General features: G+C 46.0%; 18 protein-coding genes, 2 long non-coding RNA genes and 1 other non-coding gene across 65 annotated transcripts; 12 read left to right on the top strand and 9 right to left on the bottom strand.

The window, feature by feature from the left end:
• The first annotated feature begins 6,807 nt into the window (after positions 1 to 6,807).
• PEX11A (peroxisomal biogenesis factor 11 alpha) lies at positions 6,808 to 12,430 on the top strand. Its single transcript, XM_048956508.1, is given in 6 exon segments — positions 6,808 to 6,812; positions 7,213 to 7,294; positions 7,297 to 7,330; positions 7,333 to 7,504; positions 7,703 to 7,818; positions 8,884 to 12,430. Coding segments are annotated over 6 exon segments (972 nt in total). The 3' UTR covers positions 9,447 to 12,430.
• A 1,308-nt stretch (positions 12,431 to 13,738) lies between these two features.
• PLIN1 (perilipin 1) lies at positions 13,739 to 18,034 on the top strand. 2 transcript variants are annotated; one of them, XM_048956095.1, is made up of 9 exons: positions 13,739 to 13,777; positions 13,924 to 13,982; positions 14,351 to 14,549; positions 14,665 to 14,747; positions 15,096 to 15,345; positions 15,555 to 15,781; positions 15,855 to 15,995; positions 16,523 to 16,756; positions 17,026 to 18,034. In XM_048956095.1, the coding sequence occupies exons 2-9, from the start codon at positions 13,938 to 13,940 to the stop codon at positions 17,389 to 17,391; spliced, it is 1,545 nt and encodes a 514-aa protein (XP_048812052.1). In that variant the 5' UTR covers positions 13,739 to 13,777; positions 13,924 to 13,937; the 3' UTR covers positions 17,392 to 18,034. The 2 variants fall into 2 exon arrangements, with proteins under 2 accessions (XP_048812052.1, XP_048812051.1); XM_048956094.1 differs by lacking the exon at positions 13,739 to 13,777 and having other exon boundaries at positions 13,884 to 13,982.
• Positions 18,035 to 18,382: 348 nt separating this feature from the next.
• On the bottom strand, positions 18,383 to 21,123 carry LOC125698178 (ras-related and estrogen-regulated growth inhibitor-like protein). 2 transcript variants are annotated; one of them, XM_048956159.1, is made up of 4 exons: positions 20,179 to 21,123; positions 19,842 to 19,895; positions 19,470 to 19,546; positions 18,383 to 19,393 (listed from the first exon to the last, which is right to left on the bottom strand). In XM_048956159.1, exons 1-4 carry the CDS (start codon positions 20,528 to 20,530, stop codon positions 18,980 to 18,982), a joined length of 897 nt encoding a protein of 298 aa, XP_048812116.1. In that variant the 5' UTR covers positions 20,531 to 21,123; the 3' UTR covers positions 18,383 to 18,979. The 2 variants fall into 2 exon arrangements, with proteins under 2 accessions (XP_048812116.1, XP_048812117.1); XM_048956160.1 differs by lacking the exon at positions 19,842 to 19,895.
• Positions 21,124 to 21,184: 61 nt separating this feature from the next.
• Positions 21,185 to 30,234, top strand: KIF7 (kinesin family member 7). 2 transcript variants are annotated; one of them, XM_048956158.1, is made up of 18 exons: positions 21,185 to 21,506; positions 22,187 to 22,387; positions 22,482 to 22,899; positions 24,121 to 24,652; positions 24,734 to 24,877; positions 25,006 to 25,191; positions 25,316 to 25,497; positions 25,615 to 25,724; positions 25,848 to 25,982; positions 26,203 to 26,405; positions 26,498 to 26,695; positions 26,898 to 27,023; positions 27,335 to 27,511; positions 27,973 to 28,188; positions 28,352 to 28,558; positions 28,865 to 29,063; positions 29,158 to 29,307; positions 29,488 to 30,234. In XM_048956158.1, exons 1-18 carry the CDS (start codon positions 21,203 to 21,205, stop codon positions 29,796 to 29,798), a joined length of 3,999 nt encoding a protein of 1,332 aa, XP_048812115.1. In that variant the 5' UTR covers positions 21,185 to 21,202; the 3' UTR covers positions 29,799 to 30,234. The 2 variants fall into 2 exon arrangements, with proteins under 2 accessions (XP_048812115.1, XP_048812114.1); XM_048956157.1 differs by having other exon boundaries at positions 25,313 to 25,497; positions 29,491 to 30,234.
• Positions 30,235 to 31,135: 901 nt separating this feature from the next.
• Positions 31,136 to 47,748, bottom strand: TICRR (TOPBP1 interacting checkpoint and replication regulator). Of its 2 annotated transcripts, none has more exons than XM_048956154.1 (22): positions 46,998 to 47,748; positions 46,055 to 46,340; positions 45,332 to 45,564; positions 44,877 to 45,120; positions 44,230 to 44,362; positions 43,838 to 43,974; positions 42,954 to 43,163; positions 42,503 to 42,651; positions 41,680 to 41,774; positions 41,279 to 41,372; positions 41,051 to 41,130; positions 40,525 to 40,767; positions 39,828 to 39,924; positions 39,592 to 39,664; positions 38,689 to 38,829; positions 38,107 to 38,197; positions 37,554 to 37,615; positions 36,749 to 36,904; positions 35,843 to 35,991; positions 33,367 to 35,638; positions 31,888 to 32,001; positions 31,136 to 31,555 (listed from the first exon to the last, which is right to left on the bottom strand). In XM_048956154.1, exons 1-22 carry the CDS (start codon positions 47,622 to 47,624, stop codon positions 31,437 to 31,439), a joined length of 5,805 nt encoding a protein of 1,934 aa, XP_048812111.1. In that variant the 5' UTR covers positions 47,625 to 47,748; the 3' UTR covers positions 31,136 to 31,436. The 2 variants fall into 2 exon arrangements, with proteins under 2 accessions (XP_048812111.1, XP_048812113.1); XM_048956156.1 differs by having other exon boundaries at positions 36,749 to 36,901.
• Positions 47,749 to 52,444: 4,696 nt separating this feature from the next.
• On the top strand, positions 52,445 to 60,458 carry RHCG (Rh family C glycoprotein). 2 transcript variants are annotated; one of them, XM_048956608.1, is made up of 10 exons: positions 52,445 to 52,878; positions 56,179 to 56,365; positions 56,824 to 56,974; positions 57,124 to 57,271; positions 57,662 to 57,828; positions 58,521 to 58,658; positions 59,023 to 59,159; positions 59,681 to 59,805; positions 60,013 to 60,086; positions 60,180 to 60,458. In XM_048956608.1, exons 1-10 carry the CDS (start codon positions 52,668 to 52,670, stop codon positions 60,243 to 60,245), a joined length of 1,404 nt encoding a protein of 467 aa, XP_048812565.1. In that variant the 5' UTR covers positions 52,445 to 52,667; the 3' UTR covers positions 60,246 to 60,458. The 2 variants fall into 2 exon arrangements, with proteins under 2 accessions (XP_048812565.1, XP_048812566.1); XM_048956609.1 differs by lacking the exon at positions 60,180 to 60,458 and having other exon boundaries at positions 59,948 to 60,057.
• Positions 60,459 to 136,069: 75,611 nt separating this feature from the next.
• TRNAR-UCG (transfer RNA arginine (anticodon UCG)) lies at positions 136,070 to 136,142 on the bottom strand. Its single transcript has one exon. It is a non-coding gene; the product is annotated as a tRNA-Arg (tRNA).
• An 88-nt stretch (positions 136,143 to 136,230) lies between these two features.
• On the top strand, positions 136,231 to 146,434 carry POLG (DNA polymerase gamma, catalytic subunit). Of its 2 annotated transcripts, XM_048956239.1 has the most exons (23): positions 136,231 to 136,297; positions 136,661 to 137,267; positions 137,346 to 137,526; positions 137,844 to 138,011; positions 138,550 to 138,696; positions 138,868 to 138,947; positions 139,080 to 139,262; positions 139,330 to 139,469; positions 139,543 to 139,666; positions 139,735 to 139,959; positions 140,056 to 140,173; positions 140,260 to 140,328; positions 140,456 to 140,575; positions 140,698 to 140,858; positions 140,951 to 141,004; positions 141,073 to 141,190; positions 141,278 to 141,413; positions 141,488 to 141,734; positions 141,813 to 141,935; positions 142,127 to 142,298; positions 142,557 to 142,765; positions 144,071 to 144,231; positions 145,313 to 146,434. In XM_048956239.1, exons 2-23 carry the CDS (start codon positions 136,690 to 136,692, stop codon positions 145,372 to 145,374), a joined length of 3,576 nt encoding a protein of 1,191 aa, XP_048812196.1. In that variant the 5' UTR covers positions 136,231 to 136,297; positions 136,661 to 136,689; the 3' UTR covers positions 145,375 to 146,434. The 2 variants fall into 2 exon arrangements, with proteins under 2 accessions (XP_048812196.1, XP_048812197.1); XM_048956240.1 differs by lacking the exon at positions 145,313 to 146,434 and having other exon boundaries at positions 142,557 to 142,772; positions 144,071 to 144,177.
• FANCI (FA complementation group I) lies at positions 145,715 to 168,535 on the bottom strand. Of its 2 annotated transcripts, none has more exons than XM_048956238.1 (37): positions 168,379 to 168,535; positions 168,207 to 168,279; positions 167,466 to 167,596; positions 166,950 to 167,106; positions 166,812 to 166,869; positions 166,214 to 166,255; positions 165,530 to 165,653; positions 164,519 to 164,604; positions 164,187 to 164,319; positions 163,858 to 163,950; positions 163,254 to 163,390; positions 162,239 to 162,419; positions 161,730 to 161,817; positions 161,089 to 161,219; positions 160,355 to 160,425; positions 159,330 to 159,444; positions 158,848 to 158,970; positions 157,696 to 157,764; positions 156,399 to 156,500; positions 155,402 to 155,584; positions 155,184 to 155,305; positions 154,634 to 154,798; positions 153,854 to 154,033; positions 152,960 to 153,123; positions 152,485 to 152,561; positions 151,912 to 152,028; positions 151,083 to 151,134; positions 150,377 to 150,504; positions 150,173 to 150,241; positions 149,971 to 150,058; positions 149,484 to 149,665; positions 148,898 to 148,954; positions 148,758 to 148,817; positions 148,293 to 148,379; positions 147,514 to 147,609; positions 146,511 to 146,636; positions 145,715 to 145,827 (listed from the first exon to the last, which is right to left on the bottom strand). In XM_048956238.1, the coding sequence occupies exons 1-37, from the start codon at positions 168,460 to 168,462 to the stop codon at positions 145,762 to 145,764; spliced, it is 4,017 nt and encodes a 1,338-aa protein (XP_048812195.1). In that variant the 5' UTR covers positions 168,463 to 168,535; the 3' UTR covers positions 145,715 to 145,761. The 2 variants fall into 2 exon arrangements, with proteins under 2 accessions (XP_048812195.1, XP_048812194.1); XM_048956237.1 differs by having other exon boundaries at positions 149,484 to 149,668; positions 168,379 to 168,534.
• Positions 168,536 to 169,258: 723 nt separating this feature from the next.
• Positions 169,259 to 173,331, top strand: RLBP1 (retinaldehyde binding protein 1). 2 transcript variants are annotated; one of them, XM_048956233.1, is made up of 8 exons: positions 169,259 to 169,510; positions 170,242 to 170,285; positions 170,456 to 170,584; positions 170,756 to 170,957; positions 171,293 to 171,471; positions 172,117 to 172,275; positions 172,644 to 172,754; positions 173,018 to 173,331. In XM_048956233.1, the coding sequence occupies exons 2-8, from the start codon at positions 170,274 to 170,276 to the stop codon at positions 173,174 to 173,176; spliced, it is 951 nt and encodes a 316-aa protein (XP_048812190.1). In that variant the 5' UTR covers positions 169,259 to 169,510; positions 170,242 to 170,273; the 3' UTR covers positions 173,177 to 173,331. The 2 variants fall into 2 exon arrangements, with proteins under 2 accessions (XP_048812190.1, XP_048812189.1); XM_048956232.1 differs by lacking the exon at positions 169,259 to 169,510 and having other exon boundaries at positions 170,032 to 170,584.
• A 4,480-nt stretch (positions 173,332 to 177,811) lies between these two features.
• ABHD2 (abhydrolase domain containing 2, acylglycerol lipase) lies at positions 177,812 to 214,191 on the bottom strand. Of its 3 annotated transcripts, none has more exons than XM_048956053.1 (11): positions 214,078 to 214,191; positions 204,893 to 204,973; positions 203,847 to 204,047; positions 194,363 to 194,538; positions 192,664 to 192,831; positions 189,609 to 189,792; positions 186,283 to 186,375; positions 184,448 to 184,558; positions 183,108 to 183,177; positions 182,180 to 182,264; positions 177,812 to 181,200 (listed from the first exon to the last, which is right to left on the bottom strand). In XM_048956053.1, the coding sequence occupies exons 3-11, from the start codon at positions 204,038 to 204,040 to the stop codon at positions 181,004 to 181,006; spliced, it is 1,278 nt and encodes a 425-aa protein (XP_048812010.1). In that variant the 5' UTR covers positions 204,041 to 204,047; positions 204,893 to 204,973; positions 214,078 to 214,191; the 3' UTR covers positions 177,812 to 181,003. The 3 variants fall into 3 exon arrangements, with proteins under 3 accessions (XP_048812010.1, XP_048812012.1, XP_048812011.1); XM_048956055.1 differs by lacking the exon at positions 214,078 to 214,191 and adding an exon at positions 213,641 to 213,843; XM_048956054.1 differs by lacking the exon at positions 214,078 to 214,191 and adding an exon at positions 213,370 to 213,479.
• A 10,886-nt stretch (positions 214,192 to 225,077) lies between these two features.
• Positions 225,078 to 232,580, top strand: MFGE8 (milk fat globule EGF and factor V/VIII domain containing). 2 transcript variants are annotated; one of them, XM_048956471.1, is made up of 10 exons: positions 225,078 to 225,261; positions 227,186 to 227,311; positions 227,485 to 227,610; positions 227,734 to 227,847; positions 228,055 to 228,236; positions 228,313 to 228,468; positions 229,225 to 229,369; positions 230,021 to 230,223; positions 231,095 to 231,250; positions 231,359 to 232,580. In XM_048956471.1, exons 1-10 carry the CDS (start codon positions 225,189 to 225,191, stop codon positions 231,500 to 231,502), a joined length of 1,425 nt encoding a protein of 474 aa, XP_048812428.1. In that variant the 5' UTR covers positions 225,078 to 225,188; the 3' UTR covers positions 231,503 to 232,580. The 2 variants fall into 2 exon arrangements, with proteins under 2 accessions (XP_048812428.1, XP_048812429.1); XM_048956472.1 differs by having other exon boundaries at positions 225,080 to 225,261; positions 230,039 to 230,223.
• Positions 232,581 to 235,105: 2,525 nt separating this feature from the next.
• On the top strand, positions 235,106 to 239,119 carry HAPLN3 (hyaluronan and proteoglycan link protein 3). The gene is made up of 5 exons (XM_048956064.1): positions 235,106 to 235,186; positions 236,308 to 236,459; positions 236,679 to 237,050; positions 237,758 to 238,060; positions 238,194 to 239,119. Exons 2-5 carry the CDS (start codon positions 236,336 to 236,338, stop codon positions 238,472 to 238,474), a joined length of 1,080 nt encoding a protein of 359 aa, XP_048812021.1. The 5' UTR covers positions 235,106 to 235,186; positions 236,308 to 236,335; the 3' UTR covers positions 238,475 to 239,119.
• Positions 239,120 to 239,671: 552 nt separating this feature from the next.
• On the bottom strand, positions 239,672 to 283,522 carry ACAN (aggrecan). Its single transcript, XM_048956610.1, has 17 exons — positions 283,425 to 283,522; positions 265,095 to 265,171; positions 264,169 to 264,540; positions 263,067 to 263,241; positions 262,679 to 262,806; positions 261,792 to 262,088; positions 259,203 to 259,715; positions 258,568 to 258,742; positions 257,903 to 258,030; positions 257,494 to 257,787; positions 256,812 to 257,006; positions 252,658 to 255,810; positions 242,806 to 242,964; positions 242,506 to 242,588; positions 242,025 to 242,169; positions 241,010 to 241,192; positions 239,672 to 240,190 (listed from the first exon to the last, which is right to left on the bottom strand). Exons 2-17 carry the CDS (start codon positions 265,162 to 265,164, stop codon positions 240,108 to 240,110), a joined length of 6,153 nt encoding a protein of 2,050 aa, XP_048812567.1. The 5' UTR covers positions 265,165 to 265,171; positions 283,425 to 283,522; the 3' UTR covers positions 239,672 to 240,107.
• A 40,358-nt stretch (positions 283,523 to 323,880) lies between these two features.
• Positions 323,881 to 326,596, bottom strand: LOC125698339 (apoptosis-enhancing nuclease-like). Its single transcript, XM_048956532.1, has 4 exons — positions 326,507 to 326,596; positions 325,604 to 326,211; positions 325,002 to 325,202; positions 323,881 to 324,708 (listed from the first exon to the last, which is right to left on the bottom strand). The coding sequence occupies exons 2-4, from the start codon at positions 326,186 to 326,188 to the stop codon at positions 324,508 to 324,510; spliced, it is 987 nt and encodes a 328-aa protein (XP_048812489.1). The 5' UTR covers positions 326,189 to 326,211; positions 326,507 to 326,596; the 3' UTR covers positions 323,881 to 324,507.
• Positions 326,597 to 341,800: 15,204 nt separating this feature from the next.
• On the top strand, positions 341,801 to 358,658 carry DET1 (DET1 partner of COP1 E3 ubiquitin ligase). Of its 4 annotated transcripts, none has more exons than XM_048956100.1 (5): positions 341,801 to 341,910; positions 342,509 to 343,620; positions 346,516 to 346,706; positions 348,354 to 348,545; positions 352,314 to 358,658. In XM_048956100.1, exons 2-5 carry the CDS (start codon positions 342,538 to 342,540, stop codon positions 352,501 to 352,503), a joined length of 1,656 nt encoding a protein of 551 aa, XP_048812057.1. In that variant the 5' UTR covers positions 341,801 to 341,910; positions 342,509 to 342,537; the 3' UTR covers positions 352,504 to 358,658. The 4 variants fall into 4 exon arrangements, with proteins under 4 accessions (XP_048812057.1, XP_048812056.1, XP_048812059.1 ...); XM_048956099.1 differs by having other exon boundaries at positions 341,824 to 341,948; XM_048956102.1 differs by having other exon boundaries at positions 341,828 to 341,910; positions 342,512 to 343,620.
• Positions 358,659 to 363,307: 4,649 nt separating this feature from the next.
• On the bottom strand, positions 363,308 to 366,819 carry MRPS11 (mitochondrial ribosomal protein S11). The gene is made up of 6 exons (XM_048956103.1): positions 366,699 to 366,819; positions 366,502 to 366,594; positions 366,293 to 366,382; positions 365,600 to 365,729; positions 364,109 to 364,174; positions 363,308 to 363,650 (listed from the first exon to the last, which is right to left on the bottom strand). Exons 1-6 carry the CDS (start codon positions 366,749 to 366,751, stop codon positions 363,543 to 363,545), a joined length of 540 nt encoding a protein of 179 aa, XP_048812060.1. The 5' UTR covers positions 366,752 to 366,819; the 3' UTR covers positions 363,308 to 363,542.
• Positions 366,820 to 376,796: 9,977 nt separating this feature from the next.
• On the top strand, positions 376,797 to 393,468 carry LOC125698364 (uncharacterized). Its single transcript, XR_007379166.1, has 5 exons — positions 376,797 to 377,260; positions 387,265 to 387,407; positions 387,594 to 387,755; positions 388,061 to 388,241; positions 389,603 to 393,468. It is a non-coding gene; the product is annotated as an uncharacterized LOC125698364 (long non-coding RNA).
• Positions 393,469 to 419,696: 26,228 nt separating this feature from the next.
• Positions 419,697 to 597,676, top strand: NTRK3 (neurotrophic receptor tyrosine kinase 3). Of its 14 annotated transcripts, none has more exons than XM_048956263.1 (19): positions 419,697 to 420,243; positions 420,583 to 420,650; positions 445,156 to 445,230; positions 446,089 to 446,160; positions 462,080 to 462,148; positions 468,913 to 469,070; positions 471,085 to 471,227; positions 471,929 to 472,070; positions 474,195 to 474,491; positions 478,182 to 478,205; positions 478,829 to 478,899; positions 480,644 to 480,746; positions 515,748 to 515,936; positions 562,952 to 563,082; positions 566,260 to 566,432; positions 569,962 to 570,205; positions 580,313 to 580,387; positions 593,529 to 593,687; positions 597,165 to 597,676. In XM_048956263.1, exons 3-19 carry the CDS (start codon positions 445,202 to 445,204, stop codon positions 597,348 to 597,350), a joined length of 2,265 nt encoding a protein of 754 aa, XP_048812220.1. In that variant the 5' UTR covers positions 419,697 to 420,243; positions 420,583 to 420,650; positions 445,156 to 445,201; the 3' UTR covers positions 597,351 to 597,676. The 14 variants fall into 14 exon arrangements, with proteins under 14 accessions (XP_048812220.1, XP_048812222.1, XP_048812221.1 ...); XM_048956265.1 differs by having other exon boundaries at positions 420,578 to 420,650; XM_048956264.1 differs by having other exon boundaries at positions 420,519 to 420,650.
• Positions 593,534 to 1,080,934, bottom strand: AGBL1 (AGBL carboxypeptidase 1). Of its 18 annotated transcripts, none has more exons than XR_007379113.1 (33): positions 1,080,839 to 1,080,934; positions 1,080,437 to 1,080,564; positions 1,062,304 to 1,062,367; positions 1,061,024 to 1,061,170; positions 1,060,391 to 1,060,522; positions 1,058,459 to 1,058,552; positions 1,037,263 to 1,037,300; positions 1,027,644 to 1,027,852; positions 1,022,374 to 1,022,539; positions 1,021,338 to 1,021,411; positions 1,019,248 to 1,019,364; positions 1,017,601 to 1,018,199; positions 1,016,053 to 1,016,136; positions 1,015,387 to 1,015,473; positions 1,014,890 to 1,015,038; positions 1,012,891 to 1,012,978; positions 1,006,808 to 1,006,952; positions 1,003,241 to 1,003,394; positions 978,311 to 978,491; positions 940,226 to 940,355; positions 935,396 to 935,527; positions 932,069 to 932,245; positions 899,704 to 899,870; positions 719,662 to 719,756; positions 714,914 to 715,042; positions 710,654 to 711,076; positions 670,906 to 671,001; positions 652,367 to 652,943; positions 646,841 to 646,960; positions 644,813 to 645,130; positions 642,193 to 642,261; positions 612,568 to 612,715; positions 593,534 to 593,647 (listed from the first exon to the last, which is right to left on the bottom strand). XR_007379113.1 is itself a non-coding variant. In XM_048956254.1 (25 exons), the coding sequence occupies exons 2-24, from the start codon at positions 1,080,485 to 1,080,487 to the stop codon at positions 719,711 to 719,713; spliced, it is 3,231 nt and encodes a 1,076-aa protein (XP_048812211.1). In that variant the 5' UTR covers positions 1,080,488 to 1,080,564; positions 1,080,839 to 1,080,934; the 3' UTR covers positions 714,195 to 715,042; positions 719,662 to 719,710. The 18 variants fall into 18 exon arrangements, 5 of the variants coding, with proteins under 5 accessions (XP_048812211.1, XP_048812213.1, XP_048812209.1 ...); XR_007379112.1 differs by lacking the exon at positions 593,534 to 593,647 and adding an exon at positions 597,754 to 601,593; XR_007379116.1 differs by lacking the exon at positions 612,568 to 612,715 and having other exon boundaries at positions 593,629 to 593,647.
• Positions 839,564 to 852,324, top strand: LOC125698226 (uncharacterized). The gene is made up of 3 exons (XR_007379125.1): positions 839,564 to 839,638; positions 849,129 to 849,285; positions 851,084 to 852,324. It is a non-coding gene; the product is annotated as an uncharacterized LOC125698226 (long non-coding RNA).
• Positions 1,080,935 to 1,118,604: the final 37,670 nt, after the last annotated feature.

Below are 1,118,604 nucleotides of genomic sequence, written 5' to 3'. Positions count from 1 at the left end.
CAGTTAGTTGAACATCAACCTTATGCAGACAGATGTCTGTGTCACAGTGCACAGAAGAGCCCACAAGCTCCAAGATGAGAACTCGCATGGATGTGACACCACAGCTTGCAATAATGCACTTACCTTACTTACCTCTGCGCTTACAAATCACTGAAGAAAATGTTACGTCTCTTAATGGCAGGTTCTCTAAGGACTTGAAAGGCAAATCTGGCTTCTCTGGAAAAGCCTCCTTCGGTACGTAGGAGTTGACATGAGAAAGGAAGATGGTGCTGTGACTGGCTCTGCTCTGTGCCAAGGCATCTGCCTGCTGCTGCTGCTCATCCCTCAGTCAGAGACAACAGTGAAGCACTGTAGAGATGTACCAATATGTACCAGTATATAACAGCTAGTCAGTTCTGAGCAATTCTTGTAGATTAACCCACGAGGTCATGTTGTGAGAATTTGTGCTCCCACCCTCCTCTCAGACATTCCCCTGACTCAGGATTATGCCACTGCTTGACGTGTCTTGTGTACCAGCAGGTTCTAATAATGACAGTGGCACTATGTGGCAAAGGGGCTGGTGTGAGGTTCCAGCCAATCCCCTTCCCTATGGAAACAAAGTCTGCTTCCTTTTGAAGAAGAGCCCCCAAAACCTGTCTCAGAATGATGCTGGAGTTGCAAGTCCCATCTGCCATGCAAGCAGGAAACCACAATCCCCAGAGCAGCAGAGTTGATAGAAAGATGGCAGGAGACACTTATTCTGTCTTCCAGGTAGAAGTTACTCTGTCAAGAACAGAAGGAATAAGAAAAAAGTGCCCTGGGTACCTGGCAGAGAGCTGACCAGCTGAACATCAGCCCTGGAGCAGGAATACCTGTAGTTCTGGCATAACCACTGGATTTCAGGGCCGGGACCGACTCCTCACAAAACCAAGTTGTGTGGCATGGCAAAGCTATCTGGGTGAAACTAGTGGAAAATCTGAGCCTCCCAGCTGGACCCAGGCACTGTAACACCTTGCTCTTCGGACTGAGATCTACCAGATGCTGCCTCACCTGTGCATGTGATGCTGGACTTCCTGGCCCCGCGTGCTCTCACCAAACACAAAGACTCCACTGTACGCAGCACTAGAAGTTCCACAATGGGAGAGGCAGAATTTATACCACAGGGCAGGATGTCCCATTGCTGGCAGCTGCAGCACTCTGCAGAAAATGAATGCAGCGGATGAGACAATCCTCTAGAATGGCAGCCAAATAGTGGGTAACCTGGGGAGGCATTAAAAAGTCTATTTTCAGATTTGCTCTCCTCTTCATTCCTCATTTCCTCAAATCGTGAAGAACTGCCTGAGTGACAGCTACTGGCCTCTGAACACTGCCACCCCCACAGAGTGCTCTGAGAGGGAAGGCAAGAAGTTCTTACCCTGTCCCCAAATGATTGAAGCAGAGATTGTGCTTCCCATCCCAGTGCACACTGGTACCAGCTGGAACATCTAGCATGCAGAAGGGGACAATAAATGTAGGAAGGAGACAAGGGAATGAAGAAAAGAACAATTCAGGACACCAAAACCCCACCATAAAACTTTTGTTAGAGCTCTCACAACTGCTGTGGAACTGCTCCCACAAACAAGAACACAACAAACCCTCCCTTACCTGTGATTTATATATAATTTTTTTTTTTAACTTTGCCTACTGCTCTCTCATTTATTTCAAACCAAGGAGCAAAGTTTGTTTGACTCCATGCTGGCATAGGGTTGACAGTTTAAGCCAAACTTTTGTTCTGGAAGATGGAATTTACAGAGTCAACCCAACCCAGAGTCACTGATCTCTAACTGGAGCTCAATGTCATGCAGTGACATAGTTCACATGTCAACAACTTTTAGCCCAGTTGGATTACCTGACAGGGTAATGCTGTACCTACAGGATCCAGAGGGGGAGGAGAAAATGAAAAACAGCATGTCTGAGTAAGAAAGGAAAGAAATATATGTAAAAGAAAGGCCTTGATAAGTAGCTAGCACTGCAACAGGATCTGGAATGATGCTAATCCCCTCCCCTGAAACCTTAGGATGAAAACAGGAGAACCAAGTCAGTTCCATCTGCACTTCACATGTCCCACACTGAAGTTTCATGGAACAGAATGTTGACTGGGACTCCCATTCATCTGAGGACCTCATCCTTGCTCTCATTCTCACCCTCACCCTCCAGATACCCCTGTAAGTGCTGCAAAAATTGCCTGCTTCTCCCACTAGAAGTCCTCACTCAGGTGACTCTGCCCCAAACCCAGCATGCTGCCATCATCTGCTTTCTTCAAGGCATCCAAAGGGCCTTGGAAATCTGCTCCTAGATCAGAAACGTAAAGGAAAGAGTCACAGCCCTGGGAGAAACAGACACTATGGAGATGGAGAAGAACCCAGATGCACATTCAGTATCCCATCTTCAGGGAGACACTGTCCTGAAAAGGACCACAGTGCATTTTCCTGGTAGAAGTAGTTCACCATTAAGAACATACACTAGGGACTTTACAGATCACTAGCCCATTTTTCAGTATTTGAAGGGAGAAATTAGGAGAAGTCATCTGAGGACCCAGCTCACCTTGCCTTTCTGAGGCATTTTGACATCATCTCAGTACAAGGTTAGCTCCCTCCCCATCTCGTCTGCAGAAGAGAACGTTCTTATGAATCCAGGATCAAAGAGATAAGATAAGGGTGCTGTCAGGTTGCCAGAATCTAGGAAGCAGCCTCCTCTCTCTCTGGTGGCAATGAAGCCAAGGACATGTGACATCTGATTCCAGACACATTGAAGTATTTTTTGCTAACAAAAGCGACACGTGAGATGGTTGGGCAACAAGTAGCTCCCACTACAAGATTGCAGGTAACCACAACGACAGCACAGAGAGGAAGGAGGGAGGACATTTCCGAAACTTTCTGGCTGTTCTGTAGACTTAAGGGCCATGATTCTTTTGCCACCTGCGTGTTCCAAGTACAGAAACAGCCTCTGACCTGTAATGGGTTTGGGTGGCTTCACTTTCAGCAGCAGCAGCACTCGGAGACTCAGCTTTACATCAATTTTGTCTGCAGACACAGGAGACTCCTGCAACAGAATAATGAAGACTGGGCAAAAAAATAAAGCTGCAGAAGCAGGAGTAAAGGTTGCAGAGTACTGATGAGTGCAAGGAAAGATTCAACTTCAGAGAGCCTAGGACTTTAGCTCATAGGCATGCTTTGCTGGGAACGGAAAATCCTAAAAGGAGCCGCACTGCTGTGTCCCCACCACCACCCACACACTAACACACACCAAGGACTCAGCTAAACGGAGAAGTTCTGGTTAAATTATCTGCCATGTCTGACAAGGAAGAGGTGAGACCTCAGGTGGATAGAGGTGAAACCTAAGGGGGTGAAAGTGACACAGGAGAAGGCTTCGCACTGACTCAGCATTTAAAATTCCCCAGAACAGCTCGGAACATTCACTGAGGTCAGCTACCACCTCTGCAGAATCATCTCTGTGCTGCTCCAGACTTCTCTGCTGAAGAACAGAAGCGGCAGTGGTCAGTCCCTACAAGCTCTCTGTGCCAGGGTGGATTCAGCTCTGAACCCACCAGGCTCCCCTCAGAGGCAATCTAAAACATGAACCCAAGTCACTGTCCTTACCAGGACCAGACTCTCCAATGGAGGTACAAGGTCTGATTCCCTGCTTTCTCCTTCACTTTCCCTGAGCGACACAAGGGAGAAGCTCTGGGAATACCCTCGCACAGGGCAAGGGTGGATGGGGCAACGCTGCTGGGAAAGGAGCAGGCAGTTTCAGGGAGGGGCAGCAGGAATGCTGGCCCTGGGACCGAAGGAATCCTGTTGGAAAGCATGTCCAGGGAGAGTACACATGTCCCAATAGCACAAAGGCCTTGTGCAATGTGGGCTGGGTGGCTGAAGCAGCTGCAGACACATCCCTCTGGGCTGTCAGACTTGTTCAGCCTGTATCTTGCTGTCACTGCTTGCAAGAGCAAGACCTGGGGAAAGACCTGTAGGCAAGAGGATATAAGAAGAAGTCACACAGAGAGTGGGGAACCATTCTGTACTGCAGATATGTGTTTGACCTCCTTTCCCTAAACGTCAGCCTTGCTGGGGCCCCTGAACTCCTTCCTGTCTCCTTCAGCCAGGAATCCTTAGGCAACCCGCAGACCTCCAGCCAAACTTTTGAGCTGCTTGCATTGGGAAACCTTGTTGAGCAACTGGAAGCAAGGAGGAAAGGTCTCTCAAGCAAGCAGCCTCCATTGTCTTACATCCTTAAAACATGTAGCTATTTTTTAAAATACAAAATCCCTGTGAGATCCCTGCAGTCCACCTCTCCTCTCACTTAAGGATTCATGTGCATGACTGAGACCGACACCACAGCCTCCTCAGCCTCCCAACGTCCCATGAGCACCACAGGAAGGAAAGCTGCTTCAAGGAGCCTTCTGGCACTGGAAACTGCACTGACCAGTTCCAGGGAGCCAACTTTTGGGATCAGCACTGATCCACACCAGGCCTTTTGGAGAGGACAAGGAGTGACAGAAGAAATTCTTTAAGCTGGAAGAGGAATGGGGATGGTTAGAAACAGGATTCCTAGGCACCTAGAATGCTTGGAATATTTGAAAAGCAGTGGAAATCACTTCCCCGAGACTAGTCTTAAGGCAGGCTGATTCCTCTGGTCCTATATGGAAGGTATCAGGGACCTCCAGGAGCTGCTTTTGCTGCAGATGCACCCCTGAGATCTGACATTCAGAAATGAGTTTGGCACTCAGGAAGCGTACATCACATCACAAACTACCTGCATGCTACTGGCTTAGTGAATAGGCTCTCTGCTGACCTCAGGAAATTCTGTCACGGGCAATTAGTGCTCTTCATGACATTATATGCCTGCCCTTGACCACTGTCTCATGGTTGACAACTCTGCCTGCAGCAGAGGGGTTGAAACTGGGTGCTTTTGAGGTCCATTTCAACCCAAGAAGTACCATGATGGTGGTAACTGACTCGGTACTTACCACCTCGTTTAGGATTTTAATGAGCAGGAAGTTTCCTTGTGAAAGCAAAAGAGCCAAACAAGCCCTGCAATGAAAATACAGAAGTAGCAGAAGGAAACTGAGCAGATGGCAGCCATGCTCTTGAGAGAGGGCTGTTACAACGTGCTGGGGTGTGAACAGGGCTATATTTTTTTCCTGGGCAGGTGGGAGAATATCCCACTGCTTCCAGCAATAAACTTTCATTGGCTTCCTTATGTCAACACCAGCAAGCACTCGATTGTACTCAGTGATGCATAATGGATTTGAAAGCTATCTCTGCCAGAAATGATTGGCTTCAGATTAATCAAGAAACAAACCTATTTACCACAGGACTGTGCAATTCCAGGTACTGAAACAAAGCAGAGGCGAGAGGTGACACCTAGCAATGCTTTTTTCTGTCTGGTCCGATGTATTCCTAAAATATATTGCACTCAGCCTCAGCTCCACATCTGCCTTTGCTGTTCCAGTCGGACACCGAACCCACACCCTTTTCTAATCCCAAGGCCCTAGGGCCACTCTATCACCCTACAATCTGTTATCTAACACTTTTCTCAGCAGGGCTTTCTAGGAAACCTGTCAGCCATATTCACACTCCTCCTGATTCAGCACTCTTCCATAAAGTAGCTGCCAACTCTTCAGCACAGCGACCCACCAGTCAAGATGGGGAAGCCCATGTCCCACTCACCAATTTCATCCACAGCTTGTGCAGTTCTCATTCCCTAAATTTGTGGAGCTGATGGTACAAACCTCTATCTTGACTGCATCCCAAGCACTGACCTGCTTACAGTCAAACATCCTGAAGGCAGCCATACCCACTCACAGACCAACAAAAATGTATTTTCCAGACACTGCCAGGCAATTGGCTACCCCAGTTACCTACCAAGGAAGGGAAAAGATAAGCGCACCCAACTAGCAGCGGACACAGCTTCCTAGGTTGGAAAAGACCCGTAAGTCCAAATGTCAGCCCAACCCTACCATACCACTGACTACATCCCTCAGTGCCACATCCCCATGGCTCTTGAGCACCTCCAGGGACAGTGACCCCAGCACCTCCCAGGGGCAGAGGACAGATGAGACAGGCAGCACTTCTGCTCCAAACAGCCCTGTGGCCCCAGGAGCAGCCCTTTTCTCTAATATTCACCATAACACAACCCTGAGCTCACTCATTTGTATGCTACTAATTACCTTCTCCTGAGCAAGCAGGGGCGGAGCCAGGCAGAAAAGCAGAAGGTGAATTTAGTGCTGTTTAGCATCTGCTTCTCTCTTTTCAGAGAGGTGTGATAGATGAGTGAGAAGCAGAACCTGTCAGGCAAGCTGAGAAGCTGCAGTGAATTAGTGGGGTGGTGGTGCGTTCTGAGGAAGGTGATGGATGGAGGGATGCAAAATCAATTCAGTAGATATTCTCTAGAAACACTGCTAAGGTAATCAGTGTTCTCCTCGCTCTGAGGTGCTCTCTATCTGGAATTCAGCTGTAGGAAAACATTTGGTGGGACAGGCCTTCCATTTTTGTGCTTCTTGGAGCGCCTCCCTTCTCTCAGCGACTGTCAGAGACCAACACCACCACTTTGCTGACCATCCTGAGGGGTTGAGGTGCGGCATCACACAGCCGGTTGGGATCCTGCCGGAAGAAATCCTCCTCGTCCTCCTCCAGATCCTCCTCCAGACCTGCTCGGATGGCAGAAGAATCACCAGGGGATGCTGCCCGACACGCACAGACATCCTTCTGCCTTTCCAGATGCAAAGCACAGCACAGATGCAGCCCCCAGAGGAGATGCAGAACAAGGAGCCGTACAGTATCAGCATTCATGAGGTAATGGGGGAAAAGAGAAAGGTGATCGATGAGCTCCAAGTGGGAATGGGGTTCCTTGCAATGTAGGCAAGCCTGTTAGATACAGCACATTTCTGCTTGTTACATGCATTACTCATGGCCTGGGGACACCTGCCACACGGATACTGGGGGGCTACAAGTCAAAAAAAAAAAAAAAAAAAAAAAGAAAGGAGAGAAAAGAAAGAAAGGAGAGAAAAGAAAGAGAAAGAAAGAGAAAGAAAGAGAAAGAAAGAGAAAGGAGAGAAGGGGGGAGGGGGGGTGGGGGGGGAGGAAAAAAGAAAAAACGCGAAAAAGACAAAAAAAAAAAAGGAAAAAGACAAAAGAAAAAGCCTTCGCAGTGAATAAACCCAACCGAGAGGCAAAAGACAACAAATGAACGCAGCTGCCTGCCTCGAGAGCCGCTATCCCAGCGCGGCGCTCCCGGGCGGACCCTTTTAGAGGTGACACCGCCCGCCCCCCCCCCCATCCCGCCCCACTGTGTACGGGTTGCCATGGCAACGGCGCCGCTCGGCCGGAAACGCGCTCCGAAGCGGAGGGTTCCGCCGTGAGACGGGGCGGGGCGGAGCGGAACGGAGCGGAGCGGTCGCGCACCTCCCGGGGCGCCCAGCTGCCACCGCCATGCAGGGCTTCGTGGAGTTCACCAACCGCAGCCAGGGGAGGGAGAGGATCTTCCGGTGAGTGCTCAGCACCATCCCGGGTTCCTCGGGGCTCCCAGCCGCTTTCTGCCCCCGCAGCTCCCGGGCCTCCCCCCCGTCCCCAATAACTACTCCACCCCCCTCCCGGCTCCCACAGCCGCCCTGCCCTCCTTCTGCCATCCCTGCGAATTGTCCGCGTTTCACCCGCGTGCCATTTTCCTCGTTTTTCCATTCCAGAGCCACTCAGTACACATGCATGTTGCTTAGCTATGTCGTAGAGCGTCATGCTGATAACAAGAAGCTGGTGCTGAAACTCAAGCAGCTGGAATCTAGCATGAGCTCTGGCCGTAAAAGTAAGTACCGGTGTGCAGAGGGGTCCTTCCCACGTGCTCCTTCCATCCAAACAGCTCCTAGCCTCGGGGGCTTTCTTTGGGCTGCAGAACCCCCTTCAGTGTATTCCCAGAACTGCCCACAGTCCTTGTCCCTGCAGTAACCAGCCAGAATCAATAGGGCCAGAATGACATTTATCGCTTCTGGGAGCTCAGTCATGCACCGTTCTGTACTTTCCTCACACTCTAACTTGAATGCATCCCTCCATCCCATGTCACACTTGCTCCCCTTGTGCTGTTGCTGCTGTTGCAGTTTGTTTTCAGGCTGACCTTACACCTACTTGTCAATTGCTCAATTCCAGAACAACTTCCAGAGGGAAATACACAAACTTAATACATTACCATAGGTTAGTTTTATTGTTGCAATTACTCTGGAGGATCATCATTTCTAGGAGAGAGAATCAGCACAGCTGTAATTCTCTTGCTTAATCAATTTGCTTGCAAAACAAATCTCTAACAGACTTCAGGCCTAAATTCACAGAATCACAGAATCGTAGGGGTTGGAAGGGACCTCCAGAGATCATCGAGTCCAACCCCCCTGCCAAAGCAGGTTCCCTACAGCAGGTCGCACAGGTAGGCATCCAGGCAGGTCTTGAACATCTCCAGAGAAGGAGACTCCACCACCTCCCTGGGCAGCCTGTTCCAGTGCTCCGTCACCACAGAAGCCTTGGGTGCTGCCAACATCTGCCACTGTTGTAGTGCTGCAGGTTATAAAAAGTATTTTGCATACTATTGTATTAACATTTGTGGGGTTGAAACCCAACCAGCAGGAGGGATGAAATCCAGCTTGCCCTGTGGTAAGGCTTAAAATGGAATATACTGCTCCTGCTTGCAGGGAACTGCATGACAAATTCATGGCTGGGGAGGCACGATTTCACAATTTTCCTGAAGACAGGAGTTATTTAAACATACAAATGCCCAAGGCCTGTTAAGGTTTTGAAATGTACGCATGGAGCAGTGACGTTCTGAGTCGTGCACAGAGCTGTGCCCCTGCAGCAGCCATTCTGACCTTCGTGGTGTTTCTTGCAGTGCTCCGGCTGGGCAATGTGGTGCACGCCTTGGTAGCAGCCAGGAAAACTACAGAGCTTCCCGAAGTGCTTCCTCGCATCTGCCTGACAGCCTCCAACCTGACCCGTGCTCTGTACTTCTTCTGCGACATGGTGCTGTGGTTGAAGAACGTTGGACTCCAGTCTGACATCAATAAAGCAAAGTGGCAGAACTGGGCTACCAAGTGCTACTACTTCTCACTGCTGATGAACCTGGCCAGGGATTGGTATGAGGTCTCTTGGAGGCTGGAACAAGCTGTACAGGAAGAAAAGGTGAAGAACTGTTTCTGGGACAAACAACATCAGCAGCTAAACTCTTCCAAATGTAATGGCTTGCATGGTTTTCTCTTCCTGCTGTTTCAAATACTCAGAAGTCACCCTCCTCTGCTGCTAGACCTGGTGAAGAACCTCTGTGATCTCTCTGGTCCTTTGGACACACTGGGGATCTACAAAACCAATCCAGGCGTGATTGGTTTCTGTGGGCTCCTCTCCTCTCTGGTGGGGATCCTCACTCTAGCAAGCCCACACCTGAAGCTGAAGGAGTGATGTAAGAGGAACTGCTCAGTGCGCAGTGAGCCAGCAGGTTTGATCCTCTGACAGGTTCTTATTCTCCACATGGCACTTTAAAAATGAAGATGTCTCACTCTAACCTCAAAATGAGTTTGTTTCCCTCCAGATAAGCCACTTCTGCCCTTTGTCCTTCCCTGTGCCTTGGCAGATGAGTTTGGTGCCCAACAGAGCAAAGGTGGAAGAAGGCAGAGTAAGATTGCACAGACAGAAGGACTTGGAACATGGCTGCTAGATAAGGAAATATTGATGATCCTGTATTTTAATACAGCTTTATGAAATAGCTGCCTAGACTACTGTAGTATGTGTATGACTCATAACTAATCATGTTTACAAAGGAAAGCTAGAATTCAGCAATCAAACGTTCCTATAGCCAAATTTTCTGTAATATGTTCAGACAAGTTAGAAACCGTGGTTAGATAGCCTGAAGTAAAGCCTGAGTGTTCTGACAGGACTGGATTGCTGGATCCTGATTTCTGTAGGCAGTGGTTTGATGATAACTGGAAAGTGGTGTCATCTGAGCTTTCAGTGATCCCTCTGTAACATGAACATGCACTGCTTACTCTGGACCTACAGTTTGGTGAGTGCCAGTTTACATCTCAAGAAATCAAAAACTTCTTTTCCTTTGATTATACAAGCCAAGATGGGTTGGCCACCAACTAACTCTTCCAGCAGGCCATGGCTGAGGATTTTGGTGAAGAAAAGCATGTGGGAAATGCTGATCTCATTGCTGCTAATGCTGTGATTTGTAGGGATCTGAGTGCAGTGAAGCTGTGAATCTGGAACCTGTCATAACCACTACCTTTCCCATTACATCCACACCTTAATTCCTGTGATTCCAAGTGAGCCATTTTACATTAATGACAGTGTGATAAGCAGCTTGTGCTGCTGTTTTAATTTTACTTGAAAAAGTCCAGTGTAATAAGGAGCTTTGGAACCTGCAGTTAAGGAGAAAAGGCCGTCTTGGAGCTTGTCAAGTAAGAAAAGCTGCAAGGGTGTTTCCAGTTGAGTAAGCTCCCAGAGGGAATGGAGTCACACTTGATCAGATATCAGAACGTCCTCGAGAAGAGAAGCTTATTACCTGGATTTGGGCATTCACGTTTCAGATTTTCTTTCCTGATTCTCTTATTCTTCCATCATGACAGCAAGATTTCTTGTGTGTTCTCTCACTGGTTCTACCGTTTGAAAATGCCTTTTGTTTGCCCTGCGACTGCGTAACTGCTCTTCAGTTTTCTGGCTGGAATGATTGCCTGGGTTGTGAGCGAGGTTAGAGGAGAAATGCTGTGTCCAGCAGTCTAACAGCTTACACGATGTGCTGTCTTTGTTGCTCCTGACTTTGCAGAGGATCAGTTCTAACACCATCTGAGAAAAACTTGCACGTGGCATAGGACACAAAATTATTGCTTTTCTTCATCAGTGCCAGGCCTGTGTGTTCTGTTGCTTTCTGACTGTAAGGGCTGCTTGTTTAATCAGTCAGGAGATGTGAATAGAGATTATCCTAACCAGGACCAACATACTTGATTATGATTTCTGATACTCTCTGTAAACAGAATTAAAAGGTGCCAGTCACCTTTATTAAAGGAGGAGGCTGTGGAACTGAGCAGGCATGGAAATGCAGTGTCCCAGTTTACCTGAAGTCATTGTGGTCCTGCTTGGAATTACTTCCACTTTGAACCTGAAGCGTTAGGCTGCCAATGAAGTGTTTGAAAATAGAGGTTGCTGAGCAGGGTAATTAAGTGTGCCTGAAGACCAAATATAGCCTGTAGCAGCTCTTCTTTTTAATATGGAAATGAATACCACTAAAAGTAGAGCACTCTGCAGGCCAGGCCATAATGAATGCGTTGTTGTCTTCAAGGGTTTTTTCTTGCTACTTGTTTAGCAGTTGGGTTTTTGTTGTTGTTTCTTAGTTTCTTCATACAATGTGCCTTTGAGTTGCTGGCACTGTGTGGCCAATCCCTCCCTTGGTCAGATTTGAGCATTATCCCAGTGTCAGCAACCGGTAAGGAAAGGAGAGGAGTCTTGGTGATGTATCAGCAGAGCCCTGGGCACTCTTTGCCTACAGAATCTTTCTTCTTGCAAGAGCCACATTAAGAATTGCTCTCAGGAGACCTCTTGGGTACAAAACAGATCTTACACTGGTCTGCAGACTGATTCCTCTTTTTCCTATGTAGTTCATAGGCAAGGGGGAATGGATTCACACACTGATGTGGCCCTGCCTAGATGCACATCCCTGTGCCAAGCAAACGCTGTGCAAAGTCACAAAGCAGACCTTGGTGTTTCTCCTGGAGGGGCTGGGGTGGCTCAGCAAGTACAGACTTAACCTGGGACATGGGACAGTGACTTTTCAGCCTTCCTCAGCCTTACCTCCATTTGGCGTAACACGGATCAGAGCATACAGGAGTAACTTTAGTGGATGTGAAGCACTAATACTGCCTTTCTGCTCCCCTGCTGGGGGCTAGCAGTTTAATGTACCTTAATGTAATGTGACTGAAGCCATAGAATTGCAATCAAATGGAGAAAATCCTTTTAGTGCCTTTTCTGTGTATGTTCCTCATACAACAGTTGGAATAAGGAGAGCTGTTTGAACACAAGCAATAAACTTTGATGCGTATAACACTGCATCTGTGTGTGACTTTGAGGATGGGGAAAAGAGATTCTGAAGGAGTTCCCTCTCATATCACTGGGATTTCTGAAGCTGTTGCAGATGTTTAATGATGAATTAAGGGCAGAGTGAAGGATAGCACCTCCAGCTGAGATGGGGAGAGATGGAGAAGGGATAACCAGTAAAAGCGAGCTCTTGCTGGTAGCTCACTGCTCTTACTGCTTACTCCTATCCCCTGCAGCAAGAACTTTACAAACGTGAAGGCTCCAAAATGTCATTCCCTGAACAACACACAAAGCATTGCATTCAGCAACAATTTAGCAAGAGTTTCCTTCTGAATAACTGCTCTTACACTCATTTCATAATAGCAGCAATTAACAGCAGAATAGTAAGCAAGATAAGTAATCTACTCATAGACAAGGCTTTCCTAATGTTAACATTGCACTTGGCATGATATTTCAGGAAGAGTGAGCTGCTCAGCATTCCCAGGTGAGCAGCAGGAGCAATCAAAGGTCTAAAAAGCAACATCTCCAGGGAGGGATCAAATGAGCTGTTTTGTAGAGGAAAGGTGACTGAGGGAGGGCGTGTGGAGGGTTTTCTGTCAAGTGGAAGGCAATAAATTAGTCTCCAATCCACCCAAGGGGTAATACATATCTGTTGCCACAAAGGAGAATCAAATCTTCTCGTTTGAAACTTCTGTAAAATGAAACACTGAAGAGATTGCCCAGGAAGACAGAGCCCCACAGGAAGGGCAGAGGCTGTGCTGTCTGCTGATCCCTGCTCTCACTGGGCAGAGGGAAGGCTGACGCTGCCCCTGGTATCATGCCTGTTCACCGTGGCCAAGAGAGGAAACCCATGAGCAGGCTGCTGCCCTTTGTCCCACTGCCTGGAGAGCCCTGAATCACTGCAGCACTGTGCCAAACCCTGACAGACATCTGTGTGCCTCTGCACAGGGTGAGCCCCTTAATGCAGGGCTGTGAGCAAGCCCAGGCTCTTCCAGGAGTCGTGGAGCATTAGGATCACCCAGTCCAACCATCAGCACACCCCCACCGTGCCCACTGACCACATCCCTCAGTGCCACATCCCCAAAGTTCTTGAGCACCTCCAGGGATGGTGACTCCACCACCTCCCTGAGCAGCCTGTTCCTCTCACAGGACACTGCCCATATGCCTGTCCTGCTGGTCCAGGTGAGTAAGGATCCAGCCAGGTCTACTTTCCCTGTGCCAACAATCCCTTCCTTTATTAGTGATAAGGGAAAGTGCTCCTGCTCATCCCCACTCAAAGTCCTTTTACCCTCCTGTCCTGCTGCTTGGCTACACCACAGCCACCTTTCCATCCCTCCCTCAACTCCATCGTCTGTGCTGCTCCAAACCCAAGCTGCACACTCATACATTCTAAACCCTATCCTCCTCTTCTCCTCAGCGCCTTGGTGTGCTGCCACAGTACTGCACAAACACAGGCAGGTCTTAATCTCTTCTGCATTCATCATCTCCTCATTTGACATACAGGGATGATTTTGCAGCCATCCATCCCCCAAGATGGGAGCCTTTGGGGAGCTGTTTGCCCACTTTCCCCAGCAACTTATGCCCCCCTAGCCCAGCCCAGGTTGGAGGTGGAGCCTGGGGGTAGTAGTGCCCCAACACCACACAGCCCAGGCACAGGGCTGCCCCAGCAGAGGAAGAGTGTGTGGAGCTCTAGGGTTTAACTGGTAAAAAGTCAAAGCTTGGGCAATGCCACAATCACAGCTCCCAGGGGAGCTGTGTGGCCCAGCCCAACCCCTGCACATCATGCTCTGAGCCCCAGCCTGGCTCAGACCTCACTGCACGCTCTGCAGCTCTGCACTTTGCTTTGCAGGAGGACGTGGCACAATGACGGCAAAGAAGAATCAGCCCTTGCAGAACGGAAGGGCCAAGGTGAGTGTGGGGAGAGGGAGAGGAAACAGGGGGAGGAGAATAGCTCATACCTGTGCTGTCTTGTGTGTTATCTTTGCTTGTAATAATACAGAGCAGCCATCAAAGTATCGTCACTCACATGCCTGAAATAAAACAAACGAGAATCAACAAAGGTAACCTTGATCTAATAGGACCTATCAGCATGTATCTGTATTTATCCATGGGATTTCTGGGTCAGCTGGCTCCACGTCAAGATAAAATTAGCAGGAGGTGTATTTTCCTTGTTGAACATGCAGATTCACAGACGAATCGGGCCATGAAGCCAGACTCAGCTTTCCTTGAGGAGTGGCTGCTGGCTGGCCCCTAACTGGTCCCCATCTGATGCACAGGAGAACGTGCTGCAGCGTGTCCTGCAGCTGCCGGTGGTGAGCTCAACCTGTGAAAGCTTGCAGCGGACCTACAGCAGCACCAAAGAGATCCACCCAATTGTGGCCTCGGTGTGTGAGGTCTATGAGCAGGGAGTGAAGGGCGCCGGCACCTTGGCCATGTGGAGCGTGGAGCCTGTGGTACGCAGGCTGGAGCCTCAGTGTGAGTCCATCAGCAGGGATGTGATGGGGTATCCAACAGTGGGACACCACCTGCGCTCACCCCTGGCACAGCCCCCAGCCTTAATCTCCACCCTGCATGCTTTTGTCCAAGGCAGTCTCTGTGGCCAACAATTTGGCATGTCGGGGCTTGGACCACCTGGAGGAGAAGATCCCAGCCCTTCAGTATCCTGTTGAGAAGGTAAGTCATGGGTGGGAAAGCCTCTGGGACCCTCTAGACACTCCAGCCCCCCTGCAGAGCCCACAGGATTTCTTCTCTGGGCCAAAACCCTGGTTCTCACCTGGCAACCAGTGATGGCAAGGGGCTTCCAGAAGGCACCTCAAAGCAAGGACTTGGCCACAGGTGTGGTTGGATTGCTCCTAAATATAGGCCAGCAGGTCCTGCATGGCTGGCTACCTGCAGCCCAGGCTATAGGAAATCGTCCTGCTGCTCTAGGGGATGTCTTCTTGCATGGCCCATGGTCTCTCCAGCTGCTCTGTGCCATCCAGAGCTCATCAGAAGGGTTCTTCTCCATCTCTCTGCCTGCAGCTCGCCTCCAAACTGAAGGACACCATCTCCACCCCCATCCAAAGTGCCAAGAGCACCATCGGGTACTCCATGGACAAGATCTTGGGGCTGGCGGTGGGTGGCTATGAGACGACCAGAACCACAGTGGAGACAACAGCAAGGTACACGAGGAGCAACTCAGTGAGCCAGATGGCAGCCGCCGGGATGGACACTGCCCTGGGTGGGCTGGAGAAGCTGATGGAGTACCTGTTGCCAGAAGAGGAGGAAGCAGGTAGTATCGGCCAAGATCACCTCAGGGTGTCTGCAGAGGGGTGTCCTGGTAAGGCAGGGGTCTGCTGGGGTGGAGGAAGCACCCAAAGCAGTCCCCATGGAGATGGGGACTCACTGATGGGGTGTAGGTGGAAAGAAAAAGATCTTGGTGCAGGGCTGTCCCACCAGGCTGTAACATCCCACACTCTCCCTGTGCTGTTCTACCTTTAGATCTGAAGCCCAAGAAGACCTGTAGACCAGCAAAGGTCTCCCAGCAGCAATCCAGGAAATACAGGGCTCCCAGTGCTCCCAGTGCTCCCAGCAGTGCTCCCAGCACTCTGGGCCGGATTGGAGCCCTGGTCAGCACTGCCTCTCACCGTGCTTACCAGCACACCGTCCAGAACCTCCAGCGTGCCAAAGCCAAAGGACAGGAACTGGTCGTCTGGATCCCCATCTTGGTGAGTCCCAGCCTGTCTCAAAGCCTTGGGGCCTGGAACTCACCCCGAGCACTGGTTTCTGTCTCCCCTGCAGGGCAGTCTGGCCAAGCCAAGCCCACCTATGGTGCCGCAGAGCCATGGTGAGAGGCAGAGCACTGCGGGCAGCTGGAGGCAGAGCAGGGTGCCGGAGCACAAGCAGGAGAAGGCAGAGAAGAAGGACAGCCATGCTGGTGAGGTAGGGAAAAATGGAGGTAGTGGTGAGATGGGGTCATCCCAGAGCATCATCTCGATCCCACCATGTTCTCGGCCTCTTCTCCAGCAAACCAAATCAAGGCACTTCCCTTCTGGCATTCTCCCAGGGGCTGGGTGCGATCCAAAGGACCCAGCAACTGGCATCTCTAACTCAGTCTGCCTTAGGAGAAAAAGCTCTGAACTCCCAGACAGGGCTGCGACAGCCTCTGGGCCAGGCAGTGCTCCAATTTCCGAATCGGCACCTAGCTCCCAATTGTTGGTTTGGGGTCTCAGTACAAAACATACTCCCACTGTGGTCCCAGGAGTGAACAGGAGGACCCTGGGTCTGGGGGGGCTCTGCTGACAGCACATGGGCTGGAGGACTTTCCCTGGTGGTAGCAGCTCTGCTGGGACCTGGGGACAGAAAGCTGCAGGTCAGGGTCAGTGCCCTTCACCTTCACTTGCAGCGGAAGTGTGAGGTCCCAAAGGGCTGGTGGGGCTACCATAAGTGATGCTGTTTTCTGTCTGCAGGCAGGGGATGGCCTTGGACTGGTGGGCAGTGTGGCTCACAACCTGCAGAGTGCCTGTGCCTCTGGCATCTCCAGCATGAAGAAGGTCCCTGCTGTGGCCTGGGACGCAGCAGAGGGGTTGATCCTGTTCACACCCCGCAGGCTGTCCAGAGCCATGGAGACGGTGGATGCTCTGGGAGGGGCGGTCATCAGTGCCCCTAAGCACCTGCTGGGCAGCCTGTACAGCTACGTGCCGGTGAGTGCATCCCAGCACCTTGGGGACACACAGGGATCGGGTCCCACCCACCTCCAGCAAAACCCCATCTGGTCCACTCCCTGTATAAAGGCAAGGCACAGGTTAATACTGGGACCACATTCCCTTCCTCCACCCATCCTCTTCCTACCTGCTCCCCCCCGGGGCTGTCCTGCGGTCACCTACTCCCTACTCTGAGGGCCTCCGTGGGGACAAACCTCCCGTCCCAAAGTCTCCCCAGGGAGAGCCCTACTGCTCAGCCCAGCCCTCAGCTCCGCAGGCAGTCCAAGGACGAGGCGGCAGCGCGGGGCAGCAAGCCGGGTCCTGAGGCCGAGCAGAAGGAGGAGGAGAGCAAGCCAGAGGGCACCAGCGCCGAGGAGAAGGCCCAGCTGAGGGGTGACTGGCGGCTGTACCGCGGCCACCACCCGCTGTCCTTCCTGGGCCTGGAGGACCCTCTCTTCATACGCAGCAATCTGTACCGCAGCTCAGCCCTGGAGCCCGAGGCTGTGCCGCGGAAATCGGCCTTCGCGCCCTACAGCCGGCGCGTGAGCGAGGGCTCCTACCGCTTCAGCCCCGAGGCCATGTACAGCCGGGCCTACTATGCCAACCTCTACAGCCCAGCCTTCAAGAAGGAGTGACTCTGAGCAGGAGAACCTCGGCCCCAAACTGCCCCCAGCACGCTTTGCCTTCATATACCTACATCCCACATCGCCTGCTTACCCACATCCCCAACATGGCACAGATACGGTTGTCCATCTTGGGTTGTCCATCTGTCCATACGTGGTTGAGGGTCCCTGCTCTGCTCCAGGCTCGGTGACAGCTGTGCCAGGGGATGTCCCCTCTTTGGGGCCAAGAGGAGAATAAAGGCAGCCCAAGGGGCTGCTGGTGGAAAAGTAGATAGAGAAGAGGGGATGAGTGAAGGAGAAACAGTGAAGGAGAAAAAGGGACCAGCCAGCTCTGACACTGGGCCAGCTGCTGCTCATTAGAGAAGCAGTGTCAGACAGGTGAGGTACAGAGCACTGAGACGGACCGGAGGGAACACAACCATCAAACATTGCAGAACATAGAATCATCACAGAATTGCTTGAGTTGGAAGTGACTTAAAGCCCATCCAGTCCCACCCCCCTGCCATGGGCTGGTTGCCCCCACCAGCTGAGGCTGCTCAGGGCCCCATCCAACCTGGCCTTGAGAACCTCCAGGGATGGGGCACCCACAGCTCGGGGCACCCTGGGTCCTCATCCTTCTTTCCACAGTTTTGGGGTCAGAGACAAGACCAGAGCACCGGTACGCCAGCCTCCTGCAGGAAGGCCCCATTCCCACAACTTGTGATTGTACCTGCTGCAGTAATAAACCTTCCCTCTTACCCCCATCACCCTTTGCATAGTCTGCTTTACAAGAGCTGCCTACTGGCTGCTGAGCCTTAAAGGGCTGGGAACACTGAGGGAGGGAGAGCACTGACGGTGCAGAGGGCTTTTTGCAGTGCTTGGGCAGTGCCCAACACTGTACGTGCCCCTTTCTATGCCTGGAGTACAAACTCAGAGCCACCAGGGGCTTCCTGCCAAAGATTTATTCCATTTGCAGAACAGTGCAGAGCAATCTCTGTTTGCACTGCACATACACAACCTCCTTCCTACACACTGCATTCCCAGGAACAGCAGAGAAGGGGAAAGGCCTCCCTGCCCCCCTCCTCCCTCCCCTTCCTCCCCGGGGACAGGCAGGCTCAGAGGTCTGTATTTATGAGACACACGGTACAGTCCCACACCCTGGGAAAAAGCCCAGTGCCTGACTTTCCCATGCTGAGCCTGGGCTGTCACCAAAAGGCTGCAGGAGGGAGGTCAGCAGCACAGCGCTGCTTGGAGTCACATAGGATGAGATGGGGTGGGAGAGGATGAGATGCAATGGGATGGAGGGTGAAGGACTCTGCCTGCTGTCCTCCAGGCTCAGTACTGGCACGGCCAGGATGCCAGGGTGCCAACAGGGACACGGAGCAGGACATAGCTGCACGTCCTCCCTGCTAGCCCACAGAAGGAGCTGGGGATGCTGCAGGCAACAACAGAGCCAAGAGCTGAGGGCTGAGCAGAGGAAGGCCCTTGCCTTGCTGGTCACATACAGCCAGAGACCCAGATCCTGGGGTTTGGAGAACCTGCCGTGCTCCTAGGACACATCCAATCTGCACAGAACACAGGAGGCCTCATCCAGCTACACAACAAGAAACAAAGACGCTGCTCAGAGCGAGTCCGTCCGCTTACGGGCAAACACTGCTGACACAGTCCTGACGATGCCTCGGATGCCGGCACCTCTCTTCAGCCTGGTATCGGGGATGCGCTCAGCCAGTCCATGGAACACCATGAGAGCCCCATGGTAGGCCTCGGCCGCAGAGACCTCATAGAAACCACAGTCCAGAGACAGGGCCAGGAGCCGTCCCTCCTCGCTGGAGACAGCCCGCCGGTGCTGCAGGTCCCGCTTGTTGCCCACAATGACGATGGGCACCTGCTCCTGCCCCTCCTTGGCCGCCCTAATGAACTGCACTTTGAGGGGCAGGAGGTTGAAGCTGGCACGGTCACAGATGCTGTAGACCAGGATGAAGCAGTCTGCCCACTGGATTCGTTTCTCCTCCGAGGAACCATCATCAGCCTGGTCCTGGGGAACAGGGAAAAGGAACGGATTGGGTTTCCTCTTTAGGAGGCGGGCACACAATGGGAAGGAGCCCTCTCACCTGTGAGCTGGGGACATCCCAGATGTGGAAGAGAACCTCTCTGCCATCCACGGTCAACATGTGGCTGTAGATGAATTCTGCCAAAAAAAAGTGAGTCTGAGACTGTTTGTCTCTACAGACAGTTCCCTCACAGCTGATCTCCTCCAGAACCTTTAGGGACCCAGGGCTGTCCCTGACTCAGCCCACGCACAGCTGCACTTTCTGCACCCCAGTACAGCTCCTGATCAAACATGAACATCAAGCCTCTGGGGAGCTATAGAATAATATGGGAGAGGACAGGAAAGAACCAAACCCTGCAGGAGGATCTGGCTCGCCCTGCAACCTCCCTGTCCCTAACAGGAATGGAACGGGGCTGGCATGGTCAGCACTCACCCATGTCTCCGTACTCCCCGATAAAGCGCCTCGTAAGGAAACGTACAGTCAGGGCTGCAAAGGGGAGAACAAGGATCACAAAATAATCCCGAACCTCTGAGACTTTCATCTTAAACCCAGCCCACACACAGCTTAGACCTGAACACACTCAGGATGCATTCTCCCACTAACTACCACTGTTGGGACCAACCTCTGATTTTCCCCTTTCTAAACACCAGCAGAGGCAGGACTGCTCTCTGCAGCTCATTCTGCAAACCCCCCTGCAGTCTGCAGCCTATTTTTGCAGTAGAAATGGTTTTTCCTGCCTGTAAGCTCTCAGCTCGCACTCATTCCTCACCTGATTTCCCCACGCTGTCTGCTCCCATCACCAGCACGTTGGCTTCTGCTCTCAGGGCAACAGGGCTGGGCAGCTCCAGGAGGGCCGGGTGCTCGGGGGTGAAGCTGGCACTCCTGCGCAGCCGAAGCCCCATGGCAGCACTCCCAGCTCCTCCACGTGCACCCAGAGGACCTGCCAGGGCTACGGGGCACTGCCTGCAGCTGCAGGCAGCGGGATTCAAAATGTTGCTATGGGTTGGATCATCCCCACAGTACGTCAGTGCCGGGGCTGGCCTTGTCACCTCCCAGCACGCAGGGCTGGCTGCAGAGTATCCCAGGAGGCTGCCCACGCTGCTGCTCCTCAGCTGGGACATGTGGTCCTTTTGTCTCTTCTCATGGAGGCTGGAGGATCACCCACAGAGCATCTCATAATGGAAGATGTGTCTCAAAGCACATTGTCTCAGAAGTGATGGAGTGCATCACAACTAATGGATCCTCTTACAGATGATAGAGTATCTCAAGGCTGATAGAGCACGCTGTGATCGATCACAGAATGACTAAGATTGAAAAAGACCTTAAAGATCACCCAGCTCCACCCTGCTGCTGCGGGCCGGATGCCACCCACCAGTTCATGCTGCTCAGGGCCCCATCCAGCCTGCCCTTGAGCACCTCCGGCGGTGGGGAGCATCGTGACGGAGCACAGCACAAGTGATGGAGAACCTCAGAAGTGATGGACTTGTGGGTACGAGCAGATGTGGAACTCTCCACGGGGCAGCGAGGCCCCGGCACCGCCTGCCCAAAAACCTGCGGATGCTCCAATCGGGTGGGATGGGGTTTTAAGCAAAGCCGATCCGGTGGGCGGCAACCAGCCTGCGGCAGCGGAAGGAACCGAACGGTCCTAAGACCCCTTGCGACCCACGCCATCGCACCCCTCTACGAGCGCCTCAGGAGCGGCGGATCACATCGCGCCCCGATCCCACCCACCGCCCCGCCGGGCGGAGCCGCCTGACGCCATCGCAGCGCGCCGAGCAGCGCTCCGCCCCGCCATGGGCCCGGAGGGGGCGGCGGTGCGGGTGGCGGTGCGGGTACGGCCGCTGCTGCCCAAGGAGGTGCTGCGCGGGCACCGCTCCTGTCTGCGCGGAGATGCGGCCACCGGGGAGGTGGCGCTGGGTCACCGCCGCCGATTCCGCTTCGCCGCCGTGCTGCCCGAGGCGGCGGGGCAGGAGGCCGTGTACAGCGCCTGCGTCCGGCCGCTGCTGCGGGCCTTCTTCCAGGGTTTCAACGCCACCGTCTTCGCCTATGGGCAGACGGGATCCGGCAAGACCTACACCATCGGGGAAGCCAGCGTCGGTGAGTGGCGGGCAGCGGCTTCCCGCCCAGCTCATCTCCATCACATTCCCATCCCGTCATCCCATCCCCTGCCGCCGTCCCATCACCCCCATCCCACCCTCTTTCCAAAGTTGTTTCAGTGGTATTATTGGATCTATAGTTACCTTAGTGAGTGTGGCCACAGGTCAGCTTAGGTTAACTGCGCCGTTTGGGAACGCTGAGTTACGTCCATACTTTGAGATTCGTCTCTGCTTCGCTCTCAGGTCAGGCTGTAGCTCCAGGTGTGGAGATGCAGTTCTGCGTGGCTGCTGGAGACAAAAGCAGAGCAGCTTAAGATCACAATGGCAGAGCAGGCAGATAATGAGCAGGGAGAGCTGATGGGGAAATGCTGGCTCCTAAGGGCAGCACTCTTTAGCTTTGCACTCAATATCTGTTATCAGTGGGAACGCTGACATCCTTTTTTCTTCTTGAGGAAGAATTGTTGTATGAGTCCACCACCACCATGCAGCGGTGAGGTTTTCCCCAAGTCCTAAAATCCTTACAGGAGTTTGAATTTAGGCAGTGCAGGGCTCTAGGAAGGCCGGGGGGGCTGCTCCCCTCTGATGAAACCCACACTGCAGCCCTGGCTCCAGCTCGTCCCCAGCCAGCGTGGCTCCAGGCACAAGCCATAACCCATGATTGTGTCCATGTCTCTTTGCCAGCTTCCATCAATGAGGATGAGCAGGGCATCATCCCAAGAGCCATGGCAGAGACCTTCCAGCTCATCGACGAGAACGACCTCATTGACTACACAGTGCGCGTGTCCTACGTGGAGGTGTACAAGGAGGAGTTCCGGGACCTTCTGCAGGTGGATACGGCCAGCAAAGACATCCAGATCCGAGAGGATGACAAGGGCAACATCGGTATGTGCAGCTGCCCCTGGGCTTCCTTTTCTTCTCAAAGGCCATTGTTTGGTTTTGTCATTTGGTTGGGTCCCTTATCCATTTGCCATTGCAGTGCTCTGCGGTGTGAAGGAATCTGAGGTGGAAGGACTGGATGAGGTGCTGAGCCTGCTGGAGATGGGCAACACGGCCAAGCACACGGGCGCCACGCACATCAACGCGCAGTCGAGCCGCTCACACACCATCTTCACGGTGACGATGGAGCAGCGGCGCGGCGCTGGCCGCATCACTCGCCTTGCCCTCTCCAACCAGCCCACCATCCCTGCTTCGGGGCAGGTCCTGGTTTCCAAGTTCCATTTTGTGGACCTGGCAGGCTCAGAACGGATCGTCAAGACAGGAAACACTGGGGAGAGGCTGAAGGAGAGCATCCAGATCAACAGCGGGCTGCTGGCCTTGGGCAACGTCATCAGTGCTTTGGGGGACCCTCGAAGGAAGGGCAGCCACATTCCTTATAGGGATTCCAAAATCACCAGGTACAGATGGGGAATGGGACTCCACACATCCCATGGGCTGGTGGCCCAGCAGCAGGGACGTGATGCGTCTTGGTGGTCCTTTTCATGCCCAGCCTACCTGGTTTGCTGGCAGAGACCCCAGGCTTGAACAGGAGAAGCTCACAGGGCAAGTCATCCCTTCTGCTTTCATGCCAGTGAGCACAGAATTGGGTGGTACCTGGCTCCAACAGTTGTTCAGGTAGAAACTTGGTCACGATGCAAGTTGTTACTCCTCTATCCTCTGCCATTCAGAGAGATCTATACAGGCTCAAGCACTACACCCAGGAGAACCTCATGAGGCTCAACAAAGCCAAGAGCAAGGTATTGCATTTGGGTCACAGCAAACCCCACTGTCAGTACAAGCTGGGGATGTAAGGATGGAAGACAGACCAACCAAAAAGGTCTTGGGGGTACTGGTGGATGACAGCTAGGCATAAGTTTGCAGTGCGCCCTTGCATCTGAAAAAGCCAGTTGTATTCTGGGCTGCATCCAAAGCAGAGTGGTTACCAGGGCGAGGGAGGAGATCCTGCCTCTGCTCCGTGAGACCTCACCTGCAGTACTGCATCTAGAGGTGGAGTCCTCAGTACAGGAGAGACACAGACCTGTTGGAGCACATCCAGAGGAGAGCCACAAAAATGACCAAGGGATGGAACACCTCTAAAGGACTGAGAGCTGGGACAGCACAGTCTGGAAGGAGAGAAAGCTTTGGGGAGCCCTGAGAGTGGCCTCTCAGTACCCAACGGGGCTGTAAGAATGAGGGGGCAGACTCTCTAGTGGGGTCTGTTGTAATAGGACAAGTGGAAATTATTTCAAACAGTAAGAGAGGACATGTAGATTCGATATAAGGAAGAAATATTTTTTTAGCAGTAAGGATGGTGAGGCACTGGCACAGGTTGCCTAGAAGGGTGGTGGATGCCCCAACCCTGGAGACACGCAGAGTTGGGCTGGACAGGGCTCTGAGCACCTGATCAGCTGTCAGTGTTCCTGTTTGGTATGGGGGAGTCGGACCAGATGACTTTTAGGGATCCCTTGCAACTCAAGCAATTCTATGATTCTGTTTAATCATTCTGCTCTCTTCAGTAGCGCAGAGCACGTGTATCATTCTCTTTGGGTTTAGCCTCTGGAAAGGACTGGAAACCTTCTGGTTGCCGTGTTACCATGCATCCCAGCCATCTCAGTCACCGCTGTCTGTGCTTTGTGCAGGATCCTGAAGGACTCCCTGGGGGGCAATGCCCAGACTGTGATGATAGCGTGCGTCAGCCCTTCCTCCTCTGACTTCGACGAGAGCCTCAACACACTGAACTACGCCAGCCGAGCTCAGAATATCCAGAACAAAGCGGTGGTGAACTGCCGCAAGGAAACAGAGCAGGTGGAGGAGCTCCACCTGCAGATAAAGAACCTGCAGAAGGCGCTGGAGCAGCGGCACCGCTCCGAGACACGCATCATCAACCGCTCAGACGCCACCAAGCGCTGCCCCCAGGAGCCCAACGCTCGGCTGCTGGCTGAGTGCGCGCACTACCGCACCTGCACAGATGCCGCTTACCGGCTGCTGATGGAGCTGCAGGAGGACAGCAACCTGACTGTGGAGCAGATCCTGCGGGTGAAGGAGTGGCTGTGTGCGGTGGAGAGCGAGAGGAGCGAGCTGACCTCGGCCGGGCTGGATAGCGGCATCGAGAGCACTTCTGCAGAGGATCAGAGCCTCGAGGCACAGGGGTGCAAGCTGCCCAAAGCTCAGGTAGCAAACGGCTGGGGGGTTTGGGCTCGGACGCAGAAGTCTGCAGACTATCTGCAGACTAATGTCTCTTCTGTATCCCAGGGGCAGGCGAGCACTGAGAAAGGCTGTGAGGCCATCAAGGACAAGCACGTGGCCAACCTGCAGAGACAAGTGGAGCGCCTGGAGGAGGAGAACCGGGATTTCCTGGCTGCCTTGGAGGATGCCATGGAGCAGTATAAGCTGCAGGTATTGCTGGGATGTGCTTTCTTAAACGAAACCTGCCCCGCTTCAGGGTGCAATCCAGCCTTGGAGTTCCACTGCAGCACCTCTGGGATCTGTGTTACTTTGTGACATTTTTCTCACTGCCTCCCTAGAGTGACAAACTGCAAGAGCAGCAGGATAAGATCTCAGAGCTGCACGTGCGCCTGGAGATGGCGATGCCAAACCTATGTGTGCCAGAGCTGCTGGAGAACCTGCACCTGGTGACTGCCACCCAGCGACCACACACAGCCCCGCTGGCAGCCACACAGCCCCATAGCCTCAGGGGCCATTGTCAGAAGGTGAGTTGGAGCTCTGCCTTTTTGCTGTACCTAGCAGCAATGCCCAGCTGGGAGTCAGCTGCCTTCCTTAATTCTGGCTGTCCTGCAGCACATTTCATCTCTTTGCAATTCTCTACCCCAGCAGCTCAGCAGCAGTTCCTCCTTAAAGGAGGACTCGGTCAGCTGTCACCCAAACCTACCCAGCAGTGCAGAGCTCAGGGACGTGGCCCTGCGGAGGGAACACAGCCAGGGCTTGGAGAAGGCAGCCGAGCTGTCCTCAGAAGAGGATGAAGAATGGGAGCTGAGGCGGTCCCTGTATCAGCGCCGGTGAGCTGAGGCTGAGCCAACACTACACACTGCCATGACAGTTGTGCAAGTTAGAAATGACAGTGCTCCAGCAAGGGGGTGCCTAGACCCAAGTGATCAATTTGCTCATCTTTGTAGAAATGGGATTCCCAGCTGGAGTAGGAGAGAGGTGAGCAGCAAGCTGAGTGAGGAGCCGAGCGGAGGCCATCCCTTCTTGATTCAGGAGGAGCAGCTGGAGCTGCCCAAAGGCAAGTGGCAGCTGTAGGCTGAGGGGCAGTTCTCCTGGTGCTGGACTGGTCCTTGGCTGCAGCTCTTATGTGTGATTGTCTTGCTGTCCCCTGGGCATCCTTACCCAGCAGTTTGTGTTGCAGAGGCGTGCAGGAAGCAGGAGCGCCCTGCAGGGAAGGACTCGGAATGGAGACTGGTGCAAGCGCAGCAGAAGATCCGGGATCTGGCCATTAACATCCGCATGAAGGAGGAGCTGATCACAGAGCTCATCAAGACAGGTGCAGAGCTACTGGTGGGCAGAGTGTGCAGCGGGCAGCTAGGGAGCTGCTATGTGGGATATTCAGTCCCTGCTTCCATCCTCACATCCTGGTGTGCTCCGCTCCTGCACTTTCTATAGCTACCTACCAAAGGCCTTGGGGGGGAGGGGGGATAGACCTGCCATCCTGCAGGGCTGGGACAGCAGGGACCCAGAGGTGAGCATGCGTGGTTGTGTTACAGGCAGGGACGCGCAGGCTCTGAACAAGCAGTATTGCCAGAAGATCGGTGAGCTGGAGCAGGAAGCAGAGCAGGTGCGGGCTGAACTGAGCGACAGCCAGAAGCAGCTCCAGGAGCTGGAGGGCAAAGAGCCCTGGGACCCTGGGGAGAAGCACAAGCTGCAGGAGTACCGCACACGTGTGGCAGCTGCCCAGAGCAAGGCACGGGTGAGTGTGGATGGAGAGCACGTGGCTCTGCCCTGATGGGAGGTGGCAACATTCTTGCCCAGAGCACAGGGGCAGCTTTGGTCCTCCGGCAGGTTCTGAGCAAAAAGAAGCAGGCAACCGAGAGGCTGGTGTCGCTTTCGGCCCAGAGCGAGAAGCGAGTGCAAGAGCTGGAGAGGAACATCCAGCTGATGCGGCGGCAGCAGAGCCAGCTGCAGAGACGACTGCGGGAGGAGAGCGAGCAGAAGAGACGGCTGGAAGCAGAGATGAACAAGCGGCAGCACCGTGTCAAGGTAGGAACCAGCAGGAGCAGGGGTAGCTCCAGGGGTGACTGTGGTCAGCGCAGCAGTGGGCTTGGGGGTACTGTGCTTTTTAAGAGTAGCCAAAGAGGCGCTGCTGTGAGAACATTAGCTGCCCATCAACCCGCAGCCCTTGGTTCTATAGAAACAGCTCACACCCCTTTGAGATGGCTGACGGTTGCTCCTTCCCCTGTAGGAACTGGAACTGAAGCATGAGCAGCACCAGAAAATCCTGCGCATCAAAACAGAGGAAATTGCAGCTTTCCAGAGGAAGCGGCGGAGTGGAAGCAATGGCTCCGTCATCAGCCTGGAACAGCAGCAGGTACAGGCACCATCCTGGCCAAAAGGGGCTCCTGCAGCAGCCCATCAGCTCACAGTGTCATTCAAATCTGACAGCAAAAACCTCAAATCACATCTTGCTTCCAGGACCAGGATTTCTTATAAATCATAACATCAATAAAAAAGCAGAACGTTTGCAGAACGGTCGTGGGAGATGGAGCATGATAGAAGTAGCGATGTCAGGGCTGCGTGGGTTAGCAGAGATGGAATCAACTCTGCTGCCCTCGAGTCTAGCAGTCCCTGGAATTGTTGCTGTATGTACGCATGTGTGCGACTTATGCCTTCTCCCTTCAGAAAATTGAGGAACAGAAGAAGTGGCTGGACATGGAGATGGATAAAGTGCTGGAGCAGCGCCAGGCCTTAGATGAGCTGGAGGATGAACTGAGGAAGCGTGAAGCTATCGTGGCCAAAAAGGAGGCTCTCCTGCAGGAGAAGAATGGCCTGGAAAGCAAGAGGCTGCGCTCCAGTCAGGTAGGACAAGAGTGTGACACCTGTGTCCCTGCTTCATTGTCAGCAAAGGTGGGAGGCTGAAAGACAGCGGTGCCACCTGGGGCTGGCAGAAAGCTGCGCGTCGGGATAAGGTGACAGTGTTGGGAAGGGGGAAGGAAATCTGCTTGTGCTGCACCTCACCGAGTTATTGTGATAGTGCTTGGTTTAATGGTGCAGTAGAAAGGGGCTGGGGACTTGACTTCCCATTAGAGCAGTCCAGCATAGAATCATTAAGGTTAGAAAAGACAACTAAGATCACCAAGTCCAGTGCTCAACCCACCGCACTGTGCCCACTGACCACAACCCTCAGTGCCACATCCCCACGGTTCTTGAACACCTCCAGGGATGGTGACTCCACCACCTCCCTTGGTAGCCTATACCAGCACCTCACCACTCTCTGATAATATTTTTTCATAATGTCCAACCTGAAACATCTGTTGCAGGCCCTAACAGATGACATAGTCCGTGTGTCGAGCCGCCTGGAGCACCTGGAGAAGGAGCTCACAGAGAAGAATGGGCAGCTGCGCCACGGCAGCGCCCACGACCAGCAGCAGATCCGTCAAGAGATCAGCAACCTGCGCCAGGAGAAGGACCAGCTGCTCAAGCAGAGGCTAGAGCTTGACAACAAGCTGCGCCAGGGCACGTTGCTGTCCCCAGAGGTACCTGCTCTTTGGCTGGGCAGATGCTCCTCCGCGTCCCCAAATGGCGCACATCCCACCTTCCCGCCAGTGCTGTCTTGGCTGTGAGATGATAAAGGAGGTAGGGATGGGGGTCGCACGGGAAATCCTTTGCTCTCTACTAACTGCTGCTCTGCATTTGCAGGAGGAGCGGATCCTGTTCCAGCTGGATGAGGCAATCGAGGCTCTGGATGCAGCTATTGAGTACAAGAATGAATCCATCACATGCCGGCAGCGCGTGCTGCGGGCCTCAGCCAGCCTGCTGTCCCAGTGTGAGATGAACCTCATGGCCAAGCTCAGCTACCTCTCCTCTTCTGAGACAAGAGCTCTGCTCTGCAAGTACTTCGACAAGGTGGGAGAGAACGCTGTCTGTGCTGGAGGGAGCTGTAGTGTGTCAACAACCTCTTGTTTTCCTCTGCTGCCTTTTTTTCACCCTAGAGAGCTACATGACCCTTTAAGTCCCTGCTTCTCCCAACACCTGGGAACAGGGTTTAAATACCAGGGATAGGATGCATACATCCCTGTAGGGCTCTGCCACGCCAGTGTAGCTGCACGTTGCTCTTCTTTCATATGATACACTAAAAATCTAACTTGGTGAAGCACAGCAGCGTGAGGAAAGCTCAGACTCTGAAGGAGCTTGCTTTTGTGCCCTGGCCAGGTGGTGACGCTGCGAGAAGACCAGCACCGGCAGCACATTGCCTTCTCAGAGCTGGAGATGCAGCTGGAGGAGCAGCAGCAGCTGGTGCACTGGCTGGAGGCAGCCGTGGAGCGGCAGCGCCTGGAGATGGACCGGCAGCTCACCCTGCAGCAGAAGGAGCACGAGCAGAGCATGCAGCTGCTGCTTCAGCAGAGCCGTGGTAAAGGCCCAGTTCCCAGGACAGCACTGTTGTTGCCTTTCCTAGGGCTCGCAGCTTGCAGTATTGATTGCAATGACCTGGTTTTCCCTTGCAGAGCACATGGAGGAGGGGCTGGCCAGCAGCAAGCTGCAGTACGAGGGGAGAATCCAGGTGCTGGAAAAGGAGCTGAGCCGTTACATGCGGGCAAACCAGGAGCTGAGCCAGAGGCTTAATAGCATTAATCTCCATCCAGGAGCGGCCAAAGGTGAGAACAGGCACAGGGGGTGCTTTTCCTACCAACATCAAGACAGGATTTTAAATTCTTTTCCCCAGTGGGAAGACAGCTGAGCCCCCAAGGAATAGCGCCGGCACAGAGCAAGCGCTTTCCAGGAAGCAGTTCTGATGTAGCAGTAGAGATCCTAAAACTAATCTCGCTCTTTCCCAGCAGGGATGGAGAGAAATGCAGTCACAGGGACCTGTGAGGAATTCAGCCACGGGGAGCTGCCCCTGCCTCCTGCAGAAGAGAACCATAGGGGCAGGGATGAGAGCAGGGACCTGGTGCATGCTCCTCTGCCTGCAACATGGAGACGTTCCTCCCTGCCCACTGACAGCACCGGAGACCCAAGGCATGAGGTGCACTTGCCCCGCAGCCTGGGCCCTGCCAAGCCACGCCGGGAGCCCCGCAGAGCCAGCCTGAACGTCCCCCCCCTGCCTTACCACCCAGCAATGATCGATGTTAGGAAAAATCCCCTCTAGGCACAGGCTTAATGCTTAGCTAGCACAGGGCAGGAAGGATATTGCTGGTGTGAGATTAGAAGCATTTCTGCCCTCTAAACCAGCCTGAGGCCCAAGAAAGAAATACAACTTTTCACTTGCAACAAGTGTGCAAGGTGTGGGACAGACAGTTTACACTGTGTTGCTGCCTGTCTGGGCAGCACTGATCCAACACTTTTCCTCCTGCACCCTCAGCATGAATGCTGGGAAGCAGGAGACACCTCCCACCCTGTCCTCTAACACTAAGAACATTTTTACAGCTTGGAAACCTCTGCTGGAGGGCCTTCTCAGCTTTGACAGCCTGAGAGGGAGATGCTCAGCAGTTCTGGAGAATTTGTACATAGATTTTTTTTGTAGTAACTTTTCTAAAGAAATACATTCCTACTGTAACTTTTCTAATAAAGCAGAGTGAGTTCTATGAAGCAGTGAAGCAGTCATTTGTCAGAGACTTCGTGGACATGGCATGTAGGAAAGATGCTTTGTTTAAAGCTCACTGCATGGGAACTCAGCCATGCAGTGCCACAGTGGTGCCTTCATGTTTGAGTACCTGGTTCTGTAAATGCTCAGAATAATCTGGACAAAAAGGCTTTTCATTTACTAGTTCAGCATTTCTTCCACTCATAGGGAATGTGGAAGGCTTCCTACAGTAAGTAGGCAAAGCACCTCCAGACAGCAACACAGGTGCCTGAAAAATCCAGGATAAAAGCAGCCCTGGTTCAGCACCATTTTCTGCTGCTCCTGCAGGACAAGAAATAAAAGCCCAAGTACCTGTTGAGGAGGGCAAGAGGGAGGGAAGCAGGCGCATGATTTAAGCTGAAATCTACCACAACTACTCTTCTAGGTATAACACACTAAGAGCCAGCATCTGAAGCACAGTCACCTTCCTGCACACTTAATCTTGGCTGCAGGGCTGGTTTTGGTGCTTGAAACAGGGACTTAGCATTATTGAGCACTCTAGGTTTGGCTAAGCTGCACATTTAAGACCGGAGCCTTTATTTTCTACAGAGATATTCAGTAGAGAAAGGGAAAACTCATCCTACTTTCTCAGAAATAATTAGTCTTAGAGCTCAATACTTCCCAAAGCTCATAAGAGAAGTGCACCAGTGATAAGGACACCATTCCTCCACTTGAAGAAGGAAACAGCCAGCTTTCCTTCTCTGAACAAATAGGGTTTCCATGAAGCAAATACCTTTGCATGAAAAGCAAGTTCCATTTGACACCATCAGCCCCTCAAGGCCTTAAAACCAATCAAAAAGCTTCAGAATTGCCATGCCTGGATTCAGGATGAGACAAGCCAGATTTCTGATGAAGCGACACCATGAGAATCCACATCAGTTTATTTTATAAGTAAAGTAGAAGAGTGACAATCCTTACCTAGCAGGATTGAACCCTCCACTGCAGAACTCAACTACTAACTATACACAGGAGAAGGGCCAGAAAGGGTGGAGAGATGCTGTGATTCAAGTTAAAACATTTAGAGTAGTCCTTATTTCCACTGCCATCCCATCTCACACCACTGCAGACAGCTCCAGGCCAGAACCAAGTAAGAGTTCCTTGTAAAAATCCATACTGCACAGCTCACATAACACAGTACTTCCCATAGTGTTCTGGCTCCAGACTTCAGCTCAGCAACCTTTTCCGTGAGTAAGTCCTGCTGAGGGAACGCTTCCTGGAAGCCATGCTGTGGAATGGAGACAGCTCCTGATTGGTAAGAACTTCAAGGTCATCAGATTCCTCATCTACAGAATGCAAAGATGAAATTAAAGCCACAATTTATTACAACTCACTTCCCAGTGACTCCAAGAAAACCAACACAGACAGGATCAGCACGCTGCACTTCTTGTTAAGCTACTCTTTGATTCATTGCTTACGCCTCACCCTCCTCAACTTCCCAGCTCACGCAAAGCTTATTGGAAGCATGCAAGATAGATACAGTACAACACAGCAATGGTAAATACACCCACATGCTTTCTGCACAAAGAACAACCCGTAGCACAGCCTGCTTTAGTTCTCTCTTAGTTGTAGGCACGCAGAGCACAGCCCAGCCCTTCCTTCCAGCACCAGAGGTTACCTTGGACACCCTTCCTCCGAGATGGCGGCGTCTGTCCCTTACACAGCAGTGGAGACTGCGTCAGTGCCAGGAGGCTGCTGGCACACAGAGAGCTCTTCACTGGAGGGGTGGCACCTGGAGAAGCACAGTGACACACTGCAGCAAACTGACAGCTCAAGAGCTCTTTCAGTCAAGTCTCAAACACAGCCCTTACTCTGCCTCGAAGCTTCCATCAACACAATACTTGGTATTCATCCCCAGCATAGTCCAGGCTAGCACAGTGCATTTCTGCCACCAAAAGATGTCTGCAATAGCTCTTGAAGGATTTAGCTTAGTAGGCAAGCACTCCACTTTTACTAAACATATCAGTGCTCACAGCTCAAGTGTCCTGAATGAAAAATCACCATTACAGCTAGTCTGTAAATGCAAAAATAAGGTTTGCAGGTACAGATGGTCCTCTACAGAACCAACTCGAGGTTAAGCACTGCTGTTATTTCACACCCTGAATATAGTCTAATGTTGCCTGCAAGTTCACTCATTTTTTTTCTACCTGCTGTAACACCTAAGGCACTGCCCTCTGTGAACAAAACTTTTCTTCTAAGAGATAAGACACTGAGATCTGGCACTTCAGGGCACACAATGACTATAAAACACCATCTGCCATAGTCCTCTGTAAAGCTGAAGGTTGTTCTAGACAATAAATACTGTTTTAGAAGTATTTGAAATTCACAGGGCCTTGCTCCAAGAGATAGCTTTATCAAGGTCAGGCACAAACGAAAAGCAGAGACCTTGCTTAAACTTCAATGCCTGATACAATATCACTGCTACAGAGCAAAGGTTTCTGATACATGCTTTCAACAGCTACACTGCCACAGGCCCAGGGGAGAACTGGAGCACCAATAAATACCAATATCACGCAACATCAACCCCCAAGGTGCTGATCCACACTGAAGAAGCTGAGGCTTTAGACTTGAGACAGCTGTATTCAGCGCTGGATAGAAACAGGGCAGAAACAGCCAAGAATATCCACATAAACTCAAATCTGCTGCCCAGTCTAACTTTCAAAACATACTGCAGTGTAGTGCTGCCAGTCCCTCAAGTCATGGTTTCCATTCCATCCTGAGCACTGCAGCTACCTTACAGCATCTTTTTTTCCCCCATTCAAGTTTCCATTATTTCCTCCTACAGACAGCATTTGGTTGTAACAGAGATCCTCCCTTAAACAAAACCAAGTTCTTAATATTTCAATTCTTCCAGCCTCCCACTCTTCCCTGTTTGTAGCCTCCTAATTATTACTCAACTGATTAAATGCTCACAGGTGATGACAATAGCAGAACTCCTCACACCTGATCAGCCTCTCCACATAATTAGCTTACATTCCATTTGCAACCCACTCTCCCCTTCCATCTTAGCCTCCCTCAGACAGTCAGACAAAACAGTTGTCTTTTTTTTTTCTCCCCACTCTGAATTTCAGTAGTGTCACTTGCTCCACTTAATTACCTGACAAAGGGAAGACATCATCATCCCCTATGCAAATGTGCCGCACAGGAGTTAGAAGCAAACACGCTCTGGGCTTCTCAGGAAGTACCGAGTCTGTCCTTGCTTTGTTTCTGTTGCCCTCTTCTGGGGAAAAGGCACTGAGAACCATGTTGCACTTAGCAGTGCAAGCTCTTTTGGCCTCATGATTCTCCTTCTCTGGTGATAGATGGGTAAAGACTCGCTTACGAGATGTCAAGCCAGAAGCCCCCATGGCAGATCTCTCTTCATCTCTGGGTTCCGTGTCATTAGGAGACACTTGATCCTGCAGTCTGTAAATCCCCTCCAGTCCAAACTCTCCAAAACCACACATTACTTTGCTACTGCAGTTCTCCAAGTCCTTCAGTTTTCCTTCTCTGCTTGTTGCCATTGCTTCATCTGCATTTTTCTCACTTTGACCACAGCTACTATTAGCAGTGCTGCTTGCTGCTCTCTTTCTCCGAGGCCAGTCCTTAATAGCATCAGGAGTTGTCTTCCCCTTCAGCTTTGGAGGAGTCAAGGGAACTTCTGCTTCCAAGGGGGACGGGGAAGTGGTGTTAGAAGCACAGCTTGTCGGGGTGTACGACTGACAGATGTAGGTCTGCCCTCCACCCTTCCCAGGTGTACCGTGGAAAGAGCGAAAGCAGGAGGGTGAAACACAGGCAGCTGCTAGTTTTCCTGGGTGTTTGCTGCACCAGATCATAGCAAGATCACCAAAAGGGCTTTCCCCTCCCTTGGGTTTGCTAACATTTGCTTCAGATCGAACATCTAATGCTGAGCAAGACCCAATTTTCTTAAAGCGAAGTTTGGGCAGGCCTGAAGCTTGCATTTCAAGCTCAACTTCGTACGTCGTTGAGCTCTCAGAAGGCTGCTGGCAGTGAAGTTTAGGAGTTGAGAACTTGGCTGGAAGCTCTGGATTTCCCATCCGCGCTGCAGCCTCCCGTTGCCTCCTGTCTGCAGTACAGCGCAAGGAATAGGCAGGAGCTGACTGAGGCAGGCGACGCGAGGCACTGCGGGCAGATCTGGAGTGTCTCTTAAGGCTCGGTGCCTTTCTCCCTGTACATTCTTCTTTCTGCAGAGTTTCTAGTTCCAATTCATCAATGCTTGTTTGAGAACTGCTTAAGAAGGAGTCACAGGTGCTTACACCAGAGTTGCCCTCCTTACTCGATGGCTCACATTCCATCTCAGCATCCAGCATATGTTCTCCAGCAGACAGCTCTGGAGAAGAATGCTTTTCCAAGTTTCCTTTCGTCGGAGAAGAGTTTTGAGCCACTGCATCCATTTGTTTATTCTCCACCACATGGGTATTTTCAGGAATTTGGGATTTACAGAACTGGAGCCTTCCTGAACAAGAATCATCACTGTTACTGTGATGACTGTCCTTACTTTTGGAAGGTGTTTCACACACCCGTGTTTGGCTCTTCCCTCCAGAATTTGGTTCACCTTTGGCCTGCTTGGAAGTGTTAAGGGGGGACTCCAGCAAAGAGCCACTGACACCTGGAGATTTCAGAAGAGATTTTTCAGGCATGTTAAATTCCCTGTCAGACTCCTTAGTCTCTGTGTGGGAAGGAGAGCTGATTGCTAAAACATCTGTAGCTTTTTCAGAGAGAGGAGAACTGAAGGGAGATTCCGGTTTCATGGTGAGCTGAGACATTTCCACATCACTCAGCGGGCTGGTTGAGAGTTTTGAACCTGAATCTTCAGCTTTCCTGGGAGTACTTTCCATGGCTTCAGACGTCAGTTCTGGCTGCATCTCAATTTCTCTTGGAAGGATTTCCCTCCGAGCACCAACTGGAGACACTGATTTGGAGACGGATCTCAAGGAACGTCTTGGAGTTCGTAGTTCTGCAAAAATGCTTTTCTGGGTGTCAGGTAAGGAAGCAGCAGCTGGAGTTGAGTCTTGCAGAGGTAATAAAGGATTCACAGTGCTCAGTATTTCATTGTGTTCTGACACCTGTAAACCAGTATCTTTGTAGGGAGATAACAGTTTTCCAGCTGGAGAACAGTCATTAGTTACTTGCAGTAAGCAAGCTTTTTTGCCTTCTGTTAACGCAGATGGTGACCTGATCCTTTGTACAGGATGAGAAAAGTACTTTCCCAAACACTTAGCTACAGTCTGCTTAGCAGCTGGACTTTTGCTGGGAATCTTCTCCACCTTTTGTGGTGTCCTGTGAAGAAAACGAGGTGATCTCCTCGGCGGTTTGCTGGCAGAACTCAGTAGTTTCTGTGCAGATTTACGAGGTGTTTTTCTAGGAGTCTACAGAGAGGAGAAAAAAAAAAAGAATTAAGCTTTTTCTGCTCCAGTACTGTTATTTATTCTTCCAAATCTTGAGAAGTAAATAAAAAGTAAACTGTTTTGTTAGACTTGCAGAAGCACTAAGTTTAAGACATGTAAGTCCCACTAAACATTAACAGAATAAACAGATTGAAGAAAGAGAGAGAAGCAAGTGTTTGTCTCTACCTGACAGCTAGTCAGCTCTTCTAAGTTCAAGGAATCTTTTCTTGTTCTCCTCCTTCCAGGTGAATGCTTCACTGCAGGACTACACGCATCAATGACTGCACCAAAAAAAAATCTCTTGGGAGTTGGACACCCAGAATGCAGCCTGACACCTAGAAAAGTGGAATGGTACAATTCAAACAATTGTCTCAATCACTTCACAGTGTAAGGACAGGTAGCCTCTCACAGCCCTAGCAGGTTTTTTTTGCTTGATGTTTAAGATTCAATAGAATTATTTCCCAATCTAATAATCATCCATAGGAGGAGTGCTCTAGAGGAAAAAAAAAAAAAACAAAACACCTAGATAACTCAGCTTCCTATTCTGTTTTATAGCTCATAGCATCAGAAAAATATAGCTCATAGCATCAGAAAAATTTGGTTCATGACTAAGGATCCTAGTAGATATGATATAAAGAACTGAGTGTCACCATGTATAGCTGATAAATCCTACAGAGAAAGCCTGCAAAGATGCCATCAGTCATTGCTTTATGCTGCCAGAAGAGACTGAAGGTAGCTTTAGGATTTCTGTCCCACATTTTACAGGGATTTCACTGCATTTAAGGAATGCAGAGTGACAATCAGTGATGTTCTGTTAGACAGGCCTGACTAGTTTCTTAAGTTGGCAGTATATTATTCGTTATAGAGAAAGCTGCCATTCCATCCTCCAAATTCAGATTCTCAATTCAAATACTAATTCTCAATACTAATATTACTCAATTCAAATATTACTAATCCTGCCTAAAGATGACATTACATAATAGCTCTTAGCTCCTCACAGTCTGTTGTAGAGCCAAATCAAATCAAACTTAGAGGTATCCAGGTCAGTTTTTCAAAGCAGCAATATAAGCCTACTCAAAATCCATTTGGTACCTGCTACATCCTGCTGAGTACAGCTCTCTTCCTCTTGTCCCCAGTGGACTTGCTGTGAATTCTGTGAGCTGGACTGTGCAGCAGAATAGAAAACACCAGAGTGGGTCCTATTCAAAGTCAGCTGTCTGATGCGAGGGCTTCTTCTTAAACCTGCTTCTGAAATGTAATATGACAGACTGAGCCTTCTTTCTCCTTCAATGATGGGGACATCTTTAGGAACAGATCACAGTGGAAAAAGGCACGCTCTAAGCAGCAGCTTTTGTACACTTAACATCTCACATACTGAGGCATTTGTGTGAAAAGATTCAGCTTTCAGGGGCTTTGGAATGCTAATGCATGCAAGCCTCCTTCCGAATCACAGCACTCTGTCCTCTAAGTCACGATTACTTCCCTTCCCCTCCAGCAATGACACCAGAAGGAATACTAGAAAAATCCATATTCGATTCAAGTAGCATCCAGGTTACAAAATTAGTTCTCCTGTCTCTTTTTACTAGAGACTTACTTTCCTATTTACCCAACTATACTCTTCCTCTTCTTCCTTCCTGCACATAAGAAACAGCAGCAGCCAACTTTTTTGCAGAACACTTGCTTGTTACAACAGAAATCAGAGCATTATTAGGGCTCAGCCTGGCCCTATCCTCTTGATACCCATCCTTTAGATAACTGGGGATGTTGTGCTCCACCAACAGTAATGTTGTATTGCCTGTTTGTGTATTATCTAAATTGTAGCTCATGGGATGAATGTGCTTTGAGTGCTTCAACACAGCAAGAACACCTTTCACAAACAAAAGAAATTAGTGCTTACCACTTATGGTTTTTTCTGGAGACTCTTCTACAACACCAGTCTCACAGCCTGGATCAGATGACCTTAAAAAACAACACAATGTTGGACTCAAACCATTCACATTTACAAAAACAAAATTTACCATGAAAACTGAGAAGCAGAACCATATTCTACAGCAACATATTGCTCTGAGGTACTCTCAGCAATTAGCATAATAGAAGGTAAAGTTCATACTATGGTCTTTCTAGCTGTATTAGAAGTAACAGTTTTAAATGGAAGTAAACACAAGTTTAGCCTGACCTGCACAGATTCCAGCACAGGCCTTCTCTTTGGAAGTCCTTAAAGCAGAAACTAAACCTAAACAGCACCTTGCTGCAGGAATTAAAGTACTTGGACACACAGTGAAGCAAGCAGATTTTCCCCACAGCCATACAACAGGACATGCCTCCACCGATTCTCTTTGCTACCTTAGGTGAAAACAACACTTTGACCACAGAAAGGAGAGCTGGTTCTCGTGCTCATAGCCATTAATTAAACATCCAGCACTTACTGAAGAAATTAAGAGCTTACTCACCGGCCTTTAATCTGCTTATGCAGCAGTCTCCTGGAAACCTGTTTATGTAGTGGTGTTTCTGCAACTCTCTTGGTCAGTAACTTGTGATGATCTTGAGAACAGAAGTAAATAAATGGAAGCAATGGATATAACAGCACATAATTATAAAGCAGTTAGAACAAGTAGTTTCACGTGGGTTTCAGCTTAAGAATGCCTGCCAATACAGAATCATTGTGTATCAGCCCCCCAGCACTCACAAGCTATAATCACAGCTATACATACTGGACTCTGAAATATATCCCCTACTCCTTCAGTATTATTTATTAATGGTACTGACTTTGATGTGACAGACATAATAGGCCTACTGAGGTAACTTTCATTCCTCATCCTTCATTCACACATCATTTCTGTAACTATTTTTAACATTTCATTTGAGAGGTGTATCAACTTCTAACTAAAGTAGGTTTCTGTTTCAGAACCACCCTGTTCACTATACAGTAACAACTGTGATCCAAAATGTTTTCTCCTTTACTGAAAAGGATGCACAAATTAGTTATCAATGCAGCTCTTATAGCTGTTCTACACCTGCAAGCCACATCCTACCTTTAGCCCCTTCATCAGTGCACTTGTATCTTAAGCCTTCCACAGCAGATACTGACTGACTTCTGGGCATTTTCTTTGCAGTTCTTTTGGATGGTGAACGCATCCCTTCATTGAAGAGGTTCCTCCTTACCTTTGTAACCTCTGTGCGAGGAGAGAAAACAAGAAATTAAAAGGGGAAAAAAAAGACATATTCCAATCAGGGATCAGATACCAGTGTAGGAAAAAACCCACAAAAATTAGGCACATTGGGAGGGGCTGCTTGTTTGGGTTTGTTTTGGCTTTTTTTTTTTTCTTGAGGTGGAATAGTTTATTAGAATATATCATATATATTCTTATCTCATATAGAATATAAGAATATAATAGTTTATTGGAATATACTTTATTATTATTGGAATAGTTATTACCAGAATGTGTCCTTCCCTAAATCTATCTTGGACTTCCTACAAGTTCATATTATTCATTCTTTACAGGAATATGCTATTAGCAGGCATCCCAGCAGAAAGTATGCTACCCAGATGAAGTACACGTGGGCTCAGGGAACACATACAGGATTTAATTCTCTTCAACATTCTGAGGAGAGATGTGTTTCCAGGTGTAAATGCTTACTCCTGTCCTCAATTTCAATTTTTTTTTCCAACAGATGGAAATAATTGCAAGAACCAAGGAAGACCTGAGGCATTTTCTTTTCATGATACAAGTTTGCTGTGTGTAAGCACACAAAACAACTACTTTAACTCTCAATTTTATTTTTTTTTTTTTCAAAATTCAGCAAAACTTTCTTCAGAATTCCAGCATGCTTCAGCATGGTTACACCACAGCTCACTGAAATTTACAGGGATGCAGGGATAATGTGCTGAAGGCACACATCTTGTCTTTCCACAGAAAAGCTAGAAGTCAATATACCTTGCACTGCTTCTTTCTGCAGCAAAGGCATTGGTTGGGATTTCTCAGTAGCAAGGTAAGAACGTGAGCCCTCCTAGAAATAAAGAGAACAGTGATAATTAAATTAGACTCCTCAGTAGTTCTTACATGCCTACTGAGTTACAAAGCAAGATCTTTTTTTGCACTCGTGTCACTTCACAGCACTGCTACACCCCTGCATGAGCAACCCACCCACAGTGCTTCTGGGAGAGTTTTACCTTTCTGATGAGATTCTTGTCTATCTTGGGAATCTCAATCTGACGCAAGTTCTGCGATGCTTCTGTCATGCTCCTGTGTCTGGCTAATACATTATTCCTTTAGAAGTTACACAAAGATTCAGTTAAAATAAGATCAGAAATGGAGTTATCAATCTAACTGACGATTCAACACCAGCTCGACTCCAGAGATAGAAAGCCTTAACCTGAACTCAGACTGCAAACTCTCTGTGGCGGTACCTCGCCTACATTACAACTCATCTGCAATATAAACAGCTGTAGCTAACTTTAAGGTTGGTATTAAAACTCATCTCATAGTTTGCAGAAATGAACACAGGATCCCCACCACAGAGGTCCGCAGCAAATCTCAGTCTTAACTTCAGTGATACAGGGTCACTTTGTGCATACTGGAACATCCTCTTCCTCTTACAGAAGACTTACAAACTCTATTAATGCATAGAGCAGACACACAGAACCCACCAAGTTCACACTAACGATAAGCACACAGTAACAATAAGCAATTAACATGAAAAGCAGGAGTCCTTTCTATGTTCCTCAGGCTCAGAGTTGTCAGCAAGCATGCGCTCACCCTAACTAGCTATTCAGCAACAGAAATCAGAATGATTGAGCTATAGTTTAGATAGTTCCACCAACACAGGTCAGATCACAACCAGCTGGCCCCCTTATTTGGGATTATTACTTTCTCTTTTGGGCAGATCGAGTGCGCAGTTCCTCCAGCTGATCACTCTCACTGCGTAGGCAAACAGCAGTGGGAGTTAGGACTGATGATAAAGATGGTGGAAGGCCTGGAGATTTGCTATCCACAGTCATTGAATCATCACTGAAGAAGTCTGAAGGCAGGACTGCAGCCAGCTTTGGGGGTATTTGTGTACCCAGACTGTAATAAAGATCTCCAAGGGTCTTTGGTATAGAATTCATATACCTAGAACATCAGAGAACCCACATCAAATACAATCACCAACAAAACAGTCAACACTAACAGCCCCAAGGCTTGAACCAAAGCTTTGTTTTTAAGCATCAGTTCAAAACATAAAGCATTATTAGTTTACTTGCTCATTAGCTACATTTAGCAGCAAACAATAGCTTAAACCCTCAACATCACGATAACACACCAAATCAAATCTGTACATTGCTGTTCTCTCAAAAAAGGTATGTGACAAAACCCACAGTCCCCAGTAACACTCAAGGCACCCCAAAGATCTTACAATTCCAGTATTTCCTCTAAGAACTTTGTAAGGTACCCTGGGTCTTCAGTCAGACATAAAATGCGCAGCATATCCGTCATCTGGAAGAGAACATCAGGTGGGAAAAAGGATTAAGGTCTAACAGTTGTCAACACCACGTTTTTAGCAAGGAACATAGAATGTCACAATAGATTCAGGGGAAAATTACAAGTCCTGGGTCTATATTCCTGCTCTCTATAGTATACTTGCCTCTTCTAACAGCTGCTCCATTTCATCAGCGTTGTTTTGCAGTGAAGGGCACTGAAGACACAACTCAAGCCGCAAAAAAACCTGAAGTCGACACCTTAGAAAAGAAGCAGTCATTTACTGCCCAGTTTCCTGGTGGGAACAGGGTATTTACCCCAAAACAATTGCTCATAAAGCAGTAAGGTCTGGACAGCATAATTTGGTTGGCATTTCTTTTGGCAGCAGGAGAGATGTCACATTTTACATTTAGACTGCAATGCTTATCACATAACGTACGCGTATTTGCATTTAATGTTTCTATTTCACCACCGTAAGTATTTTCACTTGCACAAAAAAGCTACCACTGAGAAGTGCAACCAACTCCACTGCATCTCAGGACTTAAAGGAAGTAGGGTGTCTCGTACTCTCTGACTTTGGTTTCCTTCTCTGAGCCATGCTGTTGTCTGAGCAACTTGCTTGTCTTCAGGAGATGGTTTCTGACTTTTTCCACACAGGCGACCTGCAGATACACACAATTAGAGCAAAAACTTCAAGTCTGCTCCTTGTATGCAGGACAGGTTCTTCCCACCCCTCTCTTCTCCCAGTCTTTTTAGAACAACTTAATTTTGTTCTCTTCCTTCAAGGAAGGCATTCTCTCTTGCTTCCAGTAGTAAAGTCACAATGCAAGGTGTAGAAAAACATACAGCCTAATGACAAGAGGCACAGGGTTGCTTGCAGCTTCAGGCCTTCAGTACCTATGGATCTGTCTCTGAAAGCACTTGCTTTGACTAGTGACAATCTTACCAATTCTAGCTTAAGCCAGCTACAATCCATAACACTACTCAAACTGAAATACTTTCGACTATTTCTCTCTCTTGGAGAATTAATCTGCCTAGATTAACCATGAAAAGCAAAAACAGACACCATATTTTAAGAGATGTCTTCTAAGAACTTTCTTTTTTGAAAACACTGTCTTTAAATGAAATTAAAATCTAGATGGAGGTCAATGTACAGGGAAAAAGATCTGTTTCAATGTGTTACACAGAGGTGTAAACTACTAGCTGAAATGGATTACCCTGTGTTCTTTATTCATACTTTCTACTACTGATTCAGCACAGATAGAACAACTTGCTGTGGTTTTCACCAAGTGTGCATATAAATAACTTACACTGAAGGAAAAGTAGTTTTAAAGACCTTGCTGCTTCATACTCAAACCAGTAACAGCTCTGCTCACGTGTTCTTACCTACCTCTTTCTCTTTGGCATCCTGTATTTTCAAGAACCTTTTAATGGCCATGATCATATTCTGCGCACACACAGATGAAAGCACTTCCTCAGCAACCACCTTTTGATAGCTCCTAATTAAGTGAGACTGCAGCTCCTCTTCAGTTTTCAAGTCTGAAAGGGAAATGGTCCACGTCAACCAAATATCAGCTTACCACACATTACTGGTAGAAAAAAAAATAAACCAACTCACTCCAGCTGAAGAACGGAATACAGGTCATGATGCAAATACGCATGCAAGGCTCAGAACACTAACAGAAGTGGTCTTAGCTCCAGAACAAATAGAAACTTCAGATCCAAGCATTTCACCAAGCTTCTAGGCTACTGTAATGTCTCACTGCTCACTGCACCAGCCCTGGGCAGCTGCAAGGAGAAGCCTTATCCCACATCAGAATAAAGGGTAAGTCAGTACATACCCACTGATGTTTTAAGTGCCTTTTCCTTCCCTTCCAACTTCTCATCCAATCTTTTTGCTGGAAGCTTCTGTGGAACCTTCTCGCTCACTGCTGGCATACCATCAGGTTGAAACTTCTGTGCTTTTACATTCAACCTTGCTACGTTGAGCATCTGCAAGGACCTGGACATGGTCTTCATCTTCTGCCTGACTGGAGTCCGAGGAACCCCACCTGTAACACCACGAGAAGGGAATTTCAGACACACTGGGTGGGGTAGGAACTATTCTATCAAGATAGAACACAACATACAATTCTGCACTGCAGTCAAGCAAGATAAGTAATCAATAGTTAAGAACACACTCTAGAAGGTTTTTATTTCTCCATAAAACAGATGTACAAGCAGCACAGGAGGCAGCAAGTTCTTAAAGCCAAAAGCAGATGAAGGCTTTTGCCCTGCTTATCAAGTAGAATCGGCAGCTGTATATATAGGAAAGAAATCTTGTGCTGACTTAAGTATACATCAGATGAGTTCATATGCACCTTTGGTTTGTACATTAAAAAGCAATGAAACTCTTATTTGAAATTTCTCCACTTTCAAATGAAGTAGAAGTGTTCCAATGTTCAGAAGTTGCAGCGGTCTGTTCCAAGAACCAGTGAAACTGCAGAGCTCTGCTCTCTGCTCTCTTCACAGATCTGCCAGTCACTGAGCACCCTGCATTTTGGAGTCATTTGGATTGTTCTAAACAGTAATACTGGTATGTAAGTTACGCTGCCTTTAAAATGGAGACAAAACCTAAAGCATGCCACTACTCGAGATCCTGAGCACAGAGCACTACGGTTTATGCACTAAGGCTTCTCTATCATCATTCCTTGACAAAATACACACAACCCCACACTGTACATACGTCTTTTTTTGTTATTTCCTGCTCCAGCAGATATTTCTCTTGATTTTCTTTGGTACAGCTCAGATAGGCTTTCTGAAAGTTCCACTTCAGATTGGTCTGCATCATCCTTCACATTAGTACATGGAACCTGCAGGAGTCTGCAGACAAGGACAAGTCAATACAGGTATGAAAAGCAATGGAGAAGAAAGCACAATACTTGTCCTTACTCCACAGGACCTGTTTTTCCTACATCCAAGCAGTAGGGAAAACAATTCTATACCACAAGTAACACATGCCAGTATTCTTCCAAAGCCTAAAAGCCTTACCTAGGAAACACTGAGGAAAAACAAAAAGCAATCTTAAAAGGACTGCACCAAAGTGAAAAGAAGCATAGCATTGTTTCAGAAAAGTACCTGAATGAATCCATCAGATCTGAGCTGGCTCCACAAGCATTTGAAGAAGAATACCACGCTTCAAGCACTGAAGGGTGCCAGCCCCCTGTACTGCACAGCTCTCGTTTGACCCACTCTGGCATAGGACTTTCTTCTGAATAGAGAAATAAAAATATCAGAACAAAGCTCTAAATGAAATGGTAGAAAGCTTGGCCTTCACAAAGGCTCTAAGGCAGCAGTTCCCAAAGCTCTGCTCATGGAGGGGCAGTTTACTCGCCAGGCTTAGAGACTCATAAGATTCACAACAACACAAAACAGGTGAGCCAAACGCAGTTATCTTGAAAGCACTTGTAAAGATTTGACTGGCCAGGGATGGTCCACGTGACAGTTTTTAGGAACCCTCATTATAAAAGCCTGCACCCATGCATGTGCAGCTGTGCTTTACCTATAAGCCAATAAAAACTAACACTGTCAATAAAACTGTAAAGTACATCAGAGCAGATTTCTGTATAGCAAAGCCTGAGCCACAAAAAAACAAGCCCCAGGAAATGAGGCTCCGCATTAAGGAACTCATAACTCATTAAGGAACTCATAAGCACCACAGTCTTCCACCCCAAATCAGATCTAGAGATGAACAGAAGACTTGCTTTGCATTTCCTAACACCTACCTGTATTAGCCAGAGAGTCTTCCACTGCCATGTCGATTTCACTCAACACACTGTGTACAACATCCGGGAGGTGCAGAGCACCATCCTGGGAAGAGGTCTCCACTACAGCTCCCTCAAGGTTGCACCGCTGAACTTCAGCTGTCTTCTCAGCACAGAGCAGAGCGAGGACAGCAGCACTCTCAGAGAGCGGTGATAAAACAGCAGTGCAGGGGCACGAAGATTTAGCTTGAGACACTTCAGCAATCTACATTCAAAAAGAAAATGTATCTACATTTTCTAGAAATATACAGAGACTTAATTAGGTGGATGTTCTGAATTTAGCTCCACATGACCAACTTGCCGCATAACAAATACCACTGCTATTGTCTTTATGATATGACATGTGAGACTGTCACCTTTCCTGACACAGTTCACTTAGAACTAGCTCCTAGCTGATGGCAAAGAGAAAGATTTACCATGTGCAGCTCTTTCATCACTAGATTCCGTAGCAGCTGATGGAACCAGTTCTGCTCTGTGCATTCAGTCTCAGAGCTTCTCAGTATCCAGCTCTCTGTAAGAAAGCTGACAGCCTGCATCCAGTTCCAGCTCATCGTGCTGCCTTTCAGAATGATGTTGAGTGGACAATGCAGTTGTCTTTGGCTCATGGCTAGAGGTTCCAGAATCACAGCACAGCTTTCCTTCTTTCCTTCTGTGTAAGGGTAAAAGAAAATGTAAGTCTAGAGCAAGTACAAAATGTATTTCTCATCTACGTGAAGAGAACTTCAATGCAAGGAAGATGAACTGCAACATCACACAGCTCCACAGTGAGTTCCCTCCAGCTTCTCTCACGAAAAAGAAGAGTGCAGAAAGGGCCTACTAAAGAAAGAGCAGATGCACACAACATGTTGCTTTAAAGGTAATCTGTTCTGGACCCACACTATAGAGGTGTGTGCAAAGAGCTCATAAGACTCCTAAGCTTTCCCAAAGTCTGGGTACATAGAGAGCAGACGAGGAATGCAGACCAATAACTCTCGTATCAAAGCAATTAAGAGCACCTCGATAACTTTGTTAATAACAATTAAAAAACAGGTCTTTAAATACCTGAAGTTTCTGCCATACATACTCTTCACAACAGAAGCTCATCAAGAACTTTACATCACAGACCAATTATATTGTCTTAGAAAAAGAAGAAAGATTACCAGGCATGCTGAGAAATAACGTCCCTTCTTGTTGGGGGAACACTGCACGAAATACAGGGGGCTTTGAAAACAAACTGTTTAAGGCTGAGTCCAATGGCAGAAGTGTTGTCCATGGCACAGTCTGTGGCAGTGGGGAACCCGAGTCTCTGAGAAAGACATCAGCAAGGTCTGCCCTGTGGTGACTTGAACGTTGCACTAAGGTTTCAGATGGCAAAATGGTGCCTCCTATTTGCTGGAGCAGTTGGAGCATTATCCAGTATCCATCATGATCGGGGGATTTAATCAGCTGAAATGTAGACACAGAAAAGCCTTGAGTTAACGCTGCCCAAAGAGGCAGTGGATGTTCCACCCCTGGAAACATTCAAGATCAGGCCAGACTGGGCTCTGAGCACCAGAGCTGTTTATTATAGGAGAAGTGGACTAGATCTTTAAATGACCCTTCTGATTCTATGATTCTAATGATAACAGTGCGATTACATCCATACAAGCAACCAACAAGGACTGCACTGCATCATTTTAGAAGAACCAGCATAAGAAATCCATACAGTACCTCAATGCAGCATCTTCCAAGTATTTTCAGGGACTTGAACTTTCTCAGGAATCCAACAAAGGTAAAACTGCCACTGAATTAAGGTGTAAACAGTATTTTCAAGCGTGGGCTTTTTAATTTAGCATTATGGTACTCGAACTGTTGGGCTGCCACTCTGGATACCTGTAACTTCCACCCAACTCCAAGCACAAAACAGCCCATCAATAAACTGCTGACACAGCTCAACCTCCACAGGGATCATCGCTCCTCGTTTTCAGCCTCGCGCAGAACAGAATCACTCAGCAGTAAGCGAAGACCCTTCACACCTCCCCCACTCAACTAAGAACCAACGGGACGACGGTACAAACGCCTATCGGCACCGCAGTGAAGAGCCGCGCTCCCTTCGCTCCTCACCTGCGAGCTCTCGGCGGTGTCCACCCAGTACAGCGTGATCCTCTGCTCAGCAAGCAGCTCGCGGACGCTGCGGGGCAGCAGCTTCTCGGCCACCTCCAGCAGTGTGGGGGGCCCCGCGGGGGCCGCGCCGCCTCCGGACACGAACTGCCGCAGCTCCCGGCTGGAGCGGGGACACGGCGAGAAGAGGAACACGGCGTTCATGAAGCCGTCGCTCGGGGAAAGCTCCCCGCCAGCCCCGCCGCTCCCGCGGGGCGCTTTGGCGGGGGACGCGATTTCGGGGCGGTCCCATTGGAAGTCGAGGAGCGTTTCCTTCAGGCCGCTGTGCGTAAGGGCGAGGCGGGTCGCCGGGCCGGGCAGCGCGGCGGAGCCCCGAGCTCCCAGCCGTTCCGCCAGCTCCTCCTCGAAGCGCGCCCAGGCCCGGGGTGCCGGAGGACGGAAGCCGCCGCCCCGCGAGGCCCCGCCGCGACCCCCGAGGGAGTCGAAGAAGCGGTAGGCCCAGCGCAGGCGGGGCAGGCCGAAGCGGCAGCACAGGTGGTTGAGGATGCGCAGGGCGCACAGCTGCAGCCGCTCCCGCTGCCCCGGGCTGGCGGTGTCCAACAAGAACACGGCGCTGGGTGAGCACGCCATAGCGGGCCGGCCCGCCCGCAGCCGCTCACGGAGCGGCCACCCCTACGCGCCCACCGCCGCCATCATCCTCTCCAACCGCTCGCGCGCTCTCACCGCGCGCTCTGATTGGCCACCGGCTCGAGCCCACCCCTTCCGCTCCTCGTTTCTCATTGGACCGCTGACGCAGCGTGGGGAGAGCGCGCTTGCGCGGTGAGGCGCCCGCGCCGCTCGCCACCAGCTGAGGGCGGAGCGGAAGAGCGGAGCGAGGGCGGCCATTGGAGAGGAGTTCTCCGCCCGTTGGCCAGCGGCCGCTCGCAGCGGGGTGGAGCGTGGCGTTCCATTGGCCACCGTCCGTGACGCATTGAGGAGGGGGGGTGGGGCCAGTGGTGCGAGCGAGCTGATTGGTCGCTGCTGCAAATTTAAAATTTAAAGGTGGGAGGGAGCGCGTGACCGTGACGTCACTGTTGTCATCTCCTCTCGGGCAGATTTGGCTGCTGAGCCCTCGGGGGGCGATGGGGGCTTCGCGGTGCCCGCCTGCAGCCCCGGCTCGAGCAGCCCGCCCAGAACCAGCGCCTGTTATAAAGCAACAGGAGCGGTCGGCTGAGGAGAAAAAAACAGAAACCTCGGGTTCACAGCCTGAGAGAGGGGAGTTCAAAGTCTGCCAAGGACGGGGAAATATAGACAACTGATCACAAACATGAGTGAAAAAACGGCAGTTTAGGCACAAGTGAGATAATGTACCCCATAAGTAGCCTAGGAAGCATCCTGTAAGTGACCTCTAGGTTCTTTCAGGGCTGGTCACACACCAAACTGTGGGTATGGTGGTAACCAGACAGCAGCTGTCCATGTCAAATCTGGTTTCTTCTACCCATAACACACGAGCCCAGCAAAGTGGAACCGATTAGAAACTGCAAGGACTGATCTGTGAACAGCCACACATAAATAATGCGCTTCTGTTTGGGGGTGCTGCTTTGTGATCGATCCTAAGCACTGAATGCTGCAGAATTAAAACAGGCCTTCATGTGGGTTCCAAATTTGTGAGCAGTGTTAATGAGTTGGAACAGGGCTGGGGCTGTCCCACTGAGAGCAAGGAAGGACGCTAGGTGGGCAGCCCAGGGTACCCGGCCTGGCTCCGGCCCCAGTGCTCCCTTGCTGGCATCAGAGCCATTTCTTGGCTTGCCCAAGTCCTGTCCTGTGGGCCAGGAGCCGTGGCTGGGCCCCAGGAGCTGTTGGGGCTGCTCTCAGCCCCATACATCACTAGCATGTGCCAGCCCTGACAAAGAGCTTTTGAGCCATCGCTGCCACTATTGGCAGCTGGCATCCGTCCCAGCAGCCTCCAGGACACTCAGTACAGTGTAACCAAAACCGCCTTACTGTGGGCTGCCTGGGACCAGAAACACAGTCAGAAACACAGCGTGGTAGTTCCCAGTGTGGCACCCTGCAGCCCTGCTCTGGTGACTGCCACCTCCCTTCTCCCTGTGCTGCTCCCTCCCTTCCCGCTCCAGGTGTTTGCACAAGCTCTCAGGAAAGCCACAGGAGATAGCTGAGCCCCAGGGAACCTGTTTGTTTGGCAGCTGGAGCTGCTCACACCACTTCTTGTCACACTGCCCTGCTGCTCGCTGGATCGTTCGCCCTCTCCGCCCTCTCCCCAAGGACAACACTGACTTCTCTTTCCAGCAGTCATTGGACTCTCGCTGGGCAATCATTTACTTGCTGATAAATGCAGTTTCATGGGAAGAAGGGAAGGATGCCAGAAAAATCATTTGTAGATTGGGCTCACGTTTGGTTGGCACTTTGACTTGAAAAGTTTTGGTTTGGGGTTTTTGTTTGTTGGTTGGTTTGTTTGCTTGCCAGTTGGTTTTATTTTTGTTTTTACTTAGAAAATTCTTGATCCATTGTGACCTTTTACCAATGTTTCTGAGTGATATTTATTGGCAAGCCTCGCTGCGTACAAAACCCCACACCTAAATGAAAGATCTGATCTCCTGCTGTATGAACGCTCTCTTCAGCCCCAGAGGAAAGTTTGTTTTCTGTTCTGCCGAGCCAGGCAGAAGGTTTTGTTTTGGATTGCCTCAAATGCTTTGCTTACAGGACATTTCTCAAGGACCTGCACAAGAAAGAAGTCACCTGAGATGCTGCACGATGCCTGGGCACTGCCCAGTGCTGCGTGAAAGCTTTGGATCCTCCCCACATCCCCTCACCTTCCCCATGCTGTGTGCCCAGCACTGCTGGTAGTGGCTGCTGTTTTTTTGCTCCTAATTATGGAGGAGGAAATTGAGAGGATTGGATGTGCTTGCTGGACATTAAAGACCGCAGAGATGGCTTCGGTGTTGTGATTGCCTGCAATTGAGGCAAATTCCTTAATGGATGAGATCTGTTGCCATCTGTTTGCCAGCATGAGCTCCAGCATAAATCCAGGAAGGAGCAGGATATGTCCCACCACTCTCCCTCCAAACAAGGGTGATCTTTGGCACATACCTTCTGAGGTCACCTCTGGAACCAGTGCCTGTGTCCCAGCAGTGGCGGTGATAAGATCTGCTGGGACAGTTCGCAGTGAACCAAGGAGTCCCCATGCCCTCCTCTCCTGGGCAAAACTGCCCAGAGTGCTCCGGGCAAGAGGGAGGGATTTCTGCACACTTCAGATTTTGTGTTTATGCCTCTCAAATGTTTTTAGTGCTCATAAAATTGAGAAACTGGAAGAGACCCAGCTGGGACCAGTACGGTACAACCCTCACCCAGAGCCTTCCCAAGGCGACCGGGACCTGCCCAGTGCCATGTCTCAGATCAGAAGGACAAATAGACCTGTTCCAAGTCCCCTGCACAACCCAGCTGATTTCTTTAGGAAATCTTGGAGGGGGGGGGGGGGGGAAGTTGCCTCTCAGATTCATTTACAGTCACATACATACTCATGGGGAAGTGGTGGTGGCTGAATCTCAATGGTGCTAATTGCTGTGAGGGAGGGGAAGCTTGCAATGAATCTCGTTTTATGGATGCTGGATGTGATGGGACAATCGTGATGTGGAGTTTCCAGTATTGCCCATTCAAGCAGCCTGAGAGTAGCTGCTACTGAAAGAGGTTCCCAAATTATGGGTACAAGCAGGTGAGGGGTGAGTCTTGAGTGCAAGCAACCAGCAGAGCATGCCAGCTCCAACAGGCCAGTAGAAGCATGGTGATGATCTGCAGATTGATAAGAAGGGGCCATGCAAGGCAGTGCAGCAAGGTGAGACTATCAGGCCAGTGGAAAAGCTATTATCTTTTGTGCTCTGCCTGCAGTTGGGGAGGGAGGCAGGGACAGAGCTACTGCCACAGATGGCCCATGTAGATCCTCCTGGACTCTGCAAAACAGGGCTTTGCACATTTGGGAGCCATCACCAATTCAGTGAGAACCCAGATTGGAAAGCTTTGCAGTGTGGTTTCTTCTGCTGAAATGTAACTATACAGTGTAATTGCTAGTGACTATGCTACCAGGATATAGCAAGTTCCTTTATGTTGTAAAATGCTCCTTTGTGTCTCTATGTCTCCTATCTCAAGATTTCTAAGAGCTGCTGCAGGGCAGGGTGGAAGTCTGGTCCTGGCTGTTAGGAGAACACACAACTATCAACAGTGCTTCTGGCAGTCAGCGCTCCAGTATTGCTTGGGGTTCAGCTTCTTGCTGGCTGAAGGTCTCAGTGTGTACAGCTGCAACTTCCCTGCAGAAATCACAGGTAATGGGATGCCCAGTGAATGTCACATAGATAGCTCAGCTCAGCAGCAGCACAGCTTACTTGCTGCTCTACTCCCAGATGACCCTACATGGTACGCCTGTTGCTGGCTTGTTGTTCTGCCATAGAGAAGTGTTCCTTGCACCTGATCTGCATTTCCAAGGCTTTTTCCAAAGCCCTGTATGGGGCCCAAATGAGATCTGACAGTGATTTTATGTAGCCATCAGTCTCTTCAGGATCATCCCCAGCATTTTTCTGCCATTTGTCAGTTTGAGAAGAAAGGAAACAAGAAATAATAATCAACTCAAATTATTGCCTAATCAACACAGAAATCAGTGCTGCTTGCTCAGCCTGCAGGCCACAATTAGATGCCATCAGCAAATTCGGGCAGCTTGCCTGGGCTGCAGTCTTTCATCTCTGGAAGACTGACAGGCCTCTCTCGGATCTGCAGGCAGAGGAAGGAGCTGGGATGCGTTTGAAGGACTTGGCTCGTGGGGAAGGAACACATGGTTCAAAACCACAGAAAAAGGAAAGCTATGTTTAATATAACACTAAAGGAAGCCCTGTGCTGGAGGAGGGGACATTAACCCTGCAGCTGAGGGTTGTAGTGCCAAGCTCTCCAGCCCGCTCTCTGTCACCATTTCAAGGCACTGCCCTGGTCCACACAGCACCAGTTTAGCTTGCCCTGCCAAGAGGACAAAGTGGTTAAACCACCAGGAAACAATGAGACATGTCAGTTCTATATCCCTGTAGATACACAGCAGCTTTGGCAAGGTCACTGCATGCCTGCGCATGATCTTGACTTTTGGTTGGAAGCACCTATCTTCCTCTTCCTCTTGGGACTGTCCCACAGTCTTTCTTCCCATCAGCAAACAGCAGGACCTGCACCCAGTGACTCAGGCTGACTTGGTATCCTCGGTTCTGGTGTTGGGGAAGGGCACATACAGAGCAGGACCAGTGGTGAGGGGAGAAGGATGCGATGCAGGCAGGGATGCTGCCAGGGTGACATGGTCAGGATGTCTGGCCCAGGTCCAGGAAGGGGACAGGAAAGGGTGTGGGGCAGGACTGAGCAGGGGGCTGGACTGGACACCCAGGCTCCATAGCTAGGAGTCCCTGGGGAGGCAGGGCTCATTACTGCAGCAAGCTGCTGGGAGAAGAGGTGCTGGAGCCCCGTCCTTCCTCGCAGAGAGCAAGGAGGGTTAGAGCAGAGAGCAAGCGTGGAGCCTCCCGCGTCTGAAATGTGATCCTGCTGGAGGCACCTCCCTGGGCCCCACCTTGCGCTCCCCAACATATATATGTCACTCGCCAAGGGCACAGGGGACACGGACTGACACACTGTGCCTGGGCCCCGGCATCCCTGCAGATGGAGCGGCCAAGGCACCAGGGGATGGCAAAGAACACCTACATGCGCTGGCGGCTCCCACTCATCTGCCTCCTCTGGGAGGTGGCGATGATCATCCTCTTTGGGGTCTTTGTGCGCTTCGGCCCTGAAGCTGATGCACACTGGGAGGAAGAGAAGCATCAGATGAACCTTACCAGTGACATTGAGAATGATTTCTACTTCCGATACCCCTGTGAGTATTCAGGAAGCCCAGTCCTGGTGTTGGCTGGCCACCGTCCTACCCCATTGCACCCCCACCCCATCCCATCCCATCCCATCCCACCCCACCCCATCCCATCCTGTCCTCTTTGTTGTTACCTCAAGGGTTTTGGGAAAAGGTGATAGAGAGGTTTCAGGATAGTAGTTCTGAGTTCCTAAGTGATTCTTTTGTCTTTCCCAGTTAAATCTGGCTTGGGACAGAATCCGTCAGAGGTGAAGTCTGCAGTGACTGCTGGGGAGTTGAGCTTCACCTTGACACTGCTGTGGGGTGCCCCAAAGAATGAGAGAAGAGCCTTGTGGCCCTCCAGTGCTCTGGGGATTTGTCGACAGGGTGCCACCAGCATGTGATGCCTTTTCTCCAGGAATAAGGCTGATGCATTCCCAGCACCCTGCAAGTTTCAGCTTGCTGCCCCCTCGCTCGGTTTCCTTCTACATACGGAGGAACGGCTGTCGAGATCCTGTGACATCTTCCCCCTTTTCCTATGCCCTCCCCCTCACTAGCTCTTTAGCTGCTGCCATTTTGATGAGTCCTCCCAACCTGCCAGCTGCCCATGGTCCTTCGGTCACTATGCCTTATTGCCATGGGGATCGCTCAGGTGGTCAAAGCTTTTCAGGCCAAGTGGTGCACTTGGCTGGCTTTGATCTCTGGGGCTGGTCATCTTCTTTGTGAGCTGATGGGAACAGGCTGCTTCTGTAGGCAATTGTTTCCAAGGAAGCAACGGGCTTGAGTCATGCATCTATTTAGAATATTTCCATTAAAAAACACCTGCTAAATCAAAGGAGCTATAGAAACCTGTAGCTGCTGAGGATTAACTGGTTCAGACAAGGATTTGCCTGCAGAAACTTGCTGCTCAGATGGCCTGGTTAGTATAAGCCATGGCTGCCCTGAGCTCTCCTTCCAAACTACCTGTGGATGTATCCACACAGGTTGCTGTGAAGCGGCAGCAGTGCTGCTGTAATCTCTGACAGGACGGGAGAGCAGCAGAGAGGCTGAGAACGAGCCTGTAGGAGCTCGGGACACTGCGCCTGTACTGTCCTCATCTCCCATCTCCACTTTGAAGCGCCAAATATTCCCCTCTTAAATGGCTGAGCGGGTTCACGCAGCTAAATCAGCCTCAGTTTAGCTGAGTTTTATCTGTTTCAAACCTGAGGAAGGGCTCACGTGTACAAAGATCAGTTTTGTTTTGGTTGTTTCTTCCTCCATTACATAATCAGAAAAATCTCTCTGCAAAAATAGATGAAAATGGTAAGATGGTAGAAGCCGAGCGTTTTGATCCATGTCCATCCAGCCCTGTTTAGAAGAGAATGCAATGGCTAAACACCCGAGGATCATTTGTGCTATCACATCTGTGACTGCTACTGCCTGTAGGACCTGTCCAAAGACGCTGCAGTGGGGGAGCAGTGACAGCCTGAGATGATTAGCTACTGCAGGATGTTTGTGCGGTCGTGTCAGTGGTGCCCATTGCCAGGGCTGCCAGTGCAACGTGACACATTCTTCTAATTTATAATCACACATTGATACTCCATAGTGAGTGAATCATCTGCTCTCTAGGGAAAAGAAATGAGATCCTTCAGCACAGGTAGTATTCTCAAAGCCCAAACACCTCCTCTGGATAGTGACTGCAATTGCCTTCCCACAAAAGCAAGGTCACAATACCTCTTGAGCATGGCAGCACCTGGGCTGCTTGCAACACAAGTATTATTCTTCTAAAGGAAAAACAAAGGCAAGATTTAGAAAAATGCTTTAGGCTGGGTGCAGTTTGAAGAAAAGCCTGCTTTTCCTCCTGGGCATTTACAGGGTAGAAGACATGGTGGAAATTGTCCGTATTTTCAGAGGGCACACAGTCTGCAGCCCTAACTCCAACCTGTGTATTTCTGCTTTCAGGATGAAATTAAGAATATATATAATGCACATGGCTGCAGATAATTCTAGCTGTGTATTGTGTCACTTAGGCTTGAGAAGAAAGGTGATGAGAAAAAAATATAGCTGCAGAGGGAGAGTGTGTATGACTGCATGGTTAAAAGTAGAGTTAACAAGACCATTTCTTAGGGCATGCAGAGAAGTCCACATGAAGAGACTTCAGCTGAGCAGGGTCACCTGCAGTCTAGTCTCCTTCATCTCTCATGAGTAATTTCATAGGCGTGGGGGCATTTCTGAAAGCAAACAAATTAACCTGTCTCAACTTGACACTACATCACTGGAGCCTGTCCAAATGCTTGTCCTTACACAAGTTGCAAGATCTTGTAAAGCACCAGAGGACAGAAGCCGAGACTTCTGCAATTGCACACACCCAAATCCTCAGCCAGCGCATAGCAGAGGCAGTGGGTGCAGCCCCACCATCCAGGCAGGAGGGCTCCAAGGTTCCTGGATGGCCAGCATGCCTTAGGGCCAGCACAGGGTCAGGGGACACAGCAGATCCTTAATCACTGAATTTCTTCTGCCCTGAGCTTATTACATCTCCTGCTCTTTTCACTGGAGTGGCCTTCAGTGTGATGGTCTGCATGGTTCAGATTGTAATTATGCAGCATTTCAGCTCACTTAATTGCAAAGTGATGCTTATCTGAAATAAACGTTTAGCATTAAGAAGTACAGCAGGTTTATCGCACCAAGAATTTCCCTCAAGAGGCTCATGCAGGTATAGTTTCCCCCAGGGAAGGGCATCTGAGGGGCTCCAGTTAGCAGGTATGAGCACTTGTTGGAAGAACTGCGTCTCTCTGGTTTAAGCACTCGAAATCCCACAGGGTGGGATCCTCCTGGCAAAAGTATCTTGCCACCGATTTCAGTGGCAAATAAAAACATATCTGTAAACTTCCCTTGTTCTTGTCTTTTCCCTAAGTGCCACCACCAGGACCCTATATTGCATAGGCTTACCCAGAATGTGTTTTAACCCGTCGTGGTTACAACAAAAATTAGTGTGGTTCATTCATTGGTACTGTTCATGGTACGTGACATTTCTGGAATTGTTTGGTTTTGGTTTTTTAATGGGAAAAAAAGACAATCTGAATAGAGAAGTTTTCCTTCATGCACTCCATTAGTGTCCAGTTTTCTCTTGCACACAGCTTGCAACAGAGATATTTGGGTTTCAAAACTGAACCTTTTCACCAAAAAAGCCAGCCATTTTCAGACTTAGAAATGGGAGGACGCAGGGCAAATGCATACATTTTTCCTTGAATTTTTTTCCTTACAGCCACTGATGTTGTTTCCTTTCACTGCTAAATTCAATTGACAGCTCTGCCTTCTCCTCAGAACTGATGATTCCCTCCCTGTGCACAGCTTTCCAGGACGTTCACGTGATGATCTTTGTGGGCTTCGGCTTCCTCATGACATTCCTCAAGCGTTATGGATTCGGAGCTGTGGGATTCAATTTCCTCCTTGCTGCTTTTGGGATCCAGTGGGCTCTCCTGATGCAAGGCTGGTTCCACTCTTTCCAGAATGGGAAGATCCTTATTGGAGTGGAAAAGTAAGGAGAGATATGGGGTGCCACCTCTTGACTGTACAGTGGAAGAGCTGGGATGAGAGCCAGTGCCTGTCCCTGTGTTATGTGCAAACTGCAGCCTCCAAAATGTTGTCTTCCTTCTACATAACCCCACTTGCTTTCCGCCTTTTAGTCCACAGGTACCTGTATGATGGTGGTACTGTTACATGAGAAATGTGAGATGAATGCCATCTCTTAGTACCCAAGCAGAGCACCACAGACCCCAAGCTTAAGAGCACATAAGATCCTTCATACTCATTATTTAAACTATTTGGAGGAAAGCTCCATACCTGGCAACATGTCATATTGAGAGGAAAGTCAATGGGAAACCTAATCGACTATATGCCTTACAGTGGGATCACTAGAGTTCAGTGTGGGTGAGGGTGAGTAATTATGGAATAGGATTTCCTTATAAAATCACCGTTTTCCTTCCCCTCTTCCAGCCTGATCAATGCTGATTTCTGCGTGGGTTCTGTGTGTGTTGCCTTTGGAGCCATCCTGGGCAAAACCAGCCCAGTACAGCTTCTCATCATGACTTTGTTTCAAGTCACACTCTTTGCAGTGAATGAGTACATCCTCCTCGAGCTGCTTCACGTAAGCTTTAAACAGACCCCTTGTCCCCAAGACTGAGTACAGATTGGAAAGACAGATGGGTAAACAAGCTGGGCAGGACATAGACCACAACTCATCTCCAGAATAAGCAGTGACTCCAGAAATGAACCTCAGTTTTCCCACGGCTGCAGGTTAAGGACGCGGGTGGCTCCATGACCATTCACACCTTTGGAGCCTACTTTGGCCTCACTGTGACACGTTTCCTATACAGACCCAACCTGGAGCAGAGTAAAGACAAGGAAGGCTCTGTGTACCACTCTGACCTCTTTGCTATGATTGGTGAGTCAGCCATAACCTCTGCAGCATTGGTATTTGTGCACCACTCAGTTGCAGAGAGCTGTTCTCTCAAATGTCTCCGGGAAAACCAGACCAAAACCCAGATCTGGGACCAAGATCTGCATCCCAGTTTTCAACACCTGGGAACTACTCATCTCCCCTCACTAATGGTTGGGCTGAGGTGGTGCCTGGGAAGACAAGGCAGCGTTTTGGTTCCTCTTCACTGCAAGCCCCTTCTGGTGCTGATCCCATCATGGAGGGCACAGCTCTGGAGCATCATAACCAGGGAATTTAACTTCGCTCTGCAGAAACCTCCTGTAGAGTTCTTTTTTCAACGTCTACGTTCTTTCTTTCCCCTTCTTCTTTTTTGCTCCCTCCTCCCCATCCCACCAGGTACCCTATACCTGTGGATGTACTGGCCCAGTTTCAACTCAGCCATTTCTGAACATGGGGATGCCCAGCATCGGGCTGCCATTAACACATACTGTTCCCTGGCTGCTTGTGTCCTCACCACAATGGCCTTCTCCAGCATGCTGCAGAAGAAAGGCAAGCTTGACATGGTAAGCAGGGAGCAGAGAGCCCTACACTAGCCAGGGAACTCGCAGTGAAGTTGACCAAGGGCCCAGGAATTGCGTGACATTCGTCCTTTGCTGCACTGGGTTTCACAGTGTTGGTGCAACCGGCCTCCAACCAGAAACTCAGGCTGCACTGAAAAAGCAGATGGGAAGTGAATCCTGATGTTTTCGCAGTGCAAGCTGGTGCTGTCCCTGCATGTGATGTGCTGATGGCACAGCAAGGGCTGCATTTACTCTCCCAGGAGAGCTACTGATGGGCATAATTCAGAGCCGTGTTTGGCAGCACTCTCCAGCAAGCTGAGCAAGGCCTGTGCAGCAGCTTGTGAGCAATCGGGGGGCTGACTTGTACGTGTTATGTGTGTGGGTGCACAGTGTGTGACAGCAGAGCTGGCGTGACACATGGGTGAGACAATTTCCATCTCATCACAACTCCCCAGCCAGATTGGTGGAAGCAAAGAATGTGTGTGGTATGGAGAGTGGGAGTCTATGTGTGCCTGTGCTACAGACAGAGGCTGCCTGTTCTTTTCCTCTTGTTTTTCACCAGCAAGCAGGAAAGTGGGCCCCGATATTTGCCCTGAAAGTATTTTGAGAGCTGATTCTCCTGCTTTACCATTTGCACACACTTTGAACAACTGTGATTTCTCTGAGATGCCAAGACAGAGTGGTTACTCCTGCAGGTCCACATCCAGAATGCAACGCTGGCTGGTGGAGTGGCTGTGGGCACCAGCGCGGAGATGATGTTGACCCCATATGGCTCCCTCATTGTTGGGTTCATCTGTGGCATTGTGTCCACAGTGGGGTTTGTCTACCTCACGGTGAGTGCTGCTCTGGAGGTCTGCAGCCCTGTTCTCTTGAGGAGACCAGGAATGGATTCACCTCCCTTTGAGGGTTCTTGATTTCCACCGTCCCTTATGAAGATGCACTTCTGACTCCATTTTCTGTCTCAAAATGCTAAGTAAGGCTCAGTCTCCTAGCAAGAGAATGGAGAAGAGCTCTTATTTTGTCCTGAGCTCATTTCACATATTTTTCTACATATTCCCCCTCCTTAGCATGGGAACACAATGGGACACATAATACCACTCTTCTTTCTCTACTTATCCCAGTCCTCCATGAAAGGAACTAATCCTTCCCAGGACTACACTCATTCTTCTGATTTCTCTCTACCTCCCTTTCCTTCAGCCTATTTTGGAGTCCAAGTTGCACATCCAGGACACATGTGGCATCCACAACCTCCATGGCATGCCAGGCCTTATAGGGGGCATTGTGGGAGCCATCACTGCAGCTGCAGCCACAGAGGATGTATATGGAAAGGAAGGGTAAGACAGCTTGAAACTTTCACAAGTTTTTTTCTGGGACTTCTGGGGCTCTTCGGGGTGGAAGAGAGAAGCAATTAATAGCATTTGCTCTATGTTCACTGTTATCTCTTTCACATGGAGTGCGCTATGTTGGGCTTAGTGACTTCTGGTGTCTTCAAAAAGTGAATCATAGCCCTACTCCTTGGTAATATTCTGGGGCACAGAGGATGTGAAAATACTCCTTTTAGCTCTGCCTTGCTCTGGGGCTCAGGTAAAGCTGAAGTTCTGAAATACAAAATAAATGTTTGTATTTTGAACTCTTCCTAGGTAAAACCTTGCCATGAACCATAAAAGAAGGAAAAGAGCAGTGTTTTATGTCTTACAACACTCTCCTAATCCATTGCAGAAGGCGGATGGGGTTAAGGAGGAGTCCACAAGGGCTCAGGGCAACAGAGCTCCTGTACTCTGGCTCAGCACAACCTTTTTCTGACCGCTGAAGATCTTCTGTCGGAATCAGACCTCACAATTTCTACCCTATGCAGGTTTATCAAGGCATTTGACTTCACTGGCAGCTACAAGACACGGACGCCCAGCATTCAAGGAGGGTTCCAGGCGGCCGGCATTGTTGTTTCTCTGCTGATGGCTTTCGCTGGGGGAACCCTTGTGGGTAAGCAGGGGGGCAGCATGGAGAGGCGAGAGCCTGCAGCCGAAATGGAGACATTCGCATGCTTTTCTGCCTTGGCTGGATGGGTCCTTGCTGTTTGTGTTGCAAGTGTGGGTCAGACCACAGCCTCCACTTCTGCTCGCAGGGAGATGGGGTGGGAGTTTGTGGGAGACAAGCCCCAAAAACCAGCCCCAATCGGCCCCGCTCTAGGAGCCATCCTGAAGCTGCCCATCTGGGGCGACGCGGCCGACGAGAACTGCTTCGAGGATGACATCTACTGGGAGGTGAGACCGGGGGTGGCGGGCGGCACAAGATGGCGCTGCCGCCCTCCGCATGAGGGCCGGCGGCGGAGCTGAGCGGGCCGCGCCGTGCTGCAGGTGCCCGAGGACGAGGAGAGCGACGTGTACCACATGCACAACCCCGACAAGGCCGCCTCGCCCTGAGCCGCCATGCTGCCGGGCTGCCGCGCCTCAGCGGGACGGCGGGGCTGCCCCCGGGGGCGGGAAGATGGCGGCCGCCATGTCAGGCGCACCGCCCTGCCTGTGAGGAGAAAGCCTCGTGGGGAAAGCGTGGGGGGGGGGAACACCCTCTTCCCCACTGGCTCACTTTTGTAATTAGTTCCTGTGAACAAAATAAAAGCATGGCTCTTTTTCGTAGTATAGGCCTCTGGTGAAAGCGGAGGGCAGCGGGGCACGGCATCCAGGATGGGGCTGAGCCCCTGTCCTGTGATGTGGGGTTGATGGCGTGGGGTGTGGGAGCTCACAGTGCTGCCCTAGGCCTGCTTGTAGAGTCACAGAATGTCCCGAGATGGGGGGGAACCAGATGGATCATCAAGGCCAGCTCCTGGCTCCACAAAGAACCACCTAAAAATCAGACCATATTCTTGTGCTGCCCGTCATCACTTTGTCTTGGCTTCTTTACTGAGACCTCCGCCAGCTCTTTGTGAGCCTTGTTTGTGTGTGGCATGCAGACCAGCAAGGCCCTTTCCTCTTCTTCAGTGTCACGTGTTTGTTACAGTATCATCAGTACCCACCAGAACCTGTTGAGGGTCAGCAATGCCGTGTGCAGGATGCTGCACTTGGCTCCAGGCAATTCCAGGTATGCCTACAGGCTGGGAGAAGAACCCACTGAGAGCAGCCCTGCAGAAAAGGACCTGGGGGTCCTGGTGGATGGAAAGCTAGACATGAGCCCACAGTGTGTGCCTGCAGCCTGGAAGGCTGATAGTATCCTGGGTTACATCAACAGAGAGGTGGCCAGAGAGAGGGGATTGTCCCCCTCTGTTCTGCCCTTGTGAGGCCCCATCTGGAGTACTGCATCCAGGTCTGGGCCCTCCAGAACAAAAAGGATGTGGAAGGCTGAGGGAGTTGTGTTTGTTCAGCTTGGAGAAGACTGGGGAGACCTCATTGTGGCTTCCCAGTACTTGAAGAGTGTTTATAAGCAGGAGGGCGACTGACTTTTTGCATGGTCTGGTAATGATAGGACAAGGGGAAATGGCTTTAAACTAAAAGGGGAAATTTAGGTTAGATATTAGGAAAAAATTCTATACTGAGGTGGTGGTGAGGCCCTGGCACAGGCTGCCAGAGAAGCCGTGGATTCCACATCCTTGGAGGTGCTCAAGGCCAGGCTGGATGGGGATCTGGGCAGCCTAGTCTGGTGGGGGACACCAGCCATGGCAGGGGGTTGGAGCTGGGTGATCTTTAAGGTCCCTTCCAACCCAAGCTGTTCTATGATTCTATGATCACACCATTTTTTCCACTTTATGGTGCTATTCTGGTGGGAACGGCCCAACAACAGATCACTGCCTCCATCTGTTAACTGGACCATCTTCCAGCCAGGAAAAACATCAGGTTTCAACCAGAGTCAAAGGAGACAGGAGTAAAAATCAGGCCTAAAACCTGTGTGTTTGCCAGCATGATATGTGAGGAGCAGGAGAGGAAAAGAGGGGAAAAAAGAAAAAAGAAAAAAAAGGAGGTGGGAGGGCTGATAGGTCTCTTCACCGTGTCTAGCTGTAATTCTCACACCTGAGGGGGGGAGTCAAAAGTAGCTATTCACATCCCCTTGGGATATGACACCCTCATTTTCCATGCTGGGTAAAGACAAAAACCCTTTACAACATGTTTCTGGAATTTGTCAGCGGCTGCCAGCAGCAGCATGTTAATTAAATGTCGGCAAAGATGGAAGCAAGAGGCTCTGCTCTAATTGGACACTTTGCTTGGTGGAGCTGAAAAACATTGTGACAGAGGAGGAGGTGCCGAAACACTGTGTTCCCCCGCCATGTCGAGGGGACGGGGACAGCAAGGCATAGGAAATGCACTGTTCTGAACCACGGTTGTCTTTGCTTAGCCTGAGACAACCTCACTGGTGAAAAAAAGAGGAGTAACAAAAAAGGAAAAGGCCTAAAATCCTCCACAGGAATCATCACCAGCACAGCAGCAGCGTAGGATGCAGGGAGACAGCTTTGTAGTCTAAGAGGATGCTCAGCTAAATTGCTGATTTAACGGGGCATTCCTGGTTCCTTGGCTGTGCCCCCTGTGGGATGAGCTTGGGGCGTCACTCAGTGTAGCAGTTCAGCATCCCTAAGTAATAGATGTGAGCTATGAATCTCCCCATCTCATGCCAGGCACTGATGTTGTCTGTAACTCAGAAGGCTTTGGCCGGAATAGTTTTGTTCCTGCCCTGGACTGTCCAGCTGGATCACTCTTTCCACTTTGAACCGGTGTGGGGACAAGAAAATGAGGAGCTTTGAGTTTTTGGACACGTGAGCCCACACATTTTGGGGAGGCAATGTCCCACTGTGGGGAGGCTGCCAGATCTGGCTCCAGAGCCTCTGGTCCGTCTTCCCAAAAGCTTGAAAACGATCTCAGGATTCAGTAACCAAAAAACCAAGCAGCCTTCATTGCTTTAGCAAAGCTGTTAGCCCCCATCTCATTCCTCTCTGAGCACCAGGACACAGTCCTGCCCCATGTGCTGATGTGGAGGGGAGCCCCAACCCCACTCCTTGTCCTCTGGGCTCTGCCTCCTCCTCGTGGGAAGACACCTGAATTGCCCAGACTCCTGGGCAGTGAAGCGTTTTATTGCCCGTGCTCTCGCGGGGCTCAGTCTGGTCTCAGTACCTAAATCACTCTCTGGGGCCAGCCTTGCAGTTTTAATTCCCTAATGAACAATGCCGGGCTCGGGCCAGCGCGTTTGAAGTGTGGTCACGGCCCCAGCGGTGGACAGAGGGTTTCTCAACGGGGAGTGGAGGATTGGCCTGCTTTGGCAGGCAGGCAGAGGAGGTGTGAGAAAGGAGCTGTTGATACCCATGGGGATTAGGTGGTACAAATTGGCTGGGAAGCACCGGAGGCATTGACCAGAGCTGTCCTGGAGCAGGTTCCCATGGGGGGGCTGCCTGAAACAACCCTCCTTCAAGGAGGCTGGAAGGGCCAGCCTGGCTGCTAATCCCCTGGGAGCTATGGAACACGAAGCAGAAAAGAGGTTAAAAAAAAAAAAAAAGGGAGAGAAAATCTCGTGTAAAGATGGTGGTTTCCCCAAGGGGATGATAGAGAGAGAGGGAAGGGGGCGGGAAAGGGGGGAACGGCACCATTTAATCCTGCTTTTAATAGGCAGGTGGTGGGCTTAGATCACACTCCCGCTCCTGCAAGCTGCTGCAGAGATTTTGGAGAACGGCCGTGCGGACTGGCAGGGACCTCCACATCCTTGCAAAGGATCCCCATCTGCGGCAAGAGGACACGTGCTTATGTCTGTGCTTGTGTGTGTGCCTGTGTAGGTGTGGGTATGCGACATCACCCCAGGTTGGGGCTGCTGTGGGTTCACCGCATGCCCAAAGTTATCCCCGTGCCCACGCTGCTGTGTGTGGGTGCAATCTCCCATGCACATACCCCCGGCACACACTTTTTCTGAGCACACGCACACACTGCCCGGCACAATGAGCGCCCTGTGCCAAGTGTTGGCACATCTGCGGGTGCGTGCCGGCATTGCACGTGCGTGTGCCCTTCACCACAGCCGCAGGGACACGTGCCAGCTGTCTGGCCGCATCGTGGCCGTGCCCATCCGTGCACCTTTGTGCTGGTGCGAGTGCGTGCCTGTCGGACCTGGTGCGTCCAGGCCTGTGTGAAAGACTCTCCAGCCCCTTCTTCAGGAGTGCTGTAAATTGTAATCAGATTAAGGCAGCCAATCACTTAGGGCCCTTGAAAAGGGCATACGTTCCCTAATCAGTACCTAGCATTGAGTCTCACAAAGGGTCTAAGTAACTCGGCAGGGGTCGGGCCCTCTGGAGCGCAGGGGAGGGGGCTTGCCTTTCTTTTCTCTCTGTCCCTTGTAATTATGTCAATTTGCTAGCCAAATTGTTTGCTTGAGTGGACAGTGGGGGCTTGCCCCCCTTCCCGCCTTCCCCCCACCCCCGGCCCCATTCATGTGCTAATGTGGGAAGGAGCATGGCCTCCTGACTTCAGGAGGTGGCCGTGGCCTCTCGAGGAGCAGCACGCGGTGCCCGCACCCAGCCCCGTGTCCACAGGCTGCTGCCTGCCCATGCCTCAGCGAGAACTTCTGGTCTCCGCATGCTGATGGACATGAAGACATAGTGTTGAGTTTCTTGAGCTTCTCATCTCATTGCAGGGCTCTACCGTGCCAAGGGATTCACCACTCTGACTCTGGAGAGGGAACAAAACCTCAAGACCAGCATGGACAGAGAGGTGGTGAATGATGGCAGGGAGAGATGGTATCACCATTGATGGACAAGGAGAGATGCTGCCTACATCTCTCATACCTTGTGAGCAGGCAAAGGGTATGCACACCCTGAGCTGCCTGCTGGCACTGCCAGTTGTCCTGAGCCTATGGGGACATGGAGGAAAAGGTGACAGTAACAGGAACCTATGCTGCAGGCATCCATGAGCTGTCAGATGCTGCTGTGACAGACATACACAAGGCTCTCAGTCATACCACTACCACCCAAGGCCACCTTTCCCCACCCTGCCTGGGGACAGCAGGAAGTAAATTACATGTGTGCCCCTGGGAGTGCCCTCTGCATGCCCCTGGATGCCTTCTCATGCAGCCCAGAAGACCGGGGCCCTCTCCTGCTGGCTCCTGCTCGTGTCACCTCCCTCACCTGCACCACGTCCCCTCCTCACCCCGTTGCAGGGCCGGGAGCTGTGCCAAGCTGCACTGAAGCTCCTCCGACACACCTCCCCACCCACTCCCAGCATTTGCATACATTCTGCCCGCAAATCCTTGTCAAGGGGAGCCTCTTTATTGCCTGTATAGATCACAGGGTGTTTGTTAAGGGGCTTCTTTGTATTGCCTCAGACAGCTGGGGTCATCAAAAGTCCTGCGGTGGGAAGGAGAGACAGGAGGAGGGGGGAAACCCTGACAATGCAGACTGAAGGATTAAAGGAGCATATAAAGTTCCTATTGAGTGAGACAAGAGGCTGTTCACTCCCAAGATTGACAGCAACCAGGAGGCGATTCCCAACACAATGTCCAATTAATTCTCTACCCTCTTCACTGCCGTCTCCTCCCTCCCTCCTCTCCAGGGCTTGTGTATGAGCAGGGAAGGGCTGAAGCTAAGATCCTCAAGAAGGTAATTAATTATTCCTGACCAAGAGGAGCTTGCTGGGGCGTGAGCCTGTCCCTAGGCTCGCTGGGTACCCTGTGTCCCAGCCAACAGATTCCATTAGCTCAGGTCACTTCAGGGAGTTTTCCTTTCTGTCACAGGCAAAGCTGTCCCTCTGATGGTCTGCAAGATAACCACGGTTAGTGCTGAGCCAAACGGGAAGATTTTGGCTTCGTTCTGGGCTGGCAGTCCTTGCAGCAGGGCAAGGTAGTGAGAGAGCTAGGGAGCAGAGCAGGGCATGTGGGCAAGATGCTCCGGCACACATAGCTCTTAGGGAGAGGCACAACAGCGTGATTGAATTTTAAAATTCTGCATTTTGGATCAAAGATTGTAAGTTCCGTGGTTTGGGCCAAAGTGTATTCAATTCCCAGCCAAAAGCACCACCTTCACACTGCCCCTCTTCACTCCCACCAGACTTCTGTCTGGGCTTTCAGGAATAAGCATAGCAGTGTTTGGATCCAGTGAGTGCTGAGCAGAGGAGCAGTGAGAGCACAGCCAAACAGCCAGGGGGGCACAGGCTGCATTGTCCCCAGGGTGCTGGTAGGAGGCATTTGTGTGCTCCTACCTCTCCCACTAACAGCACCTCTGGGATCAACCCCCACATATGGGAGTCTGGGGCCGCTGTATGAAATTCCTGTAAGCTATTGAATATAAGTTGCTTGATTCATCTGGTCTGGCTTTTTTCCCTTTGAAAATTCATCAGCCTGGAGGGAGGGAACAACCAGGAAGGCATCTTCCTCGGAGCTGGCCACCTTCTTTTGTTACTCTGCACTGCTGAGCTGCCCAGGCACATCCTTCCACACCAACAAGCATCTCCAAAACCAGGCTGGGAGGAGCAGGACTGCGAGGACCCAGCTCTCACCACAGGGCACACTTTGGCCAACCCATCACTTCTGCCCACAGGGGACTGGAGTTGCCCGCCCCACGCACCCAGTGTGCAGGAGATGCCCTGGGGCTGCCCGTGGCTCCACGCCTCCGCCTGCTCCCTCACCGCACACGCTCCCAGTGAAGTTGTTTGAAAGTCTTCCGGCAGTTTTAGCGGGCAGGAATAACAGATTAGCCATGATCTGATCAGCCCAGTATCTAAGCTGTATTCTCCCCGCTGACAAGTATTTGAAAGAGGGGAGGGGCCACTTTCAGCCCAACGATGAATCTTTCACCGACAAGAAAAGGCCCTTTTTTCTCCCGCGAGCCACAGGCTGCTCTGTGCCCTGTTGCTAAGTGAGACCCAGGGCTGTTGCTTGCATGCTTGCATGGAGCCCTTGGGTTAGTGGGATCAGGAGATTCACACCAGACGTCTTGTTTTGGGGGGGAGTTCTCTTCTCCCCCACCTTTGACTGGCAGATAACAGCTCGCAGGCGAGGCCCAGGGATGCCCCCGCTGCACTGCTGGTCCTGGGGAAGGGAAGATGCAAGAGGCTCTGCAGAGTGGTGTCAGGGCTGGGAACTCAGCCCTAAATGTCTGGGTTGTGCTGGAACGCATGTGAGTTTCACTACAGCCCCTGTATCTCATTGGATCCAGGTGCATAGGGACCTTGGGGAAGCGGCCTTAAAGGATGCTCCAGTGCTGGCCAAGCAAAAGCCACCATCAAGGGCCATCAAGAGTAATTTGTCTTCATGCTTTGATGCCTCTGCTTATAGTGTGAGAAGGGAACACAAGGCAGAGAACAGGGGGACAATCTTCAGCCCTGGGCTAGCTTTGTGGTCCCTGCAGCCCCATGCTGCTCCAGAGCACCCTCACCCCCTTCCCACCCCAGCCAACCCTGTGAGAAAGAAATCACTAAAACAAAGGTCTCCCAGGCGATTTCTGGAGCTGCCAGCATGAGGTGCCCTCGCCTCAGCCATAGTGCTCACATCCCTCCTCTCCTGCAAGGCAGTGATGCAGGCAGGGCTGCCCGCTGCCAGGATAGGGGCTGGGGCTGGCACCATCCCAGTGCCCTGGTCGGGGGGAAAGGGGAAGCAGGGGACTCTCCTTCAGCTGAACCAGACGCCAGAAGGGCTGTGAGAGTTATTGCCACTTTGAGCAGCACCGAAAGGAAAGAAACCCCCCAGCCTTTGGGTTTGAAACACAAAAGGCCGGATCTGTGCCTGTGACACAGCTCCTTTCCGGAGCTCAGGCAGCACAAAGCAGCTGAAAAAAAATGGCTTTTCTGGCAAGATGAGCTCTCCTCCAGCATGGGATGATGGCAGATCTCTGCCTTGCTGTGCAGCCAGGACAGGCTGCCCTTTCCTTCACGGTGCAGTCTGCAATCACCTCACCCAATACTTCATGGACAAAAGGACATGCATCTGACTGGCCCCAACCTTCCCATCTTGATGGCAGTGACCAGGTATCTAGGACCTATAAATGCTGCGGGTGGCAGGCCCCCAGCATCCCACAGAGTGCTCCTGACTTCATTATTTTTGCCTCAGTCGTTCCTCCTGGCTTTACTCCCAGGCCTTGGCTTTGCTGGGACCATTGCTTGAAAGGGACTCTGTGGCGAGAGCTTTGCATTTCTGCTGGAACTCTTAAAGCACCAGGACCCATTTATTCTTCTGCTCTGCACAGGAAAGGCCCCAGAAAGCTCCACTGGCAGGCCTGGGAGGGGTCCAGCTGTCCACTTTCCATGCCAAACCCATGGGCAGCACAGGGGCTTTTCCCCAGCACCACATCTTCAGGTAGGAAGAAGGAAAATTGGCCTTCTAGGAACAGTCAGCAAAACCTGACCTGAGAATTCATGTCCCGGTGCTGAAATAAACCATTGTGCAGGAAAGAATAGTACACAATATAAGCACTCAGGAAAGAAGCAAATAATTTTATCCTGATTTCTAGTGTCTTCCTGACTTGTGCACACCCTCCCCTCCTCACACATGTCAGCAGAACGAGCGCACAGCAGAGATATTTATATGAAAATCCTGCTGTCTCCACAGCTATCTATAGCAGCTCTGTCTGTGCCCATGGTTCCATCCCATGCTTTGGTTCCCTTGGAGTAGCTCAAGCATCCGGACTGCCCCCATGCACCTCACCTTCACCATCGTCAAAAGGGACCAAACCAAAAAGCCATCGTGCCATGGACGCAGCGGTTTGGTGGAGCAGGAGGACATGGGGGACAAACGATGGGGACCGATAGAACCGATTGTTATTGGGGGTGCCACTGGGATGGGATCACCCCACTGCCCCCACCCTACAGACAAGGGCCCCCGTTCAAGAAGACAGGGAGGCAAATCAGTATGCAGAAGTGGTCTCCGCTCGCCAATAAATTAGCATAAACCACTCTAGGAGGTAAATAGACATACAAGGCGCCAGTGTGTGCAGCGTGGGCTGCGGCTTTGTCTCAGCGCCACTATTGTCACGGCCCCTGCTGCAGGCTGACCGAGTGGGGCTGTGTGGTGGTTTCTTACACTTTTGACTGCTGGATAAAAGGGGGGAACATAAAGAGAAGGGAGAACTTTTTTTCTTTTTTCTTTTTTTTTTTTTTTTTTTATAAGTCCAGACGAAGTTACAGACGTCTGTTAAACGTCAATTACAGCTGAATAAAGACGTCTGCTTAAGGCTTAGTTATGGCTCCTTTCAGCCACTGAGATTTTTCCAGGGTTGGCCCGGGATGCCTTCGGCAACCTAATTTGGAGATTGTAACTCTATAAACAGGCTCTGGCATTAATCAGGGCTGGTGGAAATGCAAATGATGGTGTGGAGGGGGCTTGGGGATGGGTTGGGGTCCTGCGTCTTGGAGCCTGGGCAAGGAGTAAAAAGAGGAAAGCAAAGGCAAGGAAGAAAGGGGCCGTGTGGAGATGCAGGGACCCGTAAATAGTGAGCTTGGTGGGTTTGTACCACTTTCCTGCTGGTGCTCGGAAATCTGGGCCCATCAGGTCCCTCCATTCCCTCCCAGTGCTTCCAGCTGCACCAGCCCAGAGCCAGCTGGCCCTGGGATCTTTCCACACCAGGCTGCCTAAGCGGTTTCCTCAGCTAAACCAAGGCCAAAACATGAACAAAGCAGGCATTTAAAGCTTTCATATCCCAGAGGACCATCGGGTGCTTGGAAGAGACCAACCTGTATGAGAAAGGGTGTCCAAGCAATGGGGAATTCAGTGCTGCTAAGAGGCACTGCTACAAAAGGACAGATTGCATATTCCCGTCTTTTATTGCAAAGCCTGTTGATGTTGTCTCCATTTTGTTGTGGGAAAAAGGCCTCTAGCTGAGCAGGAAATAAAGTTCCAGGGCACGTTGTGCACACCATTACAAGCCACCCTGATGACCACAAAGACCAAAGCACCTTTCCATGAGGAGAATCTAGGGACCTTCTTCCCTCACAGATACCTTCATGGCAGGTGGGTAAGGATGGAGAGCAGCGTCACTGCCTTGTGTCATTGCCACCCTATGGGGAACACCCTTTTCCACCTTGGGATAGCTATTGAGAGAGAACAGCTTAGGGGGAGGACAGGGATGAGTTTTGTTGGAGAAGGTTAAAATAGAAAAACACATCCCAGTCCTTCCTCTATGGCTGCTCAAGAGAGTCTGTGTCTTTCCCAGGCCAGCAGAATGAATTCAGGAATATTTCCTCTGGCTGACATTCACACACCCATAGGTCCACCTCATGTCCAGCCTGGGCAGAGAGGGTGGGATTGAAACTGGATGAGCTTCTTTTGGCTGTGCTTTCTACACAGCTGTGCTGTTTCCTTGCTGAAGTCTCCTAAGAAACCCATGGCTTGTCCCAGGGAAGTATGAATGAGGAGGTGATATGTCAAGGTCTTGGGAAGACTTTGCAGGGGAGCTGTGTTAGTGAGTGTATTTTTCAGGATTTTATTTTTGATGTCTGGATGCTGTTCAAGGGAAGACCAAGAGCAGGATGGGAGGTGAGACCTGGTGCAGGCGCAGAGGTCATGAGCTCTCCATTGCACCAGGTTGATGATATCTTCCTCCCCTCACCTGGAAAAAAAAAAGACAGGTCACTTTTTTTTTTTACTTTTTATTTTTTTTTCCCAGGGAATGAAAGGTCAAACCTTGCAGTGAGGAGGTACCACCGAGCCCAGGAAACAGGAGACAACAGAAGATGGATTGGATATAGGGAGATCAGAGGGTCAAAATTGGAGATGCGGTGTGGGATGTAGAGCAAACCCCAATGGACAGCACCCAGGGCTCCCAAAACGCGGGAGGACGGTGGACCAGCGACAGCTGGAAGATTTAATTGCTCCTCTCCGCAGACCTGCTCGGCTCCCTCCCTCTCAGATCTGCATTTCAATATGAGAGCAGCAGTAAGTGGGATGCCGCTGGAAGGGGTTAGAATGATTAATCATTTAAAAAGCAAGATCTTAATTACAGGGTGCAATTTTTGCTATTTAAGGAGTCCATTAGTTTCCAGAAAGGAGGGAAAAAAAAAATATATAGATATTGCAGGTTATTCTCCTTTTGAAGCAAATTGGGGGGGAGGGCCGAGGGGGCCGCAGCACCCATGCTGTCGTGGCTGCCCCTGAGGGGCCGAGGGCTTTACAGCGTGAGGATGGTGAGGGGGAGGTGGTGGCACCGGTTTCCCCATGGATACTTTTGCAGGGTGCCAACTGTGAGCATCCACCGTGGCACGATGTGCGCTGCAGCGGGCAGGCAGCTCGGCACAGCCTCCTCCCCGGGAGCAAGGGGAGGATGCGGCCACCGTCAGCCCCGCTGACCCCTAGGCCCAAATAGCTCCCAAAGGGCGCATCGGGGTGTAATTGCTGTGATAACAGCGCGTCCGCTGGGAGCCGGGCCGAGACCTCTTGCCCGTGGATAGGAAGTGGCCGGGGGCTGCCGAGCACGGCACGCTCACTACCAGCATCGCGGGGACGCAGGGAGTGGGATCGGCTCCGTCTCCCCCCGCGCCGCAGCCGGCAGGGAGGTGACGGGGGTTAATCGCCCACCGCCTCCCCTCTGACCCCTCTGTGGGTTTTTCTCTTGTATGGTCATTTAGCCGTCCCCCGACACAAAAGGGAGCGATTAAACACAGCTCAGGCCCTTCATGCTTTAGTGGATTAATTTGCTGATCCCCCACGGATTAAAGGTCTCGACAGGATCAGCGGGAGCAGCGGTGCAGACCCCGACGGGAGGAGGACAGCGATAGTGCCGGGCAGGGCCCAGCCCCGAGCAGCCCGCGGGGACCTCGCCCCTCCTCGTGGTGTCACCGAGCCGTGTCAGGGTTCAAGGCATCGGAAGCTCGGCTAAATACCGCCTTCCCCAAATCCTCCCTCTGCATTTCGTGCCCCTTGGATTCAACGCTTGGATGGAAAGCCATATCCAGTGCTGCTGGGGGCGCGGCGTGGGGTGCGCATCCCTATTCCTGCTGCAAAAAAACCAGAGCAGCGCTCAACCCCAGAGCCTCCAGCCAAGGTGCAGAGGGGTGACGGGAGCAGCGGTTCTGGGGACAGGGGATGGGGTGGGGGCACAGAGCCGGCGGGAGCTGCTCGCCCTCCCCAGGCCTGCGGGAAGCGGGGATTGCATCTGCCTTTAATTACTCCCTCTCTGCATATCAGATGCTCGTGCACCTTCTGCACATGAATGCTGATTAATTGCAGGGTTAGGCTCTGAGGCAGGCCGGACCACATTATTTCTGATGTTTGCTCTTTTCACGAGGAGAATAAATGCCATGAATCCACAGTAATCAGTGGCTTTTAGCTTGTCACTCTTATGACACTCTTTACTTAGACCAGGAAATGGCAAATGTGGTGGAAATAAGAACTTTATTATCTATTTTTTTTTCGATCCCAAAAGGGAGGTGCGCGCTGGGGAGGAGGGGTGGCAGAAGAAGGTGGTGGGGGCATCTCGCCGAGCAGGAGACGGAGAAAGAGTCTCCATTTTCCCTGCAAACGAAGAGTTGCGTTTCACCTCGTTCGGTGATGGAGAGAAGAAAAGCAGCGGCCGTCCTTTTGTGGCAGCTCCTGGGGAGGAGGACCGGCAGGCAGGAGGAGGCTGCACCATCCCAACCCACTGCTGTCATGGCCGTGAGCCGTGTCACAGCACCGGGGCACAGGAAGAGAAGGCTGGGGATGTCCCTGGGCTCACCTGGGATGCTCAGGGCTGCTTTGAGGTGCTGGTGGCTGTGCCCTTGGGTAGGAACGGTAGGCAGCAGGGCCTCACCCCTCTGTGACCTCCGTCATGGCCTTGCCGTGAGGGACAGCCCAAAATACCGAGCGTGTGCGGACCCCACGTGCAACATCCCCTGTCCCTCGAGGGTCATCCCGTCCCCTCACGGCACAAGGAAGCCCTGCGATGCAGTGCAACCCAAGGCCCCCGTTGCCCGTCCCTTGTCGCGGCCTTCCCTGTAGACACAGCCCGCCCGGCCCCATCGGCTCAGGTGGGAGCGCCTTTCACCGCCTCCCTCAATGCCCTGCTAGCGATCTCATTGCTGCCGCTTAGCTCAGTGCGAGGGCAGCCCTCTGCTTTTCAGCGCCGAACATCTGGCGTGCAGCGAGCGGGCGGCCGCCGGCCCCCTCCCTGCGCCCCTGCAATTAGGCGGCCCCGAGCCCCGGCCCCGGCCCTACTCAGGTGAGCGCCCGGCCGAGGAGGGGTAATTAAGGTTAATCAGAGGGCCGGGGGTCAGGGCGGTGGTGGGGAGACCCCGCCAAGTCTAATGGCGGCCGTAATTAGGCAGCTGTTGAGAAGCGGTTAATGAAGACGGCGACCGTTAATAAAGCTCTTCCTGAGCAGCCTTCTGGCCCGGGTAATTGAGGGATTTGCAAGTGCCATCTCCCCCTTAACCCCGTAATGAGGAGACCTGCGTTAACCCTTCCGGGCATGGAGCCGACGGTGGGGCCATGGTGTGCCCGCGGGGCTGCGGCATCGCCCGGCCTTCAGCCTCTCCCACGCCAGGCGCTCGGCACCGGGTCCCCGGGAGCCCTTTGAGCCTCGCTCAAAGCGGCTGGCAGGGACTTTGCTCGCAGATGCTTGGGTTTCCCACGCCCGCCTCGGCATTATGCAATCCCCCCCCGGCCCCACCACCCACCAGCGCCGGGATGTCATCATCAGCCCCGGCCCTGGGAACCCACATTGTTAGCTTAGTAAATAGAGAAATCCCCACTCAAGCATTGCAAATGAGGGCAGAGGGGGAGCCGGGGAACCGCTGCGGCCGCTGCGGCCACGAGGTCTCTTCCCTCGCTCGCTCCCTTTGAGTTGTCAGATGAATTCAGCGCTTAACAAAGAGCGAGGAAGGAGCGGAGCTGCCGCTGCAGCTGGGCAGGGCAGGGGATGCAGGATGGCGATGCCGCCGGGCCGTGCAGCACCGACTCCCTTGCTCCATGCACCGTACTTGAGCATCATGATGTGCTGTGACAGGGGGGACATCTCTGGGCGTGAGGCGGCCACGCTGGGGAAACGTCTCGTGCCCACTCAGCATCTCTGCTGCTGCTTGTGGCTGCAGCGCCTGGGAAAACCTGCTGACACGTGGGGCGCGAGGACCCAGATCCCAGCCCCTGGAGGCTTCTGAAATCTTCACAGAGATGCAGTGGTGTGGGTGCCTTTCTCTGACAGACATCTTAACTCTGAGCCTGAGGAGGTCACCGTGCCATGTGGGAGCTTTGCAAGCTTTCTCCTCTCTCACTCCCTGCCTGACGCTGTCCCAGAAGCCCATGCTCTGCAGTGTGCTGAGGTGTGCTGGCCCTGCTCTGCTCTGGGATGGGGGGTAGAGCACCCACACGGTGGGCACCTGGCTCTGCTACAGCAGAAATCTGCTCCTCTGGCACAAGACCAAAGAAAGGGGGTGTTGCATATCCTGCCCCCGTACATCTGCATGTGTGGAGATAAGGAGCTGGGAGGAGAGCTGCCCCGCATCCCACAGCGCCTGAGGTTGTCACTTCCAGCTATTTTAGGGGATCTTTTTAGGGAATTTAGCAGATCAAATTCCCTTTAAATTGTAGAATAAAAAATAAGAAAAGGCTCAGAGGTGACCAAATGCAGTCCGATAGCAGCCTAGTGGTGCTGGCGTTGGGTGTTACCACTCACTGATAAATACATTCTCACCCCAATATTTGCCAGCAAACTCCCTTGACAGATCCCACGTGGAACTTCGATTTTCATGAGAACATTTATTTGTTTGTTTATTTATTTGTTTGTGTTTGGCTCCATGCTCCAGAAAACACTTTCACCTGGTCACATGCAAAATACATTTATCCCATTTCCTTAAAACAAATGAAATAACCTCTCTTCTCCATCTGGCCTCTTTCTGAGCTCCTTTCTAGCCTGGTCTGCTTCTCTACTCCTCGCAATATGGAACATGACAGGGTATTTTCAATGCTATTTTTGTCCGTTGTGTCATAGCTTATATTTAAAATAGCATTTAAATCTGCCAAGTAGTGCAGTGTTTTAAACTGCTGTCAGACTGAATTTCTCCTCCTACATACTGCATATTTCAGATATGGCTTCAAGACAGCTGAGGGGAGCTTGGAAGGAGGAGGGAAGTGGGGGTGGTTGGGGATCCAATTGTCTGCAGGTGTGAGGACAGCCAGAGGGAGGGCAGAGCAAACAGAGGTGCTGAGCACAGGGGCAGAGGGGGGCACAGAGCCGTGGTTAGTGCCCAGAGAGGACCCATTCCTTATTCCCCCTCCTTATATCTGCTGAGGTCTGTGAATGCATACATGGGGAAGGGCATGCAGCTTGTGGGGAGCCCCATGGATGGGCACAGGCATCACTACCAGCAGCCCCCCACTGGAGATGGGGGGTGCTCCCCATAAAGGGGGAGGGATCTGAGCATCCTTTCAGCATGCAAAAGCTGCTGGTCTGTGCCATTTCTCTCAGAGGGGGCTCTGAGATGGCTGGATGTGGTGGACAGCAGCTCTGGCCCTCGTGAGGCAGCTTGACAGGAGTTAAATCTTGGTTTCATCCTTCACAAAACGTCTTCAGCACCGTTTAAATCGCACTTATCCCTGGAATCTGCACAGTGCCCGGTATTTGCTATAAACACCTGCCTGGTGCCCTGGGTTGAACCTGAACTGCTCCAGAAATGGTTTTTTTCTCCTTCATTGGCTTTTGCTTCAAATGTATAAACTTCAGGCCAACATTCTGGGTGCCAGAATGATCCTGCATGCTGATACCTAGTACAGCAAGAGGGGGCTCATGGAAGTGGAGCATCTCTGCTCCAAGCCTTATCCCATAGCAGAAAATCCCAGGATCTCATCTTCCACATCTCATCTTTGGGTGTGTGGACCAGGAGCCTCGTGCTCAGCAGGTGCAGGGATCTTCTCACTACATCACCTTCCCCAGCACTGGGGAAGATGTCAGATGGTGCTTCGGGGGCCTCCAGCTCTCCCGCATGATTTGAGGTTTTTCCCCATGCTCGTGCTCATTTCTCTCTCCAGCACGATGCCCAAAGTCCTGCAGATCCTCTCCTGGGACACATGTGTCTGCTGCCGATATCTCCTACCCATCCTCTTCTGTCAACACCGCCTGAGGAAGGGAGAATTTCATTTTTAGCAGCGTGCCCTCTGTGTCAATAGCCCTCCCCATCCCTGCTCCACAGCACAATCACCTCCTTGCCCACCTCCCTCCCTGCTTCTCCTCCGTGGGGACTTTACCACGCTCTCCCCTTCACAGAGGTGGCCCTTCCCCTGGAAGCGACCCTTCCCCAATCTCCTCTTTGTCACAGGGGCTGCCTGGTGATGGATCTCTCCCGGCGGGGATGCCGGAGGCCGGGGCAGCCCCATTTAGATTCCACAACAGCTCCTGCCCTGCGCGAGGTGGCTGGGAAACGCCGGGAGCCGTGACAGGCAGACAAAGAGCCTCCCGTGGCCGCCCCCCCCCGGCTCCGAGAGGCAGCGCTGTCCCCCCCCCCCCCCCCCCCCCCCCCCGGCTCCCGGTCCCTCCGCTCCCGGTCCCGCTGCCCCGACGCCGGGTGGCACCGCGCGGGGCTCAGCTCCGTCCCCGTCCCCGCAGCCGCTCCCCGACGGAGCGCTCCCCGAGTGGAACCGCACTCAGACCGTCCCCCATCCCCGGTTCCGGCCCCGTGTCCCCTTGCCAGGGCCTCGGTGGCTGCAGTAATGCGTTTTGCCACAGGGTGCCACTATGGCAAAGCTGGAAGTGGCCCCGTTGTGTAAGCGCTACCTGGCGCTGGGCTTCGTGCTGCTCCCCCCGAATCGCACAGCCTGAGGGCACGCAGGACACCCCGGGGCTCGGCCCGAGGGAATGGCATAGGGAGGGTGATGCAGTCTCTCCATGGTGTCCTGACATAGGGACAGTGAGACTCCATCTCATCCAGTCCCAGCGGGGGCAGAAATCCCAACGGCTCTGGGCTGTGAGTGAGGGGAGATGCTGCTTCACCCACCAGGTGCCCACCTGCATGGGTGCAGGGTGCCCACTCCGCTCCCATCACTCCAACAAAGGGGCTCAGCTGAGGGATGGGGTGCGAGCGAGGGCCTGGTGGGGTTGTGCATGGAGCCTTGGGCTGGCACCAGCCCTTCCCTGAGCTTAGAGCCTTCCTGCTGGAAAGGGGATGCTGCAACCAGGGCTCCCATTCCACCCATCCCACTCAGCCTATCCCATCCCATCCCACCCATCCCATCTCACTCCATCCCATTCCACCCCATCCCATCCTATCCCTTCTCATCCCAAAGCAATGACATTGCACCATGCCCGGAGTGCTTCATCCTGTACATCACCCGAGGCACGGCCCTGCAGAGCCCAACACCTCACCCGTGTATGTGCATGGCTGGGATGGGGAGAGGCCACAAATACGGGATTTTGGAGAGTGAAAAGTGCTCTCTGCAAATGGCAGGAGGTGGGATCCTGCGCTGCATCCGCCGCAGGCAGAGAGAGAGAAGATTCTCTTCTTCCCTTGCTAATAAAGTCTGGCTGAAATGACACAGTATAATCAGTGTTTACCTGGGAGTTTACATACGGTTTGTTGTAATTATAGTTTCAATTCCTGCTTTTGCCTTTTTTTTTTTTTCAAACATCTATTTTTCAATCAGTAAAAGTAAATACTATTTTCAGCCCGATGTAATTCTTCCACTCCCGTGGCCACAAACACAGCGAGCGGAGCGATTCCATTTGCGCGCTGTGCAATTGAGCAGAGAGAGGAGCCCGCCGGCAGCACGGCCCCAGGAGCGGGGCCACGGGGCAGAGCCCTGCTGCCAGCCCCACTGCCAGCACCAGTCAGACCAGCACCAGGCCCAGGCACGGCTTCCCATCACCTCTGCATCTCACCCAGGCACCGGGGAAGGGCTGAGAGCCGTTAAGACGCAGCGTCATTTATTTCTGGCTGGCAAAGCTTTGTTCCAACGCCAGGACTGAGTTGGCACTAAAAGCATTGCCATCTCCCCTTCATTTATTCCCCCCCCCCCTGTTTTTTATGGGTGTGATTTACACAAATACAGGATGTCAGGTCCCTTCTTCCCCCAACTATTGTAGCTGATGGCAGGCATGCGGCCCCCTCAGGGTCCTCCTCACCCATCCATCAGCATCAGGAGCAAATGTGGAAATCACTGCATCCCCATAGCCAATACTGGGCACCTCTATGGAGGTGGATGTTTATAGGTGTATTTGTTGATGTGGTGTCCCCAGATCCTTTCAAAATAAGAACAATAATAATAATAATAGAATCATGGAATTGCTCAGCTTGGAAAAGACCTTAAAGATCATCAAGTTCAACCACAACCTGCCTGTACGACCATAATAGTAGCAGGGAGGTGAGGAGGAACCAGGCATTGTTGGGATGAATGCCTGCAACGTCGTGTGGAGCATCGCTGCCTTTGCCACTCTGCTTTAATATGAGCATTTCATCCCCAAATGAGGCACCATCTGGACACGGTGCCAAGCCACAGCACAGTGCAGGTGGGTCAGGGCAGCACAGTGCAGAAGAACACCTCCCCAGCCCAGGGCTACCCAGGCCCCCCTCCACAATCCTCATTTTGGGGGTAAAAAAGAAGACGCAGATGCATCTTGCATCCTTGGCCTCCGCTCTCGGGTAAAAGATCTTCTCACTCCTCCAGCACCCAAAAAGGGGTTACAGGAAAACACATTATTTCTCCCACTGTTTAAAAGCCACCTCGCTTTCCTTTAGAAACAATTTCAGGCAGGGCAGAGCCGGCCCGCATCCATCGCCATCACGCCGTGTCCCCAGCCGTGTCCCTGGCAGCCGCATCCCCGTCCCCACACTGTGCTGCGGCAGCTGCACGGCAGCTTTGAAGTTCGCAGTGCCGGCAGACGTGGTGGATCCCGGGGCGCTGTGCCCCGCCGTGCCCGCCTTCAGCCACCGCGTCCCTGTCAGTCTGTTTCCCTGTTTGGCCGGCGCGGAAGGATGCAGGGGAGTGTTGTGAGTTGAGATCTTTCTCTCTCCCACCGCTGCACTGCGATGAGCAGAAATTATTTTAAATTATTCGTCTGTTTTAATTAAAAAATATATATCCTTTTCCTTGCTGCTACAAAAGCAAAAGCTTTTCTCACTGCTTCCCAACCCCGCGTGCATGCTGCCTGTGTATTCTTAGTAAATCATTCTTAGTAAATTTCCTCCAACCTCACCGCATTCAACCTTTTCCCCCCCAAATTAAGAATTGTCTGTTTTAAGCCATCACCCAAAATATTTATCGCTCAGAACAAAGGGATCGGGATCTTCTCTGCGGTTTGATTTCAGTTCTCCCTTTCAGGCTTTTATCTTTTCAATCCAAATTTCAGTGACAATAATCAGGTTTTGATTGACGTAAAAATTATTTATTGTCACGTTGTGGCTGTTTAATAAATTGTGCCTGATTTTTTTTTTTTTTTTTTTTTTTGCCTTCTAAATGCTGTATCTTCGCTACCTTGTTGCTTGATCCACAGGAAGGAGTCAGTGCTGAAGGCATCAATACGCCGAGCCCAGACAGCTGCACGAACGCCTTTATACGCGATGGCCCCGACAGCAGAGACACACAGCTCCACCTTGCCACTAATTCATACACATTTTTAAATACCCCCGTTCTACCAAATTTAGATTTTATAATGGCAAAATATGCTTCTGCATGCAAAAGGGAGAAGGTTTTAATCTCCATTCAGACGCAGAACAATTCATTGGTCGGAAGCGTCTATTTTAAATCAGGGAAACAATTCAGAACCGCTTGTATATGATCCAGATCCAGATCTGGGAGTGAGTTCATTCCAAAAAGAAAGAAATAAATAAAATAAAACAAAGCCCCGAGACATTCATTTCGAGTGCTATTAAAATCTGGGTCGCGTAGCAAATTATTTTTTTTTATTATTAATTTCTATAAATTACTGAAAGTTAAAAGAAGCATCAGCCCATTTTACTGGGGGAAAAAAAAATAGAAGGAAAAAAAAGAGAGATTTTTTTTTTTTAAGCATGGAGAATTGCACCCTTTTTAGAATAAACCAAAAGCAGCAGAGCCGCGCTCTGCACCTTTGCGGGAATATTTTCCCCAGCAGAAATACAGCAGCAGAGCTTTGGGGCGCACAGGCTGCTTTTGTCGGAGGGTCCCCATGGATTTGCCCCCATCTGAGATGGGGAGCCCCATCCCGCCCCAGAGCACAGACAGGGCATGCCAGGAGGTGCCCACAGCGGGGATTTGGGGCACGGCCGTTCCAAGGGACGTGGACCCAAGTGGGACAATGGAAACGGCGCTTCCCACCTCAGTCCCCTCCTCGAGCATCACCGCCGAGCATCGGGCGGCCGCAGCCGCGTTTGTTTACGGGCTGAATTTGTATTAAAACGGTTCATTATTTCCCTGACTGGCAGGTTTCCAGCGTCCGTGCTAGTTAATAATTGCAGCCAATTAAACGTTCGCAAAATATGCATTGCGGGAGTGCGGGGGGGGGGGGGGGGGCATGAGGAGAATGTCTTGCCAGCCCATGCCTGGTGCGGTGACACCACGGGGGTGGCATGGCTGCGGCACATGGCACAGGGATGGCGGTGGGGTGGGATGGGGAGACGTTTGCAGCGGGTGCCTCACCCAAAGCCTTCTGCCTGGGGTCGGACGGGCATCGCCCTGCTGCGTGCACCCCGATCGCTGCTTTGTTCCCTTCCCCTTCATTCTCTTCCATCACTTGGAGGCGTTCAGGCCCTGCCTGGCAGCACGTCCCGTGCATCACCCGCTGAAAAAGCATTTCTCACTGGACCCGGATGCCAGATCCCATCCAACCTGGGCTGAAGCCACTCAGCTCGTTGCACGTGTGACCTCAGGTGCCTTCAGCGAGCGGCGAGGCCCGGAGCCCCGTTTATCTGTAAGGCAACTTGAAAAGCAGCCAAAGGGAAGGAAGAAAGGAGCGTTCTGCCATCCACATTTGCACCGTTCTTTGAAGCTGCCGAAATGCGGGGTTTTTGGTGGGGGGGCTCTGAAACCACCCCGAGAGCATGGGGAGGGCGGCCGGGGGGGAACAGCGCCTTTCAGCAAGGCAAATAATCACAGCCTAGGTTAGGGCTTGTGTCGGGAGAATAATTGTGCTTCTAAAGGCCCTGATATGATGAGCAGCACCGCTTTGAAATAGAAATAAATACATAAATAAATCAGGGATCTTGGACTGATTAAGGCAATTGCTTCCCTTGCTTTTGCAACCCCTTTGGGTCCCGGTTCCCAGAGCCAATTACATATTTAAAAAGTTTCCCTCTGAAAAAAAAAAAAAAAAAGGGCTGCAACTCTAAAATAAAGTTTCTTTGTGGTTGCCTAATGAAGAGCGAGGGCTGGGGCGGTTTACAGATTGTTAATTGGGTTTAAATGGCTCCGGCTCAGAGCATCTTTAGGACCCCGTCACACTGTGCACATGGGCACCGTGCTCCTCCTGCAGGGCCGTGGCACAGGGACAGGGCCAGCACAGACAGCCTGCTTCCAGCACATGGAAGTTCAGGACATGGATCTGCTCTGGTGTGCATTCAAGGTGTTTTAGTTGGTCCAAAAATTCGATAAAGCGTTTTAATGTTTTCCTGTGTTTTCCCATTCCCTGTAATTCTGGTGTTTTCAACCCAGCCGTGCCTGCTGCAAATACCTGTGAGCAGGAGCATGGCAGACAGCTACCTTACACCACCTTTCTAAGCTAAAAATCCCCAGGTGCGTGACCATGCACTTCTACACGTGGTATAAAGCATCCCATAAGTATCTGTGGCACATAAGTGTTCCCTCAGAGGAACGGATGGAACTGGGGCAGAGGAGCCGTGGAAGCACTGAGGATCCTCAGCCACTGCTTTTGCAGAAACATTCCTCATTTCTCCAGCTACTTCTTCTCCTTGTATCGCCAAGGGCTCCCTGATAGAGAGATTGGCTTTGCCGCGCTCTCCCCTTTCTGTCCCCTGCTATGGCACACTGCAAAAACAGTCCCAAAACAGCCAGGGGTTGAGTTGAGATACAGGTTGAGCATGGGGACCTTTCCCTGGAAACATCAAGATCAAAATGGGATCTCAGCAGTAGGCTATATGGAGAAACACAGCTTTTCTCTTTAGATCTGCCTCTTCCATTGTCTTCACTCCATAAATGTGCATTATTATATCAGGTTGGGTTTGGGAGGTGAAGAAATGCCGATGGTTATTGATATTTTCCAGAGTTGCTTCCCAACCTGGGAGTATTCCTGGGCTCAGATGCACTGTGTGTGTCATCACCAATGAACAATTTGGAGCTTTAATTAAAAAATAAAAAAAATAGCATAGTGTTTGTTCTACTATATAAGGTCTTATCCCTGGCTGCCTGCGCGTGGTTGCATGTGTGCATGTGTGGGCCTGGTGTGTGCACAGTGATGCAATGAGATGAACACCCAAATCTGGAGCCCCTGGGGAGAACAAGCTGCTCGCTTTGGGTAGTTTGGTTTTGTGTCATGGGTGCATGGTCTGAACCAGCGCATCCCAGTTCCTAAAACTGTGTACAGGCCAAGTGCAGCAGTGCTGTAGGTGCGGTGTGTGGCTGTATGTTGGGTGTGTGAGGATGATGGATAAATCTGGGGTCTCTCTGGTAGCACTTTGCTGGTGATTGCTGATGGCCTCTGCCCAGCTCTCCTGGTTTTATAAAAGGCTCTGGAATAATGCTGGGAATAGCAGTGTGTGGGAAGGAGGAGGAAGGTTCTAGCTGCATGGGGTCTTCCATCTCCAGCTCTGTTTCTATGGATATCTGAAGGGAGTTTATATTTATCCCTCCTGTTTGAGCCATTTGTGCAACTTTGGAGGAGGAGGAGGAGGAGGCGGAGGAGGCAGGGAGGAGGCAGCGACGGCCCCCCACTGCCAGGTGCGGACAGAGCATCACCCCGGGCACCACTCTCCCTCCCACTGCTGCCCTGCTAAGGGCCGAATTTGTAGAGAGAACGGCATCCCCCATCCATCACCTCATCCTCTGCTGTCAGGAGAGGAGCTGGCATGGACCTGCACTGGGGCACCAGGGCTGTGGGAGCCTCAGCCCGGCCCTTGCGCACCAGCTCCCGGAGCACCGCCGCCATGGCTCCATCATTAATTGATCAATCACAGGATGACAGTTAATTAAGTAGAAAATAAAGCTGCTCTGCCCAGCCTGGCATTAAGATTTCTGGATTACAAGTTGGGGGGGGAGGGGAGGGGGCATAGAGAAAAGAACACAGCTGGGAGAGCAGAGCCATGGCGGTGGCTGGGGGTGGCACTGCCACCAGGAGCCGTCCCTGGCGCTATCCGTGCCCACGGTGCGAGGGAAGCTCTGCGAGGTGGTGGTGATGGCTGTCCCGTGGGTGAGGAAAGACAGACAGACAGAAAGCACGTGTCCCTGTCCCCATCGCTTCATGTGCCAGGGATTGTCTCGATATGAAAAATTATGGTTTTTGTTAAAAACTATTACTAATGAGGCGTCTTTCCTGCCCTTAATTGTTGCCAAGGCGATGACCCCAGCCAGCCATCTTTAATTAACTTAGACTAGATCTCCTGAAATGAGTTCCTCGGGTAAATTGCTCACCACAGCTTTCAGGCACGGAGCCGTGCTTGCCGAACCCACCACGCCAGCACACCCAACGTCCCCGACAGCACGGGACAACGTCCCCTGCCCGCTCCCTACCACCCAGCCCCGTGTTGGGCAACCCAGAGCAATGGGAACTCTAAGCGATGGGGAAGGAGCGTCGGGTGCCATGGCAGGGAATGGGATGGAGGAGGTTTTCTCCATCAGATGGGAACTCGCACTGGTTCTTGCTCCTCCCGGTGTGCTGGCACCTCTCCCAGCGAGCAGGGAGAAAATCACATTTCCTGCCTGACAGATAACGCCGGTCAAGAGAATGCCAGGACAATTCCTGAAAATGCCATAATTGTTTTAATCTGATCGCGGATAAAAGATAATGATGCTAACAATATTTAAACGTAATTATAGTTTCCTGCGGCTGTTGGTCTCTCTGAATACTCTCCACTCAAGTGGCTTTGTTTACGAGCGGTTTCAATACCACTGGGCCTATTGCTGTGGGTGCTATTTTCTCTTCTGACGCCTTTACACCTGCACCTCCATCCGGGGGGGGAGGGGGGGGTGGATGCTGGCCAAGGGCTCTGTGCTCAGAGCTCAGCATCTCCCCCTGCACTGCGATGCTGCCTTGAAATCAGGGCTGTGAGCTCATGGCTTGTACCCTATTGGGACCCAGATCTGGGAGAGACATGGAGAGAGTAAATCCCCCCATAGGGCATCTCATACCGTGGTCCCCAAGATGCATTCTTGGATGCGACGTTGGGATGGGGGCAGTGGCAGCAAGGAAAGCACTGGTAATTCCAGTCGCTGCCCCAAATGTGTGGGGCACAGCTCTCACACACCCCATTGATTCCCAAACCACTCAGCACCCATTGGGGGACATAGATGAAAATCCAAAGGAGCATCAACAGAGCACCCCCAACACAGGTGTAAACAAAGAGATTTTCAAGAGCACTTTGCCAATGGCAAACAGAAGCTCCAGTGGTGGACAAGCAGGCAGGGCTGGGTGGAGGAAATCAGATGGATTCCCTGTGCTGGCAATCGTCAACAGGATCCTAGTGAAATACCCCACCGAGGAGCTTTCTAACGGGAGCTGGGTGCGCTCACGGGCTGGATAGTGGTCGGAAAGGTTGTAAAACTGCTCATGTCGAAATAAATAGCGACAAAAGATGAGATTTACACCAGAGTTTTAGGAGGGCTTAAATATGAAATGGGTATTTCAGGAGCTGAAGTTTGCCTCCCGCGTGAATCGGTCTTTGTAAATGGGAATGGAGGATCGCCAACTGCCGAAAAAGGGCTCTATGGGGGGTCCAGAAAATCACAACATCCCGAGTTTAATGGGGAAAACAGATAGAAATTGTAACAAAGAACGAGTAGAAACAGCAATAAACCTGATTGTTTGGTAAATAAGACCAGTCCTGTCGCTGCAAACTGAGGTTTGAAAAGCAGCTCAGGAATGAATAACCGGGTAAAAGTTAGGAGACAGAGTGGCGTAACAAAACCTGGGGCTCCTGTGGCGGAGCTCCGCAGTGCTTGGGGAGCTTGGGAGGGGCTGGGAAAGGGACGAGCAGCCCAGCGACAGCGTCCAGTGCTGGCACAACGTGGCACTGTGCAGAGGGGCGTAGGAAGGTCTTCGTGTGCCAGAAAAAGGATCTCCCTGTGCCAATGAACTCAGCCTTAAAATGAGAGGGGGATTCGATGTTGAGCACGGGCAGAAAAAACAATCCTATTGCCTGCCCAGCAATGGAGCAGCCACAACAGTGCCATAAACTGGGACTCCTCAGCCTGCAAAAAAAGTGGCTGAAGAGGGTAAGAGAGTGGACGGTGCAAGCATGAATGGAGGGAGAAGGTGAATGGGCACTTGTTATCCACTGCTTGGCTCAGCGGCAGAGGGCATGGATGCACTGCTGCATGCCCAGCACGGGGAGAAGCATTCAGCTAGGGATGTGAGGACAGAACGTTCAGGGAGGTTGGGAAAATATTTGAGAACTGAAGAGCAGAGAGATGCCTGGCTGCTGGAAGGGAGCTGGTTGGAGGTTCTGCCCTGTGATGGCAGCAGGAGGGGACATTGCTCTGTGCCACCATCCTGTGCCCTGGGACGCATCTGGGGAGAAAGTGGCTCATCCTTGAGCTGCCACGGGGTTGGGGTCCTCTGCTCGGCCCCAAACCGCGGCTGCACCTCGGGATCTAATTCCTTAAGCGATACCGACCCTCCCCTCCCACAATACGCTTCCCAGAAGGGCGCTTTGCAGGGGATCACTCACACCTCTGTTACAAACCTGCGAATCGCAGCTCGTCCACCTCGCTCGCTCACTAAGGACCGACCCGCGTGCGTGGGCTTAGCGAGGGAAGCCTTGCCTTGCCCGGCCCCGCAGCTCCCGGCCCCGCCGATGGCCCCGCGGCCGCGGACACGCGTGGCAGGCACGGCGCGGCCCCGACGGGGCGTACTGACATCTGTAACCAACACGCCGGCTTCGGCAAAGGCAGGGCTGCCCGGCCAGGCGGAAAATTAACACTGACATTGAGTTTAATTAAACAAAACAACCGGGCTGCGAGTTGGAAGAGAATTGGCAGCAGCTGGGGGAGCCGGGATGGGCGCGGTTCAGGAGCGACCCCCGCCGTAACCACATCGGGACGGGCCCGGCCTCGGTCTGCCGGGACCACGCGGACGCTGCCGTTTAGGGACGGGTAAAAGGAGTTCTTTCCCTCGTTTTGCAAGTATTTCTCACAAAAACACACGAAGCGAGCTAAATAACGGCAGGCCGCGCGTGTCCGTGCCCCCGCATAGGGCTGCGCGGCGGGCCGGGATGCGGGGGGGAGACGAGGGGTGCTGCGGGGGGCAGATTTCGTTGAAGGGTTCGAAAAGACGCAGCGAACCTCAACGCCGGGAGATACCGACGGCCACGGGCAGCCCCGAAAGGGACACGAGAAAGGGCCGGGGCTGGGCAGAGAGAGCCCGGGAAGAGCCGCAGCCAGAGGGGAAGAGGCAGAGCATTTCCCGCAGAGCCTCACAGCCGCGCACAAGTGACACCAGTATCACTACTGGTGCTTGCGCTTCTCCTTCCTCGGAGCCGGGGAAGCGGGCAGCGGGGAAAGACCAGCCCGGCTGCACCGCACGGGAAGCGCTCGGCTCCGAAACCCTGTGAAGGAAAGAGAAGCAGGGCTGGAAATAGCGCGCACCGCGGGCGCAAGGCGAGGCGGAGGCAGCCCCGCACAGCCGGACAGCTGCAGCTCAGTTATCCCGTTTTTGGGGCCGGGAGGTTTCCCTTCTCCTTGCCGCTTCTGTCTCCACCGCCTCCAAGCCTCTCCTCTCTCAGGGGTTCCCTCCAGCCTCCAGTCCCCCGATTTTGCTCAGCTCCTGTGCTCAGCATCCTCCTCCTCTCCTCCTCCGTGTACAGTCCGTACCTCGGGGGCTCTTCATCTGGTCATTTTCTTTCCTTTTTTTTTTTTTTTCCTTTTTTTTTTTTCCTCCTTTTTTTGGGAGGTGGGGGGGGGGGGCGTGAAATGTCGGCTTTGAAGGATATTTGTAATAACATAACCAGCAAAATGAATGTCATATTTTTGCTCCAATGAATTGGATTTCCTGAAATATTGTCTCCGTAATGATGCCTTTAGGCTCCTCTGGATTAGATAACTCTCCAACCACATCAAGAAGGCTAATTATCCCAAAGCCACTTTCCCCGCATTTTCACATCTATTTTATATACGTATATATATGTGATATTTTTTTTCCCCCGAAACCTCCAGAGCTGCGTGGGGACACAAAGCAGGTGGGGAAGGAAGGGCTGCATCCGTCATCCCAGCGTCCTCCCCGTCAGGGCAGGCAGAGCCGTGCGCCCCGTCGGGGCAGATATTCCCTCCCTCCCCCCACCTATTCGATCCGGGCCGGGGTAAATCACTTTGGGGCCGACCCCCCCCGCGGCGGGGAGCCCCGTCGAATAATCGTGATGCCACAAAGCAGAGCCAATCGGGAGGGTCTGGGAGCACGTCGTCAGCCCGAGGTGACCAATAAGATCCGAGCAGCGCTGGTGCGATCCCCTCGACGGGGCGGCCGGGGATCTGCGGGATGGGGACGGGGCGGCAGCACGGAGCCGGGGGGGTGTGAAGGGGGGGAGGGTGCCCGGTGCGTTTGGGCTGTGATGGCCGCGAGGTGCTGTGGGGACGGGGCTCTGTGACCGCACCGAGGGTTCCATGGGAGCCCCCGATGGGTGGACAATGGGACACGGGACAGCACGGAGCAGGACGCACCGGGCGCTGCTGCTTTCCCAGCTTCTCGCTTGGGACGGGAGTTTGTCCTTCGGGATTATTCATCTCCTGCAAGTTTTTTGTTAGGCGGTCCTGAAAGGCCTCAAAGGCTGGGAATACCATTCTAATTACAGGGAAGCACAGCTTATTTAGAAGATAAAAAGAGACTTGTAGTCTCATAACAGCTTCTTATATCCGTCAAATAAGGATCTCTAATGACGGGGTGAGAGCCGGTGAATGCCTAAAACAAACTAAAAAAAGGAACGAAAATAAAGCAGCCAGGGGCTTAAGATATATTAAATTACCCTGATTAGGAATTTAGGCCGTGGCTCGAGCCTGCTGGAGAGGCTGACGGGGAGGGGGGGGGGGAGGACGGAAAGTGCTGCTATTCATTTCTGGGGAGAGGGGTCAGTAGGTCGGAGGAGTTCACAGGGCCTGGCTCTATTCTTATGCTAACAGAGAATACAAGCGCTGGCCTGGAAAATAGAAATGAATTTGCAATAATCCGAGCCCCTCTGTTTGCAAGGCGAGCGGCTCTATAGCTAATTGCAGCCCGGCCTCCCCCGCCTCGCTGCGGACAGTTGTAACGATGCATGGGAGATTAGAGCCCGAGGGGGCTTTTTTTTTTTTTTTTTTTTTTTTAAGCTGTCTCTACCCCCCCTCCCTTCCCGCTCCCCGACGGTGAAATATTCCGGGGCAGACACCGGTGTTTGGGCTGGCGCACTCGCAGGGAGTGGGGCCAACCAACTTCTTGAACTTCCCCGGAGCCGGCGGGGCTGCGGTGATGCGCACGGAACGAACCGCGGGGCAGCGCCGTGTGGCAGGGGGGAGTTGGGGGGGGCGGTCGGGCCGACTCTGAGCGGCCCCGGGGCGGGGGGCTGCGGGGAAGGTCCCAAAGAGCGGGGAACGCATTGAGTTGCCGGTGACAAGCAGTAAATCGGGGAAGAATAGCGCATGGAAACGCGCCGTCGGGGCAGCGCTACAGCTGCCGCCCCGTCTCCCCGCCGGTAGAGCCGGCGGCTCCCCCGGTGAACGCGGCGCAGAGGTGCCCGGCTCCGTCCCGACGGGTACCGCCCGCGTCCGCCCCGTCGGAGCTCCGGGCCCGGCCGAGCGGCCGCTTTCAGGACCCTGGACAGGAGGGGGCGGGCGGGGCCGTCCGTCGGGGCGCGGCTCCGCGGGGCTCCGTGGTTCCCGGGCGCGTCCCGCCGCTGCTCGCCGTGCTGCCGCGCTCCGCTCCTTTCCCCTTTCCCGACGGGATGCCCCCGCCGAGCTGCGGGACGCGCTGCGGGCGCCGGAGCCGAGCTCAGAGCAGGGTGAATTCGCCTGAGAGGGGGAAAGGTTTATAGGGGACGGAAAGGCAGCTGGGATCCCCCCCGCCCTGTCCGGTGCCGGGACGCGCGGCTGCCGGGGAGAGAAGAGCAACCCGGCCCTGCCCCGTGCCAACGCCCCGCCGGGCCCCGACGGCGGAACGGGACGGCAAAGTCTCGGGCTCGCCCTGCCCGGCCCCAGCCGCAGAGAACCGACACAGATACGGCCCCCGTTCGTTAACCGGCGCTGGCCCCAAAGGTGGAGCGGGGGATGCGCTGGGTGCGTTCCGTGCCCAGCACCGCTGTGTGCGCGCCCAGAAGCAGCGCCGGACCCGCACACGGCGACGGTTCCGTAGAGCCGGGTCACGTCCCGCACCTCCACCCACGGCACTAATAAACTTTGTTCTGCCCTCCCCCGAGCCCGGCTCTGTCCGTGCGGCGCCGCTCCCGTCTTTCTCCCGGAAAAATCGGGCACGGAGAGTCATCGTCAGCGTAAAAATAAACAAAACCGAAGGGACGGAGAAGGGGTGACCGGGGCGGAGCCGCCCCTCACGTCTCCGGGAATCGCCCTTTTCGACCCCGCGTTGGTTACCGAATTGTCTCGCTCGGAAGCGAAATTAAGAAAGATGAATCCCGTTAAGTGGTGTCCGCCGGACACGTCCAGCCCCGCTCGGCATTGTCCTCCCACAGAGCTTCTCCCGCAAGCTTCGCCTAATGCATAGCTAGCCAGAAATATATACACATATATTTGTCGCTTTAAAGGAGAAATTCTGGCTGTTAGCTGGGGGTTATTCCACAGGGCTGCCTAAGCTTAAGAAAATTAGATTTCGTGTACATTAAAAAAAATATTATAATAATAATAAACCCACAAACAAAACGGTGTTTCTAAGTTCGGATTGTATATCGAGTCGCTGAGAAAAGAGGCGGCATTATTTGTGACAATAATCTATTAACTCTATTTGGGAGGAATTTTCAGCAGGAAGAATTCGCTCCGGCGCTGCTCCTCGTTCTCCCGAGGAAACACGGGGGGAGACGGGAGATGGATACACGTGAGACGTTACAAATTGTTTTGAAAAACCAATTGCTCGGCGATTTCCTCTGCCGTGCGGGGACGGAGGAGCGGTGCGGTCGCTCCACGCGAAGCCGTTTCAGCCCGGAGCCGCAGCGGAACCGCGGGGTTCTTTCCCTCGGAACGGCCGCAGCCGCGTTGAGCCCACGGGGAGCGGCTGCGGTGGGACGTGCGAGGAGATTAAGGGAAAAGGGATCATCCCGATAGAAGTGAGCTCCGAATGGGGACGGTCCCGGGCTGCGAAGCGCTGCCCCGAGTCGGGCGAGGAACGGGTGCTTCTCGCTGCCCGCTGGGTTCCCCCATAGAGGCGCGGGATTTGGGGGAGAAGCGCGGAGGGCACCTTTGGCATCCACCTTTCTCGGGTTGGATTCGCCCCCCGATGCTTTTCCCTCGCCCCGCGGCCCTATGCGGGCAGGAAGCTGCGAGCTGATCCCACTTCAACGAAAACCCGCGGGGTTGTGCGCAGGGCATCGCGCAGCCGCTCGCTCCCGCACCGCAGCCGGCAGAGAATGGGGTGCGGGGCCGGGGGGGCCCTCCGAGTGTATGGAGAGCGATACCCCCGCGGTGTGCGGGAACGGCCGCGTGTGCGGTGTTCTCGGTGCCCAAAGGGATGGATGCTCCGCAGGGGGGGCAACCGAGGGATGCACCGCAGTGTTTGTAATCCGAGGTGCGTGTACCCGGAGAGCTGCACCCCGATGTCCCCCAGCCCCGGGGGATCCCATAACCTTCTGCCTGGCCCTGCACGCAGCCCGGGCCGTGCTCTGTCCGCATCTCTGCGGGTTCTTATTTCCTTTCCCAGCTCGATTTGGGGCTGCAGTGGGGCGGCGGTCGAATCGAGCTCCCCAGCCCCTCTGTTCCCGTGTACGGAGGGGAAATTGGGAAATAGCCCCAGAAAGGCGCTGCCTCAGCTCTGCCACATCGCTCTGTTGCCTGTCTCTGTGCCACGCAGGGCCGCACCCGGCCGGGAAGGGGGCACGGAACGCGGGGTGCGGAGGGACCCGGGGAGGCCCAGCTGTGCCCGCATCGGGAAATAAGGGGTGATCAGGGGACGAATCGGGGCCCGCAGGTGCCGCTGCCAGGAGCCTTCGGCAATGGCTGTTTGGGTGTTGCATTGCCACACGCTGCAGTGCGCACATACAGGCAGCCCCTCCCCCCCCAATCTGCCTGTATGCTAATGACATGCAAATCGCTTCATTTGCATGTTTATCTCTGTCAATGGGCGAGCGTGGCGGCCGAGGGAATACATTTCCCACCGTGGCACCGAGCTACCCCCAACCCCGAGCCCCACCGAGGGCAGAGCGCGGCGCCGGGTCCCCCCCACCCCCGACCCTGGCACGACGGCAGAGCAATGCCACAAAATGGCTGCCGGGAAGGGGGGCCGGGGGGCGCCCACCTCTGCCCCCCGACATCCCCCGGGCCCCCTCCCCTCAAACCTAGCGCCGGATTTTGTGCTGAAGCAGCCAATCAGGGGCGCGGCACCCTTCCCCCCTCCCGCCCTCCTTCATCCCTCCTTCCCCCTCCATCCCTCCATCCGTCCTTCCCCTCCTCCCCCCCGCCGGGGAAGGGCCGTTTCCATGCGCGGGGGATTTCTGATTTCCGACCGATCCTGTGGGGGTGGGGGAAGCCCCTTTCCATCTCCCCGATGGGCGCCGACGCCGGCCCGGCCGCTGCTGCCCGGGCACTGCGGGACAGCTGCGGGTGCCCCGAGGGCGCGGGTGGGGCCCCGGAGGTGGTTTGTCCCCCTCGGCTTCGTCTGCTGAGGATCGGAGAGGGAAAAATAGCCGTGTGTGTGGACACGGGGGTGGGAACCTATTCCTATCCAGCAGCAGAGGGGGGAACGCACGGATGGGACGAAATTTGGAGTCACCTTTGCTCTTTCTTTCTTTCTTCCTTCCTTCCTTTCTTTCTCTCTCTCTCTCTCTTTCTCTCTCTCTCTCTTTCTTTCTTTCTTCCTTTCTTTCATATTTTTAATAGCTACAGGAAAAAGAAATACTAATAAAGCCTCGCCCCACCTTCCTTCAACCACCCCCCCCCCCCTCCCAAAGCAGGCGTGTCCACACCCCGATGTGCCACAATGCTGCGATTTTCAAACGTGCGCCCGTTCGGATTGCTGCGCTGTGATTTGGGAGGCGCCCAACGGGGAGCGATGAGGGTGGCTGCGCCCCGCGGCCCCCCAGAAACCCCCCGACCTTCCCCCGCAGCCCACCGGAGTACCGCGGCCGTGGGGAAAGGTGCGCGGGGTCCCCGCTGCCTGCACGGAAACGGGGCGATCCCGGTCCGGGCGTCAGAGAGGATGGGAATGGGGCACCCCGTCACAGGGGGGGAAGGGGGGCAGCCCCTAGGAGGGGACCGCGTCGGTGAGAGCGCAGCACAGAGCCGTGAGCCGAGCGCTACATCCCTAGAACACGGCACAGCGCTATTTACATGTTATGCTGTATTTTATGACACCGAATTGCTACGCGCCGTGATGCTGCGCTATGTGACATTTCTACGAATCGCGCAGGGCCGCCCCGCCCCGAGGCTCCGCAGAAGGGCACCGCGGTGCTGTGCCTGAAGTGGGGCAGTGTCCGGGCACCCGGGGACCCCCCCACCTTCCCCACGCCATATCCCGCAGCCTTTCAACTCCCTTATTTTTTTCCTTCTCCCAAATCCTGTCCCCTTTCCCTAAGTAAGGTATTTTCGTTCTTTCCTTCTCTTTTCTCTGTTATAATCGCGAGAGGAAAGGTTCATTTCATCTCCTTCATCCAATTTTGCCTTCAAAAAAATTAAATTCAGCCGACAACCAAATCCGGAGGAAGGCACAACCGTGGCCCCGTGGCCCCCGACGGCGCACCACGCCCTGTGCCGTACTCCCCACGGGCACCCTGACAGCACCGGACGGCCCGAGGGGCTGTGCCACCCCGTCCCTCGGGCTGTAGGAACCCGGAGCCGGGGTTTGTCCCCACAGCCCCGCCGGGAGCTCGGTACCCTTCCTCCCCAACGGCAGCGGGCCCGGTGCCCCGACGGCTCCGGCTTGCAGGTGCGAGGCTGCCTGGGGTGCCTTCTCGCCGGGGTCCCCCCTGAGCCCAGCGGCCCGCTCCGAGGTGGGTGTTCCCCTCCCGAGGGGGCGGAGAGAGGCCGAGCACGGGAAGTTTGGGGAAGTCTCCGTGGCCTCCCGACCTTCCCCGCCAGGCAGCGCCAGGCAGCCCCGGGCCTGGGTGGGGGCACAACCTCCGTGCGATGTTTTATTCTCGGGGTCGGGTGGGGGTGCAGAAAGATAGCCCATAAACGTGCCCGTGCCAGCGCCCCATCACACCGGTAGGGTGGGGGTCCCTTACCTGAGCGCTGTCCCGGGGCAGCACTGCCTGGGGGCGGTTCCGGGAGGGCCGTGCGGATCCGGTTCGCTCCCGTGCGTCTCAGAGCAGGAAGTTCGCTCCGGCCGCGGCTGTACCCGATGGGCCGGGGCCATTGCGTGGAGCCGGGGGGGGGCCGCACCCGGGGAGAGCTGCGTTTATACAGGGAAAGAGGGGGAATTGGAGTGCTTATACCAAGAACCGGGGTTGTTAAGTTTGCAGGCAGACAGCTAAACGGTGCCAAGTGCGGGAAGGGGGGGGGGGGGGGGGGGGTTGTAGGGGGAGGCTGGGGGGTGTGTAAGAAATAAAGAGCAATTGTCAGAGGCGAACAAAAGGCGGAGGATGGGAAGGAGCCGGGAATCCCGGGGCAGAGCCCCTCGGCGTGGACTTGAACTTGGGCTTTGACACCGTCTGCGAAGCGGAGAGCGGCTCTGCCCCGGCCGGGCCCCGGCCGACAGCTTCGGGTGGGCATCGCCCCCTCCCAGACACCCCCCGGAGGGGTCCCCCTCGATTCAGGCTGAGCCGGGGGCACTCGGAGGGCTGAACGCTGCTCCCGGTGCGAGGGGGGCGGCGGGGGGATCCCGTCGGGGCGCCGCGCCCGGGGAGGGGCTGCCAGACGGCCGGGGGGGGGCCGCCCGGTTCTCACAGTCTGCTCCCGAGCCTGGATTCTCTGCACGTCCCGGCCGGTCCCCCCTTTGCCGCTATTCAGCACTTAATTGAACATTAATGGCAGCTGGGGATGAGGTCATTGGAGCCGGCTTTTCTCACACATTTTTCATGCAAATCCGCTAAACTCTAAACAAATTTGAATAAAACCCCCTTTGTGCGGGCCCTCCATGGTGTTTTTCCACGGGCCGCTCCGCCTGTCTCCACACACTTCATCCGGGCCGGGGGGAGCCGCGCCGCAACGGGGGAACCGGCGGGGAAAAGGGGGATGCGAGGGGGGGTGAGGCGGCTGCCGGGAGGGGCTGAGCCGTGCCCGCATCCCCTGCAGGCAAAGACGCCAAAAGCAGCCCCATCCTGCAGGCACAGCCTGGGCAGTGGTGCACCGTGCCATCCCCTCCCTGTCCCTGTAGCACCGTTTTCTCCCCACGATATCCATTCGCGACCCTCCAGCACCGGTATCCCCACCGATATCCACCTGCAACGCCACTGCTCTCAGTGGTGCGAGCAGCACCACCCCCGCTCATCCCAGCACCCCAAATCCCCTCCAGCAGCATCAGCACCCGTTGCTACAGCGGGCAATCAGCCCCGCTGCTGCCCTGCAAGGTGCTTTTAGGATAACGGCACGCAGAGCCCCCGCTCCCCCCGCTCAGCACAGCCCCATTAGCATCCCCGCACGCCCGGCCCCCTGCCCAGCCTTGAACTTGGCCATGCCGGGCTGCGCTCCTTCTGCCTGCCTGGGCGCACACAATGCGGGCCTTGACCCATTGTTTGCTTTTTTCGGGTTTCAGCTGGGAAAGCAGCCACCTCGCGCGTTCTGCCGAGAGCACGCCGGGAGCCGGGCACAATGGGGAACCCCGCTCTGCAAGCAGAAGGAGCTCCAAATCATTCCGGAGACATATTCATTATGCCCTTTCACAGGGGCTGTTTGCATTGGGTTTAACGGCGACTTCCCAGACGGGGCTCAGACCAAATAGAGATCGAGAGATCGTTCGCTGGGGCGCGGCGCCCGGCTCTGGGCCGCTCCTGTGCTCCCCATGATGCGTCTGCAGGCAGCTCCGTGCCCATCGCCTCCTGTTTCAGTACTGCACCACACCACGCAGCTCGCTTTTGCAGAAAGGAGTGTTTATTTGCAACAGTGCATGGGGTGGGGTCGATTTTAATAGGGGAGAATTACAGTGAATTTTTCTTACAGTGCAATGGAACGCTGCCTGGAGCAGGCACGGTCAGCCCACGGTCAGTCCATCACACACACACAGACAGTGTAGGCCAAGCTCTGCTCCATGAGCAGAACCCCTAAACACGGCATCTGTCCCGCTCAGACCTCTCTCCTGCTCCCACCAACATCCCTGCACCCAGCTGGGACAGCGCTTACACCTCTCTGCCCAGGGGTATTTGGGTCCTGGAGGTGATGTACAGGAGTCACATGGGATTTTTGCCAGGCTTCTCATCCCCTGGCTCCCTCCCCACAGGTGCGAAGCAATGCAGAACCCCTCCACGTCCAGCAGCCAATGCTCCTCTTGCTGGGGCCATGGCAGGTTGGGTCCCTTCTGGAGAATCCTGGACACATCAGGCAGAGCGCAGCCAGGAAGAAGCTGTCAGGTTGGGGACATTCCTTCTCCTCTCACTGGGATCTGGGAAGGAAAGGAAAAGCACACAGGATGCTTTCTCTTCATCTACACACAGAATCACAGAAGCTGAGAACACAACTGGGAGCACAGATGGACCGTGGTCCCGACCCCATACCCATTTCCGCCCCACCACCCACTGCCGTCCCGCCCTGTGTCACCTCACCCCTTCCCGACCCACGGAGCCGCAGCCCCACACTCCCCCTGCCCAACTGAGGGGCTGCCACCTGTCCTTCCCCGTAGGCTTTGGGGCATGGGATTACTCTGCATGTCAGAGCCACTAAAGGAGCAGCCCTCTGATGTTTTAATCTTCACGTTAACTTTCCCTGCCCTCAGCGCCCTTGGCTGCCTGCAGAAAGTGATACCTATGAGGCACGGAGCCGCGGCCGAAGCTGTGACGCTGAGCCAAAGCGCCCTCGTCCCCTGCACAGCTCTCCCTGCAGCTTTCACCCCACGCCCCATAGCAGGCCCTTCCCTCTTTGCCCTGAGTTTTCCTCCATTTTCTCTGCGTTATCCACAAGCACAGGTTCCCTAGCATGGAGCCCAGCCCCATCCTTCGCCATCCTCCCTTTGCTTTGCTTATAAACTGCTGTGCTGGGAAGAGCAAAGACAAACACACCTCTAATTCTTCCCCGCGCTTGGATCTAGGGCGCAAAAAGCACCGTCAGCCAGCTCGTTTATTCTTTTTAGTGCACCAAATCGTAATTTTATAAAATATTGCAAATTTTATAAAATATTTGCGAGCCCATTTTAAGAGATAAATCTTCGGCGTGGCTCTAATGAGGCGCCCTGGGAGCAGCACCGTGCGTTCCGCTGTAGGTCGCAGCGCTGCGCTGCCGGGCTGCGGCTGCGTGAACCGCCGCCACTCTTTGAACTGTGCAAATACTCCTCACTCTGGGGTCCGGGCTGCCATTTCCATGAGTGGTTGTGGTTTTTTTTTTCCCCTCTTTCTTTTTCTCTTAAAAATAGTTATCTCCTGTAACCCTTTGACTGCAATATTCATAGAGCGCTTGGTGGGAATCCAAGGAAAATCCCTTTGCTCTTGCACGACTTCGAAGCGAGCCTACATGTTAGAGGGGCAGAAGAAAAATGCAGCCGTGTGCATTGGCTTTGGGATGACTCACTGAGGGCAGACCCCACACTGATGTGTGTGTGTGCAGGAGCACAGAGGCAGGCTGGTGAGCAGACCGATGCTGTGTTGTCCTATATTACACAAAGTCACCCCAAACGTCCTCGCCTGATGGGACACAAAGGATGGTGAGCACATCCCCAAGCTCAGGAGGGGAGGGGGGTGCTGAGCCATCGTGCTCACCAGGGAAAATCCATGCTGGTGCCCTGGGCAGTGACACATGAGCTTGCTTCATACTGAGAAACTCAACTGTGATGCCAACGAAGAGGACGCTCACTGCAATGGGACGCCACCCACTTGCCTGCAGGTCTGCACCTCTCAGCACTGGGTAACTGGGGCAGGAGGGGCTGGAGGAGCCAGCTGTGCAGAACCCAGCACCAATAAAGACACCCCCAGTAGTGAATCCCCAGCAGCAGCACTCCCAGTGATGGCACCCCCAGGAACAGCACCCTCAATAGCAGAACCCCCAGTGCCAGCCCACCAACGCAGGCAGCTCTGCCTGACGGGACCACCGCCGTGTGCCAAAGCCCCGTTGTTGGGGCAGGCAGGAAGGAGGGGCTCTGCTCCTCCCCCAGCTCAGCCCCGCTCCGTCCATGCAGAGAAACTTTCTGGACAATTTAATCGTGCCGAGGTGTTACTTTGAAAACCCTTATTCACTACCAATTTTTTGTCCCTCCCTTCATTCTCCCCCTTTTTCCTCCCTTCCATCCCTGGTTGCGTTTTTCAAGCCCCCCAAACCTTTTGTTTTGCACACACGCACACTTTCATGCCAATAGAGCCTTCATACCTCTTCCCCGGCTCAAAATCTTCAACTCCAAAGTGACCAAAGCCTTGCTCTTCCCTGCAGCTCCTCAGCATTACACCTCCGTTCTGCTCCAGAGGCCTGGGGAAGGAAAAATCATTTGAAACTAAGAAGATGGACTGTTTGCTTTGGGTAATTACAAGTGAGCTTTGGATTTCTTCAAGCAATGAAACGCTGTGTGCAATGGGAGCGGTTCTATCCGGGCATGGTGGTGACAGGTTGGTGGTTGGACTGGATGACCTTAATGGTCTTTCCAATCTTGACGACCTCCAACACCGCTCCCTCCATCCCACACCCGCCCCGTGCACCTGGTTGCATTTCCTATGGAGAAACTTCATGGCGCTTTGGGCTCGGTGAGAGGAGAATGCAGCTGACATTTTCTTATCTCAAGTTACAATTTCCTGTGAGCATCACAGTGATAAAACACGGGCGACGCGCAGCTCACTTGGAGCGAGTGCATCGCGCACGGCACCGGGGGGCAGAGGATGCCCGCGGGATGCGGCTCTCGGTGCCGTCATTGTTGTCCCCCCGCCTGTCTGCAGGGAATTTTATGGGGAGGGCTTTTGGCGGGGCGAGGAGGAGGGGAGCTTTCCCCCAAAGCACCCAGGAATCTGTCAAAAGAGGGACAGAAAAGAGAAGAAGAAGAAGAAGGGAGACAGAGAGTGGGAACGTCAAGGACCCCTGACTAATGAATAGCAAGTTTGCCCTTGAACCTCCCTGGGCTTTGCCATTCCCAGGCTCCAAACAAGGGCTGATGCATGCTTGGGCCCAGCTGCAGGGGGACCGGGCTATGGTTCATCTCAGACACTTTGACAGCCCGGGCCTTTTCCCCGCATAGCTCAGACTCGCCTAACTACTCCCCTGGCAACAGCTCAGTGCAGGAACCTGCGCGGAGGCCCTGCCTGCTGCATACAGAAGCGCGAGGAGGAGGGGAGCGCTGGGAGAAATTAGCTGGAGACCGCTTTAACCCGTCAAATGCTGGGCTGGCACCCTCTGCCCAGCTGCACGGTGCCGGTGGGATCCCTGCGGGTGGCAGTGGGGTCTGCACACAGACACTGCCAGGGGGCTGCTGGGGATGGGGGCGGTGGGAAAGCCCAGGCTGCGATGGAGAAGATGATGAATGGTGAATGAATGGTGAACGTTGCTTGGTCACGCAACTTGTGCCAGCTGTGCCACTTGTGCCACTTTTATCACCTGTGCCCCAGGTGGGGCAGCAACAGGAGCAGCGGTACAGCCCGAGCCCAAAGCAGCAGGCACAGAGCATCCCTCAACAGCTGAAAGCAAAGCCTGGGACACGCGGCAGAGGCACCAACTTTCCCCACCACTCTTTTTGCATTGCAGATGAAAGACGCGGGGAGCGCCAGCCATAGGGGTCTGTGCTGAATGGATGGAGCAAACAGGCACTGCAGACGGCTGCAAACACCCGACGGCTCCAAAGCACGACCCAGGAACGTTCCCACATCCCGGCCCCTTATAAATCAAGGGGGAGAGGGGGAGGGCTCCTCGCCGGCCTCTGTTTTTACAGAGCATCTTTCATGTGCAGCCCCTGAGAGAGAGGGCTTTGCCGAGCTTGTTAAGGAAGGCTCCTGCACCAGGCAGAGAGGGGGACGCACCATATGGAGAGGAGAAAAAGAAAAGGGGACACTGAAAATGGAAAATTATGCAAATCAGAAGGAGAGAGGCTCCAGTGAAAGGGGGGAGGGAGGCGGAGGGGGATGGGAGGGAGCCCTGACTTGGGGACACCAACAGGAGGGATGGCAGTTTCCCACGATCGGTGTCCGGGCGTGGGACGGCCCTCCATGGCACCTGGGTGATGTCACGGTGTCTCACCAGGGCACGGCCAGGGCTGCCCACTGCAGGGCACCTCTCCAGCCCAGCCATGCTCACACCACTGGAGATGCCCGGCGCTGGCCATGAGCAGCAGCAAACCGGGGTCTGCTGTGACCTACTTCATGGAGGTGTCCTCAGGACCTCTGTTACTATGGCAATGAGGTGGCAAGGAAAAAAAAAAAAATTCTCTTTTTTTTCCCCAAATCTCTTGGTTTTTATGTGTCACTAAAAGTGGACTCGTGCACCGATGCGCTGGGGGCTTCCTGGCAAATGGCCCTGAGCAACAGCAACAAAGCAAAACCTGGAACTGCCCCTACACTGTGACAAGGGACACTCAGGTGACATAGCTGTGTGTCACTCCTGTGCCAGCCCCTCCTCCAGCCCTGCAGCAGCTCTCCTACTCCTCATGGCATGACCACACTCCTCCACAGCTCCCCTTGCTCTCTACCAAATCCTGCCCTGGCTGCTGGGCTCAGCTCACCTTTGGAAAACACCCTCTGCAGCCCCAGCTTGGTTCCCTCCATCCTGCTCCCACCTCCCAAATATCTCAGTTGTTTCCACTGAGACCCACCTGCCCCTTTGCTCCATGCAGCATCACCCTACCTCACATCCCTCCTCCATCTACCCTCAACCCATAAGAAGCTCTTTATACAGGGCTGCTAGGGTCCTGGTGTGCCTGGGCTTGCTGTCTGCCCCTGGCCATCCCATCCCACTGTCAGGCCAAGACAGAAACCTGCTGTGGATGTGCAAATAGGAGGCGGCTCTTCTGGTAAAGAGCTGGCTCTGCTGGGTTGCAGAACTGAGACGTTCCTGAGTGCCAGGCTGGGGTGAGCTGGGGACGTAGTTCTAGTTCTTTATGTCTTGCTTTGACACACCAGTACTTGTCAGTTCCTTCCCACCTTGGCAATTCTGAGCCTGTGCAGCCCAGAAAGCTGGCAGAAACATCCAGCAGATAAATCAACCCTTGCAATCAATTCAACCCTTTCTCTTAGAGATCCAATTCCATTTAAAAGGCCCTTAAAAGGGATGCCTCCATTCACCCCCTGTACCCCCACAGATTCAGGCAGGTGAGGGGCACGGGGATGGTCTGCCACGCAGGCACACGTGTGACCATGCTGGTGCAGATGGGCACGGCTGGCCCAGCACACGTGTGTTCCTGCCCACACCCACCAACACCTCCGTGCGCCTGCCCACGTTCCCTCTGCTGCTCCCAGGCTGCCAGGAGTGGGGGGAGCTCTGCTTCTCCCCCACCCAGGGCACGTGTGGGATCTATGCAACATGGGATTTGGACTGCTCAGCCCTGCAGCCATGGAGAAAACATGCTGTGTCCAGTTTGGAGCTTCTCAAAGAGCTGTGCCCTGGAAGAAGGCTACATATGTTGGCCAGATCCTTGGTAAAGCCATGGAATAAGCTGTAGGCACTGAATAGGATTCATGTAAGCGGCACGCAAAGAAAAATAACAAAAAAAAAAATCAGGTTCACAGGGGTACAAGGAAAACAGAGCTCCCACCCACAGACCAGCTGTGTGGGGCTCCAGGGACAGCAGACCATGTAGGAGACAGTGCAGAGCTCACGCTCAAGATGTGTTTGTAACCACTTCCCTCCTGCAACTGCTGGAGGTACATTGAGCCATCAGCCCCACAGACACACATCTCCACCCCTGTATGCATCCTGCCCCACTTCTCAGCTGGGCTGACCGCCCACCATGGCCACACTGTACAAAGAGAAGATGTGCCTTCGTGGAAGAGAGGGGACACCTGATGTCTTTCTGTATCATGAGACACAAACAAGGAACTGCTCCCCTCAAACCCAGCAGAAGGGGCTGCAGATTCACACCAGCTCTAGCAATGAGTGGCTGCAAGCAGGAGGGATGTTCAGGTGTCCTTTGGATCAGGCTGGCCTGAAGCTGAACCCCTTCCAAGGAGGATACAGCGAGAACAGCAAGTGCTGCCCGAGCAATGGAGCACTGCTGGCTCTCAGTCCTCATTCAGCCTCGACCCAGATTCCAGCCCCTGGCTTAGATCCAGGTTTCTTTCTCCTTGACCCATCTCCATCAAAAGGGAAGCAGTGATGAGTCTCTGCTCGGAGTTTTTATTCTACAAATAGAAGCAGAGAAGCGCCTGCTTCTTTCCACTAAACCTTATTCTGATGCTTGCCCTGCTGCAAAAACCTTTGGGGACTGCACCCTTGGTATGGCGAGACACAGCATTATACCACACGATTGCCACATCCCACCAAGACACACCTCCAGCAAGCTTTGATGTGAATGGGGTCCTGGGGACAGCCAGGCACAACATCCCCAGCTGCCACAAGCATTTCATTTCCAAACAGGGCCCTGGAGACCTCTTGTGCAACGGGGATGGGGACTCAGAGCAAGAGACACAACATGCCCGTGCTGCATGGCACGGAAAGCAGCACTGACTCCTGCTGTCAAACTGCTCCCCAAAAGCGAGGCCAGTGGGACCCCACTGCCCTCCTGGAAGCAGAGCATCGCTGTAATTCCACCACCGATCGGGAAATGGTGAATTGGGATTTTTTTTTTCCCCTCATTCCCCTCCCCCGGTTCCTTTTCCGCATCATAAGCAAAGTCCTAATAAAGCTCCCATCCCCGCTGCCAGCCCCGCGCCATGCTCCCAGCAGCAAAGAGATGCAAAGCCACGCTTGGAATCTGATTCCCCGGCTTTAAACGCTGCTCTGCCAGCAAAGTGCGACTTGAAAGCTCCCCTGTCACAGTTACAAAGCTCCGAACAGCCCTTCTTCGGATAATCACGCTTATCTCCAGATTAAGAAAGAGAGACCTGCAGCTGAGGCTGGTCACATGGGCTGGGATGTGGGCAAATCTCTTTTAAACAATCCCCATATAGCTGTGACCTCCACCGCAGCCCAAACGCACAGCCCCTCACTCCCACTCGGAGCGTGAGGGAGGGGAACACGCTGGATGGAGAGAGCAGGGCACGGGAGGGGCCGGGGGAGGAGTGACAGCGTGATGGAGATGGGAGGAATGAGTGAAGGGTGGAGGTGGAGAGGAAGAGGTGGGCTGCGGCGAGGGGGAGGTGTGGAAGGACAGGTCTGTGCCACCCGTCCTGCTGGGATTAGTTGTCCCCACGCTGTCCCCACATTAACTCTTCCTGCTCTGTCCCTGCTGGCAGCTGAGCACGATTACGTGACTCCAGCCGTGCCAAGCAGCCTTGGCAGGACGAGAGCCTCACCTACTTTGCTGCCACGGATTCATTAAGAGGCTTTGCTTGTGTGGGAATAGTCATCCCAACAGGGGAAAAGAAAAAAAAAAGCCCTTCTGCAGACTGGGCTGGCACAGAGCTCTGACAAAGAGGTTTCCATGGCCCCGTGCAGGGTTGGGAGCAGAATGAGGGAGCGGTGGGATGCATGGAGCGGGGTGGAGGGGTGGGAGATGGATGGGAAGGGTCTGCAGTGGGACTGTGGGCCATGTCCCAATTCCTCCCCACTATTAAAGGCAGGGTCAGCCACAGATAACACATGCACCCCACAAGCCAACAACTTGCCATGCACTTGCATGGTGACCTCTTCCAATGGCACATTCCCCTTTGGTTTACAGGGTACATACTAGTGACTGACAACCCTGCCCATGGCAGGGGCTTGGAACTGGATGATCTTTACAGTCTCCTCCAACGCAAGCCATTCTATGACTCCGTGATTCCACAACCCCACAGTTCTGTGATGTGGGGTTAACACAAAGGCTCCGCAGCAGAGGAGCCCAGCAGCTCTGAAGGGGGCACAGATGCAGAGGATGGAGCTGGCCCTCTCTGAGGACCCCCACCATGTGCTGGCACTGGGCTCTCCAGACACGGGCTGCAGCCTGTCAAGAGGACAGCAGAGCTGCCTCCCCCACCGCTCATTATTCACCCTGCGCAATTAGGCACTGCTGATAAGCCACACGAAATTGCCTTTGTTCTCTAACCTGCATTTTCACAGGGGTCCTTTTTTCCTGCACACTCCCCACGAGTGCTTTGAGATGCCCACTGTGCCTATTGCTCCATCAGCATGGAGGACTTGATGATCCCTATGGGCCCCTTCCTACTTGGCCTATTCTATGATTCTTTGATTTGAGGTGCTCACCCTATGCTCTGCTGCTCCAACCAAGCCATCTCACAACCAGAACCAGCCCCACTGCTCTCCACACCCTCAGCACCCATGCAGGGAACCCAGCATAGAAGAGAAAGCAAAGCCACCAAACCCAGCATGCAGCAAAACTTCCCCAATGACCTTCGCTTCTGAGCAGCCCTGTGGCAGTCGCTGCTCAGCCATGTAATTCCCTGCTCTTTCAGCACAGCAGCTGCTCAGCAGCAGAGGGGGGCATGGGGAGGGAAGGCCATTCTAGAGCTTCTTGCTCAATAAATGTACACTGGCTCTTGAGTCTTGCTGGTTTAAGTGGAAAGATGAAAAAAATAATTAATTAGACATGAACTGGTGTTAACATCCCTACATCCTATGGATTCTTATGTGAATCTGAAGAATGCAGGTGGGGGGATGGACAGATGGATGAATGGATGCACTCTAGGAATGACACTACGTGCCGGTCCATATGCTGGGGAAGTGGAAAGACTTTTATCTTTGTAATTAATAACTCTGTTCTGAACAAATGTTGATAAATCCTTGGTAGCACTGCTCCCTTTGTCTCTCCAGCTCCTGTTCCCACTGCTCCATGCCCTGCACACCCCAGCTCCGCTCCTTCCCATGCTTTGTAGCTGGCAGTGGATCCGGCTGCCTCGCTGGAGAAGCAGGCTGAGGTTTTGTTGTTGGGGCTTTGTGTGAGTGATTGCATGTGTATGTGTACATACAAAGATGGATACAAACCCATTGGAAATAAACACCTTTTAAGGGACTCGAGAGAGAGACACAGGGCAGAGGAAAAGAAAGAGCCCACAGACCCTCAGCCAGACAATCAGTAAAGGCGAACAGAAAGACCCAGTGAACCAAAAAAAAGCTTCAGTTCTCTTTTAAACTCTCTGCAATTTGCAAAGAAGGCAGCCGACCCATGGCTGGGAAGCCCGGCCCCGCTGATGCACCGGGCTCTCAGCCCTTCTCCTCCAGCCCCGCACAGCTCAATTACCCCAGGCTGCTCTGAGCACACCCCCAGAGCCCCGCATCTCCCCTGCCGCCGAGACAGCTTTCGCCAATGGAAGGACAAATATATTCATTGGCACCTTATCAGACATGCATGCAAAACTAATTAACATGGGGAGACATGCAAGCTGCCACCCAGCCACAAATACACACCCACGAGCATGCACACACACACGCACACACACACAAGGCAACCCTTGTCTAGGGGGGACATTCAAAAGGCTTTGTCACTAATTTAGGCATCTGTCTCAGTCTGGTCCGGTCCTCCTGGCTGGGCTGGAGTTGTGGTTTTTTTCCCACTCTGTTTGACAATGCTGGGAACATGCCCGGAGACCCCTCATTCAAATCACCCCTTGACAATGGTCTCATTGTGTGAGCGTACAGAAAAGGGAAAGGATGGGGGAGAAGATGAGGAGGGGGGCAAGGAATTAAAATGTGAACCCAAGGAAGTGTTTACTAACACAAGCCCCGCAGCTGCCCCGGCTCTCCTCCACCCCCTTCTTCCGATGGCCCAGCCTGTCCCCATGGAGGCTGCAGAGCACGGAGACGAACCTCGGAGCGTTCGAGTTCCTGGAGCAGGTGTGAGTTTGGGAAGAGAAGAGCCTGCAGCACCTTAGAGAGGATTAGGGACTGAATGTGTCCTGTACAGGACGTCTTTGTGGGGGTGAATGGCGGCTGGTGGAGCGAGGGATTTGTCGGTGGGACCGCTCCCAGGCTTTTTGGAGAGGGACAAAAATGGTTTGAACTTGGATTAGACTGGCAGCACGGTTTGGATGCTTTCTGCAGTGCTCTCAGCATGGAGAGAATGAAGGAGGGAGCAGAGGGGGTCGGGGCTGAGGGAACAGCCCTTCAGGACCTCACCATCTTCCTACGGCAAGTCAGAGAAAATTAAGATGCCCCCGATGTCCTGACCGCCCCCCAGCCGCCCTACTGCCCTCTGGGGAAGGAAGCAGCAGACAGGGCTTAGCCCCCAGCCCCACATGCTTGGCTGGGCTCGGCAGCAGCGTTCAGCTGGAAATGCCCACGAGTCGGCAGAGCAGCGTGAGCTGGGGAAGGGGGAGGAGATGATGACAACGTTTTCCATATATGCAAATGCGCCTGCACAAGGTACTCGGAGGGAGACAAAACAAAGAGACCTCCGAGACCCGCACAAAGGCGAACACCTCCGTACACCTATGATGCTCTCGCATGGTGCTGCTCACAGGTCCCCCCCATCCCAGCAGACAGCAGCCCAAAGAGAGCCTCACCGAGCAGCACGGCACAAGCTGCCAACACAAATGCCACAGCCCACGTCCGCCTCCAGAAACAGATGCACCTTAGGAGTAAGAAGCTATTCCTGTCCGTCAGCTTAGTCAGAAAGGAGACAAGCTGTGATGCAAACCCAACAGAGCCCTGCCTCGCTGCGGCAGAGGTCTGGGGGCTGGAGGAAGCCCAGCTCCCATCATGCGGCTCCTGCAGCCAAACCACCGCCTGGAGCTCCTTTGTTTGCTGCAGGAGATTTCTGGACATCGCTACCAACAAGCCATGGCAAAACTGCACACAGAAACCCAAGAGCCTGAGTGGCAGTGCAGCATCCTTCCCATGACCACTGTGACAAAATGAAAGTCGCTGTGCAAATATTTCTGCTAAAAAGGGGAAGCTACTGCCAAGTAAGCAAATCTGTGCTTTTTATCCAAACAAGTAGTCATGAACAGTTTTATTGCCACATCCCTCTGCTCCAATACACATGGATATGCACTTGACATGAACAGAATCGGGAACAGAGCTGTGGTTTTAATAGGGCAATGCAGACACCATATGAAATAAAACTCTACAGAGATTAGCTTGCCAGGACTCAAGGCTGAGAAAAGCTATTTGACGGCACAGAGAAACAAGGACACTTGCAATTCTGCTCTCATTTCTGTGCTGTAAATTTGGGCAGATTTTACTGAATGCAATTAAATCCTCACTTAGGCTTGAACCCATCGTGGCTGAGAGCAGTGCTTGGTACGAGACACCTCTGGGCCCTCCTCCCCACCTTGCTCTGAATGAGTTGGGAAGGAGTTCAGCACAAAATGGGTTGGTAGATCCTGGCCAACGTGGCCATTCCAAAGACTGCTCCAGCTCTCTCCTGGCTGTTCCTTCCTTACCCACAGATTTGCCACTCGGCTCACAAAGCTTCGGCTGCAGGGCACCAGCCTCTTAAGCATGGCAATGCAGTGAGATGTGTGCATCTCCTTCCCTTTACCTCGAATGGGGGGCTGAAGACCCCACGACCCTTCTACACACGGCTCTGAGGGCTGATCCTTCCTTTCAAAGACCCCCAGGCTCACAGAGTGGATCCCATGCAATAACCTTGCAAGAAGCTACGCAGGACCCTTCATTATTAACATTTAATTGAACATAGTCTACATTCTACCTTTTTCCTAACACAGTGCCTTTCAAAGTGCTGGTGGACCTCCTCCCCCGCCTGCACCACCCAGGTAGGGTCACCTCCACTGCAGAACAGGCATGGCAGGCTCCAAGTGCTTCTGTGACCTTAAATCTATCCATCCCTGCCTTTAAATCTATCTACCCATGCTCCTTCTCTCAGACATGGAGACATGTAAATCTCAACATCTCATTAAATAGATCCGCCAATCGCTCTGAACGGATTGCCTCCCAACATAACTTTTCAGCTGGTCACTGTCCATGAGCAGATGGTTTTACATGACATTTATTCATGCAAATTGCAGAGGCTGTAGTCTGGTTCCCCACTTAGAGCGTAAAAAATTACAGTTTAGATGCATAAATGCTGGCACCATCAGAGAAGGAGAGATGAGACTGGAAATACATCCCTGGCTTTCAGTATAACACGACAAAATTTAGAATGAGTCCTCATCAGATGGGAGCTCAGCAGAAGCAACCCCCCACCCCCCAAAATAGCTGGGGAGACAGAGAAGGCCACGTGCAAAGCTGCACCAATACAGAGAGATGAACTTCTCCTGCTGCATGTGCAGGAACCTGCCACGGGGAGAGCGCACACGACATTTTACGTCACTCACAAAGCCTACTCCGTCCAATAAAGTGTGGAAATAAAACAAAGCATGAAATCCAGGCATAAATTAGCATCCCTCCAGTCTAGCTTTATTTGTGCTGCTGCTGCGGATTAGCATCTAGCGAGCTGACAGGCTGATAGGCAGACAGAAATGGGGAGAAATGAAAAAAATCAGTGGGTGTCTTTTTTTCCCTACAGTTCCCGGGACGTCTGCCATCAAAGTGCAGGCAGTGCTCATCCCTTCAGGACCAGAGTTTTCCCTATCTTCCCCAGAGAGCAATAGGATCCGTAGGGAAGCAAATCCCCTGAAACATTTGAGCCTGCAAAGATGGCACCCGTCATCTGACTGCAAGCCCAGCACATCCACGCCGGTATCCCTCCAGCAGCATTTGCAGAGAGCTGAGAGAGCTCCAGGACAGCACCTTGCTGCAGGCACGCAGCAAACACCCTGAGATTGGCTTCAGATCATGTTCACCAGCACTCAGGGCAGCTGCTGGAGGCCACGGCCAGGCCTGGTACCTGATCCCAGCTGACATGACCAGGATCTCACGCCAGCATCTCCTCTCTGTTCATGTCAGCAATGTGTCACCGCTGGCTCCGCAGGCAGGAGACCTGCCGAGAGCATCCACTGCGCTGTCACGCAGCCTCCCGCTCCCTGGGGCTGTATGGCAAAGCAAGCAGTGGTCAGCAGAGACGCCCCTTCTCCCTGGAGCCTGAGATCCCATCTGCTACCAAACCTCTTTCCGTGGTACACCTCTGCGGAACCCACATCAGGCAGCAGAGAGGAGCTTGGGAAGGATGGTACCACCATGCCCAAAACAGGGGAACAACAGCAGTGAATGTGACTGCATTCAAAACGACCTGCAAAACCCATTTCCACCCTTGCTGAGCTGTTCCCAACTTCATCAGGCTCTCAGATCACAGGAGATCTCAAGTCCCTGCCCATCGCTTACAGAACCAAAGAGAGAGCTCAGTTTTTAGGCTAAGGAAAGCAAATTTTCAGCCATTTTCAAAAGCAGCCTAGAAAATGCAGAGTAATTCTGCATAGCCATGAAGCTGATTCCTCAGAGGTACAGTGTGCGGTTTGAACAGGCCAGTGCCCCTCTGCCTGCCAGTGTGACACTTACTGGGTCTGATCAGAGGATGCAGGTCTGAAAATTCACTGTTCTATGATTCAGGATGAGCAGAGGTGCCAGCAATCCCAACAGCTGGGCTCTGCCTTTGCAGTGGGGCAGTATGGGAACCCCACATGCAGCAGGCATCTGTGGCCAGCTCCCAATGGCCCATGATCAAATGGGGCAGGAGAATTAGCCCTTGCACAAATGAAGATAAGTAGCCCGAGCCTTTGTTCCTTAAGTCATGTTGCAGGCTGTGGGTTAGGGAGTGGAGTCACCACATCCTTAAACTCTTGCAGCAACCACAGGCACTCATTTAACCTCTGGCATTTGGGATGGGAGGAGGCAGAAGTCTGAGAGCCCACCAAACAGAGCATACAGAAACACAGAGAGCTGCAGGTAACATCTTCCCTCTGCAGGGGAAGCCCTAATGGGCTCCCCAGCCAGTACTTATATATGTGAGCCATTTGCTTCCTCCCCAAGCTCCCAGCTGCATCACCCATGAGCCTGATCACAAGCAACACTATGGCTCCCAGCCTAGCACCCGCTCATTAGCACTCTGCATTTCTACTCTGCACCTCAGTTCCACCCCATCGGGAAAAGCTCAGCCTGGGGACAGTGCAGGACCAGAACTGCTGCAGATGAACAGTGAGGGCTGCTAGCTGAAAGCCAGACCTGAAAGAACCTCAGAAGCCACAGGACCAGCCCATACAAGTCCCGACTTGCTCCTACAGTTTTCCTTCATTTTGGTTAGCTCCAGTACATTTCCACATTAAAATAAATTTAAAACCACAGTGGTTACAGCACATTCAAACATGTGACCACCAGGGTGAGGGTGATGCCTGTCTGTATAATCAATGAATGTACAGGTGCTATAATTATGAAATATACCAGAGAGCTTGGCTAAGCAGGTTACCATACCAAAAAGAGAATATATAGAGCACTTACCCTTATCCTAGGCTCACTGTAGAACTCCAAAAGGGGGATCTCAGAAGAGATCCTTCTGCACTGGTAGTCAGCTCTTAAATGGGTCTAGAAGTGGAGCCAGGCTCCACCCCTTCCAGCAGCACCCCTTCCAGGTGAATTCCTTCACCTGTGCTCCCAGGGCTGAGTCATTGCTCGCCTCAGGTGATCAATCAGAGGTTCAGGCTGTGATTCAGCAGTTCCCATACACTATGCAACACGTTGCAATGGGCTGGAGGAGCACATTACCTTGCGAGGCTGCTCTGAGTGGAAACCTGGAAGGAACGCGCCTGCAGCAACCCAGGGAGCTGCTGCACAGCCCCAGGAGGACAGCACAGGGACAGCATCTCTTCTGGATCTTAAGCAGAGTCTTCCATGGTGCCGAGCATATCGAATCCAAAGAAAGTTTTTATAAAGGCAGTGTGCCTGTGCAGCCTTGTCTCTACCACCTGCACAGACATGTACACACAGGAGCATCCTTTACAGAACTGGGCAGCTGGGACCAGCATTACCTATTACTACATTCCAGAGACTGAAGCACATGCTACAGACCTTTGCTTCCAAGTTTCCCTGCAACCAGCGGCTTGGACCACTCCTAAGAGTCATGGGTACATGCAGCAGGATCCAAGCCAGCCCCTTTCCAACCCATTGTAAATCACAGTGCTTGGATTTGTCAGGCTCTCCTTCACACCCTGTTTGATATTATGAAGTATCCTACACTTCCATCCTCCAGCTTTGAATACCAGGAATATGACCGCCCAAAATTGCTAAGGCTGACTCTGAAAAAAAAAGAAAACCAACAACCAAGGATTTGGAGAATCTTTCTTCAGATTGGTAATTCTTGTCTTGTTTCTACAGTTTTCCCTGTAATAATGGCGCCCATAAACCCATTTCTCATTAGCACCATTCGATTATTTTTAAGTGAGACTGAAGCTTCCAAGCAGCCCTTGATTCCAGGTGCCGTGGTTTTGCAACAAACACCCCACATCCCAAGCCTTGTGATAATGCCCCTGAGAGCCATTCTGGCCAAGCCTTGCCAGCTGCTGTTCTACCCAGAAGGCATCCACCCAAGAGGACAGGATGGCAGAAGAGGGGAGGAAGGATAGAAAACAGCGATTTCTGGGGCCCTGAAGCGAGTGTGGCTTGCTAGGTGTTCAGCCAAGCTCATCTATAAGGCACACCCAGCCTGTGCAAACCTGCCCTGATGCCTTGCCCCTCATGTGGCTTCCTGGACATCCTCCCTTACCCTCCCCAAAGCACAAAGCCGCCGTGGCCACTCAGCAGCAGCTCGCACGCTCCTAACCCAGGTCTTTCTGCCAAGCCAGCCCCAGTGCAGGGCACGCAGGCAAAAGAGCTGCCTGAGGAATCCACGCCAAGCGGCGCTGAGCACGACCTTTCTTCTTTACAATGGCAACCTGAATCCTAAATACTGGATTTCTAGGCACGCATTAAAGCCATGAGACAATGGGGACCATGAGGCTGGGGCTGGCTGCAAGCCAGCTCCTGCTCTGCCAGCGTCCTACATTTCCCATTTCCTTCTTTTTCACCCTAGCAGATAAGCAAAGTCCCGCTAAGCATGCAGAAGCTCGCTCGTGACCCAGGGACTCACCCCCACCGGACGGTGGATGCCTGAGAAGATACAGAGAGGTCTTTCCCCCCTCTCTCTCATACAAGCATCGCTTCTCCTTTAATTGGTTTCATTCATGGCGGCCCTCCACTAAATGTAATTATGCCAGGCTCTTTCCATCTGTCTGTGTTCAGTGTTTTTATTTTCAATCTTTATTTCTGCATTAATTCCCACTCTGCAGCTCACATGCACAACAACGTCCAGGACCTCACGAGGACACGCTGGCACCAAATGAAGAGCCAGATTTGACCCCGAGTTTCTCCTGGCTGGACCCGCTGAACATTTTTTCATGGGGTAAGTCTCATACCTCAGCTGCTCTCCACAATACCCACACAAGCGGGTCCTTTTGCGAGCTCAACAGCTGTCTGGCAGCCCAAGAAAGAGGAGATATCTTGATTTTGTCTGCACCCCATTGATACAGAAGTATCTCTGTGCTGTCTTCCCAAGACTGGTGCATACAGCTAGCAAGGGGAGACGTCTGCTCAAGCAGGCACGAACCTTTTTTATTCTTTTCTTTTTTCTTTCTTTTTTTTTTTTTTTTGCATGAGGACAGCATTTAGTCCTACAAAAGTAAAAACGCTAATTTTCCTTCCTGTGAATGCAGACAGGGTGAGCACAGCTGAGCACGGGAATTAACAGATCTCAGCTTTGCAAGGGCAGCTTGTATCTGCAAAGAGCCGAACGCTCCAGAAGCATCTCCTCTCTGGGGTACGTCACCCAATGTCCCTACACCATCTCTAACTAGAGTGGGTAGATCTTGGGGTGATACGACTCTATGGGGCTTGTTGGCTTACAGAGAGCCCAAACCCAGTGACACACAGACCCTGGGCAACCAAGCACCATCTGGTGACCGCCGGCTCCCGACACAATAGCCCACGTTGGCATGTTTATGATAGAGACCAGAGGCGGATTCCCATTATCCCCATCGGATCCTGTGATGTGGTTTCAGGAGAAGGACCACGAGAAGCAGATGGGATAGCAGAAGAGAAAAGAACACGGCGAGACAGACAGACAGGAGAGATTTATATGAAGCTAAAGTGCATACCCATAAACATAGGATAAGCAAATAGCATGTAAGTATGAAATTAAATGTGGGGAATCCACGGTATCCAATGATCAGTCAAATATCTCCTTCACCTCTTTTTTTTTTCAGTTTGTCATCAGCATTTTAAAATGAGATATTTATGCCAATAAGTAACCCAGTAGTATACTGTAACCCCGCAAATATTGCCTGGGATCTGAGAGATTCATCCTGACAGACAATTCATTTTTACAGTTATTTTTGGACTCCCGGCTTTCGTGGAACACCGGCTCTGCGTGTTGGATTTTATGCCCCTGAAATGTATTTACAATGCATGGCATCTGTATTGTGCATTACACACTTAAATCATCGCTTTTCATTCGTCGCTTATAAAAAAAAATATTGCAATATCCTGAAGCCCCAAATACTCAAATTCAAAATATTATTGGTATGTTTTCGGAGTAATGCTATAAAATCACATTGTGTTTTTAGATAAAGGAGGGAAAAGCGATCACGAGGAACATGGATTCCCAAGATCTGGGAAGAGGAGGAGCCTGGATTTCACGCCAAGATAAATGCAAAATAAAAATAAAAGCTGGGGAGGAAAAAAAAAAAATCAACCCACTAAGGTTTATTTTCTAAACAAAAACATTGAAACATTTTGTCATTTAAACAAAGGGAGGAAGGCGGGGGAGGCTCCGCATCCTTCGCTCGCGCTCTGCAATGGACAAATACTATCAGAAACAAAAAGCGTGGCATAGTTAGCAGGAGCAGAGCTTAGTGCTTTAGATTTAATGATATGTATTTAAGTTCCTTTTAGGGGAAGCCTTCTGCAATCGTTGGGGGGGGGTGAAAATCATGGTTTTAAAGGCTTCTGTCATTGTTGCCTACAAGCCGAGCAGAAAGGCGCTTTCTTTGTCATCCAGGGGTTTGTGGAAACACCTTAACGTGTCCTTTTCATAGGTGAAGCAAGGCACACAAAGCAGCGGCGTGCCAACGTGTCCCCCCCGCCACCGGGAAAATAAATAAATGGAGGAACGCGGGGAAAACGGCCATCGTAATCCACCAACAAAACGACAGCAAGGATGGTCTATCTCGGTAAATATTGCACGTCTCCTGCCAAATCCCTCATGGGCTATTGTCCCGCCATCCCCACCCCCACGCCACCCCTTTTATATGTCATTAAGGATTTTTCGCATACAACCAAACGAGCGGAGGGGGAAGAATGCGTCCGCTCCTTCCCCACCAGTTGGATAAGCCATGACGAGGCGGCTGGGAGACGGAGCGCGGAAAACACAGGGCAAATTAGGAAGTATGTTAATTCAATTAATATCACAGAGGGGCTGGCGGGCGGGGGTGTGCATGTGTGTGTGTGTGCGTGTGCAGATTTTCCGCCCGGGGAAGGAGGTGGCAGAGAAAGAACTGGGGCATGCCAGCTCCCGTTATTGTTCTGCCTTCATTGGTAATTAGCAAGATAAGGAGGGGACGGCGTGAGGGAGGCAGCGTGGCGAAGACGAGGCAGCGCTGCACCCCACCTCATGCCCATGCGGCCATCTTACAAGCAGCGCTCGCCTCCCTCAAAATGGCCGCCAGGGCCCACGCTACCTCGGGGCCTGTCCCGGCGGGCTGCCCTCCAGCCGGCAGCTGGCACCTGGGACCTGGAAGCACGGGCGGCCACGCTGCCGCCCTGAAGACAAAGGGAGACAAGGAGACGCCATCGCAGGCCTGAGCGTGCCCGCAGGCAGGGCGGGCGGCCATCTTAGTCAGGCCGTTCATCTGCAGCGCCAAGTGCGGAGCTTGCGGGGAGAATCACCGCGGCACAGCCCTCCTGCACAAGGCAGCGCACACTGGTGCGTGTGCAGGTAGTGGCTGTGCTCTCGCCATGCCTGTCCCACCAGGCAGGTCCAATGTCTGGAGCCACTAGGGCAGCCAAGGCCTGCCCAGACATCAGAGAGTGAACCACAGTTGGAAGGGACCTTCAAGGCCATCTGGTCCGACTCCCCCGCACTGAACAGGAACACCTACAGCTATCAGGTGCTCAGAGCCCCGACCAGCCTGACTGCAGTGTCTGCAGGGATGGGGAACCCAGCACCTCTCTGGGCAACCTGTGCCAGTGCCTCACCGCCCCTATTGTAAAAAACCTCCTTTTTATATCCATACATCTTCTCTCTTTTAGTTTAAAACCATTTCCCCCTGTCCTATCACGAGAGATCCTGCTAAAGAGTCTGCCTCCTTCTTTCTCACAGCCCCTTTAGAGGTACTGAAAGGATCTGCCTTTCTCCTCTCTGAAACAGAATAAACCCTGAACTGAAACTGCAGAGGCACGACTAAAGCACGTACAACCTTCCTAAATCTCAATTTAAGACAAACTTAAAATCAATTATGAAAGGAAAAGGTAAAGTCATACAGACAGCACAGACAAAGCTACACCTGGTGTTTCCCATTTAATGGGAACTTCACAACAGCAATATTGCTGTTGTTCAGTTGTCCAAGCAAGCAATATCAGACACCGAGTGAGGAACTCTCACCCACGGTCATGGGCTGTCCTCAGCGTGGCTATAGCGATTACTGACATAAAAGCAGTGTTTGGGAAGCACTTCATGTGTCTTTAGCCAAGATGGGGCTATCTGCATGGCAAAATAGGCACATGACACACACTGAAAATTTGGCATCTGCTCCATGACTCTGCTGAGAACCAGTACATGCGTTGCCCGGGCAAGAGGGTGATTACAGCTGCACGCAGGCAAGCTGTGTTGTACATCTCGGTTAGACAGCGAAACATAAGGGATGGCAGGCTGGCTGCTCCACTCTGGCGTTGTCTACACGGAAAGCCCCACCATTATCATGACAGCACTATAGGTCAACCGCTTCTGCTGCTCATTGCTCCTTTTGTATTCCAGGCCAAGACTGGCTTTCTCCAGTTGGGTTTAAACTGCTCCTAGCATGACGTAGCCATACACAGGACAGTCCTGCTTCTGCTAAAGGAAACATCCATGGAGGTTGTACGCATGCAGCTCCTTGCTTTAAAATCCACCCCCCAACCATGCATCTGTAGCTAGACCTGCCCTTCGGCTAACCTTTCTGTACTCCGTGCACTTCTGGGCCGTTCGCAGTGCCCGTGAAACACTATTACACCCTGCTTCCCTTGGGTGCTAATCCTGCTTGTCAACCCAAAGGCAGAAACAGACGGTGGCTTGGCATTTTGATTACATTGTGATCTGTTTGAACCTTCCAGACTCTTTTGATGTCTGTGCAAATTTGAAAGGGGGAGTCGCAATCCTCTACAATGAAACTCCGCTATCGCATGGCAAAACTTCTCGGGACTCCTGTGTCCGTAGGCAGCCCTGGATTGGGAGTGGGGAGGGGAGTTACAGCTCCTCCAGGAAGAGCCTGAATTTCAGACTAACCAATTCTGGCCCTAAGCGGAGAACACCACGGGGACAGCGTGCTGCTCTTCAAACAAATGCATGCACAGGGGGGTGTGCGCATGCACAGAGACACCATATTTATACAAATAGATGCATTCATAGGAAAATGCAAATAGCATACTCTTCTGTCCCAGGCTCCCTTTGAGCTCCTGACATCCCAAGGTTTCAGAGGAGTACAGCCGAGCCTCAGATCAAACATTAGCCCTGCGGGGGTTCCCTCAGGGAAGCAGCCATGCATCGGGGTCTCTTCCCCGCTTCCGTGCGAGGTTTCCCGACCTGGCCTTCCTTGGGTGCTCTGTTCTGACACACGTACAACGCACGCGTGCGCATGCAGAGCCTTTCTAAAAGGAGCTCTGGGAATTGAGCTCCGCTTCCTCCTTCTTCCAAATCAATTGTCATAAAACAGCTTTTGTTTTATTTTTAACAAAGCGACAGAAATAACCTCTGCTCGCAGCCCTTCCCCCTCGCACAACCTTTGGCACAACAAGCTGCCCAGTGCCCCCAAGGAAGCAGGCACCAATGCTTTCTGGAGCATGGAAGCAGCTCCTCTGCCCTTTCTCTAGAGACCGTTCCTTGGCAGGAGAGCGAGGCAGTTGAACGGGAAGGGGGCATTCCAAACATCCCCAACCCAACTCTAGTTGTCCCCTTCATCCCTACCCACTGAGATGCCCACTTTTGACCTGCATTTTCCCTTGTGCTCTTCAAACCATGGTGTCTCTCAATCTTGGATGTCACTGAGAGGTGACTGTGCAGCAAGTGATAGGCTGGCATACAACCTGTGAGAGCTTTGCTGTCTGTGGCACATCCCTTTCTTCAGGCTGACTAAGCCAAAGACCCGTCCCTCCTCCTGCGTGGCCTTGCTCACCCAGGCCCAGGACTCAGACATGCAGAGACACTTCTTGATGAAACCCATCAGTGGGTGAGTGGCAGCTGAGCAGGTACTGAGCAAGACGCGGGGCCAGACAGCAGCCAGGGGGGAAGGCAGCGGGTGGAGGGAACGTGCCTCAGGAGGAATACTCACAAAGGGCTGCTTTCATTAATAAAACATTCCCCCCTCGGTTGCCTTTTGATTTGGGTGTAAGAATTAACCCCATCTGCCCAACAGCACGCTACCTACCAAGTCATCTCTGCTGAGGAAGACCGTCTGACATGTGTCTGCTCAATTGCTACGCCTCCCCCTGCCCGTGCTCCTCAGCTCTCCAGACCCCCTCCAAACAGCTCATGAGCCTCACTGGGTCTGCCCTATTGAAGAGATCCTCTTCCCACAAGATAGATTAGACCCAGTGAAAATAGGCTTAGTGAAAATACCATTTCACTATTAATGCCCCCCCCCCCGCCTTCACACTCTCACACACCCAGAAAGATTATAACAAATCCCAGTCACCTTTTGCCCCTGCTAACTACTGCTCCAGTCTTTGCTCTGCATGCCGTCTACTGCAAGCTGGAGAGCCAGGCACAGGGTAGTACTTACATATAGAGACACACATGTAGCTAACCAGCATTGGATACACTCAGGCACAGTGCACAGCTCTCCCTGGCATCAGCTTGCTTTGCTGCAAAGCCCAACCTCTCCCTCTCCACTGTAATTGCTGTGCCTGGTCCTTGGGCATCAGCAGAAAGTTGCAGCAAAACCTGCACTGGTTTAATCTCTCTGTTCCAAATTGGTGGGGGGTTGCTTTTACGTCACCAAGACATTTCTATTCTCTCTTCTTCTGTTTTAAATAAAGCCGAGATGAAGAGATGCCTTCGAACAGACAGCCCCTTCATTTTCCAGAGGTGTGTTTTAATGAGTGACTCGCCTTCCAAAAAGGGGCCGGCGGAGGGGAAGGGCAGCAGATCCTCCACACAAATTCAATAGCGGGTAGGTTGCCATGGGCTAAAGCATTTCTTTGCACACATGAAGGGAAGGGACTCCGGAGCACTAAGGGTTTTGCCTCCCATGAGTTATAGCTCTACCCTTCAAGAGCGGAATAAATGCTTTATCCCATTGCAGCCTGCGATGTATTCTACATAGATGGATTGATTTCCCCTATTGTTCTTAATAAATCCTGGCGCATGAAGAAGCTCACTGCACAGCCATTTTTCCTGCCTTGTTCTACCTTGCAGAAGTAATAAGGGTCAGATGTGACTGCGGTGGGAAGCAAAGGCCGTACACAAGGCGGTACTGTGCTGTATGCACTGGCTGTGCTTGGTGGGTGCAGGCAAGCAACACCCTTTTCTCTGCTTATTCTTCCTGCCTGCATCTAAACCGAGGAACAACAAACAAAAGCAAAATGCCAAACCACCTGCCCACCTCAATGACTCCCAGCTACACTTCTCATACCACCTCACAACTGCACCATTCAAATCTTGTGTTTTTTGCTGTAAGGCTTTCTTCCTCCCTACTGCTTTTCCTGCTCGCATAGGTCCGCACCCACCCTCTCTCCCAGCTCCAGGAGGGTGTCTGCTGGCCACAGCCTTGTTGGTGTGTAGCAAAGAGCAGGTAGGCTTTGCACAGTCCACCTTGGCTGCTCGCCTCCAGCCCCATACGGGCTCACTGGGTTATCACCGCTGGCCTTCTCTAGCAGCAGTTAACAACTGGCCCTGGTTCAATAGCCTCGCTGGGAAATTTGGCTGTGGGAGGGAGCTGGTAAAAGAGCCGCTCTCCCATTGCACAGAGGGACTCAGTCCCGCCGTACGACTCCAGGGACTCACCTCTCCTCGCTCAGGTGGAGACGTCCCATCCCTTCCCAAGGCATCCTGCTCCATGAACTCGCAGTCAGCTCTGATTAAGGAAAAGAGAATTTGTCTCAATTAGAAAGCGGCTCCTACGTGTATGGACGGATGTCAAGTAATTACCAAACATCGCTCATGAATAAGGGCTGGAAAAGAGACCTTAAATTTGGGAACCTGCAGACTTGTGCACACAATTGTGAGTGAGTTACGGACCTTGGCGTGCTTCAGAGCATACCTTGTGCAGATGCTTTCGAGCCCATCCCCTCAGCTGAAATACACACAGCCACATAAAATACAGCCAGACACGACCATGTCCTCTAATAAGGAAATAAAGCCGAGCGGACCTGCGCTGCCAGAGCCCAGAGAGCAACACTGTCTCTTTAATTTTCTCTCTGGCTATCTCATCCTTTGCACAAACTCTTTCCTCCCCGTGGCTTCTTCCAGCCTGGTGGGCAAAGTGGGAAAACATCATTAGGGAGGAAAAATAATTTAGTTTGTTAATCAGTATCCAGTGGTGGGAAACAAGAAAGACAGAGAGCAGGGCTGGCGGTTAGGGCTTAGGAAGGGCCAGCACAAAGCCCACCATTCATGACATCTGGGGCTGGGATTCTCATTGAATTAAACAGACACAAAGAGCAGAGGCATTTCATGCTCTCTTCACAAGAATTATCATATCTCCCTGGCACTAGGAAACCTTCAGCATGGGAGAGGGGGAGAGAAAGAGAAAGGGAGAGAGAGGGGAAAGCGGGCAGGCTGGGTAGAAATATGGGGCAGGGTAGAGGAGGCTTTGTTCCAGGCTTGGATTTATGGATGGGATGCAGCGCGGTGCTTTGCTGGGAGAGACGGGGCCCTCGCGCGCTGGGTCTAATAAGAATCAGCAAATGTGAAACAGGGGGCCCCTGTGTACCATGAAGCTGGGAAACCCGCGTTTGACAAGCCAACAGAATAACCACTCACATCTCAAGGCTGCGGGAGGATGCTGACGTTCGGAGGAGATGTGTCGTCTCGTGTGTGTGTCAGCAAGGAGAGGGAGAGGGGAGCGGCAAAGAGCATAAACAGGAGACCAGGCAGCGTCGTTTGGTCATGAAAATTAATTAGCTAATATGCAAACCATAGCTGCCCTGTGAGCATTCCCCACAAAGCTACGGTGTGTGCTGAGCCTGTGACTGGGAATGACAGGGACAGATTAGGCAGCTCTGTGGGATGTGCCTGGCAGCAGGAAAAGCACAGCCCATGTGAAAACACGAGGAGGGAATAGTCAGATCCTCGAGGAAGCCAGAGAGCCTAGGAGACAGGAGAGAAGTGTGGGAGAGAGTGGGCACCAAGCTGAGGCCAGACATCACACTGCTGCAGCAGCAGTGATTGGGGTGTAGATGGAAAAAAGAGCCCCTTCTGGGCCTGGTGGCAAGTGAGAGCACTTAGGGTTTTGCAGAACCTGTCATTTCCTACAGGTTCATGCAACAGAGAGCCATCCTGATCTGTCTCTGGGCATCACCACTGGATCTGCTTTAACACTAATTGCTCTGTGACCAGGACCTGGGAGCTGCTGGGAGACTCCCAATAGCGTTACCTGTGGGAAGAGGGGACAGATCTCTGACCTCATGTCTCCAGGGTGCTGTGACCCCATGCACTGGTGCCACAAGCAGATATCACAGCCCGGTGATGAAGATAAGAAACTCACAACCAACTTTGTATGGCCCAGTCCCCAAGGTCTCAGACTCCACCACAGTATCATGCTCGTTCTTTTGGAGAAAGGAGGTACAGACAGCAATTACCAAGGGGAAAGAAAAAAAAAGCTGCAAAAAGATCATGAAGAGATGCAGCAAGCAATTTGTTGGAAAAAACAGAGAAGCCCCTTCGAGATGGGATGTGTGCAGTGAACGAGGAACGTGCTGGAAACAAAGAGATGCAAGGAGAAAGGAGAGGCTGGGATGGGCATCGCAGAGACATGGAGGTAAAAGTTGAAAAGGAAGCACTAATTAGCACCCAGGCCATCACTTTCCATTAATAGCTTGTCACCGTTTCCTTGATGTTGCTGAGAGCAGGAAAGTTGGTATGTGTGATGCTTACCTGTCTCTATCTCATTAACAGAAGTCAGGGTGAGAACAGACGTTTATTGCCTGCATCCAGATAGACAGGCCCTTTGCTGAACTGAGATGTGGGAGAGAGGGGGAAAGTTATGAAGAAGATGCTCGTGGAAGGCCGGGCAGCACCCACACAATGGAAACCCCAACGTGGCGCAGTAGATAGACACTGTGCCAACACAGGAACAGTCCCTGTAGGGCACCAGGCTGCAGGAACCCATGAGGCAAAAATGGCTGGAGTTTTCTGCTATAAAACAAGAGAGAACCAAACGTGTCCTCACAGATATTGCAGGGCAGAACGGAGAGAATTCCCAGGAAACAAAGAAAAGGAAAGAGAAAGCCATCTCCTGCAAAGATGAATCTGCATTGCATGCCGTCAGTTCCCAAGGAAAGCGGTGGAAATTCTTCCAGCACTAAAAAAAAGGGATTCAATCTCCAATATAATGTACAAAGGCCTCCCCTTTCCCTTCAACGCGTGCTCCATGGGAGGAAGGAGCATGCGAGGCGAGGACCCAGGCAGCGCACGTCGGGAGGTGCGACGCCGAGAGCACGCGCGTGTGCATCTCCTAAGGCCACACCAGCTTTCCCAAGTGCGGTTTCAGTGAACACAATGAAGATTCCTCAAGAGGAGCCCAAACCTCCCTAGGAGTGAACGAGACAAAACCAAAGGCAAAGAAAACATCGTGGCTGGTGCTGGCTGAACAAAAGCTTCCCCCTTTCAGCTTGGAGACATCTTCTTGGCCATTGAGCTCAGATCAAGTGTAGGCTCTGTTGACTCCCCCACCTATTCAAAGAGCACTTTCAATAGTCCAATTGGGCTGTGCTGTTCTACGGCTTCTCTACGCCTGCATTTTTCATCCCCTACCAACGCCGTTAATGCCACATGCAGAAACCCAGCCTTGAAAAGGCCTCGTTTGAACTCCGTGGTCAAGCACTTCACAAGTTAGGAAAGGCTCAATTTACGGCTGTCCACGCAACCTCAATTCCACCTCGCCGTGCATCTACTCCAACCAGGGAAAGAGGGAGCAAGCTATAAATAGGCTGTGACCGAGTCACTGCAGCCCAAGATGGGCACGGCCAGCAGAGGCTGAATTACATCCCACGGCCAAAGCGCAGCCGCGCACCCCGACCTGCGAGCGCCTGGTTTGCTGCCTTACACCCTGTACATTTTTAATCCGCAGAAATCACGTGCATTCTAAACATACAGAAAATGTATTATTTATGCCTGATAAATAATACATTGTTTATATAAGCAAAAAGAAAAACAAAACAAAACAAAAAAAAAAACCCAATTGTACGCAAGTGTAGCAAATTCCCCTCCCTCCGCCCCATGCTCATTGCGGGGAGAGGGATTTCGAGCCCGGAGCCTCGGCACAGATTTCTGCCACTATGAAATACAGAGCTAATGTTATCTGGCAGCGGCAGAAGGCTGCTCTCCCGGGGTCGGCGGTGCAGGAAGGCGAACCGCTGGGGCTGGCAGGACCCATGCACACAAATGCAATTTTTTCCTCCCAGCACCGAGTTTGGTGCCGGGAGATCGGGGCACAGATCGGTTGGATGTGGAGGGGGCTCACAGAGGCGGTCGTGACGGTTCTTCCATCCAACCCAGCTGTGCCAGGACACCGCGCTTCTGGTTTGTTGTGATTATTATTCCGGAGAAACAGCACATTTATTTTTCTTCCCCCCCCCCCACCACCTCAAAGAAGCAACCAAAGGGAAATTGCGATTCTGAATGATTCATAATTCAGCTAAACCTGAAAGGAATTTAGGGGACAAAGAATAGGCATCGCTCTCGCCGAACAGCTTCCCCCCACCGAATTTCAAGGGCCCGCAGCAAACAATGGGAGTGTCAGAGGGTCTCAAAAAGAGAAAAAAAAAGTTCAAGAATCTTTACAATAAAAAGTGTTAGGCAACACAGAGGTCAGAGCCGACCCCTCCTATAATAAATAGCAGCACGATCTTACATTAACTATAGGAGACATTTTAATGCAGTGCCTCAGCTTCGCGCTAATTATACTTTTTCACCATATTTTGAACCTTAGAAAAAATGTCATCAGTTAATTATAACAGATGAGGGAGTGTGAAGACTTCCTCAATAAATAATGCCTTGATATCTCATATCCAACACGCTGCGTGCATGGCTCTGAAGGTGCCCAGAAATATGTCCTCGCAGGAAATACATCAAGAAATGATGGTCCCATAAGCTGGCTTTGTTTCCAAGCCTTGATTTTCGGCCCAATAATTAAGTGATTTTTATGGATCTGGGAGAGTAAAGGTCATGGGACTGCTGGAATGGTGCCAGAGAGATTCAGTGTAAGGGGAAAAAAATACAATCCCAAACCAAAACGAGACATAAAAGACATGCACGCATGTGATTTGGTGCTGCAAGCTTTCCCCTGGTCCCATCCTTCTGCTCCTCCCAGCATCTCCGTGGCAGCCTTGAAGCCAAGGTTAAATGAAAGCAGGATGGTGCTACGGAGCAGGGACCCGCAGCAGGGACCCCTTCCTGTGCTACCACGGGGTGCCCATCCCTGCAGGGGCCGGTGGGTGTCGGGGCAGAGATGGAGCTCCAAGCACATCACCCTTCCTCCAGCCCCTTCCCCACCTGGCACCCCACACTTCCCCCTCTGAAGGGCTGGGATTTGGCGTGGGAAAGATGGCTTTGGGCTTTTCACAAATCCAGTATCCCCTTGAACCAAAACCAATTAGCCTGGCCCAAGGTCCTGCCATTGAGGGACTGTCCCTTCTTTTCAAACCCCCGCGGGCTCAATTGCTCTAAGGAGCCTGGATGTGAATGAGCAAAGCCCACTTAAAGTGGTACTTAAGGCCAGACCAGGGTGAAGGAAAAGAGAAAGCCTCTATAGGAACAGCAAACCGAGTTTCCAAGAGACAGCTAACTGACGGAGATTGTGCGCTTTCCTCCCTAGCCCATTTTCTTTTTTTACCCCCACTCCTGAGCTGTGCAGGCAAAAGCCCCTAAACCCAACCTGAGCTGCTGAACAAATACGGATGTGGCGCCCAGAGCTCTGTCCCCACCCTGCACACCTTGCTTCTGCCAACGTGTTTGAGGCAAGAGACACCAAAAAGCAGCGAACCACCCTGGACTGGGTGGCAGAGGGAAGCTGGCACAGGCGGCAGTGTCCCCATCTCACACCACCAACCCCAACAGCTCGTGAGAATTTGGGGTGACAAAGCACCCAGATGACACGTGGCACCTGCACCACGTGTGAGACGCAAACACCTTCGTGCTCACAGCTCTGAAAAGCTCTCAGTGTCAAAGTTGCACCTGGTATTCATGGAGCGCCCTGCCCTGAGGGGATGGGAGCCTATGCTGCAGACCTGGGTAGGGCCTTGAGTGCAGCCCCATGGCACAGACAGAGCCAGGGACACAGGGGCAGGTGGGTGAAGGCAGCACGCGATGAATCACGGAGACAAAAGGACCGATGGAGCCAGGCCTCCAGCTCCACACCAGCCATCGCCAGGCAATTCCACAAAAATGCCCATTGATGGGATCTCATCCATAACCAAGCGGCCCTGCCTCCATTCAGCGCAGCTTGTTGGAGCAGCAGGCACCGGGCAGCCCCATCCCCACCCACTCAGAGCCACACGGGTTGGGCAGTGGGTACAAATCCATGAGCCCATCCCGCTGCACAGGGAGAAGTTTTGGAGCAGAGAAATAAATAAAAGAGTTTGAGCACGCGATGCCCTATGGCACTGATCCCCTAATGGCATTTTCCACTTACCCCTGAGGATCCTTACATCCCCGTCTCCATCTGCCCACCCCCAGCACAGCTGAAGAACAAAGACATCACACCCGGCCTCGGAGACATCACCCCACCCTCACCGCACCCTTGCCTCTGCAAAGGGGACCTGGGAGCCACGCTCTGCTCCCTGCCTGCAGCGTCACACCGCCCCACAGGTGATGGGGCACCAGCAGGCGCCGTCCTTCTGGATTTGGGAGGAAGGAAAGAAGGACACCGGCACCAGCAGGGCGCAGGGCCAAGGAGCAGCATGCTGCTGAGATGCTCCAGGTGTGGTCCCACTCACCAAAACCCATTCCATGCCCAAAGGAGGCGGGTCAGAGGCCCATCAGAAGGCAGAAAGCAGAGAAGTGGCACTGGGCTGCAAGGCGGGCGCTGCAGTGAAGACGGGCGCACCCTCACTGCCAACTCCCAGGGTGAAAATGAAGAACGAAACCCCAGCAAAAATGTCACCACAGCTCTTCTTGCCCAGAACATAAAGGGCAAAGTGCTCCATCCCTGCCTGAAGCCGGCTTTGGGGGAACGGCTCTGGGATACGTGGAACAGCCCTACAACCTGCAAAACACCCAAACAGTCAGCTGAGAGCAGACGGCTTCGGAGAGGGAAAATTGGGGAGCTGTCTGAGCACCTGGTCCGACAGCAAGGCGACAGAGCTCGCCTTGTCCTTTGCAGGAGCTCATGTGTGCACCCTGATCGCCACACTTCCATTTTATCTCACAAATTGTATCTATGTATTTATATACACACACACAAACGCATTTATTGTATGTGTGCTTTTATATATATACACACACTTTTTTTTCTTTGGATTTTCTTTTTAAATGTCCACCTTTTGCCACTACAAAAGCCGGGGACAGAACTCCCTCCTGGGCTGTGCCATGCAGCAGCACTCCAGCACGCAGCTCTCCTCCACCACCGCTCCAACGCTTCCCCCTGAATTACATTCATTAGGAATTTGAATGTTTCTTTCTTCCATCCCCCATCAAATCATTACTCCGGAATAAATGCATTCATCAAGCACCTTGCTCGCTTTGTTTGCTCCAGTTTTAAGCATCTCCACCGCACCTGACTCGGTGCTATCACACGGGAGGGAAAATAAATAAATAGAGGAACAGAGCACCAAACACAACATTGCGCCAAATAATTGGAAAATTATTTCTTATAAATAACCAACGTAATGGAGGAGCGAAAGGGCTGCGTTCCCTCCTCCCACCTCCGATCCCTTCCACAATTTCTGGGCTAGCACGGAGCACACATATTCCAGATGGAGAGAAGGAGGTCGGCTCCTAATGACACGTCTTTCGCCGCCTTTGGAATGAATGATTCATTCGGCGCTCGCCGAGCCGCGGAGCCGCCGTTGAGCTACATTTCTCCAAAATCCGTATCTTTAATTCTGGCGCTGCGTGTGGGACCCAGCAAATCACGGAATTACCGCTGTAACTTCAGATTAGTAACGCTCTCTAAATGATAGTCTAATTCCAGGCCTTCATGCTTCCCAGCGCTCCCGCCTGCGCTGCCTTTCCCTGGGAGGTTTCCTGCGGAATTAGCGCTGCCGCCGCTGTCTCTCTCTGCCCCTTTTTAATTTCTCCAATGACTCCTCATTAGAATCTCTATTAACAGCGCTCCTTGGAACTTTGCTTTCCCACGGTACAGCCAAATTCAGGCTGAGATCCTTTCTCCTGATGGGGTTACGGCGGTGCTTTGGCCCTGGAAAGGGTCTCTGCAGCAGCCGGTGCCGGCCCTGCGCTGGGGATGGTGCAGAGCCCCCGGGGCGCACGGAGCTTCCACTTTTCACACTCTTGCACCCAGATGGGTGCGGGCTCAGGCCCCGATGCTGCCCGCTCTCCTCTGCCAAAAGGACGGGGCCGGGCACCCGCACCCATACGTGCGAGCAGAGGGAGTGCGGCAGCATCCTGCTCATCTCGCTCCTCTCCCGCACCGCGGGGGCAGCGAATAGCCCCGGGAAGGCGGTGAGAACGGCTCCTTCTGCCTCCACCCCGCCCCGGGGCTCTCACGGCCCCCGAGGGCTCAGGGATCGTCCCCGCGGGCACCGGGCGAGGGGCTGCGGCCGTAGCCTAAGAGGGGCACCCAGGGACCTCAACCCCAACCGGGGTGCTCACCTCACCCCATACCGGCTGCAGAAACGTGCCGGGGCGGCTCGGCGGAGAGCGCGGTGCTTTGTGTCGCCATGGGAACGGAATGCAGATTTGCCAATTGCTTTTTTTTTTTTTTTCCTTTCTTTCGTTCCTTCTTTTTTTTTTTTTTTTTTCCTCCCTATTATTTGCCAGACATTGTAATACATATTACGTTCCAACTTCTGGGGCTCGCGGCGGAGGTGCGGGAGGCTCTGTGCCTGCGCTGCCGGAGGGGAGCACCGGGCTGCGGGACCCGTCCTGGGGATCCCCTCCCTGCAGACCTCCCCAGCAACAGCGAACTCACAAGGAAAGTGCAGGCATGATCGCCAAGTTGGCCTTCAAGGGGAGGCCGGGGTCAAGCCCAAAGCCGAAAAAAAAAAAAAAGAAAAAAAGAGAGAAAAAGAGAGAGAGAGAAGAAATAGGGAGGAGGAGAGGATAAAATATCACTAAGCAGGTTTTTATCGAGGTCTCACCGCAGCCTGCGCCGGGGGGGGGGGCTTCGTTAGCAGAGCAGCCCGGGGGGCTCGTCTCTTGCAGCCCGCTTCCTTCTACCTGGAGCTGAGCGCGTGTGCACGGGGCTCCCCGTCCCTCCCGCCCGGTGCCGCGAAGCTGCGGGTACCGCTGCCCGGAGAGCGGCAGAGCGGCCCGACGGGGCGGGCGCTTACCTGGAGCCCCGAGGTGGCGGACGGAGGGCGGCGGGCGGGGCTGCTGCGGGCTGCGGGGCCGCCGGTGTTGCTGCAGCCGCTTCCCCCGGGCGTGCAGGTCTGGAAGTCATTTCTACTTTCGGTTATCTAGCTTTATGATGGCTCCACAACACTCATACAGCTAGATAACCAAAGACAGAAACATCCCTCCGTCGGGGGCTGCTGTCCGTCGGGCGCGGGGAGAAGGCGCACGGCCGGGGCAGAGCGGCCGGGATCTGCCACCGGGGAACCACGGAGACAAAAAAAAAAAAAGAGAAAAAAAAAAAAGATGAATATGCGGAGCAGAGACGGAGAAGCGCTGCAAGAAGGAGGCAGAACGCATCGAGCCGAGCCGAGCCGAGCCGAGCCGAGCCGAGCCGAGCCGAGCCCGGCGCGGTACCGACCCGGCAGCAGCACTCGCGCTCCCGCCCCGCTGCCCAACTTCTACTCCCCTCGCATGGTAATCGCCCCCTTTGGGAAGTGACGTCACGTCGCGCTCAGCCAATCCTCGGCCCGCATTTAAATCAGCGCCCCCTTTCCCGCGCTTTCGCACCCCGGCCCGGCCGATCCCCGCTGGACGGGGCGGGCAGGACGGGGCGGGCTCTCGCGGACCCGCACGATTCGGCTCGGCTCGGGACGCCCCTTTCCCCCCCTCTCGCGTCTCCCCTGGTCCGGCCTCCCTCCGCCCGCCGTGCCGCCCCTCCGCTCTTGTTCTGGGGGCCGCGCCGCGCTCCCCCCTCCCCGCAGTGTCCCCTCGGCGGAGGCGGGCGGCGGCACCCCCCGCACGGCCCTGCGGCCAACTTCGCCTTTCTCCTCGCCCTTCGCCCTCCCTTCTTCCTTTCCCCGACCTTTTCCTCTTCCTTTCCCCTTTCCCTACATTTTCCTTCCCCTTTCCCATCCTTTTCCTTCTGTCCCACAACGCCGCTGCTCTCTCAGCCTCGCGGCGGCCGCCCCGTCCGTACTCTGTCCCCGAGGGCCCCGTCCCGATGAGCTCCGGGCCGGGGAAGCGCTGCGATCCCGCACGGGTCCCCTCGACATCCCTTTCTCCCCCATTTTAATTATTTCCCCTCCGCGTTTCGCTGTTTCCCTCGCGGGTTGTCAGCGCCGTACTCGTGTAGTGACAAATCCGGCACATACAAATAATAACAACGGTGAGAATAATAACCAAATGCCAGGAGGGAAATACGCTTATCTGAGACGCTGATCTGACCTACACACCGCGAAATAAATAAATAATGCTATCAAAAGAAAGAAATAAAAATTCATAGAATAATCCGTCGCCGCTCCTAAAACCTCCCCTTCCCTTCAATCCGGGGCTCAACTAAAACGTGACCTTCCACAAAACGGGGGAGATGGGGACGGATCGAACGCTGCGGGAGCGGCCGCGGCTCCCAGCGCCGCCCGCGTTCCCGGCGGCTCCGCTCGGGTTCTTTATTCCTTCCTCTCCCCTCTTCCTTCTCCTCCTTCAAAATAAAATCATAAAATCAAAAGGAAAGGAATAAAATAGGCGAGCTCAATTAAGCTAAAAGCTGTAGAAGCGGCGCTGCCAGCTCGGCTCACAGCGCAGAGCTCCCGGCTCCCGACCACATCTCCCTAACGAGAACCGGGTCCGGGGGTGCCCGGCTGCCCCGACGGCCCCGCGGCGGCCGGAGGGAAATCTCCGCTCCGTCCTGAGTCCCTCGGAGCCATTCCCGCGGCCCCGAACCGCTCGGGAAGGGTTTGGCTGTGGATATTTTAATCAGCCCTGGAGAAAGAGGGGAAGAGGAAAAAAAAAAAAAAAAAATTGCTACAAATCGGATCTGCTTAATTTTCCGGCTCCGGATTTTCCTCTCATTTCTTGCGGCCGCCGTGACGGTGATCGCCGCCGGTGCGTTCTCCGCGTGGGGCGGGGGAAGGCGAACCCCCCGGGGCGGAGGGGCCGAACGCTGCCGCAATCCGTGGGCCGCGGCCCGGCCTCAGTTTCCCCCGCGGACGCCCCCGTCTTCCCCGCGGGTCCCCTCCGGTCGCCTCCCCCCTGTGCCGGCCCCGTCGTCCCCGCGGCTCCGCTCCGCTCCCCGGCCCCGTTCGTCCCCGCCGTCCCCGCTCCGAGGCCGCGGCAGCGCTCGGCTGAAGGCACCGCACCGAGGCCGGGGCGTGCAGCGCGGCCCCCTCTCTGCCGGGTGAAGGACGCGATTTATCCTCCCAGAAGCACGAATATCTCCATATATTTATTCCCGCTTCATTCAGCAACGCCTCGCTCGGCTGCGAGCGCCCGCCTCGGCCCGCTCCGTGCAGGCAGAGGCCCAGGAGAAAAATCTCTGTCAGCGTTTGCGATGTTTTCGGCGTTGCTTAAACGTCGGGTTGATATTTATTATTATTATCATTGTTATTATTATTTTCTTATTGTTTTTATTTATTTATCTCGGGCGCGATTTAAGCGCACAAAATGGCTCCTTGGCACCGAGAAAGGCACAGCGGGCAGCGCCCGGAGACGGCCCGCAGCCCCCGCACCTGCAGGCACGGCGGGACCCGGAGACACGGGGACATGGGGACATGGGGACATGGGGACATGGGGACAACGCTTCCCCGGCACGCACATGTTAAAAAAAAAAAAAAAAAAAAAAAAAAAAAAGCCATCACACTTCCTCGGCTACAGCCCGATATCTCCGAGAAAAAGCGGGGACGTCTCCCCATCGCCAGGCGGAGGCTCGGAGGGCTCGCTCCCAGCCGTCCCCCGGCGCTGCGCGGAGCCCCTTGCACCCCTCTCCGGCCCGACCTCAGCCCCGACGGGGCGGGCGCGGCTCTGGCCATGGTGCTGCACTGCCTTCGCTCCGCGCCCGCGGGGCCTCCGCGCCCCGGGCCCTGTCTGCAGCTCGGAGCTCCGCACCGTGGCTGGGCTTTGCTCCGCTCCCTTCCCCGGGGAAGCGAGGGCGGCCCTCCTCAGCCGTCCCGCAGCCGGAGTCGGGCACGGGGAGCCGCTCGCTACCCGCACCTCGGAGCGGCCCCGGTGCCCGTTCCCCTGAATTATTGAACGTGATCGCCCCGCGTCGAGTCCGCTGCCTTCCCCTCTTCTACGTCCTGCACGTCTGACGTCACTTTTCTTTAATTAGGAGAAGTTATTTTTAGCCAACCTAGAGTAACCCCCGCGCCTCGCCGCCCCGAGCCGCATCGTGTCTTAATTGTTTTTCGCTTTTACTCCCACAATCGGGGCTTCGCCAACTCACAGGAGCGGCGGCTCCCGACGGGCGTTCAGGAAACGCGTTGCTTTGTTTTGCAATTTAAAGCCTCGTCTCAACGCGCCACGGCGCTGAAAAGGCTCAGCCGAAGCGTCCCACAGCCCGGCTGCTCCTTACTGCGGCCGTCGGGGGCCGGGACTGAGGGTGGGACGGCCCCGGACCCTCCTCGCTTTGTGGGGCGGGCTCACGTCGAGGGGCTGCGGGGGAGGTCCGGGCGGTGCGTGCTGCCAATGCACCTGCACTGCTACGGATCGGGTTTCCGCGAGGCTGAGGCCTAAAATGCGTTCTACTTCCAGGGAGACACGGGGGAGGATGGAAAAAAAAGGGGGGGAAAAGAAAGAAAAAATGGAGAAAAAAAACAAAAAAACAAAAAAACAAGGAAATAAACGTTCGCAGGAAGGGGAGAGCAGAAAATGAATGGGAGAAAAATATCGAAGCGTATAAAAAAAAAGAAATAAAATAAATTATAAATAAAGATTAAAAAAAAAAAGGGGGGGGGGGGGGAGAAAAGGGGGGGTGGAAATGTGGAAATGGAGCAAAGGTGCAGAGAGAAGCAAATGTGAAATAAAAAATCCTCCCTCAGCAGAGGCTGCCGGCAGATCGCAGTACGGGCAGCGGCGGCCCCGGCGCCGAGCTCGGAGCTGAACCCGAGAGGGGTCGCGGTGTCCCCCACCCACGGAGCAATGCCCCGCAGCAGCCCTCGCTGCGTCCGAAGGAAAAATCCCAGAGCTCCGGATCTCACCCGGGGCCTAACGCCGGGATGCGCCGCGAGGCTCGGCCTCGGTAAGGCGTTCCGCTCACCGCTTCGTTCCGGCCAGAGGGGACATTCGGGAGCCAGCCGACAGCAGTGCGCGGCTCCGCTCAGCCCCGGCTCCCCGCCGCCCCGTCGGGGCACAGCTCGCCCCTTCGGGCTGCCTCGTCCCGGACACGCGGGGAGCACTGCCTGGAGCAGAGCGGCCCCGGCAGCCGAAGGACCCAGGGGCACCCGCTGCCCCCCCCTCCCGCTGCTGTGCTGTGCTCCGGAGCCGCCGTGGCCACGGGCTGCCCTCCCCGACGGGCGGTGGAGCCGGGAGCGGCGCGGGTCAGCGGGGTCCCGCAGCCGGAGGGACACAACTTCCCGGCGGGGAGATGCTCGATTTCTCCTCCCCTTCACTCTCCTCTCCCTTCACTGCTCCTCCTCCCCCATTGGAGCAGAGCCCCCGCGCCCCGCAGCCTCCCCGGGGACCCCCGGTGCCGCCACACTCACGCTTGCAGCCGAGGCGAGGGCAGCGACGGGGCCGTCCGTGGGCGAAGCGGGCGGCGGGGGCCGCCCTTCCCGGAGGGAGAGCGGCGGGGCGGTCAGGGCTCTGCTCCCGGCGCCCCCGGTACCCCCGGTGCGGGGGGCGGCGGTGCCCGGGCTCTTCGCATCCTGCCGGCTGCTGCCGGTGCCGGTTCTGGTCGGTGTCCAGGAGCTGCCGCCGGCGGCAGGCTCTGCCCGCACTGACGTCAGCCCGGCAGCCTCCGATTCACTCCAACCATGGCGGAGAGGAGGAGGAGGGAGAGGGGGAGGGGAGAAGGCGGGGGGAGGGAAGGAGGGAGGGGGAGAGGAGGAGGACGGGAGGAAGGCGGAGGCGGCGGGGGTTGGTCGCCGGCACTCCACCGAGCAGAAAACGCAGCCCCTCCATGTCACCCCTAATTACCCCCCGAGGATGGGGGAAAGGGGTCTCTCCCCCCACACCCCATTGAGCCGCCCGCTGCCGCCCCCTCGGAGCCCCGTGCCCTCTGCGGGGCTGCACCGCACCGCCGGGGCACGGCCGTGCCACCCGGACCTCTCTTCTAGTTGGGGGGGGGGGGGGGGAGGGGGAAATCGGGGCGAGGTTCCCCGCCAGGGGTGCTCCTCGGAGCTCCTGCGGCCGCATCCCGGTCTCCGGAGTTCAGGAAGGGTTGCCGCCTCCCCACCGCCTCCGCCGCACGGAGCACCGCCGGCCGGGCCGCCCCCGAGCCCCCGGCACGGCACGGCTCCAGCACCGCTGTCCAAGTGCTGAAAGTCCGCGAGGCTCCCCGGAGCGGCACGGCACGGCACAGCTCAGCCCAGCACGGCACAGCTCAGCCCAACACGGCACAGCACAGCTCAGCCCAGCACGGCACAGGTCAGCCCAACACGGCACAGCACAGCTCAGCCCAACACGGTACAGCACAGCACTGCACTGCACTGCACTGCACAGCACGGCACAGCACAGCACGGCACAGCACAGCACAGCACAGCACTGCACAGCACAACACAGCACAGCACAGCACTGCACAGCACTGCACAGCACAGCACTGCATGGCACGGCCCAACACGGCACGGCACAGCACAGCTCAGCCCAACACGGCATGGCACAGCACAGCACGGCACGGCACAGAACAACACAGCACAGCACAGCACAGCACAGCACTGCACGGCACGGCACAGCACAGCACAGCGCAGCATAGCACGGCACGGCACAGCACAGCACAGCACGGCACAGCACGGCACGGCACGGCACAGCACAGCACAGCACAGCGCAGCACAGCGCAGCATAGCACTGCACGGCACGGCATGGCACAGCACAGCACAGCACAGCACAGCCCAACACGGCACGGCACTGCCCGGCACGGCGTGGTGTGGCACCTCAGCCGTCGGATGGAGCAGGACCACGAGCTTTCCTTTGGGGGCGCCGGCAGAAAGGAAGAAAGAGGCAAAGCGTCCCTCCAGCCGGCCGTGCCGGGCCGTGCCGTGCTGTACCGGGCCGTGCCGTTCCGTCCGTGCCGCCCCGACGGTCAGGCCGTGCCGAGCCGTGCTGTGCCCGCCGGTGAGCTCCGGCCGAACGCAGGATATGGGCACGGCGGTGCCGCGTGCATTTCTCTGCTTCCCTCTCTTCCTTCTTCCGCTCCCCCTCCATTTTTCTCATCCTTACATCCCCCTTTACACAATTATACATTTAGCGTTTCGCCCGCAGCTTTTGCAGAGCGAGGAAAGAAAAAATTGATGATATACATATATATCTATTTCACAAATCCCCCTTTGCTGTCACAGCCTCACTTCGCTCCCCACCTTTTCTCGCCTCCTCTCTCTCATTTCTCCCAGTTTTATTTCCGATTCACCCGAGCGGTGCCCGCGGCTCCGGGAGCTGAAGGCGCTGCGGTCCCCGGGCGCGTTCCTATGGAGCAGAAACGCACCGATCGCGGCCGGGAGCTCCGCACACCGAGCGCACGGCATCGCCTCAACATCCGCGATTTCAAATTTCCCCGTTGTTCTCCTCTTGGATCTGCGAGTTGCCACGAAAGGAACTACGGCCCCAAACGCCGCTGGCAGAGAAAGAGGAGCCCGGTGCCAAATTCGGCAGTATTTTATTTTAAAAGCAATTAAGGAACGCCACAAAAAGCGTCTTCTCCTCTTCCCGGGGAGTGTAAGAAATCCTTTCTCTCTCCCAGAGTCGAAACCCAATGGCATTGTCGTTAAACACGAAAAGGAGAATATGAAGAAATTGCAACACTCCCTCCCGAGCGCTCCCCCTCTCCCTCCCCCCCCCCCCCCCCCCCCCCCCAGTTTATTTGCCCTAATAATTAATTCACAAGAGCTTAACTTCGGTGTAACCCTGGCGGTCTTTTCATTAAAAAATCCCCGCGTTTCCTATTGAATTAGCTCTGCTCCATTGTCGCTGAAATGAAGACGCCAAACCAACTTTTACCCCGAGCATTTTCTCACCAGCCCAAAGAAAAGTCCCTCTCCTTTTTCTTTTCTCCGATTTTTTTTCCTCCCTTTTTCTTTAATTCAAGCACCCAGGCGATGGACGTGTCCTGCAATTTAACTACTTTCAAATTCTTTGTTCGGGTCCCACTGGGGCTCTATTGTCACCTTATTGAGAGAGCTTATTGCCAAGTCAAGCCTGAGTGAATTGAGACACGCACGGGAGGAGCCCGGGGCCGGGAGAGGGCTGCTCTGCCCGGGGGACCCCGGCCCACGTCCGAGGGATGGCGACGGGCGCGGGGTAGAAGCTGCCCGCACTGCCGGGACCGCCGCGTTCTTCCGGCGTCCGCCGAACCCTCCTCGGCCCCGGGAGACGGAGCGCGGAGCGGCGCAGGGCCCGGCCCGGAGATGGGGATGAAAACGTGGATGGAAGTGGGGCGACGCTCCCCAGGATGGCCCCGCAAAGCCCCGCAGCGCCGGCACCGCCCGTGCCCGCCGCTCCCTTACCTGCGCTGCCCGCCTCCCCCGCCGCTCCGCTCCGCTCTCAGAGCACCGGGACGGGTCCCGGCCCGCTCCCCGCCGCCCGCCCTCGCCCTCCGCTCACTTTCGGAGCTCCGGGGCTCGTCTCCCGTGCGGGATAAGAAAGGGCCGCTTTTCTTTTCCCTTTTGCTGTCCCCTCCCGTTCCCCCCCTCCTTTCCCCCAGCCTGGAAAAGGGGGGTGCGCGCTGCGGAAGGTGCCGTGTTGGTAGAAACGGCGCTGGGAGAGCGGTGCTGGGCACGAGCTCCCACGTAAGCCCGTACGTCACCTATAAAATGCCCATTTCTCCGATGCCTCGGCACCCGGGGCGGCGGCAGGAATGCCTCTGCCCCGCTCCGCAGCTCCCTCCTCCCGCAGCCCTCCCCGAGCCGAGAGGCGAAGGCAGAGCCACGGGGTACCGCTTCTCCTCCTCCATACCCCCGCAGCCGCCTCCAAAAACCAACCCCGGCCTTCCCCGAGTCCTCGATTCCGCGGCTCCGAAGGGCTCCGCGACGTGACGCTCCCCGTGCCGCGGCGGACGGCGAAGCCCTTGACCCCTGCCCCCGGCCGGATGCGGGGCACCGGGGTTAAGCAAAGTCCCGCCGCCGCCCCATTGTCCGCCCGCAGCGCTCGGCCCAGGGGTCTCCTTCGGCCGCTCCGTGCCCGGCCCCGACGGGGCGCGCCGAACTGCGGCACACGGACAAAGGGCCCGAGGTGTGTGTGTGGGGGGAACGGGGAAATGCCCCTCCCGGCCCTGCCCCGAGTCGTGCATTAATGCCCTGACCCCGGTCCCAGCCCTGCTACAATTCCAGCGGGCTGTTTGCTTCGGTTGGTGTTGAGTTTCTTTTCCCGCTGCTTGGGGACAGCGGGTGGCTGCCATCGGCCCGAGCGGAGGTGACAACGCTTCATCGGGATTTATTTTTATTCTTTCCCTTCAGTGGGGATTTGTGAGAGGAGCGCTTTAAGAAATGATAATAAAATAGTAAAAAACAAACAAATCAAAGATCACACAGAAGAGGAAATCGGCGATAAGAGCACGGAGCGGCGGAAGGCAGCCCCGACCCGGAGTCCTTCCCCGGAGCCGCTCGCGGTGGAGACCCCCGACCCACCCCGGCCCCCAGCCGCCCCCCCTCGGCCCATCCCTTTTCTCTCCACAAAGTCGCTAAGGGGCGGATTCCAGGCACACGGCGGTGCGGCAGCGGCGCCGTTCGGCACACAATGAGGGGCACAAAATACGGCCTCGCCCCGCTCCCGTCGCCCCGCGTCCCTACGCACCCCCACGAGCCGAGGGACCCCCGGGGACGTGCGGCACCGTGCCCCCGCGCTGCCGTCGGGTTGGTGCTCGGAGCTTCGTCCCCGCTTCGCCCCGGCTCACGGAACGCTCCGCGGGCTCCGGAGGGTGGGAGCGGCCGCACGGTGCCCCCCCGCCCCCCGTAGGAGCGCGGAACGGGGCGGGAACGGAGGAACCCGCGCCCCGACGGCCGCGGCCCGGCCCTGCCCCGGGTGAGCGGCCCCGAGCGAGCGGCAGCGGCGGGCCCGCAGCGACACCTGGCGGCGCGGCGCGATACTGCGACACGGGGCACAGCGCGGCGCCCTGCGAGCCCTGCCGCGTCCGGCTGGGCCCCGCGCGCTCACGGCCCCAGCACGGCCCCAGCACGGCCCCGCCGCCGCTCCGACCCGGACAGCGCAGCGCTCGCCGCCGTCACCCGCTGACGGCCAAAAGGAAGGGCGGAACAAACAAAAACAGGCGCTTTGCTCCTGCGCCTTCAGCACCGACCGCGGCAGGACTCGAACCTGCAATCTTCTGATCCGAAGTCAGACGCCTTATCCATTAGGCCACGCGGCCGCCTGCAGAAAGGCTTTTTCGCGCGCCCTACTGGCTCAGCTGCCGGCGAGCAGTGCGGCTGCGCGAGGGGCGGGTGGGGGGGCGGGGCGTCCGCGCGGCCGGAAGTTGCCCCGGAGCTCCGCGTTGCAGCGCGCTGTGAGCTGAGCTGGGGGCAGGTGGGCGCGTGGGGGAAGTGTGGGGCTGCACGGCTCGGGGAACGGGAGGTGCGGAGTTTTGGGGGCGCGTGCAGAGCCGTAGAGCGCGCTTGTGGGGGTGTTGTATGCCTCGCAGGAGTGTTGCACGCGTGCAGAGGTGTAGAATGCTTTGCGTGTCCTTCAGGGGTATTGCATGCTTTGCAGGGGTGTTGCATACATGCAGATGCGGTGCGTGCCTTGCAGGAGTGTTGCATGCTTTGAGAGCGCGGTGCAGCTCAGCTGCGCATCCCGGCACGCCGCACACCTGCAAGGTGTTGCTTTTAGCAGCGCCGGTTGAGGTTCTCTCCGCAAACCCTTCCCCTCACTGCCCCTCTCCCCTTACAGGAGGACCCCCCCCGTCCAGCAGCACCGCGATGCTCCGCGCTCTCCGCCGAGGCTCAGCGCCGTGCCGCGCCTCCTCCCGGCCGTGCTCCGGCCCCTCCGCCCACCGCCCGCAGCCACGCGGCGACGAGGCCGAGCCCTCGGAGCGCGGCGAGCGCCGCGTGAACCCGCTGCACATCCAGATGCTGTCCCGTAACCTCCACGAGCAGATCTTCCGCGGCGCGAGCGTGCAACACTCGGAGGCGGCCGTGCGGCGCAGCATCGAACACCTGCGGCAGCACGGCTTGTGGGGCCGGCACGGCCCGTCGCTGCCCGACGTGAGTTTGCGTTTGCCCCGCATGTACGGCGCCGACATCGACGAGCATTTCCGCCGCCTGGCGCAGAAGCAGAGCCTGCCCTACCTGGAGGCGGCCGAGGAGCTGCTGCGCTGCCGCCTGCCCCCCGTTCCCCAAAGCTGGGCCGAGCAGCAGGGCTGGACACGTTACGGCCCCGACGGGCGGCCCCAGGCGGTGGAGTGCCCGCGGGAGCGCGCGTTGGTGCTGGACGTGGAGGTGTGCGTGGCCGCCGGGCAGTGCCCGACCATGGCCGTGGCGGTGTCCCCGCACGCGTGGTGAGCGAGCAGCGCGTTCCCCCCTCCCTCCCGCCGCCGGTGCGGTGCAGGGCGCCGACCGCGTGCCCCGTGCCGCAGGTACTCGTGGTGCAGCCGGCGCCTGCTGGAGCAGCGTTATTCGTGGGGCCCCCGCCTGGCGCTGCACGACCTCGTGCCCCTGGAGGGGACCGGCAGGCAGCAGGAGGGCGGTGAGAGGGTGGTGGTGGGGCACAATGTGGCTTTCGACCGTGCCTTCATCAGGGAGCAGTACCTCGTCCAGGTGAGTGCACGTGGCCGTGCTGCTTCGGCTGCTTTGCTGCCGCGTGGTGCTGGGGCTGTGCAGAAGCTGGCGCCAGGTGAGCTGCACAGTGATGCTTCGTGCTGCGCCTCGCTGCCTGTATCATGGAGCAATAAAATGGTGTGGGTTGGAAGGGACCTTAAAGCCCACCCTCCTGCCACGGGCTGGGTGTCCCCACCAGCTCAGGCTGCCCGGGGTCCCATCCGACCTGGTCTGGGGCACCTGCAGCTCAGGGCAGCCTGTGTCCAGCACATTTGTCCCTCAGCACATCCTGGGTTATGACTGCTGTCTCCCTGCAGGGCTCCCGGGTGCGTTTCCTGGACACCATGAGCATGCACATGGCCATCTCGGGGCTGACGGGTTTCCAGCGCAGCCTCTGGATGGCTGCCAAGCATGGCAAGAGGAAGGGGCTGCAACAGGTCAGGCAGCACATAAAGAAAACACGCAACAAAGCTGAGGGGCCGGCGGTGAGTATGAAGCTGAGCCCCAGCTGCTCCCTGCAGCTTAGGAGTGGCTCTGCTGCATGAATCGCTCCCAGTGGCTTCCAGAGAAAGTGGGCAGGGGATGGGAAAGATAGAATAGGATAGAATGGAATGGGTCAGAATGAGGTGAAATGGAGTGAGAAGAAATGGAATAAGATAAAATGGAATGGGATGAGGTGGGGTGGAACAGAACCGAATGGAGTGGAGTGGAGTTGGATGGAGAAGGATAGAATGGAAAGGAGTAGGAAAGGATGCAATGGAATGGAAGAGAATAGGATGGAATAGAAAAGAGCTTGTTGGAATGGGATGGAATTGGTGGGATGCAGTGGAATGAGATGAGGTGGAGTGGAATTGAACTGGATGGGATGGAATGGAATATGGTAGAACAAAGTGGGATGGAATAGAATGGAATGGATGAAAGTAGGATTGAATAGGATGGGATGGGATGACCATCCCTTAATCCTTTACCCGCTGCTCCCTTGGCTGCGGGGCTGGGCTCTGCCTCCACTGTTGCCTGCTGCAGGTTTCTTCGTGGGACTGGGTGCACGTCAGCAGCATCAACAACCTGGCAGATGTGCATGCCCTGTATGTGGGAGGGGAACCGCTGCAGAAGGAGGCACGAGAGCTGTTTGTTAAGGGGACCATGGCTGATGTCAGGAATAACTTCCAGGTATGGGCAGTGGTGCTTGGGATGGCAATGGAGCAGGAAACAGCTTTTGTTGGTGTTTTTTTTTCCCTTTGGTGCATGGCTGGTACCTATTGCAAAGGATTTGTGTGTACGGGTGAAGCTGTGCTGGGTTCTGTGGCTTCTCCCTGTGCTGGTGACATGCTGTGTTCCCAGGAGCTGATGTCATACTGTGCCAGCGATGTCCGGGCCACCCATGAGGTGTTTCAGGAGCAGCTGCCACTCTTCATGGAGAGGTGAGAGGGGCTAGAGGGGGCTGGGTGAAGTCATGAATGCAAGGCACACTCACATTGGGTGTGGGCTGGTGCTTGGAGGGCAGCTCCCCTCCAGGAGGTGCCCAATTCCCAACCTCTGGCTTTGGACTCCAGGTGCCCCCACCCCGTGACGTTTGCTGGGATGCTGGAGATGGGGGTGGCCTACCTGCCAGTCAACGGCAACTGGAGGAGGTACCTGGATGATGCTCAGGGCACCTATGAAGAGCTCCAGAAGGAGATGAAAAAGTCCTTGATGAACCTGGCCAACGATGCCTGCCAGCTGCTGCACGAGGACAGGTATGGGGAGAGGCACAGGACCAGGCTGAGCACTGGTTGCAGGGGGAGAGCAACAGTGTGTCCACAGGTACAAGGAGGACCCCTGGCTCTGGGATCTGGAGTGGGACACGCAGGAGTTTAAACAGAAGAAACCCCCAAAGAGGAGGAAAGATCAGAAAATAAACAGTGAAGCCTCAGAGACGGGATCTGCTCAGGAGTGGCAGGAAGGTGAGCATGGAGGGATGCTGCAGTGCTTGCAGGGCGATGGGCTGGGGGGATGCTCAGCCCCCTGTGCTGTCAGATCCCGGTCCCCCCAGTGAGGAGGAGGAGCTGAGAGCCCCCGAGAGTCACACCTGCCTGGAACGCCTGAAGGAGACGGTCACACTGCAGCCCAAGAGGCTGCAGCACCTCCCGGGCCACCCAGGGTGAGTTGAGGACAGCGGGGCACCCAGTGGCTGCTCCCTGCTCCCTGACCCACGGCCGTGCCCCACAGCTGGTACCGCAAGTTGTGCCTGCGCCTGGAGGAGGAGGGCTGGGTGCCGGGGCCCAGCCTCATCAGCCTGCAGATGCGGGTGACCCCAAAGCTGATGCGCCTGGCCTGGGATGGCTTCCCCCTGCACTACTCGGAGAAGCATGGCTGGGGCTACTTGGTGCCAGGGCGGCAGGACAACCTGCCTGCAGCCTCCGCAGAGCCGGAGGGGCCTGTCTGCCCACACAGGTGAGGGAGCGTGGGGGATGGAGAGTCTATAGCTGGGATACGGAGCTCTGTAAGGGGCTCAGCTGCAGCATTTGGTTGAGCTCTGTGCCCTGGCAGGGCGATCGAGCGACTGTATCGGCAGCACTGCCTGCAGAGGGGCCAGGAGCAACCCCCAGAAGAGGTCGGCGTGGAGGATGAGCTGATGGTGCTGGAGGGTAGCAGCATGTGGCAGAAGGTGTGTGGTGTGGGGTCTGGGATGAGGAAATACCCCATAATCAAGGCTGGGAATGGTTATGTGAGCTGCCCCGCTCTGTGCTGCAGGTGGAGGAGCTGAGCCAGCTGGAGCTGGACATGGAGCGGCCGGGCAGGGCAGAGCAGGGCCAGATGCAGGTAAGCAGAGTTCCTTGTGGGATGCAGTGGTGAATCTGATCCCGTTTCCGTGATCCCTCTGTGCTGGGGGTTCCCAGCAGAGAACAGGGACACCGTGCCCGGCATCACCTCACGCTGCCACTTGCAGGATGAGGACGGGCTGCCAGAACTGATGGAGGAGAGCAGCCAGCCCTCGTTCCACTACGGCAACGGCCCCTACAATGATGTCAATGTTCCTGGATGCTGGTTCTTCAAGCTGCCCCACAAGGCAAGTTGGAGCTATCCCTGCTCCCTCGCCCCACGGGGTGATGGCAGAGGTGTTCCTAGCTGAGGTTGGAGAGTGTGTGGGGCTGCGTTGCGTTGAACCCTGGCATCTCCTTGCTGCTGAAGGACGGCAATGAGAACAATGTGGGGAGCCCCTTCGCCAAGGACTTCCTGCCCCGCATGGAGGACGGCACGCTGCGGGCTGCTGTGGGACGAACCCATGGGACCAGAGCCCTGGAGATCAACAAGATGGTGTCCTTCTGGAGGAACGCTCACAAACGGGTCAGGTCAGCCTGGTGCCTTGAATCCCTGTGGCTGGGGCTGCGTTGTGCCCTGTGGGCTGCGCAGACAGCATGCTGTGTTGTTGTGTATCCCTCAGTTCCCAGGTGGTCGTTTGGCTGAAGAAGGGGGAGCTGCCCCGCGTGGTGACCAGGTACAGAGCGAGATGGCTGGGCTGGGGGAGCCTGTAGGGCCCGTGCTCACCCTGTGCCCATGCAACAGGCACCCGGCCTACAACGAGGAGGAGGATTACGGGGCCATCCTGCCGCAGGTGGTGACCGCGGGCACCATCACCCGTCGGGCCGTGGAGCCCACGTGGCTGACAGCCAGCAACGCCCGGGTAGGGCTACGTGCAGGCAGTGGGGCTGGGGCCGTGGGCTGTGGTGCAGCACGTGGGGTGTGCTGAGCTGGGCGCCGTGTGCTGCAGGCTGACCGTGTGGGCAGCGAGCTGAAGGCCATGGTCCAGGTGCCGCCTGGCTACTCTCTGGTGGGTGCAGATGTGGACTCCCAGGAGCTGTGGATAGCGGCGGTCCTGGGCGAGGCTCACTTTGCCGGCATGCATGGTAAGCAAGGCTGTGTCTTTGGGCACTGCAACGCCATCCCTGTGCTGTGCTTGACCCCTTCCTCCCCGCTGCAGGGTGCACGGCCTTTGGCTGGATGACCCTGCAAGGGAAGAAGAGCGACGGGACCGACTTGCATAGCAAGACAGCCGCCACGGTGGGCATCAGCCGGGAGCACGCCAAGGTCTTCAACTATGGGCGCATCTACGGGGCTGGGCAGCCCTTCGCCGAGCGGCTGCTGATGCAGTTCAACCACCGGCTGACGCAGCAGCAGGCGCGTGAGAAGGCACAGCAGATGTACGCTGTCACAAAGGGCATCCGGAGGTGGGTGCTGCCTGTGGGGTGAGTCCTGGCTGCCTCCTGGGCATGCGTTACCCTGAGCCGGGTGCTGTTCTCCTCCAGGTTTCATCTCAGCGAGGAGGGCGAGTGGCTGGTGAAGGAGCTGGAGCTGGCTGTGGATAGAGCAGAAGATGGTACGGTGTCGGCCCAGGATGTGCAGAAGATCCAGAGAGAAGCCATGAGAAAGTGAGATGTTCTGACCCCAGTGGGTGCTTGTGGCACGGCTTCCCCTGCAGCCCCGCTCTTAGATGCACCCCAGTTTGGTCTGGGGGCTCTCCCAGCAGAATGCTGCAGGGATCATCTGACTGTCCCAGCCCCAAAGAAAGTGTTGAGGACTTGTCCCACACTTTTCAGCAGCCTTCCCTCTGCTCCCATAGGTCCCGAAGAAAGAAGAAGTGGGACGTGGTGGCTCACCGAATGTGGGCTGGAGGCACTGAGTCCGAAATGTTCAACAAGCTGGAGAGCATCGCCCTGTCTGCCTCACCGCAGACCCCGGTGCTGGGCTGCCATATCAGCAGGGCTCTGGAGCCTGCAGTGGCCAAAGGGGAGGTAAGAATGTGGCTCTGTGGTGCTGAGCTCCTCGCACTGCTTGTCTGAAATAGCAGTCCCAAATCCAGCCCTTCTCAGGGTGGAGAACCACGCAGGCACATGGAGCTGCAGACAGAACCCATTGGTGGTGGGTCCCATGCTCCTTTTCTTTGTGTACCATCAAGGAAACCCAGCAACACTGCTTCACCAGCCCCCTCCCTTGTAACAGGAATACTCCTTGGACACTCTCCTAGCATTTCTCTGTGTTTTCTTCCCCAGTTTCTAACCAGCAGGGTGAACTGGGTGGTGCAGAGCTCAGCCGTTGACTACCTGCACCTCATGCTGGTCTCCATGAAGTGGCTCTTTGAGGAGTACGACATAAACGGGCGCTTCTGCATCAGCATCCACGACGAGGTGCGCTACCTGGTGCAGGAGCAGGACCGCTACCGGGCAGCACTGGCCCTGCAGATCACCAACCTGCTCACACGGTGAGAGGTGGGGACGGGCATCTCCTGCGTGAGACAGCGTGACGGCAAAGGGAGGGTGGGCAGGGTGGCACAGGGCAGGTTTTCTCTGCTTAGAGGAGGCACGGCAGCCCTAGAGTGCACCTCCTTTATTTGTGGCTCTGATGGCTGTGCGTGGAGCTTTGGCTTCCAGGGATAATCTGTTGGCAAGAGGTGCAGGTCAGCAGCTCCATCCTTGCTGTGGAGGGGCTGTGAGCGCATCTCCTGCCTACATGGCCATCGTGTGGCAGCAGCTGCCAATGTTTAAGTGAGCTGTTGGGAAGCAGGCTGGCTTCCCCTCTTCTCTCCCTGCTTTTGGGGCTGGCAGTGAGAGGCGCAGCTCTGTGCCCCTTTAGCAGCAGCCCTGCTGCCTTCCTGGCCCGTGCCTGCTGGGTTAAGCTCAGCCTGGAGCCCTCCTGCCCTCACACCCCCGGGGATCCTTTTGCTCTGGCTCCAGCTCAGGCAGCTTTGTGAAATCCCCTTCCCAGTGCTTTACGGTATTTGGTTTATACAGGAGTTGGCCAAAGCAGAGCTATTTTCTCGCGGGCTGAGGTAAGGATACAGCAAACAGCCTTTCTGTGCCCAGGCAGCGTGCGCAGCAGGAGAAGACGCCCTGATGTTTGTGCCTTTATACCAGCTATTGCAGGCACAGGGCTTCCTGCTGGGAAAATCCAACATCTGCTCTGCGTGGGAGGATTAGCCAGAAGTAAAGGGCTGGGTTGGTCCTTTCTTCCTAGGAGGCTGAACGTACTGTTACTCTGTTCCTCCCACATCCACTTTGGCAATCCTTGACCCTTCTGCTACCCAGTAGTTACAAAGCACTTTGTCTTGCAGCCGCTGATTGACATGGGTGCAAAGTAATCTGCAACAGCGGCTGCCCAATGTTTTGTGAAGCTGCCTTTGTTCCAGCCCAACCTGCGGCGGATCAAAGCCCCTGCGTGCAGGAACGGGAGGACTGGCTGAGCGTGAGAGAAGTTAGCGGGTTTGCTGTAACTTTTCAGCAGTAGCTGGCTTCTTCCTTTCACAAAAAGGGCACACGGTTCTGTCCTGGCAGAAAGCGATGGGTGTTTGCAGTGAAAGGAAGGTCGTGGCAAGGAGGTTTCAGTCTAAGGCACTGCCTCTGGTTTGCTTTCCAGTGGGGCACTGCCTTTGGGGTTCTGCTCCTCGGGCTGTGATGTGACGTTTCGGTTGATCCCTGCAGGCGTGTGATATCTTGTGTGCTGCAGTGCAGCTGTGACAGAGCTGGGTGTGATGTGTAGCACTGCCCCGCGTGCTCTCTTGTGCTTCCAGGTGCATGTTTGCCTACAAGCTGGGCCTTCAGGATCTGCCGCAGTCCGTGGCTTTCTTCAGCGCTGTGGACATTGACCGGTGCTTAAGGAAGGAGGTGACCATGAACTGTGTGACTCCATCAAACCCAACTGGCATGGAGAAGAAATATGGCATTCCTCGAGGTGAGCAGTGGCTGTTGGAGCTGCATCCCCTGTAACAGCGAGCCCCTCCTCTGATGGAAGTGGAGCTGTTCCCAAGGGCTCATCCACCATTGGAGGTACCTCGCAAACCCCATAGCTGCCCTGCCTCAGCAGCCTTGCACCCCTGCAAGGCACCCGCTCCCCCTGGTGCCAGCTTCTCAGTCCTCTCCTTTCTCACTGCTTGAACAGTTTGTGCTGCCACCACCAGTATTTCTGCTAAAGAAATCAGGGCCTGGCTTGGTCACCCCCACAAGTTGGCTTTGTGTTGCTCAGAGGAGAGATGAGCCTTCCTGTAGTCTTTTAAATACAGCCCAAGATTGAATTGTTTGTTTTCTCTGAAATGAGGTGCCTCTATAGGCTCCTATGTTTTGCCCTCCAGGCCCAGCCATTCCCAGCCTTCAGTGCTTTTCCTCCTCCCCCCCTCAGCTAAGCACAGCTGTGTTCAGGTTTCAGCCTTAGTACTGCTCTGTTCTCCCCCACCAATCCCAAGGCTTACACTAGTTCCTATCTGTACTCAGCATAACCTTCTAACTGCTGCAAACGAGCATTTAATTGTTGGCTGGGAGCTGCTTTAAATAGCACCTTGTCAATACACAGCAATGTTTTGGCAGCTAAGAACCTCACTGAACAACATCAGACACTTCACCCTTAGGCAACCTTTATTAAGAGTTTTACAGGCAAAGCGTGCCTGTGGAAAAAATACCTGTTGGGTCAGTAGCAAAGCAAATTAAACAAGTGCAAGGCATCAGGGTCAGCAGAAGCTTAATGCAGCCCCTGCTGCTGGCTCTCCAGAGGAAGCTGTCACCTGTCTCCTTAGGAGCTATGCACAGCAGCAAGCTTCAAGGGAGAACAGTCCTTGTTTCCAGTTTCCTCCTGGTGCTGTTTTTGCACTGCCAGCACTGCACAAAACAGAAGTTTGAATAAATTTCAGGCTTCTTGCCCCATACTTGCTAGATGCTCCATACCAAAAGCAAAGAGGGGCTGTTACTCTCTTACTCTGATGCTGTACAGTCTTTAAGTATACTGCAGAACACAAGGAACTGATTGTCCCATTGTCTTCCAGGAGAAGCACTGGATATATATCAGATAATTGAAATAACCAAAGGGTCACTGGAGAAGAAGTGATAACATGAGAGTGTCAGTATGTGCAAGTTGTCCAGAGAGCACCCAGGAACCTGGCTGTCCTTGCAGAAGCACATGTGGCAGGGACCGATCCCTGTTGTGCCGCTTCCTTCTCTCGGTAAGAAAAGGATGTTCCTGAGGAAGATTTTCATAGCAGCACATTTGAATGGCAAAACTTGCATATTTGAATGGGCAGCAGCCAGCTTTAAAACCTGAGACGCCTGACAGAGTCACTGCTTGCACAGCCAGGGGGATGAAGAAAGAAGTCTTGAGTACTTGGCAGGAGAGACAATCAGTTCTCTCTGTACATGCAGTTCTCCAAGACCAAGGTGAGGCTGCCACAGCACACACACTGTAGAAGGAGGTGGCAGCAATTGGCAACCACAGGTTTTATTTTTTTCGCCTTCTTTTCTTTTGGGGTTCCTGGTTTTCATCTGGCTGCTCTGCTGTGCTGGACTGGAGAGAAATAGAGTTAAGAGCACTGGGTGTGAATGTTTGTGTGAGTAGTCCAGTGAAGGCTTACTTCAAGAAACTAGATGTACAGAACAGGATTTAGCACTCTCTTCTCCTGAGCAAAAATGACCTGAAATCTGGGCCTCCTCTCACCCCTGAAGCTTTCCCCAAGCACCCTGTTAATTTCTGCTGCAACTCAGAGTTACGAATGGCACAAGACAGGGAGTGGTTGTGCAGTGCTGCATTTCAGCTTGGTGATTACACTCAGGGAAATACGGACAGAAGCACCAATAAACACTTGGACAATCAGCAAAGAAGAGCGGTCTGTTTTTTGTCCAGCACAGGTTGTGCTGCCTTCTCCAGCACTGTCTGCTAAAGGATAGCAGCAGTGGGTCCTCAGAGGTAATGGTGACAGTCCTCTGCTTGCTGACTCAAACACCAGGGCCTTAAACTGTCTCAGTCCTCTAAGACCAGAGACAGAGGCAACTGGTACACAGACAAAGATCATTAAAGGTGAAGAGCTGAACCATAGGGGACTTCAGTCCTGTTCACTCACTCCTGTCAGCTTAGCATTCAAGGATTAACCCAGGTGAGACAAACTCTCCAAAAATTACTCTTAGCTAAATAGCAGACCCAGGTACCTGGCAGCACAAGAGGGGAAACCCGTCATGTAAAGGAGTTCTCACCTGGTTGTTGTCTGGCTCATTTTCAGCATCCTCTGTGTTGTGCTCTTGCAGCACGCTGTCCAGCATGGACGCGTTGATGCGGAAGTCCCGGGAGGTGCTGAGCTTCATGTATTGCATCAAGTTCACCTGCAGCACCAAAGCAAAACCGGGGGCAGAGCATCATGGCATAAGAAAAGAGCTTGGAGAAGGGACCTTATTGCAGCCTTTCAGCATTGGAAGGGAGCTTACGGGCAGTGGGAGGAATGACTTTGTACACAGTCCAGTAGTGATAGAACAAGGGCAAACAGCTTTGAGCTAAAAGGGGAGACTGAGGTTAGATGGTAGGAAGAATTTTTTTTACTCAGATGGTGAGGACTGGGACTGGGTTTCTCAGAGAGGTTGTGGGGACCCCATCCTTAGAGACATTCAAAGCCAGGCTGGGGCCCTGGTCAGCCTGACTGGGTGGTGGCAATCCTGCCCATGGCAGGGGTTTGGAGCTACATGATCTTCAAAGTCCCCTACAACCTAAACCTTAATTTCCTATTCTGTCTAGTCCTCTGCACTGCACTAGGACAAAGTCATCACAATAATGATAACGAAGCAAGAAGTAGGTGAAAAAAGCACCTATCCCTATGAAATGCAGTAGCCCGTTGTCTTCACAAGAGCCAAATGTTACCAGCTAGATTCTGACTCATAATACCTCATGGTACATCTATGAATGTACATCTCTCTCCCATTTAAGAGCTGTGCTGGGGAGAGCAGGGGGAGGAAAGCTGGAATTAGGAGCTTAAATTTATGCTCACTCAGTACTACCAATGCCACCTGCTGTCACCCTGATAGCAGCAATCTGGTAGTGGTGGGTGAGGAGAAAAGGCTGAAAGAGAGGTGAGGCCCCTACATTTTCCTAATCTGAGCAGCAATCTGATCTTGTTTTTTCAAGGTGAAACGGCAGTAGCTCTGCACCATGCCACGATAATACCATCCCACTGAGTTCAGGTCACAGAAAACCTCTGCTTTATATTACCTTTGATTTCTTGGAAAGATGGATAAGGAACTTCTCATATTGCTCTATAGCAAAAATCAGGTTTGGGATTGGCTTGGTCTCCCGAAGCACTTTAGCCTGAAATGTGGAAAAGAAGAGACAGATTTGAAGTGAACAGCCTTAAGATTCCCTTGTACAGTCATCAGCAACAAGTATCCCAGCTATGGCACAATGCAGCCCCTATGTTTGTATCAGCAGCTCAGATTCCCCCACAGTCTGATGACGGTGTAGTGTGACACAGAAACCAGTCATTCCCCAGTTTAGAAACCTACCTTCAGTAGCCTGCCTCACTGAGCCTTGCCAGCCCAGTTTGTTTCTGGGTTTAAAAGGCCTCCTGGAACCGTTCTGCAGCAAGGCTCTTCCAAGTATTGTAGTTATACATTCCACAGCCCTGATGTGTCTGACAGCCCGAGAAAAACCTGTCTGCAAAGGCCCTCCAAGTCTATGTTTGACAGCGATGAGCTGTCACTTCATAGCTTACTCCAAATATAAAACAACCAGGTGATACAAACAAATCAGACTTTACACCTTTGTTTCATCCCTGTGAGCTTTAGCTGGAGTTTGGTAAAGCTTTTTATTTCCGTTGTTCTGAAACTTCTCTCTGAAGTTCAGGTTGAAAAAATCAGATTTTTACTTAGAGTCCCAAATGCCAGTGTGTCATTGGTGATGTCTAAGAAGCCACCAGGTAAAATGAGCCTTGAGGTATGGATCTCAAGCTTTCAAGCCTAGCCCATGTCCTACTAGACTTCAGTCAATCTCACCATGACTGTGGAGACTGCAGCAGTTTCATCTTCTTTCTTCTTCTTATTCTTCTCTTCTGCAAAGCTTAAGCTCTCACTATGGATGTTCTGAAGAAGGAAACCAAGAGATAGGGTAAGCAGGGAAGAAAGACCAGCTAAATAAAGCCACAGAAGTCTTTGTTCTGGCCAGCTAACATGTGAACTTCATCCAAAAAACCCACATGAACACAAAAGGGGGTGGGATTTAAAAAAAAAAAAAAAAAAAAAAAAAAGGAGAGAAAAAAAAAAGGAGTTCCCCAAATATCCTTCCTCCCCTGCTCTAACAGAAATCAACATGCTTGGTCCCAATGGTACTGAAAGATCTTCAGCTATAGTCATGTCAAGAAGATCAGTGATCTCAAAAGGTGCCCAAGCACTGCACCTGATTCACCACTCAGCATCAGACAGACTTCAGTGCGATTTTGGCACGGTTAATTTATGTCTTACCTGTACGTAAGTAATGAATGAGTAACACTGTGGGGTCAAGTGGGAACCTGAGAGCTTCACCTGCAAAGAAGCAGAGAGGCTGGGATTACTCCCAGCTGAAGGCAATGAGCCATGTCCTGCAGTGATTTGCTCACACTCACCAGCTTTTCCAGCCTCCCCGGAACTGCATTTGAGGTGCTGCGGCAGGCTTGGATGTACTGCAAAGAAAACAGGAGTGAGTCTCTTCTAGATGCACCGTTCCCATCCTGTAACCTATGTTTCCAGGCAAGGGCTCAAAGCAGCTCACAGAATTACCAGTGACCAATTAAGGGAGGAGTCTCCCATCCCTACTGGCCCAGAACCAACGCTTCAAGCCTTGGGTGGGAGTGAGTGGGAAGGGCAGGAGTGCTGAGCACCACGAGAACACTGCTGACACTGTTCACTGTGGAACATAGTTGCACACTGAAGAATCTAAAAGAGGCACTGGAACCACTCAAAGCCAAGCAGAGCCAAAGTCAGCTTGAGAAGAGCTTTTCTTTATCTCCTCTGGTATAGCTGCAGCTACTGTAGGAAGGTCACGAAAATGAGCACATGAAAGGCAGCAGAAAAAAGACTCATCTTATACAAGAGATCAACAGCCCAGTCCTAAGTGTAGCTGCTGCCAGGGGTCACTGTGAGCTTGCTGTAGCAGATGTGGAAAAAGTTATTAGATCCCAGCCATTCCACTGCCAGCAGAGCTTCACTCACATGCTTGATGAGGGAGGTGAGGATTGTGTATGTCTTGCTGAGGCTTCTCAGCAGTGAGTCTACACAGCTCCCTGCAGGAAGTGCTGTCTGCACCAGCTCATGAAAAACTGTCAGCAGAGTTCCCAGCTGCAGAATCACACCTTTCTCCAGAGCTTGGGTTTGGTTTGATGCCTGAGTCGAGTCTTCTAGAAGAAAGAGATGAATACCACATGAATGTACGTCTAATGAGCTCAGTTACACAGGTGGGAGACACAAAAGACCATCTTTTGTCAGGTGTGCATAGCAACAGCATGGCACAGGGAAAATAGTCACTGGAGGAGTCCTGTGACAACTCACTGCCTTACACTGCTGATGTGGAACCAGTTCAAGGGAGGGCTTAACCTACCCTCAAATGACACCACCTTAAAATCCCAAAATATCATTTTGCTCGTTATCTTTAGCTGTCTTTGACAAAGGTGTAACAGTAAGAGTGGGCCACTTCTATTACCTGATGTGTCTGATCCCAGAATGGTAAGCCTCTTGATAAGCCAGTCCACCTCTTCAAGGACCTTATCTGCCTGCCCCAGAACCAGCAGCTGAAACAGAAACAGCAGTAACAAAACAAGTTGTTGGAGGAGTTTGGCACAACGGGAATCTCTAAGCCACTTGTGCAAGAGCAGCTGCTTGTTTCATGCACAGTTTTGACTCACACAGACAGTAGGGGCTGCAGTCTTCACGTTGACTATGGCAAAATGGGAGCAACTCTCTATTTCTACATCCTGGTGGAGGGAGAGAAAAATTCTGGTGAGCAAAACGTCAGCTGCCGCCACACGTTTTGCTTCAGAGATGAAATCAATGCTGCTGTGACAGCACTAAGTGATGCCAGTTAAGCTGCTGTGGACTCTGCTTCTTACCTGATCTATGTCTCCCAGGCAAGCATGGATATCTTGTGCAAGTTCACGCAGCAGACTGACAGGACTCTTGTACAGAATGTGGAGACTAAAAAGCAAAGTCAGCAAACCCTTACAGCAAGAGAGATCCTCTGTGGGGAAGAGGAAACAAAGCAGGGTGTTAGTAGGTGCAGAATTCCCTTAGCTATTCAGGAACATCAGACACCCAGTGAGGTAAAGCCTCAGATTCAGTATGGGTTTAACAGTCTACGCTCTCAGAAGTGATACAAGGTAGATGAAAATTCTAATCAAAATCCTTCAGTTACAACAATGGGCATTGCATATAATATTACAAGGGGGAATGCAGCACACTGGAGCCTCCAGCTCATAGCAAAATGGTGACCAGAAGCAACAACAGTATGAACAAGATACATCAAGAGTAATGTTTTTGCAGTGTATAAATACAAAATTGAGCAAGAGATCTGAATAACAAGAGTAAAAAGCCAAGTGGCCTCTCTTTTGTTAATATTTATAGAGATGGAGTTTCTTTCCTAATAGCCATGCTAATAACTGCAGTCATGGCAATCTGCCACCAAATGGGACCTGAATGTACCCGAATGTATCTGCAACAAAGAGGTGAGAACAGGACAGACGCCACAGCAGAGCATTCAAGAGTCCACTATCACATGTGGCACATCACATCTGCACGTACCCCTCAAAGCTTACATACCTAGAGCATTTTCTTTGCAAATTTTGACTGTCCAAGTAAGGAACTGAAGGAACTGTATAAGGGGAGAAAAAGATACGGCTGGGAAACTGAATTCAAAGCACAGGATTAATCAAAAACAAAACAAACCCAAATCATTCAAAATAATGAATCACACACAGCAAAGACAGACCTGCAGAGTCCCCTTCAGGCAGAAGGGTGTTCAGCCATACTCTGTTATGTTTGCAAAGAACACTTAAGCTACAAACAACTGAAAAGCTGGGATCCAGTCCACAGCAACGCTCCGTGTTCCCTTGGACGGAGTAACAGCCCCATTTAATCTAAGTGATGGCACCAGACTTCTGGCACACTTTTAGTGCAGTCTCTAGTCTGTAAAACTGGGGCACCTTTAGTCTTTACTTTCACAAGATCCTCCTGCATGCAATGAGCTAGGCACTGAGCCAGTCCTTTCTGAAGAGCTGTATTTGGACTGGTCACAGATCTGCTGGCCTATTTTGGCTTTATTCCCACGTGGAAACAACACCGCATCCAGGCTCTGCTAGGAGTCCCTGCTCAGGAGAACGAATGGTTCAGACTCCAGGTGCCCAAAAGTAACATCAGAATATGCAGGAGGGGGTGTGGGAAGGCAACTTGTTCTTCACTGTTCTTGCAGGCATTTGACAAGATAATGCTTGACAACTTATCAAAACTGTAATTTTAACATGGTCTAGTCTGCAAGAGAAGGCAGCACACACACGTCAAAGCTCTCAGATATCACTCCCATCTGCTAATGCTCTTTCCACACCTCTGGTTATTACACACCCCCCCACACCCTGAGAAGGCTGTGAATTACCTGCTGAGAGCCTGGGTCCAGGAGTTTGGACAAAGTGGAGAGAATTGTGATGAGTAACTGTGTTTCCTTGGAGTTGAAGTCATCTTCAGAGCTACTGAGCTGGTTCACCAGAGACCTCTGATCATGGAAAGGAGGGACAGAGTCCATAAGTATGCATGCTTCTTGCAGGGCCATATTAAGATGCAAACAGCCAGAAGCTTCAGCAAATAAAGGAATTGGAAACATTCAAGAATGATGGAATATTAACAAAAGAGGACACTTCTAAAGAACATGTGCTGTTCTTTGTTATGAGTGCTTACACAGAGGAGCACATTCAATTCAGTCAAGTATGTTTTATGCAGCATTACAGGACCCTACAGCTCTCTAACTGTACGTACATCTCAATCCTGCTCTGCAAACTGCCCCAAATAAGCTTTCCCTAAGGATCGAAAACTTTTCTGAACAGCCAGTGAGTCAGAGCAGCAGAGTTGCTACTGCACACTATATTCTGTGGTCAAGAAATAGAGAACTAACAGCATTTGCTGCCAGAATTACCAGTGCTTTGGAACATTTGCAGCACACAGTGGTACTTACCTGAAACTGTCGGATCTGGAAGGCAGCTTTCTCTGTGACATTAATATCCGCTTCTTCTGCGTCACCATCAGTAATATCTGGCACAGAGAGAGAGGTGCAGAAAAGAGCTAAATGCCAAGAGCAGAACACAGGATTTATTTCCAAAACTGGGAAGAACTGCAACTGCTCACAGCTAGGGAAGGAGCACAGGCTGCAAAACCTTACTGAGCACAAAAACATGTCAGAGGCAAATCTTGAATGGAAGAGGGCTACAGTTGACCTATATCTGACTCCAACTGTCCTTCTGCTGACAGACTAAGAACAGGTAAACATATATCTCCAGAACTAGCTTCTGGGATGAAAATGCATGGCTGCTAAGCCCCTCTTGCTACTGAGGGACAGAGACTGGACCCCTCTAGCTGTTTATGGATAAAGAACACGCATGGGCTAGAACACAAAGGCTAGAGACCAGAACAGAATGATACCACGTGCCTACCCAGGGCCTGTAGAAACTGGGGGATCCTAGCAGTGTACAGCTGCTGCATGGTGTTGAAGATCCGCAGCAAGCCTTCCAAGCACAGCAGGGAAATGCTTTTGCCCTTCTTCTTCCCTGACTCTTCAACAGCAGTGGGAATTGAAGTGTACCTCCAAAGCAGAACCCTGCAGGATGGGAGGAGTCAAAATCACGATGCACAGTGCAAGAGCAAGAAAGGGCTGATCACACACTCTACTCTTAGGTTCATATTTTTAATATAACTAAATGGAAGTTCTTTTTCCTTTAAGAAAGAAGAGGAAAAAGATTCGCTTGTAAGAAGAATGGGGTTTGATGTGAGCAAAATATCTATTACTTTCTTCCTGCACAGCTAAATAACTTCATCCTTCCCACATGCCAAAGGGAACTTCCAATTCCATTTCAACTCCATCTTTATGGACTCATTTCTTTCACAGTTCTCTTTCTATCTCGGAGCCTACCCAGACACTGACCACTGGCATCAAATCTGTCAAAAAAAAGAGCTCATCTCTTGGCAGCTTGAATTTGTGAAATGTCAGCAGTTTCTATACAGTTCTATATAAATAAAATCAGAAAGGCAAAGCCAGGCAAAGCAAAGTGAGCAGCTTTGAAGAAAGTAATATTGGTTGGTTCAAAGACGACACTTTTATTTGTAGGTAAACATCTTCTTCCTGCTCCCCTGTGCATGTTTCTTCCCTTTTTTGTTCCTTCTCCTTTCTTCTCGTTAGCTGCATAGGTGTTCTTGTTCTATTTCCACGTCCAATCATGCAAACATGTACCTTGCATATGGTCCTAATGACTGCAACAAAAATAGTTTCTGATCCCCAAACGCAATGCTACTTTTTAGGGCTGATACCTTCATGTGCCACAGTGACTCACCGTGTGATTTTGCACAGGTTCTGAAACATCTTGTCAGGGTTTTGTCCATCCGGGCCGTCGGTCTGTCCCGTCTCCTCCAGCTGCTGCACCTTCTGTAGTGCCACACTGACAGCATAGCGCAAGAACTCCGTGCTGGAGCGCAGAACTGCCAGGCTCTCCTCGTGGCTTTGGGCATTGTCCCTGAAGGATCAAGAGCACCGTCAGGGACTTGAGGATGCACTGATAAAGCACACGGATGGCTCATCAGTACTTCATCTCTTCACACCAGGCTTCAAATCATGTGCAACACGCTACCAGAGCAACTCTCTGCACATCTAGTGCTTGCTTTCAGTTTGCCAATTCAAAATCTAAATATGCATTTGCATAAGAAATCACCAGCTAAAACCAAGGTGGAAAAGACCCTTTTGAGGACAGTCAGCACTTCCAGATACACCAACAGGCATGATTCAAATTGATATCCGGCCCTGTTTTGTAGAAGACTGGAGCTCAAACACTGGTAAGAAGCCCCACAACTTCCAGCCCCACAACTGGAAGAACAGAAATTCTCCAAACTATTACAAGTCATAAGCAAGGTCTGGGAAAGCTTTGTCAGGACCACAGTTTCACAGCCTGGACTATGATGCTGCTCACGCAGTACCTGCTGTTCTCAGGCATGCACTGTACAGAAATTAAAACATCTGTACTGTGCATACAGTGCAGAAGACAGTCAGCATGCAGACAGCACAAAAGCAGCTCGTGAGTAGGCCTTAAAGCTACTCCAGCTGTGACAGCTCCTCTCACCTGAACAGAGCTGTGAGCAGCGTAGACACAAAAGCCATAGAGAGGAAACTCCGTGCAATTTTGTTGCCCAAGGTAGATTTGTTCTTTCCAGCTTTCTCCTTCAAGATTTCTGAGAGTTTGTTGTAACATGTGAACAGGCCTAGGACATCTTCAAATTTGTTCTTACTGCAGTAAAGTAGGAAGCATTAGTAGAGAAACTCCGGTCTTTGAGTTTCTAATTTGAAGTTTGAGTTGCTAAACTATACACTGACACTTTTTTAAGGGATAAAACCGTGACATGACACCTCCCTACCTCCCCCATCATTCCTCCTTGACCTGCCCTTCTACAAGACATCATCTCACACCTCCCACAGCACATGGCATTCAAAAGAAAGACGCTCCCAAGGTTCTGTCCATGTCTGTGTCACAAGGCACGTACGTTCAGAAAGCATCATTCTAACTCTGTACTGGGACTGTTATAGCTTGCAAGGAACCTGTGTCTTGCACTCTGAACAGCAAGTCACAGCACAGAAGCACTCCTAGTGCTAGAGGGTAAGATTAGATGTTTTACCTGAAATTCCCTGTGTTGAAATTGTACTCAATCAAGACCTCACAAATTCCCATCACCTGGATGGCATAGATGTTATTCTTTACACCAACACCAGAAGATGGAGAAAAATCTGCTGATTTATCCTAAGAGGTGAAGGAAATAAGTGAACAAAATCTTTTCAAAACCTGATGAGAACTCAGTGCCTTCTTCCACTGAGTCAAACTGAAAATCTGATTTACCAGTTCAAAGTCTTCCAGCTCACTCTTGATCATCCGTCGTGTGACAGATTCTAGCATCTCTTCAAAGTTTTGCTCAAATCCCACCTCCTCCTCCTCCTCCTCATCGTCTTCAGCTCCTTTGCATAGATGCACAGTGCTCTTATACCAGGCTAAACAGTGCTGGATGCAGCAGAGCAGATGGGCCTGAAGGAAGCAGCCAAGTCACATTCAGCCTTCTAAACAGAGGTCACTGGCAGATGAGGACAGGCTGTTCAACATCACAGGACAGAGTGCCACAGTGATGTGAAGAGCCATCGATGCCTTCAAAGGTTCACGTCTGTTTTTGACAATATGCCTAATTCCCCAGAGAAGCTTTCTGTAATCCTACACACAGCTACCTGTTTCTAGCTTCAGACAATGCTGTCTGCAGGAGCTGGCCTACACAGGATGCACAGGTTTATCTTCCACTGCCCCTGCAACCCAGGTGCTCTAACTGCTGAAGGAGACAGAAAGGGAATTTCCAAAAGGGCCCTCGCTCTAGATGAAGTGCATGCTCCCTTCTCTGGATGTGGAACTGGAACACTGCATGGAAGCTTCCTTAGGGAAACACAAAAGAGTGAATTGGATTTTGTTCCCTTGGAAATCCTGTGAATTGAGATCTCATCTGCAACATTATTGAAAGAGCAAGATCAAGGTCAGACTCTTCCCTCCACTTACACACAGTGCACAATTATTTCATGTGGAATTATGTTCAAAGAGGAAAAGCAACAGTAGCTCAGAGGATAACAAAACTACGGTATCAGTGCTTTTTGCACACAAGAACCCCAAACCACTTTGATAGTGGAGCTCTAATATATAGCCTCAGACAAGTAACATGCCCAGCTCTATGTCATTAAAAGAATTGCTCCAAGCTAGAAGAGCATGAAGAAGCACAAGATATTCAGCTCATGTAGCAGCACAACTAAATTCCTATGGAACAGAAGATGTTGCGATTGCGGCCACCCAATATTGCTCTTACCAGAGGTTCTTGCAAAAAGATTTGGTCTCCTTGAGCCATTATACATCCCTCAAGTTTCAGTGGAGGCAGGAGGTCTGGCTGGGGCAAGTAGTATTGCTTTATCTGACACAAAAAACAAGGAATAAAAATAACCAGTTCCTTAGTAACTGAGCCTCTTGAGTTGTTTGAATACAGAACACAATCATCTTTGTGCTCAATCCTACAAAAGGAAAACTAGCACCATGATAATGGGACCACATACGTAACTGGGCCACATCATCTGCTCTACTAGTAATTAAAATTCTTTCTTCAGGTGCTCATGTGCCTCTCAGCCAGAAGGCCAGGTCAGTGCACTGAAATAAACCTATCTGATCACTTGTGCTGTTTCAACGTGCAGCATCACTTGTTTCACCTGCAGTGTTATCCATCCTTTATACAGTGAAGAAAGTTAATAGTCCCTGTTGCCCAGCCCCCATACTGAATGCTTGGTATGATGCAGCCTCCTGCCCTAAGGACTCAGGCAGCAAGGGAGGCTACACTTGGAGCTAAAACAAAGCTGTGAAGGATCATGCTGGCCATCTGGCTCAGCATGTAAAGGAGACATGCCCCATACTATACTGATATAGGATTCAAATCAAATAGGGGAAGTTTTACATAATGAAGATATAACATGTTTGCACCAAATTCCCATTAACAGCCCTCTGCTACTCCAAAGCTGTCTAGGCCCTGTTCTTGTTCCCTTCCCAGACCCTGTACTGACATGGGAAAGTGAGAATTAGCCAGCAAGAACTCCGGATGATTAAAGTGAAGAAAATTACTTGTTGCAAAGAAAGCACAGCCTGTCCAATGGATTGAGAAAATGTGATTGTGTCGTTGCCATGAGCAACGCTGTTGGTGGATGAGTTAATCCTTCCAGATCCTACAAGGATTTGGGTACTCTCCCTACGGGAAGACAGCGATAATGATTACACATCCCTGGGGATGTATGGGAGGCTAACTGTTGTGGACTGCTAAAGAACAAGGAACACATAAAGCACTTCTCTAGGCACTGGTTCTGAGATGCAGCAAGAAGTGTCAAGGCTTGGAAAAGGTTCCAAGAGATCTTTTCTCTTCCATCAGTTTCTAGACGTTTACCTAGTCAGCACTCCCAACATAGCAGGGATTCAAGCACCTCCCTGTATAGGTACCACAGCATTTACTCATCTTTCAAGTGTGTGGCAGAACTATTTTCCTAATATTTAACTTAAACACTTGCTATACTGGTCTCTGTGTTTAATTCTTAGTGTTTCTGCAGCCATGTCACGGGGTAGTACCTTACCTGGGACAGAAGAGTTTCCATTATAGAGCTGGCCAGCTGGGAGTTCCTGCGTAGGACATCATAAAAACCCTGAAGACAGGAAGGAAGGACAACTTGGCTTACATGAGAAAGAAAATGAACCATATGCATGATAAGTTTGCATCACAAGACAGTAATGACCCTTTGGCACTGCAAGTAGCTATGAGCAAGAAACAATGTGCTCAGTGTAAAACCCCATACCTGGCAAAGCATGGGCTTCACAGAAAGAAGGTATGAATCAGAATGAGCGTGAATTTCCTTGCAGGAGCTCTCTCACAAGCTGTATCTCCCTAGCAGCAGTGGCATCGAGCCCAGAGTGACTTTCACTGCTATTTAACACCAGCACTAGATCCAACTTCAAACTGTGAAATCCTGCTTCAAAGGCCAAACAAGTCAGTGGGGAAGCTGCAGGAGGTAAAAATCCTTTCGAATGAAAAACCTCAGTGGATGGATAAGGCAAGTTCAAGTCCTGTGCCATACCCAAAACTGGCAGCTTACAAAAGGTCAGTCCAACCAAGCCAAGAAGGAAACAAAATTTCTCTGGTCTAAACAGTGTTTCTTTCCTCAGACTAGTATCCCACAGTTAGCTCTGGAGCTTATACATGCACCCACAAATCGCTCTTTAGATTAGGCCCTTCTAAGAATCCAGAATCTAAGAGGCATTAGTAGAAAGCTATGAAAGGAGGGGAGAGAGGATAGATCCCTGATCTAAGTTCAAGCAACTTTCCCCGTATTCTCCAGTCAGGACTTTATTTGGAGCCCATTCACATTCAGCAACGCTGTTTCTAGCCAGCACCTGTAACACTGCTCCCCATTGAGCAACAAACACCTTTCCCATTTCCTAGACCACACCACAGGAAGAGAGTCACTGACACATTTTAACTCTTAAGCAATGCACCAAAGAAAACATGCTGGCACGTCTTAGGGCCTGTAATGATCCAAAAGAAAGCGAAGCAGAAGGGCTGCAAGAAACGTTATAGTTCCTGGGACAAGCATGTATCCCACAAAGAACATAAGTGAGACAATGCATGGCTTTCCACAACCATGTGATCATTATTTACCTGGGACTACAGTAGAACCAGACTACAAAACTGCTGCTAGCTGTTTAAAAGGAGGCTGAACAACCATGTTTACCTCATACAACATGAGTCGGACATCTGCTTGCTGGCTCAGACATCGCCTCAGGCTGCCCAGGATTTCAAGGCAGAAGGCCTCATTAGCTGCAGAATTATAGCAGGCATGAACATCTGCCTGGACCTGAGAGGGAATATTAGTCACATTACACTGGTTGCAGTTCTCAAGTATCACAGAACAGAAGCAAGGTGATAAGGGGCCTGACCTCTAAACAACCACTGAAAAAGTCCTCAGCATGCTGCCAGGCTCTGTATCACCACCACAGAGCAGTGTGAATGCTCCACAGAACGCTGGCACTATAAGATATAATGACTATTTTCAATTTGCATGTTGCATTTTCAAAAGCTCTGCTTCCAGGATTAACCCTTTCCCAAGACAGATCTCCATTCTGGGGAAACACACCACTCTGAGTTGTTTCAGACTGTATCCTGAAAGGAGACTGTTTCACATGTCTGCATTGGAGACTGTAGAACAGCACTTACCTGAGTGGCACCAATCGCCTGGCTGCACTGGGAAGAAGTCAAGCTGCCCAGAATCTTAAAATTTCTTAACAGAAGCAAAAAACCAGCAACTGCAGCTTTACGAGCATCGAGCTGCCTGTGAGTCAGTGAGAGAAAAGAGAAACGTGAGGAAAAAAGGAAGCAAGAAGTTCAAAAGGAAATACAACAACAACTCAGTAATGAAAAACCGTTCACACAAGCAGTGTGATTGGGCCCAGTGGCACTCCCCCAGAGAGCAACTCAGCCCCAAGCACTTAAGAGTTTGGTTGTTTGCTGGGAACTCCTTTGCTCTACAGTCACAGCATTCCTTTTCTTTTTCTGCCCTGACAGTGCTCAAACTGAAGGAGAGCCCCAGATCAAGACTCAAGCATTAAACACCCCTTGAAAACCTAAACGGGAGCATCTCCCAGAGCTCTTCCCAGAACTGCAAGGTTCCTTACAAAAAGCTGGCGTTTTGCTTTGCTCACTGAAACCCCAGATCTTTCCCAAAGACCAACTTCCTTGCCTTAAATAACAGTGCTCAATTATGAATTCTGTTTTCATAATCAGACAGCCATCGCCCCACAGAACTCAGCCTGTGATCACAGCATTATGAAGACAGCAGGACGTGTTGCTCAAAGCATTACCAAGACAACAAGCCTGTTTCTCTGCCGTTTTGTAAGAGATCAGAATGCTGAGATGCCACCTTCCCTCTGAGTCAGCGGCCCCATCTAAACTCTCTGCAGCATCTGGAGGCACTCAGTTGAGTATTAGAAGTGGTTTTAATTCTGCATTCTTATTTGGAGTTCTCAACAGCTTTCTGAATTTCCAAACATTGCTCATCCGGGGGCTGGGATTTGTGTCTCATGGGTACAGCTGTGACTGTATCACAGTCCCAGGCTGAAGGGACAGGTGCCACTATCAAGTTACAGGAAGAGTACAGGAAGAAGACACTCAGCCAAAGCACACAGAAAGTATTTCTGCTCCAAAAAAATGCAAATTCAAAGAATCCCCTCTCTCCATCTTACCTGGAAAAGATAGCTTTCTGGAGAACAAGTATCAGGGAGTCCCTCACCGACATGCTGACTTTGAGCAGGGGCTGGAAAGGAACACATACTTTGGAGAGAAAAACACTGTGGCATGCCAAACCCTGGGGGCCTATGAGCTCATCTTCCTCAGGTCCATCTGGCCCTTCATTTTTAATACTGTCGTCAGTACAGCAGGGAAACCAGAATGTTTTAAAATAACATAAAAATTAAACCTGGAGAGATGCAGCAGCAGGATACCTTGGCAGCTAGTGAGAACAAAGGGCAAGGGTTTGGGAAAGAACTGTCATCCCTGGAGTGGACGAAGCAGGTAGAAGTTGAACTCCAGGGCGATACCTCAGCTCAGGTAGAGAGAAATACTGACATGGAGCTTAGGCAGAAAAATCAACACTGACAGCTAAAGCTGTTCAGCTGAACACCATATACTGAGTTTTCCACAGTGTAGCATCTGGGCATCTTCCAGATGAAAGGTCAGCACAGAGCAGATCCAGCACCATTCCAGACCACACCATATGGTTTGCTTTTTTCTTTTTTGCTTGAGGGCATATGCAAACCCAAGCTTGAAGAACAGCTCTACGCCACACTGAACAACATACAGCAGAGTATTAAGGCTTATTTTGCAAGAAGGATTATTAGATCATGCATATAATTGTGGCCTAGAGCTACCACTGGAACTAAGCTAACAAGGATACTTAGGAAGAAATGCAAAGCCTTACCTGTACTGCCCGGAGGAGCCCTTGCACTGTGTCAATGGGCAGAAAGGACAAATTGTCAAAGGTCTCTGTGACTCTGGAGGATGAGTTCTGAAGCACAAGAGGAGCAGACACAACAATATTGGACAGCAAGTCTGAAAAAAATAAAGTAAGAGGAGCAGCTTCTGTCAAGCAGCTAGAACAGCCTTTATTAGGGAAGAGAGCAAAGTATTTCTGTAGGGTTATAACAGGATGAGCATCGACAAGCTGAGTTCTACTGCAGGCATGAAGCACAGCATGCATGCTCACAGCCCAGCTGCAGGGCCTCGCCCCACCAGAGGGCACTGAGGTATAAGAGAAGAGGATTCAGCATAGGCATCCCTGCAGCCCCAGGGACTCCCAAGCACCCACCCAAGGATGACGAGGAAGGTAAGGCTAGGAACTGACGGCCGCCGACTGCTGTGCGTCAGTTATTCCATGGCAACTGCCTGGAAACACATTTTTCACCTGCGACAAATGCAAGGTGATTTGAGACAGCTGACAGCTCAATAAAATGAAGGAACAACTGATGGTCTTGGCTTCAAGTCACTTCTGTGGGATCTGAGGTTCCGAGAAGTCACACACAGAAGTGTCAGAGCTGCACACGTTTCTCTCTTTACTTTTACCTATGAAGTGGCTGACAGGAGATGCTGCTTTTGTGAGGACTCTGTTCAGGACTTGCTCAAGAATATCACTTCTGATGGGCTCATGGACCTGAAATGAGAAAGAACAATAAAATCAAAACCTACGTAAGTTTAAGATATTCCTGTATATCGGAGCACAGGTCCTGTCCAGGGCAATGCAAAGCCAAATCTAAATTTACCCCTTCAGTGAAGATTCTAGTTTCAATCCCACCTCTACCACATTTTCTTTGTACCTCTGAACTTCTCTACCTCATATGCAGTTCCCCTTGTATAATATGGATTACACAAGCATCATAGCAGATGGAATAGATTAGGGTTGGGTCCTTATGAAGATGATCTCTTCCTGCTGGACAAAGGCAAAACAGAGACTAAATCTTGTACTGTTTGTACAGAACTCATGTGGATACCTCTGGCAAGGGTTTGATACCATTTACAAAGAGAAAATGAGAATAGCCTTGCCCAGAAAAAAAGCTCTCCAAACCATACACTACCTTAAATGTTTCCAGCAGGATACTCGCTCCCAGTTTGCAAGCCTGCTGTGCTGGCATTTTTGAAAGGCCCAAGTTGGTCTCAGCAGTTTTCCCTCCAAAGGATTTTTTTGGTTCATATGATTCCATTAGGCTGAAGCCGAGCTCTACCAGTCCCTGAGTAACATGGTCCCAGCCAAATGCACTGAGGAAAACATTAAACAGACCAGGAAAGCAGCAGCTTAGTCAAAGGAAACGTTTAGATTAGACCAGTCTATAGTAAAATCTTCCACAGTCGTTCCAGATCCAAAACAGCACTGAGAGACGTTTGTTCACACATGGAGGAAAATGCCATCCCTCTCAAATTCGTGGCTGTCTTCATGCTGAGGGGCAGGTGCTCAGCCCTCGTGTTTTGCATTCCTGGTTCTCCAACCATCAGACTTCCAACCCAGTCCACATGTCTGCTTCTTATGGGGAGTGGTTTGCACTCAGATCTCACCAAAAGTGACCCTGAGCTGCTGTCTGAAGGTATGGATTCCACAGATCCTGGGTGATCGAGTCAGAACAGGAATAGCTGACATCAAACTAAAGGAGAACTGATGACAGATCACAGAGCTGTCCTGCAGGACGTTTTAAGGACTAACCACACGGGGAAAGCAAACAGTGAGTGAACCTATCACTCATGCCTTGATCAGAACACAAACTACAGCAAGCAGCGTGACTCATACCTTCATCTTCTCTCCTGCTAGGAAACAGACATGGTTCTGATCAGTTCAGTCCTCCATCATAAGCCAAGATTTGGGGTGGAGGGGCAGATTTAGATATCTATCTTTTCGCTTGTTTAAATTCACCAGCATAAAACTGTAGTAGAAACTTTGGATTTTAACACTGTTCACTGCTGGCAAAAGGTCAGCAGTGATTTTGTGATCCCAGAGAACTCTAGCAAGGCTGAAACACTCCCTCCCCCATTTCAGCCTTGCTGAAACACTCCCCCTTCCAAAGTTCACTGAGCACTCTGCAGCACGTGGCAACAACTCACCTATTTTTCACCACCTCCAGAATTACAGCTGTTACATCATATTGCTGAGGACACAAATCCTGCAGAAACTTGGAGGCCTGTAGGAACTGCAGGTCCTTGCAGCTTCTTGTGATTGATGTTTTCAAGAAATCAAATATCTGGAACATAAAATCACAGAGTGCGAGGAAATGATCTTTGAAATGGGATCTGTGAAGTCTTGGGTATGTTCCAGGAAGAACTGATCTGCCAGAAGTCTTAGCTCTACTTCTTTCACAGAACAAATACACCAACCTCAGTAAGTGCCTCAAGGAGGGTAACTTGCTGCCAGATGTACTTTGGGGTAGCTACCACAGAGCCAAAACATTAGAAAAGGAAGGCACTGCTTCCCTTCCCACAGTACAGCACTAGCACAGGAATAATGATTCTGGAAAACTCTGATATTGCTCCTGGGTCTTTTATAGTGTTAAGCAAACCGTAATGTACCTCTAACCTAACTGCCTCCCCTGAGCATCCTGAAGCCACTTTTACCCTGATATGGCTATAACTTCATCATTCTTCCTTTCTGTTACAAGAAAGTGCAGGGTACAATCCACTGGAGTTCTCTGTGTTTTTATCTCATACATACCTGCTCTTGCAGTCTGTGTTTCACTGCAATCGAAAGCAAAAGGGCCACGCTGAAGGGACACAGGGCTTTACCAGGGTCCTTCTGTTGCTCTGTCTAGAAAACAGTAAGCTACTTCAACTGCAAGACCTCACAAGCTGAAGAAAGCTACCAGGCTCATCTCACACTGCTGCTGTGGTACAGAAAGGAACACAGCTCTTCACACTTAACGCTTCATGATGTCACAAAACAATTGTAACACAATTCAATCCCTTCTAAAGACAACCAGCACTGACTGTACAAGCTTTGCTTCAACACCTTCAAAACCAGTGCCTGTTCAATCTTTGCCATACCTTCAGATGTTTGATTAGTTCCTCGCCAATGTCCTGGTCCAGGTTGATAGCAGAAACGATGTGGAGGATAACGGTACCTTCCACGTGGCGGAGCTGGTCGAGGGGCAGCGTGGCTACCTCAAGGTCTGCTGATCTGTAAGGTTTATCAGAGGACAAACAAACAAGCCTTAAGAAAACCACCAAGCCATCCAATGCCATAAACTATTTTGTAGGTGTCAAGAAGTCAAATCTTAAACAAGTACATACAGCTCACGTACAAGGAATACTGAGAGGACAAAGGCTTCTGCTCGGGTATTTGCAGTCAAGAAAGGGAATGACAGAGAAGAACTTACTGTGGAACCCTCTGTTCTTCCTTTTGTTTCTTGTCCAGCTGATTGAAAAAACTGATGATTCCTTCTAAAACAGTTTTCTTACTGCCCTGTAAGGTAGAACAATTAATTATATTAAGCAACTGGATGGTCTGCAGGATCCCAGAGAGGTACTCTCTGTTCTTACACCAATTACAAACGTCCTGTGTTTCATTGCCTCCTACAACAGGCCTGGTATTCTTTGTCACCCTTCCTAAATTGCTGAGGCAGGGAAATGCTCTTGTGTACCTCACTTCTAGGTGAAGTTACTTGGTTCAGTCCGTCAGCTTCTTTTGACTGCAATTATTGAAGAGTTGCAAGAAATTGAATATCTCAGGTGTTTTTGTTTGTTGGTTGGTGAAAGATCCTTTCCAATTGATAAATTAGGAAGGCTTTCAAACTCCTAACCTTATTTCTGTCATTACATTGCGACTAATGGATACAAAAGACATCCTGTAACAGGCAGATAATTTGTCATCGTCTCAACCACGTACTTTGGCATGCACGTGGTCACAAACAAAGCAAGAGAGCCAGAACACCAAAGAAGGGCAGGCATGTACCTGGCAGCCTCTGCCTGCTGGACAAGCACAGGAGGTGAGACATTTCTAGTACAAGCCAAACTACAATCCAGAAGAGAGTCACACTGCACAAGCCATTGTTTTAATAGAAGCAAGCAGATCACAAACAGTGAGCAAAGCCACGCTTAAAAATACTGAAGACAATCCACTCTGCTACCTCCTGCTCTGAGGCCATCCCTTATTTCCCAAAGGTTTGCTCTTACAGTTTCCCATAAGCAAGAACAAACTGTATCTTCCTCTCAGCTCCTCCAGGCTAAAGATAGAGGACAAAAAGCAACAAAACCAAAAAACCTGATGATGTCCTGCTTTCCACAGCACAAAGTGGGAGGAATTGGAATCCCCTAAAATTCAGCCCCTGTCTCAGCCTGGTGTACTTTTCCTCACATGCTCAGGGGGAGCAGCTCCCACAAGCTCCTACCTTTGCAGAAAGCAGCAGCAGCTGATAGACCAGGGGGGGTATTTCCTGCAGGTCTAATTTGGAGAACATCCTAAGGACCTTTTCCACCACAAACTGCAGCTCCTCTCCTGAGAGTGGAATATCCCTGTTGAATCAAAGATGCAGTCTAGTCATTTTTATTCATTTCTTTCAGAATCCTGCAGCAGATTCAATCCACAAGAGCTCCCAAAGTCCTCGTCAGAACATACTCTTAATTTGTCAAGGCCTCACAAATGAAAAATCACACATGGAAAAATCACAATCCCACTCAAAAGGCATCTACAAGCAAGCAGCAAAACTCATACAACCATACACCCACACAGCCACTGGTTGGTCTGTAACTCAGGGCACTAACAACATTCCCTATAGCACTGGGCTTACAAAGGAGAATACAACAGAAGTCTCTGCTCTTAAGCTGCCAACAGCCACTAAATATGGGGCTGTGAAAAGCTGGGAAGCACACCAGGCTCACAGCAGTCTTTGGAGCATGCTTGCCCAGCTGTGTTTTGTATCCACACGGATCTGATGTGGATGTTCACTGGCCAAAGCATTCATGGAGCTGTGTCTGGTGTGTCCAAACTGTGCTTTCCCCAAACTACACGTGGAATGGGACACAGACATAACTGCAGCACAAAGCACTGATGCTTGCTAAAGGGAAACAATTACCTGAACATGTTGGCAAGATGTATTACACACTGAGGATCCCACCTGGTAAAATAAGCACTTGTCAGAAAACTGAGAGGAAGTAGAATTCTTTTTTACTCCTTTATCCACTTTTCCTGTCTCCCATATCAAGATTAGAAGCCAAATTTCCAACCAGAATCAACCACTGCCACCCTAATTATCCAGATTTAGAATGGTTCCAAACTGTCCTGGTCCCCACAATAACAAATGTCAAGAAAGGAATAAAACCTAGCACTTCCTGCAATTTGTTCACGAGACACTATTCCAAAATCTGGAAATAGGGCATTCCCTCACCCTCCCAGCTAGAAAAGACAATGTCATGGTGGCACAGCTTCAGTGACGTTAGAACAGGAAACAGGCAGTGCCACTGAACTCCTTCTCAAGGCATAACATGAAACACATAACATCATGGGCCACACAATTAAGAGGAGACAATGGGAATGTGGACACATCCAGTGACTGCAGATTTAACTCGCTTCATAACTGTAGGGTGTCAAAGGAAGTTCTGTAAAAAGCCCAGATAGAAAAAGGCACCAACTGATTTTTAAACAAACTGAAGCCCAGTGGAGCTGGCACGTACTTGCTGGAGCAGAGGGTATTTATCAGCTGTTTCTTAAATTCTTCCCCATTCAGTTCACCTGAAAAAACATGAGGCCTTCAGGAACCCACTCCAGAGGGAGTGAGGACAGACTGGGGAGAAGGAGTTGAGAAGGGTTACCTTTCCCATAAGCCAGGCTCTCCTTAGAGTTGGACAACGCGGTAAGAACAGTGGAAAACAACTCCAGAGATTTCCCATTAGACAGGCTGCCTCCCTTAATAACTTCAACAAACGAGGTGGCAAGTTCAGCCAACGCGTGGCCTGGCAGCTGGCGAGCCTGGGAGGAGGTGGAATAACACTGAAGATGGGCACAGGAGAATTCCTTGCACGTGTCCAAACGCTCACCAAATACCAGAAAAGGACAACATTTCCTACAGTGCAACATTCCTAAAAAATGAGTTAATCCCCAAGGCCTCTATCTCATGCTGTCCTTCATAGAATGGAGCAGTGAATCAAATAAATACGATTTTGGAAGTCAGATCTAAATACCCAGAGATCATATTACATGCAAGGCAAATTCCAAGACCAAAGCAGATCTGCAGATAGGACATCACTCATTTTCCTCAGAGGTCTGGTGAAGTGCCTCAGTCTGCTCACTAAAGGACCAGAGGAAAGCCAGCACAAATAAGCTCCTACCTCCAGCATCAGCAGCCCTATGATTTCGGACACTTTGCCCACATGCAGATCTCCTGATTCCACAAGTGGGACACAGTGCTTGTAAACCTGCAGCCTCCTGAGAACACCGCTTGGCTGGGAACATGGGGAGCCTTATCATGAGAAAATAAAGAATGGGGAAAGAGTTATACAAGCAACAGCATGTCACTAAACAGGAAATTTGTAGGGCTGAACTGTCACCCAACCACAGCTCCCTTTTTTATATATTTGACAGAACAGATAAAAAAGCAAAGTAGAGGAAATGAGAATCTCTAGGATAAAACAGCTGAAACACTCAGCACTGTTATCACACTCCTTGGTTCTCTCAACTTGCTGTCCAGTCAGGAAGCACCAACATTTTGAGAAGAATTTGCTTGGTAACTCAGCTTCAGCTGGCCAGTTCTGTTCTACTGAAAGACACCTAAAGGCTCCCAGAAGAAAATCCCATATGGAGTCACAGAATGGCTCGGGTTGGAAGGGACATTAAAACCTACCCAGCTCCAACCCCTGCCATGGGCTGGGGGTGGCTCAGGCTGCCCAGGGCCCCATTCAACCTGGCCTTGAGCACCTCCAGGGATGGAATAGCTCTGTGGGCAGCTGTGCCTCTTAATGAAAAAAACCCCTAACATCTAACTTAGACCTCCCCTCTTTTAGTTCAAAGCCTCACCTCCCCTCTTCCCCATCAGGCCCTGTCCCCACCAGCACCCCGAACGCATCACCCACCTCTGAAGATCCCCCTGAGCAGCGCTGCCGTCTCCCTGCCCCTCAGGGCTTGCCTCGTCACCATGTCACCCAGCTGAAAGAGAAGGCCGCGCCGTGAGCCTGACTTGAGAGCAGGAGAAGCCGCTCCCCGCCCCCCCGACAGAGCCGGCGGAGCACCCTCTCCCCCAGGCACCTCGCCTTCCGCCAGGCCCTGAAGAGCCTCCTGGAGCCGCTCCGGGCTCTCCTCGGCCGCCAGCTGCAGGATGCGCTGCGCCATGGCACGGCCGCTGTCATCCGCCGCAGCGCCGAAATTCCCGCCCGGAAGCGCCTCTCATCGCCATAGCAACAAGTCCCTCCTCCCGTACGTCACTTCCGTTCTCCGCGAGAGCTCCGCTAGGCCCCCCCGTCCCCCCGTTCCTACCCTGTCAGCGGGTTCGAATCCCGCGTGCGGTGCGGGGAGCTGGTGGGGGCGATCCCCGGGCACAAAGCGCCTATTGAGGTCCTCCTCGCGGAGCCGTCCCGGCCACTGCGAAGGGTTTCACGTGGGCACGATGCGCTGGCGCCAGGCCGGGCACGGGGCACGAGGGGCCCTGTGCAGCGTTAGCAATCCCTAAATCCGCGTGTTACAAAACATGCCTTGTGTAAGCCCCTTCCTCTACTCCCCCAAATCCCCAGAGCAGCGGGAGAGCGGCCAAGGCCCGGCCTCAATGGGCTCCTGTTCTCACTTCCCATCGCAGCTTTACCCACAGGTCTGGGGGAGCGCACACTGTGGCACCAACCCCACAAAGCCACCCCAAAGGCCCCATTTGGACGCCATCTCCACGACTCTCCCCCATCTTGTGCCCACATCCCAAAGGCTGACTGCTCTCCAGCACGAGGATCACTGGAAGCTCCACCTGTGGTCTGCGTCCCACCACCATCCCTGCACCCTCACCCGGCTCCTGGGGCCGGTGCAGGGGGTGGCACGCTGCCCACCCCCAGCCCCGCACTAATGAGCACAGTTACACAATGGGAAGCTTTTATACACCCTTAATCGGGCCCAGCATCCCGCCCCTCCGCGCGCCCTCCGGGCCTCCAGCTCCCTCCTTCCCTCTCCCCATCAGCCTTTTGGAAGGCTTTAGTGGGGTTTCCTGCCTGGTTTACGCGGACTTAATGATAAAGCTGCGGTGAGTTGATGCCTTGTGACGGCCTAATCCCAACCCGGTGACTCTACAAAGCTTTCGCTGGGATTTCGTGCTGCTCCACTCTGCTCCTGCTGCCCAGCCCTGCTCCAGCAGCCCCCAGGCCCTCAACCTCCACGGTCGGTTTGGCATTCCCTGATCCTGGTGAGTATGGGGACCATGCACACCTCAAACATTGGCACTGGATGCCATAACCTGGACTACCCCGACCTCCAGAGATGGCTTTGATTTTGGGGTCTCAAATAATGGGGTGCTTGTGGGGGAAACCCTGGGAGGAATAGAGACACATGGCAGAGACATCTCTGACATGGGCTGAGCAGCAGGAAGGATGCTGGGCTGGTGACAAGGAGGGCAGCCTTCCTCCTCATTTGTCTGCATTAAGAGGAAGATGAAAGGATTGCCTGAAGGTTTTCTGCACTGCCCTCAAGCAAAGGTGCAGACAGCAAGCCTTGGAGTGGTGAGGGAAGAGTCCAAGGACCAAGGGAAGCATTTGAGACCCCATTTGCTCAATAGGACTATGGCAGTGCCAGGGTTCCCTGTGCTGGCATGAGGTCCATTGGCAACCATGGGACAGCCCAGCAAGCCAGGTCTTTGCTATCTTGTCCTGTGCTGCTCTGGATGCAGACAGAGGTGAGCTCATGAGGAAACCCAGGGATGCCTCTGCCCACAGCTTCCCATCAAGACAAAAAATGCTGAAGACATCAGATGATCATTGCTCACTTATTTATGCTGTGAAGAGTCCTGGTGTTTCTCAAGCATTTCACTGTCCATCAGGCTTCTAGCACATCCTCTGTGGGGACTGGGCAAGAGGGATGGGGCACCAAGATTGCAAAGTCTTCAGATACCCCCAGGTAATCCCTCCTTCTCTCTTCCAGCATACTGCAGCTGATCAAGTCTAAAAGAAGACATGTCTGCTGTTGTGAGTACTGCCCCATCCCTATCCCACTGCACCACTCGGGTGCAACTCTGTCCTTCCCTAGAGTAACCTGCAAAGCACTGGGGCTGTCCCCAGCCTTGTGGGGCAGGGGGGCAGGGAGATCGGGAGCTGTCAGCAGAGGATGCCTGATGCCCCTCATCCTCTCGCCCCAGACGGGGACCTTCCGCATTGTCTCAGAAGAGGAGCAGGCACTGCGCACCAAACTGGAGCGCCTCACCACCAAGGATCACGGCCCTGTTTTTGGGAGGTGCCAGCAGATCCCCCCTCACACCCTGCAAAAGGTGAGACGTGGCCCTACTGTGAGTGGGGCACAATGGGGGAGATATGCTCTGACCACGCTGCTCTTTGGTGCCAAAATGCACCCTGGGCTGCTGGGTCCGGTGGCCCCGTGGGGTGCCCAGGTCCCAGGGCACTGTGTGGGTGCTGAGGACCCCATCCTGACTCTCCCCCAGGCAAAAGATGAGCTGAATGAGACGGAGGAGCAGAGAGAGGCAGCAGTCAGAGCGCTGCGGGAGCTGGTGCAGGAGCGGGCCGGCAGTGAGGATGTCTGCAAGGCAGTGGCTGAGAAGATGCAGGGGAAGGATGATTCCTTCTTCCTCCGCTTCATCCGTGCCCGCAAGTTTGATGTGCACAGGGCCTACGACCTGCTGAAAGGTGGGGGTCCTTTGGCATCCCCTTGCCTCTTTCCAGTACCTCCCAGCACCCTCAGTCCTTGGGCTGGGCTGGCAGGGACAAGGAGCGAGGAGGACATTGGCTGGGACCCACTCTACTCCTGTTTGCTTCTGCCAGGCAGATAATGAGCTGCAATTATCAGTGCTGGCTCCCAGATGAGCTGTTTTGTTCACCCAGATTTTCCCAGGACGTTTCCATATTTCGTGCCCACGTGGTGCCAAGTGGGGGGGAGCAGGGGCGGGGGGCTCCCCCAGCACTCCCCTGGCTTCCTGATGGGCAAGCAGCTGCTGTCCTACCCGGCTCCTATCTCTCCCCAGGCTATGTGAACTTCCGCCAGCAATACCCCGAACTCTTTGACAACCTGACCCCCGAGGCCGTGCGCAGCACCATTGAGGCGGGCTACCCCGGCATCCTGGCCAGCAGGGACAAATATGGGCGGGTAGTGATGCTCTTCAACATCGAGAACTGGGACTATGAGGAGATCACCTTCGATGAGGTCAGCCCAGCCATTGCTCCCTGAACAGTTCTGCTCCTGGGGCTTCCTGCTGAGCAGAGCATCCCTTTCACACATTTGTATGGGCACACGTAACTCCCATCCATCCGGGTTTATGCAGAACTTTGAATTTATCCTTCCAGGGGAATCTGGTCCATCTCAAAGATTTCCCCTTCTTTCTTTCTGATGCGCAGGATGCAGGGCACAGTCGGGGTGTGTATCTCCCATCCTAGATGACACAGAGCGAAGGGAGGCATCACACCATTAGATTAGGGTGCTTTAAAAAGGAAAGACCTGCAGGGCAGAGAAGGAGGCTGGCACACAGCATGGAAAAGGCTTCTTGGCAAAGAGACCTTCAAGCATGAGATCACAAGTTCTTCCAGCTCTGTGTTCTGCTCAGCCCTGAATTTGCTGGCACTATATCAGAGCACTGACCCAGATGTGCGATACCTTGAGAGGGTTGTTGAGCATCCTCTGCAGTGCCCCCCTGCTCTGAAGCTCTGGGGCTGGCTGGGACAACCAGCTGAAGTTGAGCAGACCCAGACTAATGTTCCACAGGATCGCTGCAGGGAACCTCCTGAACTTTAAGGGAGGTGAGACCTTGCAGTCACACTAATAGCAGACCCTGCTGTCTCTCCTCTCAACCAGATCCTTCGTGCCTACTGCGTTATCTTGGAGAAACTGCTGGAAAATGAAGAGACCCAGATCAATGGGTTCTGCATCATTGAGAACTTCAAAGGCTTCACCATGCAGCAGGCATCAGGGATCAAACCTTCCGAGCTCAAGAAGATGGTGGACATGCTACAGGTGAGGTGGAGAAGACTGTGCCCAGGGCTAGCAGGGGTTTTGGATTGCCACTGCACTGTCACCACTGCACTGTCACCATGAGAAAACACCACGGAGAGGCCATTTTCCATGTGATCTTGTGAAAAGGGAGCAATGAGTCTTCTGGGAGGCTCTGCAGCTTCCCTGGTGCTCTGAGGACTGGGACAGCTGCTCCTCTGGGATCCTGCTGTTCATCAGAATGAGAAAGGGATGATGGAAGGGAAAATGGGAGGCTGGGGAAGGGGAGCGGAGGCAGTGCCAGTTGCAGTTCTTTTGCAGCTGTGCTCCTCTCCTGTTTTCTTGTGGCCAGCACAGTCTGTAACCAGCCATGTCTGGGTTTGGCATCCTAGGACTCCTTCCCAGCACGGTTCAAGGCTGTCCACTTCATCCACCAGCCCTGGTACTTCACCACTACCTACAACGTGGTCAAACCGTTCCTGAAGAGCAAACTGCTGGAGAGGGTGAGCGTGGGGAAGGGGCCTAGTGGCAGAAGCCGGGTAAAGCAGTGTGGCTGGGGGGAGATGTCACAGCTTTTGGAGACGTGGGGACAAGCCTGGGCTGAGAGCAGCTGGTGGATGAGCTGGGCACGTCCCATGGGAAGGGGAACCTGCTGCTAGGCAATGAGAAAGGCAGGCAGCTGATCAGATCAGCTCTAGGGTCCCTGGGCCATTTCTTTGTTGTGGGCAGAGTCACCCATCCCTGCTGAGGGTTCCTCTTGTGCCAGGTGTTTGTGCACGGCGAGGAGCTGGAGTCCTTCTACCAGGAGATCGATGCTGACATACTGCCAGCAGACTTCGGTGGCAACCTGCCCAAGTACGACGGCAAAGCAACTGCAGAGCAGCTCTTTGGGCCCCGCATCGAAGCTGAAGACACAGCACTTTAAGTCAGGAGCTGCTCCCCTTCCCCTGTAAAATAAGATCAGAGGTGGTCCCCTAACCCCAACCACTTCCATACTGTAGCAATGGATGAGTGACTGCTCTGGGTGTGTTGCTCCGTGTCTGTTCCTGTCCCCAAAGCTGGCAGCAGGCTGCCTGGCAGCGGCTGGGATGCAGCGAGCACGTGCCTTGCTCTGCTCCAACCTTAGCCTTTACTTCTGTGGGGCAATACAGCCAGAGAACACTGTCTCCACAGCCAGCTCTATGCGCCCACAGTTGGTCACTGGGGAGCAACACAACCAGAGGATGCCACTGCAGAAGCCCCTGCCAGGGGCTGGCTGAAATATGTATGCAGAGAAATAAAGAAGAATTTAACAACAGTGTGTCTCAGAACTGGGTCAGTGGTTCTGTTACAGTGCTACCAAGACCAAGCAGTGGCACAGGCAGAGCTGAGCACCCAATTCTTGCTATGCAGGGCAGCCAGGGAGGAAGAACAGCAGCCACTGAGGGCAGGAGGTGAAAGCTAACCACAGAACAGTGGAAGACACGCAGAATGTAGCCTCCTAAATCCTCTAAAAGCCTTAACTAAGCTGCCTCTCCAAGCACTGCACCTGGCAGCGAGCTCAGATCTTAGTAGTTCAGGTCAGAAAAGCTCCATGAAAAGTAACCAAGGAGGGGCACAAGGGATCAGTGAGGAGTGGCAGCACCTGTAGCTTTGAGTCAGCAGGAGGCAGAGAATGACATAAAGACGAGGTGGAAGTATCTCCCTGCCAGGGAAAGCAAAGTGTTCTGGGTTATAAACCAGAAGCTCTGAGGTGGTGAAGTAAAAAGTGGCTCGTGAAGGAGCTGATCAGATGCTGGACTTCTCACTTGGCCATGAGCCACGAGAGCAGCAGGGCTTGGAGAAAAGCAAGGGGCTGCTGCCTGCCCAGGACTTGGTGGTTGCCTTCCCTGTCAGCACAGTATGCCCCTTCTTCCCTCCCCCAGCTCTGCAGTTGCACACGAATGCCTTTCATTAGCAGAGCAAGGACCAGAGTCCATCCGCAGCCAGCGGAGGTGCAGGGTGCTGACAAGAGCTGCATTCATCAGGGCACTGGCTCAGGCTCAACCCAAACAGGATGTCTGCTCTGAAGCTGCTGGGAGGATGGGGCCTGTCTGGGCAGCCAACTAGGGTTAAATCCATTTTCACCAGCCTCACTCGATTCACTGAGCATTACGGGACACACAGCAGTTCCCAGCCCAGGGGCTGTGCCAGGTTTGTGCTGCAAGGTCTCAGAAAAGGATTGAAAGGCACCTCTGGCTGTGCTGAGCTCTCCACAGGCCAGCAGTCCCAGGGAAACAAAGTGTGACACCGACCAGCCAGCACAAACACAAGAGCTTGCTTGAGAGGCAAAGCAATCGCACCTCCTTTGCAAGACAAGCAACCAAGAAGTGCCATAGCAGCACTGCTCTTCATGCTGCAGTCCTTGTTCTGCCTCCTAGGACACAGAGAGCAGAGGAAGGCTCCAGGTGGATCCAGCAGGGGTAGTGAGGGCTGGCACACCTGCCCTGTGCTGTAACACTGCGCTCCTGGGCACTACTCCCACCTTCCTACTGCACACTTTGGCTTCCCCCGAGGGCAGTGATTCCCCCCTGGAGGCAGGGAGAAGAGCAAGATGATCATCTTGGCTCAATATATTCCCATGCCAGACAATCTTTTGCAGAGGAAATCTTTTCCCAGAGGAAGAAATGGCTGCTTTATCTGTTGAGACTTTCCCACCACCAAAAACACTGTACACAGCCACTCCACGTAGCACTGGCTTCAATAAGTCCTTTATTTTTAAATAAAGAAATCCCACTGAATCAAAGATAACAAAATTACATTTTGTTTTGCAACGACTTCCATTTTACATCACACAGAAGAACAAGAATTAAAGAAAAAAAAAAATCAAAGACTGTTTTATATATATTTATATATATAATTTTAAAGGTAAACATCAGCAGATATAGAAAAATTGCATTGCTAGTTGCAAATCATCTCCCCTGCAGCTGTCAGCTTCAGAGAATCTGACTCAGAACATGGCAGCAGGAGGGTATCTCGGTATACAAGCTTTTTCAGGGCAGCATTTAGAGATTGTTCCAAAGTATGATTTTGCCAAATTGAGAACATTTTCACAGTAAACTGCACTGCTCACCGAGAACATCAGAAGTCACTCAGTCTGTTCTAACATGGCTGCATGGGCAACACGAGAAGAGCTCAGGCCTGCTGTTCTGAGGGCTCCATGCCCCCTCCTGTTTGGCATTTCAGAGAAAGGGCTCCTCTTGCAATGAATTTTTTCAAGAATATCTAGCAATCTGTCACTGGGAAATAGGATGAGCTGTCAGAAAACAGCTCCTTTAGAAAGCTGCTGACTTGGGCTGAGCAGTCAGGTTGGGTTTTATCAAATACAGGTTGTATTGTTGCAGTTTTTGTTTTAAAAGACTTGCCATCAGAAGGGTCAGCATCTCAGCAGAGGTGCAATGGAGATCCTAGAAAGAAATTCTGCATCTAATCAAAGCTCTTGCATGTCTGGTGACAGACGATGCAAGCTCGTCATTCAGACAGCAGCAGAAAGGCTTTGTGTAGAGCCACCTAGTGGGACTGCTCCTCAACGGCATTAAAGTCACCTGGGTTAGGCAAGGCCATAAGGTGAGGAGAATCATGGCCTTTACCCACAGGGCACACAGGGCCAGAGTTTTTTGAGAGTGTTATCAGACAGGCATGGAAAAGGTTGTTAGACACCAACAGATGCAACCTGATAAATGCTGCCCTGGATTGCAGTGTTTTTGTCTGTTGATTAACCAGCAAAATCAAGTGTTCAAAACAAGGTGTTCAAAATGGAATCATTCAGGATAATCCCAGAAACCCTTTTGCTGCAGTGTGGAAAGCTGGCAACTGCTTGGACTCATTGACAGCAGTTGTGTCTGAGCTTCCCCAAGAGCAGAGAGAAGTCCAGGCCATTGTAAGAGACGCTCCCAGTAACGAAAGGGGCACAGATGCAAGGCAGCCCTGCCTTGGGTCTGTGTTGCTCTGAACCATTCTAGGCTTGGATAAAGCTCAGGAAGCCCTCACACCAAGACAAGCTGTTTGCTTTTTGCCTGGGATTAGAAGTCCCAAAGGAAACACTGCTTGAGTCACTGTGGCTCTGGGACCTGCCCAAGCAACAGGCCTGCCAGAATAAGGACATGGAGCAGGGCTTGACAAGACACCCTTCACAACACATGCCTTACACATGCAGCACAAGACTGGGGCCTTTTCTGATCTCCTTGGAAAGGGCTGTGAAGAATTTCAATGAGCTCCAGACAGATATTATATTACTTAAGAAAAAACGACTTGGAAGCAATCCAGGTGACTGAACTGTTTGGCAATTAATTCCTGAAGTTACTGCTCTGCTCTTTCGAGCTGTAGCCATCTTCAGCTACGCTGCTGAAGAGTTGATAGACACTAGAATTTTGGAGCTGTATGGTAGAAAGTCACTTATTAAGCCAACCCTCCTTCTATGACTTAATCTCTATGGCCAGAGGCAAATTTGAGGAGCAGAGCTGAAAGATGATCCACTCCTTATATACACTGCTATTTTAAGCACTAGAATAGACTGCAGCGAGCTGTAGGCTGCCCACAAAGGTCCTTTAGGTCAGCACACACTGGTACAGTGTGCATTGCCAGAGGTGTCTCACTGCCTGTCTGAGAAATCCTTACTAGAAAGCAAAGCCCCAGAGCTCTGACACAGCTGTTACTGAAGTCTCCAGATACGCTGATGTCAAGGGAAAAGAAAAAGGGCAAGGCACCATGTGTCCAAGGGCTGCAGTCTAGGAACTTGTGACAGATCCAGGACAAATGACACACAAGCAGCTTGGCTAAATTCAGTACTGGAGATAACAGTTGTTAATGTCCTTGCTTAATGCCCTGTCTTTGTAACCTGTATCTTCATGAACAAAGACCTGCAGAAGAGCGATCAGGAAATGGCTGCAGGGAGATTCAAGCGTGTCTTTACAGTACAGCCACAGCACTGCTGACCTACCTGAAAACATCTTCCATTTAGATTCCAACAAAAGGATCATTAGATATGCTGGCAGATCTCGTGTAACAGAAGCTGCAAGTTCCTTGTATTCAGTATGAGCAGGTCCCAGCTGCTCACCAAGAAGCTTCAGATCTCTCCACACACTACGATGGTGGTTGGACCAGCCTAACCACCAACAAAACAACAGCTCTGCAACTTGCTGTCTGATTGAGAGAGTCCTTATTCAAGTGCTACTTACAAAGATGGGAAGAGAGAAAACTGCTGATGTGTTTTCTACTCTCACTTTGGAACTAAACAGAGCTCAGGACAGATTCACCATGCTGGAGGCTTCAACTGCACTGCAAGGCTACACTGTAATGACCTAGAAGTACGTGCTTTGACAACCTCATTTGTTTTGACATGAGATGAAAAAGAATTTAATCTCAAAGATGAAAAATTCATATTGCATTTAGGGTTCACTGGGCAAGTGAAGACCATTTGCTGACATCACAAAAACAGTATTGCCTTGTTTCAGGAGAGAAAAGCAATTCAGGTTAGGATTGGACAAAATCCCATCCTATCTGTTCTACTGGCACTGGATAACACTGCCAGTAGGAAAGCTTAGCAGTGGATTTCTTTTTTTGAACGTCTTTAGGTAACATGCACTGCAGCCTACCTTTCTCTTCTTCTACTGCTTCCTTGAGATCTCCACATGACTGCTGAAAGTTTGACAAAATGAATATTGCTTTGAAAAGGCAGCATCAAATCGGGTGGGATGGGAAGAACAGATTTTTACTGTTTCCACCTACATCAAGTTAGTGAGTTTCAGGAACCTTTGCGACTACACCAAAGTTCTTCCTTCTCAAACAAGCTATTAGTTGTCCAACCACAAGTGGTGTGAGCAGCTGTGGATGCAGGTGGAAAGTGCAAAAAGCATCAACTGAGCAGGACAGACCTACATCACTTCTCTAGTTGAAAGTTTCAAAAATTTCACAGCACTTCTGAAATATGAAGGGATGGATTGCAGGGCAGAAAGCAAGAGCATCTCTTGAAAAAAGTCCTAAAGCAAAATCTCGATTCCACAAAGCTACAGCTCCTGCTGCATTAAGAACTGCCCAGATGTTTACCTCATTTTTGGAAACACGTGCTTAAAAAGGTTTATGATTGACTGGCCATCTGCAATAGCAGCCGGATCAAAATGAAGGTGCATTTGAGGAAGTAATTTCTTCCATCTCGGAAACAAGAAAACCCTGTTTCAAAACCTGGTTTGTCAAGGATGATCTCTGTTACAAAAAGGAAGGTGGAAAAGCTCTTCAGGAAAACCTTTCCATAACAAAGCTCTGCTTTCAGATGAACTGGCATGACTTGGTGGAAAAGCACTCTGTTACCTCAACACAGAAGCAAGCAAACAATTCTCTCTCACTGGTACCTTTCATGTTCTGGATCAGTCAACACCTGAACTGTTCCTTCAAGTTTGGGGTCCTGTGAAGGAAGGCAGAATTTCAGCCAGAGCTGCCTGGAGTTGATATTCATCTCACAGCACAGTAAAGCTGGACTGAGGCAGGACGTGAAGCATTTCAGAGATGGTACCTCTTGCCATGGGAAGAGCAGCTTTGCCTCCTCAGGGCAGACTGCTGTGACCTGTGTAAGCTACAGATGTAGTATGTTATGAAAGCTGAAACATTTCTGAAGTTGTAACCCACTGGACAGAAAAAAAATACCCTACACACCTCAATTGATGCTGTATCTATCTGATGCCTACAAATGTTATTTATACCCTACTTCAGCTGAAGTGAGAACATATTTACGTCACATCCCGTGAGAATGACAGGAACAAACAGTCACTTGAGCAAAAATCTGCATTTCCTGTGTGACAGATTTTTACTGATATACACAGATGCAGTATGAATACGAGGATAACAACACACACAAGATATCCATCAGCTAAGAATACCCTTTCTAACTCATGCCCTAAAATAGCTCTGAAGGAACACCCACAAGCATGACCAAGTACTGCAGTAGCTTTACTTGGCTGCATCTTTCCTTTAAGGAAGAAAAAAAAGAAACCTGGATTTAGTAACAAGGAGATAGCCACAGTTCATTGCAGCAGGCCAAGGTGTCTGGCCTAAGGCAAACTGAAAGGAATTTCCTGATATGATAATGCACCTTTGCTACAATAGTTAGTTATTGCTTTATTAAAATAAAAACCTACCTCTGCAACCTACTGAATGAAGTTCAGGACAAGGCAGTCCAGAAGGCTTGCTCCCCCATATCACCACACTGAAGTCTTGCAGCTTGTTTCACTCAAACTATACACTAAAGTGCCTGAAACACAAACCAAGGCTAAAGCAATAAAGTGCTAACTGATGCAGGAAGCATGACAGGAAAAGAGTTTCACTGCCACTGTGATAAAGAAGTCCCGAGCATGGATTAATGAGACAAGAATATTGACAGAACAAACAGTAAAAAAAAAAAGATTTCCACCACAAATTTTCAGTCTCCAGCTTGTCACAGGGCAACCTTCCTACCAGGGGATAAATGAGAGTCCTCAGTATTGGTCCTGGCACAGACCATAAAGCCACCTGAGGGAAAAGCACAAGTGAGCATGCATCTTTCCTGCAAACAGCTATCACACGTCACTTTGCATGTGCAAACTAGAAGAGAATGTCTGAGTGTGTGAAAGGAATTCAAGTGAAGAGCCAGTAAAATCCTGCAGCATTAACATAGATATGGAAGTAGTTTGACAAAGATATCATTTTATTTAGACAGGGCTAGACCCATCAGCTTCCCATCAACTGTAAGGCAAGTCATGTGTCTGAAAACCATTAAATTCTTTGAATGTTAAGGGCAAGAATTTTGGTATGATCTACCCTGATACAAGGGGAGTAAATCTAAATAGATACGTTCTTCCCCCACAGTTCAATCCCTAACAGAGTACCTACTACAAAATATTCTTAAAAGATACTGAGCTCACAAAAAGGTCCTGTAGATTCTTAACCAGAATCTTCCATTAGGAAGCCAGAGCCAGCTTTAAAAAGTCCTGTATCAAACAAGAAATCCATTACTAAAAATATGACTACATTTAAAAAGAAGCAAATGTGACAAGATGATTGGTCTGGTCTTGGTGTGAATATAAGTTTACACTGAAACATTAACTGGCATTACCAGTCTGCAGCTTTCTTCTTCCTGGAATCCCAGTATAAAGATGCCCCAACCCACAGATATCTGAAGCATGGACAAGTTAAGCGTTTCTCACCTGACAGACTTGCGTATCTGCACTCTTAGGAAGTAAAACATTCCCTTGAGATGGTGCAAGGCTGGTGCTCTACTTGCAGTCAAGCACCTGTTTTTTTCAAGCCACAATTTAGTGGCACACAGTCTGGACCACTGACTGGCCTGCGGAGTGGTAGAGGGTTTTTCTAGCACTGGGACAGAGGAATCGTAGGTACCCTGCCATCTACATCTAACTATATGCTGCAGATCAACTTCTTGATCAGCTGGTGAAGTGATTTTGACATCTGAAACTTCTGTTACATCAAAGCAAGTTGTCTTCAACTCAATAACCCTGTAACAAGTCACAGTAAGCAATCCAATTCTTCAAGCAGAGCAGTAAATTACAAACCCAAGTGACAACATAAGCGAAGATTCTCTGACCAGATATTAACCTCTGTTTTAACTCCAATTCATCAGGAAACTTTGTGATCAAACCCCAGCCATAGGATATCAAAAGGAATGGAAACCTGAAGCAGCAGGTGAGGGAACAAAGAGTTCCCAAAGGGGGAGATATACTGAAGTGATCCAGAGTCTTTGGGTCAATTACTCCTGGCCAGATACCGCCTGCTCTGTGTCTGAGCAGTGAGACTTTGTCTTCTCCCACTGGCAGATGGCATTGGCATACTGCACCACAAGCTTATCCATCCAGGTAAGAGGCTCTGGGAATAGCACAGACCCCTCAAAAAAGCCCAGATGGCCTCCATGAAGGGGCAACACATGCATGACATTTTCTCTTTTCTCTGTAAAAACAAACAAAAAAAGCACTTAGGTCCTGAATGTTAGCATTTTTGAGCTGAGAACTAAACCATTTTGAGCTGTGATAATGAACTCAATTCTTGGTATAGGATCTGGAGCAACAGGAGCAATATTATGAAGCAGAAACAATGACCAAGGCCATGGCTAATCTGAAGTCAAAAGCACGTAAGCTTACAATTCCACAGAACAAGACAGTTCACAGGAACCAATTCCAGCTGCCCAAGAAATGCTGCTGGCTAGGCCCTTATGGCAATACAGGTCACACCCTTCCATCTTTCATTCATACAGTGGAGCTAGGACCATCAGCATCATGTCAAGCTACTCTAAAGCTCTGGCATATTAGCCACCTTGATCCATGTACAGTGAGAAAATCCCTGTGCTTGGATCCATCTGGAAGCAGCTGAAGATTAATTCACCCGCCATAGCTTTCAAAAAGAAAGAATGAATCCTGTTTTCCTCCCCATGCACCCACTGCCTGTGCAAAAAAAACCAGCAACCAGCTCCTTCTCTTGAGCTTCAAAGGTTCTTTGCCTTTTTCTTGGCTGAGGACAGCTGACAAAACTTCCTTTCCAAGGAGACATCTTAGTGGATTATCAAACAACACAACTATGAACGCGCTCCCTTCATCAGCAGCAACCCCCCTTCTACTAAATCTCAGTGAGTAATGAAGACACGAGGAAGCGTTTTTTTCCACTCCAGGAATGTAACCTGAATATAAACTGCTGGCAATCAACATAAGCTGAAAGAGCAGAAGATGCCAGAAAGGAGGACTGAAGTTCTTCCTGCTCGTGGTTGGCCTCATTAGTTCTAGCAACTGGTGTTTTAAAGAGGCTTAGTACACCTCCCACAGGATTACAAGCGTAAGAAGGCAAGTGGAGCTGCTTTGTAATCATGGATCATGAAGAGGTAAGGGAGATGCAGGTACACAAATATGCTCTCCCAGAGCAGACTGCTTCAACATACCTGAAAGAGCTCTTGGAATTGACAGAAGGCTCTCATGCACAAGAGGGTCATCAGCAGCATTAACAAGCAGAAGAGGAACGTAGATCTATATCCAGAAACACAGCAGAAGAGAAAAAACAGTAAGGGGGTGGTATTTGAATTTCTATTAATTGTTAAGGCATCTTATCTTGGCTCAATTCAGATATCTTATTTCAGAGTTATCCTGTAGCTGAAAAACCACCAGGAAAGCAAAGTTAAAAGTAAAGAGTGGTGGCTTTTTACTTGTGGAGTACTCAGCAGCCCTTGAATATTTTTTTCCAAATTCAATTGTATGAAAAAAGAGAAAGGAGTGTAACAGAGCAGATGCAGACTGAGTCACAGATTTTTCCCATTCTCAGAATTCAAGTAGTCACACCCTTTCTGCTCTGCACTGCTTTGCACACCAGGCATCTAATGCCAGCTCTGTTATGGACACCTTGGTTAAAGTCCAGGAAACTCCCTTGGAGTGTTTCCATCCACTGCTTCAGCAGATTAAGGAATTAATATCAGTTTCATTTCTGCAGTACTTGCTAAGCATCTCCCTTCCAGAGAGTGTCCTATGCCTCTTCCAGGGTATCTAGTACCTTTTTCCTTAAAGCTGCATGCTGTATGCCACCATCTGTTTCCCACCTTATGCACTACACACAGAGGGGTTCAGCTGATTGCGTGCCTTTATCTTCATCACTTGGATGCTACTACCTAGAGTTATATGCACTTAAGAGCTTAGAGCATTTAGCACCAGCATTAGAGGTAAGAACTGAAATCTTACTCCAGAATCCTGTATCTGATTACTTCTAAAAATCACTGCTAAGACAGCTGTGTCCAGGTATCAGCAACAGAAACCAGCAAACACTTTCATCTATGGCACAAAAAGGAAGGCACAAAAGTAGCTTCAATTGCAAGAGCTTACCCTGTGCAAGTAATGCAGGCAGCTTTCTTCTTCATAGTACTCCTTCAGGGAACTGTAGCCATGAAATTTCCTGAAAAGGACAGTGTAATTGCCATCATCTGCTTCTAGTACACGTGACTCCCATTTGCAAGTAAGGACATGGGTGCAGAGACAGGAATGACGCCTGGATTTTTATGGACAATGCCTTTTTTCTACTCACTGCTTCCGCAAAAATCACCTTTGGCAGCACCTACTTCTATGCTTTCTGTGCTTTCTCAAACACTGCTAGCAGGATGCTTTTTTTTTTTAATACATAGCAAGGTAATCACACAAGTTGAAATACAGCAGCCTAGGAGGCATTTTGTTTTTAAACTTAACTTGTTTTTTTCCACATGTATGAATTACTTAATGACCTTCTTCTTCACCGGAAAGCCTTTTCAAACGTAAAACCATTACAGCTTATAAACCTCAAACTTACTGGACCCGAAAGGGTCTGCCAACAAGATTCACAGAATTCACTGTAGATGCAGTTCTTTGCTGCATCCTGAGCTCTTCATCCTAAACCCATGATTCAGTGAGTCTCTATTCAAGTGCCCTTTTTTTTTTTTCTCTTGGAGAGTAAGAGACAATGATGCAGCTGTAGGCAGAAACTACACAGGTCTCAGGGATGAGGGACGAGTAGGAAGATTTCCCCTAGAAATCACTTTCAGAAATACAACAGACAACAATGCTCCTAGTCCTCCAAAAGCCCTTAAAGCTGTATAGCTGACAGTGTACAGCTTCAGCATTTTGTAAAGGTGTCAGTGCTTGATACAGAACATGTCATGGCATGAATTCAGACACTGAACAAAGTGCTGCGCTGTTTTCAAGGATACAAACAGCAACATACCACAGATTATTAAAGCACAGAGCTTAATTTAGCTGTTAGCATGACAAATTAAAAGTTCACGTTATCTCAGCCAACCCTAATGTTTATGGAGATGGTGGCAGTATTCTGCAGAAGGAGGGTTTGTTTCAAAATACGAGCTGGACTAAGAACACTTGTGAGCAGTTCTGAGATGCTTTCTGCATTCTGCACTATCTTTCTTGACCCCTTGGCATGACAGGCTTCTTCCTAGTGTATTCTAGGCTGCAGGTTCAGACATTACTTATACAAAAACGGCTCCTGGATGACTATACAGAAGCCCTGACTGTCAAGACTAAAGATCGTGGGGCGTTCTTGTGGTATGTTTCATTCAATGCAATGGCAAAGAAGGATTTCTGAGGGTGTCAGCACTGCATTTCAGCAGATTCCTACAGGCGGACCAGGAGGTGTGCAAGAGCAACACTTGAAACAGGAGAAACAGAGTCCCCTTTCCTACCTCATAACATTGTCATCAATCTGCATAAGGGATGTTGCTGTATAGAGTTTGCTCAGATCAGCATCTGACAGGCTTTGTGGCTTCTTCACGTTATCTCCAAAAAGAACTTGCCTGAAAGAAAAATAGCAAGAAAAATCATTCAAACACAGCAACAATGGCAGCAAAGCCATAACCTGCTCCAGGATCAATCTGACAAGAATAGAAGTGAGCTACATATGCATGAGGCTTTCTTGGGAATAAGCACAGCTTATCCATCCACCTCCCATCATAATAAGGCATAATAAACTAACAGCCACTTCAGAGAAAAATGCTCTCCTTTCATACTGAAAAAATGCACTAAGGAGCCTCTGTGAAGAACGTTCCCAGAACAGGCAGCACTAAGGATATTCAGAACAGAGGCTTCATGTGTTTTTACAGGTAGGGTCCTCTGGTTTCAGCCCAAACCCACAGGCGACTCACGCAAGAGCACAGCAGTCCAGGGCATAGCACCTCCTTCACCATATGCTCCTGAAGTCTCCCCCAGCACAGACATCAGGTTAGCTCATCCAACAGAAATTACTTGGGGGCATTACCTTAGCAGAAAGCTATTTACTATGGACACTTGTCATAATTAGTTATTGCCCTCAGGAGAGGATGTGTTTCTTCACCAGAACAAACCGCTCCCTTAACAAACAGAACAAAGGCCACAAGTTGGAAAGGTTTTTGTTGTTTTTTTTTTCTTTCTTTCTTCCCCTTTTAGAGGCAGCTGCAGGGCAGAGCAGGAGGCAGACTAGGTTTGTCTTGGGAGAGCTGCGTTAGAGCACAAACAGTTGTGGAAAAAAGATTACTTAACTGATTCTCCTCCAAGCCAGCTGTGCCTTCATCTGGCTTATGAATCTATGCACATTTAATGGGTGTTTATGATATACCATGACATGTTAAACTCGATCAGGTTGTATAAATATTTGTCAATCCGGAGTGAATTACATGGATCATCCTGCACGTCAGTTGACCCAACTCCTTCTGCAAGTATTTCATATTGCATAGGAGTGTAAGCAATGAACCAAAAGTTTGTAAGTGACACAAACTCCTAACTGGAATGCCTCTTAACTACTCTCCTCTTTTTCCCTCAACTCAGGGATCTCCAAATGTAACAGATGAGGTACTTACACATCCATTGCCTTAGAAGCACTCAATTTTCCATAGAGGCAACACAAACAATGAGCATGTCACCTGTTTATCAAACACAGTCCTTTCATATGTGAGAGCCACAGATCACAGCAGTAGCACAGGGATACTACAACTACATCTGCACTCCAGGAAGAGCAACACTAAGTACTCTGCTGGCTACATGCTCTCTGCTGAAGAACAGCTAGAAGCCAGATCTACAGAGCGACTGTTTGCTTATCAAATAAGCAGCAGCCCCACACAGCAGATCTTGCAGATTAATCCTACCTCTGGCAGGTGGCAGAAAGAACAAGAGGCTCCTTGAATAGGGGATTCTTTGGCTAGAAGTGAAACAGATGCTGAATACTCCACTTTGAAGTTCAATTACAATGTCTTCCTGTGCTCATCTTGTTTATTCATTAAGCAAGTCTCCTCAGAAGGAAAACAAAGAAATCCCCTAGCATCCCATGACAAAGCTTGTTTGCTTCTGTCAGGATCATCAGGGTTTCTATATTTTATAGTATATGAGACTGACACAGGTTCCCCTTCTTTTCCTTGCTTTATTTACAGGCCACTGAGCAAGGAACCTGTAATCTTTCAGGAGTCTGAATTTAAAGGGCTGAGGAAACAAATCCAATACAGCAACTGATCCAATCAGCACCATCAGTGTAAATGATGTGCTACGCTACCTGTGAGAAAGGATGATCTTCTTCATGTTATCTGCCATGAGGAAGTTATAAAATCTTCTACATTGATCCCATTGCATGAAGGTTTCCTGTGCCCTAGAAATAAACATAGTGCATAACAATCAAAGCTGTTTATGGAGATCTTTAATGATCAGAGTAATACACCGTAACATAAGATGGCAGCCTACAGACTGTGTAAACACATCTCTGGGCTTTACCTGCCACAGCTTAACCTTTCCCAGGAAATGACTTTCACTTTGATGAAGTTTGATGGTATCAGAAAACGGATCTGCAGTCTCATTTTGCACAATGCAATTAGCTGCTCTGATCAGAGAGCATTTAAGAGCCATCAGTCAAGATCTGCAACACTGACAGGAGGATTCTGTATCCCTTATCATAAGTTGAGTGCAATTTACCTAATGGAACTAACAAGGAAAAAACTCCAATCTTCTGCTGGAAAAAAAAATTGTTTATTCTGTGTAACAGCTTTGCAGAGAAAATCATTTGTGCAGATGTTTCCAGCATTCACATACACTGTCACCATTTCAGCTTCATTGGCAATAACTGTAGGAATAAACACCAGTTGCAGCTGCAAGAAGCACAGTTGAGGTCTCTACCTACACTCAAAGCAGAACAGCACTTCACAGCTTATCTGTTGTTAAAACAGAACTAAAGTTGTCCAGACTTCAGCGAGCTCTGCCAGATACAGGGCACTCCTTTGCTATGCAGGGTCATGGGCAGGTTATAGCTTTACTCTTAAATAGGTTTGCTGTTACTGAGGAAACACACTATCATTTACTGAGCAACCTAAGAATGCTGGGAGCAAGCAGTTTCAGCTACTGAAATACTCCCATTTAAACATTAACATACCATGAGAAATTATGGTAGATTTGTCATGAATTCCCAACCCACAAGTTCCCCAGCAGAGCATAAGCAAGCCATGCCAGCCTGCAGTAAGCCACGCTGCAGCACGGGCCTTCAGGCTACAGCCAGCCTTTACCTACCATGTTTACGTCCAGCCACAGGAATAAGGACAGGAAAAGATTTTCCAAACAAACCTTCAAAGCCATTTCAAGACAACTAGAGCTCAAACTACTTTCCCCCAGTTACTGTGGCAGACAGTATGGCTGTTAATATGCTGTGAGCACTGATAAAAATGCAGTTTCCAAGGTTTGGAGGACTGCACAGGTCTGAAAGGCGGGGACTCTCCCCACAGCCCACAGCTATGGTGCAAGTGCATTCCACAAGATCAAGTAGTAGAATCAAGTCTGTGCAGGCAGAGATTAAGGAATAAGAAGACATGTCCCTGCTTGGCCTCAGGGAACAAATTCCCCAAACTTTGTGTCAATTCATTAAACCAAGAGACCCATTTTCTGCTGGTAGAGCATTTTGTTATTGCTACTTTATCAGACCTGTCTATGGGACACTTGCTTAATGCCCTGGAAAGGCTTTTGTATTTCGGATATCTGCTTCATCTTATCATCACTTCTTCCCAATTTTTCTCCTTTCACTTCCTAATGATGTTTGGGGACAAAGGCTGTACAAGCTAAGAATAAAAAACCAACCACCCTATAAGCTAACTGGTAATCTACCAGAGTAATCCACCTTCACATAGCCCAGAGGAAAGAGACCAGTTATTTTCACCTATCAGAATATGACCAGGAAGGCCAAAGCTTACCCATCCTACCTGGAGATGCTTTGTATCTCCTCCTTCTACAGGAGGGAAAGAAGGCCCATGTTATCCTATTTTTTTCTTTGTGGATATTTACTGACCTTGCTTTCCCCTAGCTCTCTCTAATTACCATTTAAAAGCAGCACTAGATATTAGGTAGGCAGACAGGAGACCTAAACAGCCTTCCTGCTGGGCGCACTGTAACACACAGCAGATGTTTTGTGACTGGAGATTTGCTAGTAGATGTTTACCCAGCAGGTGGAGTCAAGAGCTCAATAATCCGCAAGAACCCACAGAGGACTTGCATTAAACTCAGGCAAGCAGCTGTTATTTTTCCATATGGATATCCAAGTGCAGGAGTGTTAACGAGGCTGCCCCTACACTGCTGTTCCACAAGCACATTGTGACACAGTACTAAGAAACCAGCTTAGAGAACAGCATTACTCACAGCATTTTGGAGACCAGAAATACAATGTTGCATAACTGCAAAAGATAAATCAAACAGCCCAAGGCCAGATGTGATCCTTGCAAGCCCTGTTTGATGGCTGCAAAAACAGTTCCAGGAGCTGCCTTCAAAAGAATGCATCAAGAGGATTCTTGCTACATTCACCATTCTGGGAGGCCAGATTCCACAGCAAGTCCCTCACAGTGCTGTCGTAGTTTCATCTTTATCTGTCCAAAGGACTTTGACACAAATAGCCTGGGGGTATCAATAGCTTCCTTTGCTTTTCAAATATTCTCATGGCTCAGTGATGCAGTTAAGTCACTGTACAGTCAGCAACACATCAGTAGCTGTTTGTATGTGCAGACAGAAAAAAGTGGAAGCATTAGTTTAGCCAGTTGCACTGTTTAAATTTTCATTAGCTGTGCATACACGGAAAGTTACTTCACATCAGGTGAGCTACCAGTTTCCAAGCAGCAGCGCTGTGTGCTTGCCCTCCATCAGTGAATACACGTGTTAGCGCTAGATGGAGCCCTTACAGCTCTTGTGAAGGCTACAGCCTCGGCTTCCAAGCAGGGAACGACAGGTTAATGGGTAGGCAGGCCATCTAAAAGCCTTAGCCTCTCCACCTTCCAAATTTCAGGCCAGTAGTACGATTGCAAGCGCCTCTCCATGCCCTAGCATCCTACTGCACTATTTTATGGACACACAAAAAGGAAGGAGCACGAACAGACAGTTTGAGCTTCGTGTTTTTTCAGTCTCTGCAGATAAGAGGCAGTCTTATGAGCAGACCTTACGGAACTCCACAGTGAAGCCAGAAGAGCTATTATGAACCAAGTGATACTTTCCAGAGCGATGAGAAAGCGTAAACTATTGCTTTAATCCTGGCATCAGCTCAGAAGTTTGTCATGCTGCCCAGCCAGGACTGGATGAAGAATGCCTCCTCTTACCACACTGCAGCATTTCTGCCATGACAAAGTTAGGCAACTCACACGTGTAGAATGGAAGCTGCCAGTATTTGTACCTGGTGAGGTACAGAAAGCTTGTTTGCAATGTTGACAAAGTCTATTTTGTTTGTGCTGCCAAATCAACAAAGTTGTGGCTGCTCCTTCGGCTCCTGCGCTCTGCATTCGTAAAGACTAAATAAGTGCAAGAGAAATAGTGCCCTCTTCCCCCCACCCTGCAGAAGAAACCAGGACAGAACTGCAGACTCACCTGAGCGCGCTGTACCCCTGGCACACGCTGACACAGCACAGAACCCTCTCCTGGTTGGCCTGGTTCTCTCCCAGGTACTTGCACACAATGTTTCCACCCAGGCTGAAGCCTACCACAGCCAACTGGGTCTGAGGGTAGGTCTTCTTGATGTAATTCACCATGGCTCCAAATTCCCAGGTGCAACCTGAAAATAAGGACAGTGTCAAAGGCATCTTCCAACAGTCCCAGACTTCCACTTCAAACTCCAGTTGTATGCTTTAAGTTCAGCTTCTTACTCCTTCTGATTTTTCAATAACCTCAAGGTTTAAGATCTCTGATTCACATGCTCAGGCATCTGTTTTATGAGTCCTGTGGACCTTAGCTTATGCCTCATTTTGGACCAACTGCCAAATTAAGATGAACTAAAAAAAAAAAAAAAAAATCATGAGCAGCAGATCTGACAATTCACTCTTCCTTTCCAAAGCAGCTTAAAAATAACAGCATTTCATTGTCTTCCTGAGGCAGTTTGCCACTTCTGAACAGAAGTGAGCTATGTGGAAAGCAGCCTGCTCACTGCTCACAGCAAGACAGCCATAGGTTCTTAAATCCATACTGAAACCATAGAGCAAGCCTGTCAGGACAGAATGCTCAATGGACTGAAGAGCCCAAGCAGGTGCTCTCTGGAACTAGAGGGAATGGTTTAAGCAAAAGCAGCTAGACTTCTTTCAGCCACTTGAGGTAAAAATACTGCAGTTTCTTACAAGAGGAATGGGCCTCCCCACATCAAGGGAAGAGGTAGGTACCTCTACACAGATGCATGCTGCTCTCAGTTCATGCTCACTTGCATCCCACAGGCTGCAACACTGAGGGATCAAACTTCTGGCAGCACTGAGGTCCTCAGACTGTCTGAGAAATGAAGACAGTGGTATCAACTGACAATGCACTTTGTTAATCTTCCAATTGGATTCAAGACTGCAAGCTGAGCAAACCACACAAAATAAAATTCCACCTTTTAATTCACGTGTACCTCAGATCTGTGCAGTGGGGCTGCTACAGGAAGGTACATCCTAAGAGTTTGGATTCGACACTGTGCTATCCAAACACCGCTCCACTCTGCCTTCACCCCAAACGCAAAACCCTTGCTAGACATCAGCCTCAGATTTTAGCTAGCTCTGGAGCAGATGCTGAGCAAAGTTTGTGTTCACTTCAGTGAAAGAAAAAGCATCTGGATGAGCATCTCATCTGGGCTCAGGCACTTCCTTGTGAGCATTCCCACTTAGCAATTTTCCACAAGATGACAAATGCTGCATTGCTCTAGCTTCCTCTGGAAGAAGCCAGCAGTCAAAACACTACAGCATTTGACTGTCACAATTCGAAAGCATTTCAGAAACTTGAAGCTAAAATAACAACAGGTCAAGCCTGAAGTAAAGGCTCAAGCAAATCAAGTTTATGATACTCGTTCCCCCAAAACACACCAGGAATCCAGCAAAAGCTGAAAGGACAAAGGGTATTTGGATTAGAGGCAGAGTAAAGTTTGCTCAAGGTCTTACTGGCACTATTCTTGGCAGAGTCACTTCTTAGTGATTTACTGACTTGCTCAAAGGAAGTGCTAGGCATTCCTTGCCCTCCCCAAGGCTTCAGAAGATTTAGAAAGGCATGTCTCCAGAGCTACATTGCAGAACAGCTCCTTCAGGTCTAAAGGAAAACTACACAAAGTGAAGAAAGTCTACCATCAGCTCCAGCAAACTGAGAAACTGAGACGAGGGCTCAGAATTCCAGACCAGCATTTGACATTAGACAGAGATAAGTGACATCACCATCTTACTCCAGGCAGAGCTGTAGCAGATCTATACCCTGGTGGTGATGTTAATCTCCCCTCCCCCCCTGACCCTTATTAACCATTTTAGTTAATTATTCAAGAATTCAGGCTCTAGCATTATAATTAGGTATCTGCTAGCATGATACTGCTGAAGGTTTCAGAGAACAGTCAGTAAATTTTGGAAATTACTCTGTCCTGGGAAGGTAATATTTTTGGAAGGAAGCTCCCAACTTTTATCAAAAAACCAAACAGCTGAATGAGATCAGGCTTGATTCTGGTAGACTCAAAGCAACTGCTAGCCTAGGACCTCATAACAAATCAAGGCTATTGGTACTTCTGAAATGTTTTCCCACTCAGGATTGGATTAAATAGCTATAAAACAAGCAACAAGGCATTAATGCCTATCTACCTGCTACATTCAGAGTTCCAAAGCACAAGATATCTTTAACAAATAAATAAAGAACCTAATGCCAGTCTACTATTCTCACAATTGAGTCCTGCCATAAGGTACCTATAGATGTCTGCAGTACAGAGGGCATGAGGGCTCAAAAGAACTCAGGAACAAGCAGATCAGGTCTCTGGCAAGAAGACCACATTTTACCAAGATCATGTTGCATGCTGCAGGGCAAGTTATGAATAGCTGGAGTCACTCCTAGGCCATCTCAAAATATTTCATTCCTTAAAGTTTACTGGCTAAGAAAGATTTCCTTATATGCAAAGTGAAAGTCCAAAATCATAGTAGCTAAGCACTACCACTTCTGTAGCTTTACTGTCAAGCTGCAGATCTGTTGCATTCCTTGATATTTGTGTTACATTCAGGGAATGATCTGACCATGGCCCTCCTAGGATAAAAACGTACTTTCTGGATAGGCTGGTACACAGTCCTCATTAGTTTTCAAAGCCTCACAAATAACTTCTGTCCTCCGAGTCAAGTTTGTTCATATTCCACTAAACTGACGTTTAACCATCCCTCAAATCATTTGAGCAGGCTGTCAGTAGCCATGAGAGCTTCTTAAGAAAGCTTTTCTTTCAAAAAACTGCCTCCTTGATTAGGAGTACGTGTTTAAGACCTAGGATGAGAAAGAAGGAAAAGTGAATCCCAGTACTAGTCTCCCTTCTTCCTCAAAAGTTACATTCATTTCCTAAGAAACAGTACAAAATGATTAGCCTAATTTAGCTACGGTAGTTGTGTTATGCCTGATTAAGACCTAGAAATTGCACAAGCTTGAAAGTCACCAGCTGTGATGAAGTACTTACCATATGTGAACATTCGTGGAGAAGTGAGCTCAATATTTGGTAAGGCCCCCAAGTGATTCAGGACAGCACATCTGTACCCATTTTTTTGTGCATAGTCAACAAAAGTGCGGATATACTGCTTCTCACTGTGGTTAGCAATCCCAGGGCAGATTACCATTGTGACATCCTCTGTGCACAGAAAGAGAGAAAAAGAGAAAAGTTAAGTAAATGTCACTGCATGCAAATTAAGAGGTTCAGAAGCTTTCCATTTCACAGCCATGGGAAACCATGTACCAGAAGAAAGCCAAAAATCCTATTATTCTGCCAAAAAAGCCCACTATGGGAAAGAACAGTAGCAGCCCTAATGCTAAAGATGTGGAAAGAGTAATTCATGTTATAAGAGATGAACATTTTTCTAACTCTGGGGAAGGCTGCACAAACAGTTCTACAGAAACTTCCCGAAGTCTGAGCGAAAATCCTTCCCTTTGAAGAAAGCTGTTTTGGACATCACACATGCTCTGCCTTCTGGCAGCCCGCTGCAGCTGTTAAGTGCATGGAAGCTCGAGAGCCTGCTGCCTGTCCACGCTTCCAGAGTTCAGTGCAACTCCGACACTCAAAAGGAAGCTCTGCTAGGCACAGAAATTCTGACTGTCCGACATCAGGCATCCTCTGCTTCATTGCTACACGATCCCTGATCTGTCAACACCGTTCATCCCTTTAACAAGAGATCATTTCATCAGCTAAGAAAGTCTCTACTGTAATTCAAGTGAGCACAGCAAATTACAGGATTAGCATATGCACTTCCAATTAGCTATCATACTCTGCACTGCTGTACAAAGCTCTAACTTGTAGTTCTACCCACTGTGGATTTTTGCCTCATTAGGAATGCACTGTTCGGATTGTCTTTAGTGATAAGGATAACAGAAACTGTTACAGTGTAACATTACATATCACAAAGACCTCAACTCTGACCATGCTAAGAACTTGACCTGAAGGCAAACTGGGAATCTTGGGCTTACCATAAAATCAGCTACTGCAGAAATTTCGTTTGCACTACTGAAGTCACAGCAATTCAATTTTAAGTGTTGCTCTTACCACTACTGAGTTTCAACTCTGACATTCACTCTGAACATACATGCATAATGCAGAGGAAAACACCAGAATTCTCTTCTTCTTCTGAAATTCTCTTAAGGCTCCTCCATACCGTACGTGGTATGTTTTCATACAGATCCTGAAACACCTACTGTCAACAAAAACTACCCAGAATCTGCTTGTAAGGGGGAAATAAAAGCCTAATTTCTTTTCCATACACACCAAGCTATGAAGAATGCTATGCTGCTATTCTCTGTTCTATGATCCTACAGTCTTGGCAGGCAAAGGGCACTCTGAACACAAAAGTTACCACCAGCTCACTGGCAGCATCACACGTGAGAGAGAGGTTATGGAGCATTTATTCTGCCCCTTAACCTCCAGCCCTTGTCACACAAAGTCAATTTAATCTAGCAGGTTCTCCCCTGCTGTGTGAGATACAGATACACGGCAAGGCAGCCTCAGTCTCTGCACATTGGCTAGCACTATGCAGCAGCCCCTTCCCATCACCAAGATGAACACCTAACCTTCCTGAAAATCACGTAGCAGTGCTCTCATCTGCTTCCTCCCCGCTCCCAGAGCACAGAATTGAGGTTAGCAGCTAAATGCAGCCAGCAGCTGTGTGACTGACCTCCAATGCAGTGCTCAGACTGCGGCTCAAAGAGATCAAAGGTTGCTGTTGCTCCATCTGGCATCGTGAGGTACTTGCGATGTCCGTACGGATGTGGTGATCTCACTCTCCCCATTTTTCCATAAAGGGCTGTCTGGATATGCCCGCTCTTCCCCCAGATCAAGGGTGGAATGTACCTGAAAGAGGCAACAATTTAATTGCATATCCTGCTGTGCTAACGAGCCTTCCAGAACAGATAGACAATCCCATAACAAAACTCCCCCTCAGTACCACATATAGTAACAAATTGTGTTTTTGCTATGGCTGAACTGGCAGCACTGATCTTTGCAGCCCTACCAGTGACGAGACTGATAGGCTTCTAATGCTGAGCTATCAGCACTAGAAGAAGAAGCCAAAAACCCAGACATTCCTCCACATGGAAACATTACGTGCACGAATGCTCCTTGCAGACTACACAGCGGCCTTGCGTCCTTGTGAGGCTGGAACAGCATGTTGCCAGCCAACCAAACTGACCTTCAAAACTTGTCAAGTGTCATAAATCTGCTTTAATTGAAACACTGAGGCCTGCTGGGTTGAGCCACACTGACTTGTGTAAGCACTTCGACACATAGAGCTGGTGGCAGAAACACAGGATTCATTGCAAGGTCTAGAAGACTAAAACCACAAGACTCGCTCCAGTTGCAACAATTTTGCACTGAAATGCTTTTCTCAGTTAGGTAAGGAGCAAGGTACAAGGAAATTTTGCCTCAAGTAGGGTTTCGTAATAAAGCAGGAACAGTTTCAAAAGGACCTCTAAAAGAATTTGCTAACCCAGCTCCCCTGGATAAATCTCTCTTTCAACATAAGGGGGGCATTCTACCAACCGTGTTTATCAAGGACACATTAAAGCTCTGTGATGAAGCAGAATGCCTTCTTCCTTCTGGCTTAGTGGCCCTTCAAAAAGACCTGGGTATAAACTGCTGTTAGCTGAAAGGGGTTAAAGGGGTAAAATGTGTTTAACCACAAGCAGAGCTGCCAGTGGTTTAATCAGAGGTACTGCTAACCAAGTGTTGGTGATGCAGTCACCTGGCCACTCTGCAAAGGAGAGACTGAGCAAATGCCTTGAAAAAGGGATTTACATCAGCTCTTGAGAGCAAAGCATGAATGATTCACTGTTTAGGAGAACAGCAGCCCCAGGGAGCATGTTCCAATTAAGGAGTCTCTGGTGCACAGAGCAGAGGATCCAGAACAAGCTTGAGAGCTGCCTGCACCACTGTGGATACCAAGAGATCAGTAACTCCCTTCCTCTTTTTAAGCAAAGGCTTCCTGCACGTTCTCCCTCCTATTGCTTGAGATCATATGAAGCAAAGATCCTGTTCTTTCGTGCTTTGCCCTGCTCTCATAAAACTAGGCAGCTTTTAGGCTCATCCGATTTACTGCTTAAGCCCATAACCCATTAGAGTGTGACTGGACAGAAGCTCTGCTTTATGCTCTGACACTGCTCACAGCTGGACCTGCTTTCTCACAGCAGCTCTTACACCTCATATCTGCAATCCTGTGTCCCTCTTACATACCTCTTAAATAAGAAAACAACACTCTGTATAAAAGCTCTCGCAGCTTGTTTAGCAAAACAATAACTGAGTTCCAGCAGAAGGATGCTCATTCTATCCCATCATCCAGGAAGGACATTTTTTGTAGCCAAAGTAACACAGTATGGCTCATTGCAGTTTCACTTTTTGCAAGTGCAATTCAATTCCCAAGCAGACCCAAAACAGATTTCCATAGAAGTAGATATAACTTCAGAAAGTTAAAAAAATCTACAAGAGCCTATAGCCTTGTAAATTGCTCCCCCCTCCACTGCATTCCATCACTCACCTATAAAGCTTTGCAAATAATCTACACAAGAGCAGCAGCATTATCCATCGTTATCAGCCAAGCATATCCATACTGGGAGTACACACTGCAGCTGGGTGCTTGCCAGGAACAGCCTGTAATGCAGATTCCAGCAACAGAGTGGACTGTGCAACTTATTCTCCTTAACCAATGTGAGAAATCAGTGGATTGTCTCACGATGCAGAGGGTTACGATAGACATGCATAGGGTTGGTGTGATGGGACAGTCAGTACAAACAAGGCTGAACAAGAAGAGCTACAGATGGCTCTGCCCAAGGCACACATTGCTCACTGCAGAGGTTTGGAACAGATTCTGCAGCCATTCTGAAAGGTGGAGGAAGCACAGTTCTTCCAGTGCAGCAGAAATCAGCTGCCCTCAGTCATTCACTCACAAGCAGTTCAGAAGCGATATCCCATCTTAGATGGTGCTTGACTGACTTCTTTAAGAAGTCCTTTGTGAACAGATTTTGTTGGCAGCATATTTTATTTTTTTGTGGATGAGAGAGGAGAGTTGTCAAATACAGCCCATAAGAAGATATTGAAGCTCTTCCAGAAGAGACTCAGACATCAGTGTAGTTTCATGGGTCACATCCTAGCACTGGAAAGCTTTGGTGACTTTCTGCAGAGCTGCTAGAAGGGAAATTAGAAGTGTTCAAGACATCAACACAACTATTGGAACTTAAATCTAGACAAATGACTTCAAAAGAATTGTTTTTCAACAGCATGCTACCTACCACAGCCTGCTACCTACCACAGCCTGCTTCCTCAGGTCACAGCTTGTCACACGGGGAAAAAGCAATAAGGCTGCCTTCTTATAACCTGACTATAAGATTTCTGAAGCTCTGATATTCAATAAGTCAGTCCTCTGTGCCCTTTTTACACAAACAGCACAGGCAGTTTCACTCTTGTCTACCCTCAAGGGAAGGTCTGAAAACAAGGCAGGAATACCACTGGCTCCACTTATAATGATGAACAGAGGCTGCCTATGGGTTGCACATTTCCATCCAACAGCATGCAGCCCTAAGGAAAGGGTGCATTCACTGCTTGGTGCTTTCGGAGCACACATCAGTGTTTCTAAGCATCCTATGGACAAGGAAGAAAAACACTCAGCTTATCTTTTAAGTTAACTCCCGTGTAGTTGTTTCAGTTGTTTCAGTGCCACACTGCCTGCAGCAGAGATGTGTGAGCATTAGTCACTGCACATGTAACTATGCTCTTCCAGGTGAATATTCAAAGGCAAAATCCAGCATGAGCAATGTGCATAGACAGTGCTCTGATGCAGAGATTTGTTACTCCCACTTAGTCTTACTTAAGGACGTTAAGTATGTTTATGCTGATTGCACTTAAGAGAAAGCAGTTAAAACAGAAATATGTGCAAGTGGTAGGGCAACAGCCTGTTATTTCACTTGTCTTTTCTTTTACTCTTGCCCACTGATCTTTATGCTATAGACTTGCAGCAAGATAAGTGGAGGAGGGCTCCATGAACTGCAGGAGGGCTCCAGGAGACTGAAGAGCACAATGGGGAGGGGGGGTGAAGGGGAAGGAGGAGGAGGGAAGAATTTGCCCAGATTGCATAAATCCTGATAAATCCTGCGTAGCCAGTGAAAACTAACCCATGTTAAAGCTCACCTGAACAGACTGCTGCAAAAGCTGACAGCTAGTACCATGACTAAAAATACTGGACTTATTACCAAGATGAGCTGCTAATCTGACCTAGTACAGAACCCATGAAGTCTAGAGAGTGGCAGAGGGATGTCTGTATCAGTGTGTTCCAGTAAAAGCTGCTCTCAGCTGGTGGACAAGTTGGCAAGGCACCCTTAAAATCTGTAGCAGCACCAGGCATATGATCTGTCTGAGACTATTTTTGTTGACCATCTATTCTGGCAGTAGATAAATCTGCTTTTTCAAGTCTCTGTGCCAGTGGCTTTCTGCCTGCAGCTTTCAATGAACGCAAACCTACAAGAATTTCTAAAACCAAGTACTGAGCCCTGCAGTGCAGGACTGCATGGGACCGAAGGACAAGATACATCTTTTATCCACAGTTTATGCAGACTCTCAGCTTGCTTTTCTAAGTCCATACACAGAAGAGAACAGAAAAAGCTCTTCAATCACAGCAGCTCACAATACCACACTGGTAGGAAAGAAAACACTAGTTAGAAATTATTCAAGCAACTCTACCCTTTGAAAGTACAGGTTAGATAAGCTAATGTTTATTTCAGTCATTATACAAAAACCAGTTCCATATTCAGTCCAGCTGAAACCACTTAACTATCTAATGCTGATAGCCACAGCTAGCACAGATTGTTTCGCAACGAGGCCAATACTCCTCATGGCAAACAGCTGAAAAAAAGATGCTCCTATGAAACAATCACCCTGCAGGCAGAAGAGCATGTGCTCAGGCTTTTTGCTATGGCTTACCTTAAGCAAACAAGCTCAACAGCATGTGACACATGGAAACTTGAGCTAGATACCATGCTGACTGAACTGTTAAAGACAAGTGACTCAAGGAGCATCCAAGCCTCATCCTTTAGATTTTAATGCAAATACTATCATGACTGCTAAATTTAACCATGTATTTCAAACAAGGGCCTCTCACTCAAAAGCAGGTGGCTCCCCTCAATCACTGGTAATTAGCAGAAAAAGTGTTCAAGGACATGACAGACTTCCTCAGCTTCTCTCTAATGCGTGCTACAAGCCAAAGTGGCTTTGTTAAAACACCATGCTTGTAGAGATTATCCCAGGATAGCAAGTTTCACTGTGTGATTCACTGTGCATTCCCCAGCATGCTGTGTTCCAGCAAAGCTGTTCACAAACGTGAGGATCCAGGCTCAGGCTGTGTGTCCACAGGCAGCTGATCTGAGTGATCTTCCTACTTTGATTTGGTGAGCTGCAACAGGTATCAGGTACTCTAAGAAAAGACAAGCATTTAATGCAATTCATTAAGGTTCTCAATAGCTATGAATTTTAGGAACAGGATTTCAGTAACTGGAATCTGTGGCAGAATGTAGATGGCAGAACAGGTCTGGGGTTGCCAGTTGCTTGTTATGGAAACTGATTTTAGCAAACTCTGTATTCATCATGTCACGTGCCTTAGCTGGCCAAATGAATTCAGACCCAGTTACATAAACACGCTTCACAAATGCCAGCTTTTTTAGCTCCAAGTGCTTCATTTTAGCTGTAAAACCCACCCCCACATCTTGATAGGTGACAGCCCACAGCAGTCTCCAAGAGCAAGAGAAGACCTTAGGTGCTTCAAGAATCTCCACCTAGCATTTTAAGATTAAAACCAATTCCAATATGTGCATCTAGATGAAGTTTTAGTGACCATCAGAGCAGATTATGATTTTAGAGCACGTACGTTTCCCAGTCTATAGAATTTAGGAAAGCAGCAGCTGCATAAGCAGCTCAAACAAAGCACAAAACCAGAGCTATTTTTATTAGCAAGCATCAGCATTCAGATCCTCGAAGAACTGAAGCAGAAGTTCAGCAACAAGCTTATTTCTGGAGTATTACTTCATTTCAATTGTGGAGATTAACACTTTAAACATCAACTCTTGCATCAGCTTTGATGTACACTGGATACCAAGGGCAAGAAAGTCTGTGATCTGTGCACATCAGGAGAACTGCCTCCTGCATTACAACAGGGGTTTGGCTGTTTTTTTTTTTTCCTCTTGGCAGACCTGTCTGGAAGAATTTAAAGGATGCTTTACAAACCAAACCTTGCTTGAACCTTGTCTCCAACGCTAGGGAAAGCAATTAATTTACAATCAAGAAATCTAATTGAAGAGTCTGGAGGGTTCACAGTCTTCTCCCTCAATATGTAGAAAGCAACTTTTTCTGCACCAGCTCAGCTAGACTCTTCAGTGTGATGGAATACACAGCAAATACCTGCAAGCCTGATTCTAAAATGGTGTTGGGACTTCCATGTCCCCATAGTCTCTAAAAAAGAAATTAACATAAGTGGAGTAGAACTGTTTGCATCGTACAGTAACTGTATAAAGCCTACCTAAAGGTACAGCTGTCCTCAGTTAAGCTACCTTCCCCCCCAGTTTAGAGAGCTTTTATTTAGGAAGGAGCACAACATGCTCCTCTGGTGACTACAAGATGCACTTTAGTCAAAACAAGGAATGGGTATTACAGCACATCATCCTTGCTGATGAGAGCTACAGAATGCCAGATTGCTTCCACAGCAGAACACTCAGCAAGGACTCAGTCCCCACAAAGCTACTTTTCTCCCTAAGGAGAATGCTTCAATTAACCTGCAGGGAGCTGCTGCCCTTCTCTGCCTCTCAGCATGTTCACCTGTGAGAGCTCCAGCAGGAACACTGCTCTCAGTTTATTACTCTCCAGGAAGTGCTTCACCCAGGGTAGAGCACTAAGGAGCTGACAGGAATCAAATATAGTTGGCTATAGGATGGAGGAACAGAACAAAGCCCAAAGCCAGCTTTTCTAACTGCTTCCCTCCTTGCACCTACAGAAGAGCAAGGACAGTCCAAAAGAATATTCTGGTATCAAGTTGCCTGCTTATCTAGTACAGATTACTGTGCAAACAATGGGCAAGAAAACCCTGCCGTGGATCTTTAACAGCATTTACTAACAGGCCTGACAGTCCTTTGCTCCAGTCTCTGAGGAGCTTGCCTGCATTAAGGATGTGTGCAGGAAGCAATTCTCTTCCATAAGGATGATACCTGTGCCATAACTCTACAGGAATAGTGTACACAAATAGTGTACACAAATACACTTGATAGAAGAACCGGGTGCAGCAAAAAAAACCTCTATCACAGCACAGAAGACACAGGCCAAATTTGTCTGCACAAGTCAGAAGAGCCCATGCTACATTTCTACAGCACTAAGAGATGGCAGACTTTCTGTAGTGATTTGAAAGGCAGGAACAGGAGACAGCCAGTGGACAGGCCTGAATGCTTGAGGGTACAAATAACTGAACCAATACCAAAGAGGTTTCAAGCAAGAAGCAGAACAAGAAAGTCTGATTATGCTACTTCACTATGCTATTTCATTGGGCAGGGGTTGAGAAAGCAAAACAGAGAGATGAAACTTCCTTCCGATGTGGGCAGAAACTGTCCTCTGTTCACAAGATATGTAGAAAGCTTCTAGCAGTTTAGAGAATTGTAAGAAGCAGTATTAGCATCTGCAAGTGCAAGGTACCTGGCTCACGGCCATCCCAGGCAGTTTTACTATCCAAAGCTCTTAAATTATTCACCCACCACCACTTGGCTTACTGAATGATGCTGTTTACAGTTTATTCAGCAAGTCCAGAGGTAAGGATAGTGCCATAAAGGAAAAATAAAATCAAGGAGAAAAGTGTTTTTCAATTATTTTTCAATACCTGCACATACAGAACAGCCTTGCCTGTCTCTGCTTTCTCCCTGCCACCCAGTTTTAAATACCCTTTGAGCATAAGGGCAGTGAACAGACCACGTCTAAAAGCCAGTTTCCAGCTGTACAGAAGAATCAGTGGGGGATCTTACAGCAAACCAAGCACTGATGTAACAGGAGGGATTGCTGGGCTACTTACTTTGCTTTCATGGTAGAATTTGAAAAGAGCTGCTTAATCAGCTTTCCTAACAGTCTGAATAATTAGCAAGCAATCAAGGTCTTGCAAGATTTTTCAGTGGAGTACAGCACAAGCTGCTTCCACATAGTTTTCCTAATTAGCCCTACAAACTATTTCATGCATAATTGCAGGAATTTAAATACATTTGTTTCCCACTAGTTTCCAGGTGACTTTCATGCATATAAACAGGCCCTCTTTGATATTTTTAATCTTTGCATTAAAAAAAAAAAAAAAGGCAATAACAGAACAGCAAATCACAAACAATCTTACAGCTGAGTTGTCCCTTTCAAGCACCAACAGCCTGATATTCCCCTCTATCTGAACATAGCTATGCAGATAAGACTGAACAACTACTTTATTGACTTTTTTTTTCCTCCCCAAAGAGTTTTGCTGTGGTACAAATCCTTCTGGCAATATTCTGCCCAAGAATGAGGTACTGGAAATCACGGCTGCAGCTTTCAGAGAAGTCAGCAAGTGTGAGCTCTGAGTTTATCCACTGAGAACAGACTGAGATTGCACACTATTAACACAACGCTGGGGTTCTGCAAGAAGCTTTTCTTGCCTGTAACTAACACACACCAGATGTACCACAAGTTTTAGACATGTTCTGCATTTTCACTCCCTCAGGAGCACTTTGTTCTCCAACTGTGTGGAAATCCAAAGCATGTTTCTAATGTGATATTGCTTAGCTTGTGCAGTGAGGACAGTGCTGAAACTGAAGTGATAAAGACTCTGAATTACTTTAAAATAAGCACATTCCCCTAAGTTTCCAAGATTACCCTGATATTAATATACCTTCAAGATTGGTAATCAGCACAGCTTCATGCCTGTGCTTTCAGTGACTAAAGACATGCCAGCTTGGAGTGTCAACATCTAGATGACAAGTGTCTAAAATACACGTAAGAAGGTTCTGGTAACTTGATCTTTTCTAGGGAAGTAACTACTTTACAGTTAGGGCACTAGAAATAATCGATATTCAATTTCAATGCTCAGCTTCAACAGACATATGTTGCTTCCAAATTCAGAGTGCATTAGGGAAACCCCCTTGGGCTCATATTTGAGAGATAATGCTTTGCTCTAAGAGTTTACAAACCCTGTGGCCTAAGATCTTATGCCTTATGCTACCAAGGCACCTAACAGCACTGCTAAAAGCCTCTCAGCTCCCCTACAATGACTGGCATTAAGTCAGCTTGACTTTGGAGATCTAAAAGGAAGGTCCATCAGGCAGCACTCGGTGCTTATTGTGTGTTTAGGGCTTTTAAATAGGACTGGAAAGACTGACTGTAGAGAAGATACTGTAACTAAAGTCCTTGACCTTCTAGAGCCTCATGGAGTTGTAGGAAATGCTTGATAATTTTGGTGAAGGAGGGCCAGCTGCACTGATTCTGGAGGCCCCAGAACTGGAGGTCAAGGATCAGTCTGCTCAAATACACAGTTGATACAAGCTCTCATTAACAGTGATTTTCTTAGAGCGGTCCATTATGTCATCACTTTACTAAACTGGTTATGATGATGAGCTTTACTCAGTAATAGATTTCAATAGTCTTCAATCAACTTAATACACTTCACATAAAAGTGGGCACTTTAAAACTAAGAGCCATCCCTGCGTTCATTGTAAGTGCATGGACACACAGTGAAAATGTTTCCTGCCCACGAGCTGTGACAGATATCCTTCCTATGGAGAGGAGTGGAGAGTGAGTGAACAGGAGCAAGAGATGACTGCAACCATCCCTCACCTGCTTCCACAGGCAGTGCATGCTGTACAGTGCAGTACCAGCATGCAGACCCCATACAGAAGGCACAGATGCTTTTCCACACATCCACAGAAAGCTCTTGTGCAGCTTGGTCTTACCCCAGCTACCTGGTATGCTAACAACAATGAAGTGTTGAACTCACGACGTACATTTCCTCCACATAATTCCTTAGCCAGGTTATTAGCCACTCATTGGCACCAGGTTTACGAAATACAGTAGGCAAAAGGATGGTGCAGTGCAGCTCTTCACAACACAAGTCAATGTGGACAAAAGATCCTACTTACTCTTTGGTCAACAGCGGGCAGGATTTGAGCAGAAAGCGGGACAAAGCAGAGTCCTGGTAGATGAGTTCAGGGGGGGCAGTGGGGCTTTTTAAATTCAAGCAGCGAACGATAACATAGAGAACAGCAGCGACTGCAGCAAGCTTCACCCCATCAAACACTGCCGGCAGCTCAGGGGTTTCCAACATCACACTCATGTTGAACCTGGAGATAAAATGCCATATTAAAGCCTCCAATCATGGATATGAATATCAATTGCCACACTGCATACAAAACTGTACTAGATACCTTCATTAGTCACTTAACAGTACTACTGAAATGCTAGTTTATCAGCTCGGACTGCTTTTAAGATGAAAGGAAGACTGTTTTGTACTGCTCAAAACACCCTGACCACAAGGAACAGATATTGGACGATGAGTTGGGAAGGAGATTTGCTCCTATCAGGGCTGCACTAGAACTGTAACAGCATCTCAGGTGTCAAACCTTGCAGCCAGTCGGTGCTTTTGGGTTCTCAGCCAAGACTACCTAACTCAAACAGAAGCTGAGTGAAAAGTCAGGTTATAAAGGAATATCAGCAGCGTGGATATTTCTTCTAAGATGCTCAAGTCTTGATAAGGAGAACTTGAGAGAACTACTGTGGTTAGTTCCTCAGCCTGAACTCTGCAGCCCTATGCAAATACTGCTACTAACTCCTGGGTGTGTTTAGAGTGTTAGAGTGATTACTTCATGTGCCACTGAGTTCAGAGTCTCTTTTAATTTGCTGTTGTTTCACAGCTAAAGGAGGACTAGGTTAAAATCTATCCCTTTGAGAGCTTCAGAATAAAGGAAGTGGGGGAAAGGATGGGAGGGAGAATTAAAAATAAAAAAAACAATATAACAATACCCTTCCAGTTTGAAAACAAGTTCTTGAACTGATCTAGCTGCTTTTGAACACCTGGTTCAAATAACTGGATGAGGTTATTACAGAGAGATTTCATCCATACTCTTCCATTGGTCTTCCCTCAGCCACACAGGTAGCCCCAAAAAGATACTGATAAGTGAAGCCTTACTAATGTCACTTCTCTTCAAACCAGGAGCAATAGCCAGTCCTCAGCAGAATCTTCTCTTCTGGATCCACGTGCCAAGCAACCCTACAAAAGGGGGGAAAACAAGCTGATCAGGAGCAGAAAGGCTTCATCTCTCTGTTACAAGGGAAAACCACAAAAGTTTCAAGCAGTCCCTTCACAGACATATCAACTGATTTCACTCTGAGCCACTTCAACCCTGACCCCCTTATACTGCAAACCTCTCTTACCTTTGGAGCTGCCAGTCTCTGCCTATAGCACACTAATCCAACTGCAGCACAGGAATGTCTTCATGAGAAGGGACAGACAAAACAGTAATGAAAACTAATGCAGCTCCAGAAGAAAGCTGGACTGCGACCTTCCAGACAGAGGTGACATTCCTCCCAGTTACAACAGCTACCCAAACTTCTCCACACTGACAAGACTAGAACTAACAAGGTGCTGAAGTGCAAAGCCAGACTGAAAAGTTTCCTGCTTCTTTTACACAGCCTCTTACGGACTGAAGTTTGTAAACAGTTTCTGCCTGCTCACACACTGCATTCTGAGAAGTTCTCCATACAACACTTCAACAAGAAGGTGAGAAGGCTGAGATACAGCCACCTAATTAACACTGCAGCACACACACCAAGGCTTGTCACAGCAGTGTGATAGTACTAATAGAAGAGAGAGCTTTCAGCCTCTAAGAGCACAAGCAGTACGTACAATTAGAGCTGGATTCCTTACAGGCACAATAAGCTGATATGGAAATGGAGCTTCCAAGAAACAGCTCCAGCACTGTCTGCTCCTTCTGATTTGGAAGATATGCCAACAAGACAGGCCGTACTGAAGCCTTGCTCGTCTTCCTCTCAGGAGTACAAACCTTCAGAAGTACTTTCTGTACTCAGTGCAGCTACACCAAAATCAGTGGAGGAAATTGGAATTGGAGGAAAAACAAGTCTGATATGAGCTTTGATCATCAGCAGCTTGGAGAGCCACAAGTGTCTGGTATCCGTGCTGCAAGAGGACAGAAGGTGAAGAAAATGAAGATATTTAATATTGGACAACTCTAAAGCTTTGGTTTCCTAATCCCAAGCTTTGTAGGAGAGGATGGAGAAGAGTAGGCTATTAAGAATCACATTTCTGATAACTGGAATATTACACTGGTATCATTTGCTGCAATGAGGAGTCCAAGTGCAGTGCTCAGCTGTCGCACATTACCTGGCTTCCACGCTCAGGCCTTCACCAACACTACAGCCAAGTGAGCAGGAAACTACAGCAAACCACAGCGATGATGATGGCTTCATGGCCAACAGCAGGAGAGAAGTGTGCTCCTGAGCAGCGCCTGCCAGGTGACGAGCACAGCTTCCTCAGCTACAGCTGAGGGAAATTCTGCTGGCATCTTCACTGCTTCCTTTAGAGAAGTAATAGAGGAATATTACCTATGACCTTCCTGCCACCTGGACCTTCAGCCAGTTTGCTGTTTACAGCTCTTACATCACCAGTGAATTTGTTAAAAATAAAACTGGGCATGATTAGTCATCAGCATTTTGTACCAGTGACTCAATGCAACTCGCCCAACTAGCCTGCACCGCTCTGAGAGCCCTCTCTCCCACAGTCTTTGGATTACAAACACATCTTGTGTAGTACTGCTATAACCAGTTTTTATAACCAGTTTTTGCCTGTTGCTACCTTAAAAAGTGTACTGGCTTGGAGTTGCCTAGAGGAAAATAAGCAAGTTGTTTGTAAGAGGACAGTGCTGCCTACCAAGAGCCTATAATCAAAATCACTGATTATTTCTTAGGTAGATGCAGACACCTCAAATATGGGCTAAAGGTTCATGTGTTCAGGACCTTTACCTGCAGGCTCAGACCTGAGTATTTGTGCAAGCAACTGAGATGGCATTGCTGCTGCTGCACAGCAGTCTGCAGTAACCAACTTACACAACAAATCTACTCTAAGAAGGCAACACTGCTAAGCCCAGTGCCCAGGGCCAGGCCGCAGCACTTCCAGCATCTCTCTGGGTCTAAGCCCTGGGCAGATCCATCTCTGCCAGGGCAGATGTGCAGGAGCTGAGCCAGAGCACTCAGCTCTAAAATCGCAAGGGTTTAGCTTACCAAAATGGATTTGAGAGCTCTCTGCCTCTAATCACACACATCAAACGTCTCTATTTATGAGCAGAGATGAGGTCACCCTGCTTCTCTTTCGTTAAACCCTTTTTGCGTTGACCCAATGAACTTGTCAGGTTATGAAAAACTATGGATAAGCACAGCGTTGAGCGAGGCAAATTTTGATCCTGCATCTCCTCAAAACGGGCCAGCACTAACATGAACAAACAGACATTTGGCCTTTCTATATACAGAACACAGGACTCGCTTTTAGCAAGCCAGTCAAAATTATCAAAGCACAATGAGTGCATCGCTAGAAGCAATCAAACCTGCCTCCTCATCCATCACAGGGCTTGAGATCAACACGGAGAAGTACCAGGGAGCTGAAGCTCTTGGGGCCAAGGACGTCATTTTTGAAGAAACTGAAGTGCACAATTCCTTTTCTTTTTTTTTTATAAATCACTTACAGGCATGACAGCCCTAATGAGCTACAGTTCCTCCAATCAATATTCTGAAGTCCTGTTTGCGACTGCAGACTAACTGTAAAAATCAATCACTGCAAAGCAAGCACTGGGTTGGTGAAGCCTTGTCATTTGCCCTTTCAGCATAGAATGAAGAGCTGGAAATCTATCAGGAGATAATTATTTCTGCACTTCTGTTAACAGAATGCATCTCCTGTGCATATATAATGAGGAAAAAAATAGCCACGTATTTCTTCGCAGGTAAGGACGAAAGCACCCCAAAAGGCAGTAGAGCTGCAGCCAATTCCTCACGTATGAATGGTGCCACGTATTGGGAAAGCCATCACCAGCATATTTTGTCGTACAGTAAGTGATGACTGACAGCAAATCAGACTTACACACCATTGTGTTCCTGGTGTGAGCAGACTTTAAGCACAGAGGTCGCTTCCTCCCCATGACTCAAGGAGGCACAGGCAGGATTTGGGCTCTGCCAAGCATTACAGCTCCTCCACCCATGCCAAAGCTGCATCAGCCCTGCTTCTGCAAAGCCAACAAGGGCATTGATGGAAGCCGCTCCCATAGGGACCTTCCCTCACGCCTTCTTATGAGTAACTGAAAACCTGGAGGACTCATTTCAGCAAAGCATTGGTAACACTTGGGGCTAAAGTGAAGGCGCAGCTGCATGGAAGCCTCTGCAGACCAAAGAACGGGCAGCCTCTGCAGAAGGGCTGTACAGGAAGTTCTTTTATGCTCAGATACAGTTACTGAAAAATCTTGAAGGAATTCAGTTTCCAGGAAGGAAGTTTGATACAAAATCTTCCCAAATACCCTCTTAACCATTTGTGCTCAAGCTCGCTAGTGCTTTCAGAGCTCAGCTGACAGCAAATGCTGAAGAATACCCATAAAAGATTAAAAGCATTGAACAACTCCCTTTCCTACCCCTTCAAAATTTCTACAAAGAACTGCAATGCCCTCTTTTTTTTCCCCACTACAATTCAGAAGTTTCAGACTAATTTCACTTGGTTTCAGCACGTGCACATGGAAGAAGATTCTGAAAGCAAGTCTACGAGACAAGAGAAATGACACCCAGTTGTGCCTAGGTCAGGTCAGAAGGAAGGGTTGTTTTTTCTTCCTTTTTTGAAGAGAGAAGGGGAAGGCTGCATTGCTGAAGTGAGTTCTTTAGGGAACGTTTCCAGGAAAGTCTTTAATAGCAGTCAAAGCCAATGCCTCTCCCAAAAAATTCACCATAAAACCAGAAGTTATGGGCCTGCTGCTACCACACAGGGTATTTAGACCTGTAATAAGGGGAACATTAATAAGGAAAGGGTGGGAACTTGAGGCACTACAGTGTTCTGGAATAATGCTAAGCTTTATGGCAGTGCTTCATTAAAAACTCATTCCAAAAAGCATAGAGGAGTGTGTCACAGCGTGCCTTCCTTTCAGCCAATGGTTTAAAGCAGAGAAAGATGGTTAGAAACCAACCTGATGAAAATGTAAGTAAGGAATATATGCCCCTATACATCTGGGAAAGCCCCTGAAGCAGTGCCTCTTGACAGGAAAAGGTGCCAGAGTAAGGTTTGGTACAGTGCTGGAAGACAGCTGGAGGGCAAAGCAGCTACCTGAGTACACAGGGATTTAAGAGGAACTATGAAAAAGCTTCCAGCTTCATTGACAACCCAGTATTCTGTCTTCTACCAAACACTTTTGATATAATATATCTATTTTCCAGTAAAAAGTGTTAAGCCTAGACTGCTACTTTCAGATCTCCAAAGGAATACATGGATACAAATACATTAGGGCCACAGTACCAGCCTCATCATTTCAGGAACACCACAGAACCTATTATCTTCAGTGGTAGCTTTAATGAGAACATATCAGGAACACGCTGAGATCATCTGGACGCACTCCTCAGCACTTCTGGCCATTTAAAAGAGGCAATTGAATATCAGACCTCCGAGCACAGAGGGATTAATTAAGAGTCAGCCGAGCACTTTGAGCACTTAGACTTTCAGGAGATGTGACCAAGAAAGGCAAAGTGCAGTCCTCACCAGAGACATCATGCACCTATCAAAGCCCAATGCAGTTTTGTCATCAGACATGTGACAGATTTGTTATCTCCAAACAAACAGGGCATGCTGACATGTACTTTTGTAGGGACGCTTACTGGAACAGTATCTGGACAGTACACAAGTGCTCAGTGCAAATCCCTCTGCCTTGTGCCAAAGGCAGCACCCAGGCCAGGATTTGGCTGGCTGGTGAGCACACAAAGCAGCAGGTAGTGTTTACAGCACCATCTGACAAGAATTTGTTGGCTGGCGTCTTCACTGGAAATTGACCTTTCCACCAGATACAATTCTTGGCTCATGCACAGTAGCTGGAGGTGCTGTGAGGCCACAGGGACAAAGTTCATTACACGAGGCAGCATTGGCACAGCCAGAAAGGCAGGTGTCTAACTGCAGCTTTTTTTTTTTTGCCCTTTTGACTTGGAGAAGTCAAACACAGAGCAGAAGCCAAGCACCTCAGAAGGCAGGGCATACATGCCAAGGCAGCTAGCTTGAGAAAATACCTGAAAATAATTCCATAGCCCACAGGGCTAAAGACTCCTCATGTCTTTCACTTCCCCACAAAGGTTAATCTACAGTCAAATGAGCCTCAAATTTCACTTCCTACCAAATGACAGAACTGCTTTTGTTTCTTCACAACATCATTTCAACCTATCAGAATGGTTCTGCTGTATAACAGGCAGCTTTTGCATCTTAAGTAAGGAGAAAGATGGCATATACTGGAGTCTACACAGCAAACTAGCTGGATCTTGTCTGTCACACATCAAAAAACACCATATTAGCTTTTGTTACACACACCTGGTATACAAGGTTACACTAACACAAGACCATTAAAGCTCTGATGACTCCATAGAAATCAATTAATTGCATCTTATCTTATCAGAAAGGCTTATGTTCTTTAAGCAAACATAATTCATCAGTTACTGAAGAGACTTAGGACTCTGACACACCCTAACTGCTGCATCATGGAACTACGAAGCAGAGCTCTTTGTAGAAGCTTTGAGGGGGAAAAAATACTGGTTAACATCTTCCTGCAGTCTTAGAGCACAAGCAAGTGCCAATAACCTAGCACATAGCCTTGTGTCAGTGGGCAGCATTAAGCTGGGGTGAAGGCCAAGTTGCAGAGAACCTCAAAATCCCCACTCAGAGTGGAATACTATGAGTACCAAGCCACAAACAGTTAAGTGAGCCAATATGAACTGCATTACAGATTGAAAAGCACCAGAAGAATCTGCTTTATTCCTTGCCTGCATTTTGAAAGACAGCATCACACTGTCAAAGCCTCATTTGTCCTCAGGCTTGATCCCTCCACCCCCATGCTGTCAGAGCTCAGAAGAGCGGCCTGAAATCCAAGCAGATCTCAGCTGCTTCATGCACAGCAGTCTGGATGCACAGCAGGGAAGCACCATCCATTGAGCAAAGAGGAACCAGACCAACCCTGAATTAAATGGCCAGAAAACACCAATACTTGAACATTAACAGAAGCTGAGGTGCCACTTCACAATGAAGTCTTCAAAAACTTATTTTCCCCCAGCTGAGCAGCTCTGCTCCACTGCTGTACAGAAGATGCGCAGAGCCATTCACCCTGAAACTGCCCATGGCAGAAGGAAGGCTGATGCTCAAAAAGTTTGATTCACATAACTGCATTCAAAAACAAAACAGTGGGTCAGGATAGCACAGAACACAGAGAGACAGCAGCTGAAAAGGCATACCTGGAAGATGTAAATAAGTTCAAAAGCTAGGATAGAAGTAGGGTAAGTTGTGAACAGTGAAGCCTGCAGTAGCATCCAGTCACTTGTTACTGCTGACCTTTTCTACAAGGAGCCCAGATTACACTACACAGTCAGCACTCAATTTTAATACCAAATATCCATACAGCAGAAGTTTCAGAGGGGGTTGGTTGTTAGCAGAGGATCTCAGCCTGTACTGACAGAGGAAGCTGTCATTACTACTTATTGTGGACAGAACGAAGCTATGAGAATGAGAAACTCAAGTATTTGTCAGCAGCAAAGCAAATTTCCAGCACTAGGTGCTTCCTGCAGAATCTGGAAATGCAGATGAAAAATGTGCTCTGTGTTGCAAAGTATGACACTTCTTCCACTGCTGTTACTGCTAACAGAGCACAGGCACAAAGATGCTTCAAGCACTTGGGTCACACAAAATGCTTTGTAAAGCACCTTGCTGCCCAATGCTGGCTGAGGAAGCTGCTACAGAGATTTTTTTTTTATTAGCAAGTCAGTTGATACAGATGGAGGAAAGACAAGCCTTTGGGCAAACAAGCCTTCCTAGAGATGAAAGAGCCTATGATCACTGCCTGACTAGGTTAGCGTCATTCCCACCCACGTATTTTGGACAAGTGAGACTTTGTCTTCTCTAGAAGGACAGATTGCCCTTGCACATTGAAATGAACTGTTTGGTACTGAAGTCAATCAGCTGAGTTTGATTGGTTTGTTATTTAAACTGCTTATAAGCATAATCTTCCAGAACCAGTTAGGCTGAAGTGCAAACATTTGTTCGGAAGTTCATTTTCCACATATAGAAACAGCTGATCTACAGCACGCACCACTAATAGCTGCTAGGAGCTGTACTCCAATGCATCATAAACAAGACCTTCCATAGAAGCTCAACAAAAGCGAATGACTCCAACACTGCAGCAAAACTTGAAAGATTTCAGCTTTTGCTGGAAAGTTCACAGAATCAGAGGCAGAGCACCAGGAGCCACCAGCCATTTCCAGCACCAACGAGAAAACCTCGCTTGCCTTTCCCATGGTATTAGGCTACCTGGCCATTTCTAACATTCTAATGACAACATCAGCCTAGATTTGTTGCAAACAAGTGCATCAGGAAGGTGAAGCAGATCATTAAATGCTAAACTTCTAACTTACAACACAATCATAAGAAGGCAGAAATAGTCTGAACTTTCAACAATGCCAGCTAAGCTATGAGTCTGTTTTGTACCTGCTAATTTTACCAAGCTTTCGTGCAGCTCTCCTGTACACTCAGCTAACATACAGCACATGACAGTGCTTCTCTGATGCTTGATGTGCTTCCAAAGCCTGAACCAATATGATCTGCAGGCCCTAGGTAACATTGGCTGAAGCTGATGTCTGCATCACTCAATTGGAACCACGAGCACTAACGACCCCAGTCTTGCACACCCCTACTACAGACTTCACTGAATCCTGTTGTTTGTTAACCCAAGTTCTGGCACTGCCAGAGCTAGCAGCATGAAGGAAGAAGAGACAGGAGGAGGACAGCAAGAAAGGTGAGTAACAGCACCACATCAGCACCCAAAGTAAGTTCATTACCCAGCGAGGTTAAGCTACAGAGAGGCAGAATCACTGCTGTTAAGCCACCATTTTCTACAGAACATAAAATCATATCTGTAAGCAGAGTTGTAACTTGGAAGATTTGGATAAACTCTCCATTTGCTGTCACAGACAAATGATGTCATTTTGTCACCTTTCCCTGCCTACATCACAGAACAGTGTCCATTTCAGTGTGTTTCCAGTGACATTTAATAATGCAGCTTTATGAAACACTAAAAACTTAACCTGCTGTAAAGTGAAAACACAGCTTTTGCAAGATGAACAGAACAGATCCATTCTTAGCTTAACTTCTTCAAAAAGAGTTCTACAAGATGGAAAGTGTTACACTCAACCTCTGTGGCACTCTGGAGGTCAGAAAGGGAAGAGATTTCACCCCTCAAAAAGGCAGAACGTGGCAATCCTCCATCAGCCTCATCCACTATCTAGGTAATTCACTGAGGAACGCTGAGGAGCTGCCAGAGCAAAAGCTTAAAAAATGACTGTTCTTAAGGATGAGACAGGAGAGCAGAAGGACCCAAACATTACCTTTTAGCTCCTCGAAATCCCTCCTGCTCTTGCTGCTGTCTCCGGGTCTAAAATAAAGGATGGATGGATGAGGAAAGGCTGCATGCACTGCTATAAGGAGAGCACAGATCACTTATTCAGGCTGCTCTCGTGGGCACCCAAGAAAGAGGCTGAAGGAGATGAGCCGAGAAGAGAGACCAACAGCCACCCAACACGATGTCAAGCACAGAATGGCCCACCTGGGCACAGGAAGCAATAATAAATAAATAACCACCGCAGAAGGAAATGATACCTCCAAAAGTCAGACGTGAGGAACGCAAATGGCCCGAGGCTGCGATCGATGGGCAGCACATCAGCAGCGATCACCGCGCGCCAACGCGAACAGCGCCAGCAGCGTGATAGCCACCGATAAACGGCACCGCAGCACTGCGCTGATTACAAGGCACGCTGCCCGCAACCGCAGGAGGTGGCGGTGGTGTGGGAGCACGATGTGATCTGTAGGGAGCAGACGGGAATCGCTGGAAATTACCGCCTGAGCGACCGCGCAGCGACAATAAGAGGAAGCTGTTCGAGGTGGGGAACTCAAACACAGAATGAAACCCATCCCCCACAGCCTCTCCGAACGCGAACGGGCGAGCGCGCCGCAGGGCGAATAAAGCAAAGCACCGCGGGAGCCGAGCCGACCCGGCCGCCTTCGCCCAAGGACGGGACCCCGCCGCCACCCCTCACCTGCAGGCCCGGCCGCCGCCACCGCTCCCGCCCGTCTGCGACGGCCCGCTACCCGCGGCCCCTTAGCAACCTCCCTCACCCTCCGATTGGCCCCATCGTCACGCCGCTCGCGCTCCACCCCGCGCGGCGACTGGCTTGAGGGGAAGGTAGAGGGCACGGCTGCTCCTGTGCCATTGGGTGGTGGCGGCGCGGCTGTGTGGGGACGTGCGGTTTCATTGACTGAACAGCCTGTCAGTCGGGAGGCGGGCGGTGATTGGCGTGTGCGGAGGGGTGGGGCGGGGCTGTCGGTGGCTGTGGGGAGCCGCGGCTGCGGGCGCCATTACGGAGCGGGGCGGGGCTGAGGCAGGGTGGGATCGGGCGGTGCGGATGAGGGGTGAGTCTTTTCTCCGCTCGCTTCCTGCCGTTGGGGCTGCACCCCTGCGGCAGGGAGGGCGGCCCCAGGAACCGCCCCGGCTGTCAGTATCACGAGGCTGGGCTGTCCTGAGGGAGCAAAACGGGGTGCTGGCCGCTGGCATCGCGTCAAAGCGCGTTCAGGTGCGATACAGCGGTAGTAGAGGGCTACCGTGTGACCGACCAAAGGTGATCGTGTAGCAGCGACGTGGCCCATTTAGGACTTCCAGAATGGCTACGTGTCTCGTCACCGGGCTGTGGGCTCACCTCAGGACACAGAGCTGACTCTGGCCTGAGCAGAGCCCCGGGTCCAGCAATAATAATAGAAGAAATGTCTGCAATGCGATGTTTACACGCTTAGTTCTCTTGGTAGTGTCCCAGAAGAGCTGTGTGTTCTGGTCCCAGTAACATCAACATCCTAGACGTGTTTTCAGTCGCTTTATATAAGCAGATGGAAAAATCCTTTCCCTGATGTCAGTCATTTCATTACCTCTGTTTACCGGGAATTGGAGCTCCCTGAAAGCTCTCAGTCACATTTTCCAGAGTTGTGTATCTGGAGAGATGAGTAACTGCTGTGCACTGAGTCACGGTGAGGGAGGGAGCGGTGGGAAAGGCAGCCAGGGCACTGCTGGGTGATGCCGTGCTCATCCCCACATCCAGATGCCATCTGCACCTTGCAGCTCCTCATTGATGGCTTTTAATTAACCTTACGGCAATGTCTGGGGTGTACGGTGGCTGTTAGGCCTGATGGTGACCCAGCCAGGCTGAAGTTTGCTGTGACGGAATGCAGTTGAGTTATGCTTATGATTAAGCTAGAAGATAGGCTTATTAGATAAACTTCCGGTATCAGCCTGCTACCCAAGTATGTGAGGCATGTTTGAGTTTGATTACACGCAATTGCAGTCCAGCTGATTCAACTGTACCTTGCTTCTCACCATAGGACTGCAGGAAAACACAGAGCAAAGCAGTGCTGAGCCTCCAGGCAGGGCTTTTACTTTGAACCCCTGAGGTTGTTGGGCATTTTTCAGACCTGAGAAAAGCTAGGCTATTAGAAGAGAGCTTTCAACACACAAAACAAAACAAACTCTTATCTGCCCGCTTCATGCTGAGGGAGAGAAGTAAAACGTAAGGCAGCCTTTTATATCAGAGGTGCTCAGGCATGGTGAGGAGTGAGATCTGAGAACCAGAGAGGAAAACACTGAATAGGTGGCAGCAGAAATTCACACATGGATGTGACGGTGGGCCCAACTGCTGAGCTGTCTGGTTACTGCAAGAAGAAGGGATGTGGTGAAAAGCTGTTGAATCTCCAGATATGGAAGGAGGAACCCAGGAGAAAATCAGGCTGTTTCAGCTGCGTTTTCTAGTGTGGGAGCTGAGATGGATGGAAGGAAGCAAGCGTGTTAATGAATGCACTCCCTGCTGTGGGCTGTTAAAGCTGCCTCTGAATCGTGTCCTGCAGAGGAAGCTGCCCTCCCTCTGAGTGCGTGGGGAGCTGATGTTGCTGCAGCCAAACCCATGTGATGATTAGCATGGCATGGCACGGCTTGCTGGTGTGGGAGCAGTGCTGTGCACAGGAGGTGGCTCACAGCCAGGAAGGAGCTGTGCCACTCGTAGCACACAGCTCTTGCTTGGGAAAAGCCATCCAAACAGTTGCATAAACCATCTTGGAAAGAGGGGGTGCTGGGAAGAGCCAGCTCCATTTCCAGACTGCCTACCTCAAAGGGAGTGATTTGACAGGTCCAGGCCAGCAGGTCCTTGTCTGATGTTCCCGCACCAAAGTGGGGTGGGGATGTCCAGCCGCACTGTGATGCTTAAGGTCCTTCTCTGATTAGCCTGGGTACTGCAAAGGAGGCCCAATGTATTGCTTTGCCAAGTGGCATTGTGCACTTAGCCTATACAGAGTGAGGTCAAGAAAAGGTTGACTGTAATTTTGCCTTTAAAAACCCAGCAACTGGGGAGGTACCAGGCAGAGGGAACTTGGTGCAGTGCGGGGCCAGGCTGACACTCACCTGTGCAGTGACCTTTTATTCTTCACATCTCTCTCTTTTGGCCGCTGCTGCCGCAAGGATTTCAGACTTCTCTACTTCATTTCACTGGCCCAGCTTTTCTCCTACTCAGCAACTCACGATGCACTGATGAACTTAAGGACACCCAGGGAGTTTGAACCTCTCAGGAAACCTTTTTGCTGGAGGAAACTTTGGGGCGTTGATCTCTGCCACCACAGCAGCAGCAAAGAGGGAATACAGGGTTCGATTGCCAGCTGAAAGGAAGTGAAGTGTCTGTCAGGGACGTGTGAGCACAGAAAAGCTTTTTAGATGGAAACAAAGGCAATGATTTTTCCTTTCTGCCTTCTCTGCCATTCCTATGAAATACTGACTTGCCGGCTGCAGCACTCTGCTGTTTGAGAGCCTGTTGGATCTGGATGCACGGCGCTCTTTGGACTCTTACGTGTTTTCTGAAAACGGTGTCTAAAAGCATAATGAGCACTTTGCAGATCTCTAAATAGACCAGCCTTCTGTCCTGGGGAGCTGACAACGTAAGGAGTCAAATGCCAGGGATGGGGGAATGGCTGCATCATACAAACCATCCGTGGAGGTGGCACGTGGCCCACCTGCTCAGTATTTTTCCATCACATTCTCATTCGGTTGCTCATTGCCAACTTTCAGCTCTGTCGCTCTCTTCAGAAGTTTCAGCTCTGGGTTTATTTAGCACGCTATTTATTTCCTAATTATAGAACTCACTGACTAACTTCAGCCTCACCGGGTTACTGCTATGCACCCCTTCATCCCCTTATAAACCAGAGTTTCCTGATCTCGTCTTGAATGTCTTCTACCCCATTGCTAGAGACATTGACTCTTTTTTTTCTTCTGTTGTTTTTTTCTTGTTTGTTTTTTTCCCTGCCAAACCAAGAGGGCTCTGCTCGCCAGCACAAGGACCTTCACTAATCGTTTCAGAGCAGATTGGCTGTTGCATTCTTTAGGCCAGAAGAGAAATACCACCCAGCTGAGCATTTTACCAGGCTGCGCTCAGCTGCTTCTGTCCACAGATTCCTGACTACCAGCTCACTCCTCTCACCCCATGTCCAGCCACAGCTGCTGGCTGGAGGGAGAGGCTTTGGAAACTATTCTCCTGCACCAGCAATGCCCCTGGTTCCTGCTGCTGGGTGCCCCGTGGCACTTGGACACTGCTGCCTCCCCAGGAAGTCCCAGCCTTGCAGAGGAGGGGTCCCTCTCTGTATCTCTGAGATGAATCCATGCCAAAACACTCCTGGGATTTCCCATGAGTCTGGGGAGGTGAGATCCCAGACCTCTGCACCAAAAGCTGCCGGGCTGAGCAGGCCTGTTCCCAACAGGAGCCACCTATGATACCGCCTCTTGTTCGTTCAGAGCCATTCCTCCCCTTCTGTCCCAAATTTCAATACATTAAGACACAGCTGCAGGTGCCAGGAGGTGTTTTGAACAGAACACTGGGGAGGTGGAGTGCAAACAGCAGGTAGCTAGCAGGCAGTGAGCAGGGAGGGGAGATGCTGGTAGAAGGCAAGATGGAACAAATGAATGTAGCAAAGCCAGAGAGATGTATGAGCTTCTCCTGGAGTACTTCCAAGATGTCATACTGAATAAAGGAAACTGTTTGCCTTCCATTTAATTCCAAGTGGTCTGTCTGACATTTGCCGTTATGCTGTGTTCTTGAGGTTGGAGTTTGGAAAGGCTATGATTATCCAGCCTCAGAAAGGCAGCAAGGGAGGCTGCTAAAGCCACACTTTTTCAGGGACTGCTTGTGAAATACTGTGGAAAAGTTGCCATAGAAGTGGTGATGAATTGAGAAGAATAGGCTGGGGACTGCAATGCTGCAAACAAAAGCTCAGGGAAGTGAATAGTAGGATTATTGGTCTCCTGATTTTTTCCTGCTTTGGGAAAGGGGAAGAGCCGCTTCTGGTGTTTATGGAAATGAAGTGAGCAGAGGCGGAACCACTGCGTCATGCCAAAATAGTGGGAACTGGGATAGGCTGAGAGGTGGGGGTTTGGATGATGGTGGGAACAAAAAATGAGGGTATGGTTTGGGGGACGGAGTGATGGTGATGGGGAGCAAAGAGCCAGAGCTTTGTTTTATGGAGGTGTAGAAAGCTGGGAGGGATGTTGGGGCAGGGGTGATGGGATTGGGTTTTGGGGGGAGGAAACTGGCTTGTTGCTGGGCTGGGGAGGTGAGTGGTGTGTGAGGGGGTGGGAAGATGGAGGGAATGCCTCGGGGTGTTAGGAGGCAGGGGAAAGCTGAGGGTTGGGGGCATGAAGGAATCCCCATGTGCCAGTCCCAGCCAAGTGGGGAACTTCTGCTGCTACATCCCTAGCTGGGGTGACCACCCTGGTCCTGATCCCCGAATTTTCCTTGGAATCCACCCTTTGCATAACTTCTGAGCTGCACAGTAATCACACCGTGGTGGCATCGCTAGGGCTGGGCGTGCATGGGCAGGAATGGATCGTGGTGGAATGGTTGTGGTGGTGCTGGAGGTCCTCCTTCCAAACCAGCACAGAGCTGTGGCCCTAGTGGAGGCTAGAGGGTGCTGTGCTGCAGGGAATGGGAGCCCTCCTCCCTCACAACCAGCATGCCTTCAAAGACAGGTAAAAGTGTGCAGAAAATGCTGTCTTTGAGGTGAGATGGAGAACAAGGTGCTGGCTGTGATTACTGACACCCCTAAGGCTCTTTCGCACTCAAGTATCAGCCTTGTCTAGCTTGTTTTAAGCCCCAGAAGACAACATGCACAGGGCTTAGTGGTTTTGAGGCAGTGGGATACAGTATGGGAAGCCTGCAGGGCAGCTTCTGTTTGCATTTTGGGGTCTGATGAATGCTGGTCTCATTTGTGCATTGCACAGATGGAGCAGAGCAAGAGGTGTCCAAGGGTTAGGCTGGGACATGGGAAGAGGAAGAATGTAGGAGAACTGAAATGAGTAGTTAGAATGATGCATGAAAAAGCAAAGGGAGGGGACAGAGATCGTGGTGGGGGAGAGGAGTGAGACAACAGGGGACAAATCAGAAGATGAAGCTGAGAGTAGGGAGGAAAAAATATGAAATAGATGCACACCAGTGCCAGGCTGATCCCAGAGCCCTGCAAGGAGCGGAGCGGGTGGGAGGCAGGGGGGGCACGGCAGACAGGGCTGTGTTTGTGCAGCAGCTGGCAGGCAGCTGCAAGACGAGGCAAAGCCACGGCATGCTCCCAAACACGCTGCTCTCCGCATCGCTGGCTGCTCCTGCAAAGCATGCCAGCTAACCACAGGCAGCCCCAGTGAACGTGCCTCCTGCGTGGGGCTGCACGTGCTGTGCAAAACGCAGCCCTGCCACCTCCCTATCCTTCCTCGTGGCTGGCAGATAGGTCTGTCTGTCTGTCCGTCTGCCTGCAGCATGTGAGGCAATGTGCAGATGTGGCTGTAAGAGGGGGAAGAGATTTCCTTACATTTCTAGGTCTTGCAGAAGATAACTTCCCCCCCCAAAAAAACAGAGGATACAGATATGACAAATGAAGAAGAGTGCAAAGGAACCCTGTTTCACACCAGCCCTGAAGGAACTGCACCCACCTCAGGGCCACAGTTGATTGCTGGGGCTGCCAGGGCAGCAGCCCATTGCCAGCTGGGGACTCAGCCCTGGAGCTGAGCCCATATAAGTCCTCTAGCAGCCGCTGGGATGCATGGGGTTTGCAAACAGGAATTTGCATTGTGGGGCAGGGTGGCAAGGCAGCAGAAGGGAACTGTAAAATGGATATGGCCAAGAGGGGATTTGTTGGCAGAATGCAAACTGATCCTCTCCTTGGCCAGAAAATTGCTGAAATGTTTCTCCCTGGGTATTGTAACAACCCTTGTCACTGTGACACAGAAAGTAAGAGGGCAGTTTCAGGGGGATCAGGCTTCCTGTCCTTATGGCTTCTTTTTCCAGTTGTTTCCCACCTCCTCTGTCCTTCCAGTTCAGCTGAGGTCTGAGCAGCTCTGATGCCTGCAGAGGCGATGGCATGGGCAAAGCTGCAACAGATGCACTTGTGCTGAAGTGTTGCTGGTGTGACAGCTGCTGCCGTGGGTGACACTGCTCCCAGAGCCCTCGGCAAGGTCACCAGCACGGTGGAAGTTCCCGTGGAGGAGGAGGACGGGGGTGTGACTAGCAGAGTGGATGGCTTAAACATGTGTTAGTGTGAACCTCTGGGCGGGGAGACAGAAACGCCTTCCTGCTTGGGAGGCTTTATGAGGGTATGGTGCAAAACAGAGCACTAATAAGTGTTCTGCCATGTGTCTGCTGCTAAAAACCCTATGGAGGTTCCCTAGGTGTGCCGTGCCTTGGGTGTGTGCATCCTCCCTGTTGGGTCTGGGCACCTGGAGCAAGCAGCAGCCCTGCCTGGTGCTGACACGTGGGTTTCATTGGGGACACATGTCTGGCCTGGAGTTTGTTTTCATTTCCTTATGAGGAGAGGAGGAGCCGTGGCAGAGGAGGAGCAGGCAGCAGAGCCGGCTCTCCTGGGCGTGGAGCTTGGTGCCAAGCATGCTCCTGCTGTGGTTTCCGCTGTGGCTCTACAGGATGCAGCCCACGGGGCCGGAGGCACCTGGGAAAGAGCTTCAACCCTACCAGGATCTGTATGGGTTGGGAGAGCAGCTCGTGCCGCGTTGGGGGCTCTTGGGACTCTTGGTGGCCTCTGAGAGCTGCTGTGTGCTGCAGGTCCTGTGTTGGAGGTACGACCTCCTAGAAATAGAGCCTAACTCTGTGTTCTACTATCGCAGCCATAGATGTGGCTGCTGGAATGCACCTCAAAAGGCACCAAACTTGCCTCTCTTCAGGATGAAACACATCCCAGAGCTGTGGCAAGTCACCTCACCTGGCTCTGGGGGGATCAGAGCAAGGGGGAGGCATGGGTAGGGGGCGAGGCAGGGCTCAGCCTTCTAATTACCCTGTGAGATACAGAGATCAAAGGCAGTTTGGCAAATGAAGGAGGCCCAGGGCTGGGCAGAGCCTCTCCTGCACGGATAGGCGGGTGGGATGGAGGAGGGAGCGTGCCCTAATGAGCAAACCACCCTCAACCAGCCGGTAGGACAGGTTCTGGGCTCCCCGCAGCTCTTGGCCCAGCACCCAAAGTTCATTATTGCTGGTACATATTCATAAAGCATTAGTGCTGTGGGGCCCCAGGTGTTTGATCAGATCAGGAGCTCATTCTGGCCCTACGGTCCTGCAGGGGAAGCGTGTGCTGAGAACACGTGCACCACACGGGTGGCTTGAGCAAGGAGCTGTCCTGATAGCAGGAGAGCTGTCCCTTGCCATAAAGCCTCACTTATCAGAGGAGCCTAGATGATAAAGTTATCAAGTGTGCAATTTAGTGGGGTTTTTTTGTTGGTTTTTTTTCTGTCAAGGGGGGAGCTTGCCAAGAGCTTCCTGAGAAAAGAACAAAAGAGACATGGCTTATCTGCCCGTGGCATCTGCTCACAGTGGGGCATGCCAGGGTCACTCATGCTGATCGATGAGCAGTTTCGGTCATGCACTGCAACACAGTGCCAGTTCTTGGTGAGGGATGGGGGCTGAATGTGGGGTCTGCTCTGTCCTTCCCATCCTGGGAGGCACTATGGTGAATTGCCACCACCAGCAGCCAAGCTGACCCTGGGAGTTCCTTTCAGATTGGGTTGGGTTGAGCTTTGAGAACACATCTCTAAGAGGCCGAGCCCACATCTGTGCCTATCAGATAGACCAAAAGAAGGGAGTTCTGTCCTCTCCTACAGCCCTACAGCCCTTGGTTTCCCGTCTGTAGCGTGAAGACACGTTTTCTGTTAAAGAAACAGCATGGATAAAACCTTAAAGACTGCACAGCACTTGAATTCAGAGAAGGGGTTATATAAAGGTGCTTACATTAAGCACCTTACTCAGACACACCAGCTCTAATCTGGATCTAATCTTGTTTATCGAGGTTAGAGCAAAGGACTTGAAGCTGAACTGGTGAGGATCTCATCTGAGCCCTGACACCATCAGCAGGAGCTGAGCAACCTGGGGAAGCGTGCTGCCCTTTGCTGCCTTCCTTTTGATTCACACCCCGAAGGGAACTCATAAGGAGCTTTCCATGCCCTAAGGATATTCAGTGTCTAGGTTCCTTCAGACAGCCCTGAATTTCCTGCTACCTAAGCATTAGCATCCCTGCAAGTTTAATGTTTAAAGAAACCATTGCCCTTTTCATGGAAAGGGCAGAGGATTTGGAAAGCTTTTTTTTTTTTTTTCCCCTCTAGAAAATAAACAGAATAGCTGAGCCAGATGCAAGGATTGGCCTGGCCACAGATGTCTGCTGCAGCCATCGGAAACCATGAGCTGGCAGCGAGTGGATGGTGACGTGGGGCAGACTGGGCTGCAGGAGGCTCACGATGCTGGCACTGAGCACAGGGTTATCCAGTTAGGGGGATTAGGGGCAGGCTGGGGCTTAAGTGTCTGAGATGGTGCTGTGAGTGGCTTCTCTTGCTCGGAGGAGCAGACATGTAGCAGGACAGAGGCTTTGTTCCACGGGGCAACAAACCTTCCCAAGTCTTTGTATGAAGCTGCTGGAGGAATGGGATGGGTTCAGCACTGGGGTGGCTGCAGTGGGTCAGGAATCCTCCAGGGTGTAACATTGCTCTGATTGCCAGATAAACCTGAGCCACTGAACTTCGTAACGGAAGGATAGCAGAAATAATAGCCAAAACTGCAGCAATAATCGCTGCAAACACACGGGCTGTGAGACGAAACGCATGGGCCTTTATGGCTGGCAGCTGCTGGCACAGATTTTGCTCTTGAGCAACTGGAAGCTGGGGGTTGTTCGCCTCGGTCAAGGGGAACATCTCTGTATGAGATTGGAAACAAAGAGGATTGTGCTTCAGAAACATGCAGCCCCATCACTATGTCCTTCCTTATCACCCCGGCTCTGTGGCCCAGGATAGGGCTATCTGTGCGACTCACAAAGGGTTACAGCACTGCTGGGCTTGGAAGATCTTCCCAAAGGAGAAACCAAACCCAGTGGTAAATCCTGCTATAACAAGGCCTAAATAGTCCCTGCAGAAAGGAGTGAAATTATGCCTGACCTTTGACCTGCCCAACTCTTTCAAGTAGAGCCATCCCTTGCGAAAACTTGGCTGCATGAAGCCGGGTGTGGTGCGGGGCTGTCTTCATGCATCACCACTTCCCTGTGTTTCGCAGGTTACTGCTCTCCCTTCATGTGCTTCTTTCCTCTTCCAGCTGGGATCCCCCAGCACAGGGTCCTCCCAGCACAGGGTCCTCCCAGCACAGGGTCCTCCCAGCCCTGCAGCTCAGGGGTCTACCATTCCTCCGTTTGAGGAGCCTCGTGCAGCCAGGACAGGGATCCTACAGGGAGCGGGGTTCTGCCAGCCCTCCCCATCTCTGCTTTTAATATCCTTTCCCATGCATGTTAGCAGGGACATCAACATTCATGCCCCAGGGGACAGAAGGAAAACATTCTGCTCGTTGTTTTTAGAGAGGCTGCTGATTTCTCTGTAGCTCCCTCTGGGTCCCGCATCCTCTCTTAGACACGTCCAGGCAGTTGCTCCTTGAACAGCAAAACAAACACCCTTGTCCTAGTTGCTCGTGTACATCCCTGGGAATCGTGCCCTGTGCTCTCCTCCTCCTGACCTTGTTTTCCACTCAACACAACAGCAGCAATTACCCTGAGCTTGAGGGGTTGTTAGAAAGCAAGCGCTGCATCCCGTCCTCTCTCTCCTTTCCAGCCACTGCTTCTCACCGTGCCAGGAGCTAAAGGCTTGCTGGTGTCTCATCACTAACAAATGGAAGTCTGTGCGGGCACTGTGTGCGTGCTCCCCGCATTCCTCATGCCCCACTGCTCCGAGGATACGTGCAGGACTTTCTGAGTGGGACGTGGGCACCTGGCCGCACCTCAGAGGCACTGTGCCTGAGTGGCTGGGTGCTGGAAGGGGGATGGAAAATGAGGTGGGTTATAGTGCAGAGCAACACGGCTGAGCTGCTGAGGTGCCAGAGCCAGGAGAGGTGCAATTCTGGGGAAGAGTCAACACTGAGCAGCATGGAACTATCTGCAGTTGATCAGTTAATTCTAAAACGGGGCATTTTGCAAGAGGAGATAAGATCAGCTTTGTGTTCGGGAGGAGGGAGAGGAGCGGATTTCCAGCGCAGAAGCAGATCGTCCTGCATTCATTTACCGTGTGGTTTCCTGTACCCTCCTCAGAAGCGGTTGCTGCTGAATACGAATTCAACCCGAGACTGCTTAGCCCCACTGTTCCTGCCTTGTGGGGCCGAGCTCCTCACTTGGCACCAACCCTGGAAAACAGCAGGGCTTTTCCAGCACGGGTTCTGAGCGGACACCACTCAAAGATCAGCTTGTTCGCACCGTGCCGGCCCTCCCCGCAGCGTGCCGCGCACACCCAGCATGCTGCTGCCGTGTGGGTGCACCCCAGCACCTCGCTTCCAGGCTGCTAACCCAGCACCTCGCCCTACGATGCCCATTTTGCTTCGATCCCCCCCACCCGTAGCCGCGACCCGCCGGGGCAGCCGCTGCGGGGCTCCAAGGGGCCGGGCCGGGACCGCCCTGGGGGCGGGCAGCGGAGCACGTGGGGCCGGGCCGGGCCGAGCCGGGCTGGGCTGAGTCACTCCCCGCCCCGAGCCCCGCGGTGGAGTGGAGCTGCACGGCTCGGCTCGGCTCGGCTCGGCTCGGCTCGGCTCGGCTCGGCTCGGCTCGGCTCGGCACGGCACTCAGCATGAAGACAGTGAGGCAGTGGCAAGCGCTGCTCCTGCTGGCGCTGGGGCTCACGCTGCTCGTGGTGGTGGCCGGTGAGTTGGGTGCTGTGATCCCGGGACGGGGCCGGGGTGCACAGCCCTGAGAGCGCAGGGGGACGGGTAGAACGGAGCCTGGAAGCCGTACATAACCGAGTCGCGCTATGTCCCGTGCTTGCAGGGGAGGATAAGCGTGCCAGCAGTGTAAACAGCTCCTGGAAGCGGTTAATGCGGCACCTCCCCTGCGTCCTGATGGGGTGCGTGACCCCAAAGGGATGAGTGAACGAGGAAAGGGGTGCAGAGTCACGCGCGGGCTGTGGGATGGGCCGAGGGGTGCTGCTGGAGGCTCTGCTGGGTCCGTTCTGGGTGCCCGTGCAGGCAGCCCTGACCCTGCCTCCCCCAGCCCCGCTGGGTTTTGGAGGATGTTGTTTTTGCCTTCCCGCCAGCTCATGGGTTCATATAAGCAAACATTTCCCAAAGCGGTGGCTGCTCTGTTGTTTCGGCTGCTGGCTGTCCAGTCTGCGGCAGCGCTGGCCTTGACCAGGGAAATGCACGTGGGAAGGATGGAGGTGCTGAACCGTTCTGAGAAGGCCAAGAAATAGGAGCATCTCAATCTCCAGAGGAAACCGTGACCTGTGTGCTGTGCTGCTGGGCAGGGGGCTGGCGAGGAGACACGGAACGTACGGGATAATTCTGGGAGAGGATAAGAGCCTGCTTGCTTGCAAAAAGCAAAGCATAAATCTAGCAGCGGGACCCCTCCCGTCCCAACCCTGGGGAGAAATGTGGGGAATTTTACACCGCTTCTCCTTTGCTTGCTGCGTCCCACCCCAGGAACTCTGGGCTGCCGAGGAGCACGCATCACAGGGAGCCGCAGGGCGCTGGCAGCGCAGTCCGTGGGACCCTCAGCACGGGGATGCATCCCAGGCCGGCGTGGGGCAAAGGTGTCCCAGTGTATCAGCCTGAGCCCTCTCCTCCCGCGCCGTAGCTCATGGCAGCACATTGATGGAGCATGAGGTCATGCGGAACGCGCTGGGCAGTGCAGGCAGCGACTTGAACCGCTGCCCAAATTTTTCTGCCTCCCGAGGCTGGGCTGAGGGAGACGCTGCACCTTTTGGAAATCGGCGTGTAACTTCGGGTCCTGCCTGGCCTGCCTGCTCCCAATGCGCACCCTGCAGTTGTGGAGCGTTGGGAAGAGTGGGATTACCTCGGAGGAGCCCTGCTATTAAAAGACTGGTGATAGGAGCTTGCTAAGTGATAGCTTAGGCTAATGAGAGCTATGCTGCCTGCTGCTTGCAGGGCTTTCAGGTAGTGGGGGTGGTGGGTCTCCACCTGAGTTCAACCCTTGCTCTGAGCTCAGCAAAGAGGTGGCACCAAGCGATGCACTGTTCTAGCACCTGGCATGCAATCAGTACAACTTTCAGCCACGCCGGTGGAAATCTGCTCCGTGTTTATGGAGAGTGCTACTGTTCTGCAGCTGTTAGGGCAACACACATTGGAGGTGGGGGGAATTCCCTGATGCCGTGCAGCATCACACAGAGTAGGACAATTCTTCCAGTGCCTCCAGCATCTGAGCTGAGGCACGTGGGCCCCCCCTACAAGGAATGTTTTGTCTTGCAAATGCTAACTTTTGTTAGGAAATCCCAGCAATGTGAGCTGCCTGATTCCCTGCAATAATCCTGTCCTGCTCATGGCACTGTGCCCCAGCCTGGCTCGCCCTGCTCCCTGGCTCAGCAGCGTTCCCTGGGCTCTGATTTGACATTCAGACTCTGTCTAACAGATTTTTCTGTGTCCAAGGAGCCCTGCGTGCCTGTCCCGGATAGCTCTGTTGGTCACTGCCCTTCCTGAGATACCCAGCACGTGGGTCCTGCCTGGCTGGGCTTCTCCTGCCAGCCTGGGATGGGGCCACCTCCACGTGAAGCTGGGGCTGTGGAGGCTGCCCAGCATTGGTTTGACTCATAGTGACATGTGGCTTTGCTGGTAGGTGACTTCTGCAGTGTGAACTACTGTCAGAATGGGGGTACCTGCCTGACTGGCATCAATGAGACCCCCTTCTTCTGCATCTGCCCTGAAGGCTTTGTTGGGATCGACTGCAATGAAACAGAAAAAGGTGAGGCTTGGGGAGGAACCTGTGTTCCCATCACGGGTGACTGGCACACAATGAGGATGTGCTGACTGCTTCAACAGAAATGAACTGTACTGCATCCTCAAAACACTCTGGGTGCTCTTATTTCCCACCTGTGCCCAGCTGAGAATCCATTTTCCTCTGTTCTCTTTCCCCAGGCCCCTGCCACCCCAATCCTTGCCACAACAATGGTGAGTGCCAGTTGGTCCCGAATCGAGGGGATGTCTTCACTGACTACATCTGCAAGTGCCCCACAGGGTATGATGGGGTGCACTGCCAGAACAGTAAGTACAGCAGGGAACTAAGGGGACACCAAGGTGACAGGTTGGGGACCACAGGGCTCTGCTCTGGGGGATGCCATGGCTCTGAGCTCACCTCCTAAGCCCTCCACCTCCTCTGTCTCCTAGACAAGAATGAGTGCTCCTCAGAGCCTTGCAAAAATGGGGGCACCTGCGTGGACATGGATGGTGACTACGCCTGCAAGTGTCCTTCTCCCTTCTTTGGGAAGACTTGCCATGCCCGTAAGTCCCCTGTGCTGATGCCTAGAGATCCCTTTCCATCCCTGCTCTATAGAAGAGTTATCATCAGCAGTGCGGTACCAGTGTGCTGCACTGAGCCTGGTCCTGATGGAGGTGAAGGTGCCACCTCCTGTCCAGTACTCTGACAGTTGGCAAACGAGCTCCTGGCATTGTTCCCTCATCAACTCCTCCCTTTGCTGCCATCCTCAGGCTGTGCCATTCCGCTGGGCATGGAAGGAGGGGCCATCTCTGATGCACAGCTCTCAGCCTCCTCCGTCTACTATGGTTTCCTTGGCCTCCAGCGCTGGGGGCCGGAACTCGCTCGCCTCAACAACCACGGCATTGTCAACGCATGGACCTCCAGCAACTATGACAAGAGCCCATGGATCCAGGTACTGACGGGAAGAGTAAAGTGTAGGTCTGTCTACATCTGGATGCACACCGTGCTCACCTTCTTGTCCTGTCCAGGCCAACCTGCTGAGGAAGATGAGGCTGACTGGCATTGTCACACAAGGCGCTCGCCGTGTGGGCAAGGCGGAGTACGTGCGTGCCTATAAGGTGGCCTACAGCCTGGATGGGCATGAGTTCACCTTCTGCAAGGATGAGAAGCTCAACACAGACAAGGTGGGCTGGGATATGGGGCTGGGTGCTGGGCTTGGGTCAGGACCACGCAGAGACCCATCCCAGCAGCATTTACTTGACCAGAATCATATCATAGAATCGTAGAATGGCTTAGGTTGGAGGGCCATTCTGTTCTGACCCCCTCCTGTGGTCTGGTTGTCCCCCACCAGCTCAGGCTGCCCAGGGCTCCACCCAACCTGACCTCGGGCACCTCCAGGGATGGGGCACACACAACTCATAGTGCAGACAAAGGAGCAGCACTGATTTATTGGGGTCATTTGGATAACGACTTTGTATTTGACACGTGGTGGGATGTGGGCATGGTCTGCAGATGCTGGTGAACAGCTTGCAATGCTCTGTGCTGAGCACAAGACCACTGTGTATCTCACAGCCTCAAGTCACTGAGTGCAGCATTCTCCATTTTTTTTAATGGCAAATGCATCCTGACTGCTTTTTCTGCATCCAAGGAAGGGCTGGGAATATCTGCCTTGCTTTAACCAACAAAAAGTCTCACTCATCTCCACAGTGCTGGAAAAAAAAACCCATATGCAAGCATGACCTGACAGCACTCTTCAAACAGGTGTCACGTTTTGGGGACTGCAGCCATAGCTGCTGTGTTAAAAGAGTTAGGGATGCTGCCAACTCATGCAGTCCTCGGGTAGCCCAGCTTCCCTGCTCTGCCCATTTTGGGCACCAAACCCTGTGCAGTAGGCAGGGGGCTGCAGGATGCTGGGGGCTCAGCCCTGTGTGCTGTGTCAGATTTTCCAGGGGAACGTGGACTACGGCACCATGCAGACCAACATGTTTGACCCTCCCATCACAGCACAGTTCATCCGCATCTACCCCGTGGTGTGCCGCCGTGCCTGCACGCTGCGCCTCGAGCTCATCGGCTGCGAGATGAATGGTAAATGCCCCCCTGGGCCACTGCTGGTCCCCGTTTGGCCAGCGGGTGTTCATTCTTCTCACGGTGCTGGGAGCTTTAGGGGCTGTTCATCCCACAGCTCAGCTGGGCCGAGCTGCACTCTCACACTGCTTACCCTTCCCAAGCTGTCTCACTTCAGTCTGTGGTTTCTCATTGTTCCCTATCTGAGCCCCTACCCGGCTGGTTCTCCTGTGGGAGAGCTTAACAAGCAGCAGAAGATCAAAGTCCCGTGGGAAACGTGACTGATGATTAGCCAGAGCCCTCGGCTTGCCCCTCGCCTCCCCACATTCCTGCTAAGCACACGTCCTAGGCAGTGCCTGGCGCTGGGCTCTGAGCCACATCCTGCTGCTGCCCAGGACCGAGGTGTGTCCTTGTGCCGGGCTGTGCTGTCAGGCTGCAGCAGGAGGCACTGTGCTGCAGGGAATAGCTCTGCTATGAAAACACCGTCCTGGCTGTATCCAGGAGAGCTGGTGAGCTGCATCCCTGCACCTCTGCGGTGCTTTCCTGTGCTCCCAGCTCCTGCTGTGACCACGGGGATGTGCCACTGGTGTGCGGGGCTCTGCTGGCTGCGGTCGGGTGACGGTGCTTTGGACTCTTTCCCTTTCACTGTCTGTATAAACCGTTGTGTTACAGTGTATTTCAACACGGCAGGTTGCTCGGAGCCTCTGGGCATGAAATCCCGCCTGATCTCTGACCAGCAGATCACAGCCTCCAGCGTCTTCAAGACGTGGGGCATCGATGCCTTTACCTGGTATCCCCATTATGCCCGCCTGGACAAGATGGGCAAAACGAATGCCTGGACAGCACTGCACAATGACCAGTCCGAGTGGCTGCAGGTGGGTAAGGGCTGGGAGGGCTCATGGCACACCTCTGTGCACCCCAGCCCAACTCCTCCCCTCTGTTTTGCAGCAAGGATCGGGTCTGTGCTTCTATTCCCAGGCTGGAATGGGAACAAATAGTTCTGAAATTTCCTTCTCGGTTTCCTTTGCTCCGCTGTTTTTATACTTTTCACATGATTTCATGACATAATGGGACAAAGCTGTTTAGATATTTGTCCCGCTTTTAATTTTATTTGGGGAATGATTAAAAGCAGCTGCTCCTCAGCTCAGAGTGAACCAGCTTATCAGGACATCTCCCAGCGGGGTTGCGGTGACACACTGCGCTGGGCTCTGACACTGAAGGCTGTGTGCTTGTGGACGTGTAGGTAGATTCACATGTACACCTATATATATATAAATATGTACATGTATGTGTGGTTAGCGTGGCCCTCGATGAACATAAAGAAGGAACAAAATTAAGGAGACCTTTGGCTCTTTAGCTGCGTTACCCCGCGCTGTGCCAGCAGAAGTAACGCAGTGTGGCAGGGCAGGAAGCAAAGCAAACAGCACAGAAACGATCTCCCTTGCTGCCCAAATGTCAGCCTGCATTCAGCTGCGTGTTTTCTCATCCAGAATCACTTTCCATTGGAAATGCATTTCCTCTGGGAGTCCTTTTTAATTATTTTTTTTTAAATTGGGATTTTTGCCATCATTCCCGCGTTGACCTCTCCAGCACGAGGTGCCAAAGCAGCCGCAGTGATGTGAGGGGAACAGTTCCCTGCCCTGAGGGTGCTCAGGGGTCAAATATTTCCCACAGCATTTCATTAGTCCTGCTGGGGCAGGGGTTGGTTGAGCAGTACGCAGGGACTCAGCCCCATCTCTATTCCAGATCGACCTTCGCGACCAGAAGAAGGTGACGGGCATCGTTACGCAGGGAGCTCGTGACTTTGGCCACATCCAGTACGTGGCAGCCTACAAAGTGGCCTACAGTGACAATGGCACCTCCTGGACTGTGTACAGGGACAGCCAGACCAACAGCACCAAGGTATGGGGGCGGCGAGCCGCGGGGGCTTGGGGACACCTCCCGGCTTGAGGGCCGTGCGTAAATGGCGTCGGGGTCCCTGTGATGCTGACTGCTTCTCTCTCCCCCCAGATCTTCCACGGCAACAGTGACAACTACTCGCACAAGAAGAATGTCTTTGATGTGCCCTTCCACGCCCGCTTTGTGCGCATCCTGCCCGTGGCCTGGCACAACCGCATCACGCTGCGTGTCGAGCTGCTGGGCTGTGACGAGTAGGGGCGTGAAGGAGGGACAGCCCCATCCCCATCACCCGGCCCACACTCTGCCCACCCCGCACACCCCCCGCTCACACCTCCCTCTCCTCCTCCCCGAATTTTGGAGGGAGGCTCCGGGCGCTGCCTTGCCTCAGGGGGTCCCCTGCCCTGCGCTGGGGCTGCAGCACTGCACTTTATGGGGCTGCTCTGGGTAGGATGCGGGGATGGCTCCTGCCCTTCTGCCCTGCAAGCTGTGAGTGAGACCTTCTCCTCTGAAAATGGATCTTGGCTGTGGGACCCTATCCTGCACGCAGGTCTTGGTTGCAGCCTCCCCTAAGCCTGGAGATGACTTTTCTCCCTTTTCCCTCTGCTTCCAGCAGTCAGCAGCAGCACCCTGCGTGCGCTGCACCATAGTTTGGGGCTCAGCCGTTGTGGGGGACCAAACCTAACCTCTACCATCCCTCCTCCTCCCTGCATGGCCATGTGAAGGAGCTACAAACCTCAGCTCTATCCCTTCTGCCAGGCCCCGGGGCTCTCTGCGGGCTGTATCAGTGCTGCATAGTGCGAGGGGAGTGCTGAGAGGGGGAGAGGCTGCTCCTATCAGTAGTTCTTCCTGCTGCACTGATCTTGTGGCAGCTGAGAGCCCTCCCCAGCCCCCAAGAAAGCAAACCCATGGGTCTGTGGGGTCGAGTAGTGAGGGACATCCACCCTGGGCACCCTGCAGCCCAAGGCAGGGGGGTCTCAAAAATGTTCTTTAACCTCTTTTGATCACATTCCCAGGGTACCAACACTATTGTTATGGAGCAGCTGGAGGAGGTGGTGGAGCAGCCCCAAAACAGAGCCCTGATCCTTTTTGTATCCTGATTTTTCCCTTTTTGGGGTGGTGATGCTGGAGCTGTTGGGATGGGCAGTGGGAAAGCATTGAGCCAGCACCAGCGAGTGGGATGGCTGCTAGGAAAGTGTTGGTGGCACCATTGTCCCCGTGGACTGGTATGGGATGTGGCCACAGCGCTGGGCTGGCTTTGGGAAGGACCGAGGGGACCCAGGTGGCGCGGCCTTGCTCCAGGGTGTTGTTGACAGTATTAAAACTGAAACTTTGGGTTGTTGGCTCACTGCTCTGTGCTTGCCGTCTCTCAGAGGCATCCCTCCTGCCCTCACACACTCCTGGCTCCCTTCCTTTCTCCAAAAAACAGTACCAAGGATTGTATACATCCTCCCCCCGGCCTCCACCCCATCCCAGCTGCTGGAACCTGTGCCTGCAGCTGGCCGAACGCAACGCGATGGGACGTGGGGATGGGAAACTACTATCAGCACCCCACGCCCTGCGCATCCTCCTTTGGCTTTGATCCTGGAGCAGATCCCCAGCTTGGAGCAAAACCGCTCTCAGAGCTGCAGCTTTGAGGAAGCTGTGGCCAAACCTCTTGGGCATGCTGCTGGATGGGGGCTGCTGGTTGGGATCGATGCTTGGGAGAGGAGGGGGCACTGGGGTGTGGTGGAGGAGCTCTACCACTGAGTAGGGTCCCTGAAGCTGATAGGAATGGCCCAGAGCCTCCTGCATCCCTCCATCACCTCCTGCATTCACCACAGCCATGGCTGGTCGGAGACAAATAGCACCCAGAGCCAGAGCAGGGGGGACGACACTCCCACCCAGACGTGCCCTCTTATCGCCGGGAAGCAGCAGCAGAGATAAGGGCAGCCTGCTCTGAGTCTGGCGAGACAGCTCTGAGGTAGGGAGGGCTCTGCAGGGAGGGCAAAAGGAGCCAAAGCCACATATCACTGCAGCTGTCACCACTGCCCCACTGAGAGGCTGAGCCCTTCCCTGCCCCACAACATTTTCTTCCTCCTGCCCAGCACCAGTGCTGCCCTTGAGGGCAATGAGGGCTCCCTCACCCCATGCAGACCCCCACCCCTGCCCCTCGGATGCTGCTCCTGGAGGCAGGAAGGCTGGCATGCTGCGGCACCCCACTGCCCGCCTGCAGGAAGCAGCCGCAGGACAGCATCCTCTCACCAGCACCAGGAAACCCAGCACTGCTCACAGCCCCTTCCATCCTGCAGCAGATCTGGGTTTCCCTCCCCACTTCCAGCCTCAAGCGTGGGTTCCTCCTGGAGCTGCTGGCAGAGACTGAGCCGCATCCTGTGCAAGCAGCGTTTTGCCAAGAAATCCCCCTCCAGGACCAGGTCGAATCTGCCATTCACTGGCTCTGAGGTTGAGCAGCCGAGCTGACACCTTTATGGCTCTGTTTGATCCATCCCCAAACACCTGCCCATCTCACACACTGCTGGGTTGGATCTGCACTGACCCCACAGCGCTGCCCCACCCGGCTGTATCCCTGGGGAGCTCAGCTCCAAGCCCAGCTCCAGGATCATCCTCCAAGCAGCAAGGATGGGGGTCACAAAGCACCCTTCTCCCAGGGAGGGCTCTTTGCGGGGTGCTTTGGACACACTGCAGCTTTTTCTTCCTCTGGCAAACAATGGGGGTGGCAGCGCCAAGGAGCAACATGCCCTGGTGGGAGGGGACCGTGGTGTGGCTGCAGCACGGGGACACGGTGCCGGGAGAGGTAATCACCCCATTGTGGGCCACGGGACAGCGCGGCGTCGTGCCGTCACGCACCGGGGAGGCCCCTCCATGGGGACCCTGTGGCAGCGCCACGTGATTCGGTGTCAGAGAATCATAGAACCATTAAGGCTGGAAAAGACTTCTAAGATCATCCCGTCCTGTTATCTGCCTACCGCCAACAGTGCCCACTAACTGTGCCCCCCAGCATGTGAAGCTCAGCTGCGTGCACGGCACCCACACTCTGTATCTCTGTCCCTTGATGAGCACGGCTGAGCAGAGCTGTGAGACCCTGTGCGTCCCAATGATCCCAGCCACGCTTCCCACGGGGGCAGAGCCGCAGGAGACATGGCTGATAGCGCCGTGTCCCAGCCCCTATCAGCCCGCTCCGGTGCCAGACGGGCTCAGTGCCTGCAGGATGGGGTCGGCGGATGCTTTATTTTCACACGCGGTGTTTTCTTTCCGGTTTGACGCCATCCTGCACGGTGGGGCAGGGTGCAGGGGGCAGGGAGCAGGGAGCTGGGCCCCGCGCCTCATTTCCTCGCCGTAAAACAACAAAGCAGAGCAGGGTCAGGGCACACGCGTGGCCCCGAGGCCTGGCAGCGTCCAGCTTGGCAGTGGCTCTGGAATTACGTGGGTGATGCCCTGACGGAGGGGTGCAACCGGATAGTCTAAAGGTTTTGGTACAGACCTCCCAAACCCACCATCCTGGAGCTGCTCGTGCTCGTGGCACTCCTGCAGAGTGCTTGCATGGCACTGCCATTGCCAAAAGTCGGTTCTGTGGTGGGATGCAAGGTGCTCTGTGGCAGTGTGTGTGGCTGTGAGTACGGCATCACGGGGCTCACCCCAAGATTTCAGCATCCCCAATGGAGCACACCTTTCCCCTCATCTTCTCCCTTGCACTAGGCAATGCTGGCGAGCAACGCATCATGCAGAGGCATGCAGTGAGGGCACACAGCTCTGGTTGGGTGTGACAGGCAGGCAGGGGGCTCGGGGCACCCACCCCTACTCCATCCTGAGAGCAGGGGGTTGGGAATAGCGTGTGTTTCCCTTTAAGAGGCAGGCCCTGGAGCTGCTTCCTCTCAACTCTGAGAGCCCTAAACACACTGCATCTGCCTGCAGCCTGCCCGCTGCCTGCTGCTGCTGCCCGCCGTGAGTGGGGCAGGGGATGGGGCTGGGGACGGGGACGGGTGGCACATGGGGTGAGGCGCTGTGTGGGATGAGGAGGGACGGCAGGGACAGCATCACCGCATGGGTGCTGGGCATCGCTGATGGACGTCGCCGTGCTCCACGCCGCGAGCGCTGTGAGCACGGTGAGCACCACGCTGCCCAGCGTAGCGGTGGAGGATGCTGGCACGCTGGCACATCACCACGCCATGAGGTTGGGGATGCAGCGGGGTGAGGTTCAGGTGTCCCCAGCCCAACGTGTGCGGCTGCGGGTGCTTCGTGCCCGTCCCAGCGCCCTGTGCCCGCAGCACGTGGCTGTGTGTGTGCATGTAGCGCACAGAGGTGGCACCGGGCTGATGGGGTACCATCCCATCCCATGCTGGGAGCATCCAGCTGCGCTCCCCCGCCCTGGTGGCATGGCCGGAGGTCACCTCTGTCCCCTGCACTGTCCCCGCCGCGGACTCCGGCACTCTCTTGCAGCGCTCCTAAACCTCATCTCAACGCGGGGTGCGGATGTCAAACCCCTCCTTGCAGGGGCTGAGGGAGGCTCCGTGGGTGCCGGGCCCCCTCTGCCGGCTCCGGGGAAGCTTGCAAGCCCCGCTGCCCTCCCTGAGTGCCACCCTTGGGTGCCAGCAGGAGAAGGGCTGCGGGGACGTGGGGCACCGGGATTCTCCTATGGAATGTGGTTGGTGTGTTGCATGGGGACACCCCTCTGCTTGTGTCCTTGTGTGCCAGGGAACGCTGGCCGTTCTGGGGTCACCCTACAGCATGAAGAGTGGCTGGTGTGGGGCTGTGTTGAAGAAATTTGGGTGGTTAACCGGCTGTGGAGGGAACACTGGTCCTTTTCTAGGCATTGGTAGGATGAGGGGTAATGGCTTCAAGTTGCCACTGTATCAGGGGGAGTGTCAGGACAGATGCTAGGGAAAAAGTATTATCTGAAACTGTGGTGATGCAGTGGCACAGGAAGGTGGTGGAGTCACCGTCCCTGGAGATGTTAAGAACTGCGGGGATGTGGCACTGAGGGACGTGGTGGGGATGGGCTGATGGTCATACTAGGTGAACTCAGTGGTCTTATCCAACCTTAACGATCCTATGATTCTGTGAAGGCCCAGGGTCCAGCCTCATTCCCCAGCCATGCTGCTGCTCTCACTGCTCCTCAAGGCTGCCCTGCTGCGGCTGGTCAACTCCTACCACCCCTTCTACAACGGCTTCTATTACAACCACGTCATGAATGATGATGATAACGGGCACGAGAAAGGTACCACGGGCTGAGGGGACTGGAGAGTCATGGCAAGAGGCTGAGATGCTCCCTCCACCTCGAGGAAGGGGATGGGACCCACATGTTGGGAGCCTAGAGGAGCACATGGAGTGCTCACGGGATGCTCAGGCAGCTGAGGAGGTGGCTGGAGGGAGGGAGTGGAACAGCTGCAGGGAGAGGTGAGGACCATTCCCTCACATCTTCCCTCCTTGTCCCCAGTGATTGATTTCAATGGGGTCAGGCTGGTGGTGGAGACCTCCAAAGAGCCCATCTATAGCTTCAGCGGTGCTAATGTCACCCTGCCTTGCCACTACCACCACGAGCCCGAATCTGAGGCCAAGCACAAGATCCGCATCAAGTGGTCCAAGCTGCGAGATGACTACACCAAGGAGCAGGACGTGCTGGTGGCCATTGGCAAAACCTACATGGCTTTTGGGGACTTCCGAGGCCGCGCTCACCTCCACCGGACCGGACAGCGCGAAGCCTCGCTGCTCATCAGCGATGTGCGCCTGCAGGATGATGGCAAATACCGCTGTGAAGTCATCGAGGGGCTGGAGGATGCCAGTGATGTGGTGGAGCTTCGGCTGCGAGGTGGGGGCTGGCCAGCATGGCCCTTGGGTGGCAGCAGGGAGGGTGGGTTGGGAGAGGCTATAGGCGGAAAGAGGTTGGGATACTCAGCGTGATGCTTTGGGGCTTAGAGGGGAGCTGTAGGCTTGTGTGTTCCTACGAGCCAGCCATCCCCACGACAAGGGTCTGGCCACCTCCCTGTTGGCATCCTTGATGGTATTCATCACAGAAAGGCTTGGGTTGGAAAGGACATCTAAGATCACCCAGCTCCAACCCCCTGCTGTGGGCTGGTTATCCCCACCAGTTCAGGTTGCCCAGGGCCCCTTCCAACCTGGCCTTGAGCACCTGCATGGACGGGGCACCCAGCTCTGTGCAGCCTGTGGCCCCCTGTCCTCTGTGTCCCTGTACCCGCAGACCGTGTATTCCCATGGCAATATTCCACCCCCTGAGACACCGTGTGTGTGCTAGGACTGTGATCCATATGTCCCTGTTACCCTACTCTAAGCATCCCCATCCTCATGTGCACCAGTGCTGTCCCCATGCGTGATTGCACGTATCCCCAGCACTGAGCCCCTCTGTCCCTGTGCCACCAGATGTCGCTGGCATCTTGTTGCTGGTGGCTGCTTGCCCAGAGCGTCTCTGTGCTGCTGGCGGCTCTGCACCCTGGGGTGATTGAGTTTGACTTTGGGTGGGTGGGCGTGCTGCCCTCTGAGCACCCCGTGTGCCCCCAGGCATCGTGTTCCCCTACCAACCACCCCGCGGGCAGTACAGCCTCAACTTCCACGAAGCCAAGAGAGTGTGCCAGGAGCAGGGTGCCCTCATCGCCACCTTCCACCAGCTCTTCCAGGCCTGGAGCGAGGGGCTGGACTGGTGCAACGCGGGCTGGCTGGCCGATGGCACCGTGCATTACCCCATCCGCCTGCCCCGCAAACCCTGCGGCGGGGTGCATCTCGCCCCGGGCATCCGCAGCTACGGCCCCCGCCACCGGCACCTGCACCGCTTTGATGTCTTCTGCTTCTCCTCCACACTCCGAGGTGGGTCCCCACGGGGTTGTGCCACGTGGTGGCGTCCCACGTCCTTGTTGTCCCTAAGGATATGGCGCGCGGCGATGCTGCGGGTGATGCTCAGCCCCATGCACTTCCCTCCTGATGCCGCTCTCCTTCTCAGGTGAGGTTTTCTACCTGGAACACCCAACCAGAATGACGCTGGAGGAAGCCAAGCAGGCGTGCCTGGACGCTGGAGCAGAGATTGCCAAAGTGGGACACCTCTACTCTGCGTGGAAGTTCCACGGGTTGGACCGCTGCGATGCTGGCTGGCTGGCGGATGGCAGTGTCCGCTACCCCATTGCCAAGCCCCGTGCCAACTGCGGCCCCGCGGAGCCTGGCGTGCGCAGCTTTGGCTTCCCCAGCAAGGGCAGGTTTGGAGTCTTCTGCTACAAGGAGAGATAAAGAACGAGGAGGGTTCCTACCCGGCCTGAGGATGTTCCCATCCCAACGGTGCCTGGCCTTGGGTGTACCCAGGGCTGTTTTGGGAGTGACTGGGTAGGGGGAAACTTCTTTGGTTTGAATTCTTCTTCCTTTATGTTTTACACTTTCTGAATGCAGCAGGAGGCTGGGCTGGAGCATCCTGCTCTAGAGCAGGGGACTGGCTCCATATGGGCTACATGCAAGGACGATGGCCCTTCTCCCTCCATCCTAGTTCCATGTCCCTGACTGCATGGGACCAGGGCATGGAGTAGGCATCTCCCCTACAGCCCAGCCCCGCTGCATCCCATCCCTGCTGCAGTCTCGTCCCATCCCACTGAAGGATGCTGCTGTGCCTGTCCCCGTGGTGGTGCTCGTGCCTTATATCCATGCACCCCACGCCCGGACCCCATTTGAACTCTGGTGCCTTCTTCTTTTACGTGTTTTGTTATGAAAACGATGATGTATTTTCCTGGACCTCTTCTAAATAAATCAGTGGAGAAAGCCCTGGAGCAATGTGGCAGTGTCCCCACTTCTGTCTCAGTGCGAGAAATGGAGAGAAGTTGGGGTCCCCCACCAAGACACCCAGGGACATGCATGGAGCAGTCAGAAATGTGCCATGCACGCTTCATCCTTGGCTGAGCTAGCTCATAATGAGTGCGAATTGAACCCTGATCTGGAAGGCAGAGGGTGAAGCGTCTGCTGGTAGTGGGTTTTCCTGCTGTTGGGTTTTAGTTGGAGTGTGTTCCTGGGTCTAACCCCTCCTGGGCACCTCCTGCTCCATGCCGTTCCCACCTGCATTCAGTGCCAGGGGTCCCCCCGCCCTTCTGTCCACACAGCCCCTTTGGGTTCCCTTCCTTCCCTGCTACCCCACCCCACTCAGCCACCTCCCTCTGCCCCCCAAATTAAAAAAAAAAGGAACCACAGCGACCCTTTCCGATTTCGCTCTCTTTATTATTTATCACTCTTTCAAAATAGGATATGTTCCAAAAATATAAATAGGTGCAGGGAACGCTGGTGCCCCGCACGGTCCCCTGGAAAGAGCACGTCGTCCCGGGATGGGCGCAGCGCTGTGGGGCGGTGGTGGGGGGCTCTCAGCCTCCCCCCGTTCCCCCCACCGCAGCCCCCGGCCCTCCCGGTACATTCACTGCCCCTCTGCCCACCCGCCCCGACGCGCCGCAGCAGTAGGATTCTGGAAAAAAAACATAAAATAAAATTAACCCCAAAAGGTGCTGATCACCCCGGAGATTAAATAACAGAAATAATTACATTGTTCGTGGATAAAATCAGGAAAAAAATAATCATCTTTATTATTTAACTTAACCCCCTGCCCTCTGCGATCCCACCCCCCTCCCCATCCCCGAAGGCACGATGATAATTGGAACCGGACCGTTAGTAAGAATGCTGACTTCTAATTTGCTTTGCTTTGGTGCTTGGAAAACATTAATTTTTTTTTTCTTTTTTTATATATATATACACAAAGGTGGGTTTGTCTGTAATATAATTTTTTTTTTTCCTTATATGACAAAAAAGCAACAAGAAGAAGAAATCGCCTCTGTTAATATAAGTGTTCCGTAAAAATCTCTCTTTTGTCTCTCTGCTCACCCCTCGCCCCGCTTTAATGGGTGGGTCTGTGCATGACACCGGGTCTCGACCGGCTCCGGGGGCTCCTCTTGTATAGCCGGCGCTGGTAGCTGGAGGCTGCTGGGAGAAATGGCATCGTTATTGGGATGAGGAGAAACAGGGGAGGAGGGAAAGCAGGGAAAACGCAGCACCAGGAGCGCAGCACTGCGCTCTCCTCCGTCCCTCCCGCCTGCTTTCCCCAGCTCTGGGACTGGGCTGGAGCGGAGCTGGCCAGGAGCCGGCCGGCATTTGAGGGATGTGATTTGGCTGAGCTCGATGTCATTGTTGGGAAGCTCCGAGCAGGGATGGGAGCGGGGTGTAGGCAGCCTGGGGATGGGCCGGGACGCCTCGAGAAGGGCCAGAAACCCGGCCCCATCCCTGGGGCCAGCCCTGTCTCCTCGGCAGGGCTCCCCACTCCCGTCCTCTGCTACTCACCAGCTGCAGGAGCTGCTCCTTTTTTTTTCCTTTTCTTTAAATAGCCTTGGCTCTTATTAAGCTTTTTGCTCCATCCCTCAGCTCTACCTCGGGAAAGCTTCCAGCACAGCATCTTCCCATGGCTCAGCACTGCCCTACACCCAGTGCCACCCAATGCACCTGGAGGTGCTCAAGGCCAGGTTGGACGGGCCCTGGGCAGCCTGATGCGGTGGGGGGGCAACCAGCCCACAGCAGGAGGTTGGAGTTGGGTGATCTTTAAGGTCCCTTCCAACTCAAGCCATTCTGTGATTCTATGATTAATTCGATTCCCATTCCTCCCAGCTGCGTGCATCCAGCACCTCGAATATCCACATCCAAATCACAATATCCCAGGGGAGAGAGGGGGGGAGGGGGGGGAATTGTCCAAGGGCATCCCTGTGCACCACCCCCCAGGTGTGGATGACTGGCATGGCTGAGACGTACGGTTTGTGCAGGATATCCGCGGCTCCTCCCAGCGCCCGTTGGGCTGGCAGCGGATGGTGGGCACGTGGCGCTGGATGTAGCCATGGTCGCACTGGTACCGCACCAGGGAGTTGATCTCATAGCGGTCCTTCTTCCGGCCAAAGGTCCGGGCGTTCTCCACTACAGGTGGGTCCCCACAGGCAACTGCAGGAAATGGGGAAAGACAGTAAGAGACGGAGAACCCCTGGCAGGCGGCTCTCAACCCGTCAGCCCCATTGCTGCTTCTCCTGTGCTGTCCTGTGGGGACAAGAGGGAATGGCCTCAAGTTGCACCAGGGGAGGTTCAGGTTGGATATTAGGAGAAGCTTCTCAGAAAGAGGTGATGCGGTGGCGCAGCTGCCCAGTGAGGTGCTGGGGTCACCGCCCTGGAGGTGCTCAAGAGCTGTGGGGATGTAGCACTGAGGGCACAGTGGGGATGGGTTGATGGCTGGATTAGGTGATATTAGTGGTCTTTTCCAAACATGGTGATTCTGTGGCGTCTGTAAGTGGGTGATGGCCGCTCCTTCTGACCTTTAAGTGAGGCACTGATGGGGTGGAAAGATGCAACCACCTTGCCCATCCCTAAGATGTGGTGGGAGTGATGCCCTCCCTCGTTATTCCCCTGCTGGAATGGCATTTCTGATCCAGATAGTTTCTGGGACCCACGTGGGCAGGTGCTACCCCTCAAGCTTTTATAACATCCATCAGCCAGACCCAGGGCTAGAGAATAAGCTGAGAACAGGGAGATTGTTTCCTTAGGAGGGGAATAGATGGAGATACTACAAAAACAGCACCATTGCTAAAGAAGTTCAAAGAAACCTAAGTTCATACAAACTTCAGTGGGAGGCAGGCTTACAGCATCGACGTTCCTGGCTGAACATGGGGCTGTTACTCTCAAAGAGCTCAGTGGCAGAATGAGGGCTCATTCCCCTCGTGCCCCAACCCCACAGCCATTGATTGAATCACCCCCATCTTGCTGGTGCACAGCAGGAGTTCACCTGTTCCCTTCTTGCACGTGAAAGGCAGGTGATAGTTGCAGGGGACGTCGTTCCATTCGCCTTGCTCATGCCAGATCATCACAACGCAGTCCTCGCCCGCGGAGAAGAAGTTGTCAGGTTGGTTGGGCCGCCAGTTCTCAAATTGCTGGGGGGAAGGAAAACACTCGAGCCTGAGTCCCTTCTCTCCTTCCCTCCTTTGTGTCTCCTCCTGCCTCCACCTGCTAGAGACCACAGCTACCTGCACTGCTACTGCAGCCATACGCCTATGGCCATGGTGCCACGGAGCTCAGCCTCTGGTCAGGCGTGGTTTCACCAGAGCTGGTTAAAACCAGGAAAAACCATTCAGCTGAGGGCTGCCTTCACACCTTATCCAAGCACTCAGCGTGTCACTCGAGGGCTCTGTCCCCAGCACCATTCCTCCCACCAAGAACACCAATTCCCCCGCCCCAGGCTGAGGACTAGGTCTGTCCCAGTTGCTCACCAGCGAGTGCCCATCAGACCAGCGGAAATCGTTCTCCACAGCCCTGTCACTGAGGCCGATCCACTGATAGTCCTGTGCATGGCCTGGGAAAGCAGAACAGAAATAGAAGGGTAGGTGCTGGCTCACCACGCTGTGTGCAGGCACCCCTTTTCCAGCTCACCTCTTCTGGACCTGGGGCCCTGGGGTCATCTAGCACTTGCTTTTCACATCATTTTGCACAAACCTCTCCACCATAAACATGGAGTTCAGTGGATGGACCCCTCTCTGTTCTCACATCCCCCAGGCAGCCCCAACACTCACTGTTCACAAATTCTTGTTCCTCTGGAGTAATGATGCTGCTCAGGTGGGCTTGATGTTCTCGGCACCTGGACTCTGCGTCCATCCACGTCTCCCTCTCTTCAAAGTGCCTGTAGCAATGGCCCTGGAACTTGATCCAGCCTTCCTCACAGTTTGCCAGGTCTGAAACACACAAAGAAGGGTTGAAAAGGAGTTGGTGCAACGTCTGACAGCTTTCCAACTCACCTCTTGGCAGCTCACACACTTGTGGCACAGGCCAACACATGGTCACCTCCTCTAAAACACAAAACCTGACAGTGTTGCCTGCATGGCATCCCAGGGAAAATGATCAGAAGACACCCAAGACAAATGCAAAAGAGAGGGAAGCCTATGCTGAAGATCCCCTGTTTGTCACCAAGTTATGGGTGCTATTGGAAAACTCAAGTGACACAGAGTTATTTCGGAGCAATTCCGTCCCCATTTGTCTTCCTCGACTATTTTTTACTATCTGATCAAAGCAACAACCCTCTTTTTTCCTCCTGCAGAGTTTTGTTGCTTTGGAAAGCGTCTTTGAAACCTGAATCTCCATGACAGAATCGACATTCGTACATCAAAAAGGAACTGAGTGGTGAGAGCCCAGGATGAGGCAGTCACATTCCTTGCTGTGGTTCTGCATTTTAGAAGAAAAGCAACCCAACCAAGATGGGAATAAAGAGATATGAGCAGGAACTTGCTGCTCTTGGGGTGGGATTCCATCAGTCCTGATGCCTCCATCCCTTTGCATCCCTTTCTGTGCTCAGTTTCTTTCTACTGTTGTTAGCTTGGTAGGTCACTGTTGCTTTCAATAACAGAAATTCCTGCTGATCCGCCCTTCTGGTCTTCTTCCAACTGAAGACTGCAGAGCTGCTCCACAGGGCTGGCAGCAAGGTGAAGCATTTTGATGTTTTCTGTGCTTTCTAACTGATCAAATGGAATATCTGGAAGTAGTTGTAGCTCTAGGCAATCCCACTGGAAAACACCAGCAAAAACTCATGGAAGGGACACTGACATCGTGACAGGAAGGACTGACTCCTGAGCGTCCTGGAGACTGAAAGATTCTAGGGAAAGGAAGATCTGCCTCATGGCAATAATAAAGAATTACATTCACCACTGAATCTGAGTCCTTTCTTTCTTCTTGTATCACCCAGAAAATGGGATGCAGGCATTATGGTTTATGATGGATGCAGGCATAAATCATAGAAAAGAGGAAAGAGAAAATTAAGTCTTGCTTGGAGCAAACAAGGTCATGAGCAGCTGCAGGGTAGGAGTCTTCTGGCAGAACAGAAGGCAGCAGGGATGGGTAAATCAGAGGCTGATTAGGTTGCATTGACAAAGAGACATAAAGACAGCACCATTCGTGCCCAAATGGTCCAAAAATCCTGAGACTCTTTTTACAGTTTACTCCATATGCTCATGTTGAAAGCAGAAGGAGAGACGCAGAGAAAGATGAAGAAAAACCCAATGCATGTTAGCGTGACTTCATCTCAAGGTGAGTAAGAAATGCAACTTATTCCTCTTGCTTGAGCAAGGCAGGGGACCTTCCTCTCAGTTCAGCTGACAGAAGTTCGGCCTTTCATCAGTTTTAAGAACAAAAAAATGCTTTTTTTTCCTTCTTGCAGAAACAAAAAGAAGTAACAGTGCAGGTCAGAGTGCGCCTCATTTTGAGGTAAAAATAGGTCACTTTATGTTTTCTCAGATATACATTCCCTGCTGGCTTTACCACAGGAAGCCACGTTGAAGGGATGACAGAAATGTCATGCTGTGTCACATCGGTGGAGACTCCTGGAGTGAAGGAGGCTTCTTCACAGAGTGAAACACAATCATTTTTACATGGCTCAGTTGAAGCATCCTTCCATGAAATTCCAGTCTAGCAGACAAAGTTTGCCTGGGGTGGAGATGTACTCAGATGTTCCCCTACTGTCACAGACGAACAGAAAGACCCTTGACCCAAAGATGCAGCCATCAACACCATCACAGTCTGCATGCAGCTTCACCGGAGAAGCTGAACACAAACAAGAAGGCTGAAGAGGACGCCACAGGTCCCTGCTTGGGAATCTTAGAGAACACGATGCTGTGATGAAGAAATGAATCAGAACATGAAAGCAGAAGGCTCAAAGCTTTTCCCTACTGTGTTCCAAGCTGGCTGTTAGAGGTTAGCTAATGTGATGGGAGCAGCTGGGCTCAGCTTTCTGGGGATAGGGCTGGAAGGAGGTAATGAGGCTGTTAGTAAGATTAGCTGAAGCCGAGTAGGCCGTACCGATCTCACACAGGTCCCCTCCGTAGCTGGGAAGGCATAAGCATTTGAAAGAGTCGATGCCATCAACGCAGGTAGCTCCATTCAGACAGGGGCTTGAGTGGCACTCATCAGTGTCTGCAAGAAATCAAGGGCTTCCATTAGGGCTCTGGGCAGAGAATTCCACCAAGAGGAGAACTTGTTTCCTTGCTTGTTAGGAGGGAGCATCGGTTGTTTTGGGAGAACTTGTTCAGGTCTTATTTGATAACATACTGCCACTGCTGCTGCTGGAGGAGTGAAGTCAAGAGACCCAACCCACCCTATGAGGAAGGCATTCTTGTGATGTCGCCTGATGGTTGAACGCCGCTCTGGAGATGTCAGAGCAACCCCAGCAAGACATTTCCAATACACAGCACTCAGTGACTCTGACAGCTGTGGAAACTTCTTTGCCCACCAGCTACCTGATGGGCAGAACACACCAACTGCTGCTGGGTCACAGTCAGAAGAACACCGTGAAACAGATCCCTGACACACAACTAGCATTGCTGGAGATAGTTTTTTTCTTAATTCTAATTCAGATGAAGTCCTGGGGTAAGAAATCTCATCTCAGTGAAGCTAAGTGCAGGAAAGAAAAGAAGTGGGTTCAAAGGTGGTTCAGCCTTTTCCTTTTCAGGATCACAGCAAAGACTATGGTAGCCTCTTCCTTGGTGAAGAACTCCGGAGTGCAGTGCACCTCTCCACACTACTTGTTTTTTCCACTTGTGATGGGACTGGAAGAAGATGTGCATCTTTCTCAGCTGCTCATTCCCTCATGGTGGAAACTATTCCTACTTTCCCATCTAGAGCATCCCTTAAGGCGCTTTCTGCTTTCTCAGAGGTGAAAAGAGAAGTTGGTATGGGAGGAATTGGACTTCCAACTCTTCAGTGTTTCTCAACCTGCTAATTAGCACAAGCCTGGGTACTAAATGCCGTCATCTGGTAGCACTTCCATCCTCTGTCTTCTTGGGGAAGAATGAAGGAAGCACGGAAGCAGGTCACAGGTAGGCAGCTTGATCTATATACTAGAAAATCTAGTTTGTGCTGGAATTAAAGGTCTTCTTCCAGTATATCTCCAGATTGAGCCTTAGTCCTACTTACTGAACTTAAGAATCAGAAGGAAAACCATTCAGAATGAAAAGATCTCAGAGATGTTCAATTCAAGAAAGAGGACTAATAAAAAAGTGGGTGGACACCCATGCAGATTATGTTAAAAGATTGATTAGATCTTCATGCAAGACAACATTTCATTCTTTTACACTCAGAAGAAACAGAATGCTGTGGAAGTGCTGACTAACACACTCCATGCTCTTCTGGATGAGAGGGGTTAGTGAGGAAACATTCGAAGATGATGAACATGCTGGCTATAGGAATACCAGAGCACAGTAGTGATGGGAATATCTTGCTGCCCAGCAGCCAATATCTGATAGGTCAACTAAAAGCTGACATGCTCTGTAGTGTGCCTGAATGATATGAAAAACTTCCTGACCTTGGATGGCAAATTGTTTTGTGCTTTGGAGCATGAGAATTGTCTTCTTTATTCTAGATCATATCAATATGAGCAACATATTTGTTCCTCAGACGTTTGATGAACCACTTAATGCCAGTTTTGCAGCTAGCCCTTCACTGAGAGAAGGAATTTCTGCCTCTGAATTGCTCTTCTAAATACTCATGAAAGACTTCTATATTCAATATAGTGCAAAGAAAATTTGAGATCTCATTTCCATGACATTATGAAATACTTTGAGAGTTTCCAGAACGTATGAGGGGCTGTGTGCCTGGTAAGAGCCTGGTTGGCTCTTGTCTGCAGCGACACTTGGAGTTCTTAGGAGACAGAAAACATAGGGGAAAATGAAATGTCCTCAGGGATGATGACAGCTCTAGAGGATCCCTGGTCTTCCCAACAGCAGTGGCAGCAGATGTTTCATTGATCCCAGTGGGCTCCAGCTGAACAAGGAAGGAAAGGCTCTTCTTTGTCCATCAAGCTCCATCAAGAGGAAAGCACACTGTGGAAGTGGAAACAAAGCATGTACAAAGCAGAACATTTAGTGGGGAAGGAAGAGCCTTTGGTCATCCTCAGCAATGTGGAGTAGAGTTTTGGTACATCCAAGGTCTGTTCTGAGATGCATGGGACTCGCTGGGAGCTGCCATCCCTGGTACTGAAGGAAGAAGGAGCAGACACATGCAAATTCGTTGCCACAAGTCTCCAGGTGGGAAATAGCACTGGAAAAGAATTTCCTTTTACAGATAAGGTATATAATATGACTGCTCATATTATATATGTTATAAAAACAAAGCTCTGCATACAACATGTATGTTATATACATACACACATACACTTGTATATATCACACAAAAAGTGCAGTCAGTAGCGTTAGGGAAACAGACAAATACAGATGAGACAGCATTTTCTTTTCATGAGCACGGTGCAAATGGCTGGAAAGAAGACATTCTAAGCACGTGATGATAAATACCAAACTCCTCCTTCAGCCCACATGCTGTTGGGACAGCGACTGGATCTCCATCTGGATGCTGAATCATAGCATTGTTTGAGTTGGAAAGTCATCTGGTCCAGCTCCCCGCTACGAACAGGGGCACTTACAGCTTGATCAAGTCACCAGGCTGATATCAGGAAACTCAAACACGTTGGCCAGCCTGGAGGAAAAGTTGCTGATTTTGGTTCCCCCAGAAAATCTGGTCTTTTAGAACTGTAAGTTTTAAATTGGCAGCCACGTTGCCTCTGGAAAACGTGGCAAGCTGCTTTGTGGGTATTTCTAGGATATCACATCAAAGCCATTGGGCTTAGGGGAGGTGAGAACTCCAGTAAAAAAATCCCATCTATCACTCAGTGCTTGGTTCTTAACCTTTTACATACCATACACGTATCCCCTTCCACAGGGTTTATGGCTGGGTGAGGTCAGTAAATCACTGTGCCCATCCCCAGCAGCAGGAAAGCCTGCAGCAGGGGGGAGTTTGACATTCTTCCATGTAAGTGAGCTATTTGTTTGCTTGGGTGAGCAGCCATTCAAAAGTCAGCTCTGCTTTAAGGTGCAGCTCAAGAGCTTATCAGCTAACAAGGAGAAGAGACCACTGCTATTATTACCCAGTGCTCACAAAGAACAACTGATGTGGCATGGGATGCAGAACAGAGGCAGCCCTGGCTTTCAAGAGCTTCAGCTCTGAAACAGAGACAGGGAAGAAAATGCTTTGCTGTGCCAAGAATAGGAAGCCCACTTATTATTAAGTCACTTCTCAAGGATAATGCAAAATCAAGAGCTCTCTGGGAGATGCTTTGCGCCGTACTTCATATCACCCAGAAGTTACAAAGGATTATTCAAATCTATTGTGACAATAGGTCCTATTTTTTACTACTAACAGGACCTAAGGGATAACTTTTGGATTATTTCTTATTAATGAAACCAAAAATTAAAATAAAAAAAACCCTCTAATGTAAATAGGGGCTTGCATCTGGAACTTGTAAACTGCTGGCTGGCAAAAGCAAGGGGAGTTACAGAGTTACAGAGCAATCTTTGAATTTGCCTCACACCGTTCACTTCCTCAGCTTTCTCTTACACTGCCAGATACTTACTATATTTAGTCAGCACTATTTTCTTTTGATGCAGCTAAACACAGCACAAGTATTCTCCCAGTGCCTTTGAAGACAATGTGCTGTACTGGATCATAGCAATTGGAAAGAGAAACCCTTTAGAAATGAAAAAGAAATCAGTCCTGGCTTTGCTCAGGAGGCAAACGGCGTGCAAAAGTGGGCACACAGTGAGAGAGAAGGGAAGGCTTTCAAAATCCCTCATCCCAAGCTAAGCAGACCATCCTAGAAACACTGCTGATGCTCCTTAAAACAACACAGTCTGTGCATTTCTCTCAGTGACAGCCCGCATCCACGAGAGCAAAAGTACTCCTGAAATGAAGTTGGCTTTGTGCTTAGAACACTTATGGAGGAGAAGCAGACTGCAGACAGGTGGTGCTGCCACCCATCCCTGAACCAATTCTAGTCTTACGCTGTGAGGAACCAGTTCAGAAAAATACTCTATGATTTGTACTCTTGCTTTTGTTCTGCATAGGAGAAAATGTAAGGCTGGAACACGAGGCATTTTCTGCATGTCCAGCAGTCCCTGATGTGCTCCGCAGCCCTTCTTTATAGACCTTCCTGTAAGTGTGATTATCCAAACAGGGATTCAGAGACCAGCTGCATCATTATCTTCTAGAGACTGAGGTAAAATTCCAGGTACAAGTTAAATTTGCCTTTCTGAGTCCCAGGGAAGTTTGAATTGATCTCTCAAATAGAGAAGAAAAACATCTGACTGATGGACTCCTACAAGGAGAGAAGAGGAGGAGCTGAGGAGAGCAATTCCTCCATGTACCAGCATCAAAAATCAGGTAGCCAGCTAGTGACTTATGAGCAATTAAGTTACTAAAAGAATGAACTGTATTAATCCAACCAAAGCTGCTTCTGGAATGATCTTTTTGAAGAAAAAGAAAAAAAGAAAAAAAAAAAAAGGCTATGCCTTGGATTTCTGTAGTGTGAAGGAGGAAACACCATCAATACCTTTTCTCACTTGGATTCTAACCTTACCTACTTTGGGGCCATTGGTGGAAGACTCCATGAGTTCTTTTCACCAGAGGCAAACAAAACTTGACACAAATTGCTGCCATTTCAGCACATTTCTATTTTTCCCTTGACTTGAGTGAAGTTTTTAGAACATTGGCTGGTCAGAGTGCTCCAAACCACAGCCTTTCACTGAAGTGCCAGCATGCTCTTCTCAGTTAATAATTATTTGTCTTCAAATGTTACCCGAAGCAAAAAGACCCACTGAGCTGGCAAAGCTCTGGATGCAGAAGCCAAGGCTATGGCCATTTCTTCATGCTGTAGGCCTGTAGGCTTCCTGCCATCAAGGACGAATCCAACTGCTGACAAAGACACGTGCAGGCAATGCCTTCATTTTTGTTAACAACTAAATAATATTGGCATCCCAAGTGTTAACCTCCAGTCTTCTTGTCCTTGTGGCTTTGTCTTTGAGAGAGAAGTAGAGCCTACAGAAAAAATGTAATTCTTCTCAAGTCATCCCACTAAAAAGACTGCTGAATCTAATTGGAATTCTTAAATGGCAGGACAGGAGCCCAGCAGCTTCATACCCTGCCCTGAGCTCCGAGCTCCTTCTGTGAGCTGAACCAGCTTTGGTCATGCCTCAAAGGTAGCCGAAACACATTGCACTTAACGAGCATCCACAGCACCCTACAGCTCTGAGCACAGCACGAGGTTCCAAACCGTGGTTCCAACCCATAGCTCTTCCTTGTAGGCTTTTTGCATTCACAGTCATTCTGAAGAGTGATGAGTTCAGAAGAGAATGTTTTTCTTCTTTATTCTTCTTCATCAGCACTGTGCCCTACTTTTCTAGAGAAATCTCACCCCTGTGCAGAGGTGCTGCACGTTCATGGTCAGCAACACTTTCTTGCTGCCTGGATGAGCCTTGTTCAGACCCTGACCTGGACTGCATTTCACCCTGAAGAAACACTACAGCAAAGAAGCTTATCAACAAAAGAATTCTTATACCATGCATTATCTTCTAGAGAAGCAAAAACCAAGCACGTGTTCTGAAGCCCATCTCTAGTGCACAAGGAATCCACAGTTAAGCTTTGTGCAGTTATCACTTACCTCTGTCACCTGTTAAGAAACCCCAGCTGCTATTTTGCCATTCCCGTGACTCACAAATACACAACATATTCCAGTCTTGGAACCTTTTTCAAACCTCTTCACACATGAGCTGCCTAACACATGGTTTTCTTTCAAAATGCTTCACAAGAATGTTGGCTAACAATCGCTCTGAAGAATCTGGCAGTAGCCTTGTGGGTAATTTATAAAAAGAATAAGCAGTGAAATAAAACAACACTTTGGGGCCAATTTTTTCTCTTTTTGCTGAGCCTTGTTGGCTGGTTCCCTTCCTTCCCCTCGTCCTTCTGACTTGTTTTTGTCTCCAGGCTAGGACGTGGCAGCAAGCATGGCCCAAGGGCAGAGCCCATGAGGGATGCAAGGAGGGTTTTGGAGGCTTTCTACAAAGACAGATGGGATGTGTGGGGAGCAGGGCTGAGCTGTGGTCACCTGTTTTCCCAGAGGGAAATGATGCAGAGTGAAATGCAGTGACTTGTCCAAAGCTTTTTGAGGATGGGAAAGAAGCTTGAAACAAGGCTGAGCAGCACAGAGCCCTGCATTACAGACCCGTACCAAATCCAGATTTGTGCTTAGTGGTGTGGGTTCACCAGGAAGCAGCCGACCAGGAGGCTGCGTGGGAAGGGAGTGGAGTGAATACTGCTTTTGCTAGAAGCAGATTGCTTTGCAAATGCATTTTTTGCTATATTTCTGCAGCATGGCCAAATGAACAGAACCACAAGATATCTAAAAGCACCAATGTGTTTATGTGACAAGATGATTTTTGCAGTGGAGCCTGTGCTCCAGAGCCTGCTCCTTGCTGTAGCAAAGTGAAACCAAGCCATTGCCAGGGATGCTGTGGGACATTACAGGGCTCCTTCCTGGCCAAGAAGTGGCTGGCAAGCATGAAAATGTCCCTGCTTGTCTTCTCATTGTAGCATCCTAGTGTCTGCATGGCATGTAAGCACTACTTGGTGAAGTGCTGTCAGAAAGCTGGTGAAGCATTTTCACCATACAAGGTTACTCAGATTTAAATACTGTATATGTTTATACTTGGCAACTACCAGCCCTGCTAAAGCACCAAAAAGGGGCAGGGTGAAGGGAGCACATGTATCAGCTCAGCTGCCAGAAGCTGTGAGCATCTCCTCACACATTTTGCCCGTTTGTGCTCCAGCGAGCAGCGTGCTCAATGCAAATGCTGCACTCAGCAGTGACAAAGCTGAGAGCAGAGATCTTTGTTCCTAGCTGGCTTGTGCCTCTCAGCCCTTCGGCACAGCAAAGCAGCTGATGGATGGCTGCTGTGGACAAGAGCTTGGAAACACCCAGGGCAGCGAGTCAGCACATCATGGAGAGAGAAACAAAGCAGGGCAGAGGCTTGCAGCCTGCCTGATCCAACTTCCCAGCCACATCTCCCAGCCAGAGTGGAAGTCTCAGGCGGGTGGAGCCGTCTTTGCTCTGCTTTTCACATGATGACAAAAAAAATGTTGTTTTCTTGAGATGAGAGCAATGGCTAAGAGCAATTTCAGACGGGGTGTGAATGCCCTGGTGCCTTCCACTGATGTATCACACCCAGCGGCTCTCACTGGTCATTCACAGAGTACACTTTTTCCAGCCCCTGTTCCAGCAGCACGGAGGGGAGAGGTCACCTACATCCCAACCATCACCCATATAACCCAGGGGCACACATAGGTAGCCCAGTCATGCTCCCAGCAGGTGCCAGCTCCACCAAGAGCAGCAGCTGGAAGGAGCAGTCAACGCCTGCTGCCATAATGCCGCAGGGAAAGGTCCCCGTGCACCTCCTGCTGCTTCCCCTGGGCTGGCCCTCAGCTCTGCAATGGGCAGGCGGGAGGAGATGTACCCCCTCTCTCCTTTCCCTTCCTGTTAGGGTTGGGAGAAGGCACAGTACCTTCTGTTGTGGGTCCCAGTGCATCTACTGCTTCTTGGGAGGCTGAATGCAGGGCAGCAGTAGCAGTGGCTGGCAGATGGGGATTGTCGAGGACAGCAGCTGTTTCTGTCTCTTGTCCTGACGCTGCGGGAGCGGAGGGCTCTATTTCAAGCTGAGCCTCTTCAGTGTTTCTGGGTCCCTGTGTTAGTTCAACATCTGGAGCACTGGTACTGATTATAGCATCTGGGACAGAGGTTTCCCCTGAAACGCCTGTGACCAAGTGTGATGTTGCGTCAGGAATTTCCTTCTCAGGAGCACTGGAGGGCTCACCACTGTCCAGAGACGTGGCAGCAGTGTCGGTGCTAACAGCAGGCAGCCCAGGAGTTTCCCCACTGCTTTCGTGGGCTGTGGATGTCTCTATGCCAATCTCAGGAAACGCAGATGTTTCACCACGGGCTTCCTGACCTGTGGATGTTTCTACACGAATTTCAGGGAAGGCGGAACTTTCCCCACTTACTTCTTGAGCTGTGGATGCCTCTATGCTAACCTCAGGATAGGCAGATTCTTCACCCCTGGCTTCTTGTGTGGAAGTCTCTATGGTAATCTCAGGAAATGCAGATGTTTCCCCACTGGTTTCATGGACAGTGGATGTCTCTATGGTAATCTCAGGAAATGCAGATGTTTCACCCTGGGCTTCTTGACTCGTGGATGTTTCTATTCTAATTTCAGGAAAGGCAGACGTTTCACCGCTGATTTCATGGACAGTTGAAGTTTCTATGCTAATTTCAGGAAATGCAGATGTTTCTCCACTGATCTCTTGAATTGTGGAGGCTTCTATGGTAATCTCAGGAAACGCAGATGTTTCACCCCGGGCTTCTTGACTGGTGGATGTTTCTATTCTAATTTCAGGAAAGGCAGAACTTTCCCCACTGATTTCATGGACTGTGGATGTTTCTATGCTAATTTCGGGAAAGGCAGACGTTTCTCCACTGGTTTCATGGACTGTGGAAGCTTCTATGGTAATCTCAGGAAATGCAGATGTCTCACCCCTGGCCTCTTGACTGGTGGATGTTTCTATTCTAATTTCAGGAAATGCAGACGTTTCCCCACTAATTTCTTGAAAGGTGGATGTTTCTATTCTAATTTCAGGAAATGCGGATGTTTCCCCACTGCTCTCTTGTATTGTGGATGTTTCTGTGCTAATTTCAGGAAAGGCAGACGTTTCCCCACTAACTTCCTGAATTGTGGATGTCTCTGTGCTAATCTCAGGGTATGCAGATGTTTCCCCACTGGTTTCTAGATTCGTGGATGTTTCTACACTAATCTCAGGGTATGCAGATGCTTCCCCACTGATTTCTTGACCTGTGGATGTTTCTATACCCGTTTCAGGGAAGGCAGATGTCTCACCACTGATTTCATAAGCTGTTGATGTTTCTGTACCACCTTCTGCAGACGTTCCCCCACTCAGGTCTCCAGACGCAGAGCCCTCACCACTTGGCCCAAAGATATAGGGAAAAGTGACAGCTGTTTCCCCACCCAGCTCCTGTGAAACCGTTGGCCTTGTCACAACTTCTACTAAATCGGATGTGACTAAAGTGACTTCTGGAAGTCCCGAGACCTCTCCACTAATATCAGTCACTGCTGAAGGTTGTCCACTTAGATCTGTGGCTCCAGAAACGTCTCCACTGAAATATGGGATCCCGGATGGCTCTCCGCTGATGTCTCCCGTTCCTGAAGGAAGCCCACTAGACTGCACAGCTCCAGACCCTTCTCCAGATAGTCCTCTGTCTCCAGAAAGAAATCCACTGATTTCCATCATCCCAGAAGGTCCTTCTCCCACCTCTTGTGCAACTGATGTCTGCGTTACAACTTCTACCAACGTGGTATCCACGAGAGACACGGTAGGAAAGCCTGACGTGAGCCCACTTTCCTCTCCAGATGCAAGGCCACTGGTGACTTCAACCCCAGAGATTTCTCCACTGCTCTCAACTTCTCCGCTTGGAAATCCACTCATCTCAAGCACTCCAGACGCGCTCCCACCGAAGTCAATGTGTCCCGAAGGCTGACCGCTGACCTCTATGCTCCCAGACACCATGCCTGATGTCTCTCCTGAAGGCAGTCCGCTGATCTCCAAGATCTCTTTTGCTTCTGCTTCTGCAGTTGACGGGGTTGTCACTTCTTGGAGGCTGGTGCTTATAAAGGTAACGCCTGAGATCTCACCACTTCCATCAACACCAGAGGTAAGGCCACTCACGTCCACCGGGCTGCTCACCTCGGGTATGCCAGATGGTTCCCCACTGATGTCCAGTCCTGAGGGAAACCCGCTGAGCTCAGGCACCCCAAAAGGCTCTCCACTGAGCTCAGGCAGCCCAGAATGTTCCCCACTGAGCTCAGGCAGCCCGGAATGCTCCCCGCTGAGCTCAGGCACCTCAAAAGGCTCTCCACTGAGCCCAGGCACCCCGGAATGTTCCCCACTGAGCTCAGGCACTCCAGAATGCTCCCCGCTGGCTTCAGCACCCGAAGGCAGCCCTCTGGCCCCACTGCTGTCCCACTCTGCAGATGGAAACCCCGACAGCTCTCCTTCACCACTGACTCCAATTGATCCTTTTCCCTCCTCTTGCCGTCCCGGTGCTGCTGTTACAACTTCCACCAAAGTGGAATCCACAAGGGAGACAGTGGGAAAACCAGAAGTGAGCCCACTTTCCTCTCCAGATGGCAGGCCGCTGATGAGCTCAGTGCCAGAGATTTCTCCACTAAATCCAGAATGCAGACCACTGCTTTCAGCTCCAGATGGCATCCCGCTAACTTCTGGTATCCTCGAAACAGACACCGATACCTCTTCCTCTGCAGAAGGTAAGCCGCTGGTATCAACAGTGCCAGAAGGCAACCCGCTCACGTCCCCTGAGGGAAGGCCACTTTCTCCAGGTACAAAGCCACTGCTCTGCAGGTCTACAGATGGTAATCCACTTTCTCCAATCCCGGAGTGCTCTCCACTCAGTTCAAAACCTCCAGAAGTTGGTTCTCCACTGGTGTCTGGGGCTCCAGATGCTGAAGGTTCACCACTGGCTGGGTGCTCTCCAGACTCAGGGAACTCTCCAGACACTTCAGGGATGGGAGCACTGGTACTTGTTTCCTCTGGTATTACAGTAGCTGGAGGAAAAGCAGATGGTCTCGCTGGAGAAGGAGGGAAGAGAGAGAGGGAAATAGGACAACTAGTTAATATTAACAATTTCCTAATTTACCTCCAAACTGACATCTAATAACATCACATTTGGGATAAAGGGCTCTGTCAGAAATCCTTTGATGCCCTCTAATCTGCTAATGAGGATAATGTCTTAAATAACTGTTACACACAAATTGCTGGGAAACTGACAGAATACATCAACTTCTGGCATGGGACAATGGCAGCTGTGACAGTAATTCCCAGGAGCCAAAATAAAGCTACAGTTTTCTTTGACATGGCATGTGGAAGAGAAGTTTGGTGCTGCCCTGAGCACATCTTGGCTCTGTCCTCTGGGCGTGGGGTCAGTTTCTAGGCTGCCTCCTGGACACACAACGTATTTTGTGAGATGCTCTGGCAATGTAAATGTTGGTCTCCAACAGCTATGCTGGCCAATGCCATTCCGGTAGCACAGCTGGTCACACAGCAAAAAATTCTATATACCTGTGTAGCTCCTCCTGTGGAGCTCCTCCTGTTGTACCTATGTACACAACTAATTTGCTAATAAGGTGAAAAACACAAAACAAACACAAAAGAATATGGGACTGCCTATCAGTTCACAGCCTGTTCCACAGTAATGCGCAAAACCAGCGGAGCAAGAAGTCCTTCCTTCAGTTTAAATAACTGAAGTTCCTTGGTCCCACACTTTCTCTGAGACTCAGCATGCCCTTCCCGTCCCATTGCCTCCACTTTAAGGTAGCCTGTGGAGGATGACGTGTCCCTAAGGAGCACTGTGTGTCTCGAGTGCCTTCACACTTGCCAGCACACTCCTCTGAAATGCACCTGAAGCTGTTACATGAAAAGCTAACTCCAATGAAGAGAGCCCTCTAATTCCACCTTCCTCCTCAGCTGCATTTGGAAGGCCCTTCCTTCAGCAAGGACACAGTCAGTTTATTTCAGAAGTGCTCTGGTTCAACAATACCAATCATGACTCAAGAGATGGTGCCTGGCCCACCTGAGAGCAGCGATACGTCGGTTGGGAAGACCTCTGTTCCCCAGGCTGTCTGATTCTCAGGCTCAGCAGACAGCTCTGTCTCCACAGTTGTCTCCTCCCCAGAAGGTATATCCTCCACTCCAGGGATCACTTGGGTTACCATCACCTCTTCTTCAAAGGGTGAGGTCACCCCCTCCTCCTCCATGGATGGCGGAGCTGGAATAGAAAGACACAGGACAGAGTGTCCAAGAGCTCATAGTCCCAGATGAAGCAGCTCCATAAGTGATCCAGATACCAAAATAATAAGCCATGGTGAAAAAATACGCTGGGCTCCTGATACTGGGAGACAAGCTGAGCAGAGAAGTGGAGGCAGAGGGAACCGGGTGAGATTTTCCCTCTGAGGCATTATGAAGGCCAGCTTGGATGGGACCCCAGGCAATCTGATCTAGTGCTTGAGTTAGTGGGTGGCAATCCGGCCTGTGGCTGGGCGGTTGGAAGTGGATGATTGCTGAGGTCCCTTCTAACCCAAGCCGTACTATGACCAAGTTAATAAAGTAAATACACAGTTATGAGGATGTGCTTCTGAGGTCCGAAAAGAAGCAAGGCTTTGGTGAATCCCACTTAGCCTTAAGTATGACCCTGATGCACCCATGCAAAACCCCATTCCCTAAGGAGGAAGGACCTAGCAGGGATGGGACAGTACCTCTGAAGCAGAAAGCATGATGCCGTGACAGAGGGTCAGGAAAGCCCGTCTGGTTGTAATGCTGGTAGATGGTCCTCACACCAGGTGCATCCCCCCCACAGCCAGGACGGGGGCTCACGATGGGGTACCGCAGGCTGCCGTCAGCCAGCCACCCAGGGTAGCACCTATCCAGGCCCTGCTTCCAGGCAGCGTGGAGTTGCCCAGCAGAGGCCAGCGTGGCATTTTGGCTTGCACAGTACAGCTGAGCTTCTTGGAAGGTGAACTGCTCTGGCTGGGTCGCAAAAAACACCTCACCTGTGGGCCGATAGAGAAGACAAGCATGAGCCTGAACCTCACCACCTCCGGCATCCCGCAGTGTGCCTGCCCAGCACTGCTGTTACCCACACACGGAGGAATGGGGGCAGCATACCCTTCAGCCTGTCGATGTAACAGTACACATCGTAGGTCTCTGAGGCCGGGCGCATGCCGTATGAGCGCACACCCGGGGAGCTCTCTTTGTCTCCTGCACAGTTGCTGCGGGGATTCACAATGGGATACCTGACAAAAGAAGAGAGGAGGTGACCCACAGTCAGCTTTATGGACTCTGGGCTGAAGGATCTCAGCATACTTGGGAACAGCACATCATATCTTCCCATTTAGAGGTGCTCGGTAACCCCAGTGTGACTTGGAAACCTGCACTTACAGCTTAGGGCAGTGAATACAAACTTTCCTCCATTTTTTCATACATGTCAGCTCACTGTGAAATTCATCACTAATCACACAGTTTAGGAACAGACTGAGAAGAACGAGTCTATTGGCCACTATATGATGAGACAACTTTAGGCTAGGACAGCTTTAACTGCAGATAAACAGAGCAGCAGCACAGACCAGAGGGAAGCCTCAAGTTCATAGAATGGTTTGAGCTGGAAGGGACCCTTAAAGGTCATTTAGTCCAACTCCCCTGCACTGAGCAGGAACACCTACAGCTGATCAGGTGCTCAGAGCACCGTCCAGCCTGACCTTGGGTGTCTCCAAGGACGGGGCATCCATCATTCATTTCACAGAGATGTATTCCCTTCATCGATACGGCTTTACCTGACCGTCTGGTCCTGCAGCCAGCCAGCATCACACTGATCAAAGCCAGCCTCGTAGGCAGCCTGGAGCTGCTCAGGAGTGGCAATAACGGCGTTGTTCTCCAAGCAGGCCTGTTGGGCTTGGACGAAGGAGAGGGCGTATCTGCTGGTGGCAGCACGGTAGTGAAACACCACGCCTGAGGAAAGAGGAACCATGGTGAAACAGGGCACTAGGAACCCCCAGACTGAGATGTGTCACCAGATAGGATCTTCCCAACAGCAATGCAAGGATCACTCCTGCAAACTCACTTGGATGGAGATCCCTCGTTCATTGAGCTCTGCTGCATTATAGAGTGATGTTCTAAAACCTTCCTGGGATCTAGTTCCCTCGACTTTCCCCTCCCCAGATGCATAAGGGAATGCAGAGTACCACCACTGCTGCCATCAGACATCTGATCCCCATCCTGCTTATGATGAAGAACCCACAGCTCCCCTCCAAGGCCCTTCCATCCCACCCATGGTGGAAGCATTCAGCCTGCAACTCCAAGCACCCAAACAGGCCTGCAGACCTCTAGAGATCTGGACATCCTTTGTACTGGCAGAAGATCAGACTATTTTCAGACCGTTTTTAGGCTTCTTGGAGTGCTGGTGACTTACCAGTGGGGGAAATGGGCTGCCTGGGAAGGAGGGCAACATCAGGGGCTGCTGTCACTTGCACAAGATGATCTTCTACAGTGAATGGTGAGGCAGACTCCAATTCTGGCGTGGCAGTCACTCCTATGGCCACCTCCACCGAGGTCACCTCTGCCATTCCAGTGGTGAAAGCAGTGTCTGAGACTGATGTTGTGACCTCTTCAGGCACAGCCCATACCCCTGTCACCTCCTCTGTGGTCACATTCACTTCCCCTGGGGAAGCTGTCTCTACTGTGATGCCGGTGGTGAAGAGGTCAGGCAGAACGGTGAAGGCTTCATACAGCTCAGTGGCAGTGGCTGTGATCTCCATGGGCTTCAGGGTAGCAATGCTGCCACGGGCCTCCTCCTCTGTGGCATTGCGTGGCAGGGGCAGCTCCACCTCAGTCTGTGTGACGGTCTGTATGGTAAAAGCACTGCCCAGCTCGGTCCCAACCTCATCGGTGAACTGTCCTGGGATCAGAGCCTCAAAGTCATCACCTACATTGAGAGACAAAGCAAGGATTGCAGGACATGGTCAGTCCAGCAAGGTGTGCAGTGCTGGTGCTGTCGTGGAGGGGGAGATGAGAGTTTGCTGGCTCCAGTGGCAGCAGGGCATGGAATCACAGAATCATGGCATGGTTTGGGTTGGAAGGAACCTTAAAATACCGTTTAGTTCTGACCCTCTGCCGTGGGCATCTTCCACTAGATGAAGGTGCAAAGCCCCATGCAGCCTGCTCTTGGATAGTCATGAGTTGGAGGCAATGACTCACCCCGGCTCCCCAGCTGGAAAAGCAGACGGCTTTCCCCGTTCCCCCAGCTCCCGTTCCCGGGAGCACCCTGCACAAATCCGAGTCTGCACTGACCTCTAGTGCCTGTCGCAAGGAACTCAAGGTGGCATGGGAGCAAGGAAAGCCTCTACAGCAACTTTGAGCCTGAGGAAGGCACAGAGATCCTTAAACTAACTGCATGAAGTCACACCTGGATCACTACCTTCCTGCTCTGCTCAGCTCAGCTGGGGACCTAGGAACTCATCACATAAATGCAAGCTACCTCCACCACCGAGACAGCTGAGGTCACTCAATGCAGCAAACTTAAACAAATGCTTTACTCCCACCTTCCTCCTCCCAAATCACTTTTCTGTATGAGTCACGTCCTTTAGGACAATATGCTTGTTGACATCCCACTGAGCAGGTCAGCCTGCAGATGGGGACTGAAAGAGCAGCACTGAACCGAGCAGGTCAGGGAAGGATGGCAATACAGCGAGGCAGGTCTCAGCTGGGGAAGGAGAACTAACAAGATACCATCAGGCTTTGCCCATAATACTGCTGTCCCCACTCTATTTATTTCCAATTCCATTTTCCTGCTATTTCATTTAAGCCAGTACCTCTCAGATCTTAAAGGATTCAATAAATTAGCCAGAGATGCTCAAGCAAGGACTGGCTGTACTCAGCAATTTTGAATGAATGCCCTGAGATAACTGGAAGGCTGTGCTGTGGGAACACAGGTCACATAGATAGATACCAAGAAGCCTGAGAGCTTTTACAGGGACAGATACTTGAGCCTCCTGATGTACAGATCATACTTATATCTGGGCACAATTGGTTTGAATGAAAGGGCTTTCAGAACATACTATTTTTGTAAAGAAGGACTTCTACATGAATGCTGTCCCCTCTGGCTGCCTAAGCTGATCGTGCGCAGCTGCGTTCGTCCTCTCCTTGCTGCAAGGAGAAGAGTGCAGGCAGGAGAAAGAGGGCGTAGCGGGGACGCTCTGCACTTCCCAGGCACGATTTTGCCAGAGGCTGCTGCACTCTGATTTATCCCAGCATGGACACTCAGATGTGTGTCTGCACTGCGTCACAGCGCTACACAGGGTCAGGTCTGTTCTCTTTTTCCTTTGCTTCCATCTCCTGCACTCAAAGTCCTCTACATGGAGCACCTGAGGTTTGTTCCACATCTCCTGAACTGCTACTTGGACAGACATCCATACACTTCTGGGACTCTTTATTTCCTACCTGAACATGAATACATGAAGAGCCCAAGATCAGGTGCCTTTGCAAAAATAAATAAAGAAATAAACAAAAATCAAAGAAGCAAGAAGCTTCTCTGCCTTAGTTCAGAGAGGGTCTATCATAAAGGTAAGTATCATACAGGGAGACTAGAATGCAAGTGTTTGGAGGCACTGGCTAACGAGGGCAGGTGAAACGGTGAGCTGCAATCTGTCTTTTTTATTGGTGTGCCTTCTGTGCTGCTCTGCAGTGACCAGAAACACTGAACCACTACACCACTACCTGGGAGTGCCTGAGATGAAAAATGACCAGCAGTGGAATACTTTCCTCCCCCATCTGCCTGTGTGAATTACTATAATTATTTTAATCCATGCTCCTAGACTGCATTAGTGAATGGTTTTGAAAGAAAAATTGGAGTAGTCCCATCTCGTCCCCATTCAAACCAGCAGACAAACATCGGTGAAGACCGTGATGGAAACGCACTAGGGATATGTCCAGGTTAAGTGAGCTGCAGACAAGGAGCTCCTTGTCGTTACGTAGGCAAGGAGACATCACTCAGAGCACTCACCACTGTAGCAGATGGCATCGTAGCGGGAGCTGGGGTGAGGGTACCCCGTCTGGTTGGCAGGGTTCAGGTAAACGGTCCGCACGCCCACCAGGTTCCCTCCGCAATTGGGCCGTGCTCTGGAGATGGGGTAGCGAACGCTGCGGTCAGCCAGCCAGCCTGCACTGCACACGTCCATGCCATCCTTCCAGGCCAAGTACAGCTCGCCCGTGGTGGCCAGGCGAGCTCCCAAGCTGTGGCATTTGTCAAAAGCTTCCTGGAAGGTGAACTTCTCGGGGGAGGTGGCGTAGAAGACTTTGCCTGCAATCACAAGATCCATTAGCACAGGGGTTAGCTGTTGAGTTTAATCCCAATTCCCAACCCCAATTCCCAATCCCAATTCCCATTCCATCTTCTTCCCACTCCTGAGTCTGGATAAAATGAAAGTCCTGTGTCCTACAGCTTAACTGCAGCCTCATGTTGGTGATTATCTCTAAAGATCAGAATAAAGGGGGTCTTAGGGAGTAAATTAGTTGGAGAAAGACTTCCTTAACTATCTGGAGTCAAAGGGCCAATTTCAATTCTGATGTGCTGAATAATTCAGTGGATCCCTGTTGTGTGCATGGTGGGCACTTCTGGAAATCACATCCTGGAATGGATGGTCAGAGACACGTGGGATGGCATGGCTCTGTGGGAGGCTAGACCAACTGCACCCTCTATGCTGCATTAATCATTTAACACTAAAATTATCCAAGGTCTTACAAATAGAATGTAGAGAACATTTGGCCTTGCTGGGGGATGTGATTTCCAACTTTAAATTGTCATCTTCTAGGTCGTTTGTGCCCTGCTGTCTAGACTAGGCACAAGCAGAGCATTGGCTGCTTCTGCATCTAGTGAGAACCCCCAATCACCTTGCATTTGCTCTGCATAGCAGTAAACATCATAGGTTTCATCTGTCTCACGGACACCGTAGGTCCTCACTCCTGGAAACTCATCCTTGTCACCGTAGCAGCGCTCCCGAGGCAGATGGATGGGGTACCTGGGGGACAAGGTGCATAGAAGCAGGATGGGGCAGCAGCACAGGGCTGGAGGAACTAGCATCCTGCTTTCCCTGTGACAGTCTTGAGAACAAGCCAAACACATTAGAGTCCAAGGTGCCCACGAATGGGGACACAGGATTCAGCATGGTTGAGCCACACTTGTGGATTTTCTTGGCATTTCCCAACTGCTTCTCAACCATACTCCAGCAGTGGCTTTGTTACAAATACCTTCCCTAAAGTGGCTTTTATCCCCCCTTACCTGACAGTCTGGTCAGCCAGCCAGCCGGCATCACACTGCTCGTACCCATCCTCATAGGCAGCCTGCAGCTGCTCAGGGGTGGCAATGACAGCACTGTTCTGGATACAGGCCTGCTTTGCCTTCTCGAAGTTCAAGGTGTACCTTGTGGATATTGCTCTGTAGTGGAACACGACGCCTGGAAAACACAATGGCCATCATGGACACGTCTGCTGGAGGGCAACCAGCCCCTTCACCTCCAAAGGAGTTAGGGATTGAAAGAAAGGGGAGAAAAACAATGAATTATTTGTACTGGTGGTGTAAGTTTGAGCATCCTAAGATAAAGGGTGACTTGGTGGAGCTTGCAGAGCACATGACATTTTATACCAAGGCATACCACTTAAGGTCTGTAGATTTTCTGAAGGTATGTAAGTTTTGTTTTTTGTTGTTGTTGTTGTTTTAATAAACAGGACTCTATACAAAGGATGGCTGTCTGTATGCTCTGGTCTGGCACCAGTTCAGTGGAAAATTCACCAGGAGGCAATGAGGGGACTGTGATGTGGATACTCCAGTGCATGAAACCAGCAGAAGCCTGCTGGTTTTTCCTGTTGTGGTGGAAGCTATCCTCCTGGCCTGCATTGAAAGCAAAACCCTTGATAAAGGTCAGGATTGTAGGAACCCTAACTTTACTTATTTTATTCACTTGTTACTAGAATGAGCTTTGGGGAAAAAAAATTCAGAACAGTCTAATTGTCCAGCTGAGGGCATCACTTCTCCTGCAGTATTTGGAAGAATTAAAAGGCTTTGCACTAGCCCTGCTCCTGATTCACTCCTCTGAGCAATGGCCCAGAATATCCAGCTCCACCTCCTGCCAAGACATCATCTTGCCGTCTCTGTAACTCACCTTGTCAGAGGAGTCAGTTTATTGGCATCATATTCTGCCATGAGTCATTCTACTGTTTTGTTTGCTCTGCTGGAATAAATACTTGGCCCAGGGCTTGTGCTCACCTGCACTTGGCCTTGTATGACCTGACCAGAAGGGCTGGTGCTTATGAAGAGAGCAGCACCTTCTCTCCTTTCTGCCCAGGCCAGATCGTGGGAGGAAGCAGCAAAGGCAGGGTCTCACCTTTCACCAGGACTTCTATTGTGTCTTGTCTGTCCTCAATCCCGTACATCACTTCACAGCGATAAATCCCCGTGTGGTTGGATCTCAGCGCCTTGATTTCCAAGGTGGCGTCAGTAGGGATGGCGGGGTAATTGGGCAAGGAGATCACCTCTCTGTACTCTGCATTGAGCCGGATCTTCCCACCGGTGGCCACTAGTAAGACGATCTCTGTTTCGTTGGAAAGCTTGCTCCATTTGATCCGTGGGGTTAGCAGAGCGCTGGTGTCCTCTTCCTCTGGGATGTTGAAATAGCAGGGGATGTTCAGGGAGCTTCCCAGCACAACACGCAGGGGAGACTGCTCAGGTATCTTCACTTCCAGGCCATCGCTACTGTCTGCCAGTTCCCAAACAAAGCAAGGGTTACATCAGTAATGCACTTCATCCTAAATATCCAGAGCTTCCATATGCTGCAGTGCCTCTGTCTGCTTTGAGAGCCTCCTACACCCACATATTCAAGTGTACCCTTTTTGTCTAGTCTGTTGAAAAAGCCTTGCAGAAACGGAAGCTACAACATGGAAGCTACAAGCCTTGCTCCATGGTTGCTCTTGGGAGTTGGGAGCAGCGCCAAATGTGGGAATGAATGGAGTGAAGGGGCCTCCTGCAGTGTGGCTGCTGTCCACAACATGAGATCACAACTGATAGGGCAGAAGAAAGGGGGAATGCTGAAATTCCCTTGACTTCCCCACAAACCCATGTTTGACTGAACTGTCTCCCCATCCTCCCAAGCACAATAACAATGACAGATGGTGGCATTGCACCCATCCAAAGAAGGGCCCCATGCATACACAGAGCAAGTCTTGGGCACACCTAGAGATGTCCCCATTTGGTGCTGGGACCAGTGTGCAGCACATTGCTCAGTGCTGGCTCCTAGCACCCTGCAGCACGTACCTGAGAGCTCTGCGGAGGCAGCTGTGGTGATGGCTTGCAAACACACAAACACTAGTAGTAGAGTGGTCATAGTTTACCTGCTGGGAACAACACAGGGAAAAAGGATTTATAACAGCTGTATGTGTAGAGGGGAGCTGTGGGTGATGCAGTGGGACAGGGCAATGCTTTCAGCACCAGCTCACAGCAGGAGCTGCCCATGACCAGCATCTTCCATCCAAGCCAACATGGCTCTGGGACCAGATGTCTGGATGCATTTTGTACACCTTAAAGGGAAAACTGTCCCCATTAAATGGAAAAAGCAAAGGTTGCAATGCTTTAGTTCCACTCACTGCAATGACAGCATACACAGACTTACATGCAAATGGATCCTGAATGGATATAGGGAATCCATACAATGTAATTCTAGGCCTTGCAGCCCCATACAATAAATATCTTGTCAGGATCCATCAGCTAGTCAGAGCAACCTGATACTTCAGAAAGCTTATGAAAAGAAAAGAGCATCCTACAGACACTGAATGACAGAAGCAATATAGGCTAGACCAACTAAATTAATCCTAAACGGATTATCATTCATAATAGTTCTTCTGTACCATATCATTAGATATAAAACAGCTGCAAGTGCTGAAGTTGGTTTTAATATTTCCAGTAAAAACTGTGTCCTCCAGCAACACGACACTGTTTGGCACCACATTTCCCCTGTGACTCAGGATGGACCACACCTTCTGAATCACTGGAGTTTCCTTTGAGGTCACCTGTCCAAATATTGGCCACTTCTCTTCCGTGATCTAGAAAGATCCCAGCTGGCAGGGAATGTCCTGAGTATATAACCTATCAGTCTAGAAGAAAGGGCCTCCAAATAGCATCGCTGGCATAATGTGTGGCCAAAAAAACCCCTCTTCCTGAACAGTCCAGCATTAGCCTTTTGATGCTGAAAAATTGACCTCCATGCACACATTCATTTCAACATGATACATCACAGAATGGCATCTCTGTGAAGTCTCTAGCTAATAGAGACAGCTGTACTGGAGAAAAACAGGACAGAACAGGGCTCTGGACCACATTGGCAGAGAAGCTCTTGTAGGGCTATGTAACCAGACATATCTCAGTTTCTGTTGCCTGTAAGTGCCAACCTCAAGGACAAACTGAGGAGTTGTGCGTGTGTGTGTGTGTGTCCTTTTAGCTAGGAATGACTTATACATGTATAATCAATTTACTAGGAACAAAACAAACCACAGCCATGGTACTGGCCATCAGTAGGGGGAAACAAAGACAGATGTCATGCAGTAGTGATGCAGAAGAGGCCAAGGGATTTGGCACCCAGAAGCTGGACAATAGCAGAGACAGAGCACGGGATGGTCTGGGGGCAGAGAAGTGCCTTCTGCTCCTCAGAAGCAAGAATTGGAAACACCATCTGCTATGGACAAACAGAATGAAATCAGCCACACTCAGGAGTCCTTAAAGAGCTGGCTGCATAAACTGCTGGCCCGCTGATGTTCGTTTTTAATGTGTGCTGGAGCACTTGGGCAGGTCCTAAACACTAGAGCACCGTGCCAACAGTCAGCAGTGACACGCAAAGAAGAACCTCCTGGTTTGACTGGCATCAGTTGCAGGCAAAATAATGGAAAATCTGATACTGCCTTCAGTTCACTAAGCACTGAAGAATACGTACCATATCTATTTTAGCTGAGGAACTTGCAGAGAAAACAGATCAAGATTCCATACTTAATATTGTTGGTTGGTATAATTCTAAGTCTGCCTGATAAATCTGCCTTCATGGTTGTAACATAATGTAATTAGATTTTGATAAGGTTTGACTTTCATGGGGTTCTGTGCTATGAGGATGAATAATATTGATAATCATAGAAACACGAAGTTGGAAAAGATCAACTAGTCCAAGCATCAACCTCAGCAAAGGCTCTTTAATCTAACAGAAAGGCGTAACAAGAACTAATAGCTGGGAACCATATGCCAATCAAATTCAAATGGGAAACAAAGCCCACATTTTAAACATGGGCTGATGGATCACTGGAACTGGTGCCAAGGGAAGCAAAGGAGTTTCTATCCCTTGGTAGTTTCAAATCCATACTTGGAGACCTTTTTGCAAGATATGGCTTAGGCAAAGTAAGTTACTGGGTTTGATACAGAGATAGCTGGGTGAAGTTTGGAGGGTCTAGATGCCCAGGAGATCAGCCCAGAATGATTCTTTCTGACATAAAAATTCATGAATACAAATATATCAGTGTTCCAATCTCTGCTCTTGTATTATTCATCTTGCCTGGCTCTAGGCAGTACAAAGAACCATGAATATCATGCAAACTTTTTAACAGCCTTATAGAATCGAAGGCAAACTCATAGTGTAAAGTTAACTGCTTTTCCTGTTCAGCCTAAGCCAGCCGTCCCTCAGGTCTGCCCAGGAGAGGCATCAGGACGGAGAAAGAGATTTAGGGGTAAGCTGCCAGCGGAGGAGATGGATAAGGGCTTAATCTGTATTTTAGAGAACATCTCCAGGTTACAGATGAGTCACTGCTAACACATGAGGCATGGCAAAGAGCTTGAACAGCCTCAGCATTTTTGCATACCTTTAAAGTTTTGGGACAAGCCCATGCACTCCTGGACTCTCTCAAACTCTATGCTGATCTTTCACATGGAAAAATAGCCTCGTAAGTTAACAGCTGAGACAAACAGTATCTTCACAGCTTGCTTAGCTGCAGGGAAAAAAATCCAACCTCCCTTTATCCAATAGAAGCCCAGAAGCAATGCTTTTCCCTGCGAGCAGCAGTTAAACAAATCACAGTAATAATATTTTGAGTGTATTCTTCCAATACATTGACTCCCTGCCAGTAAGAAACCCAGCCTACTCATCAGGGTGCTGTTTCCAATGCTGATCTCCATTTCACACTCCCTGTAAGCATGCCAAAGAGATCTGGCCCTGAGCCTGCACACAGCACTGGTTGGGATTTGCAGCATTGGGAGTGCCTCTGACTCTTGTTCCATTTGTATGGCAGAGATTCCATGCTGTAACGTTTGCATGTCTCCAGTGGGATGGCCAAGTGCACGATAATGAGCAAAGTGCTGCTTCAAGGGGCGGTTCTGGATTAGTATAAGTAAAGACAACAACCTGCTGACACAACACCAGTAGTGCAAATGATGGAGACGTGGTCTGCACAGCTCAGGAAAACGGGTCACACTCCTCAATATCTAAACCAGACCATGCAACATGTGCCTCAGAGCTGATGACTGAGAGCTCTACTGCCTATCCGATCCTGCTCAGGATCCTCCTGATGGCCCCAGCTGTGGCTGAAGGGATAAGGAGAGAAGTGGATCTGAGCAACACACTGGGGATACAGCCAGTGCCTCTCCCCTGTGTGTCATGAATAACACAGGTTTCTGGCAATAACTTTATCTGGCTGCTTTAACAAACGAACCTGTCTTCTACCGAAAGGTGGGCTGCTAAGCCCATAGAAGCTAACAGGTAATTGCTGACAAACTCAACTCAGTTCCAAGTTCCTTATCTTCTAGTAGAAAACATCACTTGGAGGAAAAGTTCTGCAGACGCTTTGGTGGAGCTCTCCCTAGGGTGTGCACTAAGACTGGACAGTCCTAAGGCTAAGAGAGAATCATTTCTGCAGCTCACAGCCTGACACACAAGGAACTGTGATCATGTTATGCTTTCTACAAGGTCCGTGCTACAGAGCACCTTCTAGTCCTGCAAATGACTTTATTGCAAAGCTCTAATTGCTTTTGCTGGGAGAACAGCTACAGCAAGCAGCTTTTGTGGCAGGAGGACGGGAGGAGGTGGGACAAGTGATACAACATCACAGGTATCCCTTTGCAGCAGGAAAACCATCCCAGCACAGGGCACCAAGCAGCAGAGCAATAATCCAACCAAACTGCCACAAAAATCCCAGCTATCCTACCTGCCCTAAGCAGCGACCAGCTCAGCCCAGGCCAGTAAGAATTCGGGAAAAGCTCTTGCCTTTCCAAAAATGACAGAGTCAGGAAATGCTGGGAGGCTCTGTATGTCTCTGCCCCAGAGAACAACCATCTCTTTTACTGAAGTTTCTTGCCACTTTATTTTACTCCTTAAGGCCATGCTTCTGTATCAGGTTGTGTGCAGACTATCCTAAACTGGCATATAAATATGTTTATTTGAGAACCTAAGTGTGTGTGGAGCAAAGTGTGCACATATGTGCAGACAGGTTTAATCCCTCACTCTTCCAACCCTGTCCCCAGCTTTTCAAAGCAATGAAGAATCTGGAGAGAGCAAGAAAAAGAGAAGTCACAGCAGTCAAAGTCCAACAAAGTGCCTACACAGTAAGTCTGTACAGTGGAAAATAGCCAGATGGCCCATTTGCAGCAGTCTAACTTGTTTGCTTGCTGGAAAGCATTTTCTCCTCTAGTTTATTTTAATTGAGCCCCATCTGCAGTTTCTCCCGTGGCCTTTGCTTGTTCCATACCATGTTAATCACTCTTGTTGCAATTAAATTTATTTTCATCACCCTTAATCCTGCTGTTGTCCTTTTTTTTTTTTTTTTTGGAAGAATCACTTCAAGCTTCCTTGTTTCTCAGATTTGGAAGACCTTTAATACACTTACGTATTGTTTCTGGCAGCTAATAAAATGCCACTCATTAACTACAAGATATGCCTGGGCATAAGAGCGTTTCCAAAGACAACATTTCCTTCAAAACCGTGGATATAAAGAAGCTCCTGAACAAGACTCAAAACCAGCACTTCTTATTTAGCCTTGTGTTCTCTCTTCTCAACTGGTTTTCCATCCCCTGTTTGTTCCCCATTAGGGAAAACAGTTTCCCTAGGATACCTTCATCTAGCATGATTATTTTCAGGCCCCAGCTGTGGGGATGGTGAGGTTTGAGGAGGCACCATCACCCAGCAGGCACCAGGAGGGCTCTCAGCTCTACTGGGACAGCGTGCCCAATGTCTGCCCAAGAGTGGTTTCTCCTCTCCCACGTAAAACTACAGACCGTTGCTCTATGATCTCCGTGAACAAACACCTTATTGTCCCTTCTGCGTGCTCCCAGCCTCTGTGCAGCACTGAGAGCTTTTCTGTTAAATATACCTCAGCCTGGTCCAGGAAAAGGGAGGGAAGGAAGGGGGAAAGAAAAAAAAAAGTGAGGGGGGGGTGGGCAAAACTCGTTTTATTTCTTCTTCTTTTTTTAAACAAGGCAAACTTTGGAACCGAAATATGGTAATAAATGCACTCCTGTGATTTTTCATGTTTTTTCAGCTGTAAAGAAAATAGGAGAAATATTCCATTTTGTCTGGCTTCCAAACCATTCTGAGAGTAAGGTCTTTATGCACAGAGCAGCCTGGATGCTGCTCCTGCCTGCTCTGTTTCTGAAATCGTCCCTAGAACAATAACCTCCTTTTTCCCCCAGTCAGAAAGACACAGGGCATAACTGCTCTGATACTGTGTCATCCAGGGATGGAATCCTTCACGCCAACGGTTCTGCAGCATTGGTTCCTTGGATTGCCACAGGAGATGACAAACTGACAGCAGAGAGGTGTGCTTCGTGCACAAGGCAGAAAACAGATTTTGGTTCTGAGTTATCCCTTCTCAGTGTCACTACGGCCTTTCCTTCAGTAGAATCTCCAGCCTGTTATAATTTGGCTGTTTATTTAACTGCATTGCACTTATACTACAGCAAGAGCCAAAATACCCAAGGATATGTGGACAAGCCTTCAGCAAGTAAAATCCAAAGGAAATCTTAGAAACACCTGAACAGTTGAATGCTAGATCTAGTTATCGACCCAAGCTCAGACATACAGTCTGCAACTAACCTTCAGCTGAACACAAAAAGCTTTAGAAGCATTTCTCTCTCTCCTGGTAACTACCACAGAATGGCTGTCATTCTCCCCTGATTTATACTGGTTTTACACTACATCACCATTAATTTCAGCAGCACCTCTCCATCAGAAGTAAGCCGAACATAATGGGCCTTCTGCTCCAGAATAGCATAAGCCCATGCCATCGGCCACCCAAAAACAACCTGATCTCACAGAAAAACCAGAGCTGGCTGTTACTTGCAACACACACTGGCAATTTTCCTGACCCTGAAAGGGCAGACATGTCTGTTGAGGTGAGACAACAGCTGGAGTCTCTCACGCAAGGTACAGCATTGGCACTAAGGTAGAGCTGCCATGCTCTGTCTGCTCAATATGGAACAAGAGCTGCATTAAACAGCACACAGAGCCTCTAAATTCAAGGGAACAATGAGCCTTTGAGGCTCACTGAAGCTCCTACTCAAAACTCTCACTAGTCCAGGTGAAACAGATGTCTTGGCTGAGAACCTTCATAGTGTGGCTCAGTCATTTCAAGTAGCAGAGCCTGGAGCACCATTCCAACTTGAAGTCCAGCTTTTAGAGAAGAGAGGATGATTATGCTCTTCATAAAGCCTCCTTAGGACCTGCTTCTTCTTGCACTGCCATGGTAATCGGTACTCATCCCTCAGCATGCAAGGAGGAATGTAACCCACAAAGAATAAATGGAACTTGGAAATGTCTTTCCTCCTAGATATGTCATCTGTGGAAACGACTGTCACCCAGTCATTTATTTATTTGTTTTTTGGAAGCAGAGGCATGTAAGCCATTATAACCTAGAGAACGTACGTAACAATCTGCAGGTGCTTGGTGGACCTGCCATCAGCCTTGAGCAATTCTCTCTGAGACACATGGAACAAAACCACCAAAACACAGAAGAAGGCACTCAGGACACCAGAAGCTTCCAGCACGTCACGTGTGAAAGTTGCCATGTTCCAAGGAATCTGAGAACAGGCTCTCCAAGTGACAACGCTTTCTGACGTGAGTGCTAAACAGGCACGCTCGTTCTCTGCAGTTGCTGTGAGATAGAAAAGAAGTAAAGCTCAGCTGGTGGACAGCAGCTATTTGCTCCATCTAGGGGATGGCTCATTGCTTTGCTGGAGAGCATGAATGGTGCACATGCTATGCTGGAAACATTTACTTGTACAGAATTTGACTTTGTACTTGTTTTATGAGTAGACTGAAACTTCGCTTGTGCCTGTGGGATTTTGTTTCAGTACAGAAGCCATAGGCACAGAGACATAAGCCTAAAGCTCTTTGCTGGCTTTACTAGTTACTGTCCAAGTCTGGTATCTGTTAATACTCTGCTACCCCAAATTGCCCTGGAAATGTGGTGTGAAAATTCCCTTAATGAGGCACTGGGCAGGGCCAGAACAGACATCCTGAAGCTGGTCCCTGGCATATCATCTGCACAACTTATGAAGACTTTTCCTTTTGCTCAAGGTAGAAAAAACATCAAACTAGCATGGAAAATCACAGAACAAACCTAAGAGATTTGAGGGGAGAGCTAGATTTCATGTGGCATGCATGGCTTTAGGGCCTCTGCAATAACTGCATTTTGAATCATGCTAACGACAAGGAGTGTGATCACGTTCCTGGTTGGTATCATTGTAATACTGTGTGTAGCCTTGGCTTGCATTCACATGTGAATATGCACCACATGTAGGATATAAAGGCTGCCATTACCTCCTATCTAAGATACCTCCTTTTGCTGTTCTGCAGAACATCATGACTTTTGCTGAAACCGTCCATGCTGTAAATGCACACAGCTGGTAACACCAACCACCCTCACACCACCATCCCACGGACACAGAGGTGACAAGTGGGCAATCACTTCCTATCTGGTCTTTGCTTTACAATGCACTGCATACCCTTGGTGCTTGACTGTGGAAAAAAACAACCTCCTATCCAACCTGGAGGAAGAGCTTCTAGCTTCATGACGGGTTCAGTTTTGGCCTCTTTTTGCTCCCCATTTTCTCTTTCCAAAGTTGGCACCTGAAAGTTTTCTCTGCATTAATTCCAGACATTGTGTAAACACTGTGCTTAGATTTACTTAAATGAGGCTGTTTCAGATCTAGCCTTCTTCCCAAATAGATTTCCTGTCTCATAAATTCAAGACATGCACAGCTTAGTTTTGCTAGGAAGGTGGAATCTCGACTTGTTCCTCTCTTGGAGGTGATCTAGGAGACAAAAGGGCAAATGGCATGGGAGAGGTCCAGGGACTTTCTGCTTACTGGCTGGGAAGGGGAGAGTCCTCCTACGAGCGGTGCAAGAAAACATTACTGCTTGCCATAAACAATCTGCAACTTTTGAAATCTAACAGTTTCTTGGCAATTTTTTTTCCCCAGAACTCCAGATATATTTAATTTTTTTGACACAAAGCACTCTCTTCCTCCTCAGCAGATTGGTCTCATTTCCAAGGGAGGGAGAAAAGATTATTATTTGTTCCTGTTTCCAGATGCTCCAACTCTTTGTGACTCTCTAGAGTGTGTATTCCTTGTGCAGGCAAGCAGAGAGTCTCCGGGGAGAGAAGGAGCCCTTCCTCTTTTATTCACAAGCCTCTAATCACCAGCTTACACCAAGGACTTCAGATACCCTTTTCAACAGCAACACGAGCCCCCAGCCACAGTGCAACCATGGATTTTGCTGCTGCTGATGAAGGATTTTACACACCTCTTCCTATGCTGAAGAGGCTTTACCAACATGTTGGAGCAGGTTTTCACTATGAGCATTAGATCTGGAGGCGCTGGGCCTGCTTTGCCTTCCAGCTGACAAATGGTACTGAGACCACAGACCTCACATTCAGACTGTAAAAATGGGCTGAGAGGTCAGGAAGAGTTTGGTGCTTCTGCTAACACTGGCCCCTAACTACTCACACATCTCTCCACACTAGAAATGTCACCTTTTATATCAGGTCTCTTATTCCTGTAGCACAGCAGCCATCTAAGAGGTCTTCTGACAAGAGCTGCATCACCAAACCAAAATGCCTGCAATGTTATATAGATAATCTCTCCCAAGCACTATATGGGGTTTCCCGAATGGATGTTGAAAATCTGTTCAAATCTCCCTGTGCTGTCTCTTCACCCAGGTTCTTTTTCCTTTATATTGACCCAGTATCCAGCTGACGCCATCTCACAGCTCCTAGTTGCCCTTCGTCCCTGTACAGTTCCTTCCTTCTCTGTATGCTCAAACCTTTCACATACCAGGAGGCTGTTCTGGCATGCAGTGTCCTCTTCCCTCCCAGCCAAGACATACAGTGTGTGTTTAACTCAATTCACCTGGCTCAGTCAATAAGGGCTCTGTTTATAGCTCTATTCCTTTTGGGGAATGGAGCTATCTGCCCTGTCCCATCATAACAAGGGGATTTCACCACACTGGGGACACCGAGGGATGCTCAGCTCTCTTTTCTAGGAGCAGTCCTGCTGAACAGCCTTTGCTTGTCAGGTCACTTAATCCAAACGATAACTCCTGCCTTTGGTTCAGCCTGGTCTGTGCTTTTGGGACAGAAAGAAACTGGGGATCCAGGCAGAAAATAAATCTTTCTCTTGGTTTTTGTTTGTTTCTACGTCAGTGATGCTTTTGAACCAAGCCAAACTGCACGGCGGAAAACAAAAGAACCGAAACAAGGATAACAGGAAAGTAGTTCCCAGCTGAGCAATGTTGCCTGGTCCATGTATCAGAGACCTCAAAAGGCTTCAGTCCTTCCTCATGAAGCTGATGGGGAGTTGGAAGGGAAGGTGCAAGGTGACGAAAAGTGAAATTGTCCTGACTCTTTAGGAAGGCGCATGTGAACCTCTGGGTGATGCATTCATCCACCCAGCAGAAAAGAGGACCCTCAGTGAAAGGGAGGAATAACGAGCAGTGGGCTTCAGTCCCCTGTCTGAGATTCCCATTTTGGGACAGTTGAAAACCACTCCAAGAAAGCTCTTCAAAAAGAAGTTTCTGAAATTAGCAGCAAATACAAAAAGATTAATTTTTAGTCATATGGAACTTAATGTTCAGTCTAGAAACAGATCAAACTGTTTTGTTCTTTTGCTGAGGGAGATTTCAGCATCTTTCAGAAAACTGGCCACAACGAATGGCCTATTCCCTTTCAACACATGGTGAAATTAGCCTGAAGAATAGAAACATTGCCCTTTAATAACAGCCTGACTCTGTGACTTGAATGTATGCAGTGCAAATAGAAAACGCTCTCTCAACACACAGACAATGTCTTAATGGGCAGTGGGATGGTGATACCTCGGAAGCAACCATGATGACATGGCACTGAAAGAGAGAGAAAAATGGAGACAACCGGTCTCTCCAAAATTAGTTGCAGGCTGGGGTCAGTGAATGCATATCAATAATCTTTTCATTATAACTCAGACCTCAAGGCTCCACTGAATTGGCCCTTCACCGAGAGACAACAGATCCTGCCCAATAATCTTGCAACCTATGAAACATGCTGCTGACCGAATCTACAGAGCACAAATGTGAATCTGGGAAGACCACGAGAATCCTGAATCAAAACAAGGTTCTTACACGAAATATGGAATCATTCCGTGAGGTGCAAGCTGTAGAAAGAAATTTAACCTTAACACAAGCCACAGACATCCGGAGAGACAATGCTGTTAAGTCCAAATCTAGTTTGCTATGCAAAGTCCATACATCATCCCTTCAAAAAGAGAAAGTGAGGAATGGAGGAAACCAGAACAGCAATTAAATGGGAATACAAAGTTTTCTGAGAGGCAAATAAATTCCTGTGTATGAGACGTGGTTGAGAGGAGAGCCAAAACGTTGCCCACCATTTGGTGAAGCATTCTGTAAAGGCAACAGAAAATGCTGTTTTTCCAGAGGTATGTGGAACAGTTTGAAACCAACGGTACCCACATGTTGGGGGAACCGAAAGGCACCAACACAGATGCCCTTGTGGGGGAAATAACTGCCTAGCAAAGTGTTTCAAACCAGCAAACACGCTCAGACATTGACGGAAGAGCATGCTGCACCATATTTTGTCTCAAACACAGTGCACTAGCAAGAGAAATGGCAAAAAAGTAAAGCTTGTTTTATACTTTTGGTGTAAAAGACTCATTCAGAGACAAGTAATGATTATGATCTATCTTAAACAAGCTATCTTCCAATTTTTCCAGTAAGATGGGTAGATAAATTATCTGGTGGATGGATTCAGTTTCCACTGGACTCAAGAGAAATGTTGCCATTTAATCCTGAGGTTTGTGACATCAAACTGGGGTTCTGGTTTTAAAACCTAGTCTAGACATGTAACTGCTTGAAACAAATAGACAACAGGGAGAACACTTGAGAGGAAGTCCCAATCCCCACGACTTTGCACAGAGCACTCGGCTTTCAGACAGAAGAATTAATTCCATAAGACAACACATCAAGGAAAATCCTGCTTGGCTCTTACACACTTACACAGTATGAGAACTGGATCTAATCATGCATAATATTTGGCACTGTCACCAAGCAGTCTGCAGATTGTGGCAGTTCCGTGGCTGTGACAGAAAGGCGTTGTGGCATTAATGCTCATCAATCCATATCATTTGCATAAAGGAGGCAATGTTGAGTAAGACTAGCTGTTGAGCTTCATAACGAAAATATTCTCCAGCACTGAAGATGAGCATTCTGGCAAACACAATCCTGCTTCAAGTTATGACTAAAAGGAAGTGTAATGGGAAGGTGAGGGGCAATGGCTGATATAAGTTCTGATCCCAAAATATCAGTCCTTGCAGACCCCAGCCTTGTCCAGCCAACATCTGGGGCCTCCATAGCTCTATGTGCTATGCAGCACTGAGGATGTTCAAAGCCATTTTGGATTGATCCCCTTGGGTTGGATGCTCCATTCTTGCTGTCTCATATCAACGTATTTCCTACCATAAGGATGTTGCAAAGGCAGTGAAAAATGTAAGTATTCCAGAGAGTGAAAGAATCATGCACTGCTGGCCATTAACAAAATTAGCAAAGAGCTGAGCTTTGAAAGATCTTGATTGTAAGTTTTGACAAAACAGCAACAGATGAGATTCTTACAGTGTGTTCTCCAATAGTTGCCGCAAGATTTCTGGGAATGTCCAAATTGTTGAGTAAAAGTCTGATTACCTGCCAAATCATCCACCGTATCTCAGAATTTAAAGATGCAAATGGATGAGTGAGGAGCTTAATGGGATTTGCAGAAGAGCTTCTCTTTGTCTCTAGGCACTTTGCTGCTTCTGCAAAATGTGGCCTCAAGTCCCTAAAGCTACTTCTGGAAAAGGACATAATTTTATAAGGGAAATAAATCCAATCAGTGACACCATTCCCAATCAGTTTCAAAATATTATTGTTTAATTTCACTAACAGCACACATAAGAGAGATATCACTGAAGTATGGGGCACCACAGATCTAACAGAAAAAGTCAGCTGCATGTGCACTTGCAGCAGAGTTGGAGAATAGGAGAAATTGGCAACACACTATGCCACAATTGAAGATGCCAACCACTGTACCTCATATCTTCTATTTCCCCAATACAGAGGATGGAGGCATGAGAAGAGCTTCAGCATTACCATGAGAAAGATGTCTGCATTTTGAGCACAAGTAGGCCTACACTTTTTGTCTTAGATGCTAAACTGTGATTCTGAAGCTATCAAACACTCGCTGCACAGCAACACACAAATAGGCCTGGGCACCCAAGAAAGAACGGGCTGAAAGTTTTATCCATGAAGTACATTGGTTTACTCTGTAGATGGAATGGTGGAAGGAGGGTTTGTATTAGCCAAAGAATCCCTGCTTACCATCTCAGTCACGTGCCTTATGTTGGCTAAAGGAGAACATGTGGTAGCTTTAGCAGAAGGAGGGACAGAAGACTACTAATTCTTTGAAATGGAGTCTCTACAGGAAAATATAACTTTTCCAATAGAGATTGTGGGTGACAACTGAGGGTTATCAGCCCTTATTTCTTCAAAAAGTGTCTGCAGGTAATGCTGTGCTGCCTGTCACCTGCCTTGGCAGTGTGGTGTCCGCAGAGCCCATCTCACTCAAGAACTTATCTTGCTTCTCAGGAAGGTTTTGCAACCCACATTGAACTAAGTGCTGTCTTGGTTGGAGTGGTAATTGTATCATAAGTCACTTTGGGTATGACAGTGGGAACTAGAAGCACAGTCCTGAAGATGAACTGAAGTGAAAGATGAGTGGTGGATGCCCCCATCCTCGAAGACATTCAAGGTCAGACCGGACCAAGCTCGAGCACTGATTGAGCTGTAGGTGCCCCTGTTCAGTGCAGAGGAATTGGACTATGTGACATATAAGGGTCCCTTCCAACTTGAATGATTCTGTGATTTACTTCTCAACCACTGAGATCTTCATGCCTAAAAGTCACAAGCCTACCTGCCCCAAACAGAAAAGTGTGAAGGAATATAAGCATGCCTATCATTGCCTGATATGGAAATAATTATGGAGAAGAAATGAGTACATGCTGCATGCACAGTAGTCTCAGACACTGCACCCTCCTGCTGGTGTGTTCAGCAGCATTAGCAGCCCAAGCACCCTGCTATCTGAGGGTATCACTTGCGTATCAATTACTACAAGGCAGCAAGGTATTATTTATACAATAAGTGCTATAGAAAACAGCAGGGTAATACTGAGAGGGCAAATGCAATGAAGAGGAAGGGTGCAATTTGTTCAGCAGCAAAAGGATGTTCTCTGTTCTCCAAAGTACCATGCAGAATCAGGGTGACACTAAGATGCCAAGTACTGCGGGAGGACAGGGTATTATTTAAACCCCAGATACAATAGTATGGAGAGAGTATTATTTACTAACCAGACGGGATGCAACAGCAGCAGTAACTGCATGGTATAATTTCCAACAGGGGAAAAGACATCATTTGCAGACCAGTCATTACAGAATGGGAGGGTATTCATTATGGTGCAGCACTGAAGTATTACTTTGAAGCGGAGCACCATAGAGGCACAGGGTATTATTTATACACCAAACACCAGAGAAACTACTTTTCTGGGGTAAGTAACAGTGACAGTTAATCATTTATACAAAAGCCATGCTGTAATTTCCAATATGTGAACTACGTGATTATTTCAACCTTGAATCTGTGGCACAGATGATGTCATGTTAATTACGCTTGGGTCTATGGCTGCTGTATCACAGCACTGCTAATCCAGAGTAGTCCTCTGAATACAATTAGTTTGTGCCAGCTGGGCTGAATCTGCCCTGCCCCATGTGAAGGCTGCAGTGACTGGGGATTTCCAAGGCTGTGCTGGGGGTTTACCTGTGACCTGCTAGGATCTCAGCAGGAGCAGCAGGTTTTGCTGTGCATTAAGGCTGTTCAGTGCCGGGCACTGCTCTCCCAGTGGAGCTGCGAATGAGCTCCAGCTGGAAGGGATACATACCACCATTTGTACCTCTTCATCAGGTCTGCTGGCCTGTTTTCTTTGCACAGCTCTTTCCCCTCAGTCCATGAGTCGGGAGATGCTCACTGGTTATTTACTCTTAGTTTCCCCTGAAGAATATCTACAATTTCCGGTCACATTATTCCTATTTAAATTTCTATCAAGTCAAACCTGTGGCCATCGCAGACAATTTCTTTTGTCCTTCGGTAATTGTCACTACTGCTAATTACACATCCAAGTCCTCTGCCCAGCACAAGGGCATTTTAGAAGCCAACAGCCCATGGAAACTGCCAGCCCAGCTGAAAACAGCGTTGTGTCCAAGCCAGCATCCTGTCTTGGACAAGATCTGTATCACTAACATCAGAGCAAAGTTCTCATCATCGAAAAATAGGGAAGAAAGTGCTGAGGAGGAAGTTTCTTTTTAACACTCGGCATTTAGTGGTCGCCTTATGCCTTGAAGCATGAATATTTACATTCCATACCCTCCCACTAATGTAAGCGGGGTTTATTGGGCATGTCTGCCTTCACTCGGGCCCAGCTTGTGAGCGCGGCCTGCTCCGCCTGGCCAGAACGCTGCCCTGCCTGACTGCTTCCCTGCGGCATGGACCTCCCTAACAACAGGCCCAGGACAAGCAGCACAGACCTTCCTTCCCCAAAACGTCCCGTAACCCCAATTCCACACGACTTGCGTCTGTCACAGAGCTCCGCACCAAGGTAAGGCTCATGGTCTGCTTCACCACAGCTTGCATGGCGGGAACAGAGAAGTGGTGGCTTTGGGCCTTCACTGCACGATCCAAGTCCCTGCCTTTCCTTCTCCTTCTCTGGTGATGGGACCGTGTCCCCATAACGTGGCTCCATCTGAAACCGTGATGTGTCTAAGCTCACCCAGATGATTGGGTTTTTAAAGCAAGGGAAGCTGAGAAAAGCGGCCTGCTTCTCTGCTGCTTGGCTGCTGAGGGTATTTCAGCAGCTAAACCATATGGAGGCTGAAAGAGCTGGAGATGTTAAGCCTGGAGAAAAGAAAGCTCTGGGGAGAGCTTATGGTGGCCTCTCAGTATCTAAAGGGGCTGTAGGAAAGAGGACAGACTCCTTAGCAGGGTCTCAGTGGCAGTAGAGAAATAGTTTTAAAATAAAAGAAGGGAAATGTAGCTTGGAGATAAGGAAAAAGTTCTTTACAGTGAGGGCAGTGAGGCACTGGCACAGGTTACCCAGAAAGGTGGTGGGTGCCCCATCCCTGCAGACACTGCAGGTCAGGCTGGACGGGGCTCTGAGCACCTGATCAGCTGTAGGTGTCCCTGTTCAGTGCAGGGGAGTTGGAGCAGATGGCCTTGAAGGGTCCCTTCCAACTCCACCGATTCTATGATTTTGGGGTACCCCACACAGACCCTGGCCTCTCTCATCATCCCACCCACCCTCTTGCTCCCTGATCTGTACTGAGCAAACACTGGGAAAGGAGAATATCACTCAAGTGAGAAGTGGAAATTTCTATTAAAAAATGGGAAAGCCCATCGTAAAGAACTCGGAGGAAAAATCTCGCCGGGAAGCATCTCAAAAAAAAAAAAAAAAAAAAAAAAAAAAAAAAATCAGCACGGTGAACATTACAAATCCCCCACCTATTCATGAGGCCAACAAAAAGCTTCTTGAGCTCAGCACTGTGAGCCCATTGAGAGCAGCGCGGGGCATGGCACACACCCTGCCTTGTGCACACAGCAGCGCCCGCAGCCCCGCCGCGCACACAGCCTGGGCTGTTCAGCCCTCGCACAAGGAAACACTGAGTTTTTAAAAGTAAACTCTAAGGTTTCCGTTGTTGCACTGGGCTCAAGATTTTTTTTTTTTTTTTTTTTTTTTTTAATATATATATATATAACAGCTCCCTCTCTTTGCTGTCTCTTTCACTCTTTAAACAGCCCTGAATGCAGCAGGCCGCTCCGCAGCCGTTGCACTCTGGCTCCGTATGTGGTCCAGAGCTGGGATGAAGACAGCTTTTGTTGCTGCTGCTGGGAAGCTGCCTGTGAGCAGCACACACAGCCCGGCTTGTTCACACGTGGAGGCTCCGGGGGGAGTGGGAGGAGGAGGAGGACGCAGTATGGGGGAGGCTGGGCTTGCGGTGGAGCAGCCGTCCCACCGCCAGTAAGGAAAAGGGGGAAACAGGGAGATGGCAGAGAATGGTGGTGGAAAAGATGTCTCAGGCAGCTAAGAAAGGTCCTGTTGATTTTTGAAATGGGAGCAGCTGGACCTCCACCAGTTCACGTCCTTGCTGTGTGTAAGGCAGCGTGGCGAGGCAGTGAGGTCACCAGACCTGGGCCATTTGTGAATGCAGAGAGCGGAGGAGAGAAAAGACCTGCAGTGGAGTGAGTTTTGGAGTCCCCGGGGCTTCTGGTCACACATGGATGACACCATAGCATTGAACATTTACAATCATTCATTTGTCTTCTATGGGATACCATCCAACCTCTTCTCCTCTAGAACCCCTTAACATTCCTCTCCATGCAGGTCATGTTTTATAGTGCTGAGCTGCCATTTTCTCCACTGGTGCTAGGTCTACAGCCTTTATATTAACGTCCTCTTCTCATTTCCCTCTGCCTCCTTCACTCCCTCAATTTCCTGTCTCCTGGGATCTCTTTGCCCACCTGCCTTCCAACCCTCATGCTGCTGTCAAACCCCACTTTTGTCTACAATTAGAGGAAACATTAAACAGGAGTTCAAGCAGAAGAGATGGAGTTTTTCCCCAGAGACCACTGGAGCTGCTGAGAGCACATCATGGGAACATCTCTGGTCCAGCAAGGGCAGGAGGAATGCCTCTCCATGCTCTGACAGCATCTCCAAATGTATCAGGGAGTGGAAATATCTCCCTCTAGCTCACCACATGAGCAGGAAAATAAAACCCCAAAGAACCAAAGCAAAGAAACAAACAGTTCAGCTTTGAAAATTTCCAACAGCTCTTCTTGGTGAGGTCTGAAAACCCACCTAATGCCCACCTCAATCCCCAGTCCCCTCTGTTCAACCCATATCCTCTTTCTGGAGGTTGTAGAAGCAAAAAAGCAAAGTGGTGAGGAATGCTAAGAAATTCCTCTCTCCCAAATGTTTCGTCATGGGATATTCCCTCCCTTTCCACATCTGGCAAAGTTATTTTAGAAAAGTAGGAGAACTTTTCAAAAGTGCATTTTTTGGCTCAAAAGTTTGGGTTAAAACGCACACTTTCTGCTACGTGCAGAGGGCAAGCTGCTACTTGGCACAAGGTTCAAGTGAAAAGTCTTAAGAAATGGTGAACGACCTAAAAGGAGATATTTCTGATGCAGATTCCAAAGGACAAAACTTTTTGCTCTGCCTGCTCTTGCAGAAGAGCTCAGCTATATGCAAACCACTGCTAAAAGCACAGAGGAGGGCAGGTAACAGCCGGTGCTGGGCTCCTGATGCCACCCAGCAGGTCTGCCAATGCCGAGCGCTGCTCACAGCCATCCACACACACGTGCTCCGCTGTCAGATCTCCCGGATCCCATCCCTTCTTCTCCTCCTCCCTCTGAGCCACCCTCTGTGTGTTCTCAATAACGATGCAATTACCGCGATCAGAGCAATAACCAGGAGAAGCATCACAATGCTTTAGGACGTTTGCAACAGTTCAGTTCAGCAGCAAGATGAGAAATGCCACGGGCAGCAGTAACCCATCACCCCGATGCACCGAGAGCTCAGAGCGGGGGTTGGAGGACAAGAAGAGGGGCAATCCCCGCTCTGTTTTCCTCACTTGTAGCACGGGATGCACTCTCAAGTCGCTTGGCTTGCTTTCCCTCCCTTCCCAAAGAAAAGTGAAAGCTCCATGCATAGCCCTGGTCCTCAGTGGTGGGTTTGCATTCTGCAGCCTCACAGCAGGGCTGGGGAGCACCCCGCAGTGCTGCTGGCAGCACAGTCCCATCACCCGGGCTGGCTCCTCAGGCAGAAGCTCTCTTTGCAGGAGAGCAGCTCTGCAGAAAACTTGCCATCAGCCACTGCACAACTTTTGGCATGTTTCTCTGCTCAGGGCAAGAACCAAAGCACTCAGAGCCTGCACCCCTAAAGCAGTGAGGAAAGAAGTGGGAAAGTTAGGGAAAAAATACTGAAGAGAGAGGAAAGCACACCTTACCTTTAACAGTTCAGTGCAGCGCTTGGAGAATCTAAGTCCCATACACCTGGCAGAGAAAGTAGGTGTTTTTCGGTGCTCAAGATGGAAAGAGCTTTGCCACTTCTTGCTGTTGCTGTATGTCTTCTTTGCTATCTCCAGAGGACTTTTCCTGCCTTTTTTTTTTTTTCTCCAGTTCCCCAGAAGAAATCACAATTCCCTGTATGGTATTTCAGGTCCTTTCAGGCAGTGGCAGCAGCAGCAGGCTTGAAGAGTAAGTGCTGTGTGTGAATGGCAGAAAAGAGAGAGAGGGTTTCAGACCACATTAACTGCCACTGGCTGCAAGAGAGACCATCAAACTCCTGTCAGCCTCCTTAGATACCTCTTGAAGAGCTGGCACACTAAGTGTATTGGATCCTCCTCTGGATTTTAGAGTAAAGGTAGGCAGGCATCCAGGGGGCAGGGGGAAATAGGAGGGCTTAAGGACAGAAAAGGAAGCCCAGCCTCTTGGAAAGAGGGGAAAAAAAAAAAAAAAAGAAAAAAAAAAAAACAGAAAAGAAAAGAAAGGGAGGAAAAAAAAGGGAGGAAAAAAAAGGCATTGCCAAAAGAAAAAAAAATGTACTGTAAATGGAGAAAGCTGAATGGGGAGTGGGGGATTAAATTTAGCCCTCTGGTTTGGAAGCAAACTACACAGAGCACCACAAGTGGTTGAGAGAGAAGAAATAGTTTATGCAATAAAAAGAGAGCATGGTTTATGAAAACTAAAATAAGATGAAGCTAATTAAGGAACCTGGGCAAATTATGCATGTCTGCAATGCAGTCAATATCACTGCAGTCTGAGTAGAAATGAGCACATGTACTGGGGAGCACAAAGAGAGCAGAGAACTTAAGAACCTCTCCTCTGGGCTCTGCTGGCTGTGGGGTGCAGAGGAGGGAACAGGTGGTGGAAGCGGTCCTGATGTGGGAACAGGGAGAGGATGCTCAGCTTTAGGAGATGTAGGACACCTGGTGCTTATGGATAACTGATATGTGATAGAAAGGCAGAGGAAGGAGGCTAAGAGATAGGGCTGTTTGTAGGCTGTGTGGGTAGAATTGTAGAAGGACTTAAGAGCTGGTGGAGACCGAAGCAACCACCCCAAAACCTCAAGGAGAATCCTGTAATGGAATTCTCAGCAGTTCTGGTGCTGTGGGGAGCTGCTGAAGAGGCTGTTCTGATTTTTTTTTTTTCTTCTGTGGAGGGTGCTGCTGACTTCTTTGAGTAGAAGAAGCTGTGTTGGAGGAGAACGCAGTGTGTCTGATGTTACAGGCCTGCTCCTTGGCTTGTGAAGGAACTGGGGGAGCTGGGAGGAGGTGGGGAACAGCTGAGACCATACACTTGGGAAAGTCTACTCTGATTGAGGAACACTGCATGTCTCCTCTGTGAAAGCTGAGCATGGGCAGAGGACATGGGACTGAACCTGTGAGCAAAAGTAAAACTTGCATGGTGCTACGTGGGGGAAAACCCCCATCCTGGCCTTTCTCTCCCTGACACAGTAGGGATGCTTCTTCTGAGTATACTGTGCTCCAAAGCCACGAGGTGGTTTCAGGGCTCTGAACCTGCCTGGAACAGCAGGCATACTTCTGTTGGCCCTGCTCCATGCACCGAGCCTCACACCTGTCCTCTGCCTCTTTCCCTTCTTCTCTCTTTCAGTATGAGCTTTAATATCTGCGCTTCCATCTCTTTTCCCAGTGCCTACGGGCTGACCTGGCCTGTATTCACTTGACACTGGTTTATGATATGATAGATTTCCTACCCTCCATGAATTATTTTGATACCATGTCTCATTTCATAGTCTGCTTCCTTGGCTGTTTCACGCCTAAACCTGAGGTTCGTGAGCCTCTTGCTGCACTTATGCCCTCTCATGAAAGCAGGGCATCCATCGTCCTGACAGCAGCGCTCCCACAAAGCAGTGTAGGGACCCACTTCTTCCCAGGAGGACGTTAGAATCATTAAGATTGGTGATCTTTTCCAAGTCTGACCTTATTCCACCTTAGGAATTCACTAACAAATTTTGGTTGTGAATCTTCCCTTGGGAAGATTCCCTTTCCCTTTCTTCGGATGTGAAAACTCAGTATTAAATCTTCTCTAGTGCTTCAGTGGTAGAAGGGCAGCGAGGGTAAATTCTTTGTGACCGCGAAACAGGGCAGGGCGTTTGCATCCCTGTCCCAAATTCCTATGCTTTATTTCCTCCTGCCTTGCATGCCTTCTGGTGTAGAAGAACACTACCTATCAACATCAGATTTAATATTCCATCCTTTAAGGTCAAACGAGGGCTCACCACTGACTTAAAGGGCATTGGGACTGTCTCAGGGGCTGCTGCCATCTCAGGCTGTGCTGGAGCATCGGCTGCCTGGGCAGCATAAGGACAGGCGAGGCGTGCTTCAGACAGAGCATGATGGCTTGTGCTTTAGGCAGGGCTCGGTATTTCCAACTGGGGTGAAAAAAAGGCACGTAGACAGGAGCTATAAAATGTACCCGGAGTGATTTTGTTCTGACTCATGTGTGCAAAGGACTCTGAAATATCTCGCGCCTTACCGCAGCCCTTTCTCCGAGTAACATAAAGTTCTGTTGGGAAACGTATACATTGAGCTGTTTTGCTGGGGATGGACTGGGAGCCCCGTGTACCCTCAGCTTCCACTGTGGTTTGGCAAAGAAAACCCCATGTGAACTTTTAGTGAGCTGAAGCCAGGGAACAGAGAAAATTCCCTTCGGGGCTGACCAGCTAGGAAAATGTGATGCTCCACACAAAGTGGTTCCTTAGCAACTTCGGGAAAGGGACAGGCATGGCTCAGTACCTGCTGGCTGTCCCTGTTGTGTGTCTGCATCAGGAGCGATTGGAAAAACAGCTCGAGACGTGCAGAGAAATTGTGATTCATAACCTGCGATTGGAACGGGTGGTGTTTGTTTGTTTTCAGACTGAGCAGAGGCTGCGTCCAAAAAGTCATATAAGTGGCTTTTAGTTTTTGTTTAAAGCAGGGGAGTGACAATTCAGAGGTCTTTGGAACACAGGTGACAAACCAGAGAAGTGCTTACAGTGAAATAAAGCTGTTACGTGTCATTATGAAAATCAGAGGAGACCTGTGTCTGTTCCCAGTGAGGCTCAGCCTTCAGGGAGAGCAAATATTTGATCAGAGAACAAACCCTGTGCCCAAGGAAGGGTGAATAATAGATTTGCCTCTTGAATATCCAGAATTTGCATGGTAGAAGCAGTTCTGGATGAAAACAGGCAGGAAAGGAAATAACACCAGACAGAAAAAGATTGAATCGGTATGGCTGATTGCTATTTGCAGTTTTCCAAGAGCAATGAAAGGCAGGCTTGGTGGCTTTCCAGCCAAAAAATAACCCCAAGAACCAAAAAATAAGGAGAATAAACAGGAGAACAAAGAACAGTCAGAGGGATAAAGAATAAAACCCTCAAAGTGCATTTAAAAATGGTGAGACCTACCCACTCAGTGTGATGAAGTTGCCCCTTCTTCACAACCACCAACTCAAACCATCTCACAGCCCATAGCTCAAACCTTCGTGTGCCCCTCGGAGTGAAAAGGAGGGCTTGGTGTCCTAGAAACGTTACTTCTAGAATTATTTAATCCTATTTAATGCTAACCAGGCACTTAGGAACTAGCAGGGGCGTGAGAAGAGGGTTCAGGATCCCGACTGATCCTTGAGAAGGCAGCTGAATGGGGCAGTGCACAATTTAAACATCTGTGCCAAGACCTCAGGAAAAGGCACTGGAAATCTGAGGGTAACCTGGGAGCTCTGAGCTTTTGCCTAAAAAGTACTGCCCATGCATTTACAGAGAGCATCTGAAGGGCTCCTAGATCAGCTGTTGTGAATTCCTTATCTGTAGTAGTATTTGTTGCAATTGTCCTTTCTGAAGGTATGGTGGGCAGTGATGCTTGGGGTGAAGCTGGAAGTCACTTTGAATGCTCAGCTGTGTTTTGGTTCAGGTGGATAGAAGCTCTGAGCTCTCCTTTCCTCACAGTGGGGAAGCATGGAGTGGAGGATTCAGTGCCCAGCACTAGGAGAAGGAAATCTCTCTGGAGCTGCTGCTGGGGCACAGCAAGGACTGCTTTGAAGGGAACAGACTCTTTAGGAGGCTCTGTTGTGATAGGACATGGGGAAATGGTTTCAAACTAAAAGAGGAGGGGTTAAAAATGGATATAAGGAAAAGGGGTTTTGTGGTAAGAGTGGTGAGGCACAAGTTGCCCAGAGAAGTGGTGGGTGCCCTGTCCCTGGAGGGGATCAGGTTGGATGGGGCTCTGAGCACTCGATCAGTTGTAGGTATCCCTGTTCAGTGCAGGGAGTGGGACCAGATGGCCTTTAAGGGTCCCTTCCAACTCAGATGATTCTGTCATTCTATGATTGCATGGGGCAAAACCTGAATGTCTCTTGTCCAGGTGCCTCACCATCAGTTTGGAATGGCACGTTTGGGTCCTGTGCTTATTCAGAACATGGCCTTAGGCTGGGGAGAGCATGGTGTGATGTACAAGGGTCTGCATAGCCCATGTCATTGCCTCATGGGTGGAACATATGGTCCTACCCTGGGGTTGCGTGGCAGGATGAGCAGCCAGAGGGATGGAAAGGCAGAGCCAAAATCCTGTTAGGTAAAAAATAGGAGGAGCCTGAGGGCTCCAAGGAGATGCTTTGCCCACTGAGAGCATGGGAGGGGGCTGAAAAGTCAACACTGGGGGTAAAAAGGGCACAGAAGAGCCTCCCCCAAACACAGCACCTGTGCCTCTCTTCCAGAGTGAATATCCTCCCTTGTCGGCATGGGTGGAAAATTCACCCCATCTTTAAAAAGCAAACCCCACGCTCACACACTGCTTCTCCCAACCCTGTTTGCATCCCAGCTTGGGATCGCTGCCCTTCCTGCGCCTCCAGCTGCACAAGGCACCCATTCAGCCTCAGTGAGTGGGACGCTCTCAATGGGCCGCCTTCTGCTGCCCCGTGCCGGCAGACGTAAACAGCTGGGCTCCCCCTGCACCCCCACCCCGATAGTGTGGTTTATTCCTCACCCGATAAAAATAGCAGCCCCGGCCTGTGGGTGGGATGGGGAGCACAGAGGGGGCTCTGTTTGGCGGGGAGTATTTTTTACGAAATATTTTCTTCTTTTTTGCTTCTCCCGTCCTCTTTTCGTCTTTCCGATTGCTCGGTGGTGTTGTGTGAAGGGGTGAGGATATCTCTGGTCATGTATTCAGTGTTGAGATCACGTGGATGGTGCGTCTTGTCTGTGTCCTAGCTCCTCGTTTCTGTGCTTGGATAGATGTAACTAAGGTGTAAGGGAGGGTGTAATGGGAGGAATGGGCTCCAAAATTGTCTGTGCCTTTATGTGTTTGCTCCCGACCCAACAAGGGGCTGCACAGCAGCATGGAACAGTGACCCTGAGAATGTCCCCCCTATGTGTTGGGCTTTTAGGGTACAGGATAATGGTCATTTTCCCTGCAAGAGGCAGGAGCAGCATCCCAGGATCACAGCCTGATATGGGGTTGTTAACTGGGATGCTGTGGGGTCTGGCTTTGTGCATGGCATCTACACTGGGGATTGGGAACATGGCTAGTGAGCATGATGGTGATGGGTTGATGGTTGGACTTGACAATTTTTCCAAACTTATTAATTCTATAATTCCCTGCACAAGGGACCTGTTGTTCCTTAATCCACTCAGATCCATGCTCCAAGTGTGCCATCTGTGTGACCCTTTCTGGTCATCTCTGGATGACAGTGACATAGGTCTTGTCCCAGAGGATCATTCCCTTGGCTGAGTGATGCTGTGTGCATCTCCCACCCATGAAAACTCCTCTCCTAAAAGCACCTCTGCTTTTTTTTCCCTTTGGCATATGTGCATGCCCTCACCTCACCTTGCTAAACAGCTGCTTGGGCTGAACCTAGCTTTGACCCCATCCCTAATGGAGAGCTGTAAGGAAATGTGGGAGTGGGCGATACGCACAATATTTATACAATGAATGAATGAAAACAGTGCTATTTTTATGTTCCTTCCAGCCTGGGATAGAGCAACATGGGAATACAGCACCTTTTGTGCTGGCAGAGGACATCTCCTCTGTTTGCTTTCCTCCCAGAATGCCTCCCCTGACCCAGCACCATACAAACAGCTTGCTGTTGACCTTGGAAGCTGGTGGAGGGATTACGTCAAGCGATGCAGGCTGGCTGGGCTGGATGCTTTGCTCTCCATCCCCTTGGCCTTACCTGTGTAGGTTATGCACACCATACACGTGGGGTCAGCTGCTGAAAAGGGGGCTGGGGGCTTCCAGGGCTATGTGCACGGGCCTTGTCCCTTTGATTTCATCATGACATTACTGGCAGACCCATCAGGGTTCCTCCACCAGGAGGTGTCAGTCCCATGCAAACCCAGGGGAAGGGAAATAAGAGCAGGTTTCTGCTATTCTCAAGGGCCAGCCAGCACCCCAGTGAGGAGCACTGTCACAATCCCTCTTCTGCCTTTGAGGTACCAGGGGGCTGTGGAGAAATCAGGGGACATGGACTGACCTTTTCTTCCCTATCCCCATTGACTTGAGATGGGTAGGTGCCACAGAGCATCTCTTGGGAAGCCTCAGGTGGCCACTCTGGTAAATAAGAATTAAGAAAAGCAGGCACAAAAAGGAAGATACTTAGGAAAAAGCCAAGGACTGCCTTAGGCAGAGTTTCCAGCTTGCCATCCCCCTGCAGAGGATGAGGCCAAGGCACTTGTTTTCATTTTCCAGGAATCCCCCAAACTAAGCAGTTTCAGCCAATAAACAAAGGGATCATGGACGGATGGCCTGGTTGGCATGCAACAACCCAGAGGTAATTTTTTCAGTAGAAAGCCCAAAAATACTCACAGCAGGCAGTGGGCTTTTCTTGCTGCAGTTACATCCGATCTTGCTCTTTCAGCAACAGAGGCAGATACTTGTCTTTGGAGGTCAATCTTTTGTCATCCCATTACGGCCACGCTCCCCCTGAGCCTTTTAACCCCCTCAGACCTGTCCTGGAGTACTCATTTCCTCTTCCCCATTTATATCTCTGTTTTTTTTTTGCTGGTGAGTAAGAAAAAGGTGTAAAAAAATCAATCTGAAAACCAAAACCCCACTGAAAGCTCCACAGTCCAACAGTATGGACCCACATGTAGCAAATGTGGATGTGGGATCACTGCTAGAGCAGCTGGCTGCCACCAGACCTTCTTCTGGGGTGATCAAAGCTCAGACTTAGATGGAAGGAGAAACGTACAAGGGGTTTCTCCAGACCTAACACATGCAGAATTCTCCATCCACAGGCTTGACAGTGAGTGGGTAGTTTGTTCTTTCTAACCCCCTTATTTATTTATTATTAATCTCAGTTGTGAAACCTCATCCTTCAGTTTCCGTGTTTCACTCCTTGTTTTTCAGTCTTCAGTAAATGCACCTTTTTGTTTGACGCAGAAGAGTGATCCATTCTCTGTCTGGGTTGTAGGGTGGGTGGATGGAGCTGGAGCTCTAATTCAGAAGCCCAGAAATAGCCTCAGGGTCACTACAAATAGCATACATCATCTTTTTCTCTCAGTGGAAGATCTAACCTGCCTCACCTTTCAGCTCTCAGATTTCAGAGCACCAGATCAAAACCTGCCATTTAAAACCCATGATTACGGGGCAGGTTGGGGCTCTCATGTCCTTCCCCCAGTGCAAGTGGATCTCAGAGGGGCATTGAAGGTTACAGAGGTACTCATATGTTTCTCCAAAACCAACCACACCTCTGGACATCCTTCTTTTTAGCTCCTTGCAGCTGAGCCTTTGGCCACATGTCTCTGCTTCTCTGTGTACTGCTGCTTTAGAATAAGGACCTACAGATCTCTGCTCCGTTTAGCTGAGCCTTCTGCTGAGTCCAGAGCCTGAGCTTCTAGGCTGAAGTTTGAGGCCAAGTTGAGGCATATGGTTGGACTTGGTGGTCTTGCAGGTCTTTTCCAACCTAGGTGATTCCATGAGTCTGTTTCCACGATTCTGTGATTTCAAGATTGCATGATTTCATGACGCCATAATTCTATGTTTCTATGATTCCGTGATTGTTTGATTCAAGTATTTGACTGCATGATTCTGTGATTCCAGTCTCCACAGGCTGTCAGTGCTGTATATACCCCTGGATTTTCCAGGAGTAGAGCCATGGGGGATGAGGGCCATTAATATGGAGGGGATCAAACAGCTTCATGTGTTCTGAAAACAAATTAAACTCTCCTTCTCACCTTGGGTCCAATAAATGTATCTTGGCCTTTGTTCTTTTGCTCAGCAGACAGCATTCCCTTTGGCCTGTGAACATTCAGGTGGGAAAATAGGCATTCAGGGCTTTGTGATTTGCTTGACCCTTGCCTTTGTTGGGTCCTTTTACAGGAACCCAAAAGTGCTGTTGTGAAAAGACAGCAGAGACTGTGTGGACCTTGGTAACTTTTCTGAAGACCGTAAGACCTGCCAAACAGCCTGAGAGAAAGGATCTTACTGTGTTGATTTGTTTTCTTTGGTTTATGGGGGGAAAAAATATTTCACACATAATTAGAGCAGCCACAGAGAGATTGTATTAAAGGCGCTTTACTGGAAATTTCAAGGGACAGAACAAGGGAAACCTGTGTTAACACTAGCAACCAGGAGAAGGACCTTGCTTGCAAAATGGTGGGGAAGGACAATGCAGAGTGTTCAAGCTGCAAGAAAGAAACTGTTCAGGAGGGCAGCATGTGCATCGGGACTGGGATTAAACTAAGCTGCTGCGGGCTGTGATGCTCCCTGCTCACCTCCCCTGAGCCCGGTGGCTGGGCAGCCTGGGTGGCCAGGTGTGGGAGTGGTACCACACTGTGCTGGGAGGGAGGAGGGCTCCAAGAGCCTTGGTGCTTTCTACTGCTGCAGCCACCCAACTTCTGCCCTGTGACAGAGGGGACAACCATCCCGGCCTTCTGCCTGAAGACCTCTCTGACATGGTGCAAGAACTCTTGCCTGCTTCTTCCATCCAGTGATGCTTCTCCAATCTTTTAATGCTTAAGTTGTTCAGCCTTGCCCGTGTTCTAGTCCCAAGCCCACCATAGATCTATCTCTCTCAGGACATCTCCATGAAACTCATCACTGCAGGCTCTGCAGCCTCTGCAACTTGGAGTTGCCCAGTGAGCCTTGCTACATCTCTTTTCTTTCCTTTCATACACTCTCTGAAGAGAATGCTACATGTGTGGGATGTGACCTTACTTAGGTGGAGCTTTTCACTGTTGCTGGGATTTGGGGATTATTTAGGCTCAAGTGAGAATCCTGGAAATGAAGATCTCAGGTTTCAGTTTTACTCTAGTTTCAAGGAAACAGACTGACGTGCCCTTGAGACCTGTGTTCCTTCTGTATGGCATGGCAACTGCTGTTGAACCATCTGAGCTCTCCACACACATTGGTGACATTCAGAAGTACCATCATTTCTGCTTTAAAAGTAAAGCGGTGGAACACATGGTCTTGCCAAGGGCCATGCTGAAGTTTTTGATTTAAATATATTTAGCTGCCTACAAATAACATCACAGTAGCCCTGAGCACTTGTTACCAGGCAAGGCAAGCAACACTTAGACTCACTTGCAAATCCTGCTCTCTCCTATGAAAATGAAGCACTTGCTGCCTGTTGGTTTGTCCCTTTTTTGTTGCTGCTCACTTTGTTTTCCAACCTTACATCATCCTGTGGGCAGCAGTGTCCGTGTGTCTCACAAGAGCCACTCTTTCCCGGGTTACCTGAGGGCAGTGCGAGGGCTGAACAGCAGCTCTACAGACACAGTGAATATACTGTGGCCATTTATTTCCTCCTGTATTTAGGAGATGAGGGAAGCATATTTGTGGTAGCTGCTATTAGACATTAGGGAGGAGCATTGCCTGGTGGTTAGCATAGGGACCGACAGGCAGGAGTCCTGGGCTATATTCACTGCAATGCCACTGGCTTTGAAGGCAAGGTGACATGACCTTGTCTCCTCATGCAGGAGGCACTGGTATATTTAGCATATTAGTATTCAGTGTATTTAACTACTCCATGAGTGGTGCAGATAATTCAGTAATCAGTATGTGCTGCTTTCTTTATGCCTTGCCTGGCTCAGTGGCCACAGCATGCAGCTCTGGCTATATGGTGCTTGGCTAGAGGACATACAGAGAATCACAGGATCATTAAGGTTGGAAAAGACCACTAGGAGCATCTAATCCAAGCACCAACTCATGCCCACCACGTCCCTCGTGCCACAGCCCCGCAGTTCTTGAACACCTCCACAGATGGTGACCCCAACACCTCCCTGGGCAGCCTGTGCCAATGCCTCAACACTCTTTCAGAGAAGAAATTTATCCTAATACCCAACCTGACCTGGATATTAAAGTTACAAGTGTTAAGCACTTACAGCCCATGGGGGACTATGGAGAGAAGCAAAGCACACAAGTTCTTTAGCACTACGTTTAAGCTGTGCCCATCTCTTTTCTCAGATCTGGTCTCCTTTCCTCTTTTCCTCTTGGACTCTGACCCTTTCTTTGCCCAATACTCCTTGCTGGAATGCCCCTCCTGGTCTCTGCCCCATCTCCTCTCCAGAAGGCCATTTCTTTGCTCCCCTCTGCCTTGCACCCCATAGCTCCATGTGGCCAAGGGCAGCCAGATGTCCTCCATGCACTACAGTGGAGCCCCAGGAAGCTGTTGGGAAGCTGTGTCCCAACCAGTTGCTGGAGACCAGGAAGAGAACAGAAAGGAAAGAAAGCAGAGAAGCAAAACCCAGATAAAATCTCAGTTGTGACAAGGAGGAAAGCAAGTGGAAAGGTGCTTAAACTGAGACAAGTGTGAAGCTACACTGGTACCTCTGGGTGTGAATTGGAACTGAGGAGGAGGGCATGCCTCTGGCCTCTGCTGGCCAAGGACACCTGGGCACTGGGGATTAGGTAGGTAGGTGAGTACTGCTGCCTGATATAGAACTATTGCCTGAAACTAAGGATGCAGGTTAATTGAAAAGCAGTACCAGGAGGCAAGGAAGGCTTTGGGACAGTGTTTACAGCCCTCGTCTTCAGTATAGTGTAAGGGTGGCCAAGAATAACCTCTACTCACACTGTCAGCAGGGTGAGCTCGTTGGATTTTTCCACTTGTCCTGTGTGTGGCTCTCATCTCTGTCCCCTGGCACAAGCCAGCCTGGTTATACCTAAACAAGCTTCTCTATTCAGTGCTGCTGGGCCTGTGGGGAGGAGGCTGTGGTGGAGAAGGACTGCAGCATCCCAGGAGCCCTCGGGACACTTAGGGGTGGCCGCCTCTTCCTCGCCACTCTTCCCACACTATTTACCTCCACGTCTGGGTGCTGAGCTGGAGGGCTGGCAGGCATGCAGCACCCCAGGGCAGCAGACAAAAGGTGAAGAGGGAAATGGGGTTGTGGACAGCTGGCCAGGGCTGCAGCGATGTTCCTTTGATGTGTGCTCCTTTGGCTGTTGGAATTATGCAGCTCTCCTCCCAGCAAATTTTCCACGTCCCTTAGTGCTGAGGCTGGTTTGCGACATTGGTTCTTTCCTTGCTGAGGTGGATGAGTGTGCTGCTGGCATGTTTTTGCTCTACAAATGCCAATGATGCAGTGCTTTTGCCATTGCTGTGTGGCAGACCACAAGCAATGGGAGTGAATGACAGAGCAGAAGGCACAAGTGGTGGGAAGGTTGGGAAGATGAGGTGTCCCAAAAACAGGGCAACAAGGATTAGGAAATCTGAGAGAGATGTGAGAATGAGAACAAATGGCCATTTCTCAACATGGCAATATTGAGATGATGTGAGAGATGGGATGGGAGATTTATGAAAGGAGATGAAGGAGAGGACTGCTTCTAGATGTTCTACAGAATGTTCTGGGGATGTTCTACAGAATGTTCTACAGAACATTTGCCTCCCCAGTTTGGACCCCACCTCTCCTGAGGTCTGCACTGTGGCAAGCACCTGCTGGGATCCCTCTGGGGTGCTGGAGATGAGGAATGAAGTTTCCTTTGGGGCATGGTCATGGGCTGAGGAGGAAGGAAGAGGAACTGGTTTGTTAGAGCTGAGTCCTCCACACAGCTCAGGGTAGGCTGATCTCACACACAGCTCTGAGGAGCAGGGATAAGAGTTGAAGCAGTTTGAGGGACTTGCATGAATCTAGCCAGAGCTTCTGGTACTCTGAACTGGAGTTCCTGGGACAGTTTCCTTAGTGTCTGCATGGTGGGGGTGATAGAGGGATACAGAAGTGACCCCAACACAGCATTCCTGTTTAGGATTTGAAGGTACCAAAGAGAATCTAAAGCCAGGTCAGTCTTAGTGGCAGTATAGATCGCATCACAGCCTTCACGTAAAAAGCAGAGCAGTCTCATTTAAAGTCATTCTGTACACCAGAGAGCAATTTGTGCAGCTCTGTGATTTGAGGAGAGAGGAGGCAGCTCTGGTCACCTTGTCCTGGTGCTCCAGGGCTGACGACCGCAGGCGTCTGGCAGGGAGCTGGGCTCTGCAGGACTGGGAGTGCTGCTGTGTCCATGCACAGAGCGTCCTTGTTCACAGGGCTCAGGTATGGCCCCGCACCTCGCTGCACAGCTTGGCTGGACAGCTGTTCTCTCCCTGCCACCTCCCTAAGTCAACAGGCTCCTGTGCCAGCTGATGTTGTGTTTTTCCCTGCAGAACGCAGCAGGTATCTGTTGCTGAATCCTTTAATTGGAGAAAGCACGAGGGGCCAGGGTGACTTCTGATCATTGCCATTACCCTCCCTGTTGGTGGCTGCACCCTCTCAGCAAGAATTTCCATGCTGGAGAAGCAGAACTGCACAAGGAACTTGACTGACAGCAAATGGAAAATCAACCGTCAATGATGCTAAGGTCAGAGCACAAGCTGTATTATGGTATATGGTGCAAGATATCTGCTAAAGTGCTGTACTTACATGGGTTACCTACATCCTGGCAGGAGGAAGTATGCTCTGTTTAATACTATGACAACCTGTGACTGTTTTCTTCACCTCCCTGTCTTGCTGCTGAGGGTATGTTATGACTTTTTTGGCAAGTCATGTCCTCTCAGCAACTGGATTTCCGACCGTAAAATCAAGTGGCAGAGGCCATAAAATCAAGAGCTACACTACCGATACATACTACTGCATATGGCCATGCCCTTGCAGACCGGAGCACTCAGGTTGCCTGATGGTGGTAGCCACAGAAGTTATAAAACTAAGGAATGAGTGAAGTTCTGACTGCCTACCACCTAGCAAAGCCAAAACATCCACTGGTATAATAAATTATCACTCATGCAGCAATGCAGCTCTTTGCCTTTCCCTGCTCTTTCCTAGAGAGAGAGACTGAGGTGTCTGAGGATGGCGATGCAGAGCACAGAAGGGGTGCTAATGGCAACAACTCACAGGAAAATCACAGAGGTAGATGTTCCAGGCAATGCTGTTTTGGGTAGAGAACACAGGAACTTCCACCCTCCTTTGGAATAAGGTGGTTTCTCATCCCACTTACCAAAGCGTTTGCAGACCCCTCTGCACTTTGGGACAAATGGCCATGCATAATGAGCCAAGAGCTGTTCTAGGTCTGAAGCATTAAAACTGGGAGCCCCTCTAAGGGTGTTAAAAGGCAAGGAGGTAGTGTGGATGCATTCACTCCTCTGATTACCGACAAATGAAGGCAGCAGCTCTGACTCATGTGCTTGTGGAGGAGAATTATAAAGAGATCTCTAGTCCCCATTACTTCTTGAGCTGGTGGGAAGGAGCTGAGAGCTAATGGGCAAATCACCAGAGGTGGGGGGAAGCTTCTCCTCTTCCTCTGCATCGCTGCATGAAGCCCACAGACATTGGATCTGAATTTTCTCATTCCTTATATAGCATCAGCTTAAGAAAATATGGGCTGATAGTCATTGGCATGCACTGCTTGGCATGCTTGTGGCACTGGGATGAGCCTTAATGTAGGGACTGATCCATGCCATGCTGCAAACAGGGCTCAAAGCTGCTCATCTACTGATCCAGGGAAGCGTTTTATGAATCAAGGCAAAAGAAATCTTGTTTTACATAGCTTCCTCCGGTTCCTCTCCTGCCTGTTGACAGGGAGGAAATGCTTTTCAAATGCCAGCTGGTGACACTGCTCCATTATAAATCACTCCACTCCTGTTTTGAAGGCATGACTGCAAAAAATAGAGAGCTCTCAGAGCTCTGTCACCTCCAGGGCATCTGCTGGTGCTTGGGCATGCAGTTTGGTAAAAACTGCCAGTGGCCTCAACTTCTCACCTTGTACACAGGTTGAACAGGCTTGGAAAACTCAGTGCCATCTAAGCAACCCCTCCTGTTTGGGTGCTGGGGTGTTGGGTCAATGCTGGGTATAGAGTCAGCCTAAGATCCATTTTTCATACCATCTTCGAAAGGACGGGGCCACTTGGTCTTGTCTCCAGTTCTTTTCCACCTTGGAGCTTTGTAACGCTGCTTTAGTGTGCTATCAGATCCAGCTGACAGTGCTGTGCCATTAGCAGCAGCTCCTGGTGAATGGCAGAGTCCAATGACCCCCCCCAGTTGGAGCGTGCAGGAAGGAGTGTCCAGCTTAAGGCAGCCTAGTGCCAAAGACAACAGCACAGTTCACATGTGTGTGTGCATGGTGCACGCATGTGTGTGCATGGTGCATGTGTGCACAGTGCATGTGAGTGCACAGTGCCTGCAGAGCCTCTCTCCTGGCTGCACTCACCGGTACTTTTCCATCTTCCCCTGCAGGCTGCTGCCTGCTGAGGTGGGAGCTGCTTGTAGGGCTGAAGCCAAGAAATGCCCATGACGTGGCCAGCCCTCCTTTGCCAGAAACCACCTCTGCTGCAGCAGCATTTTCTCTGCTCTCATAGTCATCCTTATTTTCGTTTTTCTCACCCAGCGAGGCAGGGCAGGGCAAGCAGCCAGCAAGCTGGTGGGGATGGAGATGTCAACTGCATGGGGAGAGGCAGGAATTTAGCAGCCCCTGGGCAAACCCAGCACATCTGAAGGCCTGGCTGCAATTTGCACACCTTTGTGGATTCCAGGCCTGCTGCTGGAGTTTAACTCCTCCGCCGCCAGATCCTTGTTAATTGCAAAGGGCTGGACTGAGCCGTGACATGGTCTAGCAGACATGGTGGCAGTGGGTTGGTGGTTGGACTGGATGATCTTAGTGGTCTTTTCCAACTTTGATGATTCTGTAATAACAATTCCATGAGCCACAGCCCCACTGAGATGCAGAGCACACTGTGACGACAGCCACTGCTTTGGGGCTTAACTCCTTCAGGTTTCCTTTCTGCCTGGCATGGCACTGAGGTATTTTTTGTCCTTGGGCAATCCCTTATGCCCAGCTCTGAAAGGGCTTTTAGCACAGACATATCACAACCTCTGCATTTACATGATGAGGCAGGGAGTGAGCCAGGGCCAGGCTGCCCCAAGCGAGCCGCATTTCCTGGAGAGGGCAAACAAACCCAACTACCAATGCTCCATTTACCACTGTGCCAGCACCAGTTTATGCACGCGCTGCAAGTGGAAAGGAACAACAGTGAGTTTTGTTTGCTTGCAGGAAAAAAAATAATCCGAACCAGCTCTGGATGGAAAACCCCACTGTGAACAGCATGGCATTGTGTATTCAGGCTGGCAGTTGTGCTTCCAAAAAACACGATGTTCTTTGGAGTGGACAACTGAAACCTGTCTGGGATGAGCAGTTTGGCCAATATGGGAGAATAGGGTGAATGTCTCTCCCAGCCATACCAAACTGAGCTTCTCCTTCAGGAGCTGTCGTTGCAGGGAGAGCCCATGTCATCTCGCCAGCACAGGTGTTATCTGTGTGCTCTGACCTTTCTTTACCAGCCCTTTACGCTCTTGGCATTGAACGTCAGTGTCTGGCCCCTCGTTGCATGAGATACGTTTTCAAAAAATAGTACAGTAACAAAGTGCTTCTGCTTACGTTTCCTTCATAGATAGGACTCTTTGGAGCTGTGTGTACAGTCATCAGACTTGCAAATATTTGTGCAAACTCCCAGTGGCTAAAGAAGTGTCTGTGCACAACAAATAGGACCCTAAATCACAGCAAATGGGGCTCAGTGCCTTTCTGGGAGAACAGTCGTTCACCACACAGTCAACACAAATACTGAGAGGGGAAGCAGCAGCGATCCTCCTCTACTTTCTCGTTGGCCATATCCAAAAACCATTATGATCTGGTCAAATTTTTGGGCATGCGAGTTGGGGAATCCCAGTTTTGCCATAGCTTGGCTACTCTGGTAGAGATATGGCAATAGGATCAAGGTCACCCTGCATGCTCCAGAGCATTTCCTGCACATCTATCCAGCTTAGCTTTGAGTTTCCAGCAAGGAAAAAAAACATAAAGGAAAATTGTATGCTTACATCTGTGTCCATTCTGTAGCAGTGAGTTGAAGAAGCTGGCTTGGGTTTTAGGGAACCACCAAAGAAGATGTCACCATTATGCTCTTAAAAGCATAAAAATTAGCATTTCTTGTGTAAATATCCATCAGGTAAAATAATGTGGGCTCTAGCATCACTTGGGAAGGAATGAAATTGTTAGAATAAACAATCAGCATGGGATTCATGCTTCTCTGAGAAAGAAAGCATGCTGGCCCTCCTGGGGAATTCCTTTAGCAGTTGGAAATCCTTATGCTCAAAGATAAAGGGTAGATCTAAATCAGGGTAAATACATTACTTTTTGTTCAGCTTGAAGATATTATTCCTTTCCTTGTGTCACCCTCTCTCTTATAGTACCCCTGGCTTTTCTGTTTGTGTTATCCGCATAGGCAGAGGAAATAGATCTAATCAGAAAAAGAGAGGATGAGATGAAGCAGGCAGAATGCTGGTTTTGGTTAAGGTTTGACAAGCACAACAACCAGCTTCGGGATGGCTGTGGGGCAGCTGGCAGAGCTCAAGGCAATGTGGTGCTGGAGCAGGCTGCAGCATGTCCACGATCGTTTTCCATTCTGTCTTTCTTGATGGTAAACCAGGTAAAAAATACATCTCAAGGACAGAAAATGAGACTGCCTGTGTACATGCAGTGTTGTGTCGGGAGTGGGGCCATGGGAATGGAGCACCACATCTGTGCTGTGCAGAGCTCACACTGCTGCTGCCCTGTGTGCTGCTATGGGCTCCATTGCAGCAATTAGCATGAAAAGGAGAAAAAGAAAAGCCTGAGGGATGTATTCTAAGTATAAGAAGTGTAAAGGCTAGCGAGGCCAGGAGAGATTTTCTCCTGCTGGCAGCCTGTTGTGCTCTCTCTTGTGCTGGCAGAGGGCTTGCAGGCTGGAGCTGCAGTGAGCCGAGCGCCTGAATGGCCCTTTCACTGTGCCTGGGAGGAAAAGCAGGATGGAGCCCAGGCCTGGGCAGAGGGATGCATAAATACAGAGTGCAAGCAGCCGTGTTTTTTAGTGGGAGTCAGCCCTGTGTGTTTGAGACTCACCTTGGATAACTCGTGCTCGGGGTGAGACAAATCTTCCCATCCCCATCCAGTGCCCAAAAGTGAATTTTAGATTTTGGTTATTAGACCAGGGCAGACCCACGTGCAGGGCAGTGTGAGCACCCAGCCAAAGCCTGCCATGGTGCCATGCTGTCCTGCCAGGAGCAGCGAGGGGACAGCTTCATCAGGTGTCACACGGAGTGCCTTGGACAGGCAGAGGGGACCTTCAGCCTCCACTGCATCTCCAGCCGTTCTCTAGCCATTTCTCCCCTGAATAATTAAAACCAGAGTGCTTAATTATAGAAGATTCTGGCTAATGTATTTTGTACCCTGAGTACAAAAATCGAGCTTAAAAAATCTTTCTGTACACAGAAAGTTACAGAGAATTCAATGTAAAATCATTATTTTGGGCTTGTCTTTCTGTGACAAATGTCTAAAGCTGGTGAAAGCAAGGCAAAGATTGTGCTTGTTTCTGAATTTTGTCACGTAGAGGAAGGGCTACCTGATGGCAGGAGGGTGTCTGCAGCGTGGTTGTGTCAGGGACTTGACTCCAGTTCACTGCTTCCCTTTCTGGGATGAAAACCGAGGGGAAAGATAAAAAAATCCTTTCCCCTCAACTTAGGGGTAAAGACATGAAACAGCTGCAGAGCGGGCTTGTATCATGCACTAGCTGATGAAAGGAGGAATGAACAGAAGCTGTTTGCTTCCCCTTGCTGTGCAAGCAGGAAGGATGGACAGGAGTGCAGAAAGGATGGACAGGTCTGTTTGGGAAGTTTGTACCATGTCCTCTTCCCATCTTCCTGCACTGGACTGATGCATCCTGCTGGCAACGCCAGCAACCAAGGAACTGCACACCTCTGCAGCCACCACCTGAGAACTTCCCAGTGAGCATCCCTTGCTTAGGTTCCTTCTGTGAGCCCTAAATTCCTTCTGCATGGGGGTCCTGGGGCTGGATGTGGGTGGGAGCAGTTGGAAGCTGGCAGCTAATGGCTGGAGTGCAAGCATCATGTCCCGCTGGGATCCACGGCTGTTACCCACTTAATTGCTCCACGTAGGGCTGGTCAGATCACCTCAGTGTGAAAATTATTCAGGGAGCTTTATAGCATTTTTCAAATAAACATACAAGGCAGACTATTTTCATTACTTTCCCAGCCTCCTGTAAAATTTATCAACAGAGTGCTTAGGAAACACATTAACCCTGTGTGCCTGGCCTGGAGAACTCTGTGATGAGTCGGCTGTTGACTAATACTTCCAGATCCTTTTCCATCATGCAGCCTCCTAGCCACTCTGCCCTGAGCCTGTAGCACTGTATAGAGTTTCACAGGCCTCAGCCCATCCATCCAGCCTATCCAGACCCCTCTGTAGAGCCTTCCTACCCTCAGGCAAATCAGCGATTCCTCCCAGCTTGGTGTCATTGACAAACTTATTGAGGGTGCACTCAATCCCATCAATCCAGAAAGACCTTTCCCAAGGAGAACATCCCTGGGATGAAAGGGAAGGTCCTCCTGGCAGTCAAAGAGACCATTTCATCTCAGTGTGAGTCCCATGGAGTGCCTGGTGTTATAGTGGGTGAGCTCACTGAGGGCCAGGAGGATGAACTCCCCACTGCTGGGGAGCAGCACGGGGTCAGCTGGGACCTGGAAGGATTCAAGCATCCCCAGTGCATCAGGGCAGCTCTTCTTCTCATGGGACCGCTTAGATTACTTTACATAATGTTGAAAACACCCATTAATTAGCACTGCCTATTCCTCTTTGTCCATTCAGTGACAAAGATCTGTTCTCAAGCCTCTTCCCTTTCATTTCTCCCCATTTCCTCTCCCCAGAAGTCTTTCTTCTTTGACGTGCTTACAGTGCTGCCAAAACCACCAACAGGGCTGTATGTGGGAAGCAAAGCTTGTGTAGTGGCTGCCATCCTTGGCACGAGGGGAGATGCTCCAGCAGCCGCCCAGATCCTGCTTGGTGCAGGAGTGGGAACCGGTCCCCCATCCCACCGCCTCTGCAACAGGCAGATGGAGAGCAGAGCTGCCCTCAAGGCCTCCTATCCGATAGATACCTTTCTCTGCTGCTCTGAGTCAGCATTTGGCTTTTTGCTTTTCCTCTTCCCATCCCAGCTAGGAGAGTGGAAGAACTGGATTTCCCAAGTATTTAGTAGCTAGTGTGACTGAAGAATAAAAACAGTGATTCATGCATGTGTTTGTGAGCCCTCAGTTTGAATTGCTGCTATTTACGGGTGGTGGAGCGTTGTCTGCTGGTGAAAATATTTGCAAAACCCTGTCATATTTAAGCCTTAGCGATCATCTGTTCACACATCTGTGTCGTACAGGTGCTATTTTTTGTTGTTGCTCTTTTAGACTGATTTCCTGTTCTCCACTCAGTAAGGAAAAAATTCAACCCACAAACAAAACCAAGCCCAAACCCAAGTCAAAACTGAGCACAGTTCTGAATGGCACAGCACAGAGAACAAAATTACCATCAAATAGCTCTTATTCTAACAAATCATTGAAGAGAGGCTCATTGCTGGGTGCTCTGGAGCAGCAAATAGTCTCAAAGAAGTTGGGGTCACTCTGGTAGCAAGCTGAAAGTGCCGTGCCCTAACAAATAGCTGCTCAAGGAGGAGACAGCTGCTCCTGTGGGAGCTCCCAGCCTATCAGCCTCCAGTTTTTTCCTATAGTGAGATGCTCCAATAAGCAAATCTGATGTTTCTGTCATGACTGACGACTTTTCCTTCTCCACAAGCATCCAGCCTTCAGCTCTGATAGAACCCAGTCACTGTGCTTTTTGGATTATTTGGGTTTTAATAAGAAGGAATACTGAGCAACTTGGAATGTTTTTTTCCATTAAGGCTGCTTGGTGCAGTGATTTCCCTTCTGTCTCTCCCTTTGGAGAACTGCCTCACTCTCTATCCACATTTAGGTTTAGGACGTCGAGACGTCTGGGCCCAAGTGGTTTGTGAGCAAACAGGGCTGATGGAAATAACTCTGGACAATGGCTCTATATTTAAAAAGAAAAAGCTATATTTACTATGTGTCAGGCTATTAACAGTGTCCTTGGCCACACAAATGAATATAGTCACGGAGCTTGGAGCACATGCTGTTATTAGTAGGTTTCTTGACATCTTTGTGATGAATCCTGCAAAGAAGGGCTGCATGGGAGCTGCAGTTTGTGTCAAAGGGGGCAGAGAGCTCCGCCACACTGACCACAAGCCCTGGGATGGATGGCGTAGGCACAGGCCTCTGAAGGAAGAGCAGGTTTGTTCCAACTTCTTCCGACGTCACCGAATTATTCTTGTCATTGGTGGACACAGATGCTACGGTCCGGGTGGGAAAAGAAATAATCAGATTTATTGAATACTTTTGTCTCTTCTGAATTTACAGTTGGCCTTTTATTCGTGTCTCTTTCATTGGTATTTTCTTGGCAGCTCATGAGGGGTTTCTTTTTTTTTTTTTTTCTTTTTTGAATGATTGAGTTTGTTTTGTGCCAAAGGAGAAAAGAGAGACAATCGTTCTCCAAAGCTCAGGAAATGTGACATCACCCAAAATGCAGACCCAGCTTTTTGGCGGCCAGGTGGTAAAATGAAATATTCTCAGCCGTCTCAGCATCTCCACTGCAAGGAAATTAGAAGCAGAAAGTTGGGATGACAGCCTTTGGCAGCTCTATTCAGCTTGGGGTTGGGACGCTAAAAATACCAGCTTGGCAAAGCTGCTAGGGAGGATTATAAAAGGGCCGAAATTTTGCCAGAACTGCAGATTTCTGCTCCACCGCCGAGCAGAAGCTGTGAGCAGTGACTCACACCCTGCTTGACACAGTCTGGCACTTCGGTAGCTCGTCGGCCTGGAATCACACACAGAGCTCCCATTATCCAGGCCAAATCGAGCCACATCTCAGGGCTGGCAGATAACGGGCGATTTCCTCTGCATGGAGACAGGCATCGAGCATGGGACCCCATAGAGCATGGCATCTCGTCCTGTGATTCTGTCACAGCCTCTGGATATTATGAGCCCATCTCGCTGGACATGTTCCTGAGGAGATGTCAGCTGTGACACATGGAAGGGCCTCCATTCCTTCAGAGCAGTGATATTGGTGCGTCCCTTTCCTGCAGAATGAGGGAATCCTCCAGTGGGGAATCCATTGCAGTAATAAGATAGGAACCATATGTGCCTTAAGGGGATTGGCATTACCCAACCTGTTCTCCAGGCTGCACACAACCAGAGAAAGAGCAAACAGTTTTGGGAGGAAGGGATGGGCTCAGGCTTCTGGCTGCAGTACCATAACCCCATGCAGTGTGGCACAGACCTCCCATAGTATTGTGCCTGTGCAGTGGATTTAAACTTTAAATTTTTTTTTTTTTGCTAATGCAGCTGCAGTAGCACTACAGAACCAAGGCAGAATATCAAAAGCCAGGTGTGTGGCTAGTGCAAGCAGCTGCATTAGCTGCTAATGCTAAACACTGCTCTCCAGCTGTGGCTGGACTCAAGTGGAGACTGTCTTGGAGCCATTCAGAGCTTGCTCCATACTCAATTTTGGCAAACTGCAGCAGTCCTGGTGTCCAGTTTATCTACTGAAGGACCAAGGCACAGGGCAAACTGCTCTTCTACAGCTCCATGGCTGCTTTTTATATAGGGCTGGCTTTGGTCTTGCTGTGTTGAGGTCATGGATGGAACTCTTCTCCTCCCCCCAGGGCCTGGTTCAGTGGAGGAAAGCACTGAAAAAAAGCAAAGAGAGGGAGGAAATAAAGAGCCCAGCTCCCAGCTCCCACACACGTGAGAGGACCCGAAAACCAGGTAGAGCCTTCCTGTGCTGAGTCCTTGAAAGCTTCATTGTGGTGCCTTTGCAAGAACATATTTATTTTGTTTCCTGAGCCGTATGAGCAGGGCATTGTATCTGCTGGATTAAGGCAGCTCTGTGCTGCTCAGAGAACTATGAAATCCCTCCTCTGTCAGCCTGATGTGAAAGGATCCCATTCATCGGGGCGCTCCCGCCCAGTGGGGTCTGCTTAGCATTCATCCCCGCGTGTGAACGAGCTCCTGCTGCTGGCTCTGGCTCACGCTGCTCCTCTCCCACATCCCCCTGCCCCACATGTGCTGGCAGCCAAGGAAAAAGAATAGGGAAGCTCACTCCTGTGCCGCCTGGCGCTCATCGACATTCAGCAAGCATTTGCCCCAGTGCCCTACTTCGAGCCAGGAAAGGCTCTTGGCCCTGCTGTGTGCCAACGACGTGCAGAGCAGCAGATCCAAGGGCCGGTGACGAGATGTGAATCAGCATCACCCCATGGCATGGGAATGGCTGGGCTGAGCCGAGCCGTGTGGGGTACGGGGATACAGGGTGTGTGTGTGTGAGAGGGTCTGTGCACATATGGAGAGAGCTGGAGATGTGAGGAGAGGAAATCAGTGTGGGGCTACACATGTGCCGGGGAGATCAAGGGCTTGGCCAGCTTCTGCTTTCTTCTCCCGTGTTTGCTTTAATGGTGACCGGCTGTGGGGCTTTTGTTCATAGTTTGGATTCCTGATACAAAGCCAGATACTATTTATTTGCTCTAATTTTTCATCTCTAATATCTGTCTAGGGCTGAACTTTTTTCTTTCCAACTACTAGTTAGAGACAGTGTTGGAAAAAATTGATAGGACAGCTCTTGAGAATGAAGTGTGGTCCAAGCCAGACACAAAGCTACTTTTCCTTTCTTGCCTAAGCCCTGTCCAGATGAGATTGAATCACTGAATCATCGAATCATTAAGGTTGGAAAGACCAATAAGATCATCTAGTCCAAGCATCAACCCATGCCTGTGACTGTAGACTGGATCAATGCCAGAGCAATTTTTCTCAATAAAGCTCCCATATCACTTGTACCTCAGAGATAAAAACAGCCCTAAATCAGCACAAATCACAGAGGACGTAGGGCTGAAAGAGCAGCCCTTGCTCCGGTTGGTTTCTCCAGCTGAGGATGGCCATTTCTGCCTGCACATGATTTTCCAGCTTGGTGAACCGACCCTTGGCACTGAGATTTGAGGTTTCGGTCTCCGATCCTGCAGGTCAGCAGTGATGGAGGGAGGTGGAGGTCTGGATTAGGGTCAGGGCTGGCTGGGGTAACAGGGCTCCTCCTGGGGGTTTTTCTGCCTATATGTGTGGCCCCAGCAGCAGGAGGAAGCATCCAAATTCTCCTTGGGAAATGAGGAGTGTAGAGACAGTGGAGGAAAGCAGCCAAACCTCACAGTGTGTGGCCACATCGAACCTCAGCTTTGCCCCTCAATAACATCATTTATTGTTTTCAGAAGGAAAAATATACCTTTGTGAAAACAGCATTTCTCAAGCTGCTTCTTCAAGGAGGGAGAGCCAGGGGTCTGCGCCTGGCTGGACGGCACCGCTCTGCTGCTGGGCCCCTCCGGCGGCGTCGTGTTTCAGTCAAGTTGTCATTTCTGGTTACACTCCCAGTGCTTTCTGTTAATGACAGGCAAGGAACAAGCAGCCCTTTCTTTCCAGCACTGCAACAGACGTGGTGCAAAGAAGGGGCGGTGGGTGAGAGGCATCGCATTGTGCCCTCCTGGAGCAATGTCCCACCAGATTGCCTGTGCAGCCAGGGAGCGACTGAAACCCCATCTTGATAACAGAGTGCTGACCTTGCTGGAGACATGACATAACCAGCAAGCTGTGGGAGGAAGCCCTGGAGACTGCTTAAAACACTGCTTCCTTATGCCTGGAACAACACTCACACTCTTTAGCCTCTAGAAGCTCCTGTCTGTCACAAACCCAGACTGCAGGATGCTGCTCAGGACTTGTTGGGGTCTGCGATGTTCAGGGGAGCAGGGCCATCCTCACACCCATAGGGACTTCTCCCCAGTGTCACCTGCAAGAAGCAAACAGGCAGCTTGATGGTGATTTGTTTTTGGGAGGGGGGAAGCAGAGGAAATCTGTATATCCCAATTCCTCCAGTAAGGAACAGGTCTTCATGAAGTCATAGGAGACATGGAAGTCTCGTGGCAGCTAGTCAGAAATCGCAAGACTTAGGTTAGGTGTTAGGAGGAAATTCTTTATTCAGAGGGTGGTAAGGCACTGGCACAGGTTGCCTTTAGAGCTGTGAGTGCCCCATCCATGAAGGTGCTCATGGCCAGGCTCAGTGGGCCCTTGGGCAGCCTGAGCTGGTGGGGGACAACCAGCCCGCAGCGGGGGGTTCAGAGTAGATGGGCTTTAAGGTTGCAACCCAAGCCATTCTAGGGTTCTAAGATTCATTCTATGATTCTGTGGTCAGGCAGGCTCTGCTGAACTGAATATGGTTTCTGTGCCCGTTACGCTATGTTTTCATCATTTGTGTGCATTCAGATGGACATTGGATCAACAGGATAAAGAGTGTTCCTAGTGCGGAGGTCTGCAGGCCAGATCAAGTCTATTGGTGAAGGTGTTCCTTCAGATGGCTTGGGTGAGCCCCAGCAGGGAACACCGTGGGGGCTTCCCCACCCAGCCAGCACGAGGTGCTACGCACACACTGGATGGCATTCCAAGGAGAAGGCACCCACGGAGTTTCTTCAGTCACTGTATGATTCACACTTTGGCAAGTGTGAATCCATCCTGCCTAGCGTGAGCTGGGGTGGGCTGTTGCCTCTTCTCATCACAAGAAGGCTGAGCCTGGAGACAGACCAGCTCAGAAGGGGATCTAGAGACAGAAGGGCTTTGATGAGGAAAGAAAAAAAAAGCATCCAAGAGGCTTTTCTCAGTCAGTTTTGCTAATTATGAAGCCATTGACTCCTATTCCCAAAGCCTCCCTGTGTGAGGGAGCTTAATCACTGATGACAATTTTCTGGCATATTCAGAGTTGTCACTGACAAGAACACACACCAAACACCTCCACCCAATATCCGCCTTGACAAAGCAAAGCTTCCACATTGCTCTCAGTGCCATCACTCATCTTGTCAAGCTCTGCCTTTACCCCGCCAGCCACACCGTGATGTCATTTTAAGGCAGCAATGGATGCATCCCAATTGTTTACCTTTTTAACAAACAATACAAATATCCTCTCCTTTCAAAGAACACTTTGTTGTCCACAGTATCAACAAGAGGAATGGGTGAGAACCAATTTGTGGTCATGTTAGATTGATTAGAAATACGGATTTATAAAACCCTTGACTTCCCAAATACTGTTGACCCTGCTGGTTTGGATGTGTAGATTTTGAACATAATATCCAGTCTCAAGAAGAATCATAGAATTATAGAATATCCAGAGTTGGAAGGAACCATAAGGATCACAGAGTCAAACTCCTGGCTCCAACAGTCAAGATGGGCAAAAAAAAAAGCACTGCCATCTACAAAAATGAAAGAACCATTTGCCACAGGGCTGGGAACTTGGGGTGAGCTGTACAAAGAGCAGTGGTGCTGTGAATTCATTGAGGACACACTGAGATTTGCCTTTTTCAGTGCATGGAACTGTTAATCCTATTTTCAGTCTGATCAAGACTGTCCATGAACTCAATTCAACTGGATTCAATTCAACCCAATTCAACCCAGCTGCACTGGAGAAGAAATTACTTAAAAAGGGTAATAGACCTATAGGGTCAAAAGATAAAGCAGAACTCTTTAGCAGGGTCTGTTGTGATAGCACAGGGGGAAATGTTTTCAAATGAAAAGAGGGGAGATGTAGATTGGATATAAAGAATAGTTTTTTTATAATGAGGGTGGTGAGGCACTGGCACAGGTTGCCCAGAAAGGTGGTGGGTGCCCCATCCTTGCAAACACTGCAGGTCAGGCTGGATAGGGCTCTGAGCACGTGATCAGCTGTAGGTGTATGTGTTCAGTGCAGGGAGTTGGACCAGATGGCCTTGAAGGGTCCCTTCCAACTCAAACAATTCTGTGGTAAATTTCCTGTGGATCACACAACAGTCAAGAAGGCAGATGTGCAAAAACTACCATTTACCTAGGGGATGCTGTAACAGAAGATATGGGACAGATCACACCTTGATGAGGGCAGGCACAACTGAAAGCTTCTCCTAAATATCTCAACAAGGCACAGCAGCAGTGCCAGCAGCGAGGGAGGCTCCTGGTCTGAACTGCTGCTGCATCCCAAGGCACTGCCTAAACCCCTTCCCTCTCAAGGCAGAACCCTAATTGCCAACGCTTGGCAGCCACTCCGTCACAAGCAATAAGGGAAATTCATATTTTGTGTTTCAAATGTGTTTATTAGCCAAGAAGTTATCACCTGAAAGTGGATGCTAGGGCATGTCCAGAAACCTCTTTCCCCAAGGTTCCCACCAACAATGTAGGCACTGTAACGTCTCATGGCAGTTTGGTACCAACTGCATGGCTGCTGGAGCTGTGGAAGAGCCTAGCGAAATCCAAGGATCTTTTTAATGGCACAAAGTAACTTTTTGAATGGCTAGCTCAGAAGGAAAGTTTTTCTGAGAAACTTTACGGTCACTGGAGGAAATCTGTGAGCTGTGCTGTGTGGCCGTTTGATGACGCAGAGCACGTAAATGGTCCTCTGGGGACGGAGCTGGCGCGCCTGCTCTCTCTATGCTCGTGACCCGGTGCAAATGCACGCTCTGGTCTTGCAGTGTGAATATCCCACTCATATGACTTCTCCACACCCGCAGTTAATTACAACTCTGCGTTTCCTTAAAGAACCCCAGGTGCAAATAGACAGATTAGAGGCGGTTACAGGAATAGGCCAGTTGGCTCGTGGAGCTGAAAGGTTATTGTTGCTTCCACGGAGGTTTTATACACTGTGCGTGTGTGTGTGCACATATATTTATATTTCAATTATATTTATGTTATTATTTCAATTACAACCATCCATCTCTTCATAATGCCTGATTTCATTCTGCACTGGGTTAAACCCTGGTTGAATGCCAGCTCTGAAATGGCATGAATGAGTCCTCAGAGCACGAGGAACCTTTAATCGTGAAGGTCTTGAAATAAATGTCACCACTGCTCTCATCTCTTTCTCTGAAACACTCTTTTGCCCCATCCCTCCTTCCTGTTCGCTGAGGACACTATGGCACTGTGTTGAGTTGTGAAGAAAGTGGCTCTTCTTGAACAGTATACGTGCCCTTCTGTTCGAGGGAGCCTGGAGACACGGACCGTGTGTGCTCTGCTGTCCCTTGAGATGCCATGACAAGAATCTTGTCTTCTCAGCCCAAACACAAGTAACTGAAACCCATTATGGTTTCTCTCCAGCTCAAATACAAAATGAAGACACGACATTTTTGTTTCACTGGTAGGCAAAATTACCCGAGCCAACTCTTGACACCATTGATACCTCTGACATTGCATGTCCTACCTGCCCTGGGATAAAAACATGTCTTAATGTTAGAAAAGGTGAGATCACTCATCCTTGCCCCTTCACACCAACCAGAGCTGGTAGACAGAAACAACACCGTATCTTGGAGCCATAAACCTTGGTAGCCCTTTGGGAGGCTTTCAGCTGCCACTGCAGGAGCTTGCTGTGGGCAGGACTGGGGGTGTCACAGCTTCGCCACCTTGTCTTGGGGCATTTTGTATTCTAGAGTGGTACTTAGGAGCAAGGGATGCATAATCTCCTGAATGCCAGGATGTACAAGATGAGAATGGTGTGAATCATCGTGTGGAAAGCCACATCTGAACAATAGTCAAATTCCCGAGCGTTCACATCGTTGGAGCTTTCAGCAGCACCCGTGCCAGAAGGAGGAAGTGCAGTTCAAAATGATACACTTTGAAACCCGTCTTCTAAGGTCCATTTCACAGCTTCAGTCATTCTCACATGCTGCAGTTACTGCCTCAGTAAACAAACCAACACCGAAAGCATAAACTCCTACAACGCCAAGGCAATACCCCAAACACCAACAAATGGATGAGCTGCGGTGACTGCTGGTGGAATAAATCCCAGGCTCCTGCGGGCTCTGATGATTCAGGCTTTGCATTCTCATGGTTTACGACTCCACCAGATTTCCTTGATGCAATTATTTTCTTGCGACTCTGCAGTCTGCAAATCCTAAATATAACGTTGCACATTAAATAATACCCTCATTCCTGAAACAGTCACTTGCCCAAAGCCCTGCCAAACAGACGCTTTTTATATTACATTAGTCATGAGCTGTGGCTGACAACAAGTTCCTCTTTGGAGACTCCTCCCAGAAATCTTGTGGAAAAGTCCTTTCTTTTTTTATTTAAATCATTCCAGGCTCGCTGAGCGTATCAGGCAGGAAAACGTTAACATTTTCCAGAAGTGGCTGATGGCTCACGCACCCTTTAACAGTTGGTCCTTTAACAGACGTGTGGGAGGGATGTAAGTGACTGAGAGCGAGGAAGTGGTGTCATTGCTCAACACCAATAAAGAAACACAAGGCCATGCTTTGAAAATAGCTTTTATAATGTAGAAAAGATGTGAGTGAACCGAGAGACCCTCTGTGCTGGTTAGTGCTGAATGCGATGTTCAGGCTCCAACCTCTTTGTCCCTTATGACTTCACAGCTTTGGTGATGGCCATAAATGCTCCTGACATCAAATAGTCCTTCTGAGCTCCTCCAGCAAAGGGTGGATGGAGCTTGCAGTGAGTGGTGGGACAGCAGGCTGTCTCCTGGTTGGAGCTGTGAATATCCATGTAGGTTGGGGCCAACTTCATCTTCACCTCCTGGCTGCTCCTATTCCTGGTCACTGGAGCAAGGTGGGAACCTGAACTGCAGGTATCACAGAATCAGTAATCGAGTCACAGAATCATAGAATCATGCAATAGCTTAGCTTGGAAGGGACCTTAAAGATCACCCAGCTCCAACCACCTGCCATGGGCTGGTTGCCACCCCCCAGACCAGGCTGCCCAGGGCCGTATCCAGGGATGGGGCACCCACAGCTCCTCTGGGCAACCTGTATTCCCAAATGAGGCAAAGGAAGCTGGCTTTGGCAATGTCCTCCCTACACAGGGATAAACAAGCCTTTTCCCCATCCCCATTTCCAGACAGGGAAAGTAGCAGCGGCCCTTAGATCAACGTCACCTGGCACTTTTCACACCTTGAACACCAGGTGCTCTCTGCATGCCCACTGCTGAGCACAGACGGAATGTCTCCCAGCCATCCCAGGGTGAAGAAATGGGATTGGACCAATAGGGTATCTGCTATAAGGCAGACTGGGATCAATCTTTTTCTCAAATTCTTTTCAAAGGGAAAGAAGGGAGAGGAGGTGCAGGGTGCGGAGCTGCACTGCAGTTTTCCTAGTGGCCAAGCCAGTTGGAGTTCACGTCCTGCCAGCGTCCAGCTCCTCGTTCCTCACTCTGCTCCGCTGTGCCAGCTCAGGCTAACTGGGTCAGAGTTTTAAAAGAGCACTCGAAAATAAAGCAAAGTTTTCTTATGAACCTTGAGCACTTCACTGTCCATATCTGTTTGGCCACCAAGCCATTCATCCCCGCTGTCTCTGCTTCACCAAGCCCTTGCTGTTCTCAGGAAGGGTTTTTCAGAACCCACCACCTGAACTAGTGGCTCATAGCTAAGCTGAGCATTTCCCACACTCTCCATCTCCCAGATGAAAATCTTTCAAGAACAGCTTGTTCCTTTTTGGACTCAATATTAGGATTATTAAATGAAACTTGGATCTAACTCTTGAAGCTTTCTCCCAAGATGCCGTTTAATTAAAGCCGTGGAAATAAAAGACCAGTCTAAATGTTGTAACAGTTTTAATTAGTGAAACCTTTATTTTATTTGCTAAAAAACAAGATCACCTCTAAGTCCATTAAAATGAGTCCTTCGTTGAAAAGCTTTGCAACATGTGTGAAAGGGAGATTTAAAGGATGTTAATGAGGGCTTAAATATGCCAAAATTATTGAAGAATGATATTTTTGATGGAAGAACTTAAATAAACTCTCGTTCCCATTACACTGAGCATGTCAGTTTCTGTGCTTAGGCCTTTGAAACTGAATATATACCTGAACAGGCACACACTTGCCTTTATCCAGACCCTCTCGTCCATCCATCCCCACTGCCTTGGGGAACCAAAGTCCTTCCCCTCTAATTCCTGAATGATGAGATGTTCTCTGAAACAGTCAATACGTTCTCGATTCATAAATACTTCAGCTGCAAGACATCCTATTTACAGTCCCATGAGTCATTTACTGCAATGGAGGACTTTGTCCTATGAACATTGCTCAACATTTCCAGAATGGGTTACTTTCACTTTATAGCCCTCACTCACAGATATGAAGGTACCAAAGTCAATTCCTAAAGCCAAAGATGGTGCAAAAGTTGTTTCTTCTCAGACAGGCCATTGAAGGATGTCTGCTAACAGGGCTGACTGGTTCTGACTTAGCACATATGCTTCCTTCCTTGGGAATCCTCCACATGCTTCAGTGATGTCTGTAGGCTCTCCTTCATAATCATCTGGCAGAGGAACCTACTCAGAAGAGGCAGTGTTTGTGTTCCCCCCACTTGTGTCTCTAGAACACCTAGGAGCTACCATAGCTCTACCACTGTGAACAGACGTACAGACATTAACTGACCAGGCAAGAGCAGACTGCTTGGTTCTTTTGTTCACGATAATCTGATCTATTTTTGTTCTTCCTTTTCTGTGTGATCTTATATGGCCTCTTGTTACTGCAAATGGAAGATCCTTGAAGAGACCTATGTGTTGGCCACACTTTACTGATAAGCTACTTTAATGCCTCAGGCAGCTGGAGCAACTTGTTCATGGTAGAAAGGTCCAGTGACCAAATGAAGAGACTGATGTATGAAGTCCTGAAACTTGCCATTGTGGAAACTTTCCTGTCCTTGGTCGTAATCAGATGATTTGATTTTAGGATTCTTGACCACATAGCTTCATTGCCCACCTTTTCTCAAAGACCACATCCACAGGCATCTTCCCTTGGAGGTTCTTTTAGCTTCAGACCATACTTAAGCCAAAGCATCCTCCTGTTTTCCAAGGCCAGTAGCATAAACCAAACCAAATCAGGGTTAATCCATCCAACCAAGAGCCTGGGTACAGGGAATTGCAATGCAGCCTTCAAAAGGCCCTGGGGCACATCTCCAGCATACTACAGCCCTTTCCCCACAGTCCTCAAGCCAAAAGAAAAAACTCTTCCCCCTACCCTTGAAAAGTCCTATTCCTCATGATAGTAAAGAGTACTGATTACTATTAAAAACCGAAACCCTGCAGGAAAGCAGGGAGGGGGAGTTTATGGCCATTGACCTTTTAACTCAGGTTGGTTTATAAAGAGCTGTCTTTCTGTTGCACCATTGGGATTGTACGAGTTTCTTGGCCATGAATGGGAGCTTTGTAGGATTCTACTGTGTGGTCATTCATGGGCAATCTGTTGGTCTTTTTAGAGACGTTTAATAAAAAAGAAAACCTATCTGAAATACAGGAGGAGGGTGGTGAGCTGAGTATCAGCTAGCGGCCCAATCAATGAGTGAATGTGTTCGGGTCTCCTCCCGGAAGAGAAAGCTTGTTTTAGGAATTTAGCCTGGCACTCTCAGGGCTCTGTTTGTATAGCCCTTTCATTTAAAAAAATACATGCAGTCAATTAAAAAGAGATGGCTTGGAGCAGGCACGGGGAGAACAGACAGGGTGGGAGGGAAAAAGGGAACCAGGAGAAAAAGAACAACTGTTAGAACTGAGAAGACCACTAAGATCCTCTGGTCCAACCACCAGCCCACCCCCACCATGCCCACTGTCCATGTCCCTCAGTGCCAGATCTCCATGGTTCTTGAACACCTCCAGGGATGTTAGTGGCACACCAAATTGAAAACAGCACAGACTGAACATCCAGGCCCCCAGAACTCTGCAAACCAGCATGCTTCATTAGGAAGGGCACAATTTGGAACAGAGAATCATCTGCTAGGATGGACAAGGCCAAGTTGGATCAGGTCTTGTTCTAGTGGCTGGCAATCCTGACTATGGCAGAGGAGTTGAAACTGTGTGATATTTACAGTCCCTTCTGACCCAAGCCATTCTACAATTCAATGACAAAAGCTGCAGACCTCTGCAAGTTCCATAAGAAGCTGTCAGCACAAACCAGTTCTTCTGGAAAGACCAACAGACACACCAGAAGAGGCTGCTTCTGGCAGTCCTTGGTCACCACAAAGTCCCCCTGGCACCTGGTTCAAGGAGTGCATCAACTCTGCCATGCTAGCCAGCCTCTAGTAAACCTGCTTCCCAGCAGCTTCACTGGATCAGGGCACTTTCCCTTTCAGGTTGTTGCTATGAAACATTAAATCAGCCACCCCCATTTATCCATGGCATCATACAGCTTGATAAACCCCGCTGAGTTTCTTGTGTGACGAAGGCAATGCAAGTGCCAGGCCCAGCCATTAACTGAGCTCATTTTCTCCCTGTGTTTGTATACATATTTTTATACATGTATAACATGTACACATAAATCTTTACATAATTCATCAAAATGCTGGTCTGTGTAATTTCCACCTTGCAGCGTGTGGCTTGTTAAACTCTCTGCAACACCCTGCAGTGATCAAAAAGGATCTGAGCTGTTCTCTCCTCTCTACCAATAGCCCTTGCTATCTATAATCTAACTTGGCCTTTATTCCAAAAGAAAATTAGGGACTTAATCTGTGAATAGTTACTAAGAACATTTAAGGATAAAATAAGTATGTAGCCTGGGGATAAGAAACGTTCACTGTTCTTCGCTGAGGCTTTCAAAGAGCTTAAAGAAAATACCTCCCACCAGCTGGTCTACAAAATGTGTGACTTGTACATCTGTAAACTTGAAAAGTCAACAACCATATATGTTGTTAGGATTTGCCAGCCAGAACCCGCAAGTCATATACAGAGATCTTTGCTCTGTCCTTGCTAAGTTGAGGACTGGATTTTAGAGGAGGAAAAAAACTGCCTGGTGGAGGAAAACTTTCTGTTAGCATAAAGCCAAAATCATCAACTGGCTGGAGGTGCCTTCACTGCAGGGCACACCAGGGGCAGGAGGGAGGGGGCACAGGGTGTCCCATGCTGTGTGTCCCTAAATCAGACCAATCCCTGGCCAGTGAGCACTGTCACGGAGGGCCTGGGCTGGAGATAAGTAGCTACGAGGTCTGTGTGCCCACAGCTTGGAGAATGGGACGTCAGCTTCAGGAACATCACTGCTCTATGTCTATTGGGTGGAGGCCATGGAAAGCCGAGGAGGAGCAGGCAGAAGAATTAGGACAGTCCTCTTACAGATCTTAAGTACGTACCAGAAGAGCAGTGCTGCTCAGGTTCCAGTCCTCTGTGCTGCCCCGTGCACAGGTCGGGTTGACCTTCAGGGATGGGAAGCGAGGGGCTCATGCTGCATGGAGGCACATGGCTGCCTCAGGTATGGGCTATGGCTCGTGCCAGGGTGCAGCCAGCCCACAGTGAGCCGGAAAGAGCCCAGGGATGACAGAAGGAGCTCTCTCTCCCCATCTGACTACGGCTTTTGTGAGTCAGGTCATGTTTGCATAAACTGGACCTGGTTGCTAGCGACAGGTTTTCCAGCCCATAACCACCATGCCTTTTAAGGCTTCTCGCAGTGCCATAATAGGGATTATTATTGGCAGCTCTGTCTGTGCCTTACTGCGGGCGCATCCTGGATGGAGCAGCCAGTATGTGATAACACCAGGGAATAGGATTATTTGGGCAATTTTTCTTCTTTTGACAGCACTTGAACGAGAAGAGATTCCAGTAAGAGAAATTACTGGCAGAATGGACACGGAAAGAGTGATTTTTAAGCAAATATTGGAGAGAGTGTTTGGAGTGAGAGATTCAGCCAGAAATTTGACTCGTGTCCCATCAGAGCAAACAGTGCTGCTCCGACACCACAGACGTCCTCCAGTCCCACACCTAGGGAGCAGAGGAGTTCAAGTAACTCGCTTCAAATAAACACACCTCACAGAAGGCTGTTTTCTTTTCAGCCAGTGGACAAGGGGAAGAGGCAGAAGTCTTCAGCAACCTCTTGGCCGACAGGTTTCTCCCTATCCCTACTGAGTGAAGGGAAGATATCCACCAACATGCCTTATATGCACATGAGCCAGGCTCAGCTCTGAAGTTCTGCCCTTATTTATGGACTGAATCTACTCCAAGAGCTCGCTGAGATTGGAAAAAGCCCTCTTTGCAGTGCACATGGCAGACCCTTTGGGTGAGCCCACAGCATGGAGCTTGTGGAATACAGTAGACCTCACTGGGCTGGTCTGACCCACAGCAGCACGCTCCAGCTAGCAAGAGCAGGTATTACTTCCAATTTTAAAATGCCTGTTGTTCTTGTTACGGTGCTCAGATTCACCTTCTTGGGGTAAAGAATGTGAATGGCCAGAGTCAGGCTGCACAGCTGACATCTCACTGCTTACAGTAAGGAAGTGCAGCTGCCAGGGAATTAGTGCTGGGAAAGGTGGGGCCTTGGAGGAAGGCAGAACGCTGGGCATCTGTCTGTTGGAAAAGCAGTGTCAGAGCAACAAAAGAAAATCCAGATGTTGCACTTGCACAGCAACAGGTCAGCAAATTGGAGACAGCCCCACCCTAGCAGCTTAGCATTTCCCTTCCCGTTTGCCTGTAAACCAGCAAGTTCTGCAGCTGAGGGGGAAGATTCAGCCCCTCTGATTTACAGCTATCTGCAGCTGGCAAATCGCAGCTGTAGAGCTGTGAGTGCTGCTGTGCTCTGAGTGCCATAGCAGTGCTGCTTGTGCTGCTGCTGCCTCTGGGGCTGTTGCACCGGGGAGAGCCCTATTGAGCTGCAGCTGAGGCAAACTTACTCCCACCACTGCACTCCGTGTATCAGCCCAGCTGGGCTGCATTGCCTTGGAAAACTCAAGGTGAGAAGGCTTGTGGGACAAATCCACTGTAAAGCAGATTGCAGCATCTCCAGCAGAAGCGAGCCAAATGAATTTCAACTATTCCTGGAATTTCTGCTATGTTGATGAGCAGCTGTGTCCTGCAGCAAGGCACTCAGAGCACAGAGCTGGAGGGAGGCAGGCTGAGAGCCCAGTGTGGAAACAGAGAGGGAACAGCAGGGAGGGGAGACCAAGCCTGGCTCCATTCTACAGCATCCTGCACACCTAATGGTCACCTTGTCGCCCTACCAGGGCTTAGAATCACAGAACCATAGAATCCTTTGTGCTGGAAGAGACCATCATAGGCCACCTAGTCCAAGCCCCCTGCAATTAACAGGGACTGTTGATCATGTGCTCAGAGCCTGGTCCAGGGCTTCTGCAAGGTCCCTCTAAAACACATATTGAGAGCACCCCTTCCCATAGCAAAGCTGTACATCTTGCTCCTGGGACCACTGGAGCTGCCCTGGTGCCGCAGCAGTGTGTGCATGGCAGCAGGCACGTAAGCTTGATGGCTCAACCAAGGAGACAGCGCTCTGCAAGGGGTAGAACAGGCAAAGAACTGATCAGTCCCCTTCCAGGTTTGCAGTGGTGTAATAAAAGTCCCTGTGTCCTGCATGCCAGGGAGGTCCAGGGGAGGGGGGAGAGGGCGAAAGTGAATTAAATGGCCCTTTCAGGAGCGGAGAGAGCACTTCATCCTCTCTCATCCATTTAGTGCAGATGCTGTTGAAGTCTTCCCCATCTTAACAGCCAGCAGAGCTTGGCTCGCATTGTCCTTTGCAGACACCGTGCAACCCCAGAGGAAAGCAGGCAGAGAGGAATGGGGCAGGAGGGGAAGGGATGTGCTGTGCGTTCATAGCAGTTCACAGCAGACATGCAGGATGAATCTGGGAGCACAGCGCGTCCTGCACACAGGGACAGCCAGCACCTCACCCTGGGATGGCACACGGTGTTCAGAGCAGATCTGTGTGCTTCTGTACATATTCCAGAACATCTGTGAATAGGGTCAGTTCCCCTGAGCGTCCTGCTGTGCCCCAGGTGCTCGTCTGAGTGCTTACAGCTCTCCGTGCCAGCACTGTACCCATACCATCAACACCACCATAGCACAGCTCACAGCCACGGCTGTGCACAAATATCTCAAGAACATCAGCATCCCTTAGCAAACACATTCCCAACTCAAGCTTCCACCTGTCTCCGAGGAGGAAAAATCCTTTTTGTTTAAGGATTTGGGTAATAGGGGAGGGAAGGGAAGTAGTTTTTATTAGGCTGCAGGTATACGAGCAGTATCTGTAAAGTCAGGGAAGATCACACTGAAACGCTGCAGAGGTGAGGAGTGCTAGAAACACCTTTAACAAAAAAAGTCCTCTGATTATGAAGACTTAAAAGAAAGCTATTCCTTAAACAGTTGGCAGCAGCAGCCCAGGGTCAGCAATGCCTCTACCTGGGGCCACGTGAACTAAGAACGTTAATTGAGCCTCCTGGGTATGTAAGCCTCTTATCTACTTACACACAGCGCTTTCTCTGAGCTCGAAAAAAATGAGATTATTAGTTATTTTTAATGAACAGCAGCAGGACGTGCGTGCTCACCTGCTCCTCACTGTGCGATGCTTCCTGTGTCTCTCTCTTTAAAGCAGTGGGGATAGGAGCCACAGTCTGAAAGGGAGGTGGGTGTCACGAAGGGGACAGCTGCTGTTCATCCCGTAGGGGCTGAGGGTGCTCTCAAAGCTGCGGTTCAGTGCCTTAATCCCACAGCTGCTTTAGGTGCTTCAGATCTGCCACCTCAAAGCTGTCACGCGAGGCTCTCACTGCATCAGATGGGGAGCGCATGGGCCTCAGCTCCTGGGAGGGACATGTAAAGGCCATCTGGTCCAACTGCCCTGCACTGAACACGGATACCTACAGCTGATCAGGTGCTCAGTGCTTGCTTCTTGCTGGGAAAGGCTTCTGCTTCACACTGAAACACTGGGGGTGTTGGTGAGAGGCAAAGAGAAGCAGCAGTGAGGAGGCTTCCTTCCAAACTTACATCTGATTATAAAACCCCCACTGACCCCTTCATGTCGTCACGTTCCTTTGACTGATGAATTCCCGAATTCATGCCTCGTTAAACATCTCGTGCACTTGGGAAATCTGTCCAAGCACATCAAATCCAGGTGGGTTTCAATATTTTGTAGCCCATCAGTGAGAACTCACTTGCAGAAGCAGGCAGGTAGAGAGGCTTGTTTTTCTGCTCTTTCTCTCCTGAGCTACAGCCCAACATGGAGAGCACATTCATGCCAAAGGCAGCTCATGCTGCAAACACAACCCTTTATCATCCTTTAGAAGAGGATGCTGTGAGGTTGACACAAAGATAGATGACAGGATGGCTGGTTCTTCCTGACACTGTACTTAAGGGATAACCACGGGCTTTTATTTGCTGGGCTGCAGTCAGGGAGTGTTGGTGCTCCTGAGGGTGAGAGGCAGTGGGAAAGGACATGCCCTGTACCAGATGCGTGACAGACTCGCATCCTTCCGAGGCCGGGTATCATTTAACCACAAACAGCATCCCCAATGGAAGGACCTGGGGTTTTTAAGGTTGGGAGTTTTTAAGCTTGTGACCTTCCCCAAACCCATCCCCACAGCTCCAAACATCGTCTGCCCGAGGGCACCACCTAGTGAACGCCGGCACTGCGCACATCCGCGACGAGCAGGAGTGCAGAAAAGCCGGGGGTGTCGCTGGGGGGCTCAGCCCAGAGGGCAGAAGCACATTTTGGCTTTCCTCGCTCTCCAGTCCGGTTATTTTCCAGCTTACTCCGTGGCGATGAGGGCACGGTGGGGATGGGTTGATGGTTGGCCTGGTTGATCTCAGCAGTTTTTTCCAACCTTAATGATTCTGTGATGCCCGGCCCCATCATGCACTTTATAGAAACCTTCGCTGTGTTCCATCCATCACACAGCACACTACTGTTAACCCGTGCTCAGAACAGGGTCTTGCTGCCTTCCAAACACTAACACTTGCTGCTCTGCGCCGTGCTGGATGGCCTTGGGAAGATGATAACGTATTGCTGCTATCTAGTTTGGAGAAAGAAACAAACATATGGTGGCTCATGCATAGTTGTTTTGCGAGGGGATCCCAGAGAGGAGTGCTCCCGATGCTCTCTGCACTTCCCATAAGAATGGCCCTGACCTCCAGGCGGCTCCAAACCCCACTTTTGACTCAGAAAATTGAAAAAAAAACCACCCTCAGCAAGAGTGCATCTGCACACGAGGTGAGTGGGGATGGGGAACAGCAGGCTGGAACACCACGAGGATGGTGCAGAGCTTAAAGCTCCCATCATCTCCTACCAGCGGAGAAATGACTGCGCCTCGTTCAGAGCTGGACCTGTTGCCAATGGGGCCTTGCTGGGAGCCCTCTGCAATGCTGGGAGCCCTGACACTGGGTTTCTTCCTAGCCCACCCCATGCACCCCACAGCTCCAGTGTGTGGGATTGGGATTGCGGGATCGGCACTGGCTGCCCGCTCAGATGGGGCACGGGGAGCAGCGCCGTCTCCTTTCCTCTGCAGCGAGTCGCAGAGCTGAAGTGGCTTGTTTTTCATCAGGGAACAGCTGTTGCTAGGCCACACTTGTCCCTGCATTGGCAGGGAAGGGATTTTGCAGCCAATCGGCACCCGCGCACCCCTCCCGCAGCTCAGTGCTAAGCGACCCGCAGATGTGCCTATTCATTGCTGGATCGCACCTATTTGCCTCTTCCGGCCAGGTAGGTTAATAGGGCTCTGGAGATGTTAATTTAGAGCAGGCGGCAGAGCTTTCTGCCCTGTAATTCCCACTGCGGGTGGAGAGAAGGGTGATGCTGGCGCTCGGGGTGCAGGCAGGATGGTTCCCCCTTTTTGCAAACCGGTTTAGTTTCCAATGAATGGCCGCAAATGGGGGCAGATCATCTCTGTGTCCCCACAGCAAAGCAGCCCCAGCGCAAACTGCCCTTGGACAGGGGTTGTTCTTTGGTATCTGTATCGCTCTGTGCACGACCACACTTGGGGACAGTGACCACGTTGGGGATTATGACTTGCTGTATGGAGTGAGAGATGAATCCCTGTAGTTCTCCTGCTCAAAGTGCTGTTGTGTACCAAACACTCACCCTATGGGCACCCCACGGCCATGCAGGAGGAGCAGAGCCCAAGAGCAGCCTCCAGCATCTCCAGCCACACGGCCAACACAAGGCAGAGGTGCCCCAGCTTCGAGGGCTGCAAAGCCCCCAACCAAAAGCACCAAAACCATGCAGGAAATGGGACAACCCACCCCAGACTCAGTTTTGGAGGGTCCCTTATGATGAGCACCATTCAGGCGGATGGTGGGGAAGGGAAGGCTCGATAACAGCAGCTCCAATTGTCTGCTGCTCGGGGAGAAGCTGTTGCTAGACAGAAGAAAAAGCCGTCGCCATCAGCTCCCATTGGCTCAGCCCCACTCCAATGACGAGCTTATCAGTTACCTGCTCCTGCAGCTGCCTGAGAGAACTCATTTGACAATGTTTTTCCTCTGATAAAAAAGCCCCGAGTTCCCATTGCTGGATTCGTGGGCTCTTGTTAATCATTATTCAGGGTCATCGAGACGACAGACGGCTTTTCTGCCCTGTCTTGAATAGTCACGAAATGTAACATCACCCAGGAGCTGCCTGCAGTTGGCTCCTGCTTTGCTCTGCTCTGCTCTGCCTGCCCGAGGATGCTCAGCAGCACCGGCGGTGGTGCAGCACAGCACACACCAGCAGCTCCCTGACATTTAGGTAATATTCACAAACATCTGTGAAAATCCTGATTAAGTCCTGATCGGTTCACTGGGTGGAAAAAAAGGGGGAATATTGCCATTACACTGAGCAAACCTGATGTCAGCAGCTCTATCCTATCATCTACCCCAGGGCTTGCTTTCTCATCTGGATCTCCCTCCTGGAGCTTTCCCAAAGGACCTGCAGGGATTCTCCTCCACCACATCACTGCAGTTGTGCCTTGGGGACTCGTGGGCTTCCCAGCACATGACGTTTGCAGCCCTTCTAAGCCAATGGAAATCCATCCCGACCCCCAGTTTGTGTCCCACCTTCTCCAAGAGCTGGGAATTGCAGCACAGAAGCAACGCTTGCCCAGGTACTGCACCGCTGCTTTCAAATATTGGTTGAGACTTTAGAAATGTTCTGTGCTTTTTTTTTGCTTCTTTTTAATTGCTCCTGTTTCTTCCCCGTGCCCGACTGCCATGCAGGATGAGTCACAGCTGATAAACACCCAGCTCTCCACCCTGGTGCCACCAGACAGGACCTAGAGACAGCTGGGCAGGCTGGACTCCCCAACCCAGACTGAGTCAATCTCCTGCCCTCCATGTCAGCCATTGCAGATGTCCCAGCAGGAGTCTTGGAGCAGAGGGGACCATCCCACAGCCCCATGAAGCCACCCAGCACTAGGATTTGTTTATCCCAGCCACCATCAGACCACCAAAGAGACATTTTTTGATGTCAGGTATGTTGGATGTGCTGGAACACAGCACTCAATCACACCAACACACGCAGGAGGCTTTTGCAACAATAATTTTTAATCCAGATTTTTAATCCAGAATTGGACAAATATGACAAAGTGCATTCTAAGCTGTTGTTCATGTGATGTAGAAACTGATTAGATCTGAACTTCCTTTCCAGGCTTCACTGCAAAGAATACAGGGGGAAAAATGGTGGTGTAACACCAGCCCCGGATGCTCTGCAGCAACCAGGCAGCAGCACAGCAGCTCTGAACTGCTGTCACAGGGCCACGATGTGCAGCATGGAGCACAGAACCTTCAGAGAAACCACTCGCCTCAGCTCTCCCACCATTAGCAGCAAGATGACAGCAGGGAGGGCATCCCCTTGGAGGGCAGTGGAGGTGCCCTAAGAGCCCCACTCCACCACTGTGCTCCTCCAGGCTGGCACCACGTGTCCCTCCACACCTCAGGTGTGAAGGCACAGGGATGTCCCCAACAGAATGCCGTCCCTGGTCAGAGGGTGCCCACCATCAGGTCCTGGGGCCAGTACTGGTCATCCATGTACTGATGGCTGTCAGTGATGGGATCTGTGGGGCTGGGGGGCCGGGGGGGCTGGCTGCGAGCCAGCTCTGCCTCCCATGGCACCTCCACCAGTCTGTACAGCTCCATGGCCGTCCGTGCATCCTCCACTGATGAATGCCCTCTGCAGCCCACCTGAATGAAGGGGAGAAGCATTGTTAGGGAAAAGATTTTAGCAAGAATCACCCACGGCACTTAGAATCGTAAAACATTATCATAGAATATCCCGTGGTAGAAGGGATCATAAGGATCATCAAGTCTAACTCTTGACTTGTCTTAAGAACAAGAGTTGAGGGTTTGGATGCAACACCGGACACATCTAGGAGGTGAGGGTATCTCTTTACCAACTGCATGCAACTGTCTCTGCCTCCCCACACTGACCCAGGACCAGGCTGACCCCATAAGCTTGTACAAACCGTGGGGCTCACCTGGATCTTCTTCTGCAGCAGGTGCCTGGCCAGGCTCTTAAGAGAGGCATTGGCCCCGGGGGGCAGCCCGGCCCTCTGGTTGAGCAGTGGGATACGGCTGGTGTCCCGCGTCCTCTCCTTTGGGTGGAAGTACTTCAGGGCCTGGAAGTCATTGTGGATGGCATGCCCAACAACGATCTTATCCTTCAGGATCTTCAGGATCTGGAAGCATCAGAGGGGGTTAGATGAAGCACTTGAAGTATAGGACAAACCGCTTTGCATTCAATACAGTTTCTTCAGGTCTACTTTTTCCAGCCTCCAAGGAGTGAGAAGCAACAAGTGAGACCCATTACTTAGCTCACGTTCTTCTCAGAAAGAGCACTGATGCAGTGGCACAGGCTGCTCAGGGAGGTGATAGTCACCGTCCCTGGAGGTGTTCAAGACACGAGGAGCTGCGGCACTGAGGGATGTGCTCAGTAGGCATGGGGGTGGGTTGGACTGGGTGATCCTAGTGATCACTTCCAACCTTAACAATTCCATGAAATCACACGCCAGACTCACAATGCAAGGCTGCCCACAAACCCAAACGTCAGCCCTTAACTCTCGCAGTGCCAGGACCTCACCTCCTCCTGGGCAGCCCGAAATTGGATGGCGTTCTCCATGTGCCGCTTGGTGATGCCGCTCCAGCGGGTGCGAAAGTCCACGATGGGCAGCAGGGGCAGGACATATTTGTCATAGATGACGTCCCCATCGTAGCTAACGATGGAGCAGCGTGCCAGCTCGCTCTGCTTTCCCCGGGGGCCCGTGCCCACCATCTCACAGTCAATGGCCACGTACTTGTTGGGACGCGGGAGGCACGGCTGGAGCCCTGTGATGGTGTTACCCACGGACGTCCCGGAGCAGCGGCCCACAGTGCTGTCCGGGGAGGTGGATGGTGACACGGACAGCCCCAGCTTGGAGACCTTCCAGCCACGTGGTGTCACACTGCTGAGCCCGCCCGGGGGTCCCTGAGTGCCCAACCGACGGCGGGGTCTCAGCAGCCCCTTCTGCTCCAGCAGAGCCCGCCGCTCCATGAAGCGCTGGTGCCTGCGGCTCTTCTTCTTGCTCCCGGGACCCTGCGGCATCATCCTAGGGCTGGGGGACCCGGCGGGAGCATGGCTGCGTTTTGCAGTAGGCACAGAGGCTTTGGGAAGCAGCAGCGGGGTCATCTGGCCTTTTCCCGGAGACAGGCCTGCATGGAGCACAGGGCTGTGAGTGCCCCGAAGCCCCGGAACAGGGCCTCCTCCCTAAATACACTCTCTGACCACCTATCCCGTTTCCAGCCCCTCTGTCCCACCTCCCTATCACCGCGCACCCCCCAGGCTCCTGTCTGCCTATTGCCGGGCCCCTACCCCCCCAGTTCCCCAGCACCAAACCCCTACCCGCCCCTTTACCCAATCCCAGACCATTTTCTGCCCCATCTCCCATCGCAGGGCCCACATCCCCACCGTGCCCCCCGCCATACCCAGCCCACACCCCTCACCCACCTCAGGCCGGCACAGCTCCCACGTGTCCGGCCCGGAAGCCGCCGCGTTCACATGCCCGGGCAAGTTCTGACGTGACCCCGCCCCCTCTGCTTTTCCATTGGCTGCGTATGAGAGGCGATTTGCATACGGGGGGCGGGATTGGTGCGTCACCGCGGAGGGGCGGGGCTTCCCACTCCCCGGTAACATGGCGCTGCGGTGCAGCGTGCGTGCGGTGTGCGTGCTTTGGGTGTAGGGCGGCCCGGGCCGTGGGGCGCTTCAGCTGCGGGGTGTTTTGGCTGCAGCGTGTGCCAGCTCCGGCTTAAACTGGTGTCCTTGATTCCGAGGGTAACGCGGACGCTGTAGCGGGTCTCTGCGTACGAGTTGTGGGTGCCCCGTCCCTGGAGGTGCACAGGGCTGAGCTGGCAGCCGGGTCTGATGGGTGCCAAGCGGTGCGTGGCAGGGGGTTGGAACTTGACTTTAGGGTCCCTTCCGACTCAACTGTTCTGTGCTTCTGTTTGGCTGTAGCTTACCCTATATGTGCCCTGTAATGCAGGGAGCTGCTGTAGGGGATGGTATCAGAGCTGAGGGGCAGTGATGTGGGGTGCACGTCCTTGGGGATCCTTCCCAGCAGCAGGGCAGCTCCAACTGCAGCAGCAGAGGTGTTTCAGACCGACCTCTCGTTGCTTTGCTCTGGGTTTTCACCAAAGCAACGTTCGAGGTGATCAGAAGTGGGGAAGGATCCAGGAGCAGCCCAGCCACTGTCCTCACCGTGGGGCTGGGAGACTCCTGCAGCGCCGGAGAGGCCGTGCGCCCTAAGGCAGACTGTGACTTGTTGTGGTGGGATGAGCCATACAACAACAAAATCACTAGTCTTCCAGAGGGCACCGCGGCCATCCTCGTCCCGTAACCACCGTTGTAGGGATGTAGGATGAGTGTCCTCACCCTCTGCCTCCTTTCTGCTCTGTTCTGCCTGGTCAGAAAGGTAAGATTCAAATCAACATTTAATTTTTCCATGTACTTTTATGGCTTTCATTCCAGCTAGCAAACCTCTTCGTCAGACCCCTCCCTTCGTGTTTTGCCTCCCTTTCTTCTGTTCCACCTGCTCAGCTAATTAATTCCCTCTAATGAGAGCAGCTGGAATGTCCCAGCACAACTTGTTAAGGAGCCTGGGCAGGTGTTTTTGCAGAGATTTCTGCTCAGCTCGGTTATTTCTGGTGGAAGTCCAGTGCAGTTCTTAAGGTTGGCTCCTTGGTGCTTTTGGGGTCTCTCAGCTCAGTGTTCACCCTGTGGCACCCTGCAGCCCCAGGGACTCTGCTGCTGGATGCCTGATTGAGGCTGGAGCACTGGGATCCCCCTGTGCCTGTCAGTGGGGTGGCTGATGGCATCTCCTCAGGGCATCAGTGTTGTACATTAGGGGCCACTCAGCCTGGTTTTCCTCCAATATCACCATCCACTGCTGCAGCCCTTGCTCAGTCAGCTCCTTCCCAGGCTCTGTGCTTTGCAGGATGTGTATGTTTTGCCCTAAAACCCTTGTGCTCGTGTTGAAACCTTGGTAAGAGCATTAAGGACATTTGGAGAGGAAAAGAAAAGCATTTTTCTTCTGGTTTTACAGGTCAGGCTGCAGGTGAATTAGCAGCACCCTTTGTCTCCATCAAAGCCAGAAAAGTCAAAATTGCTTTAAATTGATCCACATGAGTGTCCCTCCAATCCCACTGACCCCGGGTTTGCAATGGCCTGTGCTCACCCCACAACACAGAGGGAGGAAGAGTTGCAAAGGAGCAAAAAGAACTGTCCAATACAAGGGAGAATATGGGAAGCCAGGTGGGAGGGAGATGCTGAGGGGAGCTCCCTTGGAGAGTTGTGGTGCGGGGCACAGTGCTGCTGGCACTGTCTGGGTGTCGCAGTGCTGCAGGGCACGCCGGAGCCCAGGGATGTTTCTGCAGCATTTGTGCTATTGGAAATAATAACAAAATCAGTAAAACTCGGGACGGATCACGGAGTGAATAACAGGGCGAATGTGCGGGATGAATAATTTACGAGGCTGGCCCTGCTCCAAGCCTGGGCTCAGGCTGAGCACAGGAGGCTGTGTCCCCCTCCTGCCCCTGCGAGAAGAGCCTTTGGGTGGTTCTTTGGGCAAGGTGTTCTGCTCTGCCTGTCCCTGCCCATGCCTGCAGGGTTTTTTGCTGGGATCCCTTTGAGAGGATTTCAGTGATTTGTATCTAACTTGGGGCTTTGCAGAGGGTGCCCATGGGTGGCTGCAGGCTGACAGGTACATTTGTCTGCTGTCCTCCCCTGTCCCCAGCCGTGTCCCTGCTCGCATGTGGTGGCTGCAGGCGTAGGGATGGGGTGTTTGGGATGGGAGCTGAGCGCACACCAAGTCCCTGCGCTGGGAGGCGGCAGCGGCAGGCAATTAATGTGATCATGTTTATGAATGCGAATCAGCAATTCCAGGTGAAGTCCCTGAGCGTCGTGCTGAGATGAACAAAGCTGCTTGCCCAGCCAGGACCCCTGCCAGCACCAGTACATCCCTGCTGTGACTCTGAAATGTCTCATTTCCCAATTCCAGCCTTAACGTGTCTCCGTTTCTCCTATTAACCACCTGCGTGCTGCTGGCTGTCCCTATTCCCTGCCCTCTCCCTGGGGTTGGGGACATCCTATGGCCATGGGGACAGCAAGTGGGGAGCTCGGGGTGATGCTGCTGTGGGTCTGTGGGACAGCAGGAAAACAAACCCAGCCCACCCTGCTTTGCTGGCTCGCTCCCAGGAGAGCGGTAAGCAATTAGGGGCTGCACGGAGGCTTCATTATAGCTCTGTCATGGCCTCGTTTGATGAGACATTTTATTGCCAAACTTATTAAAAGTGAAACGTGCAGTTTCTGCGCAGCAATTTCCTGTCTGTGGCGATAAGCCAGGCTGTGCCTGCTGTGTAATAAACTGTTATTTTTATGTATGGCCCTGGCTGGGGTGGCAAGGAGGAGAGAGGGCCTGTCTAGTGTTAATTGCGATGGTTAATGAGATCTATTTTGGGACTTAGGCACAAGGTGGTGCTGCCCTCCCCTGCTATTGCTCCGTGGCTGCGGTGCCTCCAGTGACTTTGTGCTCTGGGTGTGGGGATGGGGTCAGCTTCCTCCCTTTTCCCCCTTTCTTCTCTTCCTCCTTCTCCTTCCTCCCCCAAAATACTGGTCCTGACCATCTCGATGCACCCAGCCCCAAACCCTTGACTAGAAATTATAGAACCACAGAATGGCTTAGGGCTGCCCAGAGCCCCATCCAACCTGGCCTTGAGCACCTCCAGGGATGGGGCACCCGCAGCTCTGGGCAAGTCACCCATCTGCTGTGAACCCCCTGTTGTGCACTTGCACTGAGTTGTTCTGTGTAGAGTCAGGAACTGGATTCGCTGATTCTCATGGTTCCCTTCTAATCTGGGATACTTTATGATTTTATCCTATGCTCTGTGCATGGGTGAACAAGGAGGTGCTCCTAGAGGGGATGTGACTCGCAATCCCAATGTCCCCTGTGCTACATCGCTGGTCCTACCAGAGTACCCCAGCATCCCCATTGCGTCCCCCATCTCCCTCCTGTGGGGACTGCCTTTCCTAAAATGCAGCACCTGATAAATGTCATTTTGCTCTGTCAGAAACAAAATGTCCTCTCCAGGTGTGCATCTCTGTTTAATTGCATCTTTTTAGTATGCTCTGAATGGAAACTTTTCTTTAAAACAGAACATACCGAATTGAGTTTACAAAAATGCTGATTACTGTTATTTTTTTCCTAGCTGGCCAAAGATACCCATTGAATTCGACCTGGGGCCGCTCCACTTTTCCTGATAAACAATTTGTCAGAAAAATTTCTCTTGGCTCAGGGAGTCCTGCGAGTTATTTGTCAGCAGCCAAAGCCCTGTTGGGTGTTTCCCATATGACTTCTCTTCTTAACAGCAGCTTTATTGGTCTGGGAATTAACGATGGAAAACGCGATACTTGCTATTCATTGCAGCCATCCAAAATGCCACTCATCTCATCAGGCTGCAGAAGCAAAGCAGAGCGCTCTCAGAGCTCCCACATCCCTGTGTGCCACCGCCATGCAGCAGCGCCGCCCCAATTTGCTCCCCCAGGTTGAGAGACCGCACCAAGTTCCCTGTCCCCATCCCTGTCCCCAACCCCTTCCCAGCCCCTTGCTGGGTGAACTCCCTCCATCGTCAGCCTCGGCCCTCGTTAATTTGTATTGCAGCGTGTATCGTGGGCTGACGTGTAATTAGAGCTCCTGAAGCCTGTCTCATGCTGTAATTGCCATGACAGGGGCCACAGCATATCCGCTTGTTAATTAGTAAACCACAATATCCCGGGGGCTCGTTGAGAGCTGCCTTAATTGTATTTCAGCTGGAACAGAGGGATAATTACCCTTCGCTAGCGCTGCCACTTTTTAATACTTTAGAAATAAATAAATAAATAGGAAGAAAAACCCAAACTGAGCTCCTTTTCCTCCTGGCAGCCTCTTCTCCACCCTCTGGAACACCCTGACCTGGTTTTGCTGCATCCTCCAAAGCGGCGGTGCCTGAGTTTCCTTTAGCAGAGTTTGGCCGTATGTGGGCTGGATGTCACCAACCAGCATTGTTGTCAGTGCAAAAACTTCAGGAGGATCCAGGCAATGGGATTCCTCAAATGAAAGAAAAGAAAGCATCCCCTCTGTTTGCACGTGCAATGGGCTGCTCAGGGTGCTGCTGCTGCAGCTCTGGCTGTTGGGACTGTGCTGCACCCATGTGCTTGCTTGGAATGCTGTTTACTAGGAATTTCATCCTGACTTGTGCTTCACATCCTCACTGTGCTTGGAGTGCCATCCTTGTGGAGGACTTTGGTGCGCTTGACTGCAGAGCTCTGGCACTGGGGGATCCTGGAGGTAGATCACCTCCTAAACCCTTTTTGTGGCGAATCTCATCTCTTCATTCAGCTGATAGCCTTTTGGGACCTGGCTAAAAGCTTCTCCATCCTTTGATGCGCAGGGTGTCCTGTGGGGTATGGAGGTGCTGAGGCTCAGCACTGCAGTCAGCTCTTGGCTGCTCCAGGGTGTTTGGGGAAGGTGAATCTGAGGAGCGATGCTAGCATGCAGCATCCATCCTTTTCCTTCTGCTTCTCCCCCAGCCAACACAAAGAGCCCAGCATCAGCAGCCCTGCGAATTCCTGCTGTTCAAAAAGTTACATAATGGGCAACCGACCTCTGTGAGACGGTTTGTGAATTGGTTGAAATAACAGGCCTGGCTCTCTCCTGGGAAGCTGCATGGAGGTCAGCCTTGAAGAAAAGAGCGGTACAGCAGCTCCTAGCATTAGCAAGGAGAAATAACTGAAGCAGAGAGACTTGAACGTAATTACAGCCTAAGAGCTGCGATGGGAACTCAGCGACCTGAGCCCATCTCCTGGACTTCAGTGCAATCAACAGATTGACACCACCAGCTCGTGAAGGCTGGTTTCTGGAAGTCGTGCAATGGTGCTGAATGCCAGAGCAGGTGGAGAAGCAGCACAGGTGGCTGTTCCAAAGGCTGGAGCTAGGAAAGGGTCTCAAATGCCATGGAAGAAGCAGATGGAGGCAACCACTGGAACGCTCTGTGCTTAATTGAGGGCACCTTCAAGGGTGAGCACGGGGTGGCTGCCCACCACCGGGATGCTCTGCTGCTGCCATGTGAGTCGCTGTCATTAGACCCGGGAATGGAGTTTATAGCTGAGTAACCACAACAACTTTGCACAAATTAAACAACATACTGCAGGTTAATTAGATTTCTTACTGCTGCCTCAATTAACTTAGCCCTGTCATCTGCTGTCAGAAGTGGATGGAGACCCTTTGAAATTCATGGGCTCTATCGTTGAGAGATGGAAATGGGAAAACCTCTCCCTGAGCAACCACACCTGTGAGTGATGTGTGTTTGCATGGATGGGCAATGCCATCTTCTGTGCTTGGAGACCCCTTTGTGTGGCAGGGGAGAGCAGCAGGAGATGCATTTGTTCTCCACCAGCATAGTGACCAAGGAGGATTTCCCTTCTGGTGTTTCAAACTCACCTTGTCATACAATATTTAAAAAAAAAACAAACATATCTGGAGGAAAAGTCTTTTTTTTTTTTTTTAATCATTCCACACAACGCTGTGTGAATGCAAATAAATAAAAGAGCCCCCTATGAAAACATCTGAGAATGCTGGTTTGTATTTTTAAACCAATTTCCTTCGACTGTGTCAGGGCCTGTTTTGTGTTTGCTCGACAATTATGTGGCTAATGAGGACAGCCACAGCTACATTAGGCAGGATTAGGAAGAATAAGGCTACAAATGCTTCAGTGTTTAAGACAACCACTGACTAATGGGGGGTAGGAGGGCATGCCCCTGGAGCAGGCAGCTCCTCACAGGGTTTCTTATGCTGCTTGGTTGGGCAGGAGGGAAGGGGAAGAGCAGGAGTGACAAGGGGGGCTTCTAGACCCATCTGCTGAGGGCTGACCATGCCTGTGGGATAGGAGGAAGCTCAGGGTGCAAAGCAAAACATCTCATCCTCAATGCCCTCCTCATGAAGAGCTTTGTTGAATGGCTGGGACACAGATGTAGACCTGGAAGAGGCTGTACTGAATGCTCACCAACCAACTCAAAAAGTTGTGAGGCTGTGGTTGTACCGAGAGCCCTGCTTCTCCAACAGCATCACGGGCTTGGGTGTGCTCATCACAAGAGAAGGGAACTGGAGACACCTCTCCCTGACAGTGGTACTGGAGGGCACAGCTCTGCAGAATGGTTGAGGTGGCACGGTCCCTGCTCTTCCTCCCTCTCTTTCCATTGCCATTGTGATGCCTATTGCTAATCTCCAGCTGCTTAATTGGCCCCAACGCTTGGTCTCAGTTGCCATGATCCCACAATCTGTAGGGTGGCACTAATCCTCCAGCCGAGGAGAGGTGCCTGCAGCTCAAGGAGACCCCACAGAGACCCCAATCCCATAGGGCTGTTTCCATCAGCTGCAGACCGTGGTACCTTGGGGGCCACGCCTGCCCCTACCCTGCCCCAGTGTGTCCACACTGCCTGTGCCTGTGAACTGAGCTCCTGAAGAAGATGGCACGGGTGCTGAAGAGCCTCCCCTGAGTGCAGCAACTGAGTTGCACTTCGGCAGACTAATTTACGCCCTAATTGGTGTGGAAACGAATGCCAGAAAGCGCTGGAATATCGAGAAGTGAAGCTCTCCATCTTGGCTTCCTTCAGGGAAATGGTCTTAATTAAGAGCCTGTCTTGCAAAGAGAGATAATTTCCAGCTCTGTGTTACGATAGGAGCCAGGATGAAGGTTGCAGCTGATACCATCTTCACTGGATCCACTTGGCTGTTGCACAGCGAGAGCAAATCTGGGTGCAGGTTTCTCTGACAGCTTCATCTTGTGCCCAGCACTCTATGCATGCCATGAACTTGAGCGCCTTCCTCGCCCAGTGCTCTACAGTCCATCCCTCTGACCCTTATGGCTGCATTAGGGCTCCTAAAGAACCCGTTTGTCCTCCCATCACCAGGTCCCATCACAAGAGGCTGCACCAGCTGCACAGGATCACTGTAGCAGCCCAACCCACACCAGCTCTGGCGTTGACTTCATGCCTACAATCTCCACCAATATTTGCACTGCGGTTGTGCAAACTTCACGCCATTCATTGACAGCCCTCGGGCTGCAGCGGGGCTTTTCCCTGCTGTATTTGCTCTGGTTCCCTGCTGTATTTGCTCTGGGTAAGCAGTGGTTTCCCTCTCCCTATGGCCCCTAGCCGCCTTCCAGCCTCAGCACCGCTGGTCCCATCACCGCTGCCTGCAGAGCACGGCTGGCACAGAGACACCCCAGCCCCTTCCCCGTGGCCCCGCTGTGCACAGCTGTTCCCTTAGAAATAGCTGTTGCCATGGTTTTTCCAAAGAAAACACATCTCCCCCCACACCCCCTCCCCGTTCCCCACCACCACTGCTCCCCACCGCCTTAACCTTGTGACAGCAGCTATGACGCGCTCCCGCAGAAAGGCCACTTGGTGTAGCCATGGTAACAATTAGCTTTCTCTTGCTTTTCCCTCGGGTGATGGGTGCGAGGCAGACCCGTGGCTGCTCTCCTGCAGTGAGAGCTCCCCCCAGCCCCACATTGGAGCATCCTAGCTGTGTCCCTCGCTTGGACACACGGACATCCATCCGTCTTGGGTGCCATGGGCATGTCCTACGCAAGTTCTAAACATCTCCATGGGGTTCCACCAACCGCTGCAGGAGCTGAATGCGAGGAGATGGGGAAAAGCACCTCCCGAGCATGGGAGAAGGAAGGAGGGAGGAGGATGGAAGGGGGCTCCAAGGGAAGGGGCACTGCAAGGGAAGGCTGGGAGCAGGCCAGGATTTTGGCCATCCATTTGGCCCAGGGTAGGATGCATGCTCCAATTTGGTGCTTCCCAGCAGCAGTTGGATAAACACGGTACAAAGCTGCTCCCTGTGTATAGCAGAGTCACAGCTGCTGACTGCAGCAACTAAAATAAGCGTTTCCCTGCTTTTTATTCCTCCGAGCCCGGCAGAGCCCACTCAGCCCCAGGAGTGGAGCTGGAGTCTATTCTTAGCCCTGCAGAGCCTCACAGAGCTGGGAGGGAGTCTTTGCGTGGAGTGGGGACCACTGTTTTAACACCATCCTATCCCCAGAGCCTTGCCTGGCCCCAGGAAGGCGCTGAGATCCATAGGATGCTGATGTTTGGCCAAGGAGGATTTGGGAAGAAAGCAGCAGCGGGGATATCCCAGCACAACTCTCAGCATCGCTGCAGGATTCGGCATCCCCAAGGAGTGGCTGCAATGCAGGTGGCTTTCAGAGGGTACTTGTGCAAAGCTGCTTTTATTCCCACTGAAATGGGCACGAGGGGAATCAGAAGAGCTCAGCTCACAGCTGTCTTTGCCCCCAGGAAGGGAGATTTAAGGGGAGTTTTGTGCAGTCCTCACTGAGAGTCACCCCTCTGCCCAGACACAGCCATGAGATGTTTTTGTCCATCCCGACCCTCCTCAGTGATTTCAATGTGTGCTGCAGCCCATGGCACCTGGAGGACCACTGCCAGCATCGTGTCAGCCCCCAGCATCACACCCACATCCCCCCTTGCATCGTGCTCTGAAACGTGGGGTGGTGAGGGATGACACAGATGAGTGCACACAGCTGGTCACACACGCTCCAACCATCATCCATAGGGACAACCCCCGGGACAGGAGCAGGGATGGGGAGAAGGCAGGGATGGGGAGAAGGCAGGGATGCAGGCGGTGCTGGAGGAGAAGCCCCAGCTCCATAGCAACAGGTACTCGCCGTGTAATGGAGTCCTTTCCGCTCGGCCTCCGCAGCCGTCAGCCTTATTCGCATGGCCATAAATAATTCAATTTTCTCATTCACACACATGAATGCTGCGGGCCGGGGCTCCGGGTGCACTCAGCCTCCATCTGTCCAGGGGGGAAGGGGAAGGCAGGGCTCGATAATAGACTCCGGCGTTTGTTTAACATGGATGAGTATGGGCAGATGGCCTGGGGATGGGGAGGAGGTGGGGGATGCTCCGTGGCATCCTCAAAGTCCCCAGGTTTAGCCCAGTCCCTTGTGCTAGGTGAGGAGGAGAGGAGAGCAGGGACCTGGTGCATCCAAATCAGCATCTCTGTTAGAGACAAGCGTGTTTTGGGTGGGATGGTGCTAGGTGCATTTGGATTGCCTTAGGAGCATCCCATTGGGGAGATGTCCTAAGGATCTGAACATCAGGGTCAGCCCTATCCCTGGTGGTTCGGGTGCAGGAGCTGCTCTCAACATGAGATACGGTGTCTGGAGATGGCATTGGCCATGCAATGGGGGATGTTCTGTGCCACAGCTGCTGTTCCACACCATGTCCTGCTCTTTGGGCGGGCAGCCCCAACCCCTGCCTTGGGCACAGAGTAACCAGAGCCCTGGAGAAGGGGAGCAGCCCAGCAATGAGCGAGCTCCATACCACCTTCTCCCAGGGAGCGTGGGGAGGCCTGATGAGAGAAAACAATATAATTAGTGGGTTCATTGGCTGCACACATGCCGTGGGGGGCTGAGATGTGAGGGACAGTCATCACTGCCATCGCCATCTCTGCAGGTTTAGCATCGCCTGGTCCAACGCGTTCCACAAAAACGTGGGTTAAGAGATGAGACCATGCAACGACATCACTATCGGCCACCCACACTCCGGGGTCCCTCTGCAGGAATGGTGTCTGCAGGAGGTGGTGGGATGGAGCTGGCTGACGCGCGGATGTGCTGAGAGCTGCCACGTATTTGGGTACAGCACGTGTGTACGGATGTGTATTTGGGTGTGCTCACACACAGACACAAATTCTCTCTGGGTTGCACTGGGAATGGGCTCTTGCAGATATCAGCCATTCTGCCCAGCCTGCACTCCACCGCTTTCCCTGCCTGTTGTGTTTCCCCTACTTGCTCCATGTATCCACCTAGGCAGACCACGGTTATTTTCAGCTCAACTCCGGCCCCCTGCACAGTTAAGATTGTGTCCACACAGCACACGCCCCATGCATGATCCCAAGTCTCCTTCAGGCACCCCAGCACCATGGGGTGCTCAACCAGGCAGGTCAGTGCCCCCTCTGTGCTGCTCACTACACTGGGAGGGCAGGCATTGTCTGCTCCATCATGCCACTTCCTTCCTCTTATGCACGGGGGTCTCGCCCTTCCCTGCACGGTGCAGCTGTGCACCCTGCTGTGGGGCAGACAGATGTGCAAACACCATGGTGCCATGCCTTGAGGTTGCCCCTCAGTTTCTCTATACCCAACAATTAGCATCGTCTCTTCCACACCAAACCCAGGCCCAGCCCAAGCTCTCACCATCTTCTACCATCGCTTCTCTGCATCCCAGGATGCAGGGAGCCAACTTCTCTCTGTGGGGCTCATCCTTGGATTTGGCCCCATTTCTCAAGACTGGACTGTAGAATCCCATGGTTCCATTCCTACCCTGCATAGTTCCCATCCCTTCCTGCCCGGAAGAATTTGTCCTGTGCCCTCGCTCCCATTACGAGGCTGCTGGCTCTTTGGTGGTGGGGTCCAACACAGCCCCCATGGACTTGGGATGTGGGGACCTGCACAAGTCCTTGATAGGAGCTGCTGAGGAGCAGGACACGGTCCCAATGGGTTACATCCCATGGGAAGGAATGAACCCTTCCTCTCCCTGGGAGTAGACACGCTGATCTCCATGCACACATCTCCATTCTGAGCTGCTCCCAGACCCTTTTCCTGCCCCATTCCCTGCCTGCACATCTGAGTGACACCAAAATCTGCAGCCATAACGATGGCACTTACCTGCTGCTCACCCTGTTGGGGCTGGGAGGACTGAGGGACAGACACTGGGGACTGGTCCTTGCCCCCCAGGGGATGGGCAGCCCCTCTCTCCCTGCTCCTTTGCCACGCACCATGATCCCTGCAGCACCCACCACCACCCGGCAGCACCCCCTCTGGGTACATGGCATCAAATAGGATGTACTGAGGACTAGGGGATGCCACGCTGGAGACACCCACTTCCCACATGGGGGTGGCATACAAGGAAAATGGGTGCCCAGGCAAGGGAATGGGAAATGAATTCAGTGGTGCTCTGGGAAAGCCGGAGTGGAGGTGCTGGGATCCTGTTGAGCCCAGTGCTGCCCCAAAGCAGAAGCATCCCAGTGCTCGGTGCCAGCAGGGCTCTGTCCCCACAGTGGGAACCCGTTGTGCCAGGGGTTGCCATGTCTTCTGGAATCATCCCCATGCCCTCCCCAGAGGCAGCAGGAACATCCCCAGGACTGGATCGCAGCAGGTGCCCAGCGCTGGGTGTCCCCACCACCTCCCCTTGATGGCACGGAGCGATCCCTTTGTCAGAGCCGGGGCTGCAGGGAATGGATGCAGAGAGGCAGGAGGGACTGTGGGGCCACGGAGCGCAGCCTTACCTTGGGGGATCCACTGCGGTGGTGGGAGGTCGGCACAGGAATGGGCACGAACCGGCTCGGAAAGCCCCGGCACAGCGGGAGCTGTACGGGATATGGGGACAGGTGGGATGCAGTGGGATGGGATGGGTGGATGGATGGGATGCGGTAGGATGGGGTGGATGGATGGATGGATGGATGGATGGATGGATGGATGGATGGATGGGTGGTCGGGGGGCTGCAGGTTCCCTCACTCCCAGGTGCGCAGACAATAGCCAGGGCTCCTGTTGCAGCTGCAGACTGTCTCTTTAAACCCCTCACCAGCCCACAGGTGGCCCTGTCACCACCGTGGTCATCCATGACGTCATCGGGAGGGAGGGATGGAGAGGAGGAGGAAGGGGGGGGAGAAGCGCGATCCCCCTCCACAGCAAAAGTCCCCGAGCGCCCATGGCAACAGATTGCAAATGTCACTGCGCATCAGCGGGAGGGGCCGTCACCCACGGGTGGCACAGCGGGGACGGGGCCGTCACCCACGGGTGGCACAAGGCGCTACTCGCCAGGGGTCCTGCATGCGCTCTGCGTTGTGTAAAGGTCGGCAGAGTTTGGGAAGGTGCTGAGGGCAGCGATCAGGCGCTGGGGACAGACTGGGGGGGGCTGATGGCAGGTGGGGTCCCAGCACCATCCTTCTAGCCTGGCCCTGTGTGGCTCTGGAAAGGGTCGAAACACGATCCGGGGGGTTCTGACGGGGACTTCTCTGTCCCATTTTATAAAAATGGATGCCCGAATGCCCATGTAAACATGAATGAATTCTCTCCCCCGGCCCGGGGTAGAATAAAATATTGAGTTGGATCTTATTTTTTTCTTGGAAAAAAATGAGAGAAATTGGAGTTGGAATTGTCATCTCAGGGCTGCTCTCTTGGCTGCATGCTCACCCCAACTGTGTTCCCAACTGAAGCTTGCTGCTCCTTGGGCACACAGGATACTTTGCCCAAAGGAAAGCCCCACAGAGGCTGCTCCTTTCTGAAGGCGAGGAAAACACCACTGGAGATTTCTCCTGGAAGAAACCCCCCCGCCCCCAATATCCAATCCACAGAGAAACACCTCCAGAAGGGATTTCCCCATGGTTCCCAAAGCACCCAGCACCTCTCCTACTGCACGTGGGTGCCAGCAGCCATGCACATTTGGAAAGAGCACCCTGTGAGAGGGCAAAGCCTCGAGCAGGGCTACCTGCACCAACTTTGCTCTCTGCAAAGCCTGGGGGATGTTTGTTTTTCTCTCCTCCACCAACGCAGCGTGGATGGGGCCACGAGAGGGGACGGCAATATGCAGGACCTGGAGAGGGTTTTCTTTCCCTGTGAGCGTCCATGTGAGGAGATGGCCGGGGCTGTGGGCTGAGGCAGGGTGGGAGCAGAGCATCCTTCCTTTCCTTCTTCAGTCCCCAGCCTCACTCATCCCGCAGCACTTGGTACGCAGCAGCAGAAAGGACCTTGCTTCAGCAAACCCCCCAAAACATTCCAAATGAGCTCTGCTTGCTTTTTTTAAGCCCCCATTCTAGCTGTGGGGATGGATGGGAAATATCTGTGCAGCACTGGGGCTCATCCCAAGGGAGCTGTGATGAGGACACAGGCATGTTTGAGGTTTGGGGTGGAACAGGATGGTTTGCATAGGGGAGCTGATGCTGACAGCCATCAGAAAGGACAGACGATGTGCAGCTGGGAGCAGAACTGCATTGTTTGTGCCTGAGATCCATTGGGCTGCGCTGGGAATGGCACTGTCACCTTCCCCAGCAGCAAATGGGATGGCTCAGAGCAAAGCCTCATGCGTACCGACCGTTCTGCCTGCAACACTCACCTGTTTTCTCTGGGTGCTTTCCACCAAAGCCTCCCCCCAGCCCACCTTGAAGCCGTCTGCAGCTGAAGAATGGACAAAACCCTTCCTAAAAGCAGAGCAACCAGCCCAATTCCAGCCAATTCCATCCCATTTGAACCCTCTGTGCGTCTCACCAAGCTCCCTACTCCCAGCCCTCCCTCGCTGAGATTTCTTAAATCCCATCAGCAAACCCCTGCAGATGAATGAAAACAGAACTGTTCCCACAGAGGTCTGCTGCCCTGAGCCCCAACACAGGCTGGCCACAGGGATGTGAGTTATTAGCTCAGGAGCGCCGATTGCTGCTGTGTTAATGGCTCTTTTGTCCGTTGAACTGCCTGTCTGTGTGTGTGCTGGGTGGTTATTTTCCTGCCAGCTGCCGTGTGGTTGGATGCTCTTTGGTATTTAGTTTTATCCTATTAAGGTGGATCCCAATTAATTACATAGAAGGGAGGGAAACAAAGAGAAGAGCTGAGGCCATTCATTTTCAGCTTGTCATCGTGTCTCCTGCTGTGAAAAACACTGGGAAATGGGCACGGACCCCCAGACCCATGGAGTGGGTTCTTTCCTCATGTTCCCATAGGGGATGCTGCTCCTCTGCTTAGCAGGGTGCCTCCTTCCCACATACATGTATAGGGGGCACAAGGTGGATGCTGGGGTTATATAGGGGTCCCCAGGGCTATAAAGGTCCCCACTGTCCTGGCACCTATCTGCCACCCCAATGGGGTGATGTCCCCAGAGCTTTGTGGGAATAGCAATGTCATGGAGTGCTCTATGGAGCTGAGGCCCTTCACCCAGGGCTGGCTGCAGCACAGTAACCAGTGTGGGTGAGCATGTCCCCAGCTCCATGGCACTAATGCCACCGCCTGGATGCTGCTGTCCCCATCCCTGGGCTGTCAGAGGGGCTTCTGGGGGGCAGGAATAGTTCTGACTGTCCTACACACCTGGGGAGCTTATGAGACAGAGGCATGCCCCAAAAACATACAGAGCATCTCTGGGGGTGAAATGCAGGTTAAGCAGGTGCAGGTTTATGGATGTGCAGGCTGATAGGAGCACAGGATGGATATAGGCTGATAGGGCCACAGGGATGTAGTTCTGAAGGGGTGGAGGATAAGTGCACGTTTATGAGGTGCATGATTATGGGTTTCAGTTTAGGTGCAGGGCTGTAGTGATGCTTATTTATAGGTGTTCAGGGTTATAGAGATTATGGGGTGAGGAGCTATAGGGATGCAGCATGTGTGCAGGCTTCTAGTGGTAAAGGGCTACAGGGCTATAGCAGTGCAGGGTTATGGGGATGCAGGATGGATGCACATTTATAGGGGTGCGGGTTTATAGGTATGCATGCTTACGAGCAGCAAGATTATAGGGGTTAAGGATGGGTGGAGGACCACAGAGGTACAGATTTATGAGGGTTCAGGATTTTGGCCTTGCGGGGCTGTAGGGGTGCAGGGCGCATTTCAGGCGGTTCCCGCTGTGCGCGGACGCGTCCCGCAGCGCTCCTCCCTCCGCCAGGGGGCGCTCTCTCACTCGCTCCGTGGACACTCTGGTGCGCCCCGCCTCGCTGCTCCGCCCACCGGAAGCGGAAGCGGACGGTGAGGGTGACGCCTTCTCGCCGCCGCTGTCGCGGTGCGTCGTTGTGTGGTGGCGGAAAGATGGCAGCGGCCATAGAGTAAGCGGCGGCGGCGGGCCCAGCGCCGGGCCCCGGTGGTGAGCGCGGCCTGCGCCCTTTGTAGGCACCGCTACGCCGTGGCCTCTACGCCCGGAGGGTTCCGAGCTCTTCCGTGCCCCCAGGGCATGGTCCTGAGCCGCGGTTTCCTGCGGGGCAGAGGGAGAGCGGCCCCCCGTCCCCAGCCTCCAGTCAGGCTTCTCCTTGGGGCTGCTGTCCCCTCGGTGGCCCACAGGCTGCCCCGTTCCCCCTGCCTTCATGCCCTCCCTGGGCTCCCTCTGTCCCAGCTGCAGGCTGCCCCTGGCTGCTCTCACCCATTTCCCGGTGTTTGAGTGTCCCTGTGGCATCCACGTACGTGTGCTGCCTTCCTCAGCTCGATCCTTTCCTGTGCCCTGCTCTGCAGCAGGCAGCTCTGCAGACCCCTTGCTGGGTTCCCTCTGGGTACCTCCCACTGTCCCTGTTACATCCCCACTGAACCCTCTCTCCCAGTCTCTCTCCCGAAGGTTTTCAGCTGGCCCCCTCCCTCAGGGGGTTGCCCAGAACTCCATCTCTGTAAGCAGCCTTGGTGAGGTCCCACAGTGAGTGTGTGTGCCATCTGCAGCAGGGTGAAGATGAAGTAGTGCTCTGACCATGGACCATGATGCCCCCACAATCAAGCCCCGCCGCATCCAGAACCAGAATGTCATCCACCGCCTGGAGCGCCGTCGGATCAGCTCTGGCAAGGCCGGCACCCACTGGCACCAGGTCCGAGTCTTCCACCAGAACGTCTTCCCCAACTTCACCGTGGTCAACGTGGAGAAGCCGCCCTGCTTCTTGCGCAAGTTCTCCCCCGATGGACGCTACTTCATCGCCTTCTCCTCCGACCAGACATCGCTGGAGATCTATGAGTATCAGGGCTGCCAGGCGGCAGAGGACCTCCTGCAAGGTTACGAGGGGGAGATCCTGGCTAACGGCAATGACCAAAGATCTGTCAACATCCGAGGGCGGCTCTTTGAGCGCTTTTTTGTCCTGCTCCATATCACCAATGTGGCCTCTAACGGGGAGCACCTGAACCGTGAGTGCAGCTTGTTCACTGATGACTGTAGGTATGTCATCGTTGGCTCTGCTGCTTACCTCCCCGAGGAGCCGCACCCGCCCTTCTTTGAGGTTTATCGCAACAGTGAGTCGGTGACCCCCAACCCTCGCTCCCCTCTGGAAGATTATTCCCTGCATATCATTGATCTCCACACGGGCAGGCTCTGTGACACAAGGACTTTCAAGTGTGACAAAGTCATCCTCTCTCATAACCAGGGGCTGTACCTCTATAAGAACATCTTGGCCATTCTCTCCGTGCAGCAGCAGACGATTCACGTCTTTCAGGTGACACCCGAGGGGACTTTCATCGACGTGCGGACAATCGGCCGCTTCTGCTACGAGGACGATCTGCTGACGCTGTCTGCGGTGTATCCCGAGGTGCAGCGGGACTCTCAGACGGGGATGGCAAACCCCTACAAAGAGCCCTTCATCAACTCTTTGAAGCACAGGCTGCTGGTGTACCTGTGGAGAAGGGCAGAGCAGGACGGCAGCGCGATAGCAAAGAGGAGGTTCTTCCAGTACTTTGATCAGCTGAGGCAGCTCCGCATGTGGAAGATGCAGCTTTTGGATGAGAACCATCTGTTTATCAAATACACTAGTGAAGATGTGGTCACACTGCGGGTAACAGATCCTTCACAGGTACTGCCTGCCACCTGGGGCTCCCTGTTGCTTGGGGCAAGCGCTCTCGGGCAGGTTCAGTGCTGTTCGGAGCAGCATTTCCTAGCTGAGCCTGTGATTGTTCACTGGATGTGCTGTTTAGGACCCCATTACTTCATTCTTGTGTGAACATTGGACACCCTTGGTATTGAATAACTTCAGTGTCTTTTGCTCTCCTGACTTCACCACATTCTTCACAACTGAAAATGAGACAGAAAAGATCTTAGGCATTATTGAGTCCCCTTTCTCCAGGGATTGTTCCCTGTGCTCACAAGTGCTTCACGGTGCTCTTTCCCTCCTAAATCCCCAGCTGATTTTTTTAGCTGCTATTTCATGTAATGCACTTGCATTGTAGAGGTAGTCTCTCCCTTTTCTTCTGCATCTTCAAGCATGTTTTTCAAATATAATATCTCCATTTTTCACCAGTAGAATTACCTTTTCTATTCTGCCTACGTACTTACTCTATCAAGCTTCTGTCAGAGCTAGTATTTATGATCTCTCCAAATTGAAGTAGCAGCTCTTAAATCTAGCTAATGTGCCAATTGCTTTTCCTTTCTGTTTAGTACTAAAGAAGTCAAATTAGAGTAAATGTAGCTCAGACAGTGCTGGGTCCCTCCAGGCTTTTCACCATCCCACATGTTGATCATCTCTTTTCACCACTGTTGCTGTTACTCAGTTTTTGAGCTATGTGAAGCTGAGCAAGACATTTTTCACATTAACCTACTTTAGTCTTTTAATCTGTGCTTTGTTTTTGTTTGTTTTGGCAGTATTTGGGAAAAATAATTAATAAATCTACTGCTGAAGTTTGTCAGGTAGTTCCCTAGGTGTTTGTTTATCCTTCCTATCCCATCCTTCCCATCTTGCTGGTTCCAATACTTAGACCTTAATGAAACGAGTAATAATTCTTTGTGACCATGATTTCTCTTTTGTATTTGTTTTGGGCTAATTATTTTGGGGGAGAATAAAAGAGGCTAAAACTGTTTTACCCACTGGTGTAGAATGGAGTGTCTCAGGAACATGAAAGCTTTGTGGATGTGGCTTGCAGTGTGTAGCTTGTTGCTTGTATCCAGAGTGGTGCTCCTGATCCAAGCCTCAGGCCACCCCCATGTGAGTGTCTGTGGGAGTGTCAGCTCTGCTCCCTGCTGTGGTTACCAAGGTCTTTGTGCCTGCTTTGCTCCAACCTGTTCTTGACTTGCTTTACCTGAAGGTTACTTTCAGACGCAAATTGTGGCTTGTTTGCGCTCTTCCTCAGGTGATGTATTTTCTGCTGAAGGAAAGCATCTTATTTCTTCTTTCTTTCAGCAGAAAATTCCAGCTGTGGAGCAGCCTGACCTGCCTGAGTTCAGTCTTGGTGTTGGGGCTTCGTGAAGAACACTTTGGTCACAGAATACCTAAAGCTCCCATTTTTTCTTTCACCTATCAGTGCAGGACATGGGTTTGGTCTGATTTCTTTAGGCTCTTCTGTTAAGGAGGCTGAGGAAGTTCCTGTTTACGCTTGCAGGTTGCCTGTGCACTGCTGTGTATGTCTAGTTTGGGGGTTGTTGTTTTTGGCCTGTGTTCCAGCTTTGCTGTGTGCTTTTTGTAACAGCTTCCGCTGCCTGTGCTGCGCTCGTGCTTTGTCTGCGTCACAGGTGCTGCTGAAATGTAGGAAGGAACATTTCTGTGGTTGAGGGCATCCTGTGTTAACCTGGCAAAGGAACTTCTTTATTTAAGGTTGGAGGAGATTCCCTGCAGTTTTAAAAGATGTAAATGGTTTCTACTTCTGCTGTTTCCTCTCTGCTTCAAAGCTGTATTTCAGAAGGGCTTTCCTTTCCTCAGGCAGTCATTCAGTGAGTAACCTCATTCAGTGTGCTTCATTTTAACGTGTGGGGGTCGGGTTGTACGATCACAGTTTATTTTGGGGCTGTCAAACAAGTGAACCTTGTGATATTTACAGATGGATGAGGTGGGCAGAGTGCCTGCCGTCATCGCCGAGCACTGATTGGGAGCGGGATGTGAAGCATTCACAAACGGTGTTTATGAGCAGAAGACTTACCCAGATCCGTGCATGTGCCCAGTGAATTAGCTGCATTTGAAGCAGGGATGGGCTTTGTGGTGCTGGAAATCTAGCCCTGTCCTATCTAATAACAGCTACCTTTGGTGACCAAGAACTGCCCCTTCCTGGTGAGCTGGGAAAGTCCTTTCCCTTTGTTGCAGTTGTGCTGGGTATAAATGTGGTGTTTTTCCCCACCTCTGCCTTGTTGATGCTGTGAAGCACTGAGATTGCCAATGTACAGCACGGTGTCTGAGCCTCCTTGCACGAGAATGATGGCATTAAAAAGAAGTTGTTAATGTCTTTCAGATTTTCATTCCTGTGTCAGCAGGGTATCAGAAGGGTCCAACTTTTTGTAGGCAGTGGTGTGGTGCACAGCACTCTGAATAGGCTCATCCCTGTGTGGTGGAAATACTAAGAAGAGAAAGCAAATAATTTCTCTGCATAAAGGAAAGGATGATTTGTTGCCAGCTAGCACTGGGTTTAAAATCATTTTGTCAGCAGGAACGAAAATTAAATTTGGCACTTCAGAAAGCATTTTGGATTTGGTGGAGGGCAGAGAGGAAGAGAAAACAGAAATATTGACATCCAGTTTGAGAAGAAAAATTGGAAGCCCATTCAGTTGTGGTTTTTTTTCCATAAATAACGACATGGCAGTAAACAGGTGGATAATTTGGTGCCTGTTGAGGTATTTGAGTAGCAGAAGGGATTAGTATGAAGATGTGGGATTCTCCTGCTCTGCAAAGACGTTTGGGTAGGATCTGTGGCAGCACATGGGGAGGAGGAAGGGCCAGTTTCCCTTTGCCTGCTCTCTGGCTAACCCTCACCTCTGCTTCTCTCCCCAGCCTTCATTCTTCGTTGTGTACAACATGGTGAGCACGGAGGTCATAGCCGTGTTTGAGAACACGTCCGATGAGCTGCTGGAGCTGTTTGAGAACTTCTGTGACCTCTTCAGGAACGCCACTTTGCACAGCGAGGCGGTTCAGTTCCCCTGCTCTGCTTCCAGCAACAACTTTGCCAGGCAGATCCAGCGCCGGTGAGCCATTCGGAGCATGCTTTATACCATGTAGACACGCTCAGCCCCGTCAGCTGAAGGCTAGTATCAAACAGCCACCCTGAGAAAAACAGCTCCTGTGGTCGCTGTGTGATGCGAGGGGCTGCCTGGGACCTGCTGGTCTCGCAGCCTCGTGCACCTGGTCTTGAATTCCACAGTATCTGTCTTTGTACAGCAAGGAAGAAGGCAGTGGTGCAGTTCAGTGCTTAGAAGAGAAAGGAATTTTAAAGGCAAGATATTGCTGGCTCTCTTTGAGCGGTACCTCCTCTGGAGTTCATTAAAACAGTGCTGCCCAGGAGCTTTGGGCCCCATAGATAAGATTTATCAAGATGCTACATCGTCTAATTGGATGTATTTTGCCAAGTGGCCTTCTTTAAATTTAGTGTGCAACAAGCTGTGTTCTGTAACAGCAGTAAACAGCTTGTGATTCTCACTGAACTCTGCTTGGAGAAAGGAAATGGATCTGCCTAGACTTGTTGTGAAAACTGAGCAAAATATCAAAATATCCAGGGTTTCCAGAATGTTCTTTAACAGTCAAATGTGGTTTTAATGAGGCAGAGTGTGTTGTTTCTCTTGGAATGTATTTTTATGTGACTCAGGGTGTTTTGTTCTTCTAGTGACTTGTTTGACATCATCCAAAGTACTTGGCAGTCACTTATGGCAGTGAAGCTTCGGCTGATTTTAGTTTCACATCCCCTAAGTAAGAGGAAGCTGACTGTAGCATCGTGGAGCTCCCTGTCACAAAATCCCTATTGCTTAGGGGAAAAAAAAAGAACGAGGGAGCTCAGTGCAGGCACCTAAAGAACAATTTCTGCATTGTGCTGAAATGTAGAGGAGAATCTGTTCATCCACTCGACTGTAAGAACGTGTAACAGGAATGTTTAACTTAAGTAGCCGAGTGTAATAATGCTGTATACACAGCAAGCTGGCTTTTGGCTGAGTGTTTCTGTTCAAAGGGAAACAGTTTACCGACTGTGGTGTGTGACGTTGGTGCAGCTGATCTGTCTGTTCTTGCTTGTGGAAAGCTCAAATTTTATTTGGAACAAGAAATCCAACCTGCGTTTGTCTCTTTACCTGGAAGAGCTTTGAGCTCGCTGTGGCTTTGAAGCGCGTTCTGCTTCTCTTCAAGGTTCTTCCTCATCTCAGGTTTCTCCCTCTATGTGTTTAAAACACAATGGCTAGAGAGGGGGGGGGGATTCTAGAGTCAACCTTAAGGGCTCAACTGTTGCTGTGAAACACGCTGGCTTTTGCTTATGCTGTTTACAGGCTTTGTGGCAAAACTTGGATTGACTGATAAGCTGCTAATCCACCTCTCCCTGTTTCTGATCCTGTTCATTTCCTGTACTGTGGTGCAGCTGAGGCCAGACCTTGTGGATAGGCACGGTCTTGTCCTTCCATCAGTTTGGACTTTCAGAGCAGAAACAGTAATGATGAGGGAGGATAAAAAGGTCACCAGAGCTGGTTGATGGTTGAATCACTCTGATACATCTTTGGAAGTGAGCTGTTCTAGTTCTTACACTGCTGCTGCTTTTCTTTCTCTATCAGTTTTCCTCCTTTTTTCTTTTTTTTTTTTTTAATCTGTTCACCTGTGGCCTTTGTGAGTAAAACCTGCTTCTTGGTTTGCTTCAGGTTCAAAGACACTATTGTGAATGCCAAGTACGGGGGACACACAGAGGCCGTGCGGAGGCTGCTGGGCCAGCTCCCAATCAGTGCCCAGTCGTACAGTGGCAGCCCGTACCTCGACCTCTCCCTTTTCAGCTATGATGACAAGTGGGTGTCTGTCATGGAGCGGCCCAAGACCTGCGGTGATCACCCTATAAGGTACGAAACAGGTCAAGCAGCTGTATGTGAGGAGAAAGGGGAGCTCTAAATCACCTGTGAAATCTGCAGAAAGAACAGACATCGGTGCCTTTCTCTCTCGACATCCTTTGGCCAGGGGGTTTATTTCAGTAGTTGCACAAAGCTTGGCCAATCTCCTTGTGATAAGTCACCTTATATGTGTGGGAGAGCCCTTCAGGTTTTGTCACTGAGCTGCCTTATGGAAGATTTGGGTGGTAAAGAGTGAGCCTTTTTCCGTATGAATGCTCTTGTTCCTCCTAGAGCAGTTCAGCCCCCCTGTGTGGGCTGCAGATATGTTTCTGGGTGCTTGCTATTCTTCCTGTGCTGGAAGGATTCTTTCTGAGCACGTAGGGTTAACTGGTAAGGATCACCTGGTTTGTCCTGTGACTAAAACATTGTCTGGCTTAGGTGTTATTCATAAAGCTTCTGGTATTGATTTTGCTATTTTCAGACTTCCTTTTTTTTCCCTATTTACGTTTCTCACCCTGGGAGCCGTACTCCTCTTCACGTCCCTCTTCTATTTGTGATCTATAGGAAATTTGTTTCTGTAGTAGAAGTTTAGCCAGGTGTAAAAGCCATTCTGTGCCTCTTATGTCTGAGTCTTCATTGCTGGCAGAAGGAAGAACTCCAAGCCTGAGAATAAGGATGTTTGCAGAGCTTCTTTCAGAAACACCGTGACTATTTACTTCTTATTGTTGGCTGCAGCTATGGTGGCAAGCAGTAGTGGTTAAAAATTCAGCATCCCCTGCCTGAAAGGCTCAAATCAAAGGGGCTGAGTTCTCCAGGCAGAACAGGCTTTCCACTTACACTGTTGCAAAAGAGAAATGAACCTCCGCTCGAAAAACAAAGAGAGCCTTCAATGTCTAAGTGCTTTGTTTAGCAACTGGACGCTTGTTGGGGGCTCCGACAGCCTCAGGAGTCCATTCTGGATGGCTTCCCAAATTTATTTTCATCAGTGCATCCTCAAAACCTGATTTCATGTCTCCCCTGGCTCTGACTCAGGTGCTAGGGATCTTCTGATTATTCCTGTGCTCTCAATTCCCAAATTATGTATATTTAATTGATATATATATATTTTTTCCCCTGCCCATATGATTTGGTTTAATCTCCAGCTCCCGTGCTATCTGCAGAGAAAAGCCTGCCCTTTCCCCCTTGTCATGCTTGACGTTGGGAAAACTTGCAGGGCAATGGTTGTCTGCCAGCACCGACCTGCGCAGGGCTCCTGCAGACAAAAGGGAGCAAAACCTCAGTCATTTGCTGTGGTTACCGTCTTTGTAGTAAACAAAGCAAAGTGCCACCTTTCCTCCCTCCCTTGAGCAACGCGGCATTTCAGAGCCAGAGCTTTGAAAGCTCAAAGCTGTGCAGTCAATTAGGACTTGAATAGGGCCTGGGAGCAGTGGGGCTCCTGGTTTTTGGGAAGTAAGCAGAAGACCAGGCGCTAACCTTAACCATTCAGTAGCTGAAGTAGCACTGCTGTGTTTCTCACATACGAAACAAAGGGATTAATAAAATAATACTGCTGCCCGTTGTGGTTGGAAAGCTTGGAAATGAGGGGCGGCGGGATTTGTAATGTAAGTCCTGACTGGCTGCAGTGCAGAGAGCTTGGGCAGCTACGGGTGTTATGGACTGCATGTATTTCCTGGCACGACATCTGTGAGATGAAGGCCTCTGTTTTACTCACCAGTTTCAGCACCTCTGTGCCTGGTGCTCTTTTGACCCGTGCTGCTTTTCTGTGTTCGGCAGGTTCAGCCCTCTGGCTACTTGAGAGGCCAGTAGTGGTTTGCTGTCAGGCGGGAAGGACTTCAGGTCCCCATCACTGCCATTTTCCAATATCTTTTCAGGAGGCTTGAAGAAAAATTCAGTGGGTGAAATGATGGGACATGTGAGGAAGAGGCTCTAACACAGCTTTACCTATAGCAGGGGGTCTCTAAAATCCATCTAGATGGCTAATAAGGAGCCATTTAACCAAAAAATTGGTCTGCAGATAAATCTTCCATTTTCATATGGTTTGAAAAGGCTGGTCTTGCTGTTTCTGTTGACATACAATTTTATATTGCAGTGCCTAATTTATCCCCAGAGTAAGAGCCCATGGAAATGGCCTCTGATTGCAGAGCACTTTTAAAAATAGATTTAAAAATACCAAACTGAACACATCTCTGAGATTACAGGGAGCTTCATCTTGAGTAGTAAATTATTGTGAATTGGGGAGAGAGAGGAGCAGACCAGGGACTATGCTTTATTTAAAGAATGACCCTCCACATACCCAGCCTTGTGTAGGAGGGAGAGGGCTTTTAAAAAGCCAAATACCAAGATTGTGACTCTCTTGCTGAGTTCTTGTGTGCAATTTTCAGGCAGAGCTGGCTGGCGCTTTGATTCAGAGGAAGAGAGAGGAGAGTGGCCCTCCAGGAAGAACATGAGGATCTCAATAGGCTGTGCTGTTAAAATGTGGAGTATGTCTGCTCCTGAAACAGCATTGCCTGTATCTGTCATCACCTGTTCTTTCCAGGCTGAGAGCTGAGTGCATTGTATTGCTTGCCAGAAGTGGGGGGAAATGTGCTCTAGTATTAAAAGCATTCTCTGTGTTAAAACCAGAGGAAAAATGCAAAATGTCCACGTCCGCAAAGCGATGGTGGAAAAGGAAAAAGCTGGAAGACAAAATGGCAATTCTGTCCCCGAAACTGAAAGGGCAGAGAAAATGCTCTAAGGGGATGAGTTCTTCAGGTGAGAACTTGAGTGCTGTCAGCTGGAGCTCAGCTGCCTTGTGAAGGTACCAAATCCCCAAACCTCCGCTGTGTTCTTGGGAAGAGTGGGATCGTTGCAGAGAGTCCCCTGTCCCCACAGCAGCTCAGAATAATGTGTAAGGTGGGCTTATATCTGCTACAGAAAGCGAGCCAGTCCTCTAGTATGCAGAGAAGGTTCAAGAAGCAAATGGCTCTCTAGACTTTGGCTTTTCACTGCATTGCCTCATCCCCTTGGCAGTGCTGAAGCTGTGTTCCAGAGCTCGCCTATTTGGAGACACAAATGTGCTTCCTCAGACCGACAGCCAGATTTATGGGCACCAGCAGAAAAACACATCCATTTGCCTTTACCTCTGCCCTTGCTGTGATTGTCTGTTGAATGCTGTCCACCAGACACTTCCTGCTCAAACTGTCATCTTGGTGATTTTTGTTGTTGTGTTTGGAAATCTATCAGGATTTGCAAAGCCTTGTTTGAAGTGTAAGGTGGAATCTGGCACTCTGGAGCCGAACTGGATCCAGGTGTTCACCTTCCTCTGTTGAACAGGGATGTAACTAAGCACAAGCACAGCAGCATCCTGACAGCAGCAGGAGAGGGAAGGGTTGGCCTTACAGCTGGAATGAAGGCCATTGCTAAGGGAGGCAAGCTCCATCCTGTACAGTATATCTGCCATAGGCATCAAGCAGAGCAGCTTGCATTAAGAGAGTATAGAGAGTCAGCACACGTGGGCTCTGAACCAAACTTACTTTGCTATTGTAAAGTCAGCTAAGTCCACCAAAATGAAGACAGAATTTTCTGACTGAAAGGAATAGAAGTCTTCTTCTAGACAGTGAAAAACTAGCTGCCCCGGGAGGGACTCTCCTCTGTCACCAAGAGCCAGACACCCAGCTGAGGATCTCCTGCCACTGAGGGAGTACCAGAAACTGAACAAGGCACTTGTCTCAGTTTGTGAAGAGTCCAGATGGCAAAGTCAATAGTCAGGAACAGCCATAATTGACTTTCTCTTCCTTTCAGATTTTACGCTCGTGATTCTGGCCTCCTGAAGTTTGAAATCCAGGCGGGACTCCTGGGGCGGCCCATCAATCACACCGTGCGACGCCTGGTTGCGTTCACCTTCCACCCCTTCGAGCCCTTTGCCATCTCGGTGCAGCGCACGAACGCGGAGTACGTGGTAAACTTCCACATGAGGCATAGCTGCACGTAGGGCAACGCGTGGGCAGGGCAGCTCTTCTCCTCGAGTCTGGGCCTCTGCCACAGACAGACCAAAGCCAGGCACTCACACCTTCTAGGAAACCAAACCATCGATCGCGTCGAGAGATCTGACCTGGGAGCTCCCACCTGCCGGCATCTCGCAGTGCCCTCAGCTGTGAAAAGGTGATCTGTTGAAGTCAGACCTGCAAATGTTTCTCCTCGCTCTTTTCGTACCGCAGCGGTTCCCACTGCGTTAAGCACTGCTGTTGTTCCCTATTCCTGTTGATGAACAAAGTGTAGCTGAGGTTTGTTTCTCGATTTCCCAGAGGCATGTCTGTTTTCTCTCCTGTTGTATGTCTTAGGATGGCAACCATGGAGCTTTGCAACGTATTTGTGGAGCGCTCCCTTCTGCACTGATGCTTTCCTACTTTGTCAAGACAAACAGCCTGTCCTAGAGGGAATGGATAGAAGCCACGGGGAGAGCTTAGAAATACAGCTACCCGTATTTGTATCACCAGTATTACCAGGGAGATGAAATCCTGTTCTCATCCACACCATCTACTCACACGATTTTAATATGCAAGAGGTTAGGAAAAAGCTGTGAGAAATCATTGGAACTGAGAGAGATGAGGTGTATTCCTGACTTTTATGCAAGTAATTTAATCTTTGTGCCTTAGTATCCGTAAAGCCCCCTACGTGGAAGGTGGTAAGTTAGTACCACAAACCTGTGCAGCTGATTGTGTCTCTGGCACATGAAAAAGTGGGCAACAAGGAGGGAGGGTGGCTGGGAGGAGTTTGGAGAATAACATCAGCTCCTTGCTCTTCTTGAAGGGTTTCTTTCTGCAGTGTGGATGAATCCTTACGGGCATCTGCAGGCTTGCTGCTGAGCAGAAGGGAGTCCCAGCTGCTGGCACCCTTCTGTGTGCTGGAGAATGACCGTGGAGAACTAATAGCATTTGGGTTTTTCCAGGAAGGAGGGAGGAGACCTGAATTACTGTGCATTGCTGCAGGTTTGCAGTTAAGAGATGAGTTTGTTGACTTTACGTTGCTTACCTATCCCTGTTTGATACACTGTTCTCTGTGAGAACCCTTTTGGGTATTCCCAGGCTTCAAAGCACAGCTGGCTGGTGCGTCATGTTCGGCGTGGTGCTGAGTGGACCACTGCAGTGTCTATGCTGCCTAGAAATTAAGCTCCTAGGTGTAATACTGTTTGTCCTGTTAGTTGGTGTGGCCTGCCCTCCTCTGTTAAAAACGGAATTCTTGGTTGCAGAGCAGCGTTTGTGTTCTGCTGCACACAGACTTGTGACTGTGTGCTATCAAGCATTGCAGCCATCCCACGTGAGCTACAGAGGGGACATCAGAAAATTGGTGCTTGTGCACGGGAGACACCTACTTTAAATGACCCTGTTGGTGTCGTCTTTGGACCAAAGTGGGCTGTGGGTGATGTGTTGTGGCCGCATGACTGTGAAGAACAGTACTGATGTCATACGGTCATTTTGCATAGTAAAGCATAAGAAAATAACTTTGTGTGTTGATGGTGCCTGCATAAAGCATGAATGTGGGACCTTGCAGGGGAAGGTGGCTGAGGATCTTCAAGTCAGCCTTTAGTCTCTGTTCTATGGTATTTACTTTCCCGGCCATGCTGAACTTAATTCTAGGACAAGATGCTGTATTTCACTGCTCTTTTTCTGGTCTATGCACTGTGGGTTTCTCAGGTGTTTCAGGAATGACTTCAAGGTTGGAAGACTGCTAATAGAGGGAGCATCAGGCCATGTGTGCTTTAGGTCTGGGTTCCTCTCCATCTAATAACACTATTTGTCAAGGTTTTAGGTTTTATCCTGTGATCTGTTCCTCAAATATTCAATTAAAGCTCCAAGTGGAGAATCATTTGCACATAGTACATCATGGAATTATCTTCTTCCTGCACCACTCTCACATTTGTTCACACTTTCAGTATGAGACTATTTTTGTTTTCTCCAAAGCTCTCAGCAGCTCCGTTCAAGACTGGCTTTATGCCTTGATGTCAGCCTGGGAGGTCAGTGCTTATTAAAATAGCTCCCAGGTCTCTGTTTAAATGTTGTTTGTTTGGTTTTTTTTTTTGGGGTGGCAAAAATATAAAGCATTTTTATATTAGCATTTCTGCAGTAGGGGCTTTTGCCAGATTCAGGCTGTCCTGTGTGATGCAGAGAGCATGGCGTGGGTTGTTGGACTCGGGGCTGAGAGACCAGAGGTCTGCTCTTATTCTGCTATTAAATTGTTTTGTCACTGAGGGCAAATCTATTCCTGTTCCATCCGGTGTTTTCTTCTCTGTAAATGAGGCCAAAAACATATTTTCAGCTTTTGTAAAACGCTTTGAGATTCATGGATAAAAAGTGCTGGGTGAGTGCTAAGTATTTTCTTATTATGTTTGCAGACAAACTGATTGATTCATTCTGGGTACTAATTGCCTTTGAGTAGCATTGCAGATCCTCTGGTCGTGGCTGCTGCATTTTATATCTACAACAGAGTTAATTTTATTACAGAAATGCATTGGAAGAAAAAAGTCTCTCATACTTGAAATTTTGATTCTTTATTCATTAAAACAACAACAACAAAAAAAAGTGTGTGGTGGGGAGGGGGGGAGGAAAGGGCAAATATTTTCTACCTGATATTTTTCCTAGGCTAGGATGAAGATTTGTTAGCAGCACAACACAAAAATGGAATAAACAGAATTTGCTGTAAGAGCTCGATTTATTGTTTTTGTGTTCTCAGAACCTTAGTGGTGCAGCCAGGAGTCCCATTGTTAGGAAGAGATGGTAGGGATGTGTGCTGGGCTGTGCAGAATTATTACCCGCCAGTTTCTTGCCTCTTCCTGACATCTGGAGTAGCAGTGTGCTTCCTACCAAGGGCATTGCTGTAGTTGCTGCAGATTTCTCATTCTTCCCTCCAGGAGAATGCTGGGGGAGGAATACTTGGCCTTCGGTTATGTTTTCCTCTTTTAATTTTATTGCTAGTCCGTCTTGCACTCAGACTCTTCCTTTAGTCCATTTTATAGCACTTGCCTAACCTTGTGGCCACGCTCCGTGATCAAGAGATAAAGGTTGAGCTGTACAGATTGCTTGGCAGAAGTCATCACCTACCCATTGCTTGTTAGGGCACTTGCATTTTCCAGCTGTGTGCTGCTTCAGGCATGAAATATCTTTTGTACAACATCATGGCTGAACATTTGCAAACGGTTCTGGACTGGGACCCCCTTGTAACCCACTGCTGCTTTGTGAGCACCCAGCATTGTGCCTGTGTAAATTGGTTCCTTTACGCATCTGCAGTCTTGGCCCTGAGAGCTTCTTTGAACCTTCCTCTATTTTGGTGTGTGCAGTTTTCTGTTGCTTTCCTTTGGAGACCTTGAGCATGTCAGAAAGCTCTTGAGCCTGCGGCTCTTCAGAAAGGTACTAAGTGACAAGGAGATGCTGAGATGCTTGACTTTAATACCATGTTTGTTAGGTAGTGGAATCCCATCTTTATTACTTCTTGTGCTGCCTTTGCTTTAAAAAAAACTATGTAATATTTCTTATATAAACTGCATTAGTCAGCAAGCCACAGAAATCCCAATAGAATCAAATCTGTGTATCCGTTAATGGCGTGTTCCTGCTCAAACACTCCTTCTGGTTAACCCTCCAGCCCTGAGCGGCTGTCCCTGATACAGCACCCTGATTTTCTCTGTGTTTTTGTTTTCTCAGAACCTTACTTTTGCTCACGTGCTGCTGTCTGTTATGCTTCCTTTGTTCTCTTTTGACCCAGCTGGAAGAACCAGATTTCTGAAGCTTTATTTCAGATTTCTGGTGCTTTCATATGTTTTCTTTTATTGTTTTTCATGTTTCTGTCCTCTGATTGCTTTTCTGCCAGCTCTTCCTGCAGGATCTCTCAGGACTTTGGAAATGGAGATGATGTCTGGGAGGTACTGGGACGTGTGGCCCTCCCAGCAGGTTTCCTCCTGGTGGGAGCCTTTATTAGGAAAGTCAGTCCTGTGGGCAAGCAATGGGACAGGATTTTGTGGGTTTGCTTTTGTGTTGCTTTCATAGTTAGTGTCCCTGAATGCTTGTACTTTCCTGTCTTGTTAGTGTGGTTGTAAAAGCTTTGCTGGCCAAATACTTCCTTACGAGGAGGGAATGGTGAAAGGGCTTTTATATACCTTTTTTTCTTTTTTTTTTTGTAGCCCCTGGGCTGCGGGGGCTGAGCTGTGCAGTCAGTCATTGTAGCAGTAACAGCCTGGCACTGCCTGCCAACTAGGCTGACTGCTCATCAGGCAGCAGCAGCCCCTGCTAGAGCTGTGTTCTGGCTGAGGTCTGATTAGCCTGTGTTTCTTTCAGGGTAGCAACCAGGGAAGAGCTGTCCTTATTGTGTAAGGAAATTAATTCTTAGAAAAATACTGATGTGGAAAAACCCTGAATTGCATATTCTTTTCCTGATGTTATAACATAAAAATACCACACCGGCTTTAGACTAGCGTTCTGGAAATGAGTAACTTGTGGGTGACTACAGTGTTCCTACCAGAGAGAACTGAACAGGAGATGTTAGAACAGGGGCAGAGTGTCCCTGGTCCCAGCCGTTTAGGGCTGGGGTGTAACATCTGGTTAGTGTTTTGCAAAGATACCATGTGCACCTGTGTGTTTGAGGGCGGTTTTAGAGGAGATGGGACTGCTTTACAGCAGAGTGGCAGGGAGATGCTGGCTAGATGCAGGGAGAGGAGCCTGCTGGGGAGACTTTCTGAAAGGAGCAGCAGCACGGCGTTTGGCTGCCATGGAAGAAAATCCTACAAGAACTGCAGTGGAAATTCAGGGTGACACGGCAAATGCATTTTCTGCATTCTGCTTTGTTCAAGTACAAACTGGTGTCTTTGGAAGAGTTCACCTTCTGTAGATGACAGAATTTAGCCTTTTTAAAGCTGTCCTTAGCTTTCTTTTTTTCTGTGCCAGGCACGGACCAAAGCAGTCCTGGCTCTGCCCAGAGGATTCCCTGAGCCCCAGCTCTAGGCAGTGCTTCATCTCTCCCTGAAAACTATTCGCGAGCCAGTTCTCATCTGCCATGACCTCCATCCATCCCAGCGTGCTGCAACATGAGGAGGGAGGCAGAGCACTACGAGGACACATTGGATGCCCCAGGACCCTGCCTCCATCAACCACATTTCTTGTATACGGGTCTGCTGAGGATGCACTGGTGGTGATGGCACTGAGCACGGAGCCTGTAGGACAGCCCAGCCCTAGGGACGATGGCACTATGGCTGTGTCAGCAACTGTGAGGCGTGAAGGCAGAGCGCTCCATGGGAAGCCCTGTCAAGGGCACTGTGATGTGATTTAGGGCGTGAAGAAGAGCGGCGGGCCCATGTGTCCACCCAGAGCCTTCCTGCTGGCCATTTGATAGCTCCTCAAAGGCGCAAAATGGCGTGGGGCCGGATTAGATGTACCCTCAGCCTGAGCAGGGAGATATGGCGCTCGCCCTCCGCCTCCGGCCCTCTGGCACCAGCGCCGTCACCATGGCAACGGGGAGAAGCAGCCATCCGCATGGAAACGGCCTTGCTGCAACATGCAGCGAGTCGGGGGGAAAATGGTTCAAGTGGCAAGTTTGGAGGGGAGAGGGGCCCTGCTGTGTGGTGCTGGCCCCGATCGCAGTGCTGTGCGGCAATGGAGATCTCTCCTTAAGCTCTCTGGAACTGCCCCAGCACGTGCCCTCGCCATAAGGATGGCTTTTGTTGCCGCTGCCCTATTTTTTTTGTGTGTGTCTAGTCCTGAGGTCAGGGTGAGGCCCAGATGAGCTGTGCTGATAACCACGGGCAGTGTAGCTTAGTTACTGTTTCAGCCCTGGCTGAGAGTCCTTAATGCCAGCAAAATCCCTCTCTGTAAGCAGAAGGGGAAGCTGGCAGCCAAACAAGGTCTCCTGTAACATAGGGCAGAGCAATGTCGCGGCTGTGCGGTGCAGCTCTGGGCAGCAAGGTTGGAGCTAATCTCTCCCTTCCTCCCTCTCACTCCTTATCCCCCAGACAATGGCCCTGCCCACGCCAGCTCCATCCTCAGAGGGTTCCGATAAGGGCTGGGAGAGCAGCTCGGCTGCGAGGCTGCTTGCACCCATCTGGCTTTGTCCCAGTTTTACACCGGCCCCTGGGTGTGAGCCCACTCTCTTTCAGGGATTTCCACCAAAGGAGCAGCTTTGTCCAACATGTCTATGGGCAGATTGTCTCGCACCATCTCCCACCGCTGAGGCAGGCTGCTTCCCTGCTGCGTGCTTCACAAGGAACCCAGCAGGCTGCTCAGCGCTGCCCGTTTTCTTCTGGTGTTGGTTCTGACAGCTCAGGAAATTAGAAAATTTACTTGTGCTGTGGATGCAGCAGGAGCAAAATGAAAGGCAGCAGCCAGGTATCTGCAAGGGGCGGTGTGGGGGCCATTGCTGGCAATTAGGAGAGTGAGTTGTTTGCCTGCGGGTTGCTGTATGGAGAGATGAGAGCTGTATTTCACCACCTCAGCTTGGGGGCTGCTGCTGAGAGGCTGGAGGTGAACATATGTCTTTCTCCTGCCTGGCCCTGCGTTTTGTTACCTATGTGCAGTGGGAAGCCTGCTCTGCACAGGAGCAAGCAGAGGGAACAGGGGCTGAACGCTGGAAGCAGTAGTGATGTGGCTGTGAGGCATAGTGGATGTTTGTTCGACTTCTGCAAAATGAGCCATGAAGTGGTGTAGCACAGAGAATAGATTTTGGAGTGCCCTTCTTGTCTACCTCCAAGGTCCCTATCTTTGCTGGTTTCTGGGCTGGCAGATCTTGGGGAAGTTTTTCATGCCATGTTTTCTCTTCCTGTATTTTTGTCTCCTCACTCCTTCTTTCTTGCCCCACCTTTTTGCTGCCCACACACCCTTGCTTAGCTCTCAGCCCCTCACACCCAACACTTTTTCCTCCTGCCCGGCTTCTCTACCAAACTGTAAACTGCTCCCCAAGCAGTAGCTTTCGGGGCTCCCTAGCTGAGAAGAGGTCCCAGACCCATGCATATTCCTGCTCCTAGCTGTGGGGCATAGGAAGCGAGTTGTGAGCTCCAAGGGAACAAAAGGACCCCGCAAAGTGGCAGCAGCAGAACGGGAGAGCATCGCAGGGGAGGCGTGAGTGGTTTCAAAAAAAGGAAATACAGTGAGGCTGCATCTCCCCAAGAGGACCCTGCAGCCCTGCTCCATCGTGAGCCCAGGGACTTGGATGCTATTAGGCAGTTCATTAGTAAAACCTCTGAGCCGTTCCCGCTGCTGTTGAGTACCTATTAATGCCTCTTGAGGGGAGAGGAGAACAACGTGAAAGCACAAAATCTGAGGGCCCTTGATCTCTTTTTGGGCTGAGAGGTTGGGGCTTGGGCTGAGGGGCAGCTGTGGGTAGGAGAGGCTGTGCAGGGACGCGGGGCGTGAAAGCGGCAGCTTTGCGCATCCCTGATTATCTTGAAAGTCTGAGTGCAAAACATAACCCGACTTGAACTGCAACTTCTCAGAGCCTCCCGAGGGGCACGTTGGGGTTATAAACACCTAGTCAGAGCCCTGCTTCATGCCGAGTTCGAGCCAGGTATTCTTGCACCGTAGGGAAAGCAGGCAAAACCTGCACAGATGTCCCTGACAGCTGCAGCTGGGCTGCGGTAAGCCACCCCTGCTGCGACAGTTTATTAGCACTGCGGGGTCTGTCCCCTTCTCCTTGCTTGTGTATACAGTCAGCTGTTAAAGGACACTGACATCACTTAATTAATGGTTTAATTGAATCTCACAGAGGGATCGAAATTGGCTGCCTGACTCCTGCCACTGAGATGCTCGCGTAGGAAATAGTAAATCACCAATTCAGCAAATAAAGCTGCGCTCTAGGTAGAAAGTCCCTGTTGTAGGGGCGAGGGGAATAATTCCTCTTTGCACAGTAATATGCTATTAGAGATAAGTCTGGGGCTATTTTTTTCAAGCCACCAGGTGTCATCCCTGGCCAAGGGAAGAGTAACTGGGTTAGACTATCTCCCCAAGGCACTCATTAATGGGGAAACAGACCTGAGGTAGCGCTTTATCTCTAAGTCAGAACAGTTTTGTATTTCACCCCCCGATAATGGAGGTACACGGTATTTTAAAATGAAGGGCAATACTCAAGAAAGGCCATGGTAGAACTGGGATGAGGCTTTGCAGTCAGTAGCACCTTCTGAGTTTGTTTTCAGGAGGGAAAAAAACAAAAGAAAAAGCTTTTTTTGAGAGTAGGGAATCAAAGATGAGCAGGAAGAGGAGGAAGTGGAGAGAAAAAATGTCCCAAAGCAACAGGAAAGCCTAAAGGGAGAGGATGTGACCCTAATGATGGTGCTAATGCTGTGGTCTTACTACTCCAGTAATTGCTGCTCAGGAGGAATGCGAGCCAGTAGAAAACAGTATTCTACCCAGGCACCAAGAAAAGCAATTAAGACTGGTAAATACCAGTGGTTGACTAAAACTAGGCCTTTAATTAATAGTTTCATATGAAGGGTAAGGAAATCATTAAGTGCTACTGGTGTCTATTAATTCCCTGCAAGAGGAACCACAATAGAGGATTTTAAGAGTTCTTTCACAGTACAGTGTGTGCGACTGAGCCCTTGCATGAAGGGGGAGATCTTGCTTTGTGTAGTTGTGCTCTCCCATATCACTGACAGCTGCCCCTGAAGCCTGGATTTGCTGTGAAATAAACAGCTCAGACTGAGTATTTAGCTGGGACACAGCTTAGGGGCTGCTCTGTCAGGGCTGGAGTGAAAGCAGCTGGAAATGTAACCAGTTAAAAGGTGCACAACTGAAGCACTGCGCTGGAAAGCTTAGGGAGGATACACGGAACTGGAGGTTCAGAAGACAGATATTGCTTGCTATTGCAAGGACCTGGTCACAAAAGTGCGAAACATTCATCCCTTCTATTCAGGATGGAGAGAGCTAAATGAACATCAGTTGGAGAAAGGAGTAGAAATAGGTACCCAAACCAGGCAGAGTGAACAGGGAGATACAACACCCGCTGTCCTACTGGTGGCTGCGTAATCAGATATTCAGAAATACTCAGAAACTAAGGATGTTACAGAGCAGCCTCTGTACAGGGCACAGCCTTGATTCTAAGTGTGGATGAGAGAAAGATTTACTGTAGTTCTCTTTGATTCTCAAGGCATCCACCTACTCTTCCTTGAATTTCAAGAAGACCACGGATCTTTTTGTACTCTTGCTTGTTCAATCCATTCCACTGTATTTGTCTAACATGGGCATTTCTGCTGCATTGATGCAACGAGCAGCTTGTGGTACAGAATGGTAGTGTTTGGTTTTCTCAGTGTGTGTGATGCAGTGCATCACCGACAAGCCTGCCAGCACTGACTCGTGCTCCTCCTTTGTCAGGGCTACTACAGTGCTGTGCAGAAAGCAGTCTGCTGCGAGGCACTCCAGTGCTCATGGCTGCCTTTGCCAGCTAGCTGCCCAGAGAGTCAGAATTAATCTTTGTGGTTCATAGTATCTTCTTAAAAAGAGTAATATGGAGTCACTAGAAGCTCAGCCATGTTTCTGGAGCAACGGGGAAGCTCTTCTAGTCTGTCAGACATCTGTGAAGAATCTCTCTTCCTTGCTGTCAAATTTGAGACAGCTCAAGGAACTTCCCTTCAAGATAACTTCTCCTCTATTCAAATTCAGACAGTTGGAGTAAGGTAAGGGATTCATCTGGATCTTATTTTATTCTCTTCTGTCAAATGCAACTCAACAGGCTCTTCTAAGCAGACTGATTTCTTTCAAAACCTGCTGTATGCCATTCAGCCCCATGAAGGAGGTTCACTGCCTTGTTGCCATGGTACCCTTTCTCTAAAGAGAAAGAGAATAGTTAATTATGCAATTTAAGAAACGAAGGAGGAACGACAAAGAGAAATAATAGAAAGGAAGATTCTGGGTTTGTGATAAAACTGCTGGCTGCACCAGAATACACTGTTTACAAGTGAAATGTTTGCCCAGCGTATGCTGTATGTAGCAAAGGACTGATTTTCTGGCAGCATGGATTTCAAGGAGCTGCCCTATGCTAGGCAGTGTGCTTTTGCCATCCAGGAGATCGAGCCTGTAGTCAGTTACTGCTGTTACTCTCTTTGGTTTATGTTCTGAAGAGACTCAGACATATTTGTTTGGCTGCAATTCTCTCTGGATGGAGGTAGGGCAGCAATAATACATCACAAATTCATGACAAGCCCATGCTGCCCGTGGATATACAGAAGCACAGTTCAAGATGAAAATGTTTTAAATCTTCTTGGCAGCAGTTTGTCGTTCTCAGGCCTAACCCCCTGCTTGCTTACCCCAGGAGCTCTAGCAAATCCAGTTTGTGGTGCATGAGGCAGAACCAAGGGGACTGCAAGCAGCAAAACTGGCACAATCCCAGCCCTTTCGAAGGACTGGCATTTTCCATTTGCCAGCAGCACCGACAGGCTGGCTACAATGTGACTGCAACAAAGCACCACAGCAGACCTTTGACAGTAATGGAATCTGACTGTGCCGCTCCACGCTGTGCGAATGGCGAGAGTCGCTTCACGCACACCACAATAAGCTCTGCAAGCCAGGTGGAAAAGTGTTACCCCATGCCTAGTTTCCAAATGTGTGCAGTAAGGGAAAGACAGAAGGAAGACGAAGTGACCCCATGCAGTTGTTTACTACAGAAGACTGAAGGAGATCTGATTTAGTACATACCTAATGTTCCCCCTTGTACCTAACAAGAACAGTAATAGCACTGAAGGCTAGACAAGAGCCACATACTGTGGAAAGAGGAAGAGAGCAGCTGAGAAGCAATAACAACCCAAAATACTTCTAGAAACACAGCAGGAATGACTGTCAAAAGACCAACATTTTAATCAACAAACTTTACACACAAGAGGCTTCCCACTAAGGAATTACACGTATTCCTGCATTTACCACCAGCTTCTTCTACCCCTTGGGCTTCTAAGGCCCAGGATGGTCTTCTTAAACCTTCTCTCCTCAAAAAATTGCAGGGAGGATGGCTTTCCAACCCAGACCCTGTTACAGAGCTAATACTGAACGCAGTGTCTCTTCCGTTCCCTTCTCACATCCGCCTGGCTTTCCGAGGGCGGCAGCCGTTGTGTGGAACCGGGGTGTTGTCGGTGATGGAGATGACCTCCAAACCTCCCATAGTCAGCCCCTTGATGGCAGCCTGGAACAGAGCAAGGCAGCAGATGATATACTGTTATCAACACACTGCAGAGCACAAAAGGGAAAAGGCTGAGGGGCAAAAAGATTGGTCCCCTGTGAAAATCAGCTTCGCTCAATAGTTCTACTTTGGAATTATCTTGTAGTATTAATATCAGAAGGAACAATTTAAACCTCTCTCTCCACTCCTTTCATCAGAATTCCCATCAGCTTTGGTGCTTAAGTGGCAAGAAAACAAATACAGCTTTTATTCTGTCTCCAAAGGAAGTGATTCTGAAATTTTTATTATTCTATGTTTTCTTCACTAGGCATTTCAGTGATGAATTCTTTGTATCACCTTCAGAAAAATAAATCAAGTTAATTGGTATTGTCATGAGACCAGCCTCAATTTAAAAGAGAAAAAAGACACAACGTGGATGATGTCTGAGAAAGAAAAAAATATGAAAGGAAACTGACACCTACTTTGCGTCCTGGCCCCAGTCCTTTCACCATGACTCGTACATGCAGTACACCTTTTCCACGTGCTTTCTGAGAAAGGAAGAACTGGTCAGTATTCTCTTTGACAAATCTGCCGCTGTTCTGCCTCCCCTGGGCTCCTTCATTCCCTTCTGACCTACTATCATAGCATTCTTTAAGTAAAAATAAAAAGCAGGTGGTAATAGATATGGAGAAGATAGATGGGGATCGCTGCACAGAACCAGACACCAGCAGAAAAGGAGCCCTGGATAAACAGCAGCAGTTTGAAGGAAACTTGTGTTAAGCTGTCAACTCTGCATACACAGAAAGTCTGACATCAAACTATCCATGACCTAAAGACAGGACAGAAAATGACATATCCATGGATATCTGACTAACAAGGAGCATCTCAAAGCTGTTTCCCCTTATCTAATGCAGTGACTTTTATCTTGTGATCAGTGGATTCCTTCTAGAGGGTAAATGAGAAAAGCAGTCAAGCTTTATATTCACTGTGCAGGAGTCCACAGTGACAGTGTAAAAATTCTAGGGGCTTGCAAATTGAAAATGAAAAACACCTGCTGTAAAGCAGAGCAGTGCTGCCACCAAGTGGAGCTCCTCTGGGTCTCAGTTTCTGTGTTCAGGTGCAATTAATCTACTACAAACTTCAACAGGAATAGGAACAAATCTGGCCAACCACTGTTATGCAGCTTTTATGAGGCTCCAATGAGCAAGGACTAATAGTGGAAGTGTTCTTATATTCCCCCGAATCAACCATAATAAGCTGTTGGCCAGCAGTGGCACAGAACACCTCTGACATGAAAGGTTCCACGTAGTTTAGGATGAGGATTTTCAGTTCTAACCTTGCCTTACTTTGCTGTAATGAGAACTGTAACACAGCCAGCCTCATTTTTCCCTGTCACCTGGACACCTACATAGTTTTTTTTACATTAAATTGTATGCATCTGGAAATTACATCTACGTGGACATCACCTTCCCTGACTAGAAGTGCTGGCAGAAGCTCATTTCTCCTGTGGCAGAGAACAAATACAAAAAATTCAGCCAGTAATTACAGCCACTTCTCAATTCCCTATAGCACGAATTTAAACTGCTGCTGAGTCAGGGGCTTATATTTCCAAAATGACTGAGGTATGTTCCCTTTCAATGGAAGAGCTATGAAACGAGCTAGGAAATGATAGGCTACAAGTTACAGTCAGCGCTTGCACAGCTAAGCTCACTTTCTGAGCATTTTTATCTGATGTTTCAAACAGACTTTGCCAGTGTGAAGATGCTTGCTGTCAGCAAACGGCAGTGTGCTGCTTGAGTGTTAATGAGCAGAGGTCTGCAGTGCTGCTCATGAGCAAGGGACAGCAACGTGAACAAGACGCAAATTGTCTTCTGCCCTGCTCTATTCTCCTGAATGAAGCTACTGCACTTGTTCCCCATGGACCCAGGTAGCATAGGGATGCAGGAGAGTGACAACAGGCAGTGCAAACTCACCGTTGCTGCTGCTATGCCAGCTGTCTGTGCTGCAATGGCAGTTGCCTTCTTGGCATTCTGGAAACCTTCAGTGCCACAGGACGTATGGGCGAACGGCCTGTTGTCAAAGCTGACCACTTGGATGTGGGTACTACAGCAAGAGAGGGACAAAAGAAAGAAAGAAGCTCGAAGAGGATTTTACTGTCATAATGCATGGCTCCACCACAGAACTTGGCTCCCTTCTCAAAGCCATATGATCTCTTTCAAGGCACATCAGTTCCACTCACATGGACCTCCCAGCAGTGAACTTTGGGGTTATGGTGGAGAATCCAAGATGGCAGAACCTTTGTGGACAGCCTGTTCCTACTGACTGTCCTAAAGATACTGCCAACCCTTTCACACACACTTCTCACAGTAAGCATTTTACCTTTTCCATTTCACAGAATCACAGAATGGTTTGGGTTAGAAAGGACCTAAAAGCCCACACTGCCCCAGTCCCCTGCTGGGGCTGGGTGCCCCCACCAGCTCAGGCTGCCCAGGGCCCACCCACCCTGATCCTGAGCACCTCCAGGAATGGGGCACCCACAGCTCTCTGGGCAGCTCAGGTTTACATTCTGTGTCACGAACTTCCCTGTTTTGTTTTGTTTTCTTTTTTTCATTTGAAATGCAAAGCTTGAAGTGCATTGCACAGAACAGGAGAAGCTGTCTGCTCACTTGTTGTACGTGGCTTTGATGTGAGCTATCGGGATCTCTTCATACGTCTTTCCATCCCACCTCATGGAGTTCCTCTGCAGGATTAAGGGGCTGAGGAGCAAGACAACAGTTATCAGACACCGGCTCTTTCCATTTGGGGAAGGAAAGAAAGGACGCAGCGACGCCAGGAGCCCCGTATTCCCGTGCGAGGCCGACGCCGGCCGGCTTACCTCAGCTCGGTGCCGCTCAGGCTCTCGGCCCCTTTCTCCGCCAGCTCCTGCAGCCTCTGCACGCCTGCGTGCACGCCGCGGCCTAGGCCGGCGCTGCGGGAAGAACGGGAAGCGTGGGGAAGCGAGGGCGCGAACGGCGCCCGGAGCTCATCCCGAGCCCACCGAGCACCGAGGAGCCCCGGACGCCCTCCGCTCACCCGCAGGCCGCGCCGCGCAGCCGTTGCCGGGCGATCGTCAGCACGGCGTGCATGGCGACCCCGTCCTGCCAGCGGCGTCCTCCCACCCTCCGCGCGAGGCACGATGGGAGCTGGGAGGAAAGATGGCGGCGCCCAGTTCGCGGCTCTGCGGCTTCCGCCAGAGCGCGATGGCGGCGCGCGCGTGGCGGGCTGCGGGGTGCAGCCGGAGCTTGAGCACCGCTCCTCCCGCTGCTGCTCCCCGGCCGTGGAAGCTCTTCGGGGCTCTGTGCCTGCTGAGGCTGCCCCGCATCACGCAACCCCTCCGGAAGGAGGAAGAGGAGATGGCGGCCCTCATGGAGCAGGTAGCGGGGTGCTGCCCGAAGGAAAATGGCTGCCCCGGGGCTGGGGGGTCCGCTGGAGGCACCTCGGGTCTTGCGGTCGGTTTTGGGCTCTCACTGCAGTCAGACCGCATCCTGGAGGTGTTCGAGGATGGGAGATGTGCAGCTGAGGGCTGTGGTTAGCGGGCACGGTGGGGGTGGTCTGGGTGATCCTGGAGGTCTTCTCCAACCTTAACGATCTCTGATTGTGCTGGTGGTCGAGTGGTGTTTATGATGCCCTTACAGATAGAGCTGGAGAAAAGCCACTACTCCGACCACGAAATCCGCAAGCTGGAGGAGGAGGAGCAGCTCAGAAGGAGGAAGGAAGGCTTGCATGATGATGAAGATGAAGAGCTGGGCAGAACGGTTGTTATGGCTCAGGACCTAGAGGAGAAGTGGGAACAGAAGCTGCTGCAGTTCAGCCCGGCCCCGCGGATTACAGGTACCTGTGGAAGTGTTGTGCCCCAGTCCTCTGCTAGGCACAGCTGAGGGCTGTTTGATGAAGAAAGGCATTTTTTTTTTTTTTTTTTTTTTTTTTTTTTTTTTTAAATCTTGATGCTGTGGCAGCGTGGTCAACGCATGAGAAGTTAATCATCTGACAGTGGAATCAGTGTTATGAAGATGCATGTGTTCATACAACCTTATGAGAGTAAAGTAGGTAAAATGGTGATTGTTTCCACATAAGAGAAACCTTGGTTCCCATGCTTTCCCGTTGCTCTTACTGGCTTTTTTTTCAGAAGCTGGAGATCCAAGCTTCTTGCCACAGATTCCCTTGAAAATGGACTAGGTAGAGTGTGCTTTGGCAGTAGTATTTTTCTGAATCCTGCATTGGCCTTCAGAGTGTCTGAGAGTAATGCTGGCTAGATTCTTGTCTTGTTTCAGATATCTGTGTGTCTGTGTTGTTGGAAGGTTATAAGATAAAGAGAGGTGATGAATCATAGCGATTCCAGTGTGGCCAGGAGACTTTATTTCCAGCATGTGTTGTTTTTTGGCAGAGGCTGATAAAAAAAACGATCGAACATCATTGAACAGAAAGCTGGACAGTAACCTGATGTTGCTGGTGAAACAGAAAATTGGTAACCAAGAGCTGTGGCTCCTGCCTCAAGCGGAATGGCAGCCTGGAGAGACTCTGCGAAGCACAGTTGAGCGAGCCATGGCTACGTTTTTAGGTATGTAGTCTGCTGTGTGCCTGTCTCTCGCTCCTCTTTGTCCAAGTTATTCTTTTTTCCCTTGCCCTACCTAAGAGATATTCACCATCTGTAGCAAAATCGCCTCCCATCTGCTGGGAAGAGGTATTTTGTGGCGTAGGGATATACCCAGTGTGGTGGGGTTTCTGGCAAGAACTGTGATCCTGTGCTCAGCAGCACTGCATTGTGAGGGGCTGACGGAGCCAGCAGGGTAGGGGCTGGGATTTTTGACTGCCAGCAGCTGCAGTGTGAAGCTCTTGCAGTCTGATGTTTGAGTTTCACTAGATGTCCCCTGAATGGTTGCTCTAAGTGTGCAGCTTCTCTTTCAGTCTTGTTGCCCTGTATCAGCTTTTGTGGCACATGGGTGATAGCAAACCTGCATTTCCTTGCTTTTTGATGTGTGTTGGCAGAGTGTGATGCTCTCTCCCTTGTTCTGCAAGGACTTGCTGAGCTTCAGACAAGTCACTTTTTCATGAGAAGAGACTTAAAATTGGCAGTATTTCTGCTAGAAGAGAGAACAGCCTGAACCAGATATAAAGTCATATGCTGTGTGTCTGTGACTATGAAAGTGCAATTACTATTGCTCTGTGTCTTATGTTTTGCTTTCTGTTTTCTTTGCTGGGGTTTTGCAGGCGATCACATTCAAGCCAAAATCCTGGGGAATGCACCATATGGGATTTACAAGTATAAATTCCCCAGGGCCATCAGGACTGAGGATAACGTGGGAGCCAAAGTATTCTTCTACAAAGCCTTCCTCCAAAGCAGTGATTTGTCCCAGGCAGAGCTGAAGAAAGATTATCTGTGGGTTACAAAGGATGAGCTGGGAGATTACTTGAAGTCGGAATACCTGAAAAAAATCAATCGATTCCTTCTGGACTTATAAGTGATAGGCTGTGCTCAGGCAGATGGGGAAGATGTGGAATGTGACTCTGGGGAGGAGCACAGCTGCTGCTTCGTGTGGTCTGTGTGAATGGGATGTTAAGCAGGACTCTGGAGGATAAACTGCCTTTGCCTTATTTCCCAGTTCTCTTCACCAGGCCTGTATTAAATAAATATTAAAACTTTATACTCCCAAGTGAAGCTCTCCTCAGGGAGTTCTTTGCTCTTGTTGAATCCTCCTCCACCTTTTCTGGGAATGTGTGTTGTGATCTGTTCTTCTCCAAGCATGTGGTTCCCTGGGGCTGTGGTATCCAGGAGGCTCCTCACCAGACTCGTGTTGTGGTCTGGAGCTCACATGGTTTCTTCTAAGCAATGGCCAATGCTCATCTCTGGCAACTGCTCTTAACTAAGAGCAGTGCTGGATAGTTACATTTGTTTCCAGCTGGCAGATGATGTTCTTAGGTGTAAGGGGGGGATCAGCCAACTAGATAATGGGAGAACTGACGGGGGGGGGGGGGGGGATTTTCTTTGGCATCATTCCAGCCTCTGAAACTGTAGTTTTCTTCCAGATTGTTATGTTGCTCTGGGGAGGATACGCACATTGCTCGGTGCAGCAGAGCAGCAGTCAGATGCTTATCCATGGATTAGCTTTGCAGGCCTGAGGCAGCTCCACCAGCGTTTCCAGCAACACTTTGATCTCTCTGGACACGTTGGCTGAGCTCCTTGTGTGATCCTGTGGAACTTCTCTAAAGGTAAGCAGTTCATTGTCCCTGCTTGCTGAGATTTCCTTACAGTGTCACCCATGGATTTAAGTTCCTCTAGCCAGAAACAAGACTGCTAGTACTGGATCATAGGCAGCAAGTACGGGCTAACAGGGCTGGGCAACGCATGTTTCTGGGGAGCTGGAAGCTGCAGTTGTTCAATGCTTTGTTACATTTTGTCCATGTTGGAGCTGCGTTTGGCCCCAGAAAGACCTTGAGTGGAAAGATGCATGAGAAATAGGCAGTAGCTCTTTAGATGACTGCTACTTTTCCACCTATGCCACTGTCCCCTTGGGCCTGAAACTGGTAACTCTGGAGGGGAGAACTATTTGATCAGCAGTTCCTTCTGGGCTGAAAGGCTGACTTTTGCTTGCAGAGGAAAGGCAGCTCTAGTGTTCCTACTTCCTGTGAGCAGCCTCAAAGGTGGCTTTGATTCTCAGCTCCTGTTCCCAGTGTACTAGGGCAGCACGGCTAACGCAGCCCAGCTGAGTCTGTCTCAGGTAGCCTGAACCTATTCCTCCAATTTGTTTATTAGAAGGGCTATCTTATGCTTACATGGCACAGTCTCATCTCTCTGGTCTGGTTGTGTTTCTTAAAGTGCTTTTTCTGGTTGTGTTACTGTTAGTGTAGTGGAAATGCTAAGTTACAGCTTAAAACAGTGATTGAGCACCTGGTGGGAAGGCAGGACCAACCCAGGGGAACTCAGATGTATGCAATGCAATGCATCTGAGTCACTGGAAGGGGTAGAACCAGGATCCACCCCTTCCCAGACCTCATTTGAGGGTTGCCAGTGGAGGCAAGGGGATGCTGATGGAGATTCCTGCGTACCTGAGGCTTTCCAAGGGTAAGCAGATTTCTTTTTTCCTTTGTTTCTGTGTCCACAGCTGCTGCATTTGAGCATATCCTCACTTCCTGCAACATAAGACTTTGCTATTCCACTGTCATTGCTGTGTTTTCCTTCACATTACAGTGTTACACTCAGAATGTGAGCCCAGCACTGGTTAGACTTTGCAGGGAATCTGCCTTTGGTGGCAGGGAGAGGGAGGAAATGGGTGTTGTTAATCATCTGGAAAGTGTTTGTCTTACTGAGGTGGAGCTGGAGATTGCTATATATATTTCATCAATCCTTTGAGAGCTGCAGACCTCAAGTTAAAGCTGTTCTTAATCACTCCATGAGCCATTGGGGTTGGGAGTAGCTCAGTAGCCTCATTTTCTAATGCTGGGCAGCTGAGAGCTGAAGGCTTGTCATAAACTATAAACAAAACTTGGTTTCTTGAAACACCCTTACAGAACTGTCAAAGGAGGCTGTTTGCAGTGGAGGCCATTTACAAAGAGGAGGTAAATGTGGAGTAGAATACATGCCTGCAAAACTGCAGATCTTTTGGCTGCTGTCTGGAGGTCAGCACTGCCTTCTCTGAGACCTAAAGCTCCTGTGGAGGGGTGAGGTGAGTCCTTCCCCTCAGGCTGTGCCCCTGGAATCCCTAGCAGCCTGGGGCAATGGATGCAGGCAGCTCTGGACTCTGCTGTTCTCTGCCCCCATTTCAAGCTATTGCTAGCTCTGTAGCATGCAGCTTCTGAGCAGAGCTTTGTGGGTGCAGGCTCGGTTGAGCTCCTTGCCAAGTTCTCTTCTTCACTTCCCATGCCAAAGGCAGGTTTTGTGGTGTGGCGTGAGACTTTCAAAGTATATAAGATGATATTTAATCAGTGCATTTTTAATCTCAAATCTAGGTGCACAAAAGAGAGAAAAGGCTGTACAGGAAGCTTGCTCATCTTGAACCTGGACAATTGTTCTTTTCTGGCTTGCTCAAGCAGTGAGTCTCTGAGCACTGTCTGTACTGAGAGGAGTAGCTCCCTCTAGCACTGGATGGGTCAGAATCAACAGCTCTAAATTTTCTCTCTTTCTTCCTCAGGATCAGGTCTTTGTTCTTCTAGGCAGTGGGTGCACAGGAAAATGAGTCTCCTCTCAAAGTTGAAACTTTTGCTTCCTCAGCATCTAAAACAAGAATTGCTGCTCCCAGTCTACATAGGACCATAGTCTTTTATTTATTTATTTTTTTTTCCCCTGCAGTTTATTCTGTTTAAAACCCTCAGTTAGTTGCTGCAAACAATCCCTGATCCCCTTGTTTGGGTGCTTTTGCTCACTTCTTGTTCTGTGTGTTGCCCTTCCCATTGGCCTCTGTGAGGGGGAAGGCAGCATACCATGGAGATTTCCTAGGGGAGAGGAGATGTTTTTTGCATATTCTCTCTACTCCCAAAGGTCCTGTAGCAGATCACAGTGGCACTTTCAGAAATCTGTGGCTATAAGTTAATTTTTCACTCTGTGCAAACTTACACATACTCCTTGTGAAGCTGCAGGTCTGGTCAGGTAGCTGATCTATTTTAACCATTATCTATTGAAAGGCCAGCACAGCACCTTGGGGCCTTTCCTGAGAGCCCCTCTCCCTGCTGGAGCAGAAGAAACCTCTGAAGTTGTGGCTAGGAGAGAGCTGCCTTGAATGCAGCCCAGCACAAAGAGTAGGGGAAGCAGATGAGTTATGCTGAGCGAAACACATGAAGCTCACCTTGCAAGTGTGACAGAGAACTATGCAAGTATTTGCCTGTTTGTTTGGGAAGTTTGGGGCTTGTTTGCTCCCAGAGCCTCAAGGTTTTTCTCTCGTTGGCTTTGCCTCCTCATGAGCTCTCTCCATCAGCATGTGAAGCAGCAGCAGCGGATGGCTGGAAAGGCACCAGGTTTGCTGTAGCTCTCTAGTGCAAGGCGCTGTCAGATCAATTGAAGAGCTCTCCTGTGAAGTGTGTGTCAGAGAGCTGTGTTTTGGAAAGGGCCTCCTGTGATTCCTCACTTTGAGAGCAGCCGTGTGGAGCTCAGCTGAGAAGTCCAATGTGGGATTGGTACTGCAGCCGCCAAGGCCATTATTGGAGTGTTATCTTCTCCACATTGCACAGCCTGGGGAGAAAGCTGCAGAGTGCTGACAGACTGCAGAGACTTTCTGCTCTTCAAAGCCACTTTCTGCACAGAGCATTCCTGTTCGTGAGGGCAGTACACAAAAGTGGGATCATTCTGCCCTCAACACAGAAAGATGCATATCTATCTGGAGGACCTTTCCTTGGTGCAGTGCAGTGTAGCAGCCATTGCAAAAACCTCCAGAAGCAGAAATGAATGTAAGTATCAACTGCAGTCTGAAACTCCTCCGTTGAACTTACTGCTTCAGTCACAGTGTTAGAAGAGAGAGGTGAAGGCTTTCTTTGTGACAAATTGGATGCTAGCTGTCCTCTCCAGCAATGGAGAGGTAACAGGTCCTACTAAAACCACTTCTCAACTTCACAGGAACAGATTTCTGCTGCTTCCCCTACAAAATAACTTCCTTAGCTGATATCCTGCCCTGTCAGCAGGAGTTTTGGGAATTGGTGGCCTCCAAGCAGAACCACCTTTGCATGTTTTGTGATACAGTAACACCAAACTGTTCAGAACCACATGCTTTCTCATGTAAAAGGAAACTTATTTTTTTTTCTCCTTCTGTCTGGCTCCAGGCAACTAAAATACCTCACTATTTGGAAGATAAATGCATTTAGAGCCAGGAGAGGCCTCCGGAGCCACAGGCTACACTGCTTCCTGCTCTCTGAAAACCTGAATGAGGAGAGATACTATTGCTCCCAAGTACAGCTCAGAGCTTGTTAGAACAGGGAAAGCTGCCCTGTTTGGCCCTTCCTGCAAGGGCAAGGGATAGACTGGCTTAGGTGAATGAGGCCATCCCAGCTTCTGGGTTCACCCCATGTTTTGTCCCATAGGATGAGGGATCTTCTGTGGCTCCACCTCTCTTGTTCTGCCTAAGCTTCCTGTGTCTTGAAATGGGTCTGTCTCTTGGGAAGGAGTTTTTTCATCAGTTCCCAGGGTTTCTGTGAGCACTGCATAAGCCTTCATGGAAAACATCATGGGATGCTCTGCTCAGGGCATCTAGGAGGTCCAGCAGAAAATGGCCCGGGAGGTCTGGTTGAGATAGGTCACCAGTGATGTGGTTGGGTTATGTCTCATCTTTCTGTTTTGATGATGCTTTTTCGCTCCCATTTCTGGATGAACACTGAGTGGCACAGGCAGAGTGCTGCACTCCTTTGCAAAGATAAAGACTGGCATAAAAGGAGGAGAGCTACTGGAATACCGGAAGTTGGTAAAATTGCTCCAGAAACTTTGCTGAGACCTCAACACCAAGCCCACAAAAAGCAAACCTGGGCATTTGTGAGGTAAGCACAAAATGCTGGCAGCTGGAAGCCCTTCAGGTTGTTCTGGATACAGCTTCACTGTCGCGACTACACTTCCATTACAGACTGTGGGGTGTTATACAGTGCTTTGGCAGGACTTCATAGGCAGTGCTTGGAGACACAAGGACACTTCTTGATTGAAACATGAAGGGACTTTGAGCTGACGTAAAACTTCTTCAAAATTCAGGCAAGGCAAGAAAGCCTTTTTGCAATGGGTTCAGGACTCATGGCCTCATCAAAGCCCCCTCCAGAAGCAAGAAGAGTGCTAGAAGGAGCTGGCCCCTTACACAGCCACTGAGGTCATCCCATCTTATAATTAAATGAGACAAAGCTTGCAAGATTTCACAGGTGAAGGTTTGCACCCAGGGGCAGGCTGCTGCCTCCTCATGCTGCATGCCAGCTTTCTGCATTCTCTCATCTATCAAAGTAATTATGCCCATTATGTTTCTCCTTTCAGGTTTCACCCTCCCAAATGTTATTCCTCTGCATTAAACCTGTGGGGGAAGTGAGTTACTGAGGAAAGTAACCAGGTATAATCCAGGTTTAATAGGCACACTGAAAAAGCATGCTGGGCTGGGAGGGTGGTCCAGCCAGCATTCTGCTTCTGCAGGCAAACAGAAACTTGTCTTGATGTGTGTACGTATCCAGCTTTGTGATCTGTGAGCTCTTAATAATTGGTTTGGTGACCTGCCACCAGTGTTCTCTCTCTGTAGAGCTTTCTCCAGTCCCCGGTTAATACAACAGGTCACAAATCCCATTTGCTTTTGAATTCTGTGCAATCCTTTCGTTAATGTTGCCTAGTGCTTTTTTTGGAAGCACTGAAGGAAATTGGAGCCCTGTGCTAATCAGTAACTCTGGCTCTGCGTGTTTGTGAGCTGCTGCCCTGGCTGGCTTTTCCAAATGACCGCTGCAGCCTGTTTATGTCAAACACCAATGTGTGCCTCCACAAAGCAGCAATTGCCTCTGAGCTGTGGTATTACCCAGGGCACGGGCTGGGAATGTTGGCTGAGCTTTAGGAGAGCAGTGAGGTGTGATGGGGTGGCTGCTGGTGCCACGTTCCTGCTGCAGTGGTTTCCCATGGATTGATCTGGTCGGGAAACTTTACTGGTGTCTTCAACACCTACAGTACCTGAATTACGGTCGGTGTCTCTTAGTTTTGTTTCTTAATTTTTGTTCCCTGCCTTTTTTTCTGTAGTTTGTCCATCTCCATGTTGCTGACAAGCATCACACCTTACCCCTTTCCCTCACACTCCCTGTTCCTAGCCTGTCTGTGGCATTCCTCACACAATGTGAGCGCGCACCGTTCTGCTTGGAGCTGCTGACAACAGCATTATGACCTTGAGGATAGCAGCACGTTGCAAAGCAGCATGTATTGCATTTAGTTAACTTGCTGTAGCTGGGCACTGCACTTACAAGCTGCTATTGAGGCCCCTGCACATCAGGCTTGTGCTGGGTGCTCTTGGGCAGCACTGTGCAGTCACCTCCCTTTGCTTTGGGCCTTTTTCCTTATTAAATCCCTCCAGGATTTGGGCTGTTTGATTTCCAAACCCTTTCCCTGGTGCAGAGGGAGGAGCAGGGTGGGGAACTCCCTGCACTGGGAGCACAGTGATCGCATCGTGGCTCCAGCGTAAGAGAAATTCCTCCAAGGATGGGGTTGCACGCTGCTTGCTGCCTGTGCTCCGTGCTGGGCACTAGATGGCAGACAGTGACTGGGAAATCCCATCGTGGAGCTTCCCATTCCTTCCCCTTAAAGTCACCCGCTCCAGAGTGGGGAACCTAAACCTGGAGTAGGGATCGCTAGTTCTTAACGTGGTGGCTTGAACTCCAAAGGGTTCCAAGGACCAGCAGTGGGTCGCGTTTGCTCCACGGAGGCTCAGTGGGTAACAAGGCGCTCAGTGGAATCTCTAGGACAGGGAAATGAGGCAGGGATCAGGCAGCTGGGTTTGATGGTGGAGAATGCTTGGGGCTGCTGGGCTTCCACGTGTCATGAGGGGGCAGGAGTTGCAAAAATCCCTCCTTACTCTCCCTTATCGCCTGGGGTTCTGGCTTTGCCAACTGCTGCCCCTGACCCTACAGTGCTAAGGGTGAGACGGCCCCTGCAGTGCCAGGCAGCTGCTTGTCCCCCCGGGCATGGAGCTGTGCAGCCGCAGCCCCTCGCTGGGTGTTGTCGCTTCCCCTAAGCACCTTCCAACAAAAAGGGGATTATCTATAGCTTGTTAGAGTCCTTGCAGGGAGGGAGAGTAAGGCTCTTTGCTCTGAAATGCTCTCTTCCCTGGGATTACAAGATAATGCATATGAAACGACATTAGCTCAGCCAGGTTTATGGATTATTTGAAAATCAAATTCTTTTAATCTCATCCACCATCTGGCACCGGCGGAGCAGCCAGCTTGCTGCCACTTCCACCCTGCCTGTGTCAGAGCAAGGGGACACGGTATCCATGCACCCTGGCACCGGTGCCAGCCTTGTCCCCATTCTTCTGACAGCATACAGGTGACAAGTCCCAGGAGCCGTGTATAGGGAGGCTAGGTGACAGCCTTGCCTTCTCCCAGGGCACAGCCAGCCCCTTCTGCTGTTTGGTTGTATCTTTTTTGGGGAGGGATGAGGAACACGAAGCCAGGCACACTGCAGCACTGCTCAGCTCTCATGTCTGTGTCATGAGTTGCTTTGCCCTCTTTGCTGAGCTTCAGCAGGACCATCCATCTTCCCTGTCTGCTCCAGAACACTGCTGCACCTACTAGCAAGGAGCGTTATAATCTCAGTGCCCATTTAACAAGAATAAAAAGCCTTCTGGGACAATAGGTCACGGTTATACAATTTAGCTCAAGTAGAAAAAGGGCCTCTATAGCTATGAATATATGAATACTTAAAATATATATGTAACATTGGTTAACACCGGGACACGTAAGCATAATATATATATAGTGCTGGGCTAACAGTTTGCTCCTTGGCTCCCTTTTCAGAAGGCTGTGCCTGTTCTGCCTGTCAGCTCCATCCCAACAGCAATTCGTGGCTGGAGTCACAATTCTGCCCTGGTACAGAAGTGTTCGTCATGGACAGAGGGACACTGAGCAACTCAATGGGGATTGGGATGCAAGCAGTGTGGATGCAGTGCCTCTGCCTGCAGGTAAGGGATGGCACATGGAGCCAGCAGCTTGTGTGCAGCAATTTGCTGTTGTGATTTGCGTGCCCTGAGGATGGTTGCGTGCAATAAAAAGGGAAAAACAAACAGCAAGAAGAAAAGTCAGTGGTTTTAGAGACAGAGAAACATGGTTTCTGTAGGTGATTACTAATTACACAATTACAATGTTGTCTGTATCATTAGGATTATTTGTATTTTTAGTACATTGTAGTTTTAATTAAACAAATCCTTAGATTGTTTTTACCCTCCTTTGTAATGAAAATCCTTTTTTTTTTTTTTTATTAGTGCCAAAGAATAAATTAATTGTGTAATTAGTGACTATTACTTTGTCACTTCTGGAAGGGTTCTTTCCAGGTTGTACACATGTGGTTAGCTACAAAAGGGTTGTAAAAAGCTGTTTGGTACCGAGACTCCCTGGAAATAGCTGTCTGTGGCTGGGGTTGCTGCTGTAGGTGTGGATTTGGCAGCACAGCTAGTGAGAGGAATGTGGAAAACCTCTGCCAAGGCTGGCATGGGGGGAGGCTGTCAAACCTCGATGGTGTCCCCTTGCTTACTGCTTGCACATAAATGTGTTTCACTCTGATGTAGAAACGCCTTCCAGAAAGCATCCTCAGGCTCTCCATAAACAAGAACTGGTGAAGCTGTGACTGCTTCCACATGCTCCTGCTGGTGGTGCAAGTGGAGCTGTAGGGTAAGATTTCAGTGTGCGCCATCCATTGTTGCTGCTGGTGGCACATTACCCTGTGCCCTGCCATGCACATACGGGGTACATAGCAGATTCCAGGCAGGAAAAAAAGAATTTAGCACGCAGGGAGTGATAGGGTCTTAATAGATCTGCACTTATTATTTGGGGAAAAAAAAGAATCAGGATTACAGGCTTATGAGGGATTAGCAAGCATGAATGCCTATTTCTGCATATACTGCTCCTTTGTAAATCCATTGTGCCACTACACTGATATAGAGTTATACCATTATAAGCATGATATCAGTGTATCTGATAGCCTTGATTAGAAGATCCAGCAGCTGTGCTAAGAAAAACAGCCCTGCAGGGCTTTCCCACTGGTGTTCTGATTGTATCCTGCTTAGGGCCACACATATGACCGGAGGGATGAACACCTCCCCTACAAGGACAGGCTGAGAGCTGGGGTTGTGCAGCCTGGAGGAGAGAAGGCTCTGGGGAGACCTGAGAGCAGCCTCTCAGTATCTAAAGGGGCTGTAAGACAGAAGGGGACGCTCTTTGGTAGGATCTGTTGTGATAGGACAAGGGAAATGGTTTCAAACTAAAAGGGGGTAGATTTAGGCTGGATATAATGAAGTTTTTTGCAGTAAGGGCAGTGAGGCACTGGCACAGGTTGCCCAGAGAGGTGGTGGCTGCTCCATCCCTGCAGACACTGCAGGTCAGGCTGGTTGGGGCTCTGAGCACCTGATCAGCTGTAGGTGTTTCTGTTCAGTGCAGGGGAGTCAGACCAGATGACCTTGAAGGGTCCATTCCAGCTCATGATTCAGCTGTGAAACCACCATGATTTTCACTGCACAGGCACCTTGTGAGTGTCACCCCTGCTCCTGTAGGGTTTGGATCACTTGTTGACGTGATCAGATTGAGGCTTGCAATATCCCAGCTGCCCTCTTCTGGGTGGTTTAAAGCAGCAGAAGGAAAATGAATGCGTGGGGATCCTCAGGTGTCTCTGTGCTCAGATATGGTGGTAGAGACATTGGGCTGTCAAGAGGTGCTCAGATCACTCGGATATATATGCAAATGTCTTTCAGCTGTGGCTGAAACTGTGCTTCTAGGCATGGCTAAAATATGAAAAGATCCTCATAACTGTGGTATGTCTGTTGGCTTCACATACTGCATGCCCTCAAGTGTGTCTCAGCTCTTGCAGCCATCTGGAAAGGGTAAGAAATCAGTGCAGACCTGGGCAGCTTTACCAGCCTGTAGCTGCTGCCTGCTGTGTCAGTGTGGACAACCTAACCTCTGGCTGTGGGCTTACCTAGAGATGGTTGTTGTATGCAGAGATGTGCTGAACAGGGTATGGAGTCTTTATGGTATGTTGAGGACTCCATGTGCACGTGGATGTTTGATTTTTCACTAAATATTTTTCTCTCTAATTCAAACATAATTTTTTTTCCAGAGAAACGTAATAATAAGAGGCTGTGTGTTTCTAACTAAATAGCAGCCTTTGCTTGGTAGATGACCCAGTGTTCGGTTTGAATGGGGTTCCTGCTTTGCTGACTCTGGGAGTCACACGGCAATAAAGTGAGGGCCCCTGGTTGCTGGAGCCAAGGGCAGCACGACCCCCCAGCTGCCAGCAGGAAGGAGGTCTCTGAGCTCTCAGACCTGGCTCTGTTCCCTGCTCTCTGCCACTCAACCACCACTGTACAGGGCAGTGTCCCAGGAGTGATCCCTGCACTGGGGACAGCTGTCCCTCTCTACAGAGTCTCCTCAGTGCTGCTGCTCTCGTGCCTCTTTGTGATTTCAGCAAGGAAACTTAGATTCCCCCCTGTTCAGACTTGAGTGCTTTGGAATTCTATTTATCCTGTATTGTGCCAGGCTCCTGCCACTTCCAGTGCTTAGATCAGTGTTGAATGTGAAATTCCAACATCACTTAGACTGCTTGGGTAAGTGCTGTCCTATTTTCCTCCCCATAGGACTGTATATCTGTGGGCTAGTTTGTTGTTTGTTTGTTTTTTCCTTAACCATGCTTAAAATTTCTTTTGGCCGTAGTCTCTTTTTGTGATGTAAGTGTTCTGACAAATCTGACTCTATGTTGCACAGCAGTTCTGCATGAATGAACCAGGTAGGTCAAGCAATCTTCCTCTCTGCTTCCTTCCCCAAAGTTGATAAAAACAAAAGAATGACCCCATAACAACAAACCTGGTGTGCAGGACCCAGTGTGTGCTGGAGACCCTACAATAATAAACCTGTGTGCACAGCCCAGTGCTGATGAGCACTGACATAGCTTCAAATGTAGTGATGTTCCTGCTGATGTGTCCCTTCTGAGGACATCAGCATCAGCAATCCTTTTAGCTGTGAAGCAGGGAGGATGACTCATGAACCATCCCGAAGCAAACAGTGTCAGTACCTTGATGGTCCGTCAGGTTTCCAACTTGCGTCAGCAAAACCGGAGGTGAAGAGGGAAATGAGAGCGACAACCCAACCTGAGTTTGAGGAGAGGAGGGCAAGTGCTATGGAAAATAAAACTCCTACTGAGCCAGTGTCCCCACTCTTCACTGGCCCCATCCTGCAGGCAGAGCCAGCTCTCAGGCCTTCAGGCGCAGAATGTTCCTGTCACTTGTAGACATGACGGATGTTGACTCTTGACATATTCTCCAATGGGCTCCAAATTCTTTCTCTGCCAACAGCCTGAAAGCATCTTCCCTGCCTCTCTGCAGAGGCTTTCCACGCCTGGTTCTCCAGGCACTGTGGGACCTGCGTCCTCCTGAGTTGGACTGGGAGTTTGTTCTCTTTGCAAATCCCTCTCTAGAGTCCCATTCAGCCTCCAGTGCCGCCCCTTTTCCCCTGCAGTCCCTCCTTGGGGACCTGTTAGGATGGTCCTGCCCTGACAGATGTGGCAAGGTTCTCTTTGAGAACAACACAGGTGCCTGAAGAAGTTCAGTTTGCAGCGAATCATGGGCTTCTGGTGCAAGAAACCCTCCTTTCATCAAGGCCAGAAGCAGACCAGAAGTGGTGAATGTCAGAAGGCTGCTAAGAGCAAACTTCAGATGATGTGAATGCACTTGCAATAATTAATGGCTCTTTTTATCTGAAGGTGCTTAAAAACTGACATCTTCTAGAGCCATGAGAGTGAGATCTTTGGGATAAACGAGGAAGAGTGTTTCTTTTTTTAAAGATGTTTCAACCGATGTAAGAATTTACCATATCCCTGTGCATCTCTCCCTGTGTGAAACCCTTAGGAGAAGAAAAACTGGTGAGAGAGAAAGGGCTTGGTTTGGATCCAAAGGCAGCTGGGCTGGAGCATGACCTGTGATTCAGATGTCACCTTTGCTCAGTGCTGAATGGGGTGAAGAGCCCCCTGTTCCTGCTGCAGGGAGCTTCCCACACCTGCATCCTTCCATCCTCCATTTCTGCCCCAGTCTGGTGGGATACCCTTCCCCCAGGTAGGGGGGGGTAGAGCTACAGGGAGGACAGGTGAATATTGAACTGGAACTGGGCTGTAATGATCCTAAAAAAAAACCAACCTAAATCTGGCTTGCGATGCCCCAGCTGGATCTTAAAAAGGGTTTCACTGTTCCTAAAGCAGAAATGTAAGAGAAAGCTCTGCATCTGTTTACCATGCAGAAGGGTCAAAAAAGGCTCTTTCCCCCCCCAGGGTCCCTGCAGTTTCTCTAGCAGAATTAAAAGGCACATGCAGAGCTGTAGCAGCAGGGTGAGGAGGAGAGCAGAGCAGAGGGAACAGAAGCACCAAGCCTTCGTTTCATCCCACCTGCGCTGCGGTGCTGACTTGCCCCGAAGAGTCGCAGGCAAATCCTGTGTAAATGGAACATAAATGTTTTATGAATTCAGCCCTGGTGGAGTAAATTAAAGGGTCATTAATGGCCTCATTAAAGAGCTTTGCACTTTGTTCTGAATTATGAAAGCTATCATGCAATGTTAAACTAAATGGAGTTTTCGTCGAGATTTTGAAACTCTTTAACTAGTTCTCCCCCCCCCATTCTTCCCTTTTTTTTGTTGTTGATGAGAAATGTCTTTTGAGGGAGCCGCCTGTAGTGCTACAAACTAGATTTCAATTATAAATCTTCTTATGCTCCACTAATTGCCCAGAATTTTTCTCGAGAGCTGCCTGAGGTTAATGCTGATGAAGAAAGAACCCTTTTGTCTTTCCTTGAACTGGGGCCTCCCTCACTGCCTCTGGCGAGGCGTCAAGCTGGGGATTACCTCCAGTGACACCCAGATGGCACATGGAAGGGACAACAGATGAGTTGGTTGCAGCACCTTGTTGGCTTGCTGCGGGCTGGGGAGAAGCCTTCAGATTCTCCAGGGCTGCCAGCTGACCTTGGCCCGGAGAAGTGTTAGAGTCCATCTCCTCCATTTCGCTCTTCTGCTCCAAAAGAGTGGCGGTGCACTGGCACAGCTGCCCAGGGAGGTGGTGGAGTCACTGTCCCCAGAGGTGTTCAGAACCGTGGGGATGTGGCACTGAGGGATGTGGGCAGTGGGCATGGCAGGGGTGAGTCAACAGTTGGACTAGACGATCGTAGGGATCTTTTCCAACAAGCCCTCCCTGCCCCACTAATGCTCATTTCTTTGACTTGTTGACTTGCCCTCTGCAAATTCTTTGCGCAGCGACATGACAAATTAAACCCCTTATTAACTAATTAAGCTATTTCTCCAACCAGGCAGGAAGGCGAGAGGAGGTTGTTATTCTTTCTATTTTTAAATACCTGCAAGAGGCACACATGTCTGAGGTGCGTGGTGGATGGCTCCAGCTGAGCTGTACCACTGCAGCTTGACACCTCTACAACAAAACCCATCAGGGCTGGAACTTGCTTGTTTTTGTTTAGTTTGCACATCTGGGAGCAATTTCAGTGTCCAGAAAGGCTTCCTGAACCTCCAGATGTTGAAGAACCACAGAGATGTGGCACTGAGAGATATGTGGTTAGTAGGCATGGTGGGGATGGGTCAACAGTTGGACTGGATGACCTTAGAGATCTTTTCAGCCTTGATTCTATGATTCCTTCATGGGCCTTTAAGCTTGGGGCAGGCACAGAGCTCAGTACTGCAGCCTACAAGCACACGTTTGCTTTGAAGTTGGTGAAGTTTTCTGCCTCTTTAGCAAAATCAGCTGAGCAGCAACCTGCCCTATGCTAGGGATGTCCTCTTCTGGCCTCCTTGCAGCTCCATCATCCCTCTTGCTTCTGAGCATGGCACCATACATGGACCCGAATGCAGGCAGGTGTGACTCCCTGGGTCTGTGGGCTGGAAGGGGCTTGGAGCTGTAATGGTCCACGCTTGCAGAGGGTTTGGGGTGAGTGCTGTGGTGAGAGTGCCTGCAGAGTGTGCTGTGGCTTCAGGGATGCTGTGTGGCTGGGAGCTGGGATGGAGGGCTTTGTGGTTTTCCCATGAAAAGTCCCTAGCTGGTGGCATGGTGGAAGGGTTCTTGGGAGAACACAGCACAGCTGGTGCAGCCTTGGGTGTAGAGAGCATCATGCATTTATCCTGGTCTGCACAGATAGGAGGCGTGAGGGCAAAGGGAGCTCAAAGGCTCCTTGGGCAGAAAGATGGCTGCAGGCACACCTGGGGAACCCCAGAAATGCTTTGCTGTGCTGTTTTCAGTGAAGTGACTGACGGGGATTGAGGGAGGAGGATGGATGTGGGTGGGGATTTAGGAAATGATTTCACCATTGGTTAAATTTTCTATGTGCTGAGACTTTGCAGAAGTTGGGGAAAGAGCAGCGAAAGGATGTCACCAAAAGATCCCATTGTCAGCTGTGGCTGAAGGGAAAAGAGATGGATCTTGTCAGGTCCTTGGCCATGCAAAGCCACACTAGAGAACGTGGTGCAGGGACAGCAAATCCCACCTCATCCGTGCCTGAAAATCTTCCCCCTGTCTAATGCATTACTGCATGCTTATTCCTATAACAAATAACTGAGTCAGCGGGAGAAAACCAAATTCAATTTATGTCTCAGTCCAAGCAAATAGCAAAGGCTGCCAAATCCGACAATAAAAGAAAAACAACACAGTGATCTCAGATGTTTCCCTCCTCTATATTAAGAGGGAGCAGCACAGCGTTTGGCCGAGGTGCCGATACAGGGGGGACAGGAGCATGCAGGAGCCAGCCTTGTGCAGCACTCTGCAGGGTGTGCTGAGGGGTGGAGACCTGGGAAAGAACACCTCTGCACTGCTCCCAGCCCAGCTGCAGGTGCACCATGGCACCAAAAGGCGTTTTGCTGTGCAGTGGCACGGAGCTGATGTCCCCACCATGTGCCTGTCCTGACATAGGTGATGCTGAACCTCTCCAGGTTTCCAGCAGTGGTAGTAGATGGCTGAGAGGGATTAAAGGAAAGGTACAAAGGCACTTTGATTAACTGCTTTCCTAGAAGAAGGCATTTAGTGAGCACAACTGAGCTATAAATACCCTATAAATTTGCTCTAATACATGAAACAAAATAGTTGACGTTGAGCTGGAATGAGGTTTTATTGTTTTCTCTGTTCGTCACTGAGCTGTGAAATTCTAACTTTGTAGGGTGTGCATTTGGTGCGTGCTGGGTGCATGTAGAGAGCAGGGGAATAAGGTGCCAGGGCCAGCTTTCCTTTAGAGGTATGCTTCATTCTCTTATTTGCTTTTTGGCCATGCAAACCACAGAACAGCAAAAGGGAAAGGAAGGAAACATTATTCCTGGTCTGGCCTAGGAACAGTTTGGTCTTGTTATAATCTGATTTCACCTGTTACTAATTTTCCTCTGGTTGTGAGGGCTTGGAATTATTTGTTTGATAAATGAAGAGGGAAGAAGAGCTGTTGGATGTTGCTCAGTGTGAGGTAATGATGGTGAGGGCACTCCAGATGATGTGAGTGGTGCTGGAGGTGGGAGAAAACTCAGACCCCATGCAGTGCCCTATGGGGTTCAGAATGGGGCAGAGGGCATTCCCATTGCTTCCCATCCCTGCAGTGTGAGTGGGGCTCCTTACTCCTTTATGGAGCTGTGGTAGGGAAATGGGAAAGCACAGGTGTATGGGGAATTCCCAACAGGATGCCAAGTCCCCTCCCTACAAATCAGTTTGCATCCTCCCGTTGCTATCCTTCTTAGCGTAGTCCCGTTGCTGTGACAAATAGTTTGGGTGATGTGAGCTGCTGAAAAGAAATGACTTTATTAGGCGAAAACAGCCTGTGAACCTCCTGGAACAAGCAGACTGTTTAAGTGACTCCAGATTGCACGGGAAGGCGGCTGCTCCCCTAAATCCCGCAGCGTGCCTCAGCCGGGCTGCAGCATTGCATGGCACAGAGCATCGCCCTCCACGGCACAGCTACTGACTGGGTTTGGAGCGAGTGTGAATAAATCCTCAGCGCCAGAGCTGCTTTAGCATGCCTCTAATTGGAGCCATAAAGTTAAACCTAGCCACTTAGGGTTCTGCTGGGAACTGGGGCTTCCATTTGCAGGCTCCCCTGTGCAGCTAAAGGGCACCACGCTTGCTAATAGGTGTTAAATTGGAGCATCACTTTTTAATAAGCCTCCTAATGGCATGATGCAGCTCCTTGGCAGCTCTGGGCTGCCTCCATTACGGTACCCACATGCTGGGGTGAGTGATGGAAGGCGGAGGTGGTGCCAGGTACCAGAAGGTTGGAGATGCACAGAGCCAAGGGATGCACCCAGCTCCTGTGCTCCCCTGTGAACTCCATCATCTTCATTGTCAGGACTGCCCCTTCCATCGGACCAACCTCATCATGGGGACCATCCTCTTTGTGATGGTGCTGTTGAGGTGTCACATCAAGGGTGATGCTCCTCCTGTGTGCATCACCATCCCTGCTCTTGGGCTGTCAGAGCAATTCCAGATTTTGCCTTTCTCCTGCTTGAGACTGAGCAGGATTTGAAGTGGTGCCCGGCTGAGCTCAGCCCTGTCCCTGGCTGCAGGACGGGGATGCCTTGGGGATGATGCTGCTGAGCCCCATGGGACAGGCGATGGGTCCAAGTGCCCGCCTGACTGCTGCTATTTCTGCACAGTATTTCTGCTTTGCTGTGCATGATAAGCTGCATCTGGGATGACTCAGACTGGAGAAGATGAGGATCAGGGGAGACCTTATCGCTCTCTACAACTCCCTGAAAGGAGGTTGTGGCCAGGTTGGGGACCTCTTCTCCCAGGTAGCAGTGATAGGATGAGAAGGAATGGCTTCAAGTTGCTCCAAGGGAGGTTCAGATTTGATATTAGGAAGAGATTCTTCTCAGAATGAGTGGTGAGGCATTTCAACAGCCTGCCCAGGGAGGTAGTGGAGTCACTGTTGCTGGAGGTGCTCAAGGAAAGGGCAGCTGTATCACTTAGGGATGTGGTTTAATGGGCAATGTTGGTGGTAGGTGGGCAGCTGGATTAGATAATCTTAGAGATCATTTCCAACCTCAGTGATTGTATGATTACCAAAATGTGAAGCCTGTCTGTCCCCCCCATTCCAGAGGGGTTCCTCTGATCCTGGTTGCTAACCCATAAATGACAGTGGGGATGTGACTGAGAACTGTCCTGGCAAACGCAGCTGGCTGGATCCAGGAGGGAAATTTCCAGGCTGCTTTTGCAGAAAGGGCTGGGTTCCCAAGGAACAGGCTTTATTTTTATGTAATCCCTCTGCTTTGAGGAGTTGGAGGGGGTTTGTTGTTAGTAATTCAGAGGAGGGTGTCTAGAAGCGCTGTGCTGGCCTAGAGATGAGTGTGCCCTCAGCTTTAACAAAAAACACGCACAGGCAGAGAGCATTTGCTCAAACTCTGCTCCCTTCCTAGGGATGGAACAGGGCAGGACTCAGGATGGGATTTGTCACCTCCAGACCAGCAAATCGGAGGCCAAAGCAGTGGAAGGGAATGGATGCAATTTTTGTCAGCTCCATCCGCGCCGGCGAATGCAGATCATGAATTACACACCCGCCAGATGACAGGCTGACATTTTAGCTCCAAACATTCTTCTATAATTAGAGAATCTAATGCAATACAGGGAATGGCTCCATTTTACACACACATTATCGTAATGCCTTTAAATAAGATAATTGATTATGCCTCTGCATAAGAAAGTAAAATATTCGGTGTAATTAAAACCGACATTCAGATTTTGGCATGCTGACAGGTGAGGCCATGTGTCATTTCATAAATCCTTAAAGTGATATTCACACCCACATTCGAGTTTCTGAAGTTTAGGGAAAAGAAAATAAATCCTCAGTGCTGAGTTGTGTTGTTTTTTGTTTGTCTGTTTTAATCCTGAGTTCAAATGTGTTTTGGAAAGAGGGATTTCTTTTCATTTTTTATTTTTTCCTTCTGCTCTCATCTGTCTTCATTTCAGCCTCGTATCATCAGCTGACAAAGCCCTGCAGTCACGCTGCTGTGAGCAGGGATGCCCAATCCTCTGAGGAGATGCAGGTTTCAGCACCAAACCTCTGCCTGATCCTGATGAGCTCTCATGGAGCACAGACCTTCGTGTTGGAGGTGGGAGAGCACCTTGTGGTGCAGTAGCTGCCAAAGCCCTGACATCCCAATGAGGGATGGATGAGAAACCCCATCCTCGTGTCATGCGTGAAGGCATGGGCCAGCTGAGAGTGGGGTGACATGGGGACGGGGCCCTGGGGACTGCTGCCACTTGGGTTAAGATGCTCCTGTTCCTTCTTTGTAAAGCTTTTATGCCAAGGAGTGAGGATTTGTTGCTTCTCCCATCCATTTCTGTGGCTGGAGGTGCCTTGTGAATTGTACTTCTGAGACAACCAGGTGCCCAGAACTGCTCAGGACCATTTGTGAAACCTATGCTGCTGGGATTCCATCCTGCTGCTAATGGAGAAGGTTTGTTAGACAAATCCTCAGCACAGAGGGGTCATGCCTCCTGCAGTCACTGGGTTGGTGGTAGGGCCGGAGGTTGGGATTCTCAGTTGTGAGAAATCCTCTAAGTCAAGGCTGATGCTAACCTGCTGCTTCAATATTTGCCAACCGCTGCATCTTGAAACTTTGCAAACAGAGCCTTGAATACTGTCAGCATATTTAAATCTATCCTTACTGTCCCATAGCATGTTTCTGGTGAGATGTGGGCAAGATCTGGGCAAAGAACCTCTGTTCTTTCTGCTTTGCATCCATCCCTGTCCTCTTTGAAGGTGACATGCTGCTGTACCAAGGCTGTGAACGTTTAAACTGACAGCTCCCAGCCTCAGAGCTGGCTGTAGAAGCAGAATCCAGCTTCCTCCATACCACTGCATCTTGACTAGGCTGGACAGAGGGAGGGCAGGGATTGCCCGTAAGCACCACATTGGAGAACCCTCCCTGGAAGGATGAGAGGTAAGAGGAGGTGCTTCCTCATCTCCATCCTCATTCATATTGCCATTCCCATCCTACTCCTACCTCCATCACCACCTATAACCCCAGCCCCTTCCCCATCTATAACCTTACCTCCCTCCCTATCCTCAGCTTTATTCCCATCCGTAACTTCATCTCCTTTCTCATCCCTGTTCTCACCCATAACCCCATTCCTATCCCCAACCCCATTTCTACCTATATCTCCCCATCTCTGTTCTCATTCCCATCCTTATCCATAACCCCATCTTACCCCTATCCCTTTCAATCCCCTTTGTGCAGGACTCTGATGAAGGCAGGAGGAGGAGGAGCTCCACTGCCATTAGCGATGCGCTCTGCTTTCTCCCCCCATTTAGGCCATTATTCCAGGCTCACAGGGCTGTGGTTGGCAGTGCGGGCGCCGGGCCCCGCAGGGATGCAGGCCCAGCAGCCAGCCCTCGTGTCTTCCTCCGTTCTTAAGTGGGCTGGTAAAGGAAACCACCCCCCTGTGCCTGGAGAGCAGAGCCATGTTAAGCCGGCTTGTTTAAAAGCACTGCAGCTTTCTTTTGGCACTGTGACAAGCGGGGACGATGGCAAAAGGTCTCTTTTCTCGCTGCCCCATCATTTCTTATTGTGTGATGCTAACAGGGCAGCGCATCAGTGCAGCCCTCCCCACGTACCCAGCTCCTCCAGGTCAATCATATGCATAAGACCCTGGTGATGGCATCCCGCTGCCAAGTGCCACATGCCCAGCTCAGCTGCTGTCCCCCGGTGCTGTCTCACGTTTGGCACCTGTGCTCCCCATTTCCTCCACCCGCGCCTGCTCCTCACCCTCGCACACCCCCAGTGATGATGCAGTGCGCGGAGGAGCAGCATTAGTCACCGTTCCGTAGGAAGAAGGCTGTGAGCAGAGGAGGAGGAGAAGTGCAGCCACAGTGCGGAGCCAACAACCATCCCTCTACATGTGGTTGGGGCTGAAATAATGGCACTGGGCTCAGGCAGTGCCCTGGAGCTGGGCAGGTGGGAGAATCCAGCTAGGATGACCCAGAGAGGGGGGGAAGCGGTGTGGGAGCACAGGCAGCAGAGCTGCTGAAATGTTTCCCCTGGGATGGAGCTGTGGATTTTTTCAGCATCCTTTCTTCAATAGATGGAGCCTGCTGGGGAGAGAGTGGCTGAAGGAGATGGGCTGCCCACAGGACAGCGAGATGCCTTGGGGGTCTGTGGAGAGGTCTCCGCAGAGGTGTCTCCTGGGGATGTTCCCAAAGCCATTCTCTGCCTGGCCCAGGGCCACTGCATATTCCTGGGTGAGAAACGTGAAGCTCAGCCCTGAGATGAGCACTGCATAACAGCCACTTCCCTACTTGCAGCTTCGAAGTCCTGCAGAGTGTGTGGGCAGCAGACTGGAGGAGAGATCAACCATAGAACACCATCTCCTTCCTTGCAAATAAGCCTCAGTCCAGCCAGCAGCAAAGCAGCAGCTGCCCTATTTCCAGGGCTGGTGGGAGTGCAAAGCCCTCTCCTCCTCATATTCATCATTTTCAGCTGCAGATTCTGCTGTAGTCTCCAACTGCATCTAAGTCAGGACTGTGCCATGCAAACGGATGGGACTCAGGGAGCATCCCTGCACCATGAGCTGCTGCCAGGACCTGCTCTGTGTTTTCATGACACACATGTCCATGCGTCTGCATCTAAGCCTGTTCTTGACTTGCCCAGTACACACAGGGATGCTGTGCGTGCTCCATGCTTTATGTATGTTAACTTTTTATTGTATCCAGACCCTCTTCCATCACATGCATCATCAGGTTGCTGACTGCTTTCCCCGTGGTGGGCTGGAATGTGAAAACCATTGGGCTACCAATGTACCCATGGACCCTGGAACACCAATGCACTGGTGGAGAGTTAATGAATCACAACATCACTTATGCATTAACTTCTTTGAAATGCAAAGCACTCCCTTGATATTTCAGCATTTTCCACCCAGTCCAAAGCAAAACCTGATAGGTAGAGAACAGTGGAGAGCTGCACAAGGTAACACTTCCACCTTGTGTCTGGTACAACGATTGCATCAGCATTAATTACAATGGAACTTGCTGCCCTTTAAAGCAATTCAGCACATGCTGTATCCTCAGCTTTCCTGCTTCTGATCGGCTCTGCACTGAACTGCTTCCTTGCATGCATTCAAAACAGTTTGTAATTAACAATCACATTGTTTTCCTTTGAACATCAACAGAGATACAGAAAACAGAGATTGAGAGCTGAGATGTTGGTACAACTGGGTATTATTCTGCTTTCATGAAATGACTCTTCCTATTTTGCTGCAAATTTAGTGCTGATGAGAAGCTGGGCCAGTGTGCAAGCAGCCGGGAGGCTTTGCTCACCAGCTCATGGACAAAATTCTCTCCTATCGCTATGGGGAAGCAGGAAATTTGAGCTTGGATGCCCTGTTACCTTTGCCCATGCTGAATGCATTCTGGACACCACTGCCCCATTCACAAAATAAACTCAGCAGAAAAACCTGCAGAGAAGGAGAAGGAAAAGCAAGACTGTGCAGGCTCCTGAGCTACGCAGCGTGTTGGAGCAGAGCGGCTGCGTTTGAAGCCTTGGCTCTGTGAACAAGAAGCAGATTACAAACTTCTTCAGTTCTGGTGCAGAGCTTGGATGGGAGGATTGCTCCCTCCATCTGTTCTTCACATAGGCAATCTGCCTTCAAAAGCCATCGCTGCTTAAGTATGGAGGAAGCGTAAATGCAGGAGCACCTGAATATTGTTTAACAGATGGGGACACACATTTTTCAGGCAGAGATTTCCTTTCCATTGCCCCACTTATTTCAGAGGTGTTTTTCAGGACCATCCTTCCAATGCCTGGGAATAGGATCCCAGCCTGCAGTTTGTGGCGATGGTAGTTAATTTTCAGCAGCTAACTTTGCTGTGTGAACGCTCTTGTGACATTTGTGAAATTTGCTTTCATCTTCTTCCCTTCCAACTAAGCTCACATTTCTCATCCAAGCCTTCCAGGAGGATCACACTCTATGCCCCACTTTCCACCCTGGGAACAAAGAGGCTGGAGTTCATCCGTGCCGTTCTGAAACGGTCAAGCAAACCAATAAAGCACGCAGCCAGGCTGCAGCCCATGAATGCCTCTGCCCAAATGCACATCTTCTCTCCCTGCAGGAGCTGCCCTCCTGTTGATGATGCTCACTTGTTCTCGCCCCTTTTGCATCAATGCATACAGCACAGTGGCTTTCAGCTTCATCAACCCAAGGGCAACTACAAGTCTTCCAGTGGGAATGCTGTCGTAGACTGCTGAGTGGCAGAAAGGAAATTGCTTTTCTTTGCAACTTTTGGATGATTCCATGCAAACAGATGGTGGACCCCATACCTCAGGGGCTGCACATTGAAGCCACCACCTCACTGAGTTGGTGAAACCAACAGAAATGTGTCATATGGACCCCACAGAGCCCATCTACTGGGAGAAGTCACAGCTGGCAAAGAGGAGGAAGAAAGAAGTGAAAATATAGGCACAGAGGATGGACCTCAAATTTCTCAGTTTTCATCTCACTTCCCCTTCCCATTCTTTAGTCATCATATTCTTTCCGGAAGAAAGTGGCTGTTGGAAAACAGAGAGAGAAGACGACAAACACTGCTGTGGAATTATTTAACGAGCCAGAATGAATTGCATTTGAAATCATTTAAATGGGATCTGGGAGTATTTAACTGCAGCACAGGAACTTAACAAGAGTGGGAAAGGATTTTGTGCTAATTGCTGGCAATGATATACCTACGGAGAGAGAACATGCAGCAATTAGTAAGCAAGGCTGTAATTTCAGCCTAAGGTCCCTGCCTGCCTTGGAATATGGCATGGATTATCTGCTGAAAGGAAGACAGGGGCCTTGGAATGCATGTGACCAAAGGGCAGCAGATGAGGTTCTCATTAAGAAGTCATTAGCCAAGATTGTCACACAAGAGATGGGTCTGCTCAGACCCCACTGCACCTTTCCCAACCTGACTTGGCTCAAATTGACAAAACTGAAGGAAACCCAAATCCCCATCCCAACACCTGCTGTGCTGCTTTGTCCCTTCCTACCTGCAGGCACTGATCCTGCCATCAGCCCTTGCTCCAAGCTATGAGTCTACACAGAGCACAGTGGGCTGAGGACCAACTTGACCATTGCTTGCTGGGCAAAGAAGCCAGGGCATCCTTGGTGCTTCTGGGTTTGGGAAGCAGGGTGAGCAGGAAGCTGAGCTGGAACAAAGACCTGCCCTTCCTACAGAAATACCCATACAGTCCAGACTGTATGATGCCACTGTTCTGAACCTGCAAACGTCAGGCACAATTGATGTTCACCAACATGTCCATAACCCCAACCCCAAAAGAACCGTACAACACAGCGCCAGGTGAGACCAGGTGTTCTCACTATGGGCTAAGGCAGAAAACTACCCTGCCTGGCTGAGCCTCTGCCACCTGACTGTGGCACACAGCCTCTGACAGCCTCTGCTCATTGTTTTCTATCTCTGTTCTCTCCCCACGATGCCTCCGTCTTTGGTTTTTGTCTTTCAATCAGTTTTCATCTCAGTAATTCCCATTCAATGGTTAGTCTCTGATCTTTCTAATTGAGATCAGAGCTTCATGTAATAGGGAGGGGGGAGGGAGACTATTTTTAATTTGCTACGTTCCCATTAATAACAAGTTCTAATTAAAAAACCTCCATCTTCCATCCTCCCAAGTTCAGAAGAAAACTCTGCGACTTCTGTTGGAATCTTCTCCTGATAAATTGGTACCACAGCCTCCTAGAACAGCTGGTCCTCTTTAGCAGGCATCGTAATTAATGGGAATAATAAATGCATTCAAAGCAGGTTCGTAACCTTCCTTTCTGTGCACTCAGGCTTCTCTTTGCATTGTGAGAGACACACATTGGCTTCACTTCACAAACAGGCCCAGCAGAGCTGCCTAATTCTAAGAAGCCCAGGTGCCAGTGGTTGCCACTGGGCCATCACAGCCCCTGTGATACCCTTTGTGCAGGGCTCCATTTACACCAGCTGCTGGCTGGGGCTGCCTTGGGGTGCAGATCAGCTGTGCTAGTGATGGACAGACTCTTGCTCTCCCTCTTTGCTTTTGTTCATCGCTACTGAGTTAATGGATTTGTCTCAGGAGCAGCCAAACCGGGAGCCATCAACACAGATATCCCCAAGATGAGCAATCTGTCCTGAGCAGTGATTTCAATTAAAGGGTCATTAGCGTGAAATCTTATCCCACCCAGCTCCCATTTGCCAGCAGGAGGTCCTTCTCCCCATCCCAAGCCTGTTCTGTGGTTAGAGCGCACTGCTCCTGCTGGAGCCCTCCCGTTTTGCTAAAACACAGCAGCTGCTGCTAATAAACAAACATATTGATCATAGAGATATGGGCTGTCAGGGACTTAATTCATGAATGAAATGTGCTGGGGAGTGCCTGGTAGGAGAGGGCTGTGCTTAGAGAGCTCGAGGTCAAGATGGTGCCTGGAGGTGGGAGCAGAGGCTGCTTAGCACTGGGGCTGGTGTTAAGAGTTCAAAGGCTGAATTTGTTCATGGCACAGAAAAGAGCAGAGCAAATTTCTCCTCTGTCATTATGGGCCATCACTGACAGGGAGGGATGAGTTTTGGGGAAGGGCTCCAGTTCTTTCCCACTGAAGCATCTGGGTCAACCCAACCATTTGGGGCTAATTTAAGAAGACTAGAAGAATATTCTCCAAAAGCCAACCGTAAAGTCCTAGAAGGATCTGAGGCTTGGAGAGAAATAGGAGCTGCCTGCCTGCTGAAATCTGTGATGCTGGGATGACGGAGCATCACTTCAGGAACTCCATCAGTACAGAGGAGAGGGGCAGAGCTGCAAGTTTCCAATTTTTCTACCGTCCTGATTTGGGTCAAAATTTCCCTCCACCTATGGACAGTAAAACTCTCCTTTTGTGTGAGATTAGGACTGTGTTGCTGAGATGCTAATGGCTGCCATTGTTTCTAAATTGTTGTTATTGTCTAGCAATCATCAAAACAAGGTACAGTCAACTCACAGGTGGATTTCACACAGCCAGGGGCTGTAATTACAACAGATATGTGTTTGAATATACCCTTTACAGGTGCAATGAATCACACTGAAACAGTCAAGGACGGAGGTTGAACTGTAACAGGCTGCCATACTTTTGGTATTAGCCACACCAAAAGCTGTCGTTAAAACAGGCCTCAGTATTTATGGTTCTGGGTAGTGGAGGCCTCGCTAAGATTCTGATGAATGAGCTTCCAAGGACAGGAATAGCTGTCAGTCTGAAATATTTATCAGTCTGAACTCTCTCTGCGATTCATGCCATGGTTTTGCTACTTCCATTTTTCTTCCCGTCTGCTTGCTTTGAAGCTCAGGTTCCCCGGGCACCAGGTATTCAGCACTGCTGAGTGCTGTGCCACCTCCTGCCCCTGGGGCCACGTTTTGGGGCTCACCAAAGGAATTCCTGCTCCCTGCACTGCAGGAGATGGAGGCCATGGCTAGATGACTTCATGCCTCCCCCAGCGTGTGTCCGGATGCTGCTGCTGCAATGCCTTTGCTGTGGGATTCCCACATCCCTCTGGCTAAGGAGAGGTCAGAGGAGCTTCGGGGCACAAATATGATGGGCCTTGGTAGTAGATCCATGCATGAAGGAAAAGGAAGGTGGGTTTGCTGAGCAGGCTTCCGAAAAGCCTGAGAGCCAGGATTTCTGTGCAAAGGCAAAGCCTGATCTCACCAACTGGGAGTTTCCATGCTCCTCAGGTCTCCAAGGCACCCGGAGCTTGCAAGTTAATAAAAGTCTAAACATTATCTTCTGAAAGAAGGGATGAAAACTCCCAGTGAATCACCTGCAGCAAATGCCAGCAAAGCACGTTTCCTTGAGGTTTCTTGAAGCTACCTCTGAAAGGTCAGATCTCTCAGTGAGACAAAAAGCTCTCTTCTCCCTCCTAGCTGTTCCATCAATACTTGTGCTTTTTTGTTTGTTTTTTTTTTTTTTCCTTCTCCATTTATTTTTACCTTCCTGTTCAGGAAAACATACATAAAGAAAAAAAAAATAAAAAGCTGCTTCCCATGACAGCAGCTAAGTTCAAAGCTCAGCCTTAGGCTAAGAGCTCAGCCCAGTGACCCCAACAGGCTTTGGGAGCAATAGAGGAGGTGAGGAGACCCTCGTAATGATCAGGGCAACGCAAAGTCAGCTGTGAAGTTGGCCGCAGAGGGGACAGCTGGTATCTCCAGTCAGAAGCAAAGCACGGCTCTTGTCCACACATGTTCCCTTCAGCCGCGGCTCCCAGCACCGATCGGCTGCGGGCCTCGCTGTTCGTTGCAGGGGAGCTGCACTGAGGGCTTCTCCCAGCAGCCAGCTCGCAGGGTCTGGGCGCTGGCAAGGGGAAGGAGGCCCCACCTCGTGGCCAGAGAGCGGGAGCTCTGCAGGGCGGACGTGGCTCCGCTCTCTCCCTCATGCGCTGAATGACTCTCCACTGAGTTAACCATGCGGTACGGTTCAGGGTGAGATTCCTAACCGCAGCGCTGCGGCACGCCTCCACCTGCTGACACCAGCCCTCCTTTTCCCCATTCCGCCTCAGTTCTGTCTCGGTCGTTATGGCCTTTGTCCAACACAGCACTTAAGCAGGTGTTTCTGAGCAGTAACCCAGCCTTCTTCATGGCAGTGAATCCGGAAGCCCACGCAGGAGGCATCTGGCCACCTCTGCCCTCTGCACACCTGGGCGTTTTTTTTTGGTGTAGAAAAGCACTGGGGCCATGGGCAGAGCAGATGGAAGACCCTTGGCTGATCTTCTCGCCGTGTTCTGCAGTCCCGACACCTGCTCGTGTGTGACAAGGGGAATAAATCACTGAGGATTTCCTGCCTGGACTTGGGGAAGACGAATGCTGCTGAAGGCTGAGGTTTGCTCAGCCCAGAGAAGAGGAGGCTGAGGGGAGGCTGCATGGCAGTCCACAGTTCCGTCATGACCTACAGCTTCCTTCTGACCCACACCTTCCTTGTGGCCTACATCCCCCCTCATGGCAACCTACAGCTTCTTCATGGCCTGCATCCTCTCCGTGGCAGCATACAGCCCCCTCGTGGCCTGCAGTCCCCTCATGGAAACCTACAGCTTCCCCAGAGGGAAGAGAGGGGCAGGCAGTGCTCTCAGCCATATGGTTTGATTTTGGGGACTTGATGATCCTTATGGGTCCCTTCCAATTTAGGATATTTTATGATTCTGAGCTTCTATAAAGTGCCCAAGCCCTCCATGCAGAACATGATTCTTGCTACCAAAATGTCTCCTGTATGGCCAGAACCAAAATCTCTGCATTTCACCCCAAAAGCACCAGATTTAAGGTTAGCTCCATGCACCATTGCAGTATCTCTGCTGCTCAGCTCGGTAACAAGCCGCAGATAAGACAGTGGGGCTTACATTTCAGGACTTAAATATTCAATTAATCAATGGAATATTCCATTAGTGTAATAATCACTTGGCATTGGCTGATCTATAGGTACATCTCAGCTGGGCCTCGCAAATTGATTTCTGATGAAGTTCTAATTGACTGCACGGGCAGAAGAGGACCTGTCTGAGCATATTGAAGCGGGGTCTGTGGAGGCTCTGGCAGTACCACCTCCCCACAAGGAAGGGGAAGGAGAGGGGTAAGGTGTGATTTATGCCCCATTTATCTCAGCAGCCTCTACCCTACCCTGTTTTATTGGTCCCAAGTGAGACATGAGAGCTTACAGCTTTAATGTGGAAATTTGCAGGCAGCTGGAGACCCCCATGAGCTGCTGACAGCTGCTTGTCACTTGTGCAGTGGGTGCCGGGGGGACCTTAAATCCTGAACCTCTCAACACGGGGTGCAGCCGTGGATCAGGTCACATTTAAAGTGCTGAAGTTTCCTTCAGAACACCCCGCTCTCCATAGAGCCATACCAGCAAAGCCATGGGTGTTTCTTCCCTGCTGATGTGACTCAGTTCCTCTGGGGTACATGGAGGGGGACAGCATGTCCTCCTTGGCTGTCCTGAGCCCTGAACCCTGTTCCGCCCTCCCTGAGCCTGGTAGTAGCATGTCTCCTTTGCAAAATCATGAGCTTTGTCCCCAAGGTGGGGAGACCCCAATTCCCACCCTGTCAGGAGAAGGCTGCCTGGAGATGTGTGTTACACCAGGGTATGGTTCTTCAGTGAAGGTCCATGCAGCCTGATTGACAGCCCCATTTTGCTTCTGAGAACATCTCTTGTGACCTACTGGCTCCTTCTGAGCTCTCCTGGTGGGAAGAGGTCACTATGCCAGGTCTCTGAAGCGTGCCTCACTCTGCTTCTCCTTCAGCATGCATGGAGACCTGGTGGTTGAGCTGGGCGTTAGGAAGGTGATGGATAGTGATTTCATGAAAACTGAAAACAACACCATCAACAAAACCAATCAGTGCATGCGTGGCTGGCTGCTGAATTTTAAGAGAAACAGCTGCGTTTTTCAAAGACGCAGAAGTGACTGTAACTTCCTCTCCATCCTCTACCTACATTAACTTAAGAGAGAGCCAGGTGCTTAAAGGTTACTTGGTAGGCAATGGCTGTTCTGTAAAGGGCTACTCATCTCTAACAGAGATAGCTTTTCTTTTATTGAACATCATCCAGAGTGGCTGAAACCTGATAAAAAAAAATCCAGAGTGATAGCTTTCTTTTTCTTTTTTTTTCCTTCCTATTTCCAGTGAGGAATAATAAGCAGCAAAATAAGATGGCAATTGTCTTGCTGTGTGCACTGCTTTAAGCAAAGGCTTTCTGTGGCAGGGTTTGCAGCTTAGGTAAATGTCCAATTAGAAAGATTTTGAAGACAGACCTTGTCTGAACATGTCCCCCCCACACCATTTCCATCTCCAGTATTTCTAACCTCATCTATTTGTTATACGGGAAGGAGATTTAAAAGGATGAAGCTGCATGTGTGGGGCTTAGGTGACAGAATTATCCTTGGGAAAATCAGATTCGGGTGGAAAGTGGCAACATGCAGGGAAATGGCTCAGTGGGCAGTATGGTGGGACGTGGACACTTGGTGATTTCAGAGGTCTTTTCCAATCTAAACTGTTCTGTGATTCAGTGATTTGATGATTCTATGAATATGGTTTTGTGTGGTGCTCTCTGGGACATGGAGATATGTGAGATGCCTTAGGTTGATTCTGCTTCCTTGCAGCAAGGAAGAATACAGTGAGATTTATGAAAAAGGGGTTTTTCTGGCTCTAAAAAAATGGAAATAAATTCTACATGGGGATAATGATTCCTCTTCACCTCAAACCTAGGGTGACAAGCTGGGAATCAAAGCCTTTCTGTGGTTGTAGCTGCGGATTGCTTCAGAGCAGTCTTGACTGATGAGGTTTGACTGATTCCTAGTTTGTTTGTTTTTGTTGTTTTCCAAATGACTGTTTCTAATTACTCGATGAGCAGAGCCAGAAATACAACCAGCAATGGAAATGCTTCTGAGCAGGGCTGCAAACGGGGTAGACGAAGCCCAACGCTTATGGCACGTGGGGACCTTTCTGCACACCACATTCATCTGCACAGGAGCCTCATTTCTCACCACTGCTTTGGCACCACGAAACATAGAGATGTGATGCACACTGAGACGAGTCCTCTCCAATCCTTAGAAAATCCACCAGGATTAGATTGGGCCATACTCACGAGCATCTGGTACATATATCTGCTATGGAAAGAGTAGACCCTGATCTTCAAAGCTGTCAGCCCTATTTTTACCCACAACATGAAGTTCAATTAAAAATTACATTATGTGTCTCCCAGATATGTGTTTCTCTCGTCTCTCTCCTTTTTCTCCAAGCTGTGCGACATATGGGGCAACCGCACTGCGTGTGCTCTGAAAGCATGTCCAGTCCTCAGCGTGTCATAGATTCCCACACAAATATGGAGGCTATTAAGTAGAAGTTATTAAGTGTCACTGCTAATATACTGGAATGTGACAAGGAAGGATTTATTTTTACGCTGGTGCCTCGGCCATCAGAGCAGTGGTTGGTGCGCGGTTTTTCTCCACTGTTGGAGCTCAGCAGAGTGGTTTCATTGACCTCTGCCTCCCATTTGGTCCCTGCTTGGGATGTTCTTGGGCTGGAACAAATGACATAGTGTGGTTTAAACTTGGAAAAAGTGACACTGAACATTTGAGAACATCAAAACCCGTATGGAGAGGCAGATGTGGCCCAAATGCTCATCCTGAATTGAAAGAGGACACACGGCCCAGCTGAGTTATGGACCAAGGCATGGAAACACTTCTGATAAACTTCTCAACTTCCATCTCAGAGATGGGCAAAATGGTTTGTGTAAGCACCACAGGTTGTTTAATCCTTCCATCCCCAACCCTACTCTGATTGAAGACCATGCCTGGTATCAACTTTTCTTGTCAGAAGCTGAATTTCAGTCTTTCTAATAAGAACACTCTTCTTCTCCATGTTCTGCACTGTTTTCTGGGTGATGAAATGCAGTTCCTCTCCTAAATGAAGCTATAGGCAGTTTATTAGCCTGCCTAATTAACCCATAATCAGCGTTTCGTTCTCCTTTAATCACAGGCTGCTCACACCCTCGGTTCACAGAGTGCAACCATGCTACAGCACATGTATTTATAAAGGGAAAAAACCATGAAATGTTCCACATGCCGTGACCTCTCTTTACAGGGATAATGTCAGTGCATTCAGGCACGTGCTGTGGCTGGGGGTGGAGTGCTGGGGCAGCTGCAAGGCTGACTAGCTGCATCCGGGTGGCAAATGGCTGGCTGTCAGTAGTGGTTTGGGATGTAGGCAGCTGGGGATGGAGCAGTGCCTCCTATCTCCACCCCTGCACTATAGGACTGTCTCCCACTGATCTAGCCTTCTAGCAGTGATCCTTCCACAAATCTACACCACATTTGCTGAGAACAACATATTCCTGAGACAACACCTGTGGCTTTTCATTTGTTAAGTCATCCTCTCCTTGCACACCCAGTGCCACCTCCCTCAGCACTGCCTCCTGCCCTTCCAGATCCTCATGGGCGGATGCTCAGTCCTCCGTTCTAGCCAAACAAAATAGACTCAGCTTTCTTAACATTTCCTTGTAAATCGGGTTTCTGATTATTGCTGCTGCCCCCTGAACTCCCTCCAATTTGTCACTCCATTCCTGATGCTGCGGTGCGCCGACCATGAAGAGGCAATGTTTGAAAACATGCTCAACCCAGGCGACGATCTAACGAGGCAGTGTATAAAAATATCGTTACTTGGTGAGCTGAAGGCATTGTGCAGCTCTGTAATCATTTTCAAGATGGTAAAATCATTCTGCAAGGACAGCCTGTCTCCACTCTGATAAAATCAGGGCCAGAAAAGCAGTCCAGCTTGGAGGAACAAATTGCAAACTTGTTTTTTTGGGGTTTTTGTTTTTTTTTTTTGGTGAGGATTTATTTTTAAATAAGGGAGCTGTCATAAAGTGGGACAGCTGTTGAGAAGATCAGGTATGAATAAAACCATTCCTTCCAGCCTGCTCGCCCTCTACGTATCCACAAGATCTGTTCTGTACAGAAGGAGATGAAGAAAATGCATCATGCCAAGAAGATGGCCGGCAGATGGATGGTGACATTTGAGCCTGGGGTACTGCAGGAGTCATAGAACCACAGAACCAGTTGAGTTGGAAGGGACCCTTCAAGGCCATCTGGTCCAACTCCCCTGCACTGAACAGGGACACCTAGGGCTGATCAGGTGCTCAGAGCCCCATCTATGCCTGGTCTGCAGTGTCTGCAGGGACAAGGCGCTCACCAACCTGGATAACCTGTGCCAGTGCCTTGCCGCCCTAACTGTAAAGAGCCTTTTCCTTCCATGCAATATAAATCTCCCCTCTTTTCATTTGAAGCCATTTTCCCTTTTCCTATTGAGATGATTCCAGCTTGACATCCTTCACTTTGCCCATCTCTGGGGCACCCAGATGTTAAAGGCTTCACAAAACAACCTTAGCATCCTCCCACCCTGCATCCTCCCAGCTTCTTCCAACTCATGTGCTCTGTGTGCTTTGCTTCTCTTCCTCCCCATTATTCTCCTTCCTTTCATCATTCCTGCCTCATATGCCGGGAAAAGGTGAATTTAATTCTAGGCTAATGAAATGCGTAATGTATTTCTTGAAGAATTGCAGTCTGAGCGAACAGGGTATGCTGCTGCCTTTCTAAACCTCTTGTGGTGATTTTTTTTAATCATTATTTTTTTTTATTTTTCTCTCTCTGCCTTTCCCTTTGTCTCTGTGAATGCATGTTGTGTGAGTGCTCCGTGCTTTTACAGAATGCTCACAGCATTGTCCTCAATGGCCGCTGTTTGGGTTAATTTGTGCCGCGTTGGGCATCACCGTTGGAATAGATCCAAAGTCCTGGTGATGTAAATCTTCTTGATTTAAAAAAAAAAAAAAAAAGAGAGAGAGAGAAAGAGAGGGAGAAGAAATTTTAAAAAAGAAAAGAAAAAAAAAATAAAAATGTAGTGAATCCCAAAGAGAGAAGATTTCAGGACATTTTGCACCCATTGCTCGCTCCTGGCGAGGAAGGCTGGGATGATTTGGGGTTGGGTAGCACAGACCTTTCATCTGTTTGCAGAGAGAAGGAAAATTAAATCTCATGGCCTGTTTGTGAGAGGAAATTGCCCAGAATAGCTCTGACAGAATAAGCTATTCCACAATAGCTCCCCATGCGGACACTCAAGATACTTTGTTCCAGGCTAATTAGTGTGCTTCCAAGCGGAGTAATTACTTTGGAAGGGAAATCTCTCTTCTCCCACAAAGAGTGTCTACACAGAGGTAGTAGCTATTTGGGAATGGCACGAATGAGCCATTGCTCCTCTGTTGACCAGCATTGCCTTGTTGACACATCCTGGGCTTGGAGAGGTCCCACCTGCAGTGAGGTGCTTTGGAGGATGTTTGGGGGAAGGAGATAGCACTGTGGTGTACCTATCTGGTTGTCTAGGTGAGGTGGGCTTGTGGAGTCCTCCAATGCTTTCCTATGCATCCCAGAAGAGATGATTCAGAAATTAGAAAAAAAATAACACCGAACCTGTTGTTTCACGTCCTTTTTTTTTCTTCTTTTCTTTCATTCCACAGCTTTATGGCCGTGTTATTAAATGTCTGCTCTAAGGGCTGATTCTCCTCTCAGAACGTCTCACTTTTTTTCTAAAAGCGTTTTTTTTTTCTCACCTACTTTGCTACTGACTCACTGGAGAGACTAGATTTAGTCTAAATGTTTCTCAAGAGACTCTGTCTCTTGCTGTCTCACATGGCTCGTTCCTCGTAATTCATAGGGAAGTTCTGTTTATGAAAGATGAGGAGGAAGATGCAGCCACGTTGCCAGCTTTGGTGTCGAAGCCCTTGACAAGTTTTGGTTTCCTGGAGATGGATGCTGACCTTCTTGCTGCTTCCACCAGGTTGGGTGGAGGCCGACTCAGCTTATGCCAGGGGTCCCAAGAAAAGTCTCGCAGTGGTGACCAGTGCAAAAACATCTTCCCCACCATTTCCCCTGCAGCAGATATATATTGGCACTTGCCTTGTTGTTTCTGAGTTGGGCCTGGCAAAATATTGATGCTAAGAAGAATGGAGAACTAACAGAGGACACCTGATTTACAGATATAGTTTAGTGGGCATGGTGCTGTTGCACTGATGGTTGGACTAGATGATCTCAGTGGTCTTTACCAACATTAATGATTCTGTGATTCTATGATCTTAGAGTCCACCTCCAGCCTCTCCTGGACCCTGCTTACCTTCAACACTTGATAGCTATTACCCAGACCAAAGCAAACTCTCAGTTACACTGCTCTCTTACCAGGAGCTGCTGAGGGTCTCGGCCCCAAACTCTTGCTCCTTGCACATTATTTTAGAGGGTGGCAAAATCCTACTCTGCTTTTCTGGAATTTATGGCCCCTTACTACTTGCTTATCCTTCCTCCAGGGCTTAACCCAGAGAATATGGTGCTCTGGAAAGGATGGAAAGAGACTCCAGGAGGGCTGGATAATCCATGCTACGTCCTTCTGCCCTGGAAAAAGTTCAAAACAACTTCATAAGCATTTTAATGTCAGTTGGAGAGACTCTCCATGGCCATAAAGCCTGGCACAGTCTATAATTACACATGATCTGCCCACTCTGGAAAATTGATATTTACATGGTCCACTGGGCCCTGTGTCCCTGAATTGCTGTCAAAATGCAGATCAGCTATTCCCAAGGGAAAGGTGAACTTTCCTTCCAGAGAAGCACTAAAAGAAAATAGCTGGGAACTTTTTTTTTTCCCTTTAATGAGAACATCTCCTTAAGCTCAGACTCCATCGGGTCCAAGAGAGACTTCGTGATGGGAAATAAAATGGATTCCCCATGTACCTGGCTGAGAGAAGTTCCTTGCTACTAGGAAGCCTTTGGGGCAGGCTCGTGAGGCACAAAGTTGCTCAGATAGGAATGTGAATCCTGTGCTGTGAATTCTATGGGTGTGCAGGGCTGGGCAAGGGGCGGATGGAGGGAGATGATCCGAGTCACCGGCTCAGAGTTGCTGCCTCATCCAGTGGGATCTGGAGTCCAGGCTGGGCAGTGGGGCAGGCTCAGGGCACATATGGAAAGTTTACAAGCTGGCGTCCCTGAGGAGAATGTCCTCCTGTGCTGGCAAGCCCAGGGTTAGAAGTTACTGTGGCAGGTAACTAGTTGCCGCCTTGCTAAACCTGCTGTTCCCTCCAACCCAGCGGTTGGAAGACTCTCTCTTCAGCCAGTGGAAGAGACAAAACAGGGGAAAACAACTGCACCAACAGAATTGAGAGAGAAGTTTGTATCAGCAGTAGAACCAGGCTACTTGATCCACAAGGTTCTATCCAGGGCCGCATGTCTGTAGGGACTGGTCATACCCCGTACTGCTGAGCTTCTTGTGTCCTTTCCTAAAATGAAGGCAAGCCACAGGCTCACCAGCCTGCCTCTCCACTTCCCTAAGCCTCAGGAGGGACGGAAGCTGTCTTGAGTGATGGAGCTGACCATGAGCCTGGTGTGGAGCAGAGGACCCTGCTGCAGCCTTGCTGGAGCCTCCAGCCCTCCATGGAGCTGCTGGTGCCAGGAGGGATGTCTGCCTGGAAGCTAAGCTGAACATTACACAGCAGGCTGTAATGAAAACTAATTCTCACCAAACCTCCCCATTTTGTCTTCACAGCAGAAACACAAACCAGGCAGTAAAGAAAAGAAAGCCATACCAGAACATGCTTGGCTTGCTTCCCATCATCAGTTTGCTTCCCTCCATCAACAACCAACCAGGACAGGAGTATCTGCACCTCTCAGCAGGGCTCGCCAGCATACTCTCTGTACTTCAACACAGAAGGCACCAGATTTTGCCTCCAAAACTGTTACCAATATATAAATCTTAGCCAGATAGTGTCAACAAAACCCTTCTATACTTACTTTCTGTATAACTCCATCAAACCTTCAGCATGCTCAGAGGATCCCGAGCTGACATGGAGATTATTGCGATGCCCAGGGAAGTCTCTGAAGAAGATGAGCAGACATGTGAGGAAAAATTTCTTTGAACAGTGGTGAGGCATTGGAACAGGCTGCCCAGGGAGGTGGCATGGGCATCCGTGGGGGCATTCAAGGAAGAGATAGATGTGGTGCTGAGGGCATGATTAGTGGGCATGGTGGCATGGGTTGATGGTTGGACTAGACAATCATAGTGGTTTTTCCAGCCTTAATGATTCTACGATTCTGTTCTATTTCTGCTCTTGGAAAAATCAGACCTCGTCAAACTAGGAGTCCTCTTCATTGCTGCTGGGCAGGGATTGGAGAGGCATGGGACATACTTGGTGCACAGACAGTAACAGCCTTGTCCATGCTTCTTCTTTCTTCCCGCTGACAGCTTGACAACCTAACAGGAAAAATGAAGTCAGTGAAGGGAGAAATGCTATCAGGAGCCCCGTGCTAAGAGGGCAGACAGGCCAGATTGGAGGAAAATGAGAAGCTGTCCGGACTAATGCAATCATTTATCACATAATCTTGCTCAGCAGTTGGGCGGGGAGCCTGGCAGTGCCTGGCACTCAAAGAAGGCTCTCTTGGCCCCCGGTACCCAGCTCCAGTTGGTGAGGGATGCTCCTCCTGGATTCTCCAAGGCTTGAGGTTTCCCTTTTGCATCTTGTTGTGCTTGTCAGGTCCTCCTCCTTTTGCTTCCTGTTGTCCATTGCAACGTTTCCCTCCTCTCCAGAGCCAGACTTTGCCCATCCCTGCTATGGGCTTGCACTGATTCACATCAGGCTTGGGTTTTTTCAGAAAATACAGCATCTGATCAGGTCATTTCTTGTGCTGAGACATTTCATCACCAGGCGATTTTGGCTCCGCTCTGTGTTAGCACAAGCCTGGAACTGGGATTTACTGCTTCCTCATATCCAGCCATAAAGAGAGGCACTGCTGAAACACCGCTGCAAAAAGGGGTCAGCGCTAAAGTGTTACCAAAAGGAAGCAGCAAGGGAATTTCGCTCCCTGATCATGTTGCATCTTCGAGTTTGCTCTGTGTTTGGGCCATATGTGATCCGTGCCCCGGGGGAACGGGCAGATATCAAAGGGCGATTTCTGGTGAGGATGAGCTCATTCTCCCCTGCTCAACCCTTGCTTCAAAGCAGGGGGTGGGAGCTCCATGTCCACGTGGCTGCAATGTCCAGACCATGGCTGGTGGGGTACAGACAGGGAACCCCACAACCACTGCACTGTGCAGTCGCTGGAGCTGGCTGCAGGATAAGAAATCTGACTTCATCACTGCTCCCAGCCTTTGGTGCTTGTTTGCTCTTTCTCCCAGGACCCGGCAATTCCGGGAGGAGCACTGCACTCCTATGACAAAGGACAGATGTGGGTCATGATGGAGTCTCTCAGGGCTTTCCAACCCTGGCTGTCTGCTGAAGCAATATTGGTTCACATCCAAGGCAAGGGGGGGATTTTGCACCCCATGCTGAGGTCCCACCAGGCATATAACAACAGCCACCTGTTTCCAGGCTTTGCAGCAGAGAAGTAGAATTTCTCAGACCGTTGTCTCCTCCAGGAATAGGGAATGTTAATTATTATTAATGGCTCCCTGTGTCTTTTACTGTTACCAATACTAATTAATTGGATTATTACTATCTCTTGGAGATGTTTAGGGGTGGCACGTGCAGACAACAGACATTGCTTTCAGTTTGGAAAAGGAGCAAAAGATAACACAATGCTATTTGAATAGCACGAAGCAGCAGGGATGGGCAGAGATCTGGGAAATGTGTTTGGGAGGAGACGGAGTATGAGATCAGCAGTGCCAGCCCCAAACACTTCTTGCTTTGATTTAATGCTTTTCTTGCTAATTTCCAGCAATAAATGTAGTCCTCAGTCCTTGGTCCCGGACACCTTAGCTTGTTCACCCTGGGTCTGAACCAATGATGAACTTTTCCATATAGAATCATAGAATATTCCAAGTTGGAAGGGACCTGTGATGATCATCAAGTCCAACTCCATTGTCCATGCAGGACCGCCCAGAAATCAGGCCATATGGCTGAGAGCTCCTTGAACTCACAGCTCAGTGCTGTGACCACTGCCCTGGGAAGCCTGATCCATGCCCACTGCCCTCTGGCAAAGAACCTTTTCCTGATATCCAGCCTGAACCTCCCCGACTGGCCTGAAGGCTCCTCAAAGTCAAAGTCAAAGGCTGGCACCATGGCATGAGTGCGCCTTTGTCCCCAGATCTTGGTCTCATTGCACTCCATCATTGTCCCATGGAGAAGCCCATCACTGTGGCTTTCCCATGCCCTGGACTCATAATGAGCCAGCCTGCTTTGTGATGAGATCCACCACCGAACGTATGGCACAGCACCAATTAAACAAAAATACCTCCGAAGAATGAAAAAGAGGAGAGGTGTGTGTGCAGTCAGGCGTGCCCCTCTATGTGTCCACAAACCCATTTGCTGTATAGGTGTCAGAAATAAATTTTACCACTGGAGTCTGCAGCATCTGATTAGTGAATTATTCAGTTTGGAGATTGCCTTCTCTGTGACCTCATTAGTAACCCCGAGGTGAGCGGGACGCATTAGACTAACCACCAGGCTGTCACTGAGGAGCAGAACTGGGGCATTAAAATGGATTAAAGTGCTTTACTAAGAAGTGAGGCACAACTCGTAATAAAAAATAAATAAAAGACGAAAAAGACAAAAGGGAAAGCAATAGGAAGGGGGGAAGAGAAAGACCAATAAAATAAGTAAACCACGCTGTTAAACAGGCAAACAAGCATAGGGGCACAAAGTCCCAGACTGTTGGCAAAGCATGAATCTCTGCTCTAAAGCTGGGGCAGGGCTTTGATTGGGAAGAGATACCTACATGGTGCAACCAGCCCTTAGGATCGCAGCCAAATTGCTCTGGATGCCCAGGAGAAGCTCCTCCGTGTGATCCCCACCCTGCTGACATCCAGTCTTGGAGCTCCTCCCCACTGGGTTGGGTTCTGTGGGGCTGCAGGAGGGTTTGCAGAGTGTCGTGGTGAGGTGTGGGGCTGCAGATGGGGCACTGCTGCTCAGATGTGAACAGGGATGGGGAAGAACTCCCATCAGGCAGGGAACAGTGGGGCACTGGTTTCTGAGTCCTTGTTCCAGGTGGATGGGCCTTCTGTCACCATGTGTGACACTGGGACATGAACAGGTTGTCCTGGGCATGCACCCAGTTGGTACATCCAAAAGAAGCAGGCTGGGAGGGGAACAGCCCATCTGCTTCATGTGGCTCTTGGGTGTATATTTTTCAGGATACAGCATAGTTCAGCCTTTTACCATTTTGTGGAAAGGAGTGCTCCTTTTTCAGCTCATTCTTTGGGACTGATGGATCTAGTCTCTAAGCATTGGTACCCATGATGGGAGCTCCAATTCTTCCACATGGGCTGTCCTTAGCTTCAGATAGGAGCATGATGGGAGATGTGCACCTCTATCAAACCCACCTTGTGAGTGGGAGCCACTCTGCTGACACGAGGAAGAAGATGTGGTCTATGGTGACACCCTGAAGGGGACATGAGAGCAGGAGGGAGTTTTATCCCTTCTTAACAAACCGACAGAAGGGAAAGGGGGATGGGTTTATATCACGCTCTCTCAGGGTCAGTTATTCTTCCTACCTAGGGGGGAGGCATGGCTGATATGAACTGCTTTCATCAGGGGATGGGCCCAGTGACTGATGTGGTCTCATTTGTTTGCTCAGCAGCAGTTGCAAATAATGGATGCTAAAAGGCTTTGTGGTTCATTGATGGCCATGCTCATAACCACACGCTCTTCATGCAGTGCTGGGGAAGAACTGCAGAACACTCCTTCCAACTTCCCAGGTCCTAAGCCCTGCCTTAAACATGGCGTGTAGCCTGGCTGCCTTTGCTGTGTGCACAAGAGACCCTGTTTGAAAGAGGTGGTCCCAGGTGGTGTCTGGGAGATGATCACTCAGTGGCCTGTTCCTTCCTCCCAGCGATGCAGTTGCTGGAAGTGTGGACATGCAGACGTGGCACAGCACCCAGACTGTTATGGGGTCTTTGTAAGGCAGTCCCTGTTGCTTTTGTTTCCATCTCCCTCTTTTTTAGTGACTGTCAGTACTGGCAGTGCCTTGCTGCCAGCTCTCACCAGGGCCAGTCTTTAGGAGGTGAACACTATGGAATCCCTGTATGTTATTTGGTGCTCAGAGGCATGGTGAGCTCCCAGTTTTTTTCAATGGAGCCAAGTACTTCCTTTACATCTAACTTCAGTATTTCAGCTGGAATCTGTCCTTAACCACGGAGACCCTATTTAATACTGTCTGCATGTTTCCTATTAATGGCTCTCCAGCTGTCCCAACCCACCCAACTTTGGCCATCTCTGCATCTGGGCTGATTGCTGGATCATTGCAGGAATGGCAGCTTGTTGTCTGGTTGGACTAGATGATCTTGTAGGTCCTTTCCAACCTTGGGATTCTATGATTCTATGGTTCTTATCCTTTGTAGGTTTTGGACATCTGGGACTGTTCAGATTAGAAAATCTTGGCTGATCCCTCACACTGAATCCTTCAGGCATGCCCTGGCCTCTCATGATCTTGCGTAAGGAACAAGAGGGAACAAGGAGGGTCAAACACGGCTACTTGAGTTTTATTAGGTCTAATTGTCCCTATTTTATTATACCTGAATGCGCTAGGAATCTTAATTGAACCAATTTCAAACAGTCAGGGCAAACAAGCCACTCAGTAGAGACTGAGAAGGGAGCAATTCAGGCTGTCAGCTCCCTGGGTCTTTCCTGAATCCTCCAGCCCTCACCCACCAGGCTAGTACGGGAAACTCATTCATTTACTGCTGTTTAATAATATATACTTCTGCACCGTCTATCTCAAGCTGTTTGCATTGTCAAGTCATGTGCATTGACGTGGAAGCTTTGCTTCCCTTGTGTTGCTGCTGGTGTCATCTTTGAGCCTTTGCCTAATGATGACTTGACGAAGTGAAGGGGAAGATGTAGCAAAACTGAAAAATGCCTGGGAGAACCAGAGCAGGGATCCCTGTCACTGTTCTAGGAATTGCTGCACTGTGTGAACTGAGCATCTGGCAGGGGCACATATAGCAGTGCACCTTTGCCCTCTACCCAGATAGAAGCATCCCCATTTAAATTGTGACATTGGCTTTGTTCTGGGGACCTTGCCCAGGGCCATCGCTGGTTCCATACCCGCCTGTGGGTCTTGGTGTTGCTTGACATCTTGCAGAGTTTGGAGACAAGGCTTGTAGGGTGGACATGAAGATCAGATGACGGTGAAAGAAGCCTTCTCTCCCTTCTGTTAGCCATGAGTTTCTTTCTTCAATCATGTTTTTCCTGTGGGAGCCGTTTGCAACCCACATTTTCAGTGATAAACAGATCTGCACATCACATCTCATCACAAGGCTTCTCCCAGATCCTGTTGCTTAATTATTTGGAGCAATCCTTCCATTGCTGCAGGTTGGACAGCTGTAGCACACAGCCTGCCACATCCCAGCTGTGTGCCTGCTTGTGGGACTATGCTCATCCTCACAGCTGGGCAAATGCAGATGTGAGAGCATCCCTTGTGTTGGCCAGATGCACCCTCTCCCCTCCACTTGTCACTAAATTAGTGGTAATGAGTGTTAGTCATCAGCACAGATGGATTATCCACCGAGCTCAGGCCAGAGCTCCGTCAACCACTCATTAGAGATGAGAACGTAGCAGAGGACCAGCCCTAAAATCAGTGTGAGACAAGTGTGCACATACACATACGTGCATCCCAGCATCCTCCCTGCAGTGGGAGCCCCTTGGTCAGCGGTTGATACCCAGCCCGTGGATCCCCTGCTCTCTCCACAGCAGCCAGGAGAAAGTGGCAGAAATCCCTGCCTGTTTTGTACAGCAAAGCTTGGGTTTTCTGTTGGCCATTTGCTGAACAGCTGGAATGCTCCCTGTATCCAAGGAAACCTGCCTTAACCTGCTGCTGATGGGGAGCCTTCAATTTGGCAAGTTCCTTGGCAGTTCCCTGTGCACCCAACAGGAAGATGGCCCCTCCTGGGCTACCCAAGCTCTCCTGCCATCCGCCTGAATCTTCCTTTCTCCTGTGTTGCTCTGCAAGGCAAAGCCTGGGAGCTATTTTTCTGCTTCTATTTTTTCTCCCCTTTCTTTTTCCCTACTCCTAACATCTCCAGTGGGCGAAGCGCAGTGTAACCGCCCACCCTGGAGATGTTCCGTGCTGCATCTCTGGCTGGGGTCGTGTGCAGGAGCTGCGCAGCAGCAGGAGATGAGGGCTCAGAGGAGTAGGGAAGGATTTGAACCCAGGAATGCTGGTGAGGCTGGGAGATCTCTGTGGGTTGGACTGTGGTCGTGGCTGCAGCACAGCCCTTCCACCTCTCCTCAAAAGCAGAAAAGCATCAGGGAAGCAGAGAGAAGAAAAACACTGATTTTTTGAAGGCATTCTCTCTTTCTCTACTACTGGTGCACATTCACTGTCTGGGTGGGGCTTTCAGAAGCTCTGTGCCTAGTAAAGCTGCTCTTGCTGCCCTGATCCTTCCCAAATGCTGGATCCAGACAGAGCCAACTCTTTGCCCTGCCCTGCAGCACCTGAGTTTTCCATCCCATCCATCTATCCAATGCATCCGCCTCATTCCATCCATCAATCGTATCCACCCCATCCATCCATCCATCCGTCCATCATATTCACTCCATCCCATCCATCCATTGCATCCATCCCATCCATCTATATATCACATCCACCCCATCCCATCTCAACCCATCCATCCATCTATCCTGTCTGTCCCACCCCATCCCACCCCATCCCATCCCACCCCATCCCACCCCATCCCATCCCATCCCACCCCATCTCATCCCATCCCATCCCACCCCATCTCATCTCATCCCACCCCATCCCATCCCACCCCATCCCATCCCACCCCATCCCACCCCATCCCATCCCATCCCACCCCATCCCACCCCATCCCACCCCATCCCACCCCATCCCATCCCATCCCACCCCATCCCACCCCATCCCATCCCATCCCACCCCATCCCATCCCATCCCATCCCATCCCATCCCATCCCATCCCATCCCATCCCATCCCATCCCATCCCATCCCATCCCGCACAGCCAGTATCTCCCTTCACAGAATCACAGAACCACAGAATCATGAAGGTTTGTCAGAGTCCTCCAAAATTACCTAGTCCAACCATCAAACCCATCATCACCATGCCCACTAAACCAGATCTGTCAGTGCCTCATCCTTGCATCCTTGCTGTCTCAGTATTCTCTCCAACCACAGATCCCATTTTGCCATCTGAGAATATAATTTTCCAAAAAAAGACCCAACCCCTTTTCCTTCCTCATTTCCACTGCTGCTGGGAACTGGGAGCAGGGATGAGTGTGGGAAGAGAACAAAGTTCTATGGGGTGGACCCAAGAAGCTGTTCTGGGGCTTCAAGATGGGATGAAGGTGAGAAAGGGTGGAGAAAGCCCAAGGAATGAGCCTGGGGAAGGCAGTTTGAGCAGAGAGGGGCTGGAGACCATGCCAGGTATCTCCGTGCATGAGCAAGGAGAAAAGTGCATCTGTCCACTCCTTGTCTCCATACGGTTTGGTCGGCCCTTCCCCAGCCCACAGCTGGCATTTCCCCATTGCCCCACAGCCAGACACCCTGGCTGTGCCACCAGTTTGAACCCAGCACTGCTTCTTTCCCTGCTGAGCCTGCCAGAGCATCCTGCAGCATCTTCAGGAGGATCAATGGTGCGGTGGGAGTGGGAAGCTGCCTCTTTGCTCCAGCAAACCCATAACACGTGGTGGTGGTGGCTGCACTAAAAGCTTCTGCCTGTGCTGGAATCCCAGAGCTGGGTTAATGCAGCAGCAGCTGCAGAGTGCAGCCGTAAGTGGGGTTAACACACTCGCCCTCCCGAGCATCCCTCACTGCGTGGAGGTTAAACTCCTGCCTCAGCCTTGCAGGAACTGGTTTTTAACACCAAATGCTTTGCAAGAGCAACCAGCACGCTTGCTCTTGAGTTTAGCATTTCTTTTGCTATCCCTAAGGTGGCAGTACGAATCCCCTTGCAGCAGCGTCCTCCCGCAGTTCAGGTTTTAAGCTCCACAGTGTCCTTCCATCTCCTAAAAAGCTTGGTGTTAATTTTGGGACTCGCTCCTCATCTGCAGCCCCCAGCACCTTCTCAGTTTCTGAGGGAATAGGGATGCTTCAGTGGTGTGTATCATGGGGTGTGAAGGGCCCACACCGGGTCTGGCAGAAAGAATTGCTTGGGGAATGGCTGGGGCTAGAAGCTCAGGGTCTGGTCAATAGGGTAGGAGATGATCAAGAGGTAGAATGAGCTGTAAAACATCCTGGTTCTCTACTGATGAGGAGAGAAATGAAAACGTTATTGCTTTGTATTGGTGTGGGAAGCTTTGAAGGGTGATAAGAGGGTGTCAGAAAGCCTTGAAGGCAACAAGAGGAAGGACACCCTGCAAGCCAGCCTAACATTTCAGGTTTCAGGTTTACTGGGTCTGTCCCTGGCATCACCTGTACAGTGCAGTGAATGGCATTTTGCAAGGGGCAAAAGCTGTCCATGGCAGCACCCTGTGCCCAGGGGTTCATAGTGTCCTCATGGGATCTCCTCCACCTCCAGAAAGGCCCATCCTCTCCCAAAAGCGGCGGGCTGCCTTTGGGGTGGGCAGCTCCCACAGTGGTCCTCCAGGCTTCAGGGCACGGTGACCAAAGGAGGTTAAAAATGATCTGGTTGGCAAAAATACCCTGTAATTTCCTCTCTCTCTGATCACAAAGTGCCCCCCTAGGAGTGCCAGACAGCCCTGGGCAGCAGGCACAGATTTGGATTTACTTCTGTTGTTCCGACCAAACAGCTGCTAAGGGCGTCAGTTACAGAGACATGATGATGTTGTCACTTTATGTATCATTTTTATTTCATTGCTCTCCAACGTTTGTAATACCCCGGAGCTCAGAAGCTTAAATAACAGCTCTCTCCATATTGATTTTATCCTTCACCATTTGGCACTTGTTCGTTCCTTTCCCTTGGAGTTCCTAATATCCAGGATTCTCACTGAGCCTCATCCCCTTCCATCTCTGTGGCCGTTCCTTCCCCAGCCCACTAAACCATGTTACCAAAAGCCACATTCCCTCAGTACTTGAACACCTCCAGGGACTCTACCACCTCCCTGAGCAGCCTACACCAGTGCCTCACCACTCCTCCGGGGAGAAATTCTGCCTAATATCCAACGTGAACCTCCCCGATGCAACTTAAAGCCATCATCTCTCATCCTATCACTGCTACCCAGTGCCATTTTATGCCTATTTCAGCTCTAGGGGCCATCTCTAGATTTCAGCTGGGTGCAGTCTTCTGTGTATTTGCAAAAAGAAAGCGATCCTTTAATAATTAATTGGAGTCATTAGTTACTTTTATTTATTTTACTCAGCTGAACTGCATCACAAGCGTTCCATTGACACCTCCTCATAAAGGAAACTCTTTGCTGGAAGAAAATTCAGCTGTTTGAGCTCTTGGACTGAGTGGAGCTCGAGAAGTGCCGCAGTGGATGGCAGAGGGCTGCCTCCATCCCTCTCAGGGCTTCCCAAATCTCCCCAGCTCTGGAGGAAGAGCAGGGCTGGCAGCGCTCTGCCTGATGCTGCTGATGGGTTTGGCTGTCGCAGCCCGCAGCCTCGCCTGGCAGTGGGAGCGGGTGCTGAGCCAGTGGAGGGGAGAATGGGAAGATGGGCTCCTGGGACTGCCCTGGCTGAGAGGTGGGTTGTGTTTCACATTAGCTGATGCTCCTGTATGGCGTCCAGCACCAACCCAGCACAGAGGTGTGCGGCAAACCGGCTCGGATATGCAGTAGGCATAAATCAGGGTAGCCAGATCTTTTTTGGTAAGGATGGGAAGAGCCTCCCCGATGGTGGGAAGTGCTCAGTGCTGGGAATCGCTTGGCAATGGGCTAAAAGATGTGGGGGATTTAGTCCTTTCTATAAAACAAAGATTAATTTGCTTTTGGAGATCTTGGGCTTTGTCTTTTCCATGTAGGTATTACAATGGCAGGGCAGGGATGATGCAGACAACACTATGGGGAGCAAAATGGCACTGCATCTTCAAGGCTTGCTGTTGTCTTCTGCCTTCCAACTGTGGGAGTGTGTCCCACAGCCCTGCAGTGCCATGCCTCAGGTGAGCACCAGATCTGGGAGCTCTGCTGTGTTACTGCAACAAAAATGACCTGACTTTGTTCTCTTAGGCTGTAGGAATGGAACTGAACAGGAGATGGGAATGTTGTTTTGACATAGTGAGCTTTGGCAGGCAAGTGTGACGTTAGTAGGGTTGTTTTTAGGAGAGCAGTGATCTCTAATAAGGGACACAACAGGAGAAGGAACAAGACAGCAAGTGAGAGAGCAAGGCTGTCATACGGCCAGGGAGAAGAGAATCTCCCCATTGTTTTCTGTGCAGGCAACAAGAGCCTTTGCTCACCTCAAAAGGCAGATCTGTGGCTCATCAAAGGCCATGATGCACCATCACATAGGACGGGGCCGTGATGTACCACCTCGCTTTGGTGATGCTGGTGATGCTGATGTGGTGTTGGAGCTGGGGCTGAGATGAATGCTTCTCTCACCCCACCCCATTCTCCTGCAGTCCCAGACCCCTTGCAGCCCCTCACACACTTTCCAAAAGGTTTAAATTAAACTCTACCTGGAGTCAGTTCAAGGGATAATGTACATCCTCCCTTAATTATTGATTTGTTGATTGCAGACACTTTGGCAGGACAGGGGCCACAGCTCACATGCCAGGCTCCAGCCTTTGATTCCCCAACAGCTCAAGGGGACCGAGGACCGAATCCTCAACACCATCTGCCCAGCCTTGAAGGCAGCACCTCTCCATCCCAACTAGCCCAACTGTGCATCCTGGAGGCTCACAGGTTGATCCCATAAACCCAGCACAGTGGGAACGGCTAAGATGCCTCAGAACCCCAACCCATCCCAAATCCCACCCTGAACCTGTGGGTGATGGTTTCTAGCAGCCAGACCCCCTCCTGCAGGGTGCCGTCAGCTCCCAGCATGTGCAGAGGAAGTCTGGCATGAGGGATCAAAACACAATTATGCCACTGAGCCTCAGCTGCTGTCATCCCCATGTGGGGAGAGATTAGATGCTACACATTAGCGTGATTGTTAATGACTCTGGAAAACTGATGTTGAGAAACAAGTGTGGCAGCACCCGGTGAGGACAGCCCAGCTATTAGCCTGTCACCTCATGCTCCAAGAGCTCCAGCTTTTGTGTGATGTTGGAGAGCATCAATGCAAGAAAACACCAACCCTAGCAGCTGCTGAGGGGGAGCATTCACTTGATTTTCTCTGGAAAAGTGTTTAGGAGTGGTGCTTGCTAAACTCATGTATTTTGGGTGAGCCACGGTCATGACCCCTTTGGGTTTGGCATGGTCTGCTCTTCCTCCATGAGGCTGTGGTGGGTGGAGAGAGGCTGTCTCACCTGCAGCCATCATAGGATGAGGAGATGCAGGCTGCCCAGAGCTGTTGGTTCCCCATCTCTGAAGGTGCTCAAGGCCAGGTTGGATGGGGCTCTGGGCAGCCTGAGCTGGTGGGGGCACCCAGCCCGTGGCAGGGGGGTGGAGTTGGGTGGGCTTTAAGACCTTCTCCAACCAAAGCCATGCTATGATTCTGTGCCTTAGGTAAATTCAGGCTTTCACAATTCCCCCAGTGAACCAGGAAACCATTTCGAGCAGCCAATGGCTCAACCCACACTTGGGGTGAGAGAGGTAACAGAGATTTCTGAAATGATGCCCTTTTGGGGCCGCAGCCCTTTCCCCTGCAGATTTGCAGGCCATCACCTGCCTTGGAGGTGCTTGGATGGGGCCGTACATCCTTTCAACACCAAAGTCTGGCCTGGCTCTGAGCAGAAAGGCACCCAGGAGACACTTTGATGGCAGGCCGTTAGCAGAACAATGCCGGGCCATCATTCTCTTTATCTGCTCGCAGCACACCCGCAGCTCCTGTCTGCGCTGGGACTCCTCTGGCGGGCAGCGCGTGGCTGCGCTGGGGAGCTTTGGTGGTGCTGGAAAGATGCTGTGTGAGCTCACAGGAGCCGTGGTGTCGGCTTGTCCTTCTTATTCCCTGATCTTTCTAAGACCTTTATTTCTGTCTTCTTCATTTTTCCTCTTTGACCACTGCAGCCGTTCTCCCAGGATACTGCATCCATGACTACACCTTTCCCCTGGTTATTAATTCAGAACCTGCCCAGGTGGGAAACTGGTTCAGGTTATAGCCATGAATATTAGCACAGCAATATTCATTATCTTTGTGACAGCAGTGTCTTTCTAGCCCTCACCTGAGAATGTTTTCTCTTAGAAATGTTTGATTATTCTGCTCAAATAAACTTTGCTAGGTACCTTTAGGTCTTGGTTAGGCACTTGGTTAGGCACTAGCATTTGAGGTCAGGTTGGATGGGGCCCTGGGCAGCTGATCAATCCCCAATCAACTGTCCATGGCAGAGGGTTGGAACTAGATGGTCTTTAATGTCCCCTCCAAGCTAAGCCATTCTGTGTCTATGACTGTCCTTATGCTATCCTTCAGGCTGCCCCATGGAAGCGGTGGTTCTCCCATACTTCAGTAACCAAGACTTGCATAGCAGTCCTGCTGCACGCAGCCTTACACATCACCCTGGGTGAGAGGGGGCCAGAAAAACATCAGCTCATCATTTCCAGCGAGTGCTGTGCTGGTAAGAGGCAGCGGGGCGGTGCAGGACTGAACGGATCAATACAGAGATCAGACAGCAGAGCTGGAGATGACTGAGCAGATATGGGGTTATGGGGTCTGTATGGTCCTGCCCCGAAGGACCTTTTGCTCCAGGAGCTGAGGGGCACATTGTGGCCGTGATAAGGGGTGGTGGCATTTACCTGCATGGATCCTTGGCAGGTTGTCCCCAAGGGAAAGGCAGCCTGGAAGCGTGGTGCTAAAAGAAGTTGGGAAGCACAGAAATGCAGGTGAAGGAGCTGGTTTGGAGAGCAGAGCGGCCTGCTGGAAGCCCCCAAACCCAGGGGGAAGGAGCTGCAGCCTGGCCCCACTGGAGAGAGCTCTTGCAGGAGGAGCTGATTTCATCCTTCATGGAGATGCTTCTTGAAAGAGCAATTTGCCAGCATCCCTCAGAGCAATAACGGCAAGGCCTCTGCTCGAGATACCATCTCTGCGCGCTGACAGCCCCATCACTCACACCCCGCTCCAGCCTCCCTCTTCCAACAGGAGCAGGAGTGAAGGATGGAGGCAGGGATGGCACAGTCCCACTGCCAATGATCCCATCTCCTTTGGGACCTGAAGCAGCGGTGGCCTCACTGAGCATCCCCTTCCACCTGGGGGAGGACATGGATGCTCGGCCTGGCAGATGCAGTGGACCCTAAACAGGATTTACACATGTGCAGGTGTGATGAAAAGTGCCACGAGGCTGTGACCTCCAGGATAAAGGGAGCCCTGCTCCCAAGCAAGCACTGGTTCTGCAGGTCGTGGAGTGTCCTGGCCTCCTGTGCTGTGCAGCACCTGGATGGGATGTTGGTTTTTGGGTGTAACAAGGAAGGAGGGTAGAGGGGACAGAGAGGTTCCATAGACTGGGAGATGTATGAGGGAATGGAAAGGCAGTGCTTCTCTGTAGCAATCTGTGATATGACACAGAATGGCATCTCTCTGCCATGGATGGGGAAACTGAGGCAGGGAGCAAAAAAACCAATCAGGCAGTTCCTCCTCTAGTTCTGTTAACCCCTATTAACCTGTGGTGTGGGGCTCACCAGAGATCCAGGTGTTTTTCAGAAATGGGGCTGGAGGAGGAGCTTGCCCTCCAACCTGGGTATTTATTCACTATGTGCTTTGATTCTTTGGGGGAGGTTTATGGATCTGTTTTTCCCTCCAGAAGTACCCATAGGAGCAAGATTGAATTCTTGTGCCCCACTCTGGCATCTCCAGACCTGTGATATGGGAGCATGCAGCTGGTGAGGAGTTACAGGTACATGAGCCCTGCTGGGACCAGCTCCCATGAGCAGGGCTACAGGTGGGCATGTTGCACTTGCAAGTCCCTGGAGGTGTCTGTTCAGCCCCTGCAGAGATTTGTCTGCCTTTTCACTCAGAGTGGCAGAAGCAGACCCTTGAAATATTCAGAGCCCAACACCTGTAATTCCTCCCTTCTCCCATGCATCGTCCCCTTAGCACTGATGCCTCCGTGCAGAGGAGCAGAGATGTGAAACTACAGGGGGGGGGGGGGGGGAGGAAAAAAAGAAAAAAAGGCATGCAGAAAAGCACTGTAGAAAAGCCGAGCAAATTAAGCAGTGCTGTGATCTGCTTGGGTTTGTGCTTGCCAAAAATGCACCATGCATCTTAATTCGCTCTGCTGTTCAGCTCGCGCTCACTGCTCTCCTGATGCCATTTCGGCGCTCTGAGCTCAGCCTTTTCAACACTTCAGTCTTCCTCTTTCAGGAACGGGTTGTGGTGGGGATTTTTTTTTTAATTTTTTTTTTTTTAAATTATTATTTTTGCATGTCTGATTGCAGAATCTGCTGCAGGAGAAAGGGAGGAAGAGCAGGAGGGGGGGGGGGGGGAGGGGGGAGGAAGGAGCGCTGACCCCGCACCTCCTGCAGCCCACCGTGCCCCCACTGCGCCTCGCAGGGGTGTGTGTGTGTATCTGTGTGTATCTGTGTGTGTGTGTGTGTGTGTGTGTGTGCATCTGTGTCTTTTCTAGAAAGTCCTTCCTGGGTGCTCTCCAGGCGAAAAAAAAAAGCAAAAAAAAAAGCCGTCTGATCTAAAGAAAATAGAATGTATATATATATATATATTTAAATCGCTGTAATCCACACCAGTCCCATCCGATCTCTCTTTCCTCTCCACCCTTTCTGTCCGGATTGCAGTGGTGGGGCGGGGTGGGGGGGGGGGGGGGGGGAGAGAGGTGGGAAACACCCAAGCAAAAAGCAGCATCGTCCTCCTCCAAAGAGTCGGAGAAAGCCGGAGCTGTCTCCCCCGGCACAAATTTAACCCCCGCTGTAACTTTTCCTCCTCTGGCTCCAGCGTTGCTGGGGTGGGTTTTTCCCCCTTCCCCCTCCTTTCCCTCGGATTGATTTTGGCGGAGAGGGAGGGGGTGGGGAATCCTTTTTATTGCGAAGAGCGGAGAGCACAGAGCCCGGCTCGCTCTGTCGAGCCTTCCTCCTCCTCTTCCTCCTCCTTCTCCTTTTTGTGCCCTGCAGCAGGGCTGCCCAGCCCGGGGGAGGGAAAGCGATGGGAAGGGGGATCTCATCCCCCCCCCCTCCTCCTCCTTCTTCTCCTTCTCCTCCTCTCCCCGTTTCCCTCGCTGTGTTTTTTTTGCAGGTGTGTCAATTTTAATTCTGCCCAGTAGGTGGGACTTGGTGACTTTCGCACCGGTTTTCCTTATTTATTTATTTCTCCGTCGCGATCCTCCGGAGCGGCTGCGGGGAGCGGCGGGCGGCCGGGCCAGCATGCATCCCCGCCCGCTGCCGCTGCCCTAGCGGGATTACCGAGCCAGCTGCCAGCATGATTTCATCTGCTGGAGGATTTTTGCGTCTGATCGCTTGAAGGTTTTGTTGTGTGTGTTTTTTTTTTTTTTCCTCCTTTTTTTTTTTTTTTTTTTTTTTTTTTCCTCCCTCTGTCTTTGTTTCCTTCCCCCCTTGCCCCCCCTTCCCCTCCCTCCGTCCCCCCTTTCCTCCTCCTCCTCTTTTTTAGAACAGCAATCGGAGATGGATGTCTCTCTTTGCCCTACCAAGTGCACTTTCTGGAGGGTATTTTTGCTCTGGAGCATTTGGGGAGACTATCTGCTTTCGGTGCTGGCTTGCCCTGCTAATTGTCTTTGCAGCAAGACAGACATCAATTGCAAGAAACCGGATGATGGGAACCTCTTCCCTCTCTTGGAAGGGCAGGATTCAGGCAGCAGCAATGGCAACACGAGCATCAATATCACGGACATCTCAAGGAACATCACTTCCATGTAAGTGGGCTGCTCTCCCGTGTGCCGGGCTCCGCTGCCCTCAGCGCTGTGCCATCGCTCGCCCCGTGCCAGCCCCGCTCTCCCTGCGGAGGACAACGATCGGGTTTTTCCCCTTATCCCATCGGGGGAAAAAAAAAAAAAACCACAAAAAAAAAATATATATATCAAAAACCAAGCCCAGCAACAGTTTGGCCAAGGCTTAAAAGGAATGAAGTAAATGGGATTTGATTCCTTAGCGGGAGAGAACAGCAGGCGAAGATGCTAAAGCTGCTGCTTCCTTTAACTGTTTGCTTCTGCGGAGGGAGGGGGGAGAGCGGCACGGCAGAGCCACACACCGCCACACATACCCAAATCGGGCAAGGAAAGCGCGTTCGGAGCCGTTTGCTCTTTTTTTCCCCCCAGACTTTGGATCTAATTAGCGTGTCACTTCTTCACCCACCGCAGCAACGCTGCCTTTCGTGGCCAGACTGCGCGTGGCTGTGGAATCTGTGCTTTCGCCTTATTAAGGCTTGGGGTTGGAGAGGGGAGGGGGGGGGGGAGGAGGGGGGAAGAGAAGCAGAACGGTGCACAGCATCCCTGGGTACCGAACCGCATCCCTGGGTACCGAAGTCCCGTCGCTGTCGCCCTGCAGCTGCGGTGCTGCGAGGGGCTTCGTGCGGGGGGAGCGCTGGGAGCAGCGCTTGGGCACTTGGCGTTTGTTTGCGCGTTGTTTATCTGGAAAATCAACTCCAAGTAGCGAAGCCCACGTTATTCCCGTCTGAAAGGAACGGATCTCCTCCCGAATCCATCACGCCGTGCCTCCCTGTGTGCGTGGATATAAAAAAAAAAAAAACAAAACCCAACCAAAAAAAACTAAACCAGCAAACCCATCCCCATCGCTTCCAATCTGAGCTCCGTATTTTGCAGTACATCTTTTTTTTTTGGGCGAGATGAACTCCGAGCCGTTTCATTATTCTTATGCTAATTGAAATGTGAGCATTTAGGGAAACGCAGCCCCCAGAGCGAGTTGCCAGTGGGAGTTGAGCGGAGAAGAGGTGGAATCCTTTATGCTGGCAGTTAAATGCAGCAAGGTTTGGCATGAGTAATGGAGGCTTATTTATTTATTCTTTTGCGTGGAGGGAGGGTTGCTTTGCCGGGTCTGTTGCGTTTGGTCACAGTGCGATTGCAGCAGAGCCATGGAGTAATTGCGGTGCTTCTTTTCGCTTGTCACCTTTGCTACGTGCAAATGACTGGAGCAGCTTTCCCTGTCCAAGCAGATTTCCAGCCCCGATATCCCCCAGCCATGCCGCTGCCTCCCCGGCAAAGCAGCAATGGGGCAAAACTCATGCAGAGCTCCTTTCCTGGGTGCCCCAAATCCATCCTGCGCCGTGGGGTTGGGGTGTTTTGCTCCGAATGGGGAAGTCGGAGGAACTCTTGTGTTGTTTTTTTCTTTTCCCTGTGTTCCCTGTTTGTTGTGGTTTGGTTTTAACCCGTTGTGGGGCTGACAGCTCTGGGAAGGTGCCGGTGTGGGTTGTCAGAGGCAGGCAGACATCTGAACTGCTGCAAGAAGTGTTACTGCGTGGGTCCTTTGTGCCCAGAAAATGTCTTTGCTGCTTTGAAAAATGCTGATAAGCAGCCTGCAAAAAGGAGGAGGAAAGAAGAAAAAGACTCAGCTCCGCAACTAGAGATGCTGAGAGAGAAGCCTCTCTGTGTTGGGGGTGAGGAGAAGGTGCCAGGTTTGGCTGGATGCACCCCTGAGCTGCTGCCAGCACAACACCCTCCTCTCTGAGTTGAGACCAGGTGGGTGCAGGACTGGCATGATTTCCAAAATGCCACCAGAGGCTGAGACAGAACGTGAGTGCAAACTTTACCCAGGAGGTCTGTGCTTCCAGGGGAGGTGGCTTGAGGCTGGTGCCTGTGGGAGCAGAGGGATGGGTTGGGTGATGGGGCTGCTTTCCAGTAAAGGAAGAGCTCCTTAGAGCTGGGTTGAACTCAGGTTCATGTGGGGTGTGTGTGAGTGACATCGGGTCCAGCACCCTCCATGCTCAGGAGTGGTGGTCTCTGCTCCACCCTCTTCTGGCAAGCAGGGAGATGGAACACGGGGTGGTGAAACCACCCTGAGCTGAGTGAGGCCTTAGTGATGTCCAGATGACAGGCTCTGCTTGGTAAGGGGCTGTTGGGAGAGTGTGGAGAGGGAAAGCCTCGAGACAGAACACCATGAGCTGCCTTGGCACGTGCCTCCATATCCACATCAGTGCAGGGCAGTGACCCCTCTGTGCCACCCCACCCCTCCCTGGCAGGTCCCAGGGACCTTTGGATTATTTTGCATGTTTGTGATGGATTACAGAAGGGTGCCACCAAAGCAAGGAGGATGGAGGCATCCAGCCCATGGATTCCCACAGCAAGGTACCTCACACTTGGTGCTGTATTGACTTTGCTTTGCTGCTGCTGCTTCTGTTTTCCCACCTATCCTCCCTCTGGGGAGAGCGCAGCAGTCTCGGGGCTGAGTGGGTTTAGTTTTGGGTAGAATGTAGGGGCCTAGCAGACATCTCATGGCTCTGGGATCCATAGGGCCATGGGGCAGAGCAGGTGGCACACAGCCTTCAAGCAGATCCAGGCAGGGACAGGTTAACAGCAAAGCATGAGATGAAGATGGAGGAGGCTGGTTGGCTGCCGTCCCCTGCCCTTTCCCAGCGAGCCCAGGAATGCCTGATTTTTAGACCTCATCCCCAGTGATGTGGCTCTGGATGCAGAGGGTCCCACCCAGCTGAGAGCTTGACATACAGCCCAGCTGCAGACCTCCCATCCGGCCTCACGCTGCTGCTTCCAGATCCAGGCAGAACAAGACCTGCGGGGCTGTGCTTATGCCACGCAGCGTGCAGCCAGGGTGCTTCCCCCCTTCGACTCCCCACCTGTCAGGATTTGGGGATGCTGGGCTCGCCTGTGCTGCCTCGTGCCAGGAGTTACCCTGCTGGCAGTGTGGGCAGCGCCTGCACGCTCCGGCACGGTGCATGGGGAAGGGTGGATGGAGGAGTTTGCCATCTGGGCCTCCCTACTCCTCAGCTGTTGCTATGGCACTGCGGAGATGCTGCCAGGAAGGTGGCGGTGGTGGCCTGCGTTTGTCACCTCTGGCTCTTTTTTAGGCAGGGAGATGTGCTCAGGTCTGGCTGCCTCGCTCCCTGATGCAACCTCTCTGGGGAGGATGGAGTTTCTTAGGGTAAAATATACCCTGCAAATCCACCCATTTGGGATATCTGTGCATCCAAGAGGAGATGGATCATCACAGAGCACCAATGGATGTGGGATTTGGGGGTCCGTTTGCTCGCGCACCCAAAGGCGAGCACCTCACTTAGGGTTCTCCCTCTGGGGACAAGAAGAACAGCCCATGGCAGCGTCTGCTGCATCCCATGGGCACAGCTGGGAATGGGAGAACTGCATCAGAGCTGTGTGGGGTGAGAGCTGGGAGCCAGCACCAGTGGTACCCACGTATTCACGCATCCCCCTGGGAGCAGCACAACTTGCTTTGGTGACCCAAACAGGGCTCAAGTTGGGGATTGCTCTGCTTCAGTCCTGCTGTGCTCCATGTGATGCTGCTCTCTGGAGACAAAAGGCTCTGTGTCCCCAAAGCATCCCATCCCATTGTTCTTCCCACCTCCTGGTCCCTGAGGTTTTGGCTGCTGCAGGATCTATTCAAAAGGGCCCTAATTCAACGCAGCTTTGTTTTGCACAGCCCTTGTTTATGCAGAATGGCTGTCCCAAAGCGAAATCCCTGGGGGGGAGGGAAGCACAGCACCAGGCTCAGAGGATGGAAGAAGGTTCAGAGACGCTTGGGATGAGGAGGAGGGCTGGCATGGTCCTGTTGTCCTGGAGGTGCCGTAAGCTGAGAGCAGTCATCCTGACTGCCAGGGTGCTGTGGGATCAGGTCTGTGGCAGGTGTTGCTCTATTTTTTTTGGAGCATTTGAACTTGTGTTGGTGCTTGGGCTTGTTGGGTCTGTGCCCTGCCCTGATGACCTTTCTGCTGGAACAGTCTTGGATGGATACGTTTCCCTGGCACAGACAACGTCTGGGACCTGCTGTACTTTTGCAGCCTGTCAGGCTCTGTGCAGGGGCGGAGCAGAAGGATTTGGGACAGATGTGGTGTTGGGAGAAGTTGGCCATCAGGGCCAGTGCTCAGCTCGCCTTTCTCAGCCATGGCCAAGCCACGTCAGAGCAGAGAACATCAGGAACCGAGAGCTGTACCCCTGGTCTGTACCCTGGGGCACGGGATTTCTGCTGGGCTCAGTTCTTGCTGTCTGTAGGTCTCTGCCCTGCACAACCCACCTGAGGGTTTCTCCAGGGTAGAGGCAGCTTTGTGCTGTTCAGACACCCCAGGACTTTCTTGCTGAGCTCAGCCTGGGGCCTGGTCCTGAGGTGACACAGCTAGGTTTCAGGGTGCATGGGACATCTTCCCAGCCCTCACCTCCCATGGGGTTTGGGGAGCTCTGTGCCAGCTCTGCCTGCTGGCTCCTCTCCCTTCACTGTGAGGATGCTCCAGGGCTAGGACAGGCATTACACTGGGGAAGAACTAGAGATCGGGGGGAAGAGACTGAGGGCTGACCTGTTTGCTGTTCTTTGGGGCTTAGAGATGTTTTAAATGTGGCTTTTTCTATGCACCCCTCCTCAGCAAACCATTACTGGGTGTCCTTTGGGATCCCCAGAGGTTGCACTCAGCGATGCTCCCCAGCACTCCACCTTCTGCACCCGCTGCTAGGGGGTGCCTGCTGATTCATTCTGCTTGGATTTGGTGCATCCCAGCAAGTGGGGTGTGAACCAACTCCTGATCCCACCAGGCTTTCAACAGTGAGCATTAATAATGCTTGCAGCTCGCCTGTTCAGCATGTTATTTATGGGGCATAGCAGTGAAATAGCAGTAATTTTGAGCTTTGGGCTTCCTGCGGCGGGGGCTTCGATAGGTTGCATGGATGCTTTCAAAGCAGCTGTTTGACAGCAGCTTCCACAAATGCTCTCCTGCATCAAAGGGTGCACAACCGAATCCTTTGCATGCCCGCCGAGGGCAGAGGCGGACCTTGCTGTGGGTCGTGCACGATGGCAGTGTGTTGCAACCTGAGTTTCTGCCCCGTGCTCCTTCTCTCTGCTCTTACCAGCCTTTCCCCTCCCACTTTTCGAGGGCGGCTGAGCCGCTAGAGGGCAAGCGGCTGCGTGAGACGGCTCGGGTGAGGCTGCAGCATTCCTGCATCCCTCCACTCCTGCATCCCTCCGGGCAGGTCCCGGCTCTGCACCCTGCTGTGCCGTGGTCCCTCCTGGTCCGACCCTGGGTGCAGTGAGAGGATGCAGCAGAGCATCCTCCCATGGAGCAGTGGCAGCAGCAGTGCCAGGAATGGAGGCGATTTGCAGCTTTTTGGAAGGTGTTGACCCGCGTGGAGATGATCTGTTTGAAATGCTGGGTGAGATACGTCCGACAGGGACAGTGTGCAGGTGTTGTCACAGCTTCTGGCTGGGAGTGAGCCACAAAATGTTTGTTCACGTTGCTGTCCGTTTTGCTGATGGGGAAACTGAGGTGTGGAACAGTGCTCCAAGCAGCATGCTGGTGACACAGACCCTTCAGCTGATCTCTGGATTTGGCACAGAGGGAATAAAGCTGCCAGTCCTGTGACATCAGGCAGCCGTGAGAGGTGTCCTCAGGGAAAGCCTGGATGTGGAGGGAAGAGGGCACAGCTGAGAGCTGTCTCTGGCTGCCTGCAGGCTGAGTGCAATGCTCTTTGCTCTTTCAGTTAGCTCTTTGCTGCAGGAGTCAGGTGGAGGCTGGAAGCCTGGAGAGGTTGTGTGGCTCTCCCCATAGACATACGCTGAGGATATCCTGGTGTGAGATGGAGAAAGAGTGTGCAGAGGTGGAAACTGATCGTGACCCAACAGCCATCCTCCATTTGTGGCTCCCAAGAATGCTACCCACCCCTCTGGCATGCTGGCCGAAGATGAGCCCAGTGCTTCCCTGCTGGCAATGGGCACGTCCTGCCAGCATGATGGAAGGGCTGTGACACCCAGTGGTCCCAAAATGCAACAGCAAACAGGTCCCCAACATCAGAATAGGGATGATGATTTGTGAGTCTGGAAGGATGCTGTGATAGGAAAAGGGTGGTGGGCATTGCTTAGAGCTGTGGTTTTGCACAGAGCTTCATTTCACTTCAAGGAGCAGGGATTAAACTCCACTTGGAAGATCTGCACAGCAGTCATTGCTCTGCTTATGTATAGCTATTGAGCAACCAGCTTGTGTCACTATGGGGATAAAGGGAGATCAGGGATGGTGCAGGTTATATTTATGTGCTTGTGCTTTTTCATTCTCACCACACCACCCTATTCCCTGTCCCACTCTTGTGAAGCTGGGGACCCTGTCCTGTCCTCTCTGTGTGACACCCAGCAGTAGCTCTGGACCTTGCTTGCATGGAAGAGCAGCACTAGGAAAATACACTGCGTTTTTATCTTGTTTCCATGTGATGTAGCCTTTGGGAATCCAAAGCAGAGGCCAGCACTATAAATGCAGCAGGCTTTCCTCCAGCTGCTGCGCAGTGCTCTGCTGTAGCAGACAATGGAGCATTAGGGACCATCCCTGCCATCTCCTCCACTCTCTTCTTCTCCCAGCTTCAGGCTGTCTACACGGTGAGGGAAACAGCTTGCTTAACCAAAGCTTTGGATTTGGCACAGCCTGTGTAAGTCCCTCCTAGGTGCCATTCCCAGTCCTATCCCAGCTCCTCATCCCCCTTGCCATTCTGCCTCACCCTCCTGCCTTTCACTGGATGACGCACCCCAGCCTACTGTGCTTCAGTGCTGCATGGAAATAGTTCCCAGCAACCTCATCCTCAACCTCTGTGAGGGCCCTGTCTGTCCCTGGGGGGCTGAGAAGAGTGTGGCAGGGCACAGGAGCCCTAACCTGGGCTGTTCAGGGCTGCTCCTTAAGTAGCCCTCCTGGAGCTCTACCCACATGGATCCTGCTAGCAAGTGTTAATGTGGGAATGCTTGAGCAGATGCAGGTGCTACTGGAGACCATATGTACAAACTAGCAGATTTCAGCAAGATATGGAGTCAGGGATGCTGCGTGTTCCTGGCTCCCCAGCATCCCTCCCCTGAGACATTCTCTGTGCCAGCACAGCGTGGCTCAGTGTCACTGGGGATGTGTTCCCAGCTTGAGCCTCATGGGCTGTAGACATTTCTGTATCTCCAGTAGCCGTCCCAGGATGGGCTTTGCAGTGGGGAAAGCAGAGCAGCACAGAGCCAAGTCCGGGTGAACACAGCAGCCCGATGCTGTCTTGGGAAGGACCGTGCAACTTGCTTTGAGTTGGGGTAGGTGATGGAGGCTGTCCTTGAGAGCAAAACCTGAACTTGGGAAGCATGTGCAGGGCTTTTACGGGATGCAAGTGTATGTGCGCCCTGGTTGGGCAGGGAGGGACCTGTCTAAGAGAGTTCTCCATTGGGCTGGCTCATTTGGGGTTAATGGTGCTGTGCAGGGCACAGCTGGGGCTGATTTGGAGGGGGCAGAGCCTAAGGAGGCTAGAAAGGGATCAGCTGGGGAGGCTGGGGCAGGTGGTGCTGGTAGCAGTGCTTCTGGGAAGAGGCTGTGAAGTGCTTTGTGGAGGAGTTGCTGGAGCTCTCAGGTATGAAGCTATGTGGTTGTCTGGTCTCTGGGTTGGGCAGCACTTGTGCTAGGAGCTGCGTGTTCAGTGGAGGCTGTGTGTTTCCTTGTTATTGTCTTTTTTTCCTTGTCTTCACCTGTTACTTGGTTCTATGGGCTCAGTCTGACTCCCTGAAGCTCCAGCTCTTAGCTCCTGCAGTGTGTCTGAGCTTTACTGCTTTGGAAGCCCTGGTCCTTGTGCTCCCCTGTAGGTATGATTGAGCTGTGTTCCCTGATGTTCCTGGCCTGAGCTGAGCTTGGTGTTGCTGCTTCATACTGTATATAGACCCCATAACCCACATGGAGCCCCTGGGTGGGCTGTGCTTGTCCTGCTATGTTTTGTGCTGCCCTGCCCCATGAGAGTACTCCCTGGCTCCAAGAAGCACTGGGAGCAGAGATTTATTTATTCAGAGACTTAATTAGCATCTTTAAATATTAAATTGTAAACAAGCCGTGTCTAGCGGGATCAACATTTACAAACAGGGATTTTATTTTATTTAATTTTTTTTCCACCCCTCTCTGGGACGTGCACTTGTGTTGCAAGGAGGAGCAACTGCGTGTGAGCTGTGGTTGGGGAGGGATGAGCCTAAGGCACTACTGGGGGGAGGGAGCAAGCAGCCAGGAGGGCTGGGGAAAAGGAGGCATCGGGATGCAAACGTGCTGGGAGGTGTCTCAGGGTACTGGAGCATTGTAGTGCAAGGCTTGGAAGTTCTTTGCAGGGCGTGCAATGCACGAGGTGTGCTGAGAGGTGGGGTCTTCTTGAGAGCAACAAATTGCAACCAAAAGGTGGTGGTCTCTGCAAGGGGAGGTGTTTTGCAGCTGATCTGCATGCCGTTATCTCTGCAAATGGAGGCCTGCCTGTAGCAGATTACACTGGGGGTTATTTATTGGCAAAGCGCTGTGCAGTTTTAATTTTTCCTTTTTGCTTATTCAGGCTTTAGCTCCAGAGGAAAATAGCCTGGGGTGGCTATGAAATGGATTCTCTCTGCCCCATTAACTTATTCAGTGAGTTTAATGGGCCTTTTTTCTCTGAGCCTTGAAGCCATCATTAAAAGGCAGAGATTTATAAAAGCAAAGATACTCCTGAGTGTTAGTCAAACTTTGGGGCAGAGGGGTGGAGGCAGCAGTTGGTGTGGGATGTTGTGTGCCTGCTGGGGGCACAGCTGTGACATCGTTTGGGCAAGGCTCAGTGCTCACCTGTGTCCTGAGCTCTCCTCCCTCTGCTAGAGGAACCTGTCCTACTGCAACCCTTGTGCTGAGCAAGTCAGTGCTGCAACAGAAGCGGGCTCTGTACAGAAGTTAGGCTTGTAGTCAGGCAGTTGTGTCTGTGAGTCTGGAGAAAAACAGAATCTGGAGGGTGGCTGGAAAAAGAGCCCAGGATGCAACGCCTGAGTGAACCCCTTCTCTGTGTCCCAATGCCACAAAGTGTTTCAAATGCATTTTTTGCAGAGGCTGCCTTCAGTGTGTGCAACTGATAGCGAGAGGAGCAGGAGAGGGCTGGGAGCAAAGCAGGATGGCTTGAATTGTTCCTGAACTTTAAGTCAAATGTGTGTAGAAAATCTGGTCCTGGAGGCTCCTGGCCTATTGCATGTCCCCAGGTGCCTCAGCAGTTTGTGCTGATGGGAGGATTTTACAATGGGGTGGAGCAGAGAAAACTTTTCCCATATCCTTCTGTATGTTTTCAGTGCTATATTCTCCTTTCTATATTCTGTCATTTGAGCCTCTGCTCAGGTGTAATCCATGCATCTCTGCACCCATCCTGCTTCTAGCACTGGGGAGCTGAGCAGCAGCACTGCAGCATTGGGACTGAGCTCTGAGCCCCTGAGGGTGCTGTGGCCAAGATGTGATGCTGTGAAATGGGAGGATCCCTGGTGCTGGCCTGTCTGTAACCTCCAGAGCAAGGGGGAGATTGGTGGCAAATCCAGCTGCTCCCATGTGCTACTCTGGGTCATGGTAATTAGCAAAGGAGATGCTCATTTCCCAATAAGCACCAATAAAAAGGACTTCTCCCTTGTGCCTGTAAATTCTTGCCTCCTCAGTGCTGTTACCTCCTGTGTAAATTGCTGCTGACCCCATAAATCAGCTGTGCTTTGCTCCAAGTCCTCTTGGAGTGCCCCTTTCCTGTAAATCCTCTGTCCCATCAGCAGTAAATCCTGAGCCCCTGTGCAGCTCCCTGACCTGGGGGGGCTGCAGGGATGGGCTCACGGAGAGCACTGCTCCTCCAGGACTGCATTAGTTTTTGAGGTGTAAAAATAGCCACAGCAAAGAGAAAAATCTCCATTATCCCTCAAGTGCTCAGGGTCATCTCCTGACCCAGCTTTGCCGTGCCCATGTTGTTTTCTTTTTTTCATGTGAGCACTGAAGGAGTTGCAAGCAGTGGAGTTTCCTTACAGAAACAGCCATCTGCTGGGGTGCTGCTGCTGCCCCATTGCTGAGCTCTAGCTCCCAATGAGTTGCAGGGATGGCTGTGCTGTGGTTTTTTCCCTTGTGAAAACCTGGGGCAAGGCGTGAGGCACAGACCTGAACCTGGGGGTGAGCAGGAACCCAGTGTGGTGCTGCCAGCTCAGTGCTGCAGACTCCGTTGTTTGTGTCTTTGCTGTGGTTGGAGCTGGTGGCAGAGCAGGGTCTTTAGCATGGACAGGTGTTGTGCTGGGTGCACACAGCTGATGCAGAGCCATGGGGTCGGTGTGCTGGCTGCTGTTAAGTTAGGAGAATGCTGAGCATTGCTGTGTGCAAGGGCTTGGAGAGCAGGAGCTGGGTGCGTGCAAGCAGAGCTGCCTTCCTCCTAATGAGCAGGAGCAGCAATCACCTTGCAGTCAGACACCTGAGTTCTTTCCCAGCTGCTCGAGGCTGGTGCTGCAGCAGGATGGGGCTGCTGGTGCATCTGGGGATGGTGCTCTTGGCAAAGAACTGCCTCCATGCAGGGTTTGGAGGCTTCCCCTGGACTCCCCACAGAGCAAAGCAGTAGGGAGAGCTGATTACCCTCTGCTTTCCTTATTTGTCCTTCTGGGGATGTATCCACCAGGGTCATTTGTGGCTCAGTCCAGTCTGATTCAAAATAAAGGGCAATGCCATGGAGTAAAGTAGGAGGGTGATGCTTTGGGCACTAATAAACTGTTCAGCCTCTTGGCCACGCTCTGCACTGAACCTGGGTTTGACCCAGCTTGCTGTATCCTTCAGACCTTTATCCTGCTGCAGTTGTGCTTTTTTCCCTATTGTTTTTTTTTTTTTTTCCACTCCCAGCATCTTATGACTGAGGCTGGTTGTGTGTTAACACTGGCACGTGGTACTTGTGAAAGATGGAGCAGATGCATGGCAGCAGCACAGGGATGCTGATAGAGGTGGGGAAAGCAGGGGGCAGCGGAGGAGAGCGGAGGCAGATTTTTAGAAATCCACAGAAATAGCAAAAAATAAATTTCCAGCAAACACTTCCAGTCCCACAGTATTAAGAAAGTGAAGCACCAGAGGATAAGGAAAGCATGAGCAATAACAGCGGGGATTTAGGAAGAATAAATCTTGCCAGACAAACCTGATTGCTTTTTCTTTTTTGATGGAATCGCAAAATTAGTGGCTGAGCAGAACGTGGAAATCCTAATATATTTGGATTTAGTAAAGCATTTGATATAGTGTCTTGCCAAATCTTACTCTTAAAATTAGTTTGGTTTGCCTTGGATAGGATGCTGCTGAAAGGAGGGGAAATAGGCTGTAGGTTCCTGAGCAAATAGTGGTGGAAAGAGAGAGAAGGGGGGGGGAAAAAAAGTCCTTGGGGTGTTCAGGTTACTGTGGGAGGAGACTGGGGTGGATCTTTGCTGGGGATGAGGGGATGGTGGCTGGGGGTGTCCCCAGGCTGCAGCATGGGTCTGGCACCTTGTTGCCTTTGCCCCTGTGCAGCATGGAATTGTCAAGCTGCCCATTTCACAGCTTGTTTTTCCGGCTATTACTGAAGAAGTGGGGAAAATATTCAGTGTGGCTGTTGGAAAGAACATCTCCAACCCATGGAGTCAGGCACGTCTCCTCAGGGAAACCTTCTGTCTTGGAGCAGCTGGAGAAAGCCTTGGGGGGATTGGGGCCATCTGATGGGGGAACCTCCTGCCTGGGGTTGTGATATAGACTAAAGGCATCAGTGTGCTGCCTCTTTAGTAGTTGTCTGTGAATGTAAAGATACTGTAGGGATGCAACATGCTGGGACATGGTTTAGTGGGCGTGAGGGTGATGGGTCAACTGTTGGTTTAAGATCATCACCGTAGAGGTCTCTTCCAACCTTAATGATTCTATGTTTGCAGCTTTCTGGGGGGGATGTTGTGTTGTGTAGGCAGTTGTGGAGCTGGGAATAGCTTCTGAAAGATGATGGGACTTTGATTCAGTGCCCTATGGGGGGAACAGAGGGTTTGTTCACCTCTTGCATTGCTCCCCACCCAAACCCAAAGCTAAGACCACTCATGGGATGTGTGGTTTTTTTTTTTTTTTTTTTTTTTTGAAGCCAGGCAAGGTTCAGGAGGTATTTTTAGCTGTTCTAATTGTGGCAAATAAATGCCATTTTTACTTGTTGGGATTGAGCTACGGATAAATCACAACTAGTTCTAATGATGATAATTACCGGATTTCAATATTTATAGAAACGGGCGCTTCCTTCGTATCGGCGGCTGCTGCTGTGCTCTCACCTTCACAGATCGAAACCTTGGCTCGTTATCACTGCAGCTATTTATTTACTTGCACATTTTTAACCCGTGGGTGGCAAAGCAGGGGGGATGTGGAGTGATATGGGCTTACTGGGGTTGTATCTTCTGGGCTGAGGATGAGTCAGAAGCATCTTCTGAGGGGCTGCTGGCTGCGTGCTCGCTTTGTGGGCGCCCTTGAAAGATGGTCCAACTGTGCCTGGCAGGGCTGGAACTCCCAAAGGGTGGCTTTGCATATTTTTGCATATGTTAATTCCGAAAGTTGAAAATATTAGGTAAATAAATGCATGTGTGGCATCCCGTCATCACACCTGAGCTGGGAGAGCCACGTGGCTGCCCCAAGCTGTTCCTATCCTGTGCATCCTCATGGGTATCTGGACCCTTGCACCCAGCAGGTTGGGAGCTCCCCTTCCCCACAAGGTGTAGAAAAGATTCACTTACTCAATTTGCTATCTCTCCAGCGCCACATAAGCTGTATTGATAAATTAATCTTATATTGTTGTGACTAAACAGCCCTGCAATTTTTTATACTGTGCAGTCTAATCTGCCTTGACAGCTGTATCATTAGTTTATATTTGTTGTAATCTTATTTGCCGTATATCGGCTGGGGCCGAGGCAGCACTGTGCTGTGTGCAGGTTCTGGGTGCTGCTGGTGTCTCAGGGTGCAGATGGGATGGGCACAGTGGGGACTCTGGGTGCCCAAGGAACCAACCCTGGTACACTGCTCTTCCAATGGATTAGGTAATATCAGCTTTGGGGCTGAGCCGGCATCATCATGGGAGATGCTGCTGAGGTTTTTGTGGGGCAAGATAAGGATGCTGAAAGAGGGAGTGTTGGAGAAGTGGCATCTTAAGATGGACTGCTGGGTGATGGATAAATTGTCTGTGCTTGTTTTTTTGGATGATGGGGTGGTGTATGCTCCAGTTCTGGGGTGAGGACTGTTGGGATGGTGTGGTGGGAAAGGGGCTGTGGGAGCAGGATTAGTGTGGGGATATGGGGCTTTGCACTGGGATGAGGACAGTGATGAGACATAGTGTCATGAGATCATGGTTTCAGTGATGTGATGCAATTAAAGGATTGCAGTTCCCTGTGTTTGCTGTTCCTGGTCCACACACAGCCGGGCTTCAGGCTGGATATCAGGAGGAATCTCAGAAAGAGCAGCGATGCATTGGCACAGGCTGCCCAGGGAGATGGTGAGGTCCCTGTTCAGTATTCAAGAGCTGTGGAGATGTGGCACTGAGGGATGTGGTCAGTGGGGTGGGTTGGAGTTGGACCTGGTGATCTCAGTGGTCTTTTCCAACCTTTGCAGATTTGCAGATTGCTTCTTTGCTTTGCAAGCAGGTTTGCACGGCACTTGTTGCCAAAACTGTGGAGCAAAATGTTCTGGGCTGGTGCAATGATGTTTCTGGGAGCAGGGAACAAAGAGGTTCTGGTATGCACTAAGATGATCAGGGTGGGAAGTACTTTTTTCTGCTGCTTTGTGCTTTAGGTCTTGAGCCTATTAAATCTGGGCCAGAAATGACAGCATGCATCACTGGAGCACTGGCTCCTCTTTGCAGCATCTGTGACCAAGGGTATGTGGCTCAGTAACAGCTCAGCCCTTTCTTCTCTCCTGTGTGCAGTGCATTCTTCTGGGAGAACATGTAGGCAAAGCTGAAGGTGCACGTAGCTCCCAGTGTTGATGTGCTTCTTGAAGCTTGAGGATGCAAAGTGTTGATTTAGGACTTTAATCAGGACTTGTGCCCAAAGGACAAGCAGGATCTGGCAGCTCTGTGCTAAACTCAGCCTAGCATTCAGCCCATGGATGTGCAATAGTGCATCTCAGTACCATGATGGCACTGCCCATATGCTGCAGGACCAAGGCAGAGGGGGGGTATGCTGCGTGGCAGACTCTGAGGCTGCTCATACAGCTGATGCAGGAGGATGGAGATGAGAGATGGGCAGCATCAATGTAAATGTAGGAAAAACCCTGCTGCAGGAGATGGATGCTTGGGGAAGCACCCAGCTCAACATCTGCATCCCGCTCATTGCCAAGCGTGCAGAGGTGCTGTGAAACGAGCTTCATGCGTGGTGTTTGAGGCAGGGATGTAGCAGCACATGGTGAGCAGCAGAAACCTCCCTTGAGGGATGCGCAGCACCTGTGACAAAGCTTGCCTCTTCTCCTGCTGCCCTGCCTGTGCTTATCTCTCTGCCTACATCTGGCAGAGGTACTGCTGGGGAGGCTGCACCTTGTTGCTGTTTATAACCCTTAGCCAGTGTGAGGGTGTCCTGATTTATTATTTCCTTTAATCCTGGCTTATCCCTGGGTGATTTGCAGGTCCCTACCCTGATTCCCAGATGAGTCTCAGTCAGCCATCAGTGCCCATCATGGCTTTAAGGTCCAGATCCTGTGCAGCTTGGGATAACTTCCAGCACAGCCAGTTCCTGGGCACTGGTGTCAACTGGGAACTGCAGGGAGTTCTGGCTGGCACTGCTATGTTCCACCCATACTGATGAGACCATTTCCATAGCAACTACAGAATTTTTTCAAAAGGGAGATAGGGAAAAGATGTTAAAAAAAACAAAAGCTACCCAGCTGCAAACTGCCTTGGGCAGAAGCTGTTGGTCAGCAGGTGTGATGCATGGAGGTTTGGGTGACTGTGGGTTGTCCCTTAGCTGGGGTGGCTTCCTTGCCTCAGTGTTGGGTCCTTCTGGCTAGGAAACCATGATGCCCTCATAACCTAGAATATGGAAACTAGAGGTGATGGTTGTATTAGGATTGCTGGGCAGAGCTGTGGTGTGCTCTTGGGATGGGGATGCTGGGAGAGGTCCTGCCCTCACCTCCCACTACCCTGCTGAGCCAGTTCATGGGAGCTCCAATTCCTGGTTGAACTCAGATATGTTTCTCTGCAGGAAACTTGCAGAGTGAATTACTGTAATGTAGCACAGCTGCTTTCTTGCACTGGGCAGCCTTATGTTGTGCCTGATTTGGTGGGTTGCAACCCTGCCTGCAGCATGGGAGCTGAAACTAGATGATTTTTGAGGTCTTTTCCAACCCAAGCCATTCTGTGATGATTCCTCTGCAGTTGAGAGTAGCTGTGTCTGGACGGCAGCCTGGAATTGGTGGCCAGCAGTGGGGCTTTGGGTAGGTGTGCTGGCCACCAGGCAGCCAAAATGTGGTGCTGAGGGGTGGCCTGATGGCATCATGTGCCGTGAAACCCACCCTTATTCCTCCTCCTGCAGAGCAGAGTGAAACACATCAACCTCTCCCCATCGTGCTGTGGTGCCCACAGAGGGAGGAGTGCTGCAGGAGGGCTGTCCCACACCAGCTGCTGTCCCCAGTGAGCCCCAGCCTGGCACATAGCACAGGCTCTCAGGCCCCAGCTGCTGCAGGCTGTGAATGAGCCAGCAGCACACAATGTCTGTATTCTTTGTGCAGGGCAATCTTCTCTTTGCTGCTGACTCTCTGGGCTCGTGTGCTTTGCTCCAAGGTTGGGCTGGGACCTCCAGATCCTGCAGAGGAGCAGAAATGAAGTTGGAGTGACTGTGTGCAAGCAAAACAACAACAAAAAAGTAAAATCTACTCAAGGTCTTGGTTCAAGGATGTGGGGGAAATTGCTCTGTGACCCTTAGCAGCACCAAGAAGAAATGCGTCCCACTAAATAAATCATCAGCATCAGTGGTGAAAGGTCATGTTTGGGTAGCAGGAACCCATGTGCTTCCCCCTGGGGAAGTTGTTCCAATGTCTGTGCCTTTAACTGGAGATCTGAGATGGAAGTGATCCCCATATTCTGTGTTTCCCTCGCTGGGTCAGCTCAAACACAGCAGCCCTGTTAGCAGCATCTGTGGCTGTCAGTGCCTTCTCATGTAATATGTTTGCAAAGCTCTTTTTTCTTCATGTTTTTGTGAACAAAGTGGAACGCTGGGAGAAGAGCTTTTAAAGTGTCTGTTCCTGCCCTGCCTCCTCCTGCCTATGTCATGTTTACAAGCACGCTGGCTCACGTCTCCTTTTAAGAGCCAGTTGTCTCCCCATTATGTACCTGCTACTTCCATGACCTTCCACCCTATTGTAATGTGTGCATCCCCCTCCTTCTGAGTGATGCTTTTTTTTCTTCCATCTCTGTGATAAGAAAAATGCAAGCAGAGGAGAAAGGGGGGGGGAAAAAACACATAAAAAGGGATACTTTATTTGCCTGGGCTGATTGCACGCTGCAGGAATCCAAATGTTATCCTGGTGGAAGTTTGCTGCCAGCTTGTGGGGTTGGAAGCTCAGCATCCAGAAGGGTTTGGGAGCTGCTGTGCCTGTCCTGAGCAGAGCGGCTGGGAGCCTGGCCCCCATCCAGCCCAGCTGGGCATTGCTTTGTAAACATCGGGGCAGCCAAACTGCTGGGGGAGAGGAGTTCAGGCTCCTTGGGAAAATGAGTGCTTCGTGGGAGCAGGACGTGAGCCCAGGACAGATTGGCTCTGCCCTTGCTGCATGGGATCGGCAGGTTTCCTGGTGTTGGGGCTGTGGGAAAGCCCTGATAAATGAGGCTGAGGTGTTGTGGAGGAGGATGAGATGGGAATGGAGGGTTATAGATGCAGCCACAGCCATGGCAAGAGCACAGAGACTTCTGGGTGCCTGTGGTTCACAGCTCTGAGCTTTGAGTTTTGCATTTTGGGATGCAAACAGAAGAGAAGTGTCCGCTGCATGGCCCCAGTGCACGTGGCTAAATTTAAACAGTGTTTGGGATGAAGCTGGTGTGGATGTAAAAGCTGCCAAATTTAAACTCCTGTAGAGCTTTTGCTTTTGGGAAGCGTGCCTGTGGGTTTGTGGGGGTGTGCAACAGAGAGCAGAGCTGGGAGTGGCAGCGGGTTTGGATGGAACGGGACAAGCACAGAGCTCTGGGCAGGAGAGGATGCTTGGAGGCACAGTGCTAAGGATTACTCCTGTCAGGTTGAATGTGGTGATCACACACCTGGGCTCCATTCCCTTCCTTTGCTGATGTGTATGGGCACCATGCTGTCTAAGAGAGGCATGAAGCTGGAGCGGAGTTTGGCAACTCTTCATGACTTTATTTGTGTGTCTTTAATTTCTCAACAGCTGCAGACCTGTGGAGTGTGAGGGGAATCTCACCTCTAGTTTGAAGCTGCAAGGAGGGTTTAATAAGGCAGAATGTGATTACGGGAGCTGATTTTGAGGAAGTAGCACCCTGGTCTACAGAATACTGTTTGATCTTTAAAGGCCACAAAATACTCCGTGCTTCCAGCTCTCGCTGCATGTGAGTTCCCATGGGTAAAAGCATCCTTTCCTTTGACCTGGAGAGTGCACAGGGAATCAGCTGCTGCACAAAGGGGAGTCTGCTTGGTCTCCTGCACCCCATAAAGCAAAGGATGCTCTCTCATCTCAAGGTTTATGCTCCCTGTAAGATACCTGGAGGAATGGTCCCTCTCCCCTTGGATTGCCCTCTCGTCCCAGATGGCTGTGTTGCAATTGGGCATGCTTGTTTGTGGTTGCAGTTGTTAACAGGAGGTTAATGAGGTTCTTCAGCATCGTGGGGATCTGAGACATCTCAGTTCTTGAGCGCTAGCTGAGATGTAACAGTGATGAGAGATCAAGCAGGATGTTTGTTGAAGGCAATTGCCCTGCTGCCTGCAGTGCTCCTTCAGCTCTGCTGTCCCATTTGCACCTATTTCTTCCTTTCTAAAAGCAGGTGACTGGGCATAACTCTTCCTGCACTGAAAAGCCTTGGATGTAGTGTGAGATAATGGGAACATATTGCTTCCCACGTTCTGCAGCAATCTGTCCATTCTGGGTCTGGGCAGCCTGCTGTCCTTCAGTAACGCTGAAACATTGTCCCTGCTAGGGATTTTGTCCACTCCTTAAGTCACCAGCCAGAGCTGGGCAAGGATGTGGAGGCTCCCTTGGGATAAGGAATATCCCAAGATGGAGAGGACCCGTCAGGATCATTGAGTCCAACTTGGGATAGGAATGGAGGGCTTTTTCTTTTGCCCAGCCCTTCTGGAAGAGCTCAGTTTGATTTGTTGGGTTGGATGCCCAAGCTGACAATGGTTGAACCCACAGGAAGGTGACTGGGAGCATCTTCCCCAGCAACAAGTACCCTATGTGGCCCTGGCAAGAGGAGCAGATCTGCTAGCACACAGGGAGCTGTGTTGCAGTGGTGTGTTTCATGATCATTACCTTGACGAATTGCAATTACACTGTGGGGTTACGCTAATAATTAATTCTATAAAGCTGGATTTGCTTGCGTCCCCACCCTTTCTCTCACTGACCTCAAATTATCCTTAATGATGTAAAGTTATCTGCTGCTGGGTGACTTTTCCATGTGTGCTTGGGAAGGGGAAGCCCACGCTTCAAATAAGGAAAATATTGCCCTCATAAGTCTTCATTCAGCTGCACTTGCCTTTAATGCTCAGTTACCAATTCAATTTTATAACTTCCATATTGAGGGAATCAAGTCCTTCATGCCTCTGGTTATTAAATGTATGTGATAAGTGCCTTATAATACTGTGAAAAATGGCTGATTTCCTTATGGCTTCCCCAGCCCTGTGAATAAAAGGGGCTGCCAGCCCCAGAGCGCAGGGTTTGCGCTCAGGGTTTGTGGGGTGATGTTGGGGACATTGTGCTTTCCCAGCCTCCAGGGCTTGCTGTCTGCTCCTCCACCTCTGCCTGGAGGAGGCAGGGCTCAGTAGTCAATAGGTGACTTCTCTCTGTTCTTCCTACTGTCACATTCATATTTTCATGGTCTAGTGCTGGCGTGCCAAGTGGTTTGTTTATAATGCTAAACATATCAGGTAATTGAAAGCTAATGCTTCTATCTGCATGGCGAGGTGTAATGTTCCTGGATGACAAATCAATTTTCCCATTGCCCTATAAGAGCAAGGAGTCTAATAGTTTGCTTGCTTTTCCAATGAGTGCGCATCCTGAATTGGTTGGGGCCCACAGGGATCATTGAGCCCAACTGCAGGCTCCACCCAGGACCACTAACAACTCAAACCATATTTTTGAGAGTGCTGACCAAACATTTTCTTCTCCCATGTCCCTAGCAGCCCAACGTGGCACTTGTGCAGCATGGCTCTGAAGATGTGCCATCTGCTCTGTCAGATTGGAGCCGATGGCATCCTGATGGAAAGTCATCCTCCTTCAGTCTGGGCTGGATGTAGATTTGGGTAGCACACGTGTAGGCATGCTGCGTAGTACTTGGTGTTCATCAAGTGCCTTTTTTTAGCTATTTACCACAGCACTTGAGAAGCTGAGGGAGATTAGATAAATATTATCCTTGTCATATAAGGAGGGTGAAGGAAGGTCAGAGACATTAAGTAGCCTCAAGCTAATCACTCAGTAAATTGGCATAAGCTGCTGCTTTTCACCCCTGCCTCATTCACGTGGGATAAAATAAGCCTGGTTGTGTTTAAATATTTGTGGATGTTTTCATCTCCCTTGTTGAGCTGGCCCTGGGCTGGAAGAGGAGTGCATAGGGCTGTGTGGGCTTGCTGTGTGGTGTCAAGGAGGTGACACCAACCTGTGTTGTCAGACATCTCTGGCAGAATGATGGGAATTGCTGTGGGATGGTGGGCACTGCTGTGCTTCCAACAAGTGGGTCAGGCTGTTGGCATGTCTGGAGACCAGCCGAAAGTTAAAGCCTGCCAATGGGTGACCATATAGCCAATGAGATCTCTGGTCTGTCAGCAAAACAGGGGAAAAGCCACTGGTTTCACACAGTGCCTGGGAGCTGTGGAGCTGGCAAAGATGGCTTTGTGCTGTCGTAAGTGGAAGCTGAGATATGATGCAGGCCTGTCCTCCTGAAGATAGCTTTTGTCTGGATAACTTTATACCTGGAACTAATTTCCTAAGCAAAGAGATGGCTTTATGGTGAGAGGTTAATATGATTGTGTTACATGGGGAATAGTGCAGTGTTGGAGGTGAAGAGCTGGCTATAGGAGAAAAAGTGGTGAAATATGTTGGAAGAGGTTGCTTGAAGGTGAAGTTGGCTCCTGCCTTCATGAAGGCATTGGCTCAAAAGGCAGGAGCTGGCTTGTGGGCTTTGCTGCTGGCTCAGTGCAGGGGCTGTGGGGGCACAGAGAGGAAGGGCCAAAAAACAAATCCTAGTAGTGCACATATGGGAGTTCTATGGGCTTTTGCTGTCAGCTAGGAAGTCATGTCAGTTGTGAATGACCTGGTGGGTAGACGTGCTTGGTGCAGTGCTGGATTGCAGGTGAGGACAAGTGCTGATACAGCTGTGATAAGGATGCTATGATCTTGGGCTGAAAGCCAAGGCATTGTGAGTACCAGTGGGGAGCTGCCTCTGTAAACTGAGTCCTCCTGGAGACTGCTGCATGTTTCTGGTCACCCTTATGGAAGATAAGAAGGACTTAAATAGGTCAGTGAAGAAAGTGGAGCAGTTTTCTATTACAGTGACTATCATAGTGGTTCTTATTGCGAAGGTCACTGAAGATCCAGTTGTGTACTGGGTCTGAAGCCAGAAGTGAAACAACCTTGCCACCAAGGCTCTGTCTGAGAATGTATCTGCATCACTTCTGTGTCTTGAGTTTCTATCTCTAAAGGCATTTGGTTCAATTTGCCTTGCTCTTCACTGCACGGTACAGACATGCTGCCTTGGGAGAGCTGACCTTGTGTAATTTATAAATGATTGCTGGGTGGGTCTGACTTCCTTGTAAAGGAAGGAGGAGTAAATAGCAGGAAAGGAAAAAAGCTGTTTAAGCAAGGATAATTTTGACTCAAGACAAATACGAAGTGTGCGTGTGTTGTAAGAAATGAGAAGAGCAGGGCTCCAGTGCAGCTTTTCAGTACAAATTTGGAAGAAAAAGCCCCAGCTACTCCTAAGCAGGACAGTTTGGTCTGTAAATGGCAGCTTTACATTGCAGGGAGACCTGGACTTGACCAGGACTTGCCTAATAGACAAGAGGTAAAGAAGGAAGGGAGTATTTAAAACAAATAACCCTTTTCCCCTTTGCCTCCCCCTCTATCTTTGTTAGTGATTCATCTCATGTGGCGCTGATATTAAAGCTGGCAATGAGTCTAGGTGGATGTATATATGGTGCACAGTTCAGGATTTGTGGAGTATAGTGTTATTGAAGCTATTGCATCTTGCAGAAGAGGGGCTTACCTTAGTAATAACTGAGGGATGCCTCAGGAATATTTATTTAGAGGAGTTTGTAGGGAGGAGGGAGTAACCTATGGGCTGTAACTGATACCTAAAAAGTCTGATTGCAGAGAATGGGGCAGGGCTGGGAGTTGTCCCATCTCTTCTTGGTGTGGGCCCTGCAGATGTGTTCTGCCAGGTTAACAATCTGAGACAGAGATGGGCAAGGTTCCATTTTGGGTGGAAATGGAAAAGATGTAGTCTTTCAAGGGCAAGCAAAGCCATGGAAGAAAAAGAGGAGGACCTAACTTGAGAGGCTGAAGGACATGAAGAGAGACTGAAGTTCTAGGAATGAAGTTTCTTTGGTTGGTTTGCTTTCCTGTGCAACTGCTGCCAATTTTGCAGTCACAGCTTGACTCCTTGAACTTTCAGAGTAAGATGCATTTCTGTTTATTTTGTGCTGGCTGGATTTGCCTGAATCCACTTCTTAAAGGTTACGCTACTCTTTCAAAAGCTATAGGGAACAAAAGAAAATGGATTTCTGGGTGTATCTTTGGGGTGCCTGTCAACAAAGTCTGATTCACCACTTTGAGGAGCTAGGGAGTGACTCCTGCTAAGTTGAAAAAGCGTGTGTGTATAGATATATATGAAAACAACTTTCTGGGACCCCTTGTGAAGGGAAGCATCTGTGTAGCTACAAGGACTCAAATTTGCTTGCTGAACTGTGCACCTAATTCAAGATGATGCTGTCACCCTCTGTTGCACTCTATGTAAAACAGCTGCTGTGTCATGGGATTATTCTATGTGTGTGTATTGATTTCCACCTCCCTTGTCACTCCCTATATGGGTGTTGTGTGCGTATGTAAATAACAAACCAAAGCGTGTTTGACTCTGGAAAATCCTGGGCTGCCTTTGGGAGGCTGGAGCATGGATTCTGAAGGCTTCTTTGCAGCTTGGTACAATGTCACTCGTGGAGGGATTGAACTGCTCAGAGGGCAGTAGCCATTCTGTCCAGTGCAGGTCTGTACTGGCATTATGTACTTCATCCACTTCCATAGTTATAGTGCAGCATTTTGTGGAATGAGAGAGACTTTTCATTTTGAGTCCAGAGCAGGCCAAGATGTTTGTAGTTCTGTCAGATTTACAGCTCCCACCAAGACCCCAGTCACCAGCAAGCCTGTGTTTGTCATTGGGAACAAGCCCAGGTCTCTTCCTACCTCCCATATGCTGCATGTGGCTTTGAGTGTCGGGTCAAAAATAACCTTGACTATTTTATTTTAGCAACCACAATCAATAAAACAAGAGCCAATCTGGCTGCCACCTCCTTCCCAGCCCTGGCTCAGGGCTGCTCCATCTCTGCCCTTTATCAGTGCTCAGCTCCAGCATGCCCTAGTGGTAAACCCAAGTCATCCCCTTCCTGCCTCTTCTTTTCTTGGAGGAGCCTCTTCTTTGAGTTGTAGGAGTCATATTTGTAGCCCTGCAAAAGGCACACAGTCCTGTAGTCTTGTGCCCTAGGATGTGAAATTTTCATGGGTTAGAATAGAATGACTTGAGTTGGAAGAAACCTTTAAAGATCATTAAGCTCCAACCCCCTGCCATGGTCTGGTTGTTCCCCACCAGCTCAGACTACCCAGGGCCCCATCCAACCTGGCCTTGAGCACCTTCAGGGATGGGACGCTCACTGAGTTGACTCTTGAGCTGTTGCTCTTATTGGATTTGGATGGTGATAGCAGAGAAACATGTTCAGGGTTTAAGTTTAATCCAGAATTTGGATTTTTACATTTCTTCTTTATATGGATGGTATTTGGGATGTAGTTTAAGTCCAGATTCTGTTGTGCTTGTTCATCTATTCTTGTGCAAATGCTTCTCTAGCACCCACTATGTTCTGAGAAGGAATGTATGATCTCTGTGACTGCTCCAGGAGTGGCTGAAGGGTCCCTATTCCCCTTAATCACCCTCTGTTCCACCATGTGATGTCCTATACTCAGAGGTGATGGTTCTTAGCGTTGGCCCATCACCCCAACCCTCCATAACATGGAAATGTTTCTCTGCCCAGGGCTGAGAACGAAGCCAATGATGGTATCAGGGCAAATGTGAGCTTGGGAGCATGTGCTCCTGAACTTGGAGGCTGCACTTCTTTTATGCCTTGTCTAAGGGAACTGGACAGATTTACATCCTCTGGGATCGCTCTGGTAGAGGACCACATTTACTTGCTGTGCAGCAAGGTTCTCTTAGAAATGTGCTTTCTGCTGGAAGGAATGTGAGTTTGGTCTGGGAGAAAGCCTTGACTCACCAAGGACTACCTGGCTGGTGAAAACCAAGCTTCCTCCCAACTGCACAGCATTGCAGCTTGTTAGGGGCCTGTGGCCATGCTGCTGCCAGCATCGCTCCTGTGCTCCTGATAACAGGGGACCCCGTCCTCTGGGGCTGTTGATCTGTCACCTTCCCCCAGCTCTAATATTTACTGAGTAACAATCCCATGGTGACAGATCTATTTCTGTTTTCTGTTCCCCGTAACATACCTGCTAGAGTGCCCCAGGTGACAGAGGAATTTATAATAAAGGCATGGCTTCCAAACTGAGTTTGGCACTCTGCTGCCAGCAGCGCTTCCAGCTAGCAAGGACCAGCACCCTGTTGTCCACTACAGTAAGAGAATGGATAAATACATTGCCATTTTTCCTTTCCTCCCCTTTTCAGGCCCCATATTTTTGTTGAGAAGTTTTATTTACTTTCACTCCTTTTGAGTGGCATTGTTTCACTGATGTGCGTGGAGAGAAGCAATGACTTTACCAACGGTGTACAATGGATCGGTTGCATTTCCTACCCTGAAAATTGTGGGTAAAACCATGTTGGTGGTGGTGTTTTTTTACCCTGGAGTGCAGGGAACACAGAATAAAAAGCAGCATGGGAAGCTGCTTGTTTTGGCAGCATGATGCATACCACATGTATCTGGGGATATGTCTGAAGCCAGAGTACATTCAATTTGCAGACCTTCTGCACGTTGAAGGTTTGAGCTAGAGCAAAGGTGAACATGTCTGCTGTCCTCTGAATGGGCAGAGCCATCTGGATGTGCCATAGCTGAGCCTTTCCTTCTCTTTCACAGACACATAGAGAACTGGAAGAACTTGCAGACGCTGAATGCTGTAGACATGGAGCTGTACACGGGACTCCAGAGGCTGTGAGTATGTCTTGCATGTCGGGGAGGAGAAGTGCACTGGGCAGTCCCTTGCTTCCTAAGCAAATGGTTCCCTCTTTCTCTGCGCTGTGGCATTTGGAGCCTATTTAAGCTGCTGGCTCTGCAGTGTTTTGTTATGAAACTTCACAAAATGGAGATGAAGTGCTTTCTGGTCTTTACTGGATCTGGGAGAAGGAAGATTGCTAGCTCGTGACAGCTCTGTCAACACACATCAGCCCTGACCTCTCCTCTCCCCCGCTGTTCTGGTGCTGGGCTTGTGCATTGTTCTGACTCATTTCAGTCCCACAGTGTGGATTTCCAGCTGTCTCTGCCAATCCTTCAATGTTGGGCTGTTGGTTCTCATTTAGTTTGGTTGTTGTCGTGGTAGTGCTGCACAATTAGGAAATGACATCTCCCTGTGCAGCCCTCCTGGTTTCCGAAGAGCTTGACCTTGTGCATCACAGAGAAACTGAGGCCCTTTGCCTGAAAGTAGTTTTCTTGGTGCTTGGGAAGGCTGGGTACCACCTGGGTATCTGAACCCCAACAAACTGCATGCTAAACACCCATCTTGCATGCCGACTGATGCAGTTCTCATCTTGTCAAAGCAAACAGTGAAGGGGCATACTGTTGTTTGCAGCCCAGCAGCTGCTGCGTGCTGAGCCTGTGCTGCTGGTGTCAGCTGAAGCTGAAAAGCCTGATTTCCTCTGCACTTGAGGGGGTTGTCTGGGGTGAGATGTCCCTCCTTAGGGACTGGAGGGCTCCTGTGTACTGTCTGCTACTGTGCTGTGTCTGTGCTCAGCACAGGGCTTTAGAGCAGTCTTCAACATGGACTTCATTGCTGCCTTTTCATTCTCTTTCCAGGACAATCAGGAACTCAGGACTACGAAATATCCAACCTCGCGCCTTTGCGAAGAACCCTCATCTGCGCTACATGTGAGTGCAGCCAGCTGCTGTCTGTGCCCTCTGCTCCCCCAGCAAGACTTTGGTCACAGAGTGTGGCACCAGGGAGGGGGGATGCTGAAGGGGAAAGGGTTGAGAGGTGGCCATCTCGTTATGCAAATCCTGAGGCACATGACTGTCAGATCTCCTAATGAGTGGCTTTGTGAGCTGGCCCATTGGTGGGCATGGGGTAGGGCTGGAGTAGTGGTGTTGTGAGATATTGTTTGAGTGCTCAGCTCCCTGGGCATCATTAACCATTGGGTATGGTGTCCCAAAGAGCTCGCCTATGCTTGAGGTTAAGGGATTTCTTTACTGGATATCTATTCTCCTTCCCGAGGCATTGAACAAAAGCTGAAGTACTGCGCAAGTTATGGAAAGTGTTCATGGGTTTGAAATGTGTTATCAAAGCAACTGTGTCCAAGATAAAGCCTTGTTGGCTCTGGCACAGGTTAAAAGAAGAAAAAACAAAAGTTGGTGAGAAGTGTGCAACTTTGGGTTTGAGCTGGTGAGCTGGATGGAGAGCATCCCTGTGTTTTAGAAACCAATGCCAGTAGCTTTTTCTATGGGGAAAAATGGCTGTAGAGCACAGCCATTTGACTCTGGGTGCAGGTGGCCATTGAGATGGAATGCTACTGGTGGAGGGAGATATATCCAGTTCTGCAGGTTGTATCTATTTGTCTTTTGATGTATGCTCAGAGATTATTTGAACTGAAAACCCCAGAAGCTTCCTTTTTGGAAAACCAGTTACAGTTGCTAAGTGACGGTGAAGTACTTCCTAAATAGGAGATGTGCAGTACCAAAGGGCATGAACAGTTAAGGGCATTATGAACAAACATGAGGCCTTTCTGAGTTTTAAAAGTGCGTATCTTGTTATAATATAACCTCCTTAACACTGACCACAGGGATTTTCATGCTTTATTATTTTGATTTGTAGCATTTGTTTTGTATTTTGTGTAGTTGTTTGTCACTGGGAAATGTTCTTTCTGAAATACCTCTCCCAACTGACTTTTTTCTAATGTAGTTTGTCAATTGTGCTGTTGCAGTTTATTCATTTTTTATCTATTACATACATAGCATTTGGTTCCTGATGAAATTAGTTTGGTTATCATAGGAGTGTAGAAGGAAATATGCTCACTTTGAATCTGAGTGTGCCATTAACATGTACACATACAATTGTTACTGCTTTCTTGAAAAATGTTCAGGGCTTTTTTTGTCTTTTGAGATTACTTTTGAGATGGGGGGGGGGAACCCAACGTATTCATCTTGTGTCAAAAGCTGAGGTTGGTATGTTGTGATGAAATATGTGTTTGTTTACTGCTTGGGCCATGTAAGATTGATCATGTTCTTAATGTCTTTCTTTCCTTGCCGTTTGAAGCTTGAGGCAAGGAAGTGCATTATTTGGTTGATGTTTGCTGGTGGGATTTGATGCTGTTGAGCACACCCAGCAGTGTGTTCCAGTGGTGTGTCCATGGTGTGTGAATGCTTTCAACGTGGCTGCTCCTGGTGGCAGATTCTCATCCGTAGGGATGCGGAGCTGGGTCTTGCAGGGAAATCTGCTTCCTTGAACTCTTGTGTCATGGTGCTGGCTTCTTTCTCCTGGGACTGTCCAATTCTGGCACAAGAGCATGGATGCTGCCCAGGCTTAGAGACACAGTGCCAATTGGGTTCCACTGTGTGCTCATGGGGCTATGCCAGCACATCAGAACATCTTTGTAGCTGCTGCTTCTTGGAGAGCTCAGCTTGCTGAGAGCCTGACATTTTCTGAAGCCACTACACATAGGTGCCAGGGATAAAAGGATTAATGGAAATATCACTCTGCTGTGAGTCTTGGACTGCTTTAAGTGGGTACAGTAGCTGACAAGAGCAAGGGATACCATCTCAATCCCCTCATGGTAGAGCTGGCAGCAGCTGAATGTGTTGCAGGACAGTGGACTTAAGGCTGATGGGTGAGCTGTGTGGGTTTGGATGATTGCAGGTGGAGCTGAGATACAGGCTGCACATCTCTAACATAGAGACTTCACAGCCTGAATAAGGATAACCCTCGTGGGGTGCTGCAAGCTGGATCTGAAAAGCAGCAGGCACTTTTCCACATGAAGCTTGTATACAAATGACAGGGACTCAATTGCTTTTTTCCCCACCCCTCCCTGTTCTGGGTTGGATCCCAGCCTCCCTCTGAAGTGACTTTTTCCCCAATGTCTTTCATCAAAGCTTCCTCATCTCGGATGGACCAGATAGCTCTGCCTTCTCCTATCAGCTTCTATTTCTGGCTGCTCCTTACTGCATGCGCTTGTCTTCAGACCCCAGCTGTGCAATCATAAGCAGATCACTTAGCTCTAATTGCAGGAGTTCAGGTTTGTAGGGGTTTAAAAGAATGGTTCTGGATGAGGTTTGGTGTGTTCATTTAAATTCCATCCCCTTTCCCATTGTGGATCTTGGGCCACTGATTTCTTCTAAAAGTAGTACTGACTCTGTGTTGAAGAGGATGGATGTAAGCCTGATCTAAACTGAATGTCATCCAGAGTCTTTCTGCATGCTCACTCTGGAAGTCTTCTTTATCTCTGTGCGAAGTTGCACTGGCAGCTTCCTGCTCCCATTTCTGTGCAGCTTTCGCTGTCCCTTGGCTAATAGGGAAATGGCTGTGGGGAGCACCATGTGTAGCATGTGAGAAGCTGCACTTATAGGTTGTAGAAAATCTTTGTCCTGACTGCTCAGATCTGGGTAAATTGGGGTAGAAGACTGTAGAAATGTGTAGTGATGACACAAAACCTCAGTCTTTGGCTTGACATAGTCAAGAAGGCTTTAGGATGATATGGTGCCTAAACTTGAGACACGTAAACCATCTGAATACATATTTATGTCACTGTGTTTTGAGCTTATTGAGGAAAACGTCTTTTGTGCTCTTACCATGCCTGTTCTTCTCTTGGTAATACTGAAATGCTCTGGCCAATTTAATTCAACTTGATAGGGAATTACAAGTCATGAGGATCTTTTTCATATAACTGTCATGAAAATAGTCAGAGAAACAGTGCAGAGAGGTTGTTGTAGTGCCCTGTAGGAAGGAATGCAACACAATCACAATCCTTACTTAGGTACTGAGAAGTCACCAGGAAAACCCAGCACTGGAATCAGTGTGCAGGAGAGGACAAGACCTGATTGCTTCCAGGCAATGTGTCCAGCCTGCTGCTCACAGCTGGGGTGGTAGAGCTATGGATGTGGGAGAGGAGAGTTCCAGCAGATTGTGCCTAGGGCTAGACAAATTGACTTCTGCGGTGTCTGAGTCTCCCTGTACTGGGAAACAGGTACTTAAGAGACTGTAATTCCCTCTAAATGTTTTCCTGAGCAGCTGCATACTGGGCCAGCCAGTCAGGAGGCACTGTGTTTGCAGAGGGTAATTGTGCGCACCTTATTTATTGTGGAGGAAAGAAAACAAATTAAGGCTGTGTAATTATAGAGACAGGCACACTTTTAAATAAGGCTTAAGTAGTCAGATTTCTATTTAGAAAATTAATAATTGCCATTTCTGCCTGCGTTTAGAGGCTCTTCTTAAAGTGTCTTCTGGATGTTTATATGTGCTCTAAATGGGTTTGTGGGCTGGCCGAGACACAGCTCCTATCAAAGAGCAGCACTGCCTGCCAGAGCAGGAATGGGGCTGAGGATGAAGCTTTTTTCCTCTGTTTTTCACCCAAGCATCTTAAGGATGGAGTCTTTGGGAAAAGTCATAGGCTTCAGGAGTGCTTTATGCTGAGTGCAACTGGTTTTTGAGTACTGTATGGGCAGGCCGCTTTCTGTTCTATATGATTTTTATATCTGTATGATCCTATCAGTGTTCTTGCTATAAAATTGAGGCTTGAGGATAAACTGATGGGTGCTGCATGGACCTCCTCTGACTGGTGAAGTGTGAGCTAGCTGATAAATGGGACTGCTCCTATAGGTAAACCCACAGAGTGGTTAACCTGCGGTACCCTAGGACCTGTACTGTTGGTTGTATAGCTTGGAGGGTGCAGTTGGCTTGGGTGCCCTATTAGGCTCCTGACAGCTGTGTGGCATCATTGTTCATTGCAGGGGATTTGGACTATGTGGCCTTTAAAGGTCCCTTCCAACTCAAGTGACTCTATGGTGTCATAGAACTGGTACTCTGGTGTTGGAAGTAGCCTGCAGCTTTGACGTGGGAGTTCCCAGAGGCACGTTGTGGCTTTAGTCTTTGACAAGGAGGAAACTGGGCTGTGTCACCTGGAAACTGAGATAGCCAAGTAGCTCAGAGTTGGTGAGATTGTGTGCCCGTGTCTGGATGAGGAGCTATGAGATATGGTTTAGTAGCTTGTGGTAGGAATGGTAATGGGAGGGTAGTTGGACTAGATCTTGCAGGTCATTTCCAGCCTTGTGATTCTATGATTCTTTTCAGTGCTGTTCTGGGACAGCACTTGAAGCCCTCCAGCAGCTGAGGCTGGCATGATTACAAGGGCTGAGGGCAACAGCTTTGCAAGGCTGGCAAAGTTCACCTTCTTTGCTCTGTGCATCTGGGAGATTGATCAAGATCTCATAATAAATAAAGAAGTAAACAAAATATCAGACTTTGAATTACTGCAAGTACAGCATCGGTCTCTCAGTCATGGCTTGAGGGTCATTTTCCTGTCCTTCGTGTTTAATGATCTATTGCCTTGCTCTAAAAGAGCCACCTGTGTATATAAGGCAGAGTTAAATGTTCTCTCTTGCTCTCTCCTCCTGTAAACAGCTCCACGCCCTGTGTCTGCCTGCAGTCCCTTGCTCCATCCCGGATGTGCTATTACCCTTTCTCTCTCTTCTTGATGATTTCTCCACGTCTTGTCCTTTCATCGCTGCGCTGCTCTCATATCCATCTTGGCAGCCTCCTCCTAATCCAAACTGTCATGTGTTAATTGCTTATGTTTTCCTTTCTGTACTCCTGAGCTAGTGCAGTCTGACAAGTCCTGTGCATAAGCTGGGGCACAGCAGATGAGAGCTCTTAGCTCACTGAGTATGAAGTAATGTGCTGAACTAGACCACCTCCTTGGTAGTTCAATGTGTCTTACTTTGCATTTGCAAAGAGCTAAATGGGAGTTGAATTTTCCTATGACTACAGGACAAAAAAATAACAATAGGAGAAAAATTAAATAGTCTTTCACTGCCATTAGGTGAATGTTCTTCGTTATTTCTAATCAAGCAGGCATTTTGGGTACAGTTTGATTCATGCTTGTACTCTAAAGAAGTTACCACCCCACCACCTTCTAATAGTGAGCCTCTGTGCTGTGATTTACTTAGGAGGCATTTTCCCCTGTCTCTCTAGTTGTTCTGTAAAATGATGGGCACACTTAGAGCGCAGCCACCAAAATAAACAGCAGCAATGTCTCTTTCTCCATAAACTTTCCTGCTCTGACCTATCTGTTCTGTTCCCTGGATGCCAGCGCAGAGCAGGTCCTTGCTGATATGCTAACTGACAGCAGTGGTTTGGTGGGATGTTTATTCCAAGTCCTTACCTTGGATAACAGACAAGCAGCTAACTGCAGCTGTTTGTTTTCCTTCAGCAGCAAAGGTGGGTTCTGTGTTTTACCAGCCATCATGAGCAAGGCTAAAGGAGATTCCAGTTTCCTACAGGACTGTGGCTTTCCTTCAGGCTGGGTCAAAATCATTTGACTTGTATATGGAGGGCTGGGTGTAGGATTTCTGACTGCAGGCTGCTTCACTCAGCTCAGGAGAAGGTTTTTTTGTATTGTAATAAGAGGTGGAGCAGTGATTTTATGCACTATGTACTCCGATGGGGCTTGAGACAGAAACTTTCTAACTTGAGCACTTTGCACCTTGGAGCAAGACCTGTTCTGCCTTGATTCCCCACCTGAAAACCTGGAACAACAACACTTGTTTTCTCTCCTTTTATTTGATTTATTTGCAGTGTAACTCCTGGTATGGTTTCTAGTGATATTTGGCATTGAATTGTGGGATGTGGTTGCAATGTAAGACGAGCTGTAATAATACAAATATTATCACAAGTATTTGTAGCCTGATCACATTCTTATGTCGTGCCTATTCCTCTGGTACCTGGATTCTTAGGATTCTAGTATGGCTTTCTCTCTCCTTCCTTCCTTTGAAATGTTGAGATGTTTGTAGCTGTACTGAGTGACTATGGGGATTTATTTTGCTTTCTGAAGATTGATCAATTGTTTTTTGGAATACATGTGAAAGAGGAAACTGCTGCTCTTTTCCAGAGCAACAGTTGCCTTTCCAGTCCCATTTTTCCCTTTTCTTAATAAACAAAAACTGCTTGGGGGTGCTCACTCTCAAGGACTACATATTACAGGTGCAACAACAGTGACCTCATAGATATTTTGTGAGCTGCCCTTCAAAGAGAGGCCTAATATCAGGTGCTGTCCTGAAGATGTTGTGTAGCTGGTTAAAACCTGACCATATCTTTCAGCCTCTCAGAAGAGAACACCAGCAGCGCAGGATGAGCTGATTCCAGGAGATAGGGAACTGTCTATGACCAGATTTTGTTTCTAGGCTCTTGGGATCGCTTCATATTGGAGATATTCCAGAAATATCCTCTGGCTGTTCCTTTTAGTTGCTCTCCAAAACCTGTGGCTCAGTAGATTAGTTGTGGTATAAGGTGTGTCTTGTCTGCCTGTGCCAGTGTAAGAGCTACTGCACAGGGAGAAGGAACTTCCCAGATGGGACCTGAGAGCATGGAAGCCTCATGGAAAGCTGCTGGGGAAGTGAGCAGTCATGGTGGGATGAGTGAAAGTTAAGTGACCACATGCATTATCTCAACTTTTTCTTGATATTGGTTTACTAACAATACAGTTCCAGGGATGATTTTCCTTTTTTTTGATGTACAGTCAGTAATACCAGGGCAGAAAAATGGAAACATTCAAATCATATGTTATTTGAGTAATAAGATACGTCAGGGTAGGAACGATGAGATATTAATCCACGATAGTGTGTGACTAGGCAATAATTTAAATGTCATGAGTTAAGCAGTTGTGTGTTTTATTAGAATTATAAAATTTTATTAGGAAAATGTAGGGGAGGAGGGGAAAGTGTCTCACCCAAACTCTCCATCTGTAGTAGGATGAATTCTGAATTATCAGATGCAAGGCACTGAGATGTTTATAAGGCTGCGAGTAGGGGCACGAGTCTTTGTTTTCGAGGTGCTATGGTGATCGGAGAGGACAGGTCCGATCATCAGCCTGAATCACGGCGTGCCCGGTGCCCCCTTCTCCCTGCCGCGCAGCGAGCGACGCGCCGCCGTTCAGCACCACGGACAGGGCCGCTCCCGGCCGTCCTGCGGCGCTTCTCCCTCCGGCCTCTGTCCCGCTCACCGAGCTCCTCAGTCTCCCAACTTCCAGGTTTTCAGGCCTCCCTGCCTCCAACCCTCCTGTTTTCTCTGCTTGCAGCTGGGCTTTCCAGCTTCCAAGCAGCCCCAGCCACTGACTGCAGCACAGGCATTTCCTGCTTGCAGCATGCCTCCTTACTTGTGCTGAAGCCTTGCGTTTTTCCTGCCTCTTGCTCGCACCTGGCTGCAGGTGCAAGCTGTGTCTAGCCATAAGGTTTGAGATCACCTGAGGAATGACCTGTCTGGTTTCACTGCCAGCAGCGCTTTCAATCTTCCATCTTTCCCTCTGTATGAAGCAAATCTTCTGAGATGTCTGTTTGACAGATGCAATATAAACTTTCTGAACTGCAGTGGCTCCTGGCACTGGCTTTGTTCTGCAGCAGGAATGGAGTCATCCTGCAGCACTGCTACCCTGCATCACTGCTTCCCGGCAGCTGTCTGTGGGTTTCTCACATGAGGAGTTCACTAGGAGAACTGCCATCTGACCTCAATGAAACAGCAGCTCATGAAGCTTGGTTAAACATTTGTTGAATCCATTTGTGCTTGTTGGTAATTGTGAGTAATTTGCTATCTTGGAATAATGAAGGAATGCCTGCTACAATTTGAAGCACTCTGCACTTCATGGTGATTATGCTTTTCGTTTGGAAAATACTCCTGACAGTGACCAAGGTTTGGAGATAAAAGGTAGAAGAAATAAACTTTTTTTTTATGTACAACTCTTTTTTTATGTTTTGGGAAGAACAGGAAATATGCAGCCCCTTTGTTCAGATGTTCCTGTGAATTTTTTGACAGAACTAATTGCTAGGGACAAAACATGTTTCTGCTTCTGGTTATGAGTGAGGATTGCAGTGAGCAGGATTTGCTGGACCCTGGCTGCCTTTAGTAGCTGTAGGCAACTCTGTGCTCAGAACAGTACTCCCCTGTGTGTGCTCAACTGCTGCAAACAGGCACATCTCTGCTCCAAACCCCATGCTCAGGTGTGCCCCTAGGTGCTGCTGCCTCTCTGCTCCCCATCCCTACGGATCCTTGGGGAGAGCTGTGAGCTGGCTCTCTGCTTGATGTTGTCTGTCTCCCAGGTTGAGTGTTTATCTTGCCATTTGATGAGGCATAGCTGGAACACATCAGCATCACCTCCTGCTGAGGCCAGGAGCCTCTGTGATGCGCGGGAGGTGTCAGCTGCCAGCTCTACTGGCTGACAGTGCGTTCCCTTTGGTGGAGTGCGTTCCCTTTGGTGGAGTGCAGTCCCTCTGGAGGTGCTGCGCGATCCCAGCTCTGCCTTCTCTTCCCCACATGTGCCCCACAGATCTGGTCCCTCGGGGTGGGTGTCATAGAATCATAAAATAGCTTGGGTTGGAAGGAACCTTAAAGGTCATCTGTTTGTCCAGCTGCTTGATCCCAAGCTCTGCTGGGCTCAGCAGGGATGTGGGCTGGGTGCTGTGGGCTAATGGCAGGCTTTCTTTTCATTAGCTGGTATAAACACAGCTCTGTGGCAGCAGCTTCCTTTTCTGAGCCTAGGAAGACTGCTTTTCCTTTTATCTATAATTTAGTGAAGTGTCAAGCCACAGAAGTTGCAACAGTAATAAGCTGTAGAGGAAACTTGTTTGCTGAAAAGGTGGGTTTCATTCCAGGGCTGTGGCTTTTTCACGCTTCTGCAAGGGATGATGGCTGCTTGTGCAGCCTCCCTTGCAATGTATTCATGCAACCTTCCTTAGGAAGCTCACAGGCTTTCCAGCCCTTTTCCCATACAGTTTCCATGTGGAACTGGGAGTGAGCTGTACAAAATGTCATGGGGAAAATGGGTCTGAAGAGGAGAAGGAGGGTTGATTGGGGTAGGGAAGAAGCGTATGTGTGAGTTGCGTGGAAAGTAAGTGGAAAGGAAATATGGGTTTGCTAGAAAAAACTTGGGAACAGGGCTGCTATATTAACCAGAACCTTCCTCTCATCCTTTGACATGGCTTTGGAAGCAATATTAGAGTCTTCCTAATTATTTTTCTTGGACGAGTTTTGCGATCCTGATGATATTAATTATTCTTAAAGGTCAACAGCACTCACTTGAATCCCCTTCTGTTCTATCATGTAATCAGTTAATTAATTGGAAACCATTTAGCAGTGTCTGCTGAGAGCTTAGTCTGCCTAATGCCCTGTTGTTTTGCTGTTGCTGGGAGATATAGGCGTGTGTGTGTGTGTGTGTGTGTGTATATATATGTATGTATGTATGTATATACATCCTTGTACCCTTCTTTTCTTCAGAGCCTCTGCTTGCAGATTTCTCATCACTGTCCCAGACTCTCTGTGCCTCTGGCAGCTCCCCAAGGCAGACAAATCAGTGCTCAGGCATAGCTGTTACTGTTCCCTTTGCTAACCCCTGCAAGAGCAGTGTGTGAGATTATTCAGGGCTCATTGATTTCTGGGCATTCAATTAAATGCATGCGTGGGAGAACTATTTTTAATATAAACTTGATGCAAGAGCCTTGCAACAGCTGAGAGTACGGCCCTCATTGGGGAGGGGAAGGGAGAACAAGGCCCCATCCCAGGGCTCTGCATTTAACGTGATGAAGTTGGGACTCTTGTGTGCACACTGCCCAGATCCTGTATCCATGGGGTGCCATCCTGCCTGGAGTTTCAGCGTAGAAAACATGAGAGATGCAGTGGAATTCTGGGAGGATGTGTATCTGCAGTCTGGTGCCCCTGTGTGTATGGAGATGCTAGGAAATGTCCCTTAAGGTACTTTCCATCCCATGCTGTTTCCTTGCACTGTGCCTCAGCTCAGCAGGGGTGATTTTTTTTTTATGCAGCTGTCTGGTTTGCTTGGTCCTGCTGGAAACCTGCGAGTGGGAGGCATTCCCCAGCTGTTTTCTGTTCCTATCTGGAAGAAACATGCAATTTGAAGCAAACAAGCAGGGTAAAGCCAGCCTCTTGCTGGAGCTGTCAGCTGGCAAGCCTTGTTCTCAATCAGCACCACTCTCCAGTATCATTGCTGGGTATCAAAGCAGGAGAAAAGCCCAGTGTGCGGTTATTCCAGATGTAATGGACCTAAAATGACTCCAGGTTGGGCAAGAAGAAGAAAGACTGATGCAAAGCATCTCTGAGGATATCTCAGCTGTGAAAGGACAGCTGTAGGGTAGGGTTCTTGCCTGTTGCAGATTAATTTTCTCTTCCTTAAGTGGGAGATTGGCATGCTTTGTGGATGCTGCTGAACTCTGCCCTGCAGGGAAGCTGGCAGGCAAAGGGAAAGCAACTGCAGGGCTGACCTCGCTTTTTAACCTTTCCTCGAGTCCTCTGGGAGCCCAGATGTCTTCGGAGAAGAGCTGTGTAAACAGCATGCAACAACAACAGGAGGGCCAGATCCCCCTCCTTCGATCCATCTTGAAGCACAGAGGATGATATTACCCACATCTGCTGTCCACTTCCCGTCTGTACCAAATGCCGAACCAGAACCGTGAGCAACGATGAGCTCTGAGGGATGATATGTCTCCAAAAAAGCTTAGTGCAGCTGGGAAGCTGGCAGGTTCCTTGAATGAGATGAGCTGGAGGGCATGGAGGCATCGTGGAGATGGCCTTTGAGGGCTCAGGGCTGGGCTGCAGGCTGTTGGCAGAGGTGGTGGGAGGAGAGGTGTGGAATAGATGTGCTGGAGCTGTGGTGCCACACGCCCCTGCCCTGCTGTGCTCTGAAGCTTCTGCGTTACTATGCTGTTATTTAAAGAACAGCGCGGAGGAGGCACCCCTCTCCACCCCCTTCCATCCTGTTTCAATGGCATTTGAGTTTTACAAATTATGATATAGGAACTAGGAGGCATGAAGGGATGCTGGGCTGCCCCTCTCTGGTGTCACATCTTTTGGGTGGCAGGGCTCCCACTGTTGATGCTCTCCTTCAGTGCAAGGGGCCTTGAGTTTGGGAGTTTATCACAAGTTATGGTTATTAGCACAATAAATAATTTGGGGGGAGTGATATGATGGGATGTGATACGAGTTTGGATGCCTTGTAAAGCACTGCACAATATTGTGGATACATTTGGAAGCAAGGAGCGAGTTACGGTGTCCATAATCACAAAGGGAATTTAAACCTTGATAGCTTTTTTATTCTGGTGTGTCTAGAGCAGTGAAGACCTGGACACTGCTGACTTACCTGACTGTGTTTTCCATATATGAAGCTTGTGTGTGCTGGGCACTCTCTGATGCTTTGTAGGCTCTGGTTCAGGTGTGTCCTGCTGGGGCTTTGTGCTGAGCTATGGGGAATTTCAGCTGAGTCCAGTACTTGCAGAGTCTGCTTTGTGGTGAGGTCTGTCTGTATTTCCACAGTTCCTGGGACTGGCTGGGGATAGATCTAACGCATTAAGGAAAGGCATTCAGTTTTGGGGAAGGCAGCTGGAGATGTATGATGTATGCCTCATCTCTAATTTGTGTCTGGCCCTTGTTTGAGTTCCTCCAACCCTGGCTGCTCTGTTCCCGTGATCCAGAGTGGCACCACGTTATTAAAATGCGTGGAAAATTTCCCTCATGCAGAATTGGATGCCTCATGGTGGAAAGGAGGGTGAGTGGAGGAGGGACAGGCAAGTAGAGTCCCTCCCCAGCAGAGCTGCTGACATCATGTTGGACTGAACCACATAATATAGCTTACAGTTTAATTACAGGGGCTTTAGCTTGTTGCTGTCATTAATGAGGCATCCAGCTTAATTTAGCTGAATAAAAATGGCTTTAATAGTGGGAACTCTTTTGGCAGCAGGGTAATTGAGGGAAAAGAAGAACACGCTGTTTTCTTTTTCGTGGAAGACCACTCACTATGGGCTGCCTGGAACTGGGCTCCTCTCCTGATCAGGGTGGTGAGGCTGTGGCACAGATTGCCCAGAGAGGTGCTGGGTGCCCCATCCCTGCAGACACTGCAGTCAGGCTGGATGGGGCTCTGAGCCCCTGATCAGCTGTAGGTGTCCCTGTTCAGTGCAGGGGAGTCGGACCAGGTGGCCTTGAAGGGCCCATTCCTACTCAAATAATTCTAGGATTCTAAGCACAGGAGTGAGGGTCCTGTGCAGAAGGTGATGCTTTCCTAATCCCCATGTGTTCCTCGTGCACAGGGACCGAAAGGATTGGTCCTCTTTTCTCTCTTCTCATTCCTCAGCCAGATTGCCACAGCTATGTCCTGAAACAGGCTTCTGTTTGCCAGTGTGAAATACACAGATAAGGTGTCTTGCTTCTCTCTCAGGTGTCTCCTCGACATGTGATGTGCCATACTTTATTACAGGTGGAGCTGATGCACAGGCTGTTATAAAGATTGTCTGGCACGCTCTCCTACAGGATTGTTTCGATCTTCCTATACCTCTGCCAGATTTTAATTGCTCAGGCTGAAGTTTTCTGTGTTGGGTGTCTGCTCCTGGCTCAATCCATTTTTATTTTTTTTTCTGATGCTTTCTGTCTGGTTTCAAACAAAACCTGCTCCGATGGCTGAGGCAGCAGATAGAGGGAAAATGGGCTGTTGGGTTTAAGCCGGAAAATACTGGTGTGATGCTTCCATCCCAAGGTACCCACACTCTCCTTTTGTGGAGGGAGGAATTCTGCTTGTCAAATAGCAGGTCGTGTAGAAAAGGCTTATTTTTGCCTTCTGTATGTGAGTGTGCCAATATTCAAATGAATCAAAAAATCCTCTATTATTACTAGTGACTTCTGTGGATTTCCCAGGTAAATGGTCTGGGTTTCTCAGGAGCTATGTGAGCTTTCATGTTTGGTAGCATCTAGTTTTCTCTAGGACTTTATAGAGGCAGAACAAATCTTGATCCAGTTGGAGGGAGTTTTGCAGAGGACATTTGGGAGCAGATGGAGGAGATGAAGGGTAGCAGCTCTTGTTGGGACACTGGGAATGCAAGGATGCAAGGGCTTGGAAGGTCATAGGGTGTGGATAAAGAGATCATAGAATCATTAAGGTTGGAAAGATCACTAAGATCATCCAGTCCATCAACCCATGAGAAGTGTTTAGGAGTAGTTTGGAGAGTGATAGGTAGAAGGTGGGCTCCAGCAATAGAAGCAATGGGGATATGGAAGCAAAAAGGGGCTTTTGGCCTGGGAAACTCACTGTGCGTGGCCACAGAACAGAGGGAACCTTACAAATGCTGAATTGGTTATAAAATGCCATTGCTCCATTCACCCGTGGAGCCATAATTTAATCTCCTCGTGTGCATGTACTGTGATACTATCTCTAATTACATAATCACATGCTATTTTCCCCAGGAAGCCTGCCCCATCCAGCACAGGGGATGGATCTATTCTGGGGAGGGATTGAAGTTGTGCAGAGAGGTTTTCCTGTAGCAGCTCTGCATCTTCTGCCACAACAGTTGGCAGATGGACTCAACGCATGCGTAAGAGAGCAGGACTGAAACCCTGTAGGGTTTCAGGTGTTTGGCTTTGTGACCTAAATGACATGATTTTCTGTTGCATTTGTGGATGCAGCCCTGTTCTGTGTCCATGCTGATATCCAGGCCTTGTACAAGGACCTTACTGACACAGATGTCTGATGTGACTGGGGCAAGATCAGATGCATGCAAGTGAGGACTCACCTTGCCCAATGCTCAGCGTGGGTTGTAGCTTTCTGGGGTTGGGATGTGGGTGGTAGGAGTTGGTTTCCAAGGACTGAAGGAGAAGAGCTGAGCACATCTGCATGGCGAAGATTCTTGCGTTAGTGAGGACGTTTCCTTCCTCCATCTCCCTGTGCCCTAAATTGTAATAACATGATCATGCTATTTTTGATTCCCTTATTTGCGTGAAAAGCCTGTTGTTTTTTCTCTTCTCTTTCAGAATCCAATTTTCTCTTGACATTTCTGCCTAATGTAGCAAAACATGACCTTTGAGAAAGGACATTCTAGCAAGACTCACTTCCCTCCTCTGCATCTCTGCCTCTCTCCCACATTTTGCTGTCTCTCATGCATCCCCTGTTATGCTTCCCTCTCCTCTCTGTGTAGGGGGAGGGAGTGTACTGTCTTATTTCTTTCTAGCAGTGATCTGCTCCTTCCCCTCCTACTTTTCATCTGTCTTTGCAAACTTCCCAGGTGCTGAGTGCTCCAGGGTGGATAAAGGAAAGAGTTTGGCAATTTTTTTTTTTTTTTTTTTTTAACTTTTCCCTTGTTTAACATCACCTGCTATTTTTGCCTCCTCCCTAAACTTTGGAGGCTGGAATCAATTTGTCTACAGCATTAAGAATTGAGGGGTGGGGGGATGGAATCTTAGTCATGCAAAATAAAGTGCCTGTGGTTTGCAGTGGTTTACACAGTGGGGCAGTCTGAGAGGCACAAGCAGAATCTAATGATGCAGCACTGAGCTGTTGGGATGTTTGGGATTCTGTGCCTTCCACGCTCATGGAGAGCCATTGGGATGCTGGTTTGGTGTCAGAGCTGCAGTGAGCTCCCCATTCCTAACTGTAGAATTTCAGAGCAGGGCTTTGTGGGGGAGCCCAACAGTGTGTGGGATGGATCCAGAGCTCCCAACGGGATGAGAAGTGATGGCAATGGAAGCATACTCTGAGAGATGTAAGGAGTCACCTCCTGTGTTTCCTGGAGCTCTGAATGCTAGGATAGATACAGGCAGATCTGGGATTCTGCCAACCCCCCTCTGCTCACCCCAGGCATCCCCAGGAAGGCTGCAGACAGCAGTTTCCTTATCATCATGTTGTGCTGTCGGAAATCCGAGGCTCTTCTCTTTGTGTGGCTGCCTCCTCCCTGCCTAGCTTGTCCCCAGAACATCGTTTCTCTTTTAGTAATTCTTAGTTTGATTTTGCACTCTTTTATCCCCCCTGGCTTCCAGCTGAAGAGGCGATATCTGCTGGGTTGCAAGGCTCTCCCAGGTAGATGAGATTTATGTTTCTGCAAGTTTGGACAGATGGAGAGAGGGATAGGGAGCTGTTAGCTGCTGTGGTGGTGATACCCCTGGGTGCAAGCAGCAAACAGCCATAACGGGATACTGTAATGCATGGCTACTAGGTACCATACGATAATACCTTGGGTAATCATTGTTCTGTTGTTACAGCTCGGGTGTTAATACTTTTAACGTGACAGTTTTACTTAATTTTTGTTCAGCTTACAAAATTAGACTTGTTCTTTCTGCTCATGGTTGGTTGAGCTCCAGATTCACAGGCAAGAATCAGGCAAATCTTACTGTCTGAATTATTACTATTATTTCTTTTAGTATTGCAGCAGGATATAAACCACTTTCCCCTGTGGGAGGGTGGAATAAAATCATAGTATGGCCTGGGTTGAAAAGGACCACAATGACTATCTGGTTTCAACCCCCCTGGCTACGTGCAGGGTCACCAACCACCAGACCAGGCTGCCCAGAGCCCACATCCAGCCTGGCCTTGAATGCCTCCAGGGATGGAGCATCCACAACCTTCTCAGGCACCACCCTCTACATGAAAAATAAAATAAGGAGCTTCCATTCAGGTTCAGCTTCATTTAAAATCTCTCATTAGGAAACCTGAATTGGGTCCTAAACTGTTTGACAGCGCTGTAGCAGATGATGGGCCCTGCGGTGGAAGTAGGGCTGCATGCAGGAGGAATTATTTACCATGACTCCTTTTTTCTTGTTAATTTTCAGAGACCTCTCTGGTAACCGGCTCACCACCTTGTCATGGCAACTCTTCCAGACGCTGCGGCTCTTTGACCTGTAAGTTCTATCCTGGAGGTTCTTCCTGGAATTAAAGGGGAGGCTGAGAGGAGGTTCTTTACATAGAGCTGTTTCGAAGCCTGTGAATAATTATCTAGAACTCTATTGGGCAGCGCCTTCTTTGGGAGGGTTTCCTGGCTATGGGAGCACCAGAGCAGAACTGCTTCTCTTTTAGCATTGCAGCGGCTGGCTAATTAACATCAGGATGATGAACAGGTCATTCTTGGGGTAGTAAATGGTTGACTAATGCTAGGAACATGTAAGATATACTCATTGGGCAAGATTTGGAGTGGATCTTCTCAAAGACTTGGTCCTCATGGTTGGCCTTACCCTCCAACTGTTATATGTGTATTTTTCACTTCTGGTCAGGCTTTAGAAACAATCCTGATTTTTGGGTGGGTGACTCCCTTGCTCTCTAGCAATTGAGGTACCTGCCAGCTCCCGTGTGCATGATGAGATAGTTGTCCCTCCTGGGGCACCAGTGGCCTTCAGCCTGTTGAATTATTGATGGAGCATTCAGTGCTGTGCTTGAAGAATAAATGGACATGAAATCAATGGAGTGTTGCCCCGATGACCTGTTTTGTTGGATTTTAGAAATAGTTGTTTGGTAGGTATAAAAAAAAAATATATATATATATATATGTAGGATTTCTCCCAGAGGATCCTGGGAAGCTCCATTCATCCTCACCGATGATCAATAGAGCTGTAAGCTGGAAGTGACTTATGAAAGAATAAAGACAGTCTTTCAAGTGGGAGTAAGTGTGTTATCACCGGTGTTGCTGCAGTGCATTTTATTTCTGTCAAATTGTTAAATGAAAAATACTAATAGTGATATTAGAAATAGAGGAACGCCCTTCTGATGGGGAATCTGGCTTGCAAATGTAAAATGCTGAACTTGGAATTTGTCCCCTTGCTGATTGCTCTAAATATTTTTAAAGCCTGGCTCAGGTTTCAAGTTTAATAGCATGAGTCATTTGTATTCTTAGACCTTTACTTATTATCATTGCACTGTTTGGTAAAATTCAGATTGATGGTTGCTGCCTCAGAAAGACCCAAGCGTGGAGGTGCAAAAGGGGCTGCAGTCCTGGGTGAGAGGCATCAGCAGAGCCTGGGATCACAGTGATCCTGCAGATCAATGGCGATGCTTCCAAAGTGGCTCATTTCTGTTGTTTCATTTCTCTGCTTATATATATATATATATATATATATATATATATATATATATATATATATATATATATATATATATTTTTTTTTTTCTTCTTTGGGTGTGCCCCAGGTCTGCTAGAACAAATGGGGCTCAAAAGACCACTGCCAGACAAAGAGGGAATTGAGATGCTGCTTTTTGGGCACTGAATGGTGCATGTCCCATCAGATGCTGAATACATCCATAGTGAACAGCGGATGCTGGCAGGGAAGCTGGTGTGCTGGAGGTGGCTGCAGTCTGTGTCAGCAGAGTCACTCGAGGCCAGGGCTCTGCAGCCTGGCAAAGGGAAATAAAGTGAATGGTTTGGCTCCTGTTGGAAATGTGCTCAGAGCTGCACTCAGAGATAACGAGCCCTGATTAATGAAAGAAGTAATGTGGGTAGGCACATGGGAAATCATGGGGCTGGGTAATAGGAAAGAGATGGGAGATGGACAGCCGTTCTGTTATGAATTGTGTTGTCAGCATTTTCATTGGAGTTTCTTGGCAATGCCCAGCTTGGCTGGTCATCTCTGCCACTGTGCTCTGAAAGGCTTCTTGGCATCGCCCTGTGGCATGGGCTTGAGTGATCAACAAGAACCCTGTCTGGGAGCTGGAATGAGAGCCTGGTCAAGTTTATTTTCTTCTGGAGAAGTGCTTTGTCACTGATATTTCTTGTCATGTGTCCCCTCTGGGTTTCTCATCACTATGGAACCTCTTCCATGTCAGCACGGGTAGGATGCACCCAAATAACATGATGCTACTGCTTCCCAAAGCATGAAAGAGGAGGAATGCTTCAGATGATATCCACTGGGAAGCCAGTGTTGATGTGCTTGTGTCCTTCCCATGGCCAGGAAACTGCTGAACTTTGTGTTTGAGAGAAAAGATCACGTGGGAATGTAGCCTAAGCTATAGGCTCTGAATAATCATTCACATAAAGAAGTTGGAAACTAAGGTGAAGAAATATTTCTCTTGTGGAGTGGCCGTGGTTCTGAGCACTGGGGCCTTTAAATAAAAGTAAGTCTCCAGGCTGCAGAGAAATTAGAAAAGGATGTGCAAAAGTGGAATTTTTATTTGTAATTTTTTTTTAGAAATGCAGAGGATGGGTGAGTAGAAGACAGTTTTTTGGCATGCTGAGCACCAAGCAGGCTCCCAGAATTTGGAAGGGAGATGGAATATATGGCCTACATAAAGTGAGCGTGAAGCACTGGTGAAAACCAGAAAGGGAGTTACATGAAGGATTTACGTGAAGCCAAAACCCCTCTGGAGAGGAAGGAGGTGGCAAGGAGCTGGGGCCTGTGCAGAAGCAGAAGCCCAAGGCTGGAGAAGATGGGAGGATTGTCTCTGGAAAAGTGTTGGGATGGAGGAACTGCTACTGTGTGTGATGGAGATCTCCATATGGGAACATAAAACCTGACAAAGCCATGGTGAGCACTGAGATGAGCCGAATGCTAATATGAAAATCACGCCGCGCTGTGAGAGCAGGCAGGTGAATGGGAACCTGGGGCTTGAAAGAGCTGCCAGTCTGCATTCAAACTGTCTCAAGCTAGGAATATTACTTTAAAGCAGAAGCGTTGAACAGAGTGGAGCTTTTCCAGTGATGACTCACTGAAGAAAGGATGGCAAAAATGAGGCATGCTTCCAAAGAGTATTATCTCTTTCTCCTTCTGGCCAGAACAAGACTTGGAATGGTTTCCTGTAACTCCAGCCCAAATTCCCACGGCAGAGGCTGACCTTGACCGACAGGGCTGGAGCTAATGTGTGCACAGCTCTCCAAAGCCTGAAGCAAGCTGAGCGTGCACAAGGAAGCATCTGACACTTGCAACAGCTCATAAACATTGGACTTAGAGCCTTTCTTATCCAGAAGTCACAGCTGGTTTCCTCTGTCATGTCCTTGGCTTCCTTTGTCACGTCCTCAGAGAGCTTAGGGCTGACATTTCAAGAAATTCCTTCCCGGAAAGGCCTAAGACTCTGGATCCAATTACTTCCTTGGTTGGATAAAATGCTGTAGTCCTGAACATCTTGTTTCTCTGCCTGGACTGTCAGCATTTCTAATACAAGTAGTCCCTGCCAGCTCAGCCTGCAGTACATTTCTACAATGCTACACAAGATGCTTTGGGAATGGGGCATGGCAAGCTCTCTGGTGTGATGAGCCCAGCTTAATGTCTGTGCCTTTAGCTTAAAAACTTACTGCCACCAACAGTTGCACTAATGCAGCTGTAGCAAGATGATGGTACTTGCCTGCTCCATGCGTTAGCCAGTGTGGATGTTGGACAGTGTGTGTTGCTCCCTATCAGAGCTCTTCCCTTTGGGTCCCATCCCTTTCTGGAAGGAGGTGAAAACAACACCTGCGCCCCCAAGAGAAGCACTAGTGCTGGGAAACAGAAATGGGAAATGAAAATAGGTTTAGTTCTCTGCCCACTGGGCACATTTTGGTTCTTGAGCTTAAGGAAACGGGCTGTGTCTTGAAGGATGAGAGTGTTTTAATTGCAGGCATACCAAAGCTCAAGAGCAGCTTTATGTGAATGAAAACAGACAGCGGGAGTGTGGCAACAATCTGAGCTGCTGCCCTCTGAGAGGCTGTAGCTGCAGACAGCTTTGTTTTAGCTGATGAGACCTGGGATAAGGTGTGTGCCTTGGTTAGCTGCCTAGTCCAAAAAAAAAATCACTGATTTGGGTATGAAGTCCTTCTACTTGGAATACTGGTGCCGGGCATGATTGTCCACATTTCCTCCTGTCCCAGACTTGAGCACAGTGCTGGTGCCCTGCGTGCTCAGATCTTGCCCAGATACTTTGCCTGCTGGCTGATGCTGGCACACGTTATGGGTTTTGTCCCTTTTCAGGCCAGTTCCTCTGGTGCAGAAAGCAGCTCTGCTCCTGTATGGAGCCCAATGTGCCTGTAGCCACGATGCTCACTGCTTCTCACAGGCATTTTCCATGTTAACGAGACCATCAGGAAGATGTGGGGGTGTGCAAAGCTCCTGAGTGCCTGTAACCAAGAGATGCTTTGGCAGCGTTTCCAGGCTAAGGCTACGTGATAGAAATATCCTTATCCTCTCAGCAGTGGGCTGTGCTGAATGCACGTGGACAGGAGTCTCTTGCTTTGGATGTCTCTGAGATGCTGATACATCCAGTAAGCACATAAAATTAGAGAATATTCCTTGTTGGAGGGTACCCATAAGAATCATTGAGTCCAATTCCTGGTTCCATGCAGAACCACCCAAAAATCAGACCATGTAGTAGAGGAGGTCTCTTAGAGGAGGTCTCTTGGCTGCTGCACCATGCTTTACAGAGTTGTATCTCCAGCACAGGGTGCTGGCTTCCTACCAGCCAGTGGGGTTTTGCTCCTCAAGATGCATCTAGTGCCTAGTGATATATGCTAGCCACAGTTCTAGGACAATGATGAGATCTGAGAAGAGAGATGAGGGTTTGTTTTGGTTTTTTTTCTTTTTTGAGCAGATTTTGAGTGGAAATAGGCATTGAAATCTCTGCAAACCTCACTGTGGCATGGAAGGCTCCAAGCAAAGAGGAGAAGCATCTCCCATGTGCCAAGTGTGCTTTTACAGTCGTGTAAGAAGAAAACTGATCTGTGTACACATCCAGAAACCCACAGTGTGTTCACATCACAGTGCCATGCCAGCTGCTGGTGGCGCTCAGCGTGTCTGGCCAGTGATGGGAGTTAATTTGTGCAAAAGCCCCTGTGGGGGTCTGGGTTAGGGTGTGTTACATCACTGATGTTGGGGCAGGTCGTGGGTAAGTTCTGCCTTGACGCACGCTGCTCCTGTATTATTCATGACCCATCATGAATTAGCAATGGGCTGGGAAGGCTGCCTTCTATTACTTACAGCGCTGCTTGCAAGTGCTGCGACAGCAGCTCTGCCCAGCAGCCTTGTTTCATGAGGATATTTGCAAAGGAGCAGAATTTCCCCTTCTTGTAGTGCCTCTTAGCCCATACTGCTCCTAAGGTACAGCACTAGTATTGTGTCCTGCACCCAGCCCTGCTGGTGGCAGTGATGTTGGGTCTTCAGGAGAACCTGGATTCTGAATCTGTGGCCACAATGAAAGGATTGTGAAGCCTGAGCAGGGAATGCCTTATTGAATGCCACCAAATCACTGAGCTAATCTGCTCTGGCCTGTTAAATTCAGCGTTTTGGCCTTCAGGTCTCTTGTCAGAGCCTTGTAGCTGTTTTAACAAAGGTTTGGGTGCTTGTGAATGGGGGGGAACACAATAACAAAAACCCACTGAGTGGAGCTTAACTCCACTTTTGGAGTTTGTTACGCAGGTGTCAGTTTGTATCACCCTGTAGAACAATATGCCATCATTAGGGTTCAGGTTTAATAACCCTGAGTGCTACCAGGAGCTGCCTTCTCCTGCTTTCACAGCACCGCTATGGACAAATGGCAGCTGCATGTTTGGAACTTGTTCCCAAATCCTGTTAGTCAGTGGAATTAATTTGTAAAAGGAAGCATGAATTTTGCAGTGATGTGTGGAATGGAGCAGAAAAGCAGCTTCCCCCTATGTGAGGCAGGGAGCTGGATGCTGCAAGAAGCAGCAGTTTGACCTTTGGAGATGCTCTTCTGCTTTGGGGTTATCAAGCTCACCTTTTGCTGTACAAACTGCTTTGTTTTCTGCTTCACTGTTTCACAAGGACTGATTCTGTTTGTTCAAGCTCTCTCCTCTGTTTTGCTCATGTTATCAGTCCAGCTCATGTTGGTGGTAACTCCTGTGCTGGCTGAGCACTGAGGTTTCCTCCCTGCTGAGATCTGCACTTATTGCATAGATAGCTGTAGGGCTTTAAAAATGTAAATGAAATGGTTAATAGGTTGGAAAATCAATAATAATAAACATCCATTGTGTATAAAATGTGTAACAGTGTCTTAAACGAAGTACATTAAAGGCAGTGCTTCTTTCCATTTCTCCCGGCCAGGTCAGCAGGGTCTCAGCACGGTGCTGTTTGATTTGATTAAAATGCATGATATCCTGCACATTAGCTCATGTCCTGGAGCACCAGGAGGCTGTGTTTGTATAAGGTACTCAGCAGAATCACTGCTAGCTTTCACTGAGCATTGGCGGTGGAGTTGGAGGTGTGCTTTCACCAGCAGGCTCTTGGACCCCTCCAGGTGTGGGGTGCTAGGAGTGAGTCGGTGTGTTAGGGTAGTGTGAGGCTGCTTGCCCCTTTCTAAGGGATAAATTTGATTCGTTGGAGCTGTTGGGATGGCATCACTGTGAGACTGAGCTGTAGATGTTCCCAATCCCTGGAAGTGCTCCAGGCTTGGTTGGATGGGGCCCTGGGCAGCCTGAGCCCCACAGCAGGGAGATGGAACTGGGGTTTTGGGGTTCCTTCCAACCCAAGCTTTCCTATGTGCAGTCCTCATGGTGAAAGGTATATGCAAGCACGGACCTGGAAGATGTAAAACCTTATTCACACACACTCCTTCACAAACACATATGGATGTACAAAATCTGCCTCTCTGGAGTAGGAAGAGATGCGAACCATGTGTTATAGATGATCCTGCAGAGGAGCTCCTCCCCGGTTATCCTTCCCCAACCCCACTGTCGTTTCTTTCTCTCTGCCCATAGGAGATTAGAGAGGAACCCTTTTAACTGCAGCTGTGACATCCGCTGGATCCAGCTCTGGCAGGAGAAGGGCGAGGCCAACCTGCAATCCCAGGAACTGCGCTGTATGAACTTGGACACGGCCATCATCCTTTTGCAGGACATGAACATCACCCAGTGTGGTAAGGTGCAGCCCATTCAGGGCTCCTGGGAGGGTGCTGGCAGGATGCCTGTCTTGCTCTCTCTGGTACAACCAGCCAACCCATTTGTAGGGAACCTGATGCTGCACTACCTTGCCGTGTGGTCAAGGATAACATGACTGAAGATAATTAGGGTGTCTTGTGTATTAAAAATAGAGTCTGGGTAAAAGTTGGGCCGCTGTTTTGGTGTGCCCGAAGGTGCCGTGGGGTTTGGGAGGTTTTCTTTGTTGTAGTGCTATTGCTTGAATCATAAACCTTAGAATCAATCAAGTTGGAAAAGACCTCTGAGATCACTTAGTCCAACTGTCAGCCTGTCCCCACCATGCCTCCTGAGCACATCCCTCAGTGCTGCATCTTTTCTTGAACGTCTCCAGGTATGGTGACTCCACCACCTCTCTGGGCAGCCTCTGCCAATGCATCATTCTTTCTGAGAAGAAATTTTCCCCTGGTATCTGATCTGAACCTTACCTTGCACAACTGAAGGCTCTTGTCCTAAATCTTTGATCAATCCGTGTGATAGCCTGAGAAGCTTCATATAGCTCTTCGTCTGTCTACCAAATTCTAGAAGTGGTATATTGATAAGAGAAAATACCCTTAGGAAATACGTCTCTATCCGTTTTCTTTGCTTTAACTTTTCAATTGAAAGCTTGCCTCTGTCAGCAAGAGGTTGGAGTGACTGTATCTCGCTCTGCTTTATGCTTGTGTTTAACAGAGTCCAGTGGCCCCAGGAGCACAATGAGGCACGTTCAATACTTACCCTTTTTCTTTCACCTTGTTCTCATGTCAGCTGCCTGTCTGGTATCAGTTTTTGCTCTGTTGTTGCCATTACTGGAAAGCATTTCTTGTAGCATAAAGGGAAGGACGTGTACCTTCAGCAGAACAATTAAAGTGTCTGTGCACGAGCAGCTGTCAAACGCAGAGGATGAAAAAAGAAAGAAAAACAGAGGTTTTCTTTCTTTGATAATTGACCTCTGTTCCAGGAATTTGAGTTCATTTCTTGTAGCAGTAGAACACAGACAGCACGCGTTTTCATTTGCATGAATTTTTTGCTTCCGAGTTCACGATGTCCCTTTATTAATCCCTGGAAATTGGCCAGACTCTGCCTGCGTGTGGATGACCTAAAAAGATCTGAAAGAGCACTGTAACTTTCTCCACAAATAGGGGAATAATAATCTGTAAGGATTTGAGGGGAAAAAGATCTGTAGGAATCGGGAGTGGGAGGAGCGATGCCTCCACCAGTGGTGGTATTAGATGGGCATCAGGGTGATGATTTGAGAGCACAGATGTCCTGTCTTTGGGTCAGTGTGATGGAAGGGGACCGCTGTTCTGCCCTACCCAGAAGAGCCCAGAATGTTCTTTGCCCTTCTAATTGCAGCCAGACGGCCTTGTTTCATGTTGCAAGGATTTTTGGTGCCTGCAGCACCAAGAAAGGAAGGTATGTGAATCAGGACTGCCGTAAATCAATGAATTGTTCTGCTACCACCAAGGCAGAACAAGGGCACCTTTTGTTAGGAGAGTGGTGGTTGATATGAGGATGCATTCTTGGTCATCTGCTATTGATTGTTACGAATTAGAGGGATTATGTTCTTCCTCAGAGTGCTGGGCACTCTGCCGTATACCTATAGGTGTGGACACTTTGGATCCTCTCTCAGTGCATCAGCTTTCTTGTCACTGGTGACTGCTCTTAAAAGCAGCATCTGTGGGGCTAAAAGAGGCTGGGAGGATGTTGAGTGAGGGGAGGAGCAGCCAGAACTGAACACAACTTCTGGAGGATCTTGTCAGCTGGCATATCTCCAGCATCCACGTTACTGGATGTGGAACACATCTCCATGCTCCCTCTTTTCCTTGGTGGGACAGTACCATGCCATTGCTTCCTGCTACGCACTGCAGAGTGCTGGAGGCTAATTTGACAAACAGCTTGGTGGGATTTGTATCCACATGTGTCCTGTGGCCAGTGCTGCCCTGCACCTAAGAATTTCTATGTCTGCCCTCCCAGACCTCCCTGAGATCAGTGTGAGCCATGTGAACCTGACGGTGAGGGAAGGGGAGAATGCTGTCATCACCTGCAATGGCTCAGGATCACCACTGCCTGACGTTGACTGGACGGTGGCAGATCTGCATTCCATCAACACACACCAGGTAGGGCCCAGGAGGTGCAGTGCTGCTGGGTGCTGTCATGGCTGGGACCTTGGGTTCCCCACATCTATGAATGGGGGGATCTGTAGGTATTGTGGAGTGCAGTGAGAAATGTGAAATGACTGTAAGGAAAATAGAGGTATCTTATCCATATGAGAACACTGAAGGACGTTGCAGGCAGCAAAGCCTTTCCTCTGTGTGACAGGAAAGTGAAGATGAGATAGCTTCATATCTCAGTGCTCCCTAATTGAATCTTAACTCATGTCTCCTCTAATGAAACTACCTGTTTACAGATGTGTCTGCAATAGCTGTAGCTGAAACGGGCAGCTAAAGCAAGCTTGTCTAGAGACAAGCTATGTTTACCAATACCACAACACTTGCAGCTCTCCACATCCCAATAGCTCCTCATAGAATCATAGATTTGTTTGATTTGGAAGGGAGTCTTAATGGCCATCTGGTCCAACTCCCCTGCACTGAACAGGGACACCTACAGCTGATCAGGTGCTCAGAGCCCCATCCAGCCTGACCTGCAATGTCTCCAACGATGGGATGTAAGATACCCTCCCCTGGTCCTACTTGTCCTTGAATTTTAAAGCCTTTCTTGCCTCTTACGCAGAAACTGTGATACTCTTCTGGGGGCAGTAGCAGGAAGGAGAGAAGCCAGTGGATGCTGATTTCTGTCTGTATTTCTCTGTGATATACAGACCAACCTCAACTGGACCAATGTTCATGCCATCAACCTGACCTTGGTGAACGTCACCAGTGAGGACAATGGGTTCCTGCTTACCTGTATTGCTGAGAATGTGGTGGGGATGAGCAATGCCAGCGTTCTGCTCACTGTCTACTGTAAGTAGCAGTGGGGAGACTTTGGTGGTGCAGAGACTGGAGGGAGGGCAGCGACTTGTATGGATGCACTGCAGATTGCTGCCTGTGATGCACTGATATTTTTTTGGATGCGGATTAAGAGCTGAGCACAGCGGTGGGTCCTTGTTCAGCACTCTTAAGGTCAGTACTGAGCAGAATTTCTTGCAGAGATGAGCACTAGAGCAGATGAGCCCCAGGAACACACTAGTGGTGGATGTCTCTCTGCTCAACTCTTGGAAGGTACAACAGAGTGAGGGGAAAGTCACAGAAGGACTAAACTGTCTTTGTTTACAAAGAGTTGCTCACCCTGGTATCATGAGGGAGGTTAAATGTCACCCTTGCTAAAGCCAATGTGATCTTTGCCTCTGATTTTAGGGTGCTTCCTCCCAGATGTGCTCCTACAAAGTTAAACAGCACACACACCATGTGGGCACACGCGTGTTGCATTTCAACTATTCACTTTTAACTACTTGGAGCTTGACTTTTTGTGTGCTTTCTAATATATCTCAACACAAACCTGACCTTAAGGGGAAGTTTACAGAGCTTTGCACTCTCGAGCAGTTGAGATTTACTATATGTTGCTGTGTCTGTAGCATTTGTAATTTGTAGTTTAGAAATCCTGACCTCCCAGCACCCTTCCAGGCACAGTAGGGACCATGTATGATTCTGGCTAGTCTTGGTGAGCCCACATGTGCTGCAAGCCTAGCGTAGGAGCCACGGGGTCTTATAAAGACAAGGTAGTCACAGGGGATTGGGAAGAGGAGAGCAGATGCTTTCTTCTTTCATCTTCCTCCCAGTAAGTACTATTGATGGACTGAAGAATGGAGGTATTTAAAGTTCACATCAGCTCAGAGATGATCAGTTAGCAGGTGGGTGTGTTGTTTTTTTTTTTTTCACTGCATTTTAGCATGTTTTTCCTCCACACCTTAAAAAGCACGGTGCCAATGCCTGTTTTCACCCGTGTAATCCTCTAAGCTGCTGACAGTTTCTGCTACCCCTGCTCTCATTGCCCAGACCCATCACTCGGGCTGTGATTTCACACCAAAAGAGAGTAAAAATCTGGGTTTCTCTGTGTAGGTGGCTGCCTGATTTGAAGCATCCTTGCCAAGAAGATGTGAATAAGCCACATGTAGATCTAGACTTGTGAGTGAAACGAGGTGGCTGGGACACAGCTATATGGTTCAAGGTGGCTGAGTACCACACTTTTTTTCCAAAAGATGGGCTGAAGGCAGTGATTATTTTTTTTTACCAAAATTTTTATTATTTTTCCTTGTGGATTGTCTTTGCAGCTGGATGCTCTCAGGAAAATGGGAACCTCAGAGAAGATCTCTGTCTCTCTGTGTCCTCTGTATTTGCACAGAATTGTTCTTTGGGTCCACACGTTGCCAGCCTAAGGGTTTAAGACTTCATATGTAGATGTTGTATTTGGGGTTTCAGAAGCGATGGCAGCAGAACATCTGAATTGTTGGGGGGTTTCCCAAAAGGATGAAGATACACACACAAGAAACTGCTGGTTGTGTCCCTGCTTTTCCTTTCTCTGTCCTGCTCTATTCCCTTAAATTATAACACCCCTGGAGGGTGCTCAATGAGTGGGAACTCCTTTGGGATGTTCAAGCAGTCAGAATTCCCATGGATCTGCAGCCACAGGAGGATACTTGCTCCCTCAACTTACGAAATCTGAAACTGCTCCTTGTGACTGGAGATCCCCCATGGGCACCTCACATGTGGGTACTGTGACAGTGCTATGTCCTGGTGTCCTCTATGGGAGCCGACTGCCTCCCTGTGATCTCTGGAGGAGAAGATCACAGCCATCTTGTGCAGACTGAGTGACTTCTGTCTTAATTTCTTGGCTGGTGAAGGAACCAACCTTGGGGTTAATACATAACCCCCTTTACAAGCCCAGTATTATGGTTCAGGTCCTCCTTCTGGGGAGTATGGAGTGGTTCTCATGACTTCAGTGCTCCTTTTTTTGCAGGCATCCATGGGAACAATAAAAGGAGCAAGGGATTTTGCAGGCTGCACTTTCAATAACCTTAATTTCCCTAATGCACAAGGCATGATGCAGCTATTGGGTTGCTGTGAGCCTGCTGTGTTTCTCTCTGCTAGATCCCCCTCGCATCCTAACTCTGGAGGAGCCGGTGTTGCACCTGGAGCACTGCATTGCCTTTGCAGTGCATGGGAATCCAGCTCCTACCCTTCACTGGCTGCACAACGGTCAGGTCCTCCGGGAGACAGAGATTATCCACATGGAGTTCTACCAACAAGGGGAAGTGTCTGAGGGTTGCCTTCTCTTCAACAAACCCACCCACTACAACAACGGCAACTACACGATCGTGGCCACCAACCAGCTGGGCTCAGCCAACCAGACCATCAAAGGACACTTCCTTGAGAAGCCCTTTCCAGGTAGGATGTTCAGTTTATCTCATTAGGGTTGTCTGAAGGTTTTAATATGGTAGCACCAGTAATCCTGGCAGCTCGAGGAGGTGCTGTCAACTCATTCTAAGTTGGCCTTTAAGAAGAGGGTTGGAAAAGGGGACACCGAAGAACACCTGTGGTCACAACTGTCTAATTCAGTGATCAACACAGCACAGGAATTACAAAAGGTGATGAAGAGAAATCAGACCCCATTGGATCAGATGATCTTTGAGGTCCTTTCCATCCCAAGCCATTCTATGACTTATGGAGTGTAGTCATCTGTGGTGGTGTCTGACTGGAACATGAGAGCAATGAGAGAGGTATCGTGATAAATCTAGCAATGTGAAGTTTTAAGCAGCCCTGCAAGATTGTGACCCCAAGTACGTGGTTCACCTGTGAATGTAATGTTGTGTTGGGACTGCTGGTTCTCATCAGCCACATATCAGTGATGCCTGATGTGAATCAGTGTAAAAGGAAATGCGCAAAGCAGTTTAACAGCAGGAAATCCCCCTTTTCTTGTTCATATCAAGAGGAAGAATTTGATCTTGAACTTTGGTGGAAGTCAGTCTAAATTGCACTGAGAGGAGAGAGACTAAATGGTTTAGATGTTTGTGTTTGCAATATATCCTGCAATACACAGATGGTATTATTCTGTGGAGCTGTTACTTATAAGCTAAATAAAGGAAATCCTCTTAAAGTGAGGCAGGCTCTGCCTTTTGTTCCTTCTTTTATTTTTTTTCTTCCAACTTGCAGTTGAGAAATGATTGCAACTGGATGAAGCAATGTCAGGATTGTTTTCTTTCTAAATATGACATGTGCAATTCCAGGATGACAGGTCTACAAAAAAAAAGGCGACAGCTCAATTAGTTGCTTTGCATCAATTTGCTAGGATTTCTTTACTGATTGTTTGAAATTCCCTGCTGCACTCTCTAGTGATTTATGGCTTAACTGCTAAAAAAAGAAAAGAAAAGTTTGAAGACATGAAGATCCAGCTCTGGAGAGTACAGCAGAGACCTTTGGTGGTGATCTTTCTACTATACAGCAGCATTGATGGCTGTGGTCTTCTCTCTAGTATTGCAGCATCACACTGACTATCATGGAGTTAAGGTCTGTGCATGCTGCTGCCTTCAGGAATGATGCCGTGAGAAAGTGGCAGCTCTAAATTGGCCCCTGCAGCCCAAGAAAATCCAGCAAAACAGGGCATTTGCTAAATATAGAAAAATACCAACAGTACTCTCACTTATTATTTATATCACGCCATATATGTACACAGACTTTTCCCGCAGGTCAAATATTGTAAATGCAAACCCAAATCTCTGCCTTGAAGATCTGACAATTGAACAAATGAGCTGATATGGAAGGGAATGGAAAATTTATATTCAGGCCTCAAGGATGATGCTGTTTGGGTATCCTACCTATTTATGCTTTCTGCTGTTGGGGGGAAAGAGCAGCTTACAAAATGTGGGTGGGTGAGGTGAGGCACAGGTTTTCAGCATCAGCTCTGTCAGGTGCCACCCTTGTGACCCCTTTTCCCCATATGTGAAACGAGGACACCTCTAAGTAGGTGCTGGATCTCCAGAAAAATGGGCAGATCTGCTCTTCTGGAGAGCTGATTTTGGAAGAGTACCTAAACCATGCTATGATGTGGGAAGGTACATCAATGTTTGAAGCACCTCTTCTGTCAGAGGCTCTGGGAGAACCTGTTTGTGTGAAATACATGTAGAATGTTACCCTTGTCTGTGCATCTTCACCAATGCCTTGTGTGTGTTATTGATGTGAGTGCTTACATACCCTGAACCAACTTCCAGCAAGAAATGACCCATTTCTCTTATTTCTTTTGATCTAAAGTCCCAAGCTGTTCCTCACCCTTGCAGACCCTGTCAGCACAATCCAAACTGTAATTTATTTTCCCTCAAGTTCGTTGCTCTGTCCACTGCCGGAGCTGACATTAACACTCAATGCAGCTGATGTCTATAATTTCCCATTTGAAGGTAGACTCCTCCAGGAAAATGTGACAAATTGAAACTTCCCCATGGTGGTTTGTTTGGGAAGCTCATTGCCTGTAGCTATTCACTTGTGCACAGGTATTGCTGTAACTACCTATGATGGGATTATTAGTCTTAATACAAGCCTTAGCCTGGAAGAATTTCTTTTGGCATGGTAAAGGACCTTGTGACCGTGGGTTTTTTTAGGAACCTGTGGTGTGTAACCACTCATTAGTGTGATGCCAGATTGCGTTGCCTAGCCTGGAGGAGAAATTGCTACTAGAAACTGTGTAGGAGCTGGGAGATGCATGCCATAACTTTGTGCCATGTCGTGGCTCTAGGGGCCTGGAGCATGGCTCCCAGGACAAATTTCTCAGCTCCCAGTGAAGATGTAATTGCATTTTGTCACTGACACCTCTGCCATAGGCTATTCCTATTTCCTTTTAACTAATCTGCTAAGTTGGTCTATCAAATTCCCCCTGGATGATCATTAGTTCTTTGGAAACTTCTCCCAGACATCAAATTGAATAAAATTTCTTGGTTTTGTTTTACCCTTCAAAAAATAGAATTGTTTAGTGGGAAAAACCTCTGATGGGTGTCTGTTTACTTCAGGAAAGAAAAATGGAAAAAACAGATAACATTTTTATGACTAGAATCTGTATTAATAGATAAAGAAGTAGAACTGTTCACAGAAAATATTTTTTTCCTTTTTTTTTTTTTTTTTTTCCCCTTCTTGCTAGAGAAAGTCAAGGGAAATTGGTTCTGCTTAACTTGAAACAAAAATATTTTTTCAGAGTCTTTTTCTCCTGGTCTGGAAGGCCTTGTTTGTCACTTGGGGATTGTTTTACACTTCCCTTCCAAACCTCCTCTGTACTTCAGTGTGAGCATTTCTGTGTCCTTCCAGGAGCCCTCTGCCAACAAAGTTGTGTAAACTCCAGTTAACATCAGGCTCAGTTTCTTACATGGGCGAGTGAATTGAAAGCTGACACTGTTCTTATGCTATGTAAACTGAATGTCATGGAGAGCCTTAAACTTCATTGTTAGAGCCCTTGGAAGTCTTCAAAGCTGAAGGGGCCTTGCTGAACAGACCACAGCAGTCAAGTGGCTGCCATGCAGCTCTCTTGGGGAGGAAGCAGCTCTAGGTCAGCCATGGCATCGGGTCCAATGCTGACACTATTAGCATTCACGAGTGGACTTAATAGGCTTTTGAGGGAGCCCAAGAGGCCTCCTCTGACCCCCTGGATCATTCTGGCCTGTTCTCCTTTTGATCTGATCCCTGCCCCTGTAGACCTTTGTTGCTGGGTGAAGGCTACCAACCAAGGCAAAACCTGCCTCTCTGCCTCCATCCTGCTGAACACCTGTGTCTGCTGAGCTTTGATCATTTGCTAAGAGCAATCATTTAACAGCTAGTCAAAAGGTCCATCATTTCCATTTCAATTTTGCAGTTGCGTCCTTCCAATTTCACTTCAGATCAAGGCTCCTGTGCACTCAGTCCTGACCTCTGGTGTGTCCTGCTGGCCACGTGTATCCAGGACATCACCAGTTAGAGATGCCCAAAAGGATAAAATATTAAATGTTTTTGTTTCTTGGGCTCTTGAGGTGGTAGAGTGTGCCTGAGGTGGGCTGGGAATGAGATTACTGTGCCTTTGCTGTGTTGCTAATTGTGTTGCTTCTCTCTTTGTCCTTTCCACAGAGAGTACGGACAACTTTGTCTCAAGTAAGTGTCTCCTTTGCATACTGTGGGAGTTGTCTCTGGCTTCCCAATGCACGACCGAGATGGATGGGGAGGTGTTGATCAGTTCTGGGATTTCTTCAGAGCCCTGGAGATACTTCCCTTAAGGGCGATCCTAAAAAAGGATCTGGTGTGTAATCATCCATGTACAACGTGCTGTGTGTTATGGAGTGGGATGAGAATTGGACTGAACTTTCATGGTGTTTCCTCAACAGACCGTACTGTATTTCCCCACTCTCCAAAGCCCATCCAAGTAACTGCTTCTTTGGATAAATTATGCTGAAATTAATCTCATACCTTATCCCTACAGTAGACGTCTGAAGTTTCTATTGGATGGCTGAGGGGTGGAGCTTGCTCACCCTGGCAGAGCAGGGACTTGAATGTTTCTCAGTTGCAAAGTTGAAATAGCATTAGCATTGTCTTGGTCTGCGTTTTCTCTATGGCTGTGCACATCACTCTTTGATTTTAGTGCTATCTGAAATAAAACTGTGCAGCCTTGGTTAGGGATGAACTGGTTCTCCTTGGGTCAGACGTGCACTGGGGGCATGCTGGTGCTTTAGGAGCTTCATCAGAGCCACGCTGAATCTTCTTCATTGTTTTGGTTTCAGTTGGTGACTATGAAGTGAGTCCCACCCCACCAATCACTGTGACCCACAAACCGGAGGAGGACACGTTTGGGGTGAGTGCTGTCCTCAGCACAACTGTTCTGCGTGTATTTCTTATTAATGGCTCAGTGTTTACAGTCCAGCACTGTTTTGAGATGCTTGCAAGGAAAAATCTCTTCCTTTGTGGTTCAAGTCAGCCAACAAAATAAGAAGGATTTTATGGTTTGTGCTGGGGAAGCAAAGTACTGATGTGAACTGTGTGAGCCTTTTGGGTCTGCTGTATGCAACCAGGGAGCTCTTTGAAAATAAGACATCCTGTGAAGTTGTTGCTGGCAGGTCAGAAATTCTCACTCTGAAAAAGTAGCACCCAGAGAACAAACAAACAGTCGCTTGTGTTTCATGCTATTATTGAACTGTTAAGTTCAGCCCTGCTAGAGACTCAGATTTAGCTTGGTTCAATTTTGTCAATGCCAGTTTGCCCTCTCTTCTACCCTGCAGGGCATGCCAAAAATAAAAAATGAAAGAAAGCCTATGGCTTATCAGATCTAACTATTGTCTTTATTTTGCAGAATTCAGGCAAGGGGGGGAAAAAAAATGTGTACAAGCATTGGGAAAAAGTAGCATGTTATACAAGTGCTCTAATTCTGTGAAAAAAATTTAAGATCTTGAAACCTGTTAAGTATTAACAGAATGAAGAAAACACAATTCCCCTTGGTTTTAGCTCCCATCCAACTGAAACTTTTGTATAGCTGAAGTGAAAGCTTTGAACAGTGAGAAAAGGGTAATAATGTGCAGTGATTATTAAATGCAAAGCATGGGAAAAAAAGCTGGGGGATGAAAATAGCGTGTGGTAAAATAAAATAAAAAAAGAAACTAAATATTGTAGCTGATCTGTCAAGCACAGAGGGAATGTTGTGAAAGAAAATAATTGTTTTTGGTTAATGATATATTTTTCTATTTATACCATACAGTTTTGTAAAAATCAAGTGAAGTTTAAATGCAACATGACCCACTACAGGAGAACAATTGGGCAAATGCCAAAGAAATTGCTGTTTACATCAACGTAATGGAAGTATCTCAAGCAAAGATCTGTAGTAATAAATATTCAAAAATGTTAAAATAAGGCTGGGCTGGTATAAAGCCTTTAGCACAGGGAGGTTTTCTCTCCTCTGCTTGTGGACTGACACATCAGTGCCACAGTTCCAGTGAAGGACTTTGGATGCTTCTGTGGTATAAATATTTACCACTTAAAATTAGAATAGATAGGGAACTGCTGGAGGCATTATGAAAACAAAATGTTTTGGGAAAGAGGGATTCTACCTGGTTCCTTCTGTCTTCTTTCTGCTCTTACGTTCTTATCCCTATTCTCCGTCCTGAGAGATGATTGAATGGAGAGAGTTGCTCTTTCTAAAGAATATTCTGCTGCTCCTACGTATTCCCAGCTCAGGTTAGTAGAGCTTTAGTGTTGTGACATCAAAGCACAGTAGTGATATTGCAAATGGAGGCTTGTGATGTATGCATTGAAGCAGGGGTCCTCCTTGCCAGCTGATACCTGGTTTGAGAGCCCTGGAAGAGCTGGTGCCAGGCCAACACTGCTGACAAGGAGATCCCAAAGCTCCAACACTGGGAACAACCCATGATACTTCCAGTTTGTACCAGAAGTCTGGTTTTGCTTGTATTTTCCTCCATAGCTGATATCTGTGGGTCTGCAGCAGGAGGTGTGAACCTAGAGAAAGGATAATTTGGCAAGGGAAATACCTTTATTTTCAATCTAAACTCTCAAATTCCACTGCCTTGACTCTAAGTTTTTACTTTCAGGTTTCCATAGCGGTTGGACTAGCAGCTTTTGCTTGTGTCCTCTTGGTGGTCCTCTTTATTATGATCAACAAGTACGGCCGACGGTCCAAGTTTGGGATGAAAGGTAGGTGCAGCCTCCTTCCTCTGGCAGGAGGCACCTTCCAGGATTGCCAGGTCCTTATAGAGCACGTGGAAAGGTGTTGTGGATTTGTTCATATGTTGTCAGTACTGACGCAAAGCCTTCTGAAGAGAACATTATCCAAGAGATATTGTTATCTGAAGAGAACAATATCCTCTGCTGGGATGTGAAGTAGTTCTGGTTTCTGCTGGAAAAGCAGGTGCTTCAATTCTCTGCCTGTTTATGAGTTGGGACCATGATGTGCTGCAAGTCTGTAAGGTGCGTGCCAGGAAAGCAAATGCTGACCTGCTTTTTGGTGATGTGGAAGTGTGCCTCTGTTGGAAAATTTTCTCCTCTGCTTTGTGAGTAGCAACTTGAAAGCTTTTTGAAGTGATTGGATTGTGAGAGAGCTTCCAGTGTTTGCTGTGCAGAACTGGTCTCTTTCCTACCTGAACCAATGTTGGCTTGTCGTGGTATTGATGGAGCAGATGACAGTGTGTCATCTGATTATTGTGATTCTGCTGTTGTCTCCAGCTGGGGAGTGTTGGTGGTACCCTGTGAGAGCTTCGTGCCTTCATGTGACAGGAACTCCCAGCCCAGTTGGTGGCTCATGCATTCGCTTGTTCTGAAGCCAGGCTTTGGCACGCAGGGCTTGGGCCAAGGCTCCTGAGTCACAGCCTGCTCCTGGCCGTGCTGGTGTCTGCCTTGCAGGGCAGTTGATGGGAGTATTTCTTCTGCTTGTCTAGAGCTTTGTTTGCTTTACATGTTTCCTCAGTGGATCCAGATGGGATTCTGGCTGGAGTTTCCCTTATGCATCCTATGGAGATGGAAGACAGGACTCTTAATTAAATAAAAAATCTTCTACACCAACTTAGCAATATTTAGTCCATATGTCTAATGATAGGAACCATCTGGTAGGGTGGTGTACTGACTGGTGGGTGGAGTAGAGGAATGGAAGACGTGGTTCTTGGGATCAATTCCCAGCTCTTCTACTGACTCAATGTCCGTAGTCAATTAGCTGTCTTAACCTCTGCCTCTGCTTTAATTCCCCATCTGTAAAACTGGGATGATGTTATGAGCCTTCTGGTGGGATTTGTCAGAACACTGTTGAAGTGTTTGGGCATTTGCCACTGATGAGGCTTAGAGATATAAATATAAAAAGGAAAAGTAACTTCTGACCCTAATGGAAGAATCAAAGAAGAGTGAACGTTATGCGAGTAACCAGTTTTGGAACAGATGTGTGCACATGTTAGAGGTGCTTGGGCAAGCATGTTAGTGGACATCCTGCATTCACAGAAACCAGAGGTGTGCAGTGATGGCCCTTACGTGTGCAGTTTTGGAGAAGAAAAACATGTAACCAGAAGAGCCTGCTTTCCTCCTCATTAGACCATAATTTGTCCAACCACAGCTATGCAGAATTCCCAGATTTTATAGATTACATTACTTTGAGAGACATCTCTGCGATGAGTTGCAGGTGTTCTAGGTGTCTTCATACACAAAAGCTGCTCTTCCAATTGCTTGCATTAGCTGAGATGCTCGGCAGTATCCTGGTTATGCCTTGGCAGCTGATTGACTTATTTACCCCCAAGAAATGCCATGGTCCCCTCTGCTCTTTCCAAAATGTATTTTCTCATCTCTCCATCTGCTCAGTAGATCCATAAGCCTGGTCTCCTTAGGTTGTTTTAGAGTCTCAGCCAAGCTGCTGTTGGATGGTCCAAATCTGGCAGTAATACCTTCAAGCCTATGCTTGTCCTGCATTTGCTGGGTGCCTCCTTCACTGGTGTCCTCTTCATGGGCTCCTTTTCCTTCTTCCTGAAGGCTGAGTTCATGGGGTGCTGCTCTTGTCCAGACCATTAGAGCACTTTACTGAGTGGCACAGAGCTCTTCTCCTAAAGGCTCATGTACATGTTCTTCCCTATTCCAATGCTTTGTGCTGGACATAGCACAGCCTGCAACCCTCTCCTAATCTCCTTTAGCTGGGTCACTTGTTATTTATTAATTCCTAGGCAGTAACCATCATGTATGGCAACTGAATTGTTATCATTTATTGAGAGGAAGAAAAAAAACCAACCCAAAAACACAAAGCCTGAGTCTTTTTAGGAAAGTGCATCACTCCCTGAATCAGGAGCTGTTTTTGTTGAAATCCCAGCTTGGCAAGCCTGTAGGAGCAGTTTTTTCTGTTGTTTTTGTCACGGATGCAGAACATTGTGTACTCATATTGGACACGTTACCCTAAGTACCTCCTGAGTCTCTCTAAGCACATCTCTTCTCTAGAGTTAAACAGACGGTTTATCTCCTGGTGAAAGAGGGGATGTATATGGAATGATGGAGATCACAGTGGGCTACCAAGTGTTAGCTGCTAGGGGGGCCCAACAGACTTTGGGGGCAGAGCAAAAAGTCTGGTGCTCTGCACTCAGCTGTCCCTTGCTCCAGCTCTGGGATCTGTGTCTCAGTCTTCCCGAGCACCCATTGGAGGAGGAAGGTTTTACACCTCACCATTTGGGGTCAGCCTCATAACCGGGAGCCTCGTAAAGCTGTGCGTCTTCCCATCAAAATATAATCCCAGCAGATGACAGGAAATGAAATTTCATAATATAATAAAAAAAAAGCCACATGCAAGTCCTGGGACTAACAAAAATGAAATTTCATAAAACAATAACGGTACAGAAAAGTCCTGGGACTAACAAAATGTTTGGATGGCACAGTGATGGGGGCTATATAAATGCTTAGGTTGATGGACTAAATATATGCTCCTCTTGCCTATTTTCTCTTACATTTGCAAGTGCCTGGGGATGAAGAGTGTGTGCTCATGCATATTTGTGTGATGTATTTCTTGTGCTGCACAACTTTAAAATTAAAAAAAAAAGAGATGGAAGAAAAAGATGTTAGAGAAAACCCAGAGACAAGAGCACTTGTCGTTTTGCTGAGGTGAACTATTTTCCAGGCTCTGAGATTAAAAACTACTTACGTTTTCCAAATGAGGTTTCTTCCTTGGGTGGAGGCAGTGCCAGCTGATGGTTCAGGGTTGTTTGCAGCTAGCAGAAAATCCACTGCGCTTTAATCTGATTTCCTGAAGAAATAAGGCGTGTGATAGCGCTGTGTTTGTGTGCACAAGCATGTGTGCACAACTCTCTTGCATGGTGTTTCCTGTCTGTCTGCTGAGGTTTCTGGGTCCGCTGACCCAGAGGAAAGGGTGGCAGGGCTTAGAGATGCATCGTTTTCACAGCATCCTGTTGTTTTAACGGGCATTGGGGAAATAGGGAGCTAAATAACCACTTGGGTGATGCCCTACTGATGGAAATATCTCAAGCCTTTCTGGGCATCAGGGTGTCCATGTGGATGTTCAGCTTAGGATAAGAAAACTAAACTAATTGGGAAGGGCTTTATGGGTGATGCGAGCGTCTGTTGAAATGCCTACCAGCAACTCCTTTCTGATTAGGGAGAAGAAATAAAAGGGAGGTGGGAGAGAGGGAAGAATGACTGGTAAATAAATGCTGCCCACTCTTCCTATGATGTTTTAGAAATGGCGTTGCTATCAATTCATTCGGTATGTTTTAATAGCCCTGATCAAAGTGCTGGCACTGCTGATGTGCATGTGGATGTCAGAAGCACTTGCAGAGCTGTTCCATTGTAATTTAGCATTAGTTAATAGGTACTTAAAGTAAAGTGGTTGCCTATTTGATTATGATTGGGGGTTATTAACATTTTTTTCCATAAACAGATGATAACTGTCCGCTGAGTCGATTGCAGAACAATTTCAGGGTTCTGATTCAAGAGGAGCAGCTCCTGCAAAGATATACTGGATGCCTGGCTTTTTGGTTTTGCTGGATTGTTTTTATTGTTTCTGTTGGCTTTTTTTTTTTTTTTTTTGCTTTCCTCTTTCATCGTACAATTATTGCTGCAGCTTTGAGGCATGTTGGGGTAATACACAAATACATGACCTACCTTTCAGTTGAGGCTTAATTCTGACCTGTGTTGCCTTGGTCGAGTCTGGTTGTAATCATGCACCGGTTGTTGTTCCCTGATTATTTGCTTGCAACTGTATAGGAATGAAAAAAGTAGTTCTGTGTCTTGGAGAGGCTTGATGTTGAGGGTTAGATGCTCAGAAACATGCAGGCAGAGTGACTGCGTGGCCTTTCTTGAGGTCGGGGTCTTTCCTTGTTGGTACCTTTCCTATTTATTTTAAAAGCTCCTTGATGTACTGCCTGTGTTCAATATTACTCGGTTTTATTTGCCTGGGAAGTGGATTGAAAGGGCATGTGGTTTCACTGGGGCTTCTTTCTATAAATGCCTGATTGTTCTCTGTTGAAATGCAAGCTGTGCCATTTATTATTTGGTGGCTTCAAGGTGATGCAGCACGAAGCTCCTGCAGCTGGTAGGTGCCTTGCCCTCTGCTTGGCCTGCCAACCATAACAAGGTTGGCTGCAGCTCTGTGGCCGTGTGCTTCTTGATGAGCCTTGCCTTAGTGCTGCCCAATGCTGCCCACCCAGGGGTTGTGACAAAGCCATGCCCTCCTGTGACTCCTCTCCTTCAAGGCTCTTACAACAGTAGTTACTACTCATGTTCCAATTTCCAGGTTATGCTGTTCTGGTGGAAGGTTTGGAAGATCTGGATGTTGCACTGGAAGGATGGATGTGGCCCTGAGTAATGTGGTTAGTGGGCATCATGTGGTGGTTTGATTAGACTAAGATGATCTTAGTGGTCTTTTCCAACCTTAATGGCTGTAAGATGGCCTGGTGCAAGAGCAGGGAGCCAGTGCTGAGAAAATGCACCAGAAAGCTGCAGGAGAAATTAGCAGATCAGCACTGATTTAAATATAGAAATAAAACATTTTCTCTTTCCCAGAAGCATTAATAACCTATTTATAAATGAAATAAAAAGTGCACTGACCGGCTATCAGCTAGCACCTATTTCAATTGCTTTTACAAAACCAAAATGTTTATTTTAGGCAGCTGCTAAAAGCAGCTAGAAAAAATGTCAGCTTGATGGTTTTCCTGTGACCTGGGAAGCCTTGAACCTCCTTCGTGCTGCGTTCCCACAGGCTGCTTCCCCCCATGACCCCTTGCTTGTGGGCACTCTTGTTTGCTGCTTCATCCACTCTGTATGTGAACAGCTGAGTCTTGCCAACTTTTCATCTGGCTGCTTACACCCATCTCATCCACAGCCCAGAGCAGCCTCCCCTAAGGGCCATGTGGAAGATGAAGACAGGCACTGGGGGTCATCATGTAACTTTTCTGTAATGAAAGATACTGGATTGACAGCAGAGAGCCTGAAAAACTCTTTCTCAAGAACAGGCACTGCACACAGCAGTGGAATAGACTGCTTATCTAGAAGAGAAGGCATAGAGAAGTCTTGGATGCTCCATCCCTGAAAGTGCTCAAGGGCAGGTTGGATTTGGGGCATCCTGATCTGATGGGAGGTAACTGGCCCATGACTAGTGATATTTGAGGTCCTTTCCAACCTAAGTCATTCTGTGATTTGTAATATATTTATTTTTGAACCAATGTGACCAATCTGATGAACAGAGAGGATGCAAGGCCTGTGAAGATGCTGTGTACTCTCCAGTGCTTCTCTGAAGGCAGACAGCATGCAGACAACTTAGTGTCACCTTTGTGCGGCTTTAAAAAGGTGGAAGGTGTTGTGGGAAGAGGCAAAGGACTTTTAATTAATAGCTCAATTGTAATTTGCTTGTATTGCAGTTGTTGAATTCTTTTTTGAAGGAGATTTACTTACTGTTAATGGTGATAAATAGTCCTTTGGGAGGATGCCCCAGATGAGTTCATTCCTTCTTCCTTCTTGTGACTGGTTGTAAAATCCTTGGTCATTTATGCCTTATTTAGCATAACTAAGGGCCCTGTCCTTAAACCCTGGAGGAGCTTAACTCTGGTCAACGGGCAGATAACTGGGATGAGAATGGCAGGATTGGCAAGAAAAATATTTGGGAGCTGTGGTGAAGAATACATAGAATTGTACAGAATCATTTGGGTTGAAGGGAACCTTTAAAGGTCACCTAGTCTAACTCCTCTGCAATGAACAGGGACATTCGTGGTTAGATCCGGGTGCTCAGAACCATGTCCAGCCTTGAACACCTCCAGGGATGGAACACTGGCCGTAGTCAGAGAATATGAGTTGGAAGGGCCCCATAAGGATCATTGAGTCCAGCTCATAAGAAGGCAGAGAATGGTGCTTCTTGGTTTTGAACTTGGGCTGAGCATGCTTGAAGGACTGCTTAGAAATTTGGAGGCAGTGGAATGACCTCTCAAGGGAATGGATAGGAGCTGTTATTTGGGATGGCTGAGCTTTGGTGGCTGAAAGCACTGAAGAAGTAAATTGCAGAGGGCACTGAAGCATCCAGTGATCTGATAGGGTTTTTCCATCTCCAATTTCAGTTCTTTTTTTTTGTGATGCAGTAGTAAGCTTGTCTGTGTCCTGGACCATCCCAAGAAACTCCCTCAGCAGCACCAGCGTTCAGTTGTCTGTTGGTGACAGTGGAAGTGCTGCAGAACCCTGTGTGATACTCGGGCATCTCATTGCTGTCTACGCTATAACTATGCTATTAAAAGTCAATGGACCAGAAGATAATACCTGTACACAAAGCTGCTTTGGTAGTATTGTGTGCATAGGAGGAATAAATTGTATTTGAATTCAAATATTTTGCTGGGGATGGAGGGGCAAGCTTATTTCCATGTGGGAGAGTGAAAATCTGTTGATGTCATGGCCCTGGATGGAGGATGGGATGTTGTGTTTCCTCTAAGTCTGGATTCTGGCTCAGGAAAGGAGCAGATGAATCAGGTTGGCAGGCTGCAGCCCAGCATCTGATGTGTGCTGAGTGGATTTGTGCTCTGCTCTCTGGTCCTGCTGAAGGAGACCTCACCTTGATACCAGTGAGAGCTTTTCCTGTGGAAAAGGAAAAATCCACTTTTGACCAGAGTACTGCAGGGAGGAGCAGCCCTTGGCAAGGCGGTTTTGCCACATCTTGCCTTTGAAATCACCTGAGCCAAAGCAGTGCAGCAGCTTCCAAAACCACAGAGAGTGAAAAAAGACCGTATAATTATGGCAGAAATAATGGGCAGATCTGCATGGATTTTTGGATTTAAAGCCCTTTGGCTTGCTTCTCATTTAACCTGAACCACCCACAAGAGGAGCTGGAGCCAGAAACCTCTATGCCCATCTTTTTTCTGATCGAGAGCATGATTCATCCCCAGCAAACTGGTGAGGTGCTGGCGTAGGCTCCCAGAGAGGTGATGAAGTCACTGTCCCTGGAGGTGTTCAGGAAAAAGGTGGATATGGCACTAAGACATGGTCATAGGGCATGGTCAGAGGGGGTTGATGGCTGGACTGGATGATCTTAGTGGTCTTTCCAACCTTAATGATTCCATGGTTCTATCAAACTGCAAATTTCTCCTAGCCTCGTAGCTAGGAAAAGATTTGTGTTAATGCAAGGGGGACAGTGTTGATTTCCTTCACCCCATTTTCCCTTTGGCGTGAGGTTTGTGGGGTGTGCAGCTCAGTGGGATCTGTGCTCTTCCGTAGCACCAGCAAAAGCCTGCGGCGCTGAGGCGGCTGCTGGGATTGGGGTGAGGGAACTGGCCCTTTTTGCTGCTGACAAGACGATTTCATCTTGATGCTCTAAAAGCTCTTGTGACATCCGCAATTTTCCAGATGGATAACGAAAACCTGTAAGCAGGGACGTCTCGGCAGCTTTCTAAGCGCTCGCCTGTGGAGCTGCATCCATTGGTTTCATATCTGCTGACAGAGCTTAATAATCATTACGCTAAGTGGAGCCGGCACTTGGGAAGCAGGTGAAGCTGTTGCTGTCCTTGGGCTGAGATGCGCTGTAGAGATCTGTCCCTACAGGCTGATTTCTGCCCTCTTTCCTTGCAACTGCACTCCTGCTTGGCAGCCCCTTGGCACCCACTCCTTGCATTTGGATGGATGCTCCTGGATCTGGCCCAGGGGTTGCAGTCCTGATTTGGGAGGAGGAAAGCAAAGGAATTTCCTGCAATCGGTTGCATTCTGTGTGCCAATAAGGAAGGCATTTCTTCTTCCCCAGTGTTCCTAATAGCAATGTGGTCTTTCTGATTGATGAGGGGTGTAATAATTAGTGTGCTCTTACCTATTAAGCTATGATTTTTTCATGAAGGAGAAACGTTGGATAGTACAAAAACTGAAAGAAATAACCCCATCATTTTGAGGCAACAATAGCCTAGGATCAATATTTAGTTTCCTTAATCGATTTCTCTGGCTTTTTTCATTTGGAGTTTCAGTAGATTCTCTTCCCTGCATGAGCAGAAGGCTGCAGCACGGCAGGGTAATGGGGGCTCTAAGGAGGGCATTTGGGATGTGGGTGCTGCTGTATGGTCACTCTGTGCCCCTCACCAAAGATGCTGTGGACAAGACCCAGGCGGGGGGCTTGGTGTGAGCATCCTGTTTTGCAGGGAACGAGATGCCCTTGTGGTAATGATGCTAATGCACGTGGAAGCCCTAAGAGTGGGGTCCCCAGAACCAAAGCAGGGGTCATAGAACGACTTAGGTTGGAAGGGATCTTAAAGCTCACCATGCTCACTGACCACGTCCCTCAGTGCCACATCCTCCCAGTTCTTGAGCACCTCCAGGGATGGTGACCCCATTACCTCCTGATCTGGTACAACTTGATGTCATTCCCTCTCCTCCTATTGCTGTTACCTGAGAGCCGAGGCTGACCTTCACCTCACCACAACCTCCTTTCAGGGAGCTGTAGGGAGCAATAAGGTCCCCCCGAACATCCTTACAAGGAGTTTCCTTCATTTACGACTAATTACTGATCTAAAACCTAATGTAACACCAATCCTGGTGGTGGACATCCTCAGCTGAAGTTTTGTTGCATCCATGCACTGACTTTGCAGCCCCTCACTCTGCACTCACCTGTGCCCACCCATCCTACTCTGTATGGGAAGGTTTTGGAAGCACCCAGACTGGCACCAGCAGAGAAAGCTACATAAATAAAATCAGCCATTAATATTAACAGCAGTGTACACAGAGCTCATAACCAAGCCAATTTAAATTAATTTTTCAGGTAAGTTTTTTTTTTTCTGAGACGCTATCAAATATTTTACAAAGTCTGGATATATTGCAGCCTTCATTGACTAATTTTGTAGTTCAATCAGGAGAAAATAAGGCATCGGATGTAGTTCAGCGTGATTTGTTTTTATAGACCAACTGCTTCATCCTCTCAATTCTGCTATCATTCAAGCTCTTAAATAATTTTTCCCCTAATATTTCCTCAGATGTTTTACTATAAATTTCAAAGTTGGGCTTATTAATTTCTTCTGCACAGCAGCCATGAGAACCAAGTTGTGTGCATATGCATGTATAAAGAGGGAAACAGCCTTACTGATTTACAGTACGCTTGTCTTCTCCGTGAGTCTGTCTGCTCAGAATTAAATTGGTAGCGACATCTGGTAATAATGCTTTATGCCTTTTGGGCTGCTGAGTGCTTTAGCTGAGTATCCTGCTACAAGCCCTGCAGGTTTGTCCCCCTGGCTGTGGGACCGGGAGAGGAAGCGTTGCTGCCTTATTCCAGCAGGACTTTGCTTTGACCATGATTTCATTTTCCCTTGCAGTGTTTTCAAAGCATTAATTCTTCTATCTCCTGTTTGCTCTCAGCCTCCTTTCGTCTGAAGTGTCACGATAGAAATTGAAATTAGATGTGGATGTCTGCAGAAATCCTTTTCTCCCTGCTGCAGGACAGCTGGATTTTAGATTTCCCCTCCCTTTTTATATGCTGTCATTTAGTTTTAAATAGAAAAACATATGGTCTTCACTATGTTTTCCTTTTTCTAACCAAGTTTATTAAGCTACTGGTGTGTTTAGAAGTGATTTGGGTTTATTCTCTCTGTTTAAAGATTTCAAGTAACGCTTCTTGGCTGCTGCTGTCTGTTAACGTGATATTGGAGTTAATGGGATGTCAGCATGTGCCAAAACCCCTCATCAGCCAAGCAAGAGTATTCCACCCTGGCATATTAAACTGATGTTGGAAGGGTAAAGGGAGGGCATCTTCCTTCCCCTTGATACGTATAGGTAGAGCATCGATGTAACTTCTGAAGTTGCTAAGATCAGATCATGCCTTAAAACTGATTTCCTCTTAGGTGCATCCCAGAAGGGAGGCTCGAGCCTGTGTTGGTGTCAAGATGCTGCAGAAGAGGGAATGTTTTTCTCTATTGATTTTGTCAGTTGAGTGTTTACTGACACGTGCCATGGCGTCTATTGCTGCTCTTGTTCATTATTTTGTAGTACTTGGGTGAGACTAGAACTGATGTTTATTTACCTGCTCCTGCATGGTTTTCAGAAAGCTGGGTAAGCTCTGTTTTGCAGGAGGGTCCCATAGTTCAAAGTCCTCCTTTCTCTGCTGACCTGTGGAGCTGCAGCTGCTTTAATACTGGGCTTTGATCCCTAGCTGAAGGCAGGCAGAGGCCATGTGCTGCCTGACACTGCCTCGAGGACCAATCCTGCTTTCCAACCAGTCACAATCCATACCTTTCCACTGCATCAAGCTTTGCCCTAAGATTTTAACCCATTTTTCAAAGCTATTCTGTGCAAATGCATAATAATTTACAACTCTATTAACACCCTGTCTCAGTAGAAGTGTCTTTAGTTGTGGCTGAGTACCTAGGACCATTACTCAGGAGCCATTTTCAAGCATTTTTTAAGGTATCAATGCATTGTAACTCCCTGTGCTTGGGGAACAACAGCAGGACGATGCTGGTATAACTGTGCAGAGCCAGTGGTGTGCACCCATTTGTCTGCATTGAACTGGGGATGACCAGAGTGAGATTTGCTGTAGGGAAGGCTCATTAAAGTTAAATCATCTTGGCTGGAATTTTCCCTAATTGTTGCTGAAATGTGCTGGCATTTCCTGAATGTTGGAGAAAGAGGGAGGCCAGCACTGGGTCTGTGCTGGGGATGTGAGTGGGGAAGATCAGATGGAAGAGGAGTAGTAATGTTTTCTCATTTTGGTTGGTAGTGTGGGAGATGGAGAGCTGGTGTTTTAACCTTAATTTCTTTTATTCATCCCATAAGGGCAGCAGCTGTGACCCATAGATGTGGCTCCACCAATGCATGCTGTAGTCCTTATGACTCTCAAGCTTAGCAGGTCAAATGCTTCCTTCTGAAGGATGGTGCTTAGATGAAGATCTTTGGTTGACACAGAGTCCAGCTCAGCTCTGTCAGCTTAAATTATTGACAAGCTACAACCAACATGATCAGGTAGCAGTGAAACCAAAGCAAAACACACAAACCTCTCACCAGCCAAAGGTCACCCTATGGTTGTAGTGTTGCAGCAGGGGAACTGTGCAGCAGATTTGAGTTATTAACCTCCTGTGTCTGGTGGACTCAGAGCATGTTCAGCAGAGGTATCCTGAAGCACTGCAGGACTGAAGTTTGGAACACAGGTATGCAGCTTTCTGTTCTGAGCGAGAAGCAGCACTGCAGGCTGTTGCCTGTGTCTGGTGCTGCAGTTGTTAAGGCACAGGGGTCAGTGCAGCAGAAAGTCTTCAGGATATTAAGATGTAATCTTCTGGAAGCTGTGGGCTGGGGGAAACACTGCTAGTAAATATTGGCTCCTAGAGGATAACAAAATGAGCATTCCCTCATCTGGCTTACGTAGCTTATCCCTGTTTTGGGGGCGTATCATGGTAGATGATGCACACAGATGATGCTTTTGCTGTGGTTGTGCTGTTTCTCATGCCATGGATGTGAGAAATGTGGGGTGGGTGGATGTCATATGCTGGAGTAGCAAGGCTTCAGTGATGCAGCTCATCAGTGTGGAACAGCAGCTCCAAGAGTTCACAGTGCACTTGGGGCTCCTCTTGCCCCATGGGCTGAGCTTTGCTGGGTTAGCAGTTGGTGGATCATTTCATCATTGGTTACATGTTGAGGAGGGCATCAGAGCTTTAAAGTCCTGTGCCTAGAAAAAAGTAGCGAGGGGAATTAACACACAAATCCTACTGAAATTCCTGTAACATCCTTTGACAATCCTGGGATTAATTTCTGCAGTATATATGGTGGGAATAAGAAAAGGTATTAACTAAATATTTTATTAATGATAGAAAAAGGGGTCTGCTCACAGTAACTTGGGGGTAAGCAACTTTGTAGGATCTCCATGCAAAGGGAAAAGGACAGAGAAAAGCTTGGAGGTTTCTTCCAGTACTTGAAGGGAGCTTGTGAACAGGAAGGGGAGCAACTTCTTGCACTAATAGTGATAGAAAAAGGGGGAATGGCTTTAAATCTAAAGAGGGGGAGATTTAGGTTAGATGTTAAGAAAAAATTCCTTACTCAGAGGGTGGTGAGGCCCTGGCACAGCTGCCCAGAACTGCGGGTGCCCCGTCCCTGGAGGTGCTCAAGGCCAGGCTGGATGGGGCCCTGGGCAGCCTCAGCTGGTGGGGTTACCCAGCCCATGGCAGGGGGTTGGAGCTGGATGTGCTTTAAGGTCTCTTCTGACCTAAGCCATTCTGTGATTGAGGACAGACAAAGCCTCCCTTGTGGGACCAGCATCCAAGCCATGCAGATGAGTCAGGGTCCATTCAGTCTTACATGACAACTTACGGGCTGTTCAAATACCAAGGCCATATTTTTAGAGGTGAAAGCTTCTTATGTAGGGTGTGGTGTACAGTGTAAAATCATCCTGCAGTGCTTTCCCAGGAGCCTTCCTCAGGATGCTGAGTGCATGCTGGCCATCCTTGAGCTGTTTGTTCAGCTCTGACTTGCCAAGAATCAGCAGATACAGCTTCTGGGAGACATTTAAGTGTATGCTAAGTATCTTTTGAGGTATACATTTCTGGCAGATCTCGCCGATATCTGCTGATGAGAGGTGCTTCCCATGTTCTGTCGCTGTGCTCTTTGTTGGAGCTTGTTAATATTAACTTTTTATTATCATGTCAGCTAGAAAAGATGAGCTGTGAAGGAGGGTACATTATCACAGCCTTCTGCAGGCAGCACAAGGGAGATTAGAGATGTTTGCAGCAGCTGAACAGACAAGAGTAATGGCCTGAACTTCAGGCACATTTTGAGTTGCTAGAGTTGTTGAAGAGAGGTGGGAGATGGCATTGGGTATGGCAATGATTCTGCTTGGACCAGAGGAGAGCCACAGTTCTAAGAATCCCTCATGCTGTGACCCCAGGGGTAGCTCTGCAGTTTTCTCTGCCCCAACACACGGAGAGGGCTGTGGTGGTATGGTCCTCTCCCTTCATCTGTTGGGAGCTCCCTTGGGCACATTGCCCTCCCTTTGCCGAAGCACTCAGTGCTGAGCTCACAGCCCAGTGTTCCTCTCCACGACCCTATCACCCTGCTGGGGAATTAACAAACACCTTTAGCACAAACGCTGAGCTGCCCCCGGCACAGCAAGGTGTGCTGTTCACAGCTCTCTCTGTTCCATGCCGCTGGAATATTGCAGTCCTGACATGTGCACTGTGTGCAGATTTTCCACTCCCAGCTCTCTGTGCTCTGCTCTGTGTGCTCTGCTCGTTCCCCAAACTTGAGTTAGTTCCAGCAGCTTCCAGTGCTCAGTGTCGATCATCATGCGGCTGAGCTGCTCTATTCCATGCGGGAAAAGTTTTTTTTCTTTGCTGGAGAATGAGTGAATTAAGCTACGTGTTTACTGCCACTTGAGCAAAGCGGTCCCAGGCTGGGCCACAAAATACATGGCTGGCGTTGAAAATTAAGAGAGCGAGCATCAACAGAGAAACAGAGAGAGAGAGAAGGGAGCTTGGGTAATGGGATTGCATTTCTTCCACACTAATGTGACCTTGGAGATGAGCTGCTGTTCCACAGGGACTTGGGGAGTAATGCATTTGATAGCATCAGCTGAGAGGTGTGCATTTGTTTGTGGATATTTATGTCCCAACCCCTCATTTATGTGCATGGTGTTCATTCTTTCAGCTTATCCTGGTGTGTCTTATCAGGGACACTGGGCAGCCTGGCAGGTGTTGCCATCAGACCCTCCTGCAGCATGTGGGGGTTACAGTGCAGGAGGTGGAGTTGCAGTGCAAGAGGTTCAGGTTTCTTTTCCTTTGAACTGCCACTTGAATAAGAAGCATAGCACCCCTAAAAGGCAGAGCACAGTGGCGAGCCCCTCAGGGACCAAATTCATGCTCCTTAGTCTCTGTTGGAGGTAGATTTCAAAGCAAGGAGCTCCTGCCTGCTAATGTGCCCTCTTTGTGGCATTACTAGCATGGAGAAGAGCAGCATCTCTTTTATGTCACCTGTTGGGTACCATGCTGAGATGCATCAGTTGCTGAGGCATCGCAGCCTTGGGTGTGAGCTTCCCAGATCAGGACCAATGTTTTGGTACCTATTGGTGGCGAGACTGCAGTGGTGCTGGGCAAGTTATAAATTGCTCATGTTCTTTTTAGAAAGGGCAGTCACAAAAGTGAGAGAGAGCAAAGTTAATCTATCAGTTTACTGTCAAGCAGGGAATAGATGGTGGGAGAAGAGCATGGAGAAATGTTTCTCTGGGTCAGGATATCCAGATAAGTGTGGTGTTCAGCATTTCCTCCTGGCTCTGCAGAGTTCAGTTCTGTTTCATCAAAGAGCAGTAGTTACATTGTTCCTTCATTTTTGGTATGTTTTTAGGTTACTGTTTTTTTCCTAGAGAATGTGTGAAAATAGCCTTTCTGTACCAAGAGGAAGAAGACAAATTCATAGCTTAGAGAGAGGCAGCCTTGGCATTGGTGGAGCTTTCTGTGTGAGCATGATGTATGCTCAGAGGGAGAAGGGTGCCTTTCCTGCCTCCCTTGGAAGTAGAAATGGTGAGCATGGAACTGTTTGACAATGGATGTGACATCTTGTGTGGCTGTTGTAGCTGGAAAGGTGGACTAAGTATAGGAGTGGGTATGGTTACCTTTCTGGGTGCTTTATGGGGCCTTCAGCTGATGGAGAGCATTGCTTGTGAGCTGCTGCTTGTCCCCACCCAGGCGACAGGCAGCCTGTTCCAATGTCTCACCACTCTTTCTGAGAAGAAATTCTTCCTAATATCTAACCTGAGCCTCCCTTGGCACAACTTAAGGCTTGAAGCTGGAAAAAAAACTACAATAGAAGCTGCTCTCAGCAATCCAAGCAATTAAAATATCTGCTCTGTGCATAAAAAGAGTCTGATAATAATAATAATAGTGAAGTTAATGAGATTTTGGATGTCTTCACAAACTGGCCTAGGTTTCTGAAGTTCAAAGATGTGTTGTGTGAATAAAGTTGCAGCCCCTATGAATTGTGGAGCACTTTTTTCCCCCCCCCATGTGTTTCAGGTTGTAATGAGATTTGGGCATCCCTGATCGAGCAGGCTGTGTGGAGCATGTCTCATCCCAAGGGAAATATGCATTAGTCAAAACACAGCCCAGGAGGGGCAAGAGCAAATCTGCAAAACATTCTGCCTGCTGCCTCTTGGAAGGAATTCAGAGAGAAGCAACTCGAATGATTAAGGTTCTGTAGGGAATGCATTGTGAGAAAAGATTAAGAAAAAGCTAAATATATAAAATCCACCTAGATGAGAGTGAAGGGGAATTGATCCCAATTGGTGCATATTTAGAACTCAAATAATGGGGAAGCAAAAACATTACCAAGGATGACGGAAGGGCAACTTGAGGTGTGTGGAATCAAGCAACCAAACACCTGTGGGCTACATACTGACATCCTTCTTCTAAAGGCAAGAGCTAAAAGGAGCCTGGGAAGTTTTGGACTGTGCTGTGGTGGGGTGAGGATCCCAAGGTGCTGAATGGAAATGACCTCACTTAGGTCCCTGTTGGAGGGATGGGATGGAAATTAATTAACTCACTGTGCAGCTGCTCTCTCCTTGGTAAAGGGGTGTCTGTGTTTTTCCCCCTACCCCTGCTGTCATGCCCATGCATGCAATAGCAACCTGGAAGGCATGGTAGGGACTGGCTGCAGTCTCTCTGCCTTGGCTCATTAATTAACTCTTCAGATTAATTTCCTTTCTGATTACTGCCTGATTAATTCCTCCTAACTCTGTGAGACCTCCTCACCACTTAATCCTCTTTATAAGCCCTCAGAATGTGATGCTTGAAGTAAACATCAAGAAGGGGGGAAAAAAAAAAAGGAGCAAACATGATGAAACACAAACACATCATCACCATACCAGGACCAGCACCTGTGGGACTGTACTGCAGCACCCTGCACACAGGGATGCACACTTCCCTCTGCTCCTTTTGCCCAGGCATCCTCCCTACACTGCTTTTCCAGCCCTTCTGTAGCAAATGGCAAGATGTCTTCTTGTGCCTGATAATTAGGCGACCATATCCCAGCACTTTGCAAAGCAGGCAGGAGGAGGGAGCTGTGTTCAGTTGTGTTCAGTGGCATTAGAGGAGTGTTTTCTTTTCATGGCTTCATTAAAGCAACCGTCTGAGCTCGTAATACAGCTTTTGATGTGTGCAAGGGCCCATTGCTGGCTGGCAGCACAGTGGGTTGGGCCAGGCATGGGCACACAGCGTCTGGTGCTGTGGGACAGGTCCCAGAGGCATGGGGGACAGTTAGCAGTCCTGATCCCAATGGGGTTTTTAATTTCCTTTTTTACTTAAATTCCTGAGCATCCGTTCCCAAAGGCCTCTGGATACTTTTATAAAAGTGCAAGTGAAGAAAACATATAGAAGGGAAATGCAGACAACTAAACTGCTGTGCAGGAATGAGGGCTTTCCCGTCTTTCCTGTATGCCATAAAGCAATGCACGCCTCTGGAAAAACTTAATGTTTGAAGAGCAGCAGCAAGTTTTGGCCATTGTTTTTAAGGAATGTCTTGTAGTTGGATGTAAGGCTGTAGTGTGCTCAAGAGAAGGCCTAGGGAGTTGCCAACCTAGTGATTGGGGTGGAACTGGATCATCTTTGAGATCCCTTTCAACTCAAATCATTTTATCTTTCTGTGAATTTATTTACTTTGTGACCTCAGCTGAAATGGACAGGGAGAGTGTTTTATACCCAGAAGCAAAACTCGATGTGCCTGATGGGTTCCTTCCACTGTGGGGTATTCTATGATTCCCTGGAAACTTTGTTTCGTGGCTGAACAGTGTCTCGTCTGTAAATGTGACCTAAACTAATGGGTTTGGCTGAAGTGCCAAGGAAATTAAATTAAAAAGAAAAAAAAAAAAAGTATGCAGATATAGGCATGGGCAATGCTTTGTTTCTGTGTTGACTGACAGCACAAGCAGAGCTTTCAGGTCACGCATCATTCCCAGCCTGCAGGCTTTGCTGCAATAGCCTTGTGCAGCTCTACCCCTGTGCCCTGCCTGTGGTCATGATACCCAAATCAGCCCTTAGATCTGCTGCTTTGCATTGTCCCTGCTGGAAACACGCTGCTCTGGCTGATAAAGGAGATTGAACTGTACACAGTGAATATGTTATTCTTGTATACATGGCATTCAGCACAACCCTGATGGATTACTGAGGTATAACACACACTGGCTTGGGCAGGCTGCAGCTGGTAAGCTCTGGCTGTGAAGTCACTTGGGCCAGTGTTTGTTTTTCTCTGATGTCACTGCCTGTAAAAGATATTGCCTTCTGGCTGCGTGAGCTGCGTTCTGGGTGGTGTGTGACAAATCAGGGCTGTGCTCTGCTGTTTTGGCTTGGGCATGAATAATTCTGAAAAAATAGCTTGGAGTTCTCTTTGGCCCACTAGTTCCTGAATTGCAGGAAGGGATTAATGGTCAATTTTGGCTATTTCTGAGATCGTGAGGTGATTGCGAGGTCGGGTGGAGAAGGCATGGGACCCTCCTGATGCACCATCCCTCTGACATTCCTGCAGAGTAACAGTGTCACATTTCTTCACCTCTTCCTGTGGCTCACCCCAGTACTGATACATGCATTTGGGTAGTACTGCCCTGAGTGCTTAGAATCATTAGATGAGCACTAAGATCTCCCAGTCCAAACCCTACCAACCCACAGCATGCCCACATGTCCCTCAGTGCCACATCCCCACGGTTCTTGTGTACCTCCAGGGAAGGTGACTCTATCACCTCCTTGGGTAGCTGTGCCACTTCATCACCACGCTTTCTGAGAAGAAATTCCTCATAATATCCAACCTGAGCCTCTCTTGGTGTAACTTAAGGCCATTCGCTCTTGTCCTGTTAGCTGAGCTTCAGGCCACTTTGGGGGGAGCCTGTCCTAAATTACAGCAAGCTGAAAGCCTGCAGGAGGACTTCTAACGGTGGGGGAGTTCCCCAGTGATTTGTCTGGACCGCATCATTTGGATCAGGTGATCCACTTTTGCAAAGGGGAGAAAGGAAAAATTTGGGTATTCTGGTTTTATCCTGAAAATCTCGCCAGAAGCTGTTGGAATGCAGTTTGGTGGAGCAGTGCTGGCACACTTTGTTTCCTACGCAGCCTGGAAATAGGAGCAAGATGGAGATGAAAGCCAGATTTGCAAGGAAGGTGCTAATTCTGAGGGAGAGGGGAAATAGACTGAAAAGGATAGATGGATTTCCAACTCCTGCACATGATCCAGATATGCACATAAATTATGCTGGATGAAGCTGTAGTTTTAAAGAGGTATTGCTGCCAAACTCCTAGAAAAGATGCTTTAGTGCCCAAGGGAATTTCTCATTTTGTCAGGTGACCATGGGGTGAACACATGATCCTTTATGTACCGTGCTGTATTGAAGCCTCCCACGCCCCCCCTCTTGGGCTGCCTCAGCTCTGTAAAGATGACTTAGAGCATGAAGGAGGTGGAGGCAATATCATTTGCAATGTGCGAGCCACCAACCCTTTTCGATGTCTCTATTTACTTCTGAAGAATGTATATGTATTTGCTGTATGGTCAAAAGCCAGACCACTCTGTAAAAGTCAGCAGGAAAAGTCAGCCAGGTTTAGAGAGTGTGGAAAATGTTCTTTTCTTCAGGATTAAACCCAAGCAAACAAAAACCTCAGGCGACTTGAAATCTGATGCTGAGACAGGCGCATGCACGAGCTTCATTGCTGCAAACCGAATAATGCCCTCCTTCATCCTGAGCCCAGCTACTGGCCTCGGATGTCTGCTTAGCACAGTGGGCTCTTGTTGCTGGAGACAGCAAAATAGGAAAGATGGGAAAAAGTGCATGTATCTAAAATAGTAATAATAAAACTGTGGTACCTTAGACATTGGTGAGATACTTGAGAGAGGCTTGTGAAAGGGGGTGGTTTATGAGCAGAATGTGCACTGAGGACCTTGAGCTCCTTTAGGGCTCCTTTATTTATGTTTTTTATATGTAAAGACTTTAGTTGGTATATTATGGTCGCCTCTTCTTCATCCCTTCTAAATGATTGCTTCCAAACGAGGCAATGTTTGCTCAGGTAGAGACCTTTGTAGCTACAGTGTCATGCTAATTCCATAACAGAAACTGAAAGCTGCATGTGTGGCAATTTAGCATTATACGGCATCATCTGTAGACTCAAACTGTTGAGCTGTGAGATGTGCAGCCTCGTAGGGCACAGTGGTGTGATGTTTTAACTAATTTTGTGGAGAAAGGCTGTTGGTTCCAACGTAGACTCTGAAAGTTTGTGTTGTGGCATTCTTTGATGTCTGTAGAAATGCTAATGCTTGGCAGAACTTATTTTTTTAGGAGTTTGTGGATAGAGAATAGCTCAAAACTGCCAGCTAGTAGGCAGCGGGGCATGAATGGAAGGGCTGCAGCTGTATGAACCGCGCACATCAGCAAGTTGTGGTACACTGATGTCCATCTACCTGCTGCTAACAGCATGGCTTACCTTGTGATGCAACTTCCCAGGGGAACTGTAGTCTCTTATGTATGAATTTGCTGCAGTGTAAGCTCCCAGGCTGAGGGTCAGCCCTGGATCCACCCCTCCTTGTGTTTCTGAAGGGCAGAAACATGAGGCTGGGTGGAAAGATCCCACTGGGCAGCTCAGAGCTTTGTCCGTAGAGAGCTGTCTCAGCAGCATCATATGGAACACTAAATTCTTCTTCTCTGTCACATCATTGTTTTATGTGCTTCTCTTAGGAAAAATAAAAAAATAAAAGATCAGTCAGGAAGGACTGATAATTTATAAGTTGGTTTGGATTTTTCATTCTCCAGGGGAGAAAGCAGAAGGATAAGGCGGGAGGCAAATGCCAGAAGTGAAGGAGTATGTGGGACATGGAGCTGAGAACTAGCTTTCTTGTCTATGGGGTCTGAGCACCCATATTAGTAAGGGGATTGGTTTCCTGCTGACCTTGCAGCTGGATAAGGAGCGAGGGTACAAGTTGTGGATGTGCCTGTTGGAGGAATCAGGGGTGCAACCTGGAGGCACTGGGGGGCATCAACCCCAGCAGAGTTATCTGTGTGTGGGAGGGAGCAGAGCAGTGCTGGGTCTGTGCACTTCTGCATGCATAGAGAGCTGTGGAAGGAGAGAGATGTGACTAGGCAGGTAGAAGGCGAAAGCTGGGTCAGCTGCCATCCTGGTTTACACCAGAAAAGAAATACCCTCTGGCAGCATATTCTACTCTTCCGAGCCCGCACCCTCCCTGCACGCCTGCTGTCACAAACGTCCCCATGCACACAGGGACGTATCCTCCTGCCCACCTTTGCCAGCTGCTGCTGACTCTGCACACACATCTCATCTCCATCCCACCCCATCACCTCTACCAGATCCTCCCTGAGTTACAGCAAGGGCATGAGAGGAAGGGGCCCATCTGCCCTGGGAACTGCTCTACTTTGAGAATTTGGGGGAAAAAAAGAAGAAGAAACGTTGCCTTAAAGCAGAGAAAAAATTGGCATTTTTATAAAGATACGTGGGACAAGAAGACATGCTGCTTGGGTGAATAAATGCTGTAGATAAGTACTTAAATACTGATACCTATGTTGGTTGGTGGATGAAATCTGGTACAGAGGCGTGGGTAGCATCAGTTGCTTTTGGAGAGACAAACAGTCATTACATTGCCCTGCTCCCTCTCTGAACTGTTTGCCCCTTCACGGTGCCTCTGACAGAGCACTCGTTTGCATGGTGAGTTGCTATTTTTCCTTGGGAAGGCTGATTTCTGGTCTCCATTCTCTGCAGCTTTCCAAGCATTGCTTTGCCAATTTGGAAGAGAGGACTCAGTAAAGCCACGCACACCCACTTATTAAAAAAAAAATAAAAAACAACCCAAACAATATTGAAGCTCTCTCCAGCTCTGCTTCTGTGCATTTCTTGTCCAGCAGGATGAGGAGAGCTGGGCTGGGGCTTCCTACCAACTCCATTCCTTGTGTCCCTATTGAAAGCTGCAGCATCCTCTGTGCCACCGCCTCTGCCTTGAAGGGTTTCTTGCTTTAGCAGATGGTGTAGAAATGCAAAACAAAGTCTCAGAGTGGACTGTTGACACCCTCCCTTGAGGTTGTTCAGAAGTTGATTCAAATAGTCTAAATTCATCCTGAATGTTTCAAAATATGCTTTGGAGAATTTGGCAGGGATAGTCTGGAAAACTGGCTGGCTCCCAAAGCTTTCCTGTTACAGATACTCCTGCTTGAGTTTTCAGCTCTTATGCTTCTATTCATGACCTGAAACAGATTCACAGTAGTTAACTAAACTACTGAGAGGCTGAGGGTTGTGGGATTTTTGTCAATTCCTAGAAAGACTCAGGCGTTTAGCTTGGTTTTAGAAATGGCAAAAGCTGGCGTGGGCGATGCTTCTTCAGAAGTTCTATCTTCTTTCTGACAGATGACTTCTACTGTATCTGCCTTGGCTTTGTGATACAGGCAACGCTGGTCTGTCCCACTTGACTCAGTGTTACAGGAAATAGCTGTTGCTAGATGATCACAGAATGGTTGAAGTTGGAAATGATCACTGAGGTCATCTAGTCCAGCCGTTGACCCACCCTCACCAAGTCCACTGACCATGTCCCTCAGTGCCACATCTCCACAGCTCTTGGGCACTTCCAGGGGCAGTAATCCCCCCACTTCCCTGGGCAGCCCATGCTGCTTCATCACTATTCCTTCTGTTATTTTATTCTATATAGCAGTCTCTCCATGGGCAGGAAACTTTCCATCCTCACCCACCAATGCAAAAATTCTTTACCACTTCACAACCCAAATGCTTGTTAGCTGAGAAAGGCCATGACCTGACCATGTTACGAAGAAAAAACTCCCACCTTCAAAGTTGTGACTGAAGATGTGAGTAAAGGGTGAAAAAATACCCCTTTCCAAGCTAGGTTGGTTTGTAGGGCTACCAGAGGCTACACTGAGAGCTCTGTTTAAATATAGCAGAGCTATGCAGCACCCCCGCGTGCCGGACACTCCGGCTGTTCCCAATGTGCCCAACGAGGAACGTGGTGAAGCAGTTTGTTCTGGCTGCTGCTCGGCAGCAGATGCTCGCTATCTTTATGCATCGCCCTTGTGAGAAGTGCGTAGGGCTGGACAGCACTCACGTATCTTCTGGTGAAGTTCTGACTCAGCCATAAATGAAAATACCAGGCTGATTACTTTGGGTGCTATCGCAAGATGGGATTTTATATATAGTGCCCTCAGAGCAGCTCTGGCTAGCAGAAATCCTTCTGAATCCATGTCTTGATTTATGGTTTCTCATTGGCCATCCTCACTAGAAAGTATACTTTTGGACTTGGGGTCCTCTAGTCCGTCTTGCTATGAGTTATCATAGAATCACAGAATTGTTTGAGTTGGAAGTGACCTTTAAAGGTCATTGGATTACTCCCCTGCAAGGTTGCTCAGAGCCTGGGCCAGCCTGGCCCCACATCCCACCTTTCTCTCACCTCTTGTTCCACTATGGCTGCAAATGAAAGGAACTTCTCTCTGCACTCTGCTGCTAACAGGGCTGCAGATTGATGGCTTCTGGTTGCAAAAACACTTGTTATGGGCTTGACAGGCTGCTCAAGGTTGCCTGATGTTGCAGGGCAGAAACGGAGGGAGCCGGTGAGATGCGTGCTCGCACTTTATGGCCCTCCTGGTGGGACCGGTAGGCGGCCTGGCATAGCAACCGCTCAGGGCATTTACTAAGAGATTTATGAGTTTGTAATTTTCTGAGGCCCTGAAGCAAAAGTGTCTTTAATTAAATTTTGATTCTCTCCCCTCTTTCTCCCTCCTCTGCCTTCACCCTCCCCATCCCATCCCTGCCTGCGGTTTGTTTACTGAGACCCAGCAAAGCTCTCGGAAAGCAGGTAGGAGTCTCTGAGCAAAGCCAGGAAGAGCAGAGGATGGCAAAGCAAGCAAACAGATGGCAGATATGACACAGCAGCCCCCGGCCGGCTGTGCCAAGCTCGGGGAGGGTTTTGTGATGCAGTTCAAGGGCCCCTCAGTAAGAGCTTCCTGCATCCCTTTACTCCAGCCGTGGATTTGGCAAGGTGTCTGGGGGAGTGATGGCCAAGCTGTGTTCTGTGCTCTCCTTTGCCCGGTGTGCAGTTCTTGGCATTGTTTAGGGCTACCTGGAGGGTGTGGGTGTTGTGGACGAGACAGCCTTATGCTGCTCTGCAATGCCTTGCTGCTGCCTGCCTGCTTTTTCAACCATCCGTTCACGTGGGGAGCATGAAATTAAAGGAAAACAGAGTGTTCCCGTTCATAATTATTTTGTTTTTCTTTAAAAGGAAGTTGTAGGCGTGCTGTCAAGGGGTCTCCCAGAAAATGCTGCTTGGGCATTGCCTGTAGTTTTCCCCTGTGCCTGTCTTACTCTGTGATATCCTTCTCAGCCACTGAGACAGTGGCAGAGTCCCTATCCAGCCACGTGCTGTCAGCCCTGCGAATAGATTTCTATCAACCCACTCAGCCCTAAAGAGCTGTAGCTAAAAGGCTTTGGAGACATAATTTTGTCTGCATAGCAGTAGCGACGATTTCTTTGAGAGAGGTAGGATGAAAAGTGGCTCTGTTCCACTAATTCTGCACAGACTTGATCGTTGCTTCTAGAAAGCCACTTGATTGAGGTCCAGGTGCTTCCACCACATCCCTTCTCTGCTGTCCACACCTCATGCTGCCCTCCAGCTGCACGCTTGCACTATTTGCACTCTCCATTCAAGCTCTGCAGGCTGCTGCTAACCCAGTGGTGGTCTCTGGGTGGCTGAACATGGGTTTGGTAGGGTCTACTCTGGGATGCTCTGGCAGGCTGAGGTGGGATGTGTGCTAGCTGTGCCCAGCCTGGAGCTCAACAGACGTCATAGAATGGCTTGGATTGGAAGAGACTTTAATGGTCATTGAGCTCCAACCCCCTGCCGTGGGCTGGTTGCCCCCACCAGCTCAGGCTGCCCAGAGCTCCAGCCAGTCTGGCCTTGGGCACCTCCAGGGATGGGGCGCCCAGAGCTACTCTGGACAATGAGCTGGTGTTGATGGAACATGAGCTGATCCCTTCTAGAAAGCTGCCAGCACTGTTGAAACTCTCTTTTTCCTTTATTTTATTTTATTTTATTTTGTTTTATTTTATTTTATTTTATTTTATTTTATTTTATTTTATTTTATTTTATTTTTTCCTCTGCTCACCACGTTGTGGGCGAGGATGTTGTTTATCCAACTTGCTCCTTCCTACACCCTCAGCGGTGCAGATGGAGGAGCTGCATGAGCTTCACTCATCTCCAGGTCTGGCTTCCCAGTGTGGATGCTTTGTCATTTCTCTCATCCAGAGCTACAAACCCCTCAAGCAAGGCATGTGCTTTGGGACACAAGGTGTGGGGCAGGGGGACAACACTTAGACACGTAAGTAAATGCCATGCTCTGCCCTTGTGGATTGCAGGCTAACACGAGGCAGTTTCCCTCCCACCCGCCTGCAGGATGCTGGGGAAGGAGCTGGGGTAGGATGTGAATTATGTTGACGATTTGGCTGGTGATGGCTCTCCTCTTACACTTTAAATACTGGCAACTGAGACTGTAAAAATCAGCAGAGTTAAAACCACAATCTGAAAAGCCTGCTTTAATATCTCTCTGTATTGTCAAGCTATTGCTGGTGCCAGCCACACGCTGGGCAACTGTTTTGATGCCCAATCTCTTGCATCCTTTCCTGAGTCCTTTTCAATAGAGTTTTCCCCTTCCTCATGCCTCTCTTCTGGCTGTTTGTTTCAATTCTGCAGCCTCCGGGGCTGGCAACACGTCCGGGTGCCTCTGGTCTCACGTGGAGCTATGTATGACTTGTCCCTGTTCTCTTGCTGCCCGCGGCAGCGTGTCCATCTGGTTAACTCCCACCTTCGTTCCTTTTCTGAAGCTGTTCCATCTGCATGGCTTCCTCCCTGGTATCTTCTAGCCAGAGGCTTCTTCCAAGTGTTTCTCTTGCTTTGCCCTAGGCCATGACCACTGCTGGCACAAGGAGCTATATTCTCATGATAGTTTCAGGGCTCTTCTCCCTTTAAAGCTCCCTTTCTTTGGTGGATGCTGCTGGTACCTGCAAAATATCTAGGCTGGTATATAGCAGCTTCTTTCATGCCAGTGTCATGGTTTGGTGGTGTAGAGGACAGAGGTGGAACTGGGGTGATTCCAGCATGGGAGCTGGGAGGTACTCCCAACCTCCTTGGGCACCTACTGGAATCGGTGAATGTTTCATTTCTGCAGAGCAGGCTGCTTGTTCGAGTTGATGTTTTACATTCTTACTACATTAAAAAAACCTCTTCTTTTGAAAAGACAAGAGGGTGGTAAGAGGCAGAGTGATTCTGGTTGGGCACTGGAGAATTGGCAGAGCAGGAAGGTGCTGAGAGGTGCAGTGTCTGGGGCAGAGCGCCTACCAATGCTCTGACAGGTGCTGCATTTGCTAGTGCTGGTATTTAGATGCAAGCGATGCTCCTTTCTGACCTCTGATGGTAGCCACGTCTGTGACTGTAGCTTAGCATTGAGAAGGTGAGCGTGCAACGCTTTTTATAAAGGGAAATTTCCCCAGGCCTTGGAGGAATTAATCATTTCATATGCTGGACTCTTGCCTTCTGACTGATCTATCTGAATTACAGATTAACTGGCAGCGTGGGGATGGATGAATAGTTCTCTATTTTCAATGAATAGTTCTCTAATTTATTAAAGGGATTGTTTGGGCTGGTGTATAAATAATGTGGCAAGTTGTTGAGATGGGGAGCTGCCCTGTGCCCCTCTCCCCATCTCCAAGCCTTTCATCCCCTACTTGCTTGGTTGGACTAGATGATCTTAGTGCTGTTTTCCAACCTTAATGACTCTACGACTCCTTGGTTTGCACTTCCTGCCTATAGGAGCCCTCTCAAACCCGATGGTGGTCCCAGAAGGGCAGGCGGAGACCTTGAGCTGCCAATACTCTGCAGATGTGCTGCCAACTCCTGGAAAGCTGTTGTTTCAGAGCTTGTCTCTAGGGGCATCCTCTGTGACTTTCAAGCAAGCCACCACCTTTATGACCAAGGAATATAAATTTTGGGGTAGCACCTGGAAGGGAAGGGATTTTTCTTGTCTGCGAATGCTGTTCCCTGGGCTTACAAAGAAGCTTGGCAGCACCAATGTTGCTGCTGGGCCTGGGGAACACCTGGGCTGCCCAAACTGCAGCCCCGTGTCTGTTCCCACTGCTCAGCAGCAGGGAAAAGGATTTGTGAGTTTGTTTGTGGATATTTCTGACACGGATTTTATATTCCAGAAGAGTCTCATAATATTACCGGAATAGATTCAGGATATAAACTGCTATACAAGTTAAACATGTTTTGCTTCTATAAGGGACGCACTATTTGTCTTAGGATAGAATAAATCTGAGAGACTGATATCACTGCTGGGGATCAACATGAGGAGGGCTGGGGAAGAAAGGAAAAAAGAATTGATGAGCTTTCTGAAAGGAGTTTTTAAATGCTCGTTGTTCTCACACGTGAACTAAGGTAAAGCGTGGTCGCAGGGGTTGGCTTTTATTATTGTTATTGGCTATATAAGGATTCCTGTGTGTTGGCCTGAAAGTAAATATCATGGGCCTGACTTTAAGTTTGGGTCTACAAAACTGTGCTTTGAGCAGATGCAGTTGCTCTCCTGCTGGCAGGGAGTAGGCATCACTGTGTCCATGGGAGGTGAACCCATTCCATTGCTGTGTGCAGCCTCAACTGCTTGGCCGTAGAATCATACAATGGCTTGGATTGGAAGGGACCTCAAAGATCATCCGGTCCCAGCCTCCCTGCCGCAGGCACGGTTGCCAACTGCTGGATCAAGCACTAGATGTTTTCATAATAATTTCATTTAAAAACAAAAAGGTAAAAAGGTCAGAAGTTGACCAAAAGCCAACAACCAAAACCTTTTTTTTTTTTTTTTTTGTTTTTGTTTTTCTTCTGAAAAATTAAGAGCACTTTTAATTGCTGCATGAGAACCAGATGGCAGTGCTGACCAGTTTCATGGTCCAACAGGAAAAGAAAAACAGTAACGCAAAGCAAAGACAAAGCGTGTATTGTGCCAGGTATTTTACATTTTGAGCACTCCCTCCGTTTGCAACCTCTGAGCAATGCAGAGCAGGGCGTTTATTTATTTTTTAATGTGTGATTTTTTATCTTGACAGAATATTAAACCAAAATAAGGGAGGCCTGAAAATTAATGTCCTGTAATGACAGCACAATCCCTCGGTGTCTCGGGAATCTCATAAATCGGATATTTGGAGAGGGGATGTGCAGCTCCCTGGGTTTGCAGGGGCTCTGGTTACTGCCGGACAAAATCAACCTCTGCAGGGCTCCAGGGATAAGGCCCTGGTGTCAGCACAAAGCGATGTGGCTCTGAGATAGCCTTGTCAGGGTAATTGATCCTGAGCCTTTGCCTTTCCTGTCAGGGCTGCCTGTCTCCTTACCCATAATCCCCGCCACTTTGATGGCCAGTCAGGAATATGGGACTTGGCCCAGTTTTGTGTCCATCCAATAACATTATGAAATTGAGAGCGACACTTCCATTGGCACTAATCTCAGTAAGAGATCGGAGCCAGAGGACGAGTGGTTTGCTTTCATGGCGGTTAAGCTTTCCAAGTAGATCAAGACAGTCCAAGACTGATCTGGCAACAGGAAGGGGAGCGGTGGGAGGGGGATCCAGGCAAGGAGGTTGATGAGGACATACGTGGTGTTTATTAACTAGAGCTGGTCTAGGCAATGGTCAGAAAAATCCTTTGGGCAGGAGCAGTTTCATCTGTTGCCTCTGAGGCCGTCAGTAGCTCTTGATTGATATTTTAGTGTTTCCCAGCACACGTAGTACAGTTGGTCAGTGGGCAACAGGTGTGGTGGAGCTGGTGGTGAGCCCATCCGCAGGGCATTGCTGATGGCCCCATTGCGAAGGAAGGAGCTGGATCCACGTTGAGCTGTTAGGTAGTGCTTCCCGAAAACCTACACCCAATGTTGGCCGCAGTGTTGAAGGTGACACAGTTGCCATAGCTTAACAGCTCATGCATGTTCTTTGACTGGTCTGACTGCAGAATAAGATTGAGGAGCAGCTCAAACCACCTCTGCTTTCTGCTCCATCTTGCAGTTTTCAGCCAATGTCTGGTTTGAGATGAGAGGGAGAGAGAGCATCACCTCAGTGCTGAGTCCTGAAGCTCTGCTGAACTGCAGTTTACAGAAGCTGACCCCTTGATGCCTTGCTGGGAGCCCTTTCTCCAGCCTCATGCTGCATTTGCACATTCACCTAAGCAAGGGCTTGGGGAATGTGTTTATCAGTTTGTCACAGTCTCTCCCTGCAGTGGCTGGGGGCCAGGAGGAAGGATAAAAGCCTTGGGCTGATTATAAATTGGAAATGTGGAAAGAAAATGCGTGTGCTGAGCTGCTGAGCAGGCAGCACTGGGTGCTTTATGTGGGGTCTCTTCGCTGTTGGGTGCCCATGTGAAGGAGGAACACTATGGGGCTATAAACACAGCCATGGGGTGCTAGGAGTACAGGGATAGTATATGCTGCTGCTTCCTCACCTGTGTCCCCATATCAGTGTCCCTACGGTGCATCTGAGCACTCCTAGATGCCCATCAAACCTAAGCAAACAGTAAGGGATGCCGGAGAGTGAACATCTCCCTTCAAGCCAGGAAGGCAAGGTTTTGGGGTGGGAAAGGGCTCGGCCCTCCTGTAGACAAGCTGTAGGAAATGCTGCAGTATATAAAGTGCATCTTGCAAACAGAAGAGATTAGAGAGCTGATATGATGTTATTCCGATTGATTTTGCTGTTGTATTTATACCTGGAGGTAAAGAGCAGACATACTGGAAATCAATCGGCCCTGTGCTCTTCCCCACTCCCTTTGCAGTGGTGTTTGAATGAAATGCTTATATCATTTTTACGGCGTGTCTGTGATAGGGATGAGTGAGCCAAGAGATTAACGGGCGCTGCTGTGGCCTCTACCCAGCAGCTGCCTGGCTTGCTCCTCGTAAAGCCCATGCTGGAGCTCAAGGTGCCCCTGAGGTGGAAGCTGGGAGGCTTGGTAGGAAAACACCAAGAGGCAAAGTCAGGAGGAAAGGCTGAGGGGGAAATGTAAACGTGATAAGCTGAGAATCCAGGGTAAGGCTGCAGGTCTGCTACCCAGCAGCCACTCAGCCATCATCAGAGTACATCCAGAATCCTCCACAGGCCAATGCGTGTTGCTCCTTCTATAACACTGAGAGGGGTTTCTCTGCAGCTGTTGATGTGCAAGACCCTGGCTGGGTCCTTGTATCTCACGGGGGACATGCAAGGGACTCCAGAAATCATTTTCTGAGCTGTAAATGAAGGAGATCAGATGGGGTAATGATGGAAGGTGACTGGATATTGTTTGTGTAACCAATTCTTGCCAGGTTATGTGAGCTCTGAGGAGAAGTGCTCAGTGCACCTGGGCTGGGAGCTTTAACCTAGACGCAGACATTCTTGCACTGCCTTCCTGCCAGTGCTGGTTGGCTTTGCTGTCACACATTGCCCCCGCTTGTGGGATACCTTGCTTTTTAATTATCAGATTGTCTCATCATTTTTACTGTAAGCATTTTCTGTTGCCTGATCTGCTGAATTTATGCATTTGTGCCGTCATGTGCACTGACTTTACATTTTGTACGATTTGATCTTAATGTTTCCATTCCTGACTGTGAGTGTTACAGGATTTGTGTCTAAGGTCCATAAACAAACCCAGGAAAGGGGGGGAGGGCTAAAAAAAGAAATAGGCATGGGAAGATGGGGAAAGGCTTGGGATCTCCTCCACCACTGGGGCTGGGTATGATGCTCCATGCTGGTAGCTGGTATGGGCAAGGGGACGCTGAGCCTTTCCCAAGTTGGAGATCAGCTGTCACTCAGAGGAAAAGGAATCTGGTGATGGACAACCCAACACTTGGAAGGACATCCCCAGGGATGAGAAGTGGTGGCTTTTTCCCCTTACAGGAGGGCAAGGAATGGCTGGAGCCCACCGCAGCCTGGCTCCAAGCAGGTCCCTGCAAGTGCTGCCTTGGCCCCATGCCTGCATCTGCCAATAAATATTAAGAAATTGATTTCCTTTTGTTTGCCTTGACAGGACAAGGCTCTTTTTATGAGACAGTAAATGTGATCTCGCTCTGAGCATGGCCAGAGTTTTAATTGTATTTGTTGTGCTTTCACTTATTGTTTTATGAGTTTCAGTTCTCTTCCTTGCTGGTGCAGAGAGCAGCCCTGGGGGACTGTTTGATTTCAGCTCCAGCAAAAGGTTGTAATTTTTTAAACATTTTGTTTATTTGCTTCTGAGGAGCTGAAGTTTGGGTCTTGTGTCTGTGTCATAAATGAACGTGTGCGTGTGGATGGATAGGTCTGAGTCCTGTTTTGGGATTGTGTGCTGGCCCTTTGAAGAAGAGCATTTAAGATGAAGATCAGGGAAATATGGAAGGGCGAACAGAGGCTTGAAATCAGAGGAGGAGGGAATTTTATATATAATATATATTGGAGTTTAATGAGGTCTGCTTCAATGCTGCTACACAACGCATGGTGACCCACTTTACCAGGAGAGCTTTTTTTTTTTCTTCCTAGTTATGGGTCATATACAGTTCCTAATTAAGCAAGTTAATTATATGGCTCCTTTATATTACACGGGCAAATGCGGACGGCACAGTTATCTCTTGCAGTGATCATTTTTGATCAGAAATGACGTTCTGACCGACAGCTCCTGGATGCATGGCTGGAGGGAGGGGGATTGCTCTGGTCCTGTGCTGTGTGCATGGCCTGGTGTACGATGGATTTGTCCTTTGTGGAAACCACATGGAGGGAGCGTGGTCCTGGTGCTGTGCTGCTCCATCATTCTCTTCGTTGGCTGGCAGAGCCCCTGCAGCAACCAGGGTTATCTGTCCCAGTGCTCAGCCATGCATGCTGCTAGGCATTAGGGGAGGCATTCAAACCTGGATCTCCTTCAGTGCAATTTAAACCTATTATTTCTTGTTTTATCCCCAGTGGACGTGGAGAACAGCTATTATACTTCTCTTTGCTGCAACCTTTTACATATTTGAAGGCTGTTATCACGTGTCCCTGCAGCCTTCTTCTCTCAACACAAAGCATAATTCTTTCAGTTTTCCCCTGGAGGTCATGTTTTCTACACCTTCCATCATTTTTGCTACTTTGGAGAGGTTACTGTGATAGCAAGCTGCAGTTTTTGTTGTTCTTCACCTGTCTGCCTTGAAGCATTCATTACGTTACAGATCTGTATGAAGTGACCATTATCGTATCTTCTCTAATCTGTGGTTATTTATAAAATCTGCTATATTCCTGAGCCTGCATTTTATCAGAAAGTGTAGCTCTTAGCCTTGATAAATAATTTACCATTATGATATGATCATGCAAACAAGGGCTCCTTAAGCTATTTATTATTATTACGTGCTTTATTTTTCTTAAGTAACAAGTTGTCCGTGTAACACCGTAAATGAACCAGAAGATTCATAGGCATAGACTGAAACAATAAATAACTTATTTCATAGTGCTTCCAGACAGATAGGAACCAAACCATCATGCCAAACTCCAGTTTAGCCACAGGGAAGAGTGGCGAGTAGAAAAGAAGAGACGTGACACGTTTGATGCTCGGAACGTACAGAAGCTGTTTAAAATATTAGCAAATAGATTCTGAATATCTGCAGTGTGTTTGTAGCACAGCCTGATTTATCCACACAAGAATCTGTTGCACTGCTCTTTAGATGTTAAGTTTCAGAGCAGCTGCAGAAATATTTCATGTAATGCGTTTAGATCTCAGGTCTGTACAAAAGGACTTGCCCCAGACTACCTTTGACTATTATTCTACATTTTTACAGTACGAAACTGGCTTGATTCCTGTGTCCTCCTCCCATTCTTCTGCCAAGTGGAAGATAAACCTAAATCTTAAAAACTGTACTCTTTTCCTACTCCAGTTTTTTTTTTTTTTCCCTTTAACCTTACTTGGAAAATCCTCTGCTGAAACCACTGAGAATTCTTCCAAATAAAGCCATTCATCAGCATTATACATCAAAAACTCAACCTCTTTACCTACTTAGCAGCAAAAAATATATGATATTGCCAAGAGAGATTAAAAAACACATTGAAGTGCAAGTAGCTGCCTTATGGTTACAGATAGAAGTTGCAGATAATGGTATATATTTGAGTGTCAGAGCAGTAGTCAAACCTATAGAAGTGATCAGTGACTGCTTGTATCAGTGATGTTTTTGAAGTCTGCCTCAGGCTCGTGAAGCGAGCCTAGTGCTTGTCTGAGATGTGGAGGAGAAGGAGGGCAGTCGTGTGCTTGGGGGGAGCTGGGTCTCATCTGCGAGTGCCAAGAAGTGTTGGAAATGTAACATCTGAGGAGCTGTGACTGTGTTGTATGAGATAATGCTGCCCAGATTTTTACTCCCATGCCCTTCCCACCATCAACATCATTAAAAATGGGGGAAGCTTGCAGATGCCCTCGGGTCTAAGTTGCGTCTTTAATCCAGTTATACCCTGTTGAGGATACTGGGGAAGAATTTGCTGAATGGTGCATATCAGGTCCTTACCAACTGTGGATAGAAGTACTTAATGAAATCTTGAAGGCTAAGACACTGCAACCGACGTGGTTTTCTCTTCAGGACTCTGATGATTTTTTTTCCCCAAGACCTCCATGGATCATTGCAAGAACAGAATATCTCTATATGGATTGTTAGCCTTATGGTGTCCTGACTGCAATTGCTTGGATTTTCCCATTTTTGCAGAAATAGGAAGAGGCAGAGATGGTCATGGAGCATCAGAGTTTGACTTTTGGTTGTTGTAGATCTTGCAAATGCCTTCCACCTTTGATGATAGCTGGAAGACTAAAAGATGGAGTCAAATCACAGTACCCAGTATCTGCTGGGGACTGGGAGTGCAAATAGGGATCAACTGGGATGTGGTTGCCTTCTCCCTAAGAGATCTTGGACAGGTTTGAGCTGTGCAACTAGACATGATAGAAGCTCAGCTGCAGGAAAAAAAAGAAAAAAGCAATGGAAAATGTAAAGATCAGGCTGGGAGCCTGGTTATTGGCATGGAAATTGCCATCTAAACAGCAGGCAGTAGTTGCAGGTGGTGCTCAGTTTCACAAATACCCAGCCACCTTGGTCATGCCCTACTCCTTCAAACAGAGCCACGTCCTTCTAATGTGCGTGCACCAGAGGGACACCAGTGGGTCTTTATGGTCTCTACTCAAATCATTTACACAAATTGGTACTCAGATGATATTTTCATGACTTGTTTTTATGGAGTGTTCCTTGAAGTGAGGAGGTGGCCCCTTCCCATCACAGCCCAGCCAGCAGAGAGGACATGCACCACACAAAACCCAGTCCTTGGGGTTTGTGTGTAAACAATTGCCAATGCGGGTGAACAGAAATCCTTCAAAGCACAAATTATCTGTTTGCTTTTTGTGTTTGGAGAAATATGGCGTGTGTAGTCCCACAACAGAGGCATCTTGTGGCACGAGTCGAGTTTTGCCTTTGCTTCTCAGAAGCTGTAAGCCATGTGGGTCCTAGGACTAACTTAAATAAAAACAAGAACCTACCAGAAAGAATTCACAATAAAGAGAGAGATCTTTTCCTTGTGACTAAGACACCTGCCATGGCTGCCAGGACTCTGCTTATTACACAATAGCTTTATTATATCCCACTTGGAAGAACAAACAATACTTGATGCCTCAAAAATGAGCAGCCTTTAGATGAGGTTAATGCAGGCAGAGTTATTATGTGCAGCCTGTATTCACCCTGTCCTCCCAGAGACTCCAAAGAGCAAAAAAATGGCCTGAAGACTCCCCTCTTTGTTGCTAGTGGTACATAATAAAGTAATTGTGTAATTAGAAGTAGATTGCTGATGGGAAAGAGGTATTTCCAGTGTGATGTAGGTAAAAGACAGGCCTCTCTGAATAGATTTGAAGCCTTAATGCAGCACCTCTGTTCATCATTGCTTGACCTGCTGGAGGTCCCTGGCAGCTTCCAGGCAGGAGATAAGGAACATCTTTAGCTAAGTGTGTTTTTAACCCCTTGTGAAAGTGTAAGGCAGGTTGCATTGTGGTCTCCTTATCACCCAGCTCCTCAGCATCTTATGTTTATGCAGCACCAAAGGCTGCAGCGGGGATTAAAAGGTTTTACCTTGTGATGGAGATGTTTGTGTTCTGTTGGGGCTGGAAGTGGGTGCTGTGAGGCAGGTGGGCCAACCTGGGAGAGCAGCTGGTGGGTGATGCTGGGTTCTGGCTCTGGCTCCTGTGTGTGTGCAGGGCATGAACTGAGCGGGATCTGCTGCAGTACATCATGGATCCCTGTAGGTATCATCCCAATCAAAGGGCTCTGTGTGCAGGGCAGGGTGGGACTGGAAGAGTGGAGACAAGGTTGGTGATGTGCTGAGCAACAAATGTAGGAGTGTGGGTTTGGAGCAGAACAGATAATTTTGGGAGTAATGTTTCTCTTGTGTAAGCTTGGTATTTTGTCAAGCTCATAACAGCAGAGTGTACAGGCACCAGAGTGACTGCTCTGCCACGTGCCAGCACAGGGATGACTTCGTGCAGGGTTCACCTCTGCTGCGTTGCCACCTGTAGTTTACCTTAACCCCTGTGGAATTGTCAGTCTGGTACTTTGGCACCAACAGAGAAAATGTGAGATATGTTTCCTTCATCATCATGGGGTGGGACAGTAGGATGGCGGACCCACAGCAATTCACGATCAGCGGGGCTTTTGTGTCACCATTCCCATCTCGTGTCTGATGGATGTGCCTGGTATTCGCAGGTCCCGTGGCAGTGATCAGCGGAGAGGAGGATTCTGCCAGCCCGCTCCACCACATCAACCACGGCATCACGACGCCTTCGTCCCTGGATGCTGGCCCAGACACGGTGGTGATCGGCATGACCCGCATCCCCGTCATCGAGAACCCCCAGTACTTCCGACAAGGTCACAACTGCCACAAGCCAGACACGTGTGAGTGCCCGAGCCGGCTGGAGCCCCCGCGAGCACCAGGGGATGGGCTGGGGGATTGGGGAAGGAGGGTGAGGAGAAAGAGGCTAAGATGACGAGGAAGGAGAGAAGCTTTTTTATTGAGGAGAGTGGGTCTTGGTATGGCTCAGAAACCAAAGTGAATCTCAGGTCTCAGAAATCACAACATACATGTAGGTGCTTCAAAGGAGACTTTCCACCCTCACCTTCACCTCCCTTCACCCTCTCTCCACCACCCACCAGTCACCTTCCCCCCTTGCCTGAAAGTGCCATTCGAAGCTGGGCTCTGCCTCGCTGTGTCCAAGGCATGAGCAGGAGCTGTGGGGTCGGACATGACCCCATCCTGGCCGGGGAAAGGACCTGCCTCCCCTTTCTCCTCCAGCAGTTTCCCAGCTGTGGGGCTGCCTCCTTGGGACAAGGACAAGCTCAGGACACGTGTCCGTAGATGGGGCAGATGTGTGGTGATGAAGAATGGTAGGCTTAGAAGCTGAAGGACTTGTTTTCACAGCTTCTGTAAAGCTTTTCTGTTTCTGTGTATAAATCTGGGTTGTGAGCTCGGCTCATTAGGATAGCAGGTGGTGGTAAAGTGGTCCTCTGTTTTGTGCTCCTAAATTCTGAGTGTGAAAGTGCTTGGTAAAAGGATGGTTTTCTGGGAGTCCCTCTCTGTGGGCTGGGTGCAGCCGCCTCGACATGCAGCTCATAGTCAGTAGTTTAGTTTTTCTGTACTTTTTAGCAGCTCTGAGATGCAATGCAGGAGGTGCAGATAACATTCTTCACCTGTTATTGCTCATCCACTTGGCATTTCTTGGTTCCAGGCAGAACCAGATCTAATAACAAAAAAAAAAAAAGAGAAAAAAAACAAAAATACCCCAATAATTCCACATCTCCCATGGTCCAGCTGTAAGCAAGGAGTGCCACGCCGAAATCGCCTCCTGCTCTCCCCTTTGCTGACTCAGGAGTGCAGGAAACATAACTCAGCCCCTGGAAGCACAGCTCTGGGAGGATGCCAACCTCCCACCTGCATTAAGCCTTCTGCTGAAGGAAAAGGACCTTCTGCTCCATCAGGGGGGTCCCTGGGGCAGCCCCCCAGGTGCTGTGAGTTGGCCCCAGCTCCTGAGTTGTTATCACAGCTCGTCAAGTGCTGGAGTGATGGGGTGTATCCAATTAACGCACCCGGCTTTCCCTTTGATTTTCATTTTAATGCACTAAATTTGGTCTGTTTGCAGAGAAGGGGGAGGAGTGCAGTGATTAGGCAGGAGCAGAGAAGCTGAGTGCAGCGTGGTTTTGCTGCGCCGTTAATTACGTATTTTACATTGCTTATAACACCTCATCTCAAAAATGATTTACAAACTCTGATGGCTTGGGGGGGGAGGGGGGGAGGAGCGTATATATATTTTTTGTCTCTTTCTGCACTCTCATTTTATGCGTCGACCATTTTGGCACGTGGGTACTCTTGCAAGGGTGCAGCAGCTAAGCTCAAAACACAAAAGACTGAATTTTGCACTGAGCAATTACCCCATGGGTCTCGTTGTAATGGGGTGGAGGGGAAGATGGCCTTGGAGTTTCACAGGGTTGTTTGATGAGGAGCTCAACATGCCATGGGGAACACCTGGAGCTGGAAGGAGCCACAGGGGGAATGCAGTGCTAGCAATGACTGTGCACATCCTGGAAATCCACAACTAATGGCTCACTTCTGTGCACTGGGTGTCCTGGGGCTCGGAGGGCGATGAAACCAGATCCCAAAGTGAGGTGCTACATTTAAGTGCTAACGAGTCAGGTCATAGCTGGATGAAGACTGACATACTGAAATCTTGTGGTTTTTTTTGGAATTTCTTGCCATTCATAGGACAAAAACAACAACAGCAACCAGGGCTTGGAGACCTCGGGCAGAATTGGATTTGGAGTGTGTTGTATTTTAGTCCCTGAGAATTGGGCAAAACTTCTGACTTCACTGGTGGCTTTGCTTGAGGCTGGAAAGTTTCATAATTCACCTTTTAAATTAAGCATGCTTCGGGGAGCTTTTGCTGTAAGGGCTTTGTTTGATCTGATGTGCTCTGCTCAACTTAAACCTGAGCTGGAGAATATTTGTTGCTCCTGTTCTCCCTATGGTTTTCTTGATGAAGGGTTTTTACTTCCACTTGTGCAGAACCTGGACACAAACATTTCTTCATTGCCTGCCATTTGGAGAGAGAAAAACTTCTTTGGTCCAAAAATGCTTCAGCTGAGCCCAGATTGATGCAAGTGTCCCCTCCCAGAGCCCTGCCCATATGCATGACTAGCACTCTCAAACAAAAGCTCTTCATGGCATCCTGGGTTTCTACTATGTATATACGTGTTGCTAAAGCAACATCCTCAGCAAATAATTTCTCCTTCCCGCACTCAGCTTTTCTCCTTCCTTCCTCGTGCAATTGTCCCTGTGCTCTTGGACATCATCTGGGTTGAGGACATGCTGATACCCATTACTGCACTGCAGTGAGAAGAGCAAACTCTATATGCTTAATGCAGTATTAATAGTACATTGATGTGATATAGATTTCTGTCACCCTCTATACTACCAAACATTGCTTATCACGCAGGGATGACGGATGTTTATTCCCAACCACTTAGCTCTGCATAATGGAATTACAGCTGAAATATGGAAAGCAGCTCCCTGCCTGTGATTCTGTGCCTAATGCTGTCCTGTGGACCCTTCTCCAGCTAACATGTCATCCTACATGGGGATTTGGTATCCTCCTGTCAGTGGGATGAAGGGTGCAGGATTCAACTCCCAGCTGGCACAGGCTGCTGGGAGAGGTGATGGAGTCACTGTCCCTGGAGGTGCTTGAGAACTGTGGAGATGTGGCAGTGAAGGACATGGTCAGGGGGCATATTGGTGGTAGGTGGACAGTTAGACTAGATAATCTTAGCAGTCTTTTCCAACTTCAATGATTCTATGATTCTCTTACCCTCTTGCTGCTACTGCCTCATTTAGAGGAGTAGCAGGGATGAGCTGGGCTCAAGATCCTCACCCCTTCCTATTTAAAGGCTTCTTCAAGAGCCATAGAAGAAACTGCGCTGTCCTGCTTTCTCATGACAACATGTTGAGTCTTTGGGAAGATACTGTCCCCATCCTCACATTGTAACTCCAAGGCAGCACTGGAGTTTGCAGCCAGTCTCATTTCAGCCACCCTCAGCACCACCTGAAAGGTTAGGGAACCTCTTCCCTAATACTCATTCCCTAACAATGAGGACAGAATAACCACAAGGCAATGTCAGGGGCATAACCTAAAATAAGCGACAGGTTGTGAGGAGTTTGCACCTCTCTCTGTTTGGAAATAGAGGAGAGAAGAACAGGGCTTGTTGTAGAGCAAGCACTGTGGACAGAACATCTTAGGATGAAGCCATGCCTTTCTCCGTGCTATCCCAAGGTCAAGGGGGTTGATAATGCAAATAAAAACCAACATACCCACGTTTGTGCCCAGAAAATGGCCACTGGTGTTTGTGGACAAGCAATGTCAGCTCACTGCAGCAAATAGCACGTGGTTGGTGGAGAAAAAGAAAGGAGCACTGACTTCAGCTAAGTCCACGAGGCAGTCTTCATGCTGCTGGTAGGACAGCATCACCATATAAGTGCTTCTTGGCAGTAAATAGGAACTTTGTAGTTTAGCTCCATCTCCAACATTCAGAATTTGGATTTGCGAAGTGGGTAATTACGAGTTACTGGAGATTACTTTTGGTGAGACTGGTAATATTTCTGAAGAAACGCTTAGGAGGCTTGCTTTACTTCAATAGTAATAATTAATTATCAGCACAGTGCATCACATGCAGATTTGCTCTCAGGTCAGAGCTCTGAAGTTTACCCAAACGTCACAATGCAGTTTTGCAGTGTTTCTATTCCCTGGTATTTCTTGTCAGATAAACGAAGTCTCCTTGAGAATGACACAGATCTGTGAAAGTAATCCAGATTTCAGTGGAGTAAACAAAACTGGGTGGCAGATCCTTTCCAGGTCCCCTTCTGCCTCCAAGGGATGATGCTCAGCTCCCACCAGCGCTGTGGAGCGCAGCTGTTGGGGGTCAAGGGGTTGGTATAGGGGTTTGGGGGTCGGTTTTTGTTGCCAGATGAACAGCACTGCCTGTGCTTTCCTCTTCCAGGACTGGCTCAGCTCGGGGATGCCATGCGTTCCCCACGCGGGTGGAGCAGCCGTCCTTCCATCGAGTCCTAATGAGGGTTTTTTTTTTTTCAACCTCATTTATTACAGGCTGCCCTGACATAATTACATATTTGAAGTTAGTAATTACATGTATTCATGCTAATTAAGTAATTAGATATAATTACACTAACTGTAAATACATGGTAATCGGCTAAAAAGAAGTACTTCAGAAAAAAAACAAGGCAAATCACACAATAAAAGTGCCATCAGCACTCTTTCACTCAGTACCCTGTCTTTATCTTGTGTTTTCAATGCAGTTTAAAGGGAACATTGCGGTCATTTCAAAAGTCATATTTTTCAAACAAATTGATTTCCTTACCTTTGCTTCTAATAGGACTTGAACACAAAATGGGAAAGACACTTACAACCCCAGTTTATCTTGCCATGGTCAATTCTTTTTCTTCATTTAGCGTGTTTTATTCATCCTGGGCATGAGAAGCTGAAAAGTCTGCAGCATTTCTGTTTTTGGTTAGTTCATGTTCCTATTTCCATCAAAAACAACAAAACCAAGCCATAAATGTTTTCTGCAATCTTTTTTTTTCTCCCCTGAAAACAAAAACAAAACCAACTACTGGTAATGGGAATGTATTTTATTTTATTATTTTATTTTATTTTATTTTATTTTATTTTATTTTATTTTATTATTTTATTTTAGGTATGTTCCTCCCTTCTCCCTCCCCCACAGGAATAAGAGGAATTGTCAAATGTTATTTTGTGAAATATGAATGTGGAGCCAAGTGTGAAGTGACAGCAGCACTCTGCCGCCCATGCCCAGCCTGAGCCGTGTTGTACAGACCTCAGTCCCTCCTTACACATCTCTACACTTTCTCTAAACTTCTCTTTAATGTCCTCTAAATGAAAAGCCTCAGGCTCTTCTCCATTGTGAGCCAAAACCCGTTACTTCAGTGAGGTAGGCTGAGACTTCTGCACTGGCACTCCCCACTGCCTTATGGTCCTTCAACGCCAGAGATATGTTTGTGGAATTTGATGAGGACCTTTATACTCATCTATGTGTGTTCTACTAAATTTGGACTTCCGAAACCTGGCTTTCTGGAAATGCTCAGCTGTGGGCAAGTGGGAATGCACTGGAAGTCCATGGAAAGACCACATCTGCCCAGGAGATGCATCATTTCAGGGAGGATGCATCCCTTCACCACTGATGCTGTGTTGCATCTGTTCTTGCTCAAGCACTCTGCTACTACACCCTTACCTAATGCAGGGCTTCAACACACCCTCCCACTTCCTACGTTAGTGGCTGTGTACCCAAATATCTCTGCTTTTCTCTGCCTAGTTGCACTCACAGTACTTGTGGCTCCATGGTGCTCTTAAACCTAAAAGAAGTGTCCAGGCCAGAGGAAAGAGCAATGTCCATAAGCCACTGCTCCTCATGCCTGGGCCTTTGTCCCAGCAAGATGAGAGCTAAAAGCATGGTACATGAGATGCTGCATGGTACGTGATCTGAGATATTGCAGAGCTGGTGCCAGTGGTAATGAAGGAGGTTTCAAGAGTATTCTCCTAATGGCTCATTGATTGTGTGAATTATGTCGTGGGTTGCATTAAAATAGCTTGTGCGTGTGGGTAGAGTTGTGGTACTGATTTTTTTTAATCTTGCTTTTAATGAATTTATTGCAGCTTATAGTGTTGGCTATTGGGACAGTACCTGGGTGCTGGGGCACCTCTGTGCTTTTGGGGCCTGAAGGATGGGGCCATGGTTTGCTGGGGGTAGTCCTAAATGCACTGGGAGCTCCCTAAATTTGCAAGGAGAATTCATTGTGACTCTTCCATCTAACCAGGGTGGTTTTCAGGTTTAAGATCTAACTCTGAGGTATCGTCATGGTCAAATATGAGCTGTCTTCTGCTTAGAAGACTGAAGGCTTTCATTCTCTGTTCACTGTCCAGTTAAATTGCAATTCCTGATTAAAAATATCCGCTGTTGTTTAGAAGTCAGGATAGGTTTGCATAACAGCATTCACAGCTGGAATGTTATTGGTGGTGCTGCCCTGTGGGACAAGAAGCACAATCCAGGATCCAGCAGTGAAGCTCTGCATCAGGAGATGCTATGAAATAACTAATTTGAGTGCTGATTTTTGGCTAAACTGACCAAAATGCCCTGTTTGGTTCCGAAAGGTGTGGAAAGACCCACAAAACAGACGTTCTTCTTCAGTCTTGTTGAACCCAGCGTGATGTTCCAAAGTGAGCTGAGCACTCTGATAACTCAGCAAACCCATCTCCACATGGAGCTGATGCAAAACTTGAGTGTGAGTGTCTTGAGGTGAAAAGTACATTGACTTCCTGGCAGGTACAGATTGCTCTAGATGCCCGGGCTTGTCTCCCATTAGGTGGGGGGTTATTGCATAATCCATTTTCAGATTCCTGCATGCTTGTTCCTAACCAGACAGCAAGTTACCTAACGCTGAACCTTGTTTAAATCTGCTTTGCAGGCCCTCTCTCCTTGTCTCTACATGAATAGATCTGTTTTAGAGACAGGAATAAACCAAGACCCAGTGAGAGCATGAAAATATCTCTGTGTACCAATGTAGTCAGCATGGCATGCAGTACTGCAACTGGGGACCTGCAGCGTGGTGTAGGCTCAGCTTTGCCTGTCGTTGGTTCCAAGTTCATATTTGTGCTGATGCTGGTTCTCTGAAGCAGTCATGGGTCTATGGAAATGTCACACCTTTCTTTCAGCCCTACTAACCTATTTTTCTTAATGATTTGGAGCACTGAGTGTGAAGGGTAACATACCTACATAAACATATATGTGCCTTTGTATGTAAATATATATGTGTATTTAAGCATATATATATATTTGATCTATTTCAAATGTACTGTTTTATATCAGTTAGGCACCTGCTCTTATCTTGCTAATATATTTTAACAAGTTTTACGTTATCCTGCCCTGCCATGACACCTCCTTTTTCCCCATTGTGAGAGAGGGTTTTTTTTCCTCCTGAATAATATCTCTTAAATTCAGGCTGAGCAGTCTCTCTGGCTCCTGTAAGAGTGACTGGGAGAAAAGGCATCTAAGTCTCCTAAGCACTATGGCAAATTTGCAATTAGAAGAAAACACTGGAATGGAATGACTTCAGCCCTTGTCTCCCTTCCCCCAGCCCTCTACCTCTCTCTTGCAGGATTAAGCTGAGCTAATCCTCAGATGAGCAAGATCTTTGGGAAAGCAAAGCAGCAAAGTAAAACCAAGGGAAGGGAATGAAAAATCCTTCACACTCAACACTAATAAGGAAATTACTGGTGTCCTACATTATGAATTGGATGAATTTTTAATGGTTAGAAATGCGGTTGATTTATAATGCATCCATCCTGGGCTGCAGGGCCAGTTGCCAGCTAATAAATAAATGGTAGGCCCTTTGTATTAAAAGTATCAGTCATTTTACATCTCTGCACTGTAATTGATGTGGAGCATTGAGCAAGGGGAGGTGATGGGCACCATGTGTGTGCCAAAGCAAAGGAACTCGTGTTTTAAGACATACCTGAGGTCTCAGCCCACTCTCCAAGCCTTCTCTTGGACCACAGGTTCTGCTCCACCCCATTGCTCACTGCCCAAAGCTAAAAAGACATAAAGAGCTTGGCAGAGATCTCCATGACTTTGAAACGGTCGCTTTAAGCCTTGCTCAGAGCTGTGTTTAGTTTATCTTATGGATCGGGCGTCACATAAACTCATCTAGTACTTGATCTACAAGTTGGCAACACTGCCTATGGCAGGGGGTTGAAACTAGATGGACTTTGAGGTCCTTTCTAAACCAAGCCAGTCAACAATTATGGTCATATGCTTTAGGGCAGATTTACCCCTGGGGAGCCAGAGAAGTTCCAGCTGAGGTGGCTGCCCAAGGCTCCTTTTGTACATGTAGAAGGATGGGATGCTTTGGTCTGCCATAGGTGAGGAACTTTGCTCAGGATGAGGGAGGTAGCTTGGTGGTACTGGACACCAGCACAGCTCAGAGGCAGATATCAGTGTGAGATCATACGAATCCCACCACAAATGTTCACAGCGAGGGCTGTGTTAAAAATAAATCCTGGGCAAATTCCAGAGATGGGGTGAGACTGTTCTCATGCCAGATCCCAGCAGAGCCCAAATGTCAGGGGAACCAGAGTGAGAGCACAGCAGGCAGCTGAGTATTTGAGGGATGGGGTTTATTTTCCCCTATTATTAAAGGAGAAAATGTACCTGGCATCTTGCTCCTTCACTATTTCCCAGAAAGATGCATCTTTGCTTCCAGCCCAACAAGATGCTGCCAAGCATCTTCACCTCCATTTTATGGTTGAGGGGAGGGAAGACACTGATTTGCTCGAGGTCACACCAGGTTGCTGACAGCGAGCAGTCTGGCCCATGTTTAGCTTGCTGGACCATATCGCATGGATGAGCTGCCACCTGAAGTTCTTTCACAGCCAGTCTTGTGCAAAGTGAAGTCAGGAGGTTGGATGGTCAATCTAGTTCTTGGAGCTGTCATCTATATATAATAATCCAACATTCTGGTGAGGTTCTTTCTTTTCACTTTCATGGGGCCTATGCTACAGTCTAACATGATTCTGTTAACTAATTCTTTAGTTAATCAATTAAGAGACCGTTATTTCCCTAGGATATTTGCTGGCCTCACTGCGCCTGGGCATTGCCTCCTCCCCTGCTTGTTGGAGTGATGCAGAGCTGGGAGGGAAAGCAGTTATTTTTTACCTTGGCTTTATTTCCTTGCTGATGGAGTTGAGTGGGGAGCTTGGGATAGGAGCTTTGCTGCCCAAGGAAAGCACTGCTTTCCAAGATACAGACTTTCATCTTGACCTGGAGGAAGGAAGCGCTTATTGGCTTGCTTATTATATTTCCCCACGGTAGCATAAATACTATATCCATGATAGATATGGATCTTATGAATAATATAGAGATTTGGACTAAGTAATAGCTGTGCTCTTTTCAATACAAAAGATCCTCGGCAGCAAGTAGTATTAATGATCTGTTTTGACATGGTCTCTGCAGAGGACAGTTGCAACCCCCATTTCCATGAGAATTTGAGAAACTGGGGGGAGAAATCCTAATGTGTTCATCCCGTCTGTTTCCTTTGGGACGCTCCAGAAAGAGTATCCTGTCTCTGGTTTTTTTTTCCCAGTCTTCCCTAGACCCTCCAAGGATATGAAGGCTGAGTGAGTTCTGGGAAAACAAATCCCTTCCGTGGGCAGGCGGTGCTGGGCTATCAGAGGAGACAACTTCTGGAGGAAATGTAGTACAAAGATCCTAGCAGCTCCCTGTGGTCACTGACAGTTCTCTGGACATTTCTGGAAGAGAAAAGTGATTAGTTACAGCGATGTGGCTAAATGCAAGCAGACATAATGATATTCTGTGTCTCTGCTGATGCGCGGCTGATTTCTTTTCAGTAGCTTTAATTTGAAGTTCTCCTCTCCACCTGCTCTCCAAAACCCTTGTGCAGCCTTGCTGCTGTGTGCTGTCAAACAGGTGGTTGCATTATTATGAGAAATCCTCTCTAAACTCCACTTGTTAGTGCCTCAGAATCTTTTGGAACGAATGTAAGACATTAATAAGTATTAACACTTAATACTTTTCGGCTACATCACTGCAGGGGGCAGGGAAGCGTGACAGCCATTGCAGGATGCAGTGCAGTTCATTTTGTGCATAGCTGTTTGCAAGGGGCAGTACCTGGCTGCTTTCTGTGCTGCCCTTCCCTGTAGTTGTTCTGGGTGCCAGCACTAGAGCTGCAGAGCTGGAAGGCCTCTAAATTAGCGGAGCTGTCGGAGAAGGTTATTAATGCTTTTTCAATTTATTTTTTTCCTCCCAGACGCAGCATCTCAAGCCTTGGATCAGGCTGTTAACCTTTCTTATCCTTCTCTTTCTAGCCACATTCATCTTTGAAGTTGTTTAGTTTCCTTCTTGCACCATTACCCTTTTAAAAGGAACATGGCCAAGGGAGACATGAGGACTCTCTGCCCACCCTGTGGCTGTGTTCTTGCATTGAGGATAAGGGCAGGAATGTCTTGCTGTCCTCTCTGGGCTGTGTTGAACAGAGAACGTGGGCTCAGGTGTTTCTTTGCAAAAGGGATGGTAGCTCATTAACACTCTGTGCCCTGTAGATAACTTCTATTGATCATCAGCTGCTTAATCACAAACTCTATCACAGTTTGCTTCGATTACTCTTTTCCATTTCGTCATCTCTGGAGAATCAACCTGACTAAAGTTAATGTACTCGTTACGTAGTTGGGAAATCACTGCTGCAGACTGATATGTAAAACTCAGGATTTAGGAAGGGCTGCGTCCTCTCTCCTTCACATAACAGCATGACTGTATTGAGTGCGTATTCCTTGGCTTGTTAGGGTGGAACAGGCAATGGGAGAGTTGTGCTGAGCTAGGCTTTGACCTGGCTGGATAGCAGTGCTTACCTCTCACATCATGTGGAGCTCGAGCTCTACATCATAGCATGAGAGGTAACGGCCTACAAGTTGCACCAGGGGAGGTTCAGGTTGGGTATTAGGAAGAATATATTCTCCCAGAGTGGTGATGCAGTGGCACAGGCTGCACAGGGAGATGGTGGAGTTATCATCCTTGAAGATGTTTAAGAACTGAGAGGATGTGGCACTGAGGGACGTGGGCATGGTGGGGTGGGCCAGCAGTTGGACTGGGTGATCTTAGTAGTCTTTTCCAACCCTAATGATTCTACGATTCTGTGACCTAGATCTTTCCAGTTCTACCATGATGAACACCAACAGCCAGAGCCCCCATCTCCTAGGTGGGTGTTTGAATTGAAGCAGCTTTGTGGATTTGCCTCTGCTGGTGTTCATTTAGGAACTGGGTGATGAAGACTTTCCTATGGGAGGGTGAGCGCTCAGGCTAGGGCATAGGCAGGGCAGTTTGAGAGATGGGAGCTGAGCGATGGAGATCAGAGGGGAGCTGGATGTCAAGCCACTATGGCAAAGTCTGCACAGCTGGACCATGCATTCCTTTTTTATTTTCTGATGACATGTGCAATATATATGTATAAACACAGAACCGGAGGCTTAAAGCCAATGTAGGATGCTAAGTCCCCTATCAAAACAGATCTTAGCACTCCTGAAATCAGCACCTTAAGTATGCTGCTGCTGGCTATTTTGCTGACACAGTGGGGCCACAGCTGGAAAGCTGCTGTGTGAATAGAGGCTTTACTGTTTTGGAAACTGTTTCTGCCTCTCCAAACTTATCTTGCTTTCTGCTTTTGCTCAATGTTCTGCTATAATTCATTTTCCTTTTGTCTTTTAATACTTGCTGTATAAAACATTTTCCTTGAACCTATGCGCAATCAGGGCTAAATATTCTGCACTGGTTATGGTGTTTCAGTGACCTAATTTGATTGCAGAGGGTCGTGTCCTGTATAATGTTGTCTCATTTTCTCAGTAGTCGATACAAACTCAATTTTGTTTTCTTTGAAAAGAAAGGAAGTGGGGGCAGGAGCTGAGCATCCCTGACCAAGCGTGTACCTGCAGCTCTTACCTTGTTGCCTGGCTGTAAGACGGCGATGGCACATGTAGTTCAGCCTGAATGGGACCTGCAGGCTCCTTTTTTTCTTCCTGCCAGTACTGAAGGGGAGAAAGGATGGAAACTACAGCAAAGAAAGGCCCTCATTTGTAGCTGCTGGCACCTCTGATTTGCCTCAAGGAGTCATTGCAGCAAGCTGGAGCCCTCTTGATGGAGCTTATCTCCGGAGGGGAGGGTTAGCTGTGTCTCCCCGTGGGACCTGGGTGAGTGTTTAGCTTTCTCATTTTGTCTCCAATTAGATGTTTGGTCCTTTGTATCTCCTTGTTTCACCTGCATGCACCGCGCCTGCCTCAAAACCCCTTAACCTTATCTATGAATAGCTCAGAATGGAAAAGGAGGGTCTGGTCTCAATTTGTGAGGCTCATTTGCATGGAAAAGGAGCGTGCACTTTCAGAAGGGATGGTCTCCTGGCCTTGCTGGGCTCCTCGGGGCAGCTGTGACAGCTTCATGGAGGCTGAGGTTTGGTGAGCAGCGGCAGGGCTTGCTCATAAACTAGATGCACTGTGGTGTTTTAGCAGAGCTCTTCAGAAGAAACTGGTTTTGTAGCAGCTTATAAAGGATGTGCCAGCCCAGCGTTGGGTCTTTAGGAAGAGAAGAACCTGCTTTTGCAAAATGAAAAGTGCAGTGAGTACTGAGCTGTGGGCTTGTGGGCCATCTGCGGCAGCTGGGATTGCTGGTGTGGCAAATTACTCAACTGGTCATTTCATTGCTATTTTTCCCATCGGCCCTGGATTTTTTCCTTGGTTCTCAGGGTATTCTTTTTACACAGCCCTGCCTCCTCCTGTCCAGTTGAGCATTAAATTGAATAGATTCGTTGTGGTGAAAGAGCAGGAGTCAGAGAGGCATTGGCAGGCAAAATGAACTATGATTTTCAGCTTAAGATGCAGGTAGGAGTTAAATACATGAGTCAATGGTTCCGTGCTCCTGCTGCGGCCACCAACCAGGCTCCCTTGGCTTGGGCCAAGGACTTTAGTGGTGGTGAGGAGAGGTCAAGGAGCAGAGGGGTTGATGTGTGTGGCCAGAGCAGGACCAAAAGGGCATAGTCATGAACCTAAGGAGCAGGAAGAGGGGAGTGGATTGGGCACTGGCCACTTGTGGGATCCTTCTTGGCAGGATACCAGGTTTCCATAGATCAGTGTCTGGCACAGGCGAGTCAGTGTCCCTGATTTGATCTCCATTTTGGAATATTTAATCAGCGAATCCAGCACAAAGTCTCTTTAAGAAGAGACTGGCACAGAGCAGCTGGATGAGCATTGCAATCAATGTATCTGCTGTGGAATGCTTCCTGCAGAAATATTACATCCTCTCTCATTTACTTGATGATCTTTAGGGTGAATCAATCAAAAGATGCTGCATACAAATAGTTCAGCCTGTGGTCCTGTGGGTGTCCATTAGAGAGGCATTTGCTCTGTGTTAATGGACCTGTTGATTAACAAACAAGCCATTGCTTTTGAAATAGAAAACTGTTACTTGATAGCAAAGGTTAACACTGGATATTCTACTGCCCCACCTCTCCTACCCTTAATTTACACTGTGCCAGCGCGGGGAACTGCTGCAACAAAGCCCAGATCTGAACTACTGGAAATAGAAGCATTCACATATCACAGGAACAGTTATTGGAGGTGAAAATTTCCAAGGAATCTGGAAAAGCTTGATTCTTTTCTCGGACTGTGTGTGTGATTTTGTCACTGTAATGTTCTCTGCACATGTCTTCCTTTAAATGTGATGCCCTCCTGGCCTCTAGCAATGTCTGAGGAAGATCTCTCCATCATTCCCTGGTCCCTTGAGGGACCAGGCTTAGTTTTTCATCATATCAAAGGCATGAGAGTTTATATTTGTTTCTGTAAAGCCTCCAGTCTACTGGAGCAATTGTATGTTCATTTCTTTTCCCTATGATGTGGATATTTGGCCACCTGGATATATCACCTTTTCTGGGTAAAAGTTTTCCTGTGTTATGGCATTAGTTCTTGCACCTTTGATATTAACATGGTGTGAACCTCAGCACATGGGTGATATCCACCACTTAGAAGACATCCTTATCCATTGGAAAGCCACAGCCATTGCAGATAGGCAGGACACAAAAGGACTGGAGCTGTCACTATGCCTTGTGTTTAGTTTAGCCTTGTGCTGCTTGTTGCAAGGAGCTGTTGTGCTCCTGCAAAGTGTGTTTGAAACCTTGGTGCTTGGCCAGAGGCTATGGAGACATCTCCTCCCCTAGACTAGTGGTACCTTATTTAGTTAGCTCTGTTCCTTAATTGCTGCAAACCAGCTCACCCAGAACCGTCCTTCCCACAGCTGGTGGGAGTCAGAGCGGGGAGGCAGTTAGCAGATTAGGGAAGCAGAGTGAAAACCATTTGGCGTTTCTATCCTGATTCTTCTGGGTGCCTTTAATTAGCATGATTGCTCAGTACGCGATTTTGCCATGTTCTTTAGCTCCCCTGGTTAAAATAATTATTCCCCCAGCTCCTTTTGTTCCAATTCCTGATCGCTTACAAAGTCTCCTGTTAAAAGCCATTAAACCCGTAATGTAAAACGAGAGTAATCGCTCAGCAGTGCATGCTCTCAGCCCCACACGTGTGTGCTCACACGTTTTGTGCCCTGTTCCTCTGCTCCTGCCACGTGCTCCATGCCCACATCCTATGTGTAGCAAGTGGAGGATGTGTCCTGCTGGGGTGACAGGCAGAGCTTCTGCTTTCTGTGTGATGGAGAAGAGAAAATGACTTATTTTTTACTAATTTTTTACTGAGAGTGATGAAGCCCTGGCACAGCTGTCCAGAGAGCTGTGGGTAACCCAAACCTGGAGGTTCACAAGGCCATGGATGGGGCCCTGGGCAGTCTGAGCTGGTGGTAGACAACCAGCCCATGGCAATGGGTTGGAACTGGATGGGCTTTGAGGTTCCTTCCAACCTCAGCCATTCTATGACCTGATAGGATATGAAATTTTTTTTAAGTAAAGCTGACTCCTTTTGTCTCAAGTATGAAATCCTTCAGTGGAAGGAGAAAGGAGCTTTGGACAGTTGCATTCGTGGGTGTTCCTGTATTAAAATGCATCCTTGTCCTGAGAGCTCAAACTCTTCTCTGTCCTTCATTTGTGCTGACATGTGCCAATGGCACAAGTGGGGCAGATGAGCACAAGGGCTTATGCAGAATTATATGGCATGAAGTGAGGTTGGGCTGAAGTGATTTCAATGCTTTGCTTATCTATATGACTTGAGGAGGATGACTTATTTGTAGCCCCAAAATGAAACTGAGTCAAAGATGAGTCTGGCAGTCATGTAGTTTAGTAAGCCTGGAACTGATGGCCAGAGCAAAACTTCAGAACAGATTGTCTGCTGGGAAAATTTGGTACCAAAGGTCTTCCTTCCTCTGAAGGAAATCTCCTAGCTTACAGCAGCTGTGTATTTGGGGATTTACCCTTCATTTGTGTAAAACTGCAGTTCTCTGTTTGTCCTCTCTTAATCTGGTGAAATCAGAGTCCTCAGTCCTGGGATGTGTTTAAGAGCTTACCACATGCTAGCAGGTACCAAATGTGGTCTTGAAAGAAAGTGTAGAATCAGAGCTCTCTTCTAAAAAGCATAATTATGCTGTTCTACGATGTTTTGGTGCAGCTTGATTTGAGAGCCACCCTAATGAGGCAACTATGAAGAGAAGAAGAGCTGTGGTGGTGGACCTCATTTCCAAAACAATCATCAGAGAACAAGCATTGGAGAAACATAGATGAAGGACAACAATGTCAGACTGCCTAAAAAATCAGCAGATCCTCATTCCTCAAAGCTTCGTGCTGGTTTTGATTATTTTTTTACATCTCCTCTGTAGTGCTCTGTGCTTCCTTGCCTGCTGAGATCCGCGGTTCTCCTCAGTTTCCATCCTCAGTTTGCAAACTATTACATTCACGTTTCCCAGTGTAAGTTCCTCCTGAAATTTCTGGCTCTTGGGCTTTTACCACTCCTGGGCTTCCTGGAGGGCAGCTCTGGCCTTTCCAGCTGAAGTGGAGTCTTGCTGGAGCATATGGCAGAATAAAGAGACTTGAGCAAGCAAGAATTTATTCTTGGCTTCAATTGGCTCCTCTGCCTCTTTTAGTGCTCTGAAGAGCAGGAGAACATCATTGGAATTGCCTGGGCAGGGAAAGTCACAACAGATCACAACTGCTTTTCCCTATCGACTGTGATGCAGCTCCTTGGGTGTCTGTGCTCACATCTGGCTCCCCCAAGCTCTCCTGTTCCCTTCTAGACCTCAGGTCTCTTGAAGAGGATAGGATCTGGAGCTGGACTGTTCCCTGCTCCAGTGCTCACCCCATAGCACTGATCCTTTGGAGACCTCAGACAAACCTTGTTCCCATTCCATGCCACAGTTTTGCCATCTGCATTACGGATATAACAGCTCCTGCCTCCCAAGGGAACAAGCGAGGCATAACAAATTAATGCTTATGAAGAGCTCAACGACAGAAAGGAAGTTTGTAACAAGGCTGTTGCTGTTCTAACTTAGGGCTTCCTTTGCTTGTTGGCTCTTTGATGTGGCGATCAGCGGTACTGGTGGATCAGCTGTACTGTAATTGGAATTAATCAGCTATTACAGAACATGAGCCCAGCTAGATTCTTTCTCAGTGGATATTAATTTCTGAGCAGATTAGTTGGTAGTTTCAGTGTCTCCATGTAAAGTGCTTAAGGTAACTATTGCTATCTGAAGTGGCTGAGGAACAGAGGCGGTGTCAGAGGAATGCAGATACCTGTCAGGCAAAGTGGAAATGAGGAGCTCTTGTAAAGCTGTGCATAGTTCTTAAATTGGCAGCAGTCTGAGGGCTGACTTAAAAATAAAAAGAAATTGGCAAAAGAGTATATTTGAAAACCAAAGTGATGAAAATGAGGTATTGTTGGGATCTTTGATACCGTGTCCTGTGGGCTTTGTGGAGTGCGGAGACAGGCAGTGCATAGTTGTGAGAAATGGGGACTGGCAGAGCTAAAGAGAATTGCTGTTCCTCAAAATGCTGAGACGTACAGCTTGTGGATGTCTCAATGCAGGCACACAGATGGATAGAGACAGGAGGGTGACCTGACAACACCCAGGATATCTGCTGCCCCCAAACTCTCCGGCATCTGGGAACTTGCCTGCAGCTTGTTCTCATGGCTGACCTGTAAACCTCAGAGTTTTGCCACTCATATTTGCATGGCTGTGGATGTCATGACAAACAGAGCAAGGCATCCTCTTTGCTGAGAAACTTTCTATGACCATTTACAATTTAAATGAGGTGAGGCGAAGCTCTGTATGCTATGGGTGAACTTGGTGGGTGCCCAGTCCTTCCCCCTTCCCTGGTCCTCTTACAAGTAATTCCACATACTTTGGCTTCAATCTAATGAAAACAAAACTGAGGAGGCCCAACTGATCTGGCTGCTTTCCATCATGCAATGGGCCTCCAAATGGCTTTAAATAGCTGCACCTCTGTGCAGACTGGAAAAAAAGCATTGGCTGTACCTCTGGACAGGGAAGGAAGCTTCAGTTCAAATCGCAGGGCATCTCAGATGGTACAGCAGGCATAAAAATAGCCTTTTTTAATTTTGCCATTGGTATTAAGTAGATTTTTTTTGTATTTTCCTTTATATATATATATATATATATATATGTATATATATATATATAATTATTATTTTTTTTTAAATATCCTGATAAGCACTTTCCCACTTTGGGGCTTTTCCTATGGGGAATCGGTGGGGAATCTTGGAGCTCTGCCTCCCGAGCTATCAGGCTACAACATTTAGTATCTTGGAACTACTCCATTCATGAAAGAGTTCCAGAGAAAACAAACTTGTGATCCCAGCTAATATGGAAATGGCTCACATTATCGACAGCAACAGAAATGCTACAGACGCCGGAATTCCTCCAACCAAAGGTTTAATGAGTCCTTCATAGTCTTACAGAGTTCATCCCATGAAAATCCATGTATACTTTTCTCAGGAAACATTGTTCCGCCACTGAATATCTCATAATATTCTTCTACCCTTTCCTCTCCTTCAATTAAGCATGAGAGAAACTTATGTGGGAGTGGGATCTTCTGGATTCATTTGCTCTTCTTCTTAGCCCCTCTCTTCCCTTTCCTGACCTCAAAAACAAATGCAGTGCCTCAATCCTCATGATTTTGGCTTGTGAAGAAGACAAGAACTACAAACTGTAGGTAGAGCTCCATTGAGCGCGTTCCAAGAGGTCTCCAATGCTATGAGGTCTCATTGATCAAAGTGGGAGACTTGCATTTGAGGTTAAACCAGAAAATAAACAATACAAGGTGAGCTGCTGTGGATAGGGATGAGGATCCTGTTTCCATGAAAATGAACAACCAGAAGTATTTCCATAGCTCTCACTTCTCTGTGAATCCTAGGAGAGTTGTCTACTTGAAGACCTGCTTGAGATCTGTGTGTTGGTGTGAAGCTCATCTGTGGGCTACATTTTCTTGCATTTCTCTGCAATCAGCAGTGCTGGGCTGGTGCAAATGTGAGGAGGGCCAGGCCCTTTGACTTCACCTTGGATTGCAGGGGAGATGATGTGCTTATCTCCAACTGAGGGTACTGGGGAGAACGCCTGTGACCTGTTTGTTGTTGCAAGCCTCAGTCTGAGTTGCTTTTTGGCCTGTTATTTATTGGACAGGAGAAAGAAAGAGGATTTTGTATCCCAGCCCTGCAGATGAAGCCATCCATGACAGGAAACCTGGATCGCTGTGTTGCCTTCCCCCTAAGTACAGATGTATTGGTCCTGGCTTTGGCTGGATGGACAGTTGTTTCCTTCACTCGGGATGTGGGCCAGGCTTAATGGTTTTCATGCCTCCTTTGATGCTTTTCATACTTCATATCTGTGCATAGAGAAAGATTAAATGTGCAGTGGTGTTGGACTCTCCTATTGCTTTTTCTTTAAATCATAAATTCTGCTGTTACATAGAAGAGAGATCAAAGCTTTGTTGCTCTGTCTGGACAGCAGTGTTATGTTTGGCCAGCTTATTACCCCTGCTTTGCTATTTTTACTTAACCCATTTTTGCCAGGCATTGTATGACATCCCGTTGCCTTTCTCATCTGTTCCCACAGCAATTTATGCTGCTGTTTTAGCAACAGTGTATATCCATGGGTTTCAAAACGGGGCTGCACTGCTCCTTCTGCATTGGTGGATGGCACTGACGTGAATTACGCATCGTTTCTTTGTCATTCTCTTGCCTCCCCATGTTGTGATTCCTGGTGCTCTTCACGTGTGGCTGGAGCAATCTTGCATCTCAAAAGCCATAGAAGCATGGTATATTTGAATGGTTGCAGTGTTACTGGAAAGTAGGCAGTGATGGCAAGGTGAAATTATCTGTCTTGTTTCCTTAGTTTTGCTCGCAGTGAAGGCAGAGTGTTCCTAGCAAGGCACTGTCCACAGGCTGCATTGGGTGTGTGCATGGGGCAGAGAGGCTGAGACCCATTATCCAGGGTTGGGAAACTCAAGACAGCTCTGGAGGACTAAGTGGATGGCCAGGGTTGAAGACAAAAACGGATTGCATGGTTCGGTTGCCTTCAATCTTCTTGTCCTTTCATTGCCACATCTCCCAGCTTGCTTAGAGAAATGCCCCATCTGCCCCTTCCATCTCAAAGCTGTTAGAGCTGCACATCAAAACTGAGCTCATTCCTCCTTCCCCATCCTCCAGCACTCTCCATACATTTACTCCACTATCATATCACAGCTATTAGGAAAGACAGAGAACATCAAGTTTTGATATAACAGTGGTCTCACTAAAGCAGGGAGAAGCACAAAGTTTAATCTCTCAAACCCTCCCCAGTTTTATAGATCTTTGGAGATACTTTTGCTTTGAATCTACTGTGTTGTTTTTTGTTTGTTTGTTTATTTTTACCTCCTCACTGTTTCCAGGCTTTTATACTGGAGCTTCCCTCCAAATCTACACCCAACATTAAAGATAACGTTTTTTTCTCCCAGTTTTGAACTGGGCACTGACAAATGTGAAACTTCACACGAGAAATAGAAAAATAGAAATAGTTTCTAAGATTTTTCCAACCTTCCAAAAAGGTGAAGTCTTTTTTTTTCTTTTTTTCCACTTTGGGGAGATTAAAAGAAAAAAAAAAGGAAAAGAAAAATATTATTTAAGAAATTTTCAAGCTACTATTACATGTACTAATAGCTTTGATGGTAGAAAGATGACATCTGTCATTGCAGAATCCAAACTCTGAACCTGTTGAGATTCACCCATTCTCACCCTGGACATCTTAGTGAACATCATTCATCTCACATCTGTCAGTGAATACATAAATGTAGCAAGAGCCTTGTTGGTTTCTGCTCCATACAAGAGAATGGGTTTGAAGGTAGCAGTACAGTGTGGGAGAAAGCAGTGAGAAAAAAATTAGTCAGACAAGAAGCATGTTTCTGTTCAGATACTTTGGGAATTTGAATAAATCAGAAGGAGAAAATACCCCAATGACCAATGCTGCATTGTTTTCCCAAGTCAGCAGTATGTACGTCCAGCCCTCTATCTTCAGAAATGTAGGCTGTCCTCCTGACACATCCCTTGTTGTCCCTCACTAGCGGCTGCGTGTCACTTATGGGATGAACCCCACTCCAGTCCCATTCTACAAAGACCTTGCTGTCAACGAAGGTCCCTGCAGCTGGGATTCGCAGCACAGTGCTGACAAAGAGGAAAGCCCTCGGCATTCCCAGCCTCAAGTCTTGCTGATCTTTCACATGTCCCTTTGCAGAGGCTGTCTGTCCCCAATGGGCTTTTAGGTCTTTTGCACATGGTCCAGCAGAAGTGGAATTGCCTTAATTTAGCAGAGCTAAGAAATGCAAAGAAAATAAAGCAGACAGGAATGCTCCTTTGAGATACTCAGTATTGTTGAGTATAGACTTTCCCAGCTATCCTTTGGTGACCATAAAGTATATTTATATGATGAAAAAAAACCAAAACAGGATAAATAGTGAATTTCAGGGATGTCATGTTTATTTGTCTCCCAGTGAGTCTGATAAGAAATGGACTAGTTTACATACACTTTTCCAAGCATCAGCACTTTAAACTCTGCTTTGGCTCTGAGAGTTGAGCTAGGCTCTTTCTCACCACTAGTGATATTTCAGCACTTGGAATGTGCCTATGAATTTTGTTTATGGCACATGAACCGAAGTTGAGCCTTTCTTATTTTCCCCTGGGGATCAGTCCCTCGGGGCCACTAAGGATAACAGATAGTTTCCCCCAGACAATTTTAAACAGTACCAAATGGAACAAACAGCTCTTGTCTGTCTGCATCCTCAGGTTCATCACGAGATGTATGTGTCTGATGAGCAGATGGAATAAGACTGTACAGAAAAGAAATAATAGAAAAAATAGGAGAAAAAAAAAAAAAGGCTGGCTGGTTTAGTTTGGCTTTCTGTTCCTGGCCTATTAGAAGGCAGTTTTGAGATCAATTCACAGCACATCTAGGCAGCTTCATGCTGCTCTAGTAGTGCCAGTCGGTTAACTGACCTGACTTGCTGAATGTTCTGTGACCATAAGATGGAACAGGAACATTTTAGAGTCTCTAGAGCAATTCGGTAACCAAGACATCCCATTAATTTTCTTGGAAAAGTCATGTAGGACCATAAGAAGTTAGGACAGATTACAGCAGTCCCAAGGCTCCTGCCTGCATGTCTTGGTCCTGGCAACGCAGTGGCTCTGTATTGAGGATGACCTTCAGTGACATTACATCAATTCCTGCCCAGTCTCATCCCAGTCCCCTGGGATGGTCTCAGCTGTAGAAATTCTACCACCAACAGGTGTCTGAGAAAGTAATGTTAAAACTGTTGAGCTGACAAATATGAGACTTTTCTCCCGGAAACTTCCAGGATTTTGTACAAAAAAAAAAAAGAAAGGAGGTATTAACAGAGGTTCACACCAGGAAGAAGAGGCCAAGAAATTCTATGGGTTATGAGAGCCAGGTCTCCTCAGACACATTTGTCTCAGGAATATTAAGCAACGCTAAATAAATTACTAAAGAAGGGTAGATCTGGGAAGGTTCCTCCATTTTCCTCAATCCCTGCCCAGCAGAAAGATGGACTAGGTAGGAAACAGGACTTTTCCACCCATGATTAGTGGAAACCTCTGCAAGAGGTTTGTTCCCAATTCTCCATCCAGACTGCTTGCATGTTCCTTATCCTCAGAGCACTTGTGCCTGCATGCAGCAGGAGGAATGAATGCCTGGTCTTGATGGAAAGAGAGAGCGAGACAGCCCTGCCTGGAGAGGGTGTTTTGGCTTTAATTTAACTGCAACCATTTGCTGGTTATTCATTTGGTTCTTTTTTAATAATTACATGTGTGTCGATATCTCTCTCTTTTTTTCTAGTTTTGCTCTTTTTTATTTTTTCGTTTACTTTATTTTGCTTTTTTCTTTTTTCTGTTTTTTTTCCCCCTTTAGGTTTCAGAGAAATTATGTTGAATCCAATAAGCCTCCCTGGACATTCCAAACCTCTTAACCAAGGCATTTATGTTGAGGATGTCAGTGTTTATTTCAGCAAAGGACGTCATGGCTTTTAAAAACTCCTTAAAAGTCCCTGTTCTGATGTCAAGTTTATAGGCTGTGCCCTCAAAATGGTGGGAAGCAGTAAGCGTGGTCTGTATGGATTGAGGTCTCCTCCTAATAGGACTCTACAGCCCTGCCTGTACACACGTTAAAGCCAACTGAAACTGTGGTTTTCTGTCACCAGATAACAGGGTTGTTCTTTTCCTCCAATGGTCGCTGTGTTCGTTAAATATTCCTGCAAGGCACAACAGCAGCAATGAGAGCAAATAAAGAAAATTAAACTCAATTGAGAGGAGTCATCCTAATAACACAGTAAATAATTGTACTTTTTGCTTTAAAATAAAACACAAAACAAAACCAACCGAGCCAACCAAACTGACATCTTTAGTCATGTCCTCCCTGCTTGGAGTTTTCCTTGTAAGCTTGTGTCTTCGCACCACCCAGTGAATGCCGCCATCACCTCTTACTGTGGCACCGCGATGGGAGCTCTCCCAGAGCGATGAGGCGGGAGCTTGGAAGAACCTAAAGCAGAACGAAGACTTTTGGTAAGAGCAAAGGCAGCCCCGCTCCCAGTCCTTGCACAGAAATTAATGTCGGAAGGAATGATAAACGGGAAGAAAAATCTTACTTCTCTGGCAGGAAGAGAATGTGGTTATCTTTGAAGTGCACATATTCTAGGAGGCTTTTTTTTGTCTGTCTGTCTGTCTGTGTGTGTTAGAGCAGCGCGTTGGATCTGACTATTTCGTTGTCGTGCTCTGGTCTCTCCCTGCTGCTTGAATGATGAGCTTTATCTGAGGAGGTGCCTGGACTTCCCGCGTGGATGGAGAATCCATAGCGCAGGAGGGTCCGCGTCCTTGCCAGGACTAGGGCAGTAAGCAAAGTGGAAAACCATATCAGACGCACGCAGTTGCTGGATCTTTTCCAGCCCCATTTAGCTCTATCCTGTATTTCTACCCATGTAGAGATTGATTGTAACCCAGTCACATTCCCAGAACGATCAGCTTGAGACAGACTGACTCAAGGGGAGGAAAAATAACTATTCTGTTGCTTCTTCTGTGGCATAAACAGGAATATCAATCCTGTTCTCTGGCCAATATTCGTATTCTCTCCCCCTCTCCCTTCCCACTTTTGTCTTACTTCATCCAAAGCCTCTCAGATGGAAAAATAAACCCTTTGATCCTGTTCTCAAGAGAAGCCAGCTGCCCTTGTAGCAACTTGCAGGGCTTTCCTTCAACTCTCTGGATGTCACGTGTATGGGGAAATACAGATTTGCTCACACGTATCAGTGAAAATCTATAAGCAAAGCAGATTTTCTCAAAAGGAAAAAAAATAACAAAAAAACACAACAAAACCTCCTGAAAGCTACAGGCTTGACCAGATCTTTTCCTGAGAGAAGTATTGAACCAGGAGCTTGCTCACCAGCTACTCTGCTTTGCTTGCCTTCTCGATGGCCCAAGATGACCTTATGACCAGAGATGTCACCATATCACCAGCCCAGAAGGGTTGCTGCCACTGGAAAGAATCACAGTCCTTGTCCACCAGAACTGGGGAGAAGCCTCAGAATGGGATGTTCTGCCTCATCCTGCCTTTACAGGCAACATGCATGGACCACCCTGGGGATGGCCAGGAGGTTTCATTATCAGCTTTCCCGTAGGGGTGTCCCTGGGAGCATTCCATTCTCTTGCTTCTTTTCCCGGTTCGCTCACGTAAAAAGGTAAAGTGCAATAGAAGAGTACAGGAGAAACGGTGGCAGATTGCTTTAAGTTAACGGACATGCCTTATGGGGGCATCTGCGTTACGACGAGGAGGCCCGGTTCAGGTTGGACCACTTCACAAACCATGACCAAACTCCGACGACGTTTCCAGCCTGCACCGAAGCCGGAAACGCAAGTGGTGCACTGAGAGAGGACCTGTGGCCATTTATTTACATTGCGATTCTGCACACGGAGTGAGGAGGACCTTCCCGAAGCAGATCTCTGGGTGCTTTGTCCAAACTGAACTCCCCATCTGCTGGGAGTCGTCCATCTGACCGGGGGATGCCTCGTCCGTCTGAGCTGTCTCCTCTCCCTAGCACTGTTCAGGGGACTCTGCTCTCAACTGTGTGTATCAGCCGTAGAGACACATCCGTGGGCCTGAACCAGAAGCCTATATCTGAACACCCTAGCAGAGGAAGGGTTGAATTTTGCAGCTCAGGTCCATCTCTGCTTAGAAGAAATCCTCCGGACCGTACAGCATAATTTAAAGCAGTTCTCCCCACTGTGATCAATGTCTCAATTTGTTTAACACCAGTTACAGTCTCTGGTTCCTCACTGCTGAAAACAGAAGCCAGTCATGGCTGTTTGTGATTGGTGGCTTTAAGTAGCAAGTCTAAGGATGTTGTTCCTTTTTTTTTTGTTGTTGTTGTTTTTCTTTATTTTTTACATTTTATTTTATTTTTAATTATTGTACATCATTACCTCATTTTCCGTCAGTGCGACTCCTCCATCTTCGAGCATTCTTATCTTGCCATAACTATCATCCTGTGCTAATGGGAAATGGGACGGTCCCTTTTCACAGAGACTATAGGGGTGTTCAATGTCTAGTTTCTTAATAAACACTTTATTTTCTAACGAAACAGCTGCATCAGGCCTCTTCTTTGAAGACAAAATAAATAAATATTCAGAACGACACGTCCCATAGTCCACTTCTTCGTGAGATGTCCCATGCGTGGGGAGTCTGGTTTGTTTGCATCTTCAGGGTGGGGATGTGGGGGTGGGATTTGTGGCTCTGATGTGGACGTTGCTCAGGTGTAGCTCTTGCTCCTGTCTCTCTGCTGCTGATCTCAGTTGACAACACGTTGGTTTTTGTAGCTCAAAACGGTCATATCCTCAAGGTGAAGATGGTTCTTTTGGGAGATGGTGTTAGGGTTTGCCAATGCAGATTTCTGCACTTAGTGGAAAGTGTTTTATTAGGAGCCTTATCTCTCAGGGATCTCGGCATTAAAAGGTCACTGCAGTGTGCATTTCAGGATGTGCTGTTGCTTCTTGGCTATGCAGGTGTCCCTCTTGTTTCGCACTAGGAAGGGTGCTTGTGATGTAGAGTCAGTGGGGGGCAGACGAGTGGTTCCTCCTTGGAAGTTCACATAAGGATGGTTGGATGCTCCAATAGAGAGGAGCTGTTCTGCAGCTTGCATGGCTTGGCTCAAGGATATGTTTTAGTGGCTGTGTCTTAGTGTTGTTAACAGGATAAGTTATTTATGTGATTTAAAGCTTCTGCGCCAGCCTGCAAGTAACTGTGGGCACGAGGCTGGGGGCATGTTTGAGCTGAGTTGGTTGGATGGTGCTGGAACACTCATGGAAAAGCTGGTGAGAATTTTGATGAGAAAGTTAAAGTGTTCCAGCATCTTTCTGTTGCTGTAACTTCCTGGCATTAATTTCAAGCAAATGTTTCAAAATGACACTGTGAGTGAATTTCTGCTTGCCTTTGCCTTCTAATAAGAATGTCTCTAGAAGCGACTGGGCGTTGTTGTTCACAGGATTGGTGATGGCTGAGATCTTTATCTTTTCAGGGATGTCTGCAATGCCTGGGATGAGTGGTTGTCTCCTGACAAATAACATGGGCTGGCCAGCTGAGCTGCATTGGATGTCATCCCTGTTTCCTGCTCCTTTTTGAGCAATGGGAAGCAAACAGGTGATGAAAGCTCTGCAATATCCTCCCAACTACTCCAGGGTCTATTATCTGGTTTCACAGCTCGGCAGCATTGTGCACAAAGGCTTGATTTGCTAACTAGTTGGCCTGCTGATGTGGTCAGCCTTAGTCCAACTTGCTTTGTATTTCAGGGCAACTGATTCCTTGTGTATGAGTTCCCATGGTGTTTTTATTGCTACCAGTTCCCAAGGAGCTAGCATAACTATGCTCCAGGGCTCTACGTGTATTATGGAGGGATTGGACACTTCTTTCTCTTTGTTTTTGCTTCTTGGTCATCTCTGTTACCTGATGTATTCATGTTCTTTGAGGTAGCGGGACCATGAGTTGATGTTGCTGTTCTGCTCAACCTTTCTACGTTGTGGCTCCTAAACTATTTACAGTGCTTATTACTGAATGAGTTTGGGTGCTGTTTTGGTAGGATGCAGGCAGTGGTGTATATCAGCTCCTCCTGTAAATGACAGCCCTGCTTTCCCAGCCCTTGCACAGTGTGGAAGCTGCAGGTGATCAGGCAGAGAAGTGATGTGTTGCTTCTTTGTGTTCCTCTAATAATATGGAGTTATGATTTTATACCTGAACTGAGTGTGGTGGGCACAGGACAATTCTGGCACAATAATACTCTGCACAAAGGAGGCAGTGTGCTTTGGGCTTGGATTTGCTGCAGACGAGTGTTTGGTATGTGTCATAATGAAGGTTTTTACCAAGGTATTTTGGTCCTGCTGTGTTGTGAGTCTCCATAGCTGCTCATTCCAGCTGCGCAGGACGTTTCTTGACGCTCTTTGCTGCTCTTTCGTTTACTTAAATGTGTGTTTATGGAGCCAGCCCTTCCTTCCTAAGAGTCTGGAACCCCCTTTAAAGGTGGTCTACCTCACCAGCACGAGGTCTTTAGCTTTCCCAGCATTTGTCTGTGCCATGCTGGGTCCTGGAAGGGGAGGACAGCAGGACAGAGGTCCCAGGAGACAGTTGGACAGTTGGAAGAAAGCACTTCTGCCATTTCAGCAGTGCATCACCATTCTGCTCTGATCTGCACCTGGAGCAAGCTGCAGATCCTCTGGGTTAAGCCTGGGCATTAGCAGAGGATAAGGAAGCCTAGACACAGTAGTAAAGCCAAGAAACACAGGTCTGGATGAGCAGTGGGAAGAGAGCACGCAAGAAATCAATATTGTGTGACTTTATTTTTGTTTAACATTTGGAAGTGCTTCTGGTGGGGTTTAGGCAATAAGCTGAAGAGTCCTTATTAACTGTGTATTTACCAGTGCCTCCAGGCCCTGATCTTTTGGCAGAAAAAGTTAAGAAGCTGTGGGAAAATAAACACCTCCCCTTTGAAGGGGGAAAAATGTGATGGAAGACACAACTGGAAAAGGTGTTTTATCTGGTGCAGCATTGTATCTTCCTCTCCTGTCATGGTGCATTTTGCTTTGCCTTTTTGTTTTTTCCTTGGTTTCCCTCATGTCCTTCCACCCTCTCCTCACGACAAACAGGCTCCTTGGTGGTGTCAACCTCTGGCCTGGTGTGGCCAGACTCTGCATCAAAGAGTCAAAAGCATTGGCTGCCAGCCTCATGTCTCCAGCAGCCTGAGCTTCTTGCACTGCAGGGATGTATGGCAGGCCATAGGACATCCTGCCCCATTTCCATACAGTGGGGAATCACGTAAATTCAACCCATGATCCCCAGAAAACAACAGAGGAAATCCAGTGGTTAAAAAAAAAAAGTTCATTTGTCCAATGTGGATTCTTTTGTGTTTCTAAAAGTGCAATTCCTGCAAAGCAGCACCAAGAAGGTGAGTGATGTGTGTTACCCTCTTTGGTGCTCTCTTACTCCTTAGCCCTGTATGCTGACAAATGGGAAATACACATCTTGGGCACAGGATTGCAAATATACTGCTTCTGCTTCTGCTGGGAGCTCAGTTTGGTTGCTTCAGTTCTTGATGTCAGTCTTCAGTTCTGATTTTCACCTCCTTGGATGGACCACAGCAGTTTTGGGGGTTGTTTGTCCATCTTCCTTGTTGGGATTTGGTAACTGGCTTCCAGAAAATTGGTAAGTGCATGCTCCTATTGAAATCAGTAAAGAAACAAAAAGCAATGTTAACTGGGGTTTTTCAGAACAGGGTTTCGAGGTGGACTAATGTCTTTGAGTTTGTCAGGTTAAGAATTGGGATAAATTCCAAAACCAACTTCCTGTGCTGGTAAATAGACGCGAGATGATTTCTTAGCTAAGAGAAAATGATGGTCTCCAGCAGTGAAGCAAAGTGCACATGAACTGTAGTATTAATTTTGAGTTTGTGAGTGTAACTGCTGACTAATCAGCAGGAATAAATTTGGGTTGCTCTCTACAAAGCATAGGGATTTGTTCCAAGCACTGGTTAAATGATTTGCGCTGCTGCTACTGAGTCATTTGTGACCTGTTCCTGATTTCTGCAGATAAGATGGCTTCTTGTAAGGGTTTGCTTACGATTTCAGACTGTTTGCCCTTTTTCCTCCAAGGTTTTGCTTCAGATATTCATGTTATGAGACAGGCTGACTGGTGCCACTTTTGCTCACAGGTTGAGTAAGTGAATGTTTGACAGGAAGCCAGGAAGGTAACTTGCAGAGGTGCTCTTCTGTAATCCTGTATTTGGGGTTGTCCTTAGCCCTGTGTTTCTATTTCATATCTTGGGACGGGTACCAACCCACCAGGTCTGTTTGCTGGAAGAGAAACTTATCGCTCCCTATGGCAATTGGAATAGTCACAAGCTTGTTTGAAGAGCAGAGAGCCTTCACGGCTCTAGCCTGGTTTTTGGGAGCAGCCTTTGATCTGTGCATGGGTCTCCACCTGCAGATGGCAGAGAGCTGCTGCCAGAGGTCAGCCTTTTCCTGAGAAGGCAGAAACAGCCAGACTGGAGTCACATTAGGCTCAGTGAACTGCCAGGAAGTCTGAAGGAGCTAATCGTGGCCCCTCATTATCTTAAGTGAGTGAGAGGTGTGTCCAGGCCATTTATTAAGATAATTGAGGTGGGGGCAGGGATATACACAGTCTGTTTTGAGGAGGCAATCCAGAGTATTGCAGCGTGTGATACAACAGAGAAGGCACTCAAGGTCTTCCCAGCCTATGCTCTGCTTATGTCCAGGATCTGGTCCAGCAGGGATTCAGCTCTTGGTGCCAATAGGCAGGATTTAAAGTGGAATCAGGCTTTTCATTTTGCTGCATCAGTTCCCAGCGATGTGTGGGGATCATGGGAGCTGCTGTGCACAGCACAGCTTGGTAGTGCCTGGTTCAGTCCCCTCAGTGTAGTGAGAGTGGCTGCAGGTTTGATTTGTGCTTCCTGAGACACGTTTGCTCATTGACTGATGCTAGAGGGGGTTGCAAATTTAGGAGTGTTTAAGCTCCAATCCTGTACTCAGCGCTGCTAGAACAACTCCAGAGATACACAGCCCCCAAAACCATCACATCTCACAGTGCACAGATGTTACAGGCGACTGAGAAAGGACTCACTTAAAGACAGGTAAGTGCCAATTTTTCTCCTCCCAGGGAGCTATTGTGTGTGATACACTGAATTCAGACCTCTAGAAGGAATTATTGTGATAGATCTGGTCTAAATGCATGAAGGATAACTGCCTGCATGAGACAGTGTCAGTGAGAAACTGTCAGTCCCTGCTCAGGGACTGGATGGGGTTCTTCTGGCTGGAAATGCTGCAGATCCAGCATTGGTGGATGGCTGAAAACCAGAAGAGCAAAAGTGCTGTTGGAGGCTGGGATTAACCTTCAGAAGAAGACAGCAAACTTCCTGCAGTATGTCTCGAATGAAAATACTGCTCTGTGACTAGCAGGTTCCTTTTAATCCTGTTAATAACAGAGGGGATTCCTGAGAGTTGGGTTCTCTTCTGTGTATGTCCTTAAGCACTCTTACGTGACTGTAGAGCATGAAGTATCTAATCTTGTGCCAAATGTCCTTCCCCAGAACCAGTGGTGCTGGCCTCAGCCTCAAAGAACATGGGCAGATTGGTACTTAGTTTTGCAAAGGAAGGAGAATATCTCCCACCAAAATAGCAGAGAGACCGTTAGGAAATAAAGAAGACTCCTGAGCATTTGTTGGGAATCCCTGAATGAGTAAGGAATGACTACATCCCTTATAAAGAAGGAATTATCTAAGAGTCCAAACAGCAAGAATGAGCAGTACTGTTGAGCTGTAGATGCAACATAAACCTGGCTCCTTGATCCTGAAAGAACCACTATTTGGATGATCCCTCTAATGACCTTTTGGAACTGGTCTGTGCATTACCTTATGACACTCTGAAGCTCAGGTTTGCCAGCTGTCAGATCCATCAGCATTGGGAGGAGTCATTGGTTGGAAAGGAGGGTACCTTGGCACTACATCCTTGGAATTTCCTGAAGTAATGTTAATGTCTGGAGATCTGAGTCAATGTTTGCTGGTCTTGGAGCAGAGTTGTGTGTATGTCTGCGTCTGCATGCACATTAGGAATTAAATATTGTTGGCAGAAATGTTGTATGGGGTTTCCAAGAGAAGAGACACCAGTGGTAAATGAGATCATCTGCCCAAGGCAGAGAAATGGAAGTCAGGATGAAGTCCGCCGCGGATTAATGTGATATCAAGGTAAGTTTCTGCTGCAGCTTCCCCTTCTGTAGTCTTGCATAAATCCTTTAAATCTCTTGTAGTGCACTGGTGGTATTTGTACACTTGCTGCTGGGGATGGATGAGATCCTGGCTCAGAGTCCTTATTCAAGTGCGCAGTTCTTGGGACCCTCAGCAGCAAGCACATCCTGTGTCACAGCGACAGAGCTGAGCTCTTCCACAGTTCAGCTTCAAGTTCGGAGTAGCTTCTGGGTCCAGAAAGAAGCAGGAAGCCATGAGGGTCCTTTCCCAAGGGAGATCCCAGCCCAAGTGCAGGCATCACACACACTGCTCCCTCACAACCCCTGAATAAAGACTTTTCTTCTAGGAATAAGGATTATATTTATATTTTAAGATTCCATTCATATCCCAAGGATGAAATCCAGCATCAGAACTGAGGAAACGCTGAGGGTCTGAGGCAAGGAACCTTCCATTATTTATTGTACTAAATTTTGACCTGCTAGCACCTTATTCTCCTGATTCTGATTTTGCTTTGGGAAACCCTCCCTCCTCTTAAAGACAGCGTAATTAAAGTACTTCCCTATTTTTAGTAGACAAATCTGATCTGCTCTGCCACTTGTTTTACTGCTTGTTGGTTGGTCTTTAAAGAAGTAAAGAATATGTACTAGTATATGAGAGCACAGCAGGGCTGCCAGGCACATGGGCTTGGATGGTGAATGAAGCTTGGTGGTTCCTGGCAGTCAAGTGGTTGTAGCACAGAAAGCATCTATGTTTCTTGGATGGAGGCTGATGCCAATGATTAAATCCAGAGTGTTGCTGCATAGCACTGGTTTGTGATGTCCTGACCTTTTGGCAAAGAGAAACATTGAAGATAACCAATATCATCTCAGCACTAGAACTCAGAGTCAAAAAAGTGAAAGCTCGGATGGCAGATGGTACTGGTTGGTTGGTTTGTGTATTTGTTTTCTGTTTGAAATAGTAATCTAAGAGAAGGGCTGGAAGTTGAGATTTCATTTTATAAAACTTTGGTTTCCCTACCTCAGTTATATTTCTGTAAGAATTCAGGCCCTGTCTGCCCTGATTAAATGGCTGAATGGTGCATGACAACAACAGGATGCTGTTTATTGCTTTGTTACTGCCTATTTAATTACTGCGACCAGTTTATTGGTAAGAGTGACATTATTAATGCTAAGGGATGGAGACACCTTCCTTTTCCATCACTACATGGCTCCAAGGCTGGTAGGATGCAGCTTTGGCAGCAAGGTGAGATAAAGAGGACATTTATTTGCTGCCCTTCATTTGTGGCAACCCGAGAGCTTATGAGGCCGCAGTCTAACCCAGGTTGTTAGTGTGATCCAAGTTAAAAATAACCCCACTTCCACCCCTGCCTCCTCCAAGGTTGTTTTTTACCTGGAGGATTTCAGGGCACAGCTTTGCCAAACTGCAGTGACAGCACAAGGCAGGGGAGTGCGGACGCAGGCATCCGTGGGGATGGGGTGGTTTCAGCATGAGAGCTGGCAGCTTGCAGCGAGTGCTGAGACAGGCAAGTAGGCTGTTGCAAAAACTGGGAGAGAAGTGGTGGGGAAAGTTGTGCTCTTCCTAAAGATTTTATTTTTTAATAGAGAAACCTTTCGAGCTTCTTTCAATTCATAATAAAAAGCCGGTTGAAAAGGAGAGGGCAAATGAAGACAGTGAGGCTTGCAAACTTCCTTTAAAGTTGGAAGGTCACCTTTAAAAATGGATGAATGCAGCGTTTGGAGGAAGCTCGGAGGCAGCAGGCCTGGGGTTCAGCAGTAGAACAGGAGGCTGAACAAAGATGAAAAGAATCCAATAGGGATCTAGGAATAGCCACAGAGATGCTAAGGCCTGTGATAGGCTGCATGGAGGGTGTGTTTAAGGGTTGTTCTCCACCCTCCCTCTCAAAGCTGCTGCTGTGCTTGGGGATATAGAGGGAAGGAGCAAACTCAGCACTGCCCAGAGCCAGTGGGGCTGTGGAGTGCATGGGCTGGGCTGTGTGCATGCTGAAATGTGGAATAAAACAAAGGCATGGCCTGCCCATTCTGCATTCAGGGATGCTTTGTAACCCTTGCTGCGTTTTCACCTCTCCTGAGGCTCCTCAGGGAGTGAGAAAAGGGTACTCACTGCAGGGGTCCTGATAATGCTGGTTGGACAAAGAGCTTTTGGGCTGCATTTTGGGTGATTTCCCACCTCTTGTTACTTTGGGACTCTTAGTGCACTGGTGACAGTTGAGGCAAGACCGCCGTGTTGTGTAGCCATATCCCACCTCATGCTAGAGGCCAACATACTGCTAAATACTTGATAGTCCTCAATAAACTGCCTGAGAAAGAATGTTGAGGAACCTTTGTAATCAATAGTTAGACTTGCTATGGCTGAGGCTATAGTATGGTGGCCATTCTCAGAAAGGGAAACTGAGACACAAGATGTTGCCATCTCCAAGCTGATGCCTGGAGGAGCACATGGGATTGTGTAGCCAGGCAGGAACGAGGCCCTAGGGAGGCATGGGGACTGTGACCAGGGAAGCCTGTGACACTGGCACTGGTATCTGATGCATCTGTTCTGGTCAGAAGCTCTTTGTGACAGAGATGGAGTAATATTTCTTATGAGTTCATCTCAGCACTGAACTCATTTCATATTTAAGCACTTCTTGCCTGGCTTTCCCACTGAGCCAAGGTGCAGGGCCATCAGACACATGCCGTCTCTTGCTTATTAAGTGCTTTAACAAGCCCAGCTAATTACAGCGTACTCAAGGATTTTCTAGCTTGTGAAAGCAGTCCCTGTTTGTTTGTGTCAGCATTGTAATACATTAATACACCAATTAAACCACCGTGTGCATGTGTTATAGCTTATAACATATAGCTTAACGTATAGGAAAGCATGTAGCTGTCTTTCATGTCAACTGGAGCTCTTCTGGCTGCTCCAGCTCTGCAGGGATGTTTGTGGTTTTATGCTCAACTTTGTTTCCTATGGGATCTGCATTCCCTACATAAGAACACAGTTCAAACCCCTAGCAGTATGCTGTTTTACAAGGCTCTGACAGATGCAGGCAATCTCTGTCGTTATGGTTTTGCTGTTGCAGGAGAGTTCCTCGATGCAGATGACACAGGTGATTTGTGCATGGAAGTGTTTCTTCTCTCCCTCCTGTCCTATGGGTTCAGCAGTGGGAGCAGCTCTGTGTGGTGTTTGCATTTGTTTCCAAAGGGCCCAGCATGTTCATGTTCAGCCACATGGGTAACGAGTGATAATCAGTGCATAGGGCAGAGTGTGAATCAGTGCAGGGATAGGTCTGGAGCAGGCAGTGAGGGGCAGAGGGAAAAGCCTCCTGCAGTGTAGTTCTACTGCAGTGAAAAGAAGGCAATCGTAGGGGGAGGAGAAAGAGAAAAAGCAGATTAAAGGAAATTGAGCAGCTGTAATAAATACACTTGAAATTGAAGAGCATCTAGGATGCAGTGATTATATTCCCTGCAGAGCTGAAGTGCTGAGGAGGGTCTGTGGAAAGGGCAGCCGTATGAAACCACTGGCCTTTCAGCGAGCAGGTGCACAGGGAATGCAAAATGAGTTGAGAAAGCTGGCCGAGCTTTAATGCGGGTCTTTAAGATCCAGTTGGGAAGGCTGCTCTAAACATTCAGTCTAGTAAAAAAGAAAGGAAGTAAAAGAAGAATGGAAAGAATGAGATTCATGGGCTGGTTATGGAAGAGATGGAGAGATCATAATGGGGCATTGCTGAAATATCACAGAGACGACAGAAGGAGGAAGAAGAAAGTAGAGAGAAAACAAAGGGGTGGAAAGCAAAAGGCATATGAGATGCCAAGGGCATATATCAAACAGTGAGGTATTTTTGCACGCAAAAATGAGACAGTGAGAGACAGTGAAATTACTATCACAGCAAGGGTTGACTTGGAGAACATTGAGCTGATACAGAGGGTATGGAGAAGAGGAGTGAGTGCTTATCTCAGGAGTGATGTATGGAGAACTTAGACCGGCCACTGAGAACAAAAGCCAGCTTATGTCAGTGATAAGAGGAGAAAAGGATTGTTAAATGCTTTTCATCTTCTGGAATTGCAACCAACTTTATGAGGATGAAGAGGAAGCTCTCCTCATATCAGCGGCCAACTGCTGAAGGGCACCAGACAAGGTGAGCATCCCCTACAGATGGAGAGCACATCCTGTAATATCCACACCTGTGAGCATGCACACAACTCACTGAGCTTCTTTAACATTTTAATTTGCGTGTCTAAAATGGACCTGATTGATGAGAGTTGGAAGGTGGTGGGCATAATGGGGACAAGATGTGAACTTGTTTAATGTCTGCTCTGGGAAGTTCTTGGAAATCTTAAACCTAAAGGGATGCTGTGGAAGAACGTCTGGGAAGACAACACCCTGTGAAGGCCAAACTTGCATGGCTTGAAATACTGGGAGACCACACTGACCTGATTTGCTGGGGTTTCCCAAGGATCCAGCTGCCACTATACATTTATCTGTATGGGAAATTCAGCAGATATAATTCACTGAGACTTTCAGCAAGTATTTGACAAGGACTGGCACCACAGATTAATGACTGAAGGCAGAAACATTGGTTGGTGTGGCATTTAAAATAAGTCTGCAAAGCAATCTTGTCCGAAGAGCATAAGACAGAAAGAAGCTATTGTTATTGCTGGAAGCGTTTCCAATTGGAAAGAGGTTGAGAGTGATGTATCCTGGAGGTCAGTTTTAATCATTTGTGTTATCCGTAATGCCTGCTAATGGCCTGCAAGGGAGCACTGAAAGCAGGAGATAGAGTCACCTCTACTGCAACACCATGGATGGGAGTCCATCAGAGTCCATCAGCACCAAGCATGGCCAAGGTCCCGCACATGCCCAATGATCTCCTCTTTGGGGTTTGCTTAAGAGAGGAATCCCAAGAGAGAGAAGTGGACCCTCCTGCAATGCTATGAGCAGCGCAGGGAATACTCCCACAGCAGAGGAGATGGCACATGGGGAGACTGCAGGTTAGGCAACAGAGAAGCTGTTTTGCATATGAAGAAAGGATAAATGAAGCAAACTGGACTGCACAAGAATCTTTTCATTTCTGGAAGGAGCAAAGAGAAGGAAGATGTCATTTTGAACAGCTCAGTAATTCTTTTTACCTTTGCTATTTTAAAATTTTGTCTTCTCTCTCTACAATTCCAATTTCTAGTCTGGAGACCTTGTGACAGAGACTGGACATGAGCCCTGTTTGCAGGCTGTGCAGATGCAAGTGAAGTTTTGAACTTTGGGTGCTCATCTGTTCTCAGATACTAACGTGTGTGGGTTTGCCCATCACTTGAACAATCTCTGCCCTGAGAAAAGGTTAAGGGCTTGATTTAAACTCGATTGATAAAGAAAAGGCATCAGAATGACCTGTAAAATGCAAGCTGGATCACTGTCTGAGCTCAGATTGCAATCATGAAACAGGATTTGCAGGCAGCCTGGTGGAGTAAATGAATGGAAATAGGCCTCTGATTTTTCCACATTACCATCCCAGTATCTGCTGGTAGCCCTCTAATTAAGGCAATTCAGGAAAGCAACATAAATACTCTTGTTCAAGCCATTTTCCGATTAAACAACTCCTGTCCAAGGCAAGTAAGAAGGAAAAAAACAGATGGATTATAGAGATCATTCCACCATTATTCCCTGCTCTGTGCCCTGCAACACCACCCACATATATCCATCCACAGATCACTATTACCAGCCTTGCAGGGTGCAGTGAAGATCCCTTTCATGCCTTTGCTTCCTCAGCTATCTGCAAAATGTTATTTCCCTTTTCCTCCTTCCACAGCAATCTTGCTTATTATGCTCCCTTCCACTAGCCGTATATTCTTGCTATAAAACTTCAATACACAGGTTTTAAACTTAAGCTGTTAATCCATATATGATATACACATGAATATGTGTATATATATACGTATATATATATATATATACATAATCTTGCTTTTGTAGTTGAAGAGCCTTGTAGGTTCCTTCCCCATATGTTTTGAATACCAACTTAGCATTCATCCGATCCTCACACATAGTTCAGTTAAAGCTGAACATGCACCTTTTCACCATCTGCAATTAATCATGTCTTCTGAGGCTACCAGCACTGCAGAATATTTTCTTGAGTCTCACCACGGTCCGTAAGAAGAATTAACCAGTTATTTTTCCCCTGGTGCAGACACTGGTGTTTTGGCACAAGAGAAAACTCGACAAATTTCTTTTTCCTTCTGCACACAGCGCAATTTTTAATGTTCTTCTGTGAAAATTTACCCCAACCGTCTGGCTCATAATGGTGCGAGACATTGCTGAAGAATGGCAGACAGAAAATGGACAAATTTATGGTGTTTTATTACCCTGTTTTCTCCCTGTGTTGGGAATGTCAGAGACAATAAACCACGGCAGAATCTCTTTTGTAATTATAATAAAGGCAGGACATGGGGAGATACAATAAAATCAGGGAACAAAGAGCAGTGTCCTAATAAGAGCATGTGGTTTCTTAAGTAGTCCTGAAAAGGACGGGGGGATTTCTCTTTGCATTAAACATTACAGAAGCACCGGTCCAACATTCATCAAGTCCTACCTGTGACTAACTCAAACAGCAGCAAATGGAGAAGAAGCCCAGAGCCCCCTGGACTTGGATGTCTCCATGAGGACCAGCTGCTGTCCCTATCAGATTAGCTAATTCTTTTGTACTGTAATTTTGGAGCCCAGCAGGCAGAGTTGTCTCGCATTACTCCTCCTTCAGGGGTTTCCTTCAGCGGGAGGAGTTGGCAAGTTGAAAAAAGGGATGGCGTTGTGCAAACAGAACGAGTAGTGAGAGAACCAAGGAAACCCCAGGCAGAAACAAAGACAAAGCAAGGGCCTGTTTGAGGTGTTAGGAAAACATGAGTCTGAGGGAACACCTCATCAAGCCGTAGACAGAAGTGCACCTCCTGTGTCAGTCCTAGGAGAAAGGGAGTTGGAGGAGGCGAGAAGGAAGGGAGAGGAAGGAGAGAGATGGAAATTGGGCAAATTGGAGAAAGGCTTTTTTAATGAAGTCATAACTTGAGCCTGAGCTCTGTCTTTCAGCACTTCGTGTTTTTACTCTGTATGGCCTCGCTTCTGGAATTTTCTTGTTCCATGAGTTTGGCTGCATTAGCCACTTGTTAACAACCACCAAAGGAAATCTTCAGTGGGAGAAGGACTGGGCGTGGGGCAGGCAAAGATGGAGGGATCCAGAGTTTCCAGGAGTGAAAACAAAAGAGAAAACAAAGCAAGAGCAGAAAATGCTACATTTCATCCAAATTTGTTCTTTTCCGTTGTGATTATGATGAGATCAGAAGGATTTCCAGCCTACCTGGAGCTACTCTGGTTTGAAAACACAAAAAACTAGGCCCCCTCCCCAGGATGTATTCAGTACATCTGAAACTGTTGTGTGAGGAGATTTTTAGCATTTGTGGTAGGGGCAGGGTAAGCTGATAATGGAAGACAGTGGCAGCAGAATCAGGTGAAGCAGAACCAGTCTCTAGAACCTCAAACCATGGATTAGTCCAGAAAGTGGACGACATTGAAACAGCAGTATCCAAACTAATTCCATCCTCAAAATTGCAAGGAAAATCTTAATGCTGAGCCCCAAACCCAGTGCTGCAATGTCTACCTGCGTCCACATGCATACTGCAATGTGGCTGAGTGACTGCTGGGACTGAAAAGAGCAATGGGTTCACCTTGGGACATCCAGTGCTCAAAGATTCACTGTTGCAGGAGTAAGCATCAGAAGGACCCACTGCCTGTTTACTAGAGGTGGGGCTCTCCGTCACACCGGCTGGGAATTGCTGTCTCATCAAAGCTGTCAATAAGAGGAGGGAGGTTTTGGTGCTGCTCCCAAATCAAGGAGTGGGTGGAATATCCTTTGGGGAAAAAGACTCACATGAGTCCAGCAGCCCTTCTCTGGCTTTGAAACAGTTCAGCATGATTTGTATGCAGCCGTGGAAGGGTTGCCTTTGCCAGGTACTGGAACTTCCCCATTCTTCTGCAGTGGGGATCTGACCGCAATGCAAGCCTTGGTACCAGGCGGTAGAGATCACTTGGTCCTAGCTGGAGCAGCATGAGCAGAGCTGTGGTGGTGAATCTGCATGCTGGGGAAGCCAATAACCAAGAGGCTCTGAGAGCTTGGGGGCAGAAGGTAAGCCTCTGCATTCCCAGTGGGAGACAGTCTTAAGGCTGCTGAGAGCTGGTCGCTTCCAGCTTTATTGTGATTATCCATCTCAGCAATAGGATGCTGCTAAATGTCTGATTACTGCGTTGTTAAAGCCCTAAGCCTGAAATCTGACTACTGCATGGGCTCTTGAGGGGCAGCCGCTCCTCCTCCATCCCTCCACCAGTAATCCCTCCCTTCCCTTGGAAAAATAATAAAAAAAGAAAGACAAGTGATATCTGTCTGCAGCAGCGCTTTCCAATCAAGTGAAAAGTAGCTGGAAAATCAAATCATCTGGTAAGTTTCTGCAAAGCACAACTCTATCTCTTTAAAATCTCCCTTTCTGAAGGGCTGAGCTGAACAGCAATAGCTGCTGATGTAAAACAAACCATTATTCCTCCTATCTCCTCTCCAAGCCCCCTCCCTGCAGACGCATGAGTCTGAGGGAGGCAGATGCTCTCTGAAGACTATTTTCCTCCGTTAAATAAATTCACTTTCAAATAATGTGTAATTAAATGTGTGGTATTGAATTAATGTTTTATTCTGAGTGCTCTGGCAGCAGGGGACTGAGGGGCCTGGCTGGTGGAAAGAAAACACATTTGCCAGAACAACTCACTTCCCTTCTCTCAACCTCTTTTCCTCCCACCCTGCCAGGAATCCTTGTCCCTGCTTTGGAGAGCTGCTGGAATGAACCACTGAGTCAATGAGACGATGCTTTGTGCAAACTTCCACTTATGGTTGTCATGGGGCTCTTGGGCATTTACCCAATGCAAAGACCTCAGCAGCCCACTCTCGTCATTCTACCTTTCTTTTGCTCCTCAGAAGAGCCCAGTTGTATATTTAACCCTCTTATTCAAAAGGCAGAGCCCGAATATCCCCTCAGAATGTGGAGTTGGTGCTGGATGTCTCAGGAGATGGGCTGCTGAAGCTGGAGAAGCAGATTGGCTTTGCTGTCTCATGTCAGCCAGAAATTCCTTGAGAGGAGGGAAGAGATAATGGAAGCATTGTTTTTAAGCTTTTCATCTAGAACATTAATAAGATTTTAGTCCTGGTGTTACTGCTTCCATGGGAGCTGAGGAGGAACATGGGTAGGCACAAGGGGTGTCTGTCTCACCTGAGGACATCTCAACATGTGCCATCTTCCCAAGTTAGCTATGCATCAACAGGCCTCTGCAAACTGTTGTGTGTCCCAGCTGAGATTGCTCTGCATCCAGTAGCCATGGGATGATGTATCTCATTCTTGTTGTAAAAATAATCACCAACTGTTTTTTACTCTGACTTACAGGACTGAAATGGATGACAGAAGCTTGAAATGGTGTACTGTTTTTATAGGAGTGTTGGATAGTTGAAGCTGTGACAAGTTTTTCCCTTAGCAAGTGTTTGTGGGGCAGTACCAAATGCATTTAAGTATCACAGATGTTTTTCAGATTCTTTTTTTAAATGAAGAAAATGAAATTTTGCTTGGGCTTGGGTTTAAATTTGGCAGGTATGTTACAACAGCCCATGTTGCCTGCTGCCTAACCAAGGTGATGGTGTTTAGTGCAGTATGGGATCTAGGCCATCTTTTGGTTGAAGTTGTGGTTGCGTCTTGCCTTCCTCTCAGCTCCTACACGCGCATGTCCCTCAGTGCTCACATTTAACTCAGAGCATGTTGCACATGCCATGCTGTTGGTGCTGCTGTGTGGCTGATACCAGGGCTAGGGATGCAGCAGGTGCTAATCCAGTCACTCTGTGCTGCTAATCAAAGCACTCTGCTCAGCTAGGGAGCTGGTTGGCTGAATGGCAGCTCTTCAGTATGTCAAGGCTGGCTGGAGTGAGCTGACGAGGAAGAGGCAGCTCTTTGGGTCAGTGCTTCCTCTCCCTATGGTATTGCAACAGCAAAGGAGTTGATGATGTCCTGATTGTAAGCGGTACGGTTGGTGGATGGAAGGTATTTTGAAAGGATCAGAGATCCAGGCTGCAGGTCCTATTAGAGCTGTCATCCAGGATTAGCAAGATTGAAATACAGCCTCAGCGGTGCAGAGTGCTCTGAGCAAGGTGGTCTTGCAGGGTCTGCAAAGCAGTGGGAGGGAAGGATCCTGCTGCTCCCAAGGGTGGGCACCCAGATGGCTCAGCCAAGAATTATGTCCGCTCCATGGAGGTCCTGGAGATTCAGATATGCTTTCCATCAAACCCCATGGGTTTGGGTCATTTTGAAAGGACTCTCAGTACTGCTTGGTGCTTATAGTCATGACTACTTTGAACCTGAGTCCTTAAAAGGGTGCCTTGACAGAGGAGCTTGGCAAAGAACCAGTGTCTGGGCACAGAGCCGAGCAGCCATAAGCATGTACCTGGGCCTTGTCACAAAGGTTGCTCATATCAGAGCTGGGAGAAAAGCCACCAAGAGTGGAAGGCTACGTGCTCAGAGCCTGTGTGGAGTTAAGAAACGGCCTGCTTACTTCTTCATTTGTTTTTTATAATTTTGTGAGACTGATTCTCTCTTTGTTTACATCTACTTCAGAGCAGCCTGCAATTGAAATCAATATCCTCGATTGACTTTGATGGATTTGCAGCAGGCCAAGAGGGAGACAAGACTCTGTGCAGCTAGGCTATGCATTATCTTCTCTCGCTACGAGACAGGTCTGTAAGAGAATGACTTATCAGCCCTCCAGTGCAAAGCTTTTTGATCTGGCCCTACCTGATCTGCACTCTTGTCCAGATCACAATTGACTGCCTGGCAAGGAAGGTGCTCCATTTGGTAGTTACATGTCTTAATGACACCATTTCCAGCGCAAATTGTGAGCCTGGTTTATTTGTTTTTAATTGTCGTGGAGCAGGCAAGTTATGCAGGATTTATTTATAAGAATTATTTTAGCGGTGAGTCAGAGAAGAAGTGAATGAATCATATTGACTAACAGAACTTCGCTACCTTTTTTTGTGGACAACTTGTGTATAAAGAAAAAAAAAAAAGGAGAGACAATTCTTTGGCATAAATTAGTTGTTACAGCAAATGACTCAGCCACTGCTGAAAAAATATCATTGTTATCATTTACACCGTGTTGTTGATGCAAATGAGGCTTTAGAAGCTCATGAAATTGAGGCCATTACCACAAAGAGTCGTAGATCACACTCCAATCAGGATATCCTGCAAACACACCTGAAAGAAGTCTGTTTTAAAAGAGGGATTGAGCAGGAAGAAAGGTAAGAAACAGGAGGCCAGGCCAAGCAAGATGAAATGGCATGAAGTGACAAAGCTAAGGGAGGGAGGAGCTGATGATGACAGAAGCAGGAAAACAGCTCTCTCTGGAGAAAACAGCTGTATGTAAAGGGGGTGAAACCAACAGAAAATTGATACTGGTCATTTCTAGGCTGTAAGAGAAAGCTGCTGATGGTAGAGGGTAGCAAAAGTGAAAGAGAAGGTTTCCATGGGTTTCTTCTGTTTCCCTAGGAAGCTGCATGTTATTTGTGAATTGAGAGTCCAAGGAAAAGAAATCCGCTGGAAATACAGCACCTAGCTAGGCTGCTGCTTGGGAGTTGGAAAGGAGGAGGTGTGAGGAATTAATTTCAGATCTAGTTCCAGTTGGAACACATCATCCAACTTAAGTTGTTTTGCATTTTGCTGCAACATAGGTACTGTCACTGTTCATGGTTTACTCTGTTTGGAGTTTGATTTGTCCATTTACCTCCCACTGTAGTCATCTGTGTTGAAACACTGCATCATGCGCAGCCAGGTTTCAGGAGTATTATCAAACTGTGGTTTTAAGGATGCTGGCTGTGATGGGAATCTCAAATGCAGTATTTGCAGCATCGTTGAACCCTTCTCTTCCTTTCCTGACCCCCAGGACTGAATTGGAAATGAGACGATAATTGGTATATTAGATTCATGAAATAGGCCCATGCAAGTTGCTGATTTGTTCTCGTGTGATTGAAATGCAGTTGCTATTGGAAAAACATTGTTTTCACTGCACGCTGTCTGCTACTGGCCCTACAAGCTCTACCTGGGATTTCTAAGTTGAAAGGGTGTATTTCTGCCTTGACTTTGCCACATATAAGACAGAATCTGTAATACGAGTGTAAAAGATGGGTGAAGAGTCACTGGATCAGTCATGTAAGCAAAAAAGTTCTGGCTTTTTCAGGCCCCTTCCCAGGGGCTGGTGCAGAAACACTATCATGATGCATGAGAAATGTAGAATTCATCTTGTCCCCTCTTCCTCTTCCTTTATATCCCTGGTTGCGCTGGGCCTGCAAGGTTAGCAAACTAGAATATGTTTGTGTCAAGAACAGAAGCAGATGCAAGTAAGGGACACATGGGAACAAATACAGGGAGGAAGAAGTTGCCGTTTTTAGACAGCCGCTTTTCTGACTGAATGCACTTGAAGCACAGATCAAGCCATCCATTCTGCAGAAGGTTCAGTGGAGGTTAGGTAAGATCCCATTGCAGATCCAAGGCCGCAACCCTTCTGCCTTGAATCTTCTAGAGAAGAGGAAAGCTTTCTGCTCTGGAAGCAATTTGTAAAAGGAAATGCAGCCTCTCCGATTTGCCCTCTTGCTAACAGCCTTACTTACCCACGTGGCAACACGATTGAACTGATGCTGTGGGGCATTCCCAACCTGCAGGTCAGCTGTTGCCTGGTGTGCTTCATGTGTTATGCAGAGTAACAGAGGAGGTGAGGGTTGAAACGTGGTCTCCGTGTGTTTGCCTTGATGGACAAGAAAGAAGGTGAAGGATCTGCCTGGCTCTCCTTCTCTATCAGACAGTGATATAGTAATCCTCAAACAAGGACTGCAATATGTTTCATTTTAAGCCAGAGTTACTTCAGTGCTGTGCGTTCCCATCCTTCCTGTAGATACAGCACAGCCTTGAATGAGTTCCCATCATGTTGTCAAGTCTGGTTATTTTCCTGTCGGGTCTTGCAGTGTTTCCTGCATAGATTCTTCCTTTGAACTGTCTGGTTGGCTTGTTTTTATAAGTTAATGGTACAAGGGGAGAGGAAAATAAGAGAGCGGTGCTTATGGGAAGGCAGTTTGCCTACACCTTGTCAGCAGGGCTGACCACAAGGCAGCTGAGACGGATTAGCACACCAGTGCCTGCCTAAAACAAATAAACACCAGCTGTTTATCAGACAGGGCTCTGCTTCCTCCAGGAGGACGTAAACAGATTTATGCAGATGAACCTCCCAGGTGCCCTTGCAGCACAGCATCTTTCATGGCTATTCGGCCTTCCTTATGAATTACAGCCAGGACAGACAAGCAGAGAATAGATGCAAGGTTAGAGCAATAACAGCCATTTGTACGGCGCCGGGACGCTTTGTCAGTGCTTTGTGTTTAAAGCTCATATTTAATAATAATGCAGGATTAATCACGGCGCTGATCTCACTGTGAATGGGAGAATTTGATGTAAACTTCAGTATTTTAAGCCTATAGCATGTGAAAAGGCAATTTATTATAACTCGCTTATTATTCCATTTGTGCCTAAAATACTATGATGGAAAATTTACGGCCTTTCAAGGTTGAGAGAAATTATGATCAGCAAAAGAGCTTTTCTGACTGTCCATTAAGATTGTCCAGTTACTGTCTAACTGCTCAACTTCCCGGACCTATTATATATATGTTTTTCATAACCATCCAAGTTTACTCTTAATCCAGCAGCGCTGCGTGGGTCTGCTATCTCAAAAGGATTACTCCTCCCTTGGTTCATCTCCTTCTGCCATAATATCTCCTTAAATTCTTCATATGCGTTTTCCCTGAAGCTTCACAGGTGACCCTAACAACTTGCTGTGAAATCTGGGTTTTGAAGACAGATGGGATATTATTTTAATAATGTAGACATAATTACACAGTCTGGACGCTGGCTCTCAGAAATGTCTCATCATTTATTAAGACGTTGTTGAGAAGCAAAATTGGGAGCGGAAAATTTGGGGCAAGACCTCAGGGAGTTTGGGAAGAGAGGTCTACTTCAGTTCTCACGATGTTACCAATTATGAAGAGTGTTAATAATTTCAAATACCATCACTGATTATTCTGAGATAGTTCTTTTTTTTTAAATCTCTCATTAAATAGGTCAGTTGTATTGCAGTGCTGCATTTCTGTTGGGATTGTGAGTTTTTTAAGTATACGTGGATTCTTCTTAATACAGGATTATTTGACTATTGCTTATCAGGAGACAAAGAATACAAATACGTGGCTTGTCAGTACAACAAATCCTGGATACTACTGCGATGAGTGCTATAGAAATACATGCCAAGAGGAAGAAGAAAAAATACTTTTCCTCTATTAAGTAAATAGTAGCATTTGAACTTTTCTCAGATTAGGATTTTCCTCACCCAAGTGCATTGCTTAACATTTCAGCATGTAATATTTCGGATTTCTCAAGGTACTCCTTAAACACTCAGCTAAACAAGATGGAGAAGGCAAAGTCCACGTGTGATGTGTTCTCATTCGTTGTCATTGCAGACTCAAAACCAAAGTCATTTTGGATGTGCCTTCCATTCTGTTCCTTAGTGTTGATAATATTATTAATATTGGTTACTAACAGTTTTCAGTCTATTGAACGATTAATGAAAAGGTCAATGAGATTCCTCTATAGAAGCATCATTTATTACAAGGCCCATTGCCTATGCAATCTTGCTACATTCATCTTCCTTAACAAGCAAAAGGGCCAGAGATTGCAGCTTCTTAAACCTGCTTGTGAGCTCCTAATGAGAAATCTTAATTGTATGAAAGCCATTATGATGTTACTCTTTCACTCTGCTGGCTTTTGGATGCATTGAGTTGTACCTGGGTTGCTTTGAGGCGTCAGAACTCATGGCCCACTATTGGTGCCTACTGGATCAAGGGTGGCAGGAGCTGGTGGTAGGCTGGGATTGCTGTTCGTGATGCTTCCCTGCAGCCAGTGTGAAACCTGCTGTCAGTCACTCTTGCTTCCACGTTGTCCCAAGGAAAATGCATCCAAGCTGATGGTGGCCGCTCACACTGGCTCCTGTGGCATGTGGAAGAGTGGAAAAGATTCAAAGTTATGAATTCCCCAGGGTGGGAGAGGGCAGTGTCCCATCTAATGCTCCTGCCTGAGCAGACCTCTGATGTGTCAGCTTTGCTCACCAAGTGCTGGGGAAGAGTGTACAGCTCTCACTGCCCTGCTGTGACCTTCAAGCTGAAGCTGTGGGTGATCTGTTCTGCAGCAGTTTCCGAGGCAGGCAGTTAGCTCCAGTGAAGGGAAATACAGAGGGATAGCCATCTGCCTCTAGCTGCCTTCATAGTCCATTTCAGGCATGAAAAAGATGCCTCTTCATATTGCCAAGGCAGCTGTATGGGCACTGTGATGCTAGAAAGATGCTTAATGTTTTGGCAGAATGTAGCTGTGCCCTGGTGTTATCCCAAAAACGAGCATGGAAACCCTCAACCTCTGCTTGCAATCAGTGGCATTTAATCAAGACCCTGCATTTGTGGAGATCTCGCTGGTCATTTGTTTACCCTTGTAGATACCTACTACTTGGGTACATCTAGCCCTTATGAATGACCCTGTTAGGTGATGTGTGAACAGCTGGTGCAGACCAATCTTTATGGGCTTCTATATTTCCATTAAATTAATAGCTGTGGCTCTTCTGAGTCTTTCTGGAGCCTCAGTTGCTGTTCTCTGTCAACCCTTGACATCCTAAATGTCAGTGAAAAGGATCATTGAAACTAATGGTTTGAGTTCACCCCTTGTACCAGGGATTTGTCCTGGGGTGACCTGGAGGGAATGGTTGTGTGGAAGATGGATACAGGTTGAAGCATTGCTGCAGGATAGTGCTCGGTGCTCCCAGCCACCTCCTGCTAGTGCCCTAAGGTTGCTGGGGTCATTGGTGCTCTTCCTCTTGGGAACACTTTGGCTTGCCAGTGTTTAAGCTCAGAAATCTGCCTGAGTTTAGGTTTAAACTGATCCACACTGAAATGCAAAATTCAACAGCTTCTGGAAACTCAACCTTCTAATCTCACCCAGCCTGGCATCAGAAGTATGTGACCTTTGCCTTAGGAGCCTTTGCTCCACAGGAGATTAATTATTTCCTGGATCATTCCAGAAAGATTCAGGTCTTCATAGCTGATTTTGCCCCAAAGGTTCCTCCCTCTGAGGACTCGCCTGCTTCAAGTTGTAGTGAAAACGTGATAAACCTCAAGTACTTTCCTCACAGATGTTTTGCATAAGCCTAGCTCCGTTTCAGAGATGGCTGCATTCCGTGGGTGGGTGAAAAGATCCCTGTAGATATTTTTTGCGAAGCAATTTCAGCTTGCTAGAAAATTGAATTAATTGTTTTCCATTCCCTGAATTAACCCTGATTCGTTCTTCCCTCAACCCTCTCCCTCCCCTCCCTCCAACAGATGTCCAGCATATTAAGAGGAGAGACATCGTTTTGAAGAGGGAGCTGGGAGAAGGTGCCTTTGGGAAGGTGTTCTTGGCCGAGTGTTACAACCTCAGCCCCACCAATGACAAAATGCTGGTGGCAGTGAAGGTAAATCCCAAGGGCGAGTGGCAGAGAGTACAGCAGGGGCTGCGTGGGAAAGGGAGGCAGGGGAGGGCTGGGGGCTATGGGATGAGATTTATCTGATGCTGGAGATTGTGGTAAATCCACTTAGTCACACAGAGTTCCAGCGTTTTGCTTCAAGGTCGCCTGTTCTCGCCAATGCCAAAGCTTCTCTTCCTGCCGACGCGGACAGGAGACGTGGAGGAGGAACAGGGCTGGAAGGGCTCGGATCTGCGCAGCCGTAGCAGCAGTGGGGAGGCTGCCTTCCCTCTGCAAGGGACTGGGACCTTCTCTTAAGGGACTTAACTTGCTGAAGATGAAACAAAAAGAGGCCTCAGCAAAAATAAGCACTTGAAAGCTAAGCACGGCCAACCGGTTTGCTGGGAGCAGTTTGCTGGGACAGCTTTGCTGTAAGATGAAAGAAGTAAGGCAGCAAGAACTGCAAGATTGCACTTTTCACCTCTGGGACTGGTTAAAGCCAAGGTAGCACAGCTACCCACATCATTAATCACCTAGTTATGTGGTTGGCATCTGCCCATCGGTGTCAGCCGATGCGATCCCATCTCTCAGGTCTCTACTGATCTTCATTTGCATGTAGGCAGAAACAGCATCCAAACTTGTTTCCGTTAATTGCTACTATGAGCTTACATCTCCAGAGTGCCTTTCATCCCAACAGATCATACAGATCCAGAACTGGAGCGGAGCCTTGAAATCAGGCTTTTTGCCAGCTGTGTGGGGGGGAAGCATTCTTCTAATTTGGGCCGTGTTTTATGTTGTAGGTTTTTTAAAAAATGGAAAGGAGTAAAGAAAAGGGGAGAAAAAAGGCTTCACAGATTGAGCTGAGCTTTGGCTGCGTTTCTTGAAGATCTCATGCTCCCAGCAGAGGGTGGAAGTCACTTCCATGGTCACCGCAGCTCTGAGCAGCAACTGGACATGGTGCTTAGGATGTGGGGTCTGTCCCTGCTGCGTTCCAGGGGGCTCCTTCCTAGGGCCAGGACTAGGCAATGAAAGACTGTGGCTAAATGTACTCAGGTTTCCAGTGGATTTAAAAACTGCAGCCTTGCAGATCAGCTTTTGATGTGATGGCGTGGATAAGTTTGCTCTTCTGTTCAGCTTGCTTCTGAAAACATTCTAAGAAGCACTAAAAAAGTATAGTCAGCAAAAAGCGCTGAGGTTATAAAGTCAAGTGTTAGCAATGCTGGAGGGGCTGCTATTCGGGGCACGTCCTCTGAACACATATTTTTCATTTCTCTATGGGTTTCTCCTTTGTGATGACGGCTCTTGTTTCTGAGAGCTCTCTAGAAGTGAGTGTGCTTGTTTTCACGGCCATCCAGCTGGGTGCTGAGGTTGCATGGTCCCCATTTGGCAGAGGGCAGATAGAATCTCAGGGAAATTGAGGGGGCAGAATCCACCTCGCTGGAGGACAGTGACCAACCTGCCTTTGCAGCCAGACTGCAGATACCAGACCTACGTTGACGTTAAATGTGGTGCTTGTGGAGACCTGGCACTCTTGCCACGTGAGCAGGAAATTCCCAGGAAGCATCAGCAGAGCTGGCAGCTTGTGCCAATGACTGCAACCTGCAGGCAGAGTGAATGGCTTGATGTCACATAGCAATCCTATGACGGAGACACAAATGCAACCCACCCCAAACCTTCCTAGGAGAAGCATTTTTACTCTGGATTTGGCCTCTTCCTTGAGCCTCCATCTTCTTTTATTGGTGGTAGGTGGACAGTTGGACTAGATGATCTCAGTCTTTTTCTTTCTACCTTAGTGATTCTATAATTCTTTCCTGGTTCTACCACTTCCAGTTCTTGTTTCCTTCACTTCTAAAGGCTGTGCAACCTTAGCAATGTTTTTTTAATATCCCATTTTGTGTGATATTTACAAAGTCACAGTCCTCACACCTCGGGGAAGTGACAGAGTGTGAAGGAGATGAAACCAAACTCGCTGCAACCTGAAATATTATGTGCAACTACAGGAGAAAGGGGAGAAAGGAGTCATGGGGGAGGGGAAGTGTTTTCCTGGAGAGAAAAGAAATAATGGGAAGCATCAAAGTTATGAAGATATTAAATGACTAAAAGTAATTGGGTGCCTGAGATAAGGATGGATGCTTTGCCATCTGCACAGCGTAACTATCATCCATCTAAATATCTCTAGTCAAGCTATCCCAGAGGACATAGAATTACAATAATATTATGCCATGTGCCTAGCAGGGTGAGGGCAGAAAAACGGAATGAGAAAGTGTCCTAAGGCTTGGGTAAAACCTTGCAGGAGATCTGCTGAATGGGGAAAAGCAGCTCCTGGGGAGGACTCGGTACTTCTCTGTATGTGAACTCAGCACAGCCATCAGGCCTCACAGCTCATCCATCTTGTCCAATATTCTGGACATCCCAACTTTTTTTGCTAAGTGGCCTCCCTTGATATCCTGTGATGACAACACTCTGTTCTCCTATGAAACTGCCCAGTTCCTCATGGACAAGCTGGCCTTCAAGCCTGCCTCCATCAGCAGCTGCACCCACAGCAGCATCTTCAAAGCAGCCCTGCAATGCTAGGCTGCAACCTAGCTTGTTGTACTCACGTGAAAGACAAGATATTCTCAGTTAGGATACTGATTTCAGCATCAGTCTGCCAGGGGGACTGTTACAAACAGCGGGGAGTGAAAACATGATTTTAAAAATTATGAGAAAAGTCTTGACAGTGTCCTTCTTCAGAGGCAGTTTGAAAAATCCACACAATAACTGCACAGCCAGGCAAATCCATCTTCTGAATAAAGGCAGTATAGTCAGCTATTTCAAAATAAAAGACAGATAGCGAGGACTGGCTGGCTCAGGAATTTAATAATAATGAGATATGAAGCCATTCACCCCTAGGTCACCAGTACAAATCCTGCCCAAGCTGGGAATAATTGGAAGCTATTACCCTCTGTGTCATGTTTGCTGCTTCCTGGGAAATGAGTTGGAGACCCCACTGGGCTGGTAAACATAGGAACAAAATGCTGAGGTGGTGCCAGCAGTACCTGCTGCTAGCTCTCCCGATGCAACTGGGTGGTGGCAGTGGTTCCTATCCTCCTCTGCCCTCATCAGCTCTTCCTCAATGCCAACACCCCTTTGGTTTTGGCCTCCTCTGGTTCTGCCCATCCCGTACATACATGTCCCTTCTTTCAGGCACTGAAAGACCCCACCTTGGCAGCCCGCAAGGATTTCCAGAGGGAGGCAGAGCTGCTTACCAACCTGCAGCATGAGCACATCGTCAAGTTCTACGGTGTGTGTGGTGATGGTGATCCACTCATCATGGTCTTCGAGTACATGAAGCATGGGGACCTGAACAAGTTCCTGAGGTATGTGCAAAGGAGGGCATGGCAGATGCAGCACAGCTGTACCCCTGGGGGGCTTGTCATAGATCTGTGGTGCCCAGAGAGCCATAGACGTGTGCATGGTCCTCAGCAGATCTGATGCTTGAAATCCAACCCCAACATTTCCTCTTTGGTAGTCCCAAGGGTTGTCCAGGTGAGCTGTGGAAACCAGATGTTTCTTCTCCCACCCCTGCAAGCCTGAAGCTGGAAGGTCAGCAGCCATGACTCCTCATGCCACCCAGATACTGGTTTGATAGCACCAGAACTAAAATACTCCTGAGAGGATCTTCCTGGAGTCCTTCATCTGATTGCTATCCTGGGCAGTTTGCATTTGCAGTTCGCATTTCTAAATTCAGAAAGGAGAGGAGAAATTTAGGAGAGGCCTCAGGCAGTGTCTGTGCAGTCCATCCTTGGTCCTTGTGCCCTGGATCTCAGCAGACAAAATTTTCTAACCAGTGGCACCTCACTACTCCAGAAGATGGGCAATGACAGATGAAATGCCATAATTGCCTTCTATGCCTCTAGAGAGATGCAAATTGCTAGACCCCCACCAGTCACCATTCATTAGCAGATAATTTGCATGCCCTGAATCTGCCACTGATGAGGGGCAGAGAGCAATGGTGGGAGGATGTTTGTGGTGCTGCTCTCTCACGATACAGAAATTATGCTCTGGAACCTGCATGCAAGTGGAGTGGTACTTACCTCTTGAAATAATTAGTAGGTTTATTTCCCTGTATTTACAAAATTGGACCCTTGATATTTTCCTGCTTTGACTGCTAAGTGTGAGCATGATTGCAGCGGGAACAGGAAGCTCGAGCACATCACATCTAGGTTTGGGGCCGGGATATACTCTGTGCTTATATTTCCACCATCACAACCCATTTCTGCCCAAGGAAAACAAGGGAACAGATCTTTTCCTGAAGTTTTCATTTTGAAGCAATCACCTACACCAGAAGGGCTGTGGGGAAGGACCCCATGGGTGACCCTGCCCGTGGGCAACAATGAGGTTGGAACTAGATAATCCCTTCCAGCCCAGATCATTCTATGAATCTTTCAAGCAGGGCCAAGCTGTCTGCAGCTCTCTTGCAGCATTCACAACACAATGGTGGAGCTGGGAACACACCTGCACTGATTTTCCCACCTCAATTTGGCATAGTAGAGGCAGACTGAATATGAACTTATAGGTCATCCTCTGTTTCATGCTCTGGATGGATGACATTTTTGGCCAGGTCGGACTCAGGATGGAAGCTGCAAGGGGGTCAAGAGGGTGATGCAGGATTCAGGTTTCCCTTGGTGAATAGTAGGTTTTACTGGGGCTCTGGAGAAATACAGACACAGCACTGCTGGAAGCACAGCATTTCTAGGGCCAGCATTCATGGACTGGGGGCTTCTGAGCATTCAGATCCCATTCTGAAGGCCTGCAATAACTGCATTCCCTCTCGCCTCACCAAATATCTCCATCACTTCCTTCCTTTCCTTCGGTACACACACATAGGTTATTTTCTTCCTCATATTGATAAAAGCCTCCACCACTCCCTAAGAAAGAAGAAAAAGGAACAAGAAAACAAAACCAAAAGCCACGCTTCTTTGACAGGGACCAGCCAATCTTATGATCTTGGTGTAAAGCTGAACCAAACTCCTTGCTCCAAGAGGAGATGGGCAGCTTCTTTTCGTATTCCCTACATCTTCTTGATGCAACTAGATGCACTAATATCCCCCCAGTTAATCTCAAGAGTAGGCTGATGCTCCTTCCTTTAGGACTATACCCATGTGGGATGGAGGAGGGGAGGAAGGAATATGTATTACGCAGGACATACGTAGATAAATCCTGTATAGTAAGATGTAGAGAGACTCAGTGAAAGGAGGGATGTTGGCTGATCACGTTTTAAACATGACCTGTTCCCATCAGATGCAGACAGTTCCTTGTAAGTAATTATTGTATTTGAAAAAGGTGGCAGTAATGAGATGGCATTATGTCCTTCACTTCTCATCTTGGCAGTTACTCTTGATGACACCAGGTATCATCCACCACAGTTAAATATGGTGTAACTGCAAGGCACGTCTGGTATAAAATGTCCAGCATGGTTTTAGAAACCACTGCTTGTCCTGCCCATCCCACACTCACTGCAGTATTGCCCACTCACAGCTTCCCAAAACACTCCTGGCTCCTCAGTCCTCATTTCTGGGCTTCCTCTCCTCTTCCAGCTGTTCTGGGAGGAGATGGCAGGCGAGGGTCCTTGGGGCTGTGCTTCTGGTGGCAGGGCAGCAGGAGATAACTGAACACAGCAGCAAAAACTATGGGTTGGACCCCGAATGTCTGGATTCTTTGATTTGCCCTAAGCCCAACAGGGTAATCAAGAAACAAAGGAGAGAAAAAAATCGGGTCTTGTGTGTTGTTCAGTCCCATATCAAGAAGGAGGGAAAGCTGTGTGTGTGCATTTTCATTTGTAAGCTCTCTGCAGGGCTGACAACAGGGTGAAATGCCAGAAACTATTTCAATGAGAACAGTTTCAAAGCTTCAGCGGAGATGCTGCACTGCATCTTAGTCACAAGGAGGAAAGTCACAGCAAAACCTCTTGCTTTTCCCTAAATATGAGGGCTTTTGTTATTCCACCTTCAAAGAGGCCACAGCAGTGTGAGTTCCATCGGGGAAAGAGACATCACAGAGGGAGCACAGCAAAGACAGGCCTGGTACACAGCTAGGGAGAGGATTTAAAGGGAGACAGGACAGGAATGATCCTGACCTCAAGTCCTGCCTTTACAACACACTTTGTTCAGCAAAATGTTGCCTTTTGTTGTCCAGGTTGTTCTCTCCAACTGCTGACATTCAGACATTACCCCTACACCTCTGCTTGTGTCTTCAGAGTTTACAGCACCTGTGTTACCTCTGGGACAGCTTAGGGTATAAAGGGTACTTTCCAGGGATGCTGGTGTTCTTCTGAAACCTTGCCTGTGATCTCTGGTTGTATTGGTATATCAAATGAGAGGAGGTTGTTTGGTGATAAGGTGTGCGGATGGAATAGAAGACGCTGTATGGGATTAATAAAGAGAGTAAGCAGCAAGAATATGATGGCTGGGGAAGAAAACTCCACATATATAGCTCCACACCTGGGAATGTTTCCAAGGTAGAAGAATTAACTGCAGCAAACACATAGATATCTGGAAGCCAATTCATTTTACACAGGTCCTGCTGAAGAGTAGAATGGCCACAGTGCATCAAGCCACTGGTCGCTCTGCCCTAGCAATCTGTCTTTCAACTGTGGCCATAAGAGGTTTCTTGGAGAAGAGTAAGGATAGAATGATGTGTGGCACCTACTCACCCACCAAATGTTCACCCAACTTCTAGTTCTGTAAAATTTTCTTTTTTCTTTCCTCTGGAGCTGTGTGCGCATCCTCACAGTACAGAGCTGGGGGCCAGTCCCCACCCCAGCAGGAGCAGCAATCATATGGGATTCCTACCTCCTGGTCACTTTTGAGACCCAACTCTATGCTTTTTGCTTCTTCCTCCCTATAGGGCACATGGCCCAGATGCTATGATCCTCGTGGATGGGCAGCCTCGACAAGCCAAAGGGGAGCTAGGGCTATCCCAGATGCTCCACATCGCTAGCCAGATCGCCTCTGGAATGGTGTACCTTGCCTCCCAGCACTTTGTCCATAGAGACCTGGCCACCAGGAACTGCTTGGTCGGAGCCAACCTGCTGGTGAAGATTGGAGACTTTGGGATGTCAAGAGATGTCTACAGCACTGATTACTACAGGGTAAGGCAGCTCCAGTGGCCATCCAATGCTCAGAGTGAAGGGAGACTAGGAAATGTGACAGTAAATCAGTTTTTGGAGCTCTTGGGCTCACTCATTTGCTTATTCCCTCAATGAAACATGCACACAGATGTCTATCAGGCACACTTGTGCTTGCCTGATCCCCAAACCATTGTCCTCACTCCTTTTGGTCCTGGACACGCCTGTAGTTCAGACATCCATGCAGATGCCTACACATAAGAGCTCCCCGTGATACCCCAGCACAGTCACACACTTTGGGATGACTCTGATGTCATCCTGATCTTCCTTCCTTCCTATTTTTCTTCCTCTTTTTTACAAAGACTTTGATAAATTGGAGGTAATCCAAAGAGGGTGACAAAGATGATTAAAAGACTACAGGCTGTGACCTCTTGTGTTAGATTAAAGAAACTTAATACAGGGACCTAGAGAAAAGGCAACTGAAAGACTGACTGATAAGTGCATAAAATATGGAAAAGGAAATAATAGGCAATTTAAGCTCAACCTCAAAAACACTTTTTTTTCCAGCAGGGACATCATTTAGACAATGGAATAATTTGCCAGAGGTAGGTTGCTGAGGGCCTGTCATTGAAGAAGTCCAGGAAGCAACTAGATAAAAATGCCTGGGCTTAGTGCAGAGGCTAATCCTGCACAAGTCTCTGGGGACTGACTCAGTGAGTCAGAAATGACTTTCCAGCCTTATCTTCTATGATTTATGCTCGTGATGTCCCCTTGCCTGTGTGTCCAGCTGCACTGCCCTATCTGCCCGGGGTGGCAGCAACCCTGGGAGGGATGCATGTTTCTTACTCTTCCTCAGCTTGAGAAAATGGAATGTACAAAGCGTTTGGAGCACAAGTGTAGGGATTTGTGGTTGGGCCACCCACCAGGAGAGAAGGGCTTTTCAGAGCAGAGATTTTTGCCTCGTGCTTGGTGTAAGGCTGGTTTATTTCTGGTTACAGTGCAGATGTTTGGCTCAGAGGCTGATTTCTATCAGTTACCTAAGAAAGGGTTGACCTGTGGGCTTGATCTGATGGCAGAGGTTTTCTTTATGTGATAGGAAGTTGCAAAGTGGGGTTGGGGATGAAAAAAAAGATGATAAGGTTTCTGCTGAGACATGTCATCTCTCCAAGGCCAGGGCACTGCCTTATCACTAAGTTTAATTACTAGTGAGGGAACCAGTCTTCCCTGTGCAGCACAAAAGCCTATGTTGGGAAAAGGTCTCAGTGGACTGCATGAGGTAGCTACAATCCCAACACTGCAGAAACATCAGTAGATAGTGAGTGGGGAAGAGCAGTGGCCAGGGGAAGATGAGAAGCAGCTTGTGAGATCACCCATGCTCTTGCTTGGGTCCTTCAGCAAATGAGAATTGGATGGGAGAACCCCCAAGAAGTGTGAACTGCAGATATCTTCATAGGCCAGCTCACCATAGTGGGATTTGTCTTCTCTGTGGTGTCCTGTAGACCTCGTCCTGTCTGTGCAAAGTGCTTTGCCATGGTTGCTCTGTGCTCTCTTATGCCATGTCGTAAGGCTCTGTTAGTGGACAACTCTCTGTTCACACAAATTGCTGTGTGTGACCAAAGCAATAACTGGTTTATCCTGCTTACCAGACTTGTGGTACTTTTAGAACTCTAGATCACCAACTCAGTCCTCTGTATACATGGAGACCTTTTCTCTGTTGCTATCCAGAGAGGGATCCTAGGAAATTACGCTTTTGATTACTCATATTTACTTTGTTATGAAGAAGCATTTACTTTCTCCTGCAACATGGGTAAGATAAGCAGTTTGGTTTCACTAACAGTAGTGCATTTCTGCTCTGTATTCCTCACCATTTTAATTCCCAGCATCTCTGGCAGGAAAGCTGTCTCTTCCAGGCTCCTGAGACAGTCTTTTCAAGTACACAGGCCCATCACAAAACCCACCAAAATACCCTAAGTGAGGGTTTTTGAACGGAGAGAGAAAACAAATGACCTCAAGCATTAGAACCAGACTGCCCCTGCTCCTCCCCCATGGAAGGTGGAGATGTGGCTGTAGAGTTAAGCTTTGAAACTCCTTTCTGCAGTCCCTGGTCGCATCCACGACCAAAATGGTAAAACTCCCAGGGCTGCTTCTTGATGTTTGTGCACAACATCTCTGCTGTTGACACAACCTGCCATTCCCAGAGGCAAAACCTGGAGCAAAGTTCTGTTTCAGGTGATTTAGCGTGCCCAAGCTGCAGCCTAGGGAGAATTCCACTAAATATCATCAGTACAATATCATATACAATATCATCGGTACACGGTGGAGGGTTACACCTTGAAGCTGACCACAAGTGACACGTATGGAGGATCTCACTCTGATGGGTCCCTGCATTTGCTGCTGCCCAGGCCATACGAGCATGGATAGATTGACATGTGGGTATATGAGTGTGTTCCAGGCTGATGATTAACTCATAGGCATTTAATCTCTTTCTTTTAAAACAAAGGAAAAACACCATCTGCCTCCTGCATTTGTGGGATGCAGAAGTGCTTTACAAAGGTGAACTGCTTAGTTTCCTGTCACACATTTGGGTAGGGGAAACAAACGTTTGTGTAACAAAAGCAGCAGAGAGGTTTGTTTCCTCTCTCTCCAAGGTTCTCCATGATCTGCCTGAACACAGGTGAATCTTTTTCCTTGTGCATCAGATCCCTGATGGTTGTGGAGGTGTAGGCAGGGGAGAAGTGAAATGGCATCAGGTCAGAAAGCAGAGGAAGGTGGAGGTATAGGGGAGGCTGGGAGAAGTAGCCCACCCTTGTGTGACAAGTCAGGGATGCTGAAGGGGCATTTCTGGGGTGTGTTGTGTAATGTGCCATGCAGTCTTTCATTTAGGTCTGTATAGGAATGCAGGGTGAAATAGATCTGTAAGGGAGATAAAAGGTTCGGGAGGAGTTATTTCCCACTTGTTTTCCTTCTAGAAAACATGTGAGCAAGTGACTTCTTAGGGATGTGTCAGGACTGTGACAGCAGGTGGTGGGATGCTGTGGGTCAGGAACATTGTGCCGCAGTCACACTGAGCACATCTGCTGCCTGCCCATGGAGCAGGACCAAGATCAGTCGCCTTTCTTCCCCCAGAATGAGTAATCCAGCTCCCAAACAAAGTCATTTGGCAGCCACTCAACGAAAGGGCAGTATTTCTTTATCTTCAGAAGAGAGCAGCCTTAAATCCTAGTCAGCAGTCCTTAATAAGTTCCAAGGTTACATGCTGCCATGGGTTGGACATCAGCAGCAAAGACATGGGTTCAGTAGAGGAAGGATTAATGCAGGCACTGAATGTCATGAAGACATCCCTCTGTCCAATTCTGCTATGTCCTACCCCTCTAGCATCCTGCCCCAAAGCCCAGGCAGGGCTTGAAACCTCTCAGGAGTTGAGCACCGTCCTTTTGCAGAGGTCTGTCCTGAACGTGCTCCAGGTTGCTGTTCATCATGGGGAGGACACCTGCTTGTGAAAAAAAAACAAAACAAACCAAAAAAAAAAACAACAAAAAAAGTGCACATGCTGGGTTTGCAAATGGCTCTGAAAATAAGTTTCTGACAACACAGAACTAAAAACACAATCAAAAAATGCATTGAAGAATTCTGCATTTTCAACACTATGGAGTGCTCTATGGATTTGGGAGAGACGAGGTTTACAGGAAGAAGCAATATCTATTATTAAACATCTGATATTGTTGGAGGGGGAAGAAAAGAACATTTTAGACACACAAGTCCTCCCTAAGCTTTTTTTTTTTTCCTTCCTTTTTTTGCAGTGATATCAGTTGATTTAATAAAAGATTAATATCTCTTCCTATGAACCTTGGCTCTCCCATCCTTAGACCACTGGTGCCAAAACAACATTTCTGCTATGACTTTGGCCTTAGGTCAGCGTTCCTTAAAAAGGGATTCCTCTGGCAGATGCCTCCTCCTCTGAAGCGTGAAGGTTTACTCTGCAAACATTTTCTTTCTTCTCTTTTCTTAATATGGCCAGATTTAAAAAACAACAACAACAACATATTTTTGATAATTTTCAGTGCTCACTGTCAGATTCTCTCTCTCATCTAGACCAACTCTTTCTCTATTTCTTATTCCCTGGAGATCAAAACTGTTTTCTTTCTCTTGGGCTGCAGTCAACTATTTATCCAGTGAAGTTTCCGTGCAAGTAATAGATCAGTGAGGTTTAACAGCTGCCCGGTTCATGTTCCTTTGGAGACTCATTCAGCATGGTTGATAAGACTAATAGGCGAGGCTTGCAATGAAAGCAGATTTAGAGACTTCATGCTTCAATGTCAGTGGGTTAAAGAACTAGATGATCTTTGAGGTCCCTTCCAACCCAAGAGGTTCTATGATTCTAAGAAGGCAAGCTCAGTCCCTGGCTGCACAGACAGAGGAGAGGAGTCTTGTGTAAAAGGTACAATGCGTGTACTGCATTCAGCTTCCAGCAAAAGGTCAAGTTCCAGCAGGCAAATGCTATGCAGATGCTAAGTGGTTAATCATTGCCTTTATCTCTTCTGCCTCTTCTCACATGGAAAATGCTCAAGGAGGTTGTGGATGTCCCATCCCTGGATGCGTTCAAAGCAAGGCTGGGCAGCCTGGTCTGGTGGTTGGCAACCCTGCACATAGCAGGGGGTTGAAACTAGATGATCATTGTGGTCCCTTTCAACCCGGGCCATTCCGTGATTCTGTTGTTCTATGGAATACAGTGTGCTAATCTCTCTCCCTACTATCTCACAGAGTTTTGGGAAGGTTTCGTATTTGTAAATATTTGTTACACTAAGGAGAGACTTAGAGGTGAAAGAGCATCGTTTTCTCCTGTACTAGGTGAGATCATGAAGGGCATGTCCTGTCTCTAGATCATGCCTAAGTAAGAACAGGGAAATCCTGGAGTGACCTGGAGATCTCCCATGGAGACACCTAGCGATGGTTCGGATCGGCCACTTGGGCAGGGCCATACTCCTACTATGTGCAGGAGTCTGCATATACATGTTGAAAATATTATAGCATCTGTTTACTCATGTGTCCCCTTCCTCCCAACCCCTGATTCATTATTTCTGTCCTTGTTCTCATGGCAGTCATTCCTTCTGTGTGTCCCATGAGCTGGATGGCTCGCAGCACAGAGGCTTACAGCTGCTCCAGTTAACATTTTGGGGGCAAAAGAGCCAAGAGGGGAGGTGAGGGAACCGCTCTGCTGTGGGGGCATGGGATGAAGTGTCTTTGTGCTCATCGTCGTCTGCTCTGCGTGCAGAAAAATCAGTGTGTATTGAATGTGCTGGTCTCTGGCATCTCCGTGGCTCCTATTAAAACCTCTGCAAGTTGAATTTGTGGCACAGTTCCTTATCTCCTGGAAGGAAGATGTAACAACATCATCTTGTGTTTTTGACAGACGTTTTTCCTCAACTCTTGCCCGTTTCTACGCTGAGGGAAAAACAAATGTAGAAGAGTCTCTGTTCCCCCACCCCTCCCTTCTTCCTGTTTGAAACATGAAGAGCCCTTCACACAAAGCAGCTCAAGTGCAGAGGAATTAATTGGGGAAATTAGGTGGTGTTGTATTTCTGGCATTTTCTCAGAAATGGTAATTGCCCTCATTCTCCACCCTGCCAAGCCCTCTGCCTGCACCTTGTCCCCCCCTCCCTTTTCCTCACTGTCAACCTGTCTTTCTCCTGCTTCAGTGGCTGTTTTCATGCTGTTACCATTTATCTCATTTCGGTAACGAGAGGGATATGGCAGGTAAAGAGCTCTTGGAATCTATTGACATCTTCTTTGAAGCAAAGACACAAAAGAGCAGTTTGTTTTTGGGAAAACTCCCTGCCACAGCACTTGACCTCCATCCTCACCACTTCTCCTGCCTGGGATACATTGCTGCTGCATTGCAAGTCATTTGGCTTAGATATTTTATTTAATATAGTCTTAGTGTTCACCCAAATGTTTAACCTCTCCATGTGTCTCCTAAACCTTCACATACTCATTAAGAGCTAATCAAATGTATGATCTTTCAATCCAAACCCAGTCCATTTTCCAGAGCTTTGAGCTGAGGTTCACTGTTCTGTATGTCCTGATCTAAGACAGCTGCTGGTGTTCATGGTGTCAAACAGAGGTACTACAGTGGGTAGTAAAGTGCTGGAACTCCTTGTCCTAGGACATGGTAGGTGCCAGCAGTTGAGATGGACTGAAAAAGGGATTGAACAGTTGTGGAAGCAAAATAATGTATTAGGGGCTATCAAACACAGCAAGCAGATCTAGACAAGTGAAAGAAAGAACTTGTCAACCTGACTGTAGCAGAAATGCTAAGTCACAGCTTGAACCAGTGATTAAACACCTGGTGGGAAGGCAGGGCCAACCCAGGGGATCTCAGGTGCATATAACGAAGTGTACCTGAGTGACCAGAAGGGCTGGAAGTAAGATCCACCTCTTCCCAGACCTCATTTAAGGGTTGGCATTGGAGATGAGGGTATTTTGCAGCAGATCCCTTGTGTACTTGAGGTATTCTAAAGGTAGGCACGTTTTCTTTGTTTCTGCATCTGTAGCTGCTGCATTTGGACTTGTCTTCGTTTGCTGTAGCCAAAGACTTTGTCACCTTGCTATTATTGCTGTACCTTCCATCATGTTATAGCCTTACACTAACCTATTCTTGAGTAGGTTTTTTTTTTGTTTGTTTGTTTTTGAGTAGTAGAATCATAGAATGATTGAGTTGGAAGGGACTTCTAAAAGCTGTCTAGACCAACTTCTCTGCAATGACCAGGGATGTCTCCAGGCAGATCAGAGCCTGGCCCAGCAGAGTTATCAGAAAGACCCACCCATATAGTACACCTATCCAAGAGTAAATATCCACCTATTTCTTGCTTGTAACATTTTCCATTCTTCTTGCTGTTCCTACTCATGTTCAGAAAATTAGCTGAAAAATTGTGATAAACAGAAAAAAAGCTAGACAGTCTCCCTTGATGGAAATCTAGCCAGAATATGTTCCTCTGGGGTGCCACCAGAAACAAGGGAATGTTTTGTATGGGGCAGTCCTCAAGAGGTGACTGTTCCTGGGCTTTACTAAGGTGTAAGTGAGAGCAGAAGGTGGAGAACCAAATGCCAGCAAGCTGCATTATTCTAGCCCCAGGTGCACCAGTAACCATGATTTTTGGACATACTGAAAAGAACAGTTTGCACTCTGGAAGAAGTATTGACATCTAAGGGAGACTTCTCTTCTCTTGTTTATGTTGTTGGACCCATTTCCCTGTTGCTTCCCAGCTGTTCAGTGGCCTTCTCCTGCCTTCCCACCTGCAGGACTACGGCCCAGCTCTCCTTGCATTGGGGCGGCCATGAGATTACAAACTAGTGGGGAGATGTGGGGAGCAGCCCCAACCCTCAGTGCAATCAGTGAGAGGACTGGAGGCAAAGAAGTTATAGGCTAGTTTAGTGGCAGTATGGATAAATTATGTCTTGGCATGCTTTTTATTTATTTATTTTCCTCAATGTATCATGTGAAGTAGTGGCTTTTCAAGCAAGGAAGACATAAAGGTTTTCCCCAGTGTGGCAGGCTGCACTTCAAGGCAAACTGAAGACTCCTTAATTATTTACATGGAAGGAAAACATTTCTTTTTCTTCTTGATTCCTGCATGGTCAGGACTCCCATGGGCTTCTACCCCTGTTCCCTCCCTGTTCCATAGTCCAACCTCTCTCTCAGTCACAGAGAGCTCCTTCTCCTTGCCAGCTGGATGGAGAAAGCCCCTGTTTGTAAGCAGCTGTCTTTAATAAACAGGCTGCTTAGGACTAGGCTGTCAAAGAGAGCATGTTCAATGTACAATCAAGGGGCAACGATGCACAAAATTGCACACACACACACAAAACAGGAATCTCTTCTTGGTGTGTGTTGAGCTTTGAACGCTTAAGTGATTCCACCTCTCTCTTTCCTATTCAATTATGCGGGCAACACATGATAAGATTGCTAAAGGAATTAGTGAGTGAAATCTTTATATTGCCTAATCAATATTGTTCTGCTCAGTACAAGGCATCTCACCCTCCTCTTGGCCCCAGTTGTGTTTTCAGAGGGCAAATAAATGAAAACACAAGTTCACCTTCTCCAGGCTGTGGTGACCAAGAGGAAAAGCAGCAGCGTGTCTGTTGGAAATGTTTGCCATCAGAGTTTCTTCCTTGCTTTAAAAGAGAAAAGATGTAACACAGGAATTATTACAAACCCAGCCAAACTCATGTTTCAGGGCCTTAAAACGACCTGCAAGGCCTTTCATCTGTTGCAGTTATATGGCCTTACAGAAACAGCCAGCAACCTTACAAGCAAAGACAACAGATGATAATTTTTCTGAGCGTCACTGAGGCAAGACGCCAGATTTGATGGGCCACTAGACTGATCCAATATAGTAAATCCTGTGTTCCACTGTGGATTGTGGGACCAAATCATCAATTAATGTGAAGCTTTTAAAAAAAAAAAAAAAAAAATCCAAATCCCTTTTAGTTCCCTGCAGTCATTAGTGACAAGATACAATATCTATAGCTCAAATGCTTTGCCAGCATCCCCTGGCAGCAAGGCAGAAACTCCACTCCTAATTTTTCCAATACATAGAAGAAAAACATATGAGATCAGTGGTTTTTAGAGTCAGATTCGGCTGCCTCTTCATATTTATTTAGACGGAGGAATAAATCAGGTTTGGGTTACTTCTGGGTTAGTTATTTGTTATTGGAATAAGTGCATGGTAATAGACCTGACAGGGGAAGATGTTTCTCTTTCAGCTCTGTGTTTGAGGTAGAATTTGCTTTGTTCTGCACTATATTATATTGATGTTTTTTTCCCACTGCTGATGACTTCATCTGCTCTGCTTCCTCCCAGTGTCCATGCCTCTGCCACAGCTGGCTTTAGGATGTAGATTTATGCGAGAGATCTTTCTTCCCCCCCCCCAACTGTAATGCCATAATGCAGAGGCAATTTAAACAACCATCATGAAACAATTTGCTAGGCTTTTCCCCCCACCCATTTCCTACCTCAACTTCTCGGGGAGGGAGGCGAATCAGTCAGTCACGGGGCAATTCCCTAAGCATAAAGAGCTGTCAGCTACATTTAGCAGCTCAATTTTCACCTCTGGAGAAGGGTGGGAAGGCACCCGGGGTGATGACTAGCCAGGCACACCCTAAGCCCGTATTTTTGATTTTCCCTGGGCAGCTGTCAGCCTGAGCTTCTAAGGACTGCAGCCAGAAGTCTCCCCTCAGACCACTGTGCTTTCATCTTAGGATTTTGTTTCCTTTTTGTCCTGGTGGGAACACAAAGATCTGACTAAAAAGCCAGGAGACCTTCTGCTAGTCATTCACTTTTAATTTGTGCATTGAGATCCCTAACCCTTCTCCTCCCTCCCATTCCCCAGATCTTCCTGCACTGATACACAGAAAATGTAGAGCTGTGTTTTCCACTTTCCTTATCCGTTCCTAGGGCTCAGCTGGCAGTTTTGTGGGTGATTGGAAGATGTGGGATGAGGCCCTTTCTTCTCCCAATCTCCAGTAGTACCAATGGGACAAAGACTTTTGGAGAAAAGTAGAATGACGTACCAGGTGCTTCATGGGGATTTTGGGCTAGAGATGCCCTCTTGCTTGGCTACTTCAGACATCAGGCGTGGGATTTTTCTGCAGGCTGAGTTGGATAGGTCCTTGCACCATGACTGGTGATGGATAAGGAACCAGATGCTGAAGTAGTAGTTCCACAGGAACCACTCATGCCTCCTAAAACTTCTCCAGCTCTTCTGGCTGTAGAAAAGATACTCAGGACCACCAGGGGATGGGGCTTGGCTGGCAGGGAGATGTCTGAGGAAGCCAGAGCCTCACTTGGCTCTTGCTCAGCTTCAGCGCTCGTCCCTTACCCTCCCTCTGCACTGATGCAGGTGACAGTGCGGGATGCAGCTGGCAGCAGCCATGGGATCTCACCCATCCCACACCCTCATAGCGTTGCGGAGCATTGGGGTCTTGCAGCCAGTGGAAGGCATATGGTTCAGTTAAAGACATACCCTTTCCCTTCTTGTCCCCTCGCTTCATCACCCCCATCCCTCCCTCCCTCTCTCACCCTCCCCTTCTCTTTTTGTTTGTCTCCTTCCCTTGTTTTCACCCATTCACTGTCAGGAAGGGCCGCGTCCGAAGGGCCAGCTCAGCGCAGCGTGGCAGCGACACAGACTGGCACCGCCGGCAGCTGCAACAGTGAGTGGATCCTGACCTGTGGGGGACTGTGCCACTGGGGCATGGAATGACACGTGGGGCTTTGGGACTAGGTTGGGTCCAGTGTGTTTGGCAGCCCAGGGGCTCTCGTTTGCAAGGGGAGCTGCTCACGCTTCTCTCCTGCAGCAGCTCTCCAGAGCTTGGCTGTATGGAGAGGGAATGTGGGATGAATGCAAGAGTCCTCAGTGCAACCCTCCTCCATGGGTGTTCGGGCTGTGTCTGCACTAGTGAACAGTTTGGGATGTCCTCTTCTTTATCTCTATGCAGCTAAACCTCTCCTGCTCTGAGCAGGATGGTGTTTGCTCCACCCAGTAGGAGTTACTGACTTATAGACTCAATAAGGTTGGAAAAGACCACTAAGATCATCTAGTCCAACGCTGACCCGTCACCTCTGCTCACATGTTCCCTCATCAATAGCTTGGACGCTGTTGAATTTGCATGACCCAAAACCTGTCCATTTAAACAGCTGGACCATTTCATTACCAGCCTGAGTGCTTTTTATTTGCTAGTCTAGACACAGCAATCTGTATCAGCAGCTTGGAGCTGTGACTGAGTGGACTGAAAGCATCCCCGTCCCACCACTCTCCTCCCTCAGCTGGTGTACAGAGTTCTGAGTTGGGTTCTGCCAGAGGATCTTGGGTTGGCCAAGGTGGTGGCTGAATCTGTTTGGAATTGAGCTAATGCACTCAAGACACTGCAGAGTGTGATGAGATGGTTCCCCACGTTACTTCTCAATGTCTTCCCTATGCCAGAGCAGGGCTCTGCTGTAATCGTGCCAGGGTGCGAGTTTAGTTATCACTGATTTTACAGGGGATATGTCAGTGGGAAAGATGTGCCACCAAAAGGTGATTTTTTTTATTTTATTTTTTGTTACATTTATCCCTTTCTAAAGCAAAATTGAATTGCAGGGTGTGGATGGGAATTTAGTTCTATGCTCTGATGTAATTTTGTATCCTCAGCCCGGAAGGCAGTTTTTAAAAAATGATTTCCCTCTGTGCCCTGACACTATTTTTTTTTTCTTTTTTTTTTTTTGCCTTTCAATCATGTTCTTATGACAGAACAAATATCAGAGTTGACCTTTGCAATGCGACATAATAATATGTGACTTCTTTATAGCTCTTTTCATCCAAAATGCTTAGCACACTGCAAATCTGATCCTGCAGCCACTTACCACTGGACTTCGCACTCATTGTGTGAGCGATGCCTAGGGGAACCTGGGGCAAAGACACCCAGAAGTGCTGTACCTCCTTTACTTACAGGATCAGGCCCTAGAGCTGTGCAGCACAAGCCTGTAAACAGCCACATTTTGCAGATTTCTCCCCCCTATCAGAGTTGCATGGCCAGTATTAATGCGACAGCTTCCCCTTGGCTAAAATGTCACAGCAGGTCATGCTTATGTCATATTTATAGCTATCATCTACAGCCATGTTGCTTTTATTACTTTCTCCCAGCCTTGAATGCATGCTAATTAATAAACTCCCTTAGCTTGTTGTGCACCATTTGATCCTGTAGAAATCACAGCATTTTAACTTATTAGCAAACGGCAATTAAAAATTATAACTGTTCAAGGGGGAGAAGGAACATAACCACTTGTCTTCTGCATCCCTTCTGAAACAGCCTTGCACTGATGCTTCAGGCTCAAGTCCTTTGGCTTGATAGAGGGTGGAAATTCCAGGCTGCAGAACACTTCTGTTGAAAAACACTTTCTGCTCTTCTATTCCTGTTTGAGAAGGGAGGCCTCAGGTGCATGGGAAGGAAGAAGTGACATTCCAGCCTTGGTCTGGGCTGTGGGTTGTATCAATATCCTGTAACCATAGAAAATTCGGCGTGTCTGTTTCCTACTCTTAAAAAAGTGATCTCATCTTCACCAAGGAGATATGTACTTAAAAAAAAAAAAAAAAAGAGATGGCAAAGGTTTTAAGGAACACAGTTGTTATGGTGTTGGGAGACAGGTAAGTACAGTGGTAATACGTAGGGAACCTGAACGCTGGGATGTTTGCTGTGCTGGTTTGAAGCAAGTTAATCTTAGAAGTCCTCAGTCGATAGGATCCTGGCACCCACCTCCTTTTGTTTCATTCAGGATAGTCAGAACCTGGAGGGAGCTCTTTTTCCCCCTCTTGGTGATGGGAAGTGGTCACATTTGGCGTTGGAGACCCACCTGCCGTCAGCAGGCATCTGTATGTTCTGCTGTTTTCTGCCACCCTTAGAAAATAAATTCATTAAGAGCAGAGAGGACTGGAAGGGATTCCCTGGATCATCAAATCCAATCCCCCGTTGCATCAATCACTTCAGATTTATCTTTTTCATAATCAAGTGCCACTATTAAATGCGCTCCTCAGGGAAAACAGCCCCAGAATCTCATTGCTTTAACTTGTAGATCCTTCTAATTTCCAGCCTATGCTTAGTCATGGCCTGTTCACTGAACAGCAGGTACCTGGCACAGGAGCAAGAAATTTAACACAGTTTTCTTAAAATAACTGCCCAGAAATACTATCCACAAGAAATGCTGAAGCTGCAAAAGGGAACATGCAAGGTCAGGTAATGACAACAGCGGGGCCTTAGCTCACACTTTGTGTCTCTGCCGTGTAGGACACACTTTACATCATCACCTGCCATTAATCTTGTACGATCTGGTGAAGGTACAAGGCAGAAATGCTCGTAGAACGAAAGAACTTCTTTCTGTTCTTCTCTGTAATATTCATTGTGTAACCCTCTGTCTCCTTTACAAAGCATAACTAAACCTGAGCTAAACATTTGTCTCTTTTTCCCCTTCTTGGCAGGCTTCTTCATGCCACTTATTGCTTTATTGTACAAGCCATTACCTGCACAGCACCTTTGAGAAGCCAGCAAACTGCAATGCCCTGTTTTACAGGTTAGGAAGGGAAGCACAGAGCTATCAGCTGCAGTGCCCAAGGGCACACAGAAAGCGTGACAAAAGCCAGAATAAAATTCCACCCATGGAGCTGCAAAGGCAGTAGAGGCATCTGTCTTCTCAGATGCCCCTGCTTCATTCGGTGCGCTCTTGTTCACTCCAAAGCATCAGCACTCATTAGCTCTGACCCAGACAACAGAGCAATGGCACATGAAGAGCCATCCAAGCTTGGATGGAGCATAAACTGCTGGAGCTGCTCAGGAGGAGGTCTCACTTGACAAAACCACATTTGCTTATTTAACTTGGCAGGTATTCAAGTGAAACAGGCATGGGTGGGAGGTGTCAGAGCTGATCTGGGTACCAGCACGGGATTTTGGCATTCTATTTCAGTGTTCCTGTTTGGTAAAGAAATCCACTCAAAGCCTTTTTTTTTTTTTTTTTTCCCCCCCTCTAATCAATATTTAAATGTCATAAGAATTGTGCATTGCCCACCTCGATGCTCCTAACAAATTAATGTATTTTATTAGCCTATAATCTGGAAATCATTGCTGTGGCTGCTATAAAAGCCTGAAGCTCTTCAGTGGGAAAGATGTCAGCAGGTCTAGAGTGTATGCAAATATATGCCATTGCCATAAAGATCCCAGGGGTCAGTAGGCAGTTTCCAGCCTCCAGCAGCTGAGTGGAGCATCCTGTGATGGGGAGCAGGAGCGCAGAGCTCTGTGTTGATTCTCCTGGAGCTGTGATATGTGAATGCCTGGAACTGTGCATAGCTGCTTCTTATGGATTCATAGGAAAGCATTGGTGCCATTGACAGGGTGACTGCAGGGTGAGGTGATACTGTGATGGCTGGCTACTGAGCAGGTCCCGTGCCCTGCACAGAGCCCATGACCTCTTGCAGGTTGCTCCTCATTGGCCTGGGTGAACCTCAAAAATTAATTACCCTTTGACCAGTTGTATTTCCATCTCTGCAGGAGGCTGTGGTGGAAAAGAGAAGTACCAGGATAATTTTCTGTGGTGTTACACAGCAGATTAACCTGTACTTATGGGGTCACCAGTTACCATGTAATTAAGACCTCTGATGCAGGGCTTGGAGGAGGTTGGGGATGAATGGCAGCAATGGCTGCCACTGCTTTCCAGGTTCCATTAGAGACAGCTCTGCTGGTGATGGAGGATCTGCTGATGTGCCCTGTATGTAGGATGGTGTCTGAGGGATGCCCAGGGGTCAGAGCAAGAGGTAGGCAGCAAGACCATGTGCTCTGGACTGCAACTCTTTGTCTTTCCATGCACCCAAATCAAACACCCGGAGCATTTTGATTATCCACCCTAAATTCCAGTAGCAGCTCATTTTACCTCTTGGGTGACAAACACCAGTCAGCCCTGATCGATGTGCAGCATGTTGCTGTGAGGTGAGATTGTGATCACCCTGCCATAACCTCAAAAGCCCCTGAAGAGGTAAGGCAGAAGCAAAGAAGGGATGAAGGAAATGATTTTTGAGGCAAGATAGAAGGAGCTGTACGTAAAGAGTTTGGTTAAGAGTGGGGAGATCATAGCATCAAAGAATTGTTTGAGTGGAAGGGACCCTTAAAGGCCTTCTGGTCCAACCCCAAGCACTGAAAAGGGACACCTACAGCTGATCAGGTGCTCAGAGCCCCGTCCAGCCTGATGCTGAGTGTCTCCAAGGATGGGATATGCTGCCTGATGGCAAATATTTGCAAAGCTGTGAGCCTGAAGATTAGAATATGTTATTGAGAGAAATATGTAAGTTAGTACAAAGATAATGTGTTGAACGTGTTGAAGATGAGGCTATGTGACAAGCAGGAAATTTCCATCATGTAAGCAACATTTGCTTATGACTTCCTGAGGGAGGCTGTGGGTTGCCACTGGGATATTTGGATTGGTGTCCACCAATACCTTAGCAAATCCTTCAGGTCCTTCACAAAGGAGAGGTGGCAGAATGGAATTTAACAGATTTTTTCTTTTTATTTTTTTTCAGCTCTTCTCTTTGGGCTGTAAAGCTGTTTCATACACAGACTTGAATGTCACTGCCTGTGCCTGCTGCATACACATACCCAACGCTCTTGGGCTCCAGCAGCTTATCCAGAGGCAGTGAAACCCGCCAAGGTTTTAAGCCCAGTATTTGTAGTCATGTTTTCCCTTGGAGTTGATGCTCCAGCAATTACATAATTGAGGACTGTCCCATCTGCTCAGCATTCATCTGCAGGGGTCATTCATCCTACCAGACACTGCAGAACATTAGTGGTTTCTTTAGACTCATTCTCCCTTCCATCCTTCCTCTTGTGGCTAACACTAATGGAGAGCTGATGACTAAGGACTCTGCTAGGAAAACCTGCATAGGCCTGAGAGCTGACCAACAAGGAAAGATTGTCTTATGGCAGAAACAGTCCGATGTGTCCTACTGGGTTTGTGAAGTGAGCCCAGTGGGGTGGGATGTTTGAGGCAGGAATGGAAAAGACACATTCAGGACAACACGAATGAGTCTTTAGGTCTCAGAAAGTTTAACCCATAGCATCATCTAATAGCCATGTCTCTGTGGTGGCCAAAATCGTGTGTAGGGGCTTTGTATTTTTGGTACAGCACAGTTTACCACTGGCACTGATGAATTGAATCACTTTGTTAGTAGGTGTGATGCTGCAGCCTCCAATAATGAGCTCTTTATTTCAACATGGCTTGCAACGTGTTTGTGTGAGATGCCATCTGTGCTTGTGCTGCGTTCATTAGGAGAAAAGCATAAGCATCTTCTGGAGTTGTTCAGTATTTCTGTCATATTTCCCTGCTGAGAAACCATCATTCAGTGAAAGGGTGAGAACTTGTACCCAAAGAAAAGCACCATAACCCCAACAGCTTAAACAGGCCAGAAAAGCCATTAGAGATTGCATGACTGGAAACCACCCTTGGCTGGCCTATAGGAAATCAGCTAGAAGGAACGATCCAGCTACTTCATTGCTGAAAGTTTTTTTGTCATGGCAAAGCACCAAGGTTCCATCCTCTGATCTGACTGTATGTTTTCAGAAAAGGAAGAGCAGATTTCAATTTTAAATAGATTTCCAACTTTTGTGCCTGCCTACTATGATTGCACATAAATGTTCTCACCATAAATGTTCTCCCCAGTTTTTGGCTATAATAGGTGCTGTTAAGATTTGTATGAGCAGAACTGAGCATCTGACCCCTTTAACATCTTCATGTGCCATTATGTATGTGTGTAGGCACCCTAGTAAGCAAACAGGCAGCTCACCCGACACACAACAGCAGGCTGTCAGATCCCATGCAGAAAAGGACTGTTCCTACTGGGAGATCCCATGCCCTGGGTTGTATTAAATTTGTGTTTCTGTGCTGCCAGGCCTTTGCTCACTGAAACTGACTTTTAACAAGAAATAGATTCCAAACAATCAAGCCTAATGAATTTTGAATATTATTATGATTGATGCCAAGGCAGTTGAACTGGTTATCCAACATCCAGAAGTAAAGTAATGGAGCCTTATCTAAATCATGTAGAGTTGTTATTTAGAATGGCTCTGGCTACAGAGAAAGCATTACTGGTTACCCAGAGGGGAGGCACTGTCAAGACAGAGAGAGGGACGATGGAAGGGGAGATTATGAGATACCAATCTGAAAATATTTTATTAGAGAGTGATAGCATATGCAAGCACTTTATTGGTACTATTTCCTAGGCTACGTTTCTTAGGCCACTTTGAGACTTCATTTTTATATTAGCAGGTTAGGATTTATTGGTCAAATCTTCTTCCTACTTTCTGGAGCCAGAAACTGAGCTGATTTGCATTCTCTGTGTCGCCAAACGAGTAGAATCCTGATGGATGTGTTTCTTACATTGTGATGGTTTAACTTAGCCTCTATCTGATTAGTGTTTAGGCTATTAAGTACTTCTTGTAGTATTACCAGCTCACTGCAAAATGATAATGCAGATCAGTCATGGACGATTTCTGTTGCTACTCACAGTCTTTGCAGAGTATGGATTCCCTTTGAAGTTGGAACCAGCTGATAGCTGTGCTGTTTCATGGGTATTGGCACATCCTTGAGCATGTCTGCCCTAAAAACGTGCAGCGTCTCCTACCTGGTGGAAACAAATTGGTCAGTCCATGTGGTGCCTGACAAACTGGCTACATGGTGACAGGAGATCAAAAGGGTTTTAAGCTGTAAATGAGGTGCCCATATTAGGGCTGTGGAGCAGAAGACCACTGAGGTCACCATCTGCATAGCAGCCCACTGAACCAGCCCAGCACCATTTGCTTTGCAAGCTACAGTTACTCTGCCCCTGTCCCTTCCCAACTGATGAGCATGGCCCAAGGTCCTCACAATCCATGTGCTGTGTTCATGTTGGAGATCATGATTTTTGGCAGACCCCTCTCCTTGCAGCAGGTAAAATGCTCTGAGTTATGGGAAGAGAGAGGAGGAATGAGCTATGGTAACGAATGCACCAAATAGATTATTGGCAAACATAATTAAAAATAGATGCACGATTACTCCTCTGTTTCCCTTTTCTTAACCATCCTGTGCATTACCTCTGGCATTTTTAGATGGCAGATAATATAACTGAGAGGACTCTTGGGTACCGGCAGCTCTTGGAGAAGCAGTGATTTATCTCAGGCCTTTTTGAGGTAGCAGAATTTACCTCTAGCTACAGCCACCCCTCCAATTCTGCCCTCCTCCTGTCATTTGCATAAGTAATTGGCAGCTTGTTAATGGCTCATTAGGAATGCTGGAAACCGTGGGATTAAAACACACTCAGTGGAGCAGAAATGAGGGGAAAGGGGAGAAAGGCCACCGTCCCTGCTTGCAAATTATACCACTTGATTTCAAGGCGATTCAGAATTACAGGTCATAAAGCAGCGAGATTGCTAAATGAAGGAAGGAAAAACAATGTCAATGGCAGGCTTTATTCTTAGACTCATGTTTAAACACAGTACGTGCGTCTGGGGGGAAGAAACAGTCCCTTGCCAAACAGTTCTACTGACAGCAGGAAGGTTTCACCCCCATCTCAGCGTTGTGTTAACCCTGCGGAGCTCTCCCTGCTCCTCAACAAATCCATCTGGCTCTTCCTATCACCTCACAGCAGGGACATTTGGTTCCTTTCCCTGCACAAGTCCAACCCTCAGGCAGTGGTGACCCGCATCTTCCCTGCTTTGGGCTGTGTGGGACACCCAGTGCAGCTGTAGGCATGCAGGACACACAGCGACAGGTCACTTTGTACCATGTAAACCTTCTGAAACCTTCTACGTACCGTAAGGTGTCTTTGCTCACTGGTGAAGCAGACAGCAGGCTGCCAGGGAGAAATGGTTGGCTGCAGGGTGATGGTGGGTTCAGGTCTGCCATTCTGGGACAGCAGAGCAGGCATGCAGAGTGATGCATGGTGTGTACAGGGCACATGCAGAGTGCGGACACAATTAAGCTGAAATAGTTGTCAGAAGCTTTTTGCTGCTTGTTAACTGTTTTTAAGCCCATATTGAGTGCAATGGGAACAGCAAAGGCACAGGACCTGAAGGCAGGAGCTGTGCTGAGACTGTTTGTAGGAACATCTTTAGAATAGCTTTGAAGAGAAGGGGGCAACTAAGGCTTCAGCCTCAGCTCAGCTCAGGGCTGGTACTGCTTCAGGCTTTTCAGAGTCAGGAGAAGAGCTTTGGGATTTTGGAGGGTAATTCTTGAAATGGTGCTGTCAAAGATATAGCTAACACATTTCTTTCCAATGAAACAGAAAGGAAATTACAGATAAAGTACTGGGGAATCACATCCAGTCACAACGTGCACTTAAATGCAGCTACCTCTAATGTAAACTACTTAGGGACTTACGAGCTTGGCAAGGTGACAGTTGAGGCCATGAACTATGGGACAGCTAATGTTCAGCAAAGCTCAGATCAGTCTGCATGTCAGAATTAATCCCTCTGCTTTGCACAAGGTGCCCAGGAATCCATCAGGACTCAGGCACGTGAACTGCCGAGAGGACACAGAACTGCCTCAGTTCTGCTGGACCCAGAGCTGATGGAAGGAAGGAGTCAGGGCAGAGCATTTCCCAGGACCATACAGCTCTTAGGACATATGTTCCTGTGCAGCCCAGCCTGGGATGGCAGCCAGGTCTTCAATTAAAGAAGAGCCCAGGTCATGCAAATCTACAGCAGTCAGGGAATGTGTGTCTTATCACTAGGTCTAGAAAGAGGTGATGTGTTGAGTGCATTCTCCTGGAGAGAAATAGCAACAAGGTTCTCATGGTGGGTAGGGTTAGGGGCTGCTTTGGGGTGCGATCCCAGAGCTAGTAGGGTTCAGGAAGGAGAATGTGGGACTACCTACCAACACCCACCTGTTACTGCTTTGAGAGCTGCATTCCCACACATCCAAAGTTCTCCTCAGGGTTTTTCAGCCCTGCTCTGGTTTTGATTGTCCGTGTTCTCTCTGTATATTGCACTGCCTTTGCTGAACACTGCTGTTCCACTACCTGCTGCAGCGCTGCCAGGCTCATCGGGGAAGACGAGTCATCTTCCCTTCCTAATCAGCCGGATGTCATTCAGAAAGCTGGGACAAGGAGAACTCTTTCCCTAGACACCAACTTTCCTTCCTAGCAGACAAACCTAGAGCCTTACAATGCTACGTGTACGTAGCACTTATACAGCTTTACATCTTCAAATTGCTGTACCAGCATTAAGTAATTATCTCTCTCCCTAATGGCCATTAACGCTGCCCTTTCCCCAACCTCCCCCAGCTCCCCAAGGTTCAGCTTTAACACAGCAATGAGCTGCTCCGAGGGAGCGGCTGCTTATCTCGCAGTCTGCGGGCTCAAGCGTGTAATGAGGCTTCAGAGCACAGCACCTGGAGCATCCCAAACATGTGCCATACCCAACATGTGGTTGTAGCCCAGGTCATGCCCTTGTGAGTATCCGTTAGGAAGCGATGGAGATGATATTGCAATTTGGAGATGGAGACAGATGAAGGCAACTTTGGCAGCTGAGAGGATGCGCGCTGATTGCTCTATTTATTACTAGGATAGTACTGCAAAGTGAAAGAGCGAAGCAGTGGGGAAAACATGTCAATGTGGGCATGGGGAGTTGATCTAGGGAGAGAAAGTTAGAGAGCTAAAAATGTCAAGTGAAGCTCGACAGCCATGGCAATGGGATAAAGAGGCCAGTCTGCAGGTCTGTGAAGCATTAAAATAACAAGGAAAAAGGGTGAGCTTGGCAGCATCAGGATTTAAGGGGGGGGAACAGCACAGGATTTACTTGTTGTATTTACTTGAAAGCAAAACTCTCTTCCAGGCTGTGTAGTGCCTCTGGGAGAGATGTGTCAGTGCTGCTGTCTGAGGGCACTGCATCTGTAGCAGCCTTGGGAATTGCACCTGAGTGGTGGATGGGATCTCCCAGCATGTGCTCTCAAAAATGTGACACCCTATTGGAGATGCAGAGGATACTTCTGAGGTTCCCACCGATGAACACATCTGAACCACATGTTGTTATCCAAGCAGTGCTGGGCGTTGCTTAATTTTGTGTTTCCCCCCAAATGAATGTACTCATTACTACTGGATTTATTTTTAGTAAGACACGACACTCTCCAGACTTGACAAGTCTCACATGACACTGAGGGTGAAGATGAATATTTGACAGTTGCTGGACTCTACCACATGAGCTTAGCCAAGATTGTGTTGTCACGTCCCTGGGACAGCTATTGACTGTGCATGTTGCTTTACTGGCAATTTGTCACCCAGATGTGTGTGGAGGAGATGAAAGACCTCGACTGCATTATAGTTTATTACAGCTAAGATGGGGTTACTGGCTTCTGTGCTGCTTTCAGGGCCACTCTCAAGTGGTGTGACTCAGGGCATTCCCATGCATGCAGTACTGCTTGAGCTGCTTGTGTAGGCTGAGGATCTGGTTCATAGATTCTGATTGCCATTAGATCGGTTCAAAAGAGTGTGAGATGGGCTCAATGCATTGTGTTAGCTGTAATCTCTGGTGATTCTCCAAGATTCAGGATATTGCAAATGTAGAGAGCTTTGTAATAAGTAATCATCTTGAGACTGCTGGAAAAATAAGAGAGCTAGGGCTACTTAAGGGGAAAAAAATAAGCATTAGCTCAAAACAATTTCTGCAACAATCAAGTTTGATGTATGTCGTGTTCTATCGATAACATTTCCTTGGAGCCCTTCACTAGAACAGAAAGCAACTTGTAAAAGCTAGAAATGAAGGAAGGAGCTAAAATTGCAACCAGGGTTTCAAAGGAACAAAGAAAAGAACATTTCCACTTCCATTAAGGGAGTTCAGAGCAGCAAGCTTTGACCACGCCAGCTACAGCGACTCTGCATGGGAAGTGTAGAGCTGCAAGGAGTTTTATCTCCATGCACTGCAGTTCTGAGTATCTCTGCACTTAGGAATGAAAGATGCTCCTGAGACCTTTTGAACTGCTTCTCTCTTTTGCAGCAGGAGGCTGTTTGTGAGGTAGGAGCAGGTCCACAGACCTCTGAGCACAGTGCTGTGAGCCCAGGTCTGAATGCTGGCAGACCTCAGAGGAATCTGGCTGGTATCCTCCATGCACAGAACTGCTAAGCATCAGACCCATCTCACAGCCTATTCCAGCACTGCTCCCACAGCACTGTCCCTCCTGCTTCCAAGAAATGGGGCTTGCCTTTGTACTGGCCCCTCCTCACGCTGGTTCAGTTTTAATCAGGCGAAGAAACCTGTGGGAACGTGGGGAAACCAGGAGCTTAGGAGAGAGTTTTGTTTGTAGGAGAAAGATTTTCATTCAAACAAGCATGCAACAATCTCATTACTTTGAGTAGCCACACATATGCAGAAGTCCTAGAAATTTTCTCCCCAAAATCCTTCATAGGATAAAGAGAGATTTCTGCCTGTCTGAATCAGCCACAGTGCTACCAGATTATTAGCAATTGCTGTTTTGGTGTCCATAATGAGGCGAGCAGGCTGCCAAGCAGCACCACAAAAGCCCCATCTCTCATCACTGCTAAGCTCTCAGCCACTTCATCCTCAGCAGAAAGAAGTGCCGGACTGGTGGCTGTGTGGCTCCCTGCGCTGGCTGGGCTTCTCAATTAGCTGCTTCCCCACAGATGGTGCTTCTTGTGTAGGACAGAAGAGAGAAAAAAAATTTGCCCTGCTTAGACACACTTGTTTAGGAATCTCTAATGAATCTGAAGGTATATCCATCTGCTTTCAAGCTGTTTGCGTGCGTTCACCTGCTGCATTCACATGCCTACTGAATCATAGGATCATTTGAGTTGGAAGGGACCCTTCTGGTCCAACTCCCCTGCACTGAACAGGGACACCTACAGCTGATCAGGTGCTCAGATCCAGCCTGACCTGCAGTGTCTGCAGGGATGGGGCACCCACCACCTCTCTGGGCAACCTGTGCCAGTGCCTCACCACCCTTATTGTATAAACTTCTTCCTTACATCTAATCTAAATCTCTCCTTTTTTTAGTTAGAAACCATTTCCTCTTGTCCTATTGCAACAGGCTCTGCTAAAGTGTCTGCCCCCTTCTTTCTTATATCCCCACTAGATACTGAAAGGCTGCAGACCCTGATGGAGAAAGGACCTTTCTCTCTGAATACTCCAACAGGACTTCACCTTTGGCCTCCTCCATTTCCAAGCTCTCCAAAGAACTGGCTTTCCTACCTCCATTAACCACTGGGCATATCCCTGCATGCACAAGCCTATTCTTTACAAACAGGCCTCCTTTTTGCATTGCGGTCCTGCAGTCATTTACATATTCATAGCACTCTTCAAAAAGGCCTGTAGCACAATTTTACGAGCACAACATCTTTCACACAATTAGGTGATGAGCACAGGCTTGCATTCGGCTTTTAGCAAGCCTCAGCAAGGAGCAGCAAACCCTGCTCTGTATTTCTGGTGGGTGCTGAGGCCCTGCAAAACCCACTGCAGCACCCCACAGAACACTCTGCTCCTTGCCTTACCTCCTGGTTCATCACTGTAGGGTTTGAGCACACCCTTGGCATTCTGTTGTTTTATTACTTTACAAGCCCATTTGGGGAGGAGGGGACATCGTTTGTCTTGATACATTTCACTCCCTATCCATCGTGCTAACCAGGTGGGACTGGCGGTTAAGCCCATGGGCGGTCGGGGAGGCTGTATCCAACCCAGGTCTTTTAAGCAGCTCCGTGTTGATGTATCTCATGGGGAGGCCCCAAGTCCGTCCATATTCCATCAGAGCTGAGTGCTTCTTCAGGTCCTCAGATCTCCTCATGCCTTTTTCCTCATGCAGGTTGGAGGACACACCATGCTGCCTATCCGCTGGATGCCTCCGGAGAGCATCATGTACAGGAAGTTCACAACGGAGAGTGACGTCTGGAGCTTCGGGGTGATCCTCTGGGAGATCTTCACCTATGGGAAGCAGCCCTGGTTTCAGCTCTCAAACACAGAGGTACAACAGTGCTGAGATACCTCAGCTGGAAATTGTGTTTGTTACCATCTCTCCTTTCCAGACTTCTCATGCACTAATTGTTCCCACCTTGGCACCCATGAGAGTTCCTTACTATGTTGTTTTTCAGGCATACAGATAAAAATCATAGAATCACAGAATGGCCAGGGTTGGAAGGGACGTCAAGGATCATGAATCTCCAAATCCCCTGTCATAGGCAGGGCCACCAACCTCCCCATTTAATGCTAGACCAGGTTGCCCAGGGCCCCATCCAATCTGGCCTTGATCACCTCTAGGGATGGGGCATCCACAACCTCTCTGGGCAGCTGTTCCAGCACCTCACCACTCTCACAGTAAAGAACTTTCCCCTGACATCCAACCTAAATCTTCCCTCCCTCAACTTAAAACCATTTCCCCTTGTCCTGCTGTTATCTACCCTTTCAAAGAGTTGATTCCCCTCCTGTTTGTAGGCTCCCTTTAGGAGGAGGTCACCCTGCAGCCTTCTTTTCTCCAGGCTAAACAAGCCCAGCTCCCTCAGCCTGTCTTCTTATAGGAGAAGCTTAATTATCTCCATTGAGAGCTGGAGAAATTGAGGCATGCAGGAATGAAAGAGCTCTGCCAAAGCCATGGGTCATCCCTGGTCTCTGCTTTCCAAATTCCTGACATACCTCCGTAATAGCCATCTTGGGTGCTGACGCAAAACAAATTATTGCTGGGATGTGTGATGCTCTGCATGTCCTCTGCTCTCCTTCGCCTTATTTTGTACCTGAAGCTCTTACTGCATTCTTCATTTTCTGACAAAGTGTTTGAAGCGTGTTAGATGGCACATGGCACACTTCTTCGGGTCTGTTTGTCACAGGGATACCTATTCTATGGTTTGCCCCTGTTCACTGAGGATGGGACCCAAGGGGGGGAGGGGGGGGGAGGGATAGTTTGTCCTTGTTATTTCTTTGACTAATAAAAGCTGCAACCCATCAGTGTAGGGCTGCGCTATAAAAAAAGTTGAGGGAAGGATGGCTAGCATTAGCAGTGTCAGAGCTGAGGTTTGAGGCACATCAGCAGAAATGCTTTGGAAGATTTTTGCTCGGAATAGCAGGGGGTATGATGGAAGAGGAGCAGGATGCATTGACAGAGCAGTGCGTGGGAACCTTGCAAATTTTCATCCTACTGTGTATCTAATGGATTTCAGAAATTTCACCTTTTGTAATGAGAAACAGACATTTTCTGCTTTCTGGATACAGATCCCTTAATTAAGTGAGTTGCAGAGATGGCAAATCCAAGGTGTTGCTTTACATCTCTAATACTTGCCCATTCGTGTGCTCAATGGGGCCTGACTGTATATCCCAAAGTAGCACACGCAAACATTTTAGAGACACAAACAATGGAATAGACAGCGACAGAAGTTATTTGTCACGCTACTTAATGAGCTGCTCTTGCATTTCCCTAGGAAAGTAAATACAAACACAAATGAGCACATGTAGCTCCTACCCAGGTGAGAGGCATTCTGGAAGAGAGCTCAGCTGCCTCCATGCCTCAGTTTCCTTTGCAGGTAATAGGACTCAGAAATGGGCCCCATGTCTTACAGGAGAAGAGCTAGTTAGGATCTGCACAGATGCAGCTGTATTGGTTTTCCTACCATAGAATCACAAAAGCATTCTGGTTGAAAAGACATCAAAGGTCATCTAGTCCAATCATCAGCTCATCCCCACCTGACCACTGACCATGTGCCTCAGTGCCAGGTCTTTACACTTCCTGAACATCTCCAGGGATGGTGACTCTGCCATGTCCCTGTGCAGCCCATGCCAGTGCAGCACCACTCTTTCGCAGTGTGCAGAGCTGCTGCCTCTACCAGCTCTTGCACATTGAGGCATCAGAGAAGTGGCTCCACAGCCGTACAGCCCAGCTGGCCAAGCACCAGTCCCTTGGGTGAGGCCATTAGCAAGGTGAGCATGATCCCTCCTGCAGGTTCTGCATGGTCTCCAGAACACTGTTAGCAAGTTTGTTCAAGGCTGGCAGAAAGATCCTTTCTCAGCAGAGGGATGAGGCAAAGAGCCACTTCATCTGAGAGCCTCAGACAGGAGCATTAGCTTCTGTCCATGCCCTTCTGTTGTCCTGGAGAGGCAGGACCCGCTACTGGGCTCCTGTGTACATTTAGGATGCCTGCCAGAAACCATAAGTTACCTTCAACCTCTCCCATATGTCAACACTGCCAACAGCCTTAAAGCCATGCAGGCTCTTCTCCACACTGCATCCTCCTCGGTCCGCTTTAAGCAGCTCCTAATCTCCCCCCTCCGCATTTATTTGCAAGCACTAAGGTGATAAGTATCTGCTGAGCTGTGCAGCAGGTCCATTACTATTCATAAATGATAAATTCCAAACACCCCTCGCTGGGTGGCTTCCCTCAACACACTGCTTGGGCTCTGCGTTTGTCTGCAGAGCGTGGCAGGTCACTCGTGCTCCGCGACGCTGGGACTTATCAGCTCCAACCAAGGAGGGCAGGAGGTAATAGCAGCTCCCTGACAAATCATGCCATGGTTTCCTCTGCATCCATTCCTCCAGTAAGCAAAACACAGACACTTAGGGGATGCCAGTGGCATACTTCTGAATAGCATTTCATGCTGTCCAAGAGCTCACATTTCTCTCATTAGCAGCACTGACCTGATCCAGAGCAGAGCGTTAGCACTGCAGGTCTTTTTTTCTCTAGCAAAGATGTGATATGAGATGAAATGCTATTATTAATTTTTTTTTTTTTCAGCTGCTTTTCTATTGCAAAATGAGGCAAAGCTGCCCTTGGAGATGAAGGTAGAAAGAGATGTGCTGAACTCTCTCGTAGAACTCTCCTGGGCTTTGCAATGGAAAAGGCTCTCAATTTTCAGGGAAATAAAACTGCATTTCAGCTGTGTAAAATACAAAAATATTAATTTAGCTTGTGAATTTAAAGGCTTTTTATTTTCTTTCTTCAATTATCAGGAAAGTACTGACAACTTCAATTAAAACTTCACGTAATTTGCTTGTGACCTCCTCTCTGGAGGGTGCATTAAAGTAGATAGGTGTCAAAAGAGCAAGAGGCAAGGTTGCAGAAGGAAACAAACTTTTCAATGTTAAACCATCATTAATGACTCACAAACAGGTGAGCAATGAGGATTCGTAAACTTCTTGGCTCCTCAGCATTCCCATTCCCTAAATGAAGCCCTGGCACAGGTTGCCCATAGAGCTGTTTATGTCCCATCCCTGGAGGTGCCCAAGGCAAGGTTGGATGGGGCCCAGGGCGGTCCTGAGCTGGTGAGGGCAACCAGACCATGGCAGGGGGTTGGGAATGGGATGGGTTTTAAGGTCCTTTCCAACCTAAGCTATTTTATGATTCAAAATGGCACCACATTAGTCAAGAAGCATCTGGGACAGGACACGATCCAGGACAGGATATCATCCAGGAACTGCCCAGCTTTTTATTCAGTGTTTCTTTTCCTTTTTTTCTTTCAGGTCATTGAGTGCATTACCCAAGGCCGAGTTCTGGAAAGACCTCGAGTCTGCCCCAAGGAGGTTTACGACATCATGTTGGGCTGCTGGCAGAGAGAACCTCAGCAACGGCTCAACATCAAGGAGATCTACAAGATCCTCCATGCTCTGGGCAAGGCCACACCAATCTACCTGGACATCCTTGGCTAGCAGTGGCCACTTGTCAAAAGTCCCTGATCCTTCCTTCCGTCCTTCCTTCCCTCTCCCCTTCCCAAGTCCTTTGCCCCTCAGCTCCCAAACAAACATCTTCATATAAACTCAAGTGCCTGCTACACATACAACACTGAAAACAAAACAAAACAAAAAGCAAACCAACAAAATTCCCAGAAAACAAAGACCTGTAAGGCAGTTTGGCTTATATATATTTATAAATATCTCTCTCTATATAACTTCCACACCAATACAGAAAGAAGCTGCTGTTACAGAAAATTATAAGACTTTAAAAAGAAAAAAAAAGAAACAAGGGAGAAAAAGTACTTATATATATATATATATATATATATATAAAATTAAAAAAAAAAAAAGGAAAGAAAGAAAGGAGAAGGTATCTTTCCCCCGAGCAATGAAGCAGTGAGTTGTCATCCTGCTGTGAGTATGGCTCGGGCTGCTGGGCAGGGCTCGAGTCTGGCTATGGCAGCAGTGTTAGCCTGAGTTGGTGCTCTGGGAGGAAAGCCCTGCCCCGGTTGTATGATATGATATGCACTGAATGTGTGAAATCAGTCCTCCCTTCTTGTCCTTGCCTCCCTTCCTTCTTCCCAGCCCACAGGTGATGGGCACAAAGACAGGGCAGTGCCCCTGAACAAATTCTCTTTTACCAGACTTTTCTTCCCTCTCCATCCTTCCCTGTCCCTCTCTGCCTTTTTCTTCCCCTTCGACATTTCAGGACAATTTTTCTAATTTGCTGATTCTTAACTGTATAGACTCAAGGCTTTCAAACACACAGTCAAAGGATTGTGGCACCTACGGGTATAACACACCGGGAACCAGCTGCCCACCCGCAGCCAGCGCATCGGATGGGCCCAGCCCTCCCTCCTCCCTCTACAGTGGAACTGAACCCCTCCCCCCTGCTGAGGGGGGTCCTGGAGACCCATTCCTGATTCATCCCAACCCATTGTGGCATGCAAGACAGGAGTGCCGTTCGTCTCACTGCCCAGTGGAGATGGTGAAGTTGGGAGGAACCCCTTAACCCCCCATCCCTGCCTTTTCTCCCCACCCTTCATTTTTGTGGGGCCATGGGATTGTTACCAAGCCACAGCCAAATTAGTGCAAACCCTCAGCAGATAGGGTTGCATCCCCTGTTCCCTGTTTGAGGGAAGGCTGCAGCATGTAGCTGGAAGAGTGCCCGCATCACAGCTGGGCACGCCTTTGGGGTCAGCATATCCCAGTGCCCTCCCTCCTCATCCTCTTCCCTTCCCCATCCCTGCCCCATGCCTTAGTCCAAGCCTTAGGCACAAGCCAGCTTGAGGCCAGGGAAGGGGACAAGGCTAGCGAGATGGCTGGGAACCTCCCAACACCTGCCTGCAGACCCCTTGCAATTCTCCTCACGTCCCCATCCCCTGAAAGGATTGATGCATCTGCCTTTGAGCTGTTGTGAAATGCAGAGGCTGAAGAATAGCTCCACAGGCAGCCCCGGGAGGAGGAGGGGAATGAGGGGAAGGTGCCTCCAGGAGCAGACAGCTCAGCGGATGGCTGCAGCAGCCAGCCTTGCATCTCAATGAGGATAAAGGCCTGACAGGCAGCGACAGGGGGTGCTGGGGACAGCCATGGAGAGGCTGAAGCATCCTCCCTAAAACCCATCTTCTTCATGCAGGATATTATCCTGACCCGGGGAAAGACTGAGTCAGAAATGAATCTTGCCCATCCAGGCCGGGCTGAGAAAACAAAACCTTCCTTGGGTTGTTTTTTTCCTCTAAATAGTGGAGGCTGAGGGGGAACCTCAGCCTGGCAGATGCTCTCAGGAGGCAGTGAGCAGGCGCCACAGGCACCGTGAAGGCAATTGAGAAGGCGACAATTGCCAGCACAAAAATAACCTGCTCCAATGTGGTTCTCATCTGAAAGGGAATGCAGACAGGGGAGGAGGCGATGGAGATGGGATCTTGACTCCTTCCCCATGGCCAGAGCAGTGTTCAGGGCCAGGATGCAAGAGAAGATGCGTGAGCCTGAGACCTTATTACAGCTGGCTACTGAAAGGGAAGATTTTGCATCCCTCCTCAACCTCTCTGTCTCCTGCCAATCTCTACCTCCTACCCCTGGCTCTGGCATGACCTCGCTTAAGGTTTCAAGTGGGGCAGGGGACGCTGCTACAGGGTTTGTGGAGGCTGTGGGTTTAGACTGTGCTTGTGCAAAGAGCACCTCAAGCTCAGAGTGAGAGAGGATGGGTGGCAGTAAAAACGTGCAACCTTCCCCTTTCTGTTAAATCACAGAGAGCCAGTCTCATGCAGCAGAGGCTGGACAGACTGCCACTGGACAGACACCAGCAGCTCACAGCATGGGCACCAAAGGTGGTATGGTCAGGGTCAGGGTCAGGGTGTGAAATGGCAGTCCACACACACAAACAAGGTGCCATGCCACCCCTCCGTAGCAGGTACTCGCTCTGTTGGGAGAGGATATCTAGTTTTCCTCATCTACAACTTAGGTTCATCTTTGAAGTGAGAAAGATTAGTCGAAAAGTTGCCAGATCTGAAATGGCTCTTTTTGTGTGTAGGCTGCTTTGGCTAAAAGGACTGGAGACTATCCAGGGAAAAATACGTGATGGTGGTACTAGCCCAGTGCCTCCAAAAGAAAGCTCTTCTCTGGGGCTGCCTGCCCCATACCCCAAATGGTCTCTTGCTCTTGTGGCTCTCAGGCACAGTGCCAGATTGTGCAAAACCACTGTTTTGTCCACCCTCCCCTCTTGCTCTTATGCTCTCATTTCTCTTTCAGCCAATTTCGCTGGCCTTTACACAGGCAGATTACCTACAGTCACTGTGTTTCCATAGTCAATGCTTATTCCCTTATAACTATTCTGCACAACAGCTATATTCTCCTTTCCCTCCTCCTTTCCTCCTTGTGTCCTCCTCAACACCACTACACGTCCCTTTGCCAGCTCTTTGTACTGTCCTGACATCGAGGTGAGCTCAGGAGCCGAGCATCACACCTGGATTTGGTGCAACGTGGTTAGGAATAAATGGTCAATGAGAGGCAAGGAGATGGGCCACCAGAAGATGTGAAATGGCTGAGACCAAGGTTCAGGCTGTCTGACTGCTTTACCTAGCCCCACCAAGTGCAATGACTGCTTTGACAAAAGGTCTTTTTGTCAGAGCTAATCGGGAACAATTGCTTAGAAGAGTAGAATAAGAAGTGCTGCAGAGCTGGCTCCCAGCAGCTGCTGCGTTATGCCCAGTGGGCTGGTGCTGCTGGATGGAGGTTTATTGGTGGGGAGGGAGGGAAGGCTCGTTTTTGTTTTGGAGACATGACTGAAACTGCTGCATCCCTTTTTGGTCTGACAATTTTGGATGGGAAGAGGGAAAGCGTCCGTGCTGAGTTCCTGGTGAACCTTGAGACCTCATTTCAAGAAGGACTTTCCCTGGAGCAAAAGTGGAGCTGCTGATCAGCATGGATGACAGTACCTTTCCTGCAGGAAGAGGGGCTCCTGTGGGGGCTCTGCCACTGCTCCACTGCAAGTGGAGGGAGGAAGAAGAGCAGATTTGGAGGGAAACCCTCACCGAATGCCACAATCTAAGTGTGGGAAGTATGTGGAGGCAAAGAGAAATGAGTTCACAGTCTCCATTTTGAAGAGAGATACTTCCTACAACCTTGTCTGCCACGAGGGGAGAGCTGGTAACACATACAGGTCTCACCCAGGTCCAGGGCAAACCAGACCTTATTGCCAGCAACTTTCTGGAGGGGGTTGTTGAAAAGGAGATGGGAGCAGTGTTTGTTTGGGCACTGCTAAGAAGGGGCCACGGAGTCTTCCCCAGCCCAGCAGCATCCTGCTTTCAAGCACCAACTCTGTCATCTATGGGTATCACTGACACAATGCCTTCTTGGTGGTTAAGGTGCTATATGGTACAGATGGCAATCTCATGCCAGGGCTGCAAACAGTGGGCAGTGCATGTGTCTCCAGTCTTAGGGGCTCATCTGTGACCTGTCTCGTTTCTTCAAAACAGTTTTCCTTCCACCGTAATCTATCAGGTTGAGAGACAAAAGCTAAAGCATAGCTAAGGGAAGACATGCAACGATCTGCCAGACTAGAAGCCCATCCTGTCTCCCTCAAAACTTACCATTTGGTCCTCTAAATGTCCCCTGATGCATACATTGTGGGGTCAGAAAAGAGCCTGCACTGCCTCATCTCAAGCCTGCGCCTGTGTCCATGGGGTGCTGAATTGCAGACAGGTGATTCTGAGAACATGTGCTGCAAGACAAACACAAAAAATGTGGAATGCCTTTAGAGAGGCTGCTTGTTGAGAGACATCATTAGCTTTGAGCTGTCTGCTTGTCCCCAGGAGTGGGTGGAACAAGGTGAGAAAATATGTGGGGAAATAAAAAAGCCAAGGGAAGGGAAGGGCTGGTTGTCGAAGGCGAGTATCTTGGGCTGGGAAATTGAGACTGGTTTTGGGAGTGTGGCACAGAATTTTAAGTAGCACAGTGGTTACAAGCAGAGAAAAGCAAAGGAAAACAGCAACATGCTAGAGCACCAGCAAAAGCTAGCTGTAACACAGGGCAATGCTGGTTAAAAAAGGAGAGAGAAACCAATAAAAGCAAGGGACCATTTACCCACGCAGAAAACAAAACAGCCAAGGTTTACGCTTGTTCGTGATTATTTTCTTTTTCTGATACCTAAATACAACTGTAAAACAGCATTAAGAAGTTATTTTTTGAGGCCATGGACTGGAACGTGGTACTACACGAGCTGGTTTCTTTCATGTGAAAGGCTATTCCTAGAAATCAAGTGCGTGAGGTTCCCTGAATTCCAGCTATGGTTCAAAGAATGCAGAACTGGGTCACTGCAAGCCTACAAAGCCATAAGTAGTTCTGAACACCTGATCATCAGACATTCATGTGCAAATCTGCATGGAGACAGTGATCTGTTTAGCAGTATGATTTTTAAAAGTTTTATTGAATTGGGCTCCATTTTTCCCCTATAGAATGTCTACATCCTTTTCCCCACTGTGTGTTCAACCTGGGGATGCAAAGGTGTAGCAGAAATGCTAAATCACGGCCTGAAGCAGTGATTGAGCACCTGGTGGGAAGGTAGGGCCAACCCAGGAGAGCTCAGGTGCATGCAATGCAATGCAATGCAATGCAGCTGAGTGACCAGAAAGGGTGGAGGCAGGATCCACCCCTTCCCCAACCTCATTTAAGGGTTGGCAGTGGGGGTAGGGGTATCTCACTGGAGATCCCTGCCCACTGAAAGTCTTCCAAAGGTAAGCGGGTTATTTTTTATTTGATTTGATTTTTTTCTTTTGTTTCTGTGCCTACAGCTGCTACATTTGGGCTTGTTCTCATTTGCTATAGCCTAAAATTGTGCTGTCTTGCTATTAATGCTGTATTTTTTATCATGTTATAGCTTTGCCTTACAAAAGGCAAAGCAAATAGCTAAGTATTTGGTGAATTATGCCTATCTGTTGAGAGGACAAGGAGAAACTGTTTCAAACTAAAAGAGAAGAGATTTCAGTTAGCTATAAGGAAAATGGTTTGGTTTTTTTGTTTGTTTGCTTGTGGGTTTTTTGTTTGTTTGTTTTACAATGAAGATGATGAGGCACAGGTTTCTCAGAGACATGGTGGGTGTCCCATCCCCAGAGGCGCTGCAAGTCAGGCTGGATAGGGATCTGAGCACCTGATGGGCTGTCGGTGTCCCTGTTTAGTGCAGGGGAGCTGAACCAGATGGCCTTCACGGGTCTCTTCCCAATTCTATTCTATGATCCAGCCAGGAATCAGCTAAGCTAGTAAAGCCATTGCTCACACCGTGTGCTTCTGTAACAGCTGTAGGTGTGTTCTCTTGTTGTAAAGCAGTGGTGAGCATAAATAAGAAGCATAAATGGGCTGCTGGCTGTGATGCTATGCTACAATGGCTCCTTTGATAGCCAGAAGCTAAGTATACCAACAGGGCTCCTCTATGATAGGCACAAGCATACTTCAGCAAATCCCAGAAAGGGTCGCTCCCTATTCTAATGCAGTGGCTTTCTGATGGAAAAGTATATGGCCTTGGAACTGTAGCATATAATGCAGCTAGTCTCCAAAGGAGTATCAAAAATAGAGAACTCCAGACTCTGCTTTCCACAAATGGTCAAACTTTATGAACTTTAATGTTCCTAGACTCTTGCATCAGTAACATTTAAGGCTTATTTAAGCAGCTGTGAAGTCCCCAAAAATGGGAATGTCTCCTGTATTTCCTTTGCCATTCACACTGCATGTGGGAATCTCAAGCCTGGTGAACGTAGGAGTCTTCAAACATTCATTCAGACTGGCAGTGTCACGAGTGACACAGGCTGTCAGTTGCTGTTGCAAGAGGAAAGCAGGAGCATTCAGTCTCTTCTGTATGTTTCTTATTTCCTCCCAGTACACTACTGAGCAGTGAAACAGCTCCCTGAGAGGAGTGATAGGAATCCCATTGCTTGCAACTCTGAAAAATTGAACCAAGAAAAGGGATAAGAGACCAAAGAGGAAGAAAAGAAAACAATCTTACTGCTTCTTTATTTCATTTTTTTTTTTCCTTCCCCTTTTTCAGGGGCTGAACTAACTGAGCTGATAAGTTGCTTTCATCTCGGTGTCTTTAATTTCTCACAAACCTAATCTGAGAGGTCTTTTCACATGGAAGGAATGAGCAGTGTCTCCTCTTTCTTCTGCTAACCCCACAATATTAGCATATCTCCATGGACAAAGGAGGCACAACATCTCTAACTTCCTCACATCATCAGGAATCCTCTGTGGGAACCGATCTCCTGCCCTGCACAAGTGACTGATCCTACAGCTAAAAACTTGAGCAGTTGTTCAGTCGGGGTGTTTAACTGCAGAACTACTGCTTTCTTAGGACAAGGTCCCAGCAGGGGAGGACTGAAATACCTCTAAAGAAAATCATAGCTCCGGGAGGTCCAGATATATATGGGTTTTTTGCACGCTTTCTCTCCCTCTCGGCTGGTTTCCAACCTCAACAATCTATGTTGCTTGATATTTAGATAGCTGAGTTGCTGCATTCGCTCCCTTTTGAGTACAGAGGGCTGGTGAAGCTGTTTGATTTTGAAGTGGTAGGCAAGATAAGGCTTCTCCCCTGCCCTCTTCTCTTTCTCCCTGTGCAGCTCCTGTCCTTGCAGTTCTCAGGACTTGACTAGCAGTTTTTAAATGAAGCGAAAGTCTTAATGTGAGGTGAATCCCGAGACCACAAACAGTCTGGACTTCAAACAGTGAGAAAATTGGCGCCGAATGATTCCGCACACAAAGCAGAAAACTTTCATTTCCTGCAGGCAGGATGGAATTGACTGTTATATTAAGACTTCAGAAGGAGCACTGCCCCGGAGTAATTTCACTGCTGTCAGGCAATGTTGACATCTAGATTAACCTCTGTGCAGTGAATTTTACAGCAAAGCTCATTGTAATGCATGTGGGGTATCTCCTGTAAATCCCAGCTGAAGCCCATGGTGTCCCACCCTTCTGCACAAGAGAAAGGGTTGGGGGGCAGCCACTATCATTTCTGACCCCAGCAGAGCGTGACTCTAACCTCATCCAGGCCATTTCTGCTGAAACTGATTTCCTACCCTGCCACAGTGACAGTAGTTCCAGACAGTACTTTTTTTTTAATTCCCAAAAGAGGCTTACATCACAAAGCTGACTTCTTTTTTTGTCAGTGACAAACAGCTCCCTTCACACATCCACCCAACAACACAGATCCAATTAAAAAGCGCTAGTTAACTAGTGGCAATTAGCTGCTTGCACTGATTAACTCCAAAACATGCAATCCCTGCAGTGCAGTGATCAGACCCGAATGGCAGATAAACTCCCAGCCGTCAAGAGACCATGGCATCCAACCCTACTCACTGGCCCACAGGTGCACTATTGGCTCTGCCTACCAAACCAGAACTGTATGAATTTAAAAAGTGAACAGTGCAAATCAGAGGATGTGGCAAAAGAAATCTCCTGACTCCTGAACTCAGTGCTCGTGCTGTTGAGATGGAAGTTTAGGCCAGAACCAAGCTCTGTTGTCCTTTAGTACAAGATCAGGCCAAGCAGCAAGAGTTCCCAGGCAGGAGCATCACAGCTTCTTTGCACTTTTACTTGTAGAGACAATCCTTTCTGCGGTAGACAAGATACACCTCTGAGATCTACTTCTTCATGGAAAAACAAACCACTAACATCTAAAAAACTGGAAGAGGAAGGGAAGGGAGTTATTTGTTATAGCTGCACCTTCTCCTTCATCTCCTCATTTTCAAACTCTGATATTGCTCTACAGTCTTACACAGAAAGTTCTAGGCAAGACAGGCTATCAGGTGCAGAATAGATTAGTCACTAACCCTAAGGGCACAATCTCACTAATAGTACTAGAGCACACCCATCCTTTCACCAGTACTTTTATGTGTTTGTCAGAGTCTTTGGGTCACCTATGAAGAGGTGACATGCCTGTAGTTCACCTCATCTTCAAGTGGAATTGTGTGCCCCTGGCATTTCTGAAATCAGTCCCATCAGGAAGATTTCTTCAAACTAACGTTTACTGTTCCCAATCAGAATACAGCTGAAAAGGCTATCCAAGGTTGTAGAGAAGGTCAAGCTGTTGCTTTGGACTGAGGAAGGAATTTGATGGACCAATTTAACCACTGCAGCACATCAAAACCTGGTGGCTTCATTTAAAAAGTAATCAGTATTGTATTTCGCTTTAGACATCCGTGCATTAGTGTTCTGCAAATATGATTTCCTCTTTGTTTGCATTATTGATGCCATAAAATGTCAGACACATTAAAAAAAAAAAAAAAAAAAAAAAAAGGAGGCCAACCTTTGGGGTTTGGAATGATTCTGGTTGAATTGCAGTTGGGTTACTTTTTATTTCCCATGATAGTGATGCACTCTTATTCATTCTGCTATTGCTTTACAAAGGGTTCTCTGTATTTATTCAGCCAACCATATTTCAGGAAATGCATAACCTCATTTTTTTTTATTTTTTTTCTTCATGTGGAAATATATGTGTGGCTGGGGGGGGGTGGGGGGGGGGGGGGGGGGGGGGGGGGGTGGAGAGGGGAAGGGTGTGGGAAAATGGGAGGGTGGAGCTTTTTAAGAGCCTTCAGATGCCTGGTACTAAGTTGTTTTTCTGCATTGCTGTGTGACACCCTTTTGCTCCAGTGGCTGGATTGATTTCATCTCAAGAATTGACTTTAGTGATTGTGATTTGAGGCCTTATGGTTTCGCTCTGCCCAGAATCATAGTCATCTGCTGTCACCATTCAGCAGCCATCTGCTGTCCACAATGGTGCCTAGATGTCTATACCACACAGATTACACAGTACTTGAGTCTCAGGCATGTGACAGAGGAGTTCTAGCTCCTTCGTGTCCTTGAACAATGGTGAGCTTGCTGATTTAGTTTGGTTCCTAAAGTCCTCCTCACTTGAGGCTCCCTAACTACTGTTCCCAAGGCAAACACTATTATCTGTTAAGTGCTTTTTCTCCCAGATTATTAAAGAGCACAGGCTTTAGTAGCCATATACCTTCTATGTCAGCTGTCTATAACAAATGCTGATCTATTGTTCAATATTTCTATGATCTTTCTGGAAGAATATTCTCTCTTAAAGTGAGAAAAAAGCATCCTCCTAATTTTTGCACTAGTTTTTTGTTCCTTACCTTTTCAAAGAATTTTGACAGGCTAGAGAGAAAACTTGTCTGTCAGTCTGTCCTGTTAACTTGTTTCTGCTTTGATGCACTCACCAGGGAGCTCAGACACGTGGTTTGCGTGGTTTCCCACCAGCTTACCTAGCATGAGAATTAAAGCATCTCTGTCTTGAAAGTAAAAGCAGAATAGGGTGGAATTCTCTCTCCTTTGCAGTAACTTTCATCATTGGTAAGATTTCTCTTGAGCTTTCATCCTTGCAGTGATGACAAGATTTGGGAGGAAGTTGAGAAGGATGCGATGAAGGAATTTAAGGAAGACACTCAACTAGGAGCAGGACTTCAAGGTTATCTGATCACCTGCTAAGCCCTCCCTTGCTTCGTAAAACAAAAAGCTCTCAGTTTTCCGTTAGCAGCTTCTGTCTAGCTTTCATGTTCATATTCCTGTTTTGATGGCCTTCAGAAGGCCTCCAGATCTTATCTCCACAGATCTATCTCTGGGGTATTCAAACAGCCCAAAGAAGAGGTAGTATAGTCTGAATGGGCATTTAATTCAGCATCCTTCTGCTCCTTTTTCAAAGGCGTAAAGATGGTGAAAGTGTCAAGACAGGAAAAGTAGTGCAGTTTCTTTTTAAACTGAAATATTTAAGATGACATACAGCAGTACCTATAAATATGCCTTAAAATGTTGAATGAGCACAAGAAGTCTACTTGATTTTGTTTTTATGCCTGTAATTTCTCTCACCAAGAATTCAGCTGTTACTCAGCCCCCAGCAGGTTGTTCTGATTGCTGGAGAGATGGTGAGGATTGATTCTAACTGGGATGTGTTTGACTCTAGCCTCATTCTCATGCACTTAGATTGAGACAATAGAAACAATCGGCAAGGGACTGAATTGTTGTTCCTGTGTAACTAAACGTTCTTGTGCAACAGCAAGTTAAACTCTGAAAGGCTTGAACACCCATAACTTTGTCTGAAGTCAGTGAAAGCTGTGGATACTGAAGATCATTGAGATGTTAGGAAGAGAACAGCAGGAGAGAAGGAAAATTCTAAAAGGGGATGGGGGGGGGGAAAAAATGCCCACAACACTGTATATAAAAAGAGGTAAGATGGTTTATAATATGAAAAATCCACTCTTGTAAAAATAATAATAATGATAATAATCAGAAAAATAAACAGAATCCTGTCAGCAAAGAAAATTGGCCAGCAAGACGGGAGCAAACCTCTTTCTTACAAATTTCCCCTCACTTTAAATGTCCTTTGTCTCTTTCTGCTAATATAGGTCAAATCTTGTCTTATAGCTTTCAAGAAATCTGAAATTAATGTAAAAGAGGGAAAGAGAGATCAAACCCTATAGGATGATCTAACAGCTGTGTAGCCCAGTGTCTTTTCAGTAACAAATGTTTGTTGCATTTTTTTTTTTTTTAAGTCCCTGTTTGAGGTTCAAGTATGATTCACAACAACAGCAGACTACTTCAATCCTCAAGAATAACAAAAACAACCGTTATTAAGGGGGGGTTTCCATGTCTGACCAAGTGCTGGAGCAGCTTCCCTGCGGATCAGCACCGCGGACAGCGGCCCCACCGGCTGTGCTTGCTTTCATTGCCAGGCCCAAAATCCTTGGCTGATATCTAACAATTAATCTAAGACAACAGTCATTCCCAGAGTTAAACCCTCTAACACATTTTTTTTCCCCACATTATCTTTCCACCACCACGTTTAAGTCTCTTACTTACAGTGTGAAACGTTATCTTCTAGGCTATTGGGACAGCCTGGTATACAGAGTGACTGTTCTGTTACAAGTTCAGAAATTGAACATTTATTTTGAAGACTTTGAAGACATGCTTGAGACACAGGGCCTGAGAACTTGTGAGTAACAATATTGAGAACAAGGAATCATGGTCATATTTTTGATGCTTATGTCCATCCAGAAGTCAGAGGGTGTGCACTTGCAGTGGACCGTAAAAGATGACTTAATAATGAGCTCAGAGAATTAATGGAGGTGAAGGAAGGGAGCAAAGAAGTCTGCTGGAATGCAAGGAGAGGAAGGAAATGGTCTGGGATTCAACTGTGAGAGGTCAGACATCATGAGGGTAATGCAAGTCGGATGTGATCAGATGTGAGGCAGAAGGCAATCCTGATCAGGGATGACTGTGAAGAAGCAGTTACTACAAAGTGATGCATGTTCACCTGCATGGTTCCTGAAGATGTGGAGAAACCTTGCCAGGCTTCTCTCAGGGCCTTCTTCTCTGCAAGCACTATCATTTTCACTGTGTTTATTCCTCTGACAGCTCTGTTTCCAGCATAAACAGGCTGCCTTGTCTTTGCGCCCCTTACAGCCTTTGCTCAGCTCCCACACTCTGCCAATTCCCTGGGTGAAAGCAAATTGCCTTTTCTTCTTTTTTTTTTTTTTTTTTTAAAAAAAAAAAAGAACAACAGTAAGTGTCCTTTAAATTTTCAGTTAAACTGGGAGGCAATTTCTTGCATGAGAGCTCTGTCTAGATAGGCTTATAGCTGAACAAAAATAAATAAATACACTGAATAACCTCTCCCATGCCCACCTTGTCTTAACAAAGTGCTACTTGACAAGTGTTATTTCAATAGAAATTTTTGAACAGGCCAACTGACACTGATTCAGCCTTCAGCAAGGACTACAGCTCCCTCTGTCCCGTCGGTGTCAGACAGGAAGGAGGCAAAGTTGCCCAAGGTTATGAATGCACACCACCTTCCTGGGCAAAGATTGTATGGGGTCTTCAAGCCATGTTCTGAAATAGATTTCAGGGTCTCCAATGTGCCTCCTGTGATTTCTGTGTGACAGCTGTGTTTGGTTGCAGTGTTGTCATCCAGCAGTGGTATGCAAGTCTACATGATGACTGAGGCAGAGAAACCACTGTGGTTGCCCATGCTGGCACTCTCTTTACAAGGAGAAACACCATCCTCAGAACATTACAGTCAGGGCACTGCTCCTATACTCAGCTGAATGCTACAGCCTCACAGGCAGGCATGCCCCCACAAGGTGCTGATCCACATTTCACACTGGCAGAAGTGGGGCTAGGAGAGGTGGATGAGGCTAGATCTCAGAGGAAAGACATTTTGATAGAGATTGTCTTGTTACTATTATTTAAACCAGCTTGTTTTAATCTCTGTTAATATTAGTGAAAGTCTGCATGAGCAGAAAACAAATCCTGTGGTGATGCATACTGAATCATTACTATTTTTTTTTAACCCCATGCACTAATCCATGTGTTTGCTTAGTTTGGGGTTTCCTTTGCGCCTTTCAATTTCTATTTGCTGTTTTGCAACTGAATTTGCTGGTTCTCAACCTTTTCCATGCTGCACTCTCCTCTTTTTCCAAAACCTCACTCTGCTCCCCAGCTGGGAACAATTCAGGATATCCCTATAGAAAGAGCCCAGCAAGAGCATCACGGCTGCTATCTCTGCCTGCCCAACCCACCTCCACAAAGCAAATGAAGTAGCCTGATCTGCGTATTGGCCACTGTAGGGTCCCTGCTTCTCTTCTACCTGCCACGTTGTATGCATTAAGCACACTGCCACCATGGAAGAGGATGACTGATACAGCGCTAGTCAAACTTAAAGACTTTTTAAATTCAAGATTTGCAATGAGGTCAAGGGACCTTTTGAAGTGCTGAGGTATTGACTCTCTCCCAGACCTTCCCTTCCTTCCTGCCCTTCGTTGTCCCTAATCCTCTCCCCAGCCTTGAAATGAAACAGAAAATTATTTTTTTAAAACTGCGTTAATATGTTATGTTTAGTATAAACAATGATTTTATGGCATCACCAAAGGTCATTTTTTTCATCTCTACGTTACCACCCCAGCTTCTGAAGCCACATGCCCTCTTCCCCCCCTAGTACTACTGGCCCTCCCTTTCATTCACCGTCAGCATTCCCCCCCATTCACCATGGCACCTCACACCCAGAGATTTGCATCAGGTTCACCCAATGAGCGCTGGAGAACAGATTTCCCACCACCTGGAACCATTTCCACTTTCAAAATAGTCAGTTGCTGCAAATGAAAAGCAGACTCATTTCTTATGTAATTTTTTTTTAAAGCCTTTTATACCTATTTACATGTGTGCGTGCACCATGTGTACACAGGGGTATCTGTGCATACAGATGCACAAGAATCTCTCTCTCTCAAATATGAATATATTGTATGTTAGAGCTGTAAATATTCCTTGGTCACGCGTCTATGTCTTCTTCAAAGTATCATATCTCCTCAGTGTTACGTTAACAACTCCACTTACTGATCGATGAAACTGTGTGTAGACCTGTACCCTACTGACATAGTTTATGTAGCTCTCTCTTCTCAAATAAAGTACAAAACTACTTACTAGCTGGTCCTGCTTTCTGTTCTACGTCGGATATTCTGCTTTAATTTATAAAAACCTATGCTGCTGCATTTTCCAACCATCCCACCAGCAGAGGCACATCCACATCATGCTTTATTTAGACCTGGTCAACAAGTATGACAGCTATAACAAAATATAGTAATCTATAGGTGAAGTGTTGCCTCAAGTACTTCAAATGACCTTATTCACTCTTCCCACCAACTCCCAGGCGCAGCCTTCAACAACCACAGCTCACTTCAGCCCAGTAGAGATGACAGAGCCCGTGCTGCTTTTCCCCTGGCAATGGTGTCCATACCCCTGGATTAAGCAACTCCTCACTGTGCAGAAATCTGTCTGTGACTTAAAAAGGAGTCAGTAGCTGCCCTGTTATGTTGTTGGTTTGTTGTTGCACCTTAACTCAATACCCCACATAAACCTTGGGGCAAGGAACAAGATTAAAGAACATAGCAAAATTCACCCTTGTCACCATGACTCTTGACATTGGTTTCATGGAGAAAGCACCAAGACCAGAGGATATTTCACCACTGCATGCTGAAAAAAAAAGCCTTTGCACAGCTACACTTACAGGGCAAAGCCATAAAGGTGATTTGTGAAGTAACGTTTAATTTACTACAAACGACACCACACTCCAGCTGCCAAGAATTTGACTGACAATTTCTATTTATTTATATGCTGCTATACAATATCTGCATTAATGTTGTAAATTTTTCTGATTGGAATTTTACAGTGTCTGCCTCGATATTTATTGATCATAAAATAATCTGCACAACCTGCTATATTCAAGGCAGGGAGAATGGATGCCAGAGAAATCATTTGACAGGATTTGGGTACCTGTGTCCAGGTAACAGAAAACGCTCAGATGATATTTTTACAGCTTTATGTATTAATCAAGAACCAGCCTTTTGAGCTGCTTTTCTGCCATACCCCCAAAGCCTCTTCTGAAACATTTCCAAGAGCCTGCTATAGGTTTATCTACCAGCAACTCCATATGGACCCCGCAACTTGCCTCATTTGCAGCTTCTCACTCTTGAGAAATCCCACCTTCACAATGAAATCTGGTATTTTCACAACTGTTCACTAAAACAGCCTATGAGGGAAGGATTTGGCTTTTTCAACAGCAGTGAGACCACCCTGTATCTTTTGATTTTGGCAGGAAAAGACAGAAGCATAAAATTTCTGCCCACAAGGGAAAAATTATGAAACGTGGTCTCACCTGGGAGTTTCCCTATTGCCTGGTAAACAGTCTTCTCTTTCATTCACAGTTTCAGCTATGCAGCTTTCCAGCATCTTCAGTGGATTCTGCCTCCTGAATTTGGGCTTTTTTGTTGTTGTTGTTTTTGCTAGAAGAGATCTTTGGTCCCCTGCAGAAATCAGAGTAGTGCATGCTGGAAGGAAGCACACAAGTGTATCTGCCTCTGTGCTCTTGGTCACAGTTAAGCCCACCTTCCATTCATCATCATCATATAATCACTAAGGGTAGAAAAGACCACAAAGATCATCAGCTCCAACCATCAACCCATCCCCACCATGCCCACTATGTCCCTCAGTGCCACATCTCCACTGTTTTTGAATACCTCCATTGACACCACCCGTCCTCCCTGTCCACTCCTCCTTTGTACAAGGCAGCACCCAAATCTTCCTTCCCTTCAGCTTCTGTAATCTACCATTGCAACACCTGTGCAAAGACCCTTGGCAGCCATGTCGAGCCTGCAGGTGTGCACATACATACACACACATCCCTACTAGTCCAGTAAGGATATCGCCAGCTCAGGACACACACAGATTCTCATCCACCCTTCTGCTGTCCCCAAGGCACCCTTCCTTTGAGCACAGACACCTTCTCTCTACACAAATACACGTCTCATGCCCAATCCACCACACAGATACCTTCTCCCAGAGCAACCCTTCTACAAACCCAGCACACATACACCCTGCTACTCCTGCCCACCACTCCTCTGCCTGCTCCTGCTCTCATTCATTAAAAGCCTAGATTTAGCTCGCTGCTCTCCCCATGAATGCTGCACTAGCTATTTATTCCTGCTGCTTTCTAAGACCCACAACCTCACCCCTCATTAAACAGCTTTCTCTTCTCTACATCAGCATAACAAACCAGAGGCTGACAGTTTGCATTTTAACCTCATTAGCTGTGGCCTGGCAGCTTGATGGACAAGGTTCCCTTTTGCTATTGATTTAAGGCATTTATGCAATAGAGACCCTTTGAAATTCATTAAAAATACAGTAAAAGAAAACAAAAAAACCTCTTCTATGTGACCAAGTTCCCTAGGAATCCCCCCATAAAATGCCCCCTCTCAGTGCACATTACAGGGCCCTGCTATTCGTCTTTGCCTATCCTGGATGAGGTGGTTACAGGAGTGTGCAGTAGCTGGCGGAGCATCTAATGGAGCTGGGAATAAAACCACACCAAAGTAAAACAGCAGCTGAGGCTGCCTACAACTGGGCTGTCACAGCAGCACATGCCCTGGATCAGACAGCATCCCCTATGGGCAGGGAGGCAAAGAAAGGACGGGTTCTGCTCGAGGCTCCCTGCACTTCATTCCTGCCACAGCCACTGTCAATCGGCTCAGGCATACACAGTAACCTTTTCAAGCTCCATAAAACCCTTCACAGATTATCCTTTAGAAAGCAGGAGAGGGAAGCAGACCCCTCTGTCCCCTCCGGGCAGATGGAAGAGAGAGGTCCCGGCCTTCCCCGGGGTTGCAGAGCTCCAGACGAAAGGTTAACGGCACGATGCAATCATAAGGTACAAGCACAGGGCAGGAGCAGGGGAAATTATTTCCTGCTGAATTGTGGCTGCCGTTATTCCCAGAGAAAAGCAGCGGGTATTCAGGAGCTTCTCATTAGCCAGCATGATTTCCATTAGGCTGTCTATTAACATTTTGTGGCCGTAATAAACACCTACATAATTAACACAAAAAATGAGCTCTCTCTAGGCTAAGACAGGAGGCCAGAACAAGCTGGGAATAGCAGAGACAGGTTGGTTCCTGCCTGGAAATTTCTGCCTGCAAAGGAATTGCTCCTTCCATCCTCCCATGACAAATTCCCTTACAGAGTCAGGATTTAGTGTTCCAGTCTTCCTGGCTCAGTCTACACTTACCTCTAGCATGCAAGCCAGAACGCATTCTTACAGAGCAGGGTAGAATTTATCTTGCAGATCCCACAGGGGAAATTTGGGGCAGCCCAGTATTCCCCAGTCCCCTGCCACAGCAGTGTCTTCCTCCTAAAAACTGATGGGGCAAGAAATACCTTGGGAAACACGCGTGTGATCCCAGCTAGCAGACGAGCCTCAGGAGCTCGTAAAAGGCCCCCATGGAAAGAAGATGGGCTTATTACAACTTGAGCATGTTTACAACCATGAAGTACTCCAACACTTCAGGTCTGCAGTGAATTAATGGGAACACTGCAACAGAGAGGGAAAAACAGACCTGCCTAGTGCCTCCATCACTGGCTTTCCGTGCCTCCTCCATCCTGCTCCATGCCTTAACAGCCATTTCTGAATATTGCAGTCACAGGGGGAGCTTACAGGTTGCTATGACTCCCCCCCAACCCCTCCTCCCCAGCTAATTGCCAACAGTGCCACGGGTAACCCCATGCACGGGAGGCTGAGGACGTGTCACTTTGACAGGGCTGCCTGTCCCCCGCCTCTGGCTTCAGACTTCTGCTACTAAGAATACGTGTGCCCTTTATCATGGCTTTGAAATAGAGAGAGACACTTTGGAATTCAATTAGTCAAACAGTTGCCACAGCAACAAAAACATATAAACTTAAATGATTTATACTTGCAGACACCACTTCAAATAGGAATAAATTTAATACAGCAACTGGGAATGAAATGCATTGTACAATAAGAAAATTGTATTTTTTCTCTCCCCGATGATAGGCCTCAAGGTCTTAATGCAATATAGATGAAAAAAGATATTTGGGCAGAAGGAAGCAGAATACATTGTGCTGTATGTACAATGCCTGCTTGGAGAGTACAACACATAATGAGCACGTACATCTAATCACAGAGCTCCAATTCTGTTTGCAGACAGCCACAGATCAAAGATTGCAGCTAGCAAATTGACTGCTTGGTTTCACTTTCTTTCTTTGACTCTCTTCCATCTCATGAAACCTTTCCTGTCAGCCCCCGCCCAGGAGTGAAACAAATCTAACCTTATTCCAGCAGCTTCTCTATCTGCTATAGAGCCAAGTCCCAGCTTGGTAAAGCGAGATTTGTGCCTGTGTTTATTTTCAAGCAGAAATGCTTTAGTTCAAGCATAGTTCTAAGATTCAAAGTAGAAATTAATTCCAAGGAATGTGCAGGAAAATATTTCCTCTGCAGGAAAACTGCAAAAGCTTGCAAGCAGATCTAGAATAGCCTATCCAAGTGATAGCCACCCACAGTAGTTTTGCCCATGACAGGCTGGATGTGTGAAACTTTTTTTTTTTGTGAGAAACTTTTTCTCTCAGAGGGTGGTCAGGCACTGGAATGGCTGCCCAGGGAGGTGGTGGAGTCGCCATCCCTGGTAGTGTTCAAGAGGTGCCTGGATGAGGAGCTAGGAGAGATGGTTTAGTAGCTTGTGGCACTGATAGGAATGGGAAGGTGGTTGGACTGGATGTTCTTGCAGATCGTTTCCAACCTTGTGATTCTGTGATTCTGTGTGGTGAAAGCCACCTATCCTGCAGCTCTCTTTTGATTCCAGATTCTCTGGAGTCTACCTCAATTGAGGCACTAAAGCCAGCTGCTGTCAGTGCCTGGATCAGTAACAGACAACATCCAGAGCAAAATGAAGTGGCTCCAACCACTGCCCTTTTACCATTTACCATCACCCACACCACCACCCACCATTTTCCTAGGAGGCATTTTGGAAGCCATTGCCTACACCCAACAAAGCCTGATCAACATCAAAATGCACTACCTGCAGTGGGAAAGAGGTTTTATTCTAACCATGAACAAATAAACAAACAGAAAGGCTACAATTCTACCAGAAGTCACGGGCTCCTCAAAGGAAAAAGAAGAAGAAAAAAGCAAAAAAACATCACACAGTGAGGTTTTTTTGCTTGTTTTAGGCAGGAGGTCAAGAGTACTGCTCATCATCAGAGCTGGCAGGCGGGGGAGAGAGTTCATGATGCTTTGGGCACAGATCTAGATTAACACCTGCAACTCTCTTTAGCAGCTTTGGAAAGGAAAGCGTGCAGATGCAGAACAACAGCTAAACAAAGCTAATAATGCATTCATATTTATGTAGACAGGAAGGAAGCTCAATTGCCAGGAGAGTACTGAAGTCTACAAGTGTAAATACATACCAAATAAGTCAGCTTGATGAGATGCCAAGTTTGTTCAGCAGAGTGTGGCACTTTACTGCTGAAGTGCTCCTGTAGCAGGGAAACCAGGAAAATGTCAAAAAGGTCAATGGGTGAAACGTGTAGCTCCATTAAGAAACTATGAAAACAAGTTTGTATCAATACGGTTTAGTGCTATCTTTCTCAATTGCAAAGTGCCCATTGGTCCTGCCATATTGAAGCACAAACATCTTGCTCCAGAGCTCTGTGTACTGTTGACCTACAGCTCGCTACTCTCCTCACAAGGCAAAAATAGAACACATTTATAAACAAAGGAGCCGAGTTACTGAGTTTAACAGCTGGAAGGCTCCAGATTTCATGCACAACCTCACAGAAACAAATTCTGTCATCTGGCAACACTGAGATCACCAGGGTTGTAGATGTACAAAGATGATCCATGAGGATGCACCATCCTCATAGAAGGCACCTCTCTTCTAAATAGGAGACAAGAGATCTGGGCTTGTTCAGCCTGGAGTAGAGAAGGCCCCATCCCTAAAAGTGTTCAAGGTCAGGTCAGAAAGGGTTTTGGCAACCTGGTCTAATTGAAGTTGTTCCTGCCCATGGCAGGGGGCTGGAAATCCATCTTTAACTTTCAACTTCCCTTTCAACTGAAACCACCTGATGATTCTATGATGTGGTGAAGCCACTGCGTGAAGATTTGTAGGACCCGTATCACCAATATTTGACTACAAAAAGTAAATTAGTAGTTTTACAATATCTCTGAGCCTCTTCTCTCAAACTGGACCATTCACAGGCTCCGAGTCAAGGTTAAAAAAAAAAAGGAAAGCTACTGTCCATAACAGTACAATGCATCTCTTACGATGTTTAGAGCCATCACAATATTTAGACCATGAATCAACCTTCCACAAAGATTACCAAAGATCCTGAACAGTTAGGGGATAGAAGTAGAACAAAAAACTAACATTCAACTTGTGAAAGCAAATGTCTTGACTCAGCTGGGAAGCCCCCTCCATCTCCCTTTTCCTACGAAGGTAACATCTGTTCTACAACTTCCCTGCTCCATCTCTCTTCAGTACAATAGCACAAAGAACAGCAAGCTGGCATGTCCAACCCCACGCCACTGCTTCTGGATTAGAGGACGAAGCAATTCAGCAGCCAGCTCCCCAAGCCACAAACTACATTCATCATCATCTTTACAGGCCCATACACAGCTGGCTCTCCTGATGATAATGTGTTCTACAGTTTCCCTTGCTGGCGTGGCTTATGTTAATACTCCATTAACATTGCTAATCAGAGGCAGACTTCTGGCAGCATCTCCAGGGGATGAGCAAATGTTGTCCTATGCCTTTTACTTTAGGAGATCAGACTTTCAGATAAAATCCATTCCTAACATCTCTGATTTCAGCAATTAAATGAAGTTGCCACATCTGGGAGCTGTTCAACGCTGGATGTGTGTGCTTCTCACTGCTCCAGAATAAGCCCTTTTAAACCCCTTTTATGCCAACCCTCAGAAATATGACAGTTGGAACTTTAATTCACGTGGGAAATCAAAGGCTGCTAGGAAAATGAGATGAAATCAAATCGAAGATAAAAGGTACAGAAGGCCCTGAAGGTCCTGAAGGAAGTGCAGGCAGCTTCATCCCAAGAGATGAAAATCTTCACGTGGCAAACCTCAGTCACAAGGGATGAAAATCAAGAGAGGCGATGCAAGACATCCACAGAGCCCCAAGCAGGTGCAAGGATTCCTCCTAACTGCAGTATGGCTACTATGTGTCTGATGCCCCCCAAGCCCTGCCTTCAGGAGCAGCTTCCTAAAGGAGACCACCAGTCAATTTTTGAGCCTTAAAGATATCTTTGCCCTCCCTTCCGGTTCTGCTTACCCCATTCAGAAAACTAGGCCTTAGTTTGATCTAAGATCTTCACGGCCTCAATTCGCACCATGGGAGGGTCAGATTGGATATTAGGATGAATTTCTTCTCAGAGAGAGTGGTGGGGCATTGGCACAGGCTGCCCAGGGAGGTGGTGGAGCCTCTGAGGGTGTTCAATGAAAGGGCAAATGTAGTACTTGGGGTCATGTTTTAGTGAGCAATATTAGCAGTAGTCAGGCTAGATAATCTTAGAGGTCTTTTCCAATCTCAACAACCCTATCATCTATTCCTTCTTGTATTTTGGGAGAATTCTCAAACCTCCTATTGCATTGCAAAAGGAATTGATCTTTAATTGAATAAAGTAGTTCCAAGCACCTCGATATGTTCTGGTATCAAGAAATTGCCTGGAAGTTCTAGCTGCATAGATAATAGCAAGGCAAACTCCTTCATTAATACAATTTTCAAGCTACCTCAGATTTCAGGTGGACTGGGATTCTCCATAAGACTCAGAGGGTAAAATTAATGTTTGTTAAATAGAGCAGGCAAATGCAAAAGCCTACATGGTAGAAATAAAGTTATTTCCAAAGAAAATATCATAAATGAGGCAGAACAAAACACAAACATTGGAAAGGAGACGTGCACGTCCCCAGGTCCCTCAGCAACATGCAACAGATGAGCAGAGAATGATGCAGCTGAAGTAGTGCAGCGAGCCTGATCAGCAAATTCATGCTCTCATTCAAACAGATGCATAAACCCATCTCCCAGCCAAAATTAGGGTATGCTTTCTCTCTGCTTTTCGCCTTCCTCTCCCCCTTGCAGAATTCCTCCACCTCTTGACATCTTGTCTTAAACGGATCTTCCATCTCAGGAAGTGAGTTCTCAGCGATACGCACATAAGGAGGAACAGCTTGGTTTTAACAAGCAGCTGCAGACCAGTCACATCTCACAGCAAAGCCAACTCTTGCCTTTCCCCCCCAAAAAGCCAACTTAATTAACAGAAAAGAAGGAGAACTCACAAACAAACAACCATCAGAATCTAAATGATTAAGTGGTATATGACTCATAGCCATTTGGAAAGGTTTCTCCAGAGCTCCCCAGGCTTCACCAGAACCCATTTAGATGCACAGATCAGATATGCAGGAGCTGCAGGGTTTATTTCAAACACTTCAGGAGTGTGGTTTCTGCGCTCACTCCTTTTAAAGGTCTGAATTTCCATTTCAGCCGAGGATGTTCACCAGAGATGATGAAAACTGCGCACACATACAAGGTCCACAGCACACCCATACAACCTTCAGTCACGGCTCAGAAGTGATTTCTAATACAGTCATCATTTAATACAGTAATGTGCTTTGGAGCCATTAATTAACTCATTGTTCTCTGACAAAACTCTCATTCCCTCCACCATTCATGTCTACCCAGAAGGACTGCACAGCACTGCATGTAGAGGTGCAAGGTTTCTGGGGGATGGAGCTGAGCAGACTGTGGGCAGGTGCTATGAAAACTTCCTTGCTCAGCACTTCAGAGCATCTCCATCGCCTCCTGCAGCACCAGTCCCAACGCTTAGTTCAGTTCCCTGTGCCCAAAACAACAGCTACCACAGCATCCCCAGTCTAAGGTCTAGGATTTGCTTTTTCTTGCCTCATTGAGAAATGCCAATAAAGGGAAGATGAAAAATAGGTAGTGAAAAATTGCACCTGTTCTTCCTCTACATAATTTGTCCTCTCTCATTTATACATTATTCAAATGCGCTCACCAGATCCTTTACAGTTTTGTTACATGTCTTCCATATGCAGTGTCATAGCGTGAGTGAACAGCTAGTCCATAGATGCCGCAGCTCTCCTCCCAGCTAGATGAGGGTTAACTGCCTCGAGCAAGAATTGAGACCCAAAATCTAGTGACGATGCGTGCCTCCTCTACTGCTCTGCAATATTAACTATTCTGCAATTCACTTCTGTTTTGTTTCAGCAGCTTCCCTCCTTGAATCATCAGAGAGCAAAATTGCTTCAAAAAAATACCCAGCTATGTGGAAGGCTATTTGGAGAGGGAAAGAGCAGTGTTTTACTCCAGATTTACATAGTGCCTAACTCACACATTCTGCTTGCAGTTAAGTCAACTAATGCATATTTCCTCCCCAGAGCCAGCACCCCAGGAGCCCAACCTCTGCTTTCTGTCATTATGGACAGAACACCATTCCTTACACACAGATATCTCTACTGCAAAGGTTTTCAGCTCAAGAGGGGATTTTTTTTCCCCAGTTAGGAACAGTAATGAATGGATTTTAGGTAAACTCAGGCCCCACACATCCATCTAATATTGCAGGTTCTGAAACCCATAATAGAGTGTTCCTGTCACAGCATATAACATCTCTGGGTTTGCCTAACATTACTGCATGCTCCATCCAGCAGATAGAGAGTACATTTGTGGGGTTTCCACTGCACTTGTCTCTCTCTTTTCACGCATACAAATGAATCTTAAAGTACAGATTAATATTTAAACAATCAGGACTACAAATATCTTCCAACCTGCCCAGACAAGAAAATTCTTGTATGGAAAAACAGAGTAGTGAAAAAAAAAAAAAACAACAACATCTTTGCAAATAGGAATTTACTTTTCATTTCCGCTCCCTTTGATATAACTAGGATTAACTGCATTTCATCTCCTTCTAAAGGACACGTTGGGTCCCCAGCTGTTTTTTCCCCCCCCAGTCAGTCCCTGGAGAACAAAGATTAGGAAGTTAAATGAGTATGGGAATCTCATCTTTGCTTTTAATTAATTTGAAACAAATACATGCTGATGACAGCACCAAAACAAGACTGCCAGAACTTTCTCCTTCTGCATAAGGAACCAAGCACCAAAGAACCTGGGATCTTACCACTGGCTTTAACCCTTATTTTCTGCAACTACAGCCCCAGAGTTGGGGTGGAATAAGCTTTGAGAGCTTTAGCAGTTGTCAACTCCACGCATCCCATGTAGACATCCTCTGCTCCAAGCAAAGAAGTGATCCAGTCCTACAGTCCCTTCCCCAACGGCTCTCAGAGTCCCTGGAAGAACAACAGCACTCAGAAATGCATCTCACTGGGTTGGAATCATAGAATTGCTTTGACTCTGAGGAGCCAAACTGATGTTTCTCTGTGTGGAGCCGTATCTCCAGCTCTTCCACTTTGTGTTACGTGAGTCATAAAACTACAAACACACTGAGTTTTCATATGAAAAAAAAAGAGGAAAACCAAACCAGCCTGGTCATCCTATTTTCTTACCAGCAGCAGCACTGGTGGTGTGACAAAAGCTTGCTGGTTTTTTTTTTTTTTTTTTTGACTCAGAGTCAGGCTGAAGCAAGAAGATAAGTGTTCTGTTGTTCTGGTGCTGATGAAGTGAGCTATGGTAGGAATGAGAGCATTAGACCAGGGATACTGAAAAGCTATCTGGAACTGAAGGTTAAATCTGAAAACAGCCAACTCTAATTTTGGCAAAGTTTACAAGCGTTGGGGAAACCATTCTGCAGGGACTACAACCCTGGCTGTCAGAAGTGATAAAAGTTCAGCTCAAACAGCAATTCAGAGATGGTCGAAGGAGAGGACAGGTAGGAAAGTGGTCTGGATTTACTGATCTGAAAGCAAGATTCACTTACACTCAGCCCCAGTAAAAGGAAAATGGAGTGGGGAGCACATTTGCACTGGAAATTAAGCCAAAAGAAGTGGATAACATGGGAAAGAGGATTCATACCCATCAATCCATGTTAAAGGTCTTCAGGATAGACCTTAAGCACTACCACAGGGGAAGGAAATAGCTTAAGCACCACAACCCCCACTGGGGGCTAATTCAATGGGTGCCTCTCATCCATCACAGCTTTGTTCTGCCCCTCTCGTTCTTGTTTTGCCAGAACAAGGCTAGGCACAATAACATGGGCTACGGAAGTAGAGATGACAACAGATGGGAAAGAACCACTCATGTGAGTGACCTTTGATACATAGCAACTCAAAAACCTACATCTAATTATGCTGCTGAGAAGCCAGGCACACACAGACAGCGAGCACAAAAATTTAAGAAAGAAAAAAAAAAAAAGAAAAAGCATGCCTAGAGGAAGATTTTGTTTAGTGAAGACCTGAGGCACCAGCACCGCTACAATATGATTCTGTTTGTGCAGGTAACCAGCCCACAGTCTGAGGTTAATTTCAGAGTCTTCACAGATGCAGAAAAAGATTGCCTCACTTAAATTAAACAAAGATTCCTATAGCTGCTGCTGTGCAGTCGCTTCCCCTCTGCCACTGAGCACTGGCATATTTACATGGGGGCTTCTGTGGTTGGGTGCAAGCTGTTTTCAAGATATTTTTTCCTGCTTGCAAGGTAATCTATGAAAAAGGATGAGGCTGGATGTCTTGGAATGCAAAGCACTGAGCTGGATTTTAACCACAGCACAATAGCAAAAGGGTTATGCTTGGCTTTTATTTATTTATTTATTTATTACTATTCAGCTGGTAGCAATAAACCAGCACTTGGCTCACTCCTTTACGGAGCGAAGTTCTTTATCTTGAAATAACAAAAGGAAAGAAAGGCCTGTAAAAGGAGGAGGCAGGCTTCTGAAGAGTCATTCTAGAAGCACAGCAGATGTAACTGCTCTGCCTCCAACCCTCGCAGGGACAATTCTCCTGGGTTCCTCAATGCGCCTGTTAGAATGTTAGATGTTAGAAAAGCCACAGTTCAGTCTTGTCTCTGGCTAGTAAGAAAAGCTGGATGTGCCACGTATAGGGCAGGAGTACAACTTGAGCCAGCAGTAAAGTGTAGGGAAAAGCCCTTCTAGGCAGCAGCATTTGCTCATACTTTGCACAGATGCCCGCAGAAGTGCACTGTTAGCAGCACCAGTGTCTGGAAGGATGATGTTCACCCAGAGGCTCCTAATCTGAGCATCCACTTAAGGCAGAGAAGAGACAGTCCTCAACAGCAATGAATAGAAAAGGCTTCTTAAGTAAGACTGATGGGCACAGACAGATCTTCTGGCGCTCTGCTTCGCCAGCTCCCAGATCTGTATCAGCATCACATACATTATATGGTCCTCTTTCTGGCTAGGGGCACAGTCATGGTTCAGTGTTTTAATTAGTCTACTCTAGGCTATCTCGGCCATAAAGGCTCACAGAGAGAAAGATAAACACTATGCAGAAATCATGTTAATTTATAAAATATTCAATTAAGAAAAACAAACAACATAAACTAAGATCATCAGAGCTAAAAGACAGGGAAGCCATCCTGCTGGGAGTCAGCTGCTTCTGGCCTTGGGCAGGAGAACACATTCCTCCTCTACACTTCTTGCACCAGAAAGGCTCAGGAAGAATAGGGATGCCTGGGAGGTGAAGCTACAGAGCAGGTCCTGGTGCAGGAGGTGTTGGCAGCACCACCCAGGCCTCTTCACACCCTAGGGAGCAAGATCACTTGCTTTCAACTCATGTTTTTCAAAGCAAAGAGAAGCACAGTCCATCCCAAGTTAATTGATACGCAATGAACTTACATTTCTTCAAACCCTAGGCCCATGATGTGCAGTTCAGATAAACGTAAACAGCTAAAGCTTAAAGCTAAATTTCAGAAGTTTCTCCTGCACCTCCTCCCTCCAAGACAGGCCTCTCGAGTCCCGCTGAGAAAGGACCGTTCAACGCAGGGGCTGAACTAGATGACCTTTAAAGGTCCCTTCCAACTCAAATGATCCTACAGTTACGTGATTCTAAACAGGAGAGCAGATGGATGCTGGGAACAAGAGCAGCAGCACGTCCTGCAGATACATTCAGGGCTAGATGTCATAAAGGAAATGAGGAGTGAAAAAAATCACCACGCTTAGGGATGGAAAGGTCCATTTGCTCTCTCTCCTAGCCCACCAGTGACAGATCACTCCCCTGTGCTTTGTCCTGTGTTTAATGACTCAAGCAAACAGGGCTTCTGTTTACTCTCTCAGGGAATGACTCTCCAGCTTCAGGAAACTCCAGGGGAAGAAATTTTGTGGTTGCCCCAGTTAACTAAATGGGGTGGAAAGCAAGAATGAGGGTAAATAGCACCTTTAGCCCGTTCTGTGCCTCTGGAGTATGTGGGGCAGGCTCAGCCTTCCCACCATCAGTACTCCAAGAAACCCTTTTTGTCAGTGTGGATCCCAGCTGAAAGCTCAGCATCCGTGCTGTGCAGACAGTCCTTCCCTGCCAGGCTGTGAAATCAGAGTCTGCCTGAAGCCCAGGAAGGCACAAAGCAGCAAGCAGAGAGCCGTCTGGGCTGATGGCCCTTGGCTTTCCTCCTACACCACTTCGCATCACTCTTCCCGCAGGCCCAGTGTTGCTTCCAGAGAAGGGTGAAAAGCAGTGACCTTGTAAGCATTACAGATCACTAAGCCTCCTTTGGGGAACAGAGAGACAGGACTGCTCTGGCCTCAATACACTGCATGTGTTACTATCTAAGATTCTCATTATCTCCAATGGAAGCTGTGATTTGTTTCTCAGTTCTCATTTCTCTTTCCACACAGTTGCCTCTCTTTTAAAGGCAGCTTTTCCTAGAAGCTCTGGCCTCAAAGGTTCTTCCCCTTCCCCCCCCTTGTGTGAATTACAGATGTCACAAACACCTCTGACATGGTGCATGGTTGCTCATTCAAATGCAGAGTAGCTGAGGGGGAAAACAAGTCTTTAGATCTATAGCATCCCCTGGGGATATCAGCTTAGGACACACGTGCGTGCCAGTGATAAGCCAAACTAGACACTGGATGTCACCAGCACTCCACTGGAAACACAGAGGAGGGAGCAGGTATCTGGCAGTAAAAACATCCACTCTTAAAGCAAAAAGTCTGGATAGCTAAAGGAAGAAGAGTTGGCAACGCACGAATTAGTGAGGATCATCTAACTATACCCTGGGAGCCAGAATAAATCCAGCAAAGGAGATCCAACTGAGGAGGCGAAGGAAAGGGTGAAAGCAAATTTCTATTCTAGTTTGGAAGGACAAGCAAGACCAAAGAAGGTGCAGGAACCTCCCAGACATTCAAGAGACAACAAGCCTTAAGAAGTGGCAAAGAAAATGAATGGTGGGTTGGAGAAGTCCACTCTTTCCCCCGCAGATCCTAATCGCCATCACGTCTGGTGCTTTCAGGAAGGGTCCAACCTCACAACCACATCATTCAGCTGCTTCCTGCAAAAGTGCCTGCATTACAACGTGCGCGGCTGCTTGGGCAGACATAACCCATGCTGGTCTGCCACACTGATAACACACAAGTATGGATCTCCTCAAAGCTCTACAGGATTGCAGGCAGAATCCTCTGAATGCTGGAAGACTTAACGTACCAAATCCTTACAAAGAGGCATTCCCATCTGTACGTGTACATTCCTTAGGAGGAGGGATTCCCACCTGTAAGAGTACATTCCCTCTGGATGGAAAGAAACAGCTCAACTGCCCAACATAGAATTAGCCAAAAAACAGAACAGAGTTCCATGTGAGTGCACAGAGCTTTGGCAGCAACAGATGAGATTTGCATACACATCTCCCTTCTTACTCTGCCATAAACATTTGGGTGGAGGCATGAAATACAACATCAAGCTCTGGACAGATGTGGCTTTATTCCAGTTCAGGAGGTGAAAGTTCCCACCATGCTTTTCCTAACATGAAGGGCTTTCTCCCTGGCTGCATAATGATGCAGCGTGCCCAGTTGCTTTGTTTGGCCACCCCATTTAAACATGCTCCTGTTGAATACCTGGCTCTGCTGGAATTATGAGGAAGGCATGCACTAGAACTGACTGCCACTGTAAAGGAAAGCACGAGCTGACCTTCGGAATACAGAGGCATCAAATTAAATTATAACATTGCTGATAATCACCAGACCAAGGATTAAACTGATTGGGGCCCTGCCAGTGCAGATTTAGCTTTCATTAAGTTCTGCCCGCAAATCAGGCCTGCCCATACCCTTACTCTCAAAGTTATCATGCGCACAAATGCACAGAGGGAGAGCAAAAACCAAAGTACTTTACTATTTAAAATTCTAATCCTTTCAAGGTCTGGAAATACCTGGGGTCCAGCTACAGCACCACCTATACAACATCTGCCGTTAGAAGTGAAAAGCTGAAAGCAAATCATTTACATGAGGGTTTAAGAAGGATGCAGAGAAACTACAAGAGCAAGGATGTAATCAGCAGCACAGAAAAGGTCTGAAAAGAGCTTGTCGATCCCTATGAAATACAGCAAGAGGCTTATTTTTTTTTCCTTGTGTGTGTAAATTTCCTAAACAGCTGACCTAAATGAGTTCTTACCACGATCTGATAGCCTAGGACAACAGAGTAATCCTTCTAATAGGATTACAGGCTGTGCTAAAGGAGACTTCAGGCTTTTATGCTCTGCATTGTAATATGTATAGTGCACACAGATACCATGCCTAGCACCTGTAAAAATAACATTTTCCCCATTCACCCCTCTCAGTACTCGGACCTTCTCACCCCATCTCATTTCCTCCACAATTGCTATAAAGCAGTCATCAATCCGAGACTGAGAGAAGGGGGGAAAGAAGTCCAAGAGCTGAAATCAAATCTGGACAGATAGAATTGCAAGAAATTAGCACCCAAAGAGGACCATTTCTGCAGGGCTTCAAGGGGACAGGCATTACCTGATGCCCTCCAGTGCTTCCAGCACTGTTCAGGAAGGCAGAATAAAATGACTGCCACTAAGGTTTGCAGGAGCCATAGAAGCAGACACAGTGATTCAGCAGGAGGTCCCACAGAGCTTTGCAGACCTCCTGGTATGCCGGGCCTGTGCAAATCAAACACTTTAAGGCAAACACACAGGTGCGCACCAAGGAACAAACAAATTAGGACAGAGCTACTTTCCAGCTGTGGGAGGTAGGAGGGAGCGTCTGTGCTACGAAAAAGCAAAAGCAAAGCACTCCAAACAGCATTATTTTTTGATAGGGAAGTAACTGCATGAGCTCTCAGAGAATTATGTAGTCAGTAGAGTCTATCAAGGAGTCAGCCTTCAGTTAAATGCAAAGGGATGGGGAGCTGGCTTGCAACTTCAGACCGCACTGGTCAGACCGACGCCAGCACACCAACAGCAGCTTTCACAAATGCATTTTGCAAAGATCTTAAAGGAGTGGAAAAGTTGGAGATGATGATGGAGAGAATTATAAAGCCACCCGAGGAAGTGGGGAAGATGTTTTGCTGTGAGGGACTAAAAGGAGCATCAAAAAAAGATAGTTGTGAGGAACAGCAATTTAGCAACCTCCAACAGCAGAGATCTCAAATACCAGACAGGTTTCTGCTTGCACACAGGAAAGCAGAGCAAGAACCAACAGCAGCTGGAAGATAAAAGCAGAGAACCCAAGTGGGAAAGCAAGCACTTTGTTTGCAACTATGAGGACAAAGAAGAAAGGACAGGTTCTCTTATGCCTTGAAATCAAAGACTGTAAAACAGCTGGTGGTACCCCTGGAAGGTGTCATTGAGCCAAACATACTCCTTTGCTCAATGCAGGAGAAAGCAAACAATGCTCAATGCCCTGCAATACGTCAGAGAGCACCATACATCAGGCACTGCTCTGCAGACAGGTCTCTGCTGCAGGGTCACCTGGTCTGTGCCACATGGACTTCACCCACCTGGAACCACAAAGACATCCCACAGCTCAGCAGAGATGTTGTTTCCCAAAGGAACAGGAGAAGCTTTTGAAAGATTTAGGGATGGTTTGTTACTCGTCCCGGAAAGAAGCTGCTGGAAACTTGGGTCAGCAGCTCTCCTGTGCTTGTGATTGAGGAGGTGACATCATGTAAATGACTGTGGTTGAGAGTTAATTTACTTTACATCCCTTATAAACATGAACTATCTGGCCAAAGCATAATGCCTACAGAGTGACTGGGAACTGCTGAAGTATTTATAAAAATGAGGGATAACTTTGGACTAGCTGAAAGAGGGGATTCACGCTTCTCTCCTCCCTTTTTTTCCTTGAGGTTTCTGAGAAGGAAGCTGGGAGAAAAATACAAAAATGTAGAAGGCACACAAGCTCCAAAATCACCCTGCACAGCCCCATATGCACACCTACAGCATGCAACTAATACACAACCTAGCACCCCTCTCCCACAGAGCTGCATGCATCCCTCAGCGGTAGGGCTACATGGTCAGAATTAATCTCAAAGGGGAAGACAAGGAGCAGGCATGGGATCCCCTTCCAGATGCTACAAAAAGCCATTAAACATTCACATGGCTGAAAGCACTGAATGAAAAAAAATACTCATGAAAGCAGGAGAGTTCCCATGTGCTCATGGTGCAGGATTAAACCCATATTTTCTCCAGCTGGTCCCACCTATTGTGCTTCCCTTGCAACAAGAGACAAAACACAGAAAGGCTTAAGGTTGGAAGGGACCTTAAAGATCATCGAATCTCCAGACCTAAAGTCTGTGTCCAGACTCTTTCCTCTGAACAACCAGGCAAGCAAGCACACATCCCCACCTGGGGAACAACCCCATCTTATCCTCACTAGCAATAAGGAGGAAACTGCACAACAAAATCCTCACCTCACTTCGTTGCAGGCCATTTGAGCAACTGGGAAGCAGCCTCTCACCCACGTGATCAACATTAATTCATAGAACAGCATGGGTTGGAAGGGACCTCAAAGCTCATTGTGCAGCACAAGAAAGCAATGACAGTGCCTTCTACCAGGATACAAATGCTACAGAGCAATAGCAGATAACAAAGAACAAAATTTAGCTCACCCCTTCCAATGACTGGTGATGCCTCAAGAGGAGTGCAATCAATCTCTGTCCAGCTGCTAGCCCTTAAATGAGGGTGAGGAGGGGAGGGCCCAGGGCCCACCCCTTCCAGTCAGTTGGGTACATTGCTTGCACCTGAGCTCCCTGGGTTAGCCACACTGGTGCTCAACCATTGGTTCAGGCCATGATTTCACTGCAATCATCTAGGTCTGATCCCCCTGCTGTGGACAGTGTTGCCAACCAATAGATCAGGCACCAGATGAATTCACTAAAACTCATCCCAATCCCATATCTGCCCCTCTCCCTCAATCCCCACTTTCTCCATTCCCAGCCCAGCATCGCTTCCCACGAGACCAAGAACACAGGGCTCCTCCTGGCAGCTCCCATCAGCAGCAAGTCAATTGTGGGAAGGGTTCTTAGTGAAACAGGTCTCTCTGCATTGTCTGGGACTCAACCACAGCTCCCAGGCACACAAAAACCACTGGCTGAGAGAATGACAGAGCTGGGTGAAAAGCAATGTGACGGGTCACGCGTCCGGCAGCACCGGTACTTCAATAGCAACGTGGGGAATTTTGAAAGGCATTTGTTTATCGAGGCCATGTGCCACCGTTTGATTGTCTGAAAAACCCAGGAGGGCACCTAAACACAGTATCTCCAAGAGAGTGACAGTCAGGGCAGTCATCACTTGGTATTAAACAGACACCTTCAATACAAAGGGAAAAGACTACAAAAGAGGCATTAAAACAGCAGTTACATCTTCCTCTTAACCCTGATGCCTGTTTCAACTTCTCAGCCTGTCATTAGGGGCTGCCCCAGGGGACAGCACAGTGGATGAGCAGCACTAAGAGGCACAGGCAGAGAGCAATGCAGGTCCCCCAGCCCAGTGCAAAGCAGGGCAATGGCATGCAGCTACCAGCGCTCACTACCAACACTGGGCAGACCGCCCTTTTCCCCCTGAAAGCAATGATAAAGCAAAGGTAAGGCTGTTTTTTCTCCATGCAAGAGGAATGCCATTGCTGGAAGTCTGCTCTCACATTTTTTGTTCAGGCCTGCACACTGGGAAAGACATCACAATGGCCTCATCTTCTGTGGGCTTGCTTCCAAGAACAGCTATTAAAACTGGTAGTAACTTTGCAAATCCTATCCTGCCTGTTCCCAAACTTGGTACTGCTCTTTAAGAGAAACCAAAGGCAGAAAAAATGGTTTTACAGTATGCAAGTCTGAGCTTTTTCTCTCCTCTTTTACCACTTGGGCAAAGAGGCAAACAGTAAAAAACTCGGAGCCTTCAAGATAAAACCTGCATTCCTCATGCAGAGGACTCAGGGTTGGTTTAAAGCAATGAACAATTCCTCGTGTTCAAAAACCGCACTGTCAAACCTCCTCACAGAGCCATTCTGACAAGCTCAAACCATAAGCCCTGTAATGTTTGCTGACCATTAGCATTCTCAGATGATTCCTTCCTCTATTTGATTGTCACCAAATGCAAATATCAGTTTCTTCCACATATTCTCATGCCCTGTAATGAAAGTAAGGAAGCCAGAAAATAATCTGAATACCCACGAACAGGCACTAAGTCCATCTATAGCTATATTGCCCGAGTTTATTATCCTCTTTGACAACTCCACACAGGAAAACAAAATGTATTTTTACTGTTTTACACAACCAACATTGTATGCAGCAAGACAGAGCTTGAGGGCATCTCCTCCTTCAACTTCCAGGGATTGCAGCTGCTCGCTGCTTTCCAACACCTGGGCTGGTCCAAGCCCAACAGGGAGTTACAGGACAGGGATGTACTCTGCATCCTTTCCCACCCTGTGCTTCACAGTGAGGTTTGGCTGACAGTGTCAGACAACAGCATAGATCAGCAGGGCTTTACGTGCCTGTGAAAGCTACAGCAGTAAACGTACAGCCGAGACACGGGAGTGCAGGGACATAAATATATATGATTAGATTCCCATTGGCTTCAAAGTTAGCTCGCACAGACTGCCTCTAGGCTGCAGCTTCCCAGCTAATTTAAAGCAACTGATACACACTTTCAAGCCTTCCATATATTAAAAAAGGGAGGTGCCTGCATCCCATCTCTCATCCTCTTCATGTGGCTCATTTTTAGCCAGGCTCTCTCTCGCAAGAGCCATCCAAGGACACCTCCTCTAGCTGCGTGGGGGGACCTGCATGTCTGCAATGCACCAACGCCTGAAAAGTGAGGGAATTGTGCAGAAATGAGCCTTTGTTCCCTCTCTCCTCTCCCAAGCATCAAGCGTGACCGGCTGCTGCTGCTGTCTGCAGCTCAGGTCCCACTGTGCAAACACCAGTCCCTGTGCTGGCTGGAGACACTGCCTAGATGCTGCAGAAACAAATGAGAATTTCACCTGGATGAGAAGTGCATAAATAAAACCGATAAAAAGTTTTAGGACTCGTGAAATGTGCATAATGCATTTTATCGGAGATAGCTGCTCCCATGCTTAGCGGCTGCCAGGGAAAGAAAAATAAAAGGTCTCTTATAAAATTATTACCTTGTCGTTTAAGTCAACAGCAGTGATACCATGATAGAAGCAAGCAGTTATGTCACATTGTTTTATCACTATAATTACATCAAGAACACAGTAACTGTCTGTGAGAGATAAGATGAGGAAAGCAGCCCTTCTGAAGTCTCCTATTCACAGCATTGGGATTTGTAGACTGGTTTGGGCTTTGGACATTACATTCAATTACTGTCCTTGAGCTCTGAAGAGCCTTGTCACCAGAGAAATACAACCACAGGGCTCCATTGACTCCAGCTCTCCTGATTCTGTCTGGGTTTGTGAGTGATATCAGAGTTGGTCCATTGGGTCACAGAGGACAAAGGTGAGGGAAATCGGCCTCTAACAGGTGGCAGCCATAAAGCAGGCTCCCCAGGGCAGTGGTGGCAGCACTGAGCTGCCAGAGCTCAAGAAGCATCTGTACAGCATTCTCAGTCAGAGGGTCTGGTTTTTGGGTGGTCCTTTGTGGAGCCAGGAGTTGAACACAATGATCCTTATGGGTCCATTACAACTACAGATATTTTCTGATTCTACGACCACATTCAAAAATAGTGGCAGTACTGAGCCCAGTTCACCCACGCCAACCAAAAATGACTGGCAGTCCCATCACTCTCACACATGCCCAAACCTCTTATACCACACCACATAGATGCCAAGTGGCACAACCCCTGCTGACCTCATGCATATGCATTTCCCAAAGAACCTAACATCCAAATGCTCCTGCAAGCAGGATTTGCCCTAACACCCTGTGGGGTTGTCACCATTTGCTGTTCTCTCCATCCTCCCCCTCTGCTCCAGCAACACGTTGCAGTGACGTTCCTCCCTAGCAAACTCTCTGCTCCTATATCATGCTGACAATTCATCTGTTTTTATCCCTGTTTCCCATGAATCCCTCTATTTACTGTAAATTGTTCTGAGACACTAAGGGAAAAACGTGTGGAACAATAGAACTTGGAAAGCTGCAATTGCTACAGCTTTTAGTTGTCAACTGAGACTGTGAAAGCAAATAGTAAAAATGAGCTTCGCAGAGTGAGTAGATTTTATTTTTTTAGTTTTTTAATAGTAAAAGAGAAGAAATGTCACTGATGATTGTTAAGGGCAAAAAAAAAGTAAAAAAAATAGAGGAAAGCTGCCAAACTGGACCCCAAACTGCTTTCTCCCCTTAGTCAGAAATGCATTGATTCATATAGCTGGACAAACAGAATTCAGGCAGCGAGTATATATGAGGCTTTTCTTCTGCATCCTGATTGGAAAGTGTGTTTTAATTAATATTTGTTATCTCTTTATTTACAGATAGGGGGGAAGTAATAATATTACCCCTCGGTAGGAGCACCAGCAGAAGGGACAGCCAGAAGATGGCATCAGCATGGTGGGCACGTGCCTAGCTGACATCGAATCCATCTCCTGCAGGAGATGCTGTCCACTTGGCAGCACTGCATCAGTGCTATTCTGGGCTGCAGAGCAGTCCCAAGGGAACCTCAGTGCTGCGGAAGACAGACCTGGGGACCATCTCCTTTGCCAGACAGACTTAATGCAGAGGGAGATGACGCTAAGGAAAACAAACCTGTTTACTGTTTACCACACTTCTCACAAAGGATTGAAATAGAACGTCCTCATGTCTGAAGTTAACAGCAGCAGTGCTGTTAAGGATGATCTGTCAGGCCACAGAGCTTTATCACAGTAATTACATCAGGAACAAGTTTACTGTTTGAAAAAAGAAAGATTACAAGAAGCAATCCACCAAAACAGCAGCAGTGTCACAGCAGAGAGATATGTAGAAGAGAGAAATGCATTACATAAAAGAGAAGCTGAGAATGAATTCAATATGGCAAGAGCTATATTTCACTGGTCTGCATTTGGAGCACCGGCGTGCTTGCAAGCACAAGATTTCTGTTTGCATTCATGTGTGCACCTCTGTTAATTATAAAAGTTTACCTCCAGAGGGCTTCCAGAAAATTACAGAAGAACCCAGAAATTTTCCCAGATTCCTAAAAGAATTACACAGATCCCTTCTCACACCCCTCCTTTAGCCTAATCAAAATCCCAACAGCTACCCAGGATGAAACTGTTACACATCAAGAAAGGATTGTGCTTGCATACCCCACTGACATCTCAGATTAACAGCACAGCCATCAGACTGAACACCTGACCTGCCAGTGGCTCAGAGAAGGGACCTCACTGGTTTTAAAGCCCTGTGCAGGCACACGGGGATGCAGAACAGGGATCTTGTACTGAGCCCATTCCCAGCTTGACAGGAACACACACCAGAGAAGCAACATGTCTTCTTGCCTGCAGAGTGAGGGTTGTGCATCTGTGAAACAACGTTTTCTTTGCTCTCTTGGACTAAGAAAATTCTTGAAGGTAAGCATCATGCAGCCTGAGATATCAGGAAGGGCAGCAGCAAACCCAGTGGCAGGCTCCAAGTAGCAGCCATCAGTTAAGGCCATTATTTTTTACCCTGGAGTTAACTGTGGCTCTTGCTCATCACAGTGGCCTCTGCTGCTCACCCTGTGCAACCTGCAGGCACACGTGTAGAAAACAGGGAGCAGAGAAAACCATGTGGGCTATGCTGATCAAGGATGTGGAGAACAGGAAAAGAAGGACAGAAGGAATTTTCAAGCTGACGCAGCTTGTTGCATCTTACGAGGTCACCAAGCACAGCTGAGTAAGACCAGAGGACGTCAGTTCAATTCCCTCATTCATATGGCTTGGGAATTTCTGACATCTGTTCACAGGGTACAACCTGCTACTGTACCCTCACCTTTCTTGGAGAAGCACAGCTCTGAATTGGGAGCAGGAACATGATGCTACAATGATGATGCAGGAGACAGAGCAGAGAGTCTTCAAGCCAACTCAGGTTGCTACTGCTGAAAAGCCAAAGCAGGCTGCTGTTAGCTTTCCTTAGACCTGAGGAAAACTCCCCAACCATGGGACACATCCTGATCTGAGCCACTCTGAGCACCCAGGGAGAGCTCAAGGTGCACAGATGAAGACATTCACCTTTGCTAGAGGAAGACACAGAAAGGAGTTGAAATGCAAGGAGAAATATAATCAAATTGAAAACAGAGCCAGGGCCATGGGTCCCCAAGAAAAGCACCCCACGACTAATTCATCTCATTTATAAACTTCTACTTGCTGTTCCAAGCAAGAGAAAACACTTCAAAAGTTCTATAATTTGTGGAAATACCTTTTAAGTGCTCAGTGAGGTTGATTAAAAAAAACAGGTGGATTAGGAAGAGAGTTATTACAATGTGGGGAATGTTGTAAGAACAATGTGCAAAGGATAAACACTCATGTTAAATCTGCTGCTTTAAAATAGGAGAAAATCAGTTTATGCACATGTGTGTGTTTGCAGAGGACAGGAGGTGTAAGAATGTTGCTTGATTGAACCAACACCATCCCAACAGCACCAGGTCAGGACCCAGACAGGCTGACAAAGCGCTGCTATGCTGAGAAAAACAGCAGCTCTCTGTATCCAAGGCTTTCAAGCTGCTACTTTCACTTGGGCTTTAATCTCCAAAATCAATTGAAAACAAAGCAAATAAACCCAAGAGATCCTCTCCCCTGGGCTTCTTTCAGCCTCATAGGCAGGAGAAAGATGATCCTTCATGATATCATATTGAAAGCACGTACTGGAGATGACTGTCACTCAGTCATTAAGCACAGTTTTGCAAATTCACCTGTCGTTCCACCAATCAGGATGATTTCTGCATGCTCGATGCACGAGTAACATGCTGGAGCTTTTTGCATCCCATATGAAAAGCCATTATAGATAAAACAGCCAGATCCCTGATAAGGCCTCAAAAGGGCTGGGAGTGTATTGCCTTCAAAAACATTGCCATACACTTCCTGAGATAAGTTGCACTCAAACCTGACTCACACCCAAGCTCACTTTCACACTCCAGAGCTTCGCTTCTCGTTGCTGTGACTGCACACGTCATCTTGTCTGCAAAGCAAGGATGTATGAACAGGTAGAAACCAGCTCTTCCAGTAAAAAGCCACTTTAGTCACAAACCAAGAGATGTTAGATGCAAGACAAGTTGTCAGACACTGAGCTGAGTCACAGTGGCAATTAGCGCTCACGTCTGCGCCTGTTGGCACTGGCAGGTGTCACCTCCTGGGCAGTTTGAAGACAGCACTGCAGATAGGGCTGAGTCATCCCACCATCACACAGAGACCTGCCCGCTGACACTGCTTGTGTGGATGCATCTGATCGCACTGAGTCACCACGCACAAAGCTCCTGGCCTCGACTCCTGTCGGCTCACCTCTCACCTGACGTGCTACTGCCCTCCACCAGCAGATGCCAAGGGCTAATCCACGAAGGGAGGTGATGGGTTGATGGTTAGACTAGATGATCTTAGTGGTCTTTTCCAACCTCAACGATAAGAATGATGGAAAGACTTGTGTTTCGTTGCTCTGTTTTATAAGAGGAGATCATTCTTTAACAGCGCTTGAAATATCTGCTGCTAGGACTTCACAAACACTCCCACAGTAACACAGCTCCCATGCTCCGTAACACACTTCTGAGCGCTCCCTTCAACTAAAGCTGCAGAGACACCAGCTTGTTAATTATATTGAGATAAAGAGGAAATATGGCAATTAAGCTCCCATTTTTTGCATGTGTCCCTGGTAGGCTTTTGATAACGCTGTCTGCTGCCTCAAGGCAACATTCTCTCACATGAGGTTTCCTGGAAACCCGCTGCTATGACTAAGGCTTCCATCACTGCTGTGCGTTCGTGGGCTCACACCAGGAGGTAAGGATGCTCAGACTGTGGTGGCCATTGTAACCCAAACTTTCAGAGCCTCTTAGGTTGAGTTCCTCTAGGTGCCGAAAGCCCAACAAAGCAGTATTTAATGACTGCCATCAGGATCTGGGGAATTTTTTGCTATTTCATCCAAAAGGGATGAATCTCAGTGACCTGTATCTGTGTGTTGGCTCTGGTGGTTACTCAGGTTTGATCACTGGAAAAGGAGAAGTGATGGAAAAAGGAAAAGCTGGGAATTTTAGTTTGCTTACATGCCCAACAAGACTCCCTGTGCACAAGCAAATACAAAGGTAAGTGTATAGCACATGCTGAGTCACTTCTTGGTGGTTCATTTCTCCTATTTAAGTGAAGGAAGAGGACTTCAGGGTGACTCAAGTACAATAATTAAGTATTGTTTTACTTCTGCAAGCCAAGAGCCATTGAAACAGAGGAAAACACGGCAGCAGCAAAAGCAAAATACACAGTACGGAGCATTTTTCTACCATTTTTCTTCTTCAGGTTCAACAGTCACTGTAGCATCGAAAATTTTGTTCTAGAGATTAATAACCCTTGTGAAGCAGCTGGCACATGCCACTGGTAGTGACAAGACATAGCAAAAAAACCCTTCATATTTCTCATCCCTACCACATGCTTCCCAGGCTTCTCCAGCAGAAACAGAGCAATAGAAGATAAATTCTGAGCCATTTATCTGAATGGAGGGAAAGCATGCCTTAATTAAAAGAACTTGGAAACTTTAACCACCATGATCAGGAGTGGATTTATTATTTTCTGAAGATCAGGAGAAGGAGGATAGAGGAAGTTGAAGTAGAAATAAAAGCCTTACATGTTGCTCAAAGTGGCCGTCGAGGTCCCCGTAGTCACCATAAAAGGAGAGGGCAATCCACCACCTCAAAATACAGAGCAACACTCATTTTTAACTGTCCATTGATATTCAGTGCTTTGAGGCTTTGTACTGCTCAGTATTTAAGTGGCATTATAAAAGGGAAATTAAGACATGAAGGAGAGGCAAAGATGTACCCTTGTGGGCTAAATACAGCATACCTTGGGGAGAGCAGGAAGATAAAGATCATCACATCCATTCAACCTCATGTAAGCATTTGCTCTATCAAGGAGAACCAATTGGCAATGGAAAAAAATAACAGGTCTTCCTGTTAGGATGTCTGTAAATGGTAGTTTGTTACAAATGGGATTTGCTGGGTGAATTTCAGCTGTTGCAGTCTGACAGGCACATGCCCATCTATCACCTTTGTTAGTGCTACCCAGGCTGCTCATCTACCAGGTCTGGTCTGTGTGCTTGCTCTAATGCAACACCTGAAAGCCCCCTGCTGCAAACAGAGCCCTGGTGTACATAGCACTGTATAACATGAACCAAGAAACACTCCTTGTTTTACCAGCAGCAGCTAAACAGGCAGGATGGACAACAGCAGGAAGAAAAGCAGCACCATCTCCCACTTATTGCAAAGAAGCCGAGCCACAGAGCAGCGTGTACTTAGAGCTGATCTGCTGTGCCAGTGATATAATCAACGTGCCTTTCTTGTTTACCTGGACATGCCAGGAGGTCCCGGTGCCTCTGTGATTCCCAGCATTGAGTGAGCGGGCTCCCAACACAGTATTTGTTCAGATTTGACAACAAGAAAACCCAGCCCCTGCACTCCCACACATGCCACACCACTGGCAAGGAAGGCCAGCTGAATGTAAACTGAAATGCACAATGATATTTAAAATTATATATATAGTCAAGCTCTTGAATCAAAGCTGAAACTAATCCTTAAATTGCTCTCCAGTTCTGTTTGTCTCAAAGCTCTCTTTAGAAAAGAATGTTTGTACCCTTTCCTGATGAACAAAAACACTGGGAACTCCTATGACATGCTGAGATTTTCCAGCAGTTCCAAATACCAACTGCCTGCCGTGGGACCAATAGGCGCCAGGCTGAGCATCCCTTAAGGGAGCATCACTCAGTGGGACAGGCTCCATTAGTGAGGTCTCTGTCAGTTTGCTGCATAGCAGGCCATGCACACCTGCCCTGACATGCACACAGCAAGGCCTGCATCTTGGCTAAAGAGTGGGATGTTCCTGCTGAGACATACCCTGAGACAAATCAGCTTAATGGCAGCTCTGAATTCAGCAGATGAGAAGATCCTGCTCACTGTACTGCCTGCCTGGGGAAGAAGACTTGCCTCAGCAAAGGACGTAGCATTTGCAGGCTACCTTTCCACAAACCCATCTTGAGCTGATTTATAGCATGGTGCAAACAGGTCATGACTTGAAATGTGGCCAAAGTGATCAGACTCAAAAGAGATGAAAAGCACACGCTCCAGAGCAGGCATTGGCTTTATTCTTGCTGCATCTGCCCACAAATTCCCACTCTGTTATATTTGCACCAAGCAGTTTTTCAGCACAGCCCAGTCACCTCAACTTATGCTTCCCACAAGCTTCCTCTCCCTTCTCACACACTTTGGCCAAGGGAAAGCAGATGCATCCCCCTAGATCTCAGAAATGCAGTTAACCCTAAGAAAAGGGATTGTTTGATATGGGTCAGCCCAGGATATCAGAACCAGCCTTCCTGCTCTACTTATCCCCTCCTGCACAATCTCCAACTGGGTCAGCAACTTCATGTAATTACAAACACCCAGGAGAGCTGATGGGTCTAATAACATCTCACCTTTGTTGCTATCACTCAGGGAGCCAGAGGCTCTCAAACCCAGCTCTCCCTTAACACCTCCCTCATTCCTTCCGCCATCCTCTTATGCAGAAGTTTCATTGACAGCTTTGCATAGCCAGATACTCTACAAACCTAATGCAAGCGGACAAACCAAGTCTCTATCTGAATGATTGGCTGATAATCACAGATGTGGTCTTTGCCAAGGTTTTTTTTTTTTTTTTTTTTTAAAAACACTGAACCCAGTTCAGCTCCTTCCCACCAGCATCCCACTGCCAAAGCACACAAATCACATCAGTTTGAGCAACAGGTCGAAAGAAGAAATCAAAACACAGCTCCTATTGTCTGCTTTCAAAGGGGTGCTAAATATTGTAAAGAAATGAAAACAATTTGGTTTGGATGATTGATTATAGGAAAATTGCTTATAACTCCAAAGCGTGGCATTTCCAATCACATCTCTGTTTCATTTGTCAGCACCGAATTCAGTTCCTCCGCTGGCACAGAGCCTGAACTGTCCTGTTAGCTGCATTTGGCACACAGCATCCCATTGCAGCAGCTTCTTGTCCCACCCCAACGCCTCACGTTGCACCACCAGGGCTGCCAAATGGGAACACCTGAGGCAGCTCTCCCAGCTGCTCACATTAACCCCAAACCACGCTCTCTGCAGTCAGCACAGTTTGCAACCTTGGAACAGTCAAGATGATTTGCAGCACCTGAGGATTTGCAGACCCCTTTCGGAAGGTCTTCCCAAAGATGGAGTTACATCTATTGCAATTATGCCATTTTAAACAGAGCTGTGACCTTCACATCTTAAAAGGGACAGCAGTAACTGCTGCACAGCAGAAAAAGCACCGGGATGAAAGAGGCACACGTGTGTCAATAAACAGCAGAAAACAGCCCCGCTGGGGGAAAAATGCTTCTGTTCCCCCCAGCTCCTAAAATAAGAAAACAAAAGGGATCTCCTCGCCCGGGACTCCACTACGACAGGCAGTAGCTCTATATAATCCTTTGAATTAATTTTGCGAGCTCTGTTTTAAAAACAAGTTCTGATTTTTGCCCGCAGCATTCCCATTATAAAAGGCTGTTTTAGAACATTGCTGTTCTGACAGTTCAAAACTTTCTTTCAATTTCCTGCCTAATATATGCTTGGCCAGTTTTATACTCATGTTGCTACACCAGCGCTGTTCTTTAGTTTAAAGAATTCCCTTCCCTCCTGATGTTTGTTCCATAATGATACATTAACGGAGCTGTCACATAAGGCACGTTTAACCTAGTTTTATCATTAAAAGATTATGACTTTTTCTAATTATAGACAGATTTTTAACTCCTCAAGGAAGAGTCTGTGTCTTTATATTGTACTTAATTATAGAAATGTATGGCAGAAAGGCATCCCATGGGATCATCAGAGACAGGATCAAATATACTTAAGTATTTGTCCCGATTGTTGTTTGTCTAACCTGCTCTAAGATCCACTGAGAAGGGGGATGCTGCATCATCTTACTAGGAAAAAATCCTTCTCCAAAAGAGCAATGATGCAGTGGCACAGGCTGCCCAGGGAGGGGGTGGATTCACCGACCCTGGAGGTGCTCAAGAGCCACAGAGATGTGGCACTGAGGGACGTGGGCACCACTGGTGGTAGGTGGACTGTCAAAGTAGATGACCTTAGACGCCTTTTCCAGCCTTAATGAATCTGTGATCCTCCCCAAGCAGCCTGCTTCAGTGTTTTACCCCTCTAGGAATTAGATGGGCTTTCCTAATAAACACTTTAAATCATCTCCACTATAAATTCAAGCAATTTCTTTTTTCCACTCCAGTGACTATGGAAAACACCTCATCTCCAGCCTTTTTATAAGTACTATTTATGTGTAAAAAGACTTACTGCATCCTATTTCCATATTTTTTTCCTCCTAAAATAAACAAATGCACTGTCTTCAAGCATTGTTCACAGTATTTGTTTGCCTAACCTCTCATCATTCACCTTCCCCCCCCCACCCCTCACTGGACTATCCCTCCCAGTTTTTGAATGGGTGTAGACAAAGTTTCTCATCAGTTCCAGACACCCACACTTGGCTGAAGCTCTGCCAGCCCCAAGCAGATTGCAATAATTGCCTCTCATATCTGGCAAAGAGCACTCTCATTAATACAGTGTTGGGTACAACGAGTTGTTTTGCAGCAGCAGTGCAGGGTTGATTCATATTCTGCTTGTGAAGCAGCACAAACCCCAGGACCTCACCTGCCGTACTGCTGCCTTATCACGTACTCCCTGTTTTGTTTGTCTTCTGTTTTGCCTGTCTAAAAGGAGCACTTTGCACTTGTCTTAATTTCATCTTTCTTGCTTTCAGGCAAGATCCCTCATTTGTAAAGGCTGCTGTAAATGCTGAGCCTTTTTAGCAAGGTCCCCTATTTACCTGCAGCTATGACAGGAGTGCCTGAGAGCTCCATAGAACAAGGGTACAATGCACCCACTGTCAAAGCACGCTGCTCTCCAGCACAGCTCAATCAAGAAAGGAATGAAATTTCACACCTAGATACATTGATCTTTAATTAATATTCAGGTTATGTTCTCATAGTCCTGATTTTTACAGATAAGCTCCCCTGAAAGGACTCACCTTTCTCCTGAGTAATCTCCTACGACAGGATCTTCCAATGACCTACTCCAAGCTGTTCAACCACGTTGTCCAGCAACAAAACCCTTCCCCATCCCCTACGCGATCACAGAATGGCTTAGATGGAAGAGACCTTAAAGGCCATGGAGCTCCAATCCCTGCTATGGGCTGGTTGCCCTCCACCAGGTCAGGCTGCTCAGGTCCCCATCCAACCTGGCCTTGAGCACCTCCAGGGATGAGGTATCCAGTTTTTCTGGGCAGCCTGGGCTTTCTTCCCTACTTGCCCCTACCAGCGCCCTAAATCAGCCATAACTTTCTGCAAAACAACCACATCTTGCTACCCAAAGCTCTAACACGATCTCTGACATCGCTTTCTTTTAAAGACAGTTTAAACACCAAGTCAAAAAAACAAACTTACCTTGTGGTCACCGAGTCCTTGCAACATAAGGGCTTCTCCTGCTCTGTCATCCAGAAGCTTTCAACATCTCTGTGGACCACAGAAAAAGAAAACAACCTCAAGTGCCCTTCTTCCTACCTGCAGAAAGGTTGGCCTGGGCACTGAAAGGCTCTCAGGAGTCTCCCAGCCCACTCCAGCTGCAAGCACTCAGCAATCAGTTCTCTTTGCTCACCACCCCCTCTGAAAATGCTTCAGAAAATGAGGACAGTCCAGGAGAAAGCTCTGGACCCAGCAGCCTCTGCCTTTTAAGAGAGCAAATCCTCTGCATGGTCCCAGTGGTCAAGGAACAAGAAAAAAAAAACGCTTCCATCACCCTCTTTTGTTTGACATAATTCTAGTTCTCCCCTCCTCAGCATTTCACAGCTCATTTCTGGCAGAAAAGGCAGGGGCACTTAAAGCTGGTGGGCTGCAAAGTGCAAATCCTGCACTGGAAACATGAGGTTGGGTAACTGCACCCCTACACCTCTTGGAGAGACCTTTACAACACAATGAATGCCACAGTCCTTCCCTAAGACGCTATCAGCTCATTATGAGCAGAAAAATAAAGTCCTAGGGCAGCTTGGTGCTGGAACTCCCATGCCTCTAACAAGGGAGAGCAAGCAGTGTGTCAGCAGAAGCACTGGGCTAAATGGAGCAGCCTGCAGTCAGGCAGCACTGTTGCTCCTTGTAGAGCAATCTTGCAGGATCTGCCTGGGAAGCTGCTCCAAAGCACTGCTGTGGACAGAAAGCTGATTCTCTGCCCAGGTCACTCACCCATTGCTACATTCCAAATGGCATTTTCTTGTGGTTGTTTAGTATGGAGCCAGCCTTCCTCCCTTCCCCCCATGCTGCATGCACCTGTCTGCTCCCCAATCATTCTCAGGTGGGGCATGATCTTTTCTGCTTGCCAGAGATGCAAAGCCAATGTAAATTACTTTCCCTTTTGCAATGAGGGAAAGTCTTACTAACAACCTATTAGATGTAGACAGCTGCTAACGTGCTTTATAAGAAAAATTAAATCAGGCTCAATCTCAACAGATAGATTCTTGTCCCTCCTGAGGGCCCTGCATGGGGCTCTGGCCTTTTTCTCAGTAGTGGAGATCAGCAATATTTTTGTGTTGTTCTCCCCCACCCTCAGCTGAACTCTGTCACTTCAAAACAAGCATGTGGAGGAGACTAATACAGCATAAAGCAGCCTGCTATCACTGAATACTAGGCCATGAGAAGATTGGTTCCCAGGCTTCTAGCCAAAGACATCTCACAATAAGCTCACAGAGGAATTATTTGATTTCATCCTTGAAATCCAACTGCCTCCAATGTTGTGAGCTGGTGGGGCAGTGGAGTTCAGCAAAATCCCCCAAAGCAGTTTGGGTGCCAACAGATAGTACCCCTCCCAGATCAAAGGAACAAAGAAAGCATTTTGCTCAGTGGAGCAAGGTTATCTGCTTTGCAATCCAGGGTCCCTCATTGGCTTTTGATGTTCCCCCTTCATGTCATGGACTCAGCTTCCAAGTGGAAGCAGGGACCATGGAACTGCTGTGGCAGTGGTAAATTACAACCACTGTTCCTATGGAATGCTCATTTTCTCTGTTGACTTTCCCAGCACTGCATATCACCAGATTTGCTTCTATTTTGAGGCCTGATGAGCTCCCAAGCCAACGTTATAATGTGGCCATTCAAATCCATGAGGAATTCAGCAAACTCAGGCTCCAGAAGCTTCATGCATTTATCTTTCTCCATGGGGGTAGAAAAGACTTACTGCACACAGATAAAATTAATAGCTGCTCAGATCCCTTCTCACCTCCAGAACTTCTGCAGACTGCATGCTAGCAGAAACTATCTGTGTTGTGCATTTGATTTAATATGGTGACAAAGCAGTTCATTCTCTGAGTCTGGAGTCCCCCCTGGGTATTCTTTGCTTTGCAAGGCTTCACCTATTTTGCATTAGCTTTAACCTAATTCTCATTGAGGTCATGTTGGTGGATCAGGGGCTGTGCAACTGTACTGCTCTTTCCTTTGACAGGTTATCCTGAAACTAAGGGCTTAAAAAAGGGGAATGAAGACTGGTAGCCATGCCAACCCCTTCAAGTGAGACAGGACTGAGTGCTGGCAATGCTGGGATCACAACCAACAGCAACTGACCTTGCATGATCCCACCCATTTATCAGATAGCAACAGTCACATTCTGAGGAAGAGAGCAGATATTTGTGTCCAGATATCCAGAAAGCTCCTATGCCAAATCCTAAAAGAAAATGGGATGCATGGGTTCTGCCAATACTCCCCCAGGATCTAAACCTGCAGGGACAGAAAATGTCTCAAGCGCAAAGAAAGGAAAAGGAGCAGCTGAAAGAACTGTAAATTCTCTGTGTAGGCAATAGTGAGAAGGCTGGAGGAGAAAAGAGAGAAGAGCACAAAAGATAAAATCACTGCAGCCTTGAATACAAGTTGCATTTTGTACCATGGATTCTGGGGAGAGCCAAATACATCAGCTGTTATTATCCAAAAGATCAACACAGTAGAAGGGCAATACAGGAGAACAACAACAAAGAGGCTAGCACAAACAGAATGGCCTTACAGAGGAAAAAGAAAGGTGCTCACCCACCTCTATGGTCGCAGGGAAAAAGCACAAGGAGGAGATCTCCAACCAGAGATCCTTCTGCAGTGGGGGTCAGCACTTCAATGAGGTCTAAGAGAGGTGCAACCAGGCTCCACCCCTTCTGATCACACAGCTGAATTGCCTTCACCTGTGCTTCCAGAGCTGACCGGGTCCTTTCCCCAGGTGCTCAATCAGTAGTTCAGGCCGTGACTCAGCCATTTCCATATATCACCAAATTCTTCTCTTCATCCTCTTGAACAGAGATGATTGAGTCAGTCTTGAGAAAGTGGAGATCATGGGAAGGAGAATTTTCCCCTCCTAGGTCTGGAGAAGGTATATGCAACAAATGAATTTGCTTGCCATGGTTCCCCTAGATAACAGGGATGCATCAATGCACAGAGAAAGCTTGACTTCAGTATAGTGCAGTGGCTCAGTTTTGCAGTCCATATGACCATTTCTCCTTGTCCTGGTTCTGCAGTCATCCCTGGTTACCTCAGTACCTCCTCTTTCCCAAGGAAAGTGGTCTCATCCTTCCTCATAGCATGAATACCATTGAGGTAGCAAGAGAGTGGCAGAAACAGAAAGGAACACAGACGTAACATTTCTGTTCTCTCAAAGCAACATACAAATGGTAATTCATAGCCACAGTTTTTCTGACGGGAAAAGAAAGCTGTTCTCTGAGGACCCCTGGACACTGGCAGTGTTCCTCACTGCCTTTATAGCAGCAACACTGACTGCACCTCTGCGGGGGAAGGTTTTATGAAAGTCAGAAGTGATGAAGACAGCAGAAATCAGGAGGTAGCAAGAGTCCTTCATTTTCACATCATTCCCATCCTGCTTCCACAGCTTACAAGCTGAGATACAGCTATGCAGGGTCACAGCTGCATTAGCTAGCTCTTATGCAAGTCACACAGCAGCAGACACACTCACTCCCATGGAAACAGGCTGCTGGCCTATGCTGATGATTTGCCCTATACAGAACTGACACATTTTAAGATCTAATTATTATCACAAAGACCTAAACATCATGGAGCAGGCACTCGGCCTTTGCTCGTCAATGCCCAACTGCTCCCACTGATCTCTTCTTTTGGAGCAGCAGTTTGCTTGCTGTAGGAACAGTCTGTCATTTTGAGCTCGGGAACTAATAAGCCAGAAGAGGCTCAGCCCAGGATTTGACATCCTGCTGCCAGAGGCTCAAATTTGATGCCCAAATCTGACTTAATGACATTCTAGATATTTGGATCCCAGTCCCATGTGAGCCATGAGATGTTGTAAGTCTTGCCAGTCAGTTCATAGCCTAAAAGGACGAGGATCAGTTGAACTTGAAATGGAATAGGTTTAGGATTAGGACCATCTGTAAAAAGGCACAGTTCAGCTACAGTTTGTGTTGTCCTAGTCTAATAGAAAGTCTCCTGTGCCAGCATGCTCTCAGGAGTTTGCAAGACATCAGCCCCCATACAAGCTGGCTGGCTGCTTCTCCAAAATCAACCTACACACATTGGCAGCACAGCCTGTCACTAGTCCCTAGAAAACAACCCTCCATGAGCATTAAAAATAGCTATTTTTCAAAAGAATAAATTCATTACTCCTAAATTCTCATGTCAGAAATAGCTGCCCTCAAATTGGCCTTTTATTTTCATTTACCTGTTGCCACATACATCAGTGATGTCAGACTGGAAGATCCAGACAGTCTCTGCAAATTAAGTGGGGTGTGAACCTTCTTAGGCCACAGAAGATCGTGAAGGTCATGCATAGGGATTTGTGCCACTAGTTTGTTGCTCACAGATGAGCAACCCCAGTTGGAACAAAAGCATCCGGCATAACCAAATGCCAAGGAATAAGTAGTGGGTATTTCAGCAAATCAACCTCAGAGCCCTTTCTCTTATTAAATCCCACATTTTCCAAAGGTCACGAGTAGCACTGAGGTCTTCATAACAGCTTCATAATGCTGCAGAAATTCATGCCCAGCAACTCTGGAAAGGCAAAATAAAACATACAATTGCTCTCCCAGCACAATACACCAATATTACCTACCAATATGACTTTTTTTGGTGCAGAAGTCACGTCCATTAATTATGTTCCGTGCTTTTGGGAAAAAACACTCGCATTTCTGTGGGAACAAATTTTATTCTTCTACTGCACTCAGTTCAACTTCTGTAGTATGCAAAGGGAACGAGACAAAAAAGTCAGGGGTTATTCCATAGAGATCAGTGCATTTTCCAAGGGAAAAACCACACTGGATCAACTGATAACAAATCTACTAATTATCATGAAAACAACTTTTTTTTTTTAATGGCCATTATCTCCATTAGAGTCAAGCCAGCTTCCACTGAACTTCAATGAAGAGATCTCAATGATTTCACAAGTTGTATACAATCTACCAAAAAAAACCCCAAAAACAAACAAAAACAACCCACACCCAAAAACAGTAGGAAAAAAAAGAAAAACAACAAACCCTCATCCCATCCAGTTGCAAGAATCCAAGTCAAAACTCTGCCACCATCTAACCTCATTGCAAAATATCATTTTACACATTATAAAACATCCCTTGCCTTGCAGCACTTGGATTCTACCCCCCACCCAAGGTGTGAGCTGTAACAACCCTTTCTACTTGCTTGACATTTCTGAGCTTCATTGGCTCAAAGGCCAGCTTGAAAATAAATAAATAAAATTCTTATTTGAACTTCAGCTCCGGTTCAATTACAGCCTAGGGCAAAAACTCAGGTTGATTTCATTTTATCCCAACAGTCTATTTCATTTTTAATTTGTCCCCCTGTCCTTGTACCTGTTATAAAGATGTACAGAAATCAAGAAGGCCTTAAATTAATAGTCCCTCATTTTAACAATGCTCAAAGGCCTTTCACACCAAACACAGATGTGTCTTTATTTGATTTCATCCTTGTATACTTGGGCCTTTAGTGACTTTAACCAGCACGGTGACTACAATAAAGATTACAAATTAAAGAACGTTTTTGAAACCTTGCCCGGTTTCCCTATGATAAAAAAAGACTAAGTTTTAAAAGGTGAGGAAATACTGTGCTGTGTTGCTATCAACAGACAACCCCTCTAACTCAGCAGTCTCAGTTTTTATCACACACACACAGAGCTCATGAGATAGTAATCAATTAAGCATTTTGCTAAAGCACTTAGTCAGAATGAGAACATCTGGAGCCGAAATTCAATTGTCCAGAACTAGCTGCTTGCTAATTAATATTCCTTCAAATGGCTCTTGTATCAAGGTGTCTCTCCTGTTTCACCAGCTATTCCCCTGTGGCCCATTCCCCTGCCCAAGCCTTGTTGAGAAACACTGGGAACAAGAAAGTTGAGCTACAGAGATTGTATTTCAGCACTGTCCCAGGTACATCCACCAATACCATGAAAACATCAGCTCACTTCAGCAATAACAAAAACACATGAAGAAACGGTCAAGAAAATGTGTTCATACTGCAACTATAGGACAAGGATGAGGAGAACATTTTTACTATCGTAAGACCTCATGAGGATTCACTTCCAGTTGTAATATTTGCATTTCACTATTCTCTCTAAAGGATCACATCACTCAGAGTCCTCTGGGTCATGCTCAGGTGCAACTCAGACACGTACCTTCTACGTGGCTGCAAGGCCAAGCCATGCACCTCCATCTGGCTTACATGTGCAATTTCAGGATCTTCAAGCATAAACTGATGCCTGTATAACTTTCCCACATGTAGTGGCTGCTGCTCCTTAATGCAGCCTAGAAGCATCTCCCACTGAACTGCAAATATTTCACTATCGCCCTGAGATCTGGGAGCAAGGGAGTCCCTTCAGCTGTCCAAAGATTATGTTGTGTATCAAAAGAACCATGCTTTCTAGTTGCAGGAAAACACAATAGTGAGCCTGGAGGACATGCATAGGCTGTACATAAAGTACATAAAGGGATGCATTCACAAATATTGATAGATCATAAGGTAAGTATTGTTAACAAGCAGCTGAATATCTTCACCCAAGGAACTCTTGAGTACTTTTCAACTTAAGGTGAGTCCATCCACTATTTTCTCACCTTAATTTAGCCCTGAACAATCTCCCCTTGACAAGTCTACTCACTACTTTACACCCCATCAGGTCTTCACAAGTCAGTCCCAGAGCATTTCTCATCGCTCTCTTCATTGAGTTAAGCTCTAAGGAAGGGTACGAAAATTAAAATGCCACACAACCCAAAAGCCCAGGTACATCTATTTGATTTAAAGTACATTTCCAATCTCCCTAAGCTTCCAGCAGAGAGAAGGGGACCTGATTCTAAGCCATCTTATTCACACTGCTCTTCCTCCTGCTGCCATGAAAGCATAACGTTGCCTTCTCAGCAAACATAGTCTGATTCCTCGGGGTCTATGCAATGATTGCTTAGCTGAGCCCCATAAAATCACACTAAGACAAGAGAGAAATCAGAATGTGCCCCTTTCATTCTTGGCTTTTTTATTTGTTTCCAATAGAACTTGTTGACCAGAGACATTTTAGTTTTTACAGAGCTGCTTCTTTTCCCTTTGTAATTTGGGTCAAATGCTATCATCGAGCTCTGCTAAAGACGTTGCAATATTAGCATTGCCATCCCCAGCCTGTTGTGGATATGACAGGTAAACTTTGCTGAGCTGCATCCCAAAACCAAACTGGAATATCAGGAGGGCTGCAGAAAAAAGCTGAGGCTCCCTGGCTCCAGGGGGCCTGAGGCTGGAAAGGAACGAGCCAGCAATAAACAAGTCCTAAATGCACCTTGCTGGACCACCTCCTGCAAAATCTACATTTCTGGGCACTGACAGAGTCTCTTCTGGGAATCCTCCTCTTTCTGTCAAGAGATATACTGGAAACATCAGTCTCTAAATCAGAGTAGACAGGGTCAGAAGGAAATAGTGACAGCGGAAGGTCAGATGGACAGGTGAGGCAAAAATCACAGTAAAGAGAACAGAGGCTTCTTGTTGGGCTCATTCTGATGGTGCATAGGTGGGAACATAAGGGGTGCTACAATGTAATTCAGGCTGGTTGTTGCTTAGAAATGGCTGTTTCCCCAAAAAGAAAGCTTGCCTCCTTATTTCTGGCAAAAAAAAAAAAAAAAAAAAGTCAATATGGAGAAGAAAATGAGCAGGACCACAGGCTTGGAGCTTTGAAACAACTGCTGAACAGCTTAAGTTACTTTAGGGGACACAACTAGTGATAATTGCACTCTTCACCTTAATTCAGAGCAACAATGATTTTGAATAAGCATCTGCAGCATAGGTAAGACTCTTTCAAATGTACTACACTCAAAGGATTCCTCATGCAGCAAGTGGGAGGAAAACGTTCTCCTCAATAAGGACATGGGATTCTCCTTTTCTAATATCCTTGTCTTGTTCCCACCCCTCCTTTGCTCTGTATCACCAAACATAAGAGGAGGAAATGAATTAAGAAGCCTCCTATTCCTGCTGCTCAGGGACTCCCTGCAAGATTCAGCCCTATTTTTCCCTTATTGCATTTATTACCCTTCTCATTATTGCCTCAATACCTCAGAGTCTGTGTGGAACCTTGAGGACAGACCCCATATGGAAGATATAAAATGACTCAGTGGAGGACATACACCTTGGAGCATATGGCACATGTGCTGACTAACACAGTAGATAATGCCAATAATAATTCTTTATAGCATGCACGGGCTGAGCTGCTGAACCTTCCAACCGAGGAGTTAAATGCAGGCCTACCTGCTGCATTGTTATTTTTATGTCATACATTAAAAACGAGAAGATGTAATGGGATTATATCTTTGAATGGGCTTCCAACTGTGCCACCTGGAAGTCATGGAGATGTGGGAGGACAATAAAGAAACCTTTAGGTCATAAAACCTGCAGGAGAAAGCCAGACAGTATTTGATAACCCAGGTTTATCTTCAAGGTAGAATCATAGAATCACTTGAATTGGAAAGAACCTTTAAAGGCCATCTAGTCCATCTCCCCTGAAATGAACAGGGACACCTACACGTGATCAGGTGCTCAAGAGCCCCATCCACCCCTATCAGATACTTGTGCTCAGATTCCATGCAGTCCATGGAAACGCTCAAGGTTTAGTCTTGCAGATTGCTGTAGCCAATTTGTTTCAGGCTCTTGGAGGAAGCTCAGCAAATGGCTTAGTGGTGGAAGATAAGTCCTGAGAACAAACCATTAATTGTACTTAGTACCTCAGCTCTGACATCAGTTCTAGAGCTGAAACTCACTGCCTTCCTGCCCTGCCCTCTCACTGTGGAGGTGGCTGTCACCTCGCACACAGAACCCCAAGCTGTAGGTAGATTGAGCAGCTAGGGTTTTGTGGTCTGTAATTGAGAGAGACTCACGGAATACTTGTTGCAAAGCAAATTGTATAGAACAACCAACAGATAGTCTTCTCCCTTTCACAGCCTCTAATGAGCCCTTTGCTTGTTATCAGAACAACAAGGGAACAGACATCCCTACAGCTCCTCCAGCCCACTGTCAGCCTCTCTCTGAGGACCTGGGGATGAATCCCTAAGCAATGGAGTTACAAACATTGAGCTTTTCTGAACTCATTTGTCTGCTGATAGGATTCAGGCCTTATTCCAACCTGCAAATGGGATGTGCTTCACTAGTTCTAAATCACTCAGCAGGTGATAAGTGGTTAACGCCTGGAGCTCTGAGGTGCCTCTGAAACATAATTGCTTATTAAAATAAAACAATAATTAAGTGGAGGACACAGAACCCTGTGCTTTCTGAAAACTGGATCATTTTTTACAATGAGTCACTGAGGCTGAGAGCAGACAAAGCATAGCCACAAGACAAGGAAGGCACGTATTGCTCTGGTGCAGGAGAAGAGAGGAAATGGCAGCACCTGAGAGCACCCACATGAAGGATGCTGCAGGACAGCACCACAGAAAAGGCATAGGTGTGTCTGACAAGCAGGGGGCCATACAGCTTTTCACTGTGGAGAGAGGGGAACAAGCTTCATGCTCATGAGTTCCCAAACCAATACAACAGCATCTTTTCTGAGTACTGGGATTAAAGGAAAGGGTTACTTGGAGACAGCGACACAAATCTTGCCTAGTTGTGTGACCACGTCCTTGATAGTACGGATGGAGATCTACAGCTGCTCAGTTCCCTTCAGGCTCCAGCTGTCTCAAAGCTCGGCATCTGGTTCAGATCCTTCTGGAGCCAGCATATGTCAACCTCCTCACCCTCCTAGCACCATCCATCAATGGTTGATCTTGTCTGTGTGGAGATCTGTATGCCAGAAACTCAAAGAGGTCATCACTCACAGAATTTTTATATATTTCAAGTGCCAGAAGATGTTTTTATCTTCCTGCAGTTCCTTCCTTACTCTCCTTCCAAGCACAGAGACCAGAAGTCTCCCTCTCTTCTTCAGGCAAAACACCACCCACCTCAAGAGCTTTGATTAGTCAGAGTAAAAACCACTTCATTAACAGCTCAGTAAGTAAACACCCGATTGTTTTCTTCCCCTTCACCGCAGTGTGAGCTGCATGGTTTTAACTGTGCCTTTGGGGCTTAATCCTGATTATTTCATTGCCAGCTGCGGGAACATATCATTACTTACAGTTCTAAACTATTGCTGAGTCCTTCTGGTCAGCAGGTGAGGAAGGAGCCTGTGTTTGATACCATGTGTCTGTGACCCTGCTTCTCGTATGGTGACAAAATCTGTAAGCCCTGAGTTGAGAATTAATGAGAAATCATCAGTGTAATTCAGCTGGAGCAGGAAAGGCCCTAAGCTTGCAGCCTGTCCAGCTCTGCATGCTCATAGCAGATCTAATCCCACAGAAGAGAAGCAAGAATGTACAAGTGTTAAGTGTCACCATGTACCCTCCAAACACACCTTGTTTTACGAGTTCATCACAGACAGTAACAGAGAGATGGCGTTACACCAGGGGACTCCTCCATGTACAGCAAGATCAGTACCTCTGTGCAGCAGCTTTAAAACACCTTCTCTGGATCCAGCCGCAATTGGAAAGGAATCACATCACAAAACCGTGCTGTTAGCCCTTTGTTAACAGCTTCAGTGGAGTTGAGGCCGGGTTATGTAATAGAGAAATTGTCTCTAGTGCTCTTCACAGACAGGTTCCTCTCCAGGCCAGGGTGAGAACACCACTCCATCATCTGCCCCAGAGCTCTGCGCACTGGAAAAGAGATACCAGACAGCTTTAACTTCTAAATATTTCCACATTAAAACTTACTGCCAACACCTCGACAGATCTCTGACCTCGGCGAGCGGGAAGGAGGCAGCAAGCAGCTAAAGGCAGGGGCTATTTTTAACCTAGGCTCATTTCTTAAGGAAGAAATTATTCATAACCTGTATGCATGCGGCACATCAGGTACAAGGCAGGCTTGGCTGCAAACACTGCTTCATGGTGCTGCCAGCTCTCTCCTTTATACATCAGGAAGCAAAGGCTTGTCTCACAGCCTTACAAAGGGTTGCAGTGAAGCCCTGGAAGTGAGATGACCTGCTTCATGTGCATCTGCACTGCACTAATTGTAATATGAGACACAGGAGAGGCTTTGAGGCACATTACCATAGGATCATTAGGTGGGAAGGGACCTCTATGAACATCAAGTCCAACTGTCTACCTACCACCAGTATTGTCAACTAAACCATGTCCCTCAGTGCCACAACCCCATGTTTTTAGAACACTTCCAGGGATGGTGACACTCTCTCTTCCCTGGGCACCCCTCCAAAAAGCAGACACCTCTTTAGCCCAAGGCAATTCACACTGTTCTCCAGTCTTCATATGAAGAAAGTGGAAGTTTCCTGCACCTGCAAGCCCTTTCCTTGCAGCCCTCTCACTTCTACCATCACGTACATCCTTTGCCATAATCAGTGGTCAAATGCTTCAGGCTGAGCAAGGGCACAAATCACTTTCAACTGCCGCTCTGATAATTGGGTTTGGCAGGCAATATTTGCCTTTAAGACCTCTCTCATCTTTCTGATATGACTTTTATGAAGTGCATGCTCAAGGATTTCAACTCAAAAGGTTGGAAGGAAAAAAAAAAAAGACTTATGATCATTTAATCTGACCTCCCACTTACCTACGGATGTAAAAATTCACACTGTAGCCTTTCACTGAACTCAGGGACTTCATGTTGAGCTGGAACACCTCTTTCAGAAAAGTGATCTGAACTTGATATATCAGATTTCAGTAGCAGAGAGCCTACCGCATCCCTCAGGCAACTGCTCCAGAGGTTCATCATTCCATTGTTAAAAACATTCACCTTGTTTCCCAATTGGAAATCAATGTTAAATAAACACAGATGTTGGATCTTGTTACGTCCTTTTCTCTACTGGTCTAAAGACCCTCCTAACATTAGGAATTACGTGTTTTCTTCTGAACTGAGAGCAAGCTATTCCTACCATCTATGGGCTATACCTGTTTTAGAGCAGGATACACATAACAGATAGCAGCTTTAAAATACACTTATTCATCATCAGCCTGTGGACTTTGGCTTTTCAGTGTCCTGCTTGGAGAGCCCCATGCTCATGCCTGTCCCTAAGATCAGGCAGCTGCTGTCACAGTTACACCTCAGCCAATTCTAAAGTGCTGCGTGCCACTGACCTCATCCTAGCAGGAATTTTGTTCACGTTCAGCATACAGACTAGATTAGCAAGTGTGCTTTTGGTTTGTATTAACCTAGCCCCCCTGCTGTGTTTCAGGCTCCAGAAAACCTAGAGCACAATTATTAAAAAAAAAAAAATAAAGAAAGTTTGTTTTTGCTGCCTAAAATTGGGCTGGGAGTCTCCAGATCTCTTGGGATGGAGGTGTGCATTGGGAAAAGAAAAGGAAGAGAGTAAGAGCCAAAGCTCTGATGTCAGCCAAAACACTTAGCCTCTGAGCTTAGCATACAAACAATTGCAAGTCACGTTTTCAATCCCCTGCTTAATGATTCCCAGGATCCACAGATCATTTCTAAGAGTTCTTAACAGGTTAAGAGAGCAAACAGTGCCATGAATTCCTAGAAGATCCATTATGCCACTCAAAAGCTTTGGGGGCCCAATGCTGAGTGGGGTTGAGACCCGTTGATTACAGGACATTACAGATGCAAAAACACGGCTGAGAAGGTGTTTGCAGTTCTCCTCCACAGTAAAGGGCATTTGTTTCTCACTAAAGAAAAACAAACAACACCAGAAACACACATCCATGAAGAAGATATGGGTAATTCCAGCTACCCCTAGAAAACTGGATAGGAAAATAAATATATCAAAATATAGCTTTCATTAGTCACGCGCACCAGTCCAACAATCTTCACCCTTAAGTGTTCCTAAAAATAAAATAGGAAAAAAAAAAAAACAACGAACAACAACATTGCAAACTACACATAAGAAACAGCTTAAGGAGGAATCAAAGCCGACTAGAGTTTAGGGGCAGGAGAAGGAAAGCTATGGAAGAAAGACAAACAGAAAAGCCCTGTTTCCTAATTTGAAAGTTACACTTGCATGGGTTGGGTCTTTAAAGTGTGCTGAAGAAATGGAGGCAAGTGATTGACCAATGCCCACCAGCTGGGCCGCCTTGCTGGGCCCCACGCTAAGCCAAGCAGATGTGTGACTCTCTCAGGCAGCTGAGAGGGCTGGGATTCTTCCCTATTCTCTTCTCCCCTCATTTATTTCATGAGCTGTTGACTCCAGCAAGTAGAAATATACCATATACTGAACTTGTTGTGTGGAGGTAGATTGTACAAGTGGGATGAAAGACCCAAGGTGAAGCAAAATAATACTAATAAAAACCCATCTGTATCAGGAGCTCTGAAAAGTTATCTTCCTCTATCTCTGGATATGCCCAGCTCCATCTTTCCCATTTCTATCAGTCCCGCATTGCTCGCTTGGAACTTCTTTTCCTGAAAAGAAATGTGAGGCAAGTTTTTTTTGTGTTTTTTTTTTTTTTTTTCCTTTTTTTTTTTTTTTTCTTCTTGAGAAGAAAAAAAAGAGCAGTCTTCGTATGAATCCATAAAACATAACTTTTATTATCCTCCCATCTGCTTTCCCACCGAATGGCACATATTTGCAAAGCAGCCCTTGGAGGCAAGGGAAAAAAAGGAAAGCAAGAAAGTTGCCGTGAAGAAATCCAGAGTGATGGGAAGATCTTAGGGTAGCTGTTGTAATTTATAATCAGCCCATTAAATATGGAACACTAATGCACAGCTGCTGAGAAAACTTGTCCAATATGTTTCTGCAACAGCAAAAAAGGCCTCTGAGGTCATCTTGGCGCCTACATTATGGTACAAAGAAACTGTCTAATTGCAGAACCTTGTGTAATCTTCAGTATTAACCTCTTTCCCTCACAGCCAGCCAAGCAGCACAGCTCTCTGGTTTAGAAAGTCTGGAGCAAGAGAACCAAGGGAAAATGGATGAATAAATCCAACATGAAGAGTTTTTATTGCTGATCTTAGATTTATATTGGGAACAATCTGTTTGTTTGTTTTTTTTTTTCCCCTGAGCAGAGGACTACACTGATCACAAAGCAGGACTCACAATAAGACTAATAATGCCTTCCAAGCTCCCTTCTCCCATCCAACTTGCCAGTCCATAAGGCCTTTGGCTTATTATACAAGACCTGAACCTGTAAATTCCATTGCATCTTATGTTCCCATAGTTTTAGGATGCTCAATGTCTTATAATTCTGTGCTCAGACAGAACATGATTCTCCAGACAGAAAATTATTAATGTCAAGGCTGCCCTGGGCAGAACAGGGTGTAGAAGAGAGCATCAGCATCATTCAGTCCCTGAGAAGAGGACAGGATGGTGGTTCAGGCAGCTCTGAGACTTGATGCGGATGGAAACAATTTGTAAAGCAGACCAGTGTCTCTGGAGAAGCGAGAAAACTTGGAAAGAAAATTGGAGAAACAACTAAGGAGACCTGTGAGCGCCGCACTTCTCAGGTGACCTTGTGGTTTCTAAAGCACCATCATCCAAAGCTAAAATGGAATGACTTCTGTCTCAGAAGTCCAGGAGTTCTCCGCAAACCTAAGGTGATGTGCAAATGAGCCTTAGCTGACAGCCAGAACCCAACAGAGGAACAGCAGTGAGGGCTGCAGTTTCAGCTCTCAGTGGTCTACATGTGAAATTTCCCTGGCTTCCACTTTGCAAGGCCTGCATCCCTGAAATTGAGGTCTGAGACAGGCCTCAACACTTGCTCATAACTTCCATAACCTGGCTGGCATCCACCCAACACTAGAAACTGTTGCTGCCTCTCTCGAAATTTGGCTCAGACAACACAAATCCCAGCTTCGGGCTAAGTGAACATTTTGCTAACCATTCAGCACGGCTGGCCTGAGTTCCAGTTTGCGGCTGATTTGTTTTCTGTGGGAAGAGGCGAGCCAAAGTCACCCACGCAACCCGAAGGCTGGCTGCCCTGCCAGAGGGAAGCCATGGCTGAAACTGGCTCTGTGTCTGGAGGCCTGACAAGCTCGGGGTTGTGCAGACAGATGCTGGACCTGGCTGCTGACAGCCATACAGGCGATCAACTGTAGATACAAAGTGGAGCTTGTAACTTCTAAGCACGTTATATAAATTATGTTGATTGTACAATCTTGGGTTTGACACTATCACAGCGTAGTCTTACAGACATGCTAAGTTTCTTAGTAACCTTCCAAATGCTTCTGCAAGAAATCAAAAGTACCGACAACCTTTGAGTGCTTGTTAAAGCAGATTGTGCTGAGACTGTGCTGAGGGGAGGGCAAAAAATTATGGCTGAGCTAGCACCAGGCTGTCCACAAAGCCTTCTCCAATTAAAAGCGAAATGGTTATGTCAAAGATAAGGCAAAGGATTCCCATGGTATTAAATCTTGTCTAATTAGCAATTGTTAAGAACCAGCGAGCAGTTTGATTTGGGTGAATATAGAAATCTATTAAGAAAGTTATTCGTGAAAACAAAGTTAATCTGAGATATGGTGGTGTCACTGTCCCTGGAGGTGTTCAAGAACCATGGAGATGTGGCACCGAGGGACATGGTCAGTGGGCATGGTGGGGATGGGCTAATGATTGGACTAGAGAGTTTCAGTGGCCTTTTCCAACCTTAATAATGCAATGATTCTATGATATCACGCAACAGAAAAACTTAATGAGACTAGAAAGTTTTTGGAAGAGCCTGCCTCTTCTCCAGAGGAGGTAACTATCAGCTCACAAAATGTATTTGGTTGCTCTGTGATCATTCTTGGGCGACCCTGAAAAACGAGAGGAGTTCAAATAATAAATCTACTGGACTACACCTGCTTCCTGTTTGTGGTCCAAATGTGGATTAAGGTCTCCTGGATAGTTATGACTTCTACTTTGCTGAGGTTACTTCTTTAGACCTTTAGCTAACATGAAACCTCTAGTAACTACTACGGGCCTGGGACTCTTTCTTCCAAGATCCAGACTAGCTGCAGATAGACTGATGTGCCCATAAGTATAAGCCTCAAAGGGCTTATCCTTGCAGTTATTTTCCTAGCTACAAGAGGGTGACATTGTCACACGTAGCTCAGCATTAATGCCATTGTAACTGGAAGAAGACACATCCTCTTTCTCACAGTATTTTTTCCTCGTAGTACACGAGACAAGAGACTTCAGACAAAGTCTCAGAAACCCACAGGTTTTTGAAAGTTCAGGGAGGAAGGATTTCTGTTTTGCCAGCACTTCTAAAATTTACCTCCTTTCCAGTCATTGTAGCAGTGAGTATATTTTGAACTCCAGTAACTTATGGAATAATTCAGTATATTGGTTTTCATGTTGAAATAAAGCTACACAGGCAACACATGAAGTACAGAATGCCTGGGGCCTTTTCTCATATTTCTGGGAGCAGCTATCAATTTTGTCCTGATAGATATTTGGCTCCATCATACTATGCAAAATCAGTAAAAATTGAAAGAGAAAAGCATCTTTTGATTCATCTCTGTGAATCAGAATGTCCTCATTTGGATGCCACAGGAAAAGTCCCAACACCCAAGTGGCCAGAAGGACAAGGGTCATTTCAGAGAGATTGGTAGGTGAAGAAGTTGAAAACTGGATTTTGTGGAAAGACTTTGTGGAGGATCTGAAATATCCACCGGGAATTTATTAAAGCCAACAATGCAGCCATTCTGTAGCTTTTCGAGGCATAGAGAGGATCAGGTTTTCAGCCTTTCTCAAGCTTATTTCCGCACTTGAAATTGTACTTGTTATCCACAAAACTGGCTGCAATTACTGTGCTGGGACAGTTTGGGTCTTCACTGGCCATATCTTTGTACACACGACCTCAGGAGAACTAGATGCAAATGCAGACTGTTTGTATTTGCATGCAAAAATTGGAATTTTCCATATCGAAAATGTGATCCTCACTGCCTCACCCAGTGAGTTAGCCAGTTTGGAGCATGAAGCGATAAACACCTGCTTTTAGAATTGATTGAGTCATTTTTGTCTTTCCTTTACTTCAGTCTTGACATAAGAAAGTGTTTCCAGCTCAGTAATTCATTGCAACTTCCAGTGGTGCCTGGGGCAGCTCTGAAGGAAAACTGCAGCAATTGTCTGAGCTTGATTTCTCCCCTCCATCCTTCCTTGGGCTCTTTTCACTCCTCTTTCTCTTCCTCTTTTTGGGCAGCTTTGTGCACCACTGTCACAGCCATATATTTTCAATTTCTTCCCTCCTGCTCCAGTCCCAAATGGCTCTCCCACCCTTCCCCTTATACCTCACTCATATCTCAGAGCAGTCAGCCTGTAGGTGTGCTATTTGCACACACTTTTCTAGACCTAACAACTGAATTTTTTTCTCTGTCTGGTTAAAGCACTGGTTCAACTCCACAGTTATTCCCCATTTTCCAGTTTCATCTATTAAAATCCTCTCCCCAGCTGCACAGACTGTGACATCCTTCACTTTGAGTTCTTTGTGTACCAAGCTTCTGGGAAAGGAGTTAGCTGAATTTTGAAAATCAGTGATGAGTGGGCTGAGGACCGGGCTCTCGTGCCACTGCAGCATCAATGCTTCCTCATTATTCGTCCTTCTTTTTGCCTATATTTGTTCAGGCGTGACATGAGAAGCAAACAGACTCCTCCATCTCTTTTGGTTCCACATGCTACCGTTTACCCATAGCAGTTTTATATGAATTTATGATAATGACTTTTTTTTTTTTTAATGCTTTTTCACGATAGCAGTGTTCTATCTTTATCTTCCCAGATCAGCTATGTTCATCCTAGCACAGCCAAGCCATGACTGAACCCATTGACCATTAAAGCACCCATTTATATTCATTAACATGGGAAGTCTGGCCATGGCCCTGCGCTTAGACATGTGTGCTCTGTGCACACACACGTTGCTCACACCCTACTCTGCACAATTTTGAGGTGGTAAAGGTCTGATTTAATTTGTGAACACATCTCACCTTGTATTGGCACTCAGAGAGTTAAAGCCAGCAGTTTATTTCTGTGTTGTTGTTATTGTTGTTTTAATAGTGACAGCATGCTTCTCAATTTCTGCATTATTCACACCTCAACAAATCTTATTTCATTAGATTTTGGGAAATGCAATGGTAATTTTGGTGATTAACTTTAAATTGGGGATAATGCACGAGCAGACATTAACATAATGTCAAAACAATTTTGTACAATTGTTACTTAACCTTGGTCAAATCATTTTCACCCCCAGCGTCCTCCCAAATGGACCTTTATTAATATGACACAGACAAACATAAGAGAACCCTGGGCTTGATGCAGGGAAATGATTAAACAAGAACACTTATCGGAAATGATCACGCAGGGTAACAAGGCAGCAGGGCAGATCACTGAATTCTCATCTTCTCCAGGCTGCATCTGGCCTTTGGAGGAACGACAAGCATGAGTCCTTGACAGGATGCTCAAGAAAGGTGTCATAAATTGTCCTGCCTCGGTGACAACCAGCAGAGGCTCAGCAGCAAGATGTTTAACTTCTTGCATTTATTATACACAGGTGATTTTTAAAGCTGATGAATGGGTATTAATTACTGAAGATCTTTAATTCTATCCTGATGCTGCAGCTCAATGTGAGAGGAACATATTTAAGGGCTGAAGGAGAGCTTGTTCTCAGCAGCCACTTCAGTCCATTTACAGCCCCCAAAAAAGCATGAAAAGCACCCAGCAGCGATGTGCTGGGGCCATTCTGGTGCTCTCACAGCCAGGGAACATTTCCTCCCTTGAAAACTCACCACCTCCTCACTGCGTGGGTCAGCACCACTCATCATAGAGCCATTATGGTTGGAAAAGACCTCTAAGATCTGGTCCAACACTCCACCTACTACCAATAGTGCCCACTGACCATGTCCCTCAGTGCCACATCACCATGATTCTTAAAGGGGAAAAAAAAGATAAAGAAAGGAAGAATAATTCTGGTCCATATTTTCTTTAGAAACCTCCTTTTTTGGTCTTAGTCCATGTTTTGTTAGAGATTTTTTTAGTATTATTATTTCACATAATCGGTCTGAATGGAACATCATAAATCTGAGAGGGTAATAAACAGCTCATAAAAAATCACTTTTCAAACTGTTGCTAAAACAACCTCCCAACAGTTGGTGCTCTAATAGCTCACTGGAGGGATCAGAGAAAGCTGAGGTGAGCCATGAGCTCCAGGGAAACAAAAAACAGTGTTGTGAGCTCAGTGCCACAGCTATGGAAAAGCCAGTACCAGTCCACATAGAAAGCACAAGGCAGCTATTAGGAACTGTTTGCTCCTTTCTTTGCCTTTGATCTCTTCCATTTTTTTTCCCTGTAATGCAGTACCATTTTGAAGGCTTTGAGTTTTCTACACAGGGTCTGAGGTTTATGAGGAGGTCTTGCAGGGAGGCGTTTTGTGGCTTGCAGCAGGTAGGGGATGTGGCACAGATGTTCCAGGGAATCGTCTGGGCTGAACATCTGTGAAGGGGTTGGCAGGGGTGTGAGAAACACAACGTGATGCACAAGATGGTCTCTTCTGCATTAACAGCTGCTTTTCCATTTGACGTCCTTTTCTGTTTCAGATGGATGTGACCACAGCATATGCTTTTACCATGTCTGCATTTTACTTAAACCATATTTCTTAAGGGGAAAAAAAAAACAAACAATGCAAAAGGACACTTCTACAAAATCTCACAGCATAAAAGTGCTTGTCTGAGAAGCAACCCTTGCTGCTTCTAGGCGTCACTGAAACAACAAGCCCTCAAACAGAGAGACCATGCATTAAACAAGGAATCACGTTGTCTCTGCAGGCATCCGTTTGGGTAAGGAGGAACAAAGCATGAGTCACCATGACGTGCACAAGAGAAATTATGAATGACAGGCTAAAAATAAAATGCTTTCAAATATAGTTTGACTGAGGAGCATATTCCTCCAGGGGGTTGATACCTGCTTATCTCCAGCTGGGCAGCACTGCCGGCCACAGAAAGGTGTTGAAGCAAACAGCTCCTCGTTGTCCAGAAGCTGCAGTGGGATTCAGTCCCATTGGATGTGGCCAACACCTCTGTTCCTAGGGATTGGGCACTGTCTGGCTGTGGGTAATCATTCATCGGTCCTTTGAAGGCCAGACATCACCAGTTTAGAAGAGTCAGCTCAGACAGCATCTTGTGAGGCTGTCAAAATGTTACGCTTTCAGCCTGCACTCAATGGAGCTGAAGTTCAACGTTAAATACCAGTGATGATGAAGTCTCTCTCTCCGATAGGTGCTGTGAGTGGCTAATCAGAAAACATGTACAGAGCTGTCAATTCCATGAAGCTCCTCCTAAGCTCTTAGTACACTGATATTCTACAGTGTAAATTGCTTCATCCCCAGAGATGATCCTGCAATGACTTGAGTGCATAAATCCTAAGGTCCATGCTCAGTTTTTACTTTGTGTTTACTCACTTTGATTGAGCAAGGGTTAGGTAAAGCCTAGACAATCCAGGACGACCTGATGGCATCCTTTCAGTGTCTAAAGAGTCTAAATTCTGTCTTCTTCAGGTCTGTTGTGATGGAACAAGGGGAAATGGTATCAAACTAAAAGAGGGGAGATTTAGATTGGATTTAAGTAACAAATTTTTGCAGTAAGGGTTGTAAGGCACTGGCATAGGTTGCCTAGAGAGGTGCTGGATGCCCTGTCTATGCAGATACTCCAGTTCAGGCTGGATGAGGCTCTGAGTGCCTGATCATCTGTAGGTATCCCTGTTCAGGACATTTCCCCTTGTTCCATCACAACAGACCCTGATACAGAATCTGTTCCTCTTTGGGTCCTGAGGGGCCAATCTCAGGTCTCCCCAGAGCCTTCTCTCCTCCAGGCTGCACAGCCCCAGCTCTCAGCCTGTGCTCATAGGGGACGTGTTCCATCCCTCCAGTCATTTTTGTGGTCTTCCTCCGAATGTGCTCCAGCAGACCCAGAATTTGACCCAGTCTGTGTCAGGCTGACACTCCAAGCCAACAAACAGCATTGTGATGTCAGAAGGACAACATCAGGTAGGACCAGACCAGACCCACATTGAGGTAGGGAGCAGAGAGCATCAGTCAGTTGTCAGTGTGCAGTGCTGGCCCCCCTCACTACTTCCCAGATGTAGAGGAGGTGATAAATGAGCACCAAGCAACCATGTTAAGTGATTCATGAAATCTGCAGATATTATCACAAGACACAAGAGTCCGGGGTACTTCTAGGGCTGTGAGACAGACCTCAGAGAAGAAGATAGCTTTGCCTTGATTTTGAAGACTAAACATTGCTAACTTCCACAGGCTGGGAAGGGGATGGTTCTCAGATCTTGAGGAACAATGAGGAAGCTACAGGAGTGTCTGACTAGCCTTTTTTTTTTTTTTTGCTAATGAGCTATTAGAAGTTGTTTTTGAGCCATACTCTTTGCCCTCATTATAACTACATTCCCATAAGCAGAACTTTCTGCCTGTTGTAATGAGCAGAAATCTGGTCAGATGTGTGGTTTTAATGAGATACGGGGTAGATGTAAAACAGAAAGAGTAACATCTGAAGGGAGGCCTCAAAGTGGAGTAACAGAAACAGGTAGAGAATTTACCACAACAGAGAAACCTGGGTAGGACAAGAGGAACAAACCATCTTCCTGTCACAAACAGAACTTGCCCCCCAAAATTGAATGTGAATTTAGGAGGTGATTTCTTGAAGGAGGTAATTCACCAGGAGAAAAGGAGGGAAGCCAAAATCAGATCCAGCAGCTAATGACACCTAAGAGTTCAATGGAAACACTCGCTGTCAATTACACCAGTGAGGAATGAATGAAGCAACCAGCAGAACAGTTCTTTTGTTCTCGTCTCATATCGTTTCATGAAAATTAAAAGGGCAGTTTTCACAGCTGGTGAAAGACTTTTTTTTTCTTTTTTTTTTTTCCCCCTTCGCTCTGCCATCTGATGCTGTCTCCGCTTTGAAAACAGCAAATTTATGCCTGAAGCTGAACGGGTAAAAATTGGACTCTGTTGCCTGTGGGTATTTCGCCATGAAGAGCAGCAGGATCTGATGAGAGATTTCATCCAGATCAAATCAGAGAATATTCAACAATGTCTCTGTTTTCGCAGGAGACTCTTGGAAAGAGCCAGGGCTCAGCTGGGAATGCTGAACATTCTCAGTGCTACGTGGGGGGATGCTGGGACTGTCAGCTTCATGCCTCCATTCTCTGATCCCTGTGAGACAGAGTGATATGAGAGAGATCTCCAGTCTGAACCCAGACGGAGGAGTTCTTTACCATGCAACCATGCTATGTCTCATGATCTTAGAGTCACAGAATCATGGAATCTCAGAATGGCTTAGGTTGGAAGGAACCTTAAAGATCATCGAGATCAAAGCCCCTGCCATGGGTGGTTGCCAGTCACCAGATCAGGCTGCCCAGGGCCCCATCCAGTCTGGCTTTAAACAAGAGTAAAAATGTGTGTTAATTCCCAAATTCTCTACCAAATTTCCATCTGATGGTGATCTCCAGTCCTCTCTTCTTTGTTACCATCATCCTTCTTCTAGAAAGATCAGTAGTGAAACATTCACCTAGACTTACCCTGCAACAGTTACCATCGAGCACCAGGACAGGTCACAGCTACTGAGCAAAGCAGGGAAGAAATCTCCATTCTTTCAGAAATAAACGGACCTTTATCCTGAACCTGGATTTATATCAAAGCAGCACTATTTCTTTCTCCTGGTGCTTTGTGCCTGCTCAGGCTCATTCCTGCTGCTTTGAGCTGTGCATAAGTGTATTCACGTGGGAAGCACAACAGTGGCCGTGTTCAGAAGAGAGGACTTGCAGGCACAAAGGATACGGATTTGTGATATTATCTTCAATGAAATTTTAAACACTGCAATTGCTGATATGGCTGGCTTAGCATCCCAGTGCTGATTGCCTTGTTCACACCCTGGCTGTGACTCAAAGTGTTTTCATCCCCATGTGTGTCCCTGAAATGGTTTCTGTCCGTGGGCTTCTAGAACATCCCATAAATGGGGAGCTATTCTCTGAACCCCAACAACTGCTCCCATCTCTCTGTCTAGATGAGATTGTAGCCAGTTCTGCAGCTTGTCATTAGGAGGGAAGAAGCACAAACATTGAACCCGAGCCGCTTTCTGCAGTACTCGGCCAGCTGCAGCTCATGGCCCCAGAAGCCTGTGTGATGCATTTCCCAGCCTCTGTGCCTCCCAACACCTTCTCCTCACCAAGAATTGCTCTGCTGTGACTGTGTCTCTCTATTTGCAATAGGACAGCCAGCACTGGTGTTTTCTGCACTCTCCCTCGAGCTGGTGTTTGGGAAATGCAGGATTCTTGTTTTATTTTTGATCATTAGATGTCAAAGATTCAAAACAGAATGGCTCTGAAGGGTTTTGTTACTGCAGATGCTGTTGGTTTGTGATGTAAAATCATGCTTTACATCCCTGCATCCCACCTGGAATGGCTGAGAGGAGGCAGACAATGGGAGAGCTGCTTTTACTAGTATTTTCCCCATTAGCAATCAGCAGAGAAGCCACTGGCATTATGGGGGTGCATACATTTAGGTTGGAATATATATATATATGCTGACACGCAAGCATGTGTAAAATGCATGCAGTGTGAATAGGGCACCTGAACATCATCAATATGCACATGAACAAAGGATGCCTGTGCATTCTTGTATTCACCTTTTATTTTTGCATATGCATAAATCTGCACTCCTGAATGGAATTGCTAAGGGTCACTTTGGGTTTAACCTCCAAGACTAAGAAAGGGTCTCTTTCACTGCCTGCAGGAGCACATATATATGTTCAGGAGGATATCTGTATTAGAGGGGCAAGGCTCTGTTTGCATGTGGCTTAAGGACTCAAGTGCTGGAAGGCTTTTAAAGCTTTCACGTGGTGCAGAATCTGGAAGGCAGAGATAGACATAAGTTCAGTGAAATGGAAGGGCAACATCATCTCTACTGTAAGACCTAGGAAAATGTGACATCCACCTCCAGTGGGGGCTAGGTGCCCACGTTCCCTGTGACAAATCCCTTCTGGCTGTGCCCTGATCTCCCTTTAGACCTGCAGGGATGCTCAGCTCAGCTCTCACAACATGGTCTGGATGCTGGTGCCCATTCAGTTCTGGAGCGTTTCCACTCTTGGCAAGAAGCTGTTAAAAATAAAGGGGTGGTGGGGAAGGGGAATGTATCACCTAATTGATTAGCTCCGTGAATCATGGAGATGCTGGCCTGTCAAAGAGTAAATCACTGAAGCTGTCTTTGATGTCTCCTTCGGTCAAGGACACATCAGCCTGCTGCAAATGTTGTCTTTAATGTGCCTTCACCCCTTCTCTCTCTCTTTTAGGCTTGTGCATGTAGGGATTTTCTTCCCACTGGGTGCATGCAGCTGCCATACCTTGTGTTTTGATTCCTTCAGCAGCAACCAGCTAAGCAGGGTTGGGTAGGCCTGCAGAGGAGAGATTACTAAGGAATGGTAAATGCATGGAGGGCTATTAGGGACCTCTCAAGGAAACTCTCTCCCTCCTACCACAGTGCTGTCACGCACTCTGAAAAATACCTCCCATTGTAAATAATCTTCCTGAAGCTAAAGAAGACCTCGGTTAAATCTCTAATCTCATGGTAGCATCACTACGTTGCTGGAGAAGTGCAGAAATGCAGGTGGGGATGGCTGCTGGCAGAAAGGCATTTTTGCATTGCAGATCTTTTTACATTATCTAAGGAGCTGTTGGTTGTTTCTTCCCATTTCCAGCATGGCTAGAGGTGCACTAGCAGTCATATAGTGCTGAAAGGCTACAATAACAAACTAAGAAATGATGAAGCTTTTGTGATGGAGTTTCAGTGCTCACAACAGGAAAAGAAGCCAGAAGCCACGTGAAAAAAAAAGAAAAAAAGGAAGGAAGGAAGGAAGGAAGGAAGGAAGGAAGGAAGGAAGGAAGGAAGGAAGGAAGGAAGGAAGGAAGGAAGGAAGGAAGGAAGGAAGGAAGGAAGGAAGGAAGGAAGGAAGGAAGGAAGGAAGGAAGGAAGGAAGGAAGGGAGGGAGGGAGGGAGGGAGGGAGGGAGGGAGGGAGGGAGGGAGGAAGGGAGGAAGGGAGGAAGGGAGGAAGGGAGGAAGGGAGGAAGGGAGGAAGAAGTGTTATTCAGACAAAAGAGAACAAGTTAACCAAATTCCTCTGAATTTAAAGTCTGAGCCATGTGCTGCATCGGATGGAAGATCGCTCCCCAGGAATGAACTGCTTTTCCTTGGCTTCTAGCCCATGCCACCTGTCCAGCTCTGCCTAGGTAGTGCAGCAGAGTGCTAGCAAGCATCGGCTCTGTGACTTGGACCTGGGCCAGGCAGGGAGATGGCCTGTTAGTAGCTGTCACTCACATGACTGAGTTGGTTGTGTGGCTGTACGAGAGGATTTGGCAATGGAAGACTTCTGCCAAGATTTCCTGCATGACAGCATTTCTATACAGCAGAGCACAGCCTGACTGAGCTTCTTCCTGCACTTCCTAAGAGCTGGCTGCAAAGGTAAGGAGTTGTGACATTTCCAGACTGCCCTATTTGGAGGTCTCTGCAAACACAAGCTGCTCCCTGTCAGAGTGCTGCAGGCTGCATGTTAACAGCATGCAGGTACTGGCACAGAAAGGGAGAGAGTGGGGCTCTGGCACCAGTTTTACCCTCACAAGGTGGCCTGCCCCTGTGCATGAAGAGGGCTGTGCTCCCAGAATACGCCTCACTGTCATTTCTTCTCACTCAACTTCCCTGGAAAGCCATGCAGGGAATCATCATCACTCAGCAGGCTTAAAACAAGCCCAAAGCATCAAAAACAAATGAGAAAAATGGCTCAAGGCAAAGGTTGAAATAACAACAAAGGTAGTACTGAAGAAAGGTGAGATGATGGTGGAAAAATGCTTTATGATAAATGCACAAAACTCTTTAGGCTTGTAGCTTCTGCTCCTGCCATAAACTCCACTGGAGAAGGTATTCTAGATTTTATTGTCTTCATCCTCCCCTGCGAAATGAATGTGATTTTCTCCTTGGGTTTCTCTCCTTGAGGACAATGTCAGCCCATCATCTTGTCTTTGGTAAGGTACCTGGATAAAGGTCCTGGAGTCAAAGGCAACATTTCCTATCTTTGGAAGGATTACTGTGGCTTTTCTGAAGCACCTTTTCTTTCCCAACAGCTTTCTTGAACTGTGATGACCAGCACATGGTGCAGTATTCCAGCACAGATACCTGCCTGTCATTAATACCAGCTCACTCTTGTTCCTCTTCCTTCTCTTTCTCTTCAGGCCATTGTCTTGGAGGACAGTGAGTTTATCTTCTAGACTAAAATCACCCATGGATGCCTGCTTCTAGAGATCACTGCTTTTCAGGAGAGCTAGAGGTCCTTGGAGGAAACAGTGAATTATTTCCCTTTACATTCCCCATCTCCATTTTGCAGTCTGTCAGGTTTAAATCTGCTTCATCCACACCACGCTTATCCTGCTTTGTTCTAAATTCCTCCTCAAAATGACAGTCAGTATCTATTCAAATGCTTCATATGGCAATCTTGTTATCATTATCAACCAAACGTGTAATTTTCTCCTCCTCTCCTCTCCCCAAAAGTATATGATCTTAGTTTATTAGATTCTATTTCTATAAAACAAGCCATGGTATGAGGTACAATAAAAATATAGAGAAAGGTGATGAGGCATCTTATTGCCACCTCTGAATTCTGATTGGATTCCCAGGTAGGCAAGATATTTAGCCATCAGAAAGACTAAGCATGTTAATCCCTCTTAAAATCTTGGCTGCCAAAGCAGAGGTGAACGCTGGAGGCTCTTCTAAGGGCATAATACTGTTGAACTTAACAGGAATGTAACTTCTTGTGATTTCCTTGTGTACTTTTAGTTAGAAACTCCTGACAGGATGCTTATGTCTGAATTCATCTACTGGAGAAGAAGTGATTATTGGAAATGTAAAGATGATGGTTTCACATTACAGTGTATGTGTAAGTCCTTTATTGAGACTTGAGATCTTTAAGATCCTCTCAAAGGTAATCAATGGCACTTTAGTACCCTTTGAAGCTTTTATTCGCAACACTTGCGTGCTACTTTGTGCCACATTGACTTAACTATTTTCCTCCAATTTAAAAAAAAAAAATAAAAAAATTACTCCAGATCTGCATTTAAGATGCTGTAAACGTGGTGGGTGATCTGTCAACCTCTCTCACACAGTGCATCAGGTGCTGCCTTTCTATGGTAAAACCTGGGGTCATCATCACATTTTCATATACCGCAGAACAGCAGTGGGCTGATTGATTGTTTTACTTCGTGCTAGCCATTCTGAGAGCTGGTCCACTGCATCTTCAAAGAGCTCAGCAGGACTGGGATTGACTTACTGAGTTACAGTGCTCGAAAATACCTGATGAAGCTCTAATGTAAACGGGGCTGCAAAGCTCTGAATGTGCTATATTGTATACGCCTCATGAATGAGAGCTGGATGCTCTTTAAAAATGTGATTTGCAAATTTTAAGTCTTCACAGATGTTTAGAGGTTGATTTGGGACCTTAAATAGGCTGCTTCTTTTTTTCCCCCCCCTGACTACAATTTTAATCTTGCACAGCCGTATGAGCTATCAGTGTCAGAAACAGCTGCTTTGGTCCAGCCCATAATATCTTTCCTGAGAAGGAAGAACTGTCACAAACAACCTGTAAGAGATGTTAGTCACGTTCCTTGTGTAATACTGGAAGCATCCAGTTATTATGCTGGTGAAAGTGGTGTGAGAGTCAATTTAGAACAAAATAAAATAGCTATGTGCAAGATCTTTGAAGAAGAGACTGTAAATGTGCAACATGAAACAAGGAAATTGTTTCAGCTTCCTTATGATTTTAAGTCATATTTCATTTACTCTGCTACCATTGCTATCACAGCAATAAGAACATTATAAAGGCTGTCAGTAGGAGCTGAGATGGCACCATACCTCAAGACTCACTTTTCATAATCTCTAAACCTGCACTGTCCTCAAGAAATCTTACATCCCTTTAAAACTATAGGATCATTAATGTTGGAAAAGACCTCTAAGATCACTGAATCCAATCCCAGCCCCTTCCCACCCCCCATGCCCACTGACCACGTCTCTGAGCGCCACATCCCCACGGCTCTTGAACACCTCCAGCAATGGTGACACCACCAACTCCCAAGCAGCTGTGCCACTGCATCACCACTCTTTAGGAGAATAATTTTTCTGCAATATCCAACCTGAACCTTCCCTGGTGCAACTTGAGGCCCTCACCTCTTGTCCTATCACTGTCACATGGGAGCAGCAGCCAACCCCCACTCTGTCACAGCCTTCTTTCATGCAGTTGCAGAGAGCAGTAAGGTCTTCCCTGAGCCTCCTCTTCTCCAGACTGAACCACCCCTGTTCCCTCAGCCGCTGCCCATAAGATTTGTGCTCCAGACCCTTTACAGCTTTGCTGCCCTTCTCTGGATGCACTCCAGGGCCTCTGTGCCTTTCTTGAAAGGAAGGGCTCCATCCCAGAATCAACCACTCTGGTTTTTCCTTTTTTTCTTTTTTCTTCTTTTTTTTTTTTGTCATATCACTCTCTGCAGTGCTTAATAACCTCATGCTTTTCTGTTGATTTCTTTCTATGGCAGAAGTCAGAGGCATTTACATTTCATGGATATAAATTGCCAAACTACACCTTTGAAAATATATCAAAAACTATAATTTATTCATCTGCCTAAGAGATGCCATGAATCTCTCGTTCTTCCATACCTTAAATTCAGCAAAGCTCTTCTGCAGGCAGTTTTCCTTGTAGCTCAGCCTTATTTCAAAGGAAAGCATCTTCCCAAGCACAGCGTTGTGCCCCACCTGTGAGAAAGACCAGAAAGAGTTCAGGGATCAGCACCCCAGGATCATGCATGACCCATGTTGGAGTTGGCAATGCTATTCCCTGTGACTGGGAGCACAAAAAATTTGAAGCGAGGCGTGAAATATTTAACCAGGCTGCCACTATGTAAAAATGATAGAGTGGGGCCTGAGCGGAACATCTGTCAGCGAGGTGGCAGCTGGCGGAGCCCGGCAAGGATTTCCTGGAGAGAAATGGGGCATAACTTACTAATAGTTGCAATGCTGAGCTGTGTGGGAGGGCGAGGGAAGCATGTGTGAGTGAGCGTGAAGAGCAAGAAGAACAAATGCCCTGAGGAACCTCATTTGGAAGGGCAAACATGAGTGCCGCAGCATGAGAGAGGAGATACAGATGAGAGCAGGAGTGTGTGCACCTAGAAGGGTGATTCTTCATTGCCCAGAGGTTCTTACTACCCTGGTTCTGGCAATGAAAGATGATCCTAGACCTCCTTCCTTGTAGATTTTTGTAGGTGCAGATGTCTAGCTGTGGAGAAGGAGAAGCCCCAGGCTTTTTAAGAAAGGGAAACAAAGAGCAAGCTGATGATTTTCCTTGGTAGTTCCACTGCAAATGGAAAGGCATTCAGGGCACAGCCTAGCAAAAAGCAAGAGCTTTTGAGTTTAAACATCATCCAGCATGGTATGGGGGGAGGTAGGGACGATACTACTCTTCTTTCTGCACATGTACTTTCAAAGAAGCTCCAGCTGATCTTCCCCAGGGCAGACAGTGAGCGGCCCATTGCTGGCTTGCTCCTTGCTCCCGCAAACAGCCCACTTCTCCCTGCACTGAACTCATGGTAGGATGTCTATGGGAAGGGATATAAGCAGCCACTTACACTCAGCAGGTATTACACAGCTCTAGGTCATCCCCTCCAGGGCAAAGGGAGGTGAGACTGGGGGAAGAACGGGCGCTAGAGAGAGGGTGAAACCACATCTGAGAGGGAGCAGACTGTGGCTGCTGAGGAGGGGTGCCTGGAGTGACCTTCAGGGATGAGATGCAAAGGTTAAGAAATGCAGTAATTAATTTCCCCACCGTTACCACTGCCCTCCTGCAGATACTACTGCTGTCTGCTGAGTTTAGCAGTGCTTTACGAAAAACTATTTCCACTTTTTGCACTAAGGCAGAGAATGCCAGGCACTGGCAGATTTATCCATGGCCCAGGGTACTGGAAAGGGTTAATCAGCCAGGGTACATGGTTAAGAGCATGAGTGTGGGAGACAATGAGAGAACAGAGTTGGACTCAACTTTGCATTCTCCCCCACACTCATTTTGGAGGGTGTTTCAGGGACAGGCTGTGAGGAATGCACACTATCTAATCTGCATGTATAATGTAAATATGCACATTTTTATTTGCTCTCTCCATCTGCAGGGAACTTGCTGGCATCAGAGTGGCCATGTGGTCTCATAGCAAAGTTTCCTTGCAAAAAGAAAGGAGGGGACTTAGCAAGGCTGCTTGCTCTTCACTTCATGTGCACATTGTGCAAATGAGTGCACTCAGACCATCTTACTTGCACTTTCATGTGTTTGCTCTTTGCTCCTAGGGCCTTTAAATAAAGGTTGGATCAGTCTCCTTACATTTGACTGAATGGGAAAATCAGGGTGGAGGGTGGGAAAGAGAAAAAATTACACCTGGCCACTCTTAAATGATAATTTCTAATCTCTTTGTCCAGCTAAGCTAGAAATAATTAATGTGGGGTAAACTGCTTTAGTCTTTTGGCATACCAAATATTAAGTGGAGGTAAAATCAAAAATGCTAAGTTTTTTTTCAGGCTGAGAAAATCAAAATGTTTCATCTGAGATCATCAAAATAAAGCTTCCAGGCTGTATTTTTGGCCGTTTTTCTTTTCCTGATTGCATTTGAAGCAAGTTGACTAATTTGCAGATTCACTAAACCAGCCTGATTCTGCATTTTTGCTGAAGAATAATTTCCGCCAAGAGCTTTTCACCAGCTTCATTGTGGCCTTCTGAACAATGATGCTTGCACTGACTGGGGAGCACCACCAGCAGCTGGAGTCACTTGCCCTGTCATCAATAGCCTGCAGTGCTCAAAGTCCTGCGTGCCCTATTAATTGTCTGTCTCCTGACTGGCTGAAATATCTGACTTTGTTGTGTTAAACTTGCAATTTGATGACTTCAAATCAGGGAGAGGTGTTGCTGTGCAGGAGCTAAGGGTGTAACAGCACAGAAATTTGCACAAAATCACCAGGATCTAATAAAAAAGTTCCTTTATAATGTCTTCCAAGAATCTACTTCTGCCTGTCTGTTTTTGTTTTTGTTTTTAAGGGCATGACTGACTAAGAAGTGTTTTTAATCTATTTTCCATATTGTTCCACAGCATGCATGTGTATGTGTGCAAGGTATTTGTGTGTATGTGGTTGTGACAGTATAAATATTAATAGCACAAGGGTGAGAATACATGTGGCCCTCAAATGAGGTTATATAAACACACAGCTGCTGTGCTATTTGTAAATTTATAAAGACACATTTCCATCAAGAGTGTGAAAGTCAAATAAGCATGTAGAGAGAGAGAGCACATATGCTTCATAAACTGTGCAGGAAGCCTATAGGAATTACATGGTGCTGCTTAAATCATGGTCCCACTGAGGTCAACTGGAGCCACGTCACTGACTTCACTGAGATCAAGACTTGGCACAATGCACTTGCTGTGATTTCCCTGGGTAAACCAGATCAAGCTACTGGAAAAAGCAAAGATCACAGTCCTATCACAGTAGCAAAAGAGCTGCTCCCTAGTGGCTGCCTGACATCTGAGCCAGATGGGGACGATGCAGCCATGTAGCAGCCACAGCAGATAACCTCCACTCTGGCTTCTCACAGACTCTGCTGCTGTTGAGAGAACAGAATCTGGATAGGATGCTGCACAGGGAGCTCTGCAGCTGCCTCCCTGCATTCCCCTAAGCACTGAGCTGTGCTAGAGAGATGCAGTGGTAGTACATCAGCCAGGCCAACAAAAGAGCATCGCTTGTGTATTTGGAAGGGTGATATGTTGACAGCACGCAGGGCAGATATGTGAACTGCCACACAGTTCCATTGTTGTGGCTTCAGCAGCTGCTTGCACTCACACTTTCCCCAGGGAGGTTTTATAGTTACTGTCAAACCTCATTCTGGATGACAGAATTTGATGGGTTTCATCCCAGAGACAAGGTGGAGTCTTGTCCAAATCAAAATGAGATGAGTCAGAGGCAGGAAGGTTTCAACTATGTGTAGAAATTATTTGGCCAGAGAAATGGATTAAGAAATTTATAAAGCCTCATCTTCTCCTTGTGCAGTATTACATTTCTCCTACTGCAGAAGGTGATACTCAGAGCCCAGCAGCAAGTCTAGGATCCTTCTTTGAGCTCACAGAATGATCTTGGCAATGACAGCAGCATTTGAGTCAGGGACATCTTCCCTAGAGGCTATTCTCAGCCTGCTGCATCAGAGCAAGTCCATGCCCAACTCAGAAAAAGGCCCTGCAGTGTTGGTATACATTCTGTACCCCTCAAGTTATGGAAGAATTGGAGTTATGTGAAACCATACCCTACATTTCCACAGCCTTCCTGGGTCAGCCTCCCTCATGGAGAATGAACGGTTCTGATTTGGTACCGTGTTGGCCCAGAACTCTTGAGAACCAGTGAAGAGAAATAGGTAGGGCCAGGTGGCAGCTCAGACCTTAGGTGAGCTAAGGAAGGTGGGCTGAATTTGATTCTGCCTTTGGCTGGGAAAGCTTACTTTCTAATGTCTGACTTACATTGTCCTCAATGGAGGGATCCATCTGAGGGAGTAATTTTGCAGCAGGTTGGGTTGTGTGTACTGCAGTGCTGCACACTAACCACCCTCTGTGGTCAAGACCCGATACTGAAATGAGAATAACAGCTTTTCAGGTAATTGAATTTTCGGTTCACTAGCAGTAACGCTTCTTTTCTGTATTGTTTTTGACTAGTTGTTTTCAAGCTGAAAGTTAAAGAAAAAAGATGGTCTTAGTTTGATCAAGACACTTTTTGTCCCTTTGTAACAGGTAAAAGCTGGGTTTTGAGCACAACTTTAAAAATTAAATGTAAGGTGATTTCAAATTAAACTAAATATACAATGGAAAGAACAAAATATGTTGTTGGAAAATCACAAAATGTAACACTGAGATGCAAGTGACAAGTTTGATGTCAAAATGAAGTTTCTGAATTCCCCCTCCAGCCCCTGAGAAAGATTCAGTGAAGCAAATACAAAATTGCAAAAAAGTTGCTGTGCTACTAAAACTGCATTACCAATGAAAGAAAATAATCCCCAAATGTCTTTCCGATCTAAAAAGTGATTCCACAAATGCAAGAGATCAGGCAGATGTTTCTTGGACACAGTGTGCAACTGCTTTAGTTACGGTTTCAGCAAGTCACCCCTAGGCTTTACGTTAATGTCTCTGCTCAGTGATCACGAACCTCTTGTAATTTGGTACATAAAAACGTCCTGCTAGCACCATCAGGGATGGAAGATAGCTCCCCTCATTCAGACCACAGTATAGCAGCAATGTGGGCTTGATTTATCATACCTTTCTTGCAGTTATTTGTATTTGTTCCAGCCAGCAGACTGGCTTTTGTGATGTTCAGTTCTAATGTGGGGAGAAGGCCCTGAAGAGAGCGATACAAATTTTATGAGAATGGTTTGCATTTCATCCCAGGGGTTTCTTTGCTGTTTAAGCAAAACATGAGAGAAGAAAGGGAGTGAGGGGAATCATAGAAGCATTTGAGTTAAAAGGAACTTTTAAAGGCCATCTGGTCCAACTCCCCCACACTGAACAGAAACACCTACAGCTGATCAGGTGCTCAGAGCTCCGTCCTGCCTGACCTTGGGTGCCTGTAGGGATGGGCCACCCACCACCTCTCTGGGCAACCTATGCCAGAGGGCTAGATATCCAATAGTTTTAGATATCCAATCTAAATCTCCTTTCTTTTAGTTAGAAACAGTTTTCCCTTGTTCTATTGCATCAGACTCCGCTAAAGAGTCTGTCCCCTTCTTTCTTATAGCCCCTTTAGGTACTGAGAACCCACTCTCAGGTTTCCCTGGAGCCTTCTGACCCTGAGGCTGCACAGCCCCAGCTCTCAGCCTGTCCTTTTAGAGGCATTCTATCCCTTGGGTCATTTTTGTGGCCCTCTGAACACACTTCAACAGGCGCACATCTCTCCTGTACTGAGGACTCCACATCTCTTCCCTCATCTGATTTCTGTGTCTGTGCAGTGGAGGAGGCACACGGGTTTTGCAGAGGAGGACTGGGGATAGGTTAGGAAGTCAGGTCAGAGGTTGATATTCCATTCAGTGGACAAAAGAAGCAGCCAGCCCTCCTCTGGGTGTGTAACATATTTGTAGGCAGAGAGAGAAAAACCCGGAGTGGGAAATTTCACCCAGCCTATGGACACACACAGAAGAATGCCAATCTCTCGATGCCTTCTGACTCAAGCATGGTCACAGAGACCTCATATTGCATTGTTTGGGGTGGGATTTGAGGCAGACGGAGGGAAGGAGCCACTGCCTGAATCGAGCAGGGTGATTGCATGCTGCCAGAGAGCTGCTCTCCTCAGCACAGCTCCTCAGGCCTGTACTTAGCTCAGCTGGATGGCCTGGCCTGAAGCTCCTGCTCTGTTATTATCCAGATGGGGGTATTCAAAGCTGCTCGAAATGTCCGTGATTGTGCAGGCAGTAGGTGGCAATTTGCAGGCGAGGGCCCTGCACTGAGGTTGACAGGACAGCAGGCAACCAGCAAAGGTGGCAGCGGACCTTGGGCAGGCGATGGCTGCATGCTCCCCCTTCTCAACCTCTCAGTTCATCCCTTCTGCATGGGAGATGGCAATGCAGGCTCACTAAACTCGTTTTTGCCTGGCCGTCTTCAAACACGTGATAGAGGAGACAGTTTATCTCGTCGTGGATGAACTCAGGAGCTTATTCGGTTGAAAATTTTCCCAATTACAGCTATCTAAACATCTACAATGCTCTCTGAGCCATGAGGTCTGGAATATGACCATGGGGCCATCAGCCTGGCAGTTTTCAGGAGCTTTGGTCACCTGGCATGCATGCCCTGCTCAGCTTTAGCTGTGGTCTGTCCTCATTGCCACCCTTCAGATGAGAATCCCCTGTGATTTCTCCATGCCCCTCTGATGCATGCACCTTTCACTTTGATTTTCCTCTCCTGTCGTTGGCAGCACAAAGAGCTGCCAAGCATCCAGGCTGTGTGATTGCATATTCCCCACATCCCTTCAGGATGGATATTAATCTGCTCTGCTGTATTTCACTCTGATTTCCTTCAGTAAACACTACTAAGGAGTGCATGGGAAGATGAAAGAAGGCATCCTGCAAAGTCAAGCATGACCCCTGGAAGCAGCAGGGGTTCAGGGATGAGCCTGTGCCTACCCCAGAACTATACCCTGAGCCAGGCTGAGAAGTGATGTGTAAGAAGTAAAATTGGGTACAACTGCTCAGGAATCACATTACATTTGGCATCCACAACAGAGAAAAATGTAGGTATCTTTGAGAAGGAAAGTAGTTTCCACAACCTCACTGCTGGCTGAGGAAACTGGTGAATGATCAAAACAAACAAGAATCTGTGGAAGTATCTCTAGGAAAACTGCAGAAAAGTCATTGACTTTGTTAATTATTCCATACCAGATTATCTGTTCCAATTATGTTCTTCCAGAGAAATAAACTGCTTCTACCCCCACCCTGATGGTTATGGAGCAACGGAGTAATTACCTGCGATATTGCACTTGAAGCAAATATCAAAAAGAAGCAAAGCCACCAACATTATTAAAGCTGCAATAAACTATAGGATACAACTGACCTCTGCAGTTCTTCCCACAATATTTGTCTATTTTGCAATTCTGGATCTATGAACTCCTGCTATTCTCTGTCCCTTTGAAATAACAATGTCTGCTCTATACTTTGCTTTTCCACTGCAGATCTCAAAATGCTTCACAAAGGCAAGTATCATTACTATCATTTTATGGATGAGAAATCTGGATGCAGGGAGGTTAACTGCCATTGTGCTACCCTACATTTACTCTTCTTCCAGCAGATCATCTGTCTACGATGCAGGTCAAATTTCTCATTCATTCCTGGATCTCTCCCCCTTCAGTATTACTTCCCTGTTCATCCCAGTAGAATCCAAAAGCCTATTCAGAGGCTTAAATTTATGTAGAGTTATTGACACTGTGTTCTGCTCTTTGTCTCCCTGAGGTTCCTGGAAAATTCTGCTATTCTTCCCTGCTTTAAAAAGAGCTGAGATAATTTCTTTTTCTATGAGCACAGATTAGAAAAACAGATCTGATTCATGTGTCTCCCAAAGTCTGAGGGAGCCTGACTGTGGGAATCCAGTCCAGACTCCTTGCAGGATAAAGCATGATTATTCATTATTTTAGATTTAGGTTTCTACCTCAGCAATGTGTCTGGCTTCACAGGATGAAGTGGTGGTGTCTCTTCATATTGGATCCTTCTTGCCCATCTTTGCTCAATACTTAGGTTCATGCTAAAAAGTTCAGAGGAAATATATTTTAGACTGCAGCCCAAACCTGACCTTTTTTCACCCAGCACGGCGAGGAAAGAAAATGAATCTTTGCCTTTGAATGATAAACTGTTTAAAAATAGGGCTCATAATGGCCACATTGACAGACTTTCATTTATGGCAGCTTCGGTATGATGAGGATAGTATATTTCATGGAGCTGGAAGGAGCAACAAGAGAAAAGAGAAGAAGAAAATAACATAATTTCTCTCTGAGGTGTTGCTCCTGGAAAACCAATTACTGGTTCTGTACTTCTGGAGGATGTGAAGCGGTTAGCAAAATATCAAGCAATGGCGCAGAAGATACTTTTGTCACATCTGAATTTCTCTTTGGGAGATTGTGGATAGGACACCAAAGGCAGAATAGGTAAAAGGACATAATTCAGTCAGTCGATCTGCAGATGCTTCTTTGCACAAGAACCTTCACACCCCAAAACCTTTTCTGCAATGTACACTTTGGAGGAAGCAGAGTGAGCTCATCCTCATTAGAAAACCACTAAAATAGCTGTGCAACGACAGATTAAAGGTTCTTCAACTCAAAATCCTGTCTCTGATAGGGTTATAAATAACAGTATGAGAATAGGGCAAATATTTATGCCTCCTTTACAGCTTGCTGAATTTCTACTGGTTTTAGCCTTGCATTATTTTAGTTCCCCTGTTGCAGTCCCCATGCACAGATTCTTCTAGTTGCATATCATGGTACAGTACTGATGTTTGCATCTGAATCTTACATCTAACTATGAGCCACACTGCATACAGCTTTTGCAAACCAAGGTCAAAGGCATTTGCTAACTAGTAGACATGACTATGCAAAGTCTTCAGAGTAATTCTTAAGGACAGAATAATTAGAGGCATGGAAGTAAATGCAAAACAGGATTAAATGTTAAATAGAGAGATACAGAGTTTCAGACTATCTCAGTATCCTTCTTTCATAAGATAATTGATTTTCTAGACAAAGAAAATGCAGTAGATCTAATCTATCTAGATTTCAGTAAAGCATTCGATACGGTGCTGCATGAGAAATTGTTTCATTGGATAATACGGGGTATAGCACAGGCATTGTAAAACAAACAAGGAAACAGCTGAAGGGAAAACAACAACAGGTTTGTTCCAAGGATAAAGTGTCAGCTAAAAGGAGGGGTAGTATGGGGTGTCCTAAAGAGGCTTCCTGGAGGCTAATCTGGCTTAAACTTTCATAAATGCTCTACGTACAAAAAGTGCAGATACTTTTCTGTGAGTACAAACCTGGAAAACCTCAGCAGTTTTACTGCACTTTGAGTACTGTATTCAACTTTGGGCTCCTCACTACAAGAAAGACTTCAAAGCCCTTGAGTATGTTTAGAGAAGCTGGTGAGGGGTCTGGAGCACAAGTTTTATGAGGGGCAGCTGAGGGAACTGGGATTATTTAGTTTGGAGAAAAGGAGGCTCATAGGTGACCTTATTGCTCTCTACAACTGCCTGAAGGAAGGCTGTGGTGAGGTGGGGGTTGGCCTCTGTTTGCAGGTAACAGCAGTAGGTTGAAAGGGAATGACCTCATGTTGCGCCAGGGGAGGTTCTGCTTATTATATTAGGAAAATCTTGTTCAAGAAGTGTTTGGGACATGGCTTAGTGGGAAATACCTGTGATAGGTGGATGGTTGGACTGGATGATCTTTGAGGTCTTTTCCAGCCTTGGTGATTGTGTGATTCTATGAAATGGGTTGAGCTGCCATACAAGAAAGGTTACATGATTTTGAGAGTTGGAATAACAGAAAAAAGATGGGATCCACTAGTATAGATTGTAATATCATGAACTTAAGTAACAGAAAAGGAGAAAAATATGGATGTTGTGACTGATGGCAAGGTAGATAGCTATGACTCATCAATGTGATGTCATAATTAAAAACGACAGTGTGAGGTTGGGGTATAGCAGCTAGTGTGTTTCTGCTTCATAGAACCAAACCTATTGTGCAAGGCTGGATCTTTGATCTGGTGACTGACTCTGAAGAGGTGAAGTCAGAAAAAGGAGCTGCCACGGAACTGATGTGATTGAGAGACTGGAGTCATAGTCCTACCAGATAGCCTGATGTTGAAGACTGAGATAGCTGTGTTTGCAATTCATGAATATATCAGTGCTGTAAACACCAGGTGGGAACAAAACCACTTTAACCTAAAGGACAAGGCTGCTAAAAAAAAAGGTACCTGTTAAGTAAAAATGTATTCACAGACACATTCAGCTTAGATTTCAGAGAATGTTCTCATTCCACCAGAATAGTGAACATCAATTTGGAGAAATGATTTTTAAAAAGCCTGCTAAGTTGAAGATGGAAAAGGCTTGGCTATCATAGCTGGTCTGGGGGAAACATGCACAGTACATTCCCAGAATATTCCACCTCCATCACTGTTTTTTAGCCACTTTTTAATCAGCACGCAGAAATGAAATCATAAAACAGTATGAATAAGGAAACAAACAGCCAATCTCCTGGTTATATGTTCTATCAATCTCCTGCTGGTACCTTGGCTTAGAATTATTTGTGTTCATTCTCAGCGTCCCATATCTTACCAGTTCAGTTTCTAACACGTATTTTTGCACTGCAGTTAGGTATGTTTTGCTCAGACTGAAATACAATATTCACAACTCCCTGATAGCTGTGAGATTCCCTTTAATATGAATTTCAGAGGTGAATCCTACACCCCAACAACAGAGACATATTATTTACGTTTTAAAATGACCTTGCCCTTCATCCAGACAACAGTGGTCAATCTAAATTATGTTGCTCCAATAAAATGTAGTTATAGCTGATGAGGTCAGATACATCATTTTTTCTCTAGGCATAGCCTGCAGCCTCAGTTTGTAGTGGGTTAGATGGCACTTATAGAGTGATCTCTGCACTGGAAGAACAGATTGACATGATGGGCATGAACAGTTTAGCAGGCTGGAAACTGGTAAGCTGGTGTTTACAAGCAAATCGGTGTAAGTGCAGGCTGTTTCGTTTTTGAGAACAACACCAGGGGTGCTTTGAAGTCGCATGCTGCAACAGCTGCTTAACAATTAACTGAAGGGAAAATTATAAAAATAAAGACAAGGAAAAATAATAGCCTTTGAAAAGTGACAAAACATTGTCTAGTCTTTGAACCCATATAAGGATGTAGCATCCAGGAAATGAAGAATGTTTTGTGTACAGGACACCTCTTCCCGTATGCTCTCAACTTACCTTCAACTAACTTAATTTGATAACTCCTCATTTTCTTACTGTAAAAGTCAGTGAATTTTAATTCCCTATTGACATTTTCTACAGTGAAATAACAGTGGAAGGAGACAAACTTATTGTGTCCCATAGGTTTTGGCCACTCTCACCTTTGAGGACTATAGATTACACCTGCTGCACAGCTGGAACAATTCAACGGCAGAAACTAGAGCATCTTGAAGACCCTATATTTTCTCTTTTTTTTTCTCCCTCTAATTCCCAGACTTATTTTGAGACCGATCCATCCTACAATGCCAATGCAACTTGCAGGTGTTTCCTGTCACTATTTCTGACCACAATGGCTGAAGATAACCTTGTAAAGGTAACAAGGGTTATGCACAAGAAATCTATATTTTTGAGCTCATGATGATAATAACAGGAGCCGATTTGTTGACAATGTCATAATTTCCCTATGAACAGTATCATAACATAGTCATGGAAGCATAGCTAATTGAAGTCTGACTTGAAACTAAGGGGAATTTGGCCTCTTGTTTAACAGCATTCACTTAATTTACTACTTTCTAAAATAAGAATCAATAAGCAAACAAACAAAAAAGCTTTTGAGTTTGTTCAGCAGGGAAAGAATTATGACATGAAGGATAATGTCTCCCTATTTTATAATACCTCTGGCAATAATACACTGAAATCGTTATGAAGCCATGATCATATCAGAGACATTGAGCAAAGAAACAACCACAACAAAACTCAATTTTACATATATTCCTTCACATGAGAGAGAAATCAATCCATTCTCATAAATAATATACAAAACCCTTGAACAGCTCAAAATTCAATACACTTATTAGAATGTCACTAGAGCCCTGGGAGCCATGTGAATATAAACTTAGGTAGAAACAACGATCCAAGCTCCATCATTTCAAAAATTCCTAGATAAAGAGTGGCCATTAAAGATATCATAGGATTTTATTGGTGGGAAGGGATTTAACACACTACAGGGACCCCACTCTTTGCTCTCAAGTTGGTCAGCTGTGTTTGTTGGGAAATTACTAGGTTTTATGCAAGGCAGATGAATTTGGAAGAGGATGTGGGTAAGACTGTGGATTACACAGTCAATTTATGAGGCTGCTTGGGCAAAGGAGGCAGTAAATCTTTTGTAGTCATGTATGATATCATTTTTCACTGGTTTGAATAACCTTTGTGTCCTAGCAAGGTCACACGTAAAGACATTTTTCTAAAGACAAGGTCCTCTGTTTTGCCCTTCCGTTCCTTCAGGCCTGATTAAACCCTGGTGCCCCAGAACGAAAGGGCTATAAGCACAAGTTCTAAGTATCTAAATTAAGCTCATTCATGTCAAAATACCATGTCTTTTCCTGCTCATAAATAGAAGATGCTACAAACAAATGGGGTTAAGTAAAAATTATCTCTGGTGCTCTTCCAAGCAAAGCTGTTCTTTTTTTTGTTGTTGTTGTTTTCTTTTTTTAACTTCAGCAGTCTCATCTGTACGGAATTAGTAGCTATCATGAATGCAAAAGATTAAACTGTTCTGATTGCTATCACAAAGGCATTTCACAGTGGAGGTGTTTTTGTTGTTGTCTTTTTGTTTTTTTAGGGTGGGAATGATTTTCCTTTACCAGTAAAGATCTAAAAGGGACAGTAATGGTAGTAACTCATCCCATTACTGAATAACATGAGAAATTCCTGTGCACTGGAGGATATGTGCCCATGACCTCAAAACCCACCAAGTGCATGTTTTACTTCGAGCATCCACTATTTGTTGATATTCCAGTAATCCACAATCCAGAGGCAGTTTCTCTTCCTTGCTCATTCCCTCTTTCTGGTGACTAAATCTGTATACTGGGCTACCATCTCCTCCAACCATGCCTACCTGTGGTGCATCCATTCTAATTTGCCTCACCAAAACCTTCTCCAAATTTGCGTGTCCTCGTTCACAGGCAGAGGAGAGTGAATCTGTCACCCATTCCCATACAAAAAGCGGGACTTTGTGTAGGACGTGTGGCTGACAGAGCCACCAAATCTAAGCATTATTTTATGAATTGCGCTGTTTGTTTTCAAATGCACACACTGAAAGATATATCTTATGCTGAGCATATGACTGCCATAATAGTCTGTCTCATAACAAGATTGTTAGCCAGAAGGGAGAGTGAAATTACTGCTTTTTTTTTTTTGTATGTGTAACTAACCATGCCTGGACAGAAGGGCACATTTGGCATCATTTGAAACACTGATGTGTCTCAGCAAAAGCTCCTCCTCAAGGCTGTGGGAATACCTCACTGCATCTGTGCAGCTCAGAGAACTGCAACAACTCTGCCTGTCATGCACAGAAGTTAGAGAGGTGGAGTAGTGAGTGAATTACTTTAGACATGCAGAAGCTTCTCGTGACAATGACAACAATGGCAGGAGCTCAGACTCTGAATCCTGAATACACTAAAACAAATGAGACAAGTCCTGCTAAGTAGCTAACTTGAGGCAAATTGTATTATTATTATTAAAAAGAAAGTTTTTAAACGCAGAATCAAGAGCTAATGCATCAAGAGCACGGAATGCTGATTCTCTGCCATAATAAAAACACTGATATGAATGAGAGGAGGAACAAACCATACCTGCGTAACTGGACAGCTTATCTTGTGGTTTGCTTCTGCGCTTTGGATTCGATTCCTCCTATCTTCACAGCCCATTTAACCAAGTCCAAGTGCTTCCTTTCTCTGCCTGCCATCCTAATCTATGTAAACCAGCTCAGTCAGGCATTTTCCATTGAATTAATACATATTAATGGGCAGTAATACATTTGTACTATTGCATACATTTTCTTGAAGTACAATTTTCTATCTAAAGCATTTTGTTCACATTGCTGCATGGTAACTGCATCCACAATAATATCTTTAGTGATTATTCATTACAGGAATAATACAACTGTGCCAGACACTGTACTTTATGTGTCTTTATGCTGTATTCTTGTTTTCTGTTTGCTCGTTTTTTAAATGAATATGCAATTGTGTTTGTAGACTAACTGTATTATTGTTGTTAACCAAAGAAAATACTTTTCTACTCAGCTATTGGAGAAAGCAGTAGACAGGTAGAAATCAGACTTTTTAGGATATGGACAGAAGTTCTTTTCAGGGCAGTAGATGTAGGCTTTAGACTAAGCTCCATACCATGAGTTTAATATATAGATTATAATGCATATGAAATGCAGTAAAATGACAAAAACTAGATGCCAAATGTTATTTTAAATTGGGCAAAACTGACGTTTAGATTAGGCGACAGGAGAGTTGTCAAATAGACACACATCTCATTCACACTGGGGTTTCCACGTACTTACAGATCTGGCAGAAATCTCATAGGAGTCTGTGTTTAGGCTCAGATAGGACTGGATGTGAATCAGGGACAGTTGTTGTTAACAGTCAGATGCTTTCTCAGTGCAATGGAGCAATGTGTGCAGTGCATGTATAATAAGTAGATGTTGGACATCCTCTTTTTTCCTTTGAAAAAATGAACACTGTGTAACAAAAATGGAAGCATGCAAAGAAGGTAGTGGAAGAAAGCCTGACTTCCATTCACAGTGACTGGTCTTTTCTCTGGGCTGGTTCACCGTTTTCCTTGTGCCCTGTAAGATGCCCTCTCCATGTCACAGCCCACCCTCAGGAAAAGAAACAGACTGTTAGGAGTGCTGCAGTCAATTTGCCACCGCAGTAGGATAAAACAGAGATACAAGACACCATGTGGAACAAGATTGATGGGGTAATAATGTGTGTCCATCTTTCTCACTGGAAAACTTCAGCATCAATTATTGTGTCAGCTGTAATTGTGTTGTCTGTTGAGCAGAGGCAGACAGTGCCTTTGTTCTAACGAGACAGGAGGTTCTGTCCTTCCCTATCATGATCTGATATCTTTCTGTAGGGAGTAAAGGCATCTCTTGAAAACTTAGCCACAAGTAAACAGGCAAAACATAATTAGCTGCAGCAAAATAATTAGCAGTATAAACACCCTCAGGCAATAAACAATTCAAGTTACTGCTATGGAAGCAGCTTGACCTCACTTAGTGTCTATTATCTATAACTTCCTAGTATCTATTGATACTGTAGTGCCAAGACCTATGGAATCTGCCAAAGTTTGTTTCTATAATTTAACGAGGAGACAGTCATTCTACAGTTACTTAGGAGATTAATTAACTTGTCAAATCATTAAGTAGACAGACAGTAATGGAGGTTCCCATTTCATAATTGATTTATCATTTTAGAAGCCTCCCAGATTTAGCTTCTTTGGATGAAGACTTCCATCAAGAGAAAAATATTAAGATATGGCTGAGACGAGGGGAGCTCTGTGTTCATTTATTTGACCTGTCCAGAACCTATGATTTTCCCCAGGATTAGAGAGAGACACAATAAATCCCACACGTATTTCTTTAGAATAACAAAGCGTGTGTAGTATGTGAGCTTTTAGATCTGGATGAATATCATTTTGGCGGCAGTGTATTAGCACTGAGTGAATGACAAGATCACAGCTTGAAAGTATGCTGCTCCTGGGAGTGTTAAAGTGTCCTGGTCAACTGCTGGGCTCATGATCAAGTGCTGATTTTGGCAGACCCAGGTTCAACTTCCTCCGTTATCTGTGCAGTACTGGTCAAGTCCCATAGGACTGTGAGAGGTCCTGCCTACAAGAACCACATTCAGAGCAGCTCAGCTCCCACTGCAGCATGTAAAAGCAGATTTTCTAGTTTCTTTCAGCATCTAAAAGACTGTCCTTTTCAGGAGAGCCTGTGCCCATTGAGAATCTTGGAAAATCTTTGGCCCTTTATCACATTGTACCTCATCTACGAGACAGGGATGAATAGTTTTGCCCAGCAGCCTAAGGGAAGTGGGTCTTCTGGGAGTTGGCATTCAGTGATGAGCTGAGTACTGAGTGAGTTAACACTTTTTATGTATTCTGGAGCACAATTATTCCCTCTGAAAGCATTTTAGACACTTCAACGGCTCCTAAGGAATTTGTACCATTGAGTCTCCAAAGTCTCCCTGGCATATTAGTTATCTGAGAAGAAGGCAGTAAATAGAAATACCAGGCACCATTCACCTTGCTCCTGAATGTGGAGGTTCACATGAAACTGTGATACAAGGGACTATGAAAGCTGACTCTGCTGATAAGATAAGCTCATTTTCTGTTATTTTGTTAGAGGCATATGTATTATTACTTACATGAATATGCTGACATTTTGTTGGAGCACATGTGAAAACCCTATCTATTTGCCTGCCAAAGATCTTCCCAGGAAAACAGTTGTTCTAACCTGTTTAGAGAAAGCATCCATAAGGATATTAAAATCCTGGGTGAGTGAAAAATACATCAAGACATAAATCTGAGTCCAGATTTGTTTCTGCATCTGTTCTGAGGGGACAGTGGCCTGGGACAGTTTATTCCAACCTCTAGTTGATGTGAATAATTGTTTTGTTTCAGGCTAGAAACCCTCGACTATCAATAAAAATGTAGTTGGTGTGCTCAGTCTCCTGTGTGGTACCTAATGATCCATAAAACTGTTTAAAGTGAAGCTGCCAACCTGGTTTTGGCCCAACCTGTAACGCTAGTTTTGATGTATGTATATTATACAAATGCAGATTCTTGCTCTGTCTTGGCAGCGAATTTCAAACTTCAGGAAGAATAGGACTGCCTGCACAGACTTCATTTACCTCCTTTATGCACCTGCATTTATGTATTATATTTCACAGCATGATCACAACTTACAGTGTTCTATGATCCTTCTCCCAAAGCGCTGGGAGATATGGCAACTTCATTGTAGGAATGATGGAAAATGGACAGGGCAATGAAAGCGCCTGTAATAGCAGCCTCCACCTTCAGTACCTCCACAGACAAGCACAAGCTGGCTTAAAAGCATTGCTTTGCTTGCCTGGCCGTAGTACATTCATACATGTACATTGTTTGCTCATAATCAGTCTCTTTAGGGAATCAGAGAAGAACACCTTAATTATTGCTGATGAAGAGGCATGAGCCAGGTGAAGCCTGGTGGCTCTGCTCTCTGTATGTTTGCATGTCCTGCCTGGAAGAATGTTAAACCTGGCTAATTGCACTTTGTGGTGTCTAGACATCTTTAGCAAATGCTTCTTTCCTTTCCCAGCAGTGCCTAATATTTACTTTTGCTTGTTCCACCTCATTCACCCTGCACAATCTCCAGAAATAGATACACTGTACAGATCTTCATATTCAAAAAGAATGAAGACAAACTTCGAGGAATTTGGAAATTTCACCATGAGGATAAGCCATGATGCCCTGGCTTCTCCTGTTTCTGACTGATCCTTGCAAAAGTTGACATCACTTGCGTCAACAAGGGCTCCTTGCATCAGATTCTAATCTTTGCCTTAAGCCTCCCAAGGAAGATAAATCACAGACCTTTCACTACAGAATCACAGCAGACTCCTATAAATGGTATCAGCTCATTCCCTACTTGCTGTTATTTCTCTGTCACAACAGAAGGGCTCCAGCAATGAGCAAACAATACTTCTTACCAAGAAGCCATCGCACAATGTGAATGTAGACGTTTGTTACTAATAATGAGACAGCCAAATGCCCAAACCAAATATGCAAAGTGTGACTGTGGGAACAGACACTTACAGACACAGAGCTGTGAAAATGTCATGGGGACATCAGTGGAAGAGCTGTGTCAGAAAGGAATTCTGCTTGCCCTCATGCCAGCATCTCATCTTCCGAAGAGAAATAGCATTAAGGTGTTGCACAAAGCACACAGTTCAGGCTCCCAACTGCTAGCTCTGCTTGAGAAGTCACTGCACCCTAAAAGAGAACCTGGAGTTGTGCAGCCATATCCATCCTCCCCTGTATCTTCTCAGGCAGTCTGCTTGGTTCCTGTTACACCATAGCCTGGGTATGGTCCTGAGCTGTGCAGGATACCCTTCAGCAGACTCTCCCCTCCCTCTGCTTGTGGAGAGCATGAAACATTTTCTAAGTAGCATTGTAAAGAAAAATCCTCTAATTTGTCCTTCAAGAAGTACAAAGAAGCCAGATGCCCAGCATATGATTTTGGTAGATATTAGACTAACACAGAACAGACAATTATTTGGTAAGAAATCACCCCAATGTTAATGAACCCTCCAGGAATATTAGCACACTGCACTGGCTTGTGTAAGTTTCTTGAATTTCCGCTGTTCTTCCCTCCCATATTCAACCTTTTTTTCTCCCCTGATAGGTAAATGTCTCTTTAGATCCTTTTCACCTGCCACTCCATTTAGGCAGCTTCCTAATTAATTCTCTCAATCACGCCCCTTCCCTCAGCATTAATAGACAAACATTACCAGTTCTACCCCTGGAGGAGGGAAGGCAGTTTATTTTTCCCAGGACCAAAAATAAAATTAAACAATTGCAATTCAATTATCTGCCTATTTTGTGTCCGCTTGGGAAAATCTGACCCATGTATTCATGCGTGTGGTTATTACTCCCCAGGTGTAGAACTCTACCCTTGCCTTTGCTGAACCTCATGAGGTTCCTCTTCACCCAGCTCTCAGCCTGTCCAGGTCTCACTGGATGACAGCACGGTTTTCTGGTCTATCAGCCACTCCTCCCATCTCTGTGCCATCAGCAAACTTGTTGAGGGTACATTCTATGCCTTCGTCCAAGTCACCGATGAAGATTTTGAACAGTACTGGACCCACTACCACACCTGCACCACTGTTACATCAATCACCCTGAAGTTCTGGTAGGATGTCACATCACGAAGCCGTGGCCTGTTGCAAAACCACTATTCACACTTTGCCCCGGGGACATGTTTAGGTCAGAGCTGAAAAGTTGTGTAATATCTTCCATTAACACTACTGTAAAAAGGCTGCATTTGAAGCTAGCAAGTTAAGAGAATTGTTCAGATTGGAAAAGAGCTCTAAGATCATCTAGCCCAACAGTCCACCTACTGCCAATACTGCCTGCTGAACCATCTCCCTAAATACTACATCTGCCCTTTCCTCAAACACCTCCAGGGATGGGGATTCCACCACTTCCCTGGGTACAAATGTTGATGTGACAACCTTTGAATATTATGACAATTATTTTTTTTTTTCTGAAAAAAATTCCTTGTCTTCAAGCAGCACTGCTATTGAAAAAGGATAATGTGTACTTGCTGTCATAAAAACATTCAGGAAAACATTTCAGAATAACAATGTGCAGATGTAAAAATGTGTCTCTTGAAACCCTCATATCCAATAAACAAAACAGGAGATTTCTAAGGAGTTGCATCTTCTAGATGAATTTCAAAAGCAGTGGGTTTGAAACTGAGAAAGGCTTCCCTTTAGCTCCTTGCTTACCCCCCATTTTACCCTCAGTAAGACTGGCATTCATGCATGGAATGCAACATCAGAAACAAACTCTGCCACTTGCTCATAAGTGCCTACCCATTAAACACTACACACAATGACTACTGAAGAAAATGGGCCCTGGGTGACTCTCTTCCACGCACAACAGTTCGTGGGCTTCATTGTAGTTATTTCCAAAGATAATTGTAGAGATAACATCATTTAAAATATCTAATGTTTTATTCATTATTTTGGTGCGTTTCAATTATTTCCAATTATAATTCCACAGTGTTCTATTTAACACAATCATTGTCCTTTATAACATGTTTCAAATCAAATAAACTGTTTGCCTTTATTCATCACTGCCTTCTCCTATAGATGTTTATTCTGGATTTCCCTTTGTTGTTTTTTTTTTTCTTCAGTTCTCTATTAACTTGCATAGCCTTTCGTTAACTCCTTATGCTCCCTCTGACTCTACAACCCAATTGTGCCTCTGACAAAGAGCTGTCTGTGCAGCTCTTGAGAAAATCACCGTCAATTAAACTCATTAAAAATCAACACAATCCAATAACAAGCATCAAGATGCAATTCTGGTTGGCTGAAGAGTGTTGGGGTTCTTGGAGTTAAGCATAGGCCACCACGGGTGAGGACCATCCCAAGAGCAAACAAGAACAAGTTCTTACAGGAACATGAGCACAATGGGAAATATGCTTCAGTCCACCTAAAACATGGGATCAGGCCATTCTTTGCTTCATTGATTCTGTAAGGAAATAGTGTGTGAACTGAAAGAGTTTCCTAAGATACGCACGCAGTGATTAGAGCCTTTACATGATTTTCCTGCTTCTTTGTAGCATAAAGCATATTCATGCCTTGATAACAGGAATTGGATATCCTGTGATTTTGAGGGAAAAAAAAAATGTTTGATCTGAAAACTATTTGAATCAATGAAAAAACTACCACTTGATATGGGACAGGAACAAACCCTTCATTTGCAAATTGTTGTCACCTTGCAGTTCTTTGAAGGTGAGAGCTCCCAGTTCAATAGCTTTACGTAACTGTCACAGCTAGCTGGGAATAAAGAAGTTTATTTTATGTAGAAGCAGAACAGACGGAGTTCGTCCTTCATTTAACTCCTTTTTCTTGAGGAAAAATTGCCACATTTTTTAAAAAGTCTTAAAAAAAAGTCATTGTACATCACCAGAGGGAAAAAAAAAAAGAAAAAAGCACAAATATTTCAATTAAAAATCACACAAAAAATATGATCATTTTTTCTTGGTGAGATATTGTTAAAAATGAAGCATTCATACTTCTGTTTGGATTTGTTGCCTCAATGTTTTCTGTTAAGTAGGACTTGTTCCCACCAAAAAGAAATACGTATTAGACTGCAAACATCCAGAAAGCTTGAAAATTTTCATTTGGGATTCTTCTTAGGAAATGGAAAATTAGAAGGAATCAAAATAGGTCAGGTAAAGATTTCCATCTAGCCAAAATAGCACTTTTTAATTAATTTGTTCTGAATCGCAACATTTCTCACTGCTCTAATCACTGGTCTGAAGTCACCCTGCAGCATTCAGGAGCTGATTCAGATGCTCCCGTGGGTCTCCAGGAATGGGAAGAATAATCAGTCAATCATCTTCCTGCTCCCACAGTTTGCTGTTGTTGAGTAATTCTCAAGATCACACTACCCTCTTGCTGAAACACTTCGCCTGCCTTACATTTTACCTAGCAACAATGACTGCAGTAGTTACGGCCCCAATCCAGCAAAGCACTTTACACATATTCCTTACTTAACGCGCTCTCCCTGCTGTTAATAAGATATGCATGTACTTACAGCTAAGCCCAAGCCTAAGTGACTTGTTGGATGGACTCCTAAACTCCTAAATGGGAGGTACTGAGATCTGTTTTGTAGGTGTGTCCACAGTGTTTTAGGAAATGCATCTTGGTGGTGGACAGAAGTTGAAATGATTCAAATAATTCAGTTCTGAAACTGATGAAGATTCACTTAAGCATCCTCTTTTCCAGATTCCTTGTTAGGTTGCTTTAATCAATGTCCTCCAAGCAGTTTAAGAGTGGGGCTGGCTCTGGCTGACCAAGCTCATAAATTATTTTCTCAGCACTTGCAGGGATCTGCTGAGAAGACAGACCAACTCATAGAATCACTAAGGCTGGGAAAGACCTCAAAGATCATCTATTTCACCCGTCCACCTACCACCCATGTTGCCCACTCAGAGCAACACGATGCTGAAATGCACAGTGCTTGTTCCTGGACACCCAGCTCTGATCACCTTGCTGAATGAGCAAAGTTAACTTTCTGACGTTTTGTACAAATTATATGCTTTATAGCTATTTTACATCAAAGCGATCAGCCTGTTTTGATCAAAGCTCCATTTGAGGTGATATAAACTGGAAATTACTGTAATGTACTCTGCTCCAGTAGTACTTACATTTAAGAAAAAAAAAAAGAAAGAAAGAAAGAAAAAAAAAAGCATTATGCATAGTTGGAGGGCAAAGACTGTTCTTTCTACCTTCTTGCACTGTGTAACCTTATGGATCCCTCTGACAAGAAGCAGGTGACATTAGCTAGGTTATGTAAATACAGCCATTCAGAATGCAGTGATATTCCTGTCCCCTGGGGCTGTCAAAATAGTAATAATAATAATATTGCCTTTACAAAGAAGAAAAAAATCTCTCTTGAAAGTCACTGATGAACTGTTTCAGAGTTTTCCTGCAGACATACTATTCTCAGAGAAAAAATGCCTTTGAAATGGCAGGTCAAAATGTTTTAGGGACAAGTCTTCCTGATCAGCAAAAGGAGGCACATTACTGACAGTGCTATAGGGAACAGACATCTCCTAAAAAACAACAGCCAATACTTTTGCCTTGATCTGAGAGGCAGGTAAGACAAATTGCAGAACATAATGCAGGTCCATTGCTGGCCAAATGTAATACACATTTGGGTGATATCAGGGAATTGCATTTAAGCCAGCCCCAGTTCTCACCTGTTACATTTAACATATACTCCAGCCACACAGATGTAAGTATTTTTGGTATAGGTGCAATGGCTTGCCCTGTGCACTCAGTTGATCCCAGTCATGCTGAGTAGCCTGTAGCCCTCTGCAATTTGATCCTCCATGCTCCTTCTTTCTACTGCCCCTGTAAAACCAACTTGAAGTTTAGGGGCCTCTCCAAAAGTGTGACAAAACCCGATCTGTGAGTGAGATATCATTCCGAGCCTGTCAAGTACAACAGAGTAGCACACTGCATTTTACCACTTGCAGATTAATCTCTTCTCTCTACAGAGATATACTATGAAATATCAATATATTAAATCTCTAATTCAATGATTTCAAAATTAAAGTCTCTGTCTTTTAAATCTGAATCCAATCACAACCATCCAGACACAAAGAAGACAGGTAAGAAATCCATAAGTACCACTATGTGGCTAAAGAAGAGCTATTCAAGATAGCGCACAAACATCAAAGCAAGGACAGACTGAAGTTAATACAACCAAGCATATTTCAGTTGCTTCACAGGAATAATTTTGAGACACCTCCTAACTGAATCATCTCCTGCTTTTTCAATTCATCCTTCCACAAAATCTGTTCTCTCGTTTCAGGATGGAGCAGCACCTCTATCCCAGTTTGGAGCAGTAAGACTTGGATTGCTGTTTATTGCCCCTGCTCAAAGCCAGCTCTCTCCTCAACGGTACTCAGTGTCTCTTGGTTCCTCCCTGAAACCTGCCGGCCTGATAGCCCTCACCTGGAGCATCCCAACATGCAGCTGTTTGCAGCTTGCATTAGCAATGGGGACAGGTAGTCAGGGCATGCTCACCTGAAACAGAGCTGCTGCTGAGGTGAAGTGATTAAAGTATTAACTGCTGGAATAGCTGTCCATCCCACTCATCTCCATCAGAAGCAATTAATATGGATTATATATATTTTGCAAGAAGAATATCTTTCATTTCGAACCTTGGAGTAACTCCAGAGAGGATTAAGTGGAAGACTGAATGAGCTAATTTGCATAAATTAGGTAAAATGTGAATAGTGATTTGCATTCAGAAAGGCTCTCTTTGACACTTTATGATATATTGATGCCATCTGGAGAACCTAGCTCTGAACCAGACATTTATTGGACTCATTTTCCCCAGGCTGTTCCCACAAACTTTGTGGGTATGCTCAGAAAAATTCCCCTCTCCTCCTATTGCTCGCAGCAGGGTTAAAGACCTTTTTATATTATTATCCCTTTTAATTCAGCAGAGGACAATTCAGACAGCTTAAGTAGAAATAGATGGTACACTGGAAATACTCTAATTGCAGTTCTTCACCTGAAGCAAATGCTCCCGCAGTGTTGTGTTGAACACCTGTGTTAACATAGCAGTACAGTGCAGAGATAGGCAAAGGTTCAGGTTGGATTTTCACATCAAATTTCTTTCCTCACCTTATTTCATTTCCTTGGGAAGACATTTTATGAGCTTCTTTTTACCTTCCTCTAAGTCATATAGCAGTTTGCCTGAAGTATCTCCAGGTCTTATGAATGCTCTTCTAAGACAGCGGACTTTTTGCTGCTGCTTTTGGAGCTGTTGCTGCTGCCATCACAAAGTACCTCAGTAGACAGTTTAAAAAGTGCAGTTCTCCACCAGCTTTTCTTCTGTGCTGCTGTGGCTCACAGTATTGACATACTGAGCCTCAGCACCACCACTTTACACAGACAACAGCATCTGGCTGGAGCTAAACCAAGCAGAGCTACCAGCCACTCATGGGGGAATGACAGCTAATGGCGTGAAGAACATCCATGCCCCAAGGTTTTTAGGGTGAAGAGACAAAGAAAAGGGTCAGAGAAGTTCAAGATGCCAGAAATAAGCAGAAAACCTTTTTAGATGCAACCTTTTAAAAGTAGGGTGGTAAAGAAAGTTGGCATCAGGTTTTGAATGTGATTTATAGTATTCTTATGCAATCAGAATTGTCACCAGCCCCCCCAGAAACAATTCTTTTTCACAGCTCTGTTCAAGACAAATGTGTCTGAGCTTAGAGACAAACACAAACCGAGGTATGAGTCACTTGCTTGTGCAATTGCCAAGTTCACAGATTGAACTCCGAGACAAGTCAAGACTGCATCAGCTGCCCATGCTTGAGAGGTTGGATTTTAAATATCTGAGATTAACAGCATTTGGCTAAAACTCAAAACTGGGATAAACGTAATAAAATCAGATTCATTCCAAACAAACACCTTCAGAGACCATTTGAGATGTGAAAAGGATGGATAAGGGTTTGGTGATGATATGATAATTGTATAAAAACATATTTATATATCCTGAAATAAAATCCTGAGAGCTATGGAAAGCTCTCAGAGCTGAAGAATTAGAGGTCATTTCTATGTGACCCAGAGGCTGAGATGGTATCAGAAATACTTAAGAAGTTTTAGACTGTGAATCTCTGTTTCTCCCTGCCTCCTTCAGACCATTCTTTTCCTTTTGAGGATGCAAGTAATAACTTTTTTTTTAATGCAACTCCTGGTGTGATATATAAACTTTTAATAGTAAATGGCAAGCTGACAATTTTTGTACTAGAAGTTTTCTTCTTGTTGAATGTTGGGAGGTCAGTATAAACTGTTAGTAGAGGAGTTCAGTTTAAAAGAATTTCCCCTTTTGGAAAGAACAATTTTTTTTTAAGTGGCCCAAACGTCCTCTTTCCTCATTTCCAACAGCTGAGTTAATTATGTTTTCATTTCAGAAAGCTCACCACAATCTAAATTAAACATTCTGAAATGTATATATGAACTGTGCATGGATCTGAACTGTACTTTTTTCAGATTATTGGTTGACAAGCAGTGAGGTATCCAGACTGAGAAAAACATTTCGAAGTCTTATAAATTCTTATAGACAGAAAAAGCATTTCCTTCACCGATCTACTAACAAATAGCAATAATAACGATTGTCATAATTACAGTGATGGTGAGTATGGTTATTGGCAATTTAATCAAACTTCTCCCAGAAAACAGGAGGAAGTGGGTGGATGACAGCTTAGAAGGATGTTCATTGATCAAGTTGTTCATGGTGGATTAACTCAGGAATGGAGAATTAGATTTTCTTTTAGCTTTATCTGTTGAAAAGACATTGAATATTTGCTTAATTTTATTGCATATGTGCGGCACAACTCGATGACTGCACACAATTTATACAAAAGAATACAGCAATGCAATAAAATGCCTATTATGCTAACGTTCCCAGCTTGGGAGGAGGACCAAATTCTAATTTGTGGTCTTCTCCAGCTCTGCACTCTCCGCTCCCATATTCCATAGCTCAACCTCTACAAAATTGGCCTTAGTGGCTTTACGTTGTGCCAGGGGAGGCTCAGGTTGGATATTAGGAAAAATTTGATTTCAGAAAGAGCGGTGATGGAGTGGCACAGCTGCACAGGGAGGTGTAGGGTCACCATCCCTGGAGGTGCTTAAGAACTGTGGGGATGTGGCACTGAGGGATGTGGCCAGTGGGCACGGTGGGGCTGTGCGGGCTGCCGATTATCTCAGAGGTCTTTCCAGCCTTAATGATCCCATGACTCAACGATTCTAATGAGCTGAGCTCAGATTGAACTGAGAAGTAACAAAAACTTCCATGAAGGCCCTTTTTGAACCCACGGAATGTTTAGGGAGGTTGTTCAACCAGGCAAAGTAGGAGGCTCTCCTTGACTCTCCCTAGACTGAAGGACAAGCTGTATGCAAGTTTATTTCAAGCTTTTACAATTTGTTGGCCATTACAACCTATTTACTTTTTAAGCATAAACCTGAACAATTCTGAGCCAGTAGCTTTTAGTTTTGCAAAATTTATAGCTGCCCTCTGCAGAGCCTTTAGGAATAACCCATCTGACTTCTTTGGGCTGGTGGGTGGAAAATCACTGATTTGCACTGAAAGACTCCTGGAGAAGCACTGCAGGAGGGGCAGAGTAGCATCCTGAACACGCTGAAGTGAACAGAACTAATCTCCACTAGATATAATGCAGTGAAGAAGCAGTTACAGCTTTAAAACTGCCCGCCTGGGTCCTGGTAGCTACACAGCATGTTGTGACCTAAATTCCTTTCTTCTCCGGCAGATCTGTGCTGGGCTCTGCACTGCTTGGTACCACAGCACTGCTGGAACTTCCTACGCAGGGAAATGTAGACAGATCCCAACCATGTTTTTCTTGTAGTCCTTAGGGCCTTTTCTGTGTATTTTAGCAGGAAACTTCAAAAGTCCCTGCCATGAAAAATCAACAGTTTCTTTGTCTGGGATAAGACTTGTAATGTAAAGTTGGCTCTGTAGCTGCTTCTGTAGCTGTGTGGGTACAGGATTCACTTACATTCACTACACTTTCCACCCAGGAGAAAATGGTACAGCAATACTGAGTCTAATCAGGTATTAAAAACAAAGTGAATTGCGCTTGCTGTAGAATCAGGGGTAAATTACTAGAGCAATGATAGAGCCCTTCTCCTGTTTTAATCCATTTTAATCTCATTGTTGAGTTAATAAAACCTATTGGTTTACTAAATCAATGTAGGGTGTGATTCATTATTATGCATGCTGGTACAGAGATCCTAATGCAAACTCTCTCTGCTATAGACTGGTGCATCACTGATCCAAAGGAAACTGGCTCCAGGGAAAAATTACCTCTTACCAACTGTCATAGAAAGCTACTTGCTATGGTAAATTTTTGCTTGTGAGAGAGAGATTTTATTTGACTTTGTTGATGTTGACTGCACTTGAGATATTTTTACAAATGATTTAATCTACAAACAGAAAAGATACCTCCCCTTGTTTGAGTTCATATTGGATTCATTTGTGACCATTAGACAAAACAGCCATGTCCTATAATGAAGAGGGATTAGTAGGGAAACAAATATATTTGTTATTTTTATTCCTCCCCCTGCATTTATCAGAACAAGCCTGTGTTTCCAGTTTGCATTTCATTTTCTTTATGGCAACCTGCTGAAGTCGAGGCGTAAGTTAAAGAGACAAATTTACATTAACTCTGATTTTTTGCTGTTTTTCTGTCTCAGATCATATAGTTCCTGCCAACTGTCTTCATTTAGGGGGGTCAATCTGCATTTTGCTAGAGAAACAGATGCAATTTTTTTCATGCTTTTCCTCCCAGTAATTCTCTGAAGACAATGAAGTTCTATGAACTTAAAGAGTATTCCTCTATTTATACCTTTGCAGATGTTAGAGATTTGACAGAAGCTTTTTATTCTTTGAAATCCCTTTTCAGTCTTTCCTTTTTTAAAGTTATTATTATTAATTTTTGTAAAAAGACCTGGAAGAGCATGAAAATACTGTTGGGATGTGTACACTGGTTTTCCTGGTCAATAAAATTATCCAGTCTGTCACAGCTCCTGTACACCTGTGCTACGTGCAGCCATAAGTCCTTGTATGTAAGAATACATCCCAGGGTGACAAAACCAGGTCTCTCAAGGACTTCATGACAGCTGTGAAGGACTCCAGGTTCTGACACAAGATCGAGTGAGAGCAGCTTAACAAGCCACCAAATATCAGAAGAGTTGAGGCAGCAGTTTGGGCACACATTCTTGGCTTGTTGCAAAGATATAATAATGCAATTTTACTCATCTGACAGTGAACCAAGATGAAGGTACATCGTGTTATTTTGCATTAGCTCCAGGCAAAGATCACATGCATGGACAGGTACGTTCACCCAGCTGATATGCAATAACATATTAAATCTCCATGACCTGATGTTTCATCCAAACGATAAATGTTGATGTTCCTGCCTGAACAGCCTCAAGCTTTCACCACATCAGCCAAAGGAGATTCTTTAGCCAAGGCTGATCAGGGAAAGGTAGATGAAATAATCATAAACAAGTCTACTTGGCGAGCTCTGGCCATACCAGCATGTTTCTGCTGCTCCCAGCACAAAGCGGTTCCTTGTGCACACACTGGAAATGCTCACGTACCCTTGATAGTAAACTTATCTCAGAATACCCCCTTGTGACACCAGCAGCTGGCTGCCACTACTCAGCACATGGGTTACAGCTCCTTCCTAGCACAGGGCACTTCCAGCAGGGAACAGACACAAACTGTGTTTTGTGTCACGGCCAGAAGAATCGTCACGCGCAGAGCTTGTAGGCAGAAAACTCATTTTGCTGGCGCAGAACTAAACTCTGGAGTCCTCGTAACACCTGGAGGATTGTTCTTCTTAACCTACTTGCATTTTATTTTGCTCATCTCCTGTTTCCACCTCTGCCACTTGAAACGATAAGTCACAAATCTGTCTAGTAGAGGAATTTCTGCTCCGTCAAATGGCCTCTCTGGGCTTTAGAACTCCATTAATTAGCATCTTTTAAATGGTTGGGTAATATTCGTTTCTCCTTTTCTGAGACATTTCCCCAAGCCCTAATTTTAATAAAGCTGGTGCTCATGAACATTTGAATATTAAAGCCCTTGGTTACAGAAAGACGAAAGATGCATTTCAAAAGACGGCCAAAAAAGGATGACTTAAATGGCTGACATAATTTTGTGTGTATACGTGAGTGTGCATCTGCGAATGTGCAGCGCCTCTGAGAGACAACGTTGTCTTCGAGGCATTTCTGTGTCAGTATCTATAAGGTCAGGATAAGTGCAATTTGGGAGGTGGCTGTGTCTGTCAGGGTAGCAGCAACATCAGGGGCCCCCAGGAAATGTTGTTCAGTGCAATATGTTTAAGTGTGGATGTCAGTTTATTCCAAAGCACACTAGAAAGGGCCCTCTTTGCTTTGTATAGCTGCATGTGCTGTTTTGAGAGGAAAGGTAAGGAGAAAAGTTACCGTATGCTTAAAGGTCTTATCCTGGGAAGGGTGTTTAGTTGTTTTTATTGAGATGATGAAATTGGGGTTTCTTCAGATGGGATTAAGAGAGGTGACTGTACCTCTGTATTAGCACAGGTGAGGCTGCACCTCGAGTGCTGCGTTCAATGTAGAGCCCCTCACTACAAGAAAGAATTGAGACCCTGGAGTGTGTCCAGAGGACAGTGAAGCTGTGAAGGGTCTGGAGCACAAGTCTGATGGACAGTGGCTGAGGGAACTGGGATGGTTCAGTTTGGAGAAGAGGAGCTCAGGGGTCGCTCCCTACAACTGCCTGAAAGGAGATTGTGGTGAGGAAAGGGTCGGCCTCTGCTCCCAGGTAGCAGCGATAGGATGAGAGGGAATGACCTCAAGTTGCAGCAGGGGAAGTTCAGGTTGGATACTGGGAAAATTCCTTCTCAGAAAAGTGGTGATGCAGTGGCACAGGCTGGCCAGGGAGGCGATGTTCCTGGAGGTGTTCAAGAAAAGCAGAGATGTGACACTGAGGGATGTGGTCAGTGGGCATGGTGGGGGTGGGCTGGAGTTGGACTGGATGATCTTAAGGATCTTTTCTAACTTTAATGATTCTATGATTCGCTGAGACTTTATAACCCTCGGCTGTGGCTGTTGGTACCGAAGAAGGAAGCAGTGTGCCTGATTTTGCACTTTGATGTTTGGGACGATGGTACTAAAACCAGGTAGGTAGGTAATCCTTTTTCTTTTTTGCACTGTCAGATTCAGTTGGTTGTCACTTGCATGGATTTCCTCCCTTGCCAGGGGAGGACCAAGGTTACCAGTGGAGGTGTCAGACCAATTATGTTTTCTGCCGTGTTGATACGTCTTGTCAACTCCGGACAGGGCACAGACTTCTCTCATTCATATCTTACAGGCTAGCAGAGAGGTATCAGATAGCACTGATTTCTGCCTTATCAGAAATCTAAGACTGAGTGATCAGTGAGGTATAAACATCTCTTCAGATACTTCAGCTTGGGCAAGATTTAGAGCAGTATCTTTGCTGAAAGCTTTTGTACACTGTCAAACCTCTCCTAAATCGGAAAGCTGCCTATCAACGTGCCATATTTGCTCAGAAAGCAGCTGTGTTTTCCTGCTAGATGTAATGGAATGGCCATGATTTGTAGCAATTTGTAGCTGTTGTAAAATGATGATAATCTGTTATTCACAGCCCTCCAAAAGTGTGATCATGGGGCTTTGCTGAGCTGTGCCTGCTACCCAAGAGAATATGATATATTAAAATACACTGGGAAAACGATTCTTCTTCAGATTAGATATTAGGAAAAAAATCTTTTCAGAAAGAGTGGTGATGCAGTGGCACAGGCTGCACTGGGAGGTGGTGGAGTCACCACCCCTGGAGGTGCTCAAGAACCGTGGAGATGTGGCACTGAGGGACGTGGTTAGTGGGCATGCTGGGGGTGGGTTGGGGTTGTGCTGGGTGATCTTAAGTGTTCTTTTCCAACCTTAAAGATTTTATGATTCTATGATTCTAATTCACCTGCCAAGCCCCATTCTCACTGTCTTCTCTGCTGTGGCCATTGCCAACCCTGACAGCAGTCCAAGGAGAGTTCTTTGAGCTAATTCCTCCCGCAGAGCAAAGGACACGCTAGGGACGCTCTTCACCTGTGAAGGAGCTAAGACTCATCCAGAAAGACTCAAGTGGAAGAAATAAATCATTTTTCAATAATATCCTTCTCTGTATTTGAGTCAGTGACAGTCTGAGACAACAATTCTGTCTCTTAAACCTTTTCCCTTCTAATGAAAAGGCTTTTCAGGAACAATGAAGCACTGCTACTCTTGCGTAGGAGCAATACTTGATGTGACAAGGATGCGTGTGCTGCACTAAGTCCTGGTCCCCTCTGCCAAATCATGGACCTCTATCAACTTAAACTTAAGGAGGTAACTTAATCCTTTAGGTAACTCTGCTCACGGAACAGTCACAGGTCAACACCGTGCAATGACTTGGGAGACAGAAGGCCAGTATCTTGTGTTCAGAGGTCAATATGTTGAATTCAGAGGAACTGTAGCAAAAACAATGTCAGAGAGCCCTTAGGATTCCATGCTAGACCTAACGCCATAAAAATGGCTCCTTGTTGCTGTGCTATTTCCCTCTAATCCACTGAAAACCCAAACAGTGCAGAGGTTCTTTCTATAGGAACCTGCAAAAAATGTTCGTGTGTGGTCACCAAAACAAAACAAGTCAGAGCTTTGCTTTCCCTTCACCTTGCTTCTTCAAGCTGTCTGTATGATTTGGGCTCATTCTGAAAGGACATTTTGCAATTCAAACTCCAAGTGAAAACAGAAGCTGGGTGAAACAGAAAATGATTCGACTTTGCTGCAAACGAGCCTAAACAGAGTCCATGAATTGGAAGCTACCAGCAAAATGGCTCATGTAGTGGAGGAACTGTTTGGGTAATCTGACAACAGCCACACTGTGGCCCTTCAGTGACATGTGGATTGCAAACAGATCTGCATTTCATTGTCACTTCTTAAGAGGTATCCTATCATCCCTCAGCAGTGGACGCAGCAGAGCAGCGATCACTGTGCCTCACTCCTTAAGCTCTGCTTCCTTCCAGCATATCCCACATATGAAGGGCTGATGCAGGAGGTTGAACTTCTCTACCTGAAGTAAAGCAACCAGCTGCCAGGCCAGCTGCTTGGAGGGATGCAACAGCAAATGGAGTGTGACAGCCAAGCATTTTGCTAAGGTTTCGGTAGGGCTTTACCAGCTCCATAGTGCATAGGATGTGCCTTCCTTGTCTTTAGCACACAGGGGTCCTGTGTGCTTCTCTTATATTTTCCTTGTTATTAAAACGTAGGATGTTCTCTTTCAAAAGCACAGCCTTGCCCACACTCGTGTTGCAGAAGAAACCTGATCTTAAAGGACGGGGAAAAAAAAAAAAAAAAGAATATAATTTTAAATGCTCAAAGGCAAATATTTGCTTTCTCTATCTTATTTCTCAGCATCTGATAAAAGAATTGCCTCGAAGTAGAGACCCTTCTAGGTGAGATGGAGAAGAATACATTTTTTGTCTGGGAGATGCATAATAGGTGAAAGAAATTATTACTGGTTCTAAGCATAGAATAAAACCCAGCTTCAGGCCTCCTTGGCCTGGGATGAAAATATCTTTTCATGATTTGTATGCGCATGGAAGAAAGTGAATCCTTTTCTCTTGTCGTAATTGCATTTTTAGCCACAATTGCCTGTTATCTTTGCATTTCCCACAGGTGGAGATATTGGTTTCCACGGCAGGCTTGCTGTAGCTGTTCATCTCTAAAAACCCTTTGTGATGTTACAAAATGCCAGGCTGCCAAGTAATCAATGTGGCTGTTTTTTTTTTTTTCCTAATGAACACACATGTGCAGGCAGTAATTTGTTTACTCAACGCCGCATGCAGGTTTGCAATTTACTCCAAAAGTGAGCAGCAGAATACGGAGAGAGCAGATTGAGGTTGGGGGAAGAGATGGAGTCCCTTCTCAGGGGCTGCCCCAAACCCATCCATTCACTGCCAGTCCATGACACCTCACTGCAACCACGCACATGGGAACCTGATCAACTTTTCCCCATTCAAAGATATTAAACTATGCCTTTCCCGTCTCATTCACAAAGTCTCTTTGACAGAATGGAAATAATTCTAATCACTTACATTTATTTGTCCCTTGCTCTGCACTTTTACTGCAGTCTGATGAAACCGGTTTGGTCAGCTTCCCATTTGTTAATAGGCAGATTCCCTTTCTGATTTTCAGTCACGCACAACACAGCAAGAAAACAGCTCACGGGGGTGATCAAAACACCTCACTGAAACCATTTCTGCTTACTTTGTGTTTTGCAATTATTCTTTTTCCTTTTTTTTTTTTTTTCTTCAGCGCAGTGGAAGTGTTGAGTCAAAATTAGGTTGCCAACATCACTTAAAAATAGATGAATTATTTCAAATCCCACCTCAGCATTAGAATCCATAGGCAGTCTTAGGAAAAAAATAAAAATAAAAATAAAGAAAACATTTCTCCTCTGAAATCAGAACAATTGATACAGTTATTATTTGCTTTACCTAACAAGCCCTGAATTTCAGATTGCTTGCTTGCTTGCTGCTAGAGTTGGTGGATATCAAGAGTGCAAGCTAAAACAGGATGCTAGATTGCTGGAGAAAAAAGTATTAATCTGCTTTCCTCTTCTGCTTCGGCCTTAGTCTGTTGGGAGAAGTGTGGAGGTGAAAAGGGCAGGGAAACAATTTCTGGAAACCTCTGCAGTGGCTACAAGTGAACAGCATGAAAACAGGTCTGAAACTCCTTGAAGTATTATTTTATCCCTCCGATAACCTCACTCAAACTGTCTTTCACCTCTTCTTTAGATTCCACTACAAAAGGAAAGGAAGAAAATAGGCCAATGAAGGGGGCTGGGAGAGATCTTTCACACACTTTCTCAGAGATGTGATGGTAACAAAGAAGAACGGACCGATTCCCAGGATAAACGCGGGGCTCTGTGTGTTGTGAAGATCCAGTTTGCACCAGATTTCAACTCCACAAGACCAGAACCACCCTTTTGTTGAGCAGATCTTTGCCCTGATCCCATCCCAGCAGCTAAAGGAAAGCTGACAATACAATGGATGAGATGTCTTGACTTGGTTTCCAAGCAGGGCCAACAAACATCCTTGGGTAGATAAAGCCATGTTCCTGGGCTCCATAGTGTCCTCCTGCAAGGAGAAGGGAACTGTGACATCAAAATCTTTGCTCCCTTGGGCAGAGACCTATCTACCTGTCACAACTCAATGTGTTTTCAGTGCAGTTTTATGTGATGGACGGTTTGGGCCCCCTACATTTACTGGCCAAAAGTTAATGTGAATGCTCCAGAAATTTGCAGAGGAAATGAAAGCCCAGGATGTTTCTGAAATCTGGGAGACAATTAGTGTGATTTACATCCTTGGCATTACAAGGAGCTTGAAATTTCTTGTGTTCCCATGAAACGTTATTGGAGAAGTGGGGCTTGGGAAAGTTATATTGGCTGAAATACATCAATCAGGATGCTTGTGAATAACGTAGCTGCTAACACAGATGGAAAGCTGATAACAGGCTAAGGGGGTTTCAGATCACGCACAAGGACACACTTTTACAGATGCTGGAACTGCTGAGCTGACTGCTTTTCATTTGAAAACTACTGCTTTGAATGGGCAAGAAATGTCTTTGCTATACTTAGAGGTGGATTAAGAGATGGAAAAAAAAAAAATAGAAGGGCTACTTCATGTGCCAGCACATGAAGCTGCCTCTGAGTATTGCCAGAAAAGGAGAAATGCACAGCTAAGACTTCTCAAAATCTGGCTCTAATGAGGAGCAGGTGTGAATTTTGCTCAAACGTAGGTTGCAGGATGGCTCCAGGGAAAAGGCAACATATTAATGCAGTAGGAAACGGGAACACAGAGGAGCAGAGAAGTGGGAACCTCTGGACTCCAGCCGTTAAGAATTAATTTGGTGACACATGACAAACTATTCCACGGTCACGCTACTTAGCCATCAGTCACTCTCATCACGGGGACCGAGGGTGCACGGTTTGGTGGAAGGACTGCTAGAGATTGGGAAGGTCTGAAAAGCACTGGGTGAAGGAAAATTCTGCTTGGCAGAGGGGAGCACATGCATGATGGAGAAGTCTCCAAGCTGGCAGCTCCGCAGCAGAACACAAACATGAAGGAGAGGCAGCCAGAAGTGAGGGATGCTGGTGGATCTGGGCTAATAAGGGGATTTCCATCTTTATAGATCATTTAGGGAACTAGTCAGCGTGATGGTGCCTTTAATTTTTTAAAATATAATTTAACTTTGCACATTTTTGCCCTATATAACCTTCTCTTGCCTCTCCCCAAAGAGAGCATTTCAGTTCACAGTGGTGAGTCACCATGGAGACTACAACCATGTGATGGCAAGACATGACTCCACACTGCTGCAGCCTCAGAACTTAATTATTTATTAATAGGCTTTTACCCTGGTAGCCTCGAGAGATGCAACATCTTGTTACCAAGGCTGGGAGAGAAACAAGAAATAAAGGCAAAAAAAGGGGGTAAAACAGAAGCAATTACAAATAATTAATTAGAAGCACTATAAACATGCCAGGAAACATGTAACAGGAGTAGAAATTGAACTCAGAAACCAAACTCAGAATTGTTTGGCTGAGGAAAGGTCTGGCAAGGTGGAGGGGGAAGATTCGATATAAGGAAGGTGATGCTTGTGCCCTTGTTTGCAGGGTCAGCTTGTTGGGTACTCCTGCACTCTGACATGGCCCTTAGGGGAAATATGTTGTGCACGTTCTCAACTTGGAAATGAACCCTAACAACAAGATGGGCCTGCTCTATCTTTGAAACCTCGCCATATTTTGATCATCCATACAAGGAATAGGGACCATGGAGACACCAGGACCATGTGGCATTGATGCTGAGTCACAGTTCTGAACTTCAGAGTCTAACGTTCATGCAAACATCTCACTGCCTGAAATGCTGGCTAAAATGAACCTGGCAAATAATGGGTCAAATCACAGCAACGAGTGTCTGTTTACATAAAAAGGTCACGATGCACAGCGAGGCTTTCTCACTTCGCATTTGTTTTAATTGAACAGCTGATCCAACCTCTCATAACAGAGCGTAAGTAAAGGCTGAGGACTTCTTGAGTTGTCTCCTTAGCATCTCTGCATTTCACTTTTCCCATAGACCTCTGTTAGAGTTACAGGGCAGCACTGTACCATATTTTCTGAAGCCTTCTGCCCAGTCTGATTAACCCTGAAATGTTCTTAGAGGTCCCCACAAGTGTGATAATTGGTGCCTTGGCACTGCGAGGAGAATGAGACCATGTTAGCATGTTTAGAAGGCTTGTAAGGGGACACCTGTGCCCTCAAGCTAAATATCAGATATGACAAGACAATGGACTGGGCAAGAAAAATGAAAATTATTTCATAAAATGTCTTCAAAGGAAAAAAAAAAAAATCATTAAAACATATATTGCAATCCCAAGCACAACATAAAGCAAATCTAGAAGAACTGCATGGCACAGAGCCAAGCAAATTTAAGGAACAAATCTAGCAAACAATGAAAAGCAACAGCTCTGACCAAAAACAACCATTAAATGTTAAATGCTGCTCTTGTAACTGACAACACCAACAACTTTAAAGGGCTGTTTTACTAGCATGCCTATGTGTGCGTGGGGAATAGATAGTCTGTCAAAGGGTTGGCTGTAAATTTATATTTCTTTCTTTCTTTTTGGATATTTTAATTCCTTTACTACTTCGTGGTAATTGAAGGATAAATCCAGAGCCCAACTAATTAGCCTCAACGAGACTGGAGCACTTTGCACAAGGCCCACGTGGGCATGAAGGGCTGTAGGCACCAAGTAACTCTCCGGAGCAGAGTGGGGAGTGAGGACAGGGCAGTGTGAGAAGTGATTTTCTCTTGTCCTGAGCATCCTGAGCTAAAACACTCATTCATGGTGTGGGAAGAAGGACTTCACTTCTTCACTCTTTTCTTATCCTCTCGTCCATCCCCAAGAACCCCTAAGTCTCTATGTTTGCCCCTGCAGTGAACTCAGTGGTGTATTTAATCATCCTTCCCCATCCCTCAGCAGGTTTTTTGGGAACATCTCCTACAAGCTGTTGTGTTCTTCCACACTTGCCAGACTACACTCTAATCATACTTAGTACTGCAAGATTAACCTGTCATTAAAAATATAATTGTTCTTCAATTTGCACTTCTTTCTTAAACGGATGTTGAGCAGAGCTCCAAAGTCCTGGCTGGAACTTTGCTGCAAAGCCTCTGGCAACAAAAAAAGCTTATTATTTGCAAAAGAGAGGATCCTAATTGGAAAATATGATGGAGAGAAAATAGTGAATCCCCAGTAATCTCCTTCCAAAATGATAATGCACGTGGCATAATGAATATTAATGCATCGTATTTATGAAATGGGGACACTGGAAAGTGCAAGATAAGATTTCCTTCTCTGTGCATTGTACTTGGCAAATAACACTCCACAGAGTCACGTTCACCCAGCAGAGTCATTCTGCACACTTCTGTCACATGGATAAAACTGAACTGCTGCTAAACAAAAATGCACTCACAAATTCCTATATCTGTGGCATTACAGTGACCAGCATCCCACCTCTGGTGCACCCTATCCACCAGCCTCCACCTGATTGTTAACTGTCATACAAGCAACACACTGTTCACACAGCCCTTCCCATCCCCATAAAGCCAGGAGGGCTCATGAACAAAAAACATGCAGATGTTCTGGTTTCCACTATTGCTTAACAGTAGGCATCAGCCCGAGTGATCTTGGAGAAAGGGAGATGTTTCATCTCTATTAGCAACATAATTAATGATGTTAACATTAACAACATAGCTGCACATTAAAGTCAGATCTGTCATCCCTTCCTGGCCAGCATCATTCTATTCCTTCTCAAGACCCTGGAAGTACCTATGTGAGAGAGTAGGTGTCAAGCTAAAAAGTCAAGAGCTCATAATCTAGCCCTTAATTATTCAGATATTAAACACTAAGAAGTGCCCAAGTACCTCCTGAAGTCCTTGGAGGAGGTGCTGTTACCCAAGGATCCCTGCACTGGCTAAATTCTCCCTTCCAGCACTGTAACCAGAGTACATAAAATTTTCTAGGACAACTGCCTCTCCCTTAAGTATAGTCATTACCTGTTCTGGCAGACTTCTTTGTAATTTAACTTTTTAGACTTCAAAAATAATTCCCAGAGAATTGAAGTTTATTGGGGAGAATTACCCTTTTATTTACTCGCTCATTCCCACACTAATATCTTCCTGCTATCTGCTTCCTTTGGAATCAAGTGGTTAACATAGTTGCTGTGTAGAAATGTAGATTTCCCCTGGCACTCCTTGGAGTGAAGAAAGCATAATTTCAGACGTTTTCCTCTTTAGGTAATGCATCTGCCAGCGCTATCTCAATATTTCTATGGGACAAATGAGACTGACAGCCTGGGAGAGCAGCAAAGGAAGAGCCATCCTAGTGATAAAAGCTCTGTCTGGGTCTCCAGGGATGTGCACTCAGCTATGGCCACAGTCTCAGTGTGCAACCTTAAGGAAACCACTTAGTTTACTCATTCTTTAGTAATCTACCTGTCAAGCATTTGACTTCCCTTCCACTCCTTCTCTACCACGTTACAAGCTCTTAGGTACAGCCTGTATCTCATCCTGTCATGTTATTTAGCAGAAGGAACACCGGTCTTTGCAGGAGACTTTAGAAGCTGGAGTTGAGATAACAATAGCATCGACAACAAGAAATAGCACCCTCAGAACTACAAAGGTGATTCCCTGTGTTCTGATTTCAGTCCACGCAATCCCCACAGAGAATCAAAATGTCGTAATCATCACGTGGTCCCACCAGGATTACAGAGCAACGATTCATCTGCCAAATACTTCCCCAGTTAGCACTCCTAAGATGACAGTTTGAAGTAAGGGGTGGCTTTGAGGCCATCCTAGATCTCTGAGAGGGTTGAGCACGGAGTGTGATGGCAAGTCATGTGCTGTAGCTCTAACCCTTATCCCTGTAACTTCTGACAAAATAACCTGCTGCTTGGAGCCTACAGCACAGGCAAGACCAGCTTTGATTTCATCCCTGACTGAGCACTGTACACACAACACAGTGACACACATCTCATGGGAACAAGGAGATGTATCCCATTGCAATAGCTTTGGGATGAGCTTCCTTCATTTTAGCCCCAGTGAATGCTAGGATTTGCATCTACACGTGTTATTTCAGAAAGAATCTAGCACTGTGAGAATAAGCTTCCCCCAGGCTACCCAGAAACTTCAGCTACTACCATTCAGGACAATATGTATGGAATAATTATTTTAATCAGGAGATGTGTTAGAAATAGGACATGTGCAGCTGTCGTGTGGTTCCCTGCACATCCTGGAATGGCTGCTTGAAAAAGTGGATTAAAACTGTAGGTGGAAGGGTAGTTGCCATGGAAACTGCATCATTGGAGGCTTCATTTAAATCTTTTCTTCTTTCTGATAATTTTCTACCCATTTTACCACTCTGGCCTTGGACCACTCCACCTTGGGCCACATGTGCCCCTATCAAACTATCAGTGATGCTGCAAGCCAGGAGTTGGGGATAGTAAGACAAAACACAGGAAAGCAGTGCTGAGATTGCAGTATTTTGTGGGGGTCAGGAGACAAGCTGAGTTCACTTTAGGCTCAGAGGTCAACCAAATGACCCCAAGACGTAGGAAGGATGGATTCTTTCTGTGCTAGCACTGACAAAAGCCACGTCAGCCCTTGCTGTGAGCACACTGCTCTGGGGTACCAGAGCCATCTCAGGCATTCCTGCCTAGAAGACCCGTGCCCTCTGCACAAGGAGCAGTGGACACGTGCCTAGCTGCTCATGGACTCATGGCGTTCTGGGAGTGGGAAAGAAATGGTGTTTTTTGAGCAGCCAGATGCCATTTTAAAATAAGAGGAGGATATAAGAGAGGTCATCTTCAGGGCAGCAGCCTCGAGCACAGCAAGCACCACCAGCCAACATTTTCCATGAGAACATGTTTGTGCTGAGGACTAACTGAAATTAAGTGCCTTGGCATATCTCTCTGACAATGAAATAAACCTGAATTAAGCCAGCTACTGAGATGAAAGTGCAACACAATCACGTCCCTGGGGCTGGTGTGGAGCATGAAGTGTGTTTTCTGCAGCTGGAAACAGACAGGGGAGCGGGGTTGGACTGAGCAGATTCACCCAATGTGAAGTGAAATAAAACACGGAGGGCAGGTAGCTTACCGTGCTTCTGGAGGAAGGTGCTAGCTGGCCTCTGGCATTCACAGGGTCACACTTTGAAGTCTCTAATGCGAGAACCTTTCAGTGTTTCTCTGAACCTCGCCAGATTCCTGTGCAGTAATTCCGTTTCAGACTCGAAGAGAGGGATAATTGTTGTGCAGAGACTTCCCAGAGGACTTGAGGACAGCTTGCTTTGCAATGTAGCAAACCAAGGAGAGAACCTAAAACTTCACTTCTCGGTCTCCTTGTCTGCTCCGTGGAGCTGATTCCTCCTGACACCCCGGGCTGTACAAACATGTTACCAGCTTTGTCTGGCTGTTCTGCATTTCACAGCTGCCACTCCAGGGCTCTGCTGTAGTGCTACATCAGGGCGTGGAGGTGGCTTTCCAGATTTCTTCATGTCTGCGATGGAAGCCTTGGCAGAATCTGATGAAAAATGAAGAAATTAAAGGATAGGAGTGAAATCCATTTACTTTCACAACCATAATGCAATCAGTTTTTCACTCCTTATTTTTACAGTGATCCTTGCTCTTTGTGACAGCTCCACTACTTCATTAATATCATGTATTCTGGCATTATCTGCACAGCCTCTGACAGGTCAGCTGGCTTTTCTGGGATTATTCATAGAGGTAGGAAGCCTGAAGGTTCATTCTGCATATGCTGAAGCACAGGGTTTGTAACAACCCTTAAGCCTCACTATTCACCTCAGGGATTTGGCTGATGAATTTGCTTGCTCAAGGGGGCAAATTCCAAATGCTATGAGATAAATCATTTTATTAGCTAATTTGTTTATTCCTTTCCTCCTTTCAGGAGGGGCTGGGGTTGAGGGGAGTTCATGTTGGTCTAGCATTCCTGAAAATGGCAGTCCTTTCGCCAGCATAGAACATAGCCCTTCACAACGTAGATCTTCAACTCTGTGTCCAGCACAGTACCCATTCTGGGTCATACATTCAAGATGATACCGTAAAGAAACATAAGCCTGCTTTTACCATGAGCTTTTTGCATGCTCCAAAACCAGGTCTGGCAGTTAGAAAAGCAACTTCAGGAAAATCACCCAAAACCAACCTAAATCAAGCAAGACACCTGTCACTAAACCTCCAAAACTTCCCAAATGGCTCCGTTTGCACTGAGAACAGATGTATAACACAGCTTTGAGAGAGCATCCTGCTTGACTTATCTCCATGGGGCTCTGCACAAAAGTAGGTGTTTCGGTACCCTCTCTGGGACCCCACTCTGAGTCCCACTGTTGCTTTACATTTTCATCCTTTCCAGAGTCCCTTAGCTCTCTCCTCCTGCAGGGTGTAATGTGGGCCAGGGCCACACAGACCATTAGGTCTATAGTCCCTCTCTTGGCTTCAAAATCTCTGACTTGCCAATGCTTAGTCAGTGTAGCTAATGGTTCTGATACTGGCATCCTCGTGGTGCTGTGTTATTGGTTCAGTACGTTATCTTAACCTGCAGTTTGTGCTGAGAATAATTTTCCTTAACCACATGGCTGATTTTCATCTCCTCTTCATGGTACAGCACTACACAGGTGAGTGAAACTGCCACCAAGAAGTCTGGTGCAGCATTAAAGAAAATATCCTGAAAGGTTATTATCAGCATTTTCCTTGCATATTATTGTTCTGTAATTAAGCAATACGCGTGGCTTGAAAATCCTTGACAAATCTTAACATGATTTATAGGGATCATTTGTTTTAACTTTTTGCTAAATGGCAGCAGATTTGGAGCTTTTATTATAAATTGTTTTCATTTAGACTTTAACCATCCTCTAGCCTCTGGGTAGAGCACTTATTTGCTGCATGTCATTTTTTATCATTTAGGTGCTGGACCTAAAACAAAAATAGAATGGAAGAACAGTCCCAGCAGAGAGAAGAAAATGAGAGAGGAAGAGGGGTGAAGAGAAAAAAAGAGTAAAGGAAGAATCACACTAGGTGACTGATCCTCCAAAGAGCGAGCTGGAGAAATGGTGGGTGAGAATGGGGGCTTAAATTATCTTCAGATTAACTCCAGTTTCGACTGTTTTCCCCCAAATACCCAGAGAGCTCCAGTGCATCCAAACAATGTTTGCAAACTCCAAGAGCTTAATGAGCTCCATCTAGGTCATTATTCAGATTAAAAAAAACAAACAAACAACACAAACAAATCAACTTTCCAGAAGGTGCTTCTTTTGTTGTTGTTTTTAGCACTTTTCTACCCATTATTCTCGGTTTTGGAGAAAAACCAAAACCACGTGGTTTGAGAAACCAATCAAACCATATGAAAACTGAACAATTGGGACTAACGAACCTGAAAACAATCGGTCCAAATTATTCAGTAAATATAGCACTTAAGAGTAATGAAGCTACTTACGCAGCACTGGGACTGGTTTCAGAGCTATTTGCCAACCAGACAGCAGTCTAAACTTGAAGCAAATGCTGGGCCTGATTCATCACTTTGTTTTCTATCCCCACATGGCTCCGGTGACTGTATCACAGAGTAATGAGTCAACTTCATTACTCGAGATGTGCAGTCCCTCTGCTCACACTCAACCTGCTGCTTCCTCTTCACAGAGGTCTGGCAGAACTAAGTTGGATGTTACGCAAAATTTAACAGCTTCCACTAGATTTTAGCGGGTGCAAGAAGGGCTTGGTGGTACACAGGAACAGGAGCAGAATCACTGCGCAGCAGTGTTTTGACCTGATTATGAACATTTTTCTGCTGTTTCCTCGCCATGCCTCTATTTTTTCTCCCAATACTTCCCATCCTATGGTCTTGGATTTATCTGAGGAGCAGAAGGACAATGATGAAGCTGGCTTGGCTTTGCAGGGTTGTCTCTGCATTGTGTCTTTACAGTGCTCCTCAGAGACCTCTGTCAGAAGGAACATCTTCAGTTGAGCGTCCTGGGCAGGAGGACATCTTCAGATCTACAGACGTAACTCCAGAGCATGAGACCACCAGAACAAACAGGTTTTTCCTCACACCATCTTCAGATTTTCCCCATGCAAATAAAAATAGAACTGAAATCAGAATTGCATGTTTCGATGCTGATTTGATACTGGAAACTTCAAATTCAGCATCAATTGAGATGATTATATTCTGTGAAGACTGTTTAACTGTTCTCAATACTAGCAGTATCTGATAATAATAACAGTGATTTGTCTGTGTTGGCGGCAGTGGGAGGAAGGCTGGATGGCAGATATGAACAACTCAGACTCCCAGTTCATAGAATCATTTGAGTTGAAAGGGACCCTTAACGGCCATCTGGTCCAATTCCCCTGCAGTGAACAGGGGACACCCACAGCTTGTTCAGGTGCTCAGAGCCCCGTCCAGCCTGACCTTGAATGTCTCCAAAGATGGGTCATCAGCCAGTTGACTTATGTGAAAGTGCAGCCAACAAGGTGAACTCAGCATGGATGAGAACAGTGGGGAATGGATATGTAAGGGAGAGGTCAACCACAAGGAGTGTCAACCCCAAAATACTGAACCTCTTCTGGAAGGGGAATGGTTGGAGCTCTGTTTTCATGAGTCAGAAACCTCCTTGCCAGTTGCCTGCACGCCACATCCATAATACTGGAGTGAGGATGTGGAAGGATTTATAAGCATAGAGGGTGATAATCTAGTTTAGTGTGACAAATAGGCCCATGAGCAGGACAGTCACTGGCTTACCATAGACGTCACTTGGAGAGCCTCCAGCCTTCCAGTGCCGGAGGCGCTGGCTTCCTTCCCAGCACTTCCCTCCACTCGCAGCCCTCCAGTGAGTTTTCATCACTTCAGCCTCTTCCAAAACAATGACCCCGATGTACTTAACACAAGGTGTTCTCAAGATAGCCATGATGCTTAGCAATGTGTTCAGGTGCCAAACATCAGTTAGGAATTTAGATGGTGCATTGCTTTCTTTACCGCCTCTCCATGTCTTTTCCCTCCTCTTCTCTTCCTCCCTCTCTGTCATCCTTCTACAGAAGCTTGAGATGAAGTTAGAGGCTGTTCTCCACTCACTTCTCTACCCCTACTACTAACTGTATAATAACCAGCAACACATCAGCTTCTCTGTCAGCTAGTTTACCCTTCTGTGAAACGGGGATGGTATTTGCTCCTCCTGCTGTAGCTTGAGGCTTGGCATCTGAAATTTTTCAATCATGCCTTGGAAGAGAGTTTCAATACCCCTTGCACCAGATGCTTGCCTTTATCCACTCCAGATAAGGTGGGCTGAGGTGATCTCATGATTTCAGGAGTATCTTCAAAGAGGCCTCAACCCAAAATATTACAGCAAGGAGAACTTACTGAGCTGGTTTTTTTTTTCCTGATAAGCAGCAGCATCAGGATGTGCTGAGGTGAGCAGCCAGGTGTCCTTCCAAAGTGCAGAATCATTTTGCTTGAGTACTGTAGGTAAAACCAGGTAATCATCTGCACCTGCAGGAAAGGTGTGCACAGATGACACTGATAGATAGTAATCTCCACTAATACATGTAACACACCCTGATGTGTTGTATCCCAGAGTAAGTGCTTTCTGATTATGCCTGAAAACTCAGCTATTGCATTCTCTGAATCACTGCAGTCCAGCTCTCATACAGAAATCATTAGCTTATGGAAATGCTTTCTTTTCTACCAGCAGATGAAGCCATATGCTCATCCAGAGGCAATTACTCTTCTAATACAAGTTCTATAATAACCTTAAACAGTACAGAATAGCATAATAGTTTGCTTTAATAAATACTCTGGAGTACTTTAGCTGCACTGTAAAATGGCCTCACAAAATCCTGTTTCAGTTTCTTCATCTTCCAGTCTCTTTGCAATGACCCCCATTCTTCTGCCCAAGACTTTTTTCTTTTTTCTTTTTTCTTTTTTCTTTTTTCTTTTTTTTTTTTTTTTTTTTTTGCTGTGGGGTTTTGCTGTGACATCCAAATAGCGGTGTTTTGAATCACAGATGTGAGAAATTAAGAATTCTTTTAAACGACCTTTCATCATATGTTGGAACCAAGTATCTGTCAGGGTAAAATCAATGATAGCTCCCAGAACTGAAAGAAAATGCCCCAGACTTAATACACTCCATGCACAGCCACCACGGCTCTATCTGAAAGGAAGCTAATGGAGTGACTGGTTCTGTGAGTTACCAATGTTTGAAATAAACCCGTTGCTAAAATGCTAAAGAACAGTGTAATGCTTTTCATTACAACAAAAGCAGGACTCCTGCTTCTTTGCCTTCGTGGAGCCATTAACTATCGCTCTCAGCTCTTGAAATCTGCACACCTGTGCGTGCTAACAGAGAGAGAATGAAACCATCTCCTTCCTTTCCTTGCTCCTGTGGGAATGCGTATGATAAGCAAAATGCTGAGTGACCGGGACAGATAGGAACTGAAGAAGCATGTCCCTGTGCTGGGACTTAAGCATCCTGTTGCCGGTTTGTGTGAGGCTGAAAGGAAAGGTGGGTGACCCTCTGGTCTGTTCTAATTTATTTACATAGTTCAGGTGGGCCCAAGGTTTCTTTTTTCATCTCCTCTTCCCTGCGTGCTGTGAATCAGGCAGTGAAGCTGGGAAGGATCCTGTGGCTGACAAGAGCTGTTATTTAACATGAAATGACTCATGCGAGAACCGAACTTCTTTGGGGACCATCTGAGTGATATCCACCCCACGCAGACTGTGTGCAGATGCAACCTTTGCCCCATGGAACTGCCCGGGTCGGGCACCCTTGGTTCACAACAACTTTGTTCTCAGTCCCTCTGTGAGGAACAGGGCACAGCAGGACTGCCACCTGCATAGCAACCAGAGAACACCGAAGGAAAAGGCAAAAAGACATTTCTTCTCTCCCTCCCAGGTCCTGTGATGTGATCCATCCAGAATACATAACACTCCCTGTGTCCAAGAGGAAAGCGCAACCAAAAACCACCCGGAGACATAAATATTGTGGCTGCAGCTCATTTAACTAGTATGTAGATGGACAAAACAGCAACAGCATTACATATAATGCAGGAACATTAAAGAAAATATACTACTTGCTGGAAAGCATAGTGCTGCTCTCCATCTGCCTTATCACTGGATTCCAATGGTTGGGTGCCCGCAGACCTTTTGCATTAAATTTTACATTGATTTTTATGACTAGTTATTACATCTAATGTCTGAGTGCTCCAACTGCTCTGTCTCCTCCCCGGTGTGGTATGAAATAAAGTTCATGGCAGAGGTATAATGGATGGTTCGGGCCAACTCCAAAAGTGGGGGTTTATCAGGTAATTATTTGGGGGGAGTCAGAAAATGTGTTTTTTTATGTCAATATATAAAAACTCCATTAAGTTTGGAAAGAGCCAAAACATGTCATACCATGGGTTCCCAGTGCTTATTACTTTAGCCCCATTCCTCGTTCCTCCTTCTCACTTCCAGAGCAGTGTTTCTAGGCCTCTGCTCTGTTGAGAGGAGGTCTATTCCAGTTTCCTGTCATTCACAGCCCAAGGAGAAAACTAGTTGGATACTCCATTACATTCCTTCTTGGAGCAACTGTAGGTAGTAGGCTGGATAATGGCAGATCCAGGCTTCTTAGCAGCCAGAAAGCCCAAAGTCTACAAAGCTCCTTTTAAAAGCTACGAGACTTTCAAACCCATCAGTGCTAAAGCAGCGTTAGTACAGCCTTTGGTAAAGATGTGCTAATACTCTGTGCACCCTGGGACATTATTCACAGCAAAGGCAACTTTTGATGCTGGCCTTGAGAGGAACTGCACTCTCACTAGCAAGGGCTAGAAGAGGTTGGGTATGCATAGGCCAGCTCCTGCCCATGGTGATGCAGTGGCACAGCTGCCCAAGGAGGTGGTGGGGTCACCAACCGTGGAAGTGTTCAAGAACTGTGGGGATGTGGCACTGAGGGATGTGGTCAGTGGGCATGGTAGGGGTAGGCTGATGGCTGGACTGGGTGATTTAGTGCTCTTTTCCAATCCTAATGATTATGATTTGCACCTTTCACTGTTTTTTTTGTTTTTTTTTTTTAAACCTGCACCACAAAACAATAATTATGATTAACAAATAAAAGTTGTTACACTGTGGTAGTTCAGGTTTGAGGGGGAAGCAGTGTCATTTGGCTGTGGCAGAGGAAATTGTGTCTTTTCTGTATATCTCATTTATATCTATCTAAGAGGAGCTGAGCCCATTGTCTCAAAATTGCTTTGAGATGGGACAGGTTGAGCAGGCTGTGGATGCATGAGCTATTAGAGCTATTAGTGATGGTGATGTTAGACAGTATCGCCTGTCGGTCTGCTTTACAGTTATAAATGTGGATCATTTAAAATACAATAAGGGGCCAGATGCTCAACTACTGTCTGACATCTATCTACTAGGTTGTTGCTGCTGCAGATTTAGCATAAGTCAGTGTCTTTCCAGGGCAGATAAATATTAAATTTTTGTTGTTGGTGATGGTTTTGAGATCCAATCCATGTCCATGACATCTGGACTCATTCATAGAATCATTTAGAATCATAGAATGGCTTTGGTTGGAAGAAATTTTTAAGATCATCCAGTTCCAACCCCCTGCCATGGACTGGCTGCCCCCCACCAGATCAGGCTGCCCAAGGCCCATCCAAGCTGTCCTTGTCGGGTTGCATCTCATTGGGATGATACTTGATTGTGTATACATTGTCCTGAGCTTGCAAATGGGGATTGGAAAGCAGGATCCAAAACCATAAAACTGCACATCTTCAAGGAATGCTTCCTTGTTCAAAAACAGAAAGTTTAGGTCAATTTTTTCCAATGTGCCATGGACCAAGTAATCCATTTTTTTCGCCTGGCTGGATGCCTTACCTCAGCAAAATGCCAGTTCAACATGTGTTAAAGAAGATGAAGAGCTCTATGAACCACAGTCCTTAGGTTCACGTCACCTACACGCCTGCATAATGTCTTTGGACCAGCTGCTGAACATTATCTGTGGCTTCTAATCCTCTAATTTCAGAGTTCTTTTGTGCAGATTATTGCTAAAAACTTCATGTAATTAATATCAATTATTTAGATTTGCAGTTTAATCAGTGTCAGATATTTCTCAGCTCAGAAAGCAGCATTATTCCTGTTGCTATTATTACTAATTGCTAGTCTTGGTCACCCAAATAGATGATAACAGATACAAATGTAGAGCCAGTTAATACTAGGACTGTGCATGACACTAGCTGACAAAAGCCAGGAAATTCACAGGAACCTCATTTTCATTCTCCTTGCTTTGCCTGAATCTGTCCAGCCTGATAAATCTCGTCTCTCTGTACCTTCTACGTCCCTTTGTTGCCAGGTAGCTGGTGGATTCAATTTAGTTTATTGTCAAACCATTCTCAATAAATACACATTTGAATACTACATTTACTCACATAAACGATGCCATGCTCCTCCTTTTCCTACTCCAGATCACTCTCGAACCTGGACTACAACACTCATACAGTTTCATTTTAAAATGCTGTCAGCTGTGCTTTCTGGACACAAACTGCAGTCACATAACAGTCAATATGTGTCCATGGTCATCATGCTGGCACATACAGCAACGTTTTTTCCAGTGGACTACAAAGCCAGGTGGATGCTAGTCCCTGACCTAAGTGCTAAGGGAAAGATGTCACAGGCAAATCTAAATGTGGTTTGCCTAAGAAGGTGCAAATTTCAATGGTTGGACTAGATGATCTTAGGGGTCTTTTCCAACATTAATGAGTCCATGATTCTATGAACCTGACGCTGGCAGCTCTGGGATTGGAACTAACATCTCGTTCAGTTCTCAGACTCAAACTGCCCCCTGCCTTACCAGCTCTCTCTCTTAGGATGCCTGGTACCAGGCTGTCCAAACACTGTAGAATTAACCCTGGCAGATATAACCAACTATTTGAGATGAGGAAGCTCGTAGAGAGAGACCTTGTGCCCTGGAAAATGGGAATGAGCATCTTGGACTGTGCAGCTTCATGGAATTATAGAACTACAGAATGGCTTAGGCTTAGGAAAAGACCTTAAAGATCATCTAATTCCAAGCCCTGCTGTTGGCAGGGCTGCCAATCTCTAGATCAGGTGCCCAGGGCCCTATAGCTTACCTTGGGTAAACAGGACCACAGCACAGAGGGGGAAGGAGATGAACATTAGTCACTGCCAGCAGATTTCCAGGGTTTCAGTGTTGTCTGGGCTGCACCTGGAGGCAAAATAAAAATGTATTTCTGAAAGAGGACTAGGGAAGCTATAAATGCTTGTATTCTGGTAAATATTGAGGCCAAGAAGGCATAGGTTAGTAGGGCAATAATTGCATAAGGTGTTGGGTTATGCACAGCTTAAAGCAGAATGTTTAGATGCCTGACTTCTCCCCAGATGAGTTTGCCCTTTTCAGCTTTTTTTGTTTCACTGATATTTTCCATGCAATTCAGTCATTTACAAGTATCTCATGTTAGAAATCCTTTGCTTTACTGATGTTAAGAAATTCCAGAAGCAATTTCATGGAAAAATTCGACAGTCCACATATGCTGCAGCAAGGGCGAAAATGCTGTTATGTGGTGAGGAAGCGATCCTGTATCAGAAACAAGGTTTTCTCTGTATCTCATCTACCCACATTTGGCCAAGCTAAAAGCAGCAGAAGAGACAGTACAAAGCACATGATGTGTCACAGTGCTTATATTTCCAGTGAACTACCTTCAGACAGAGTGGTAAATTGTAATTGTGGCGTGGTTTAATTTACAAACACTTGATTTTATGGCCTTAACACCCGCTCAGTGCAATATCTTGCATGTAATGAAGAACTTCATTCGTCTCTCAAAGGGACAGTATCTTAGAGTGAGTTAGATGCTAAACTCCTACTCAAGTGTCCAGAATGCTTTGGAAAGTCAATAGGAGAACAACTGATAGTTTGCATCTTGAGGTGTTCCCTGAGCAACAGGATATATAAATACATACACATGTTCAGAGCATATCATGCACACCCAGCAACCAGAGCTATAGTGACTGCTGGCACTCAGATATGGGATATAAGACATAGGCAAATGTTGTTATTCCAGGCCATGACTGCAATGCACAGAGTGGAAGGATCCTGGCTTGCATTTAGTAAGGCACAGGAAAGGTTCTACTGGTGGGACCCGCTGGCTTTTTTTCTTGACTCCACATAACATTGATCTCCATTTTATGCAAATGCATGCATAAAAATTTAAGCGTTTTCATTTAGAAAAAAAGAATAGTGAAAAAAAACCACACACAAAAACAACAGAGAGAGAGAAAATCACAGTCCAAGTGAAGTGTTTATAATAAACCTATCATTTTGGAGGGAGAGAATGTGGCATTCTGCACTTTTTAAGAGAGCATCAGCTAAAAGCTATGCATCATTCTCTTAAAATGTTAATGTCCCATTTCTAACTGAACAAACAAACCTCTACAAGTTGTATGCAACTAGTACTAATGAATCAGAGTGCAGACTGGGAAAAAAAAGAACCAGCTTCTGACTGCAAAAAAAAAAGCACCTTCCAAAAGAAAATAAAAGTCATTATTTAAAAATTGCTCCATTAATATGTTGCAAACAAAGGGCTGTAAGCTTGAAAGGACCAAACAGCTTTTAGTTCAGAGTACTGGATTTGCAGCAAGATTATAAACAAGATCCTCAGCACACCCGTCACACAGAGCATGCGTTATTAAAACATTCAGAAGCCTTTTACCCATTTACCATTTCCTTGAGATGCTTTTGTTTTGCCTCCCTAATGTATTTACAATGAGCATGCAGTCTCCACATGGTTTAACATCCAAATCAAAGATGTGATGGAGGCAGACAGCTGCATTTCATGTCTCGGTTTTATGGGTTTCACTGAGTTCCTCGTGCAACAAAACCCATTGCAAAGATCAAGATAATGCAAGATCTGATCTCATATATGCTCATGTCGAGTGCAATGTCAAATGAAGACTCCAGGCTATTTTCATCATCCGAGTGCTGAAGTTTATTATCTGTAATATATTCCTGCCTAGGAGAGCTAAACAAGGTCGTGTTAGACACTAAAGAGCCACCTGGAGTTCTTGCCCTCAGGAAGAGCAAAATTGGACAAAACCAGTGGAAGGTGGGAGAAGGCAGAGAGGAACTGATTCATTAAGGCATGCAGAGCAGGTTAGTGGTACTGCAGCAAGTCAGTGTGCATTGAGTTAGCACTGTCCTGGTGACAGTGGCTTCAAAAGTCATGCTGAGTTCTGGCACAGCATTTTTGGGGCAGCAAAGTGCTTGTGATTTGCTTTTCCAACAGTGCAGATCTGGGAAACTTGTATGGCTGGATCTCTCTCAACAGAGAGATCTGAAAGACTGCCTGAGCATCATTCTTGAGCACACTGCCTTCCCTCTGCTGCTTCCGAGGGCGGAAACTTCCATGGGATGGCAGCACTTAGTCCTGCCCGCGCTGCTGAGAAACCTCCAGCCAGCTCTAGGAGGCCGATTGGCTCCTGCTATGCCTGGTGAACAGCATGCTTATAGATGTAGCTGGCCTGAGGACAGCTGATTCCTGTTTCTCACGTGAGCTTCAGCCTCTCTCTTCTTTTTTTTCCCCCCATGAATAGGCAAGTTCACTGTCAATGTCACTTTTGAGCTGGTTGGTTTCAGCAAGAGCTCCCTGAAGGCTGTGGTTCCTATTCTTTCCAACACAAAGAAATTTCAGAAAGAACTTGGCAATTTCTGAAGCAGGACCTTAGCATTTTGGAATTTCTCATATAATGAAGATTCCTTTTTCCCAAACAAGTTGGGGTTTTTACAGATGTCTTCATTGCAACACTTGTTGTTGTAAAATGTAATTCATTTGAAAGTCAATGTGATGAGGCTGAAACAAAGTGCTTCAACCTTACCCAAGCAGAATGTTAAATAAAAGTCAGATGATATTGATACTGTCCTCTGAAACATTCAGACTTCTCAGAATCAGCATTTTCTCATAGCGAGCTGTTCCAGATCTCCTGCTGGCAGCAGTCTGAGAGACATCAGTTTTTTCTGGAAAAGCTTGAAGAGCCGGCTATTATTATTATTATCAGCAGCAAAATGCATAGCAAATGGAACTGGAAAACAGGCAGGAGGCTAAACTGCTATGACTTACTGGTTTGCTAGTAGTATGGTTTTGGATTTGGTGTCATGAAGGAGATGAGACTTCACCTCTGCAAAATACTCTCAACTTCTCTGCTTCTATGTGTTTATTTGTGACTTACATGCACCTTCCTCCATCTACATGCTACAACTGTCTGGCACAATTTCAAAACTACTATTGCCTTTTATGCTTTTAGCCATTATTATTATTTTTTTTTTAACCAACCGAGTAGAATAGAAAGGTAGATCCAATGTGCAGGAGAGGGATGATTTTGGACAGGTGAGTTCAATGACAGTCCAATCAGCTGAGTGAGCTGGACTCCTGACGTGTGATGAGGCCATTGCCACTTGCTGGCTGCAGAGACTCATTCAAAATCTCTGGTTGTCAAGTGCAATTAAAAAGCCTCTAGAAGTGTACATGCACAGTTGTATGATTTCAAGAGATGGTTAAGCCTGGATGGAGGATGGCCATGGAGATGAAAATGGGGCAGGGTGTGTTGGCGCCCCGTGGCTGCTCTCTCACACCTGAGTAGCAGAAGATGCAGCAGAGAGCAGAAAGATGAATATAACTGTCTCTGAGGGTTTTCATCCCAGCTGGGGACCTGTGGCTGCCATTACCTTCACATAACATTAAGTCTCCAAATGGCATTTATAAATGTGTCTTCCTTTCGAAGGGATTATTGACCCGCATGGCTGACACATATCTTTCCAGGCTGGGTACTTCATTTGTGAAATGCATTGTCTTCCCCTTTAAGGAGTTTACTGCCTCACTGACCTTTATATTCTACAAAGAGGCATTTTAATCTCCCACACTGCTGTGCTGCTAAGTGGTTTCTCATTTGACTGATGCTACTCAATGGTCTTTCCATGTTGACGGGCTCTATTAAGACACTGGGAGTTAGTCTGAAGCTCTTCTAAGCTGTTATTTGCAGTAATAACACTCCTATTTGTTCCCCACGTTCGCCGCACCCACAGGAGGTGGGAGGAGATGTGGGCATACAAATTCTCATTTAAAGAAAAAGCAATTTAGGATTGAGCTACCTCAAGGCAACTGGAAAGGGACAGAGCACTGGTTCCAGTGTGAGCCAGGCTCAGACTGGAAATCTTTGCATCCATCAATCCTCCCATACAAGAGTTTCCCAAGATGGTATTTATCACTATCACAGCCTGTTGGGCAGTTTTATGCTAACAACAGAGAGCGTCTCAGTGTTTTACAGCTGAACATTGTAGCTGTTCACTCCTATAAGCCTTGCCTCTCTTGTGTAGAGCTTGTACATAAACAAATTGTGAGTGCTCGTTTTTCATCGTGCTTTTTTCCATGTGAAACTTGCCAGTTGCATGAGATACAAGCCTTGAAAGGAATGGGGAAGAAAAATGTGAGAAAGAACTGAGGGAAAAAGTCTCCATGGAAGAAAAAATGTGTTCTCCAGCAGACTTGTTACCTGTCCCTCTATCACAGAAACCATGGGAATGGCAAGGTTCTATGTCTTGCATGCAGGAGCCAAAGCCATCATTTGGCTCATCCAGTGCAGGTAAGTAAGGTTATGGACAGAACTGGGAGTCAGTCTGCCCAGATAATTCTTTGTGCACGAAATTGAAATGAGCCTTTTCCACAGCTGTAGCCACTGGGGTCCAGGTCTAGTGTCCTCAAGCACAGTAACAATCACTAGCAGACAGGGATGCGTCTGCTTGTTTTCATCACCTAAAAGAAGGCCGTTAAAGTAACCAGCCCTGGGTTGGTCAGTGAGATTGTTAGTACTGGAGGATAAGAAAGTGCAGTGATGAGGAAGCCAGCTGCAGATGATGCACTAAGACCTCTGCCGACCAAGCAACGTGCCAGGAAAGCCTGTTGGATGGAGCCACCAAGATGAGGCACTGTTAATTACAGGACGGTTGGGAGTGCAGCATCATAGCAGAAGGCAGATGCTAGGATGTAGCCTCAAAAACTGGCTGAATTCTACCCAGTACTCTACCTAATACTTTACTCAATACTCTACCCAATACTCTACCTAATACTCTACCCAACAGTGACGTTCTTCATCAAAGGCAACAAATGGAAAACAAAATAAGGACAAAAATTGTATTTCTCCCCAGAACGCTGGGGATGAACCTCTCTGTCTTCAATAATGAACACCTTCATCTTTGAACTTTTCCAGAAGTTGACAACAGGAAGAGCACTGCCAGGCCTGATTTCTCCTAGTCACTGAACTACATGAAGTTTCTCTCTGCTCTGTTCTCCAGAAACAACTCAGACTGGAGGTCAGCACAGAGGCATCTACTCATGGTGACACATCAGCCTCAAAATGCACTTGTCTGGGTGAGCTTTTCTTCATTATTTTCTGAGCTAGCCTCAATGAGAATGTATACATGTATAGTGCAACAATAATATCAACCTGATAATGGCTAGGGAGAGGATAAAAAATGTGGGCTTTATCAAGAAAGAAAAAGATCTCTTTTAACAACAAATTGTAACTAATTAGACTTTGAATGGGAAATCAAATGAAAGTGCATGAAGGCTCAATTTTCCATACAGCTGACGATCTGACCTTTTTAGGAGTAGGAAAGAAAATTATTTTTAATTAACATGACTAATCATTTCCTGTCATTTTCAGATAATTGGCTTTGTTGAAAAAATGGAGCTGTTTTTGGGGAAAGTGGGGGTGACACTGTCAGCTTCACTGGCACGCTTAACCTTTTAGTTCCTGCCTACAAATAGAATTTTGAATCCTCATTGTCATGAGGAAGAGGTTTTATATGAAAACGTGGTACCTCACCCCCCTTCCTTTCCATATGGCTCATAGAAATTCATGCATAAAGAAAAATATTTGACATGCCACTAGACTTCTCTCACTTTGAAACAGTCCTTTATTAAAAACTGCAGAGGAGACAGTTTAGTTTAACAGACTGTTTTCAGCAACACTTCAAAGTCACTCTTGTGATTTAGGATGCAGGGTCAAATCTTGGAGTCTTTAATAGCATCTTATGCTCAAACTGGTTGGGAAGTTGGCTTGGCTGACTGCAGCCAGCTCCTATTCTGACTAAACTGTGAGCAGCTGAAGGTGTCCATGCTAACTTCTGTAGAGACTGTTTCATTGTGCCTGCTTACCTGAGACGTGGAAGCCTGTAATAGAAATCTCAAACCATGAGATATGACTTCACTCTCTTTTAAGCAGCAACAAAACCGGGTGCATTGGAGGCTTTCCTAGGCAATCAGCATAAGGTTTTAATGCACACTTCAAGGGCCAGGCAAAGAGATTGAAGGGAGACCACAGGAAAGCAGGAAGATTGAACGTCTCTGAAACATGACCTGCAAGCAAAGACTGAACAGCCTGGGATCCCTCAGTCGAGAGAAGAGAAAATTCAGTGGGGAACTTAAGTTTTGAATAACACAAAAAAGGCACTTAGAAAGGCTATAATCTGCCCTCTGCTTTCACAGTTAGAAGGGTATCTAGAAATAGGAATAAATTGCAGCAGGAAAGACTCAGAATACATATTAGGAAAAGCTTTCAAGTGAAGAAGAGAACAAAGCACCAGGGATACGGTAGAGTCCCTGTCCCTGGTGGTCTTTAAATGGGACAAATATCTGTCAGGGATGACATGAGGACAGTTTGTCCTGCCCTGGGGCAGAGAAATGGATCTGCAGCACTGCTGAGGTCCCTTCTGCATGTGATGTCCATATTTGCATGGGAAAAGGAAACATCCCTGTTTGATTCCAGATAAAACTCTAAAAATAACAAGCAGCTTTTAAAACAGAAGGAAGGCATGAGCACATACATTCAAAGTGAGTAGCAATGGACACTGAATATAAATGCAGGCATAAAAGAACACTGTAGCTCAATAAAGTGAGTCCACATATACAGATCCTTTACCCTGGCCAGGAGCTGCTGATTGCAGCATGGTGCTTGCAGGATGAAACTGCTGAGTGGTTTCTGGGTTGGCCACTAATGCAGCCATAAGTTGGCTTCTGATATAGTTGATATAAACAATAATCCCTTAATATTGTTTGTTAACTTTCAGCTAGATCACGAGACCAGGCCTGGTGGCATACACCCTGGTGTCTCCTGAGATATAGGGGTGATGTTAGTCTTCACAAATGAGGGAAGAAACTATTCAGCGTGTTGCTGCCTTCAATTTCTTCTCCAAGAGATTGGTGATGCATTGGCACAGGCTGCCCAGGGAGGTGTTGGAGGTGCTCTGGTAGTTGTCGCACTGAGGGACGTGGGCAGTGGGCATGGTGGGGATGGGTTGGGGTTGGACTGGATGATCTTAGTGGCCTTTTCCAACCTCTATGATTCTTCAGAAAAAACTGCACTCACAGAATGGCTCACCCATCACATCCTACCACCAAAAATGAAACCAGAGAGATGTGAGCGGAAGCTGAACAGGTACCCTATGTAGAAGAAGTATCTCAGACTTGAAGTTTTCCTAAACCCCTCTCTTGTTGCTCCCACTTGCAAAGCTCTCCAGTCATAGCAGGATGAGAGGCAAGCAGGACAAATGCCTGAACAATATAACTACAGCAACTCCTGTCTGTTCTTCTTTAACTGACATATTCCACAGCCATGCATTCTCCTGTTTTATTGATATCAAACCATGAAGTTATTTCTATTCATGAAGCAGATCAGAACAAGTTCCACTAATGACTAAGAGATGTATTTGGAAGTAGAGAATTCTGCAAATTAGCAATCAAAGACAATAAAAAAAATCAAAGATACTGCATTACAAAATGCACTTTGTTCATTTATTTTAACAAGTATCACTTATTTTCAATTATTTACAGTGCTAGTTAGCATACTCATAAAAGTACTGTGGCACATTGAGTTAAAAGTAATGGATTCTTAATGCTGTGAGATCTCAGCAGAACACTGCTAATAAATGGCAGCACAAAAATCAGGGAGGGAATGTCACAGTGGGTTGTTTTCTGGTTTCTTTTTGCTTGTTGGGGAGGACAGTTTGATGAGATGAAGATAATTGGGTCTGCAGACTGAGTTAAGAGTTGGTTGGGTTCTCACTGTAGTTTTGTAAATTCATACATTGGGCTTTGTGTCTTCCATCCCCAGCTCCCACCCCCAACCTCCCTTTAGGAAAACCAGCACTCAGGGCCCTTTAACTCAGGGTGCCCTTTCAAGTCTGAATTCTCCATCTTCCTTCAGCTGCTCATCCTAAAAAGACAGTTATTTTTTTGGCATTTCATTTCCTGCTTTTTTCCCCTTCTTCTTGCATCTTTTATAGATGGTGATAAATGTGAATAACAATGCGTGCAGTGTGAAAGGCAGAGTGTAAAACTCAATTCCATTCGATTTCTCTTTTATTCCAACTTTAAGTCTCAGATTTACCCATGTCTCACTCCACCGGACCTGTCACCTGAATTAAATAGAGACTCTTAAAACTGATTGCTGCAAAGAAATAGATCTTAGGAGCAAGAATGTTGCAGCATTTTGAAGCAAATTTCCTAATAAACGTTGAACCTCATTTAAATTTTATTTCTACCCCAGAGATATGGAAGCAGCTCCGTGCTAATCGGAAGGGGAGGAAAGTGACCTTAATTTCGGATGATCTATTTTCAAAATCCTGTTGAAAGCAGCAAAATACTCTGATAATTCACACATCATGTAAATGGCAGAGAAAGGGAGGCCGGCAGGCAGGGAGGACTGAGACACACTTGTCTGCTTTGACGCGTCACTGCTGACACCTGCTGCGTCCCCGGCTGGCACAGCCAGCTTCCTGAGAGCAGCCAAAGGAGCAGCTCCTGCAGCTCGGTCAGGGGAGTCCCTGCTTTGACAGCAGCTGGGTTGCAATGTCAAGCTTGTCCACTCTGTGACAAATATAGCAGGTTTAACAGTGAGAAAAAAAGCAGCTGTTTGGGTAGGAAAAGCTCTTTCCAAGTCCATGCTGCCTTTTTTTGTTTGTTTGTTTGTTTTGTTTCCCCCACCCCAGTATTCATGGTTTTTTGATTTTCCAATTTTATTTTCTATTTTTTGGCATCTTACTCTATTATTCTATGATGTGCTGCTGTAGTGAGAGCTGATACAGGGGCAGGGAGTTTTAGTTTAGAAAGAAAAGTGGCCGTCTCAAGCAACGGTTGCTTCTTTAGCACATCTTTCCTGGTCTTTGAATGGGCATGGGTTAACTTGGTTGTTGGCTCCTTGCCAATACACAGGAGTAGCTCTGGCAAAAAGCATGGCTTTCTCTCTGTTCCCTCTGTAAAATGTGGAGTTTTCACCTGCCATAAATCCTCATGCTGTAAAAGGCTTCTCAGCAGAAGGAGAAGCCCGGTGCTGTTATCATCATTATCTGATGTGACACAATAAGCGTTTGGGAGTCGGCTTACTTTGGCATGGTGGCATAATGAGGAATCTGATGGACAACTTGTATTAACATCATGGAGCATGGGAGGAAAAAAATGAAATAGAGAAGAATTTTCTCTTTAAATAGGTGCTTGATAAAAGAACAGAGGCAGGTAATGGATAGATTTGCTTTGTTAAAGAAATGTCCGTAGTATTTGCATTTTATAATTGTTCCTGCAAAGGTTGGTGTGAGCTGAATCTCTGTTTAGCTTTCTGATGCTTTTTCTTTTCTTCCACTGTGGCATGGCAGAATGCTAAATAGCTTTATTTTCATCGTGCCAGGGGTTACAGCGTGATCTTCAGGCATTCCTCTCCTGAATAGCAAACCAGAAGCTGGACCTAAGTGAGGGTGCAGAGGGAGAAGCCTGGCAGGAGCTGACCCCAACAGCACCTCAACTCATCCACCTCGCCCCGAACAAAACCAACCAAGCAGCAGAACTAAAGAACCATGCTCCCTGTTATTAATCCCTCTGTGATTCTAAATGTCATGCTATTACTGTACGCACAAAGATACTTGAAGGTTTCCTGATTTCAATTAAGATTATTATCTCCTCTGAGAGATGTTTTTCCTGCTGTTGGGAAATCTCTTCAGCTGATCTGCTCTGAAACAGCAGCAGACAATGGTAAATAGGCCTATTTCTATTAGGTTTGCTTTCCCCCTGGACTCTGTCTGCCTTGTTGAGGTCCCATTGCTTTGCCTCCCTTGAAAGAGATGGTCAGAGCTGTGGGCTGTGGGCAGCAAGGATTGGACACTCTGTCAGAAGCACCCTCTTGTGAAATACTTGGGAACAGCAATCTACTGCAGAGACAACGCTGTGCAGGATTGGATACAGGGACAGGTAAAGAGAACCCAGGTGAAATGGCCTCCCAGCACTGATCTACTCAAGCTGTTTGTGAAAAGGATGATAGTATGGGGCCATTCCCTATAATTTCCCAAGAAAGGGAACACACTTCAGGTAGCAGCACTTGTCACAACAGAGAATCATAGAAGTTGGAAGAGGCCACTAAGATCATCTCATCCAACCATCAGTCCATCACTGCTGTACTCAGATCAGTAGCAGCTGAGCCCTGAGACCATCCTGCAGCTCTCCAAGGGCCTCAGGGACCACCTGAGAGCCTTCTTCCACCTCCCAGGGCACGGGTGTCTGCCCTGAAAACTGACCAGAAGAACTCAGCACCTCTCTGTAAGTCTCAGCACTGAAACCAAGAGCTGAGCTGGCCAGGAGTAGAAATCACAGGTAGAGTAAGAGAAAGACAAATGACTAGCAGATGTGCGCCCTGATATTCCACATGAGCTGTGGCTGAGGGGTCAGCCAACTGCAGTCTGCAGGGTCTAACTTTTCTTTGATACTAAAAATGCTGAATATTCAGTATACTAGATACTTGCTGATTTCTGTTCCAGTGTGTAAGTCTGTACAAGCTTACATCTGCCACAACCCCAATCATTGTCACCTGCCTTACTACTTTCTGGATACAAGCTCCCCTCTCCTCCGTGACCATCTCCAGAAGTTTCTCTCTCACACAACTTTAGGATGAGAAACATTTTCATCTCAAAATGACTTTCTCTTTCTTTCTTCAGTTTCACTTTCCCAGAGCAAAGTATAACCAAAGAAAATGAAGATACATCCTAACACCAAGGCTGCCACCGGTTACCATTCCTTATGAATGGTCACAGAGCCTCCCAGATACACATTAAACTTGATGTGGACTCTCTTAATCTCAAGAGCATTGAATAAATGGGGAATTAGCCTGACTGTGTCATACCAGAGATGAATGTCTTACATCGACACAACCTCCAATGAGTACCGCACATCATTTAATAAATATATTTATTAAATACATAAAAGATTTGTAAATGGGGCTCCTGTCTTCTTATCTTCATCCTTATTTAACATTTATTTTCTTGAGATGAGACAATATTTGTTAAATCTTGAACACGTCATTGCAAAATCCGCCCATGGTTTATTCAGCCTGACTCTAAATATTAAATTTCAACATTTGCTAGACCTGGCTCCTTGTTTAATCTACCAAGATCTCTAACAAGCGCAAGGAAAGATTTGCTAACTCAAAAATAACTGTTATTGAATCTCCAGTGGGTTTGTAAAAATCTACATAATATTTAATAAATCTGCCCTAAGATTTGCTTAAATCTGTTTAACCTCCATTAAAATGGGAAAAGGAATTTGTCAGAGTCCTTGTCGGATTCATGCAAAACTTGGTAAGTATATCAGATGTTACCCAAATCCTATTAAATTGTCATGTGAGCTTTCTGTTTCATTTCTCATCATTGTTGATTATTAATGTATTTGTGCATAAATAGCAGCCGTCTTTTCCTGAGCATCGCAACCCTCCTCCTGTCCTGCTCAGTCACTGCTGTGAGAATTCGGCTGGTGGGAAATTATAAGTCACTGCCAGAGGTGATCTCACAGCATTCCTGCTATGTCACCCCTCCAACCGCAGCCTGTAATTTTGCAGCCCTTTGATGGGAATGGATAGATTGCCTTCGTCAATTTTAGACACCTTCTCTAAGGAGAAGCATTCTTAGAAAAAAGTAATCATGCTGTATCAATAGCAGAAACAATGCTCACCCACCTCTTATTATCCCAGCACTTGCCAGACTAAGGCAGACAGAATAACAAACATTGTACTTAGTTTTCAACCTGCATGCAGAGCATTTTTATGTCTCTATTTGGTTCCAGTATTTCTGTGGCAGCGATCCCAAATTATCTTTGGCCCAAACCCTCTGCCAACTTGTCTTGCAGATCACCCTGCACCCTGATCATAACATTTCACTTGAAAAGAGAAAATTGAAAGCAATTATGTTTTTGTGTAGTTCTCTACAACACAATTCCCTTGGTCTTTCAGCACCCAGGGATGGTTAAAGCAGTCTGAGAACTCTCCAATCTTTTCGTTTCTCGACTGTTGCCAAGAAATTCCTTCTTCTTCATGACCATTAACACAGACCTTTGTAGAAGGGCTGAGCTTGGGGCAGGTAGCACAAGGTAGCAGATGATATGCTAACACTCAGTCCCAGAGATGGAGGTTCAAACCTGCTCAAGGCAAGGGTGGAAATGAGCTCAGGCCCTGAATACAGTCCCAATTTGCCAATAACAGGAAACATCCCACCATTTTTCCTGCTTGGCAATGTGTATGCACAAGGAGATAGCTGAAATAGGATGGCAGTCAGTGCTGCAGGATGCCTGCACAAGGACTCATCACCTAATAGCAGTAGTTCTGCAGCACAGAAGGAAGGGGTTTTCACTGAATGCTATGGAAATGTGTGGGTAGGATAGCCATCAAGAGCAGCTGTTCTTGGAAACATGCTGGCAGAAGCGATTCCAGTACATAATGGGCAGATTCAGTGCTCTTTCCAGGAGTTTCATGGCAGTGCTATCAGACTTTCCCTTCAGTGCTTATCAAAATCCTCTTGCAAAAACATGATGCCAGTATATTATTTAATATAAGAGCTTTGATATGACAGTGAAGAAGACCAGACAGGCCAGACATGACAGATAACTGTTAGCAGTTAAATCTTCCACTAAAAATAAAGGGATGGATTACAGAGAAAGGTTCTGCTTTCCAGCTGGTCCCACGCACAAGGGCCCACATATTAAACATCTGAATGCGAGCTCAAGAAAAAATATGTAAGACTCTACAGATCTGTAATTTTGCATCATTTGCTACTGGGTTCAGGCCATCCTCATCACGATTTATACTCTTGGACGTTCCAAGCGTTATTTATCACTACAGATCCTGGAGCCAACTTTGAGGAAGAGCTGGTAAGGATGATACAACCCTGGGGTATTTGGGGATTTCTTAAAATATCATTTATGGAGTTGTGGAGTTGGGAGAAATCCTTGAAAGTGGAACAGAGAAACACGGGCAATGGAACTGCACGTGTTCTGTAGTGGTCAGTGGTTTTCTGAGTGCCTCTTCATGTTATCTGTGGCAGGTGCACAGCGTATGGATATGCAGTATGCATTTCCACTTCTGGAAACTCAGTCTTGTGAATGGAAAATGCAAACAAAATAAACAAATACAAATAGAATTCAATCAACCAACCCATCAAAGAAAGTACATCACCACAAAATGCCTGAAGGAGATCTGAGACTGCTTGTGTTCTAACCCAGTTATTTAATGTACGATCTGTTTCATCCTGAAAAGAAATCAAGTCCCAGGCAGGCATAATTTTCCCATTAATTCATGTCTATGTATTGAGGCTGATGAATATAGAGATGCTGAATTAACGGTTTTAAGATACCACAGGAAGAAAAACAACTCCTGATTCAGTCATAGCCAGTACATGGGACTGGATTCAAGACCCAGCTACTTTACAATCGGTCTGTAATAACAATTCAGTTCAATTTGACAGTCTTGTAGGATGGATGAACAAATAAACAACCTCTTCTCTACAGTGGGATTAGCATTTACCTTGAGAGCAAACTTCATAAAAAACGAGGAACAAAATCAACAGCTAAGAGTGTAAAAACTTTTCCCGTGGCATGAAAATTAAAGGCAAGATCACATTTGATGCTCACTAAAATTTATCGCAACAAAAATAGCAAAAGGAACAAATACAGGCAAAAAGGCCGTCTTTGGCTCAGATGTAGATTAAAAGGAAAAAAAATGTAATAATAAAATAAAATAAAAACCCAATCCACATCCACTGAAAATTGGGACAAAAAAGAGAAAAAAAGAATAAAAAACCCATCAAACTTGGCCGAGTCCCATGTTAAATTTATCGCATGGTACGGCAAAAAAGTCTCCTGAAAAGCATTTGAACTAACAATTCAACCACATGAGAAACAAGAGATTTGTCAGATACTTTACGCTGGTAGTTCATGATCAGGGTGTAATGGGTGCTCAAAGAGGAGAAGGCTGTAATGCAAAGCCTCGATAAATTCCTCTATCAGAGTTCACCAGGGAGGAGATCAGAAGTTTGAGAGGAATGGATCTGAAGCGCTCCCAATTCAAAATGTACATCAAACAGCTTTCAGGATGTTTTTTATGAAGTGCGTGGTAACAACCTTCCCAGGCCAAAAGCACGCTCAGCGATGATAACTGGGAGGTGAGGCACATGAGGAAAATCAATTTTAATGGTAAATACACAGCAACAGGTTCTAAATCAGCTGGCGTCTGGGAATCACTGCAACTTTCTTCGAAAAACTCTGTTTAATGCTCAGCAGATGTCAAAGGCATATAGAGCATGTTAGGAACCGTCAGAACAGAATCGGAGAATCGTTAAGGTTGGAAAAGAGCTGTACGATCATCTAGATCAACCATCCACCTACCACCAGTACTGCCCACTAAACCACGTCCCCAAGTACCACATCTGGCCTTTCCTTAAACACCTCCAGCTTGGAAAACAAACAAGTAAGGGGTGTATGGGTAAAAACATAAGTAGCACAGAGGAAGTGACGGTAAGCAATTATTCACTGTTTCTCATCAGGCAGAAATCAGAGGCACCAAACAAACTGATCAGGCCATAGATTTAAACAAACAAAAGGAAGTCCTTCTCCATGCACAAAGAGTAATCAAACTGTAGCGCTCATTGCCCAAAGTATAAACGAGTTCAAAAAGCAATTAGACAAATTCATGGAAGAAAAGGACATCAAGGGCTTATTAAACACAGTGAAGTGGATCCAAGCTCCGATGTGGGACTCTATAAGCTGCAGATTAATGAAAAATGGGGAGGGCGGTTGGCAGGGAATTTTCCTTCTCTGTTATTCTTCTTTCTTATGTTAATTTCTAAGCACCCAATAATGGCCACAGACAGACAGAACATCCTGGCATGTCTGAATGTTTGCTCTGCAGACAGAGTTCTTTCCCACTGTAAGAACTGCACCTCTTCCAATAGCTGCCAGCATTGCTTCTCGTTGCAGTTTCCTTTTGCCCTTTGCACATGACGAGCAGTAAGGGGAGGCCTCTATAGGAAACCTTCCCGTTAAGGCAACACCAAAGGATGAAGGTGGGCAGTGGGTTGTCCCGTTGGTGCTGCGTTCTGCACCTGCTGGGTGGATAACTGTCAGAGCAGCTGATTTTGCTGCTTAGACAAAGCTGGTGCTCAAAAGCATTCGTTGTGCTATCTACTCCCAACTGAGAGATGACTGCTGATTCTCTCTGAAAACGTTTTGAAACCGAGCTCCCAATGTATGTTGGCGGGTCCAAAGAGTGACAAATATGTAGCACCAAAGAACCTGGAAACACCGTAGCGCTCCTATCACAGTTAATGTTTGGAGCTACTTAATCATACAGGGCTCTCAGTTACTGAGGTCGTTTTTAATTTAGAGTGAGAGTGGTGTGGTAATTAGCCTTAACCAGGTCACTGATCTGAGGGGAATATACTCTCCTAGAATCTACATCCATCTTGCATACTGGTGGGAGGGAAGGGCTGATAAGCTTGACATCTGTGCTCACAGTATTAACAAGGTAAGTTAATACTGACCTCCTGTTAGGGCCCTTCACACCTAGCCAGCAATGGAAATGCAAGGGCATTTCTCTTATAAACCTAATCATTCCTTTTCACCCAGTGGTATAATTGCACTGACACGAATAGAGGGTTTTCACCTTTACCTGAATGGAAGCACATAGGTGTTCTCTGTGACCCACCTTTTGCTTCACAAATACCACTGACATGTATGAGTTTCAATAGGAACTCTGGTCCCTCCCTGCTCCTGCTCATCCCAGGGGCAAAGCTCAAATCCCAGGTGTGACCTGCTGCCACATTAACAGCTGAGATAGCAGATTGTGCCATGCAGCTTTTTTGTGGGTGTAAGGACAGGGATGCTGAGAACCCCAAATGGATGTATTCATCTCAACAGCCCATGCCTTGCTACCAGGACAGGGAGACAGGGGCCCTGCATGGGCACTGTTTCACACAACATTTTCACAGCCAATTTCTTCATAATGAGAGAAGTCCAAAACATTTGGCACTCGCTGTTTCCTCCCATGAGCCACTCACTGGGACCAACCTGTTGCCAATGGTAAGCTCCAGCCCATGGTCAGGCAACAGTGCTCATCCTCTACTATGCACCAGGTATGAAGAGAAGGTCAACATTAACTCTACAAGGTTTCTTACAGGCCTTACATTTCCAAAGTTCTGCTCAGAAAGGCTCTGTTTTGCCTTTTCAAGAATCTGTTTTTATTTTTGCAACCTTGGCTCTGCAGGAAACTCTGCAGGGACAAGTATCACACTTTCTTCATACAGCCTTCATGGGAGACCAAGAGGAGGCAGATTGACTCTTTACCCAAATTTCCACATCTTGTTGTTGTCATTGCCAGTATTTTTTCCTTTCTGACTCTCCTGCCAAACGTATGTCTGCTTTGTCAATTTGTTTTTTTCTAGGAAAAAAAAGCCCGTTTAATCTTAATATATATATATTTTTTCAACTTCAATAGCCTTAAAATTTTCCGTAGAGAGTTGTAAGCCCTTTAAGTGTATTTAGGTTGCCAGATTTCTTATGTTCTCTCTCCAGGAAGCCCATTTTGCTTCTAAGCTCTTGAGAGAGGGCTGGTCTCATCTTCTCTTGCACTTTGAAACCATTGTACAACACCTTCTCTCCTCCCCCTCGTCTTTTCTTCATCCTCTTTAGGTTTAGCACTTGTCCCTGAGGTAGCATAAAGGCCAGAAACCCTTCCCAGGCTTGTGTTAAGCTCCTTACCCACTCTGGGCCTTTTCTGCACACGCTAGTGAGTCACTCCAGTGTTTCATAGTGATCGTCCCCACGTGCACTGCTTTACACCAGGCTAAAGACACGAACCAGGACTGCACAATTCCATGGCCGTGTGCCCTGCTCTGATTCAGATATTCTTTTTTTTTTTTTTTCTTTCCAAAACTCATCTTTTAGTGAATTCAGCATGGTTCATTATCTCATTTTTTCCGTACCAGTTTTTCTGTAAGACAAAGATGCTGTCCTACTCCTTTTTTCTTTTTTTTCTTCTTTTTTTTTTTTCCTACTCAATATCACCCCTGGAATGCTGGGCATTCCAAGGTCAGGCTGGATGGGGATCTGAGCACCTGATCAGCTGTAGGTGTCCCTGTTCAGTGCAGGGGAGTCAGACCAGATGGCCTTTAAGGGTCCCTTCCTACTCAAGTAATTTTGTGGTTCTGTGACTAATAAGACACAACCCCTTTTTTTCAGATTTCTCAGTTTGGTTCCATACTGCCGCATGATCAAATAAAGATACAGTGCCTAAAACCTTTCACCACACATGTGGGGATGAGCTTGTTTCAATTACAAAAGGAAAATGGTTCCACTGTGCAAACTGAAGGCAAGGCAGCTTGCAGTGTCTGTACTGAGCCAATAAATGAGTTCTGTAATGCCCAACCTTTGGGAAAAACACAAGTCCCTTCTTCAGATGTTGGCATGTTTATAAACAATGCAAAAGAAAAAAAAAATCAAAAACAAACAGAAACAAGCAGCTGAAGTTTTCTGTGAGGAGAAGAAAGATTTACACTGCTGACTGACCGGCTTCGTGCTGAGATTGGAGCAGGGTAAGCAATGTATCTTCAGGCACTGGGGAACAGCCATGGCTAGTCAAGAAAAAGTGCTGTTTATTTTGTGAAAGGTTCTAAACTGAGAAATTCTCAGCTTCCGTAACTCATGATGACAAAATATTTGCGGGATCAATGAGGTTACTTTTTACTGACCCCCTATTTAACATACATAAAATATGCATACATTAACATGCTTAAATAGCAACATTCCAAGCACATTTGGGAACAAGTGCTTTGACTTGTGCTGTAATGCATGGGAGTCCACCTCAGAGGGGCTGTGCCTCCCTGGAATGTGCCAAGAACAGGTATGGCAAGGATGTTTCTCACACCCACGTAGCACCCTGGAGATGGGAAATTGTCCCCTGGGGCTCATCAGAAAATGGAATGCCCATTTGATGGAGAAGTTTGGTTTAATCATGAACCAGGACAACAAATTAAACCTTTCTTTTTCTTCTTTTTTTTCCCCCCATAAACTGAAATATCATGAAAACATTTCGTTTCAGTCTTATCAGAACACTCAGCCATAATATTGTATTGCTTGCAAATCCATTCAAATAATAATTCTGGTGCACTCATGTACAGCAAAACATGAGACCTTTTGCACTTAAAATCTCAAACCACTGCTTGGTTAACTGGCGCTCTGCAGCATGACCTTGGGCCTGAACTCTAAAAAGCAGCTTATGAAAGGAAAAGTTCCAGATGTAATTACGGCAGGAGCCTGGCTACTGAGAAACAGAGAGCAAAACACAAATGGGATTAGTTTCCATGAAATCTTGACGACGGCTGTGTAATTCATACAGGATTCTTTGGCTTGTCGGCATCGTTCTTGCTTTCTAGGCTCCACTCGTGTTATCTCTGAGCAGGAGAAGGCCACTATTGTTCTCCTGCCAGCCCCAATAGCCCTTCATTAGATTTAAGAGGAAGTGGCTGTGGGAAATGAAGATTAACATTTTGGGAGCAGGTGAGATTATCTCATTGAAGGTTATTATAGTTTCTATAAATCGAAAATAGATGTCTACGTATACAAGAACTAATGTCCAGCAGATCTATAGCATGAAGTATAAACAGAAAGCCTGGGGAATATTTAATCACAAGGACTTGTAGTATGTGTCTGGGCAAGGCAATGGGCTGTTTAAGTGGCAATGCTGAGGATGGGACTGGCTAGAAACTGCTGGGGGAGATGCAGGGCAGCATGCAGATGTGCCTTAAAGTTAACTTTGATGGAAGAAGAAAAATGAAGCAAACGGTAATTAAAAAATCTTCACCCTATTTGTATAGAAGGGATTTTTCCGTGAGTGTTTGTACTATGGCACGGGGCCAGTTGGAGCCCCGAGTCTGAAGGCTGCCTTTATTGATGCATTTGCAACCACGAGGCAATTGCTGTAGCCTAAACCAATTTTTGATTGCTCTGTTTGGGACAGGATTATTGTTCTCTGTTGTGGATGGCCAAATTAATCACACGGGTACATAAGGCACAGTATGCATACTAAATCTTCATCTCATTTCACCTGTATCTACCAGGCCACAAACAGCAGATACACAACAACACTTATCATTAGAGATGGACCAGAAGAAGGGTGTGCAGAAATGGGACAATTCACATGGTCTGGCTTAGGAACGGCAGCTGCACAACAGTCAGAACTTGCCAGGCAACGAACAGTTTCCCTGGGGTCATTCTGCTAGGCTCCCCTATCTCCAGCAGTGCAACCACCTCCTGTCCCTGAACTGTACCAGTTGTAGAGAGAGTCAATGGGAGAGCAGAGGTTTGTCAAGAATAGAAAACACATGCCTCTCTTCTGTAGCTGTAGTGAAGACCTGTATGTCTGGTTTAAATGGGAAAACCATTTTGCTGTTTAAATCTGCTGCTAGACTTCAGAACATATCCAAGTAAAATGCAACAGGCTATGAGTTTAGCACAGGGATCAAGAATTTGGGTTCTGAAATCACTGCAATCTACTTTCCTTATGATCTGTTTCTTATCACACCTGCAGGTGATGAGCTAGGTTTGTACAGCAGCTTGCAGAGAAGTATTGCATGTGCTGCATGCATTCAGTCCCCTCGTTATGTAGCAAACACTTGCTGATTGTGTTCCTCTCATTTGCTGCCCAGGGAGTAGGTTGCCAGTCACCTTCTATTTGTTTGTGATCAGCTACTGATCTGGGCAGCCTGGAGGAGAGTGAGCAAATAATAGCAGTGTTAAAGATCCCAGAATGGGGAATTCACTGAAGGTGTTGCTTACTATGGAATAAGGAGGCCATAAGCCCTGTTCCCTCTGCAGTGTCATCAGTCACTGAACATTTGCACTGCAGGGAGGTGACTTTCTTCTATCCCCTGGAACACAGTTCTGGCACTTTTGCCACTTTGTGCTGTTCCTTTCACCTTAGTGCAGTTTTTAAGCACAGAGAGTGCTTAAGGATTGCACAGGGGGAAAATGAAATGCTGAAGAGAGGCCCATCCAAACATGGTACCTCCTCTGGGATACTTCTGATCTCCTGCACTGCCTTTTTGCTCTTGCCCACAATGGGCTATTGGGTCAGTGGATTCCCCAGTGCCACGAAGCAGAAGGACAGGCATGAATTGCTCAATATTCTCTCCACTGGAGCAATGCTGCTGCAGCAATCCAAATAGCCACTGGCAATGTTAAACAAGGCTCTGCTCAGTTTTTCAAGGAGACTTTAAATGGGCTCGTGCTTTTACTTCTGAAATAAATGGGAACAACCTGCTCACAATCTGTGCAGAGAAAGAGACCTTCCAGAGTGGTGGCCATCGTCTTGGCATGCCACTGAGGCTTCGTGAAGTTTTGTAGCAGGAAGAAGTATGAGTGATTTTCAGTAATCATCTGAGTCATGGCACACTGATCTCATCAAAATAAAAAGATATCCCTCATTTTCCTTCTTCTGTTAAAAAGAAGCTTGTTGTTGTATAATTGTTGTTGCAAATAATTCAGACTTGTTTATTACAATCTCATGGAAAGGAAGAGAACATTAGAGGTGAAAATGTGATAACTACTTTTTTTCACCTCTGTTATCAGAAAGGCAGAAACTGCCAGGGACAGGCTCCCACCAGGATCCAGAGGTAGGCAGAAACTCTCCAAGCAGATAGGAGTCTTGGAAGGGCAAAGGAGAGATGGGATTCAAATGGGGTTTTCTCTTGACTTTGCTATCTCAGCCCCAGGAACTATGGGCCCCTCATGGAGGTAATGGTGATGTGAAAGAAATGAAGGATGACACAGAGGAATGTAGTAACATGAACATATACAGGAATCACTTGCAACCAGGGATCCTTAGTCCCAGCAGTATGTCACCACCAACTGAGATATGTTTCCTCCTCAGAAGGGAATATGGTCTCAATGAGACAGGACAGCAGTAATAGGAGGTATCATTCTTCCAGTGTTACACGTAGGCAGCTTAGGCAAGCAACTAACTCACTCCTCTTCAGTGAGTCTGCAAGAGAAATTGGTCTTAAATCTACACATCCTGGGGCCTACTGCAACACTTACGCCATAAAATCATCCTTCCCTGTAGACTGGCTTTCTTCTTCCGTTTACAAATGCTCCATCAGTGCCTAGTTCTGCAAAAGGGACCTGGCCGTGCCTCAGGACAAGTCTCTCTTATGAGAGACTCAGTGCTGCTCATTTGGAAATGTTCTCGGTAGGCTGAAGAGTCAGGGGGAGCCCTTGAAAAACTGCCCCTTTATCCCTTGAGTTTCATCCTCCATTTCACCTACGCAGAGACTTCCCACAGTAACCAAACAAATCAGCCACACTTTATTTAACAACGACTTCTAATAAGAATCACACGTGGCAGCACCTTCATGCCAGTGTTTCCTAGCCCCCATCCACCAGAGACAGCTTAGCCAGGTTGCTCATATCCTCTTCCTTCGTGCCAAGGAGAGGTTTTGCCTCATTCTTTCTGTCCATCTTTCCCATCACACTCTTTTCCACCTTCCCATTTCCCTTAGATGAGAAAAGCAGTGCAAGAATAGGGCAGCCTTTACTTTGTGGTTCAAGTGACACTTGAGGTCGTCTTAAATCTGAGCTGTTTCCTGCAGTCCAAGTGAGTTTAGGACAGGATCACCCATCATCTTACCCCCACACCATTTTCTGAAACCGGAGATATAAGTGGTCTTTTGGGCAGATTGAAATTCACACAGCTGCTACTTGCTCCTGTCTTTCCCGTCTCTCTCATTTGCAAACCATGCTTTGAGGACATGGAAAGAGGCACGAGGCAATATGTTAGACATATGTCATCTCTAAGCTTTTCCTTGTGCTTATTAATCAGTGCTTTGAGCATGCTCCTACAGTGAAAAAGATAAATAGTGAGAAAAGAGATACTGTAAGTGAACCTGAGAAAGCACGGGTAAAGATTTAGCTGGCTGGACATCACTCTGAATCCTATCAGAGCCTTCTGAAGTTCTGGCATCTGGGAAAATTTGCTGGGAAGGTTTCAAAGATACACTCCCTCACGAGCAAAAGTGCATGAAGAAGTGATTTTTTTTGCTTCGCTTGCAGTTCTGGAAGATCGGAAAAGAGATTTCCTTCAGACTAATCCAAAGCATACATTTTAAGAAGTGTTTCCAATAAACGAAAAGCAAATTGCCACAATTCAGAAGAAAGATTTTTGTTGAACTGAAAATGAAGTTTCTTTCAATTTTTTTTTTTGCCCCCAATAAAACTGCATATATCCCCTAATAATCTCTTTTTTATTTCAGAGCATTCTCTTTTTTAAGCTAAAACAACTGAAAAAGTTGACCTACATTCATGAAATATCTGCACTAAATTGACCAAGCTGTATTACAGTTCGAGAAACAAAACAAAACTGCTTTTATTCAAGAAATTCAATCCAACCAGAAAAAGAAAACCACGATGCCATTTCAGTTTCATTGTTTCACTCAGAATGCCATAAAAAATAACTAAGTTGAATGATTTGCTGAAACTTGCTCTAGTTTAGTTTTGGACATAAATAACCTCTGTGAATTTGTCTGTTTTACCTAAATGCTGCTGTCAGCTTTTACAGAACAGGCAAGCACACTGTCTTCCTTGTTTAACAGAATTTTAAAAGGGTTTAAATCAGCCCCTCAAAACAGAACAAAGCAATTAAGAGGGCAAATTCAAAGACAAATTGTTAATAGGACCTGACCACTTAAGATCTCTTAATACTGTGTCTGGCTGCTAAATATTGGTAAATCTAATCAGGGCTGGCAGTAAATAAAACGTGTGTGACATCAACAGTTCTGCCTGAATGCTCAGCATGGAAAAAGCAAGGCTCTTTATCATCAGTGTGGAATCACTGGTAACTTGGGGGCATGGGAGCCTTGCACAAACCTTCAGAAAGTGCGTGCGTTATTTGTGTCTTTGACTAATATTGTCAACACTTTTGAGTTTGCAGATCTGGGCTGCAAATCTAACATGCTCTGTGCCATTATCAGGGCAGGATATTGACTGTAGAGGTCTAAGTGGAAAACACCATGGAAACACCTTTGCTTTGGCATTTCTATGTTTTGCGTGCTGAACAGGAGTGGGAGGAACAGCAATCACCAACACGTGCATTTTAGGTTACGTACCCCACCCCCCATTCCCCTTTTTGAATGAGAAATTATCCTTCCTTCTGAAATTAATTTAAAGAGTTGAAGGCAAAAAAGTATCTATCAAGGAGACCCATAGCATCTTCTTTCCTAGCACAGATGTGGCACTGAGGGACATGGTTAGTGGGCATGGTGGTAAAGCGCTGATGGTTGATTTTAGTGGTCTTCCCAACCTTAATGATTCTATGATACTAGCCATTGCATTTTAGAATACCAGTGGGGCAAGTACTGCTGCAGGGTCAGCACAGGAAAAAATAAAAAAGAACAACAACAACCCATTTGTCAGCTAAATTTAAATAAATAAGCCCAACTGAACACAGAACCTAAGCATCATCACATAGACCTCAGCACTCTCTGTCTTTGCTCACAGTATGGTGGCAGCTTCACAGAATCACAAGGTTAGAAACGACCTGCAAGATCATCTATTCCAACCACCCTCCCATTCCTATTAGTACCACAAGCTACTAAACCATATCTCGTAGCTCCTCATCCAGGCAGTAATCCGTACTGATGTTTATTGATGCTTAATGGCATCAATACAGCTTATCCTGCTTGGCCTATTGAAGCAACTGGGATCACAGCTTTGTCCAAAAACACCCAATTTCTCAACACAAATGCTTGGCCACGTTCCTCTTTGGCTTTCAGGGCACCTACGAGCAGAAGAAAACTGAAACAAGCACTCTGCAGTGTGAGTCACCTACAACATATCTATATGGCAGGAGATGAGGCCTTTAGAGGTAATTTCAGAGCTATTTAGGAAGAGCTCCATTAAGAGAAGAAGATGAAACCACTTGGTCAACTTTTGGGCATGCTCCTTTTTGAGCCATGGATTTCATAGCTCCAAGTGAGCCATGGATTGCTGCTGGGCTTCTATAATTAGTCCTGTGCATGCTGCCCTGCCTTGCTAGCACATCGCTAGCAAAAAAGCATTAAGATGCAATGAAAGCCTGGTTTGGATTGAAATCAGCTGCTGAACTCAGCTGCTTCTGGTGGAAGAGCTCACCCATTTGCTTTGCAATCCAGTCACCCCATACATGGAAAGAGCCATCTTGACTGTCAGCTGTGTCAGTACCACTCTGAGAATTACATTTGCTTTGCTCAAAGGACATTGTTACTTACTAAAAGAGAATTAGGAGCTTGAGGCCAGAGATATTGCTGTTTCTCTAGTAAACAAGGGAAAAAGGATGGCAAAGGATAAGCAGAGATGCTCTCTACTGAAGTACATTTTCTTACTTTTTTTCTTTTTTCTTTTTTCTTTTTTTTCTCAGTACCTGTTAATTAGGATAAAAGTGGGAAACACTATCTAACAAGGTTCCTGGGAGCAAATTGGAAAAAAGCATTAATGAATTCAGCATTACAAGATGGTTTCTAAGCAACAGAACATTTCAGTTGAATATTAACCTTAGTCACAAGGAGAGAAAAAAATGGTCTCAAGAATAACCTAAATGTCAGTGAATTAAGACAGCATCTCCTCTGCGCAGAATTGCTATTGGACATCTTAAGGCAATTGTGGTTTGGTTATTTGTTGAACAAACTGGTGGTTGACAGTTTAATTTCCAGACTTTTTCTCAGTTAATTTGCTGATTTAGTATGAATCATAATTATGATTGTAATACAGGTTAATTGTCATAGAAAAAAAAAAAAGCGTAAATCTTCTGTCATTAAATTATGTATAAATATACTGTTAAGAGTTTCCAACCACGATTAGATTAGCCACAGTGCATCTTCAGGTAGAAAAAAGATGAAAGTTGAAAAAGCAGTGGGACAGGATCTTGAGGTTTTAAGAGATGAGGATAACAACACACGGATTCTGTAGCTATTTGGCTGGTGAGTACGTAGCTTGACAGGTCAAAAAAATGGCTCAATGCAAAAAGGGGGATCATGTAACTGAAAACAGGCTGTCATAGCCAACAACTGAGTAACAGAGAAACTGATCAAGGGGAAGAAATCCATTAAACAACAGAAACATGATCACTTTCAATCATAGCACCATCTTCTCAGACAAAAAATCGCAAGTCCACCACTGTTCTCTGCACTGAAGCAGTCTGTTAAAGGCCTATGGAGAACACAAGCTTTTGATCCCTAAAATTACAACTCTTATTCTTTGAGGACACGATGAAATTTTTGAAGGTGTATGAGTAAATAAATGAGTTTTTATGAAATAAAAGTAATCACAAACAGTCTCTCCAAAGAAAAGTAGCATCTGAGGAAACTTCCCAGTTTTAAAAGGACTGCAAATACAAATTCATGTGAACCAAGAACATACAGTGTGGTTATATTTAAATAAATTAGACTGATTGTTGTATCTGAGTCAGTGTAATTGTCCTGAGGTTACTGACTCTCCTCTAGTCCATAGCTGAGGGAAAATCCAGTGTCAAACAAACAGAGATAAATGTGAAAGCTGAGGCAAGCTGACTGGTATGTTTTAGCAGCTCTATGCAGAAACAGGGAGAAAGTCCCAGTTGTTGGTGTCTTCTGGCTGGTATCTCAGAGCAGTTGCTCATAGCCAAGTTCATACAATAAAACACATTAAAAAAAAGGTCTTTAATTTTGGTAGTATATTTGTAGAATTACAATGAGTCAAATTTAATATGAAAATCTGTCTTTAAAAATTAATTAAAAATACAATTTTAGGCAGGTTCTGTACGACTTCTAATCTGTAGCAAAATTCTGTAATAACAGTCTCATTGGGATTCTTTACCACTCTTGTATGAAATTTCTGATAGTTAAAGAAAAACAGAAGAGAAATTGAAAAACATTCCTAGACAAAAACCAAGCTAAAAAGTGGAATTTAAATTACATCATGAGCGTGTAACATATGGGTGAAAACTTTTTGAAAGAGACTGCAATTATCCCCTAAAGCAAATCTTACAAACCCCAGTGGTTCAGAGTTATTCCACTGGAAAAAAAAAAAAAAAAAAAAAAAAAGAAGAAAAAGAAAAAGAAAAAAGAAAAAAGAAAAAAAGAAAAAGTCATTTCACATTCAGGTTGGAAAAGTAAATGTGATAAGTGATCTCAACTCTACTTGCAGTGCTGATACTGGGGTGAAAACACGTGAAACATAATTGAATGAGTCTATAAAGACTGTCACTTACAAGCTGGCTATACCCAATACCCATGAGCATAACAACTTCTTTATTCTATGGCATGCCAGTGGCCAGGATTGGGTGGCTCAGCATTTCTTCATGATTCATGTGAACACTGGAGCAAAAGAGCTTTGTGCATGATGGCGAGGAAGAACACAGGATCTGGGCTGGGCTGCTGTATGTCTGATTTTCCACCTGTTTTTTGGCTTGGTCCATTGACCAGCTTCTCTGTGTCTGGCCAGACAGTAGATAAGTAGTGACCACCTAGATAACCTGCTTGTATTCAGGGCAAAGCATTAGCATCCTGCACTGAGGACTGTAGCAGACACTTGGTCCTGATACATGCTATGTCTCTCCCTGATACCTCCCTGACTGATACCCTCTTTTGCAGAAGGCAGAAAGAGACAATTTGGCTTGGGTGAATTAAAAGTATGCAAAGGGCAGGGAAAGAAAACTCTGCATGACAGAGTTCACCATGGAGCCAGTTCTGCTTCACTAGGAACTGCTAATTGTCCTCCACATGGAATTAACTCTCCAGTCATCCCAATGCTGCATCTAAATCTTCCCTTTAATGGGCTCTCAGGGAGCAAGCGGTGTGCAACCTGAACTGTGCGCACCACTGCATCCATCTTCCCCTCATCACTCTCACGCCATGCAGCAAAAAGAGGAACAAACACTGAGTGGAGCTGCTTGCTCCAGCTGTAATTCCCAAATCTGAGCTGCTGCTCTGATGTCTGAAGAGGAGATTTCCTCAGAAAGGAAGGGAGCTTTGAAAGAGCATCTTCCACAGCAGAGAAAAGCCCGGAGAAGAGGGAAGTAGAGATGCTCTGCTGGGCAGTGGAAAATAAAAATGGCTCTGGGAGAGCAAAAGAGTTGGACTAGATGACTTTTAAGGGTCCTTATCCAACAACGAGATAATCAGTTGTATCACAGACATGCTTAGGCTGAGTTCAATTCTACTTGTTTCACAACTCCGGTTTTCACCGTACCCAGCACAATGAGTTCTAGAAATAACACTGAATGTGGTTGGTTTGAGGAGAGAGCAAGAGAAGGAGCTCACTGGGAGAGAGTGTCATTCCCATAAATGACAGGGAAATCACTTTTGTTTCTATGAATGCCATGGAATCCTAGCCAGAGAAAGAGGTTGGTTAATTACAATGGGTCAGGTATGCCCACCACTCTGTCAGGATCAGAAGCATGTATATGCGAGTCTGGAAATCCAATAATTGGTTGCAAGAAGCAAAGGGTCAAGGTGAAAAACATTCCATGTTAAAGTCTTGAGGTAATTCCTATAAGACTGCCATCTAAACTCTAAACAGTCCAGCTGGCAAACATGGAGTCAAGAAATGCATTTACAAAAACAAAAAACGACCGAAAAACAGCACAACACAACCCCACAAGAAAAGTCCAGTTGATAGACTGTCCTGTTTACATGGAATAAATTCTCCATCTCTGCTAAGAATGAAGGTTCAGAGCTAAGCCACTGATTTCACAGGAGAAGGGTGGGAAGTGAGCTGTTTTCCCCCGTGACCAAATTACATGCTTTCCATTCACACATCCAGGTGCAAGAGCAGCTTTTCTGTAGACGTTATTTTTAAACAGATTAATTAATATTTCCGTTTGCCTTGAGTAGTTCATAGAAATTAAAGGAAAAGAAATACAAGACAGTGTAGAAACACAGGGAAAAAAAGGGAAGAACAGCCAGTGCTACTCTGACAACAAAAGTCACCCTTAGATGAATTAGTGATAAACTCCCGGGGAAGACTTCAGTTCCATATGGTGATATTTAATATCAGTCACGTAGATGTGGCCAAATCAACTCCACATCCTGCAGTACCTGTGGGACCCGCTTCTGCCTGCTTAGCATTCCACTGCGCCCACCCATGAAACGCTGCAATTGTCTCTCCTGATATAAATAAATAACTCCAGAATGCCAAACAGAGAGGGGTGGGGATGGGAATGATAAATCCCCAGTCAGGAATGACCGCTTGAGAACAGCAGGCCATGGCTGTGATTTAGTGGTGCTAACGAGCCCCGACAGAAAGAGCCTCCAAGCAGCCCATGGTGGTAGCATGGGTCCTGTCTGATGGAAAACAGGTGTGAGGGTTTGCAGGCTCTGTGTCCCTGCCCTGCTTTTTTGTTGCTGAATTATTAGCTAGAAAAGCAGCCCCTTCCTTCACACCAGGGGATGGCTCCAAGCCTGCTGGTCAGTGTGTGCATCCAGACCCGGCTTAGTCCCACAGAGGCTCAGCACGTCTGACAAAGTGAGAACAGTGCCTTTCTGGGTTAGGTTCTGCCCTGCACAGCCATTGTTTCAGAAGTTGCATGTGCAAAACTCACTTTGTTTGAGGAATGAGGTTCCTTGTTTGTCTTTGCTCCCTGGTGTTCCTGCTAAAACCACCGATCCTGGCCAAGCATCCTGTCTGCTGGAGCACAACCCAAGCAGCCTCAGGACCAACTGAATCATCCCTCTGCCTCTGGTGGGGCCACCACAAGCTCTCTCCAATTAGCGTTAAGCCATCAGTGCATCCGGATCTGTTTTCAGGAACCGGATAGAAGCTCTGCTGAGCACTGTGCTTAATCCAGGCTTGTTTGCCGTGTGGCCCTGCTTCTCCCTCTTGAGTGTGACTGAAAATAAATTAATATGATAGGATGAGAGGGAATGGCATCAAGTTCTGCCAGAGGAGGTCCAGGTTGGATATTAGGAAAAATTTCTTCTCATAAAGAATGGTCATGCAGTGGCACTGGCTGCCCAGAGATGTGGTGGAGTCAAGAACCAGGTGCTCAAGAACTGTGGGGATGTGGCACTGAGGGACGTGGTCACTGGGCATGGTGTGGGTGGGCTGATGGTTAGATTAGATGATCTTAGAGGACTTTTGCAACCTTATCATTCATCACTGTCCAGAACTGTTCTATTGACTTCCAAAGGGCAAATACTCACGGAAGACTCCAAAGCTGTGCAGAAGTGGACAACTCCTAGCATACTATCATTTTTGTGGAGTTTGTTTATTCTTCTGATTGGTGAAGCAGCACCCAGCAATAGAAATAAAGCCTCAGGTTTGGCAGCAGGTTCTGACTGAGACAAATATCCCAGGCAGCAGCTTAGGTCAAGTTCTACCTTATTACCCTCATATGTATGAGTACCTCCCCACATGCACTCACTACAGAGAAATGGGCCACGTGCACTTCCACAGTATTTATAACCACAGTTTTTCTTCCCCTGCCCTAAGTCAACTTATTCTTTGGTTTCCTACTGCCCTGAAGTCCATCAAAGCCAGTTGCCATGGAAATGGTTGTGATGTGCTTCCACAATGTGCTCATCTGTGAGTGCATATCAAGAGCTCTCTCTGCTGGTCTGGAATAACCATCCCTCCCTGCTCCTGTGGTCACAGCACTGCTGGTCTCTGGAAGCTCTCTGAATTACAGCCTGTGTTTCTAAGCATCATCTTTCCGAGCTAACGGGAAGCACTCAGCTTGCATTCAGCTGTAACATTCAGCCTCTGCTTCACCCAACCCTGAGCATGCTTGTCCAGGGGACCAGGGGAGTGCTGGGGAAGGAGAGACCTTGTCTGTGGTGGGTCTGCTAGGGAAAGCTCCAAAGCAAGATCATAGGAAACTGGGGATGGGGGAAATGCAAAACACAGATATATTTTCTACTTCAACATGGCTGTTTGCTTAGGAAAACAGGCATTGAGCTAATCCCTTGCTTAAGCAGTATTCTTCATTTCAGTAAAAGTTGGAGTTCCTTGTTCTCTTTTTCACTTCACCAGAACCTCCTAAGGAGGAATCACTGTCTGACTTTTATCTCATGGAGTGTCAGTAATTCTTCCATGCGCTGGGCATGCTTTGCTGCCTCCCAAATACTCCCAGGAGCAGAGGAGCTAAGAGTTGTTACTAGCATCATTTGTTACTATTATCTCCTCCCTAAACTATGGCTTTTTAGGAGACCTGCACAGGATGGTCTGCCCCAAGGTCCCAGACATTCTCACATGCAGAAGGTTTGCCTTTCCACAACCTGGAGCTGCATGGCCATTAACTGATACGGTCGCTCTCAACCCTCTGATTTCCCTTTCTGCTTGAGTGGTGGGAACTCAACAAGAGGTTTCTTTGCAATGCCTTCTGAGAGTAGAACTCTCAGAAGCACCACCTTGAAAGACATTAGGATCTGACTTATAATTGGTGTAATTATCATATAAAAGAAAGAAAGCAAGATTTAATTAACAGGGAACTTCTCTCCTAAGCTTGCTTTCCACTAAGCACACAGCTGAAGAGCTAAGCACAGTATTTCTCAGAATGTTTGATATATTTTGGTGTCATGGAGATGACGTCTTTCTGATGGAGCCAATAGCAGCAAAACAGCAAAGACAACCACTGAGGTGTTACTAGTTGTCTGTCTTTCATTTTTTGCAGCACAACCTAATTGCTAGCTTTCAGCAGAGCCCAGAAAGGCTTTTTTTTTTCTTTTTTTTCTTTTCCTTAAATATAACAATTCCAAGAGTTGTTTATTTTTAAGGTTTTATTTTCAAATTCATCACTTCAGAAGTGCATGGTTGTGTATGAACGCTGCTTCTAGTCTATGCATAAACAGTCCTAGGTGCTTTCCAGCCCCCCATTCTTTGTTAAAGCTGTTTGGAGTCACAATTAATAAGGGACCTCTTCTTTCCTCCAACCACTTTCCCTTTGCTTTAGGAAAAATAAAGGGGAAAAATAGCCATGGATAATTTAGGAGGGAAATGTTGCAATTACACAGTGCAATGGAAGGATTAGGGGCAAAGGAAGCTGCTGATGTTAGCATCTAAAAATCTCAGATAAAAACATTGACCAAACACAGATTATTTTCCCTCCTGTCCTGATTCTTAGTTAATAATTGGCACAAATAATCAATTGGAACCATAGCACAAATACAGCAGAGAGGCCTCAGTAAATGATTCTCTTCCACGAACTTATTAGAGCTGATTAAAACCTTGCCATTGATTTTTGGGCTGTCCTGGGGAGACCAGACACGAGGTCAAGCACACAGTGGATAAAGTGTGTCATTAAATACAGTCCTTCAGAGAATTAAGAAGAAACACCAAGAAATTACATGGAAGTTTCAAATGCTGATCCTGAAATCTACCTGCTTCATAATGCTTCATTTTGACAACAGCCATCCCCTTCACATCCCTCATCCCAAACTAATGAGATATTTAGTCACTGGCAAGAGAGCACTGTGCTGACAGTGCTCACAGCATTTTCAACCTAGAAGAACAAAGCCAGACCGCTTTCAAGCCCCTAAAATAAAACCTTTGCATTGTCCAGTCCTATTTCTTCTCCACCCATTTTTCGGTCTCTCCATCACTTGAGAGCATGACATAGCAAGACTGAGAAAGATGCGCAGCATCCCGGGAGAGAAGAGATGCTGCCAAGAGCATGCTGTGAGTGAAGTTTACTTTTTTTTTATCCAAGTCAATCACCTGGATGTGCTGGTTTCTCCTAGTGAGTTAGCCTACAGCAGGTAGGCTCCTTGACTGAGTACTACACCGAGACATTACCATGATTTACAAGAGCTCAGGAGGAAATTTTGGTCATCTACTGCTGTGTATCAACGTAGGTCCCACTCTCATATCACTCAGTGCAGAGTAAACAGTGCCTGGTGACCTCTTTTATACGCTTGGGACTGCTTACCCCAGTTAGACATTTAACATTAAGTCAGGGCAATCTGAGTGCAATCCTTGCACACAGATTTGAGGAACACATATTAAAAATCCTCAGACACCACAACTGTTGTACTGAAATGTATATAAATGCCTTGAGGTGTGGAGTACCATAGCAGCAAGAAGCCTCCTTGACAAACTGTTTGGATTCCTGGCTTGTGTTGCAGTGTGCCCAAGTAAAGGCAAGGTGAGGGCTAACAGAGCCATGTCAAACTGTTAGCCAACTTTTGCCTTTTTCTGTGAGATGCCGAGCGTGTTTGGGCAGCCAGATACCCTCTGGGGCCACTGAGGATTGAAAGCACGTCGAGCACAGGTTTGGATCAGGCCCATTTTTCCACCTCTTAATCTGCTCCACCTGGCACAGCAAAGCCTTTGCTGCAGGAGCGGATGGTTGGTGCACATGAAGCCTGGAGGCACCTGCAGCTCCCTCGTACCTTAGCACAGTGCTGCTGGGGAGCTTGGGACACAGCCAGCTTCCTCCAGCAAAAACGGGCAAGATGCTGCCTCATGCAGACCTCATTTGCATTTCTACTCTAGATCAGTTTCAACTCCATCATCCATGTGTTTGTCACAGAGGAAAGGCAGAGCAAAGAGAGAGGAAAGCAGCTGAGTGTCTCTTCTCAAATCATTGCACTCTCATTTTGTCACTGACTTCCCTGTCATTCCCCCCCCGGCCCAGATCTCTTCAGAACCTTCCTCTCCTCTTCACTGACGTCAGATCAGCATTAACACTACGAATCCATTCCTGGAAACATTTTCCCTTTGTAAGGAAATCAGATTTAAACTAACAACCCCAGCACACCATCTTTTAATCTACCATCATTTTTACTGTCCCTTCAGGAATGATTTAGGCTCAAACTTTGGGATGACGAACGGCAGAACCACGTGGAAAGTAAACGGACAACGAACTTCAGTAACACAGGAGAGGTCACATCAGTTCAAAGGAAGTGATTTAAAGCAAAGAGATTTTTTTTTAATTCCTTGCATTGGTAGATGTGACAGGTTCAGCTGGAGAGGAGGGACACGAGCTCCCTGCATTGCCAGGCAATGACTCGCCAGCATCTGATGCTCGGAACAATATTGCTCAAGTGTGAGCAAAACAAGGATTCCATGAGCAGTGTGTCATCAGTCAGACTCTTTGTGAATCTATGGGGAGCAAACAAACAGCTTTTTTTCTTCCTTTTTTTTTTTTTTTTTTTCCCTCTGCAGAGGTGAGATGAAGAAATCCAGGAATCCCCAGTGCTGCATTTCTGCATTTCTTTTAAACAAAACCTTTTGAGATCCTATTTTGGAAGCAGACATATTTTTCTCTTAAAGGTTAAGCCAAAGATAAAAATGAAATACAAATTGTGTCACTTCAAGTAAAATGGGTCAGCTAGTCTGAGCACATATTTCCCCCTATTCCAGCAAACAGCATGAAAACAGCGTGCAGTGTCCCAGCCCTGGATTGGTACTGCTGCCGAGACCCTCAACCTTCCTCAGCCAAAGTTTGGAAATCACACAGCAACAATCAGATCTCTCTGTTGAGCTTCTTCGTCCACTGCTGAAATGAATAACATTTTCAGCATTGGTACTGCTGAAAAATGTAGCACATGGAATCATTAAGGTTGGAAAAGACAACTAAGACCACACAGTCCAATCATCAACCCATCCCACCATGCCCACTAATCACGTCCCTCACATCCCCACAGTTCTTGAACACCTCTCCAAGGACAAGGATAGAAGACATCATCACTTTGTCCTGCTGTCTTCTCTTGGGAAGATCAGCTGCACTTTTTGATCTTTTTCAGCAGGTCACCTGATTTGGGATGCGGGACAGTGGGACATGTTTTCTGGTGCTGTGTGGAGCAGCTGTTCTGCAAATATTTCTCAAACTCAGTGAGCCAGAATGGTCCTTCCCAGTCCTACGTCTCACACAGCTGAGCAGTTTTGTACTGGTCTCAGGAATCTCTCAGACATTCTCAGGGATGTTAATGAAACGGGTCAGTGCAGTGGCAATGCAAACCAAAGCTTAAGATAGCGCAACTCCTTCCTCACAGTTTTCAGTAACTTCCTTCCACAAAGAATTTAGTTTAGAGTTAATTGATTAGCAGAGGCCTTCAAATGCTTCCACAAGGGACTGGCTTTATTTTGGACTCACAAAAAGCCAATCAAAACAGTAGAGAAGCAGAAAAGCGAGTCAGTGACTCACATTAATTGTCATAGAGAGTAAGGGGTGGAAGGGGGAACCAAACAAAACAGAAAGGCAAAAAAGAAAAAGGAAGAAAAAACCTATAGACTAAATCTCTTAAAAAACTTTGCTCGCCCCAGATACAGAGCACTGGATGAAAAATTGACTCTGTGAATTGCATTATAGATTTTGAAGATGGGTCTGTTTCTGAGAGTCTTAGATTGGAAGTCTGGGACGTGCTGCCAGAGCTTAGGATGGCAAGGAGCAGCCTTCACCAGGAAACTGCAGGACACAAGCAGAGAGCACAAGGCTCAGTGCACATATATCTGAGGGGTCTCTGACACTCTGCCCATTCCATTGGGTTTGCTGCATGCACTCACACCCTTTGCCCCCTGCAATAAAAGAAGCCACACGTGCACAGCAGGCACACAGACATCAGCTGCACGTTGGAGCCGAGCTTTGCAAGAGCAGCGTTACAGACAAATGTGCCATCAGTATCACATAACCAACACAATGTGCATCACTGCAGATTTGCCCCTTCAGTTGCTGTGGTCAAGGTCCACCTCTGAGCACTGCTGGCTGCAGTCATGTGGCAGATTAAATCCTTGCAACTTCTCACCCCAGATGAGCAGAAAACACCTGCCAGAGCGTGTCAGTGCAAAGGGAGCACTGCAAAATGCAGTCAAAACAGGAAAAACCGATTAAGCCACCTGGTTTATCTCCCTGTCAGCAAAGAATTTAGGTCAGGTTTCAGGTCTGCTTCCCCATCTCTCACTATTTTTTTTATTCTTAAATTAGCCTGGCATAAAAGGTGACATAGGCTATTTTGCTTAGCAGTAAGGATCAGTATATTAGTTTAAGGATCAATATATTACTTTAGCAAAAGGAACAACATGCACCGGTTCTAAGTTTCAATTTCAGCTTCACTTGGTGTGTGAACAGCCTTGTTTTTCTCTTGATTCTGCTTCACAAGAAGCACTGGAGCCACACACAGAATCACAGAATCACAGAATCACCCAGGTTGGAAGGGACCCCAAGGATCATGTAGTTCCAACCCCCCTGCCTAGCAGGGCCACCAAACATACACATTCAGATCAGGTTGCCCAGGACCCCGTCCAACCTGGCCTTAAACACGTCCAAGGACGGGGCATCATGCTCATACACTGAGCATTCATACATGCTCATATACAATGCTCTTTTATACATTTCCCTCGGATTTCACATAGATTGATTTGGAAATTGCTCATTATGGCCTAACAAGCAATGGAAACTTGGCCAATTGGCAAAATACAGCTAAAGGTCAGCCAAAAGTTGGAGTGATGAAGCTGATGGTGGAAAAATGGGGATAAAGGAAGTGGGAGTACAACCACCCTAATGCAACCACACACTCACGGAGGGACATTAGTGTGAGTTGTTGGCATGCAGATTCATTCTTTTCCAACACACTACATACATAGGTCTTAATTTCTTGGTCCAAAAAGTTTTGAATCTTTTTACAAGTTTCACTTTTCTGATGGAAACCCCTGATTTTCCTTGCCCACATAGTGAGTTAACAAGAGTGAGCAAGAAGATATTTCCAGTTATTAGAAAAGATATTTCCAAAATTCAGAAAGCATCTAAATAAAAGATTTCCTTGAGATTTTCACTCAAAAAACCTCCAATATATTGAGACATCAGTTTTCTTCTAAAAATACGAGACAGAAATATTTTTGAAAGATTTGGACAATTTCATGGGACAAAACCTAATTTTCTATTTCTATTATAAAATCCCTAGAAGGTAAAAGATTAAAACTGAGCTCCGTATTTCACTTCCACAGTGACAAAAATATATATATAGTAGAAAGGGAAAGTGATTATTTTATTGGTAGGAAATGGTTATGCTAATTTTGATGGGACACAAAGGATCAAAGATAATATATCCTGGCCAAGTAAAACACTGAAAACTCCTACATGAAGCTCAGAGTTTTCTGTTTTATTTTTCTGTTACAAAGATTTTAGCAAGCAATGACAAGCTCCAGTGGCAAGTAACTCCAATTAAAAATCATTTAATTCTTTTATTAAAGGTACAAAAAAAAAAAAAAAAAAAGGAGAGAAATGCCAGCTAAAAGTCTCTGTAGTGTATAATATTATGTAAAGCTTTAATTTTACAAGTTCTCCCATTTCTTCTTTCTTTAGCAACAACTTCAATTGCTTAAGATGACCCCTCCAGACAATTTTTTGGGTAGAATTAAGAATGGTATTTACTATTCTTTATGGGGAAAGGAAAAAAGTACTGGGATACTCAGCAGCTTTGTGTTCTTGCCCTATTTTCAGAGCCAAGGATTCCTCCTTAAAAACAAGTTCAACATGAGGACCAAGAAAGACAGCTAATAATGATCCCTCAATGCTGGATAAGGGCAGGTGAGTTCTCGGTCACCTTAACCTCCCAGAAACTGAGCAAAATCATGTACCTGCTGGGCTGTTTGAGATGCTGCTTTCACCTCTCTTTTTGTGCACTGTCATTTTGCTGTGCTATTACAGAGATGCAGCCTTGGTCTGCTTTTTTTTTTTTTTTTTTTTTTTTTTGGTTACTTTTTTTCCCCTTTGTTTTAAAGGCAAGAGCTCATTGAGTTGAATCTGTTCTCCCAGAGCAAGACGACAAAATCTGAATCATCACAGTTCCAGATGATCCGGTGGCCCAGCATCTGCACTGGTAGAGCCTGTTTCATCTCTACTCCTTTTTTCTTCATACAAGGGTCCCTCAAGAATGGAGGTGAATGGCCTAACCTCTCATCACACAAACTCCCCAAGCAAACGAAGAGAAGCTCAGAAGAAAACAGATGTTTCCTGTCTTCTAAATGAACTCCCTGCCCACTGGGACATGCTGCAAAATCTGCCTTCCAGGATATCCCTACCACCATGTTCACAGTTCTGAAAACGGCAAACGAGCCACGTCAAAGAGAGCTCAGGCCTGCTGAACACATGTTCCTGTTCTACCTTCCACTTGTCACTTCTCATTCAGGTGATGAAATAATCTGATTAGATGAGTTGGGAATCATCGAGCTTCACTTGCTGTCCATATTTTCACATCACAGGCAAAGTCAGAGCTTGCTGGCAAACTGTGAAGCATGTGCTGAGAGCCTGGTTCCATTCCCTTGGCCCCGGTCTTAGTTCAAACATCGAAATATCTGAACTATCTTGCTCTTTTCAAAGCTCTGCCTGTCTTTAAGACAGTGAGAGCCTCTTTGCACAACCCACTTGCACACTCAAGCGTCCTTTCCTCCGCTCCCTTCAGCACGATGGAGCCTAACTGGTGAACTTCAGTTTAGTCATTATAGTCATCAACTGTATTTGTGAATAATAAGGATAGAGGCTGAGACTGATTAGAAAACAAACCAAACATGCTTGAATATATACATTGAAAGCAATAAAAATATTGCTTTTATGGGAGGAAAAATTGCTGCTGTAGACATGATGACCCCATGGATCTCAATACACCTTCACTGATGAATACTGCGATGGAGAAAAAGCAGAAAAGATAACTCAGATAACTTATTACTGCATTATAATCCAACTGAATGCAATGTCTTATTGACCCCAGTTGTAGTTATCAAATCATAAAGATTGGAAAAAATCACTAAGATCACCAGCTGTTGATCCACCCCTGCCATGCCCACTGACCACATCCCTCAGTGCCACATCCCTACAGTTCCTGAACACCTCCAGGGACAGTGACTCCACCACCTCCCTGGGCAGCTGTGCCACTGTATCACCACTCTTCTGGACAAGAAATTTTTTCCTAATATCCAACTCGAACTTCGCCTGGGGCAACTTAAAACTATTACCTCTTATAACTATATTTTTCTGCATGCATTCTGCTCCATACATCTTCAAGCATGTGGTTTTTAAGGTATTGAAGAAGCAGATAGATCAGGCCTTGTGTGTTTGTCATGCACGAGCTACTTGTTGGCTGACATCAGGCACCTATGAAGATTGTGTCATAGACAGTAGCAAGGACTCAACTTTATAGATAGTCTCTTGGGAACTGTCACTGGCTATTAGTTATGTGTCTTGGAAGGCAGAGGCAGGGTAGTCAGGGAGTGGGAGAAGGGCACAGGGATGGGAGGATCTGTACTTCAGCTGAAGCTCAATCATGGCAGTCAACTTCCACTATCATAATTAAAAAGGAAAATAATGAAGCAGTAACATGGCACTGAATCCTTATTGCCTTGCAGGAGAGCAGACTGCAGCTGCTGCTTCCCTACACAAACTGCCTCATCCAAGCCAAGAGCTTAGCACTTCTGGCTGGAGGTGGGCAATATATTAGAGTAACGACTGGATCTATTGCAGTGAGTCCTACATGGATTCATTAATACAAAAGCAGGCATTAAGCACTCTTTCCCCCTTTGCCTGCACTTCTCTGCAGGTGAGCAGGGAAGATGCACGACTCAGGTTTCACAGCCAAAGCATTTGTGTTTGCTATTTTTGTTATTGAACTCTCTCATATGAAGATAAAATAATCCCAGAAACTGGGCTGTAGGATGTGTCAGAGGGAGCAGAGGCAGCCAGAAGCACGCTGATCGAGGCTGTGTGTAGCAAGCAGCATGGACAGCATCACACAGCCAGAGCATTTCAGATGCAAAGAAAAACACTAAAGGTCCTGGAAACACAGAAAAGATACAGCTGGATTTAAAGAGGAAGGGGAGATTTCTGGGGAAGGTCTCTCAGCAGATATTTTTCTCAGATTTATGGCACAACTTTGGAAAAGTTGCTTTGCATCTTTACTCTTTTGCCTGCATAAAGCTTTGGTGTACTTGAATGCTGACTCTCCCTTGTGATAGAATGGAAAAAAGCTTCCTGCCCCACACAGCTGCATGTGTGAGAGGGATTTTCTGCAATTATTGTGGCAAGAAATGAGAAGAAAAAAAGAAGAATGAATCTTCTGAAAGTGCCTGACATCCCTACTGATGGAAGGTTTTGTTTTGTTCGGCTTTGTTTTTGAAAAACTAATCAAAGAATGAATTCCACCTTTCTTTTTGGCTGGATTTTGCTTTATTACATCTCTTTATTTCAATTTTGTCTGGTTTGATCAGACAGTTGAGGTTTCTTTACTTTCCAGCTGGTTCCATAAATCAGATCAGCACATTTCAGACTGCTACCAGTTTTCCATGAGCTGGAATGTAAGAGACATTGCTACAAGCTCTCATTGAACCTAGCTGGCAGTAAAACTCATGGAAAACATGAGAAGTGAATGATGAGAAGTTGTTTAAAACTTGAGTAAGTATTTACCAGGGGAAACAAAAAGTCTGTGCTACTTTCATATAGCTAATATTAATTTACTGATTTCTTGATTAAAATGAAAATGGAAAAATGATTCCCAGCAGGTCCCTCTTCTTTTGCTAAGTTAATAGCAAGGATGCCATTACATTGCAGATGATGCTAAAGCCTAGAAATGTTTTCATCTGTTCAGTTCATTCACCCAGCAAGGCTTGGTCATGTTCCACTTGGATAGGACAATCTTTCTGTCTTTGTCAGATGGAAAGAGAAGGTTGGAAGAGCAACTGATCATTGCACACACTAACAACTTGCTGCTAATGGGAGTGAAAGAGTCTGACATGGTGAAATCAGTCTGGAGAGACAAGACAACAACCATCCAGCTTCGCTACTGGCCAAAGTGTCCCATGGAAGAGGAGAAAAGAGCAAAACTTCATGGGAGAAACAGGACAACATGGGATCTCTAACTCCAGAAACATAGAAGATAGATGCCTGATCAAAGCACAGGAAAGCTTCCTCTTGGAATGTGTTCTTTACAACAAACTCAGTTCAAGGTAAAGACAGAGGGAGCTCTGGGAGGGGCTCTTGAACACATGGAGCCCAACTAATTTCCTTTCAGTAGTATCTCTAAGCTGGCAAAATGCTTTTTACCTCTCTCTGGTGCTTATCTATCTCTGTTAATATTGATGCTAATAGCAACTGAAGATTCAGGTCCTTTACAAGAAGTTGATTGTTATTTATTACTTGTACCACCATTTTGCTGTCATCCTTTTATCTTCACAAGAGAAGCTAACTCCCGAAGATGAAGTCAAGAAGTTATTTCAAAGGACCCAATACCTCCCTCTAATGCTGCTTCTGGGAAGACTCATGAGGTTAGAAAGGAGAAATCCAGCTTCAAAAACTCATGTCCAAAATACCTTCAGACTCCTTAAGGGTGTGCTCCATGGCCTTCAACTAATGTTTTTCAAAGGTCAAAGATCTCCACTGGGTCCTGGATGTATCTGCCAGCCTGTGCTGCTCTTGAGCACCTAAAATGTCACACCTATACTCAGATGCTTGGATACGTCTCAAAATGTCAGTGCCTTTCTATCAGTTATGCAAGAAGGACGTTTACCTTCAAGAGGAAAAGTGAATTCCTGAGGCAAAACACCTGAATACAAAGGCTGTGATAAGATACAGGGGAAGCCTACAAGCACAAGTACACAAGTACCCAACCCAGAAACATTATCACTATTCAGCAAAAGTCTTGGCTGTTCCAGCTCAAACAGTGATTCTTTCTGGGCTACCAAGATGACATGAAGCTGATACACATGCTTGCCATACACCACAGCTAAGTGCTGCCCACACATTCTGGAAGTATCTAAGGCAAAAATGGTCTCTGCAATGGAGTTTGCACAAGATAGCAACCAGCAAGTGTAGCTCTGAATCAGCTATCTCTGGAAAGCAGAATGCATTTGAAAAGGCCACTGCTAGCAGCTGTGCTTCTCCAAGATGAATTTTGCATTTAACACACAATTATTTTTCCTTTGCAGGAATAAAAAAAGGGACACTGAATTCCCTGGGGACAAAAAGCTCTGTGAGCTTGGCCAGTGGGCAGGATGTTTGTTAAGAGACTCTGGGTAGGCTGGAGCTGGCTGGGATGGTATCTTTCACTTCAGATGTTAATCAGGATGCGCATTTATCATTGAAATTCCACCCATTTGGTATTGTTTGTTACTTGTATGGCTACTATGCCTCTAAAATCCATGTAACGTTAAGCAGTCAGGCCATCATAAGGTTCAGTCTGTCTAGGTGAATGCATAATAAACTTGGACTTATGGCCAGGTTTGCTCTGGCAAACCTTACTTTTAGTAGGTAAAAGTAAGGATGAGTTTGGCTTTGCAAAAGAGTGTTACTTGAGCCATTTGTTTACACACTGGCTGGAGGAACAGTATTTCATGTGTGCCCCACAGTGCCTAGACTTCACAGGCTGGAGAACAAATGAGGTAGGTCCAGACAAGTAAAGTTTGTCCCAACACAAAAGCAATACTAAGGATCAAGAACACAGAGCTAAACTGAGTTACACCGTAACAGTATAGATGTAGCCTCCAAGGCCCTGGACTAGCAGAGGAACATCTAACACACAGCACTGTGGGTCAAAAAAATGGTACCCTAGAGGTTATGAATGACTGAAGAAGAAATCACTCCAGAAGACAAAAAGCAATGGAAAAGGAATTGTGACATATCCTGCTGCTACAGTTCCAAGGCTGCACGGCCCTTGGATCAAGAAGTTTCCTGAGGAAGGAGCATGGTTGTAGTCCCCGCCATAACAGGGAGCAAAGAGTACTATCAAAGTGATGACGATTCTGAACCACTATGAAATAGCTGCTTAGATCCCTCAGGGAGCAACTGAGCAACCTGCTCCTGGCAAACACAGCTCCCTCGCCCTACTTTGTAATAGGTCTTCTTTCTTATTTTGCACTTGTAGGAAAATAGAAACCTCAACTGAGCATACCATACAGGGCATGCTGTAGGAAGAGACCGCAGGCAAAAGTATATAGTAAAACCACTAAGTCTGTGCTGTGCCCCAGCTGCAGTACCCTGGAACTCCAGGGAGCCACTTGTGACTTTGATATGCTTGAAAACTACAAAAGGAAAACATAAAAAAAAAAAATCACAAATGCATCAGAAAAAGAAAAGAGTCTGCTTTTTCTGAAAGGGCTCTTTAAATGACCCAACTTTCAAGTCCTCCACGCACAGAGACAGCGTAGTTGATAAAATGATGCATTATTGGATTAAGCCTGATAAACACCAGCAGAACCCATAGCACTGAGCTGGAAGAGCTGCTCTGCCATGTCCTCCTAGAACACCAGCTAGGCTTCTATTTCACTTCCAAGTCTGCAGTTCTCTCCCCCAAAAGAGCTGAGGAGCAGCACTGTGGAACACTTCTACTTCGCAGAGGAGCACTGAGAGCAGGAGCTGATGGAGGGAGGCAGCTTGCTCGACTTAATGCAGAGCTCAAAGGCAAATTCCGGCTCCAAAGAGCATGTGAAATTTGCAGTTTGCTGCAGACGTTTTTTTGCTGATTGTGTCACACTCAGTTTCCTTAGGAGGAAGCAGGGGAACTCAGCCTTATTTGCATGAGTTTCACATCCTTCTCCTTGGCTGAGAACACACTGTGCTATTCGATGGACAGCTCCTTTCTGATTCACTGCTCTAATTATGTTTTACAGCCGAAATATGGTACTTATGTCAAAGCTGATGGGTAAAATTCTACTGAGAAGCAACAACGTTTTGTAGCATTCTCCTGTTGTTCATTTCCATGGCTTCCCTTCATTTTTTTTCCCCCAGTGCTCATTTTGCAGGCACTAGTCATTGTGGAGAGAGATGTTCTCACCTCCTCGATGTTTTCTTTTGACTAACAGCCATATACTTTCTTTTTATTTGTTTATTTATTGGAAGTTTACAGGCATAAGGTGACAGAAAGAGAAAACACATAGAACAGGCTTATGATTTGTCTCAAGTAGCTGATAAAGAACTAGAGTATTTGCCTGCAAACAGACTTCCACAGTGACAATCTTTTTGTACAGGATAGGACCACACAGATTTGGTGACACGTGTACAGATTTTACAAGTCTAATTCAGACCCTTGTGCTACCTGGGCCTGTCTCTCCAATATGCTATTATCCCCCAAATGCAGAACCTCTCCTGGGCCACGTACCAAGGGACAACAGCCATCAGTAAGCATCTCTTCTCACTCCACCAGTGAGAGCTGGGCAGTTACCTCCTGGACCTTGACAGGGACTATAACAAATTAAGGACCTAACTCAGCTTTGGCTTGGTTAATTCTCTTGAGAGGCTCAAAGAAGCCATCATTCAACTGCAAATCTCATGCAACAGACTCACAGTGTTTCTCTCGAGGGAGAACGTCTGGTGTGATTCTCTCCCATTCTATCAGAGGAGACATGGCCACATCCAGTACAGGACTCAAGAGCACCATTATGGCTGGATTTAGCATCATGCCATTTCCCTGTCTCCTGTTATTTTCTTTAGCTCAGCTGAGGTTACAGCTCTTCCTGAGGATCAGTTTTTACCTGATAGTTTCATGCTACAAGCTCCAGCAGGACAACATGCTTTTACTTATGGCCAGACACCCTGAGCACTTCTGCGTGTGTTTCTCAGCTAAAGGGGGGGGAGAACATTCACTACTGCAACAGCAGCAGGAACACAGCTTGGGTAACAGAGAAGAAAAAACCCAAAACATGATCTCTCATTTAACGGTGCTAAATGACAAATTGCTTACAGGCAAGGCCGCCCACTGGGGGAACCAACAAGAAAGTGATTGCTTCTCATTTCCTAGAGACTGCTGACCAAAGGAGGGAAGGAAAGAAGGTGCATTTGAAATGCTGGTCAGGTGCTTTACAGTGCTCAAGTGTAGCTATTTTCTCCATCCTCACAAGAATGTGTGGCATGACGTTATTCTTAGTCCTTGCCAACATTCGAATGAAAACTTCAGGTGACCATTTCAAAAACAAAGATAATTTTCTTTCCATGCTCAACTCCAAATTTAGTTTCAGCAGAGCTTGAGGTGCAGATGGTTTTCTTTTCTATTTTTTCTTTTTTTAATGCAAGTCAGCCAAGTTTAGAGTTCAGAGATCTGTCTTTTCACACCGCACCTGCTGATGGTCCAAGCACCTACGCTGTGCTGGAACAGTATGTTTGCACCACCCCTTCCCTGCCAAAAAAACCCCACATTCTGCTGTTGCTAAGGAAATCTTTTACCAAATCTATCAAGGATAAATTCTTAATTAAAAAAAAAAATATATATATATATATACATATTTTTTTTTTCATTCTTTTGTTATATTTGTTTGTGCCACAGAGTGCCTGTTCATAAAGCATAAAATTCATTTTCTTAGAATTATAGAATAATTTAGTCTGGAAGGGGCCTCTGGAGGTCACCTAGTCCAACTGCCTGCAGAGCTGACTTCAAAGCTGGATCAGGCTACTCAAAGCCTTTTCAAACCAAATCTCAAAAGCCTCAAGGATGGAAATCCCCATCTCCCCGGCCCTGTTTCAGTACTTCAAAACACTTCCAGCAGTTTTTTTCCCCTTTACATCCAGTCAGAAGCTCCCTTGCTCCAACCTGTACTCACTGACTCTTGTCCTCCTACCGTGCACTGAGTTTGGCTCTATCTTCTGTATAATCTCTCTTTCAAAGGTCTCTAGCCAGTCACTATGGGCACACAAGGATTTCCCTGCCTCACACATATGTGTTTGCTCTTCACTCCCCTCCATCCTGTTCACATTTTTTGCAGTTTCTGCCTTCAGCTTTGCTTGAAATGACCCATCCCACACATCCCAGCATGACCGGGCTGAGGAAGCCTACCAGATGGAAGATGTGAAGGAAAAATAGATGAGGTAGATCTGAACAAAACAGCAGTATAGGCATCCAGATGGGAGAAACAGTCCTCATGAATCCCCCTTACCCATTTGACCTCTCAGATGGGACTGACTGGCTGATGACTATTCTGCAAGCATCAAGAACTGCCACCTTTTGCTCCCCACTGTTAAGAAGCACTTGATAGAATTAGCATACACTAATTAGTATATCCTTTGTGTCATAACAGGTTCTTTGATAAATTTTGATTATATTTTGGTGCTTGATCTTTACGTTTCAATTTCAGGATGCTTCATATTGTGTTTTTATTCTTTTCCTCTGACGCATCCTGATCAATACATTTCTGAATTCTGGCAGGAATCCTCAGGAGTGTTTGCCATACTTCTAAGCAGGCCAGAATCTCTGTACTTGACAACTCAAAGACTCATTGAACTTCCTTGGGTTGTACAATGACAGCCATGTTAACAGCTTTGGCTCTATTTTCCAGACAAATTACAGATAACCTTTCAATAGTCTTATGAAGGGATTTCTCCAGAGACTATCAGGCCAGATTTGTACTTAGAGATCATTCTGTTCTCTGAATAAACTGAGCTTACCAAGAGGCTGCGGTTTAACAATGGCACTGTTCTTAATTCTCTGAGATTGCAATAGTGCTTGGTCTGGGATGTACTGATGCATTCCCCAGTTATTCTGTATAAAAAGAACCAGTAGCTAGCAGCAGTTGATACTGAGGAAGGCCAGGTTTGAATTCATGGCTCAAATTATGGAAAAAAAAAGAGCTCTGTAGCCTTAGTCCTCTATTATTTTGTTATACCAACGTGTTTTGTTTTGTATGCAATTGAGTATCAACAGTAGGAGAAAAAAACGCCAAAGGGAACAGTCTGTTGCCCTCTCTGTCAAGAATGTTTTAAAATGGTTCATTAAATGAGATAAATTGTTTTCTCATTACTATTCAATCCAGTAAATAATGCATTTTTGAAGAACACTTTATTAATTAAAAATGTTTACGTCTTTACTAAACAGAATGCAACAACTCTTTCTAATATCAAAGATGTTACTTCCCTGGTGTTGTCATTTGCCTACTAAATTATCATTAAACAAACCCAAAACATTAAATATTTACCCCTAGTGTCAAACTACTCCTGTAGAGCTATACAGAGGGCAGCTGTTATTGCCTAACATCCCAGCTGTTTATCTATGCGTAGGACCATGGCTGGAATCCCACATTATCTGTATGGGGTGAGGGAAGTCTATAGCTTGGGCTTGAAGAAAAATACCAGAATGAGAAGGGCAAACACTACAAGAATAGGGAAAAGGGCTACTTATCTAGCAAGCACTTTGATGTGTCACTGATGAAAATAATTCTGGGGATGGAATCAACAAAGATGGAACCAACAAGGATGGAACCAATTTTGCCTCCTGGCACTCAGAAAAGCATTTGTCACCTTTCTAGTAAAAAACAGAAACTGCCTGGCTGCTTCATAGAAAATACAGTCCTTTCTTCCTCATAGGAAGAAATTCTAGGGTTGAAAAAGACCTCCAAGATCATCTAGTCCAGCCACACACACATCACTAATGGTGCCCACTAAACCAAATCCCTCAGTACAACATCTAAACATGTAAAGTTTAGACCAAAAGCAACAGAAGTTTCTACATTAAGAAAAGGTAGCATTACTTTATCAGAGAAATAAGAAAAAAGATCATTCCTTCAGCAAATTCCTTCTGACTCATCCCAAGGCAAAGTGTCATCTTTTCAGCTCATGGGAGGTATTTTAGCATTGCTGACTCAACTGTTGAGAAATAAATGATTTTTTATTAAGGGAACTTCTGCTTTATGCGGGCACATTTTACTGTCCTTAATACAGCATTCCAGTAAGGGTTTGTGTCTGTCCTCCCTGCTTGATAAATTCCTTCCTTCTCCTAGCAAGACACAACATGCCTCTTTAATGAAAGATCTGATGTTCTATTTCTCTAAAGGTCTAGAGGTTACAGTATTTCATGATTGTCGTTATTTATGCACAGCCCAGTTAAAAGGTAGGACTCAAAGCAACTTTAAGCTGATGAGCTGAAGTAATAAGCCTCTCTTTCTGCCAACATCACATCAGAGAGTGCTCCACAGCAAGGCTGTATCTGTCATAGTGTGTCTCCTTACAAATCATCTGCTTGGAATTTTTATGAAAGGAACAGAAGATACAAACATTCGCCCTTTTGGGAGGGATTCCTCCTATCCTACTGCTGTGACGTGATCCTTTTTACATGAGAGTATTAAGTAAAGCGACAGAGAGATTAAGTCATGACATATCACACACACTGCTCGGTACAAGATGTAGACTAAAAATTTCATGGCCTGGCCCTTCTTCTCTCTCCCCCAAATGAGCAGAAGAACACATCCAACATAATTTGAGACGTGGAGCTCCCATTTGACTGAAATAAGAGTAAGAGGTGAGCAGGAGAGGCAGTACTGTTAAATGGAAAAATGAACAAGGCAACATAATTACTCCAAAGTTACAGGACTTTGGTCACTGTGTTGATTGCTTGAATGCTTTTCTGTGAAAAGCTTTTTCGTAAGGCACAGCTTCATTTCCAAAATGTTAACAAAGCTAAGGCCCCAGGAGCAGGCAAGAAAATTAGAAACGTTCACATATTTGAAAGCCTACAAAAATAATCTCCTTCCATTTTCAGGACAAATGCAGGGAGCTGCAGCAGTATATATCACCCTACTGAGGGTACTTGAGGCTCTGCAGAAGGGAGAAGGGACCATGAGGAAGCTGTTTGCCACCCATTTTTCGGAGTTCCAGTCCCGTTCTGTCCCAGAGCCCTCGGTCTGTATGGCACATCACCAATTCATTTCAATTATACCATGCTTTTCCAGCTTGGGCTAGTCAGAAGGTCTCCATAAATGCTTATGAGTGCACGTAACAGAGCTTGGTCACCTCCAGCTGGAGTCATTGGTGTGGAGGGGAACAGAGGGCTAGGGGACAAACTGGTTGCTGCAGACAGGAGGCTGCTAAAAAGGGACCAGGAAATCAGTGACAGCCTTGCTCAAAGGGGTAGAAAGACAATGAACCTAATGAACCCAGCATGAACATCCCAGCTATCTGCGTGGTCCTTACACCAGGAGTCTTATTGGCTTGTGCTTTGATCGTGCCCCTCGGGGACCAGTATGCATGAGCTGGAAAAGGAATCAGGATGATGCAAACAGATCGGCAGCAAGGGTCTGACAGAGGAGACCTGCAGAGGCAGGTGATGAAGGATTTAGAAGGCAAAGGAGTGAAGAGGAAGGCAGCCAGGGAAGGTAAGGCAGCAAGGAATTGCAGGGCCCTGCTGGGGCTGTGATTGAGAGGGAAGAGGAAGCAGAGGTGACTGATTAAAATAATGCTGGCTCTCAAATGTGTCTGACATTTGGATGAGGCAGTGTCTCTTAGTAAGTATTCAAAGCAAGAGCTGCCCTGACTGGTTTTCTTCACCAAAGGAAAAACAGCTTTTCCCTTGATAGAAAGACAAAAACCCTGGTTTGATTATTGTGGGGAGTGCTTTGAAAATTTTTTTAATTACCAAGTAAATTAAGAAGCTTAGAGGCAGACGAGAGTCCAGTCAGGTCCCTGAGCACTTCAGCTGCTGAACCTGCCTGACTTAAGACTATCCTACCTTCCGTGTACCTCCCATTTGAAAAAGACAATTGAAGGGGACCAGAATAATTCTGTGAGAAGCAGCAGAACAACCTCGAATTCAGGAGGAGGAAAACTTGCTCGGAGCACACGTTTCTGTCTTTGTTCCAGTTATTTATTCCTTTTGTCTTTCAACATCCAGCAATCAAAGGAATTAAAAGGATTAAAAAGCACGCACAAAACAAGTGATGGCTCAATACATCAAAGCAGGTGCGACAATGAGTGGAATAGGAGCCAGGCAAAGCGACAGCTTCAAATTAGAGCCGGAAAGCCGACACGTGGAGCGGCTGCAACACAACGCACGGATCCCGTAAAACATAATCGCAATTCAAAATGCAGCATAGGATAAAAGCAGAGCAAAACGCACACGATGGATGTCATCGAGCCCCATGATGCTTCAGATGAGAGTTCAGCAAGGCACAGCCCCTTCTTTAGCTCCAGCCAGCACAAAGCTGCTTGCCCAGCATAGCCCCAGACATACAGGCAAGTTCAATGCCTCTGCCCACCTCCTCACCTCTCAGGTGTTGTCAAACACTCTGCTCCTAAGCTGAACAGATTGAACAGTGTGCTCCTTCCTTTCCTAGCTGCAGATAATGGCAGAGACCCTAACCTGCAGTGACAGGAGTGTCACAGCACAACGTTCCCAGACACATTCAGCCTAATTAAAACGTCCGCTGAAGTAACGTTCAAAAGCTGCACGCGGCTTTTTAAAAGATCCCACACGGCTGTAAATTGAGTGCTTTCTCACACTTGCAGGAAAGGTTCCTGGCTTGTCATGTGTTCCAAAGTGATCTACAGCTACACCCTGCAGGGCTGCAAATGAGAATGAATTAACACGGGGTTCTGGTGACCCACACTGCTGTGCGTGGAGGTAAGGAATAGGTTGAGGGCACTGCCAACCCATCTTCAACTCTACCACTCTCAGCACCTGGTGAAAAAAAATCCACAACCTGAAAACCTCACATGTACTGCATACAACCGAGGATGTAACCGAAGCAGGGCAGTCACAGAATTGCCTCCAGCATAGTCAGCATGTCTGTGCAGATCAGAAATGATCACCTATAGCTGAACACCACCACCTACCAGCAGGAAGCTGGCTTCTTCCCCGCTCCTACCTCTCTCTTACAGAATTGTTGTAACGCATTGTGAAGGCACTCTCAATTGTTCCCTGCAGATCCAGTCTGCCCAGCTTAAGTCTCCTCCCTTGGGATATGTTGTTGTATCACACTGATGCAACGTCGCTACAATTGGTGTTCCGAGAGGAATGCAATTTCCATTCTACAAAATAACCAAGATTTCCAAACACACCTGGTGCCTCTAAGCAATGCTTTGATGCTTTGCTGGATCAGGTCCTCAGTGTAGGCAGGATCAGTACAGTTCATTGTTATGAACCATGATATAGGATTTCAGTGCCCCGATTTAAGCAGCTCCTGGTCACCTGAGACCCAACGGCTGCCTGGGCCGTTACAGTGGAACATCTTGTGGTTACTCAACAGCATCAACACACTGCAATGCAGCGTGCAAGCCGGAGCACTTGGCCACTTTCAGAGAGTGGCTGGGCTTCTGCCAGTGCGCCTGGCAATACTGCTCCCAGTGACTATCACCAGCACACAGTACAGAGAAGCACTGACAGCATCAGCCAGCTTTGTTACACACTGAATGGAGGAGAGAGACATTTTCCAGACACACAATAAATCTATGCAAAATGAATATTGTATTTGTTGTCCAAAAATGTGAAAATGTTGTCTTCTCTCCCATTGCTATCTTGAAAATCCAAACTCATGGGGAGAGAAGCAGCTTGGGATGCACTGCCTGAAGGACACACTATTCAACCTGTCACAGAGGCCAATAGCAGACAGACAGGTTTTCAATTAACTCCCTGTGTGTGACAGACTCAGATAGCTCTTCTATTAGCAGTGCTTGAAAAGGCCACAGAAACAGCAACACTTGTTCCCTTGAAGAACCACAACTTCTCAACACTCTCAAAGAGGTTTGCAACTTCAAATAAGCCCTGAGCCAAAATTGGATCTTGATTAGAACGCTATTAAAAGGTTAAAAAAAAAAAAAGTGCAAGCTGAACAGAGGATATAGTTAAAGGTACATCTCTAGGTTTCTAAGGAAAGAAAAGAAAGGGAGTTCATTTCTCATCAGTGAGTTGATCAACACAATTTGCTGGTCTACAGATGAGAGCCATCTCTGTCAGCAATGCAATTGAAGTGCAGGGCTGCGTATGGCTAAACAAGAGTTGGCCACAGATCTTCTTTCTCAGTAGGTATCAGTAAGGCAAATCTGGTCATTGTAGGAGACACAATTTAGATCTGAGATCTGATGATAGGTTATTTCTCTCCAGGCTGGGATCTTCCAAGGGAGAGTTCAAGTGAGGTAACTCTGGTGGTCTTTGGTACCCGGAGTGATAATGAACACTGTCCTTAGAACATCTTTTAACAACAGGACTCCTTTCTACACCATCAGGAGTACAACTGAGCTCAAAAATCCTGCCCACAGCAGGGGTGTAGGAATTAGATGGTCTTTAAAGGTCTCTTCCAATCCAAGCCACTCTGTTGTTGGAAACAAATGAAATTTGTTTTCCACTGGGTTAGCATCCTACCTCTCTGCTGGCATTAAGCCGAGTTCTCACTCATGGCTGCTCATCACATACAACGTATGTTGGCCCTGAAATCCCCATTTCTTTGTCTACAACATCTGTATAAGGCAAGAAAACATTCATCTGATTGGTGTGCCAGCATGTGCTGGCCTTTTGAACCAGCACAGGGCAGATAATAATCACTGCAAACCTCCAAAACATTGCATGTTCCCAAGGAGCATAATTTCTTCTGTCTAGAATGGCTGAAACTGGTCAACAAATTCAGAAACCAATAGAAGAATACTGACAGACAGAAGATGAGAGCACACATGACTACAGATTCTTAGCTTCTTAGAAAACCAGACTAAAAATAGAAATAGACTGAGAAATGAGCAAACTATGAGACTCCCTGAATTGTGCCCTGCAGAGGTCTGTCTGCAACATCTCTGAAGCTAAGGCGGATGGAGAAATCCTTCTGAAAAACTTGGAAAAAGAAGTTCATCAGGAGAAAGGCAATGCTTGCTGTTATCTATCTATTCCCTGGCCTCTGGAAGTCGATAATTGCATTTCAGCTTAAGTGTAAGGAAAAAAGGGTGAGATCCTCCCAGCCTTTGATCACATAAAATGTTTTACTAAGGAGAATCATTGTCTCCCCCTACAGGGTGATCCATATCAGAGGCTAATGAGTTTGCTAACGAGGATTACTACAACTGCAGATTTCCAGCCTCTCACAGAGCAAAGTGTGCAGAGTTCAGTCCCTGAGGGAGAACTACTGCACTGGGACACCCCGGGGTTACATTGAATGTAGTTACATAGGGTGACTAAAGGAATCCTGTGCTGATAAATATTGCATGACTTCACTGCAAATCTCCCATTTGCTTCTTCACTCTTGTTAAAAGTCAAGGGAAGGAATACATTCTTCCTTCCCCCAAGCAACACTCATTTAGATGCAAGTGGGAATTTCTTTCAGTGCTGTTCCTGGCTCTTCTATTCAACAGACAGGAGTGCTTATTAGGAAAAAAATAAGGGAAAACCTGATCACATTCCCAGTGTTAGTCAGGCAAAGTTCAAGTAAACATCTGTCCATCCTTCAGTGATGGTCTTCCCAGGCAAGTTCAAGGGCAGCTTAACCTCAAGCAGTGCGTTAGGTAACATCACAACGAGAACTGCTCATCTCTACAATAATCAGACCTGGTGTCCTACTCTCTAGCTTAGAACAGGTCAGCATGACAGAACCCGATCCTTAAACTGCACTACAGATGATAGAATCATAAGGCTGGAAAAGAGCAATAAGGTCACCCAGTCCAACCCCAGCTCACCCCCCCTATGCCCACTGACCATCAGTGCCACATCTCCACTTCCCTTGAACACCTCCAGGGACAGTGACTCCACCACCTCCCTATGCCAATGCATCAACGCTCTTCCTGAGCAAAGTGAAACTTTCTGCTGCCAGAAAGGGGAAAGAGCAGGAAACAAAGAAAAAAGAACCTTGCGAGAGGTGTGTTGCTGTTATAGGAAGAAAAAAAATAAAACACCAACCAGAAACCTGATCAAAAAGGTCTGCTTAAAGACAGTACATATGCCAGCTCCAGGGTATTTCAAATATTTATGGTTTGCTACATATTTAATCTTTAGGAGTACCAGTGATGCTGCACACAGAACATGATGTGAGCACACCCTGTGTCTGACATGACTGTAGCTTGTAAACCACTGCAGCACGAGAAGGAGAAAGCAGACCCCTGGCAGGGGTGTGAGGCTCACCTTACTGCAGGCCTCATGCTTTTTTCCCTAGAAGCAAAATCTCCCTGCAATAGGGCCAGATTTAGCAGGAAGGGGACTGTTTCTACCCCTATTTATTCAGTTCCAGGCACACAGCACCTTTGGAAGTGCTCTTGCTGCAGGCAGAAAGGTGCAAAGGAGATGCAGTGCAAGATGATAGCCTTAGGCCCATTGCCACCTCCCCAAGATGTGTTATCCCACCTCTGCCACAGATAACAAAAGACTGTCTTGCTTCTACCACACGGCCTTAATAGATTTCGTGCCTTCCAGATGATTAATAACCTGAAGCAGATTAATATTTAAGATCACACGGGGGAGTAATTTGCAAGGTACAACGGAGGTTTTGATTCTTCTCATCCAGGAACACGGACTGAAGTGCTGTAGCAGGAGTTGGTGCATGTGCAGAACACCTTGGGCACACACAGGACTAATGCATCTAACACAGGTGCTGTAACTCATGATTATTTCAGCTCATGTCAGCTTCGATTAAGGGAGATGTCAGGTTTGCTTGCTCTTTTCCTCTACCCAAGTTTGTGGAATGAAACCCACAACTGAGGCAGCATTTCAAGAAACTCAGTGGCTTTTGCCCACTGCTTGAGGGCTGCTTTCTGACTTGGGGTGGAGCCTCATCAATTATTCAAACTCTTGTATTTTAACTGCCAGAGAAATTTAGGATCCTTAACCCATTTACCAACTCTCACGTGAGCCAAGGGCGCTAGGGAAAAAGAAAGAACTTCATAGAGGGTAGAAGTGTTCATGCTCACAAGGAAAATATACGATGTGATGATCTCAGGTATAAAAATCATGCCCTGCTCTACTTTTCTTAGAAAGGCTTTTACTTCGACTTGCTCCAAGCAGGCTGTAAAAGCCTGTCAGCATCAGCACTGCTGGGGAGGTCACCACTGAAGTCATCCCTTGGTGATTACTACCAAGTCTCAGGTGATGACAAGCCAACACTGCAGCAGATTCTCCCTAACAGCCCTGTAACTACGTGTTATTTTTCCAAACAGCAGCATGAGCTTCGGTGTATCCCTGCACCTTTCACACACATCACTGAAGGTTATAAACCTCTAGGTTACACCAGGAGAAAATTATAGCAGGAGAAGCACACCAAGATTGGCCTGTCCCCTTTCCCAAAAGGACAGGTAAGATGCATGCTGAGTGAGCTGAGCCCTCCCACGGGGAGATCTAAATTACAACATGTAGTACTCTTCTGCAGTACAAAGAGATTGATAATTTCCCCTGCTTTTTGCCTGCCTGCTGTATTCTGGCATGGCTAGGCAGTGCAAGGAAAGCTCATTTGAGCTGTAGTTAAGAGATTACAACTGGACCGTGTCTCACTGTGCTTTCTTTCCCTTTACAATGACCAGGTCATCATTCAGACAGGAATGATGGTGCTTAGCGATGTGGAGAGGCATTAAGCTGTTGAGCTTCTGGCACCATGATCAGGTAGGTTTTGGCAGGTTTCAAAGTTCAGCAGCTTTTAGGACTGCCTGAACAACAGCTTCCTGCTGTGGCACAGCCATGGAGGTGCAGGGCATTTCTGCAGAGCCAGGCTGTGCTACAAAGAGCCAAGGAACGGGCATGGCAAGAGCCAGAGGAAAACAAAGCAGCATGGTCAAAGTGCTCAGCCCCAGCAGCTTCTGCAGTGTTGATTATGCACACCATAAAAAAAAAAAATAAATGAGGCTGAGCACTCAAGATTAGTTTGCTAAAGCCCCATCTCTATTCCCATACCAATGTGTGTGCTGGGGAGTTTTACCATGTAGTCTTCTCCCTTTGTGAGTAGTCAACCAAGTAAAGCACAACTGCTTTACAAGACTGCCAGCCTTAGCCCACATAGTATTTGCATTAGACTATTTATCACCAGCACATTCTTAATACAGTGTCATACAATCCTCCCAGCAAATGCCTGGATGCTTCAAATGTACAAATTTTAAACAATTTTCACACAGAGGGTGCTGACACACTGGGACAAGTTGTCCAGAGAGGTTGTGGATGCCCCATCCCTGGAGGCATTGAAGGGCAGGCTGGATGTGGCTGTGGGCAGCCTGGTCTGGTGGTTGGTGGCCCTGCACATAGCAGGGGATTGAAACTAGATGATCATTGTGGTGCATCTCAACACAGGCCATTCTATGATTCTATGATAATTCCTAAGACTGCAATGCACAGAAGTTGGTCTGCACAGCCTAAGAAAATCTCAGCAATTTTAACATAACAATTTGTCAACAAATAACTGGCAATATATAAGACCCTGCAACTTACTGGCTTGCTTGGAAATAGCTTTCCAGACATTTTTTTAATAGCTATGTGTGGGTGAACATGGATTCCTGTAAAGAGATTCATACAAAGGGAGTATAAAAATGTTTGACTACAGGTCACAGAAAAAATATCCCAGACACCTTTTAAAAGCAACCTTCTATGGATAAAACATTGGTATTTTCCTTCGATTCTACATAGCTTTGTGTTTTGAACATCCTGTGAACACCATGTGACTTCACAACGCAAACCTCATCTATGCATTTCTTGAAAAAAGAATCTCAATTTTCTGATTTCAGATGATTATTTAGTTTAAAGGTGTGCTCAACATTTTATCAAGTATCAAAAGCATCAAAGAACAGAAAACGCCCCTTTTTCTGTTGAGGAGACTACCTGGAGATTTCAACCGTAGTTCCACCATCCTGAAAGACAGATTATGAAAGGTTATTAATCTGCCTTCCATCTATCTATAGCAGCCTGGGTATCATCTCCATGTATGCTAAAAGCCCCCCGAGAAGCTATGCTGTTCTTATCAGATGTGGCAGCCGATGGAATACCAGACGTGGAAGATAAATAATAAACGAGCCTATATTTTTTAATCTTATGTCAGAAGATGTTAACTTAATGTGGATAATGGAGACTTCACAGCCTTTAATACCCCGCCCATGAACTTCAGGCAGCCTTGCTCTGATAGCCCTGACTTTTCCCTGAAATCATGTTTTTGAAGGCATCAGCATTTCTCAAGGGCTTTCTCAGAGGAAAGCACAGCACCATGCTAAATGAACTCATTCAGGGCTGACAATTAACATTCTTCAATAGCATTTACAATCTCAGGACTCGTGCTTTGAGACACATCAGAAAACACTTCTGGTTCCCCTGACATCTTTTTCCCTACAATCTCCCCTTCTGTAAGGGTGGTGAAGCAGCTGGGGCCTCATTCTTTTGAGTCAGCCTTTTCATCATCATGTACTTAGCTGGAAGACAATCAAGAGAAAAAACAAGGTGCTATAAGGGGTTTCTGGAGGGAAGAGGCTTAGGAGCTATGGGCGCAATAAGAGAAATAGAAGCATCAACTTAAGCCAGTCTCTGGCTGATTACATCTGGTAGTCACTGATGTGATCTAAGCAAGCTTCAGGTGCCCAAAACAACAACCCAAAACAGCAGCAACACTCAGCCCTCTCTGCTGAGAAAACAAAGAACAAAACATTTCTCTCTCCTCATCCTCACCAAAGCAGCACACAGAATAGCAGCCACTGTACAATTTCAATGCACTGGGGATGTCTGAAATAGAAGAAAACAGAGAGAATTCAATTCACTTTTTCCTAGTCACAACTATCACCTTCCTGGAAACAAGGAGTTAAACTCTATCATGCTACACTGCACTGAAGAAGCAAAAAACAGGAACATAAAGACAATCATTGGTCACTGAAGAACCCAGTTTTGGCAATTCCTTAAAAAAAGTGAAAGATGTTGACATCATGTGTCACTTTTGCTACCTGTAACATCAAAATACAGCATGTGCTTTATTTACAGTGGCCATGAGGGAAATATAGTCTGATGTAATTGTTAAAGATCTGTTCGTATTCCAGGCAGCAAACTACCATTTACAGGATGAAATTGTTTGCTGTTTAAACACTGCCAGTCAAGGACATTAATTGCTGTGGGTTAAATTAAACTAGATGGCACAGCAATGAGATTTGAAGCCTGGGAGGGGGTGGGGAGGAAGGAGAAGAAGAGCAATCTTCTCTCATAAATAATGATATCTGAAAAGAATCTTCATAGGGACAGAATAAATCTACAAAGGACCGAGTTCAAATCTAGTTCAAACCCTATGGGCACTCCAAGCAGCCCTTGAAAGGGCAAACACTCCCCCACCCCAAAAGGAAGAGCTGAAGCGTCTATAGGGGTATTTATTTCAAATACCTGATCAGCAGCAATGCCATAACTGAGGCTGGCTGCCTTCCAAGTTGGGAAAGGGAGAGAAGATGCTGCTTTGCCATTTGTAAAGGAAGCCGTGGTAACAGCTAGTGGCAGCAGGCAAGGAAAGGGGCAAGTCCTCATGGCTTCACTTCTGTTCCTCACAAATCTCCTACATGCAAAGATATACAGAGAGATGTACTCATATGACTTTGTTGGGGGTAGAGATAATTTTGGTCCAAACATCTTGCACTTGTACCCACTCTGGGTGCCTTGCAATAAGCTCCCTTTCCCAGCTCACAGGAAGGCATGTTATTTATTCCTTTACAAATGTAAGCCCATTGTAAATAAATAAATAGCAGCTCTGGGCACTTTTTTTGGAGCTGTCTTTAAAAACACTAATCGAAATGTAATGACAGGCTGGCAGCCAGCTCAGCTATCCAGGCTGTTGATAACCAGCTAAGCTTTCCAGCTACAAAATTAACATAAAGCCCGTAAAGAAAACTGTCCTCCTGTCAGTCATTCCTGTCCCAAGCCTCTGGGAAAATGGCAAAAAGTGCAAAACAACAAAAAACAAATCAAGCGACCAAAACTACATACAAGAACTTTGCTGTATGATTTAAAGGTCAGGAAGTTATGGTGTAATTTAGATTAAGCAGGGACTTATAGAATCATTAAGGTTGGAACAGACCTCTAAGATCATCTAATCCAACCGTCCACCTACCACCAATATTGCCCACATCCACGAATGAACCTACACTGTGACCAGCCATGGATACTTGCTATTTCTGCAGTCTCCATTAGCCCTATCTCTTCTGGCTGTGCTTTCCTAAGATGTTACTATCAGCAAATGCTTAACCTGCTATAATCATTAGATATGCCAGAAGGGAAGGGCACCGCTATTGCTTATGGCACCTGTACAACACAAGCTGCCAGAGGATGCTGGGATCCCAGGACATCTCAGCCAGTTCTGCCCCTATTGGAAGGCTTGCAGGAGGTAGTCTGAATAATGGAACCGACTGAAGTAGACCCTCAGCATTAATTCTGCACAGCTCCAAGTACTTTGCTTTAAAACATAACAACAAAAACAACAACAAATAACCTAGCATCTCCCCCCCAGTTAATCACATGCCTAGGCAAACTAATCCCATATTAACAGACCAGAATGCAATTCCTCAGTCTGTGCAATCAATTTTACCCTGGGGTAACACTGATGACTGCAGACAACCTGGCATGCACTGACTGCAGATGATCTGGCATGCAGAAGTGAAGGCCTGTGGTTTTCATCATTGTTTCCCAAGCTGCAGTAGAGCCAACAGTGACACCAGCAATACCAACATCTCCCTCCTGCAGGGCCACCCAAGAGCTCCATGTTAACAATTTGGCATAGCTGGCCTTCAGGTATCATGGGAATTGACTAATTTCCTGATAATACTGTACCTAAATCAGTATTTAAATTGCACATTAAATAAATACTCTGATTATTAGGAGCAGGCTTCTTGAAGTTGAACCACCAGGTAGCTGATAGCTATCCTATTACAAACTCCAAAAGCCTCAGTAGAGATGCACTTAATAATTGTTTGGCATTAATTTGTCATGCAATAATTATCCTATTAAATCTAAATTAAACCCTCCACTCAGACACTTCAACTAAAGTGTGAACATAACAATTAAGGGAGAAGGGGGAAAGGGGGATGATTTTTACATCATTTTCTGCGTAAGATGTTGTGCTTCTGACTAGCAGAAACAGCAGCAAGAAGGATTTAAGGCATTGTATTGAAAAGAGAAATCATCATGAAACTGAAGCTGCACAAACAAAAATCCATCTTCCCCAAGTTACATATGGTGCACAGCTTAGGACAGCATCTTCCTACACTGCAAACTTCAAGACGTTCATTTCTTTCCCATAGGGAAGTTGTGTCGCACTTCCATTCCAAGGCACAAAAAAAAAAAGAAGATAAATAAGTTTAGACAACTGATGAAGGCTGGGATTGCTCTCATCTATCTAACCAAATAAAAGCTCAAAATCCAGGCTGAGTTTTTTTTTCCCCTCTTGAAGCTCCTTCTGTTGTCAACAGGCAAAGATCAGGATCTCCAGAGAGAGATCCATCCCACCCACCTCTGAGCTTAGACCCGACAGTAAAACGAGAGAAGAATGAACCCCATCTGAAAGCCAACAGGAAACCTGAAAAGAGAGAGGCTTCAGTTCAGCTCTCAAGTCCTAGGCTGAGATTTGAGGCACAGAGCTGTTCTTCTGCATAGGATAATAGACTTTCAAGTGCTTAAAATGTCATTATGTAGTACTGCTGAGCCGATGGCAGTCCATGGGTGTACAAAAACAGTTTTCTGTCCTTACTCTTACCAATTTAATTTTGGAATCAAGAAGAATGGCTTTTTTAAACCAAGTCAAGGTATCCCTGCGCTATGGTTTACAATTGCTCAAGGAGATTCCACACAAGTTGCAGAGTTACCCAGCACATGACAGCCACAAGAGGCTTGGCTTTCATTCACCAGTGCAGCCATTCTTTACGCAGCACTTTAGAGTCCTTTCAGGAACTCAACTTTGCTCCCATTTTGGTGTCTTTTTAGAAGCTCAATCTTGTTCCTAGAAGAGGTAAAATGTTAGGTAAAAACCCTGTTTGGCTTTGTTTGTTGTTGTTGTTTAGCTCGTTTTTGTTTTTTTTCTTCTGCATTTTCCTTGGAGACTGCACCTCCTCCAGAACCCCAAATACCCACTGTCACATCAGTGCATGACATTCCTCTCCTTTCCCTGCCTGTGCTGAGCACTCCTTTCTGCACCACTCTCCTAGGAGATAATTACCTCTTCACCTTTCCCTTCCTCTGCTAACGCTCTGCTCTGCCAACTGATTTTCCCACAGAGACAGTATTACTCATCTCTCCAACAGAAATGGTGATTTCTCAAATCATACTCAGCTCTCAGGCCTGACACTTCTGTCTCTGTTCTTCAGCTGTACCAGTTTGTACAATAAGCGCCCAATCCAGATCCTTAGGCTGTTACAGCTATTGTCAACCAAAATGTTCCTCCTCTAAGTCACTGAAACACCGAGGCTGGAAAGACCACTAAGATCATCCAAGCTCAACCACCAGCCCCAAGACGTGGCCGGAAGGTGCACTGTACCTTAAGTTGCTCACTGACCCCATTTTGCACCCATGGGTCCATTTCCAACCACACAAGTCAGCCTGGGTTTAAAGGGTTGCCTTAAAAACTCACCCTGAAGCACCAAGAGGGAGGAAGGTTAAGAAGGGAGACATATTCTGAAAGCAAGAATAATAAGTGCAGTAATGAATAGGATCTCAGAAGAGTTTATTTGTGAAATTCTAACAGATCGAGCTAGAAAGAAAACACTTGCATTCAGACATCTGCCAATAACAGACTGGGAAAGCCAGCATAAATAGGGTCTGTTCAAGTAATCATAAGCAAATGCAATTCAAAGCAGATGAAATCAGATTCTCTGTTTATCGTGAATGGCACCCACACACAGTATATTTAGCAATATTTTCTTTCGAGTGAATTTAGTCCTGGTGAAGGTGTGAGACTGACAGCCCTGATGGCTCTCTGCATCCCATAGCTCTTCTCTGCCACCAGTCCTGACCAGGTATAGCCTCCCACTCAGCCTGCAGGTCACCCAGTGCCTTATGATCAATGAACCAGCTAACACCAGGTTGTTCCAAAATCTCTTACAATAGCACGAGAAGGGGAAGAACCCTGCAATCAACCAGATATTCCACCATGTGAATGTAATGTTAGTGCCCAATCCATGTCAGGAAAAGGCTGGTCTGTGCTCCATAGACTGGAATGGCTCTTACTCAGCATTACTTCATTCCAGTACACGAGGTCTTGGACCCATCATAACTATCCACAAAGCATTTCCTCATTCAGCCACAGACAGAGAAAAGCATTGCAGAGGTCTCTTTTTTTTTTTTCTTCCCAAGGCAATGTTATAAATGAAGCAAAAGGCAATCGTAGGACTGCTGATAATGCGGTGCTCTGAAATATCTGTCATGAAGATCATTACTGTTTAAGGACTGGAGATTCATTACCTCTGTTGCCCTTCTAGAGCTAGTGCCATTAATTCCCTCTTCTTGAGCAAAACCACAGGGTGTGCTGCTAATGGTTTCCAGGTTGCTTTTTGGATGGTGTGAAACCTATTTGATAATTAGTTCTCTAATTTAGCGCTCTTTCCATTGTAATCACTCCCCTCCCCAAATGATTTCACATCACTCTCTTTGTAATCATTTCTTTGTTTGTTTCATTTCTCATTATCACCACTGGAATCACACTGATAATATTCATTTCATCTCTCTCCACAGCTCTCCTGTACATTTAACTGTCACCATCTGTACACACGTCCCATTGATCATTTGAGACTTCTTAACTGCCTTCGTGTGCGTGGACTTATGAATATATGGAGCGTTTAAAGAAGCCTTTTTAAAATTTGTTACTGGCTGGCTGTGTCCCTGCTGGATCCCTCTTGGGACACCCAAGGAAGAACAATTGTTTTATCCTTCCAAACAACACTAACACTGCTGCCTACCCCTCATCTTTCACAGGGCCCTGGAGATCTTTAATAGCATCCTACACTGGCACTGCTGTGCTGTTAAGCCTTCGCGAATGCAACAACGAATTAATAACACTGCTATATACCATAAACAACTGCTAACATAGAGGTAGTGGTAGCTCTCCTGCAACACTGCCATCTTCCAATGGATAAAGCAGAACTGTCTGGTTCATCTTGCTGAGTCTGCTCAGAAGATACTTGCAGACTGATTTTCTTCCCTGCCTTTTTGTTTCTTTTTCCCCATAGAAGGCAAACTAGGGCTCAAAGCCAAATCCGAAATATCCTGGGGCTTTTCACTGCCTTATAAACAGTTAGTTATAGTCATTGATATGTTGTTGGCATGCAATAAACCCTTAATGGCCAGATTGCTTGTAAAAATACATATATATTATTGATGCATGTAACATGTGCCTGAAGGCCCTCTTTGAGATGAGTTCCCCATAGTTTTAAGACCTAGACATGTTCACATTAAACAGACACTGTAACTTGAATGAACTTCACAGCCTAAACAGAGAAGCTAGAGAAACTCTGATTTGACAGAGGTCACAGCGGAAATGTGCAGCATACACTGGAATAAGAGCCCACCTTCTAAGGCAATTAAATGCTTGGCTTATAATTCACCCATTGCTCATATTGGTAGGAAACAGAGAAGAATGAATTTGAGTAGATGGCATAATTCTGGCTAGAGCTGCTATTATAATGCTGAAATAATAATGAAAAAAATTCAGATCCGCTCTGCTTGGTAAATGGTGATGCTCTCCTCTTCGAGATCTTAACCTTCAAAAAAACAGGGTCACTAACTCCACCTTTAGCACACATCAAAGCATGATTTCTTTCAACTATGTATTGTAGGATCAACATCAAAGTCACTCACAGTCAAAGTCTGTCTTCTCCAGCTTTGAGGCTGGATTTTCACTACGAGACCCTGCTGTGACCACAACCCCACCAGTAAAAGCAGGCACTGAGCATCACGGAATTTCCGCCCAGGACAACGACCTGCATCACTCAGCCTGCTTTCAGCCTTGAGCAACATTAAACAGCAATAGCCGTTAAGCAAAGTACAGCAATCAAGCTATATATGCCTGAGAGAAATTTGGTCTTTCAGGGCAGCTTCTTGACCTGGTAAGTTTGAAACAGCTACGGCTTCTGAGTCAACTTGCCCAATCCATACAAATTACATGCAGACACTAAGGAAGTACCTTGGTTAGACCAAACTTAGGCACTGAGGTGAGAAGCACAGTATTCAGAGAGACTTCAAACTGCAGTGTCTGTGAACACACTGATCAAATTGACAAAACACAACCCAAGGAACTTGTGTTCTACAGAAGTTCTTGTAATAGGCAAGCAGAAGTTTTAAATGAGGACAACTTGCCTGGGGGTTTACTGATCACGCATAATGGCTTAAATCATTTTAATGTGGTGCTGGTACATGTCATCTCTGCTTGCTCCTATTTGCTTTACTGTTAAACAGAACAGTGTCACACGTGGAAGACACACGCATAGGCATCCTGCTCATGCCAGGGGAGGTATGGAATGGGAAAGGGCACAGAAAATTGCTTAGTATGCCTAGAGTTGATGTAAAAGCCTAAATTTGGCAGTCTGTCTGCCATTCTGTGTAATAACATTGGGGTTGTAGAATTTGCACCTGCACCAGTATTCATAAATGAATGTAAGCTTGGTTTTAACTTAAAGAGGAACGAAGATGTGAGGGAGTCAGCTATTTACAATCTTAACAATTCCAGCTTTGTTTCTGGGGGTAGAATTCATGGAAAATGGTTTCAACAGAGCCAGTGTAACCAAGGCTCATATTCACTAGCTTTGACAACGCCTTCAAAGTTAGAACTTGCTTGCTTAGACAATCCCACCCATTGGTTTGCAGCTTATTCATAATAATGTCTCCTGCCTGCAGTTAGCCCAGAGCTGTATTTTGCTTTTAAACAAACTGACAGTTCCTTCTGATCTCCTGAATACCCTTGCCCATGTAACATGACTAGCAGCCCATAATGCTGCGGTTTAAGATATGTCACCATTTCCATTAGGAGGGGAAGAAAAAAAACAATGGAAAACTCCCAGCAGTCAGGTAAATTTGTGCAAGTCACCTTCTCAAACACAGAGACATGACACATCTGCATGCCAATTTTTAGGCCAACATTTTTGTGCATTTGCCTGGAGCAGAGAGGCTTTTTCTGATGGAGGCTAATTTAGATATTCCCATATATAAAGAGTCAGGGTGGGAAACGAGGCTGTTACTGAGATGTGTAGGACTGTGCATGACCTGGATTCAACACTGAATAGTCTATGTGGGAGGAGCTTGCTTCAAATAAAGAATGTTTCCAGTGTGTAGTTGTGATTCCATACTATTTCTCGGGGACTTCATTTCCTGAGCAGCGAGTGCAAGAATTTAGCTGCATCTCCCCCACCTTGTGCCTAGGAAGGCTTAAAGAAAAGGAGAGGTTGCTCTTACTTGCCTGTTTTCCCTGAAAGACTATGGAGACTTCAAGACTATTTAGTACAGTTCTGAACTTACAGTTGATAAGTTCCTATTACAGATCTTTAATGATTAGACATAGCTGAGGAAACACACAGCATTTACCTTTCCTGTTACCAAGTGTTGGCCGTTTTCAGTCATAGAACTTCTACCCTCCTCCTCACTCTCCTTTTGCCTATAAACTTGAGGGTCACCTATAGACCAGGCATAGATAGAGACAGTGTGAACAGATGTGACCTTGCTGGCCTTGTTTTAGCAGATGGTTTTTGAGTAAATTGGATTAAAATACTTGAAGTTGTCACCTCTGGAGCATATCTCTCCTCACCATCAGACACACTCACTGCGTGGCTGCTTCTCCAACTCACCAGCTTCACATAAGGAGCTCTGGCCATACTTCCTTTCTTTTATCCAATTAAAGCAAAAGCTAGTAACAGGCAGTGAAGAATCCAGAGCACATGAGCTCTTGTTTCTGTTTCAGAAGTTGTTTAAAGCAACAGATAACAATTCTCACATTACTTTCACCTGTGTTACAAAAAAACCAACACAGGAAGAAGCTGCCAGCAGCGTTTACTTTTCTAGCACCTGTCAGCCTCTGCTGCAAAGTCTTCCAAGCAAAACTTTCAGTGGTCCCCAGCAGTCATCATGCATCCTCTGCAACGATCCTCTGCTGCTGCTACATTCTCCTCTTTCTGGCAATGGGAAGAATCCAGTGCATTAACAGCTCAGGCCCATGCATTTAAAATCCATCAGTGAGGCTCAAATGACAACAACCCAAGATGAAAAGCAGCAATACTACATCAGTTTATGGCAGAGTGTATGAACAGGTGAGAGAGGCATCCTTGAAAACAGTAACATCATAAAGCTTAAATATTTTTTTTTTTTTTTTGCTCCCCTGTTCCAGAATGAACTCTTGTGAAGTCAAACAGACAAAATCCACCTCTAAATCCCTAAAGTTTCAGTGTCAAGGGGACCAGCTGAAAGGGATAAGTCAGAAAGCAGCCAGCTGCTCCTGGCAATGACACATGTTAAAGAGGTGGTAAATCCACCATTATATGACTAGCTTATTCCTACAGCCAGTTTCCCCAGTACTAGGCACAAACTTAGGGCAGCGTACTTCGAGTAATCAAATAAATTAAAGACTATGAATTCAGGCATAACTCAATAGGAATAAAGATGTTAATATATTCTTGAAAAATATTTATACAGGTGTTGTATAGAGCACACCACTGTTGAGTTCCCTGCATTACATTTTAGCTGAAATCAAGCATATGGAAAATTCTTAGGAAAGTCTGTTATTTGCCATGCCCAGAATTAAGCAGCAGCATTGAAGTATTGCAAGGAATCTTGCTCCCCTGAGGCTGCTAGCCAGTATTTTAGACAAATCTGAGGAAGCTTCCATGTACGACTTCAGACTTTTAACTGAAGCAAACCAGACTCCCGAACTGCACTCTGGTCTTGTAAGACAACCATTAATAACAGCAAGATGAGAATTGCCAAGATTATTTTTTCATGTGTTTTTATTAACACAAGGTACGACCGTGTGGTCAAACTGGTGCAGTTACATCAGAAATGAATTTGGTCTCTTATTCAATTATCCTTCAATGCACTCCTGTGGTCAAGGTAATATATCATCATCATCATCTCCACTTCTGCTATTCCCATTACAGACATTAATTCCAAGAATGTGGATCATTTATTCTCGAGGGTCCTGATGCTGTAATAGGATGTACTGGCAGAGACCCCAAAGCACACAACAAATTCCACTCCCCTGGAATGAGATGAGACTCATCATCCTTCATTAGGACAATTGTTGCAAAGAACCTCCTCTTAAGTCCACTCAATTGAAAGAATGCTTACAATCTTTAATTTGAACCATCAATAATTAAATAAAGAACCTGTTTTCATTTACTGTGACTTGAGCACTTTTAATTCATCAGGCTGCTTTTGGGAACATCTTTGTCCACACAGAAAAAGGATAAAAAAAGAGACAATACTTTGCAGACATTTAAACATGAATGCTCTTAGTAGACAAAAAGGATAGGGGTACATTCAGTACACTCCATTTTTCCCTGTCCACCAGTCAAACCCAATAGATTGCTTTTTTTCCTCTTTAAATGAACGATGAAACAATAACTTCGTGCAGATAACCTTACTGGCACCTGACTCACCTGCACTCCTGCACCAGGACTGTGCATTTAAAGAGCATCTCCAGATTGTTCCCATGTACTGTGTTTCAACTCCCACCATAGAGTGATCTTGCCTGGATTCCTTTTGGGTGACCCTTCACTTGAAGACCTGCTCCAGAAGCACTTAAATGCTGATTCACATTTAGTCTGCATGGCCAAACTAAACCTAAGGAAGTGAACCCCCTTGAAACATACACAGGATCCTCAGCAACAACACTTGTGCTCTTTGTTTCACACTATTTGCTAATGCTGAGTAATAATACACCATCTCACACCCTCCACCTGAGGCTGACAAGTGAAAACAGTACTATACAAACCAGTCAGGCTGATTGCACTACTGTTACCGAGTCGTTAGCATAGACACATGCCCATTGTGAGCCAGAGCAGTATTCTAGCTCTCCCATCATTGGTCTCCAAACAGCTATTAAATAGCCCGGGAACCTTTGCTGCTAACACAAGAATTCAGTGAGAAATAATTCTGCCTGCTAGTTAAACTGCAAAAAGCAAGTAATAATAGCAAGTAACGCAGGAATGTCGTATATTTTATTCATTAGCATTGCTAACATGGAAAATGTGGCTTTTCTTGTGATGAATCTTACTCATTATACTTTGAATATGGAAGAACATATCCAGAATGTTGTGTCAAACATACAAGTACACACTGTATATTTAAAGTAACGTGGAAAATGGCCAGTTTTGAAATATTTTTAAAAAGAAGGCTTTTATATTGCCACATACATTTCACACAGATGTTCAATATATATTCTGAAGTACATAGCAATATCAAGTGTATAGAAGGGAGGGGAAGGTTTCCCATGCTCCACCTTCATTATGGGACTCACTAATGAGATTAATGTTCCTAGTAAGAGAACCAAGGGTGAGGGATTCGTGGTGAGATCTCTAGAGCTCATTCTGCTCCAGACTGGCCAATGCTTCAGCATTTGCAAGCCAATCAGGTATTGCAACTGGTAGCAAGTTGCCTCAGATAGAGCCATAAATATATTCATCAATATTCTTGCTGGAAACCAGTCCTCTTAGGAGGATGAAAAACAAAAGAAAGAGCTTCTTTTTAATTCCTGAGAGGACCTGTTCATATATTTGCTTACTGTTAAGATTTCATGGATCCTGAAATTTGCACAGAGCCTTGGAGTGTGTTCTGTTCCATGATTAAGCGAAGCACAATGCAGAATTTGTGTTTTACAGCACTTCAGTTATGATTTGCTTACAAACAGTAGATCACAAGAACAAGATCTACATTCTGCTCCCATCATAAAGAAGCATTTGTGCTTAGCTTTCTGCCATGCTACTGAACTGAGAGAGATCAGGTTCTGCAGTGGCCGGATCACACCTGGATGGCAATCAGATGCCTGATGCCATTCCCAGCTCTGTCATACAGCTCTGCGAATTCTGAGCCAGTTTCTTCAATCCTTCCATTTCCCCTCCTCACACTAAGGAAAATTAGCATTTTCCATAGTCAATTCCCCCACTGACTACTTCAAACTAATCCACAAAATGAATATACTTACTATCTCCTAGAGGAAATGACAGTTTGATTTAGAAATCAGGCTTACAGATAATTTATTAAGTTTTCTTTATACATACACACACACACACACACACACGTAACCTTTCTTCTAGGATCTAGAGTTCTTCACTAAAACAGCCACAGTGAAGAAGGAAGCTGTGAATACATACAGGGTCTCTTAAGAAACTTAATCCTATTAATATTTACTTTGTAGATAACCAAAATAAAGGCATCAGAAAACAAGGAACTTGTCTATCCTCTACAAGGAATGCACATCCCTCACTATATTAACCAATGTTGCTATGTCTTGGCCTTGATCCATCACTGAAAGTGACCAAGATGGCTCTGCACCATCCATCTTCAGGTTCATCACTAAGACCTACTGCCTGATGGACAAAAAGAACAGAAGCCTACGAAGTGATGTGGAACACCCACGAACATTTCCTTGAGGCACCATTTTACTAAACTTTTTGCACCACAGGAAGCCACCTGGGGTAGCACAGATTTGCTGTCATACACACGGTACATGAAAAAAAGCAAAGTAGGAAAGTCACAGACAACAGTAATAAGAAAACTTTTTTTTCTGCTTTTGAAGGAAATAATGCTGGCTGGAATTAAAAAAACAAGTTTTCCATTACCACTTTTCATGGTACCCTCTTTCCTCCAATGAAGAAAATTGTAACATGGAAGAGGACATGCTTTGTTGTTGAACATATTTGAACATTTCCCATCTCATGTCATCACAATTAACGTCACCCTTTCATAGTTGCTTCTGTGCATAGACCAAACCTTCAGATATTTCAGAATCCAGGTAGACAGAATAACCTCCTTACTAGAAACAAGCATATCCACCAGCAAGCAAAACAAAGGCAGCTTTGGTAGAAAGAAAAATAAAGCAAACATGTAAGTGACAGCTGGAAGCATTTTCTCCAGCATTCACAAATGCTGATAAGATAAAGAAACACAGGATTTGTTTTGGTTTATACAACTAAGCACTTACTCCTAGAGACAGAAGAAAACAGATTTGCCAGAGAACAGGAAAGGCCCACTCTGAAAGGTACATACTTAATATTAACTGCAGCTCTACCCAAATATGGATCACATAAGAAACAGAGCCTCCTCCATTTCTTCCACAGTCATATTTAATTTCTTCAAGCTGCGACTGTGAAAATGAAGGGTGAACAGTGGAAGTGCCACGGAGCTCTGAGAAAGGAAAATGAACTGAAACTATAGCAAACTACTTACTGTGAATAAAAGGACATTTATATTAAGGTGAAGATGAATATATTTCACGTAAATATCAAGCCAAGATCTGACTGCAGTAAGAGGATTTCTTATTTGTTTGTCTGTTTCAGTTACCTCTGAATAAAGATCTACAAATGTGATCCCCACCTTATAAAATCCTTTGCTGAGGGGACAATGGATCAGATTATGATCTTGCTTATGGCTTTGTAAATTTCAAGTAAATTCACTATAGGCACACTGCTATAAATATTTATAGTTCATTGACAATTGAAGTGAGATCAAGTTCTATTGCATACAAGAGGCATTTTAAATAACAAATGTGTATTTTATACTATGAAAAAAAGCTATCCACAGAGCTTAAGTTTACTGCTGTGAACAACACTTCCAGGTACTGTACAATCCAATTCCCTCAGGCAAGACCAGTTAGCCTCTCATTTCTTCTACAGAGAAGAAACAAACTTGTTAGAAGCTCTCTTCTTTAATGGAGTGAGGAAGGGACAGAAAGGTGCAGTGCAAAAATGGGTGCATGGTTTCAGTCTTTATTTCTCTCCTTTAATTATATGCTTTGAGTGCAGAAGTACAGTGGATCATCTTGGCAGCACAGAACACTTTAAGAGGATCGTGTTATATTACACTGGGGAAACTGACAATTCTTTAGATCACAAAAGGGAAGACTTGGACACTACAAACCCAGTTTCTTGCTGTTGAAAAAACGATCCCACAAATCAGCCCAAGACAAGAAGAATTTAGTTGGTTACAACCTAGTGTTTTCCTTCCATTAGTTCTTTCAGGGAAAGTTAAAGGATCTGCTCAAGAAGTAAAGACTGGAAAGAAAGGATATTATGGTTGAGTTTATGGCTGTTAAATAAAGGGATGTGACCCACAGTATTTGCAGCACTATAAACTCAAGACAGCAATCTCAAAGTAGCATTGTGTTGGATCATGCACAAGGCGGCCGGTCAATCAGGGTCAGGTCATAGCAGGAGCCTAGAAAATGACACGATGGAAGAAATACTTCAGCATTAATCCACTGAGTATCTTTTCATCTCTAGTTCTTTCATCCCCCAAATGTGACATGCATATTTCAAATTAACATTTTTACTTGATAATTACTTAATAAGATAGGGATTGAGTAAGCAAATAGTGGCTTGAGAAGGAACATTTAATTTCCAAGAGCGTCCTCAGAGATGCTTCATTGAGGGGAGCCTTAGCAATTACTCACAAATTCGGTGTCAGACACATCTCAGTAACTCAAGAGCCAAGACAACAATGTGCATTAGTGCTTGGAAGGTTGTAGGTAGTGATAATCAGATAATGAACATCACAGCGGTGAATCTAAGGCAGAAATTACACAGCTGCTTGCCTGAGATTTGAAATGCAAATTATTTTGTGGATTTACTCAAACTCTCAATCCTTTTTAATGCCTTGTCTTGGTATTGTTGGGACAATTCCTCATTTGCTTCATGACCTCTGTCAGATGCTTGAATTTGCTTTGATGAAGATGATTTTGGCTGGAAGAAGTTGAATACGATGTACTTCCATGTTACAATGTACTTTCGTAAGGACAACGAAGAGGAGCAAAGTTCAGCAGTGAGATGTGTTACTTCAGTGCTAATGGATCAGTCCTTGTGATGGGATTGGCCCCCTCGGGAGCGTCAAATGTCTCAATGTAGTTTTGAAAGTTAGTTAAGATGATTCAGACAGGCAAAATAACTGGCTAGCGTTCATCAGTTAGTTCAGTTGCTTTAGTTCAAAATATCAGCAAGATACAGAGCACAGTAAAGCCAGACTAAGTCAGGTTTTGTGATATGACTCAACAACACAGAACGTAGTCAATACTGAAAATGGACTGGTGCCCTCCTAGATCCTTTCACAAGGAAATTCCTTCAATTCTCCCCACACCAATGGAAGATACTGAGCCCGTGACAAGCCTGCCTGCTAATCTCTAGCTCTGCTTCCCACATTACTGCACAAAAGCAAAATGACAGAAGCTCTATGCAAGCATCCAGATCACTGAGATTTTCTACAGAACATGAAGCCTTCTCCCTAAGTACCAGAATATGGGCTATATTCATATTCAAAGTAGTACTGTATGTTCAGAATTCCAGTCAAAATTGTTTGCATGAGTCACAGTGGCTGGCCCTGCCTCTTATCTGTACTCCTCAAATTGAGTACTTTATATGTGTATCTCTAATACAGTTGGGCAGTATATTCAGCAGAAGTGACACAGAGTCCTCAAACATAAATGCGCACCCAGTGATATTCCTAATGTGAAGGCTAACGCACATTCAAATGGTTTTTAACCTTTCCCTCCTGCTGAATAGGAAAACATCCTTCAGATCTACTAGAAGAGAATATTCTGGAAAAGAGTATCTCATTACTTTGCCCCCAAGATTTCCTCTTCTTCTCCAATATTGTAATAACATATTATGAGTATGGCTATTTGCAGTCTTAAATTGCTTGCAACATGCTAACAATCTTAATTCCGTATCTCATCATCGGACATTGGGCATGGATTGGTAAAATAGCAATTACTTTTTCTGACAACTGTTGTCCTGACTTCCTGCCAGGGCTAAATTTGGAGTCCTTCAATCATTTGTTAATAGATTTAGTGATTTCCTTTTGCTAAAAACTTTGATTTATACTGTGCACTGCCATCCCTCCGAATTGTGAATCCGTAAATGCTTTGAGATTAGATAGATGGATAGATAGCTGGAAATTTAAAATCAGATAATGCTTGTGAAGAGCCTAGGGATTTCTGAATAAAGGAGGCAAGAGAAATGCACAGAATTCTTGCTATGTTTCAATGCATGAATGCAAAAAGAAGGCGGGAAAAACCAAGTCCAATACTATGGTAGGCCACAGAAAATTGATTGCATTAATCCACAGCTTTTCTGTTCTCAGCCGTCTCCATTGGCACTCACAGAACTAGACTTCATTTGTCTCCTCTGAGATTTCCTTTTAAAAAAGGAATCTGAACAGAGCTAGGCATTTCTATAGAGGCCAGTTAATTAGTGCTGAAGGACTCTGATCATATCTTTCACCACTCCTCCCCATTTGAGGATTCTACATAATAGCCTTCCTTAAAGAAACCAGCTCTGACACAGCACCTCCTAGGAGGCTTATCCATGGTCCAAGGAGAAGAACTTCAGCCTCCCACTGTCTGTAGACAATGGGCTCTTTTCTTCTTCACCTCTCATTAGTGCTTATGGGAGAGAGAAAGAACAATACATTGATTTTAAAGAGAAAACCTCTGTCCCCTATAGAATCATAGAACCATTAAGGTTGGGAAAGACCCCTAGGATCATCTAGTCCAGCTGTCACCAATATTACCACTAAGCCATGCCCCTCAGTGCCACATCTCTACATTCTTGAACACCTCCAGGAACAATGACTCCACCACCTCCCTGTACCAATGCATCACCACTCTTTCATTGCTTTTTGTTTGCTATATATCAGCTCCTGCCCTAAGAATTATTTGGAAGAGAACTATTAAAAGCATTTAGGGAAATATCAAAGCCCACAAAGCTAAACTGTATGAGAGAACAGCAGGCAATAGCAAAAGACCTTGAGGAGCACGAGACTAATTAGGGAAGTCGGCCATGCGTTTTGTTATCAGTCCATTACAATGAATCGAAATGAGGCTGGGGTTGAACATCACTGCTCAGCAACACCTTGGGAACAGGAGCAGGTGAAACCTGATGTGCCCTTGTGTTAGTTGTTTAGGCTCAAAGAGCAACAACTGATATAGAGCTCATTTCAAAGCAAAAAATACAAGTAGTATGTATCACTAAAGGTGAGAACTTTCAAACTGGAATCAGGTAAATAAAGTCCATGGGAAGAAATGTAAAACAATAGTCAGTGAGGTAACAAGGGGAAACTGTGACAGGGAGAAGTAACCATTAAGCTTCATGGATACTTGTTTACAAACAATTTTCTTGTGCTAATAGCTAGAAAGGATGCAAGATTCAGTACTTACCTGTACTTAAGTGAGAGCTCACCTGTCATACAGACACAGAATAAACCCCAGTTCAATGCACTTTGCTTTAAATACAGTAATAATCCCAATTCTATAGGACCAAATACTAGAAGTCTTGCTGTGCTGAATTATATCTCATCTGTCTCCTGAGATTCTGCAGTAAAAAGTGTCGTTTTGCATTTCAGCAATGAACAAAGTGATTCCAATATACAATTTGTTTGTAAAACACTGTCAACCAAACAGATCTTGAGCAAGAGCTTACTCTTAAAGTGAAAGCAAACAAAAACCCACCTCCTTTCTGAATGTGAGTGACAGCAGACAAACATGACAAAACAAGATGAGCCAGACTGCTGATTCTACACCACTGATTCCATTGGGAAAGACAAGGCTGTTTGCAACAGCATCAAAGGCAGCGGGCAGTTGCCTGCTGCTGGGTTGATGATGTTAACAAACAGCCTGAAGGTGTGAAAGTAGATGCTGCAGTGCTGGTTCAAGAATCAGGCCCCCATACAAGCATCTGAGCCTGGTGGAAACGTGTAGAGCATTTGTTTCTAACAGTTTTTCACAATGATTTTGTCACTCCCAACTGAGCCTGCGATAGCAGCACTATTTTTCTTTCTGTAGACAAAGACCCATTGTTTAATGCTTGTGAATGCTATGACAACTAGAAGGGTGAAAGTCAACCTGCAAGTGACAGTAAATGCATTCTCTCTCTTTTTTAATATTCAGTGTATAGATTTGTAACACACTGTTCAGCATGATTCTCCAAAGCTGCTCCTAAGACAGCTAGGAAAGGCAGTCCACTGTCAAAGCAATAGCAGCTCTTCACTCAGCAAGTTTGGGATTCTTCATTCCCATCTTTTGTAATGTAAAGGGGCACCAACTGATGACACAGACCAGCATGGGCGGGCTGCAAAAAAAAAAAAAAAAAAAAAAAAAAAAGGAAATATCCCCTTGTGCAACAAACTCTGCTATCATTTGCTTTTGCTTTCACTTTTTATAGCTTGGCTTAATATAGTCAAGCAGCACTGATACCACAGTAGAGGAACATTTCCTGCCCCACCAGCTGAGCCAGTTTCATATTATACATATTAAGCTCATATCATCCCCTGGACACAACCAAACCAGAAGACAGATGTTTGATAAACATCTAGTCTGGATGGGAAGGAAGAACACAATATTGAAAGAAACAAAGCAGAACCTTTTACTCTTATTTGAAAAAGCACACTGGTTTGGCATTGGCAGCAGAAATTTAGAAGTGAACCAGACACAGAAGTTAGCTTTGTTTTGGAAACATTTTGATACTGATACCCATCTTAGATTAGTAAATTTGACAGTGCTGCTTGGCAAGATAAACTCCTGCTTCCTTGCAGGTCACTGCATGGTGATGAGGAATATGTGAAAAGCTCTCGGTGCAGCAAAACTAGAGACCTTGAAGCATTTAATGAATGAGCACTTGCTGCTCTCCATCATTCTGCTCACATCACATCATCAGAGTACAGATTACTGTCTACAGGAATACCAGGAACACCTCAAAAACCATTTCTTGTACCAAATTCCACAGAGTGGAGACTGAATAGCAGCTCTATGCCATCCCTCCAGGGTGTGGCTGTACTAAGTTACTATCCAAACAATGGCCATTCAGTTACTTGAAGGAAAGAAGTCGGATCCTAGAAACAGGAAAAGCTGAATTGCATTCCTTTTTTTCCCCCACATCTTGGTTGCAGCATGAACAGTAGATGACCAAAAGGGAAACATTTTCCTGAGATAAAAAAATATGAGCAAGGTGCACACCATTGATCCATTAGCACCACATCTATCAGTACTCCATAAGAACTAGGCTAGCCTCAGAGCCTAGAACCTGCAACAGGAAGTCCCAGGTTTGCCCACTTTAGATATTCCCTGTGGCTAACTCCTCTTTTGAGGAAGTTTCTCTTCTTTTTTCCATGCCTGCACGTATTAAAGCACCCAAAATAATATTTTAAGCACTGACAAACTGGAAAGCATACAAAGAAGAGCAACGAGAAATTATGAGTGCGGGAGAGACTCACAAGGAAAGATTAGAAGAACTAAATATGTCTAGCTTGGCAGAGAGATGACTAAGCAGGGGGGAAGTGATAAATGCCTACAAATATTTGAAGGGTGTATACACTGAGGAGGCAGAGATTTTGCAGTGAGAGGCATACCAGGTGGTGGGATTAGGAGCAAAAGCATGGAATCACAAAAGAACTCAAAAAAACCCCCAAACTCACAAAGCAAAAATGCAGCTGAAGGATAGACAAGCAAAACTCTGCAGGGAAGTTAAATATATCCACATTCCCCATGTTGGAGATGTGAAATTTTCCTCAGAGACAGGGAACTCAGTATATAAGACATATGGGAAGGCGGAATGAGCGCTCTGGTGCACAGAACTAATGGAAAGACTTGGGCCTGGATGTTGGGAGACCAACAGGAGCCTCAGGAGACTGCAGGTGTCTCACAGACACAGCAATTATAGAGCTTCAGTCAGGAAACAAAGGTAGATTTTGCATCCAATGAAAATCTCAAGGGAAAGGTTGGTTTGGACTAATTTAGTGACCCTGAACTTGGTAGAGCTACAGGACTTTATCTGACCAGATGTATTCCAGCCAGATGCTCCAAGGAAGCAGAAAGCTTTGGAGCTGTTAAGTATTCTAAAGTGTGGCTGTGGAAAGTCTGAAACATCAGGAGGGTATGCAAAAGCATCATACTCCCTCATCAGACAAGAAAGCTTAAACAGGGTGAAAGGAAACAAGCAGGAGGGGTTTGTTCTTGGCCTGATGTAATTTCTGATGCAGAGCACACTAGTGCTCCTTGGAAATACGTGCACTGAACACACAGAATCATAGGACCACTAAGATCACCCATCACGCCCACTAAATCGTGTCCCTCAATGCCACAACACAGCCAACTCATCCTTCAGGGCTAAAAACAAAAAACAGAAGGAAACTTTCCTTCTACAACATATGTGACGTATTACATTAGTGCTCTAGGTCCTGCCTTAAAGAGACACAGCTCCAGTGCTAAACTTCTCCCTTGCACAAGACAACAAGAAAAATTCCCCACAAGTCTCAATACAGGAAGCACGCAAGTCCCCATCAAATTCAGTTTGAAGAGAAGACACAGCCCCAGCTTGAGCTTCTAGGGCACACCATGTACCTACCAGAGTCCCATGCTTTTGGCTGGGAACTCTGTAGCAACTGGACAGACCAATATGATGGGAGAAGTGCTAAAACAGATGTGCGATTATGGAAGGTCCAGCACACTAGGGAGATGCTATAAAGGAAGGGAAGAAGATTGCTCACCCATATCAGAAGATCCCAGGTTTGCAGGGGAAAGCTTCACCAAGCAGAGATCTCCAGAAAGAGATCCTTCCACAGTGGCAGTCAGCCCTTCAATGAGGTCTAAGAGAGGTGCAGCCAAGCTAAATTGCCTTCACCTGTGCTCCCAGGGCTGACCGGGTCCTTTCCCCAGGTGCTCAATCAGGGGTTCAGGCCGTGACTCAGCAGCTCCCATACAAATTCTGCTAATTGTGAAATGCTCAACTATTTGACAAGCAGAGCTAGTTCGCAAAAAGAAGATATTTGATCAGAGTGAGAATCCATGCTGTTGAGTATACAGCCCTCTAACCACCTACTGAATGAGAGGAACAAATGGGGCAGCTGGAGGTCACAGCAGTCAGTGTGGTGGATCAGCCTAAGGAGTACCATAAGGGAAAAAAAAACATTCCCTCAATCCTTCACTAGAACAGCAGCACCAAGTGCCTCAGCACAGGTGCTATCCCCATTCCAGCTGAGGGAAGCAGAGACAGAAAAACAAAGGTTGTAGAAACATAAGATTTGCCAGGGTTTCCCACACTGCAGAAACTGCAATTCAAACCTAAAGCCAGCCATCACTTCCAATAAGCCACAACCTCTAAATAATAAAAGCCCTTAATGCAATTCCCCCCAGAGATGACAGCAGATATCCATCACAGGGTCCTCCCACCACCATAGAACTGGCTGCCCAACAAACAGATTCTTATCAACTGTAAGAACCAAGTCCCAGAGCAGCTTCATTACAAGGCAGCCCCAAGACAGAGCAGCTGCAATGGCCAAGCACGAGACATCCCAAAGCAAACACAAGGAAATAAGAGGTAACAGATACACTCTTCTCTCTGCTCTTCCTAAAATGTGACTTATGCACCAACAGAAATCATGAAATATCTCAGCACAGCCATTATGCAGCTCCTGCTCCACTTAACACTGGATGAAACATGACATACCTGGGTCCAAACATGGTGGTGAAGCTCTGCAGAAGTAGGCTGGCTCATTGGGAAAAGCAGCAGGTATTGTTCAAGGCTCAGATGATCCAATTTCCAGGCACAGTCTTGGTACTCGTTGCAGTGTAATCATAATGGAGACCCAGGCTCACGATCATAAAACAACGCAAGCTCCCACATCCCAGCATAGCTGTAACAAGTGAACAACATGACCCTGTAACAAATACAGGGCTGCTGTAGCTCCTCTTATCAATTAACCAGATGTTTAACTTCAGCATCCCAGCTACAACTCAGCACAGAAAATCACATCTCCTCTCACCATTTAGCCCTAACCCACCAACTCCAGCCAGAGCAGCTTTCCCCTCGCCATCTTCTTTGTGCTGTTACTGCAGAACAGGTGCAGCACATCAGGCCCAGGACGAGCTGCAGGTGAGAAACCACTCCCTGTTCTGCCTGACCCAAACTCTTATGGGCCCTACTGTGTAAACATGAAGCACAATTATATCCCCTCTCCACATGGAATCACTTTATAGAATTTATTATTATTATTTGGAGCTCAAATTGAAACCCTCTGGCCATGCATGAGCACTAAGCCTGCTTAGGGAGTGCAGGAAGCAGCTAAAGTGGTGAAGAGGGAAAGATTTATGACAGACAGAAAAGAAATTTTCTTTTCTTGCAACAAGCCTCACATTCCTAATCTATTTCTGCTGTTCTTGCTGTTCTCTACCAAACTTCTGACAGGTCTTATAGACTAACACTTACCATGCTGCAAGCTGTTCCCCTAAATCCTATTTTATCATACTTTATAACCACCTGGCTGGATTCCCTTGGTGGTATTTTTCACTCCTTCTTGTAGTCCCTAAAAGCAGCTGTATTGCCAAAGCCACAGCCTTCATCACCCCCTTTCTTCCTTCTCCTATAATTTCAGCTCTTCTTACCCTGAGTTTCTTTTCTTTTTTCTTTTTTTTCTTTTTTTTTCTTTCTGGGGAAGTCCCACCTGCTACCTAAAATTCAAATAATCGCATTATTGAAACAGATTGATGATGGTTTACACCTGTCTTCCAAGCAAAATTTCAGCCTCACTTCCGTTCTTTGCTTCAGCAAAACCTAATTCTGTAAGATCTTTACAAGTGTATTTCTTCCATTGATGAAGTGCTATTAGGTGAGAATTTAAAGGGAGGTCCATGAAAGAGAAAAATAGTGATGACAATGAAGAATTTCTCTGAAATTGTCTTTCTGAAAGGTCCAAATGGTTTTCTAACAGCACAAAAGTGTCTCCTGATTATTTCTGAGCTGAGGCTCAGGGAAATCCTAAGGGTGGGCAGGTGGGAGGATGGCATGGGTGTCACCAAGTAAACATGAGCATTTCTGAAGGATGAGGGGGGATTTGTAAATCCTGAATGAAGGAGATGGGGGGAAGCTGGATAGGAAAGTAGAAATGCTGTGGCCTCTGCCACTCTCCTGCTGATGCTGGAGCAGCCCAGGTAGTGGCTACAAGGGAGGCTCAGGGCTCCAGGTTTCCCCATGCTGAAAACTTCCATGCATTTCCCATGGTGGTGGAAGCAGTCTCCTGGCCTGCAGGTCCCTGTGGACCCCCCTTACAATCTTCATCAGAATTTTTGTGGCAAGTTTCCAGTAGGGCTTTGCAATTTCCATCCAAACTATCAGACACATCTTCCTACCTTTGCAGTGATTTGTCCCTTCAGGTCTTCCTCTGGTAAAATAAATGGTGCTCCCCCCCAGATTTTGTGGGTGAGACCTGGGCAGGTGCTGCTTGTGCCCATCTCCAGAGCCAGCAGTGCTCCCTTGCAGGAAGGAGCACTGCTAACACGAGCTTCATGCTGTGTTCCCATGGCAACCCAAGTGTCACGTTCATCATCATCTCATTTATGATAAAAAAAAAAAAACACAGGTCCAATGAAAAAAATCCAGGAGTCCCAGTGGGCTTTGCTGAGGTTGGGTGGTTTTTCACAGAATCACAGAATGACATTGGAAGGGACCTCTGGAGATCATCTAGTCCAACCTCCTTGCTCAAGCAGAGTCCCTTTAGAGCACAATGGAATGAATATCATTTTTTAACCTCATTGCTAGCACCATTCACCTCAGGGCTGCTGAGGAAAGCAGAACTTTGTTCAGTGATGGCACAGAGGTTTTAGCTGTCTGGGATTAAAATGCATTCAGTCAGATACATACAGTTCACGACTCATCTGTTTTGTCTTATTTTGAAGCAGGGGACATACGATCAAATTACCACAGCTATAGAAGTTACTAAATGATAGTAGAAGAGGTTTCAGTGTCACCTACCCTACTGACATGACCTGGGGATAATGACTGCTATCAGTTATCTTTGCTCAGTGGCACACGATGACTTATTAAATCACAGCAATTTAATAATATGGATGGATTTGGAGTTGTTTTGCGCAAGGCAGAGGAAACCTTAGTGTGCATCAAATCCCCTTGCTGCCCCATGTTGTTCTCTGCTGACGTCTGTGTACCAGAAACCAGACCCATCTGGAGCTCCATCACTTCCACCAGTGGGTAGATGTGGTACTTTTCTAAGTACTTCTGTGTGGTTTAGTGGGCAGAACTGGTGGTAGGTGGACAGTTGGACTAGGTGACCTTAGAGATCTTTTCCAATGCTAATGATTCTATGATTCAGTAGTGACAAAGCATTTCCATGCAGGTCAGTATGTGCGGGAGCTCACCTTTCAGCTCTGAGACAAAAGATGCTACAAAAGGGGTTCTGGAGATGCGTTGCTGGCCACTTCTGGAGCTCTCTGCTGTGTTGTTGCTGGAGGCACCAGAAGATTTAAGGCCAGAGGATTCATTTCAATCTCTTTAGAATCAGTTCCCATGATTAGTTGTTTTTACTGTGGAAGAAATGAAAGAGGAACCTCCAGCCTGAGGAACAGAGAAAGGGAATAGTGCTTAGGAGAGAAGCATCTGCCTGGAAAGTGAGATCATACCTGAGCTTAAGAACAAAAGGAGAACAGAAGTGTGGGAGGAATGGCAGCATTATACAGAGTCCCTCGATAAGGCAGAAATAAATAGCTTTTGCACAACCCAGTGCCTACATCCTAACACTGAAGCATGGATCCAGCACAGTGCAATATTTAGGTGAGCTGCTATCATGAAGTCACACAGCTCAAAGGGATATCTTCCTTGACATATGAAAACCACTTAGGGGTAGAGGATGTCTAAAGAATCTCAAAATGAAAAACATTAGTAAAGTTGCTATTAATCCTCTGTTTCAATCCTCAGTTTTATTTTGATATGATTCAGTTTTCCCTCCCTGAGCAGTTTAGCTGGCCCAGCAGAGCAGTGTTTGAGTCAGATTTATACCTGTATCTGGGGCAAGCACTTTAGCTAAGAGCTTGCTCTGATCTCGAGCAATCTCTTCCTCCTCAAAGACCCGACAGAAACCTCACACAGGCAGCCTTTAATGAGAGACATAAAGAGAATCTGGTTATATGCACTCACATGTGCTTTTGTGGAAGAAGAAACTGGGGATTAAGGATGACGAAGGTCAAACTAGGAGGCTCTGAGGATGCAGTGACATGGCCGACCTCTGCATGGCAGCAGAGTGGGAGTATGCTGAGTTTTGTCCAGTGGACCTCAATTTTTCTCCTGGGAATGAGTTTTCTCCTATGTCTCCAGCTGATCTCCAGCTGTGGCATTATCTTGCTCAAGTATCTTTCAGTATCTACAGGGGGTCTGTAAGAAGGAAGGAGACAGACACTTTATCAGCGTCTGCTCTGGTAGGACAAGAGGACATGGTTTCAAACTAAAAGAGAGAAGATTTAGGCTGGAGATAAGGAAGAAGTCTTTTACAGTGAGGTTAGTGAGGCACTGGCACAGGTTTTCCAGAGAGGTGGTGGCTGCTCCATCCCTGCAGACACTGCAGGTCAGGCTGGATGGGGCCCTGAGCACCTGATCAGCTGTAGGTGTCCCTGTTCAGTGCAGGGGAGTCAGACCACATGGCCTTTATTGGGCCCCTTCCTACTCAAACAATTCTAGGACTCTGTAAGTCACTGAGCCACTTTTGTGCTCAATTATTGGGAATAAAGAGATGAGCATCCCAGTTGTTTCCATTGCCCACACCACAGCTCTGAACAGAGGAGAAACGAGTTTCAAAGCTTACTATTTCCTTTCTGGACTCATCTAAGCTAGCAATCAGCTGTGGCATACAGATGGAAGTACCTGAGGGGCCACTAGGGTTCAGCCTGGTCTCCTGTTATTCCACTTATAGGTTGGGAAACAGAAAAAAATGCTTTCAAGGTTACACGATGTAAAGAAGTCCATTAGCCTGTAAGGGGCTGGGATGACAAATAAAACAGCTCTGGACAGCCTTAATTAAACACAGCAGCGTGTTCATTCATGCCTTGCTGAGTGGCATTTCTGCAGAGGAGATGAGCTGTTCTGGCAAGGTGAGTACCTGTGCAATCCCTCCTTCTTCCCCTCTGGAGGGGCCGAGGGGGGGTCAGGGCAGCTAATGAGCCAGATGTGCTGCCTGCTTGCTCGCTCCCCTGCCTGGCTGCCCATTTAGAGGCTGCCAGGGAGCTGGAGTGTGCCAGGCAGGTTTTTGTAAGCATGTGGAAATTAACAAATCTCACTCTGAGCTGGAAAGGGCAGATAATTGAGAGAATTAAAATTAAGAAAGAAAAAAAAAAAAACAGAAAAAAAAAAAGAGGGAGAATAAGAAAGAAAGAACAGGGAGAGCCAAAAGGAAATACTTCAAAGGCCCATAGCCTGCAGCCCTCATTAATGACAACAAAAAGAGGATGGCACCCTTACATTTTAATCAAAAGCAATTATTTTTTCAAAAAGGTGTTATTGCTCTGCACTGCAGTGCTGCAGCCCCTACCCACAGCAGTGCCAGCATGGCCAGTTGGCACCCAAAGTGGGGGTTTCCTTGGCCTCCTGCTTTCTGCACTGCCCTAGAATAGCAGCAGAAGCAAGAGTGAGCAGGTGCTTCAGGAGAAATGCCTCTGGGAAAGAAGATTGAAAGCTACAGGAAACCAGAGGCATTAGAAACATGACTGAAATCTAAATCCCAGCCTTCCCTGGCTGGTCTCTGTACAAACATTGCATGTAGGATGTTAACCTGAAACAGAAACCCAGAGAAGCTGTGGATGCCCCTGGAGGTGCTCAAGGTCAGGTTGGATGAGGCCCTGGGCAGCCTGAGCTGGCAGGGACAACCAGGCAGGGGGTTGGAACAAGATATTCTTCGAGGTCCCTTTCAGCCCAAACCATTCTATGATTCTGTGGATCACCGGGAGGAGGCAGCACACAGGCAATCACAGGGCCTGGGGCAGAGAGATGAGAGTGGCACCTGTCTGGGCAGATTCAAGTGGGGAGTCCAAATTGCAGTTATGTAGACTGATGTGGGTATACAACCATGTACATGGGTGTGACAGGCTAGAGAGGGTACGTGAGGCCTCCTCAAAGCCTAAGAAAGATGTTTTTCTTCAATTTCTTCCCTCCCTCCCATGAAAATTCCTTGTCTCCACCAGTGAGGCAGGAACAAATGCCCACAAATGTCAGTGAGGCAAGGGATCTCCATAAGAAAATGGATAGGAGACTAAACCAAGGCTTCTGCTATGATATGTCATATATGTTGGACTGTTTGTTCCTCAGGACATCTTTGTGAAGGAAAGGGTTAAAAAAAAAAACACCACCTGAGTAACACAACATCTGTGTGTGGAAGATCAGAACTGGGCTCGGTGGTCACACAGGGAAGAATCCATCCTCAGGAAACGTCATGTAATTGTTTCAATTAGTGTAAGAGAAGACACAGCAGGTGAAGAGGGTTTACAAAGTCAAACTTTCAATTAAAATAATAATAATAATTAAAAAAAAAAACAACACAGATAGGAGAAACGCTTACAAAACACTGACTTATTTACCCAAAAGGAAGCAAAAGTGCATTTAGCTGTAGTTGGAAGCTGAAAGTTTACATGGGCTTTTCAAGACAGCACCACATGCAGCAAAAGCCTATGACTGTGAAATTTTCATAAAGGCACACAAAAAAAGATGAAGGCCAGAAACAGTTGCGTCTGGATTCAGTCTTTCAACATATCAGTCTATGTTTAGGGAGCAAGGCAATGAGGACTCATCATATTTAGGCAGTGGAGTCGTAACCTGGGGTAAAAAAAAGTTGTTGAGAAAAAAGAAAGTTGAGAAGCCCTGCCAAAATGAGGTGCGTTCCTGGGGTGGAAAGATGCAGAAAACAGCTTGCAAAAGGAGAAATCCAATTTCTAATGCATATTAGAAACTCTTAGGGTATTTTACTTAAAAACAACCAAGACAGTATGCCACTAACAAGCCTAAGACAGAACAACAGGGGATATTTTGCATGTGTTGTCTACATAGACTGTTGGGGATTTTCAAAGGCATATATATACTGATTTTTGATAAAACCTCCAGCATTACTACAGTGCAAGCACTTTCCATAAACAAAATTCTTAGATTACTGCTATTGTATGTGATAAGGAAAAGCCAGCTCCCTGAAAACATCCCTTCTTGCTCCAAAATTTCAGTTCCCACTGAGAAGAAAGAGACATTCTAACGCAGCGTGAAGTCAGAGAGAGGTGAGCGCCGTATTTCCTCCAGCTTGATAGTGAGGGAAGCAGAACTACCAGCTTCCATAGATTATTCACTTGCACCCCCAAATCCCATTTTTCTAAATGGCTGTGAAGTTTATTAGGGCAGTGAGGCACAGCTGCTCAGAGCTGTGTGTGGCCCATCCCTGGAGGTGCTCAAGGCCAGCTTGGATGGGGCCCTGGGCAGCTTGAGCTGGTAGGGGGCACCCAGCTCATGGCAGGGGTTGGAGCTCAGTCCCTTTCAACCCAAGCCATTCTATGGTTCCATGATTCTATAATCCTTGATCCACATCAGCACTGAGCTGGAAAATACCAAAAGTGTGCCGTGTGCAGGCACACACACAGACAGTGCATTCTGCAGTTGTTTGCTGTCGCCAAATATCCAGGAGTTTGGCAAAACACGTCAGCACACAACTCACATGCGATTTGCTCTCTGAGATCAACCTGTTTCATTTAACTCATCATCTTTCTACAGTGACAACACTTGATGAAGGAATACAGTGCCTGAAAACCATTCTTTCCAGCTCTAACAAGTGGCCTCTTGTTGCAAACTTGGCTTCTCTGACATCCGCGGGCTATCAGAGCTACAGCACACTACATCAGGGCTGGATGCCTTGGACAATGTGCCAAGGTGGCTGTGCAGTGCTGCAAAGGACAAGAAGCTCTTTGTGAACCTCTTTTTTTTAACATTAGCATTTAACTAAGCCACACCTCTGAGCTATGTAAGGTTTGCTCACAGCTAGCTGCACGGGGAGAATTCAGCAACCTTCGGGATATTAAGAGATCCGAAGTCTCTTTGTGGGAGGGGGCAGAGGACATTTCCCCATTTTTGACCCCCAAATTACCTTCTCACCCACCAGAAAGGACTGTGTTGGCTGGTGCCTCTGACAATTACCAGGGCATGAGTGGTGTCAATTCCAGCAGGGACAGATAGGAGCAAGCATCCTGACGTGCCACGGTCTCACTCTCCATCTCAGTCCATTTCTGATGCTGAGAGTTTCCCATCAATGGTGTGGAGTTGCCAAGCAACATTTGTCGTGTCCCTCAATGGGCCACCGCATACCGTGCCGTGGCAGCTCTGACTTTGAAGAAAAGGGTTTGTTGTGAAGTGCAAAATAACTTTCCCACTCTCTTCTTACTTGATGAGGTGAAAAATGAATCATTCTGAATATGACAGATCAAATCCTGGATTCGGTTGCTCTGGGGTAAATCTTGTTCAAAATTGTCTCTGGGGAATAAATTCACTGCTAGATGCCAAGGACTGGAGCTGCATACCTGGCACACACATCCAGAATACAGTGAATGTTCCCGCACCATACGCATTAGAGAAAGCAGATAGGACTGGTCAAATCACAGTCAAAATTATTGGCAAATAATTTATTCAGCTATAGTCACAAAAGTGTTCATCTTATCCATTATTCTCAAACATGACTCAACCAATTCCTGGAAATATCACAGCTAAAGCCTCTCGTTCTGAGCTGCGAACCCTAAGATTTAAATTCTCACTTAATTCCACAGCTCTTTCTCCCCTTGTTATTATGTTCAGCAGTGTGCTGCTGCTGTTCGTGTGCCAATGATACAAGGTTATAAGACTTAGACAGTTCAAAATGTTCTCTCTGCATCAGTAAAGCTAAAAAGTACAGAGCAGCTCTTACAACCATGAGCAGGCAGGCCATCTGGCACAGCAGCTCTACCGTGCACTCCCTACTCTAAGGCTCTTGGCATCTACCTGAGTGCCAGCCGCCAGCGAGTGCATGCTCCGACCACAGCTTTGTCTGGGATGGTGCCCCTCAAATCACCAGCATTTAGGGTTTTTGGATGTGGAGGAGTGGGACTGGATGAGCAAAGGATGGGTTAACTGAGCTGGGTGAGGGGAGCTTTGGTGCGGACTCCTACATGGGAGAGGTGGAGGTGAGACTGATACTTATTGAGGTGTGTTGACATAAACAGTGGTGAACAGCGAACTGAGCTTCAATAGAATGCTTTTGGCTTTTCTAGAAATATATAAATAATGTGTTATTTCATCACAGAATCACAGAATCATTAAGACTGGAAGACCATGCCCACTGACCTCAGTGCCACATCTACCCTTTTCTTCAAGACCTCCAGGGGCGTTTTGGTTCACAGTATACTCACATCTGCTTAAGCAAAACAATACCATGCAGGTGTTGTTGTGGGATATCTTCTTGGGGTGGCTTCACTAAGAAGTTAATGAGGAAAAGAACTATCTCAGCAAAAGACTATTTTCACATACCTTAGACAACTGTTTTAGCAGGCATGTAGACCTTCTGTGTCTCTCTTTACATCTTCTCTACTCACAGAGTAATTTGGCCTAACTTCTAGAATAGTAAAGTGATGATGAGCCCTAGCCTTCATGAGTTATTTATCAGCTACTATGCATTTGTCTTACACATATTTCATATAAACTATACTTCCTTGGCTCCTTATGGAAATGTTATGTGAGACAGTATTGAAAGCTTTCCTGAAGCAAAGGCATATGTTACTCCTGCCTTATCCTCTAAGCCAATTAGCCAATAAAGGAACAAAATTAGATCAGCTTGACAAATCCATGTTGATTGTCTTTTGCCACCTTCTTATCCTATAGCTGCTAATTAATTGATTGTTTCATAATTTGTTGAGATTTCTCTGCAGGCACTCCACTTAGCTGGCTCTTTCTTTTTCCATCTTCACAAACAAATACCCTATTTGCCCTTCTCCAGTCTGCAGAATCCTTTTAATATGAGAGAAGCTTCTGAAGTCCATTCTTAACCATTCAAAAACTGCTCTCCTTGGGCAGTCTGAAGGGGAATTCCCTCAGGTCCAACTGGTTGAATTCACTTACTCAGGGCCAGGTTGGATGGGGTCCTGGGCAGCCTGAGCTGGTGTGGGCAACCAGCAGGGGGTTGGAGCTGGATGGGTTTTAAGGTCCCTTCCAACCTAAGATATTTTATGTTTCTACAATTCCATGATTCTAATACCAATGTTTTGGTGATAAACAGAGTTAAAAATACAATGACTGTTCCAACTCTCTGTATGCGCTCTCCTCCTGTGGTACATAATGCATGCTTTCATTCCTCGTAGCATATTTATAGGATTTCTTTTTCTTCTCTTGTGTATCCCTAACCATCACTAACACATTCTGTGCGAGGACCTTTCTGATTTCATCCTTCATCTTACATGCTTTGGTACCAGTCTGTTCTCATTTCGAGTCATATGCTATTGCTTCAATTTTTTAAACGATTCTTTTTTTCATTTTTAAAACAATAATGAATTTCTCACATACATTTTGTGTTTCACTTTTCTTCTATTCTTCCCCTTGCCCTAGGAGATCTTGTCATTCTACCTTTGCTCTAATCTCTAGGTCAGTGCTTGCTGGCCTGTATTCCTCTTTCCTTGACCCAAGCTATCAATTCCCTGATACTTCACAGCCAATTAATCCTTCTGTTGCTCCTACCTTCTCTTTTCCACGTGTCTGGGAAACTGATCAAGTCATATCTTGGAATATGCACTAAGGCTTCATATTCTTCCTGTTCGGCCCTTACACTCCTAGTACTTGGGATCATTTCAGATGTTTACCACTCTGCTCCATTATCCTTCCAAGCCTCTCTTTTTCGCCTCTATTAAATTTTCCATTTTATCAGCTCCCTAAATAGCACTCTGATTGATTCTTGGAAGACCACTGTTTAGTCAAATAATACAAAGGATTTCTGTCAGCACTGTTCATGCTTTCATCATGGAGATTTGCCTGGTCCACCTGTGCCACCTTCCACAAAGACTAAAGGAAAGCTAGTTGCCCCTAGAAAGGAATTACCAAAGGTCCCAGCAATGGGCAGCATTTCTCTCTTTCACTGACTGCAGATATATGATGGAAGCAAGAATTATTCCCTCCCATCTGCCTTCTTTAAGGATCTGAAATTGTGCTGTAAATACTTGTGATTTAAACCTCCTTGTCGACCTTTTCCCTGCAAATAAATATTAATACTTCCATGGATGTGGAAACAAGCACAGAAAGCTAAATATATATATATATTTAATTATTATTTTTTTTAAAAATTAAAATGTTGTGGCAAAACCAGGAAATCTTTGCAGATCTGTGCATGAGCATGCACTGTAAACATGGAAAGCATACACTGGAAACCATCCAGACAAAGCCATCAGTCAGGCATTTAGGAGCAAGGGAGGCAAGAAACAAGGCTCTGATTGCAATTGCATCAGCTGGCTAGGAGCTGGTGTCCAGAGGTCCATTAGCCAAAGGTAGTGTTTGTTTATTGGGACTGGCATTATTGCCAGGGTATCCAGTGGATGATTGTTTGCAGTAATTGATTTGTCTTTCCCTCTTGCTCACCCTGAATGAGCTACAAGCTGCCTAATCGAAGGCTAAAAAACTCAATGCCAAAACAGCTGCCTCACCATCTTGCTGCAGATCTTGCTAGAATGATGGCCAGGCCCTTTTCTCTACCTTCTCCTTTCTTTCTCACTCCCTCCTGTTCACCTCATTCATTTCCCTTCTTTCCACTTTTCCTTAAGTGCAATAAAAGAAGCAGAACAAAGAAAAGGCAAGGAAAGTAGCCACAAAATGCTGCATCAACAATAAAACATGTTGGATCTTCCAGAACATGTCTCAGGATGTGAGTCCCTAGAGAGGAAACCTAAGGCCAGAAATGATACAGGCTTAACCATCATGAAAAGCACTCACAAAACACAGCACTGAACACACAATGCAGTGCTGAGGATACAGACTTGGCTGCCGTTTATGGAGTGGGGAATACAGTGGCAGATTTATTCTACAGTAGAGAGGGCTGTTTCTTGGTACTGTTAATACTGACACATTATCTGGGGACGGAAGAAGATACACAAATGGGAACAATTCTCCCATTTCTCTGCCTGTCTTTCCCCCAAATGCCCCCTACTTTCATCTCTCTCTGTTCTCATCATCCCTCCCCCTTCACTGAGTCTCCTTCTTCCTCTCCAATTTATATCTTCTTCCTTCTTTACCCTTCTCTTTCATCTTTTCCTGATGTGATTACAAATACAGACTTTTTAGCACTCCAATCTTTTGCATGTTATCTCCAGCTGGAGACTTGTGGCCAGCCCTCAGCCTGAAAAACCACAGGACACTTCACAAACACACAGGGTTAAAATCCCACTCTCTCTAAAACAGCTGTGAAAGCTTCCATGGTGTGAGGACCAGGTGATGGGACAGGATAGGTTGTTAACAACCTGCAAAGAGAGACTTTTAAAATTACCCAGCACTCTTCGAAGAGGAACAGTCTACTGAACCATCACTATACGTCGATAAAGTGGAAAGCAGTGATGGCAACTACCACCGCACTCCTGCACAGAATAATTCCAGCTGCCTCATCAATTGGCAACTTGATGCTGAAATCCCTGTAGTATAAACATGTGGGCAGCTTTACATCTCTATTTCTTGCCCCTCACCCTACACACCTACCATGTCACTCGTGCCTTGCTGTATTTGCTATGAGGAACCAACACCGTGCTCCAGTTTCGCATCAGAACTGAGGCTGGAAGCCAAGGCTAAGCGACTCAGTCAGCAACACATAGGAGATCTGTGGGAGAACAAAGGATACATTTTAAGTGTCCTTAGTTGGATGCCAAGCAGTCGCCCACTTGTGCTTTCTGTCTCCCAGTGATGGATGGAGTGGATCACCTCTGAGGACAGATAAGGCAGGAGATAGCGCTATCGCCGGCACCTCTGCTTTTTGGCAGGAGGAGAAAAACGGTGAGGAGTGGGGCTGTTCTTTTTTTTTTTTCCCCTCCCTAATCTGCTCCCTCCTTGCCTCAAGAACAACCCTGCGCACAGTTGTGTAATATTATCATCACTGTTATTTTCCAGAGTGCTGTAAAACCAGGGAATAGAGCACTCTGACAGCCTCATAACAAACAGCAGATAAAACTAATTAGATTTTGTTCTTCCTTCACTTTGCTGACTTGATTCTTTTTTATTTTTATTGTTTAATTATTTATTTTTAGCCCAGAGGCTTATGCACACGTGTATTCTGCCAGGCTCTGGCAAGGCATCCTTCGCATCACCTCCGATAGGAAACAGCGCAAGGCTGAAACAGAGGCAGCAGTGTGAGCACGGCTCCGGCCGCATCTCTTACCCATGTCATGTCACCCACGGCGAGGGGAGGAAGGAGAGCACGGCTATTCAGAGCCGCTAAGAGAGTCAGTGAGACAAAAGGCATCAGTAAAAAAAGTTAATGTGTCTGGCGGGAGCCCAGGACGGCTTCTGCGGTGCGGACTATCTGAATGCTGTCTCTGCTGGCCATTACGGAAATATTTGGCTCGCGTCTCAACCTGACAGCCTTGCTGACTCTTGAGGAATGTCAATGGTAGGGAGCAGGGAGACGTCCCTCTCCTCCCTCCCCTTCTCCATCGCTGTTTCCAAGTACTTTGGGATTAGCTAGTGATGGCAAGAAAAGGCAGTGGCCTCGTTGCTCAGCACTTAGAGGGCTGAAGTGAGGTGACGTGCCTTAGCAAGAGGGGACAACAGCTCCATTCACTAGGGAAATACCAAATCAGAATTACAAGTGTGCAAGAATAAACAAGGCTGGAGTTAATCTAAAGTTGTTTTACACTCTGTTTTATTAAAGTCAATGCACTTCCGTTCCTCTGTGCGGAGCCTAATTCTGCCTAATTACCATAACTCAGGGAGAATTTTAATAACAGAGCGAGTGGCATGCAGTGGAGGTTCTCTCCTGACCTCTAGAGGTCTATCAAAAGAAGAAGAGCATCTGCTTCCCATAGAGGTTCTTGGAAGAGACAACACCATCCACCAAACTGTTTCTGCTGGAAGTTTCCAGGTTCCATTCCCTGACAGTTGGTCACCCAACCCTCCTCCCTCTGGATGTTCTTGGCTCCCAATTCTTCAGTAGCAGAGTGGGTACCCACGGGTTGGGGGTTCACCTGCCCACCACCTCCTGCAGTGCCCTCACCCCTTGCTGAGAAGTTGTTTGGCACAACAAGGAATTTGTCAGGGAGAAGCCTGGGCCAGGTGTTTCCTATAACACAGCAGCACAATACCTGAAATACCGGTGTCGCAGGAAGAGAAACACTGATTTATTTTTCTTTTCAGTAAGATGCACCAGTGGCAAACATCAGGGAGCACTGTTCCGCTATTGCTGTGGAAGGGTGTTGGTACAGAACGTAGTGTGGGAGGTAAGAGCAGCTCTAGATATACATAGGTTGCTCCAAAAGTAATGCTGCCTTTTTATATCCATGGAAGCTACAACAGATGCAAAGAGTACAACATCTATCTGCACATTTGCAGCTACAAAACACCACTTTCAGCATAGCTACCACCATTGGCTATGCATTTTCTCAGTGGAGATGACCCAGTGTCACTGCCACCACTGCTGAAACACACATCCCACTGCCTCACTGTGCTCACATCCACTCATTGGTCTCCATAAACATTCAGCAAGCGTCGGTGTCAATGGGTGCTATTTTTTCCCCATTCAGGAATTCAGTTCCACCCCTTTGCTTCATATGCACTTCTATGTCAGACACCTTCTGTCAGACTGCCCCTCTGCTGCCATCTGTCACAGCAACAAAATGTAATGGAATATTGCTGGAAAGGTTCAACCTATGCTGCCACACCATCAGTACATCATTGTGGATCAAACTAATAGAAACAGGAGGTATTATTTTCGGAGTAGACCTCATATATATATGCACATCTACAGATGTATATGCCCAGTAGTGCTTTTTGCCCAGTGTCCTGGGGCCACATAGAATACTGAATACACGGCCTGTGTACACTGCAGACTGGATTCAGCACAGTGTGAGTGTTTTGTCATGCATATGAATGTTGGAATTTGAAGTTAGCTATGCACACATATCATTTTTTAATAATAAGCTTTTAAGCAACGTTATACAAACTATTATAATGGGAACACCTGTTTTACCTCATTGGTGTCCATTCCTGTGAGCCATCCTTTTATGAAAATTCAGTATTGTATGCAACAAGCTGCACGCTAAGGCAAGCAGAACATGATATCTGTACAGAGAACACTACAGCTAATGAATTAGCTCAGTCTATGAAGCTCAGCTTCTGAGGACCCAAGCTGCCTGTCTTTTGACCACTGCCATAAAGAGAGAGCTAGAAACACAGAGAACTGTTATGCAGTGTTGAAGGCTTTAGAAACCTGCATACTGAAACTCCAGCAGCACAGGAAGAAATAGTTTCTCCAAGGAGCTGGCTCCTGATGGAAATGAATGCTCAGGCAGTCTGGGGAAGGGGGTCAGAAATGCATCAGAAGAAAAAACTCAGTTTGCACCAACAGCTCTATCCACAAACAGCATAAAGATGAGAGGATTACAGGGTGCTTTTAATCACACATCAATAATAACAGTAATCACCAGTAATGGGGGTCTTACAGTCTGTAGTACTACAACACACTGTATGTTTGTCCTCCTTGAGCCTTATAAAGAGAGCAGCAAAAGAGCTGGGAGCCTCTTGCACAGTGCAATTACCTCCATCTGGGTTCAAGACAATTCCCCATGTGCAGCAGCAGAGTGTTAGACATGTGAGAAATACAGGCAGTATGAGGAGAGAGGTGATGTGATGTAGGCTTTGTGCTTTACCGATCTCAGGCATGCATTTGTGTTCTTGGTCTGTGTTGGAGCTCAAGAAGCTGCATCTCCATTGCTTTGGACATCTGTGTGAAAGCACAGTGAATTCTAACGCTGGTGGAATTAGGCTTGCAAAGACATTGCTATGTTACTTATTCTGTAAGAGAGCACTTTATAAAATCAAGATCTGTTTTTGCAGGCAATTTTACGAGAAATCTCTTTCTTTTCTTTTTTTTTTTTTTTCCATTTGGAGATAAAATAAGTTGTTCCCTTATGGGAATTGCCAGAAGAATGCATCCTATATATAACCTACCATTAATGTTTTCTGTTATATTGCTATCCGGCACAATGGGGTCCTGTTCCATGAGTTAGGTTTCCTTAGTGGTATCATATTAAAACTAATAAAGAATAATCAGTCACTAGACTGATTCTTGGGCTAAATTCACCCTTGGATATTGCCACCATCACTAATCCAATTGACATAATATTGGAGGACCCTAGCTACCTCAAGAGAACACGTTTTTCTCCTTGAAATGCTTCCAGCCTCTCTCACTCCCAATAGCAGCCTTAAACATTATCTGTATTCCCTTAGTGCATCCTGCTGGAAGGATGTCTCACAGAGAATCATAGAGAAAGTATCATTCCACAGTTCGTGAAACAAATTCTTCCACTTGGGCCCATCAGTTCAAGGATGAAGTGGCTCAAATGAGATTATGCTGGACTAGTTCATTCCAGTGAAGCAAAGAGGTAAATTTAGCCCAGGTTTCCAGAGGACTGCTCTGTATGGTGGTGCTTTCCTTACTCTGGCACATTGGGTTTCACATGCTGTTGCTGAGATACAACCAGTTCAGGAGCATGCACAGCCTGACCCAAACTGCTGGAAACATGGTCAAAATCCTGATCAGACAGAACTCAGATGCATGTTCTACAGCTCAAGAGAAATGAATGGTAACAGAGAGCTATCGCCAAAGGCCTCACAAACTGCCACAATTCTGATATCTGTGGGCAAAGGCTGCTGTCCGTAATAAAAGCCTAAGCCAGGAAAAAGGATGTTCCTTCAAAAGTCAGAAAACCATTCCTCATATCAATCTATATGAATCCACACAGTAGAGGCAGCCGTGGGATGAGGATTCTGTTTAGGAAAGGATGATGTCCTCTTACAATACCACTGGGGCCAGTGGCTCCTCATCTCTGCCTCGTGAAGAAGACATCTCTGCCTCAAGGAGACATTCTCAGTACATACATGTATACAGATCACACAAACATAAAGACAACTGTCAATGCAGAACTGGAGCAAGACATCTGGGAGGGATGCTGAAGCTGGCAAACAGACAAACATGAGCAGTCAAAGTCAAAGTCAAAGTCTTGCTCATGCAGGGCTGCTCTCAAACCCACTGTACGCTCCAAGCGGCGCAGAACTCAGAGGAAGAGCCGTGTTGCTGGATGCTGGCTGGTTGGAAATGTAAAGCCCCCTGAGAGCTTTGGAGCTGCATGTCTGTCCTGTTGTCTCTCCCTCATCTTCTGCCTCTACTTCCACCCATGAGAGGCACTCCTGGATCTCTTGGTCTAGCTCTGAGAAGTCCCCTTCGCCATCAGAGCAACTGTCAGTGTTATAATCGATTTCTTCCGCACAAGGAGGCTCATCTTCAATCTCCAGGCTGCTGTTGCTGTACCTTCTGCAGAAAAAAAATCACAAGAGAGACTCGATGTCATCAAAGGAGGGTGTGTTATCTAATGGTAAAAGCAAGGAACAAGGAAATCCATTTCCTGGGCTCAGTCTTGGGTCTGTTAATGAAGCATGAATTGGCACTGAGCATGATCCTGTATGTCTTTGTGTCTGTTTCATCAGCTGTAAAATGAAGAGTGATATTTACCTACCCCAAAGGAGAAACACATTAATATTGTTATTATTCCTGCTATTGTTAATGTAAAGTGCTTTATACACACACAACACTGTTCTTGCCTTGAGGCACTTATAAGGTTAAGGAAGCTGAAATGTAATAGAGGAGGTATCCAGTTTCCACAAGGTTTCTGGTTTAATAATCATCCACTTCATTGTAGATCCATTGGTAGTGTATGACCTAATTAATCCAGGTGGTTGACATGCTTTGGTATCTTTGCCTCCTGTTCTGTGCAAGCTCAGAGCACTGCTAACAAGAAGAAGCACAAACAGAAAAGCGGAGACTTCTAGGGACTTCTAGAGTTGGGCAGAAACACCAAAAGCACTTGTGCTACAGCCAGCATGGTGTCACCAAGGGCACCAAGATTGTGCCTGTCCAACCTGGTGGTGACCTTCTATGATGGAGCGATGGCATCAGTAGGTAAAGGCCCCCAACACAAAAAGATGTGGAACTGGTGGAGCAGGTCCAGAGGAGGACACATCAGCAGGCTGGAATACCTCTCCTATGGTTTGACCATGACAGGACAAGTAGGAATTGCTTTAAACTAAGAGAGTGAAGATTTAGATTAGATTTTAGGCAGAAAGTCTTCATTCAGAGGGCGGTGAGGCCCTGGCACAGCTTCCCAGAGCTGTGGGTGCCCCATCCCTGGAGGTGCCCAAGGCCAGGTTGGATGAGGCTCTGGGCAGCCTGAGCTGGTGGGGTGACCCAGCCCATGGCAGGGGGTTGGAACTCAGTGATCTTTAAGGTTTCTCCCAACCCAAGCCATTCTATGACTCCATGTGTTTTGGAAGGAATATGAAAAAGCTCTGCTAGCACAACTTACTGAAGAAGGGCCAAAATCAGAAGCAAGTCAGAATAGCTGAGGACAGACTCTGAATTGATGCCACGGGTCCTTTGGCTCTCAGAAGGGTAGGTTACATTGCCACAGCCTCCTGCCATTTACTTACAGGAGTGGTTGTAGGCTTTATTTACACATTCACTTTCAATACATTTTCTATTAAGTTAGTCTAATGCAATATTTATGACAAAATTGTAACCACAAGACTAGGTGGCTCTAGGGCATGAGCTCTTTTTGTCTAGTTCCGTTTTGGCCCTCAGTCCATGAGGGCAGCTGGGTAATATTTTGAGACCAGAAAGAAGCCTGTGGTTTCACTGCTGCCTAGGTCAGAGTCTGGATGAATCAGGGGGACAGATACAGTGTTTTTCACCTCCAGGTCAGTGTTTTCAATCAGACTCAAAGCAGAGAATGTATTGCTTTGGGGGACTGGGAAAGGAATAATAATCTTCCGCCACTGGGCCAGAGTTTCTAATTTGTCCCAAGTTGGGAAGAATGAATGGCTTGGCAGATGGAGTATATACAGATTTAATGTGTGGTCTGCTCATTTACATGTCAGTAACTGGAATAATCTTCCAGCTCTCAGCTGTTTCACAGCAGTGCCAGCATCTGAGGTTTCAGAACATACCAAAGGTGTAAAGTATTTCTCTTGGATGTATTGATCTCTTCCCCCTCTTCTCTGCAGTCCAAAAAAAGCATAACCTCTTCCTACCTCTGAGTATCCAGATCTTAACTGTACACAGACTATCTGCAATCAGAACCATGCAGCGTCAACCCAATTCTTCTCTGGCTGATCTCTAGCTCAGTTTACTTCAAAGGCAGGCTATAAAGGATTCTCTGAAAGCTTAATAGAGCTGTATAGCTTAAAAATAAATAAATGAATAATTATGCACTTTTTCAGTTTTTGGCTCCACTTCAGTCTGCCCAGAAATCTAGGTCAGGAAGAACTCACACTAAAACTGAGTATGTAACATGAAACAAAACAAAACAAACCAGGACAACAATCCTCTCAGCACAAACAGGAACAAGCAGTGGTCTCAGTATACTGAGTCTGACCAGTGGTTTTGATTTTTCCCTTTTTATTTTTTTCAGATGTAAGCATGGCATGAATTACCACAATACAAAGTACCTATGATAATGTTCAAAGCTGTGTAAACTCTGGGGAACTCAATTTTTCATTTTTAAGCTTTTGATGCTTTGCAATCAAAAAGGTCCTGAGCGTATCTGCTCTCAGTACTGTGCTTGTATGTTTGGAAGGAGCTGCTGATGCCACTGAGGCAGAGCGTAGCTGCTGCCCAGCTCTGTGCTATTGTACAGATGGAACAACAGTTCAGTTTTCAATCTAAGAACTGAATGTCACACATTTGCATTAAAAGGATAACAGTTTAAAAAAAAAGCCTATTATTACTGAAATCTGGGAACCCCATTAACAGAGGACCTTTGGAATCTAGTTGATAGCGTAAAATGATTTTAGGAGTGGATTTCTGTCTAAAAGAGGAAGAGAGCACAAACAGACTTTACTGTGACGGGGAAACTGGGAAGTCAAAAATCAGAAGATGAAAGAGAAAACCACGGCAAACATGCATTGCCTTACACTGAAGACTAAACAGACAGTCCTTAGAAAGTACGTATGCATAAAACCTTTGCAAAAGACTTCAAAAACTCTGCCTTCCAAGATGCCTCCTGCCATGCTGATTACCTACACGGAGCACAAAAAAACTCAGACAGTTCAGTACTTGCACATGTACACTGCAGAGAGAGGTTCCCCATGTGGGAGCATGTGGCCAGACAATTTAGAGGCCATGAAAGAAGGATTTCTTGCTCTGCAAGTTGCTTATCTGTTGTGACAGTGAATGAGCAAGCCAATTAACAAGGGCCTAAGTGGTGACTTCTCCAATTTGGTCTGCTACCCACCACTAACAGTGCCAGTGTCACTGCCACAAATCACCTAATGAGCTACCAAACAGTAAATAGATGGCACCGACTTGCAAATGAGACACTGCAATAACCCTGGTGGCTTGGAAGTTGAAAGGCTCTTTCTTTGTCACACTACCAAACTATACAAACTGGCTGCATCTCTCTACCATGTGGAACTTTCCATCACAGTGACTCACTTTCTGCTGCAGGAAGATTTAAAGCACATAACAAAGCAATACAAATGGGTTATTTCAAAGAGCAGGTTAGAGTTGCTTCTGAAAGAGGAGAGGTGGTGGCACGCAACACTCCTGGCAAGCCAGTAAGATACCCACTAACCAAAGCTGCCAAAAGCATTAGATGCTGGTCACTAAGACCAGCTCCTTTAAGAGACAATGCAAATAGTGAAGTATGGTTATGAACAGAAATGGCAACTGCACACAATTTAAGAGGGTCTTAATAAAAGAGATTTTCGGTTAGGAGCAGGTTCTTGGTATTTTTGCTTTCATCTGATTTTTAAGAACTGCAAAAAAATTTAAAAAAATAAAAAATCTTCCCTCAGAAAAGAAGAAAGAAAAACCAACCAAACAAACAAAACACCCAGGGGACATGAAACAGATTTACCAAAGAATAATGATGTTGTTCTTACAGAATGTAAACAATGAGGAAAACCAAAGACACCACATTAAAGAACTCCAAGACAAATATAGCCCGTGAATACCACTGAACGTGAACACAGTGCAGAAGGGGGGCAGTGAAGGCTGTTCATATATCTACAGCCAACAATCCCCAAGTATCACAAAACATGTTACGTGTTGACTGATTTACTGATTCAAAACCTACAGCCTCGTAGCCCCCCGTCTATTGCAGCTGATGAGAGAGACGCAACAGCAATTTGCAACTTTATTATGTGATAAACAGAATTTCTTTGTTTTTACTTTTAATTTGCATAATCATTGAGATGTGACTTGATATTAATTAGCTCTGCTTTTGTATGTGGGCGTGTTTGTTTGTTTGCTGGGGTTTGGAAAGAAAGCAAGCTTTGGTACTCTGTAAAATAAATAAATAAATGCATATACATATATATTTCTTTTTTTCCTGACTTAACATGGGGAGAATCATAGAATGACCTGGGTTGAAAAGGACATTGATCATCCAGTTCCAACCCCCTGCTATGTGCAGGGTTGATAACCACCAGAGCAGGCTGCCCAGAGCCACATCCAGCCTGGCCTTGAAGGCCTCCAGGAATGGGGCATCCACAACCTCCTGGGCAACCTGTTTCAGTGCCTCACCACCCTCTGTGTGAAAAACTTCCTCCTAAAGAAAAATTTCAGCACTTCTTTATAAGTCAGTTGGACTGGAGATTTCTGGTATGGCTAGAAAACAACTCGTTCAGGTGTTTCCCATAAACCTCTCAAGAAAACGCAGTATGGTTTTGGCTGATAAAATACAGCTACATGATGTATATGGGGGATGACTGATGAGTTCTCTCCAATACATAATTCTCCTTCAAATGCACGTACATTTCCGGGACATTGGGAAAAATACAGAGATTTCATAAGTAATTCCTTGGGATTTTTCACTCGCAGTGCGGCAGGTCACTTGCTATCTGTTTATTCTACTGATGGCTCAAAATAGAATCTTTTTTCTTCTGGAAAGAATGGGCATTGACAACTGTCCCTCTTAGGGAATCTTTGACTATTGTTCAGGATTGCTGCTTGACCTTCACTTGACTTGCCTAGCAGTTGCAGTGTCGTAGAGAAGAAAACGGAACATTTACTTTTTTTGGTACATATATCTGGCTCTGCTCATTCTTGTGAAATTTGCTGCAGTCTTGCCAATGCAAATCTACAAAATGAATGTTTAAATGCATCAGACAAAAAAGGAGGAAAGTTCCAAGTCTGGAGACCAGCACTGACTGTGGATATCAAAGCCTCCCTGTGAAGATGTACCAACAAATAATCATGTCTTTATCTTTTCTCTGCAGTGAAAAATAGCATCCTGGTAGCTTTGTATCATCCTATCCATAGCACTATTCCCTTCTTCCTCTAAACCTTCTCTCCATCATGATATGCCCTAATCCTTTGGAAGCTCTCCAAGACAGGGATATAGCTGTGCATAAGGAGCCAAGCATATCTATGGTACAGTTCGTAGACTGAAATAAGACAGAAAATGGCTTTCTTATAAATTTTCAAGATATCAGACATTTTACTGTGAGAAAACAGGAAAAAAAAAAAGAAAATGATTTTATTTCAGCACAAACAGGCCAAGTTCCCAGCAATTACAGCATTCACCTGAAAGTATAGGGCATTTTTCTCCACTCACACAGGGATTTGAGAATCCAGCCAGTTTCCTGACCTTATGGAAAGATTATCTCTCATTTTCCAGCAAAGCTGTACCAACTATATGGACTGCTATATACATACTGGTAAGGAAAGTGTCCTGCAGCTCTTATGACCTCTCTGCAGTGAACTGGAATTGCTTTGCCCTTCCTTTATTTTTCATTAAAATTCCACCTATGTCACTGAATCTAAGAGTGTGTGATGTTGCACGGTCTTGCTTTTGAGGAATTCATATGTTTTATTAAACATATTTTACAGGAGCACTGCTTCCAAAATCTTGTAATGAATCTAAAATGAATCTAAAGCAGCCACAGCTATCCCAGAGCACAAATCTATCTTTAATGGCTTCATAAAGAATTATTCTAGGAGGTAAGTGAAACAACTATGATGCTTTTAGGTAATTACACCTAGAGCAAGAAAAACCCTACAGCAACAAGATGCCAATGAAGAAGGCCTTTGGTCTGCCCTTTGTGTCTCGACCCAATTGCTACAAGGTCTGGTGCACATCTTGCTATGACTTTCCAATTCCATCTCAGTAGTTCAGGAGCTCCTCAGGGAGCAGCCTGGCTTCACGTCCTGCCTGAGAAAAGCCAGACAAGGCATGTTTAGTTCCTGACCTCGCCAAGGGAGGAAATTAACTACGAGCTGATGCAAGATGGCTCCAGTTTAAAGAACTATTGCATTTGCCTCCTTTGTTGCTACACAGTAAACACGAATGATGTGAACGTCGTAGGCTCCCACGAGATCTGCTTTTCCAATGACTCTTCGCCAAGGATTTCCACATCTTACAACATATGAGAAAATGCAACCTAAGCCCTAGGCAATGCCAGGTGCCCTGGCTTTCAGCCCACTGTGGCCCATCCTTTCATGAACGATATGAACATAATTAAACACTGCCTCAAATTCTGTTTGCTATGGCTGAGAGAGGTTTGGCCTCTTTGAGTGTACTTTTTTCCTTTTATTTATTTTTTTCTTCCTGCTGCAAACAGCCAAGAGAAAGGTGTAATTCATTGCTGAGATTTGTACTAATTAGTTTTTCAGGAGTTCCCAGGGTAATTGCAAGCTGTAATATTTATAATTGATTTGGCCAGATTAAAAATGAATGTCTGGTGCACCAGTTAGATATGTAAGAAGCAAGTGGGGCTTTATCACTTGGAGAGAAAGGAAGACAACTTGAAAATAAAACAAACAAACAAAAAAAGAGTGTGAAGAGCAAGAAACAGGCTGACTCCTGGCCAATGCTGTCCCCTAATGTTCATTCAGGCTTGCAACAATTTAGCCCTGGACAGCATTTTGCTTGTAGCCAGCAGAATTTGTGTTTGTCTTGTAAGAAATGTCTGCTTCCATTCTGTCCATTGGTGAGAAGATGGTTGATAACTGCGTCAAGAACAGACGGAAAGTTGAGCACACACTTCTCATTATATGTCTGGGAGACTGAAAAGCCTTGTCTGAACAGGAGGAATTGCATTTAATTGAATTACAGCGTGTTATTAGTACAGCTGTAATCCTTCTGTGAAAGGTGAGTTTGAGTAGAGGACAACTGGGTGTGTTTCTACTATCTGTTGATTACATGGCCTGCCTAGATTCCAGATATCTCTATTCAAGTCCACATATGCTTCTAATACTAATAAAAAACTCATGAGCTGATCTTTAGACTTGCAGGATGGAAAAGCTGGTGAGAAGCCAAAAGCTGTGGATTTGGTCTTATGAAAAATCATTAATTTCTTCTTAATGGAGAACCAATCTATATATCACTGCAGTGCTAACAATGCATCTGTAGCTGTAGGCTTGTAAGCATTAATAAAACCAACTGACTTGAACAGATGCAAATCAGCCATGAAATGGAGCTCTGGCAGTTGCTGCAGATCCCAAAGATAACTAGTTTTCTTTCTCTCTCCCTTCACAACTTCTTAGGTTTTGTCTTTTACATTTCAGCAGAGAAAAGCATCAAAATAAAATAAAAATCTTGCTTGCAGTTTAGATGAGATTTGTAAACTTGTATATTCACTTTGTTTTGTGAGGATGCCCTATCCTCTTCTATGTAGTACATTACCTGGCTTGAATAAGACACTAAAGATCTTATAAATCTGCTGCTTGAAAAGGTAGATGTGAATAAAACAACTGCAACTCCAGCAGCACTGGAAAGCTAAATCAAGGTACTAAGCAAAACTTCTGCTTAATGGTGAGAAGTCAATTAAATCTGAACCTAAATATGGGTGTAAGCATGCCAAAGCCTGCTGAATCTCCAGACACACTACACATGTGATCTGCTGAATTTAAAGTCACATCAAAAAAATTTCAGCCACCCCAAACAACTGTGGAACAATTTATTTATCTATGAATACCATCCAGCACTTTTTTTCTCTAGCAACTCCCTGGCAACGTGAGACATCCCTGAAGAAAATCGGAGACTTGACCGCCTGTATCTGCACAGCACTGTGCTCTTAAGAATTAGGACAAATCTTAAGACAACAGTGCTCAAGACCTGGAACTCAAGTTTAAGCAGATTGAATACCTTTATAAGAAGGCTTGACCTGAGAGGAGGTGGGTGCTTCATCCCTGCAGACACTGCAGGTCAGGCTGGATGGGGCTCTGAGCACCTGATCAGCTGTAGGTGTCCCTGTTCAGTGCAGGGGAGTCAGACCACATGGCCTTTAAGGGTCCCTTCCAACTCAAACAATTCTATGGTTCTATGACTCTAAGACACTTGATATAATCAGGCACTGTTGGGTGACTGAGCCTGAGTTGAGCTGTTCAGGGAAAGACTGAGTCTGGTCTTGTTTTCCAGATCCATATTACACTAAAACTTGTTTATTTAAGAGAAAAATACCACACAGAATCTGGGTCAGCCTGCAGACACCCAACCACATCTTCTGTTGAAATCGATCAAAGGTTCTTACATGACAAGTAACTGTAAAACTGCTCATTGCTATGTTCTGCCATCATTGGATAGATTGTGCAGTCTTACACTAAGGGAAATTTATGGCCAGCTCCAATGAAGCAGCTTGTAGTAAAGAGTTCAAAATCTGATCTGCTGTAATCTTGTTATGTTCATTAAAAATGGGAGGTAGATGCAGGAAATAAAAGATGGGTGACATAAAATAGATGGGTTAATATCCACCATGCAGCACTGATGGTGGCTTGGGTTTCACTCTGACTTTAAGAATCAAAAGAAATGCTTCTAAAACCGATAACATTTTGACTTTGCACAGCTTACGCTTCCTGTGGAAATGTGAGCAGTCAAGTCCCCCCGTATGGGACTACTGGAACTCATTAAAACACTGAATAATGTGAGAGATGCTGAAAATATGATTTGGAAAGTGTTTGGGAGCTTTGCTCACAGAGTCTCTACCCCAAGCAATTTCTTCTCAAAATGATAATCAAGTTATTGATGATACTTAGTAGTCCAGCCACTGTAATACAAAGAGATTATTGGAATCGTAATTGCTTTTGGGTGCTTCCAGTAATTGAGATGTTGACACTGCAGGAAAGAAAGAAATGCAGAAAGGTTTCTGCTTAGATGCTGAAAGTTTGCACTGCTGAGAATAAATAATGTAGAGGAATGCAGCTTCTCCTGGGTTCTTGTTTCCCTTGGTGCAGATTCATATCATTCCACTGACTTCATCCAAGTTTGTAACTGGCTCTATATATTTAATTTTAAAAGTCCAAGTTCCATATGTATATATCCCTTAGTTGTCTCTGAGAGACTTAAAGGATTTGGGATTTTTGAAAGCAGAATGTTTTAAGATAGCCAAGACAGTTCCAGTCTGTGCCTTAGTCACATATGTATGTTATGTACAGGGTATTTTTGGAACAGATAACCATGTATGTAAATATTTTCTTGCATACGAGAGGATTGATGCACTACCTGACTGAACTAAAAACTGCTGTAAATGATTAAACTTCAACCACTGTACCGCCTAAAGGAGAAAACAACCTCAGTTTTACTAGCTTTTCTTTGTGATTTCTTTATCTGACAACCACTGTATGGTTCAGAGACTCTATATGTATACACATACATAAATGTATTTATGTGTATGTGTATGAATATAGATATGTATAAAAAAACACACAAAGTAGATTACCACCTTTTATAATGAATGATAAATAGATACACAGGCATGTATATACACACACTCAGACACCAACACACCTGCACAGGCACACAATTACACTGCCTATTCTCTATTCAGAGCACAGTTTTCATTACAAGACATAGGAGGTCTCAAGAGATACCCCTACAGGTAGCTGAGAGATAACAGTAGATGATCACTGAACCTTGATTCTATTCAATTCAAGTGGAAGTAACCACAGGGAAAGTGCTGGCTACTGACCAGGGCAAATCAGTCCTTTGACTCTAGTCTTCAGGTGAGCGTTGGCAAAGCAGGAGGTCAACAGAAGGGAGACTCAGAACATCTGGGTAGGATTTGATATAGACAGGAAATTCAACTGGCAGGCAGGAATGGTTGTCTGCAACAGAAAGTGTTATTACCAGCTATTTGAGAGATTAAGCTAGAAGCTAAAAGCAAAACTGCGTGGCAAAGGTGAAATAAAATCTTTGATTCACTGTAGGGAAATATGGATTTACTCCTGTTCCACATGAAGCCAGCTCATTCCTGTACCTTTTAAAGTAAAGAATGACTGTTTTAGAAATGGTCTCTTCAAAGAGATAAATGATGACCAAGATTAAAAGCACTGAACTCTGGCAGAAAGGATGATTCAGGAGCTGGAGTGTCCAGAGAGGGTCTGGCCTCATGGAGGGGTTCAACAGCTGGTTGATGACTGGATTCTGCTCTACAAAGAAAGCCTTCGAGCAAATCTCAGCTTAAGGGTCGCTGAAAAACTTCTGGAGCATTCTAAAAACAAAGAGTTTCAGGCCAACATGGTGACAAAGCCCAGTAGGTTCCAGTCTGATGGATATCTGTCATCAAAACCATGTCATGGAGTAACCTCCACAAGTTCCTGCGTTATCACAGATTTCTTGAAATGAATCCAACACACATTTGTCACCCCAAAAGTTATACATTTCAATGTAAGCACGTTCATCATGACCGATCTGTGCAATTTCCTGTAGCTTAAAAAGTTATGAGACTGATACATAACTTTTGATGTCTCATCCTTCCTGGGGAGAACAAAGGTGTTTAGCCAATATAATTAGAAAAATGTGTGTGTGTGTGTACGTCAATAACAATAAAAAGCAAAGAAGGCAAGGTTTTGCTTTGAAAGCAAATTGAAGTGGAGCTCATGGCAGAAACATCTGATGAACTATGTGTGATCACAGATAATCAAGAATAGATACAGTTAAAACTTCAGCTTCTGCCCTCATCCTAAATCTTCCCTCAGAAACAAGGAGATTCAGATAAAACAAATCTGAACACTCGTGTTCAGCGTATTTCAAAACATTCTGATCAATTATGTTTTTACCACAATATGGCACCAGCTCCAGAACCTTACTTAACCTCATTCATTATGCAGCTGATTTGCATATGCTTTGGACTCCATTAAGGATTACAAAAAATGTCAGAGGCAGCACAGCAGTGGCAACTCTTTCTAATTCCTTGATCTTGCCAAAGCCCTGCCAGATGTTTCATGAAGAATAGCAAATATTTCATTATCCTCTCCTTGCCTCCCAACATTTGCCTGTCAGGAATCACAGTGAAGGATTTTGGTGATTTAGCACACAAGAAGAACATTGAGCACTGAGTGCTAACATAATCATGAAACACAACCTTCATCCTACTGCAGACCTCAAACAGAGTTTAAAGGATTTTCGGTGCCAGAAGGACCAACCAGTCAGGAGTACGGAACTCCCAGAAAACAGACTAAAGAGGAAAAGCAACAAGTTGCTGTCATCCACGTAGATGGCATCACAGTGCAAAACGAACATCATAAAGAACACAGAAGAGCTGCCATTGCTGTTCGTTGTACAGCTGATCTCCTAACACTTCCCTCTATTCCAGTTGTAGCTTTTTAACAATCTGCCACCTGTATAACACTGAGAAGGTGCTTTGGAATGAATCAATTTGTAGATTGTAACATCTATCAATTCTCAGCAGGGAACGTTTTTTGAAGTCTCTACTAAAATGAGTATTTCCTGAATATTTTATAAAAATCAATTTTCAAATGCCTGCCAAAGTGTTCTATGTGCTTTACCTGAAAAAAAAAATAATAAAAAGCAATTATATTTTCTTACTGTTTCTGTATGTGAATTTATGTGTTTATGTATTTATGTATGCATATATGAGTTCCCATTACAGTTCTTAAAAGAATGCAACACATCACGGAAACCAGCATATTCAGAGTGAAAGCTGAAGCATCATAAACCGATGAAAGTATTTGTTTAATCAAAATGGGATGTGTATTTGGATGGATGGAGCAAATTAGAACACAGCTTGCAGAGCAGTGAAACAATCACTTCACAGAGAACCACCCTAAGGATGTAATGTCACCCTCTGATTTACAACCAAAAACAATAAAAGGTCAGTTCTTGTGTGCGAAGTAAGAAGCTGAAAAGATGTGTCAGAGTGTGCATCAAGGGAAAATTGAATCATGAGGCTGAAACACTTGTGTTTGCAAGATAAAGGCTCTGCACTCGGCAGGCTCACTGTCACTTTGGGCAAACTGCTCTTCTCTCTTTGCCCCAGCTCCTCAGCAATGTGGAGAGAGCAGGCTCCATCATTCCACCCGAGCAGCAAGTTCATCATATGGGGGTAGAGCCAAGGTGCAGCTGAAGCCCTCTGCCATCTGTCTAATGTAAACAAGGGTCCAAGCTATTTAATTACCTCTTCTATGTAAATGCCTCTCTCTCTACCAGAAACAGTATGAAAATAGAATCATTAAGGCTGGAAAAGGCTTCTGAGATCATCTAGTCCAACCGTCCACCTATCATCAATATTACCCACTAACAACCTGGATGGATCCAGTCCAAAAGCTCCTCTCGGCAAACCAAGATTTCAGCAAAGAAAATACCAAGTTTCCAGATCCGCTGGGGAAAGAAGTGACCGTTCACAATTCTGCCAGACAAGAATGTGGAGTTTAGCCGAGGGAAAGATGAGGATGTAGGACTCCTGCTGACATCAGTAGGAGAGAAGAGTACAGTAATACCAAGGATTAGCTGCCAGGTCGTATTTCAAACAGAAGTGTTATAATTCTTGCAGTGTTGGAAACAAGTGAACGCAAAAAAAAAAAGGGGGGAGATTATTCAGATGAGAAAGAAACTGTTGCGAGCTGCCAGATTTTCTGTGCCCAGCCTGGCCTCTGATTTTAAGCTGTCCAGCTAGTATGTCTAGCACAAAACAAACAAACAACAACAACAAAAAAACAGCCAATCAGCTCAAGGATAGAAAGGCTGAGGACTTATGCTGGTTTCACTGGAGCTGAAAACCTCATTAATACGTAAATCTTGTATTTCCTGGCATTTGCCTTTGTATTTATGTTTTATTAGCTCCATTTTTTGTACCTTTGCTTCAGGAAGCTGCTTACTGTACCAGCATAAAATGACATCTGCTCTTCTCACAGTGGGTTCTGTCTTCCAGGAACATGAACATCAGAAAAAGACCAGACCATGAGATGTTCTGGCTCACAGACTGTCCCCTAAGGCATTGAAAAAGCCCACAAAAATTATATTCTCCAGTACAAATAAAACAAATCCAAGTGCTGGACTATGCATATACACTTTACAAAGGGGATTCATTTGGGAAGGCTATATTCACTTATGTATACAGGGTTCCTGACTACTATGCTATATACAGTCTTTTTTCCTTCTCAATTTTCTCCATCACATCAAGGTAACATCATTTTTTTTAATAGCAATTTTTGCTGCAGCAGCTTTACATGGGTACTGCAATAATTCTTCTACAGCCATTAACTCACAATGATGAAGGGGGAAAAAAGAGAAGGGAAAAAGGAAAAGAAGGGAAAGGAAGGGAAAGAAAGGAAAAGGAAGGCAAAGGGAATAGGAAAAGGGAGTGGGGAAAGGGAAAGGGAAAGGGAAAGGGAAAGGGAAAGGGAAAGGGAAAGGGAAAGGGAAAGGGAAAGGGAAAGGGAAAGGGAAAGGGAAAGGGAAAGGGGAAGGGGAAGGGGAAGGGGAAGGGGAAGGGGAAGGGGAAGGGGAAAGGGAAGAGGAAGAGGAAGAGGAAGAGGAAGAGGAAGAGGAAGAGGAAGAGGAAGAGGAAGAGGAAGAGGAAGGGGAAGGGGAAGAGGAAGGGGAAGGGGAAGGGAAAGGGAAAGGTGCTGAGGAACCCAGGCTCTCCAATGGCAGAGATAATAGGCCTGTAGAGCAGGTGCAGCAAAGACAGACTGCTGCTGACTTTACCGTGAGATTGCCAAGCTTATACTGGACTTTCCTCTTTTCTGCACAGCCAACCTGCAGATAAACTGTGTCAGATTTAATGGTGCATGATACAGGCAATTCAGTATCAAGGAGAAAAAAGCATCTCAGAGGCAAGATGGGTTATCAGCTTAGCTCCAAAAGCAGCCTATCAAGAAACACTGCCAAGGCGATTTCAGAAATCTATAATTTAGATGTTACCTTAAGCCTAAAACTTTGTTTGAAAACTTCATACTTCTCACAAGCGGGCTAGCAAAGCCCAGGAGGATCAAACTAGATATCAGTTTAGATGACAAAGTAATACACTTAGTGTATATGAAGTGCTGTACACATGAAAGGTACAGGAAGGATGGCAACATTATACGGCTTTATCCTGCAAGGAATCAAAGCTGTTATTATACAGCAGTTTTTTCAGGGCTATTACACTCCATTGCTTAGCCACCAATCAGCTTACCTTTCTGGGCTTCCCAACAATACGAATTGCTTTAAATAACAATGCATTTACTTTACATACAGGCTTCTCAGCCTGAAACACCCCTGAAACAAGGGAAGCATTCTGATGATTTACACGGCGAAAGGTCTGTTGATGCACTTGCAGCTGCACTGTCCGACCAAGCAGCTGAGCTCCTGAACAGCATCATTCACCACTAATTCCACAGCTATTTCTGAAGCAGAGAAAAACTTGTTATTTTTAGAAACGAAAGTGAAGAATTTCAGATTCAGTGAACAGCCAGTGGAACGATTTTAGGGATGTACAATATAAGAAATACACCCTGTGTGTAAGCTTGATGAAGATACAAGGCTCAACACCTTGATTTTTAATACTCAGAGTATTTCTTGGTTTGCTTGTGACTGAGAAGTGCTGTGAAATGGCAATCACACCACTGAGAGCCTATGGCACTTTTCACGCCAGCCCTACATACTTTATTTGGGGATGGGCAATACAACAAGGCATGGTGCGAGATGCAGACATCACTGCAGTGCAGTTTTTACTGTAACTGTTTCCTACAAAGCCTGCAGTTAAATACACTCCCACAATTAGGGCCGTACTAACCTAGGCTGATGAGGGTGAATTCATTAAACAAAGGAGTAAATAATGCACTCAGAGCTCTGCGATGACAGCGGAACAGAGCCATGTACAACAAACCCAAATCTGCTGCTCCCTGTCTGCTGCTCCTAACTGCCTCCTTCCACCTTTTCATGCAGTTCCAGACATTTCTGATGCAAAAAAAGGCCATGGGGAGACAACGAAGGAAGAAGAACATTTCCTGAGCTGTCTATGCCCTCGATGCTTTCAAGGTCTGCCCCTCTCAGCAGCTTGGCATGCCCTACTCCCACACCGCTCCCTATGGTCAGGAAATGCCTAACATTTCACTTCTTACAAAGGATCTCCTTTGAGATGGATTAACCTAGTACTCCTTAAACTCAGACCCATCAATTTCCTCTGTTGGAAACTTTGGATTTAGATATCTTTGCTGTACTGGAAAATATCCACTGATAACAAGCAATTATTATTACAAGATATATCCTTGGAGATAGAAACTGGATGATAAAAAAAGTCTGAAATGAAGGGAAGAGGGAAAAACCAAAAATACTCTTCTCACTTAACCTGGCAGAGTTTTAATCACTTTCCCAGCATGTGGTACCCAAGAGCCCTTGGATGGCTTCCTGAACAAGACACAATTGGCACCTACCATGTAAAGCACTCGATTCTGACAATAATATTAAGCATCATTACTGAAAATGGATGGTAGAGTTCAATGCTAATTTCAAATTTAATTTGGTGTTTGAAGCCATTAAATATATATATATAATCTTCTCCCCACAAACTAGGGTTTGGGCCCTGAAGGCAGCATCCATAGCAAAATAAAAGACAGTTGGTGAAGTTATTTCTACGAGGCTTTACAAGCACACATTAGATCAAATGATTCAGAAAACATATATCTAATAGAATGCTTGTCATATCAAGAACAATAATTAAACTGCTTGTGGTTAGGACTGTTTTGAATCATTAATTGTAGTGGTAAGGAGGTGCTGTTAGAGCAGAAGACCTGAGCTTAACGTGCTTGTCTTTCTACCTCTGTGCATACTGGTGGTGTTCAGGTCACAGAGAAAACGAACAAACCAACTCTGACAAGTGCCAGATTGACTTTGAGGTACATCATAAACTCTCAGAGCACACACGGTGCTGAGCAAGCAGCACAGCAGTGGCCTGGAGGGTACCTTCCAGGGCCATGAGAAGGAACTTGTCGGCATCAGTGGCAGTGTGATAACACATGCTAAGCAGAGACTGATAGCCCCAAAATGAGCATCCCTACTGGCCAAGGGACCACAACAGGACCAGCTTCCTTGGGATGGCTCTCAAGTTGGGCAGCAGTTACCAGACACATGGTCTGACAATCTCAGCAGGAACGGGTGATCAGGTAGATGAGAACTCCTGTCCAAAATGAATTATAGGAGAATAGGATGCTCCGTGTTGCTGCCGTGACACTCAGTAGTGGGACTTTAAATTGCTCTCTGTGGTACCTCTCAATGAGATAACAGGAGAGCTGGGAAAGAAGCATCCTGAATGGGCTTGTGGGATGATAGTAGCAGCATGGGCCAGACCAGCCCATAAAGCCTGGCCCTGGCCAGTGCCTAGCATTGGAAACGAATTTGAAATGTCATCTAATTGTAAACGTGGATATTAGAGTCATACCCAGAGTTTGGACTGTTTCCAGTTCTGAAATCCAAGCAACGTATTTCCTATTTACTTACTCAGTATTTCTTCAGCACCTAATTGTCTACCTGCTGGCCTGGCCTTTTCTGCCATACTCTTGCCAGGCCATCAATGACGTGTCCATCAGGGTGAAACAAGCTTTGAATCAGGTGATAAATTGCTGTTTTTGCTGCAGCTGCTAACATCCCTTAAATATTTAAACAGCATGATTTGTACACACACCTAGTAGCTACTTGGTTACCTTCATTTTGGATGAGGTACTGTGCACTTTCTTGGATGTGCGTGTCAAATATTCATAGATGGTAGGCTTCTGAAATATCTTTCTGTAGTATTTATTTATAGCATTTATTTATTAACAGGATCAATCTTTATGTGCCTAGATATATTATTACTTGATGCCTCATCCATTTTTTTCCCAGGCAGTGTCTTTCTATCTGACAATATCCCTCTTCCTGCAACATCTATTCACAGTACATCTGTCCAAGGTATCTCCCCCTGCACACTCATAGTATCCATCTCTTTAATTATAACTGTATATCCACTCCATCTAACGCTCGTCATCTATCTGCAGCACTTACTGTATCTCTGCACACCATCTCTTTATCTAGGCACTGGTATCTGTCTCTTTGACGTGACTCTATCCCTTTCTCTCAGTCATCCACAGCACCAGGGTCTAATTGTGGATTTTGGACCACAACTATCACTTCCTTTTTTTTACCAGGTTGTGTTCTACAAATCACTGATTAATTTATTTGTTTTGCTGGGAAGGTGGATGTGAGATGTGAACTTTAAGAGGGTACAAGTACCTTAGGGTCAAAGACTCTTTCCTAGGCTTATTTACTTCCCTGCTTCGTGCTAGCTGCTCATTGCTGCAAGGGCGGGAGCTGTACTGAGCTGCTGTTATCTGAGAAACTCATCTTCAGAGATGCTGCAGTGACTACCACTCCCCTTTCCCTCTCCCTTTCCCTTTTCCTGCTCTCCTCCCGTCTCTCCTCTCTTCTCTCCCCCAACACTTTGAATCTATTTCCCTGTGTTTGTTCCTACTTTACTTTTGCCCACCTGGCATTCTCAGGATGACAAGTGAATGCGTCTTCCTATTAAAATTTCAATGCCAAATTAATATTAAAGCCAAAGGAAAAATCCATTTGGCACAGATTTACTGCGATCTGAAACGTTAGGCCCAGCAAAACACTGCAGTGAGAGGTTAAACAGGTTTCACAGCCACTCCACACCTTATGAAGGACTCAGTGACCCTCTGCTCTTAAAGCATACGATAGGGGGAGAGCTCCTGCCCATCCAGGGCAGCAGTCTGGGTGACAAGGAGAGAGATGTGCTCTCAGGACCATAAGAAGGAGGACAGCAAAAACTAACACCCCTTCTTGCTTTTTCTCCTCCCTCCTTTTTTATCATCCAGATGAATTGTGACAAGAATAAAATAATACAAAAGATGGTCAGGTCACCTGGAAGTGATCAGAGAGTCTGTTAAAATGTCAGGAGCATCTGGAAGAAAGGAGGAAAAAAAAGAAAAAGCAGAGCAAACTACAACAGAAAAAGGAAGGAAGGAAGAGCTCACATGTCTCTGGTTTTGGTTCCCTGAACAAAGACCAAACACTTCATAATTTTCCTTCACACAGGGCCAGTGTGGTTCAATGGCAGAATAAAATATGCATTAATGAATTAAGAGCTTCACTGCTTTATGGGTACATTTCACTCTATCCCTTGTTTAGAGCTGCTGGAAAAAGGACTGAGATGCAAAGTAAGTCAACATGAATTGACCGGTATTGGCATGGAAGGAGCAAATCATATTTTCAGTGAAGTCAGCAAACTTGGCAACAGCTTCAGAGTGGAACTAGATTTCACCTGGTAAGTAAAGAACCTCTGGAGGCTTTCTGCAGAACTATCCAAAAGTAGGAACAGGGCATCCCTAAATGGACACAGATATTTGAGTGCCAGTGGCAGCTGTCAGCTGAGGCAGTGGCAGAAGTCTGACTTGCCCACCCCAGGCTGACACTGTGGTAGACTAAAGGTGAAATGCCTTCTACTCCTCAGAATTAATCCTAGCTGTCTTTGTTGAGGTTTGAAAGAGGTGTTTGATGTTGGTCCTTGTTTCCTAAACAGGTAAAATATTGCTCTGCTCAGACTCACGTCAAAGTAAGGAGTGTAGGAAGAAGCAGCAGCGGAGGAGGGAAAACAGTGAGTGATGAGAAGTAGGGTCAGCTGCTCAAGAGGTTTTGCCCAAATGTCTCTCCTCATGTTCACCTAGATCATGGAGCGAAGACAAAGTACGTACTGATTGGAACAGGATGTGGACACTCTCCAAAGGTAGATCAGAAAGAACAATCCATCTCTTCTGACTGGGCTATATAATTTACTCATTGTGAGCAGATGGGTTATGAGGTCTGCCATCAGTGATGAATTATATTCCTGATAAGTCATTCCTAGCTAATGAGGATCCATTATCATTAGCTGCTAAGGAAGAATAACGGCTTGCCAGGACAGAGTGGGAGTTTCACAATTTCCAGGGAGAAAATTCTGGGCTGGTAGCCACCTGGCAAGTGAATTTTCAGGAAACCAGAAGATTTCTAAGATGGATGCCTTCTGCCTACCTCAAGTTTTGGCTTTTAATTTCCTCGGGCAAGTTCAGGAGTGAGAATGTAAGAGGAGGTGGAGGAGGAGGAAGCGAAGGAAAATAGTAGTAACTGTATCTGATAAGACTGTGATTAAATCAAGGTCTCACTCTAATTACACTGCATTTAAATAAACTTTGCCTAGTAAGTAATTGTAATTAAACTACAATTAAACCTGTATTTATATCGCCATTTCCTCCCCTGCACAGCTGTCTGTTTCCACCTCCTGTCGCTGCTGTCTATCTGCCAAAACCTCTGAATTTAGCATGGGGGACTTCATGTTTCCTTGGACTTCCTGGAGGAGATGTTGTGGGGGACAAGTTCTGAGATTCCCCCGTTTCCACAGTGCTATCAGCTATAAGGAGCTTCTGTTTTCATGCTGTGTAGGAGGAAAGAGATGCAGCTGATGCTAAAGAGAGGTGCTAAACTGGATCTTAGGGAAGGTTGGGAGGGGCAGAGATATGAATGAAGAGATGTGAGTGTCTCTTCTGCTCTCATGGGAACTTGAAACAGTACATATTCCCCCTCTCATTATTATTATTACTTTTTAATTTATTCACATTTCGGCTAGACATAAAGCTATGCCTGCCCTCTCCTTTGCATCACATAGAAGCATTAAGGTTGGAGAGACCCCTAAGATCATGTAGTCCAACCATCAACTCATCAGATATGCTTGTGCCTAAGCAGTGCTGTACATGACATGGACCAAAAGAGATTACTTACCTACACTGAACCTACAGGTGAGACTCCAGAGCTGGGAATACAGCTGTTACTAGCTTTTCTAGGAATGCTCACCAATTCAACATTTTTTCATTTCCTTTATTTGCAGCACTGAGCTACCTACACATACCAGCCCTACAGGTGGTCTTTAAAGTTTACTGCAGTTTTGAACAGTTGGGATGGGTAGGCTGCTGTGAAAAAACCAGGAGGCTCAAGTCATCTAAAGTGGAAACCAGATTCCTGCCAAGAATTTGAAGGTGGTAAAGAAAGAAGATAAACAAAAGGAGAAACGGAACTGAACAAAACAAGGGATAAACAGCTAAAGGGAGAGTGATAAAAATGAGGAGGTGAACACATATCACATTACAAAGGATGCCCAGGGCTAATAAAAGCAGAGCAGCTTCTCTGCCTTACCTCCCTCCTCACGAGTGATGATGGAAAACATCTCCATTTGTGCCTCTGCCATCACACAGCTCTAATTAGGGACTGGAGAAATACCACTGTCACCCTCATCTGTTTGTGTTCAGTCGCTGAAAGGACACCATGCATCTCCCTGACAGCTAGTCATTACAGGTTTGTATGAGCACCCCTCCTTCCACCAGAGGTATTGAGCCCTCTGTTAAATACCTCAGCTGAGACCCTCACTGTAGTTCTGTTACTCAAGGGAGGTGAGCCATGAAGCTTTTGTCGTTGGAAATCACTGCTAGGAGGATAACTGCATCTGTTGGAAGACAGACTGAATGCTAGACATGCTAGAAGCATACCAGATATGTTGCTTCAAATGACACAGCAAAAGGGAGAACCCAGGTGTACATGTGTGGGGTGCCTGGAAGTACCTATGGGTACGATGGAACACAATAATCATAAATTCTTATTATCCCAAAGTAGTTTCATAAATCTGTGTGGTTAAAGATCATTTCACCATGTCTGCTGTGTTCACTCCCTCCTCTGCTCTATCTTCCTTCAGGCACTTGCTATTTGTCCCCGAACAGCTGGTCTCAGGAAGGTCGTTATGGCAGGTATTAGCAAGAAAGAACAGAACAAGCATCTTAAGCTTGATTTTGTGATGTGACAGTACTCCCCTGATCAGGTGTGATTTGTCATGTCAAAGAATATAGATCCCAACTCTATGACTCTCAATTTCCTCTCAAACCTTTCTTTAACCTACAAAGCTCAGTTCTACTTCCAGAAATAGGAGATAAAAGCAATACTACTGGGGTGACATTTATCAGAGGAAAGATTGGACATTTCTTTCCCTGCAGACTCCTACTCCAGAATCACTGTTTATTTATTGGATAGTTCAGCAATATCATTCACTCATAATCAATCTGATTCAAACTGCATCATTTCCGCAGCTTGAATCCTCACTTCCTAAATCATAGGGGTGAAAACCCCTACAGGCTGCATATACCCCCAAGTTCCCCCACGTGGCTCTGTAGCCTGTGTCCTTTCTAATCAAGAACCAGTGAAAGAAATGCCTTCTTTGTAAGCACATGAACCACTCCCCCTCTTTGGCAACCCGCTGCCCACAGAGACATACCATTGACTCCATGATTACTTTCAGTTTGCTTCAGCTCAACTTAGAGGTGCAATCAAAGGAGGCAAATGACTGTCACAGGTCAAAGCCCAAACCTTCCCTTCCCTCCTAATGTATCTGTGAGTGCCTTCGGCTCTTTGTTTTCACTTGCACTGAATACAAGTCTGCCAGTAATTTTGTTCTATTAGGCAGATGGAATAATGTGAACAATTATCAGCTCTGTGTGCATTTTCTGTCTTTCTACTTTAATGTAAATACATCTATTTGCAATCATAGATGGCCTTCAAAGCTCTTACAGATCTTTCAGTGATGAGGCTTAGACAATAGGCTCCTGAGCTCTTAGGATCAATGTCCAGCAACAGGTAAGGATGGAACTACTGGTGAAAGCGCAGCTTTCTGTGATGCTTTCTGCGCCTGTTTGTCACCTATCTGTCAGCCACCAAATTCAGGCTGTGCGTTGCAAGTACTGTGTGCACAACTGCAAACTCACTCATTTCCAAAATCGAATATTCAAAATAACAATGAGCACAGCATCTCTTCCCCTCTGCATGCATTTGCACAAAAGCAGTAGGCAACGGCCCACTAGGCTGGTTATATTTATGCTCTAGAGCATGATCTAGAACTATCGATAGGAATACAAGTTTTGTCAAAGACATAGCCATGGAAGGATTAAGGACCCAGCTACCAGCAAGCCCCACATATTCTCTCTGAAATCCCACAGCAGGTGAGAGCTGTGGGAAAGAACAGAAGAGCAGAACAGAAAGCTTTGGAGGGCAGAGGCAGAAGACTCTGCGACATTATTCTTCATTCAAAATGCAGATGAATTTGCCAAGCAGGAAGTAATATGGAGAAAAGGTGTCTAATGTATCACATGTCATCTCTGCTGTCACTCACACACTTTAATTACCCTTAAATCAAGTGCAATAGCTTCACCAGCCCTGAAGTACGTGCTGTCTGTCTCCTTACACACATAATAAGGCCTGCAGGGATTTTAGAGACTTTAGCATTTCGTGTCTCACTGCTCTGATCCTCAGGTTTCTTTTAGCATAAAATCACCTGAAAAGCATTGGAAGGCACAGCCTTATTTTTATCAATCCCTATTCTGCTTGCCAAGCCTAGCTGAATCAATGAATGCCCAAGATTGTGATTTGGATTCTCTTGCACAGACTGTATTTGTGTACTGCTGTTCCCATATGTCATCATGTACTTGTTATGCTGGTTGTTACTCCAGTCATATCTAGCCAAGGAAGCAGTCACAGCAGAAAGCTTACAATATTTCTAATTTACAAGTTTTAGGGATGGACAAAATCTTTTGGGAGAACAAAGAACAGAAATTCCCAACCACTTCTCTTGTCTGTAGGGTTCACATTCCAATCAAAATGTATTGTTCCTATGAGAAGATTTAGGAATTTAAGATTTAGGAAAAGTTTAGTTAATTTTATAATTTTTTCATTTTTAAATATACAAACATAGAAATGTAAATAAATAGAACATATAATATGATATATATATATATATATATATAAATGATATAAATACAAAAACATATTTATATTTTTAAATATGTGTCTCTTGGCCTTCAATTTGCCAACTACAATGGCTCACCATTCCAGGACACTGGAGTACTGAACCACTGTAAGAAAGAGCAGGATCAGTCTCAACTGGTTTAGCTACCCAGAATTAGGCACCCAGGCCAAACTGAATTTTGTGGCTACCTTTCAAATGAATGGGGAGTAAGTGATATATTCTAGCCAGAGGTAATAAAAGTTAATAGGGTAATCATCTTTTAGTAGTCCATTCAGCTCTTCAGAAATCACAGAAGAGGCAATTTAACCAGTTCTGGTTATCCACTCAAGCTTCACATAGAAAGGGTTACATTTTGCAAAGTATCATGCTGCTGAAAATGAGCACCCCATTTGAGCAGAGACAGATGAAGGGTATTACAATGGTCAGTGTAAAAAGAAACAAGACTAAAACAAGAGATCTGCAGACCTGCAAAGTTTAGAACTGGTATCAGTCTTGCACCTGGGCTGTCTGAATATTCTGCTCTTGAAGTTAGGATATATATTGCTGAACTAGGAAAGGTCTAAAGCATACAAAACGTAAGCATTTGCTTATTTTTCCCTGCAAAGACAATGAATGTGTTTTGCATTACATGTGATGCAAAGTGAGAGCAATCCTACCCCCAAAGAGCTTGCACAAGAGTGAGCTGGAATGTACAAGTAGTATGATAATATATTAGGTGGCTGTACAGTGCTATCCTGAAAATCTCAGCCTGTTAGCAAATGATGGTTTTGTTAAGAAAAATGATGTGTGGTTTGCTGGCTCAGTCTTGCAGGATATTTTTTGTCCCATCTGGATGGAAGGAGAGGAGCCAGAGTCCAGGCTGAGCTGTCCTTGAGGAGAAGACCTGGGAGTAACATAGCTTAAGTGGAAAGCGTGGGCTGGATTTCTGTTTTGAGTTCAATTTGTGAATAAATAAACCAAGAAATTTGCCACCTGCTTGGGACGCACTTGAAAGAAAAGAGAAGGAAAAACATCACAGGGGTTCTGATACTATCAGCGCCATGTTGTCGAGTTTGAATCCCACCTTGGAAGCATCCCACAGGAAATGCATTTGCAGGAAGGAGCTGAGAAAGGAAAGAGCAGTGGAGTTGGGAATCTGGGCTACTGCTGGTAGAAAAGAAAGCCCGTTAGAATGTGGGGGTGTAAAAGCCTGGGAAAACATTACTTTTTTTAAACAAAGACTCAAGCAAATTTTTAGCAGGCTCTGCCAAGACTAGGAGAACACCTCAAATAACAGGAAAAGATGTCAGTGGAAACAGCAACAGAAGAAACAATGCATTTTTTAAGAGACTAGGGCACTGATCTTTTCCCATCTTCTGATTTTCCAGATAAAGATACTATACATGTTTTTATATAGATGTACATGATGGTATATCATACACAAACATGAGGATTGTGGCTATGTTATTGTCTCTGAGTTGAGAGGATTTTAGGTAAATAGCTGAATAATGCAGTTTTGTAAAGGGCAGAAGGGCAGAAGTCCCATCGCTTTCAACAGAACTCAACAGCTAAAATAGTTTTTAGACAAACCTTGCAGCTTTTCAGGTCACAGGCTGTGCATAACCTATCAAAGGTAATTTAGGTGCACGTAATGGAATGAGTGGAAAATTAACCATGGCTGCAGCAGCAGACAAAAGGAAGCCAACAAGGAGAATTCTGAAGATACCGCAGTCTGCCACGTGGGTGAAAAGACAGAGCTAGCAGATGGATTTCTGTTTTGTTCACAGCGAAGGAGCCTGAGGTACCAAGACAAGGGAAAGAGAGGCATTGGAGGCCTCACTAATCTGAACAGAGAGGAAATGCTGGCTTCTGGATGTGACCAGGTACATCTGGTGATGTTATCAAGAGGGAAGAAGGTTTTGGAGAGAAGACATAAGGATAATACTGGGTTCAGTGGATGAAAAGAAGACATGGAGATAACGTACTGAAAATGAGATGTGGAGTAGAAAGGACATTTTGGATAAATCATTGGGCTAAACTCTAACAGTATCACTCTTCAGGAACACATAACAGAGCCGGTAACAAAACTAACCTTTCAGTTTCAAAGAGTGGGACTCACATTCAGGCTTGATCACAAAGGAAAGCAGCTTTGGTCATCTCAAACCAGCCCCTAACAGTTGTCTTTCACCATCACAAGCTCAGCAAGCAAATGGCTTTGAACTGTCAGCCTCTGCCTAAGGGTGATGGACAGTAAGAGATACGGTAACGCAGGACTGACGTGGTCTGGCAGAACTTTGTGTTCACCTCTGAAATCTGAACAGTAAGAGGTGTGCTGACTAAGGCGGTTTATTCACAGAGCTGTGGAAGAAGTTAATGCTTTCATTGTACACATGCTCCTTCTCTCTATCTGATGCTACTGCCTACTTCATTTTGCGAGTTTCCATTCGTGTTTTACCCATATTAAAACAAGCACTGCTGTAATGATAAACAACAAATGGTGAGCATGAAATATGACTGCTGACTTCACAAATGTACCCACAACTGAGAGAAGAATTCCATGAAGTATAGGAAGCAAATCAATATCTTTAGATGTGGAAAGCAGTCCAGTATGCTTTGCAAAAATACACTGAGCACACAGGCCAAATTCATAATCTGGTAGTGACATGCTAGGCACTGGTTGTGAAATGCTGTCGCCCAAGTATCAGCACTGCACATGCCTACTGTGTATATCAGATCCCTTGCTATGTGACTTGAATACCTCCCTTCCTCCCTGTTTGTCTCCCTTCTCAGGAATGCTGAGCAGAGAACCTAAAATCAGCAAGAGCAAGGAACGCTCAGCAAATTTTGAAAACAATGCCACAGGTAGGTAAATATCTGAGGAATATCAACCCCTTGTCTCCTTAGAATATTTTGCTTTTTCTTGTTTTTACATATGCACATACTGTAAAGCCTGTTTATCTGTTCTTTGCTTGCTCAACGAGTCTCCAAAGCCTCCTGTGCCCTAGCTATGATTCATTTCTGAATAATTTCATGTAAGACAAACAGCAGGTTTCCAGTTCCCCACTCTTGTCTGATATTGCTGGGCACTCCATCATTTGGAGACAATTTTTTCCCGCTAGTCTCAATCTTTCCTTTCCCCCCTTTCCTCCCCTTCCGTGTAAAATCATCGCTGCAACATTCTGACCCCTCCTAGCTTGCAAATCACTTTAAGTGGTGGATAGGTTGAGCCCCAGCTTTGTGCATGATGCATTTTGTTTAAGTTGTTCGTGCTGTTCCAACATCTGTCATATCCTCCACAGTAGTGCAATCAAACTGTCAGGGCTGAGTGAAGTTTCACTGATCCAATCTGCTCCTTCTGTGATTCCTGTCAAAAGTATCAGGAGGTGGTAGATACAGTTGTGTGCTCTTTAAACAACAGATCTTTATTTTTTGCACATTAGAGGAAATGTGATTGTTTCTCTTATGCACCCAACATAGTTTCTCTCCTTGCAAAGCGTGCTTGGAATTGGTTGCAATCACAAACCATGATGCACTTCCTGGGCTCTGCTGCATTCCTTTGGCTCTTCAGCCTTATATTTCCCTTTCCTATGTAAGGTCAGAGCACATAAACATCTCTCAATCTTGCTGGTGCCCATACTTCCACAATTCATCTTGGAAGAACCTGGGAGGAAGTTACTTCTTGGATCCTACATTATTATTATTAATGACGTGATTAAGTCATCTAAAGTTTGTGGGGGAAGGGGTAGGGAGTCATATTTTAATAAGCTCCCTTCCGGATAGTGCACTGTGAATGCTACTCCCGTTACTGAAACCGAAAGGAACTGATACTAATTGATATTATTGATACTAATCACCTTGACTAAAAGGAGGCAATGTTCTTTCATTACTTAAAAAGCAGGTACCTTTGATATACTTTAATAACTGACAGAATTAAGAAAGAAATGATTCCATCTGTGCTCTGTTAATATGCAGCACGTATTTTTAATCAGCTTTACAGCACTATGCACCTTTTCATTTCTGACTGAAGCTTTAAACTCTTGCTGTGAAATGGAAACTTATGGTTTTATGATTTAATACAAAGAACCTGAATTTGAGGTGAATAGCATGGTTCTGCCCCATTTCTGTGTTGACCTTATAGCCCATGGCTTTCCCATCAAGGCAGAAAGCCTTCTAATTACAGCGAAGCACCAATGGAAAATGGAACTTAGGATGCCACTGTGCCCTCCTCTCTGATACTTATATTGGCTGGTGAATCTTGCTGGGATGAAAAAGCAGACTCAGAAACACTTTGATTCATTAAAGAAAAAAATGTTTAAAAAAAAAAAAAAAAAAGAATCCTTAGATTATGGACTTTCGTTCCCCAGTGCTTCTGCCTCTTTAAAAATCTCCATCTCCAAACTTAACTGCTAGAAAAACATGTTCTGCTTTCCAGGATTTGCCATTACTTCCTTCAGAGCATCCCAGCCAAGAACTGGATGACTCTGCCCTGGGAATCTTCCCCTGAAAACTGTGATAGGGGTGAATCCAGGCCTCCATATAAGAAACTAAAAGGATTATCTCTGAGTTCCAGCTTGGAAGCTGAACTTTAAAATGCACACACATACACACCATGTACAACCAAAGATTAGGTAGTCAGGGGAGAAATAGCTGCTGCTTCTGAGAAAGAGAAAAATGTAATAATAATTTTGACTAAAACAATGAGTTCCCAGCCGTTATCTGAGGTTAAACTTTTAGCAGTGCCCACGTCTTTTACTTCAAAGGAAATGGGAGTTTGGAAGTGAAATACAAAAGGGCAACATTTGGTTGGCAAGAACTGGAAAATAAAAACATCTTTTTTTTCCATGTTGGAAAAAGAGGAAATTAAATCTGAGCTGGCCAGCTAGCACCCAAAATCCCCAATAGTGAGACAAGATCTTTTTGTAGGAGAGCTTGAGGTGAAGCCAATTCAATTAGTTCCCACAGTGTAACTGTCAAGACCCAAAAACTAGGTGGAATAATGAACTGATTAAAACCTGTAATTGCAATTCAATGGAGGAAACCATTAATCATGGAGATGGCAACATTCTTTCATTTCCAGTCTCTGCTCGGATGAGCTGCCAAGAAAAGGGACCATAAGGATAAAAGACTAATCTGAAATGGAAAAGAAACACCCTGGATAGACAGACATGTGCTTCCATGAGGGATCAGCAGGAAAGAAAAACCTTCTCTAGAAAATAAGAGGGCTAAAAAATGTACTGTCATTTTTTTCTTATTCTTTATTCCTCACCTCTCAGTGGTTATCACAGCACCTCAGAAAAGTTCACAGCCTGAGTGTCAGTGATGCATTGGACCCCACTCAAACCAAACTCAAAGTCATTTATTCCACCTTTCACTTCTTATGTTTCTGATATTTATTCCTCTTCTGCTACAACTATTGGTCTCACCTTTGCAATGGTGACAAACTGGAGGTGTTCCCAAAGCAGTTGTACCCACAACGAGGTGGGTATCCACTTTGCTAACTGGTAACTCCTCCAGAAATGTTTTGATGATGCCACCTGTATCTGTCCTGTTCCCTCTACTGATATCTCAGCTGCCACAGATGCTGCCATGGCACACAGTGCATTGCAGAGGGAAACAATGAAAGGAGCCTTCAATTAAAAAAAAAAAACTATTTTAATCAAAGGCAATATTTTGGCTATATGTTTGGAGATACCTGTGCTCAGCTAGATCTTCACACCTTGGATCTTTGCTTCCAAAACTTCACTCAACTCCTTTGCACCCTACTGGTCCTTCAAGATTAAGCCCATGATACCTGCAAAGTCACTCTCGCTTTTGCTAATCTACATTTTCCCCTTAGCTGGCTCCTTTACATCCTGCCTCTAAAGATAATTATAAAGGGAAGGGTTAGATTGGGGCTACCACCAAGATGGTGGATTTTCAGGTCAAGTTGGAATAAGAGTATGATGGAGAAAGGGAAATTGGAGAAGAGATCTGAAAAGCAATATTGCAAGAGAGCACAGCGTAGAGAACTGAACAGGAAATTAAATGCAAAGCAGTATGGGATAGGATTGCTTCACTTATGTCAAATGAGAAAGAAGTTTGGCAGAAAAGGAAAAAAAAAAAAGGTAATTATTTCATTTTCAGAACAGATTTGTCAGGGTGTAGTATTTTCCTACGGATGTTCCTTGTAACCTAAAATCCCAGTGAATGCTGCAGGTGTTGTAATTAACAACATCACCACTATGGGGCTCTTCTACAAGCAAGAAAGGTTCAAATCAAGGACATGCAAATTGTCCTACTGGGAAGAAGGCATGTGAAGAAGTAGGGTGAGAGAGTGAAAGCTTCTCGTAGCCTAGCAGACTTCTCCCAGAGGGCTCTGAAGAAGGAAAGCTTAATTAATTGTAGCACCATTGAAGCTCTGCAAAGAAAAAGCCTATTAAGTCATGAGCTCCATCGTTCGGGCTGCACTTCAGTTCCCAATGAACTGTTCCACGATAGTGTTCAGTGTCTCTAGTGGTGAGGTTTCTGGAAATACTGACTCACTGAAGCAGTTGCGTGTTGAACAGCAGAAGAGCACTGATACCTTTGGATCCAAAAGGGCATAGTTGCAGATCCCGTGGTTTCTAAGTCTCTTCTCAAGTACTGTTACTTTGATTAAGGCATAAAGCAAACCATGTAAGAAAACTAGAAGGTGGAATACAGGAACAGAGAAAATGGATTTTCACCTTCTCTTTGGCTAACACATATTCATTCTTCCCTCCAAAAACATCTTTCCAATAAGACAACTGCTCTCTGCTACAGCTGTGAGCTGCAAAGTGGTGACAGGTAGTCTTTCTGTCTCTCACACATTACTGTGGCAAGCAGAAATGTAGCTTATTACAGAGAAGCAGAATCTGAGCTGTTTGCAAAACTTACATGCTTTTGAACTCACTGGAGACAAACCGGGCCACTTTGCCAGCTCCCTCGCTTAAGAGTGAATAAATACAGATTTGAATTAATGTGATGCTTTAATGTGTTGGCTTATTCTGACCAAAATAAATTCTAGGAGCCAGTTTCAACTTCCAAGTCTTGCTCTAAATATGTATACATCCAGTATTTATTTAATATTATCCTTTTTTTTTTTTTTTTTTAAGCACTAATGATCAGCACAGTGCCCACCATCCAACCTATGCCAAGGAAGAAAATGGCCCCAAAACCCCACCTGATGTAAAGGCTGCAGCTTCCAAGTTGTTAGAACAATGTGGGGGTTTAGAAGTAGGCTACTAGCTCCAGGGACAGTTTGAGGAATGAGGATTTTTAGCATGAAGTTTGGGTGAATGTATTCCCTTGCTATGAGGAAATGAAGAGCTGCACTAAGCAATCCATACTTGGACTCAACAATGCTTTCCTGAAAGACCAGATGGGATATAAAAAATAAAATAAAATAGGTTCACTCACTCCCATCTGGAAATAGTCTTCCTAGAATTTTACTGAGTGGAAAACTCTGCCTCCAGGGTGCCCTGAGGCGTGATATTTTCACGGCACTTTCTGAATTCTTAGCCTTGTTATACTGAATAATCTCAACAAGATTCTCAGCAGCCTCCAATCACACAAAATTCATCTGCTATCACTTCCGGCACAGAAGTTTATCTCAAGCCATCTTTTTTTCTGACTTTACAAGAATAGGTGGGGACAAGCTACCTTATGTTCATCAGGGATGCACTCAAGCAGCACCTAGACACTTCTTGTGTGCTGAAAATCCACTATCCTGCTCCCTTGGAAGAAACTTGTTTTTGTAATCAGACCAAAAGGGGTACAGTAATGAGTCCTGTGAGGTTAAAGAGGCATCAGGATCATACTAAAGTAGCTGGGGACTTAAAGATAAAACTTTAGCACTGAGACAGACCTCCGAGGCTCCCAGGCCTTTTATATTCCCTGGAATATTCCCAGCTTCTCTGTTTCGGGGTCCTTGAAAACCAAACAACTTAAGACAGCCAACACCAAGATCCATTTCTAGAGTCTCCATGCTCTGCTCCTGCTTTTTCCAGGTGACTTCACCAGTCTTTTTGAAATCTCTAACACCCTTCTTGGTTCTCCAGAGATCATACCAGGATATGTTTATGCTGCCTTTCACTTCTGTTTTCAAGACCTTCGCCACATTTATTGATTTATGCTTTGTTTCACGGCACTGCATTTCTGCTGAAGGTGACCCCACGTCTCCCCAGACTGGAGTGTTACTCTTTGCAGGTCACGCTCTGATACCTGCCTGGCTCCTGTAAAACATCACTCTGAACTGCCCAATGGATGTTTTGACCAAGGAGTTCTGCTCATAACATGTCAAACAAGCTTTGGAAATGTGCACAGACTGACTGCCTTGACGAGGAGAAGCTGGGATTGTGTCAAGTTCTTTGAGTTTTAAAGGTCAACACATCAGCTTCTCCAACTGGCTTTCTTACAGCTGTAATTACAGCCCTTTTTCCCAATGTAATCAAACAAATATGTCTTGAAAAAGCATGAACTGGTGGGAAAAGATCTTCCTTAGAATTAGCACTGCAAAATTGAACTCCCTCTCTTCAGATGAAGAAATCAACTTTTGTCTTTAGGAATCAAATGATTGTGCTGTTTCTTGCCCTCCAGTTATCTACGACCTACTGATGGAGCTTGATGGGAACTGAGATTTCACAGAAAGTGTTCCCACAGATAGACTCTGCAACTAATACTTGAACTCATGATTAAGATGCTGATTTGAAAATGTATTAAGCACCAGTCACACCACTTTTAAGTTCAGTATTTGAAATCGATGTAGGAACCAAAATGTATTATTCTAACCCCAAAATTATCAGTAGTACCATTCAGAAGACAACCACACACCTCGAACAACGCTGTTACAATGTGACATACATACTCCCACTCCATAGTGTTAGCATCCTAAATCCCATTACTGCAAAACAATTTCCAAACTGAGATGTTTCTTTGATGCACCCAAGCCATTTCTGCTTGCACTGTCGATAGCTCAAAAAATAATGCCTTCCATCCATTTCTGTGGAAACTACAGCAGAAACAAAGAGCACAACAATGCTGTCTGATAGAGTAAATTCTCAGCTACAAAATGCAATTTTTCAACATAGTCACCACCATTATCTACATACTGTCACCAACAATGAACAAGAGCCTGCACACTGCATACAAATCTGCATGGCCATCTGGAACATGTCTTGTATTTAATTCTCTGGTGCCACTGCTGAAATGCATCACCTATCTTCCCACTGTGCTCACGTCCACTACTTTGTCTGCATAAACATTCAGGAAGCACCACGTGCACTTTCACGTCAGGCACCATTTTGTCAGGCTGCCCCTCTGCTGCCATCATATAGCAACATAATGTAATGGAATATTGTCGGGAGGATTCAATCTCTACTGCCATACCACCTCACCTGCCTCTGATGTCATGGGCCAAAGCGATAAAATAGGAGGCACTACTTTCAGAGCAGAACTCGTACATTTGTAGACAAAATAATTCCCTTGCCGATTCATATTCCCTGCAAGCTGTTTACAGATTGTGGTCATGTACCCCCAACTTCTCTCTTTCCTACACTTGATTTGGTTCACCACATCTCTCCTCCTATTTCTCTAATCCCTCCAGGGCAAGGCTTTATGTGCCTTTTTTTTTCCTAGGCTTCTTGTAACTGTCAGGAACTCTGGAGAGTCAGAATTGCACACACTATTAAAAGGTGCCACAAAGCAAAGCAGAAAAGCTAACAGTGTTAACAGTGTCAATGCTTAGGATAGTCTGAAAAAGGCACGGTATTCCAGTGGTATAAAAAGAACACAATCCTACAAACATGATACATACTGTACTGATATATATCTGCACAAGATCTGATCGTAAATACATCTTTATATATTCTCACAAAATTTCAGCATATACTTTGATAACGAAGAGGAACTCATGAAGAATGATAGTGGTTTGTTTATAAATTATGGTAGAGAGGACAGACAGTGAACAGGAAAATCTAATACAGATTTTCCTCCCTGAGAAAAAATTGCTTTGAAATATACTGGAGTCAGTGTGCTCAAGTCTCCATTTTCATACAATAACATGAAATACTTCATGATGGAATTACAGTGTCTATGTCAACACAAGACTTTATGAAGTGATGCGAAGCCATCAAATTAATGCTGAGACTCTTTGGCATGATGACTGAGATATATGTGGTGGTTCCCCTTATAAGTGGAAAGAAAAATCCATGGGAAACAGTACTATCTCATGAGTTTGTTAGTGTGAATTTTCCCTGCATGAAATGCCACCCCTTCTTCTGCATAGACTGCTGGGAGGAGGCCAGACCAGGCAGACGTTCAGGAGGGATGGAATACCAGACTTCACCAGCACCGTTTGGTGCAGTTATTCTTAGATGTATTTACTTCTCTTTAGAAAAGGAAAAAGCAAATTTCAATCCCCTCCTCTAATCAGAAATGTTTTCAGGATTTATTTCTACTAGCTAGAGAGCTGTTTAATCTCCAAAGAAGATAAAGTTTAATTCTTTCCTAAATTCAATAACATCCATAAGCTGTTGGCATATTTTTGAATTTATTCATCTTCTTCCTAGACTGACTCTGCACACACGAATCACCACTGAGCTCCAGGAGCCTTGTAGCCACCTGAAAGCTAGACCAAGAGCATCTCCAGTGACCCGTAACATCTAGTGATCCAGGCACCTTTTTCCTAGTATACCTCAGAATGTCTCTCTCCTTTCCTGAGGAATCACTCCCATTTCTCATCAACTCCAAACGAAACTCCAAATAGAAAAATATGGGAAAGAGACCAGACTGCAGTCAAGGTAGCATTCTGCCATTGTGCTAAATTTATGCTTCTGTGCAAATGTAGGTTTTGTCCTCTGCTCAGGTTTAGTCACTAAAAAGGCCAAGCAGAAAATGACTCAGTGGAGAGCAGCAATAGTTTCTACTGTTATACATGGGAACGAAGGTAATCCATTAGAAGGAAAATGAAAAGCTTCAGGATTACGAGCGGTAGAAAGTAAAAGAGTATATATATGGGAGAGGGCTGCAAGATAATGTCTGGAAGGGTAATTACTGTTTCCTCTCTCTTTACTTTCACATAACACAAGACCTGGAGGGCAATTTGCAATTAAGGGTTACCCAAAGAAAATGGACAAAAATGAATCACTATTTAGCATGTAATTAACCTGTGGAACTTAGTCCCACATGGTATTCCCTGGATAAAGAGCTCAGACAGAGCCCAGGGAGGATTAGGCACTACTAAGAAGAGGGATAGCATTTCGCGTTCCACTGGCTTGGATGAAAAATAAAATACAAAGGATATCAATCTTGCTGCTTCAGGGCCTAAGTTGTTCATTGTGATCAGCAGCAGGTAAAGCTCAGCAGGATGTGAAAGATACAGTACTGCCAATGAAAGCTTTCATGCACTGCCCTGCCTATTGGCTTCTACTTACTTACATCAGATGCTTATATGGCTCCCACAGTTCTAGTATGTGAGTTCATTACAATCAGTAACATATTCATCATCACAATAGCCTTAGAAGGTACAGAGGAGCTTTTCTCCCTGTTGTACGGAGTACAAAAAAAGAGCTTTCACAACTTGCTGGAGATGCAGAGGGAAGCAGAGCACTGCATGGCACAGAACACCCTTTTCATGCATCCTTCCTGACCACTGGACCCTACTGCACCCCACCCAGTTCAGATAGCTGGCTGTTAAAGGAGACAGGGTAGCTCCACTCCCATGACTCCTTCAAACCTCTGTGCCCCAGAGCTAAGCAGATAGTATAATTAAAGAGCATCCCTAGCAGAATCAAGCCATTAACCTCTGGTGACCAGTGTTTCAGAAATTCAGTTCTCAGGGGGTACCTCCCTCTTCGACACCGTTGATGCCCAGCACTACCACAGCACTTGGTCTGTCCTTTGGGCTGAATTCCAACTGGTAGTGCTGGATAACATAAGGCCTCTTAGCACGTGATGCTTCCCTCCCGCTGTGCCTTTATCTGTATAATTTTTAGCACACATAAGCTCACTTAGAACAAGCCCATGCAGCTGCTGCATGTTTTATTTACCTAAGCAGTCCCGGAGAGTGCAATGAAACTACTCCCATGGGTTGCACAATCTGGCAATCTTTTAAAATGACAGATGTACAGAAAGCGTAACTTTCCTCCATGCAGAGCTGGGTCACACATCTCCCTTTTTTAAACAGTCCTATGTGTACTATACCTCGTGTCATTTGTATATAATCATTTTGTTCTTTATATGTGTTTATATGCATTTAACTAATGAGAAGATTTATAGGTCTATCTCTGGTGATAATAAAACTACAGCACTCCTTTAATGTTCTCAGTCCCTTTTTTGTTTTAACCTTTTCTTGTAGCAGTTTCGCCCAAGATGGAAACTTAAAAGGTCCACCATGAACTTTGCTGGAGAAAAGAGTCCACTTTGAAGCTGCAATCCAATGAATACACGGGTCATTTTGAGCATAAAACATAAAGAGACATGAACCATGAAAGTTTCTTCTTCTCCAGTGATAAGTATGTATGAAGGGAAGGCTTTTTTTGCTACCTTTGGCCCGTTGTGCAATGCTTGTTTAAAAAATGTTCCTTGATACCGATCTCCAACTGGTGCTTCACTTATCTTGAACTCTCAAATGTCACCAGCTTTCAACTGGTGCTGCAAGATCCAACTTACGTAACTACAAAAGGAAAAGCTATTTTTTAATCAAGTCTCCTCTTTCTCTTCTTTTTCTGCCACTTGACTTCTAATACAAAAAAGGGCAAGAGCAGCTATACGTTCCATAGAATAAGACTACTCTAAATTTGGCCAAACCCCTATTAATTAGCAAATTTTATCTTAATACAGCACAAACTGTTAAGCAAATTTGGTTTGTAAGAGGAGGTGCTTCTACTTCACCGGGGCCATAGCCAGCTTTTCTACACAGGCTAGTAGATCCCAAAGAGACACCAACAGCATCCTCCAGGCGAGAGAGATGCTTCATCAGAAATACAAAGTACCTTAGATCTGGGATGTGGAAAGTGGGTGCTCACAAAGATTGTCTTTGCAGGGAGAACACAGGTGAATGCAAGCTGCAGATTGCATCATTGGCTTGGTGGTCACAGGGATGCACAGCTGAATCGTGCAGCTGGACAGACAGATTCAAGGATTATGATGACATCACTTTTTTCAGAAATAAAAAGACACAAATTCCATGTTCAGAAAGACTGCTAGGAATTATCAGTACTCTATGTTATTCCTCAATCTGAATCATCATCATTTTATTGCCTCTGAAGTTCACACTCTGAAAAAGTAATCGACTTTTTTAATAACACATCTCAGTACAGAACCAGTGAGCCAACATATTATAAGAGGATAATTATATGGGTAGTTCTTGCCTTTCTACTAGTGTCTTATTCTTAGGATCTAAACAGGGGACACACTTTCTATAGCACTGCTCATCTGAGCATATCAAAGTGCTTTATAGACGTTCATTATAAGTAATTACCAGCTGGCATGTGTGAATAATTTACAGAGTGGTAGAAGTGGAATTCCTATGGCTCTCTCACTTTGTTTCTCCGCTCTGCACTTTCTACCTTCTCCTTTGTTCTTCCTTCTGTTCCTGGCCATTGCAAATTAGGCATGTCAGTAATTTGAATATCGTTCCCAACCACATCTGTAGGTGCCTTTACCTGTAAATACATGGCCCTACATTTGGAAGCAAACCTAAAGCAGAAGAGTAAGGATGGAGAAGCTTTCCCCAAACCAGCTGTGCCAGTGGGCAGCTTTCTGCCTCCAGCTGCATTTCACCTCTCATGAACTGCTCCACCAGCACTAACCCTAACCCTCTTCCTCTGGTAAAATGTAATGGCAGCCAGTAAGCAGGTGTGAGCTACAGGGAGGGGAGCAAGAACATGGCGCTGAATTATTTCCACAATTACTTCCCACAAAAAGCCAGAGAAATGAACAGACCAGAACTCATTAAATTCAGCTACAGTCACTTCTGAATGTGTCTGATGAAGTCAAATACATTTTAAGCATTTGAAGATTCTTTATCAATCAACAGGAGAAAAAAAGATAATTTATTTTCAAAATTACTGTTTTCTTTCCTCCGTTTTCCGTACAGATTTTAAACAATTCTGCTCATTCGGTCTTTGCTTTTCATTTTTCTCAGTCAGCTTTGGGATTCTGTCCCCTAGGGCAGTCTACATTCAACAGCCGCAAGCATTTAAAACATAATTGTGAATTGTCATTATTGTCATAATTGTCATTTTGATACTGCTTTCTTTTTCTGTTTGTTTGTTTCCTACAGGATCTTAATTGCCTTTTTCTTCACAGATTTTAAAATAAAGTTGATGCTTGAGGGAGTTTAATGTTTGAAGAAGAAAAGAACAGTGATCTTCATCAGACACTCAGAAAGAAAAGCAACTCAGAGAACCAGAAGTGGAAAGGTGAAGCAAATGGCTGAAGGTGTGACACAAAGCCAAGTGAAGTACAATGACTGAGCACAAAGGTGGGAGCTGTCTACCAAGACAATACGAAAAGGTTGAGATGTTGAATAATCAGAAAGAAAAAAGGGAGAAGTTTCCTGGCAGGAAAAAGAAAGGGCAAAAGAGAAAGAAGAAGCACAATAACAACGTAGACTCATGCACACAGGAGGCAAAAAGACATTTCCAGTGATAGACCATATGGACAAAGATATAAACATAAGCGCAGATGGATTTCTAAGGCAACATGCAGAAACCAACCAAAAATTACAAGAGAAGAAATGAATGAGGTGAATTGTTTAAAATCTCTACAAAACAAAAATAAACATTTTGAAGAGAAAAAAAAAGGGGGAGGGGTGAAGGAAAAAAAAAGAATAACCTTTTCCAGCATAACAAAAGCATTCATTTTCTAAAAAGGCCACTTTCTGATACAATTTTTCCCATTCAGCCAACGTCAAACAGCTCTAGTTATGTTTCAGGCCCCTAGGGCAAAACGTAATCTGTGTTTGAAATGAGAACATCTTTGTTCAGACCTTAGGCCAACAGCAACCAAGGGATCTATCAGCGCTGTGGAGAAAAACGGCAGGAGGAGAACAGTGGACGAACATTTTAATATCTACAGTTCTTCATGACAACTTCAAATAATGCAGTGCATTTCCTTCCATTTCAACTGCTACAACAGCTTCTGCTGTAGGAAGGTGAGGACCATCCACGACATGCAGCTATGTAGCAGATGCAGTGCATGGTCTGTTGAGCCCTTCAAAGATTTTCTGGTCTTTTGCAAGCCGATCTCTAGTTGATCAGCCAACTCACTGCACGAGAATGGTATAAGCAGTTCAGATCTAGGGGTGAAAGTCCATAGCCATTTGATAAGCAGCTGACGGAAAGCCTCACCAGGCGGGACTGCCATCAGTATCTCTGTGCTCACTCTTTCTCCTCTGTACACTGCTCAGAACAGCAGTTTCACCATCCCAGTTCCTTCCTGGAGCCACGCAGCACAAAATTCCCTCTGTTCATTAAAGCATTCATTCAGGAGAATGGCTGGAAAGCCTGAGAATGCTGTACCATTTCAAAGCTTTGTGTCCAGGCTTTTTTTTTTCTGGCTGCCACAGCTGTGATTAGATGGAAGTATCACTTCGTAATCAGAGCTGCCAAATGGATGGATCAATAGAGAGCTATCAGCAATTAGCTCCGTTGTAACTGCCTGGCACATTTTTTATTTATTGAAGCAGGCAAGTCAAGATGCCTGGGGGATAAGCAGTTTCTGGCACATCAGGACATAAGGAGGAAGGGAGAAAAGGAAAGGCGTTGTTCCTTTTGGACACTACCCCTTTTCCCTCCCTGTACAGCTCCAAGGCATGTGAGCATGTGTGCATTACACACCATTACAGAATCATCTGATTCATAGTGGAGGCCAGGTGGCACAGCAAGCTAATGCATCCCTCTTCCACCTTCACAGTGGTAGACAGAATAAGTTTGCCAATCTCGGGATATTCCTATGTGGATTTTTGTTTGCTTCAAGACCTGTACGTTCACTTTCTTCACCCAAAGGAGTTTCCACGACTGAAAGAACTGGCAATGTCACAGAGCAGGATTTAGTAGAACTGAGAATTGCTAGAGGGGCAGAACTGGGAAAAACAGATATAAATCAAAGACTTGGATGCATTAGCAGTGCTACATGAAATGGCTGCTATGAGAATGGCTGGAAATATGTAAGTCCATACTGAGGAGAAAAACAACTGAGTAGAGCTCTTTGGAGACCTGGGACTAGAACAAGTCCATCCAGAGCTGCGAGGTAGAAAATTGCCGTGGCCTGTGGCCAGCCATATCACAGCTTTGTTTCACATTCATAAGCAAGAAAAAAACTCCGAACATTCTAATAATGAAACAAGCCACCTTATAGTAAGTGCTAATTTTTAAAATACGGTTTTAGCTGTATGATTTATCCCAGTTGCTTTTGCTCTTGTGGTATTAGCTGTTTCTTGAGGCATGATTGCTTCCAGTTTTGGAATGCATTATGTTCAGTTCAGCTTTGGAGATCATCCTACTGGAGAACGGCAGAATGAATTTTTAAAAGAGCCAGATAGTATTATTATTTTTACACTGGTGGTTACTATTCTTTCTCACAGGAACATCTCCCTGCTGGCACTACCGATCCAAGTCAGTCCTCATGCTGAAGGGCAGATTATTTGTAGTCTGTGCCTCTCCTACAGCTGTAAGAGCTCAACCATGAAAGGAAGCAATAGGCATCCTGTATCCCAGCTGCAGCTTTCTGCCTGTCTGCTACTTCACCCAGCTGGAGAAGTTTGGCATCGCTGCCCCCCGACTGAATTAACCCAAGTTCAGGCAAGCTCAGGATGAGCCTTCTCAGTCCCAATAACGAGGCCAGAGAGAATCATTTAGGATGCTGTCATTAGTGCAAATACATAACTTTTGAGTTCTTGAAGGTAATTTTGGCTGTTTCCATAGCTAATAAAGAGTCTGTTGTGTACTGACTCGAGGCAATTTCAGCAGGATATTTCAAGTCAATCTCAGCTAAGTCCAATAACCCCCCCACACCTCCACCTCCCTTATTTACGCCCTACAACTGGACACTGCAAGTCAATGATCATTGACAATATGACACACAGATCTACAGACCTAGCAAGTCTAATATCAACTTAACTGACAGCACCGGATCCTGGGTACAATCAGAGGAGAGGCAAATGTTCCAGCTGCCAATAGATATGCCCTTGGCACTGACCCTGTGTGAAACATCCTCAGCCAGAGGGAGCATTAGAAATCAATTGAAATTGTTTGGAGTGCCAAACTGTCCATACCTTTCAGCATCTTCTTCTCCTCCTTCTTCTGCTACAGGTGGTCCACTAATCAGAAACTCTTTTCTATGTGTTTACACAGCAAACAAATAAAGCTTTAAGGAATTAACAAGATGAGAGGTTTTTTTTTTATTTACTGACAGAATCAAAGAGCTCATCTCTTTTTCAAAGCCCACGGGGCCAAATGTTTGAAATTTCTCATTGATTCTGTGGTTTCCTTTTCCAATCTTGTTTGCAAAAAGCTCCTGAATTTTCTCCTCTGCTTGAGAAGGACACTTATAGTTGTCACTTTTGCCTACTCTGAGCATCCATCCTACCCATGAAAAGCTTTTCCCTGGAGTCAGAGAACACCTGATACTTGCCAAAGGGAAGGTTTGCAGTAAGGTTCTGCTCACAGAAGAGGGAGCAGAGACTTTGCAAGAACATGTTCCAGCAGTTCTAGCATGCTTAAACGTTCCCTCAGGGTGCGCTTCAGATGACTGAGAGGATCTCTGGCCAGACGACAGCTCACGCCAGGATTGAGTACCATCAGCAGGCAGAGGTTTAGAACAGCTGAGAATCAACCCTTAGGTCGCAACACCATTTGCCTATTCTATATGTGCAAATATCAATTAGTAGTGAATGCAGACAGTGACTTGCTTGAAGCAAACAAAAGCGACAGATCACATCCTAAAGCCCAACCAAGAGCTAAACAACAGCAACAATTTCACATTAATGTGTGTCTGTGCTGCAGCTGAGACAACTGTCCTAAAGTGCAAGGACCTCAGCTTTAGCTCTAGCACTTCATACTGTGAAGCCTTCCATATTTCACTTTGTAGACTGGCCAATGAACAGTTCAGCCATAGAAAAAGCACTGACTGTCTCACCCCTTTCATCTCCCCATAATCTGAATGTGAGAGCATGGAGAATACAGGATCACTATGAGCGTGGACTGGGCAAAAATGAAAAGCGAGAAGAAATACACTCAAAATAACAGCAGTAAATCTGAAAAGCACTCATTCTCTGTCTACGTAGCTGGTGGTATTGACAAACCATAGCTTCTTTGCTTTCTCCACAATTGCACCATCAACCTGACTTGTGGAAGCCATAAGAACTCTTTATCCAGTATTGGTATACACTGAGATTCAAAATCACTTTCAATGGCAAAATGCAGGTTTGAGTGCTCTCTCCAGCATCTGCTAGGTCTGAGAACATCAGCATCAAAAGATACTGCAAATGTGTCACAGTTCTTCATTACTCTCACAATAGCAGATAATCTCTGCTAAAAGAGCACAGCGATTTGCTGGTCAGAAACTTAGCTTAAATGGGACAAAGTACCACCGAGTTTGAGAATAGTTTGTTTCTTCAGCATGAGCTCTTGGGCACCCATCTTTGTAGATACATCTGTAACAAAGGACTACAAAAGGTTCACCAGAGATGCTGCAGAATTCAGTGTTTTAGCATCAGTGCTGAGTGGCGATTATCTCGTCTCACGAGTTTCCTTCTCTTAAGCAGAGACAGTTACGTTATTTGGAGAATGCCTAAAATGCATTTTTGAGAGGCAACTGTGAGCTGATGGATTATGGGAAACTGCCATCACAGGCACCAGAGCCATTAAGGCTGACTCAGGTCTGATTACAGTTTTGCATAGAGTAAGTGTGCATCTGAAGAGGCGTAATTTAAAGGCTCATTGCCTGCTTCCTACCCAGCGTTGTGTGAGAAGGAAAAGCTGCGCAGTCTGCCCCATTTGAAATCACCTGTTTGTGTTCTACCACAGAATTGTCTACAAAATCTCATAAACTACTAAGTGATGAAAATGATTGGCTCATTCGGAATTGCTGTAGAGCGATCAGCCAGCAAACTGCAAAAAGCAGGAATTGATGGAACATTCCCTGCTATTTGCTTTTTGAAACTTCTCTGAAGTCAGAAACCTGCATTTTGTTACTCTCACTTACCTGAAGATAACTAGGTGTTTTCCTATGCCCCTTCTTTTGCCGTTATTTTTCCCTGAAAAGCTACTTGCATGTCGTGCAATGCAGGATATCTATAAACCAAGAACTGGATTAGGTTTAGGGTTAGACGAATGTCACCTTCTACCACTGTGTGATAGAGGTTGCAGTGAAAGCTTTTTATTTCCATCACGACCCTTGTTTCTAGCTCTACTCCATTACTTAGGAGCAAACTCATTCAGTCACAGCAGTTAGGACTGGCAGAGCGTGTTTGTCCTATTAACTTAGATGCCGGCTCTATTCTGATCCAGATAGAGAGCTGAACAGCTGATTTAGGCTGAGTTTTCACACGTGTGGGCCAGCAGGCCCTTTAGTTTAGCAATACATCAGAAGGCAGAGAAAGATTTGGTTTTCACTTTGAAAATTCAATTCCTCACCAGGTTGTGATAAGGGCTTGGGTTGGTTTTGAGGTGTTTGCTTTGTGTTTTTACTGGTAGAGCACTTGTTACAGAGAGAGACGGCTTTTAATTTTGTCTAGCTTCCACATGCCAGTGCCAAACAACACCCACTTTGACAGCATCTCTTTCTTTCCTTCCTGCCAACATCTACCTGCCAGCCTCTGCCATGTTGTTCTTTTTAATCCTCGAGTCCTTATTTTCTCTACTGTCAAACACCTCAAGCTATAAAGACCTCAGCCCTTAAACATATCCAGAGACTGTCAGGTCACCAGCAAAACTGCAGCTCTAAATAAAACCATCTTCAGTCCAACAGCCAGAAATTAAAATGCACTGTGAATCTGTATTTGCATGAGCAAAGAAAAAGTCCAAAATGCAACCACTCTTAAATTCTGTACATACTTAACTACGCTCTGGGGCATTTAGTATCTACAGGACACTGACAAAGCTCTTTGCATCCTGCCCCAACTCACAATGTCTTTCTGTGATTCAAAATCCAGCCCAGGAATCTGGAAGCATTCACTTTCTCCTCAACCAGCACAGTACAGTCACATTCATTTCCTTTCCACAAGAAAAGAAAGGGAGTTTTGCAGTCAGGACAGCAATATCCTGACTGCTGAGCCAAGTCATTTGAATTTCACTTTACAGTGGGTTCTTGGAGATGGTCAGGAGCATGCAGTAGCCTGGGTCACCACAGAGGCGATGGCTCTACTGTTGTCCGTACCATAAAGCTGATCATAGAGAGACTACCTTGGGAATACACAGTCTTCAGTTTCTTTTCCTAACAATTCACTGCCAGTAGGAAATTTCTGGTAGTTACAAAAAGGAGCAAGGACTACCAAATTTAATAGGCCTTCTCTCTTTCTATATAACAATGGATTTCCTTTATTTTTTTCCTAAGCTACAGACTTGGCTACTGGAGATAGCTGACTTGTGATGAGAGCAAAAAAGGAGTGACAGGGTATTCCACAGAACCACGGAATAATTTGAGTTGGAAGGGACCTTTGAAGGTCATCTAGTCCAACTCCCCTGCAATGAAGAGGGACACCTACAACACGATCAGGTTGCTTAAAGCCTGGTCTACTCTGACCCTGAGTGGTCAGGGTATCCACTTCTCTGGCAACCTATTCCAGTGCTTCACTACCCTTGCAATATAAAAAAAAAGATCTTTCACTTGGATTTGTTGAACCTCACGAGGTTCTCCTGGGCCCACTGCTCGAGCCTGTCTGGGTCTCTCTGGATGGCATCTCATCCCTCAGGCGTGATGGCTACAGCACACAGCTTGGTGTCATCCACAAACTTGCTGAGGGTGCACTTGATCACACTGTTGATGTTATTGATGATGGTATTACTGACCCCTGAGGGACACCACTAATCACTAATCACAGACTTCCACCTGAACACTGAGCCTCTGAACACTGCTTTCTAGGTAGACTCTTGCAACTAGTTCTTTGTCCATCAAACAGTCCATCCATCAAATTCACATCCTTTCAATTTGGAGAGAAGGATGTTGTGTGGGACTATGTCAAAGGCCTTACTGAAGTCCAGATGGATGACATCAGTGGCTCTTCCCTTGTCCACTGATGCAGTTGTGCCATCACAGAATGCCACAAGGTTGGACCTGCCCTTGGTGAAGCCATGCTGGTTATTGCTTATCACCTTCCTCTCTTCCATATGCCTTAGCATAACTTCCAGCAGGATCTGCTCCATGATCTTCCCCAGCAGAGGTGAGGCTGACGGGCTGGTAGTTTCCTGGATCATCCTTTCTACCCAAATTAAAACAGGGTGTGACACTGCCTTCTTTCCAATCACCATGGCACCTGACTGCCATGACTTTTCAAATATCATCAGGAGTGGCTTGGCAACTACATCAGCCAATTCTCTCAGGACTTTGGGATGTATCTCACTGAGACCCATAGACTTATGAATGTTCAGGTGATTGTGAACCTGATCGTTACTTACAGAGGGAGTGACATTGCTTCCCCATTCCCCACCTTCTAACCCCAAACTACTTGATGTTGGACTAGATGGTACTTAAGGGGTGACATTCAAAAAATAATCTAAAATGATGCTGTGGCCTGAATCACGTACGGCCTACTGAGATCAAATGGACCATTCATCTGAAGAGACTACAGCGGGGACAGGAGGGAAAAATAAAGGAAAATGGAAATAATTTCATATGAAGAAATATCTTCCTTAAAACAACCAAAAAGGCTGGGAGCCATAGTTGGAAGCACCAGGCAATTTCACCGCAGTTCCTCTGGGAGCTGGTTGTTTTCCTGAGACTTCTAATTAATTATACATGCCAGTGAAGAGATATAATGTGGCTTTGAATAAAACAAAAAATAAAATTCGGAATGAAGAAGAGATAAAAAGAGGAAAGACAAAATGATTTTGTTAATCTAAGCTTGAACTAATTTTACTTTAATCAGAAGCTGACAGGAAAATGGCAAGCCCTGCTGCTTGTCACACTCAGCAGAGATGTCCCCATTGTCTTTAACTGATAAAACATTTCACTGCTGACCTCCAGTGGGAGGAGAACATTTCGTTTAGTGCTGTCGAGTGCAGTTTCAACAGATCTCAGTACTTATTACAATCTGCTCCGTGGCCATCGCTCCATGAGCCTGAACAAAAGGGATTTGTCTGTCTAAATTCTTTTATTTTTTTAGGGCAGGAGAGGTATACTGCTCTTATAAGCTGCAATGACCTTCTCCACGACAAGGCCAGAGCAGGCAAATATGAGCTAAAAAAGACTTTTGGCTCACTGAGACAAAGGTGAAAAATCTTTTCTGTTACAGAAATTTCAAATGGTTGAATATCAGATTTCTGCCACAGAAATCTCAAGTATTCTGATCCGCAGCTCTGTGTGAAGTACGTAGTTCACAGAAACCATCTCCATCCTCTATATGGCCTCTTCCCCTTGTTTAGACCTTCTAGAATGCAGCCCACAGCTGGTCTCCATTTATTGAGTTTTATTTGGATATTTCCAACACAAAAAACCCTGGTTGCCCTTGACTCCAGTTACCAAAACAAAAAGAGAACAGCAATATACCCCAAGAGCCAAAAAGGTGTCAGTCCTCCCAAGCAAAACACAGAAGTCATCATAGGAGCAATCCCCTCCCATCCCCACAAGCAGATGCACTGTGTGCTTTGCATTCTGAAAGCAAAGGATAATCCCAGCTACTCTGGACCAGAGCTTAGAATTTCTTTTTCTGCCAAGGACCCTTCTTAAAAAAAGCATTTGACAGAAGCTCAAATGCCTCCACTGAGCAAAACTATAGTAATAAAGTGTAAGAAGAGTGCTTCTCTCTTTTCTCAAGTAGGACTTTTCAAGCAACTGGAGACTTTAGCTGAGAGGTAACCTTTCAACTGAATCTGAATATTAACAGGCAGATAGTCTGGATCCTGGAGCATACATGATAAGCTGCCATGCAAAGGACTGCCATCTGCATCAGTGTTGATTATGCTCCTAGACCACTTAGGGGATGCCCTGCAGCAAGTTCTCACATAAGGGGAAGAAATATGTCATCAGAATAGTCAGCTTGAAATCAAAAAGAAATGGTAACAGTACCTAGCTATCATCCCTCAACATGCTGCTATATGCTTGCAAGACAACAGTGCAGGATAAAACATCTATGCTAGACTGAGTAATTGTGCCTTAGATAGCAAAGACACAATCCCTTCATTTTCATTTGTACCAGGGCACTCCATCACCTACCTTTTTATTATCAAGCACTTCTCAAATAGGGGTAAGGGATCGATTATTTTCTCTAAACACCACACAACACCAGCTCCATTGCATGCTTGCTGGGTTTTCAAGCAAGCACCTCTGAAATTCACCTCAGATATAAAAGGATGATGCTACATACTTCAAAACGCTCATTAACACTCTGATTTGCTTTGATTTTTTTCAAAAATATGGAAATGACAGGCTATAATTTCTGAATATTTTGCTGATTAGTACTGGCACATCACTTCCTCTCTCCTCATTTTGGATCCACCCATCCGTGCTCTCTTGCCTTACCTGTAATCTGTGAGCTACTTGTGAAAGAGTCAGTCCTTCTGTTACAAGTCTGCACATTACCTAACACAGCAGGACCCCAGCTCACAACCAGTTCTCTTCTTCTGAAGCAACTGCTAACAACAGCAGCTTGCCCACTATCATCTGGACTGAGTGCCTGTTTGTCCAAATCTCATTTTGCAGTAAACCTAGAGACAGGACTCGTCTCTGCTCTGCAAAATTTGTTTTTCTTTTCCTCCCCATTTCCCCCTGGCTGCTATTCATCAGCTGAAGCCTAGACCAGATGTGCCACTGGTCTGATGCCCATTGGCAGCTCTTATGTCTCTGTAAAACAAGGGCACTGAAACAAACCAGCTTAAAAACAAAAAGATTGTCTGGGACAAACCAGAAATAGCAACAGCTGGATATGAACAGTCACGTAAGGAGGGATGGATTGAAACCACCAATTAACCTCAAGTAGGTCAAAGAGCTATTTGAAGGCTAACACATTCTAGTCATAGATGACAGGGGTTGAATTTAAAGCAATGGCCTAAAAGAGGAAATCGTTCTAACACATGCCTTCAGAATTGTCTTAGTATCTCTTGTTTTTTATCAAGCCATATTTCTATGCACAGCACTGTGTCTCTCAATGCGGCAGCAGAGACCTGACATCTGCATTTAAACTTAATGTATGCAGAGTATGGAACCCTACTTAGTTGTCATTAGCTATTAAGATCATGGCTGCTTGAACTTCCTTTTCACTCCCTAAAAAAAACTGTCTGGAATACATTGCTAAGCAAAACTTTGTAGGACATCATGTTCTGTCCTAATTAATGGCTCTCGATTTTGATCTTTGCAGATCTGTTCGCCCTACCAGATTCCCGATGGTGCAGGTATTTCTCCTTACAAAACAATTTCAACCTTTCTTATTTCAGAATGTCTCTCACTACCCCATTTTTTCTTATTTCAGGTATGTGCTATAGACTCAAACTCCCTGACGCTTTTTTACCACCAAATTTCTAACCCATGATGCATCCACATTTTTATCCATTGTCTTTTGCATAACACACAAAAATTAAAATCTACAGTGTGAGGTTTATCTCCCCACTGCTTGGGATTTCCAAGTTGCAACAGAACTGTGCTCTGCGACCCCACATTCCACCAAGATAAGCACTACAAGAAGTGCCTGTCACCTGTCCATATATTAAACTATTAATACAATTTCATAAACAGCAGCCCTTCTGTGTTTTTTTAGTTCTTTATTCCTCCAGCATGTTTAGAAGTGCATGACTACTGAAACGTGGGCAGCTAAAGAAAAAACACTGTAAAATGCTGTTTTGTTTGTTTTTGTACCATACCTAAAATTAATGCTACCTCCTGTTCTTTTGAAATATGAATCAACCTTTGTTCACAAGATTGGCTAGAGTCCCTGGGTTGAAGCAAGAAATAATCAACAGGCCTCTTCTGTCCTCAGTTCTGCTCACAGGCTGAGCCTCTCAGATTACTAGAAAAGAGATTTTAAGAAAATGGGGAAAAATGTTCTGTGACAGAGATCACCAGGGCTTTTTTCCCCTTTTTCCCTGAGCGTTTCGCAGTTTAGCTTTCCACCAGTCACAAGCAATATCTGCTGCGTCGCTGCTGGCCAGTTTCTCTGTAGGTCAATGCACAGCTGCTTCTGCAGCCCCTCCCCAGCACCAATCTTGTCACTCAGGTCAAGGGATCTACATCTGTTTCATTGTGCATATGATGATGCCAGGCCAGCCACAGCAGTAAAGGTGACAATCTGTCTAGGTAAATCTACATTGATACAAAAAGGAGGCTGTCCATTGGCAGGCAAACAAAACAGAGTTCCCTCCATATAAAAAACAAAGGGACAAAATGCTATTTTCTCTTCCAAATTACAGTGTGAATAGATTGCTGTTGTTCACCACTATGATTCTAAGAAGGTATCATCTTCTCTCTACAACAGAGCATCCTTACAATCTCTCTGTCAAATCTCTGCAAACCACAAGTCAGATGTATGCCTGTGGAGCACACAGATTCATGCACTTTTTCTGAAGACACCGTCTGCCTCTCCTTCAGCTTCTGGTACCTTTCTCCTAAGCTGTCCTTAAGCAATTCTGAATTTCTCAGGAAGAGTCTTTTAATTCTCCTAGCATGGCCTCCATTACCTGCTCCACAAACAAACCTTCACATACCTGACAAAGGAACCCTGAGACAGAGGGAGAATCCTAAGAGTTCTGTGCAGACTGTGATGCACGAGAGCTGCTGCTTCACCTTCCCCAGCTCAAGAGAGGTAAAAAGAAAGTCAAGGCAAATCTGAAAAAGACAGTATCTGTTGAAGAACAAAAAGAGCAACAGTACTCCAGAATTCCACACTTCCACCTCTAGCACAGGACCAAGATAAAGAGAAATAGACAAGAGTTTCCTGAGGACAGAAGCACTCTTCTTGCAATAGCTGATAAAAGTAAGGTGGGTTGTCATTACCTTCTTTTGCTTTAAGAAACCTTTTCAGTTCACCAAAGCCAAATGGCATCAGGGCTAACACACAGACACATTCTGATCATTCTGTTCTGTATTTCTTTCACTGTCTGACAAATGAGATGTTACTTCTTAAAGTGTATTCTCTACTTATCAGACTGGCTTCTTGTTTCACATTGGGTTTGCAGACACTGTAAGGAGTCAGAGTATGATGGAGTGCCAGTTAATGCTCAAATAAACTGTCTCCGAATTCTAAAGATGAAATGAAAAAAAGAAAAAAAAGAAATATGTCTTGTACAGCTAAGTTAAACTTTATCCTCAAAGTGATGTACTTCCTTCTGGGAGCAGAATTCATTTGAAAGAATCTTCAATCTGTTCTCCTTGCAAGAGGAAGGGGATGCGACTCCAGCTTTGCTCTAAAGGTTTTCAGTCATATATAGAGAAGCAGAAAAAATCTGGACTACTTGGTACTTTGAATCAGCTCTCCAGATATTCTTCTTACTAGAGTACTTTGTGCCAGGCAGGTCACTCTGCAAAGCGTAATAAATTTCCTTCGTAGTATTTGTTAAGTAGAACATGAATTAATTCCCCACCCTCTATACTGGAAACATATTTCTGGGACTATTCACACTGTATTACCTTGTTATCAATATTCTTTTTGAATGCAATTAATCCTACTTGAGATTCCAGTTATCTACTGGAAATCCCTTTTTGCTGCATGACAAAGGGATGCAAGACAAAGAGCTGGATGTACTCTTCTTGTTAAATGGGGACTCTGCCAGTTATCCATCAGTTTGAATTAATGATGTCACCGATTCTCAAAGGTATTAAACTGGCCCTTCTGCCTGGGGTCAGGCTTACCATGGACATTTCCATATAGTCCAGAACTGTGGAGCTGATGTCTATGGGACGATACAAGACCGTAAGGTTTTCTCTGCATCTACAGCTGTATTATTTCACAGAAACTCACGGTACATCCAACTTGACCAGTATGTGGCTCATGGTTTTGCACACACTTCCTTCCTCTGCTACAGGTTTTGCTACAAAATTCTATTCCAAACGCAGTCATATCGTCCTCTAATTAGAGATAATGCAATTAACTTCACATGCAGAAACTGGCAGATGTTGCCTATAAAGCAACAGGAGTAGTTTGGCATAGGAACATTTCTTACAGCTGATCTGTGAGCAGATCATCTTATTTGAATATGAACAAAATACTACTGAACATTAACTTGCTCTAGAGTTACCCAAGAAGCTACAGAAAAAAAAAGAAAAAAAAAAGTAATCTAAAAAGCATTAAACACAGATCTGGAAAATGCACTGGAACTCATTTGTTCCTCTACCTCTTGCTTTTCAAGCCACAGAAACTGCAAGAATGTGCAAAGGCTTGGATTACAATTCATAATAGTCATGGGAGAAATGAATTGGTAAGCAAGGGACAGGTGATGAGGTGAGAAATGCAGGGAGGTTCATCACAGAGTTCTGCAAGTTATCACATGGATAGGACATCCAAATACACAGGTACACACACTCCCCACAGCTATGTGTATGAGTACTTAGGAAACTATCACACTAAATGTATCTGCTAATGCAAAACGAGGTTTGTAAAAATACAGGATTAACAACCCAGAGCAGAAATCCCATCTCCACTGCATACAGTCTCTGACAAAAGTCACACTGGCTCCTAAGGGCCAGGTTTTCATCTCACTGGAATCTGTGAGCTGGTTTCATTCAGATCAAATAAAGAACTGGCAGTAGAAGATGAAGTTCTGTCTTAACCTTTGCAAGTGAGACACAGAGCTGAGTTATGGGACCCTGATGAGCTATGATACACACTGGCTGAGTAGCACGAGTTTGGTTTGACCTGAATTTTTTGCAAATAAATTGTACCTTTTTTTTTTTTTTTTTTTGTGCCACTTAAATGAAAATCTTAATCTCTGATCAGTTTTGCAGAAATTGGATTGCGATGGTAGATTGTGCAAAAGGCCATGAAATCGACAAACCCGTAAATGGGAGCATACAGTAAATCTAATAAAAAATCTTATTCCTGCTCATGTTACTACTAAATCTTCTGTCTCTTTTTATTTGGTAGAAGGGAGAGATGGCTTTTCAGACGGTAGGTTACTTGTCTTTTAACAATGTATATTTCTAATCTGGAGAGAGAGAGCATAAAGAAGGAAAACAAAGCAAAACAAAACAAAAAAACAAAACAAAACAAGAAACCCCATCAAAAGACAAGCAAATCCTACAGTCTTTTATTTTTTTTCCCCTGCAGATCATCTGCAGATATTTCACTACTTCCATGTTTTCTCAGTGCATTTAGAAAGTCACTGGAACATGTTAATGGCCTGGTGACCAAGTGGCCATTGGGAATGAAAAATGAGCCAGCAATGGAAGGACGGTGTGCAGCTAATGATTTCCTACAGGAGCTGATTAAACATTGCCCTTCCATCTCTTGCCACCTAATTCCTTCCACAGCTGATTTATGGAATAAAACCCACCACGTATGGCTCTTGCAGCTTTGCAAGCCAAGCCAGCCAGTCACAATTTAGCACCACAAGCAGCTTTTCCCTAGCTTCTAATTTTCTTATGGAGAAGAAGAAAAAAAAAAAGAAAAAAAAAAAGAGTATGGAGAAAAGTCACTGCATTGTCTTTGCTTAAAGGATTGGGGGGAAAGGAAATGAGGGAAGTCAGACCAAAAAACCGAACAGAAACATAAAGGAGGGCACCAGGTTCAGCACTTGGGATTCTGTTTATGAGAGGATCATTACTTCACAGAAATCATTATCCTTTTCAAGGCACAGAAGAAGACAAGTTCCTATAAATGGAATCTGTCTGGTGCTATTTCAGTATGTTTAAAAATAGCTCTGCACCTCATTTTCCCTAATGCAGCAATGCCTGCTGCTAGGCCTTTTCCAGTTAAGGATTTACAACATTTCTTGAAAGACTGATAGGGGAAATGTGCCTTATTTCTTTTTATTATTTTTATTTTCGATATGCCTTATTCAAGAGTAGGCTCTGTTCTAGAAATAGAGACATAAAGGCAGAACACTGAACCCACAGAAAGGCCTGCTGCAGCTCACTGCATGCCTGTGGGGGGCAGGAGACACATCTGGGAATCCTCTGCACAACAAAGGCTGTAACTTCATGAGCTATTGGGAAAACGCTGCAATCAACCACCACTTAGGCTCTCGAATCAAATCCAGGCTGGTGAAGAGTTCTGTAGTGGGACTCAATAGAAAAAGAGAAGGCACAGATTTCTACCTTCTGGGAGGAACTAGCAGCCCATTAGTAAAGTCTAATGGGCTTACAGCAGCACAGGTGGTATCTGCTCTGCCAACTGTTAGGCATCTTAAAGTTAGATGCTTAATCTAGGTTGGTTAGGCAACCTAAGGGGAAAGACTGATCACATCACATCAGGTCCTCCTGCTGACCTACATCAGTGGAACTGGCGCTCAGACATTTCGATGCACCCAGCTGGCAGATAACCATTCACTTTCTTCTGGTTGGGTGGGTTTTCTGTCTGCTGGACATGGCACAGAGGCTTCAAGAGCAAGACAAAAACCAGACACAGTGAAGGAGGACAGGCAGAGATGTGCGGTCTGGAGTGGCAAGAAGTCAGATAGGAAACTATCTAAGGATGAGTGATAATCTATCTCGAGAATGCAGGAAATGACATAGTAGATCAAACCCATACATATCTTATCTCTGACATCAATCTACCAGGGATTTGAGAGTGAAATGCAAGACATCTCCTATAGTAAAAGATTATTTGAACTGCCATGCTAATACTTTTTTTTCTTTAATTTCATTAATGTTAGTCTGCGTGTGCCCTAAGAAGTTGGAATCATTAAGGCTGGAAAAGACCACCAAGATCACCTAATCCAGCTGTCAAAAGTTCCCTCCTAAATCACTACAGATTTCTTATATATTATAAAAGCTATAGGTAAAATATACTATTCTCATCCTGTGAATGTTTTAAAGACACTGCAGCAATAGCCACCTCCTCCTGGACCAAACTGAAAGATGTAGCTTGCATAGGTCAGTGTATAGCCATTGCAAATGAGTAAATATGAGTCAAGCTAGTTGAAATCAAGCTGTACATTTCATTACCAGATTGATGGACTTTTGGCCAGAGCTGATGGAAAGTTTCTTACCAGCTCATGCAGAGTCATACTGTGGTGCCTAAGCAGGGGTAACAGAATGGAGGGAGAAGAGGCAGAGCTGGTGAGGGCACAGCTAAAAGGCCAGGATGGCTGTTTTCACTGACACAAAGAAAAGGAGCAGGGAGGCCAGGCTAGCTTTTCCCAGCAACCTCCTGCCCCAAGTAAATGCTGTGCTGCCTATCGTGAGAGCTGGCCTCCAATTTCCTGAACCTTTCAGTTTAAAGAGATGGATTTTGAGTATATAGCATATGGAAAACATAAGATCATCTGAAACCAATCAGCATTTTTTTATTTCATTTGACTATAATAAATAATAATAATTAAAGAAAAAGGATCACATGCACACACAAGCCAATGTCCAGGATCCGACTGCATCTCCATTAGGTTTGACCAGAAGACCAACAGCGACCACTGTGCCAACCAAGAACGTTTTGAAAGTTTTTCAGTTTCTCACAGAAAGCCTCTGTATCTGCATTACATTCAGTACGAGAACTGCAGCTTGGCCAGGAGTTTGGATGCCATGGCTACAAAACCAGTGATAACATCAGCAAGCCAGATCCTCAAAAGGGGAGAGATCAGGGAATTCCATGAAAGCGTTTTAAACCAGACATGAGTCTGGCCTAATAATTTCATGAAATCAATACTGAGCTGTAATTGAAGACCAATTCAAGAACAAAGGTAGACTTTTCTTTTGATTTTCCTCTTGAGATCAATTGGATATATCTATTTGAATTTTCAAAGACAACAGAAACAATGCTGGCCTAGCTATCTCCTCAGCTACGGTTGCCAAAAAGTAGTCACATATATCCATGCATATTTTTTAATTCTTCTAAATCTCCACACACACTTTTTTTGGGTTTTTTTGGAACAGACACTGACACCAGAATCCATCATTCTGCAGAAACATTTCCCAGTCTGCTTTCTCTTCCCCAGACAGATATACAGATGATGCAATTTCCCTGCCATCATCGCAGAATGAAAAGCTTTTGATAAATCTCAAATTGCAAAGGCATTTTTCCCTCTCATTCTTCCTGACTTGTGCATTGAGAATATGCTGCAGCAGAACAAAGTCCAAGAGTGTGTGGAGGAGAAAGAATGATTTAAACAACAGAAAGGGCACAGTCAGATTTCCCTAGAGTTCAAAAATTCACGTTGACCAAAAGGTCATCTTGGCATAGAAAGAAAATGGAAAAGTTCTAAGAGGAAGTCAACAAAGAAACTGCTTTGCATGGAGACATTAATTCCATTAATAATTACGCATTGAAGTAAGAAGCGCTAAACTGTTATATGACAAAAGACTTGTTCTTCATGCACTGTATGCACACAGCTTTAGGGAGTCATGAATTCAGAGAGCAGTGTTTCTTTTTATAGTTATACAACGTCAAACCATGATGGCCCAAAATCTTAATTGGGGTCTGGAGGTCCTGCCATAATAATAATAATAATAATAATAATAATAATAATAATAATAATAATAATAATAATAGGAGCTATTTAAGTTTCTGCAAATAACATACATCAGCGTGACACAATCAAAAGCTTTCTCAGCTGGATATCAACAGGCTGCGTGTGTAAAGGTAAAACGAAGAAATACATGATATACTTTCCTGGATCCAGTCCTGCTCCCACTGAGGCTGAGAGCAGAACTCATGTTGACTTCTCTTACAGCATAACAGTGTTTATAAGAAGGAAGTATTATTTCCCTGTTGACAGTCTTTGGGCAATGCCATAAATAAAAGCTTTGTATTCTCTTCTACACCTTTTACTCTGGTGCCCAGGAAAGGCAGCTTTTGAATTTACAGTCTGTACAAGACAGGTGAAACAGTTCTGACACAGGCTGGCCCAAGCCCACAATTCAGGTTATTTACCAGCAGCCAGTCAAATGACAGGGAAGCAATTTGCACCAGAAAATTTCATACACGAAGAAGGGTAAGAAAGCCTTACTTTCTTATTTGCAATTGTGTAGAGGCTTAAAGGAGCTAATCAAAGTTTCAAATTTCATCAAATCAGAATGTACAGCTACTACATATGACTCTCCACCTCAAAACACGTATTTCATAACAGATAACATATCCTGCACTACTAATCCTTAAGTGATATAGAAAATAAAAAAAAGATGAAAAAGAAATAGAAGTAACATAAAATGTAATCTTTTTATATCTTAAAAAAAAAAAAAAAAAAAAAAAAAAAAAAGGACTCCCAAAAAGGATTTGTGCCAATACAAAATATTTTCAAGGTGGATTGTTGTAAAACTTTGATTTCCCAAAAAAGATCCATTTTACTAAAGTGTTTTCTCATGGAAAATGGTCTCAATTGCATTTTCCTGAATGGCAATATGTCATACCCCATATGCAAGCTGTAGCTAAGCACTGGTGATTCCCAAGTTTGCTCAGATATTTATGGCATCATTTATAGCTACTCCATTATGCTGAGAAATATTTTGACTTCATGCTTTAGATACAGCTCAACAGGGTCTGGACAGCTGACAGATGAAAAATTGGAGCTAGTCTGTTCATACACCTAGCATCTTTTTGGGATGCTTTTTAACCACCTGGCTGCATGGCTTCCTCAGACCCGTGTGTTGCACGGGGTTGCCAGTAATCATTAAAACTGCAGCACTAATCTGTAAAACAGAAAACCTCCTGTGACACAGATGACAAATACCAATTGTATCAAAACCCAGTGCATCAGGCTCTATGTAAATCCTGGCCTAGATTTCCAGCATGTCCTTGGAAAGTATTTGGATCATTAGATATCCTTTGTATTGTTCAGTAAGTAATATTATGCCATTACTTTCATAACTTATACATTTATGCCAGTTATCAGAAGATGCAGTGTTGTTGTTTTCAGTCCTCAAAGACCCTGCACATCAGCTATTCTTGTAGTCGTGGGTTATACAGAGAGAAGTCTGTAAAAAAAACTGGATTACAGAGCACTCCCTGGGTGAAATCACCATGAAGCATTATGATAATGCTGAGTACTTAAGGAGGTTTCAGAAAACACCGCGTTCAGAAGTGACTGCTGCCCTTCCATTCATGCCTTACGAGGACATTAGTCAAAGGTCTTTGTGGCTGTCAGCAAGTTTCTGCTGGCCAGGCACAAGATGCCCTGACAGATGAGTTGGGTCCTCAGCATAAACACCACTACGTCTGCTTCTATTTTTCATGCAATTGTTACCTGTGGAATAGATCTCCCCTCCTTTCTCTTCCTTTATATCAGTTCAATATTCCTCAATCATTTTTCTCTGGGAAAAGTCTGGGTCAGTTTAAGGAGTGTGGAGCTAAGAGAGATGGCAGGAGCTCAGCTGACAGGAGTCCTACGCTCTCTGCTGGTATCTTTGGAGGAAGAAGGGAGACATTGGCATGGCATGGCAGCATATTCATTGTGAGGGCAGATTTCACAAAATCACATCCAAGTCTTTAAATGGGTTACTTCTCCTAGTCTTTCACGTGTACTGAGAAAACAATCTGGAGTGGTAAACATAGCTCCTTGCTTCAAGTTATCTGGCCTTCATATAGGTTGGGCTTGCAGTAACTAAAAATAATTACAAATTACACTGATCAGTTTATAATATTGATTTACACAAGAGAAAACAGAACAATCTTAAAACACCTCACTGTAGAGGTTATGATTTATTATTCCCATTTCTACAGACAGCAAAACCAAAGCACAAAGATGTAAGAGCCAGTACTGTAGGCACTTTATGAAAAATGCAAGAGTTTCTGGCTCACAGCCATTGAATCTGGGGGAGAGCTCAGCCTCAGACAGCCCATTAGTTTCATAAATGATTGTTGTCAAGTAGTTTTAGCAGCATTTTCTAAACGAACAAGATTTTTAAAAAGTTTCACTGGAAGCAGGACTAGCGAAGCCTGAGTTCCTAAAATTTATCTAACTCACTTCATGGGTCTGCAACAGCCCCAGTTCCTTCAGTCAAGCCCTCCATGAACACGGAAGCATTGGAGCAAGTCCAAAACAATGTGTGGGTATACACATACACTAGTATGCCAAATGGCCAGTGAGTCCACTGCTGCACACAGGACAAATACTAGTTGAGCTCTGCCTTCCTTACACCAGTGGCAATGTGCTCTGGGTCTCTCTGCTCTACTCCAAAACCAGTTTTGAAAACACTTTTAGAATCTTAATAAGACATACCCTCTCCCACATTTGTTTGCAACTGGGTAATGGATTCAAATGTTATCAGGGAAAGACAAACAGCATTATCACTGAGATATTTTTAAGGAAATAAAGTGATTTGCAGTACTGCTGACATTCACCAGCAGTCCTGCTGGCTAGATAAGGCAAACAGCCAGAGAACAGCAAAGGACCAGCTGTACTCTGCCTTCGGAAGCTGGTTAGTAAGAATCATGACTGAAGACAAAAGAAAGTACTTGCTGTTCTGATATAACTCTCCCGTGTATCAAAAGCCTGTTCTATCTTCAACTTCTACCTTCATTAATGTTTGACCAACCATCAAAAGGAGATTCATCAACACTTCTCTTGATTTAAATAAACATACAGAACTCCAAATCACTGCAATATATGTAGCTAGGACCAACTGCTAAAATATGGCAGGAGAAAGAGGTCATAAAAAGAATGCGTTAGAAACAAGGAATGCATTAGAAACAGTAGAATGAGAAGGACTTGATGTTTAGAGCTTTCTACCTGCAATCACCCAGCTGTCCCAAGTGTTGGCTTTATTCATTTTAGATCTGGCACCAGGGATTGCTTGAATATATCTAGCCTGGATCAGCAGGTTTGAGATATTAATGTCAAAGCAGAAAGATTGATGTCTCTATGTTCTACTATCACTTTCTAAGTTTTTCTGAAACTGTCTCCTGATTTATCTGTTCTGTGACTGTAACCCGCAACTGCTCATTAGTTACGAAGGTCACTCAGAAAGCAAATATTTCTGCCAACTTCCACTGTGCATCAGCTGTATATATATGAGCTCTCCCAGCACTTAGAGAGAAAACTAGCTTAAACTTCTGTGATTCAGTGACTTGTTTCTGATAATTAGTAGGTAGAGCATGTATATGTATAGAAGAGTATTTTTTCTTGCTATTATTTTGTAGTAGAGTTTAGCAGCCTAATAAAGCAATGAAAAACCACTAGGAACGATAATGCACAGACATGGAGAACTTTGACACAACAGGAAAGGTCTGCAGGGAAGCATCCTCCTCAACTATGCCTACGCATGCATTCTTATCACCTGCAAAGTACACGCAAAGTACTCTCCCTTTTTCACATGACCTCACCTGCACTAACAATGCTGTGGTCATCAGGAAGCAGCAGATGTATTGTGGTCAGTTGTGTTGTGTTTGTGTCAAGTAATAAAATACAGAACCTCTTCTCAAGCTCCCAAAGATATTTTTGGAGAACCATACACCTAATTCAGTTTTTGGCAAGTCAATAGAGTTAAAGGAAATCCAGTTTTGATTAAGACTGGTAAACCAGTATATGCAAGTCATTAAGAGTATGATCTCATGTTTTCTTATGAACCAGAAGAGTTTGAATTGGGAAGACAAAGAGGCCTCTAAGGAAAACACAGATGTTGTAAAGAACTAGTAATTAATGTAGAATGCTCTTTCTTGATCATTTCTACTGAACCAGCACCCAACATGTCGCTATCCTTCAGATAAGACATGAAATCAAGGTCATGATTAACCTGTCCTTTCTTTCAAGCTTTTTTTGTTTTTTTTTTAATCCAATATACTAGCCAAATTCTGGAGAAGATTACTTTATGACTGCATAAAATACTACCATATCTTTTTTCCCATTAACAAATTTGATGTAGTTCTTGCTGCTGTAGAACAGTTGCTATGTTCCACCCCAGAAGTGTTGGATTTCAACAGGGAGCGAGCAATTTCTTTGTATGCTGTGAGAAAAACCCTCCGGGATTCTTTTGAATGAAAGGAGCTAAATAAATCTCAGTTATTGCTATTATGACTTTCTCCGGCATTTATCCACAGAATAAATGGATAGGTAAGTTGATTTTCAGGGCTGCTCTTCATTATTTGCTGAACAAAACTACCTGAAAGTGCTTCTCTATTACTTACACAAAATTTAATTTGGCGACTAATAGACTCAGGCAACTAAAGCAGGCAAAAGTCTATAATCAACATAAGCAGACCTGTATTTATTAGGTGGAGACTGGGGACTCCCAGGCACAAAAGGCTTCTGTGAACTTTCCAAATTTTGTACCAGGCTTTTGTAAGCTTCCCAGGACTCATCTAAATTCTCAGCACTTTCCTTCCCCTTTAGCTCACATTCACATGGCCAGATTCTAGTCTCCACCTCAACTGCTGGCTTCTCTCATATCTGGCTGCCCATTCTTAGAGCTTTCCCATAATGCAAGAAGTCTAAAATAATTGCTTGAACATTTAGGATGTTGCTTAGCTACCAGGAAGGTCCTGTAAGACTACTGATAGCAGGCACAAATACGAGCAGCTTGACAATACTTTTCTTCGCTCCAGAGGCCTGCTGAAACCACTCATCACTTTGTTGGTGTTTTGTTTGTATTTCACTGGACTTACTCCTCTCTTCCCTTACTGGCTTCATTTCTCAAATATAAATCAGTACAAGATTGGGTTTTTATACAGTGGGATCAGATTACCATACATTCAACACCGGTCTTCTGCCAGACCGTGGGTAGTCATCCTTTCCCAGCTGTGTACCACAGACATGTTTATGAAAGACTGGAGGATGCAGTTGACACCAGGTAATCTGATTCCCTAAACAGACAAGAAGTCTATTCAGTCCCAATGCTCTTCTGTGGGAAAGGATGCTAAGAGCAACTGCTCAGGAGAAATGCTTTCAGATCAGGTTGTTTACTGCAGAATCACAAGATGAACCTCTAAAGAAAATAATTTTTCTACTATCCAGTGATTATACATTACATTCAGTTCTAATCCACCAAAGACAAGCCTTCATGATTGACCCTGTCCTTTCACATAGTCATTCCAGTGCCTTCTGATAATCCAGAAATCCCAAGGAAATCCATACCAATAATCCATGGATGATTTACTCTTCCACATTAGATGCTCAGATAATCTGACACAGGGATGAATAAAGATATATGCAGATGCCTAAAGGATAACTCCTGTATTCATCCTGAATGTGCTTGGGTGGATGAAATACTAGAACGATTCTCAAAGGTCTGATGGACCCTTGCACTGTAAAGGTTTATAACATCTCTCATAAATCCTTGCTGCAGAAACAATATACTAATATTGCAGTGCTTACTCTACAGGGCCTGCCTGTAGCTCAGTTACTGAGTCAGGTCAGGTAGTTATCCATATTGATTAAAGAGCTCGTGAAACTTCACTAATTAATTTTCATAATTAGCAGCTATCTTCTTTAAGTTTGTTTTACCTCTACAGCTATCCATCTTCCTGAACTGTAAATAGGAGGTAGATATATCAAGCTTCTGTGGAAAAGAGGTTCTTTTAAAGTTTTATCTGGACTAACCAGATGGAAACACAGACTATATAGGAAACCTGTAAAACTTCCCCAAAAGTGTTGGTGCTAAATGACTTGCTACTTCAAATTCTTTTGTCACAGAGGCAGCCATAATTCTTTGTATAACTAAACTTCTGAAGATAGTTTCCTACTGTCCCCTGGTACTGGGAAGTTAGAAGAGACCAACCTGTCTCTTCTCCCTGTAGGTTGTGATGTTCAGCCGTTCAGAAGAAATCAGAACTTTGTGCTGCCAGAAGCAAAGATCTTGAGTCAATGACAGGAGTACAAAGGTTATGGCCAAAAGAGGAAGTTGAGTGAGTTACCTTACAGGAATCCACCAGACCTCTGTGAGGGATGGGCACCTAACTCCAGAGTGGTGATGTACACATAAGAGAACTTTCCTCATAGAAAAAGGTATCACACAACAGACTACATTAATATAGTGCTCAAACCTGAAACTGAGTCTGTGCATTTAATGACTACACACTAGCCTCTGTCACAACAACTAAAATGACAGCTGGTAGATGGAAGAGGTCATAGTTTAATCAATTCTTTCTCTCTTTGTTTTACATAACTGAGGGTGATAGGCAGCTAATACATTTCACAGCCATGTGATAAATTGCACTGTCACCTGCACTTTGCCTGATACTTCTTCTTTGTCAAGGCTGTTTCCACCATCCCTACTCTTACTTCAGTGCAACTGCAATAAAAGTCACAAGAGTGTCAACTTCTTACCTCTGACAAGTGGAATTTTTCCATCAGTTTTTCTTAGGCAAAAGATCAAGGATGGGGCATCTATAGTGTAAAACCACCGTAAGAACCTTCATGACTCTAATCAGAAGCTCTATGTCAGTTAAAAAAATATATATATAGGGCATTTTAACTTTGCTCTGCGGCTAGCTGGTTTTGTTTCTTATCACAGAAGGGTCAAAGAAGCAGTCTAAAGCCATGTTACTTTCAAGTAGAAAAGAAATATATATATATTTACTGATAATTTTCTGCTTCCCTAAATCCTATATAAATCAGATTCTTGCTAGTCAAACCATGTTTTTACAGATAATGTGATAAAAGAGTTTCCTGGCACTTAGAAGGATGAGTTTCCATATTCATTCAAGTCTTTGCCATACATGATAAAACAGCTACCCTGGAAGCAAAAATAAAAATAATTTCAGCTGATTGAAACCCTCCCTTAGCTCTTAACAACAGATGCTGCAGAAAGACCAGATGACAGGTGCATTTCTTGTTGTCCACCACACTTCCAGATCTGTCACTCTTCAGATACAGAATGTGGCTTCTTTCTAGCCCTTATTCATGGATTTATGCAAACAAAAATGGGAGCAGGTGGTACATGCCAGCACCGAACTGGGATATTGCCAGGATGCTAAAGCTTAGACATACCCACACAGAATACAATATAAACCAGAACTAATTCTAATTCCACAAATGGCAATATTCTACCTATATATTTGGCTAATTCATTACCTTTTACACTGAAGCAATAAATCTCAACTGCCTTCAAAAAACAGGGTTTGTAGGCACTGAATTGTGTGTGGTTCAAATTGTGAATGAGTGCTGCAGTATTTTTCTGTTCTCTGGATTCAGCCATCATGAGTAAATATAGCAGCAAGATTGGAAAATTGCCCACAAAGGTGATAAAATACAGGATTCAGCTGCTTTTGGTATGTCCTTGAAAATTGATAGTTGTCCTTTCTTAAGTAGAAGTTGAGAAGGGTCAGGACTTGGAGCCTCACTGCATGAAGCAGAGTATATTTCTCCACGGGCAGGAGCTGGCCCCTATTTTTTTTCAGGCATACTTGTCTATCTCTCTATTTCTTACTTACATTGCTATCACATTTTCCATGTTGCCTACCTATTCTAAGACGAGTCTAAAGATATCTTGCATTGCAGCTTTAATCTAATTAGAAGCCAAGTTGCAGTAGCTTAATTTCACTGGAAGTTCAATACCAGTATGGTCAGACTGTAAGCAAAGTGCAAAGTTAAAGAAGCATTCTGGGCAGGATGAGGGCAGACGATTTCTATGTCTTTGCTTCTGTTTTAATAGTTTGGTGATCTCAGGGTGCCAAATGCATTTTCCCTGCCTTGAGTGGAGAAGAATGGCAGCAAGAAAAAAAAAAAAAAAAGGCTTTTTGCTTAACTACAATTATTCTTTAGGGAGGTTCCATTTGTTGAGAACAAGAAAGTTGTAGCATGGCTGACACTAAGAGATTTCAAGTGCTTGCCACTTCATATATAGAGCGGTATTCAGAGAATCTCTAACAAATTACTTCCCTTCACACAGTCCTTTCCTGGAAAAAGAGGAATATTCTTAATCTTTCTTCCAATTTTCATTTCTTTACAAAAGACGAGACATAAAAATATAATGGCAGCTGGACATTGAGAAAGATCCTTTCCTGTTTGTCTGCTTTTTCTATTTGCACCAATCTTCCATCTTTGAAAATCAGGCAAGAAAATCTTTCTTATCTTCATTCTGCATAGCCCATCTGCATCTGGGAGGACATCAATCATCTCTCTATGACACTTACCAACAAGTATGCTAGGTGATTTAGCTAAGGTAGGGAAGAGATCAATTTCATCTACATTAATCTGGATAACTGTTAGTCAAGAATGAGTGGTCCTACCTGAATTGTACCAAAATCCCCAAATGGACTAAAATCCATATCTTTCAAGCTTCTGTCAGAGTTAGCATATAGACATACTTCCATAAAGCTGAAGCAAAACATTATGACCAGTTGAGAAGGAGGAAATTGTCTAATTCACCAAATAGGCCTTTCTAAACCTCAGAATCTCAGGAAAGGAACAATGTCATAGTTTCATTTCTGACTCCAGAACATGGACAATGCATTAATTTACTGTTTTTCAGGACCTTGGACACAGGCTGTTATCAAATACTGCCCACCATCACTGTTTCACATTTAAACTGTTCCTTTTGAAATGACCCCTATGCTCAGAATAACTATAATGAGTAATGGTTTGTTCTTCAATCTTTACACCTTTCCATTTGAAAATCCGGATGTAAGACTGATTTTTTTTCTATTTCCTGCATATACAGTAACTTATGGAGGATGCCTGTTTCATTGTTGGAGAAACCTGGCTATGAAAAGGAAGAATGCAGGCAATAACAAGCTCTTCATTTTCCTCCCATGACTGCCCAATAGCTTGGGCTACCAGTTGCCTTTATCCTCGCTCACATCCAGCCAAAGCACTAAAAAACTGGGCAGATCATACCAGTAATAATGATGTTAACAACATTAAAATGGTGGAAATTTATTCTTCTGAGTTGCAGTCATTTCCTCCAAACATATACATGCAGGGCAAAAAAGGCAGGTTCTCACATACTCAGTAGTAACTCAGTAGAGCAACCAATGCTCTACTCAGTGTTTCTCAGCACTACCGGATCTGCTTTTTGTTCCCTCATTAGGAATACAGCCCTAAGAACAGCACAGTGTTCAAAATGAATCAGAGTCCCCATTTGTGCTTTCAGGGACAGGATGATGCCTAAACGTAATCAATGCATGCCAATGTGAATTTGGAGCATGTAGTGCAATTCTAGTTTAGGGTTGTCAAATAACTCTTCTAACACAGTCAGTCTTCAGTTGCATTATCTCCCATTTTTTCAAATCCTTCCTCATTTCCCAGATGCAGTTCTCTCTTATCTCCACATTCATTGCCAAGCCCATGAGTGGCCCTCTTTGATTTATGTAAAAGTTCAACCTTTAAATTAGTTTGGAGTACACAAAGGCTGAAGAATCTCATTCATCAGTTGTGAAATTAAACAAGCTTTCTTCCTACAATATCCAGTGTACCTTGCAATTTAAAAAGTCTATTTCCAAAGTATTGATGTACTTCATATCTAACCTTATCCCATAGAGAGTCATCAGATCTTAGGAAACCTATTGTGAGTAGAGGAGGAATGGAGGAGAGAAAAGAGAAATCCATGGAAAAGAATCTCGCTCTTCTTTCGTATTTCTTTTCTTTTGTCTTCTCCTTTCTATTTTCTGTATTTTCTAATGTTATTCTTTGCTTTTAGACAATGTGTCCACTATTTCCTTGAAGGTTTAAAGAATGAGATCCCATGAAAATTACTTGTCTGTCTTTCCTGTTATCTTCCCCTTCCTCCTAACATTCAGCTGAAAAGCTGCATGTTAGAAATAATTATTATTCTCCAGGTTGCACACGAGACATCAGAGCAATTTTTGCTCAAAAAAAAAAAAAAAAAAGAAAAAAAAAAAGAAAATAGATACTAGACAGGATTAGATACAAAAGCAGTGAAAATAAAATATGAAAGGATTTAAATTTCCTTGCTTAGGATAGCATTCTCTCATGTACTGTGCACTCGGAGTCTGATCTAAAACTCACTGAAGTCAATAGAAAGACTCATATTATATTCAGTAAGTTCTGAATAAGCCCCTTTTCCCTCATCTTCACCTCTAAGTCTGTAAACACAGGAGAGCTTATCAGTTCTTCAGGTACAGAATTAATTCATGGCATTCACTCCTACTGTTTTTCTTTCTTCTAATGCAGTTTCATTGCATTTGAGCTAAGCACAACTGGAAAGAACATGCCCTGGCCTACAGAATTCCACATAAATGAACATCACCACAAGTGGCATGAATTAAATACACTTGTTCTTCTTTAATCTGGAAGTAAGGAAGGCAAAACATTTGGGATTTGTGTCAGAAATTAGCTTCATGGCTTTAAATACTGCTGCTTTAACTGAAGAATTCAATGGATGTATGCAAAACCATACCCCATATACGTCATTCTGTACATATACGAGTGAAAGCAATGCAACTTTGTGCATGGTCAGTCTGGGAGAAGTAAAGCTGCACAACAGATGCTGTGCATCTCTGAGGATGCAGCTGCCACTCAGCAGCTATGAAATTGTTGGTGAAACTACTAAACATCAAGGATTTGAGCTACTGAGTTCCTTAGCATCCAAAACTTTAATGAGAACTGAGAAATACAGAAGCACATTGAATATTTCAGAGTTGGAAGATTGAACTTGAGGTTTTACATAAGGGCTCTTATTAAGGAATTTGGAAACTAGCATCAAACAGTTTGTCCTTGAAGTTGTCTCATAAACATTTCTTGTTCAGATGTAAGACTGAAGCGAAGTAAAATGCAGGTATGGCCACCATGTACTGCCATATTTACTTTTCGTCCCAATTTCTCCCTTTTATATATTTATTCATCGTTTTGTATTCTTCTGTGCTTTTCCAAATCCCAGATAAGAGCTGTCCTTAGTGTTCACTAGTGTCTGTCCTATCATATAAAATTGCACAACATGCTTTCTACCTTATGGCATGGTCAGTTTTCTACAGAAACAGAAATCACTATGAACTAGAAGCTGCTGCAATCAGAGGACACAAACACCCAACAGCATACAGCTACGTATTTCAATGTTCAGATAATCATCACTAGGATAAACAGATAATACACAACACTGAGGCATGCAGCATGCACACTCTCACACCTAAACATACCCAATCCATATGTACACACAGAAGAGGTTGGGATCTTTCAATCAGAAGAGTTTGTACAGAGTATGCTAAAACAGGATTTTTACGGGCAGTAAGACGTATTCATTGGAGAGAGCAAGCAGGCTTTGTAGATACAGGATGCTCCATGACCCATCACAGGTGTCAAGTCTTCTTGCTACAATTACTCTCAGAAAGCAATGAAACACTCAATGTTCTGCTCTAAACTTAAGTTTCATTGGCACCAGAAGTGAGGGAGGCAGGCATAGAGGGGCATCAGTACTTACATTTTCAGCACAGTGTTTATGAACAGTTCCTACGTTAAAGAACTCTGGAAAGGACAGACTGTTGGATAGGAAAGAAATTGTTTTTTGGAGGCAGCCAAGAGGATAATTCCTGAGTAGCATATGGATATGAAGGTGTTCTGCTTGCTCAGAATGGGCAGGTTAGGGAATAAGAGACAGAGCATTGCCTTGTATGTCAAGGTGTTTCTCTGAAATCCCAATTAGAGTAGGAGACAGATTTGCTGACAGTGCTTGCATGGTGATTAAGGAAAGCAAGCAAATAAGTGCTGTGACAAAAGCAATATCTTCCTATATCACCAGTGGGATCAGGCATGAAGGTCTTTCAGTAAAGCTGCTTGCATCTGAATGTACCATAGCTAGGCTCTGGGTGTACAGAATACCAGAAACTCACGAAGAAAATTTTAAATACTTGAAATGTAGAACCAGTAAGATATTACAGCAAAAAAACATAGCAGGGTAACTGACAACCCTCACTCCAGCATGAATTAGAGATTGATTATTAATAAATGAGATAATTACCTCCCCCTCAGTGACAAAGAAGAAAAACACAACCTTTCTTACTTGCTGACACTGACCAGTGTCAAAGCTACTGAACTTCTTGGATCCCCCCAGATTCCACAAGGTAAACAAAAGGTACCCAAGCAAGAGATCTGAAAGCCTGAGTTTAGAGTCATCAGGTATCCAGCTAGTATAATCAGATGATTCACTAGGCCAGTTCTGGGTTATTATAGAGCAGTAGCCAGACTAAAGTAATGTCAATACACTGGAATTTATCTCCAATCTACTTTTAATACCTTCGATTGATCAGAATCTACTGCCAATACCTTCAAAGAAAGAAGATGCTTTGGGAAATAGAACTTGCAGATTGAGAGATAAAGCCAAAGTCTTTAGATAAAAATGAGAAAAGATTTTGCTTGTCATTTCATAACTGTGATGAAATTTGTAATTTGTGTTTGAGCTATATTTTGATAGAATAACGTGGCTGTAAATTGCTTGACTACAAGTATGATTTCCGAGTAAAGCTGACTTTTAGCAGAAACTGTTTCCTTCAGAAGAAACGAACCCTGATACCAATCAGCTTTTCTCACTTCTAAAGACCTTGTCAACCCAGCACAGGACATGCAGTTCTCTAGCATTAAAGTTCATCTTTTCCTTGTAAGCAGTGTCAGAAGAGAAAGACAACACACATTTCAGAAGCATTTTGGCCTTACGAAGATTGATGCCATGGAAGAGCTCCACCAAAACTTAGCAGAAGAGTAAGTTCAAGTGGACAAGGCCTTATGAAAATCTTCCACAGAACTCAATGGAGGTGAGGATGGGAGGGTGGATGGGTATATGAATGAGAATTCTTGAAAATCTTCTTCTAAGAGTCCTAAGAAGAACTGTCAATTACTGGGGAAAAGATATATGAAGAATATAAACACTAATTATGTTACTACAAACAAGGGTTAGGAGACCAACCTGGTCACATCACAAGCTCTTTGTTGACTGTAAATGTGTCACAAAAATACACAGAAAACGATTAAAATAGATTGTTTAATATGAATGAGTACAAATGTACAGAAAGAACACCTAGGAGTAAAGGTGGAGAAATGAAGGCACAAAGTGAGATGACTGGCAAAAATAACACAGAAAAGGATGCAATTCTTTAAATTTATTAGTAGCAAAAAGCAGCATAGTAAATGCTAGTTTGCTCCTCATCAGAAAAGCAAATCCTACTGATAAGGCTGCAAAGAGAGATTTTGCATCAGTTTTCATAAAAAGGTCAACTGTGATGAATTAACGTTGTTAAGAACTAACAAAGAAGCAAAAAAAAAAAAGGCCTAGAATATAAAAGGAATAAGGTAGAGAAGTTACATAGCTTAGATCTCTCCAAATGAGCTGAATCTGCTATACTTATACCGCATTTCTAAGGAACTGACTCAATCAATCTCAAAGCTGTTAACGATTATTTTTTTAGAATTTAGGAAAGCTGGTGATGAACTAGATAACAGATACAATGTACAGACTTCTTTTGAAGACAGAAAAAAAGGAGGAGACGAAAAACGATGGACCTGTCAGCTTAACTCCAGTTCCTCAGAAGAAAGAAACAGTTTAGAAGAAGTTAGGAGAAAAGAGATGGGTATCATTCAACACACCTTTGTCAGGAACAAATTACTATTAATAATGATTCTAATTTACCTCTGTGAGAAGGTGTCAAGGAAACACAGAGTGGACAAGATGCCAAGAGACAGTTTCCAAAACTTTACTAAATTCTCAGGCCAGACAAGCAACATGGTCTAGATGGACTATAAAAGGATGAATATTTGTAGATTGCTCCAAAAATAATGCGTCCTATTTATTTCCATGGACACCACTGTAAATACAAAGAGCACAGTAACACTGTTCGATGCAGTAAAAAGCTATTAAACACTATTTCTCAACTCAGGCTCTATCATTAGCTGTGCATTTTCACCAGCACTGAACAAGAGGCTGCACGTCTGGAACGCAGTTTGTCTTTCACATCACTGTCACCAGTGCTGAAACGTACCACTCAGTGCCTCACTGTACTCACATCCACTGATTGGTCACTGTAAACGTCCAGCAAACATCAGTGAATGTCAATGGGTGCCATTTTTTCTGCACAGAGAAATTCAGTTCCTCCCCTTTGCTTCATACGCGCTTCCATGACAGCCGCCATTTTGCCAGACCTCCCCTCTGCTGCCATCTGTCACACAGCAACAAAATGGAAAGGAGTCCTGGTGGGAAAGTTCAAACTCTACTGCCATACCACCAATATCTGCCTCTGACATCCTGAACCAACACAGTAAAATAGGAGGCTTTACTTTCAGAGCAGCTCTCGTAAAAATTGCTTAGAAAAAGTACTCTGAAAGTAGTTCTCAGTCTTGCTGTCAAAATGCATAGCTGTACTAAATGATCTTCCGCAAGACCTGGTCATGGAATTGGTACAATTCAATATTTTCATTAAAGATTTAGATGAAATAGAAAGTATGTTAATTTGATTTGCAGATGAAACCAATGTGAGACAAGTTTGCATTAGAATTCAAAATCGTTTTGACAAACTGGAAAAGCAGCCTGAAGTAAACAGCTGCAATTCAATAGGGTCAACTACAAGTTACTACAACTAGGCAGGAATAATCAATGCCGCAAACACATGAATGAGGAGCAATGACAAGGTAGCATTTCTACTGGAAAACAGCAACAACATTCTGCACTATTGAAGACTGCAAGTTGAATCTGAGCCTGCCACTCTTTTTTGTAAGAAAAGTGCAGGTACAATTCTGGCTGGGTATTAAAAAAAAAAAAAGTTAACTGGCAAGACACACAAATTAATCTGTTCTCTCTGCACTGTTAATCTCTGCTAGAATTCTGTTTCCAGTCTCAGGAAGCAATTCACAGGGAGACTTGTCTCAACTGAAAAAGGTCCAGAGGACATCACTGAAAAGCAAATAAGCTTCTTCCTATGGCTAGTCTGGGTAGGGCGAAAAAAAAAATACTTGGCAAGGACTTCCTATGGCAAGATAGCACATAAGACAGACAGCTGGAAAACATGCTCTAAACATGAGAGTTGTAATTGCTGGATCAGATTACTTAGAGTCTGGTAATCCCATTATTAGAGATCTTAACAGAAAACTTAGTCTAACATAACAGAAATGATGCAGCTGAAGTTGAAGAAAAAAGATGACCTGTGGAGATCACTGCCAGCCATTAGCATCCTAATTTTATGCAACCACAACTGAAATATAGGAGCAATAATTCCAACATTAAGTGGCAGAGCAGAGGCAAGGGAGCAACTGGACAGTTAGAGGACGTGTCTGCTAGAACAGCGCAGGATGACTTTCATTGGGAATGAGATGCATTGGTAAGATACCCAAGACTGGAAAATCAATCACTACTGGAGACAGCAGTATTTAAAACAAAATCACTGTAAGGTCAGAAAACAAAAAGATGAGAAAGTATAATCCTGTATCAATATGCACCAATTGAATTAGGCAGTATAAAATGAAAGCTTGAATAAAACTTGCCTATGGTACTGCTAAATCTAGGAGGATTACAGGTCAGTCCTTGCAAACTCACTCCTCCTCACAAAAACTCCGGAGATGATCCAAATGAAGGGAATTAGAACAAGCCTTCATTGACGAACTGTTAGGAACAAATAGATTACTGAAAGCTGTGTACATTTTATCAGCAGCGACCAGGTTTGGCAGGGCTGTTATCACTGGGTCTTAGTTTATGGAAGTATAGATGAAGGGGAGAGACCATCTGGGCAGAGCTGCCAAGTGAATCATAACGGATCAGGAGCACAGGGCTTCCCTTCAGAAGGTTGAGCTGGGAACACCGTATTGGGAATTCTTTCTCTCACCGATTTCATCTGATCTCTTCTCCCTAAATCCCTTTTCTATTCCAGGCTTTGTTTCTCTGGGGCCACTTATAGCACTCCTTTGTTGTGACTGAAGGAAGGAAACAAAAGAAGCAGCAAAGCATTTTTCTGTATTAAAAGCACAAAGATGAAATGCTTTGTTGACTGAATGTGTACTCTGCATTCTTAACTGTTCTGATCCTAAGCATAGCAAAGTCTTCAGTTGCCTTGGGTCACATTCACAGTACAAGTCAATATTTCATCAGTCTGGTATGGATTACAGAGGGCTGAATTATCTCAGTATAAATTCTGGATTGCATTTTATATAGTCCATGGACCTGATCCCTCCCTTTACTTTCCTAACTGCATTTTAGGAAAGGCTGCAGGTAGTTGTCATTCAGTAGGGTTTTAATAGATACATTTTCAGTTCTCACACCGATAGGAAGAAGGTTAGACTTTACAATACAAAGAACAGATGACAGCCATAAACTATCCCTTCTCTTCTGCCTCATCTCCACCCCCCTTTAAGATAGCTTTCCCTATTTAACTTATAATTGCAGTATGATTTTTCTTTTGGGGATGAGATTCTTATCAACTCCACCATAAAGCAAGCAGAATAAACTTTATCATGGCAAACTACAGGCAGGTAAAAGTAAAGTCTGCCACCTCTTTTCTAGAAATGAATTAGCTCTGGTGCTATAAAATCTCTAACAAGTTGGATTAAAAGACAGACTCCTCTTACATCTTTATTCCCAACAGAAATAGCACTGCTATTGCTGGGAGATTTATTCATGTCACAACCAAAGCACTTCACATTCCCAAGAAGACTAAGTCCTTTGGCTTTTACCTCTTGTGACATCCTCAATACATTACCCTTTCCATCCGCAGACCAGGGTATATTAGAGATTAATACAGCTCAGCAACTCAAAACACACAGATTGTCAGTCTCGGTAATCAGCCTGAAGAATTTAGAGGACAGTTGTTATTTACTGAAAGTGATAAGAGACCCAGCAGAACACTTAACTCTAAATAAACAATGTGGAAACTTCACTACCCAGAAAGTCCTAAGTGGCAAATACACAGCTCAGATGTTCCTGAATATGGCTTGATTGCATTCATGCTGTGAGGCAGCAAAAGCAAAGGGAGCGAAAGCTTAAGTCAGAAGGCAGGGGGCCTTTCTCACATGGATCTGCTCTTGTGTTTAGCACTGGTTTGTTAGTTCATTAAGAGTGCGTTAGAAATCTGTTTCTCCATGCTTCTCACCAGCTCCACAGTGCAGCAGGGTGCCATTTGTTACAGCACAACTCGGTAATGGGGCCTTCTGGCATGTGAGCAGCAGCAGCCTTGCCCCAAGGGCTACGTAGAGCCTGAAGGGAGCTGGCAGAGGCTTTGTGCAGCACAGAGGTAACTGCAGTCAATTCTTCACTTCTCTCATAAGTTTCCCAGTAGAGAAGTGTCCTAACAGAACAATGAGAAGACTGCAGACAACCCCCATCTCCTCAGAAACATGCAGTGACATACCTAGCCTACCCTACCGTTGTGAATTTGAGCAAAAATGGGGAGCTGGGAGTCCTGAGAAGTGCAGCACACAGGACAGTGCTTTAGCACTTTACCTTTCTTAAGCTTGCAGTGGTTTCTGCTCACCCTAACGCTGGAAATAAACCCATTCTCCAACAAGCTGTTGGTGTTCATTCTAGGACTTGTGATGGAGCTCTGAAAATAGTCAAGTGGCACAACAGAGAGGGCTCCTGCATTTATGCCAACATCAGGATCCAGAGCCCAGGGATCTGAACGGGCTGATAATCGCCTCCATCGCTGGGCACTAAGTGGTTAGGCTTTGCCAGCTGCTGAATTCCTGCCAGCAGCACGTCTGATGTCCTATAATAACCAGCCAGATGTGGGACTAAAGTAAAACCTGACAGAGTTCACAAAGAAAATGGTGTGCCTGCCTCCCATGATCAGCCCTTGCTGATCTTTGAACTCGGTTGTTATCTTGAAGGAAAGCCTCTTCTGAACTTCGGTATGAATCTAATTAATGAGTTAATTCCCTGCTAATCTATTCTCCTCTTTGTGTCCGTTTCATGATTAATTTAGTTCCAGTGAATTTCCTTTACTGACTGCAGAGTAGAAACACACTTCCTATCCTATTAATCTCCACTTCTGACCCATCAGTAGGGCACTAAACAAGGGCAAATGGCTCCATGCTTTTATTTTCTGAGCCAAGTGATTTCTAGAACAGTAAGGTGGGAGGAGGTAGGGAAATTCTGCAGGCACATCGTGCTACTATGTAAGAAAAGATGGAGTAAAGGCTGTAGATTAGTTGAAAATTCTGCCCAGTTACATCAACCATACATCTGACAGAGTGGAAAGAACAGCAAGGCTGCAAACTATAGGAATGTCATTCGCATGTAAAGGATCAGATAAACAGCCAAGCCCAAACTCCAAGAAGATAAAATCTGTTGAGGGAAACATAACAGAGATCTGGGTTTTGTTACTCCTGAAGTTCTGAGGCTCCCTGATATACTTCCAAAAATATTTTACTGGTGTGGAAGAGAAGATCTTGACTGGAGAATACACAGACTTCTCTGTCTACCTCCACCTTCAGTACTCTTGGGAAAAAAAAAGGAAATTTGGCCTGTTTACCTGCCTGCTGAGGTAACAGTTTCTCTTTCAGCATCTAAATCTTAGAATGAAGTCCTCATCATTGAAAAAAACATAATCTGCTGTTTAAACTAATAAAAGAACAACAAACCAAACCAAAACCAACCTGCATTACTGCTAGTAGTGTACAAACATGAAAGAAAGCAGCAGTAAGGTTGATGTTTTCTTAGGAAAGCTAAACGATTAATAACTACCTGGAATAACACGGGGAGTGAGCACACGGCTGCAGCTTTATACCTCTGGATCCCATTCAGGGCTAGGCCGTTTATTTCCTTTAATGCTTTACATCTGTTAGCATTAAGCCACACTAACGGCTCTGATGGATTTACATGTATCTTGCTGTTGCATGCATCTCTTGAGAGATGAGGGATGGGAAAGGTTACCTTCCCGCAATTGCATGCCTACCCCACAGCTCTCATGCAGCCTTCAGGGAAGCATTTAAAAAAAAAAAAAAAAGAAAAGAAAAAGAAAAGTAAGGAGAAGCAAAACCAAAAGAGCTTCCTTCCCCCATGAATTAAACAAAAATGTTTTGAGGCTGTGTAACATCCATAGAGGAAGAAATGCTGCCGGTGATTAGCATCGCAAGCCTTCCTTCTGATGGCACATCGTGTCGAGGACATTTTTAATGATGGATCAAGGACACTGCTCTTTGAGAGTCACCTTGTTTAGGCTGTGCTATCTGTAGCTTTCTTAGCATGCAAACCCAGCACCTCACAAGAGATGCAGTAGAGGCAGAAAAGCACCACAAGGCAAAGAAGTATCCTGTTTGCAAGGCTGTTCCTGTCACACCTGCAGGGGAAATAATCTCAGATGTTTCAGAGAGCATCTTTCTATTGATCCTTCCCCAACAGCCGTTTACTCAGAGCCTCTCTGTAAGGAGATGGAAATGCCAGAAATGAGGAAAAATACTCCAAAAAAAGCAGAGACATGTAGTGAGCCTATCCATTACCCCCTTTCTGATAATCCCCAGCCCATACACCAGAGCACTACATTTCTGAGAAGCCTGAGGAATTAGTCGATGCTGCATTACAGAACAGCCTTTCAGATATCTGACACTGGTGGGAATAAACTCCTGATGGACCACAACCAAAAGAAGGACATGAGCTAGCAACGAGAACAAAGATCAAAAGTCATGCAGGGATGCTGAGTACTCTGCTCCCAGTTTCTCTGTATCTCCAGGTGTTGGGCCATGCATGACTAGATTTCCCAAGCAGACTGGTGTATGGCCAGCAGCAGCAGTATTACAGGCTTAGCTTTCAGGCCTTACTCCCCAGGCACTTTCTCCACTTGGAGCACAGACTTTGATCCTGAGCAGTACATCTGCACAAAAAGAGCTTGGGTGTGATTTTAAAGAGAGAGAGAGAGAGAAAAGTGAACAGAAGTTTTGCTTCTAAGTCTCATGTCTCCAATCTGCTCCTCCTTGAAAATGGCAAAGAAGTCTCAGAGACATTGGCAAAGGACCCAACCAGTTTTTCAGCCTAATTCATTCTTTGCAGATCCATTAAAAAAATATTAAAATATATATATATAAAATTATTGAAACTAAGGCAATTTTGAGAATCACTTCCATGAAAGCAGGAAGGGACCTTAGGTCCCAGCTTCTTACAGGGACCCTCTGTCTTGCTCCCTGTTTGTGCTGCCCACAAGCTGCCAGCATGACTTCCTCATCCACTCATCTCTCTCTCTTCTATTTTGACCATTCTGGACTAATTAGGTAAAAACTGTCAAGTCAGACATAACACTGAAATCTAAAAAGTGACGTAATTTCTTATGGGCATGCACTTTCACCCAAGAGTCTCTGGTTTCCTTCACAATACCTCTCTGTGACCAGTAATCTTCCAAGATAATTACTTAAAGATAAAATGGTTTCTCCAATAAGCTTCAACTGCAAGGCCCGCAGACAACAATGTGGAAAATATCACAAAACTGATTTTAAGAATTGCTATGCTTTCTCTATTGAAACCATCTTGAATTCCTGTCTTCCTACATGTTAAAGGATAATACATAGAATCACAGAACAACACGAGTTGGAAGTGACCCATAGAGTTCACTGAGTCCAATTCCTGGCTCCACACAGGACCACACAAAAATCAGACCATGTGCCTGAGCACATCAATAGGGAGGGCTCCAGAGAAGGTGATAAAAGTCATTAGAGCAATAAGAAGGCCAGATAATATGAACATCTTTCATGACCAGATGCACAAGAAGAGAGGCGATCATTGTTTACAAAATAACTGGCAATTTAGGTACTCCCAATTATTCTCTCTTACAGCAGAGGACAAAAATGCATTTGCAAAGGTGCAGTTGCATCAGCCCAGCTGATGAAAGGAAACACTTTCTGAGCAACACACAGCTGATCTATAAAACTCAAGAGATAGCAGGGTGCAGTCAGGACCAGGGAAAGATTCAAAAGCATTAATCACTTGTACAGAGAACATTGCAACATTTCATTAGAAAGGATTATTCTTATTATAATTGCTGGGAAAGGCTATAATTTGTCACATTTCTGAGTATAAATAAATAACTGTCTGAAGATAGAAAGGCATTTCCCTACGGGGTGGGGATAGTTTGTAATTGTCCATGATGGCAATTTCTTGCATCTCTCTGAAATCTCTAATGCTCAGCACTGTCATGAAGGATGCCTGACTGGCTGGACATACTACAATGGATCCTGTCTCACAATTCACATATTTACAGATGAAAATACAGGTTATGTGCTACAATGAAAAATAAGTATTAATGCTATGGAAAGCCTGACAAGATGAATCCAGGTAGCAGTACTTTACCCAAATTCTTGGCTGCCCCCTGCAGTTCAAAGGAGATCAAACACTATTTTGGTATTTGGAAGCTTGCTTGCTATTTGAATGCATTGGACTTTTATCTTTTAATGAGATGCTGATGCTTTATGGAAGATACTGTAGAATGGCATCTTCAGAAACAATTCTGAAGTACAGAGTGTGATGTAAAAACTTGTTGAGCAGCCCAGAGAGAACAAACAGATTAGACAGGAATAGATTGAGAATAGATGCTTTCTATTCCTCCTTTTATTCTTTATTTCTAATAATACTGCCCTGATAGCTCTTCTTGAATTCAGTTGCTTCCACTGCTTACTCTTCCTCCAAACTTCAAATCCTCTAACTCTTTCCAAAATAGGGATTTAAGGTAGTAACTAGCTGTTAATGCTAATAGGAAGCCATTATAGTTTAACTGGTGAATAATATGCCATAAATAAAGCTGCTGGTAATGTACTTTCAAATGGTTAAGGATGCAGTTGAAAGTGTAACCACAAAGCCTGCTTCTGTTTCTTTAAAAATGAAACTCATTCTTCCAGAAATTAGCTTTACATCCATCTGAAAAACACAAGTTTTACCAAGAATAAACAGAAGCAGGATTGAGGGACGTATTCAGCAAGGAACTCTAACTGCATCAAAGGGGAAATATGGAGAGAATATGCCCTAATAGCTGTAAACAGCTGTTTTTCTTCTTTCCTCTTACACTGTTCAGAGCCTGCTTCTTCTTTCTGCTCTTGTGGTGGTCAGTGCTTGGCATGTTGTCTTTGCTCAGCCTGCACTACTGATATCTACAGGCTGGCCATGGCCAAAGAGGCACGGGTCCCTCATCTTGTGAGTGAACTTTCCCAATATTCATGGGAAATGGATTTGAGCTTTTAGGCTTGAATTTTTTTCTGTTTTGTAGATGTTAAGTATTCACAGAACCACAGAATGGCTTGGGTTGGAAGGGACCTCAAGGATCATCAAGTTCCAACCCCCTATGAAGAATCCATATGAAGTATTAACTTCATATGATCTTCATCAACACATCTCTACAGGCCGGGCCTAATTCTTACAAATCTTCCTGCTAACATCATGTTAAACCTATATATTTTAATGAATCCCCACTATTTCTGAGGCGATAAAATGAATCGTCAGAGGCTACAGCAACTGGCTTACATGTTTATACCTCTACACATACGTGTTCATGTGCATCGGTACACGTGTGTGCTGGGTCTGAAAACACCAACCTGCACGTATTCACCTCATGTCTCACACAACAGCCCTGCCATGCCCGTCTTTCTAATATCTCGTATGGCAGCAAGCAGCAGGGGCTGCGCGTGAGTCACAGCCACAATACACTGCACAGCCGGAGCCTCTGACAGGATATACAATAGAGCTGAGATGTCAGTGGAGGTGGCTTTGGAGTACTTTAAAAATGCTGTTCAAGTGCCAACTTTCACCTCCAAATATGACACTTTGTTCGCCCACCCGCTTTCGTTCCAAGTGAAATGTTCCTTTTACTGCACTCGACAGCTTTAATTATGAATTTATCTGTCTTTTCTATCCCTATAACTGTTCAGTCTTTCATTTGTCTTGCTAAGATTTTTGATATGCTCCTAGATAGAAGTTGTATACTGTCACCATGGTACAAGTGGCCTGGTCAGACTCTCATTTGCAGGCTGGGCATCAGACCAAAACCTGCAATAAGCTGTTCGCCTCGAAAGCACAAATCTCGTGTGTTCCCTCTGCAGAGAAAGAATGCAGAGAAAGGGACACAACGTGCCTAGGAGTGTCATTACATCAGAACCACTATGTTTTCCTTTGCTCTTATTGTCTGAGAAACTTAAATACATATAATATTCTGACCTGAGGAAAACATGGTGGTTTTACTGAGGCTTCAGCTCCTTCTATCATATTTTGCCCATGACAGGAGACCTTCATTTTAAACAGCAGCAACACGTGTAACACTGTCACCAGCAATACTGTGCAGGACTGCAAGGCTTTGATGCTAGTGATGTGTGGGAAAGCAATCCACCTAGCTCCACAATAATGTTACATGGAGTTCCCCAACACTGCCTCTTAAACACCCAATCCATGGTCAATCCAAAATGTCACATCTTGCAGCATTCAAAATGACCAGAAGTCTAAACAGATCAATCCTTTCATTATCCTTTGTGCCTTCTAGAAAAGATTCTATCCTGTTCCATGGTCAGTGCTACCCTGGTCTGTAAAGGTCATCTCAGGGAAGTGCACACCCCTCATAATCCAGTCTTTTGGGGGATATTTCATAACTTCATTAATTACTTCTGAAGCAATCAGCACTGTATTTCTATCCTAGCACGTGAAGGGACCCAATAACTTTTATATTTCCAGTTAGATTTTAAGGGAAAAGGGCTGCACTACAGAAATACAGATGCTCCTAATCAATACGAAAATGTCTAATACCAGACAGTAGCAATGTGCCTCACAGAAAGGGCAATGCAGAGCCCATTTGTTCTGCTGGATATATACAAGTTCATTATTGGTACTCCAGTCAGATCTGTACGTGTACAGTAATTTGAATAACCTCAGACATGATAGCGTGCAGTCCTTCTGTGATTCCTTTTTCTGCCATTTGCTCTTTTTCTCTCATTCCTTCCTGCTGCTGTTTAAATTGCTATTATTAGCTATTAAATGATAAATGAATTACCTCTGAAATAAGCATGAATAATTGTTCCCAGCCTGAGATAGGCTGGGGCTGGTATTTGATAACAATCAACAAAAGCTGTGCAGCTCCCAAGGTTATTTCATAATAATAATAAAAATCAATAGGAGGAAAATAGGGACAGCTCCAGAAAGTGTTAATGAAAAGTTGCTGAATTACAGTGGCTCACCTGTGCACAGCTACATAAAAGCCTTCTGAATACCAAATACATTAATTATAGACTGCATTGCTTGGCTGAACCTCCAAAGAATTCATTGGGCTTGTATTCTCCCACTAACAAAGGAGAGATGCTGAAGAGTGCTGGATGAGAAGGATGAAGAGAGGGAGGGATGGAAGAAAGTTCATGTTCTTATTTAGAAAACACGATTATCAATACATACACTGACAGTCAAGTCTGAACCTTGTAATAGATCTAAATCCAAAATCAGAGGTGTTTCTGCTCAGTAGCAGCACATCGAGGTTTTAGGTCAGACCCTGGACAGCAAGAAGATATTCCTCTTTTGCAGCATCTGTATGAAAGATCGCTGTAAAGTATACATTTAGAGTATTTGAGCAATACCTCCTGGTAGTCATAAACTTATTCTGACTCCTTACAGTAATGTGAGTCCACTCCGGAACCTGTCTTCAGCTGTTCTCATAGCTGACACACTCCGTTACTGTTAGAAGTTAGATGTGCCTTGAAGAGTTACATGAAATACATTAGCAGCTCCTTTTGCCCCATGTTCTATGCCACTAACGTGACACAGTGTGGCAAACGTGACAAATGGCTTATTGGGTAAATCCAATCACCATCATCATGCCCTTTTTGCTCAGGCATCCAACTACAGAAATGTCATATTCATAGATGTTCCAAAAGCAGCAGAAACTTCAAATTCCTTTACTAGCAGTACAACCTGTGACTAAGCTAAAAAATGGAATCAATAAACAACTTCTTCTTCTGAAAGCTGCCACAAGATATTTAATGTCTACAGATGATCAAGGTTAAAAATGTTCCAAATCTTTACTTAAAGAAAAACGAACATTCAATCAAACAGAAATCTGAATCAAAACTGCTAGATAATTCCTGCTGACATTTTCCAGGGAATTAGATTCACAAAATGATGAAAGAGGGCTTTCATCTTCATGCATGTGTCAGAGGACTCCCCAGAGTCCAACCATCCAGCCTGCCCCAGTGGACCAGATGCCGAGCCTGCTGGAACTGCAAGGAGATGGGGGCATTTGGGAGGGTGAAGCATTGCCTTGCACTCAAACACTCCAGCTGAAATTTCTTCCAGTTCATATAATTCAAAAACAAAAACAAAACAAAAAAACTGTAACAATGAATGAAACCCACATTCACCTGCAAGCACAAGACGACACAAACCAGGAAGCAAAGGAGCCATTTGCCATCACTGTACAGAATTAGCATGCCGTATTTCTGCTGTTCAAAGATATGCTAAAGATGCCTGAACTGAAATCAACATGCCACGCTCCTTCTTTGTTCTTCTGCTGTTTGAACTTCCCACTTTTGGGTCTGCTTTGCTCTATTCTGATCCAAATGGCATTTTGGCCAAATAGCTTAAAAGATGAGTGGGGTTGCTTGCACAGCCATAATCAGGGGAGGATGCATTACAGAGAAGAGATGGGAAATCCAACAGTTCAATACTATCCAGGATTTTGATGGTGCATCAATGCAGTATAGGAGAAGAGCAAGCACAGTTCCAAACGATCTACAAATCCTTCTTGTCAATTATTGGATTTGCCATTCACTCACCGACCATTTTAACTGCTCATTGCATGGAAGATGAAAAGATTACATCTGGACAGAGGGCCACGGTAGTGATTAAGCATTCTGCCTTTGATTAATATCACAGTTAGGTATATTTACCATCTGGGGCAGAGAGAAATTTGGCTCTGCTCAAGAAACATAAGAAATTACAAAGAAACACAAGAGATGAATAATATCTGAGTCAGCAGAAAACACTTAATGACTTTGCAAGGGTCTGCCTCAATATGTAAGAAACATCTCCCAAAAAAAGGGCTACAATTGCTGCAGTATTTGCAAAACACTCCCAGGCATAAATGCAAAAAGAGAATGAAGGAACGTGCCATCCATTCAAAACATGAGGAAGAAGGGGAAAACACCTTTAACAAGGGAATGATCTTGCTTTCTCAAACCTGTTCTAAGTGAGCAGTCACTTCTCATCCTCTTTGTGGTCATGAAAAATGTGTAGTTACCTGGGCAGCACTGACTTAAAGCCCAATTGTTTCATAGCAAATGAGGCATGAAACTTATTATCAAAAAACATGATGTCTGAAGTACATGCTGTCATTTCATTTTCCCAGAAGAGAGCTTCCAAACGCCTGAACTGAATGCAAGGCATGGTGGGAGGCTGGAAATACAAAAATTAGTGGTTCTTCTTGAGCAAAAGCACATTTCTGAAGCCAACATCTACAACACTGTATCTTTAGGAATTCAGAGAGTAAAATGCCTCTATGATCAACTGACACATTACCTTGTTTTTTAGAAGAGGGCTGCCAAATGCAGGAAACTCTCCACATATTTGACCTTTGACCTTGGCAGAATGGTCCTTAAAACTGGCCTCGTTGCATGCTGGTGGAGAAATAGGGGTTTTTTTGCATCAAATAACTATAAAAAGTTCATGAAAAGAAAAACCCACAAGCTAAGTTCTTCAGTAGGTCTTGTGCAACATGAGGGTGATGATGCCTGAACAAGTGTGAGAGTTAAGGAGAAATGTCCCAGGGGCACTGGATGCTAATTAAAAGCTGGCTAATACCTTGAACGATTTCACCACTAGACAGGCAGCCCCTTTACTGGACTTTCCCCAGCTTTAGAAAGGTACAGCGTTGAGTAGGAAGTAGCTTTCTGTGGAGAGAGAGTATCTGAGTAAGGAACTTGCAGTTTACTGTAGAGATTTCAGAGTTAAACTATTTCCAAACAGTCAAGCACTTTCAGGTAATCCAGAAATCCTATGATCTCACTGCATCTCATGGCAATAATCTCAGTTGTTACCTGTTGGCTTTTAAGGCAGCCTTAAGAAGGGCAAATATCTATCCTGGTAACTAAGTGGAGCTTGGAAAAGTCCTGAATGTGCTTAGTTTCTATCCATCCCATGAGCTTCAGTGACACACAGGCAGAAAGCAGCTCTTCCCTGCCCCTGTACCTGCAGCCATCACACATTAAGGCTCTGATGTATCTTATGTATGTATCTACCTTATACTTCACCTTTTGGCATGATCATGAGACAGCTGCCACATAGACCTCAGAGAACCAGTGACAAAGAGCTTTTACATGAACTTCATGCTGCCCAAAGATTTCCAGGCTCTGGGGGAAATACTCTACTGTTCTGTTAGCGAGCCCGAGAGATGAAAATTCAACTCCCCTTTTACTTATTTTCAAATGCAGCTACTTTGTTACTGTGCCTCTCCTGGGAACTTATTCCACAGTTAATGCTTGTGAATGACTTCATTTACGGTTCATGCTAGACTGAGGTCAAGAAGAAATTCTGGCTTATGTTCCAAAATGTATCTAGTTAGGACCACTAAAGGTTTAGTACACCTTTCTTTGGCTCACTGGAGACTGTACACTGAACACTATGAGATCAGGTGGGAGAAATCCCCCATTCACACCAGGATGCCTCCACTACACCAGTCACTTCCCCAGCAGCTATTACCTTGCTTCAATTTACTGCTCAGTGACTCTGACAGAGCAAATAGTTTATTCTAGAATAGTAGCCAGGTCCAGCCTGCTCCTTCATCCTCCTCACAGCAGTAGTGGAAAAGTAAGGCTGCAAGACGCCCTGAGCAGAGAGAGCTCTAAGAGGAAAATTAAAAGACACATCCACTTATAAAAGCTGACAGGTGAAAATGTTTGCTGTTGTAGGGAGATGCTGAGATGCCAAGTCAATGCCACGCACACCAGACACCATGACAAAAAAGACACAAATGCAGAACATGAACTGTAGGGGTTTTATAACAGAAGAGACCTCTGACTTGTGATCTATGTACCTTTGCCATGAGACATTTCATCTGGAAGTCAGGTCTGTCCAGTACTGGATTAACTTCTCTTTCCATGGCTTGACCTGTCACCCAAAGTACTATAGACATGGGCACTCAGAAATGCACACTTAGAAAATTAGATAGACGTATTTAACATAAGCACTGTGCAATGAATCTCACTGATAAGCTGTAGTGGTCAGTGCAATTTCAGCCTGCCTTCTGCAAAACAAAATCCTACCAACTAAATAACGATTGTATTTTCATCAAGGTCGAGCGATAGTCTTCATTTTCTTTTGACACTGTTAATCCTGCTCTGATAGGAAACATCCATATGTGTATCCTTCTCTAGACGTGTCAGCAAGACAGTTTTCTGCAATACACTTCAACAGAAACAAACATTAGCTGCAGTCGGTGCCACTGTCTCCCACTTAAACACCCACTGTTCATTACACAGTACAGAATTCTGGCAAAGGGATTGCCTGCAAGGTATTTAAACAACTTCTGCTCACAGTGTAAAGCACGCAAGACATCCCACACCATAACCACGTAGAGCACTCTGTGTTGAACCTGCAGGCCCCAACTTTAACTCTGCTTTGGCAAAGGTACAAAAATAATTTGGGTATTTCCATCCTCACAAGAAGAAAACACACAAAGTACTCAAGGATGCTGTGCATCTTTGTGATAACTACTTCCTGCTCCTTAAACCTCCTAGACTTGGAAAAAGCAGACTGTAATTTCCATTGACATAGTGACACACCACCAGTAAGCAGAAAGACTCTGGTGACCTCCTTGTGCTACCTAAAAGGAGAAAAACTGGACTTCATCTTTACAAAGTAAGATTAGACTGAGTGGTACCCCAAACTGCAACCTCCAGAGAAATGTTTTGATGGATAATCATTTTTTTTTATTTCAAAGTCTATGAGTTATTTTATTTCAAAGTCTGAGCTGGGGGGAGAGGCCTGGATACAGCTGCTCTCCTGCCCATAGCAGTGTCTTCTCTGTATTCTGCATTCTTCCTTTGGTTCCTAGGCCTCCTATTCCCACTAAAATCAAATTATGCAATTCTCTTGGCGAGACTCAAAGAAACCCAGAAGCAAAATTTTAATTTTCTGAATCAGAATCAATACACTGCACAATCATTTTCAATGAATTATTTATCATAAAATAGAATATGCTTACAAACCCCTTGGTCCCCGTGTCTCCCTTTTCCTGATCTCTCGCAGAAAACCTCCTGCAATATGACGAATCTCTAGACAGGAGCAAACAATGCAATGTTTACTTGTACTATAAATGCCAACTAATCACACCTAACCCATCAGAACTCCATAAACCTGCAATTCTACCCAGTGAAGTGAAAGCAAACAAGTCACCATCACACTGCCTTTCAGCAGTGGCACTCCATCCCCAGATGACACGGAGTTACTAACGCTGGGAAACCATGAAAGGACAGAGTGCTTTGCTTTCAACCACCACAAACGTGTCTGGAATGGTATGGGAGCTTTACAAGACGAGGGATTTTTCTTTAATTGTTAACTTCTTTAAAAGTATTTGTCATTGGAGAGTGTCTTATTGCTATATTGGTAAAGGTCCATTACCTACACAACATCAGGAAAAATGAAATGAATGCTCACTAACATGAAATCAACCACAGAAAAAGGTAATGGGAAACTGCACAAATGAGAGAAAGTGCTCACAGAGTCAGTATGACCAGATGGCTTACTTTCAGTGTTTGGGGCAAGTCAAAGTTCAATATTTTCCTTCCCAGAAGTTATTTTCATGCAAAAGCTTTTCTAGCTCTAATTCAGAACTGAAATTTTGATTTATATCTCAAACCCATCTACCTGGCCAGGCTTCAGTAGTTCTCTCTAATGACACACCAACAATTTGTCGGATGGCTGTCCACAATACTGAAACCATTTAGGATACATGCTAATTGCTTCATTTATGTGTTCCTATGTACAAGCGAGCACAGCTATACCAAAGGAATGTCTCTATATTTTAGTTCTCTTTTTTTCATTGTTCCCCATAAACATTAAAAACCACGAACAAGCTTGTAAGAATGGTTTCAGGCATGAGGAACAGGTGGTGCTAATGTCAGTTAAGTATTCCTGCAGGGGGAAGACTGGAAGCTTGCTGTAAATTATGGGGGCATTTCTGCAACAGAAAAATTGGCTTTTCATTGATGAAGCTGGAAGCACTCTTTGATAACAAACCCACTGGGAGATTCAAATCATATCACATCGCTAAGTTTTTCTTTCTCCATTTGTCTTGAAAAAACATTACTGCAAGTGTAAGTGCTTGCATGTAGCGCTAAGAAGAGGATGGTTTAGTAAGACCACATACATCTCTGCTTCATTACAGCTGAAGCATCCCACAGTCTGACATCCAGGGCAAATTCCCCATATACTTACACTGAGGCAACCTCACTTGCATAGATCCCACTGAACATAGGAAACTAAGAAATGAATTTTTCAATTTGATAAAAAAAAAACCTCCTATGTGATTGTTTGGATAATGACATCATCACATGCACCAAAAGTCAGAAACCTATGCTTTATATGTCTGTAGGATTGGTGCTGTGAAGAAAAGAGGAATGACTGTGTGAATCCTTGCAGAATCAGGCATATAAATTTCTAAATTATACCATCAAAGCCCTTTACTAATCTTCAGTATTAGTTCCCAGTGCTATAGCACTTGGAGAACATCTTCCCTGTAGGTGATTGTCTCCACAGAGAGATATGAGCTGGACAGAACATCACCTGAAACTTTGGTTTCCTGCTGATGAATTACTCTGGGACAGTGCCATCCATATGCTCAAGTAATAATTTGAGAGGAAAATGAAAATCACAAGAAAACTGTCACTGACCTTTGTGCCCGGTCTGTTATTGTTATTTCTTCCTCCAGATCTAGGAGTAGTGCTGCCTGAGCCATCACCTTCTTGCTGCAGGGCAAGGATTTGAGGTGCAGAATGAGCAGAGCAAGGCAAAACTTGCTTCCCATCTCCTCCAGCTCTTGAGTTCCCAGTTGCAAGCCCTGGTGGAAAAAGTAGGAAGTTTCATTGCTGAGTGTACAAACTGCAGGTGTTGGGAGATTGTTTTTCAAGAGGACAGTTCTTAGTTTTCTTCCTCCCAACTGAACGAGGTGTTTGTTTGCTTTCTATACATGCAGAAATTTCAGTTATTCATGAATTCAATGACAGCATTTGTTCTACAAGATCTATTCAAAATAGCTTCTATTTTACAACTGGGGAAACAGAGGCAAGTAGCATAAAAGTTGTCATTGTAAAAATTAGACTCATACCCAAGGAGGATCTGACTAAATACAAATCATTATGTCTTATTTTTTCTTTCTCTCTGCAGAAGTGTCATCTCCCTAAGCAATGGGAAACAAATAGGTTTTATAACTGAAAATACTGGGCAGTGGCAGAGATTAAAGAAAAACAGTGAGGAGGGGAAGGAGGGAAGATCTTTAACAAGTTATGAATTGTTTTTTTAAGAAAATCAATTACAAAGTAATTGCAAAATAACAAACAGCTCTGAGGAATTTCTCGGTGTATTAAAAGCTTATGTCTCTTGTAAGGATGTGCAGGCAAAGAAATGCACAGACAGGATTGGGATTACCAACATCACCTTTCTAAGAGGACTCCTTCAAGCTGTGGATCCTCACTTGGAAGAGCCCTGACTTTGACAGTCTATGCATGCTTTTACACTAAGTAAAAAAATACAGATCTAACAAAAAAGTAACAAGGCCTACACAGGAGTAATCCGGCGTAATTACTGGTAGTTTCTCACAAGCAGTGAGATGGCAAGAGACCAAAAAACCCCCAAAGCACAAAAGAATCGCTGGAAAAAAAAAAAATAACCCTAAGAAACTGCAAAATCCCTCATCTTTGGCATTTAGTGATCACATCATGTGTTACTCCTTAATGCTATCACACCAGGGGTCGAATCAATTGCTCAGCAATTGCTGCCTTTGTCAGTATCAGCCCTGTGTGCTTTTGAAGCACAAACCACCTCTGCAGCCAACCTTCTGACAAGAACTCCAGTCCCATTTCCAAGACTGTTTCCTTAGCAACTGCCACAAGTCCACGTTCACAGCCCTGGCAGCAGCCACAAGCACGGTGTGTGCTCCATCCAGCATGGCCTGCACTTGACCCTCCACTCAGTGTTTGTTAGTAGACATCTTACCGGTAACAGAGCCAATATAATATATTCCAGTAACCCATAACAGGGGGCTGAGCTCTGATCTCATATTTCTTAGTAGTTTGTTTTGCTTTTTAAATTTTTATATGCTTCCTGTTTAACGTTGCATTTGTAACTTCCCTAGGATCTTCTGCAGAGCTGAGAGAAAACGGGAGCCAACAGCATGCAGGTGGATGGAAGAAAGATGTTTCTCAGGTGACCATCTACAGCTCCCTTGTAATGCTTTTTTTTGGTTTATGTTTGTTAGAGGCCACAAAGTACCTCACAGGGTGAAAGCCTCCGCTTCAACTCCAGCAGGTCCAGAATGTACAAAGAAAATCTAGCATTACAGAAGCCCTATCTGATAACAAATACATTTTCCTGTAGTAATACATTGAAATTCTACTTCTTTTCTGAAACTCTATGAGTAAATATGAATAGGTAATTATAATGATGAACAGGAACAAATAATGCATTATTTTGAGCTCAAACAACACTGAGTGGTTGGACAGCTAGATAAACAGAGGACATGCCTAAAAGAGCACACAAACAATATGAGAAAACTGAGCCTCACTACCAGGCAGGCCTGAAGGACTCTGGAGAACTGACTTCTGCTCTCAGAAAGTCTCTTAAATATCTTTAAAGCAGTCAGCAAATCTCTAACATCATTTCTTCTCCCATCCTAATCACCTATACTGCAAGCTTTGCTAAGTAAGAGCCAGGTACAATGAACTATAGTAATTATTAATAATGATAAGAAAACAGATGAAGAGGCTTCGAGGAACCAATGGTCATTAATACAAAACAGCTCTACATGGATTCCTAACTTTCATTATTTTACTTCAGAAGACATTTTAGTGTGCCAGAGTTACAGTCAGCAGGTAGAAGTGGTGACATTTCTGAGCAAAAAAATGTCACTTCCACAGCAGAAGAGTTATTCTCTCAGGGCTAAAAAATACAAAGGACATCTTGGGGCTTTCCCTGGGGTGTATCTCAGGGTCCTGCTTCCAAGGCCTAGGCAGCACACTAAATACCTATCGATCCAGGAGATGCGAATAGTGACATTGCTAAAACTCAGCCTGTGGGCTTACGATTCCCTGGGGTTTTATTCAGATATGAAGAGGCCTTAAGAAACTATGAACAGAGAAGTAATAATAATAAAACTATAATACACCTGAGAAGCCTCAGACAGTAACTGCTCATGCTCTGAAGTTAGCTGCTGTATGATGGATCCATATTGCTTTCAGAGCAGTCAGCTTGGGAATAACAGCAGGAAACCTCAGCTAGAACATTACAAGTTAACACATTTAATTCACCTCGAACACAGGCAGACTTATTTTCTAACTCAGAAGATGCTCTCCCTCTTCTTCCTCAGCTCTCAGCAGAGGTTGGGGCTGAAGCTGCATAGGTGACTACCATTAAAGTGAAGATGTTGGCAGAACTGACGTATCAAACTAATGGCATTGATGATATCTGCCAGCAGTGCCACGAGCTGGTGCTCTGGTTAGGATCCAGCCCCTCTTGCATTGCTTGAAAGGGATTTCCCTCGTAGCTCTGCAATACACATGGCTGTAAAAAATGATCAGATAATGCTGAAAAGTTGTGAAAAAATTATACAAGAGATAAAGAAAGAGAAGTGGTGAACTTTGGTTTTGATTAAGAAGCTGGTGGGAAGCACGCATCCACGGCAGTGAAGCTGCGTTATTTCTACTCACAGTGACAATATATAATCCATTTGCCACTACTGTACAGGAGGAAGCTGTTCTACCTGTCAGCAGGTTCTCTGCTATGCCCTGAATCCTCAGTGACCCTATCCTTCTCTATCACAATGCCTTATTGCTCTGTCCTCCTTTGGAAGCATCTATATGAGAAGCGGAGCACAGTGCAGTCTTCCAAGCCAGCAAAACCTAAGCAAAGTCTGAATCAAAAAACTGCACCAGAAAGCTGCAGACAAGATCATCAGTCTTAATTAGTTTAGGCTCAGAGATATGCTAACAAAGCTATTCTACTTTGATGATCAGCTCATATCTTTGCACAGTTCTTGCTCTTCGCAACGTGAAAGTACCAGTCTGGATCAGCATCGGCTTGATACATCACGCTCTGCTGCACAATACAAATATGCCCACTGGTCCCATGGGCCCCCTCATGCAAGTCTTTTAAAGGCATAATGATTAAAGGATAACAGGTTAATCATTTCCTGGCTATTATAAAGAATAATGGAGCTAAACATTTTTTGCTAATCTCTTCTCATTTTTTCATACCACAGCAGACAGTACGGTAAGAGACATCACCTAGTAACTCTCTAATATTTGGATGTGTCTTAATACATTATTTTGTGGGAAGAAACATTCCAGAGGAACTCAACATGGCTAATCAGGTGAATTAAATGGACACAGTCTGTTAGCTCTTGGTCTAGTTAGACCAATACATTTCTTCTCTTATCTGCCAAAACTGTTTTTATTATAACAGCTAGGGCAGTGAGGTGTTCACCTGCATCTCCTAATTGACACTGTGTCACAGTAATAGAAAACATGGAAGGAGGAAAAAAAATAAAGCTATTCTGTGATTTATCATTTGGCCAAGATAATGGCAATAAAAACTCTCCTAATGAAAGTTGATGAAATCATACCGGAAAAACAGTTCATTCACATTCAGCACTGATGCATCAACTATATACTCACAACTAAATGCTTCCAATGTCTCTCAATTTGCCCAAAAACACATCACATGCTAAAAGACAATGTAACAGGAAAACTTCATTATTCATTACTCATATACTTTAAACAATCCCACAGCCAAAGGCAGCAAGAGCTTCATAGCACAGATATTGTTGAAGAAGGTGGAAGGACTCCAAAAGTTAAATGAGAAATTTCTCTCTCCAGCAGGGTAGCTAGAGCTGCAGTTAAACTGGAGTTGAAAGATATTAATAAACGCAAGTAGACAACAGATTTCAGAGCCATCATTTTTCTCTTGCATTCAGAGAAAAGGGATCTTTGGCATGCAGTATGGTCACTTTTGGGCACTGTTCAATCCTTGAGGCAATATTTTTTCCCTGCAAACTTACTTCCAGTCAACACATACACACACATGCAGAGTATTCTCTGCATCTCAATAGCTTTACACATGCACAATGGTTATGCCCTAAGGCTGAGTATAAATAAATTGACAGTCTGGTTTCCCACTAATTCCATCAGTGAGCTCTCCATCGGAATACTAATAGAAACTGTTTTGAGGCTGTACAGGATAAACCACACAGCTGAAAGAAACATTTGGTGCCTGGTGCCTGCAGCTGAAATTTTAGCCCGGGCCAGCCCCAAAAGACAGTGTTCTTTAAACCCCTGTGAAAGAAAACATGCTGACACACATTGGGGAACCAGTTATTGAGATGAGGACAGTGGGGAACGAGCCAGCTTTTCTCATGCCTCAGAGATCCCTAAGCAGTAGGTATGGCAAGCAGAACAGACAAAGTTTAGGGGATGGAAATTTGGGCCAAAAGATTTCAAAGGGATTAGGGAAGCAGAAAAGGCTGAAGAGAAAGAAAAAAATCAGGTAGCAGGAATTTCTAGAAAGATGAGAGGGGTTGGAGTTAAAGACAGAAGATAAAAGGACTGGAGAGATAAAAGGATGAGAAAGAGGGAGGGGTGGTTGAGGTCAGTGGATGCTGATACAGAGGAATGATAACAAGAGGAAAACTAATGGAACCCTCAATCCCCATCTCACTGTTGGAAAGGTGAGCCTCACTGTGAACGTCAGTCCCCGCTATGCTTAGTACTTTGGCCACTGGGTGAGGAAACAAGGCGCCTTCCAGCTTGCCTTCAACCCACTCTGAAAATCTGCTGAATTTGGCTGGTGTTCTGATTCAGCTGGGACTGAGCAAGCTTCTTTGTTTTGGTACCCAAGAATGGGTTATTGATTTGTCATTCAAATGGACTCTTTCCCTGGCTAAAGATGCTAACAAGGCAAGATTATTCAAGGGATGGAGGGAAGCAGATCAGAAAGGAGAAAGAGGCCTGAAAGGCCTGCTAATAAGAGAACTGAGGATTTAGCAAACAGTAAAACTGGTGGTCAAGTTCTACTTATTTAGATAGCATAGAAAACCATCCAAGGTGAGCACAAGGATGGGACTACATTCTCATCACCCTCCCTCAGAGACTGCACACTCACACACAGCAGTAGTGGTTGGGTAAGGAATGCTTCTATGCTTGTTGTATGCTGGTACACCTCTTCTGCGCTGCTCCACGAGACCAAAGGTAGTACAGGGTACCTGAATGTTTAGTTTTGCCAAATCACTTTTTGGGTATCACTGGGACAAATGTATACATTTATGTCGGGCATAACTGTGAAAAGTGGCAGAATCAGGAATAAAAGATGGACAAAAATAGAACGCACAACCAAGATATTCTCCCCTATGTAGACAAGCCATATAGGTAAACATTATTCCTTGCAGAGCTCTTGTTTTCCAATAAAGTTGAGTAGTAGACATTGGTCTTCTGTCTCATCCATTACCATGTGACATCCTAGGGAAGTATTTCTAGGCTCCAGATGGACCCAGACCTAGCATTAAAGATTATCCCTCACTGCAGAGGCTGAGCAATCTTTCACCACTTCCCACAGTGTCTTCTCAAACACAACCTAAGAGGCTGAACGAACAATATGCGAAGGCAGAACGGAGCACTTCAGAGGAGCCTGTGCTGTTTTGCAAAGACTGGGTCAGCAGTCTCTGAAGTTCTGATCTAAGGATTACTCTTGTAGGAAGAAGTCTACCTGCATGATCCGGTTCAAATGGTTATCAGTACATCATGCATATCTCACATTACCAACTAGCCATAATGCACGTGGAGGAGACAGGAGGAAGACATGGTACTGAAGGTCCAGAGGGCAAAGAACAAAGGTAGTAGGAATTGTCAGTATGCTTTTGTTGTTGTCATTGTTTGTTTGTTAATTAGGGAAGAAAAAAAAACCAGAAAATAAATAAAAAAATAAGTGCTATTTCCTGAAAGAAAACAAATACCACTCCAGATAATCAACTCTCCTACTTGGCAGACAAGAAGTAGAAATGGGGAAACCATTCAAGGTCATACAGTGATTCTGGGCAGTGCGAGAAAAGAAAGCTGTTTGATACTGGTGACAACCAAGTGCTTTGTTTAAGAAAATTCCTTTCTTTAATGCAGGTCCCAGTATTGGCAACAGGCTAACTGGCATTACCCCATCTGACTGTGCCTTGAACATTCATCTGTAGTCTACCCACGACTTTCTCTCACGCATATACCTTCTGCTATGTGAACTCTGTGGAACCTGGAACAAGTCACAGACAGGTTATAGCCTGAGGTGCCTGAAGATTAAATGTGAGGTGGAGCTCTAAGTACATCTGAGAGTCTGTGTCAAATGAATTAGCTCATAAAAGCAGTCTGGGAAAGCAAGAAGTTGAATTTTTGCAAGTCCTAAATTGGCATTTTAATCCCTGGATCACTTTTCCTCCCTCTCTACTTCCACTTCTCTGCTTGTATGAGTAACTTCAGCATACAGAAAAGTGAGCAGACTCCAGGCCCACCCAAGCATTTTCAGCTATGAGTTTAACCCATTTGGCCATATTTCATCGTGGGAGTAAAATAATTTCCTAATCCTGGCTGGTGATCACTACATGCTTGGGAACAAAAGGATTTATGATGTTTATTCTGGCTAACGTAAATACAGATGCTATTCAGAAAGTGTCTAACCTGTTTTGAACATTCTTAATACAGCATTTGTCTCCATAACGTCATTCACTATCAGGTTCTCCTGGTTAATTATGTGTTATATAAAGAAGCAATTGTATCTTTTCATGAAACGCCCTCCATATTGTTTTACATTACACAACGCCTTGTTATTTTTCTGTGTGGCTTTAAAGTAGAGTAAGTATTTACAATAACAATACTGGGAAATTCCACAGTAGATTTTATTTTGAAATTCACTATGCTATAATCTGCAATGCAGGAAGCTTTGAAGCCTTCCCCTCTCCCTCTGATAAAATACATGCTATTCTGCCTAACCCAAAGGTGATGAAAATATGTACTGACCAAAACCATACAGCAAGGCTAGCGTGCTTTTCTTCCCCATCCAAAATAAGACCCCAGGATGGATCACGGTATCACTTTTGCACCAACATAATGATAAAGGCACTAGAGTGCATTTAGCAAGAAGCCAGCACAGCATGACCCAGACATCACAGCATGCTCCAGCCTGATAGCTGTCTGCCCCACAGGATCTCTGGTGCTCTGTTCCCATGCTAGCACATTACAGACACAAGCAGACCAGCAAAGCTGCATGATGGCCTTGCAGCAATGTTACATGGAGTGGAATTTAATGGGGTGGCGAGTCTGCTTCCTGCTATGCCGCCACCAAATATCCACATCGCTGTGAAGCCTCTCCCCAGCAGTGCTGAGTGTTACTGCTGACCTCTCTGCACTCCTTCCCTTTCTCTCTCTATAGCTCCAGTATCACTAATACTCTCCCATATCGAAGCTGCCTTCCAGGCCACTAAACTCCTTCCTGTGCTTTCTCTAGCCCCCCTTTCATTATTTTTCTCTCTTACAAAGAAAATAACCCATAACACACACAGTAGTCCAAAGGAGGTACTACCATTCACATCTACAGGGATATTATAACATCTTCCACGTCTACATTTTTTCACATACACATGCATCTTACTCGCTTTCTTCTTTAATGCTGCTGCTGCACATAGCACAGATATCTTTATTGAACTGTCTTTCTAATCGCTACTTATGTTTTTCTGAATAGTAAGAGCTAATTCAGAGCCCAACCATGTGTTTGAATGCTTTAAACTGTTCCTTCAAACATGCTTTACCCTGCCACCGTCTGCATTTTATCTTCCATTCCCATAACCACAATCTTGCTGTCCTCCTTCCTACTGTATAATTCATTTCAGCTGCAAACAGTAAATCTTAGTATTTTACTGTTCTCCTCATTTTTCAGTCATTAAAGAAATACAGACCAACTCAGAGTGGTAGCTGGAGTCACCTTACTATCCATTTCTTCCCACCCCAATGATGCTTAATATATCCCACCTATTTTTCCAGACTTTTAAGTAGGTTTTCACTATACAAATGACCCTTCTGTGCCTTACTCCAAAACTCCAACTTTTTTTTTCTCTTTTTTTTTTTTTTTTTCAGGAAGCTCTCTTCTTAGTTCTGACTTATCTAGGATGTCCATCAATGCTGCTCACTTAAACATGAGTCTTGACAAATGAGAAACTTTATATATCATTTCTCCTTCACTCTTGCAATCAAAAAAAAAAAAAAAAAAAAGAAAAGCAAACAACCCACCATGTCATCAAGGTAATTAACTCAGTCACTGTGCTTCCCTGTCCTTGTGTTTCTCCAGTGCTTGTGGTTCTTTTTTTGGTGGTTCTCAGCCTCTAGAGTAAATTTTAAAACATAAGGAATCACAGCACGTTGCTAAGCACGTTTTACATGTCTGCTATCTACTCTACTGGTCATTATTAATGATTTTAGCAGTTCAAATCTTCCATTCCTTTGTTCCCTTACAAATCTTACAGGAATAAAACCTGAGCTTTACCTGATTCTGTGTGTTGCAGCCTTGGCTGAATATAAAATAACACCAACAGATAACAGGCATTGTCTTCCTGCATAAAACAGCAAATGCAGTCCCACAGCATTCTGCTCTGTTCCTGTTCTGGCTGCCCACCAGCTCTGCCAATGTGCTTGTGGCCCCAGGACAGCATAAATAGCTCCAGAATGCATCCAAATCTCAGCCTTCACAATTCCTTATTATTCCAGTCCTGAGGGTCCACTGTTTCCTTCTAGAGCCTTTTGATCATGCCTTGGAGCATGCCTCTTTTTTCCAGATCTAAGTCTGTCCTATACTAAACCCCTCATTTCCTCCAACTCCTGCTTCCATTGGCACCAAAGCAAAACTTCTACCCGAGGGCAGTCTTCTCGCCTGGGCCACACCACGTGCCAGCTCCTGCAGTTAAATTACCATGCACATATTCACAGATCAGCACAAGACCTTCTCTTTATTGGTCTCTCTAAAAATTTACTTTAAACATGTCTTCACAAAGAGATCCATGAGTGAGAGGTAAGGGCGCAGAGCCATCTGCAGCTCTGAGCCTTCCTCTCTTATTTCTCAAATTTTACATACAATGTATGGCCATCCTCTTACTCTGAGACTTTTTCCTCATGTCAATTTTTCATCTTTTTTAATTTCATGAGTTCTCTTTGGTCATCTTCAGCTGTCAAAGCTGGTCTCCCTACCTAACACTCCCCCCAACTTCAGATCAGTGATGGTAAGCAACTACAGTTCCAGAATATATTGTATTAGCACTTCTGAAACAACAAAGGAACCATTGATTTTCCAAGCCAAAGATACACAGAAAAGCACAAAGAGCATTTATGCCCAGTTCAGATCAGAGAGGAAAGAGATACTGTTTGGTGTGGAATCCAGCTTGGTAACTGTTCCCTTTGAAGCTGAAGGATGGGAGTACAAATATAAGGGGCTCGTTGGCTGTTTACTAATGGGTGTCAGCATAATTATTCTGACAGAGGACACTTCTTGCTGCTTGCTACATTTACTAGAAGAATGAGCAACAACAGTGAAAATCTGACCATTTCATTTTTCTCTTTTTCTTTTGAGTACTGTGTCCTAGCTACCCAGGACAAGCTGGTAACACTGAGTGGCACTCAGGCTGCAGAATCCTCTTTGCTGCCTGTTTGATTTAATATAATATCATGCAGCAAATGTATAATACAATAAAGCCACAGAAAGAGTTAAAGAATATGTGAGAAAGTTAACTCAAAGTAGAGATTTTACCAAAAGGCCTAAGGAGCAAGACTGATCATTTTACTGGGAGGCTGGTTAGAAGGGACATCCTGTGAAGGGTCTTGGGAGTACAGACCACACAATGAGATGCCAGACATCAAGATAAGCTCCTCCAGGTGAAACAGTTGCTATCAACTGCTAATCAGGATTTGTAGGTCTGCAGAGTCCAAAGGCTGAAGATTCTACATTATTACGGGAGATATAAACCCATGGTGCTTGACCATAAGAAACCGATCAGCAGCATGAGCTTAGACATTTGGATTTATCTACCAAGGATGAGTACCAATTAGACACAAACTTTTGCAAACCACCTATAAGCCTTTTCCACTCTATAATCCCACCAACATCTCCGCTTACTGTGCTTTTGGAAAGAAATCAGATGTTTGAAGGTTGTAAGAAACAGACTGAAGAAAGGGAAACAAGATCAGAGAGACAGAAGTAGGGTAAGGGGGAGCAAGTGGGATAACTGATGTGACTCACACAAAAGCAGCTTATGTTTCCTCTTGTTCCGCAATGAATATTTCCACTTTTCAGAGACCAGCCAGAAGCAAATGCACAGCAGCTGAGTAATGCCTCAACCTCCAGAGCATCAGGTCAAAAAAAAAAAGACATTAGGTCTCATAAGAATAAGCTACATGTCTCTGAGTCTTTGGAGACCTACTGACCATTCACAGCGCAAACCTTTATTAACAGAGAAGATGCTGACTCCAGATTATGGGCATTCAAGACTTCTCATCTTGCAGCTGTGCTACCTGAGAAAATTTGCATAAGAACAAGCTGCCTCTTTCTTAGAAGTCATTTTCAACCTGCTTTTATGATTTCCACTAAAAACGATAATCCTCTGTTTGTGACACTGCAATCATTTCCACTGCAGTCAAGTGTAGTGCCCAGAAAGAGGATTACTGTCTCAGTTTGGGGAAGTATACAGACTTCAGAAAGAACAAGTTTGAAAGCAAATGACCTTGGTAATAAAGAACAAAAGAAGAGAAAACCACAGTGCATATGATCAGATCTACCACTTTCAAGTACATCTGATGCTTCAGGCTCATAAAAACTGATATTTCCTACATATGTTTGTACAATGGAGCTGGGAAAATTGGCAACGTTTACCTTCACAGCACCAACCCAACATACACTCAGATTTTTCCTTAGACAAACTACCAATGTTTTAAATGTAAACACTGGAGACACATATACAATAAACCCAGTACAGCACACAATGTCATGCATTCAGCACCGTGTCTTGTGAGGAGGAGCATCGCCTCACGTGGTGCTGAATGTCCAACAACTGTTCTAAATCATTGCCTCTGGCAGTTGCTCTGAAATCCAAAGAACAAACAGTTAAAAAAAATAAAAGCAAAAGCCTTTTTCTTTTTCCCCCCAAGAAGATAATTTAGCGTGACTTTCTACAGAACAATTTGCATGGGATTACCCACAATACACTGCATTATGGTAATACTCTACAATCTCTGATGCATATTAGACTGGCAGTGTTAAAAATCTGTCAAAGGAAAAATAAATGATACAGGAAAATGATGATGTAAGACAGGACAGTAAACATTCTGCCTTGTGTAATCTGCCAAAATTCACTCCAAAATTGGCCTGGGAAAGAGAATGAGAGTATTGCGCGCACAGAACAGCTTTAGGGAACATTCCCAACTCAAGCAGAAAACAATACCTGACTGACACACGGATGTAATCACAGAGGAGTGGAAAATACAACAAACCCGAATGAAGAGCTGAATAGGAAACAAGGAGTGATTTTCTTCATTTCTTTGATTTCCCACTGGGCAGTAACCTGGAGGGACCGTCCCTCTTGTTCATCCAAAGAGGGTTCGGTTCACTACCCTTCAACACACACGTTCACTCTGTCTGCCTTCTGCTCCTCTCCAAGGCCCGCTCTATCTTCTTCTGATGTTGCTGGTGATCCTTAATAGACTCTGGACAGCCTCTGTGTTTTGTTCCCAAAGCTATTTCAGTCACGGAATCCAAACTACTAGCATCTCCTTCCCTCAGCCACGGTCGGCTGCTCAGCCCTTCAATGGATTTCACCCAGGGAACAGGGACTCCAAGATTTTCTTGCATTGACCTTGTACTTTCCTACGTAAGAAAAGCTGCAGGAAAATAGTATCAAATGAACTGACTTTGCCAGTTCCACACATCATATTCCTAGTAATTCAAGTAATTGCCTATCACTCCTCAAATCCCTAGGAATCATAGAATTATAGAACAGCTTAGGTTGGAAGGGACCTTAAAGATCAACAAGCTCCAACTGCCTACCATGGGCTGGCTGTCCCCACCAGCTCAGGCTGCCCAGGGCCCCATCCAACCTGGCCTTGAGCACATTTAACTGGGCAGAGGCATTCTTCTGGCAAAGCTCTCACACTAGCAGGGCTGACAGACACTAAGGAGGGAACGAGGCATAGGTTTGGTTGAGAGAAAGGAAAGAGAGAAGTAGAATTTTCCACATGGGTTTCTTCATTAGTTCTCTCACCACTAAGTTGCAGAAAATGGAGGAAAAAAAAATTAAAAAAAAAATCAACAAACAAGCAAAGGATGAGGCCAAATTATATTTGCTGAAGAGGAGTTATAGAGATTAGTGTAGTAATTAATCAAGACAACCATGTCAGCAAGGGTCTGACCTTTATTCCTGCCCTAGTAACAGCTTTGTCCCTGATGACTTTTGGCTTGCATGCTAAAGCGATTTAGATACATCCCTCAATTAATCGCAGGATATCCTCTGGGAGATAGGAGAGCAGTACTGCAAGCTGCAAACAGGGATGCTGAATCAGAGGAGGAGCGACCTAGTGAAGGGCACCTAGTGAAGGACATCTGCAGACCTGGGGAGATAACCCACAATTCTCTTCACCTCTTATACTTTACCCTTCACTGCTGGAAGCAAACTTGTTTGAAGCTAATAATTTGAGATTTTGCCATATTAAAAAAAATAAAGATTTTTTTTAAATAACGAAAAAATGAAAGTCTTAAATAACTTGTCTTTTTCTGTAAAGAAGCAACAGCACCACATCAGACTCGCTCAGGCAAGATGAAAGACAGCTGCAGAGATCAGGGCATCAGTTAAACTTCAGTTACTTCCCTCTTCTCTCTTTTTTTTGTGAGATAAAGTCCTTCTCTCAGGCAGATGCGCTGCCTATCCCACGCTTGTAGAGAGTGTGGAGTCCCTTGCTCGGTGTTTTGGGTCACTTACAGCTTCTGGAGTACCAGCAAGCCTCTGAGCACTACTTTCTGACAAAGAACCTCAAAGCTCTGCAGATGCAGTTGGGCACCTGAGCATACAGGAGTACCTTCCATCCTGCACAGCAGGGACAGACACGTGGAATCTGAGCTCTCTCACAAAGACAACATAGAACTACAGACTTTCAGTAAATAGAAGGACTAAAAAGCTACAAATTCAGGAGAGAGTGTTGATGCTCAAGATTGGCAGGAGACAGAAACAATGTAAGAAGATGTCTGCTTCTATTAGAATAGCCATTATCACAGCAACTGAATACCTGAATGTTTTTGTCTCCTAAGAAAAGTAAGAAACGTATCTGCACATCAAGTTTGTCCATTATGGTAGTTACAAGCAGAGGCTGTCAGAGCTTTATGCCTGTGAATTACAGTCCCTGTCAGGCTCTTAGCTAGTCAGAGTGAACAGAAGCCTTAAATTAATAGCTTAAGTTACAAAACTCAAGATGAGCAGCTAACACACGTGTTGAGTACACCCAGCTGGTTGTGAGGTTTTCAGATACTTGGCTGAATGAACCCCAGATCTCCTGCCCAACACAGACAGGGTCTGGTATAAAGTCTTGAATAGATTTTCTACGGTTTATTTTTAGCAGCTGTTCCACAGTTCTGATATGGAACAGAGACAACCCAGACATGATACTCTGATAGTGAAATTAATCATTCTTTCAGAGCTCTGAGAGCACTAACAGGCCATAAAGGTCCTCAACCAGGCCCACGTGGGCCTTCAGCCATACCCTATTCCTATCCTAAGAGCCCCACTTCAGCTCAGGGCTCTGTCGTAAATGTGCTGGTCTCCAGCTCCAGTTGCAATGCTTGCATGCTTTTACCTGACCACACACCCTACGAGCCTAGATTTTGACTCACAGAACTGACCTCCCAGCTTCACCTTGTCACTGTGGACCTGCCAAGCAGTTTCTGAGCTGTCTGATCCCATTGACATCACCAGACCTTATCCTGCCTTAGTGACTCATGTTTTTGCTTTGACGTTGGACCCATGGACTTGCCTAATGACTTGGGCTCATAGCTGAACCTAAGTACTCTTCAGAAGCCTGGTCTGCTTACCATGCTTGGAGGCCATGAGACACGGTATAGGTATACCATCTGGTATTATCTCAATTTCTCCTACTGCTAGCACTGACCTTAATTCTTCTCTCAGAAGATGCACACATACTATCTTTCTCCCATACACCTCAATACAGAGGTTACAACATCCTAAACCACAGCTAGATTAAGACCAACCTCACTGTATTACCTTACTTTCACTTGGCTGACATCTTGTTCAGAAATAACTAACACTTATCACCTCTCAGCCAATGTGTTTGAATTTAGTCAAAAAAGCTTTTCAGAATAAATAAATCTTTAAACTTCAAGTGTCAAGTTCATTTTTGTTAAGGCCAACAGAGCTATCTCTCACTACAATCCAGCTACAAAAATAGATTCCCTTTCCTTAGCTATTGTTGGCAAACATGGGTTGTAGTGAGAGAAGTTATTTCTGGACTTTTATTGGCAAGCCTTTTTTTCAGAGACTAAAAGGAGGAGCTGGTGCTGGTGGAAAAATTGTTAGACATGACTTTCAAGAAATGGCAGTTTCTGCCAAGCTCTTATGCACATTTCTCTAGGGGGGAAAAAAAGCTTTATTAGCTTCTCTTTCTAGAGGTCACATCTACGAGGGTAAGTGAAAGAAAAAGGCACATACAGAAAGTCCTCGGTCTCAGATTGACAATCAGCTGCACAGTCAGGGCCACAAAAGCCCTTTTGCGCTTGTGCCTCTTCTTTCACAGAGGAAAACCCCCATTTTCTTAGCACAGAATGATGGCTGAATGCGAATGCAGTGGAGTTTCCAGCAGATTTTGGTACACTCTGTTACCTCCTACTTGGAAACCCTGTGCAGTTCTCATCAGGCACGTACGTGCATACACTCATTTACACGATCACAGATGCACAGGGGCACATTTCTAAGACTCTAGTGTTACAAGAAACCCATCCATAAATATGCAATTAAAGTTACACGTTCATCAGACACACTGGTGCACAATTGAACACCTTAAAGTCTGAGAGAGCATGCACTGGACTGTTTTCCACACCCATGTGTATCCAGATTCATGTTAATATTGTAGTCTTCCACAGTCTCTAGTTTGCACCCACAAATACTAACTGCATAAACCCATCCCAGCAGTACAAACACTCATTTAATGTGTAATTCAAAAAGAATAGGCAGACAGCTAAGTGGGAACATTCCTATCTGTTTCTCTCATAAATTTTGCACGTGGTCTTCAGGCATTTGTCAACAGCATGCTAATCATCTTCAGCAGTTACCATTATAAACAGTAGAACATAAGAACACAGATCTCAGGCCTTTATAAGTGAACGCATTACACTCAGCAATACCTGTCACCACTCAATAAATATAAAGGGATGGCACAGAATTGTACTTCTGATGCATTTGCTTCACTGTAACATGGAATTTTTCAGCAACGAGTTAGGAAATAACAGAATAAATATGACTAAATGGAAACATAAAAATTAAGCCCCTTTACCTAGACTCCTAATTACCTAGACTCCTAATGAAAATCTAAAATGACTGTCAAATGACTTGGGAAAAATATACCTGTTCTTTTCCACTCTTTCTTTTGTATGTGAATTTAGCATACTACTTGTCAGCACACAATAGGTTATGCATGCTGTAGTCATGTATAGCCATAAGCCTCAGCTGTGTCTCTTGTGACTCAGCGACGTGAGCTCTGTCCATTCTATATTCTCTGTTACTATCTTCTTGGACTGGACAATGCACCAGCTCCCAACCTCAGCAGGCCCAGCTCTACCACTTCTGAATTTTCCCACTACAACTCCCCTAGAGCCACTCCAAAGCCCCTAACGTGTGGTGTCAGTCTTAAACAAAGAAATAGAAAAAAATGGTTCAGCAACTGGAAACAGTAAAAGATGGCTGTGATTGAAAACCACTTCCCTGTTTGTTCTGTCCAGCTCTGGGGCCTCTATTCTGCATCCAAAATCCACTGAGGATCATGCACAGTCACTACAGACAAGGTTTCAGCTGTAGTCCCTACAGGTTCTTTCACCAGGTCTGTAAGAGCAGTAGGTACATCCATTCATAGGGGCAAATCATTCATTCATAGGCAAGCAGTAAGCCTGCAGAGGCAGGTTAGGGTTGCATGTGGAAGTATCCTCTCCATGCACTCTGCTGCTGGTTTTCCTCCAAACAGGATGCAAATCCTGCACAGTCCTATAGACTGAGTCCTCTCCATACAACAAGTAGCTGTGCTATGGCACACAGAAGTGCCAATGTGCCATGCAAGAATTAAAGGCTTTATGAGTTTTTTCTCCACTTCCACCACCTCCCCCTTCCTCTTACTGTCAAGTGTATACACATGAATGAGATGTATTTGGGCTTTGTGCCAACTCTGTAACACAGACACAGAAGTAATGTGGGTAAAACATGATTTGTTTAGGGAGTGCTCTGGTTGTCTTAAAGAGAAGGTCTTCAGTGACTGATTTGGCCATTTTGCAATCTTCTTACTGTTTGAATTCTAGATGAGGACTTATGAGACCTCACATCCAGTTCAGTTTATCACAGCTGTGCACTCTCATGTGAAATCAGTGGAGCTGACTGAGAAGAGCAGGGTACTTGATGAAGCACCTTGGGGATTGAAATACGTGTTATTTAAACGTACATGAAATAAAATCTCTTTTCAAAATTTCACCCTCATTTATTCCAACCAATCAGAATCTCGAGCAAAGGTAATCTGGCCTTAAATGGACTGTACTTACATATTTGGAGCGAGCCTAGAAGCATCATGTGCTTCTCATTCTTACAATACATGTGAGTAGATAACATGCCAGATCTTATCACTATAAAACCAACCTCTCTTTGGGCTGTCCCTCATCTGTGAATGCTTTCACACAGATTCAGAAATCTGAGCTTTTCTCTTCCAGAGAGCATCACAAAAGATTATTCCGGAGAGACACAGAAAATTTTGCTAATATTCCTCCTCCTTCCTAGCACTGAGTTCACAGAAGGCATCATTCACGTTACAGCAGCTAACAGCAGATGCTAAAATGTTACCTGAATACCCTGAGATCAAATGTCTGCCCAGAAGCAGCGAGTATCAAAAACATGACAAACAATTCATCACTTATACATTGTATCTCTGAATCAAGAGGTTGAAGGTATTTAAATAGGATCTGACTTTACTTTTGTCTGTTGTCTTCTCTGCTTTCTGTCAGCAACTTCTCTAACACCCACTGCTGTGGCAAATCTTGCTTATCCTGTCTTCCTATGCCACAAAACGTAACCAGATTGGTTTGATTTCCACAACCCCTATGCTGAGAAAGATAGTACTAAGGAGCTGTAGAAGAGTCAAGGAACAGGTGCTGTGTTCTTTTCAACATCTTGATAAACACTGGATGAACAGTAATGAGAAAACCTTACTAGGAATAAGGCACTTCCCCTTACTCTACAACGCAGCAGGTCACACCAGCTTAGAGAGCCAGTACTGACAGCAGTTGCCTGCTTTGTTTTGCTTTCCACCACCTTAGCCCCCTTTTGTCAATACCTGTCATTAAACTGAGCTGCAAGGTGTGAGGAGGCCGCCCAACCCTTCTGCTCCAATTCTCAGCTAGAAGAGGAGATGCAACACAGCCTCAGAAGACATCCATCTCCTCTGCACGTGGAAGCCCACAGGACAGCAAGGCACACGTTCACAAATGCCAGCGCCGTGAGCGTGCTGTCTGTCAGCAGGCTTCATTGCAATCCTATACACCACACTCCATACCTCTAATTAGTTACAAATGCAAAGGAACTGAAAGACAGATTTCCCACCTAGCTTTGCATTTATTAAAAGGTCACCAAGGAAACGTGATTTTTGCCTGTGAACAGAGATCTCAAAAGCTAATGAAACCTGAACTTCATCATTGCTGTGTACCTTTTCTTTTCAGTTTTCATTTAGAAATGAACTTCCTTTCCCCTTCACAAGATAATCCAGGCTCCCACAAGCGCTATGCAAGAACGATTTGGCAGAGAGGGTGAGACTTATGCATCCCTTCCATTTCTCTTCACACTGACAGCCATGAAACAGCACCATATGACAGAGGAACGCTACACACTTCAACATAATCTTAGTTGTACATAGCAAATACAGACCTTCAAGGAGCCACGTATGCTACACATAGGTGCACAAAATACAGGGACGTATTTAAAGCAATGTCAATTGCACACCTTTTGTATTCTCCCTAAAACCAGAAACAAATGCATACATAAAAACATCTTCAGGCACAACCTCTTGTATAACACGCAAACACATCCTCTAAAGGGCATACAAATGTGCACCTAGCTACTGCATATACAAATCCATTTGAAAAAACAATTATGTGCACCCCATAACTCACTGGTAGTAACATGCCATTGCCACTTGTGTGCTCGTGTCTGCATTCTAACACATACCCCATCTCTATGCATGCAAGAAGCCTGGGAATCAATAACCACTTACAGCCCTTCAATCCAACACTGTCAACTTTGTTCTCCTCTGTTTATAGTGACAGGCAAGCAAACCAAGGATAGGGGACACATCAGTATGCAGCGTAGGAGAAGTGGACACTATCAGCATAAGCAACAGACAGGAGCTACTGAATTCAGTAGGGGCTGCTCTTGCTTCCTGCAACCAAACAAGCAGAGCAGCCACTGTCCCAGAAATCTGCTTTATTCCCAAGGAATTCATGCAACCAGACGGAAGAAACCAGAGTAATAACTGGGGGCCATTTTCCTAAAACAATATAATTATACAAAAAAAGATTCAGGAAAATTGCAATTCTTATATCTGCTTCCTAGGTCTGAGCAATGATCTTGTCTACATAAAGATGCACAACATGCTCAGTATAACACCAGAACAACTCAATATCATATCCTGCAGAGAAGACAGCATGAAACTAAATATACTTCAGACACAGCAGGCTACCTTTAAAATTGTCAAGTTGCTTCGTTGACCTTTTAAAGTGAATGAACATACAAATGTAATGCATTTGAGAGCAGTCAATACCTCAGTGAATTTCAACCAATCCAGCAGCATGTGGACTAACCAAAAAGCTGTTGGCCTGGCACGAGCTTTAATCGTGTATCTCCATCAAAGCTCACAGCCTCATCCACCCAACTGCCATCCAAGCATTTCAGAGCTACTCAGTCTCAACCTACAACATGGCCTCAGTTTTACAGTCCTGAGTTTCTCACTGTATCTATATTCAGAAATCTTCTGCATTATGAACACGTCCTATTATGCCAGGCCTGAATCTCCCCTGGGCAGAGATTGGCATTAATATAAATATAATTATGGTTTTTTAATAAATGTATGATGTCTGTCACTCTATCTCATTAAATTAACAACAGGAGTGAATTTTGTATTAGTCGTGACAAGGCCCATTTTCAAAGCTGACATTTAATATCACTCCCCAGTATAATCATACATCAGGGTCCACAAATTAAAGGATTTGGTATGAGCAAGGGATGATCAAATGCATGAAACCACAGAAGCAGTACTGGTAGTTCACTGCAGATATTCAGCCTGTGTAATACAGTTATCTACAACTGATGAACCAGCAGAAATTCCAGCCATTTCAGTGCACACAAGGGCTGGTGGAAGAGTGCTTGATTTAGAAAAACTTCAGCACTTTGACCTCTGGAAGACATTCCAATCACCAAAGACACTGGCTTGATCAGAAAAGTGACCTTTCAGTCACTATTTCAGAGCCAGTCTGAGCTGTTTTCAGATTCCATCTACTTCATTCTCCCTCACCAGAAAAGACAAGAGGGCTGCTCACAAAAGGTCACTGGGAAAATGGTGTCCAGCTGCCTACTGCAAACTCCCCATGCACCATCAGACCACAGGGAACATAAAACCCACAGCTCGCTCAGTGCTTTCATCTTTGGTGGAAAGTGGCAGTATTGGCCACGGTGTTGACTTTAGGTGCCTGTTCACCCAGGTGCAGGACATCTGAAGGTTGTGAGCAAGGTACTGTGTTGCCCAAGCGTGTTAATGCTGTGTTACAGAGCTGTCTCCCTTTTTCCCATCATTGCCAACTGGCGATGCATGCATGCCCTGGGCCATCACAGCATGGCTGTACAGCCCATTCTACCCAAATAAGATGACACTCAGATCCAACTCTATTACTTTTCAACGCTGGGAAAAAGAACACAAGACAAACAATAAAACAATGGAACTGAAGGCATAATGTAACAGGAAAAGAAAGTGGCAGAGGAAATATCTTCACAAGTGCTTGTCCTCCATTGTTTTCACACAGAATTAGCATTTCAAATCAAATAAACTACTTAATTCAATTCTCAGTTCTCTCACAAGCTAACATCATTTTATATTTATCTCCAAGTCAGAACAAGTCTCTCCACTTGCAGCCTGCTGGCCATCAGCTTTTAAAGGAATACTTCCCACTGAGATGCTAACTGTCCTTCTGATCATGTGGCAAAAACATATACATATTTAAAATTATATTTTGTAAAAGAAGTCATCTCTACAGGAATAAGCTACTGCAAAATGGACAGTGTTTCAGGGCTTTTTATTCCTGCTGTACGTAGCTGTACTTCTCTCTCAAACTCATTTGCAATATCTTCCTCAAACTCATTGAAAAATAACCTTTCTCGTGTTTCTGTATGAATCTTGGATTCAATTTTCCTGTGAAGTTCACTCTATTTCCAGCACCTCCAAAGGAAACTTTCTGCAAAAGCTAAGAAGAGGTGGAACACAGTCAGAGACTTGATTAGGAACATTTTGGGAAAAACTTCTTAGTTTTTAACCTAAGGCGAAACTTCTTTGTAAAGTATCCCAGGTTTGAGGTGGCTTTTCTCAGAAAGAGCTCCTTGGGTTTTAGGTTACATTTCTGATCAGACCGCATACAAAGGATAGCTTTTTATTTTCCAGTCATCACATTAAATTCTTTTTTACTGCCCTTAGTAGTGACTGCCATGAATTTTCAGTTATATTCTTAGCTTCCCATATCTAATTCCTACGTTACTTTGGCTGATATCCATTTTCCCCTTTTTATTTTGCTCAGAGAGAATAAACCTATGCATTTATCCCTCAGAATATCTTTGATCAGTCATGGTTAGGTAAATGACCTCTACTGTTGTTCACTCATATCATTCAGAAACTCCAGTATACACTCAGTGCTAACAAAAAAGAAACAGACTAAAATAAGTGAAATCCACCTCGTTACAATCCATCTATTGTACAGATTCTTCATCAGTGCTATGAGTCACTGTCCCCTATGCTCTAATTATCACCTTCTCTTTACTATTATACCAAGATGGGTTTTAATTAAATGTGTCCTCAATTCCAGATTAGAGAATTAAGCTTTTTTTTGAGTATGTAACAAAATCTATTTTTAAAACATCAATTTTTATTTATAATGCCTCTGTAATTTTTTTTTCTTCCTCTTGTGTTCTGCTTTATTTCTAATACTTCCTCAGCTCTGGAATATTATCCATTATTAAGGGAAAAACATACATGAACACATGTTAATAGAAATGCTGTCCTTTGCCCATATTAAACGTAATTGGGTCATGATCACCGGTGTCTAGGTAACCACCAGCTCCCACACTGAAGATTAATTCACCTTTCCTATTATAATGTGGTCCAAAATAGAGATAGATTAGATACAACATCTTTTGTGCTAGAAAATAATCATCTGTAATGTTCAGAGTCTGTAATAGTATTTACTGCTCCCTACATGAAATCTCAGGTATATAACACCCAAACAGAAGTCCAGAACTACACATTTACTTTTTCTGATGAATGCATTTACTTACAAGGTAACTCATCTCATTTTGCAGTTTGATTCTGTGGGACAAGCAGTCTCCTTAGCTGAACTTTGTCAGCACACCTGCAAAGATGTAAACCTGAATTATCAGAACATGAAGACACTGCCATTCCATCTCCTCCAAGCTGCATACACTGATTATCCTTTCCCTCTCAAACAGGACTGATCTATGTCTGCAGATTCTCAAATTCCGGAACCACACTTTTCCTATCAGGTTTCAGTACAACCAACTACTCTCAATTTCATCAACAAGACCTTTCAGTTGATCTTGTTCACTATTCAAATAGTTAAGAGCAGCGCGTAGACTTCTGAGGAATGGATTTTTTCTGCAGCTTTTCCTGTATTTGAACGATTTCTTTAAGACAAACTATTTAAGTTTGAACTGCACTTATTTTAATAGAGCTCTTTTTTGCTGCTTCAGCATTATTTCTCACTTTGTGGAAGATCAGGTCTCTTCCTCTGAAGCACAAGAGTCCCTCAGCCATACATCCTCTATAACCACAGGAAAGTAGTTCAGTCACTCCACCAAGAAGCCTTCTGCTGCACATCATTTACGCAATCCTTACCCTTCCATTTTCTCTTCCTTCTCTCAATTTCAGCTCTAAAAAGCTGTCAGATAATATTAACAATACATCTTTCCTTTTCACCAAGAACCTTAAGCGGCCTACGACACACAATTCCACTCGTTTCCACATGCATCGTCTAAACTCATCTTTGTGTCTTATTTGCCTTCAGAACAAAGTGCACAGCCATATCACACACTTGTTTACTTCTCCGTCCACTTTTCCTAAGTGGAACTCATGATAATTACTTGGTTGAAAATATTTTAACGATTCCTTGCCTCATTTCAGTAGCTATTAATCAAAGATTAATCTTCCATACTCCAGAAGCTGTCTGTCTTGAGTGTCTGAGGGAAAAATACTATAAAACATCAGCATTGAATGTCTCCAAATTCTCCTTCTCTCAGCTATGAGTAACCAACAGTTTCTTTGATTTCTACTGTCTCCAGCTTATTCATGTCTGGTCTGTCCCCACTTATGGTATGTATGGAAATCATTTTTGAATTGTCCCTAATGTCTGCATTTCCACAGGTTGTGTGCTGTGCTGAAATTTCTCTTTTCTGATCATGCATCTTCACTTGTAGATAGCCACCATCTGGCATCACATGCACAAAAAATTTCTTCCCTGGACAAAAATTAGAATATAGCATATCCAAGACAGATCACAACAAAGTTTTCTCTTTGTCATCCATATTCAGTATACAATAGAGACTCTTACGTAAAGATAAGCCACGAGCTCCAGAAATATCATGTCTAGACATACTGCCTTCTCTGCCTCATAGATTATCCAGCACAAGCAACCCCTTCATCTCTAAGTTTATCGCAGTCAGAAGCACATATTTCTGCTCTGCTATTCAGAATTAAAGTGTTTGCAATTCAGTTTGGTTTAATTTACTTTGGAAATGAGTTAAGCCAAATTTAATTAAGGCCACCTTAATTCCGCTTCACAGTGTTGACACGTGGCTTAATGTGGTTTAGCACAGGACTTTCCACTTGCTCCTTTAGCTAATTCAGAGGTACTTACCTGCACGTTCTCATACAAACTATCATAGAATTCAGCCTGTTTTAATTAATCATCAGAAAAAAGTGAAAGGAGACTTGGTTGCATAGTAAGTATTTTTAAGAGAAGAAACTGGGAATTACTAAAGATCTCTTTAAACCAGCAGAGAAAAAACTGGAGTACATCTGAAAATAGCAGGCAGACGAATTCAAATTTGTACAAGGAAATAATATTTAGCACTTTCTGATCCCTGGAACAAAATACCAGGGGACCAGATGGAATTCCAATCATGTGATGCTCTCAAATCCAGTCTGAATTCTTTCTTCTACAAAAAATCTTCTTACACAAACACAAGTTACAGGGTTTGGTACAAAGCTGCCTAGGTGAAGCCTAAAGGCCTATGCTGTATAGAAGGTCAGAACCAGAAGAGCTGATGGTCTCTTCTGGGACCATAAGCTGAAATAAGTGTTGTGGAAGAAGGAAAAAATAGAGGAAAGATAACACTGTTAGTACAGAGCTTAGCACATAAGAAAAAATAAATCTGGATTGGGAACACAAAAAAAGGAAGAGACCAAAGAGATGAGAACTGGATGAAAAAAAAAGAAAAAAAAAGAAAAAAAGCATGCACCTACAGATTTCAAAGTTGGCGAGAATGAATAGATCTAGTTTGATTTCTTTTTGTCAAGATCAAGGGACCTACAACTGGATCACAGAAGAATAAAGATAGCAGCGTATGTGGCAGAGAACAACAGATTAAACAACCTGGGAGCTACAGCAGCTGTGAGAAGTACGATGCAGAAATCAGCAAAGGGACAGAATGGAGAAAGAAGTGAGATCAGATTTCAATATATAGTTTATACTCGATATTGGAAGCATAAGGGAAAATATTAAGAAAGGGGTTAGAAAAGTGCCATAATTATTTATAGAGAAAGTTGCTCTTTATCATTACCACTCCCTTGAAATAATCAGGCCTCATGCTGCAGCATATGAAGCAGACAGGAGGCAGGTTGTGTGGGCTGGTAGGATTATTTCTTCTTTTCCATGTCTTAGTGTAATTGAATCAGTTCACCACAGCCTGGTTTTGTTCTCTTAGGAACCACGAGGAACCAAACTCTGTATGAGGCAGGATACCTGATGATGTGGACCAATGGTCTGATCCAGCACAGCAAATGTTATGATAATAAGAGATGCAAAATCAATCTTTGCATAAAATCCTGTGTGTAAAAGACTTTGAAATTGTGATGCTTCTAAAATCCATGCAGAGCAAAAGACAGACACAGCTCCTTTAGCCTGTGCTTTTGCCACCTCCCCATTCTTATTTTCCATGCCTGAGGAGTTCATGATTAGACTATGAGCTTCATCAAAGGGCAATTTTCAGCTGCCAAATAGATTTGTACAATAAATCCACATGGGACCAGATTAACAAGCAAGAGAGACATCAGAAATCAAAACCCTAGCTGCTGTAATTCCATAGAAAACTTGAAAGGATGAAGTGCAATGATATTTAGACTTTTAAAGAGACACTGCTAGAATACTACAGCTAGCTTTCATTAGGAATTTTGCTTTTCTGTCTCACATCCTTCCCAAGAGTTCTTCTCATTAGCAGACTTAAATCCCACTGATATTCAAGGTTGCACCATGCAGAACTGTTTAGTGGGCTTCAGTTGAAAGAATAACATTTCATGCAGAAAAAAAAACACAGACAGGTGTGTATGATTGCAATTGTCTGATCTGTGTCACCATTCATTTAATTAATAGAAAATTAAAATTAATCTTTAAGAATATAATTTGCTTCACTTGCGTAGTTTTCTGTTTGTTCTAATAATCTGTATTGTGAAAGTAGTTAGGCCTCTAACAATTCTACATCTGAAGCCATGCCAGATGTTCAGCTGTAACCTTAAACTGAATAAACAGGATTTATAAATGGGCCTGACCACAACTTGACAGTCATTTTCAGCCTTCTAGCTATACAAAATACGGTTTAATTTCTGAATATGGCAGCAATGATTTAATTCTAGGAGATCCTGCTGCTTCTTATAGCACCTGCAAGAACCCACTCCCTTGGCTGACAATGGGATCACATTGGTTGCTTTTATGCCTTCACATAAGTACACTGGTTTTGTTCATTTTCAGATGGTGCCCCAGTAACAGTATCTTGTCAGCTGAATGAAAACATGGGGACAAGGCACGAGTGCATACCTTGTTCCCTCACAAAGTGTGGTATCTTTTCCATGTGGACACAAATGCAATTAATTGCAAATGGACTTTTTGCTTCTAAGCTGTCTGGGTTTGCAGTGTCAGCACCAGGAATCTTCAATCTAATCCCATTCACAACTTCTAGAAAATAGGTATGACAGCATTTCTGGCTCCACGTAGTCTTGTTCTTAATTTCCCTTCTAGGTAAGCAGTTCGATAACCCTTTTAAATCTGTACCTACTACCACCTCTCTTCCAGAGAATATGGAAACGCTGGGCTGCAACCAAGCGTCTAGGAAAGTGTAAAAGTAGTTGAGGGAGAAAGATCTCATAAAAAACCCAAAAAAGCAGAGATATCAGTTATTTACAGTATATTGGAAGGGAAGGGAAAAAAAAAAAAAAAAGAAAAAGAGAAACCAGCATTCAGAAAGGTTCAGAATCAAGGTAACATCTGTTCTCCTTTCCTCAGCCCCACAGAATCTGATGTGTCCCTTAGTTTAATAAACCAGCTGCTAACTAGGAGATGCTCACATCATTTGCAAGTAAAAAGAAAGGATTGTAGGGATTTGTTGGAACAAGCACTCTAAGACAAGTCCCAAACAGAAGTGATAAACAGCAGAGCTAAGGCAACTCCCATTGCATGATAGTGGAAAAGAGTTGAGAGCAAGAAGGGAGCACATGATGGCTCTGCTTTGTTATTCTAAATACATGCACGTGCAGTGTACCTCTACAGAACTAGATGCTTCCAACTCTGCAGAGTCAGATCTGCTATGATCTCATCCCATCATTACTTTCCGTTGTGTTGAAAAAATAAAAGAAACACAAAGCAATTACAAACCACAATACGGGATGGGACCTGATCTCCAGTTACACTGACAGACAGCCCTCAATAATCTATCTCCAGCAGAGACAAAGGAACTAATTTAAGATACTTTTACTTCCAAAGGGCTCAGATTGTACTAGGCTGCTTTTTTGGAGTGGGGAAGCAGAGATTTTATTCGATCAGCTTTGAAATTGGTTCCAAAAGGCAGAGAAGTTAGCCGATTTTTCATTTCGTTGTAGTTGAAGACCATATATATTTCTCCTTTTGTAACATGTTTATATCAACAAAATCTGGGTTAGGATATAGCACTCATTTTTTCTGCCAAGTCTGTGGAGAGTTCTCATCCAAGACTTAGCTCATCTGACTCAATCCAGCCTAAGAGGACCAGAAAACACAGGTTTGTGGCTGCAAGCCACAAGTCATGGTGCTGCGCTTGCAGGCTAATCGTTATGTTACTCTGGCAATCCAAGGAAGATGAATGCTCACTGTCTCCTGGTTGGTTTGCTCCTTCCCACGTGCCTTTGCTCATTTTCTAAATGCCATTAACCTTTACATTGTAGTATTCACCAAGACTAAAAGATACAATTAGAATATCTTGAAAAGTGAATCACAATTTACTAAAAAGAATTGGTGGACATAAAAAGGGCAGGAAAATATAGAAAACAGGAAGCAAACTTTTGCAATGGGTAACAACTAAAGAAAACATAATAAGCAGAAACCTTAATTTAATTATTCAATCCTTAGATTACTACGAGATAACTATTTTTTTTGCTCTTATACTTTTCTTACTATTACATCTGCTTCCAATTTGAGTCACTTTGGACCAGAACTGGAAGCAGAACTATGAAGGAAAAAAACACCATTCTTCTGTATTTCTCAGCATCTGCCTTTGAAAGACATGCCCAGGCCTCAGAGGGTTTGCTAAACGCACATTTTGGAGATCATTTTTTGGAAAGAAACTTCTGGATGCTTGTGAAACTTACCCATACTTAGGAAATGTGTAAAACGTGGGAGACAATGGAAACCAGAAATAGGAAAAGTCTCAGACTTCATAGAAGATGTAAACAGTTTACAGGAATGAGCATCAGAAAGCACAGAATAAACCCCATCTCTCTTCTTTTCCCTTCTGCAAATAGTTGTCAAATATGCTCTGTGGCCAGAACATTGCTGCAACCATTTCTGTTGGTGCCTGAACGCTGGCAAAAGTCCAAATTAAAATTATTTGCAAGCCTGTGCGCTAGGCGTCCAATTACGAGAATGATCTACATCTTACTGGCATACAGAAGCAATGTTATGCGACTGCAAGCTCCCTCAAAACAACTCAATTTCTGACTATTGACTGTAATAAAGTGCTTATGAGTAAGGCATACATAAAAATTCCTCAGAAATACAGTATGCAATATGCAATAATAAGGAAGATAAAGAAAATCTTTCATTGCCTACAGTTAAGTACAAAGAAATAGTGCTGCAATTTCAGGGACGAATGATATATTAGTAACAATATGGTTACTAATGGGTCAATATGGCAATATTGACAGAAATGGGACAGAACAATATGGCAGAAATGGGTCAAACCAGAGCAGTCCACCCCGAAAGAGTAGCAAGAGGAAAGGCTTTCACCTTGGCATCCTGCTTTATTTCTGCCACACCTTCGTGGCAATTCACTGGTTCATTACTTGTATAAAATAATTCAGTAAACACTAGCCAGGTTACAGGGCATACATAATGGCAGCTCTTCCCTTTTATTAGACTCTCATCTCTGCAGTAACTGGGATGCAGTGCTTTTTATCCAGCTCTGCTACCAGTTTATCAGCAGCTCAGTATTTAAGTACTTCCATCTCTGAAATACAAACTATTGGCTCTGATCTACCAAGAAAGTTATCTTGGTTTTATGCCAGTACAGCATTAAAAAAAGATGCAATTCATTAATCTACTAAACAGAGCAAGGCAAACTTCAGCAAGATGGTACATGATTTGTACAACACACGGCACATTACTGATGACACACTCACTCACAAGAAGATGGCTCACAGAACCTTCAGGGACATCTACTCTCTATTTATTTGGGGTGAGTTCTGTAGAGATGAGGGCTTCTAACAGGCAGGCCATGACTTTGCCAGCTACTCCAGCCAGGTTCTATCTGCCAATTGCTGCTGTATCATCAGGCACAATTTCACCTCTACCTTCTCCTACTGTAAATGACTGGAGAGGATGCAAGCAAAACCAAATCAAACCAACCAACAAAAAAAAAAACAAACAACAACAGCTAAGTTATGGTATTCATCACCTCTGGCTTGCTTCACCACTTCAGTGAGCTGAGTAGTTGGACTCAAAAGAGGAAAAACTCTTCCAGAATGAGCATGGGTTCTGTGGAAGAGCATTCCTGAAATTCCCGAAATCCTCCTTTCAACAAAGGTGTTTTGAACTATCAACAATTTCTTATGAACGTATGGCCACTCTGCTTGGTGCTGTTCTGCCTAATTCCAACATTTCTGCAAATCAATGGCTTTCCCCTCTCATCAAGCCTGGTGATAAAAGTTGGGGTATTCTACTCTTCTAACTCAGAAGCATCAGACTGGACAGAATTAATTCTTTTCTTGATTCTCCCAAAGACTTTCTTCAAAAAGGGATCCATGTCACCAGTAAAATCTCCTTCAAAGGGTCCTGTCAAGATATCTGGAATAATTTAAAATCTCATTTGTTACTCCTTGTCGTGCATATCCCTTTGAAGCAAGAAGTTGAAGTCTATTTATATTAGTACTTCATCTCCTCCACCAGGCACAACATGTCAAGGAAAATGCCTTTCCAACATAGCATGTACTAAAAGAGCATGAAGCTGAGTTTTGAGAATTGCTGTGTTGCTAATATACCTGTTTTGGAATGCAAATGTATACACGGCACAAAATATATCAACTTGTAGGATGATGAACACAGTAAACTGAACAGCCTGGTGCAGTATGTTACTACAGGGGTCTTAACTAGTAGGCCAGGTAACAAAGAATCAAGAAGAATAAAGTGTATCATGATAGGACACGGTAACAACAAAGAGACACACAAGTTTAAAAATGAATCACACGGAAGAAACTTATAAGAATATCCATATGTGTTAGTGCAGATTTGATTATTTTGGGCCCATGATTGCTCCTGATTGTACCGTGTAGAACCTCTCATGGTACAGCCTTACATTCAGTATTCTACAAGCCAAATAAGACAAGATGGCTCAACATCTTGCAAAAGGAGGACAGCAATAAAAACCTGGAGGGTAATAGTTCCATTGAAGGAGTAATACACACTGCTTTCACACTGCGAGACAAATGATAGGCAGTTTCTGAACATTTTTTGTTTTGATTGTGTGATTGTAAACTGGTAGAAGTAGGAAGGAGAATTCCTCATTGAAATGGGCCGCTTTGTTTTAAGCAGCTTTCAAATGGAGACACTGCTGTTCTAAGACTCAATTGGACAATCCAGACAAAATGAAAGAGTCTGGACTTTTTTTCCCCTTCTTTTCTTCTTCCTCATGTTGAATAAAACCTTAGATAAGATCAATAGTTCCTTTAGTTTTATGTTTCTCTTCCTTAAGGGTAGATGGCTTATTGCATTTCCATTGATCACACAGACAGAGAGATTCAACAGAGACAAGTCATCTTTTCTTTTGCTCTCATTTCTGCCCTCCCCCGTACTATTGGAAATCAAACGACTTTTAATCGAGGCTGGGGTCACAACTGTTTCTCATTTACATATCACTAGTAACAAATTCATACCTTATTTTCCACTCACTAAAATGCTTTAGAAATGAAAGTCACATTTCTATCCAAGATATGAACACACTGTGCCTTCAAAAAACTTTAGGAACTTCTTTTCTGGACTTTCTATCAGACAGGCTGCCTGTTGGTTTAACTCAGCCCTCCTACAACACTGCTCTGTGGTGAGAGGAGGCTCACCTGAAGCTCTATGCATTTAATACTTAAGCCTCTTGCAGTCTTTTTAAAGCTTTCTTGTTTTTCCTAAATTCTTTGCAAACTCCCTATCAGATATGGGCAACTCCAAGCACAAGAAGTTTGTATCTCAGTTTACAGCCAGCAAAGCAGCCGCATTCACCATTACTTTCACCATTTTCAAGCAGGAAGAAAGATCAGGATCCAGAACTGCTATCAACACTATCAGAAGTCTGACCACCAGCTTACTAAGTGGTGGTGGACTTGGGAGACTGTTGCATAAAACATTTTAAATCTGCTGGCACACACTTAAGCAAATTTGGTTTGAAGATACTAAAGGCAGTAGAGAGCAAATCATTAGACATTGATAAAAACTGATGTCCAACTGCTTTTAGATGTTACTCTGATTATCTAGGAAATGAGTTAAATTCTCCATGGAGATCACTAGGAGTTTTACCATTGATATTAGTCAAGGTAGAATTTTCCCCCACTGTCTATAGGTTTAAAATCCTGCCACAACCTGTGGTGCCTATTAAAAACCCATTAGCACTTCTCAGAGTAGGGAGCACTAAGTATAGTGCTCAGGGCAGTTATACTTTCTTTCTTTAAACTGTCTTCTGATATTTCTTCTGCCTTTGCTATCTTGGAAATAATGTGTCGAGCACTGTTAAAACAGTGTTGAGAACTTGCTGGCTACATTCTATGGAATATAAAAGGATAGTATAGAGCTTGAAAAGAACAACAATTTGAATATCTTATTGTTATTTGTAATAAAGGCTCTTTCCTTAAGGGTCTTTTCAGATCCTTAACCACATATTAATGCTCTACAGATGAGGATTGCTCCCTTGTGGGAGAAATAAGGTGGAGCACGGAATCCCTTCCAAGAAAGCAACAGGTTTGGGAAAGGAACAAAAAGAATTCACCATTTGAGTAAGTGGAGAATTAAGAACAGCTAAACACATTACCAGAGTTCAGACTGTGTACTTCAGAAGTGCCAAGAGGCTCCTGTCTCAGATGCACTCACTCAGCATAAGTGCAGTCCTTCCCACAATATCTAGAACCTCATTTGGTAACAAATTGGTCCATCTAGTTCATAGTCAAAGCCATGGCCTGAGCTCACAGATCAGCTACCTTTGGCTGATAGTAACAAGAAATTCTAAGTGCAAAATTCTCAGTGCAGGCTCCTAAGTTTAGCCAAGCAAATGCTCAGATTGACTGCAACAGAAAGTGTATGACTCCTAATATTCATGTTAATTACCTTAGACTTACCTTAGACTGTGAATACCATTAGACAAAAATACTCCGCATCATCTCAAAAACATTCCTTCCTTCAGCTCAATGCTTTTGGCATTAGACTGGAATTTCTTTTTACTTCAGTGTCAAATGAAACCTCATAGCAAGGAATCCACTTCCTTGGCATGGAAGATTAAAGGAGAGAGGGATCATGGAAAGATTTAGCTGAGAAGAAACCCAGAAGGCACAGCTATACTCGTATTGTACAAGGAAGCTGGCAATATCAAACAGCAAGAAAACAGCACTCTCTCTTTATTCCTCCAAGCTCACGAGGCATGCATTAGAAGGAGGGTGGATGTAGTTCTTTGAAAGATGTTCTTACTTTGTAGAGGCCGTGGCTGCAGCCGCAGTACGTGCTCTCCATGGTGTAGCTCCTCAGCACACCCATTTCCTGCCACACCACCACCCGGGCCGTCGACTTGCGGGACTTTTCTACAAGGAAGCTGCAGCTGTTCATGACAAACGCAGGGGCCACTTTGTCCAGGATTTTAGGAAGAGTCTATGAGAAAGTATCAGCAATTAGAAAATGAATTGAACAGATGCACGTGCATTTATATCACCCACACATCTACAGAGACCTATGCTTTCTAAAGTGCGTATCACCAAATCTATCTGTAGAAACTGTCACTGTGATGTTCCAACTAGTGCCAAACTGGACTCATCTTCATCCCAAGTGAAATCTTCATATTCTAATGTTTGTTTGTTTTTTTTTTCCCCAGTCACAGACAAAAATGCTAGAAGTACATTTGGTACATCCCATCCAAAATGAAGTATCTGCACACCAAATAGTTTTGGATTGCTGAAGTCACAAAGTTTTACTTTCAAGCCGCTTCAACCTTACTTACATTTCCCTGTTCTGCCTAGCGGGTTGCAGTCATAGCTTTGCACACAATGTTTCCATTCTCTCCTTTCCAGCTCCTTCCATTATGCATTCACAATTTGACAAGGGATTCAGCTACAGGAAGAATTTTGTTTGAACAAAGCACATAGCAGAGAAAGGGAACGTGTAATCCCACTGAAGGTCACAGATAATTATAGGAAAATAGAGCTTAACATTTAACTATCTTGCATTGTGAAATAAACCAAAATATTCTCATCTGGGATCACATGGTACATTGGATACACTCCACATAGAAAATGACAATAAAGAGTAAATATGAAAATTCAGTAAAATTATCTCTTAGCTCTGAGTAATTTTCTTATTCTAGACATCATTTTTCTCAACAACAGCCTATAAAAACTGCTAATACACTGTGCTATCAAATATTTCTATCAGTGTGGATGCAACACTTCTTCACGCTACCTGTAAAAATATATTCTAGATACATTAACACTAGGTGTGCTGTGTAGAAATTGGGCTTTTACATACATATGCACATACATGCATATAAATGGTAGTACTTCCATGCTGCCCAAAGACCATCTGGTCCATCAAGTGAAGAGCAAGCAAAATAAGAACTTTCATTATTTCTTTGATGACAGCTTTCTTAAACTTCTGAATGGAATGGAATCATCCAGAAGGAGCTTCTGCTCATTGCTAATGGCATTTACCCTCGAATTTCATTCAGTTTGGGTGGTGAAAGCCAACCAGCTAATTTCACTTTCCAATAACAATCAGTGAAACTGATTGATTCTAAGCAATTCTAGTTCCACTCTGTTGAGCTTTACGTCATCGCTCTGTACAGGAATACATGGTTTCATCAAAATTGAAAAAGTAACGTTTAATGGCAGGTCTTCTCTTAAAGCATGACTGATGCAGATGATAAATCTTTGGCCTAAACTATTCTGCCATATCGACTGCAAACATCTTAATCATACATACCTCTGTAATAAAGTAAATGCTATTTCCAGTATATCCTATCTACAGCTGTGAACAGACCCTACCAGTTCTGTAAGGTGCAGATCTATAGATCCATAAGATCCATTCATCAGATGAAAAAACTGATGAATAGGAACAAAGTGAGAGGTTACATTTCAAGTCTGAGACCAGCATGAGCCTAACTCTTAAGTCAAGATCTGCACTGTGCTATTAAGAGCTACAGCATTCCTTTTCTTGTGAGAATACTGAACAGAGGAATCTTTAAAATTGATTACTTGCTCTGGACTAAACATTCACTGCTTCTGAATTGCCTCCAAAGTACAATTTGCTGCAAAATATTACAATTCCATGCAGCACTTCCTGGTTTTCCTGGAGCCAGGTTAAAAATACAGCACAGTCACCCAAACAATTATAATCCTGAGCACAATCATTAGATCCAGTTAAACCGTGCGTGAAGGCCCAGATAGTTTTCATTCTGCCTTTATCTGAAGCAGCACACAGATTTTTGTAAATATGAAATACCATAATCAGATCCCTAATCCAGTTTAGTCTTTAAAAACAATTGAAATTATATGCATAATCAATCTTTTACATTTGATTAAATAGAAACGCTGGCAGGTAACAGTAATGTCTCTGTAGTCAGGACTCATTTAGAAGCATTAGCAAATCTGAATTTAATATTCTTTTCATTTCACCAGCTTTCACTGGATTTCACACTAATAGTTCTTTCTTCTCTGCTTTTCTCATTAATTATCTTTCAATTGTATTTTTGGGATGGTGAAAACACATCTTTTCAAAGGATTCTTTTATGACAATACATTAGTATAACTGCACACCCTGTCTCTCACGCAGCTAGATTTAGCATGCACAACAGCAGGGGTGCTGCTCCTCATACAGGACCCCTGTCCATAAACCTCCATTCCCATATGGTCAGAATGGAATTAGGATTCTTTACTGATGCCCCTTCAGAGATTGCTGTCCAAGGGCCTGGAATGGCGATTAAAAGGAGAAATCCTGAAGCTGGGTTTTGCGACGCCAATGCTATGCAGTCATCTGAGGCCAAATACTAGAAGGTAACAATGACTCTTTCTCTCATGAATGGTCAAGGGCTACAGCAAAGGCTATTCAAAAATCACAATTTTCTCGAGGTACTGCGTTCATGTTTTTGGGAAGTAAATCCATCATGGAGGCCAGGATCATCCCCAATTACTCATGGGAGGAAGGACAGAAACTTCCCATATTGTGCAAAAGGGAGAATTCTAATCACAAAATCTTTCATCTAGGCCACTGCAGATTCTTGGACACCCTTGGAGACTTGCTCTTGGTTTCTTCATTGCAGATTCAAGACAGGCACCAGATGCTGAAAGCAGCATTTGAATTCTGTTTGTGTAACAGTGAGCTATCCTCAGCCTTTTCCAGCTCTCTGAATTCAAATACAACATGTGATGTTCTGATTGTAAGCCCCCTACCTGCTTTCCTTGTGAAACAAGTGTTTCCACAAGGACTTCTCATGAGTTGTGGATGAGAGAAGCACACGTATACTTGGAACTTACAAAACACAAAAATACAACATCCCTATTAGTCAGTGGCTGAAGACAGTAAAAGAGCATCTTAATAAAACGAAATAGAGATCCACCTATTGACAATATTATTGCCGATAGCTGGTGCATGAAGATACCAGGAATTATTTGAATTTTTCTGCATCTCTACTCCTCTGGAGAAAGAGAAGTTTGCACATACCTACAGAACTTGTGATCTGACCTCATCTTAAGGAGAGGTGTAGGTGTACATGTATGCCAGCAACTGCAGAAAGGAACAAAGTGGACCTACCCTGTAGCCAACATCTTCTGTGATAACTGCTGTGTCAACCGTGCAGCCTGCTTGCCACAAAGTCTCCTTGATGCTGCAACCATAGAGGAACACATTCTTTTTCTGGGAGTGGCCATGGTAGTCACAGAATACCTAGAGAGGAAAAAAAGGGAAAATCTTGAATACTGAAGTAAGTTTCCTGGTTCTTCACAACAGACACTATAAACACTATATGTGAACAATTCTTTTCAGTTCTCTTCAGAAAAACTCAGTGCTCTGGGCCCAGCCTATAATCAGTGTCAAACTTTGTTAGTCAGCTGTACCTTGCTTTATCTATTGGATCTGACATGATCTCATGAATCCAGTGTCAACACCAGTGCATTTCTGTCTACAGCAGAAATAAACATGACACCTGTGCAAGATTCCATGCCAACTCAGGAACCTGAGAGTTCATGGTAACTTATGATACAACACAGCAATTTGTCAGGCTCCTCTGACTTCTCAACTCCAGCATTATCTTCAGCAGATTTAAAAACTGCACCTTTCCCCAGTAATTAATCACCTTGGCTTCTTTAAATTCAAAAACTGTGCTATGTATTTTTCAGGAAAATGTAATTGTGCAATTGTGTAAAAATGTATCATATGTGGTCAGATCCTTACTTGAATTCCTGGACATCAAGCACAGAGCATTATCTGTCTTTGTGACAAATAATCTGATTCCATACTCTATCATACATTCCATAATCTATCTATCTAATCCATCTCTCATGTCATATAAACTAGGTACAAGGTACATTACAGGTTTTAATGGAAGTTTTGATTGCCCTCATAGGCAGATATCAACTCCAACAAAAATGAAAATCACGATTTAATGACCCAAGAGGTAAATATTGACACAAGTGTTAAATAATAATCAATCTCATTGCCCTCAGAAATATGAAGTCAATACAGACTGCAGTTACATATATTCTCCGTGCCTTTATCAGGAAAACTCAGAAATCTGTCAACGAAAAGACAAGGATTTCTGAAGAGAAGACATTGGTTCATTTTAAAACAATATTTAGTGCTGATTAGAAAGGAACTTCATGATCTCATTTAAATAGTTTATCAGAGACAAAGGGACAGGTGTCAAGAGGTAGGGAAGAACTATGGATCAATTAAAAAAAATGAGGGAGAAAAATATGTATTCTTGTATAAGCACAGACAGATGGAGTAGCTCAACTTCTTCCACCAACTGTTAAGGCAAGTTTTAGCCTAGTATGCTTATTTACTAGTTACACTGTAACTGAGTTTAGCTGCAGCCGGTCAGGAAGTTTAATAATCTAGGAACTGAGTATTTAAATACTTGCAGCTGCTCGGACAAGCTGTACACTGACTGGAGATGCTAAGAAACACACAAAGATTCATCCCACAAGTCCTAACTAACCGCACAGCTGTAGCCACAGAACACCCTGAGCTGGACAGGACCTGCAAAAGGATCACCCAGTCCAACTTCTGGCTCCATAGAGACCATCCAAAATTCAAACCATGTATTGAACCTTCCCCTCTTGACCCTCCCCTGAGGCAGCTCAGTGCTGTTCCCTCTGGTCCTGTGGAGTCACCGGAGAGCAGCGCTGAACCCCCGCCGCCATGAGCCTCCCCTCAGCTCCTCTGCCCTAGGCAGAACAAACCAAGGAACTCCAGCAGCTCCTCACACACCTTGCACTCCAGATCCTTCATCATCTTTGCAGCCATCCTTCAGGCTCTAACAGTTTTACCTTCTTATCTTGTGGCACCAAACCTGCACGTAGCACTGGAGCTGAGACCACAACAGAGATGAGCCGCCAGGCCATGTGCACACACAGGGCTTATGCAGCCCTGCACTGCAAGCAACTGCCTGAAACACAGGGAATTATCCCATAAAGGCCCCTTCCAAACAGCTGCATTTATTAGTTCTTTTAATGACGGGCATTTTTCCAGTTAGCGTTCCATCTATGCTTCCAGCAATACAGACATAGATTAGTTTAACCACAGGTACCACCTAGAATTTACTCCTATGAATATCAAAGAAGATTTTATAGCTGTGGTTCTATTTCGAGGCAGAGATCCCAGCTCAACCGGGTATCAATTACCTGCCAATTTACAGAATTACTAACATGCAGGATGCATATATTATTACCTAAAAGATTACTTATCGGAAACCACACAGGGATGATCAGCTGCTCAGATAGCTTTGCTGCCTGATAAGTAGGAGGTCTATAATTCTGCATCTCAAGAAACCTGCCAGTGAGTCCCTAAGTGACAAGTCAGGAACAAGCGTTCCATATTAGTACAGGATTATAAGAGCCAAGCTCTGTAACACCACTGTTTCATGCCCTGGGATGTATCACTGATTGCCACCCACCTCCACAGGAGAGAAGTCAGCGCTACTGGAAATATTTCCATTCCATTTGTGCATTGCATAGACCTTCATTTTAATTAATTTTCCTGAATATTGCAGTTATTCTCAATGTTTATGACAAACTGCTTTCTTTTATGATACATTCTTCTGCTCTATTTTTATTCTACAGAGCAGCTTAAGCCTCAACATTTAGCCAAGAAAAAACTGTATTTTGTAGTTGCAGCACCCAATGAAGAACTTTTCTGGGGTTATGTCTGAGCAACCACAAGGCAAGCTTGGGACCTACCTACCCATTTTTCTCTACTCTATGTATCTTGTGCAGCTGGGATACTAACACATAGTCAGATTCCAAGTCTTGTGCTCACTGGGGTATGACTCAAGATACACATGCAAATTTTGATCTATTTAAAGTTACATACCAGCATTGAGCATCACAAAGGTAAGGACCTGCTTTCAAACTCAAAAACAATCCCCCTCACAGACTCACTCAATGACTCACAGAATCAGGAAGCTTTTAAAACAAATGAAAAGCAAACAGAAAATGGAAGCAAAAAACTCTGTTGGCAAACAGAACATTTTGAAGTTTCTGTATTTTTTCTCAAAAAACTCCATCTTTCCTCAGTAGCATTGTGAGAGCACCCAACCTGAGTCTCAAGGTAGACACATCTAGCATTGTTTGCTCACAAAAAGCTACATCCTTCCAGTCAGATCTGTTTCCAAGCTTAACACAGAACACCTTTGAAAGAAAACACTGCTTGGTGTTTCCTGGTCCCTGGGAGCTTCTTTCTGTCCCCTCCAAAAGTAACTTGCTCTTCGCTGCAGCTTGATCTCTGTGTATGAGCTACACTTTTCTGTTGCATACTGCACCATTTCCTCACCACAAATGCTCAAGGGGAAAGCAGCATCTCTTTCCCCCTCAGTCCCAGCTGCTCCCAAGCTCACTCTCTCATACTCCCACTGCTCTCAGTTGGCAAGAAATCCCCCGCAGTGGAGAGCTGCAATACCACAGAGTACATCCAGCCCCTTCTTTTACCAGGGTTTCCAGAACCAACAAGAGAAGCAAAAAAAAAAAAAAAAAAAAAAAAAAAAAAAAAAGCACTTAGAAGGCTGTTTTCTATGGCTGAAGTTACCAATTAAAATGGGTTTGGCTTGAAATGCTGTTAACTTTGAAGTTATTTCCTTTTCTCTTTCCAGCATCTTTTCTTTGCTTTGAAGAAACTGCTTGCCCATCCCCAGTATAAATGAAACTAATCCACTCCACAGAAATCATTTGGCTATCAGTGAAATTGGCTTCATGGCATCGTGGCAGTGAGTGCAAGGCAGAAGAAACCCAGCTCCCTTCTGTAGTGGGGAAAAGGCATTTGTAAGCATGTAAAAACCAAAATCAATGTACTCTTCAAAGGCAAAGAAAAATCAGTTTACCACGACTGACACACTGCCTGTGAGTGAGAGAGATGATACGATCAATAGTCTTACTTCACTCAGCAGGATGAAAACTTCCACTGGGCGCATGTTCAACTTCATGCATTTGGATATGACAGGGATGGTTCCGATAAATTTAAATTAAAAAGACCCAATAAGATAAGCATGGTAAAACAAAACTGATCAGATGTAGCTCAAAACCCAAATAAAATGTAGGTGAGTAAACTCTCAGCTGCAAGTTGAACTTCCAATAGATTCCTTGGACTACAGAGCTGAACGTCAGGGGTGTTGTTTCGGCCAAAAATGGCATATTTCCACAAAAATTCACTTATAGAAACTCACAGACATTTGCACCTTGTCTGAGGATTTTCTCATCAAGACCAGAGGGAACTGTGCATCTTTGGACATTTCCTGCCTAACTGGGGCTATGAGAGGCCAACCTGCCGGTCCATCCGCTTCCATTCCGTTCATCGACATTTGAAACTCTCAGCATTTTTTATCCTGAAGTCTCAGAACTATTCGGTCTACTGAGCACCAAGACAAAGCAGATGAGGATAGATCCCATATATATCCCAGTAGCATCATCCTCATGAACTTCTGGTCGAAGTCGTTCTCTTCTCACTAAAGCAGCAGGGAAGTTCAACCATTTTGAAGACTATCTCCTGTGTTTCTGTGATTGCACAGATTGCTCCAGCCTCAGCTTTTGCATGATCCATGCAGACCACAGAAGACTACAGGCTTCAGCCTTTACAGAATTTCTTCTGTCATTGCCAGAAGGACAGCAATAACCTACTACCAATATCTAGCTTAGTTGAAGTACTTTGAGGATACTAAGGAGCTTTAAAGAATTTATATTCACATTGCAGGTGTGCAAAGACTCTGAAGTTTGGAGTTGGTTAGAAGATTCAGCAGATAATCCAAGACTTTCAAAAACATTCCTGAAGGATGAAGGTGTAACAGCATAGGATGCTTTCCAAATCTCTCCAGCCATAAAGCAAGGCTGCTCACACAACTGCAATAAGCAACAGAAGATACTGGGAGTTACTCACCAGAGGGGCCCGGCCGATGCTGCGCAGATAATACAGAAGACCTTTGGTGTGGTAAATTGTTGGATGAAGCTGAGAACTGGGTGTCAGCCACTGTCTGTTCAGATCATCTCCACTCAAGGAACAACGGTGGCTGAAATCACAAAGCAACACATCACAAATCCCTGAAAGAAAAGCTGATTCCAAAGAGTTCCTGATTCTGGCAAGACCTGGCACAATGATGGGGAATGTCAATTAAAATAAAAGATCAAAGATTTTTAACATTGCATTGGAATGAATCAACAGTCAGTACGCTGCAGAGGTGCGTGCCGCATGCAGATTTGATCATTTCCTTTCCTTCCAGAATTCACACAGTTACAGCCCTGAAAATAAACGCAGATTTTCCTTTACCTAAGTACACACACAATCAGGACTACTTACAAACAAAATTATCTTCGGAAATGCTCTAAATTCTGTGCTATCTACAAAACTCACCCAGCTTACATGCAGCAAAGGCTTCTCAAAACCTCCACAGCAAATAAGTACATCCAACTCCTACTCATTCTAATTGAAGACAGGTGCTTGAATCTCTTCGACCAGTCTGAAATATGTATGCACTTAAATGAGATGAGCTGGATATCTCATTTAAGCTCCTCCGCTCATGAGAAATGTAGCTATCTGAAGCACATCAAGAAGATCTTGATGCATGCTACATCATTATGTGGAACAATTACCTAGATTCACTGCAAAGACTGAATAAAAAGCTAAATAAGGATCTTAGATTTGCAGTGAGAAAGTGTTTTCATTAGTTGGCTTGAAAATATTCTGCTCCTGACTCAGTGATCAGTGAAAAATTTTGCAGGATATTTGATTGTAAGGAGCAGTACATCATTGTGCAATTTTGCAACATCTGACTAATTTCCCTCATTAGTGACTGTGTGCACTGCAGAGCCTAACTATTTTAAGTACTGGACAAATTCCTACTACAGAGTTACACCCAGCTTTGCTGTTCCAGCCTAGCAACAGAATAAGTACAGATGTATTCCTGGGGACACAATCTGGTGCTCTTCAGGCAGAATCTTGCATTAAAATTGGGGTGCATTGCATCCAGCAGTTTTGACATTATCAGTGCCTTGCAAATGATGCTTGCAGAAAAAAGATCTTAAAACTGGAATACTTGAAAAAAATACTAGATACACTGGAGAACTGGTTAAGAAAGGAAAACAAAGAAACAATAAAATTCACTAAAAATGTCATATGATTTTAATGGAGGAAAACAAGGTCTCTGATGCCATCTTGGGGTTTCTGGCAACATCACAAGACCCATTCTGACTTTAGTTCTAGTGTTACCTGAATTCCCTTCTTTCTTCATAACCCATAGCTGCTACATTGCTCATTCTGAAAGTTGGAAAATATTACCAGTAGCTAAAGCACGAGAAGCCACTGAATGCTTCTACCAAAAATTCCATGTGAAAACATGACCACCTCTGTTATGTTCCTTCATAGCCCTTCAGGCAAAGTTACCTGTAGGTTCACCTCTCCTGACCTGTAGGACATCAGATGCTCAGCTGAGATTTACAAGTGTATTTCTGCTAAGAACTTGCGTACGTACACAACTTCCTTCCAGCAGGTACAACTCCATTTTAAAAGTCACTTAACAAAAAAAAACACTTTGTAATATATATATATATATATATATATATATATATATATATATATATTATTTTCTTTCAGAACACAAGAACAAATGCATGTTCTTTTAGAAAAGGATGCAAGAAAAAAACTCCTAATCAACTCTGCAGCATTGCAGTGCTTCTCACTGCAGCGCCTGGTTCTGCTCTGGCCTATGCTCTGGGATGCAGTGCTGGTTCACAAGCACAGCTTCTACACAGGATGCTGACATGTCCATAGCTCACAGTACCCTCACTCTTTGGACAGTCTTCACTCTGCCCATGTTGCAATTTACCAATTCCATAAGTCTGATAAAAAAGGAGGCTCTTCCTAGTGGAGACCCTATGACAGTTCAATTGCCCCATGCCATTCACAGGCAAAGCTGTTATTTACAGCAGGGAAGAAAGGTAAATTCTCAGCAAGCAGGCAAGAACTGGGAGGCAAAGTTCAGTTTTGTTCCTCCAATGATGAACATCTTTGCTCATTTAAATGACCTTTAAACATTAGTCCTCTGCCTGGCAGCTTGTAGCCGCAGCTCTGAAGGAGATGCAGAACTTTAATTAAATTATGAGACACTGATTTTTCCAATCTCGCTCTCTCCCTCTGATCATAGTGTTAAAGGCTGTTTATTTTTGGAGATCCCCACCAGCTCTGCTCCCTTGTTCCTTTCCTCCTTCTCTTCCTCTCCTAATGGCGATGACATTCGCAGATAATGGTTTTGTCCGTTATGCTCTGCAGCCAAGGGTGAAGGTAAAATATTAAGCTGATCTCAACTGCTGATAGCAAACGAAGGGACTGGAAAGCTGAGATTGGCTTTCTACGTTTGGCAGGATTTAATGAAATTCACTTCTCAAATCAAAAGGCATTTCTCACAACGTAGTTCCATGCTATTATGTTTGCTTTAAATGCTTTATGTCTTCTCTCCTTTGCAGAATTAGTGAGACTACATGACAGCCTGGATGGGACTACGAGCAGCTCAAACCAAGTGATGAAAATGTTTGCCACAAGGAATTCCAATAAAGTAAAGAAAACCCCACCTCTATCTCTATACAGATTACCCGTAATTAAATTGTATTTCCCTTGCTCACAAGTCTGATGCTTTGGATTGAACTTTTGTTACAGCTCTACTTCCTTTTCTACATTTAAACAGTTTTTCAATGAGGGTCAGCATGTGGGACAGCTGTTAGCTGCCTCTTGGACTATACTGCTTGGCTACCAGAGCACAGCAAAAGGAAACTATTTTCTCTTTTGTTCTACATAAGAACTGAAGTGGCTCCATTAAACATTTCAGCCACAACCTTTGAGAGATATGATCCATTAGGGCCACTGCAGAAAGGATCAGTTCCACAATTTGAAGTAGTCTCTGCAATTATCATGTCTCTCCCACCAAGCAAGACCAAACACTTTTGACCTTCTTACTACACAAGCAGACTCTAGGGCTGTAACGTTTCTGTGAGTAGCTCTAGAATAACTCAAGAAAACTATGGAGCTGGTAGAAGATAGGATCCTCTAAGCATAACTAAGCTGTTCTAAAAATGTATGTAGCCAGAAAACACTGCCACAGTGATACACAGCAAAGCATTCAGCACTCACAATTGTCTGAGGAAAGAAATGCTTGGGCAGTCTGTCTTTCAGATAGACTAGTGCCATGTGTCCCTGGAAAATGAACAAAGTATTCAAGTCCAGACCCTGGAGCAAAGATCTGATGGAACACATACAACTCTCCTTTGACTGTCTGTGAGCGCAGAAAATTCAACCACAGGTGAATCTGTTGATGCCTGTTGGTTGCAAATATCATTACACATCATCAATAATACTCCTGCACCTCTACAAGCCTCACCTCTGAAGATGTATAAAGGTAGGTAGTCATTCAGAACTGCAAATGGGAGAACTACTCTATGAAAACCGGATCCTTAACATCTCCAGTTGATATACACCACAGTCATAAAGATGAGGTTGCGTTTTCTCTTCTGAATCCACAGGCAGTAAATGCACTTCTAAGAAAAGCATTAGGTCTTTCTCTGAAGGCAGGGACACCTCAGAGGGAGTTAATGAGAAATAGGTTAAATTGCTAAAGCATGGATTTATTCAGTTAAAAACAGAATAATATTTTAAGTCTGTTTGCAATTGAAAGACTTAATCTTGCACCTCGAAGTTTGATGTTAAGTTTTACTGAACATTTGTCTTCTTTGTCGTCTTACCCTTAGGCCTGCTTGACTTAAGTGCAAAGCAAAAGATCCCAAGCACCTCAGCTTCCAACTTTACTGAATTCTGAAATGTGTTTGGACTGGGAGACACTACCTAAGGCTGGCTACCTAAGGGAGCCTAACCTAAGGGAGCTACTACCTAAGGGAGGCTAACCCAAGGCTGATACGGTCAACAGAACTCTTCAGTTGGCTGTGGTAAGACTGGATCAATGCCCTGCATGGAAAGGAAAATGAGAGGGGAAAAAGAGAGAAGGGGGAATACAGAGGGAGGAGAGGAGAAAAAGAAAACAGACACCAACCCCTCCCCCCCCCCCCCCAAACAAAAAAAAAAGGAAAAGGAAATACAAATAAAGACATGGGGAGGATAAATACAGTGCACAAGATATTAGACAAGGAAGAAAGCGAGAAATGGAGAGAGAGGAAAGTCACTTTTTAAAGAAAAGATGTTGCTGTGCTTGGAAGATAAAATGATTCAAAATCTCCTGTCCATTACAGATAAATGGAAAGACAGGGCCCATCATATCAAATGAATGATGTCAGGACTGATAATAACAGCACCTGGGGCACAGTGAACTATGAAATCTAAAGGGATGCATTGTGTTTGATATGTAGAGAGCAACATCACCATTCGCTGTGCATCTTAAAAGCAGACAGCAGTACTAGCACAGGATAAGAATATCTATAAAGGAAAGTAGGCACAAGTAAACATCAGGATGCCGTTGAACAGCATGTGGCAGCCTCAGACAGACACAGCATGCTGGACTTATAAATAACTACTGTCTACCTAGGATGGAAGCAAAGGAATATTTGCATTAAAGTGTTTTGGTCTTACAATTAAGAAAGCTCAGATCAGCCTGAGGTGTGAGTACATGTGGGGAGGGCAGGTGGAATCCTCAATTTTCTTGATTGTTAATCTTCTCAGAGAACAAGCCAGTGATGTTAGGAAGCAGCAGAACCAACAAAGCCCTCCTTCATAATTTAAAGGAAGATGTGACAGAAATGTAAATATTTTCTTAACAGCTTGAAGTCCATGTGCTGGAACTGACTACAGTCACCATGCATTTACTCCATGGAGAAGCTCATCCAATGCCATCCAGTCACTGCATTGTAGCATGTTGTCCATGGTCATTCTAGAAACAGAAAGTCCCCACAACAACATAAATATTGCACATATGTGTGCAATCCAATGAAACACCAGTTTATGGCAGCTAACTAATCTTTCATTTTCTGAAATTTCGGTCTTAATTGCATTAGGGAAATTTTGGAGTGCTGAAGACCACTTTGTAGAGCTCTTCATATAATCCATTTCATTTTATAGCAGATAAATACATAGATAAGCACTACAGCATGCTACAGCTGGAATCAAAAATGGGGAATTAGAGGGCAAGGTATTTTCCTACTGTGCTCTGGGCTGCATCATTAATTTCAGAGTGAAATTTCTTTCCCATCATTAAAGTGGGCTGCTTTAAGTTCCCTCTGGGATACCTCACTTTTGCATTTTGGCAAGCTGCGAGGTTTCATTGAAGAAAAGTGATCCCTTCCCCAGTTACTGCAAGAAGCAAAGGGGGCAATGTTCTTTCTTTGTTCAGGGTCTGAAGTTATCAGATTTTCATTTTTTTCACAGTGAAATATAGGTGAATAGCTCCAAGGCATATATACAGACACCAGTGACCTAAGCAGTTTCCATCTACATTACTGCAGCTAACAATTCACTACTGTTCATATACTATTCTCTCTTCTGACTGCAAGCAGTAGGAGTGCTAAAATTCCTATGAAGAATCAGGATAAGAGCCATCTGCCTTTCCAATACAACCAAAGCAGACAGAAGTTCAGGAGCCACGTCTATGCCACATCTCCTCTTCAAGTTGTACTCACCTCATTTCTAAATTGCATTTATTCTCCGCTCCCCCAGAGCCAAATCCTCAAGCTTCATTTGCACCACACCTTACTTTCACACTGTTTTCATCTTAAGGCCACAGTGGCCAATGCAGGCTTGATGAAAATCAAGGTCTGTAAGTTAACTCCTCCTAAGCAAATACCATGAAGGACCAAGCAATGGCAGTTTCCCAATTGCACTGTGACCCCTTGCTGCCATACTAGCTTACCTCCAGGCCTGTAAGATGAAATTGCTTACTACTACCTTTTCTTAATTGCACTTTTCACACACAGTATTATCTTCTAGATGACACCTGCACTATCTGGCTGCCAACCAATTGAACAAGGCCACTGGAAAATCCTGACCACTTTACACCACTGCTGCTCTATGACTTTTCCATTTCAGCACAGATTAATGAACCCGTGATGTGTAGTGCTTCCTCTTGTGCTAATGGTATTCTAAAGAATCACTCCACCAGCTTCTTCTTGCCTACCCACATTAGAACACTGATGCTAATTAGCATAATGAGCCTTCAGAGTTTCACCTTCTACATCTGACTGATTTTTTCACAGTGGACAATTCTTACTTCCCAAGATAAATGACGTAGTCTGTGCTTTCTCCTTTTGGTGGTGTAACTGTGCCTCCTCTGTCCTTGTTCAGCTCTGATAGGAGAGTTCCTTTTCTCTCAGTGGACACATTTCATTAAGACGCATTTTGTTACAAACCAGTTAGACAGAATGAGATCTGCATCACTCCCAGCTAACATTGTCAATGTCATAATCAAATGAGACAAGAAGTTCACATGACCTACTGAAAGGTGAGTTAACAGCATTATCACAGATGAGCTAAACTACCTCCTCAGTTCCACATGAAAGGACGCTCATCAGATTTCTACTCTTTTAGCTGCAACAACAGTAACTAGCAAATAGGAGAACAAATTCACCTGCACTTGGTGACACTTTGCACTGTCATTTATGAGGAAAATGCAAGTTATGATGATTTGTACTATTTTATGGAGGAGTAAATAAGGATTCAGGGAGCTGCTAAAAACTGAGTTCTCAGTTTCTTGACATCTACCATGAGATTGGCTCATCTCTAGGCTCTGTTTGCAATACCTCTGAATACTTTGTCACTGATAATGCAGCCCTAAAACAGAATTTTTAATCATAAGTTTTGACTAGAAAAGTAAATCTTCAACTCAAGATTTTTCTTTTAACAAATACCTGCTTTCTGCAGGAAATAACAGCTTTTCCTCAACACTCTATTCTCTTCAAAACTTTCCATCAAAACTTCAAATTGGACAATTCAGAACTTTAAACTGCTTAAGAGATGCCATCAGCATACAGCAGAAAACATGCATTTAAGGATTCTTGGGTACTCATTCTTGTCTGCCTGAGGGTCTCGCTGTCTGGGCCACACATCCTGCAACACAACTGATAGCTTTGACAACAGTAATTCAGTAAGATGCACAATTATGGTGCAGCATGGGAAGCAGGAGAAGCCAGGACAACGAGACAGTCAAACAAAGCTCAAATAGCACTGCAGTGACACTTCCAAATGGAAGCGCTGTTTTTAAATGGGAAGGTTTGGCTCCAATTTTGACTACTGTTCATTGAGAAGTTTTCCACTAGGAGAAAACATTTTTTAAAGACAGCCTCATCCTCCTACAAACTATTTTAGCTAATCCTAATTTTGCAGGCATAAATATTGACACTCCTGCAACAAGGCAGCATATCAGTGAAAAACTAAGACCAGAATCTAAGGTTTCATGATAACAGACTGAATAACTAACATTTTACTTTTGAAGTAATGTCCTTTAGCCTGCTTCTAAGCCTTGTGTTCTTGATTTTCTTAATTTAAATGTGGTTTGCAATCATATACCTGAAGAAGGGTTCTTAACTGACTTAAGCTAGTTGCTCACATATGGATTGCATTGAGTTGATTTAAAAATCTGGTAGTTAAATCAGTGCAATTTCTGTATACAAATGAGCACTGAGAAATGCATTTTCTAGATTGTTATAAAACTTAAACCAAAATAAGTGACACGGAAGGGCAAAGTGTGGCCCCATACATTAAAAATAAGAATTACAAGCAGACCGTCGAGAAGAGGCCAAGAATAAAAAATAATTTAAAAAAAAAAAAAAGATAGAATGTGCAGAGATCTTCAGATCTATTAGATTTTCCTAGGATCTTTATGCAGTCCCATAGTCCAGTAGGTAGCACTCATTCCTCCAAGCAAGAGGGAACTGAAGACGTTAATAAGAACGGGAGGAAAAAAAAACTCTCAGAGCTGATGCTACGAATCAGAAATATTCTGCTAACAAATTACAGAATAATTGAACTAATCCAAAACCATTTCCAGTGAGTGGTGAAGAACCCTTGTACTTATTTTTTTAACAATGAGAGTAATGAAACAGACACTGCACAAGGACCACAGTACAAGTTACTATGGTACAGTTCCTTTCTGGACCATCACTAGGTCATCCTGGTCTAACCACGTCCAACATCATATAAGAGATTTCACCCAGATTGTAACATCCCACTCCCATGGGCTAGGCATTGATTCGGGCACTGTGCGCCTACCTCACAAGAGAAGCCTTTGGAAACCTGGAGGGCCTTTCCAGTTTGGGGCCTGCAAAGCTGTGTGTGTATCAGACTTGTTTCAGCAAACTGACACCTCACAGCAAAGCAAGACAGTGATTTGCCAGCTGGCACTGAATATGGGAAAAAAGGAGAAGAAAAACTGGCTAAGAAGGAGGCAGAGATGGAGGTGAAGATGAGATGCTTTACATTCCCATTCTCCATCATTTCTCAATTAAAAACAGGCAGCGGGGATGAGACTCTGCAAATTGTACCTGTATGATGAATAAGGCTGCAGAATTCCCAAATAAGATGCCTATAAGCACATTTTATTCAATCCTGTGGGGGGCTGGAAAGCTGTCCTGTTCTGTCATTTTCTGAAGCGAGGTTAATAATAAATTCTTTTTTTTTTTTTTTTTTTTTTTTTTTTTAAATAAAATGGCTGCTCTAGATTAGGCTGTCCCTAAGCAGTAACGCTGCTTATGCTCACACATTCACCCTTCAATATGAGTTCTTGTTGCTTGGGATAGATGGTGTTTTTTTCACCAAACAGGACTGGTACAAAGCAGGTTTATTTCGGCACCAGGTTGCTCAGAGCAGCACAGCAGCACAAGGAGAGACCTCGCAGTACATGAGGCTGTGATGGGATTTACGGTGGAATTGACCACAGGTTGACATCTACAAAGACATACTATACTTCCTCCGTCAGTAAATTAGAGTTCTGACAAAGCACCATTATCTGAAATATGCTGAGTGGTAGCTTACAAAAAAAGCACAAACCTAAGAACCCAGTTTGCCAATTCCCCTCTCCACAGCAGGCACAGTTAAAGAAATCAACGCTAGATTCTGCTAGTTGCTCACATTGGAGGAGTTTTCTCTTCTTCTTTCTACTTTCCTCCCCTTCTTTTTACAGTCACGCTGTAAAACCAGTATGACTGATCATCTTGCTACCGATGCCTACAAGTACATTGGAAATTCCCACTGTAACAGGCTACACACACGGTTATATGGCAATGCCTGCTAGCTTCACAGGCTACTTGCCTGGCAAATACAATCTCTGCAATAAAATAACAATACCTCACAGGTTACTCAACAGTCATATACACGAATGCAAGCTTTTCTCCTTTCCCAACACAGAATTTCCAGCTCTGCCTGTGAAGACCACTAAATAGTCAGGAGTCCCTATGAAACAATTTGATTTCTTTGTAATAAGTGCTCCTTCCTGTAGAGATAAACAATAGTTATGGATCGGGTCTGTTTTCAATACAGCTTCCATGTCAAAATGGAAAACAAACAAACAACCAGCAAAACAAACAAACCAACAAAAGCCTTACTTTCGAGTTACACCTGACTTTGAAGGGAAATGCATGCTTTCTATTTAACTAGACACACATTCCATGAACCCTCAGAGATCAGGCAACAGCCGTTCCACCATCACTAGAAAAGCATTTGAGGGACTGATCGGCCATTGAGTAGAACGAGCAGGCACAGATAATCAAAGCAGTTTGGGGTTATATCTGTAGATGCATTAAGTTGTTTTATTTACTTCCCCTTCTGCATATGCACTGTATGACTTTAAACCTCAGCTGAATGCTAATTCTGACACAGAAAAAAGCAACCACTAAAACAAATTGCACTTACATAACTGCTCATCCAAGCACAGTGTCTCTGGGCACTTCACAATAGTAAAGTTAAACGAAGCATTCAATACACACTTATTAAAATAAAGTATTCACTGGAGAAACCTGACGGGCTTTGTAGAGGTCTGCAAAACGTTCAGAAAAAAAAAAATAAATTAAAATATCCATACAAAATCCAGTAACAGATAAAATCATTGTAAAACAAAACAAAACAGACCCAATTCTCCAAGAAAACTCACAAATCAGCAAGATTGGGCCAAATGTTTAGGAGAGTCCACGCAAGTGGTAAGTAAAGCTGGCAGAGAAAACTGAGGGTGCATAGAGAAACTGAAGACTCCTAGGAGGCAGGATTTGAATTTGAGGGGAGCCAAAAGATTTGCCTTAGAAACCAGGCCAAACACATTAAGTGCAGCAGTTTTGCTGGAAGTTTCTAGTAAAAAAACAAAAGTCAAATTAAAACTAGGACAGTAGATAGGAGCAAATGTAAGCGGTTCTTATCCACTCATGTGTGCAGAAATCTAAGCTGCTTTTTTTTTTCCACAGCAATTGGCAAATTTTAATTGGGGGCTGGTACAATCAGAAAAATCCCTCTTGAAACAGATCTGTAAAGTGAAGTTACTTGAATACTGAAATAAATGACCTGATTTTTCAAAATATGGAGCTACTCATCACTGCCTATTGAAGTTCAATAGAATTGCAAGCACTCAGCATCTTCCAAACTCAGGAAATTCTTAACTAGCTTCCTAAAACATATTGGATCAGGGCAACTAATTTACGATCCTTACTATTCATTTTTATCTCTGTTCTTCAATTGAATCCAGAAGCTTTACACATCAGAAGATATCAGCAATATTCCAGAATGGAGGATACAGAACTTTTATAAATATTTGGGTGAGTTTCTGCTCAGCTCTTCCCCCCCTTCCCTGCCCTCCAACTTGTTTTTAATGTAATGAAGTAGAGGAAAAATCTCGTAAAGGGTAATGAATCATGAATATCTGGGCATCAGTGGGGTTTGAAGACACTTATGAAGAAAATCGATGATCAGCATCCAATTCTGGTAGCGAAGTGCTTAAAAAACTTTCAGATTAGAAGCACTGTCCTGTGTCAGTGAGTTAAAATATTGCATTCTGGTCAAAAGATGAAATATTTCAGGGCATAGCAAAAGACGACGCAGTAGGATGACAGAATCTCTTATTTAGATGTGGAGAAAAAGGTACAAGAAAAGAACACTGATAGGACCTCTTGTAATCCACGTTAATCCATTAGACAGCTAATTCAGTTATGACTCTGCTACTTCAAAGGTCCATGGGTAAAAGCTGATACAGTGCCAGTGAAACACAATCCGTATCTGCTGGCTGGTCTAACTCTGCATGCTCAGTCACTGAACAAGGAATAGGACCATACTGCCTACCTTTACTTCAGTCAACAACTGAGGACTACAGCTTTTCTCTCTCTAGTTAGAGAAACAGTTTTCAGCTCCTCGTGGGTAAAGAAGGGTTTGCCTGTGACTCTATGTTTTAATTCTTAATGCACATTCCAGACCTAACAGGTGAATAACAGTACTGATTTATTGCTAAGTGCATCATACAGGGCAATAGAACTTACGCCTCTAAGGAGAAATTGCGCTAAGCTTCAACTTTAGACCAAAAGGGCTTCAAAAACTGCTTTCTGAAAACCAATATTTTGTCACTGCTAAAAAACAAGCTTCAAAGCAACTCTCAGACATATTTTTCAGAGGAGGGGCATCCATAGCATTTCTATCCATAGAATGACATGGAAAGAAGTACAGGGGAATAAAATTCTCCATTTGAAGATGGATTTGAAACAGAAACACGCATTGTGCTTAGAATCATAAGAAGAGGCAGGAAGGCTAACGAGTCTCTGGAATATTTCTGATGCTATCTGATAGTGTTTTTCTGTTTTGAATTTCTGCAGGACTCCTTGTTCTTTGAGCTATCCTGCCCCTCTCAGACCCAGGAGAGATTAAAGACTCAGCTGCATAACATTTAATCAATACAGATAAGCTCACAGAAATATCCTCTACAAAAATCAATGTGCAAATTCAAGTAGGCCATTCTGATCAACTGGAATAAATGTTGCGAATTATTTTGACCATGGCTGTAAAAACACTGAGGAATAAACAATGGCATAGGAAAGACCTTAAGATCTAAGTTATCTTTCTCCTATATATAAACAACGTAGTTCAACTGTCACTGTTTGAATTTGGGTAAATTAGTGCTTTCTCAGCTTCTTATCTTTTCAGTACATTTGTAAGCAAAGTCATCTACTGCCTAAAGCAGAGGACCTAGAATAAAAATTGAGTCTTCTTTCTTGAACAACTTATATAAATAATTATATATATATGTATGTAATTAATAATGTTATATAGTGCCATAAAACGCTAAATATCTTTTATTCTTTTTAAGGTATAACAATGCTTACAGCCCCTCTCTGAAAATATGGCACCTAATCCAGACAGAAGAGCACAGGATTTCCAGAACTGGATGTTTTTGTTCTGATTTTCTGTCCGACTGGCAAGCTTGATGACCAAAACTTTCCAGTGAGTTAGGAAATAAAACAGCAAACCAAACAAGCAAGACTTTTTTTGTCATTTCTGAGTGTCTGAAATAAAAATTTAGACTTCTTTTTTAATGAATTACTCCACCCTCCCTCAGAGTGTGGCAAAGCCACTTTTAACGTGAACTTTCCACTTCAGCAAGACCATCTTTCTCCAAATAAACACTATTCAAAAAATTATAAAATCATTGATGAGATGCTAGAACAGGCTGCCCTGAGAGGTTGTGGATGCCCTGGTTCAATGCCAGGTTGGATGTGGCCCTGGTTAGCCTGATCTAGTATTAGATATGAAGGTTGGCAGCCCTTCCTGCAGCAGGGGAATTGCAGCTTGATCATCTTTGAGGTCCCTTCCAACTCAAGCCATTCTATGACTAAACTAAGCCCAAAGTGCTTCTTTAAGATATTACTGCCATCACTTTACCCATAGGTGGGTAAAACTGATGTTTCAAGAGAACAAAACATTCATAATCATATCCTTGGACAATTTTTTAACCTCCTCACAGTCTGAACAGCAGTTCCTTAGTGGTGGATGGCGTGACAGATGCTTATCTCTAGCACCGAGTGCTGCAAACTCCCAGTAACAGAAAGCAAACAGGGACAGCAAGAAGGAAAAAAGGAAGAGGAAGAATTAGGTCTTATAGAGCTCATTTCTCTCCAGCTCACACGACAAAATTTGTTGGCCCCAAAATTATGCTCACTGAATCGCTGCACCGAATGTATTTCTCATGGTATGACTCCACAGCTGCAAAATCCCAGCTGCAATTAAGGAACTGCAGGGCTGGATGTTCTATCATTTTTATACGTGCAGGCACTCCAGCGGTGGCTACGGCAGGCTGCAGCTGCCTGCTCTCAGCCCCCAGCTGCTGCCTCACAGAAAGGCAGTAACTGCAATTGTGTGCAAGCATTAGGAAAACACAAATTTTGTGGGTGTTGGAATGGTTCAAAACGGCTCAGCTTTATTTCATCCCAGCACTTCTCAGCTCAGTCAGGTGAACAGGACTTGCTTGGAAGACAGCACAGAACGTGGTTTTACACCACTGGAAAGGAAGAGGCGATGAGGTGACCTCCTAAGCATTATGGTTTCAAACAGAAAAAGAATAGCTGAATTTCAGAGTAGACACATCTTAGAGGAAATCCTCATGACTACAGTTGTGAGACAGTTTCTACTGATTAAAGAACAGGTAGGTGCCTTTTTCTCACATTTGTCTGTTAGGATTTTCTTGTCTATGTGGCACCGAGTACTGACTGCTGTCTAAAAGAATAACTGCATTGGATGGTTCACAGATACTAGGGACAAATTAACAGCACGACAGTTACATGCAAAAGCAAAAAAGACTCGTGTCTTCTCCATATTAAAGCTACATCATATATGATGAGAAATACTTCTGAATATACCCTTTAGAGAGCACACACCTCTTTCATCTAGCATAAGCCTAAGATAATTCCATCTGAAGACACTGGCAAAGGTGGAAGAAGCTAAAATACTTCTGAATGATCGTATATTTGACAGCTTTGCTTCACTGTGGCATCAGGCTGAGCCCTTCCCAACTCTCCCATTCTTTCCCTTCATCAAGTCCATTTGTTGTTTAGATGCATTGCCATTATGAGTTCAGGGAAATGGTCTGTAGTGTTCAAGCTCCTGTTTCTTAGCAGAGGGTTGTTAAGGTTGCGTGGTTTGGTTGTGGTTGGACTTAATGATCTTTAAGTTCTTTTCCAACCTCAGCAATTCTATGATTCTGTGATTCTTACCTTGTTTTGTACCCAATGGGAATTAGCACGAAACCTTTGATCAATTTTTGCACTTTTTTGGTTTTGTTTTTGTTTTTTACAGACAAAACTGTAAACACTATAGAAGTAGTCCACTGTAGAGAAGAACAACATACTGACACCTGCAATGGATCTCACGGGGACTGCAAACCCACACAGAATATCTCAATGCACTCCTTACTTCTGGCCTTCCAGTGCTGCTCAGGAATTTTACATTTCATTCCATCTGTGCAGAGAGGATCATCTGTCCACTACCTTAAGAAATATGCAAACTTTAAAAAGAAAACACAACATAGAAAGCTATCACAACATTGAAGAAAAGTGACCATCTTCTGACTCATTTTTTTCAGTTCGTTCCAAGTATAAAGCATCGTTAAAAGATCATCCTGTTCTGCTGATAAGCTGCTACCCAAGTAAATTAAAGACATTATCTAAGCCAAGAAGGGCTTTATCCCTTTGTGATAAAGCCAAGATTATATGAGCAAGCACAGGTTCCCCCTTCTTGCCTCTTTTAGGTCTCTTGGTTTACCCATCTCTGTCAATAAAATACTGAATTTCACTTGGAAAGAGTTTTGAAGTCTTCACATGCTTTTGGTGTATACATAGTACAAGATCCTTGCCTACTGCTGCAACAGTTGGAAAAAGAATGCTGAGCCTTGTCAATATGAATAATCTGTTTACCATTGATGCCAAAGAATTGCTGGAAGGGGATAACATTGGCCCAGTACTTCCAGAGCAGTGTTTGGCCTGTGAGCAGTGAGAAGACAGGATGCCATGGACCTCTCCTAACTTACGCTACTGGCACTAGCAGCTGGGTAGAGTTCACTGTCTTGAAGTGACAGAAGAAAAAGTTCAGCCCCACTCTCCTCAGCCTGTGCTTCAGCCTGGTACAAGGAACAGGCAACATGGATACAGAAATAGTGATTGTTTCCATGCTGGATGATCTCCAGATATACTATAAATTTTCTCCTTGCAAGATTAAAAATTCAACTAGGAAATAACTTAAAGACTTCTGCTGCTGGCCTACAAACACAGCAGGATGAGTCAGAAGTTAGGGACGTATTTGCTGCCACCATTTATTCCAAGGCCCTGTTTACTCTAATAAAACCTTATGCTATTTCCTTACTTTGGAGGACAAGTAATCATGAGGTCTTACTTACCCAATGGGGACAGTAAGATGTATGCATAAAGCCACTCACCCTTACAGACAGTGACAACTTTAAGCTTTCACAGCATTCCTTCTCAGCTACTTCTGTTCATCCTCCAGGGATGATTTGTCATGGTCCATAGTAGGTTTCTTGCAAAATTCAGCAACAGGTTACATCATTGGTTTAACTAGAGTGCCTCAAGTGTTCTCCTTCTTGCTCTTCCCTTTGCCAACTTTCAGTCACAACTATCATCTCAACAGGAATGTTATTTGAAGTAATGGCAATGCTTTGGAGCAGGTTCCAAGGTAAATTAGTTTGCGTCCATCACAAATTCTCCTAAAGAATGTATACATTCTTCTCAGAGAAATCTCCAGGACAGTAAATATTTGAAAACAGTGGCTGCAGCAAAGATCCCAGCATATCACTGACAAGGCCTCTCAAGAGGAAGAGAGTTTTGCTGGAGCAGTAATATGGGAGATGCCATTTAAACAAAGAAATAATAGAAATCAATACAGTCAAATCATGCGTCTTGCAAGTCAGTAAATCCTCCTGAAGCAGCTGTAGTGTCAGGAATAATGCTTAGGACAGATGGATTTTATTTTTCCCATATGTATAATGTGACTTGAGAGCCTTCAAAGGAAAGAAACGCTTCCCTGGGTACCCTGATTCCATGACCTAAATTGAAGTTAGTTCCAAAATGTTTCCAATCATTGCAAAGGGACAGTTTAGTCAACTGTATTTTCAAAGTATTATTTACATGCACATTCCAAGATTTCATCACATGCAAAGCGTCTCCACTGATTGAATGGTCACAATTCCTTAATGGCATTCAAAGAAGAGAGATGTTTGAATTTTATTTACTTACTGATTTATTATTATTATTTTGCTCTCTGCTTGCAACTGCAAATATGCCTTTGCTGCTCCATTAAACTGATCACTTATCTATGTTTCAAACTCAACTCAAAACGTCCACACAGAAAATATCCATGCTACATTTGGAGAAACTGTGCCTTGCATTTATGCATGAGATCGTGGGTTACATTCTAATGGATACTTAACCTGGACTAAAAACCTGCTAACATTCATTGTAAGAAAGGACTCAGGTCACATCCCACCCAGTGCTGAATACCAGTACAAGACTCTGCCACAATCCATCCCATAGTTGCACGGAGTGGAAGGGTCAGCCCTTCTGTCATTTACCCAGAGTCAAAAGAACATCAGCACAAACAAAGAATGGAGCAGATCTGTAGTAGGGAAACTCACCCCAGGCTTAGGCTAAACCAGATGATCAGAGAAGGTTTCCTGCACAGCAAATATATATCTCTAATATTCTCTAACAGAGCACTTTTGTGTACGCATTAGGTCCTAGCAAAAGTCGCAGTGGCAAGAAAGCATCAGTATACATCTCATTTTTGTTGTTCCCGAAGGAAATGGTTCCTTATCATCACTATCCTTGCATACACAATGTTTGTACTTGTTTTTAGCAGTGATGCAATTTGTTTTTTTTTTTTTAATCTGCTAGCAGATGTTTCAGTCAGATGTTTCACAGAGATTCTGACTGGTTAACACATAAAGTTCACAGTTTCTTAGGGTAGAAAGATTTAAAAAAAAAAAAAGCCAACAAAGGCCAGGAGAACTTAGACACCACAACTGGGTTACACTTCCAGTAGCACTATCAGCCTGAAAACTAATTTCACGCACTTCAGCAGAGTAATTGTGGATCTACAGCAGAATGCAGGAAAGCAGAATGCAACCATAAGCCACTGTCCCTATGTTGATCAATTTCCCCATCAAGCTGATGGCACAAGAGATGCTTCACATAATGCTACTCAAAAGGCCACCAATTTTTTTGGTTTAATCACTTCCTGTAACGATGCAAGCAAGAAAGTTCACCAAACCAGTGCTTTCCTATTTTGACTGATTAGCCAGCAGAATGTGCATTTCCAGTACATTTGTAGGCTCAGAATCTGCCAAAGATATCACTGTTGTCATTTAGTGCATTATGGTTTATGTTAAAAGAAGTAATTTGTATTATTAAGAGGAGCAAATGAAAATAAATTACTTAGAGCCAAGTCATAGAAATTCATATTTCTTCAGTTCCTGGATGTAAGATGATCTCAGTAAACAGATCAAAAATGTCACCCTCCCTTACCACTCATAGCCATTATAAGGACTGCACAGAGCTCAATATTGACATTCAGTGCCACCTATTGAAGATGATGGTGGCAAATGTCAAGTTTTGTCCTGTTAGAGTAGAACTGCCATATGATAGCTGTCTGTCAATTCTTTGTTGTGCTTTTCTACCTTCCTTTTAACTTCTATTACATTGTATGGCATGAAAGAAAAGATGCCTCCTTTCCAACAGCAAAACCATCTTCAGTACACTTCAGAGCTGCAGCAAAGAAATGCTTATGGATTGTGAAAAATATCGCTCAAAGAAGAGAAGCCTTATATTTAGGGGGCTGATCCATCAATGACCTCCGAACACCTGGACGTATCACGGATATGCCACACATCATTCTACATAAATACAACTATCTCTTTCTTTAACGTGCCCTGTGGCAGAATATTAAAATATAAAAACAAAAAATATATGAAAACAACTGCTGTCTTCCCTATTGGATGTCTATCTTTTTAACCATCCAATATGAGTGCATATGAAAAGCAACTTCCTTCTCAAATCCCCACTGGAAACAACAGGAACACTGTGTTACAATCAGCTCCACACAGACAAATGTTTTATTCAGATCACACAACTTTAAAAAAAAAAAAAAAAAAAAAAGCCTATACTGGTTAATTTTATCTAAATAAAACCCACAGTGTGGCTTTTAAATGATTTCAAGACATTTTCCTATCCCACTGAGGTACATTTTACCTATTTGGGATGAGTGGCATCAAATGCAGTTGCTGAGAATGAAACCCCACAGATGTTTGCAGTAAGCCATGGAATCCAGAGGCCTTTCCACACATCCCGCAGATAAATGGATTATTACTAACGTGATTTTTCAAACAAGAGATCAAACCCCATCCCACTTCACGTAACCAAATGAGTTTCAAGGAGGAGAAACAAAGAAATCTACTGCCGCTTTCAAGACTGACAGTTTCTCTTCTCTTCTAATTCTTCCTCCCACCACCACCTGTTTTGCACAACATGTTACTAATATTGTAATCACTGAATTATTAGACAGAGAATTTACAAGCACCACTTGTTTTTTCCTTGGTGATGAAGGGAAACTGCCATAGCAATGAAACTACAGATTATGTCTTCTAAACTCAGGTCTGAGGAGAGCATAAGCTACACTGAAGATTTCTGAATGCTAATAACAAGACCATTTAATGCTGTCTATTATTTAATATAAAACAGTTCTACATAAGTAATAGAGAAAATATTGTAATAGAATAGGCCAATGGGGAGCAAAGCTACTTAAGAAATACGATACAGTCCATTGTATTGAATAGGAATGAAGATGGATTATTTTACAAATACAAGAGAACTACTAGGGCAAAGCTTCCCTGGTTGACAGTGTGGATGGATTCCACAGAGATAAAACTGTGACTGTAGGCCAACATTGAGGTATATTTGGCAGAGCAAAAAAAAAAGGGCTGGAAAGAGTTCTGGACAGAATCTACCAGTAATGACAAGCGATGCTTCAGAACTTCCATATTTCTTGGTCCAGGTCACGTTAAGTGGGAATTCTACCTAATCTCAGTGGATTATCAAAACAAAAAAATGAATAAACAAGGAAGAGTGGGAAAGCAGCACACAAAGGGCAGAAGCTGAAATGCAAACAGAAAGACTTCCACTAAGAAATGAACGGCAAAAATAAAAGAGACTCTAAACTGAAAAGAAATTGGGATTTCACTCCCTTTGGGGGCACTGCAAGGAAAGAAAACATTGTATGCTGGGATAGTGAAGAAAACAATCAAAGATAGGGTAAATATTTATATTTCTATTCATATAACTGAAAAGGTACAAATCATAAGAAAAACCAACAGCTTGGTCCTCAGGGGATTTCTCAGTGCAGTTTCATTTACACAAGGAGCCCCAGCACTTTGCTTAGAGCTTCTTCCATCAGCTCCACTGCAGAGTTACAAACAAGGAATCAGGGCTTTCAATGGAAAAGATACTCATATTGCTCTCCTATGGCTGTGAAGCTTCTGCAGCATTGTGGTTCTGGCTTAAAGTTCATGCTGTAAATCCAAGTAGCACCATGTGAATATCTGATTACAATCCAAGACAAAATGCTAGACAAACTCTCACTCACCTCCAAGCCCCAGAAAGATAAGAAAAACAGCACACACTTGTCCTTTGACAATACTTCTCCTTCTCTGCCTTCTGCAAAGTGACACAAATACTGAAAATAATCTCATTTTCAGTATACTCTTCGCTACCAAGAATTCTAACACAATTTATGAACTATAATTATAACTCAGGCAGTGAAACATCCAGCAACTGAAGACAACAGCTGGTCTCAAATTCATGGCTAACAATACAATGTTATCAGCCCAAAAAAAGCAATTACAGACTATGGACCTTTAAACCAGGAAAAAAAAAAATAAATGAAAATCAAAGACCATGGCAGATAAAGGCAGTGTCAGTTTCCAGCCTGGGATGCCAGCCAATCATTTGTGGCTGTAAACCATTGACAACCTGCTCTGCCAGGTTATAAGATACTGGTATCACTCGCCTATTACTGAAGCACAGTTAAAACATTCAAACATGACAAACAGCGACAGCTCCACATCATGGTGAAAAGGAATTGAGTTTCAAGCGATAGCAGCAACGCTAACACTCCAAGGAAGAGAACAGCAGTAATGCTTGATACATCATCAAGCATCATTGCCCTCTTTAACAAGGTTTACCTGGTTACGGGTAATAACCATAAGCAGTGATAGCCAGTTTTAGCACAGACTATAACTTTTGAAGACCAAACTACAAGATGCCACGTGACAATCCTGCCATCATTTCTTCTGTGAACCCAAAGCACAGGGGCTCAGAACTCTGTGCATCTGAGACGTCAAAGAATTCAATGCCTAGGTCGGAAATGCTCAGCAGACATTGTATCTAGACTAAACATCACCCTCTAAAAAAAAAAACCTGAAGAGATATCACCCTCTCAGAACTGCTCTGGATTTGATTTTTTTTAACCTATTTTATCTTAAATACATAAGCTGAAAATCTAATACAACGCTACTGTGCTGTCAACATCTCAGTGAATGAGAAAGCTAAAGGACACGGAGAGGTGCATGGAGGGTGAAGGGATGCTCTGCCTCACTCCACTAACTGATTGCCATGACTTTACGTTCAATATGAAACTGAATTTGTAATTTCTCCCTGCTCTGCTTGTTCATCTTTTCTCCCAGCTTGACTTTTCCATTTTTATAGCCTTACTCTTAGGATTTCCCTTGCTCTACCGCTCCAAGCGCTTGTTTTCTCTGTACTCAGCCAGGTCTTCCTCACTGTGACTTCAGCTGTACGCATTAGCAAAATTGGCTGCTTTGATTAGAAACGTGGGAGTGGAAGGCAGATAATAGCCTGTTTCTCTACACCTGATCTCCCAGTGAGGGGTCACTGATAGGGGTCAACAGCTGAAATAAGTGTCTCATCACATGAAGAGCTGGTGAAGAAAAAGCTGTACTGTCAAATGAAGCAGAGCACAGTAGTGCTAGGAGTTGGAAGGGGAAAAGTTATCTGTATGTTTAGGCTGGTTTGTGTTTTGCAAATCTTGTTCTGAACAGGAGCTATCAGCTCAACTGTAACAGAGCCTGAAGTCCTGAGTTTAACTGCAGGACAGATTCAACTGAGGGAGTTGCAACTCCATCCTCCCAAGAAACAAGCTTGTTAGAGGAGCTATGGAAGGAGCCACTCTTCTACCAAACCTGCTCCCAAGCAATCACCAGGCTCATCTTTTAAACAATACGGCTGCAATAATAATCCTGAAGGATTTTTTTTTTTCAATTTGTTTAAGGCCAGTTCACTGATGGGCTTTGATTAAATTATCTCCAGAGCAATCTATCTGTTGATTGACACTTTTAAAATACCAACCAACCCAGATTATTTGACACTGGCTACTGATGAATCATCAAGTTAAAGCCTTTACTTTAAATACTACTGTTACGAATGAAATGTCAAATAGTGACATTTGATATTCTGCACCAATTACAACCGTGCATGTGGGCACATAAACACCACTTAAGCGGAGTCAGAATCAGGCTATTAGGGTTCAGGGATCAAAAGAGACAGGCTACTTGTCTTGTCTGGGTTTATGGACTGCATAGCTATCGAGGGTCCATTAATCAAGTGGTGGAAAAAATAGCTGTTATGGGTGCTGCAAAAAGAGATGATCTAAAGGAGGTTGAAAGGGATGTGTGTCTGAGCTGTGCCATACATTCCTCGCTTCTCTTGAACAGCCCCCAGTTCGTGCGTCACGCTGAAACAGATTATACAAACAAGGAGGCACTGTTGGTTAAGGGTGGTGAGAGAGAAGAAAACTAAGACTGAATGTTGACAGACTTTCCATCAGTGTGAAGCACTGAGTTGTGAAAGTCTGCGCTGATTCTTAACTTGTATGGTCAACAAGGGTGGAAAGTGCCTTACAGAGGATATTTCTGTATCAGGTCATGAGAGTCCAAGTCTTGTTCCCTCAAAAGTACTTTTTATCCTTCGTATTTATAAGGGCAACAGTACCTACTTGTCTCCTGCACGTGGAAAAGCACAGATCATGACTTATACTCCCCTGCATTTCAGAGTCAAAGCAGTCAACAGAGGTGAAAGAAAGGAATAAGGGAACTCTAGGGATTTATTAGCAGATAGAATGATGCCATCAGTCCAGGACTTGATAATAGCTTTTTTTTTTTGCTTTTTTTTTTTTTTAAATGAAAGCTTAGCTTTTCAACACTGAAAACTCTATGGGTTTTTGAAGCCTTCTGAATAAGTGAGTAAGCTGAAAGACAACTTCTTTTGAAGGTAGGGCTCATCCTTGACACAAATATACAACAGGATACCTCAGATATTTAAATCAACTTTGACTTGAAAATTCTGAACTCAGAACTCCAGGCTCATCAATTCCCATGCAAACACGCACTTTCCAGCTTTCTTCTTTTCTCTGAGCATACCACTGACCCTATTTACAGCATCCCCCAGCCATACGTGTAGCTTCTTCTCTTTTCAATGAGATGGTGTTCAGAGGAAGCCAGCATGATGGATAACAGAAGTCCTTTGACATACTGTGTCATTTATCACATAACAGCCTCAATCCTCCTAACAGGGCCTTCTGCATATGTCACTGTCAGCTCTTGTGCCACCCCAATGCATCAAAAAGAAAAGTTTGAATATGAAGCACTGTAATTCTTAAGTCACAGCTCATTGCAGCTTTCCAGACATGAAGAACCATTCTATCTATCTGCCAGCTTGTTTGTTTAATTTTCACTCTGTCTCACACATGTGAGAAATTAAGCCTTCAGCATAGAAGAAAACCAGAAAAATGTCAGGTCTGGCAGAAAAGAGGAAGATAAAAATCTCCAATTCTATCAGGAATCCAATGTGACATTTTGAAGCACAGAAAGAGACAGCCTATGAGCATTAGGTATCAGAAAAATACTGGCAGCTTTAAAGAGTTCCATCTCCTTCCCAGCCTGGGAAAGAGGTTCTCTAATGGGCTGATGTGAAACTAGGAAGCTTAAAGCAATGCAGATAAGCTCCTGAACTCAGCTGCTTAATGGAGGCATATCTCAGCTCTTCAACCTTTTCAAGGGCACAGAATGGAGTTAAAACATTCAGGAAAGCCTCTAGAGATTATCCAGTAGACTCTGTTTTGGACTACCTAAAGTAATCAGAAATCACTCTTCAATGCAAAAATTTTTACCAAGTCAGTTCCCAAGTGACACGTGAAAACATAAGAGGAGACTGGAGCCACTGCTGGGGCCTCAGCTCTGATCTGTGTAATACTCACACAAATTCATCACTCTCTGCACTGTCTCTCAAGAGTTAGAGATGACAATCAAACCACGATCCATCCAGGCTCTTTTGCCATTAGTCTGCAGGCACGTAGCCCCATCATGGTACTGGCTGCATCCACTGATAGTATCATGTTTGGGCTACCCGAGCACAGACTCCTCACAGCACTCATTCAAGATGATGAGGGCTTGCTTTCAGATCTCTGCTATTTCATTTTCTTTCAGCAATGCACAAAACTGGCCCATTACAACAGACTCATTTTGTACTTGTTAGCATTTCCTGGGTTACAAAAAGTTCCATCAATGATTCAGATTCTCGCAGTGTGAATGGTGTTAAATTCCAAGAATTAAGATGCCATTTTGAATCACAAGTGATTTTAAAATATGATTTGCCACTTCATTAGGTTATTGTTACGCAGTCTATATAAATTTCCATTTCATTAAAAAATTTTCAAAAGAATCACAGGCAAATTACAGCTTGAAAATTAGTCCGTAAAACTTCATTAAGCTAACCCTTAATAGAATTATTAACATGGAAGAACAAAAAATTAATTTCTTCCTCGACAAAACTTTACTGACAAAACTCATACCTTTGTGGCATTCATATCCCTGATCACCTATCTTGATTTCTACTCTTTCTAAAGGAAAGTAGAACCATGGAGGATATATTAAACAACATATTACTACATTATAACGTATATATGGATCATAGGTCAGCTGACTCGAAGGTTCCAAATTTCATTGCTAATTTCAGTATCCTCATGGTTTCAGTGCAGCAACTTAGCATCAGCTCAAACTGTCTTCTCCTTACAGAGCAGATCTTATCTTTTCATCCCCTCTATTAAGTATTCACAGTAGATAACTTTATGTGAAAATATTAAAGATGTGATAGAGCAGAGTCTAGTGAGCCTCCAGGAAGCCCATGGGCCAAGTCACTAATAAGCCTTTCAAAGGCCTTCACCCCTCTGTAAGCAGTTTTCTCTCTGAAGCTTCCAGGATGGAGTTCTGAACCAACAATATCAATTCTGCATTCCCGTGTATTTCACAGTTTGGTGTACAGACAGACTTCTTTGTGTGTACGAAGGGAGAAAAAGATAAAAGAAGGATAATTCAGCTAGGGGCAAGTCTTGGTCACCACTCAACCACAAGGCAAACTGGGGTTGAATTCCAACTCGCCATGAGAGTATCTTAATAACAGTTAGATGGAAATATTAGCTTATGCTACAGAAACAATTAAGAGTCATCTGGAAAAGGAAAACACACTGCTGAACTACTGCTTCGTAGCCATGGGTTCACGTTCTTCAGATTAGAGCAGAAATATCAAGGAGGGAAAAAAAACTAATAAATCAATACAAGTTTATTTCCAAATACAGCTTCAGCATAGCACACAGCTAAACATATGCTTGCTTATTTTTGTGTCTAACTTGCACAAGCTCATTCCCAAAGGATGAGCACAATAGAGAAAAGTGAGAGCACAAATGGCCACTTAAATGCCTAAACCCCAACTTGACTAATTGCACATAAAAACACATACACTACTTTCAAGCAAAACTGCAGTCTTTGAATCCTTACAGTCTGTATCAACATGGTCTCTATCACTCTATGACAGTATGCGCATTTACACAGAAAATACTGTTCTTGGCAGACGTCAAAACAAACTCCTTATTTAGGCTTACATCAGGCTTGAGCAAGAACACATGCCCTGCAGCTAGTCTGTGGAGAACTAGTGCTTGGTGGACACGTGCTGTTTAGGGACCAGCCATTCCACTTGAGATCATGCAAGTAAAATTGTGGTTTCAGAGCTGCCATGTGTGTTTTTCAAAGATGGATAAAACACTGAGAGAAAACAAAAATAGAATACAGAAGCAGTTTGACTGCATCTAAGGGATTTCTTTTAGCCACTCTACAGCTCACAATATCTGCTGCACACCCAGTTGCTGTGACTTTTGCCCAATGGCTTAAATCCAGCAATGTCCAGCATTCAGAGGCAACAGGTTCAGAGGTTATAAAGAACTACTTTGTACCAGCCTAAAGGTAGTACACGAAGCAATGCCTGACATTAAAGTACATATAGTTTTGTTATGTCTCTTTGACACCCTTTGGGACAAAAGATATAAGAAATAAATTGCTGTCATCACTATGCACACAATCAGAACTGACACAAGGCAGCAAAAAAGGGAAAGGCATGAACACTGGTCAAACCAGTTCATTATAAGTAACAGCCCTGAGCCGGGTTTTTGTTTCCCTAAGAAACCATGTAATAGAAAGACAGACTTGATTCTGATTATTTCTTCTGCTTACAGCAACAGAGGCTTTTTCTTAACATTTTCCTTTTTATTCAGATTCCCAGCTGTATTAGTATTATGAGTTGGGAGGCTCAAAGCCACTGCCTCTGAGCAGCCTACGTGCTTGATGAGATCCCATGCTGCTCAGATCAGTCTAAAGATAGACAGAGAAGTAGAATAGTTCAAGGGTGCCCTCACCTGCACATCAGGGAAAGAGACAGAGATTACAGCAATTTAAGGTACAGCTCTTTGGTGCTCTTCACTTGAAAACTAGCATATGCACAAAAACACGTTCTCCAGGCATGAAGGCGTTCCAGAGCAAGCTTTCTTCACCTAACGTGTGTTTTGCAGGGGTGGGGAACAGTCAGCCCTCCACTGCCTTCAGCAGTGAGCTTTCTACACTGAATGTTAATACATGTTTATAGTGAGACACTAAACAGATCAACCAGAAAGAGGTGTGGGTATTCCTTGCAAATGGCTTAACCCATGGAACACGGCCTGCCTTTCCAGCCTTGACTCCCCAGATATCTCAGCCTAAATCCAAGGAGCTTACTTTGAATCACCTAAAAAAGTTCACATAAAATGTAACAGCCATAATCTTCTGTAACTTTTCTGACTTCACTTTCTTCACTGCTCTGCTTTACAGCTCTGCTATCACAAATACTATCCAGAACTGCTTTGCTTAACATTACATCCACCAGAGCATAGAATTCACCACTAGCTCAAAAGTGGTACTAGAGATTTCTATGACAGACTAACAGCTATTAGGGACTTGGATGAAAGACCACCACATTTTTTTCCATGTCACTGGAGCAAGGATTTAAAACCACAGTCGTGCTCTGTAGAAGTGACAGACTAGTGCAATAAACTTCATTAATACCCAAGGCTCTTTTGCTGCTTCTTCTCATTTTTAAGTGGTATTAAAATAGTTTATGATTGTTCAGCCGCTCTGCACTTTACATCCTCTTACGTGTCATAACCATTTGGGGGATGACAGAAAAATAGTCACTTCTTAATTTTTTTTTTAATTACATTAAAAAAAAAAATTAAACGAACAGACAATGAATATGGGATCCTCAAGTTCACATTACTGTTATCATTGTTATCTGCTGGTACAAACATCACAGACCAGAGATAGAACTGGGAAGCAGGTTTTTGCTTTAGATGGCTCTCAGTGGGAGCAGGTACCCCCAGATGGAGAAGGTACTCCTTTGTCATCAAAAGCTGAGCTTCTGAAAATATGGGGGAGAAAAATTAGAGATATGGGAGATAAAGAAACTTTACTACCAGAGATGCCATACCATAGAAAGAACCCCTTTACTCAGCCAGAATGGTGTTACTGCATAGTAACTTCACAATAGTAGGAGGAAAGCTTTATAAGAAAGCTCATAGGGAAAAAAATAATCAAAAACAGCATTATGCTAAACTACTGACCTTGTAACAGATTGTTACGTGTATGTATTCAGAAATAAAACACTTTGCCTACTTACAGCCTACAATACATACGCAGTGGAGTAATATGACTCCTTCAACTATCTCAACAGCTATGCCTTAAGTACTTACCATGAAAGCAATCCAAAAGACGGTTTAGGATCTAGACTGTACTGCCCACTGTCACTTCCTGACTGTTTTCTACTTCCTCAGCAAAGGAGGTAGAAGAGCTCTATTGAACATAATGGAATATTTAACCACCTTATACAGAGATGCATCCACTTGTGGAATTTCACACGCCAGTTCTAACAGCCCAGGGAAAACTGGCTGAGCTCAGAACACAGCATGGTTTCTACAGCATCTAAATGCAAAAATAATCACTATTCCCACGCAATGAAATATCACCGTGCTTATCTGAAGGCTCCCATCAGGATTACAACATCACCGAGTTGGAGTGTGTTCAAATACCAACTTCATAGTTCTACAGTATGTACCGACCCAACGCGCATCATTACTGAAGTCCTCTTCCCTGCCCATCTCACCCTCTCCTTTTTGTTTTGTATCATTTCCTCCAGCTCAAATCTGGCTAGATGACTTCAAAAGCTCTTCATTTTTTCTATTTCCTTAAGACTCCAATGCTTTGCAGCATTAGAAGTGTGGTTGATTTTTTTCCCCGACTCCCAGCAGTGCTGCCTTTCAGGTTGCAGGAGACTTTTGGTTTCCCACTCTATGTCATTCCAGCATCAACTTAATTTTCTGTTTTTCATTTTCTTGCTGCTTCCCTGGAACATGCAGCTGGTTTCATAAATTAAGGTGGCAATTTGCTCAAACTACTGGGGTAAAATTTGCCCATGTAATTACCGTAATTGCACATGCAATCATATGAACCATGTACACAGGTGAACTATTCAACCTCAGCCTGTCCTCTGTAGGTGCATTTTTGCACAAGCAATTTTGAAAATACAGGCTTCCAGATGAAGCTTATTTTTGTTGATATGCCTCTTTGTCCCACTTTTAAAAACACCATTTTTCAATTGCCAGTCCATTTCTCCAACCCAAGGCAGTTCATATCTGCTCTCCTACCACAGTACTTTGCCAGCTGTTATTCAATTGAATCTGTTATTCAAATGAAACAGAGGGCAAGGAAGAGCAGAAAAGAAACACAGAAACAGAGATGTTGAAGAACAATAGTAGCTAAAATACACAGCTAACTAAACATAGACATTTAAAAACCATCACACAGTAAGGCGACTCTACCCTTGCATAACTAAGCTCTAGATTTTTTTATTCATATGCTTTTAGAAAGAACTTCTGTGCATATATCACAAAAAATGATGTGTTTTAATACTTAAAAGGGACTGAATGGTCATATAAAATTTGAAATGTCACTTGGAACTCCAGGGATGTCCAGTTTGCAGGGTGAAAGAAATACTGCTCGATTTATTACACAGTAATATATGAAGGTATATTATGAGAGACAATAACCTTCATTCCCAGGCAATTTCAGCTTTCCAGGTAGTGTGGATATTGCAGTAAAATATTGGACATTCTTCACTGCATCTATAAAAGTGAAGTTTTTACAATTTCATTTTGTGGACTTTTTTCCCATCCCATGAATAACAACTCCAACTCCGAATCTGTAGCTTCCAAGAGGCATTAACTTGGGTAAGACAAGTTGATCTTGAGGTGAGTGATCAAAACTAGCCCTTCTACTCGTGACATGAGCTTCTGCCCAACATGTTCAACATTTCTATCAGTCCTCTGTGCCTACTACAACCAGGAGTCAGATGCAAATCCACGTTTGTCAGTGTCTGTGTGAGATCTCATTGGAGATTTACCTATGGGGTCAACTGGATCAGGGTTTGCAGATGCATCCTGAAAATTTCAAGAAAGCATAAAGGAATTCCTCGTCTTACAGAGTTTTCCAGTCCCAGCCCTGACAATACCGAACCTCAGAAATCCTTATTAGGTGGCTGTGGAAGTCACAGCAGTGAGATTCCTCCTCCATCCTAAGAAGCGACAGTGAAGAAAAGCAGTAACTACAGAACTTCCATAAACTGCATCATTAGAAAATGGATTAGCCTCCAAAACAGATCCATTAGCCCAGCTGCTCCTTGCCTGTCTGCACAGAGCCTAGCACAGGCACAATTGCTATGGGAATAATATATTACAAAGTGGACCTAAATGAGCATAATAACAAACAAAAGAGAATCATACACACTCAAACTAATGCAAATAAGAACATAATTCAATCAACTCATTAACTTTACTAAAAGCTAGCTTTGTACACCAGCCTCCTGGCTCCTAGAACTGTCAAAGGAGTGCAGACATCTGATTATGAACTCCCATTGTCAGTCAGGAGTCTAGACATGAATGCTGAACAAAAATAATTCCTTTCTGAGCCCATGGAACATCGTGTTCATATCTAATATTCATGCTAACTTGAAAATACAAGGCAGTAGCCATCTAAAATAGAATAATTTCTAAGGCTAAAAGCTGAACTGCTTAGTAGTCTAGGACATCAATATCATTGAGCCCATATCAAGTGATCTTTGCAGTGAAATTCCCAAGTGACCTTGAATAATCAGAACAGGTTGGGTACCAAAGCATCAAGGGAGCTGCATGCGGCTCATGGGGGTATCTTTACTGTTTCAGAGCAAACATTGTGTGTGCTTTTGTGACTGGAAGACTAAAGAAACAAGAAACAATGCACTTGGACCCTCCAGTTCTTAAAATGACCATTAACTGCTTTGTTTTTGTGGATGTTTAGAAGACAGGTGATACAGGGCAATAGTAGTACAGCGCTTTCACAGGATATCGACAAACAAGAGAACAAAGGTCACAGACTTCAGATACTAAGGAACCCTAGGCCCTGTCTATGCCAGACCTCCTCTGCGAGGTCTTTTCTTTGGTCTCTACCAAAGCATACATACAGTGGCACAGCCCACTGGGCAATTTACCAAAAACTAGCATTGTGTTGGCCTGTTATCACGCTGGACTCTGGGACAGGCGCTTATTATCTGATAGATTGAGTCTATTCTCCCTCCCAACCTCCTGGAAGCACATGGAATATGCTGGAAAATAAAAGGAAGGGCAGCAAAGCACCCAAAATTTCAGCTACTCAGCTTTCAGAAAACAGAAGCACCAAGCAATAAAACCAACTGCTGACATGAGACTGGTGCTGAGTCCCACAGACAATGATAGCAGACAGGCTCCTATTTTAAAGACTCAAGGAAACAATAAATTAGGTGAGGGTGTGTTAGAACAACAGCTGGTTGCTAATTAGTCGCAGCCCCCTCAGCAGGGTATCAATAAAGTGGCAAAGAACATCTCGAGTAAATTAAATTTTAAAAACCCCTACTGCAATCACTCCCCTGACAGACCCTTCCTTCATCTCCCTTCTCAGCTTTTTATTTATTGTAATTACTTTAGTAATAAGATTTGTTTCCTTGTTATTATATATATTACTATGCAGGGCAACAACAACAATAACAATAGCTAGGAAGAGTTATGTTGCTTATTTATCTCCAAGGCTGTTATTGGGCCACTGGGTGGATAGAGCAGTGAGGAGGTGGGTGCCAGGGAAAAGCAGTAAATAGAAGAGAAAGCATATTCCTCAGGAGCAGAGACATATGGGGACATATTTACAAAGGAGCAAACACTGACAATGAGCGAATAGATCTAATAACTCAGGGGGCCCAACAGCTCCAGCAGATAAAGGAAGGAATAAACAACGCTGCATGAGAAGTGCTGTCAGAGGGAGTCCTGGGGTGTAGCTGGATGCCGACGGAGGTTTACCACAGGAGAGCCAAGGATGGACTGCCACGTTAGCACAGGGCAAAGGGCTTTGTCTGAAATTGGGTCACCTCCCACAGCACACTGATGTACTCAGAAGAGTTTGGTGGATGGTCAGATTCCGGTTCTGGGTCTGCCAAGGGAGAGCTTGCAAAGAGGTAAGGAATAATATACCCATGTTTTATCTTATGTTCTTCAAGTACTAACCAGATTTCATAGAATCATAGGCTCATGAAGGTTGGAAAGACCATCTAGCCAAACTATCAGTGCATCCCCACCATGCCCACTGACCACAACCCTCAGTGCCACATCCTCACGTTTCCTGCACACATCCAGGGGCAGTGACTTCACCACATCCCTGGGCAGCCTGTGCCACCGGCATCACTGCTCTTCCTAAAAAGAAATTTTTCCTCATATCCAACCTAAACCTCTCCTTGTGCAACGTGAAGCCATTACCTCATGGCCAATAGACCTAACCTCCCAAATCATGGGCCTCTGCTATAGGGAATCTGCTGAGCATGTCAGGAACAATTAGGCTGCTTGCCTTGAAGCGTAAGTGGTCTCAGCCCTATTTCACTAGAAGAACTAAAGGTGGCAGACAAGCACCCAAAATGTTCAGGATAGCCTGCTGAGCAGACCATGCTGCCCAACAAGAAGTGCATTTTCACCAGTTATGGCTCACCACTGATGCAGGATCACTGCCCTTTTAATGGGGGCAGCTGAGGCAACGCCTGCAGCAACAGAGCAGCACTTAGATAAGAACCATCTATTCCACTCAAAGAAAGTTCACCCACAGTTCACAGCACTTCCCAGAGCCACATTACAGAGGCAGTACAAACATTCCCCAGACGTGGCATTTTCTCTGTTCTGAGGTCCTGAGTCAGTGCTTGCAAATATACCATCTTATAACGTACAGCTCAGAGCACAGCCATTCTAAATGAGTAAGGACTGAATCTTTTGCAAAAACGTTCTTTTATCCAAGAACACCTTGCTTTCCATACGCACCTACACAACTACTGTTGGCATGGTGGTACAAATTTAGAGATGGGGCTTCTAAATACAATATGGTCCATGTCTGCTCAAGAACAGCAGCACACTAATCCTAGAGCACCTCACTCCTACAGATACACTCTCACAGTGCATTAATGACAGTTTGAAAACATTCCTCTCCCAGCCTCGTCACGTCACTGCACTATCCTTAGAGAAATGCACACATTACAGACTAGGTAGTCTGGAAAGAGACTTTAAAGTGTGCTTGCAAAGTGCATGGCATGCATTCAGTTACGCAAGACTAGATACTGAGAATTCAACTCCTCTTCAACCCTCTGTCCAGAGAGAAGCAGACAAGAGAAGCAAGGGGAGGATAGGAGGGATATCTACAGCTGCATGGCTTTGTGCCACTACCTCAAGATTTACTCCTCAAGGATGCAGTTCTGGGTCATAAAGTGTCTCCTCAAGTGCAGCCCTTAGCTTTTTTGCTGTCCACATTCAGCTCTGCCTCTGACTATCTGGAGAACAAAATACTTTAGTGCAGGAGAGCGTGCAATAACAAATAAAAAAAAAATAAATTAAAAGAGGAAATAAAAGTTACATACATAAATAACGCTTTTCAGTACAGAGACAAGCTTGCTTCTGTTCTTGCTAAGAGTATCCTTCAAAAAGAAAAAAAAAAGGCCCATGTTGCAAAAAGTAAACGGGAAACACTAATAGTTTTGCAACTTCTGAGAGCACGCAAAGGAAATGCGTTCTGGAAGGGTTTTCAGAGGACATTTCTATCTCTCTATTTCAGTAAATGTCAGAGTTAAAGCTTTTCTCTGCTGGATTCCAGGAGGCAATAAACAAAACCCTGTAAGTAAAACAGAATGGAACAAACAGCCCTACTAAAGTGAGAGTGGGTATCAGTAGAGACAAACAAACACAAAACCCAGCTCACCTGCCTTACCTTTAAGCAGCAGCAAAGCTTACTCAGCCTACGTTGTGGGAGGGCAGGTGCAGGAGAGAACAGGGTGTTTTTAAACCAGATAAAGAATAGTCCATGGCTACAATCCAAAATGCAAATCAGGATTTCCTCTTCCTAACTGCTACTATGGTTACCTCGCGCCTTTGAAGAAATTAGCAGCACCAAAAAAAATTAATTTTCCTTTACCAAAATAGTCTCACCGGCTCCCATCTCTATTGATTGGCTTAATTCATTTATAAAAACACATCAAGTTCCTCTCATTGAAAAGCTTCTTTGATTCAATAGTAGAGAAAGAAGAGTGAGAAAAGGGTAGATAGAAAAGGAAACGTGAAAGGGAGTAAAGGAAAAAGAAGAAGGTGGCAATGTAGGAGAGAGACACGAACTCAGAACTGAGATATTGAGCAGTTCAGGACTTTAGGATACTCAAAAGACAGATTGTGCACGAGAAGACTGTGCGCAAAATATTTTTTAAATCAAAAGCACTTATCTAGGAGTTCCCAAGTCTTGTTTGATCAATCATCTTGCAAGGCTAAATCATTTTTAATTTAATACTTCTGGGAAGTGGGGGGGAAGCACTCGGCACAGTTGGCAAGCACTGCGCGTTAGCATTTGGCACTATTTATTATTGCTGTGTACGGTGATATAAATTAGGCTATACTGATATAATTAATAACCCTAAATTTAGGGGGTAATAAATAGCAATATTTATATGAAACTGCAGTCTCTGAAGAAGTCCAGCCAAAAAAAATCCCCATAAAATGCTGACTACCACATTGTGACTGTTAATGTACACATGGGAGCACCAGGTGTGTGTGTGCAGAATGTATGCAGGTGTGAGCAGACACAGAGGAATGGCTGCATGCACAAGCTGTTAACAGGAGGGTGTGCAGCAGGTGCACAGAGAAGACAGCCTAAGAGCACATCATGAGATGGTATGCAATTGCATAGGCAAGTGTTGGCGCACAGGCAACTTGTTCAACTGTGTGGTAACGAGCTTATGTGGAACAGTGTGGACAGTCAACAGTGTTTGGTGTTTCTTTGTTAAAAACTGTTTGTGCTGCCATAATTTAGCTTTTACAAGTTCCCTTCCTGCCCCTGGTTTTAATGGATGAATCAGAAGAACTAGATTGAAGAGAAAACGCTCCTAGTACACATATTTCACTCCATTTCAAGCTGTGTGAAGGCTGTGGTGTGTCATTATTTTATTCTCCCAGGAAGAAAACTCAGGAAAAAAAAAGGAGGGGGAAATGCCCAAGGTCACATACTGCATCAATAGCAGACCAGGAACAAAGCACAGGTCTCTCACTCACCCAGTATACTTTATAGCAGTTTCCTAATCAAAGTGCTACACTTCTTCATGGATTCTCCACCGCTGTGTAGAATGGAGTTCCTTCTATAGCTTGCCTGTTTAACCATGATTTAATTTAAAAAGGTGATAGAGGAATGAGAGAAAGCAGTCAGCCTAACACCAAACAGTACTCACCTTGGGGTCTCACAGAATAGCCTTTGCAAAATCATCAACCTACAAAGACACTTCTCTTTAGTAGTTTAATGTCTGTCACTTTGGACCATCTTATACTACCATTCTTGGACATTAAGACTACTTTTCCTTGTAAAAAAAGAAAAAATACACAAATAGACCCGCGTTCTGACCTGATATGGTTATCAGAGGTAGCATCCCATCTCCAGCAGTGGTCAAACGCCACTGTGTGACAACTCCCAAGATCCACTTAATAAAAAGCAGTGTCTAATATTAAAATATACAGCCATTAACAGATCAGCTGATTATTATTTAACAAACCCTACATCCGACTGCTGCTCAGGACAGAGCAAAGGCTGCCCAGGAAGGCGGTGGAGTCAGCATCCATGGAGGTGTTCAAGAAACATGGAGATGTGGTACTTAGGGATATGGTTTAGTGGGCAATACTGGTGGTAGGTGGACAGTTGGATTAGATGACAATTCTTTTCCAACTTTAATGATTCTATGAGAACAGTCACACAGCAACACAACTGCTCATCAGCTCTCTCTGGATTGAACAAACTCAAATTAGATGTGATATGAGGTAGTGATTTATATTTTTATGTGATGACAACCTTACTCATACAGGCATGCTTGCATCACCACAACCTTCATTTAGCATCAGCAACAGGACTCAACTCTCTTCATCGCTGACAGACAGGAATAGATCCTCACAGCACTGACTGATGTGCAAGGGAAGGCTGTTTCCCAGCTCAGCCACACACAGAGCATAATCGCATTACTGCCGTCATATCCGTGACAGAGGAACATTCTCTGCATGCAACTTTCAGATCACATTAACCAAAGCAAATACCAAGTCCCTGATCATCTTGTTGCTGCACAAGGCTCTCGAAGTGTGATTGCACAGTATCCTGCTGGGATGAGCACTCTTCCACTCAGCTGTGCCTGCAGCAGGGAGCCAGCTGGGGAAGGGGCACAGCTGGGCTGCTGGAAGAAATCTTTTGTAACTGTGCACTGGCATTCATCTTTGTGACGGGCAGGGAACCATTATGCATAGCCCAGTACAGAGGACTGGGGAGGAGTGAGAGAGTGAGGAGCTTCAAAAGAACTGCCAACAGAAAAGAACCCAATCCTTTCTTAAATAAAGATACTGAGGTAATGAGACTAGAGCAGGATTAATTCCAGATGACAGAAGGATGGATAGTAGAGAAGATGTACTTCCAAAGCATGAAGATCAGTGATGATTCCAAATAAGAGATAAAACAGGACAGGACAAAATGACTGGTAATGGCCTCAAGTTGCCATTAGGGGAGGTTCAGGTCAGACACCAGGAACAACGTCTCTGAAAGAGCAGTGATGCAGTGGCCCAGGCTGCCCAAAGAGGTGGGGGAGTCACTGCCCCTGGAAGGTGTTCAAGAAGCGTGGAGATGTGGAACTGAGGAACATGGTTTATTGGGCACTGTGGGTGGCAGATGGACAGTTGGACTACATGTTCTCAAAGGTCTTTTCCAACCTTACTGATTTTATGAAAACAACTGCTTACCACACACAGGTATTTTGGAGTCCAGTACAGAGCCAAGATATTTGCAGGCCTTCATAGTGGATTTGACATATTCATTGAGATTGTAAATCTCAAGGCAAATAAGTGGCTTCATGAAATGTGTTGTAGAGATGTAAAAAATAAGTAGTGTGGACTTGCTTACAACTGCTTAGTCAGTAATGGCCTACAGACCCCTTTTCCCCAGGAAACAGTTTCCCTCATAATATTGGCAGTGATTTGAAAGACAACAGAATTTAATATAGCACTTAAACCTGGACAAAGTAGAACATTAAAGGACAAAGAAACCTGCATATGCACTCGCAGACAGTAAGGGACTGAAAGTTACCTCCAAAAGCTGTTAATATCTCTAGGCCAAGAAAAAAAACCTTTTCCCTCAGAGCGGGAGCGCTTCAGTCCACTGAAAAAGCACATAGGAAGAAGAGCAACAGAGCCATGGGAAGCTTGACAGCACAGTATTTAAATGGGAGCACAATGGAATGGTTCTCTCCCTTCCCCAGGCTTCATGCCCAGCTACAGAGACATGGCCAAGCCCTTGTTCCCCTGCTCCTTTCCCACACCAAATTTTTCCATTCATCACCAGGTTTAACTACAGTTGAAGCTCCACACCTTCCCATGTGATGTGAGACAGTACCCTCCACCCAGGTGTCACCAAGATCCACAGTGTCCTTCCTGAGGGCCCTTCCTCTACTACGCTCACTCCTGACAGCTGGAGAAAAAAGGTCAGACATTCCCTCCAGCCCTCCATCTGCTGGAAACTTTAATTAAGCAGAGTGAAAGGAAAAACAGAAAGCCACAATCTTTCATTTTTTGCTTCTGCTGTCTGGAAGAATCAAGGAGGCATTTGGTGCCAGCAGAAGCTTCCAATACTCGGGGGCAGCATCCAGCTCCTCCAAACAGCCCTCCCAAACTACAGCACACTCATGTCCTGGGGAGCATAACAACACAAAAACCTATGTTCCTAGTCACGGACTAGAGGCTAAGAACACTCTAAGCTGCCCTCTGCTGAGGTCCTCACCCAAGTCCAAAAGGGATTAGATTAGGACCAAATAAATTCAAGTTTTTAGGGTCTTTTTCCTGTTTCTTCAGCACTTGATCAGCACAACCTGATCTGAAACCACATGAATGATTGTAGTTGAAGAAAAATTGTTACTCTATATTGTGCAATGTGTTTCAGTGCTTGTCTAAAACCAGCCTTCAGGTTTCAGAATCCATTCCAACAAGCTTTGCAACAGTTCTTACTGAAACCTACGAGCCCTTGTTAGCAGGTCAAGAAGCAAGTTTCCCCCTTGTTACGTGATCATAACATCCTGCCTCTACATCAGAGACTATTAAGTCTTATAAACAACCCACAGCTCACAATCACTGTGCAAGTACCCAATGAAATGAGCAAACTCCACTGTCCTTGAGGACAGTAGATTTTTTTTTTTCCCAGCAAAGTGCATGCATACCATATATTACTGTACTCGCCAACCCCTCAGAGGAATTACTCTTTCACTAGCTGCACAGCAATCCTTATTTTGTTTCATTTTAACATAGCAAGACTTTTTCCATCCCTAGCAAGGTTAGTATGGATGGGCAGGAGCAATGTAAAGGCAGCTCTGCAGAACGCAAAACAGAATTGTTATATTCATGGTATATTCATAAGCCCAGAAAGACTTCGTATCTCTTCAGAAGCATGTGGGAGGGAAGAGGGAAAAGGAGATAGGAGAAGGAGGGAGTTTCATTATATAGAAACATTTCCACGAAGATATGAGCATTTAATAGATCCTTACATATCTTTCACCCATTCAAGCTATATAAAGCATTAATTAAAGCCAGTTATTCCCAGGTATATCAGCTTGCAGATAAAGTTTGCCCTGCTGTTTTGGCAAAATAGATAGCTTTCCATTCAGCAAGTAAAATTCAATTCGTCTGCAATCACTAATACTCCACCCAGGACACCGTAGGGCCCCACACAGGTACAGAACCATGAACATCTGACACGTATGAGACAGCACACTGAGCTATATCCAAGATTTACATTCTCCTTATGGGACTGATCAGAGGATGAATAAAGCACAAGACAACGGGAATTCTGGGCCAAAACACTGAAGACAAGACCTGCTAGGTGGACAGCAGTAAAGCCTGCAGGCAAACCCAGTGAAAATTCAAAGTGAACATGTTACTACAACGCACTTGCCATTGATGACTCCATCAGGGTTGAGCATGGGGACAATCTTGAAAATGAAACATTTCCTCAGGAGATCAGCAATGGGATCACTGCTCACAAGGAACTCCAGGGTCCCCTTCATTACCCAGCTGGCGTTGCTTTCACCGGGGTGAACACGGGCCATCAGAAAGACATAAGGACGACTGTCTGTAAAACAAAGCAAAGGCATGAGAATGATATGCGCAGAAGCTGCAGAGATACGATGATGTCTTCTTGTTTGAAGGACAAAAATCTTACTAAACAGTTCATAAATTCTAATGAACCCCTACTTCAAAGTAGACTTGCAATTTGGCAGAGAAAATTGCCTTGTTATCAGATATGTTATTTGCCATTCCTGTGAAAAAGCACCCACACTCGGCCTAGTTATACATCTCCAAAAACTCTCTGTATACATATGCTTAGAAAAGACCAAATTTGACAGCAGATTCTTTGAAGATCCCATCTGTGTTGAGCAAAATCCACAGACAGGCCAAGGCAATGGAAGAAGACAGAGGCAGACACCTGCCAGGCACAGAGAATAAAAGAAAAGGACAAAGCAATGATGTGTCTTAAAATTATCCTTTTGTGAGTGTTCTGAGTGTTCACAGTCTCAGGCCTCTGTCACAAGTCAACCTGACAGATCTGCTGTAGTGGAAGCCAGTATCTGTCAAGGAATCACAACGATGCCATGATGTTTTTTTCCAGCTCTGTCAGAGCACAGGCTGTCTAGTAAAGGGACAGAAAACAATCAAAGGCATCATCTGAGTATCCTTGTAAACCAATGCTGATTTAGCAAGTTGCGCTCCTGCGTCCTCAGCTCCCAAAACTGTCCTTCAGCTTTCTAATTGCTTTACAAACCATTACTCAATTAATGTGAAACACAGAGGTAGAATCATAGAATCTCTCGAGTTGGAAGGGACCCTTAAAGGTCATCTGGTCCAACTTCCCTGCAGGGATGTAGACAGATTTGGAAGCAATCCCACTTGTACCCCTCCCCATTCTTAAGCATTTGGTGAGCATATCCAGTCTCCACTCAAATTCATACAAAGCAATCATCCTGCGTTCCAGTAAAGCAACTGGAACTTCTGCTACTCAATATCCATATGTTATTTTTTTATTTTTAAATCATTCTTGCACCTTACCCTGAGATTCGTATATTTTCATTGATGTGTATACATAAGAGCCCAATGGACTGTAAAAGATCCCTTCAGTCAACAGAGAAATACTAGTTCTGCTTTTTTTAATTTAATATATGTATTAAAAAAATCTCTATTCTGCTCTAGCTAGATGGTGTGCATTACAATCTACCTTAGAAATGCTTTAAAGCAGCAACAAGCAAAAACTATTTTTCACAAAGGCATCAGTTGCATTTTGCTACGTCCAAACATTTTCTTCTTTCTCCCATCATCATGATTTAGTGCTGTTTTGCAGGCTCATTGCTGAGCTAAACTTATGGGACTGTGTTGTTGTAGTTGAGAATGAGGCTCTTGAGGACTCCTAATGGACAACAGCTGTAAATAGCACAAAGCAAAATAAAACACGCTCTCTCGCAATTGACGAAACAGCTTTAACAACTCTTGTCTCTTCTATACATCGGGAAAGCATGCAGCATGTTAACTGAGAGATTCTTTCTTCAGTTAATGCAAGAGAAAAAGAAACCATAGGAAAGGGTTTTCTCATCTCAGAAATGTAAGGTTTGCCATAATTCTGCTAATTGAGGATACTGTGAGACCGGCAGAGATGCGAATTCTGTTCTTCTCAAGACTGATACACCCCTGTCTAACATTCAATATGACAAAAGCTTCTAAAGTTTCCTGATCTTAAACCCCAGGAAATGGCAGACCCATAGGGTCCAAAAGGGGAACTCTCTCTATTCCACTTAAAGTCCCCTTTATAAGCTCCCTTCCCTGATGGACACATCTGCAATGCCAACACCTCATCCAAAGGAGAGATGCAACAAAGGTACACACCAGCAGGCAAACTGCAGCTCTTGTTATGCATCCACTCCCCCCCCACAGAAGCCATCACAGACAAATGCTGTGCTCTGCAGCATGAAGACTAACCAAGCACTTAACAGAGCAGAGAGATGGTGATATGGTCATAACAGTTGTTACTCTTCACACACGTGAGAAACAGAAATGGGACTCTTCAACAGGCAGGAGTCACTCGATCCTATGACTCTAATGCATATCCTGTAATTCGTCTGCCATGAAGTGGCTTTAAATAACCACGATAAACGTTAGAACTTAGGAAAGCAGCGGGCAGCAGCGCAGGCCAGCCCCACTCAGGACACAAACTGGCAGGCGCCAGTCAAGATTTGTGCACTTAGCTGAGCTGCTACAGTCATCCTTGACTCACCATGCCCCATGACTGCAGTGCTCTGATTTCCACTGGGCCTCAGCTACTGTGCTGATGTGCCATTTCAGTCCTGAGCCTTTTGATACCAGCTTGTGCCATACAGCACCTGCTCAGGACACTGAGACATGTTCTTATATACTGCCTTCAGGACCCAGGATTGAGCTCAATGATTCAAAATCCCCAAGCCAACTCTTAGGCAGAATCCTCCCCAAGTTCTGGGGAAGCTGCCAGAAAGCTCAGGTTACCCATTTATCTCTGCAAAGCCCATATGACACGTAACCTTCTCCGGGAATGTAAATAATAAAAAGAGAGAGCAGAGGAACCTTTTCATGCTACATAAAGCCTCATCCAACAGATCTTGTCTCATTACTCTGTGTTACATTCTGACATGGCCAGGATATAACGTGGCACTAACAAACCCAGAGATGAGAGATTAAAGCATCACTGACGCCTCTTGCAAAACTTTGAGCAAAAATCCTTTGAGTAATAAATCCAACGTATCATCTACTTTCCACCTTCCCTTCTCTTTATTCATTTTAACTGTGGATATATGCATGAAAATAAGAGCTTTGTTCTTCCAGTACTGCTAACTTGTTGCTTAATCTCCTGTCTGTTGCAGGGATCTACCTCTCTATTTTATCTGACTTTGAAGTTACTAATCATGACATCAGTTGGGGAAGCATCAATCTGAAATAAAAGAATGAAACCCCATTAACAAATCAGTGTCCCCCCTAAAGAGGGGCACAGAAGGGAAATGAAATGCACTTCCAGGTGCCCTGACCTGAGTTAAAATTCAAAATAATATCAAGCTGATATCTGGGCCATTTGTAAGGGAACATGGCATTTGTAAGGGAACAAGGTTTTGAAATGATACAAGGCTAGGATTTTATTAGGAGTCAAAGGGAATCATATACATAGCATGTGACAAATTCAACCTAGATCCAGGTCTTGACTGGAATTGTTCTGGCTGTGCCTCTGCATACCTATCTTCCTATTACCTCCAAGCCAGGGTCCACAAAACATAGGCTCCCCCCTCTCCCTCCCCTCCGTTCCAAAATACAACGTGACTTTATCATGAGCCCTGCACAGATCAAAGGTTCAGGTTTACCCCCAGGACATAGGAGATAAACCAAGAAAGCCAACGCTCCCTCACAACTTAATTATCTGTGACTACTACAGCATATTCTGAGAGTCAAATGATGTGTAAAAAAAGAGCACCAAACGTAGCTCTGCCATGGGTGTCACGTCTGCATCCTGCCCTGGATACATCTGATCTGCCCAAGGCTAGTTATGCAAAGTCAGACAAAGACAGGATATGGTGTGATGTACAACGAATATATTAAAGTATATTGGTAACAAAAAAAAAAAAACACCTTCAAATACTGAGATCACAAAAAACATGAGATGGCTCTGAGGCAGAATCTGTGTCAGTTGCTTTCCTCTCCTAAAACTTTCCCTTAAGTTGTCACTCTTTCCGTTACTGCAAGATGTAATTCATACCTCCCCCATTTTCCCCATCTTAGCATTACTTCCTGGCCCTGCTTTTGGCTGAACGCTGCTGAAACAGACAGCTTTTAATGCAGAGGCAGCTTACAAAGTCTGCAGTGCCCACCGTTGTTTTCCAGAATTATCAGTGAAACATCCCTCCCTTAAATGCACTTACATCACACGCGTTATCACTGTTATGTACGGCAAAGAAGTGAATGCTACAAATTGCCTTGGCTAGCTGTTTTTCTACCTTCATAGCCTGGTGGAGGTGTTCCAGGCTCCAAATTGCTTGGCAACCTCCCTTTGCGCATGTGTTCTATGAATTCGCTCACCTCTGAATCAGAATCAGATCTCTGAGATCAGAGATGACTGCAGAGATGAATACAGGTGCTGAATGCTCTGCATTCAGCCTTGGTGCAATTTGACATCCTACTACTGCTGGATATTCTTGTTGTTTGTTTTTGTGGGTTGTTTTTATTTCCCCCCCCCCCCCTTAACTCCAGGAAATCAGTATGCCAGGATCTATAATCCATTTTGGGGCAGATTCCAAAATCCCAAATTCTGAAGGTAGATGGAAATTCTACTATCATTTGACTGACCTCCCATATGATATAACGAAAGGAGACCCACATGAACTAATTTGTGTTCAAACAAAAGCTTACCTCTAGCAAAGGATAGGGAAACAAGTCTTGTTTTCAATTCTTGTACCTGTGGAAAGCCTACTATAACCTTCTGAAAATTGTTTAAGTTTTTAACTAAAATCTCCATCTAAAGCAGGTGCATCTGCATTAGTCTAGCAGAAACTTCAACCAATGCATTTTGAGCCAGATATGCCAACTCAACATTCATTGGCATATCCTACACTGTAACAATCCTCTGAGCTATCTAGATACTACTGAGCTTCAAAATTAAGTGCAGCTACCCTATTAGCTTCACAAGCACTCATCACAAACAAACTGCCTTGCATTTATTGTAGGGTAAGAACATTCCCATCCGTGATTGTATGCTGCACATTCTCAGTCTAGCCTGGCAGCAATATCCAGAGACAGACTATTGAGAGAGATTCCAAGGGAATAAAATTAAGATGGAGGACAGCTGGTTAGCAAGGAGTACTGCCAAAAAGAATTGGGGGATTATATCAGATGAGTTGATGATGCAAAGAAGTTCCAAAAATGACAGCTCTCCTTCTGGGACACACTAACAGGCAGTGTCCCAGCTAACACAAGGAATGCTGTTGTTTTTTTATTCCCACTTTGCTCAACTCAGTGAACAAAAACAATTTGCTGAGATACTGCGTCGACTGCTGGCCACCAAAGTTCAAAAATGGAAACTGAAAAAAAAGCCATTAAAGAATGATAAAATATTTGGAAGTCACAACTTTGAAGAAAATTGGAGAAAATGGATTTTGAACTAGAAAAAGATGAAGAGAGAAGAAACAAATAAACTTTACATTGCAAAAGGGTGCTATAAGAAAAGCAAATCCATTGCTCTCATTGTCCACTAGGACTAGGTCGCATTAAAAAAAATAAATGTCTATTTGCTAAACCAATCTGTAGCAACTTGACTGCATTCACACGTGTGCCTCCATATTTGCACTACCTTCCTTTAAATCCTCATTTATGGCAGTTCTGTATCAACACACTCCACCACAGAGCTCAAAATAGCATCAGTGCTAGGTGTATTATCCCATAGGTCATCCTAGCTATACATTTAGAAATCAGGTCCTAGAATGCCCTCCATGCCTCTGAAACCAACTCTTGTGTCCTGAGATTGGCTGCAATCACTATTCTAATTCACACCTAACCTCAACCACCTCTTCTGATCTTTCCAGTGCAAGGTGAGCTTTACTGCCTCATGTCAGCCACTCAAAATGCATGTTAAGCATTAGGCATTAATTAGTGACTACTCAGAAATACTTCATCATGATATTTTGACATCTGGGGCTTCTTCCAAATTCAAATCAAAAATAGTTATGGAAACTTCTTGATTGGATGCTCTGTTGCTAACAGCCTTACTACTGTAAGAACGGAGTAGCACAACTACTAGGAATAATACTACTACTGGGATTTCCTTTACTAATAATTATCTCCCAAAGCCTCTCTATTATCCTTAAGTCTACAGGTTTCCAGCTCCTGTGCATACCCTAGCCTGCCCTTTGAAAACAGCAAGAAGCAAAAATTGTAACCAGCTCTAAGAGTCTTTCCATCTAGAGAGCCAATGCAGAGAGCTCTAGATTATCTGTCACAAGCAGGCATCTCTATCATCTCCTGCTTCCATAACACATGCATTATAACCTTAATTTTTTCTACAGCAGCAGGTACTCAAGTATTTTCTACTAGCATGTATTTTCTACTACTAACCATCAGTGCATATATTTTTCAGCCAGCGTGGGAAAAACGTAGATTGCCTTGCAGAAACAAAACACCTTCGAGACATGCTAAGTAGCAAAGAAATATTTTCAAGTTAGGTGCATTTATGGCTTTCACTTTCTGGGTTTTTCATAGGATGACAACACTGAGAGAAGATGCAGTCAGCAGATGCAGAAGACACTGGAGAAGAGATCCATAAAACAGACTACAACACTATGCTCATTCAGCATGAGCAAAGCAGTGGAACCATTGCCCTAAACTGCCCCATACGTAAAAGAAGGTATAGGCAGGACGTAAGCGCAGCAGAGACCTGCAGGATAAGTGCTGCACAGGCAGAGAAAAGAAATCCACTGGCTATTTTCTGAGAGAAGGATTTCATCTGAAATGAAATCAGGCAGGAGGAGCAGGCTGAGAAAGCTTCCATTGTCATAAAAATATCTCCCTGGGTAATCCATGCTGATGGGAAAAGGAAACTCTGATAATTTATGTGACAGTTTAATGGGATTTTGGTGACACATGATACTTTAGAAAGAATTTGCCCAAATCGGACAGACAGGACTTTAATAAGGTTTCGGCTTCAAAACAGCAATATTTTCACCCTTTACTCTTGCATTTTATCCTACACATACAGTACTTGCTCATAGCCCATCTATCTCATTTGCAGGGCATATTTCAATATTGCGAGAACAACAATTCTGCATTTTCTGGTGACATTCCCAGCTAGAGAAACCTCTGCGTATCTGATCCCCAAAGCGATCAAGCTGACTTTGCATCCACAGGGCAGAGCATCAGAGCTTTGAATTCTGAGCCATAAGCTGCCCATGGGCCACATCCCCAGCTCTGTGGATGTCATTAATAGCTTCTCTGTAGAAATCGAGGGCAGCAAATGGACAGTCTGCAGCAGAGATCACTCACAATGGGATGTCCCCAGGGCACACTCCAGGAGTAAATGTCTCTCACACTGACTACAACCTCAACCCATTTCTTCTCCTTATGAGAGACAGCCTTCACCCCGTGCAATATCCCCCCGCCCTTCGTTGCCATCACTCTGAGAACAGGCACAGCACCAAAAGTAGTTGTTTGAGTACTAAACTATGGTGAAACCAGGGTTAATGGGACATTTGCAGGAGTTGAATATCAGTGAATTATACTGAAGAGCTTCCCCTGTGGAGAAGTAGAAGTTAGCATTAAATATACATTGCCCAGAGCACTAGAAGCCATTCTGTACATAACAACCTTGCAGTAGCTGAGGACAGAGATAACCCGATAGGCATTTGTTTTCTTACTCATTCCTATGGATCCACCTCCAAAGCCATCATTTTTTTCTGGAAAAGCTCCTCGTGGGAGTCTGGGCAGGAGATGAAAGGTGTGTGAATGCTTCAATGTTTTGCCCAATGTTTTTGTTACCACAGGAAGCTAAGATCAGTGTGGGACCTGCAATGATATCTGTTGGCCCTACGATGGGTGTGGAAAACAGAGCACTTGCCAGCATTTCTGTCACCACTGGGACTATCATCCAAATTTAACAGGGAAACAAGTTGTGTTGTGTAGTCCTTCAAGCTCTTCTGCTCTATGTGAGACACATTCTGTAGTAAAGAGAAGATTTAAAGCCCACCTAATACCACCAGCAGCATAAAGCAGCACTCATTCTTAAACATGGGTTGTGTCTTTAAGAGGTATAGATCCATCTCTGCCTCTGTCTTGAGGTCTTCCTTGGGGAATGACTTCTAAGAAATAAAATATATTAAAAGGAAGTGCAATCAGAGCCTCCCATTATCAAAGGGATAAAATATCAATTTTTGTCAAGATAAAAAGCATCGTAGATTGGCTCTGATGGGAAAAATTAAATTCTTGGTCTTCACTTGATTTGATATTTATCACGCCACTGCTCTAGAAATATTCTGGCAGGGAATGTTTCTTAAAATATTATCTTGCATTTCTCCTGCAGTTAGCAAGCTAGGAGAGTATTAACCTGTGTGTCTTGTTGCACCCAAAAATCCTCATAGGAAAAGAGAAAAAAAGAAAGAAAAAGCCTAGAAAATACACCTTATAACACTGTGTCAACAGGTTCTCAATAAGGTATCTCATCTGTGGAATCACTCCTGTCCAAGTCCATCACATATTTTAGAATATCCCAAAAGGAATTCTCACTTTTCACGTAAAGAGGCTGATAAGCAAGAACTGTCTTCCAATTCTTAACAATTAATCTTATCTCAATAGCAAGAGCTTGGATGAACTCATAGAGCTGAGTAAGAGAATGAAAGTAGGGGAATAACATAGAAGGTCCTTCAGGGAGATCACCATGAGAGCACAACTAGTAACAGCCCAAAGATCTTGTGTCATGTCATAGCTGGGCCATTTTTCATCTTCTAGGATATGGGATATGTGCAGTACACATACAAAAAGGGTTTGGCTGGGGTGGTGAACTGGGAAGGTTTAACACTACAGCGGTGCAGAAATATCTTTAAGCAGACTGTCCTACTGCTGTCCACCCTCCAGTGGTGCAGATTCACGTATCTTTCAGCCTTGACAAGTCTACTTCTGGATATATAACATTGTCTTGATAAAGAATTAAGTGGGATGAGCTAATAGTTACATTTAAACATGATTAATGTAACTTCATCATTCACACACACACACCAAAAAAAGTATTTAGGAGAACACCTATCAGTTTAATGTCAGTGACTGGTCCTAATCTGTATTCTCCTGGCCAAAGAGCCACCTTTATATACGGCATTTTTTTTTTAACAGTTTGTGTTCAAACTCTCAAATCAAAGGCTCTCAGTAGCTGTTTAAGTAATGAACAGAACATCAGTTTTTCAAGGAAGAGAACACAGACGAACCGTGAAGCCCGCAAGCAAGTTCAGAACCAAGCGATACTGGCATATCCTAAAGACGATCAGGAAATTGAAATCCTATTTCAATTTTCATAGCATAACCAGAACTTCAGCATACCTGACAGAAAGATAGGTAGAGCAAGATTTGCCACTGCAGTAACATAGATAGCATGAGGAAACTTTAACTGGTGTGTGTATGCCAAGACACTGTGCAGTCACCATAAGATCAGGAAGAAGTTCTTCCATTCAGATGCTAGCAAAGTGATTTCTGATGAATCATGACTTTCTACATCAATCCCTACACAGACTGGAATGTCAAGCTAGAAAGACTACTAGTCAGAGGAAAATTGTTTCTTCTTAGGTGTAAGATGGTAGAAAGGTTGGGCAAAGGAAAAAAAAGGATTTTTTTTCCCCCCAGAAGTTGCTACAAAGCTTAGAATAAAGGTATTCCTGAATAAAGGAGTCAGGCTGTGAAATAGTCTTACCAGTTCCAGAAGGAAAACTACAAAACTACTGAACACAATGTCCAGTATCCACTTGCTTTTCCTTAATACCATGCTACGTACCATTAAAGTGGGAGTTTTCACACAAGAGATCAATTTGTTATTTGATTCATATCTTCTTAAGTGATATTCTATTTCAAATATGATCTCCAGAAGGCTCTTTTTGTCAAATAATTTAACAGCATGAACGATGGCTGCTGATCAGCTTGAATTTCTGATGTCTACTACAAACTACGCAGACTACGCTATAGGTTTGTGAAGCTGATACTGCCTGACATGTTTCTCCAATTCTGGTGCCTCCTTGCATATTCAACCCAACATTTCCCTAGCAGAGTTTTTCCAATTTATGTTGCCAAGGAATCCTTCCACTGCAGCTCAGCCATTCTTTACAGTCTGAACAAATCCTTACCTGAAATGAAGCACTTGCAATCAAACAGTTCTATTTCAGAGCATTCACTGCCACTTCATCTTCAGCTCTGTAAACTATCAGAATGCTTTTAAAGGAAACACTTATTTAAATAAAAGAAAATCCCTGTAAATCATAGTCATGACAAGCTAACAGCAAGCATTGCAAAGATTATTTATCTTCCTGCTACATCTAACAAAGCTTCTTTGCAAACACATTGTTTGCAAAGACTTCTAACTCACGTTTTCTAACTACAGGAATACGCTAATAACAAACACCTTCTTATATCAATAAGCTTCCCCTGTCATCTAACATCCCATCAACCCCAAAATCAAAGGGTCTCCTTCAATTATTTTTATTTTGTCTTAGCATGCTTTCTTCATGGATGAAGCAACCAACTCCTTAGTCTTACTGCCTACTTGTAATCCAAATTCATTTCAGAGCTTGCATGCATTAGCTGCATGCTTTAATTTGATTTATTTTATTTGACTTCTATTAAATTACATTTGAGACAGGTTAGCAGATGGCCTCATGGGGAGCATCTCACCAGCATCATCCAGCGTGCAAACAGCAATTATTGTATCTGAGCTGAGCCCAATTTCAAGTCGCATCCTGACAAGCTAACAAATAAGGTCACAGTATCTGCATTGCAAGTAATATCCCAACTGGTAGGAAAGACACTTGACAAGCTTGAAGGTGGGCCCAGAGCGTTCTGATTGCAAGGGGAAGATGTAAAGGAAATTAAGCAGCAAGTCACCACTTAAGAGCAGGGATGCTGTTTCAAGTCTATCTGCATTCTGCATAGCTTGCAGGCCCACCACCTATGTTACTACAGACTATGTCACTACATTGATTGCTCATTCACAGTTTGCAAGTGCTAAACACAGGGGGAAGATGGATAGGGGGCACCACAGCCACCGAGATCCCCACATCCTTCACATTTCTCATGCTTCTTCTTTTGCCCCTGGCCAGTCACTGTGTGAAAAACAATTCCTGCACATTGCATTACACTCCACGGTGACCCTCGAGCTGTTTTTTTGCCCTTTCAAAACACTTGACAAAGCTGTCACAGAAGGAGCTTGGCATCTGGAAGCTGTGACAGACACGATATGACCTGATTCATAAAACATAACTAAACAGCTTGGGCTGCCAGAGGCCAGGATTTACAGGACTGCGTTTCAACAACGGCCTTCAACGCCTGCTCTACAGAATGCACTCCTACTCTGCTGCAATACAAATTCCCTGGCTCCATTGGGGTGACCTGCAACGTTACAAAATGACAGAGCAGCTGAGACACTAATCTTGTTACAGTCTACCCCGTCTCCTGCTGGTCAGGAAGGGGAAGGGATGACCTTGGCTGCACCTTTTAAACCAAACTACAAGGGCAGGGAACGCTTTAAAAATAAAGACATCATTTTTTCAGAAATGACTCCAGCGCAGCAAGCACAAAGGAAACAAATCAAGGCACTGATAGTTTCTGCTGCATTATCCCTACAGCCTCACTTTTACAATAAAAGTCTCTCTGCATTTTTATTTCCTGAAGGTGCAGCCTGACCAACAGCGTATTTAAGGACTTTCTGCATCCCATCCATAAGCCCTTTTTTTTTCCCCCTTCATTTTCACTTCAATCACTAGTTACAGTCTTCTGTTAGGCGATTGCCATGGTACCAAAAGGCCCTCTGGGAAATCTGTCAGACTGATGCTAACAATAATAAACTCCATCTCACTCATCTCCTGAAACACTTCACAAACTGATAATTACACGTTTCAGGCATATTCCAAGTTAGTAAAGCAGGCATTTGAAGAACAACTGAAGAAGTTGCCAAAGAATAGCATACACATCAGTCACTGAGTTCAAGCTTAACATCAGCTTCCAAAACCCTAGTCATGAACTATTCTGTACTATCCACATTCCTTTAAGGAACGAATTTCAACCATGAACAACAACTTCAAAGCAGCCCCTCTACTTTTTAACTTGGTATTATTTCCATTAGCCATTAAAATGAATTGAATCTGGCACCTAAATATCATTCACGTGGTCCTCCCTCAGTTGTGTTAACTGTCCTATACCACAATGCTACAGCATGACTGTCAGTTCCACACCAAAACCCATCTGCTCCACCTAAAATTAGCACATGCAAACCTTCACAGAGTGCCACAATTCTCCTGCATCCACTGCTACTGTGTCTTGCACACAGACTATGAGAGAAAATTAATGTTCGTAGAAAGTAAAAAGTAACATAAAATCAATAAATCCAGATCAAGGGAAGAATGAGGAGAGGAAATGGGCTGTTGCAGCAGGTCTTCACTCAAGGAGAAAAAGAAAAGTCTAGAAATTCAGAAAGAAAAAAAAAAAAATCAAAAGAAAACTTTGTAACGCATTTTCATGTACTTCCTGAGTCACCAAGGATACTTTAGCAGGCTGTGGGTCACCACATACCTCCAACCCATCCTGATTCTATCACTCACATTTACTCAACAAGCATTTGAACACAAAGCACAGCCTATTTCCAAGAGACAAAAACAGCACCAAAGCTGAGCGAGCAAACCTTCACACCAGTTTCTTAAACAAATTCAATGAAGAAAGAAAAGAAAAAGCCTGTAAAAAAAAAAAAAGACAAAGTGGCAGGGAGATTGCATCTTTTTCCCCACAACTAAGTAGCACGACAATTGCAATTGAGAGAGCAAATTAAATTCTAAACGCACTGATGATTTGATAGATACCATTTTCTGATAAATGATACAGAGAAAATGGCTTCTTTGGGAAACAGTCAAAATCTAGAATAAGTCTTGTTGGTTCTGGGACCTCATTCAATTATGCAAAGTTCATTAACATAAATGTAAGGTAGAGTGGGGAGAAAAAGCATGGAACATCTCTCAGATGCCTTAAAGAAAACAGTCCTGACAAGACCAGCAAAGCAAGTACTTGGGAGGCCTGATCACAGATACAATGGATAGCTGGTGACTTCAAAATCCAACACTTTCCTGGGTGCATTTCTTCTTTTTTTGTTGTTGTTGGCTTTTTCCCCTCCGCTCTTAGGATAGATGAGGAAAAGAGGAGAGACACACTACATTGTATTTTTTCCTTCTGTTTCCTAATTCTGCAAAATAACAAAATGAAGTAGAAGAAATCACAGAGAAGCAAAAGTGGCCTAAAATGAAAGCAAAAGTCCCAGTGAGTGTAGTTTTGTCACCTAGAAACTGACATCCATCAGCCACATAAAAAGCATTCGGAAGAGATACAGAAGTCCAAGTTTAGCTCTCTGCAAAAACTGGTGCTCTTTACAGTATCTGCCATGTCACTTGTCAACTAGTTGATCTTATCAGCACATTTACAGTCTGAACATAGCAGCTGTCTCCACTTGTTTATTGGTAATTTCTATTTCTGCATTAGAAACAGGTGGGCAAGCTCAGAGAGCTAACAAGTCTCTCTTTGATGTAGACATGGACAAATCCTCTCATTAACAGCACAGCATTTTAAAAATCATTATAGGGTATTTTCAGTCTTATTTCATTTTATATATAATTGCAGCCCATTAATTGCAAATTCTTGTTTCTGGAATCATAAGCAACAAGAAGCATCAGCATCGTGGTGTCTGCAAACTACTAGTTTGAATATATTGCTGTTCTTATTTCTGGGATAAGATTGGCTGTATCGCTCACATAGCAATGATCCTATTCTAGAATTAGAGAAAAGAAACTCACTTAAACAGATCTGATAGAAATCTGCAGAGAATATCCCAGAAAAATCAACTGACAGGTGGGAATTACTAACAGCAGGTGTTTGGTATTACAAATACAAAACCAGGGGAAAACCAAATGCATACCACATATTGCAAAAATGCCTCCTCACCCACTGGGGTTCCCAGATATGTTAATATTAGAATTAGCTGAGAGAAATACCACTTGCTGTGTTTCACATGAATGTAGAACTGCCTGCACGAAAGTGGGCAGAGCAGCTGAAGAGTCCACCTGCAGCTCTGCCACACAGGCAGTAAAGCTGCTCCATGCAACCCAAGCAACATCAACAACTTATAATTCGTGACTAGTTTAGTCAACCTTCATTAGGAAGTGCTCCCTACACCATTATCCCAATGGTTTATTTGTTTAGTGTATTGATAACACTTTCCCCTTTGCACAGCAGAAGCCTACTGTTACAGAGCAGAATATGCAAGATCCACAGGACCACGAGATAGCAGTTTGTACAAGACCTGATCATCTTCTAAACTATCCCCGAATTCCCAAACCAAAAGCAATGGTTCACTAGAAGAGTAGCAGTAAAGCCCACTTTTTGCACTCAGAGCAAAGGCCAAAGACCAGGTTATGTGACCAAAAGGCATCAGAAAGCAGTGAGAATCTGGATTAAGATCAGCATCTGGTCCAGAGAAGAAAAAAACATATAACTGGAGACAAAAGCTGTTCTTTATGATAGCAAGTACACTTGTTTGGCTCTGACAACTAATATGCATGATGCAGTTGGTGAGCTTTCCAGCCACGTATTATTCTGTTTCACAAGGCAACCTGCCAGCTCTCCTGCCTCTTGCTCCCTGAGCACAGTTTGCCTAGTAGTTAGCAATGAGGAGATACAACCAAACAAAGGAAAACAATTGGTCACTGTGACAGCCCAGCAGCTCATCTCCTTTTCTTTGAAAAATACTTCTTAATTGCCTTACAGACAGCAGATCAGAAGGAAAAGAGCACATCTACCACTACAAAACTGCAGCCTCTTACCTTACAGCAATTCTCCAGCCCAGCAGCCAACAGGACTTCCTTCTGACTTCTCAAGGACAAATTGATGTGATCCACGGCCTCCAGCTGGAATCTAAAGCCTAAAAGCAACTGATTTGTCGCAGGTGTGTGGGAGCAAACCCAGCAAATTCCAGGCCAACCCCCTGCACTCTGCAGCACGTGCTGCAGGCCTTAATTAGTGCAATCACCTGTGATTAGTCATGTGACTAACTGGGCAACATTGTGACCAGCTGGAAGAAACCCCTTCCTGACCTCTGCTGATACCTCCAGTCACAAGCCTCAACTCTTCACCCTTTTTGCAAGCATATTGCTTATAACAATATTCTCTGCAGTCAACCTGATCCTAAAATTATGCCCTCCCTCACGGAACCTTTCTCTGTCACATTGAGACAAGATGTAACTCTATTCAAATGCCTCCCTGGCTAGTTTATCCAGTAACACGTTGACCTTTTAGTGTATGCCCCACAGCACTGTGTGTGACTGGAATTTACGGCCAGGCAGCAGAGATGTGCAGCTCCATGAAATACATTCAGGTATTTTTTTTCTCCATGCCATGATTCAAAGTGGATAACAGAAGCCTGGTGGAAGTTCAATGTTCATTCACCATTTCAGGGAGTAAAAGCTGTCTAGGGGCTCTGCTGGGTCGTATTTCAATACTTCTACCAGATACACAGGCTGACAATTGGAAGCACAACATCTGTGGGTTTTGCCCGAAGCCTTTCCCCTTAAGGGAGAGAAGATGAATTATTTTTCCCCCTTCTGCGAAGGTGAGAATTTGGGCAGCTTATTGCTCCTACAGAAGCTTGCAAAGAGCACAGGGTTTTATGACACAGGTGTGTTTCAAGCACCTGTCTCTATATTGTTTTGGAAATACATGAAATCCACATGAATTCCCCCAAACCTTGTCCAGTTCCATCCATAATTTTGTAACAAAGACAAAGATAGAGCCATGCAGTGTGAGAAGGCACCTCTGAGCCGTTTAACATCAATTGTTTCAAAAAATAATGACAACAAGTTGCATACTGATGTAGACTTTTAGGATGTTTACTTCATTAATGTTTCAGAAAAGGCTCTGATATATTGAAAAAAAAGGAGTATAGCCAATGCTAAGCATTATTCTAGCCCAAGTCCATACTAACCAAAAAGACACAGCTAATACATTCCAGAAAATGCTTCTGATTAAAAATATTTCCTCTCTGGAAAGGGCATGATAAGGATATGGAAAGTTTATGAATCTCTTGGAACAAAGAGAAGACTGACTGCTTCAAAGGCAACATAGTAAATGTTGAAGAAAAGGCAGAAATTTGCACAGAAAAAAAAATCCCCAAAGAAGACTGCAAGGCAGTCCCATTATATCTCAGATATTCCCTGTTCAACTCAGCTAGCTTCCACCTTTATGGCAGCAGACTAAATACCCAAAGAGGTTTTGCAGGAATTTGTCTGGAAATGGAGCACTGTTGGGGACACAGGGGCTGCCACCCTGTTGTGATTTCAAAACATAAGAGAGAAAACGTGTTTCAAATTGAAAGATGATCTGGAGAAATGTAGGGCACACATTGTGAGCATTAGACGTCTGGAGATCTTCCCTTTGGCTTCAGATGCTTGACAAACTGCCTATTTGAGCAGAAAAAGTTCATCTCCTCAGCTCTCTGTTTAGCACTCAGATTACATGACAATTCTATTCAGCTGTTCTTCTCCACTGCATTCAAACAGATCACAATTTTCACAACAGCTGACTTGCTGTCACCCAAAACAAAGTGTTTTGTATACGAAGCAAGAGACAAACCAGCACCTCTGCAAATTAGGAACAAGTCTTCAGCTGAACAGAGTATATAAATTCACTGTTGCAGACATATCAAGCAAAAACTGTTTGTGTTTTCTTCTCCTCAGTTTGCTATAATCATCATCTCATTCAATTTCTATACGCACTGAAATCTGTTCATTTTTAAATACAATCACATGTAAGGGACAGATACAAAAAAAGAAGGGAGAAAAAGAAAAGGCAGCACAGATTCTGTAAATATTAAGGAAATACAGTGCTGTAGGACTCTGAATAAGATGCAATTTGGATCACATTCAGAACTTAGGTTGGCAGAAGGACAATCTGAAACATCTTCTGTTTAAATTCATGGAAGCACCATCTGACCAGGGGCTTCTATTTGAGGAGAGGATGTTTTCTTAAGTTCTTGGTTTCTTCTCAAGACTTTCATCAATGGTAGTAATGGTGTGTCTTCTTGTATGAGTCTCGTGATGTATAAATGCCATTACAAAAGCTTCCATCCTTTTCACAGAAACCACTCGACACCCAGACAGAAATAGGGAGAACTGTATTGCTCTAGGAACAGTTGGCATATGGGTGAAACTTAAGGGTTCAGCAGCAATGGCTATAGAGTTGGGTATATATGTCTGTGTTGGAAGAGATACAGCGTGAGACAACAGTAAGAGACTGACAGACGTGCTTGCTGCTGTGAACTGTGTGCAACCAGCGCAATCCTAGGTTAGCACTCCAGCTCAATTGCTATGGCAGTTCTTCTGGCTGCTGGAAAGATCATTACTAATCAAAGCAGGTCATTCTACCTCCCTATTTCAATACTGTTCGATGACAGCTTCCTTGAAAGAGTGCATTTTCCTTCTGGGTGGGCTAACTCCAATAAGGCATTGATCCAATTTGATCCTTGTTTCATTAGGAGATATGTCATCTCCAGCCTTGAAAAAGTTATTCAAGAGAAGAGAGCATGAACCTTTCATAATTAATATGCAACGCCAGTTGCCACACGGGGAGCAGGCATAGTTATAACAACTCCAAGTCAATAATTCATAAACTATAATGCATTATTAATCAATTATTGAGACCTGAATTACATTTAATGAGATTACGCTGATTGGAGCACTAAACTGTTTGAATCATATTGATGTAATCAATGTGCTTAATTAAACTGTGTACATTTTCCACATGATCATTATTTCCCAGTATCCTGCACAAGTGGCCTTTGCAATTCTCTGCTGTTCTTTGCTGAGGAGTTGTTCTTTGTTGTAAATTGCATTTAAAAGCAAAGAGGCTCACTTCTTTCTAAGATGAAAGCTGCAAAGCAACCATCAAACTAATTTAAGCAAATTGAGAAATGTTAGAATGTTTCCCCCAACAACAGTGTCTTTTTCATTCTGCATTCTGAGACCAAGTTAAGTACACCTCATTAGTCTCACTTAACCCCTCATTCCAGTTCTAGGAGCATCAGAAATCCAAAGGGTTCAAGCATCCTTCCCTTCCTTATTCCAAAAATATCACTCTTTCCATCATTAGAAACACGTTCAAGCAGAAAATGCATTTTAACTCCCCAAAAAATTACATTTAACTTCAGGAGATGTCATTGTCTCTCTATAATAATTTCCATAATGGCTTCTGCAGCTTTACATATAGAGGACAAGCAATGACTAAAGAGTTAACTTCAAGTGACAGCTGTTACAGATGTAAATCCATTTGCCAGTGCCATATTTTGCTTAATTATTAACACCCTTTCTTGCTCGATGCTTGGTCTTCACAGGACTGCAGGAAGGGCAAATTCTACCAAGACAACAAAGTAGAGCCTCCCAGGTTTTTTTTTGTACACATCTGTGGAGCTGTAAAGCTCAGCACACACCGTTGTCTTTCCTCAGTTTCACTTCCAGCCCTCTCAGATCAACAGAAATTGATAAAGTTTGAGCAAATATTGTGTCGTTCACAACTGAGCTGCTGAATGACAGAAACACAAAAAGCAGGGATGCAAGGAGTTCCTGGCTCATTTCTTTCTTTCCTCATTTCCAAGTGACAGCTGTTACAGATGTAAGTCCATTTGCCAGTGCCATATTTTGCTTAATTTTTCTTTCCACTACTGCTAATTATCTAAGACATTCAGGTTTAACTTTAAACCCCAGCATTCATCTTTGTCAAGCTGTAGAAATTGCTGTAAGGGCACTCATCAGGTATGCGGGCTGGGGGAAATACAGCACATAACCAGTACTGTTAACAGGAGTCACCACAGTACAACCAGCCATGAAGAGTGCTTTCCAGTTACTTCATTTGTGATACCATAAATGATGACTGCCCCCTTCCACTCTGCAGAAGTAACAGTGTCCATGTATTCTCAGTGGATGCAGGACTGACCCCCGTGGTAATATCAGTCCTGTCTTTGAGATGAGAATGCAGTAATGCTGACGGTCATCAGCCAGTGGCAGGCAGCTGTATAACTATAGAATAACAGGAATCTCTAATCCTTAGTGAATTCCTTTGTCTGTGTTTCAGTTATCTTCTTGTCGTAGGCGCCATTCCAGTTCATCAACTCTACACTTCAGAAATGCCCTCTCTTTTCCATCTCTAACTGGACAGGTAGCCCACTCCACCTCAGTGTGCAGCTAAGGAAACACCTGAGGAATGCTTATACAGCAAACTCAAAACAGTAGCACAGAGTAAACAGTCTTTCTCTGAACACTCCTTTCGTACTCAGTGTTTTCAATTCAGTCACTCTTAACAACAGGAACATACTGATGCACTGTACTTTCTTTACTGGAATAGAATTTTATCATTACCCATGTATGACTGGTTAGATGTGTTACTTACACCTCTTCTTTGAAGAGTTATCTGCCCAGTTGCTCTGCCATTTACAGCAGTAACCTACAGCCTGCATGGGCCAGTCAGCTATCCTTCACAGCCTTATTGGCTCCTGCTAGCTGCAGTGCACCCAAATAACCAGTTTCCACCTTTGGCTTCCCAGTCATTTATTTTGGTTCAGAAACTCAGGATGATAGATTGGAGAAACTGCTGCTGTACACACTTTATTTCTGATTTATTTTTATATTTATAGTGAATGCTTCGAGTTATTAGTTCTCTTCCCATCATAATTAAACATCACTTTCCACGTGAGTGAACTGAAAGAGACAAAGAGTCATTCCATCATCCCTATGGGCATCTTGTAGGCATGAAGCTAAGTCTTCATGTTTTAAACATTTTAATGGCTCAGCAGCACAATGCTACAGGTACAGATCAGCTAAAGAAAATCTTTCATTAAAGTTCAGTTCTTGTCTAAAAGGGGATCACTGTGCATTATCATGTTCATCATTTCCTGGAGATTACAGATCGAGTTCATTTAATCTTCCTAGAAAATATATATGTGTGTGTATATATATATATGTGTGTGTGTGTGTGTACACATACATATATATTTTTATTTTATATATATATATATTCTTCCTACCAAACTGATAAACTCAGCTTTTGACATGAAAGAACAACCAGATGTGACAGATTTTTGTACCATTAGAAGTTAGTCTTAGCAATGAGTACTATTTTATTACATTCTAGGGTCATGCACATCTCATTACTAAAAAATGGCACCTACAGAAGAAATATATATAATAACATAAAGAGGAAATATTGATGAGGTTAGGCACTATCTGCAAACTTGCAATTGTCTGTATCTGTTAAAAACTGGAGCACACAAGTCAACAACCAGGAATGATAGAGATTATACTAATGAGCAGAGGTTAATTGCAGCGTCAGAGAGGCTTAGTAGAATGCAGTCACATATTGCATATTTGAACATGTAACATTGTGAATTAAGAGTTTGCAAACTACTACTAAGTGCACATACACAGTGTTAACACTGCCTTCATTGGGATATATGCAACAGCCCTCTGCAAGCTCCTATTAAATTCACTAAGCACCCAAATTTGCTTTTGTCATTCTCACTGCTTAAAGAACATCTCAAATGTGATGTTGAGAACTGATGCCTCTTGCAAAGTCCCTCTCATCATGGAGATGGTGTGACTCTATGAGAAAGAATAAGGAGGGAAAGAGGGATGTAGAAAAGATAGATGACAGGAAAGAAACACAGTCCCTTCATCTCATCATTTGTGTTTACTACATATGGTCAGATCGAGAAAATAAGAGCTTTATCTTCATTACAAGTCTACGTGAGATACTACTTGGACTGAGAAGCAAAGACACCCTTTCTTGCTCAATGCTTGGTCTTCACAGGACTGCAGGAAGGGCAAATTCTACCAAGACAACAAAGTAGAGCCTCCCAGGTTTTTTTTTTGTACACATCTGTGGAGCTGTAAAGCTCAGCACAAACCGTTGTCTTTCCTCAGTTTCACTTCCAGCCCTCTCAGATCAACAGAATTTGATAAAGTTTGAGCAAATGTTGTGTCTTTCACAACTGAGCTGCTGAATGACAGAAACACAAAAAGCAGGGATGCAAGGAGTTCCTGGCTCATTTCTTTCTTTCCTCATTTCAGTTTCAGAATTGAGAATTTAATAAAAATAATTCAGTACACCGCTATCACATAAACACAAGACAGAAAGAGAGGAAGGAGAAAGGAGCCTAAGTGAACATCAAGCCTCACATAAACTAGGCATAATGAAGAAAAACAGCAGCCCATTTTTCTTCCCTTTAGTATGCAGTGAATGTGCAGTTCCTGCAAGCGTGCATGGCTTGTGCTTCCTATTAACAAGGTGCACATTAATAAATTTAACTCAGACAAATTTAACCATCCAAGGACCACATTAATCAAAAGCCTGACAAGACCAAACTGAAAGAGCTGAGTGAGGAAAACAAAGCACAGCTGACACAGAAGATGCCATGCCTTCATCGTCCCTGTGCTGCTCCCACTGTATCGGCTTCCCCAGTACTGCAATAATTCCTTCCCACTGCACTCCTACTGGGAGTATCATGCTCTCCTCCCAGCACTCTTCACCCAATGTCTCTTCATCAGTGATGTTTCCCACTCCTCATGCATCTGCACTGCAGGAGCATTTCAATCAAAGTACAATCATGTGCAACAGCTGAAGCCCTAAGAGTTTTGTATTTTACCTGAGCCACTGGTATTACTGAAAAGAATATCTCCAGATGTACACGTACACTCCACGTACAAAGCAGAAATAATAAATGTGATAGAAAAGTAAAATGGCTATAGCTCCTGAGAACTACAAATTAGACAGACTATAGAAAAAGTAGGAAAGAAAAAGGGCCATTAATTTTTATTCAGTACCTATGTGCAAGTCCACGAGTGCTACAGAATCACTCTAAAGCTGAAATGTATACGCGTGGATACTCTTCAAAAGAATGGGAGTTACTATTGGGAAAGTCTCCCCTCTTTGGCTCCCTCATAGTTACTGCTTCTGAGTTATGTTTTTAGCCTGCAAAATATTGACAAACAGACCCCTCCACCAGCCACCCCACTTCACACAAGATGAGGAAACTAAGAAGCAACTGTTGATCACAGCCACAGAAAGCAGCAGCACAAATTAGACTAAATGCGTCTCCAAAAGCCATAATTATCCAAGCTCAAACAAAATAAGCATATACGTGGTTATTCACATTTGCCTGGAGGCATCCTCACAGCATAAAACACATGGTGTGCTTGCTCTTCTTCCACTTGATAAAACAACAAATATTTTCATCACCTAAGAGTATTGATGGTTACATTTATAGTCTTGACATGAGAAAACATGAGAAAAACTCTGTTGCCTTGCCTTGACACTGTCTCTCCCCTACCCAATTTCTCTTTGAGCTCAGGCAGTTGGGTTTTGTACGTATTCTGGCTTGATTGAGTTCAATTGTTTCATGGATAGATTTAAGAAGTCAATATTACTGCTTAGCAAAGCTTCAGTAGAAGAATTTATTGGCACACCATACCGCAGGATTTTGGTCAGAACTAAGAGTTTCAAATGGATTCCTGTAAGACCACAAAACAAGAGATATTTATATCTTGAAAATGAAGAGGATTTGAGACACATAACTAAGATTTGAACCCAGATATTACAACAACCCAAAGCATTTGAAATAAATACCTGTTTGAAATGTTCACAGATTGATGAATCTTTCAGCAAATCTGTGCTTAATGCGTAGCCCAAGCATACAGCACACTGGGAGGTGTGGAAAAAACCTTGTCACAGACAGGTTAATGACCTTTGAAAGCCTGTCAGACTCGACTTCAGTGCTGCAAGATGCATTCTCAGAGACAGAGTGCTTCAGAAAAAGGCAATGCCTTCTAATACTGTCACTTTTACTTCATGATACTCCCTAAAAGCAGCACGCCTCTTGGGTTATGATTGCTCTGGTCAGCACTGTTTTCATTTCCTCATGATCCTCATTTCTGTGTATCTGTGCTTTTCAGTTGTTTCAAGTACAGCTGTAAGCTCTGCATACACAGAGGTCATCTGTTCTGTGCTGTAGCACATCTGGCACAAGGTTTCAGTTCACTGCTGTCTCTAAGGACTGTAGATGACACAGTTTAGCACATGATCACCATATGCAACTACAGTTCCTTCTTGTGACAGGAACCAAAGGTAAAAACATCCCTAACTACTCCTGCTTGACTTCCATTGGTATAAGTCTATGATTTTCTTCTTCTTTGTCCTGATCGCTGTGTCTGCATGTCTGCAGACTGCAGCATGCTCTTGGGTCAGTCAGCAAGACCGGCACTTTTTGTCTGGGACAACAGATGGATATTTTGAAATTGAAAAGCAAGCCTCTGCAGAAAGTCCTTTCAAAGCCAAACGTGCTTAATCCAATGTTTAGCACACTCACTTATCATGTGACTGACCCACATCAAGTTCTTGCTTTGTTCAATCAAACCATTAGCTCACCTTTTATTTTGTACCCTTGTTGGAAACATACATTAATTGGGGCAGAAAACCTTGTTCACTGCATATCTCATCTGGGTGATTCCAAGCTGCAATTCCAATTTCAGTTGCCCTACTAAGACCGTGTGCCAAGAGGTTTGAAAATTGTTGTACATATCTAACATCTAAACAGGTGACCACCTGCAGAGTGCCAAACATTTTCCATAACCAGTTTCCCCCACCACAACTCCCACCCACTGGTTTTCTGTTCTGTATTATTATCTATCACAGAACAAAAGTTATTAAGGGCAGGAATTCTCTCTTCATGGCAGGTGCTGTTCATGCCTGACACAGCCAAACTCCATTATCATGTACTGTATGTGATATTGTAATGTAAATAATGCTAATAATAGCTAAGCCAGCAATACAATTTTCTCTCTGACACTGCCTCCAGTTGCCACCATTAAGGCTGTCTGCAGGCAAGCACCTGATGAACTCCCATGTAGGCTCTGGTTGGCAATTTTTTTCAAGTTTGCTTTAAAATTTCAGCCTCGAAAAGTACATTTATGCTCAGAAACTTGCTAATTCTAGAGTAAATGCACTGGTACAGGTTGCTGAAAGAGACTGCTGAGTCAGTCTCCTCTATGGAGGTGTTCAAGACTCATCTGGACATCTACCTGTCTGATCTATTGTAGAGAACCTGCTTTAGCAGTGGGGTTGGACTTGATCTCTAGAGATGCCTTCCAACCCCTGCAACTCTGTGATTATTATAATGAGATCTGAGCTCAGGATGATTATGTTAATGTCAGCATAACAGCTGTCACTCTAACCCCGAATCAGGAGAGACAGCAATAACTTCCCCAACTCCAACATTTGATGTTCCTTTTAGTTTATGTACTTGGCATGGACATTATGAGATGTTCAACTCAATTATCACCACATACTTCTGAAAGGAGAATTCCATCATAGAATATATCACAGAATCTCTTTGGAAACAGCTAGCCAAATATCTCAGTGAGATAACATTAAATATTTGCATATCAAGCCATAAGATCCTAAAGCAATGTAGATCTAAATCTAGAAGTTCTCCACTTATGTTACAGTTATTTGTAAGAGCAGACGAAAGAACTCTGTGCCTTATTTCAGACTCAGGGGAAAAAAAAAAGGTTGCTCTCTTAATTCAACCTATATGAGGGTAGTCTGGGTAGTCTGACATTTCAAGTTGAAAGTCAAAGCTAATCCAATGTGATGCTAACCAGAATCTTCTTGTCATTTGCTTTTGTTTACACAAACTAAAGTAGCATCATTAGTCAAAGCCATTGGAGGTCTAAATTTTTTACTTTCACAGTTAGAAATAATCATCTTTAGACTTGGCATGGCAGAAATGATAATCACCAGTAGATAGCATACCTTCAGTCAGAACTAGGGCAAAATGCAGGGAGCTATGTTATGTCCAGATGGAGCTTCTGGGCATAGTGGAATTCGAACAGTCCATTTCAATTATTGTACATACCTGGGAGTGATCTCGTACTTTTTTGGCAAAGAAAGGCAAGAAAAAATCAAGTTACTAGCATATTTTTTGTTTCAATACTTCATTTGTCTACTTACAGAATTGTTCCAAGTCGTCACTTGTTTTAGATTCTGGCATAGCAGTGATTGTGAGCAATGGGCATGTATTTCCTCCTAGTGTCTGGCAAAGCGCTTGTTGCCTCCAGTAGACCTTCTTGGGGTTCCTGCTTTGCTCCAGGACATCAAGATGGGACTGAGAAAGAAGAAAATAAGCAGATTCATCAATGAGTCCACTGTCGATAAAATCTGATTTTATTCCACTATCTGTATGTCATTACTGGCACTCATTTTATCTCTTGCTAACTTACCAGCTCCTCCCTCCTTCCAGTTAATATCATCTCTTTGTAAATGCCATCAGTATCCATGAGCCATTCAGAATGCATCCTTGTTCACCAAGGCTGCACATGATATTATTACCTATGTCATTTTACCAGCACAGCTCCTAGGTACTTTTATCACTGCAAAGGAATTTCTATGCATGCATGAAGTCCAGAAGAAAATCACATGTTCTTTATGTATAGACACCATGTAGTGTGTGTGAAAAGTTGTCCTTTTTAGCATTCATAGAACTGGCTGCTTAGCTGTCAAGCATGTATTGTTGAGACTCAAGAACAAGTCCAGATTAGAGGCAGTCAAAAAGTTTACATGAAAACATTTCGTATCATCATTAATGGATAACACGAGCAAGTGTATCTTTCTAAGAAAGCACTTAAAAATGAGAGGTTTTATTTTTTTCCCCACCAGATTTCATGGTTGCCAGTTTTAAATAATTCTTAACATACAACAGCTTCTTGAGAAATTTGAGAAAATGAATAGTCAAACTAAAAACAATATCTTTTTGGAACTATTTCTGATCGCCTCATCAGACACACAGCCCTTCACCACCCACACAGCAGATGACGTGCAGATCTCAGTGGCTCTCTGTCTTTATACTGTAAGTGAAAGTAGCAACGATACTTCAAGTAACCCCTCTGCAGGGTGCTGCTAACTGCTGTGGAATACAAGTTGACTAGCTGTCTCTAGACTGGTAGAAATAGACATATTGCAGTATGCATGATGCTAGCAGAACCTTAACTACAGTGCATGAGGACACAGAGCAACCTTTACATTCCAAGCGTTTGTGCTAATGAGTCAGGGCTAAATCTTAGCCAGCGTTTAAGGGACAAGACATTTATGTTCCTAAAACCTCAAACTTCATCTTTCAAACTGCTTTCTCAGTGACCACTTGAATGTAAACACAGAGCTGAAATTTACAGTCATCTATGCTGTAAAACAATTAACATACTGCTCTATAAAGTAAATTCAATTATTAGACCCATTTAAAGAGCTTACATAGATACAGATAACTCAATATCACGATTTACTTATGTTTCCAATCCCAGTGAAACTTAATTGGGTACAATAGCCACAGAGATTTCAGCCAGATATCTAAACAATTAACACTGTAATATAAAAACAGATAAATTACTGTTCATAAAATAAATATAATTACTAATGGACAAAAAGTAATGAACTGCAGAGTGCACCCAGATCAAATAGGATTCCACAGCATAGTAAATATGCCTGTAACTATTAAATATATATGATATTTTAAAACATTTCCAAATGACTAACTCCAAAAACGGGTTTATCTTCTTCCCCAAAGCACCATATATTTAATTGAGCCCTTGGGTTCCTAATCACTTTTAATTTATTACTGATATGTAAAATCAACATATTCCAGCAGTGGTCAAGTGCTTTAAACTAAAATCTGCTGGTGCACAGACCTGATTTTAGTTTATTCACTGTGGAAATTGAAGTAACATGGAAATGTGTAAACTGCATCACTCAGGATATTCTAAACCATTCCAAGCAAATAAACCTTTTAGAATTATTAGATGCAATAATTTTGCTTTGGCTAAATAGCTGGACAGAATAATCTATTGATCTTTTCCATCCATAATTCTCATTTACCAATTTTTATGGTCCTAACTGAGCCTCAGTTCATTTGAACTTTTCCAGAGGCAAAACTTCCTTCAACTTCAATGAGCATTTTATTTGAAGAGGTGGTGAAATACTTCAAGACTTGGCCCTGCAAGTCCAGGAATAATCTCTTTTTCATCTCTATTCTATTCATTCAGGAGTAGGTGAGATGTTCAGTGATTCCCAGAGCATAGAAACTCTCCAAGACTCTCCTGCTTTTTTGCCAGTGGAAGGTAGAAATCAATAACAGTAAAATGATGATGAGGCATCGCATCTCCATAATAAAGTATGGTGGCTTACTTCTTCAGTATTACATTTGTCTTCTCCCCAGCAGTATATATGTGCCCTTAAGGTCAAAACCCACTCCTGGGACAGAGCCTTTTCCTCACTGACGCGGAGGAATAGTTGGTAGCCATAAGCCTGATGAGAAGTGCTGGTAGGCACAGTTTGGACGGTGAAGGCCTGAGTGGCTTTCTCCCAGATACTGAAAAGCAGTTTCTTTAAACATCCCTAATGGGATGCAAAGCACTTGACAAGAGGCTGGTTTTCAAGAGGGAATTAATCTAATTAAACCATGCTGGCAGCATACAGAGCTGCAAGGCTACGAAGTGAGAGAGTACTTTGTACTCTGTCTCCCTCAAAAATCTGTGTATACTTTCATATCTAATAATGGCAAATTAATATCCATGTAAAAATTAGAATAAGTCTTTTTTTTTTTTTTTAAAAAAAAAAAAAAAAACAAACCACATTGGTTTGGTTTCAGAACTAAAAAGGCTAGCAGGAGAAATTTTTATATATAAAAATGCATAAAAATATATCTAAAAAAAAAAATATATATATACAGATATATACACACACACACATATATATATATATATTTACGTATTTATATTTTTTTTTTTGCTAGAGAGCAGAAATGGTGGCTGACCTACAGGATCACTCTTCATTTGCGGTAATATCTTTTCCACCCTCAGCAATGAAGCAAAGCAAATCCCAGAACCCCTCATTTCCCTTCTTTTATTCTACTTTCTATTGATATCTTTGGTTCTCCCACATTAATCTGAGAAAATATATTGGATGTGTTTACCAGAAAACTCCTTTAACATCCACTTTTGACCAGAAAAGACTATAGGAAATAAATCTTTCCCCAGAAAGTAAACAAACACCTCCTACTACTCCAACTGGAACAGATGAAACAGCTGGCAAGGAGGATTTGAATGAAACCCAGCACTGTGGTATCACTCTGCTTCTGGGTGTAGCGCTGAAAGCCAAGCTGCTGTCTTCTGTCAGAAGCAGCAGTGAGCAGCCTTCACTTCTGATTTGTCATTACCTTTAGAATCCTCCTCCTCCTATCAGGGGAATACCACATCTCCAAGCAAACGGAAGCACCTTTGGTTTGCACTGTCTTACAACTGTAATGTTTGCACTCCAGCTTATTCCATAGTAAAATCATTTTTCTCCACAACATTCTGGGCTCTGAAGCTAACAAAGCCTGCAGCTTCAAGTAAGACAATGAGAGCATCGTGATAATTAAAAAACTGCTTGTGGGAGCAGACCTCTATGCTATCACAACATTTCCTCATCCTCAAGCAGCTCCAATCTGTCAGGCCTGCTGTCTTATTTAGATGGACATATCAGCATTACCATCATTGCGGAGTACGTGTAGGGGTAATGGTAGGCCAGATAGCAGACATCATCTTCGTGAGGGAACTTGATGCTGAAGGTGAGAGTGTAATAGCATTTTCCTCTTGAGCCTCCTCCTGGAGCTGCACTGCAGCGGTAGTGGTTTCTGAAGGAAGAGAAAAAGGGAGAAGTAGAGAGTTATCACTTCCAGACTCAACCCACTGTTGTGCAAAGCCTGGGAAGGCCGCATGCAAATACGATCAATCCAATCTCTGTAACAAGAAGGGCAAAGAATAGAACAGTGCTAAATAACATACTGTAGCATAACAATGCATCTATCAGCTGTATGAAAAGTAGGAAGGTCTGATAAACTGTGGTCCTGCTAGACATAAAAATGTAAGAAACATCATGATTTTAAGCACCACTGAGCAAACCTAGTTTCAGGGCTCTGTTGGGATTCACTGTCCTCACAGGCAGGTAAGCAACAGAACATTACAGAACAGCATGTAGCAGTGCTGAACACAGCCAGTCCCAGCTGCTCCAGGATGGGAACTCTCATAGGAGGTAAGAGGTTATTTCATTTTGTGAAGGTGAAAATAAAAAACAACTAATGCTAGTTCACATAGTGCAGTCTAGATATTTAAACTAACATATTCAGCTAACATTGCTGTATTGCTTCCAAGATTCAAGATGAAACTTCTTATTGACATGCCTGAACAATTCCGTATGAAAATATTCTGTGAAAGCTTGAAGACTTCAAAAAGACAAATAACTCACTAGAATATGAAACCAGACATTCAGGAAGACAAAGGATAATCCAGGAAAAACACAGGCCATTTATAAAAACCTTTCAAATGTCATCAATGGCTCCCTCCTGAGTAGGAAGAGGAGGGAAATGGGTTTTTATGGAGACTGCCTACAGAGACTTGACTTCACGTATATTTGCAATTTAAAAGCTAACCAAAAATCCTCTTTTGGAACTCCCCTTTTCAAGTCCTTTTCAATCTCTCCCTGTAAGGGAACATGAGGGTCAATTTCTCCCTAGGAGACACGGGACTGGGCTTGACATCGAAGCTAGGAGGTCATGAGCCTCACCAGCCAGGGTCCTCTCCCACGGTACCTGAGCGGGGCATGCCCAGGGATGGCACGCATGTTCAACCATGATTCATGAGTTTGTGGTAATGAGTCCTCTCTACAGCATAGACAGGCAAGGACCAAGTGGCCAGGACAGAGTTTAATTAGGGCTTCTCAATCCACGGGCAAAGGGTGTTGGGTGGAATACACAAAGGAGGTTGGTCAGGACCATCGAGGCCTATTAATGTGCTCAAGCACTTGGAGATCCCTGCATTAAAACTACAAAATTTTGAAAAGAGCTTCTCAATCTATTCCCAGTGTAGTCTCTTGCAAGAGATGTACTCTGATAAAGAGATGACTTGAGACTGAGTAAGAAAGTTTTCTTTCATCACAGATGAAGAAACAATTCATTCACTTTAGGGAGAAGCTTCACAGCAAATTGCATCCACAAGTACATTTCAAACAATATTTTTCCCACACAGCACCAATTACGCCGTTGTGGAACCTCCTGATTCTGAAGGACTGGGAGGTTTCTTTGACAAATGTTATCATCAACGTTGCATTAAAATGCAAAATAGAGAAGGCAACCAAAAGATGCAATTTCAGCTCCTGAAATTTACAATACTAGTTTATTTTGCTGCTGTTCATTCTTATTCAAAGGGGTGGAGAGAAAAAGTAATTATTCTTGTCAAACTCTCCAAAACAATCAGCTCTTTTTCATACAGAGGACACAATACAATGCTGTTGGGTTGGGTTTTTTTTGTGGATTTTTTTTTTTTTTTTTTTTGGAATACCTGAATGTAATAGTTAGAAACATGTAAATGATACTGAGCGGATCAATAGACAGTACAGGAACACTGAGTCCCACAGGCAAACCGAAAACCTACAGTTTTATCCTCAGATGAACCCCTCACCCCAACACTTTTCTCACAGATAAATTACTGTAGTATTGGACAAAGAGACTCAGATTAAAAAAATGCAGTGAATCAACAAATATAGGAATATTTACCTAGCAATTTTTTTAAAGGTCAGGACAGTACCATTTGATCTAGATCCCATTCGTTTTAATGGTGAAGAATGATTAAGAACCATTCCTGTATTGTGGGGAAGGAAAGGACTCATCTCCCTAGCCTCTAGCTACAGTCAGCATTACTTGGAAGGCTAGATAACCTCACTCATGGATAATTTTCACAAAGTCCTGAGATCATCTGAGTTCTCCCATCCAAATTTGTATTTGTGGTCACAGACACTGGAGGAAGCAGGACTTTGCAGGAAGATACTGCCCATATGGTTTCCATACACATTTGTGAAGTCTTCCTGCCTGTCCCTCATGGGTAAAATCTAGTAAAATCTTATCCTTCTATCATCAGTAATTCTGCAGTCAAAAAGCCTCTCCTGTCTAAAATGGCCACCTAGCCCAGAAGCTCTGCACCACCAAACACCTCTGACCTTGACAGTACCCTAGCAGACCACAATTCTTTGCCGCTGTAGTGCTCAGATCTGATGATCCTGAGAGTACAGATGCACAGCTCTCAAAGTGCTTTGCAGTCTATTTCATTCTTCTTTTGAGCCTCTCTGCAATTCCATAAAACTACCCAGATGCTTCTAGACTTTGAATTTGTGAGGCTTCACTGTTCTTCACTCATATGCCAGAAAAACCACCTGCGTGTGCACAACGTAAACGGTCATGTATTCCTACAGCATATAATCTGTTCACCTCACAATCCACCATATGATGCAGTAACTTTGAAGGAAACTTTAAAAACAGCATTTCTCTTTCTTCCCTCCCTCTTTCCTGCAGCTGCTGACACTCTGAGATGGTTCTTCTGCTTCCGTTACCACACCAGGCTAATACTTTTTCTTCAACACTACCCTACCAGCAGGAAACCCAAATTAACAAGCAGGGAAGAGGCTATCATTCTGGGCTATTCTGGGCTTTGCTGGTGCTGCAGTGTTTGTTGCAACACTGGCATGAGATTTATTTATCTCAGTAGGTGAGCATCAGTGCTATTCTCCACTTACATGCCCTAACTTATCCTTGCCTACTTATATGAGAGCTGAGATCGTCTTTCCTCATGCATTTCTACAGGACTGTGCATGATGAGGGCCCTATCCTGACCAGAATTCTACAGTATTACTGACAGGTATAACACAGTTTTCCTAATGAACTGAAACACCATTCAGCAAGATCTCATCTTCTGTCTGGAGAGTGCAAATGTGTTTTCACCTTTCATCTGTATGGCCTTGATGGAATTAAAAAAATGACCATAGCAACATCTGTTCCTCACTACTTTATTTATGTTCTCTTTCCAAAAGTGCTCCTAAAGTCTCACGAGCTTTCTAGAAGATAATGCACTTGTTATTAGAAGGGAAATAAGAGACCAAAGGATGCTTTTTTCCTTTTTAAAATCATCTTACAAGTTGTATCTACCATGCCTTTCAGTCCCTTAATAATAATTAAATCATTTTGCTTACTGCTCTCCTTCAGAAATAACATACAGGTAATATATTTTTAATACAGCTATGATGACAAGTTAATAACAATTATAATAATACTTATCACTTACACTGTGCAGTAATTTTTTGAGCTTAAACCTTTGCAAGCATTATCTAATTAAAACTTGCCTCCCATTTATCTGGGCAGTAGGTAAGTGACTAATTATCCATGTCGTATAGACTAGGAAAGTGAAACATATACAGTGAAGCTCTTGGCCAAAGATAGACACAAGTTGGTAAAGGAGCTAGATTCTACCTCAGGAAATACAACAAGTCTTGCTCATCTTATCTTCTAACTTCCTGCCTGAAGAACTTAATATAGTCAAAAGTACTGGCAGGTGATGGAATACACAGCAGTGTATCAGCTTAGACTAAAACAGCAGAAGAAAATATCTGGCTTGGATTACCAGAGTGTTTGAAAAAGAGCCTAATTGGAAAATTAACTGTTTATCACCTGCATCCCTTTGTCCAAAATCCATCTACCACTTGGAGCTTGTTATGCTCATTTTACAACGTGTCCTGATGTGGTACATGCACTGTGCTTTAGTAGCACTTCGGTTTATAACAAAGTAGTAGCATTTAACAATTTACAGTTCATACCTAAATTCAGCTGTTACTTTGGGGCCTGTCACACTGGAAATTGGAAAATACACCACTTCCCCTTCAAGGCATATCCAAGTTAAGGCACTTTTATTCTCCTGGTTGTAGGCAGAATCCTATGTAGGCAGTAGAATGTTCCCATGAGCATCTTGTTACTAAGGCTTACACTCATGCTATGAACATCAGGTGCCAGCAGTGTCACAGCATCTCTCATGGATATCATCAGAACCAAGATGTAGCCTGCTAATGACGATTCCTTATAATGTGATTATAAAGATGCTGAAGAGAAAAAAAGACCTAGTTTTGACACTGCTATGGCCACCAAATAGCAAAGTCTTCAGTGGTGGTGTGAGAACAAAACACTCCATGTGCCTCATTATTATCTGTGGAGTAACTATTGTCTGGAAAAGCTAGGGGTTTTCTAATATGCCTAGAATGAGCCACGAAACCAAAAGGCACAAGCATGTTGTCACCAATTCAGCATGCTGCCATTGTTCCTCAAATAATTTGCTGGAAAGTATCCAGTGCATAAAAGCTGCCAAGACAGCAAGTGAATTAGATGATCTTATAGTAACTGCAACTCTGTTTATCATGGGTGTATCCTGTCACATCTTGGAGAGGCAATAAAATAGAGCAGAAGCGTCACTCAGCCTCCTTTTGACAAGAACTCTGCTAATATTCTCTGCCAAATAAAAGCTCTCTTGTAAGACATATGGGAAAGGTACGCAGTGACAGAGGTGTGCCACAACATTCATCTTTTTTTGAGTGAAGTATCCCATCTTCAGCAAAGATGAATGTCAGAAGAGATGAGCATCACCTGGATATTTTGTGAATACGCCTTTCCTCCCACTGTCCTTCAGCTCAGAGGTTGCCCTCAGTGAGAGCTGTGAGCAGAAACAATTAAGGGCATTCCAAATTCATGAATTTGGTACTTTTACCTGGTAAAAGTAAATAGATGAGGTCCCCTGCAAAATCTGCCAGTCCATCCCCCAGGATATGTGATCAGAGTGAACAGAAATGAAATGAGATGCTCTCCCAGAAATACAAGCAGCGTGGTATCACTGCAGTGATCCCATCTTCTCCTATTCTGAAGCCATCATCTGAGCAACCACAGACCTACTTTGTCCACACTCCCTACCCTAGCACAGTTTCTCATTACTGGGAATCAACTTGATAATCAGTGAAACAGAAGGGATTTGACGTTCAGCAGAGGTGAGAGTTCATGTGTATCTGTAAGAATTCCTGTGTACACAGAACATGTACAAACAGGGAATGAGACAGACAATGAGTAGTCATCCTAGATGAACATGTTGACATATACATATAATTCAATACAAAATTAGAAAACACCAAATCAATACAACTCCATTCTCATATTCTAAACAAGAATCAGATTACTTGATTAATTGTACAATCATGGTTTAATCTTGGAAGTCAGCTGCTGTTTAATCACTTTACAGTAACTATCTTGTTAATGACAGGATAAGCCATTGCTATATGGTAATTAGCACACAAAGCTTGCCCAGCTTGCATCTGCTGGGCTTGCTCATTTTATCTTGTATCCAGAAGCCCCTACTGGAAGAAACCAGAGGTTGCAGGCATGCAAAAGGAATCCATTGCACCACAGTATGCTAGCTCTCAAGAGAGCAGCTTCAGAAGTAGAAAAGGTGATGTGAATAAAGGTTAGTTAAGGTTTTCCATTCTAGGGAAGTTTCTCCCTTCTAGGGGAGAGAATTCTGCACATGCCCTGTTCTCCTAAAGCTGATTTCAAGGTCTCACTTTTAGCTGTCTCCTGCAGTTGGGGGCACACAAAACACAGAACTAGCATCAATTTAGGGGCATTTGAAACACGGCACTGTGGTTGGAGGTTAACAACATCTATACAGCTAACAGGAGGAGAACTGAGGAGCTACAGACTGTTCATCACTACTTACTTGTAGTAGCTGATATCATGTCCTGCTCGAAGCCAGCGAGGCCTGCCCTGGAGAGCTTCCTTCACCGAATACAGAACCAGCTGCATGCCTGCAGAAAACAAGAGTTTCAAGTGACGCGACATCCCTGGCTGGAAAAGACAGAGATGGAGAGGAAAAGGGAAAACAAGAAGGATTATTATTTTCTCTGTGCTCTCTTGGCAGACAGTTAATGCAAAGTAAATATATTTCCATGCTTGGTTCTACTGTAACCATGTCAGTCCTGAAAAACACTGCCAGAAGAGAGCTGAATTAGGGTTTGTTAGAAAATAAATAATCCTGCTGGCCTTTGGAAAGGAAGACTTCAGCTGCTCTGTTTACAAATACATAGAGGAAGGGATAGAAGAGAAGAATAGGAATCAACATATCAAACAGATCAGTAATTTGTTTAGTACAGTATTTCATGCTTGGCTGCACTGTTATTGAATCCTTAATCTTGCCGGAACATTAGAGGCCTTGTGGTGCATCTGGAATTATACTTTCAGAAAGAAGCAAGAAAAACTGTCCTAGAGTAAGTTTTTAAACTTTCAATTAGACCTAAATAACACTGATTATTATGATTGATACTGACTACATTGAAGATCTAAATGCTGATAACAGCAGCATCTGTCTTTGTACTGCATTATGCTGGAAGATGACTTCTTCCCGACCTCCAAAACGTTACTGTTTCAAGCCCTGAGCTATGCAGCTCCATCTGGACTGTGCAGCTTCATCTGAACTGTGCACACGTTTATTCACAGCTCCATGAAGCAAGCCCATTTGCAGGCCATTTCTCTAGCAAATTCTTTCACTCTGCCACCTGCTTGCCCTGTTAGCGGTACAGCAAGGATCCTGCCTTTGCAGAGAGGCACTGGGTGGCCCTAGAGAGGTGTGGGCTTAAGATCTACACTGCTTTCGGCTGTATCAAAGCTAGCAGTGGGGTTTGCAATAAGAAGGACCTCAATATACTTCATTTTCAGGCTGCCACCAGACACACACCATTTTTAATGGCTTGCTTATTCAAAAAGCAGAATAAGATGACAAACACAAAATTCACTTTCATTTGGGATCTATATGAGTACTTGAACTTCAGCCCTTAGAGCTAAAGAGCAAATGCCTTATAATTCATTATGCCACTCATCCAGCTAGTCTCACAAATACAAGCGACACATCATTCCAGCTCCTAGTGCTATTATTTGTTTTAGGTACACTGATCCTGAGAGTGTTCCCCTTGTGATGTTGAAGGTTGTATCCACAGTGCTTCAGAAGAATGTGAAGTCTGATATTAAGGACATATTAAACATTCTGAATCTGGTCTTGAACTGGTGTAAATTAGCACAGCTCCATGGAAACAAATGAAAAACTCTCTATGCCAGCTAAGAATTCAACCCACAATCTTCATGCAGATTAAATAATTTTTTCTGCTAAAATGAGCACTGAAAGCTAGGATTTGCCCTGGCTATTTCCAAGCAATGCAGCCTTTCTCCTGACAGACTATGACAGGAACTCAAAAACAGCTTTTGACTGAATTTTTTGTATCAACAGAAGTCTCATCAGATCTAAAGGCAGAGAAATGTCTTTCAATAAACCCAAAAAATCATTAATATTTGTTTGAGCATTATCTTTATTTATCTAAATCTTATTAGAGCTCTTCAAATCCTGTGCTACTCATTCAATCCCAGAAGATCCCCTTTCTTTCTTCTTCCAACCCCAGTGCCGTTCTTCCTCAGTTCTGGTTTCTAATCAAAGAACAATGACCATTTTTTCCATAAATCCTATCTCAATACACAGTTCGTTCCTCAGTTGTCTTGAGGATACGGAAAGGTTATTTGTCAAACCTAAAATAACTCTTTTGGTGGATTTCAGTGCAAATAAAATGAAGCTTACTGTCTTCTTTATAGACGTGGAAATTTCAAAACCCTTATGGGATGCAAAGTACATCCATGTGAACAGAATGCTATCCCAATTTCCCCAGAACTCATACCGTAATTAAACTGGCTATTGAGCTTCTCACAGTTGATAACGTTGAAGCGATAGGGAACTGCTGATTTCATGCCACGGACTTGAAAGTAGAACCACTGGTGATGCTGGTTGGTGTTCACATCTGCATTCATAATTAAATCATACTCAAACCTGTTAATGAAGACAAAGAAATGGTGCCCATGAACATCCTATCAATCCACTACTGAATCTACTGAATGCAACCGAACGTTAACTCTGTCAAAGAACTCCATCGAACCAGTGGCATCCAAACACACCTTCAAATATCCACAACATTTTAATCATGTAAAACTTCACAAGCTGTGCTTTCTCACTCCCGATTCTTTCAGGACATCTAAATATTGGCAGGTATTGTAAGCTCTGCATCATAAAACTTGCTGCCCTGGCTGGTGCTTTCAGAACCCAGCAGAACCCCAGCAAGTCATGCAGTGAAAAGAGTAGAAAGCCCGGCTGGGACACAGCCACTGCAGGAATACTTACTCACGCACTTGGATGGCTTTGCGAAGGTTACCCGATTCAAACTTGGAGAAGAATGTCAGACAGCTTGGAGCACCTGGGCTTGAGTGACTGCAGTAATTCAAAGCAAAGATACCAAATAAGCAGGTTGCTTCAAAGACAAGTCCACCCCAGCACCTTTTGTATATTAATACAGCTTTTTATAAGCTCCTCACAAGCAAGACCCTGAGAAGTAGCAAGAGATTAGCAAATCCATAATCTTTCTTCCAGCATCCTTCTTGACTCTTGCTTAATGATTCTAAATTTCATCTTCTTTTTCTTTCCCAGCAATCACTTTTGCCCCAGTTCTTATCGCTCTTCATTCCAGTTACTTTCATCCCTGACTTATTCCCACTAGTTCATTAATTACACAAGCCAGCTCTATACAAGCTTTCCATTGTCTGTGATTAGACATAGTACAGGGCAGATGAGAAGGCCACAAATCAGACAAAACTGCAGTCAGTTTCAAAGCAAATCATTTTCCCAGGGCCATGTGCCAGTACTCTACTCCTGCAGTAAACGTTTCCTGTTGGGCCTTGCCTCCTACATCACTTCTTGCATATCTTTATCTGAGGTTAACCAAGTAAACAGAGCTCACTAGCAGCACTGACAGTGCCACTAGTTACAATTCCCTGTATTTAGTTCACTCACCTGGGCTCATCTAAATCAAAAACAGTTCTTCCAATCAAATCACCAGGCTGGATTAAGCGACGAACATCATCAAGTACTTTGTCCCTAACAAAAATAAAAAGGAGAAAAAAAAACCCAACAAATTGTCATGACACTGTGAGAAGTCTCAGTAAAGGTAACCTAGAAGAAATGTGAAAAGGCTCAAAAAATTCTTCTGAAGGACTGATAAGAAGAGTTCAGATAATTTCACATAAACTTCACCTGTGTTTACCTATTTACTTAACCATGAGAAAACTCATACTCTATTTCCATTACTGCAAGTTGCCTTTTGGACGAAACAACTTATTCTACACAGTTTTTACTCTTTGCAATATTCAATCCAGTCTGTTTTATCCGTGGTTTCTTTCCAGTCAATTTCAATCCTCCAACTGGCCAGTCTTGCCCCTATAGGAAAATATTTGTTGTAACTTTCAGACCCACTCATCTGTCTCCCAATCTTCCCACTCCAAATCAGTCTAAATTCTACTCATTATTAAACTGAGGTTCTCTGATCCCAAAAGAAGATCAGATGTGGAATGCCAGATTTACTTCCTGACCTTTGCAGCAATCACGTTATGCCCTGAAGCATAATATGATTATTCCCATTTTAGCTGTACAGTTACACATCATTACAATCACAAAAGCAAAGCTCTTAGAGCAACAGTGCAAGAAGATGGGATCATGAATTTGCCTCTAAACAAGACTTTTAGCTTTTGTATTTGCTACAGAAAGAACTCCCTCTAGATGTCAGAAAATAGTGCTTCTTCACAAACTCCATTTGGCTAGTGTTCATCATCTTTAAAGTTTAGCTCAGAGTCCTGTACATTCAATCTCTTTGTTGTTTGGTTATAAACTCCTGTGTCACTAAAACAAAATGCAAACTCATTGCACACAGTCACAGATGGAACAGAAACAACAGTGGTTACAAAGAGAATTTCCTCTCCCAAATACAGCTTTTCCTTCCACTGTGCACCTGAAATGACAAGAGAACAGAAACCTCTAGCAATGCACCAAAGGGAAGACTCATTTTCATTCTTTTCATCGCGTTGCATGCCATAATTCTGGGTCTTGGTCTATCTACTTTAAAGAAAAGGCACTCACAGATGTTTCTCAGTGCTCTGACCAGATTTGGGCCTCACTGCATACATAGCTACACTGATACTGATATATTTATCACTAGCTAGGTTAATTAATACCAGTTTAGAATATGAGATAGGTGAGTGTTCATGGACTCACAGAAGCCATAAAAATCTCCCTCCAGCATGGCCTCTGCCACCTTTATCTACCAGACAAAGAAAGCAATGCATGGGCAAATTCACCATTCCTCCACTGACACACAGGACGTCAATATCAGAAACAGGCCTGATGGTTTCTAATCCTGTTCCCAATCCAATCAGATGTAAAACCTAAATAAAAATATCCTGATGCGCAGCCTATCTTCCTGTGGCAAACAGTCCAACATTTGTTCTATGACTTCCTAGGCAACTCAGAGATGTGACAGTCAAAACCTAATCACATTAAAGCAGTCACCTTTGAACTCCATACTGCCGATCCAGCATGGGCGTGCCATAAGCAGGAGGCTGGTGGCCCCAGAAATCAGGGAATGCCAAGTCTCTGTAGGCTGGTATGGACTTGGTACATTTGGCCCTGGCTACGTAGAAGTGAGGGCTGTGGAATGGAATATTCCCTTGGTGTTCCTCCAGAAGGTCTGTCATTATTTCTGCGGTCTCTGATCTGACTCCAGAAGTTGGATCAATTGAAGCCTCACACTCAGGGTTAAATATTTTTTTGTACCAAGCAGCTTCTTTGGGGAGGGGACATGGAGAAAATGTATGACTCTTGGCTGGCTCTTCTTCATAGGAATTTGCATTTTGGACTGTTTCAGCAATCTCTCTCTTTTCACTGAGCAGACTCCTTGAGCATTTCTCCTTCTTTATTGAACTCTGCAGTGAAGCTTTGAAATCCTTCTCCCGTGGATCTGATTCTGCCTGTGTGTCACTTTGGGTCCTCCATCTATGGTTTGGATCTTTCACAGAATTACCACTTGGAATGAAATGAGATGAAGTGGAGGGAAGATTCTCAGTCCTGTCTTCTGACTTTTTCTCTTCTTCGGACTCTGAATCAAGCTCCTTTAAATTTAAAAAGCAGAAGAAATTAAAAGAAACTTAAGGACACATCATTGCCTCCCTCCAGAGAAAACCTTGCAAGAAATAAAGAGAATATATTTATAGATCTTCCAAAATAATAAAATAATTTACCCAATAAGACAGCCAAAGTAGAACTACCTACCAGAATTCCTTTATCCACAAAGTTGTTTCAATGGTAGTCCTCCGAAAATAAAAAAGATCAGATTGAGTAATATCTGATCAAAACCCACTGTTATCATAAATTTGATAAATAAATATCATTAAATATCATAAATTTGATAAAGATAATTCACAAGGCTCTTTTTTTTAATTTGATGTTACAGCAGGTGAAAGGAGATCAATCTATCATTAAAAACTCCACCTCTGTTTTCATGCAAAAGTATAATTTAATCCCATTGAATTACTAATAGACACAATAAACCTGACAGCATTGTACATATAGGAGATACATTCATCCAATGGTCCTTTTTCCATGTTCGTATTTGAGTCACAGCTTTCAGCTTTCCTAAATTCACTCTGAGACTTGCAATGAGTGCCATACTCCTCATTTTCTTGCCCCAAATTGCAACAGAGCAATTTGAATGGTGCATTTCAGTGGCAGTGCAATCTTCTCCATCACTTCTTTCAAACCACTAGTTGACAGTATTTATTTTCAACATCTCATTCCAATCTTGATATTGATGTTGAAATTGCCAGCAAGGATACAAATTATTATCTGACAGATTTCTCATGGGGCAATTGATTCAGTAGCACTTAGTTAATCCATAGCCAGCCAAATGTGCATCAAACATCATCATTCTCTTTCTATTATTCTTGATCCAGGCCAATAGACTACAGCAAAAGGTCTTAATCTTTGTTTTTCCAGCCCTATAAGACACCTGGGTTTGCTTTCACAATGGGCTTGCCTGGTTATCTGCTGTCAGTATTTCTTTTCAAGTAATTCCTAACTTCATGAATACTTATATTATATACTATATAATAAGTACATTATATATACTTATAAATAAAGGAAGTCATGCCATGACTGTACCTGAAAATTACGGGAAAGTTCTGGACACATAGCTTCATATTGCCCAAGCTCTTCCTCTGGCCGGTCAAGCCCTGGCCTTGACCTCAATTTGTTTACATCTGTCTCCAAATCATAATCCTACAAAAACAGAGATAGAAAAATATGTGCATATTTAACATGACCCATATGCACTTCTACATGACTGTAAAAGTAATATTCTGCATAACATTCTTTGTTTCCATTACCATACTGAATCCTACAACTGCTCCTCCCAAACTCACGAGGGCTGTAAACTCAATTAACATAATGGAAAATGGAGGCACAAAAAGAGAGACTAGATTGTGAAAAAGGGAAATTTGGAGTTTTGCTATCTAGGAACATACCTGGAAATACTGTGAAAAAGCACAGTTAAAAAAGTATCTAGACCCACTTACTTATACTTGAATTTATTTATAAGCATGTCAGCTTGAGAGGATCCATAATAAGGGACATCAACAGCTACTAGTTGTTTCAGGGCACATCAACAATTTCCCTTATGTTGTGCAAACCAATAGGTATATGCTCTCCAGACACAGCTGGTAATATTTTGATTCAAAGAAACAATATCATTTTTAAAAAGTGTATTTACCAAGAAAATCCCAATAATACATGAAAGAAAAATGGCCTCACAAGCTACTGGCAAAATTGGAAAGCTTGACAGTTCTACCTTTGATTTAGTCAACCAAATGACATCTCTAATTAAACAGAATGGCCCAACTCAGCATCAGAGTTTGCAGGAATCAATTGCTCATATTTTACATTTCTCCCTCAACATTGTTGATACACAGCTTTAAAAGTCTTGCCCAATCAATATTCTGCACTTTACCCCTAACAAAAAAAAAAACAAACACAGCAAAACAACAAAAAAAAAAGCCCAGCAACTTTTAGATAGTTATCACTGAAGTAGGGATAAGAATTATATCTGAATCTTTCATGTTTAAAAGCAACCATGCATCTATGTGCAACGCTCTGTATCAGATCTCAGAACCAAAATGAAGTTTTGGTTCAGAAGTTATCTCATTGAGAAAGGTACACTGAAAGTTCATTACTTATTCCCTGCTTCATCATGGGAGATATACAACCAACATACAAAACAGATAGTAGTTAGAACTCATATTCAGAGCAAACTCTTAGGCAAAAACCACCAAAGAAATGCTCACTTCTGCTTGGTAAATACATATGAATAATGAAATGGAACAGAAGCACATGGGATGTTTCTGAATGAATAACTAATTAAAGGAGATAAATTCTCAGTGAGCCTTATTCCTAATGAGCATCTTGATGAGCTCTAAAATACAGACAAAACATACAGATAGGGCCAAGTTAGGATGCCGAGCTACTGATAGGATTTTCATTCTTGTTTTGTTAGTTTTTATACTTCCTTTTTTTCATCCTGTGACAAATTAAATTAATACTTGGAGAAAAACAGGGCAACAAATGAAACGGCCCTTCCATAGAGGTCTCAATCATATCTAAGTAGTCTATGTTTGCAACTTTGTTTCTTCCCAAACCAAAACCCTTCCCCTGGACCATAATACTTCACACTTGTGTATAAGCTTGTATGTGTCCTCAGAACGGAAGTTTGCATGCTCAGCTCCTGCCTAGTCTTCTTTCATTTGTTTTGCCAATTAGATCATGGCAGAGAGAGTGTGCAAAGGGAGAAAACAGAGATATTGAATATTACATCTTATTATTTGTGTGCAGCAGCAGATGATGGACATATCTAGGTTCAAATGCCTCACCTATAGCTTAAATGAATTAATCTTTCTCTTACAATAGGTGTATAGCCCAACTATGCACTGATATGGGAAGAAAAGGAGGGTTAGACTTGCCTAGGTGATAAGCTTGGTAATTAATAGGATAAATGCAGGGGACTCTTCACTGAAAGACAGTCCTTTCTCTTTTTCCATCTTTCAATTATCATTGTATTATCTTATTATTCATATAGCATACCCATGTGGAGCACATATATCTACATTCTCTGTTTAGACGATTTATCAGGATGTCAAAATGGACAACAGTTTATTTTCCCCGTGTATGGATGATAAATAAACTGTCATTTACATACTTACTTCCTCTTTACCCTCCACATCATCTTTATTCAGGTCTTTTTCCGAGTCTTCCTCACTATCACTTTCATTATCATCTGCAGAAGAGAGATACAGGCAAATGCATTCAATCTAATATCCCTCTCAGGCCCTCCACAGCAATACGTGCCATCTCATGTGAGGCACACATGCCTTCCAACCAACACAATCCTGATTAAAGCAGATTCCATTTCTTAATCTGGTATAAATGCATTTGGCACTAATTCTCACAGTTTTTAAAGCTCTGTTCGCTTGGAATCAAGCACTGCCTTTCAAAACCATGACAAATATCACCACGATACGGATCCAACTCTTATTACAAAGCCACAGAGATTTTCTGCTTGGCTGCAATGACATTACAGGATGCTCTTAATCTATATTATCTAGATTAGGGTATTTTACTGCTATCATCATTACAGTATCTGAGTATCTTCCATGTGCAACTGGAAGCAACAGAAAAAATGCTTGTGCATATCAGAGTTTACTGTTTCTTTGCTTTTGTGGAGTGGCTGTTCTGCCTGTGCTCGAGTTCTTACTTCCAGCAGGTGCTGAGATACATCATTTACTCAAGTAATTTGCCTGCTATCTGCTTTTATTTTAGAAAGGAGAAAGGATAATACGTCCCAAAATTATTTACTGAGAAGACTAGAAGGCAGTGCTATCACCAGAGCCATGCACAGGCAGTTGCCTCCATCTCTCTTGCTGTCATAGAACTGTGGCACTCCCAGCCTCTGCCACGCTCATTCTGTTCCATTACTTTTTGAATCACAGATGGATTTATTTACTTATACTATTTCCACCATTTATTTTAATCTTTTCTCATTTATTCTCCAAACAGAACCTCCAAGTGTCAAGAAGATGTGGGGGTGGTTCTATCCCTAATGAGTATCACTGTAATCCAGGCTAATTTTAACTACAAACCTCAGGATAAGGCAGATAAAACTCCTTTCCCCAGACACTACACTTAATTCTCACATCACGCTCCATTTCTTCCTACCAAACTCACCCTTCAGCAATTTACCTTCAGATCCCATACATGGACATTCAGTCTTGATGTTCCCAGGAAGAGGGAAGGAATAGCAACTTCTCACTGTCACCAGAGGCAGAGGCTCCTTGGGGTAGCACTTCCGTAGAATCTGAGTCACAGTGGTTACAATTGGATCCAGATTCTTGCAAGATAAACAGTCCTAAAAACAAAAGAACAACAATATTAAGAAAGCCGGTGCCTCTTACAATTGCCCAGCCTACTGCATGTGATCTCCTAGAAATGTTCTTCTGATTGGAACATCAAACCATTACTATCACATAGGGTTTTCTCCCCCATTTACAAAAAAAGAATAAAAAAATTAAAAAAAAAAAATTAATTTCTGGAGTCTATTTCCTACAGAAATAATGGTTCCCAGGGGATTTCTACTCTCATTTAACAGAGCCTCTCTGCTCTTCAACATTCGAGTCAGAGCACACTGCATCCATTAGAGTATAAACAGTAGCACTGAAGAGGTAAATTCCCTCATGCAGATATGCAGTCTTGCAAAGATCCTAAATTTTGAATGTCAATTCACAACAAAATCTATGTTTCCACATCTTTATTATTGCTATCTCCAGAACTACGTCAGAACTAACACAGGTAAACCAGGACAGCTTCACCATCTTATCACTTTCCTCAGTACACTCTCTGAATGAGAACACTTGCTGTTCGCTCTTCTATATGGTTAAACATTGGACCAAATAGCCTGAAAGAACACCTTATATCACCTAGTCACAAAATACTGAATTCCTTGAGAATCTTAAATCTACTCTTACAATCCAATGTAGAAATCAGAAACATAAGGAGCTGTGAGTCTCCAGGTATACTTGAAAGATTTGGAATATTTTTTTTATCTGTATTTATTACTTCCCTATAGACAAGTGACTACTTGGTCTCCATTTTATGCCTTTCCTTACTGCTTATGAACCAGGATCATACATGAGTTTCCTACCTGGACTCCTTATTTTTACTGTAACAAGAACCTACCAGAGGGGCACACGTGCACCTTTAATGTAACAGACAGGAATTCAGATAACTTATTAATGCTGTTGCCCAAAGGCACATTGCCTAAACACACACAACGTTCACAAAACCAAACCACCTTATTTTCCAAAATCTTCACATTTCCCCAAATACCATGTATATATTGTATCCATGCCACAGCCTTCACCAGACTGATTAATCTATGCAGCATCCTTCTTGAGGTTACAAGTTGTACCACGCTTACCAGCAAGGTGATATATTCAGTGATTTGGGACTAAGGCTTAGCCCATCAGAACAGGAATGCAATTCAAACAGCACAAATGTGCTGTATGTCTGAAGAGGGATATTAAAATAAGTTCTAATATCATCTAAAAACTTTGGTCTCACTTCAGTACAGATAAAATGGTGCTCAGTGCTACTGTCTCACAGTCCATAGTTAGGACTCTTGCTGGACAAGAATTCAGCAGATGCAGTAAGAGGTCAGAAGAACATAAAGCCCTTTTTAATAAGCAAGAACAGAAAAATGGCTGGGTTGATTTTTTTTCTTCTTTATTTTTTTGTTGTTGCTGTACAGGATTTTAGTCTGTTTTCTCATGTATGATTGAACAGCATTATAAGATTCAGTGGGATTAACTAGGATTCCTGTAGGGAGACTAGAAAAATCATCTAAAGCTGACATGCTTACAGGACTCGCTACAAGAATCTTAATATGTATTTCTGGATCTCTGGCTGCTACAAACAAGGGTGAGAAAAAACAATTTTGAAAGCATCTCCAAGGAAATTCTACAGCAGTTAGAGCAAAAGCCAAGGAAATCGATTTCTATTTCAAGTTCACCCATTTATATGGTATTTGGGTGCCTTAAGTTCACTTGTTATTGAAGAAAAGATAAAGGAAAGTTTGCATGTGGGGACAGAACAGCCTTGACTATGATTTACTATACTATGGAGTTTACATGCTATCATTTACTAAGGAAAACTGTTGTTTTTACTAGGGGTGACCTCATTGCAGCCTATCAATACCTGAAGGGAACCTACACCCAGGAGGGGAGTAAACTCTTCAAAAGGGCTGACAACAGCAGGACGAGGGGAAATGGTTTTAAGTTGAAGGAGGGAAGATTTAGGTTGGATGTTAGGGGGAAGTTCTTTACTAGGAGAGTGGTTAGGCCCTGGAACGGGCTGCCCAGGGAGGTTGTGGATGCCCCGTCCTTGGACGTGTTTAAGGCCAGGTTGGACGGGGTCCTGGGTAACCTGATCTGAATGTGTATGTTTGGTGGCCCTGCTAGGCAGGGGGGTTGGAACTACATGATCCTTGGGGTCCCTTCCAACCCGGGTGATTCTGTGATTAAGCCATCTTAATTCATTTCAATGTGAATTGAGCTAGTCAAGAGCAGGGCATTTTCATACTGACCATTTCCACAAGAGGAATTATTCAAGAACATTGCTTGAAAGTAGTGCTTTCCTTTACAGAAAATTAACTTAGAGATGTTAACAAACCTTCAGATAGAAAATTGAATATTGTGGACTACTTTCATTACTGTTCACAAATTGCTTTGAGGTTCCGACATAACATGGTTTACAGGTGACTGAAAAATGGTGTATCACTGTATAAGAAAAGATTATTTTTTTTTTACTGGCACCTGAGACATAGACAGGAGATTGCTTTGTTTGCATGTGAACTATCCTATTTATTTTGCAGTGGATGAGGGAGCAGAATGATTCCTTAGCCCAGATACCCCATGAACAGCTAACCTGAATTCAGGGGATCTGCTTTGAGTTCCTGTAGTTAAGCTTTTCTCCTTACAATCTGCAGTAGTCTTACCAAGACATTATAGAAAGGCTTAGATATTACATCAAGGTAACAGATAATTACACTAATAGAAAACATAGAGGAGAATATAGACTAACATTAACTTAGAATAGACTCTATATACCAGATGAGCTTAAGAAATCACATGGGCAGGTGATACAATAGCAAAAGAATGGTCTATACTATGGTCTTTTCTAAAGCAGACACAAACCAGTCTTCTTTCTCAGAGTAGGCAGCTGTCAGTCACTGCATGCACAAAGCCAGACGGTTGCTGATGTGAAGAAACTATTTAACTGCCACTGCAATCTAAGCAAGGCTTGGAAGAAGAAATGGAAGTAGGAAGTGTTTCATTTTCACAAATGATTTTATTATCTAAAATTATTTTTCATTCCAGGTGGGAGTGGAACTCAATTTTTTTCTCCAAGCTCTCCACAAATCAAGTTGCACCTTGTCCCAGTCAGTGTAAGGAAATAGTCTTAGAACAACAGGCTCTTTCTGAAAAGTCATAAGCTTAAAGGCTGTAAAGCTATAAGCTCAGGTATTCTGGATACCCATGTAAGCCCAGGCACTTCAGCTGTCTGACAGCCCATACTGTGAGCAGTTGCTGAGGGGTTCAGTTGAAAACCTGCCCTGTGAATGGGGGCTTCACTGGGGTTTGTCAAATCCATCCCAGCAAAGCTCTTTTGACTTTAACAGAAAAAGGGGGAAAAAGTGTTTCAGCAGAACTTTTCTAGCCAGGCTGTGACACCTTTAAAATCACATCAGTTGGTCAATTTGCTCAAGACTAAACACCACAGCCAGCACATTCCTAAAGGCATTACAAAGTTGTCTGCATAAAGAACCACTGCTTTCCCAGTCAGGAACTGCCTTGCTCTCTTTCTCTCCGAAGCCTGCATTTCTTCTTAGAAGGATGAACTTCCCATTTTCTCTCTACTATCTCCTTCTATTTCATCATCTATGAAGATGTTGATGAACTTTCAGTGGCAGCAGTAGTCTCCACATTCGGTCAGATCCAAGAAGAGTGAGATCTTACAGGGCTGCCAGACACCTACTGCTCCCCATCTTGTGGAGAGACTGACTACAACAAAGAAGAAATGAGCAAATGTGGAGCTTTGAGCCTATTAACTCTGGTAATTCCCCTTTCAAAATCAACCTAAGTATAGCATAGAGCAGAAGAAAATAAACTGAGGCCCCTGAAGCTGTCATTTCCGCTCCACTTCTAACCTTTGGACAGATTAGCCTTCTCAGTGCTCACTGCATACTTAGTGTGTCGTTTCCTGTTTATTCACCCAAGGTGACCCCAGGTTTGCACTTTTCATAGTGTTGCTCCTAGGCTGAGCTATCAGGAGATGTTAGCTCGGAAAAAAACATGGGCTGTAGAAGGCACTTGAGAGAGAATAAGCTGACATCTACCCCCAAGCAGCTGTTACCACACTCCCTAGTCAATTTTCTGCATATCAGGGTGTTGGCAATAAAGAGCTGATACTCCCTGAAAGCTCTGCTAGCTGTGGCCACCTCATCCCATCTGAAGGGAAGGCATGGGGGGGAGGAAGAAAAAAACAAAACCAAACTTCTGTCATTCTATCTCCTAGGTTAGAAATATCTTTGTAACAAGAGAATCATTCATGATAGCGACAGAAACAGTGAAGAAGCAGATATATTGCCTTACAGTACAGTGTATTTGATAGAGGAAAAGCAGATAGATGCTCATCCTGTATAGGATGGTTCTGGAATCGGTTAATGCATCAACCATTGAGAATTACAGTAGAAATACCCCTTGTGGAATTGCACATGTCAAGAACTGAAGGCTTCTCAGTATTTCAGTATTTCTCCAGTATTCTCTATTGTTTCTCTAAAGGAAGCATGCTGGCAAGAGACAGAGAGGAGTACATTACTGTTCTATACGAGCCCTTTCTACATCTTACAGGGTTCCCATCTTCAGGACCATCATCTATTTTTTGACAGAATTACATTAACGTTTCACAAAGTTAAAATTGGGCCTACTGAAAAGCAACTAATTGATGTTTGTCTTAACAAAAGCTTGGCTAAATCAACACTTTTTGGTAGAAAAGTGATTTAGTGGAATTATCCATCTGATAGAAACCTAGGATACCTGAAAGAAAACATGTCATGAAACACCTTGACTCTTCTGTGGAAACTCTGCACTGCACTTTGGAAGAAAATGTCCAAGCAGACAGTGCGATATGATGAAAAGAAAAAAAAAAACCCAACATTAAAAATCCTGGACTACAACTCCTATGAGGAACAGTGGGGATTAATATTAGTTTTAAATGGGAACATTTTCATCAGACTGAAAATTGTCAATAATTTTTATTTTGACATTATCATTTTTCACTCACGACAGAACTTCTTGCAGGATGTATCATCTAGATTTCAAGACACTTTTACACTGAGAGATAGGATGCAGTGCTAACTACCAATCCATTTCACTAAAGCACGAAGCACCATTTACCTGCACACTTGTGAAGAGAATCTCCATACCTCGAGAACCAAGGAAAGTCTCCCTGCCCAGCTGGATGTTGGTGATGTGCTTTAGGCAGAGCAGGAGACCTCTACGAATATAAATGTAGTTGTTGGAGACATCGTTGTGATGCCAGTCTTGATAGAGCCTCAGCAATCCACCCAGATAACCTCTGTTCACTGCTTGTCGGCTGTTAGATTCTGAAATGAAAGAGAAAAGGATGAATTAAACTCTTCCAGCTGCTCATTCTATTTGACAGCCACATGGCTATGCAGTGCTTATAAACTCAGACTTTAACACCTCTTCCTCATCTCATGGACAAAGCTAAATCTTTTGTTGCTGTTGCAGTTTAAGATGTTATTTGTTAAATATGAGCTAGGTTCTCAGATTTACAAAAAGAAGTCTCACATCTAAGCGGAAACAGTCGGCCAGAAGACTAAAAGAATGAAGGCTTTCTTTTAGCAAACCAATGCTGGGGTAGGCACAGAGCCCTTATCTCCTTCCAAGTGCTAATAAACCTAATCCAGATCACAGCACTGTAAGTGTCTCTGAAACTAAAGAAACTCCTGAGGAGTGAGAAAAGCCAAACAATAAGATTAGCTGACAGCAGGTCACACGCTCTTCACATAGTGCATGTATTTTAGTCCTGACAGAACACCTCGCTGAGATCAACAAACACACAAACCTTGTAGCTGCACAATCCTGTCAACTGTGAACTTCTAAATACATTCCCACTTGTACCTCTATAATGAAAGCCTTGAATCAAATTATTCTGGGAAATCATAGCCTGTCTCCTAACATCATGAGACAAAATAAAACCCCGAGTATATCAAAATTAACTAAATACCACCATGGACAGCATTTTGGGCTCTCTTCTGCTGCTTTCTGGTTTTGAAAAAAAAATTAAGGCAATGTTCAGATCATTTTTGAAGGTTTTACAAAGCTCAAAAGATACTTTCAAAAACAAAAGCTAGTTTTATAAAAAGAAATATGAAGGGAAAGATGTTGATGCTCTCTTAATCACATGGCTCTAGGATACAGGACTCAACAAAGAAGATTAGAAAACTTGGTGATAAGTGAATTCTTCCATACGACCATTCTGCAGCACAGCCCTTCGCCAACTGTGCTCCGTGCCCTGCCCCACAGGACGAACATGAAACCATACCAGATTCCAGGCTCCCTCCCTTCAAACTAACCCTGCCTAAACACACTTTCCCAACCGGTCCTGACATTTCTGACAGTGATAACACATTAGAAGCTGTGAGGAGCTTGCCAACCAACCAAGGGACCAGGTAGCATATGTGAGACTGGAGCTCAACTCCTTGAATACCGATCAGAGTTTGCAGCTCACAACAGATGGCTCTTGGTATGGATTCTCCAGAGCTAGTAGGCTCCAATTCATTTCCAGTCCATTAAATAGAGTGCCAGAACCTCTCACACCTGGAACATTAATTAGCAAGGTTTCACAGGGCAGGAGAAGAGAGAATAAAAAGGGGTAAAGACACTGGATGAAGAAAATCGGGAGCAAGGAAGCCATAGAGCAGCTAGCATACAGCTAACCTGAATCCCAGTGATGTAACAGATGAAGATTTTGGGAAGGGGAAGGAAGTTACCTGCAGTCATCTTAGTTGCTCTCTACAGTATATCAGCAAACTCTTTCCCAGAGAAAGGATTGGAAGGTAGCTCTGCAGCTACCTGGCCTTGCCCTGCGGCTTGCTCTACCACTGCCATCACAGGGCAGGTGACAGTGTCCCAGCAAAAAAAATCCCTCACTTTAATCCTGATTTGCATCTTCACACAACTCTGCTGATGCCTCTGCACTGTCTGCACGTCACGCTGGCATTTCATTCTTATACCTTACGCACAGCTGTGCCCAGACTGTGCCCTGCATCTCTGTGCAGCCCTTTTTCCCCTTTTTAACCTTCTCATACTATCTCTACCAATACAGCTTGTATTCTGGGGCTTCATGGTTGTCAGACTTTTAGCTTAACCTTCTCTTTTGACCTTCACTCTTGTTTTTCTCTCCTTTTTTTTTTTTTCCCCTTTCTTTTTTTGACTCCCGGCTAGAAAACTTTAATTGCTTGTGAATCCTTTATCAATTACTTTATTCATGATTTCCTGCTAATCCTCAACCAGCTGTCATGTTTACTAACCTGCAGGATGACTTACCCCTTAAATCAGTCAATCTTCCTTGAAGAATTACTCAGAGAGCTCTGTAAAAGTCAATAAGTGTATAAAACATGACAAGAAGAGTCAGGCAGTGTAAGGTAGGGACAATTTGGATCAGGCTCAGAGCCTCCCTTAACTCTTCAGAGGCAGGTGAAATTGGACTAGAAGTAAGGATTTACAGCCCCTAGCATTCACTCCTTGAAGTCCAAGCTTTCTGTGTCATTGTCAGTAGAATGAGGGAAATACCTCACAAGAGCTGCTTGGGAAACTAAATTAAATAGAATTCTTATCAGATGTGCTCATGAGGTTTTCATAGAAACATTAAGGTTGGAAAGGACCATCTAGTCCAACTGCCACCTTCCACCAACACAGCTCACTAAACCATGTCCCTAGGTACTACATCTACCCTCTCCTTAAAAGCCTCCAGCGATGGTGATTCCACCGCTTGACTGGGAAGCCTGTTGCAATGCATCACTACTCCCTAAGGAGAGTCATGTCCTTCAAGACAGACTTCCATGTTTGGATCCCAAATCTATGGGACCAGAAGACAGCTGTCCCCATGCCTCAGTCTTATTACTGATGAAAAGCACTGAGAAAGCTGAGAAAGACAGTTTTGTTACTTGTTTCCCTCATGTGCACTCCTGCACTTATCTCCTTTAAGATCAGAATGGTCACTTTGGGAAGAGAAGCTGAGATAGTCAGTTCTGCAAGCAGATAGGAGAGGCAGGATTATACTTTGCCAGCACTTTCATCAAAAGCAACGAGCATTAACTGAAAGGGAAAGAAAGCTTTCATTTTCCTTCTCCCATTCCACTGATTCACTTCTGCTCTTGTGTGTTTTTTTTTTTCTCTCCAGTGTTTTGGTTTTTCTCTTCCAGATTTTTTCAGTTGTACAGTCAAAAAAAAAAAAAAGTATCAAATAAACGAAGGAGGAAGCATGCCAATATCTCCAGAAGGCAGAACAGAAAAAGAAGGCCTCCCCACCTGTCTGTGTCTGCTGGTGTCTCCATCTAGGGCTGCACCTGCATGTGTATCTGCCTATATGTTGGCACAAATACAGATGGTGGAAATGAATCATACAGGTATAAGCAGAACTGCACAGATTTGTAGGCAGCAAGAACCCACCCCTCCTGGAGCGAGTATGCATGATCTGTGTTGGTTAAGCAGCAAAACATTCTATGCCTTTTGACCCTTTTTGTTATTATTTTGTTAGTCCCTTTCCTTCTCCTTGAGTGCAGCCAATGTTTTCAGTGGAAACAGAAATTCTCCTCCTAGGTAGCTTCCAGGAGTGTCTAGACATGCATGTGGGAATACCCAATGTCTTTTTTATTTCCCCCCTCATTTAGAACTTAACACCCACTTCTGGCTTCCAGGGCAGTGCTGCTGACCAATGAAAATATTCTCTGCTATAGTGACAAAATATCCGGCCGAATAATCCGTTCAGTTAGTTAGGAGAATGTGACACGGATGCACAGCCAATGTGTGTCATTATCAAAGGAGAGATGCATCTGAATTAGCAAGGGACTCACACAACGAGGAAATCCACAGTTGTGAAAGAATTCTCATTTTGCAGTGGGGGTCAAAAGACAGATGAAAGCCAGGTTTTGAGTCTAGCAGATAAGACTTAGGACTGCTAGTGGGGCTTTGGCACAAGGGGGAGCATTTATGAGGCTCTCTCTTGTATGCCAGTCCTTTTGAAGCATTTGCCAAGAACACAGGGAGCACTGGAAAACATGCAGCATTTTTAATCACAAAACTGAATTACGGTCAACCTGAAATATGATGAGCAATGCATTGCTTACCAGGCAGAACAAAGAGACTTATCTTTCCATCTATCTACTTAAATCTCTTTGTTGATGCCACTCAGCTGATTCATTATGCCACAAGCATATATTGCTACAGTTTGGAGATAAGAACGCTCTGCTAGATTAACCCTATGGCCCCTAAGGGACAAAAGGAAGAACAAAATCTTCAGCTTCTCTGCTCTTCTCCAGTCACTGTCTCTTAGCAATAAAAGATACAAGTGAAGTGAAAACATCTATTCTATTCTGCCATTGTGAGACCATTTTTTGCTGGAGATAAACATGAGGGTGCCCTGCAGAAACAGAATGAGTTGTCCTCAGAGAAATCTTGTCCCCCATCCAGCTCCGGGATAAACCCATACACGGTAGGCTATAGAGTTCCAGCAAGAAGTCACTATTAGACTCAACTATTTGGGAAGGTAGAAGGCTAATTCTGTGCCATAAACTTCACAGGCATCCTTGAGAACCAAAGCATTAATTTGAGCATTTAGGATAGAGGTCTAACACTTGCACAAAGTAGAGGCAGGACCTGCTAGCACATATAAGTTCCTGGTCTAGGTACAGAGACACTGTATGTTGTGAGCTTAACATTAGCACAAGAACAGCTCATTTTTTCTACTCTGAAAGTTCCAGGTTTTGGACTGTAAAGTAGCAATCATATAAACTATATCATGAGGTGGCAATTCTTCACTAATTGGCTTCTGTTGCATTGTTTGTATATATAAAAGAAAGCAAGCCAAATCCTTCTGAAATTTTTGAACTAACCTCAGAAGGAAAGTGATCTTCAAAAAGATCCCTTTTCCTCCTTTATTTTCCAGTTTCAAAGCATCTTCGGGTTGTAGCCCAATAGAAAACCAAAAATAAAGTTCAAAAAATAAATAAATACTTTCTGCTTGAAATTTCCAGGTAGATTTTTTTTTTTTCCCCCCTCAAAGTGGTTTGAAAGTTCAGACAAGGATGCTAGAATTTGGAAGACTTCCCAAAAATTGGCCACTGAATTTTCTGAAGCCCAATCATCACTGGAGGCACAAAGACACTGCCAAGACACAGTAAGCAATCACTGTTAAGGATATCAGCAGGGAACAGTGCAACTTCTTGACACTTAACTCCTTTACACCTACCCTCAGGAGCAAAACAGCAAGAAGCTGCCATGCCCCAGGAGATGAATGAACCTTCTTCTGTAAAGAACTTAATGATTTTGCCTGGGACATCTCTATAGATGAACATCAGTCTTGGAAAGGGTATAAAAAGGAGATTGAATCATTTTTCCCCTCTTATAAAGCTCTTCTCAAAGCGAAGCTTTAAATCAGGATCAATACTATCTGCATTCTGAAACTCAGGAAGAAAGCACAGACACAGAACTTGTTTTAGATGATTATGAAGCTATTTGCAAAATTCAACTCTGATCACATTATTTCACAATATCCCACAAATACTGATGATAGGTTTGGGGCCAGACTGATAATGGAGTCTCAATCCAGAGGTGGGAAATGAGGTCTTAAAATGATTGTGAGGAACAAGCATCTTGCAAAATACATGACAAATCACTGACATTGTGCTGTGTTTAACCATAGGTCTACTTTGACACAAGACCAAAGACCTATAATTCAGTAGATCTGTTGCAAAGCATTATGAATTCAGGCACAGAGGGTGCAGGCCATTCTAACTGTAATGTGTGCTAGAACACTGCTTTCTGTTCCTCACAGTTACTCACCCCTACTTGATGCCAGCATAAAAGGAAAAGTATGACACTGATTATTTTATCCTGCCAGCCACAAGACATAATCCTTATGCTTTGATGAAAAAAAAAAAAAAAAGTGGGTGAAAGGTTAAATAAAGGTTAGTTGACAGAAGATGAGGCAGAAGGAGCAGAAAGTGAGAGATGAAAGCCTGGGGGGGAATAAGGGAAGAAAAGAGGATCGAGACAACAAAAGGAGGAAGGTAAAGATACAGAAAAAGAGGGGAAAGGCCATCTGCAATAACTGCTGTTCGCACATGGAATTGTCTTGATAAAAGAGGCATGATCAGGAGGTCAGCACAACCTGTCTCTTTAAATTGCTCATTACAATTTTACTAGGCAAGCGTTGCAACAAGGGCTCTGCCCATTTCCCTAACCCTTTCCTTCAATATCTGCTGAGCAAATGCCTCCGAGATCAGCTCTAGCTAATTTCCTTCAAGGCATGCAAACTGCTAATTCTGGGAAGTACAGATAGTCAGGAATAACAAATACAAGCAAAATGAGATTAAAATAACCTGCTGATAAACAAATTACTCACCAAAAAATAAATATTGGATTAAGCTCTGGTGGGATAGGGTTCCCTATAATCACATCGCCATCGTGTGGCTCGAGGTGCCACGTCCAGCAGGGATCACACCAACTTCATGCCTGTCCACGCTTCTGCATCACGCATCCCTTTTTCTTCCTAAAACTACAGTTTGTCTTTTTTCTTTTAGATGGGTGAGTTCACCCAAAGCAACAGCTTTTAGATGTGCAGAGAAGCAGTACAAAGCCAAAGGAGGCAGGAAAAATAGCAGATGTGCCTTGGGACGGAGAAGAGACTCTGGGAAGTACGGTGTACTTTGCTCTACCCTTGTTTCTCTATGATTACCTGTATCTTCACATGCTGTAATAAATATCTAGAAACTGAGGGAAGGATGGACAGAGGTAGCACCAGTGAAGACTTGACTCGTATCCAAGAGAAAAGACTCCTGATGCTATGTTATACAGCACCATTACATCTATTTAATAAACAGCATGTCCAGCCTACTGTAATAATGAGCTCAGCCACTGAAAAAACAGCATGGTGAAGAGACAGCAGAGGAAGGCCTCACTACAAGCTACCTGCTGACTGTACGTGGGCATGGCCAGTGACACACAGCAACCAGGAGGGCAACACATGAGGCAGGAAAAGTACTTTGGATTGCTTAGAAAGAGATAAGAAGGCAGGAGTGAGAGCGGATAGCCAGGTGTGAAACATCTTTTCCCTATCTGTAATCTGAGCTTCTACTGATAGAAAGATATGGCACTTTGTTGGAAGTGACCTAAACATTATTCAGCACCTCCGTGACTGTCACTGATATCCATTCATGCACAGGGGGACAGGATAATCAAGATCCCTCTGGTCTTGTGCCTGGGTATGCGAGTATTTCTTCTTTGTTGCAGACAAAGGGTAAATTTGCAGTGCCTTTTCCTCATCCTCTCTCCACTGATGATTCTTATTCCGAACCATTTTCTTACACATAGCATTATGCACCTGATACAGTGGGCATTTTGCATCTTCTTCTGTTAGGAAAGAGACAGAGGCCAGAGAGTTTCCAGCCAGGCATTGGCTCTGCAGAAGGACTAAGTCTTAAGCAGAGCTTAAGGAAGCCTGAGGAGATGAAGAAGGATATTTCAGAAGCCATCAGGGAGACACACTGCCATCTGCCTGCTCCCTTTAAAAGTGCGGGGTTTTCTCCCATGGCTGTTTGCTGCCAGAAGCAAGAGGGACAGTTTCACCTCAATATCTTCCATGCATAACCATAACCCTCATGCCTGCTTCGAACTGAAGCTTTTAACAATCCAACAGCCCTGCAGGGAGATCAGCAAGAATAGGTGTGCGCTTGTTCTAACATTCATCGGATCTGATTTTCAGCTTTCTAAGAACTCTAAGGTCATATGCATAGATAAGTTAACTGTGATAAGCAAAGCTGTGCTGACAATCACGAAAAACAATTCAGTTCTTCTCCTGCCATGTTGACTATGGAAAAACCAGAGATGTTTCTCACATTCCCTAACCCACACCTCCCAAAAGGCACAGCCTGCTAAGCTGTGTGCAGCTACACCAGAAACCTGGAGCTTCTAGTTTCTCGAGCTTCAGGACAAGACGAAAAACCAAAAGACATTCTGACCACTGAGCAACAGCCTGCAGAAAGCATCAGAAAACAGAGTACAAGCTGCCCTGCAGGCTGTGGTGCTCTACTGTGCATCACAGTGATCCTCCCAAGTGACAACGTAAGGCTGCTTTGCTCTCTGTCCTTCTTAAAATACAAGAAGCATAAGAGAAGGAGCCCAGGTGTCTCCAGAACCCAGATTGGCTGAGAAGAGCCACAGAGAAATTTATTCTAAGAGTAAGTATCCTTAAAACTTACTTCACTCCAGGAAAACAGGAAAAAAAAAAAAAAAAAAAGAAAAGAAAAGAAAAGAAAGCACCAGGGGAATTTGGAGCTGAATCCAGTCCTTCCAGATTCCCTAAAAAATCCTCGGCTCACAAAATGATTCCCCCCACACAGCACTGACTTTTACAGCATGGGTTTAGAACTCATTTTACAATTTCCTTTGGTGATTAGTTCTTCACTTCTCCGTATCATCCTCATCTCTAGACCCAGAACGAGCCCTGAAATAGGAAACTAATACTTTTAACATCCTGGGCCAGCAGAATTTCACTTCCCGTTCCTGGTGCCTGCCATAGAACAGGAGCGCAGGAGAAAAGCTCAAGCTGCCTGATGAGCTTTCAGCTCTTGTTCCACTTTTCTAGGTTTCTGTCTGCACTCCTTTCTATTCTAAATGCTAATTTTGCTTTTTATATTGCAAGCAGCTGTGGCATAGCCCCACAACCCCCCTTATTAAGATTTAGTGCCCAAAGCAGAAGGTCTTTCCTTGTTGCAATAACGTGACCTTTAAATCTATGCAGCAAGGTTAATACTGGAGCATCGTTTCAGAATTCATCACTGCGACTCGGAGACAATCCCATTGCAATCTGCTCATTTAAGCACTGCTTTCAGGACTAGAGATTTTCACAAATGCATTATTCCTAATACTGTAAAAAGGAAAAAGGGAGGGGAAGAAAAGGATGGAGAGAGAGAAGGACAGTACACCATTGTGATTTATTGGAGAGTAGATAGTCTGCAATAGTAGAGTGCTCTTTCTTAATCAAAGCTTTATTAAGTTCTAGTAATAAAAGGTAAGTGTTTTTGGATAGGAAAAAGGCAGGAAAGGGTAACACGTCCATTTCAGGAACAGTCACACAACAGTGCGCGACTGAGACTCCCTGTTAACATCTCCAGCACCCACAGCCAGCTGGTGCAGATGCCAAGCACAACCTGCCTTAAGTATGCCCCAGCAATGCATAGGCTGCAGCCCTGTCTTTTAGGTCTGCATGAAATCACAAGGGAGAATAAGGTCATGCTTTTTGCAGTGCAGAAGTCTTCCAAGCCTCTTCCAATAACAACAGTGTTTCCAGGTCAGCTGACAATACAGGAGCATCGCAGGACAGAGAAGTCTTCAAGCCATTTACCAGTAACGACAGAGCAGAGCAATGAGCATTATTCACTGCCTGGACAGCTTTCCCCAATTTTTTTCCCTGTACCAAGCACCAGGACAACCACTGTTCTCTGATTATTCAAACTAAGCATCTCACTTGGTTCCCACAGCAACTTGATCCTGGGATCTAAAGCATCTCCCATAGATCTGCATGCCTACAGAGCCACAAGGTGCTGAAAAGCACTGCAAGACATATAAACAACTACCTCTTTTCATTAAGCAGTGCTTTTTGGGATTTAGGGGGAAGTGGATACTAAAAGAGAATGAGGTTCAACAGGATCATTCCGTCCAGCAGCACAGCACAGAAAGAAAAGTCATAATATGAAGAAAAACTTACTTGATTTCAGCAATGCTGCCAGAGCCTCAATGGCTGCCCTGGGGAAAAAAGAAAGATGGAAAAATGTCAGTTTCTTTGATAATTTTTTTAACCTTCTTCTCCATGATCTTCTGGGTCAGGCTTCGCAGTTGGTCTAAACTGACAGCTTGAGCTGCAAAGTCTTACACCAGCAGAGAATCCAGTTTCTGCAGCTGACTCAGTTATTCTAAACGACCATTAGCCCTCTAGCTTTACCGTTACACTGATTTGTAGTGACCATTAAATGTAAAGAAACAGCCACATACCCAAAGTAATGAAGCAAGTCTTTAAACTACTGCCCTAGAACCATTTCTTTGTATCACACTCAGCATACACCCATTCCAGACATCAGTGCTTCCATCTACATCAGCAGATAGATTCTGCATCGGATTGGGATGTCAGCATTTTCCAATAGATTCCACTCCCTCCTCCATTTTTCCAAAATAAACTTCCCCTCCATCCCCCTTCCCACCTGCTTAAACTGAAAATAAGGTTCATTTCCTTATAGTTACATCTCATACTGCAGCAGCAGGTAAAGGTTCCCCACTCAGATCAGGGCTTGTAAGAAACACGTTAATGTGATGTGAGATTTGCCCCTAGGTCTTAAAGAGTACTAGTAGAAAAGAGATAAGCAGAGATTTTTTTGTTAACCTTTACATCAATTCAATGCACAAGTAAGCAACTCAACTTGCCTGACTCAGCATAGCATCAATCTAAATGGGAGCCAGAGATCTGCACTGAGATATACTCATTTCCCACATGGTATTAGCTCCATCCTACCAGCCACTCAGAAGGTTTCCCTTTCCAGCCATGTTCTGCTGGAGCAAGAAGAGCCATGTACCAACCTGGCTTACTGCTGCGAAGTTTCAAGTGCCTACAGCTTATTGAATAAATACAGCTGCAAAACCCTTCATGCCCGTGGATTCCTTAAAATGTAATCTCTTTAGAAACCAATCCCCAAATAAAATCACATTAACTTCCATACTGAGCCAATTATCATCTGCAGCAAAAAATTACTGTTTTCTTTTTTGTCATCAAGCTGCTGTCTGTTGCGTGTTGTAGCAGTGGCTGAGACTGAGAAAGATTCAAGATCTGGTTCTTGCTGATGTTGGGTTGGTGTCTTTGTCTAAGGTCATGCTTCCATAATTAACCTGACAAAGTTCAACACCAGCATTAAAAAAAAAACCAAGCAATCACCAACTGCACACATCTGCATAAAAAATACTCCAAGATTTAGGGGGGAAAAAAAAGCAACAACAACAACAAAAGAAAACAAGAAATAAACAACTAAAATCCCACCCACCAGGGGAAGTACAGTCATGCTCTCATTATTTTACTTCCACCCAAACAGCAGCCATTCAGCTGGTGGGAGGAATACTGTCACCTACCAGCCATTCTGCACACTGAAGAAAGAGATGTGCTACATCCAGTGATCACTTAGCCTTTTCTTAAGTACCCAGCTTGGGACAAAGTAAATAGCTTTAAACAAATTACAATTTTGCCCAGAGCTCCTCCCAAAGCTCACATGCGTGTTTTAAAAGAAAACATTACGTACCTAATTTCACAGTAGTCCCTGTGGGCTTTAGGTGATGCATCAATCACACACCTGAACAGCAAAGGAGTGGAGGAAGAACACAAGTATTTCTAGATCCATACAGAAGAGGCACCTCATTTATTGTATGAATTTTCTCAATTTCCACCTACTTTTTGAGCAACACGACAGTCCTGTAGCTGTAGCTAGCTGGATTTCTCATTTGCCATACTAGCAGCCTAGACACTGCCTTATCTCAGTCCATGCCACACGTAGTGCTACAGTAAAATAAAGTGGAACCAAACTAGGGCATTTCGTCTCCTAATTCACTGCAATTCAGAGATGATTTGACACAGGTAACAGACAGTGTTCTGTGTGACCTACAGAACATGCTCTACAGGTACTCATAAGCAGGTTCAGACCCAGTAGGCTAACCTCAATAGTACGCATTGTTTTAGAGTACATACTGAGAGTAATTAAATACACAAGTGTAAACTGCCAAATGGATCAAACATGTTTAAGGGACAAAACAGACTTAAAAAGTAGAGCAAGCCAGCCTAACTCGATGTATTTCTTGGATAACTGATTTTTCTAGACAAGCGAAACACAGCAGATCTCATTTCTCTGTTGTTCAATAAAGCTTTCGATATGGTGCCACACTGGAAATCAGTGAACTGGGAGAAGATGAGGATTAGTACAAGAACTGCAAAGGTGGGAGAGGAACTGGTTGAAGAGGCACTAGCAGGAGATGTACAGCAAGAGAAATTATTGGACTGGAGGGAGGTCACACATGGAAGATCTCAAGGATGCATTTTGAGGCTGATCTTATTTTATACTTTCATTAATAACCTCAACACAAAAAGTCAGAGTAAACCAACAAAATCTGCTGATGGCGTGAAGTCAGGAGCTATTACCAACAGTCGGGAGTTTGGATTATCTTTCAGGAATAACAGGATGTTTTTGAGTTCTGAAGCAATAGAGGTGGGATGAAGTGTAATGGTCAAAGTGCAAGGTTATGCATTTAGGGCTAAATAAGTGTTAGTTATGAGCTGGGGCTCCTAATTGGGAAGCATCCTGGATAGATGAGCCCATTAGAAGATTAGGACAAGTGTGACCCAACAAGGTGAAAAGGACAGATCGGGACTCAGACTGTCACTGCCAATGGCAAAGGGAAAGCATGAAGGTTTTAACTTCAGGTTTCACTCAAACAGCTGTGGGCAGTGCTTGAAAGGAACGACGCAGAAAAGGGCTAAGAAAACAGAGTAGCAGAGAAATTTCAGGAGCCTTAAAGACTGAAGTTTGGTTACTTTAGCAAAATAATGGCTGAAAGGTGACTTGATTGTTCTCCAATCTCTCCCACTGGGGTGGGGAGAAGTAAACACTGCATAAGACAGCTACTCAAACTGAAGAACAAAGCTGGCACAAGGACAAAGAGATATAAAACGGCCATGAATAAGTTTCAACTGGAAATTAAAAGAAAGCTCTTAAGCACTGGAAAATGAGGCTCTGAAACACCCTCTTGGCAGAAAGAGAATGAACAATGTAATGAATTTGAAAAGGGAGCCCGAATTTGCTTATAACAGGCAGTAGCAGGAGAGCCCAGGTGCCAATGAGGAAAGGCTCTGAAACACCTGACCCAGAAATCACAGTAGTTCTATATGCCTTAATTTTAATCATACAAAATGGAACTGAACGATAAACAGTTTCTCCAAACACAAAGTTAACTAGCCAGGCTAGAAAAGACCAGCAACACCAGTGTAAGCAGGAAGCCCAGGCAGCCTGGATCTTACATCCAACACTGCTCTAGAAGTACAAAACCAGAGTAAAGATGCAGTGCTAGAACTTCCAAAAAAGCCTCTCTTACTCCAGCTGTTTGCCATCCAGAGATTTCATAAGCTACCACTGGTGCCTATGGAAGCTGTTTTTTTGTTGTTTTGTTTTTTTGTTTTTTTTTGTTTTGTTTTTAAGTGAAATTTATTTCCCTTCCATGTATTTTTGAAGCTGTGCAAACTCTTCACACATACAGTATCCCAGGAAAGAAGAGCATCACACAGTGCAGCTATGAACTCTCCTTGCGTATATATTTTAAGCTTGGAGTTAACACCAGCATTATAATTTACACTTCAAGTCAGTTGTCAGCTAGTAACCCCAGAATATTATCTACCTTTAGCACAGAACAAATTCAAACATACAAAACACCCTACAGGAAACAAGTCAGAGATGAGAAGGTAGAATGGGCTTTCACTGAGAACAGCAGCAAGTTGATGGATGTGTCAATGGGCTTACAGCAATCCAAGGCAACTTGTGTTTGTGACACCAGCACCTCTTAACAGCATATGGTAAACCAACAGCATCTTTTCTGACATCAGAAGAGATAATGAGATGAGTGAATCTGGGTTGGGAAGACAGAAAGGAGATAAATAGCGCATAAGAGCAAGAGAGAAAAATAAAAGACGGGAACAGGAGGGAAAGTTTAAGAGCAGAAGAAAGATGTCTCTATGAGCCATATGCTAGACCTGAGGATTTGACAGCATGCCCAGTTCAGAACTCTGCATTTGTCTCAAGAAGGAATAAGGGATAAAACGTTTCATTAAAAACAAACTGGCGAACCTGTCCAGATGCCTTCCTCTGATTTTCTGTTCTGTGGCATTACGTTACTCAAATCCTTCACTGGGATTGACAGAGCAGGTATCTCGAAGGAGACTCATTCATATATTTCAATAAAAAGATGTATAAATAAAGTTGTGCTGTCTTAAAAGGCATAATAATAAATGCCACACTGTAATCAGAAAACATTAAAAACTGCCTGTAACAGCAGTGCAGACAGCAGCTCTGAAGAATGGAAGTCTTTTGAAGTGTTTCCAAACCAGCAGCTTGAATATCAGGGCAGGAGTGCAGCTTGCAGGCAGATAGACAATCAGCTTCCAGATCTTGTGCTTAGGAACCAGGAGCAACAACAAAGAGAAAAATGTGCTTCCCACGCCAAAGAAGAATCGGATTAGCCATCAGGCTGTTCAGCATAGACAAAGAAAAGTCTTTTATTATTCTATTATTCTATTCTTCTATTATTATTATCTGATGAGGGGGTCACCCCGTCAGATCTGGGCTATTGGGACAGTGTCAGCTGGAAGTGCTGCAGACAGAGGAGACCAGGAGGCAGCTTCTCTTAAGTCCCCTTCCCCACTCTGATCTTGGCTCATAAGGCTGCAGCTCTTAGCATTGCTATGGACAACTCTGTCTCTGTTTCTTGAATTGATTGCTTACTTCTGTTCTACACATCATTGAAGAAAACCCCCTGGAAATGAAAAATGTTGTTACAGAAGGGATGCCTGGTAAACTACATGAAAGGATTTGAAAACTCATAGGGCATGAGGAGTTTGGTGCCCATCTGTTCCTTGTTACTATGGACAGGGAACAGCTGAGACGCTAAAGACTGAACAAAGAACTGATCCAACAGGGCTTTGTAAATCAGCTCCCAAGTAATATAACCAGCATCTTCCTTCTCCTGAGAGATGTTATCTTTATACATGCTTAAACATGAAACATCCTCTTATTATTGAACGAAAGCTAATGATTTGGTGCTTCATTAAATACCTCTTCAGACCTGATGCAATTCCTAAAGGCAATCACACCTGGATAATGAAGATGGAAAGTACTATCATTAGAGACATAAAAGATTCTCCCCTGCCTGGCAGCCCGCATTGCCTCAGCCTACTCTCTCATTTTGCTCTTCGTCTGGCTATTTCTCACTGCACTCACTTGTTGCTGTCATGTTCATTTTATATCTCACGCAGTGTGGGGCAAGGACCATGTTATATGTTTGTACAGCATCTAGCACAATGGGAATCCTGACTGAGGGCTCAAGGTACTACAGCTTACATGCTTAAAGTCCATAAGCTCCAGTTGCTCCTGTCTCTTGAAGGAATTAAGTGCACCTAAGAGCACATACTGCCTGGCTGCTTTTCACCCCCAGCTCTTGGGACTTGTATTTAGTTACTGGAGCATACAGTCACAGACTAACCCAATCTAAAAAGAAAACTTCACATTTGACAACGGAGAGGCATTTGGAAATAACACATAGGAACCACAGCAACAGGTGCGTTATAAATCCCATCAGAAGGTAGATCTCACCAGAGACAGATGCCTCAAACAGCCATTTCCATTGTGGCCCAGAAATATAGATCTTAAATATGTAAGTACTTCCACAGTAATTTGCTTTGTTTTAAAGTTTTAAAGCCAGCAGCTTTGCAAGTTTTGAAAATTCATGGGGAAAAGCTGCCTATGCTGCCAGCATTTTCATGGCACTGCTGGTCTGCGACTGACAAAAACACACCCATCATCGTTTGCTTTAGCTCCAGCTTGCTAGCTAGGTATTAAGACTTATGCTAAAGGCATAGCCTGCTTACAGTTTGCAATGTCCCACCCATCGCCAACAGGTGGTGTTCAGAGATCCAGCTGTTTTGCACAGATGTGCTTTTGACTTGGTGCCAAAGAAAAGGGAACTGAAAAAAAAAAAAGAAGTCACACGCTCCTTTTCTAATGGTTACTTCAATTCCAGTGATCTGATTTGTTTTCCTGGAAAAGCACATACTGCCTTCAAACAAATTATGCATCTTCCATGGATACTATTCTCTCTGATGCAATTCTTTTTTGCTGAATAGAATTTGAGAACAAACTGAGAACAAATTAAATTCATGCTGAAAAGTATTTTCTCCCCACCTTCAAAGACTTCTATGAGCATTAAATGTCAGAGTAAGGTGGTAAAAAAAAAAACAAAAGCAGTAAATGAGCATGTACTAAGTCAATTAAAAAAGATCAACAGTGAAGGGAGAGATTACTCCCTACTCTTTAAGCCCAAAAGAAGCCCAGAATTGAATTTTTTCCTGTCTTACACACTTGTGTGCTCCAAATCACACACTGTGCTTATTGAGAAGTTATGGTTGTAATGCAGAAGCTCCTGCCCTGTGTGAAGTTCTCTGTTCTACCCTAAGTGGCCAATGTAATGAATGTATTTCAGTTCCCAGGCTCAGCTCAAAGCCTTCACCAAAGCATCTTCCAAGCATCTCTGTCTTCCCTGGAGCCTGATATGTTACATCAATGGAAAGGTACAGCATTTCAGCCTCTTCTATTTCTGCCTCCCAGGAAGAAGAGTCACCCCAGGGCTACCCTCCAGGCATTCTTACAAGTATCCTACTCTTTCTAGTATAGAAGTACAGAATGAGAGACAGCTGTATCCTAAAAATCCATCCTATTCTTTTAGCTTCTAACTTAAATTAGCTTAAAATTAGTAATAAAGAACGAGGCACAGGAAGTGCATTTAAATCCTTGCCAAATAAATACCCAGGTATCTCATGCTGCATGGTACAGAGCCGGCATCGCTTGCAGAGGCAAAAGCTAAAGCTCAAAAGGCTTCCCATTCCTGTCAAGCTCCCTCTCTGGGGTCAGATGTCACCAATAGAGCTGAGGCAGGCTGTGACAGCTTGTCATTCACATCAAGGTGAAGGGGGTCATTCAGTCAACACAGGTTTCTTAAAAGATCAATCACCCAGACAATATTAAGATGACAGTGTGAGAACCCAGCTCTCCCACCTAAGGGAGGCATGCAGAGGGAACAGAGAAGGGCTTGATGCCACCCCTGATCAATTCAGGATGGGGAGGAAGATACTCAGAGGCCACACTGGATAACAGCACAGCCCTGCAGAACATCTCACACACTGAAATCATATCAGTGAGCGAGGTTAAAACTCCCTTCATCCCCAGAGAGCTGCCTTCCAACCCCATTTCACTCACCAGTGGGAAAGAACCTGGTGGTCTGTTGGCTCAGTCCTTTATTGTCACTTCATTCATCGTTTATCGGTTCACTATAACTGACAGTTCACACTCTACAGACCAAAGGGTTGACCAAGGAAAGCCAGCTAATGTAATCTTTTAGGATTTCAGCAAAGCTTTCAATACTGTTTCCACGGTATCCTCCAGAACAAAACATCCAGCATTCATCTAGGCAAAAACAAGGCAATGGGTGAACAACTGGCTGACAGGTCAGAGGGTTATGGCAGATGAGGTTACATCAGGCAGGGAGCCTGACACCACTGGGATTCCTTAGGGATTCATTTTAGGGCTACTTCCCTTGAATGTTTTCATAAATGATTTGGAATGTGGACTTGAAAGTTTACCAATAAAGCTCATGTACAACTCGAAATTGGGAGCAGCTGTTGACTCTATTGAGGGTAGAAATCTTACAGAGAAATCTTGACAAATTCAAGTGTTACCTACCCAGACATTCCAGAGTCAAATCTCAATAGACAACCTGGAATTCTGTCATCATGAAACTAAGTTGAATCATAGATGGCTTGCCATTGAGAAGTCTCCAATGGCAAATTTTGAAAGAGAAGCTGAGGCTTGGGGGTACCCAGAGCCTTATGATGCCATATAATAAGCCTACATTCACACAGTGTTTGTCTGCAAGCAACTGGAAGAGCTTTATGTCCAGTCAATTGCTGGCAGTAGGATACCCTAGAGCAGCTTGTAGTGTCAGCAGGCCAGGCAGTAAGATATCTGACATGCCATTGCTTGTGCCCAGAGTCAGTTAAACTAATGTAAGTATCTGTACAACTTAATAGACCTGGAAAAAAAAAATAAAAATCACAAAATGCAAAGCTGAAGTCCTGAGAAAGTTCAGTCTTCCCTGAACATCACCAAGAAAGTTACAAGGGTAACTTCAGTGTCAGCCCTTTCTTCAAGCACTAAGACAGATTCCCCTAAATAAAACAAAGAATGTTCGGTATTGAAGATTAAAAAAAAAGTGTTTGTTCTTTTTAATGTAATGGTACTGTTTCCCTATTACAAAGCTCTAGAAATGGATCCATCAGTTTACAAGGCACTTCAAGCTCCCTCTCTGGTTCTGTTCAGATGAAGAACATCCATAAAGAAAAGCCAAAGGAAAACTTAAAGCTTAACATTCTTCAGAAAAAGGGCTGCCTTGTAGAGCCTCTTGAATACATGCAGGAAGCAGTTTCTGGAATCATTTCTTCCTATGCTACATAACCAGGTACAAACTGGATGTCTGTGAACTGGCAATAATATCATATTAACCCTACAGTCTTATCCAGATCTGCCAGTTTGTGAGGGTCCAGTTGCACAGCCCACCTATAGTAAAAGACAATGCTTTGAATGCAACTGCTCACTGCAACACTGACAGAGCATAGAGTTACATCCACATTTCCAGCAGGGAACAATGGGAAAACACTGAAGCTAATTAATCCTCCTGAATGCAATGCTTTCCAATTATCGAAGTCCATGCGTTTCCCAAATGAGGAAACATTTCACTGTTATGCACACAAGTAAAACAGTTTTTCATACATTGCTCATACATAAATCCCAAAACATAGTGGCCAGAGAGCACTCTGAAAAGCTTACATACAAGTGAAATTCCAACCCAATATAGAGAAGATATTCAGGAGCAGTCACCAATTTTCTCCCAGTTTCCAGCTACCCCACTTTCCACCTCCTCCAATGAGATCCTCTTGCCATATACACGCAGGTTATTTTCACCTACCCTTTCACACAGAACTTACTATGGATTGGGCACTTGTACAGTTTGATGGTTTTAAGTAATGCTGCTGAACATGAACCCACTTGGAAATATTGAGTTGTGGCTGCTTATAAACCCCTTATGCGTGCACACGTGTAATGCAGAGCTTAACTGGTTCTACTAAGCCAGTCTCAAGTTGAGATCAACTTGCACAAACATGCTTGAGAACAAAGTAGCGTTGTCCTAGAGACTCACATCAGCTATCTTGACCTATGTTTCAAAGGCATTTCCATGTCTAAGCACGCAGCTAGCACCAAGCAGAATTTTTCGAAGCCCATATGTATGGTAAGATCACAACTACCTTTTATAACTGAGCAGAGTTGAGCCTGAACCCCTCCAAAAGGCTTTCCAATGAGAATAGTGGATCTCCAGCTTTACCTCTGTACATCTAAATCTCTAAAAGTCTGGACTCTTCCTCAGAAAACTCAGCCTTAACCAACCCAAACCTCTTAATTCAATAGAAACAGCCAGTCAATAAGACACATTTCTAGTTTATCTTCTATGTAAAAGAAATGTCAATTTTGCACACTGTTTTGGGAAAACTGGACTGCAAAACACATGTAGAACACTGCTAGAAACATACAGCACTCAGATTTGCCACAGGCAAGTAAAGTAATGATGAAGACTTCAGGGAAAATAGATGTTGCAATTGCAGAGCAGGGAGAAAAGCTTATTAACTTGTCTGGGAATTTCAATAAGGGTTTAGCAGACAGAAAGCTGTCCTGCTATTTGCCTCCCTCTGTTATTCTGAGGGTTGCCTTGCTTGAAATGCAGGAAGGACATGGGGATGCTGCTGTACTGTGTACTATGCACAGATAATACACAGATAGATACCTCTGCAGAAAAAGCCAAGGTATAGAAACTGAACACCTTTCACTGCACTGCAGCAGCTTTCTGGACATAAGACTTCCAAGCTGTCATCAGGAGAGCCATCAAAAAAGTGATCAACTTCAGATTAAGTAGGATAGCTGCAAACGAGGAAGCATCCCCTGCAGGATCCATCTGTGCAAGCAGGCTGAGCCACCACCACAAACACTCACAGCAGTGGGCACAACTCCTCCAACACTGCTGTCAATGCCCTTGTCCTCACCTCAACTCTGCAGCTCAGGTAGGGCAGAAGTAGGACATCTTGCTCCAATACGGGCACCCTACAGACTGCAGGTCAGAGATGAGGCTCTCTGCAGCACCTCTAAAGATATTTGCATTTCAGAGACCTGTCACAGGCTATGTAAGAATGCAATGGAAACAGCTTTGGTGAGGGTCCTGTCCTGAAAAAGAGTAGTACGTATTGTTTAGAGCCTTCATCAAGATTCAGAGAGATAGTATTGTCAGCTCATGCTGCCTCCCACATGGCATGCTGCCCAGCTGGCTGCTCTGAGTCAGATCCAACACACAGGTCACATCAAGACTTTGAGATGATGAGTAGGAAGACCGTACACCCAGGGGCAGGCAATGCACAGCCTCAGATTTCATCCCCACATCTATGACCAAGGAGACTTGTCAGCAGACAGCATGCACTAGCCCCAGGTGCAGCACTGGCCACTAAGTGACTTCATCATGCAGCTTGCAAGCAGCAAGCATCTGACTGTGGTGGCAGAGCTGGCCAAGCACAGTGATTTTTATTTTTTTTTTTCTTCCTGTTTCATGCATGCAACTCCCTATTAAGCAAACTAGTCACATCTTTGCGCTGGTGCTCATTCTTCACAGCACTTAGGGGTGGGGGGCTGGGGGCAGGAATCACTAACAAGCCAAAATATAGCAAACACTGGGTAATGACAATGGCCACAGAAAAAAAATCAGCAATGTCATACCAGCATTACTGCAGGGGCTTTTTGAAGCATTAATTTGCAGAAGCCTAACTGTTAGCACTTGTTTCCCCCTCTTTTCATTGGAAAACTTTCATCTGATATAGTCAAGCCAGGCTCTGCTTAGGATACGAGAACAGGCCATATCAAAGCCAAGGCTGGTAGAACATCAGCTGTAAATAGAGGAACGAAGCAGCAGAGATAAATAAAAAGCACAGTAAAAAAAAAAACAAACAAATAACCAAGCACTATTGGGACAGTTCTTCTATGTGCCACTGATTTTTCTGCACAGAAGAATCTGGAAGGCAGTGAAAGTCAGAATAGTCACACGTGTAAGAGCAATTTAAAAAAAAAAAAATCAAAAGGAAAATTAAGCTTTTGGGTACACAGTGAGAGCTGTCATGCCATTGCAACATATGTCCTATAGTACACACAAAGATCAAACTATATCCATTTAACACAGAGAGAAGATAAAGTAAATGAGCCAAAGCTGTGGGACAATTGTCTTTATCTCCTATAATAGCCTTGCTGTTGCTGCAGGCAGACAGTAAAAGCTCAGTCTCAAAGCCATGACCTTGCAAAGAATCAAGCTTCGGGGGGAATTTCCACTCCCAGCCCCAGCACTGCAGCTCTATTTGGAGTCAGTAGCCCTGTTCTTCCTCACCAGCCACGTCAGGCTTCCAGGTTCTCCCCTCTGTGTTCCAAGCCTTGTCTCTGAACACATCCCAGAGCTGCTCAGCTCTGGGTTTATTTACAGATTTTACTGGCATTGCTGCCATTCCAAGTGTTGCCCTGCAGATAAAGAGACCAGGAAGAGCCCTACCAGCATTACCAAGACAGATCTGTGCTGCTAATAGCACTGTTATTACAAAAAGAGCTTTCCTAATGAAATCTATTCCACCTGCACTCAGTAAATACTGTAGTTTTTCAACTTGCTATTTTGTTTTCTACAATCAGCATTATCTAACTGTCCAAAGAGCCTGAAAGCATTGGAGTTTGCTCCCTCCCACTCACTGGAAGGCAGTCAGTTGTACTGCCTGTTCTCTGTATTGCTAAAACCAGCTGCCCTGCTGCTGCTAATGCTGGGGCAGCTCCAACAGCATTATCAGGATAGGGAATCCTAGTGTAGAAAGGCTGTTGCTAAGAGCTTTGACACCACGTCATTTAACTCTGATGAGGACAGGTCTAATCGCTGTGATGTTTTTAATGCCACTGATAGTTCTAGAGACTGGTTCACACCTCACCTACCAGCACTGGTGGAGCTGGAAAAAAAAAAACAACAACCAACAAAGCCAGCCATAGCAGCCCTAGGAAATTCTTCAGGTTGTTTTTGTGTGGACAGCACTTGCTCAGAGACAACACTGCACTCGATTCTTGCTATTGGAAGTCTGCACTGATACTTTCTTCCACAGTTTTCAAATTTCCCATGCCTACCTTCAGTCTGGAAGCATTTGCTGGGAGGGTCTTTCACAGCTGCCATCTACCTCTTTATAGGAGTAATACACTTCTGGGTCCAAGAGGACAATAACTCAGGTGAAAGACAAGGAAAAGAGGATTTCTGGGCTCTCAGATATGCTGACACACAAGCGTCTTCAGCTTTATCTAGTCACTTTCTGGCTGTTATCAGATTTATGTCATTATCCAGTTCAGTGCTTTCCAAGGGACTCCATCTCCAGGACTAAAAAGCAGGCAGGTGGGCACAAGCTTGTCACCTCAGTGAGGTTGTTCAGACAGGCTTTACTCAGAAATATCCCTCCCTTCAGCTCCAGCACCCCAGAGCTGTCTGACTGATGCCTTCCGAAAGCTCTGGCACTTCACATTTATCTCAAACATGTTTACAAGGTCGCATTGCTCAGCCTTCTCCTCACTCTGCCAGCTCCTCATTCACTCCACAATCCACTTCAGCCCCATCCTGCTCTCAAGCGTAACATCTGTCTCCCTTTCCTCATTTTTCCACTTCTCTATCCTCACCAAATATTTCAGACAACTCATCTTACACTCATTACCCTCAGGAAGACATTAAAAAGTGCAATCTGATGTACAAACACTGAACATACAAAAGCCTATTCCAGGGGACTTGCCCACAGTAACACACTGTTTCTGTAAGGCCTTCAGACATATCTTTTGCCTTCGATTTAGACTTTTTGCTTTCTTTACTCTTACAGTCTTACCAACACCTGCAACAGATCCTTCTTCCTGTACCTGCAGACTTGGCATAGCCTGCCCAATCTTTCTCACAGATAACCTAAGAGCTTTTAGTTTGGAGAAGAAAAAGGATCTGGGGTTACCTCTTTGTGGCCTTCCAGTACTTAAGCTTATAAGCAGGAAGGGGACTGACTTTTTATACGATCTCAGAGTGACAGGGCAAGGGGGATGGCTTTAAACTAAAAGAGATTTAGGTTAGGTGTTAGGGTGAAATTTTTTATTCAGAAAGTGGAGAGGCATTGACACAACTGCCCAGAGAAGCTGTAGGTGCCCCATCACTGGAGGTGCCAAGGTCAGGTTGGATGGGGCCCTGGGCAGCCTGAACTGGTGGGGGCACCCAGCCCATGTCAAGGGGTTGGAGCTGGGTGGGCTTTAAGGTCCCTTCCAACCCAAACCATTCTATGATTTCTTCCTGTATTACAAACAACTTTATAATCTTTCTGCCTCTGTTATCATTTTTTATTTTGGTTTATTCCACGATTCGGGCTATTTACAAAATGCCTAGCACAACTTGTGCACGTCAGTCTTTACTCATCCTTCTATGGAACTACCACATTCAGCCACAAGGTGTTCTCAGTGACAACAGCAGTTCATTTACCTTTGGGCAGCACAGATGTGAAATCAAGTGCTACCTCCCAGTTGGATGGGAGTGACAACCAGTTAGGTGAGAGAAGCTCAATCTGAGGCATATCTAAAAGAAAACATAACTGCACTGAAGCACCCAAGTGTCAGCTTTAATCTAAATACTACAAAGACCAATAGTGAAACAGATATGGCAACATGGAATATAACCCCTGACTGGATATTGTGTCCTATGAAGCTTGCATAGCCCACGCTAGGGGCCTTGCTGCAAGCCTTAACAGTTGTTGTCAGAATGAGGAACATTAAAGCTAGGGCAGAGAGACCTTCCCACCAAGAAAAGCAGAGAATTGCCTGCAGTACAAATACCCAAAGCCAACAGGCATGGTCAGCCATGAACCAAGCGCACAGAGTCAAGAACTTGAGAACAGCAGGAACTTGCTCCCATACCATCTTCCCAAATATAATCCACCAGCTCACTAAAGGGGAAGAAATAATGGCAAAACAAAGCAATGTCTTCAGTTGAAAGCATTGCTTCTTATTGAACCCTATTGCTTTTAAATGAAATAAGAGAAACAAAATAGGCCTAAAAAAAGAGTCCTTTTCTTAAAGCAACAGTCTCACTGTAGGTCCATTTATAATCCAGTTCCTCCCTGTCAGTGAGTATCAAGACAGGCCTAGAAGCGCGTTCCTCTTTGTATCGTGCCCACTCACCACCCTTAATACCCCCAAAACAGGTTATCTAAGCTTAATCTTGCCATACCAGAGGCTACCAAGAGATGGCATCAGGGTTTCTACATGTAACACCTTCGGCCATGTGCAACAGCCATGGTATTTCTTTCCACTTTCTCAAGCCTTCATCTATTTTCAAGCATCTCTTTTCTCCCTTGCCTCTATCCCTTTATTTTTCAATTTCTCTCTTCTGCTGCTATCAACAGTACAAGACCAGTGAAGTATAATTCTGCAATCCAACTCTATTTACTCAGCAAAGCAGCTCTGAGGTACCATCAGTCTGAAATGAGATTTTATAGCTTATTATTAATATTAGAACAGGTCATTCTTGGAGAAAAACCACACAGACCATAAAAAGAACAGAGAGGAAACTGCATAAAACTAGGACACCTTTGGCTCAGAGCTCATTTCTTCTATTACAATGGCTCACTGCATTAAACTAAATAAACCCTAATGCTTGAATTATCTCAGTGATGTGCATCTCTCTGCTCCCTGCTATCTGAAATACTAGCCAGGCTGAACAGACACTTGATGTAAACAAAAGTTTTAAAGGCAATCTCTTTTTCTCTTGTTGCTAGCATCAAATCATTCAAAATAATACTAACTAGTTTTATTTAGCAAGAACTTCTAGCTAAATCACATGTAGATCAAGCCCAGATGGGAAACATGTCATTTGGTTGTGACATAGCTCAAAAGAAATCTCATTCCCTCCTGTGAGTTTTCTATAGGGATCAAGTGAACCTAATAGCAATTTGAGAATAAGCAGGCAGTAGGCATTGATTAATTCTGACCACATTCCAATAGAATTGTGTTACTTTCCAACTAAATATCCAAACTGCTCAACGTGATTAATAGCAAAACAGAGACTAACAAGAGGAATTAAGGATGATTTGCTTTTGATCTCCTATCAGGAACTGTTGCCAAATAAACAAAGGCATAAAGCTTTATGTGGACTACTCCTCAAAAAGAACCAATCACAGCAGCTACTGTATCAGGTCACCAAGGAACTAATCACCATGTTGGTGTGTTGAATTTCCTCACTCATCCTCAAAATACTGTCTGACAACAGCCATGTAACATGTTCTTCTGTTCAAGGAGAGGGCAGCTGAAACCTTAGGACAATTCAGGAGATGCATTTGCAGCAAATGTCCGTGGTGGTCAACCAGGAAGGGATTATCCAGGATTAGGGCTGAGGAAAGGAGCTGCCCTGCATGGAGCCTGGGATGCATTCACAATTGCATCTCTTTCATGTGTCTCTCCATTATCTCTTGTTCTTAACAGAAGAGATAATTCTAGTATTCAGGCCATTTCTGCTATGTCTCCTCTAAGGGAGACAGCCAACTGCCATTCCAACCCCTTCTCCTCTCGCTAAGGTCACAGGAGATCATTTTAACAATCATTTGTTGATGTGGCAACTCAGTCACTTTTCAACACCGCAGGCTCAACACTTCCATTTTATCTTGCTTCAGAAGCACCATTTATGAGGGCAGAAAACAATATCAGTTGCGTGCAAACCATTTCGTATAGAAAAGATTATATATATTCAAAGTACACTTAGAGCAGCGTACATCCTCCCCTTAACTTACAGCTGCAGTATTTGCAGGGTCCTTATAGTCTCCTTGGTCATTCTGATAGTGTCTGATTAAATACAGGCTTTTGCGTTTAGGTGTACTCTTAAGATCACCTTAACATTTCTCTTTTCTTGAATGAATTCCACTTTCAAGAGTCCTGTGAAAAAAAAATCTCTCCGGTCCCATTATGATAGAAGTACGTGATGACAATACGATGACAATGGAATCACTTCCTGACTTCTGAGCTTTTCAGATTCACGAGTCACTGCCCAACTCAAGACAGCCCTCAACAAGTATCACCAAAGAAAACACACAGGAGGTGTTCTCATCTCCTCCTGGGTTTTGAGTCCTGACCAGCTGGAGGACAGCACTTTCTAAGTCAGTATCCATCCACCCGACTTAACCCTGAATTCCCATCACGCTGTTTCCACATTATTCTCCAGTCAACAGGGAAATAAACAGTCCCCTCAGACTTCCAGTGGCAAACACCTGATAAAGGTAAAGACAGCCCCACTTCTTTTTTCCTTAAATATACAAGGAGTCCATGTAACTATTTTATCTGAGGTGGGTATGTGAGAGGAATTACTGCCTTTCATGGAAACTAAGATCCACTGCAAGTGTCTGAGGAGCTGGGACCACCCAGCAAACACTAAACATCAGATTTGTGATTCAGTGTCAGAATCAGGCAACCCTGGACACGAGCAAAGACAGAATTTCTTCATGTTACATCTTCTACTGAATTAATCTGGCACCGTTCCCAGGCTTGTTAATTCACTTTTTGCTTTTAATTAAGTAGTCAAACTTCACTAAGAACAACCCACTGAAGAAAGCCAAGTTTCGTGAACATTCACAGAAAGCAAGATTATTTATTTATTTAAATTCTGATGAGCACTCATTCTTCTCACAATCTGTGTTTAATAGATGTACTCATTGTTCAGTGTGGTAAATAGATGTACTCACAAAAAAGCTTTAAGGAACAAAGACATTCTCTAAATTGGTTTGATTAAAACAGTAGGAATGAGAATGGCCACCAACCTTTTAAGAACAACAGAGAATGATAACGTCTGAGTGGTTCCCTTCCTTACAATTTCACGTTCACTCGCCATTTTCTAAAGACTGAATATTCCTTATGTGAAAGAATCAAGTTCTGGATTTTTACTTTGATAATCCATCTTCAACTCAAGGCATCCAAGAAGAGACTGGCACAACACACGCAGCCCTCAAAGCTATTTGCTTGATGTGCCAGCAGCCTGAGGAGGATACCTGATGCTTGGCCACCTGGAGACACATCCAAGAAAAAGAGATCCAGCTTCAGAGAACAGACATCTGCCAAAGCCACATCCATCTGTCCACAAAACATCCAAATGTCTCCTAGAGCAAGTGAACTGGGAAGATGAGCAAGACTGGTGAAAGAGACATGGGAAAAGTGGGAGACTAGTAGAAGATACAGGGAATAACGGAAGGTGAAAGGAGTCATTGAACTGTGAGGCACCAGGGCACCAGTGGTGTTACATTAGAGGAGGTGCTGACAGCAAAGATCGGAGCATCCCACTCACACACTTCACTATTGACATAAACAGAACATCTGGCTTTATTTAAAACTGTCCTTCCAGAAATGAACTAGAAAGCTTTCACTGCAACACAGCACCACACAAGACAGACAAGACAGTCTAGAGTCTCCATCTCACTCAGATTTGACAGTACTTAAGTTAGGAGTTCTCTAAACCCCAGTAAGTTTCACATTTTGCCCTGTGGGTTTTGCTTCAGATGCGGGCAGTCTTAGAGAAAACCACAGTTATGGCACCAGCAATCTGAAGACCTCAGATGCCTAACTAAGACCAATTAAAGTCCATGAGTCAGTCTCAGGGGAATCAGAGCTACTTGGCATGCACCCAGAAAAGGTCAATTGGAGCATTGGAGACTATTTCTAAATACCCCAGAGCTTTGCCACTGAGAAAAATAAATAGAACTATGTATCTTGTTTCCACATCTTAGCTGGCTGAATAAATAGCTCTGATAGCACACTCTCCAGGGTAGATTCTTAAAGTGACATTGGTTCTACTGCCCAGGACAGGAGAACACGGGTGCAGCCACAAGAGAAGTGCATTTTCAATGTGGCATTCCTGGCAGCTGATCAAAGAACATGGATTATCTCTGCCCCCACAGTTGCCAGCTGTTCCTTCCCAGCAGCAAGGCAAATCATGGGGGTATGTGGTTATGGAGAGAAGCTATCAAGGGCAAATACAAAGGGAGGATCAGAGACTTGCAAGGAGGACATCGCAAGATTTCCTCTGTAGGCAGGTTACAGGCTAGAATTCTCTTCAAGTTCCATACCAGCAGCCAAAAAAGAAGCATATGCTTTTGTGACCAACTCACTGCACCAAAATAACTTCCCCTAGATTTCAACACAGGGGCTTTGGGACGAGCTGTGCAGTCTGAGTCAGATGACCAACAACAAACGCAGAATAAGACAGAGCATGTGACTCTTTTTCTCAGCATCTCAGAAAGTCCATCCATGAAGTCCCTTCCAGAGTAACCCTACAATTTTCTTTAATTAGATCTACTTAAAAAACAGACTGGCATTTTACACATACCTCCATTTTCTGATGAACTTTAAACTGCCTTCTGTTTTCAAACCATAGTTATCCCAGGTATTTGTTAATACCGGGAAAGATCTGCAACCCATTTGCAGTCTAGACTTCCAGTCTCAGGACCTACATTCTTGCCAGCAATAGTGCTTGTTGGGAAAAACAGTCTCAAGAACAGTACACCCAAAAAGACAGCAAACAAACACCATCCCCACTAATGAATTAGAAACTAGAGCCTTTAAATAGGTTGCAACTGCTTTTTAAAACAAAACAGGCTTTCATGCTTCTGATGTGAAGTAGTCCAGCTGAATCACAGAATGACAAAATGGCGTGGGTTGGATGGGACCTCAAGGATCTTAAAGTTTCAACCCCCTGCCGCCACCAAATGAAGTATTAGACCAGGTAGGTTGTAGAACAGACTTTATCTTCCACCTTCATACTCATGGAAATACATTGCACAAAGAGCCCAAATATATTAGCAGAAAAAGGAAATTAGGAAACTGAGCAGTGAGGTAGACACCAAGACCTCAAGTCCAATGGAAAATAAATCCTAGCTTGCCAGCAAAACTGCTGTTTTATTAACAGAAATTCTGACACTGTTTTCTGCTTCTCTCCCATAATATCTCTTCTAAAAAAAAAAAAATAATAATCTAAGAATTGATTAAGAGAATTCTTACAGGAGTTGAGAGGAAGCAAAACCCAAAGTCTGCTAGTTGTCTATAGTCTGTGCTTTTGAATGGATCTCAGAAAAAACCTGGGCTAGGAATGTTTAACAAACCAACCTCTCCACTTCCCTCAGAAGAAGCCACAAATGGAAGCTTTGCACAAAATTCTTGTGCTCTCAAGCAACCAGTCCCATTGCATAACAAAGAACTAGAGAAATGATAGAGGCCCAAGTCCCGTTACACCCAGATCTTGACCTATGAGACAGACAAGTAGTACTAATGTTAGTCTAATTGCAGCCAGTGCCTCAGGAAAACACAAGGAAACCAGGGAATTGGGTGGAATTTCCTTAGTTAAGATAATGGACTCATCAATCCCTTTTGGTTGCCTCAGAAGACAAGTCCAACTCTGGAACTAACTTATTTTGAACCTTACTGTCATAAAACAGTTCTCTAGGCTTCCTGAGTCTTAAAGTTGTACCAAGAAGCCTGAAGAGAAACTTGGAGGGTACTAAGATATCTTAGAAATAACACCACAGCAATAATATCCTTAGAGTTGAGTGATATCCAAATCCCCATGCTGGAAACACACTGGATCATATCATATTTTTGGAGTGATGGTGCAGAGAAAACTACCACTGTGAAGCAGTTCCAGGTACTCAGTACTACAGTAGAAAGCCAATAATGCAGACAAAAATGAGCTGGCTTCCAGTAACAAGGCAGCTGTAGGAAGTTGTGCATCTGCCGGGCCTATTTGATAAGACAAAGTGCTCAAATTTTTATAACCCTGGATACATAGGTACAAAAACTGGAGAAAGACTGCATTAGCAAACAAAAGAACTAATGTTGATTGCAAGTTAATCAATTGGAGCTAGGAAAATAATTCAAATTCCTTCCTTTGTAGTGATTGTGTAACTGGTTGTGGCTGGTATTTGGAGAACTGGTATTAATCTGTCACAACATCTGAAAGGACACAATTTATTGGTGCCCCCATCCAGGGTGACTGGCCCACACTCCTATGACAGCTATGCATAAAATGATCAAATTGTGCCACATTTGTCTTTCCACCTGTCACCTACACATCACACCCAACCTAAAGCTCCTTCTTCAGTAACCGCCATCCACAAACTGCACCCACGTTGAGTCTGTACAGAAGCTAGGCTTGACTGATTATTGCCAAGGCTCTCATGAACAAGTAGGAACAACGTGCTCCAAAAAGCAGAGCGTGTCTAAGGGAGAGAACCAGCAGGTTCTGTGTTGCTTAAGCAAATGTGTGGGCAGAGGTCATAGCAGTAAGTTCTACCTTCTGGTTGCAATGAACAAACCACACGGTTTGGATGTTCATCTTCTGTACTACCTTGAAATGCATCTGAGGCACTGCCAGAACAGAAAGCTTGAGGAATAATATTCTATATTCAAACAGAGGTACAAGTATACTATTTGAAATATTTAGAATGGACTTCAGAACAGTCCTAGGTTAACACTAGCTAGAACTGTTATTCTTCAAAAATACTGGAATGATTTAATCACAGCTCTTTGCACAAGGAAAAAGACAATCTGCCACAGTTCCACTGAACCTGCCCCAGGCAGGAGGCTCTTGCTGAGGGGTGGGCAGGAGCAGTCTGCTGCTTGGATGCGCTTCTCAAACTCCAGTCCTGACTGGAAACTGAAGGATGATACCTTGTAATCAAACTGCCGTCGCTACAAGTAAACAGCCACCAGCATGAATCATATGATGAATCACAGCATAAGCGTGTCCTTCAGGGAACTATTTCTGCCTCTTAAAAAAATCTGCAGATTTAAAGTGAATGGAAATTGTGCATCGATTTCTGATTTCTTTGCCTTTTCACGTGGAACCAAAATTTTATTTCTTGCTGGCCTGGAAAGATGAGTTTCCCTTGGGCTAGTGCCTACCTTACAGTCCTGATGTGCTGCTTGCTGTAGGGAGTGATGACTTTGAAAAGCAGCTCCATGGCTCCATTGATGCCAAGCGTGGTTCCTGCAGCAACTAAACCAATAAAAGAGAAAAGCAGTCAGGTCTGAAGCAGGCAGTCTGCAATGAAGTGTTTAGAGCTGGTGCAGGGAAGAGACTTGCTGCCCCTGAGGTTATGAGGAAATTTCTATGGGCTCCCAATTGTCCTAAGCAGATCATTTTACAAACAGAGGAACAGCAGCACAGAGCTGGCAATGGACACACCTTTACACAGAGTCATCCCAAAACCAGTTCTCAAATAGTTTGCTTCTTCCCTGAGTTTCCCAAAGCTCCTTCCTCTGTGAATATTGTACCCTCTAGAGAACAAATCATCATTGAATACAGCCAGGAAAATAACAGGGCTCAAATTCTTCCTACATTTGCCAGAGGCAGCTGCATGAAGATGGCTTACTTCATAGAGGCATGACGGAGGCTCAAGTTTACTTCTACTTGTGCTTTTACTCAGCAGTTTGGAAGTGTATTTTTGGGAGGGGTGCTGCTGAGTACATCTTAATTTCAGCTACCTTTAATCCTACACATGACAGCACACACTGGGAGCATTTATAGACAGTTCTGGCAATCCAATTCTAAAAATGCCCAACGAAGACTCTAGTTGTTTATTGGGCCATAAAGACCACAGAGTCAAAAATACTCAGACAAGATGGAAGCATAGCTGGGCTGGAGGCACCTGAAGAGCAACAGGGCTGCTCCGGCAAAACAGTAGAGGATGGATTTTGAGGTAGGGTGAGGGGCTTGGCATGAGCAGGAAGGAGGCCAGGCTGCAGCATGCATTCTGCAACCTCTGTAACATCTGCAGCTGAAATGGGATGCAGGTGCACTAAAGCAGAGCAGTGATTGGTGTAGATTATCATTTCGGGTGGGAGGCAACACAGGGTCATTACACAGCTGTGAAACTCAAATAAAGCCACATTTCAGCTTCTGGTCTTGGCTGCATTTTCAGTCAGACTTGGTCTTTCAAATGCTGCTTATAGCAGGGAGAAGGGCTGAATGTTGAGGTTTGGCTGCTTGCCTGAGAAAGCCCATTGCATGAAACTAGCTCCTGTACAGCTAGAAGGGACCTGCGGGGCTGGGAGCCAGGAATGCTAAATCTTAAGATGCATGAAGCAGACTGCAGGCAGGATGGCTGTCAAGAATTATCTGCTGGGTGAGGAAAGGGAGGGAGGAAAAAGAAATGGTTAGAGTGAGCAAAGGGAAACTTGTGCTGACAAACTCAGTGCTTCACAGCAGGGAAAACCTGTATGAATCTGTAAGGATCCTTAGGGGTAATACTGGAAATCCTGTTGCTTGAATTGCTTAATATGAAGGCATAGCCAAACAAGACAAGGGAAGGAACACTGAGACAGGAGAGGAGACCAGGCATTAAGTTCCCAGCTCTAATCTGTACTTCCTGAAGGACACTGAATAAGTGATTTCTCTCTGCCTCTTGCCTCTGTTGCTCCAACTGCATTACTCTACCCTGTACAGCTACTCTGAGGATCAATACAATCAACAACAGTGAAACACCTGGCTATTATGATAACAGAAACTGCATAGCAACTAAAGGTACCCAAGCCCCAGCAAAGGAGTTGGCTGTATGTATTATGGAATAGGAGACCATTGCCATAAATACTTTCATATTCATGAATATTTTCCACCTATATTTGATAGTCCACATGTGAAATACTTTGTAAAGGCTGTATAGACACTTCTAGGAATATTTCTTTTTAGGGTTATTCTGGATTTTTGCGTTCAATTCCATGTATTAACAGTGCACGCAGACACTTCTAAACAGAAATGCTTATTTGCCCTGAAGTGACTAAAAAGAACTCTACTAATTGCCATGCTGAGAAAAGGAGGAAAACCTAGGTACTCACCATTAGAAGCACAAACCCGCAGGACCCAGAGGCAGTGGGTGAGGTTCAGGTGGTGACCCAGGTTTTGCCTCGTCAAGCTCAGAATTACATCAGTTGCTTCCGCTTTCTGCACTTTAATCCCAAACTTCCCGTCTGTGAAATGCAAAGCAGAATCAAAATTACTGTAAAGACCAAGTATCTGCAGAACTCTTGATAAACAAACTTGGACCAAATCTCATAAGAGGGGATTTCATTAAAAATTCATTCAAGTGTACCAGTGAGTTAGATTGCTGTTATTTGCAGGTTACACCGAAAACAAGAGAACATCAGAATTACCTACAGTCACCATATACAAAGAAAAACAATTTTATAGTTTCACTTAGGCTAAGAGAATCAAAAATGAATTTCTGCTAGGGGGGAACTTTTCAGCTAGTAGTTCAGCCCAAGGCAGAATGTGCATGAGTACACTCTCCCTGTCTTTTTGCAAGACTTCCAACTGGCCAAACTGTAGATGACCAGTATTTCCAAAGTAGAGCAACCCAAAAGTAAACTCAAAACACTAACAGGAACATCTCAGTGCTGATTATTGCTGAGACTGTCTGTTAGTTTTAAGCCCACTCCCCTAACCCCGAGCATCCCACTGTGCAGCAGTACCTTGTTGGCCAACCCTGGCCAGGAGGCGAAGCAGAGGCAGGAGGATGCTGGGGTCGGGTGGCTCGGTCCGGGCAGCAGAGATGAGGGCCTGCAGCAGTGCCTCACTACCCCCTTTGCTGATCACATAGTGAATTCTTCGTCCAGTCCCTGGGGAAAAGGGGACAAGAAAGGCTTTGCTCAGACCATGCTCACCACAGATGTGCAGCATTAACTTTCAACCTGCACAACGCACACAGTGTTCCCATGGCCTTCTCGAGTTGTTTTATCGCCATAAACCCCAGATCATTTGCAGAGTTGACCTCTTGATTGCCCCCCAACTGGAGATGTGGCTAATAGTGATGTGAAAAAACAATGCTCTCTTCTCATCTCACTTCAGCAGTCATTACCTTCACAAAACCACTGCAGAGGTTTTTCATTGTGCATTGAAATGCAGCACAGAGGAATAAACAGAGGCACCAACAGATTTCAAAGGCACAGAAGGTTCAGTGATCTTTTCTTAGATATTGAAAATTAGACCAGCAAAAAAATAAAAATAAAAAAAAAAAAGAATCTCCAACAAGCATCTGCCAAATGAAAATGAATCCTGGGGAAGCTTTCAGACAAATCTAGGTCTTCAAAGAAACCAGAAACTAATCCTGCGAGCCCTACCACGTCAACAAACAGGAGTCCATGGTCACCTTTGGCAGCTGAACCAACTCTCCTTGGTTGGAATCAGCTGCACGTTCAGCCCTCAGAGCACCTGGAGGGGAGATGCTTCTGCTGCTCTCCCAGTATGCAATCCCTCCATCTAATGAGGAATGATCCCGCAGGACTTGCAAAGAGCAGCTTAGCTGGGCACACAATGCCTGTGATGGGGCTGTGAGGACTGGGGAACGCAGGAGCCTCCAGTTCTTACTGATGTAGCCTAGTAGTTCAGTTGGGTTGAGAATTACTGAACAAATAACATTAATAATATTTCTGAGGTGGAGTGCCAGGGAAAATACATTTAATTTTTTTTTTTTTCCAGGTTTTTTTTTTTTTTTTTTTTTTGCCAATTCACTTGTTTTTTGATGTGGCTCAGGCACACATAGCAAGCAACATGTCATCCTTGCAGCCCTGAGGTGGAGGTGCCGAACTCCCTCTATTATAAAGTATTTGTGGTTTGGGAAGTCAGGTTCCTCTCTTTGTTTCAAACCCCCCCCCTCCCCCCTCATACTGCACAGGTGAATATTTCCAGTGGCTGATTACTAAGAATTAGGAAAATCCTGTCCTGAGGCATTGCCCCAGCAATGCTTCCTTACCCAAAGACAGCAGGTCAGTGAGGACACTGAGGATGTTCAGGAGGACATCCTTGTCACAGGAGCTCTGAAAAGGAAACACAACAATTTTAGCATTGAATTCAGAACAGTGAATTTCATACTACATCAGGCTACAGTGCCTCATGTAGTGCAGACGCACTGAAATCCTTGTTTGGGTACTGAGTACTCTTTGTGCCATCTGGCCAGTGAATACGTGCAGCCATATTGCTAACACCTTCTAAAAGCCTCCGACAGACACAGTGATCCTACCACGCAATATTTAATACACAGCAGCATTTCTGCAGTGTTTATATCTTAATTCTAAAGAACACCTCTTTCTTTGGATCAGTCTGGTTACCTCAAAGCTGAGGAAATTAACCCAGCAATATGTTGTCATTTTCAATAAGAACATCCATTATTACGGCAGATGGAAAAGAATATCTACAAGCCATATCAATCTCCTTCACAAGAAAATCACCCTGTCTTTGCAGCTTTACAGCTACAACCATGTGGAACTCTGGAGGCTGGTGAGCAGAAAGATACCCTAAACTTATTTTTAATCAAGACTGAGCAAACAGCACACCCTGACATCACGCTTTCTGCTTTAGATTGACCCTACATTTTTCTCTAGAGGAAATGAGATACAGCATGTTTGTGGAGAAGGAAACGCTGGCTATCTACCATCTGTGTCATACATTGCAGCCCTTACTTGAATCCTGCTCTATCCAGATTTCTTTGCTAAGATTGAAGTCTCATCAGTCTGTATTGTTATATGAGAGAGTTGGGTTAAGATCTAGATCTCTTAATTTCTGTGCAAATACAATGCAATAAGAATTTCCAGTATAACAGCAAACTTCCCTTTTGGTAGCCTTGGTTATTAATAACCTTAGTTATTTCACATAAACTAGATCAGGATCACTTTATCACCCACTAAGTTTTTAAAATAGAATAACATTTTTCACATATATGGCTCTTGAATGTTGAAGCGCTTCGGAAGTCAAACCTACCAGTACCCATTCTGGATATATGTGGTCATCTTACCAGCCAAAGTGACTTAACCATTCTCTGACATACTTAACATTATGTAACTGAATATATAAAGGCAGAAATCAAGAAGTAACATCTAGCAAAAAGAAGTTATAGAAAGAACATAAAGAAAATCTGTATAAGTCAGATCTGTAAGGATAGCTGTTACTAATGCAGATGGACAACTTATTTCCAGTGGCTCTCAGCTAAAGCAACAGCTCAATCCGAAACGGCTCTGAGGATGGTGCAGCTAATTAGGCAGCTCTATATTGTACCCTTTTGCTGTTGTAGTGGAGGAAGGCGTGCTCTCAGATATGGGAATGAAGCAGAGAAAGCGGTCAGCTTTCACAGTTAAGACTGTCAGCCAGAGCTCCCACTTGTGTCACAGAACTCCTATGGGATGCTCAGCAGCTCCCTCCAACCAAGCTTCCAAAAGAGTCACTATGATGGCACTGCTAGTTCTTTCCCAGCCAAGACAAGCTATTTGACTTCAATGAAATACAATAACTCATGGTCCGCCATTACAATTCTCATCTTAGAGAGGACATTCAAATTCATGGAACCAGCTCAACGGAGTGCACAGAGAGGAAGAGCTGCAACAGGGTTATTGCAGCTCTAAATACTGCTACTTCTTGGTAATGGATAGTTTCAGTGATGTCTTTGCTCATTATCCAGTCTTGAACTGTCTCGAGTCTCCCAGTACATTCAGAGGAAGTAAACAGTGATGAGAGCTCTCTTCCTGTACTTCTTGGCATTTTTTAAGCATGGGGACTAAGTAGTCAGGAGCAGGCTGCCAGGGGTGATGAGTACCCACCAAATTTACAGACTCCAGGAAGAGTTACAGTTCTCAGCACCTTTTTTAAATATCAGCCCTCTAGTTTTGTCTTGCTGCCTCTCAGTATCCTTTTTCTCTGTAGGTGGATGGATTACACATTAAGGTTTCAGTAATGAAGTCTTCATTGATTTATGCTCCTATTACACTGGGCTGTTTATTTTAACTGATTGGATTGTGGGTTTCCTAAGCCATTAACACAAATAGTGATGACATAAGATATCCTCTGAATTTCCATGCACTTTATCCAGGGGCTCAGATGAACAAAGAACTCGAGGGGACATGAAAGATCAGCTTTTAAAATGTGCAAATTAGAGCTAGGTTATATTGCCAAATATTTTATCTGAGTATTTATTCTTGGTATTTTAATATCAAAATTCTGATTGGATTGGTGCCTCATCATTCCCCTTCCTCCAGTGCACTAGTGAGGGAATTGGATGGCTGTGTTTGCTGAAACAGTAGATAAAGCGCTGGGGTCCATTAGAAAAATGTATTTCCTGCAAACTTAAGTGGCAAAGATTTCAACCACTGAATAATACAGAAGACCACAGAAGAGCACAGCTCCAATTAACAATAGCCAGACAATTACAAAAAAATTCAAACAACTCCAAAGTTGCTGTTGTCTTACAAGATGACAATTTGCCTTTTGAATAGAAACGACTTAGATTTCGACTAATTAGCTGGCGATGCTCAAAATTAAAGATATTTGGACACTGAGTTCTACTAGAATTAATTGCTGAAATTAATGCTTATACCAAACTGTCTGTGGAAGGATTCCCAACAGATTCATTCATGAAAAGGTTTCGGGAAATCTTTTTGAATAGGAAGTACATTGAGAAAGTCACAACTTGTGCCTGATCTAAAAAAGATGAATAGGGTAATTTCTTCAATGCAAATTACTTACCCAGCTCTGGTTAAAATAAACACATTAATTATTTTTATTGAAAGATATGCTTGATGTTTAAAAAAAAAATGTTAAGCAAAGAGAGAAGTGAAATTCCTCCTGCTAAATATTTTCCATTCCTGCCAGCACTTGTGGATGTTACCTACAATACCCGTACACACACAGACTAATGAAGATGCATTCACGGTATACGGGTGGAATGTGAACAGAGGCTCAAGTTAGATTACAAAAATCACCAACCTCCTGCAGGATTTCACTAAAAGGATTTAGAATTAGAGCCAAATTGTTACCTATTAACAACAGGCTGTAGCTGCCTTCACGGCTTGCAGCCAGACAAGGGCCAAAGGAACAAAAAGCATCACTTAAAAATCAAGCACGGCTGTACTTTTTGGCCAGAGCCTCTCATCCTAGCCTTACTTCAGCAAAGCCTGCTGTCTTTCTCACCCAACTGGGAGTATCATGGGGCTGGCTTGAGAGGTATTTAATCAGCTCCCAGCTGATCATTTTCCTCTGAGCTTTTTCTGGGAATTAATCCCTGAAACACCAGGGCTTTGGTTAGCTTGGCTAAAGCTCCTCATGCATAAACAGGAGGATGTATAAAGCTAGGAATAAGTACCACCACAGCATGTGGTCATTGATACATACAGGCAGCAAGAGAGTGTTACATTGAGTTTGGAGAGGAGCTTGATCCCAAGATCCTTCTGACCAACAGCTCAGGTTAGTTGGCCAACCTAAGAATGATACCCAGGGAAGGAGTTCCTGTGTGCTGGTCCTGCTGTTGGGAATGTGCCAAGACAAGTTGTTACTCACTTAAGACAAGATTATAACAATCACAACCAAGCCACTGAAACAGGTAATCTCATTTCAGCAGGGAAAGATTCCAGGGACTTTTTCCTACAAGCTTTGAAGAGCCACCAGAGATCATTTCTCCTGTCCCACACGAAGGACAGCAGCTATCAGCTCAGTACCCACATTAGCAAGGGCCTAAAATGAAAGCTTCAGTCATTTCTGTGTCTCTAGGGCTTTCATAGCTTTTGCCCACAGGCAAGTACTCCTCCAAATAAAACATGCAAATTACAGAGAGTGTTTACTGTGAGTGTAAGCATTACTGTTACAAAAAAAAAAAAAAAAAAAAAAAAAAAAAAAAAAGAGAATGCCTGGAAAGAAATCATACAGCATTAATTTGTGCAGCACGATGTTTGCTAATAAATATTTTATTGGGGGGAGAAAGAAATATGAGGCTGTTATTCACCCACAAAAATTATAAATGCAGAATTAAAGAAGTCACTCCTACAGGGCAACAGGTAGCATGTTTTCTGACAGCACTCCTAGTAAATTAATCGTTGGATATAGTGTATAACCACTGGGGGGGGGGGGGGGGGAGGGAAGAGTCCATGCTAACCAACTTCCAGAGTTGTTTTGTTTTGTTTTGATAGGCTGAGGAATAGGATGTCCAGTTCCAGGTTGTTTGTTCATTTGCTTGTTTTAAAATAACCTGCTCCTAAACAGGGGAGCAGAATTTGACACGTTCAAAATACGCCCTTCTTTTTTCTCTTACCCTTCATAAATTTGCTCACACAAATAGCAGTAGTTGGACTAACTGTCCACGTAATGATGCTTGCATCTGCAAGAAGATTTCTCATTCCCTGTACTCAGAGTCTATGAAGGAGAAATCCTGGTGCGCAGTTGCACCTAATGAAACCAATGCAAGCCTAGGGGCCAAGCAAAATCTCTCCTCACTTGCTCTAAAGACCTCCAGAAACTACTGGGCTCCCAATAACTGAATCCACACTTAAATTAGATTCTGCTCCGCCAGCGAGGAGAAGGTGTGCACAGACTCAGCTATTCCACAATACTAGCAGTATGGGTTTGCCATCTGGACGTCTTCCCACACCTGACTCCCTGGTCTCCAAATAGCCATAAAACCAGGCTCCCTGCCTTACGTTCTGCATCTTGCTGGAGCAGACTGCTTTTTCTAATTTAAGTGGAGCTAAAAATTCACACTAAAATAAGAGAGCAAAAAAATCCCTGTGTGCCCCCATCCTCAGCCTCACAATTCAGCCAGCTGTGTTTTCTTGTTACTGGGGGGATCTCCAGAATTTCACTGGGGAACCTCAGAATAAGAAAGTATTGCAAAGTGATTACAGCTAAAATTTTGTTATTACTAAAGCACTTTGTTACATCATTACTGTCATCATCAAGCCTTAGAGGAATGCTGAGAACTTACGATCTTGTTTCCCCTGCTCCTAAAACATCCATATATCCTCAGCATTGTCACCATCCTCTGTGGTAAACTGCACTTGTCTCACCTAACCTTGATTACCTCTGCTCAGGAGTCAGATAGGTCAGGAAACACCAAGGAGGAGGGGAAGGGAAAGGCTCTATTTATAGAATGGAAGGAGGACCTTGCTGCTAGGATAATGTCCTAAGTGACCTCTTTAATCCTACAAGAGAGGCATTCACAGCTGTGTGGGATCACGTAGCCCTCAAACTGTATGCAGGGCAGCCAAAGGGCCTCTGAGAGCATGACATGTGGTCCAGCGAATCCTTGCTCCTGTTTGTGAGCTGTGCTTGCTCCTTCACACTTATGTCCAGCATTCCTGACACCCCATTCACCCAAGCACCAGCCATTTTCCTTCCTACTGATGCTCAATACCAAGCCAGGCCCTGTGATTTACTGGATTTTATACCAAAGGAAATGTTAAACACTCAAAAAAAAACTTCCCTTTCTCACCTGATGCAATTAGATGCAGGGCTTTTTCCCATCTCCATTGACCTGAGGTCAGGTTTTTGGTCATCCTTGCTTGCTCTTGCAACCTTCTATAACACACCAGTTCACACCTGGGTTCAGTAATGAGGTAATGTTCACATCAAGGACAGACAAGCAGGTAGGGTAGACAACCAGGACTGTGTAGAAACAACACCTGAAAGGCAACTTTCTCCATGTTATTGTACTGGACTTTGCTCCTGATCATTGAGATTTAGGTCTTGTTCTCAAAAGATACATGCTACAGACTTTGGGACTGAACTGCTGCAAGGCAGACACGAGCAAAGTCCACACTTACATCTGAATGCCTTCGAAACACTAAAAGGTGTTGAGATGTAACAGCTTTGACTGAACTGATCTCCAGCCAAAATAACTTGGTGAATAACACTGTTGAAATCATCTGTGCCAAGGAATCTTACTATATTTAATGCAATAAATTGCACCAACATAACACCTTTCATCACAGGATCACAGATTTCTTCACAAATATTAATTAACACCTGCCCCACCACATCCTTCCTCATGAGTATCAGATTCATTGTCCCTTGTTTGGCTGCAGGGAAATATCACCTAGTGATGCCTAAGTGAATTTCCCACCATCTAAGTAAGTCAGTGGCAAAATCAGATGAGGACTTGAAACATCCATTCCAGTAAGATGAAGAAGAGACCAATCCCTTGTAGGGAATCTGAAAGCCAAACTGGGAAATAATATCAGCGAGTCCTAGCCCTCCTTGTGCAGTGATACTCATCCTTGTGTCCAAGCATGGGGGAGATGCTACACTTTACTCACGATCCACAGAGGATCGTGATCTGAGCCCTCAGTTTTGCCTGCTGTGTCACCAAGTCTCCAGACCTGTATTACTTAACTTCAAAGCAAGGTTTTTCCATCATCTGTGCCACACTGTTCACGTATCACACTAATAAAGCTTTCGCACCCAGATGCTTGCAGGAATTATGCTCTGTTGGGCTGCAATTTCTTGGATGCCTTTAGCAGAGTAAATTGCTTTTTCTTGCTTGCTTTTTCTCATACCAAAGTGCTCTGTGAGTTTAAAAAAAATACAGAGCTATCCTTCTACACAAGTTCCTCTTCACATATAGTTTGTTTTTGTCATTTCCTCCTCTCATACACCTCTAATAGAGCAATTCCTTTATTATGCAGAACTGATGGCAAAGCACATTATTCTATAACCTTATAATTCTTCTGTTGAGTTGGAAGCATTAAAAGAAGGAGGAAACTTTGAGGAAAATCAAATCACATGATATTCTGAAGAATTTCAGATATCCCTCTGAACACTTCTAGAGTTTTTCCTGTAATTTCCACTGCAGGTAAATTCTCAGAGGACATCTATTTCACCATAAGTTGCCTGTGACACCTAAAAATTTTCACTGGATTTCATGTTATATCATCCACCTTTTTCCTTGTAAGATCTATTCTTATTCTAATCCTTAAAATTAGCCTAGCATGTGTCTCTCATTCACTTAATATTTTACATAGCATTAGCTATTCTTGCACAACAACTTCCATACACATGCTAGCACCTACTGCCTCTTGGTATTTCTTGGATTCATACCTTGGTTTATACCTGTACTTCATATTACTTTACCTGTCACTGAACTTTTTAAAATATTAACATTTCATCCAAATGTTGCTCTGTTACAGCTACACAACACAACTGCTACCCAAACTTAACAGGGAAGGATCTGTTTTTCCTATTCAGCTGTAGTTTTCCTCTAGCAGGGAGGAAAGAGCATCATGAAACACGCTACAACTTTTCTTTGTGAGCTTCTGTAGCTGTCACTCCAGAGAATGCTCTGTCTTTCAAAGGAGTGGATTTATGAATTAACAAAGACTTTTTCCCCCCTCAAGCAAAGCCATTTCCCAGAATACAATCCTTGGAAAAATTCCAGATGTACTTGCTTTTTAATAAAGCCACAGATGTTGAAGTGTAAGCATGTGCAGGTGAAAATAGACAACTATAAGCAAGGACAGCAGTGTCTTCATATCTCTGATGTTCCTGATCAGGCAGGGCACCATGAAGCCACAGGAGTCCCTCCGCCTAATCTTAGCCTGCCTTGGCACTTCCTTCCATAACGCTGCATTCACTTTGGGCTTCTCTCTCTGTTCCAGTGCTAACACCCCATTTGATACACTTTAGCCTGACATCAACCTGTACAGGGTGATGGAAAGGAGCACTATAAGGTATATTCTGGTTGAGACTCACAGTAGTCCTTTCTCTTGCTGAGATAAGCGTCCTTATGTGTCAGCCTACTCCACTTTCAGAAGTGCTTTCTGGAGCAGTAATGAATATGCCTTCAATCAATCAACACTTAATAATGATGATTGAGGCTAGGGTAATGGAAGTATACTGTTAATAACTACTGTTAGTCACAGCTTATTTTCTTAGGGGGTAGAACGTGAAAGTGAAAATGAAGAACCTATTTTTTCCATCCAGTCTAAGTGAAAAAAAATAAAAATCAAACAACAAATGAAATTTGGCATCCGTAATGAATAGCAAAGTCTGCTTCCAAATCCTTAATGATTCAAAGTAGTATTACAAGTAATGTAAAGCAGAACATCTGTCTAACTGCATTGCTGAGACCCATCTGTCTAGATTTTCACAGCAACCTCTAAAAAGCAAAGCCTTCAGCTCTACCAGTTTTTTAAGAAGTATGACAGGGTACACCATTCACCATCCACAAATTAAAAACACTTATCTTCAACCCAGATCCCATTTAAGTCATCCAGAAAAGGCAAGCCAACGCCGCCATATTAAAGGCAGGCATGTTTGGGACTTCCTTCAGCTCTTGTTACTTCAGTTCCACAGCAGAGAAGCATTTGCAAATTAAGTGTTGGCCAGTCAAGCTAACAGGCATTTTGTTAGCTCAGTGAATGAGCTCAGTGCTGTGTTCGTACTCCAGGAAGAAGTGACAGGAAATAAATTTAAAAATACGAGCTCAGTGTTCTGTCTGAGACAGTATCTGCTTTCTGAGAGTAAGGTGAATTATGTTGGGAATACCCCAGTAGGAGATTTGGTGCATGCCAGAGCCTAATCCAATACTTTCATCCAATGCCAGCACATAGAGACCACCACAATGTAGTTGTGTCCTTATGTTTGAGCATGATTTCAAGGAGATCATTGGTAGAACAGGTCACCATAAGCTCTGTCAGGACACAGAAGGAGAGCTCAGCTAGGAAGTTTTCCAGACGCTTAGATAACCATCTCATAGATAAAACCCTTCAAAGTTTTCTGTGAGATACAGCTTTAGCTACGGGATCTTTTGAAACAAACCACTCATAAGCATGGTTTTCATTGTAGATGAGAATCATTTTAGTGCATCTCTAATTCCAGCTGTCCCCTTGAAATCCTTGTGCATTATGGGGAAATCAGGTGACCTAAGTCCTATTGGAACACAAACTTGAAGAAAACCACAGCCAGGCACACAATCTTCAGTGGCATCTCAAGCTCCTTCCCCTTGTTATGGCACACTAACATGGGGCAAATGGCCATTCAAATGCAGGAGATTTTCCCAAAGAGGAGGCCAGAAAAAAAAAAATATTCAATACCTCTGCTGTCCTCTACCCTCTCCAGAAACCATGAGGATGGTGCTAGTTTACTACTGGAAAAACAGAGGGTTGAAAGAGTTCAGTTTGTTCCTCTGACTTCATCAGATTTGTATTTTAATCATAGGGAAAGGTCAGGTGGACCATTCGCCCTCCCCTCCTTTGCAGCACAGACAGGTGGGCATTCCCTATGCCAAGCAAACTGTTCATGTTTTCCCTGCCTGTTACACTCCTGCTTGTCAGGTTAATCCTGAATGAAATAGAGAGCCAGCTTCATCCTCACTGTAATCTCCCACTTTGACCTTCCAGAAGAAATCCCACAAAAATAAGAGGGTGGTTGAGAACCATCTGCATTGAGTCCACTACACGACTGTCATCTGCTCATGGAGTAACTTGTTGTACACTTTAATTTGGGAAGCAATGCGATTGCTTCTCAGCACTCAGATTTGACAGATGAAGTTCGGTACTATTTAGCAATCAAACAAAGAAATCAGGAGGCACAGATATTAAATGAATTTGATAGAGAGAGTTTTTAGCAGTCCTGAGAATAAAGCCCAGGAGTCTTGTTTTGGCCATCAATATTCCACCATTCTGTATGTTGAAAGGGAAGAAATAGGTAGAATAGTGAGGAGGAGCAGATCAGTCCAGCGGGTAAGAACTCATCTCCATTTACTGTAGGGATCAAATTCCCATTGGGAAACCTCTGCTTGTAAATTACACCAACAATTAATGCACATAAAAGACTTCCCAGTAGTGGACTGCAGTAAAATGCAATGCTGTAGTGCTTCCATGTCTCTACTGTCAGAAAAATAAAACAAATGTTCTGCCTTCAAGCATCCCTTGTTGAAAGGTGGAAAAAAAGGCAAGAACTCCTTGGTAGATTAGTTATTTCTTCCACAGGACTCTTCTGTGTCAGAATTACTCAGGTTTCAAAAAAGACTCACCATAAAAGTGTTGCTGTACTCATTAATTCCAACTCAACCTACAACACCTTTAAAGAAAAAGCTGTGTTCCTTCCAGAAAAGAAATCACAAAAAAAAAAAAAAAAAAAAAGACAGCCTTGCTCTCCAAACCCCCTAAGGGAAGGAGGTTTCACATTGCCCAGGGAATTTCTTGTTGAGCAGATGTTATTCTGTCAATCAATACCCAGTGCAAAACATTCATTCTCTTCTGCGTAGCTTAGTACTGCCTGTGGGCAGAAGGGTCTCTATTATATTACCTTTGTCCTTTCCAGGAGACATGAAACAAATGACAAATTTTTACTTCTAAAAACCTTAATTTCTTTATAATATGGCAGGTCTCCATCCAGTAAAACAAAAGCCCTAACAGTACAACGGATCAGCAGGAAACACCGAGTCATGGATGCGAATTTGTTGCACTTTCATTGATTCATATTCTTGCTTCAATAGGAGCTTTAAATTAACTGCCTTTTCTGAAATAAAAGCACGCATTCCTTCTGATGCACACAGTTTACAGGACTGTAGGCACTGAGGACTCACTCCTGTCGACTGTGCTGGACATTCACACTAGAGCTGTACAAGAGCAAACTGTATGGCTTCTTTCTAACACTCATTCCCCACTTTCTGCGTCAAACTTGATTTTGTCAGTGGGGAGCAGAAGGACAGTCAGGTGAGATTGCCTTACACCATCAGGGTATCCCTGGAGAAGATCGTAGGCCCCTATCAAGGAGTGCACCCCACCACTTTCCAATCTCATTTTGGCCCTAATCTCCCTCAGCAGCCCAAAACAGCCTGTTCTGATCAAGAATCAAAGTCCCTTCCCCTGTGGAGAGGAGCAGTGAGCTCAGCACGCCGAATGGCTTCAGCTTGTGGAACAGGATTTGTGTCCTATGGCACATCAGGCTCTGTAGGCCAACAGGTGCAAATAGACTATCGATGAGACAAGCATTTATTAACAGAACAGAGAAACGCAACAGGGAATTATTTTACGTCCAGGTCTGGTGAGAAGAATGTAGTCATGGTGCTAAAGTCTGGCATGGCACAACAGCAAATATGGGTGATCAGTGTGTTTGCACATAGGGGATTCACAAAGACAGGAAAGCCATACAACAACCCTAACACAGCGAAGGGTCACCTTCCCCCCCAAGGAACAAGGCTAATTTCATAAGGAGCAAGCGGCAAGCATCACCTCAGTTCTGTACTTTCCCTGGGCTCTTCAGGAAGAAAAAAAAAAAAAAGGGGGGGCTTTCACCTTCTCTTCCCTCAGAAGTACAAATTCTCCCTCTGATTTTCTCACGAGCGTAGTGAAGATATGCGCTGTGCTACCCATCCTGACACAAACAGGAGAGATCTCACAAAACCAGTGTCCCTTTGACAGGCACATCTCCAGGGGCAGTTTTCAGCCCTGCTATCTCAGGATGAGCAGCGCAAAATCCACCCCCTTCTCTTAAACTCCTGGAGGCGTTGTTCTCCCTGTTAATGCACACCCATGAAACTGCTGGTGTTACAAGACGCTGCTAAAGTTCACCAATATCAGCCCATCCATTTTTCGATACGACCTTCTAGGACTCTCTGCTAAGTGTAATGTAATAAACTGTCATTCAGAGATGCCCACGAATGCATTTTCTACCACAGACATTTTCCCATTACAGATAAAGCCAAGAGGACTGCTCCAATGCATAGGAGAGAAAAAGTGCGTGAAAAGGATTGCCAAATCATTACAGCACAACGTAGCATAATACATTGGAAATAAGATTATGCTATATAAAGAAACATAAGCAAGATCTATTCAAACAAACATCTCTCTGTATGAAAACAACTCTTTTCATGTATTTCACAGAGGGGAACTATTGAAGCCCAAGAGAAGGTGAAAGTGGAAATTTTCCATTGACACAAAGATATTGACATAGTATATTAATATTAGGCGTACAAAACAGCCATGGAAGCACAGTAACCACCAACAATATCTGTGATTTACAAATAGGAAATCAAATGATTTGAATATTTTTAACTCGTATGTGAAAGCTAAGTATGTCTTAAACAAATGCATTTACTTTCTTACATAATGTAGCTTAATGTGCATGTCCATAATGCTGCAGTTGTCCAAATAGTATAAAATATAAATATAAAATACAATATAAAGCTGCTCACTGTTGTATAGCACACCATTATACTACATATGAACAGCTGACTATAGGTGCAAAGTCAGGTTGAGAAGCATGGCTTTTAAATTGCTTGTGTCACCTCACTTGGCCCCCTGGCATTTTTTGTATTATTTATTATTACCCAGTAACTTGTTTTATTTCACAAAATCCCTGCTCCTGTATGAGCAGTGCACGCTTCCCTTACAATTACCCTGCATAGATCTTTGTCCTCAACATTTAACGTGTGGTTCTGTACATTATTTATTGTGCTCAACCCAAGCCCCATACTGAAACAGAATTATTGATTCACTTCTGTTTGAATCATTATTTCAGCAAAACTTCACTTTTTTCTTCAACTATTAATTGCCTGATCTTCTCTACCACCAATGGGAGGCACAGTGGGATTATTAGCAATTTAACACGTGATTAAGCCAGATGCATTGGGATGTAACCCACTTCTTCAGCCCTGCATTCAAGTGATTTAGTGACAAAACTATCCCACCACATTTGCATTTCTACAGCAAGAGAGCCAGAGGGTCTCCAGGAAAGGACAGAGTGAAGCTGACTTTTCTTCCTTGGCAGAGGAAGTCCTGTTCAGATTTCTGGGGCCAGAATACAATGCACTTTCCTGCTCATCCCAGCTGCAGCTAATGGTGCTCTGATCAGCCTCTGGGTAGATCTTACACCTCAAGGTCCTACATTTTCATTAACGCAGTCACAGGGAACTCTGAAGAGCCCAACTGAAAGCACTGTCAGAGGACTGGCAGCATGCTCAGAGAAACAGCTGCAGCCAGCCTGAGAACAGAACAAAAGCTTGGTCTGAGCTCAGCTGGTGGAAGGGTTTCAGCAAAGCTCAAAACGTGCCTCAGCTGCCTCTGAGGGCTTTCAGCGTTCTGCACTGACTCACAAGAATGCCAAATGTTGATATGTCTTCCATGGCCTTGTAGGAATTTGGGGTTGATGCCCAGATGTTGCCTCCTTTCTCTCTTGATGGTGCAAGGGCTCCTCCTGCTTAGCAGTGCCCCACGGTGGTGAGCCAGGAAGTGCTCTGAATTACCTTTATCTCCTTAGACAGAGACAATGTGATAGCTGAGGCAAAAAGAACAAGCAGTGACTCTGAAAGCTGTGATGCTGATCTAGAGAACCTCTGTAGAATTGCCTGCAGAAGAGTATTTCTTCTTTAAAAAATGAGCATATGCAACCTATGTCTTTATGCAAAAGCAATAGCAGATAACCAGTTCTCAATTACCCGAAAAAAAGGGGGATGGTCACAATGCAGTTAAAGAAAAAAGGATTTGCTTACCCATCCCAAGGAGGAAGACTCACCAAATACTCCAAAAGGAAGGACCTGCAGCTAGAGACCCTTCCTTTGTGGCAGCCAGCCCTTAAATGAGGCTTAGGGAGGGGTGGAACCAGGAATTGCTTTCACCTGTGCTCCCAGGGCTGGCTGTGTCCCTCCACCAGGTGCTCAATCGTTGGCTCAGACCATGACTTAGCAATTCCCATACAATGCTACTTTGGCATTAGAGACAGGAGACTACTGACAGAACATCCAGTGTTTCCCTACAATGGATTTTCCTTGGAACACCATATCCAAGTGCCTCACTGATCTAACTGCACTGCTTTTTCTGCTCCAAAGATAGAATATTTTTTGTAAGGAATAGGAGAACACTAAATCCACTGCTGTTTACTTTAGGTATAACAATCTCAATAAAACACAGTTAATGAACCACATGAAAATGACCATCTGGTTTTGAGCTGAGTTTTCTTCCCTGTAAGAGTATTCAACTAACCCCTAGCATGCCAAGCTGCCTCCCAAAAATACAGAACCAAACTCCAAACTCTCCCACCTCCTGTGCAAACCAGCAGGTGTTCTGCTTGCTGAGAAGTTCCTGGTGTTTTACATCCATTTTGCTCAGTCCCAGGAATCTCAGCTGCTCTACTGACGGTATAAGTGCAAGGATGCAGAGGAGACAAAAGCATTTTGCAAAATGCATTTATATTCATTGTCACTGGAGCAGCACAGATATCTTCCCACTTGACTTTAGGATAACAATAGAACTGCCTTGTCAGCCAGCCAGCAAAACAGCTCGGGAGATGCAGCGCAATGGAACAGAGAGGTTCAAGTTAGCAAACAGTGAATCCTGCATCTCTTCCCTGCTGGGCACCACAGTCATTCAGACAGGAATCCCTTTACACAGATCACATCCTCGTGGATACATAAGATTTTCACCTCTTTCCTTTTGAACCATAACATTCAGAAACCTTTGCAGTCCAGCACAGTAGGGTTTAGTATGAGCCAAAGATCTGCCAACAGCCCCAAGGGTTGCCAGCTTAGTGGAATATGCACGCAGACAGTGTGGCTTTGGGAAACATGTGAACACTGTGCTGAGAGCCAACAGGAAATCTGGGACTCCTCAGGCAACACAGTGCACACTGCCATGCAATAAGGAGATGTTCTCAGGAGCAACCAAGGCAGGCTCATATCTCGGCCTGGCAAGCAAGGAAAAGAGCAGGGAGAAAGCAGAGGAAGAATCAAAATGTTGCTTACTTAGCATGCATCTGGAGGATGGAGTGAGATGAAGCTGGGATAACCAGCAGTATGAACACGGATGCTCTAAAATCACAAATGATTCAATAATCTGGGATGCAACAAAAGATGCTGCATTTTCTATTGCTCCACTTAACCACTGATAGTTTTGTTTTTTTTTAATCAATGCCCACATACCTCCTTTAGGCATTAAAATAAATAGGGGATCTAAACCCAAATCTGTCTGGGATTTAGTTTTAAGGAGGCTGCCTGCAAAACATCAGAGTTTTTCCCCTGAACATAAGCTGTACGTGGAGACGATGCTGATTTTTAGCACGGTCTGACTGGAGAGTAGAGTGAAGAGTAGTAACCAGCCCAGCCTTGGTGTAGGTTACTGGACTGGCTAAGAAAGACAGAGCAGAGCTCGATGCAAAGACATTACTGTGATGCAGAGATGGGAACAGAACAGGATGAGAGACGAATGGGATAATTGTAGGAGCAGGTGGGATAGGGAGAGTCAAGAAGAGAGACCAAAGAAGAAAGTATCAGGGTTAAAAGCAAAATAAGAAATAACAGAAAGTACCTAATGGTTTGGCACTGCAATACTGATACAAAACCTGTGAAAAAGGGAGAGGTTTTTCTTAAACATGAAACTCACATTTGAAAGCTGTACCTTGTAAGCAGTGAAGCACTTCTTACCAAGGGATCTGAAATGTCACGTCTTCCCTGCAGTGACATTTCAGTGACAAAATGCAGCCGCGCTTTAAAAGCAGTTTTTTGCTTTTCACCTTGTCACTTTTCAGAACATCTGTAACGAGTCATGCTCCATGAGTTTCTGCTGTCATTGGAGGATCATGCTCCCTTTTTGCTCTGTTAACAGTTCTGAAGAACTCAAAAAACAAAATGCGTTTCTTTCTTTGACTGGAGCAGGAATTCTGTGACAAAGTGCACAGTGTCAACAGTTCTAAGAGTTTTGGTCTGCGTGAGACCATCCTTACCAAAGCCAGGTTGTGAGACCAGGAGTCTGTGCCAGGAGGACACAAGCTGGATTGCTCTCTCAGCTGAAGGTGATAGAGCATTTCTCAGGTGGATACATTCCTCAGATTGGGAAGAATGATCCATGCCAGTGCTTGGAAGTAAGATAGAAAACTAGTTGTCAGTGTGTGACTGAAGGAACAAGGCTGGTTTTGTTCTGAGGTCTGCAAAGAGCAGCTTGGTGGGTGAATGTTCCCTCATGCTCCAGCTGAAAGCTTTCTGTAAACAAACGAGACTTAAAACAAAGGGAAAATACACAGTAATACTGTCCTGCAGAACATCCTGCTGTACTCAGCAGATATGTTCTTCATGCCCAATAAAATAATATGAAATAGTTTGGCAATTTGGCAGGACACAAAAACAAAGCCACTGTGTTTTGGACAGCTGTTGGAGAAAATAAGAAGTGTGGAGAGATCATATCAGCAAATGCAAATGTCAACAAAAGTCATTATTTCCCAGGCCAGCACTTCCAGACTGTGACTAGCAAAGGTCCTTTTTATCTCTGAGTTTGTGTACCTGGGACAGGTGATGGCATTGGAGAGATTCACTGATAAAGTTTTGGCTGAAGGTAAGAGAGGAGGAGAGGAATCAGAACAAATGAGAGAAAGCCCGTCGCTCTTCTTTAAGTGAATATGAATTTTTTGGAAAGAAGGTTGCTGTACTAAGGTTAGATTTGTTGGTAATGCTGTGGTTGAACGCTCAGCAGCCTTGCATTTTTGCCAATACCCTTGCAGTTTTGCCAACTCTTTCACTTGGTTCTAGGTTCATCCTCTTCCTTGCAGCTTTGTTAATGAATCACATATATTAAATCACAGATCCCAATTTATTCCTGTGCCTTGTCCCTTTCTGTCCCCAGATTATGCACAGAGCACCAGGACTGTTAGCGTTAGAAAGTATAAGAAGAAACAGATGTACACTCAGTTCTCAGTTATCCAAAGTAACAGACTGTAACCTGGATGTGGCAAAAACACGATCTAATGCAAAACATGCATTACACATGCTGAAAGAGCAACAGGGGCAGGCAAGTTACACTGCCATGAAAAAGAACAGTAAACAACTTTCATGTGTGCCCATTCTTCTGCAGAACTCATCGCCACAGGGTGCCATGGAAGGCAAACCAGAGTTTGGCAATGTTATGAGAAATACAAGTTGTTGACAGTTACACAAGCTTGGATAAAGATGTCAAGGCTGATCACTGTGTGCAGCTATGGTTCTGGAGCCAATTACGTACCATGGGGTTTTACGACCTTCTATACACATTTCTGACGGGTCACAAAAACCTTCAGAAACACAGGGCTGAGGGACATGAGCTCTTGGGCTGACCCAGGAGGTAAGTCTGTTTCACACAACGTGCTCCTTATTTTCTGATCCTGTGCATGCAGTAGTGCAAGGTTTTGGTGATGCATAAAGCTGTCAGAGGATGCTGCTGCCCCAGATGTAAAGATCCTGTAGCGCACACTGCCCCAAACTCTTGTCCCCGTGGGGCTCTGACCCAGATGAGGGCACCTTAGAAATGCAGACAATTGGAATTTCACCATAAACTAGTGAAAACTAGTCTAAAAGCTGTTTTCTGCACAAGCAACTTGTCCTGGCAGAACAATTCCCACCCACTACTCATGACATAACGGTATCTCATGAATGCATAGGTTCCCTTCCAAAGCACGCATCTCATTTCATAGAGTGGGTCATGCCTCCTCACCTGAGAGACCACAAGGAGCACATACATGCTGGGAGAAAAGAGAACCAAGGGGATACCCTACAGACAAAGGAAGAAATACTTCTCCTGTCCAACAAGTGTGATCCTGGAGTGGAACATTTCCCTCCCCTCTGCTCCTCGGGGACATTTGCTGAGCGCTCCACATCTCACCAAGCCCAAAGGAGGTTTTGCTGCTTTTCTGAGAGTGCTTCGGGGTCTTGGTGAAGTAAGTTTGACAGGGAAGAACTTGCAGCCTCCAGGCAGATCTGTTTACTCATTCTCCACGGCGCTCGGAGCAGTGCTGCACGCTGCTGCAGCTCACCTCGCTCACAGACTGACAGTGCTGTCAGGTCCCATTCATCGCAAAGCAGCCGATTCCTCACACCTCCCTCATTCCCCTGCTGCACACAGCAAGATTGCAGAAGCCGAGGCACTGCAGACAGGGCTTGGTGATTGATGCATAGCAGTAACTGCTAGCGTTCGTCTTCGGATAGTGAAACTTCGTTTCATAAAGGTGCTTTAGGGTGGGAGGTGCAGGTCAGGACTCCTGTGTGCTGATGCTTTTAAAGACAAGCCAGCAGGGAGCTCCTAAGAACAAACTAAGCTCAACAAGTCACTGCTGGTGAACTAAAGAAGAAAACAAGCCCAAGCACCTCTCTCATTAGTTCAAGCTGTTCTTACCTGGAGGGTGGAAAGAAGGACTTTCAAGCCACTGGCTTCTTGTTCTGCCATGCTGCTCCCCACTCACAATCTCTCTCGCTAGCAGCAAACAATGCAGCCAGAAAGCGTGCCTGGCTGCTGCCCCTGTGCTGTTTAAGAAACGAAGAAGCTAAACACAGATCCCCAGACACACGCACACTGCTACCACCAATAATCACAGCAATGCAACTCTAGACCTCAGCAGGAGAGATAAATGTACCCCCTCCCGCCGAGCTCTCCCACTGTGACAAGAAGATTAATCCCTATATAAAGAATCCTAGGGATTAAGTAAAGTGCTCAGTAAAGGTCTGGGTGCTTGGTGTGTGGCAAGGGGGAGTGTGGGGAGGGTGGCAATAGCAACAAGAAAGCAGAAGAGCTACAAACCTCAAAGAAAGCCAGCGAGAAGGGAGGGAGCTCACTGGCTGCCTGACAGGCCTGACAGGCATTCCCAGCTGATCCGTTCCAGACCCTGCGTGGATTTGGCTCTGTTTGACTCTGCTCCTGTGAAACCGGAGATGTTGAGAAGGCAGAGCGAGCGAGAGAGATGCCCTCAGTCTTAACGAGCGCTGACAACGAACGGAAGATAACCCAGCATGAGGGACAGGTGGAGTGGTATCACTGAGGCTCACGGAGAGTTTTGAGCTTCCAACTGCGACGCTTCTCTCCAGTTGCAACCATGAAGGCCATGGACAGTGCCCCAAAGCAGTCACAGGGCAGGGAATGCATGCAGAGGGCGCTGTGTTGCAGCATGGCAAAGCCCAGGGAAGGAGAGTGCTTCCATCCTGTGTGGCCTCTCTTCCCCTGCAAAGTGCAGTTTTGGGAGAAAGTTTGCTCCAAGGGCTGCTGCAATGATTCACACGTACCTCTTCATGTATGTAAGGATTGTAGCTCAGAGCAGAGTTTGTTCCCTGGTGCATGAACCATGCTGGAGTACAGTTGTAGTTGAAGCTTGGATTTTTAGGAGGGCACAGAGTCCACATGTAGCTTCAGCTGGATGATATCAAAGGACTTGGTAAGCAAGGAGGAGCAGGTAAGAAAGATGAGTGGAGAGCTAGGTGAAGTTTTTCCAGGGACATTTTTTCAATGTGAAAACATCACAATACAAACAAAACTTTTTCTTTTTTTTTTTTTTTTCAGGGATGCAAAAATTTCAGCTCAGCTTTCTTACTGCAGGGATGGTATCACTTGAGGGAGATTGGTAGACTGACAGTGGAGATTATTATTTGATACGCAGGATATGAAGGTTGGGTCTTGTCTTTCCAGTTTGTGAGCGTTATTTTCAGTCTTTTACATTTCATATAAGTACTTTATTCTTGTGTGGGTCTCTTTAGTCCTTCTAGTAAGAGCCTTTCCTCTTTAAATGAATAATTAGAGATTGCTGATGAAGTAACATCAGCCTTGGTCTCAAGGCAAAAGACAAATGCTTACAGATCTCAGCATTGCAAAGCAACATGGTAGATGGTCAATGTGTGCACATAATTCTTTGCTGATGCAAAGCAATCACAGATTGGAGCTAAAGCCTTAATCTTCTGAGGAGCAGTAAAATGAAGAATAAACCACTCCACTCTTGGCCAGGGACTATTTTCATGTGATTATGCTTACACTCTGCAGAACCGTTACTGACCAAGTGTTCTAGGCAGATGCTAAGATAAATCCTTTCCAGCTCAGCCCAGCAATGTGTGAACAAGTGATACAAGCATGACATTCCTTGGTTTCTGTGTCTGCCAGCAGGATCCCAGGACATCACTACCAAGATATAAAATTAACCAAATTGAAATACCTGTGCATAATTATGGAATCACAGCAGTCCATTCATGGAGAATGTTATGAGGACTACTGATTGATGGATAATATGCTCTACAGGCAACCAGGCAATAAGAAAAAAAGTTATATAGCCTCATTTGCCATGCAAATTCAGGTTCAGAGATTTCAGTTTTCTAAATGAAAAGACTAATGTCAACAAGAACAACAGCAAATGATGCTGCACTCCATGAAATACCATATTTTAGGTAGAGATGGCATTCTATCTGAAAAACACTGAATTTTGACCAGCCTTTGCAGGCATATTGCTTTATTGCTTTCAGCATACCAAAGAGTTAAATGCAGAGTGGCACTATACTTTTCTTGTGTGTCAGTCCATCTTATCTCACTGGCTCCCCTGGTCTCTGGAAATACACTGAAAACCTACCTTAATTTAAACTGAAGGAGTTTGGCTGGGCTCTATGGATCCTAAAAGTTGAGAGCTTAGGCAATACACAGAGAGATGAAATCGTACAGTTGAGTGTAGCAACTGTGAAACACAGATGGCCTTAATGGAGAAAAAGTTCTAATATTAGAGGGGTGTTAAGTTTGGTAGAAAGAGGTGCAGGGAGTAAGAGCATGCTGTGTACCATGCTTTCCAGATCCATTTGTGCCTTGTAAAAAGATTAATCCTAGAGGCAAGGGAAATATCCAATGCCAGTCTTGAAGTCTTTATATGAGTTAGCACATTTGACAAGTGACATTGAAGCAAGGCTTCAGGTTTCTTTCACATCAGCAGGACTCAATAAAATCTAATAACAGACCATTATGTAAAGAGGATAGAGAACCAAGGGAGTACAGGAACAATGTCCTCAAATGGTCTCGGAAGGAGGACAGGAGGTAATGGGTTTTACGAGCAGAGCCAGCACACTATGTCTTCCACAAATTAATGCGCTGACAGAAAATTATATCAGAGACAATTAGAAGCTGTTTAAAGGAGCTCTTCCACACTGTTGCTTCATTCTCTTTCTTGTGACAATTGTATCTGCTGCTAGAGCTGTGTAAAACTATTAATTCCCACTGTGTGAATGTTGAGAAGGCAGTGAAAGCTGGTGAATGTAAACAAACCACAGTCTGGATGTCTTGGATCCCCTTTCCTAACAGATCACACTTCCAGATCCCCCATCCTCTTGCAGGGATTAGTAATTAACACAAGATGATCACCTCTCCCAGCTGCATCATGAGATGCTAGATGAGTAGTTAGCTTTCTGTCCTGCCCTGAACACAATGCTGTCCCCTGTTATCAGATCCCATTTTCCATAAGCCCTAACCACAGCTCAACGATTTGGCTATTTTCCCATGTGAAGAAGCTTTAGAAACAATTGCAAACATTTCACCACACATATGGGAATGCAAGAGAAAAAGAATACCAACAGCATAGCTTGGGGAAAAGACATGTCTTCTGTTCTTTAGAGTTTGGGGATAGTTAACTTAGTTGTGCCCAAAGACTACAAGAAAGCATCATACAACACAAAGCTCGGGAACTTGCATTTGAATTTGCAGGGAGATTAACAAATAGAAATGCTAATGAAAGACCCCAAAAGTGACAGTGATGTTTACAGCAACATAAGTTGTAACTTCAAAAACCCTTTGAAAACAAATTCAAAGCAAAAAAAGCTCAGAGGTCTCTAATTATTCACCATCATTCATAGCCATTCCTTCCAGATTTCTGTTGAATTTCCAAATCTGTTGTTAGTTTCTAAGAACAGGAGGTCCCCTAACTCGATACACTAAGGCTGAATAAGTCAGGAAGCCTACACAGAGGTAAATGCCAGAGGTAAAGCATCAACATTCTCCCATCTATTCATATTACTCTGTCAATCCAGCTTGGTGATTAGCTTGTTAAAGTTTATATAGATGCCTCTGTTGTTTCCCCTGTGCCCTCAGGTTTATGTGATCCTTAAACAAAATGGAAATTAAACTCATGACTGCAGCTTCCTACCGGTGCCAGAGTTAATGTTCTTACGGGGAGGACAGAGGGCATTAGAAGCTCAAAGGCAGGACCCCTGGGCTCTCTGCAGTTGCTGTACAAGCTCTGACCTGTAATTTTCTTTTCTTGTGCCCAGGGCGAAGGCACAGAAACAAGTTAAAGATGTCACCTGATCTCCAGCAAATATGTGCTCACTATTTTAGCCCACAGCAAAGGTAAAATAACGCAGGATGGTTTTACCTGCATTAAAAGAGCACTCAGTCCAATTATTCCATTTTATGAGCATATGCAGAAGTCATTAACATGGATCAGCTGGCGCTAAGTAGAATTCTAACCACAGAAACTTGTTCCTATACCTAAACCTACATTTCCCCTGCCTGTAAAAGGCAATTTTGAAGTTTTCCTTGTTGACGCGTTGTAAAGCTATAAAATATGCAAACCCTCATTCAAAAGCATCACACAAAAATTAAAAATGTTTTAAGCTATGACACTGCATTTGAATGATAAAAGGTTAAAAATCTTCCTGCATGAGAGAATCTGGACGTTTTCCTTGTGAATGAAGTGATGAGAGGAAGACAGAAGCCCTCTGTCAGATAGTTAGCAACTGTAATATTATTGATTCGTAAATTAAAAGTGGGAATCCCGTACAAAATATAAATTCCCAGCATTATTTTCACATTTCTTTGGATTCCAAACCAGAATTCAGCCTGTTGTTACTCATGTAACACTGAATTGCATTTGAAAGTAATTCACAGGATAAATAAAAATTAGCCCAGGGAAGACTTAAATACAGCAACTGTAGGACCGGTATCAATACCTCCAGAAAAAGGTGAGCAGCCACAGCCAAACTTCACATTTCTGACCTACAGTCTACACCAGAGAAATGCAGACATCATTCAGTTTTTAGATATGAGCGTTAAATAAAGCCTAAATAACAAAAATCAGCGTGGAAACCTGTGAATAACCTGAGGATATTTTTTCCCTGATTCTCATAAAAATGATGCCAATTTTGCACTCACATTGCACACCTGGTTTCTAATAGGATTATTTCAATTTTTAAACCAGTGAGACAGATTAGAGAGTAGCCAGATTCCATTAAAAATGGAAAAAAGAAACCCTAATTGGATAAATTGTTCATTCCAAGGCCAGCATGAGTTTTATGAAACACAATTGAAATATCATGGTGTAAAATACCCAGTTAACTGTCCATGCTTCATTTACATTAAATATAGAAATGAGCTCTCCTGTCAAAATTACACAGCCAAGAAATGTGTATGTATCTTAATGAGGAGATATTGTTGGGTTTTTCTCAGTAGCAGTATTATTTGGATGCTCTTTTCTCTAACAACCCTTCATTTTCACTGCCTTTTGTTCAAGCACAATGCTTATCATAAGTGATTACCAGAGCAATATACTTGCGGAGATGATATTCTGTTTATAAATGCCTACGCAGAGGTTTGCCTCTCTGAATAACAACCCCCCCCCCACATGAAATAATCACTCTTCTACAGCACTGAAATGGTTAAAATGGGAATGAAAACACAAGTTGTGATGTGAAAATTCATTTTCAGATGCTTTTGGAAGCTGCCCAAACCTTCTGCAGCCGCTGGATGGCAAGTTAATATCTTCTGGGTCAGAAACTGACCACTGGAAATTGCTAGTCTTACACTGGTTTAATATGAGGCTGGTACTGTACATGGTGCCTGCAGCAGACAAGGGGACAGCAGGCTTAATCAGAGTTTTGCTCCTCTGGAGACATCCCTGCCATCCCACCTTTCATTTTTTTCCTGCACAGTGGCAGGGTCTGGGAGCATCATCTGGGGCCATGCAGCAGTTCATTTTTGCAGCAGCATGATGACCAAGGATATATAGGATGTACAGGACATAAGGATGGTGTATCAGAGGCTACAGTGGCTATCTTCTGTGTCAGTACACGATACAGGATATTTTCTTGTGACACTGCCCTTTCTGGCAGATGCTGAGAGGCATGGTCCTATAGAAAGGCATGCTCTCACTTCTTTATTTCCAGATCACTAAAGCCTACACCATTTATAAAGGCATTAACAGAATCAAATAAAGAGATCTGCCATAATAATATGTTAACCCAGGCTTGAAAACACACTGCATTTGCTGGCTAGGCTCAAACAGATTTCACATAACCTCTGCATGCCTTGGATCTCCTTTGGAATAACAATGGACAATGTTTTGTCAAATCAAACTCTGAGCAGTTGAACAATTTTGTCTTGAATTGTTTCATAAACCAGGAGTGGAAACATGCTGGCTTTGTGCCATGCTGTCCTTTCCTTCATCTAAGAATAAAAGCTTTCATTTGTCAGGTAGAATGTATGCTTCTCATACCCTGACAGATTGTCAAATATTCTGAAATATACTTTGTTGGGCTCTTATTTAAATCTAGTTCATGAAAAGCCAGCCATATATTAAACACGCATACACAGCTGATCTTGAGAAAGATGCATTTAACCATTTGACTGCTGTCAGATGTTCCCACTTTGAACCCTCTTGCTGCGCATTGCACACACAGTGGGGGCTGACTATCCTACCTCCCATCAAGTATCCTATCATGCCAGCATCATTTTGAAGGACAACAGCAGGGATGCGTTGAAGAAGCAAGGGAGGAGGATGAAATAATAAAGCAATAGTTAACGGCACTGATGCCTTAATTGCATTTTTTAAGTCTCCAGGCAACAGTGCAAGGCCTGTTCTGCCACTTGCAGCTCAGTGAATGTTTCTACTGGACAAAATGCCCTCTCTATTTTCCTGCAGACATACCTGTATCAAGCTTTTCAATTGCTCATAAAGGGAAACAATGCTTTTTCCAACCCCGGCAACCTAGTTCTCCTCTACTTTGTCACTTGTGTCATCAGTTTTGCCTGCCTTAAAATGTTTCTATGCTAATTTAGTTTTATGTGGCACCCACACTGCAAAAGTGTGAGTACAGACATAAGCGCAAGACAGGGAAGAATCTGTTTTGTTGAATGTTTAAGGAAACGGACTTTATGGCAGCTAGACGCAGCAGTACACAAAGTGTTCCCATTAGCAGAACAAACTGTGGCATATCTGTCTCTTCTGTTTGTCTCACATTTAGCATCTCTGACAAACATAGCAGTATTCAGTATGCAAAGGCACCAGGGGAAAAAAAAAAAAAGTAGCAAAAACAACCAAAGAAAAAGGAGAGAACTCAAACCAAATGAGCAATCTGGTGGGTTACACATTAACAAGACCAGCAAGTGGAGAAAAACATGGAAACTGGGCTGTTGTAGGTGATACCATATCAGGACACAGAGAATTAACTCCAAAACACATTCCCCATCTAAATTTTTGTAGAAGCTTGTTCAGCTTTTCAGCCCATCCTGCTTCCTCTTGTTTTGCTCTGATCGGCACAGGCTTCAAAAATGAATGAATATCACAGTCATCTTCCAGTCCATTTAAATGCTGGGTTGGGTGAAAAATGCCCATAAGGAAACAAAATATAAAGAAAGAGCGAAGTGTAGGAACACGAGCTTGCATAGATAACAGAGGACTGGTGATGTTATGCTGTTAGCTCATATTTAGTGCTACACAGAGCAGCTTGTCAGAGGGAACAGCTGAAGGACACGTTCAAGAGAGTCAGAGAGACAGGGAGCACCTAATGAAATGAGAATCTGTTTTTGATCACTAGATGTCTAAACCTGACCTTCACCATAGCAGTAACAGCAGTGACCCCCTGTAAGTTTGCAAGCACTTTATCCCACGCAATCAATGTTTTCAGCAACAGCAGGCTACTGAACTTTGTTAATTGTATTTAATGATCAATACTGAATGACTTTCTCTACCAAACATCCAGCTGATCAGAAGCCATAGGAGTGACTGTTCTCTAAATCTAACGTAATCGGGAGTGAACAGAAAAACTCCCAGGGAAACTCCTTCATTATCCCTGCATTATGAGGCAGAAATGTTAAAGAAAATGACAGGTGCTGTTTGTTTGGGGTTTTTTTTTTTGGAGTGGGTATTTTTTTGTGGGTTTAGTCTGTTTTGGAATTTGCACTTGTGCCTAGTTCTTCCATCGACAAGCAAGAGAACTCCTATCCTGCTGCCCCTGGCTTTCCTTAAGTCTGGAGTTGAATTCTCCAAGGCTGGACTCTCTGCATACATAGTAAGTTTTTGCTAAGACTGACCCTGAGTGCTGGTTTGTGACATAATAAATGTGTCAGTGCTACAGAGGCCTTGGAAGCAGACTGTCAGTGCTGAGGACTGCATGAGAAGCACAGCTGGAACTGAGAATGGGCAGTTATTTACAACCCTGCATCATTAAAATTCTCTCCATCCTGAATGATGAATGGTTCTCCTGTGAATAGGAATACAACGAAATTTGAAGTGCAGGGAAATTTGCACTGCAGGGAGGGAAATCATCTCAGAGACAGAGAAGCTGTAAGACTGAGGGACAGCATTTGTCTACATTTTGCTATGACTGATGGAAAGCACAGAGGGTTCCTGGGAGATCTGGCTCTGGGAGCAATTGAAAACGGTCTCTTAGAAGGACAGGTCCTTCTGACTTCTGTCTGTTCTACACTACTAAGAAATATATCCCACCTCTCAACCTTCCTGCAAACTCTCCTGAAAAGAAACAGTTCAAAAGAACTGGTCCAGTTTCCCACATCCATGAAGGCGATGGGAACATTAGCTAAAGATACACCATGCTACGCCGTGTTGAATTGAATGGAAAAGCCTTTTCTCATCAGAGGAACGTAGTGGATGTCACACTTCTACTCAGCCACAAATTTTTAATAAAACTCTAGAAACTACCTTTGGAATTTCTGCTTCTTGTAAAGCACATTTTGAAAGAGACCAATGAGTTTGTAAGTTTTTAGGGTGAATGCACAAACTCATAAAGGGCAGGATTGTGCCCATCGTTCTTCCAAAGTAAATTTAACTATGGAAGAGTTAATCTAAAACTACTTTCATGTGATCTCTGAGTATGTCAGTGATGTCTTCCAGTGCAGAGGCGTTAGCAATGCAGGCCTCTTCTGCATAGGTCAATGCTGGTTTCTACAAACACAGCATAATTGCTAACAATCCCCAGATGAGTCCTTCCATTCAAGCTGTGGCAGCTCCTCCTTTTAGCACTGGATGTGCCCAGAAAGTTCCCTGGTGTGCCTATCAATAGCTCTTGACATGTATAAAATGCAGTAAATATTAATCCATCAGCTCTCACAACTCCCTCTCTGGGAGCCAGGCAATCATTTTTGTTCCAGCTTACACTTTGTTAAGTCAAAGCGGAGTCTCTCAAGGACACACAGAGCATCAGTGGCAGAAGGAGAATAAAGGTAACAGTGTCACCACAGAAAAGCACAAGGTGGTCATATCTGGGGAGGAAAGAGGAATCGTCCATTCAGTTGCATTTTTCTATCTAAAGTCAATGAGCCTGTGGCTGCATGCACATTTGTGTGCATTTCAAGCACCTTATCACTGCTTCTGAGTGTTCATCCCAACATCTGCACCTTTTCGGCCTTTGGGTAGCATTTCATGAGCTTGTATGTGAACCCATCTTACTCTGGAGATGAGCTCAGTGAAATTCTGAAATTTATTTATTCATTTCTAAATAAAAGTGATCTCAAAGAACATTTTTCAACTAAGAGTGGCCACAGAGGTTTGTGCCTACAACTTCCTCCCTGCAACACGGAGCCAAGCACTGATTATTCCTGGACTTGTCCCTGGGGCAGCCGCTATGACAGCATTGGCATCTCTAAGGAATTCTTGCAGCAGTGGCCTCTAAGGTATAAGCCAAGACCTTGAGAATAGAGCATTATTCTGGGAGAAGATGGATAAAAATGCACAGCCAAGGAGAGCTGCCTCTTGACTTCATTATCATAAGTGTTTCTTGTGCAGTTCATTACATGAAGCCGTTTTGCCTTGCATTTCCTCCAACACTTGTTAGGGGAGGGAAGCCCAGTGGCCTGATACATCCACTTCAGCTGCCTCCTTCAGCTGAAAACTACTCAGTCACTGCTGCCTCTTTTTCAGGAAAACCTTCATTTCATTAAAATTTAATTATTGGTTTAATTAAAATAGGCAAGCAGCAGTATGAGACGTGTATGTTTTTTTATGGCTGAAGGAGATTGTAAAGTCCTCATTCATTTCCCAAAGTAGCTTCCGCAAAAAATCAGGCTGTCTTTTTATAGGCCAATTCTCAGTGCTGCTTTCAAATGGATCCCACAGCCATTCATATAGATTAATCCGGGCAGTGAATCAGATCCTGCTCATTGGCTGCCTTTCAGAACATACTAGTGATGCTGTGGGAGCCCCATGGTAGAGCCCTGAGAGCTGATGGGACTCTCTAAATGATTAATCTTCATCCAGACATTTTTCAGTTCTGTCTTAATTTATTCACATTGCAAAACAAATTTAGTCTTGGTGAAATGGACCAGATTGAAAAGCCTTGGGTGACTAACAATGCTCTGTTATTCCCACAGAAAGCATGAAGAGGGAAAACATCTACAGTGTTTTTCTGATGATGCCTATGCTGTGACCCAAGAGACAACAGTCCAACCTCAAAGCATTCTCAGCCTCTGTTTTTTCCATTAACACTGCTACTTTAAGGGGTGGCCCAATTTCAGGCAACCTGGAGCCTCACCAAGACTTAGAGGCAAGATCCCCAATTATTCTTTAAAAAAGACAAAAAGTCAGGGGTTCTTGTATCTTCTCACAATGGCTTCTCTGGCATCCTTAAACACAGTGGGAAATCAACATAAAGCAGGTAATAACACACACACACACACAAAAGTTGCCTTGGGCTGCCTTCTGAGATCTCCAGCTGTTCCATGGAAATGGTGGGAAGAGACAGTAAGGCCCTGCAGGATGTGGGGGTATGTGGTAGAGACCCCCAAGTGCAGTCATGCTTTCCCTCAGAACCAAGTCCATTAGTTGCTAATGATTTTCAAGTAGTTAAAGTGATTTTGCCCTCTCAACAAGGATGGGAATGTCTCTTAAACTCCCAAACAATTGGGTCTTTGACGTTTTTAAATGACTCCTCTTTCCACCAGTGAATTGAGCTTCAAAAACACTGCATAGCAATTTGTAAATGTTGTTTACAAAATAATCACAAGAAAAAGATGAATATCCAAAGTTTCACATATTTTCAGCTCATGTTTCTATTCAACGCTGGGCTACCTGCCCAGGGTTTTGCAGTATTCAGATCTCTTAAGCCATAATCCAGAAAGAAAAGAAAGAAGTAGCCTTTCATTTAGAAGAAACCCTCCAGACAATTTTGCAAGTAACTGCAGTGACCTTCATTTACACAGCTCTCTCCTGCAACACTGAGAATGCAAGTGAAGTGCAAAGCTGGGAACAAAGTGTGCTTTTTCAAAAGGTTTTTTCGTTTCTTCTGTACTTGCTGGAAATTTACTCTCATCATTTCTCATTTAAAATATCATCCTATATATGCCTGGAGGTTAAAGTATGGATCTCTTTTCATAACAAAAAGCATACATCAGTCCGCAGGTACAGGTCTAATTTTCAGCATTACCCTGAGTTCCTGGTGAGTCTGGCAGCACTTGAGAAAAATCAGGTAGCAATGCTAGTACCTCTATATCTTTCTCTTAAAGGTATGGTGTGATGGTTAAATGGATGGACTTCTGCATTTTTGTCTTCTTCACTTTGCTTGAGTCATTAACTTGATGATAAGACATCTCTTAGCTCCTTGAATCCTATTGGATCTTGATGGATTTGCAAATAGTTCCATAGTTACTATTCAGAATCATTAGTGACATAAAAAACAGATATCATTTAGAAAACCTTAGAGCTATAGACATTTGGAAGCAAAGAGCTCCCAGGGTATCAGGTAGGCATTCTATCTTGTATGCATACATAGAAACAATATTAGACAGACTTTCAGTCTGAAGTTGTAGAGCCGTAAGAGCTGTTCTTGTGCTGTTATACTCAATCTCTTTGTGTCCTCTTGTCTTCATCAATAACATTAGATTCACATCACAAGGAATTTCTGAAGCTTTGCAACTTTGAGCTCTTCAGCTGAAAGGTGCCATGTAAGTGTAAACATAATTTTATATTCTGGAGGAATGCTGCTGAAATAAGCAGTATCTATTACCAACTAGCTGTAAAATTTGTGTCTATGTCAGCACTTAAAAATCATTGATCTGCAATAATCTCAGCATGGGGAAAAGAATATGACCAAAGGTTAGAGCAGAGAAACGCAGTTTTTGCCATTAGTGCCCAGGAAAGCAGAGCTAGAGAGCTACTGCACAGAGTTCTGGACAGGGAAATTGTGGTTGCATAAAGCTTCAGTGCTGATCCCTTCCTGACTGCTGGAATAACACTCAGATAGATGACCCAAGACCAAAGGTGTCTGCAGCAGCAGTCTGGTCACAAGACTAATCATCGTTAGTCTCCTCTGGCTGCCAGATTGCAGGTAACTACAAACTGCGGAGTGCCACCATGCCAGCACAGCCCAGGCACTTTCCAAAGTGAGAGAGCATTCCCATACCCTGGTGTGGCAGCAGCAGTGAGCTTGGTGAATGTCTCCTAACAGGTTTTGCCTTTGAACTTCAACCTGCCTCATTTCATTTTATCTGGGAACAGCAGAGTGGCTGAACAATAGGTATGATACAGAGAAATAACACAGATGGAGTCTGCCCAGGGGACACACTGTTGGAAGTGGAGAAGTTTAAAACTCTGGTCCTCAGTACCTGAGTGAACTGTGCTGCACATTTTGTCCCCTGAGTATACTCACCTCCCTGAAGGCAGACTCATTATTCTCTTTTAAGAGAAACTGGAAAAATCTCTCCTCAGACAGTTCCTGGTTATTCCCCTCTCTGTGAGCAGTGATGGCCATCCTGCCCCTCCACCTGATCTAGGGTCCTCCCTTCTCCTCTCTTATTAGTGATTTAAGACAACTTCACTACTTCACTGCCCTTCCTTCTGCGAGCAACCCAGGAATTCAGTCCCCTGATAAGCCACCACCGTGGACCCACAACTGTTCGCCTTGTCTTCCTGTCCTAGAACCTGATGGAAATAACCTGTGTTATTCCCTGCCTTCTTGCTATGCCATATTTTAGCCTCCTTCTCTCCCTCAATCTTGAAGGCATTGCAGCTATCTAGAAGGGATATCATCTCCCCAGTATCTGGGCCCTTTGGAAATCTGCCCTCAGATGGACGGGAACCAGTCAGTCCTTTCTGAGTACCCACTGGTAGGGTACTCAGATGTAGTACGAGATGTGCTAACCAAAGTTATCTCCATCAAATTACAAGGGCACTGCAGATAAACCAAACGGGCAGTTTGATGCTGCCCCTCTCAGGTTGCTGGGAAAGGAAGGGGTGATGCAAAAGCAGAGGGCTGACAGTGATGAGAGACAGGGCTAATGTAGGACGCCAGGGCTGGTATCAGAGATAAAGCAACGGCAAAATAGCACAATATCATTACCTGCCAGCTCTTTCTTTGAATCCTTCTGAGTCTGCACATCCATAATTGGGGACTTGTCTCTGCTGTCTAGGGCACTTGGCAGCATGCAGCTCTCCTCCCCGGAAGCAAGATTTGTGATCAGATTAAAGCCCATTTCATGTTCTCCTCGCTCAAATCTCTGTCATGCTCGCTGCTCCCCCTGATGTTTACATATGGTTGGCTGACTCATTTCCACATGAAGAGCTGACATTTCTCTCTCACATCCAGTGCACGGGTCGTTGGTTGCTGCATTAAAGGGAAAAGAATACAACGAAGAGATTTTCTAATCACTGCATCGGATTACAAAAGAATGTAAATCACCGAACAGCGTTTTTTGTTAGGAGCAAGAGCAAGGTTACTTTAGGTATTTCTCAAGCAGCTCGATATTTCACACGATACACCCACGTGCAGGAAGGTGCTCACGTTCATACACGTGCTGGGCAAAGAGAGGCTGGGGAAGGTGCTGCAAAGTTAAGGAGCTTGTCCATTCTGTGCTGCATCCATAGCTTCCAGCTGGGAAGGAGCATAAGCTCCTTATTGTCCTGTGCCTCTGCCTGCTATCTGATAACCTGGCTTAACGTCCAATCTGCACTCACTGGACATGAGAAAAGTGGGCATATTAGAATTACAGCAAGTAATAGGAAGTACAGAAACATCTAAGGCAGATACAGGACAGACGTTGGACCATAAGATTACTAACAATAAGCTGGGATTGCCTTTTTCTGCACTGCCATTCACAGAAACATCACTACAAGAAAATGGGCCAGTGTGTTTTAACTTAGTTATGTATTCTTCCCCTAAGGAAGCTGAGATGGCTCACGGGAAGAAGCAAAAGGAGCAAATCAATAAAAGCACAGAATTGTCCTTTTAGCAGAATTGTTTCTTTGGGGGGTAACTGTTGCACAAATGGGTAAAAGGACAGAAATCAGTTCAGCCTGGATCATCCAGCAAAGGTACTGAGGGCATTACACACACCGCTCATCATGTTCTTGTAGTGAAGATGGAGAATGTGTTTTGCATTTGTCACTCATCTCTGCCATTTCTGAAGAACTTCCTATTAGGCATCTGCTGAAGTCTGCTAGAGAAATAACAATAAAAAAATAAAGGGCATTTAAACATGACCTGAAGCCCACAGAATCCTCTGGAAGGGTCTCCACACAGTCCTTTACCAACCCTTTGTGCCATGAGATATAATGGGGGCAGAGAAGGGGAGCACAGATGTGAATTGCATCCCCACCGGCCAGCAAACAGTCACCCATAGCAGGCAGCAGAGTCAAAGGGGGAAAAAAAAAAAAGAAGGAAAGAAAACTCAGAGCCCATAATCATTTTATGATTCTAATTTAACTTTTATGAACATGTTTTGTGCTCCCCTAGTCAGACTCTGGTATTGATCTTTTCAGTATTGTTAACTCATAACCAGACCATATTTGAAGACATAAACTTTAAAAGGGATAATAAAGAAGAGCCAGACTGCACTGGCTTTATTATCCTCAGTCTAGGGACTGGGGGCTGTAAATCCTATTGGAATTAGTAAAATTATGCAAGTGGAGATCAACTCCTGGCTTTGTCAATAGTTGAGATATTGGGTACCGATGTCATCAGTTCCTATTCTGAGTTGGAACTGTGTTGGGACACAAAGCAATGGGAACATAAGAAGTTACACAAGGGAAAAGGATACACTGAGTTTCTATCTGCATGCTTTTGAGAAATGGGGCAAATTGCAACACTTTGACCCATTTCTGCACCAGATTATTCAGTGCTCAGATTTGGATTCTGTCTTCCAACCCCATCTGAGGTCTAAGCAAGAGCATTTAAATCTTGCAAGTGGTGTTATTCTTTAGTGAGAGCGTTGACCCTGAGCACCAGCACAGGGTGATGGATATCCTGGCTTTGCTGTACTGCATGTGCTCTGTGCTTCAGGTCAGGAGGTTCATATAGCTTTTCCAGGCTTCTGACTGATGGATAACATGAAAAGCCTGAATAACAACATTCATGGGCTTTATTCTCTCCATGGTAACAATACAAGAAGGGCAGTTTTCTACCTCTGTTTCTGGAAAAAAGAAGGAGCGTGAAAGCACATGACAGATTTTCTTTGTGAAACGAATGCTAATATAATGAAATAAGGGTGTGGGGCACTGCTTTCTGCCCGGTGTATGCAAGACGGGAAAGGTGTTCTCAATTTGAGTATCAGGCTGAAAAATCTTGTGGTAAAACTTATTCAGTTCCTCCAAGGTCTAATCTGGTATTCGAATCAAAAGTGCAGGGCAGTAAGCTCCGAAGTTCAAGGGTGAATGTGTATCTGCTTGCAGATGGACTTGGCAGTCCTTCTTCAGACCCCACCCAGCCGCATGCAGCTGGGAACTGCACACTGCATCTCACAGACAAAAAGTAATGATAAAGTCCCAAGAAGTCAGCAACTCCCTTTGTTCAAAGTGAGCCACAACTCGTAGTTTTCAGTTCTTAACAATGCCTCAAAATAGCTGAGTTATTGTAACTTCAGATTTTGTTGCATACACTTGCAATAGCACAACTCTCTGTTTTCTCAGCATCCCCAGTCCCCCAGCACCTTGCTTCTCCCTGAGCTTCTCAGGGTTGGACTGCATCCCACAGACCTATTTCTGCATTTTCAGTGACTCACACCAGCCAGCATCACCGTGCTATTTTGTGTCTGTTGGAATTAAAACCCAAAGGGGATCTTCAAAAATAAATAAGAGGTTGCGTGGTACACTGCCAACAACTTGGAGGGAGCTCAGAAAAGAGCAACTGGGATGAATAGGGAACTCAAGGCAGTGACTTCTGAGGGAAGATTAACATGGCTAAAAATAACCCTCTCGGGTAACTAACGATTAGCAGGGTATGTGATAAAAGTTGCTGTGTATTTAAGAGTATAAACAATCAAGAATGGAATTGAATCTTTAGAGTGCACGAAGGAGCTACATTAAACAAATGAGGAAAATAAGGGATGCAAAACAGGGCATCAGCTCCTCTGGCTCTATGATTGAACTATTTAAATAGGTCTTGAAATAGAGTCATCTGCAGTCGTTGGAAATTCCCCCTCCCCTTCAAGAAGGTGGTGGCAACTATAATATACAGTTACTTCAGAGTTACTGATAGAGACAGCGACTTCAGATGCACTTGTAATGCAGGACACCAGACTGGGGGTTCTCCTCCCTACCACCTGCCTCCCCTCCAAGCTGGCAGCATCTGGAAGGAGCCAGACCTCAGCCTCTTTCTCCAGAAGAAAAGCTCACTGCATCTGGTTTGCTTTATAGCCCAGAGGGATTCGTTGTGATTGTTTAAGCTGACCCAGTGCATGGCACATGGTCTTTTCATGCTGTGCTTGCTTCACTGAGTAAGACAGGTACATATCATTGAACAGAATAAAAACTGTATTTGTTGTTACCCTTTTCTGTGTGCATCCTAAGAGTTACCATGGCATCAGCACAAAAAGTGCTACTATGAGCACTAGATATGACTCTGAGAGAGATCTGCTTGTCCTCTCTTCACTTATTTCTCCCTACCCTCTTGCCAGTCCCTCCTGGAATTATTTTCTGTGTGGCAAAGCCTTCCCTCTTGCGTCAAGACCCATCCTTCAGTTTCCTTCCATTGTTGGGGTACAACCAGATGAGGATTATGTGTCTATGTGAAGGAAATCAGGATAAACAATTCTACTATCTTTCTACACCACATGCCTGAAGATGACACAGTAGCTATTCTGCATTTTGGCATTCTAAGATTTTAACTATAGTTTCACATGATAAACTGAGCAAACCAACCCATATTTTCTGTGAAGAGATGTTTGAAAAGCCATATCCAGAATAATAAATGGTTTGTTGTTAGATGAGAAGGGTATGCCTCACAGAGAATTTACGTGGTGCATCTTAGTTCTGGCACTGCTCATTAATAACCAGAATGAAAAAAATAGAAAATAAATGTCTAAAATTTGCACATAACATTCTACTCAGAGAAACTGAAATTATACTAGAAGGCAAGCTTAAAATTCAACATAAAAGTGATGAGTAAGGATGATCAACAAAATAAATACAGAATGGCAAAAACGGTTTGCAGAATGGGACCTACAGAGAACCAGTGAGGGAAGAGGGGCTGACTGAAGAGGAACAAAAACCTATGCTTGTTGTACATACAGGCTGCAGCAGAGAAGGGAATGCCCTTTGAGTTCAGAGCAGACAGTACAAAACATAACAAATTGACTTGCACCAGGATCAGATAGCAGGGTAAACCAGGTAATGTGAAGGCTATTGAGGCACTGGAATAAACTGTGGGAGTGGACTGCAGCATCCAACACAAGTGTTCAAGAACTAGCTGCACAGACATCTATCAAGCACCATATAACACAATCAACCCTTCCTTGAAGTAGGCAGATATGGTGTGCTGCTCCTTCAGAGCCCTGCATTCAGACAGCATCCCCTGCCATGTTGTTTAACCCACTGCTGCTTCTCACAGTTTACCTTCATAACTGCTTGGTAGTAACACGTGTGCTTCAGAGCTACATGCTGACCTCTTCAGTTTGAGAGGAGTTGACACTGGAGATCAGTCAGGAACTTTTGGTATGCTGTTTTTGTTTCATTTGCACTGAGGCCATATTTATTTTATTCCATCTAACAGCTCTTTTAGACCATTTCGCTCTCTGCTGGAAGCATGATAAGACCCAAAATGTGGGTTGTAAATAGCTGGGAAAACTGCACCTTTAAGTCTAATTTTACGTGTAGCATCTCTTATTAATATTGCAACATTTATTGTGCAATATGTGTTTTAAGTCATCATTGATTTTTATTTAAAAAGATACTTTTTATTGTATGTGCATGCTGCCAGCAAAATAAAATATGTTTTTTTCCCCTCAGTATGAATTCTCATTAATCTTCTATGAGTGCTTGAGAAAGTGAGAAGACAGCTCTCATTCTGAGGCTGCATCACTGCCTGAGCTTTCTGACCAAGGTATTGTCATTCACTCCATTGGGATGCAGAAGAGCTGCTTAATTGTATAAACCAGCATGGGTTAGGTGGGGACTGAGGAAACAAAACAGTCTCCTGTGACTTATTACATCTGGGAATGATTAGCTCAGCTATTATGTAATTAAATTTCAACAGAAACGTGTAAAATATCCAGCAAGGATGGTGAAAATTTTTTGAGATATGTGCAAGCAGCTAAGGGATGTGTAAGGCCAGGAGCAGAAAGAAGATAAGAGTGCATTGTAATCAATGTCCAGGTGTTTTCTTATGTCAAGAAGAAATGGGTCTTACTGGTAATATGAAGGTTTTGAAGCATTATAGTCTGAAGAGAACCTATACCCCCTCATTCATTAGGAGTTTTGTTACCTAGCATAAGTAAATAAGTAAAGGGCACAATGACTTTTGTTTGATTTTCAGCCAGATTGGGTAATGTAGCTCTGTGTTAATTGAAATCTGCAGTCTGACCCTGCATTAACTGGGGAGCAGACAATAAGGATATGATTGCTCATTAGACTGGAATGTAGGTAAACTATATCCCGGTTGGCTTTGGTCCTGTGCATTTTGATAAAGATACCTGCAAGCACTGGCTATAATAATAATGAAGCTGTGACAGGGACATTAATGCAAATACAGTGCAAATATAAATGAGTAAACGCTATTACAACTGAATATGGGGTATAATAATGTATATAATTAAGAAAATTAATATGTGAAGTAGTTACACAGAGTATAAAAGAGCATATTTAAGACCAGAGGCCTGCAGTGCTCTTTTCCCCAAGCCACCAGCTTCCATACCAGGGTGCCGCGCTGCACCAAGGTTTGTGAACACATGAAAGGCCGATCTGCCTGCTGGCAGACTGTGTGTCAGAGTGTTTGATTTCAATGATAAAGAGGATTCATTTGCCTTTAGATCATCTTTTACCACGCAGGTGCGCAAAAAAAAAAATCCAAATAAGTGATAATTTCATTTACCTGTTCAGGCAGGTGAACGGGAGGTATCTGCTAAAGGTGCAGCAGTCCCAGGACAGGTCTGCTGGTGTTGGGTTTAGATGATCTGTGAGAAAGCCACTTCCATTTCCCTCCCAGAAACAGTCCTTGGTATAGAGGCTCTTTCTGAACTAACCTTCACCACTACACATCTTGTGGAGCATCCAAGGAGGAGGGAGAGGTGCTGGTCCAAGCACAAAAGTAATGCCCACTCAGGTTTTAAGGCTCGGTGACTTTTTAGTCTTTTTCTCATCATCGCAATTAAGGCCCTGTAATCAGCAGCATCAATGCTGCAATCAGCCCCAGCAATCAGCCTCCTGCCTCCAATGCTGATGAACAACAAAGTCAAGAGACCTTGTTAAAAAAAAAAATAAGAGAGTGGAAGTGCATTTACACCCCTGGGTCTGCGGCCCTGAGAAAGAAGTTGGTATCTTGCTGAGGCCTTTGAAGCGAGGCTGAATTCACATAATAGCATCTATCTGCAGTGAGGGAGGGCTGTGGAATCATGGAATCGTACAATATCTAGAGTTGGAGAGGACTCATAAGGATCATCTAGAGGTGTGTGCTAGCTCCCATCAGCAGGCTGGCCAAGGAATTCAATGAAGGCACAGCCCTTTTTTTCTGTCCTGCAGTTTAGGTTTGGCAAACATAAATACAGGATTGCTGAAGTCCTGTGAAATATACATCCTGGTGCCTGAAGTCCAATGTGATCTGAATCCCCACTTTGCATCAAAAGGAAAACACACAGTCAAGCTAAGAAAGCATTTTCCATGTGAATCACATCAGTGTCTCCAAGTTACTCCACTACACCTGCTTTTATCACCCCCACCTAGGAAATCACCTTTGAAAAAGGAAGATTTCTTCTTGTGTTTCAGCTGTATCACTTGTTTTGCCTGCTGACCCATTAATTATCGGTCTGTGGCTTCTGACAGTCAGGGCACAGCAATGTACTGGGGGTGATGTTTCCACTGGGAGTGGAGATAGGAGAAGCAGACCTGTCCAGCCCAGTTGCTGTAACAAGGTTATAATGCAAAGCTCTGAGCAATTAGCCAGTAGATTTACCTCCCTGTCCTAAAAGCATCTTTATTACTTAATCAATCGAAAGCAATTTATGAACAAGGCTGAAGTTTTACAGGGAGCTATAAATCTGCCTTTTGTTTCCACGACAAAGCAGGAAAAAACAGATACAAAGCATCAAAAGACACAGGATCAATTAAAAAAAAAGTAACTCAAAAGAAAATAATTTTTCACAAGTAAAAATGGACTCCGTCAGTCTACACACCAGCCTACAACATCATCCATGACAGAGGCCTGAAGAAGTGGCACTGTAAAGTAAAAATGAGAGCTGACTGGGGCAGAGACTTTGTCTATGCATGCCTTCCTTAGCTGTATTGCAGCCACTGAGTAGCAAAATAAAATAATAAGAATGCTGAGTCAGCAACAGCATATATGCTCCAGATGCCCTTTTTGCTTCCTGAACATCTGACCCTCTGCCAGGACAGGGCAGCATTAGGATCCTTTTAGGCGTAGATACAATACTTGCTGCCTCCAAAGAGAGTTTCTCAAAGCCATGGCAGTGCCCAGACTCTCCTCTTTTCCTCTTTTGGTTCGTCTTGTCATTAGAAGGATGCTACTGGAAAAAATTCATTTGCGATGTTTCTGCACGCCAGAAGCAGCTGAGCATGCAAAGGCACAAAAAGCTACATGAGGATGCCCAGTTCTGAATTCTTTCTCAGCTACTGAGGCCAGGAGGCTGTTTTGCATCCCTACAGCACTGCTTCTCCAGCATACACTGGTTGGACCAGTTAGATTTCCATACCAGCTCATCGGGATTATTACCTTGGGACAGATGGAATCAGCATTTGTTGGCTGAGTGCATCTCAGCTGGTTTGGCAGCAATCCCAGTGCCACCAGCCCCTCTACCTCTGACATTCAGTGCCTCAGCAATCCTGCTGACGTCTGCGAAACTGGGGTACAGATACAGACATTAAAGTCCCACTTAGGAGAAAGATACTGAAGAAGTCTGTACTGAACTATGTGCAAGAGCTAAGCTGGAGGCTGAATTCACCTTATCTTGTTTAATAGTTTCAGGTTCAGCTTTTTTCTGCTTTTGACTGCTCTGATCTTACAACTCCCAATCCCGATGCTGCAGTTTCCCACCCTGCCTGTAAGTGCATGATTTACACCTTTAAAAGCAGAAACAATGATTTGATTAAGAGCAGCACTGCTTCTATACCACTCTTTTCCCTGCTTGAGCCACCCAGCAGAGTTTCCCATGTTAGGTGTGTTCTCTCTCTGCCATCACAGTGCCTGCTGCCCGCCATGCTGGGACTGAGCCTGCAAGATCAGAAAAGACAGGGCAGCAACGTGCACTGGTCTCACATTTCAAGACCTAATAGGAACAAATGTGTCATCTCATAGTTCACTGATTTAATGGCTCTTGGTGTTTATGACAAATAGGCGCTTCCTGATTTCATTTCATGCACTTTATTGCAGATAATGAAATTCACATGCTTGCTAGTTCAGCACTGAGGACTTGCTTAGCTGATTCTGGGCAAAAGCTCTGCTTTGTGAAAAGGTTCAGTCAGAAGCTGTCACTCCTGCCCCATTGGGATACAGATTCCTGCCCCTTTCTGAGGAGTTAAGTAACTACTGAGCAATGATTTACATAAGCAATGATTACCATAAAAACATCATGAAACATTAAAAGTCATTACGCATTTAACAGCAGGGATAATGACGACCCATCTGATTCTCCCCAACAAAAGAGTCAAAAATTATAGATACACATAATTCCTTGAGATATACACAGCATGGATTGATCAGTGGCTGATTTACCGTCCCAGCCCACCACACGTGCACAGAAGATATACCTGTCTTCCTAATTGGCTCTGAAAACACAAGATAGGTTTCATTGCACCCTGGCCCTTATTATCGACATTATTTATTATTGATCAAATACTGACAGATGTTTTCAGTGTTCCATAAACATAAGAAGCTAAAACCCTTGTCCTGTCAAATAAACACAGGGTGTTTAACTCTGATGGGCACCAAGAATCCCATTAAATTCAATAGCCACTTATCCTCTCTTGGGAGAATCCATAGGCAGACCAATCTGGGCATATGTAATTCTCCTGCTGAAGGCACATTACAGCGAGTTGTGAAAAGGAAACTGCCTAAAAACTGTGCACAGTTACGGTCTTTAATAAGAGTCTATTGGAATTTAACCCAGAGAGGAAGGGGGAAGCAGGTGATGATTAACACCATCCACATTCTAAGGAATACACTCAGAGAGAAAACAAAGCAATGAGTCAAGACAACAGGACATCAGTATCTAAGCAATCTGAGCAACAGGCTTTATTGCACCATAAAACTGAGGCTGCTCATGCCAATGAGATACATATGAAGATACTGTTTCAGTAGAATCTCTGAAGAGCTTCTGACCTATTCCTGTTCCAGAGCACAGACTAAAGTACGGGTCCACTGCAGATACGAAAGAAGGTTTCATTTCAAGATTGCTTTTAAACAAAACCCAACAAATTAGGAATTTTATTAGAAGCTATCACAGTCTATTTTTGTTTTTATCATGGTAAGCTGCTATTTGCTTAAAAGCAGACTTTTTTAGTGAGACTCGCATATTAAATGTGTTAAGTGATACAAGAGTAAATTATTTTGGCATTTCACCATCTGCGAGTCCAGTTCTTCTGATTCTCAAACTGAACTGTACTTCCTTGAATATATCACAGCATCCAGAAAAATCGTGGATGGATTTTAGTGAAAATTCAGGAACCTCTTCAAAATTGCCAACAAATTCCATTGCTACTAAAAAGACTGGCTGGATCAGAGCAAGATTTCAGGGTGAATTTTACAATACAGTGTACTGCTTCCAGTGGATGTACAGGTCTCCAGCTTGCAGACCTTTCATTTTACTTCAGCAGATGCTTAAAATTGCATGAAGGATCTAAAAAGAAATATTCCACTTATTTATGGGCGCCTGCTCTTTGACATTTCATGAGCTTCTGGAATTGGGCTGTACAGCAAGTTTTCTCTCTTTCTCCTCATAGTATAAATGATAGCTTGTACTTTGCCCTGTTTCCTACCCATAGACTGGCTGCAGCAGCAATGCACATTCACCCAGATTCTTTCAAACGTTGAGAATTAGATACAACCACATCCCATCCCACTTCTGGCATCTTTCTGAGTTGGAGGCAATGGATTAACACAGTAAGCCTCATCAGCTACAAATGCATTACAGTCACCGTTGAGCTTATCTAAGTAGTTTTTTACTATGTAATTACTGCAATTATTTTAATGGACAAAAAATATTAAATGCTAGGAGCTTGCTTCCCTACTGAAGCCAGAAATTAGCAAAAGAGCTTTCCTCTTGTTTATTTAAGGACCAGAAGTACTGCATTTTCAGAAGAAAATGAGCCTAATCATAAGTTTTACAGCTTCTGAACAAGGATAGGTCTTAAACTGAAAAGGCCATGACTGAAATGAGAGGTAGTCAGAATAGCAGTTGTCATACCTAGGATGGGATATTAATCTTCAAGTTCTAAGAAGCGAAAATGAAGAGCGAATTTCACTTTTAACTTTTATGAAGAAATTTAGAGGATGAAAAACCAGTGCAGTGGCAACTATTTCCCTCATGAATATAACTCCACCTGCTCCTTCGATTGCATCCTAATAACCAATCTCTGGTTTTATCACTTGGTAAGAGTGAATGGTTTAAGAGAAGGAATGAAGCACAGTGATCGCCTTTCCAAATTCTTTTGCCAGGCTGTTTTTCCTCACAGTGTTCATACGATGCTAAACAAGAGGCGGTAGAAAAACAAAAATGAAAAGCAAACATCATAAAGTGATGTTGTTTTATTAAGCAGGATGTGAGAAGAAACATATTGTTTTTCTTCAGAACTTGCTTTTGGGCTCACAACAAATCAGGATGCAAGACGTCACCACACCCTTTCCAACAGCTTCTGTGCAAAGATTTGGACTAAGTCTCTACCAAATGGATCCCCAACTTGATCTCCAGCCAACATAACTTCACCCTTTTTGACTATGAGGCTCTCTCAGCTCTCTGGACAAGGTGAAGAGCAAAGCAAAGGAATGAGGCACTGCATAACGAAGAGCAGAAATACTGCCCGGCTTGCTGCCCGCCCCAACACCTGCTCTCTTGGATGTATGTTTTATGCTGTTTATCATCTTTAAGTGGGATACAGACAGGCATGGTCGTACACACATACTTCTACTTTTGATGCATGTTGCACCTATAAAAATCATGCCTTTCATGCTCATGGGGCCAGTCAGCCCAGACAGCCAAAGGATCAGTGAGATCTTGGGTGTGCATACTCCATATTCATAAAATAGGTGCCAGCAACTTTGGAAAACAGCCCTTGGCATTTAACAACACGTTCCCTTGCTCTCCGCTGCTGCAAAGCACAAGCTGCCATGGGAGTCACCAGGGCAAGATGCATGTCTAGCGACTCTGTGAGGCAGTACAAAATATGCTTCATTGTACCTCATAAAAGCATGATATTTTAGTGTACAGGAATTTGTTATGCCAGCTTAATAAGGGCTGCTTTCATCTCCGTGCACCCTGCTAGGCTCCCTCCTGCTTCCCAAGCAGGAGATGTGATGTTCCTCTGGAAATTCTGCCACCTGGAAGGATCAGGCTCATCTTTCCCTTCCACACCAGGCCTCCATTTCTCTTCAAAATTCATTTTTAAATTAATTTCTCCTGTTCTCCTGGCATCTGCCTCTTAATTTGACTCATACTTTACTATTGATCCTGTGAATGCTGAAATTTATTCACCAAGCAATGTCATTATGAGTACTATTTTCTGTATTTTTTTTTTTTCTGTTCGCTGGCTGGCCTCATTCCATCCTAAGAAATATTTTGTAATCTAGTTTCTATAGAAGCCTCCTTACAAAAAAAAAAAAAAAAAAAAAACCTTTTATTGAATGCTACAGAGAAAGTTGGCATAGCACTTACATTGCCACATGCAGGATGTTAATCCTAGCTTGTGAATATGTTTCTTTGGAGTCCTGCAGCTCTGTAAGTGGAATTACTTTGATGACTAAACTGCTAAATCAACACTTGTCTCACTCTCTTTAAAAAATAATTAAATCAAGTCTCCTTCACCTGCCACTGAAACAAACAGAAAACAGACAAATTAGGGTCCTTTGTTGTGACTCAACGTTCTCAGCATTTACTGAATCCTGTCATTTCTTTCTCTTTTGTGGAAAGTTTTATATTCTCTTGTTATGGCAGAAGCAATAGAGGTAGCATTTTACATTTATTTTTCTACTTTCACGCGCTTGTTCTGTTTGAAAAGATTTGAGAAACTGAAGAAAAGGGTGGATTAGCGGTAAGAATTGCGGCAGAGGTGCCAGATAAGGCAGGATCTCTGTACAGCTTCAGTCCCAAATGGAATAGTACTGCTATCTGGTGGCTATTCCATGACTCATGGAAAATGCTTTGGTTGCCTCAGGCCCCTATTTGGAGGACAGGTATACATAGCACAGAGGTTTGCAACCGAGCTGATCCAAGCAAAGAAGCCAAGGATTAGCCAGGCCATCAAGCATAAACTCACATTGACTGACAGGCCGAAAAAAAAAAGCAAAGAGCTCAGTTGGGAGGGGTGTAACAGGGAGAATATTTTTGTCAGATTGCTGGGGGACAGGGAAAGATCTTCAGAAAGTTGTTTTCATCACAACAATTTCCTGATGGTCGTGAGATTTAATTCTACAGAAAATTAAACAGATAATGTCAGCACGTCCCACTTGTAACAGTCTCTGAATTGAAAGCTGTCATGCTGTTACTCAAAACATGCTTTTGAGAAGAAAATGGATGTTTCTTTTGTTAAAAAATTTTATTTTAAAGAGCTGACATCAGAACTAAATGCTTCGATTCCGTTGAGATGCTACACTTTGACCCAAGATTAATGGGGATGTTGGGATGTGGAGAGGGTTCAAGTATTTCCAGTATTTTCAGCACTATCTTAAACAGATGGCGGAATTAGACTTAAAAATTATTCTTAAGCAGAACACCAAGATCCCAGCCATATTTTGTCATGAAAGAGATTTGGCAGAAAGAGAAGTCCAAGTGGAAACAGACCTCCTCTGTAATTTTGGTTTTGGCTGTCCAGAAAGGAGCCAGCCATGGAGTTCAGATCCTGACAACACTCAGGCCCATAGATAGAGTGAAACAGCCTTTGTCTGGCCAAGATCATCCACTTGGATCAAGGAATCACAATTCTGATGAGAATAAGATGTGTCACAAATAGGTCTGGATATGTGAGTCGCAGATGTTAATTACAGCCAACCCTTATTTAACTTTGTGTTTGATCATCACAATAAACAGTGGTATTGACTGAGGTGAAATGAAGCAGCAAAATCTATTCTGCAGAAATTGTTCAGGGACGTTCAGACCTGTCTGAGGAAGCCTTGCTTTCTCCTTGACACTTTAAAGACCAGACACGAACAACTGCTACTGTGACTTGCTGCTCTAAATATAGAATAACACAAATTATCACATGCTGACAGGTTTCAGTTCCATGGATGAATCTGCCAGTGAGGCCCTGAAAGCATCTCCCCTCAGCCATCTGCAAATCGAGCAGATAAGGTCTCTGCAAATAACACAGTGAAACCCCTAGTTTTCTTCATTGTATCAGCCAGCTCATCCCACAGTCTCTCCTTGTCCCTTTGAGCATAAACTTAGTTCATACGAGCACCCTGCTCTTTGATCCAGCAAGATAGATGCTTTTCTCATTGATGTAACATAGAATCACAGAATGGCTTGGGTTGAAAAAGACCACAATGATCATCTAGTTTCAATCCCCTGCTATGTGTAGGATCGCCAACCACCAGACCAGGCTGCCCAGAGCCACATCCAGCCTGGCCTTGAATGCCTCCAGGGATGGGGCATCCACAACCTTCTTGGGCAACCTGTTCTAATGTGCCACCACCCTCTAAGTGAAAATCTTCCTCCTAATATCAAAGCTAAACCTTCCCTGTCTTAGTTTAAAACCACTCCCCCTTGCCCTATCACCATCCACCCTTGTAAACAGCCAGTCCCCCTCCTGTTTATAAGCTCCCTTCAAGTATTGGAAGGCCACACTGAGGTCTCCCCAAGAGCCTTCTCTTCTCCAAGAAGAACAAGCCTACTTCCCTCAACCTCTCTTCATAGGAGAGGTGCTCCAGTCCTCTGACCATCTTAACATGATGGAGGAGAATTAAACCTCTGTACTGGAGAGGACCCAATTTTTCTCTTATAACAGCATTGATACACCTGTGCCTGACACTCCATTATGTAAACTCTGGCCATGCTGACCACTGCCAGTGTGTTTTCCTATGCACACAATTAAAGGTGCCAGAGAAGCACCTTAAGTAGAATCTTATTCTTAAGTCTCACTTCTGATAATTTTCCAAAAACAGTATTGTGGAAAGAATTAGCATCAGGTCATCAGGTTTTGAAGTGTAACAATGATGAGATGTTTTTCAGTCTGCTGTTTCATACAACTAACCTTCTTAATGCAAATTTATTACAGCTTTGAGAAAAAAAAAAAACAAAAAAAAAAAACACACCGCTTTGTTTTGAACTAAAAAAAAGTATCTCAGGAAGTTTTGGAAAAAAGTGTTCCAGCAACTCCAATGTTAATCCTGAAAATATTAATTGGGAGATTTGTGACACAATAATTTGCGTCATCTCTCTATGCACAAACTTTCAATGTGAATTGGTTGTATCAAAAGCCCATTGCTGTGCTGCAGAGATAACTCACTGTCTGGAAGATGTCGTGGTACTCAGCAAAGGAAAGCAATATCTGTCAGTCCATCACAAAAAGGGCAGTTGCTCAGATGAAACAAGGAGTGAACATATTTAGCCCTCAGCGTATCAGAGGCAGCCCTCTTCTCCATCCTCCCTGGAGAGCAGGGGCTTATTAGAGTATTTCCATTTGGAGTTTGGACACTCAGGATTCAGCAGGACTCTGACCAAGCACACATTAGAAGGAAATCAGAGCAGGAGAACAGACAGGGTTTGTCTGAGTCAGGTTGGTTTGTATTCTGTGATCTCCTCACAAAGAGTGGACTGTGCTGAGAGCGCCTGGAAAATCCTGGGCTGTTTGTTTTGTTTTATTATTGTGTGTCCCTGGAGATGTAACTGCAAACCCTAGGGGAGCGATTCATACCACCAAAGTTAGGCAGCTACCTCAGGCACCAAATTAGGAGTCTTATCACCTGTCCAGATAATCATGGAAAAGAGAAAGGCCAATTCAGCTTGCTGAGGATACAAATTACCATCCAGAAGCATTTATCTGTCACCATTAGTTTTACAGGAGCCTGGGGCGGTCACAGATAGTGCAATGAATGCCCCTGATCCCTGGGACCCTGCAGCAGAGCAGTGGAAAGAACCACGGGAAAGAGAGATGGTAAGTCGTGTTCCTGTGATGGCAGAGGAGCTTCTGCTCACAGAGCAGGCCTTCCCAAAGCATTCTGAGACATGAAAGCCCAAGTTCTGACTGATCACAACCTTTACCATCATGAAATTCCAACTCTCCTACTCAGATCACACCTAGCACCAGAGGCTCTTTTTTGTCTCTTCGCTTAGTATCATCTGGCAAAATTATCATTGCAATAGGGAACAGTTTGTTCCCTTGATCTTCCCCCTGCTGATGCCTCATATCCTGCAGTTACATGGCTCCATTAATGCCTTGCTTTCAGCACAAATGCAGGTATTTTGTGAATCTCCTTCACTCCAGGGACCAGGATAACTCCTTATTCAGGATGGAAAAGCACATAAACAGAATATTTAACGAAATAACTCTAAGCGTCAGTTATACCTGAACAAAGAACTGCAAATGGCTCTGTAATATGCTTTATACTTTCTTCTTCCTTTAGATTGCACTGCAGGCTATTTACAATTCACAATTCACATATCCCTGCATCTGAAATGCCTTTCTTTCTCACTTACTTCTTGATTAAGTGACAGTCTAATCTCAGTGCAGCCTCCAAAGTTGCAGCAAACACAAATCTTTCCAGAGATACCCAGAATAGCTGTTTTATTTATTTTCATTATTTTGCCACTCACTATTTGCTGTGGTTATTAAGTGGAAAAAAGTGGTTGAAGTGGTTATTAAGGGGAAAAAAGTCACGGATACAAATCTGACATTCACATGTCAGCTCCTCAATAAATAAGGTCAACTCTGATGAGGATACTTGTTGGTCTCCAATTATAGGTCTCTTAATGCATAAATAACACTAATGTACGGCATCTGCCACCAAAGTACAACTCATAAAAAAGATGCCAATTGAAACCAACCTGGCTGAAAACTGCCCCTCTTGCTGTTTCCCGGATTTTTTGGCTCAGTGAAGATTAAGATGCTGACCTGAAAGCAACTTCAATCACCCAGCATCCATAGCTGGGTTCCGACCAGCCCTCCCAGATCAAAATGTGTCCTTCTCACCTTCCCCAGGCCCCCTTCCAGCCCACAGCAACAAGTGGCCTAGTTGTATGAACCAGGCAGGGCAAACCCAGCTCAGGTTCCAGTCTAAGCACTGCCACCTGCAACTTGATCCCAGTGGAAAGAGGACCTTGGCCACACAGGACACTGACCACCACTGTGAGGACACCTCAGCCTGCCTTCAGGATTTAACAGCATAGATAACACTGTAGTGAGAGGCTTAAAGCCCTGGGGAGAGTGCTGACATAGCCATTGCTTAGGGCTGCAAAAGCGCCTCATGCAATATATTCCCAAGGAACCTTGTAGGGCTGTATGCTTCCAATTACATATCGCTTGTAACTCGAGTTAATTAATGACTCCTTTTTATCACCTCCTTGGTATCATCTGGTAAGCCGACTCTATCACTCCACAGTTCCCAAAATGTAAGTAAGGTAATGGGCTAAAGATGAGAACCCAGGGCTGGTTGCCAAAAGCTTCCTAGGCTTGTTCTGGGGGCACCTTAGTTCCTCACTAATACTTTTATCCCCCCCATAAATCTCTGTTTGCCTCAGGTTGGTACTGCTTGCTTTTTTTGGAACAGCACTGTGGCAATTCCCCAAGCTGCAACCCCTGGCACAACCTTCAAACAGAAAGCGAAAGGCTCTCAGGATCAGCAAGAACATATGGCACAGGCAGCAACACCCACAGGAGCCTCAGGACATCTAGGTTCTTCACCTGGCTTTGCCTTTGGTTTTCAGGGTGTAACGCAATGGAAAGCACATCAATGGCAACAGAGCACCAAGGTTCCAGGCTGCAGCAAATGGGGATTTGCTCAAGTGCAACAGGCACAGAAACAAAGGAAAAAAAGCTGCTTACCTTTAGATGGCCTCAGGTACACAGGGAGCTCCAGCAAAACACCTTTGCCTTCTAACACCAACCCTTAAATGAGAGCTGGGAAGGAGTGAATTCTGCCTCCCCCCTTTCTGGTCACTCAACTGCATTGCATTGCATCATTGCATGCACCTGAGCTCCCCAGGCTTGGCCCTGCCCTCCCACCAGGTGCTTAACGCCACAACATTTCTGCTGCACAGAGGAACATATTTCTGATTGTTATGCTTGTTTCCCATGAGCAGCTTGCAGACATCTTTGTAAAATATTTGATGGCATTGTGGATGGGAAACACCTAGCAGCAGTGGTGTCCTAGTGTCTGAGTGCACTAGTGCAGACACTAGACCTTTTCATCTCTCTCACTTCATGGCACTAACATACCAATACAAAGAGAAAAGCATAGCCTCAGTTAACAGAAGGAAGAAAAGTGACTTCCATATTGTACAGCAGCTTCCTTTAGGCTTTTCTCCAGCTCTACCTCCATAACCTCCCTTTAATTACGCTTTATATGAGTTTCAAGTTCCCTGGCTGTAGAGATTGGCAGAGAGCAAAGTGGAGCTGCTCTTCTGAGACAGCTCTTTTGCTTTTGCCAATCTGGCCACTCTAAGATGGATCTCGGAGAAAAAGTGGTGATGAGAAATGTGAGCAAACAGCAAGCCTGGCCCAACCTCTGCATCCCTCTTTGTAGCAGCAATATGCACCAGTACATCTGGAGTTAACAAAATGCACTCAGCAGGGCTACTCAGGGGCTAAAGAGGGACTATAATATCAGGAACAGCAAGAACAGAAGGAAGAAGAAAGGCAAAGCTACCTGCAGCTGAATCCTGCTAATGCCGGGCACTTCTAAAGCTTTGTTTACAAGGAGCAGGAGAAAAGCTGTGGATTAACATCAGCATTTGCAGAAGCTATGAGAACAGCATTGCTGTGAAAGCCAGTGACTTTCAGCATCAAGGGAAGGCTTTCAGCCTCTTACTGGTCTTGCTGGCAAGGTGCTTACAGACAGTTGTGTAAGAGAGCAGAGCTAAGAGGTGTCTGGATGGAGAAGGAGCAGTCCCAAGGGAAAGCAGAAATTGTCTCCTTTTTGAAGAAAAGGTGAGCTGTGATCCCTGGAGCATTTGGCACCTTTGCTTCCCTGATCATTCTGTATTACTGTTCCCAACACAGCAGGTACCAAAAGCTTTTAGAAGAGTTATGCAAGGCAATTCGGTTGGTACTTTGCCAGAAGTTAGGTCCAAGATAAGTCAGACTGCAACATTAATTGAGCTGTACATTGGGGAACAGCAAAGACTCCTCTCAGGCATCCGATGAATCAACCAGCACGATTTCTGCCCCAAAAGAGTCCTCTCATCTGTGCACTAGTGAGAAAGCAATTTGTTCTTCCATTTGTCTTACTTCACTGAGGTAGTTCTGTGACTTACCTTCAGGTAATGGCACAAATGAAAAGTGGTGGGCAGGGTAAAGGAGGTCTGGAGGGATGTTTTAAGCACTTCAGTATGATTTCAGGCTTCCAGCTAGATCCAGTGTTTGAGACATCAGTGTTCTCACCCAAAGTGATCCATAGAGTTACCGTTCCTCACCAGGAGAGCATCTCTCCCTCCATTCCCATGAGACATCTGCAGTGGTCAAATGAAAACAAGACCAAACCCTGGGCTATTGATGAAGGCAGAAGCCATTTGTTTTAAGATCCTTTTTTCTGTAAGCCAGCAGGTAGCCATCCAGGACGATCCAGGATTTCAGTCTCCAAGACATTTCTTCATTATTATATTTAATAAAAATATTTTAAATCCTCCCATCCAACAGGCTACCAAACTGTAAAGAACAGCTCAGATTGTGCAGCAAAACCTGGCTGTGGGATGAGTGTGACCTGAGCATCTCTTGCCTCATTCCAGTGGTTTTCTTATTAACAGGAACTCACTAGAACGAAAAGAATTGCTAACAACTTTCTGATGACAAAATTCCCCCTTTGTATTAAATGCATTCAGCAAATGGGGAAAAGCAGTCATACAATACAAAATGTGTTAATATACCATAATCTACTCATATATTATAAAACTTGCTTATTGCTCTGGTGATTGATTTATTTTTAGTATGCAAGATGCTGAGCATCGTGTGCCTTACAACTGCTGGAGCACAGTTATTGTATTGATTTGATGTGACAGTAGCTCTGTGTTTAAGATGGTTTATGTTTTTTAATTTGCTATTAAATAAAAGGATGTCTACTCCCTTAGATGGCTGGCAGTTGTTTATACTCTGAAGTTGTTGATGAAGCAAACTTTTATTTGGCTTCATAAAACATACTTGTTTTGTCACTCCAAAGCACATTAGCTGGACTTCTCAGAATGGTTTCTAGTCTAGCAAAAGATAAAACTAAACTCCAATCCATTTTAAAATAGGCTGGGTGACAACATCAATGTTGCGATGGGACTATAATGAAGTAAGCAAGCTGAGAATATTGTACTATTGATAAAAGTAATTGTGATAATATCTTATATTTCTGTAGCACCATTCATTCTGAAGGATCCAAAGTGCTTTTGATACTCACTTGTTCCTTTGTTCATTCCTTCCCCTGCCCCATTTCTGTTATGTATACACATATGTTTATAATATACATATATTTCATTTAAGCTTCCTCATCCTACAGTGCTGATACCCTTTCAGCTCTGCAGGAAGGAGAAATCTTGACAGCTTCTTAAAATCAGCTGCTGCACAACAGTTACAGAGCCACAGATGAGACTGCTCCATTGTCCATGACACTGAGAGAATAACTATCCTAAGGATTAACACTATTGTCTCACCCATAAGAGAGTACCTCTTTATGCTCATGCTGCTTGAGTCAGGGCAGAAAATGGAAAGATAACATTTCCACTCTGAAAATGTGCATTGCTACTTTATAGCTTTCAAGCCAGTGAAGGAGCCACAGCTGTAAATATTTGCCACCATCAGCTTGTATAGTCTATCAGCCCTCATTGATTTGTTGCATGCCAAGTCAAGGGGTTAAAACTAATAGGAGGACATTTAAAACCAGTGCATGTTTCAAATATAGATAAAGCCTGGCCCAGCTGGCTTGAGCCCAGAGGTATAACCTCCAAATGATGCGATTACCATCTCTCCATTACCTTCTTCATTCCAAAGATTCCTCCTTGTGTGAATGTGGCACGTAGAAACCCCAAACATTTGGAGGGTCAAATGTTTCCAAACGTTGTATAAAATATCTCTCCAGCCTAGGATGGTCCTCCAAAAATTCCACAGATTCTGGGCTATCCATTCATCACGCTAAATTGAGTTCTTGTCTATATTGTGCCATATGAAACCTGTTGATTACTGCATGATGTACTATAGCTTATATGCACCAGAATTACTGTGTCACCTTGTGCTTGTTAAGATAGAAACTGAAAAAAAATAATCATCTGTAAGTATCAGATCAGAGCCTGAAGGGGATTTGTTTTGACTGCAGTGGTGCCACTTTTACATGAATATTCCAGCAAGCAATTATAAATGGAATGTTAGAGAGACAAATATTGAATTCTCCCCTCAAGGAGGCTATTAAACTAGTCATCATGTCACTGTTTGCCATTATTCAGTTCAGAGGTCTGTCTTAAGGAGCTGGATCCGACCAGCATAGGAACTGATATGTGCCATGTGACCTCAACATCTACTCCAAACAACCAAAGTAATAAATTATGAATATCAAGTACCCCAAACGCTGTTCATGGCTAATCATTTATAAGCAGTCTGCAGGTCAAAATGTGCCTTTCACTGACTGATCAATTTTTAGGGCAGACGGGACAATTACATCATCCAGCTACTAAATATAAGCAGCCAGTATGTTTCAGCTTATCAGCTTGAAATACCATGACACAGACTATCATCCTGGTGCAGTGCATTGTTGAGACACTGGTGTACAGACCTCAAACAAATTTTAGAAGCAGCTTGAGGCACAAACACATCTGGCAAGTTATGTCACGAGTGGAATAAGAATAACACCCAGTTGGCTCCACAAAGGGATGGAGGTGGAGGAAAACTCAAAGTTCACACAGCAACATAAACTCTGCTTTTCAAGATATTACAGCTTATTTATATGTCAAATGTCTTGGACTTGAAAAAAACCCAAATTATTAGATGAAGTGTGGCCATGTTCCACACATAAGGTAGCATAGGGTCCTACCCCTCTGCCCACTTTCTTAAAACACAGGAAGGTTTGGTAAATATTTGTTACATGTTTTATGGTATAATCCATTTTTTCAGTGAGCCTGCTTCCTATTTAGCTGTAAAACACACAAGCTTGGAGCTGAGCAAAGAAGGGCTCCAGAAGTTTGATCTCCAATCTGTTTAAGAACAGATACAACAGTGAGGGAGTCTTCTTTGCATTTCATTTCATCTCCAGGGATCTTTGAGTTATGGAGATACTTTTCATCAGATAAAAGAAAGAGCAAATGATCCCATCTAATAATTCAGATCCCTGCTCAGCATCATCCTGTAAGCTGCAGTATTCATACAACACCAAGTAGGAACATTCTCCCCACTGCCTCAAACGGTGGCACTGACTTTCCTTTCCAGAGGAATCAGGTCATGCATACATCACTCCCTCTGTGCATTTTCTGCTCCTCAAAATACAGCCCTCATCATGGGCATTCTGGAGGTAAAATTGGAGCAACCTCAATAAAACTGGGACTTCATTTTTAGCAGCGTTCAGTCTGTACTTCTAATGGGCAACAAGAACACCCATGGTCATTATTATAAGCTGCTTTGTGACACAGGCCAGGCTCAGATGCATTGGTTCTAGAAAGAAGAAATTCAGAAAGCATCTTATGTATCACCACCTCTCCTCACAAGAACTTTTGACTACAGGCACCATTTCTCCCAGCAAGGTCTTATGTAGGCACAGTCCCTCACATGCTGCATGTCCCAGATCCATCAGCCTCTTGTTCACACATTACTTATTTCAGTGCTGAAAGCCAGGCCCAAGGCTCAGAGCCTGCTGGGAACAAAGCCACACTGATATTGTTGTGTTTTGCTACTCAAAACAGCAGACTGCAACTCAGCATCAGTGCAATGTTACAATTGCACTGTGAGATGTAAGACCACAAACAACAGGCATGGGAAGTCTTTCCAAACCCACAGACAAATTTCCAGAATGGCAAAGCTGTTCCTGTTCCACACTGAGGGGGAAAAAAAACAACAACAAATCCTTTTGAAAACTTCTGATGCTGTAACAAACCCAAGTCCCTGTCTGTTTCCATGACTTGTATCTCAGAGCTTGACTGCTGTACACTGCTTTAGCATACCTGGATCAGTGATCCTAACAAAGCAGCTATGACCATTTCCATGAATATTCTCACTTCTTTGCAAAAGATAAACTCTGCAAAGGTTATTTTTCCACTGTTTGCATCTCTCCAGATGGCCATGATCCTTGAAGACAGAAGGGCATATTCTGTTCTTAGGAAATTAAGAGCATCTCTTCACCCTCTTGGTTTCAGCAGCCAAGTGTTGCTGGCTTCCTGTCCCTAAGGCTGAGTGATGCAGGACAAAATCCAGTGGAACATGCATATCTCACTTTTACTCTGTGAAATAAATAGGTGAGGATCTTGGCATTAACTTCAGTGAGAATTCTGCATGGAAGGAGAGGAGAAAATACAGTGAGAAGCAGCTAAGTGGACAGGGAGACAAGAGCAGAAAGCACACTGATTGAATGCTGGTAATGTCAGCAGATAGCTGACTGCCTAGGCCTGTACAACACTGAGCAGATTTCTTTGCTTTTCTTGTACTTATTTTGACACTGTTTGGCTCCACAGAATTAGCTATAAATCCTCTTTGTATCCTGAGAGATGACAAAAACTCCTTTGTTCGTCCCTGCCTGAAGCCTCACTGCCAGCACAGACCCAGGAGTCTCTGATGGTAACCAAATGAAGATGTCTGCATTCAGAGGGAAGAAGAGAACCAAAGAAGTGGAGTCTATTTTTCTGGCTGTGTTGCGCACTGGGAGTGCATCTCAAAACACATGGACTCGTCAGCGTGTGAACAGATTGCAGCCAGATTTTTGTGGCAGTTCCCTTGGGAGCAGAAGTTTCTATTTGCAAAGAGATCACAAAGGCTGGGAGTGATTTTAACACAAAAAGGAGAAATGTAAAAGCTTGCAACTCTTCCCATTGCAGTTCGGTAGGTGTTTTGCCTCTAATTTTAAAGAAAGCAGGCTCAAACTTTAAAGGGTGGCATGCAGTTAAAGAATAAAATGAACTCTGTGGTGAATCCTGACCTAATGCTCCTCTTTTCCCCTCATTCCAGAGTAGAGGGAGACATTTTTATGAAGCTAAAAGGCAAATAATTTAGAAGTGATGTGAAGAAAGCTGTTATTTTTTTAGCACACTGCAGACACCCTGTGGAATTAGCTGTTGCAGCAGGTCAACGAGTCAAAGAGTTTGTAAGGATTTAAACCAACTGGGATAGCCTTACAATGACAGACAACCGCCGGCAGCAGTACAAGACCCAGCTGAAGGAGCAGGGAGAAAATCAAGCTGCCTTCTTCAGACCCAGCTTCTCAGGGAGTCTTGCCTGCAGAGAAGTCAAAGAAATGGCCACTAATGCAACAGGACAGGAGCAGCAGCTTCAGAGAAGGATGATGCATTTATTACAATGTGCTACTAAATCTCACCCACTGTGGCTGCTCTCCTCTTCCCCATCAGGATGCTGAAATAACTCTCTTGGCTCCTGCTCTTGGCCTTGTGGGTTGACTAAGCTATTCAGAAGACAGAAATCTCATTTGTGGGAAATATTTTCACACACACGCACATACACAAAAGAATCAAGCTATACTTGGAAGGACAAAAGGAATTGTTTGCACGCATCACATTAAGGCTGCCTCTACATTTTTCTTCAGAACAGGAGTGGGATTCTGAAGAAAATCTCCCAGTCATCAGTTCAGCACACATTGGCTCCGTTTTGCAGAGCTGTTTTGCTGCTCATGAACTAGATTCCTTCTGGAGAAAATTAAACTAGAATCTCCACCCCAAAAGTGCAGCAAATGTGCTCCAGACCTCAAGGCAGTCATAAGACATAATGACCCAGCTGATGTCTGGTCCTTTAGACAGCTCTGAATCATATTTACAACGGGGACATTTGTTGCATGGGACCAGATAGATCTAGCCTGAAATAAAATCCCCAGCCTTTATGCATCCACTGCTTCTACTTTTCCACTCCTATTAGACTGATTTTCTTGCTTGACATAGACATAATGAACAGGTTAGGGTTTAGGGCTACACCTACAGCTTTCCCCATCTAGTCAAAAAAAGAGAGATAGCCCTACAAAGAGGGATTTCTGGTATGCTAGGATAAATGACAAAGTTAAATAGAGGCAATTTCTGGACAGCAAATAGATGTCTATCTCTGTTGCGTATCGATGGAGCTAACATTACAGGTTTTTTTCTGGTTGTTAAAGCTATGCCAGAAGCTTCCCAACTTCTGTCTTCCTTTTTTGAGAGAAATCTCTCGACTCAGAGTTGATCCATAACAGCAACAAACATCTTACCAAAAAAACAGAAGACTTACAACATATTCATGAGAGGCAACTCCTGATACAAACTACATAGCATAAGGGGGAAAAACACTAACCCTGTGCTTTTTCTCTTTGCCTGTTGGAAGAAAAAGCTAGAGTCTACACACAAGCTAAATTTACTTATTAAGTGAAATA

The sequence above is a fragment of the Lagopus muta genome, chromosome 10, assembly GCF_023343835.1.
Source record: "Lagopus muta isolate bLagMut1 chromosome 10, bLagMut1 primary, whole genome shotgun sequence".
NCBI classification, from domain to species: Eukaryota; Metazoa; Chordata; class Aves; order Galliformes; family Phasianidae; genus Lagopus; species Lagopus muta.
This window is presented reverse-complemented; position numbering and strand designations above follow the sequence as displayed.

Excerpts from the sequence above, each read along its gene's own strand:
- PLIN1 (XM_048956095.1), top strand. The coding sequence starts at position 13,938 with ATGACGGCAAAGAAGAATCAGCCCTTGCAGAACGGAAGGGCCAAG. Across the intron at positions 13,983-14,350 it reads TGCAGAACGGAAGGGCCAAG|GAGAACGTGCTGCAGCGTGT; the intron begins GTGAGTGTGGGG and ends TCTGATGCACAG. Across the intron at positions 15,996-16,522 it reads AGGACAGCCATGCTGGTGAG|GCAGGGGATGGCCTTGGACT; the intron begins GTAGGGAAAAAT and ends TTCTGTCTGCAG.
- LOC125698178 (XM_048956159.1), bottom strand. The coding sequence starts at position 20,530 with ATGTCCCAGCTGAGGAGCAGCAGCGTGGGCAGCCTCCTGGGATACTCT. Across the intron at positions 19,896-20,178 it reads AGACAGCGTGGGGAAATCAG|CCCTGACTGTACGTTTCCTT; the intron begins GTGAGGAATGAG and ends TCCCCTTTGCAG. Across the intron at positions 19,394-19,469 it reads GGGATGTCCCCAGCTCACAG|GACCAGGCTGATGATGGTTC; the intron begins GTGAGAGGGCTC and ends CCTGTTCCCCAG.
- KIF7 (XM_048956158.1), top strand. The coding sequence starts at position 21,203 with ATGGGCCCGGAGGGGGCGGCGGTGCGGGTGGCGGTGCGGGTACGGCCG. Across the intron at positions 25,725-25,847 it reads GCAGCTGGAGCTGCCCAAAG|AGGCGTGCAGGAAGCAGGAG; the intron begins GCAAGTGGCAGC and ends TTTGTGTTGCAG. Across the intron at positions 28,559-28,864 it reads TCTGCAAGTACTTCGACAAG|GTGGTGACGCTGCGAGAAGA; the intron begins GTGGGAGAGAAC and ends TGCCCTGGCCAG.
- TICRR (XM_048956154.1), bottom strand. The coding sequence starts at position 47,624 with ATGGCGTGCTCACCCAGCGCCGTGTTCTTGTTGGACACCGCCAGCCCG. Across the intron at positions 42,652-42,953 it reads GGCACTTAAAACATCAGTGG|ACTTGAAAACTGAAGAGGAG; the intron begins GTATGTACTGAC and ends TTTCCCTTTCAG. Across the intron at positions 38,830-39,591 it reads GCAGAAAGAAGCAGTGCAAG|AGGTTACAAAGGTAAGGAGG; the intron begins GTATATTGACTT and ends CTCCTCGCACAG.
- RHCG (XM_048956608.1), top strand. The coding sequence starts at position 52,668 with ATGGAGCGGCCAAGGCACCAGGGGATGGCAAAGAACACCTACATGCGC. Across the intron at positions 57,272-57,661 it reads TGACCTCTTTGCTATGATTG|GTACCCTATACCTGTGGATG; the intron begins GTGAGTCAGCCA and ends CCATCCCACCAG. Across the intron at positions 57,829-58,520 it reads AGAAAGGCAAGCTTGACATG|GTCCACATCCAGAATGCAAC; the intron begins GTAAGCAGGGAG and ends TTACTCCTGCAG.
- POLG (XM_048956239.1), top strand. The coding sequence starts at position 136,690 with ATGCTCCGCGCTCTCCGCCGAGGCTCAGCGCCGTGCCGCGCCTCCTCC. Across the intron at positions 139,263-139,329 it reads CAGCTGCTGCACGAGGACAG|GTACAAGGAGGACCCCTGGC; the intron begins GTATGGGGAGAG and ends GTGTGTCCACAG. Across the intron at positions 139,667-139,734 it reads CACCTCCCGGGCCACCCAGG|CTGGTACCGCAAGTTGTGCC; the intron begins GTGAGTTGAGGA and ends CGTGCCCCACAG.
- FANCI (XM_048956237.1), bottom strand. The coding sequence starts at position 168,462 with ATGGCGCAGCGCATCCTGCAGCTGGCGGCCGAGGAGAGCCCGGAGCGG. Across the intron at positions 155,306-155,401 it reads AGCTGGAAGACTTTGAACTG|GATAAATCAGCAGATTTTTC; the intron begins GTAAATCAGATT and ends TTCACCTCTTAG. Across the intron at positions 148,818-148,897 it reads CGGGGAGGCTGGAAAAGCTG|GTGAAGCTCTCAGGTTCCCA; the intron begins GTGAGTGTGAGC and ends GCTTCTTTGCAG.
- RLBP1 (XM_048956232.1), top strand. The coding sequence starts at position 170,432 with ATGCCCCTCATCCTCTCGCCCCAGACGGGGACCTTCCGCATTGTCTCA. Across the intron at positions 170,585-170,755 it reads CCCCTCACACCCTGCAAAAG|GCAAAAGATGAGCTGAATGA; the intron begins GTGAGACGTGGC and ends ACTCTCCCCCAG. Across the intron at positions 172,755-173,017 it reads AGAGCAAACTGCTGGAGAGG|GTGTTTGTGCACGGCGAGGA; the intron begins GTGAGCGTGGGG and ends CTCTTGTGCCAG.
- ABHD2 (XM_048956053.1), bottom strand. The coding sequence starts at position 204,040 with ATGAGTGTGATGTTGGAAACCCCTGAGCTGCCGGCAGTGTTTGATGGG. Across the intron at positions 184,559-186,282 it reads AAGATCATCCTTTCTCACAG|GCAAGTTCTTTTTGGAGATA; the intron begins GTAGCGTAGCAC and ends TTTTTCTTTCAG. Across the intron at positions 182,265-183,107 it reads GCCTGCATTACTTGCACAGG|ATCTACGTTCCTCTTCTGCT; the intron begins GTAAGCTCTTGC and ends TTCTGGATATAG.
- MFGE8 (XM_048956471.1), top strand. The coding sequence starts at position 225,189 with ATGAAGACAGTGAGGCAGTGGCAAGCGCTGCTCCTGCTGGCGCTGGGG. Across the intron at positions 227,848-228,054 it reads TGGGAAGACTTGCCATGCCC|GCTGTGCCATTCCGCTGGGC; the intron begins GTAAGTCCCCTG and ends TGCCATCCTCAG. Across the intron at positions 230,224-231,094 it reads ACCAGTCCGAGTGGCTGCAG|ATCGACCTTCGCGACCAGAA; the intron begins GTGGGTAAGGGC and ends TCTCTATTCCAG.
- HAPLN3 (XM_048956064.1), top strand. The coding sequence starts at position 236,336 with ATGCTGCTGCTCTCACTGCTCCTCAAGGCTGCCCTGCTGCGGCTGGTC. Across the intron at positions 237,051-237,757 it reads GGTGGAGCTTCGGCTGCGAG|GCATCGTGTTCCCCTACCAA; the intron begins GTGGGGGCTGGC and ends GTGTGCCCCCAG. Across the intron at positions 238,061-238,193 it reads CTTCTCCTCCACACTCCGAG|GTGAGGTTTTCTACCTGGAA; the intron begins GTGGGTCCCCAC and ends TCTCCTTCTCAG.
- ACAN (XM_048956610.1), bottom strand. The coding sequence starts at position 265,164 with ATGACCACTCTACTACTAGTGTTTGTGTGTTTGCAAGCCATCACCACA. Across the intron at positions 259,716-261,791 it reads CGATGCCATCTGCTACAGTG|GTGATGACTTTGAGGCTCTG; the intron begins GTGAGTGCTCTG and ends CTCTCAATGTAG. Across the intron at positions 258,743-259,202 it reads GCAGCCCATTTCCCCCACTG|GCGTGGTGTTTCACTACCGT; the intron begins GTAAGTCACCAG and ends CTCTTTCCTCAG.
- LOC125698339 (XM_048956532.1), bottom strand. The coding sequence starts at position 326,188 with ATGACCCCGCTGCTGCTTCCCAAAGCCTCTGTGCCTACTGCAAAACGC. Across the intron at positions 325,203-325,603 it reads TTCGGGCTGCCCAGGAGGAG|ATCCTGAAGATCCTGAAGGA; the intron begins GTGAGGTCCTGG and ends TGATGCTTCCAG. Across the intron at positions 324,709-325,001 it reads TGCTGCAGAAGAAGATCCAG|GTGGGCTGCAGAGGGCATTC; the intron begins GTGAGCCCCACG and ends CCCTTCATTCAG.
- DET1 (XM_048956100.1), top strand. The coding sequence starts at position 342,538 with ATGGACCATGATGCCCCCACAATCAAGCCCCGCCGCATCCAGAACCAG. Across the intron at positions 343,621-346,515 it reads GGGTAACAGATCCTTCACAG|CCTTCATTCTTCGTTGTGTA; the intron begins GTACTGCCTGCC and ends TTCTCTCCCCAG. Across the intron at positions 348,546-352,313 it reads TGCGGTGATCACCCTATAAG|ATTTTACGCTCGTGATTCTG; the intron begins GTACGAAACAGG and ends TCTTCCTTTCAG.
- MRPS11 (XM_048956103.1), bottom strand. The coding sequence starts at position 366,751 with ATGCACGCCGTGCTGACGATCGCCCGGCAACGGCTGCGCGGCGCGGCC. Across the intron at positions 364,175-365,599 it reads CTGGCATAGCAGCAGCAACG|AAAGCACGTGGAAAAGGTGT; the intron begins GTGAGTTTGCAC and ends TTCCTTTCTCAG. Across the intron at positions 363,651-364,108 it reads GACTGGGGCCAGGACGCAAA|GCTGCCATCAAGGGGCTGAC; the intron begins GTAGGTGTCAGT and ends GCTCTGTTCCAG.
- NTRK3 (XM_048956257.1), top strand. The coding sequence starts at position 420,403 with ATGGATGTCTCTCTTTGCCCTACCAAGTGCACTTTCTGGAGGGTATTT. Across the intron at positions 580,388-593,528 it reads CACCGCCGGCAGCTGCAACA|GTTGGAGGACACACCATGCT; the intron begins GTGAGTGGATCC and ends TTCCTCATGCAG. Across the intron at positions 593,688-597,164 it reads TTCAGCTCTCAAACACAGAG|GTCATTGAGTGCATTACCCA; the intron begins GTACAACAGTGC and ends TTTTTCTTTCAG.
- AGBL1 (XM_048956252.1), bottom strand. The coding sequence starts at position 1,080,487 with ATGGCAGAACAAGAAGCCAGTGGCTTGAAAGTCCTTCTTTCCACCCTC. Across the intron at positions 1,016,137-1,017,600 it reads CGGCAGTATGGAGTTCAAAG|GGACAAAGTACTTGATGATG; the intron begins GTGACTGCTTTA and ends TATTTTTGTTAG. Across the intron at positions 935,528-940,225 it reads GCATCGGCCGGGCCCCTCTG|GTATTCTGTGACTACCATGG; the intron begins GTGAGTAACTCC and ends TTTCCTCTCTAG.